The sequence below is a fragment of the Emydura macquarii genome, unplaced genomic scaffold (assembly GCF_026122565.2).
Source record: "Emydura macquarii macquarii isolate MOO-44397 ecotype Brisbane River unplaced genomic scaffold, CSIRO-AGI_Emac_v2 contig_561, whole genome shotgun sequence".
Lineage (NCBI taxonomy): Eukaryota > Metazoa > Chordata > Testudines > Chelidae > Emydura > Emydura macquarii.
In genome coordinates, this window is record NW_027130698.1 from 12,071,697 (window position 1) to 13,225,129 (window position 1,153,433).

The following is a 1,153,433-nucleotide window of genomic DNA, read 5'->3' on the forward strand; positions in this document are numbered from 1 at the left end:
ACAGCTCTGCGTGCAGGCTATATGACCAGAAAGTGCTGGCCGGCAGTGACCAATGATTACTTCAGTCCTCTCAAGCCAGTTCTCAATAATGCAGCCCTATTATTGATAAAATCAAACCATCTTATGCTCAGTCTTCGCTGCTGGCAATGCATATGAAATGTGTGCAGCCTCCTGATGCCTTGTTTAAGCGAGGTCCATGTTTCATATCCATATAAGAGGATCGAAAGCACACAGGTTTGATAAATCTGTATTTCTGTATGTAATGTCACCGTCTTTTGATTCCAGACCTCATGCAGGTCCTTCATAAGGCTACACAGAGCTGCATGTTAAACTCAGATCTGTGGAGCCCCAGTCCAGTTTCTTAACCACAAGACCATCCCTCTTCTGTGCATCTCATATAATCTTAACTAATCAAAAGAAGAAGAAAAAACCCAACTTGTTATCATACGTATTATAGTAGTTTATAGAAGCCTCATTCAGGATCAAAGCTCCCCATGCTAGATGTTGCACAAACGCACAGGGCTTGTCTATAAGGTGCATTAGTCTGCACTAGAGGTGTGTGAATTCTACTGTGCACCAGTGTGTTGTGCATTAACTAGTCTGTGTGGCGCCTGCTGACACGCATTGCAAGTTCCCTAGTGTGCGTTAGTGCAGTCCTGTTGTGAACTCAGGAACTGTTAACGCACATCAGAAGGGTCCATATGGGCCCATTAGTATGTCTAAACTGGTATAATTAGTGTAGACAGCACTGGTAGATGATATCCATATCTAATTGTTAAGTTGTTGTTTCGTATGTTGTTGATCTGGCCTGGGGGGTTAACAGGAAGTTCAGGCCTGCCTGTGTACAAGCGAATATTACCAACCCTCTAGTGTGGACCAACACACCATGTAGACAAACCCACAATGGCTTCTTTCCCATACCTAGCATTACATAAACATTTTAGATTAAAATTAGATTATGCTTTCCTTTTGCCTTCATCTGAAGCCTGGGTATTGTCTGCGGCTGCAGGAAGGACACTAGACGAGGCAGATTAATTATCTAACTGGGCATGACAAATCCTATGTTTATATGAAAAGCGCAAGAGAACTTTAAGGGTTTTATTTTTAAAGGGACTTTTTCCGAGGCTCTGTTATTGCTCCTGCAATCAATTGATGGTACAAACGGTAGAATTTGATTTTTTAGCACTTTGATTTCTTAGAATTTGTGAGTGCAAACAGCAGACCTGATCGTAAGAGATGCTGAATCCTTACAGTTCCCACTGACTCCATTTATACCTGCTGTTTGTGCTTACAAATAAAGGACCTGCTGGATATTTAAATTCTGTAATTTCCAAATGCAATCTCTTGCACTCACAAAATTGCCCCTCTGCAGTTGATAGCTGGTGGAGATTTAAAGGCTGGTTTTGAGAACATGGGCTATGATATAAGGAAGTCTATCTTTGGAAGAGTTTAGAAAAAAACCAAAGAAAGAAAGAATGGGAGTCATGTTTTAGAGAAAATGACAAGTACATGATTAAATAAAATGAAAGTGAATGTGACAGACAACACAAGGTCTTACTAGAAACAGTACACACTTCTATCCGGAAAATACAAACATAGCCTAAAGAAACAGTTTTCTGAATAGCTGTCAATCAGAGAATGATTAAAAAAGGTAAAACAAAGATAAATTTGATTCTCACAGTAAACACATTAACATCTAGAGCCTATTTCTGTTAAACACTGTATGCACAATTACTGCAACTGTACATGCAATTAGCTAGTCAGACACATAACGTATGAAATGACATGATTTGCATGCACAATCACTGAAATTGCCTATACAAATTAGGTACCTCATTACACGTGCATTCTTGCATTCATGCCATTAAGAAAAATCAACTCCTACTGTCTAGTAGAGCTGCAGCATATTAGGACATTCATAAAGAAAAGACTGAGCAAGAGATCCCAGAAGACTTTCTCATGCCACAAAAATAAAAATTCAGTGAAGGCGATCAAGCCGAAGGTACATGGGTGAAGTGCCAAATACACTGTCATTGAACAATATGATACATGTGTATTGTGTGAAAGGGGGAATTGAGAACTGATTGAGTTTGCTAGGTTAGTGTGAATTATTTAAGCACCAGATATCCGAGAATCATAAGAACTGCAGCTGGAAAAGAACTACTAGGTCATTTTGTCCATCCCTTGCTCCAGATCCCCCAGAAACCATAGGTCACTGTCAAAGTGTTAATTTTTAATGCTTTGTCCAGTGTCTCAAAGCCATTGAACATCTGTCACTTCCTTGGGGAGATGACTCCACGGTTTAACAAATCTCACTCTCAGGAAGCTTTTCCTGATATACCAAACTAAATCTCTTCTGCTGTAGGTGTCCCAATGGTCTCTTTTGTTTAACTTATTCTTGCAGTCAGTGGCAAAAGGTTCTTGGACTACCTGTTCTGCAAATGCAATCAAGGATGGGAAGCACCAGCTGGTTTCTTTTCTTTCGCTCCTTTTCCCACTTTCTAATAAATAAAGTTCTACAGGCCGGACTAGACCCTCAGGGACACTTCTCCAAGCCCATTGCTTTTGTGTGAAAAAAGGAATAAAACCCAACTTTCCCTTTCTCATGAGCATTTACTATTCAGAGCTAACAGGAGCAACAGCAATACAAGTCTATTTTGGTCACCGCAATGAACAGATAAGACTTTGAATACTGTGACAAAACTCTTCCTCTACCTCAGTGGGGCCAGCGCTTCCTTGTAGCGGTAGAACTGCTTCACCCCTCAGTGTTCTTCCACCCTCTTGTGGTGGGGGAGGGTAATGCAGCCTCTCTAAAATGGCCGCTCCCTGCTGGGTCCCAGTCCCGTCTCTAGTTCTCATAGGCCCTTGCTTCTTCGCTGGGGCTCTTGCCCCTACAGTGAATGGCCAGTGGGGGTGGGGTGGGAGGGCCCAGTCCCACCCTTGACTCCGGGCCCCAACCCAGGGACCCTTCAAGTAGCAGCCTCTTGCTGTGGCTTCAGGAAAGCCGCTAGCTTCCCTGGGTTACTTCCCCATGCCTCTTGACTTCATGTCTGGACCCTGCTCGGACAGGGGCCCTTCCTGGCCCTCCTTGCCAGGGGAGGCTCTTGACCTCTGACAGCCCCACTGGGCGTGGTAGTGTTGAACCAAATGTCCAGTTCTATCTTCCCCTTCTGGCTGGGTCTTTCCCTCAAGCCTAGGAAAGGTCCTTTGCCCTCTTCGGGCAGAGTTTTCCCCTCCCCCAGTCTTTGTACCTGCAGGGTTCTTTTCTGCCAGCGTTCTGTTCCTTCTCCTAAATCCTCCTGGTTTCTGATCGCATTTTGCCTGCTCACACACTCTCTGGTAGCTCACCTCACTCCACAGCTCTAGCCATGCTCTTTCTTTGGAGTGGAGGCTTGATTGGCTCCGGGTGTGTTAATTAACCTGGAGTAACCCCTGCTCAGCTACTAGGGGAAAAGGGACTTGCTGAGCCTGGGGCTAATATATTGGCCTTCTAGCACCCTCCTGTAGCCATCTAGTTTGACCCTGTCACAATACATAGAACAGATCTGGGGGGTAAGGAGGTGACATTTTCCCACACTTTTCAGAGTAGAACCACACTTTAAAAATAATTTTTATGGAAAAAAGTTTTGCTTTGTAATATCTGCACAGTACCATTTGGCTCAGTACAGGAGGAACTGGATGAAATTTTCTGGCCTTTGTTATACCAGGCCACAGAATGATCTAATGATGATCTAATGGTTCATTCTGGCCTTCAACTTACAAATCTATAAAAAACACTTTGGTCTCAGTTGTGTCACACGGACACAGCCTATAGTAAGAGGAAATATTTGCTGTGCCACCACAGGAGTCTCTCAGATGGCAAATTCGCTATCTGCTTCCCCTTTCTTTCAGGAAAGATTGTCAATTACCGCTGACCTATACCGGCCATAAACTACTACAACGGGAATGCTGACTACAGCTGGCTGAGAAATGTTTTTTTTTTCCTGGAAGAAAAAAAAAAGAGGGAAACATTTCTACAGTTTATTTTCAGGTTTTTGTTGAAAAACCAATGATTTTCAAAATGTTTTGGTTTCAAATTTTTGGTTTTTCAGCGAAAACATGAAACCTTTCATTGAAAAGACATTTCCCACAGAAGTTACCATTTCGGCCAAATAACAATTCTGCATCAAAAAACATTTCAATCGAAATTGTTCTACCCCTTCTAATGCTGATTTAGCTCAGTTGACTGACAGGAAGAGAAGGGGGTGGAGTCAAGTCTCTGTCAAGTCTCTGATTCTCTTCTCACCCAGTATCTGCCTATTTGTTCCAGAAGGGAAGCAAGCATGTGTGGAGAACCCCGGCACCTGGCAGTGTAGCATTCGCAGAGGAGTAGGGAGGGTTCTTACTCTACTATATAGTCGCAATCTGGATCTGAACCTACTCTATTCTTGTCATTTGCGCTTTGTATTATGATTTTCGTCAGAGTCTAGGGACCCAACGTTTTGATGCCTTTATTAAAAAATGCTGGAATCAGCACCTGTTTGTGGGCATGAGTGAAGAAACAGACCTCTTGGACCTCACTGCAATTAAAAACTCAGGCTTGCGGGGCTGTCTGCCAGCAGTGTGGACTTCCGGGCTTGGGTTGCAACCCAAGTTCTGAGACCCTCCCACCTTGCAGGGTCCTAAAGCCTGGGATTGAGCCTGATCCCAAACATCTACATGGCAATTAAACAGCCCCTCAGCTCGAGCCCCACGAGCTCATGTCAGCTGGCGCAGGCTAATGGTGGCTAATGGCAGTGTAGTCATATCCTCAGTCTTTACTTACCTCCCTCTTCTTTGTTACACAACTGAACCCTATAAAGTAAGGCCTCAAGGGGTGAGTTTTCACTGCTCTGCATAATGCATCTTCAGGCGTAGAACTCGTGTTATGGTTAATGGCAATGTGTGTGGAGGTGCTACACATAGCATTTAGTTTTTACTCGTCAGAGCCCGCCTACCGGTTTCCTACGGCACTACCAGCAAATTTAAAAAAGAAAGTTCTTATGGTTATTTTCGGAGGTAGCTGAAGGTAAAAATTTGGGAAATGAAAGAAAACTTGGTGATAAGGCATCATTAAGTTAATGTGAAGAAACTGTATGAAATTTTCACGTTTACTGAAAAACCACCCATGTTTACATGGAAAATATTACCAAATACCAGAATCTCCAAGGTTAAAGTTGGCACACAGGCCCGTCAACGATATCATTGGGCGTTCTGCCACAGATTAACGGGCACTACATAAAATGTAAAATATTATTTGCCAAGGTTCTGGGGTTTTTTTATTTACAATACTTGCCAGGGGAACAACCAGGACTTGCATTTCCTGGAAAGAGAAAAAAGACAGTAGTATGATAGTGAGTTAGTTTATATATTACCAAAGAGCTGGTTAAGAATTTCCCACAGAAACATTTAATCCTTGGAAAGTGCCAATTTGTTGAAACCGAAATTGTTCGTGAAAAAAGGTTGGTTTTGAAAAAAAAGTGCGACTCAAAAATGTTTCAAAACAAATGTTTTGTTTCAACATTTTCAAAACAACAAATTCATTTTTTTAGTTAAAAAAGTTTTGAAAAATAAGCTAATTATAGTAAAAGTCAAAAAATAAAAGATTGTTGAAATCACAATGAAAGCATTTTAAAGTTATCAGAACGAAACCACTTTGACTGACCTGAACCATTTCCCCCCCACAATTTTTGGTTCACCAAAATTTTTGAGATTTTGACTTTTCATCCAGATTCAGGATAGGAATTTTTTTTTTCAATATGTCATACATTTATGGAACGGGAAACTCACGCCCCCCAGCTCTGGTTACCACTGCTTTCTGCTTGATTGTATGAGAACTACTCATTTGTGTGTCTTAGACAATAATATTATATCTTTTATTGGATCAATTTGGTGAAATAGACAAAAATTATGTGGCCAAAGGTGATCCAGTGTACTTGGACTTTTAGAAAGCCTTTGACAAAATCCCTCACTGAAAGCTCTTAAACCTGGGATAAGAGGTAGGAATAAATGGTCAGGTTTCAGAATGGACAGAGGTAAATAATGGTGTCCCCTAGGGATCTGTACTGGGACCAGCACTGTTCAAAATATGCATGAATGATTTGGAATAAAGGGTAAACAGTGTGGTTGCAAAGTTTGCAGATTATGCAAAATTACTCAAGATAGTTAAATCCAAAAATGACTAGGAAGAATGACAAAGGGATCCCACAAAACTAGGTGACTGGGCAACAAAATGACAAATGAAATTCAATGCTGATAAATACAAAGTAATGCATATTGGAAAACAATCTCAACTATACTAAAATGATGGGGGTCTAAATTAGCTGTTATCAATCAAGAAAGAGATCTTAGAGTCACTGTGGATAAGTTATCTGAAAACATTCATTCAATGTGCAGCAGCAGTCAACAAAGCTAACAATGTTAGGAACCATTAGGAAGGGGATGGATAATAAGACAGTAAATATCTAAGTGCCAATATATAAATCCATGGTACACCCACACCTTGAATATTGTGTGCAGTTCTTGTCACTCCATCTCAAAAATGATATGTTAGAATGGAAATGGTACAGAGAAGGGCAACAAAAATGATTAAGGATATAGAACAGCTTCCACATGAGGAGAGATTAAAAAGACTGGGACTGTTCAGCTTGGAAAAGAGATGACTAAGTGGAGATATGATAGAGCTCTATAAAATCATGAATGGTTTGGAGAAAGTGAATAAGGAAGTGTTATTTACCTCTTCACCTAACACAAGAACTAGGGGTCACCCAATTAAATTAAATTAATACAAGGAAATACTTCTTCACACAATGCATAGTCAACCTGTGGAATTCATTGCCAGGAGATGTTGAGAAGGTAGTATAAAGGTTAAGACTCTGACTTCCAGATGCTAGGACTGGGCAGCAGGGGATGGATTACTCAATAACTGTTCTGTTCTGTTCGTTCCCTTCGGAAGCACCTTGCACTGGCCATTGTACAGAAACCTGAAGAGCAGCTCTGTGTAGCTTAAAAGCTTGTGTCTCTCACCAACAGAAGTTGGTCCAATAGAAGATAATACCCCACCCGCCTTGTCTCTCTAATGTCTTGGGACCAACATGGCTAGAAAAACATTGTAATGGACAAAGTGCGAACAGCAATTCACCAGTAGCACAGAATATTAGGAGCAGGTGTTTTTGGAGAAATAGGTCTCAGCTCTCTCCCTCTGCCAGCAGGATGATGGAAAGGACCATTTTGTGAAGTACAGTAACAGCTGTGAAGTTCCCAGGCAGCCAAAGTTTTGTTAAAAAAGTAACTCATTAAAGGTATTGCCTTTTCCAGGGGAATAAGAGAGAGGAAGATGTTGCTGGGCTCTTGATATTTCCTTCTCTCCCCATTTCCACCGCACTGCATATTTTATTCTCTCACTCTCATCCCAATTTCAATTAACTTCTGAATGGAAAAAAAAAAAAAAAGAAGAAAAAGAAAGAAAGAAATACACACAAAAGTACAACTCTGAAGAGTCTATACTTTTGCATTTTGTTTCATGTGTGACTGTGTATCTGCAGGGGATAGAGAGGTTACTCTTAGAAGCTACAAAATATTCATGAAGGCACTGTGTGATGTCTCACTCTGGCTCTTCAAAGAGGATACATTTTGCTTGTCTCCCCAGAGTCAAAATTCAGAGTCAAGAAATCTAGTAAATAACTCATTGTGTCATTAATATATTGGTCATGTCAACTTCTCAACTGGAGACCTCTTCCATTAAGTGTACTAGAATGCTTACATCTGTTTGTGGAAAACCCCACCTCAGATAACTTTTTTTTAAAAAAGCTTGTAAAATGGCTCAATAGTAGAATGACTTGATCTGGGATTTGTAAGTGAAAAGATTTTGCAGAGGTGTTAAAAGGATGCAGGTAAAGGCATAAGAATGGGATTTTTGGAGAAAAAAAAGTATCTTCCCTGATAAGGAGGGGGAAATGTTCTACTCTCAAGGGCATTTCTTCCATCTAGAAAAGGACGTTTTTCAGGAAAAAGAAGCTTTTATAAGCTTTTATATCTCATGGTTAACCTACTGGCAAGTCTGGGCTGACAACTCTGAACAATCAACACCGACACCTTACATTTCCCTACATTGAGAATGAGACCAATTCAGTTTCCATATATTTCCCAGGTCTCAAGCCAGATTCACTACCGCCAAATGCAGGTGGTCAAAACCATGAAAAAAAAAATCAGATTGGTTTAAAATTATGAAGGTTATTTTAAATATTATATTCTTTTCATTTGCCTTCTGGTTACTGAGCCTTTACGGTATACTTGCTTCATATTTTCAGGTTTTTCTCAACAAGTTAGAAATGTACTTTTTAAAAATGGAACCTGCGATTCCCAAGGTTTTAAGAAAAACATGAAACATGGTGAGATTCACAGTATACCCATGAGAGTTTACTGCGCTGCCGTCTGCAAGGGGCTCCAGAATTCAGAAAAATCCATGCTGCTACCAAGCATAATTTCCCTTTTCATGCCCAATATTTCACTTTTGGAGGCCCACACACCTTGTCAAACACATCAGATAGGCGAGTTATCATAGAGGCTATAAATAGTGAGATACAAGAGCCTCTAGCCTCAAGTACTCCAGGGGTTGCACATCAGTCAGACTTCTCCAGAGGGTGGTTGAGCTCATTGTTCACTGTTCAAAAGTCCTTGGGAGTTTACAGTCCTGTGTTAAATCTAAATCTTTCCTTTTCATGGCACATTTTATCATGGATGGTGTAAATTACTTTAAAGTAACTCTTTGTCAGCCCAGAATTCATGACAAAGATAAATTTAAGCAATACCTGTTTAAGTGCCTCTATGAATTAACGCTTTCAAAATGTCCCCCAGTTCTAGTGGGAGCTAAAGGTCTATCGGTGATTGTTTTCCTACTTCCCATTATGTTGCAAGTAGGTTTTATTCATTTTTGTTATTCAGCTTCTGGGTTTAAGGATTTATCTAGATGACTTCTGGATGGCTACGAACATCAAGCTCATTTTTTTTCTCTCTTATTTGCTGACATGTATATCCTGTAAATTGTCAGCCCCTGTGTTAGGAGCAGCTTCTGAGAAATCGCTCGAAATCCCTTCTCAGAATTAAGACTCTGTGGATTTGAAGAGGAGAGAGAAAGAGAGAGATCCCAAACCACCGTTTCAAAGCTTTAGAATAAGAGCATCTTCGCACAAAAAACTGGCAGGTTTCCTGGGCTTTTAGGTGAATCGCAAACTTTATCCTGGGTCACTCTTCTGACAAGAGTTCATCACATCTGCCATCAGCAAAGCAGTACTCAGATTATTGGCCATGTCTAATCTCCCCCATTTCAGATGACTCATTTGTGACTTTTATTAGGAGGTGGGAAAATATCTTTTATCTACTTCACAGAATCTTCATTCATGCATGACAACTTGCCTCCATTCTCCGCCTCTGCAGTATGTGTGAAACAAGATGTCTCAAAATCTAATTCAAGAATCTCAGTACTGAGCTGAAAAAAGATGCTGAAGCTTCCTAGCTATTTCTGTAGCATAAACAAACTAAAATTATTAATAGTCAAGCAATACAAGTCCCAATCCCACAGCTGCTTTGCATATAGATATCCCATGAACTTCAAAGAGTGTTTTGTCTTTAGACTATTCAATCTGGTAGAATAAGGCACTAATCCTGTAATGACTTAAGCCCATACATAACTATATGTGTGAGTAGTCCTATTGATTTCAATAGGCATGTATATTTACTCATATTCTTAAAACTTTGCAGGATCAGGTCCTATGAGTCCGGTGGCTCATGTGACGTTTAAAATATCAGCGTGTACAATATTTGCCACGTATCTGGTGCCAAATACTATTTAGACTTTGCTTTGTAACATGATAAGGGCAGTGCCAACAAGCATTCATACTTCTGCAAAAGTGATCTGGAAAGAAAAAGAAAGGCAGAGCTGAGCAGAACGGGTTTCTATTTTTATAAAAATGTTGCTTTAAAAAAAAACCCAAAAAACCCTTGCATTAGTGATGATTTGGAAGTCTGATTTTTCATCCATTCTTGCTAATGGGAATAGGATAGATCCAGAATAGATATTATAGCGCCTGCTGAAGGAGTGCAGTACCTAAGAATAGATTAAAGATCCTTTTGCAAAATAGTCAAGGGCATTTCCACGTACTCCTGAATAGTAGGCAGTGAAGGTATTTATGTTTTTGCCTAGGGCACCGGACTGGAACTCAGGAGAACTGGGATCTATTCCCAGCTTTGCCCCTGACCTACTGTGTGGCATTAGGAAGTTACATCTCCTGGTTGTGCCTCTGCTTCTCCTCCTACTTTTGTCTGCCTTGTTCAGTGAGGTTATTAACTCCCTGGAGCAGGGGCTATCTATTACTATGGGTACATCTACCCTAGAGCAGGAGGTGTAATTTCCAGCTTGAATCGACATACCTTCACTGACTCTAGTTGAGCTATTGCTCTATAAATAGCAGCACAGCCATAGAGAGATGGGTTGGCCACCTGATCCTGTCTGAAATACTAGGCATGTAGTTAGGCAGCTCACCCATCTCATTGCTCACGCCTTTCTGGCTACATTTCTATTTTTAGCATGCTAGCGCAATCAGAGCTAGTGTGGGTATGTCTACCCACGTTGGAATTAAACCTCCAGATCCAGTTAGACATACCCTATGTGTCTGTACAGTGCCTAGTTCAGTGGGGACCTGACTTCATTTAGGGCCTATAGACACAAAAAATAAGTGCCTAGTAAAAGTATTCCCATTCCTCATTTTAAATATCTTCCTTCCATTGTCAATGGGAACTATTTAAAATTGGTCTCAGTTGGAATATTAAAAGCAAGTAGGCCAAATTCATCCCAGGTATAACTTCATTGATTTCAGTGGAGCTGTACAGTGGATAACTCTGGCCCATTATCTTTCCCTTAAAAGTGATGCTGTTTGGAATACATGAACAAGTACTGGAAGCCTCTCTAGCATTGAGAAATGCTCCTTTCTGCCTAAGGGACGTTTCTTCTGAACTACACACCTAAGCTTGAGAAAAGGATTGATTTGGTTTAGACATACCACATTCAAAAAGTGTAAACTTTTTCATTAAGGATGACCTGCTCTTGCCTTCAATCCCACATCTCTATCATCTGTAACGATGCACCAGAGAGACATCATTCTTCGCATGCCTGAAAAAGGCTGTTGGCCAACTTGTTTATAACCTATGGTCTAATTCCTTCAATAATAGAGAAACACTCTTTAGCGTGAGTTATGTTACAGCTTTGCAGATGGATTTCTCGTCTCGTCATTGCTGCCCGTTTTGGGGCTAATTTAATGAATAATTAAATAATTTAGCTTTTAAACTCATTTAATCATTTAACTAATTCATTAATAATAATCCTTTACACGTCTATGGTGCCATCTGGTGAAAATATACAACACCCAGGGGAAATTCTTCCTCCCTCTCCACTCCCCCCACCAGTATAAAGCCCAAGTAAATGGGTTTTGTATGGCAAACAAGACTATGCAGTTTGGGGGACAGAAACACCCCACCTGGTCATGTGGTCAAAGTACAATGGAATGCCCAAACCATCGCTCTGCCATGTCTAGGAGATGCAAAATTCCCTCTCCTTTACCAGCTCATCCCAGTACAGCGGGATTTATGCTGGAAGGAATGATGTCCTAACCTAGTGGTTAGGACACGTGTCTTGGACTCATGAGATGTAGATTCAATTTCCTGCCCTGCCAGAGACTTGCATGACATTGGGCACGTCACTTAGTCTCTGTGTACCCCAATTACCCATCTGTAAAATAGGAACAATATTCCCCCTCATCACAAGATACATTGAAGATTATGAGGTGCTCAGAAACTGGTAACATGGGCTATACTGAACTCAAGTAGATACATCCTTCATGGGAGGACATTACGCCATTCTGCTCTCATGCATACATTTCACCCTTAATAAAGCCTGACAACACCCCCAGGAACCAAATTTTATTTGTCTCTTATTTCACAGAAGGGGAAACTGAGGTTAAGTGGCTTGATCAAAGTCACACAACAAATCAGTGGCCAAGCCCAGTATGGAATACAGAATTCCCGTTCCTCTGTTTAAACTACTAACCCATGCTTCCCTTTCATCTCAATCAGGTATTGACACTTCCGTATTTAAATCCAAATTCCACAGGGGCAGCATTAGATTCTAAAGCTGTTACTTATCATAATTCCATTATCAATACTGAAATTCTTGCCCTTATTTTCCTCTCCCTGGTACTTAAATAGCCAGTGGGCAAGACTCCATACATTTAACATAATCTTTCCATTTAGATTATTTTTACATTGTCACAGTTTTGTTGTGTTTTGACGAAATGCTATTTTTAAACAGAATTTTTCAGATGTGCTGAAGGAGACTGATTGCATAGGAACACTGAGGCCTATTTTTCTGAGGGACAATCATGGATTACTCTGCTTTCACTTTTATTTACTTTCCAGCCTTAGGTAACACCTAAGCTGTGTTCCAGAGGGGGTAGCCGTGTTAGTCTGTATACAGAAGAAACAATGGGAGTTCTGTAGCACTTCCACTGCATCTGAGGAAGTGAGCTGAAGCTCACGAAAGCTTATGCCTGCTGAAATTAAATGTGTTAGTCTTTAAAGTGCTACAGAACTCTCATTGTTTTTACCTAAGCTCTGAATGACTGTCAATAGTCATTGTCTATCGAGAGACAAATCTTTCCCTCCTTGGTCACAGGAAGCAGATGACAAGAAGCCAAGCAGAGATGTTACCAAGCAGTTTTGGAGGTGAGAGGAATGAAACCTCTGAAGGCTGCAGCTGTGTCCTTAGTCAAGCATGAGGTGGGATATGGGAAAGAAATGGCAGTCGCTGAGCTGATGTGGAATAATTGTGACTATACATGGTTTTGCAGGAGAGCAAAGCAGAAGAGAAAGCTAGTTGCCACCTTCACTCACTGGAGTAGAAATAAAGTCAACTCCAGGGTTCGTCAGGGGCTATGAGTAATGAAGATGGAACGTTCTCACCATTGAAGAGGGGCCGGAAAGAGAAGACTCTTGCATCACATTCTGGTGACCCCATTGGTGGACTCTAGAGCTGTATGGAGCGGCACGATCAGCCTATCTAGGCCAATAGGCCAGATAACTCAATGCACAATGGATTGAAAAACAGCACAGATCCTTTGGGCACTGAGAAAGGCTTAGAGGTTACTGCCTCTTTCCCCCCTCCATTGAGAAGGGTTACAATAAGGATGTGAAAAGTGGGGTGATCAACAAGCAGGAGAATTCTTTAAAGTTCTTAAACAGCCAGCAAGGAAGATTGTCAAACAACTTAAAAAGGTCTTGATTCAGCAAAGTACGTAATTACATCTTTAATATTAAGCGTGTGCTACAATGGGGTTAAGCATGCTGTTAAGTGCTTTGCTGAAATGAGGCCATATACAAGATCTCAATAAACCCATTGGATGCCCTGTCCACTTATTTAGGAGTCAAGATAACAAAATCTTGACTCGAGTAAAAGTATTAGGGCCCAGATTTTCAAAAATAGGACCCCTAAACAGGGTTGCCAACTTTGCAATATTTGAAAACCAGACACTCCAGCAGGAGTGTGGGAACTTCCCCTGCCCCGCCTCTTCCCCATAGGCCCCACCCCTGTCCCGCATCATCCCCCCACCCCATCACTCGCTGTTCTTCCTTTCTCCTCCCTCCCCTCCACTCTGCCCAGGTTGCCTGCGGAGGTTGGGCTGGGAGCTGCAGCCGCCTGACTGGACTTTTTGGTCAAAAAGCAGGTACCTGGACATCTTAGCCCTAAAGTATAGCGCTAATTCCATTTATAGGCTCCTAAATATTTAAGTGGCCTGATTTGCAAAAATGGCACTTTTATCCAGCAGCTCCCACTGATTGCTCAGTCCACTTATTTAGGAGCCTCTGAGGCAAATCCTCAGATGACATAAATAATCCAAGTCGGAGTGAAGTCAATGGACCTCTGACTATTTAATCCTAGATATACACTTAGAAGCCTAACGTTGTGCTGTATTTTCCAAAATCTTGGCCATGGAGAAGAATGGCAATATGTATTTAATAACTGCTGTGACAGACCATAATATTCACCCAACTCTAATTAGCAGATTGTTCGTTCCTGGTAATAATCAGAGGAAACACAGAAGCTTATTCAAAAGAAAAAAGACTCCTAATGTGGCGGAATACACAAAGCCCACACAGGGTAACATGGGTCAATGAGTTAATATGGGCTCAGGTGGCTCCTCGCCATCAAAACATGAGGCGGGGAGGGCAGAGCTTAAACAGGAGAAAGCCAGCTCAGCTGGTGGTAGACCAGGGAGGAGAGCAAATCTCTAGTCCTCAGCTCCTGGAGAGAGGACTGTCCACAGGCAGAAGCTCCTTGGATGGCTGCTGCCTGATGTGCCCCACCTGAGAAGGGACTATTCTTTATTTACTTATGAACTCAGTGTAGGGGCTGCCACCGGCTGAGGAGCATCTTCTGAAAGAAGAGAGCCTTACCCTAGCTGTGGATGATTCATTTGTGCTAAGTCCCCTTTTGTTCCATTCACTGACAACCCCAGAAGGGGTGGACTATCTGGGGCTCGGCTGGAGGGCTGGAAGAGCCTCCTAGGACTGGAACTGGAGTGGGAAAGCCACCTGGACATTGCAGAGCAATGGCCTGGGGAAGTGCTGTGATGCCACCTAGTGCCCGGGGGTGCTCTGGGAAAGGAAGTCTGGTTACCCATAAAAACTTAAAGCCATTTTTTTTAGATGCATTCTGTATGTTACTAAATGAGTTTGTCCTTAATTAAAGCAGGCTAAAAAAGGGCTACTACTGCATATTAACATGCTTTTATCACTGCACTCAAAGTAACAAATAATTAACAAAGGGAGCTTTAGCAAAATCTGATTGGCCTTGTGAAACAACCCTTGTTAGATGTCTGGAAGAACAGCCATAAGAGCCTGTCAATTTTTTTTCTAGTGTGCATATTAATGACTTTTTAGTAGCGCCATTTGCTACTTCAAAGATGATCTGTGTCGTCTATTTTCTCTTGATGAGTGCAGTAGTTAGCCATGTTTTAGAATAAGGTTCGTTTCCGCCTAATTTGTTTTACAAACATCAAATGGAAATCATGCCATTTGTAAATGCAGTTTAGTCTGATATCTAGCATGACAGTCCAGTAGCCTTTTATTATGTAACAATTTGTTAGTTCTCAACCATCCTCTTTATTGCCCATCCAGCCCAGACATAAAAACAAAAGAAAAAAAAATGCAATTCTTGATTTTTAAATACTTTTAGTTTTATATTATTTAGGAATGGACTAACATTAGCAATTTAGAGTTAAATAATATCACAAGCTAGTTTAGCTGCTCAAATAATGATCTACTTTACACCAAGGCTTGAAGGAAAAAGAAATTTCAGTGCTTTAGTCTGAGACATCAAATCAAAATATACTACCCAGTGGGGCCTGCATTCCCACTAGTTACACTTTAATATACATCATTTATTAGTTAAATTATTAATCAGCTAATGTTTGTTCAGCTTTGAAGATGAAAAGCTCTATGTAAGTGCTAAATATTATTATTCTTGCCATCAAGTATTTTTAATTTTCAGTGGTTTAGCATGCAAAATATGTCTGAATCAGATCTGGAGGATGCTTAGAAATTAGGTTGTTTATATATTTTGGGGATGCAGTTTATTTAAGTTGGGTAATAATTGCTCTAGTTGAAGATGCTGTAGAGAATCGGTTTGGCATTCTGAATTAATAAAATGGAGCTAGAAAGCCGATTTGGATCAGATGAGCCAGGACATTAGCATTCTAGTTCTTAGCAATCTTCATGGAAACCATGAGCTGCAATCAGTGGCAAAACTCCCATTGAGTTCAGCGGGGCCAGGATTTCACCCCAAGGATCTAAGAGATACCATGTCTGTGTTTTCCTCAATGTACCGGATAGGCCAGATTGGGCCCGGCCCTGGCGTGGGAGAAACCCGGGTTACAGTAACAAGGAGCGTGTGGGTGTGTAGAGGAAGAGATTCCACTCCTCTCCTTGGCTTGGGATAGCAGTGCTCCACCACTGCTTCCCCTGCCCTTCCTTGGCTGGTGCGGAGAGAGTGGCTTATTTTGTTTCAATCTGTTGCAACTGCTGGAAGCGGGACAAGGATTTCTCCCCTTCCCTCACTCCTACACCTTTCATGGGCAAAAGAAATGTTCCCGAGTAGCACTCGTACCAGCACTTGCTCTCCAAAGAGGGTGGGGCTGAGGGGCCTGGCTATGCCTCCGTTCCGGCCCCTCCGCAGGAAAAAGATCCATGGAGGGCTAGGAAGAGATGTGGTTGGAGGAACATGCTAGTGAAGCCAGCTCATTGCTGAACGTGTCTCAGGATGCCCCTTTACAGAGAAAAAGCCAATAGCAATGTAGATCCAGGCATGAAGGCCCAGATTTTTAGTGTTTCACTGATTTAGGAGCCTAAATATCATTTTCAAAAGAGATTTAGGCACTTGGGAGGCAAAATCCAAGGAACAGTCAATGGGATGTTGGCTCCTAAATTCCTTTTGAAAATGAGGCTCGGGCACCGCAGTGCCTAAATACCTTTACCAATCTGGGCTCCAGCAATTATTTTCTCTCAGGACCAACCTTTCAGAGCGCGGCCCCGCAGTTTGCAAGCACAGGTCAGGGTACTTGGGCCCCTGATCTGTTCACGTGGCTGGTAACCGTGCACACAGTTGAATGCGCTTCAGTTTAGAGCCTGGAGGATCTCTGGCCCCTCCCCCTTCCCCGTGTGTCTGCTGGCACGGCAGAGGCATCGAGGACCTAAGCATAATGCTCCCGGGGTGGCCAGGATACTCTGCCCCCTTGTGGTGCCTCGCTGCATAGCATCACCCACGCTACACTAAGCCGTTGGCTTTCTGGGGTAGGCCTGGCTACTTCCCCTTTGGAATGCTCAGCTCCTGCAGTCAAATAATGGCTGGGGATTGAGTGACGGGCCGCCATGTTGTGAGCGCCACAAGCTGATCCTGTGCTGTGTGCTCCATGAGGCAGCAATGATATTTTCCTCTGTTTGTGCAGTGCCAAGCAGACTGACGGTACTCAGTCAATACACTTCAACGCAACCACGTGCTTCGAACCCTCTCTGCACAATCGTCTGAAAATTAAACCTCACTTTTCCTTTCAGCTGCAGCTGAAGGGTCTCAGCTTCCACTTCTTTGACCTCAGGTACGTGTAAGAGAAACACACATGCTTTAACATAGGTGCGGGTGACTTTGTGGTACACACGTTTCATGGTAGCAGGGCAAACACATCCACTGCTCCTCTAGGGAAGGTGTGTGTAGCATTAAGACAAATCGCAACCAGCTGGAAAAGAGTATGGAGAAATAATCCTTTTCAAGGTATGCTTGGAGAAGATTGAAGATTAATTAACCTCTGCAATTCTATGCCTACTGGCATGTCCCGTGCTATGCTTTCCGGGGACCCATTTATCTCAATAGGGCAGAGGAAAGGCAGCATAAACACCATGTAACACAAGGCCATATCAGTGCTGCTTTGGCTGAACACTGTCCCTGGAGTTATTTAAAGTTTATTTCTCCTCTCCCCTTCTTCCCCCCCGCCCGCCGCAAATCTCAAGAAGGGTAATGGATTTTGATTAAAGAAGGCATGCTGGCTATATGCAAGCCTAAAGCAGATGCACCTATTCCAGCTCAGTGCTTAATTTAAAACCTGCATCCTGCGAGAGGAACACAAGCCAGTTACATCAGCAGCAGCTAATCCTGAAATTGAAATGCAGCTGACCTCAGTGAAATGGAAATTATGACCGTGGCTTAGTAGTAGTAATTATTTGCTTTAGGTTTTTGTGGCAAACGCTTTTAGAGAACAATTCATGGTTTCCTAATGAAAACCAGCCCAGCCTTTGGGAAAAGAGCCAATGTGCTTTTCCCAGACAAGAGCCAGAACGTATGACAGACAGGAACTTTCCTAGCTGTAAAGCGAACATTTAAAATTCGAGAAGTGCCTGAAGTGGAACCTTGCAGCACCCTCCTCAGATTTTCATAGAATCGCTGTCTTCTATCACTGAACCAGGAGCTTTATTGTAATAAGGAAGCCATTATTATTCCTAAAACACTCTCTCTGCCTCTGCTTCACTATAGTGCTTCTACCTACCGTCTTTACCAGCCACACTGCCTGCTTCCCAACTACAGATTTAAAAAAAATAGTACATATATTCTCAGAGTCCATCTCAATAATGAACCAATTTGAAACATCAAATCTGATCACCTCCAAAGTGTAGGGAAGTTTAAATTCAGATCCAAAGCTTTCAGTTCAGACCCATCTCTAATTAAAATAATAACTAAATTAAGCAGAACTTAATGGCTCACTGGATTGGTGGTGGGATACAGAGTTTTTCACCTGAAGCTTGCCAGCTTGATTATAGTCCAAGGCAATAAAAAAGAATAAAAGTTATTACCATGTAATGGCTGGCTAGCGGCTTATGAGAAATGGCTTGATGGACTCTGTTCAATTAGCGGACAGATGTCTACTGCACACAAAAAACACTAGCACAATTGGCAGTAATGGGCAGCTACAGTAGATTGACCAAGGATGAAATGGGTCATAGAGGCTGAATGACCCTGCACGACAGACTGGTGCAGAAGCTTGCACTGTTACCGTTCATGCCATGCTTGTTCTGGGTGAATTCCAGAGGTCAAGCTCAGGACTCGTGTCCCACTCCAACCCCCCAAAATCTGGATCTCTGCAAAGGGGTGAATTTCCCCAATGGGGAAAAAGAGAAAACTTCCATCCACAGAGCTGTCAGCCTGGCCCCTGAAATTCATCCAGAATCTAGGAAAACTAATCAAAGTTTGCATTTGTCTGTTCAGAGCCGAAAGCAGCTTAAAAATACAATACATCCGAAACCAAACAAACCACAAAAGAGGATAAAATAAAATGGAACAGATGTGAAATATGTGGTCACCTAAGGAAAGGCCACCCTAGTTTTAGATTTTAATTATGAAAATTTTTCTCTTTTGACAAGTGAAATGAATTTAGTCAGTCATGCATGGTGGGAAAGTCGAATTGTCTGAAAATGAAATCAAAATAAAAAATGAAAAATAGAAATGGGGGCTCTCTCAGTTTCCAACGAGGGAGTCATCTTTTAGATGTGACATTTCGCACCAATCCACAAGAAATGTGATTGTTCAGAGCATTAAGTAAATTATGCTCCCTGAACAGTGTGGAAATAATTGAAAATGTTTGTTGTTTTTAAATAAACACAATAAATCCCATACGGCTGTGGCAGTCTTGGAATATACAAGCAGAAAAATGTTCTAAGCCTGAAAGCATATGCTCTCTATTTTTGTTGGTGATCATAAAACTCCGTCCTAAGTATCAGCTAAAAGGAGGTTCTTTTTCTGTTAATGGACTTGTTTTTAGAAAGTTGTGTCTGGGAGAAAAAATAAAATCAGACAATGCTCGCACTTGAAATGACATTACATAACTAGATGTCTTTCAGAAATGGGAATGTCAACAATAAGCCAAAATGTAGTGCCAATAATTGCCATCTGTTTTGGTGCGAGTGGCCTTACATGGCAATCATCAAATGATACAAGTTAGAGGTGGAAAAAGACTGGTTAGATTATCTAGTGCTTCTCTCTGCCCTTACAAGATTGTGGCTTACAATATGTTTTCTAGTGCTTGTTAACTGTAGGTTTAAGAAATCCTTAAGGAACTTGAGGCTTCTGTTGTTTCTTTTGTGCAACTATTCTGTAATCTACTACAGTTCATGGTTAAGAAGCATTTCCTGATAGTCAAGGAAAATGTTTTCTTTCCTAATTTCATCCTCGTTATTACCACATTTAACATTTCCCGTCTCTCCTTCTTGGTGGATTTGAATTAAAAAAAACGATGCCCAGTTACATTATTTAATAATAATTTGTTGCTAAGGATACATATATTGCTTCCATAGTATTGTGATGGCAATGTAAGACTCTATACGATAAAACCCACGTTAAGTGTAACCAGACTCTGACATGTTCATTTGTCATGGATACTCTCAGCTCATCTATATAAAAGTTTTCAAGACACAGAGATATGTCAACTGTCTACATCTTCCCGATTGCACACCCATGTGTCTACCTGTGTATTCTGGGCAACTATTCCATATTGCCATAGATACAGGTGCTTGCTTTTCATATGTGCAGTGCACTTTGGGACATTTTTCAAACAGAGGCAATGGAGGGAGAAGAACTGGCTCACTCAAATAAAGACAAGTGGAAGGTCCCACCTGTACAGTACATCTGTGAGAAACATCAGGTTAGATTCTGATAACTGGGTTACCCACAGGGAGAGACAAAGTATATTATAGCTATGGACCAAATTTACAAAGGTGTTTAGGCACCTAGAGGGATTTACAAAAGCACCTAACACTACACCTACGCTGTGATAAAAAACATGCGGCTCCGAGTTGGAGAGCCCATGTCAGCTGACTCGGCTCGCGGGGATAAAAATTGCAATGTAGATGTTTGGGCTTGGACTAGAGACTGGGCTCTGAGATCCTCCCTCCTTGCAGCCAGGGGTGTCATTTCAGATTTTGGTGGGGGGAGGGCAACTTTAACCAATAGTCCAAAGTCACTTACAAACTAGCCCCAAACTGGCCCAATCCATTGATTTATTTCCATACTTCGCCCACTGTGCCATGAGACATGACTGACTAGGCAGATAATAATGACGACACTGACTTAGGCCACTACAAATGAAAGAATTTTAGAAATTGGATGTAGTCGGTAACTACTTATGTGCTTTACTTTCCGCATGTCTCCAAGTGTAGACAATGAAAAAAAATCGGTTCTACTACTTGTAATTCATTTGACTTGGGTTTCAAACACTGCACAGGAATCTTGGTCTAAGAACTCTATATGTAGCCTTTTAAAAAAGGATTTTGCAATCTTTTTTGTAGCCCATGGTTTTATAAAATAAGTCAGAGGTGCTGGAACTAGGGGTGCAGCACCCCCTGGATTGAAGTGGTGTCCATCATATACAGGGCCAGCATCGTGGCTGCATGATCTCTAGATTATTCTTGGGCTTGATATTTTTGGAGATCTTTCTAATCCATCATGAACGAAATTTTCAGATTATACATCGTAATTTGATCTTTCACCACTAACAAATGAGCTGATGCTAAACTACAGGGGTTAAGATGAACATTTAAAAGTTTGTCAAGGGAGGAAGTAGTATTACAGAGAAAGTATGTGCATTAAATTAGCAATTAAAGGAGGGGGACGAAATGAATGATGGCTCAAAAGTAGTTGAGACACCAAACAAAAAAAAACAAAAAACAAAAAAAAAAACTCTTAAAAAAATCATTATCTAAAATGTAATTAAAGGATGGATGTTAGCTGCTTGGATCTATAATGAACAAACTTTGGAAGACATATCTTACAAATTGTTCAAATAGGCTTGGGTTTATGTGCACGGGAGGTTTTATACAAATAGTTACGATAAATACGAAAGATTAAGTTGGAAGGAGATTTCAGGTGTGTTGCCGTAAGGATTTGAGAGAGTAAACATCATTCCAATTAGTTCCAGTGGGGTAGCTGTGTTAGTCTGCTTTTAGCAAAACAGCGAGAGTCCTGTGGCACCTTGAAGACTAACAAATTTATTTGGACATAAGCTTTCGTAGGCAGAAACCCACTTCATCAGATGCATCTTTAAGGTGCCACAGGCCTCTCGCTGCATCACGTACATGAAATTCACCGAGGTACTCAAGTTTGTGAGACTCTGACACGCTCAGAAATAGTAAAGAGTAAGTACAAGAGGAGCTAAGGTTACTTAGCAGTTGGAAGAGAAGGCCATACAGCACAGCAGACACACAGCTACAAAATGGCTGCTTGCTTGTATCTGCACATATAAGGAAGGATCAGCAGTGCCTCAAAAAATATACAGGGGAAAAAGTCCGAGAAAAGTGCAACCCTGGGGAGACCTGGTAAAATCAAAGCATTCACAGCATTTGTAACAGCCTTTGCAGACCTACCTGGTGACCTAAACCAAGGCCCACAGTAGGCAAAGGAAAGATTCCCACAGACAAGTGGGATTAAGTGGCAGAATAAATGACCACACTGGGGTACCGCCATTCACTAGAAAATTAGAGAGTTGGAAAAAAAATGGGAGAGTTTTAAGTGTAATTTAAACAGTATTTGTGGTGTGACAGCACTTGCTTATTTCTTCACAGCACGGAAAGATTCCAGGGGGTCATTCTACAGCGCCGCTCTTGCAGCCTGAAAACTTCCAAGCTGCGGTGCCTGAGAGGATAATTATCCCCTGAATGTGCTGGGGCAGCAGCTCCCTCCCCTGCTTGGGCAGCCCTGTGTCTGCTGGTGTCACAAGGAGCTTGCTCCTACCTTTTTAACATGTGACGGTGCGGGGCAGATCACGATGAAATCTTCAGACCTAAGCACAGACTAGAACTGCCTGAGGGTTTCCTTTTCCCCCACCAGCTGAGCGTCTTTGTTCCAAGATTGCAAAGTGCTACAGAGGCTCCCGGTCCTGCTATTGGCTCTGCCACACCTCTGCATTCTTATTGGCTGAGCAAAGACGAGGCCAGTGCGGGGAGGAGGGCAGAGGAGCAAGCAACATCACTCCCAGTTGTTGTTATGAAATTGGGGTGGGGAGGATTCTGCCCCCCCTTGCCCTACCCAAATGGTACCCCTGCTGGAGCCTGCACTCCAGCCCACGGCCAAGTACCTACAGTGCAATCTTACAGCTCTGCAGCCACAGCCTGAGTCAACTGACCCAGGCCAACCACAGCTTTTAGACCCCGGGTCTTTTATCGCAAGCTAGACATACCCTTTGGAAAATCCCACTAGGCCCCTATCTGCATCTTTAGGCACCTAAATACCATTGCAAATCATGTGTCAGCCGGGTTTTGTTGTGTAATCGCTTCTGTTGACCATTGTAAATCGTGTGTCAGCCAGCGTTCCATTACACAAACGCTGACTTCTGCCGTCCAGTTGACTTCAGTGGGACTGCTAGTAAAGATTACTTAGCTGTGTGTCGAGTCAGTTGTGTTACACACTCATTATGAATCTCTAGTTAAATATGGGGAGGGTCTATGTAGCATTATCACACACAGAGAGGTGATTCGGACCAGGTGGCTCAACTGAAAACAGACACTGAACTGAATACACATGGAAACATTACCCTCTCCCTCCAGCAGCAAGGCCGATCCTTTCATTTCAAGTCTTTCCAAGATGGTGGGGGCAGGGGAGACTATTTGCCAGAATGGTGCGACAAGCCTCGAATGCTACCAACCTTGTACACTTGGGCTTTGATTTAAAACAGCAGGCTTTGCTCTTCCCTGATTTCCACTTTTTCGCCCTAATTTGAACTACGTTTCTTCACAAACAAAATGCATCTGGTGTTCGAGTCACTGAAAAAAAAAAATCTGTCTTTTTGGTTGAAAAGAATTGTGCGGATAGTCTGACTCCATTAATTTCAACCAGATTGACTCTGTGCCATCTGTTTTGTGTGCGATTGCTATATTGCAGAGAGAAAGGGAGAGAAGAACACTCCAGTAAACTCTACAGATGACATCCAAAATGAGATTTATCATTGGTGAAAATCTTCAGCAGTCTGCTGTAATCACAAGAGTCGACCAGATGAGCATGTGATCTGAAGGAAGGGTCGAGGATTGTTTTAGTTCGTGAGTGTCTGACGCATCTCTGCATCTTAGGGGCAATTCCTTGCTCCCAAATAAAACCAAATGGCATCGCAAGCATTAAAGGCAATGAAACTGGAGTTTATTTAATCTCGTGTTTCTCTCTATTGTGCACCCTGGCACAGACAGGTAATACATCAATATATACCTTCTGTACACCAGTGGCGTGCCATGACATTTTCAGTAAGGCATGCAATACTACGCTTGCAAGCAAAGCATACAGTGCATGTGAGGTCATGCTGTGCAGAAGTCGCCATTTTGTTCTACCAAATCACATCCTCCATGTGTGCTTGGGGATTGGATGGATTCATCCACCGGACACAGCTGGTCCTGGGGCATACAATGCACGTGTTGCATACATAGATGGGACACCGCTGCTGCATGCATAACAGAGGTGATGCACTAATATATACCTACTATACAATGTTCTCTAGAAGAGAAATACATTGATCTATTCTTGCTTTCTCCCATCCTACTGTAATCTTCACCTCCACACTTACACTGACAAACCTAAATACCTGTTTACAGAGAGAGGAATGGACTTTTAAGTTCAGTGCAACAGTTGACATAGCAGGATAAAAATCCCCACTTCTAAGAGAGTATCATTTCCAAACAAGAGCTGGGAGAACAATTCCCAATAGGAGGCAAGTATTGAGCATTGTGTGGCAGAAATGTAGAAGTTCTTATCCAACTCATCACCTCTAATGTGTTACCACCAAGCAAAACTAGACCCAAGTGTATATATATATATATATAAATACAAGTGTGTTGTTAACTACTGATTGAGCACTGTATTTTATTGATAGGTTTATTGATAGAATGTCCTCATTGTAAACCCATTTTGTATTATTTCCAAGTGTTACTGATTTGAGACTTCTGAATATTCAACTGCTAATTTGCCTTTATTTGCTTGCTGCCTATTAGAATTCTGTCGCTGCGTTTTTTTTTTATCCTCAGTTTTGTGTGCAGATTGTGGCACACTGTTTCTTCTGAGTGCACCGACTGCAATATTGCCTATTTCAAGACTGTCTTCAGTATCACTCTATTTTGTGATCTAGAAACACTGCATCTTCGTCTTAGTACTGCCTGTAGCCTCTGTCATGTTTGTAAATGCGTTCTTGGTCCCAGAAGCAATTTATTTGTACTTGCACCTTTCGTGATAAAAGCACTGCCTTTGCAGTATTAAATGATGTTGCCCATGAATTTACGAGCAGATAACTCTGTTTTTTCCCCAGCTTTAATAAATAATGAAACTGAGGTAGTTTTGTACTTGGGCACTGGCTCTCCTGGAAGCATGACGTCAGCTGGAATGGGATACTGAGGCCATTCTGAAACAGAATGAATTTCCATGACATGATTCAGAACAAAACCACCACATAATACAGATGCCTGTTATAAATGTAGTCAGACCCTAATTACCTGAATGGTGGGAAACTACTAAAAGGGTCTGATCCTGCAAGGCACCGGGCCTCTTTCGATGTACCCTCAATGCCTCCTGACCTGAACGGAACTTTGACTTAAAAGGAAACTGCGTCTCCTCCCAGTGAATCGGGTCTGAAATCTGGGTAAATCGCTATGGTGGCCAACCAAAAGAATCGTTGAGACAATGAATAATCACCTAAGTATCCCCTCTTGGTGACCAAAAGTCCAAATTTAGTGCATGCTGCAGAACTTGTCCTGTGGGGGTGGTAATGGAGATTTGGATGGGGCGGGATGGATTTTCCATTTGGGAGGTTTTGGGGGAGCAGTGTTGTGAGCTCTTGCTTTTGGGATTTAGCTTCCTTTGTAGAGAAGAAAGTTGTTGGTTTGCTCCTGCTGTTTCTCTCTGAATTATCTTTTTAATGATCTGGCCAGGCCACCTAGAGCCTAGGGTAAGCATCCTCACTATGCTTATATGTTGATTTCAGCATATAACATCCCAAATGAAAGCTAGATGTTAGGATCAGCACTGAGCAAAGGGTGACGCATAGCTGCACTGCTCTGTGGGTGGCCATGGAAGGTGTTGTGCCTCAGAGACAGCTCCCCCTGGGGCACAATGAGGAGGGGGAAATCTGGGTGCAGCTTCCTTCCTCCCTTCCCTCCCTGCACATCCTGCTTGCTCTATTAGCTGGTGATTGGTGCAGCAGAGCCTTGACACCACCTGCTATCCCTCCTATCTTATATAGTTATATGGATATAGTTATATAGTCATCGTATCTGAGCGCCTCACAAGACCCCTGTGAGGTGGGGCAGTGTCATTATCCCCATTCTACAGATGAAAAATTGAGGCACAGAGAGATTATGTCGGACAGAGGCTCTGTAGCAGAGCAAGGAATTAAGCCTGAATGTCTTGAGTCTCAGGCCAGCACCATAACCATGGGACTATTCTCCCCATCCAGGTACTCCTGGGATAGCATCTGCATGCAGGCCTTGTGTTCACGGGAGCACCAACATGACAAAGTGGGCAAGTCTCAAGCAGCTGCGCAAGAATATGGGGATACAATTCCTCCTTACTCTTCTGCGTGGCTGTGTTCTGCCCAATCCCAGAATAAAAATACAATGTATGCTGGGGTATAAGACCTTGTTTGGGACAGTGGGATGGGTTGGTGAAATCTAAGTATAGAATTCACAGTCAGTCAATGTAGGGTGTGTGCCCTGGTTCTTAACAGTCTTTCCTGAGGTCGGTATTCATTTTCTTGAGTCACTGCAGGCAGCATGGCACTAACATTAACATTTTTCTCAGATTCTAAAGTTAATGCCTTATAACGAATGCTATAAATACCCTGAAATACAAGAGTCCCCAAGTGCTAGAGAGTAGAAAGGCTGCAGGGGAAAAAAAAACAACCCTATCATTGCAAGATAGCAGGAAAAGAACAACCACACAAGGAATTCTGAAGGCCTGCTGAATTGGTCACGTCCTGCCTTTTCACTGATGCACATTTCCCACTGACTTCAGTATATTAGGCCAAATTCCGTTCTTAATTGCCATGGTGTAAATCCAGAGAAACTCTGTTGAAAACAACGGTTTGGTTTTGATTTATGCTGGGGTAAATGAGATCAGAATGTGGCTCCTACGGTTTATTTACATTTTCTTGTCAACAGTGGAGGTTTTAGTTTCCAAAACCTCAAGGACTGAATTTTTTTATGAACCAGATAAAGTGAAGAATGGGCAAGAGGAGGAAAAAGGATATTTACATCATGCGTTGAAGAAGGTGGGATAAAATACAGTGATCACCTTTAAAAAGTCAACATTTACCCTCACGGATATCTGCGGTACCATGATTATCTCCTATCCAACATATGGCAAATCTTGACCCACATTAATATAACCAAAGCTTCCAGTCGTTAATCTTTTGTTATAATATTTACACTTGGGTTCTGATCCAACAAATCACTTCAGCACAGACTTAATATGAAGCATGCAAGTAGGCCCATTGTGTTAAGAAGCATGCGTTTGCTGGATCGGGACCTTAGTAATTTTTTAATTTTTTTTTAAGTTAGGAAAACACAAATTACCATGTGGCTGAAAAGAACCAGACAAAACCACTTTTCCCTCTTACATAAAATCCTTCTGTATTACCAGGTAAGTCAGCATTTACATCTAGATTCTTATTAATGCCCAGTAACAGCGAACTCCTATGGGAGTTAGGTTTCAACTTGGAAATGTCAGTGCCTGTTTTAACAAAGAATTGACCTGATCTAAAACCTCTCCACTTAATACATACAGCTTGGGAGGTCCTACCATGCATATAAAAAAGCTTTCTTTATTATTGCAGGGACAATGAAAGCTGCTGAAAAGACGTTAGCAGACAAGAAGAGATATATAAACACTGGGTGCATCTGGACTTTGAATGATGGATGTAAACTACCTTTTAAAGGTGGGTTTGAAATGTATGTGCACTGTCTAAAAGGAGCTGAAAAATCTCTAGAGTCGTCTGATCACTCTGGCTCATTGATCTCCAAGAGTTTCTGAGCAAATGCACTAGTCCAAGACATTGGCTTTCACAGGGAAGCAATCCCTGGGACAGCTGGGGTGAAAGCCAACATTTGTATAAACCTCTAACACCATAGCAAGACAAGGACAGCAGATTTAGGCATTAGAGTTGTGATCAAGCAAGCAGCCCTAAGAAACTGTACATTCTTCCACCCATTTCACACAGGGCAAAACAAAAGCAAACTAACCAGCTATTTATTGGCCAAGCTACTAAATCATTTATGTACTTTGTCTGCCAAGTGCTCCAGTGTCTGTCAAGATCTTAATGATCATAGTAGCTTAATCTCTAGGACTGGTCCAAGAGAAAAAGTCTCCCTGTGCATGAGATCATAAAATTGTCCGGCAGAGTTGGCTTTGATATAGTTGCAAAGCAGGGGGATAGTTCCACTATAAAACTGATTCTGACAAAGATATGCACTGGTATTGGACAGGCACTCAGCTTCCCTAATGCCTAGGATGTGCAGTTACCAGAAGCCCAAGGGGGAAGGGGCTTTGCTGGAGAGCCAAGCAGGATCTGAATTGTGGCTCGGAGTCCCTCCTTCCTCTTTGATAAACACTTGCAAGTAAGTTATGCCAGCCCTATATCTGGCACAGCTCACTTCCCTCTCCATTCCAGCTCAGCTGTGCTGGCATCACAGCCGAGACGCTGCTCCTTCCCCGTCCGCCCACTCCAAATCCACAGCAGATAAGAGCATGTGGATAGGATGATGGGCTGGAAGAATGATTGTGTAAGAAAGAGATACACCTAGCTAATATTCAGTGCCATGGAATGTCCCTGCCAGTAAGACCACATTTCACAAATGATGAGATACATGTTCTATGAGATATTCCACCTTACTAGTCAACCATATTAATTAATATACATTTCAACACTGCATATAGTTATGAGCCAAATTTTTAGGAAAGTGCACATGTAGTTGTGCTAACTAAAACGGATATACACCTCCCCCAGCCAGCACAGCTGCAGTAGTTGCCCAGTCCAAGGTTCAGGCAGACATCTAGTTCATCATTTGGTGGTATAAATTATTGTACTACTATTACACACTGAATAGGGGTAATCCCACATGTGTATTAAGTGCATGGATTTTCATAGGTGCCGTTCTAAATACCTGTCCCTCCACATATTCAAAACAAAGAGAAATGATACTTAACAGAAACCAAAAACAGTCTCCAGCTTTTGCTGTTTGGGTTCTATACTCACTAGTTCCGCCAACTCTCATATGGAGGTTCTTCACCGGATTGGCATTGCAGCATCTGCCATGGGTTGTTTATGACGCATATGGAATCAACATCATCTTGACACGACTAGCAAGTTCAGGATCTATTTGAGCTGCTTCCTCTCTGTTTTGCTGTACAGTTGCAAAACACGGACACTAAGCCGCTCAGACTGGGCCAAGCTGGAGGCTTTCCACACAATGTTGTATATTGGGCATAAAGTGGAATGACTGAATTCGCAAAGCAGACATTGATGGTTTCTCTGGTCTACAGACTAGTGGGGCTATTGTCCACAGACGGCCTCTTAATGATTTTCTGACATGTCACCAGAATGCTACAAGATGTTTCAGTGAATACCGTTCTCTGGGTGGCTTGTAACATCTGGGATAAAATCGCACCAACTGAGCGGGGGTAGGTGGCCCAGAGGCAGTTGCCGATTAAATGGGTGCATCAAGTCTGTTCCGATGTTGGATTCTTGGCCTGTCCAGCCCCCGCGGCCGCACAGGAATGGACCAAATGGAGACCAATCGCTACAGCCAATTGTTCGGCTAAGCATTGGAGAAGAAAAACTATTGGTTGTAAAGGGGAAGGGGGGAAGATATAACATTGAATGCGGAAAACCTCACAACTGCTAAATGCCAAAAGACATCTCACCAGCTCCTAACCTCTGCTGCTTGCTGAACGCAAAGAGCCAAGTGATGGTGTCCGTAGCAGACATTTCAGCTGGGGCTCGCATTAAACCAACCCCCTTCTCCCCTCAAAAAAACTGTAAACGGTTGGTCATAAATATAAAATCAGAACAACAGGCACTGCTGAGGAGGGAGAATAGTGCCCACACACTATCTGAAAGGTCTTTGCTCAGAGGACTTCTCTGCTTCTAGTAACATAGGAAAGAACCACAGATAACGGACATATATTTTTAAAATAGCTGGTACCAAACTACGTTGACAATAACAATATGCAATTATATTATTCCCCTCTCTAGGGAAATGCCCAAATTTGGAGAAACATCAGCTGTAAGCTCTACATGTCAATATTCTTCCTATACCCCCACTAACTTTTTCACACCCTGATTTATGCATGTATTTCCAGTCCTTCTAAGTGATGGGTTGGGTTGTGCTGTATTTCTGTTTATCCAGCAGGGTTCCCTTATATATTGCTGTTGATAACCTAGGGCCTTTTTCAGAGGTACCAGGGTTTGCCTAGTGTATGAAAGTCATCAGGAAATACATCACAGAGATATTTGCTGATATGATGCTAGTTTCTAGGGGAAAAGGAAGGGAGACAGGACATTGTGAGATAGCTTTATAAATTATTGCCTCTGTTTAAATGACAAGTTTGCAGCTTCAAAAGAGGCTTAAGCAGTATTCATTCGTTTTAACTGGTTTTTTTTAATTAAAAAAAAAACTCAGAAAAGAAAAAAAATGACTTCTCCATTTCATTTAAGCACCAGGATAGCTTAACCTGTCAATCGGACACAATTTATGGCCTCTGCTCATATGATGCATAGAACAGCAAGCGCCACAAAACTAGCACAGAGACACCGCTTCTGTTTTGTTTTGTCCTGGCTGACCCATAACTCCAGAATGGGCCAATCAACGTAAACTAAATTTAATGTTTTAAAAAAAATAAAATCTCCCTAGGCTGAGAGCCAGCCTGTGAATTTTCAAGTTGTGGTTGCGTTATAAATTAACTATGAATTAAGCCCCACTTAGAATCTTAACCATTATGCCACTACTGTCTCTCCCATTATTGTTATATCATATATGATCAATTACTGGCTTCAGAATTGAACTGCCTTTATTCCATACACGAGAGGTGCTGTCTGGGAATCACACCCACTAGCAAATCTACTTTTACATAACCAAGACCAGACAAACACTTGCCACTCCATGGTGACTTTTTTGTTCATATATTAATAGATTTTTAAGGCCAGATGGGACATTACATTATCTAGTCTGATCTCCTGTATAACACAGGCCAGATAATTTGTTGAATAGGAGTGGATTTTTGTTATTGTGTGAGTGTTAGCAATTTCTTCGTTTTATGGGCTCTATTTGACCAAACACACTTTAGGAGAAACAAAAATTCCACAGGCCAGTTTTTCAAAGGAAAGAACAAGGGGTTTGTCTGCTGCAAAGCCTAGGTTTGCCTGCAGAGTTGGAAAATTAGGTGGGCAAATTGTCCAATATGCACATTCAATTACCTATTTGCATACACAAACGCAACAGGCATGCATGCTTTTTATAGGTGTCCTCTTATGCTCTTTTGGACATTTTTCCCAAAACGTTTAGATTTTATATATTTTTTAAACCTAATTAAAAGGATATTGAAGGGCAAAAGAAGTGTGGATTTTCTTGATTAACATAATCACACTATATCTCATTGATACTGGAACTAGCCCCTGTGTTGATAATGTGCACCCTTTCGTTACTTACCTGCCATGCTCTGATGGTTTTCAGAAGGTAGGACATCCAGGACCCTGGAATAACTCCATGGCAAGGAAAGAGCTTTTTGATTCGTTTCTTCTGTGTGAGCCCAACTGTGTAACATCTACTCATACTGGTGAGAACTTACCTACATGGGCACACACATCGGTGACATCAGTGACAGAACCTATGTAAAGGCTCTCCCTTGTAATGGATGCGCAGTTCAGGCCTTTCTGTTTTCCTTGTGATTAACTGAACTCTAGCTTTTATTTGTTATAAAGTTGGAGCCAACCTGGGCACTAAAGTTTTGCTCACAATCATTGCATGTAAACAATCAGCATTTGCATATGGGTAATTAAATGCATAAATACGTGTTTGCTTATAAGAAAACTCCAGATCTGTGAAAACTGGCCCCTTTGGTGTGCCAGGGTTCTGTGTGATCAACTGCGGTCATAAGACCCGATGAGCTGGGTAGGGATGTCTCTACTGCAATTAAAAACCCACAGCTGGTAGGTGATTCGGGCTCATGGGGCACCGAGTGAAGGGCTGTTTAACTGTGGTGTAGATATTTGGGTTGGGCTAGAGCCTGGGATATAGGACACAGGGAGGCGGGAAGGCCCCAGAACTCGCGCTGCAGCTTCAGCCTAAATGACTGCACCAGAATTAAACAGCCCATTACCCCTAGACCTGGGTGCCCAAGTCAGCTGGCATGGGCCAGCCGTGGATTTTTAAGTGCAGCACAGACATAACCTCAGTGGCCTGAACTTTAAGTTTACTATAAGCAGATCCCCTAGAACTTGTTGTTCAAATCCCAGCTGGTGCTGACTCACTCCTTCCTCTTTCCAAGGTCTATGAAATGCAGTTTCAGGCAGTTAACAATACATGACTTCTAGTGATGAGGCTTTTATAAACAAGAGGTTTTATCTGCTCTTTCTGGACATTAAATATCCCATTGTGTTGGAAAGTATGCTGCGTATTTGGCTATAATTTCCTTTCTATCACACTGCCGTGCGGCATGCTGGGTGACTGCCATGCTCCTACCCAGAGGTGGCTGCATTTTGTTCATGATATATGGAGACACAGATACCTCAGCTGTACAACAGCTGTACAACAGCTGTACACGGTCTGTTGTGATTTGGAGCAGATTCTGACGCCTTGTCCTGCATTTCTGCTTTCTGAGGCAGCGTTCCACGTCTACGCTGCTTGGGGTGACACAAATTAGCAGGGAAGAGGGTAAAGGAGTGCTGGTGTAGTGGCACTACACCCCGGCAGTTGTGACACAATGTCCGCGCGCTCACGATCCCCATACTCAAACCACCCCCACTCTGAGGCCGGCAGGCACAGGGAAGGGGCTACGAGCATGTACTGCTGCCACCAACATCTTTAGCTTGATGAAGGCTACATGCAAAATGCATCTATGTTCCAAAGTAGCTGAGAGGTTTGCAAATAAGGGAGCAAAGGGGAAAACAGAGAGGAAGTGGGGCGGTGTGTGAGCGGGATGCAGAGGGGATCAGAGAAAGAAGTGTTGCACATTGTGGCCATTTGCTTTGCATAGTGAGGGCTCATACCACGCACTGGCAGGATGAAGGCGAGGCAATATGTACATGCGGGACCAGACAGTGACATTTTAAGATGACTCATTGCATTCTGTATGATTCTTCCCCTCCCCCATTTTTGTTCAGCGTGTGCAGTGAAACGAGCTTTTGTTTTTAATCACTTGGAATCCGGGGGAAGGTCTCAGAAAAGACCAAGGAACAAGTGCTGGGGTTCCCATGAGACCTCTTCTACTTGGTTCCCCAAGAAGTCAGTCCAACTGCAGTCTCCTGACTCAGGTTCTGTTATGTGGCATGCAGCAAAACTATGCCGAGTTAATCGACTCAAGCGCAGGGGGTGCATTGGGGCGTACCACACATGCAAAGTTATAGAGCAAGCCTCTTTCTTTCTGTATATTTGTACACATCACGTTGCATTTACTATTCATCACGTTCTGGGATTGGCTTGGTCACTTTATAGGAACCAATCCCTGTACAGCGTGCTTTGTCTATGCATAACTTACTCGTCACCTCATCTTACCTTCCAGGTTTATCTTGTCCACTGTAAATGGTTCCCTCGGTGTCTCCCCTTATTTTAGCTAGCACAGACATTCTGGTTCCAGCCTGCTGATCCATTTACCTCCTTAATGCTGTCCCCCAAGAAATGAGGCCTCACCCATGTCCAAGAACTCATGTCAAGCCAGGCCTACACCAAGGATTCTAAGATTAATTTTGCACCAACAACCACATGGGTGGATGCGCCTGCATGGTGTCCCTGACGTTCGTGTGCATGTGTCTGCCCACACGGACCAACTTGCAGGATCAAGGCCTAAATGAGAGAGACACTACAATGCAGATCAAGCCCTGTTAAAGATAAACTGATGAATCTTATCTGGAAGAAGTGCAGAGCTTTTTTATTGTAATCGTTCTTCCTATCTTTGGTATATCGTTGCCTAAAGACTTTGCAGTCTACAGTCAGTTTCACGTGTTACCTCTGATGCACTGCCATCATACCACTGTATATGGTGCATGACACTAAAGGGAAATGGTTACATTTAAAAAATACTTTAGCATATTAGAAAATCATTAAAAAAATTCTATCGGGATTTGTAAATGACCCCCTTCCAACATACAGCATTTTTCATATACCAAACCCTATATTTTAAGGGCCAGATTTTGCAACACATATTCATTTGAACAGCATGTATCTACTCACATCAGTAAATTCTAGTCAATGTGACCAAAGGGGAGAAGAATCTGGCTCTGACTTTAAAACTGTGTGCTCAACCTCCTTTACACTGGATCCACTTATTCTAATCAGTCATGACATTTTGCTTGTATTGACATCACTTACCTTTCTTATGTTGCCTTTTGCTTCTCTCTTATTACCATTGAAGATGAGCTCAAAATTCTATCCTAATTGCTGGGACGTTTTTCCCCAGACTTCACTCATTATTTGTTTTTCCCCCTCCTCATATCCTTTTTGCCTTTTTAGCAGTAAAAGAGATATGCAGAAATAATTCTCTAGCTGAAATATGTCTCTTTAATGTGTATATTTTCTTTTGAACTGGAGACTCTTGAGTACCTCACTCCCTGCTACCCCCATGTCAACTCTCAGAACTTTCTCTTAAGCGTCTCTTTCGTACTAGAGGAAGAAAAAGAGAACATGCTCTTGAATAGGTCATTCTGTTCACAGAAATTGATGACATGAATAAAAATAAATCACAGAACTCCGACACTGACTCTTTTTGAAGGACGGGCGGGAGTCACACCATTAAAAACAAAGGCCAAAAAGTAGATTTAAACTGAAGGGTGATCAGCATAGATCTAAAACTGAATACTCAGCCAAAACAATCTTGTAGAGGAGATAGTTCCAGCAGACGAGACCATGAAGAGCATATGCTTGACTGGCCGGTTAGAAGGAATGAAGACAAGCTCAGCTATCCTGTGAAAGGGAAAGTTCATGACCCAGCACAGACGGACTGAGCCAGAGGCATAACTACAGAAGTGAGGTGTAAGACTTCTCGTGACATTGTATGCCATGCATTTAATTTTGGAAATTACATCTCAGAAAGACACAGCAGAAATAGACAGGATCCAGAGAAGGCAACAAAAATGATCAGAAGCATCATTTTTAAAAGAGGTGGATCTTTTATAAATGAGATTACAAGAGCAACTCACCTCACAAAGACAAAAACAAAAGGAGTTTTCTTGTCAAGTAAGGAATGCTACACGGAAGGCCAGTCAAGTATTCCTATTTACCCTTTCCCATGACATAAGAAAAAGCTGACACTCGAAATTAAAACAGAATTAATGGAATTAGCTTTTTGTATAATGTATAATTAATCTGTGGAACACACTTGAACTGAATTTAAGAGGAAAGCACATTTGTATGACTGAGAACTAGGCTCAATTTCACAGTTGCAGAAAATGAGCATTCTCTTTGCAAACAAGGCCTAAATGACTGGCAAGAAGATGTTAGCGAACTGCCTAGGAAAATAATAGATTTTTCCACTGTAAAGGTTACTGAACTAGAGTTCGTTAAAGTCTAGCTATACATACTGCATTCAAACCTTAAAATCTAAACTATACATGTCTCAAAGGACCTAATCCAGTGCCCGCTGAGATCAAGGGAAAGATTCTTCTTGACTTAACAGACGTTGGGTCAGGCGCTAAGATAAGAAACATAAAGATCACACCTACTGTCAAGCCATCGTCATTGGCTATCTCTCCATATGAGGACGATGACTGCCAGGGGATAGTCATTGATGAGACTTAAGATGGCTGAGGAGTCCAATTCATGCTCTACAGATTTTTCCACATATGTGACAGGTGGTTCCTTGGAGAAACAGAGTGTTCCCACTGGACATGGCCATCCAGCCGGGAGGGGTTGAGACAGCCTATGTTTAGAGCACCTTGTCTAGCTCCTGCCCTGTTCAGGGTGAGCAGAGTGGATCTGAAAAGGACTGCGTGCAGATTTGTGACTAGGGACTCCCAGAGATCACCGCGCCTGTCCCCACCACCACTCATCCATCGCTGCAGGACTTTGTTAGTGGGAGATGTTAACACCTTTGGCAGAGGCCTACGTGTGAAATCGTTTAACGTGGGGGAGTTGGTGTGCAGGCGGCAATTGCACGAGACTTGAAAGGAAGGAGCCCTGGACCCTGTGGCAGGGAAGTCCGAGACAACCGGAGGTCTCCGTCCTGCTGCAGCCCTTATCCGCCTTCACAGCTGCAGAGAACTGAAATGTCCTCAAATATGCCTGTTCCGCTGTTGGGGCCTTGAGAAGTCTGGACTGTGCTCATCTAGAACTTCACCTCAGAACTTTTTGCCAAGGGTGACCTTACCAGGAGTACAGAACTCCGGACAACATAGTACTGAGGGTCATTGGAATACAGCCTTTCCACCACAACAAGAGAACGGTCCAAGGAGAGGATGACATCAAGCACCAAAGATCTGAGAGCATACTACTTTGCCACAGATTACAAATCAGTCAAATCAAATGTACCTGAGTGAATCTCTTGTGCTAGGAACTCTGAAAAGTTTAAAATAGCTTTGCTTATTTTTTTTTTAAACATTCAAGTCTGCAAAAAGCTGTAAATTATCCAGAACAGCCTTATATTGCTCCAGTGTCGGAGGAAATACGAGACGTATTATGGGATAGTGTTAATGCAAACATGAATGGTGATATGACAGCCGGTGCTGTCTCCCTACAGACCAACGCACCTTTCCTTAACCTTCCAACCCTACAAATGAAGCCTTCAGGCTTCTTCTACGTTATACATTCTGGGCCTGTTTCTTTTCTCACTTACCCTGGCATATATCAGGATCAACTCCATGGAAGACAATAGAGATACACTGATGTAAAACTGATGTAAGTGAAAGCAGAAATATGCCGACTGAAATTATCAGGACTAGCGGGGTGTGATGAGTCAGACAGGAAGTGTGGTGTCTTTTAAAGTTCTAAGTGGAGTCACAGCTCCATGCCACACAAGAGCCTCCAAAAATTATCACGTATACATACAAAGATGTCTTTCTCTCTTTTGAAGCCGATATTTGGGGTGGAGGTTTGCATGGATTTGTTTTGATTTGGTTCAAAATTATTATTCAGTAGCAAAATACTATATATTTTTAAACTAAAGAATGAAATATAAAGCAAAATAACTTGTTTTCCAAAAAGAAATCTACAAAGAGTACACTAATTAATCACTAGGTGAGACCCATCTATTGCTGAACTATCATGTAAAGGTATATTTCTCTATTTGTATTAAAGAAGGCTTCAACTATCCCTTAGAGCTTCTATAAAGCACAATTCAGGATTTTGCTGCAATGTCAAATTATACTTTTCCGCATTCATTTCCCGCTAAGTGCCAAACTATGTTTCAGGAAAAGGACGTAAATTCATATGGAGAATATAAGTAATGTATTCTGCGAGAGACCGGCAGAGTGCCACATTCCTTTTATAGTGACACATTAGTCTCTTCATATCAGTATGCTGAAGGAAAAATAACCCCTTGTATGCGAGGGGACTAATAAAGCTTTGTTTTTCCCTGACTACCGTTTGTTTGCATTTTAAAAAATTCCTTTAAATTAAAGGGAATAGAAAGCAGTAGGAGCTTAGGATGCCAAACTCTCTTGGGACCCATTCTGATCTCACGCTAGTACAATGTCACTGACTTCAGTTCAGTTGTCGCTGATTTAGACCAGGGTAAGCGAGATTGGTATCAGGTATTCAGGGGGGCAATTCAGCAGGAATGCTGATTAGACCAATGGTCAACATATACTAACAGGCACAGATGTCACGTTTAGATCTCAGAAGGGAGGATGGTGATAGCTCAGACAACGCTCTGCGGTAGATTTTAGCCAACGCTGACTTTTAATGGTGATGAAAGTGGAGGACATGGAGGACATATAAAGAAAGAAGAGAATAATTAATTCCTTATCTTATAATTCTGCTTCTCTGTAGATATTATCTTAGAGGAATCTCATAGCTGAGTCTCTCTTCCTTAGCACTAGACAAGTAGAACTCCTCAAGGTATTTCTAAACCTCCCAGTAAACAAATACCTAAATATATAACATAGGCTTCAGTTCTTCCTGCGAGAGAAGAGTTCTGAATACAGACCAATCTTAGCATTTCCTTTCCCAATCACATTGGCACTTGATCACAGGTGCACACCTATGGTGGTTTTACAATGTGCTTGATTGTCGCCTCAGGTGAGCTTTATGAACTTCTCCATTTGTATGACTCCTGCATACTTTTATAATTATCTCATTGCCACCCATAAAAGGTATTTGTTCTTTTCATTTAAAGGGTCTACGTTTAAATGTAAAGATGACAGCTGGGTAAATAAAGCAGCACTAGAGAGAGGAAGGAGAGAAAGATAGCAGTTATTGATCCAGTCAGTCTTCCTATACACTTTACATTGCTGCCTAGCCTTCTCACACGACACAGGAACTTAAGATGCAAGTTTGAAGGCCATTATAAGTAGTGAAATTTCTAAAGGGTTTATCTAAATGGATTGGTTGTGAAATCTTTTTTGAAAGTTGTAAAGACTCGCTCATTTTAATAGGCATAATTTGGACATTAATACGGGCTTATAAACATCCAATTCTCTTTTGTTTGGGTGCCAAAAGCTTACTCCCAACTATCAGCTATTTCAAAGCAGTTCTTTATTTACCACAGAACTGCTGAGGAAATCAACTCTTTAAGGCTTATCAAGTGTTAATATTCATCCTTAAATTTTTGCAATTGTTTTCAGATATACTGTAATGTGTTTTACTCGTGTTCAGCTATATTTCATGATGGGAATGTTATGGCTTTTATAATCTTTGAGTGCTAGATTTAAGATAGATGTATGCGAATATCTGTCACATTTAATTATCTCCTCCATCAAATTCAGTAAGTGGCCTATTAAGAGGGAAAAGACTGGTTCATATACTCATTAGAAAAAGGAAGATTTCATGGTTCAACAAAGAAGGAAGGAATTTTCTTTCCGGTTCTGCAAGAAACAAAACAAAACACCTCTCCCCCCCCACACACCCATGAGGCTTAAATAGAAATAGTCTTGTGTGTGGCTAAAGCAATCAGAATGCAGGACTGGGTGACTCAGGGGACTGGCAATGAGCTATGGAGCCATCACCACTTGATCACCTCTTCAAACCCTGCTCAGAAAAGTGGTGGCTAAAAGCTATTATTGTTTAATGGTTAGTTGGTGGCCTTTGTACATAAGTTGTTGGGCTCAGCTTAGTTTTTAAATGGACAAGTCACAAAATTCCAGTGGGGCTTCACTGCAAAGAAGAGGTGTGTTTTTACACTGAGATAGCTAAGCTGATGTAAATCCCAGGGGGTGACAAGGCACAGGTAATTTTTACCTTGATGTAGCCAGTCGAGATCAATGGCACTCCCCTCCCCTGGGATTTACCTGGACATGCGGTAGTGAGGTAAAAACAATCAATGTAGCTATCTGTTAAAAAAAAACACACCTGTGTCATTTCAGTGCAGACGTAGCCTTGTTGGCAGCATTATCGCAGGTGCACAGGACAGCATGGACCCTGGCTTCTGAACTAACTTCTCCCCACCAAGGCTTGCTAGCACTAAACAATGGCACCATCACAACTTGCATCAGGGTGACTGACCGGGCGCCAGCTGCAACATGGCAGCTGAGCCACACGGACCATATTGTTTCAGGTCCTCAGCTCCCTGCTGCCAATTGCTGGACCTGTTAATTCCGCCACCTATTCCAGGTGCCTGTTTCTGTGGCGTATAATAGTATAGGCTGTGTGTTTGTTCCTTCCAGAGACTGCTCTGGCACGCAGAAGGATCTGTACCTGTGCCATAAGGGGCCCTCACTTATTTTGCAGAAGCCATGGTAACAGGTTCCCAGGGCCTGCAACAATGCGTTGCTGCCATTGGTGTGTGTCTGTGTGCACGCGGGGTGATCAGCCGGCAGTGACAGATTGTCAGCTCTGTCCCTGAAGTGTGGGCCAGGAGCACTGCGGGAAGCATTGTGAGGCCCGGCTGAGCCAGTACAACAGCACACCCGTATTTCCTATTTACAGTAACGGTGCGCTGGCGCTGACTGACCCAGTGCAGATCGCAGTGGTGGTCACCCACGCTCCAAGCAAGTGTGAATCCAACACTGTTGAGAAGGCCCACGTGTGTGTGTGGACTCACATTTCTCTTCAGTGCACTTGTTTAAATTTGAATTCTGAAAGCAGAGAAAAAAATCAGATCAGCAGAAAGGGAGAGATATGCCAGAAGTGGATTAGAGACAAAACCAGGGAATCTCCACATGGTTTTTCTTTCCGCTTAGGGAGGAAATTCCCCATGTGTTACGGGGAGTATTTAGTCTATACACTACAGAATGAGCAATATGCGACGCTCGGCTTTATTGGCACATGGACCCTGTTTCAAAACCTAAATCTCTCCGAGGAAGTCGAAGAAAAACCATGTGAAACATCACCAGAAGAGACCATCTAAAAACATCCTGGAAATAAACGTGTGTCAGCTGCAGAGTAAATGGGTACAGAGGAAAGAAGTGTGTAGCCACATCTGAGTAATACAAGCTAGCAGTAAGCGCCAACGAACTAACTAAATGCATACACTTACAATTACACTCAGAGCAGTTGCCAAACAAAACAACTCAGACCAGCTTCAGTCATTTCAGGAACCAGCTGAGCCACTGCCTGCTCCACACTCCCAATCCTGCCTGTCTGTGCAACCACCACCACCTTGGTTTGCTCTAGGGCACGAACCAGGGACCCCCAGGGCTAAACACATGAGTCCCTCTAGCTCAGGGGTTCTCAAACCTTTTTTGCTGGGATCCCCTTTGAAATATTTAAGGCTGTGATGACCCTCCCCCATTCCATACCACTCTCTCTCATGTCATACCACCTTTACTTCTGTACTGCTGCTGGGGGTGGCACTGCTTTCAGAGCACCTGGCCGGGAGCTGCTGTTCTCTGGCCCCCAGCTCTGAAGGACTCTAGATGTCAAGCCAGCCCCAGCCCCAGCATATGCAGGGGCTGACAGCTCGTGACCCCCCATAATAAGCTTGCGACCCTCAGTTAGAGAACCCCTGCTCTAGACAGGAGATGTGCCAGACTTTTATTCCCTGTGGATCACAACATACACTGATTAGCAGGTTCCATCTGTAGTTTCCCAGCTCCAAATACTCCACTGGTTTCATAACCTCCTGCCCTGCCTTCAGCAACTGCTGCAGTATCACAGGGCGGCTGCTGGCCAGATCCCCGCAAACCCTTACACAAAGTTCCCTGCCTTGGGACTTTCAGCTTACCTGAGGAAGCAAATTGCAAGGGAGCTGCAATCCAGCAGCTTCAGGTTTCGTCACAGCCTCTGTTTGCTGAGTCAATGCTCCAGCATCTCCTTTTCTCCATAGCAGCTCCTCTAGCACTTTCTGCCACAACCTTCTCTCTAGTTTCCCCTCCAGCTCTTTTTTTAAAGTCTTTAATGATTTTCCAGGGCTCTCAACCACTACTATCTGCTTTGCCTCACCAGTCCGAGAACTTTCACCTTCATGGAGTACGTAATTACAGACCTCTAAGAGAGATCTCTTATCTCTTCCCAACTACAGCTTGGAAGCCCTGCTCCAAATCTGCTTCTGAGCCAGAGGCAGCCGCCATCTTGCTGCCTTATCCCATTTGCTAGTTCCCGGCTGATGTAGAACAGACTCCTAAGGGAAGTGACGGACATAGCACAGAATGGGACGTTTGAAACTAGACTGGGCAAAACACTAGTAAATATACAGCTCTGTTCAAAACATTGCTGCATTCATAGCAAGCAGGACAAATGAATAGGGATTTCCTCCCCCCTCATCTCTAACTTCTCTGATCCTAAACATACTGAAAAACTGTATTAATAAAAAGGGAGTAATAAAAGACAGAGAGAAATGTGTTCCAGTCTCCTCGTATAATTTTTATGAAAAACAAGTGGAGCTCTTTGACTATCTTTTTTAAAATAAATAGGGCTCTAAATATTTAAAAGGGTTTAGATATAATAGTTTATGCAGGGAAATATACACGCTGTTTACACAGATAAGGGAAACCCATATGAATGCAGGTGTTCCAGCAATCTGTTTGGGAAATCTGTAAAATTAGCATCATGTGCTATATTTAACTAGTAAGAAAGAGAGAGAAATATGTTTCCATTTCTTTATTGTTAGAGGGGTTTGCAAGTCTTACACCATATGCTACTAATTGACATACAAAGGAAATGTGCACCATTGTACTCATTAATTTGTAGAAACCAAATATTTTGTCTTCTGCTTAAACTCGCTGGGATCCAGTTCGAAAGAATCTATAATTAGGCTCCTATTATTTGTGAAGTGAGGCGGGAACGTCCCCGCTCCTGCTCATTCAGCTGAAGGGAGGAAGAATGAATCTGAGTGACCCTCTTCTTCCTCCAGGCAAAATAGTTATTGGCATGGGCAATTAAACTTTGTAATGTCTCTCAGATAACTCAAATGGCAGTGGTGCATTGGGACAGAGCAAATCTAATAAGCAGTAAATATGCTACATTGCAGAGAGCACATTACCAGAGATGAATGACTGTAAATTCCAGAGATGCAGGTTACTGAGAAAGGTGCAGACTTCAGGGTCACTGGGGCATGGTGCAGCTTCCTCTAAGACAGAAGTTCTCTTGCTTTTGTGGACCAGCTTTTAAGGGGAATTTTTTTCTCATGGACCATCTCTCCTCCCTTCACCCCGCCCTTGTAGTTTGTTCTCAAAAGCTTTCATTAAGCTGACCACCACTAAAAGAACTAAGGACCTTTGGACCTCAGACTGAGAACTGCTGACAGAAGACAGAAGAGTGATGGATGAGTGTATACATCTTCACTGACGGTCTAGTGGTTAGTTCCAAAGACTAGAAACCAGGACTCAGTTGTAGCTTTCCCTGACCTCAGACATATCACTACTAGGATGCCACACTTTAGACCTCTGCAACAACAGCTATAACAAAACCTGCTTTCTCAAGAATGTTGTGAGGTTTAATTAGTGAGCTGGTAACATGCTTTTATGAAAGGCACCATAGAATTACAGAGTTTTATTTCTTCCCTTTCTGAACACGGATATTATCTCTACATTCCCATAACTCAGCTGGGAATGAACCTCATTATTATTTAGAGCCATAAAGTTCAGATTTACAGTGTTGAAAAATAAGAACAGTTGGCAGCACATTTTTTTTTTTTCAGTTGAGCTCTGTGGGATGCCAGCGAATATAAGTCCACCATTTTCTCCAGGACAATTGTTAGGTAGGGTCTGATGTCTTTACACAATATAAAGAGTCAGCTTCTTTTTCACATCACAGAGGCTGGGGTACGTTCAGCTGGCTATCGGGATAATCATTGCTTTAGATGAATGAAACAATGAGACCAGCTGACTCAATGAGTGTGCGTTCCACAGGGACAACTGAACAGAGCAGAGTAACGGTTGGAGCTGATCAGTCTTGCACAATCAGGCACGGCTGTGTCCTTTTAAAGATTTGTCTGCTGTCGGGAATCCAAACCACCAAAGTGGGAGGCATTAGTAGTTCAAGATGTAGCAGATTATCAAAGTGAGAGGCTTTGATAGTTATCTAAATATCTCATTACCAATGATTATTTTCTGTCCCTAGGCTTGCCGTCCACGTAGAAATAGAACATTGCCTCTAATCGGTATTAAAGAACAGATGGGTCGCCACTCGGAAACAGGATTTCCTTCCAGTAGCAGCAACATTCTCTATTGTAACAGCACTGCACATTTGTCTGAAATCCATAAGTTACTGCCCTTATTACTGCCCTTATTACCAGGTTTATGACATACCAGAGTGACCTTTGATCTGGCTAGCTCTAATAGCAATAGCAATGACGCTGAGGCAGTACGGGTCTGTATAGCTGCTCTACATATATATACACCACTCTGCCCAGACTCTGGATATGTACTCAAATGGCTCTGCTGCCACCCAAGCTGCGGCTTTACTGCTTTACTGTTATGGAAGCTAGTTAGCTTGTGCTGCAGCCACACTTCTGATTGCAATACAGACATACTGCATCCTGTGCTCTTACAAGGAGAGCTTCCCAAACTACATTAAACAGTCAGAGTTTCAACTCCGCACAGAGCAGCAGTGGGTATTTCTTATTCTGACTACTGACAGACCAACCACAAGATTATTGTTTTTCCCAGGGTGAGGTTACAATTGAGTGGTACAGAAATGGGGGGAGGCTATGAAAACATTCTCATTAGTTATCAGGCCAATTCCTGAGCTCCTTCAAGCAGACAGTATAGACCAGAGCATCTGGCCCCTTGAAACTGTGCTTGCTTATAAATACTGTATTTCTTGGCTGCTGTGCTTGGCTGGCTTCAAAACACCACTGACATATATCACGACAGGTGTTTCTTTTAAAAATGAATGTGGTGCTTATGGACCAATTTAGCCCCCTAGAGACTGGAATCCTCTCTAGAATGCTTTGCAAAGGTAAAGAGGTAAATGCATTGATCCAGCCTGGGCAGCAGCACTACACATTGCTCAATGATTCTATGCCCAATTTCATTAGGCTTGTTCCGGAGGACTCTCGGCTAGAGGTGAGAGGGTAGGTTAGTGTCCTTGGCTGTTCAGTTCTTGGCCTTTCAAGATGTCTGTAGCATTAGAACACAGCTTTAAAAAATAAATCCACATAGGCAAAAAAAAAAGGAATAAACAACCCTTCCCCTTGCAAAACATCCCCATAATTCCAACATGCCCTTTGCCATGTAGTTTATAAATAGGTCTGATTATCAATTGGCTTAAATTCCAGGCTGAAGAACAAAAGCCTGAACCTTTTCCAAGGACTGGCAGTGCTTCACCATGAGCCGTGATATTTTAAACTCTTCATCCATTCCATAAACATTTCCCCCGGTGTAATCCTTTAAATTCTTTAGGATCTGCTACAATTCTGCTCCACTCCTCTGATAAAGACACAAGTGTTCCCTCCTCATTTTGTTTACCCACAAAAGAAAAAAAATCCAACGCCTTCAAAATATCTGAACAGTTAAACTATCTCTTTGTACCAAGCATACAGGAAGTCAGCTCTGGAACATTTCTCATGCCCAGCCGTGAAACCATAAAGCTTGAGTATGGCAGGTCTTAACCCATCTACAGCATCAGTGATCACATCACGTCATTATATCAGAACAACATATAAGAAGAGGAGGAGGAGAAAGATGGTGCCACAATACAATCTTTTCCTATTACCAACCACCCTTAGATTAGCTATGCTTTGACACATCTGTGCTTTCAGAGGTGAGGGTAAGGACACGCCATCCTGAATCCATTGATCTAAGAAATGCTCGGAAAACAAGCCTGGGGGGAATAAAATATATATGCTGGGTACTGAATGTTAGCCACTGAAATGTAGTTTCAGATAAATAACTGAGCTGAAAACCCCCCAGATTATTTTAAAATAAGAAAAGTAGCTTAATTATGCTGGGAAGTTGCAAAGAATGGACATTTCAACTGCTCCTGTCTTTGTCAACTTCAAAGCTTCCTGTTGGTAACCAGACTTTCTACACAAACTCAAACACCACCAGTTTACAATGATAGTTCCAAACTTCAGATGCTACACATTTTAAATATCAAAATGATGATTGTGGACATTTTGTTATCCGTTTGGAGCAGACATGATTGCTGTATGGACAGAAATTTAGAGTAGGCATGATTAGCAATTTGGAGCAATCATGATTGATCTTTGTAATCTGTCATTTGTTCTATATTTTTTTGCAGGGGGCAAGGAGATGTGCTGCAGAGAGGGCTGAAGTGTTCATACAACAGTACCTGGGGAAAAAATATATATATCTCTATATATAAAATCATGATAAGCACAGCTGTGGCTGGTGGAATAAGATTGTTGGAATTGCAATGCTGGATCAGATATGTAGTCCAACCGGTCCAATATCCTGATTCTGACAGTGACCCATATCAGGCTATCTACAGGAACTGAGTGAAAGTTTCTTCTTACCTCTCCTAGCAGCTATTTTATAAACTGTATTATGAGGATTTTTACCTTTTAGAAATAAAATGTTTCTATTCTATCAAATGTAATGATTGAAGTTTTTGTTACCCATATACATGTTTTGAATTCTACTGAACCGTTTGTCACAGTTCAGGGCTACCACACCTGTATTTCTCTCTCCATGAAACACCTAGGCAACCATTATAGGATCCCCTGGGGACAGATGATCCTACCCATTTGATGGAACAGTTTAAACTCAGGATATTTATCCAAACAACTTTCTTTGTCTGTTAGTCTCTGGAGAATCCAGTTTGGACCTGCATGAGCCTCTCCAGGGGGGTGGTACTTCTCTGGAGGTGTTGCAACCTGAGTGAATATGCCTAATCACCTCCTCCCTCCATGGTAGGAGCTGTGGGTACCCTCTCCCATGGAATTACATGACCCACAATGATACAGGAAATTGCCATATCTGTCACACTCTTGCCCTCAATTTCTTGTTGCAGCGAATTCCACAGGTAAATCATGCAGTGAGAAAAGAAGCATTTTCTTTGATCGGTTTTTAATTTGTTGCCTTTCAATTCCACTCATTGTCATTTTGTTGCATAAGAAGAAAAACAGTAGCACCAGATGTATCTTCTCTATTCCATTCATTTACATATCTCTGTATCAGGCCTTATTTTATTTGTCTTCCCTCTTAACTAAACAGTCCCATCCTTTTTCAGCCTCGCTTTTAATTTTTTTTTTGAGACTGGATGACCAGAATGAAACATGGTTTTGCAGGAGAGATCCAAAAAAGGATGTAGCCCAAGTGACAGAGTATAGAAAATTCTTACAGGGCAATGATTCCATACCATGCCTCTACATTACAACAGTAAAAAAAAAGTCAGGTTCCTCTTCCCATTAAAAAGATGAGTCGATTTCAACCTGCTGGACCTGGAGATGGAGAACTTATATCATAGGTACTGATTCAGCAAAGGACTGAATGTCCCTGTCTCCCATTGACTTGGTAGTGCTTAACCTCTTGCAGGAAGTGTCGATCATCTCATAGGGTTGATCCTTCAGGTTCCTTTTCACCATTGAATGCAAGGCCCCATGGATCTAGAACCCAGCCCTGTATTGATATCCAGCAGCAGCTATAACTAGCTTGCACTCCACTTCTCATGACCTGCTGTGGACACAGATCATGGGAAGTTCCACCTCAAGGATTTGACTGACAGCAGCCCCATGGTTCCTGATTGGCTCCCTGCCCTCTATAAACTCCAGGGGCCTTCCATGAAGTGTCCAGGCCACAGTGTGGATCTTCTGTAGCTGCCCTGTCTGCTCGTGCTCTTGAATTCCTGGCCTGATCTTGACTTGGTTTGGACGTCACCTCCTGACTTGAACCCTGAAACCTGACTCAGACTCTGATCCTTGGTACCAACCTTGGCCTGGACCTGACTGCGAACTCCTCAGCTACTCCTAGCCTCAGGTTTGCCTGCCATTGCTGGGATCCTGACACTACGAAGGATGTCCAGAGCCTTGGCTAAATGCCAGGTAAACTGAAAGAAAAGAATGGAATACAGATCTTATTGCATCCAGCAAATGGGTTTAATGTCCTTTGAACTCTAGGGCAGAAAAAGAAGTTTAGATGCCAAACCCAAGGATAGAAGAAGAGGTTTTCTCCTGGCTACGTTAAAGACTTCATTTTCTGAGCATCATTGTTATCCATTATGTTTTAACACTATGCTGTTACATATCTCCAAATGCAAAAGGTTTTGCTCCTTCAGGGATTAATTGGAAGTTCAAAAGATTCTTTGCTGCTTGAACTGCTGAAGCTACTCCTGGAGCTAAGAGGCTGATAACTTGGCGGAGATGCTAAAATCCAGGGCAGTAGTGCAACCAGCTGCTTCTCCATGCATATTAATGTATTAATTAGTGTCCATCCCTATTCATTTAAGAAGGGATATTGTTATGTACATTAGTATTAAATAACTATGGATTAGTTTTGGACACGTTGCCAAAATTGTCCCGTGGCATCAAAGCATCTTCTCATCCATTTTGGTTCTCTTTTCTTAGTTTTTTCCTTGGGGGAAAAACAAAATGAGTGCAGTAAAGGCATGCAAATGCAATCCCACTCACCTCAGCAGATGAATATTAAAACCTCCAAATGTTAGGGCTTTTTTCTGTGTTAGATTTATGTATGTTGATGCTGTTTCTGTATGTGCAGGCAGTGTTTAGATGACTGTGTGCTCACAGAGCATTCCTAAGTTCAGGAATCAGCAATGATTCTTGTGCTTGCCCATGTGATGTTGATTCTTACATCTTATGTTGGTCACTAATTAAACTGATGTACGAGTGAAAAGGTCAACATTGTAAAATTTAATGGCCCAACGCTTTAGAACTCGAGAAACCTTTAGGGTGATATTTATAGTGTTACGTTTAAATGTTGAGCTGTTTGAACACTGCCCGAGTGCACTTTAAGAATGACTTGAAACAGCACCTGTGCTATGAATTTCATGTGGGAACAACACTCCTATTGTGTATGGAATAAAGCCACCAGTATGAACAAGCACAAGTTAGCACAGTTAATTTCTGAGATGTTTCCTCTAACTGTAGCTTTCCACATCATAATCAATATCTTTACAAATGATAACACAGTAATTAAAGACTTATCTTCATGGGGGGGGGGAGAAGTTCAATGCTTTTTCATGTGCATCAGATAACGCTCAATAGTTAAACTGCACTAATAGCATGTGCGTGGGATGTTGTGTCTTCTTTCCATGTGCATTATTGTGTACACATGGCAACAGCTTGCTGCATACTAAAGGTGTTGGGTTCGCAGATGATATCTCATAGTCCTTTGCTTCACTGCTGAGCACTGTGCATTCTGGGATTGTTCTCCCTGTGCATTGTGGGATGCATAGCAGAAGCCAAGCAAGTTCAAATTTTTAAAATAATCCCATGTTTCCTCTGGCTCCCCCCGATACTTGTCTACTCGGTGAGCTTGGACCATTTTCAAATTGCTGTCTGCCAGCACGCACCCAACATTGTTTTGTGCCACTGTTTGGATGGTATTTCAGCACTCAGAGCCAGATAAATCAGGCTTTGGAGTCCACCTGCTACACCAACAAGTACATGATATGGCAGCAGCCTTAGCTCTTGCAGGAGCTTCAGTGGCAAAAAACGTGGGATAAGGTTGAGGAAGGAGAAGAGGACACCAAGCCGCTAATAGTACAGGATCAGTTTCTGGAGCAGCTTCACATCATACAGAGCCCTTTCCAGGCTCAGCAAGCATGGGTGGTTTTGTGGCAAAAGGTTGTTCTGCAGACCTGGGATGAACCAGCAGTGGCAAGAGAATGTCAGGATGGGACAGCCAACCTTTACAGAGATGTGCTGAATGAACCCTGGAGCTGGAGTGGCAATGTGCCAAGATGCCGTGCCACACACCTGCTGACAGGCGGATCACTATCTGGAATCTGGCCACCTCAGATGCTATAGATCCATAGCCAATCAACTGTGCCTGGAGAGATCAACTATTGGGGCCACACATGCTGGTGTGTGATGCCATTGGGTTATACAGCATGGTAATGATCAGATTATTGATGGCTTTGCACACAGGGGCTTCCCAAACTGTATTGGGGCAACCGAGACCCACATGCTTGTTATTTTCCTCGGCTCCCTCAGTCAGGAATCAGAATTTATAAACATAGAAGGGTATTTCTTCACAGTGCTCCAAGGGCTGGTTGACAACCATGGCAGATTTATGAACATAAGTGCAGGGTAGGTGGGAAGAGCCCACGTTGCTAGGAACTTTTGGAACTTAGGTCTATCTACCTTAATGGAGAAAGGAATATTTCCCCCCAGGAACACTAATGGTGTGGACATGGTTCTGGTTCTCTGGGAAAGTTGGCTTATCCTCTGCTTCCCTGGTTAACGAAGCCATTCACAGACTGCTTGGCTAGACGAAGAAACTGTTTAACTATCTGCTCAGGAGTTGTGGAATGGTTGTGGAAGAAACAAAGCTTCACTCTGCATTTTAGTTGAGGCTCATCAGAGATCTGAGACTCTTTCATTATTTTAAAAACACAAGCATATGCAAGGGGAGAGCCACTGACGGGGTTGTCTCTGGTCAGTAAAGGGTCTCCACCCTCAGGCAGATTTTAACCTATATTTATAACAGTGTTAGAGTTACAGCATTCATTCTTCTTATCATTAGTCAAGGTTACAGACATAAGCAAACTGCAGTACAAGCATTTTCAGCTAAGACAGTTGATATTTTTCAGCACTGTTTACATTCTTTTCTTCTGCACTGTCTCACTCTCTGTTTTACCCCCTCCCTTTACCCATAAGACATACTTTCCTTGACCAAAGTTTAAGGCCTAAACAGCCTACTTCAACATGGTAGTGGCGCGTGCATTTGGCCATGTGAAAGGAAGCTGGTGCTGTTTGTGGAATAAGTTGAGAGCAACAGAAAAGACCATAGCAGCAGGATGTATTTCTCCCAATTTTTGTGAGACTAAAGCCTTAACAAGGGGTGGGAGGCTGTGGGGCAGAGACTTGCTTAACAGTTTGAGCAACTAGCAAGGTATCTAATATGAAATGGAAACAGCCAGAGTAAAGTTGTCTGGGATATCTCCTGCTCTTACATTGAACCTCAAGCTTGAAACTGTGCAGCTGTACATACAGCTATTAACTCCTGGATGGGGAGCTGAGGGTGGGGGGGATGGATTGTGGGCAGTTCAACGATGTTTATGGGTGCAACATTGGGACATTCCTTATTTTACCTCATGTCTTTGCCTACATACTCTCATAAAACCTTATGAATTACATACAGCTTAATACATTTCTATGTTAAATGCATGGATTCCCTACAAACTAATTCCGCCGTGTTTTAATTATTAAACCAGGTAACAAGCAAGAAGAAAAATGTTGTTTCGTTATCGTTTCATGTAAAGATTTAAGTTATGAAACAAACTACCTATGGTCTAACGACAAATAAACCTTTCATTGAAACAATAGTCAAACAAAACCTCAAAGTGCAGCAATGCAATACCGGGCATAACACAAAGGGACAGCTGAGAGTCACAGGTGTGCACATACCTCTTCATGTTGGTGGCTGTAGTGGGGTCAATCCCCACCCAAGTGCCTCCTTGTGGCCAGAAGTTGCTCTATGGCTTTTTCCCCTTTTTCAGCGCTCCTCAAACTCAACACAATCCAAAGGAAAAACAGAATTTCCCCACCTGGGGTCCACTTTATGTAGTCCTCAGTTATATACTGGCCCTCCAGGCTTCAGCTCCAGCTCAATGTCTCTCCTGCTTCAGCTGGAGGGATACCCAGCCCTCTCTGCCAAAGCTGGGCACAGTTCATTTCTGCAGGAGCCAGGTTGCTCCCTTCAGCAGCTGCTGCAGTTGCTGCTTCAAGCCAGCTACTGTTTATCAGACTCCCGCTTCTTGGACAACTGCCCCCGCTCGTTACAGCCACCTGCTGCTCTGGATAGAGACTCAGCCACTCTCCCTTTCGGGTGCACCTCCTTTAGTAATCAGGGTGGGCTAGTCCCGGGCCCGCCAGCCATTCAAGCCACCCTGTTACAGTGGACTTCGAGTGTTGAGTGACCAGCCTTGAAATTACCAGAGGGGACAGGGCTGAAAAGGGCTGGAGTCCCAGGTACAATTGTTCTCAGTGCCCTGAGCGTGGCTCTGCAAAGGGGCTGGGATCTCGCAGGACTGCTGTAGGGACACAGGCCGGAGCTGTTCCAGTAGTCTGTATTGAATCCCAATTGACAGCACTGCAGGGCCTGTTGCCTTAACAGCAAAGCACGTTTCAGGAGAGCATTTTGGTTCTGAATTGCCTCTAGGAGTTGCTTCTGCATTCCCCTGTCTTTGATACCATCTCCAGCCATGATGATGCTGTCTCTGGCGACTGCCACCCTGTCCTTTGTCACTGCCACGATCTCTCCGGAGAGCAGCCTTTCTGATTCACTCTCTGTCTGCAGATATAGCCTCCACCTCTCCTCTTTATTTGCTCTCTCGCAAGGTGGAGAGAAGGTCTGATGGCTCTGAACAGTTCATCCCAAATTTTCCATTTTCTCCCTCTTAGGTTAGCCAGCCGCTCAGCCACCGATGCAGGCCCTGGTGCCATGGCTGTGGGAGTAAAAACGTCTATTTATTTGATCACCGTCTTTCTAGAGAGACTGCGATAGCATTTTAAAAAGATGCGTTTCTGACTTCAACCTCCTAGAAATTCTGGCCTGTGTCGGGGGGAACCTCTGAGCTGTAAGTAGGGTGTGCATGAGGAGGGTGGCACGAGGATTTTTGTCAGGGCCGGATATGCTGGTTGGCTTCACCACTGTGCCTCAGAGGCAGTGTGTTGGGAAATTATCTTCCTGGGGTGAGGGGTTTGAGAATTAGGTTCCCCATCTAGCATTTCAGTTTTGATGAGGTACCTCTAGGGATGTGAATATCGGTTAAACGAGGTAACCGTTTAACTCATATAATTTTGTCTGTCTCCCCACATCCTTCCCCCTCCCCTCAACCCCTGGGTAGCGCCTGTAGCCTGGCTCCATGAGGGACCCCTCGTGATCCCCACCTTGGCCTCTCCAGGCAGCAGCAGCAGCAGCACAGCAACCTCTGCCACAGCCCAACCTCATCACCATGGAGACAGAGAGCCCGTGATGCTGGTTAACCCCCCTGCTGTCAGTTAACCGATAAGTACTAGTCTTAGCATTAACCGTTTAACCGTTAAGTATTTTACATCCCTAGGTGTCAGAGGCTTAGCAGGGGGCAAGCTGGATGTAATCTCCTCTACATCCCTTTTAGGCTGCTCTCACTCTTGATGTTACACTGAGGCAGGTGAGTCGGAGGCAGAGAATGGCCTTATTCAAAACCCTGTGAGAGAGGCCGTGAAGCTATTCACCAAGATGGTGGGTGTCCTGTCTCCCCGTCCACTAGAAGCACCGCAGAAGTGGAAGGGAGTTGCAGGCTATTTTAGGTGAATGACCATGCATTCTTCATAACAACCGGAACAAAACTGAGCAATTTCTCAGCCTCAGATTTTTGTTTTCTCTCCTGCAGACATGGTGAAGGTGCAATGAAAAACAGAGCTCCACAAGGGTTGTCTTTCTCTATGTAAGCCTGTGAAAAGCCATTAGGAACATTGCTATCCTATGGAAAATCTCTGGTACTATAACGTATTACAGGGCTTTTATACCTTAGCGGGGAGCTGTAGTCTTTTGTACCTTTAAAGGCATGTGCTATCCGTGTCTACCTCATGTAAACTGAGAATCCTACACCAGACTTCATTTCCTGTAACAACTGTCTCAAGAAACGGTTGGATTTTGCACAAATGAATGATTTCATTCATTGAATCTGCTGCTAGAGAGGGATGGGGGACAAAGTTGTGGCTGCGCCATGCTACCGGCCGCCATTTTGAGCTGGTGGATGGGTTTCTGGGGGGTGAGAAGGAGAGAGTGGTGTGTGTATCAGGTAGGACACATGAGGTAAGGGGAAAGGAAAATAGGCACATATGTCCTCCGTGGCATGGGCCTAAAATCAATCAGTAGCTGGGGCTTTAACATGAGGCAGAGACCGACTGCCCAGCAGGAGAATCCATCAGTTTGGAAATATGTACAGAGGGTAGGGAACAGTGTGGGTCAAGGGAGGGAAGTGAGGGGGGGCTCAGATTCCTAGCTCACATCTGCCTACAATGGCCGTGGCCTGGGGGCACCTGGAACAGAAGGCGGCAGGGCAGGATAGCACAATGATATCTTGTAAAGACAGATACAGACGTGCTGAGGTTCCCTCCATAGGATCTGCCTCTTTTGTCCTGGCCTGCATTGCTGCCTGCGATGTAGCAGCGATTGTCAGGAACTAGGCTCAGTTGCTCCATGGCAGGAGTTGGGCTCCCCTTCTACCAGGGTCCCGAGTCTGAAGAGATACTAGTTTTCTGGGACGATCTCTTCACTGGCCCTCTCATGCTCATCCTCCAATGAGTCTTGATGGTTGTCCTTGGGGCTTGGGGCCCGGGATGGAAAGAGAGCAGGCTCCACAATTTTCCTGGGTTCGGTGGTCATGTAACTATGCAAAATCCTCTTCATACAGCTCTTCATACAGGTTACATGGCCCTGGCCGGATGTCTTCCTGGCATCCTTTCTTTTAATGCAGGTCCTCCTGAGTTATTTGCTCTTTATCTGACACAGCTCAGCATCCCAGTTGTGACCCCGTGTGGTCATTCGCTTAGCAGTGTGCACCAACGGATCCTTATCCCTGTGGCTGGCCACTCGAGTTTCCTGCCTCGATGCCATCTGAGGAGAAGCAATGAGATCCCAGGTCCCAGCACAGCGCCAAGCGGCTGTTTGTGACGTATCGAAGGGCTTCGGCAGCAACATTGCAGCAACTGTGACATATGCCATTCCAGGGGCAAGTAGGCAAACTCTGGTCCCACACCAGCTTTTAAATGGAGGTGGAGGCATCTGGTTACCAGAGCAGGGAGGTCATGCAGGCAGGTAGTAATGGTTGGCCACAAAGCAGTGCTGGATGGCCATTGGAGGACTGCCAAAGCAGCATGCAGCAGAATTGTGTGCACATGAACAGTACACTATGAACTAACTCCATCCACAGCAAAGTTAGTTGGCTTGGAAAGATGACTCTAGAGTTCATGATAAATGCAGAGTTAGTGCACTACAATGGATTGCGTGGTATGTATGCAAGTGTTTTCAAACTGGATTAACTTGATTTAATCTGGTTTAACCTCCCTGTATGGTGAGGTGTTCTATTTCATTAGACTTTAAAGCTTAGTCTTTAAATGGTGCTTTTAGGAATATATTTTGAGATTGTATGGCTCATCACCAGAGCCCACAGGGGATGGGAGGGCAAGGTACTAAATAAACAGTTATTAGGCCGCTGTTGAAGAAACTTTCTTGACACTGATCATCTCACCAACCATTACCCTGTCTGCACCTTCCCTTTTCTTTGAAAGATTATTGAGAAAGTGGCAGCAAGGCATTTGTGGCAGCACACAAGAGCTTCTGATGTCCTTTGGCTCCTCCAGCCAGAGACTGTGTTCACTTCATTGGTCAGTGGTTTAACGCCAGCAATAGGCAAACGGCATATGTCCATGTTGATTCTATTATTATGATGACAAAAGGTACTGCCCTCTGTTGTGCAAGTTAACATACTGAGCAGAGAGAAAAGCCCACTGAACTCAAGGGGAACTCTTTCCAGGGAATTCTGCAGGCTTTGGATCCGGACTAATATGGGAGATCTCATGACTGGATATTGTAGATGAATTAGAGATTTTTTTGTCTCTACTTTCCTCCAAAGCATAAGGTATAAAACAATGGTGGAAGCAGGATACCTAATGCAATGGAGCAAGGGTATGACCAATATGGCATAGTAGCATTTCTGCCCACAGAAAACGGTTTACAGCCTACCTATGCATTCCATATGGCTGGCAAATAAAGTCCGAAGCCCTTTTAATTGCACCAGCAAGTCTATGGTGTGAAGACACAGCCTGCTGTCAGCAAAAATATTCTAATTGGAATGAGTCATTTAATTACTGCACCCCAAAACTGGTTATGTCAAGGGGAAGAAATTAAAACTAGACGACAGCTTTCCAATGGAACCCCTCATGACAGCTGTTCAGTGACATAATTACAGAACAGTCAGGAAGCCAATCAGCTTGTGTCCATGTGATATCTGCAAACCTCATGGACACCTGGCTGTGTAAATGAATGTGGTGGATAGGTTCAGTCTCTTAATCATTGTTGTTTACCTCAGAAAGGGGAGAGACTGCAAATCATTATTTTGTTCTCCTTTGTGGGGCGAAATACTCGCTCAGTGTCGGTCATCTTCCTTCCTATATCTTTGGACAGGCTTTTCCACACATCTTCTTCAGGATGTCCTGTTTTTTTGTCATTGTGATGTTTGCCTTCAAAAGGGAAATGTCTCCTTGGCTTACTCACTGAATCTCTGCAAGCAGAATTCATCAATATGAAGAACGGCGCTCAGCAGCAGTAGCTGATGTGCCTCTTAGCATACATTAATGCCCTTATCAATGTTGCTAAATAGACAGCATATGTGGAATAGTTTCTGTGAATACCTCAGAAATCTTCTTAATGACTAATGCTGTGTACAAATCACAGCACACTCCACGTGTGACATTGCATTTTCTTGATTTAATTTCAAAGATCTTCGTATGGGTGTGAGTCATGCTATTACAGAACAGGCAAGCCAATAAAACGTTAAAATACAATTATGTTAAAAATCAGATGCACAAAGTGCAAATCAGAGATCGATAGATCATTTTAGTTTATTCTTTCTAGAGACATAAGGCTAACAAATGAGAGAGACCATATTAATGCTAAAAATGTGTAGTAAATGTGAAAAAGCAGCATAAAAAGATGTCCAGTATATAATTCACGTAAAGCTTGTTCAAACGAATATACTGTTTGTTGACAGTTTGTAGGGGCTCTTGAGGTGAGGAGGATCTTTTAAGGAGATATATTTGCTTTGAGAAAGAAAAAGCGATTATGCTCACATTAAAACTCTGCTGATTGAAGGAACAGCATTGCAAATGTATACCGAAGGCATGATATTTCTGGAAGGGATTTCTAGCTTGAGAAAACTTTAGTAAGGCATTTGAACTGCATGGGAGAACAGCTATCCACATCCTTTGGAACAGGACTACAAAGAACATATTGATCTGTAAATGGGATCCAATCATATTCCAGATTAAAAAGATAAGAAAATCTTCAAGAGGCTACCGGGAAGATTAACCTGTCAAGAGGACATCCCTAAACAAGATCATCCCATAATGAGATTACTTACACAAGGGGATGTCATTCTTCAGCAACTGATATTTAAGAAAGAGAAATGGTACTATAAGGGATTCTTGGTGTGAGGAGGTGTGCATATATTTATATATCCTTCAAAGAACGGTCTATGGCTTAGGTTAAATTTGCCATCTAGGGCAGGACTACACTGGGAAATAAAGCATTCCTTTTACTGATCTGTGTGACGTGATGTACAGAGCTTCATCTTTGCACAAGCCCTTCTTTTTTTAAGGATCATTAAAATCCCACCATTCACTTTCACCAGGTCCCCAAGCCCACCACTTAAGCGAAGTATCTTTTGCAGCACCAGAATGCACTTCTGAGGAATAATCACTTGCAAATCCTGGAGGTGCTGTGGGGCATCACAATAAAGCAGCCCCCTCTACTTGGTTGCTCTTGGAAATTGACAGGAAATCTCTAAGATTTATTTTAGAAATCTATGGTGATGGGATGGGTTAAACCACTTTAAAACTGAGCGGGGGAGGAGGGGTAACAACTACCCTTCATTTAACATAGCTGTAAGAAGCCATTAAGTTCCTTTATGTAAATGGATAGCTTAAACAATAGTGGCCTCCACCTTAGATGCAGGCACACTTTACTGCCCAAAGCAAAGACACATGCAAGGCATATGTGGTTGGAAGGGTTTCACTAGTTATTGTTTTGAGAAGGTTTATGTGTCTGTGAGAGAAAAAGCAGAAGAACCAGAGAAGCTGAGAACAAAGCACTGCATGCAGCCTGAACAAGCATTAAGAGCATAGTACTGAGAAAAGTCTAGCGGGAGAAAGCTTTTTGGGCAGAGCACTGGCTGAAATGGCTTTGGAAATGTGAGCAAAAAACCTGTCTTCTGCTGTTCTGATTCCTCATGCATTCAGAGAAACAGGGCTTTGGGCATTCTTTGAAAGTAAACAGGATTACATCAAGGAGGACTTACATCATCAGTTTCTCTTCCTAACTGGAACAACCCCAAAGATCCCAAATTTTTGGCTAACCACTTGCGTCAAAAGGTCTATTCTAACATCATTTGTGGTTTATGAGCGAGTTCTCAGATTTGCTAGCATGTCACAATCCTTAAGTACATCATATGTACTGTTCGTACAAATTCTGTTCCTGCAAACACTCATGTATGTGCTTACCTTTAATTACAGCTTGGAAGTCTGATTGAACTAATCAGTCCCTAATGCAAAAGCTGTCTTACAATTGATGATATTTGGTTGCATCTCAAATGGAAGGCAGCATTTGCTGTTAAGTCATTCTTCATCAGTAGCCTAAGCAGCACGATTAGATTTTGCATTCTAAGAATACACTGCAGTGTCTCAATTTGATTCTAAAGGAGATGATCAGGTAAGTATATTTTCCTAATGTATCCCAGTGTATTTCCTTCTAGTGACTCATCACTCACCAGATAGATTGTTCCACTTTCCTAACACCCATAAATAAACAGTAACTATTCAGATATTTATACTTGTCACAGTATAAATGTCCCGCACAACGACAATGTATTTTAAAAATTAGGCTGTGTAAAGGGAGTTACACCACAGACTAACCTGGTCCATTTTGCTCATTGTTGCACCATGATAAAGCAATACTGCACTGAGAAATTTAGAAGCTGCGATTTCCATTGTCTATATCTGCACTACTGCCCTGGTCCATCATTTATATTCTCAATGCTGAAGTCTATAATTCCCACAACCAACAATCTGTTATTGTCTAGGGAGTCTTGACCGTTACTTAATGATTATGAGCTGCTTCCAAAGATGCTGCTAAGTTGGTCTTAGAACATACCCAGGAGTTCTTATTAATTGATTCCTTCTTTCTAGAAGCTAAAGCTGGTGTTTATGCCCTCTCTTAATTTCCCTTCTTCTTTCCTGAGAGTTTTGTATTTGTGCTGGGAGAAGCTCATATGGCCAGTTCGAATATGCACCTGAGAAGCAGATGCTCAGCTCTTGAGGATGCAAAACCTGCCTCTGAATCCCAACAGAACAGTCTCCTTCCTGAGATTTCTGGTCCTTCATGGTTCTGATCTGGGCAGAAGCATAGAAAGCACCGTCTCTTTCCTGGCATGCAGCAAATGCAGAGAAAGAGAAAGGATCACAACAAAAGTCCTCTGTGTGTCTCTTAAAAATGTTTCAATCCAAATTCTATTCAATTTTGGATCAATGGTTTGTGTCATCTCTCATTTTATTTGATCTGGTTCATCTATTCCTAGTTTATCCTCCCATATGTACATCCCCCACTTGTACCTAGAAATATCCATCCTCTGAATATTCCCCTATTGGTATTCTAGCTTTTCTCTTTCCTCCTGTGCTGAGGTACAGTAGCATTCACACCATTTGCTATCTTCAGTGGAGCTGTTTCAACTGAAATTAGGAACCTCCCCATAGGACAATCACTCTCGAAATGGAGCTGAATACCATGCACAGCATGATCCCCCTCCTTGAATGATGTGTGTGAAATTGATGAATACATTAGTGAACTAGCAGACAAAAGGTGAAGTAGGTGATATAAATTATACAAATTTTTAAAATGTACCACACAAAAGGTTAATCTACAAAGTCAGCGTGTGGAGTATGTAGAGAAAAGTATATTCATCTGGATCCAAAAGAAGCCTAGTGAGAAGAAACAAAAGAGATCAATAAAAAGACAATGTTTCAAGAGGGTTAATGAGACAACAGGGCTGGCTCAGCCAAAGGTAGTTTGGGGGTTTCTCTTTATCTATTTCATATAAACAAACCTGGAGGCAGGTGTACTTTTTGTTATCAGGGAAGCAAATGTGGTGGAACAAAACCAGCAAATTAAAAATAATTTGGTGAGATTAATTAGGTTTATGTGCAGGCGAATGTGTGATGCACTTTCATGTTGGAAAGTATCGGGTAATGCAGTTGGGGATGAAAAATAATTATAAGACCATACTGTCAGGAGACACTGGACCAGGTTGGGGACTTGGAAATGATTGTAGATAACATACTAAAATCTAGTGTTCTTTATCAGCACTGGAAAAAGTCCAACAGGATTTTCAGAGGCATATCCGCTATGCAAGGGAAAAGGACAAAAATTTGGTACTCACATATTAATTTTGATTTGTATTATTGCAACAACTATATATCGTGGCTAAGATCAGGGCTTCATTGTAGTAGGCAGTGCACAAACACATTCTAAGAGACAGTCCATACTCTGAGAAGATTATAATCTAAATAGACAAGAGAGAAAGAGTAGGGAAAAGAAATATTATTATCCTTATTTTACAGATGACGAACTAAGGCACACAAAGGTTAAGTTTAGAACTGGTTGGAAAACCTGGGTTGCTTTTTTGCAGAAAATTTCAATGAAAATGTTTCATTTTTTTGTCAAAAGGTTCGTGAAAAATGTTGACTTTTGGGGCAAAAACAAAAATGTTTTGGTTTTCAGCAACTGAAAACTTGGCATGGTGTGTTTTTTGGTTTTCTGGTGAAAAATCTATTTTTATTTTTATTTTTTTAAGGACAGCAGACGCTTCCACAAAAAGTTTGTCGTTGAAAACTGAATTTTCAATAAAACAAGAGTTTTGATGGAAAATTTTCAACCAGCTCTAATAAAGTTACTTGTGCAAGGTCCCTGCCCAGAACTGAAATCCTACTTTCACTCTAGTACTTAATCACCAGACCAATCTTCCTCTCAGACACCCTAGGAGATACTATGTGCGGACATAGAGCAATAAAGTTATTCCAGCATTATAGAGAAACGAGAGAACCATCATTAGCATCTTATTGGCAGTTTTGGTCACTGAATTGAAGGAAACCCTCTGCAGAGATTAAACTGGTTCAGATTCAGAAAAAAAAAAAAAGAAAGGTTCCAAGGTTCAGAGACTGAGTCAAAAGAAAAGATTAGCTAGTCATGGGAGTTGTTGTAGAGGAAAATGGTAGATAAACTCTTGACAAAGGTGACAGATTCATGCCAGTAAGTTACCTGCAATACTAAATGTTCAAAACAAACAGGTCCTGAATTAAAGTCAAGGAAGATAATAACTGAGAAGCAGTTTCAGCAGAATTCTCTTATCCCAGTCCTTAGTCAACAGAATAATAAGCACGACAGAAAGCCAGAAAAGAAAAATCCTAAGCAACAAAAAACAAGAGGCTAGATTTTTTAGCCTGAGGTTCACATTGTTCCTTACATATGAAAAACCAGCGCAGCAGCTATGAAATCCATCAGTATCAGCTCACAAAGCTTCCTGCAACGCACAAGGAAATTTCACAGACCCCAGGAAGTCATGGAGTCTGTGCACAGGGTCAATGACTCTGAACTACTCACTGCCACTGGATATTCCCAAACACTGGTAAGCCTCAGAGCTAGCAGGTTTGCAGGAGCATGCATCCTTGGTGGAGCTTTGTCGGTGAAATGGAAGAATTGAGTTCCTACCTGCTGCTAGGCTAATTTTCATATACTGCTCTCTGCTTCCTCCTATTAGTCAAAAGGGAAAACTATGGGACTTCCTGGCTGACAGGTATAATTTACACTTGCTTCTGTTGATTTCCATAAAGCACCAAAAGCTCGATCATCTGGCGTTTCCCCCATGTTCTACCCTCCTGAACTGCATTGATTGTGTTATGCAACTGCGTACATGTGAAAGGATGTGCAAGTGTGTGAATTCATGGGGGTCACACAATGGGGAAAGTGATCTGGTAGCCAGAGGGCTGAGTTGGGTAATCGGGCCCAGTCTATATGGGGAGGGTATGGGGTTTATTTTCAGGTCTTATCTTGTCTCTTGAGGGAAAGGTCCATCTTTGTTTTGATTCCATCAGTGAACCGGACGCAAGGGAGCTGAACTGGTGTAGTGACAGCAGCAGATTGGATAGAAACAGGTACCTGTGGGCCACAGAAGATCTGTTTGGGCAGAGTCAGGCTAGATGGACCCAGTGTGAGCAGGATGAAACAAATCCACACTTGAGGAGAGTGTCTCCTAGCGGAGGACTGGACTTGTGGCTGAAGGTTAGGGGGAACTTCTGCACAAAGCTATTGTTTGGAGGGGTCCCAACCAGGGAGCCAATTAGTTAGTTTATGTCTTCCCAAATAAAATTGATTGTGTTTGCAGCCTACCAAGATTTCTGAGCATATTTGCAAGAGAGGAAGAAAGCTACCATTAAAGGTGTCCAGAGATTGATGTATTTAGTTTTGCTAGGAGATGAAGTGTGAGTATGGCTCTATGACTTAGTCTGATCTATTTATGATCCGTAGACATAATTGCTTTTTTTATTGCTTTTTATTGCTATTGACACCTTGCAAGAGGATGTTGGTCTGAGACTTAAGAGACGTGGATTCTATTCCCAATCTCCCCCTTGCCTAGAGCTGTGGTTCTCAGCCAGGGATCTGTGTACCCCTGGGCTATGCAGAGGTCTTCCAGGAGGTATATCAACTCAGCTAGATATTTGCCTAGTTTTGCAACAGGCTACATAATGTCTGATTTTGTAAGCAAGTAGTTTTTAAGTGAGGTGAAACTTGGGGGTATGCAAGACAAATCAGATTCCTGAAAGGGGTACAGTACTCCGGAAAGGTTGAGAGCCATTAGCTAAGAATATGACCTTGGGCACATCACGTCATGGCCCCATGCCTCAGTTTCCCCTCTGTAAAATGGGGATGGTGGTACTTGTAAAGCACGTAGAGATAGATGATTGAAAAGCACTATGTGAAGGCTGAGTACAACAGTATTAAAACATAGGAAGACAAAAGGATCATTTAATAACAAACTCCAGGAGTTAATACATCTTAGCCCTGCCATGGAGAAGTCCTAGTATATTAACACAGTGTTGACAAGTCAGCTCTGAAAATTTGTTTAAGGCAACAAACAAACTGTTGTCCATTTGTGATAATAATAAAGATGTGTGCGTGCATGCATAAAGTGCAGCTTTTTGGTCTTAACTGTTTCTTTGCATCTGAACACAAATGTGGAACAATGATTTTTTTCCCTCCTGTCAACTCTTGATCAATGTGAAAACACTGTAGGAAATATTCTGCTTCTCTTGCCCGGAAACAATATTTTACTCCAGGAAAAAATCTATCAATGTGATATTATTTTTATGAAAGGCTGTACCAGACAGGAAAATCAGTGGGTCTCATGGCTGAAATATTCCTCTACCTTTCAGCTGTGTCTCATAAACCTCTATCAGTGTCAGTCAGATGCTAATAACACTTTAGGGAAAGCAACCTTAAATGCTGCCTATCTCTTTATAAACTTTTCCTTTCAATAAATTGCTCACATTCTGCTAAGCCTGAAAGTCTCTGCTTGACACTTAAACTTACATCTTTAAGAGCTTGTGATATATCAGGAAAACTGTACCTAAACCATAACTGATCTTTGTTTTGATTTTTCATCAGTTCAGATTTTGTCCTTTATTAAAAAACCGTTACAAGACCATTTAAAATATGAGGGCCATAAACCAGAAATAAAAGACAGAGACATCTCTCGTAATTGAGGGCCCAGTTTTCCAACTCGAATGTCTGAAGTTAGGCACCTAAATACACATTCCAGGCACCCACAGCAAGTGCTGATTTAGGATCCCCAGAGTTTGTGTGACTAAACCAGGCACATAGGCACTTCAATGTGGATTTAGGCGACTAAAGTCAGGCATCCATGTATGAGAAGCAGGCTTTGAATCAATATGAAGAAATGAATCGGTGCATTGTTAAGAATTGCTTTGGAGGAACGTGATTATATGTTTGTGAGGATTGCCTCAGCACTTGCTATGAGCATTTGATGTAACCCCGTCCATGAATCGTAGGGACATCTCATTCGGTCAGGTTTGTGCGTTTTGCATGGCAGCACACCGTCTTCTCAGCAAAATGGATCTCTGACCACCTCGCCTTGGTGATCTGCTCTCTGCACTGGCTCCCCTTTGAGTACAGAGTACAAAGCAAGTTTTTTGTCCCGATACTCCAAGCCCTCCACAGACGGTCCACTAGCTCGGAAATCATCTGTCCCATCATGACCTCCTCCTATCCTCCTGGATCACTGCAACTGATAACCCAGAGGGGGAGTCTCAGAAATACAGGAGGCAAAACTTTCATGGGAGCTGGACCGTGGGCCAGATTTACAAAGGTGTCTAAAGATGCAGATCCACAAAGGGACTTAGACACCTTACTGCCACTTTAGATGCTTAAGTCCAAAATGTAGATCCTAAAACTGCTGCTTAGCTGCCACCTAACCTGTAGGCATTTAAATTCCCAAGGTGCCTAAGTTTCTGCTGGGGGGCACACACAGCTGTGAAATCTTTGATGACTCGAGCCTAGTTCACATCCAAATAAATACTTAAACCTTCATTAGAGCAGGGTCTCCCACCTGGGTCTCCCAGGTGGCTGGGCTAACTTCTAGGCTGTAGAGTTACTCGCATTCTCCCTGGCCCAATGAATATTTAATTGGAATATGCAAAGTAGAACAGCTTGAAGAGGAGAGACTCACCTGGGAATAACCTATAGCTCATGGTTAGGGTACTCATGTGTGTTCAAGTCTTTGCTCTGACTCAGGCAGAGTTGAGATTCGAGCCAGAGTTTTCCACGTCCTGGGTGAGGACTTCCGCCTCGTTCTCCTTCCTTTTTCTTGAGAAAGGGCTGATCTGGCTTAGGTGCCTAAACCCAAGAGGAGGTTCCTGGCTGTAAATCCCAAGCAGAGATTGATGCCTCCCTCCATCCTGGACTTAAGTGCCTAACTCCCTCGACATTTCTTACTGGTTAATTAAAGTGGCTCTCTGCTAAGAGTGCTGGCTTCTGTGAATCCCATTTTATGGGTCTAACTCTCTTCGTACATTGTGAACCCAGCCTTTGTAGAACTGTCTCCTACAAGAGAGAATGGCGGCCTTACAACATTGTTGTACATTGAGTTCTGCATCTTATACCTTTTTTAGATCTGCATAACAGTTCCAACACAAGAAGCCTCTAGATACTGATGTGATGCAAACAATTGGTAAGAGAGAGAGGGGTGGCCACTAGGTCTGACATGTATATTATATGTATCGGCACATACAGTAGTCACCAGTAAAAATGTGCCATTTGTTTCAGATAACTAAAGACCATTCTCTCAGTATTCTAAGTGTTCTCTAGAGCAAGAAGTGCCGCAAATCCTCAGATCACTTCTATTTATCTGAGGCAAAAGTGATAAGATTTTATATGCAACCGCTACATTTAGTGGTTAGACTTTACTTCTGGCTTAACGGGGTAAATAATAGTTTTATACATACGTACTTGGGGAAGGGAACATGTGGGACCGGAACAAGATGGCATACTCAATGAATTCCGCCGCTCCTGCTGATTGTTTTCATGCACCAAATCACCCCGAAGTGTCTCTCTGTATTCAAAATGATGTTTCAGGAACCCTAACAAGAAGCCAAGGGCTCACCAGCGGATGGCATTAAGGAACCAAAACACTGTTTTCTCTCCCTGAAGAAATCTTCTCCATCTGTGTGAGAATTGTTATCCCTGCCTTCCTCATCAAAGTAAGAAATGCACAATATCAAAGCCAGCACTTCTGCATCTTCCCCCAAAGGAAGTACAACAATGAACTTTCAAATCTCTGAAACAATGTGGAAAACCATTTATATAAACACACACACACCTTGACAATCATATGAGGAAAAGCAACTGACAATCGACCTGGAAATGGGCATCCCAAAAGGCAAACAATATGTTGCTAGCCCACTTCAGAAGGAGCTGTATTCCCCCAGAGACAAAAATTCACTGCGAAAGACCCATTACAAGTTGAACATTACAGGTTCCATAGCGTGCTGCGCTGCCAATTTGTGGAAAAACTGGTTTGTTTTTATCATCATATTACAAAATTGGCTATAGATAACTAGACACAGCAAGGATTGTTATGTTTTTGTTTATTTCAGTTTAGAAAGATGTTTGATAGTCAGTCAATAGCATCCTGTTGGAAGGTGAGTCCCCTAACCCTCGATTACTCCCTGCTAACTTTCCTCACACTGCACTCATGGTAAGCTGAACATCCACTGCTTTATTTACACAGTGAATAGAACAGAACAAGTTCCTAGCATCTTGAGATTCTTACATTCTCCCTAAATACAGCAGGGAGAGATCTCATCTCCCTGAGACTCTGGGCTTCTCAAACCAATCCTTCCAACCTAGCCTTCTTCCACTTCCACTTCCACTTCATCTTCCTGTCTCTCTTTGAGCTCTCCTCAGCTGATGAGCTGAGGCAACTTGATAACTGGTTAATCATTCAGTTCTTGATCAATTATCTTCCTGATTAGCCCCATATGGGGATAATTTACCAAGTGACCGGAGTAGTGAATCAGCTTAAGGCCACTCACACTCTGTCACGCCTCCCATCCCATGCTCTGGGAGCTTCTAATTTAAATCCCCATTAAAAATAATAATACACATGGTAGGATACTAAACTGTCCATCCCTTAGCGAATAAAATTAGCCCGTGAATGTTGCACTATAAAGCCCAGATCCTGGGGTTTGCCTGCATGGAGTTGATTGCAGGATAAGGTTCTTTAAATGAAGACTCAAAAGGACAAAGAATTTATTCTTAGAATGTTAATGTCTCTTCAGGTTTGTTCACAAGTTATAGAGATGCCTGAATAAAAGCCTTCTGCAACGGGATGGTCTCGACATATGCATCCTACTCTGGGCCTGAATCAAGAAAAGTCTACAAGAGGAGGACATTACTAGCCATGATAAATCCACTGAATGCCCTCAGTGAGAAATTCAGGGTACAATGCTAGTTCACTTCCAAGATGACTCAAATGGGGCAATGGAAATCTTTTGAGATCTATGTGGGGAAGGGAAATGCATTAATGATATCCATTTGGACCCAAGAGATGCATAATTATTGTTTTGACTCTCCAGTGACTTCTCATCAGCCGCAGGATGGTTACTCAAACCCTAGAACCTTCGCCCCTGGCTTTAACTCTGCAGCAACTTTTACTCTGCTTGACGGTTCCAGGTTTTTGATCACCATGTGTTCAGGGAAGAGAGAAGCCGCTTCAGTCACAGCATGATGAGACTTCTTCTTCGCTATCGCTTCAGTTACTCTTTTTCTGGTAACTGACATAACTATGCAAAGCGGCTTCTAGTGGTTTACATGTCTCTCCTGTGCTCTGAATATGTTTTCCAGTTCCCTTTGGTACAGACTATTGTATTTACCACAACTCACTTTGGAGATGGGTGTCTAATCACTTCCACTTGCAGAATGCACATGAAGTCTCATGACAAGCAGAGAAAATCTGATGTGTACAAATTTGCCGCCGTCAGATCGATCTATCTGGATTGAGTGAGCAGAAGAGAAGACCCCCTCAATCGATCCGGAAGTTGATTCAGTTAAACCACCTCTCCAAAAAGCATAGCATTGTGTTAACGGGTACACACTTCCCATTGACGCAGTGCAGTGGAGATAGCATGCTAAAGGGAAGTTACGAAGTCGATGGGAGTTACGCAAGCTACTCTGTGTAGCTTACATAACTCCCGTTGGCTGCCACCGAGTTTTGCCACCAATATAGACCAGGCCTCAGAATTTGTTCTGTACTTCAATAATGTGACCTCTTAGTCTCCGCTTTACTCATGAATGTAAATGTAGTTATGGCAAGAGTCGCCAGGTGGTGCTGTTACGCATAGACTTCCCAGCTCTTTTTCTTGCTATGCAAGCGTTGACCCTTGGAAAGACACGCTGCAGTCTTCTTGGTTTTAGGTTCTGCAAGGTTTTCATGTGGAAGTAGCATGAGGAGAGAGGGAGCTGTGCAGGCAGCAGGAGAGTTTGGGCTCTGATTAGAGTCAATTCTTGAGGCATAGTTCCTCCCCTGGAACCAGATATTGGGGTTGGGCTGAGCTTCCTGGGGGAAAGGCCTACCTTGCATGCTGTTTGACCATCTCATGGCAGGACTGCTGCAGATGTGTAAATAAAGCATGGTTGGACTGGTTCAAAGACTCCACGTCACTCATCTCTCTGCCACTGACCTGCAAGCCCCTGGTATTCTGCCAGCGCCCAGCAGAGGGGCAACACCGGGGTCAGAACAGGTTGCTGCTGTTGGAAGAAAGTGTTATTACTATTTGTATTATAATAGGGCCTGGGAGCCTCAGTCATGGACCAGGGCCCTCTTGTGCTAGGCACTGTACGAACACAGAGTAGTAGTCAGTCCCTGTCCCAAAGAGCTTACAACTGAGATAGGCCAGAGGGTTGGGGAAGGAGTGGAACACCCAAGCAGAGTGAACAATGTGATGGCAGCAAATGGCATGTTAGGAGGGTGGGGTGGGTTTAGCTAGGAGACAATCTGCTAAATGGAGCAAGAAGGAGGTCACGGGGGAACAGGGCAGGTGAGGAGAGAGTCAGAGGGGCAGATGTGGAGTGCAGTGAGGGTGAAGAGACTGTGGGTGAGGGCGAGGGTTGGAGCAAAAAGCCAACCAGTGCAGGGCAGAGGAAGTCAGAGCATGCCACGATTTTGACTGGACTAAGCAAAGGTCCCTGCTTCTGCTGCTTCTCTGCCTACTGGCTGGCTCTGCTCTGCAGTGGCCCCCCAAAGCCACGTGATAGGGGAACCTGGGTCTTAGTGCCCCCACTAAGGAGTGTGTGTATCTCCCCTGCAGAGGTCAGGGTCCAGTGCACTGTTGGGAGAAGAGTAGCCTCAGCTAGGCCCCATTTTACCCCCTCCCACCAAGAGCAAGGAGCCCCTGCTTTGGTTGCTTGTGTTCCCATCAGGTGGCGGCTTAGTCAGAACTCAGAGACGTCTAGCATTTTTCATGCTCTCCTTCTGCACCTTGTCCAGTTTACCAAGGTCCGCCCTGTGAGCCTGTGCGTGATCATTCTCTTGCTCTTTCGCTAGGCCTTTGCTCGAGGCCATAGTGCTGTCTTCTGCTCTGTTTTCCCGAGTGCAGCTTCTTCAGGCTTCAATCTCGTCTGATCTTGGCGCCAGTCAGTAGTTTGATTACTATTATGTATACTGAAGTCGTACTCAGATGCCCCAAACTGGATCAAACCCCATTTTCCAAGGCTGCGTACCCATACAAAGACACAGCCCCTGCCTAGAGGGCTGATCAAGGACCAATCACCAAGAAGATCCCCAGTTCCAGAAGAATCCCCAGTTCCAGAAGGGACCAGTATTGGTGTTTCATTTTTCTGTCAGCAGTGAGACAGTGCCCTGCCACTGCGTTATGGGTCCTACGTATACAGTGCACCATCTTTCAGGTGAGCTGTGAAGCTGAAGTTCTAACAATGCAAGGTCCTTAAATATTCCTTGGGTGTTTTCTAAGTGGAGTGGAGTTAACCTCTCCTCATCCCTGGTTGGATTCTAGTTTGGGTTAATTCATTTCTGCCTAGCTGAACCGAGAGGAAGGATGGTCCAGTGGTTAGGGCACCTGCTTAAGATTTAGGAGACCTCGCTTCCATTCCTTGCTCTGCCACAGACTTCCTGTGTGATCTTGGTCATGCCATTTAGCCTCTTGGTGCCTCAGCTTCCCATCCATAAAAATGGGGTAATAGCACTGCTCTGCCTCACAAGGGTGTTGGGAAGATAAATACATTAAAGATTTTAAAGCATTTTGAGATCTTCTGATGAAAAGAGCTAGGTATTATTATCTGGAGCTGAAGATGGAGCCAGTAGCCTTATTTGCTTTCTGTGTTTAAAAATAATAGTGCACTGTTACGGTATGCTGTTGAATGGCTATTGCCTACCACACCAGAGGTGACTGCACATCAGTGGTGGGTATTTGTTATCACATGTATAATATAATAGCAAAGTGCTTTGAAATGCCATGAAATCAAAGGTGCTGTGTAAATATATAACATTATTATGTCTCCCAAAGAGTAGACAATCTGATTGCTAGCTTCAGATTATACTGACATTCACTTTGGAGTTAATTTGCATATTATGCAAACATAATTAGATTTTGGCATGGGTAGATTTCTTGAGGATTGTTTCTGCTGAGTTTACTGGTTTCTTTTGCATGTGTTTTGACTCAGATCTAATCACAGGTCCATTTTTTAAATTTATTATTGTAACTTGATCGACTATGTTTATTCGTGAAGCCAACTGGCATGTGTAATAGAATTTGATATTATTGTACATCCCACTCTTCCAGCAATCATTTCTTTTTTGCTTTCATAATCTGTTTCCCTGAGCTGCTATTTCATGTCTCTTAAATCAGGGGTCTGCCCCAGTGGATCTGATTACAGGGCTGGGGACCTAGGTAATTCCTTCACTAGTTCAGTAAGACTACTCACAAGAAAGACTAGGCCCTTAAATTCTTAAAATCTCCAGTGCAGGGAATAAGTTCTGTGTTTGTAAAGCATTGTGTAAATCTACAGAGGCCTATGAAGAGACTTTAATCATCAGTAATATCCCTCAGTTTCCTTTGATTTTCTAACTTGTGTTTCATAAACTTTCATGCTATTTTCTGCTATTTCACAGCAGAGTTTCCTAAAATCCAAACAGAAACAACAATAAAAAGGATCCAGAGGTAGATGCAAACAGATAGATATGTTGTGATGTATGGATCCTTTTCCTTGTCATTTCTCTTTGGATCTTAATAATCTCAGCTAGTTTATGTGCTGATATATAGGTAAATTGTCATCAGCTCATAAACAGTTGAGGGCATTAAAAGGGTTAACCCCGCTGCTTATTTTCACTGCACTGCTTTCATTGTCACAGGTGCAACTCACTACCCACTTGGCCACAAAACTCAGCTGTACCCATTCAGCTCAATGCATCTTACTTGAGCACTTTACTGCCTGAATTCCAGTGTCAGAGAGGAGCTAATCAGAGAAGTTGTGATTTTATGGCTGAGCCAGCTTTCCCATGAGCCTCAGTTCCAAAAATAAAGCAATGTTTTCATATGTACAGCATGGTCCAAGTTTTATTTGAGCCCCTCTCCGAATGGTCTTTTTTAAAAAAGAGCTTCATTTCATCCCTTTTAAAGGAAAGAAACACAAATAAGGTATAGAGAGGCTGTAAAATAGCTTCTCCTTCTCATCTCATTCCCTGGCATGATATCAAATCTCAGCTCCACTCCTGGCCAGGCAGGACCTCAGGCAAGTAGCCAAATTCTGAAGGTCCTACAGCTGTAGGAGTTAATGTGGAGTGTGCCCCTGTTCTACAGCAGCTGATGTCCTTTAAGCTAAAGGGATGGATGAGACAGAGCCAATCAAATATATCTGTAGGTTCCCTAGTTTCCCCTTCCCTGTCAGAGAGGATTATTTGGCCTGGCACAGAGATCTGAGTTCTTTTAGGGATCTGCTTTCCTGTGAGTACATTTTCCTCTTCCTAGCCTGCTCCATTCTCTTAGCCTGTCATTTCCAAAAAATGTTCTTGTAACCAAGATGCTCCTGCCTGAGCTTTCTACTGACAATCCAGATGTAGCTGCTACTATGCCTGTGCCGGCTAAGCCTGTGCTGGCTTCAGCTTCTGTTAGAAGAGGCCTTGCATTGCTCTAATTTATGCCAGTGGGTTCCCAGGGGACTGCATACCAGCTGAGGATGGGTGGAGTGCAGATGTCTGACATTTTCCCTATGCTGTAGGCACTTGGCATAAGGGTGGTGTATACTAGTTTTATGGTACCTGAGCATTTCTTTCCGAGGAGGGAATTCTCAGCTGGCCATCTGTGGTTGGATTCTTTGTGCTGTCTGCCCTCATTTGGGGTACAGAACTGGACCCATAGATTTGTCCTCATTTGGGGTACAGAACCAGACCCATAGATTCCAGGCTGCGACAGCAAGAGTGTATTTTTGGGGCCTAATTCAGTTCACCTTTAGGGGATTTCACACAATCTAGCGGAAGACATGGGTGAGGCCCCTTTTTTGCAGGTTGCACTTAATAAAACTAGGCCCAAAAGAAGAAGCCAAGTGCACAGGTTTCTTCTCCTGTTTAAAAAACCTTACTGAATTTTATATAACAAAGATGGAAAAAATTGAAGACAAACCAACAAACAAAAAAAGAGATCCCAAGATATCCAATGACCCAAGAACTCATGCACAATAATATTTCAAATTAATGAAAAAAATGGAGTAAGAATCACCTACTTATAGTATATAGAGACTGCTTAACTGGAGTGGGATATTCAGCTTGAACTATCCAAAGGCTTGAAGAACGATTCCATTTTATTATGCTTCAAAGCACAGTATCTCTTTGGTTTTATATGTCACAGAATATGGGATGTATCCAGTGATTTATATAAAGTTGTGTGGCATCCTTCCATTCCTGAAGGATTATTTTAATGGGTAAGGTTAATACTACATCTAATAGTTTTTTATATAAATACCTGCCTCCTCTGTTAAATTTGCATACTGAGCTGATGTAAAGATTATTAATGACATGCTTAAAACTAGTTTTAATTTAGCTGTTCTCTGGCAGAGATCAGTAGCTTGGTTCTAGATTAATTGAACTATGGGATATGGGAACAGGACGTGAATACCTAGCTGTCACCCAGCATGACCAGTAAGAGTTGTTATGAGACTGATTGGAGTCCTGAAGTACTATAAGCAGTAGGAGAAAGAAGATTAATTACATGGATGTAAGTCATTATCATGACATTTGTTCTTTCAAATTGTATTCCTTTTTTCCTGTGATAAGAAAGTACCTATGTTTATTTCTAGTGTAAAATGTATTCTGGGGGGCTTATAGAGGTAAATTTCCTGTATATTAATCAAGGTAGATGACATGAGGATGGACAGCTTTGTCACAAAGTATCTTGTAGACCTAGAAAATTCTAGAAGAGTAGGAAATTCCTTAATTTACCTTTTATTTCATTTTTAATTGTGTGTTTGGAAACTGATTGTTGGGGAGAAAAAAATTCTGAAGATTCTTAGATAAGATGTTGTGTTCAGCAATCAGTTCTTCTCTGATCTCCTCTTGAAGCCAAACATGTAAAATAAGATCTTCATTGCTATAACGGGGGGGGGTTGTACCAGAAAAAAGATCCTGAATAGTGAATGAGAATGTTGAGGATGATGTAAGGCGGTGGTTCTCATCTTTTCCAGATTACTGTAAACCTTTCAGGAGTCTGATTTGTCTTGTGTACTCCAAGTTTCATCTCACTTAAAAACTGCTTTCTTACAAAATCAGACACAAAAATACAAAAGTATTACAGCACGCTACTGTTGAAAAATTGCTTAGTTTCTCATTTTTTACCATATAATTATAAAATAAATCAACTGAAATATAAATATTGCACTTGCATTTTGGTGTATGGTATATAGAGCAGTATAAACAAGGCCATTGTATGAAATTTTAATTTGTACTAACTTTGCTAATGCTTTTTACGTAGCCTGTTGTAAAACTAGGTAAATATCTAGATGGGTTGAGGTACTCTCTGGAAGATTTCTGTGTACCTCCAGGAGTACATGTACCCCTGATGGAGAACCACTGGCATCAGGTATTTATCCGCTTAAAAGCATTGATGGTTACATGGAGACTCGGCTGCGACTTTTAAATAGGCGGGAAAGGACTTAAGGACTAGGGTGAAATCCTGACTCCTGTGAAGTCAGTGGGAGTTTTGCCACTGAATTCATCTGAGCCAGGATTTCACTCCCATCTTGCACCTTTAACTAGCAGCATTGGGTCGGTAGTGCACAAAATGCCCAGTCTCGGTGTTCTGCTTGTGTAAAGGCCTCCATCTTGGCTGAGGCACTGTGGATTGAGCCAGGGATCTCCAGAGCCATAAAGCACAATACTGCTAAGGGGCCAATCCTCTGGAGCAGTCAGCTGTAGCAATCCGTATCCTCTGTGGATTAGTATGGTGCGAGACATGTAACAAACACTCCCCGGTGGGTTACACTTCTACATATACCCCTTTCAGATCAGGGTATCCACAAAGGTTTGTATAAAATTTAATGGGGAGCTTCGCTGGGATCCCTTCTCCCACAGCATGGTCCTCCTGCTTTAAAGCCTGAACACGGTGCCTTAGTAACAGTGGGTTCGTATCCTGTCAGCCACTAACCAGGTAACTGTCTAATTCAAAGACTGGCTTTGTCCCTCCCTTGGCCATCCATTGCTAGCATTAGACTAGAGAGTAGACACAGAGCATGTTTGTGTGTGTCCCAAATCCAGCCATCCCTCAGCTATAAATGCTACAACTGCTCTGGTCCTGTGTGTCAGCTGGAGCCCATTACACCCAGATAGTCAGAGACTGACACATTATTTCTCTGTCTCCTATTTTATTCACCTCAAGCTATACTAATGCATCTGCTGTTCTGTGACAAGATGAAAGGTTAAGCAGGATTGTTGCTAGATAAAGGTGGTGAAGTGTGCTCACCATTAGCAAGCAGCATATAAATGGTGGAATACTTAAATGCTCCCTCTCTCTCATGAGAAGATTTTTTTTTTTTCTTTTTAACTCATAAATAACTGCAGGAACTTAAGGACAAAATCTCAGCCTTAAATTTGAATTTCCTGGCTGACATTGGTTGGACTTTTGGCAGCTGTCATACAACTATAAGATCATTAAACTGCAATATTCTGTGTTTAATTGTTTCTACAATAATTAACTTTGCCATAACTCACGGTGAATGTCTTGATCTTGGATACTTCTTCAGAAACCTCCCACACCATATTAAAGCTACTTTCTCTCTGTGTTTCCTGAACTGTTTTCAGTGGATAAATGATTGTCTTGATATGTATATATAAATCTGTATTACTTTTTTAATAACTTTGTCTGCTGAATCTTCAAATGATTCTGACACGGTAATGCTGCCACAAAAAAAAAAAAAAAGGGAATGAGGATGTTTTGTGCATTTATTCATTTAATTGAATTACTCTAATCTGAAGTTATGAGCAGGATTCAGAGTAATGGGAGCTTGGGGAATGTAGTTCCTCTTGCTAAAACAAAGATGTTTATTTCACTTGTGCAGGATAAGGTGCGGTCCAAAGGGAAGTAAGGAAACATGCAAAGCACCAATAAGAGACCCTATGTCCTATTCTGCCCTGGTGAAAGCATTTTTCACTCCCTGACTTTTGGTGGAATTATTTCTGCTTCCAAAAGGTCTGGATTTAATCCAGGGACATTTGATGGTGGTGTTTGCAGATACAAGGGAAGGGAGAGGCAACAAGTAGGCCGGCCAAAAAGGCCTTATGTTTAACTATATCCCTGCTGCAGGCTTGTGCAATCGCAGTAGACACTCTCAGGTCCTCCAAGAAGGCTCATTCTGACCAGGGATCTCAGTAAAGGAAGGAAGGTTCAGTGGTTAGGGAACTAACCTAGGACTCAGTTTAGTTTCGAGCTCCACCGTAGGCTCCCTGTCTGACCATGAGCAGGTCACCTAGACTCAAATTTTTAAGGATATTTGGGCACTACAACACCTACCTACCCCTGCAAATCTGGGCCTTGGTGTGTCTGTGCCTTTCTTCTCCATCCCTTAGATGGGGATAATAGCACTGCCCTACTTCAGAGGAACTTGTGAGGATACATGCGTTAATGATTGTGAGGAAGTTGGATCGGTGCTTGTATGTCCCTCTATTACTGTACTGTCTACGTAGGTAGTAATCATTTCCTTGGACTAGTTATTGGTGGTAGACTGTAGGGTTATGTCGCTATTCCATTTCTTTGTCCGTTTAACTCGCTGTGCTAGATGTTTTACTAGTAGACCATGGTGGTTCTTATGTGGCATCTCTAGTAGTGGAGACCTGCACCCTTAGTAGCCCTTCCTGTACAACCCCCTGCTAACTGGTTTGTGGATGAATAGCCCTTTTGTTCCATCCAAGATACCGCATCATCCACCTAAGATCTTGTTTTTCGGCTTCGTGTTCTTCTGCCAGCGTAGGCTGGTTAGTAACTTACGGATAGGTTTAGCAGCAGTGTTCATGGAGCAGCATAACACGCCACAATTCTCGGGGTTGAATTCCTTTCCAAATATTATGTAGCCCCTCACTGGTGCTTACTAAGAAGAATGGCTTCTCCTCTCTCCTCTTTTTTCTGACAGCTGGTGACTACCCAACGTGACTCCTTACTGTGCTCAAGACACAAGGAGCGCTGTCCCTTGGGAAAATAAATAATGCTACCCAGGCTGGCAAGGAGGATAAAACCCACTACACAGAAAACAACAAAGTACATCAGCACAACACCTAAGCAAAGAAATGACACCCCCAAAATAACATAACCAAGAGGGACTTCATTGGGAAATAGGAGATAGGGAAGGAAAGGGGTTAGGATTAACTAATAAATGTGAACACATCAACATATTAACATACTTTCCAACTCTGCCCAGCCCTCTTCCCCCCCCAGCACATTCCCAGGCAGATGGTACGGGGAGGGTGAGTCCAGAGACGAGTGCTGAAGTGTTGTGACCGCTGGCTGGCTTAAACAGGAAAAGTCACTTTACTGCGTCTCCACAGTACTTTACTTTACTTTACTGCATCTGGTGCAGGGTTCGCTCCTGAATCCCTGGTCTGGAGTCCAGTGAGGTCTTGCTTGGCTCTCAGTAGCGGGTGCCACGTTTGATCTCTCCCACTGTAGGGCTGGAACTGCCTGACGCATCCACTAGATCCCACGGCAGTTCAAAGACTCTCACTGGGGAGGGAGCGTTAATCAGAGACTCCCTGAGCTGTTCTGCTTCTCTCTGAGATGCTCCTAAGCTCTAAACGTAACATGGAAACTAAAGCTAGTCTCCTTGTCTCTGTGAGACTGTCCCTTCCCACTAAGGGGCCGAGCAGCCCTGGCTTATCCTTGGCCCAGCAAATTGCTTATCCATTTCAGCCCATGCGGAAGCCACCGTATTAGCATCATCAGGGGTTGCTAGTCCATTCTGTCCCCACTCCTGACCCCAAGCATCCTGGGTATGGTGTCAGAGGGCTCTGGTAGCTATTCGTGGTGTCGTAGGGTGGGATCTCCAAAGGGTCAGTTCAAAGGACTAGGAGCTGGCAAACTCCAAGTGTGTTTGTGTGTGAGCGGGGGGGAAGGGTGTGTGTGCGTTACAACTACCGCATCTACGGTAGTGGTCCAGCCCACCCACCACTCAGACTGGATGAGAGCATTTTGGATCCTTGCTGCAGAATGTTGTAATCTCTCTCCTTTACTGTTAATGCTATCACTTGTGTTGTGTTCGCTCTGCAAGGCCCCAGTCAGGAATGGGCACCTCGGAGCTGTGAAAATGTAAGGAAGGCATGGTTCCCTGCTCCGAGGAGTTGACAATCCAGTGAGTCAAAGGGAATGGGACTGGGACACCTCCCACATACTTCTCAGCTGTCAGGGAGTTTTAAATAAAACCACTTGATCTCAATTTCCCCTCGTTTTTGTTAATCCTCTTGTAACCATAAAATAAACTATCCTATTTGTTTTCAGTGGATATAAGTTATCACACATTCTGGTCTAGCTGCCTCTCTGTCTTTGACTGACCCATTTCCTACTGCTAACATAGGCACATTTATTAATGTTTGTGTTCTCCGCCGCCCTCAAATTATCCTACTTTGCTTCCCTAGATCTTGGACTGGGTTGAAGGGAAACTACAGACAAAGCCCACTGTAGGAAAGTAAAGAGTTAAAAGCTGGACAAATGATCAGACCTAAATTACAGGGAATGGGGTCATGGCAAGGGCAAACCTTGTTTCTGTTAGTGTAAATTCTAGTTAGCGTCTGTTATCTCTCTTCTTTTTCCTCCCTTCCTGGCTATCTGTTCAGGGGATAAGGCTAACACAATAACTATCGTCACTCCTGCACAAGCCCAGGGTGGGAAGAAAGCATTATCTTCCCCCCCCCTGCCCCCCCCCGCGCATGCCTTACTTAAAAAAATGTTAGTGAACATTCATAGGTTTTAAGGTAATGTGCCTGCCCTCTGTATAATAATCCTGTAAACAACAAACAAGGGCAAATATAATTGTATTCATCGTGTAATTGTTAATATTCATTTTATAAGTGTCAGTGTAACCAAATAAAAATCTATAAAAAGTTGCTAAAAATGTATACATTTACATACTATTATAAATAAAACAAGCAGGCAAAAACGAGCAGGTTCTGTCTCCCCAATCCACCCAAAAACAGCCTGTTTAATTATTTCTAACAACCACTGTCCAGGTACAAAACTGGTGAAGGTTTCTTTGGGGGCAGCTACATCAATGTAGCTACACATATCTATCATCAGCAATTTTGTCATAAGCTGCTAGGACTAGATTCCCAAAGGGTTTTCAGTGCCTAGTTGCTACGTTTAGGCACTTAAATCCAAAATTTAGATCTTCAAAACCCCTGCTCAGCTGCCACCTAATCTTGTACCTAAATTCCCCAGTCATCTCAGTTTCCATTGGTAAAGTCTTTTTGGGTGCCTACATTTCTGCTTGTCGGCATATTCAATGTCACCTCAGTCCTTATGCCCAGGGTCTAGCTTGTACTTCAGGCCTGGCAAGGTCATCAAAGTAGGTGATCCTCCACCTATAATGCCTGTGGGACGTTCTCAGAGCGTGCCTACCACAAAACACAGCTGGAGGCAGTGTCTGCTTTTACCCAATAGCCAGAGCGTACACTCAGGTTCAAATCCCTCTTCTGCCTGATGTGGATCCAGGACTTGAACCTAGGTCTTATACCTTCCAGGAGAGTATCCTAACCACTGGACTATAGAGTCATTCTCCCGCTCTCTCTTTGGCCCAATGAATATTTAGGTATTTCTTATAAAATGGAACAGCTTCAACAGGACGGATTGAGAGAGGGGCATTGAAAACCTTGGAGGGGCATTGCTTAGGCCCTACCCCTCTCCTCAGCATTTCCTATTGTCTGACTTAGGTGATTTCCCACTCAGTGTGCTGGCATTGGTGAATCCCATTCTTAGGCACCTAACGCGACCCATGGATTGTACAGAGAGCTTGGGCCCCTAATTCAGGGCTGTGTATTGCACTAGGCAGCAGATCCCTTTTTTGGCTGCAGATACCCCTAATATAACAAAGGGATGCCCCTAGTCTAGCAAATGCCAGTAGGAGTTTGAAGTGTTAGCAGAGGTCATGTGATGGCTTCATGGTGATGAGAATAGACCCACTGCCAGAGCCACAAACATCAACTTCTGCTTGTTTCTTTAAACCACTCCCCAAGACTTGGGTGCTGCCGTAGAACTGAGACTGCCTCTACAAACCCATCTTGACAGAACTGCCAACCACACAAGCCCAGACCCTGGAAACATATTCTTGATCTCTACTCATTTTACCCTAGTGCAGTATATTGGATAAATGCTATTCACATCCAGTTACTTCCCTCCTTCATGTCTGAGGTCTTCCAGTTGATGGAAGCAGCTGGTCTCACTTTGTGCCCTTGATGTCTTGCCATATGTTCCAAAGCTGGGCTATGTACTTTCAATCAGCTGCCCGCTTCCTTGCCTTCTGCTCTGGGCGCTGACTGCATTATGGGGTGGTCAGACTACAAAAAGCTGAAGTTAAGATAGAATGGGTCAGACTCCTCTCTGGGGTAAACTCAGTGGAGTTACACCCTGAGTGTGATTGGCCCCCATATATTTTGGCTTTTCAAGAGCAAGATAATAATAATACTTTGTTTGAATGCATTTGGCTTACTCATTTTTTCCATCCAGGACTCTGGGCCCGCATGCAGCCTCTATTAAAAATTTGAAAGGCCATGCCTGTCCCCAATCCTACAAAATATAAGTCTCTGCACCTACTCCACAGCCTGGGAGAACGGCCATGTTCTACACAGTGGCACGAAGGTCAACAGATCTCTGGCTTGTCTACGTGGTGAGTTAACACACTCTTTGGGGGTGTGGTTTCTAAAGTGCACGAACGTGTTGCACGTTATTTGGTCCATGTGGACTCTGCTGGTGTGCACTGAAGGTTCTCCAGTGTGTTCTATTGTAGTACTGTGTCAGACACAACTATATTAAAGTGCGTCAGCAGGGTTTTCCACAGACCAATTAATGCACAGCATGTTTGTGCACTTCAGAAATCGCCTTTCTCTCATCCCCCCATAGAGTGCATCACCCCATCATGTAGATCAGTCCCTAGTGCCTGGCAACTTATGAGGAGAAGGGACCATCATTCTTTCTCCAGTAAGTCTCTCAGTGAAAACACCCTACATCCAGCCCATGAGAGTGTAAACAGGGGGCTGTTAGCTCAAGCTCAGCATTGACCTCCACTGCCGTGGTGTCAACCACAAAAAGAAGTGGACTAACCTGCCCATTTAAGACGTGATAACCAAAAACCCTGGTGCTAGGACTGGAGCCTTCCATCAGATGATTTTAAAGCACACTCCAATTAACTTAATCTGACAACATCTCTGTTGGCCGCATGGTATTATCCCCATTTCACGTTGGAGGAAATTGAGGCACTGGGTGGGGCAGTGATTTGACCAGTATCTCACTGGAAGTCCGTGGCAGGGTCAGGAATAGAACCCAAGTTTCCTGAGTTTGTCTTGTGTCAAAACCATCAGACCACCCTTCACCACCTAATGCATCTGTCCCCCTGTTCCTATAACCAAAACACTCATACGCATGATGAGGGTATGACATAAAGGGCCTGTAAGGCTAGAGCCATGTCAGGGACCGTGATGCCAGCGGAAAGCTACCCTAAAAGCCAAGGGGGAGGAATTCACACAACCTGCAGTTGTCCAGAACCGAAACCAATCACAGGGCTGGCTGGAAAGCTGGCATTAGCAAGGCTGAAGATCTGTATCCTACTCCCACACTGGCAAACCTTTCTGAGTTTAACCATCCTTTCTTTCGGCTCCAGCTTTCAAGAATGTAGGAAAAAGCAGGTCCGCCCTTCAATCCCACCTTGTCAACAGGGTCTTATTCCAATGAAAGCATTTCCCTCAGGGGCATAGTGCTGTAAAATAGCTATTCCGCACGTGGTCCTGCTTCTGCCTGCTAGAATAGGCTCTTCCCACAGTGGTCAGCTACTTAAACTGTCAGAGGAGGCGCTTCCAGCATCAGCACTCTCCAAATAAATGAGCAGATGAGGAGATTGTGCTAGACCGTGTCCCTAGTAAATGTGGCCTACATAGAAGCCAACCATCAATTTCTGCCTGTGTCGCCTGTTAAAGTGGCCAGTGCAATGAATGTTCTTCCCCTCCCACCTGCCCCAGCACACACCATTATCTGTGTTGTCAGTCCCTTCTGCATGTATTATTGTTGTAGACACGTTTTTGTTCCTGGGGTCCCCGGCCTGCTTTTTTGCAGGAAGGTGCCATCTTCTTCTATGTCTGGCTGGTGGGAATTCGAGGGGATCGAAAGACAAGCCCCCCGTTCTGCAAGCCACATAGTGGGGATGCAAGGATTTACTCCTGCCCTGCTCTGCTCTTGGGTTGCGCTCTGAGCCCTCCATCCCCCGTGCGCACAGCTTGGGCAGAGAGTGAGGAGCCGACCCTGAGGCTGAGCTGGGCAGCGGATGCAAATGCAGCTCTGGAAAGAGGGTGGAGGAGGACGGGTGGCCACCAAGGGTCCGTCCCCCTGTTTGTTCCTCAAGTGGCTGGGGATTTATGTCACACAACAGAACTTGCCCTGGCAAGCTGGCCTCCCGCCTCTGAGAGGAGAAGTCATGTTTGGGAGCACAATGGCGGAGCAGGTAGAGGCCTTCTGCTGCAAGTCATACGGTATTAGGCAGCGCACCTGTGAGCTGTTGAGGTGAACGTTTCTCAGTTTATCTTGGGCAGTAACAACCTGAATGAACACTGACAGTGCTGGCTCTGTTTTCTTTGGCCCTCTGCTTGACACATGGGTACAGACATACCCCTAACAGTGCTTGGGATGCTTATGAGGCTAAGTGGCACTAAGCTGCTACTTCATGGGAAGGGTGAGGGTCTGTGGATGGCTCCTCCCCCAGTCTCTGATGGGTCTGTGGGGGAGAGGCCATGCGTTCAGGGCAGCTAGGGTAAGAGCAGGCGTTGGGAAAGCTGCAGAAACACGTCCTTATCTGCAGGAAGCTCCTGCTGATTGTGAGGAACTTGGGAAGTGGAAACCCCAGGGACAGTGAGGCTTTCAAAGCCATTGAGGAATTAGTGGTGGGGAGATGGCCACAGGCGGCAGTGAGACAAGAGTGGGGAGGGAAGGATGTCAATACTAGAGGTACAAAACCACCCAGAGATTAGGTGGTGGGGATAAGGAAGTTGGATGTGTCTGAGGGAGCAGAAAGTGGGGCAAGTCGTGGGAAGGGGACACGTAATTTCTGGTTGGGGCCCCATGCTAGCAATAACATTATAATTTTACTAGCCCCCAGGACCCTTCCAAACAAGAGAAGTTCCCATAACTGAAGGACACAGACCTTAGAAACTCAGTTCTAGATTCAAGTTCATTGAGTCAAAAGCCAGTCCACCCATTACCTGAGCAGTTAATAAAATCTATCGCCCAACGATGGATTTTTTTTTTCCTGCAGGCTAGAATTGATCTGTCCTCATTGTGATTTGTGAGATGGAGGGAAAACACAAAATACAATCAGTATTACTGCTGCACTGAAAAACTCTACTATGTTGTTCTTCCAGGGCTTGCAAATAACTAAGGCTGCAGTGGTCATTTTTTTGATTTATGGAAAATAAAGCACACCTTATTAACATTTTAATAAAGAGAATATTTTTTTACACCGGTGCTCTGAGTTGCTGCTGTTTCCTCCTGTGCAATTCCATTCTGCGAAAAAGCAAAATACTAATGAAATCCATAAAGCATGATTTGTAAGACTGAAACTAAACACACAAATTCACCAAAGCTAAATGCTTTCTAAAGGTGCTGTGTTTGTGAGAGGTGCGTGCCCAATATGTGTGATGCAAAATGGGGATGCTTTGTGAAGAAATCATCCTTGTAAAGCTATTGGTTCTGGTCATCAGACTCTATCCAATGCTTTAGTGATGATGCCGCTGATCTATTTGGGAAGTTGGCTGGCTCTCAAGGCAGAGTCTCTTCTCAAAGGCTGTTTCACAGTGAAAATATGCTCAGTGCAGCCGAGTGCATGAATGAAAAAGCCTCCGGTACCTTCTAGTCTGGCAAAATGCAGCACAAAACTCAACTGACACTGCCCTTTCTACTATCCCAGGTAAGAAATGGGATGTTTTTTTTTCTTGCTTTCATTCATCTTCTCTCTTCTGCATTTAGATTTGGAAGTATTTGTGATTCAGGTCTGATTTCTGAGTAATTATACGTGATTATGCTTGAATTAGTGTTGAAGGATGCAAGATCTCTGTTACAAGGCAGTTGTCAGGAATGCAGAATCTCCTATCTCTCTGCTTTACAATTACAACAAATTTGCTCTGTGATAGAGGTGTGTGTGTGTGTGTGTGTGTGTGTGTGTGTGTGTGTGTGTGTGTGTGAGAGATCTTTCAAGTGTCTCGGTAGCAGCAGTAATATTTTCTGTTGTCTCTCAACCTGCAACTTTGATTTGCCTCTTTCCTCTGTAGCTTGTGCCAGTGAGAAGGATCTGTTATAGACAGCTCACCTTATTTATTGCTTTTTAAAATTAAGAAAAAAAAAATGCGGAGGGGGGGGAAAAAATCAAACCGTGCAGAAGGTCTTCCCCCCTCCACCCTCTTGACAGATGTATAGTACTCCATGTTAGTGACTTGCGAGGCAGCCTTTCCTCTTATTAACTGTAATAGATCCCCTCTGCCAGAAAGCTGAAAAAAACACAGCCTTGAAACCCAGGGGGCTGCTTCAGCCCTGCTGCTCCTGTCACTCAAAGCAGAGGAACTAGCCGGATTCTGACTTTCTCTCTAGCTTGAGTTTCTTCCCCCTTCTATGTTTAGTTTTGAAAGCACCGTCTGAGGTTTCTTCGGTGTCCGGTGTGAAACACTGACATATTTTGTCTTAGTAGCTGTATAAACTCCCATTAAGTGCTGGCACCCCTGGCATTTAGCGAGATAAAAGTTCATTCCATTTTGACTTGGCGCCTGAACGGCTTCGTTAACCCGTAGCAGGCTGGTGTGTACTGGACTGTTCACTTGGGATGCTGAGTCCGTGTGTGCATCTGCAGTCGCGAACCGGATTTTAAGCTGCTTTTTTGTAGAAGGAGGGGGAATGGTGAGGGCTCGTTGCAGGGAGAGCTTTGCTGCTGAGAGGAGGCAAGCTGAGGGTCTGTGAGCAGAAGGCAGCTGGATGAACTGAGTGCATGCATGCTGTGGGCTGGGGCTGAAGGGCGGGCACGGTTGGCTTCTAGTACAACCGGACTGCAGCTGGGGGTGCACATGTGGGTGGCTGGTGAAACCACGGTGCAGAGTGAGAATGGGTGTCTTGACTGGGAATTTGCTTGCACGAGTGGATGGGTGGGTTCAACTGGTAGGCCACTCAGAATAGCCCCACTGAGGGGAGCGGCAGGAAAACGAGGGGTGACGCAGAGTCTGGTTCTTTACAAGTTTGGGGTGAATGCTACTGTTCTAGGTCAGGCGCATGGGGCCCCCATACGGCGGTGATGGGAGTGTGGATCGCACACGCTGGTGATGTGTTTATGGGAGGCCCCATGAGCAAAGTTAGCAGCGCAGACTGAGGCTCGCTGGACTGCGTGGGTGGGCATGGAAATGGGCAGGTGGCCAGGCGAGCTAAGCTGCTAGCTGAGGCTGCACATATGGGAGAGTGGGCACGTTGCTGCCTGTGACTGGCACGGCCTGAGTCTCTGGGACCGGCTGGCAGCGCCCGCCTGGGCGTCAGGGTGGAGAAGCTGTGAGAATGGGCTGAGATTCAAGGACTGGCTGGGACCGCACTTGCAGGCAGCTGGGCAAGCTAAGATTCCAACAAAGGCTGGAGCATGGAGAGAGCAGGTGCTAACCAGAGAGCTGCAATCTGGGAAAGACCCAATGCCACACCGGTAACCCTGCTGGGTGCCCTAAGCTGACCCCCTCCCCTGAGACTTGAGATCTGCCATCTCAGCTGCATGTCACGCTGCTTTTTCCAGGACTTCAGTCCTTTCCTTCCCGTGGTTCTTGAATGCACCAAATTAGTCAGCTCAGGCTTCAGTTCTCATTCAACCATTCCTCTTTTGTAGAGAAGCAATAGGTAGGCACCCTTCCAACAGCAGACCTCCAATGGCCTGTTGAGAAAGCAGCTTGCGTTTTACAGTCAGCAAAGCACTTCATAGTTTGAGTGCCCAATCCTGCAAGGTGCTGAACACCTGATCCTGTAAACCGGTGCTTAATTTCAAGCATCCAGTGACTTCAGTGGAGCTACTTACATGCTTCAAGTTCAGTGGCTGCTTAAGTGATTTGCTGAGCTGGGGCCAGAGTGCTGAGCATATTGCAGGACTTGAGCTCTTAGTGCTTTATAATAACCCAGTGCTGAAGGGTGTTCAAACTATGATCCATCCTCTCCTATTAGCATGGGAAGGTTTAGCTGGCAGCCCCCCTCTACCTGGTGCTATTAAAACAAAAAACAAACCGTACTTGATGGATCATGTCAGTAAGCAAATTCATTAGGGAAATCAATTGGTAATGGGAAAGTACATAAATAAACCTGTTTTGCTGAATATAGTCAGGGGAAAATATTAATTGTTGGTGGCACATGAGATGTAGATGGTGGGAGAAGAGGAGAAAGGGGAATTATTAAAATGCTGTACAGATATCCTCTTAGACCCAATGCACACACAGAACCTTCATGTGACAGGAGGAGTAAACAGAAGAATGGGAGAAACAACATATTAAACAAATGTAGCCATCTGGCAGTGGTAGTGTTTGTAACACATTTTTGTTAAGTTTTTTTTTTTTTTTCTTTTTCCTGACAGCAGTAGCAACAGCTCCTTCTATAGCACATGCCAGTAGAACTAGCAAAAATCAATCCTGATAAGCTGACTTCTAAATAATAAACATCAGTAAATGCAATACTTTTGGGGGCCGTGGAGAAAAAGCGTAATTCAATTTCAGAACAACAAAGGATACATTTTGGGGAGGGAAAACAAAGTAAATCTCTACTCTGCAGAGTACTGGTCCATGAGAATATTAAATGTGCAGAGATGAAAGTTTGACATTTTTATTTTTTCAGATAAGTCATTAATAAAAGAAAATCAGTCTTTTTTAACAGAAATTCACATTTTTAAATTGTCAGTGACTGACAAGTGCAGGCTGAGAACCAATTTCCCAGACATTATGCCTTCATCCTCTTTAGCCAAGTGTACTTTATGGGTTGGTTGGCTTGGTGAGGGTTAACCGATGTTAGGAAGATGATTGAGCACTGAATTTTAATTCGCTACCCAAAAGACTTGGTCTGTTTGGTGGGATTGTTTTACTGCCATTTATATCTCATAGTTTGATAGAGGAAGACTGTTTTGCAGTACCTTAATCTGAGTCGCTAACGATGACATATTCTTAGGAACCCTTCAGGTCATGGTAATTGTTAAGACTTTTTAGGAATATATGCACTGTACAATTTAATCAATCCGAAGCTGACAGTGAAAGTTTGGAAGGTTTGCTGGTAATTTTCCTCTGTGCCTTTTAATTATAAAAAGGTACAATAAGTAGTAAATACCTATAGATCTTTAAATAGTTCTCTATACCATATCAAACTTTTTCTGAAATGAACATTTGCTAAAATTTATATACAAAAATTTTATTTGTAGGAAAATATAGTTTTTCACAGGGGTTGCTTTGCATTTTAATGCATTACATTGAAATATGGACAATTGAATCCAATTTTATCATCAGTTTGAAACCAACAATCTCATCAAATGGTTCTCAGTAGGTTGTACAGATAATTGTTGTTCACAATATAAGGGAGCTCCAGTGTTTGAGAATTCTAGGAATCAGCGTGATATCTACAGATATAGTTATCAATTTATCTATTGAATAGTTAGTTACAGAACACAGCCTACATATGTATACACCACACAGCTGAAAGAATTCTGCAGCTGTCCTAAATTTTTCAGATTTCTCCAGAAGAGGGCTCCATGCACAGCATGAAAGTTAAAAGTAATATCTGAAAAGCACTGGAAGTTTAGCAGCTGCAGGAAAAAGACGACTCTCATTCGCACAACAAAACTCTGTTGAAATAACTTTACAGATTTTGCTCAGACATTTTGTTCTTGTATCTTGTTATTGCAGCTCATTTCATGACATATTTAGGGTTACTTATAATTTCAGAGGCCTAGAGAAAGTTAACACAAGTAGTAGGGGTCCTCAAATGAAATTAATAAACAGCAAGTTTAAAATGAACAAAAGGAGCATTTCTTCACGCAGCGCACAATCAACCTGTGGAACTCTTTGCCAGAGGATGTTGTGAAGGCCAAGGGTTCAAAAAAAGAACTAAGTAAGTTTATGGATGATAGGTCCATCAATGGCTATTAGCCAGGATGGGCAGTGATGCAAAACTGTGCTCTGAAGTTTCCCTAGCCTCTGTTTGCCAGAAGCTGGGAACGGGTGGCAGGGGATGGATCACTTGATGGTTACCTGTTCTGTTCATTCTCTCTGAAGCACCTGGCATTGGATGGACCATTGGTCTGACTCAGTATAGCCGTTCTTATGCATTATGTAGTCGTACTTGGGATGTCAGTCTTTAATCCTGACCTTACTGGCTGAGTACTCTACTTTTGCATGCTGTAGCATAATAATGATTGGACAATTTTTTTTTCAAATATCTCCTAAAAAGGCCCAGCTCCTCCATGCCAAATGTTATCTGGGATTATTTTTTTAAATCAGTGGAGTCGCACCTGCTTATACCTGGTGTGACCTTGACCCAGGGGCTAACACTCCTGTGGACACAGCCAATGAATCTTTAACATCTCACTCAGAAGATGGCACTTCCAAATAACATAGTGCCTTGTAGCATCATGCTCCAGTACTGGCTTAATACGCGCTCAGAAGGAAGTGTGCAGTATCATCAATCAGTACCTATCACTTGTAGCAACTCTGGGTTTTGCTTGGAGGTCCCTTGCACAGAGCCCGACCACGCCCAACAATGCTGGCCACCTGAGACCTGAAACAATCACAGGCAGCGGGGGCAGGGGTGACGTGGCAGCTGATACTGGAAATGCTGCTGGAGCTTTATCTTCAGTGTTGTAAATGGTACAGCTATAGGGTAGAACAGACGATATTGCTGGATCATACTTCCCTTCTCTGCAAGACGCTTGAGATGCGTGTCGTTGATTCAAGCGTTCAGTGGATCGAAAGGAGGGGGATCAAAATGAGTTTTCCTCTAAAACATTGCATGCGATGTTTTTGGTGTGGCAAAGAACGGGTGACTTTACACCCCCCTCACTGCATAAAGAATGTTTTTGAGACATTTTGGTTTATCAGCTAAAGAAGCAAATGCATTGGAAAGGAGTCGCTAGTGACTGCTGCCTCCTCCAGGAAACGACAGGAGCTTTTAGGGCTGGGCAGATAGCTCCAGTGATGACTATAGCTGTCCAAACAAGTTGGCTCTCTTCCTCTGTCTTCCCGGATTGGTAGAAGGAAGATAACAGAGCTGTGATGGTATAATCTTCCTCTCCTGTCAGGGACTCGCTATTTTTTTTACACTTCTGCGTTTCTTGTTTTCGGCAAGTGGAGGCAACCAGCTTGCTGTCTGTCAGGATTTTGGCTTTGAGCTGTACAAGTCTGAGGGCAGAGTACGAAGCATGCTTTTCTTAAGGGCCTTCCTCTAGGCTAGCATTTGAAGCGGAAATGCAAGGATAACAGCTTTCCTTTTCTGATTTCCGCTTGGCGATTCCTCCACCCCCACGTCACCATGATAAATGCCAGTGGCCACATTCTCTTTTCATTTCCATCACGGCAACTACAGTTACACAGAGTTTCACACGCGCAACTAAGAGGGGAATTTGTTCCTAAGCACACAGCTGTCCAGTGGTCTGATTTCAGATCCCTTTAGTTGTCATTCCACCATAATGTTATTAGTGGGTAGAGGTCATAGGACATTAGATGCCACATAAAAGGAACGTAAAAATACAGGACACCAAATTCTGTTCTGTTCCATGAAGGCCTTTGATTGACAGTGTCATCAGAATTTACCCTACTGTGGAGATAACAGTGTCGACTTGTGCTATGGATTGTGCTATCTCTTTTAGCAAAATAATCTGATCGCTTAGAAAACCTTACTCCTTTCCTTGTGGTGTGAACTCATTTTCTCCATTGCCATGTCAAATATTCTATTCTATTTTGCACTCTTCATGTTCTTAGATGAAGAAAAAGGTTTGTTGGGATTTGAAGACGTGGTTTGATGGCCCAGGTTAGAAACAGTTCTGAGAATAAATGTAAAGGTTTTCAAATGAAGGTGAGGCATTAAAGTTGGGGGTGAGGGAAAACATTAAAAAAAAAAAAATTGAGAGAGAGAAATGCGCCTTATGCAGCAGTTACATCAGTACGTCCAGCCTCTTGGAAAATCTGCTTAAGATGTTCAAGTGACTAGTGATTTTGGGGGAGACTCAGTTTCTGGATGGCCAGCCTGATGTCTTAAAGGGGTGTGATTTTCAGATAGAGCTGAGCATCCATCCTCTGAAAATCAGGTCCTTCAGGGTGTCTCAAAGTTGAGCATCCAAAATCTCTGTTCTCTTTTGAAAATCTTGATAGCTGGGGGTTTTAAAGTCTATGCCCTATCATGGCACACTGATAGAGACACATTGAAATCAATGAGAATCAGGTGCCTAAATCTTTTTTTAAGGATTTGGGTCACAGTTCCTTCAACTTTCTGGTTTTTCCTGACAATCCCCTATTTCTTTCAGCCCAACATCTCCATTCTTTGTTCTTTTGCTGGAAAAAAAGCTACATTTAACTTCTCAGTGATACTGCAATACAGGGACGCTCCCTATTGTTTGAGATCTGATCTCTTTTCAAGGTCTTTGCAAGCTGGTGTGGCATGGAGAGCAATCTCTAAGGGTACGTGAGGGAGATTTGCGGGCAAGCATGAGCAGAGAGAAACTCGATTTCTAAAAGATTTTAGCTGTTTATTGTGCAAAAGAATGATCATGCTAGTTCTAGCAGGACTGGGGCTTGTAGTTTCCAGCTTTCCAAGTCCTTACAAGTTCTCCTCTGTAGATAAATTCCCACTGATGTGGGGCCTACACCAGAGGAGAAAGTGGTCATTGTGGAACAACTTTCAGGGCTGGGATCTTTAAATTGTCCCGTTCAGCTGTTTGCATTGCGCATGAGCGAAAAGGCATTGTAAAATTTACCTAAATTGTGGAAAATTACCAGGCTGCCTGCTTTATACACAGTTATCCATTTGCTTTACATCGCCTTGGCATAACTTTAAAACGTCAGAAGTGATTTTGATCAAATTTCCTAAATAAATAAAGGCCTCTCTCAGGTGGAGAATCTTGAGCCCCCCAGGGGAATTTTTCCAAGTGTTAGGAACGAGTGCATGAAAATTCAGTGCTCTGATGTCACCTTAACTAGATCTTTCACTTCTGTGAATGTCACTGACCATGTACATGGGGCCAAGATTCTACCCCAGTTTACACCAGCTGAGATCCATTGAGGCCCTATGCCACCTTGCATCAGCTGAGAATCTGGCCCATTTTGTATAAATGTACATAGCTGGTTAAAACAACACATGCGGGGCCTGCTGTAGAGTTCAATCTCTACTGCTTGTCCAACTTGCTTCCCCCCTCAGCGGACAGGTGATTTCAACTCTCCCAGTGTAAGACAGCAATCTTGGAAATGCAACAGTTGCACGCACACTCCCAGAGTCTGGCATTAGTAACAGTGTCCCAGGAAGAAATGGGGCTCTGGAAACACCATTCCTAAGCCTGTTGGCAGCAGGATCAGACACAGGTTTCCTGGATTTGAATGCTTCTTCTCCCGCCTTCTGAGGCAAGCTTAATAACTTCCCCAGAGGCAGCCCCTGTGACTTGCTTTAAGGAACACATTTGATCAAATGTTAAAATGAATTATGGGAACTAACATTTTTTTTTGAACCATGCACAACTTTATGTGGAGCTCTGGAAGCTGCACATATTCACTGCCGTCTAGTTGATGAAGCAGGAAATGCAGAGCACCTGCTCCTTTTGTGTCTATGAAAATGGTCCTCCTTGAAATTTCGGTGGCGGGGGGGAAGAAGGGATTGAGAGGTGTGGCTAAAAGTAACTGGATGAGATTAAGCGAGATTTGTAAAACAGGCGTCTGTCTGTCTAGGGAGGCAGTTATATCACCATAGTACCTCCGGACTGGATACTGTGTTGGACCACGAGACTTTTTTCTCTCTTCCTAAAATGTTTTGTGTTCTTATGATTGACTGTCCTTAATAATGATCAGAAATGAGGGGATGTATATGTGAAATGCTACTCTTATGAGCTGGATAGTGGTCTGACATGCTCTTAGGTTTCTGTGCTGAATCTTTATTTAATTTTGGTGTTTTAATTAGGACACGTTAATAATAGCAATAATAATAACACAGGAAAAGAGCAGAACAATCTTTAGTTGTAAATCCACTCACTCTATTTGTTGGATGTGTTCAGTCGGCTAACGCAGGAATTTCAATGTTTTGCACAGTGGGAATATTGATGACTGCAGTGTGTCAGAGAGAAGCAGCCTTTCAAGTGTTACTTTCATAGCTACCCCTATTGTATCTGAAACAGGGTGGGGAGCAGACAGCTATGCTCTAACAAAGAAGCTGTTGTTTTATGGAGGCGACGTTTGGCATCACGTCTCTCAAAACTTAGCAATCACCATGTCTGTTAATGATGCAGGGCCACGTTCAGAGCTGGTATAACTTGGGATCACTCCGTTGACTACACCTTAATTAAAGGAGCAATACCAATTTACTCTGAGACTCTGGCCTACTGTATTTACAAAGGTGAAGCATGATTACTATCAACATTACATATTTTCACCTTGTATCGACTGGGGCATTTATATGGCTCCTGTTACTATAATATCTGAGCACCTTGCCAACAACAATGCATTTATCCTCACTTCCCTAAAATAAATGTTGAGAAATGACCGGCAACATTATTCTCAAGTGGGAGACAGCCTTCATCATCCGCCTGTTCCATTGACTTTAGCACTATTGTATTAGTTGACTAATGATGTAGGCTACTGTCATTTTTACTTCTGGAGGTTGATTCAGTAGTGACAGTTCATTGTGCTGATCCAAGATTAATTCTGATTGACTGAAGCCCAGAATAAATTCCCTTTCTAGGTCAAGCAGAAGTTAGTTAATATTTTTTTAAAAGTCTGTTTTTTTTAAAAAAATATAATCAGTTCTGATTGGCCAAAATATTATCCATTCAGCTGATGCCATTTTGAATTTGGTGTACATATAGTAGGAGCTATTAAAAAGATGAACATTTGCTCGCAATTACCACACAGTGGCCTCGGAGATCTGGCTTCTAGGTATAAGGGAACAAATGTGATAAACTTAAATATCATTTAGATTAAGTGAGTTGCCCTAGGCCACTGAGGGAGTCTGTCACAGCTGTGATTAGCACCCAAATTCAAGGACCCCAACTATGCTTTTGTAGTTAACTTGTGGACTGGCATGGAAAATTCAGAGCTAAAGATTTTAGGAAGGCCACTGTAAAAGAATGACTGTCTGTTCCCCTTCCTCATGTGTGTTTTAGATGAGGATTCAGTTTTCTTGGATTTGTTTCTCAAGTGTTTTATTTTCTGCCTTTTCTCCTCTCTCAATCACTGGTAATGGGAGCTAAACTCATGCATTGATTGTGGATAGCTGAACCAGTTTGGATAAAGTAGAGACTGATTTGATCCTTTGCCTAGAACTCAAATCAAACCCAAACCAAACCCTTCTTCCAACTTTGTGTTCTTCTCTAGTCTTCATTTTTGTGCTTCTCTAGTTCCAGTGGGAATCTGAAGTGGATGTGCCACTATGGCTACCTCTTCACTGACGGCAGCAAATTCGCTGCCATCAGATCGACTTCTCTGGATCGACTGAGCAGTCAGTGAAGACTTGCTCAGTCGATCCAGAAATTGACGTATTAAGACCACCTTCGCAAGTGTTCCCATCGGTGCAGTGCCGTGAAGTCGGCGCGCAGAAGAGGAGCAGAGAAGTCGACGGGAGTTGCGCACGTTTTTTTGCGTAGCTTGTGTAACTCCCATCGACTGCTGCCGAATCCCGGAGATAAGTGTAGACAGGGTCAAAATAGCAAGAAAAGCTGTCCTTACATTCTATCCAGCCTGACTGGAAGTCAGAGGCCTCGGAAATCATCTAAGGAAACCTGTTCTCTTTAAATTTTCTGCCCCATTTTGCAGGCCACAGGAAATTCAGCTAGTCTGTCTGTGTGCTTATTAATGCTAAACCTGTAAACCTACCTCCATCACTCATAACTGAAGAACTGGCCTGTTTGCGATAAATAACTCACCCTGTGTATGTTTCGGGTGGAAATAGCCTTGACCAAAAGTCCACTGAGACTTCTGTTGACTTCCTTGAACATTGGACCATACCGCATATATGGAATATATTGCTATTTTAGATAAAAGATGACTTCTTCGTACAGCAAGAAAAACATGTATTTAAAGAAAATCAGATTCTCCTAGTGCTTTCCACATGTTTTAGTTATTTTTGGTATCTAGCATGCAGACTTGCTAGAATTACTTCAGCATCAAATAATAGTATTTTGCTAATATGACCGGCAAATCTGACCTTTGAATCACTGTGATTTGTGAACCAATCTCCTGCTTTTTTGCCTTGTTTTTCATTGTAACTGTAATGAAAATGCTATTTACAACAATAATTTGATGTCTTTGCAAGGAAAAATGTGAAGAGCCGGTTTCATGGGAGTCACTCGTTTTCTCTGGGAAGCTTAGAAGTTAGGTGGCGATAGAAGTGGCCCCCCAGCTCCGGTCTGAGTCCAAATACCCAGGAACTTTTGGAAAGTTCAGATCTGAACCTTGTGGCTCACACACCTCTTCCCTGCCCCTCTCCTCCATTCCTCCCCCTGCTAAACTATTCCCAGCATTTTGACTGTGCCTGCAGTGGATTTTGGAGACAAGTTCCAGATGTTGTGCTAAGTCTTGTGACTATAACATTAACGGTAGCTTTTGAGCTCCTGGAAAGTCGAGACTACCAACATAGTGATTTAGTAATAATTTTCTTGTTACATTCCCTTTTCTCATGCTGACATGGGAGTATGAGAGAGAGGATCAAACTATCAAACGCTTACACACCAAATCCAAGAGGGGAAAGCAAAATGAAGAAAGCAAGAAAACCAAGTGGAATTGAACATACTGTAATTTTTGTGAAGCCACTGGCAGGTGGGAAAATAACCTTTCTCATCCTAGCTGGTGCACATTGAGATGGGAGTACAGGATATATAGTCTGGCTCTGATGCATGTGAATGAATCCCGGCTGAACAAGCAGGAGATCTACCTATGTGTTTACACTGACAGATTCATTTCACTTGTGCTGTGACTAGATTCAAATGTGATTTTGAGTTTGCAATGAGAAACATCCATGCGTTACCCTTGTGATTTTACGTGCAAGTATCAGTGCACTGGGAGATGACAGAGGCAGGAAATTTTATCCCTTATAAACTATCTGTTCCCTCGCCTCAAACATTTTATTAACTGCTCAGCGAAGGAATGTACTTTTCTTCTCTTCTATATGTTATGGTTTGGTGTTTTTCATTATCATTTGCTCGATGTATTAATGGACAATATTTATCTCTGCCCACTGCTTTGAAACCTTTGTGTGCTTGGGTATAAATCTTACCCTAGCAGTGCTTTGGAGAACTTGCAGCTGCAGAGAAAAAAGGGAGTGGAGGAGAGGACAGAAAGGGACAAGTTGGGGATAGGATAAGAAGCTAAATCAGCCTTCACTGTGGGGGAGCAGCTTGCAAGTCCTTTAATGCTGTCAGGCCATCTCTCAGTCACTTCCCAGGTGGTCTCTGGGGTAGCTCACCCAAGAGACTAGCAGGCAGTGGTCAGCTTTTTCTGCTACACAGCAGCCTGGTGGAAGTGGGATTGTGGGCAAAGGTCCAGAGCCAGTTGGGAAGTGAGTTGTCAAGAGGAGCAGAGCCACTGGTGGGTTGTGTCAGGTACAGCGGGCATTTTAGGGTGGCTGATGTGGGAAGCCGATGATTCAGGGCTGTGCAGGCCTCATTTGTCTGACTTCTACCCAAGAACTTCACTTGTAAATCAGTCCGTATCCTAACTGTCTTTCCTTCCTCGGCTGTCACCTCTAAAAGGCCAGTCTAGAGCTCAAAGAGGAGAGATGGGGGAAAAAAATCTGGCTTTTGGCAAACTGAGCGCTGTGACTGTCTCTCTCCAAGGGTTTTAGTTTTGTCTAGAAACAACAACAACAACAAAAATTACAATCCAGTCATGCAACTTAAACTGTTCATTTGCTTTTGATACTGAGTTTTCGCAGTATTTACTTGTGACTCATCTCTTTCGTCTTGCCACGCTAGAGTTTAAGTGCCAATAAAAAAGAACACAGCAGAATTCAAATATATTCGACCTTTTCTAATATTGCCAAGAAAAATTGAAATCCTGGTTAGTTACACGAATCATCACCGTTTATCACGTAGCCAGGTCTACAGACAAGCGGCCATTCCTTAGAATTTCTGTCCTGAGAACATGGATAGCACAGGGGACTGATGATAATGAGACCCAGCTGTGTGCTTTGAGTCATCATGCAAACATTCAGATTTGAGTGTTACACCCATTGTGTGTTAATGATCCAGCCAACCACAAGGCGGTGGAGATTTAGGGCCATTTACTCTGCTTTCTCCAGGTCACTGACTGGAATGTATTGCAGGACTGCAGTGTCAGAGACATTACCAGGTGATGGCTGTGTTTTGTGTCAAATGAGGTAGTGGGTCTTGGTCCATTTTGCTAATGGATGGGGCCTGCAGATCCGCGTTGCAAATATAATCTCTACCTCCATTGGTCCCATGAATCAATACAGAGGCAAAGGTCTTGTCTGTTGGGAATATTCTTTCTATGGCGCTTGAGCTAACCTCACCTATAGGCTTGTGTACATGTAACTAAGTTCTAAACTTCTCTTTCCAAGCTTTTCATCCTGTTCTAACCTCTTCGAAAGCAGCAGCAAAAAAGGACACACGGCCCATCTCTTGCTGCATTTTGTGTCATGCTGTGTTGTGCAGTGAACTCCCCGTGTACAGTGGGACTTTCCCTTTCTCCCCACTGAAGGCCGGAGCACGCTGTCTGTGCCCCAGGGACTGGGGGAAGAGATGTGGCTGCCCCCCAGCCCTTCTTCCGCAGCTGCTATTCCATGTGCTAGTCTATGTGTGGAAAGAGAGGTCGCTGTCCTTCTGAGGTTTTAGGTACTGGAGTAGTGTAACTGGGAATCCTTCGTCTCTCATTGGCTTATTGTTCCCTCTGTGTGCTGGCTCATTCAAAGCCAGTGCCAAGAGAGAGAAGTGCCCCACCAAACCCAGCTACTCTCCTTATGTCTCTACAGGTGAGTGAATTTCACCAGCAGTGAATCGGGAGCAATCTTCTTAAATAAGGAGCGCATGTGTCCTTTCGTCTCCCCTTCCCAGTAGTGTGCAGCTTCTCAACCGTTTGGGCAGGTAGCAACATTTGTGTCTGGAAACGAAGCCCCTGTCCTCTCTACTCTATGCCTGGAGTCCTTAGAAATGGGACTGATATTGCCACCTCCAAGGCATTCCAAAAAAAAAAAGGCATGAGTCATGCCCCCACATATCCAGAAATCAGCTTAAAATCATGATCAAAATAAAAAACACAGCCACAGTAAATGGGGGGTTCTTTTCTTTGTCTTCTGGATTTTGCACCTTTAGGGTTCATGGTTTTAAACTGTTTTCTGTAACTCTGAGGACTAGAAACTTTTTTTTTAAATGAAAGCTGAGTGTCTCACCTAGCCACCAATTATCTCCAGCATTGGCAACATTGTGATCTTACTCAAGATGTTGCCTCTGGACCAAGATATTTTTCACTGGGTAGCATAATGCAAGCATTTCCTTGGGTTGCATCATTTCCCCACCAATCTAAACCATTGGGCAATGTACTTTTCCCCCATCACCGGCTTTTGGGATCAACTGTTCCTTGTTATCAACTGTGCAGGCTTTCTGGCAGCTAGAGTTGCATTGGGACCAATACACCTAGCAAGGAATTAATCTCTGCAAGCTTCTCAGAGACTTAAATATGAAGGAAGTCAATTCCCGTCACTGTACTCCAAGAAGGAGGCACAGCTGCAAACAGACCACTGAAACTCTGAGCATAGGGGACAGTAGAGCAAAGGGAAACCTTCATGCTATAGCCTGCATTCTCATTTGACCTTTTCCCTTTGAGTTACAGACTGCATTGCAGTATTAGATACAACCATTGGGGGTCAGACTCTTACTCCTGTCGATTGTAATTACCATCAGTTCAGCATAGAGAGAACCAAGGTGAGAACATCCTAAACTTCTTTTTCTCTCTTGATAACCTCATCCTCGCTGAGCAACTCGATTTTCTTTTGAGTGTTTACCGAAGCACTGTCAACATATTTTCTTCAGGACTGCGCTGCTAGATACTATTTTGCAACACACAGCATCTACTTCAAAGCTGTTAGTGATTCATTAGCTTAAAGTTCCAGAAATCGTTTCCAAAGGGATCACTCAGCTCCCGAGAGCGGCAGAGATATTTTCATGCTGGCTGTGCAATGTTATGGGAATGTTTTAAAACTCGCCTGGCTCACGTCATGTGGCAGTGACAGCGCTGCAGGCTGCCAATTCCATAGCGTGTTGAACACAGATTCCATGGGAGCTGCCTTGCAATATTCTGAGCCATAAACTAATAATAGTTCATCCGGACTCTTGAAAGACCTGTCTGTGCTTTGGAAGAATTAGCCTCTCCTTGGCTATAAGGAACATTCACCGACTGACTTGGTGTAACAGAATGTGACAGTAATACAGAAGGAGCAGCATAGAAATAAGTGGCTCCTACAAGAGCTGTTTAGAACCGTCTCCTTTTACAAATGTGGCTTAGCGTACTGTAGGCTAATGGTGTGATTCTTAAAGTGACAGCGGGAGGCTCGTGGACCAGTCATGCACCTGCATCCCATTGTGCTGTGTGAAGTACAAATCTCTACCCCCAGGATTTGTCTACACAATGGGGTAACGTGCCCTGGTTGGGTCTGAGTTCTAGAGTGAACTAACATTTGGCACATGAATTAGTCCTTGTAGATCCAGCAGGGGCACAATAAAGATTGCCTAGTGTGCTTTAATGTAGTGCTGTTTTAAGCAGTCATAGAATCCTAGAAGATTAGGGATGGAAGGGACTTCAGGAGGTCACCTAGGCCAACCCTCTGCTCAAAGCAGGACCAGCCCCAACTACATCATCCCTGCCAAGACTTTGTCAAGCTGCAACTTAAACCTCTAAGGATGGAGATTGCAACACCTCCCTAGGTAACCCATTCCAGTGCTTCACCACCCTCCTAGTGAAAAAGTTTTTCCTAATATCCAACCTAGACCTCCCCCACTGTAACTTGAGACCATTGCTCCTAGTTCTGTCATCTGCCACCACTGAGAACAGCCTAGCTCCATCCTCCCTGGAACCCCCTTTCAGGTAGTTAAAGGCTGCTATCAAATCCCCCCTCACTCTTCTCTTCTGAAGACTAAAACAAGCCTAGTTCCCTCAGCCTCTCCTCATAAGTCATATGCTCCAGCCCCCTAATCATTTTGGTTGCCCTCCACTGAACTCTTTCTAATTTGTCCGCATCCTTTCTGTAGTGGGGGACCCAAAACTGGACACAGTACCCCAAATGAGGCCTCACCAGTGCCAAATAGAGGGGAATAATCACTTCCCTTGATCTGCTGGCAATGCTCCTACTAATGAAGCCCAATATGCTGTTAGCCTTTACTACAATACTGCATGAAAGCACACTAGGGAGCCTTTAGTGCACACCAGCAGGGTCTACACAGACCAACTAATGTGCAACACATTCATGCAGTTTAGAAATCACACCCCTGTAGTCACTATTGGATTAAAGAATTTTGGGCCTATTGGCACCATGGAAATTGCTCCTGAGAGGCAGAAGATTGCAGACCTGCTCAGATTTGGCTTGCCCACCCTGCTGTCATAATGGAGGCGTGGCCAGGACAAATTTGAGTGAGTGGTGATGCGACTTGGTGCATGGGGTTGGAGTATCACTCCTTTTTTTGTTTTCAGTGTCCGGGGTCCCCTGAGGTGGGGAGCCCTGTACGAGTGCATTGAGTGCACATTTATTAACCTGGACCTGCCTTTAGTGCATACATTGCTGATGTGTGTAAACAAGCCGGAAGTATAATTCTCTTGCCTCAGTTTCCCCATCTGTAAAGTGCTTAGAACTCTAATAGTGAAAAGTCCCAGAGAGAGCTCAAATGCTCAAAATCTTCTGCAAAATGGTTTTAGTCTCTGCCTCTGCCTGGTTTTAGTCATTTCCTTCCCTTTACCACTACACATATCCCAACCAAGGTATCCCTCTTTCAGGTGTTATTCCCCCCCAAGCCGTGTCCTACAAATGTTCTGTGAAAATATTTTTTATTATTATAATGGGAAAGTGATCTGGAAAAACAAGCTGATGTTTATCTGGATGCCATTTCTCCTTCCCTGGATGTTCCTATGTTGCATCTCAGATCAAATAATTAGTCTATAGTTGACTATATGGCAAAATGAACAAATGGATTATTGTTTGTAGTGCGGTTCACACCAGAAACTAAACCTAGTAGTTTAAGTAAAGCGTTATAGGCATTGGAATATATTCCATCACACTCATACATGCGAAATATCTGCGTAAGCAACAAAGTAATATTGTCCAATTAAAAAGTTACATAATTTAAGCATACATTTGCATTAATGACAACCATATCCATATGTTAGTTCAATATTAGCATTTTTTTTCCTTAGGCTTCTTTATATTAGCTAGCATGTAGCATAAAAAGCTGCAAGGCCTTGAATAATAATGGTTGAGTTTTTAAACTTTTGCCATTAGTTTGACAGAACGCTTTTGAGAAGAATGACAGAAATAAGGCTTATTTAAAAAACAAAAACCAAAAAAAAAACCAAACCGCAAAACACACATGGGTGTTAAATAGAAGTAATACTTTCAAGCATTTTATTTACACTTTATGCTCCTTCTGCTTATTCACTTAATGGCAGATAAAATAAAATCCCATTATCTGAGGCGTCCTTACAATTCAATTAAGCTAGAACCCATTTTGTAAGCAAACTTAGAGCTCAAAGAGAGCAAGTCTACTAGGAGTCTATGCATCTGTCTGGATGACCTTGTTGTTGTTGTAATTCTCATAGTAATAAGCAGCAGGCTCATTCAAAATATTTTTCTCAAGCACTGGCAAGCGTGCAAAATACAGTGATTCCTGTCCTCAAGGACTTGCAATCTAATTAGCCAGCCTACACACAACACACATTGGTTCTGTTATATGACATGATGGGTTGCGAGTTCATATCTGCGTGTCGAAGGAGGAGTGAATTTTGAGGAGAGAAGTGTTCGTTCTTTGTTAGTTAATAGGCACAACTGAAAACTAAAGGTGTGGTCAAAAGCATTTAACAGCAGAAGGATAAGACCAGACTGTATTTGCCTCCAGTAAAGGGCAGTCAAAGCCTAACCTTTCAGATATAAAGGGGTGAATCCTAAAACAATTTACATCAACTGAAGATCTGGTCCAAAGAGTGCAGATTGCACATAACTCATCTGTTCTATTATTAACTTCAAACTTGGACATGATCCATCAAAAGGTTCACAAGTGCTTCAGATGACATTAAGGCTGAATTAGGGTGGTGGTTCGAAACCATGCAAAATTCAGGTTCTCGCTCTTTTGACGTGACAACGAAGTGAAACTTGGCACTGAGTTTTCACATTGGTTTTAAATTGCTCGCTTGGGACAGGTACAAGCTCATGTGGTTTGGGATGGGGAAAGGGCTCAAATGAGCCCCTGCAAAATGCAGCGGTGGCATTTCTCCTCATGGCTTTACATGTCTGTCTCTGAAGTAACTTGCTTTTATTCATTTATGCAGTGAACAAGGAACATGGCAAAGTAAATCGAGTATGTGCCTGGAGAGATGTGTTTACAGGACTGGAGCTTTAGAAATACAAATTAAGGTTCTTTGTCAAGTCTGCTGGCCTTTGCTGCTATTTGATGCTCAAGAGACAGCACCATTCTGAATAGTTTGTCTTGGCTTTTCTGTACTCAGCTTTTCGTTATGGTTCTTTGCAGGCCAGACCCTGTGATCCTTCCTCTCCTGAGCAGTCCTACTTGTGTGTGTAGTCTCTCAAAGGGATTGCTCATTTGAGACCTGAGTCGTGTGAGTAAGAGTTGAAAGGATCTGGGCCTATATGAGCCACATGGCAATTCACATCTTAAGATCCTGGAAGTCCCCATTCCCAGGAGGATACTGATCAGAGGGTGTTTAAAAACAAAGCCTCGAAGTAACTGCAAACCCAAGAGATACATCGGATACAATGAAGCTGTACACAGCACAATTTAGAACCGACTAGAAGACTAATTTGGCACTGCTACTACTCTGTGGTAGAACACTGCAAGAGAGAACTGTGTGAATAAAGGAGAAAATACACGACACAGATCCATGGAGCAAAGTTTAAAAAAAAAAAAAAGTGGCACATTCTAATTTAGACCTAATTTTAATTCCTGTAACATTACTTGTAATGTCTATAGTCCTCAGAATTAATTTGACTGGAAAAATTCCAGAAGGACTTTCAATTTTTCCTCATTAAAAACATTATAGATGTCTTAATTAGGCACCGTTATTAATGGTAATATTATTCAATTTAAAACTACACACTTAAGATGCAGTTACCTCTAGCTTGATTAGTTGGAGGAGCTGTGCTATGCAAGGAAGCCCACTAGAATCCTGAACAGTTAAATAACCATGGCCAGATCCTTGGCCTGTGTAAATTGCCATAGCGCCAGTGACTCTAGTGGAACTATGCTGATATACATCAAGTGTGGATTTGGAGTTATTTCTAACTGTGTGTGTGTGTGTGTGTGTGTGTGTGTGTGTGTGTGTGTGTGTGTGTGTGTGTGTGTGTGTGTGTGTGTGTGTGTGTGTGTGTGTGTGGTGGGAGTTGTTTGCTTACAGTAGCATGCTTTTGTGAAATGGCACAAATACATTTTTAACTCTTGCATCTAAGCTTTTGCTGAATTTACTCTGAAATCAAGTTGGGAGATAAGTTTTGATGCCCCTCTGTTACATCAGCTGTACACAGTATAACTCCATTGACTTCACTGGAGTTATTCCTGACTTAGTCACTGATTCAGCAAGCTACCTAAATAAGCGTATACACCTGTTGACGCCACTGGGATGACTCACATCTTTGAAACTTTGTGCTTAGGTATGTTGCTGAATGAAGACCTTATGGCACTATAAATGAGCGGCGAATCGGAATCAATATTTCACTTACTCTCCTAGCAGCAGATTTAGCTGAACTTTTTCAAACTCTTGTGCACATCCGAGAGAGAGAGAGAGAATGTGTGTGTTTCTTTGTTAGACGATTGAAAGGAGCCATTTAGATTTGTTACATTTATGACCAGCTTCATCAGCGCACAAAAATCCAAGACCGTTCTGTTCTATAATTTGTGGCTGTCACTCCCATTTCCTGGGAGTTATGTTTATTGTGCCTCTCTATGGGAAAGGCTGTTTGCTAGGTTGGCCGCTGTATGTTGCTTTGTGACTTTAATTGGGAGAATTGAACAAAATAAAACACGTTGTTTATGATTGCCATCGCGTTCTACAGCTTTGTTGTAGAAAGCAAGCTCTCCAATATTCAAAACGCTTTGCAAAACGAGGTGCCTAAGTGGAATTGAAAGTAATACGGCAACGTTTTATACGTCCTGTTACTTAATCATCCAGGCATTTAGAGTCAAAACCCTGCTAACGTGATTGAAAAGGATAAAATGTCTTGCTGGGTACATACTTGCTAATGAGGAGGACAAGGCAGCCCTTACAAGAACCATTTAAAACCTATAGACATACTTTGTCTTGCAGGTAGTTTAACCATGTAATGAACAGTCTGCATGTATCCAGCTTAAGAGGTACAGATGTGCATGGGGCTGCCAGAGTAAAAGGCATATGGACCTATAATTAGTAGATTGGATAGTATTGAATTCACAGAATGGGACAGACATTGCATCTGTTGAGTGGTTGTATAATGGCAAGTTATTTTAGGTAGTAGGGTGTGAGGCTTAAAAGGAATTTAATGGCTTTTCCTGTAATAAATCATTGACTATAGATAGCAGTGTCATCTTTTATTAGCATGTAATTTTGTAAAAGTTAAAATTGAACATAATGTTGCATATAATTCTAGAACATCTGGTAGCAATATCCAGTAGCAGCTGTTTAGTACCTGAAATATAAACAAAACATGATTTTATCCATAGCTGTCACTGTTAATTTTCCTGAAAGTACAATGTTATTGGAATAGGTAGTGTAGGAAGTGTATCTGGTCATTAGAAAGAAATTAAAAAAGAATCCATCTCATTCAAGCATTAAAAACAAGAGATCTACAGAAGAGTGGATGAGATTAATAGAGCTGGTAATGGTCCATTCATTCATAAAGAAATCTTTACAAAGGAATTTCCAGAAGAAGATGATGATGATGATATTTCAAGGATTAGGCTACACTGATGCTTTGGGATTGAAGGACTGAAATGCAGGAGAAACAAAAGTAATGTAACCTAGTGCTTTAAATAGATAGGGTGCCTGGGTCTGCGTGTGTAGAAGGGGTTTTCCTTAATCACTCTTCTCTCCAGTATGTGTGGGAGGAGGAAAACATGAGTGAAAATTGAGGCTATGGCATCATATGCATGCGTTGCTCTCATATTATAGCATCTTCATAGTCAAAAGAGTAACAGACCATGGGCTAGATCCACAGGTGCGCCACAGCAGCAGTCTGCACTGGAGGAAGGGGAGGAGGAGAGGAGACACGTGATTGTACATCACCTTTCCACTCCCAAATCCTAGGGGAACAGGTTACACCAGCCCTCAGGCTGCTGCAGCTTACATCAGAGCAGACAGTGGCCCCCAATAACTGTGTTCTGCTGATGGCCTTGTCTGGAAAGCCTCATATTCTGGCCCTTCCCCCTTCTGGCCTCAGAACATCATTATGTTGGTGGTGGCTTAAAGACTGGTACATCTGCTGAGGATTCTTCTTTGACAGGGGAATCCTCACTTACTTCCTTATGGCAACTTTGGCCCATTCCAGTGACTGAAGGTCTGGCTGAGTATTTGAGACATTCCTTGGAACAGTGCTGGGGGGGCAGGGGAGCGTCGGGTTGGATCTGCAAGTTAAAATAAACTATTTTTACCTATTTCTACGTGTCTGTATAAAACAATTCCTTAAATCTGTCACTTTAAAGAATAGAGATGAGATCCAATAGACTGATGGCATCTGCTGATCTCACTGGGGCAAGTCCTGCTCCTTCTGAATCAATGAAAACATTCCCGTTGGAAGCGGGGGGGGGGGGGGGAATCAGAACCAGGAACAGAGCAGAGGGGGACAGACCAACAAGTGTTGTGAGGACAGCTCTTCTTCCTCCCCTGACACCTTTTTCTAGATTCCTCTGGGGACATGAATCCTAGTTTGGGGACCAATAATTTAGCAATTGATGATGTACTCATGTTTAAACTGCATGTGCCTATGCTGAGTAATAACTGACTTCAAGGATGGAATAAAGTTGATGCTTTATGACACATGAATTGAAAAGAATTTCCTCATTCTGTAGTTACTATAAGAAGTCTTGATGAGGGCAAGCCATTAGCTGTGACGATGGCTAATTTTGCTTCCTAGTAAGGACGCTAGAGGACTCTCTTTGAAACCAGTAGTGCAAAGAGTTTTATTTTTATATCTGGGGTGCAGCCCCGGTTTCCTTTTGATGTCTGTTTCCAACAATAATTAAAAGTCACTCTCCCGGCATTCTGATCAGTATCCACCATGAGTCTAAATATGTTTGTCACAGAGAAAGTAGTGCCATGGTTGGGCAGACACCATTTCTGATTTATCTTGGGCATATCTCACTAGAAACCCTCCTTTTTCTCACTTTGTATTACTGTGAAATTTCATTTTTATGGAAAATCCAAGCAAGCTACCTGCAAGTTGCATTCCAAGCTGATTGCAGTATATTCAAGTGCAAATATTTTACAGGAACCAGAGCTTCAGGCCGATGGAAGCTAAATAACAATTTCATATTGGTCATATTCCACACACACGGTGAAATCCTTGCTCTGGTGAAATTGATGGTAAAAATCCCTCTGACTTCAGAGTGGCCAGGATCTGTGTGTGAAATTAACATTACCACATTTTAATTTTTTTTTATTACTGCCATCTTGCCTAATTAATTATATAATGATCTTACATTTATGTAGTATATTTCATTCTGACGGATCCCAAAGTACTATAAGAACTATGGTCAGATCCTGCAATCGCTTACTCATGTGAGTAAAACTTCAAACAATGTAACTTCTACTCTCATTAATAAAGTTACTCACATGCGTAAGTATTGGCAGGTCCTTTGCATAATTTTATGTGTGTGTATGTGTATATAATATATTCACTGTTGTTATTGCTGGGGTGAGATGTAGCAATTGTTATAACAGCAAGCAAGGCACTGTAACCAACAGTTTAGGAAGTGAAGCCTATTTTGTCAACTGTAGGGGGTAGGTAGATAAGCATAATGTCTATTGCCCTCGTATGAAGCTGACTATTTACAATCCTTTCTCGTATTTAAAGGAAAAGCCATAAGTCTGTAATGACTACCAGTCGACATGACTTGATTTGTATGTTTTATTTCAAATCTGTGATGGAAGCCAGTGAAGTACTGACCATGTGTTTACTGCACAGTATGGTACACAAGCCATGCAATGCTGTGTGCAATCCTGTGATGAGCATTTCTCCTTTACAGCAGTTTCAGAGTGTTTCAGCCAAAAAAATCAAAGCTCTTCTTATAAGCTAGTGAGTCATTTGAAGGAGGAGGGCTTTGCTGAATATATTACCTATAATTGCCTATATTATCTATAGTTGTACTCCATAACAGTGTCAAGGTAACCTTTTTGTTGACCACGTTGCCCGTTATGAAGCACCACCCTCAGATTCCTGCCACCACCATAAGTGCTGCAGTACCTAAACAATTTGCTACAGGATTTTATATATATTTTAAGCTGATAAGACAAAAATTGCTCACCTTTAGGTTGCTAGAAAGCAAGTACCCATTATCAACTTTTGTTTTACAACCGTGCATGTTGATCTCATCAGCTGAAGGCAAGGCGGAATGACTCTTGTATAATGCTTTTCATCAGTAGATTTTAAAGTGCTTTACAATGGAGGTCAGGAACATTATCACTGGTTTTACAGTTGGGGAAACTGAGGCACAGAGAAGAGATGTGACTTGCTTAAGGTCATCCAGCAAGTCCGTGGCAAGACCAGGACTAGAACTCAGGTCTTCTGAGTCCTAGCCCAGTTCGCTACCAGGCAGGACCCACTGTGTCCCACCCTATTTATTATCTCTCATATACTCCCAAGATGTCTGCTCCCATCTCTGCTCTACCAACGATGCCATTGCTTATTTGTTACATTTTCAAACATACTTTCTCCTGGGCTGCCCCTCAGATGTGGAAGCAACTCCCCACAAACATCTGCAAAAACCACCTCATTCTCCTCCTTAAATCCCTCCTTAGAAATCTCCTGGGTTGTAATGACTAAAAAAACTTGACAATTGTTAGGCAGGTGGGGTGCTGAGACTGCTGCCCGTCATGCAGTATTCTCACTGTTTCCTTGTGCTCTCCCTGTCTCTATCCACCGGTTCTCTTCTCATGCAACTCCCCAGTGCAGGGACTGTCATCTTGTTCTGTGTTTGTACCGTGTCCGGATCCTGATCCAAGACTGGGGCCCTTACACGCGAACACCAGACAAATAATAATAAAAGTTCGAAGGTGCTGGTTGGAATATTTAACAAATCTGATTATGTGCAGTAAAAAACATTCAGGATGTTAATGAATGTGCTGTTTGAAGGGGAAGACAGCTGTGCGTGCACCACAGAGTGTGGCATGTGCCATGCTAATTCAGAGGCCGGTGTCTGGCTGAACTCTGGCGTTTCTCCTGCACTTGCAGCCTCAGGGTTTTTTCCCATAATTTGAAAAGGCAGGAGCTAGGAGTTAAACTAGTGCTTTTTCAGCACTAGGTGCTCTTCTGCTTGGGACAGGCTTAGAGCTGCATATTTATTTAGTTTTATTATAGTAATGTTCACTAGCCCCAGTCATGGGGTAACAAGCACAGGACAAAAAGACAGTTCTTGAGCCCCCTTCCTGCATGGACCTCAGAGAAGCACATGGATTGATTATCCAACGCAAAATTCCCAAATTTTTATTTGGCAGGATGAGAAATGTCCTGTTTTATTGAAATTAACCAGAAACTTTCAACACTAATTTTGGTACTGCAGCCCATTTCATCAGAGTGTGTGTGTGGGGGAAGCTAATTCTTGCTATAGATATTGTTCCTGGTGAGGAAATAATTAAGAGACTAAGGCCATGTCTGCACTACAGCGGAACAGGAATGGTGTCACAGCTTCCTACATCCGTAGAAGGGAGTTTCTATCACTGTAGTTAATCCACCTCTTTGAGAGGTGGTAGATAGGTTGACAGAAGAATCATTCCATTAACTCAGCTGCATCTATTGTGAAGGTTAAATTGGCTTAACTATGCCACATAGAAAATGAAATTTTTCACAGTGCTGAGCGATGAAGATAGGTCGATCTAATTTCTAGGTGTAGGCCTGCTAACTGCCTTGGTATGTTTGGCCGGCACCTGAACTGTTTGAGATGAGTGTAATGGACCTATTAACAACCGTTGTTGTATGCGGTGCTGTTGTAGCCATGTCAGTCCCAGGATATTAGAAAGACAAGGTGAGTGAGGTCATATCTTTTATTGGACCAAAGTCTGTGGGGGTGAGACAAACTTTCGAGCTACACAGAGCTCTCCTTCAGGTCTGGAGAATAAGAGTTCTGCACCCACCTTATCTCTCTGATTAACACCTAATCGTTGATGTAACTTTTATAACAACATTATATGAACTTACTGAATCCCATATGCTTCAACTCTTCTGTGTTTCTTTTCTTTCATACCTTGTGCCCCCTCTCTATTATGGCTTATGCAGGAAAGTAACTTGTACTGTCGACAATTCTGTTTTACCTTTTAATTTAAAAAACTGTAGCTAAACTATCTTTTTTGCCCTTTACATGTTTTACCTTCACATTCTTAAATACATGATCAATTATTGGGCTTTTATGATGCAAAATGAATCTCCAGCGAATAGATCAAAGGTCAGTCTGCTTTTTAATGCTGTGTGCATCCATCCTTAATCACATACAGGCAAAGAGCAGGTATCAAAAACACCATGCAACCGCAGAACTTTTCAATTTGCAAACCAGCATTGAATCCTGGAGACTTGTCTGCTATATGTTTCACTTAGGTGTTTGTTTTCAATAATTAAGTCCAGACTTGTGATAGTGATGTGCTTTGTAGAGAAAGAAAGAGAAAGAAAAACTGTCAGCATGCAATGGAGTATCAGCCTTTAAAATTGAGAGTTAATTGATATTGTATATACAATGTTTTTTAAAATATATATTTTATAGTTTCTAAAAGAGTTACAATCCCTGATTTTAATATCCAGTTCTTCTATAGCACTTTTCCTCAGTAGATCTCAAAGCACTTTATAAAGGATAAGGGATCCCTATTATTCAATTTTATAGATGGGGAGGATGGGGGAGGACTGAACCACAGAGACCCATAGACTTTAAGGTCAGAAAGGACCATTATGACAATCTAGTCTGACCTCCTGCACAATGCAGGCCAACTCACTCCTGAGAGACAATATCATCCAGTAAGTAAGTTTCAGAGCCAGGAATAGAACTCTCTTGAGTCCCGGTCCACTACTTTATCCCTTATCCCAGCCGGCCTCCCTCTTCACTGGTCTCAAATGCTGTTATTCATCAGGGACTTCAAACATGACAAGTAGCGTGCTGATTTGGGGACTGATAGAAATACAGGGAGTCAAACTCAACCCTGGTGAGAGCAACCAAAGCTCTATTGGCTTTTCTGGAGAGGCACCATTAACAACTGAGCTGTATTTAGCCCCGTTGCATCTACTTGAATTCCTATGCTCACTGAGGCCAAGATCCTACAATTTCTGGTTCTTACAGTGCTTGTATTTTCCTGAGGCCCAGTTTAAGTCAATGTGAATTGTTTCATCCCTAGTTCGCGCTGTTATTGTTATAATTAAACCATTTATTAGTTTAACTGTTCAGAAATTATACGGGTTCATGCGCAAGATGCTATTCCTCCCCCAGTAAACAGGCTGCAATGATATACTTTAGGTAGAGACTTGGGACGGCTTCCTGTATACCAGGGAATAACCAGATCCTGTGATATATAAACTCTGAGGCCCATGGGTCTGATTCTTCCCATGCAGGGACAAAATGTTAGGAGCGTAAATACCTTTGAGGACATGGGCCTAAGTTGCTACTATTAATTGAAAGTGGCCACCATGACCACAGAAATATGAGAGATTCCTCTGGTTCTATCTGTACTACTTCATTGAGCTGCAGGAAAACAAAGGCACACCTGCGGTCATCTGCCAAAGGTCAAAATAATGGGGGTGGGATTTCTTTTCCACCCCAAGGGATGTTTTGAGGTGTTGGCGGATGGCGAAATGAGGATTTGACACCCATTGAATGCAAAGCTGTCACAGCATGGTAGGCAAAAGGGTGTCATCAGCAGCATAGAATATGTAGAGAATGGGCCTTTCTTAACAGACATCAGCCAGGCCACGTGTCAGGGCAAGTGTCGAGCCTCCACAAGCCCCAGCTGGTTGTGACAGGCACTGTATTGTCACAAATGATATAGCAGACCCATGCTGAGAGCTCTGAGAGGGGCTAAAAATGCTTCAGTACATATTAAGGCATGTTATCCATTCAGCAGCACCAAGCGTGTGACCTGTTCCTGCTCTGCCCAGTGAAGGATGAGGGTTTCCAAGAGCCTATCGCTGCTCTACTCCATAGTACCAAACCAACCTTTTCAGGGGAGAGAGGCTGTGCTGAAGTTGCATTAAGCATCGGAGGCTGTGCTGCAACATGCCTTTCGGAGCTGTGAAGGCAGGGGAGTACCTGTGACCACACACACAGAGCTGCAGTCAAACCATTGATTATGTAGCCATTAGTGTGCATTGGGTCAACCTTAGCGGCCGCCGGGCCTGAATGGATGCAATGGTGGGCCTTGAGATGATCCCACAATTCTCAGAGGCCTACCCTTCTCTCCACCAGCATCTCAGGCTTTGGCTTACCTGCCCGTGCAGATGTTTGAGGCCTTCTCCCCTGCAATCCCTGGGCTGGGTTCTGTTATCTTTACACACGTTGGGTAGTCTTTGGAGAAAGGTGCTCTTCAGAGTGAATAAAAGAATTAGAAGCTGGCCTGCTGTGAGGGGTGGACCTTGATCCTTTCCGCCTCTTCTCCTGTCGTTATGAATTTTCTCTACAGGAGAGAAATGCATTTGTACAAGAGCTCTGCTTGTTGGTCCAAATGGTCAGGAACAAGAAAACGAAAGGGGTGAGAACATGGAGAACGCGATAAAAATATTCTTAAGTGGGGTGGGGGGAATCACATAGGACCAGATGATGATTTTAGACTCGGCCCTGAGCAACAAGTAGCTAGTATTGTGCACTACCTCTGAAGACACTGGGGCTCAGACACACACACCTCAGTCTCGATTTCTCCCATGTGTCCTCACTGCACTGGGCCTAGTAATTTTGCTGCTGGCCTCTACCTGAAGCAGATTTTGATCCCCCCCCCCCCCATCTCTCTTCTCTCTCCCCTGTGCTAGCTCTACTACGCTGGCTTGAAGAGTAGAAGTATGGAGTCAAGCTCCATCCATTCCTCATCCCTACCTACCTACCTATAGCACCCCCACCTGCACCATAGGAGCACAGTGCCCACTTACTCTTGCATTCCTGGGCCCAAGGTCTGGGTAGCCCGTTCAGGGGTGTAGGAGCTTCTTACTCCTGTGTGAAGGGTACAATCCAAGCCACAATCCAGTCTTAAATGTGCAATTTATTTTGTGTGTGTGTGTGTGTGTGTGTGCGCGCGTGCACGCACATGTGTTTTTTAGGAGTCATTTGCCCAGTTCCCATGATAACAGTGCAGCATCTTTTAGCAAATGTTGACCGTCCACATGTTTTGCAAATGCTTATGCAGACTTTTTTCTCATGTCCGCCCTAGGAACATGCTGCAATCCACAGTCCCAGCAGCACAGCTCTGCTAAGATCTCACCAGCAGGAACCTTAATAGGTGTTTTTGGGGGGAGTGGGGCACTAACTGCTTATTTGACAATGTAATTCAATGGTTTCTTGGCATCCCTGCTAAGCGTTTGTTTATGTGCCAAATCAACGAACACCCACACAAACTTGGCTTTCAACCTGTCTGCCACAAATTTGCTATCAGTAAATGATTGGTTGACTGCTTGATAGCAGGTGTGAAGTGCCTGCTGGTCTGCTACAGTAAATCTATGGCAGCAAACCTAGTGTAATTTTGCCGGTCGTAGGTGGAAAAGTAAGGGAGCATGTTTGCCCTTCTGAAATGGATTGCCTCCAATATGGAGTTCTCATTCCAGAAACTAAATGCGGTGTTGTGTTCCCTGTAGATTAGTGTATTAATGATACATATCTAAATATTTTAATGATGAAATTCAGTGCTCCTTATATGCATTGTACCATACATTGTACCATGTCCTTTTTTCTCTTTACCACACTCCAGAATATATTGTTACAGCTGAGGGCTTGGATGACATAATGCCCACCCAATCAAGGGTCAATTCTTAAAGCATACTCTACTGTAAAATTTGCTTCAAATCTGCTATATACAGCTATGAAAAATCTGAATACCAAGCATGGAGGTCCCTCCTGGCCTTGGAATCTGTGACTCTGCTTCCCCTGTTCATTCCTTTCCTTCATAGCCATGGGAAGATTGGGATTGCCTACATAACACTCAACATGTTCCTGACGCAGCTTTACATTAAGATAATGACTGAAATCAAATCTCATGCTTCAGAGCTTCAGCCAATCATCTGCAGGGGCAGCAAGGAAATTTCCCCTTCGTACACAATTGACTAGCTGTAGTGTGGGTGTTTTTTTGTTTTTGTTTTTTGCCTTCCTCCGAAGAACCAGGGATTGGCCATGGATAAAGATGAGACATGGAATGGGGTGGATCAGTGCTCTGAGGTGGTGCAGCGAATCCTCTTTCTAGATGCCTGGCGGGTGTGTATTAGTCAGGAGCATGCTGATGATGGCCAGATTTTGGGTAAGGAATTTCCTTGGGTAAGGAATTTCCCCCAGGTCAGAGCGACAGGGCCTTGGGGTGGAGTTTCAGCTTCCTTTGCAGCATAGGGCATGGATCATCTGCTGGAATCATCTGAACATATCTCACCTAATCAATTGCCTGCCATCCCAGCATGCAGAGGCCAACCACATTGAGGCCCCTGTGGACACTTGGTTGGCCACCGAGGACGACAGAGAAGAGTTTGTTGGCACCAGGAAACTACTGATGCTGGAAAGAGAGTAGGAAGCGACCCAGGGAATGGAACTGTTGAAGAGAACAACCTAGCCTAAACGCAGGAGAATTGGTTCCTCAAGGCCCTACATTGGGACCTGATGCAGTAGGGTGGGCCTGGGTCCCCTTGCCCCGCACCCACCACCACGAGGAGTGCGCTCTACTGCTCAAAGGCATAGAGACTGGCCCCTGGGCCACATTGCCTTGGATTCAAGGGTGGCTGTGGGGACTCTGGCCACTGGGATGTGCTGCCCTGAAGACCGGGGCAGTTGTATTGACCCTGGAGGCCAGGCCCTATTACCCTTGGGATGAGAGGCAGCCCAGGGAACTCTTGCCATTTGAGCCATAACCCCTGTTTTTCATCTTTCTTGGCCCGGTGCCCTATGGTGGGGTGTATCAACCAAAACTCTTTCACATTCTTAGTGTTTTTGGTCTTAGAAAGATATTTTATAAATCTAAGGAAATTAGTTTAATGAGAGAGAGAGAGAGGCTCAAGGATGGATAAAGATCACTAGTCAATCCATAGATGACTAACAAGACTGTAGAAAGCCTTGACAGAAGCATACTTTGATCTAGAGTTATCTGAAGATTTTTGTCTTCAATGCCAGGCATGTTAGTCTGACTTGTGTGTCCATTAGCCTTTCCTGGTTTGAACAGTTTGTTCTTATCCCATTATCTAATATTGCTCCTTTAATAACTTCCTCTTCATGCTTTGTAGAAACCATGGTTCATTTCCTCCTAAACCCATATAGATCACATCTGTCCAAACTGTGAAAAAGTTCAGTCTGTTGTCAGCCTTTGTTAACTTTTGAGCTTTAAATCTGTGTGAGCTGTTTGAAGTGTAAAATATAACCCATTCAGATATTCTAGCTGGAGTTCTTGCTATCATTTTCTGATGTTTTCAAGTCATGGGGATTTCCCTAGGACACCATGAATGTTCTTAAGTTTGCCATGTTGAAGTTGGCCATCAGGGACCACAGAAAGACTCCCATCGACTTCAGTGAGTTGTGGATCAGGCCCCAGGTGGGCAAGGTGCCTAGATGTCTAAGATGAGCTGCTTTGATATTCCAGCTCTGTAGGAGGAAACAATGGGGGTTTAAATGGTACTTTGACAGCTTTTTATAGATTTTTCTTACCTTAGTGCTGACAAAATAATATCCTACCAACCTCTAGGAGTTTGAGCGTTTATAATTGTTAAGCAGAGGAACAGAGTACAGTAACGATAGCTCTTTTAAAAAAAAAAAAAAATTGCCATTGGTTTAATACACCTGGGAATTAAAATAGGAGGTCTACGGGGGTGAAAGGCTTTGAGATGACAGAGAGAGATTGTAAATTCATTATCTGCCCTAACAACATGGTGGCTCATAGTTGTGCCCAGATAGGAGCAGGACAGGGAAATTATGATGATGCAGGGAATCTTGATTTCCTCCCCTCTGCCCCCCCTGCGCGCGCGCGCGCGCGCACACACACACACACACACACACACACACACACACACACACTCACTCTTCCCTTGTCCTGGGGGGAGGTTGTAAATGACCCTTTTGGAGGGGAAGAGGCTCGCTCCCCTCCCCCCATTCACTCAGCCAGCTCCTCTGGCTTGTAAGAAGGGCAGAGCCAAGGCTTCTCCCATTTCCTGACATTCACCACCCACTTGATCACAAAGGGGAGTATTGGACAAGTTGGCCCGACTTGACTTTCCTTCCTTTCCCCTGCCATAGACAGCCGTAGTCTGAGCAAGGCCAAATAAGGGAGGGGTCTTACTTCCACTTACCCCCCTGCCCTGGCTGGGACAATCTAACCCAAATTATTTTATTCTAACGCATTCATTAACTAACCAGGAAAATGGGCAAATGCTATAGAAATGCATATTTCATTTGGGGCATTGTTAGATCGGAAGACCAAAAAAAACCCCCCTGAACCTGTGGTAAAATGTCCACATAGAAGATTTCCAAAAGAAAAACAAAGACCTTTGTAGAAAAGTATTTTTCCATACCCGGAGACCACCAGAGGTGATTGTACGTGGCCTCAAAATGATTATGCTCAAATATTCTAAAAATAGGAATTGAAAATACACACCTACATGCAACATTATGCTTCATGTCGTTACACCTGTTGTAAGAATGGTCAATATGAAAACAGCCAGGTGGCATTTGAATTTTATATCTCCGAAAAATGGACTGCTCTTATGAATTTTTGAAGGTAGACACAGCTTATGTGAAGCTCTTTTTATATTCATAAAAGCCTTGTTCCATCTCAGAACGTATTAAGAGACACCCTTTAAATGTTTTAGTAGCGGCAGATTAATTTCCTGTGCTGCATATTGAAAGGAAATGGTCAGAATTTGTTTTGGAGAATCGAATGAGTGTATGAAAATATGTGAAACTTGCTAGAGGATTATCTGATGAATAATGTAAAGGCTAAATATGAGCCAACTAAAGAAATAACCTAACAAAGAGAATCCCTCACCAAACAGGCCAACTGAGATTTACAAACATAGAAACAAAGCTCTGTGCAAGCATACACAAGAGAGAGAGGCAACTGTGGAATTCTAGAGCTGCAATTAAAGAAAAAAAATCATACCATTTTTAGATCTCTTTTAATTAGATAAATGAAATATTTAGGGATATTAGGCCAGATGAAAATCTATGCAGCTCCACTGAAGTTAGTGGAGTTATGTTAACATATGCCAATTGAAGATTTGGTCCGTTATGTTATTTCTCTCTCTCTCTCTCTCTCAATTGCTATAACTACCCACCTTTATCTCCCCTAAAAATAAAATATATCTGGAGACAGCATGCCAGATGAAGTGGAGAGTCAGTTAAAAAATATCAGAATGAAACAATGAATTTCAAAGTGAATATTTTTGCGTGCTTAGCTACTCACAATATTGTAAACCTAAGTTACTTGTGACAGGAGGGCCTGTAATAGAGTGAGAGTTTTTTATTGCTTTTCCTTTCCTCTCCCTACTTTCCTTTTACTGTGACAGAGGCTGGAGTGTGTGCTGAATGAACAACGTGTCCTGGTGTATGTCATCACTCTTTCCTTTCTCAAACTTTTTTTGCTCTATTAATTTCTTTCCACCTACAATGCGTTAGCAATACATACAGAACCTTTGAATATACTGATATATAGCATGTGAAAATAGATGTCCAGATTTTAATGTCTTAAATGTCCAGATTCACTTTCTTAAAACCTGGCTTTATTTCCTAAAGCTGAGAGTTCAATGACAAGTAAGAGGAAGTGGAAAAGCTCTGTGGAATATGGTAAAACTGAGCTAGCAATGTGAAGTTGGAGAGGAGAATGGAATTAAAGTAATGGTTTCCCATCTCTTCCCCCAGGGTCTGTTAGTAGTCAGCAGGTGGCATTTTGTCTTTCTGGCAAGAGAGTTGTGTGCAGGCTGGTGGAATAGACCGGAAGAAGAGCTCTGTCTAAGTGCAAAAGCTTGTCTTTCTCACCATCAGAAGCTGTTCCAATAAAACAGATTACCTCTCCCGTCTTTGACACTGAGGGCCAAATTCTGTTCTCATTGATACCAATGTAAGTAACTGCACTGACATCATTGGAATCGCTCAGGATTTACTCCAGTGTATCAGAACAGAATTTGGCTCAAGGATTTTCAAGGCATGATCCAAAACTTTCTGAAGCCGGTGAGAGTCTCCGTTGATTTCCTTGGGTTTTGTATCATGTCCGGCAAAATTTCAGCCAGGTGATTTCATGGACTTTCTGGAAGAACTGGGGTTAGAATCAAGTTCTCTTAACTCCCAAGTTTTTATTTGATCTTCAGAGCCATTTTTCATTTATCACAGCTAATGAAGAACTGTATTGATTTAACGGAGAAAAAAAAAAAAGACAACTCAGGAGTGCTTTTCTTACAACTTGGAAATCATTTCAGGTATTAGAAAGGCTTTTTGGAAAGGCTTTCTTTGGGCTGGCTTTTCTGTTCATTTGACTGACCTGTGCTTCCTTTATGGAAGAACTACAAAAGCAAAACTGATCAACCAAGTGCAACATCCAAAGTATAAATGAGATTACACGTATCCCCCAAAAAAGCATGTTTTGTCTTTTAGTGGTTTGGGCAACATAAATTGCCAAGATCAGAGTTTTTAATAGTGGCTTGCAACTGTGAAATGCATGACTGGTTATTAAGCTAATGTCTTGGATGTCTCAAATATGTATCAATTTTGTTTAATTTATTACAAATTGTCAAAACTGCCACATTTGACTTCCATAATGTATAGTTTTGTTGCAGGTACAGGCAAGCCCCCTATGAGTGCAATTATGAAACGCTGGTAAAATGATGTGGGCTTGAAATAATGAATGTTGAGTGGGCTAAAACATGAGTAAATGGGCAGGTTTGGCAGGGACACAGGAGTGCAAACCATACAATTCAATATACTTCAAGCTTTATTGTAGTCATGCAAGAAAAAAAACATTCGTGAAAGGTATGGTTATGCAAATCGTGTCCTAAGTGTCGGCATTTGGAAGGCCTCTGGATGCATTTGCCATATAATCGTCCAAAAACATAGGCTGTTAGGACGGGAGCCTTTATTTGCATTTGGAGGATTAGCAGACTGTTTATTGTAGCACCCTTAGCTCTTAAGTGCACTTTAGTTGTTTTTCCAACAGCACAGAATTTATTCAGAGTGGGAACTTGCTGATAGATTCAGCCAGGAGAGTAGCTGCCAGATGTCAATGGAATGCACGGGACCTCGCTGCTGATGGATGATAATTCATTAGTTACCTTGAAATGGGCAATGTGTGTAATGGGAACCAGTGGGCTTTAGTCAAATGTAATAAATTGTAGCGAATACTGGTGAGTGTGTGTGTGTGTGTGTGTGTGTGTGTGTGTGTGTGTGTTGGAGAAATACAGATATTGTTATAGTTATGTGTATAGATAACAGTGTGTAGAATAACAGGTTGAATAATGTACTGAATTTCCTAATATTTTAAATAAGTATTTAATATTTTCTTTTCGTTTTTCTTTGAGCTTTAGAGGCCTGATCCAATGCCCAGAGAAGTCAATAAGTTCTTCTGTTGATTTCAGTGGCTTTTCTATCAGGCCCTTAATGCTAGAGAATGATGCACAAATATTTGTGCATATTTATAAACTTAATGAAAAATTTTGATTTAAAACATTCATCCATGATTCAGCCCACTGCAGTTTGATCCAATGCTTGCGTAGACTGTCAGACCCTTCTCCTTCCCTCCCCGCCTCTTCCTTGAGGTCTTTACTGAGTCAAACGGCTACCAAAGTGTCAATGGGATTTTGCTTGAATAAGATCCTCAGGATCTGGTCAAATTGGTTTCCATAATCTTTAATATTAATCTTTAGGGCTAAGGATTGATGCTTACAGGGATTTGGATACTTTCTGCATGGAAGAAAGAGATTTGTTGTATTCTCACAGCCCGATTAAAGAGATGCTGTCAGGCACTAAAGCCATAAAACCTGACCATGCTTGACAGAGGCCCTGTGCAGAAAGTCTTGTCTTCCAGTATCCAGGGATGCGTTTATTTCCCAGTGCACCGATACTTCCTCTTAAATTAACTTAGGTGAAAAGAAGACACTTGACTCTGTCAGCTTAACAACAAACAAGTGAGTTCATTTGCACGAATTCCAGTCCTAGTGTAGGAGGGAAAAGCATGCAGCTGTTGGGAGAATAAATACTACCTTGGATCCCAGAAGGCAAGAGCTTTTAGATGAGTGACTGCTGCTGAGGTATGTTAATTTTTCTGCCGAAATACTTTGACAATGCCCTGTCGAGAAATATGCCTTTTCGGTAGGGGGGAGGGGGAGAAACGCAAATTGGATTTGATGTGCTAAATGGATCCCTCGTGTGGAAAGCCAGGTAGATTTTATCCGGGCATGCTTTTATCCGTGCAAGTGTACAACTGCACTCTTTGTCCACATGGCATGTACTCTGATGTCCCAATGGAGGGTTGCCCGAACCAGACCTGAGTGGCACTGCGGGATGAGTGTGGGTTCGCTCTCCCTGGCACTAGGCTGGAGTAGGGTTACAGCGCTGGGACAGAGGATGCTGTGGTGAGTGGTTGATGCCCTCTCGGCAGGGTGAAGAGAAGGAGACAGTGGCAGTGGAGAAGAATGACGCTGGCCTATGATTTTTCGTTTCCATTCCACCCCCCATGAATTTGGACCCTGTCCTCAAAAAAATACAAAAGGCAGTTGATCGGTCACCTTATTAGAAAGTTTGAGAGCCACTGCTCCAAGGAGACTGACAAACCACCTTCGTCTGATGTCAAATCTGTGCTGGCCAAGACAGAAGAAGTCACTTCTGAACCTGGCTATTGACTGTGATGGCTACTTCCATGGCTTGGCAATCGTCTTACTGCAAGAGTTGAAATCCGTATTTATACATTTCTTTTAAGGAGGTCTTTAAACAGAGATAAAGATACATATCTGCCCTCAAAGACACTAGCACCATTCCCTCTGCACACACATCAGAATTGGCCCAAAGCATGTTTAACTGTTAAAGGAGAGATGTGGGTGAAGTTTGAAACCAAGGAGGCAATTATGGGGGAAGCTAGATGAGATGAAACAAGATTTAGAGGAATAGCATTTAGAGCTCCATGGCAGAAGTCACCTGGGAAATTGGTGACCACCAATCTTTCTCCGTATGTTATGCCTCTTCATTATTAACTTACTTGGTTGATTGTATGTGGATGTTCTCCAAAGAGGTACCTCTGCTCTGCCAATCTTCAATTACTGTCTAAAAAGTCACTATATTCCTTGCTAGCAGCACTGAAGAAAATCATTTGGCTCTCCGCATAGAAGCTGGAACAGCTTCATCGGAGCTACCACCAATATAATATGACAAGCACTATAATCTCTGCCAATATTTGTGTGTATGTGTATGAACTGTTGTGTAGTATTGCAGCCCCGGGTATATTTTGTGTGTTCTGGTATGAAAGGCAGTGTAGCATTTGTAGTCTGTTTCTATAACAGCCTTTTCAGATAAATTAATGACTTGCAAATTCACAAGGCAGCTGTACTGTTCTTGTACCTTATTTGTACATCAACTGTGCTGTAAAGTGGCTTGATCTTTCAAGGTATTGAGCACTTCCTGTGAGGTGTATGGTACCCTCAATTGCTACTGACTTCAGTGGGCACTGAGCACCTGACAGTAGCCTTACAGGGATGGGCCTTTATCTGTGTTTCTTACCGCTGGGTCATGGGCAGCCAGACCTAGTGGTCAGAGCCAAAGTTCCACAATTATGGGATGGGAGTCAAGAGTAGGCCAGACCAGCATAACTGGAGATCAGACACAGAGAACAAACTTGAGAACAGAACCATGAATCTGTAACAAGAGTCAGGCTGGGTCGGGATACCAGAGATTGAGAGTCAGGAGACAAACTAGAGATCGGGTCAAACCAGAGGAGCGGGAACAGGAGGCTCACAGTCCAGAGCTGGGTGGATCCCAGTTGCATGGACAATTCCTTTTCCAGTGCTGGGTTTATATATATGCTGTGGACCAATCAGGATCTCCCAAAATTCTGCCAATCAGGTTCCAGGACTGGCGCCTTGGGTCCTGGTTCAGCTTCTGCCCTAGCAACTATTAGCAGGTCTTTGGGCAGCTGGTTAGAGCTTACCAGTTCCTACGCGTCCTGTGACCCAGGGTTCAAGACCTGAGATTCCTGACAATAAACAGGACAGGTTGATTCCTATTTTACAGTTAATCAAATATTAAGTGTGTGTGTGAGTATATATGAGAGAGAGTGAAAATAAGAAAAGAGATGTAAATTTGCAATGAACACTAAGAAATACAAAACCAAGCTATTGGTGATCTTGAAAACCAGTCCTTTTTATAACTGTGCCTGGCCAGCCTTCAGTAAATCCTAGTGGAGTCTTGCCCAAAGGGATGGAGAAAGATATGGAGGGTAATACTCCAGGGGTGTATACTCACCGCATAGCATGCAGCCCAGTTCAGCGGGGGTTCTTGCATGACTCTATACTGATGGATGGATGGTTGCCAGCATGGTTGGAAATGGAGACCTCTGTCTCTAAAAGCATGAGCATTTACCTGAGCTAAAAAGACCAGGTCTGCTAGACAAGGCTGAGGCAGGCTCCTCAACCACTCTGTGTGGCATAGCTACCACTAGAGGAGGACAGAGCACCATGCTGAATAGATATGGTTTAATATAAAAAATGCACCTGGGGGGGACCTTAGTCTTCAAATAAGTAAAAGCTGTTATAAAGATGAAGGTGATCAGTTTTTCTCCATGTCCATCAAAGGTAAAACAAGAATCAGCTTAATTTCCAGCAAGGGAGATTTAGGTTAGATTTTAGGAAAAGCGTTCTAACTATAAAAATAGCTAAACCATGAAACAGATTACCTTGGGAGGTTGCGGAGTCTGTGTCATGGGTAGTTTTTAAAAACACATTAGACAAACAGCTGTCAGGGATGGTCTAGGGATACTTGGTCCTGCTTCAGTGTGTAGTGCTGGACTAAATAATCTCTTGAGGTCTCTTCCAGCCCTACTTTTCTGTGATTTTTATGATATTCTACTCAGTATTTTAAATATCAATCCAAATGGATGTGCCAAAACTTATCAACATCTCTTCAGCTCAACAAGTCGTGAGCTTCTTTAGTTTTGGTCAAAACGTCATCACCTGCTGTCGAATTTGATCACAATATAAAAATGCATATTCATCAGTTATTCAAGTTGTAATCAAGAGCATAGAGAACAATTGCTTGTGACTTAGGCAGACTACTGAATCTCCAATAAGCATGATTTCACTATCTTCTTCAGAAGGTTACATGACCTTACATGAGGTGAAGCAAGACATTGGGGCTTGTACTGTCAGTTGAGAAATAGATATATGTACTGTATACAGCATGATTTATTGTGGCACCTTACATTGTCTTGGCTTAAAATTGCTTTTTGGCAATGCAAGAGTGCAGGTTCCCCTATTTAGTTTGCAGCTTTTACAAATGACTCCCTGGGCATCTGCGGTGCTATCACTGTGAGATTTCTATGGGCCAGATTTTCATTAATTGAGGCCAGAGGTAAACGTGTACGTGGTTGCTTCCTATTCTCTGTTGAATTAAATCCATTACACCTGAAAACCAAACATCTTGTGCATGCAAATGAGCATTTGGACCTGAATACCTGTTTGCGTGCACAGACTGCTGCATGGTGTTCCTGAAAAAGATTGTCTTGGTGGAATGATCTATCTGATGGGGACCCTGAGATGCATAATTTTCAGACTATGGGCTTACATTTCCTTGCAAAGGGGAGGGAGATGTTGAAGGAGGAGTGAAGGAGTAGTCTTGCAGGGGCCAATGATATTTCACAGGGTGGTTGCTTTCATCCCGACACTGCTGGTCTCCTCTCCAGAGCCCCTGTGAGGTAGGGAAGTATTATTCTCTCCATTTTAAAAATGGGGAACTGAGAAGCACAGAAACACTCAATGACTTGTGTCACCTGTCTGTGCCTAGGGTAGACCATCTGCAAACACCAAGGTCAGGGCAGGCTGCAAAAGGAGAGCAGATTTTCCCAGCACTGGTGGGTGACATTGAAGTCAGACACAGTATGAAAGGGTATAAATGTCTGTTTGAGGCAGATAGGATTAGGGTCAGGGAATGAAGTGGTCCTATCACTTTTCCTTGCAAACACAGCCAAACTTTGGAAGAAATTTAGGCTAAGCCTTATTATGATAACAATAAAGACAACCCAGGAAACTAGTAAATTTGGACTATATCCAGTGCATATGCTCTGTTTGGAGCAAAATAGAAATTTCATATGCTTATGGGGCTATGTGCATTAATGATGCTTTATAAATATTAACAATACAGATTATGCGTTATTGTATATATATTATTGTAATCATACTGTGGAAGATATTTTGCCAAACACACAACAATAATCCTCTTAGCAAAATTAACCAGGCATTAAACTGAGAGTTGAGGCTATGTATTTCTGTTTATAACAAAGCTGTTTGTTTGTCTGATGGTTTTTCAGGATCAGAATAGATATTACATGTTTTGGATTCCTTTGCTGAAAGGAAGTGACTGACTGGCATATTTTTAAGATTATTTCCCAATTACGAATGCCATCAGTTCTCATGCTCACACCTACCCAACCTGCTTTCCTAAAGCCTGCCAACAGTTCACTGAAAAAAGAATGTGAGTGGTGCTTACAGATATCAAATTTCTATATTGCACTGCCTATTGTTTTTACTCTCCTATGCTGTGCTTTTCTTCTGCAGAAGCCTTTGATCTTGGGATTGATTTTCATCTGTCTTCCTGCCATCCCTCTCTCTCTCTTCTTTTTTCCCTCTTTCCTGCTCTTAATTTCGTAAGGTTGACTTTGCTGTCAGTGCAAGGGGTTTGACTTCTACTCATGCTAATGGGAGTTGGTGTGTAAATTCAATTCGTGCCAATGTGAGTTAGTCCTATGCATTTCTTACGCATTGTGGATTTTTAGCTCCTTAGGCATTGGGGGTTCCCCTTTAGCTAGTTTTCCTAACTCCAATTTCATGGCATACTGTTCGTTTCTTTCCATTCTCCCAGCCTTTCTGCAGTTAGGCTAGGTGAAAACCTCTTAATGCTACTTGTAGTTGGAAGAACGTACTCTGATGGAATATTTCCTTGCTTGAATTTATTTATAGCCTTTGAAATGTGTGCATGAATCTAAATTCACTGAAGTGTGCATCATATCATGCATGCACTGGGGACACTGGACAAAATATAAATGAATTTTATTTAACTTCTTGCCTGTATCTAAGGTTTTGGGGGGAAGGAAATGGAGGTGTTAGGTTTCTCTCTATTTGTATTTTAGTATCTTCATCTAGGATTGCAAGTGCCTAAATAAAAACTAAATCACTTTCTGGAACATGCGGTTTTCTTGTCATAGTCCAGAAAACTTCATATTATTTCATTTCATACGTTGATTCCACTTTACTGAATCAGAAACGGACAGATTGGTAGTAAAAAAGCAAGATGGAGATTTTAAATAAACTTCATCCACCCACTGTGACATGTCTCCTATGCATAGATGCTGTACTGGATAGTCGAACTATGGTAACACTTGACAACACTACCTCATTGTGCCAGTTTAAGACATTGTTCTGCCACCCTTACTGGTGCTGAGTGGTGCATTACAATGCAAATAGCTATGATCATTGCAGTGGGACTACTTGTGTTGTAAAGTTCTGCTTGTGGTGTATTGAAAACCGTTGTAGTTACAAGCTATCACTTTTAAGTTACAAGCATTTTCCTGGTCCTGCTTGCAGGCGTGGGGGCTCTGTAGAGAAGCATGTGATTTTTGGCTCTTCACCAGTTGGGTTGTGCTTCTCCCTCTTTGGGAGCAGCCTGCTTTCTCTCCTGCTCTGTAATTGGCTGTTGCTGTGTTATAGTTGTGGAGTCTGGGAAATAAAGTAGTGTTACGCTGCAACCTTTCAGGAAGACTATAAATGTGTTTGGTTTTTGTTTTTGTGTTTTTTTTAATTCTAAATTTCTGCCTGTATTCCATGAACATAACACTGTGGTGGGGTGTATAAACCCCACACTAGAACCAAGAGGGTTAAGGAGAAATGCTGGGCCCAGGCGACCCCACCGAGTCGCACCTGCAGAATGTGCTCCAGATAGAGGTGGAGCTCAAGAGGGAGCCAGACAGCTCAGAAGGGGCCTGACGAGGCAGGGAGAGGGAGTTGCTCTGAGAGCTCCTGAGGAAGAGTGATGCAGAACCCTTCTCCTGGAGAGGAAGAGCCTGCTTGTTGAGCCGGAGGGTCAGCTAGTACCTCTTCTCTTACTACTGCAAGTCTTTTTGAAAGAGAGCAGGTGGTAGGAAGCGGCCCAGGGAGGGCAACCTGAAGGCATTCCTGGGTGCTGGACGTTTGGTAACCCTTACAGAGCCCTAGGCTTGGTGTCTGGTGGAGTGGGAGGGCCTGGGCTCCCCTACCCAACCCCCTCCCCCTGTTAAATAAGGCACAAAACCCCCTTACTTTCTAGACTTCCACCTGAGGGAAGGAGGAGAAGGATAAATACTTTTTGAACCCCCAAGTGAGATTGGACAATCATGAGGGTCAATAGCTGAACCTCATATTTTTCTAGGAACTGATTCACACTGAGGGTGGCAGCGGGGAGAGAGGACTGAGTGGTAGCCTGACTGGAAGGTCTAGTCAAACCCCAATAAAAGACAGACAGACTGCCAGCAGTCATGAAGGTGGTCTGGGGAAAAGAGTAGAGAGGTGGAGAACAGAGCCTAATCTCCTAACCACTAGGCAGCACCACCAGCCAACACTACTCAGTAGGCATAAGGTTAAACAGAGTTGTGAACTATCTTTATGAAGCTGAGAGAGAAAGATGGTGTCCGTCAGTGTTGAAGAATACAGAATTGTGAATTGAATAATTTCCGTGATTGTCCCTGGTAGACCTTTTTAATTGTGACCCTTTTATCTGGTAATGTAACCCTGCAGGCTGGGGCTGGTAGTGGGTGGAGGAAGGGCTACAAAATCCCAAACAAGCAAACCCATTTTTCCTGATAACCAGAAAAATCACTTCATGATCTTCCAGCTCCTAGCTAGATGGTACAGGGAATTTGAAAGACCAGGGGCAAATGGGTTCTGCTTACCGGTGCCACAAAATCCATGGCCTGCCTGAAACGAATGACACTTCTCTCTCACAGGGGTTCTCCACCCTGAAACAAGTCAAGGAAATTGAATGTAGAGAATCACAGAGAGCAATGGGAAAAGCAGAAATACAGTCCAAAGGGAATGTGAGAATCACAGAGCTCTGCCGAGCTGTGAGAACGCCCCTCTCCATAATCACAACCCGTTTTCCTTTTGCCTTGTCCATCAATGACCTCTTTCTCCAGGACAGAAACCTGAAGAATACAACGTAATCGGATTTTACATGGTGTCTCTCCTAACCAAATTTACCTCAAAACACTTTCCAGTGACCGATTAAAAAATTGAGGACAAAGTAGGGAAGACGCTGTTGGACTCACGCAGTGATACGGGGGGGAATGCTCTTGAAGCAGCAATGGCATGTGAACTGGCGGAGTGGAAAGAAATGTATGAAGAAAAGGTCTGGCAGGTAAGGAAGCGCACGTTATTAGATGGTTTTATAACCCAGTAATGAATTCGGCACAGATGGTGATCTAGAAATGAATGAGGTGCCAATGAAATTGATTAAGGTTGGAACTTATGTTGTTGTGAAACACTGGCAACCTATGATAGTATCACAGCCTTATTGTCTACAATTGGGACCTACATTTGACCTGTAATTAGGTCTTTAACATGGATAGCAGACTGACGCTTCCCTGCCTATGCTGCAGAGACCTCAGTGTAAGTTTTTGAAAGGCTCAGAATGAGTAGGAAATACAGAACAATGGGGATAATGAACCTGTCAGTTCTGTCTAGATATCTATATCCATAAACTGCTGCATTGAGGTCATGGTAGCACTTTTTCTCCATTGCATAGCTTATTCCTAGCCTTTTACTCTCACTTTTTTCACAGAAACTGTAACATCTCAGCAGGGTAGTGGGAATAACAGGGTAACTCAAACCAGACAATAACCAAGGGAACAGTTTAATGATATTGCAGGCTTCAAAATCACGCCCTCGCCAAATGCAGGAGCAAGAAGACATTCGCTGTCCATGCAAGTAATATTATACAGGCACAGAGCTGCTTTTATGCTCCATTTCCTCTCTGTCTGTCATATCTACATACAGTGACACTGAAGTATAGATTGTTTGTAACACTGATTCTTGAAAGAGAGTGATTGTGGCAGATTTTTTTTTCTTTTTACTGCTTTCTTCTCACTGAGACTCTTCTAAAGACTCTCCAATACATGACATTCTTCCATGCCCTAACATCATCTGCCCTGCTGATGAATTCTTCCAAAAGGTCCCTCAGAGCTACAACGATGGTAAGGTGCCATTAGGGATGACATCTTGGCAAGAATAGTAGGTTCTTCTGTGATTAAACTTTCTGAGGCATGCTTCCATTAGTAAAGGATTTCAAGACTCATCTCCAAAATGGACATCTGAAACTAAAATGTTCTGTTAGCGCATCTGTATCATGCCAAGATTAGAGAAATTCTCGTAACGTACAATTAGAACAAAGCTTGCCCTAGGAAGACCACACCAATTTCAAGGTAACTTTTAAAGATTCAATTGTGGGGGAGATTGAAAGTCTTTTGTTGTGTGGTGCTTTTTTTTTTTTTTTTTTAACTGAAATATTTAATGGATGGCAAAGTTCTTTAAGTGCCTTTTAAATGAATTTCTGCCGACATTTTGATTTCTTTGCATCTCCCAATTTTGTTTTTCTTTTAATTTCTATTGATGTTCATCCTGTAGCCTAATTGATCTTCTGTGGCTGATATCACAAAAGGGAACTGACAGTGCAACAAGAAGTTTGTAGAACCATAAATATTTGATCAGACACTGGAAATATCATTTTTATATCTGTCTAAACCAGCAATGAATATTTTATTTTATTTTTAAACAGAAATGACGGTAAGCTTAAATAGAATCCTGAGTTTCTATGTCTAGGTTCATGATGCACATTTAACCTTAAGGTTGAAGTGAAACAAGCTTTGTGGTTTCAACTCATTTTATGTTGGCCGGCAGGGGTAAACATAACATCTCTCACAGTTCAGGAAAGAAACTAAAACAGGTAATCAAAGGCAAACTATAAAACTCAGGATAAAATGGGATTCAACCCAGACTTTTTTATTACTGAATGTAAATAGGTTCTTCGATGCTATACAAACCCACCACATCGATGGAATGTGACATTAACCAGTCTGAGTTTCATACAGCACAGGAATAAGCTTTCATGTACTCCTTCACCTTAGCTCAGTGGTCCCCAAACGTTTTTGGTCCATGTCCCTCCCCTTACCTGGTCTGTGCCCTGTCAGGACTCAGGAGCCTGGGCTGTGGGGCTGGGGCCAGAAGTGGGGTCGTGATCAGGGCTGGGAGCCATGGCCAGGAGGGGGGCCGGGAGCTGAAGGCCAGATTCAGAGCGGAGCTGGGGGCAGAGTAGGGCTGGGTAGCATTCTCTCCCCATTCCCTGTGGGGGTGGGCCCGGGCTTTGCCTCATGCCCCAGAATGTATATTTGGGGGCCACTACCTGCTGCTTTGAAAAAACGTTTACACTACTTAGCTCACCAAAGGCATCAGAGAGAACTTGGGCCAAGCATGCATCGTTCTATCCTATCTTAAGTGAACCAGTAAGTAGCAGTATGTTTCAGAGAGGGGGCACTGACACCCCTTTCTACTAAAAGAAACCCAACAAACCTAAACCTGTGAGCAACCTCCTCCTTAAATTCATAAAAACTAAAGAGTCGAAACCCCTACGCCAAGGTGAATTTTTACCCCTAAAAGGGAGAAGTCTAGAGACTCTAAAAGTCCACTAGGGACTTGGTTATTACTATTGATTTTATGTGGAAGGTGCTCGGATACTTTGGTGATAGGCCGAAGCATGAAACTCGAGGATAAGATGGGCATGGGAAAGGTTAAAATCTAACGTAAAAATTATTCTTGTGCCCAGTGTTCCCCATGACATCAGTAGTGGTGATGTTAATACATAAATCTGCTGTTAACTGCATTTGACTTTTATCTTTGATATTCGTCCTCTGATGGAGCGATTGACCCTTCTTAGTGAAAATGTCAGCAGAGGCTCTATTTGATTCCTTTGCTCCACGTCTCTGTGTTCCATTGGCCATTTCAGCTGGAGAAAATAACCAGTAGACCAAAAGAACCATGGCCCGGTTCCAAAATCTAGGTTTGAAGTGAATGAAAAGTAGCCTATTGATTTCAATGGGTTTTGGGCCAGGTTCTTTGTTGACCAAGAGAAACTAGTGTGAAGAGATCAAGCTGAAAATTTCAACTTGAATTTTCCACTCACTATGTATTGCATTTCACTGTTACAAAACCTGTTCAGGTTAGTGCTGAGATCATTGTCTAGTAGTGTCACAATTCCCATCCGTCAAGGACTTTTGCTATTTTTAGTCTCTATATCAAAAGCAACTCTATTTAAATACAATATAGTCTGCCCTTTAATCCTCACAAGCAATCTTCTGCAAAACCAGAGAGGAAGTGATAAACTGAACATTAATTCAAATCTTTGACTGTAAAATTACTGTAATAAAGTTGCATTGAATTTTAAGGAAATCCTGTTGGTCTTGGCATGTTTCAGTGTGATGGCTTAAGTGAATATGCAAATACAGTAAACAGAAAACCCAAATCTTTCTGCAAAAGCAACTGAAATGGATATTAAAAACATTGAAGATCTTTGAAAATATAAAAGGTGAATAAATCATATCAAAAATAGACTGTTCGCTTTTGTCGCTCATTTGGCATTGTGCTCTTCTGGGAACTGAGTGAAATCCAATGGATTGTGGGACCAAAGCTGCCTTTTTGTATATTTACTGGTACTTAACCCTAATTTATACAGTTATTTAATTTACTCTAGTCATGCATATGTGAATAAGGAAGTTTACATATTTTGTTTATAATTTATAATTATTTAGGCAATGGTATATTATAATGGCCAAATTACATGACTGGTGTTGAGTTGTCAAGGCAGATGAGGCCAGTTTATCTGATAAGCCTAATACAATTTGTCTGAGTATGTTATTATTTGGGTTCTGGGACGTGGGTGGGCACAAGCCCACCTACGGCTAAAAGCCCCTCCTCCAGTCTAAAGGGAGGAGCTACTAAGCCCGGGACTCAATTGATTATGGGGGACAACAAATGGAAAACTCAGGAACAGGCATGAAGGTCAAAAGGCTAAACGGAAGGAACCTGAAGGGGACATGGGACAGAAAACCCTGGACAGTACCCACTTCTCCTAAAAGTAGCTAAGGAGTCCGTGGACGCAGCCCAGAGGAACTCTGCTCGGATACGTGATCGGACAGAGGGAACGGAAATAGGCTCCACTGTCACAGAGCAGCCCCTCAGCCAACATGCTCTCCCTGGTGTTATAGATGGCCACCTTGGCCAAGGCGAGGAGGAGGCTGATGAGGAGGTCCCGTGACTTTGTGGGGCCATGGATGGGGTGTGCATAGATCGGAAGGTGTGGGGAGAAGTGCATCCAGAACCTCAGGAGGAGGTTCTGGAGGAGCTGGAATAGGGCTGCAACATGGCGCACTCCAGATATACGTGCCCCAGGATCTCCCTTATGCTGCAAAAGAGACAGGTATCGGGACGAGGGGGGAACCACGCAAGGTACACGCCCGTGCACAAGGCTACATGAAGGAACCTTCAGTTAATACCCCTGGCGGGCCGTGGAACCAAGGTGGACTATAGAGTGGCTCACCAGAGTTTCTTTGACTATGTTGAGAGGTTGACAGAAAATGCTGGACCTTGAAGGGTAGGGATTTGCAGGGGCTGGAGGCAAAAGATTTTTTGCTTTACATGGGAATGCAATTTTTCAAAACCTCATAACTGAATGGTTGCCTTTTTTTTTTCTTTTTTTTTTTTGACCCCATGTGTGTCCCAACTCACTGGTTGAGAAACTGTGTTCTAGACCTAGACTAGTAGGCAGACACAGACAAATATGTTTCGTCCATTATTACTTTAAGGATCCAAAATGCACTGAAGTCCATGGATCAGTCCCTATGTGAATACATCAAAAGATAAGGCTAAAGCAAAGCAAGAGACACACTTTAAGAAAATGCCAACATACTTCTTAACCATAACAGAAAATAATTTTAAAAACAGGCAAGTAAGGAGTGCTAGGTTAGTTCCAGGAAACTATTTTGTGCATCACCAGTCTAATAAAAGCTTAAGCTTTCTTCTCGTAAACTATTTGTGAATCATATGAGAGAAATTCGGTCTGTAAGATGATTGTTCTGTATCCTATTGCAAAATAACAGCTCAAGACAGTATTGTGGATTGTCTTTTGTTCCCTTATACTCTTAAATTTGGTTCTCTTCCATGCTCACAGTCCTGCTTTGAGAGCTCCATGAAGCCTTGTGGGAGAGAACGCCTTCATCTGTGCTCTTTTGACTGATGCCATGTCTATGTAACGGGGATTATAACAGCACCGTAGTTATGCTGGTGTAACCCATAGGGTAGATGCCACCTACAGCGATGGCAGGGGTTTTCCACCACTGTAGGGACATCACCTCCCCAAGCAATGCTAGCTAGGTGACCAGAAGCATTCTTCTCTTGACTTAGCAGCATCCACATCAGAGGTTTGGTCAGCATAATTACAGTGCTCAGGGGTATGGATTTTCACAGCCCTGAGTACCGTACATATGTGGACCTAATTCTAAGTGCTGACCAGGCCTGAGAAACCAGCAGGGGGTGGCTTCTACACTAACTCCCTTTCCTTAGAGGTTGAAGGTTTTTTCCATCTCTCTAGAGCAGTCTGTGAAAATCCATGAGTCTGCAACCACCTGGTTGCAACACAAGATTTATTTAGAGCAGGGAGAGAGAAAATCCGATTGAAACAAAAGAAACACTTTCTATATAACATATCTGGTCTCTTAAACTCTGTAAATGTTGTTATAGATTGCTCCCATTTGTGCAATTACAGTTAAAAGCAAAATTTCATATTTCTAGTGAATCTACCTTTTCTCTCTTTCCTTTCTATGGGTAGCATGTCTGAGACTCAGCCTCTGGTCTTTAGGAAGGTATAGTTGCCCCTCCTCTGAGTGGCAGCAGATGCTGGAGTCCTGCAGGTCTGTTTCCCACTGGAGAAGTGATGGAGTATTTATGTTAATATAAGGAGTATGGTGTAACTATCTGTGTTAGTCCCCTAGGACAGAAATGGTTCAGGACAACTGTACCTGTATTCTTTCTCCATGCTCCACCAAGGACACCCACTTTCAGGCTTCTGGCTCCCAGCTGTTACTGCTCTTGGGCAGAGACCCATGTCTTTCTCCCTCCTGACTGGAGTTTTTTCAGGCTGCATGGTTTCCTGCCTACCATGTCCAGAAAACTAGACTACTGAAAGGGACAGGTCAACCTCATGGAAATTTGGAGAAAATTTTCTAAGTTCAGTCAGCTAACAGGTCAACCCCTATTCTAGCAAACGGGTTGATATGATGGCTGGTAATATCCTGCCTGTCCATAAAAGGTTGCCCAAAAACCCTGCACCAACTGTTCAAACCACACAGGCAGATGCACTCCCCTGCACATCCTGCTGATGGGCTGCGGCCCATGCAAAATGTTCATGGAAACTTTTGTGGAGTCTAGAGATGAGCCTAGAGTTGCATTATTGTAGTTGACCTATATGAGGGGGAGGGTCAACATTTAAAGGTGGAAACCAGCCCTCTGGTGTTCCCTTCAAGTCGGTGCCTTTTTTTCCCTGGCTCTTGGTCTCTGGTGACCCTGGTGTCATCCTCCACTCCTTGGAGCTATCCAGTGGTCCAGACTTGAGCTCTGATGGTTGTTGCCCTGGCTTGGGGCTTTCTCCTCTCCCCTTCTGATTGATATTTCACAAATGGTTCTGATGGGGAGAGCCATCTGTGAGCTGACGCTCCTCCCAGATGCTGGTGTTCAGGTGGAATGGGATCCTCTTTTTTTTGCATACCAAACCCAGGGACAAACAATGCTGTCTTTGTGGAATGGGTCCCAGATGCATGCCTTGTCTCCTCCCCTCCCTCTATCCTTCTGAATAAATGTGCTCACTTAAAGTGGAAGCATTAAAGAGAAAACATATTAAAAAAATAAAAGAACCCTATGCATGTTAAGAAGGTTACTAGAGATTGTCCCCAGCCCCAACCAGGGCTCTGGTAAGAGTCAGTCCTTCAAATCCCACAAAGGGATTTTTCTATGGTTACAAATTCATAACAGCCGTAGCTCAGAACATGCACATCCATAAATAGTTCAGCCTTTCTTTTATACAGCTTGGGCCTTTCATCTTGGCCTCATGGAACAAGTGACAAAGGCCCTCTCCTCAGGGCCTAGCTTCAAAAGACTGGGTTTTTGCATAATATGGGGGAGAAGGGGGAACTGCATTCACCTCCCCCCAGTTATTTCCCAGGAAATCCACTTCACATGTATTGTCCCAAAAATCCATTCTGGTCTGCAGTGTTGTTCAATATAATTCTTTGATCATCCAGGCCCACAATAATGTGTGACCTTTCCATTTAAAACAGTGTACTCCAAAGATAATTCAACTTAATTCAGCCAAGTTTTTCAAGGATCATGCAGGAAATTGCCTTGCCTATCACAGTCTCAAACAGCACACAAGTTAACCCTCTTCTTCAGGAATTTCAGCTGAAACATCAATGCCTGATGCCCACAAAGCTACTTGGCCTCAAGAAGTGACTCTAGTTAGAGAGGCTAAGGCACAGAACAAGCTCTTCCACTATTTCCTACAGCTCCCCTAATCCTAAAAACTAACAGCAATACAACACTTCTTCGAAGACCAAGCACGGCTCAAAATGATGTGTGTAACAGCACCATTCGGTGACTCCTGCCATAACCGTATTTTCCCTTGAGGTAATAGGTGTCTCATGTCATATGTGCTCTCCTCTGGTATCCTGAGAGTCCCTCAGTTGTACCTTTTCAAGTTACTTTTACCTTCTTGCCCCTACAGACATACACTCTGAGGGTGATATGACTGGGTCTTATGTGACATCTATTGTGTGATTCCCAGATCCATTCAGGATTGAATTAGTCGCGTTGGATATTCTGGCCAGTTTGTTATGCTAAGATATACACAACTGCCAGTAATAATCAAAAAAGTTGCAAAAGGGTATCTACTAGATTTTAAGCTCATTCTTTCCATGCATATCCTTCTGAACTAATAGATTAAATCTTGGTATAAATTGTTTTAACCTTTCCTTAGACTAACATTATTGAAACAAACAAAGTGGTATGTGGTGACGATCAGTGAGCAATCAGATAAACAATCCCTGGGCATCCTTGCTTGTATTTAACATTGGTAAAAAAAAAGAATCTCCAACCCAAATTCTCCCCCTATTTTATACTTGAGCAACTGTAGCCATGGTAACATTTACAATTACTTTTCTCCTGCAGGATTGTGTTAAGTGTCCTTGAAATCTGAGATATCAAAAGGCAAGGATGCCCATCACAAATTGTGTGTGTATTTGGGGTGTGGGTGCATGGGGGGAATCATACTGATTTGCAATAGGGAAGTCTTGACAACGAAGGTGTGTGTGTGTGTGTGTGTGTGTGTGTGTGTGTGTGTGTGTGGGAGAGAAAGATTTTAATGAATTAAGGTGGCAATGTCCTGTATATTTCTCATATGAAACAGTGAGTGACCTTCATCCATTCCTCTCTATGGATCCATGGAGGGACTATAATCTTAAAGCTTCTTTTGATCTCTCAAATGTACACTCATGGGAACAGAACAGTTGATTATTGTTTTGTGATATAATCTGTCCTATGTGCAGGCACTCTCAAAGGCTTTTTCTTATTTTACTTCACGTACAATAAGGAGGTTATGAACATTTCAGAACCCAGGTGACAAGAAGAACAAGGGAGGAAGTATTAAATAAACCCTTCTGCATTTTATAATTTAAAATTCCAACCAGCAGAAGCTGCGAAACAGAGAGAGACATGCAATAAAAATATACTTGATCATAGGAATTGCAAAGGCAACATATTTCATTTGCAAGGTTTTTCTATTTCAGGTCACCTTACACACTCTGTTTAAAACAAACAACAAAAAACCTAAAAATTCTTTTGCCATTTTGAGTGAGACAAAACATTCAGTACTGATGCATTGCACGTTTGTGTTCTGTCCCGCAATACTGAGCAGCTCCACAGTTTTATACCTTGCTTACTATGTTATGATACTTTCAAGGGATTAACTTGACAGGGTGAAAAACAGCAAGATGTATATTTGAGTAGAGATTAAAAAAAAATACTGAGACACAGCATTCTGCTCTGCTGTCAACAATTTCAAGGTGAAAAGCCCACCAACATAGCAAATAATGGAAAACACTTTTCAGAGGTTATCATAATGTAACAAAAAACTATCCTCTTTTTTTGGTATACTTCAAACATTATAGCACTTATCCATGGCCTGAAGATCAATAAGGCTGAACGTTCTTTTTCATTATGCATTAAGCATGTGAGTGGAAAACTCAGTGAGCATTAGAATCTGGTGACAGCTGTACATATGTGCAACTTACCCCAAATGCTGCACAAGTTTAATGCATATAGTTAAAGGTATCTGGCCTAAAATAAAGTTTACTCACAGTGAATAGCACCTCACTCCATAACCCCATTAGAATAAAAGAGAAAGCTCATGGAGGGTACCATCATGACTCTGGTTAGGTATACATGTAGGAGAATAAAGGGGTTAAGGTAGCGTTCACTACACTCTCTCTCTATTTCTGGGAAGGCTCATAGCCTCTTGCTGCTACTCTTCCAATATGGGTGGGTGGGAAAGTGGGTGATCAGAACTGGGAGTGGGTAGAGCCTTTTGCAGGGGAAGGACTCTATGCTAGACATGTGACTGGAGCAGACTACTACTTCCCTGGAGCAACAGGGAAACCAAGGATAAGACTGTGGTTGCTTGTTTGCTCCTGGGGCAACATAACTATATGTTATATAGTTATATATATATAGTTATATATATAGGCTTTAGATGCTACTAAATCTGAGAAAAGGTATCAGAATCTGACCCTTAATGCTATTCAGCTAGAATTTGTTGTATTGCAAAAAGTATTAGGGCCCCATTCTGCATAGTGAATAGTCTCTTTGCCTAGTAGGTGTTCTCAGGATCAGGTCCTTAGTTACACATCGTATCTTTCATATAAAATATACGTTAAGTCACTTAACAGAATTGACTAATGACATTCCAAAACTTAAAAAAAAAAAAAAAAAAAAAACCCAAAAAACAAAAGAGAGGGAAATTAAAATATGGAGGCACAAGAGAAAGGAGATTTTTTTTGTTAAGACGTCAATATAGGTGAGAGGAGGCTGATGCTGAGAACCAGAAACTGTAGAGAAGAACGCCTCAAACTACCAGAAGTGAGACTGCATGAAGTGGGAGATAATAGGTGGGGGCAAGGCAAAAGGAGAGAGACCATGTCAGGAGACAAAATGCATGAACTACTGGTAGGGAGAAGTGCTTCCCTCTCCCCCCCCTCCAAATAGATTGACAGTTTTGACCTGGAAGTGCATTATTTAGTAAAAACAGATCAAGTAAAAATGAAAGGCCTAATCCCAACCTGCTAAGGGCTTCCTAAGGCCTATCTATGTGGGAAGGTTAACCATTATAACAGTATAATTTGACAGGTATAATTATACAGGCATGATCTCCCATGTGGATGTTCTTGTTCCAGGAAAAGAGATGGTTTTCAGTTTAGCTTTAAACCTCTTCGTAACAGACAAACTAAACTAAGAAAGACACTCTTAGTGCCAGAATAAGTGTGTTTACATGGGCGCTGTGTGATATAATTTATAGTTTTAAATTCACACCCATGCACACAAGTCCTGAGAGTTCCTGAAAGCCCTTGTCCTTTCTGTTCTTGAAACCTATTAAAGAAAACCAACCAGGTCTTCTAATTTCACCTTGTAATTCCTACGTCAAGCCTATATCTTGTGGCTGAGCTAGAGGAAATATATTTTTTTAGAAGGACATTCAGTCCGATACTTCAAGTGATATAGAATCCACCACATCCCTTGGTATGTCCAAAGTTGAAAGATTCAGGCTGTCTGAAAGCACTTTTGGATTTATTCCCACGTTTTCCTTCAGAATTATGCTGTGCTGCAAATTATTTTCGTAACCCTAATAAAAGTGGAGTAGAGTATGCTACTGAATTTGTTCCCTCCTCTGTTGAGATGTGCCGTTTTGTGTTTAACATATGTCACTTTTGGTTTTACTCTCCCTTTATTCACCATCAAGCATTGAAATAAACAACATTCAGAGACTAATATCCAGTGAAAGTGAGAAACTAGACTAGAAATAAAAACAAAAACAAAAAATGTACAAAAATTCAACTCATTCTTTCTATTCTAGCGAGTATAATACTCCATGTTCTACAACAATAATAACAAAATGATCAATGCCCTAATTAAAAGCTAATATTATCTCTCCATTTCTCCTCCCCCTGTATTATAGCAGCAATTAATGTTTCTCTGCTGGCTCAATGGATCACATTTGTTACATAAGTTATACATTTCATATCACTAATCACGATTGTTTGAGTTATACTTCAAGCACTTGACTGTCGATTTCCGCAGCTCTGCTTCAGTTACAGAAACCTCCTAAAAGGAAAGATCCGTCATAGTCAATTAAATGCCTTTGACATTCTCTTTTGAAAATATGCATTGAATAGATTCTGCATATGAAAGCACAAAATATCCACTTCATGGGCTTGGCAGGTGCACGAAAGCTAAAACTCAGCTGCTAAGGTTGTAAATAGTTCTGCCGTGACTGTCAGTAATGCTATATTTTTGCCATGGAAATAAGAATCCGTCACATAGGTATGCAGATCATTCCACTAATTAAATAATCTTTAAACTAGATGTTACCTTAGTATTTTGAAACTTGAAGGATAAAACTAGAGACCAGATAATGACTGTTTTAATAGAGTACTTCATAATAAACCCTTGCTAAAATTAATACCTTGAAGGGAGAGGCTGTCAGAAGTGCTCGGCATTGGCCTAGCTGTGCTTTTCAGTGAAGCCAGTGGTAAAACTCCCGTTTCCTCTAGTGGCTGTTTGAAAAGCATTTAGAATTGGTCTAAGTCCCACCCTAAACGAACAGTTTTGTGAGTACCCCTGTGCTTTACCCACCATTCTTTGCCTTACTAATCCTTCCAGAAACATAGAGCCCCAGCCAATAGATCTTTTTATGGAGGGCTGAAGTGGGGGAGATGCTTCCCCCCCCCCCCCTTTAGTATTTGCTGGCCAGATTGGGCCCTTTTCAGCCCCACCAAACCTCTAGGCATTCAGGATGACTTGGTGAAATAGAACCAATATGCTAAGGTTGCTTAACTTCCCGCCAACTGGAAGCAGTCATGATTATGTGGCTAATTGCACAGTTATCCAGAGGTAACAAGCAGCAGTAACACAATCAGCCTTCACTACTGATCTTTCTAATAAACCAGCCCAGGCAACTGAAGTGCTGCGGATTTCCATTGGAGTAAAATATGTAAATCCATGCCCCACGTCTAGCAGCTTGTAATAATATACTTTACATATATCTTTGATTCCCACAGTGAAGTTAACGGATGTGGCCCTAGTCTTACAAAGCAGTTAAGCACGTTTCACTTTGAACACATGAGTAGTCCCATTTGACTTCAGCGAGACGACTTATGTCATAACATGAAACACGTTCTTTCCTGCATTAGGGCTTTACTCTGCTAATCATGTTGACTATCCCATTAAAGGATGAACCTTGACAATGGCGAGGAGTATTACAATAAATGTACAGGAGTATATTAACTTAGAAATAATTTCCCAGATAATTGGTCAAATAATTAACGACTTGTCTGTTTTCTTGGGAGAGTTGATCAATAGACCTAGGCAGTTAATTCTTTAACAAAATAGTCAATGGTGATAACTGCCTAACTGCTATTCCAAACTGATTATTACAGTGAAAAGTAAAGAATATAATTGCATTTAGACACATTTCACCCTTTGTAATCTGACAATATCTAGATGAATGTTTGGAAAGGGTTTATAAAATGTTCACAAAGGGTTAATCCTTTGAAAGAGATAAGTGGTTGTGATATCGTTGAGTTGCTGCATTTAAAATATGCAGCATTTAAAGAGTAAATAGTTGGCGTCCAGATTATTTGGCAGTTTCCAACACGAGTTCCACCCCGACACACATTTATAAAGTGAAATGTTTCCATGGGTTTCACCATGCTTCTTCATACCAATTGGAGTGCCAAAGGTTGGATTTAACAAGCAGCACAGTTTACTGAATCTCTCATCTGATTAAGGGCATCGTCATGCCTCCGCTACACTTGTTCTTGCTTGATACCATGACTGCCAGTTGATATTATCATGGGATTCAGTCCTTTGTGCTTTAGGATCTGATCCTGCCAGGTGCTGAACACCTTAGTGAGAGCAGAGGATGAAGATTTAGGGTATGCAATATTCACGAGCGCCCTGGGTTGAGTGTGTGTGTGTCTGCAGTTTCTTTCTGGCTTGTGGTGGAGTCGTCAGCAACTTGGCCTTCCGGCCGAGTCTCTCTCAGTCTGTGTGCAAAACATGCAAACTCCTACCGGGTTATGTGACTCGACCTAGCCTTGCTCAATGCCCTCCATAATGTCCTGCAGCCCTCCCCGGGCTCAGTCCTCTGACAATCCAACCGGGCCCATCATGATCCCCTCGGTTGGCAATGTCTCTGTAGCCCTTGCTGGGCTCAATCCTCAATCTGACCAACAGGGCTTAGCTCAATACCCTAGCTGGCCAGCTTACATGCGAAGGTTTCTGCTCTGGGGTGGAGCAGCACCCCCAGGGATCCCTCTCTGCAGGCTCTTCACCTGTCCATTTGTCCTCTGACCCTGGCTCTCCAGCTGGGTCAGTCTCAGTTCAGCCTTTCAGCTCCTGCAGCCAGCCAAGAGTACCTCTTGGTCCCAGACAACAGACTAAGCTCACCCTGGCCCTGCAGCTCCTTTTATATGAGCCTGCTGGTCCCTGATTGGCTGCTCCCTGCAGACTCTTTCTTGATAGTCCATTTCCCACACAGCTGCTTTAGGCATCTTGGAGGACATCTCTACTGCCCTTTTCTGGAGTAGGGTGTGGCAGGGCCATGAGGCCTCGAGGTCTAGTCCATCCCATCACTAATATCTTGAAGGATCTATTCTATTGTGTACTATCTTTAATATTTATCCTAGTTTGGACATTTTCATCTGTACTCATCTACTGTGGTGTTAGTGAAAAATGTACTAGTTTTGTCTACAATAAAGAGTTATGTTGGTGTATGCAGTATTTCCTTTTACTTTCTTACATTTTTATCAGAGGAAATACCTTGAACTCTGCAAACACAGAAGTAACTAAGTACCTAAAATTAATTTTATCATTACAATTTTAAATATATTACTCTTTATTCCCAAACTCTATTGACAGTATAGAGGGCAAGATCCTCAACTACTCTAAATTGGTGTGGTTGCATTGAAGTCACTGTAGCTATGTTGATTTACAATAGTTGTGAATCTATCCCACAGTTTCTAGCATAGGAGAATGGAATTAAACAGGAAAAATATCATTTTCAAATTCAGCCCTGCCAGGTAACTTTTTATGTTTCATAAGTAAATTGACAAAATCTATCTTCTCTGATGTGTGGTAAATGTGCAAAAACCTCCCATGTTTACTTGTGTTTACACAAAGCGAGTATGAATTTTCTATTTTTTTAAAAGAAAAGTGATACTTGAACTTTGATTGTTGAACACACATGATAATGTCTAGCACATAGATCCTACCTCTTCAGAAAATTCTAAACTAATTACATCATAATTTGCATATCAAAGCAAATTACAACCTAATGAAATGTTTGCCTGCCAAACATTTCTTTATCTGAATGAACAGAATAAGAATACTTCTTATATCCTGATTAAATTGTCTTTGTTCTTGTCCAGCAGGTTAGTTTTTGCTTATGCATGTGTGTATAATATAGTATTTCAACCTCTTACCCGCAACAGGAGCAAAATAGATATTCTAATGTACAGCATAAATTTTAGTATTCATATCAACAGATTTAATGCTGTATTAACTTGGATGTCAAGTCTGAAAAAATCTCTCCTAGATTTATATTGCCTATAGAAGAGGCTAATGATTTAATTCAGAATTAATATTCACCCCAACTACCTAGTTCCTATATAATAACAGGACAACTTCTAAAAATCTGAGCAGCTTGGCACATTTTATACTTGTGTATCTCAAATTGTTATTACATGCATATACTATAAAGGTGTCAGCTTGTCCCATGAAAGTATTGCTAAAAGATGTACTACATCTGGGATGAGGAAATAACAGAAATAAATATTTTGTGAACAAGTGAATTTAGGTATAGAGAAAACTTATATTAAGAATTGAGCCTTCTTTCTTTTTCTGAAGAAAGTTTTTCTTAAGCAAGATGTGCTTGCATTACAGTAAATTTGTATAATCTAGAATTAATATAACTTTGTCTAAAAATACTTTTGCCATAAATACATTTTACTATGTGTACTTATACTGAGGAAAATGTGCTTTACTTACTCAATTATGAAGTTCATATCCTCTGGCTGTTTTGGGTTGTTCTCACTCCACTTTGGTAATTAACCAAAAGCTAAAATAAATTTACTAAATAGGATTGTTCCTAATATAAATGCTAAATCATATTTTCCCCAATGTAATTGAATCTGAATGGATGTAAATGTAACGTGAGCTATAAAAAGAGATAAAGCCGCAACATAATGTACAATTTCCTGCTGCATAATGGTAACTCTGAATAACACATGCTCCAGGAAGAAAAGTAATTTAAACTACATTACAACAAATGCCATATTTTAAAATGGGAACTATCCATCATGTACAGAAAGAAAGTGTTAGTGAACTACAATAAGTCTGAGGAATGTACTTAAAAATTCTTGTAGGAGTTCATTAAAAATAAATTGATTGACTTAATTTCAGGACATATTGTAATAAATTGTAAGAGACAGTTACATGTGGAGGTTTTTCCTTCCCCAATTCATAAAGCTAATAATCGCAAGTTCAGTGGACAAAAATAATTCAGAATAATCAGCAGCGCATCATAGCGTTATCTTGAATAAAGCCTTCTCTTTAGCAAATGATTATCAAATTTAAAATCAAGTTGGTAAAAATGCCTAATATTTAAATTAGATTTTTATCCCCATCCATGTTCGATTTCTAGCAGCACAGTGGATTTTTTTAACATTAAAACCCAAGGTGGGTAAGTGGCAGTAAGGAATAATAAAAAGAAACCCATATATATCGACAGCTCACATTGGCTTTCTAAAATAGAAATGGAAAAGAACAGTTATTAAACTCTTTTCACTTCATATATAATTCAAAGATATACATGTATATTTTATACTTTAAAATGAGGACTTACTACAGGGTAGCAAAACTTCCTTTTGTACAGAATTGTATGAGATATCAGAGGAAAGGTGGCACTCATCAAACTGATATTAACCTTGATTGACACATGTCAACGGGGGGATGTGTAGGTTTTGTAATCCCACAGTGCATCGGTGCTGAACTAAAGGAGAGAAACCTATAGGTCCAATGAAATAAATGGAGCTGCATTCTCTTACAGCAGATCTGAATTTGGCCCTTTGTATTGCTCTAATTTTGATGGGGTTGCGAGAAGGGGGAAGGCTGCCCATCCTATCCACCAGTATTTGATTATTTTGTGTTTCACTTATTCTTCTGTAGCCCTACAATTCTAAAATAATTCATCCACTTTTATCTTGATTTCTGTTAGTGCTGGCATGAATCTCACTTTGCCAGCAGAATTCTATGCCTCTTCTTCCCCTTCTACGGGTAGTTTCCTCTCCTTTTTAATTAAACCTTCCTCTCCAACCTCTATTATCGACACATTGGTCTGTGCGTACATGGCATTTTTTTATTCAGTAAGAAGCTTCGCATATTGGATGCCTCAATCATTTTCTGGTACACAACTTTCAAGGTCTTACTTTATTATACTGGTAACTTCCAATAAGCCAAAATAATGTTTTTACCAAGCTGGCTTTGAAGAACTTGGCCACCTTTGATTTTTATCATCTGTACAAGCATGGAACAAGGTAGCTTTGCTGATTGCTTTTGATTATTGTTGGCACATTTCCTATTTACATGTGCAGTCACACCTGTGCACTCCTATTGAAGTCATTGGAATGGCACGGGTATAAAAGAGAACAGAATATAGACCCTAGGGGCCAGAAATAATACAAGTGTACCACATGCAATATGGCTAGTTTTCATGGGAAAACACTCCTGAGTACTGAGAAACACTGGAGACATTGGTACTGCTTGGGTTGCAGGATGTTTCCTCCACACAAATTAACAGTAGGGCTGGAGGCCTGGGTGGTTTTCTATTAAACAAAAGTACTTTCGTAAGAACCACCTCCATTGTCTATCATTAGCAACTAACACTGGGACTTCCAGCACTAAAAGGATAAGACACTATGTATTGAGATAAAGAAGTATTTTGTTTAGCTGGTACCTGTAGTAGAATTATATCCTAACAGTATACTGATTGTTGGGCTGGTGTGTGTGTAGCTCCGAAAAGTGAGTTACATTTCCAACATTAGAAGTGCTCAGTGATGAGCAAACTTCAAAATAGCTCAGCTTCTCCACCCTACCCCTGGCCAGCACTACAGTTAATACATTTGTTGTCCAACTAGCATTATGATAAAATAAGTCTGGCCTTCAAAGCTTGAACAAGGTCCATGTCCCCCCATAGATTTGGCTATTGAAAAATGGACATCTTGGGTCAGATTTTCAGCCGGTGGAGCTCAATTGACTTGAGTGGAGCTTTGCCGATGAATAGCAGCCGAGGCTCCGCCCCCTTGTTCAAACTTTGAAAGATCTAATACTAAGTGCCCTCACTCTAAATATGGTGCAACAGGCATTCTTGAGACATTTTAGGTCTTAGCTGGGATTTTGCTCCAAAAACATAGGAAAACAAGAGAAGAACGGATGAAAATGAGGGATGAATATTCTAGTAGGAGAAGAAGGAGCTCTCTACTTTCCCCGCCATCTTTTCTGTTTTCTTTTATCCTCCCTTCATTTGTCTCTATCTCCCCTTTCTCTTATTCTTTTATTGTATTATGCCCTCATTTCATTTTTGCAACTTATTGTCTTCTCATTCTTATCTCTACAAGTTTCCAGTGAGTTAAGAAAATTATTACTTCTTCTCATGCCTCTGTTTTCGCTGAGTTGGCTTTCTTGGATATTGTTCTGACAGCTGAAGATTGGCTATATAGCACTCCCATGTTTTAGCAGAGGTTGATGAGTGATTGTGATGTGGTCCGTAAATCCCCACTCTAGCAGTAACAGGATTAAGGGGAGCCAGAGAGTCCCATTAGCTTACTCTGTGGCCCTGTAGGGGAGGCAGGTAAATAAGGATTTGACGCAGATGGAGAGAACCAGACTGGATGGTTCCTATAAAGGAAGGACTGTAGGGCCAGTAGGGAAGGACTGATAGAGGAGAGCTGCAGTACAGAATGCATACCCTGGGACTGGTCATGAAGGGAGAGGGCAGCAGGTGTAGGGGTTCCAGGTGCTGTTAAAGAGGTTGGGAGCTGCAAAAAAAGAGGCTCCTTGCAACAGGCCAACAAAAAGGAATCAGACTTCCTGAGAGAGGGGGGGAGAGAGGCCTGGAAGGCTAATTTCTGGGGAAGGTGCCTATGGACAGGCAGAGCTAGGAAGTAGACCAGAGAAGGAGCAAGGGCTTTAAAGGAGCAGGTCTTAACTGCTTAAACACGGGGTCTCTGGGCTGGAATCCAGAGGCAAGGATAGGTCTGTGTTCCTCCACCAGTCTTAGGAAAGGAGGATAGAGGAACCCTCTTTCTTTGAGGAAGGGGAGGCAAGGACTACAAGGGCTGTGGCTCACAGCCTGATATAGAATCATGGGACCTTTTATCCTGTGGGACTCTGTACTACGCTGGAAGGGCTGAAATTATGAATGACCTGATTGGAGGGCTAGAGCTGTGAAAAGAGACCAACCATTAGAGCACCAAACTGCTGTCTGGTGAGGGGAAATTGGGGTGGGGTCACTGCCCCACCATGCTCAGCCTTGAGGAGAGATGGCCGACCGGTGAGTTTGCTCCATTTCAGTGACACAATGGCAGTTTGTGCCAATTAAAAGACTGCTACAATGATGAGTTTCCTCTATGTTGCACAGAAAGGGGAAACTCAGAACTGCACTGAGGGAATTTGGGAATAAATGACTGTTGGGAAGATGAGGAAAGAGATTACATGGGGAATTCAAAGATGGGATGAGTCCTCTTGATTCCTACCTGTTGGTTTTCATTAATGAGGGGTTGAATTTCGCCATTCAGGTCCATTCCAGAATCAGGAGTGGATCAGAATCAGAATCAGATTGAGGAAAGACCCTCCCAAACTCCTTTGGTGCTCAGGAGGCTAAGGCAGGCCATTTCTTTCAAGCCAGATGGGATCCCAGGGATACCGGAGAAACACCGTTTCTGCCATTCAATATATTAAAGCATTTTCCTGTGCGAAAATAATTGTGTTTTCATTATGAGTGAATTAGGGGTGCAGAAAGCGCCACTCTTTGCCCATGAGCCACTTGAACAGAGCAGGTGACCATGCCATATGGCACTTCCTGAAATGTAAAGTGTTCACATGAAATCAACATATTTGTTTGGAGTGGGCTACAAATGCATTTAAACGACACCCTAGCAATTAGCAAGGGAAGGTCTAGGGTCCTTAACATTTACTATTGATAAATTCATTCAGTACCACTGGGGGTTTGAGTTCTCATTTGCATTTACCCTTCCTCTCCAGTAGGAAATTGATCCTGGGGCATCAGAAATTATATGCTTGTGATTAGCCTAATTGACCAGCATTCTGCTGAATGCTTCTGTTTCCAAACAGAAAAACCCCACTTTGAAAGCATTTAGGTGGCTCTAAAATTCTTCAGGTATGTCTACACTGCAATTATAAACCCGAGGCTGTTCCTTGCCAGATGACTCGAGCACATGGGTTCAGGCTTGGGCTGCATGCCAGAGCTCTGAGACCCTCCACCTCACAGAGTCCTAGAGCCCGGGCTGCAGCCTGAGTCTGATTGTCTACACCGCAATTAAACAGCTCCTTAGCCCAAGCCCCGTGAGACTGAGTCAGCTGGCACAGGCCAGGCATGAGTTTTTAATTGCAGAGTAGACAGACCCTTAAAGACAGATCTTAACAGTGGTGCTGTAGTTTCTGGTGATCCAAAGAATGTCAGATCAATGGAAGTTCTGCATTTTCCCCATGTCGGATGAAGTTGATTTTCAAACATTTGAAAACATGGAAGAGACATCTGTTCTAAGCCGATGTATTTTTTTTTTAACCATTTTCTGAAAACATCTTCAAAACTAAAGCAATTTACCTTAAATTTCACATGATGGCACATTTTATATCAGATTAGATTTTCTCTTTGAAGGTTTGAATGCAGATAGAAGAGTCAAGCCTCTTAGCTATACCACAAGCCAGTTATCACACACCGATTTTCTAGGACTGCCCATAGAGCTAAACATCTTTTGTCATACATATATACAGGTTAGAGAACCTTGGCAGACAGTGGGATTGAAAACCTAACCTAATGCGTTTACTGATATGCTCTTGCTACTATCGTGCGCCAAATTTACTGAACAACAAAGCAAGCTATTTATTCCCATTTTTAACAATAACTGCAAGGAAATACATTCTCATGCTATGACTCAGAAGAGAAAAGCCTACAATTACAATGTGCCTAAATAAAACATGAGGAATAGAAGTGATGGACAAGCTGCAGCTTGGATCACACAGCCCTAAGATTTGTTTGAGGCATATTGGGCTTTTGCCAATTATCAGTGTGTAGAGCTGGTTAGACAGTTTCGGATGTTTTTTGGGTTTTTTTCCCCTCCGCTTGTGGAAAATATTGATTGTCAGAAACTGAATAGCCAATCCCCCTCTCCCCCCTGTTTTTATGAACTATGCCTGACTTTTTGGCTGAACACCCAACCTTTCTGGTAGAAAACTATTGAAACTGAAGTTTTTAGTGATTTGACCTTTCCTAGCTGATTGTAACACACAGGAAGCGAAAAACAAAAACATTGACCTCAAATGAAAACTACACTGTTTTCTAGCTATAAAATTGCTACTCTCTCCTGCATATACTGTATAAATAAAAACTCCATACTCACTTAAATCTGACAATACTGCATCAGCTGCCTTTGGGGTGGGTATAGCAGAAGATAAGAAAAATAACTCTTTTTCTCAAAGGAATGTCTATTTCATTGATGTAGAAATGCAAGTTTCTTCCTTCCTACCCTTGATTTTTTTTGTCCTGTGCCAAACTGAAGGGTTGCATTTTGCATTATTCTGTATGAAGAAGCAATTGGGCCCTTGGTGTGTCAAACCTTCCCCATTCAATTAGAGCCAATGCTATGCCTCTTTTACTTATGGAGTCATTCAGAAAAGGAGTATGCAAAAGGAACTGCAGATTTACTGATAGAATTTATATGTAGCTATTCAGTATGTGGCAAGCAGGTGATTTGGAATGATGATATAACTGCAATGAGAAGAGATTCAGCAGAGTGGAAAGGAAAATGTCAGGTCTGTGAATATTGCAGGAGTCTGAATTCAGGGCTTTTGTTTTTGTTCACAGCATATTACAGGTATTATATTCAAGGGTGGTTTTGTGTATAGAACGCTGGACTGATGCTCAGGACACTTGGGTTCAAATCCTAGCCACTCCACAGACTTCCTATATGACCTCAGGCAAATCACTTCATCTCCCTTTATCGCTGTTCCCTATTTTTAAAATGAGGAGTGTGGTATTGGGGACTGTGCCTTTAAGGACTGAGCTTTCTGAACCGAATCTGGGTGGGGTGCTGTGATGCTCACTGAACTGTTAATACTTCCCAACCTTAGTTAGTTCATTGTGGGAGGTGCCCAGATATTCCTGTGATTTAAGTATCTAGACCGACATGCAGGTTAGGCTTTTATTTTCATATCACTTCAAATACTATTAATAATTTTTAACTGAGAAACAGATGCTCTGGTAGGAACTGACCTCTGAAGGGTACAGACATATTTCCTACAGTATTTCCCCCATGTATTGTCATTTAAAATATGTTCTTACAAATCAACTAGAACCTGCTTATTAGGAAGTCATTTGTTTTTACAAAACAGCTCTGCGGTAAGTGGGAGGCTCACAACAAGGGAAGCAAACAGAAACACATGGAAATAATTCAGGACTTTGATTCTCCTTCCCAAGAAGTGAGATTTACCTTCCTTCTTTAAAAACATAACCATGAGTAAATACCCTTGTGAAAGGATCTACAGATCCAACTCCCAACCCACTGATGAGATGTGGATTAATGAAGGGAGCTCCATGAATGCTATTCAAGAAGGTGATTAGTGTAAGCACAATCCCATGGCCATAATTTAAATGCTTCCTTGCATAGGGGGCTATGTGGAGCTGGAGAGGAATGTAGACGCAATGCACAAAAGGGGATAGACAGTCCCCACTCTGGATCTGGTATGCGGAATTGTCCTCCCAGAATGCAATTGGGAATCTTGTTCAGCCATGAGAATATGGGCTGTAGATCCCTCTATATTGATGGAGTTTCACTTATCCATGTTTGCCCTGCATGGATTCCGTTGAAAGTGCTCAGATTTCTTGTTTGGCAAGAGGATGGTCATAACATGAAAAACAAACATGCTGCTTTGCTTTTAGAAGTTTAATGTTCAGCTTTGAAAAGCAACATATTTAAGCCTGTGAACATTGCTGTCCATATATATTCCTGTATAAGGGAAATAGGTCTTTGTGGGTTTATTGAGAAAATACAGAATGTAGGAAAGACAATTTAGTAACCAGCAATTTCAAACAGCAGCCTTTACAAATAAAGCATAGTATAGCAATATTTGTATAATGAATGCATTTGAAAAGCCAGTTTCATATTTAAAACACTGCCTGTTGGGCTTGTTCTCAATTCAGCTTAGATGTATTCAGAGGATGGTGAGGGGAGAGTAGTGAAGGTCACTGTAGAATACCTATTCAGCAGCAGAAGAATTAGGTGCATGATAATCTTGTTTTTCTTAACAGGAATTGCATAACTAATTCCCTCGAGTACCAAGCTGGAAATGATATTTGCTTACTGTATTCTCTTCTAAATAAATGACAGATTTAGTCAAGGTCTGACTCAAATTAATATTAATATCATACCTTCTGTTCTTGCTGTATAGCATGTGGAATAGGAGGACACATGATCTTACATGTTGTGTTCTTTGAGTGATAAGTGCCAAATGACATCACTTGTAATAAAAGAGTCTTAACTCTTGCTGCTGCTGATGATGTTGGGTGTCAGGGTTGGGTAGATATTTTGCTGCAGATTCTCCTCTGCTTTGCACTGCACTACCTGCACACGGCAGCTAGCAGCTGACTGAGGAAGGATCGCCCCAGTAATGGGGAGTCCTTTTAAGGTTTTGAATTGATGTAGCAGATTCTATGTCACTGCCTCTTCCTTGCTGCCTGTTTCATGGCCATGGCTAAGGCTCTCTTATGCCTTATGTTTCAGTCCCTTGGGGACATTGGCTGCCATTCATATGTTCACAAGACCTTTTAAAATGTATTTCCTGTCTCTAGTGATAATTTTCCTGAACAAAGTGAGCCTCAATACACCTTTTAATACATAGCTCTAAGGCTGCTCTAAATTATGCTGGATCACTGGCTGTGCACAGTGCTGGCCCAGAGTCAAGTGAGTTTAAAGGTAAGCTCTATACTATTCTTGTACCCTGCTCCTGTGGTTTCTTGTGTGCTTCTCTGGTGCAGCTGAGGATCTAGTTCTGTATATTTCCATCTGCACAGATACAGGTCCTCCAGCTTTGGCGAACTAGGTCCTAATTTCTCTTTGCTTTTTTGCTCTGCAGATCCTCCCTACATAATTCTGCATTCATTTGGCTCGTGGTGTTTCTGTTGTACTTTGACGGCCTGGTAAAACAGTCTAGAAGTTCAAACTATTATTCTCTGTTGTTGTTGCCATCAATGGAGGTTCAAAGTGCAGAATGGCTAAAGAGAATACAGCCGAGCTTTGCAGAGGGAAGTGATTTGCTCCTAAATTATAAATAGATACTCATGTTCCATTGATTTATAGTTTCCCACTATTGCCTTTACCTTATTTATGAAAGTTCAGGAGAACTTCCCTCAGTAGTAGTACAGTATATCAAATCGAAGCTACAGCAAGTCTTACAGGTGCCAGCAGAAATGGCTTCAAGTACTCTGATTAACTAGGAGGGACTGTAGACCAGTGAAAGATGTCTTGTTTACAGAATGGGCCTTTTTTTCGGCTCCTATTTGCATGCACATCATTGTAAAATGTCATGATTCAAGTGGCAATTAAGGCTGTGTGCGCAAATCAGGCAATTTGTGCATGCAGCTGGCCAGTTGTGCATGCATAATTACCCCAATTACACATGCAATCACTGTAATTCCATGCACAAATAAGGCATGCAAATGCAGACTGCCAATTTAAAAATCAGCCTTTCATTCTGTGCATCAAGTGACATTTCGGAGCGTAACGGAATATAATGGGCCCAAAGTGTTGGATGCTTAATGTCATTTTTGGGAAGTTTTATTTAGTGGCAGTTCATCAGTGAGGACTACATTTAAGATTTCATCAGCTACTGGTTTGTACTAGAGGTCTTTGAACTTATTTTGATATGTTAATACTAGTAGAACTTGAACATCTGAGATTAGCTCAGTATATTTTTTTTCTACTTTGTCTTTATAGAGTGCCCCAACCCATTGTGTGAGGACCTAAACATTGTTATCAAATAAACCAGTGGCACCAGAACAGTTTTTAATCTGGGGGTTCTGAAATCCATTGAACTGTACCCCTGTCTATGATGGAAACCATTTTAAACCAGGGGGTGTTGCTGCACCCCTAATTCCAGCACCTCTGGACTAGACTAAATTCCTCTTTACAGAGTTTCCCATGAATGACTGAACAGATTGTTTCCTTTGGCTTCTATTCAAAATGTGAAAGAGGGCACTCAGCAATTTAAATAAAACGATCTCAGTCCTACAGCAAGTCATATAAGCAAGTGCCTAATTTTAAGCATTTCAGTGGTCCCACTGATTTCAAGCCAATGCTTGGAACTTAATTACATTGTTGAATTGGGGCTTTCCTGTATACACAGCACCAAATTAATATTTTTCCCCCTGGACTTCTCATCTTTCAGAGAACCATCTAACTTCAATCAGTGGTGGGGTTTTGTGTGCCCATTCTCATTTTTTAGCTCAAACACTTTTTTGACGTGTGTGTAAATAAAAACCAAATGGACAAAAAATGTTCTGGGAAGTCCTGTAGGCTGGTAGGAGGGTGCATATGGAGAGGGGAAGGAAGAGAGATCCTCTCCAGATGTGTACGGAAAGGTTCTGGGAGGAGTAGGAGAGTTACGAAAGCGTACTGGTGTCCATAAGAAAGACTTCGAGCACAATTGATATAAGTGACAAGTACAGGTTACAGCTAAACTCCCCTGCCAGAAGTACATGTACTTGCCTCAAGGGCTTCTAAAGAGTAATACCTTTCACTTCCAGACCCAATGCAAAGTACTTGAATTGAATAGAATTTTGTAATGTTGGAACTTAAAAATGTGCAGTTGTTTCTGGCAGCTAACTTATTTCCTACAATACAATTCACCATAAATTATTCCTGCACATGTGCAATCCTTATTCAGCTCTACGAATGGCTCCTAACTTAACAAAAACCTTACTCTTATTTACTTCAGTTTATAGCATGTCCCTAGCTCTTGCCACACAGACAGAAAACAACACCAACAAAAACACTTGAAACAGTAAAATCTCAAGTTACCGATCATCAGAAGCTGCTCTTCCCACCTCTGCCAAACCTCACATTCACCCAAGACCTTGTGCATTGAACCATTTTCCATATGTAGGTAAAGCACGAGTATGATCATGTATACACTTGTGAAACGAACTCTGTCTCTGTGGCTTGGTCTGCACTTAAAATAAAGTCTCACTGCTTCTATCATGGGTTCAGCTCCATCAGGGTGGCAGTGGGGGGGAGGTGCACTACTGCAGATGAGACTTCTTCAATCACAGGCAATTTAGCATCCTATCACCCAGTTGTGCCCTGGTGAGGCTTCGATGACGTGATTGTTTAATGCTGTAGGGTAACTGGAGCATTGTGCACCTCAATGGAGTTGCACTAGTGCTAGCATTCGTGGGGAATTTTTCAGAGGAAAAGCCTAGTCTGGATGCAGCCTGTCAGGCAAAAGGAGGAAGACGTTACAGAGTAAAGGAACCTCTACTCAGAAAGCATCTCCCAGCCCACGGGTGTACAAACCTAGGAACTGTCGGCTCGAGCATCTTGGCTAAAATTAACTAGCTGAAATGATCATCGCCATGTGCACTAACGTAGTCCCCAATGACCATCTGAAGAGCATCACTTCACTAATGAAGTGAGGATGCACTGTAACCTGTGGTCAGCAATAAATGTATTTGCAAGCTACACTGGGACAATACATGTAATCTTCAAAATCTGGTGCAGACTATGAATGTCTCAAGAGTACCCTGCACACTTCTCTGGACATGTAGATAGGTCAGGCTAAAACGTTAGGAACTGAAAGGAGCACTTGTCCCCTAAATGATGATCACTTATTTGTAATGTAGCACTGTGGTGAAGCAGGGAAACCACCCACCAGCACAGAAGGGGTAAGGAGAGCCTTTGGGTCCAACTAGCTCCGTTGCATTATACCTGTAGCTAGCGTCAGTCCTGGAGGGGAGAGAAAAGGAGGGCACTTGGCTCAGTTTGGGACTGCCTGGTGAAGGGGCATGGGCTAACTGGCTCCCTGCTGTCGGCCAAGGCAGCCACTGGGACCCAAGGAATATCTTCCAGGCCAAAGGAGATGCAGAAAGAGGTCTAGGAGCGCCCGGCCTAAAAGGAACTTGGGTGACAGTAAGGACATTTTACACCACTCTCGAAAAGGACATTAAATTAGGAGTAAAATACATTTATTTTTTTGTGTGGCCTCCCTTGCATTGCTAGCGCCTTTAGTGAAAGTATAAATAAGATACTAACCAAGGACCTGTACACCAGCTTGCCGCACTCTAACTTACCATGTAGACAAGCCCTACATGCATTCTGGAAGAGAAAATCTTAATGAGAGACTTTAGAAAATAGTCTGCTCTTTTGGACAGAGATGAGCTACAGCAAGAAATGCATAATATTTGAAAAACTAGTTAATACTTCAACAGGTTGGTTTGGAAGCTGCCAGTCTGATGCGCAATGGGATGCTTCTTATTCCAGCCACAGTTACCCTGAAGTGAGATTCTTGAGGTCCCTGTAGAGTTAGAATTGATTGAACAGTAGATAATGTAGAGGCATACAGAGGAAATTGCTCTACTGTGTTCTTTTTAGCACTAAATTTAACTGGTTTTCACCTAAAATATGGTCCCTTAATGCATGCAGTTTTAAAGCGGTCCAGTTAACCATGAAGGCTAAAAAGATATATCCATAGCAAATGTGATTTTTAAAAGTTATTTAATAGACTCCAAACCATAATTCCTAATGGCCTAAATTGACTCAGTTCACATAAGTCACACAAGAAATTATCTTGGCTCTAGTGCCGTGGTGTTATACCCTGCTGTATGAACCTCTCCAGTATCTCTGCCCTCTCTAAGGTTCTAGAACCTGCATGGACTTACTCCATCCCTATAGTTAATCTCTTCCAACCCTATTAAAATAAATGATCGTGCAGACAACAGGTTAGTTCCTGGTAGAATAGTTCACTTGGTGCTACTGCTCCAGCTAAGGGAACAAGGTGATAGAAGGAAGGGAATCAGGGATGTAGTGTTACTGATAAAGCTGCCAGGATGACTTTTGCAATAACAATATGCCCACTTAAAACTTCAGTTAGTCTGTCAGGCAAGCAGTAAACAGAGATGTTCAGTAACTGTGCTCCCTTCTTGAAGGGTTATCACTGTGGCACAGGTGTTGTTTCAACTGACAGCAGGTACCTCTTAGGATTGCCAGGCAATTTTTTCTTTAGTAGGTTATTCGCTTCAAAGCAATTTACACACCATCCAAAAAGTAATATGATTTCATTTTAAAATTAGTTCGTTTTTGCAATTTCGCCGAGCTGAGCACATCTCTCAGTAAAGCAGACGTTTTTAAAGGGCCATTCAGAGAACAATGACTTACAAAATGATCGCATTGCTGCCAATGCTTTTGCCCTTGGTTAATTCTAAAATCTCTTCACACCCATATAGTTTCATCACCCTACCAAACTTAAATGTTAATGATTTCTATGCGGCTGCTGCTTTGTCCGGATTTTACCACAGATCTACTGTACTTCACTCTGGCTGCCATCTCTAAGGGTTGAATTCTGGTGTGTGGGCCAATGAGTTAGTGACCAGTGATGCCAAGTTTTTCTTGCTCCACTGTCCTGACCACTTGCAGCATATATAATGTTCCTTTAAGATAATTCACAAAATCTCTGCAACCTCCCCAAAAATAGGTGTAGTGTGAGGAAATCTGGCAGAAGACCCAGCTAATTGAAAGTGCCGAGAAAAACAACGCAAGTTACTACAGATAACTGAAAATGGATCAGATCCACAGTGTAGTGTAAATGGAGATTCAGTAATTAACATGCGCTGAGGATCTGATGCCAAAGAGTTAGCTGTGCTCTGAGCTGTGTTAGCTTGTTCTCAGGAATTCATGTTTTAGGGTAGCAAAACATTTCAATGTGTAGGTGCTGTCTGCAAACCGGGCATGTTTGCGTGCTCATACGTGGCCTTCGCATCAGCCTGCAAAGGGCTCAGAAGAGTTCCCTTGCACATGCAAAAGCATTCTGACATTGTGTTGCCTGGTTTTTGTAAGGGCCAAAACACATTTTTCTGTAGCTTGGAGTAAAATATATTTTGCCAACATAATGGCAGAGGTAACTTCAGAAGGATTATTGGCTATACTTCTGGGGCAAAGTGCAACCTTTGGGGGGGGGGGAATTATTTTTAAATGACATATAATAAAGTGTACATGGGTTACCATAAGCAGAAACATGATTAAAAGGATCCTTTTTCATTCTTGGTGATATCTTTTTTCATTAGTGTCATAATGCTCCCTTGAATTATTGAACCCTTTTATTCAGGCAAAAATATAACTGGCAGATGATGTAATCATGTTGAGATTCAAGTGATCTGTCATTTCACTACAAACATGGTTTTTACCAGTTTTATGAAATGACCTTACCTTTGCTAATACCTGAAATGGTCTCCAAACATCCTAGTTTGTAGATTGCTAGATGGAGTAATCGGAAGTATATTGCAAGAGGTTCCCATATAATATTTATTATATTAATGAAATGTAAATGGGGTCATGCAAAAAAAAAAAAAAAAGAGAGCTAGGTTGTTTTTTTTTTAAATTTTTTACCTGTGCCATTGAGCTAGGAAAAGTGATACGAAGGAAGGATATAAAATGCCCTTTATACTGTGGCAGTGCTGAAAATAACTTATGGGATGTCTGAGCTGTCATACGGGTTTGAACACTGACAGAATTCGTGATTGATAAAGATCCATGTACACGTTGCAGGTGCAAGGCAGATGAGTCCTGCTTTAATTATAAGCTTACTTAAAGAACAAATACTTCTCTGCATTTTTTTTTCTTAATAGGAAAAGATCCAAGCATCTTTTTGCCATTTGTAGATCTGGAGAAAAATGTTGCGGGGAGGGGGAAGTGACCTAATTACCTTTCCTTTCTTCCAGCTTTGTCTGTTTTGTCTATTTTGATGGTAAACTCTTCAGGGCAAAGACAACTCTTGCTATGCATTGGCAGTGCCAAGCTCAACGGACCACTCCTCTCTCTTGGGGGCCTGTAAGCATTACCATAATGCCAAGAATGGGGCACGGTCGGAACACTTTTGTTGAAATAAATTTTCCTCAAAATATGCTTGTCACAGGCAGCTGGCCCTTTAAGGGGAGTCCACTTTGCCTTACCTGTGACATAGTAGTTATCTGCTGGATGATCCTGATCTGATGATCACAGCTGTGAAAGGACTAGTGAGGACTATATAAGGAGAGAGAAGAGCTCAGTCAGGGAAGGTGACCTGGGAGAGAGCAGCAAGGGGAATTCCTTTTCTCTGGGAAGGGCCTGGTGAAGGACCAGAGGGAGCAGGTTAGTATCCTATAGGAGGCCTGGAGATAGGGAGTCCTGTAAGACGCAGGTAGAACCTTAGGAAAAACTACAGGAGTCCCCCAGGGAGGGGAGGTATTACGGAAATCTGCTAGGAAGAAGGGCCTCCAGGGAAAAACCCTGAGAAGCAGAGCTAAGCCACTGGAGCAGAGAAGGAAATGTGCATTCCTCCAGATCTGGGTGAAAAGCAGGGAACTTCAGCGTAGCTCAAGAGGGGCAGAAACCTATTTTGTTTAGATGTATTTTCTGTAGCTGGTTAATTTGACTTTAGTTGCCCCAGAAGGGGACTGAATTGAAAGGTGACCTGGCTGGACAGCTAGGCTGTGGAAGATGTAGATGGACCATTGTGGAGCCAAGGAAGTGGTGGATGGGGTTGTTAGAGATGAGGACAGCTGCAATGCCTTGACCTGATGATGGGAGACACTCACTGCTGTAGTGTCTCCCAACTGTGTTTGCTGGTGCTTTGTTTAAATATATCGGTTTCAGCTAAGTTTTGGTCAAGAAGGGGCAGGGAGCAGGAGATGGCTGGATGGATGGAAGGACAGACAGACAAAGACTGATTCTATCATCTGGTGTTGAGGGCACTGGCCTGGGATGTAGAACACCCTACTTCAAGTCCGTCTTTGCCTGACTCACAGTGACTTGGGATGAAAATCTTTCCTTTGAATCAAACCACCAAGATGGGGACACTCAGGTTTGATCCGAAAATAGATATTTTGACACAATTCCATTAGCATGAAACAAATTTTGAATCCTTGAAAGTTGCCGTGACATGGGATTGTCATTGTTTGACCAGCTCTAGTGGCTAATCCATGTTGTGGGGACAAATTCTGCACCCGCTTTCACTTTTGATACCACATTGGGATTGACTGAGCATGCACTGTAGGTTGAACTAAGCCTATAACAGAATCTGCAGAAAGAGAAGAAATCCAGATTTTTACATTGAGTAAATGTAGCTTTAATGAAGACCCTCTTCACTTCAGTCCTTGGCTCACTTCTCACCCTAAGCATTAATTCCATCAGTGTTCAAACCCCCACGGTAGCTCAGAAATCGCTTGTGCTATTGTCAGTCCTGGCTCAGATTCAAAGACATGCCATATACTTTGTTTAAGTTGCATTATTTGATATGGCTAAGCTTTGAATAACTGAATCTCATTTTTAATATTGAAAATCATTAAAGCAGAACATGTGCAAACTCCTAATGGCATGTCAGGTTCTCTTGTGTTCAATATACCTGTGTTTCCTTTACATCACATTACATTGTTTTGAAATGCTACTAATACACTGTCATCTCTCTTTCAGATTTAATCTCTGTTGTTTTACACACACACCCAAACACATGCTCACAACCCTCTATCTTTTCTTCCAGCCGACTGGTAAGGATGCACGCAGCTTTTCACCTGTCGATCATTGGTTTGAGTCCTACACAAGTCAATGGTGACTGAAAGTTACTATGATTTAGCAGCTATTGAGTGATCTCTGTAGTCTAATTCATGGTCTAAAGAGAGGCTTTCATTGCTTTCCCTAACAGCAAGGTTTATTCAATAGAACAATCTTACAAAGCAAATAGTGGACGCCCTGCTATGTGGACCGTTCAAAGGATCAGATATGTCACTAGAGACAAAGCCAAATTTTCAAGTAAATTAGACACACAACTGCATAGCTCCTGTATGTACAGTTTCTGAGCTTGCTTGCATGTACAAGTTGGTTAATTGCCATGGGCCAAATTATGCTCTTTCCCATCCGGTTGCCTAGGTTACGTGACTGATCCTGATACTTGCATGCACGAAGAAGTCATGCAGTTGTGTACCCATGTTTGAAAATGTGGCACATGCTATATAATTTTGCATTGGCAAGGGGATTGACACAGTCAGGGTTTCCCGGAAATGTTCCTCGTGTGAACAACTCTTTAATATAGAGATTATCTTGTGCGCATCTCCTCTCCTGTTCACAGACCAATTTCCCCCCCCCCCCACTTTTCTGCTTATTCAGTCAGAGTATCCCTGCTGTAACTACAGTAATTGATTGCTTGGGAAGGTAAGATGGGGAAAGCATTTCTTGTATTTTTAGCTCTCTATTAATGCAATTTAGCAGCTGGAAATAGGGAAGAGAAGCCAGCACCACAGGATTAGCCAGCCAGTTTAGAATAAATAAACAAAAGCCAGCAAAGCTCCTGCTTTATACAAGTGGTTCAGCAAGTTGCTGCTCAGCCTGCTATTCTGCCCACCCTGTTGGAACTTGTCCTGTGAATAGGTTTTGTGCTCTTAATTTCCACATCTATTGATCTGCATGCTGATTCCAGTTTCATCCCTGATTGTGCGTTTTGTTCCTTGTATCATGTGTGTTTATTCAATGTGATTTGTTTTCAGTTCAGATTTTCTTGGGTCCTTGCACAGTACGGAGGATTTCTTGGACGGAGGGTGGGGGTGTTTTTTAATTGATGCAGGCCATTTGTCAGTCAATTGTTGTATGTTGTTTGTTTGTTTGTTTTGTGGAGCATAAGCCCCAATCAACTTCCTGGCTCCGTCATGCTAGAGATACTGCAAACATCCAGGAAGCCACATTCCCTTCCCAGAAGAGTTTGCTAATTAAATTGCTTGCAACCTGTGGTGGGGTCGGTAGCCTCTGCAAGCATCTGCAAACAGTTCCACGTGAATGGACCCCTTTGATTGCATGCAGCCCTGTTGACTTTGCCAAGGGACATGTGTACCCTGGCAGACACCTATGCAGAGCTGCTTGGAGGTTGAGAACCTTTGTGGCCACCAGAGATGCAGTGTTTGCTTTCTGGGGCGTTTCACTGTTGTCAAACACTGGTCTGTATCTTGAGGTTTCCTCCAAGGGAAGCAGCATTGCACTCCCCACAGAGGGAATATAAATCAAAGTTATTATTTTTATCGTTTATTATTTTGGTCAACCATCTAATCACGTTACTTTAACCTTTCTCTAGCATCTCCTTACTATTTCATTGCCCCCCCCCCTGTGTTGAAGCACAAGTGAAGTTATATTGTAAGCATCTAGTGGCAGGGACCATGTGTCATACAGTTATAGATCAAAAAGCCAGAAGGGACCACCTCATCTGACCTCATGCATAACACAAGTGATAAGATTTTCCTGAATTAATTCCTGTTTGAAACAGAGCATCTCATTTTAGAAAGACGTCTAATCTGGATTAAAAAAATTCCAGTGATATAGAATTCTTTGTTTTATGTTAGCGTACTATTGGATGCAGTAAAACAAGTAAGAATAATGGCAGATATATATGAAAGATGTGCTGAAGCTGGTCCTCTTAAGTGTGGGTTGAATTTTTTTTTTCCCCTGGCCTTTCTCTGCATTTCTTCAGTGGCACGCGCTTCTTAAAGTTAACTGCATGGCTTTCCGACCATATTATTGACCCTTTGTCCTGTACCACGGCCATCACAGACTAACAGCTTCCTGGATGTATCTCACTGTGCCAAAACAATTATTAATAAAACACAGCGGGGACACAGACTACTGAGCCTGGCTAATTCAGAGTAAAAGCTGGCATCATTTTCCCTGATTTTGTCCCTTTTCTGGCAGAGGAATCCGTGTGGGTGGACTGCTGAGTCTGTTCTAAACTGATGTAAAGAGCTGTCAGATGAAGCCATTTGCAGTGCACACCAAGAGGTTGTACTGGTCCTATGAAGTTCAGGAACTATTCTTGAGTGTTACCTACTGGTATCTTATGCATTAATTATTTACACATATACAGATGTAGAGCATATATACAGATGTTCTATATAATCACTTCCTGCAATCTGCAATGCTCCTACTAATGCAGCCCAATATGCTACTAGCCTTCTTGGCAACCAGGGCACACTGCTGACTCATATCCAGCTTCTTATCCACTGTAACCCCCAGGTCCTTTTCTGCAGAACTGCTGCCTAGCTCATTGGTCCCCAGTCTGTAGCTGTGTATGGAATTCTTCCGTCCAAAGTGCAGGACTCTGCACTTGTCCTTGTTGAATCTCATCAAAATTCTTTTGGCCCAATCCTCCAGTTTGGTTAGGTCCTTCTGTATCCCATCCCTACTTTCCAGGGTATCTACCACTCCCTCCATCTGCAAACTTGCTGAGGGTGCAATCCACCCCATCCTCTAGATATTAATGAAGATGCTGAACAAAACCGGCCCCAGCACCAACCCCTGGGGCACTCCGATTGTGACCGGCTGCCAGCTAGACATGGAGCCATTGATCACTACTCGTTGAGCCCTATGCTCTAGCCAGTTCTTTATCCATTTTATAGTCCATTCATCCAACCCATACTTCTTTAACTTGCTGATAAGAATACTGTGAGAGACCGTATCAAAAGCTTTGCTAAAGTCAAGGTATATCACGTCCACCGCTTTCCCCACATCCACAGAGCCAGTCACCTCTTCATAGAAAGCAATCAGGTTGGTCAGTCATGACTTTCCCTTGGTGAATCCATGTTGACTGTTCCTGATCTCCTTCCTCTCTTCCAAGTGCCTTAAAATGGATTCCTTGAGGACCTGCTCATATACAGATGTTCTATAAGAGAATCTATGTGGAGCCTCGAGTCTCTCATGTGGATTGGATTTCAGGCTCCTCAGGATCTTTGACTGTAAGATCTTTAGGGCAGGGCTGTGTCATTGTATATGCCCACACAGCACCAAACCCATTTTTGGTGCTGCTTCAATGCAAATATTAAGAACACTTTTTCTGAAGTTACCACTCTCTGCTTTTGTCTCTCCTCATTTCCAAACAGCTGGTGTTAATGATGGTGTACCAACCTGGATGTTGAATGTTGGCTCTTGTTGTTGTCTTCTGTTACAGCATCATCAAAATGCAGATTTTTGAGGGGATAGGTAGGTATCGTATAGTTGAGTGCCAACAGACAAATCATGTGGTGTGACAAGGCTGGGGAGTAGTACAGCAAATTCTGGATGTTTCAGCCGTCAAGCCAGTGCAGTGCAGACATCTCATTATGATGTCTTCTCAGCAGATCAGTTAAGGCAGTGCCTTTTCCTTACAGCATTTCATCTGCAAACAGAAATAAAAATACAAACAAACCCCAGTTACATTAATCACTCTCCTCTCTGGCAACAGAAATGATTAGGGGTATGGAACAGCTTCCATATGAGGAGATACTAAAAAGATGAACTGTTCAGCTTATAAAAGTCATGACTAAGGGCAGATATGATAGAGGTCTATAAAATCGTGAATGGTGTGGAGAAAGTGAAATGGGAAAGTGTTACTTACCCCCTCACAAAACACACAAACCAGGGGTCGCCCAATTGAAATTCATGGGCAGCACGTTTTAAAACAAACAAAAGGAAGTATTTTCTTTACACAATGCTGTCAACCTGTGGAACTCTTTGACAGTGGATGCTGTGAAGACCAAAAGCATAGCTGGGTTAAAAAAATAGGTAAGTTCATGGCAGATAGGTCCATCAATGGATCCATCAGGGATGCAACTCCATGCTCTGGGTGTCAATAAGCCTCTGACTGCCAGGGGATGGATCACTCAATAATTGCCCCTTTTCTGTTCATTCCCTCTGAAGCATCTGGCACCAGCCTTTGTTGGAAGACAGGATACTGGGCTCAATAGACCATTTGTCTGACCAAGTTTGGCCGTTCTCATGTTCTCTGTAATTTTATGTATGTATATAACCTGACCTCATATAATTAAAAGGTCACACTGTCCTCTAACAATCACTTATTATTTGCAACTTCCATCTATTTCACGGATTCCTCTCACAATTTTCAACATTGATCAAATGTTTTCATTCCAAATCATAAAATAAAGGGATGATTAAAAACTAAACTACAGTGCTGGACTCTATTCTCAGTTATCCTGGAGTTAATCAGGAGTAACCTGATGCTACAATGATAATATGCTAAGGTAATATCCATGATGAGATCAGAATCAGGACCTGGAGGCATGCATTTTCCTGTAATATTTCTTTTATATATATATAAAAAAAAGACTAATTTTAATAATAGAAAATGGCCTTTGTGATCCATCATTGTAAGGCTTGCTTATTGATAACAGAAGCCAGTTTTCTTTTCATCCAGAAGAAAGACAAGATAAAAGTCCATGAGACTCCTCCTCCTTCAAAAAATAAGATCATATAATAAAATGAAATTTTCACTGTATATATTCTATTTACTTAAAGCTGTTTGGGCTGCTATCGATACCCATACAAGTCCCGCTTTATTTTAAGGGGATAATAAATGGATAAGTTTCAGTTTTGATGAATCAACATTTTCTGACCCCCTCCCCCTCTTCCCCCCCCCCCCAAAAAAAAAAATTGGAAAAACATTCCTGCTGATCTCTACTTACAAACATGTTCGAGTTGTGAGCTGTATGTGGTATTGATTGTTATAATCACCTCACTAGAGGGAGTTATAGATGGCTATAAGCAACTGGTTGGACATTCTAACCATCCGTAAGGATTAACTATTACAATATCTGTTATTGATGGACCCTTTACAAAGTATTTATAAATGTAATGTAAATGTAAAACCCTTAATGTAAAGTGTGACCCTGTAGCAGAGCAGAGGTGGGTAAACCCCTCACCTGCTTCTGTTGGCCAGGGTCTAAGGGGCTCTGGTGGAGCAGGTAACAGCTGTGGCCTTGGCCTAACAAGAGAACAGCTGGTGACCTGGCCCAGGGAGGTAAATAGGCCAGTACCAGAAGCCAGGGAGGCATGGCCAAGCAGGGTAGGGGAAGCCTGTAAGACAGACTGCCTGCGGGTCAGGAGGGAAGCAGAACGCTGAGCCTCTAGACTGTCTGGGGCAGAGGTGGGACTAAGGTGTATGCCCTGTAAATAAAGGAGCACGGGTGATTGCAACCGAAGAAGGCGTGGTGAGTCCTTTGGGCCGGGGGAGCGGACCCTGTGGAGGAAAGCAGGGGACCCGGCCACGTGACGTGCTACAGACCCATATACATTCTGCCCTATTTTTTCCCACTTTGCAAGATGGTGCGTTTTCTTATTTCTGTGGTGCCCGTATAACAGTGGCTTTGGTGGAGGAGTGACTTGCAGTTCTAAAGTCAGAGACAATACGCTCATGTGATGTATCACAGCTGTTGCCAAGTTTCTTTGTCCCAGATGGTTTTCAGCAAGATGGTTCTCCCAGAGCAGCCTCCAGCTGTGAGGATAGCTGTGGACAAATCCCTCTGTGCTTCCTGCTGCTTCAGCTCAGTCATACTTCTGTGCTGTGGTGGCGGTGGAGGGGGAGTTATGGGCTGGATAGTCCAATTAGCAAAGATCATAGTAAAGGACCACTCCAGAGGGATCATTGGGACTCACTGTGAATAAGTCTTGCCTGAGGTTGCATGCATCTACAGGCCCTTGCCCACTGCTATACCTCTTGAGGGTGGGGTTCTTTTTACCCCTATGCTGACGGTCAACTCCTCTGGCCAGTACCTTGGGGATGAGAGTGACTTTTTCTCACCTCCTCTGAGAACCAAGGCTGCAATTCTGCATAGCCTGTGTGTGGGCTGAACAAGGGATGGGGATATAGATGCCTAAATCCTTCCCTCCCACTCTTGTACTAATTTTGATGGACTATATGAGCCCAAAGAGTCAAAGGTGCTAACATGACTCAGCGATTGTCCAGCATTAACAAGTTTTAAACAAGATTGGGGTTTGCTATACAAACACCTCAGTCTGTTTAGCACCATGGCAAACACACCAGGCAGTTCATTGCAAAGATTAGCCATTTATTGATTGAACCGCACAAAAGGAAAAGATCAAAACCATGCAAAAAAGCATGGAAACTGAAATTGAGTGATTATGCAAAACAAACAATCAAAATCTGTCAGTTTCTTTTTTTAGAGAGAGGGAATGTTGGGTAGCTCTTATTTCGTCAAAGTCCTCCTTGAAAGAATTAGTTCTGCTGTTCAGTTTTGAGTTGGGAATGAGAGTCACTTTCCTGCTTTTGACAAAACATAGGAGAGAGAGAAGAGAGAGAATAGTAAGGAGGGGGAAATGCAATTTTTGTTGATGCTCTAAGAATACAGGGCAGCTGGCAGTCATGGACAGCTGCTCTGGGCTGGCAGGTTGGCTATGACAGCTGTTGCTTTGGAGCCCAGCTTGCCTCCTGGTCAGAGACATCATCGATTTGGTCTGATCAGGCCTCTCTCCATCCCTGGCCCTTCTTAGGTGAGCAGAGCTGGATGGGTCGTCTCATCTGGCTGCACTGGTGTCATGTAGTGCATTTGATTTCAGGGTGTCTGAGAGTGAGAGAATATAAATAAATATATGAGGGAGGGGAAGACTGTACCAGAGATCCTGTTCTGAAATGATAGTCAAGCGCCCCCACTGGTGTGTCAAGGTCTGGGTGTGATGATAAAGTTCCTTCCACTGTGACTGCAGTTGTGGTGGTACTAGTTCTTCCCCCTGCCCTAAAGTCTCTCGTTAAGGACTACCAAAAGGGGTGAAGGGTGGAATAGATCATCCCCTCACTATTGTATCCACCAATTAGCCTAATTTCTGGTCCCACACTCCTCTTGATCACCTCTTAAGATGTGAACTTAACATAGTCATTGGGTGACATCAGAAGACCTCTTTGTTTAAATTTAGTCTGTCTGTCTCGTAACAATTTTATATAGCAGCTCATGGTGACAATTCATGAATCTTTTAAGTAATTAAATTAAGCCTCCTAGGCCCCAATTCTGACAACACACACACACACACACACACACACACACACACACACACACACACTCTGCACTCATGTAAGGACCATACAGAATTTGGCCCTAAATTTAATTTAGACAAAATAAAACATTGCACCTGAGGAAAACTAATGTGGGCTTGATCTTGCTTCCAGGAACACCCATGACAAAATGCTCAAATTTCAATGAGGGAGCAATTCTGCTCCATGTTATTGTCAAATTATTTGCCTAAAACAGGGTTCCTAGAAGGCACCACGGTCTTCAAAGAACAGCCATTGCAACTGGAACCCCCCTTCCTCCCAAACGCTGGCGTAGCAGTAACAATACAGAAGGATAGCAGCCTCCATTTGTGTTTCCACTCAAGGACAGGAGGATCAAACAATGAACTTGGCAAACAGCACACATAACCATACTCAAGGAGGTGAATGCTTTTAATATCAGTCTGCTGGATTTCCAGGATCGAATGCACCAAATACTCGGATGGTAGAAAGATCTGATGGTAGATCTGATAAGGGGTTGGACTGAGAATTAGGAGATCTTTGTTCTTTTCTTAGCTCCAGCATTGATTCACTTATGTACTTCCTGAGCAAGTTACATTAACCTCTCTGTTCTTCTGTTTTGAAATCTGTAAAATGGGAATGATAATGCTGACTCAGCTTTGTGATGAAAACTAGATTGAAGCTAAATACTTATTGTTTCATGTACCTCGTGCTGGATAATAACATGAGAAGACTCCATGCTTGTAAAAAAATAAACTGGCTCTTTATTAAAAGAACTATTTACAGAGATGCTGCAACAGTAGTGGGCATTCTAGATGCGCACACAGACTGGCTTCCTGCTGCTTCCTCCAAACTCTTCTCCTTCCCCCTTCAACTGCTGCTCCCTTCAAGTTTCATGCAGGCTGCTACATTGATTATTATTGTGGATGGATGTTCAGGAGTGAATACAACAAATGGGGTTAGGAGTTAGTCAACTGGGCTACAGATGGTAGGAACTGCAGATAAAGAGCTTCATCCAAGAAGCCATTTGCAGGCCATGATAACAAGTAGACTTCTTAATCCTCCAAAAACCCAGAAAATGTTGCTGCATATTTTTGCTCACCATCTACTGGCATTGTAACTATTTACATATAGACCAGGTCTCTTTCTTCTAGAGCTCTCCTATAATAGGGAGAGCATTCTAGCTAATCAGAGCTATATTTTAATTCTGTCGTATAACCCACGGAGCTCAACCACTTGCAGTCGTTTTTCAATAGTTCCAGTGCTAGTTTGGAAGTACTTTGCTCTGCATTCAGTCTTTCTTGGAGAAGAAGAAGGAAAAAAAAAAGACTTTCTGTTCCCTCTTCCCCAACCCAGCAGGAAAGAAGAAAGACACTGAGAGAAAGGCATATGCTCTGTCTCTGCTGCTGACTTCATAGCAAAAGGGCAGACACACGGATGGTACTCACTAATGCACAGGGAGCTGAGAGTCTGGGCACACATCAGCCAGTGTTGGTGCTGCTCGTGCCTGTCCGGATTCTAGGCAGGTCCACTTTTGTTGTTGTTGCCCTGGGCACCCAGGATGGCTTACGACTCTGTCATGATTATCTCATAAAGGATACGGACCCTGGCAGTGAAAATAGAAACTCTGTGCTTGCTCTCATGCTGTTGAGGCACTTTTCTCAGTGCTTCATAATTCAGATTTTACCTTCGGAATTTCCCTGGTAACTTCCCTCTTGTCCCTCCCCAACCCAAACCCAAGTATCCTCAAACAGGAGCATCTCTCAGGATCCTCGGAATCTGAACTGCAACGGATTTTTATGTCTTCTGCGAAGGAACAAACAAAAGTAGCTTTGTACAGCTATAATCAGCCTTTTATTGAGTCTAGCCAGCTTTTGTGTCACATAACACTCATGAAGCACAGCTCCACTTCTGTTTCACAATGCATTGCACCCTTATGTCTGCAGTTCCTTCTTTCGTGTAGCACACAGTTATTTTTCTTTTTATCTGTGCCTGTGTGAACATTTTGTAACCTGGCAATCCCTATAACAACAGTATCTCTTTGTAGTGTCACAGCATGTGATCTAGAAGAGATGGTGTTCAGAGCCACAAAGTGCGACTTGGTACCGAGTCCAACTGCTCTTTGCATGATTGTTTTACAGGGGCAGTGGGTAACTGGTGACCTTTGATAGTATGCTGTAAATATGCTCCATGTATTTGAGGCAAGACTACTGCATCCCCTGAGTCATTGGCTTCTGTGTCCAAGACCAACAGCAGAATTAGCTGTATTGTCTTTTATGGTGTGAAACAAGTTTTCAAATTTTAAAGAACAAATGGCAACATGCAGCAGTAGTAATCAGTTGTTACAAACATTATTCTAAATTGGGCTGATTAGTGATTATGTTATGATGGGTTCTAATTGGACACAAATCTGGATTTCATGGTTTTGGCAGCACAGAACAAAAACTAGTGTTTTGATGGCTGAGCTTAGTTCAGGAATTAAATGTTCTTCCCTTCACGGCGCCAGTGAAAATCTGACTCTGGGCTTTGCTAAATCTCCCTGGACTAGCACAAAAGAGGTAGATTAGTCTCATCTCCTTATGTGGTCTAGATGGGAAAGGTGGTCAAGACTTATGACAACATATGAGCTGAGCACTTATTTCTAGATAAAGGGAACAGGTCTTCCAGAGGTGTTCTGGTAGCAGCTGGAGTCTATCATCCTTAAAGGGAAACACATACATACTTTTTTACCTGAATGCCTGTCTGCTCCTTGTTAATAAGCCTCTCTGTATGCTGGCTCATGATGGTCACAATAACCTTCGGTATCAGTCTACATTTATACACAGTTGCAAGGTAGTTGCCCTATTTTGCATGCTCTTACACCATGCAGTTTATGTCCCTGGGTGGTCAAGGATGTCAATCAAGCAAAACTGAAATGCCTTAGCCCCATGTAAAGGGACGTTTTCTGCACTGTGAGTGATGAATCAGGATTATGCAGGCTTGTAAATGCAACCATATGAAGTCTAGCTGCATCTATGGGCCTAGTTGGTCTCCTGGTCTTGACTTCACTGAGAAGCCCAAATTCATTCCCGCAGTGACTCACCATATCCACAGTTGCAGTTCAGCCACTCCACTTGGTTTCCAGAAGTTCCTTTTGGTATTTCATGTTTTTCTTCCTCAACATGCTACATTTCCCTCCCCCTCCCCTGGCTTTCTTTTCTTAAACAGATGATCATCACCAGCTGGTGTAATCAAGCGTAAGGAAGCATGTCATTCTGTTTCTTCATCCCTGGCATAGAAGCAATATTTCAGGCCAGATTTTCAGCTGGTGTGACTCCATGTAACTCATTGACTTCAATAGAGCTATGCTGGCTTAGCTCAGCTGACGATCTGGCCTTCTCTATGATAGGAATGCCACCCCTAGAGTTATACAGGGCTACCCACCCAAGCCCATCATAACCAGGCACAATGGTTCTGATCAACTGTATGAGCAAATGCAATGCCTTGCTACCAGGAATAGAGGAGCATAGACAGCCAAGTGCTATGTGCATGCAGTATGTTCTTGAGGGTAGGTTTTCCTGCTGAGTGTATTCATCCACTTGGCTGGTCCTGAGTTTATGTGCCAGTGATTAAGTGGATTGTCGCACAGCAGAGCTTCTCCCTCGCTTGTCAAGGACTCATTGCTGTGCCCACAGGCTCTTTTTTTAGGCAGTTTTTTTATTGTTCAAGCTTTGCAAACAAAGCCGGTTTTTCTCAGCTCACTCTTTGCATCTCAGGCTTTCGCTGTCTCCCCTCCCTGGGGCTCAGGCAGGCCTGCTTCCTGCCTCCCTTTGTTGACTCTCCCAAAGCTATTTCCTTCTCAGAGCCAGCCTCTCGCTGGAACACCCTGTAACCCTGCCTAGCCCAGGTGCAGCTCCACCCCTTAAAGGGCTCACCTGGGTGCACATCAAGTTCTGTCTCGGGAGCTGGACCCACTTCAGGTACAGGGCCCGCCACCCTGTGGCATATCTTCCCCATACAGAGAAACATGCCTCCTTTCCCAGTCAGCTTGTTTCCATGACCTGTGAGGCCCCATCTGGACTGCTCTGACCCCCAACCCAAAACACGGCAGACTCCATGTAAAGTCATACATATCAATTCATATATATCCATAGAATCATGGAAGATTAAGGTTGGAAGGGACCTCAGGAGATCCTCTAGTTCCACCCCCTGCTCAAAGCAGGACCAACCCCAAATAAACCATCCCAGGCCGGGATTTGTCAAGCTGGGCCTTAAAACCCTCTAAGGATAAAGATTCCACCACTTCCTTAGGTAACCCATTCCAGTGCTTCACTGCCTCCTAGGGAAAAAGTTCCCACAGTCTGACAAGTGATGTCTTCACCAGTCAGAGTCTATAGAACCTCACCACCTTCTTCTTCAGGGCCTTTGCACGAAGAGTCTCTAATTTTCTTTCAAGTTCACTGGCCACCAGGATCAGGCGACCTCTCTCTTCCTGAGGAGTTGATGTTCCTCCGCCCTCTGTACTGTTCCTCGCTGAACCATCTGTAGCTCACGTCCTGCAGCTGCCAGTTGCTCTGGCAGTCCCCCAGTCCTCACGATGGAACCCATAAAACAGGTGTCCTCTCTCTTTCCTCCCACAAAGGAGCAGTGCTTTTGCCCCTGGCCTTTTATCTGGACTTTGGCCTGCTGATGAGACATTGTTGGGGTTCCTGCTCATCCCCAAGGCCCTGTCTGGGTCCCTGCTGCACCCCTCCTCAGCCCTGAGGCTCCATCTGGGCCCCTCTTGCACACTGATCTGTCTTTGCCATCAGCTTCTGTTCCCTGCCCCCATCTCTATCTGGAGACTGGCCAAATCCTGCTCTAGTGCTAAGCACTGCTGTTTCCCCATTTCTGCCTCCATCTAACCTGGACAAATTTATTTTCTTTTCCATTTCTACCAACAACCTTCAACATCCTCTACTACTTGTTGATATCTTTATAGCTGATCCTGAAGGCTCTGGAGATGTCAAAGGCTTCTTTTCAATAACACTCCTCATTTTTACCAGCATTTCCAGCTCCCTCCACTCCTTTCTCAATCGACCATTGGTCCTTCCTGTCTTATGCTGACATTCTACTTTCCCCTGCATTAGGCTGGGAAACCCTGCTCTTCTGTCCCCAGAATGACAGACTCAGCCCCGGTGTCATTCAGGGTGCACCCTAGACCACAGATCCAGCTGTAATGACTGTGAACGTGATTACCTGAACTGTTTATCAGGCATTCTCACCTAATATGACCGGCTTGCCACATCTAAAGCACACCACCAGACTTCTTTGGACTCCCCCAGAAGTACTTCGAGAGCCCTGGTAGGTCCTGTGTACCTCATCCAAGTCTTTCCCCAGCAAGAATTTGTTTGCAACATTTCCTGTTGGGCCACCTTCATTCTGCTACACCATTCAGGTGAGACTGTCCCCGTCAGACTCAAGGAAAGCTTCTCCCCCATTGAGGCAGGCTGTAATAGCCTTACCCAGTCCCGGGTTCCCATAGGCAGGACCTTCAGAAACTGTTCCAGGACAATGTGGACCATGATTCTCTCATGAGCTGGTCTCAGGGCATAGCCACTAAGCAATGAGGTCCCATAATCTTTGAGCTACTATCCGGGGTTGTGCCCCCGCAAGAACGGTGCAACCTGAAACCAGTGCCTGTACATCTTTGGAGACAGACCCAGTCTATCTAAGATGGCAGCCTTCACCATGGTTGTGGAGACTGCCTGCTTGTTGCTTACCAGTCCATAGTAGACTGCCTGTGCTTCGCCCATCAGGAATGGTGCTATGCAAGCCACCCAGGTAGATGATTTTTTTTTTCTCCCAGCCCCTTGCACTCGCCACTCTCTCAAAGATCTGGAGGAAGGCCATCATCTGGCCCTAGCTTTGCCAGGCTTGGGACCAGCCCAACCCGAGCTTCCCTCTCCAGAACCAACCAACCACGTTCCCCTGAGACCCTTTGCCTGAATTAGGTGGGATCGGTCAATGTTAGGGGTTTCAATTCAATTCTGCTCTGCCCCCTTAATGAGCCCAACTGGGAGCACCTGCTCTGGCACAGAGGAGCTAGAAACTTCAGCTACAGGGTCCGCCCTCCTGTGACATGGATGTTTCAATCATTAATCCAACTGGATTAATTTAAAAGTAGCTTCCACAGCTGTAGGGGAATTTTTTTCCCAGCCTGAATGAAGCAAATTGACTTATTGGGTATGAGAGAGAGAGTCAAATGCAGAGGAAGGGATGGAAGAAAAAGACTATTGATCATCTGTTGAAAGCCACCTGGGAAAAGACAAAAGACTTCATAATCTCAAACAGGCCATTGGAGTGGAAATTTACATTCCATAGACTCCACCAGGTTTACATGTGAAATAGTACAAACAGAGTTGCTTGCTGTTTTTCTCATACAAAGCTAGGGGAAGTATTAAGCATGTGCTACTTTTTAATGTTGTTTAGTAGCTGCCTTTCTTTTTATAACCAATAATTTAGTAAATTAAAGGATTTTCACATACAAAGGCTATTATTACAGTCTGGTAACAACAGTGCAGAAAACAAGTTCAGGAACAATCACTTATTGGCAGCCAATGGCTTTCCAGGTTGGGGATAGGAAGAGTTGCATCCCCACCCCCGAAAAAACTCTTTAAAGGCAAAGAAACATTAGAGTAATCTCGGTTCTAGAAGGCTTTGTGGTAAGGTTTCTGATGGGGTTGGGTTTTTTTCGGCGGATCGTTCACACAACAGCCAATAGAGTTGGTTGGGAATTTTTGACAAATTGTTCTCTGGTTTAAAAAAAACAAAAACGCTGATTAGTCAAAACTGAAGAAGTTCCTGGTTCAGGTTGGATTCTATGAATTTCCCAGTTCAAAAGCTGAGAAAAAGGTTTTTTGAACTTGTCAATATATTTTTGTTTAACGTTTTTTCTAAATGAAAAATTCTGGTTTTCCAGTTCTAAATGTCTTTCTGTTTACAAAGTTTTGCGAATTAAATTGAAAAGGTTTTAAAAAAAAAAAAAAAAAAAATTGAAACAAAACATTTCAATTGACCCAAATGGATTTTTTTTTGTTTTTGAGTCACAACAGTTTTTTGAGATTGACTTTTGATCCCCATTTGTGACGGGAATAAATTTCAAACTCTCAAAAATATTCACAACGATGGGCAAACAGTTTCCACTCTGTTCTAACTGACAATCCTTTCTGTGACCTCTGCTCACCAAAGCATTGGAACGTATGCTAAGAACAGTTCTGTTCAGTAAAGTACTTAAGCACGTGCTTCAGTGGGACTTAAACATGGACTTATGTGCTTTGTCGATTCAGGGCATGGATGCAACATTGCAAGTTTTTAAAATTGTGTGAAAACAAAGTACAGCGAATGCTCTAGAACTTCAGCAATCAAATGGCTGAACACATCCCCTGGGTTAGTTGCTTTCTGTTGTTGTCTGGTGACATTTGAATTTTGACCTATTCTCTGGACTCCAGTGTTCTGTTGCTTAAAAGCTTATGAGCTGTAATATTCCTGTGCAAAGGCAATCGTTCTATTGGTTGTATTAGTATGCATAGTATAGCAGTACACCTGATGTCCACAGCAGGCAATTGCAACACCAGTGGAGAAAAGAACAGAGTAAATCACTCAAAGTAAGTGACTAATTAATCATATTCTTGATTCTAATAACATAAACTGTCTGTCTTGTGAATTGTTTGTCTTTAATTTCACATTCTATTCTAACATTTCAGTAATAGGCAAACCACCCACTGCTCACAAACTGACTTAAAACCATTTTTAATCTTGTTAGCGAGAAGCTGGCTATGGAACAAATTACTCTGCACCACTTGCAGGACTTGGATCGATCTGAAGGAAAACGGACAACAGTAAATGACCTCTTTGTTAACCAAAATATAGACTCACCTCTCCCATATACTTAGGTACCAATGAATAATGAGTACTTCATTCCAGCATTTTCTTTCCTTTGGCTATGTGGCAGTTAGAAATAAAACGTTTAAGAAAGAACTTGAGTTTCATGATAGTTAGTTTCAATAAACATTGACAGCAAGAATATCCACAGTTTATATATCGTTTTAAAACCATTCCTAGTAGTCTTTTGTGCCAAATTCTGCTTTTGAATTGCTATATGTTGTAATGTTTAATGAGAATGTAGGTGTCAAGTTAGTCTGAAATAAAGGCAGAGAGCTTGCTAATAACTATAAGAGCAGTCAGATCAGATGGAGTCTATGCAAGTAACTGGAAATAAAGGCTACCAAATTTTCAAAACTGGCCACTCACTTTGGCTAGCTTCAGACATTTTGAGCCTGATTTTTTTTGAGAGAGATGTTGAGTGCTTAGAATGCCAGTTGTCATCAGTCAGAATACTGGATGCTCAGCATGTATGAAAATAAGTACTTCAAATTGAGCAACCAAAATGTGAGGCAATGAAAAATGGTAGCTATTTACAGAAAATGTTGGGTCATAGTGTGCATTAGAGCTGGGTAAAATTATTCAACTCAAACGTCATTTGAAAAAAATGCAGCTTCATCGACAAACATTTAGGAAACTCAGTTTTACCAAATTGTTTCAGTTGCGGGGGTGGAAGGGCAGAGAAATCCATAAAAACCTAATGATTTCTTGAGAAATGAAATATATTCAGTATTTTTTTCAAAAGGACTTTTTGTTTTGAATTTTTTTTTTTTTTTTAAATATTAAATGTTCAAAATCGAAATTAAACATTTTGTTTGACCCAAACCATTTTTTAAAACTTTTCGACTAACTGAAAATACTGAAAAAAATGCTTTTGGTTCAATGCAAAACTATTTTTTAAATTTATTTTTCAGAATTTGAAATGAACAAAAATTCCATTATTTCACCCAGCTCTTCTGGGTTTGCTCAGAGGCTTACCACAGTGGCATAGGCATGTACTAAAATTAGATTATCTTAGCCCTGGTCTACACTTACCTGGAGATTCGGTGGCAGTCAATGGGAGTTATGCAAGCTACGCAGAGTAGCTTGCGTAATTCCCATCGACTCCTGTGCTTCCCTTCTGCGCGCCGTCTTCACTGCACTGTGCCGATGGGAACCGCGTTCCCCTCGACGCAGCGCTACGCCGCTTGAGGGGGTGGCTCACCAGCGTTGACTTCTAGATCGATTGAGCGGGTCTTCACTGACCGCTCAATCGATCCAGATAGGTCGATCTGACGGCAGCAAACCAAAACTAAAGCCATATCTGAGGGAGTTCAGACTGGGTTTTGTGTGTGTAGATATAGATGAAAGGAGATTCTTATTTTTACGGGGACTTAGAGAAGAGTCTCGGATGCTACCATTTAAAGCAGTGGTTCCCAACCTGTGGCCCGAGGGCCAAAAGTGGCCTGCTGGTCTTTCAAAGTGACCTGCTGCTCCCCTCCCGTTGGCTGCAGAAGGGAGCCGCTGCCTAAGGACGCAGGCAGAGGGTGTTGCCGCGGGCTACAAGACCAGTGCAGCTCCTTGCTGCAGCCAAGGGGCGGGGAGATCAGCGCTCCCCTCCCTCAGCTGTAGCAGGGCAAAGCGCTCTGCCTGAGTCCCTAGGCGCTATGGTCCCTGCTGGAGCCAGAGGGAGTGGAGCACTGTTTTACCACCCTCCTGGCTGCAGAAGGGAGCCACTGCCTAGGGACCTGGGTGGAGCACACACAGTTTCCCTACTGCAGCCATGGAGACAGCAGATCAGTGAGGAGACAGCCTGCTTGCTGAACTCCTTCCGTCTGGCTGCTGTGTGTGTGGGGGGGGGAGGGAGCAGAGCTGCTGGCAGAACAGACGGGACCCACCATACTTGAGGAAGGTCAGGACTCTAAAAATCAATGCCTTCCGATTTGGCCTGCTAAGTGCACCCACCGTGACTTAGCTGCCAGGCCATGTGCTTCAGTGTGTAGTGACAGCCACTCTTCTACACTAGTGCTTCGTCTGTGAGTGTGCGACGTATGGTGAGTAATTCGTAGGTGTAAAACAGTGAATGTAAAAATGAGCACAGTAGCATCCAAATGTTTACTTTAAATATGTAGTGATTTGAAGTCCTTTATGGTGTATACGTCAATACGTTTTGTATGAGCTGATAAACCCCTTCAGGGTTGTAAAATGATATTTGTGACCCTCAAGCCAAAAAGGTAGGGAACCACTGATTTAAAGCATCGCTGACTTGGACATACTATTGAAAGCTTGTAAATCAAAAGGGTGGTGAATTTGATAAGCATCAGTCATATTTTTGCCATAAATTATTTAAAAAATAAGTAAACGCCACATAAACCAAAATGAATTCACAAGTAAGTAGACTGCAGCTTCACTTGCTTAGAGATAAATGCTGACCAGGCTCATCTCGTTATATATTAAAATGAGCCAGGAAGTACTATTTTATTCTTCATGGAATAGACAGATTGCAGCTAGGTTAAATTCTCTAATGAACTATTCAGCTGTGCATGAAAGCACAGCTGTTAATCCAGAAACTTCCAGTAATGAATCAAGATTATTTATATTACTGAAATGTGACTGCAAGGTATATTCAGATCAGTGAATCAAAGTGACCCAGTAAGAGCATATTGTACACTGCACTTGGAAAGTTGGGCAAATAGAAGAGAAGCCCTCCCCCTCTCCTCTCTCACACACACATTTTTCAACTTCAGAAGCAATCTGTAAACATGTTTTTAAGAGTTTCTCGTTAGAAAATTAGAGGGTACGTGTTTGACACAGCCTAACCCTTAGCGTAAGGTGTGCTTACCTGCATTAGAAAAATGTAATTCTTTTCTTTCGATAAATATATGCCATTAGCTACTACACCAGGGAGTAAAAATAAGTTAAGTGAAAGGAAATCATGGTTAAAATCAGAATTTAACAATTAACTTTCACTTTGAGGGGGAAAAAATACTGAGCACTCTGGCAAAATACACTTTAGCATACAAAACAATGAGAGCTTTGCTTGTGAAAAATGACGAATACTGTCATTTTAGAAACCCTTATGTACAGTAAGTAATAATTAGTTCCCTATACTATTAACCAGAAGGAGCACTTAAGCGTTTTTTTTTTTTTTTTTTTGACATCCCTAATCTTGGAGCCTGGGCAGCAGCACAGAACATTTACATTAAATTACTCCTCATTTTCCAAGCCCATGTCTGCCCCTTCCATAGGCTCTGCTGCCAGCATTTGTGAATTTGGCAGGAGCCTACAGACTTCACCGTTAATATCACTATCTCCTGCCAGAGTAAGAAGCATTATAGTGCTGCATGACAATCAGGGAGGGGGAAAAAGATCATATAGATCTAAGGTGCAGCACCTAGGTGTTGTCGTTAATGAAATGGCATCAGTGGATCGACATGTGTTCACCACTTCGAATGTATTATACATTTGTGTTAAGACAGCAGGTGAACTTTGTAGGAGGGAGTTGATGTTGCAATTTGAAGAACCACAGTGGTAAGGGTAACAGAGTAGTTCTCCTCTTTATAAAAGCTGAGAGATTGCATGTGTATTGTATTGCTTTCATTTGACTGTAGGCTTGTCTGTAATATCACGAAGACTCGATTACCACTTACTACTTCCTTCTGCTGTTACTTTGTATGACTTCACTACTGCCATTGTTTAGGCTTCCACCTTAAATTTTACACAGGGTTTAAGGAAGTGTGCTCTCCTTGAAGGTGTAGAGTAACACAACCCTCATGAGTTTGGATGCAAAGGGCTGGTCTGCTCAGTTTTTGTACCCCTTTAAATATGTTGGTTTGAAATTAGTATAGTGGTAGAAACCCCTAGTAAGTTTAGGGGAATAAGCTATTCTGGTATAAGGCAGCTTTATACCCATATTATGATGTCCATGATATGGATTGTACTGGTATAAATTCTTTGGTTTAGAAAAAAACAACATTCCCCTTACAGAAATAGATACAAAATCTGTGTAGACTATGCCTAAAACAAAGGTAAAAATCCCGTCAAAGTTAGTGGGAGTAGAGTTATACCAGTACTTTGGAAAATCATATCCTCAGTGGTTATATGTAGCAGTGAAGACTGTAACATCTCAGTGAAAATGCTGTAATGGATCCCATTAAAGGTCATTAAGACAGGAGGGATTTTATTGAATGGGTGGATACAAGCAGGTAACCATCCAGAGACTCATTAAAGGACGACTTTGAGGCTAATGGTTGAGATTTACCTTGTTAGCCAGGATGCTGCAAGTTAAGATATGTGGAGCTAAGGGGCTTTTATATTCAGGGGCTTTGTTGGTTCCTTGCTGTGTGAATGAGCAAAGGCAGTTGTGTGTGACTCTGGAAAGAAGCAATGTGAGACAACACTATTTAGGGATGCTGGTGGATGGGGCAGCTGGCTTGGGGTTTCTGGAAAATTATTTTTCCCCCAGTTCTTCAGAGAAACACAACTTTTGGAATATTTCTGTAAATAAATGGATTACATCAAGGATTATCCTGATTCCGGGCCATTTGATTTCTCATCCCAAAAAGAAGTGCCCTGCCTTTTGGCTTTCAGTTTGGCAAAAGGGGCAATAGGACTTTTTAGTTTTCATCTGATGCAAGTTGGTGACACTGTAAGAAGAATAGTGGTACATGACAGGATCTGTTTGTTGAAGTACAATAGTCTCAAGTCTGTTTCCATTGGCATAGTTGTGGCAACAACCCAACTTGTATTTTTATAGCACAGAGGCACTCCCTTGCTTCCATTGTTATGGTTGTGTTGAAGGTTCCACTAAAAGGAGGGTATCGAATCCTTAATTAGGGTGACCAGATGTCCTGATTTTTGGGGCTTTTCCTTATATAGGTGCCTATTTTACCGCACCCCCCCAACCCCATCCCGGTTTTTCACACTTGCTCTCTGATCACCCTACCCTTAATTCTGCATACTTTGGTGAAACTGTTCAAAAGTAGGCTACTTCAAGGAGGAAAATCTCTGCTTTTTCTAGGTACTTTTCACATCCCCAGCATGAAGCCCCAGTTATTGAGCTACAGGTGGGAATTATTTAGTGAAATTCTTTGGCCTGTGTAATGCACCTCCAGTCTTGCCTCCTGCATATTGGTCCCTTTGGACCGTTAAAGTCTTTAGAGACTTTGCAGAATTCTAAAAGATTTACAATTGTTCTTTTGCAACCTTTCCCAGAAATGCTAATGTTGCTTTGGACCCCTCTTCCATAGAGCAGTCTCAGAAGCCACAAACTTTGTCACACAGGACTTCAGTCTGCTGAGCATAAAGGGATTTCTGGGGGAAGGAAATTACAAATGCAAACTGGAATTTGGCTCCCTTGTCATAACTGTTCTACTGTTTGCCCCGAGTGCTGGAGGAGCAGTAGGACTTCATGGGGAACTGCCTTATTAGTGCTCTTGCCTTGTCTTTCTGCTGGATCAAAGCCCTTTAGGGAACCCGTCTCCTTCAATGCCCCCTCCTAACCATAACCTGAGTCACACTCAAATGTGGAAAGCTTTTGCATTGGGAGTCCAAGTCCAGTGTGCTAAGAAAGGTCTGTTGTTATGGGGCTTCCTCTTGGGAAAGCACAGGCAACTCATCTGACAGAGAAGCTGTCTCCATAGTGGAACCAGAAAGAGAAGGCTGCAGTCGATGACTGAGACGTGGAGTTTGCAGTTCTGTCCTCTCCACCCTTTGGCAAATTCTCCTATTTTTTGCCAAATGGGAGCCTTATTGGTATATGTAAATGGGGATGAGAAAGTGAGGGTGAAAGATGAGAGGGGTGATCCCTCTCACCATACAATGGATTAAGATGGAAGAAGGGGCCATGGAACTAGATAGCCAGCTGCGGACTACTCTGGGCAGCTGGTCTAGCAGTGTGGATGGGGTTGGATACATTTGAAGATGCTGGCTGTTTAATGTACTCAGCAGTTCTTGTTTCATCCTTTCAGCAAGACAACATTTCCCACATTGTAAAAGTAAGGAAATGCTCAGTGCAATGGATGGCTTTCTAAACTGCTGAAATCTTACCAGCATGGCCCCTGTGTCTGTCTAGGGACCATTAAGGCAAGGGGGGAAATTTCCATCCAACTGCACTGATACTGCACATCTTCATATCACTGAACACTGAGAGAGAAGTAGTAGCAAGGGAGAAAAAGAAAAATGTTTATACCCTGAGCCAAAACAACATCCATTGCTTTTGTTAATAATAATAAAAAAAATGCCCTCTGTCTAAATGAAAAAGTCATCTAATTTAATGTTCTTTATAGAGGTGAAAAATATTCCCTGTGGAGATTCCAGTGTTTCATTATCCAATTGAGTTCAGTACCTCATGTTTCAAAGACTGTTCTCCTGAATGATTATTCTTATGTTGTCAGCCTGTCCTCATGCTCAGGAAACCCTTGCTGAGCCTCATCATTTAAAAGTCAAACCCCCCCTATATGTGTTTTTATGCCAAATGTAGTCACAGTGCCACCTCTGGCATCATTGATTTATTCTTTACAATCGCTGCCGTTTGTATAGATTACTGTGGTGCTGCTGGTGCTTGAAATAAGAAGAGATCTTTCCCCCAATCCTTTTTAATACTGTGAAAGGAGATAGATGGGGGCCAGGGAAGAGAGATGAAGGGGGCTTTAAGTGGGAATTATGGAGTGTGGATATTCTGATGATGAGAGGATAGATAGACGTCTCCTCTGCACTCAGGAAATATAAGGGCCTGATCCAAAATCCACTGCAGTGGTCATACATATGATCAGGGCATAAGAGAGAGAGTATGCCATGGTTGCCCCTGCTCATGGCATAACTGCATGTACAAAGAACATGATTGCTCCTACTTAAGGGGAATTGAGGGCAATGTTGCCTTGGCTGCCTGTTAATGTGAAAGGCTGCAATAGTGGAAATAATTGTGTAGTCACAGGAATTAGAGATGGAAAGATCAGCTAGTTCATCTGGTTCCCCTCCTCTCTCCTATGCCTCTTGCAGGATTGTATCCTTAAGTACATGTAAAAATGCTTTTATATGAGCCAAACATTTTGGAGCATCCACTGTTTACTTGGTAAGGCAAGGGATAGGGAGGCAGAAAGAGAGTACAAAATAACATTGTCTGCAAAGATGCATGTTCTCAAAGCATGAAGTGTAAGCTGTAGCCATGTCGGTCCCAGGATACTAGAGACACAAGGTGGGGTGGTCATATCTTTTATTGGACTAACTTTTGTTAGTGAGAGAGAGAAGCTTTTGAACCATAGGAAGCTCTTCTTCATGTCTTGGAAAGGAACTCACAGAAAAATGCAAAATGAAAGGAAGTGTTTGTTTAGCATAAGCAGTTAGCATGTATTGTAAAGGAACCTGTTAACACCTCTGTAGTCGTAGGACAAAAAGAGGGATTAGTGGGTTACATGAGCCATCTCACTTTAGAGCTGTGAGAATAAGAGGCTGGGTCAAAACAAATTTTTAAATTTTGGGGGGGCCTTTATAGTTTTTATTAATAAACAAGTAAAACTCCAAACAGCATTTTTGAATCAAGAAGTCAAAATGTTTCATTTGGAAAATGGCTAAACAAAATGTTTCAACTCTTTTTTTTGGCAACGTTTGTGTTTGTTTTTTGGCTGAAATAATTCAGCATGAATTTGTGAAAAGTTTTGTTTGATTTTGAATCTGCCTCTTTCAGTGAAAAAACGTTTTGTCCAAAATGTTTTGTCCAGCTCTGCTGACTTATTGTGGAATAGAGCATGAAATAGCAAAAGGAAACATTTTATGTGGGAAATATTTACCTGTGAATGTTCATAGGAAGGATGTGGATATGTTAAAGCATATAAATAGACATTTAGTACAAGAAACTGGCTGTTTGATTCACATCATTATGCCATCTCACCTCTGAAAACATACAGCACTTGAAATTAATATTCTACTACCAAATCCTACTGTGTCTTATCCCTCATAATAATTTCTCCTCTGTCTCCTACTGTGCAGAAGAATGATGTAAGCAAACTCCTAATTCCACTGTACATACATGTTGAATTGTATAAACCCCAAGATGTGTGTAATGAAATCCCCATGGCAAATGTTGTGACAGAGTAATAAGCATCCTAATATATCTCATTTCAAGATTTTATAGATGTAACTTCTTAATAAAAGAGGGAATTCTCCACTATGTGCCTGATTCAAAGTCAGTTGTAGTTGCTGGAAAGATTCCTGTTAGTTTCAGTGGGCTTTGGAAGAGATCCTATGGCTTTTCAGTACAAGACCTACTAAAATCTTTCATACTAGTGTAGGAAGGAGAGTTCGTAACCACCTCGCAATCTTGTCACTGTGGGTATAACAGCTGTTGGTTCTTTGCAGTCCCTGTCATTCATTACTATTGTTCTGAGACTCACTGCCTCGCTGACTCTCCATCTGCTTTCCTCTGAAAATTTTTCCAGTGACCTACCTTTTACATCTGGTGCAAATATGCTACTGTTTTAAGTATTTTCATTCCACCAGTTACACAGGAAGCTATTTATTAAAATTTGAATGATCTTAGTGTGCTCTGTGCTGTACAAAACAGAGAGAGACCCAGATCCTGGCCCAAGAAATTTATTTTCCTTTTTGTTTTTTTCTTTCTTTTCTTCTCATCTTAGTACCTAGACATCCCTCCTGAGATGGGTGGCCTCATGGTGGTATGTGCTGCAAAGATACAATAAAAGATAATCCCTATCCCAAAGAGTTTAGTATCTAAGTAGAAAAGACAGAGGACAGAAGAAGGAAATTCTCCCTCCCCTCGCCCCCTGCAATTTTCAGATGCAGATACTAAGTCACTTGCCCAAAGTCACTTATGAGCTTGACATAAATCCTGCTGCAGTCAATGGGAAGTCTCCCAATGACTTTTAAAGGCTTTGGACAAAGTTGAAAGGGAGTCAGCTGGGAATGGAACCAGTTCTCCTGAATCACAGTACAGTGTCTTATCCTCAAGACTGTCCTTCCTTTCATAGTCTGAATTAGAGAACAATATAATTCATTCATACAAATACAGCACCAGATCACAGTCTGATGACAATTACATTTCAAGGTTGTGCAGATTTTCCTTTGTCTCTCTTTTTTTAGCAGTGATCTTTTTTAAAATAGTGGATTAACATCAAAAAGATTTTCAGGAGAATTGTTTAAGAAGAAATTTCAATGCAGAACAGGTGGTTAGTTGGTCCATATTAGTTGCCACGTTTAACAAGGGTATTCGGAATAAGATCAAGTCTGTATAAGAAAATCTTTATTACTATTTAGCTGTCAATGCCCATGTTTTTTTATTGTTTGCTTCCTTTTTCTGCTGTGGATTTTCTTTCACAAATTGATCCGTCACCAGACAAGCATGCCTATCCCGTTTGGGGCAGGTAGGGGTCGCTATAGCCTCACGGCTGTGTGCTCTGACCCCTTAAGCCTCAGGGGGTACAGGTTAATGGTCAAGTCGTTGTGGCTGTTCTCTCTCTCTCTCAGAACTGTATGTCCTAATGGTCAGAGTCAATATGGCTGCCCCTTCCCTCAGGGCGGTGTGGCCCAATGGCTAAAGACAATATGTTGGCCCTGGTGCACGGGGCAGCAAGGCCCAGTGGCCGGAGTCCATAAAGTCACCTATCTCTGTAGAATAATGTAGCCTATTGGCACGTTGGGAAAGTGGGGTGCCACCCAGGGCCATCCCTGCTCCTCTGAGACTCAGCCCAGGGCCTTGGCAGTGGTGGGGGTACTCACCTCCGAGTCAGCAAGGATCCTCCTGAAACACACTGACCAGTTCCCCAATCCACCCGCTGTAGCAATGTTTAAGTCCCCTGGGCTACTTCCCACCTGTCTTCTGTGGCGATGATCTGCAATTCCCCCAGAGCTTCCAGGATCCTCAGCTGGTGCAGCTCCTGACAGCTCGGTCCCTTCTCTGGGTTCATCTGACAGCCTGAAATCTGCCTGGGGCTTTATGTCCATTAGCTCAGGGTTCGGTGCCTGTCACAGCTCCCTGGAGAGGGGCAGCAGTCTGCATCCTCTACCATCAGCAACCAGCCCCATCTGATGTGCTTGAATCCCTCTTATACCCGGTCTCTCACTGGAGCATGCCCAGCAGGGTCAAGGTGGCGTGGCCCATCACAGTCTCCATCCCAAAACACTAGAAAAGAAGATGGCATGAGGATCAGAAGTGACATACACAAACAAACTTGTATGCCCATCATAACATCAATTTGTGGGAGGAAGGGATGGTGACTGTACTTTCGTAACAAGCATGTCAGAAATGATAACTTTTCTTTCTTTCTTTCATAGAAAGGGGAAATCTTCTTGTCCTTGTATCAGATTTTGATCTTGGGATTTTAACAGTTCATTGTGTAATTGGGAAAATGAAGAAAAGACTGTTTTTTCTCCCTGTTTTGGCTACCAGTGACGTGGGTAAAATGGAGTGTTTGCTCGTGTGTCTGAGTGGATGTGTAGTATGAATATCAAACCTTGTCAGTTTAATGCATATATAGGAAGCAGTTTTGAACACAATTGCTGTGAATTCAGGACAGTATATTTTTGCCTAAGAGATAGTGATGTTGCATTTTGGGGTGCTGTTCACTTTCCGCTCAATGTGTGGGTCTAGGAGACATAATCTGAACCACTAAGAAGTTCTGAGCACCCACAACTCCTATTGACTTTAAAGAGAATAACAGATACTAAACACATGTCTGAATCAGGTCCTTCACCTCTGGAATAATTTATAATCACACTGTGCAAAGTTGCACACTGCAATGAATGCACTTTATTTTTTAGAAAAACCTCATGGCTAAAGGAGTTTCATCTTGATAAATAATGCATGTATACACACACACAGAGAGGGCAGAAAACAGGTTGCTATCTGACCATAAGCAACATATGAGGAAATTTAACACAGATATTAATGAGTAAAGCAAAATTTAAATTCAAATTCATTTAAAAGGATTTGTTCATGGGAAGCATGACTCCTGGATTCTTCTTCTGACTTCACCCCTTGTTGTGCAACTTTGTCGGGATCTCCATTTGTCATTCTGGAAAATGTGGTCTAATAATAATTATAGATCACAGGCAAATTGAGACTTATTTAATATTTTGTAAAAGGCTGGATAAAAGCACAATATTCTGGTGAGGGAGAAGTAATTTGTTTATGAAATGAATCAGTTTGTTTGTTTTACCATATATTAATTGCCCACAGTCACGTCTTTTTGGGTCGTTTTTGTATATTTGGGTATATTTGTGATTTTATTCTGGCAGCAAATGCCAGTCATGTATTTCAGTGAGTATGCACCACCATGGGTTATACTGCCATCAAAAGTTAGTTGAATCTCTTTCCAGCTCCCTCCCTCTGCTGTTGGCAATAGTTGTTGTGCCTGCTTGGACACTCTAACTTCCTTGTGTTTCTCAAAATTTGGACCCTCTAACTTCCTTGTGTTTCTCAAAATTTAATGATGTCCCCGTCGTTCCAACAGCAATGTTCCTGCAGTTTTGCTATATCTCTAATCACTATAAGCAAGACCAATCTATAACATTGCAATTTGAGGTCTGAATTCCTGGAACTACAAATGGACTACAATTTTCTCCCAGCATTGATTCAACCACTCTTATTTCATTATTTCAAGTCTTTCAGTAGTTTCAGAGCAACTTTAAGTTTGCCACCTTGTTTTCTACAATTGTCCCCTTTTACTTCTACTATATAAAAGGGTAGCATTATACTCACTTAAGCTGTGCCTCTCCAAATTAGAGGAATCGAGAATGAAACTGTAAACTGATGCTAAGAGGAAACTAGTGACGACAGTCATTCATAATCCCTTTCTCTTTTTTGGTGCCAATCCTACACCACTTGTCATCTGCAAAGCACAATGGAACAACTGGAAGCAAAGTCCCTTCTATTCAGGTAGCTGACATTACATTAGCACATCTCTCATACAGGACAAGACTCGAATGACAGGCCTCCCCACTGATATATATGCTTTTGAATAAACTTGTCAAATGGAACAAGGAGTGTCATGGCAAAACTTCCCTGGTTCCACTGTGTGAAGGACTTCTACGTATATTATCACAAGAGGACGGGATTTAATTGAGTTGCATATTCGTGCCTTCTGCCGTAGGCAAATACCATGTAAGAAAACAAAGGGCAAGTTCAATTCACTGCTATCAAACTTTCTTCCTGCTACCAGCAGGTAACAGCAAAACTATTACTGCATCTCTAAAACAGAAGTACTGTGGAGTGAATTCAGAGGGGAAAGCAAGAAGCTGCTGTAATATCACTACACACTAATTCATGCTTAAGACAGATTGACCTTTCTTTGGGCTTGTCTTCACTTACCTCGGAGATTCGGTGGCAGTCGACCGGAGTTACGCAAACTGCGCAAAAACGTGCGTAACTCCCGTCGACTTCTGTGCTTCTGTTCTGCGCTCCATCTTCAATGTGCTGCACCGACGGGAACCGTGTTCCCGTCGACTCAGCGCTATGCTACTTGAGGAGGTGGTCTTAATATGTCGATTTGTGGATCGAGTGAGCGGATCTTCACTGCCCGCTCAGTCAATCCAGATAAGTCGATCTGACAGCGGCAAATTCTCTGCCGTCAGTGAAGACATAGCCTTTATGGCACCATGGGGAACCGTAAAGATGACTAGGAATACAAACTAACCAAGACAGTAAAGAAGGGAGGTGGCATCCTGCAATACCTTTTGGCATTCATGTATTACAATCACCTGCTTGAATTCTTTGCTGAGCATTCATTTAGATTTAAGCATAATTAAAGGGTGGCTTGCTCATTTAGCTATGTAGAAATGAGACCTGGTGATGCAGAGGCTTAGCAGTTTATCCTTTTCCCTTTTTTACATCTATAGGTCTGATCTCAAATATTGGATCTGAGGCATAAATGAAAAAAATTAGTTTGTTTGTGACCGTGACTAAGGCTGGCTGGAAAACAAAAATGATATTTTGCAAAAATAAGGCTTGATTGTGAAATTTGTTTTCATTCTGCACTGAAATGACAAGACATTTTTTGGGGGGTGCAATAAAATGTGTACGGGAGAGAGAGAGAGAGACTCTTACTACAGAAGATCCAATAGCTTATTGATCAGGGCACTCATGTGGAAATGCAGGTTCAAGCACCTGCTCCCAATCAGACAGAGCAAGGCCTTAAACATGCATTTCCTACATACCAGTTGAGTGCCCTAACCACCAAGCTATTAAGTCTAGGACGGATTGTGCTCTCTTTGATTTTCATCAGAAACTCTATCCTGGACCCGAGAAATCTTCCTGATGAAAGTTTATTTGAAACTGAAATGCTTCAGCAAAATGTTTCTGCAATTTCAATGAAAGTAGCATTTTTCAACAAAAAAAGTGTGTGTGTGTGTGTGTGTGTGTGTGTGTGTGTGTGTGTGTGTTTTTTTTTGATAAATTCCTGACCAGCCATCCCCATCACAAAGCTACCACACTATTCCGCATGGTTGGATGGCTCTCCTTCAACTCAAACAGCAAGACGGGTGCATGTCCAACGCTAAGTGCCTTGGAAGATTTGTGCGTGGGCAACTTGCATGATGCCCCTTTCAGAACATGGACCAAGTGCTTCCCTTGCTAGGGTAATCCTTATTCTCTCAGGGCCGGAGTGTGAGCCATGCTGCATTGGGGAATAAGGAGCCTCATTACACCCTGTAGCTTGCTACCAGTGTTGTTGATAGCAGTTTGGGGTAAGGAGAGAAGCTGCCGTTATCCATCCTGCGTACGTGGGTGGAGATCGGAGGTGGAGCTGAGGCTCAACCTCAACTCACTTGCCAGTGCATTTGAGCTGGCACAAAAGGCGGAGATAAGCTGTGCCAGGAAAAGGGCTAGTACATCTTTTTCCATCCTGGATCAAGAGAAAGCAGTAACCACACTGTGACTCAACAATTGTAGGCACAAAAGGCCTATCCTTGACTCTCTACTCATTTGTTATAGAAGGCAATGGGATGTTTTGCCTGAGGAATGAGCTGAATAGAAGTTGAATGAGGACTTCAGGATTTGGTCCCAATTTACTAATAAAATACTAATTTATGCAGTGGGGAAATATTAGTAATTTTCATTTGGACTGAAATTCTGAAGCTGAGTTTGGATATTAAAAGACCCAAGACATGAATTCATTCTAATGCTAAATAAATACGAGTCTTACTAATGACAATCCAATTTCATAAAAAGTATGTAACATTTACCAAACCTAGTATCCAATCTTGAGACATGCTGAAAAGCTGAAATTCATTTAAGTCAGTGAGAGTTGCCAGAACTCACAATATATCTGTTTTGGGTCCCTGTGGACAAGATACTTTTATAGGCCAAAGATTAATGCCCTGCTGCTGACCTGTTGGGTGATTTTTGGGCAAGTCACTTTACCTCCCTGTGCCTCAATTTCCCCTCCTACAGTTTACTGTCATGTTTATCTGTTTGCTTGTTAGCTCCTCAGGACAAGGATTGTCTTTCTCTGTTTACGCATAATGTCTAGTACAATGGGTCCCTGATCTCAATTGGAACCCTGAGGTGCTAATAATTATATATCCGAGTGATCAAAAATAAAGTAAAGAGAGTTGCTTCCCTTCAAACAGAGCTTGTTGGGAATTTTCTGACTCTTTTTTTCTTTTTAAACAGAATGTGTTTTCTACAAAATTTGGCTCGTGTGTGTATATATATTCCATTTGGAAAGTATACATTACATATTTTGTTTTGGGTCAACCCAGATCAAAGCATTTCACCAAATGAAATTGAAACGTTTGTAGGTTGAGACAGTTTGGTATTAATCTGTGTATCCCTGAGCTTCTGTGGGGTCTCATGGAGCTGTAGCTCAATTGACTTGTGGTCCCCATTCTTCCTTATGGGCTGGGGTGCCTAGTCAGATTACATCTACCATGTGACCCGTGAGCTGCCATGATGCATCACCGGAGCACTGTGATCATGGGATATGTAGTCCATCTAGAGAACCAATCACAGTGAAGAGAATGGGGTCATCAGGCAGCCACACTACAATCCCCATGGTGCAGCAGCTGATACAGATACAATGCAGTATTGAACTGAGGTCAAATTTATCACCTTAGCTTTGAGCACGGGATTGGACTAGATCAGTGGTTTCCAACCTTTTTGGTTCAAGGGCCACAGATATCATTTTTACAACCCTGAAGGGCCACCAGTCTCCACCAGCAGGGCCCCTCCGCCCACACTGCAGCCAGACAGAAAGAGTCTCCCTGGCTGCAGCAGGGAAACTGCACATGTCCTGTAGCCCTGTGTGCTCCACCTGGGTCCCTAGGCAGTGGCTCCCTTCTGCAGCCAGCAGGAGGGGAGCCGTGGGCCACTTTGAAAGCCCCAGTGGGCCACTTTTGGCCACAGGATGGGAACCACTGGACTAGATCTTCTGAGTCCCTTCCAACTCTAACCTTCTATGAGTCTATGAATTTGATTTGGTTCAACAAATTTAAATGAAACAACTTTTAAAAATTAAACTATCCAGTTGATGTCAGTTTATATTGAGCTGCCTTAAGGTTATTGACTTCATTGTTTGTTCCCTGGATTTTTCAAAGGTAGTGAGACATACATCAGTGATCCAAAGAAATTGAATACATGAAACATTTCAATTTGGGAATGTCATAATCAAATATTTCAACATTTAAAAATCAAAAATTTTCAGGCTTTCCCTCCTGGAAAAAAAAATTGTCCAAATTTGAGAGACTTTCCCCACTTCCCAAAATACTAGAATTTCCCCAGGATGGAAATTCCTATTTCAACCAGCTTTATCAAACATCTAGATCTAAAAGTTATTGTAGTGGGAGTCCACAAAAGAAATAAGTTTATAGGAAAGAAGTGTAAACTGACAGCAATTGGATACTTTAATTTGGAGGAAAAAAAGTGTTGTGTTTTCGATCTACATCTTCCTGCTTGACTTTGGGAAAGACATGTTTAATAAAAATCCCACTGCCTATTTGCTCTTTGTTAGTCTCAGACAGTCTTCTGCTCTCCCATCACAGTACTTTAATATTGACCTGCCTTAAGGTTATTGACTTTATTGTTTGTTCCCTGGGCTTTTTACAGGCAGTGAGATGGACATCAATTATTCAAAGAAATTTTCTCCCTAACGAAGTTTTCCCTTGATACTTTTAACTGAAGCAAGAGCTATCGGCCTTTTGATTCTCTTTGTCTACACTGTTTTGTTCTGTTTTTATTTCAATATGAGTTTTTAGTAATATCATAATGAAATTATTAATGTTGAACTCTTTGGATTTTACTGGATTTCTGTAACATAGCGTCATTAATACTGGGGTAGAAGTGGGAGGCATGGAGTGTGTTTGCATTCATTGCCTAGTAGACAGCTTGTACATTGTAGGTGTGATTCTTAGTGGAAACTTGATTTGACAAGTTTGGTGGTGCACATATTGGAATGTGTTCACCACTGAAGCTGTTACGACAAGCATGCAGACCCCCGGCCTTTTCACAATTTGCAGCTGAATACTACTTGCAGTGAAATGGATGCCTCGGTCTTTGTCATAGCTACAAAATGAATTTATGTATGTATTCATGTTGAACTGTCCAATAATAACAGTGGCCTCTGGGATGAGGAAGCAGATATGAGTGCCAAAATGAAGAACTCGGAACCAGGATCCAGCACACAGGAAGGCAGTTAATGACAAGAAGCAAATCCCCAAGGACAAAGGCAGAGTGCTTAACTACATGGGATGAAATCCTGGCTTCATTGGAGTCAATGGCAAAATGTTCATTGACTGCAGTGGGATCAGGATTTCACCCAAGGAGGTTGGCAGGATAATTCTTGTTGGTCTAAGCTGGGGGACGTTGTGAAGAAAGGGATTCTTTTCTTCCTTTTTTTTAAAAAAGTTATTTTGAAGAGTTAAGATAGTAAAAATCAAAACCAACTAAATCCATAAAAGAGAAATGACATACAACTGAAGCCAGAAAAAAAGCAAGAAAGTCATAGCACTAATAGACACATAGCTGTGGTGAAAACAGTGAAAGCCTCATGTTTTATCATTCATTATTCCATGCAACACTGTCATGTAACACTTTCTTGGAGCCTGCTAAAGAAACACCATTGCTTTTTTTGGTCCCCCTGTCCTTCAAGGTTTCCCTGTCCAGGCTGTGTTTGCCATTGCAGCTGATCACTTGCTATCTTTGATCAACATGGGGTACTCCCACTTTTAGTATACCTCTCTTAGTAAAGCTGCTGATGTGCTCTTTAGAGCAAACAGAGATCTAGGGTCAGGATTCAACAAAGCAAAACAGAGAGGCATGTGATTATGTTCTATTGACTTCAGTAGGACTCGAGCATATGTTTTAATTTAAGCATATGATCAAATGATTTAGTCAAATTGGGCATAGTTCCCCTGTGCCAAAGATGAAGTTTCAGTGGATTGGCAAATATTATTCCAAACTCTTTTCACATTTAGTACAGAAGAATAAGAGAATCACAGAAGATTAGGGTTGGAAGGGACCTCATGAGGTCATCTAGTCCAACCTCCTGCTCAAAGCAGGACTCACCCCAACTAAATCATCCCAGCCAGGTCTTTGTCAAGAGAGAAAGTACTAGATTCGTGTCTTCTTGCATAGGAACTTTTACAATACTTCTTACCCATTGCCAGATCTACATATTTGATTATTTTTTGCTATCCAGTAATATCTTATTAGGAAAGATCTTGAGACGTAATGATGTAGAGGTTTCCTTGGTTTCGACAAGATACTTTCTCATTCTCCATCTGATGTACCTGATATTCATTCCTGTTCCCACTTGATTTCTATTTCTCTGGTTGCAGGGCACAATAAGGGATTTGTAATTTTGTTTGTGTTCGTTTCTGCCAACGTCTCCTTAGTATTACATTTTTTTTTTTTTCAAAATCTCCATGCTCTCCTATAATGTTGATCAGCCTCTTTAAATGACTTTTTTTCTTACTGTCCCAGGAGAGAGCATTTTAAACTTATTGTATAAACCCCTTGCATCTGTTCTTCAATTATATTACCATTGATACCAGGTGAATCAGTAAAATTTCTGTTATCAGCGTATTAAGCAGTCTGTTGTTTATGTAACCCATTAGGGTGGGTTTTTCAAACGTGCTTGAAGGATTTGAATACCCAACTTGCTCCCACTGAAAGTCAATGGGAGTTGGGCGTGTAACATGGTTAGGCTCTCTTAAAAAGCCCACCTATAAACTCTTTAAGGTAGAGACTAACTTTTTTTTGTTATATTTTTTAAAAAATTATGTAATGTGCATAATACGATGGGCCTTGATCCCTGATCGGGCGTTTGTGCTCCACGATAAAAATGAGGACTCATGAAAACACAGCAATTTTAATCGGAGTGCAGTTTGACAGTGTGTTAGACGTGCTTGTAGAGCTTTTGAGAGGACAGGAAGAGCTCAGGCTGGACTTCGGAGAGTTGGAACTTGGTTAGGTTGTAATTGTAAATATCACTTTATAAGTTTACAGAATATTATACATCTAAAATGTCTTTGGCTTTGTTTGAATTGCATAGCTAGATAATTACATAAATGAACCTTTTTGCAGTCGGTCAATTCTGTATTTTTTTGATTTTTGATTTACACATTTCCCTCACCCCTTGCTTAAAAATCTCCTGTCGTAAGCAACACAAATGTGACAGGAATACAATTTAACAAGTATGTAATACATGCACTGCCTGTTCCCATAAGAGTTTTGACAAATTATAGCTTTCGTTTTTGAAACCCACTTTCTGTACAACTCAGCTAACAAGTCTTTGATTTACCATGCCATTAACACAAATAATTCTTTTTGGACAGCAGTAGAGAACTAGATTAGCACAATTTACTACTTCATCTTAAAATCTATATAAGGTAACTGTTAAGGAAAAAGGACAGATTTGTGATTAACTGGTCCATAGACCTGCTTTTAAGATATCTTAGTTCATTTCCTATACGCTATTCTATTAGAGACCCTTCCCTGAAGAAGTAAACTTGTAATCTCCTAGAGTTTCATTGCACTTGTTTGCCAGGGTGGTTTATAAATCACTTAGTTTCTGGCAGCCATGCTGTACTTGACTGAAAGACAGGAATATTTCCTACTTTAAACCATTGACATTTATTCCTTTATATTGTAAAAGGAAAAAGAGTTGTACCTCATGCTCATAGACAACAGTATTGTCTCGCGGTAGAGAAAGATGAACTTAAATGAGATGAAGAAAGCTGCAGTGGAATCAGTTTCATGAAATTAAGATGTGATTCATTATGAGACCACTGTCATAGTTTTTTAAACTGGATGCAGGGAGGGTAGGTGATAGCTACAAGTAATGAAAAAAGCTGAAAAGAGAGGCGTAGCATGTTCATAATTGTTGGGCTGTTTGCGAACCTCTTCTTGGACACGATCCTGTACCCCCATGTGCTCAAAAATCCTCCCACTGATGTCAAGCTGTAGGACTGAGTTCTTCATGAACTCTCTAAGAATAGTTTGCATTTCTATAGCCCCTTTCATTCAAGGATCTCGAAGAACTCTAAAAACACGGAATTAATTAATCCTTACAGTCTCTCTGGGAGGTGTGTTAGTATTATTGTCTTAATTTTACAGATGATTAAACTGAAGAGAGGCTAAGTGGCTTGCCTGTGGTGCCCGTTGCAGTGCCGCAGTTACACAGCTGGGAAGAGAACCTAGGGGTGAAATACTGGCCCATAGATGTCAATGGGAGTTTTGCTATTTACTTTCAGTGGAGCCAGGATTTCGTCCCAAGGTCTGATTCTCAGTGCTATACTCTATCAGTTGTCACTTTCTCACCACTATAACTTCTGTAGCTATGGGGAAGAGCAGAGAGAGAGAGCGGGCGAGAGAGAGAAAACACAAAAAACCACCCAGGCAGGAGCATTGATTGGTTAAAAATAGGTACGAAATAGCCTCATTTTCTGTGCATTCTGGTTTGCTTTTGGCTTGATTTCTAATCTTGTTTCATGTAAAAGGAGCGCCTACTGTGAATAGTTGTTCTTTAATAATAGAATATTACTTTACTGATTAATATTTGTTGGACACTCCGTCTAATTGTAGTTCTTCACAGCTTCTTTAATTACAATAATTTGAGGTTTTGCTTTAGCAAAATATTTCAGATGAGTTCAGTGATGCTTTGCAATTTAATTGTATGCAACGAGCACAGCAGATGACTATGGGGAGAGAGGAAAACACAGTCCTTCCTGAACCCAAGACATGTGTTTCTGAATGATAAGCTATGTTAGTATTTTTGTTTCTGAATCAAAAGATGTAATATCAAGGATTTACAGGAACTGGGAACTCGAAAGGCTCAGCCTAGGGAATAGATGCAGTGAACAAGATTAACTGTGGATAAAAAGTAACTCTATACAGTGCAATCCAAGATGTCAGTATTTGCTTACTAATTGAAATTGGAGAGAGAGAATTTGATTGGCCGGGCTATCCAGTAAAATATTTTTAAGGACTAGCCACTATCCTTTCAATTTACTTTACATGATGACACTAAATTACTTTACTGTTTTGGTTAATTGAATTTATGTTTTCAGTGTCGCTCTTCTTAAAAGCAAAGGGTGAAGCCCTGAGGAAAAAAAATCTTAAAAACCTTGTGAAGAATTAAAGCTTAAGCCATTATTAATTTGTTTCTTTTTTAGGGTATCACACTTAGGCTTGGTCTACACTTACCTCCGCGATTCGGCAGCAGTCGACAAGAGTTACTCAAAGTATGCAAAGAACTTGCGTAACTTCCGTTGACTGCTGGGCTTCTCTTCTGCTCGCCGTCTTCACTGCACTGCGCTGACGGGAACCGTCGACGCAGCACTACACCACTTTCAGGGGTGGATTAACAACGTCATCTTCTGGTCTTCACTGACCGCTCAGTCAATCCAGATAAGTTGATCTGACGGCGGCGACTTTGCCGCCGTCAATGTAGACATAGCCTTAGTTCTAAAGATTGTGGGCCACATTTTAATACCAAGATTATCTTATGGATACTTCCCATTCATGCTTGCATAACTTCCTTGTGGCTATTGTAGCAACTGCTTACACAGAAAAACAATAGATTTAGTAGAATGTTTATGTATGTTTGGAAGTCTTTTAATGGAATTTAGCAACTGGGAATAAGATAAGAGCTATCACCATTTTGACCAGCCATCTTTCTCCCAACCACCAGTAAGTGCTTTTCAGACCACCAGTAGTATATGGACAGTTTTGTCCATTTTTATCGACCAACTGCCGGTCCTCAATATTCCCTTCCTTCAGGGGGTGTGGTTTAAGAAGAGCACAGAATATTCTTGGCCATTTAATGGGTGAGATTCATCAGTAAAGCAGAGAGTTGCTACAATGTACTTTCAGCACAAAGCTCTGTTAATCCTATTTTGAAACACTAAACTTTACAATAACACAGCTTACCCTGAATTTTATATTTGACATACTAATTCATATTGTTGAGCTAGAGCCTGCAAGGTGCTGTGCACTCTTGCCCTGATCCTGAAAGCACTTAGGCCTATGCTTAATGCTAAGCATATAGAATCATAGAGTTGAAGGGACCTCAGGAGGTCATCTAGTTCAAAGCAGGACTAACCTCAGCTAAATCATCCCAGCCAGGGCTTTGTCAAGCCGCAGCTTAAAAACCTCTAAAGATGGAGATTCCAACACCTCTCTAGGTAACCCATTCCAGTGCTTCACCACCTTCCTAGTGAAAAACATTTTCCTAATTTCCAACCTAGATCTCCCCCACTGCAATTTGAGACCGTTGCTCCTTGTTCTGTCATCTGCTACCACTGAGAACAGCCTAGTTCCATCCTCCCTGGAACCCTCTTTCAGGTAGTTAAAGGCTACTATCAAATCTCCCCTCATTCTTCTCTTCTGCAGGCTAAACAAGCCTAGTTTCCTCAGCCTCTCTTCATAAGTCTTGTGCTCCAGCCCCCTAATTATTTTTGTTGCCCTCTGCTGGACTCTCTCTCCAAATTGTCCACATCCTTTTTGTAGTGGGGGGCCCAAAACTGGACACAATACTCCAAATGTGGCCTCACCAATGCCGAAGAAAGGGGAATAATCACTTCCTGCGATCTGCTGGCAATGCTCCTACTAATGCAGCCCAATATGCTATTAGCCTTCTTGGCAGCCAGGGCTCCAAGCCAGCCTGCTCCATGATTTTTCTAGGGATTGAGGTGAGGCTGACCGGTCTGTAGTTCCCTGGATCCTCTTTCCTCCCTTTCTTGAAGATGGGCACTATATTTGCTTTTTTACAGTCATCAGGGACCTCCCCCAATTGCCACGAGCTTTCAAAGATAATAGCCAATGGCTCTGAAATCACATCAGCCAACTCCCTTAGCACCCTCAGGTGCATTGCATCTGGCCCCATGGACTTGTGTATGTCCAATCTTTCTAAATAGTCTCGGACCTGTTCCTTCAGCACTGCGGGATGTTCACCTCCTTCCCATTCTGTGCCGCCCAGTGCAGTAGTCTGGGAGCTGACCTTGTCTGTGAAGACAGAGGCAAAAAAGGCATTGAGTACCTCAGCTTTCTCCACATCCTCTTTCACTATGTTGCCTCCCCCATTCTGTAAGGGGCCCACACTTTCGCTAATCTTCCTCTTGGTGGTAACATACCTGTAGAAACCCTTCTTGTTCCCCTTCACGTCCCTTGCTAGCTGCAATTCCAATTGTACTTTGGCCTTCTTGATTTCATTCCTGCATGTTCGAGCAGCATTTTTATACTCTTCCGTAGTCATCTGACCAAGCTTCCACTTCTTGTAAGCTTCTTTTTTGTGTTTAAGTTCACCAAAGACTTCTTTGTTAAGCCAAGCTGGACGCCTACCATATTTGCTATTCTTTCTGCACATGGAGATATGAATAAACCTTCTGGCTCAACTATTTTGGGATTCAACTCATAATCTAACAACTTAGTTCCCTCCCCCATAAACTTTTGTCTTCAGCAGAAAAAGAAGTTCAACTGCTGGTACTCTATAGTAATTAGTATAGACATGGAAACTTGATTTAACAAAAGGGTCTGTGCTAACATTTAAAAACTGAAACTGAAGTCCTGATTTTGTATAGTGCTGATTTATTTCAATGCTTATGAGAGGGCTTCACCCTTCCAAACTGAAATTCTTATTTAGGAGATTAAAGATTGCTTGAATATAAAATGCTTGTATAATATATCTGACCTTATGCTATATTACCTTATTCCAGAATTCAGTCCCAAATACGAAGCATTGATTAGGAAAACATTTTGAGGGGATGGAGATTCTTTCTTTTTAAAATTGTGCAATACTACTCATGATCAGAACCCCAATCATTTTCAGATAGATGCTCCTATAAAAAATTGAAGCACTCAAATAATTTTAAATTGCTTTACACTGTGCAAGCGCTGAACCCCAATCACTTCCAGATTGAAGCACTTATGAAAAAAAAAATGAAGTGCTCCAGTAATTTTAAATTACTATGTACAAGGAAAAGTGCCTTTAAATTATTGGATATGCGAACATTAAAAAAAAAAAAAAAAAAAAAAAAAAACGCTTCTAGAACAAGTCTAAGTAAGTTAAGCAGATTTACTTGGTCTTGCGATTCAGAATGTACCAAACTCATTTCAAAATGGAACACAACAAAAAATGAAATTAACACACATTAGAAATAGTGATGATAGGACATCCTATGAGCAAATATAAACACAACTCAAGGCATTCCAAAAGAAGACTGTTCCTTCTCCCCCTTGAGGTCAGGTAAAGTACACACACACAGCCAACCTACCATGGGTGAAAATTGCCTGGAAAATTGAAGTCCTCCTTGCCTCTGATTAAAGACAGGCCAGGACAAAACCCAAGAGTGAATCTGATCTTGCATCTCTTTAATGGGCAGGACAGAAAGCTTGACCACAAGTGCTTTCAAATATATGGGATGATGGAATCTGATAAATTTCATAAAACTTCTGTGGATAGTATAGGGCTGTTAAATATTGGGATTCACAACAATTTTTCAAATTCCACAACATTTTGCCTTCTCTTAATTTAAACCACCATTTTCAAAAAGAAATGTAATGTGGTGACTGAGGTTCGGTGAAACCTTGTTGGAGTTGGTGGGCCTTTAGGATACGTGCAAGGCCATGTCTATGCTATGCTACAGTGGCACAGCTACAGCCCTGCAGGTATGGCGCTGTAGTGCCGAAGGATACATGCTTCCTACAGTAACAGAAGGGGTTTTTCTATCTCTGTAGGAACTTAACCTTCCTGAGCACCAGTAGTTAGGTCAATGAAACACTCTCTTTTGTCGACCTAGCAGGAGTTCAGTAGGCATAGCTATGACACTCAAAACTGTGGATTTTTCACTCCCTTGAGAACCACAGCTATGTCGACTTAAGTGTGGACTAGACCTAAGAAGGAGTTAAGGTACTTTTTAGAATAAGATAATTTAAATAATAGGAGCTACCACCCAAAACACAACCCATAGGCAAGACTAGTTAGAAACTGATCTATGTGGATGGAAGGGTTTAACTGGTTGTTGTTTGGTGGAGCTGTATGTGTGTCTGAGCAGAAGCAGCTAGGAACAGAAAGCGAAGGCAGTAAGAAAGACAAGGAGTGAGACAGAAAAGGACTCAAGGCATTACCCTGAGAGAGAGTCTAGTGATAGAGAGAGACAGCTTTTGGAGCAGAGTGCTGACTGGAAAGAGGGTTTGAGCAAAGAACAGAGAAGCTTCCTATTGTTTGTTTAATTCCTACAGTTTTAAGGGAAACAGGAATTTAAGTGCATTTTTTTTTTTATAAATAAACAGTATTATACATTAAAAAAAAGACTGATTCCATCATCAATTTCTCCACCTAACAGAAACAGCCAATCTTTAGGGTCTTGTAGGTTGACTGCTGGGATTAAAAGGGCTAAATTATTCTGTTATCTTAATACTACACACTGCTACGTGAAGCTCCTTGGTGCACATCCTTGACTGGTGTAAATGAATGATACGGTGACAATTTAAATTAGCTGAGGATCTACCCCCTGGTATATTAGTAACTCTTGCCTGGCTCCTCAGTTGGCTGGGGAATAAAATGTTTAAAATCAAAACATCAGAAGTCCAGGGCTCACATTTTCCTGCAGTTGATGTGTGTCAGTTGACACGTTAGGTTATGGTCGTTTTCTCCTTTATCTCCACCCTCCCATGCAAATAAAAAAAGAAGTATTTTAAATGACACTGAACACATTTTAAAGAAAGAATATAGTTGCTCTGTGCCCGGGTAGCATATTCTGCAGCATAATTCCAAAGGAATAGAAATTTAAAGGCCTGATTCAAAGCTCATTGTTGTCAATGGACAGACAGGCCTGGACTTCAGGTCCATATTGCTAAATCCTGAAGCTTATGCTCATGTGACTAGGTCCATTGACTTGAATTGGCATAATGCGTAGATAAAGATAAACATGTTCTACAGGATTTGGGCCTTATTTGATCATTTTAAAACACTGCCACATTCATAAAAGTGTTCAAACGTACATTTCCCTGAGTGTGTGTGCGTGCGTGCGTGCGTGCGCGTGTTCGCGGTAATATTCTATTTTAAAAAGAAAACACCCTCAAAAAATTTTCCAACTAATTTTAAGATTCATTGGTTGTATCTCTCATCAAGGAGTTAAAATAAATACTGATTTCAATAGGCTGTCCCTAAAGCATTTTCAAATATTCAGTCAAATCCCATTCTCAATATATGAAAAATTTCTTTGACTCCTAATGCATTTTAGGGTCAATAGTAGCATCTTCATACATAAAAGATTTCATTCAGCTTTTAAAAGGCAAGTAATTATAAGAGAGAGGTTATAGACCAAGGTCTTGGTTTCATATAATTTGTGTTCTAATTAATTTACCCGATATAGGTTTTGCTTCTGCTACTAAGTGTTGATCTATAATAGTTATCGTGTTCCTAGAACTAATGGGTTTTATTTCTTTGAAAAGGTCATTCTTGATGAAATGTCACTGTTAACAGAGGGATCCTGGAAGCTTTAGAGAGTTTGCTATATTGTCATGTACACAGAAATGTTCTGTTACTTGCTGTCTTTCCCCCGGGACATAATTTTTCTAGAGACAGAAGAATTGGCAAAAATAATTTAGCTCTTTTAGCTTGTCTTTTATTTCCAAAAAAAGTCACATTTCTCAATGAAGCCTGTCACCTGAAAAGGACAGTGCTTCATGAATACATGTGCAAGGCCTGGTTACTTCCATGAACTGTGAGAAGTGCAGATTTTCACCTGGTGTAAATCAGTCCGGCAATATTGAAGACATTGGAACAATGCTGATTAACATGAGCTGAGGGTACCTATACAAGTTAAAGCTACCAATCCTTTGTGAATGGAAAAACTTTTTTTTTTTTTTAAAAGGCACTGTATTAACCAATATAAAAATTATTTAAACACGTTTCTTTTTAAACAGTTTTGGAATTGGATTCTTGACTAATATAAATTATACTCTGAGTCTTCTGAATCTACCAGATACTGATCCTACTAATTAAGGAGATGTAATTTTTTTTCTCATTCTTTTCAAGCACCTAGCTTTTCTCCACTGATTATTTCAGAGATGATCAATTATTTTATTTTTCATTAAAACGACGATAACTTCTTATCATTCTTGATCATTCATCTGGGTTCATTGGGGTCAGTCATTCTTCTTTTTGATAGACACATGCAGAAAGAAGGAGCACTAAAGGACTGCAATTAATTTATCATCACTGCAGAGTAATTTATGCAGGCCAGGACAGTGAGTTGATTTCACATGTTTGATAGAAGAAATGGTAAAAATGTGTCCCTCAGATAAAGATGAGCAAACAAGTAACAGCAAAACTACTTTACTTTTCCTTTCTACAATTTAGCTTGCATGTGTTGTGAGCTGATCAGCAAGTAGATAATGTGTCCAAGTATATTATACTGTCCTCGCATCGCTGGCTCTAATCCCAGTTACCTCAGTAGATGGTTCCCAAATAGAAGATCCTGTTAGCCAGTGTTTGGAAAAGGTACCATCTGCATGTTAACTGTGATACCTTTGAGGTCATTCACTATCTTGTTAGATGAGATCAGCATGAACTGTGCAGTTCCTGATTCATATTTTCAGCGATACCTCGTTAATTTCAGAGTTCAGTTCTCCTTCCTCTATAGAGGAAGTAGTACATTCTAGTTCCCACTGAGTTAGCTCAAGAGAGACTTCCTAGCTTCAATTTACTTGCTGAAATATGCTTCATGCCCTTACCTTAACCAACAAGCTTCAAAAAGCTGGTGCATAAATCCATTTCTTTATCTCTTGGTGATGATAAGGAGAAAAAAGCTTTTCTCAGTCCACCTCATATGAGAATAATTCCTTTTGTCTGAAGATTTGTTGTACCCTTGCTAAAGAATAATCTATAAAGTAGCTTCACAGATCATAGCCCCTAAGATGGACCAAGCCTATAAAAAGATTAAAAGAACAGACTGTGGTCTTGCCCCCGGTGAAACCAATAAGAAAGCTTCCACTGATTTTAAGTGAGAGTAGGTGTAAGCCCTGTTTTTTCATAGTCACTGGCATGGTCTGGAAGTATAAATATGCAATTTAAAATGCCTGCTGAACAATTCAGTATTAAAGAAGTGTATTTAAAATTATGCATGAGGGACCACATTCTTCCCTGACATGTGCACCTGTGACTCTCACTGAAGCCAGTGAGAGATCAGAACAGAATGTGTCACTAATTTTGTAATTAAGAGAACGACCCCTTGGATTATACATGGTGCTTAGTATATAATATTATAAAATGCATAGAACATTAATAATATGCTTGCACTGGTGTCAATATACAAAATATTTATTTATATATTTTTAATAGCAAAAAGGACCAGGTTGACCTAGGTCACTTGTTAAACCAATGGCCTATCAACCGTTATACAATGAAAAAATTTAATTCTAGTGGTTCACAGAAGGAATTGAAAACTAATAAAGTGTTTTGATTGCCTTTGTAAAACTAAAAAATCAAGTATTTTTTGGCTTGAATATTAATCTGTTTTTTTCCTGTCTTTATCTGACGTCAAATCTTTTGGATGAACCCAAGTTTTTTTATATTTAGTGAAAATATTAAAAGGAATATTAAACAATTAAAAACACTTTTATGCCTGTACTAGAACAGGTAATTTTTGCCACCGAATATCACTGAAGTCACATTTTTTTCCTCACTGTAAAATACTATGTTCATTCCACTGGGAATAATTTGTGGCAAGGTAATACAGGTAATTTAATCTAATCATTGTAACAGAGCTCAAATTAACTCATATACTTATGCTAAAAATTATGAGCTATATTTGTTATTCCACAGAGTTCATGAGGCCTGTTGAATGGAATCTGTCCCAGGATTTCAATGGGCTTTGGATAGGGCCTAGCGAAATGTCTCTTATGAAATGTTTTTGGGCTCAACTCATGATTTTTTGAATGCTTAGGGCTCGCAATATTGCACAGGTGTTTACCATATCAAATGAATCTGTGTGCTCTTTTAAAGGTCTGTTTCAGCAAACTTAGCTTATTGGTGCAGCATACCTGAAAGACAGATGTACAATGTTATACTAAGTGAAGTTTTGTGGTCTAGTAATTATTGCTGTGTTATAACATTGTGGAATATAAGAAAGAAAGAGATGGAAGGTTATTCCTTTTTGATAACGATCATGTTGTTGGGAAATTAAACATATATCTTATGCAGTATGGTTGCAAGAAATTTCATCTGAAAGTGCTGTCTGGTGTAGGAAATATATTACTTTAATTTTTTTTTTCTATAATCACTTCTGCCACATCAATATTTTTCTGTGTGAACTAATTACTTTTCCCCTTACAAGTGGATATGAAGTGGCAAAACTGTTTAAGAATTTCTTCATTTTTTTTTATATAGATCAACATTTTCACTTATCTAAGTGTTTTTCATGGAGCCATAAATACTGGAAAATAGCATGAAACTGTTTGGTTCATTAGATGATAAATAACTAAAATGTTCAATATAAACAGATCTTTGAACAGGCTATTGTTGCAATGAGGTTTAGGTTTGGCTCGTTCCAGACACTGCAATTTAATGAGAACAAAAGTTTGACTTTCAATGTGTCTTATTTATGCCTCTTTTGCTGGCGCAGTAGTGCTACAGAATGGCTCATTTGCATTATTCTGTGGCCTGTAAATGATATTTATTGTGCAACCTTCTCTAAATAGGCTAACCAATTGTAATCTCATTCTGCTGCTGTATGTGTTTGTCACAGAAATGTGTTACCACCTTTCATAATGCAAATAAAATTATTTGGGGCCAGACTCCACTACCCTTAGTCATATTGAGTAGTATTTTACTCGTTGAGTAGACTGATTCACTCATGGTGAGTGATACTTTACTAGACTCATCTGTAAAATGGGCATAATGATACTGACCTCCTTCAAAATGCTTTGAGATTTACTGATGAAAAGCACAATATAAGAGTTAGGTATTATTACTAGTAGCTGTTGATTTATTTTAATAGGACTACTTATGGAAAAAAATAGTACTCATCACGAGTATCCAGAATCTTGCCCTTTGTTACTAGTGCCTCAGAATATTGAATTAATATGGATAATGATTTTGGTATGGATGTAATGGTTTGGTCAGTATACACAGACTAATCTTGATTCTCTTTTACAGAAACTGCTTGGCACGGTTGTAGTAAAACTTACACTCGGGGATTAGGCCACAGTTTCTTAACTATACCTATCCATCAGACTAAGACTTTGGTTGTACCAGCCTGCTGTATATCAGTTGACTTCAATAGGAACTCTTAGGTGCCCAGCACTTCTGAAGATCAGTCCATTTATTTAGAAGTCTATGCTTAAATTCCAGTCTTGTTAAAAGTGATCTGCTAGCATGGATTCCTGGGTCCTATTGGGACTTGCATAGATACAGGGTCCATGCTAGAAGTCTGATTCTGATATTGGTTTAACAGTCTTATTTTACCTCCTCTATAGAGCTTAAACTTGAGAAGCAAAGTTACCTGTCTGTTAAAAAAAACACTTATCAGTAAATCATTTCTTAAATAATCAAATGAACAAGATTTCCCAGATTGGGGAAGATACACGTTTTATCTAATGTGTGATACAATTCTCATAATAAACACTCTTTTTATGAGCACTTTCCGTATGAAAGTTCTGTGTTAGATAGTCCCTCTAAAGACTTTGTCATATTCTGATTCCAGTTAATGGCAGTCTACCACAGTCATACTTCTTTAGTGACGAGAGCTGAATTCATTTGAGCCAATAAAGTCACTCTAATTTGCATTTTCATAACCCACCCTTCAATACTTCAAGTGTGACTTTCATTTTTAGGACAGAACTATGCAGTGAATGGATGTGCAGGCCCTTTAAAAGGATATTTATCATCCTTGAAGAATCTTATTGCCAAATCTTAATAGCATTTCTTACAAAAATGACTTGAATTCACTATCAGATTCAGAGGTAGAGCTCTAGAGGTTGTGAATAGGCTTTTCTGAACATTTCATGATAAAAAAAGAGGTTAGCTTCTATTTTTCTCTCTCACACAGACACACACACACCCCTCCCTGATTTAAAAATAAAACAACAACAAAAAACACCACACACCACACCAATGGGGTAGAAACAGCATTCCAAAAACAGCAATGCATTTCTTTTAGCCTACATAGGTGAGTTTGATGGTGCTGTGGTAATGAAGTATAAATCACTGCATAGTTTTACAGTATTATAATACTTTTATTAATGACACCAATTTAGAGATATATGCTGCAAGCTTTTGGATCACTTCCATCTGGGGTAGTTGCTGTAAAAACATTCAGAGGACAAACAGGAATTTCTGTCAAATAGTCTATATGTGGAAAGATGAAACAATTGTTTTAGGATCTGCTACTGCTATCATTGATGTCAGAGTCAAATATCCTATTGTTCTGTATGATTCAGAAGCGGGCCCTTAATTCATACAAATATTTCCCTTATTCTGCTATGGTAACCATCTATGACAATTTAATGCAACTATTTCCCTGATCCAAAATGCTGTGGGTGAAATCCTGAAGTCAACAGAAAAAGTCACACTGACTTCAATGGGGCCAGGATTCACCCACTCGCTGTAAAATGCTGTCTGGCTATGCTACTTAATGCTATTATACCCACATTTTTCTCTAATAGTGGACCCTCTTACTAAATGTTTCTGCAGGAAAGGATAGGTAATAAAACAGAAAATTTCATAATGCCGCTATATAAATCCATGGTACGCTCACACCTTGAATGCAGATCTGGTCATCCCATCTAAAAAAAGAAATGGAAAAGGTACAGAAAAGGGTAACAAAAATGATTAAGGATATGGAACAGCTTCTATATGAGGAGAGATTAAAAAGCTGGAACTGTTCACCTTGGAAAAAAGGTGACTGAGAGGGGACATGGTCGGGGTCTATAAAATCATGAATGATGTGGATAAAGTATATAAGGAAGTGTTATTCGCCCCCTGCCCATAACATAAGAACTAGGGTTCACCCAATGAAATTAATAAGCAGCAGGTTTTAAACAAAAGGAAGTACTTCTTCACACAATGCACAGTCAACCTGTGGAACACATTGCTGGAGGGTGGGAGGATTTGTGAAGACCAAAACTATAACTGGGCTCAAAAAAGAATTAGATAAATTCATTGAGGATAGGTCTATCAACGGCTATTAGCCAAGATAGTCTGGGATGCAACCCCATGGTCTGGATGTCCCTAACCCTCTGACTGCCAGATACTGGGACTAGAGGATAGAGGATGGATCACTTGATAATTTCCCTGTTCTGTTCATTCCCTCTGAAGCATCTTGCATTGCTCACTCTCGGAAGACAGACCATTAGGCTGGAAGACAGACCATTGGGTTAGATAGACCAATGGTTTGACCCAGGTTGGCCGTTCTTATGTTGAGGCCCTGTTTTTGCAGTATCTGTGAAAGGGAAGGTGTCTTTAGATTTGGATTAGCTATGTAGCCAGGATTTCAATTTGTGTAACAATGTGTCCTTCCCCGATATTTCATTCTAAGATTAAATCACTGTTACCAACTCTCACAGATTGGTCCCGGGGGTCATTATATTATTAAAGAATCTGTGACAAAATCTCAGCTTTAACTCTTTTAAAAACAGATTTCACTTATGCTTAATGCTCTTTTCTCTGTTAACTCTTCCTGTAACTTTTAGGGGCTTTATGTTGATTTCTTAGTGTTAAAATTGCTCTCATGGAGCCAGTGATAGAACTTGGACATCTATGTTTAGAATCCTGTCGTTGTGACAGGGTGCTGGGCCACAGAAAGCTGAGCCAGGCCTCCGTCACTTCAGCCCTAATTAAGGGAGAATTGGAGCCGGCTGAGAAAGCCGGCACTTAGTGAGCCAATAGGGAGTGGCTCCTGGGCTCGTTAGCCGGGGGCTATAAAAGACTCAAGGAAGGACCTGCAGGGGGGGAAAAAAACCCAGAAAGGGAGAAGCCACAGAGGAGGGAGGAGAGTGAGCTCCCCTTAGTTGGTGGCTGGGACTGTTTGTTCATAGAAGATGGTAGGCAAGCAATTTGTAAATAAATCGCACTGTTGAAAGCACAAAGCCGAGGTCTTTGAGGGTGGTTTGTGGGCGCGGAGGGCCTGAACAGAGGAGGGCCCTATGTGAACCTGCTACAGACATCCTAATAACCTGAGATTTGTTTATATTTACTTTGGGTACAGTTCACCCTAGGCAGTCGGTTCACACACGCCTATGAACTGCTTATGCCTAACTTAAACCCTGTTGGTATATGCCTTGTGTGAGTCTTCGGCATAGGGATGAATTTCAACCCATAAGAACAATATGAGATGTAAGTGGTATTCTGAGGGTTTTGGTTTTGATGATGATAGGGAGTTGATCTAATACACATGAGGCTGATAAATATTCAAGAAGGATGACCGGAGAACATGTTGAAAACATCATTTCCAAATCTGAGATATGGCTGATGTGATCTGAATGACGTTTCTGTACACAAGTGGTGAGATCTGATAGTTCTGAAAATCTCATTTTATGTTATAGATGGGAGCTTGTTTTAGAGGCTAACTTTCCATCAATTGGAGAGGCAGAGAAATCCTGTTCTGAGATGAGGTCACATACAATGGGTTTCAGTTCAGGTTCCTTATTAATATCTGTTGCGGGAGAGGTATAAAAACTGGAGCTGGTCAGAACAGTTTTGCTTAAATGCAATTTTGGTGAAAAATGCTCTTTTGTTGTTCCACAGAGAGACATCCGTTTCCACAACATTTTTGCTGGGAAGGATTTTGGGGTCTCAGAGACTTTGTACCTGAGTGATTAAGGCTGTGGCCTAGGATGTGTCTGATCCAGAGCATCGTTGTTCATCCTAACTCATTCTGAATCTTGCAAAGTATAGACATGAACCTCAGCCTACCAGATCCCAGGGCAGTAACCTAGCCTCCAGTCTACAGAATATGACATGCACATGTGTTCACCAAAACATTAGAAAGGTGTTTCTTCTTCCCCGTCTGCCAATCCCAATGTGCAATGGACATACATTTTAGAACCTCAAAATTTGCTGCAAGATGGAATTGTCATCCCCCGGTCAGCTCTGATTTAAAAGTGAGGTCCCCTTATGCTTTCCATTCCATAGTTCTAATGTGACCAGCTTTCAATGCAAGTACTGAGATAAACCACAACCTTCAGCAATGTTTACTGATTTATTAAGTAGTCCTAATACCATCATATGGGAGCATAGCTTTAACTACTGACCTTCTGACCAAGCTGACATAAGAGCTAGCTGAACCGGTGACATTTACTTATACAGATCAGTAGTAAGTTTGCATAGACAAATTGTCAGGATATTAAAAATTGCCTCTTCAATCTTCACCTTTTATTAAGAAGTAAATTTCACCAAGTGAGAGGCTTTGGTTGCGTATGTCAGTCCATGGGATCTCTAGGGCTGTGTGACTGAACCCTGCAGTGGGCTTGGCAAGGAATGGTTCACCTCTAAATCCGTACAGCAAATGGTGTCTGGTGCAAAATTGTTCTAGTCATTTAGGCTGCAGGTGTTGTTTTTCTCAGTAAAAGCATGGGAGATTGATCTCTTCTCAGTTATAGAGCAGTGCACTTTTAGCTTTAGAACATTCTTATCTGTTTGTTTCTTGCATATTACAAGAAGCTCATTGGCTAAAGTTAAAGGCATTTTAGCATGTTCTTAATAGGGTAGGCTGAGAAGGAAGAATTCCATTTTACACACAATCTTGAGATTTCAGCATTTTGTTCAGCATGGGGATGAAAACCATGTTTTGAAATTTTCATTGAGTGAGTGGTGAATGCCTTAACCACTGTCCTATTGGCGTGAATGTTTCTCTTGTTTTGACCAGAAATTCCATCCTGGACCTAAGAAACCTTCCCAATGAAAGTTTCATTGAAACTGATGTATTTCAGCAAAAAGTTTTGGTTTTGATGGTTTTGGCAAAAGAAACATGTCACCAAAAAATCTCTATCATCTTAAGTGCTTTTTAAAAGAGGATGGATTTGCTGAATTGGGGCATATGTGCTCTTTAATTTGTAAGTATGAACAGCATATGTGTACATTCAGAATGTTTAAAAATCTCCTATATGAAGAATAAAATATTTTCTTTGGGAAAAGATACCTGTAAAAATTCAGATGCTTTCTTTAAGCAGTTGACCATTCAGGAAACCTTTTATTTATACACACACACACACACACAATTATGAATTCTATATGGTACTTAAATTTGGAATGTATTCTGGTTTAAACAATATTCTCTTTTGCATTGAACACAAATCTGTACATGGTTTATTTTTGCCAGGACTTTTCAAAGTGAAGACCTTTAGCAGACAAAATTTTAACAAGATAGACATTTAGTTCAATAGAAGATTTTGTTGGTGTGAAAAATAAATTACAAGAACGACTGTGCTTCTAAAAGATAATTAATAAAAACCTTCCATGTGATGACAAATTTGACATCTTGTCTAATGTCTGGAAGAAAAGAAAGTGTATGGAATTGCACAGCAAGAATAAAATGTCCTATTTCACAGCAAGACCAGGGCTGCATTTTATAATTATTTCAAAGAGAGTAAAGGTCACATTCTGTTTGCTGTAAGTTGACATTACACGAGTCCTGTATACTAGACTTTCAGAAGTGAACTCATGGCATATTTAGATTATCCTGATTTCACAGCAAACTTATATTGTCTGAAATTACTGACCTAGATGATGTCCAAATCAGTCCTTATGTTTTCAGGGCTACAAACGAGTTCAAGATTCCAGAGACTGGATGATCGAGTTACGGTTTACCCCCTCTTTTATTTCCACTGCCGTAATTATTTTTTAGCAGCTAAGTCATGTTTGCAATTAATTTTATCCTGATCACTGGCATGTATGTATTTATGAGCTATTCTTCCAAACTGGAGTGGTTTTGCAACGCTATGTAGTTCACTGCTTGTGTCTTGATGTAAGAGTATAGGAAGGAGTGGCACATTTTATTCTGCACTAATTTACGCTTTGTGCAATCTTTAAAAATACACTATTGCAACTTTGTGCAGAAAATACAGATGCAAATTCATGCTTCATTTTCCTACACCATTACTGAGAATTTGCATGCAGATGGGCCATTTTGCACAGGCAAGTGGCTGTTGCCACTTCTGTGCGTTAAATAACCAATCTGCATGCACAATATTGAGTATAGGATTTGAAAATCAGGACTTTACTGTGTGTGTCCTTGGTACAGAGGGACATTGGAAGGCAAAATGAGTAGGGTGACCAGATAGCAAGTGTGAGAAATCTGGACAGGAAGGGGGGGGATAGATGCCTATCTAAACAAAGCCCCAAATATCAGGACTCTCCCTATAAAATTGGAACATCTGATCACCCCAAGGGTGACCACACATCCTTAGCTGTGTAAATTGGTGAAGCTCCTTTAAAGTCAATGAAGTTATGCTGATTTATACCTGAGGAGCTTGCCCTTTGTTTGCAGGTGGCTGCTTATTAAGCAGTCCTAGAGAGAAGAAAGGAAAACAGCAATAGTATGGGAGGCATGGCAATGTTGCCAAGTGGCCTCGCCTTTCCTTGAGCACGTGCGCAGTGTCTGTCTGTCTGTTTGTCTGTCTCTGTTTCTCATTTGAACAAAAGGACAAATGTGGTGTGTGTCATTAAGGATGAGAAATGTGTCCATCTGCCACATTTGCACACTGCCAACTAGATTGTCACAAAACATTCTGGCTGTCTGCTCATATCTAGCTGGTCTTTTACAGCAAGTGTTTATGTGAAATAAGCTGCCCGAGTAGTTTCAATAACCCAACTGATATAAGACCAGGTGGGATACTGTCCTCCTTGTGCTTTGAAAGACTGGGTAAATATAAAGCCAACAATGGCACTGCAGTGCACCCGTGTTTCCTATGGGTGGACCCTTACGGAAAGAAAACCTGAGTAGCATTCAGATTCTTTGACAAGAGCAAACAAGTGACGGCTAAGCAGGGAGCATGCTATCCTAAGACTGATCGCAATAAGCACTTGTCCTCTGAAGAGAGAAATATGGCAAAGATGTGTATCTAACACAGGTAGCATTGAAGGTCCTATGCTGGAGGACCCTGCTCTTACTCTATAGCAGGGATGGCCGTACCGCAGCTCGTGAGCCGCATGTGACTCTTTTACAGTTAAAGTGTGCTCGCAGAGTCCCCTATGCCCCATTCTCCACCTACCAGACTGGGGAGGAGGAGCTTGAGGTTTCTGCCCTCCAGGGCATGCCTGTCAGGGATTCTGCCCCACAGGGAGGAGGGTCTCGAGGCTTCTGCCCCAGGGAGATGTCTGCCAGGGCTCAGGGCTTCAGCAGGCGTGGGCTGAAGCCCTGGCAGGAGTGCACCATGGGGCAGAAGCCCTGAGCCCCACCCCCAGCCCGCTGCAGGGCTGAAGCCCCAAGGCCTGGCAGGTATGCCCTGGCTCTCGAACTTCTGAAGATTGTTGTAGGTGGCTCGGAAGGTCAGTAAGTTTGGCCACGCCTTTTCTCTAGAGAGGGGGCTTATTTGCTGGAATAGTGTTACATCACTGAACATGATGGGAAGGTCAAGCATTGGAGGTAGCTATTGAGTGTATGGCCCTTTCATGTGGAGCCCCTTCTGGGATCCCATGTCAACATTACCATTTTGTAGTAATGGAAGTCAGACAAACGTATCATTTTCTCTTTGGTTACTCTGTATCGCTAGTCTGGTCTTCTTGTGGATGTCCAACTGGAGATGTTGTGGGCCTCTGTTTAAATGAGCGAGAGCTGTAAGTGCTCTGAACTTCTGGGCCAGAGGGAACACCAAAAATGAGGCACCAAAACCAGGAAAGGCTTTTTGAAAATGTGGTTGCTTATATTTGGGTATGGAAAAGTAAATGTATACTCCCACCACCTTAGATGTGGCTCTTCTTTTATTTTGTACTCCATTTAACCTTCAAACTTTGTCTTTTTTTTTTTTTTAAACTCTCCACTCTTTTTTTTTTTCTGTGATTTTTCCGACCTCCCCCTTCATCAGTTAAAGCCCACCAAGGAAAATAGTCTTTCAGCTCGTTGTCACTATTCAGTGATAGAACACAAACCTTCAGAAACAGAGATAGGGACCTATTCCCAAGAAATTTTATTTTGCTTTCAATCTCCTTCCTTTGCCCAGATGTTCCTGTGGTGACAGGGTGCTTTGGTGATCAAATACTAACAGTGACACAAGCTGTATTTAACTTTAACCTTCAGCTCCACCTCCAGAATGATATACACATTCCATTTTCAGTCTTCCATTGGGGTAAATAACTTTTTGATTATGGGGACACCGGACACACTGTAACTTTGTTGGAGTGGGGAACTGACATTTTTCTATCTGACATTTTCCTTTCTATACAAAGGAAACTTCTGTGACGTGAAACTTTTCCCTTGAGCAAAGGACTTCTTTACTAGCTGAGAGATTTAAGCATACTCCAGCCATATTCATCAATGTTCTTAAATACATGTTTAGGTCCCATGTCTTCAGAAGGATTTAAGCACATGCTTAACTTTAAGCATGTGCTTAAGTGCATTTCTGAATTGAGCATTTATTAACTCTTAGGGTAGAGCTGTGCAATGTGCTTCCAGTGCAACGTGGACGGAGCTCACGCTAACCGTCCAAGTATCTACCCAAAGGGTTGGGCAGTATAGCATTCAGGTGGCTAGTCCACACCACCGCCGCTTGAGCTGTTGTCACACTGCTATTTTCAGTATGTTAGCTTGAGCAGTGCTAGTACATGGATGTCTACCCAAACTGGGAGTTACACCTCCAGCTGCAGTGGCGATATGTCCTTAGACAACTTATTTTTGTGACCTCCCTATCCACCTCTGTGTATATACAGAAATGTCTCAAGCAAAGCAATGGTTAGCAAGTTTTAAAGGGGAGCTGTGATGTGTTGGATGGGAGGGTGTTTTTAGCTTTTTAAATGAACATTGAATCCAAACTTGCTCTTGTTCACAAAAGCCAAGAAGATCGGTGAACATGTGGATATTAAAAGTCCGCTCCCTCTGTTTCCTCAGGTGCTGCTGCTTGCATTTGCAGAAGATTTAGAATGCATCCCTGGATTCCAGCAAAAGGTTTTTCATATTGAACAGCCATCTGAATTCATAGAGGACCAGCCAATTCTGAACTGTAAGAAATGCCATTTTCATATGTCATTTTTGCAAAAATCTGCTTTAACCACAGTCTGTGTTTTCATATCACCCCCTGAATTTATCAGAGAGCTCCTCTTCCTTATGACATGGTTCCAGGAACAGCTTCCATCTGGTTACAACAATAGCTCCCCCACCCTTTTAAGATCTTTTATTTAAACAGGTTTTGAACTTTACTGTGAATTAGAGTTGGCAAAATACTGTGTGTTTATCTGTTTGGGTTTGAATAATTACATGGAAGCTAAGGATCATCCTCTGATTTTCTGAATGAATCACCTCCTGCTTTTCTTTGCCTTCTCTGCTGTATCAGTACTTGACTATACACAAGGTTCTTGACTTGTCTTTCAATATAAATTCATTCTTCCACCCTGCTGTGCATCCATCCCAGCATCCTGATCCAAAACCCATTGAAATGAACAAGAGTCTTTCCATAAAATTTAACAGGCTTTGAATCAGTCCTGAGGTCACCAGTTTCTAAAAGTTATTACTATCTCTTCCGTGATTTAAGCAGTGTGAGCTGGGTGGTCCAGACTCTTTTCCAATGGACGGGTGTCCACATCACAAAAACTAGCACCAGAGGTAGCATTGATTCGTGGCAGACGGCGAGATTTCTCTAAGCAGAGAGGCCAAAGATTGAGTGGGCCGTGGAGATTTCAACCCTAGAGTTTGTCTTTCCAGATACAGGAATGATGCAATGTTGCAAAGCTTCCACTGCTATTGTTCATTATGTATTGGTACCTGTTCTAAGGATTTGAGACTTCAGGGCTGTCAACCTAATTCTAACCTGAACTTTAAATATGAATAATTTTTCAAAAAGGAATTTCAGCAGCGTTAATTTAAAAAAAAAAAAAAAAAAAAAAGCATTGTTTTCACATTCACATTGTTTGGTAGCTTTCTTTAAATTTACTTTTAATTTGATTATTTTTTGTTCAGCAGCTGAAATTAACAGTTCATATGTAATAACGTTTGCATGAAAGCAAGATTCAGAGTTTGGAGCAAAATTACAAAGCCAGAGAAAGAATTCAGTTTAAGGAATAACTTTTCCCTCTCCATCACCTCCTTTTTAAAGATGCTATTGTGAGTCAAGGTATTTGTTCTGTTTTGCAATTTATATCAAACCTCAGATACATGTACTATAGTTTTGTGCATGTATTGTCCAACGTTTTCAAGCTTGAAAGACCAAAATTTGTCTCCGGGAGCCAATTGAAGTGAAAGGAAAGACTCCCATTGACTTCACTGAGCTTTGGATTGAGCTTTAAAATCCAGATTTAGGGTCAACATTTCTAAAGCACTTGAGAGATTTAGGACCCTAAATTCCATCTCCAAAAGTGACTTAGGCCATAAATTCCATTGGCTTTCAATGAGATTTAGGCTCTTACGGACCTGTGTTGAAGCTGGAATTTAGCCTCCTAAATTACTTAGGCAGTTTTGAAAATGTTGCCATTATGCACCAAAAGGAGTTGTCAGATTTTCAGAGGTGCTGAGCACCTTTTGGCACCCATAGATTCAAGTTTTCACTCTGTTTAAAAGAAGGCCAGCAATTTGTTGAACAGAAGTAGCAGCTGAACAGTGTGTGTTTTAAGCACATATTATTGGGGGTGTCATGGTCTCAACAGATAAAAATGTTCACGTTAAAATTTAGTTAAATGCTAATAACCTTTATTCTCTCTCTCTTTCTTTGGCTGTATCTGAGTACTTTGATGCCTTAGCCCTTCTGTCCATATCTTTTTCTGATTTGTCCTCTCTCTGTTCAGCAGTACAAAGGACAAACTGTTTAAGCCATTGTTGATTGGACTACATAGTGATGACCCAACAAATTGCACTGGTATGAAACTGACAATAATTAAGACACTATTATTAATTTTAAAGAGGGAGAAGAGCAGGAGGAAAAACATCTCAAAACAATCTTGGGAATTAAATTTATTTTAATAATCAGATACTAAATTGGCCTAATACATAACATGCAACAGATTGTCCATGGACGTCTACTAACTCAATTACTCATAAGTAGTGTGTCCTGGGTGTGATAATATTAAACCTGTGCATAGTCTTTTCAGTCTTGTCTTCAGTGGAATCAATATTTTTAATTGTGCCTGTTTAAATACACTTTGCATGCTGTTGCATTATTTTTTATACCCATTACTCAAGAGCAGTGTAATTTAACAGTTGTATCTAAATGTGAGGCCTACCATGAGTATGTAAATTAATACAGCCAGTATGCAAAGCAGGTCTATAACAGTGATTGCTTTTGTAGTCTTCAATAAACCAAACAGCTTTTAATTCTCCACTGAAGAACAGGGAAACAATCATATTTGTTTTTTTGATCTTTTTAATTTCAACAAGAACATACTGTATATTCCATTGCCAATACTTCCTCCAGTAATTAAATATGTGGTATAGTTGTTTCTTAAGTATTTACTAGTTGGCTATAAATGCAGCTATATTCTTTATACATGAAACTTATTGGAAAAAAAAAAGAGACCAAAGCTAGAGGCACTTATTTCTTTTTTATTTGCACGCATTCTGGCAATAAAGTTATTTCCCATATTCAGCAAACTTTTAAATACCTTCAACTAAGAAATGCAATAAACTGAAGCATAGGACTTTGAAGAAAATAGCATACAATAAAAGAACTGTTGCAGCTTTTAACCTACATGGAAACTATTTTAGGTGGTTGACAAAAGGAAGTATATTTATATACAGAATACATAAAATATGAACCAAGAAATGAGAAGCAACGTGGAACAGAGAGATCAACAGAGCTAGGCAAGGAGATCTGGAGTCGTATTGCAGCTAATCTAGGTGAATCCACTCTAGCCTTAGAATTTATTATGAATTCAACCAAAACAATGTTTAGAATATACCCTACTCTGAGGAAGATGTGGAGGGCAGGAATAAGAGACACTGAGATTTGCTGGAAACGTGGCAGATAAAATCTGCAGGATTACTATCGGTAGCAGTTCCTCAATGGCAACAAGATTTCGTGAAAAGTGCAGGGATGAAAACCTGGCCCTGCTGAAGTCGATGTGAGCACCAGGGCTCTTGCATTTTGGAACTGGCTTCTTACAGAGTTCCACCGAAGCCTGGGTTTGGTAAACTTTGGGGTACACCTTAAAGCTCTTCTGTTCAATCTTCAGTTAGGCCTTGAGTTAGTGCTACCATCAGTGCAGATCCTAGCATTTGTTTGGTCACTTGTGAGTATTCAGTTGAAGAGACTAAAATTTTTTGTGTTCATTTTAGTTATGGAGTGCCCAGATAACATGGCAGTAGGTGAAATGTGTAGAAACACAGGAATATAAATATACAGGGTCAAATTCAGCCTTCATGTAATACTTCTATAAAATGCAAATGGTTAATAATAACAATAATTGGGGTTTTGTGATAACAATACAGTAGACAACATGGTCTAGTTCAGAGCATTCAGGAAGTTGTTCCAACCCCACCTCTTCTCACTCTTAAAGGGGTTCTACTTGTATTAGATTGTATGAGTGAAAACCTATTGTGTGACATGTTGCATTCGCTTGCTCTGACCATTGGTGTAGAGTATAAAGTTGCTGTATTGTAGAAATGAGCTTCTTCCAAAGAATGTTGTAACACTATCTGCATTTAAAATCTGGGTTGCAGGACAGGGTTATAAGATTACAGGCTATTTCGGTGTGTAAACTACAAATGGAAGGCACAGTCAGAGAAGGAGGGGGGGTCGCAGGCAGGAAAAATGAGAGATGGAATAGGTACTTAAATGCATGTGGCTGATAAAGAGATGAGGATGTGCAGGACAGTAAGCACATGTTTCCACCTGGAGTTGGGATCGTGATTCCCCGCTTGCATAGGCGGGTTTGGACTGTGCATGGCCAGTCCATGTCATTGCTTGCCACTGCCCATGCTACCCTGGCTACACTACCGTTGATCACATGCTAGCATGATGACAGCTAGCCGATGTAAGCCTGTGCGAGTGGCAATCACACCCCTAGTTTACAGCAGAGATGTAAACCAGAGCCTAGGAAGCCACTGACTGACTATAGTTTAATAGCTGAGCCCCACCCTCTGTCCCATTCCTCCATGGAGGCAGGATTTTTGAAGCATGGTGCCCAGCACCCATCCACTCCACCCCCACCCCATGCAGTCCTGGGGGGCGGGTAAGGAGGTTCAGTACTGCCACATCTCACAATTTTACTGTGAGCCTCAGGATATTTGGTGTTTTTCTTTAACTCCTGGCTCCTAGAGTCATGGGATGACATCAGCCTCTCAGCTTTCATTAAAAAAAAAAAAAAAAAGGTATGTTTCTAGCCCTCTATGTAGGTGAAAAAAGCAGGAAAAACAGTTACCTGACAAGGCTGAGAAAGAAAACAGAATACGAATGAAAATAAACTGAACTGATTTTTTTTTAATCTCATGATTTTGGGTAGATGAGTGGGCGAAACTCATGATTTTCAAAGTAAAATATGGACACAACAGCCCAATTAATGTAACTGTAGGAGCCTCTTGGGTCAGACAAGCTAGAGTTTTACTAAAATTGTATTGCTCTATCTCTCCCTATTCACTGCTGTCTCCATTTTAAGCTACTTTTTAAGGATCGCTAAATAAATCCGTTTGTCTCCTATTGTCAGGCTGGCTGGATTGGGGGGGTCATTTAGTATAGTGTTTGACATTAGTATGTCAAAATCATAATAAGTCATGTGAGATATGCCATGTCAGGTACTGTTAGAAAGGCTATCATGTGCTTAGTAAGATGATGATGTTTATGCTCATGTGTTTATATGTGTAATGGAAGTTATGGATACATTCCATATCTCTGTAGTTCAAATTGTGCTGTGTCTGGGTAACACCCCAGACAGGATGGCTGCAGGGATGGCCTGCTTAATGGCCCATTAAGACATTCACAGGTGCAAGGGGCCCGGGGGAGAAGCCAGGGATATACCTGATGAGTCACCAGGACTTGCTCATGTGACTCTGGACTCCATTTTGGTTCCTGTGAAATTCCACAAGCAGCATGGCAAGGGCCAGAGGACGTAAAAGCAGGTGCCCGGGATCCATTTTGTCTTCAGTCCTGTTCAGCCTTCAGCCACCTATCTATCCCTGGATCAACTCATCTATAACTGAAGCTGTGAAACAAAGGACTGAGACACATACAGGTACTGGATGTACACCAGAGGGATTATACAAGCCTGCAAACTCCACAATTCTACTAGAAACCTGATATATATGGACTTTCAAATCATTTGTATGTATCTGATTGCTTTAATCTTTTAACATTTTTCTTATAGTTTGTTTCTCTCTTTGTATAATAAACCTTTGGTTTTAGTTACTAAAGGATTGGCTGGCAGTGTAGTATTTTGGGTAAGATCCAAACTTATATTGATCTGGTACTGTGGCTGACCCTTTGGGGTCAGGAGGAACCTTTTTGGTAAAGAGCATAGAGTTTAAATATCTGGTCTCTTTACTGGACCTAGTGGCGGATTGGGGGCTGGAGACTGAAATGCAATAAAGGGGGCTGTGTATATTTTATTTTGACTTCTTGATGACCAGTGTGGGGAATCAGAAGCACTGTTTGTGGCTGGTTGGGAAGTCTGACTTCAGTATCACCCACCAGTGCTGGAAGAATCTGCTCTCTTTTTACAGCCTGCCCTGACCTTGGCATTTTCAGGTGGCTACCCTAGGCATGGACGGGTCACACCTATTACAGGTGGACTTGTGCCTAAACTCTTATTTGCCCCTAGGATTAGGTAGCAGGCTTGTCTCCTAAACAGTTTTGCTTTCAACTTCTTGCTCATTGGCTGTAATGACTACACATGCATGTCCATGCCCTTCTTCCCATTTGTTTCCCTGAAATCCTGTGCTGGTTCCTAGCTCTCATCCCCTGCCATCCAGCTGAACTGTTCTGTATTGATTTTTTTTATCATTACATTTCACCTAATGGCCACCCCCACACCTCCTCACACCTTTTTCTTTTCCTAATCCTTTTTTTATTCAGTGTGCCTTCCTATAGAACTGTTTCTGATTGAATCCTAAAACTGTCTTCCTTCTTATCTAAATATCCCTTTGTTTTATTCCCCCCCGCCCTTTCCCTAACTACCTTTTTTTTCCCCTTAAGATCGTTTTTTAACAAGCTGTCATGTTCAAAATATTGCGTCTAACTTTCTCTTCAACATGCATTCAAGAGGACTCTTTTATTTTAGCATCTCTAGATCATGGAAAAAATACTTTTCAACTTCATAACTTTGCAAACATAGTGATTTCAGATTAAAACGTTCCCTAGGCAGCCTTGGAATTAATTTTTGGGTCATCGTTTGATTTAGCCATTTTTTTTTCTTTTTATGATCACAGGAAATGTGGTTTATTTAATTTCTTGAGTGGGGGGAGAGAATATTAGAATGCAATTTTGAAGTCCACACTGGCTGTATTTTTAAAATTCACAACCTGACTCGTGGCTCATATTTCACTTTGAGGAATTACTTTGCGTATTTTGGACTGAGATGTGGTCCTATGTGGTATGCCCATGAGGAGCCCAATTGAAATACAGGAACATTCTTCTTCAACATATTATAGTGAGGGAAAAGTAAATTGCTGTATCGCTTTGAGGGGCACAGCGTAAGTAAGTGTGTTCCACCTATGCTCTGGGCTCTTGTTGGTGAGTTTCTTCTGAGGTCATAATTGTGAGATCTTGTAATTGACTCTCTTGCTCCCACTCTGTGTTTGTGTAGGATCAGCCTCAGTTCAGTCCTTAATAAGCATAAATATACTACATGGATAACAATAGTTGACTGAAGATATAATACTGCACACAAGTTATTTGCCGATAACCTGAGCTAGAATGCTAGTCATACTTGGAACTGGGTGGACAGAGGCTCATGTTACTGGGCCATACCACCACTTGATCTTTTTCCTTGTAGTTTTGTGAAGCTGTTCTTCAGATAGCATCAGGAGAGTTGTAATGTCCTACAACAATGCTCTTCTGTCAAATAGGCCAAGACTGTATTTTCCTTGATCAAGTGATAAGTAACTTACTTGAAGTACAGTATTTAGATGATGTTGGATCAGCTGTGGTCTTCAAATGCTTCCTATGCAATCTCTTTTTAGTCAAGCTGAGCTGGTAGGTCAGTGGCAGTGACAATGCTCCATCATGCTGTGATGACAGAGATTTCCAACCAGCCCCATCATATGTGGAATGTAATAGTGTTATATTAATCATGTTTATGCCTAACATACATGATTCGTGGCTTTCTGGAGTATTTTTAGTTGACAATAAATCAAATAGTACACATGAAAAATGAAGGCAATTAAGAAAGGCTTTGAGTGGTGCGTCTTGCATGCTAAATGAGCAAATACACTGCTAGAGATTTAAATGTCAAAACAAAAGCAGTTTTGACCCTTCCTTGAAAAGATTTAATTTGGATGTTAATTAATGGCTGACCTCTTCTGTCTCTTGCATGATGGATTGCATGTTTTCAGAGCTTGGGATACTTCAGGATCCAGGGGTCTGTCTGTTCACATTCAGGCACTTTTTCATTAAGTAGAGTCTAACTGAAACTTTCCTTTCCATCTGTATGGGCACTTTTGCTTTGTTTACTTATATGGTGGGAGATTTATTAACCAATTAATCATAGATGCTTAAAGGTGTGTCTGCAGTTCGGCAAAGCTGCCACCTTCAGTGAAGTTCCATTTGTTGTTCAAGTTTCAAATGATATTCTCGTTGTCTATAGTAGTGAAAAGCACTGAGGAACATCCCTGTTATTGCAGGAATTCCATGGATGGGGATGCAGATTGTATCGATTTCATGCCACCACAAAACTTTTCCCAATGATTTTCCAGAACTCTAACAGTTGTAGTTATAGTCGGAGGTTTTCAGTGCGTTGGTCCTGGGGCAATTGAAAGAACAATTTGGGCCAACAATTTCATGCACGGCAAACTCTGTAGAGTTGTGCATGGTCAGGACATTAATCAACTAATCAGGCCATGGTGGAACAAATAGATGTAAATTACATCTGCCTCCCAAATAACAGGTGTTAAATTAAACTTTGGACTCCTAGGCCAGCCTGCATTTTTTTTTATTCTGTATATGAACTGTTATGAATGTGAGTTTCACTTGTTGTGGTCTGAACATAAACATGGAAAATTATGGCATGTCAACTATAAAGGGTAAGGTGTGGCTGATCTCTCCATATAGGGTCTATAAGGTGCTATTTGGCAACCTATGTGGATTCCACCTGGTAGTGAGCAAGCCATATTTTCCCATATTTTCTACATATATGTTGTCTAACTCCCATTGATTTTCAGTGGGCCTTAGGTGCCTAACGGCTGTGTGTGCCTTTGAAGGAACAATATGTCCTTTTGACGTGGACTGTATAATAAATGTACATAAGTGGATAATGTATATGAGTATAATGTGTATATATCTATATATAAGTAATATAGAAATAATCTGTTTGTATGTACAGCTGTATCTACAGACAGATCTGTATTTAAGCATATCAAATATTATATCATCTTCTAATCTATCATGGTTTCACACATGATCAAAACAAAAAATAATATAACTAGTGATTGCCAGGTGGCCAGACAGTTGCCTGCCTAACTGTGCATGTCAGCTTATTAACAGGACCTAGGGAAAAATGAATTTTAAAATATCTTTTGTTTGATTTTTTTTTTTAAATGCATATACATTTAATTTAACTAAAAAAAAAAAAAAAAGGTTTAAAAAGGAGGCAGCATATAATACTGAACAATGTGAAAGAATTAATTAGTCTCTGAAAAACAGCTCCAGGGTTGAGTCAAAACCTCAAAGGGATATAGTCATTGCTTTCTTTCTTTTTTTTTTCCTCTTGAAGTAGTAAGACAGCTCTTGAATTGAACAGCTGAGAGAAAGCTGTCTGTAATGACATGAGATCTTTTCATTTCTTCATCAGATTTTATAATTGTTCCAAGGTGAAAATCAAAAACAAGGAGAAGAAAAATCAAACATAAACCACAATGTGTGCATCATCTGTTTCTGTAGGAATTACCCCACACACCATGCATAAATAAAGGTGATTTGATTGGGATAGAATGCTCCATTAACTGTTAGGTTATGAATTTAGCTAATTGCAAGGTAGCAAATGACTTAATTTGAGATGAGGTTTGTTTCCATAGACTTAGCAGGAACTATCCTTGTTTGTAGATAACACTTTCCTCAACTATTTCAAGGCTTTGGTTGGTTGATGTAGGCCAGCTGTTGTACTAATAACCTAAATCAGTGACCAACTGCTCCATATTAACAGGTATGTCAGTTGCTCAGTGCAGTAGAAACCTCATATTAATTATGTTTTCAGCTACTTCTAATGGGAGATTTTTCTTGTTGTGTCCAGTTGGCACTTCCGAATCTAATATCAAATTAATTTGTTATTCCCAAACCGATTTCCAGTGGTATCAACTCACTTTGCAGCATAGGGTACGATGGTATCGTATAGGCTCTTCTCTTCCTCTCTAGGTAAATGGGCCATATCTAAAGGCCAAATTGTTCTTGGCTTTTGGAGAAATGGATATAGTTTATCATTTGACAAGCAAACTATCTGACTTAATTAACCTAAAAACTAATTTAATTAAAAGGGACATCAGCTTGATTGTAGGGCAGGGTCCATCCGGCTGGGCTACACTGCATAGGTGATGTCCTGCCATCTTCTAGCCAACAGCAGCCCCTGTTTGTTAGGGGAGAATCTATTGGTGAGGGCTACTGAGAAGCACTTGGATTAGTCCAACAGATACTATACTATGGGAGAGAATTTCACATAAAAAATAGCTTTGGGAAGGAAGAAGCCCTCTTCCTGCAATTGCAAATATTTTCATCTATCAACAATGTGGCCTAAACAGTAAGAAAATGTTGACTTCTTACAAATATGGAGGTGATGTTGGGATACTCATGGACTAAGGGGGATATTTCACTGTGACCTGGTGCATTTCCCATAAATGCTATCAACCATAACTTGATGGTACCCCATATGATACATTAGCAATGGGGTGCAAAGACAGTTTGGCTCTGTGAACTCATTTTTTGAAGTTCCACAACTCATAGTTTTGAATTTCTGAAGATTATATTTCTGAATGATATTATAATTTCAGGATTGTTGTAAATTTATCCTTCAAAAGAACCAGTGGATAGCAGACACTTTCCATTACATTTTCAAAGCAGAGTGCAGAGATTTAGCAGGAATGAGTGGGAGTTTGTGTGGCTGAATCCCTCTATAAATATAGGAGTTTTATTATCCCTCATCTAAAGCTAAGAATATTTTCAAACACATGGATGTGCTCAGAAATACCAATCATCTAGTTCACTCTGCTCAACCAAACCAAATTATTGAGATCCTCCTTCACTTTTCTAAAGTGATTAAATGCAAGTTTAAAATATCTCTGAGATATCCCATCCTCTTAAAATAACCTTTCCCTTTTCAGCTTGCCAATATTTTAAAAACAACCACAGTAATCTGCTTTCCTGGACAGGACAACCTCTGTCCATACAGATCTGTTATCTCTTTAAACATGACACTAGTGCACAAATTTCCCTTTCCAGAAACAAGATTCCTGTACACATACATGCCTATCAGCTGACTTTCCATCTCCCTTGATTTACATTTTGGAAAGTAACTTCACAGGGTCCTTGTTGTCATTTACCAAGCTGAACACTTTTTTTTTCTTGTTGCAAGCTGGTGTTTATACCACATGGAGGTAAGATGCTACACCTCTTCTGTCCCTTTTGAACTTGCCATCCAGTAACGAGTGGGGAAGAGTAAGCATGCAGAATTTTATGGATTGTTTTTTCAAAAGCAGAGCCACTTTGATATGCTGTTCTGAATACCTGCATGCCTCTTATGCCAATCTGCATTTATCAGGTACAGTACTTTATTGCACATAGGCCAGAGCTGCAGTAAGCAGTGCATGCTGAGCCTTATTATGTGACATTGGTATGAACTAGAACTGGTCAGGAAAAAAAATCTTGAGGGGAAATTTTGACTTTTTGTCCAAAACTCCCAAATTTTCAGCTGAAAAGTCAACTAGTTTTTGACAAACTCAAAATTTTCTGTGGAAAGTAGGCACTTTGCGTACACGTACACACACACACACACACACACACACACACACACACACACACACACACACACACACACACACACACACACACACACACACACACACACACACACGAATAATTTTGTCAAGAAAAAAATTCTATGGAAAAACAATTTTGATGGAGAATTTTTGGCTAGCCCTCGTGTAGAGTCGAGCGGTTGGAGAGCAAAGACACAACATGGAGTATTAATTTTTGAGACTTATCACATGATTGGGGCCAATTTTCTTATTCTCCTAGGCACCCCACCTTTATTACTTCCATCAGCCAAGTTGGCTGAGTGGGTGGGAAGATGGGATCCTCTTATACAAAGCTTTGGGTATTGAGGCCTTGTTCCTATATTATTTTTGAGATGCCATATAAAAAATGGCAATATTCCCGTACAGTTTACTGTACATGCCATTCATGTGACAGACCAGTGGTTTGAGGTTTCCAGAAAGGAGAGGAACTGGTCAATTAAAAATGTGAGAAACAAAGCACTACCATGTCAGGGGATAATTACAGCTAATGCCTAAAAATTGCCCTTAAGAGAGCTCACCTGGAAAGCTTAGCAAAATTAACTAAAGCATTTAAAAAAAGAAAAGTAAAACAGAAGACATCCTTCCTTATATCAATAGGTAACAGTAACATATGTATAATGTTTTGACCCTAAAATCTTTCTCAGAGAGGGGCTTTCTAGATTTACACTAAGGTTTGCAATAAGCCACATTTTATTTCTTTCAGTGGTAATAGATTTCATAACTTTCTTGAAAGCCTCCAGACACTCCTGCCTACAAGGACTTTCAGTCCTGTTTGTTCAGACTTTAGAATGACTATGGGCATGTCTACACTACAGACCTAAATTGATCTACGTTATGTAATTAATGCAGTGGCTGATGTCCACACTATCCTCCTCCTCTATTCTCCCCAGGAGTGCTTCCATCAACTGAAGAAGGGCAGTATAGGGGTCTGAGAGCTCTGGACAGCTCTGAGCCAGGAGCGCGGCTGCCCCCTGGGTTTTCGCCTCCCTGCGGGGTCCCAGCTGCCTGGGCTCGTCGCGACTCCAATCCCACCTGGGAGCAGCAAGCCAGGAACCCAGGTGGCAACCCCAGCTGGAAGCCTGGGTGGTAGCAGCCCAGATGGGAATCTGGGAGCCAGCTTTCTTGTCAATTTCATGGCTCCAGCAAAGTGGTGAAATTGAACTGTATGACAGCCAACAGTCGATGTAAGTAACAGCAGTGTCTGCACAGATACTGCATCACCCTAATTAAACCGACATAAGCCCCATGCCTCTCGTGGAGGTGGAGTTATTATGTTGGTGTAGTACGGCAATTACATTGGCAGAAGCAAGGCTGGGTAGTGTGGACAATGACATAATTAGGTCGACATAGGCTGCTTTATGTCAATCTAACTGTGTAGTGCACACCGGGCCTTGTAATGTGTAAGATATCAGGGTGAAATATACTACAGGATGGCGGTGGCTTTGTGGGACATCTCCAGCAGAACCTAGCCATGAAACTTGTGATGGGCATATTACCCCAAAACAACTCCTATGTTGGCTTTGGATATGTGGAAGGAGTAAATGGGTATGGACAGAACACTCCTGCTAATGAAACTCAGCTGTCAATTGGCTATTTGGCCGATGGCATCAAACTGTTCTAATTTACATCTGGGAAGCAGCCTGCATACAATGGGTTCAGAACTGGTTTGCTCGAAAGAGAGTTTTATGCCACCTTTGTAACCACCCATCATCCCGAGTTGGGCCATCGGCATTTCAGGTGGACCTCAGGACTTGTCAGACTGTATTTTGCTTTTGTTCTCCTAACTTTTTTGCAATTTGCATTGAAATAATGACAAATGGATTGGTCAATACTGGCACTTTTCAAATGTTCAGTGTAAGGTATTCATATTCTCTATCTTCTGTATTAATTCAAAGAGGAACAATGAGTATTTATGGACATGTGGGTAGCATTTAGGTTAGCTTTCACTGTGAGCCAGTGAACAAGTGGCAGTAAAAATGCTGCATGGTTTGATAGAAAAACAAATAATCTCATGGTTGCAACTGGAACTCCTGCAGGCTTTATTTGGCTGAAATTTTAATTACAATGCTAGCTCTCTCCCAAACTTACACAATAATACTTCAGGAAGAGAGAACTATAACTTGTCCACAATAAAATAAGATTAAACAAAGAAAATTCAACCTTTGGAAAAATGAATAAACTGAGGGATGGGTACAGACTGCAAGTGGAATTACGAAGAATTGAAAAAATTATGTACAATACTTTGGAAAATGATTTTTTGGAAAACACATGGTAAGAAGCACACACACAACAAATGGGCTATAAAAAAAAAAAAGAACAACAAAAAAAACCATCACTGCAGTTGACACTAATTGGTATGGTAGGCTTGTTAGTAGTGTCAGCAGAGAGGCCAATGCTTGGATAGTTACCTCTTTCTCTAAATGCTTTTATCCTGGGTAAGGAACACCACAGGAAACAAGTGGGGAAGAATGGTGTAGGGAAAGTGGTGCTTGTTTCTGTAGATAGAAAAATCTTAGTTTCCAGCTGTCAGCTATTGTCTTTGATTCTTCGCTTGGTGTCTCCCTTTTGGTTCCTTTGTTTTGACCTGTGACCTTCACCTCCATTTTTAATTATTTTGTTCCCTGTAAATCTACTGATTTCTGGGCTCTGAGCTTCTCCTTGAAGGGGTGGGCTTTAATTGCTTTCGAGGATCCCAGTTGTTGAGCAGGCCAGAGCTATCATGAGAACACTTGTGAGAATGAATTGTTTTTTCTTTATGCGCTTGGGCCAAAAGGCTCATCCCACTGTTGTACGGAGTGAAGGGAGCAGGCACCATTGGAGTGTGGTGTGAGTGGGACCAACACCTTTACCTAGTGCACCTGCAGCCCTGAGATATTGGATATTCCTCCACACCATGTATCACAGTGTACAGTCAGAAATTGATGAGAAAGGAAATACCTCGTAAAGTGTAGAATCATAGAATCGTAGGACTGGCAGGACCAAGCATTATCAAGACCATCTCTGACAGGTGTTTGTCTAACCTACTCTTAAAAATCTCCAATGATGGCAATTTATTCCAGTGCTTAACTGCCCTGACAATTAGGGAATTTTTCCCAATGTCCAACCTAAACCACCCTGGCTGAAATTTAAGCCCATTGCTTCTTGTCCTATCCTTAGAGGTTATGGAGGATAATTTTTCTCTCTCCTCCTTGTAACCACCTTTTATGTACTTGACAACTGTTATCATGTCCTCAGTCTTCTCTTCTCCAGACTAAACAAACCCATATTTTTCAACCTTCCCTCATAGGTTATGTTTTCTACACCTTTAATAATTTTTGTTGCTCTTCTCTGTACTTTCTCCAATTTGTCCACATCTTTCCTGAAATGTGGCACCTAGAATTGGATACAATACTCCAGTTGAGGCCTAATCACGTGGAGTAGAGCAGAAGAATTACTTCTTGTGTCTTGCTTACAATGCTCCTGCTAATACATCCCAGAATGATGTATGCTTTTTTTCAACTGTGTTCACTGTTGACTCATATTTAGTTTATGATCAACGATCACCCCCAGATCCCCACAGATTAGTATAGTGTACTTTAATGGTGACTTATTTCATGTGGGCATTGGGAAGTAGTGAGCCTTTAGGATGGGCATGAATGCGATGATCGTGTTTTCTTGGAGAAAAAGGATGGGGAGTCCATTCTAAGAACAGAAAGTGACCTAGGAAATGGTTGTGAGACATTACCTTTTTAAAAAGTTGATTTAGTAAGTTCATATGCACTGAGTGTAAAACGTCTACTTTAGCAGTCGTGTATGGTGCCAAGAGCATTAAAAAAAAAATAACAAAGCATCTTGGATTCCATTTGGCTAAAACACTGCAAAGGATTGTGGAATGGGGGAACCAATGATTATAGGATATGTATGGGTGAAGATAAAAGGAGAAAAATCAGAAGTAATGTCATGGTAAGGGTCTAATATATAACACCAAATCAGGAGGAGGAGGTGGATGAGGAATTTCTTGAACAAATAACAGACATATCCAAAAATACAAGACCTGGTAATAATGGGGGGCTTTAATTACTGAGACATCTGTTGAAAAAGTAATATGACAAAACACAAAATGTCCAGTCAGTTATTGGAATATGTTGAGGACAACTTTTTGTTTCAGTGGTGGTGGAAGTAATCAAAGGGCCATTTTATACTTCATGCTCACTAACAGGGAGGAATTGGTTGCAAAGCTGAAGGTTGATGGCAATTTGGGTGAAAGCGATCATAAAACGATCAATTTCATGATTCAAAGGAAAGGAAGGAATAAGAGCAGCAGATTAAGGGAAAGTGGACTTCAAAAAAGCAGACTTTAACAAGCTCAGAGCACTGGTAGGTAAGGGCCTATGGGAAGAAAATCTAAGGGAAAAGGGAGTTTAGGAGACTGGCAGTTTCTCAAAGAGACCATGTTAAAAGTGCAACAGCAAACTATACCCATCTGAAGGAAAGATAGGAAGACTGGTAGAGGTCAATATGGCTCCATGAGGAGCTCTTTAATGACCTGAAAATCTGAAGCTGTACATGTGCTCTATCTTGACTTTAGTAAGGCTTTTGACACAGTCCCACAAGACATTCTCATAAACTAGAGAAATGTGGTCTAGATGAAATTACTCTGAGTACAGAACTGATTGAAGGATCATACTCAAAGAATAGCTATTTATGGTTTACTGTCAAACAGTGGGTGTGTATTTAGTGGTGTCCCACAGGGGTCTGTCCTGGATCCAGTATTATTCAATATTTTTGACTTGCATAATAGAGTAAAGCGTATGCGTATAACAATTGTGGATGACATCACACTGTGAGAGTTTGCTAGCACTTTGGAGGATAGGATTAATATTCAAGACAAATTTGACAAATTGGGGTCTGAAATCAACAAGATGAAATTCAAAGTAAAGACAAATGCAAAGTACTTCACTTGGAAAGGGAAAATCAAATGAACAATTACAAAATAGGAAAGAACTAGCTGAGTGGTAGAACCGCTAAATTGGATCTGGGGTTTACAGTGGATCACAATTGAATGAGAATCATCACTTGCAAAAAAGGCTTGTGTCCAATTTTGGGTGTCACACTTTAAGAAAGATATGGACAAATTGAAGGGAATCCAGAGAAGAGCATCAAAAATAACAAAATGGTTAAAAAAAACCTGGCCTATAAGGAAAGGTTAAAAAAATAGGCATGTTTAGTCTTGAGAAAAGAAGAGTGAGGCAGGGGGACATAACAGTCTTTAAATATGTTAAGGCTGTTCTAAAGAAGACTGTGATCAATTTTTCCCCTAGTCTACTGAAAGTAGCACAAGAAATAATGGCTTAATCTACAAGAAGGAAGAATTAGGTTAGCTGTTAGAAAAAGATTTCCAAGCATTTTTAATGTCTTGAATAGTCTTTCAAGGGAGGTTATGGAATCACCGTCATTGAAGGTTTTTAAGAATAGGTCAGACAAATACCAGTCAAGGATAGTCTAGGTTTACTTGGTCCTGCCTCTGCAGAGGGGACTGGATGAGATGGCTTTCCAGTCTTACATTTCTATGATATATTACAGGAGGAATAAAAAAAGGCAGTTTTGTGGTCACAGAAGGATGCCTTGAAAGGTTAATAACCTTTGATACAAGGTTTTCATTGTCTTGAGTGTCTGCAAAGCAATCAGTTTTAGCTACTTTTTTTTTTTTTAAACTAAATTAAAGTTGTAAACAAATGGCTACTTCAGATGAGATTTTTTTTTTTTTAAAGTTTTACTGACCCCAATAAAAGTATAACTTGAAGAAGATATTTCATTAATCCCAAGGCCAGAAGTTGCCTTTATATGATCGGAAGTCTTGTCACATTTCATTGCCTCGGATGCCTTATCTTGCCATTATTTTTGATAGATTTGTTCAGTTTCAGTCTTACTTATCTGCATTTAATTCCATTCCTTATTTTTACAGTAAACTATATCACAGTTGACCAATGCTATTAAGAGGTATCTTCCTCTATTGTATATTTTTGCTTGTATCAAGCGACTAGAAAAATAATGAAGGTACAAATGTGTCTTCTAGGAAGGAAGTTTACAGGGATTTTTAATGAAAGAAACTAGGCCAAATTCAGGCCAATTTACCATGCAAAGACTGAGGGGAAGGGTCTTATGGATTGCTTACCTATTTAGGAATGCTCTATCCTGAGCAAGGGACCATGTAATCAATACCACCCTGGAAGTAGCTCTGTGAAGTTGCATGATTCTGAGAAACAGTTCCCTCCCTGTTTTCTACTTGCCCCCAGTGGTTAATGGGGGCTGAGGTGTAGTAATTTGCTGCTGGCCAGTGTATTGAAAAGCGTGGAGTTAGTGCTATGCCTATTCCCTGCCCATTATGTTAGTGGGAACTATGCAGTTAAGAGCTGAGCTTCTCGGATAGGGTGTGTGGGGTGTTGTGAAGCTCTTGTTAAGTGCAGCCTGATGGAGCCAGACACAAAATAAAACAGCACTTTAAATACCGGACTGATTACAGAACACAACACTCACCCACTTCGCTTGGGAGTAAGTGGCTGTGCTGTGCTCCCTTGCAAACCTGGATGCAACGTGTGGGTAGCCCAGACAGCAGTTTAAAAGGGTTCTTTCTTCCGCATAGGTGTGTAGTCAAAGTCACAATCCAGGACTCAGCATGAGGGTGAGGATATGTTCAGGAGAGCTAAATTATCCATGCAAGCATGTGCAGTGCAGAATAGCTTCCTACAGACAGTCCGAAGACCTCTATTAAAAATACTTTGGTCTTTGAGCTTCTGGGTGCTCAGCATTGCTGAAAATAAGGCTGTTTTTGTTTAGATGCCTGGATTTAGGCTACTATTTTTGAAAATCTTGGACTTTCCATGCAATTGATCCAAAATGTATTTGTAGTGCAATTACTTAAGTACTGTTTTAGTTTTGAAAAAATAAAATATTTTTGCATCAAATACTGGTCTACAGTGTCTTGTAATATTCACAGCTTCAAATACAGAAACATTAGCTTATAGGAAAATAAAAAGATCAGTTTGTCTGAATTTTCAAAATTCTAGTTTGTGTCTTAATAAGAAGTAATCTTGTCAAATCACTTTAAATCAAGTAACCTTATAATGGATCGATTTTGTCTCCTGTATTGATCAATGGAAAAAGTAAAATGTCACTGTTATCTATAAGTCAGGTGAATCTATTGTAAGAAAATATTATCAAGCAGATGAGCAGTGGTTTGGGGGATGAGACCATGGAGTTTGCCATTTATAAATTAAGAAAATGTTTGTTAAAACCCCCACCAAGCCTGAGATTGTTGCTATGTGGGGCTTTACTTTCATTCTCCGAGACACTCAGTCTGTAATGGGTTCTCTAATAAAGCTAGAAAAGGAATCTGAAAAATTGAAGTTTTAATACTTGTATAATAAATCTGTTAATCTTAATGTTTCTGGAAACAATGGCCATTGGCTACTGTTTTCATGCATCAGCATCATTTCCCAGAATAGTGGGATATTAACCATAGTTAGCACTGATAATTAATTGAAATAAAATGACTTGTTGAGAATGAGCAAAGGGAATAGTCTACACTGACCTAATCCTGCACTTAACTCTTCCAGACCCCAATTCAGCAACGCACTTAAGCATATACGTTAGTCAACCCTTGCTTTACAAATCCCTTTAAGCAAGTATTTTTCTTTAAGCACATGCTTAAGTCCCATCCACTTCAATGCAAGGTTTGCCTGTGTAAAGTCTCACTTTATGGGGCCCAGGAAGGGCTCTGCATTGATGGCATTTCCAACAGAGGTTATTTATTCCGCCACAAAAGGGTACAGGTATGCAAGTTTCCTCACAGCAACTGGCCAATATGTTTTACTTCCTGCCTGGGGGAGACCAGATCTGTAGGTGAGGGGCTAGTTCAGTCTCTGTGGCTCATTCCATCCTGGACCTCTCATTGAGATAGTCTACATCTATATCTAGTTCCAATTTCCACAGAAGGGTGCCACTTGAAGTGGTGTATTTGTGGTATGTATTAGTGGGCTAAGAACTTGACCTGAGAGAGCCAAGGCATATTCATCAGAATAGCTGTCAAGTGGTAATGGCAGTTGATCGTTATTAACTTAGTTGGAATTCAAATCAGCAATATCAAAGTTAAAGATGGAATATCCTGATGCAATTCCTTGTAGTTCACAACGTTGCAAAGGAAATAAAAATAGATCTAACTATGTCAAAGGAAGTAGGCAGGAAAATTGGGTCCATTTGTCCTTTTTTGGTTATGAACTCCCTCTGTGAGGACCTCAGATACTACTGAGTTGGACACAGCATAAAACCTGGATGGATGCATTGATGGAAATCCTGAGAAATGATGAGCATCTGCAACATCTTTGACCTCACCAGGAGTTTCAGGTGCTCAGAAGCTTTTAGCATTTGGCTCCTTGAAAGATTAAAAGACTTGAATGACTAGTCTTAGACTAGTATATTGTTGGCTATAGAGCTTAATTGCAAGAGCGTTTATAGTGTGTGGTTTTCTTCTTACATCAAGAGCGAATAAAATGAATGTGGGACATTCCCATGTATGTGGATGGGCGCTGATGCCATCAGAAAATTAATTCTAAGAGGTTCAATTTTCTAACAAGGTTTCCAACGATACTTCCCATCCCTGTTCTTTTAACAAGATTTCCTAATGGGATACAATCCATGCCATATGTTCAAAAGTTATTTCCCGATCTGAAGTATCTTGGCCAATTTTTGTATTTTCAACTGACCTAAATAAGTAAATAAAAAGGTTCAATCCCTGTTAGGGACAAATACTGCAAAACTGTATTTTGTTTAAAAAAAATATATATATATCATTTAAAAAAAATCTTGGTCTTGGTATCAGACATTGGATATCAGTGATTGTTCACTGGAGTTAAGTATTTGATGCATTTAAATTGTTTTTTGAGTGGAGTGGGGATGGTAATAGCTGGGTAATTTGACCAAGTTTCTCCATGATTTAAAATGTTACCCATTACCGAAAGTGGCTGAAGAAGCAGGTATACAGAACACTACATACAGGTCAAAATATCATCGTATGTAACTGCTGTCTCTTCTGGTTGCATGAATATTGAATAATCTGCAACAATAAATAAGCAGCCATGATATCAATTAATGTTTAGGGAAAGATAGTATTGAGTTTTAAGGAACCTTAAGATATCATTATAGACATTCATTTAACATACCATCATTTTAAATCGAATCCCATTGGAACTAGTACAAAAAGAAAAAATGTATAAATATTTTTTCTGCAATCTGAATGTCCCTGGAGACATAATTGTAGCATGAAAAATAAACAAGTTTCTGAATGCTGAATGTACACTTTTTAAAGTAAATAGATACATTTGCATAGACTGTACTATGGGTAATATGTAGGATTTCTTGTTTAAAAAAAAAATGAAGGCACATAAGCATAATAAATTATTAAAAAATGCAGGTTTTGTTTTTTATAGTAAACTGAGTTTTAGATTGCAATTTTTTATTTTAAGAATGTTAGCTGAAATAAAATTGATTTTTTCCAAAGTGCCTATTACTGTATGCTGGTTATACGACTATTACTTTGAAGTAGTAAGTGTAATCCAGTGAAGTGTATGTTAGTGCCTGTAACGTACACAGTACTTAAGGACCTTCAAAGCATTTTCCATCTTGAAAGCACTCTGTGAAAATTAACTAATTAGCCCTCTCGATGTTCCTGTGAGATAGGAAGTAAAGTATTATAGCCATTTTACAGGTGGGGAAAATTGAGACAAAGTGGGCTTTAGTGATCTTTCTAGCGCTACAGACTGAGTCAGTGTCAGGGTTAGGATTAAAGCAGAAAATACTGCATGCAGTTCAGGATAACCTTGTCTCTCCTGGTTGCTTGGAAATTGAGTAGAGCCATGTGGTGGCGGTGGTGATGATGATGATGGTGATTATTTTTATTATTTGTATTGTGATAGTTCCCAGTCCTGGAATTGGACCTCATTATGCTAAGTGCTGCACAAACACAGAAGAAAAAGACTTAGGAAGACGCAAGCAGATACGGTCTGATGAGCAATGATTTCTGCTCCTTCTGTATCCTTCACTCAGCCGTCTTCCGCAATGTGCTTGGAACAGTCTCCTAGTTCTTGTGTGCCAGGAGGTTACTTTCTCCTCGTCTAATCCTCCCGTAAGGCCCGTTTCTTCTGTGAAAGTTTTCAAAAGGGGATCCACAAAAAGAAAGTTGTCTAGATGTATGTGTAGCTCCAGGTCCTGGCCCCTTTGAAGTAAAACTTCCGTTAACTTTAGTGGGACCAGGAGTTGGATCTTAAATAAGCAGCACAGGAAACAAGCCCCAACGTTCCAGTGTAACTAGAGAGAGGCAGGCTCTGATGCTTTCCAGGGATACCCAGGGTGGTGGGGCACTTCACCACCACCTACCTTAGTATGAGGAAGGCTTGTCTGTGCCTACTGTGGATCAGCTGCCTGATTCCACCAGCCTTTGGCAACACCAGCATTGCCTTCCAGGCTTCTGCGAGTCTTGCTCTGTCTGTTCAGGTAAGCAGTAGGCACATACCGACCTCCGAGTCCTCAGGGTGTCCTTCTGGAGTGCCCAGGACCTGATCCAATGAACACTCACAGATAGGGTGACCAGATAGCAAGTGTGAAAAATCGGGATGGGGGTGGGGTGGAGTAATAGGGGCCTATATAAGCCAAAACCCCCGAATATCAGTATTGTCCCTATAAAATCGGGACATCTGTTCACCCTACTCCCAGAGCTCTTAGGTTTTCGGCCCTCAAAGGAATAGTACACACCAGCTTAGCAGTATCAACTCAGGATCAGCACTCTGCTTAACACACTGCACTTAGATAATGCTTCTTGTTACTGAAGTTTAATCTAGAATAGAAGTGGAACACTGCGCAGATACAAAATTTGTATCCGCATCCAATCCGCTAAAATGATCTGCGGATATTAGTGGATTTGCAGGGCTTTAAATATAAAATTTGGATCCGGTCCAGCCGTGATCCACAAAAAATGGTTTGCAGATATGAAGTGGATATCTGTGGATTTGCAGGGCTCTAAATATAAAATGCTTAGAACAGAGACCATGTGTTTTCATTTACCAGTAAAGCTACATACTTGACTAGTGTAACTACTATTACTACTTCTAATTAATCATTAAAACTAAGAATTTTCTGGGTCAGAATCTGATCTCCATTACGGAGCTGATCAGGACTGTTCAAAGTATTCATAAATGATCTGGAAAAAGGGGTAAAGAACGAGTTGGCAAAATTTGCAGATGATAAAAAACTACTTAAGATAGTTAAGTCCAAAGCAGACTGCGAAGAGTTACAAAGGGATCTTACAAAACTGGGCAACAAATATTGATAAATGCAAAGGAATGCACACTGGAAAACATAACCCAAACTATACATATAAAATGAGGGGGTCCAAATTAGCTGTTACCACTCAAGAAAGAGATCTTGATGTCATTGTGGATAGTTCTCTGAAAACATCCACTCGAGCAACGGCAGTCAAAAGACCTAATAGAATGTTGGGAATCATTAGGAAAGGAATAGATAATAAGATAGAAAATATCATATTGCCTCTTTATAAATACCTGTTATGCCACATCTTGAATACTGAGTGCAGATTTGGTCACCCCACCTAAAAAAAAAAGATATATTGGAATTGGAAAAGGTACAGAAAAGGGCAACAGAAATGATAAGGGTTATGGAAAAGCTTCCATATGAAGAGAGACTAATTAGACTAGGACTTTTCAGCTTGGAAAAGAGACAACTAAGGGAGGGGGAATGTCATAGAGGTCTATAAAATCATGACTGGTGTGAAGAAAATGAAGAAGTGTTATTTACTCCTTCTCATAACACAAAAACTGGGGGTCATCAAATGAAATTAATAGGCAGCAGGTTTAAAATGAACAAAAGAAAGTATTTCTTCACACAACACACAGTAAACTGTGGAACTCCTTGCCAGAGGATGTTGTGAAGGCCAAGACTTTAACGGGGTTCAAAAAGGAGCTAGATAAGTACATGGAGGATAGGTCCATCAATGACTATTAACCAGGATGGATAGGGATGCAAAACCAGTAAATTGAGTTCAGTAGAGTTACTTTGTGTATAACTCAATTAAAAATGTTTGTCAATAGCACTAAACTACATTTTTCCCTCTGGAATACACTAAAATGATCATTATAAATGATGAACAAGAATAGAAACTTTTTTGACTTACACACTGATATGGAATGAACAAAGCAATATGGACGCCCTTGAAGGATTCCAAACTTCCCTTCTGTGCCACTAGATCCTTGCTCACTGATTATATGGACATTCCGTACTGTGACTCGTCATCTTTTTTTATCTACTGTCTTAAAACGTAAAACAGAGTTGATCTTAGAAGCAAAGAAAGGAGATCATGGTGCTGTATCACCTGCTGTTTCATATGATAATAAGGATAAGGAGTGGTTAGTACTTGTGCAGGAGACTGCCAAGGAAAAGTTGCAGGACTTGAACCATGATTCAGCAAAGCACTTAAATGCATGCGTAATTCCCATAGACTTCAATGGGACTTATGCAAGTGTTTAAAGTTAAAGCAGTGCGGGATGGTTTCACTGAGTCAGGGCCTTCGTGTAGGTATTCAATGAGAAAATTCTTCCCTCTGAACTGATTAGGAAGCGATGATCCAGCATGGTCATATGAAATGCTGTTCTGCTGGAGGTATGGTAACAGTAAGATATTAACCATCAGTGGTCATTAATCTAGCACTTTTCTCAAGAGAAGGCATATTAGCTCCAGAGGCCTGCCACAGGTCACAATCATGCAAACGGACGTGTCTGCTGGGAGGCCCATTAAATAATTTACCTACTTGTTTGTGGCACTGATAATTACAGTGTTCCTACCTATATCTCTGAGAGTCTCAGCTGGATTTTGGTATTCTTCATATTCTGTGCTAAACAGTTATAGTGAATTGTTATGGATTGGTACTATACAATACCAAAGTAATGACAGATGTTATTTAAAGGCTTAATAAAAAATGATCTAACCAATCAGAATGTTCAGAAATACAAATAGAATTCCTACTCTATCTAGATTCTTCTACTATTCCCAGCACTATTCTACCTGGACATATAACAAGAACATTACCACCATGAACTCTAAGTGATATGATTTGGTTGTTTTAAAAAAAAAAAAAAAAAATCAGCAATAAACCCAAACACTGAAAAACTCGGTGCAAAAGAAACTAACAAGACCCTAATTGTTCCAAAATAAACTGAATAAAGAATCAAGTTTCTTTTCTAGTGCACTAATGTTAGGATGGTAACAGTGTTTGTCAATTCCCCTACTGTCAAAATCCAAGTATACCGAAGTTTAATGCTCACTAATGAATGCAAATATACCCTCCTGTATATTTTTCTGTTTTTAATTGGAACCCTACTTAAGGTAAAGCAGGATCAGAAAGACAGTGAAAAATGTGATATATTTAATTCTCTTTAGAGAAGATTGAAAAATAATTGGATGTATTTTGATTTGTTCTATGAGGATTCACTAGAAAACTCTTCTTATACAGTCCTAAAACTTTTGAGAGTCATGAAAGTATTGCAAATTGACGGGTTGAGATACACTTGCCAGTCATAGCTTACTAAATAGAGCTGTGTTTTACCTTTGGTGACTAAGATCTGTTGCAGATGAGCTTTTACACAGAGGCACTATGGTGTGTGAGTCAGTGCTTAGCCATCTGATATTTCTGTCAACCCTTTGGGAAGAGTGATAGATCCTATCAATAACTGTGCATTTAACATATGTTGTTTTTGTTTTGTTTTTTGCGTTATCCCAAAAGACTTCATGAAAAAATAAAGCAAGAATGTAAAAAACAAAAACAAACAAACAAACAAACAAAAAAAAACCCAACACCTCTCCCCCCCCCCCAAAAAAAAAACCAAACAAAACAAAAAACAAAACAAAAAACAACAACCCCATCATTAATTTTGAGGATTAAAAAAGTATTGTAAATTAATAATGATGTTACAGGTTGAGGAATTTCCCATAAAACTGATCAGGTAATTAAAGTTGGAGCAGCTCTTGATAGTAAAATATTTGCAACAGATTCTTAGTTGGTGTAAATTAGCATAGGTCCATTGACTTCAATCACACTATGGTGATTTCACCAGCTAAAAACTCTCACCTTCTGTGCCTTCTTTGAGATCATGTTAATAATCCTTCATAATAATGCTTCCACCATGCCAGGTTGTATAATACCTTACTTGTAGAAAGAAAGAAAGAAAGAAAGAAAGGAAAATATAGGTTTTTAAATGTCATCCTAGGGGTGGGGGCAAGAACTCCTGAAGACAGCATTGCATGTGAAGACCCAGTCATGGATTCTTTGATTTCAATGATACAAGTCCCATTGACTTCATTGAGAACAGGCTTAAACTAAGTATCAGCTACTGCTTTATCAGGAGTGTAATAGCGATTTCAAATCAATTTGCAATCCCTTTCCTGGTCCTGTTGTACAGTAGTTCTCCAGCACCTGCAGGCCTGCCATATCTGGCAGCGTGGAGGATACCATGTGCAAAAAAGTTGAAATTTTGACCAGCTATAATTTGGAAACCCTGCCTCTGTTTTACCCCATAATTCTCTGCCAGGTTCCCGTCTAGCCTGGGGGATTTGAAATAAACTCAATCACACCCCCCAAATAGTGTATTTCTGACACTGCAGAGGGCTAGGAAGAAACTGAAAGATTGTTTGGCCCCAGGCATCTGACCTAGGCCAGAGTTCCAAAGATTAATAACTCTGTCTCATGACAGGGGTCAGAATTCTCTGACTTTAGTGGCTGCTATTACAGTCAGGGAGCAAGGAAGTGTGGGAGAGAGGCAAAGTGTCTCACTAAAGCTGGCACTTTTGATTGACCCAATTCACCTTGAATCCCTCTGGGCCTGTCACAATTTACAACCTGCTTGGTAATACCAATAAGTCTAAAATTGTCATCTGAACTATATCTGTGCTCTCACCTATGTTTATTTTTCATTGCTTAGAAGGAGACTTGCAGCTTAATTGGTGTCTCTCTCATTATTTATGTTGCCAAAAGCAAAGGATTTAAATATCAGGAAGGAAGGGTAAGAGGAATTTTATTTTTGAAGATAAATTAAAAAATCAGTGTGTTTTTGTAAACAAGATATACATGGCTAGGTAAAAAATCCTGGAACCTGTTAAGGATGATCTGAATAGGATAAAGTGGCCTTTGAAAGGCAATTAAAAAGACTTCTGTGAGCTGAAGTTTGCAGATGCTATGGCTGAACACTTTTGTGATTAATTCTCTTTTTAATTCCATTTATTGGGATTTATTTACCCATTTCACATATAACGTGTTTAGCTCATTTAACCTCAGGCTGAGATTATAAAAACATATTGCTGCTTTTTTTATTTGACATATGCTTCTTACTCTTATGATTAGACAATGGCCAGGAGCCTGAACTTTTCTTCAGATACTTTGTGCTTCTCAACTGGGCCTAGATCAGGAGTCCAGGGATTTCTGCAGCACACAGGGAATCTTGGGGGATATAGGCTGATTAGTGAATTTAGGTGCTCAGCTGGAAACACTTCATAGGGACCTGATTTTCAGAGGGCTTAGAGCACCCAAATCACTAGTCACTGTTCAAAGTCCTGGCCGTAGTGTGCTGCAGTAGCTCATAGGTCAACCCCCTTGTGATCTTCAGCTGCTCTGATGTGCTCCTAGGGCCTATGGCAGATCATGCAAATTGGGAGCAGCCTTCGGAATGGTCTAGTTTGTAGCTGGGGGACTGGTTTGGCCCAGAGCAGCCTCAGGATTGGAGTACAAGGAGCACCTTTGTGTCTCAGCACGGCCATCGTTGTGCCAAGGAGTTCGTGGCCACAGTGGAGGAAGGAAACAGTACAAAGTACTTTTGCTGTTTAATGATACTAGTGCTTCAAGGTTATTTACCTTTTTTGTAGCATATTCCCGGGTTTGTGTGGATAGTTTTGGGTTGTTTTTTTTGTTTTTTTTTTGATAAATCTGATTATATTTTTGAGTGTCTGTGTTGGATTTTTTTTTTTTTTTTAAATCAGTGGTACAAAGCCCTGGTGAATCGTACGATCCATTCCAAGGGAGATTTTGAGAAAGGTCATTTGAAATGTCTTCGGTCACTCTCTGGCTCTCTCAGTAATAATGGTGTTCTGTAACCCACACCTGATTCTCGAATGAAAAGCATTACTTTGTTTGTTCTCGAGCCCATTTAAGTGAAGTGACCTTGTCGTGTAACTACCAGTAGGCGTTAGTTAGCTAAGCTGCATGTTGAGTGAATGAAATAATCTGTGAGCCAGGAGGATTTAATCCTGAGAGTTTGATTTTTAACACACCAACTGTGAGATGATTTGCCTGAGGCTGTGTCTTCATTGGAAAAAAAAGACAGGGGAGAGGGGATGTGAGGGGTTGTGTATCAAGAAAAGCTATCCTGAGATAAAATCCTACAGGACACAAAGCACATGTATTTTTACCTCCGTCTAGCCAGTCAAGGTCAGCCCCAGGTAAGGGATATAGATTTGACCTTGACTAGTTACACTGAGCTAAAAACTACCTGTGGCTTGTCTCCACTACGATTTCACATCAAAATATATATTTTGAGTAAACACTACCTCCTTTTTGCAGTTAAGACACAGCCTGAAACTTAGTGGGACCTTGGTCCAGTTACTGGTTGTGTGTGCACTTTATTTCACTAACCCCTATGTGTGTAGATGACAGATGCTAACAAGTTTGGCACATGCAAGCTCTGTGCATTTCAGTGGAACCACCCTGATTTAACCTGGTATAAGTGAGAGGAGAATATTGTTGTTTCTTGGTTTACACCTCCTCCCCCAAACTGATTATCAGCTGGGCTGTAAAATCCCACCAAGAGACTGGTATTTTATCCCCTTCTAGAGGAATTGTTTGCACTGATGCATGGTATTCCTTGCCTGCTTCAAAGGCAGTAGGGTAGCGAACAAGTAACTGAAGGCAATTTGGCCCATAATATTTATGTTCTAGATGCTAAAAGGCTTTGGGAAGTTTTTCAGCTCTCCCCCGCCCCCACAGTGATGACCCTACTTCTCATCCCCCATCATGTGAACCAAACATCTTTCAACTGTGCATCAGCCTTTTGAAATTAATACAGCTAGGGAAGCTAGACCCTTGCCTCTAATTGTCTTCCATAAGCCAAAGCTCTCAAAATTCTCCTTCCCAGTTTCAATGATGATGAAAAAGAGGGAAAAATACCTTACAGTTAGTTTCCGATCTGACCAAAACATTTCAGCAAATGGCACTTCCCTTCTGTTCTAAAATTAAGCATGACACAGAACCTGTGGCAAGAGAGACTATTATTTTTTTGGCTTATTATCTAAATTGCATCCCATTTACACAAGATTCAGATGCATGCTGTAGCTGTAAATAATGTTAGTTGCTAGAAATAATATGACCTTTGAGACTTAGAAAACCCTCCTTCCATCTGTTTTCTGTTAGCAAGAATTTCAGTAGATTGCTGATGGAAGTAAATGAGTACATTTCCCAGGCATTATGCTGGGTGTCTTGGATAAGGATACCACCTTTTCAAAATATGTTCCATGCTAATATTTTCCATCTTGTGGATGAGATGGTTTGATGGTGAACTCAAGGTTTTATTTGGATTGAGATAGGCCAGTGCTTCAAAGTTGGGATCTGGGTCCAAAGATCTCTGAAACTTAAGGGTGGAATGGGAGCTGGTCTGCAGTTTTGGATCTATCTTATAGAGACTGGCTGGAGGGTTGCAGGTTAGATTGGCATCTGACCACTGTCAAAGTGGTGGGGGTTTACCTCCTGGGCCCACTCAAACGCTTTGCGATTGTTTTTGTCTTTTGCTCACTCTTGTCTGTTTTGGCTTGCTCTGATCACTGAGTCCAGTTTCCTTTAGCTGTCATCTGTTGTGTGCAACACTGATTGCACGCAGCGTGCATATTGTAGCAGGTAATGTGGTCTAGAGAATGTAATGTGGGACTGGGAGCGAAGTGTTCAGGCATTCTAATCTCACCTGTGTCACCCATTGACTTGCGAAGTGGCCTGGGGCAAGACACTAATGTTCTCTAGGTGATTTTAAAAAAGGGGAAGGACACCAGTGGGAAGAGACCCACAGTGGAGCATTCAGAGAGAAGTGGCTGTGCATGATATTTGCCCTGGTGCCCTACACAAAATAGCCGCACTGTCCAGGCCACAGCAAGGAAGTGTGGGGGGAAGTTAGGGGGAAGGCAGACCTAATGGCATGTTCCCCAGAATAGCCGGGGTGCCTCAGAATGATATTTGCTACCCCTTCTCCCACTGGAGTCAGTCTGCACCCAGCGAATAACCAGCAGCAGTACCTGGAGAGAGACCGAGACCTGCAACGTGAGAGCTCTGCCATTTGTGTGGCAGGGATATGCCTGACTGTGGAGTTAGTGTCCTGTGAAACCCTGTCCGTTTTCTGCTTGCCTTGAAACCTTACCCTGTCCATGCTGCTCCCCTGTCAGTCACAAGGTAGGAGAAGGCAGATGTATTAACAGAAACCCTAAATAAAAAGCCGAGAGCTTTCATGTTACTTTGTTACTGATCCAGCAAAGCAGTTAAGACCATACTTATCTTCAAGCATGTGGTTAATGGGACTACTCAAAAGCTTAAAGTTAAGATGCTTATGTCTCTTGCTGAACTGGGGCCTTACTTAACAATATGTTCACCTATCAGTGAAGTAACTTCCTTTGGTTCATAAAACGGAGCAGGAAAACTTACTTTCCATGTTTCAGGCCCTTTTTTTTTTTTTTAAACCACCACTCTGTAACAGGGTGTGCTAAGTCACAAGCTAATTCAGGACCCTGTCACTGTAATACCCACCAGAATATATTAATTGGGACCTAATTGGAAGACAGGGAGTTGACAGAGGGTGCCAATTAACTGAGTAGATCTACAGCTGAGGGGCTACTTGAGGGGGAAGCAACCACAGCGGCTGGGATTATATAAGCAGACAGGAAGGAAGTGCTGAGGGAGAGCAGGGAGCATGAAGGAAGGCAGAGGTAGGCATAGGGTTGCCAATTTTGGTTGGATGTATTCCTGGAGGTTTCATCACATAACATAATCTTTAATTAAAGATTAATCTTTAATTCCTGGAGACTGCAGGAAAATTCTGAAGTGTTGGCAAGCCTAGGTAGGCAGGACTGGCTGTTGGTAGTACTGTTCTCTTCACTAGAAGAAAGTGGGGAAGCTCAACGTGAAATGGTAATGCATGTGAATAACGGAGCAGGCTGTGGCCTGATGAAAGAATATAATAAAGCATGGTGGCTGTGAAGGAGACGGGGAGTGGTTGTGGTCTGTGATTAAGGCTCGAAAAGACTCTCTGGGGACTACTGTGTGACACACACACACACACAGAGCGATACATCTTGAAAAGCATGGTTTTTGGTGCACTCATGAAGCCTGGAGGACAGTGCAGCTACAGGTTGCATGAGTCACTCCAACAACTTACTGCTGTTCTCCTGGAAGAAAAGATTAAATTAACTTTAGAGGTCCTTAATGCCAGCAAACTACAGGAAAATGATAGATATCATCTTATCTCTAAAACGTATGCGCTGCTTACACTCCATCAAACATTGTTAATATAATGTAATGATGACCTTTAAAATGAAACACATGATGATGTTGCGATATCAGCATTATAACTGCAGAATGTTACACAAGAAGCTCAACCTAATAAACTGTGGAAGGAATAGAGAGTGAAAATAATTTGCTTGGTCTTGGTTGATTCTTTGCCAGAGGATGTTGTGAAGGCCAAGACTATAACAGGGTTCAAAAGGAAGTATATAAATTCCTGGAGAATAGTTATTTGCCAGGACAGCCAGGAATGCAAAACCATGCTCTGAAGTGTCCCTAGCCTCTGTTTGCTGGAAACTGGGAATGAGCAACAAGGGTTTAATCACTTGATTACTTTTTCTGTTCGTTCCCTCTGAAGCACCCGTATTGGCCACTGTGGGAAAACAGGATACAGGGCTAGATGGACCATTAGTCTGACCCAGTATGGCCGTTCTTATGTTCTTATTCTATTGGCTTGATAGGTATATCATTTTACCATATTGAGTCATGATTTTATGGTACATCTACTGGAAATAATAAAATATGTTCAAGAATTGATAAAATATAGACTAGCATTTTCAAAAGCACTCCAGTCTTATTTTCAAAAGAGACTTAGGAGCCTATGACTCTTTATCTTTCAATTAGTTGCTTCAAATTCACTCTAGTCATCAATGACTAAAGGTTATCATCTGATGATGGTTTGGTGGCTTCTGTAAAATGAATTGGTGGTCTCAGTCCAGTTTTCAGCAAGCAGTCATACTCCGTGCAAAACCCACCAAAACTACCACAGCAGGTGGAGGTAATTGGTATCTTTGATGGCAGTACCAATGGATAGGCTGAGACATGAAAGTGCATGGAAACGTCTGACATCAAGAAAAGCCTCCAAAGAGTAAGGCTGATCCAGTGAGCAGGCACTTCCCTTCCCACAAAAATTGGAGAGTGAAAAATGTTCCCATCCAGAATCAGAAAAAATCAAAACCTTGAAAATTATCATGAGCCAAAAATTTTTAGTTCAAGTGAATCCAATCATTCTGATAATTTTGAAATATTTTGTTTTGATTATGACCTTTTTTTAAAAAACAAACAAACACACACTTTTTAAATATTTAAATTTATTAAAATTTCAAAGCAAAAAAGTTGTTTTGACTAGAAAAAAACAAAAGTTTTTGTTGGAAAACTGTCCAAATGGGAGCTTTTGACCATTTCAAAATCTTACTTCAATAATTTTTTGAGTTGGGAGATTCATCAAAACTGACCCTCTCTTGCAAATAGTTTTGGTTTTGACAGATAGTCTTTTTCAGCTTAAAAAAAAACAAACCCCAAAACAAAAAAACAGTTCATTAAAAAATTTCCTACCTAATCTACTGAGATAACTTTCTAGCTGGCTATATTGACAGGGTAATATGGAGGAGATTGCTCTGCAGCTCTAGATCATGTTGTAGATGATCATGTCTCTGAATAAATAGGACTTTTGTCTCAGGGCTATCATTCTGATATCTTTCACACCAGTATATTAATTTGTGAAATATAAATAAATAATTAGTTCTTTGAAAAGCTCTCTGTGTTCCCACTTATTTTTCTTGTTTCTTTACAAATATGAAGGTTTGTAGTTTTCTGACGTACTGTTTTGCTCACACTTTTTCAATAAAGGATGAATCATGCACCTGGATTCTTAATACAGCTAGGCAAGTTTGTGGCATGTTTCAGTCAACCAGAACCTGCTTTTTTTTTTTCTTTTTTTTTTGGTCAAAAAAAAGTTTAAGCCAAACAGTCATGTCAATCTCAGTGGAAACAAAAGAAAAATCAATTGGAAATGTGGGAATGAAACTGGTCAATATCCAAATGAAAAGTTTATTTAATTTTTTTAGCTAGATTCACAAGGGGATGTAAGCATCATGCAGAAAACACAGGAGAAGGTGGTGATGCACTCCCTATAGCCCAGTGGTTAAGGCAGTCACTTGGAATGTGTGAGATCCAGGTTCAGATGCCTGCTCTGGAAACACATCCATGAGATTTAAGCATCTACTGAAAATTAAGCATGTGCCTAAGTGCTTTGCTGAACCAGCATCTTAGTGCTTAATTACCTGTTTAGTCTTGTGTTTATGCTCTGGCATATGCTTGAACTCAGGTCTTCCTCCTTTCCGGGTTAGTGCCCTCACCACCATACTATAGAGCAATGGTTCAGAACCTTTCCAGACTGTACCTCTTTCAGGACTCTGATTTGTCTTGCATACCCCCAAGTTTCACCTCACTTAAAAACTACTTGCTTATAAAATCAGACATTAAAATACAAAAGTGTCACGATTCTCTATTATTGAAAAATGGCCCACTTTCTCATTTTTTACCATCTAATTCTAAAATAAATCCATTGGAATATAAATATTGTACTTACATTTCAGTGTATCGTATATAGAGCAGTATAAACAAGTCAGTGTATGAAATTTTAGTTTGTATGGCTTCGCTAGCACTTTTTTTATGTAGCCTATGCAAATATTTAGATGAGATGATGTACCCCCTGGAAGACCTCGGCATGCCACCCAGAGTACGTCTACCACTGGTTGAGAATGACAGCTATGGAGGATTGTAGTTCTGGACTCTGAAGCTGTTCCACTTTATATAAAGTACTTGAATAATCATCTGTTTAGAAAGAGTAATGAGTGATAGAGTGAAAGAGTAATAGAGTAATGGCCTCATGGTTAGGTCAGTTAACTGGGAGTGAGAACATCCAGGTTCTAATCATTTGCTTTATATGATAGGCTGAGGGTGGTGATAACAGATTTATTGCTAGGATTCTCCAATCCTTCCTTCTCCCTTGTGGAGTAGGGATCAAGGGTTGCAGAGGCTATGGAAGCCTTTAGGGCAGTGGCTGTGTAACGATTCCAGTGCTAAAGTATTCATTGTGTGTGATTGGCTGCATTCCTGGTCAAGCCCTAGGTGTGCTTCCTAGCACCATGACAAGGTGGCTTAGCTGTTCAGTACATATTAGGCAGCAAGAAAAATTGAACTTTAGGAGCTAGATTGTAGTATCAGCTCAGTACTTGGGTGTACACATTTACAATCTATGGAGTCTCCCCCAATGTCATGGTGTGTGTTCAGAAAGCTAAAAGAGTTCAGTGGAGTTCATGAAAAAATAGTTTAACAAATCTCTCTTTGACCTTTAAAACCCTAGAATACTGTAAATGTGCTTATGTGACATGTGGAGAGAATTGAAATGAAATGTGCTCCACTGCCTCTGATGCAGGGCTTCTGGGGGATGCCTGTGGGCTATAATTGGGAGGAATGGAGAGAATATGTTTTTCCTGATTATCTTAAAAATTTAAAAAAAGTTTGTTTAGAACAACGTTGACCATTTCTGCTGTGTATTTATCTTTGCCTATGCCAGAGGGTAAATACAAGACTCAACAGGTAGTTAAGCACTGAGATGCTGGTTCTGCAAAGCGCTTAAGGACATGCTTGATTTTCAACAGATGCTTAAATCTCATTGATTTCAATGTGATTTACGCATGCGCTTAAAATTAAACACATGCTTCAGTGCTTTTAATCTGTGATTTTCCTTTGTCTGTTTCTCTGGGTGCTCTTTTATGGAAGTTGAGCCCATATGCCTGTGGGCACAGTTGAGCAGGACTTCCTAGTTGTAAGTAACAGTTTTTATTGTTGTACTCGTCATGTGACATATATCCAAAGCAGAGCTGATAATGCTAGATTCTGCTCTGTGCATGTTAAGAGTTAAAGGAACATGTGAAATGCCAGTATAATTTCCATGGTTTTCTCTGCATGCAAAGGGCTTCCTGGTAGTTCGTCAATCAGACGCTACTTTGGTGTTGCTAATTATTTATAACGTAATTAGAGATATTGAAAAAAGAAAAACAGCAGGTAAGTCAAAAGGATCTAAAGCTTTGTCTTCATCTTCTAGCTGAAAATATTTGCAAAATGTCCTTTCACTTCACACAGTGTGGAGGATCAAAGAAAGTTCATTTGTAAAATGTGTATCTTTTGTTGCAATGTTTCTAAGCTTCCACTGACTATTAATCACCTCTCTGGATTGTAGACTTTATTAAAATAAAAAAAACTGCTAAAACCATGGCACTTATTTACAATAAGTAGACCAGAAGTAATTGGGTGAAATTTATCTTTTGTGCAACTCTTTTGACTTCAGCAGAGTTATACTTAGGATGAATTTGGGCTGCTATTTTCCATTTTCCTTCCAAAAGTGCTATAATATGGAGTCAATGCATGAGATCATTCAACAACCACTATAGTTGATGGGAGCTGGAGGCACACAGTATGTTGCAGGATCTAACCCATTGCTCCAGCCAATGTCTACCATGAAGGTATTCTCTCCCCGTACTGCAACCCTACTCTACATGGAAAACACAAATGGAACGCCACCCACTCACTTTGAAATGGTTCCATTTTCCAGAGACCCCCTTTCAAATTAATAGCCCAATGGGAGCAGACCCCAAGGATTCAAGGATGAACTTCTTGTAGGCCATTAAGAAACCTTAAAGACCCTCCTCCGGGCAGAGTCTCTAAGACTTCAAAGGGGTGAATAGATTTGGGCTTGAGCTAGATACAATGTAGAAACAACAAAGTATGTTATAGTTGTCCACTAAGTGTGAACAGTGAATGACTTTCAGAGCAAACAGTCCTCGATCTGTCTGTAGGCTGAAATACGTTGAGAGAAATCATTTGATGAATAATTTCAAATAGACACATTTATTAATATCAAGGTCTGTGCATGGCTATTTGAAAAACAAAATGGGTCCAAATGAATGAAATACATAATTAGCTGCAAATAATCCATTTAGGACTTCCTTGTAGGCTAAGGAAGGACGGAAATAAAGACCGTAGTTGTAAAATATACTGCATGAAGTGCCATTGACTCCAGTGTTTTTTTGGATCAAGCACTATGACACACATCCTTATCTTCGCAGAATCAGGCCCATAAATCTTCAAAAGTCAACGTTGACTTGAAGAATACTTCAATATTAACTTTGTTTGGATGAAGATGGCAGCATCAAATCCCAGGCTAGAGTCTAATTTGCAATCCTTGTAAAAGAAATTGTGACCTCCTTCAATGGTTGCCTCTGTGTTTCTTTGATAACAAAACAGGTGACTGTCTTTTTGTTGATTTACATATAGAATCTTTAATAAAGCAGATTCTGGAATGGAGGATCAAAGGCAAACTCAGTTGCTGCTGCTGATTTAACTGTGTTTAATGAAGGAGCATCCTCTGTTCTTGTATTTGCAAACTGAGTAATGGAACGCTGGTATTTGTTAATGTCTGCTTGGCGTTTACAAATGCTAAACTGGGTGTCAAAATGTCTCTGTTTTATGAATCTTGATAGATGCATGCCAGATGTACTGCCTGGTCTATTGCAAATGGAAAGCTATAAGCTCAAGGTCAGCAGAATAGAAGATCAAGATATTGTAGGCTTTTTCCTTTCCAATTTGCTGTTTTTATTTCAAAATATATACAGGAAAGAACTGCTGACACTGTTGGAAGCCATGGAATGTGTTATAAACTTTGAAAGTCCCCAAGAATATTCTTATCCATCTTTCTTTTATTTTTGAGACGGTATCATTGTTATGCGCCAGGCTAAGACCTATTCTAAAGCTGAATGTTTAGAGTGCCAAAGTGTTTCCAGAGAGAAAAATTACACTAAGCAGAAGTTCATAAATATTTTTATAGTTTAAAGGTTTTTTTCTATCAGCACTGATAGGTTTGTGATATTTCTCTTCTGTGAAACTACTTAATTATTTAGAGCCATTCCAAATACTCAGCTGGTTACTGAAGGTATTACAGTACATTAAGAAAAACACATTTTAACCTTTTAAGATGTACTCTACCCTCTCAAAAAAACTGTCTTCCACACATAGTGGAAGAATGTTTTCATATACTAGGACACTTTTACTAAACTACATTTCAGAATTTGAGAATACAATAAATAATACATGTCTGGAGAACAGCAGCTGTGAGAAAGGTAACTATTCAACATTTATGGTTTCATTGGCAAGGAGTAGTGTAAAATGTTCCTAAGCTTGATGTAACTGTTTGATTATAACTTGTAATTTTTAGTTTTCATGTACCTTGGAGAGTTTAATATAGTAGCTATAGGTAAAGTTTAGGTTGACTAAGCTTTTCCTTTCTAACTTTGGGTTTTCAATCCCATAAGTTTCTGAAACTTTCATCTTTTGTGCTAAATTGACAAGGTCTGGTTTGTGCCAGAAACTGAATTAGTATTTAATTATTTTGGAAAGCTCAAGAAAAGCTGTTTGTGAGCATGAGGAATAAAAATACCCTTTATCCTCTATAAAAAAAAAATATATATATATAATATATATATATATTGTACCTGAGGTTAAAATAGCCAGGGAAGAAAGTAGGGAAATATTTCTCATTTGAGAGAATTATGTTTGAGTATTCAGGTGAAAAATTGGTTTTGATTTGCCCGAGCTAGGAGACTGCTTAAAAAAAATAAATCACACTTTGCTCATGTGCAATACATATTTAGCAACATTAGTTTTAAGTGTTTTAATCAACACTTGTAAGGAGGACAGGGTGTACTCTGCATGCATGTGTGGCTAACTTTGTTGGGCAGCATCTTTGTACTTATTGTAGGTGGCAACATTTAATGTAAAGGGACTACTTGGTGATAAAGTTATAGGCAAAGCTTAGCTCCTGCATTCACGTGGCATTTTAGTTGTGTCTAGCTGAAAAGAAGCTGCAAACTACTTTTATTTTTTGTTTTTACTTCTAAAAATAAATAACCCTAGAAAAACTCATTTTAAAAAAAACCCTGGATTATCACATATTTTAAGAGACTGTTAAGGTTTGCACTCTTAAGAACTTAAAACATGCCACAGGTAAGGTTGCATGAATAAAGTCAGCTTTATTTCCTTGCACATATGGTCTTGTGATGTGGTGTCTACCCTCACAAGGCAGAGCAAGTTAAATTAGATTTATTAACCTGATAGAGTTCACCTGGGGGAGAGCCAGGGCTTGAAAGTCTGATTGATGATGGAGCCCAGCTGAGAACCATACAAGATTAGGGTTGGAAGGGACCTCAGGAGGTCATCTAGTCCTAACCCCTGCTCAAAGCAGGACCAACCCTAACTAAATCAGGAAGGAAGGAACAGGCGGGGATGGTATAAAGCTAGGAAGTTAGGAGCAGAAAGGGGCTGTAGGAGAAGTAGTCTGCAGTCCCCCACCTAGGAGCAGAGAGTCTAGGCTGGTAAACTCATAGAGGGGGAGCAAAAAAAAGTAGGAAGAAGTCCAGGGAAATAGTAACAGGATCTGGGAGAAAGCAGACCAGAGTTGCTAGGTATAGGGTCTCTGGACTGGAACCCAGAAGATGTGCCCAGGTTCTACTACCAATCACTGGAGAAGTGGCATGATCTGGGCAGTGAAGGGAATACTGCCATTTTGGGGGAGAGAGACTTTGATACGTTGGAAGGGGAGAATTATTGTGACCTGCCTAGAGGTTCCAAGCCACAAAAAGAGAACGCCCTGAGTTGCAATGTTTCTACCACTCTGAGTACACGAGTGGAATTTTCTACTACCCTGGACTATTTTGTGACTGCCAGAAAAGTAAGAGTCCATGAAATTCATTTATATACAAGAGGCACCTTACAAGGTTGTAGCAGAGAAAAAAAGTCTTGTAGTATAAGGAAAATATTTATTTCAAAATAAATGTGTTGAATTGTCTCAGAAAGCTCAGACAAAGGAGATCAAGAGTAGGGATAAAGGTCTCCATAATTTTTTCCAGACCTTTTGTGGTTCAGGAGAGACAATTTGCCATTGCACTGTCAATTGAAAGGCATCTTTTGCAATGGAATAGTTGGAGGTTAAACAAAATCTTGTTGGCTGTGTATTCTAAGCCCTGTTGTCACAAGACACCTTATCTACAGAAACTCCCTAGTTCTCCTGTTGTTGGCTAATCTAGGGAGAGAGAGGAGAAAGTAATAAAAGCATTTGCAATATTTATCAATTAACAATGACTCAGTATGCATATAAAACCAATGCAGGATTGTTAACCCAGATCATATGTTTCTGGATAGATTACCGGATTCTATGGTGCCTATATGTGGGGATGCTTGAAAAATTAGCTGCCTCCATATATCAAATATGTGTTGTTTATCTGTCATGTTGATGACGCATCTCTAAATGGTCAAAAAAAAACCATTTCTTGTGACGAAATCTTCGACTTTCCCCTAGGTTATGGAAAGAGAATGCTTATGTGGTCACTGTAGAACCTATGTGGAACTCAGAGGGAAGATCACAGGTTGCAGGAAGGAAGAGTTTGGAGAGGCACCAGAAAGCCTTTTTATGTGCCTGTGGCTGGAATGCTAGCTGGGGGGTTGTAGCACCTTGGTAAATAAGTCTCTTAATAAAAAGCCAGCTTAGTTTTAGAAACATGGAGTCCTCTTATTATTACTCAGCATGTGGTACATGAAACAGTCACTACTTTATTATGTAAATATTCGATCATTATATATGCACAAAGAAATCTTATTTGGAAATGTGGCTATAGTCTAAAAAGTGATTATGAAATTGGCTGTTCCACATTGTCCCTATTTCAAACTTGCTCACTTTGCAAGTCAGAAGGTTCTAACTGCAGCTGCCATTGTCTAGGACCCGAATGGACCTAGGATCTGTTCTCTCTGTCTCCTGCATCTTCACCAGTAATAAAACTTCTGCCATTGGAACTTAATTAATCATTCAATTGATGTTGCATACGTATGAATAGGCTTTGTCTCTACTCTCCTATATTTATGATGGCTTTAGATTGCTAACTGGTATAAAGCAACAGATTATTGTATAAAGTTAAATATATGTCTAAGGGTACACACAGGGAATAGATCTTTTGGGCAAGATGATGCTGGACCAAATCCTCAGCTCATGTAAACTGGCATAGCTCCATTGGACTTACAATAGCTAAGGATCTGGTCCAATCTTTTTAGTCACTTTTCTGACCATCTATCAAGGTTGGATTGGCTTTAGTTAATATAAATAACATTCTGTACTATATTGAAGAAGCACACACATGATGCTTTTCAGTTTGCTCTTTTGACTAAATGAAATATAATCTTACACTGAGTCCTTAAAACTAGAAAAAGTAGATGCTTCTCACACCAAACAGGGGAGAAGTTCCCAGGACTGAGGACAACAAAAAGGAAACAACTTAGTGCCACAAAAAAGGTTGACTTACTGGAGCTGAGAGCGTACAATGATATAGTATATGATAAATAGGAAGATTGCTGAGATAATCAGAAAGGATATACTTGGAGTTTTAAATGTCAGCAATGCGATGTTTATAAAATATGAAATTTAATGGGGAGCCAATGTAAAGACAATTAAACTGGAACAATTGGCTGCTGATCTGAATGTGAGTCATGTTCATAATCTTCGCAGCTGTATGTCTTTTATTTTTTTATCAGTGACTCGCACCTTGTTAATCTGATCCGTAATCATTGCTTCACATTTGTTCTTCAGGAACAATCACATTAATATTTTTGAAATCTTGCTTGACACAAAGAGTTGCATTTTAATTTCATGTTTATTAAACACAATCAACACAATGCATACTTTGTCAAAACATAAGATTGTGAACATAGTGTAACATGATTTCTCAAACTCATTTTTGTTGGATTAAGAACTTCATTCTTTTTTTTTAATGGATTCATTCCTTAATCCCATTTTCACAGAATTAAAGATATTCCTTGAAGCTTTCTCTGGTTTTCTCTGTCAGTCACCTTTGCTGAATATCTGTACCACACTCTTAATATTTCTGCCTAGGGTGTCTTTTAATAGTTCAGAGCAGATCTACATGTTTTAATTTGATCAAAGTTCCTGCAATAATTATAACTGCTTTTGGTTGGCACATTTAATTTTGATATTACATTAAAGTGATATGTTTCTTCAAAGCTGCAAATGGAAGTCAGTAAAAGATGCTTGTAATTACTCTCTAATAAATATAGTAGAAGGTTTGTGGAAAAACCTTAGGTGACATAGCTGTTGCACAGAACTCCCGTTGTTTTTTTGTTTGTTTGTTTGTTTTCTAAATATTGAACATCTAAAGTTAAGCATGGAGAGAGGGGGAACAGCCTTTTAAATGTCAGAATAAATATTTGTTTGGGTCCATTCCAATTTAAGAGGTCTATTGTGATCAAATTTGCTATTTGTTTACAAACTGTCCTCTGCTTATTATCTTTCAGCAGACTATTTATTATGTCTAACTGCTGAACTTCTGAGGGGGAAATAGTTTTTAAAAATGAGATTAAAGTTGATAATATCTGAAGTATAGAGCATCTGTTCTGTCTAAATGACAAATAATCATCCTTCAAAATCTGCATTCTCACTTATCTGCTTATTGATACTACGATTTTCTTTCTTTCAGTGGATATTTTCGCCTTAGCAAAACCTTAATGAATCTCTATTTAAATTGTTAATAACTTAACCACTCAATAAAGCAATTGCCTGAATTCTATTGTGGAGAACGAGGGAGTTACGTGTAGTTTATTTTAATAAAAATCATATGCCTCTCTGGTTACCTGTATGATATTCTATTATACTGCCTGAATGCATAGAGTTTTAAATCAAAGGCATTATTAAAGGAACCAATCAGGAAAGGCATTTCAATAACATGAATAAAAGTCCTTGAGGACACAGAGGAACAGCTGTTTATATGGAAGTATCATCTATCTAGCTATATCCAGTCTAAGAATGGTTTAATCTTCCCAAGGCTAAGCTTGAGATCAAAGGAGGATGGTAAGCCATTAAAGGACCCTGGGAGCTAGAAAAGGGAGGGGCGTTTTGGGTGAGCTAAGGGGATGGGAGAAGCTGTCCCCAGGGAGTATCAGTGAAAGATGCACAAACTGCAGGATGAGCACTGCTTCTCCCAAGCCAGAGATGGGAGGTAACCTGGCTAGATCAAATGTTCCAAAACTTGCATGGGAAAATTAAGGATTAGGAAAGGGGAAAGAGACAAATAGACTTTGTTTCTACCCTGTTGTTCTGCATGCTTTTTGCCGTTGGGTGAAAGAGAGAAGATGCTGTGAGATCGTTACAGGATCCTGAACGGAAACTCTTACAGATGCCAAAAGTAGTTGGGCTTGTTATATTAACGTGGTTGGAAAACAGGGGCTGCCATCGAAAGATCCAGTCTGAGTGCTCGAACTGTGTGGCTTTCCCCTCGGAAAGGGGTGAAGGTAGCGAGACCTACCCCCAAAGAGCTATGTGCAGGAGGAACAAAAAGGGATGTAAAATGCAGTTTGCTCTGTCGTGGTGACATCTGTCCTTTTGCAGAGGTATCCAAGCTACGTTCAACCATCTTGCTGGATCGCTGATAGCAGAGTTTGTTCTAAATTCTGTTTGGTTGCTTGCTTTATTTATGTATTTATTGCTGATCTGTTTGAACATCTGACTGTGCGAGAAGTTATCAGATCCAGACATCTGCTAAACAGACAGTGTTAAATGTGTGCACATGCCAATATCGCTACTAAAGTGTTTTTTTGGCTGCTATGCACTTTGGTCCTCGTCCAGAATAGCTTTTGTCAGTGCAGTAATGGAGAGCATATTAGTACCAATTGACAATGATCATCAACAAAAAAAGTCAATAATCAATTTAGTAAAGTTTTTTTTTCATAATATTTTTGCTAAAAAAAAAAATCCCCTAAAATAAAAAAGAATAAGAAAAAAAAATCAAAATATCTCATTTGAAGTGAAAGAATTGTCATGTGGGTGTCCTTGTGGCTCATGTCCTAGGTGCAAAGTGTCCCACAGCTGCTTAGTCAATGTTTGAGGGTTACTTTTCACCAAACAGGTTTTCATTTGGCCATGAAAGGGCTTTCAGTGGGCCATGAAGTGCTCTAGTTTACATAAGCAGTTTCTTCCTTTCCTGTGGGCACTGGGGTATCTCAAAAGTTAGGTCAAATGTTCAATCAAGACAGATGATCAACATTCTATTTGTTGCAGCGGAGAGAGACCAGTATGGATCATCTTAATCACTGGATACTTGTATCCTCCATGTAGTCTTGGATCTCTGTATGATGTCTCTGAATTGCCAATTCTTTCCTCTTCCTCTCAGATGAGGCTGAAAGTTGTGATTTAAATAAATAAATAAATGAAAGGGACTTTCTGTTGGCTACAAATAAGAGGAGGGTCCGGAGTGTCAGTGAATCACTGTGTTGTCACCTGTAACAATTTGTGCACACTTATGCTCTTTCAGGTCTTAAGATCCACCTGCTTCATGTTGTTGTAAAATATAACCAACTGTGGCATTCATCTTAACACTCATTGATGGTCGAACCATACCCTCTTTTGAAGGGCTATGCTCAGACATGGAGGATAAGCAAGTATGACTGTATGGTCATTCTGGAAGATGACTAAATAGCATCCAATTGTAACTTCATCTTCAGAGCTTCATCATTCTCCCTTTGTATGCTTGATTTCCACCTCGCATACATCTGAAATGTATTAAAAGCATGAGAAGAACTTGACCCTTCCTGTAAGGGAAATGTTGACCAACTAAAATATTCACACCTGAGGTAGCCAATCCATTGTACCCACCATCTCTCAAACCAGATATGCCGTTACATGTACTAAGCCTGTTCTGCAGCGGTCTGAATCTCCGAACTTCTGCTCACTTCATTAAGAGCTATGGGCACTCCCCTCTCAGCATCATTCTGCATAAGATTATTAAACACAGCTGATGCATCTAGATATAAACCAAAGCCCACTAGAGTACCTGACATCATACAACCCTCAAGACATTACAAACTGTGTGGCCCAGCTTACACTCACCAGGCCTCAAATCTCTTTACCCGTTTAATGCAAGCCATCCCAGATATGTTGTGGTTTATCACGGACTGATGATGTAGTGCCACGCCAGATACGTTGGCATGAAGATCAATGCAACAGATCCACCGCAGCTTTCAATACTCTGGTTTCTGTAGTTGCTCCGTGAGCTAGATAAATGACTGGCAGTTGTGGCACATTTTATTTCGTTTTCATGATTTTATTTATCTTTACAAATAACTAGCATTTTAGAATAAACTGATACAAAAAAAACCAAACAAACAACCCTGCTCCATGCTGGTACACGAGTCGCATTTGTTATTGCATTGTTTTCTGGTGCTGGGGGGGGGGGGGGTTGCTGTGTTATTACAGTTTAAGTCATGACTAATGCTACATGCCAGCAACAGAAATACAGATTCAAATTTAAATAAACTACAGAGGCAGTGTTTTACAGGATAAGTTTCTCGTCGGCAATTTGTTTTTCCTGACAGCCTAGATTCTTGAAGCCTCTGTGGCACCAGCCTCTGGGACCAGCACGCACACGTTGGCAGCGCTTATAAATGTTTCAGACCCAGTGCTATGTGGTGGTTTGGACCAATGGAACTTTATTATGGTTTCGTTTCTTGTCTTTTAAATAATCAGACAATCTTTTGGAAATGGTTGACAAAATAGGAGCCTAGGTTTTATTATTTATTGGGTGCAGTATAAATGGTACTGCTATTGTATGATATTTCTAAGCTTATCTTTAGGTACTGGACCAAAGTCATCTCTGGTGTAAGCGGTCACAATATTAAAAACTCCAGACCAAGGTGCTGTTTTAAAACTGGAGTGCTTTATTCAACTTTTGTCATAATTCAAAACAAACAAACAACAGGTGAAAGCTTTTTAGGTGACTGAAATTGTGTTTTTCATTAGTCAACCGTTTGTGAATTTGACAGGAGTAGTTTTGGCCATTCTCAAAATGTCCAGAGGAGAAGGAAGCAGTGGTGATAGCGTTGGTACTATGGTGGCTGTTGTTGCCGACATTTTATCCCCCTTAGAAGCTATAGTGCAGTGGTTGGGACTGTCACCTGAGATGTAGAAGACCCAGGTTCAAATCCTTGCTATCACCCGCCCATTTTTTTGGAACTATGGCCAAAGCAAAAAAGTAGTTCTTCACTGGCTGTCCTCCTGATCACACCATGTTCACCATGTGCCTCTAACTCTTGAGCACAATTCCAAACTTTAAAAAGACAGATCAGGGGAAAGTGTAGTCCCAGTATAGCATCCTGTTCTTACACATACACTAAATATTCTAACATGCCTAGTCTAACTTATAAGTACTGCATCAGGTCCCTTAAATTCTCAATTATACCAGAGATTAATTTTACCCTTTGTTATAAAGAGCTGACTGTGATCATAAGTTGTTACTCATTTCACCCATGTCCTCCCACACACTCACGTTTTTAAGGCATTGATGATCATTTTTATTATTTATTATTGTAATGCACAGAATCAGGAACAAGGCCTCATTATGTTGGATGCCGTACAAACGTATACTGAAAGGCAGCCCCGAACTCAATGATCTACAGTAACTTACTGAGATACCACTCTGCCGCTACTCATGCGGCTGCCCACAACATACCATTCTCCTGTATTAGCACAAGAGTGGTGGAGCGAAACTCTGGGAGGTACAGAAACGGAGAGTCTTGGCTTCCACAAGCCACTCTATTTCAGGTCAACAAAGCTGAAGATTTTATATGACTGATCTGGGTGGCACGGTGACTAGTCTCCACAATACCATTGACTCTTAAACCTGTGGCAATTTTCCAGTGGCATATATTCCACTGGATCCTGTCACCATAGCGGACTGTCTCTCTCCACATCTCCCAGTGACAAGGAAGTATGTTTTGTGTTTAAAGCATTCATTGTGGTCCATATGAAACTTTACTGAAATCAGAATCATTTTAATGAGATTAGCATATGAAATATTGTTATTGGAGACTTGTTCAATTTGTGCCTTAACCTTTTAGAATGTCGGAAATTGGAAGCTCTGACTGACAGCTCCTTTGTAAACGATCCCATTCTTTGTTATATTTCACTGGTGACACTTTGCAAGTGTCTGTCTACAAGACTCAATTCTACAGCCCTAAATTAAACCACAGTTCTAAAGGAATCTAAGATAGATTTTGGTTTTCTTATCTCCTGTATCACTCCGCAGGCTGGGACAAGATAAAAAGGTATCTTTTATTCAAAATGTGGTCACACATTTTCATATCTTCGCATTATCTAAAAATGTCAAAGTTAAATGCATCCGAGATTCATGCTTATTTGTACTGTGGCAAATATCTTATCAATCTCTTCAGGATTTGATTAAATTCTTTGATATTCTTGATGCTGCTGGCTACGTTAGTAATAGTTACTACTACAGACACCCCATGTTTTCATCCCCATCTAGCTTATCACAAAAATATATTTCAGACTTACTGCTTAAAGATATTATCATAGATCTATATTCAGAGGATTTCTTGTGGTTCATAACTACTTAATTATAGCTTTTGTTTTCACATTTATTTTAAACTATATGTAATTATAGAGTTGATTTAATAGTCCAGCATTTGTTGACACTAATATATATATGTATTCATGTAACCATTGCAAAATATAATAAACTTGTCATAAATATTTACTACCATTTTCCAGTGCTTTTGTAGAGGAGCTGTATAATCCAGATGGAAGAAAAAAATGATGTTTTTAGTTCTTGTTTATACTGCAAGGCGAAACACTGCAGGGAAAATACAAAATGTAATAATATTTATGAATATTACGTAGTTTGATTCAGACACATAGTCATAGCAAGCTATACATTCAGAAGTATGTGTTTCATGTAGTTATTGACATTGCATTTTTCTTTTCTTTTTCTTTTTATTAGAGCTGAAATGTTATTCTGGGTAGATAAGCCCAAGAAGGTATCAAAGTTAGAATATTGTTTTCTTTCATATTCATGAACTGATATTGGCAGAAGCCAAAGTTCCAGGAAAAAAAAAATCACAACTGAAAATAGTGTAGATTTGGATGAAATTAGGGTTTGTTTGATTTCTTTTAAATCAAAATGTAATAGGTGTGGATCGGATCCTACGTTGGTACAAACTGGTGCAACGCTGAAGTCAATGGAACCATGCTGATTTAAAGTAGGCAAAGATCTGGCCCTCTATTGCTAGAGCTGCTAGCCCCTTCTTTTCTCACTTTGGTTGGGAATCCCCATTTCTAAGGGCCTGATCTTGTTCCCATGGAAGCCATGGCAAAAGTCCAGTTGACTTCAATGATAGTAAGACAGTGACCCGAAGGAGCTGTGTTGTACTATGTGACATGAAACCATTGGTTCTTTGTATCGTGATTTCATTAGCATAGTGTCTTGAGCACAGTCATCTTATCTTAAGAAAATACACTGAGACAGTTGAAAGAGGTTATTACTTTGAGATTTATTTGCATTGCAAGTAGCCAGGTAAATACGTCTGAGGCCTTTCTGCTTGGCTGCTGTTGTAGTTTGAAGCTATACTCAAACAACTTTGACAGAGACTCGAGTGAAATCAGTGATCTTCTGTAAGAGTGCTAGTGATTGATGTCATATATTTTTTTTACTACAGTTTGGTAGCAAACTTTTTTGACCCTGGGCCAAATCCTTCATGGTCTCACTAATATGAGCAGCCTTACTGAAGCCAAAGGAAATAGTTGGCCTTGAGGAGAAAGACATTACCTTCAGTACTAGACTTCCAGTAAATCCACCTTGTGAGGGGTCTCTTACCAGTGGCCTGGTATAAAGGGTGCTTCTCTTCCCACCACTATATGCAACTCTCCTGCGGCACACCGAGGACTTGATTTTTCTTTAAAATAGTAATAATTCGCAACCCTCCTTATTTTTCTGAAGCTTCTACAGCTTTGTCAGCTGATGCTGTGTGGAAGCTTCGACGTGCATATTTATTGAATTGGATGTTTTGTGATTTAAGCTTTTTCTTCTGATCCCTTAGCCTCTGAATGAAGCAATTTCATTACTTAGCCAGTATTTAATTCATTACTGTCATTAGAGTTGAGGATAATATGCTTAATATCTCAGAGGCAATGACAGTCCTCACCTTTCTTTTTTCCCAGTACAATGAGAGTGGTGAGCCTATCTGAGGTGTTGCACTTTATCTTACTATACAGTATCTAGCTTCTCCTGCTGCAAAAGATATCTTTCTGTATAGCTTAACAATGATGAATAGAGGATTATTGTACAACATGCAGACCAATGCTCTCTTTCGCACCAAGTTTTGAAAGCCTTGCTCTCACTCAAATTTTGTTTTATCTGGAAATAAAGAAAGCAACCCATTTGACTATGCGATCTACCGGTAATTTTATGAGATAACGCTTGAGCTGACTTAGCTTCCATTTGGGGCTATCGGTAATAGAGATTCCTACTTATATTCTGTGCCTCTCAGTGTAGAGTTATGTTTTTTGTATGCTCTGTGCACTATCTGAAATATTCACATTTAATTAATTGTTTGTAGCAAAGAAATATGAGTCAATAACCATCTTCTGCAGGTGATTCAACTGCAAAATGAAGCTGAGGCATTTGATAACCGACACATCTCTTGCTGTGAGCGTATTGCAATGCTACAAGTATTACTCCTATTGCATGATGAGACAAGGGAAGATTCAGAGTGTTGACACTTAAGATAGGCCAAGAAAGATTTTAAATCTTGCCTGGGAGCAAGACTCCCATGATGCCTTGCAGTTAAGTTAAAGATATCTAACGAAAAATGGAATGTTATTGTGCAGTCACCTGTAACGTATTTTGAAAGTTATTTTAAGATATATTTTAATAATATACTAACTGCAAGATGTACAACAGATGAAATTATCCAAAAAAGGGCATAAACACTGACTAACCACCAGTCGTTGAGACAGTTGGAAAGTTGCAATGCAACAGGAAGCTTGGAAACAGTGTAAGATAAAGAAAAGTGTGTACCAAAAAGAAGAATGATGCACAGTAAGAATAACAAGGGTATAATTGCTCCTCAATCATAAGGGAAGCAAGACTATCTGCAGCCTGGATGTAGTCTGTCAGAAACTACAGGGAAGGTCTTCCGCAGCTGTTGGTAATTGTATGTGTCTGTGTATGTGCTTCTTTTACAAATTGTGTGATTAATAAGTCCAATCAAAGCTGACTTATTTGAGGTTTGTTATTAAACACATTTGAATTCAAAGAACATTACCATCTAAATGGAAAATCTTAACCAAGAATCCTCATCAGTTATTGGCTATTGATTAGTTGGTTATTGAAAATTATTAATTAGTGTGATTAATTATCAATAGGCATCACAAGATAAAAAAAAAAAAAAAGGCAGAATCTCATTTTCTCTTGTCCCACGAGCGTTTGCTGCTGCTTCAGACTTTCCATGGTCACTACTTGGGGCAGTAGTCAGAGTTACAAAAATGGAGAGCCGATGGTGTGCTGACGGGGACTCTGGTTCTTGACAGTAACCCCTTGTTAAAATTCCATCTCCACACTGGAAGGGGAAACTGATGATTTCCATGCACTGGGTGGAGTCACATCCTCTCTGGAAGCTGCTAAGTTATCCCTACCCAAGAAGACTTCTCCCTCCAGTGGATAAAATTACTTGTACCGAGTGAGCTTTCAGTCTTTGAAATGAACGAGATTGCATTAGGTGTAAATATTCAAACATCCAAACCCACCTGAGAAGAGAGATCCCCGAATATTCTCCACCAAAGAAGGTCAACGCCTTTCATTTCAAATCTGACAAACTGAATACTCAGTATAGATCTTTCCAGCAAAGTCTGGCTTAGTGTTAATTTGTGCTTCCTAGCGATGCTGTCTTCCTCCTTGGTTACACTTGTGAGACACCATATGATTCACATGTGAAAATTAATTGGAGACCCTCCACCCCTCCCCCCACTCTTCTTTCATCATGCACTTGCCCTTGGTATGGGAGTGGAGGACTAATCACTGCCTATGAGAGCCCCCTGTTAAAACACTTACAGCACAGCAGCATGATTATGCTGAATACTTTTGTGTCAATGAGGAATTCTGCTTTGTTTGCAAGAGGATAAAGTTTGATTTGTCAGGGCTTTGCTTGAAATCCTTCTCTTGTTGTATAATTAAACTCAATAATTCTTCACTACTATTACTTGTACCTCAAGAAAACAGGCTTTCAAGCTGAAGCACATTGGGTCTGATATATTCTAGAAAGCAAATGTCTTTCATATCATGAAAACATACCAAGTCTATGAAAGCAACAGCTGGCGGTTCACTGAAACTGAGCATGTGTTTGGTTGATTCAGGCCTGTGAGGCTTTGCCATGAGTGAAAATCAGGATATTCAGAGTGTGGGAATCCTGTTGTCTTTTGAGGCTTCATTTAGATTGGAGAATGTTATTTTCTTTCGTCTTTAATCATCGGCTAGGTTCAAAGCAGAATGTGGGCCAGATTTTATGGTGGATGTCAGCACACCTACACAGAAGTCAGTGGATTTACACCAACCAAGAATCTGGCCCTATGTTTTCAAATCACGGGCCTAATTCTGTGAGATACTGAGCTCTTACTGTGAAATGCTGAGCGCCTACAGTTCTTTGTGACTTGCCGATGTCTCTCCTATTTCTAGGGTGAAAATTAGCATGGTATCCAAGCATAAGGACTGGGGGGCACACACAGCATCTTGCAGGTGATATGCAGCCCCTCAAAGAATTGGTGCCACATTAAAGGAGTAGTGGACTTCTTTTGTTTTTAAATTTCAGCTTATTCAGCTCAATTGCATGATCCTTGACCCGCCCTCTATTAAGGTTACTTTATTTTTTTACTCAGGCTGATATGAAGGACAAGACGATTGAGTGAATGACCTAATTTCAAACACGGATGAATCGGTGGCTTACCTGGAATTAGAACCTATATTCCCTCTGGGTCTTTTGCTCAAACTGTAAGGTTGCAGCTGCCTAATAAAAAGTTGTTCGGAAAACAACATCTTCTGTCTGCATAGGTTTCATCTATGTACTATCTGGCTGGATTCATAATTAGATCTAGACCTGATCCTGTGCTCTGGAGTGCTCTCTGAAATGAGACAGGAGCCCTCCTAGATTTCAGTGAAAATTGAGGATGCTCAGTAGCCAGCAATGCCAGCCCCCCCAGACATTTGAAGATCATGAGTTTGAAAATTTTTTGAAAAAATCAAAGCTTGTTTTGAGTTATGGAAGTGCAAAAGACACCTCCACCCCTATTTTTATTTCCATTCAGATCATTTTAAAGTGGACAATGTGTGTTCAATATTTTCACCACCAGGAAAATGCTCATTTCCTGCCTGTCACCTGGTTTGCCAAGTTTCAGCCTCACAAATAATGATGAAATCCCTTCTCTCAGCACAAATAGCTGAAAAACGAGCTTTGAAATAAGTGGGCATCACTATCCAGTAATGAACTCATGCTAGGACAATTGAGGAAGAGGACATTTTAAGTGCCTCATCATTCTGATTTCCATCGGTATGTATTGTAATAATATTGATCACATTCAATTAATTTGGCGTTCACATATATCTTGCATGTATTTTTTGTAGATGATAACTTAGCATTTATCGTAGCAAGTGTTACTTAATGGACACTGCAAAGCCTTACCATGTAACGTTTAATAAAGTGAGTCTTTCATAACTTAACCTTCTGTCAAAATCCACAAATGCAGGGGGAAATGTTGAGCTTCCCAAAGGAGGCAATTGCACTAGTTTTAATAAGTGGACATATTTTCCCTTTATTGCTTCTCATTAACAAACGTTCTTACCCTTGGTGTATTTGCATGAGCAGTGTGAGTTCTAGGGACAGATACTGGATAGAGTAATAAAATGGTTGTTCAGTTTAGGGATTCAATGTTTTAAGGTTTGCTATAAATAAAATGTTTCCCATGGGAGGTAAAGATGGTAGAGTCTTGTTGGGTATCACAGAGGCCCTGTGCCGCTGTACTGGTCCCCAGGTTCCTTTTCCATTCCAACATCTCTGAGCTCTGCTGGACAGTCAGGATTCCAGTAAAACCAAACACTCCCTAGTTCGAAACTATTTAATTTATCGTTGTTCTCCTGTATGTGTGTTACCAGAGAATCCAATCAGCATCAAGGCCTTATTGTATTAAGTGCTATGCAATCACAGTGTAAAAGATGGGCCCCTGCCAAGAAGAGCTTACCAATTAATTAAGGCAAGACTAATAAACGGGCTACCAAAAATTGGAAAAAATGGGAGAGGGCAGCAGCACTGAGAAGATTCTTACTGAGGCCCACGGTGTGCATGGCTAGATGGTTTTGAGTCAGTCAGCTAAGTTTATCTAGTCTGTCAGCCAGTGGCCTGATTCATCCCTCTCCCTCCCTTCCACCCCCAAAGTTGCTGCACAACAGACGCTCCCATTGATCTGAAAGCAGATGGCTCTACTTATACAAGGAGCATGATCAGGTCTCCTGCCAGGTACATTTTCATGGCATTTAGCATTAACTTTCCATTTCTACTTTAGTGCTTTTAGTAATAACTCTGTATACGGTCCTAAATAATTCCCTTACTCAAGTTGGACATATCTGGCTCTCTCAATCAATCCCAATTGATCCCTCTCTAGCCTCTGATTACCTGTGTTTCTCTTCAGTGATTTGTCGATATCTTCCTTGTAGAAAGCCCATAGTGGAATGCAATATCCCAGGTGCCACTGCATCAGAGCTGTAAAGAATGGGATTATTACCTCCCTGCATCAGGAGGTAACAGTCTTTTGTATCTGGAGCCAAAATATGTATCGCCTTTTGTAGTGCTATATCATAATGCAAACTAGCATTTAATTTGCTGCACATTTTCAGCCTTACCTCTCTGTTAGTTTCAATGCATCCAGGATTCTTCCTTGTCATTGAGTAGGTGTGTTGTAGAAGTATTTCATGTGTGTATATTGGTCACCATTACAAAGTCCACATTTGTACCATCATTTTTCCAGGTACTTTGAACACAGATCAAAGTCATAATCCAAAGCCTATTGAAATCAATGGAAAAACTTGAATAAGGCCCTCATTGTGGTAGTTCAGATGCTAATGTTAGACAACTGTTTGTAAATGTTGACTTTCTAATGGTACCAATCACTGTACATGTGTTTCATCTTAGATTAAGGCAGACATTTTGGGTGTTCATATTAAAATTTCAAAAAATGGTATGTACATTAGTTATCGGTTTTCTTTTACTTTTATGTGCATTGTTGAACATAATATAGTTTGAAAAATGAATTTATGCTTCTTCCTTGGGGAAAAACTATTTATAGACAAAACAAGTCATTTTAGCGCTCTCCTAAGATCAAAGACATAAGAAACCTAGTTCAAGAATGAAGAAAATATTTAATAAAATGTGGGTTTTGTCATTTAAAAAAAAATCTTTATTTTTCTCTCTCTCAAAGATGGCATTTGGATTCGTCATGAGAAAGCTGACCATGAGTCACCTCCAGAAACAGTGATCAAATTACTTTGACCTTTTCTGTCAAAACAATTGCAATAGCATTCCTCTTTTTGCAGAAGTCTTTGGTGGAATACATTTGGCAGCAAACTGCCATCATCCTAGAGATTGTATGAATTTAATCACTTAATCCAATATGTAACAATGGGTAGATAATGTTTATTATTGGGAATAGATGTGTCTAATGACATCTAGGACAGTGGTTCTCAAACTTTTTGTACTGGCAACCCCTTTCACTCACAGCAAGCCTCTGAGTGTGACCCCCCGCCTTTGTAAATTAAAAATACATTATTTAAAATGTAATACTATTTTAAATGCTAAATTTATAACCCTATTGTTTAAAATGAATTTACCTTTTCTCACCCCTTTTAAATTAAGACTAAAACACATTTTATCAAATTATTGTTATAAGCAGAAAGTAATTTTTTAAAAAAATAGTTACTGTTTAATACTGTAGGTGCAAAGAAATTTGTCAATATCACTTTTCACAGCAGATTTAGCACCCCATTGCCAACAGTACTTCTGTGCTGCTGCTGGCGGCGGCGCTGCCTTCAGAGCTGGGGGGTTCACGACCCCCACATAATAACCTCACGACCCTCTGAGGGGTCACAACTCCCAGTTTGAGAACAGCTGATCTAAAAGGAACTAGGAAGAGAGAGTTGAATTGGGTTAGTTACAGTGATTCTACAGTATATTTCCAATCTAAAATCCTCATATGCTAAACGTATTGCATTTGAAATATTAATTTAAATGATGGGACTATTTCAAAAGATTACCCTTTATAAGATGGGGAAAAAAAGCTTTTGTAGTGGATGTGTTCTTTTGAACTCTTTTTAAAAAATAAGGTTTATCTCATTTTCTAGAAATGATGTGCATTGGGAAATATAAAATTACAGGACCAGATCATCAGCTGTACACCAAAGACTCAGTCCTACAAGTTGATGAATATTCTATCCTTGACCTATGCCAAATTACACAAATGTCCAACGGCGCATTTAAGCATGTGCTTATCTTTAAGCACAAGAGTTAGACCCTTGGACTTCAGCAGGATTTCTCACTTGCTTAAAGTCAAGCATGGATTTAAGTGCTTTGCTGGATTGGGGAGATAGTGCTCACTAGTAACTTGCAAGATCAAGCCCCAATGCAACAAAGCACAGGCTTAATGTTGAACACATGAGTAGCCCCATGAATTTCAATGCAAGAAAAGTATGTGCTTCGATGCCCTGCAGGACGTTTGTGTAAGCTGGCATGGTGCCATTGCAGTCAGTGGAGTTGGTCCAGTTTATACCAGCTGAGAATCTGGCCAGTGTGTTTCATGTTCATTTTTATAATACAGGACCCAATTTTGCAACTCTTATTTACGCAAATAGTTGCATTGAATTCACTGGGACTACTCTCACAAGAAAGGATTCGTCACAGGAACAAAGGTGCTGGGACTAGGCTGTATTAATTCAGAGGCAGAATTTTTTGTCACAAATATGATTAATTGTAGTTTTGGGAAAAATAGTACAGAACTTAGTGACCTTGAAATAAAATGGCTGGGGCTTCTACTGGGACTTCTACAGGCTGCAGTAATTTCTGAACTGAAATTCCTCCTTTCTGCTTCAGAGCTCCCAAATGCTCCAAAAAAGGCAATATTTTATTAGAGCAGAGTTTTGGAACAAGAAGGGAATTGCTAGAGAATGAAATAAAATTCTGTTTACCTAAAAGACAACTATTATAGCTATATATATACATTAATAAAATACCCTAAGGTAAAGAGGAGGATAGAATTTGTTCTAGCATGTGCTGAAAATGTGAAGCAGAAGAAAAATATGTAGCTTTTGGAATTCAAAAACTCAAAAGACAGAACAAGAAAAGGACCCAAATGCTGAAGGCCAGTGGCTTTTTACAGGTGAATTAGATGTCTATGACTGGAATGCTATAGACGACATGAACTGTTTCCCTTTATATCATCTTTTTTCAGTTGCTTGTAACTTTTTGAATTGTCACCTCGGTTGAGTTGAAACCTTCTAGACTTGGTGTCTGCCTGAAAGAGTCTTTTATTTACTTATTTTCTTGTGGAAGATTGAGAGGGAGGGGAAAACTGTTCATCCTTTAAGTACAAAAGGAGAATGGAAAGACAGAAACACGTCACCCGTTAGGGAAGAAAAAAAAATCTTGCAACTGTTTTTGTGAATGGCTATAGCACCGAGATGGCCATGGGCACAGCTAAGATTGCCTTTCAATGGCACAGGGGAATATAATCACTATTGCAAATCAGGGGATCTGCAGAACATACTTCCAGAAAGGCAAATTAATTTTACACTACATCAGTGGTGAAAAGCTGAATTTTAGTAGACCAGTAATTTTTTCCACAGAAATGTGTGAGTAGCTTTGTAGTGTTGCAGTGAACACTGGTTTGATTTGGCCAAAGAAGAAGACTTGAAGGTCACATCTTAAGGTGCAATATTTTAGCACTTATTACCAACATTCTGAGGGAAGGAAGGCTGTGCTGGGGAAACTGATTATCCTGGTCCCTGATGAAAGAAAAAGACAAATATAGTGCCCATCTTCAAGAAAGAGGATCCAGGGAACTACAGACCAGACAGCCTCACCTCAATCCCTGGAAAAATCATGAAGCCGGTCCTCAAGGAATCCATGTTAAGGCACTTGGAAGAGAGGAAGGTGATCAGGAACAGTCAGCATGGATTCATCAAGGGAAAGTCATTCCTGACCAACCTGATTGCCTTCTATGAAGAGGTGACTGGCTCTGTGGATGTGGAGAAAGCAGTGGACATGATATACCTTGACTTTAGCAAAGCTTTTGATACGGTCTCTCACAGTATTCTTATCAGCAAGTTAAAGAAGTATAGGCTGGATGAATGGACTATAAAATGGATAGAGAGCTGGCTAGATCATCGGGCTCAACGGGTAGTGATCAATGGTTCCATGTCTAGCTGGCAGCCGGTCACAAGCGGAGTGCCCCAGAGCTCGGTCCTGGGGCCAGTTTTGTTCAACATCTTCATTAATGATCTGGAGGATGGGATAGATTGCACCCTCATCAAATTTGCAGATGACACTAAGCTAGGGGGAGTGGCAGATACCCGGGAAGGTAGGGATAGGATACAGAGTGACCTAGACAAATTGGAGGATTGGGCCAAAGGAAATCTCATGAGGTTCAACAAGGACAAGTGCAGAGTCCTCCATTTAGGATGGAGGAATTCCATGCAGAGCTACAGAATGAGGATCGACAAGCTAGGCAGCAGTTCTGTAGAAAAGGACCTGGGGGTTACAGTGGATAAGAAACTATATGTGTCAGCAGTGTGCCCTGGTTGTTAAGAAGGCTGGTTGGGCTGCATTAGTAGGAGCATTGCCAGCAGATCAAGGGAAGTGATTATTCCTCTCTATTTCGCATTGGTGAGGCCACATTTGGAGTATTGTATCAAGTTTTAGGCTCCCCACTACAAAAGAATGTGGACAAGTTGGGGAGATTCCAACGGAAGGCAACAAAAATGATTAGGGGGCTGGAGCCCCTAAAATCCTACTGATCTATTAGGAATGAGGAAACTTTTTCTTTGGCAGCAACGTGTGGAGAAGCTTTATAGTTTCAGTGAATTATACAAGGACATGTTTCACCATCGTTCCATATGTCAAACACCATCTCCATGGGAGTTCAAAAATATCTGCATGGCCGTAAAGATGACTTTTCCCCATGTCTTCTCATTTACAATGCCTCAAAACCAGATGAAATTCATTCCTTGCTTTCAGCTCTAGAAAATGGCTTTTGTTATAAACCACCTAAAATGAAAGAGGAGGAGTAGTTTCTAGTTATCAGCATTCGACATGGCTATCAGTAAGAAGACCCTTTTAGATGACATTTGATTTGGCATATTGATGGCTGTTCTCCATAAGCAGTTTAGAATGATTACTAAATTATCTTGTAGGAAGGTGTTCAGATACCTCCTGGATAAGCTGCAGGTAGCTAGTTAGCTATGACATGTCATAAACTATGATAGCCTTCCGTTCACTTAGTTAGCTAACTAGAACTATGGAAGTATATCATAGGTTAATGGACTAATTCCAGTAAAGCCAGCAATATCATCTTCAGTTAGCTGTGCATGAATCTGCTTTGTTGGGATTATTGATCAAATTATTACTGTCTATTAACTATGTATTGTTTTTTATTTTAATGCTAATGGTACTCAACAAAGGCCAAGGCTCATTTCTGCCCTGCAGAAAAGTAAAGAGCCCTGCCCCCAAAGAACTTATCATCTAGAGTTCCAACTCAGCAAGGCACTTATGCATGCACCTAACTTTAAACAATTGTGTATTCTTGTTGAAGTCAGTGTAACTAGTTCATGCTTCAAGTTAGGCATGTGCTTCAGTTTCTTGTTAAATCCGGGTCTATATAAACAGACAGACAAATAGTAATAGACCAACAACATGGAAGCAAAATATCAGACGTACAAAACTTTTTAGTTTCCTTTTCTCCCCCTTTTGCTAATTTTTTTCAAACCATCCCTCTACCTAGGAGCCCAGAAAACTGCTCTGTCATTACGGACCCAAAGCTTCCCTCTTTAATGCTGCCTACGCTCTTCCGAAATGAGCATGGACACATTGATATTATATGTATTGTACAGGCAGATATAATATGTAACACGGTTTGCTCTTAAGTAGACTAGTTTACCAAAATATATATTTATTTTAGATCCTAGATGTGATGGCGTACATATAATGCTGATAACCTTGGTCTAAATGGTAAAGTTTAAGTAAGAGAATAAAAAGAAGCAGGTGAAAACATCATCAATGGTAAATCAATAATCAATCATAACTTTCTTTGATTCAATTCTACTCATTTCTACATCAGTACAAGTTGTAATACAACATCGTTCAATCTTGAGGGAAGGATTCTGATTGCCTTTCAAACAAAGACTTGTAAAATTACAGAATGCCTCTTTAAACTTGTTATAAGAACAGTTTCAAGCCTGATGTGAAGATTTCTCCAGGCCAATTAGAAAGCTAATTCTAAGGCCATTTTTCCTTTTAACCTATATTGATCACTTAAAGAAACTGTCCATTAACTTAGACATTGAGTTGTTTCCATTTGCACCCGAGTTCTTTTCCCACACAGGGGTTTAAAGTTATTGAAAGGAGTTGAGTTGATTGTGAAATAAAACTTGATACAGATTAGATGCTTGGTTTTGGTTTTAGCTCATTTTCTGAGATGTCCTATCTGTTTTTCTTTGGGACAGATCCCTCTGTGGCAGAAACGATATTGTCCTTATCTGATTCAGCAGCATATGAGAAGATATCATGCATTTTTCTGGATAGGATGGGCTATCTTGATCAGATCTGCACCCCTTATGTCACTTACTCAGGCAGACAATGGACAGCCATAAGTTTTAAAGGGTTTGGTTAATTTAGAAAAGGAATTTTTGAGACACAAGCATGAAAATCTATCTACATATATTTTGGTGTGTGTGTGTGTGTGTATGCACTTACTCTCTAATGAATGTGTCTATAAATATGTCTATATACATCATACATATGGTTTTATGTACATTTGTTTGGTATATATGCATACGTTATCTTCTGACTGCATATAAATTAATGATGTATAATCAATTTGTGATGCAGTAATAGATACAGTAAGATAGTATATGATAATTTTTTCTTTTTTTTTCCTCCTTTTTCTGTATTGGGGGGAAACAAGTAAAAAGCGTATTTAGAAAAAGGAAAAAAATAAGGACATTTAGGACCAATTTCTGCTTTTAGTTAAATGTCTGAAACCTCATTGAAACAAAGGGCAAAACTTTTGAAGAAATTATATTGACCAACGTTTGCTCCCATTGAAGTCAACTCAAGTTTACTAATGACTTCAATAGGAAGTAGAGTTATACCAATGACGAGCCCTTAGGATTTAAGGTGGGTTCTTCTGAACAGCAGATTAAAAATTAGTATTCCATTATACTATAAGGCTAGAATACTAACAGAGTTTCAATGAAGACATGTTAGTTGCCCTGAGGCTGGGATTTCCCTACAAGAAGTTGACTCAGCATAGGTTGGCAATGTTTGGCAACCATTTATCATTTGAGATGAGTTGAACTCCTGCGGTCTCTTCAAAGTTGAGTCTCCATCAGACTTCTCCCTGCCACATGGCAGAGATGGAGGTCATTGGGACAGACAATAATCATTCTTTGAAACTATGGCATACTTCAGAGATGGATTTCAGGTTATCAAAACCCTCTCAGGAGTAATGATTGTTTTTGCTGCAATGAAGAGATTTGAGTTCATGAAGAGTCTGAGAGGTGAGGAGTCAATGAAAGCATGCTTAAAATTACTTAAATTTTAATTGGACCCACTTTGAATTTTTTTACTGGAAAAATTTTACAATGGGCAACAGAAAAAATTACTGTCGAAAAATTCTTGGGCAAGTTCTCTCTAAAGTGCTTTTATGCACATATTTGTTTCTCATCCAACTTTCTAACAAAAGGGGTGATTTAATTCTAATCATTTGATGTTCCCTTTGTTGTTGATTTACTCTCATTACCAGAAAGCCTACTCAGATAAAAGTGGTAAGGGGGAGCTTGTAGGATGAAATATTTGTGCTGAATCTGTGTGTAGGTTCTTTCCAATGCCCAACTATAATCTCTAGTTATTTATTGGATTATATAACAGAGCTACATAGCAAAACAAATTCCAGATCTAGGTTCTGCCTTTTATCTTAAAATGCAAATTTTGTTCCCAACTGGATTTCAAAATGAAAAATATAAATATTTCTGCCTTTTATATACCATGTGCAAATATCAAGATGAAGGAAATCATTTGGGGGGCAGGTGTGCACATGCACATATATAAGGGAATGCTAATTTATTTTTAAACATCACCCACTGTATGATATATTAGGATTAACATTACTAGTTTATGTTGCACCTTTCACTGTAATGAGAGGTGAGCAAGCACGATACTGACCTGACTAACCACAGATGAAATCAGGAGTAACTCCAGTGAAGTTAAGCTGTTATAGAGTAAGGCCACAACTACACTATGAGCTCAGGGTGTGATTTCCAGATCATGGACGCATACTCACATTAGCTGTCATTGAGCTAGCACAAGTATTAATAGGGTGGCTCCAGTAGCACAGGCAATGCTGGCACAACTGAACCGTGCTGAGTACAAACCTGCTTAAAACCAGCTATGCTGTGCTGCTGTGCTACAGAGATCTAATGTAAGTATATGTCCGTGAGCTGGGAGTCACATCCCTAGCTTTGCAATGTAGACATAGCCCTAGTAAAATCAGAATCAAAATACTGTCTCTTCTAGGGCCAAATCCTTCTGCTCTTACTCCGTGAGTAGTCCATTTGGCTCACATAAGTGTGAGGTTTTGATCCATAGCCCACTGATTAAAGTTAAGGGAAAGATACCCATTAGCTTAGTGACCAGATTTGACTATAATATGTAATTGATTGGTGTTTCCTTTAATTCTTCATTCAAAACTTGTCAGCTCTCATTTTAAGACAGCAAATAGAGCACTTGATAAACACCGATAAATAATGCTAATGAGTAACACAATGTAATTGTGCATGCAATGAAAGGTGCATGTAAATTAAGGCTAGTTTATTATGTTTAGATTAAATTCTGTTGAAATGTACTTAAAATTCTGTCATAACTTCCCAAGAATTCTATTAGCGGCAGATATGATAAAGCTGATAAGTAAGAAGCTGAATGTATGTTCTCATGCCATATTGTTATCAGACAGATTTGTTAAATTACATGTCATACCTGGATAGGAAGAGTCATCATGTGATAAAGCAGGAGTTGGTTACATTTAAAATTAAGTTTTTTGAAAGTCTGTTTTGCTAAGTGAAGATAAAATATAACTTTCAATTGCAACTAATTAAGCTTAAAAGCATTTCAGCTCACAAATTGACAGTATCACAGCTGACATTTTAATAATTCGTTCTCCGAATTTGTTTCGATTTCACACTATCCTTTCCTAGCACACACACAAGATTCCACATTAACTATTCAAGAAAATGAAGCTATGCTGCTTTACACCAGCTGAGGATCTGGTTCTAAATACAGTAGACGATATTATAGCATTGTTTTTTTCAAGCAGAACTCCCTTGCTGAATTAAATGCGTAGTTCTGGTAAAAAAATCAATGGCACAATAGGCCTCATTGACCTTACTTTTAAAATGTAAATGAATTCTTAGTCCTCAATCTATACACTAAAATGGATTTTCTTTGGAACTTTTCCACTTACTCGCAGCTTTATTTGTATAAATATATTGAAATACTTCTATACCTCAATTTTTCAGGATTAAACTGCTTGAAGTTTTGTAGAATGTTGACTTTGCTTCCAAAACTTTTTAAAATAAGGACATGGCAAAAACAGCTTACAGTGAAATCCTTCAAGTAGAATCGCTGTTCTCTTGGAATAAGCATTTCCTCCGCAATAGTGTTTGCAGTACTGTAGCATGTCTGATGTGTTTCAATGCACTGTAAAAACATTCACATTTGGGATGTGCTATTTTCCTACAATCTGTGGCCAGCCTTACTTAGCAAAGAGCAGACTATTTACACATATGCTATCAGCAGAGCTCTCCATTTAGAAATGTGGCACTCATAAGCATAGATGCAAAAACTACATTATAGTCTGCATAGGGCGGCAGAGGAGTTATCCTTTTCCAAGAACTCCTGCTGATTTTTAAAGGTTTGTATTTTGTTAAAGGGATGCTTGAGGGTACGCGCCTTTGTGCTTATTTTCTAGTGGCTTCAAATGGATAACAATATATATAAAAGCCTAGTCTAGAGTTAGTACAAAAGCAGAGGCAGGGAGTGTTTTCAGCTGTCAGTGCAGGTTTAACAAGAAGTAATAGCCTAAAGTTCAAGAAAAGGAAGATTATAGGGTAAATAGTCCAACCCTCTAGAAAAGTTATGCCAATTACATAATGGAATACCTACCCAGGGAGTAAATGGAACACCGTCATTAGAGATATTCAAGGCTATTTTCTGTGGGTGGATAATGGGGAATTTTGTAGAAATCTACCAGTACTATATTCCAGTGATGTCCTGGAATTGTCTGGATGATCAAAGTTGTGTTCCAAGTGAATCTCTGTACAACAAGGGTTTTCTGCCAGTCTAGATATCTATTGAGTATACTTTGTAGCATCTAGAGAGTATGCGTTATAAATACTAAAACCCAGCTCTGAATGTCTGGCTGAATCAAAAGAAAAAGCATAGTGGTTTTCAAGCTATACTGCTCCCTCCCCACATCAGTTTACTTCTTAATGTTGCATGTGTGTTTAATTCAACAGGCACATCAGAGTTTGAGCATCGAAGAACCTCATCTTGATGTTTTTCTTGAGCCATGCCTTTTTTAGACAAAATTCTACTTTTCAAAATATAACTTGAGTTTTCTGCAAATTGTCTGGGTTGCTATTTGAACATGACACCCAAATAACAGGACTATGGAGCTACATTATCCTGTTAATGCTTGAGTTATACTGTCTTCCTGATTTGTGACTGCAACTTATTGTTGTAAATGTTCAAATGAGACTATACTGAGTGGCCACTAATGAAAAGGCAATACCCAGAGTTACCATACAATATCACAAATAACACAGCATTTCCTAAGAGTAGGACCCTCAGCTGATTATATATTGGCATAGGACATCGAAGGAGCTAGAGCAATTTTAACCATCTGAAGATCTAGCCTTTAATGTGGAATACAAGTGACCACTGTGGCTAAATGTCAACTTTGTTATATTGATCACTGTACCCGTAAGAAAGAAATATGAATGAAGGTTTTCTAGGCCATGCAAATCTAGTAGCTACCCATTGGTCAAAGATCACTGTCTAAATGTCATAGTGGTTGGGAAAGAGATGTGAGACTCTAGCTGTGATATGATAAGCGACATAGGATATGAAAAACTCAAGACTCTGCCTGAGTTTTAACATCTTTTAGTGCAAAATTTGGATCTAGGTCCAGATTTCAACATCTACAGGTTTTAGAGTGCCTGGTTTGGGGTTTTGTTTGGCCTCATCTCTAATTTAAAGTGCTGTTTTTCATTTTTTCTTCTTCTTGACTGACATAAGGAGTGGAATTACATGAGCTGAGAATTTGGCACCAGAAGTCTCATTTATGGCAGCAGTAGGAGAAATTGGAGAGCTGATAATGTTTTTTGCATTTATTCATGTGCATTGTTTAGTTCATACAGGATGATCTTAAATTCATGGAGTTCACGTCATCTTTCAGAGACAAATAAAAGCACCCCAGGAACAGCATCATGCATGGGTTTCATCTTGTGGGGGGAATCCTGAGATCACTGTTCAGCACGTGTCCTCTGTGGCAACTCAAAGAAGTTCCTGACGTGCCAAGCAGCGAATACAGAGTAGGGCAAATCGTACAATGTAGAAACCTGTGCAAATCTCAGTGAAGCTACTGGAAACACTTACCTAGAACTATCCGTCAAGATCAAGTCAAGAGAAGGAAGCCAATGGTCCACTGTCAAGAGGTCAGCGGTGAGTAGGATTGACCTGGCTCAAGGAGAGAGTTTGACTGATAGGAGATGGAGGGCAGCTAGCTGGCTGGGCACTGGATGTCTGAGCTGGGATCTTGAATTGCAGCCCTGCCATATGAACCTCCTGATCAAAAAATGTAATGACCCCAGCTGAAAAAGACGATGGCAGGATTTTTCCGTTGACACACGCTGTTAGAATTCTGCATTTCGGTGCTTAAAGTTCTACTGACTCATGTTCATATGCAGTACGTTAATTCCGCGGTGGATAGGAGGGATGTGAGAATGGCTCTTCGGGGGAAGGGAGCTATAGAGGTAGAAAAAGGGAAGTTCTGGAGGAAAGACCCAGGGACAAGCCAAGTTTAAGGATGAAGCTGGGCTGATGTTGATGTTTCATTGTCATTTTTGAGTGTAAAGACAGATTGGGACCCCCTTATTGACACCCATGGGCCATTCAAGTGGGTTCAAGGCTTGCGTTGCTCCACTCCTCGTGTTCCTGTGGTTCAGATAAATGTTTCCAGCTGCAGGATGCTAAACTGAGGCAGAGGGTGCAAAGGCCCAGAATCCCCAGCAATTCAGTGACAGAACTGGGAACCAGAGGCAGGAGACACAATTGCCAGCCCCATAACAGTGCACGGAAGTATTCTTTAGGTCTCCAACGTGAAACAACAAATGTGCAAATATTTTAAACAAAAAGGATTTGGTTTTGCAGGCCTAAACCAAGATCTTGACATACCACATTGTCTCTTGAAAGAAAAGGAATCCCCTTTTGCTCCATTTACTGCATACTTCACAGCTATCTTTTGAACTTTGTTGATTTTGTGGAAGGATCATACTGCAGCACTTTTTCTGCTGCGCAGGTTTTGACAAATAAACACTTTGTGATGCCCAAGGACTGCAGAGGAGAGATATACAGAAAAAACGGAGACTCTGCCAATTTTTCATTTTCAGCCAGGTTACACTTGTATAACAGACGGTGACATACGGGTTGATGGCGCCGGTTCTTTGAAATAGAAATTAAATTTTCTTGACGGGCATGTGAAGAGGCAGCACTTTTTGTAACTCACAGGTCAGTTAAGAAACTTTTGGGCTAAAATAAATAATTCCACCTCCAGTGGTGCTATTTTTTTAACACAAAAATGTGCTGATCTAAAAACAGTTCAAATGGAATGCTGTATAAAGCACAGATCTTTTTAAAGCATTTCTTGCTGCTCGGATTATGCAGCCAAAGCCTGTGAAAGAAAAACACGTTAAAATGGGCACATTTTGTACATGATGTGAAGGCTGATTTAGTTTCCACTCCTCATGAAATGCTATTTTCCCAATATCTTAGCAAGCCAGGAGAAAATGTCTTGCTTTGCCAACTCATTCTAGTTTCTAAAATATTTGGAGCATGACTTCATTTTTCGAACGGATTTCCCCCCCCACAACCCTTACATTTTTGCTGTGTGTTCCAAATGCCATCCAGCCGCAGCAAAAAGTGGTTGGCAATGAGAGGGGGACAGTCCCAGTATCAAGGGACAATAGGTAGTGCCCCCTGGAGTCTCTGGCACCCATTAGCCAGCTTGGGAGGTAAGGGGTGATTGGCCAGCATTCATCAGCTCCCAGGATTTAGCCCAGTGCAAGGGCCTGGTGGAGCCACTTTTGGCTCCGTTCCAGCAGCCCACCCAGCTCACCCAAACTAGGAATGGGAATCCAGCCTGACAGATGCTGCAGGTCTAGCTGGTCACCTGTTTAAGGGGCCAGGAAGGAATTTTTTCTCCCATGGGCCAATTGGCAGAAGACCAGGGAGATTTTGGCTTCCTCACAGCCCCTTCAAGCCACAATGAGTTAAGTAGGAATATGCTTCGTACCTCCCTGAGGTACTGGGGTGGTTGTGTTTGTTTGTCTCAACTTACAGCCGGTTTCCAGTGTGGTTAAGAGAATAAAATTAACAGTTCCCAGAGGTAAAACCTGGGATTTTGGTGATGAGCCTTGGACTCATGACAAACGTATTTGGCCCCCACATGCTGAGGTCCCCATCTTGTTGCACCTTCTGTCCCTTGAAAGTGCTAGGACTCAAAGAGCTGAGGAAACCCACCCTATATGGTAAGGTGCCCTGTGACCCCCACACTTGAACCAATGAAATGCCTGGTATGGGAGAGTATGGGCGATGGGTGGGTGGCACCCTTCCCTTGTGTTAAGTTTAATAGCCTGCCACTCAATTCCATGCACGTCTGTTCTCATTTTGCTGCTGTATCCACATCAATTGTCTTACATTTTGGGGGGCAGTATCATAATAGCTAAGAGGTCCTAATACTGGGACATCCATTACCTACCTTCATCTGATTTATATGCATTTAAATGTAAATATAGTTTGACACAACATTCTGATCTACGTTTTGCAAAATTGGTATTTCCTTCCCGGGCTCATTCACCACATAATATAGTAACAAACTTCATTTTGTAGACTGCCTCTATTGATCCCCATATGCTTGATGGAATTAAATAATATAAGGAAGCATGTGGTGCTATAGAAATAAAGGAAATTATAGTTTAAAGACATTGAATTATTTACATTTATTCACTGTACAGTCGTCAGGCTGGGAGCAGTGGGAGAATGAAATTAAAAGGAGCAGACGAGGGGACGGAAAAATGAGATGGGGGAAGCTAGAAAGACAATGAGACAAGAGAGCGGGGGAAGGGAAGAAGTCTGTTCCAACTGCTGGGAACGAGGCTCTGAAAGCAACAGTAGGGGAAGGACCGGAGAGGAGTAAGCTCTAGTCACTTGCAGCTGATGGCACTGCCATGAGACCAGCTCTGTGGCACCCTCTGCTTACTGTCAGATGATAGCATCCGATGCTGCATCAAGATATGGTACAATGGTTGCCAGTAGATATAGTCACTTTTATATTCTCTCTCATGTACGTATAGCTTCATCTGAAGAATGGGATACTGGCCTCAGGATACTGGACTTGATGAACCTTGGATCTGATCTGTGAGGGCAGTTCCTATGATTCTTTGTACCCCAGTATCCGCAGAATTCCCTTACATCCTTCTATATCCTCTTGAATGTTGCAAGTACTTAGTCATCTAACATACCTGGCCAGTCCCAGATGTGGAGGCTGCAACCTGAGCCCCACCACCCAGGTTTGAATCTCTCAGGCGTCAGTTTCAGCCCGGGGCCCCAGCAAGTCTAATGCCAGCTCTGGCGATGCTCTTAAAATGTGGTTGTGACCCACGTTGTGGCCCCGACCCCCAGTTAGAGAACTGCTGCAGTAAACTACTGCAAACATTCCGAGATCCGAACATTCAATCTTCACAGAACTGATACACTATATCCTCTTGCATGTATCTGGATGCGTGTATATTTTTCACTGTTTTAATCATGGAGCCTCAGAGAGGAATTGTTAGTCTAAGCAGCTCCCTATACTTGTAAAGTCTGATTAATACGTACACTTGTAGGTCGTTTATATTATAATAAAGATCTTGTTCATGCTAAGGCCTCGCCTGTGGTTTCTGTAGAGCCCTCCCTTTTCGGTGATAAAAAGGCCTACTGCTGAACAGATAGATTAACCATTATTTCTGATTAATGGCTTCTTCACCTTGTGGTGATGGAGTTCTCACAATCGGCTGGTTTTGACTTTGGTTCCTCAGAGATTATAGGCAGGTTTGAACTTTGAGCTGGGTCCCAGCTGTGAAGGACCAATCCACGAGTGTGGTTACTGAACCAAAGTCACTGCCACAACAATGTGGGCAAATTCCCCAATGTGCTCGGATCCCGGCTATCATTAAAGATGGGCCTTTTTCACTTACTTTGACCTATACGATATCTTAACAGGCTTTAAAAACTACTCTTCTCATTTTTAATGCTGGGTAAAGGCTTTTTCTGCATCTTTGTGAGTCACCAGTAGTTCTTCTTGAGGGATATTTTTAATTTTGTGTCAAAGTGTTTTAAGGAAGTGGAAGTTCTTCATGGAATCTGCATCTCAGGAAGTACTCACTGAGGAGTCTTCAATGGCCACTGTGCTGCTTCTATGTAGGGTTTTGGCTGGGGTATCCAGTAGTCATGCCATTGTCCTTTCCCTGTCCTGCCTCCAAAATAATCCCCTCCCTTCCCCCTGCTGCCATGATGTGTGGGATCTCCCCACATCCTGCCATCCCATGCAGTGGAGAGGCACCGTTTCCACTGCCTATTCAGCTTTGTGCATCCCTAGATTGGGATCAGAATTTTCCCTGGGGATGAAATCCTTCTTTCCTTTCCCATCAGTAGGAGGGCAAAAATAGGCACAGAAAGGTCAACAGACTCCATGGTTTTGTGAGCATTGAGAAGCTGAGCTCTGTGGTGGCCCCCTCTATGGAAAGGAACAGGAAATGGGGCCGGTCAATCAGGGAATGTTGAGGGTCTGGCCAGGAAGTTTAGCAAATCTGGTCTACACATAGATTATTTTTAAGATTATTTTTAACTATATTGGTTTGAAATCAGGACAGTGAAAATGATGCAGACCCTTAGTAAACATATAGGCATAAACTACAGTAGAATGAGTCACTTTTACACCACTGTACCTGCTCCCACACGACAGACTGCACTATTAAGTATTTTGGTAGAAAAATCACACCTGCTAGCTGAAAGCGTTAAATCACTACAAAATGTGAGCTGGCTAGGCCCCATCATGCTTGGAGCAGCACTATAACTTTTGCATTAGTTTAACCTTGCTTTTTTGTCTCCGTCCCTAACCCATGTGAGAATGTAGCAGTCTTTCTTACACGAAAAAAGCTGTTGATCTAGATACTTAAATATGATGTCACTGTTTAGAGCTTTATAGACTGGTGCAGAAACTGGTCCAATCAAAGATATAACCTCACCCACCTTGTCTCTTCTAATATACATGCAAAAGCAGATAAGGCAAGAAAAGTAACTGATTAAGTTACATGGGTGTCTCTTTTTCCAAATCTCTGGCTTCTGCTATATCCTTCCCCTCTGTCTTCTCCACTTCCACACTGTCAATCACCTATAGTTTATACCCTGTTCCGTAATTTCACTTAGACTCAGTTATTCAGTTACCTCATCGGTGAACCTATCCATTCTGAACCCTGACTAAAAGTTTTTATGCATAAATCACAATAACTAACCTAATCCTACTAAAACTTAGTTGTATCTATTCTCTGCTGGTAATCCTACATGTTCCATGCAATTATTATTATTTTACTGGTCTGTTTTTGTGGCCTTGGGTTTTTGCTTGTTAGCTTGTCTTGGGGAATACCTTGTTTCACCCTGCTATTTACACACACCAAAGATTTTACAAAGCAAGACACTCAAATCGTATATATCTGACTAAAACAATTCATTGCACAATTTTTTCGACATTGGGTTGCCAATTATTTAATGGAAGTCAGAGTGGGCCCAACCACTAACCTTGGTCCATCATTTCTTACCAATTTCTTTTAAACTCTTTTTGGTATATAATATCCATTTATTGTCCCATGATTTGTAAGAGGAATAAGGTCTCCTTCATGATGACTTCCTTGGCCAGGATCCACCCCAGCATAGAGGGCCAGTGCTTAAATTGCATTTTGTAAATCAATACGCACCACTATCAGGTGCAGAGAGAAGTGGTTGCGAGACACTTTTCTAAATTATACTAAGCTCATGTGGTTGCTGATTTCACAGGCAGAGTGGCCTCTTTATTATTTCAGTGCCGCTATTATCAAGGAAATGCATCCAATTTTTACACTTAAAAATAAAATAATACCAGTGTTGGCACTGTGCCCTGCACAAAACCAAAAAACCAGGCAACTGGGATTGATTCACCTTGATTAAAATGAAGAATTCCATTAGCTCGATGATCCCAGCAGAGAAACAAATATAATGAAAAACAAACAGATTCTTCTCTGACGTTGGTATTAACAGACGTTAAAGTAAAAGGGAGCATGGAAGAGGTGGTAGGAAAGCACCGCTCCCCTCTCCTGTGCTAAAAGCTGAGGGGAGAGCTCCACCTCCAGTCTTCAGTGTGGATCCGACTCCTATTCTGCTCCCTGTGGTGGGTTAGCTTCACTGCCCTACGGATTCCTTCCTTGCCAGATGCAGTGAGAGCTTCCCTTCCTGTTTCAATCTACTTTAATCACTGAGTATAAATGTGAAGGAGGAACTGAGTGGGAGGTAATTGAAGTACATTAGTGTAAATGAGGGCAGCAGGTTGTGTAAATAGGAAAATGGAGGCCTGATTTTTAAGCTGGTTTCTGCGAATGCATGAATGATGGCTTCCATCTTGGTTAACAACAGGAATCGAACCAGGACCCTCTAGAGCTCAAAATGCAGGTCTCTAGACTGTGAACTGCAGAACCAACTTCTGTAGCGAGGGGCTGCAACTGCCTCTCATTCTCTGTGAATCGGGCACAGAGGAGGGGTGTGTAATACACTGAGCCATGGGTTACGCATATTCAATGTTGTGTACTCAAATATCTGCCTGAAAACTTTGCACTAATACCTTGGGACACGGACCCGATTTTCACATTCAAAATGATTTGGGTCAAGAGATTTGTACGTGAACGTCCTGTCACTGATACGTTAAAATCGTTCCTCATGGTGTAAATAAGTGCATCAACTGTGTGTGCGTGCACGTGCGCGTGCATGCACAATTGCTAGTGCACAGGTTGGAGGTCTAGGTGAGGCACCATTTCAAATCAGACCCTAAATTGTTGACCGAATGGTTCTGGTCCCAGGGAGAATTGAATACTTTTGCTGGTGAGTCTGGTGTGTAGGGCCTGATCACAAAGTCAATGGGAAAAGTCCCATTGGTTAAAAGGGAACAGAAACAGGCCCATTATGTGTTTATAGCTCCCTTTCAAAAGGTGAGTTAGTCTCTAAGGCCCCTATTTTCCAAAGCTTAATAAGCAGCTTTTCCCTACTAAAATGTGAACAGAAATGGTACTTTTATGTTCTTCACCATTTTTCTTTGTGTTTGGCAGCCTCCTCTGATTAATGCACTTTAAAACATAAGCATCTGCACTAAAAATAAAAATAGAAGGGGGAATGCAGACCCCTTAGCAGTTTCTGGATCATTTATAGGCATCTTGTACTGCCTTTTTGCAAGAGCACATTGACATTTTATGCTTTCCTGTGGCAGTATATTTTATGGGATAATTGCTGTAGGCAGAATGAAATTAACTGTTAGAGAATTTCACTTTGTTTTGTTTTTTGCTCCTCTGTATAGTGCATGCCGTTACCTTTTTGGAGATCAAGGATTCTTAAATGATGAAAATTTCAAGCATTTGTCCCCCCAAGTTTTTTACAAATTGGGGTTGAGGGCATCAAACAATCAAACAAAATCTTTGTAAGCAGGAGGAGGCAAAGGGCACAGACAGCCTAATTTTCGTGTCCCCAGTGAGTTCAATGAAAATTTTTTCCTGAGCAAGGACAAAAGGATTGGACCCTGAGGCCGCCACTCAAGCAATAAAAGTTTATTTTGTTTCCTATTCTCTTTCCTAATGGCTGTTATTACTTTGAAACTATCCTGCTATTTTGCAGTCAATAAAAAGGTCAAAAAGGCCCCTTTTCTGGAAATTGTGTAAATTAAAGCACAAACTAAAGCCAATAGCTAAAATGTAAGTTCCAGACACTTTCTGTTCCCACAGCAAGCTAGTGATTGGTTCAAATGCATGCAAATAAGAGCCAGAGGCCATCTCTAAATGTGGCTCAAGTTTACAAGTGCAGTTGCACTTCGTAAAATAGCTAATTCCTGATTTTTTTTTCCTTGATTTTTTTTTCTTTTACATTTTAAATTACTGAGATAATGCAACAGTAAACCCTGGACATTCTGGGTGCTCAGTAGTCACTTTGCTCTGATTGCTAATTCACTTGAAGCAGACTTTCTAATGTCACGCAGGGACTATGTGAGAGCACGACTGTGACCATGAGAGAAGTGGTGGTGATAAGAAAAATGCATCCAAAATGGTGATTTATGTTAAAATGCAGGGAGAGGCAAGACTGTTAGGGGGAACCTGGGTTCCTGAAGTCTATTGTTTTTCCAAAGATGTAAGTGTTTTCTAAGGGAAATTACTCCAGATTAATTAAGACTGGGCCTTTCCAAGGTACCTACGGGAGTTACCCACACCACTCTCATTGAATTTCAGCGGCCTGTGGTGCTTAACTCCCTGAAGTTCCTTTGCAATTTCTACCCTGAAGCTTTAAAAATAAAAATAGCAAATCTCCAAAGTCTATCTCTTTTGGATGAGCAGGGTCCCAGAGTTGTTGTTGTTTGGTTTTTTTATTATTTGTATTGAGCTAGTATCTAAGGAACTCAGCCAAGGATCAGGGCCCCTTTCTGCTGGGCACTATATAGACATGCACAAAAAAAGGTCCCTTTCCCAAACAGTTTACACTGTAAGTAAGAGTTGGAATCCTAGTGATGTGTCCTAATTCATTGCAGGACTGTCTTTCCCACAGGATTATTAATTCTTCCTCTCTCCTTTCAGAATGAACACACGCACACACGCACACATGCACAAAATTGGTATTGTATCTTGTGCCCTTCATCCAAAAAATCCAAATGTTTGCGAACAGGAGAGATGATCTGAGGTATTTAGCTTTGAGGTGTCAGGCAGGCCAAAAGGGGAAGGCTGCAGACAGCAGCAGTGGAGAATCTGAAAAGAACTGAGAGTTAGAAGCAGGAGGGATGTGTAAATCCAGAGAATGACTCGGCACAAAAAAGTAAGTCCTCGTCACCAAGTTCTTTTCCTCTGGATTAATGTTTAGAGCAAGAATGTAAATTATATTTAAATTGTCAGAAGCTGTTTGCTATCTTAGCTTGGGGTTCAACTCCCTCCTATGACTCCTGGGCTAGTGCTTGCCTAAAAGTCTTTTCACCCCTCTGAATGTCAACCCGTCTGTCCTCCTGAGCCCTTGTGACTGAACCGAAATTAGCCCCTTGCATACTGGATGGTAGGTAATAGCCCTGCATCCTGATGAAGGCCACTGATGAATAGCTCAAGGGACACTGGGAAGCTGCCAGTATGACTAGAGTTCATGCTCTGTCTGCAGCTAATAGGTTTTAAGTAAACATCTTTCTCAGTGGTTCAGAGGGAGCTAGGTCTGCGGAGTTCAAGGGGGGGAAGGGGCAGAATAAGTGAAAAATGGCAATCAGATTCGTCACAGAAGTTGCAGAGAGAGAGCCCAGGTCCAGCCTCTCTTCTCCGAGCCTCTCTCTGTACTGCTGGCTGTTCCTTTCCTGTGCCCAGATCCAGCAATGCACTTAACCACATGCTTAACATTCAGTATTTGAGATCAGTGGATCTAATCGCATGCTTAGGTGCCATGTGTGATCTGGGCCCCACTCTGTCCTTCCTTGCCTTTCAGCCCCTTTAGATACATTAGTCCCTCCCTATCTTTTTCCCCCACTGCAAACCCAAGACACTTCTCTCTCCAACTCCTTTGCTCAATAAGACCACTCAACAAAAGGGGAAATAATATTAAATACAAATCCATGTTAATAACACTATGTTGTAAGCAACTGCCAAGCTCAGTGCAAATATATGGTTGTAAAGATTCCAAGTATATTTCCTTCATGTAAAGCTCACAGAAAGCTCACAATGGGAAAAGATGACATCTCAGAGTTTGTCCTTTTTTTTTTTTTTTTGGCTTCCTTAATCATAGTCCTGTGATAAATGTGCAAACATGTTGTTCCTCACTTTTCTTTGTAATGTAAGATCGAAATCAACAAGATTTGATTGTTCCTTTTGAGTTACCATTAATTAGTTGGATGGATAGAAACCTTTTAGGAGTGCTCTGTAAATTCAGAATTAGCTGTCTTGTTTTACTGGCACATGATTGCTTGTTGGTGGTGTTGGATAAGAGTAGCAAGCTGATGCGCATTTGATGTCCTAAATTAACAGTGTAACTGCATAGTTGGATGATAAGCACCCTTGACCTTATTTGAGATTCAAGCCATTTAGCTTGGATGAAATCAATATTTCAAATAGGGAGTTGGGGGGAAAAAAATCTCACTTCTGTGCAATAGTTTCCCAGCCTTTTGCACTGGAGGCCCATGATTTAAAATGAAACATTTTAAAGATTTCCAAATACTGGGGCCAGAATTCTCAGAACTGCCTGAATAGATGTGAATGTGATTCTCATGTGTTCATTACAATTGTGGTAAATACACAAATACACACACACATGACCAATTAGATATGCAACTGATAATCTATCCCTGCAATTGTGGGGAATGAGTGCACAGTTGCTATTACTGTTTATGCACTTTGGCACCCTGATGCAGGTCCCATCAAATTCAACAGGACTCTTTCCTTTGACTTCAATAGGAGGTAGAGTAGGTCATAAGTGATCAAATGCTCATGCAAATTTCTGGAAATCTGCACATACACTTCAGGCATTAATAAATTTGATGCATCGTTTTATTATTCCCTCCACTACAATGTCCACCCTCATATCTGTGCTAAAGGAACCTTTTGAGGGCATAGATCTTCTTTTAGAAAGTCCTGACTGGGAAAGTCAGCTCTCACTTCTCCTGTCATTGATAATCAGAACACCTCTGATTCATATTTACTCATTCAGATACTTGTCTAACTGGTCTCTGATCCTAACCAGGTAATAAGAAAGGTGTGACTGCCACTTTGACAACTTATCCACAGAAACTTTGTGAACAGTTCATGCAGAATACATTAAATATGGGATAATTTTGAGTGAAGCACTCGGTATTAACATTTATTACAATATTTTTGCAAAAATCTCCCAAGTATTAGACATTGTCCTCTAACTCAATTGAAGAATTACACTTTGTGTTGGAAAATTACCTTGGAATATTTACTATTTGTTTAGTGACAAATCATGGAGCAACTACTGTATGCGACTTAATAAATTACAAATTTCAGGATCCATGTAGAAGACCGTATATAGTCTTGACAGTGGTCCAAATAGAAGGGAAAAGGGGGATAAAGTCATTCCAATGAATATTAATATTTAGAATTGTTTAAAGAATGGTAGATCCTAATTTAGAAACATTCTAAATGTATTATAGGGTGAATTCCACCCAACATATTCCCAAATATTGTGAAAACAGCATAGGGATAAATCCTGCTCTTCTTTATTTGTCAGTAGTCTCCTTACTTTCAAACTACTCACCGGATTAAGGTGAGCAAGATCTGACTCCAAGAGCAATGTATGTGAAAACACATACTAAGAACCCAATCCTATGATGATCTCCATCCATGCAGCTCTCTACCCTCATTCGGAGATCCAGTGAAGTTAAAGGGGCGCTACACAGGTGTGGTGATCTGCTTATGCAGAACTGATTGCTGGAACATGGCTGTTATTTACTCTTTCCACTAGCATCATTACTTCATTTTAGGATCTCAAAGCAATTTATCAGCATTCTGCAAATTGAGGTTCAGTACCTTCTTTTAGGTAAGTGAGTGTAATTTTAAGTATCTACTGATAGGAAAAGTGCAGCTTATTAAGGCTAAGAGTCACATTTTCAAAAGAGTCCAGCAAGTTGTGACAATTCAGGTGAAATCCTGGCTCCCCTCAAGTCTCATTGACTTCAAGGCAAGATTCCACCCAGAAATTGAACCACCCAGAATTAGTGGAAAATTGGCCTTAAGTGACTGGCCCTATGTCCCTATCTTAAATTGGATTAGATTCTGTAATTGGATCTGCCCAAGTGCATATTCACCCCATGTGGAGGCCAGTTGCAACCCTTAGTTGTGAAACTGAGTATAGATCCCAGGACATTGCTCTCACATGAAAGAACACTGCCTTTCATGTCACAAGAAGCACAATGATTCATTAAAAACAGTGGTACATGTCTCATTAAACCAATGTGGTCAGTCGGCAGAAACTGAATGATATAAACAACACAAGCTAATTTGTGAGATCTGGAGTAATAATCCTAATACCTTGCTCTTACCTAGTGCTTGTCATCAGTGGATCTCCAAAGGCTTTACAAAGGAGCGTGGTATTGTTATTCCATTTTATAGCAAAGGAAACTGAGACAGTGTTGTGAAATGACTTGCCCAATGAATGCATTTCCTCCAATGAATGCAATTTCCTCTGTTTTACTGTGTAACCGGGGCACACCACTTAATCACCAGTGTCTCTGCCTCAGTTTACCATTTCCATAATTAGAGCTTCCACAATTTTATTGCTGATTTTCATCTGCATCAGAGAAAACATTATGCTGCTTGCCAGCCTCTGGTATTTGCTAAGATGATCCCATGTTTAGTAGACAACCCAGATTTCAAATGTGGACAGGAGAACACTATTACAACTATGCATGTCTTAGTAGTGATTAGATATACTTCAATACACCTCAGCAAAGGTAGCATCTATAAGTCAGCACTGGCTATATAGGAACCATTTGTTTCTTCATACAGAGTCAGACAGCTATCTCATAATGCTGCTAACTCACATAAGAGTTGTTGATGTTTTTGAGGATGTCAACTTTGAAGCCTAGTCACTGTTCAACACTCAACTCTGGGATTTTTTTTTCATTAATACACCAACTTTCATCACTCATTCCTGACTGATTCTCTGTTCGTCCTTATCCTTATTTCCCCTTTGAGGCTTACAAAGCCCTATAGAGATCCTTGTTAAGGATTAGAGCTGGTTAGGTAATAGAATGTCTGTCTGTCCTGTGGGAAATTCTGACCTTTTGAAATTTGTTCTCCTAATGAATTGGAATGAAATGTAGAAATTTGACAGACTGGAAATTCTGGAAAAATTTGTTTCAGAAACATCAAAATGACCTTTGAACCATTTCATTTTGCTAATGTTGAGACGTTTCTGTTGGATAATTTAGAAACATAATATATTATAAAAATATATAAATATTAAACATAACATTTTATAATATAATTTAAAAGTCTAAATGAAGCAAAGATGTTGGAATGAAACAAAGCAGTAAAGTTGAAATAAAATGAGAAAGTCATTACAAAATACTCTGTTTTGATTTTGAAGACTTTTTGAAACTGACAGTTTCCCATGAAACTTTCAAGTGTTGATAGAATGACATGTTCTGCTGAAAAAGTTTGACTAGTTCTATTAAGGAATTTATGGTTTCAGTAAGATGCAGAATGAAGTAGAGTACCATAAGTTTTCCAACGACAGGAATATGAGTTCTCAGTGTGATTCTGTGGCATAAAGGGCTAATGCAAGCACATAAAGAGGGGGAATCTCAAATGGAGTAGAAAGTTATTTTACCTCTATATAGGCACTGGTGCAGATGCTGCTGGAATACTATTCGAGTTCTGGTGTGCACAATTCAAGAAGGATGTTGATAAAGAGAATGATTAAAGAATTAGAAAACATGCCTTACAGTGATTAGACTCAATTAGCTCAATCTATTTAGTTTAACAGAAAGAAGGCTAAAGGATGACTTGATCAGTCTGTACATACCTACATGAGCAACAAATATTTGATAAGCGGCTCTTCCATCCAGCTCAGAAAAGCGTACCACAATCCAATGGCTGGAAGCTGAAGCGAGGCAAATTGAGAGAGGAAACAGTGTATTTATTACAGTGTATTAGCAATGAGTGGAAACTAGCCAGTGGAACAACTTACCAGAGGTCATGATGGATTCTCCATCACGTCCAATTTTTAAATCAAGATTAGAAGTTTTCTCTGAAAGATCTGCTCTAGGACTTTTTTCAGGAAAGTTCTATGGCCTGTTTTATAAAAGAGGTCAGCCTAGATGAATGGCTATGAAACTGTGATGGTCTAAATGTGGGGACATACAAAATGTTGATGCAGAGGATTTGTTCCTTTAGTCCCCAAACCTATAACTTTAGTTTCCAGATTCATTATTTCTCATATAAATTAATGTCAACAATCAAAGAGCAGGGGCACCACATCTGTGTGGAATGTCGGTAACTTTGGGACTAAATGAGTGAAAGTCCTCAAATGAGGGACAGTTGAAAGGTATGAAAATTCATTCTAATACCTTTCAGAAATGGGCCTGAACTATTATTATGATGATGATTTGTGTTATAGTAGCACTATCACAGAGTAAGACCCCATTGTGCTAGGTGCTGTACATACACCGAACAAAAAACCCTTTGTCTACTGTCCTTGGCTGTTTGGAACATTGAAAAAATATCGTTTCGTAAAACATTTGTGCTACAACGCTTGTAAATATGGGGAAATGGAATTTGGAATAATCCAGGATTATTCTTATCCCATCCCTCTTTGCATTTTTTAGTACATATGTGCAATGCTGATGTATGTGCGTAAAGAAAATGGCTTATTTCCTTTGCAGTGTCAATAGCATCGGCAGGCATTTATCTAAGTAAACATGCAGCAGAATGATTAAGCAGGGGTGAAGCTGAATGCATGAGATACAAATTAATTTTACCACTGTTCATAAGCTGTACACAACACAAAATACCAAATGTTTAGCAATGGGGAAAAGTACTGAGCTATGTAGAAAATGTCAAAATGAGATATGGGAAATTAGTTGTTATTTAATGAGCTTTGGAAAAAAGCCATGGCTTGAATCAGTAAAATCATTAGCAAAGACAGCTCTTTGCACAAGAGTGATGCATTCTGAATTGGAAGAATGGCATTTGTTGTGCCAGTGGGCTTCACAATCCACTCAAGAATCTACATGGCTCTGTGGCAAAAGGGGAAGGTCTTCTCATCTCTATGTGTATGGAACCTGGCAAAACGAGGCTCCGTTCTCGTTGGAGTTGAAAAGGATAGTTGAAAGGAGCAGTATCTTTCTGCAAACTGGAAATGCTGATGTAATTTTACAATTATTTAACAGTAACATTTTGCACTTACGTAGGGCCTGATCCAAAGCCTATTTAGATCAGTGGAAAGACTCCTGATAACTTTCATAGACTTGGGATTTGACTCATAGTGGCTTTCATCAAAGGAGATCAGAGGGTTTACAAGGAGAGTAAGAATAATCTTCATTTTATGGAGTCTTAGATACTCAAGTTAACAAACTGAGCCACTGGCAGAGATGGGAATGGAACCCAGGTGTCCTAAATTTCAACCTTCTGAAACAATCAAACAAAGACAGCATGCTTTTTTTTAAACAATGATAATTAAGGCAGACATATCCTGGAAAGGCCACAGAGAAGCAAAGCTGAAAAGACTATTTAAAAACATCTTCTTATGGCATCTAATTAAATGGCACAATTATTTTGTATGTTATCGCATAGTTAGTTAAGGCTAGTTACCATCTAAGTGATATTTTTTAAAAGAATGATACAGCTCCTTTGATACTGCAAATTAGTAAAGAAAACCCTCAAGATGTAGGTCAAGGATATATTTATAATTTTGTGTTTGAATATTATGGTAAAAAAAAAATGGCAAAAACAATAAAAATACAGAAGAAAAGTGAAATTAATTCTCCACCAGCAAGGCAACTTTCCATATTTAGAGTTTCGTAAACATAAAATTAATTGATGGGAAATGTTCAGGAAAATACTAAACTGTTATGAACCCCAGTTCAGAGAAATATACTTAGCAAAATATATCTAGCTTCCATACTTCAAAAGGCACTGCAAAACCTGTTGGAAAATCAATTTTCTGCAACATTAGTGGCTTGCACAGACTTCAGTGGTGCAAAAACTAGATTTTTTAAAATTTAACTGATTTCTTGCTGGTCCTCCACTCAGATATCTATGCTGCAAAATCATTCAAGTTGATCTTCCAAAATGCTATTGAAATAATCATGGAAAAGCTCACCGTACCTAGAAAGAATGGCATCAGACAACTCTGTAGGCACGTTTTCCTTGGGATACCTTTACACAATATGGGTTAAATCCCTCCTTTTGCTTCAATGGTGGGCAAGTCAGGGCAGCGGGGAATGGGGGGGGGGGGGGCTCTTTACCCATACCCCAGGGAAAACATAATGCACTGGGCAATGTGGCCAGCTAATATTGGGAATGGGAGGCTCTTTACCCATAGCCCACGGAAAACATAATGCACTGGGCAATGTGGCCAGCTAATATTCTGGACCATACACCATGTTGCCACAGGATTGTATCCTAATGCAAAGGAAAGACAGGAGGAATAGTAAGAGGTCAATATGGCTCCAGGAACTCTTTTGTGACCTGGAAATCAAAGTGTAAACATGGATGAATTGGTAAGGAGGAGTAGAAACAAATAGCACAAGCTATATGTGGGGACAACATCAGAAAGACTAAGGCACAAAATGAGCAAGAGCCATAAAAGGCAATAGGAAGAGGTTCTATAAATACATTAGGAGCAAGAGAAAGACAAAGGAAATTATAGGTCCTATAGTTAGCAAGGAAGAAGAGCTAATAACTGATGACATCAAGAAGGTTGAGGTGTTTAATGCCTGTTCTGATTCAGTCTTCACTAAAAAGGGTGATGGTGAGCAGGTATTCAATACAATTTATATTAAGAACAAGAAGTAGGAAAGCAAGTCAAAATATGGAAAGAATATGCTAAAGAATAGGTAGATCAGTTAGATGTATTCAAGTCGGCAGGATCTGATGAAATTCATCCTACTTAAGGAACTAGCTGAAGCAATCTCAGAAGTGTTAGCAATTATTTTTGAGAACTCCTGGAGGATGGGTGAGGTCCCAGAGGGTTGGAGAAGGGCAAACATAGAACCGATCTTTAAAATGGGAAACAAAGACGATCCAGGGAATTAGACCAGGCAGCCTAACTTTGTTCTGGTATCTTTCCAGATATCAACTTATTAAACAAACTGTTTATAAGCATCTGGTTGATAAGAGTTATAAGGAATAGCTAGCATAGATTTGTCAAGAACAAATCATACCAAATCCACCTAATTTGTTTCTTTGACAGGGTACCTGATTTAGCAGATGGGGGAAGCAGTAGACATGATGTATCTTGATTTTTAGTAAGGCTTTTGACACAATCCCACAGAACATTTTCATAAGCAAACTAGGGAAATGCAGTTTAGATGAAATTATTATGAAGTGGGTACACAACTGGCTGAAAGACCATATTTGGAGGTAATTATTAATGCTCTGCTGTTAAACTGTGAGGATGTGTATATAGTAGGGTCAGTCTTGGGTCTGATATTATTCAATGTTTTAATTAATGACTTGGATAATGGAGTGGAGAGTATAAAATTTGCAGATGACACCAAGCTGGGAGGGGTTGCAAGCACTTTGGAGAAAAAGATTAGAATTCAAAATGACCTTGACAAATTGGAGAACTGGTCTGAAATCAACAAGATGAAATTCAATAAAGAAAAGTGCAAAGTATTTCACTTAGGAAGGAAAAATTAAAGGTACAACTATAAATGGGGAATAACTGGCTATGTGGTAGTACTGCTGAAAAGGATCTAGGGGTTAAAGTGGATCACAAATTGAATGAGAGTCAATAATGTGGTGCAGTTGTGGAAAAAAAGGCTAATATCATTCTGGAGTGTACTAACAGGAATTTCATATGTAACACATGGTAGGTAATTGTCCTGCTTCATTTGGCACTAGCGTGGCCTATGCCGCACATGTCCTGTGTCCAGCTCTTGGTGCCACATTTTAGGAAAGATGTGGACAAACTGGAGAGTGTCTAGAGGACAGTAACAAAAATGATAAAAGGTTTATAAAACATGATGTATAAGGAAAGTTAAATTGGGCATATTTAGTTTTGAGAAAAGAAGACTGAGGAGGGACATGTTAAGTTTTCAGGTATGTTAAGGGCTGTTATAAAGGGGATCAATTTCTCTCTATGTCCACTCAAGGTAAAACCAGAAATAATCGGCTTAATATCTGCAGCAAGGGAGATTTAGGTTAGATGTTAGGAATAACTTTCTGACTACAAAGGTAATTAAGCTGTGCAATAGGCTTCCATGGGAAGCTGTGGCATCCCTATCATTGGAGGCTTTAAGAAGAGGTTAGACAAACACCTCTCAGAGATGGTCTAGGTTTACTTGGTCCTTCTTCAACACCAGGGCCTGTATTTGATTTTTTCAAGGTCTTTTCAAGTCCTACATTTCTATGGTTAGATATGTCTGATTCCCCAACCCATTAGCACATATGCTGTCATTAGTAGTAAATACAAGGCAGCAGCCAGTTGGGACTTAATCCAATGCCCATTGAAGTCAATAGAAAGGCTCTCATTGACTTTGGTGGATGTTGGATAAAGTCACTGATGCACACACTGAACCTGCTTGGAGAAGTGACAAAATGTGCAACGTTTTTCTTATAGGCTCCTGCTGTTTGCTAGCAGGGTTCCTGGAGGGGTTTCACAAAGGTATCTCTGTCCTCCTTTGTTCTGACCAGGGCGGGATTGTGCCGGTATCAACAGTGAAGCAGTTAATGGCAGAGGATTCTTTTTCCCCTCCCCCCCACATAAATCAATAAATTTGTTCCATAGCAACATACACTAATGTAGTTTTAGGCAAATCTGAGGATTAAACTGATGTGTCTCTGACAGCATTTTATCTCTGTCCCATTGTAGAAGCATAAACATCATTAGCAAACATGCATTAGTTACAAAACCTTAATTCCAGAAAGAAACAATCTGAGCACAATATATAATCTAGCTCCTGTATTTCATGTGATGATGCTTTCTTATTTGGAACTTTACAATTGAGCACCTTTTCCATTACTGAGAGCGTATTGTTTTGAGTAAAGAGGAATAGGTTACAATAAGAAATGTAGTTTCAATGGTTTACAAGCATTGCTTAACCCTGTGAAGTGAGGTCAGGATTCCTAATGCAAAATGCAGTACTGTTAAAGACATCTCTGTTAAGTCTTTCAAGAAAGCTGAGCACAATATTGTCCTGAAAAATCCAGAAAATGTTGAACTGAAATATTGAAGAACTTCTTGTGTCCTCCTTGGCTATGGCCGGGATCTCACTCACTCAGAGTTGAAAGCAGAATCTGGCTCTCAGAGCACATTGGAGTGTCACATTCTGTATTGTCTTCTTCAATGCTTAGCCGAACGGTCAGCCATAGTGATCATTCGCTATTTGGTTTGTTCCTGTGTGACTGCAAAGGACTTGATGGGCTGAGAATCCAACATATGAACAGACTTGATGAACCAATGTAACGGGGTCTGATTCCGGGCTGCCTCCATCCCTCACTTAGTGGAATTTTATCCCAGATGTTACACGCCACCCGAATCTGACCTGTACTTCATCATGGTGGAGGGGTGTAACATCTGAAGTAGGGGATTGCTTGTTGGTTCTATGCCATCAGCGATGAAAGCTGGTCCAAAATATCATCTTGGGCATTATGCCTGGTGGACATGTCCAACAAGAACCCTGAAAATGATGGCTAATACAGGCAGCGAAGATGCGCCTACCTACCCGAGGTGAAGGAAGTTGCTGAGAAAGACTCAACAGCTTGGACCGCATGGCATGAAACCAGTACTGGTAGACTAGGAAAAGGTTCGCATTACTCCACCTTTGTCTCATCCAAGTGGGACGAGGTATTCTTTAGGACAATATTCTTTTGATCAATATTCTGTGTGAAAGAATCTTAAAAAAATAGACCATGCCAGGGGAAGTTTCTCCCAAACCTGATACGTGCTTTAGGTTCTCAGAAAGCTTCACAAATATTTTGAGTGAACCTGGGCCAAGATTTGGATGAAACCCAGGAGTTTGTCACTTGATTTGCTGAATTGCAATTTTTCAGGTGAACCTGAAACACGCACAGTAAAACCAAGGAGACTCCAGGAGACCTGGGACCAAACATTAAAAAAAAAGACCACTTTGGAGCAGCTGAATTTTGCACCAAACTTAGTAATGAATTGTGACATTTACCTTCAGTTCCTTAACTTGAACCCTCTCCTGTTGGGTAGGGAAATGTTGAATTACTTATCTTTCTAGCAACAACCTTAATTGCATTTCTGCTGAAAATAATTTACATACAGATGATTAGAAAACCTGATAGCTTTTGCCTAGTGACTTTTTTGCATTTCCTTGCATGACAAAATTCATCTTCTTGTAATCTTCTAAACCTGAATGTTTTTCAGTTCCCATAAAGGTTGCATTTTAAATCAGTTGCCTTTGTGCAATCAGCAGAAGTTTAGTTTTCATTGGAAATATGTTTCTTGCAGCTGCTTAAGTAGTGGGCTGGTTTTCCAAGAATGTTCAGTTGAATTGAAAAAGAATTTCAGACTATTGTTTTTCTATTTCGTGCATTCTGAGTGGTTGGTCTTTAGTGTGAATAGGATATTTTAGGCTTCTGAGTTCACAGATATAGGCCTCAATGAATGTTTGAAGTTATATTGACAAAGCTCTCCTAGTGTGGATGCAGTGTATGCCAACAATAAGAGTGCTTTTGTCAATATAGCCTATACTAATTCCTGGAGGACAATAAGCTATACCAGCAAAAATATTTTATGCTGATTTAACTGTGTGTATGCTAGGGCTTTTGCTACATGGAAATGTCGTCCCAAAAAAAAAAATTGTGCCAGTGGTAAAATGTTCTAGTGTGCATCTGGCCTGAAAGTGAATTTTGAATTGTATACTTCAGAGTAACATATGAAATTCACTCTAAATTGCTGAATTGTATCCAGTCAGAAGCAGAACTAAAGCTCCAGATAACTGACAGAGCCAATGTTGAAATTTCAATATTCACAACCAAATTTCAGTTATTCAAATAGGAAGAAACATTGACAGAAAATGCATGAATAATTTACATCTAAAAATTTAGCAATCTGCTTGTGAATAGAAAAATACTTGGCAAAACCCAATAAATGATTCATTCCAAGTCATTTTCTCAGCTCTGATGTTTACTAAGAAGTATATTTTTGTCACTTTTAGTTAAACGCTGTTGGTGAGATAGTTATTGAGTAGCAGCTAGTTGCTTGGGTATTAGAAAAACGATTTTGTGAATCTGTGACACAAATTGTTTTATGTCGGTGTATGAAAGGGTCTTAACATTTGTCATGCGGCAACTTCAATTAAAATAGGTGTAGCTTTAATGAGAAATGTTATGTATAATGGTGAGTTATACGTAATTAATTCAAAGATGATGTATATGGAAAGCTTTAAGATTTATAGTGTAGGTAACATCTGAAAAGAGAAATTCCCGATTTCTTACTCTGCCTTTGGGGAATGTGATAACCTTTTAATAAGCAGGCAAAAAAATTACACAGCACCAGTACTTTTATATTCCACTTCATACAGATATCAGGTCAGCCTAAAACACTAAGTGTTGTAAATTGTTCATCTAGACTTTACCTATTGGAATCTTGGAGCTTTTTTTAAATAAAGCACCATTGCCTTTATGCTGTCAATAATTCTTTCATCTCATCACCATGGTTTATTAAAGATGAAGATGAATCATTAAAGGGGCAAGCTTCTAATGTCACTTATACTATTTAAGCCCCTAGGTAATGTTATTGGGGTTACTCCTAATTTACACTGGTGTAATTCTGGGCAAGCCCAAAGACCATTAAAACTGATCCTGTTTCAAAAGCTTCATAAAGAAAAACAAACTTTCATGGACTAAAGAAATATTAGCCATAAGTAGGAAGACAGCAGCATTTTCAGTTATTTTCTGGAACTCCTGCTGCATCTGAGGATTGCCAGACTTGGGTGGTCTGGCAACAATGGCTTTTCCATGGAGAATCTTAAAACATCTCTTGAACATTAAAGCTGGAAAAAAGTCCACAAACTTTCTGTTTACAGAAGGCTTCTTCCTTTGCATGGATGGCTGACTAATTCTATAATGGTCCTGAGTCATTCTGTGTGTTAGAGGAAATGTTTCAAATCACAACTCTGTAAACAAATAGAACAATAACAAAAAATCCAAGGCACTTGACTGGATTTTAATCCTTATTTTATTTTAAATAGTTTAACATTGAGGGCCTAACTGTCAAATGTAGAAGTAATGATCAGGTGTCCAGATTTTAGATTTGGATGCTCACAGTGGCAACTATGTACTTTAAATGGCATTTTTCTGACTTTAAATGCCAACTTGAGGATCCTAATCGGGGGAAGGGGTTGACGCCTTTTGGCTACTCTCTATCTGCTTTCCATGGTAGTATCTGCATTCCATAGTTCATGGCATCCATTTTTTAAAGAAGGCATATGATTTTTCAGTAATTGTAGCCAAAAACATTTCTAAACTGTTACTGGACAAGGTTCCTCACCAAAGGCTCTTAAGCAAAGTAAGCAGTCATGGGATAAGAAGGAAGGTCTTCTCATGGATCAGTAATTGGTTTAAAAGATAGGAAGCAAAGAGTACGAATGAATGGTCAATTTTCAGAATGGAGAGAGGTAATTAGTGATGTCCATCTAGGGGTCTGTAGTGGGATCGGTGCTGTTCAACATATTCATAAATGATCTAGAAAAAGGGCTAAACAGTGAGGTGGCAAAATTTGCAGACAATACAAAATTACTCAAGATAGTTAAATCCAAAGCTGACTGTGAAGAGTTACAAAGGGATCTCACAAAACTGGGTGACTGAGCAACAAAATGGCAGATGAAATTCAATGTTGATAAATGCAAAATAATGCACATTGGAAATCATAATCCCAACTATACATACAAAATAATGGAGTCTAAATTAGCTGTTACCACTCAAGAATGAGATCTTGGAATCATTGTGGCCCTCTGAAAACATCCACTCATCGTGGAACAGCAGTCAAAAAAGCTAACAGAATGTTAAAAATCATTAGGAAAGGGGTATATAACAAGACAGAAAATATCATGTTGCCTCTTTATAAATCCATGGTATGCCCACATCTTGGATATTGCTTGCAGATCTGGTCGCCCCATCTCAAAAAAGAGATACTGGAACTGGAAAAAGTATAGAAAAGGGCAAATAAAATGATTAGGGGTATGGAAAGGCTTCCGTATTAGGAGGGATTAATAAGACTGTGACTCTTCAGGTTGGAAAAGAGATGACTAAGGGGGGATATAATAGAGTCTATAAAATATTGACTGGTCTGGAGAAAGTGAATAAGGAAGTGTTATTTACCCCTTCACATAACCCAACTGGAGGTCACCCAATGAAATTAATAGGCAGCAGGTATAAAACAAACAAAAGAAAGTACTTCTTCATGCAAAACAAAGTAAATCTGTGGAACTGTTTGCCAGGGGATGTTGTGAAGGCCAAAACTATAACAGGGTTAAAAGAAGAGCTAGATAAATTCATGGAGGATAGTCTATCAATGGCTGTTACCAAGGATGGAGAGGGATATAACACTATGCTTTGAGTGTCCCTAGCCTCTGTTTGCCAGAAGCTGGGAGTAGACGACAGAGGATGGGTCATGAGGATGATTGCCTGTTCTGTTCATTCCCTCTGAAGCACCTGGCTTTGGCCACTGTCAGAAGACAGGAAACTGGGTTAGATGGACCACTGGTCTGGCCCTGCATGGCTGTTCTTATGTTCTTAGGGAACCATTTCTATGGAAACTTGTCAATAAATTTTAAAGGATGACAATTTCTATCTGAATGGACAAGATGTGGGCCAGAGTTCCCTACAGATCTCTATCTTAAACTGGAATTAGCAAGCCCACCACTGCCATTTCTGCAAGACCACTATTCCCATCTTAGTTAAGGAGTTGATTGGGCCTGGAATACATCTAAAGAACCCCCCAAAACCTAGCAGGCCTTCAGTAGAGCTTCAGTAATTTACACTAGCTGAGGATTTGGCCCTCTAAACACATTTTCCCTTGTGTGATTTCCCCTTCCCTTCCCACTACCATGAAGGTGAATGAGCTGGACTAGATTCATCTACACTGTAACTCCAATTATATTAATGGACCTATGTCGGGGATGTATTGAAGTCCTCTTTTATTTAGTCTCCAGATATGTACGGAATATTCTTAATAATGAGGTTCAAAAAAAAGAAGTCTCAGGGCTGATGATTAGCGTTTTTTTCTTTTAAAATAATAGTAAGAGACAGTATAATCTAAAAGGTCTGCACTGCTTATGCTTAATATGGCACGTGTATAGCTTTATGGGCAATGGAGAAATGAGCACTGGCCAGCATGCTGTCATGTTGCGTTAATTTTAGACAAAATTAGGAATTGTCCATGAAGTACTTATGCAAAACAGTACTTTTACAGGAAAATGACCTGGCAATCTTATTGGATGGATGCTGTGCTATTGGAAAACTAATTTTATGTTTAGTTTATACTACTCAATATGAGTGCTAGTCTTCCATTAAATGCTTCTGGTGAATAATTGGATCTCATTGTGAGATGTGTATGTGACCCTTCCGTGTCTAAGGTAGCCACCTGAAAATGCCGAGGTCAGGGCGGGCTGTAAAAGGAGAGCAGATTCTCCTAGCGCTGGTGGATGACACTGAACACCCACAAACAGTGACACCCACAAACAGTGCTTCTGATTTCCCACACTGGTTATCAAGAAGCCCAAAATACAAATACACACAGCCCCCTTTACTGCATTTCAGTCTCTAGCTCCCAATCAGCCACGAGGTCCAGTAAAGAGACCAGTTATTTAAACTCTATGCTCTTTACCAAAAAGGTTCCCTCTGACCCCCAAGGGGTCAGCCACAGTACCAGATCAATATAAGTTTGGATCTTACCCAAAATACTACACTACCAGCCAATCCTTTAGTAACTAAAACCAAAGGTTTATTATACAAAGAAAGAAACAAACCATAAGAGAAGTGTTAAAGGCTTAAAGCAATCAGATACATACATATGATTTGAAAGTCCATATACATCAGGTTTCTAGAAGAATTGTGGAGTTTGCAGGCTTGTATAGTCCCTCTGGTGTACATCCAGTAACAAAATGGGTCTCAGTCCTTTTTTTCACAGCTTCAGTTCAGTTGTAGATGAGCTGATCCAGAGGTAGGTTGGTAGTTGAAGCTGAATCCCGACTGAAGAACAAATGGATTCCCAGGCCTCTGCCTTATATATCCTCTAGCCCCTGCCATGCTGTCTGTGGAATTTTACAGGAACCAAAATGGAGTTCAGAGTCATATGAGCAAGTCCTGGTGACTCATCAGGTATACCTCCTGGCTTTTCCCCCTGGGCCCCTTGCACCTGTGGATGTTTCAATGGGCCATTAAGCAGGCTATTGTTCTGCCGCCACCCTGTCTAGGGTGTGTCTTAGACAGCACAATTTGAAATACAGCTATATCATATATATCCATAACTTCCATTACACATATAACACGTGAACACAAGTATTATCTTACTTAGCATATTATAGCCTTTCTAACAGTACCTGACATGGCATATCTTACATAAATTATTATGATTTCGATATACTGATGTCACACAATATAATAAATGCCCCTCCCCCCACACACACAATCCAGCCAGCGTGATAGTGTAAGACAGTATACTGTGAGTCAGATCTGTTTGATTGGAAACAGCACTGAAGTGAAAACCACGTTGGTTTCCAGATCTGTGCGGCTGTTGTCATGTGTTCAGCGCCACCTTCTATACCTTGATTTTATGTGCATCGTATGATGATTCTGGTTTTTTTGGCAGTCCTAAGAAAGTGTACAGCATTTCTGTATTGTCATCTCCCTAGAATTGCTGTCAGCTTTTGAGCTTGACCTGTCTGTTGATGGGTGAACTTGAGTTCTCTGCTCCAGGATAAACTGGAAAGCTACAGCCTAGCAAAGCACTCAATAAAGTTGAATTATCTGTAGGCATCATCATAACTTTAACTTGCCAATCAACAAGAGCAGGAGAGTTTACAATTTCTTGCATAGAGCCAGGCAGGTCATCTTTGATCACCTATCTATTTTTAAACCTCTGGTCATCTAGCATGCATGCTCTTTTACATTTTTTTCCTCCTCCAAACTTCCCCCAAAAAGTGAGAATGATGTCATTATTAATTTATGCCTCAAATTGATCTCAAGAAGAAGGGACTACAAAGTTGCTTAGAGGCCACATATATTTATACGGTATCACTTGAGAACAGTCATATGGTAAATATGAGTTGCTGTCATTCTCAGTTTTTCATCCTTTTTAGCCAGTAGCGAAGTGCAACACAAATGAGATCTACCAATATACAGTGGGCTGCATTTTATGGTGCCACAAGGGACTGCTGATTTGGAAAGGACGTGAGCTGGGAAAATGTACAGATTTAGTGATTTATACTTTATAATAGGTTTATAACTATGGGAAAAGTAAAGTTGGACTATTTTATCTCTTTAAACTCCTTAAGCATGATAATCATTATGATTGTTCTAAGGCAGAAGAAAAAATATTATTCAAACAGTTACTCTGATAAGGGTTCTATAGTTTAATATTATAAATAAGATCATGTGGTAGTTCAAGAAATCTACATTGATAATCCCCAAGGCAGCATGATTGTAATATTTATAACTAATGGTGCCTATAATAAACCTAAGAGTTAGTGAGAAGTCGCAGTTTTACATCTGTCTGTCTTGAAAAGCAGGAATGATAGCAGACATTATGCTAAAAATAAATAAATAAATAAAGTGAAGTCTTAGTGGAAGTAGTTTTGCCATTGAACCACCAAAGATCATTTTGGGATTGATGGTGGTATTTTTAAGTGTATCAGACACAGAACTACATGGGAGTTACATGTGACTGTAAATTACTGTAGAATTTATTTATCTTTCAAAGAGTATTTAGCTGTGCAATAAGATTTTACTTTCATCTTGATTGCCATGTCACTGCATGATAATTATTGCCCAATGCACCAGCATCTTGTATATCCTGTATCCAATGTGATCCTCAAATGGAAAAAAAAAAAAAAAAAAAAAGCCAGAGACGAACTGTGGAAGAGTGTTTTAAATAAAAAATTGTTTGCAAAAGAGATTCTGGAGCCCATAGATGGTCTCCAATATTGCTTTTTCATTTTAATAGCAATCATTTTGTATTAGAAATGGTTCTAAGATGCAAAATTTGGAACTTGAGCCGAATTTTCCAAAAAACTTAGGTGGGTGTACAGAACTGGAGTTTTGGTTCAGGCCAATCTTATAATATCTTTATATAGGGCAACATATTTAATATCACAAGCACTCACTACTGGCCATTAGGACTACAACTGGTTGAAAGAGTCTGTGGGTCCCAGTCATGATGTGCCTGATCAAAGCCTACTGAAATCAATGGAATGAAAGACTCCCATCAGTTTCCGTTAGCTTTGGTTTCAGCGATGGGAGGTATGTGGCATCATTGCGTGCTGAGTGTTACATGAAATTGCATGCAATCCCCTTCTGCTATCAGAGACAACTAGATATCTGAATGATGCTGCTACTGATCGTAACTTGTTAAAATCTAAAATATGTTGAATGTGTCAAGTAATGAGTATAAGGTTTTATTTGAATGTTGCTTGTTTAACTGCAGGCCTCAGTCATAGCAAACCCAACTGTTGAACTGCAAAAATTACAAAAGTTACTTAATATGAACCTTGACTGTGACTTCACAGCCTGGTCTACTTAGATGCATGTTATTTTCTGATTAATAGATAGAGGGAAAAATCTGTATTGCTCTGACAGTCTTTCTCTGTGTTGCATATAAAAAAAAAAATCAGGCTTCTTCTAAATAGTCCTGAGTGACACAACTTACTTGCACCCAAGGTGGTGGTTTAGTGGAAGATGCCAAAGCTTGTCTTTATGTGAAGTACCAAAGGCTATGCTTGATGCGAATAGAAGCTGCTTTGGGAATGGCTGTGTACTGCAAGATTACATGGTGCAGTTTTAATTATATTGTTCTCGGCAGTGCCACTTGTCTGATCTTAGTATGAGCGTCAATATTCAAATGAAGGTTATTCAGTTTTGTAACCATTAGTCAAGCTCTGATATTGTCTAAACAAGATAACAGTTAAGCAGGTTTAAAATCCAGCAGAGTTTTAAGAGGCTTGAAGAAGAGGCATTACTGGTGATCTCCAAAGTGTTTTGCACTTTGGTAGACTGTAATTAAGTGGTTGCTTTTCCTCAGCTTAGGGAGTGATTTGTGTGCCTGTGACATAAAATTGATGGGATCCTCAAATGAAGCAAAACATAGAATTAGCGACAAACTGTACTGTGTTCAAATGAAAAGTTGTTTTCTAAAGGTATTCTGGAGTCCTCAGATTGTCTCGGATACAAAGAATGTCTTTTAATTTTAATAGTATCATTTAAAGATGCAAGGGCATGCATATGCTAAGGAAAATATTACATGGTGGACTTATTACTCACTCTAATTTCTTCTAATGTATGTAACCAATGCATCGTTCTCCGTCTCCAAAACAAGCTCATACCACTCAGCAGCACTTTGGAAATTGGTGCTGGTATCACTTATGCTGCAGGTGGCAAGAGACAAAAGATTTATTTCTGGTGATGCCTTTTAAGATAAATTTACTGCACTTCAAGCAAATAGTTTTCCATTGATTTTCTTTTCTCTTTGCATTTCCTGGCATATACCAGCTAGTAATTTTGCTTCTTGTTGGAGTGGCGAGGTGGGAGCCGGGCCTGTGCATCCCTCTGTTGAATTATGGACCGACTGTTTAACATATTGGAGATGAGATATAGACCCAGACTTGAGAGCTTAGATGGAGAAAACCATTATTCCCTCAACACCTGACTACAGGGGTAGGGTATGAAAATGACTTTGTATTATCAGACACATTAATAACTAACTCTCGGCTTCAGCTTCTTGTCTCAATATATTCCTGTGGTGAGAATTTCCCCTTCTCTTCTGAAAAAGTTCTATATCTGAGTGTTTTGGGCCGGGGAGTGACTGTACTGACAGTGGTATGAGATGAAAGTTCTAGGTGGATAGTTTCATATAATGGGAATCTCTCTCTCTGTCTTCTCTCTCCCCCCTCCCCTCTGGCCTCCCATCACTGCAGGGTTTTATTTCCACCTGAGAGAGTAAACCTATCAGTTTCCTTCACAACTAACTCCCAGGGTGGTCCACGCAAAAGCCAGAAGTGCTGTAAGAGCAGATCAGTAGTCCACTGCGTTAAAGAGAACAAGTGTTTCATCTCTATCATACAGGCAGCTTCTATGGATGAAGGATAATTAGTCCTGAGCTCCTTTTTAGTGACCCAGGTTCCAGCCAAGTAGAAATGTACGCACCTTTTGGTTAGCAAACTCCTTCCTCACTTACCAGTAAGCTGGGCTTTCACATCATTTAATTTAAGGTTTATTGGAAATTAGAATTTAACTCAAGTGATCTTTTTTTTCTTTTTTTTTTGAGGACTAACAAATGTCTGCCATTTAAAAAAAAAAAAAAAAAAAGCAATAGAATGTTATGACAGATCACATTAAGAAATGACAAATCACTGTAATTATAACAAACAGACCTTGAAGACAAACAATTTTAATTGTGAACTTGAGGGAGGGCAAAAAAAACCCTATGACCTGCAGCTAACTGTCTGGTTAAATGAAAACCCTTTCTAAATTAATTTATTACTTGAAGACATTTAAGAAAAATATAGGCGTGAACAATTTTTTTTATATGTTTGGGCTATAGCCATTTCTTGAGAGTGATTGCTTGTCTTTATTTTTTGACAGCTACAGACAACAACTTATTTGCATAGTTAAGCCTCCTGAGATCCTGGTTCCTTCTGTCAAATATAATCTAACAGATTTATTTCTAATAAATCACACACATAAAGAGAGTAGGCTTGGATAGTTTTTTAGGTTGACATCTCCACTGAGAAGGCTAAGGAAATTCAGGCCCAAGAGTCTCACTCCAAATCTTGGATTCTGTTATGTTTCATAGCACACACAGAAATAAAATTATAAAATACTCTCGCTGGAAGGTTGCAACATAACACTGCTTGATTTCTTAGAATTCAGAATAACGCACAAGAAACCAAAAAAACAAAACAAAAAAAGCAACAAAACAGACACAAAGCAGGGTGCACCTCAAGCAAAGAGGTACACCTACCCCCTCCTTTCCCTAGGCTGCCTGTCTGCAGACTGACTCTGATTGTTCAATTCCCTACAGTGTTCTACCCTGAAAATTTAAAGTGATAGATCATAATTTTAACACAATGTTCCATGCAGCACAGATTCAATATTCAGCCCCCTACTCAGTTGAAACTACCCCTCCACTCAATACATTCAAATGGGAATTCTTTCATGACTGCAGGTGTTGGCTTATCTTCCATAGGTATTGCAGCTATAGAGTGTGTATATTTATAGAGCTCACTGTTCTGAAGTCTTTTGGAGTGATTTGCAGCCATACCACATGATAAATAAATTTAAGTTCCCTTGATTCAGTCACTTTGTAGCTTAGATTTAGTATATTAACATTTAAAAAAAAATCTTTTCATGGTTTGTTCTCCTGAGGTTACATAAATCCATCAGAAGGAAAAAATATTGACCGTTTGGATTTTCATGACATTTACTTCCATTGAAACAAAGAAAGGTTAAAAAAAAATCCTTTGCTTGACACTGCCTTAGATTCTTGGGTCACTTGAATCATTCAGGCTGCAATTCACATTAATGGGGAAATCTCATGTTCTTCCACTGACATGAGGGCTCCATGGAGGTTGAAATCTGATACAAATGTAATTCAGACACAATATCAATGCACATGTCATCTACGATTCCAGTCACAGAACCATTCTTTTAAAACTGTACTGTATCCAAAAGATCAATGGCCAAGACAGAATGTCATTGAAAGTTCCTCACAAACTTCTACTGACATCAGATTTACATTGAAGTTGTATTTGGTGTGCTGGGGTTACAATACCAGCTGTAACGTTGCTATGCCTTTCAGACCCCTTCTGGCCTAAGAGCTCAGTCATATCCTGTCAAAGTTGTAATAGAAGTCAGGATGACTTCCTGCTGGGAAAAATTAATTGTAGCTCCTTCTATTTGACCAGAGGGGAGATTTCCATTTATCTTCTATCATGGAGCAGTTACTTGAAGAGACAGCAGGGCTTTGAGGTGTGGTTCTGAGTCCAGTCACAGGATGGGATCCATCATAAGAAAGAGAAGAAACATGGTTTGAGTGATTAGAATATAGGACTCGGAGTCACACTTCGGTTCGGTTTCTGACTCTGTAACAGGCTATTCTGTGACACTGAGCCAAATTGTGGTCCTTTCTTCCTCCATCTTGCACTCCTCTAAGTCGCTGCTTCTTTAAAGTAATGGGTATATTATTGGTAATGGGCAGGCTATTGGTCATACCTTGTCCCCCGGACCAGACAGCAGATTCTGTTGGGTGCCCAGCATTGGACATGCTGCATCCTCTCCTAGGGTGGGGAGAACTCAAGGAGGAATTCAATCGTTGAGAGAAGAGGTTGAAGCAGCAAAGCACCCATATTACCCTCTCCAGCTATATTTGTCTGTGAAAGCCAGTCCTAGCCATAAATTTAGCAATAGGCAAAACAGGCAATAGAAGAATGTGTGACAAAATCATGTAATTTGGCTTGAAATGTCTTGAAGTGTTTTTGGTTTTCTTTTTTGAATTCATAGATTCATACATTCCAAGGCCGGACAGCAGCTTTGTGATCATCCAGCCTGAACCTCCTGTGTAGCACAGGCCAGAGATCATCCCGAAAATAATTCCTAGAGCAGATCTATTAGGGAAAAAAATCCAGTCTTGATTTTAAAAATGATCAAGATGGAGAATCCACCGTCACTGTTCCAATGGTTCATTACTTGCTGTTAAAAATTACACCTTATTTCCAGTCTGAATTTGTCTAGCTTCAACTGCCAGCCATTGGATCATGTTCTATCTTTCCCTGCTAGTTTGAAAAGCCCATTATTAAACGTGTTTCCCATTAGATACTGAGGGACTGTAATTAAGTCACCTCTTAACCTCCTCTTTGTTAAACTAAATTGTATTGCAGTGCTTGTGTTTTTTCAATAACTTCATACAAATGGACGTTGGTAGTGGAAAGCTATCGGCAGAAGTGAGTTTTTAGGAAGCAGTCCCGAGATGTGATTGAGGAACGTGTGTGCCTGGGAGAAAAGATGATATTCCAGGCATTGGAGAAGCATTGTGGAAAAAGGCCTGGAAGGACTAGTGGGAGAAGGAGAAAAAGGGATTGGTGCGGTGTGAGAATTTGACAGAATGTAGAACATGAGCAGGAGACCAGGATAGAGCTATAAGGTGGAGCTGGAGCATTTGGGTTGGGACGTGAATGGGAGAAGAAGTTTGAATTTGGTATGGTATACAATGAGTAAGGATTCAAGCAGGGCAGCCCTGGGCAGGGGTCCAGGACAGCAGGAGGGAGTCATTAGTGTTTGTAAAGTGCTTTAAGAGACTCAGATGAAAGATACTAGGGAAAGGTAGTGCGAAGTATTAGTAATTTGCCAAATCTGCTAGGATTGTCAGCCCACTGGAAGCCAGATAATACACATGAATAACAAGCATGATGCTATTTCAGTTGAAATTTCACCCATTGCATCAGCTGTAGTTGGATTCTCCATAAAGCAGCATTGTCTTTCCTTATCTATGTTAAGCCTATTCCAAATCTCTTAGGCCCTGCATTTTTATTTGTATAGTTATTCATGTGACATATGGAAGGAAAACCTGCTAACATTAAAAGCTACCAGTGACAGTGTGGAAAGCTTTCTCTTTGAGGGGGAGTGTCTTTCTTACTTAAACATACAAAATGAGCACATAATTGCATGCAAGATTTGTGGCTGCATTTAACCGGGTTGCACACGCATCTGATGAATTCGCATGCAGTTGTACATACACATTTGCCTGTGCACTTATTCAGCATGTGCATGCAGTCATTGCAAGTATATGCAGTGGTTAGGTCTGCAAATGGGCATGCAATTCCAGAGCTAACTTGTATGAAGTTTGGCCTTGTTTTTTCTAAAGTAATTAAATTTATTTATTTAAAAATTATTTGTTCTAATAATTTATCCCTGTTGTATTTTGATGAACATTTTGCTGTCACTCCCATTTCCCCAATCTTTGAGTATCTATGTGCGGAGAAACAGTTTTTATAATTTATTTTATGAGCTATATAGAGAAGCTATATATGGAAGAGACCTAAAGAATGCAATAGTGAATGATAACCTTTCCATAATGGAGTTTTTTTTTACTATCAACCTCAGGAAAATCCACCGCAGAACTAGAATTCTCCATTAAATTCTATAGGCTGGATACAAAAAGCCCTATAGACAGGCTACATTTTCTGATAAATTCTATAGTCTTTTTTCCATGAAGGAACCCTCAGCCTCACCTACAGTTTTCCCCGGCTACAAATCATCATTTCTACAAGACACATTGATTTGTAATAACTTTTTTGTACTGCACATCTTTTAAGGAAATCTGTTTGCCCTTCAGAAGTCATTAGATCTGTCACTTGTTAGCATTACCTTTCCCGACCTTCCATGCAAGTCTGCCAATTTTTAAAGCCTCTGAAGAGACAGGACACAATTCCTATTATCAGTTCATTTTTAGCGGAGATTTCAGGTTTTAAGGGATCTGGCCTCATGTCCAGGAGAAGTCTGCTAATGATACAAAGGGTGGGATGAAAGGAGCAGATTTACGTAGGCAAGTTTCTGTTGCTATGCAGGGAGCCTGCTCTAGAGATCAGAAACCCATGGCAGGGGCTTAGAGGCAGGGTCTCCTGTGTTTTTAGCAGTTATTAGGTAGGAAAGGACTGAGCCATTCTCTCTCATATCAGGAGTGGGTAGGAAGCAGAAACACAGCGGTTGTAGTAGGAGCCTGTTAGGGCCAGGATCTCTCCTGAGCCTTCAGTAACTGCGTGCGTGCGAGAGACTTGTGGTATTAAAGGCTGGAATCAGCATAAGGCACCATAAGCACTGAACTCTACATTGAACTCTACATGGCTGAAAGAGACTGGCTGATTGGCCAGCTCCCCAGGGAGTCGGTCAAAAGGAGGATAACCGTTGTCTGTTGCTAGAGAAAAGGGCTCTGTTTGGACTTCAATCTGACCCCCAAAGTTGGCGGGGACAGAGGCAGAGGACAGACTAAAAGCTGGCAGCATGTCTCTCATCCTGTTTCTCTTCTGTGCACACTCATGGGGACAGCAAAAAGGCCAGGGCTTGGGCTCCCCCTCAAACCAATCCCCCAAAGTTGCTACTGTGGGAAGGCTCAGTGGAAGGGAGAGGAGTCTGTTATTTCTATCGCTGGTCCAGGGGAAAGGGCAAAAACATAAACTGACTATTCTTTGTTCCTTGCTTCTCCTGCCCTTCGCTGCACCAGCAGCTGCCTCCCACACCCTGGGCCTGGCTCAAGAATGTGTTCTTTGGCCCGTTGCCTGCTGGTACATTCTTGCAATGAGAAGGCAGGACAGCTGAAATCTCCCCAGTTGTTTGTCTACTGTTCCATTTCTTAGCGCTTACTGGAGACCTGGTGGGTTGTGGCATTCTATGAATCATCACAAACTTCCTAGAATAAGAGCTCACCCTAGCATTTGCTATTGCTCCCTTTTCTGTGCCTAGATAACGGGGCTCGGGTTACCCATCCTGCCTGTATTGCTGAATTCTTTGAGCAGGCCTGGATGCTTTCCACAACAACTGGTTCCCTCTTTGCCAGTTTGGAGTTTAGTAACAGTCACTTTCTGGGTGTAGCTGCTGCTTCCCCATCTCTCATCATTAGATCTCCTCCCCCCAGCCACTGAACTCTGGAAGTGAGATCAAAAGCCCCCTTATGGCTAAAACATGATCTAAAATTAACTGTTAAAATGAATGAATAAACAGAAAGGGTAAAATCCTGGTCTCTTTTTAAAGCCAGGGGCAAAACTCTCATTGACTTCAAAGGGGCCAAGGCTGCATCCTCAGAATGAGGGTTAACTCCTCTAGGGCTGTTTAAGTTGGCAGAATGCTATAGAACACAACACTGATGATACCCACACTTAAATACTTCAGACTATTTTAATTTACTCGCACACTGAACCATACAGAGCCTTTCCCTTCAAAGCAAAAGGGGAAGATTGAAATTGATCGGCTGACTTGGACTCATGAGAAAAATACAATGTGAATTGAACCGTCTCTTGTGAAAATCTGTCTTAAAAACCTGGGTATGCCACATATTCCAGGTGTGGGTATTTCACTTTTGCACCAATGAAAAGAAAGAAAGATACAATTTCTGGATGAAAAGAATTATCCTTTGGCTCTGATTAAAAATGTTTTCCTAAACAGAAAGTACATGTGGGCTGTAGCTGCTTTTCAGGCTTAAATTTAGTATTAATTATTTCTTTAGCCTCCAGCTATACCACAAGGGGCCATGATCTTGTCACTAATGAGCCAGTCCCCTAGCACGGTGTTGGAAATGTTTGTCTTTCAGAAGAGATGCGAAACTGGGATTCCAAAACTTTTGGATATTAAAGATGGCAAAATTTGCAAGAGAAGGCATGTGAGCTCCTGGTCTGCTGGCTGGATTCCAGTTGGATAATTACTTTCTCCCTGCCTAAATTTTTCCCTGTAGTTTCAATGAGATATAGTATTTTCAATCCCCATTATAAACTGTTGCTGGGTACCTTTAGCCAGATGTTACATTCCACCCAAAAGACAGACCCACACCAATGATTGTGTGAAGTGATTTCTTCATAAATTATTTACAAGGGTCTTTTTTTAAATATAAGCTCTTATCAATATGAATTCTGTCTGTTTAGCTGGCTATATCTCATAATTATATGTAGGCATGCACGCATGCATGCACTTGCAGACGATGCACATATATGTAGTATCTTCATACCTTTTTTTAATTGTCCAAAATAGTTCTCAAGCAATTTGAGACACAGATAAACAGGCAGGCTCAGAAATGTGGATTGTATACTTCAGCTCAAAGCAAATTGACGCATGTGAGTGTTAAAACCCTGAAAATGGGGATTTGAAATAGAAACACCTCAAACTCCAGGATGTAAGAACTGTGCTGCAGCTTGCATTTTCTCATTGTGCCATTTACCGGAAGGATCCAGAAGTTAAACGTGTCCTGTTTTATAATGGGATTCATTAAAACATCTGTGGTCCCTTATCACCAATATCACAATTGTGTGAAAGCCTCACATATGTTACACATCATCATTGGGAAGAGGGGGGGAGGGAAAAAAGAGTCCCAGAAATCTGAGATATTTTTTTCTGATCTATAAAAGGTAACGTTGCCAGTCGCATCTTCAATTCTCTATCATTACAGTAATGGGCTTGGGATCCTACGCAAGAAACCTCCGGTTGCCAAAGTTGACTCTGATAACGATGATGGAAGGCTAGGATTAATCCTCCCTTTTCTCCTCCACAGTTTGTTGTTTAGTGGGCATATATATTATACAAAATACATATGTTAAGGATTTATAATAAAAAAAATGCTTGAGAGCCTAATGCTGAGAAATGAACAGAGAGAGAGAGAGAGAGAAAAAAGTGACATACACGTTGTTTTTCATTGGGAGATGGTTGGCAGTGCTTCTATTCAGCTCGCACAGGGTTTTGGAGACTGTTTCCTACCATATGGCGTATTAAACACACTAAACATGTTCATTTGGCAGCTGGGGCATGACAAGGAACATCGTGAGCCTTGTATCGGCATCAATAATGAATAACTTTGCCTTCATGAAAATAAAAGTTAGATCATTAGGTTTTAATTCCCTGATAATTTGTTATCTGGACACAGTCATTTCTAATCATGACTGGTATGTCACTTCCTGCAGTGTAGATTGTAGTGTCGTTGAATGATTATGTTGATTGATTATTATTTGTGTTGCAGTAGTACCTCTCATCCTGAGTCATGGACCACTGTCCTAGGTGGTATTCAAAGAGGGAACAAAAAGAGGATCTTTACCCTAAGGAGTTTACGATCTAATTAGGTTAAACTTCTTTAACTTCAGTTCATGTTTCTCCTGTGAACATTTATTTTAAAGGTCAAGTGTGAGAGTTCCTTTTAAGCAGGTTACTATTTATCTGATCGGTTAAATCCCTGCTATATTGTATGCATGATTGTTATGTAAGAGCACTTACACTGAGTTTTTTTGTCCTTATTTCTTGTAACATTCGCCACGTGTCTCATTTCTCTGTTTGTGTTTTATATCACCCATTTCATCATGATAGCTGAACACCTACGCTTCATAGAATGGACCCAGTTCTCTGCTGCTGTAAATGGACTACTAGAAGATTTGGTCCAATGACTCGATCATTCCTCTCATGCACCCTCACCCCCAACAGACCCTTCAACAACCCTCTCTGACTACTTAAAACTTGCACTATCCTGCACATATACTTTGATTTTAGGTCATTCACAAACATCTTTTTTGCTTATGTGGACTTTGTTTTTTGTTTTCTTTTTAAAAGAGGAGGCCAAATTAGAAAAGAGAGAATTTGGAGAAAAGTGGATTTTTCTAATTGAACTTTGATAGTAATCTGTTGCAAACAAGATGTATGTCCCATTTTTAGGGAAATCCAATCTTACTTCTTCTTGGAGTTTGGTTGTTATCTGTGTAACCTGTATAGTCAAACGGAAACCTCAGCCTAAATTTTCCACCCAGGTATGATTGTTCCTAAAAATCTGTCTCATACCCATTCACTTTGTTCTCGAGAGAGATTCTAGTTCCTTTAATATCCTGTCTGGATCTAGCTGAATCAGTCTTTGTGTATGACTCAGCAGTAATTTCACTTTCATTTCATTGTTTTCCTTTCTTTTCTTATCTAAGGTCCAAATCCATGGACCCAATGTCTAGCCAGATTAGGAATGTACAACCTGGACCAGGGAAAGGAATCCTTATTCCCAAAAAGTTGTGGAGCAGCAGCAGGACCGTTCCATGGAGACTGCGTTAGCTGAAGTAGCTTGCAATGGCCCAGGATCCCCTGTTTGAAGGGTAGGACAGGAATGCCTGCACAATGGAATATCCTCTGTCCTGGGCCCCCTGTGATATGAAGGCAAGCCCCCACAGACCTGGGCTGTGCACCATACAGGTGGCGCAGAACTCTTGTGCAAGACCAAAAACCACATTCCCATCCTGCCTTGGTTTAGAGAAGCCACAATGATTCTGGTGAAAAGCTGGATTTGCCCCCTACATTCGGATTTACTATACTTATCTTCAATTCTCTCTTTACAGTTCTGCTTGATCTACTTCTCCATCACCACTGCGCTCTTATATTCTTCCATTATCTCTGTTTTTATGGCTCTCTTTATCTCCTCCCATTCACTCTTGATTTCACTCCTACACACAAGCAACTTCTGACTGCTCTCTCTCTCTCTCTCTTCTCTTTCGAATCCCTTCCCAAAACACTTTTCATTTCCTGCCCCCTCTCTTTGCCACCATCTTCACATCATCTTGTTTCTGAGGTCAGAGAGCCAATTCTGTGGTGGAACTGGGAATTCAAAGCATCAGTATTTTTGGGTGAAACATGGTAAAGAAGTAGCATTCCACTTTTCCTACAGCCCTGTTTCTCCATCAGTTGGAAAAAAAGTGCCAGTTTCATAAAAGCCAGAGAGATGGAGGAGCAGATTATGAAGGGGATTAAAATGATAGGTTCACAACTCTAAGTGAATATAAAATATACATCCAAATATCTCTTCTGATTGCATGTGTCCAACCAGCATGAGCTCTTAAGGTCTTTTTGCAATGCTCACAGATGTTTGCAATGCAGAAATCTAGAGGTTGATAAATGCTGAATAGCATTGCTGGAGAAATGCACTGCTAGAAAGTCTAAAACCTTTTTGAACCACCAAGAATTGTAGCTTCCTTTTTTAAGGAGTCCACAGTGCTGTGCTTGGTGATGTTACAGGTCTGAACTGTGCTCTCTGTATTCAGGTGAAAGCTTTGCCCTATTTGTTTGGCCTTTCTTTCTTTCTTTCTTTCTTTCTTTCTTTGTAAGTGTTACTAGGAGACCCCTCTCTTCTGACACACTTAACTTGCCAAAGCGGTAGCTGCCAAACTTTACCAGCTGTGAACTATTAATAGACTAGTAAATCACCCAAAGCTTTTTATTATGGGAGAGGGGTGCTTTTATGCAAAAGGATCCACTTATAATCTCTCCATCAGGATGGGATCTATATCATGCATCTGAATAGAGCATCAACTTTTAATCCCACACTTTGTATGTGCGAGGAGCTGCCTTTTGCAAGCTGACAGTACCATGAGATTTCTGTGTAGGTGTTAAAATGCCTGTCTTATATCATCAACAGGAACTGCATTCAGATGGTATTTTTTATACTAAGGCAGGCTGCTAATAAATAGCCTTACATCAGGATCTAACTGCGATTACATGAACCTCGCCACCAGTGCTCCATGGTCTCAGTTAACCATACAGAGTGCTCTGAGCACATTGGCACTGATACAGCCTTATTACTGTCTGGTTGTTTGGAGCAGCACATCCCACGTTCACTTTGTTCATTCTCCACTGCAGTGTGTGATTTGTGAGGGCCCTGCAGGATGAGGAAAGAAGAGGGTGGGGCTGGAGGATTCATCTGGAGGGATTGGGAAACCTAAGGACAACGGGGACCTTTACTTATGGTACCATTTTGGATTCAACTTTGTTCAATAAAATAATTAACCTGTTGGTCCAGATTCTGCTCTGTTACCCACTGTCAGTCCAAGGTTACAATTAGGATAGTGGTGCTAATTTGGACTAAATGGAAGCAGGATTTGGGCCAGTATGTCTGGTTTCTTTTTGATTTTCTGTCCCTTTCTCTTTTCTTTTCCTTCCATTCCTTCCCCTACAAGTGATCTCTTTCTTTCCCCTGTCTGCTTTTTGTGCATCTGATTTCTCCTTTCTTCTTCCATCTCTATCTGCCTTCCTTTCCCGGTGTTTTTTTCCTCTCTCCTTCCCTTATATTTTCATTCCTATCTTCCCCCTGTGTGTGTCTCTTCTCAAAATGTATGTCCTTTGCTTGGTGTAACTCATTTTGTGCATTAGCAGTACCGATTTTGTCCCAATATGCTTGTGGTACTCTTTTGTATTCCTCCTGAGCAATTAGTCCATGTTTTCATTTTTTTGTGGGATTCCTTTTAGATTTTTAGGTCATAAAAGATCCCCTGGTGAAGCCATATTGACCTCTTTCTGTTCTTCCAATCTTTCACATCAGAATAGTTTGCGGTAGTGCCTTTAAGATTGTCTCCTTGGCAAATTGGTAGTTTTCCTGAACTCCTATTGTCCTTAAAGGTTCTTCCCATGGAACCTTACCTACAAGTTCAGGGTGTGTCTGCTATTTTAAAGACCACGGTCTTTATTCTGCTGCTCTCACTCTTTTCTTTCCTTAGAATCATAAAAGCTATCATTTCAGGAACACTTTCACCCAAATTGCCTTCAGATTCGCTACCGGTTCCTCCGTGTTGGTCAGAATCAAGTCTAAAATGGCTATCTGCCACCCATCCCAGTACACAGGGCTGGCTGAGGGGGTCGGGGCTGGCACTGTCACCATTTCGAGCTGTGATTCCTTAACCAATCGGGCTGCTTTTAGTGCTTAGCTTGCCACATGCTCTGACCACTTGCTCTTTTGCTGCCGCTTCTGTTTGAATTTAGCATTTGAGGTTCGGATATGTCAGAGATGCTTAGCACCTGCACTCCCATTGACGTCAGCTGGAGTTATGGGTGCTGATCACCTCTGAAAATAAGCCCCTTACTGTGCATTTTAGGCTGAACTCAACAATGAATCACATGGTAACAAGCTACACTTAAACTGAAGAAACAGCAAAGGGCCACAGATTTCCCATCTCTGCAATTTTCCGGTGGTGCGGTTCAATTAATCACTTTGAAGCTGCTTTATTTTTAATGTCTAAGGTCTTTGATCTTCTATAATTTCTGGTTGCCTGTCAGTATCCATTTCTAAAAGCCCACGTGTTTTTAAAGATCCACTACAGAAAGGAAAAAAGATCAAAACAGCAAGCAGCCCATAATGAACTTAGAAAGATGTTCACTGTACCAGCAGCTCAGAAAGCAGCATGGACGTCTAGGATGGATCTCCTTAAAAAAATCCCTGCCAAACATCCATCTTTCTCAAATGGCGAAAACTCAAAGATTTATGTAGAGACTACAAGTTTGTGGTGAAGACTTTGTAATCACATGGTTTATTATGAGGTCTAAAGCTGACACGATGTAACTGAGATTCCATTTTAATGAAGTGTGTAATTACTGCAGGGGATGGCATTCACAGTATTTAAAGTCTATGAGCACCTGTTAAATCTCCAAGGTCTTTAGGGGCAAAACTGGCTATAGTATAAATCCATAATGGTTAAGGAGACTAACACAGCTCAAGAAAAAGTCCAATGCACGTAGAATGGGTATGTGATCTGAATTAACTTGTTACTCATCATTTACCAAATGTAACATAAATTCTAGCATACATTTTCACTGCACTGTAAAATAAGAAAGATAAAAAAAATGGGATCGATATTCATATCACCCCAAAACTTATTTGCTGGTTGTGCACTAGACATTAATGTAATTCATCACATTATCTTTCTTAATCACAATCAATCTCCAGTTTCTTTTTGTGTGCGTTTTTTGGAGAGATCTCTTTAAAGAACAATAGTTTGTGTTGTATTGAGTCATCAGAAATGATGATGATAGTATATTAAAAATGAAAAAGTACTGAAGATGTATACATCAGGTGCAGAGCAGTAGCAAGTATGCAGAACATGTATATCTGATCAACACTGTCTGCTCTCACAAGCCTTAAAACAGTTTCTTGGTAGCATAAACGGTTTCCATCTGTGGATATATAGGGTCAGATCCCAGCTGGCGGAATTTGTCATAACTTTCAATGGATCTATGACAATGTATGCTACCAGTGAGGATCAATGGAACTATGACACTTTTCACCAGGTGAGGATCTGCCCCATAGTTTTATTAATGGTGGAAGTCTGACAAACACAAAGAGCTATATTGCTCCATTGATGGTTGCCGTTAAATACAATTCCCACACAGTGGTAACTGGGAGCTGGATTATAGCTGTGTTTTAAATGGTGACTAATATATATAACTATCTGACTTATAATTCTATATAACCTAAAATAGTTACCTTCGTAGATCATCAACCCTTTATCAAAGGATCTCAAATCAATAAATAACATAAACATTCTGTAAACAAAAAAAATCAATACTACTCACAATTACAATGTTTTGAATTACATTTCACACCGTTACAGTTGTGGGGAAGCTTTTTAAAACACATAAAGAGCAGTTAAGTGCCCACTTCCCATTGATTTGTCAATGGAAGCGGGATGTCGATCTTCTATTTATGACTTTAAACAATAAGGCAGGATCGTTTTAACGTGAAATTCATACGTTTAGCCAGATGTCTGGATAGTGATGGAAGTCAAACCATAGTATTCTTTCTGACATACTTTCCGATCACGTAACATTTTTACAATAGAACATGACACAGGATATTTTAGAAACAACCAGTTCCAGTCATAAAGGCAGCTTACGGGTTACCTTGAACTGTTTTGTTAGCCTTAAATAAGCTAGAGGTCCAGTGACATGAACAAGTCCATAGTAAGTACTCTGCTTTGAAAATGTGCTCCATAGTTTGGAACCTGTTCTCTGTGATATCTGTAGAGAAGCAAATCACTTACAAATGTTTGAAGCTTGGGTGTGTAAACCAATACTTACACTTTTGTTTCTTCCTCTTTCCCAGTGGTATTTGACGACTGCGAGGGGAATGACAAGTTGAACTTTGAAGTTTCTAACCCAGACTTTAAGGTGGAACCCAACGGATCTTTAGTTGCACTGAAAAATATAACTGAAGTTGACAGAGCTCTGTTCATCCATGCCCGGTCTGCCCAGGCTGAAGATATGGCAGAAGTTCTGATTGTTGGCGGGAAAGAGAAGCATGGCTCTTTAAAGGTAACGAAAGACCAAAGTTCAGGATAAAATGTCTAGGAGAGTAGTCAATTAAATGTAATTAACATCTTAAATACTAGACAGCTTTATCTCCTTAACAGAGAGATGTCAACAGACATAAGAATGGCCATCCTGGGTCAGACCAATTGTCCTTCTAGCTCACAATCCTGTTTTCCGACAGTGGCCAGTGTCAGGTGCTTCAATGGGAATGAACAGAACAGGCAATCATTGAGTGATCCATCCCCTGTCGTCCACTCAGCTCCTGGCAAACATAAGCTAGGGGCACTAAGAGCATGGTGTTGCTTCTCTACCCATCCTGGCTAATAGCCATTGATAGACCCATAATTCAAGTATTATTTTAATATTCTGAGCTCTTGAAATCGGGGATGTTGTATGATACTGAGTCACTGCATATTTCCTAGTCACCGACAGAGAACTGATAACACCAAGAATGAAGGTCAGATATTAACAAAAGATCCATTCAAGCAAAACAGCCCTTCCGCAAGGCCACAGGCCAGCTTTGTTGAGGGTAATTTGTAAGAGGCCACATTGTAATAACCATACTGGTGCAAGCCAATGGGACTCTGCAACCACAGTATGACCCTTACTGAGCATCTGAGAAGACTTACTGTAAGATGTCATTTAGGTCCTACAAATCCTTAACATTCACTGGAAATCTAAGAGCGACCAGTAATGAATTCCAGCCTATGGATCTTTAATTTTTTAATATAGGCATCCTTTCTCCTATGTCCTAGTGTGCATCAATGCCTATACCAGTTATTACCCCACATTTTGCAGTCTCTCCTTTACATGCTAAGGATTTTTGTTCCATTTTGTCCATGAAATAGTACGTCCTTTCTTTTTCACCATACAATTTCAATGTAATCCTAAAATGATGGGGGAGGCGGGAGGGTAATTGATTGAAATGTTTACTTCATACACAACAAAATAACAAAAGAAAAATTGATGTAGCCTTCATTTCTATGCCATGGCATTCAGCAAGTAGGCAGGCATGACAGTGACTTACAAGACAATTAAGTCAGGTACCTTTACAGACCTATAATTTAAAGGAACTGAAAAAGCCATAATAAGGAGGGTTATAAAGAGTGACTGATCCAATGTCTTATTTCAGTATTTAGGCTTTTGGCTGCGAGCACATTCATTATATTTCCATCAATAGCTATAGTAGTTTAACGTAAATCTTTTTTTTTTTTCCCTTTTTTTCCCTTTTTTTTTTTAAATGCTAGCTGGACAAACTTTTAAAAGTCAATGGCTGAGAGAAAGGTTTTGCTTTGCATTTTAAGCTGAGCTGAATGTGAATATAGATTGCTGGAGAAAACAAATCGCATCAGAATAGTGTGAGTGGAGGCGATTGGAACGTTTTCAACTCAATGCAATTTTGTCCAAGCCTTTCAGTTTCAATGAAGGCTACGTCTACCCAGCAAGCAGAAACATGTGGCAGTGAGTCCCCGAGTCCAGGCCTGCAGACTCAGGCTTGTGCTGTGATGCTAAAAATGGCTGTGTGCACATTTGGTCTCAGGCTTCAGAACCTGAGCTCCAGCCCAAACATCTGCACAGCTATTTTTAGTGCAGTAGCATGAGCCTGGCAAGCTGTAGATTCGGGCTCAGAGACTCACGGTTGTGAGTTTTTGCTTGCAGTGCACCCTAAGTCTCCTTGAGAGCAAGCGAGATTCTCTCTCATGCTGTGGCTGGCTAGTTAGGGCACTGGCCTAGGATCAGAGATACCCAGGTGCCAGTCCCTGGTCTGCCTGACTCAGTGTGAGGTGGGAAGAAAATTCCAGCCTGAAGTAGGGGCTTGAAACTAAGGTCTAGCATCCCAGAACAGAGCCCAGACCACCAGGCTATAAAAGGCATTCATACACACACACTCGTGCTTCCATTTTGTGAAAACGTTCAGAAAGTTTGGTGCCAGCTGGGAACAAAAACAAATGTCGAAACCTGGAAGTTTGCCGTGAAATGCCCATTGTGTCCTTCAGTCCGCTCTAACTGTGAGACTAGGGATGGGCCCAGATCCAAACGACCATGAATGCTGTTGTCAGATTTTCAGCCAGTCTTCAGGGCCCAGTCCTTATGTGAAAGTCTAATTCTTTGAGTCACATCCTGAAGTTGTTACTCAATTTTTATTCAGTTTTCCTGACTGAGGCAGCCCTTCCATTGTCTTCAATGGCCGTTTTCCTGTGAAAGGTATGACCTCAGGGTCTGAGCCACTATTTTTGTGAGAAACTGGAGAATCCTTTGTTCTCAGAGAAAAGACTGCTGGCACAGGGTGTGTGTGTGTGTGTGTGGCTGTGCGCTGTGCGCTTAACTTAGATCTATCAGTGCACCTGGGTCCTCAACTGATATTCAGGTGGTGAGCTTAAAAGCCATCAATCTCACTCCATTCATAAACAAAGTTTGATCTGAACTCTGGCCCTGATCCTGGGCTCTGCTTTGTGCTGCTCCCGTGGAAGAAAACCGCCTCAATCTGGCAAGTCCAACTCGTAGCTGATCTCCCCTTCATAGGTGGATCCTCAGAGAGCTACCTGTAGTGTCTCCTGCACCTGCACTCATCACCCTTTTTTATAGCTGCTGGTGTAGGGGACATGACTGGGAGACAGGGCTGTGACAAGGATTTCCATTCAAAATGGTAATCCTCACTGTAGTGAGGGCATTGGTAACTAGTGGTTGCTGTATTCTGTACTATGTAGAGGAAATCTTTCCAGCCCTCCACCTCTGAGAATTCCCCATTTATGGCTGAGAATCAGTCTCAGGGCTCATGTGTTTAATCCAAGCCTTTCTACAGAGGGTTGTATTTTTTTAGCCAACATTTCAGTTATTGTTTGCCTGTTTAAGTCCAACACAGCCTGTTTTGTTTTTCTGCATGTCAAACTCAAGTAGAATCTGAAGATTACAGTGTCCTATCTGAAGTGATTTTATGATAAATTTGAACTTAATCCTTAGCGCTACAATCTGAATGCGGCAGCCTGGAAACAGCAACACAGCTCCATCTGTGTACGAGATGAATTTTGGCTAAGAATAGCTCAGATTGGAACCTTAGCATTTTTTGTATAACTCTGTAGGGTTAAGATAAGTGTATGCTAGAGCAGTGCTTCGCATGCAGTACTTAGTACCTTGCTTAATTAGGGGATAAGTAGTTATTAAATATTTCCCCACTGCCTGTGACTGCAGTTTCTTTTTTTGATAGCTTGTAACCTTCATCTGTGAAATCCCATTGTTAATGGTTCTAATAGCAGAATCTTGACATGTTGAGAAAGGACTGACAACAATGGGCTATATAATATACTGACTGGCAATCTGCGTAACCAGAAGAGAGATTGAGCAAACCCTAAACCTTAGAAAGGGTGATGGCTCCTGGTCAGAGTTGAGATGGCTACTGGAAAGATTTAAAGGAGGCATCTGGTGTTTTTGGATGCTAGCGATCTAAGGGCTTGATCCAACCCCACTGAAGCCTGTGGAAAGACTCCAGTGACTTCAGTGGGAGGTGGATCAGGTCCTAAGTGATTCAATCAATGAGTGATTTAATTAAGCCATTCAATTCATATCCAAAACACCACCAGTGAGTGCAAAGATAATGTCTTCTTTCTTAGTGGTTCTGTATCTTTGACACATAGCTGCCTACTTTCTTATCAGGAAACATTTTTACTTCTCTTAGTTCTCAATAGGCAACAGCTTCATATTAGCAAGATGGAGGCTATTCTACCTCCAGCATCATCAAGAAGATTATCAATTAGATTCTGATTACAGACTCTTTATTGACTAGGAGAGGGGGAAGATGCAAAAATAAGTTTGATTTTTGCCTCTGCAACTTTCTTCAGAGGTTATGAGTGTATGTGTGTCTGTCTATATAAAACATACATATATCTGTATCTTATGGAGGGACAGTATAGTTCCTCCATTCTTAAGGTTGTAACCAGATTCCATTCTAAGTCCTCCCCAATAACTATGGCTGGTAGCATTGGTTTTATCTGTCTTAGGGTGTTCTGTAGCACCCATTGCTGTAGTATTTAAGCATTTTCCGTGTATGCTAAGTTTGAATGGCTAGGTGTCCAATGGAGTTCATGGAGTCTTCTGTTTTTTCCTGGTAAAGGGGGCTTTTCTTGTGAGATGCATTTATAAGGTAGTCAACATTACAACTGTGTAGGAATTGGAATTTCTGTCCCATGGAAAATTTCACATAGTCCCAAAAATGTTTCATGCCAAAGCAGAATGGAAAGTTGGACACACAAGCTTCCCATGGGATGGACATTTAAAAAAAATCCATTTCAGAAGAACCAAAATAGATTATTATTATTATTATTATTATTATTACTGTTGGGTTTTTTTTAAATTTCCATCCACAAGTCCTTGGCCTCCCAGGCTGCTCAACACCACAGCAGACTGCCTGGTGAGCTGCAGAGGAGCGAGGGGACTTGGGTTCCCTGGAGGCCATCTGTGGTAGGGTGTATTCAGCCTTTATGATTCCCCTGCAGTCCTATGACATCCCATCCCAAGAAGCAGCAAGCTGAAAGGAAAAGAGCAAAGAAGGTTGATCCTCCCCTCTCTTTTTGGAGAGTCTATGCAAAGCATCTAACTTCACAATTAAACCCAAGGCCTAGGTTAATTAAAATCAAGTGCAAAAACTGAGCAAGAAAAAAAAATAGACTTACTGATATTTAAAAAATTCAGCTGCATTATTGGACATAGCAATTGATGTGATCTTTGACCTAAATCCAAAGCTCACCTAAGTCAATGAAGAGAGTCCTGGGACCTTTATGAAATCTCCATAGCACAATGTGCAATATACAAAGTCTGCCTTGTCTATTGCATGCTTTTGAAAATCTATGGAATTCAAGGAGAAGTTGAGTGAAAATGGGACCCTTTGTGGATCATGGATAAGCTCTGTAAGGTGGCAGAAGGCATAGGAACCTAGGGAAGTTGTGGCACTCCGAAATGATTAAGAACAAGGAGCCTCAAAGGACTCTGGGGACCATATGGAGCTCATGAGTTTTACAGGCCAGTGGTATTGTGGATCAGTCAGGTACTGAAAATCAGTGATAATTAAATGGTAGTGAGGGGATAAATACACTGCTTCTAAACATAACATTTAGCTGGCAACATTGTGGAAAGCTATTCACTAGCCCTGTATTTTTTAAAAACAGGGAAACAAATAGACAAAGGAATGTCATTGTTTAAAAAAGACCACATTAAATGTCTCATTCAGTCCATGGCCTCTGATGAGACTATTGACAGGAATTCCAATTTCTATCTCTTTCTCTACTTACAAGGTCCTCATCATCACCATAGTATCCGAACACCCCACAGCCAACTGGATTCTTATGATCATAACACATCTGTGAGGGAGGAAAAGCATTATCCCCATTATATAGATGGGATGCTGAGGCACAGCATAGATTGTGATTCACTCCAGGTCACCACACGAGACACTGTGGCTGAGCCAGGAATTGAATCCACATCTTTCAGGTCTAAATACAGTGTCCTTCCTCTAGACTATCCTTCCTCACCTACTTTGATTATATTTTTAGTGAGGATACCCCATGTACAGTAGGAACTGGGCTGAAACCACAGAAAAACTTGTATTTTTTCATGGCAACACACTTGGCAGTGTTTTGACAAATTTGGCCCTTTTTCCACAGCAAAAGGAGTTATTTAGAACCTTTCTTTGCAGAAACACACATACTGACAAAAGAAAAGCAAGGTACTCAGAGTCTGGCTCCAAAGCGGTCAAGAGAGCAGGCTGATTGTCACAAATTCCAGCTCAGGGATCTCATACACAAGAATGAAATGATTAAATGGAAACTGTCAGCCCTTCAGGACTCTCTTCAGGCACCTGATGGGAAAAGAAAAGAAGAGATGAGAGGGAGGAGAGCACTCTGGGACAGCATTTATTACAGGAGCAGAACTTAGAAGAGTCTCTGGGAGTAGCTGAGAAAGAAGGAACAAAGTTGCTGCGGTCAGGCTACCCTATACAATTCACTTTGACTGACTGGGTCTGCAGTATTCTACACTGCCTGCCGTTTCCCTATTTTAAAGTTTCTTTTTTCAACACTGTTGGTTTTATATGTCTGTTACCTATAATGTTGAGGAAAGGCAGTACACTGGGACTCTAGATCTTGGATCAGAGCTTGGCAGTTGTACTTTGGCAAGTCGCTTCACCTTGTGCCTCAGTTTCCCTATCCATGGAATGAGAATAATTATTCTTAGTCTTCAGCACTTTGAGACCCATGGTTGAAAGGCACTATATCAGAGCTAGGCTTTTGTTAGGAAAGAGTGCTGTGTTTTGGTCTGAAGTCACCAAGGTGAAATTCAATGAAGACGAGTGCAAAGTACTGCACTTGGGAAAGAAAAAACCAGACATACTACAAAATGGGGAATAACTGGGCAGACAGTAGTACTGCCAAAAAAGATCTGGAGGGTATAGTTGTGGAATCATCCCTGAGTTACCCCTGAGCCTGACTGAACTTGATTAGTCATCCCTGAGCCAGAGACTTTGATGAGTCATCCAAGGCAATTATGATAGGCCCCATGCCATTCAACCAGGGTTCAGCCAATCCTGAGACAAGGACCTGCTCATGTGATCCCAAGGAACGTATATAGACTCCTAGGGGGATAGTTTCTCGAGTCTGCTCACCATTATTTTCTGGCTTGGAAGGTTCCCATTGCCTGGTAGCTCTGATAGAGTGCCTGTGCTCCTGCTTCAGTTCCAGCCAGACCTTGCTCCTGCTTGTAAATCTACTCTAGCTGGGCCTTGTTCCTGCTTCAGCTCTAGCCCCTACCTGTTTCCACACTAGCCAGCCCCTGCTCCAGCCTGCATCTGCTCCTGCCTCAGCCAGCTGCCTGGCGATTCTGGTAATGGATCATGAACTGAATATGAGTCAATGCGGTGGAGTTGTGAAAAAAGGCTAATATGATTCTGGGGTGTACTAATGGGAGTGTCATAGGTAATACACGGGAGGTAATTGTCCTGCTCTACCCAGCATTGGTGAGGTCTCAGCTAGAGTACTGTGTCCAGTTCTGGGCCCCATCCTTCAAGAAAGTTGTGACAAACTGAAGGGAGTCCAGAAGAGAGCAACAAAAATAAGTCATGTTTTCTAAGTCTTTTGTGAGAAAAGGTTTAAAAAAAATAGGGGTGTGTTTTAGTCTTGAGAAAAGAAAACTGTTGGCTGGTCCCCGTCCCCTACCAATCTTCAAAAGTGCTAAGGGCTGTTATAAAGAGGATGGTGATTAGTGGTTCTCCATGTCCACTGAAAGTCGGACAAGATGTAATGGACTTAATATACAGCAAGGAAGATTTAGGTTAGAAATTAGGAAAAGTTTTCTAACTATACAGCTAGTTAATCTATGGACTAGACTTCCAAGGAAAGTTGTAAATTCCTAATAATTGGAGGGTTTTTAAGACCTTGTTAGACAAACATCTGTCATGGATGATTTAGGTTTACTTGGTCCTGCCTTAGCATGGGGAACTGGACTAGATGACTTCTCAAGTTCCCTTCCAGCCACACATTGCAATGATCATCACCATCATGCTATGGTTTCAAACTGAAGCGCATTTTTACTTGTGATTTCATTATCTGCTCTGCCTATGTAACACCAAAAGGTTTCAAATTTTGTTTATATCAGAGAAGGAATGCTGAGGCCTTAGACCCTAGATATATGACTGTTTATCTCAGTATTGATAAAAAAGGATCGATATTCTTGTTATAAATCATGATTCTGTAATGGAAAAAAATAGGAAGAAAAATGAATACTTAAATCAAGTCATTTTGCAATATAACTACTGTAGGTTACTTGAAAGCATCATAAAGTACCAACATCTGTGATATAACCAGCAATAGTTCCCAGCAAGGAAGATTAGCATTTTTTTCAACGTCATCAGTTCGGAGAAAAATTCCAAATGAGTTGAAAATGACTGTACAAGTGTATGAACTGGACTCTCATATAAGAGATTGACAAATAGGCTTGCTGATTTTCATTTTATTAAATTCTGCATGCAGCAGTTGCTTCAAAGAGGAGTATATACAATGCGGTATTTTACATATCATTTCAAGAGACTCCAAAAATATTCCTAAAGCCCCAGTGCTCTATTAATATTGATAATACACTTATGAGTTCTTATGCTGATCAGAATGATATGATATAGAAAACTGCTTCTTTTCAGAAAAGGTTGAGATATTTCACATTACAACATAAAAAGGGTCCATTAGATTTTCAAAAACGGGTGGTTGTTTTTTAATCCTCGACAAAAAATCTTTGTGTTTCTGTTTTAACAGAGAGTTTAGACACAAACACCAGGATTAGATGAAATATGACATTTCTTGTATTCATTGAAACAGAATGTTTGTCATACTCTTCCACTAATGTGTGAATCTGTATGAGGCTCACAGAGCACTTACGTTTTCACGTGAAGTCATAGGTGTATAGGTGTTGGTATCTGGATAGTATTTTTTGTTAAACAGCTTTTCTCCTGTTTATGGCTACCCATTGAATGATTTAAGTGAAAAACATTTTTGGCTGAGATCAACTTCAACACCCCTCTGACTACATTATCACATTTTAATTTAGTTCCATGAATACAACACCTCATTTCCAGCAGTGGGTAATTCAATAATGTGTTCCACTTGTTTATTTCTATGTGTACATTTATTAAAATCCCCATTGCAGATCTTGGAGTGTTGTAAAATCATTATACAACATAGAGTTCTCCCTAAATCCTCCTTAGCCACTCAAACTGTTTTGCACCCAAAACCTTAGTCAAACACTGTTCCTCTCCTCCCTGAGACTGATCCAAAGCCCACTGAAGATTATAGTTTCTCACTGACTCAGTAAGCTTTGGATCAGATCCTCTGTGCAGGAGTTTGAACTACTAGATCCAGATAAGTGTGGTTCTGAGAGCTTGTCTCCTGGCTCACAGTCCGCTCCATGGCTGACCGAGAGATGCTCTTAGCAGTGTACATGAAGTAAAAAGGCTCCACTGTGTACCGACCACATCTCTGACTTCTCCCTCCACTCATCTACATCACTTCATCAGCTATCAGTGGTGCTGATAGCCATGTGCAGATCCTTAGCACTTGAGTGCATTTCTCCTGCAAATTTACACTACTGAACAGATCCAGATTTCACATACATTGGGTCTGGAATATGCCCTAACAATGTGCCATTTATCTCAGAGTGATCGTGGTGCCAAGAGATGTGGCAGCTGCTATAGTAACAATTGCATTTTATATTGAATGGCAGAGTAAAGAACATGATCCACTGATGATTCTGATTAACTTATATTCCATTTTTGAGCAAAGTATTTCTAGTCGCATCTCTCAGTGTACGTGTAAATGCATAGATCAAATGTTGTTAGTTAACTTTGCTCCCTTTCCCTTCAATGCACAACTCTGGCATGTAAATGAGAAGTAGTTAGTTATTTAAGGATTGAAAAATGGTCTTATAGACTGGAAACATGAATAATTCACTTTGAAATGATAAGCTGTTGGCTACACTGTATGTTCTGTGCTTTCCTAGATGAATAATCCATATTCTGATTTTATATGAACTAGAGATGTACTTATCCTAGGAGAGGGACTTTGTGCTTGTCATTAGCAAACAGAATCCAGACAGAATACGTTTTATCTGTGATTTAAAGGCAAAATGAAATTATTCGGAAATAAATACAAATAATTATTTAAAAGCCACAATCAGTGACAGAGTAAATGGATAGAGTGAAAAATTACAGCAGAACATATTCCAGTATTAAATATTTAAAAATCACAATTCCCTTTACTCACCAGCTAGGACCTGAGTATAAAATTTTGTGTTTCATATGAAGAATCGATGCTATCTATACACTATTTCACTGTCAGATAGCAGCTGCTTGCTGTGCTGTAGGTGTGGACATCTATTTTTTACAGGGGAAATTCAGAAGCCAAAGTTAAGTTCCTACACAGTAAACAAACACTCTCTCTACTTCTTAAATGCACTTAAATGCAGACCAATTCTGTGCCCACTGGAGTTGATGGCAAAGCTGCCATTTACTTCATTGGGAGCAGGGTTGGTCAAGGATTGTACCGTCTGGGTAGAATTCACCCCCATGCAGAGGGCTGGGGAAATACCCATGCGCCATTTAGGTCCCATTGAAGCATTATTATGAGGGAGTACTGGGATCTGAGTGGAGCATAGGTCTCGTGCTGCTTCTTTGCTCTTTTGCTTTATCCCCCCTCTTTATGATTTGGGGGAATAGCCTTTTCCTGTTTAAAACTATTTAAAAGGCAACAGTTCACATTTAGCAGAATAATAACAAATTATTCTGTTTTGCAACAGAAATCTTCTCAGGGCAGTACTGTTATGAGTCCAACCAGAAAGAATTCCTTTGATGTGAGGAAGACTATATCACCCTAATGTAACATTTGCCTCTTCAAGGGGGGTCATTGTGTGGACTGTCAGGAAAACCAGCAGTGGCTCCTTTAAGGGTCACTCCATCGGGGATTGTAAAGAGGGTCTTAGCAGGGCGTGGGCATCACCTCAGTGGGGCTCAGGTAAGCCATTGGCCCCTGTGCACCTAAGGGAGGGTATATAAACTCTGTCCCTCCTGCCTGAGTCCCTCTCTTACCCAGCTGGAATGCAGTTGTGGCGCTTAATGTCTCGTACAGAGAGGAGACAACCCCCTTTCTGCAGCCCCATAACTCTTGTACAAGGGGAAGGTGATGGGATCCCAGCAATGGGTTGGAGATGATCTGTGGAGGGGTGCTGGGCTGATGGCAGCCAACCACCAGGTGGAAATGATTACAGAAGGAATGGCAGTCTGCACTGTATGAATGACAGAGAGATGGTTCCTTGATGAGTTAATTTAATAAAAGTTGTGGCCTAATTAAACTCCATCCCTAACATCATGTCTGTCTTACTGCATATGTGGGATGATGTGTTGAACTGCTAAGATTTATAATGACGATGTAGGGAAATCTGCTCTAGAGATGTGGAGAATATGTAAAGGAATCACTGGGGAAAAGCTTAAACTTAAAATTCATTCCAGTAACTGGGGGATGTGAGAGGAAAAGCAACAGGCTGAATGTGATTTACAAGAATGGGGAAAAAAAAAAAACCAGCCATAAAGGATAAGATGTCCATTAAGATGTGTAACAACGTCGTATTTATAAAGCAGTTTGCATCCTTTAAGACTCTAAAAGTATATCCATAAGAGTGTGTGTGCATGTATAGATAGTGCGTATCTACATACAGAACTCTGTATAATATAAAGTACTTGTGTAGACGTGTTTTGTATATATTAATGTGTAAGTGGTGAATCACTTCATCACTGAAATGCAGTCGCTTTTGTAGTGGGGGGTTTTGGAAAAGGACACGGGGTCCATACTCAGAATTAAAACTGCCATGAAATCTTTAATGTCCACACAGAAAAGATAGTTTTAGGTAGTCCTGTAGAGAGAGACTGGAAAAGAGACATGACAGGCTGGTTCCCTGCAGAAGCCATGAGAGCACCTTGGAATAGATGACGAATTGTTCCAGTACTTCTCTTTTGGTCTTCTCAGACAGACAGGAGCTAAGCCATTCAAGAGTGATCCCATCAATCCTTGTTGGAGTCCACAGTCGCTTCTGCAGTGACTCATAAATGAGATTTTAGTTGATGATGTCCCAACATCAATTATGCTCAGACTCAAAGTAATAATTTTTGAGATCAGAGAGTCCTGAGGATTCTTGATGTTGCTGTAATTGTCTTACCACAGTCTACTCCATAAACTTCCCCAAATAGTGGAGATTTGAAACAGGGCAATAATTGGAGAAATTATTCATGTCAACAGATTTCTTGAATATAATAGGTTTCTCTCCTTCATGGAGGGATCGATAATAATGTCTAATAATTACTCCAACATCTCCATGTTGGTATTTACCAGCCAAAAGGAGCAATTATTACCACAGCACCTATCTTAGAAAACATCTGCTGCATCAGTGGCCACCAAAAACAAAGAATACTCTGCGTTTGTCCTCACCCAAAAATACGGCTGTCACGAAGACTGGCTGTTCATTCTGGGTCTTGGCAAACATCTGGTGCTGACCTGATTCTGTCACCATTACTCGCGTTCATCTGTACCTGATTCTACATGTATTCTCATGAAGTCAGAGGGACTACTTGGCACAGTGAGGTCCTTTCCATCAAAAGAGTGACCATCAAAATTCAGTATGATTTGAAATCTCACAATAAGCAATGCTTGTCTCTGTTACTGGATGCAATCACTCTGGAGTTGTTAACCATCCAGATCTTCACTTCTTACATAACTGCAACTGAATAAACATTTTATTAATAAGTCGGTCTGATTGGAAGCGAGATTTTTACTAGGAATCATCTAGATATCTGCCCTCCCATTTTATTAACCCTGAGACATATGAATACTATGGTTCTGTACAGGTGGAGTTAAAGGACAACTGATCATTGTAAAGTGAGTCGTCAGTTATTGCCATTGGTTTCTGACACCACCAAGATTCCTCAATGGATTCTATTATCATTAAATAAGAAGCTGGACTGTTTGTGTAACTTCTATAGCTCTCCACTTAATTCACTCATAAATGATGAGGTGTGTGACACACGATCTATTGAGGTGTGCATCACACGATCTCTACTGATCAGTGCTTAACAAAACATTCATTTAGCTCAAGTGCCAAAGGCACATGCTGTTGGATCAGAAGAATGAGGTCTAGTTCTGTTATCACAGTGACGTTCCAAGAAAACCACAGTTTGCGGAATAGTAACAAACAAGAAACTCATTGACGACAATAGATTTGTTAACATTATTTGTTACTTGCTACAGTAAAATGGCTGGATTCAGGTTTTAGCAACACAAATCATTTCCTCAGCAAATGTTCAGATTCCTTTAGCTGGAAATATGTTAATCTGCCTGTGAGTCAGCAGGCATGCTTGGATTTTGTAGTGTCCAATTTTTGTCGAACCTTTTGGCATATCTTAGATCTTTAACTCATTTTGTCTTTCATTTCTTTTCTGTCTCTAGAATTACTTAAGATTTTGTGGTTCTGAGGGAAATGAATTACAGTTATAGAACGTGCAGCTTTTTCAGATAGGGGCTAGAAAATGCTTTTAAAATGAGACTTGGATCTTGCACTTATTGTATTGTCTTCTCATGGACCATACTTTATAATCTCCGTATGATACCATAGTTCTTGCTACTTAAAAGGGTCATGCTTTCCATCACCAATCAAAATGGGCTAAATGTTTAACTTTGTGGAGACAAATGCATTTTAAACAATGGCACTAATCACACTGGAGAACTACTGAATATTTTATGTTGCCGAGTACCCAGTTCTGCAGCTAATGTCAAGGCTATATTGATGAAGAAGACTTTTGAGTGTTCAGTCAGACATGACCTGTGTGTTCACAGATTGAAATAGTTAGTTGGTTGTTTTGTGAACTCTATCCCCAAGTTATTTGTATCATTAGATAAATGGCAGGGTTTTCTGTAGCTTTAAGGACTTTGCTAATAAGAGTCAGTGAAGTACCATGCATTTTGCATGTGCCTCTGATGTTTTGCCAGTTGATAGGCCTGGCATGCACAAGTATATCCTTTAAATGAGAAAGGACTTATACATTTTGCAGCAGATTAAATGATGATAGTCTACATGGAATTTAATTTAATTTTATTTTATTTATTTACTTTTATTTTTTACTTTTTTACTTTTCTAACACAAACCTGCCTTTGATACAGCATGTAAACATCTTGGTTGAAAATTTATTCATTCTTTGATGATTATTTTTTAGACTGTTCAAGGCTAATAAGCTGCATAAAGATCTACCATAAGGTCACCTGAAAAAAAAGGTGATAGTGGTAGTACTTTACTGGTGACAGACTGCACCGTCCCTTCGTTCTGCGCATCAGCCCACCGGTTTTCAACATGACTGTCCGTGCCTGGGATGTGGGCACTCAGGCCTAGTGGTTGGTAGCCAGGAGTTGGAGCCCAGGTTTAGACCTGGAGTCAGAAGCCAGATATCCAAGCCAAGGATGAGAGTCAGAGCCCAGGATCTGAACCACATTCAGAGGTCAGGATTTGGAGCCAAGGGTCAGGAGCAGGTTACCTGGAGAGAGACAAGGTGAGAGCAGGGCTAGAACAAGGCTGGAAATAAGCAGGCAGAGGAGCTATTGTAGCCAGGGCACATGCTTTGAGCAGCCACTGAACTGTCGCTGTGCTGGGCTTAAGAGACAGTCTGCTGATCCTTCCAACCAATCAGGCACCTACTACTGGCCAGCTGTACACGTTTGGTTGCCCGGAGGCTATCTCCGCTGCAGGCCCTGATTCTTGACCATAAGTTTCAAGGGCTTGATCCTGTGATGTACTGAGTTTGCCGTGGGAGGTTCTGAGTGCCCGCTGCACCCACCTTCCGTACAGAAGGCATTCATCACCATCACCTCTCACACACATGACCCAAAAGAGAAGGGGTCAGAATTCTGCATTTGGTTCCACCAGTAAAATGTTAATGACTTTAATAAAATAACTCCTAATTTACACTGGTGTAATTGTCAGCAGAAATAGTCCCAATGGCCTTTTTATTTATTTATTTATTTTTTAAACACAACATTTATGAATATTTTAAAAGGCTATGTCAAAACATTAAGGGGGTCTCAGGCTCATCAGCCTAATTATGGCATCTGTCCTTATGAAGTAAGGCAGTTGAATGATCTCATAGGGGGTTTTATCTGTCTGATTCTGCTCTCTTTGAACTCAATGGCAAAACTCCCAGGGATTTCACTAGGGTCATGGTTGGGATCATAAATAATAAATGTGAAGGTAGTGTCCATGAAGAATAACACAGCTTTCTCTTTGCATGGGAATAATATTTGATACGCTCAAAGATTTCTAGTGATGTGAAGCAAAAAGGCAGTCATTTTTTCTTTTTCTGGAAAACTCCTGGCCAGTACAAAAGACATTGTGACTAAACAGAGGCCATCTGCATTCAACCATTAACTGTCATTTATGTGATGTCTCCCAACAAGAAACTGAAAACAGCATACACTATCCTTTAATGTTGGATGTGGTTTATTTGCTGGGAGTGAATGGTTGAGAAAGTTTATAACATTTCTATTTTTCTGCCTTTGAGCTATGCCACCATTAGGATCTGCTGTTTACAAAGAAATGTTTTAATAAAATGCCTAACTTAAATTAGGAAGAGTGTGTCACAGGTTTCTGTATTTGGTTTGGAATGGCTGAAACTCTCATTGGTACAAGCAATCTTTTGGAGCAGAGGCACCGCCTAGAATAAAATCGTATGTTTTTACATGCACAAGCTCCTAACTACACTTATCCACTTTCATCCTTTGTGGATTGGTCACAAGGAGTGACCTGTAACACACACTCACCAATGGGTTACATTATTTCATTGAAGTAAATATTTTAGCCTTAAGTTTTCGGGTGGGTTCTGACATGATTAGCAACAAATGTATGGACAAATGCCTGACTAATTTATCTGTTATAGTAAATTGTTGTAGGGGTAAAGCCCTGGAAAAAATTACACCGATGTCTCTCTAAGGGGATGATCCAAACCCCATTTAAGTCCATTAGAACTCATTCCATTGACTTTAATGCGCTTCGAAGCTAGTCACAAATCCTCCAAATGAAAATTTGTTTCAGGGTGACTTTGATGTTAATTGTTAATGTTTCTATGTTGTTCAACTGGCAAAATAAAATTGAATGTATCAGCAGAGCTATGACATGGTACAGTACTTCATACTGAATATTCTTGGCATCATATAGAAATATATAATATTAATTGTGCGTAATGTTAAAGGGTAGATACAGTTATCAGTTATATTCTGTGTGTGTAAAGCACAAAAATGTGAATTTCTTCAGTCATTCAGAATTGCTTTGACTTATGCAGCATCCCTGCAAAATTAATGTCTTTTGGCCAGGAAAATTTTGAAAGGATCTGAAAATAATTTCACACTTCTTTTTTTCCTTTAAGTCCTGATTCAATGGCTGCAAAATGTATTTGGTTATATTGTATAGACATAATATTTAAAATATAAAAACACCTTAAGAAATACCCTATCCAGATCTATAAAATTTGAGGAAATTAACTCCAGTAAAAAAAAATGTTCATGATCAATCTGTTTTGCAAAGAGAAATGCTTCCTAATTCAAAGTATCATATTTAATCGCATTAGGACAAAATTAATGGGAAGTATCTCTGTAGTGCAGGTGGGAATGGTGGCCTTATAAGTTGCCTGTTCAGTAAAATCAGATCTTTTTGTGCTCCAGGGACAAAATCACTGCACCTCCTAGTGGATCAGAAACATGGGGTAATCAATTCTCCCTCCCCCCCCCCTTTTTTTAATGTATTGGTGTACTTGAATCAAATTGGCTGTTGGTAATTATTGTTCCTTTTTCTTTTAGTCAGCACTCAATGCATTAGGCCATGTTGTGGATTATTTTATTAATTGAAAATGTGTTTCAGGACGATCGTGATTTGGATGAGTGACTTGATTAAGCCTTTGTCTTTAAAAGCGTAGAATGGGAAAACAAGGGGGGAAATTAATCTTGACCCTTGACAATAGGCAGTTATTCAGTAATATACGTAACTCTGTGTATGAAGCCATTGCTAAGCGGCGTGTTTTAATCCATGTGATGTGCCTTTATAAAATAATAAATTTTGAATAAATATTGGTATTTTTCAAGACTATATAAAGGTTTTGCATATGAAATACACAGAGCTATGTAAGTATTAACACAGTGATTACCAGTGTAGGGAGGGAAGGGGTGATTAGACTAATACAGGGAAACTATAAAGGAGAAAGCAGGAGCATTCAGCATTAATATTTATTGTTTCGGTAGTGAAATTGAGGCTCGCTAGAAATTGTACAAACATGTAGTAAAAAAGAACCCCTGCTCCAAAGGCTTACAGTCTACATAGAGAAGACACGTACAGGGCGGGAGGAAGTATTATTATCCCTGTTTTCCACCTGGAGACCTGGCTTTGCTAAGGTCACACGGCACATCTGTGGCAGAGCTGGAACCTGAACCGACATCACCTGAATCCCAGTCTAGTGTCTTCATTGCAAGACACCTTTAAGCATTGGGAAAGCCCCGATATAGGATTTACTCTCTCACCAGAGTAATATGTGCCTGAGGGGGCTTGGTGGAAGCCTCCAGCTTTCCATCTCTTCTTTCATAGTGCCTCCTAGTGCAGCTGGCTTCAGGAGACCTTCAGCTGCTGAGGCACCAGCTTGAAGTCCGAAGCTGCACTTCTCTGTTCTGGTGGTGCTCAGCATGACACATGCCATGTAGACGTGACCTAGTCCAAAGAGTCACCAAAAGAACCATCTCTGCTCCTACAGAGCATATTGCACTCGGCAAGGGGCAAAGGGTGACCTTTGCGGCCAGTGGAAAATGGAAAATCCCACTGTGTTCTGTTCAGCTGCTTATATTGAACATGGAAAGTGAAGATATGATTAGAAAACAGGGACCTGACCTGTGAGGCCTTGCAGAGAGCAGCTCCAGGAAGAACACCCAGTTGAGAACTAACAGCGGCTGCGTCATTGTGACAGAAGTGGCAATTTCCTTCAATTTCCTTGAAAAACCCTTAGTCAATTAAGTTTTAAGTAGCTCTGAGGTCCATTATATTACAAATGCCCAATTTGTGTATTGTGGAATTGTGCATAACTTCTCTAGAGAATAGATGTGACCAAAGTCAACCCTGCAAAGTGATCGGAGCTTCAAAGGACTATTTTGACCAATGTGCCAGATAAAGATGAACTTCTGGGACAAAAAAAAGTTAAGTGGGTTTCCGAGGAAGTACGTGGATGGGAGGTGAATGCCAAATCCTTCCTCTGGTTATGCAAAGACCCAGCCTTTTGAAGCTACACCCTGAGGAAAGCAGTATTGTTGCATGATGACAGGGTCAAAGGCCCAAGCTGTATAAAGGGAAGAATGAACTATTCATGGTGGTTCTTGTTCTGAGCTAACGCTTTTATGAACTTGTAAGCACAGAAAAAAACATGTGAGGTGTTTGAAGGACTTATCACCTGCCAGAACCCTGGCTGGAGTGGGGGGTGATCTCTTACTAGCATCCGTGTAGATTCGTTTCTTGTTTTTAGTAGGTTTCCTGTAATAACATGTTCACCATAGGAGTAAATGTGCTTGCTTAAAAGGGCTGTGTGGGAACCTGTAACTCTGGGCATTTACACTGTGTATAGCCTCTGGAGAGCCAGCAAAGATGGCCACTTAGGCTGTCTGGGTTGCTGGGGGTATGTGATACTGTTTACAGACCCCATGCTAAGGCTCAGGGAGAGAAGGACCAGTACTGGGCCAAGAAGGCCCTGGCCACCAGCAGCTGCAGTGCTTAGTCCAAATGCAGGATCTGCTTAAACGGAGACTCTGATAGTCCAACAGCGGGTGGGGCGTGGGGCGAGAGATGAGACTGTTTGTCTGCAGGAAGGCAGTCAGGCTGTAGCTTCTTGGACTGAGCCTTCTACAAGGGAAGGGTTTGGATTGTGGGTAAGGCCTGATTTCTTTCCTTCCCGACAAGGGGAAACAACAGGATGCTGGAAGTGAGCTCAGAAGCAGCAGCTGGTTAACTGTCTGAATTGTGGAGACTGTCTGAGGAAGAGGCAAGCAGAGTGCTGGGACCACGCCTTAAACAGAAAAGAGAGCAGGGGGAGTCTGGTCTGGAGTATCCGCTCAGAGGTCTGAGACTTTCCTCTTGGGCCGTGGGATGGGCCCACTGGAGGCGAGGGCCTGGGTCCACTGACTCTCTTCCCTCCTCTGACTGCAAGAACCCAGGAAGCACCAAGGCACGACGGACTGTAACTCTGCTGCCAGGCTCTCAGATTGCCTGCCAAGGCCATCTGAAGACCCTGGGAAGCTGTTGAGCTACAGCCTGCCCACTAGGTCTGCTGGCCCCCAAGTGAAACACGCTACAGGGTATCACAGTGCAGGCAGGCAGCTGTGCAGCCTGGAAATACCCCTGTTGAAAGGGGGAGAGATGATGTGAGTCTTTGATGAAGAGAGGTGACAATTGAGAAGCCTAAGTGTAGGTCCACTTGGTGGACCATGGAAGGGGAATACAGGTGCAATTACCCTGAACTGTGACAATTACAAATGAGCAATTGCAACACAAATCTGACTTCAGCATTCTTAATTTGGCTCTGGTTTCACTTGGGCATTGCAACAAAATCAAATAAACAAAAACGATCAGTGTAGTGTGACACCGGCTGCTTCTGTTTGAGCATTTGAGAGAGGACTGGTTTGGCTGCAATACAGTATTTGAGTGGTAGCAGAATGTCTTAATTCAGACTAAATGAATTCATGACACACACACATACAGAGACAGGTAAATAACTTGCAGTGCATGTCTGATACATTTGGCCTTATTTTTCTTTTCACAAACTGCCTGTGAACAGACTTTGGCATTTGTAAATGTACAAATTATGCACAGCTGTGTGTGAAATCTTGGCTGAGTAATTTTCGATCTGCAGATTGTTCACAGACAATTCCTGGAAAACATCTACCTGTGTTAGTTACGTGAGTTATATGATGTTACTTCTGCTCCCAGATTTGGATGGCTCATATAAATAACCAAGATAGCATGAAAAGCAAATTTTTTAACAGACTATACAGTCTAGAATTTGCTTTTGGTTAAATACTTGAGCTTTCAATTTGCTCTTGGCATGTATTTGGTTTATTACATTACAGAAGATGGTGAAAACAAAAGGGTGTTCTCTATGATCCAATTGATTTGGGGAGGAGGGGGCATAATTCCTGTGCATTTTGGAAAACCAGAGAGACAAATTACAAAGGGGTAAGAAGTGGGATTACATGAGGTAAACGTTAGTGGAAAAATGAGTGTTGGGAATTTCTCTAGATGAAAAGAACACTTGTAGCAATATGAAGCTATGAAAGAATTAGCTGTACATTCTAAGCATGTAAAAATCCTGCTAATGTCACTGGACGTGATCTGCTGTTTGTATCAGTTGCTTGCTGTCTGCAGTGAAAGGATGGCCTTGCCCTCCACTGCTAATAGAAGGTTGTTTTGTTTCTAAAATAAACCGAGGCAGTTCAGATCAGGATTCAGAAATTTTGAATAAGCACAGAAAAGCAGCAACAAAAAGTCTTAATCATCTTACTCATGTTAACATGGTCTCACTCAAATCAATAGAACTAGTCATGGAGGCAAGGTGAGAAGAATTTGTTCAATATTGCAGTATAGATTGTACAGTTACAACTGGAAACCAGATGGAGTCCTTTTCCTGCGTGTGTTGACAGTGTGAAAAATATTTTTGTCAATTTTTTTTTTTTAAACGATATGAGCATTGTTGGGAAAGCTGAGCAGTCACATTTGACTAAGTGTTTGTGCATTGATTATAAATAATTTCCTTCTCTGCTGGAGACAATGATTTATAATGGTAAGCTCATCATTCAAAACTAAATATAGAGACCCACTAGCAAAAGTTGCTTCTTTCAGCTAGAGAGACCCAAATATGGACAAACTATGCTACTGAGCAAAGCCTGAAACCGTGGTCTGGGCTGCTTAGAGAAACGTACGTTCAGAGTTGTAGCCAAAGCTATGTTGATCAAATAAAAAATCCATAAATCTAAAAGAGAAAAGGTTACAAAAACATACACTGCTGAAAAATGACTTTGGGAAAAAGCCAGAAAATGTTTTTTTAAAGACTATGTAACCTTTGCTTTATTTTATTAACTATTTAGGACCTGACCCAGCATAAACCCAGCATAGGTTAATGGATAATGGGGTTACTTGAAGAGTGTAAAGTTAAATGCATGTCACACCGACAGAGCTTGGTCCACGGGGGGTGGGTGGGATCGACCTCTGAAGCTTACTCTATGAGCCTCTACTGCAAATGGCTCTTAGCTTACACATACATAAATCTTTCCAGGACTGGGGTCCTATGCTGGAATATAGAAACAGAGCCTGATACTCAGCTACTCAGCTTCTCAGCTACTCAGCTTCTCTTGGCCCAGCTGAGGAGGGGTGGAAGAGAAAAGATGTCTTTACACCCCCCAATTATCCAGAGCTGTTGGTTGCTGGATCAGCCTGATGTAACTTAGACCAGCTGCTGTGCGGTCTTTAAATTTCACTGGCACCTCTGAGGCAGTTTGGCCAGCAGGGGATTGCTGGAGAACAGCAGCGTTCCAGCCACACCTCCTAAACTGAGCAGACATGGGACATAGTGCCAAGCCAGCTACCCCAGCTCTGTGCTACTCAGGAACACCCAGGTAACTGGAGCCGTCAGGTGTCCAACTTCTTTGCGTGGTGTAAAACGATTATTTCCACACAAAAAGACCTATAGTGCAACAGCACACTGAGAGAAACTTTCAAGAGAAAAGAAATTCTTCAGGTAGTCAGCACAGGTATGTCCCCAGGCACTAACAGTTGCATAAAATTCCTGCCAAACATTTGCCAAACCTTCCTGGAAGTCTTTGTCAGGGTCAAATCCTTCTCCTAGCTAGACGAGGGCTGCGTGGATGTGAAAAGTGAGGAAAGTGACTGCGCCATAGCAGCTCACACCTAAATCCATACACACAATTCTTGGCTAGGGTTTAATAGCGTGTCTAAAAATCCCATTGAAGGAAGCTGTCTTAAAAAAAACCAAAAACAGACTTTCCCACAAATAGCCACAAATATTGTAACACTCTTGTAGCACTTTTCTCAACTGCAGTAGAATGTTGTAGTAGCTTTAACACACCAACAAGATGTTAACTGTGAACTTAAATAGAAAGACGAGTTCTGTTCTCATAGACCACCCCCACCCCCAAAGTCTAAAACAAACTCCAACTGCACCTCTATTTACCAGGATACATTACTTTCATACGACCCCCCTTCCTCCTCCCCAGTTTTAAGTTTTTGAGCAGTTTTGAGTCATATCATACTGTCTGGACCTGTTCACTCATTCTCAATACTACCTTTTCCTCTCTCACAAACACTTACACTCCAAAACCTAGACTTAAAGGTATTTTTTTTTCTAAATCACCATCCTGTACCTGACTCTTTAATGGAAAAAAACAATACCCAGAGCCAAGACAAAATATTGTATTCATAATACAGAGCGAGTCCTTCCCCACTGAAACCGAGGCTGTAGACGATTCTGTGCTGATAAAAAGATACAATGGTAGGAAAAGAACTTTCTTATAAAGAATATTGATTTAAAACAATTTATCTCTGAGGGAGGAAAGTAGTCTGCATCATTACATATAGTCAATTTAGTTTTAGAAACATTTGCTTTATAAATATAGCTTACTCAGGAGAACTGTTTTGCCAAAATAACTAATGAAAGTGTTTGAGCATCTTAGCATCTTGATAATTAGGAGGATTATTCAGCATCACGATGGCAGATGACATCTTTCCATGCAAATTAACCACCTCACCACTGAACAGGCAGAAATTGGCAGATTCTAAGAGCCCAGTACGTCGCCAAGTGAAAAATGAATAGGTGAATTTAATACTTGCAGAATTGCTCAACAAACAAATGGTGTGGTTTACCTGTGATTATCCACATTTATTTTGTGGTTATTTCTTTTCGAAACATGAAGTGGCTCAGCAATTATCACTTTTAAAAATGTCATTCAGTAGTTGACTGACATTTCTAATATCGCACTATCATGCAGGAGTGTTTGACTAAGCATAATGAAGGCCCATTATGTTGTTATACACTTAGCTAGCAATCATCAGTTATGCTTTAAATTTAGGTGTCAATATTAAATCATCGAGAAGGATTACCGTAGGTAACTCTTTCCCAATCTCATCAATAATGCCTTGCCAAGTACAATCCTTTAGAGACTTAAAATTTACAGTGAGCCTAACATGCTCTTGTGGCCACATAATTATTTTTATTATGCTGGGTGGCAGTGTTGGCTGCCAAAAGAGGTTGTCCTAAAATCCCAATGTGACAAAAATCAATTTTCAGATGCAAATTAGGGTGCCATAGGTGACATTTTTCTTACCCAATAAATTGCTTGTCTGTGGCTTTGAACTAATGGCCACATAAACAAGAGAGATTGGTGCCAAGGTATTGCATTATAATCTCTCTGAAGTTTTATGTGACTCATGCTACACATTGCAAAGAGAAACACACACAAGGAGAGGGGACCCCTTGCAAGAATAGATGCTATCCTTCTTATCCTTTTCCTCTAGTTTTACATCATTTATCTCTTTTTTTCCCATGCTCCTGGCTCCCCACCTCTTCTGTCCCTCTTTTCCTATTAATTTCAGTGCTCTCAGTGATATCTGTCTGCAGCAATTTTTGCTTCACTACAGCAACCCCACCCTCTCCTTCTTCTCCTGGGAAATCTGTCTGAAGAGCAGCCCTTACTGATTGGCTTGTTACATTCTGGAAAACTCTGCTTCTACCATGGTTATGATACTGAAGTGATGAGCAGTGACAGAAATTCATCCGAAGCTTTTTGGGTGCAGCTGGCTTTGGATGTTGGTCTGATGAGCCACCTAGGTAGCCCAAGTAACTTTGAATTAAATTTTTAATATAAGAAAGTAGAGTTTAGTGATAAATTAGGAATTTTCAGTGTAGCTACAAGCAGAAAAGAGCCAAACTTCTGATCTGAACACCTTTGAATCTTGGGGGTGTTTGAAACCCACAGTTAGATCAGAATTTGGCAAATGGCTTCTATCTTAATAATGGGCTAAATCAGACCTCTGAATGGCTAATTAAGAGACTGTTTTGTCCACCACAAATGTAAAAGGCCAGTTTTTTATAACATTTCATTTTTCTGAATCAGAAACACAACTTAGGTATTACACTGAAGATATGACGAATACTGCTGTGGAGGCATATCAATAACCTGTTCTGTTATGTTTTACGGGCACTTACATGATACCGTAGATACACTTTAAAAATGCCAATTCTAGACATACTAGGGTTCCTGCAGTAAACAGAGTGCCTATCACTGACATGAGTAATATCTCTAAAAACAGAATGAACTTTTTAGGTGACATATATTGAGATTTGCTTTGAATTAAGTGTCTGCACTTTTTGGATGTTGGTCCAAACCTTATCTGAATAATCCAAATCTGGTGAGCCTGATTATTTAGATGGGTCATCTTGGAAGGCTTCTGCTGCTTGTGATGAAAACAAAAACACAGTGAGAAGAAAATTACTAGGGTATGTGGACATTTTAACTTCCAGTCATAGTCCTGAAACAAAATGATATGGTTTAACTAACAAACAAAATATACCACACTTAGCTGGGCGTTTTTCAGACCTCTCAAAAATGTTCAAAGTTCAGTTCAAGTTTTGGATGGAGGCTCAGGTCAATCTTTTTTTATTTCAACTCTTCCTCCTCCCTACTTATTGGTTCAATTAAATATCATTGGGAAAATATGATCAGGCTAAAATAACTAAGAAGATCATGTTTGTCCATGTGGAGAAGGGGGCCTATGAATATAAAAATAAATTTACCCACCTTTTGGAAAGAGGCCTTTTCTGTTTATCATACTGGCACATTCTGGTAAATGGCTCTTTTTCATACTGATATTCTTTAGATGTATGTAGTTTGTTTTTCAGTGCTGCTGCTATCACCGTATACGTAGCTCTGTGGATCTGAAACATCAGCTGTTAGGGTCATAGAACACAGAGCAAAGACTTTGTATGTCAGAGTTGTCAGCACAGCAATGGAGGTTCCTGACACAGTGCAGGCACAGCTTACAAACACATTTTTTATCATTTTTGTTTGTGCCATTTTAGTTGGCTCAGTTGCACTGGTCTATTCCTTAGAGACAACAGTTTATTCTCATTGCCACAGTAATGCCTGGCAAAGCGTAGCATATGGAATTCAGGGCAGCACGCCAGTACGGACTCCACCCTGTACTTCTGAAAGGAAAAATAATGATGGAATATATGAAAACTACTGTTCCAGTCCTTTTAAGAGCACTGCAGCTGTCTCCCTTTCCAGCCATCTAATTTGTCCGTCTTGCCATCTGTGTGGCTCCTACGACTGTAGTATCTGAATATTTCCTCACCAAGCAACACGTCCCTTCAACTAGTGCAGAGACTTTGAAGGCAACTCTTTAATTCAAAGATTTAGATGGCCAGATTCTCTCACCAGTTTACGTCCTCTTTGTACCGCTGGTGATCCAGAAGCAAATGTCCAGCAGAGAATTCCCTTGGCATAGGAGAGCTGCCTGCTATTTGCACCATAACTGGGCTTTGCACCTCAGCCCTCTTCTTCCAGCATTGGAGAAGTATTGAAGCTGGGATGGGACATATCGTAGGTCAATTTACCACGGAATTCTTCCTTCCCGGGAGCAGCTTCAAGTTGCATGGGGATCAAGGCTGGTCCAAAGACTCAGGGAATAAGAACTGGGTCCTGACACACTGCCTTCTTTTTAGTACTGAGCAAATGCAGCCTGTGGTGTCTTGAACAGGACTGCTGAGAGCCGAAGATGTCAGAGATGATGTAGTGAATGTATCTGTTTTACAAAAATTGATCAAAAGCAGATATAAAAAATCATATAGGACAGAGGTGAGAGGCTTTTGAGCCAGAAAATATATTCATTGACAGTACATTATGTACATTAGAATTATACAGGATTCCAAAGCAGGGTTTAAGTGAAGGATTTGATGAACAGGTAGTTCAATATCCTGACCATTCTCTGCTGTTAGAAATTAACAGCTATTTGCACAAGAAATTTCATTTGAAATCAGAGCAACGCAGTTATGTAAACTTGCAGAAAAGAGTTTTTGGAAGCCCTAGGACCTGGTGACTTTTTGGCATAGCTTATTACATCCCACATGGTAGGAGTGCAAGAACTGATTCCTTTCGACTAACTGATAGGGGTTCTAAAGCAGCCACACAGTACGTGACTTCTTCCGATAGTGTTGGCACTGATCGTTCTATAAGAACAGACTGTTTTTCAGTTTTCCTACAGGGATCAGGAAAGGTTCACCTAAACAAGACCTCAAATGATTAGAACAAGACCGGTGCTAAACCCCTCCCTTGGATTATCCATGTGTTTGTAACTGGAGTTCATTAATTTGTCAGCACCCCTTCCTTTTGAGTAGCACAGTGAAATGCAAAAAATGACGTGCAAATCAATACCAGCTATTAAACAGTGTTCTTGTTTACTGCTATGTTGGATATGAAACAATGCCGATTCAGAAAAGAAAATGTGAGGATATTGTTAATATGCTATTCTTATGAACTCATTCCCACAGTGACTCACACACCTAATTCAGAAGAATTCTTACTCTCATCATTATAGTGGTGCACCAGCTCTGCTAAAGTTAAGGTGGAAAAACACTTCCTGTTTAAAGGATGGCATTAGGGGTATGCCTACATTAGACACCCAGGGCTGGCCTGTGCCAGCTGACTCAGGCATGTGGGGTTTGGCCTAAGGGGCTATTTAATTGCAGCATAGACATTCAGGCTCAGTCTTCAGCCTGAGCTCTGGGCCTCTCCCCTTCATAGGGTCCTAGAGTCCAGGCTTTAGTCTTAGCCTGAATGTCTACACTGCAATATTAAATAGCCCCTTGGGCCAAGCCCCACACGCCTGAGTCAGCTGGCATGGGCCAGCCACGGGTTTTTAATTGCAGTGTAGACATACTCTAACATACTCTAAAATCTGCATGCTTACTCAGGTTGTCTTGAAATTTGCTTTGCCTCATGGGCATGCTGGGTAGGGTTAGTTAACTAAATTTCGGGAAGAGGACCTCTAAAATGGAGTGCTGTTTCCAAGTATGAGGATTTAAAATATCATCAGGTTTAATAATATCTTTAATAAGAACTGTGGCTACAGTTTGAGAGTATATTTTAGTTCATACAAGAGCTACACAGCATATAAAATGACTTTAGCAAAGCTTTTGATACGATCTCTCACAGTATTCTTATCAGCAAGTTAAAGTAGTATGGGTTGGATGAATGGACTATAAAATGGATAGAGAACTGGCTAGAGCATAGGGCTCAACAAGTAGTGATCAATGGCTCCATGTCTAGCTGGCAGCCGGTCACAAGCGGAGTGCCCCGGGGGTCGGTGCTGGGGCCGGTTTTGTTCAACATCTTCATTAATGATCTGGAGGATGGGGTAGATTGCACCCTCAGCAAATTTGCAGATGACACTAAGCTGCAGGGAGTGGTAGATACCCTGGAAGGTAGGGATAGGATACAGAAGGACCTAAACAAACTGGAGGACTGGGCCAAAAGCAATCTGATGAGGTTCAACAAGGACAAGTGCAGAGTCCTGCACTTAGGCCAGAAGAATCCCATGCACAGCTACAGACTGGGGACCGACGAGCTAGGCAGCAGTTCTGCAGAAAAGAACCTGGGGGTAACAGTGGATAAGAAGCTGGATATGAGTCAGCAGTGTGCCCTGGTTGCCAAGAAGGCTAATAGCATATTGGGCTGCATTAGTAGGAGCATTGCCAGCAGATCGTGGGAAGTGATTATTCCCCTCTATTCGGCATTGGTGAGGCTGCATTTGGAGTATTGTGTCCAGTTTTGGGCCCTCCACAAAAAGGGTGTGGACAAGTTGGAGAGAGTACAGCAGAGGGCAACAAAAATGATTAGGGGGCTGGAGCACAGGACTTATGAAGAGAGGCTGAGGGAGCTAGGCTTGTTTAGTCTGCAGAAGAGAAGAATGAGGGGGTATTTGATATCAGCCTTTGACTATCTGAAAGGGGGTTCCAGGGAGGATGGAGCTAGGCTGTTCTCAGTGGTGGCAGATGACAGAACAAGGAGCAATGGTCTCAAGTTGCAGGGGGGGAGGTCTAGGTTGGACATTAGGAAAAAGTTTTTCACTAGGAGGGTGGTGAAGCACTGGAATGGGTTACCTAGCGGGGTGGTGGAATCTCCATCTTTAGAGGTTTTTAAGCTGCAGCTTGACAAAGCCCTGGCTGGGATGATTTAGCTGCGGTTGGCCCTGCTTTGAGCAGGGGGTTGGACTAGATGACCTCCTGAGGTCCCTTCCAACTCTAATATTCTATGATTCTATGATATAATCACACACTCCTTTGGGATGGATTGCTTGATGATTCCCTGTTCTGTTCATTCCCTTTGAAGTACCTGGCATTGGCCGCTGTCGGAAGACAGGATACTGGGCTAGCTGGGCCATTGGTCTGACCCAATATGGCCGTTCTTATGTTCCATGTTCTTTAAAAAGACTTTCATATCCTCTCAGCACTGCATGATACCCTTATACAGATAGCTTCTCTTTGTGAAATATTATACACCACACAGAGGAAGGATCATGCTTTTCTCACATTTCAAGGTGTCAGAATCCTTTGACACCCAATTATTTAGGTGGATCAAGGCCAGGAAGGACTGAATAAATCCTGAAGAACATACAAAAGCAGGTAATTGGCCAACAAGATAGCAGATGAAATTTGCTATAGATGAGTACAAGGTAAAGGTAATGCACATTGGAAGGAACAATTTAAACTACTCATATACACTGATAGTTCCTGAATTGCTTATTATCTTTCAAGAAAAAAAAAAAATCTAGGAGATGTTGTGAACAGCTCAGTGAACACACATGCTCAGTAAGGGGTGAAATTCAGTTCCTAAATCCTAACTTGGGCACCTAAATAAAATAGCCTTATTTTTCAAAATTCCTGAGCACCTTATCTATTCATAAGATACCACTTACTTGGCCTCCCATAATCAAAGTATGTGAACATCTTATAATCGTTAGCATATTTATCCTCACAACCCCCCCATGATACCACAATCCCCATTTTACAGATGGGAAACAAAAGTCCAAAGAGACTAAGTGATGTGCCCAAGATCATACAGGAAACCTTTGGGGAATTCAACCTGTGTCTCCCAACTCACAGCTTAGTGCTCTAACCACTGGACCATCTTTCCTTGCCAAACAAGTCAGCAGGAATTATGTGGCGCACAGCACTTTTCAAAGGAGGTGGTATTTTCAATAGCTTGGTTTATATGGTTCCACTGACCAGAAACCCCAATGTAGCTGGCACAGCAAGGTGGTGTCTATTTTACTCTTAAAGGACAGTCATTTAAAAGGCAACACATGTCAATTAGAAAAGAAATGTTCTTCTGTAACCATGTCTGGAGCATGTTAAGGACAATAGGTCAGATTTCACCTCTCAGTTAGAATTGTGCATGATGTTGCACTAGCTGGATTAAAATTACAATTACTATCATACCTCCAAGTTTCATGGTGAAAGATCACCAAGCGACAGTCAGGAACTCTAGCTCAATTAAGTGCATGCATTTAGGCATCCATCTTCTGAGATATTCCATGATGACCACTGCCAGGAGTGTCATGCCAGACGTAGTGGTTCATTGATGTGTTTCAGCAGGGCAATTATTTTATTCCTGATTCTTGATAGTGTCAGATCCAGACTGTGAATATCCTAAATTATACTTTATTTGCAGTATGCAAGTAAGAGGGCCTACTGCATTCTACATCTAATAAAGAATTGACTGGGATTGCATCCTTTTAAAAAAGGCTGGTTCTTCTCATCTGCCTCTTCCATGTCTATATTGGATGATTCTTCTAAAAGGGGTGAGATTTGACCCAAAGTAGGTGGAACTAGCTCAAAAGAACCCTAATTTCTATTATATGTACAGAAAATGTTGGATTTGGACGTAACATTGAATATAAATTAATGCCCACCTTGGATAGAATCGTGCTCATAGATGTAACAATGGCTATCATTTGAGAGTTGGCTTTGAACATATGACTTTTCACTATCTCTTACCTACATTAGGATCTACATACAAACACTTGTATTCAGAAAAATTATATGGCTCTTTTTGATAGTGTCTTTGAGAACTTTCCATCTGCAGTCTAGTAATGGATTATAAACCTAGTAGACCAAATTCTCTACTGTCTACATCAGCGTTATATTGGCTTAAACTGGGTCATTGGCATAAAACTGATGTAATACAATGGAGAACAAGGTCCAGTATTTTCACGTTTGACAGGTGCAATCTGGCTCCAGTGTCATTCTGTCTGAGCAGGAAGAATCTGTACCCCGGGCACTTGTCAACACTCATCATTGTTTGTATCTCAGAACTGAATTAAGCTCTTAGAATCAAGCAGATAATGCCAGGTAATTAATTGGGACTGCGGCGTGGAAATAAGGACCAAGTTCTGAAGCAGATTCAGGCCCAGGTTCAAATCTAGCTTGGTAAAAGAGGAGTTTGGTTTCAGCTTTGTTCTAACTGGGCATTTTGTCTTCATCACAGACCACCACTTCATTTGTTAGCACTGGCAGCCTCTGCTTAGGAAATGCACAGGACTGCAGTAGCAGGGGGTTCTTAAACTCTTTAGATCTTCATTCATGTATAGTAAAGAGTACGGGAAAGCCTCCTGTCTCTGTGGCCTGCCGTGCAGTCCACAGCAAATCTGTGCGAGCTGCCCTGAATTCTTACCTGTGATTGAGAGCAATACATGGTTACAGCAGCAAGAAAGAGCAGCCTTCCCTATCCATTTTGTGCAATGCATGTTTTGGTGTCAGATAACAGGCCAGTTTTTCACAAGAGTGCCTTGTTAGCCATTAGTTGGGAAAAGGAAGCTTGGAAATCTAATTTCTGTTCCCAAAACTGTTTTCAGTTGAAAGAGTGTATGAATTAGCATTGCATTTTAAAGAGGCCACTTGAATTTAAAATGACCGAACTGGAAGGTTAGGTACTTAGAGGACTGGAAATAGAATACAAGGCGCCTGCTTTTCCGCTGCCCTGCTTAACGTAGCTACTTGCACTGTGTAAAGTGGACTTAAACTGCTACCGTTCTGATTCGGTAGTGTTTTACACACACTGTTGCATTGGCATGAATGACCGAGCAAGGTACAGGAGGACAGGGAATGAAATCCCAAATCTCCTATCTCTAGGTTGTTATCCATGTGATAACATGTGATCCATGTTATCCTGTTCGCGTATGGCAGCAGTGTCAGGCGCTCAGTCCAGTTCCCAGTGGATGTCATATGCAAATTGGAAAACCAGGGGGCTAGAGATAGAGGGATGTGAGGAAACACAGCTCCTGTTTATCTGCTAAAAGCCAAGGGAGAGTTCCCACTGATATTTCTCTATCCGGCTTGGAGAAGGGCTGGCTCCTGAACAGTTCTTCCCTTGATGTTGACTCACGAAGTCAGGATCCTCCAGGATTTTTGAACTTTGGGGGTTGGCAATACTGGTACTGGGGGAGTGGAGCTGAAAAGGGGAGACAGAAAAAAGGGTGAAGATAGGGAAGCTGGGGAGAGCAAAGCAAAGAGGGAAATTGGTGGGCAAAGGAAGCATGTACCAAGGTGATTGACAGAGAAAAGTAGGCATTCTGTGGAGGGCAGAAGACGTCAGCAATATTGAGTGACCGGGATCTTGCAGGTGCAAAATGAGGGGGGTGTCACAGGTTCTGGGCAACTGAACCTGTATTTCCCATCCATGGTCCACCCAGGACATCTGCTTTAGGATCCCAGCTCCTAGCCATGTGGGAGGTGACCCGCATCTCACTCCCTCCTGACCGGGGGGTTTTAAGGCTGCACAGCTCCTTGCCTTACACTGTGATATTCCCACCAAGCCTGACTGGTTAATGGCGAGCACCTGTGCTTTCCTTTCTCTCTAAAAAAGGGCTATAGCCCAGTGTATAGCCACAGTGATAAGTTACCAAGTGGCTCTTTCTAAGCAAGCACATTTATTCTTAAAGTAAAAGCTTTATAGTGAAATCCTATTAAAACAACCAAAGAATCAACATGCATGCATCAAAGCTGACCCGAGGTCTCCCCCAACTCCAAACTAGCGCTCTGGTTGGTTTTAGTCCTTTCAAACCCACAACTGGGTTTTTCCTGTGGTTACAAGTTCATCCATTTTATCTCCGGAACCAGAATGAAAGCTGGGCAGACCAGCCAGAGTTTGATCTTAGCCTTCTGTAACAGGTAATCAGCAGATGGTGACCATCTCCTTAAGGCATAGTTTCGAAAGGCTGCATTTTGGAATAATTGGAGTTGAGGAATTTGTGTTAACCTCTCCCTAAGAATTCCCCTGGAAATACACTCAGTACTTGTTGTTCCAAAAGCCCATCCTTGTCTTGCACCTTTTCAATATAATCATTTGAACTCCCAGGACTCACATCCATCACGTCTTCCCCTAGAGAAGTTACATACAGTCCCAGGAGAGTATAAGAAGTGTTGAAAGGGAAAGCGTAAGGAGAGGTAGAGAGTGTGGGGAGGAAAGCAAGGAGAATGGGAGTATTTGAGGAGCCAGTGGTGAGACACCAAGGCTGTTTGTGGAAACCTGGGGGGTTGGAGGGAAAGGGAAGTGGAGGATGAGGAGTTTGTGGAGAGTGAGAGTTAAAACTGAACATTTGTTGGGACGGGAAGGCAGGAATGTTTGGGGATAGAGGGATTTTGAGCCTTTTGGGGGATGGAGGGAAAAGAGGGAACTTGTACTGCTGGGGACGTGTGTGCACAGAGACACGTGACTGGGGCTGCACACATGAGATCCCTTAAACTATATACCGGATTTTTTACATACAGTATTATTGCTTTAGGGTACCGTGTAATTGCTTTTGCACATCATAGTCGTAATGGAATGAGTTCCATGGTAGATGACCAATACAGCACATACCTATCAAATGTGTTATTTTATCTCCCTGATCCCTGTGCTAGCTGCCCTGCAGCAAAGGTAAAATCTGCTTTACAAGCAGTGCAGGACCACATGTGCTTCAAAAAAGGAAACAGTATATTGTACAAGGTCAGATGGTCTTTCAGAAAGAAAAGAGTTTTCAGAATCAGGAATCGTTCCCACTTCCCAAAGGAGAGGGAGCAAATTCCCAAAGGAGAATTCCAGAGCAACTTCCCTATGGCTGCTACTACAATTCCTAAGTCAATGGTCCATTGCAGTTCCACACAGTTTGTGAACTCATTGACCATACCTATATGCTACTGCCCTGATCAAAACGGTCCACCCTATCCATTCTCCCAGGGAAAGAGGCTGCTCCCTGGTGTACAAGAACCTGAGGAGTTCTCTGTGCAAGACCCTCTCTTTCCAAAGTGAAAATGGAGGTATTTACAATGTTAGTGGCTTCCTGGGGATAAGCGGAAGGTCCAGGGTTTAATCCTTACAGTATATTCAGTGAGGAAGGATGGCTCAGGGGATGGGGTACCACTGAACAGACTGAAAGTGCCTAGTTCAATTCCCTGCTTTGCCACATTGCCTTCTGTGTGACCCTGGACAAATCACTTTGGGCCAGATTGTTGGAGGTATCAATGGGAAATAATATTAATATTTACACATTATACATTTTAGAACTCCTGTATTGGGCAAGAGTCTTTTATTGTTTTAACAGACAAGTAGATTTGTGCAAGGAATTATTAACATATAATGGGTTTTTAATGTATATTTCCCAAGCATGGCTTTGACAATTTCCACAGACTGTTTCAGATCTCCTTTGAAGGTAGGGTGTTTTCGTTACATATTTATGTGACTCTCCCAAACTTCACCAAAGGCAGCCCATCTCAAATATCAAGCAGACTGGATAGCCAAAAGCATATACAAAGCTTACATGAGAAGGGGAATGGAGGGGGGGAGGGGGAACAGTCCATCCAGCAATGCCACTGAAATCAGTGCCTTTTATGAATATTACAAGAAGTTAAACACAGATGCAGGCTCAAAACCATCATGATTATTTGGAAATGCACAAAAAAGAAATGGAGCCAATGATCCCTCTTCTCCTACCAGTGTCTCAGATTTAGCCTCAGGCCTTTCCTTGGAGATTATAGGCACTCAGGAGTAGAATATATTTACTCAATTAAATCAACCCTTTCAGAGTTCGGGCATGATGTAATTTTAAAAATCTACCCATCAATACACATTTTAAAGAACTGATTTTTATAAATCTCCCAAGCTATGACACTCCCTTCATACCAGAAGTGATTTGGGCAAACATAGGGAAAGCCACACACAGGTATGAAAAGCAACTACAGTAAGTTAGAAAAGCATGTAGTTCTAAAGGATAAATTTCCATTTTCTGTTCCGCTCTGTTGAAATAGGTAAGTGAAAATATAAAGAAGACAATAAAAAATAACTGGGCAATTTAGAACAGTGTTTCTCAATGACTGGTCCCTGAGATCTCCCTGACACAATTTAAGAAGGCAGCAAACCGGTCCCTGGTATCAAAAAGGTTGAAAAAAACTGATTTAGAAGATGAGTTCCGGTGAAATGCATTTAACATTACCTTTTCACTGTCATGGAGGGAGTTCCAATGGAAAATAAATAATCCTCACTAATTAGTAATACATTTTTATTACTAATTAATTACTAAGGAAGTTTAGTCAAACAGCCCTATCTAATGAAAAGAAAGTGGGCAAAGAAATCACTATGTGCACATTTTCTAGGGCTACTTACAGATCCAAACACTTCAGTTTGAGAAAATCCCACAATCTTTTGATATCATGGTAAAGAGAAACAGTGCTGGAGAAAAATCTCCATTGTATTAGGCACAGTGCCTTCATTGTTGTATTTTACTGAGCAAATTGCATTAGGGTAGTGAGTGTAAAGAAAATCACTGTTTATTTACAACATGTCTGAACGCACTGAGGATCTCAAGGTTTTGGAGTATCCTTAATGGTACTGAATCATTCAGGACATCAGACCAATACACTATGTTGAGGTGAGTTTTCCTGCCTTATATAAAAACAACTTGTTTCTGTCTGCTTCACACTAGAGGAAATTTTTTTTTTTACAGTGATGAGTAATGCGAGCTAGTAATATGTCCAGGTGAAGCCTGAGACATAAGGTCAAAACGGTAGTTTTCCCTAAGCCCGTATTTTGAAATGCTATCTGACATCTGCAGTCAGCCAGAGTCTAATCAGTTGTTTGTCTATGAAAGGGTACCTCATTATATTTAATGAGCAGTGTGCAGCCAATGTGAACATTCATGCTAGAAGGGTGATTCACATATGGTTCAAATGAAAATACACCCACTACAGTAAATAATGATGGGAAAATCCTAGAATGTTAATTTAAAATAACATTGCTTTGTCATTTCTGTATTAGTCCCAGAATAAGTAACTCCCGTGGTTAATGAGTGTGGAACAAGAAAGTTAATGGCATTCAGTCTATTATCAACTTTGATTTAGAACTACTTTTTGCTTGCATAGAATAAGGTGAGTCTTCAAATAAATGAAAGTTATACTTGAATGTAGACAGAGGATTTTTTACATCATGCCAAACAATGCACAAGTCCAAGATAATAATAAAACAAATAATTCCACAATGCAGAAAAGAATTGGTTTTCTCTGGAATAGTCTCAGGTATTCATATATATAGTGTGATATAGTGAAGGCAGAAGGCTGTAGGAAAGTGATTGAAGGCAGATATATAAGCCTCAGAATGCTCCGGGCTCTGTTCCCTGTAGTCTAGCTGAGGGTCGTTAGGGGGCAATTAGGAGCAGCTGGGGGCAATTAGGGACCAACCAGGTGCTCCATTAAAAACCCTCCACCCCAAACAGACAGGGCATGAGCTGGGAGGATTAGAAGTGCCGTGCTGTGTGTTGGAGTGCTGAGTTGTGAAGAGGAACAGACCAGAGTACAGAGATTCTGTGGAGGAAGGTACCAGGCTCAAGAAGCCAGAAGGAGGGGGAAAACTAGCCCAGGGGAGGAGAAGTGCAGTTGGGAGCACGGTGCCAGCAGCACATAGCAGCTTCTCATAGGGCCCCTGGGCTGGGACCCGGAGGAGCCGGTGGGCCAGGGTCCCTACCCTCTCCTTGGGGAAGATGGTGACTGAAGATGCTCTGATCCACTACAAGCCACCAGAGCGTGAGACCCGCTAGGGGGGAGTCGGCTGCTTGCCACAATAGTCAAAAATAGTTGTTATTTACAAGGGTACTAAAATACAGAACTGTAATAATGTAGAATAAAATATATTTTTTTAGTCTTCCAGAAGGTGAAAAAAATTAACACCCCATTAAAATATAAATATATCCACTGATTAAATAAAAACTTAGTAAAGCTGCAGTCAGAGACATTTTTCATTGGTGAGAAGTCAATGAATCGATCAATTTGCACAAGCTGAAGATCTCTTTCTATATATATATATAACACTTCTAATGGTAAAAACATCCATGCAATTAAATCCACTTTCCCCTAGCAATTTCCAGATACTGCCCTATTGTGCATACTTCAGAAAGCTTGAAGTCTATATGTTCAAAAATAGATGATTGTTTCTAATATACTGAATTCTAGTAAGAATTATGCTTTTAAAGTATACAGTACAGTATGCATGGAGGGATTTACACATGATTGAGAGGCTATTTAAGAGCAGGTGTTTGTGTATCACTGGCCTTTAAAATTCTTAATTTTATTCATTGATCTAATCATTTATTTAAACAGCTGTTCTTTAACTCACATATGAAGAGCTCATGAACACTGCTGGGTCTTTCCAGAGTATAAATAATAAATGCCAGTGTTTTGATGCTTTGGCAAACATTTTGAAAATTTACTATCAATATTGTTGATGGTAACAGTCAGGTGATGATTATAATTATAATCTGTACATACAGCACTTAACACACATTAAGTCTAATACTCTCTTTGAAATACAGTAGATAAGGGATAAAGAGAGACTCTCCCAACATTGTTATGCAGTCTCCTCTGGCTGCTGTTTTACATCACACAGCCATGCTACACAGCAAAGGGAGTGAAAGAGAATAACATATCCAATTGCAATTTCAGGGAGGTGTTGCTTGCAGTAAAAAGTAAATTTGTTTATTTTTTTGCAATGGAACCTACTATTGACCCAGTTTTACACTATCAAACCTAATTTATAAAAGCAACTGAAACACAAGAAACACAACTGCTTTCCTGGTCACCTATAATTGGTTACAGATTGCCACTCCAGTGATATTTCCAACCCTTATTGTGACAATCGATGAGTGTTCAGCCATCTAACTTATTCCCTTGACAAGTTCTAATGAAGTTTTCTCTGCCAAGAGTAATGGGGCCTGTTACTGGAAAGTGGCTTGGCCATTTATTCAAATTTTCAAGAGGTATTAAGTCCTCAAAGAGACCCTTACTACATGTTGGGAGTGGGGTGGGGGGTGGAGAAGAGGAATGGAGAATTCTCAGGGAAACTGGGGAAGTTTGAACCTGTGTAACATCCTAGATTAGATAGACTTGACCTCTATCAACTCGAGGTTGTTGCAATTACTCAGATTCATCTCTTTTTTTTTTTTTTTTAGCACATGCCTAAACGTTAGAAAACTGAGCGTACTACTGTGCTTGATGCTTGCTTGATGTGAATAGGAAATTAAATTAAATTACTGGTATTGTATCTAAAAATGGAACTCTGTAAAGTGGGAGGCCTGTTGCGAAGCTCGTGCTGAAGTGGTGAGTCAGATAGTCAAGTGATAGTTGGATGCTGGCCAGATTCCTCATTGTCTAGGGAGACAGTAGCTGAATCCATGTAAGTGACTGCAGACAAGATATTTCTGTTAAAATTAAATAATACTAATTCCACCTCCTGTTCCCCAGAAATCTATTAATTTATTGAAAAGGAGAAACATAATAAAGAAAAACCTATTGTAACACAATTTCCTCGCTAAATGTAAATGGAGTTTAGATTGCCACCCTTTAAATAGGATGGCAAGTCTGAGGTCGAACCCTTTCCCACAGCTATCTGTGATTAACTTCTTTGTACTAACATTGTGGAAATCTTTCCATTGCGTTTAATTAAGCTGAATTGGATCTCTAAAGCTTGCCTGGTCCAGTCCTACTAATGCATTCTGTACAATCAGCATGAAGAAGGCTTGAGTCCTATTGTTTAAATGGAAACTATTCACCAGTTATCAGTGACTTCTATAATTTCTATAGCAAAATCCTATTGCTGAGACAGCATTTTTATTTGGAGGCAGAGCCTTCTAAGAAAAGCTAATACTGTAATACAATAATAATATTAAACTGATATTGAGACAGTAGCTTGCGAAGTTACCAAAAGGTATAACTTTTACCATTTGGATTGATTTCATAACCTTTGTGCTGTGCTCCAGGAAATGAAAAAGGTGCATTCAGCTACTGTGATTACATATACAATCTACTGTCCTGGTTCAGTACGCATTGAAGTCAGTGCAAATCTTTTCAGTGACTTCAGTGTTCATTGGATCCTGGGCTTCTGTGTTTGTATGTTGGTCACCATTAACAAGTCAGCATTTGCCTACTGCTACTGCATAGTGCTATCTGACATACCACAATTTCCCCTTTCACTTAGAAAAGGAAGTAACTAGTAACTGTATGTAATATATGTTGGTAATTGTTGACTTCTTAATGGCAGCCGATATAGAATTCTTCAGCTTTCCTTTTCTTCTTCTGATTCTATTTATGTGAACTTGATAATGTTGCATACGGGCTATTGGCTTAATTAGTTATATCTCTGTGGTGGGCAAAATGTACCCCTGTGTAGATGGGCCAGCATCTTTTTAATTTCAGTAGAAGACAAGAAAGACAATAGTCGCCATTAAAATATTAACAATCAGATGTAAGTGGTGCATAGTCATCTGCACAGGGATGAAATTTACTCTATATGAATATTCAGACATCTCTGACTGAACTACCAGAGCTCCATCCCTTCCTACACTGGACTCATGGTAAAACTCTGGAAGAACTCTTCTCTGTTGTTCCAAAATCTTGCTCATAAATGTGGATGTGAGGTCTTCAAGTCTTCCTCTCCTCTTTGGCACCTTCAACATTTTGTGATAATGAATGTGAACTGAGATAATGACCAGTTGCATAATCTTTGGCTTTTTGCAATTGGGGAACAGTCTGGAAAAGATGAATGCTGATTGATTGTGGGGAAAATGTGTGAATTAATTGTTCACGACTCAAGTCTTCCAGCACTAATAGAAATGGGTTCCAGATTGAGCTAGGCCTGATTTGTATTTGGCAGCATAAATAGAAATAAGATGCCATGATACAGCTGTACATCTGGATATCCAGTACTAGATATTGCCTGGATATTGCTGAACACTGATCATGCCTTTGAGTGGTGTGCATCTGGAAATGCCTCCCACGGAACAAGCACAAAGGGATCCATTACAGGCAGGGATAAATTGGAATCAATTTCTGCTGCCTGGTTCGTTTGTGAAGTCATTTTGGGAGATTCTCCTTCACTATAATGTAGCCCTTCATGAGCTGAGCAGTGTTTGTGAGACCAGGCGTCAGCATGAGTCAAAGATGTCATCACTACCGTTCTATTTCTGCTAAGCTGAGTACAGGAATCTTTTCATTTTAGACTTCCCAGTGTTCAGTCCTTGTCACTCTCCTTAACCAGGTCACAGGCACATGGCAGCCTAGTCTTCTGCCTGCGTTTACAGCGTAAGTGAATTTGGTAGCTTACTGTATTGTATATTTGCCTTTGGATAGAATTCAGCTCTTTCTATTTTATCAGACACTTCCAGTGTTTTTGTCTTCAACTTCCTCATGAATTTTTATTAGGCAAAATTCTTTTGGGAGAGAAATTGAAAGACAAACAAAAACAGGGACCCCAGTGCCTTGCAGATGGGAAGGCTAGAGTGGCAAAGCCTATGGGATGGAGGGAAAATGATATTATTAGGGTGCACCTCAGAAAGTAATGAAGGATGGCATAATTGTGGAAAGGGTTTCTCTCAATAGTTCTTCCTCTTTGACTTCAGCAGGATTAGAGTTGACTGTTGCAGGCCTGACTTTCCCCTACTTTCTGTTCATTGTCAAATATGAAAACTAATACTAAAACCAATTGAGGCAAGCATCTTTCAGTTACTGCAAACCGTACATTAGACAGGAGGCACCTAGGCAGATAGCAGCAAGAACAGACCATTGTTATTTATTGACACATACAGACCATGCCTTTTAGAAAGCTCACTTACAGAATTACAAAGCTGTCTCATCAACCACCATTGAACTACATCCATTTCTGGGGTATAATTCAGCTGCTTTTATAACAACATCCATACACAACAGCTTGGTCCAGAAGTGAAAAGAGAATTCAGAAATGTATTTACTCCTATTTGTATTTACCTAGATTCCCCAGGCATGTTGCTACGATGATAGCAAAACTGTCATGTTATCTTTAATGATCATAAATGATCAAAACTTGGATCATTTTCACAACTGATCCCCAACCAACATCTTAAACAAATGGAACAGGCTTAGCACCAGGTTTTGAGAATTGATTCTACCTGACTTGGACAGAAATATGATACTGTCAGAATTAACCAATACCACTTCCATCAGTTTGGTTGTTTACCGACAGGTCTCCTACCCAAGTTTTTAGATGACCAGACCTCACTTAGTTCTTAAGATTTAACAGCTTCACTGGCTGGGAAGGTAAAGCAGGCAGAGGTGGAGATTTACAGAGCTATTGTGGTTGCTTTCAAACTCAGCCAGTTTTTCTACTTAGGCTAAAAGTTAGGCTAAAGGAATGCAAGATGAACAGTGCATGCATAAATCATTATTGGCATCGTCATAAATAGAATGATCCTGAAGATCAGACTGAATAGTTTAAAGATAATCTTCATTAATCACAAAACTGGTTTGAGTCTTGAACTAACAATGCTCTTCCAGCTAATGAGGGTTGAGAAAATATATTAGTAAGGTCCTGGCACCTGGAATTTTTTATTCAGAAATTCAGATATATGCAATGGGGGTAATAAATTAATGCTGTCCTGGAGGTCTTGGGTAATTATTCTCCTCATTTTTCTTTTTTTTAGGAAATCTTTAAGATTGAAGGCAATCTTGGAATTCTAAGACAAAAAAGGGCCCTTGTGGCATCTGCAATATTAATTCCAGAAAATCAAAGACCGCCATTCCCCAGAGTCGTGGGCAGGGTAAGTCCTGACAAAAAATAGCGTCAAACTGCAATATTAAATAATTCATCCATTTCTCTTAAGTTTTATTGTAGCATCTATCGCAATCCTGGAGAAAATTAAAGAGCATGGAAGAGAGGTGTTTTCTGTCTTTCCTCTTGGGACAGAGAAGCATGATTTTTATGTGTGTAGGATTTTTAATTTAACAGGATATCAGTTCTGGTAAAATGGATTTATCAGAGTGTTATATTTTTAACCTTGGCATGAACCTCACAGTAATAGTCACCTAACAAATGTGCTTGTCCAGTATTGATGTCCACATGACAAGTCATGAAGTTCCAATCGAGAACAATATATTCCCTCAGGAGTATAGGATGGAATATCTGGAGTTTGATTTTATTTTTAATTGAAGTTGTAGCGTCTACAAAACTCACATGCACACAAGGCTTTGGATTCCTTTAAGCTATCAACAGCATCCATTGACCATGTGTGACTGGTGGTTTTTTGTATAGATCTGTCAAAAACAATACCTGATTTTGTTTATTTCTGTAGACTCACACACCCATACAGAGCTGCAGTTCTTATGCCTAGATTTTCTGAACTTCACATGTATAATTTGCACAAACAATTAGCAATACTGCTCACAATAATTGAACATACAAATGGGTCATGTAGGCATCATTTGTTGTAATTGCATAGACACTTTGCACGGGGCATTCTAAAATACAGTCCCTGCTTGTTTTCCTAATTTTCAAGAGCTTTCTCTGAGTTGCCACTTGAATCATCAGTACAGCTAAATGCACAGTACCTGGGCAGGATCTGACTCCATGACTGATGTGTAAGATAGACAGGTGGCATCTAACTAATTATTTTAATAATTAGGAAAGTTTGATTCTTTCTTGGTGGAAAAGGAAAATTACCTCTGAACTTTTTATTCTCCTCCCTGCCTTTCCCTCTTACATTCATACTAATCATAAAACTCACCAGAAGGCCTCTTTTCTTTTGGGGCTGGGAATAAACTTGATTTTTTTTAATTTTTTTTTTTAAAAGTACGAGTCTTGTTTAACTGTGAAAATCCACCGTGACTAAGCTTTTCCTTGTTTAAAATTTTGAATTGAGAATTTACAGTCATCAGTAACTTGGTAAAGGAACATGGTAATAACATGAGCAACATGGGCATGATAAATATTTGATATCGTAATGTCCCCATGATGCAGCGATGTGCATGAAAGGAGTGTGATTTCTAAAGTGCTCTAACGTATTGTTCACTAGTTGTTCCATACAGATCCTGCTGGTGTGTACTAAAAGTTCCCTAGTGTGCTTTAACATAATGCTGTTTCAAACTGTAGACAACCAACTGTAGAGTTCTCAGATGTGAGTGATTGAGACAAACAAGAAAGTTATTTTATATACAGATCTCATAGGAAGAGGTGTGTTTTTTTTTTAAAAACAGTATTCATTCGCTTTCATATTAAGTTTGAAGTGCAAGCCGTTTGAGATGTTTCCCACCGGCTGTACATTCATCCATCATAAAACACTTTTTTTATCAAATCTAATGAGAATATCTTTTACAGAAAGATCCTTTTTATTCTGTCCATAAACCCCAGTCTCAAGTAATAATGGATGGTTCCCAAGTCACTAAAATTCAGATGCAGATCTGGATTTCAATCCTCTGAAAATTTGATTCAGCTCTCACAGAAATAGATTCTAGCCTTAAAATTCAGATCTGGATCCATGCTTCAGTCATAACTCCCCTTTTCATTTGGAAGTGATTGAGTTAGAACCATCTCTGCTATTGGTATGATATAATTTTAACTGGCAACTCAATTCCAGCATTGAAAATACCAGTGATTTTTTTCCCCTTGAATCTCCACAAAAGGTCATTATTAATTCTAGAGCAGAAATAATAACCAAGACTTATCATTGTAAAACATAAACATTACCAGATAAATGGCTGAATGAGCAAATGAACTACTGCTGCTTCAGATACAGCCTCAATATGCTAATCCCTATAACATCCTTTTATGATGACCGAATAAAATAAATTGGGGGTCTTAATCTCGAATAAATATATTCTGATTTCTATCATATGTTTATTCATTTATCAGACTCGGCAGAGTCTCTTGGGTGGAAAACAAATCATGTTTTGGTGACCCAGGTCACCAGAATGTATGGCAAAGGGTTTCAGAACAGTTAATGGAGGATCTAGGTCAAGGTTCCAAAATTAGTTTCATTTGCAAACTTTTCTCTTGTAGTAACTGAGGCCCATGTTATTTTCCTGGGCGATTCCAAATTTTTGCCAGTCCCCCTGCTCTTTTCCGCTTCTTAGATACAGGGAAGCCTATGGTCTGTACTGGGAACAGAAGGAGCCCTTAAAAGCTCAGTTGATTTAATTGTCTGTCAGTTGATGGTATATACATAAACCATGGAGCCAGGACAGCCATCTGGGCCACTGCCTGACCTCCTTTTTCCAGGCCAAACCTCAGTGGTGCTGTGGCCCCGTGTACCAGGGTGCGACACCACTCACTCAAATTTAGAAGGGGTAGGTTTAGGGGCTCAGGGGTTAGGGTGGGGTCAGACTTCTTGGTAGAGAGGAAGAGGAGGGTTAGGCAGCGTGGAGAGGCAAATCTATGCCTTCCTCACTTTAAATGGCCACTGCAACCCCATTGTTTCCTTCCCCTCTCTGCTTCTTCCCCCGCATCTCTCTGTCATTGTGTTCCTTTCTTCCTGCCCTCAGCTCTATCTTTCCACCTTTATTATTTCTTCTGGCTCCCTTTTTTTCCTATATCCCTGAACCAAAACTCGAAATTAGTGAGGTTCACATTCAGGGAGCGTCTACACTGTAGTTGAGAGATGGAATTCCCAGCTCAGGTAGACATTCATTCACTAGCTGTCATCCAGTTAGCACCTAAAAATAGCAGTAAGGCCGTGGGGCTAACTCCGGTTAGCTACCTATGACCTTGGATAGGATTGTATTGACTGTATTTGAAACAAGGCACAATTATAGAGAGGAGGCCCAGCTGTATGGTTAAGGCTGGACCATTGGAATCTGGATGTATTGCTCAGGTCTGCCAGGAGTTCCTGTGTGACCTTGGATTAGTTCCTGTGGCTATAGAACATTCAGGCATGGAGGGAATTTTAGTCTCTCTTGAAAATCCCAGCCTTAGTGCACCCTTTGCCTCTTTTGTCTGTTTAGAGGATAAGCTTTTCAGGGCAGGGACTGTCTCCTGCTGTGTGTATGAGCAGTGCCTCAGCCAGGCTCTGATCTTGGTTGAGGCCATGGACGGTTCCATCATACAAAACAATAATTAGTACATCCAGTCTGATTAGCTGCACGTTAAAAATGTGAACGTAAAAATGGCCATAGTGGGTCAGACCAATGGTCCGTCTAGCCCAGTATCCTGTCTTCTGATAGTGGCCAATACCAGGTGCTTCAGAGGGAATGAACACAACAGGTAATCATCAAGTGATCCATCCCCCATCATCCATCCCCAGTTTATAGCAACAGAGGCTAGAGACACTTCAGAACACAATTTTGCATCCATGCCCATCCTGACTAAGAGCCATTGATGGACCTATCATCCAGGAACTTATCTTTTTTTAACCCTGTTATAGTCTTAACCTTCACAACATTCTCTGGCAAGGAGTTCCACAGGTTGACGGTGTGTTGTGTAAATAAATACTTCCTTTTGTTCGTTTTAAACCTGCTGCCTATTAATTTCATTTGATGACCTCATAACACAAGAATTAGGGGGAGTAAAGAACACGTCTTTATTTATTTTCTCCACACCAGTCATGATTTTATAGACCTCTGTCATATCCACCCGAGTCGTCTCTTTTCCAAGCTGAAAAGTCCCAGTCTTATTAATCTCTCCTCAGATGGAAGCTATGGTAAATTTTAAATGAAGAAGAAGAAGAAGAAGAAAGTGCTCAGTAAATGTGTGACAGGGCGGTGTCCCCCTCCTGCCTCTTTAAGTTACAAACAGCTCAGAGACCTTCTAGTAAGCAGTTTGTGTGGTTTGTTTCCCAGTATTCTCCCCACAACCTTTACACACTTGTGCAGCCCTGGATTTACGGTAACATACAATCCTTAGCTCCCTTGACCAAGGAGCAGGGAGATGGAAGGGATCACCCTGGGAGACTAATATTCCTCTTCGTCCTACTTTTACACTTCCCTCCTATGTCTTTTCTACCTTCTGCCTAATGGACCAGTTAGCTCCTTAGTTCTCTTCAGTCCATTAAGAGTCAATGCTGACAATGAAAGCATTGATTTTTATTTCCTTTTTGGATGCCTCACTTAAGCATCTGGATTAGTTAGGCTCTTTGGAAAAATGTCAATATCAGAGAAGCATTTATGGCCGAAAATCATGGAGAAGTTGAACTTACATTCCTGTGGCAAGTCATGTGCACACCTCAGAAAGGTCTGGAGTTCTGATTAAGCTACAAGTGCTTATTGTGAGCAGCTTCAGGAGTTTTGAAAATATGACACCGAGTTTTCCAAGAAGCAGTTTTCTCTCAAGATTTCTGATCCTTTCTTCTTCTGGTGAGGCTCAGACAGTCCAGGAGACACAAACACAGTTGCATCTGCTAATGCATGAGAACCAGTAGAGAACCTGCATCCACTTTTGTTTCTCCAACACAGAGGAATAGCTTTAAAATCTGATATAGTCCCCACTTAGTTACAGTAAGTTCAGTCAGCACAACCAGAGCTATCTCTACACTTCCTACTCACTGGTTAATCCTAGAGTGCTGTGAGAGAGAGGCCATGGATGCTTTTTTTGCAGCCAGCATTTTCCCCCACGATGGCAAGGGCCCTCATAAGGACTCTGCCACTGGTTTTCCACTCAAAATCCCCCAGAAATGCCAGACTGAATTTGTCCAACAGTGTGACCAAGCATCCCATGATGTTGTCCAGATCTTTCTGAATTATATGGCTGTCTTGGATCTGCAGAACTGAGCTGAAATATTCCAATAACATGCTTTCTTGTGAGATTTCTGTTCCTTTCTTGTTTCTAGACCAGACATAAACCTGAAGTTCAAGGCATGGAAAAAAAAGAAGAGTAGGTAAAGAAGAAAATAAAGTGTTATTTTAAATAAAAGTTTTCAGATTTCATCAATTTTCTACTTTTGATTTGTGATGTTTCATATTTTATTCCAAATTGGTCACCATTTCTATAAATTATAGGATGCAGAAGGGACATTTTATTTTAGATATATAGGTGCTGTATGTGTACTACGTTTTGGGAACCCTACACTGTTATATTTGTGGCTCTGATGGTAGAACTCTCAGAGGAAAAGAGAAGAACAAAATTCAAAGCAAGAATGTACAGCCTGGGTGTAATAAAAACATAATATTGAATGTTATTCAACTTGCTCTCTATAAGGATGAACACAGCTGACTCAATCGATAAAATGTTATAATGAGTTATAGTGCAGAGCCCTGAGTAGAAAAAAATGAATTAGTTTTAACCCTGTACAATGATTTTCAGAACAGTTCGTACTTTGGAAAGTCACTCACTAGCAGGATTTGTGCCTGAAACAGAAGCAGAGTTAACAAATGGTGTCTATGAAAACAAGGAACAAAGAAAGAAAAGCTGCTCCTCACTGACTACAATGTTTGTATGACTGCAGCTGTGCCTGCGATCCAGATGTGACTTGGGGCAGATGTGGGTGGCCCAAAATACCTGCCAGATGGTTAGGGGCCATTTTTTTGGGGAGGCAGTTGCACTATAGAGCTACCTTGGTTGTAGTTTCCGGCTGTTGCAATGGTTGATGTGGCTCTACCTATAGCTAAAAAAAGAAAGTAGCCTGATTAACTAGCGATGAGTATGGAAGCACAGTACACATGTTGTATTATGAAGATGATCAAAGAACAGTATGCACGCTCTTATTTAAAAAAAAAAACACTCATCTTCAGTTTACAATCCTGTTGTTACTGTGTTTTCATTACCATAGAATATTGAAGTATTTTCTTAATAAGGAGAAGATGCGATTCACCTCATAAAAATGCTGTCATCCCATATAACACACTGCTGAGTATGTAATAAAACACATATAGAAAAAAGGCTGAAAAATAAAAGGCCATGGGCATTTTTTAAAAGTGTCCTCTTCCTCATTCACAGTCATGCTCCTCCTTCGTAGCCCTGCCCGTATTCCAGATCTGTGTGCCAACAAAATTCATGGGCGCCATTTGATTCAAACTCCCACTAGCAAACTGTTTTGTTTTGCTTTTTTTAATTAGCCAGGATTGCAGCTGACTTGACTGTCCATTGTGACTGAAGCCAGAGTAGAGTTCCTACTGATGATACCATATATGAATAAAAGGAATTGAGAACCAAGAATGTTCCCATAAGTACAGAACTCCAAGGGCAAATCAGAAAACAAAACACCCAAGCCTTTCCCTATATGAAAAACAATTTTCACAATGAAAATGTCTTCCTTTCATCTCTCTGTTCACAGGTTATGTAGAGTTTTCGTGGCTCAGTAAAATGTCTGGGATATTGACGTAATCTCAGTTGTGCCTAGCTCTTCTTGAACGCGTGATGAGCACAAAAGTTTTACTATACAGTCCTATCGCTGATCCTTCCTTATTCCTTCCAATTGCTCCATCAGCACATCTGTTTAGTTCTTCTGGTTGCCTTGACTTGCTGGCTTATATTTCTGATCCACTGTAATATTGTGCTCCCTAGAGAAATACATGGCTGCATGGAGATAATAAGTACTGGAGCCAACCTGCAAACTTCTTGCTAGACCAGGGGTTGGAAGCAGGACAAATAGCACAAAGCAGGAGAGTCGGGTGGGGGGAGGGGGGGGATTTAATTTTATTTCGCAATTTTAAAAAAATCAGAACAATATAGACCAGGAGTACAAGGGTTTGAGGACATGTTCATTAAGGATCAGTGAAATGTTGAGGATTAAAACAGGGAGCTGATAATTATATTGCAGGGGGGGGAATGGAAACTTGTCATTTTTATTAATTATAATGCTTAATTGAATTTGTAGCATAACAAGGCAATAAATGTAGAGATCCTTTTTAGTGATACTATAGACCTCCTACCCTGTCTACTTAGGAACAGGAATATTGCCTTGTCAACTGAGAACCACTTCCTTGATATTTCTTAATTAAATAACCATTATACCCATACTGTGCATCTAGGTTGAGGATTCTGGCGGTTTAGCAGATCCTCTGCTTGTGCACACTAGTCTGCATTCCTGAGGGAAAACAATGAGATTAAAATATTTTAATACACTCTTGGCAGCACAGGCCTCTGTGTCCAGATGGCCTGGGCTACAAATGTTGACTGTTACTGATGTGTTTCTTCTTGCTCTTGCTGATACAAGCACAGGGATATTATGTTCAGGGTTTTTTTGGTCTTCCTCCATATGTTACTCTTCCAATTTATTTGTCCACATCAAGCGAAATGAAGTACAAAGCAGCGGGAAACACAATACTACTTTAATTACAGTGATGGGTTATTTGTCAGTGCTCCATAAAAATGATGGATATTTATTCTATGACAAATAAAAAGCGGTGGTTCTATTACATAGTGATTGCCTCTTGCCGCTTGTTAACAGTAGCGGTACATTGTATGGTGCTCGGCGTGTGACTGTTATTCTAATAAGGAGCTCAGAGTCTAAAGAAGAATCACAAGTGGTCAGTTTTCTAGATAGGTCTAACTCTTCTTCCAGGCATTTGGAGAGGAAATAATCCGGAGTGGTTTATCTGTGCTGGATCTAGGCGTTTGCTATTGATCCTACTCACTCATGGGGAAAGTATGAGTCCATAATGTTACCATATACATCTATAGGAAAGTTTCTTATGAGAATGTATATTTTGTTTTAAGGGTACCCAGAACATGGACTGCATGCTTACTGATTGGATGATTAGTTTATTTACACATAAATAAAGCACTGAGACATCAAGGTTCTTAATCACATGCTAAACTTTCCACACTTGAGCTGTCCCTTTGGGATAGTACAGTTGGGGCCTAAATGAACAACTAAAGGTGATGCAGTTTGAAATCTGAGGTCCAGTTCATGGGGGGTATAAGGGGACAGAACTCTACTGACGTGGATGAAATTGTGGCCATTCTCTTCAGCTCTTGATGAAGTGAGCAGCTCTTCCATAAAACAAAGGTCTTTCAATGCTAATACACGAGTTATTCAACTGACAACATTTTTATTTTCAATAAATGACCTATATTTTGATCTCCCAACAAACCCATTAAATTAAAAAGAGTACTCCATCCATCTCTGGTTTTCTGAAGGGCTCTCTTCAAACTTACTTCCTCTTTAAAATATTGATAGTCACACAAACAATTCCAGTGAAACATGTTTGTTCTGTTTAAACTAACAGAACCCTGGTGAAAAAGTCTTGTTAAAACAGTTATGTTTACTTAAGGTGTTTCAGGAGAATCAAAGTTGAGCAGTTGCCATCAGACACTTTGGAAAACTAATTCAGTTACAAGTAACAAGAATTCAGCCCCCATTTTCAATGTTTTGTGACTGTATTAAGGAGAAAAGACTATTTAAACATTTAAGGAATGCTTTCAAATCTAGTTACCATGGTTACAAGTTAGTTGGTGATACAGTAGCTCTATGGCAATGATGGAATTAAATTTTCTGTCAAATATTGAAATATCCAGGACCTAATTTCCTGTAGCTTCATAATAAATCATGTTAATGATTTTAGCGTTAGATCCCAAAGAGGGATAATCTTGTCCATGCTCTGGAGCTATTCAACAAAGTATACTACAGATTAACTATTGTGTTGTTTGTGTTAACCTCAACCTTTGAGTTTAAGGAAATCTTAAACTCTTTTTTGGCAAGATGAAGAGACAGGTTTAAAAGAATTTATAATAGATATGCTTCAACTCTTGCCAGTACATGGCACGTGTGAGATAACTATGATAGAACAAAACTCTAACAATTCCTTTTTAGTTGTTATGCTGTTGGAAGCTAACTTTTATGAAGAAAAAGTTGACAGGTTTTTAAAATAGAAATAAGAAAGTGAATGAATGAAGTAAGTTTTTGTGAAAAGATTTTGTCTATTCTGCTGCCCTGCCTAATGAATGTAACTGACTATTTCAATATGTTTTCATAGTGGTGACTGCCCAAATGCTGATACAGTGGCCTTGTTCAGTAACAAATGTTTTGTGTTAAGAAAACAGCATTCCAAGAAATCAGACATATCGCCTGAGTCTGCCACTCGTTCCACATTGAGTAGCACTTAAGCAAGCAGTCCCATTGACATTAAGAGTTGGAAAGACCTCCAGTAAGAGATCTCTAGCCCATTTTAGGGATAAAAAGTGCCTGAGTTAATTATGGTATCTCATCCCTAGCCTGGCCTTTGTGCAGGATTGTTCCTTACAGTGTATTTTCAAATTCTTTGTCTCAGTTTCACATATGCCAAGTAATAGGTCTTACACGTTTCTCCCAAGGTGATTAGTCAATTGTCTAATCACTCCATTGAGAAGTTTTCTTCATGTTCATCTTAAATTTTCCACGTCTCAGTCTAATTCAGTTATTTCAAGTCAATACCTCCTCCCCCTTTTCCTGCTCCATCAAACCGTCTTGCACAATCCCTCTCCCTTCTTGTATTGTTACCGTTCAATAAGATATCGGTCTTGACTGGGACTTTATCTCCAATTCTATCTTCCCAAAAGTTTGGGCGTCTTTGGATCCAGGATTTCAGTTTGGACCCATATCTCTGCTGCAGGGCTGGATTAACCTTTTGTGGGCCTGGTGTCAGACGTGTTTATGGCCCCCCCTGGGGAACGATGGTAAAAGACAAGAGAATGACACAGAAGTTGTCTTTGACACAGCACACAACTGCACAGGTTTTATTTATAATATTTACAAGTTAAAGATGGAAGTAGCTGCCACGAGGATACCAGGAATGGTAGCCTTAGGACAGGAGGAATACGCAAAACTGTACATAAAATAAATTATAAAAGGAAAAAATAAAACACAGTGGGTAAAAACTAATGCTGGCCAAAACAGTCATGTGCTGCTCTGCTAAAAGGGAACCTTGATGGTCATCTGATGATTAGGTCTTCTATTCATTCTCTCTGCAGAATGTGGCATTAGCCACTGTCGGAAGACAGGATTCTGGGCTAGATGGACCATTGGTCTGACCCAGTATGGCCGTTTTTATGGTCTTATGACACTGTCTCACCCTTCACATTTCTCATATGAGCTACCATTTAAAAATGAATTAAATTTTTGTATGAAATTAGGGCAGATTTGAAACTGTTTGAAACGTTTTAAAAATAAAAAATATGAAAAACTTTAATACATTTTATTTATAGAGTCATTATTCATACCAGTCTTGCTAGTTAGGCAAGAGACTAGGCACAGAGGCACAGAGACTAGGATCAGGACCACTGTGCCCCCAAAAGACTGGGTCATTGCTCCAAATTGGATCAGATCCCCATCCTTCCCCAGAACAACCCTCCCTGGATCAGACCAAACCCACCTCCCTTCCCAGAATGATCCCCATGGAAATGGTTTCAATGGGCTTTCTATCTGGCCCATGGTAAGAAAGTACTAACACACTTTTATAGCCATGAAACTATCTAATATAGGTGGACTGACCCAGGAATAATCTTGTTGTTGCCCTATCATCTCCACCATCTTCACCAATCCGATTTCTTGTTCCATCATTTCTGGCTTCCCACCCCTCTAAACAATTCTTCAGCAGTAGCTATTCGTGATTTAAAGTAGGATCGACTGAATAATGCTTTAGAAGAAAACTAACTTATCCCCACATGTCTACAAGCCAACTCATGTTGGCACTCCGAACACTTATTTTGGTGACAGTTTCTGTTAAGGTCAGAAGAGGGGAAGACAGTATATGTTGGAGTGGGCAAACTTGCTGACTCCCCAAGACCCTCTTGCCCACTGGGCAGAATCCTCTAGCCCCACTATCCTGTCACAGGACAGAAGCTCTGAGCTACCCACCACAGTCTGGTAAGTGGAGAATGGGCTGCGCTTTAACTGTACAAGAGCTGCATGTAGCTCACGAACTACAGTTTGGCCATCCCTGGTAAACGTGGACTGGCCATAAGACAGTCATTTTCATTAGCTATGATTTGTTAATTTGACATTAAGGAAAGGTGACTGGTAGATTATTTCCTAAAGGAAGAGGATGATGTGTACTGCATATAGGTCATATTCAAAGTAATGTAAATATGATTCAGAGGATGATGGATTTTTTTTTCCTTCTCACTGACCACCAGCTTCTTTAAATCATAAATAATTAATGGTGACTTTTTTGATAATGATATATTAAAGGGGGGGGGGGAGGAGGAGAGTGAAATTGACAACCATCAAGCTGAGAAATTCTGTTCTAGTTCTCCCAAAATGGAATATTTTGAAATTTCTATGCCATTGAAAAATTTCAAGGATTTTACTTTTCATCTTGAATTGTGGTGATTTTTTTCCAAAAACCTCGACATTTTCCACAGGACAGAAATTCCATATTCTGACCAGCTCTAAATCTCTGCACCTGTTCAAAGGAGACAACACAAAATAACTTCAGTAAAGTTAGGGTTATTCGTGGTTTGCACTGATTTAACTGACAGCTAAATTTGACTTTCTAATGCAAGTATTTAAAAGGAAATTCAATCAAAGAATCATTTATTGGTGTTTCTAGGAATTGATTTTTTTCTTCATTTTTATTGCAAAATATTACGTTGTAGTAAATATAGCACTGGGTAAATTGGCTAATGTACTAGAGGATAAGAATTCATTATTGATGCCAGTTAATGCTTGCTACTTTATTTTAACGCCAATGTCAAAGGTCACCTCTGCTTTGGTGCTTACGGTCCTGGATTCGATCACTCCTCATGATCTATAATAGGGAATTTTACAAATGGTAGCCAATATCGAGATTTGAATTTCTGCAAACTTCAGATGGCTGGGCTGGGCTGAGCACTCCTGAATGGAGAAGTTTGTAGCACGCTCATGAAGTATGTTTCATAGATTCTAAGGCCAGAGGTGAATGTTGTGATTTTCTAATCTGACCTGCTGTGTGACGGAGGTCATAGGACTTCCCTGTATTAATTCCCATTTCAAGTGCCGCATATCTTCTAGAGAAAAATTCAATCTTGATTTTAAAAAGGTGATTTTAAAAAGGTGGAGAATGGATGAATGAATCCAATGGAGAATCCAATTTAACAAATTGTCTCAGTGGTTAATTACTCTCACAATTAAAAATGTGTGCCCTATTTCAAGTCTGAATTTAGGTCATGTTATACCTTTGTCTGCTATTTTGAAGAGTTCTCTATTATCAATTTTCTGTTCCCCATGTAGGTACTTTTACAGTGTGATCAAGTCACCCCTTAGCCTGCTCTTTGTTAAACTAAAGAGATTGAGCACCTTGACTCTCTCACTATAAAGCATGCTTTCCAATCTGTTAATCATTCTTGAAGCTCTTCTCTGAATCCTCTCCAGTTTTGCAACATCCTTCTTGAATTCCGGAAACCAAAACTAGACCCAGTATTCCGGTAGCAGTCGTACCTGTGCCAGATATAGAGGTACTATAACCTCTCTCCTCCTCCTCAATATTCCCGTTGCTTCTCATTAGCATTTTTGGTCAGAGAACCACATTGGGAGCTCATGTTCAGCTGATTATCCATCATGAACCTCAAGTCTTTTTCAGAGGCACTGCTTTTCAGGATACAGTCCCCTGTCACTATGGCCTTCATTCTTTGTTCCTAGAGGTTTGGCTCTACATTTGGCTGTATTGAAACAGTTTATTGTTTGCTTGCACCCAGCTTGCCAACCAGTCGAGGTCACACTGCATCAGTGATCTGTCATCTTCATTACTTACCACTCCCCAATTTTTGTGCTATCTACAAATTCTCTCACTGTTATGTCCCCCTCCACCCCGGTAGCTGAAATTAAGGATCTAACACTGCTACTAACTGGTGGCTTAAAGTCAGAAGTTCAGTCCCCACTGTCAGTTCATTGGGAAAAATGTTGTGGATGTACTGACCCCTGGGTCGTAGATCGGGTAAGGAATGACTAAGGAAGGCCATGATTACATTATACAAAAATGTGAAGGTTGTAACGGCCAGAGAGGGAAAGGGACTATTTAGAATAATGAAAGGTAATATAATGGGAGTAATAGGACAAAATAAGGGGGGAAATTTAAGGCTGAATATCTCCTCACACAGAGTTATATTGGACTGTGGAATAGTCACCCCAAGGATAGCAGTGGAAGGCCACCTCACCTGAGACATTTAAAACTAGAGTGGACAAAGACACTAGTCAACTTGCAACAGGGAATCATCCTACATTAATAGTAAGATGGTCTGATCTAATGGGGTTTTATTTTTCATCTCTGAGTTCATCGACTTGCATCTGTGTTCACTCTTAGTCTTGCCCCATGAGAAGGACAGTTTCTTTCCTTCTTTATTTTAGAGTGTCGGGTGATAAGCTGATCAAAGGATGGGTGTGATTCTAACTTCCACGCTGTCTGCTGCAGTTAGCTTATAAGCATTTTTCAGGGTTTTTTTTAAACAACTTTTTTCAGTCTCCTACAGCTGGCCACAAAGGGACAGGTTCTCTTATCTTTCTCATTTATTATTAATTTCTCATTAATCACCTGTGCCACACAGTTTGCAACCTTATCCATGAAAATCTCTCTGAAGTGTTCTCTTTAGGCTTTACAACATGTGATGGAAAAGAGCTTGGCGTCTTTCAGCCAGAGATATAAAAATGTAGTGAGAGAGAATCTCCGCTTTTCCTCAATGTATTTAATGACTCTCAGGGTCTCTTTCATCATGTGTAACAATGACATCAACCTCAATGTGCTGTATAATATCTGCCAGTGTCAGGTACTGAACGGCTGTCCATCATACATAAGCAATATTTCATTGTCATTATTAAACTGTGTTCAAGCATGGTGTTGTTTAAGCATGAAAAAGGGAGTTAGGAATTGCATCTAGGGTGAAAGGTGCTTTAGCCTGAATTGGTAAAAGGGCTAACTGACTTACATCTCTTCCAAAATGTGGTGGATTATTGCCATAGTTGGAGTAATAGGAACATTGAATATAATAGATCACGACATTTTCAAGTTTGTCTATGCAATGATAGGATTGGTTAAAATAACTAATATATGTGACACATCATCATGCCAGATTGCCACATATTTAATCTAAACCATGTCTTTATATTTCTGTCACTTTGCTGGTTTTCTTCTGCATTTCTACCTAGTATCGCTTCCAACTAAATGTATAGGAGGACCATCTTAGAGACATTTACTACTCTTAGTAGAACTCCCACTGATATGGATATTTTCACAGAATTGCTGTTCTTACTTGACCTTTCTGTCCACAACTGTCAACCTACATTGCTGCTCCTTTAGATTTAGTATAAACAGCTCACCATCAATTATTTTATTTCCTATTCATATCCACCTGCCTTTCCACCAGCTCTCTCATCCTTTTAAACAACAAGTGAAAATTATGGACTTAAAAAAACAAGTGGAACAAGACCAACGTTTATGAAAAAATTAGTATTTCAGGGATGCAAAATTGCATGAAATGAAGTGGCAAAATATTTTGCATAGATTTTCCAAAATGTTTTTTCACCAATTTCATTCAGCTCTAGTTGTGCTCCAGGCTGTAAATCAACAAAGCATTTAAGCATTTGTTTGAAATTAAACCCCCCACTTGTATTCCATTAATGTCAGTTGGATGAGGTTATGCTTTGCTGAGTCAGGGTTCAAGGGCCCGATCCAAAGCCTATTGAATAGACTCTCATTGAGTTCAATGTACTTTGGATCAAGCCCAATTGTTTGGCTGTTTCAGTAGGAACAGAATGTAATTTGGGTTGGGTTAATGACACAAGTGTGAAATAAACTTGACATGTACATAGCAGGTTTTGTTGTTTTTCCATTTCTTAGAACAAAAATTTTTAAAGTGTATCTGGCTTTTCATCTAGCCTCAAATTTGCCGAGTTTCAATAGATGAGGTTTTTTTTCCCCACTGCTTCAGAAGTTTGCCTTTCATTTTTGTAACACATGCAAGAAACTATTAAGCTTACATTTTCAATTGAGCTTTCTCAGTACTTGCCAGAGACTTGAATGGATTTTGATAATAAAAATCTGCACAGCGATGAAGTCCAGAAATTGAAAGCAGTAGCAATTCTCATAATCCAATAATATGTCTTAATATATTTTTTACTTATTAGAATGGCAAGAATTGAGGAAGTATGGATATAACTAAGATGAAAATTAAAGTCAGTGGCTTTACTATTTTGAGGACAGGTTCATGTTCAAACCTGATTATGATATAATAGAAAAATGTATTTTAATTTGACACTTATTCCTTAATTCATTTTATTTTCCATAAGGCAAAACAAAGCACATAAAAATTACCAAAGAAATTATTGCTCTTGGTAGGACTAATGATTAAATTCGAAGTACCCATGATTTTTTTCAGCGAACAGTACGTGCAATAGGGGAACTCACCACTCATGTAAAGAAAAAGTATAAAGATCTATGTGAATTTTATCACTAATAAAAATTAATGAACAATAGGGTACATGCTGAAATTGAGTAAATATGAAAACATAATAAATCAACATCCAACATTAATGTGTTATTGGGGTTTGTTAAACCTGAGTTTACTAAGGGTCACTGGAAGTGGAAAATTAATTTTAATTAATAGAATCTATTCATGTCTGAATTCATTTTTAGCTGTTTACAAAAGAATCCAATTATACTATTGAATTTTGTTAACCTATTTTATTGTGAGAATCTCAAGGAGTTGTTATTACTTAAAAGAATTTTTTTAAAGGAGTGGAACACAATAGTGAGACACAAAACCCACCAACAGCTATAATCTGTAAATGCGGAATCTTAAGAAGCAAGCACAGTATTTCCTTTAGGGAAGAAGCTACAGATGTATACAAACTGATGAAGGGCAGTCTTTGTAAGTAGTGGAAAATAGATTTTTTTAAAGGTTGGTTGTTTCAAAGACTGCAGATAAAAGGATCTACATTCAGCTAACAACCACCTAATGAAAGTTCTGCACATTTCAGTAGCTGAGTGTCTGCTCTGATCCTTTATCTTTCTGACATGAAAATATGCTTGGATGACATTTGTTTATGCCCATAACCTTCCCCATCACAAACCTTTATTCTGTGTCTACTCCAGATGGATTCTGTGCAATCAGAGGCAGGCTTGTATACTGCTCTGATTCATTCTTCGATACAATAGTCACTTTTTACTATGCAGAGAAAAAGAGCCGAAGATTCTTTTCCCCCACAAAAGAGCAATTTTATAAAATTCTTATTAGACTGTCATAGTTAATTATATTTTATGATAGGGCTGATATTCTCCTATCAGGGTTTTAAATCAAGAGCTGGAGGCAAACTACCTCTAAACTGCCATTTTTTGTTCTTCATCCTCTCGGGGAGTGACTCCCTGTTGATTGTGTAATGAACTATGTAGACCCATATACAGTAACGGTATTTGAAAAGAAGGCAGGGATGTGATACAGAGCTGAAGGAATTATCTCAAAGCAAATAATTTGTTAGATGAGTTTAGCTTTGGTTTCTGTTCATGAATATACTGTGAACATACTTTGATTTCTTTGTTTGTTGTTCATACTTAGTGAACAAACATTTTTAAGCCTTTATGGATGTTTGTAAGATTCGTGCTTTTACAGTGTTTTCAACCGTTTATGGTTCATGGTATGCAATTGATTGTCTTAGTCACGTGGTATTGTTACTGCTCCTTGGACTGATGACTGAAACTTTTACAAACAGAAGTGTAACAGGGTTGTCTGCCCTCCTACGGGCTATGGCCAATGAACATTGTTGAGTTATCAGACCCAGATGGAAAGGGAGTAAATGATTAGAAAAGCCAGAAAGTGGCTTAGCTGAGAAGGAACTGTAAGTGTGAGATGGTTGCAGGCAATAAGCTCTGAAGCAGGGGAAATGAAACGTATGTCCTACCTTCAGGGCTTCTGGGAGCAGTAGCCAATGGTAGGCAGAGGAACTGCTTTTTGTCTGGATGATTTGCCCAAGATTTTACGTTGAAGAGTAAAAAGGTTTCTTGAAAGAGACTTAGCCATGGCAGTGAGTCCTTCCTGGGCTAGAGAAACAAGCCAACAGCCTTCAAGGAGGAAGGACATCAGAGATTTCAGGATGGCTACACAAAGACTTCCTGTGTAATCATATGTTCACAGGAGTATTCACAAGACCACTAACATCCTTGCAAATAAAATCTCTCATACAAATAATCCCAGAAAGCATATATAAAGGGTGGAGAATACTATGAACATTAATTCATTATTTTTATTCAACTACTTTTAAAAAGTATTAGCTAAGAGTTTAGTCAAATTTTCAAAAGTGCAAAGGTAATTTAAGAGCCTAAGTCTTATTTTCAAAAGTGACTTAGACTCTAAGCTTCTAAGTCTCAGTGAAAGTCAATGGGGTATTGGCTAGTGCCTGAGTCAGTTTTGGAAATAGCACTTAGATTCCTTTGGCCACTCACATACTTTTGAACATATTACTCCAGCTTTACTGTAAGACAGTGAAAAATTTCTAGCTTCTAGTCAATCCCCATCTTCTCTAATCATGAGATAGTCAGGGAAATATTGTCCAGCTATTAGGATGCACCACTCGGTCACCGACACTCTATGAACCACCCTTTCTCATGCTGAGTGGTACCTGACTTCCTAAGCAGTCATGTTAAAAATCTATGAGACAGATTGTGCTTGCCTTACTGACCGAGTAGTGCCCTAGAGTTACTCCATAAGAAGTCTAATCACTTCAGTGAGACATCTTTTGGAATCAGATGCTACTGTAGGTGTATTCGGTATTAAAATCTGGCTCACTTGCACTACTTACAAAGTAAGTTACTACTCAGTGTGAGCAAGGGTATAAGAACTAGCCCTGTGTGGTCTTCAAGTAATTGTTGTCTGTGCCCCAAGTAACCTAGCTCTCAAATAGGTGTAATAATTCTTAACTCGCTCGTATTCATTTCATCTTAGGTTTCAAACCATTTGGATATCTGTGCACTTATATACTACCTTTTATCCAAAGTCTTTCACATTTTCATTTTGGAACTTTACATATACAGGGGGAATGAAAAAGACTATATAGAAAAGAAAAAAACAATATTTCTTGAGCATGGAAACTATCTGAAGTAAGGACGCATTTTGAGTTCTCATCTAATGTTCTGTGTTAACTTTGAATTTTGATTAACATGCTGTAACATAAAGAAGACACTGTGGACAGCAGCAGATGGATAGCTTTTCAGAAAAGAATAAATATTTATGAATTGTTTACTAGTACTAAATGTGTATTCACAGCTGTGGCTTTAAAATATATGGGAGTGTGGAGGTACAGTAGCTGAGTCTATTACATTTGAAGTGTGCAAAATCAGACTGTATAACACAAGTTGAATGGGTGTGGAGATATTTTGTTGGCTGTCTCAAGACTTCATTTGTTTCTCTGCTGGACTATTTACTGGTTAAAAGGAGAGAAGGGATACATTTGAGTGATGGGTTTTCGAATGGATACACAGTAGATGTATGTAAGGCCTAATTCTGCTCCAAATGAAGCCAGTGGAAATAGGATCAGGCACATGCTGCATGCATGTAGAATAGTGAGACGACTGTAGTAATGAAACTGTCAATAAAATGTCAAATGTAATAGAGTTGAAAAGCACTGTCTGAGCATTTCTGTTGTACATAGACAGTGGAATACTAAATCGAATAAATAACAATAAGCACTAGCTGCTTTTAATTAGTGTGTGGTAGCCAGGTATTTTCAAAGGAACTGTTTTTTAAAAATACTAACAGTGCTTTTATTTGGAGAAAAGCTATTAAAATTAAAATTTGACTAGTATTGTAGTCTAATGATGAATCATAATCCGTTGCCATGGAACACATATACTGTACTGACTGTAAATTGATGACCTTATTTTTTTCTACAGGAGCAGCCAATTTTAATTTTTGGATACATGTCATGACAGTTGTAAATTGAGTTTAGGGGCTGAATATACTGTATAGTCAATGTAAAATTCTCAAAACATGCCAGAGAGAGAGAGACCTACCGAAGTAACTCTAATTGACAAGAGATCTGTCTTCTCATCCATAGAGTTTTATAGCTGAATTGAAAGGAGTGGTTTGTAATTGGAAAGATCAGACTCTTTTTCCTAAATATCAATTTCAAATCTCTCTGAGCTCTCCATATTAGCTGATAATCCTGGGAATGTCTTTAGATCTTCCTTATGTACACAATAATTGTAGCCATAGAAATACATTTTAAAATGATTTTCATTATAAATATAGTTAATAAACCTACTTAAGTTTTTTAAAAAAGGGCTAAGATGTGTTATTGTCTCATTTCCATAAACTAAGTATCGTTGCTAATATCATTGTCATTTTTCTTTTTATATGAGACTTTTGATAGTATGCCTCCAGCTTTTACATTTCAGTAAAAATTAGAAAACAAAATCTGATTCCAGGGAAGCCTGCTTGCTTCATTAACCTAAAGGCTTCATTTACCCCAGTGCTCATCCCTAGAGTCTGTTTGTCAGCCTGCTTACAGATCTCTTAAACTATATGTAAAAAAAGAGAGTTTTTTTTTACTACATTTCTGAATTCTTTATGTATGCCTGTGTGCTTTTATCAATTGTTAAGTTAATCTTTAATGAATTAATTAGAGCCACACAAGTATTCATTATGATATTTTTGAAGGAGACTCAAACCTCTATCTGAATGCCTCAACTTTTTGGAATTACATATTTGATCCTACCATTGTTAGCCTAGGGCAATCTTTCAATTTTGCTCATGATTGCACCATGAACATTATTACATCAAATAGAATAAAAGCTTTTTATAGTGTTCAATATAAACCATACTTTTTGGCTTTGGAAGTTATGGTCTTTGAGTAAATCCAGATAAGCAGAGGGAGACAATGGCACGGGAGATGGATTACTGACCCTTTTGCTGATTTCATATCGCATTTCACCAATTCTAATCCATATAAATATGGTAGTAATCTAAAAACATTGTCAAGTGATGGAATTCTGATACTGATATCCTTTAAAGTGGCTAATCAGGAGTGATTCCAATTAAAATAAAGTTAACATACTTCAGATTTACACCTGAATAATTGGAATCACATCTGGTGTTCATTAGCCTTCATGGAATGAATTAGTAGCCTCAGTTAGTGAAGCATTAACTATTTAGTATGAAACAAAAATTGGTCCGAACGTTTACCCACCCTGAAACTAAACCATATCATTAAGCTGTTAATTGTCTTTTTGAGCTAATAATACATAGTTATGGGCATAGGCATATTGCTTCAGGACTAACAATCTTTTATGAGACATAAAACCAAGGTCTATAACAGCTGTGGTCATTGGTAGATCCCTTGTACTTTTTACACATGTAGTGATGTCGGCTCCTGTACTCTAGCTAAACTTCTACTGGGTGTTTACATGCTGCCTGCCTATAATTTAATTGGATACTCTTTTTTTGACACCAATTATAGTCCCATTTTGTAATGGCATAGTTATTTACATGTTTAAGTATAACACAATGAACTTGCCAAAAATGTGAATTAATAGCACATCATAAATGTATATTTCACACATAAACCAAAAATATTAAAAACACTCTACCGTCCAAATAACCTAACTATTGTAACTCCACTAAGATAACTCATGGTCCTGTATTTGTAATCTTTAGCCTACATTCCCCCCCCACCTCACTTTCGTGTGTTCTCATGACTCTTCTTAAAGAACAAACTCAGGGGTCATGACTCATTTTTTAATCTGTAAGGCAACTGGAAAATATTCTGATTGCTCAATGAATGTATAATAATCACCTAAAACCCCAGCTGCAGAGCAAGGAGGTAGAGGTGCTGGAAAGCCACTATCCATCTCCTTCCATCCCAGGCTTGAACCAGCCCTGGGTGCAAATTAGAGACATTTTAGGATTGCTTTCTCCTGTTGCCAGCCAGTAGTATCGAAATTTATGGGGCCATTGCTCCAATGAAGATTGCAAGAGCACAGTGCACTCAACCCCTTGTGGCAAGGAAGTCAGAATTACGCTGGACAATGATTCACCCCATATAGAGAGATTCCTGAACAGCTCTTCTAAGGTAGCCTTAAGGTCTCTTTGTCCTGTTCCAGTGGCAAAAAGGATCCTCAGTGAGACCAGAGCCGAATAAGCAGAATAGAAGCAGGGCTTCATTGCTACAGTGGGTGGATTTTCTTCCTAAATCTTAGCTGACTTAAAACAATAATTCTACATTTAAGTTTGAGCTCAGGTCTGTTCAGCCATGCTTATTTGACTGCCTTTCTTTGTCTTTATTTCTTTTTTTTTTTTTTAACTAGCTAACGTGTTAAACTGAGTTTTCCCCACACTAATAGCTACATTTAGATTCTACAAGATGTAGAATGCATAGCCATTATCTGGCAAAGTTTAATAATTTAGCTACTCAAACTTTCACGAAATCCTACCATTAACTGCCTTAAATTGTAGTTTTTGACACTGAACAATGTTATGTTAAGCAACTATGTGTGACTGGAAATTATCTCATTTTTCATGGTAGGGAAAGGAAACATTGTTACAGCAGAGAGCTTCCTGTATTTATTCTGAAGTGGAATAGAAAGCCTGCAACTGTTTTTGTTTCTTTGGAAAAATAATGTAGTTAATTGTAAAACAATAACAATTAAGGTTTACATATTGACAATGCAGAAGTTTACAGGCTGATGCTAATGAGGCAGTTTGACAAATATGTAGAAGATGTACTTAAGAAGATGTACTTATTTTTAATGGTTACATTTTCCCCCTTTGCTTTCAGGCAAACACTTAGTAAAACCCAGCCTTTTCTTATAAGACCAGTTATGTATTTAGTCTCCAAGTCCATCCTCTGAAAAGTTTCCCTCTCAACCCCCAATGAGGCCTCAGGAGCAAAATTTGTGTTCTCCTCCATGTGTTCTCTCCTGAATGATATTTTAGAAACACAAGATGTGTGAGGTAATATCTTTTATTGGACCAATTTCCGTTAGTAAAAGAGAGCGGCTTTTGAGCTACACAGAGCTCTCCTTCAGGTCTGGGAAAGGACTCCAAGTGTCACAGCTAAATACAAGATGGAACAAATCATCAAGCATAAGTAGTTAATACATATTGTAGGAGTTGGTCATCATTCAAGATGAAGTGGCTAGATGACACCTCTGCAGTCATTGGACAAAAAAAAGGATTACTGGGTTACATGTTGTAATAAACTATAATCCAGTGTTTTTATTAATCTGTGATTTTTTTATGTCTAGTATTATAATTAATAGCAGGTGGTAAGAAGTTATTGGGTCAGGTCCTATGCTTCACCAGAAATACACTTGGTAAAGCAGAGAAGGTGGACTTCAGAGACTTGGTTCTGGGCCCCCCATGAGGGATTATGGGCCTCAGACATGTGCCCACAGGTCCTCAGGTAATCTGCAGTTTGTGGCCGCCACTCAGCAGCTTCTCTGAACCTGTGGAGAAGGGGACTTAGTGAATCTGTAGATAACAAAAGGGCTTGTCCCATGAAGCTCCTGACTGGGGAGACATCCAGCCCCACTGGCTGGCTGGGAATAATGCTTAAAACAGAAAGAGAGACAAAAAGTTGCTTGAACAGCTAGGTGAATCCCTGGCTGGCTGCTGCTATGGATCCTGGCTAGTTGCCTGACTCCTGACTCTCAATCTGTTCCTGCCCTCCTCTATCCCAGACCCCCATCTGTTCCTGGTTCCTAATTTCCTGCCTTGCTTCAGGTCCCTGCTCTTACGACCTTCCCCTGACACTGACTCTGAGCTTTTGCTTGACTTCTGATTCTCTCTCTGGCTCTGACCTTTGGCTTGGCACCTTCCTCTGAACTCTGCCATCTGGCCACAGATGGTGAAGGACCATCTACCAACTGCAATGCTAGTCATTCCAGACACTTCTTGATTCTCATACTTTCTGGCCCTCCTGCCCAGACACACACTTTACCATTCCCCAGCAAAAGGGGTTATGAAGAAGGTGGCTGACGAGCCAGCTATGCCAGCTCTACATACAGTGGAGAGAACTCTAAGCCAGGGGAACCCTCAGGTAAGGTAATATATCCAGTCTCCACTCCGTGTACATCACTTTTGTAACACAAAAGTTGTGCAGTGGGGCTGAAAGTTTATCCTTTTGTGTTCTCCCATGGAAATCATACCCAGATGTAGTAATTATCTGAACTATATCATATTCTTACTGGTATGCATGCTTGTTGCTTTTTGCATAAATAAAAAAATAAAACTGAGGGATCACAAAGAATTATACATGCTGATAAAATAAGTCAATGGACAAGAAACTCAGATCAGAGAAACTCAATTTTTAATTCATTGTCTTGTGCCCTGTATTTTAGCTAAGTTCTTCTAATGTTAATAGGCTTTAAAATGTGCAATCATATGCTCCAACCCCTTATTGCATATCAGAAGTATCTAGATATAAGAATGGTTATGCTGAGAATGGACTTGAATCTAAATTGCCTGGCTTATGTGAGTTGAAAACAGATCCTTTGTGTTATTGAATCATGATTTTATTTTAGTTTTTGTCTGTGGGCTTAAATCTGATTAAATATTGTCATTTTCCCAAGGAGTATTTATTATAAAAGAAATTTTAAATAATGCATTGGTGGACTAGACTTCAAGGCAGTTCAAAAACCGGATTGATAGACAAGACAAAAACAAGATAAATGATAAAATAGACCATTCTTGAGGCAGATGAAAGAGGTGAATCATGTTTCTTTATAATGATGAATGTGGTATCAGTGACAAACATGCTGTTACTTAGACAGTTATTTTTCTAACCAAAATACAATTTAGGAATGCAGATTATATTGATAGGCCCAACCCAGAACATGGTATCAGAACCTCCTTGCACTTTGAGATCTGGTATTCAGATCCAAAAATTGTTCAGGCCTATCTCTAATGTGATAGCAGCCAAACAAGAGAACATTGAGACAAGGTGGATGAGGTAATATCTTTTATTGGACCAACTTCTGTTGGTGAGAGAGACAAGCTTTCGAGCTACACAGAGCTTTTCTTCACTTTCCAGTAAAATATATTGTGACCCTTCAGTGCCTAGGGCAGTCACCTGATAATGCCAAGGTCAGGGCAGGCTGTGAAAAGAGAGCAGATTCTCCCAGCGCCTTCCCAACGAGCCACAAACAGTGCTTCTGACTTCCCATACACGTTATCAAGAAGCCCAAAATACAAATACACACAGCCCCCTTTATTGCAGTCCAGTCTCCGGCTCCCAATCAGCCATTAGGTCCAGTAAAGAGACCAGTTCTTTAAACTCTATGCTCTTTGCTAAAAAGGTTCCCTCTGACCCCAAGGGGTCAGCCACAGCATCAGATCAATATAAGTTTGGATCTTACCCAAAATACCACGCTGCCAGCCAATCCTTTAGTAACTAAAACTAAAGGTTTATTATAAAAAGAAAGAGATTAACCATAAGAGAAATGTTAAAGGCTTAAAGCAATTAGATACATACAAATAATTATAAGTCCATATACATCAGGTTTCTAGAAGAACTGTGGAGTTTGCAGGCTTGTAAAGTTCCTCTGGTATACATCCAGTAATTGGATGGGTCTTAGTCCTTTGTTTCACAGCTTCAGTTCAGTTGTAGAAGAGCTGATCCTGGGGTAAGTTGGTATCTGAAGCTGAATCCCGACTGAAAGACAAAATGGATTCCCCAGGGCTCCGCCTTATATACCTCCTGGCCCTCGCCAGGCTGCTTGTGAGATTTTACATGAACTAAAATGGAGTCTAGAGTCACATGGGCAAGTCCTGGTGGCTTATCAGGCATATCTTGTTTTCTTTCCTGGGCCCCGGACTCTCTGAGTGTCTTAATGGGCCATTAAGCAGGCTATTGTCCTGCTGCCATCCTGTCTAGGATGTGTCTCGGGCAGCACAATTTGAAATAGAGATATATAAAATATATCCATAACTTCCATTACACATATAACACATGAACATAAGTATTATCGTCCTACCTAACACAATTTAACCTTTCTAACAGTAGCTGACATGACATATCTCACATGAATTATTATGATTTTGACATACTGATGTTAAACCATATACTAAACGCACCGCCCACCCCCCCTCCAATCCAACCAGTGTGACAGATATTACCTCACCTACCTTGTTACTCTAATATCCTGGGACAGACATGGCTACAACAACACTGCATAAAACAAGAGAATAGTTCCCTTTGATAAACAGGCAACATAGAGCATGGGAATTGTAGCTTGCTATTATTATCGAGTAAATTAGTTTACATACTATAAGGAGGATGAGACAAAAAGATGTTCAGTTGTTAACACTAGGTGCCTTAAAAAAAAAAAAAAAAAAAGAGCTTAAGAAAAAATGTAAATATTGCCTAAGTGGCATAGTTGCATGTGTGTGAACTCACAGCATCATGACATAGCTAAATTCGGACTTGAAGTATCTGGGCACAACTTCCTGGGCATTTTGACTGCCTTTTCCTAAGGCCAAAGGTGGTTTACCTGAATGGTATAATCTATGCACCTTGCTGCTTCTGGGATTCTGAGCATTTTTCTGGGGCTTGAGATGGTGATTCACCAGAAGAAGGAAGTCCTTTATGCGTACATGTAATTAGGAGGATGAAGAGCTAGTTGAGACATGGACATTATCTGTTGCTCTTAGGAGAGAAGGAGAAGAAAGGCTGCACAATCTGCAGAATCCAAAAATTTTTCAGATGATTAAAATTTTAATTAGGCTATCCAATTTCAAGAGAATGCATTAATAGCAGAATATGTGGTGTTGGACTCTGGCCCATGCAAGACCATATCCGTGGGTTTTTTGGTTGCAAAATTGCCCCTGACTCCAAATCCACCCTTGGACTTTGTTGACCTCTAATGTAGCACACTTCAGTTACTAACCATTGGCTGTGCATGGACTAGATACTTTGTCTCATTTCAGGCCATTCTATTTAGGATGTCTTGACCACTAAGCAAAATGTATGGCTATGAATAGAAAAGAGCTGAACAACAGAAGTGCAGAGTTAATGTGGAACAAAGTATGTTTGTGTCTTTATTATCACTCACCGTCATAAAGAGCTAAGCTGTAAGTTTCAGATGAACATATTTTTTCATTAGTGGCTCTGAGAAGTCTTGGCAGAAAACGTGACAGGTATTTGTCTTCTGCTTTCCCTGGTGCACACAACCTTCTCTTCTCATCTTACGATGAATATTTGTTGCACTAGCACTTAACTCCTTGTGCTAACATTTTTGAAAAACTCCCCAATTTTAATTGTTTTAGTCATTTTGATCATTTCATGTTATAATTCTGATAGACTGATTTTGTTCTTTAATGTCAGAAACAGCTCTTTTAGGAAGGGATATAACAAAATATTTCAAGTTTTGGTGGATATGTTGCTCAATCTATCATTGGCTTCCACTCCATCTCTACATGTAGGTGTACTCTCAGACCACGTCATGAAAGTTCACAGAAGTCAATAGGAGTTTTGCCATTAACTTCAATGGATATTTGATTAGTCACTTGCAGAGATTTACATTATTTTATAACATATCAAACTGAAAACAGCTTGCTGAAATTACCTTTAATGTTCCACATTAAAACAAAATAGGCAACAGTATTTACAGCATTGTTTCTCTATTTGATTTATTTGATATAATACAAATTCCATAGGTGAAATTCTATTTAAGTCAATGAGAGCTTTGCCATTTACTTCAGTGGGACCAGGATTTCACCCTCAAAAGTATTACAAAACAGAACAATGTCAACCCACTTATTCCAATTTCAGTTTTCAGTACAAGTCTGAAGTTCCACAAAAATGCATCATTCTTTTCTCCTAAAATGGTGTAACCAAAGGAATTCTTCAGTATCAGATAGTTTATGATGTACCAAAGGTACCTTGTTTCATAATGTTCCAATCAAGCCATCAGAATTGGAGAGAAGGATAAAATTGTATTATTTAGTCTTTTCTGGGTCTTTATTTTTTGTAGCTTTATGGTTCTGTTGTATATAGTCTTTTACAACCTCTTAAAATTTTTATTATTCCTTTCATATCTGTCTACAAATATATACCTGTAATAGCTACTGTATTTTATATCTGTTTGTTGAAGCATTTAACATCCTTTAACAAATTGACAAAATGACTTTGGTCCAGAGACAATTTTTGCAAAACTGAGTGACATATAATAGTCTAGCTATATTTCCCACGATCATTCAAAATACTCTGCCAGACACAACAATCCTTTGGGAAGAACGGATTCACGCAGCATTTTCCTATTGCATTTGTGAGGCTCACAGTGCATATGGGGAGAAATTCTGGCCCCCAGTAGAAGCCGTTGATTTCCATAGAACCTGGATTTCACCCATGGACTTCCCCCAGCCAGCCTACTGGGAAATGTAGCTATCCCTATAAAGTCTTGATAAAATCTTTTCTTTTTTTCCAAGTCAGGTTCAATTTGTCTTCTAGGCTCTAGCTGATTTGTTAAGAAATCAGGACTTACGTGTTAACGCAAAAAAGAGCTTATATATCACATAGTTTTGGCAAATGTTTCCAACCTAGTTTTTTTTACATGGTTCCCCTTATTTACTAAATCTTCCCCAGTTTAAATTCAGTTTAACAGTAATCAGACAGCTCTTCTCAATCAGAAAAATACTAACAAATTGTAGACCATACAAAAGGCAGGGCAGGGGGCACACATGAATGGGATGGAGAGATTGAATTACAGCAGAGGTAGTCAATAGGCAGACCGCAGGCCAAATCCAGACCACCAAATGCTTTTGAACCATCTCCAAAATCTTTTTATTTACTTATCTTTATTGTTGGGGATTTTTTTATTGTTTTCTCTGGAGTCTGGACCTTGACTATACCTTGACCAAGAAATTTGGACCTTGTCAAAAAATAATTGACTACCCCTGATTTACAGCATAAGAGATTTAAATCAATTAGTATTGACCAGCTCCTGAGATGGTAGCAGTGTACACTGACTTATGCCAGCTGAGAATCTGCCCCTAAATATGTACAGTTCTGCTAAACAATGACCGATGAGGTACAGTATATGTGTCCACAAGTATTAGAAGGTGATAAACAGCAATGGAGAAACATTTTTCTAGAATAGTCCGAGGCACTATAGTTAAGAGTTAAGTAATGAAAATAAACAAAGACAATTTTAGGTTTGAAATAGGAAAAAAAAAATCCTAAAAGTGAAATGTATTGTGGTAGACTGAAGACATAACACTCCTGATGATAGGAACAATCCTACACTGGGCGGGGATAGATAAGAAAATCTTATATTTGGGTCTTGTCCATATGATTTCAATGATATGTTAATCCCAGGAATTTGGATATGTAATCAGATGTATTTATATTAATGTTTAGTTTTCCTTAATCTTTTTTTTTTAATAATAAAGCTCAGTTGTAAAATACTTCAGTGTATATGATTCTAAAATAGTTGTGGAAGCTGCCTAGCACTCTTGATTAAGTTATGCAGGATTTGGCAAGTTAATAAGTACAGAATTCTAGTGATAGGTTAGATTACTTAGGTACATTAAGTTACGTGAGTACTTTACTCCCACTCTACCGTTGCTTCACTGGCTTTTTGTTAAGCAGCTTTTGACTATGAAATTGCTCTTCCATTTTCTAAATCATTGCACTGCCTTCTATTTCCTCCTGTAATAGATTTAACAGATCTCGTTAGTCTTGGATTGACAACTATTGGTTGTCTTATTCCATGTGTTATCCCAGGTAATGTGATTATAGAAACATATGGGTAGGGTTTTGGAACTGACTGAATGAATATTACATTTTCATAACACTTTAAATTCTTAGATCTCAAAGTGTTACATACTATAAACAATGCAACTGATACACAACAGCTACTATTGTCAAGGTGGGATCTGTCAGCCATTGCAGTACACCGCACAAATTATAGTGGCCTAGTTGTTAGTTGAACCTGGAGACCTTTCTAGCTTTTGGAGATTTAAAATCCAAGTTAAACTTTCTGTTTTGTATTTTGAAAATGATTAGTTTGGGAATTGTATTTGCTTTGCTGCTAATTTTAACTTTTGATTGAGTCTATAATTCCCTAGTATGACTGCATGAAGAGTAATATACAGAAGAATGTGAAATTGCATTGCAATTATCATCTAGTCATCTGAAAGCTTCTTGAGAGACTAATGTAACTCTGTTGCTAATTGTAATTCTATAGAGGTGCTTTGCACATTGGAACCTGTAGTTTGAGCCATTACGTTTCTACTTCTAGCTAGAGTAAAACATTCATTAAGGTAAAATATTGATTTTTTTTTTAAAGAGTGAAAGCAAAGATGAACAATGGTAAAGAACAACATTTTACCTGAATGTTAGAGTTGCTAATAATCCTGAGATTTATTGTGGATTTTGAACCCTTATCTCTGGGGAAAGTTGGAGAGAGGAATTAAGAAGAGGAGAGAGTGAGCTGTTTATTGCACGGAGCAATTATTTCAAACCCTAATGTGCGGACGCTGTAGAACTTTGAGTTCTCATTAATTCAAAACAAGTTTAAATAAGAGGGGATTTTTTGAAGCAGATCTGGGGAAAAAATCAAGCATACACAGAGTGACAGTGCATTTCAGTGTACCTTATTGGCAGTTCTGTCACTTGAAAAAAGGCTAATTTCACAGCCCAAATACTGAATAACATTGAAAGCTGAACCTCATCAGGGGAGATGAAAGTCAAATAGCAAACCACAGCAAAAGCCGTTAACTTTGAGTTAAGGTTGCTACTGTTAAAACCCAGGAATGTCCCTATTAAAAAGCGCAGCAAATTCTCTGAGAAGCTATGGAAATTAACAGGGAAGAATAGATAAATGTGCAAATACTTTCACAGATTATGCAATCTCTTAAACATACAAGGGTGAGATAATGTATTGCTTATTCCACAAAATGACCTTTTTCTCTTTTCCTCTCAAGTGTTTTCTCCCAGGAGAGGGTGTGATGGAAGTATATCAGGAGACATAGCATGCAAATTGTTGGAGAAAAAGTGAATCAATCTAACACACATGGGGTCTAAATTGTGGAACCCTTGCTCATTTTAAGTGCTCACTTGCCTGAACAGCTCCATTAACTTTGGTGGGACATATACTTTTCTGTACACAACCACAATCACCAGAGGGGATGGAAAGAGGGAAAGAAATAAAATAAAGGTACAGTAGCTGATCGTATTTGCTAAAAGAATATTTTTTTCTCCCACTGGTTGGGCAAGAGCAGCAATTCCCAACCTGTGGTCTGTGGGGCAGTAGATTACTTGCTGCTGGAAAATCATATGGAATTGGCTCTTCTCCTTGTTTTCAACTGTTTCTTAAGATGTTCACGCACTTTACTGCAAACATGTTGAAGAAAAAATCATTTAGGCCAATGTTTTCCAACTTAGATGCCTAAAGTTAGACAATCGCTCCATTAAGATGTGGTTCACACTATCACAAAGTGTAAGAATTCCTGGATTGTATGGACGATTGATTCCTTTATCCTTTTATCATTTTAACTACAGAAAGCATCCACTCCTTCCTTCTCCTACTGAAATCCATGAGAATTTTGCCACGTGCTTCCATGGAATAAGATTATGTCCAAAGTATTTTATGATTCATTTTGTATAAAAGATGCCATACAAAATGAATTTGTCATATTATATGGTAAAATTCCACTGGTGTACAAAAGTTCCATTTTCCTCTACAGTTCGTCAGACTACACACATTTTCTAACTGAAGACATATATGTCCTCCTATTTAATATGCAACACAATAAACATAATAATCATTCCCATTAGTGTAAGTAAATAATAGCATTAAAATCCAGAAGCATATTTTCGGACGTAATATCAGCACAAAGTGTGTGTTAATGTTCACTAAAGCCAGTTTGATGTGCAAAGTAAACGAGTTTACTGGTTTAATGCTTTTTAAGGCCAGCAAACATTTATTTAGCATATTTCTCTTATGTAAATTAAATTAGGTTTAAGGGCAGCAGTATGAAGACTTATTTATTTTAAAAATGAGGCTGAATGAAGGTATAATATATAGAGAGAGTGGTTATTTGGTTTAGTTATGTATAATGAGAATTTTACATTAGTCCATTAATATAGTAAACGTATGTATTTAGGTAGTATCTTTCAGGGAGAGCTGAAATGCTTATGAAATATGGACATAGGGCTTGATCCTGCAGCACTGACTTCAGTAGCAGCAGGATTAGCCCCCCAGCGTTTCACTGCTATGTCACTGGATCTTATCCTGCTCTGGTGATTGTTTCTGGATTTCATTGCCGTCCAGATGTAGTTCAGTAGTATGCATGAAATAAATTGTTCTCAGCTACTAGTAGACAAGTGTGTCTAGGTGAAAGCCCACCTCTGCCACAAGCAGTCATCTTGTTGGTACTCTCAGCAGACAGAACAGTGATTGAATGTGATGGGATGGTAGGTTACCCACCAGACTGGAGATGTGGTCTCAGTAGGCCAGAGTTCAGATACATAGTCTTTGATTCTCTCCATTTCCCCTATTACTAAGTGGTCGAGCAGAGACAATAAAATCCAATAGTGAGATCCAGGAAGGGAAAAAATCAAGAAGAGATTAGATTGCGTTAAGAAAATAAAGCACAACATAAGGGATGGGCTAATCTCTTGAATTCTTCTTGTTTGCATTCACACAACTAGTTGAAAACCTTCCAGCCCTATAATTTAAACCCATGGTTCTGCTTTCAGGAGTGATTCAGTTTTTGAGAACATGCATTTTGGTTGAATTTGTTTGGGTTTTTTTCTGTAATTTTCTAGCTAAAGAGAAGTCAGTCAATTAGGGACAAGAGAGCAAAAGCGAGGCCGGCATAAGTGGGTGGCATTTGAGAGAGTGAATAAAGGAACAGAGACACGGGAGAGGGGAAAACATCTGGTGAGAAAAGAATGTGAAAATAAAAGATCAAGTTGGCAGAGCCAAAAAAAAGGGCAAAGAAACTGAAAATATTGAAAATTAGATTATTTATCTTATCTATCTAGCCACACACACACACACACACAGAAGGTGCCATATGACTTTAAATAGTTAATTATTATTGGGTCAAATCCTGGAATCCTTAAGTACTTCAACATTCACCCCTCTGCTGAGGGCCAGCACAAGACCTATGTGTCATTTAAGTTGCACTGAACCAGGAAGATTGTCATGTGGAGTGTGACTGGGACTTTTGCCTAATTAAGTACTGTGAGATTTGACCCATTGTCACTATATGTGGGCCAGAACTAGAACCATTCTAAGTTGGGGATGGGGATGACAGATCTGACACATGGCACTTGTATTTAAATCTCCTTGTTTTCTCCCTGCTACCCCCAAAATCAGCCCTATCCCCATTTTGTTCCCTCTAGCTCTTTCTTTACGCATGGGTTGGTTTCAGCATTAATTACAGTCTAAGCTTCTTTTGCAATGTTGGTTGAAAATGATGCACCGTGATTTACTCACATTTTTCCATTCTAGTAGTGCAGCTACAAGCTTATTGATTAAGTTGTTATATCAGTTTGTACGAAGTTGTTCTGACATTCTGTGCTAACTTTAAGAGCCAATTTCAGGACAGACACTACATTTTATTTATTATTCATACTTTGAAGTTAAACTCCATTTTCTGCCTCACTTTTCCGATATATTTCAGATTCTTTCCAGATGTTTCTCATTGTGGTGTGACCATTTGTCATTTCTAAGTTGAGAAGTGAGCCATACTCAATAATATTAAAAAAAAAAAGCATGAAATCCTGTGTTTTTCATTAAAAACAATAAAGCATTGTTGATAATTAAAGCATTAAGTGCTTAACCAGATCAGAATGTTTCAGGTATTAAATGGTTGAGATATCAGTCAAATATAGCAGCCAGTTGTCCTTGACAGAAGTGTCAACATCTGCTGAGATGCAGACCTGTGACCTCTAGATAAGTTTCAATACACAGAAAAAATATTTATCTTCCTACTATGACCTTCCATGCAGAAGTCATGAGCCATGGATTTGTTTCCTAGGGAACTAGTGACTGAGAAAAATCTATAATTAGATCTGTGGGTTATATGCTATATATGGGAATTGAGTGCTAAACAGGTTCTAAAAGCATGCAGAAGTATTGCATTGTCTTTGAGTTAATATTATGAAACCACATTTTCATAGAAGTTTGTTAGCAGCCCATTGTATTTGAAAATGTTCAATTAAAAATATTTCTAAATGTTTCTGGTACAGGTCATGTTTTTTTCTCTGAGTCTCCCCTCAACTCCATAGTATTCTCAAAGAAAGAGACTTGGGCCGTGCTTCTAGTTAAATCAAAATAAAATCAGGCACAATCTTTCAATTCTTTCTCTAAATACAACCTGAACATTCATTTTCAGGTATAGGTCAGGTTGGACGACTCTTCTTGCATTCTCCTGTCCTGTATTACTCGCTTTCCCACTCAATCCTAAATTGGATTCCTCTACCCACAATTCTTATTCCATACTCCCAGCAACTCTGTTTTCATTGAAGGTTTCCACCTAATCCCAATCTTGTTCCTCTTTTTGCTTCCCATGGAGGCATTGACCAAAAGATTGGTGTTGTAACTGAGGATGTGCAGACAGGTTGGTGAGGTGAATGGGTTGTGGTTGCAACTGCAGCTACAAGCGGGAAGCTAGCAGATCACCTTCCTACCCTCAGGCTGGATTTTACTTTCCAAATGGACAGAGTGATGTTTTCTAGGGCCACTTTCAGAACCAGACATGGATATAGCTGGGGAAAGTCACCAGAATGCTGAATATATTGGGAGTCAGTCTCCACTGCTTCACATCTTGTGCCGTCGTTTACACATGTGCCAAGTGGGTGTAAAATGCTACCATGGTGGGTTACATAAGCATCAAGTGAAAATGGCTGAAAACAAACATCAAACTGACAAGTAAACAGCATTAAAAGATAACAGGGAGGGGGAGATTTTTTCCCCTACTTTTGTGTTTTAATAATTTCAGTGCTTATAGTAGTATAGCGGCAAAAGCTTTCACCTTTTGTAATCATGACAGGTAGGCATGGAGCTCTGGGAAACAACAACTTATTTATGCCCTTGTATATTTCAGAGTACAGCCTTCTGTATATTATTACCTGCAAGGAAAGATTGTTGACCATTTGTGTGGAGCGGGCCACAGTAGGATTGATTTTGTTGGAGTGACATCAGAAATGCAGTCTAGAGAGTCATTTATGGTTCATTCTGGCTAAAGAATGTCAAAATAAAAATGTAATTGAAGGGATTTTGTAGACTTTGGTTATGAATGAAAAAGAAAGTGGAACATATTTAGACTAGATAATACTTAGGATTACACTGGGAAAACAATACCTAACTAGGTATAAAATGCTATTCTCTTATTTGCTCACAGCCTTTTAGGTACATGCATGATGATTGCACATGATATATTCTGTCCTATATATTCTGAATCCCTCCAATCAGAAACCATTAAATGCTATTTCTGAATAATTATCTTTTTTAGATCACAATTATGGGTTTTGAATAAATCACCTCCATAAATCATATAGCGTTCTTTATTCAGAAAAATCTCCTCCCCCCTTTTTTTAAAGAGTTCATTTGAGATTTAAAAAAAAAAAATATGATTTGTCACTCACATTCAAGTTTTCCTGACAACTAACTATACATTAGGAGCTGCTTTAGCTGCTTGTCAATCAGAGACATCAATCCTCAAATTCTCTTAAGCAGTGTGATCTTCCTTCAATGAACAGGGTATTTCCTAGTTTAGTAGCTTAGACAATGATTAGAATATGTTAACTGAGGTAATTGAAAGGCCAAATAAACCACTGTAAAATCCAGGAAATGATGATAACTCCAAATGTATTCCTCTGAGATCATGAACCCTGTGGCTATAAATTCTGTCCAGTCAAAATAGTCAATATACTTCCTGCAGTGTAGCAAATCCAGGCCAATGAACTAATAATCTACTGCAGCATTTGTGAGTTTGTCAGTTCCAGAGATTGCTTAGAATCATGGGGGAAGTGCACATTGCATACGATCCGGGAACCTTTTCTTGCTTCCCATGAATTAAGAGCAAAGGAGAATGCCAAAAGTCCGCATTCACTTGTACGTTCAGTTAACAGATTTGCATGTGTATGCAAATGTTCTGTGTTAAAACGCTTATTTGTATCTTTAAATGCTCAATCTGCATGGCATTTGCAGTAACTGCAGAGGACCTGAAGGCCCCAAACCTACAATTGATTCTATGAAGGCAAACCCCTGCACTGATGAAGGCCCTGGAAGTTTGTTCGTGTGGCTCATCATGTGCGTGAATGAACAGACATTTTGTTTGTGGATCCCAGTGCGGCAGGGCAAACAAACCCTGCAGCAACATGGAAGGGGCTAAGGAGCTGCTTTAGCCTAGAGGGGCCCTGCCCAAATCATGCCAGGACTGGAGGAAGAGTTCAAAGGAAGGAACTCCACTTAGAGGGAGACAACCTTGGAAAGGGATTAGACCGTTAGGCTCCCCGGGTCTCAGGGAGAGATCAGACAGCCAACAGAGCTTCTGCTCTTGCAGAAAGGAGAACTTGGATCCCCTGGGCTAAGACAGGGAAAGAGACTTAGTCCAGGTTTCTGACCTGTATAACAATACAGGTAGTACACAAGTTTGATAGATCCTGAATTTGCACAGAGACAAAGGCAACCTGCTTATGGATGCAAAAACATGGAATTCTCATGCAGGAGGCAATGTAACTGATTTCTGAAAGAATGTCTGTCTGTTTTGCCGCCACTGTTTGAACTCTGCTTGTAGCCTAGGCAGAGGAATTCATCAGTCCTCTCCAAGATTTGGTGGCCCAGCTCTGAGGTTCTGGAGGTTGGTCTTCTGTCACAAGACATTTAATGGCCAGGTGTGGCATCTTGGAGATCTTAGCGTGCAGAACCGAAATTCTTTGACTTCTCCATAAGTAGGGCAGCAGCATCTGCATGGTCTTTGTTGGTGAATGCTTCTCAAATGACCTGGATTCTGATATGTGAAACAGGAAGTCTGAACAGCCAGCTGATCGCTAGAAAGAATGGTGCCAGGGAGACCATGCATTCCTGTTGCACACTAGCGATTGTGTAGAAAAATGGTGAAAACCATGAACCAACACACGCTCTTACTTGATACAGGTGTGAAGATCGCACACCAGATTTACCAGACCATCTGGAACTCCATCTCCTTTCAACGTGAGCCAAAATGCTGAGCTATCAACTGGATCAAATACTGCTTTGATGTCCATATGTGGCATGTAAAGCACTTCATGCGTCTTAAAGTCAGACACATGATGATTTGCCTTTTTAAATTAGATTCTCCATTTGGATCTGTCAGGTGCTGGAGATGTTTGTATAAAGTTGCTACAGATTCTCTCCCAACCAGACTTACAAGTACATATGCAACTTGCTCAGGAAGCACTTAGCATGTGCTCTAGATCTTAGTTTTCAACAGCGTCTTCCATGGCAAAGAAACACATAACTAGGGGAGTGCAAATACAACATTGGGAACAAGTTTGTCTCTCTCCGTTTTCCTAATTCATTTTATTTTATTTATCCAAAATTTATGAACAAATAATTGCAATACTGAAGAACAAGATACATTCCTATTTTGGGATGACAGCTGTAAAAAAGGGTTTTCAAATTCAATGTATTTATTTATCAGCATATCTTAGCACCTTTGAATATCTATAAAGCAGACTCCAATTTCCAAAGATGTTTTCAGCTGCACTAAGCATTATAATGCTTTGTGTCATGTTGTCTTTAATTTATAAGCTCCAAAAGGAAAAGTGCACCAAATAGTCACGTTTTTGAGTCGGTAGTAGAAAAAGAACCAATACAAAATATAGCCCAAAGTCGTCCAAGAAGGAATGGCTAATCTTGGAAAAGTAGCTTTGTCCAATAGATATCGCCTTTTTATTATGCACTTGGAAGTGTGAAATTAGAACATTCTCCAGTCACATGTTTCTCCCAATTAATATTGACCCTTGGGGATGTGACATTGAGTAGAGGCTGAGAATCTAATTGAGCTTTCAGAGGGAAATGTAGGTTTAAAATTAAAATAACCGAATTACAGTTTTCTGATGTTACAATGTGTCTGTTTGTTCACTATTTGTGTAAATTATTCTTTCTTGAAAAGAAATAGAGAAGTGTTTACTAGGTCTTTCAACAGAATCAGGTAAAATATTTATAGTCAACAAGATATTCAAGGAAGGAAGAAAGTAGAGTGTTCCTCAGTTCCTATCACACTACTGAACTAGACATAGTTTTTTCTTTCATTCCTCGGTTTTCACAAGAGTTGGTTTGGTATCTGGTGTCAAATATTCATGTTATGGGCTAATTTTTCACCCTTTAATTGTGAGCATATGGTTTTATGGGTTAACGGCAGGCAAAAATATTAGAATTTGGACTGGCTATGTTACAGGTGCAAGCATCCTGCTCAAGATATTCGAAGCAGTCTAGCAGATTTAGATGACTTTCAAAATCTCATCCCACATATGGGCACAGCGTTGGGAGCTGAGCTGGCGCCTCTTTGCAGGATTGAAATGATGCATCTCTGAAATACAGATAGCCATCGTTAAGGATTTAGAAATTCTGGAAATTTTTCATGTTAACTGCTATTAAGTAATGACACTTCCATGGTTTCTAACACAGAATAATGTTGTTGATGGCAGAATTGCTGTACTTGCAGAACTATAAAAATATTTCTCTCTTGGGGATTGCTTTTATCTCCCTTTCTTGAGAATACTCTGATTTATTGCTGTGATAAGCCCGTAACAACTGAGGGATCACAATGTTGAAATGAGCTTAGCTGGATGAGGGACACAGTGTCCTGAAAAATTGTGTTTGTTAAATATGTTTCAGCCAAGAGGCAGGCTTTACCAGCTCGGGAACATTCCATTTCGTACAGACTGGTATGAGTCCATCAGATCCAAAGCCCTTTGTCATAAGTGTCTTTTCTTTTGGTCTATGTAAGGCACTTCTTACATGACCGCCATAATGATAGTATCAGAGCACCTAATAGTCTTTCATGTACTTACCCTCACAACACCCCATTTTACATATGGGTAATTGAGGCTAAGTGACTTTCCCAAGGTCTCACAGGAATTCTGTTGCCAAGTCAGGAATAGAACACAGGTCTCTCTCTGGTCCCCGAACCACTGGCCCGTCCTTCCTCTTCAGGCTAATCATACTCTTCAGGGTGAAGAGTAGAACTCCCCAGCCTTGTCAATACCTTATTTTTAGGATTGAAATTCTCTCTAAACATTAAAACAAAACAAAACCAGAGTACACTGTGGAATTAATAGCCATATTTTGGGTCTTTTGTGTGCAGAAGGCATTGGAATTTCAGGACCAGCTGAACAAGTATTAGCATAACATTACTGATACATACGTTACTAATGGAGATCTGGATCTTCTTCAAGGTTTTGGGAACTCTCAAATCCCATCGAAATTAATGGTGGACGAGGGAAACTTGCACCTCACAAGAGGAACTTAACACGTTGCAAGATCTGGCTCTATATGGATTTTTTTTAAGTTGTTGCTCAGACAGTTTTCATTTCTGGAGTGCAATACGCACTACGTTTCCACTATGCTCAAATAATGTTTGCCATAAATACCAAGGACAGTATGAGCCAGTAGGTAGAATGAAGGACTAATGATCAAGAGACCTGAGTTTTTACTCTGCTGCTGTTCACTTGTGTGACCTTAAGCCACAGTTTTCAACCTGGGGTACCTAAATTCAGACCCCCTAAATCCATATTCAGGCTCCTGATATAAATGACCCATTCTTAGCCATAGGCACTCAGCTCTTCTGAAAATCAAGCCTCTTATTTAGGTTTATGTTTACACTTACAGTGGCAAATTTGCCGCTGTCAGATCGATTCATCCAGTTCAATTGAGCGGCAGCGAAGACATGCTCAATCGATCCAGAAGTTGATCTAATAAAACCACCTCCACAAAAAGCATAGCGCTGCGTCGACAGGTACGCATTTCCCATCAGCGCACTGGAGATGGCATGCTACAAGGAAGTTACAAAGTTGATGGGAGTTACGCAAGCTACTTTATAGCTTGCATAACTCCCGTTGACTGCGCCAAATTTCACCAGCAGTGTCGACCAGGCCTTAGGAGCGCCCAGCATAGAAAATTGTAGTCTTAACTTTTCTGTGCCTCAGTTTCTCCATCTGTAAAGTGGGAATAACAACATCCACCTTTGTACTATACTTTGAGATCTTGGCACAAATGATGCTCTTTAAGTCACTAGTCTTACTAACACGTTTATGAGAAAAAATGTTAAAAAGTCCTCCTGTTTCTCCTCCTTATTCTTGTTGAAGCACTGAAACATATGGCAAATTAAGTCTGATTTTTATTAAACTTTTCATTTGTATTGAGCTTAGAGTGAACTGGGAAATGCACTTTCTTTGATTTATGCAGGCTTCATATGAGCGTCTTAATTAGAAGATGTTAATGTTCCTGTTATATTCTTGGGAGCATATAGTAGCTCCCTCTTGTGGCTAATTAAACATTAAAAAACCCAAACTTTTTAAAATGACTTTTTGTAAGTTCTGTCGCTGCCAGTCCCAGACAATAGCAGGCAGGCAGAACTGAAACTTCAGGCTTCTGTGTACTCCAGGCTTTCCATCCCTATATCAGGATGAGCCTCTGATCTATGCCCTGGTGCATTGATTATCGCTCACCTCCATGTTAGCTCTGCACACTCTGACAGCACGTGGGCAGTTCAGTCCCTCATCTTGTTTGTAGAGATTGTTTTTTTCAGTGATGCACTCTAGGATGGACTAGCATTTGGAAGGGGCCAGGGGGGCAGAGAAGAGACTTTCAGGTCTTTAGGATTGAATAGAAGTTGCATGTGTTGATGTGATGGCAGAATCAGGCCCCAGAAGAGATGGTGTAAGGATCAGAAGACCAGCAGCTCTCCCCTCTCCCATGAAAATTACAAAAGTGGGATTACAAAATTACAAAAGTAGGGCGGAAGAACTCTGGAAGGTTCCCAGAGGAGCCTAAATAAATCCTGACACCAGGCGAAACTAAGCTGGTTTTAGGCCTGATGTAAAAACTACCTGAGCTTTGCCATAAGGTTAGCTGAACTTTAGGAAACTTAATGGATCCCAACATGTTTCAGTTTTGTAAGAAAATCTGAAACCAAGCGAGTTTTGCATGTTTGTTGGTTGGAAGGGGAGAGCTTCGTGGACCTATCCGGACTGTTTTGACTTGGCATATTCAGAATTGTACGGGGGTGGTGGGGAATCCATTCATGTTCCCAAGGAGGAGGAGACAAAGAAGGTGAAACAGATTTATAACATGGAAGTTCCATGTTCCCTGTCATAGTTCCCACTAATCTGCAAACCGGCTTTGCTGCACCCCTGGTAACAGGGCAACAAACATGCATTTCCTCAGGGACATTATTAAACTGTTTGCACATTTATTACCTCCATATGGGAGTGGATCCAGAATTCCTAATGCTTGCTTTTTCTTTCCTTTTTCCTGAGCTGTGATTCAGACCAGCACATAAATATTTGACTGAACATTTCTGTGGAAACATTAATGAAATGGTAGAAACAAAGAGAACATGAAAACATCAATAGGAAAGAATGATTTGACAGGATTGTCAGCCTAAAAGGGCAAGATTAGTTTATAATCCTTTTAGATTCTGGTGTGTAAATACAAGTTTGTAAAGCATCTAGCTTGTAAGAAACTTCATGTACCTCTAGGATTTTACACATCCTGCTGCCACTAAGGTGAAATACACCTGAAAAAGGATTTTTAGGCACTCTCTAAAGTGGAGAAAAGACGGAGGGTTAGCCAAGAATATACACATGAAAAGAATAGCAATTCCATCTGTGTAGCTGAGATGCCCTGGGTAGGGCACCCAAATATTTAATTAAGGGGATTTTCCTTGCTCTTAAATTGGGGGTGGGGGGTGTGAAACAGTGTCAGTCCCACTTTAAATTGTTTTGAAATGAATTAGGAATCTCTTTGTGGTAGGTGGTTGCTATTGAGATGTTTTTATCTATTTACAGTGGAATCAAGTCTCCAAATTTTGTCCCGATTAAACGGAATATGTCTAATTTTTTTCAGCTTAAATGAAAAATCAAATCATGACAACCCGTAGCTGGTGGGCAAGTGCTGTAGTGGATAGGGTAGGTAGGATAACAGTAGCGTGGGTAATTGGACTTCCTCTTACAGACGGTAGGAGACATAGACTAATAACTGACTGTTGACCTAATCCTATTAACATCAGTCTTTTTCAGGATTAGATACTAAATTTACTGTGTTTTCTGGATGATTTAAAGCTTGTTTTTCTGGCTTCATTTTTAATGTCAAGAAATTCATTTATTATATAGTTTTGCATTAGAGTGAGGCTTAAAATTGTTTCTGTTGAATTACAACGTTTCTAAGACTTTTGATCAGTTCAGTCAAGCTGGGTCCTAACTTGTTGCTTTCACTTAACAGGTTATCAACAGTGACGGAGCAGAGGGATCAAAGTTTCGACTTTCTGGGAAGGGAGTGGATCAAGAGCCAAAAGGAGCATTCAAAATCAATGAGAACAATGGGGAAGTCTTGGTGACACGGTCCCTTGATAGAGAAGCAATTCCCTCTTACCAAGTGAGTAGCCTTAACATTATAACCTACACCACCGTCTTCACAAAGTAGCTTTTTGTTCTGTGGCTCAGGTTGGCTGCTTTTTGAGAGTACAACAGGTTTGATGTTTTGACTAATATTGCATGCTACTATTTCTATAAAATTTTCAGAATGTGAACACTTGCTCATGCAATATCTGGACAATCTCACACACACCCACATGCATGCAAACCAAACATATTTATTATCTCTAAATGAGAGGAGATCCAGATTCCTAATGTTTGCATTTTCTTTCCTGTTTCGGAGCCAGGACTGCTTGTGCTGCAGTTTAGATGTAGATTCAGGTCTCTAGTGATGCTTCCAGGTACTGCACAGCAATGGCCTTCAAAGAACCCACCATGGCCTTCAAAGAACTGTTCCTTGTCAGATTCAGATTGTGAAATTAATTCCTATGTCTCCCACTTCATAGAATTCAGGGTGCCTTCCACTACTTTGACAAAAGCATGTTGAAAAATGAGGGGCCTGATCTAGGTATAACTGACCTCTGGTACCATATCAACCCAATCATTGGTCATACTGGGTGCCTTGGAGGGTTCCTCTACTGTTGAGATCTACATCCCCACCTCCTCATAGAAGCACCGAGAATGGAGGCTTCCCCACCCGAGATGCTCATACTCGGTACTGAAGAGCCACCAGACACTGACTTACGGGACCTTAATCAACCTGCCTTGGAGCAACTGTCTACCTCAATGGTACAAGACCACCATCAAGAAGATCCTGCATTGTCTCCTTTGAATACCTCATTCTCATCACCGGATGAGGCTCTGGTACTGGATGATTTTAACTAAGGGTTCTGAAAAAAACGGCTACATCTCTTGACATTCAGATGGAGTTGGTAGAGGAGAATTCTCACATTCTTATAGACATTTTGCACCCAATGACTGCTGGTGATAATGCAGCCCATCAAGTTGTTCTGGCAAAACCCATCATCTGTTATACCTATGGCAAAACACACAGAACATAAACATCACAGTTCTGAACAGTTCTATCAACATTCCACACTTTTTTTTACAAGGACGTAAAAAAACTACACTTGTTTGGCAGAAAGATTTATTTAACTATGAGTGTTTAACTTTGCATAGCCAACTGCCAAGCTCTCTTGGCATTGGGATGCAATATCAAATTTCTTAACCAGTTGCCTGATAACTCCAGGATGAGTTCCAGTCCCTATTGATGGAGGATCATCTGGTCTCTCAATCAGCTTTGGAGGCTTTCCTGCATGCTGCACTCTCAGCTGCAAGTGTCATGATGATGGCAGATGTCATAGCTGCAAAGCATGAGGAATTCCTGTAGAGATACAGCAGACCACCGGAGACCTCCCTTTTGGGGGATATGTGGTGTTCTTCTCCAAGACTGATGAGGCAGTGGGAGACATAGGAACTCATTTCACACTCTCACAAGGAGTAACAGTTCTTTGAAGGCCATAGTGGTGCAGTATCTGGAAGCATCACTGGAGACCGGGATCTACATCGAGACTGTAGTACAAGCAATAGCATTGGAGGCTTCCTGATACTGCTGCCTTGGGTGCAAGTGAGGATGAAACCTTTATCTTTTGGGAGGCTGGTGTATAATGATTTAGTGACTTTAACACTGCCCTGGAGTCTTTCGGTGTGAATTTCTGCCATTGATTTGTTTGCATTTCAGTAGAACAGGAAATGTCCTTGGTTCTGTTCCAGAGAGAACCATCCATCTTGAACACTTTCCTGTTTCCACAGGACAAGGACCTGCTGTATGCATGTCCACTAGTGCCGTTTATTTCCAGTGTCATTGCCAAGCTGAAGCAAGAATGGGACAGAATGATCCTCATAGCTCCATCCTGCTTGAGACAGCCATGGTACTTGGATCTGTGCAGGTTGTCCACGTGGGAACCTCTACTTCTGTCTCTTGTCAAAGACTTGATCTCCCAGAATCATGGACCTATGTTGCAACCAAATCCTCAGGTGCTGCACCTCATGGTGTAGTTCCTCAGCAGCAGTCCAGAATGTCCTGCTCAATAGCAGAAAAACCATCCAGGAGAGCCACTTACCTTAGTAAATGGAAATTTACTTAGTAAGTAAATTTACTTAGTAAATGGAAATTTCTGCATCTGGAAGGCTAGCCATGATGTTTCTCCTACTCAGATTACAATGGACTATCTTTTAAATCTCAAAGTGTCTGGTCTAGCAGTTAGCTCCATTAATATGCACCTGGCTGCAATTCCAGCATTTCACCTCCCCTCCCCCGTATCACTGAAAAGACTGTTTTCTCTAGTTCTATGACATGCAGATTCACGAAAGGTCTAAGTAGTCTATTCTCATCTTCAGGAATCCAAGTCCTCCTTGGAACCTTAGTTTAGTTTGGTCAGTTCTTATGGGACTTCTATTCAAGCCCTTAGTCTCTTACTGGAGACTTTTTAGTAGCCGTTGTCTCTGTGGGGAGCATGGGAGAGTTGCATGCCCTAGTAACTGATCCTCCATATACTATATTCTCTAAGGACAAGGGACAGTTTAGGCCAGACCTTATTTTTCTTTCCAAAGTAGTATTTGATTTTCACCTCAATCGGATAATATTCTTACCAGGCTTTTTTTCACCCAAAGCAACGTGCTCCACTTTAGATGAGCACCGAGCGGAAGCCTTTTACCTTTTGGGGTTTCTTGGCAGCTTTTTGTGTCCTATGCAGAATGAAGGGAGGTCATCTTGCTGCTGCGTAACTGTTCTCTAAATGGATTACCAGCTGCGTTGCTATGTGCTATACTGCTAATCGTAACACAACTCCTGAAAAGTTGGCCTCTCATTCAGGTAGGGGGCATTCAACCTCTACGGCACTTGTAGAAAACATCCCGATCACTGACACTTGTAGAGCAGTGACATGGTCTTCACTCCATATGTTTGCTAGGTGCTATGGTATTACTGCAGCATCAAGGGAAGATGTGAATTTGGGAAAAGCAGTCCTATAGTCCCTCTTCTGATTAGACTCCTAGCTCCATCTCCATTGATAACAACTTGAGTGTCACTTACAGTGTAACGGACATATGCAATCACTTGCAGAAGAAATCAGAGTTTTCTGTTACTCTGGTAACTATTTTTCTTCAAGATTTGTTGCATATTTCCATTATTTGTTGCTCATATACACTTTCTTCCCTAATGCATTGGAGTCTATCACCTACATTCTGGTATGAAGGAACTGAAGGATGAGCAAAGAGGTTCCACCCTTTACATTATCTGCTCAGGGCATGAGGGAATCTGGCCTCCTTTAGATATCTTGAAGAACAACAGTTACAAGAAGGTGAGTAACACTTTTTATATAAAAGACTCGGAAGGAAATAAGAATCGTCACCTGGTCCATAATTTCCCTATGGAAATTCAAACAAATTACTTTACAAAAAATCTGCATAACAATCTAATAGCAATTCTTTGGCATATATGGTTTGAACACACGGGATCTCTCATTTCATGTGCCCTTTCTACCACTTTGTGCGCTTGGTTGTATATGGTTATTTTAATATAATACTGAAACCCGTATTTGGTTACTTTAATATAGATTAAGAATTGGAATCAAAATCTCAAGAGGGAACTATATTTGCACATTGCCACTTGTTCTGTTGCAGCCCTGAGCACAGTGCCAGATTGTGGGTCCCCAGAGCCCAAGGGCCAATACTTACATTTGCGCCCTCTCGGTCAGTGTCAGCGTCCTGGGTCTGCAGGCCAATTTCCTGCTCTCCCCCACTCATCCTCCCGCTGTGGGGGTGGTGGGTGCAGCTGGGAGCAGGAGTGACAGGGGCAGATGCCCCTGGGACACCCAGTTCTGGCAGTCGGGGTGGGAGGGCAGGCTCTGGTCTCCACAGCTTCCTCGTTGCTCCCAGCGCGGGGGTAGAGGGGCTGGGAGGACGCTTGCTCTCCCTGCAGTGGAAGCCCTTGGCTAGCACCTGGGGACATGAATGAAAATCCAGAGTGAAAATCTTGTTATTCCAAAAGCATGATGTACACATTCTGTGTTGTCAGTTCTGATCATTACCATCAAGCTGTTACATTGTTGTTTCCCAGTTTCCCATTGTTACGTTTCCCAGTGTTTTCCCAGTTTTGTTGTACCTGTTTTTTAGAAACTTTGCCTGTCTCTTGTCATTTGGAAGGGATTTCCCAAGCATATGAATACCCATATTTGCTAATTAGCACGGCTTCAAACTCACCATGTTGTGGTTTCTGCCAGTTCAATGCCACATTATGGGAGTGGGGTTACTATTCTGATTCTTGTTACCCAATCATAGAGGATTTATGGTAAACATTTTTCGTTTTTTAAAAAAAGTCAATTTCACCTGGGGACTCTGTTTCTCATCTTCTTTTTGCAGCTGCTTCTTCCTTTGTTGGGTTACTTTTCCCCCTCAATTTATTCAAAATAGACCTTGAATATTTTCAGCTGGGAAATCGTAGCAATCTTTTCAGCCTAATGCATTATATATCCAACCTCAAATGCTGCCCCATCTGATCTGGTGAGGCATGTGTTAAAATATGGCCAAACTTTATTTCCCTAGGAGAGCAATGCAAATCACATAAAAATAGTGCAGTGTAGTAGATTATCCAGAGCAATGCAAATGTTTATTTTAATGGGCTGTAGCGCTTTCTATCTGACCTGTTATAAAACTCTTCTGCTCAGCATGTTCACCAAAGGCCTGTTGTGCAAACTGGAGTTGAAAAGTTCTGTAGGAGAGCGCTTAACTTGATTAGTCAGTCTGAAAAAACAACGAGTTAGTTTCAATGTAGATGAATCACTATGTCAGGAAGGCAGCGGAATTTTTTTCTGTGACTTTCTTGATACACTAAAAGATGGATGGCTTGAAAGCTTCTTAGGTTTGTGGCAGGTTTTTTTTCCCCCTGTATTATTTCAAAAAGTACAATGCAAATGGAAAATAAGGAAAGAAAACATTTCTATGGAAAAAGTATAAATATTTTTCAAGCCATCATAAAATATAGCAGATAAAAATGGTGCAGCAAAGATAAAGCTGTGCATGTGGAATACATCAGAGTGTGTCATCCATACATAAGGGAGAAAAATTAAAGGGAAGATACATAGACCTTAAAAAAAAGACTGTCCTCCTTTTCTTCTTTATGATGTATAAAAAAGGTTTTTTCTTTGCTTCTTTTTTAACACTTGAAATTCAGATTTTATCTACTTTGTGGTTCCTAGAAGATTCTAAGGACCCTGACAAAGCTGTATGATATTCATTGAAAGAAACCTGATTAACAGAGAAGGGTAATGAATTCTACTGAGACAATTTTAAACACTTTGTTTTTCATTTGTTTTTGTTAACCCCTATTTAACTCAAATGGACGAGAAACACTTATGAGAGAATGTCTTTCTTAAAGATTCAGGGTATGTCAGCTCCTTGGGGATCAATACAGCGGGATTGATTGAGCGGGCTGTGGAGACCTGCTCAATTGATCCTGGAAGTCCTCTCCGGTTGACGCCATTAATCCACCTCCCCGAAAGGAATAAGGCTGCGTGGACTGGAGAGTGTCTGAGGTCAACACAGCGCAGTGAAGATGCTATAGTACGGCAACCTAAGTAAGTCGACAGGAGATACGCAAGCTACTTTATGTACTGCTGGTGACAGTGTAGACCAAGTCTCAGTGTGCCCTCCAATCCTTTAAGCAAGCATTGAGAAAACACACTGTTCTTATCTCTGAGACTTCCAGTGAGTTCTCTGGCAAAGATAAGATGAGGTTAGACTGGGATACTCCTAATATTTCTAAAATCAGTGTTTTCACCCTCCTTTATGCATTGTAAGGAAAAAAAGGAAGACACCCTGGCCAAGGTTTTCAAAAGTGATGAGTGATTTTTAGAGACCTCATTCTTCTGGTGTCCACCTATAGGTGCCCGCTTTTCAGAAGGGTGTGTTGAGCAGGTTCTGAAAACGTAGCCCTTTTAAAGGCATCTTAAATTGATCACCCAAAAATTGAGGCAAAATCACTAGCCACTTTTGAAAAAATTTAGCTATATATTTTTTTCTTTCAGATTACCTCTGTTATATGTGCAACCTAACATATGGCATTTGCTGACTTTTGGATGTTTAACCAATGCAATCTTCGTGTTCTCATTAACATTTGTACGTGGTATTCAAGTAAATGTTTGACGTAGGAGGACCAAGCAAACAGCTCCTGCTGCTATATCCCAACCAGAATCATTAACATGTTCTTGGGAGGGAGCCTTGTCAAATCTATTCTCTTAAAGGAATATGTGGTGACTAAGAGGAGGTGTTTTCTTTATCTTCCTGGAACAATCTCAGAAGAATCATCTCTAGGTGGACGTTGGATCTGACTGTGCACTTGACTCTCCTTGCTGACTGGAGTGGGTTTTAATGAAGTCCTTCACAATGACTTCTTTAGCATGTTTGGCAGTCGGAGTAATGCCTGAGAGAAGCAGCCAACTCAGAAGTAGCTTGGCCGAAGATACTTAAAAAGTTGCATGTAGCTGGAACCCAAAATGGCAACAAGTGTTCATGAAAATATGCTAGGAAAGAGTTTTTTAGGTCTCCTCCAATGAGAACTGTGAATACAGAATTCTAAAGACTGTTGCTCAGGAAAATAATACATCTTATGATAACATAATGTACTGCTTGGAGAAAAAAAAAAGGAAAATGAAAAACAACAACAAAAACCAACCCTTAAGAAATCAGTTTAAGTATTAGTCTGATTTTAAGGTAATGGAATGGACAAATAATGTACATGGGGTTTCTGATTTTTGGTTTTAACTGATAAATGAACACCTATCAAATACCCCTGGTACAAAAGAAATGAAAGTGGTGTTTATGCAATAAACACTGGAAATGGTTTGTTGTATCTAAGGGCTTGTCTACGGAGCAGTAATGCAGAGTACACGGGTGTGATTTCTAAAGCTCACTAACATATTGCACATTAATTGGCCCACGTAGACCCAGCTGGTGTGTTTGAAACACATTCTACCTCTGCATCTGATGACGTGAGCTGAGTCTCACGAAAGCTTATGCGTACAAAAATTAAATTTGTTAGTCTTTAAAGTGCCACAGAGCTCTCGCTGTTTTTGTAGTATCTTAAAGTGCAAGGGAACATTACAAAGAGATGACTCATTATGGTCTATACTAATGTAATACATTAGGCTTTACAGAATATAATACAAAGAAAGCCATGAACCTTCCTGATTTTTAGACATTCACATAAATCTGAAAATTTGATAAAAATTAACCTTAAAAAATAAAATGAATGAACACTGAAGCCCTAGCTGTACAGTATTTTATTTTTCATCTGATTTTATTGTTTTACATTTACAAACATAATTGTACGATGATAGAGCAGGACAGAAGGAACAGAGTAATTATTCAAGCATGTATTTCAAAGACTTGTATTCTGTTTTGACTTCTGTTTTAAAGTATCCAAATGTAAACATGCTATAGACCTAAATGCAGAAGTTTCTACATGATAATCCCGTCCACGAAAAAAAATAAACTACAATAAAACCAAGCTAGGACTGTGAGGGACTGCACAGTATTATTAAAAAGGAATAAAGTGTCAGATCTCCAACAGTGGGTGTCATTAAGAAAATCGAGAGAGACAAGCTGGAGGAGGGAATATCTTTTATTCGACTAACTTCTGTTGCTGAAAGAGACACGCTTTTGAGCTACGAGAGCTCTTCTTCAGCTCTGGGGACTGAAAAGTTTGTCTCTTTCACCAATAAAAGCTGGTCCAATAAAAGCTATTCCCTTACTCACTTGTGTGTCTCATATCCAGGGACCAACACAGCTACAACAGCACTGCAAACATGCAAAGTACTTTAGAAATACTTTCCCTCCTCATTGGTTTCTACCTGCAGTGAGTTAACTAAAGGTGCAGGTATCGAGACATGCCCTGCAATCCAAGTCTAGGTGCAAAAATTCAAGTCAATATTTTGCTGGTGCAAGTTGCCTATCTGAAAATATACTAGTGCAGAATGTTGACCTAGCATGAAATGCCCTCTGCACACAGACCCAGCACATGGTCTATACATCACTTAAACCCTCAGCTGTATCTGATTTAGCCATGCTTTCGCAGTGTTTCATATCATTAGAGTTAGGAACTACCTTAAGAGCTTAAGTATGACCTCAGTGACGCATAGTTTTTGTGTTGGCTAACACACAGCCGAGTTTCACCACAAGAGCAGTTTAAAAATACCCACAATCCTTTACTGCTTTAAGGGTCTTTTCTCCCCATTTTCATTTGTTTTTAGGCAAAGGATTAATGGTATTTTTAAAGGCTGATGTCTTAATGGCTTTGTTCCCATAAACTCTTTATTACTACTTATTTGATTGATTTGTGAGTTGTTTATTGGAATTAGAGAAGTGATTCATGACTGGCCAAACTTGTAAAATTCTACCTAAAATTTTAGTCTGACGTAATGATTTGTTCCTCTGAGCTAGTCACTAATACATTTGCAAATATGATGGCTTCTCTTGAGAAAATGACAGTTAAAGTTTGGAGTGACAATAAAGTCGAAAAGTCCAAAGAATTTTTTTTTTTGGTAATTTCCATTTATAGCATGTATGGGGCTATCCTGATGAAATCTTTCTTCCCAAAGGAAATTTCCAGCAACTGCTGATGAGTTTGCCCTGACTTACTACGATCAGGAGGTATTCAATTGTAAGAATCTACTCAGAAATAGTGTCTTAGTTTTTCCTGCCTTTCAAGCTATCAAAGAAAACTGACAGACCTGTTCTGAACGCCACTTGGCAGCAGGTAACAAATATAACAGTTTCTGAGAGTGTTAATTAAAACTACAGATTGACTAAGGAGGCAGAGTTCCAATCTAGATCCAGATAAGCTTTATTATAGTAGTACCCAAACATCCCAGTCAGGGACTGGTACCCACGGAGCTAGATGATGTTATGAAGACATGGGCTCTGCCCCCAGAGAACTTGCAGTCACAGTGTGACTTCAAGGTGGAATAGTAGGTAGGATTTTGGTTTGAACTCAGTGTCTCTGAGATCTCACAAGCTGTTTCTGTGTTTGAAATTTGACATCCAAACTAGATCCAACCCACACCCAAAACAACAGGGAAATATTCAGATCAGGGCATTACCATTCTTCCTAAATTGGAAGGGGCTCAGACATAAGGGTCTGGTTTTGGCCACCTCTATAACATGATAGTCCTTGATATCGCTGTTTTATTTCAATGGCATTTAAGTTCAAGTCTCTTGAAAAAAGAAAAAGAAAGATCTTTTGAATTCTGAGGGATGAACCCAGAAGCTCCATTCATTTCAGATAAGAATCCATAAATGTGGTTGAGTATCCCAAAATTTCAGAGTTCTCGAGTCAAAACTGGAGCATAAATCTCAGGAAACACCTCTCTCACAAGTTAGTCCTACTTTGTGCTTCTGATTTGGCTAAAACAGAACAGCCTTTCTCATGGTAGTGAGGCATTTCTAGCATTTGTCCCATCTGGAACAAAGAAATGCAAATATATGAAATAATAATAATAGTACTGGAAGAATAAGTTAAATAATATTTTTCTAACTTTTAAAAATCTTTTAGTTGAGGATTATTCTGAATTAGAGATGGCCTTGAGTTGCAGTGTGTGGTATTTTGGTAGTTAGAATCCACAGGGTGAAATCCTCAGCCCACTGAGATCAATGGAAGTTTTGTCATTGGCTTTACTCAGGACAAATTTTTACCCCAGGAGTTTGGTGCAGCTATTATAGAAAATAGGGGCCAGTTGTAAAATTCAAAATCTAAACTTAATATTTAAGGTAGCTTTCAGATCAAGGGGTCTGAATCTGCTAATATTGGACTTCATTCTGCCACCCATAGTCATGATGGCTGGTACTTTACTTCACAGGTACTCTGTGTGAAAAAGTGTGGCATTTTCCACCCCATTGAGAATAGGGGCCAGTTGAAGGTTTCGGAAGTGGATCTGTATTTCCCCATTATTCTAGGAATTTTTTAAACATGGCGGTTTTGTTAACCCCATCTTTAGTTTGAGTTTTTCATCACTTATTTTTATTTTAACCCAACCAGTTTGCTCAGCTCTACTTATTATCTCAATTAGTGTGAACAACAAATCTGACCCAGAAAGGCAGCCGTGCTTCCTGATTTCCTTTGCAGTACTGCCAATATAATTTGTTTGAATTTTCTTGTTTTGTCATTATCAAAGGCTAGGCATCCTTGTACAGGAAGCCAATCTGTCACTGCAGAAAACAAGCTGAAAGCGCCGACAATTGATTTCACACCTTGCACATGTTAAACATTTTTCTAAAACAAATAAAGCCCTTCACTTTTACATAAATATATAAATAAAATAAACTCTTCACTTTCTTTCATTAACAGTTCAAATTGCTAAGGTAAATTTTGTCACCACTCTAATTTGCATGCTGTTGTTGAGTGGCTTTATCTTGCTTTTTTGTTTCACACTTTCTGAGTACCAGTTTGTCTGATTATTTCTACCGCCATATCTATTCAGACTTGTAAAGTAATCATGAAAGGCCTCTGACTGCTGTATCTTCCAAAAGATTGAATAGACTCAAATGGAGGCTACCCATTGACTAGCTGGCACATTATCATTTGGGGGCAGATTTTTAAAGGTATAAAGGCCCCTAACTCCCAGTGAAATCAATGAGGTGCCTAAATATTTTTTAAAATCTTGATGCTTAAGACTTGAAAGATCTAGAGCTTCTTGTCAGTGCTATGGGATTTGCATTTAGCGATAAGTGATGAGTAAACTAGTTTGCACAGTGTGAATCTTTGGCCAAAACGCAAACCAAACTTCAACCAAACTTTATTACTTTTTTTAAAGTTCGTGGAATGTCTTGTCCATAAGAAAATGATGCTTCTTACTTATGTTCATTATTTGGTGGATGTGTTGTGTCCTCCCAGTGTGTGAAGAAATATTGGTAGGAATGAAGTGCAAAACTCATTTCTTAGACTTATAATTACTACTGCTGTTTCTTTATACACAGTGGCACACAACACTCCCTCTCATTAATCAGCATACGTAATAGCAACAGAACCAACAACATCTATAAATCAGGAGCGTGCGCAGGATTTTAAATTGGGCTGCTTTTAGAGGGGAGGGGGCCCCTTCTGTGCCCTGCTGCAGACCCAGGGCCAGAGGAGTTCTATGCCCCTACTTGACCCCCCCATTTGTGCATGCCCCTGCTGTAAATTAATAAAGCTATTTCTCCTACCAGACTAGGGAGGAGTAGGAGAGAGATTGTAATTGTTTTAGAATTTTAAAATACATGAGACATGCTTAGATACCTGAGCAATGGAGGCCTTAGGAGTTCCTCGATATCTTGGATCTAGAAGTTGAGCTAGACTTAGTTACTAGACCAGCCCAGATACATTGGGCTCTGAGAGGTTGTTCGATTAGCTTGTGCCTATGTCAGTAGCTCTCATAAAGTAGAGCAAGCTACAATGATTATCTGCATGAACTGTAGCATTCCCAAGCCTGGCCTCCACTTAGCCTCTGTAATCTTGCACTCCCAGGCCAAGATTTTCAAAAACAGGAACCTAAAGTTGGCTCCCAAATCCTTATTTAGGCTCTTAGAGGAGTGATGAGACTTTTCAAAAGGCTGAGTGCTATTGATTTCAGTGAGAGCTTCTGAGCACTCAGATCACCTTATTTAGAAGCCTAGATAAGAATTTAAGGATCAGATTTTCCAAAGCTCTCAGTTAGGCACATAAAAAGTGGCCAGATATTCAAAAACATACTTAACAGCTCCCTCTGAAAATAATGGGAGTTGATGGGTTCTGAGGACGTTTGTTTCCTGAGTCCAGATTTACAAACATTAGTCTCTTTTATTTTTAAAAATCTTTGCCATGGTCATTGGCACAAGCAGATCTATACACGTTTCTGCTTGTATGCAAGTGATTTGCACATGAACGTGCTAATATGTGCAAGGTTAGAGGATTATGAAAATGTGCCCTCTACCGCACAATTTTTTCATTTCACACTATTCTAAAACACATACAGAAATAATCAGTGGGTTGGAGTAAATATTTAATTCCTTGGTTATGTTTTTTTTCCCCTTAAACAGGTGTATGTGTTTGTATAGCACCTCCCACAATTGTGCATAATCTTTATTGGAGTCTTTGGGTGTTGTTACAATACAATAAATACTATTACCAGGGCCTGATGGTTGCTCTTTTTCTTTCTTTTATTTATTTACTTATTTTTGCTAAAATTGCAAGTTGAAAACTACTAGTCAAAAATGACACTGAACATATTACTGTAGCAGAAGGCTGTTAAGGTGCCAGCTGTAAATTATATCGTACGAAAGGAGGAATAACTTGTCCTTTATATATAGGCCTGTTCCGTAGAGTCGCATCCAGTTCAGAACAGTTTTACATACTCAGAATATTGAATCCAGTACGGCATGAGGAATTGCTCTGGTGATCTACAGTCCTCAGACATACCTGCATAGACAATCACAGTTTGCTCTTGTTTGCAACTCATGTAAAAAGCTATATTTCTTAAATAAAAGTAGTTGGCAACTGCACTTTTTTAGTCTTGAAAACGCTAGTGGGAACAATGCCTGCCATAGATTATTCACTCCAGGGCATTGCCTTTTAATATTTGTATCCCACACACACAAGTATTCTTAGGCCCAAATCACCTCCTCTGTGCAAAGCTCTGAGTAAATGGACTTTTGTGCAAGGGAGCTCTGCATGGGACAGAACCTTTGCTTCCACAGAAACTCCGGACTGAACATTCGGTCTAAACTGAAGCTCGGAAGGTGGAAATCCCAGCATGGGTAGATGCACTTGTGCTAGCTCTGACCAAGCTCGTGTGCAGAAATTAGAAGTGTAGCTACAGTGGTGGGAGCTGCAGGAGGGGCTAGCTCCCCTAACGTGTGACTGGGGTATTGGACAGGATTGTACATTTGACACCTTCCACTGCAGCGGTTACACTTCTATTTTTAGCATGCTAGTGAGATCAGAGCTATTGTGGGTATGTCCTCGAGCTCGAATTTTGCACCTGGCCCTAGTGCAGACATACCCTAAGATTCACGATAGATTAAAACACAACAAAAATCAAGCAAAACAGCCCTACGAGTGCAGATTTCTGTGTCCTTAGGCTGACGAGATTCATCTAGTTCACCTCCCCCCCCCCCCCCATATTGAGTAGCAAAGCAAGTAGCAGCAAGCTTAAGTACTTGGTAATCAGTTCAGAAGCAGTATTGATATAAAATTGTGCTACTATCACAACCCAGAATCCAATCGTGCAAAGTGAGGAGCGCCTACTGTGGCATAATGCCATCTTGTGGACGCCATACATCAGGGGTGGCCAAACTTACTGACCTTCTGAGCCGCATACAACAATCTTCAGACCTTCGAGAGCTGCGGTGTGCCTGCTGGGCTCGGGGCTTCAATCCTGTAGCGTGTTGGTGGGGCCAGAGGCTTCAGTCCTGCAGAAAAAGTGATCGCGGGGCTCCAGCCCTGGGCTGAAGCTCCAAAACCCCCCTCCACAATGGGCAGAAGCCCCTAGCTCCACCACCCTGCACCGGTCTGGTAGGCAGATAATGGGGGAAGTGTGGGGGTCTCCGCAAGCCGCACTTTAACAGTAAAAGAGCCGCACACGGCTGGCGAGCTGCGGTTTGGCCACCCCTGCTATATGTACTTATCAGGAAGTGCAGAGGCAACAGGAAGCTGGTTAAAGAGATATAGAGACATACAGGGCTAGATCCTGGTGCCAGTCTGCACAGCTCTGTTGAAGGCAGTTCATCCTGGTCTATGCCTGAATGCTGCACTGGTATAACTATTTTGGCTGAGATGTGATTTTTAACTTATACAGTTTTATGCTAGTGTAAGCCTGGGTGTGGATGCAGTTTTACTAGTATAAAAGTGTTTATATCAGTATAGCTTATTCCTGTGTAGAAATATTTATATCAGAGCAGCATACCCTTTATACTAATGCAATCGTGTCCACACTAGGGCAGCTGTTCTGCTTTAACTATATTGGTGGAGTTAAAGTGACACAACTTTCTAGGGCAGACAAGGCCTGAAGCTAAGCTAATTTTCCCCAGGATCTGGCCCACAGCAGTTAGGGACTTTCTGAGTGAGACTCAGGCTTTATCCATTCCATTGTGGAGTAGTAGTCAAATCAATGCATTTCACTGAAATCCAAAACTCTCCTCTGAGAATATTATACCTGTTACAAGATTCGGAGCACCCTCTTCTTCCGTGGACTGCCTTGGGAAATCAAGGACCTCAGCACTATGCAGGAGGTACTGAGTTCCTTACGTAATCCTACATTTTACTACTCTGGTTTTCTCCCAGTGATTAGTTTTTTCTTTCACAGACATTATCACCAGACCCCACACTGAAAAGTCCATGTAGTAGTGGTGGCTAAATTTCATGTAATATTGCCCTATAGCAATCTAACTGTGCTCTTTGATTCAATACCCAATTCTGTCTCACTAGTAGAAGATAGATTGCATGTCCTTTTTCTCAAGGGGAAGTAATTCACAGCAGCTATCTTTGAATTTGCCTGGCACGTTGAGATATGAATAATTTATTGCAAATATGTATTTTTATTGTAAGATATATAGATCTTTTTTTTGGAACCAGAATTTTCAACTATTCAATCAGTTTATCTAAATATGCTGACTAAATATATTATCTTCTAACTTGTTAATAATTATGTCTAACAGCTACGCAGGGAACACTTTTTTTCCTGTGTGGTCTTTTTTGTTTCTCTTTTTCTTTTAGTGAACAATTGGGATTTCAAACAATCTGTTTTTTTTCCCTTTGGGTGACATGTGACCTGAGATCATAAGGCATGTTCATGTTGCATGTGCTATTTCATGCCATCTAATTACAGCTCAGAGAATATCAGTGGTTTGTAACAGTTGTGTATGGTTCACAGCTAACTGAATTTTGATTTAATCTTTAATATACTGTTTGAAGTAGTGACAAATAAATGCTTGACATAAAGATTCCACATTATTTCTGAGCTTTCTTTTTGCTAACCCCAAAATTAGGGTAGAGTGTCTTATACTTTTCCTTTGTGTGTGAATTTTGAATTGATGAAAGGTGTCATGCTGACAACTCTAGGGACCAGAGTCCTATGTTTACTCACAAGCAAGTATGGTGTAGGCATCAAATATTCAAGCTTCTCCACTCTCTCTTGCTGCTGTATTTCAACCCACTTCTTAAGGAGCCAGCTCTTAGAATGGGAGGGTTATTCATTCAGTCCCTCTCCCAGTTCATTCATTGGCCATTGTGATGAGGGCCAGCAAAGGTGTGAATTTGGGTGAGCTGATGGTGATGGTAGTGGTGGTGTGCATACACCTGTCCATCAGGAAGTGAACTGAGACTACCAACTAATTTCATACGGTTGTGGAACAGCTACTAGATTTGCCTTACTGAACTAGGGACTTAGAAACGAAAGCTTATATATTCACTAACACATAAATGAGCTATTATCTTTCTTTACTATGGCTTAAGTCCTGTTCACTTTACTCATGTGAGTGGTGCCAGGACTTGGACCTGCAGTTTTGAGAGGGCCAATTACATTTTGCAATGAAAAAAGTCAATTATCTTGATAAAATATGGATAAATAGGATTCATCTAACCAGTGAAATAAGGTTTCTTACTTTGTGAATCCAGCAGAATTACCACTTGTTAAATTAAGGGCTCAATTTTCAATAATGCAAATCTACATTTACACCAACACTACAGGGGGACAGAGAGCCATTCTGTAAGTGCGGGTTACACACACCGAATTGTGTGTGCGATTGCCATGATTGTGCATGCAAATCAAGCATTTGAACATGCTAATTAGATGTGCAATAAGCTTATATTTGCACACAAACTTTTTAAAATTTAGTCTGAAATAGTTAAGTGTCAATCAATGGAGTGTCATGCTTCCAAGGGTACCTATAGAATAGTATTGCTTCATTTTTTTATTTTTTTTTGGAGGGATAAAATGAAAAACTGTCAGAAGATTAAAGGTTGAAATAATGGGCTTTCTATGAGTGATTCCATTTTATTTTCTGTATTATACATACCTTCTTCATTTTTACTGTAGATTGCCTACTAGATGCATACCATAGGTCTTAATGTTATAAGATACCACCAGGATACTATGCTTTCATTTCACAAACCACTGGCATCCGGGTCTTATTTATTTGGGAAGCATATAAAGTCAACGATTAGTGTTTGCTCTCAGTTCTCAATACTTCCATGGCTTTGTGATAGTTGCCCAGTCCATGGCCATGACACTGTTAAGAGAAATAGAGTGAAGTTTCATTAAAGAGAGAACCAGTGGTTCAGTTATTATACTAAAAACCAAATGATAGGAGAATGAAGTTAGCACTTTTTCATAAAAATGGTGTGGTTGGGGAGGAGGTAATCCCCTCCTCCAGTAAAACTACCATCCTTAGCAATCAAAGCTTACTCACACGAACAGGAGAAAATGATGATAATTCTGGGTGGGGAGGTTTTTGTTTTTTTTTAATGTCGTAGCAGTGCTGGAAAAAATAATAATGTGAATGCAAGTTAGAGCTGATGGCATGTTTATCATATCATGCTAATAGTCTGTGAAGCTATTTTTTGCCATTATATATGAATTGGCAACTTGAGCATTTAAATGTCGTCATGATACTTGTGCATGCTTTAATATATTCTAACACTATAAGGACTGCTGTTTGTCTGGTATTGTGGTAGCACTCCTTAATAAGCATGTATGTGGGCTTATGGTCTTCCTGTGCTGGGTGCTGTATAAATACACAAGAAGTCCTGGCACCTCCTCCAAAGATCTTGTGTTCTTCAAAGCGTGGTGAGGGATCAGGCTGTGCTTTGTCCATAGTTGTAGCAGATAACTCCCCTCCTCTGCAAAATGTGATGTGCACGGCAGAGGAACTGTGTGGTTTGATGCCTCCCTGAGCAGTGCAACATATGCATCACACCTGGATCATGCTGAGCAAGATCGCAGTGCAGCCCATACCGATTAGCGCTGCATCACTCAGTTGCAGGCACAAGCGACATTTTGTTGCCTGTGCTCTTCAATATCTACTACTACTAGTAGTAAAAATAACAGCAGCATTCTGAATGGATGCCTATTGATTTACTTTGTGGTTAATTTCTTTTTCCTAGTAGCTGTCTACAGTCTATTAGAAAAAAATTGCATCTAGTTGTATCAGTGCTACTTGATTGCATTCCAACTCCTTCTAGCAATTTACTTGTGGGTGGAGGTTCTCTGAGACGTGTCGAAAAGGGGGCTCTGGTTTTATGCCTGTAGTCTTATGAACACAATATTCTGGGCATCCATTTACCACAAAATTTGCAGCACCCTGGAGATGCAGTGCATACGAATGCAGGTGTTTAGAATCTCAGGTTTGTTCTGAGGCATTGAAAAGGTAGAGCTAGGGTGAGACTGCTCTCCTTCTCTGACCTAAGTTAAACAAACAGGCCAATTCTTCAGCTGAATCCACTTGACACATATACTGGATGTACCTGTTTTGACACATGGTCATTGTGACAACTAGCCACGTCTAGATATCATTATTTTTCTCTTGGATGGACTGACAGGGAATATCACCTTTGATCCGTTGACAATAAACTTTCTCTGAAACACTCTGTGCTCATATGTATGCAGTGTTGTTGCCATGTTGGTCCCAGCATATTAGAAAGACAAGGTGGGGGAGGTAATATCTTTTATTGGACCAACTTTTGTTGGTGAGAGAGACAAGCTTTTGCTCTCTGTGTAAGTTTCCCAGACCTGAAGAACAGCTCTGTGTAAGTTTGAAAACTTGTCTCTCCCACCAACAGAAGTCGGTCCAATAAAAGTACCTCTTCCACCTTCTCGTCTCAGTGCTTAAATGAAAGGCATTAATATATCCCACCCAGCTTCTGAACTCCTCCCTGACATGCATGCATAGTCATTTCTGTTTGCTTGGATAATTCAAAAGATAATATCCAGTTCTTCTGTTCTTCTTTCCCCTACATCACCAAAAACTTTTAGCTGGGTTATTCTTTAGTTTGTGAAAGCAGTTTCCATCCATGCTATCCTTCTGACCTTGTAAATTATTAATTTACAGAAAAAGCTTTCCTAAAGATCTAGAGACGATGGCCCCAAATTCCCCAAATCAACACTTGTTTTAATTACCTCCCAAAATATCCTATCGAATGTAGAGGTATGATCTGATTGCTCCAAACCCTTGTGGACTGTCCTCATAAAGCTGTAGATGTCCTTTCAAGCTGTCATTGATTGCTACTTCCAGTACCTTTTCAACTGCTCAAGTCAAGAACGTAGAGGTCTGGCGTTAACCTTTTTAAATGAACATATCTTCAACCCAGTAAAAACTCTCAGTGTAGCTGAAGAGATTTTAAATATATCTGCTAAGGGCTCCCTTATCTCTTTTGTTGTTCCCATCAAAATTCTGGAAAGGATCCTGTCTGGTCAAACTTCAGACAACCTAATTTTGTAATCACGGGTTTTGCAGGGACCTGATTTCCATTAGTATTTCTTCAATCTCCCCTGTGAAATACATGTCCCTTATCCTTTTTTTGTGAAAACCGAGGCAATGAATTCATTAAATTTTTGGGTCAATAAATTACTCTTTTCAGCTCCTATGGGCCCCACTGTCTCTTTCACTGACCTCTAGTTCCTTATGTACTTGAAGAAAATCACATTACCAATCTTATCCTCTTATGCAATCTTCCTTTCATTCTCCACTTTTTCTTCTTATCTTTTTTGCACTCTCTTAACTTCATTTTGTATCGTTTCTACTTCTCCTGTCATCCTGGATGTGTTGTCATTCACAGATGTTTTTCCTACTCTATTTGTATTTCCCTGCTCATCCATGCTATCCTGCTTCATGCCTTTTATATACTGCATTGCTAGAGGCATTCATCACCTGAACATAAACATAAATTTGTCCTTAAGCACTTTCCATAGCTACTGCTTCCTACTTTGTCTGCACTGATTTATGCTGTTTAAACAAATGTACCTTATAGTTCGATACTTTTCCAAATATTGCTTGTTTACATTCAAAGTATTTATTATTCTCCTCCGTGGCATCGCTTTAATGATCATTACATACTGAATTAGAATGGTTTTACTATTGCTTATGTACCTTGAAAAAGTCACATTCTGAGAGACTGAATCTAAACCAAGAATTGCACTGTTTGCATATTGATCTTCTCCTGCAACCGCCCTGAAAAAATCCTGAAATTTGAATTAATTTTTGCCTGCAAACTTCTCAGATATACAGTTCTTTATGATCTGTGTCAAGAAGCATGAAGATAAATCAGGAAATCCCCATATTCTCGACAGCTTTTGTGCAATTAAACTGAATTGTTATCAAGTGATTATAATAGATTTAACAGAAAAATATTCTATTTAGAATGTATTATATTTTTTAGATTTATTTAAACTGTATACCCCATGATCCCAATTAAACTAGTTAACAGAAGAAGAAGAAAAATCCAGAAAATAGAAGTAACATGGATGCAATGGGAACACAAGATTTAACAGGAATTAGTTATATCCCATGCTCATAACTACTCCCTCGAAAATATTGACTTTTAATTTATCCAAATTCTGTGTCTTCAAATTAATGTATTTTTTTTCAGTTCAGTTTGTAATGGTAACCATCCCCAAAGCAATCTAGGGGGGAAAAGGACCTGTATAATAGTGTATATGATAATTAAGTAATTTTAAAGCCATGATTCCATGTGGCTAGAACTCCCATTGATCTAGTTTAAAAATCGTGGTGGGATATGGCCCATTGTTTATAAAGCTGTGCATGCATATGTTTATGGAGAAGGAGTGGTTTTGCTTTTTTGGAGGCGTATCTTTTTAGTGTAGAACACTGTTAATATTTCGTGGTGATTTCACAAACTATGATAAAAAGATCCTCTGAGCAAGCTCATTGCTGGGTCAGTTCTCCTGGTCAGTTCTGGGATGGTAATTCATGCATCTCCCCTGACGTCTACAAATTAAATTAGTCTACAAGGCCTTGAAGATTTAGATACTGTGGCCCAGATTTTCAAAACCATTAGTGGCACAAATTGGTACTTAATCTCTGTGCAGTTATTGTGATACGAATGCAAACTGGACAATAACTGCAAGAAAATGAGAATTCATTGATGCTATTCAGGTCAGTTTTAAGCTTGGTGCTGGTGTGGAATGGTTGCCTTGGTTGAAGATCTCTGGCTAATGATGGCCTAACCCTAAACCAAGTATCCCTGCCAATTCCTTCCGCTATATCAGATGCCTTTGATATGGTTGGTCATGAGACCCTGCCAAGCCAACCACATGTGTCACTGCCCTCTTCTGACAGAGAGGAACTCGGCTAATATCACTGAATTGTTCATCAGGGCTCTGTCATGTTGGTTCTATTCTGTTACCTCTTAGTGGAAATACCACAGTCCACACTGGCATGTTTCCCCTACAGCATGTGTAAAGCTGTAGGGGAAACATGCCAGTGTGGACTGTGGTATTTCCACTAACACTCATATAACAACCAGGTGGTTTAAATGTAAGTGAGTGGGCTGACAGCGAGGCATGTAAGTAAGGGGTCCTTGACTGTGGAACTCACTTCCCAGTTCACTCTTCCTAAGGCAGGATTTGTTTATGTTTCGCATGCTGCAAAGCTCATCTGTTACCCTCCCCGTGGGACTGGAGGATCTGAGAAGTTCAGTCAGAGTTAGAGTTTAAGGGACCGTAGATCATCTAGCCTGACCTCCTGTATATTACAGACTACGAACACAAACCAGCACTCCATGGCTAAACCCCAGTTGTGCGGGGGTGATCGTAGAACTTTGTTCTGAGCTGCTGAGATTGGGGAAAGTCGTATTTGTATATTTTTTTCTCATCAATGAAGTGTGCCCTCCATCATACCTATGCAATGTTCCAGAGTTGTCACTAAGGTGTGATTTGGCCCTGTAGCTGGAACTTCAACTAATTTGTTGATGATACATGAGAATAAATAGAAACTATCTCCATTCTCCATGGCTAGCTATGCTAACAGGAGTCAAATGTAGGAACAAATATATATTTTTGAAAGAAGTAACAGACCTGGCTCTGAACACACCCATAGGGGAGATATGTTGAGTAAGAAGGTGCTCTGTCTGCATATTCCCTATTCACAATACAACAGCAGTTCATGTGTTATGCGTCTTTGTGCCTAGCTCCCTAGATAGCTCAGCTGGTGCTATTGTCCTTTCTGACATCTCCTTTCCCCAGTATTGTCGGCCCTAACTGCAATGTCCTCACTATATTCTCGCTTGTTTTGAAGGCTGTAGCACATATATTTGTATGTGCTGCCTGTTTTTTATCTGATTTTTTTTTTTAATCATTCTAAATTCCAGCAAATGCAAATAGGTCTATATATAATTTAGGAGTGAAGACTATGTTTGGCCAAATATTTTAAGTTCTACTTGAATCTCTTTTTCTACCATAGTTAAATGGAAATCATGTCTCTCCTGTCAACATCATCAAACCCATGGTGCATTGTCATCAGCTTCATAGTCACCACACTCTCCAGTTTCTTTGGAGGACATCTCAGCCATATTGAACTCAGGCACCATAATCCTAATGTATGCATTATTGGCTACCCATAGTATTTGAAACTTGTGAGTCAGCCACCTCCCCTCCTCCCAAAATCACGAGATTTCCTTTGAAGTATGACTTTTTACAATATAATACAATTTGTTCTTTTTTTAAAATTTGCTTTCTGGGTTTTGAGCTTCTAGGATTTTCAATCTCTTCTCTGCCATTATTAGTGCTAGAAACCTACTTTCTCAACTGAGATTCTCACATATTACAGGATTGGAGTAGCTGCGGTTTTAAGAAAAACACATAATATCATGAGACTCATGATAAAATTGCAAGAGTTGGCAACACCTGCATGTGGCAATGGGAGCTGTGAGAATTTCTTTCATTTTTACCACACAAATCTTTCGTGGTGAAAACATTCATGAAAAGAAATGATTCTTGTCCATGTAAATCTTTCTTTCTTTCTTTCTTTCTTTTCTTTCTTTCTTTCTTTCTTTCCTTCCTTTTCTTTTCTTTTCTTTTCTTTCTTAGTATACTGTGAACAAATCAGAGAAAGATAATCGGAGGGTGACAGCTATAAGTTTGAAAAAAAGCATGGAATAGAGAGAGCTCGTATAGTGTCACAGATGCTTTTGTCTAAGTCACTCTGTTCATATTTCCATGATAGAAGCCTTGCTGTCTTTGAAGGGGTTTATCCGGGTTTATTTTGGTTATTATTAATTTTTTTTCCCTTTTATATTACAGTCACGCTCTTCAAAACCATAATCACCCACTTCAAAACCAGGCAATTATGTCAGGTGAGGCAGCTTTTCTTCCAGTGGCTCATTAATGAGGGACTTGCCGTAATCAAGAAGTGAGAGATTAGTTTAGAATTTTCAGCAGACAGGGTTCCTGGGGCTCAGGCTCTGAAGGGAGATTTTTTTGTGTCTAAGAGCCATGCCTAGAATCTGCTTTCTTTTTGGCTGACCCAGCAGAGGTAGAAGAATGGGTAGAGGTAGAAGAAAGCAGTAGAATCCTTGCAGCTATCATCAGTGCTCCTTGTGATGGAGACATGAATTCATTAAGGCAGTTGAGGTAAGATAGTACAGGCAAAATCTTGTCCGCTGTGAAGGCAATGGGTGTTTTGTCATTTACTTCACTGGGGCTATGATTTCATCCTGTAAGTACATCTCTTACACTGTTTTTCTCTCATGTATAAACATGTGAAAGCATCTGTGGGTGTCAGCAAACTAAGGACCGTGGTTTGAGAGACATTTAGGACTCTAAGATACTCTCATTCTTTTCCCAGAACTTCCACGTCAGCTTCCAAAAGGATAGTTCTCCATATGGATAGCTTGCATCGTTTTCAAAATATTGGTTTAAATAAAGTTCGTTGAGACTGCACACAGCAGCAGAGGCTGCTAGCAGTTCTTTTCCATTCACCTCCATGGCTAACTACTAGAGGAGGAAGACTGTCGTAAAAAGTCCATCTGGGATTAAGGGACTTCCAAATGGAGAATGACATGAGATCTGGAGGAACACTGAAAAAATTGACCTTAAACTGGGCTCCTCCATCTGAAGATATATATATATAATGAGAAACAGAGAGAGAGAGAGAGAGAGAGAGAGAGAGATTGTATTTTCTTCTGGTCATTGTCTACAAAGCCTAGGTCTTGCATAGTGCATATTTGGGTAGCTACCGAGGCAGTACCCACTTGTAAAATTCTACCTTTCCTCATAAGATGGGGTCTCAGAAGGAATATACTTGTATTGTTTTATGAACACTGCAAAAATCACAACTTTCCTCTGAGGTTTGTAATTAATGTATTATTTTTACATAGCTGCAATTCAAATGTCTTTGTGCTGCACCGTATCTGCAGTATCCATCGCCAATGAGTGGTCATGTATCATCATGATACATCTAATAATATACTGTATCATATAGAACTTGGTCCCAGTCTTAGCTGACACCTAAATAAAAACAAAATAGGGGGGATTTTTTTGCTTAGTTGTGAATGACTAGCTTTATGTATACAAAATTTAAATAGATTATAGGTTATTGATTCTTTTTATTTGTATGTTTGTGTAGACGCATGAAAAATGTTCTTTTGTCTTTATATTCCTATAGATTTGGGTTGAGTATTCAAGAATAGTCTGCCACTTAGAGCTGTTTGAAAAATGAAACAGGTTTTTGAAAAAAAATTGTTTTGCTGGTTTCAGAACGAGAGTGATTTTTTTATTTTCATTTTTCCTTTTCCTCTCCGTTTTCACATTTTCTTTTCTCTGTTTTTCCACTAAAAGGAGGCAAGGAGGAAAGGAAGATAAACGGGTAGTGGTATTGAAAAACTATAAACAAAAAATCATTTTCCAGTTTAAAAAAAAGCATATTTTGAAAAAAAGAGACATTTTTCAATTACCTGAAAAGTTATATTGACAAATATAAAATAATTAGTAAAACATTAACCAGCTCTACTAATACTTTCTTTTCTTTTCTATTTTTTTATTCATTATCATTACTGATAAAATAGTTGGAATGGAAAGATCTCAGAAAGGCCATTCAGTCACAACCATTAAAGGTGATATCCTGGTTCCACTTCAATCTATTGGAATTGTGGCATTATTTGGAATGAGGTCAGGTTTTCACCCAATATTGCTAAAGGTAGTAAACCTAAGAGGAAAAAGATTTAAGATCTAAATCCAACAGTGTTTAATCCCATCAAATGGGGTTTTACCTCAATAAAGACTGTAATATTGGTGTCTCAGTGAGAAATCTAGAGCTTCCAACAGAGCCTTAGAGGAAATGCAACCATTTCAGTACTAGACCAATCTGAGTTGTGTGTAACTTCAAGTTTTTAGAAGTGAAAAAGTTTGTACACTACATTTGCTGTTCTCTGGAGGATTATGTCTAATGGCATTGACCTTATTGATGCATGGAACTGCTATACATTGAACCAGTAAATTAAACAGCAATCCATTGCGTATATAGACTTTAGGAACCAGCTAGCTGATTACCCAAACATGTAATTTAATAGTCATTCATCATTGCGGAATAGAGTTATGGCAATACATAACCAGAAGAAGAATGTAACTGTAGCTGTAACCTTTAATACATTTACAGTATGTCAATCTGAAAAATGTACTGTGAATCACATTAAAATTAATACTGAATGTTAATATTGCAATTTAAAAAGTGCAAATATCACTTAATAATACTAATATTGAATACTTGAGTTCCTGTAAAAACTACAGCTTACACTTATTTGCAGAAAGAGTATAGAAAATATAGTATATTAAGGGAAAAAAGCTATTCAAGGACGCGCGTCTCACCATATTGTTTTTCTTTAGTGGTAACTATCGATCAATACTATGCTTACTACCAATACAATACGCTTTGAACTTCTAAATGCAAGCATATAAATCATTCCCTAGTCTCTTCTTGGCGGGGTGAAACCTAAAAGTCAAGTTGACTCCTAAATCCAGGTCAGTGGGATTAGTGAATTGATCAATGGAATTCTGAATAAATTACCATTAAAGGAGAATTTGTATTTGTTAGAGAAGCTGCAAATCATCTCCTCCAAGTATTATGGTCAGATTACTGGCTTCTGACAAAGGATTGTACTATGGATAAACTCATTTCATAATTTATTTCTATTTGTGCAAATTCTCATAGCAATGGCAACTAGTTAGGAGACAAAGAATAGAAATACTTTTTTTTTTTTTTCCCCCTGCTTTCAGGGGAAATTCCAGTGGTTATTGAAAAGACTGAAAGTGTGATTTATGGAAAATAATTACAAAAAAATATGACCAGTTGTTGGTGCTGTGGAAGGTTGTTACTACTGCAACGTTGTTAAGGCTGCCGAGCGCTGCTGTTTCCAGAGTGCCGATGTCAGCTGCAGTAGCAGAGAGTGCAGCTTGCTGATTCAGGAGACTCAACGTTATTAGTAAAGAAATTCCTCAGGCTCAGTTCGGTGGTGAAGGTGCTTGTCCAGGTTTTTTGTAAGGAAAGCACAGTGCTAATGCCCTGTCCAATGGGTTAAAGAGATGCTAACACATTTATGCATGTGACAAGGTAAAAGCTCAGTCAGGACACCCGGATCCTATCCACAGGGCTGATACAAAGATTATGTGTTTACATATGTGTTTACATAATTACTTCAGAGATCTGTGTTTTTTGTACCATCTTTCTCTGGTCAGGAATGTGCTTACTTGGTGTTAACTAACACCTAGTGTCTTGTTATTTTGCCAAGACCAGGCCTACTATGGTTAACAGCTTTTGGTTCACATTGTTAGTTATGCCTACGGCTCCAGGAAGGCCTACATCACTGACCTAATTTAACTTTGCCAATACACTTTGATTCTCAAGCTGTTAATCTGATTTGTGCAGAAGTTGTGCATTCCAGCTAATATTAATAGAATATGTACAGTGCATGGACATACATTGTACTATGCCAGTATAAGTGCACAGCTCAGACATACATATCTTTGTATCTGAGACTAAAAAGAAGGCACCTAGGGATTTGCTTTTCCATGATAAAAAAAAAATGTTATGGACAGCTGGAATTTATGCATGTATTTATTCATACTATTGGCAATCATCACCATTATGCTACATTCCTGTTTAAATGTGTGTATGTGTGTGTTTAAATTTTTGGGTGATAAATGTTTTTGTGTTTAGTGGGTTTTTTCTTCTTTGTTTTCTTGTTTTTACTCCTAATGCACTTAGCTGTAGATGGAACGTTTTAGCTTGAACATTAATTAATATCTCTGAGCACTTTCCTTTCATCTCTTTCTGCTTCTCTATCTCCCTTAAATTATCCCATTTGATCGCCACATTTGGTTCTTCCAAATCTGTTTAGCTGAAATTCCATTGCCTCTTGCTATAGCACCTGATGTTATGATTTCATCAGGTCTTGCAGGGTATGCGAATGCGAATCAGTTCAGCACTTGAATGGGAGATGAAAAGAATATCTAAGCATTGAAGTAAGTAGTGTCAGTCATTTAACAGACATCACTCTTCTTTTGGCATCTGTACTGAATCAAAACCCTAGCTCAACTGAATAAAAACCCTGTTCTGCTGGAGATACCATCATTTTGAATCAGATGAAAAACAAGGTTACTTTATCCATTTGGGCATCCCTTTGAATTTCATTGCAACTGTAAATATTATAAGACCAACAAGGCCCAAAACGTTTCAGCTGGGCCTCGAATTCTCAAGTCCAATACTCCTCTATCTTTCCACAAAGAAAGACAAACACATCCATACAATGCTTATGATTGAGCTCTGGAACTAGAATCATTACATCTGCTTGTATGCTTGTCTTGACATGAGTAATTGGGCGTGAGGGAAGGCTCATTTCTTGGAGGAAAGGATTAGAGAGCTAAATAGATCAGCAGGCTCAAAATTGAATGTTTGTGCTAGCTAAGATGGGTAAGTGGGTCAGAAAGCTAAGAGACAGAACCTCTGAACTAGCCAAGATAAGTGGGAGAACACCCAGGGAACCATTTACAAAGACCAAGGTAACAGTGGACAAGACAAACCAGAAAGGTAAAGATGAGGTGAAGTGTAGGTAATACCTGGACAGCATGGGGACAGAGCATGCTTACAAGGGTTAGTTCTCACAAAGTAACCAAGCCAATCCCAAAACACGTTATGTAATGTATAGAGAAGATTGTCCTTACTGTAGCCAAACCCATGCTCTGCAATTGGTGAGAAGTTGCATGCCGTAGTAACCAGCTAATAGGTTGTTTTCTATGTATTTACCAAAAAGCAAACAAAAAGTGATGGGAAAAGTCCAGAAATACCTTATAAATTGAAGATGAAATGTGTCTTTTTCAAAAGATACTAAAGCACTCAGGGTTTGAATGACTCAACAACATCTATTGACTTCAGTTGGAGTTGTAAGTGCTCTGCACTTTTGAAAAGAAGGTCTACATATATCGCTTTAAAAAGGCAACACATTATTTTCCCAGTTACCTTGGTATTTCACGTGATATTGCATTGTGCTTGCAAAAGCACCAAATAAGTGTTGTTATAGTTAAATATCTATCTGTGGGTGTATACATTCATTTTTCCATTTTTTTCCGGTCACACCAACTTTCATTTGTTTTATTCCAGTTAAACTTTTTTTTCCAAACAGCAAAAGATGCCACTTAATGTAGCAGGGCATTTGAAGTATTTACAAAGCTTTGCTCTTAAAGACATAGGGCTCAGTTTTGCCACCTTTATTCATGTTGAATAGTACCTTAATCTTTGAGTATTGCCAGTTAAGATTCTAATGCCCGACTAACATTGAGCGTATATTCATTTGTGAGTATTCTTGCTAGGTTTAGACTATGTGCCCATTAGTCAACATTAGTGAGCAGTTAGGGTCTGATCCAAATCTGATCGAAGACAATGGGAGACGTCATCTTACTGACTTCAAAGGGCTTTATATCAGGCACATAAATTACATGAGTAGTCTCGTTAATGTAAATGGGAGTAGTCATATATGTATTTGCCTGCCGTTGAAAGTAAGGGGTTTACAGTCTTGGCCTCTGGTTCCAGTTCGACTATGCAAGGAGTAAGGGTGAGGTTCTCATGTGAATATGTGATAGACTTTATCATTATTGTTTTTCAAAGTAAACTGTATCAATAAAATACGGTAGGTTGCTGCACCACGATGAGTATCTGATATGATTTATTCTTACACACATTATGGAACTTATTCTGTGGCACCTGGTGTTGTTATGGACATCAGTGCAAAGTGAGTGTAAAATGTCACCAGATAAGAATAGTAGCATTTACACCTACTTTGTGCTGATGTAAATAAATATACAGTTTGAAGTGCAATGAAGAACCAGGGTGCATATGTTTGAAATCTGTGTAGTTTTCTCAATCGTGTTTATGCAGGGAACTATCTGTTCTGTGTGACCTGTCTCAGATACACATAACACACGAGGTGTAGGGCCAATTAACAATCCTATGATGGTAAATCCATTATCTTTGGAAAGAGAATCCACCATCAGGAGATGTTAATTCAATGTGACACCAACTGGGGCGTTTATATACAGCTAATTGCAATGTCAGACATTCTGCTCTAATTGAGTTTAATTGTGGCAAAATTGGAGTTAATTAAAAGTTAATGGTATAGAGCACATCGTGTTATCAACTACGAGTGCATATTTCATAGCCATATTATTGTTGTTTAAATGGTCCTTTCAATTACTGTGCCTCAGAGTGGCACTTTTGAAATGCACGGTAATTCTGTTCACTGACTTTTTAAATTTTGTTTGGGGAGGGGTAAGTATAGACCTCTTTGATCTGTTAAAAAACAGCTAAAAAGTTCAGACTTGTGTAATATATCTCTCTGTAAATATGAAAAACGACATGCCCGAGCACCTTGCTAAAAACAGAATTGACTTTACTGGAAAAAATATTGGCGAAAATGAAGAAAATATATTTACCCAAGGGATTACATTTCTGACATGGCCAATCACATTTGGCTCCTTTGGCTTTTGTAACTCCATCCTCTCCTGTATCTCTTCTACCTCTTTGACTGTTCCATCAATATCTCTTCTTGTGAGTCAGCATTCTCCCCTTTGCTGCTTTCCATGGGAGTCCTGGAAAGCTCTGTGATTGGCTGTCTCCTCCTATCCTTTCTTTGGATAACTCACCTGTTTACCATTGACTCTCAAATCTTTCTCTCCATCCTGATCTCTCCATCTGTCTGGTCCCACATTCCAAGCTGTCTCTTTGACATCTCCTCCTGGATGTCTTGATGTCAACTCAAACTTAACAAGGCCAGAACTAAGCATCTTTCCTCCCTAGCCTTCCTCGATTCCCCTATTCTCTGTCAATTTTGACAACACTAACATTCTCCTTGTCACTCAAGCTGACAGCCTGGGGGTTCTCTTTGAATAATCCCTCTTCCTTGCTTGCTCCACGCATTCCTATCATGTCCAAATCTTGCACGTCTTACTCCATAACATCTAAGAACTGACTTGTCTTTATTTTTGGCCACACTATTGAAACTCTCATCCATGTCCTCATCATATCACATCTTTAATACTGCAGTCTCCTCCTCTGTGGTCTCTTGAAATGCACATCATCCATCTCCAGCCCATACAAATTACAACTGCTAGAATAATCTTCTCTGCTTGTCATTCTGAACATCCCACACCCTAGTTCAACCCCTCCACTAGCTTCTTTGTTTCCCATTGCATCAAGTTCTAGTTCTTCTCCTTAGTTCCAAAACCCTCCACAATTCTTCCCCTCCAACCTATGTGTTCTCATCTCATTGCATTATCTCTTCACCCTCACTTCTCTAATTATTCCAACCTCCCACAAACTTCCCTTTGCTTTCTTCCTTGTTGTTCCTTTGTGTGTGAAACGTCCTCTTTGAGCTAATCCACCAGGCCACTACCCTCTTTTCCTCATCAAGATTCACCTCTATGATATCACAATAATTATCCAGCAATAATGGAATCAATAAGCAGCGTCTTTGTAACAGGGTGGCTTGCCCCTTAAGGGCTGGCGGGCCTAAGACTAACCACATTGATTCCTAACTGTGTCACACTGGAGAGTGGGTGCAGGACTTAATTAGTTGGCCAAACAGGAGCTGATGCCCAATAAAAGAGCAGCAGGAAGCTGCCAGGGCAGAGAGAAGGGATCACAGAACTCTCTAGACAGGGAGACCTGGGAGAGACACTGAGCCAAGCCTGAAGCCTTATAGGAGAAGTAGCTGCTGCTGGAACCCACAGACTTTGTTTTGGGACTTTAAGAGTGTGCCTGGGCTCTGAGGTAAGAGCCTGTTAACTGCTGTTTAAATACTTTTCCAGAAGGCTCCACTGAAGAGAGAGACAGTAATATATACAAAATAGGGTTTTGTTTCACTTTGTGGGCCGTCAGAGAGACCTCATCGTTACCTCACTGAGAAGGACACTGAGTCAGGCGCTGAAGAGTGACCTCTGGCCATGAAGGTGTGTTCAGGAGGGGGCTAGCTCTGTAACAGTCTTGCAGATGTCCGACTGAGGAGAGCTGATCCCATATTAACAGCTGCAGCTCTGATAGTTTATTTACTCTCTCAGCCCTTCCCTTCTGTTTCTTGGTGAGCTTTCTGGAACAGGGACTGTTGGCCAAATCATGCTATGCATTCACACAGGAAAATAAGGAGGTAAAACCTGGCCCTTTCTCCCCTGTTCAGGCTATGTGCATTATGGGTTACAGAACAAGGCAAGGAAGGGGGATGGGAGAAAGCAGATTTTGTGGGGTGTCCACTCCCCTTCCATTGCATGTGGGTGGGGAATTGGACAGACGGGTGGGGAGCTTTGACATGTTGGCCAGTGTTACTCAGCTGCCATGTTCTTTTACTACAAGTTATTCTCTGAGTCCCAATTCATTTCCTTTTCTGTTCTCTTGGGCAACACAACTATATACCTCCCTTACTCAGGAATCACTTTACCTTCATGATCTAACCCTCTATGAATGGACAGTGCACAAAGCACTGTAGGTACAAATAATAAGTAAAGATAAATATTGCCTAGTCCCACTCAAATACCCCAAAGAAAGTGAATATAAGCCTGCTTTTCTGCTATCAGAAAACCTGTAAGGTCAGTATTTGCCATTAGGCAAACCTATTACTCATAAACCTTTTATTGAAATGAAGGGAGCCCACTAGTTCAGATAATAAGTGTTCCCCCTCCTTCTGAATAGGAGGTAAAAGCACAGTGCCAGACCTGTTCCCAGATGAACAATCCCACATACAGCTGTGCATTTTATTGTTGTATGTTACAAAAAATTCCTCTAAAATATTAGAAATTACCACCACATCTCTCCATGTTTCCTAGAAATCCCACTGGTAAAACAAGTAGTTAACAAACCGAGAGGAGATTTTGTATCTCAAGAGGGGAGTTATTGGGTATTATTGAACACTGTCAGTTTTCACAATGGAGCAGCCCAAATTTTTTAATCTCCAGCAGTCAGTGAGAATGTTCCAGGTAGGACTCACTGGTTGTGCTGCTGATGTGAGCTAGCCGTGTCAATGGAATATTACAAGACGACTTCAGCTGAACAATCCTACAACAATTATTCAACTGAGTTGGCCTTAGCCCAGGAAATATATCAGTGATTAGGTGCTCAGCTACTCTGATGATAGGTATAGTGTAAAACTAGACAGACATTAAAATGGCTGCTGTCAGGTATCCGTAAATGTCATTTTTCTGAAGATGTGTTTTCCAGTTTGGATTGTCTCTTTTGTAGTTGAGTTCACCAGTCTGTAACATAAAACTGGCAGTTTGGTAGTTCTCCTAAGTGGTCTATCTTAGCATTGCACTGATACACCTTTGAACAAATCTGGTGAGATAGGTTAGTGTTATGTCTAGGCTTGTGGTTACTTGCTGCCAGTCATCACTTTATTCTCCTCTCCCTATTCATACCCAGACTTCTATTGATATTAACAAGAATGATGCGTGTCTACGGAAAGAACAGCAGCATTAATAGGCAGCTAGAAAGCTAAATGTCAGTTACTATCATAGGAGGCATATAAATGATCTAGCATCATCTAAAAATGGAATATTTCTCTCCTATTATGTTTGGAAATTAGTCTAAACGTCCATTTGCTTGAATAGTCTGTTGCTGAGTATCCAAAATGTTTTACTATTTCCAGATTTATTCTCTTGTTGTCTGTCATCGAATGCACTAACTATGCCTTGATCCAGAACTCTGTAACTTAACATCCGTTATAGGGTATCACTTCTAACCAAGACAGAAGACAGTTCCAAATCCCACCTAAATCAAGATCTAAAAGGTCCTCTTTGATTTCAAAATCCTGGGTGGAGTTGCCTTTAATGTTAATAGAAGTTGTATAGTGTAACAGCAGTCGTTCAAAAGGATCTCTTTCTCATAGTATAAACTAATTAGTTTCATAGGCCAAAATTCAGTCAAAATATACTGTATAGTTATATTTTATTGTTTTTGCTTGAAAGCATTTTTTCTGAGCACAGCTAACAAAGCAGACCCAAGTTTTTAAAATGTGCAGTCCGAAGTATTGTGATTGCTTATACAAATCAAGCATTTTAGTGTGTGAATGTCCAGTGACTGTCAGGCAGATTAGTATTATCCCCATTATACAGATGAGGACACCAAGGCATAGAAATGCTAAATGTCTTGCACAAGACAACACATCTAGTTAGTGGCGGAGCTAAGAACTCCTTTAATGTAGTCCACTGAGCCAGCAGCTGAAAAGGCAATTTATCCTATTGCCATGAGAGTGACAGGGTTTCTGTTACAGATTCGCTCTTGATCCACCAGTTTTAAGTAAGTTAATACTTTCTTCTTCATGCACCATAACTGTGATAAGTGATCAGCATTATCTTTACTTGTTGCAGATCGGAAAGCTCTCAAAAAATCCTCCATTTTATAAAGCCAATGGCCTCAAAAAGATAAAATATACCCCCTGTTGATGGCATGTTCATTTAAAACAGTTCCATACTTTCCAATCAGAGATAATAATGTTTGCACTTCACTAGGAGAATTGTATCCTGGGCAACATTTTCATTAATCTCTTTACTAAAGTAAACTGGTTTCCCTGTGGAAATTAATTATGGGAGTAGTATCAGAAATTTTATTTCTATAATATACCAGTGAGATCTACTGCTGTGTCTTTATATACTATCACGCAGCAGAGCGATAATCTATTGTAATAAGCTTAAAAAGAAAGGAAAAAAGCAGCATGTAATTAAAAACAGTATAACACAAGTATTTGCTGTCTTTCCTAAAGCCGAAATGTCCTCTTGTGCTATGCTTTGAAAAAAATTGTGGGCCTGCCCCTCAGAAAATGAGCAAAGCCCAAGTTTTAAAAGATTTGAATAGTATGAAAAGTAGTGAAACATGATCGGGATTTGCCATCTGGGTACCAGGATAACTGGATCAGGGCTTCTTGCTGGGCAGAACGACAAGTGGATATGTCTATTGATTCCAATTGACATTATGCACTCATTGACTCCTGTGGGCTCAAAGTTAAGCTTTGATGCTTTCCTGGATTTTCTAACCTAAAGGCCCACCACATAATCCACTTTGAGAAAGCAGTGCAGATTCTTCCATTATGGCTTCTCCCCTGATTTGGCCCCTGCCACACACACACATAGTATGGTACCTTATAACTCAGCATCTTAGCCTAGGGATCAGGTCCAGTGTATGCACATAAACAACATCTATGTAATTAGGAAGGGGTGAATGAGTCTAGTGATAAATGCAATTATGCAGCAGTAGAATAATTCACCTATCAGTTTATAGGGGAATGTAATTCTTCATCCAGTATTTGGAAGAGTTATTAACATTTACAAATGTCTTATCATCTGTTCCTGATTAAAATGTCCCTTTCTTACTTTTAAAATGTATCAATAAGGTGTTAGACAGGCTGATATTTAGGTTCATGATAAACAGATGAGAACATGAAGTTTAGATGTAGAAGGCCAATATTTCTAGTCTTTTGTTTCCCTTCTTTGTTCATTACTGAGGAAAAAAAACAATACCATTTTGCTGGACTTGAAACATCATTGTATAGAGACACTGGTTTAACACCAGTTTTAGTTTGAACTGCACTCAACGACGGCTGCAATAATCAGCCATTTTATCAGGTCATTGACTTTATCAGAACAAGATATGCGCATGTTCTGAAATGATTATTAAATTATTTTGGGCCAGGCTGGTAGCAAAGAAGTAGCACGTTGTGCTACCATGGGAGCTATGGACATCAGCATCTAGAACACCTGTTAAAGTGATCCGTTGAGTCACTCCGCAAACAGTCCTTCTAGCTAATTCAGGCGCCGCAATGCTCTTCTCCTCAGCTGGAAGAACTATGATCACATCATGAAGCCTTGTGTATGAGTTAAAGAAGTGGCTGCAATGGTAGGTTTAGAATTCGAGAAGCTCCTGAGGGTCTGCAGGTCCCAAATTCTGCTGAACAAGATTGTGCATCTTCACAATATTCTGCACTTCAGCATGAGGAGAGCAAAAAATGCGTTCATACTTCCTGAGGTGTAAACATGGGAAAACAATTCTCATGTTGTAGATATTAGAGCTGGAAAGTCCATCCTCCTGCTCAAGCAGGATTTTTCCCCATAGTCAATGTTCTTATACTTTCTGAAGTCTAGTTTTAGATTATTTATCTCAGGTTTGTCTAAAATACTGTAATAAGCATGGCAATTGGATGCCCTTGTGCCAGACGATTACCAGATAAGACATAGAGATATCTCGCTATAAAGAGAGGCATGTCCAAAGGCTCTGAGTACGTTTTTAAAAATGTAGAAGGTCAGTCATCAGACAAAGTAAAGGAAAGCATGTTTGCCATTTTGCGGCTCATTACAACACTGTAGACCATTAATGTCACTTTGTAAAATGCTGCAAATGGAAGTAACTGTCTAAAAGATGACATAATGCTCCACCAAAGATCATAAAATGCTGTGAATCATATTTTTTCTGGTTTCTCTATGAAAATGGTGAAATAATGGATGATACTTGGGCTGGAATTCAGCTACTATAATCTAGCAATATTCACAAGGACTTCTCTCTTTCTCCATTCTCTCTTTCTCCAAACTGTTTGACAAGTATTGTTCACTCCTGATAATTATAAGAAAATTCTGTAATAAATTCTTTGTGAAAATTAACTGTCAGTCTGCTCCGCTGAGAACTATAGCCTTTTATTAGCTGTACAATTGCAATTTAGTAAGCTGTAATTTACAATACCCTGTTTTATCCAGCCTCATAGGTCCATTGTGACGGCTTCAATGCTGTATATATTTAACATATTTCTCAGAATATATTGGCTGTTGTAACAATTAGAGCTTTGGGCTATAAACTTGTATATCTTTTCCTTATTACACTAATAATTACTGTCTATTAACATCAAAGAATAATTTTTAAAAACCTTTTTCAATTTTTGTATTGATTTTTCACTTTAATACACACAAACTTCTATACCAATGACAACAACAATCTACATTCACATTCTCGGTTGAAATAGCATTTCTATATAATGGTTACTTTTTTCCATCTAGGGTCATCAAGAAATGAATCTCCCAATGGGCCCGTAACATATAGAGCTCACAGGATTAGATAAAATGGAATGATCTTTGTTCCCCTGGTGGGTGAATAAAGAGTTATCTCAGCCAATGGTGGGTAGTGTGTTCTATGTGTAATAGGTTGGGGATTCTGAGGTAATATTTATGTATAACTCTCTAATACGATCCTTGTATTCCTGCACTTCAGCCTACTTCTCTGCTGAAGCACAGGCCAGAGGTCAGTCGTATGTCTGTGTGTAGGAATATAATATAATATAGTTAATTAACTATGTCTGCAACCAGCATTTGGAATACTTGTGAAAACTTTTCTTAAACAGCTATTGTATGGTAAACGCTGCTGGTGTTTTGCACACAGATTTCCTTGTTTATTGCTGTTATGCAAGTTAAGTGCAAGGTATTCCTTAGTATACACATACTCCTCTCTCATCTCTTCACTAAGATGACTTCTCAGTCTCTGTAGTGGGCTATCAAAAGTGCACGTACGTCACAAGGTCTACTCAGAGCGAATCTCGTCAGGAAAAGGGTCTCCAGGCCAGCAGCAATTCCAGTCACCTTCCAGCAAGAACAGGAGTCTGTAGACTGGATCCAAAGTGACATGAACTCTGGGAAACAGCAGAAATACACCTTCTATTCAGCTGCAGGGTCCACAGGGCTGCCTCGAGTCCCCCTGGTTATAATCTTTTGCCCACTGACTTCTCAGTGGCTTAGCTTTGGTGGTGGAAGCATGAAACCTACTGAACTGCTTGTCCTAATTGGAAACATTCTGCCCAGCTTCAGGCACAGCTACCTAGGATGACCAATAACTACAACGCCTCTTCCTTTAGATGTCTCTGTGCTCTTTTAACTAAGGGCTTGTTTACATGGAGACCCTCAGGAAAGTGAATCCAAATTTAGCTAAAGGTGTGAATTAAAATTGGATTAGTTAAACTGCATTAAACCCCTCTGTGGACACTCTCATTCAGAATTAAAGTGTCTTTAAATCAGTTTATTTTAACCTAATTTAATTCAGATGAATTATCATTAGGTGCACAGGTTTGAAAATAGGGCCTGAAATCTTGTGTTATAGTCAATCTGCTTTTAACACACAGCAAATTTATCTTTACAAATCTTTTCCAGATGTTTCCTAGACTATTATTGTATCCAAGAAACTATATGTTGAGCCCCAGTCTTGCAGGGAATGGTACTGTGACCTCCACCCTTTTTTTCAGGGTTCTATATTTTAAAACTTTTATAATTAATACTTTCTTTCTGTTTAACAGAGCTTCTGCTTCTGCCCTTCTTTCCCACAGCTTCTATGTCTCTGCCCACAGCCTTCAACAGTATGAGTATTTCAGCCCTTTTATTACATTTAGGTGTGGTCTTCAGTGCAATGCAATAGAGCTTCTCAATATAAACAAGATTCTCTTTAATGTTTAAAAGCAAAATCTTGGATAATTACTGTTTCCCAGGAAGAGAATTCCCAAAGATCCACTACCCTTCATGATTGTGATGGGTCCTCAAGATACAGATTTTCTGATTCTGGAAGTGCTCCAAACATCATGATCTGATTCCTCTAGGGCCACATTTTCCCCTCATTTTATATCATTTCAGTCTTATCAAAATCCAAAGGATTGCACAGGGCATAGCTCTTCACAAAACTTGTCCTATTCTTTTTAACTGATGCATTTGTGCGCTCTAAATTGTAGAGAGCTTGGCTGCTGATTATGCTGGATCTCCAGGATTTGTCTAGTCCCTTTGGTCTTGCCTTTTGCTATGTGACTGATATGATGGCTCTTCTAATTTGCATATTTCCCATAATTTGCATTTGCTGCTTTTTCAGGTTGCAGCTTCTGCTAACTAAGTTATTACCAGAGAATTTTCTTGACTGTGAGGAGTAAAGAAGAACACAGCAGGTGGCTGTGAGATATATCTATGTATCTCTATATATGCATACATAGATGCTAAGTAAAATTTTTTAAAAAAAATCAGAGATTAAATCTCCACTCTCTGATGTTAAGATTAGGCCAGGTGGTTTACAATAAACTTGAAGTGTTACCTAAAATGCCAGTAACTCTCTGGTCCCTTATGGGAAGATTGTTGATGAACTTCAAGAGGATGAGTCAATTGCTTGGCTCACATTTGATAAAGTAGTGCAGAATGTGGGAAACAGTTGCTAAGGAACTCCGTGTTTTGCCATCTGCTTCCACTAAGCAGTAAAATTTTCCCTTTGCCACATTTCTGGATTCCATGAGTTCGTAATGGTTTTCCATTCCCTCGACTCTCCCTTCTGTGACTCAGATACTTTAGCAGAAAGAGTTTCAAACATGTTTAATTTCTTTGGCTAGGTTGTTGTTTTCATCGGGTAGAAACCCAATGCATTCTCTTATGGATCATTTATGTTTCTGATTGTAAGAGAGATTAATGGCCCCCTTTAGTAAGCACAAGTCCTGCTGTGACAACTAAGTTTCAGAATCCTGTGGTTTGGGAAATAGTCCTCATTTTCAGTTTTATTTGTCCTCTTTAGCATTCCTATTTAGCTGTAGCCTTAGCCACAAAATCCTTTTCTTGCAATTTTGGGTGTTATTCACTCAGTGAGTATTAAAGCAAAATATATCTATATATATTTATATATAGATATAAAGAAAATAGGTTGATTCAGAGATGCTGGCGTATAGTTTCGTTCTTCTTGACCGATTGCTCACCTATGTAAAAGTCCCTTTTATAAGCAACGTTAACAGTACAAATACAAGTAGTTTGCAGAGTTAAACTGAATTTAGCTACTGTGTTTGTATGTCATGTGGCCTCTTTTTTCAGATGCAAAATAATAAGTATTGAGGGGGGGACACAAAAGTATCTGCAGTTTATTTTCGAGCTGACAGTACGCTGTGTACTTACAGTAGGCTCAAATTCAGCCATGATCAGGAAAGGTTTATTTCAGATAGAGATAGTCACAATTATGTGTTAGATAAGGTGGACTTAAAAGTGCATTTTACATACTGGTGGGTGGTTCTATACTTTTCTTATCACCGAGTTAGCATTCTCCAGCATCTGTTGTGAGAAACTTTTCTTTCCCCTTATTTCCAGAAATATTCCATAAAGATAATCCTTCATTTCCACCCACTCCCGCCATCTCGAAAAAAGCTAGGCAGTAACTTCTCAGCATAAGGATCTCTAAAATAATCCATGTGATCATAATGCTTTTCAGTGCTGACCAGTTTAAAGGTCTGCTGTCTTCTGCTTTATAAAATGCTGTGGTACGTTCAGTGGTTCCGAACTAGGTCAATAAAAAGTCGCTCCAGGCTGAAATCAGATTTCCAACTCAGTTCATTGATTTAAAAAAAACCAAAACAAAACATTTTTACACTGTTTTTAATTAGTTTGGCTGTCTTTTCATGAGTGCCTAGAAAGAAAGGTTTGTCGGTTCTTGTGATGGGAAACTCTTTCCGCCAGTGCCCCCTAGTGGTCAGGCAGGGTGTGGCACGTTTTCTTCCTCACAGACGGCCCCTTTTTCACTATAGCTCTGTCATGTGGTGGGTCTGTCCCTTTTTTTGCAGCTCAGCCCTCCGAATGGGTCATGAGTTCTAGTCCACTCCTTTCAGGGTACACAGAAAGAGTCCAGTAATGGGACCATCGTCAGATGCCTGCAAGGGCTTCAGAGCTTTCTCCTTTGGTCAGGGATTTGGAATCTAGACCTTTGTGCACTCAGGCCTTCCCCATCTGGGTTGCCCACTGAGGGATAGACTCCTGTCCCCTTTTTAGAGGTTAGTGGGAAAGCCAGGGCCCATCCTTTCCTCTGGGCTCTAATCCAGAGTCCAGTGGGGGGTTACGTCCTGCACGTGGGGTGGTAAGCAGTTACCTCTCTGCATCACTTCTTACCAGAATCCCTCTTTCCCCACAGGATAAACTAAAGAACTGAACACAAAATAAAGTTTCAGACCGTCACAAGCTACCATCAGTCCCTCTTTTGCTGACTTGATCAGATCAGTATCATCAGTGTTGCCTCTGGCAACAAGACTGTATTGCCATTGTTGCCCCTGGCAACAAGGCTGCCTGTGGTACTCCTTCCCAAGAGCTCAGAGCACAGGTCTACTCGTTTCCTCTACCTCCCTTCCTCTGAGCTGCTCTGCTTCCCTTTTTAAGCCCCGCCTCCAGCTTCTGCAAAATTTGCACATGTGGCAGGATGAGGCCACCTGGGCCCAGAGCTGTTCCTTAGCCCCTTCTTCTACAGCGTGGAGTTTGCATACCTCATCACAGTTCTGTATTTCTGTATAGTTCCCTGTTCAGGCCATATGTCATACTAGCTGTTTTGCTTCTTGTCTGTGGGTAACTTACCAGAGCATCCTAGTGGATGATTTCAGTTTAAACTCCAGAACTTGGAGATTTGGGCTTTGCAACAGGTTTACCTATTCAATGGAGATTAGAATATACAAAATTCATGGCCATTCCCACATACTCAGAAGCTTACAGAGCAGTCTGAATGCACAGAGGAGTCATATCAACTAGCATTTCCATCTCCCATGTTCCCACACCTTGTCTTGGATCTCCTTCCCTGCCCCCACCCCCGCCCGCCCCCTACAATAGGGATTCTCTGAATGATTTCATCCATATCTTGGGCTCAGAGATCCACCTGAATGGTTCAACCAGGAAGGGGAAGCCATTTTGCTCCATTCTAATTGCAACCACATGGTGCTCTCTTAGCTTCTCTCTGCATCACAACAGGATAACTGGTTTTGGCAGCAGGATGACATCCGAGCAGATCTCATCATCGGATGGAACATCCCTGTCATGCAGTCAGCTGTGGTCCACTTGGGGAACCGAAGGGAGAAAAATGCAGCAGATGTTGAAGCGCTAAGATCTATCGTTGCAGCTTTTAAGAACACCGAATTCAACAGTCATCACTGGAATCATTCTTTGTTTCCCCATTGTGAAAATCTTGTTAAATATGCTCTTCACCTCATGATGTACAACATTTTCCCCCTCAAAATGGAGCCCATATGGCAACATGAAATGGCTCATTTAATACATATGCTGAGGTCTCTTGAAGTCAATCTTTCCCTTTGTACCAAAAGCTAAGTTTTAAGATCAGTAAGTAAACCTCATTAATATGCTGAGCTTTTGCTGAAACTACACATAGGATATATGGTATTAAAAGATAATTTGATACAGACACAAATGAAGAATGATTAAAGAAACTTTGATCTTCATATTTTAAGGAGGATAGTTGTACTTATGGAGGAGGAAGAAGGAAGGAAAAACCAAAGTTTTCTTGAAGTGTGGATTAAAAGATTAGCACAAGCAGATTACGTGTCCTTATAAATCAGGAAGGGGTAAGTGAGTGGCACAAATGATTTATGATGTTTCTCAGGGAATCACTTTGTTTTCTTTAGAGTTATTTCATGACCAAAACTCAATTTAAAAAGCATAGAAAATATGCAGTTCCCAATTATATGTTGTTCCTACATGATCTATAATAAAGGGAAGAAAGGTAATCTTGTGGATCATGGACTGCAATCAGGAGACCTTAATTCAGTTCTTGGTTCTGCCCCTGATCTCCTGTCTGATTTTCTTTAAGTTACTTATTCTTTCTGTGCTTACTTTCCACATCTGTAAAATGGGGATATCCTGAGTCTGATATTGCTAGGATAAACCTTGAGTACTTGGGAGGAACTGATACCATGGTGATGGAAGCCATATAAATACACAGACATGCTGTAGAATCGTATAAATTTAGTGATAAAATAATTCCTGCCAGTACAGGATTGCACTTCACACTCTTCTAGTTCTCTACTTAGTCAAATTATGGGTGTGCAGATTTCCTTTGGGATTTTTGTTTCTGCAGACTCTATAATTGACTGTCTGGAAGTTGTCTGAGATATTTAGTGTTATATTTTTCCTTCTTAATGTCCTAATTAAAACTTTTAATTACTCTTCTTTTGACTCAATACAACTCCATCTTCCTCCATAATGCCTGTACTTTTTCATTAAATTAGTGGAGGCCTTTGCCATTAATTCTGGTGGGGAGTCAGTCCCTCAGTTTATGTATTGGAAGCAGAAATGTCTTGAACTAAAACTCCAGATCCAAACACATCCCAAGTTTGCATCCAGAGCTGAACTTTGCAGCTTGGGTCCACGTCGAGCTGGAAATACACATCAATCATTTGAGGTCAATGAAATCTCTTCTTCTCTACCTTTCTTACTTAGCTTGAAATCTGCCTAAAAAGTCTTCTAAGGTTTAAACTTGAGAAGTTAGTACCCCTCCTCTTTAATAAGAGACTATATGGTGCAAACAGAAGCAAACAGTGTCTATTTGTTATCTATTTATCCACATTTTTCAAATAATTTTTAATTAAGATTCTACAATATATGACCAAACAGAAATATATGACCTCATAGCTTTAAATCATTCATTGAAATATATCAGCAGTAGCAAATTACTAAGATTATGATCCATTTTGTAAAGTTAAATAATCAATAATCCTGATCCATCTGTCTTATATTATTAGGGGAAGATCTAGACACCTTGATAAAGTGAAAGATAGTGTGTGTGTGTGGTGGGAGGGGAGGTGGTGAATGTAAATAGCTTCCTGGTCTATACAATGTAATGATTTTTCCAACGGACTGTAATGATTTCATCAGTGAATGGCTGTTTACTAGGTAGGAGTTTTGAAATCAGTCTTTAAGAAGAGACTCCATAGGATGTGTCACCAAAGCATTTGAGACCAACTGGTGCTTCCTATGGACTGTGATTTTCTTCCTTGATAATTTTTTCTGATTCTGAATAATTTAGTGGTGGTTTTTCTTTTTAGCCATAACTCTTCTGGCTGTGCATATGATTATCAGCACCCAGTTGTGGTTAAATTAGGTTGCCGAGTAATATTATGGATGGTTGGTTTTCCAGTTTTAAACATTCTCAACTGTAAAACTACCCAAAAAGACTGGCTTCAAATCTGCTTTATTTTAGTGGATTTCATTGTCTTGAAAATCATAAACCAGTATATTGTGCATTGCACTATAGCACACTGTAAAAGAGGGTTACACCACAAATTCCAGAATGTACATGTTAATTAGAATTCATTGAACATTTTCCAATAGATTTTTTTATTGGAAAATATTATTTTTGTCAAAATAGATTTTTTTTCACGTGAAAATGGTGATTTCAACATTTTTAAATTTCTGGAAATGACATTTCAAAATGAAATACCTTATTTCCAGTTGTAATTTTGAAATGGAACATTTGCGATCAAACTGACACTTTAGCTTAAAATGTCATCTTAATGTCATTTAAAAATTGACATTTTGAAACAAAATATTTAGGTTTGAAGATAATTTTATTCTGAAGTTTCGAACCATTTTCTTCCTCTTGAAAATGTCAGTTTATACGTTTCCATGTTTACAAATCAAAATTTCTCTGAGCTGGGGGTTGAGCTTTTTTGGGGGTTTATTTTTTAATCTAAGATTACCAAAAATCACATGTTGAAATATTGAAAATCACCCAGTTGTGGTTAGATATCAGATTGACTCATGATAAAGATTGTGGGTCTTAGATTACTTGTGGGATCGAAATTTTGTTTTCTGACCTGCTCTGAGAGTATTTCACTAATTTTTAATCTATACAAAGCAAATCATATTTTAAACCATAACAAAATTTTGAAAGTTTGAATTCTCAGCCTTAATGTTTCATTCATGCTGGGTGTTTTTGTTTTATTTTGCACAGTTATGGTATTGATGCCATCTAATCCTGCTCTCATTTTGGACCGAGACAAAGCTGTTATCAATTTCAATGAAAAGAGGATCAGGCCCAAAGTTAGCAGCAATGAAATAAAATGTTTTAATATTTTACTTTCCTTACTAATCTTTTCAACTGTATAGGTCTTCATTATAGGGATATGAATGTTAATTGTTTTGATAGGAGGTTGAAGTTGGGTTGCAAAGAGAGAGAAACGAAAGGGTATTTAAAATACAGTATTTTCTATTTTCATGCACATGTACAAAATATCTAGAGGTGTCAGACACAACAGCTATAAGAAGCAAAAGCTGGCTCACTCATTGCTGTAGTGAATTTCTTCCAGACTATGTTTTATCCTCCTACCTCCAGCTTACTTCAGACAAAGGTTTTTCATGGCATCTTTTTTCTAACCATGTATCATTATTTTTCTTGGATGCATCTGTGCTGATAGCTAAAGGAGAGTTCTCAATAGCATAGTCATTGTGGTGTATGAAATTTGTGATTTCTTTGTATGCACAATATTTATATTTTAAAATATATTTAAATGTATCTTTAGATGCTATTAAGATTTGAGCATGTGATACAATTTTTGTTGGTTGGTAACTCCTCTGAACGCTCTTCTGTTAATTACCACTGACGTTTATCATATCATATATAGCTGTAAGGGGATTAAAAAAGGTTAATGACTGATTCATTTTATAGTAAGGCCATTTTATATCACTCGGCAATATAAAGAGTGCTTAAAGTGGATGTAAATTATAGTTATGTCCATTTTAAGCCCCCTTTACGCTGCTGAAGTGGTAAAAAGGGGACCTTAATATAAATAAGAATTGGAGCCAAAAAACTCTGCATTCCCTTATTCTCTGTTTTTCCCCTCAATTTTTGTCTGTAAAATTCATGACAAAATTTCAGCTCAAATCTCTCAGTGAAGAACAGTAAGTTTTCTCATTAAGGGATTTTTTTTCTGTAGGAGGCGGTAAACTAAATGACCCCTTTAATTTTAAACTGCTTGTGCTGTACACTCTCTGTGGATAAACAGAAAACTTGAGCACTCAGGTCTGAAATTCAGCACCTTTCCCCAGCACTCTGTTCAATTAAATTGCATCGTAAGTTCAGAGGGCAGAGTTTCTATAGAAATGTGACTCTCGGGTAACAAGGCATGCACAGGTTATTGTAAATAATGTGCGTTTTTTATCACTATGATGATACCTTTGCTATAATGTCTTGGTAATAAAGACAAAATAAGAGTTTATCAGAGAGTAAATAAAGAAGTTAGAATAACTCTGAGCTTCACTTAAAAATAGAAAGTCGCTTTATTTTTCTATTTTGGCTTTTGTAGAATTTGCCTCTGGAAACAAGATTCTAACTGGCCTTTTTTTCTGGCAGTTGCATTGTTCTCTGGAAAGAAAACGAACTGTAAGATTTTATTAAAGGACGTGACTTAGCATCAGTTTGAACAAACTACCGCTATTCAAAATCAGAAACCGTTCAACCTTAGGGCACACCATATATTTTCAGTAAATGCTCCTGATTTAAATACCTAAATATGTGCAGCTTTTTTGACAAGTCTCTCACAGTTTTGTCATAGTATATTATTAATCACCCCCTACTGTGAACTGAATACTAATTCGACTACATTAGTTGTAGAAGTACAATAGCAACACTCAACATAATAGGGCCTTGCAGTTATCATATCTTCCAATTCACCAAAGACATCACCAGTGCAGGAGGATGGCAATTCAACTCTAATTATTATTTAAAGAGGTAATATTTGAAGAACTTTAATTTGGAAAGACTTCTTATAAATGCTAATAAAGTACATAAGGATATGGCACAACATGGCAAATGATGACTGTTGACCTCTCGACTTTCATTACAGCTAAGGGATAAAGATTTTATCATTCACAGGAAGATGAATACTCTGAAAAATAATTTTATAGGGATTCAATACATTTAGAAGCCAAAGGTAACAGTCATATTTTTCAATTGCATTTGAATGAGGAGCAGTTTGATGTGGTGGAGCCTTATTAAAAAGAGATAACTGTGTGTGTGTGTGTGTGTGTGTGTGTTTTAAAATATGATTAATTAACCTTTCCAACTGTGTCTTGTTTGCTGTTCTTTCTGAACACCATTTAATGCTAACGTTATGTAGGTAAAACCATTTGTACCTAGGAGAACAAAGTGCCTTTTTGACTTTGTAATATTCACTGCTATGTATTGAACATATTTAAGGTGCAATTTAGGGGTCAATTCCCCAATGCTCAGGAGATAGAAATGGGATTCAGATTTTTCATCCATAAGGAAGAAATCTTGGCCTTGTTGAAGTCAAAGGGTGTTCTGCCATTGGCTTCAGTGGGGTCAGATTTTCTCCCACAGTCTGTAGTTCAAATCTGGTGCATACCATAGGCTGTCTGTCTGACTGCTTATATAGACTGTTTTGTGGGACTCAGTCTAGTGGACAAATGTCTATATAACAGAAGGTGGAGCTAATTGATGTGATCGTATTGGTAGTCTCATCACAAGACAGTGATTTAATAGTCATCAGAGCATGATTGGGAAAAAACTTGTGAGACCTTGTAAGAAAGAATACGTGACTGATGTACCTGGTTCCAGGGCTTTCAACCTGGCAACATATTCATTTCACAAAGAAAAGCAGCACCTTTTCATAATATATATTTCAAACATAACCGGGTAGTTTCTTAGCAACAAAAGCTCAGTGTTTGGTGTTCCTGAGACGAACTCACTGAATGGAGGTGATATGCTATCAGGTGCTCATGGACCATAGTGCTTCATTATCAGGTATCTCACAAAGAAAATGTAAGTGTCACTGTGTGTTATTTTTGACAACAGTGCAGTATTTTTGTTATTTCTGTTGGGAGAGTGGAAGAACACTGATCCAAGCCTGCTCATATGTTGATTTCCACTAATAAAAAGAGATTTTTCCCCCCCATTTGTGCACGCAGTAAGAAAGACTGAATTTTATATACACAAAATATGTGGAACAGATATGACCTGACTATAAAACAGATGTTTCCATGAATAGGACCTCAAGGAGTAATTACTTATAACCTTTTTTTTTTTAAGTAAAACCAGCTATCGTTCACTGATACGTGCATTTGTATCGTGCAGTTGCAACGGGTTTGAGCTGCACTGGTATAAGAGAACTTTAAAGATACTCACTATACATTTTTCACTCTGTCATAATCTTAAAGAACTAGAAACAGAGATTTTGCATGTGAATCATTTAATTTTTTTCCAGGTGAGATGAAATTGAAAAATTCATGTCACGATTAATCAGTTATTTACTATTTGACTGTCTGATTTCCTAGGAATATTTGAATAGACATAAACCTTGATGCAGTTTGGTTTGCTGAACAAACACTTATACCTTATACAGTTATCCTGTACTTTGTAAATGCCAATCAAACGTGATGTTTTAAATCATATTTGACTAATTAAGTAATAATGCTTGATATATAGTGGTTGTTACTGGTAGCTAATGGGTTGCATTAGTAATTAAGTATTCCCAGTGAACTGAGAGCACTAAACAAACAGGAGAGCCAATTGCTTAGTAATGAGTGCTACACTATAGTATAGTTATTACAGCAATAATTATCACATACTGATACATTTATTATCTGAAGAACCATATTCACCAAAAGCATTCTCTACATGGATAATGCACTGAATTTATGCAGGCAGATAGTGTCTGTGGTCTATGAAAATTCCATGCTTCCTGCTCACTAAATCCAAGTTATAGTAAACCACCCCAGAATAGCCAGTGGCCTGTTGCTCTCACACTGTATGTGGGATGCTCAGGTTCAAGTGTCTGTTCTGCTTAATTCAAAGGAGGGACTTGAACCTGGATGTCCTACATTCCAGAACAGTAGCCTAACCAGTAGGCTATATAGTCAATCTCTCTCTTAATGTCTCCTGTTGGAGCTGTTTCTCTTTGTATAAATAATTAACTACTCATTGGGCCAGAAAGAGAGACTGCCAATCAAGCAGAGTAGGGACTTGCGCTTGGATCTTCCATATCATTGATGAGTGCCCTAACCACCAGGTGATTATCTATTCTGTGGCTCTTTCTCTCTCTCTGTCTCTGGTCAAAAGTTTCATCTTGGACCTGAGCAAAACCTTCCCATAGAAAACTTTATCAAAACTAGTACATATCTGCAAAACGTTTCAGTTTTCACAAATCTTCATTTTCCAGTGAAATAACATTTAGTCAAAATTTCCCGACCAGCTCTAGTTTGGAGTGTATTGGAGGGGGATTGAATTTTTCTGTGTATGTTGTATGGGTTACTATTAAACAGTAGGAAGTCTGATGTTTGTAGATTAAAAGCACTGGCCACTCTGAAGTCAAAGGGAATTTTGCCATTGGTTTTAATAGGGACAAAATTTCACTCACTGTTGGTTGTTTTACCTGTTCATTTCCATGATTTTTGACAGGTTTCATTAATGGATTTGCATTTAAGCAGCTTTGACTCTTTTTAATCAAAGTTCTGTGTGCATTTTTGTGTGTCAAATAAATCAATTCATATCAAACAGTGCAGAAATTCACCCAAATTTGAGGTGAGAGAACACCCCAGCACTCCCCCAGAGTCTAGCGCTAGGAGGTGAAGAGAACTACAGTACCTTTATTCTGTTAATTCAACACAAGAACATAGATAGAGAAATTAAAATTGTCCATATTGGATTATGGCCAAGACACCAGGGCAGATGATCCCTACCGTTAATGGGATCTTTAATGAGGAGAAACGCGGAGAAAGTTACTTTGCATCTCCCCTAGGAGGTGTCATCTCCAGAAGCACGCTGTCCTATAACACAATGCTGGTGCATAGTTTCACTTCTGACTCGAAGAAGAATTCCGCTTGCTGAGTCACCAGCACCACTTCTTATAACGTTTTTTCTCCCCCCCCCTTTGAAAGTCTATTCAGGGACCACTCAAGCCAGAATGCTACTTTTCTTTGGAAATTTGAAGCAATCAGAGCATGAGATGGCATACCTTCAGGCTCCTTTCATGGAGCTGTAGTTTAAAGGTCTCTGCAAACCTGCCTGAATGTCTGAAAGTCTATATCAATGATGGTGATGGAGGTTAGGGACCCAAAGTTTTTCCTCCTTTCCATCAGCATCACCTCCATCTAATCTGAATTTCTTTTCAGCCAACTAATTTTCAGCCTGGTGCTGCTTTCTTTCAGGCAGTCGCTATGATACCTGGAAGCTGGTGCTGCCTGCATAAGTTATAGACAAACTTGCATTAGATATAGACAGGCCACTGGAGTCTCTCTTTCATCGCCTCTCCTTTCTTTGATGGCATATTCATTTGGCTACCTTGCATTTAGCTCCGTCATGTGGATGGTCAGTAATTTTGATTAAAAAAAAAAACTGAATGAGATGCAGCAAGTTCTATGTGAATTTTAGGAGTGTTTCCCCATTGGTACATAAGTTTGTGACATCCATGTCATTCCACCCTAAATCATGGCCCCGTACAGCATGCAGCTAACGTAGCATGACTTCCTTTTGAGAAAAGAAGACACAATTTTGCACACTGGTTTTTATTATTTAATTATTTATGTATTTATTTATTTATGTAATTTATTTATTTATTATTATTTAATTATTTTTTAATATCACAATTACTATTGTTGTTTGCATTCCCTTCTCTGCATATTTGTTACACCCACTTATGTGTCTTAGAGTATGTCTACCCTGCCAGGGCTGCAGGGATCAATGCAGTGGGATCAATTGAGCAGGCTATGCAAACCCGCTCAATTGATCCCGGAAGTGCTTTCCAGTTATCGCTATTACTCTACCCACACGAAAGAAGTAAGGCTACGTCGACTGAAGGGCATCTCCTGTCAGGGTAGTGCAGTGGAGACACTCCAGCATGGCAATGTAACTAAGTTGACAGGAGATATGCAAGCTACATTACATATCTACCATCAACCACAGGCGGCTGTGTGGACCAGGCTTCATACTCAGATGTGAGTTCTTTATGGTAGGTACTGTCTGTAACCATATATTTGCACAGTGCTCAGCCTGAAGGGGCCTTGATTTGTTTGGGGGTCCTAGCCATTACTGAATAGAAATAACCATAATATGAAATCATGAAAAAATGGAAACTCATAATGTCAATTAATTCTGTCAGCAGCTGTTTGAAATAAGTAAGTCGCTGGGTTTTGTGAAGATTTATTTTACATATGTAAACTGGATACTGACAATTTATAAACCGGATGGCAGGGAGAAGCTTATGTTTTAAAAGGTCAGTTTGCAAAACCAGCTTTGATTCATTAGAGTCACAGCTGGATTTTCAGAAATTTCCTCCGTTTATCCCTGCAGGCATACACACATCCCTGCGCCAAATGGATAGTAACATTACTGTTGTACTGTTGATTACATATATATTTCCAAACATCCTGATCCCACAAACTTTAAAATGGATTAAAATGATTTCTTGACATATTTGTCAACATCAGTTACCAAGCAACCCATGATATTGTGACTGCAGTCATGTCACATTTGTATCTACTTCGTTTTTCGGCAACCTAAATGAGAATTCTATTTAATCTAGGTGTATTCCATACTGATTTTTATGACTTTCTGCCATTTCCATACTCATCATAAAAGGTTTTCACGGTTGGGTTACATTCTTTTTCCATTATTTTCTTTAACTAATGGCTATTCAGGAAGCCCATTTTGTATGAAAAAGTGTTCAATTATTTTTTTTTCTGGACAGTTTTTAATACAGATATGCGAGTGAAGAGTGAACATCAAAAGCTTTAGAGTCTGGCTTCCATACAAATCAACCCACAAATGTTTGGGTGCTTCTGTTTCATTCTCATTGGTTCAGGGAGGCATAAATTAAACCAGCCCTGCACACCAGCCTATAACTTTTGGGAATTCATTTCAGTGAAGGAAAGGCAGCTTTGTGTTGTGTGCACATTGCTGAATGTAGGTGCACTGTCTCTGTAAATAGTTCTCTTACTAAAGATTCAATCTAATTTTAAAAGCACGGAGTCCCTCATCTGAATATCCAGCATGAAATACATAAAACACAGATCTCTTGGGTCTGCAAAACTGGACATGAAATCTCTTCAGAACATACTTTTCTGCAAAATACAAATTTTATGCAGTCAGCTCAGACTTACTTGTCATTTTCTTGCAGTGTTTTAGCTCTTCAGCAAGTGGGAAATCAAAACTACTGAGGTGCACAGTCCTTTTCTGAACCCTAGAAAAGATGAAGGAAGATTTGTTTTCAAAATGGAGTGGTGGGGGAGGGGTTTTCACTAAAGCTGAGCAAAATTTTTTGAATGAACCTTTTTTGGGCCAAAAAAATGCAGATTTGGGCTGATTTTGTTACATTTTGTGACTTCATGCCGAATTCACTGAATTGTTTCAGTCGAAAAAGCAAAAATTCCAACAAAGTCAAAAGATTTCATTTTGACATTTTCGTAATGATATGTTTTGACTTTTCAATTTGAAATGACTTTTTCATTTTGAATTTCACTTCCTTTTTTTAAGGAAAAGGGACCTGAAAACAAAATGAAACCTTTTGTTTCTGATGAAATGAAATGTTTCCTTCAACTTGGACCGTAAAAACAAAACAAAAAAATAAAAATAAAGCATCTTTTTTTAGTTCACTGAATTTTTTTTTTTTTTTTGAATTTCATTTTATGTTGATCCAAAACCATTTTAATTTTTTAATTTATTTCAGTTTGGTGACTGACCCAAAACATTAGTTATTTGCACAGGCCTACTTCTTCTCCTGTGGAACCCTATTAAACACTTGATAATCTCCTTTCTTTGGCTGTCTTTGTTAGTGTTTTGTTTTGTCCCTGTTGCAACTGAGCAATGAAGTTTCAACTAGTCAAAACCATGCAGAAATTCATTTGAGGTTAGGAAAGTTGTCTGAAAATAAAGGACTGCTGCAGAAGGAGGGAGCCAAAGACTCACCAGAAAATAGGAAATGGAAATATAAAGAATGAAACATGTTCCTAGGTTCTTTTTGTTTGTTTGTTTGTTTTTTATGGCATTCCTATAATGTCTGAATGGGAATTTTTTGAATATGTGCCTGCTTTCCATCTATGGGATGAATTTCCATGTCATAGACACTAATGTAAATCTATAATAACTCCACTGAAGATAATGAGGTGACATCAGTGTCACAAACGTTAAAATGTGTTCCTAAAAATATGAAACCGCTTTAAGAATACTTACATAGGATGAAATTGGTCGGATATCCTCTGATTAGTAGTTGAAAACTATGAATGGATTGGCGTCTGCAGACTCCTGACTCTAATTCTGTTTTAACAGCAGCAATATTGCTGAGGTGCCGATTATACTGTGGCTTACCGGTCTTGGTAACAGTGGCAAAGTGTAAAGCAGTAGCTTGGATCATCTTTAATCTTTGATGCTATATTATAAGATGCTAAGAGTACTATATAGTGCAACAGAGTGGAAAGCTTTTTTTCTCTGTACTTGGGTCATTGATATGAGTCAAAGCTCCAGCCTCATTCTTACTCTCAGATCCGTGAATAAGATTCTGGCAGTCAGATCCTCAGCTGGTGTAAATTGGTGTAGCTCTATTGACATCAGTGGAGCTATGCCAAAATGCAGCAGATGAGGATTTGGTCTTGAATTGCAGAACTTTAAACCACATAAAACAGGTTACTTTTATTAGCAACTTCTCAACAATCCATTCATATAGTACAGTACAATGTGGCTTCCCTGGGTGACTCATACCAGCTGTCCCATCCAGGGAAGGAGCCACTTGAACTCTTGTTGACTTCAACAAATGTTGAAGGAATTCATCATTTTAAGGATTGGGCCTCATTTGAGGGAAAAAAGAGGAGGGGATATGGTAACAGAATTCCATTCTGCATGGTGTCCAACTCTCCTACCTTTTAGTTATGAGGACATTGACAAAAGTGGTGAAGTTACAAGAACTCTGTTCCTTCTTAAAGAGCCGCTCTTCCTTATATCCAACCACCCGTGTCTTTAAAAGTTACAGTCATCTCAACTTTTTTTTTAGAAAAGGAAAACATAGGGTCCTTTTTGTAGTTCTAAATAAATAAATATGAATTATTCTTGTACCAAGAAATATCATTATACAGAAACATAATATGAATAGCATTGTAATGGCTGAGTTACTAATGCAAGATACTTGTACTTGTACTATTGTTGTAATAGTTCCAAACTATGGTCTATTGTTTAAATGGCATGCATTTCAAACATTGCTTAAAACTTATATTCACATGACTGACGCTAATGACCCTGAAGGAGACACTACCGCCCATCGAGTATGTAATTTGTGGGTTTTCTTCAAATTGCCTCAGTACCTGTTTACGCAGCAAACCATAATAACTGGGAAGACGTTGTAACACGATAGCCAATAAATGAGAGAGTTCACATTGTTTGAGTGTCTAAAATACATTGTCAACACAATCCAGTGCAATTGATTGCAAGGATGTGGTCATTGATATACATATTAAAAATTCCATAAGTAGCAGAGCTGTGGCATATGGATTCAGAACTGCATCTAAATTTTGAATATCCTAAATTTTGGTGGCTGGAGTTTTGGTTCAGGCTAGTTCCTAGTAAACATGAGACTATAACATCATTCTTTGTGTCTTTTTGAATACACTTTACCTGAGAGATGTGTTTTAACCTGTTAAAATAAGAGCAATGAGATCTTAAACCTTAATATATTGTAAGCATAATACTAATATACATGGAGTCAATGTGAGTTTGACCTGTGTTGGGAATGCAAGATAGAATCCTATCTGGTACTAGTAAAAGTCTGATACAAAAACAAAAAAGCCTTATCCATATCAATAAGGATATGAAGAAATAAGGCAGACATTCTGTATAGTGCGTAACATAGCCTGCTTTACATACAGAGGGTATGTCTTCACTGATGGCGGCAAATTTGCCACCATCAGATTGATTTATCCGGATTGATTGAGCAGAAGCGAAGAACCGCTCAATCAATCTGGAAGTCAATCTAATAAAACCACCTCCCCAAAAAAAGCATAGTGCTATGACGACTGATATGCATTTCCCGTTGGCACAGCATCGTGGAGACAGTGCGCAGAAGGGAATTTAGGAAGTCGACATAAGTTTTAAGCAAGCTACGTAGAGTAGCTTGCGTAACTCCCCTTGACTGCTGCCGAACTTGCCTGTCAGTGTAGATCAGGTCATAGGTCTGAAGCTTAAGTACCTATTTTGTCTCAAATCACACTGTTAGCTGATTTCTTCATTATTTGGGGAAAACAGGAGGCAGGGGGGTACCTCATCTTTTAATTCTGTACTACTTTGCCTTTGCGGATTTAAATTCAGACTGTAGAAGGTTATGTTCTCCCTCAAAGTCTGTGTTAACTGTAATAGGAATTATGTGAATTCCTCAATAGATGAATATAGCCCTTAATCTATTTGTGTGGGGCATTGGGTTTTGTCAGCATGAGGTAAATTGCAGACAAAGGAGACACTAAAATACAACTACACAAGGTCAAAAATTAGTTCTTTTAACAGACTTCTTTTCCCCCTTGTTGTTAACTATTCTCCATTATTTAGTTAATGAGAGAATTAAAGGAGGAGGACATGTGCTGGATCTCTACCAGCATTTTGAATAATAATAATATATATATCGCATTTGCTTTAAGCTGATCTATCCGTTTTCTGCAAAGCTTCTGAAGAGCTGTAGAGCCAGATTTTATAAGGCTGTCACATGAAGCATCTGATATTAGGTGGGGTTTTTTTCATTCACTGCATAATAATCTTTTGTCTAATGTATTGTTAGTGGATTAATCCTCCTGAATGCAAGAAACCTTTCTTCTGTATATGTAGTGATAACACTGCTGTTGAATGCTTTGTTCCTGCTTTTGTAAATTTCATGAATCCTTGTTGAGACCACCAATGTGTCCTTTTTAGAAGATTATTCTTGGCATAGGATTTATTGATCATTGGAATAGCATTTATCTTCATAATAAGAAAATGGCAAAAACTTTAAAGGAGAAATAAAGGAAAACCACTGAAAATAAGGTCCCCCCCACCCCCCCACAATCTCATTTCTTGAAAGAATATGCATATTAATTAAAAATTCAGACACTTCATTTCTGTTGCAAGGCTCCTCGCAAAAGACAAATTATTTTCTACATCTACTATGTGTTAGAATTGACAGATGAGATTAATATGCTTCTTAAATTGCCATTACTAAGGGTCAATTAATAAGTGAACTAACCTTGTGAAAGTCATTCTGAAAGACTAGTTATGGGTCTATAATGGTCCCTGTCAAATTATGTAAAATTGAGAAAATGAGAAGGCTGTCAAATAAATAGCAAGCAGTGATACCTACTAAATACCTTCTCCATAAGGTAAATGAGTTTCTGTAGTTGTTGGTTAAAGAAACAGGAAATGTACACTAGAAATGCTACTAATAAAATAACATGCTGAAGCACAGAAAGACTTGGAGAAGAACTTGCTTGAAGGAATAAATATACACAACTACCTTGGTGAGGGAGAGTGACATTATTTGCAAGCCAGGAGTGTATTTGCCAGGATCAGGTGAAAATTAGAGAGGAATTTTGAGGGATCCATAGCTGTAATATATTCCTCACCTTAGTGAATTGAGTGTCCCCAGATATTTCAGACTCTAAAACCATGATTTTTTAAAAAACTTACCTCTTGATTTTAACCAATTTGTCCAAAATGATGGTCTCTGTACTAAGGGAAAGAAAATATCGATTTCTACTGGGACGCTTGTCAGGGACAAACATTTGACCCTGGGTTTCTTTGTTATTGAGACTGACTCTTATGCCACCCTCCTCCTCTGCTCTATTTGTATGAGCTGGCCAAGTATCACTTTATAATGATGCTTATTTCCTTTATAAAGCACTTTGAGATACACTGATGAAAAGTGCTATATAAAAGCTTGGGGTGGTATTATTATATACAAATCCTGCTTCCTCAAACAGCTCCCACAGCTACAGCGGACAGGCGGCACAGAAGACCAACATGACATAAGCTTAATCACTTTGCATTCCCCCAAAAGAAAGAGAAAACTCTTAAGAGCTGGTTTTAGGCTCTGTTGGCCTTGACTGTGTCCCTTTTAAAGAACTGACGTCTGTAATATAAAGGAGAAGAACTAACAAGAGGAAAAGGAGCTGTAAGGTGAAATGAAAAGCAAAAGGGATGTGCAGCGTAGGAGGTATGGTACAATACAGTAATGGACTTGGGAGGTTTAGCAGATGTCTCTCTTCACCTATTGATTTCAGTGGCAATTTATTATGGCAGTTGGCATGTTACAATAATTTCCAGCAACAAAATCATCTAATCGGCAATTTTTCAGGTAGCAACTGGGTCATATCAGCTGTCAGCAATTGCCAATTACCATAGGTAGGTTGGTGTGCTGTATATTTCAATCCAAGCCCTTTTTTAGCTTGTCTTATTGCAGATTGTGGAATTTTCTAGCTAAATAATCTATCATTTGCTAAGCATCTTTTGAAATGACCCCCTGGAATATGTCAGCATTCAAAAAAAAAAAAAAAAAAAATTCAAAGGAAACTGTGGTTATACCCCAAATGGCATTATCTTAGTGAATACTGAAATAAAAATATATATATATCAAGCCTTAATTTGGATAGAAGCCACATGTTTATTCTGATGGTATTGATGGCCGGTTAATTGGCCATTAATTCATTCAAATTCTGCTAATGTGGGTATAAGGAATTTTGTACTAGTTTGTCTGAACGTTCAGGGAAGCAGAGGTCTTTCAGAAATGTGAGCAGAGTGCTGAACTGGAAATTAATTATTCATGTTGTTTATCTGTTTATTAAAAAAAAGGTCCAGTCAGAGTGCAGCAACAACGGCATAGGACTGAAGTGATCAATCACAAAGCACAAACAGTAACTACTCAAAGCAGTAGTCACAGCACACAAGTTTGCAAACAATCTAAAGTCTGAAATACGTTCACTTACAATCCCTGTTGAACAATTCTGAATGACAAATGCATGTCTAAAATTGGAAGTCTTTTCTCAGATAACCAAAAAAGGGCTAAAGCCGTCAAATAAATTCTTTGCTACGAATAGTTCACTTGGTTCCACTTGCTACTAACCTGCCATTTGCAAAGTAGACGAGTTAAAGCAATAGAACCATGCTGCAGAAAAAATGAGCTTAATGTCAGTTTACCAATCTGTTGTTTTGTTAATAATAAAATGATTTCCACTATGGAAATCTTATTCATGATCAAGACACTTTTGTGGAGTAACTTCTTTAAACTCTTAGACTATGTAATTCACATGCTGTCAAATCCCATTTGAAATAACACAGACTGTCACTGACATAACCAAGAACATGCCAGGAATTCATGAGTTATGAAAGTTGTGTCTAGTATTATGCATTTTTGAAAGTCATTCCACCCCTACTACTAGAGAGCAGATGTATACAGCCCTTCTTCCTCAGTGAACTATTAATTGTTGTACCATTTTGGTTCCTGACTGCTGAGTCAATTAAAAAAAGACATGTCTTCTCATTTAACCTTTTGAGTGTCTGTGAATATTCAGCAACTGTTGATTCATGGTGGGAGAAATGAAGGCCAAATTGCTGAAAAGTTACTAAAAGTTCATTTTCATGAGCCATGTTTCCTGAAGTTGAAACCTCCAATTCCTTTGAAACATTGTGCAGTATTAAGTCCATCTGCCTTCTGATAGTGAATAGCTTTTTTTAAAAAAAAACAGTCTGTAGTAAAATCAGGGGAGATAAAATATCGTTCCAGTCATAACTCTACCGCAGCTGTCTCCATTTAATGTAGTCTCTAGGAGGACCTACAGTGCCATCTATTGAACAATTCTATGATCCTGCAACCTTTCTGTTGAGACAGCCATATGTGCAAGATGTTTAGCACATCCTACTATGGACATTCAGATGTTTTTCCTTTGTTTCGGTTTCTTGGGATGGTCCATGGAGAGCATTTGAAAATGGCTGTTCTTTATCTACTTTTAAATTTGATAAAATCTTTACAGATCTTGTTGCCCTGAAATGCCCCTGGTCTCTGAGCCCTCATTCTTTGTCCTATTCCACTGGAGAAATCTGAACCTTGAGTTTGCCGAACAAGTTGTATATGGTATATGCATTCGGGCCTTCATGTTAGTGATTTATTACTTGTTCCTTCTGCATTTCTTACTGATACTATACCTCCCGTAAATATGAATATATCACAATGTCAGTAGAGTTTTCACCCCAGTTTGAATTTATTCCTAAATTGTTTATCCAGTATTGAATCTATTTACTGTTATAGTAGTGAAAGTTCAGTTTTGCAGAACACCTTCCCACGTAATATTTCTATATAGAACAGTTTTACTCTGTGCGATAATGTCTCTATATAACTGATGTGTTGCAACAGATTGGAGCACAAGCCTCAAGTGTAGGTATTGATTGGAGCTGAATTTCTTTCTATGTTTTGGAATAAGCAGCAAGATACTTAATGGTGATAAATAGATAACTCCAAAAAGAAAAAGTTTCCATATCGATTGTCAGCATGTTGCTCGAAACTATCCCTGCAAAGTCAAAAGAACAAAAGGATACTTAAAAGAAATACAGTGTTGTAGCAACACTGAGCAAACTGAGACCTTCTGTACAATTTTCATCATGCTGTTTCTACATGAAGGGTAAGTTTACTTACCACATGTGTTGTGTTGCCTACAGCGTATCTATTGCATAGAATATATATATTGCAAGTAGGTGTAGACAATACATAGTACACAGAGATGGATTCATCTCTAGATGACAACCTCTTCTGATGCATAATCCATGGTGTAGGGCTTCTCACAGTGGAAATGCACATGCAGTCCAAAAGCAATTTCCCCTCTGTTAGATGTGGAGTGGGCAATGCTGGTGCTACCTGGGTTATGACTACTTATGTGAATAAGTGCTCATCATTAATTGGAAAACTGGTCTGAGACTGATAGTGGCTGAAGTTGTTAGTGATACCCACTGGAGGTGACTAAATGACTCTCACTTCATTTAAATAGTGGAATATTGTTCGTATACTTTAACTTGAAATACGATGTTCAGAAATTTCATTGTGCTTAGGCCTAAATACTGAGAAGTGACTAGTGAATCTGGGTCCTTCAATTTTGTCATGTACAATCTCAGCCAGATTAAGGGGGCCTCGTTTTCACATTGTGAATGCTCAGTACTTTGTGAAAATCAGGTGTCTCAAGTTGGACACAAAAAACTTGAGGCACCCTTGCAGCTAGTCATTTTTAGACCTAAAAGTTTTAAGTGAAGAAATTTTTCTTGAAGATTTTTCTTTTTCTAATCAATAGGGGTTAAAAACAGCCCAGTCCTTTGCTATTGTAAGGTTTCAACAGCACAGAAAGACTTGGAACTTCCTCTATTTTGTGTGTATGTTTATTTCTTCTGTATGCTACTTGAATTATCCAGTCTTGTTGTGGTAACCCTCTTTGTTTGAAATTAGTTTCCTCTTTCCTAATTGCTATTAATGCCTAATAGAGTATAATTTCCTCTTTTTGTTGATATGTCATTTGCTCCAGTTCATTTAGTGATTATCTCTGCTGGTTTCAAAGATAGGTTTTTTGCTGTTGTTTCAGTTGTGGCTTTTTCAATATGGATAGCAAGTTTCACTGCTGTATCATAGAATCATAGAGTTGGAAGGGACCTCAGGAGGTCATCTAGTCCAACCCCCTGCTCAAAGCAGGACTAACCTCAGCTACTAACCTGTAGCTTCCTGTGGTGTGGTCTGGAAGTTCATGTCTTGTATGATTGTTTCTTTTCCAGGTGCATGTTATTTATTGGAAAGAAAAGTGTTGCCTAATTTTCAATTGCATAGTTCAACACACAGCATTTGTTCTTTTTTTCTTTTCTTTTTTTTTGCAATTATTGGGGTAGGTGGCATTAAATGACTCTGTGGTTAACTTTTTGGGGGTCTTTTCTGTTTCATTGTAATTAACTTTGACATTCAGGTAACTCCTTTCCTTCTGAATTGTAAATTTTTCCTTTTATTATTTAAGTCTAATCTTTGGTTGGAGTAAGCAGCAACAAACTAGAGAGCTGAACACTTCCTCTCCCAAAATAACCCCCAAAACCTCCACATAATAAACATGTTCCTTACACAAAATGTATTAATTATAGAGCTGGGGAAATGATTGTTTTTTCAGCAAATTGAAAAATCAGGGAAAAATTGGTTTGATTGGCTTGAAAATGTTTGGAATTTGTCAACAAGTTGGAAAAGTCAATTTTGGGTCATACGAAACATTTCATTCTGGTCAGCTGGAGAAAATGTGCATGTATGTCCATTAACCTAGTATTTAGGCACATGCCTGGAATGTGGGAGATGCAGGTTTGAATAAACTATTCACCCAGAAATTGTATTTAGCTTAACTTTCGCACAGTAGTAATCATACTTTCCTGCCCCAAAGATCTTTCAGCTAAGACAGACAAGATGTGGGACAGCACTTCAGATAAGGGTGAATATGGAGAGACTTTTGTTACTTAAAGATTCCTAAAGGAAGAGGGCTTTAAGGAGGGAGAAGTCATTTGGCTTACAAAAATGAAAATGTTCCAAGTATAGGGGAAAGCATGAATGAGGTCTGAAACCAAGGCAGTAAATTGTCCCTGGGAATTTATTATGGATTTCATGGAGACCAGGATTTAGTCCTAAGGGAGAAATGTGACAAGCAAACATTAAGAGCATAAGGAATGAGAGAGAAGTAGAAATGTAAGTGAGGACAAAACTATGTTGACTTCCCACAAGGATGGGGAATTTGTGATGATAAGAGACAGGAAGCCAACATCAGGGCTCAAGAAGTGGGGCTGGAAAGGGGAAAAATGGTCAGATCATCAGGAGAAGACAGTGACTGAAGAAGCTTTATTTTGGATATTCTCAAATAGGAGTGATAGAGGGAAATGCATAGATGAGGGCCAGGAAGGAGGAAGTTACACCAAACAAATCAAGAAATGGCTAAGGCATGGTCAGCGGTGAAGAAGGTGAGGAAAAGGCATAATGTGATGACATGGGTGGTATTAAAAAGAAGCGATAGGAAATAGCAAAAGACTTGATAAGAGAGAAGAGGAGAGGAAAGATGACACTGATGTTGTGGGCCGAAGTGATGTGACGTCAGATGGGGTGTCAGTTTTGGTGGTGGTGAACAAGAAGCAGGAAGACAGAGAAGAGGTTCAATTTTGGAGGTAGACCAAGTTTGAGATGGTGGCAGGATACCACAGAGAAGATCTGAGACATACTTGGCGATGCCTAACTAGTCAAAGGGCTGGAGTTTGGGTTGAGAGGTAGACTTATGTATTGATATGGTTACTGATTCTATTAGAACAATGTTAAGGAGTTTCCAAGTTAGGACTAAGGCACAGGCATCGAGAGATGGTGGTTGAGGAAGGTGGTTTGAATCTGGGACAGCCAAGTTTGAAATACCCACTCATGTAACTTAGAGTGACCTAAGGGCCGTAAAAAAATCAGAAACAAATTCTTACTCAAACTAGAGGCCCTGGAACAGGCTGCTTTCTGTGTCCACTTCCATTATACTTACCTCAGTAACTATCTTTCCTGAAATAAAATGTAGAACTGAAGTCAGACATTCTCTTCTGTATATAGTCTTCTCATTAAAAAAACCTACAAAAATAAGTAAATAGAAAAGCTCAAGCCATTCCACATTGTGTATGAGAAGCAGCTGAATTTCTGACTTGTCTATGAACTAATCTGTTTAAAGACCAATAAGATCAGCTGACGGAATTGTGAAATACGTCTCATAGACATTCTATTGGCAAAACAACTGGGCATAACAGGAAATTCAATAAAGCTAAATGTAGACAAAATCAGTAGAAAATCATTTAGTTGAAAGTAAAAGAGAAATAAAAACAAGTGCACCGTTACCACTTCTCTCATATATCTTTCTAACCATTAGGGCCAGACAAAGAATACAGGAGGGAAATGAAATCAAAACTTTCAACAACTGTGGAAACTTTTGTGATATTTTTAGCCAATCAGATATCAAATCCTTATCATATACAATGTAACTGAGCTGACAACCTCATATTTGTGAATGCTTATATTGGAGAAAATCAATAAAGGAGCTCTCGGACTGCATGGCTAATTAACATAACTAAACACACAGCTGCACAGCAAACCATATAGATGGGAGCTACAATAACTCAATCTTTGTTGTCAACACTGAAAGTACGTTAGCTTAGGTTTACCAAATAGATTCTACAAGAGCACAGAATGTTTATTAGAAGAGCTTATGCTTAGGAAGTATATTCCTATGATCAAAGCCAGGTATAGCACCTGATGGTCGAGAGGTATGGAGATATCCCAGATGATAGGTGGACCTGTCAAGATCCATTAGAGAGAAAGTGATCCATTAGAGAGAAAATGACCACTTCTGTGCGGCAGAGGGATATTGTGAGAGAGATTTAGGAATGATGTAATGCTTCAGGTTCCATTTGCACAGGCAAAACATACACTTGTGTTTTCCTGGAAAAGGAGCCCGGAAGAGGGGCTTGGAAAGTAGAGAGTTGTGACATTACATTAGATAGTCCAAAACTGAAGCAGATTGTAGCAGGGATAAAAACAGGACACCACCATAGCAGCCAACATGCTAGAGAGGTAACGCTTTGCAGAAAAGGTCCAAAGGAGTGAGGATCATAAAATTAGGGCAGCATGAAGTGATCACAGAAAAGACTGGAATGTGTCATTTCATGCTCCTGCTGGTCCCTGGAACTTCTAAGGACATTTAGCACTCATGAATCTGATCTCAGCCAGCTTCTCAGTCAATATTGTGAGCGGAGTGAAGAAAACAGAACAATGGTTTTTACATAGGCTTTATTGAAATAATCCTTTAAAAGGCATTATTTAAGGGAGAGGTTGCTTAATTTTGTAACCTGCAAAGTGTAGAGAAGTCTGTGTTTTATTGCTGTTTCCCTCCGTTGAAACAAGCAACCTATTAACACTGGATATTGAGCTGGCTCAAACTGGGGTAACCAGTGGCTTCCCAGAATATGAATCAGGAAGTTTTTTCCTTCCTCCCACTAGTGCCAACAGATACTTTGAACAACATACTAATGTGACACAAAAGAAAAGGGAACACACAGTGCTATGACCCTAACGTTTTCACTGACCTTTATTTCTTCTGCCTAAGTAAGTGGGTTGTCTTGTTACTACTGCATTTTTTATTTGATTTGATTTTTTAATAATTAAGTTCAGGGTAGTGACCCTGCTGCCTCTGAACTGGAATCTTGTTATGCGATGGAACTCTTGTGGAGTCTATTGTCACTCCCTTTATAACATTCATTACTGCACAGTCCTTTCAAGTGGTAAGAACCGTGAGCAGGACTTGAGCATTTTTTGGAGCTATTTAAAAGTGTATTGCCATTCTCCATCTGTTCTTATGCACGCATGTTTGTTTTTGTTGTGCAGCACGGAGCCTAAAAATGCTGGCAGAGCTTACGTTTTCATCCTTTATTTCAGTCCTAGTTCCTCTTCTTTTGATTTGCTTTAATTTCACATTTTTCTTGTGGTGATTAGACTTGATTGCTTTGGTGTATCCTGATATCCACTCTCACTCTCACTCTCTTTTGAGGGCCTCAACATGTGTTCTCTTGTGATACGGGAAGATTTTAATTAGTATTTATATGATCATCCATAATGCTTTCTGTTTGTCTAAAGTATACATGGCTTCATTGAAGAGCTCCACAACCATACAGATTTGAGAGCTGTCCATAAGTTATATTTCAGATGCTCATTGGGGTTATTTTGGGATTGGATACGGAGTGTATTTTCCCTATGTCCAGAACTCCTCAATAACATTTAATGGGATGCATGATTTTAAAAGTGTTTTTGTTGTTTGTAGCTTGTGAGAACAGTCACTAGAATTGTGCTGCTTTCTTTGCAAAAATTGTTTTCTGTTCTCTTTCTTGTCTTTAGAGACATTGGGAAAAATGAAATACAGTTTTCCTGAATAAGGAGTGGGTGCCTTAGAAAGTAGAGTTGGGACATTACCTAGGAGAATAAGAAACTGAAGCAGATTGTAACAGGGATAAAAAATGGGACGCAGTACAGTACACTACCATGGCAGCCAATGCGCTAGAGAAAGCAAGAGAGGTAACTCTTTGCAGAAAAGGTCAAAAGGAGGAAGGATAACAAAATTAGGGCAGTTGAAAGTGAGCACAGAAAGGACTGGGATGTGTATTTGATGCTACTCATATATTCAAAGGTATTTAGGAGCTTGATTTGGATGGGAGTTAGGTAATGAACCTGCTAATTGACTTTTGAAAATCCCACTAGATGCCTGTCTGCATCTGTATGTACCAAAATACATCGGATAATCTGATCCTGGCACCAAGCCTCCCAACCTGGGCTAAAGGACGTGGGCTTGGAGGGCTCACCCTGGCACTCTAAAAAAAAAAATAGCTACGCAGCCAGATCTTTGAAGTTGCAGTTCGGGCTCTGAAGCCATGGGGAATGGGTGGGATTCTACTGTCTAGATAGCTGGCTTTTTTAGCGCACTAGCATGAAGTTCTCAAGCCCAAGTCTGTTGACCTGTGCTGGGAAGCTCACTGCTGCGAGCCGTGTAGACATACCCCCAAATGACTTGGTTCGCATGTATTATGGTTCAGTTACCATACTGGGGCCAGGAAGTCAAGCTAACTAGTGTCTAATCCGGGTTTATGATTCTGACCACCTACGTCACTTCTTTTCCCCCATCTGTAAAATGGGGTTGATGATACCTGGCTGTTTCATAGGCTCTTGTGAGATCTGATTTTTCCAATATTGCTAAATCTATCAAACATACTCATCTGGTCTCCTAGCTCAGTCCAAAACCATACCTGTGTCCAGGCCACATTAGATGCCTGTCCGCTGATTCTTACTGCCAGCACTCGTACTGTTCCATTCTCACCTAGAGAACTTGGGGAAATCATCACCACTCACATGATCCACACCTTTTTGGAGGAATAGATATGTTCCCTTTGTGTCCCAACTATTCAAAGTAGGTAATTCCAGTTGTTCATTGATTGACCTTGCACAACTCATTGAATCTCCTTTTTCCTTTACTTCTCTGTCTGACATGAGTACAATACCTGCTTCATAGGGACTTCATGATGATTGATTAATTAATTAATGTGTGTAACATGCTCCGAAGATGTGAAACACGACTTGTATAAGGCCATGATCCTGTGTTGACGTCAGTGGGAATGTGGTATGTGAGGAATAGAGGATGGGGCTACAAGTGCTAAGTATATTTTGTATGTGATCAGTGTTAGAAACATAGTCAAATAACTGCAATTAAAGTAAATTTCTACCTATTCCAAAATAGAATATATGTGTGCTTATCTTTGTATGTGCTTATCCTGAGTCAATATCATCTATTACTCAGTGATCTTGCTTTTAACACTTTTAATTATCTGTAGGAGTATTGATTATAGAAATATCAGATTTTCCCACCTTGCGTTTTTTCACTGATTTTTAAAAAAACCAAATAACCAACTGAACCCTCCCCCCTCCCCCCCCCCCCCCCCAAAAAAAAATTAACAAACAACCAAACTTCAACTAGTGCAACATTAGTTGGGTTTTTTATGTGAGCTGAAAACCTCAAAATGATTTAAAAAACAAAACAAAACAGAGGTTAGTCTTGTCTTGTAACAAAAACTGGAGTTTCAGTTGTTCATATTTAATGCACTCTTTTCTCTAAAGTTTACATCCTCATTCTCTGTAATTATTTGAAATGCTTTCCCACACTATGATCTTGTTCATAGAAAAGAACACTTTCAGGCTGACATTAAAGAAAAAAGTCTTCAACATTGGGTTCCCAGGGAAAATGGTACTTCTCCCCTCCTCCCCCCCAACATTTGGATTCAGAGGAACATATAGTGATAGGGAAAATGCATTTACTAGGACGCCAATAGCATTGCAGTATATATATTATATTAGGTATTTAGATTCTTGTTCACCCAGGTTAGAGTCAGGAAGAAATTTTAGCATATTCAGATATATTAGCAGAGATTTGGGGAGTTTTTGCCTTTCTTAATAGCACTGAGTATCTTTTACCTGTAGGTGTCAGGTTAGCATATTTCATACAACTGAGCTCCTGATTTAGAATGAGTGGGCACTGGTGAGTTAGAACCTTTACTGTTTTCTGCTTCTGTGTCCTGCAACAGGCCATAGTAACAGAGTTCTATTCCATCATTTCAGCTTTGTTTTAATGCTAACAGCATGGAAGATTAGTCTGTCATAACTTTGTGTCCTTTTGGCAATTCCTACAGTAATTACCACGTAGAAAAATCCCCACTTTGCAAAAGTGTGTCTCAAACTAGCAGATAAATTAGAACATTTCTGTTAAGGGTGTTTTTGTTGCTGTGTGTTTGAACTTTCAGGTTTCCAGGACTGGCTGTGGCTGTGAGGCCCATTAATATTAGCGTAGAAAGGACCACGCAGGTGATGTTGCACAACTTTTTTGGCACTTGTGTTCTTCTAGCTCTTGGAAAAGAGGAAAAACAAATAGTCCCTTAATTTGCTGTTGCTTTTGGATGCTGCAGAGGTCTCATCACAAAAAAGAGAATTGAGGCCTCATTTTTCAGAGGAACTGATCGTTCCTAACTCTATCTGAAGACAACTGGAGATGCAAGTGCTTAGCACTTCTGTAAATTGGGCCATTACAGAATATAAAACATGCAAGAGCTACTGGCTAAGTAACATTCCTGCAGTTTTCATCTCAAGGAAGGCCAAACAATAATACATTCTGAGTAAAAATATTTGCTGTGTAAAAATCATTGTCATAATAAACAGTAAAATAAGTAAATAATTGAATCAAGGCATCACTACAGATTTGATCATCTTTTGCTTTGATATAAGTTTGACCATAATGAAACATGGAGTTCAGGCTGCCCTACAAAATTGTGACGTACAGTTAGGTCTCTTGCTTGGCCAAGTTAATTCAAATCCCCACCCAGTTTCTTTCAGCTGAATGATGCTAGGATAATGATAAATACAGTAGTTAAACCTCAAAATGGATTCAGCATAGATTCTTTTCTTCTCCAGTACCTTTACCCTCCAATCATTGCTGCACAGTTGCTCTAACTGAAAAGGACATAGGTAGAGGGACCGGACAGAGTTGTATTAAGTGGGCTTTGAGACCACTCATAACAGCAGTAAGCTCACACAGTCTCTTGTTTGAACCCCAGGGAATCAGAATCAGATCAATTCTGGAAACTATATGGGGATTTGACTTAACAAAGACAAGGCTATCTAGGAAAAGCTAACACTATTCTCCATTATTCCCTTTTCCTTCACACTATCCTATTATTTTGTCCTGTTATCTTCATTCCCTTTTCTCCCCACCCCAAAATATGTTTTCTGTCAAATGGATCTAACTTCAAATATAATCTATATGATGATAGCATAACTTCTTGCACTAGATGCACATTATCTTGCATTTCTCTTGCTAAGAAGCCACTCTACTTGCCCCCCATCCCAGCCCCCTTCCTCCACGCCCAAAAAAATCATTTCACAGCAATGCAAAAGAAGAGAAGATTAATAATTAATAATAAAAAACCCTTGAAGTCCAGTGGGGCTTTAAAAATGTATACATAGTTTCCTCCCCCACCCCACACTTCAGTGAATGAAGTTAGATAAAGCAAAAAACATTTTAACATTTACTCTTAGTTGCTTGGGAATCCATGCTAAGCACCACTTCAGGAATCAATATACACTCTGATGTTGGCTCTGACCTTTTATTCTCCTTACTTCAACAATGAGCTGAAATTTAAAAAAAGGGGGCATTAAAATGAATGAAGAATTGGAGTATATGACTGTTTATATAATGACTTTGTTAAATTCCTTCTGCTCACAACTTTTATCAACACGTCAGCAATGCTTTGTGTCTGATGTTTCAAAGAGGTTGAAGTGATTTCTTCCTAATGAAGAATTAATTTCTGTGTAATTCTACTGGGAATCACCAGTCTTGCTTTTGAAATTCTTCTTAATTTACATACACAGTTAAAATGTAGTTGTGTTAAGGGAATGGACATTCAGAAATTGTTTTATCCTTTATTTAGCAGTACTGTGACAGATACTGCAAACAGGACTTCAGCACACGTGAGGTGTTTTGCCTGTGTCAAGGGCACAGAATTTGGTCCACCATTATTTTCTGACATGTTAGTGCACATGGTGCACACATGATATTCTGGTTTTTGGATGAGTTTTGAGAGCTCCACTCATATATCTAGTTTTCCAAACGTACAACCTTCCCTTTAGAATTTGAACTAGAATACTTCAGACTTGCTCTGTAGACATGAATATTGATGGTACCATGGAAATCAGCCAAGTTTTCAAAACCTTATGCCCTGTTCAGTGAATGGAGAATTTTGAATAATAGTTGTACTGCACGTATCTGATGAACACATTAAAAAAACTTTTTCTCCAACCCCTTCACTTTTTTATGTGCTAATTTTTGGTTTTGTTTTTTTCTGCTTCTTTTATTAACAGAAATCAAAACCACAGAAAAAAGAGATAAGCAATTAAATGAAGGATTAGTTTGGAATCTTTTCTCACTTGTCATACCTTTAATAATACCTTCTTCATCTTGTAGGCTGCAAATCTAACTCACAATGTTTTTGAGACCTACCTTTAAACTGAGGCATTTACATCAGGTTCAATGTTATTCTGTTATTTTAATTAGTGTTTCCTAATTCTGTGAAATCCTTAGAGTTCTGAAATCTTTAGAGATTTCTGTTCTTTCATGTTGATAAATATTAAGGTTTCTAAATCTCCTTTTTTTCCCCCTGCAACAGGGAAACTTAAGCTTTTTTGCACAAGATGAAAGACATACATATTTATACTATGAAAACTTACAACAGTCATAGTAGGAATATGGTATAACAAAATGTTATTTTTTACTATATAAATTATCCCAAGAGCTTTATTAGTTTTTCCATAAACCTATTTCAAGAGTTGGCTTCAGTGTTTATCAGCTATTTGTAGACTATCCTATTGTTCCTGTACTCTCTGTTAGTTACAGAAGCTTTCAGACTGTTTGTTTATGACATAATCTATCAGCCATTTATATCAGTGTAACATTGGTATTACTAAAAAAAAAAAAAAAAAAAAAAAGAAGAAGGGAAGTAGATTAAAATATATTATAATTCATGAATGTCCAGGGCAGAATTTTTGTAACAATTAAAAAGAGGAATTCTGTCCTCATTGATAAGATGTTAAGTGGGTCTTCTAAGAAGACCTCTCTAGAGTTTCACAACCTGAAGAAGGCAAGAAAGATAATTTTCACATCTCAGATAGATGTGTCAGGACTGTCAGAAAGAGAAGAGATGGAAGATTTATAGTAATTGTATGTTATGAAAAAATGATCTACTATTTAGAGGAGACGTACAGAAAAGTCGTCATTCAGATAACTCTCTAGTGCTTAACATTTCCTTGCAATAATGTCTTTCCAGCAAAATACGTTGGAGATAAAACATGAATGATAAAGATAGAAACCTTTCTAAAAATAAAAGCAAATACACTCCTTTATCTTGAGCCTTTATGTCTATGAAAGAATACAGGGAAGAGAAGAGGAATTTAATAATATCTATAATTAACACCAATATTCTGCTTTACAATTTCTAATCTCCATAATAAACATTAACTCATCAACAGCCTATATTTGCCAGGTACTATGAGTCCTCTGAGAGAAGCACAGTCTCTTCAATTCCTATTGGCTCAGGCACTCAACACCTTGCAGGATTAGACTGCAAACACTTCCCCCCGGAGTGACACTTTGTGAAGTTGAAATGAACCAATAATGTGACTGTTGTTTGAAATGAAACCGAAAAATGAATCATACATAACAGTTTTTTCAGCAGAAGACAAATGAATTGTATATGTATGTAACAGGGTGGTCTTACCCTGTAAAGGGCCAGGGTCCCAGGAACTGCCAGTCTTGATTAATTAGCAAACCCAGATGGGAAGGGAATGAGGGATTATAAAAGACAGCAAATGGCTCTGTTGAGTGTGGAGCTGCAGGTCGGAAATGCGCTCCTCTAGTAGGCCTTGAAAGGATTTGAGGGAAGGGTGTGTTCTTCTTTCAGCATAGAGAGAAGCAAGGGAACAACCTCCAGAAGCTAGAGTCAATGGTAGGCAGAGGGACCACTTTTTTGTTTGCATACATTTTGACTAAGTGATATGCTTGAACAAGAAAACTGTGCCTGGAAAGAGACTTGGGTGTGGCAGTGAGGTCTTCCTGAGCTGAGGAAATAGGCCACCAGCCTTGCGATTTATTTATGAATGAGAGCCTAATTTTCAAAAATAGGTGCCTTAGCGAGATGAGTAAAGTCTACGTTCGGATGCTCACAAGAGGTGGTTTGGCATACCCACAGGCTTTTGGTCCCTGTTGCACCTATCCAGGTCAGCTTCTAAAGGTAGGTCTACACTGCAGCTGGAAGTGTATTTCCAGCTTTTGTAAATGTACACATGCAAGCTTTGACTGAGCTGAGCGGTCTAAAAATAGCAATGCAGCCAAGGTGGCATGGGCTAGCCATCCTCATACAGTCCCATCCGAGAGACAAGGCATGTGCTCGGGTGGCTAGCCTCTCCTGCCGCCCATGTCACTGCAGCTAGCTTGATCCGAGTGACTGCGTGTATGTCTATCTGAGTTGGAAATTATGCCTCCAGCTGCAGTGTAGATGTACACTAAATGTGGGATTTGAAAATTGGGCTAAATTCTCCCATTGGGGACAGCTGTGTCACCCCACCCTATGAGCAACCATAGAACTGTTAGGATGGCACAGTTGTTCTGGAGGGAGAAATGTGGTCCACACTCTCTAAATATGCTGCGTTCTAGCATGATTTTTAGCCTGCTTTTCTTGATACTGTGTAACAAACAGCTAGCATTTTCTTCATATTCTTGTAGAGTCGAAAAGCTGGAGTAATTATTTGTTAAAATTTATTTATAGCAACTTCTTTCTTTGAGACCAGGCTGTTATTTTCCCTGAATTGTTCCTCTAGATAATGCAGACTCCTTTTAAATAGAGCCTTAAAGTGTTTAGAGTGGTTCTTTATCACTTTTTTTCTAACCCAGTGGTAGTTAAGTGGTTTCCCTAGTAGGGGAGTACCTATACCAACACTCTGAAGATTAGTCTGACAAAATTTCTCATCTCTGAACCTGCACTTAGCAAGTCATTTTAAATAAAACTAACAAACATCCCCAATGTAGACTTTCAATAAATATAGCATTGGTATGCATATCCTCCAAGGAAATTGAGGGTGATTCAGGTAGTGATATTACTGATTCAATAGGGGTCATTCAGTACTAAATTAGTACTCGAAACAATGCTCCATTAAGGTTTTTGAGTCCACTCTGCTGCTGGAAGTGCTGATGTAGCCTCTTCTACGCATTAAAAATACCTTGGTGCTTTTTACAGGACTAAGATCCCCGTCAAATTCTGCCCACTTAATTCCCTGTGTAGTTTCAATGGATATACAGCATGTTGTTGTTCTGCACTGTCTAGCATAACATTCCGTCTACAGTTGATGTACACAGCTTTTCCACTCCAGCTCAGAGACGGCTGTCTTTCACTGATGGGTGAAGATAGAAAGTTTTGCCTAGCAGAATGAACAAGGGGCTGGGAGACAATAAACCCTGAATAACACCTAGTGAGCCAACTGGGGGAAGTCTATGCAAAACATATATATCAGCAACAGACTTGAAGATAGCACTGGAATATAGTTGATGAACAGAGCAGAACCCATAATGAGCCTATGTTTTTTGTAGTTTCCTCTAACAGAGGATGAAGTAAAATGGCAGTTACCAATGAAAGGATTGAGACAAAAAAGGCCTTCAAAGCAAAGAAATAAAGACCTATTGACCTGACCCTTTCATATTGCCATATGACTATAGATTGGATGGCAGCACCTACAGGAGACATTGATGCTTGTATTCAGAGAAATGAAGGGAAACAATATGGCAACACAGAATCTACCACTTCGGGCTTAAGGAGAAGCCAACTACAAGTCATTGACCTGAAACAACCGTATATATTGGAGGCCTAATGATAGTAATACATGTTGGCCAGGATGAAGCCTCTTTGTCCTTTAAAATGTTAGCCATATTGCTTAATGCACTCCTAAAAGATGGTGCTTAAATACTATACTGATCATCACAATGTAAGAGCCTATCTAATGACCTATAGAGTATAGAATAGAACAGCACACTGAAGACAGATCTGTTTATGTGGCTGTCATATAAACCTGCTAAATTTCTGATAATATTTTTACAGGTTATATCCAGGTACTGGCATGTGTATACTTAAGGCATATTTACACTGCCGCGGTGGCAGGTATCAATGCAGCGACATCGATTGAGTGGGTCTGTGTAGACCCATTCCTTCAATGGGAGAGTGCCCTCCCATTGACTGAATTAGTCCACTTCCTCAAAAGGTGGAAGCATCGTAAAGATGCCACGCTGCGTAGACATAACGTAACTAGCGTATCTCATGTCAACCAAGTGCAGCAGTATAGACCACGGTTAAGTGAGGGAAACTTCCATTTTTATAGGATTTAACTACCTGATACAAATGATAAAAATAGTTCATTAAAGCAAATTTATCTTAATCTTGGATTTAAAAGGTGTTGGTAGAAGGACATTATCCAGGTACTAAAGTATTTAAGTTTGTCTCTGAGTCTTTGAAGAGAAAGGTCAAGGAGAGGGTATGTAAATTGCCTCACCTGTTGACTTTCTGATTTATGCAGCCAAACAGTGTAAATAACTGGAGCAGGGTTGCAGCTGACTGAGAGATTGAGATGAAAAGCATAGTAGAAAGAGACCTCATGACCTTTGCCTCCTCCATTACGAACATGAATAGACTTGCGTTGTTGGATGAATTGAACTAAAAGTTCCAAATGGAAATAAGAGTAGGATAATTGGCAAACTTGATGGGTGCTGCAAACATTCTTTGAAATCAGTTAGATTCATTTGAAACCTAGATGCAAATGTAAATATAAACAATTGCTCACCACAGTCAAGAACTGTTTTCTGTACTCTGTGAAAGAGGATGATGTGGGATTTCATGGGGTTAACATGCTTTGGAGGTTATCTGAGCATCTACCTTTTACAAATCCTGTGTAATACAGACATTATTAAAATCAAGATGATGGATTGACTTTGAGCAACAACACTGTCACAGAGATATTAATTTCACAATTAAAAAGAGAACTGGGTCTTTTTGAAACACTGTCCTGGGTATCTTTTTTACTTCTGAAGCTGAGAGACTCTCACTTCAGAAATGGTGAGGGAAGTTTGATGAGAAGTTAAAAAGCAAATTAAACTGTCCTTTTTGGAATGGAGAGTAAGTATGGAGATGTAATTGTCTTGTAAAACTCCGATTCAAATTCATTATTGCCTTAGATTTGCATCTTCTTTATTGCTTCTAAACCTCTGCTTGTTCTGTCAGTCTGCTAAACTCTACCTGCATTTCTCATCCAGGCTGGGAACACTAGCCAAAAAACAGATCTACATCCTAAGCCTGAGGTCTAGTGTTCTGAGTTATAGTATTTGTAATAAACACTCCTGACTTTATATTGCTCTGAAGGTGGTCTGCAAATAACTTCCTGAACACTGAGGCCATGGGACTAGGCTTGACGTCTCCTGAGAGTATGAGAGAGAAGCTTGCCTGTCTGAGCACAGTGAAAGTAATGTACAATGACTTTTCAAGTTCTGACATCTCAAGGGTAGTCATTCTTCCCAGTTTTTACTTGTAAAAATGCAAATAGCTCTAGAGAGCCCTAGGGCTGTATGTTGAATTGGGCAACAAGGGTCATTTGTTCAAGGAGTTATTCTGTCGGAAGTCGTGTGTTGTGACTTATTTTGAACCACAGCTTTAAGCATTTCCATTCTTGAGGGAGGTGAGTATTCTGGGCTAGGGTGCACCGACTGGACCTAATTTCGAGAACTTCTGAACACCCACAACTTTTACTGCCTCCAGTGGGAGTTTGGCACTCTGCATATCTGTCTTTCTCTCTAGGCATTTATACCCTAATTATCACTTTGCAATCTGAATGAAGAATTTAGTAGAAGGCTTCTATATTTGCTTAATAGCCAGTGTATTATTTTCGCTGTCAGCCAAGGCAGGGTGTAAGCACCAGTTTGATGGCCTACTCTCTGGAACGCTAGCACTGTGTGTAATAATGGGTGCTAACATGATGGTAATAACGAGTCATAAGCAATGTGCTGCAGGCTATCATTTTGAAAGCAAACTTGGGGGATGAGGAAATAAAAGAAATAGGTCAGTTGGTATCTACTGTACAAAGAGAATAAAGAAATCCATCATAATCTATACATGAGATCAAGCAGAAGTTAAATGAGAACTGTTGGGCTTGATATGGGGGATACGTGTTGACCAGGAAGACCTCATATCCTGGTAGGGATCCTTGTACTAAAATGACCCTTCTCAATCATCTGCTTTCACCTTGAAACACATGGGGCTTATGAACAAAAACAAGAACCCCCTCTTCCCCTGCTCCCCTTACCTTTTGAAAATGGATGAAAAACCGTGTGCTAGACAGCTTACCGAGTTCTATGTTGGTGAAGTGGTCTCTGGCATAAAACCAGCTGTGCTGTGGTGCTCTACCTACCTAGTTTAACACTTCTCTTTTCCATGGAGTTATTTATTTTCTTGACACTGTGAAATCTGATACCAGGAGCCGTTTGGAATCTTGCTTTGGAAGGTCCATGGATTCCAAGGCCAGAAGGGACCATTGTGGTCATTAGTCTGATCTCCTGTGTAACACAGGCCATTGAACTTCCCAAAAATAATTCCTTAGAACAGAGCTTTTAGAAAAGAAATCCAATGGTGATTAAAAATTTTCAGTGATAGAGAATCCACCATAACCCTCAATAAATTGTTCCAATGGTTACTTACCCTCACTGTCAAAATTGTACACCTTATTTCCAGTCTGAATTTGTATAGCTTCAATTTCAAGCCATTGGATCCTGTTAAAGGAAGCACAGACCTAGAAATGGATTTCCACCTACTGTCAGCTTTCCAGAAGTATAACAGCCCACGCCCCCTGTATCTTGACATTGCATTACCACCAGCAATTGCTTGTAAAACATTTTTAATCTAATAAAATAAGCTACCAATACTGCCAAAAAGTGGGGGGGAAAGCAGGGGGTAGGGGCAGGAGAAATAACAGGGCTGAGAGTCAGAATCAGCCTGGAGAGAGGATTCAAGATCCAAAGAAACCAGGGACATATAAATTACTACTCATTTCCAGGTTAGCTGTGTGCAGTGGCACACAGATTTGTGCCACAGCAGTGCAGGTATAAGACTGAGCTTTAATTCATGGCACCAGGAACACAATACGGGTCAGGGTATACAAAAGGTTAATAACCATGTGACACGCCAGGAATTGTGATCCATTGACTTCAGAGACTAATGTTAAACAAATCTTGCAAAGTGAGGATCAAGTGTTCTCCATGAAATATCTCATGCTGCATAGGCCAGCTGGACAACTCAGCCCGGAAGGACCAGCCACCAGGAGAGGGGGAAAAGTCAGAACTATTTGTTGGCGTCTAGACCCCTAAACAATATATACTGTAAATCATAGGGAGAGTGGGCATGGTTTTACAAGAATGGCAACCAGCAAGAGGGCATCTCAGTCAAGGCTGGGAAAGCAGATACCAGTAAAATGGATTGTGGCAATGCTCAGTGTCCCTGTAGTATTTTTTGGAAGCAAATAGCCCACTGAGAGCATAAATATTGTGCTTCTCCCACTCACACCCATCACAGTACAATATAAAAGTGAAATGTGCATACAAGCATAGCGGAATGCACTGAGATAATATAATAAGCCATCCATCTTCACAAACGAATTAGAATTCTGACCTAATCCTAGCCCAGTAGGGTTCATCACTAACCTATACATAATTTATAAATATCTGGCAGCTTGAGTAAGAATAAATTAACAGAATAAACAGACCATTCGAAGCACTCTCAGGCCCCTACAGTTACTGCTGTCTCTTGGGAGAGAACAGAGAGGGTGATGGTAACTTTTGAGCACAGGTCCTTGTTCCTGCTGGTTTATCTCATAGAAGAGTTAAGCAGGGAGGAGTAGAGTGGGTGAAAAATGGTAGCTCACTCTCTGAGGTCCTCATTGCTCTTTCTAGTCTCTTACCTTGGATGTGTTGGGGGAAAAAAAAGAGAAATTGGGCTCAGCTGATGCATGCATAAGTAGAAGGTGCCTGTAATCTGGACAACCATCTTCTCCCACCCAGTAGAAAGATCTGTCTATCGACCACTTATGGTTGCTGATACTTCAGCACCTCATCAATGCTCCTCACCTGACTTGATTGTGGGTGGGAGATTTCAGGGAATGCAGAACCTGGTATAGATTCATGTGCCGTTTCCGGAGGAGGAACTAGAATACACAATGCTTAGGCAGATTATGACACTATCTGACCTGATCTAGGCCTCTGTGTACATGTGTCTGCAAATGTAATAAATTGTTTGTGTGTGTGTAACTATGCATGTTACAATGTCCTCCCATGTTTTATTTGTACATACCAAAAATGCAGAAGATTTTTTTATTAATTAGCATTTTATGCATTTGTATAGTGCTGACAATACATTCAGGCATTACAGAATACTCACAATAGACTATTCCTGATCGGAAGAGTTTATAGACTAAAAGAGAGGCCTAGATAAGGTAGACTGCCCAGAGAGACCAGATGTTAATTTAGTATTTTTGTTCACTTTATACCTCCGCTTCGAAAATGTTGGGAGTGGATAGGATGATTGATTGATCTGGGGAGACTCTGGATCTTACAGAAAGTGTGACTCTTGGGATGGCGTTTGAACAAGCAGAGCATTGCAGACTGAGATTGGGATTGCACACAGGGTAGAAGCAAGGTGGAAGGCAGGAAAACAAGTGTGGGAAAAGGAAATGAAGAGGCTATTGACATTGGCAATGGACTGAAGGAGGCAAGGGATGAAATGTGCTGCTTCAAGCTAGAAACGGATCTGGATCTGTGGATTTAAACCAAATGTTTCCTTGAAAACGAAATAATCGAGGGCTCTAAAATCCTATGAAAAATATCAAGTGACCCTTTTCACCAATTATGGCCAAGGCTAGCTGAGGGGCTTACTTAAGTAATATGTGTAAAATGCTTTGAAAACATTACGTGTTTAGTATTAGGATTAGCAGTAACTCCTAGATTGTAAAATGACTATTGTTTATTTGAATAGTTAATAATGATTTGAGGGGTGAACTTCTAGATCAGTGGATCGGCTCAAATGAGCATGTTACAAAACAGTCCCCATTTGAATCGCTGCTCCTACCTTTGACTGCAGTAAGGTGGACTGCTGTTCCCATGCTGATCCCTGTTGACAGTGCATGGGTGTTGCAGGATTGGAGCCCAAGTCTTGACTACATGGCAGACAATTGGTAAATTTGCTTGCACATGCATGCATCAACTACAAATCAGATCCTCTATATTCATTTACTACTAAAACACTAGAACATCTCCTTCTGTCAATGTAAATACGACATGAATTTACCAGAGATACAAGCGTGGCATTGATCTGTTGTTTTAGGTGAATATTTATCATGTTGGAAAATAATTTGTTATAAAAATCAGAGGGTGGTGGTGAGATACAGTGGAGTGAGATTTAGCTCCAATGGAGGGCAGGTACCATTTTCATCAAAACAATGTGGTGGTGATTGGGAAGGACAACTTTAGTTTCAGGCCAAGAGTCCATAAGAGGCTCTTTAATGAAGACTGTGCTGATTCAGACCAATTCTGATCAATGCCCCAGCCATGCTCTAGATATTTTTTTGTAAGCGGAGGCTTTTGCACACTTGATTAGTGTGATATATACCCCAGGGCTGAATTTAGCATCAAATTTAAATTGCATTAGGAAGTGACAACGAATTGGGGACAACCCATGAAATTAATAGCTATGTATTAAAGTTACTCTTTTTCAGAGTTTAGCTAATAGTTATGTATAATATCAGAGAGATCCCCAGTCCTTTTCTTATAATTTGGTTGCAAGCCATCTGTTCTCAAAACAGCAACACTTTGTGACCAAAAGAATCACCAAGAAGCAGCCTATGTTAACTCCACCTTCTCAACTGGAAATCCAATTGGCATCCCAGAGCCTACAACTTGAAAACAGGCAGGCTATTTTTGGAGGACTGCCATACTAGTAACAGTTGATAGATTATTGTGTCTGTTAAGCAGGATCAAGATGAAAGGAAAACCTGAAAATGGACCCTGAATGGAAGGTTTGAGTGTTGGAGATTTCTAAGGTTTTGTTAAGAATGTTTATCGCCCGATAGTGAAACCTTTCAAAGGGCCACAATTCAACCCTCAGCTGCTAAACAAGCACAATTCATACACCCCACCATGTCCTTCAAGGTAAAGGACATCAGATCTATCGTTTTCTATTATATTAGCCTCATTCCATGCAGTCAAAAAACACTTGTTTTGCTCAATAACCATTGACTACAGTCTCAGTGAACCTCTTTTGTAGATTTTTATCTCCAGAATACTTGTTGTTCCAGCAATTTATGCTAGAAATCCCAAACATTTAGTTCAGAAGTTCTGTTTTAATTCTAATCAGTTAACACTGCATTGTTTCTGACACTCTTGTCCAAAATCCCAACCAGATCCAAATGGTTCCTTTCACTTTCCCTGCTTTTTGTGTGAAAAGTCTTATTCCCTGGATGCAGAAACAGGCATTGATTGCAATGAACCTCCGATATCACCACCCCTCTGTGTTCATGGCTGAAACAGCAGTTCATTACATTGGAAGAAAAGCCACCTCCCTTAGACATGGAGTGTCTCTCGCATTGCATGCCTCAGGTTTTTGCTGCATCACATCTTTGAGGTGTGCTCTGTGGATTTTGACATATCAAGGAAATAGTGGCGGCTGATTTCACAGAGAATTTCCCATTTCTGCTAAATAAATAAAGGGGATACATAAAGAAATGTTGAAGTCAGCAGTGGTGGTGTGATGTGATATGAAACTCATGTCATAACATAATTGAAATATTATCATTATAGCTATTTCCTACATGCCTTTCTTTTCAGGACAAAATACATAGAGATTGAATCAAATTTGGTGCTGATTTACTCCACCCCATCATGAAGGACGTAATTTATTTAGTCTACAAGAGGATTATTCTTACCTTTTTCATATAACACCCTGCTTATGTCTAATAATACTCATTTTAAAATGACCTTGCAATTTATTGTATACATGGTACTGTATGTTTCCCTTTGAAGGAAATAAAGTGACTGATTCTAAGCAAATATTCACTTCATTAGTGCCAACTTGTTTCTTTTTTCCCTTCCTTCACTGCATTCTTTAGGAAATTTGGCAAATCGATTGCAGATTATCCAATGGGAGTCACCACATGAATCTCTCTCGCTTGCACTCAAAACTATTTTGCTTCTAGCCCAGTCCTAGAGAATCTTCCTTGAGACTGAAGTACTACATTTGTCAGAGGCTTGTTCCAGTAAAAAGACTGATATAAGCTCTTCTATTCCTTGCTCCGTGCTTATGTCATGATAATAAACTAATTCATTTTCTCCTTTCTCTTTGCTCATACAGCTGCAAGTTGAGGTCACTGATGTCAGTGGTAAAAGTATTGAAGGACCAGTCCTTCTAGATGTCATTGTTATTGATCAGAATGACAACAGGCCCATCTTCAGGGAAGGACCATATGTTGGACACATCATGGAAGGGTCTCCTACAGGTATGTTGATTTCATTCATGCTTTTGTAAACTACTGTATGTTATAAACTATATTCTGCCGTCTGATACCTGCACATTTTTTCCACTGCAGAAAGACACTTGCTGACTCTGTGTGATGGGTTTGGCTCATTAACTCCTCCCTGGCTTTGGGCACAGGGTCATTGTCTTTGGGATGCTTCAGGGAAATCCTAGAAACAACATAGTTTGAGAAGGAAGCTGAGGCTGAGGTTTTTGTTTTGTTGTTCTTATCAGTAGAGACAAACCCAGAATGGGATTAAGGTTGGGACTAAACGCATTGCATATACATTCATTTCAGGTGGGAACTCCACCTGTTCACAGTCAGATGGGCTGCTGGCAGGATTTATTTGTTTATGCAATGTCTGTGGTAGGTAAATGACAAGAATAAATAGAATATGTATTGAAAAATATGCTGGTCTTGTAGGACTTGTTGAGATATTGCAACATCGTACATATCTGAACACTGGTAAAATAAAAATATACTGTGTAGACTAGAGCCGGTATGAAAATTTTCTGATCATTTCTAGTGTAGATTTGATGATGGTCATGTGTGTTTTTCATGACATTTCCTGTAAAACTAGGGAGTCTTAGCACAGATGTCCTTGCCCAATTCCAACTTGGATATCCAATCTCTCTATCTAAATTCTGTCTACAGTTATAACTCAATATATTTCTCTTCAGTTCCTGTCCTCGGACGTTATGTAATGTTGCTGTGAGTTGTTAAACAGCTGTAGCATTCCACCACAGAGGTATCCCCATTTCAGTTGTGAGGGATAATTATATAATCAGAATATATAAACAAGTTAATTCTGATCTCATTTAAATCAGTGCAAACTAGGAGAAATGCTTGTTAAAATCACTGGACTGACAGTGGTGTGAGATTAAAATTGGGCCATACATCTGTATGTCTATATATTTACTGATATAGATATGTATATCTCAAATAAAGAGCTAAGTCTTGTAGTCCTTAGTGGGAGCTGTGGTTGAGTGATAACTGTAGGCTTGTCCTATGTTTCAAGAGATTTGTCTATAGACATACTAGAATCTTTCAGGATGAAGACTGCAATCAAATATATTATACTATTATGAGCAACTTGTATTCATTTAACTTCAAAATGGGGTGTGTGCTGTGTTTAATGTGAAGAGGGGAAACCATTTTGTACTCCCTCTTTAATGTATTAAACCTTTGGTAAGCATATATATTAATCTTTGTTCAAACTTTATCGGTGGAGCTTCTCGAAATCATCTAACCATTTCAGCAATTATATGTACTAGTACATGGTTATGTTTCGCTGCTTGGCTTAGGACTTGAATTGCATTATAAGTTGCTATCCCATAAGATTAACACAGAGCGGTATTAAGATAAACGTGTAATGTTGAATATTGCAATATTTAACAAGCGGGCTAAAAACCAACAGGGCAATTTAAAAGAGTGGCCATATTTTCATTCTAACCGGAGATAAATTAGAGTCCTGTTTAGAAGTATAGTATAGTTATCCAAGCGGAAAATCAACTGTTTTCTGATCTTGTTTCCAATTTTAGTGAACTGTAAAGAATCCAAAAGAAACCTTCCCCAATGTTCCCCTTCCTTTTCCCCTCCCCTGCGTGCTATTGTAATGGCCTTAATGAAACAAGAGTTTCATGGTTATTGACTGCATATGCACAGCTATCAGAGTTCATCTGAAATTCCTTTGTGCCAACCAATCAATAGTACATAACTGAGTATGACTACCTAATGAGATAAGTGGCCAGTTTCAATGCATTTTTTTAAAATTTAAACTGCAGCATAAGCAGTTTTTGAGTATGCATAGTTAAACCTGTCAGCCACAATGCCTGCTAATGATTTCCATTGCTTTCTACAGACAGCTTTGTGTTGTTTAGGAATCATAGGGTTAACAACAACATCCTTCACAGTTGATTTCAAATATAGAAACCAACAAAGCCTGTAAAGAATGTGAATGTAGACCAGATGGCAGGGACTTCAGGACCACTGGAAGCAAATTTCTATAAAACCGTATTTATAGTATTTTGAAAAAAACCTAGCTTTAAAAATACATCATGAAGACTTTTCCCTCAGTTCCTCAGCAAGGGGAAAATAGGATCCTTTTTAATTTTATTTTTTTCACCTCCAGAAATAAACACAAAAAGTAATTGGTAATGGAGACACAGTTTTATCCATTGCACAGGTTACATTCTGACAATTACTTTTCGTTAGTGTGCGCACTCACCACTAAGTTGTTCCCTTGCATCAGGGTGTGATGTTGCAGGAATCTATGTCTCTAGCACACCCTGCAGGCCATCTGTCTGTGCGCAGTTAAGCCCTCTGGTTCAGAAGTTTCTAAATTAAATCCCTTTGGGGGCAACAAAAGCTCAAGCTAGTAATCAGAGTCTGGTAACACATCTACCCTTCTCTTGGCTCCATCTTCAATCTCCTTCAGTTACTCCAGATTCTTCTACCCCAGTTCTGATGTTGAGCACTGGCCCCCCAGAATTAGTCTCTCTGAGGTGTCTGCTCGCTTTCAAGACCCAGCTCTGGCAATTCAGCTCAGCCTCTTCTCTCTGTGGCTCCTCCCTTCAGAGTGCACTCTCTCTCCTTTCATGGGGCCCAGGTGCCCATTAAGTTATCAACCCGCTCCCGACTCTCTGGCAGAGGAGTGACTGATTGGGTACATCTATTGTACCTATGCCAGAATTAATTCATTATTAACTCCCTTCTGGCCTGTGATAGGGTTTCACCCCATCACACTCTTATTTGGGGAAGATATAACTGAGAATTTTTACTTGCTCATTGCTAAAATGGAGGCATGTTCTAGTCTCTGTTAATTCTTACGGTAAAGAAGAATGATCAACATGGAAAAATATATTAGGTGGTTTCAAAATATTTAGTCATTGTGGTGAAAGGGACTATAACTTGGGTGATTAGGAGAAAACCGAGTGAGAGAAAATGTTGGCTAGGTATTAAGAAAATCAACCTGAAATCTCTTAGGCTGTGAAATAGTCTTCCAGGGGGCATTGTGGAAGGACTTTTGTTTGCAACATTTACATTAAATTAGAATGGCCAGTGCACTCATGCTGCAGTTTTACATTGGCAGGAGATGGATCTGATTGTGCTTATGTGAACATGGAACAAAAAGACGGTCCCTATCCTAAGACGCTTATAATCTAAGTATAAGACAAGAGACATGAGAAGGACACAAATATGGGAGTACAAGGATACAATATTGGTCAACAGGATAGACAGTGGTCTCTGCACACCCAATGCCTAACTGTTGTCAAATTTTTTGGAGATCATGAATTAGACGTGCTGTGGAAGATCTCGATAGCCAATGCATCTCATCTTTCTATAATTACTGTCCCCAGCCAATTGAAATCCTGACTTGGCTTGTTGTCCTACGTGACAAGACAAAATGCTAAGAGAATGCGTTTTCTTTTATTTATAGGTTGTGCAGTGAACCCTAATATAAGCATAAAGTACAGCTGCACAGCCATGGTAATGCATCTGAACAAGAAATCTTTCAGATCTCTGATAGAGAGAGAGAGATGGGAAAAGTAAGATAACTGTGGATTTAACTTTCCTTTGTCAAAACTTCACATCCTGATGAGAAAACAGCTCTAAGATTTGTATAAGTGGAAGGCTGTAAATCAGTAGATGTCGTTAAAAACTACCAGAATAAACTAAAATATAACCAAACGGTATGAGGTTGTCAGCCCAAGCGCTGAGAGAGGCAAGTATCCAGCAGAGACCACATTAGATGAGTCAGCATTCCTGTGGTGCCCCAACTCAGTAAATGCACATTTTAAGAGACTGTAACAACTTAGGTACAGCTCTTTCAGACCCCCTCAGTTCGGCATGTTGCTTTAGCGTACCATAGGAACATTGGCTCCTTCAATGCACAAAACTTCAGACACTTTTGAATATGAAGCAAAACATGTGCACCTGAGTGGTTCCTTTTTAACATTAGGGCGCAGGTAAGACAAACAAATAACCCTCCACCACACTAACGTTGCTTTAAAAAAAGAAAAAAAAAGAAGAACCTGCATGCATTACATGCCTTTTTCACAGGTGCTAACTCGGTCAAAACCAAGCCAGTTTTCATCCCAGTATTCTATGGAATTTATCCTCATTGAGGTTTATTTCCTTGCTGAATTTAATTATCGACTCCTTGTGACGCTGTATGAAATATGACTGACCATTTACAATACTATTGATGCCAATATTACAAAATTGCATTGAATCTGACAAGATATGCCATATAAGATATCATTGGAAAAGTCCTAATTTGCTAGGTCTGATAATCTTATCTATATGTATGTATCATTTTTGTATTGTAAGTTATAAATAAGTGTGATATATCTGTATCTAAAACTTGTGCTGTGCTACTGGGTGACACCCACAGGCAGATTAGCATCAGCACTATCAAGCCTGTGTGATGACCCATCAAGGGCAATCCGCTATACAATGGCCCAGGGAGAGAAGCCAGGGTCTATGCTTATAAGTCAGCAGGAGATGTAGAAACATGCCTGTGGACAGGGGCCTCCAAGTGCTTTTCCATGCCCATGTGCTATGAGCTTGTGTTTAGGACAAGCCACAAGGCAAAGAATATAAAAGGCAGCTGCAACATCTCCATCTTGTCTTCATTCCTGCTTTTTACCTCTGGATCAACTTCTCTACAACTGGAGCTTAGAAACAAAGGATTGACAGACCCATCCAGGTACTGGACGTACTCCAGAGGAACTGTACACGTCAGCAAACTCACCAATATTGCTAAGAACCTGATATATAGACTTTAAAATCATGTGTATGTATCTGATTGCTTTGTTTTTTTAACATCTCTCTTCTTGTTTGTTCGTTCTCTTTTATAATTTACCTTTAGTTTTAGGTACTAAAGTTTTGCTTGGCAGCATAATATTTTGGGTAAGATCCAAAGATCCTTTGGGGATCAGAAGAATATTTTATAAAGGGAATAGAGTTTTAAATAATTTATCTCTTTACTGGACCTAGTTGCTGATTGGGAACCAGAGCCTGAAATTAATAAAGGGGGATGTGTATTTATTTGTTTGGGGCTTCTTGATAACCAGAGTGGGAAATCAGGAGCACTGTTTGTGAATCTGACTTAAGTGTTAGCCACCAGTTTTGAGAGAATCTGCTCTCCTTTTTGCAGCCTGCCCTGACTTTGGCTTTTTCTGGTGGGCTGCCCTAGGCATATCAGGTCACACTTCTTGCCCCCATTTTGGTACTAAAGATATTAAAAAGAAAGAATACAAGCATTATTATACTAGCAACCAAAACCAATGTTTAGTAACAGGTAAGGTTGCATCATGACATGACCAATCCACTTGAAACCGGAAAAGTATGGAAATCAAAAGTGAAAGGAAAAGATCTTTGCCTTCCTTTACAACTTTACAAGAATGCCAAGAGTGTGATCCAATATTCCATAAGGCTTTGTCTTTCAGTGCTACCTCCAACAGGTACCAAAAAGCATCATGTACCCAAACTTCATTAAACTTGCTGTCTAACAAAAAAACTCCTATGTTTTTATGTCAATTATATCAACAGATCAGCACTTCCAACCATCACATGTTCCATGCATTAGGGAAAGGACGGTGTTAGGAGGGGCTGCCAGTTTTCTTTTGTTGCTGTGCTCTGACAGAGGAAGGGCTGAAGGATAGTCAGTTATGCATTAAAGAATGAAGCTTTGACCATGAAGACCAGAGCTTATCCAGGTGGAAAGATAGAATCCTGAAACCTCATCCTCCCTAAGTAAACCTAGAAGAAAATTAAAGAAGAAAGTCTGCATGCAACCATCTTGGTGTACAGAAGGTGAACACCACCTTTGCCCCAGGCAAGTAGTGGAAGTTGAAGATCAAAATTGAGTAGGGTCCATTAGCTCATTTCAAGAGCCATAAAGATGATATTGTACAGTACTTCAGGGCAAACTATGGAACGATTAAGTCCAGAAATTTGGAGCAGCAGGAATAGTGAAGGACTGTTGATGGAACCACCAGGTCGGAGATCTCAGAATGCCAGCATATAACAAGGCACAAACACAAATAATGTGCTGAGTAAAATATCTTGCACCCAGAAACAATCCTGAAATCTGGGACTGGAGTCCGTCCAGGGAAATGGTGCCAGGCTGACAGTCTACACTGAAAAGGAAAGAGTTAAATATAAATACAGTTTTCCAGGCAAAATTATTAAATTGCTTAAAAGTTTAGAAGTCATGTAGAGTATTATGTGTCTCATACATAGCTGAGTTGACTTACAAGGGATTGCATAGCAAGTTTCGGAAAGATCAAGACAGTTGTGGAAATAGGATTATTATAATCGGTTTTAAAGTACACAAGAGTTGTATTTGTATTTTCAAGTCTGCGGGTCAGTTCAACAGGAAAAAGGAATTTCAATGTGTAAAAAAGGTGTACTAAATACTCAGCTGAAAGGCTGATGAGAAGAGATATGTAGACAGGATTTAGTGAAGAAGGTCTGAGGAAATTGATTTACAGTGAAAAGACTGGCATCTATTGTGGAGAGTTGTAAAATAAATTTGTGCCTTGCCACGTTGTACCGGAATTGAAGGCAAGACAAGGTTTCAAAGTGTGATATCTTTCAACTAGGAGTTGATATGCATATTTGTATTTGTTTAGTGTGATTATGCACTGTCAGAGTTGTCATGCTTAATCCCAGAAGTGGCTCTATTTTAGTTGATGTATGAAGTGATTCGATGTAATTTTCAACTGGATCTCAATCTAGCCTGGATATTTTGGGGGAAGTGGAGTGAAGGGAGTGCAATCTTGTTCTTCACTAATATTTGTGCTTCCTATTTTGGACCCACAATGAACCCATACAAACAGTTATTTACATCTCTACAATGTTAGTTTCTTCATCTCATGGAAGGAGAAAAAAATGGTGTCCAGTTGTTTGTGAATGCAAAATTATGCATACATGAAACGGAAGTCACTTCTCCAAACCTAAATCAGAGCTTATCATATGATTTGTAATGTGCATTAGGATCTTTTGGATGAAAGGTGCTCTACAAATATATTTTCTTAACCATTTTTCTTGCATGGAATTAATTTATGGTTACTAACGTAAGATACCTCTGATGTTGTGCAGAGTGGGCATTTTCTCGGGACCAGCCAACTGTCAAAATATTACAAAAGCAATTCTAAAATCATAGCAAACTTGGCTTCCATTAGAAGTGTCCTATCCTGGACTTACTGGAAGTTTGGTGGATGCTTATGGATAACCTGTACTTGAAAAATAATTTTTGTTCAGTTGTTTTATTTTAGTGTAGTAATTTAGTGATTTCTATTTTCCCTGGTTCCTGTAAAAGAGAGTGAATGTGTGTAACATTAGCACTGAATATATGGGCCTGCTCCATTGATGTGAATGGGAGTCTTTCCACAGACTTCAGTGGGCTTTGGATCAAGCTCGTCATACTTTATACTGCTCTGATTCATAACCTTTTTTCATCTTGTGACCTTATGTTACAACAGGGAAAAGTTTTGATATCTTCTTACAATCATTTTGACATCCTGTCCCATGCAGCCATAAAGAAAGGAGGGTTGTCCATTACCACCCTAGACCTCGCCAGACTGATAACCCACTTGCTACTGCAAATCCTAGGTCAAATAGATGTATGGATTGCAGGGGAATGGTCATCTGGAAATTTCTGACAATTTCCATCTGATGAAAAGTTGTTGTGTTTTTTCACTTCGGGCTGGTTAAATGAATTTAACTGCCATCTCATTTCATTTGCTGGAGGCATTTAGCAGAAATGATTCTAAGCACATTTGACTTGATTATGCAACTTGTAACAACATGTTACATGCCCAATGGGTTAAAAGCCTAACCACAAAGCGGGGGAGGGAGAAATTGCTTGTGAATTGCATTAAAAACAGCAACTTGTTTTCCATTCAGCACGAGAGCCTAAATACGTGGCATTTCAACTGAGAAACCATAAAGCAGAACTGATAGAAGATGTCTGTAAATAATTATTAAAATAAAAGGGACATTTAAAGTGGTGCACAGTAGCCTAGAGGAATGTTCAATATCATAAAATAATAATTTGTAAAAATGGATAAGGGATGAGGAAGGGTCTAGCGCACTGAGCATGTATTATTGATAGCCACATGCTACATAATTGTATGTTGCTATCATTCAGACAAATGAAAATTGGGTTATAAAGACAGTTTCCTCTTATCAAATACAGCATGCAAGGCTGCCTTTTTTTCAGTTGGCCTAATAATAACGAGGCTGGTGCACAGATTAATAGAAATGAGATGGTATATGGAAGGTGAAAATCAAGACACTGGCAAAGGTAATCTGCATGAAGATATATCTGGAGAAGTTGGCAGACTAATTTAGACTATTTTTTACCCCGTACACATGTTGTTGCAGTCATCTTTGTTTGATGTATGTCTCGAGGATTATATTCCCCCCCCCCCCCCAAGTGCATATCTGCTGATTTGCAGAAAAAAACAGCTTTAAAATGACTAAAATTGCATTGAATTTGGTGAGCTCCACAGGCTTACTTCTTGCTTGTGACTTGTAATTCCAACAACATTGGGGGGAAACTATGGGGGTTCTCTTCAAAGCTTTCCTGCAGCTGGCTGTTAGAAAAGACACAATTTTTATAAAAAGCTTCCAGCAGAGGAGCACATTCAAGGCTAATGTTTTCTTTATGACCAGGTGAAACCAGGATAAAGTGGCAACAGGTATTTTCTAAGGGCCTCTGATTATCCTACCACCAGTGTCAAGACTGCATTTCTCCTTCTTTCCTGCATTCTTTCAATCACAGAAGTTACTAACATTCTGCACGTGTATTGGGAGTACAGCATTTCCGCTGTATTTTGAAAATAAGGAAACTCCTCCTGGAAGGCTGAAACCATGGAGGAGTTCTTGATTTCAGACCCAAAACCAACTAAAAAACTTAGCACAAGAAGGAGAAAGTCACAACAAGCACAAGGATTATGCACCACTTAAATCCACAAAATAAGGCTCAAGCGGGAATTAAGTGGCACATACTCCTTGTGCTGGTTCTCTGTGGTGGGGTGAATTTCACTCCAAGTGAGACTGGGAACACTGCAAAGTGTTTGTGGGACACATTTATGCGAAATATACAGTCGTTTACGGTGAGAGGCAAACTTTGTGGAAACATTTCACTGAACAGAATACTGCCTACAACAAAGTACTTTAGGGGCAGTACTTTTAAAACCATTTTGAATATAACATGATGGGATGCAAGAACCTCACATTGGACTATAGGTTAAGTAGCTATTCTAGGCTCAGACAACTCAGCCTTGCCACACCTGCGAGACATGTACAGGCCGGAGGAGGAGCTTAGAAGGGAGCAGGGCATCTCACTTCTTGGCAAACCAGGGGAGAGAACAGATCTTCAACCCTCAGATCCCAAGGAAAAGGCTGACTGAAGGGAGGAGCTTCTCAGACAACCATTGCCCGAAGGTTCCTCCCTGAGGGAAATGAGGGCCAGATTCTGACACACCCTGAGAAGGAATCATTTCCCTTTGTTTCTTATTAACTCAGTTTATTTATGTTAATTCCCCTGGCTTTTTGTTCATGGACTACCCCAGAATAAGACAGAAACGTCGGTGGAGGGTCAAATCACAGAAAGAAGCAGGTCACGACAGAGGTGGAGGAGAGATCAGCAAAGAGAGAGCTGCTATGCCACACTTTGCCACAAGGAAGCGCCAGCAGTAAGTCAGTCCCTTCACAATAGGGAGTTCATGGCTGTAATGAGAAAACAAAATATGTAACACGTGAATCAAGAACTAAAGAAAATATAAATGAAGCAGTAAGATACATTGTTGGTAGTCTTAAACTGTCCTTTTAAGGAAATTACACCATTCAAGTATTGCTGATACTAATGATGGTCTTATATTAAAACAATGAAAGAACAAATTGAAGACAATATCAAAAGCAATTTTCTGTGTTTAACACTCTGTAGTGAGAATCAAATCATTTTGCATTCTTTTGATGTGACTTGTGATATGGTGAATCACAATGAATACTTTTTTAGGGGTTCACCGAAAAAGCAGGAGTATTTCCAATGGATTTCCAAAGGAAGATCCCCAAGGGATAGAATTAATTTTCATAATTAATGTGGAAGTTTGCACATTAGTATTTCACTGTAGGAATGTTTTACATGGTGCAGGAATGTTGCTAAATATAGTGAGATAGTAAAAAAATAAAATAGCCCTGTTGGTCATAAATTGCAATTGTAGGATTCCAACCACGTTGTAAAGAGAATTGTTGATTCTGTCCGTCACCATATTTTGGTCCCAGTTTGAAGGTCATATTCTGTCAGCACCCAAAATCAAAAAGTGTGATTCTCTTCTCACTTCTCCTGTTAGTGTAAAATTAATAGGTTTTGAGGTGATGTGCCTGCCCTCTGTATGGTAATCCTGTAAACAACAAACAGGAGCGGGTATAATTGTATTCATTACGTAGTTGTTAATATTTATTTTATAGATGTCAATGTAACCAAATAAGGGTCTATGAGGAGTTGCTCTAAATGTATACATTTACATACTGTTATGGATAAAAGAATTGTAAAGTAAACCCCCCGTCGCTCACTCACGGTGTCGAGGTAGAACGAGCAGGCAATAAAGGGTTCCGTCTCCCCAATCCGTCCCCGGGACAACCCGTTTCGTTATTTCTAACACATGAATCTTCAGTTACTAATTATTTTATCACTATTAATAATAATAATAATTAATAATTTGTATTGCAGTTGTGCCTAGTAACATATATCTATCTTTTGATGCATTTGTACAGTGCCTAGCACAATGGACTGTGGTCCTGGACTATGACAGGGATCCCTACAAGCAGTCATGTATGAACATCACCCTTTATCCCAAATCTCCAACAAGGTCAAAGTATGTATGTGTGTATATAAATAATATATGGGGTTTGCAACAGCAGCTAGGTGGACAAGATATCTATATAGATATAGAGTTAATTCCTGTTTTCTAATCTTGAAACCATGGACTTTAGAGATGCGTAAGACCTGTTAGAGCATCCTGTCCCTAAAAAGTGCCCAGCTAAGCCAGTGTCCAGGCTGGTCCATCTTGAGCAAATTTAAATAATCTTAACTGTAGCAATTTGCAGCTAACAAGAACTTCTGTATAAAAGACTGGAAGCAGTCATCCACAGTTTACTCCAGGGTTTAATTACGCTTGGCTCTCCACAGAAAAAGGTTAGACTGAGGAAAATCTCCAGATTGCCTCAGGAACACAGGTCAGAATTTGAGGCTGTGTCAGAATTTGAAGAAATTGCAAAAAGCCCTTTGTTGTTTAACTTTTTTTTCTTTTTTGTGTGTGAATAAATGGTTGGTTTGTTCACTGCGCCTCAGATTAAAATGACCTGTCATCTCCCTCAGCTCCACAAAATAATATACCAACAGTTACAGGCACCTGACTTGAACAATGTTCGTTGTCCAGCATATGGAACACATGACATATTTGTGCTGTTGCATTTCATGTAGTAAAATAAAAACAACGAGAATCCTGTAATAACATAATTTCACTGTAATACACATCCAGGCATACAACTATCAAAGCTAAAATGTTTAGTTGCTTTGGATATAATTTACACTATACCATTGGTTTATTAATTAGAAATAAGTATATTTCTTAATTAAAGAACAAATGAATTTTTAAGGAAGTGCTGGACTCTCTTCTGGGTATTGAAGATCAGGGACTCAAGTTTGTTTGTATAATTCGGTTTGTAATTCTTTGCACAGGGAATTTTATTTATGCATTAGCACAGCTAGCAGGGATTTTATGTATCTAGTTATGCATCTGTTTTGTATGCCCTCTGAGGGGCAGGGTGGGCTTAAAAGATTCAAATTATTTGAACACAGGGGATATTATCAATCCATATAATCAGTTAACTGAAAGGTGCTTCAGCATAATTTAGACCAGTGTCAAAGAAAATGAACCTGAAGAAACATATTCAAATGCATGACATATTCCAAAGTAGGATGGCATCTCATTCCTTTTTTATGTGCTACTGATTGTAACAGATCTTAGTCTTTTTCTGTTTATATAGATGCAAATTACTGGTTTTATATTTCACCTTTCCATCTCCTATTTGCAGAATGCCAGCCCTGCAGGCTGCTCGGTGGATTGTACTGTAAGTCAGTCGACTGTCAGTCCTCGCACAACTATATTTCATTTGAGTCCTTTAACTTGCATACAGATGGTGATAAATCCCTACAGTTTGCAATCATTTGCCATAAATTTATGATCTTTGATTCAGAGACTGATGAGCTTTGATGCATTAGTTGTGGGTCTAGCCCCTGTGAAGTCCTCAAATGGACATAAATCCTACTATTGTGTTGCCAGGCATTATAACAATAGAACATCATTTCCTCTGACAATAATACTATAGTACAGTTAGTACTCCAAATGCTCAGTTGAGAAAGGCCTATAAATTGCTAGTGCAGGTGGGATTAGTCTGCCCTACTATGGGATGCTATTATGAATCAATAGAGAGATCCACACTACCTTTTATTATCAGAGAACATGTCTACCTGAATAGAAAATGGATTGTCTGAGAATGGCAGGATTATTTATTCCTGTGTTGGTTACTCTGATTTTTCTAATGTTGTTTTAAAGAGAAAGTACCAGCCACTTTTCGGATCCATAATTATGGTTGTCTATTTTTTTAAAAGTGGGGGATGGCGGTTTTGTTTTTCTCCTCCCTCCTTTATTTTCCCAATAACTTTTTTTTTTTTTTGAAATGTTTGTGAGACAGAGGTGTAATGAGACCCTGGAGTGAATCCAGAGAATAGTCCAGAATTTAGGCATAGAAATGGAGAATGAAAGTGACTGACAAGGTGAAATGAGTAAAATGCAAAAAGTAAATAAATGAGGAAAAAAAGAAAAATGGATTTGTTTTCTTAGTTTGTTTCGGGTTAGTTCATTTGTAGTAGTATTGATTGTTTAATATTTACAGTATTGTAAAACTATTGGGCTAAATTGGGGGGAAGCAATGTCTGTGCAAAAAGGAATGCCCATGCAATGTACACATTTGCTTATGCAATTTAGATGCATTGAATATCCATTTGTGCCTGAAAAATACTCAATTTGTGCACACATATGTGACTATTATGTGTGCAAACTAGGTGCAAACACGCTTCTGTCTGGTGACTTTCAACAGTTATCCATCAGAGACATGAAAAATAAAATATGCATGCTCTTGTTTGTACGTGTTTTTGAAAATCAAGCCCTTTGTTACCAAGTGAGCACCAACCAGTGTGCATTACACTGCATAAAACTGATGAAAACGTGCTCTTTATCCCAAGAACGCTGCAAAACAAACTGAGGGCTTGAGCACAGCTACAATTTACACTGAAGACAGTGGGTGTATTGAATATGCAAAGAACGTTGGGCTAGGATCTGAATCAAGCACAGACAATACAGTTCAGAAGATAAGTGACAGAAAAAGTAAAGGTGGAATCTCAAAGTGATGCAATTTTTTATTTTTACCATCTATCTTTGGTGGCTAATTGTTGAAAGATGCTGGTAAGAAGTATATTTTAAAGATGCATTTGAAAGACTAGAGAGAGACATTATCTAATACAATGATTCTGCTTTATGGCAATATGAAACACTGATAGTTCTCTAATACGTGTGTTAGTCTTACAGCAATGAAATATTCTATCACTGATCACTTTTGTGATTGATATCAAAAGGAAGTCTTAAAAGTTGTTAATTAGTTCCGAGTTACAGTATTTTTTAAATTTCTTGTAGAAGAAATAAAAGCCCTAAGATTTAATTTAAGAATTTCACTCACTGTTACATTGAGATCACTTTAATTTCTCTGACTTGATTTCCCCATCTGTAAAATAAGGATGTGATTATTGCTAAGGAGTTTTTCCAATTAAATGTATTTGTCGGAAAATGCGGTTCTAGCGAAACTGAAACTTTTCATGGAAATGTACCAGTTCTAATGAAACTTTCACCATTAACCTTTTTTAGTAAAGACTGAAGCAAAACAATCATTAAACACCTGAGCCTTTTTGAGTTCATCAGTTATTAGCTCTCCTTGTCCATTAGGACCTATACGTTCCTTTGTTTTTCTCTTGCTCTATTTAAAGAACCTCTTCTTAGTGCCTTATATGTCCCTTATGAGGTGCAACTCATTTTGTGCTTTAACCTTTCTGATTTTGTCCCTATATTCTTTTCTATGTCTGCTTAGCAATTTGTCCATGTTTCCACTTAATGTAGGCTTTCTACAACATATTGGAAAGGAATGGAAAGTGGTAAATAAGTGCAAAGTGTTATAGTAGTGATATTATAAATAATTTATCTGTTCCAGCTGCCTCTGTTCGGAGGAAAGGCTATTTTGTTGGACATCAAATTTATATATTATTAAAGATCAACAGATGCCTAAAACAAAACATTTAAAGCCTATTCTATGTATAGTTTTCAGAGTAAATTCTTTATTACTAAGAAGTAGGGCTGTACAGAGGTTCTGTTTCACTAAGGATTGCATGATTTCAAAATTTGGCTTAATTCTGAATTGGAACCAACCCTCCAATTTGGAAATCATCTGTGAAGGAACAAAACATTATTTAGAGTATGTCAAAACATTTTGTTTTTATTTCAGCATTTGTATTCTATGGTCATATAACACATTTAAAAAAATCTCAATGAAAAAAATCATATCAAAACAAAAAAGTGAAATATTTCATTCCAAAAATATTTCATTCAAAAAAAAAAAAATGTCAAAAGCATGTTTTAACATTGTTGGAACTCCCCCCCCCCCCTCCCCCAATTTCCTTCACAAAAAATTCCAGCAAAAGTAACTTGACTTCCAGTGCATTTCATTTTCAACAGAACTGCATAGTCCCGTACTTTAGGGTGACGTCAAAGTTTCTCAGACCAGCTCCACCAGGCAGATTTAGCTTGATTCTGATCTGATTTACACCTATATTCTCTATTGACTTTGGTGGAATAATTCCTAATTTATGTTAATGTAAGTTCTGTCGGAATCAGTCTTTGATGCTGTTTCTTAACAGGTTGTTTATTGTACATGAAATCATAATAACAAATGTACTGTTTTCATAGCAGTGTCTTTATAGTGCTAATTATTTTGGAATAGAATATTCTCCTGGATTTCCCTAATGGGTTGGCTGCTTTCTTTTAAAGGAAGTTTAGAATTGACAATATTAGTCTATTTAAGTCTAACATTTACGAGCCTTAATGTACATATCAAAGTCAGTATAATGAAACAAAGCATTATGAGTCTCATGTATGTATAAGAGCGAATAAAGGGTCAGATTTTCAGCTGGTGTAAATCTAGACTACAGTGGATCTATGCCTGTTTACATCGGCTGTTAATTTGGTCCAGAATTATTATAGTATTGTTCAAAGCATCAGACACTCATTAGATTTTGAAAATGTTTATTGGTGGAGTAGTATTCAATTAAACAATCTTAACTAACAACTCTTTTTTTTTTTATGCAACAATGATAAAATATGCAAATTTCAAATGTTTCTATATTGGTTAAACTCAGTGACTGTTTACCAAACATGAGACAAATAAATTATATATAGAATATCCAGTTCTCCATAGACAAATAGTAGTTAAGTTGTAGCATATCATTCTGGGGATTTAAAAACACCTGAAATAATTTGCCCTTCTAATTCATCACATCAGAGCCTTAAATCTAGCATCTATGCTCCTCCGGGGATTTTCAAATTTAATCACAGATGAATAGTCTGCTTCACTTGGATAAATGGTCTTGAGCATAAGACTAGAAGCCAGGAACTCTTGAGTTCTGACTTAAACAAGGATTTTCTTAGTGGCAAAGGAATTTACTTCCTGAGCATGTATGGAAATAGGATTTATAACACTTGTTTACCTACCTCACATGGGTGTTATGAGGTCTAATTGCTTACGACCTGCGTGGTACTAAGCACTTCAGGTCTCACTGACATTGTCATGGTAGGACATGTTTTCAAAGTATGGGACACCCAAGTCAGATTCTTTGGGCCAGATGCTCATTTGGTGTAATTGGAGAAACTCCATTGCCTACAGTGGAGCTAATATAATGACACCAAGTGAGGATCTGGCTTGTTGTTAGAGCTGGTTGGGAAATATTTTTTTCCTCCTCCATCACAGATAATTTCAACAGAAAGGAAGAAAAAAAATTATTAAAATTTTCCAATGAGAAAAGGAGGAAGGAAAAAATGTGTCTGAAAAATGATAATTATGAGTTTTCAGCTAGAAAGATATTGGCTTTCTGTTTTAGACAATGAGTCAAATTTTTTCTGCAGAAAGCAGACTGTGGGGAAAAAACCATTTCATAGTTCCATTTTGCATTAAAAAAAATGTAAACAGGATATTTTTGCTCAGCCCTACTCACTGTGTTGGTAAAACACTTTGAAAATGGAAAGCACCGTTTTTGTGCTTCCTCGTCTTCTTTTCCTTTATGCTGCTTTTTCTGGTAAGAGTCGCAGTGGGACCATGGAGAGTAGGAAGAACCAGACCTCCCTTTCTTCCACAACAGGTTCCAGCTTTTCCTGGGGGATTCCCAGGCATTCCCAGGCCAGCTAGGAGACATAATCCCTCCAGTGTGTCCTGGGTTAGCCTCAGGGCCTCCTGCAGTGGGACGTGTTCAGTATAGTTCCATAGGACAAACCCACCTTAGCTGATTAGCCCAAACCACCTTAGCTGATTCCTCTCGATCTGGAGGAGTAGTGGCTCTACTCCGAGGTTCTCCTGAATAGCCGAGCCCCTCTCCCTATCTCAGAGAGTCAGCCTAGCCACCCTGTGGAGAAACCTCATTTCCACCGCTTGTCCCTGCAATCTAGTCCTTTTGTCCTCCCATAAGTGAGGATGAGGATGTAGATTGACCTGTAAACCACCACAGATCAGTACAGTGCCCAAATCACTGCTGCTGCTGCACTAATCCACTGGTCAATGTCCTGGTCCCACTTACCGTCATTCATGAACAAGACACCTATATAATTATACTCTTCCACTAAGGGCAGCTGCTTCCCCTTCACCTGGAGAGAACAGTTCACTTTCTTCTGGGAAAAAATCATGACCTCTGATTTGGAGGTGTTGATTCTCAGATCTGCTGCTTCACACTCAGCAGTGAAGCCTTCGAATGAGTGTCGGAGATCACAGGTTGAAGAAGCAAGAATAACATCATCTGCAAATAGCAGAGACGCCACCTCCAAGTCCCCATACTAGATTCACTCTCCAGCTCAGCTGCACTTTGATATACTGTCCATGAAGATCACAAACAGGAGTGGGGAGAGGATGCACCCTTGGTGGAGTCCAACACCCACCTTGAACGAACTCAACTTAATGCCAAGAATGCAGACAACTCTCCTCAGGGAACAGAAAGACTGGAAAGCACGCACCCAGCCCTCACTCTTTGCTTTGTTGGTGGTGGGTCCAAAAGGTAGGTCCGTGTTGCCTTTTTGAGCTAAGCCTGGACGGGTTACATGGGTGGTCCAGCCACCAGACACTCACCTAACACCACCTCCAGGTCTGGCTTTATGGGTGGGTCTTGATATCCCTAACCCAGTGAGGTTTGCGTGGTCATTTTTGAGCCTTCATGAAGATTTTAAAGTTTGATAGAATGGATTGTTTTTAGCCTGGGGACTGGTCTACACTGCTACTTACACTGATGTACTGTGGCACCGTCAGGGAACTGCGTCGATGAAAGACACCCTTCCATCAATGCAGCTTTACTCCTTTTGGGCAAGTGGAATAATGGTGTTGACCAGAGAGCCCATCTCCCATCAACTGAAAGGGTCTTCACGACCTGCTCAATCAATACCGTTGCATCGATTGCCGTGGAGCCCACAGTGTAGACAAGCTCTGAGACCTTCCCTTCAGACCTGTTCGCCTAGGGGCAACCCTGCCAGGAGCACTAAGCTCCAGATGACATAGCCCTGAGGTTCTATCAGAACATGGAAGCCACTCTCTCTACCACAACAAGGTAACAATCCTTGGAGGTGCATCTTTATGCTAACAACCATAACAAACAAGTACAGTATTATGGTGATACAGATATCACATTAGCCTTGAATATCCCCTTGACGTTCCCATCATGGCCAGGAATGTGCTTCTTGACAGGACACTTACAGGGGACATGGTCCCAAATTTAGATTTTACAAATACAGCCTTTTCGACCCTAAGATCAATAGAAACATTTAATTTTTTTTAAATGTAATTCAACAGAAATTGGTTTTTAAATAAATAAATGTTCTCCTGCAGTAGTTGCAGCTCAAACATTGCAGAATTGTACTAGTGCATGGGAGCATGATAGAAAGTGACTATAATCGAAAGTGAAACTGACCCAGAGTATATTCTCTCTCCCCAAGATCTAAGGGAAAAGCACAACAAGAATTTAGCATAAAGAATGGGGAGAAAAAATCCGTTTTTAATATTTTTCCAATTTAATTATCAAAGGTATTGGTAGTAACACTGGTAGGGAAATTTGTTTTTAATATGATTCTTAACCTCTTTTTAAAACAGAATTATTCTAATTAATTACATGATGTGATATACAGTACAGACTTTGCCCATCAGGTCATATGATTGCTCCTTCATTGAACATACATTATGGATAATTTTTTAGAGCACTCTGGGATAATGTTATTAAGTACACAGTCAAACAGTATTTCTTGGCTTCATTGCCTTAGGCTTTAGAAGGCAAGATTATACTTGCCCTCAGACTGGAGGCTGATTTTTTGCCAAGTGGGATAAAGTGAATTCAGTTTGCCTAACCGTTTTGATTACATTTTTCCAACTTTACTCAAAGATATATTGATTTGCTGCTTCAAGCAGTTAATGTATCATTTTACAGTGCCAAACAAAAGCCTTGGGCTTCAGAACAGTTGTCCAAGGTCAATATATTTGTATATTTTTGTAATCTGCATTCCGTGATATTAGGTTTTAAGAGCCTGTTGAACAAGCATTCCATTAGCTCTCATTAAAGCAAAGACACTGGTGTTCTTTTATTTTAAACACCTATTGATGATGCGGAAGCAATCCTTTAAATGTTCTTACTGTATTATTTAATTTGTCTATCTAACTGGATCTTTCTGCCCATCTATCCTGGACTACTGTATCCCATGTTTGGGAGGCAAAATGTTTGGGAGGCATCTGAAACATTCAGATTAAAAGGGTTTCTGATGAACAGGAGAGCAAATACCCTAGAGTGCATCCTTGTCAGGTGACCTCTCCTTGCTCCATCTGAGTGGAGTTTAGTTAAACAAGGTTATGTTGAAGTGTTTGGTGAAATTCATACAGGAGAATTCTAGCCAGAGATTTGCACGAAGCAGTGGATCCATTTTGGGGGGAAGGGCAATCTTTGGGGATTGAAGCTGAGGCCTAGCCTGGGTAAGAATTTGGAGAAGGTTCCTGTTACCTCAGACCCATTCATATAATATGCCTTGGGGTCCACAAAGATTCCAGGATTTTGACTGGCTTCTGTCCAGAGCTTTTTTATTAAATTAATTTACTGTGTTGTTTTTCTGTCATACTGTATTGCACGAAGCTTTAATTAACGTTACTTTTTCTTGCAATCAGATGTCAATTGTGCAGTGCCCACGACACTTGCTGGGAAGGTTGCTGAATAAAAGTATTGATTATTTCCAACCCCCTTCACCTCCCAATGAGTTCTCTCTCTAAACTCCCACATCACTTACCCCCTCCTCAAACACCGTTGGAGTTCAGCACAGGCTGTTGAAATATAATCACAGTAATTACTTGTCTTTCAATTAAAATGCTGTGCAGTACTGTAAAGTATCAAATCAAAGTACTGAAGTGTATTTGGGCCTGATCCTGAAAACATGTATTCCTGAGTCCATTGTCCATTGAAATTGTTGGCTTCAGTGGACATTAGATTGGGTCCTTGCGGTCCAGCATAGTGCTTGGGAGTGTGGTAATCGGTATGTTGGTCACCGATGTTTATCAGTGTAGGCTGCGTGCATGTGTCCCTGTGTAGATGCTGTCCCAGTTCTGATCAGGAAACTGAGATGGCTCTCACGATCGAATGAGTCGACACGACCACAGATTAGCTGAGCAATGAAGGCACCCAGGCCAGGTTTATTGCGTGCGGCACAATGAGAAATGACTTGCAGAGTATCTCTGGGTCAGTTTCGCATAGGCGGCATTACAATGGTCTCGACCCAACGGCAGGACTTTCCGTTATCCCCTAGACCGGACGCCAGTATTCCCTCTGACACCCTCTTTTATACACTGTTACATACACTTTCGTTCTGCCCCCTTTCACGGAGGTAGTTGCCACCATTCTGACGTAGTCTAATACCACCTTTTTCCGTTGATTGGCTGATTTGGGCACCGCCACTCCATGTATCATTTCTATCCATAAAAGTGTCATTTCAGAGAGTTAGTATCTTGGTACCTCTTATACCTACTACATATTTTAGTAATATTTTGGCAGTCTTACAATCTTGCAGTATCAGCACTTTCCTGTACCAGTTTCAGTTAACTGGATTGACCCCTTATACTTCTGTTCACTCGGCTTTTTCCATTTAGGCCTTAGCCTGTTTTACAGGCCTTAAGCTCTCACTTCTTACTACTGGGAGTTTATGGCATTACTCACCACCGTAATCACTGTGGTTGTTAGCATCTGCAGGATCAGGCCCATAATCCTACAGATCACTCAGGTTAGGTAGTAAGGACTACAATCAGTAGTAAGTGTTTTCAGGATTGGCTGGATTGGGCCTTTTATTGGACTGAAGCCAGCATAAGCCTTATAAGAGAATCTTCCATCTGAGCTGTGTGAACAGTGCTGGCTTTTGATTTCCTTCCTTGACAGAGAGCAGTTCATCTTCTTAAGGAAGAAAATGACTTTCTGCCAAATTATTTTATATCCAATTATACTTAGAAACTCTGGCACTGAGCACCTATTTCAGTATTCAGTATCTAGCAGGATTGGACATTTAGATTTTAGATGAGACATTTAGAGTTTCTTCAGCATTAAGAACATTTTTTCACAGAGTAAATTACTCTGCTGACTTTTGAAATTCTCATTTTTAACTAAAAACCTGCATTCTCTTTGACGTATTAAAAACCACCATCTAGTTCACCTATTGATCTCAAACTGGCCCATAAACAAAAGTGTTACCCTCTGGCGACTTCTCAGTGCATTACATGACATTAGTTTGATGAGTCTTGTCCAATTCCTATTAGGCCACATCTGAAAGCCACCGTAACAGAGCACTTGTTGGCAAACTAAGTAGAGGTCAGGTAGAAAGCAAACTCCTGTAGAGAACTATGTCTCCTGGACAGTGCTGAATGGAGCTGGGTGGGAAATGGTTTTCCTGTCCAACTAAAATTTTCAAGACTTTCGAAAATGATCCTGTCCTGGTTTAGGAGGAAAAGTTTAAATTTTGAAAATTTTCACACACCCCTAAAGTGTGTCTGGGTGTGTATTTTAAGGGATTTTTTTATAACCATATAAGACATTTGTTTGTTTCATTGCAGTATTTTGCCTCTTATTTTTAATTGTAAAATAATCAGCTTAAGCTTCTACAGAAAACGTCATTTCAAACCAGAGAACAGAAAATTTTCATTTTTGGAAATGTCAAAAAGGGATGTTTTAAAAACTTCAAAACTTATGCAACAACTTTTCAAGCAGAGAAATTTGAAACGGACCCTTTCCCACAAGAAGTTTCGATTTACACAAATCTGCAATTTTTTTTAAATGAAAAAATATTTAGTAAAAAATTCCCGACCAGCAGTAGTTCTGAAGCACATTAGTGGGGTGTCATAGGCAAGTTTGCATCTAAGGTATTTGTGCTGGATGAACAAGATTCTCTCTCTATTTCAGGGTTTTGTGTTGCTGCTCCTTACTGTTGTACGTGGCACCTTCCATGTTAGATTAGCAAAGCAATGTCATTAGTGGATTTCAGAGTCTAAAGATGTGTCTACACTGCAACTGGAAGGTGTGATTTCCAGTGCAGATAGCCATGCTTACCCTAGTTGTACTCAAACCAGTGCGCCGAAAAATGACAGTGTGGATGTTACTGCATGGGTGGCAACACAGGATAGCTGCCCAAGCTCAGACCCAGAGGGTCGGGCGAGCTTGGACTTGTGTGGCTAGCCTGAACTGCCACCCATGCCACAATGTCCACACTGCTATCTTTAGTGCACTATCCTGAGCAGAACTAGTGTGAGCCTTTCTATCCATGTCGGGAATCACACCTCCCAGCTGCAGGGTAGACATCCCCTCTATTCGGCATTGGTGAGGCTGCATTTAGAATATTATGTCCGGTTTTGGGTCCCCCCACTACAAAAAGGGTGTGGACAAGTTGGAGAGAGTACAGCGGAGGGCAACAAAAATGATTAGGGGCTGGAGCACAGGACTTATGAGGAGAGGCTGAGGGAACTGGGTTTGTTTAGTCTGCAAAAGAGAAGAATGAGGGGAGATTTGATAGCGGCCTTTAACTACCTGAAAGGGGGTTCCAGGGAGGATGGGGCTAGGCTGTTCTCGGTGGTGGCAGATGACAGAACAAGGAGCAACGGTCTCAAGTTGCAGGGGGAGGTCTAGGTTGGACATTAGGAAAATGTTTTTCACTAGGAGGGTGGTGAAGCACTGGAATGGGTTACCTAGAGAGGTGGTGGAATCTCCATCTTTAGAGGTTTTTAAGCTGAGGCTTGACAAAGCCCTGGTTGGGATGATATAGCTGAGGTTAGTCCTGCTTTGAGCAGGGGCTTGGAATAGATGTCCTCCCGAGGTCCCTTCCAATTCTAATATTCTATGATTCTATGATACAGGTCTTATGCCATTTTGGATTATAGTAAAATCTGCTGGGGGATGATTTGGGGATGGGGAAAGACGTCTCCCATGAGCATTCAATTGCCAAGTGTGAGAAACAGTGGGAGCATAGCTACTGATAACAAAAGCAATACTGGCACCTCAGCATTTCTTGCAGAAAGTGTAATGGATCATGAAATTGTATAAATTACTATTTGGACATGCTTGCAAACATTTTTTGCAAACTTCTTGCTTTCTTAATTTAAAATGCTTTGCCTTTTTGCTTTCAAGTTGAAATATATCACGGTTTCTGTTTTTAAAAAAAATCTGTAACCTTGAGAAGATAAAAGGTGACCGTAACCATATTTTATAGTTTCATAGTCTTCATCATTCAGCATTTTAGTCTTTTGGGTCAGATTTCTTAGCTAGTGTAAACTGGTGCAATGCTCTTGACTTCATGGAAGCTGCACCAGTTTACACCAGTTGTGAATTTGACAATATACTCTTAGCAAAAAGAAAAAAAAAGAAAAATCTTCAAGGAATAGGCAGTTTTCCGTCCCATTTTTATATTTTAAAGTCTTGTCCTTGCTAATTCAGATAATGTAGTTTATCCTTCTTTTCGGCACTTATTTTCTCATCGCCACAGCTGCATCCAGTAAGTGAGGGCAGAGATGATCAACCTCAGACTTTGTCGTTATCAAATAGAACTCTAACTCCTTCCTGTTTCTTTTGTGTAAAGAAGCCTTTGAATTAAGCTTGTAACTTTTCCCTTTATTCATCCCATTTAAGAATTGATTTCCCTGATTACATTTTGACTGTTGACTTGTTAATACAGTCACTGGGGTAAATGTTGCATTTTGGTGCCCTTCCCCCAAACAGTGGCACTGTATTTCTGGAGTGCTCCTCACCATAGTATCTATGTCCCATATACAGGTGCTAAGATTCATAGTAGGTTAGGAGCTTTTGTTTGCTGGGGAATTCATTACTGAATTTTCTGTCTTCAGTTTTATGGGAGCCTCTGTGGCAATACAGAGTTTTATGCCTGTATTGCCACAGAGGCAATTTCCTGTCTTCAGTTTTATGGGAGCCTGAGCTGGATTGCCACAGAGGTACGTTGTTGTTTTCAGTGGGCTATGAATGGTGAGTCTCTGAGGTAGCTGTGGCCAATGTTGAGGGCCTTAAATATTATTTACTTGGCAGTGGGAATTAAAGAAAAAAGAAAGGGAAAGACCTGGTACCTCCCCCAAACTCCTGCTGACTCGAGTTTCCATTTTGGAATTTTTAATCTGCAAGTGTGTGTTTGAGGGCGGGGGGGAAGACAGTGAGGCAAATGTGTGTGGGAGAAATAAGAGGGGCCAGCAATTTAAATGCTATGAAGTTAGCTCAAACTGTAGGAGCCAAAGAGCCGGAACACACAAAAAAGGATTAATTAATGGAACCAGAATTAGATTTTTTTTTTTTTAATGCTTAAATAATATTCTCTTTCAAAGCTAGTAAACCGTAGCTGAAGGCTAGTCCTTGATATGTTCTAAGAATTCCGACCTGTTAAATGCTAAACAGACAGTATAGACCAATAGTAAAGAGGTTGTACGAGGCAGTTTCCTTATCACAGCTAACCAAAAAAAAAAAAAAAAAAAAGAGAGAGAGAGCGAGAGAGGAAAGAAGTTTTATAGTCAGCTACTATGCCTTGGGACACAGAATTTACATATAGCCTAAAAATGCTGATCAGAGCTAATCTCCATGATCATTATAGCTTGAAGAGAGGTTTAATATTCAGGATTTTCTGAACTTTTTCTAAACAAAATAGGTTGCACGAAAGTGGGTCATCTATGAGCTGCCGACTGTTTTAATGGTTTAATGCTGAAGAGTGATGCATTGTGCAATGGTCGGCACTGGATAAAATTTCTCGCAGACCTTTGCTGATGGGCTTTTTTCCCCGTAAGTCTGTGCATACTCTCCCTCAGACCTTTCTAGTGTGTCTTGAGACAGTGACCAAGGCTTTCTGATAGGATCATGGCTGTAAAAGTGCTCGTTATGAATGTCAGCAGATGCTCTTAGAGTCTCTTCTTTTCGAGAGCTTGCCCAAATCTTGTGCAGCTGCTTGCTGTTGTTCACTCCCTCTTCCTCCTTTTTATTAGTGAATGGAAGCCAAAGATCCAACACTTTTTTTGCGAAGTTGTTTTCTTGGTGTCCAGTGTTTCATTTTCCATTGAAGAAACAAAAGCCAAAATGTTTTCAATTTTTCCTGACCAGCTATAGAGACAACAACTGGCTCCTTTGTGGAATTATAGATGGATGTCAGGGTTGAAAACCTTTCTGCCCCACCACTAAGGAAGGAGCCTGACACAGTTAAAGTATTTGCACTCATATATTCATAGATTCCAAGGCCAGAAGGGACCATTGTGATCATGTAGTCAGACTTCCTGTATAACACAAGCATAGAACTTCCCCAAAATAATTTCTAAAGGAGATCTTCTAGAAAACATTTAATCAAGATTTTAGAATTATCAGTGATGGAGAAACTTCAACCCTTAGTAAATTGTTCCAATGGCTAATTATTCTCACTGTTAAAAATGTACATCTTATTTCCAATCTGAATTTGTCTAGTTTCAACTTCCAGCCATTAGATTGTATTATACTTTCTCTGATAGATTGAAGAGCCCATTATTAAATATTTGTTCCACATGTAGATACTTAGACTGTAATCAACTCCCCCTTTGTTAAGGTACATAGATTGTGAACTCTTTGGATCAGTTACTAGAAGCATATTTTCTAATTCTTTAATCATTCTTGTGGCTTTTCTCTGAACCTTTTCCAATTTATCGACATCCTTCTTGAATTGTGGGCATCAGAAATGAACACAGTATTCCAGCAGCGATCACACCAGTGCCAGATGTAGAGGTAAAATAACCTTTCTACTCCTACTTGAGATCCCTCTGTTTATGCATCCCAAGATTGCATTAGCTCTCTTTGGCCACAAGGTCACAATGCGAACTTATCACAATGCGAACTCATGTTCACCATAACACCTAAATCTTCTTCACTGCTTATTAGGATAGAATCCCCTTCTGGAAGCATGGCCTACATTTTGTTCCTCAGCTCAATTCATCTGAACATCCTTGAGTTGTCATGGATTCTCTCTTTCCTTCTATACCAGCCAAACAGTAGCACTGAGAAACTCTGGGAAGCTTGGTACCTCCCTGAAGTAGAAAGCTTCCTTGAACTCCTCCTGGGGCCAGCATGGCTCGCCTTGCCTCTGCCCTGAGGGATTATTGAGGAACAGAGGCCTCAGGCACAACTGAGTCCTAAGGATACAGACTTAAATTCATACAAATCAGGAACTGAAAACGTTCTTCCTCGGAGCACCGTTAACTTGCTTGCATTGCCAGTGTTGTGTATATTATCATACACTAAATCACAAGAGGCTGAAGTTGTATTTTTTTCACTTATTTTCATTTCATTTATTTCTTATATGGTGACCTAATTAGCCGGTGAGGCTGATTTTCTTTTAAAGATGTCGAAGGGATTATCGAAACTGAGCAACCACATACTTCAAAACTCTCAGCTTTACTGTGAATTCTGTACTTATTGTGGCCTTTAACCTTCACAGTGGCCTGTTAGGAGCTGTGTGACTAGGAAGCCATCTGCAGATCTCAATAACAATAACTTTATTGCTCCTACATACTGATGAACAATGTTACAAATCTTATGTATCAGTACGTAGAACTCTATCAATTATCTATACTCACATATATACAGTTACATCTCTCGTATGTGCAACTCCTCTTCACAGCAGTTGGAATGGGTGCTTCTGATAGCTGTGCTTTATAATAAATTATCGCTGTGGACCAATGATTCTCTTTCTAATTTTTTACATGAGTATTTCTAAGCATACCTAGCACTATTTCTTGCATTTTATTTTGTGTTGGATCTGCATTTGTACAAAAATGGCTGATGTTGCCAGCCGCTCCAAAATGCCAAGGCAACTGCCAAGATCTCTATAGCACTAAAAAGGACAATATGGATGTTCCTACATACTCATATTACATATGGAATATGTATATTTATTTACTTGCCTTACACTGATAAAATTATACTACGTGGTTGACTTGTAGATAGTGATGTCATTTTTTAAACAAAAGTTAGATATGCAAGTGGTTTCCTGACTACTAAAGCTTCTATTCGGGCTTATACAAATACCACTGTATTTTCTGCCACGATTTTAATATTATTATGCACTATAAAATTTACTGCTCCACATTGCTGGAGATTTTGAAGGTTGCTGCTAAGCACTTACTATTGGGGATGATAACAGAGATGGCTGAGTAAGAAAAAATATCTGTGCATAAGTTAAATAGGGTACTGTTAAGAAAATTCAGCCTTCATCATAAATTAGAGAGTATTTCATGTCATGTGATATAAAGAATATTTTGATTCCCTCCGTATGTTTTGTGGTTCCTTATCAGAGTATTTATTATTCTTATTATTACTACTTGTATCTTGAGGTAAGCTGAAGTTAAGATACTATCATTTAAAAATAGGACGTTAGAAAGAAAACCATTATTCATGGTTGCATATCTCTTGTAGTCTAATATGGCTTTCAGGAAATATGGAGTTGCTTTTGATATGCATATTAATCTGCAAGAAGCATGACCATTTTATAAAAGATGCATTTTTCAGTGAAATGTCATATATAGTCTTTTGGACCATTACTTGCTACTGTAGATTTGGGAAGGCACATGGGGAGGGGTTATTAGTAGGCTCGGGTAGAAGCTTGCAAATTGGAGACATTAACTAGGATAGGGTGCTGTAAAAAAATGAATTACTCCACTTGAAGCATGGCAAGGAAAAGGAGTCTTATGAAGTCTTTGGAACATGGAAGCAATCCACTATTGATCCCTTGCTAAAGATTACCTTTAAGATTACCTTTCAGGTTCCCCTTGAGAAATTCATACGGTTTGGGCTTACAGTTACTATAGAGAATAAAGCTTCTTAATGTTTCATTTTCATAACACAAATTGCAGTCTTCATAGAAAGGTGTTTTACTAGAGTTGGTCAAATGCCACGATCATTTATTTGAAGTCTGAATAGATGTTTGGTTTAACCATGTGCATGCTCCCTTTTATTCACAAACATTAGTATGAAAGCTTTGGTTTTGCTTGGCATAAATATCTGGGAAACAGATGTTCTTCGTGAGTGTGCATCTCACCCAGAGGACCAGCCCAAGGGCATATGCCCCATTGAACATCCTGTTTTAGGGGCTTAAGTGAGACAAACGTGGTGCACAGTCCTTGTGCTGACTCTCTGCCCACGAGTGATTTTCACCTATTTTGCACATTAATATTTGGATAAGACACTATTTGTTAGATGTTACTCATCATTAATTATTGGCTTTTTTCTCCTTTTATAAGTTTGTTATCCAGTCAGAGAAAATAAGGGCTGTCAACTCGTATGTTTTATTGCAAATTTCAAGATATTTGATGTTTACTTAAAGCGCCACCCTCTGTAGGCAAGTGATTACGTGAAAATCACAGCTTGCATGTATTTAAAAAAAATTTTTTTAGCCCTTATGATTGCAAAGGAAGGCTTGAAAATGAGACCCATGTGCCTTGTGTGGACTGAAAAATCAGAAGATATTTAAAAAAAAAAAATCCAAATGTATTATTTTTTTCCAATCCCCCCCCCCTTGGGGTTTTCAAGTCAATCTCATAATTTTGGGGGCCTAAATAACGATTTTTGAACATTTGTGGCTGGTAATACAAGAACAGGAACAATACCATGTGACTTAAAATACTACTTTCTAGAGCTGTTTAAGAATTTTTCATTAGAAAATGCCAATTTGTCAAAACTGAAACGTTTCATGGAAAAGGGTCAGTTTCAGTAAATTTTTGACTTGAAAAATACAGTGTGTTCCAATATTTTCTAAATGAATTTCTAAATTTTCAGTTATAAATGCCTTTTATTAATTCAAACTAATTCTAGCAAAATATTGTTAAAAGAATAAAAATGGTCAAATCAAAATGAAATGTTTCAAAATGATCAAAATGACTGAGCCAAGCTGATGTTTTTGTTTTTTGGTTCATGATAATTTTCCAGATGTTGACTATTTTTCCCAGTTTGGAATAGGAAATATTTTTGAATTATTGAAAATTTTCATAGGATGGGAAAACTGTATCCCACCCTGCTGTGCTAGTCACATACTACAAATAGTCAGACAGCCCAGTCTTGCAAATATTTAAATAATTCGGTTGATGTCAAGGTGATTGTTATGCATATATATTGCATACGTCTACAGTTGGGTATGTATGTGCATTCTAAGGCCATAGAATCTACACTACGGTGGCACAGCTACAGCGCAATAGTTAGCTAGCATAACCATGTAGCACAGCCTCCGGTGTCACAGCCTCCAGCGACAGAAGATTTTCTGTCACTATACAAACACCACCTCCTGAGCATCAATAGCTAGGTTGACTGAAGCATTCTTCTTTCAACCTAGCTTCATCTAAACGGGGAGGATAGGGTGGCAGAGCTATGGCACTAGGGATATGGATTTTTCACACACGTGAATGTCTTTGCTATATCAACCTAAATTTTAAGTATTGACCAGGTCTAATTATTGACTTGCAGTATACTGGATCCAAATATGATTTCCAATCATTCATAGCTTTATGAATGCAAATGAATTTTGCTTAATGTTTGGCAAAGGTATTACAATGTTGACAAGAAGTATTTCCACATTAAGTTCAGGGTTCAGCCATTCGTGAGTATCTGCATAAAAATAAAACAAAACTGGTGCTCAACTTTGGAAGTTATGTTTTGTTGGTTTCCTCCACTAAATAAGTTATTCTATGAGTATGACTCATAAGTGGTTGAAATTTTCTGAAATAAAATACATTTATGATTACAGAAAAAGTGTGAGAAATTGCATCCCTGAGTAATCTTCTTTTCAAAATGTTTTAGAGTTTAAAGGATCTATACAGGGAACTGTTTTGTCAATTTTACACTGAAGTCACTACTATAAACTGCTATAATAAAGTGGACCCACAATTTTTAAGCAATTTTAGAAGAATATTTCAAGCTTTCAAAAATAATTTGATAGAACCATTTCATGTTATATTTTATTTTACTTTATTAATATATTGCACTTTAAGACATAATGCAGCTTTTCATAATCTTGTGGAATAAATAAATACCCTTTGTATTCCAAGTTATAAACTCTTGACGTTTAAAAGTCGTTTGTCCTAAAATTGAGAAGGGAGACTGACCATGTACACTATGTAAATTATATTGCTAAATCCTGAATGACGTTGAACCAAATGCAATCTCCATAACTTTATTATATAATACTTAGAGTACTTCATGAAAAGCTCATCCTCCTCCTTAATTATTGGAGGTGGGTGAAATTTTATATACATTTGATGAATGAATTTTAACGCTTGTTACTTTTTTTAAATGGTCAGAAACAGTGAAACAATGATTTTTGTATCCATTATTATTATAGTGGTACCATTCAGATTTAAGGGTTTGTTTTATTTTAGCTCTATTCTAAACCAGAATGTGTCACGGTTTATCTTTTAGCTGGAAAAGTTCCATCCATTCCAGAGTGATATCCTGACTTCATTAAGTCCATGGGAACTTTGTCACTGCCTGCAGTGAGAGAAGAATCTCATCTCAGAAGTTCAACATGTAAAATTATAAAATTGTATTAATCACATTTTCAAATAGAAATCAGTTTAATATCGGAGAAATTCACCCCTGTACAGAGGCCCAGCAAAAGAATCATGTACCATCTAAGTCCCCTGTAAGACTTTAAAATAGTCCTCAAAATAACACTGAAGTAGGTTTCAGGCGGTGCATGAGACCTATACTGGTCTTCTACAAAGGGATTAATTTCACTCTCCATGCACATCTCCCACTTGGCTCTGAATTCCAGCTCTCCCTATATATGCAGAACTCAATGGAGAGAGTAGGCTATTTAGAGTCAAATTCTGTCCTGAACATCCAAGAATAGAATGCTGCCCCTCACAGTCCTAGACAGACTGGATCCGTTAGGCATTCTTGTAACAGCTGACAATTAGTTTAAAAAAGCCATCTTAATGCACATCATATGGCGAGTGTCAATCCACAGGCTGTATACTGATAGTTGAATGTATATGTGGGATGGACTGTATAAACCCTACACTGGGACAGAAGGGGTTAAGAAGTAGTTCTTGGCCCAGGTGACTCTGCTTTGCACTGGCAGACCTGCTTTAGCTGGAGGAAAGGAGCTTTTAAGAGGCAGACAGCCCAAAAGGGGAGTGAACGGGAGAGGAGGAGAGACCTATCTCGGGAGCTCCCAAGTAAGGGTATAGCAGGAGTTTTCTGCAGCCAGAGGTCTGAAAGAGGCAGCTATCCCAGGCCTAGAGAAGGCAGTAGGTTTTCCCGAGGACTAGGGAACCCTTCACTCTAACTTTGGTGGATCATTTGTGAGGTTTTTGACCATGCCTTGGATTAAAAAAGTAAATGGTAGGAAGTGTCCCAGAACTCAAAGGTGTTTGCTATCACTGCATCCTTTAAGGCTTGGAGTTGGAACATGGTGGAAGGGATGGGCCCTGGCTCTTCTACAAAACATCCTTTCATGAAGGGCGTGCAAACCCTGCCCTGTACATTTGGAGCTAAAGTGGGGAGATAGAGACAAGTCCTTAATTAAGGGTGTGCCACCCCAAGTGCCCTAGACATTAAGACTGTTTCTTTTGTGGGAAAGTTGGACTATGTATATTTTGTTGGATTCTCATCCCATAAGGGGGAGAACTCAGCCAGTGACCTGGCTGGAGGGCTAGCCCCATCATAGTATAGTTTCTTCTAGTCACTTCTAGTGTAGGTGGATTTGATGTGGACATCACAGAGGAGTGAAGTGCAGCATAGCTTTGGTAAGGCTTAAAGGCAGGTAGCCATTTTATTTAACTGCTTAAATAACCATGAGTAGCTGTAAATAGTTAGAACTTAAGAACCTAGGTACCCAGCAGTACCCCGGCCCAATGCAGTATGCATCACTGGACATATTGGTCCCATCATATAAGGAAAAATTACCCTTAGCTACCCATCCACCCTAAGCACTGGAACTCAGTCCAGGGCCAGAGACCCCAATCCACCTCTTCCTGCAAAAATTGAGTCCACATTAAGGGTACTTCAATCTATTCATGTATTTGAAGTCAACACCAAGCTCATCTCTATGCAGCACAGTAGCTCTAAACCAAAGGCTTCGATGAAGGTATAATAACAATACACTGCCTCACCAAAAACCTGCACACTGCAAACCTGTTCCACAACGTAGCAACAAACCAACCAATATAGCACTTGGAATCCGCAACCCTCCCTGACCCTTTGGGGAAGGTGAAAAAAATCCTGATTGCTCATGCTAACTTGCAGTGTGGGAAGAATTCCTTCCCGGATCCAACATCTGATTGCTAGCCAAAGCATTCCAGGGGACGTGGCAGATCTGTGCCTAGAGGGCACTTGGGAATGAATCAGACTTGCGTGGTGTATGAGGCTGTTTGTTTGTCTATCATTTGTTGCAGAAGTTGGAAAGTGTGTAGTAAATGAGGCAGGAGACTGCAGGAAGAGAAAGGATAGTCTTATGTTTTAGGCAAACACTCATGCTTAACTTTGCCTAAAACATAGGACTATCCTTTCTGCTTAAAATTATGTACAGATAGAAATGTTTGCAAGTTCAACAGCAGAATGATTGGCCCAAAAGTATAAACTGATTTAGTAGCAGACTGGGAATGGAACCCCTGAGTCCTGACTCAGTATGTCTGCTGTAACCAAAATCACAGACTATAAATAATAATTCGATAGAAAAGGGACTGTAAAGCCATTATAAAAGAACAATTCTTAGCCTAATTAATTTACGTTGGGGAACATGCTTTTCCTGTTAATTTCCATATTTGGAAGCTCAGTGGACAATAAGGCAAACTGCTCTATAAAATTAGCTTTTTCCATTTCCTCTTACGAGGGACCTCAGCAGAATACTGATGTGGTAACACAAAATTACACTTTTATGTATTTATTTCCAGCTGGAAATAGAATGGTAATGTCTCAGATGACATGCCGTATTTAGTAATGCTAGACAATCTCTCAGGGAAAACTCTAACCTAATATGAATACTGTGAGGATCTGAGAAATCTAAGCAGAAGGCCTGAGGAAGGAATTCTGGAGAATTCCATAATAAGTTGGAGACAAGCCCCCAACATACCTAGATATTCAGAAAGGGCTCATTCATACATCAGTAATTAGGGAGTGGAATAAGTTAAAAAGCTGTCAAGTGTGCTGAACATGGTGCTTACCAGCTTCTGATACACCAAGCTGGAATAAAGTTAACTTCTTGCTGAAGTACTGTGTGGATCCTCGAACTGTGGCTGCACTGTAAAAATGTCAGTGGTTCCTTTATTAATGACCTGCTGTGCCTTCTCCACTTTCACATGGGTTTGGTCGGTCAGAAATGCTGCTGGTCCTCATAGCTCCACTCTCCACAGTGAGGCATCTCTTGAGGGGTATTCTGTTAGCTCTCGTTTTCCTGCTGTAGGGTTGTATTATGTCTTGTGGGCCCAGCCCTGCTTTGGAGGTGGAGTGAACCTATAACACTCCAGAGGAAGTACTGGGAGGCAGTTTACTTGGGGAGGGAGGGGAAAAGGAAACAAAAGTTCACAAACAAAAGCACAACCCACCAAAAGCTCACCACATTGAATTAAAAATGGTCTCCTGTGTAACTCTCCCTGCCTCCTTGAGGGAAGTTCAAAACTGTGTGAGGTTCACCATACAGAGTTTCTTGGCCTTGTGGCCTCCCTTACATTTTTCTGTGGAAAGATACTATATGGCTTCCAGAAGTGTTCTAGGTTATGCTTACTACTCCACCAATGGCATTAAACACACACCACAACACAATTGTTTAGTAACTAATTTCCATTTGGGTTGGAACAAATTCCTGTAGCAGCTAGTAAATGAGTGAACTTTCCCACATAAAATCTTTATCTGCATAGTTGAATAAACAAGTTTAGACCAAATGACCTTGAAAGCCTCAACCTTTCAAAAATAAAAGAGTTTGTGCTAAGAATGAATGTTGAGTTAGTGTTCAGTCCATTTCAGCTCAGCAGTTCCTCCAGGAACAAAGTGCACTAAACCAGTGTATTACTCTTAAGACAGTTTTTTGATGATGTAACTGATTTGGTCTCTTTTATAAACCACTATAGACTTGATCTTATTCTCCCAAATCAGACAAAAATGCTACTGAGTTCAATAGGATTTTCGCATGAGTTAGAAGTCCGAGGTTAGGCTCTATATTAAGCACATTACATGATCCAGATCCTGTTCTTAGATCTGCACACAGTGTTTCTGCTCTGCTTTTTCAGAGATCTCATTGCAAGTCTGAATGTCTTCAATGGCATAAGGTGATAGGGATTGGGCAGGATATTTGTAGGAGTGGTCAAGCTAGAGGGGGTGCATGTTGTCTATAGACTTTAGATGAAAACAATAATGTAGTCACAATGTGTAATATCTTTTCTATCTAGCAACATCCTACTGGAGTCCCAGAGGCTGCCAAGGACAGGGAAATTCCTTTATGGCACAACTGCAGTGAAGTTCCACTGCCAACAAGCAGGGCTGGGAGGACTGGCTGGGATCAGAGGCGGTATGGAGAGATAGGGCCGCTGTGTGATTAACCACATATCTCTGCAGATCTGCTGGGTTTGAGATCCTAGACATGTAGGCTGGCAGGGACCTCGAGAAGTCAAGTCCAGCCCCCTGTGCTGTGACAGGATCAAGTAAAACTAGACCATCCCTGACAGGTGTTTGCCCAACCTGTTCTTAAAAACCTGCAGTGATGGAGATTCTACAACCTCCCTTAGCAGCCTATTCCACAGCTTTTTCCTAATATATAATATAATATCTAATATAAGTTTTTCCTAATATCTAAACTAAATCTCCCTTGCTGAAGATTAAGCCCCTTACTTCTTGTCCTACCTTCCAGGGACGTGGAGAACAGTAGATCACTGTCCTCTTTATAACATCCCTTAACAAATTTATCAGTTCCCCCGCTCTGTCTTCTCTTCTCAAGAGTAAAGATGTCCATTTTTTTTAACCTTTCTTCATAGGTCAGGTTTTCTAAACTTTTCATTTTTGTTGCTCTCCTCCGGACTGTCTCTAATTTGTCCACATTTTTTCTAAAGCGTGGCACCCAGAACTGGACACAGTACTCCAGCCCAGGCCTCACCAGTACCAAGTAGGCCAGGACAGTTACCGCCCATGTTCTACATACAACAGTCTTGTTAATATACCCTAGAATGATATTAGCCTTTTTTCACAACTGAATCACATTACTGATTCTCATTCAATTTGTGGTCCACTATTACCTCCAGATCCCTTTCAGCAGTACTACCATCTAGCCAGTTACTCCTCATTTTGTAGTTGTGCACTTGATTTTTCCTTTCTAACTGAACTACTACTTTGCACTTATCATTAAATTTCATCTTGTTACATTCAGACCATTTCTCCAATTTGTTGAGGTTATTTTGAATTCTAATCCTCTCTTCCAAAGTGCTTGAGAACTCTCTCAGCTTGGTGTCATCTGCAACATTCTCCACTCATTATCCAAGTCATTAATGAAAATAATTGAGTAGTACTGGACCCAGGACTGACCCCTGTGGAACGCCACTAAGTAGATCCCCCCAGTTTGACAGTGAGCCATTGACAAATACTCTGAGTCAGATACTGAACTGAAAAGTAGACAATGGCTGGCCCGTGGCAGTTGACTTGGGCTTGCGGGGCTTGGGCTAAGGGGCTCTTTAACTGAAGTGTAGACGTTTGGGCTCAGGCTGCAGCCCAAGCTGTAGGACCCTGTGAAGTGGGAGGGTCCCAAAGCTCAGGCTAAAGCCCAACCCTGAATGTCTACACTATAATTAAACAGCCCCTTAGCCCAAGCCTTGTGAGCCTGAGTCAGCTGGCCCGGGCCAGCCACAGGTGTCTAATTGCAGTGTAGACAGACCCTTTGAGGACAGTCTTTAAACTACCTTATAGTCATTTCATCTTGACTACATTTACTTAGTTTGCTTTTGAGAATGTCATGTGGGACTGTCAAAAGCCTTACTAAAATCAAGCTCTATCACATCTATTACTTCCCTCTAGCCACGAGGCCAGTGACCCTGTCAAAGAAGGAAATTAGGTTGATTGGACATGATTTGTCCATGTGGCTATTCCTTGTAACTCTATTATCCTCCAGATGCTTAGCAATTGATACTTTAATAGTCAGCATCAATTGTCGTTAATGGAGGGTGGAGAACATTGCCTCCCCTGATGGGGAGAGAGGAGGGAGTCCTTTGTGAGGGAATCTTCGCAAATATTTCCTCCCCCGAGAGCCATCTATATGGGTGTTTCTGTTTGGGTGGGGGGGAGGGAATGATTTGGGCCCAAGAGATTAATTTAATACATGACTTCATGATATCTGTAGGTCTATGGGTTTTGAGGCCCAAGAGATTAATTTAATACATGACTTCATAGTATCTGTAGGTCATTGTAGGTGCATTTACTGTTGTGTTAACAAGACTTGATAGATGAGAGTCTTCTATTTTGAACATAATAGGAAATTGGGTTTTCAGTGTACAAGAAAAAGTGTTTCCCTAGAATAGAGATGTAATGCGTTCAAGTGGTTAAAGCAAACAGCTGATTCAGGACTCTGGCCACTGACCTGGAGCAATGTCTACACTGCAATTGGGAGGTATGATTGCAACAAGGTAGCTTGAGTAACAATAGCAGGGAAGCCTCAGCAGCATGAATGGCTACATGGCCTATCTCTGACTGCCCAGGACCCATTCTTGAGTGGTTGCCACCCATGCTAAATCTAGCTCAGGTATGTCTACGTGGGCAGCAGTCACACCTCCCAGTTACAGTGTAGACACACCATCACCGTGGGCAATAGAGCTATGAAAGTTTGCACTAGCTGAGAAGCTTGTTGTGTCATCTTGGGTAGATTACCTCGCTTCTCTACCTTATTTTAACCATCTATGCATTATGCAGTAAAGTCATTCATTGGGGTTAATTAATGTTTGTAAGGCATTTTGAGATCCTCTGAGTAAAATGAACTGTTGATGTACAGAGTCTCTTTATTATTAGTGCAAGCAGTATTCCCTCTTGGTAAGTCCCACAAGTGGATTATATCGTGTCATTTTTGTTCTGTTAATGCTGTTCTAGATTCTTATCAATCAACAAATCTGGAGTAAACCTCCCCCCCTAAACTCACAAATTCAAAACTTTATGACTGCAAAATAGAAATCAGCCATCAAACTCCTGTTTCTGGTTGCAAGATAAAAACCCTGTAGTTTGTCAGCTTCTCTATTTTATTTTAAAAGACGCATGGTACGAAAGTAGGCAATTGCCAATCCTTCTTATCTCTGTTCATTCAGATTAAATGAACAGTGACAATCTTTGCTGTGAAGTAATTTGAGTGTCAGTTAAAAGGGGAAAAAAAACCTAAATGACTTAGTACAGTAGTGGGCCATATTGATCATAGTTTATGAGCACTTAGATTTCTCTTGGAAGCAATTGCAGATATGTTTACATTTTGCATGAAAAGAAACAACCATTCTAATCTTAAAATTCAGAAACCCTGGAATGAATCTATTTCACAGCCTGTCTCCCTTGTTGAATCTTCTTTCCTGCAGACAGTTAGCTTGGTGATACAGGCCTGAGAATGTGCCTCAATAGTTGCTGCCAAGTTCACGTTAAAATGTATAATTTAATGAGTATTTTAGTTTAGTTAATTTAATTATACCCCAGTTCTGGAAACAGTATTGCAGGTAGGCATTTAAAAAAAGAAACCTAGACCTTCATTTAGCCCATAAACTATCCACTATGAATACTGGATCATAAGCATAAGCTAATATATTTCCCCAGCTGCCTCTCTAAACATTAAAGTGACATAAAAGGCCCAATGATGTGGAACTCTTTTTCCTTGAGATCTCTGTTAATAAGACTTGCACTGTGGCACTGGGAGAATGAAGTTACTGGGAGCTGTATTTCATGGAGTGAAATTATTTGATCTCTGGATTGCAATTGTCCGAGTATCATTTCTTGACTGTAGTTCTTCTTTCTCATCCTAGGAATCCTTTTAAAACCAAAACATTCTCCCACCAATGCATGTGCATAACTGTCATTGGGCTAAATTCTACTTTGATATGAATGGAATCACACCAGGGATAAATTTAGTCCATTAACTTTATTGAGAGTGTCACGCGTGCATTTATGAAGAAGAGAGACCAATGTCATTCCCTCTCTTAGGGCTTCATCTGCAGTGACAGGATTATTTTTTCCATTGACTTGAAATGGATCAGAACTGAGCCTGTAGCTAACAAATCAGTTTGATGTTGGTTTTGAATGAATGCACACTTTGAAAAATTTAGATTGCAATGGCTGATCTGTAAAACACTGAGATTTTGAATATGCTTTTACTTTGACTGTAATTGAATCTTAGGAGCTAGGAAAAGAGGTCTGCCTCTATCACTGTTTCTTTGTGTCCTCCTTTTTTACAATTTTTTATACAGATGGTACCTTATTATAATTACATAGGCACAGCGCATGAATTTGAGGATTTCTACAAAAGGGATTTTTTTTTCCCCTCATTGACTTCTCATTGCTTTGATGTGCTAATTTCATTTAGGAATAATTAAATCATCTTGTGAAATAGTTCTCCAGAGGGGGGGATACCTAGTAGTGATATTCAAGAACTGGCATCATTTCAGTGTATTAAATAAGCAAGTGCTACTACTAACATTGCATGTTTTGTCTCTTTAAAAGAAAAACAGCAAAACAGATGGAGACATACATTTATGATTCTGGGGTTCCCTTATATATACACAGATCCCTTTCTTAATTCTTATGTCACATTAATGTTCTTTTTTTAAAAGCTGCCAGTGAATTGCAAACAATTAAAGCTCTCTATAAGCTTTTTAATTGCTCTGTTTTATGGATCCAGCACATTCTTTGTTTGTTTCACAGAGGAATCCTTCTGGATGGTGAAATACATTTGTTAATATAATGTGGACTTGGGACACTTAAGGTGTCTCATAATGCAACGGGGCTGTTTCTCTTTCTGAAATACGCTGACACAGCACTATCCACTACAGAATTCAAGGGAATGCTGTTGCATGGTTTCCAATGATCATGGTAATTGACCCAGTCCTGCTATTGCATGACAGGACAATTATCTTTTAAAAAAAGAAAAAAAAAAAAAAGGAAATCTCAGTCATTTATCAGTATTGTTACACTATTTCATCTTACTAGCTAAATCTAAGAGGGTTATTATTTTTGTTGCTTTTTTTTATTCTTGTTTTTAACCTTTTGGGTTGGATACCCAAATCTACAAACGAAAATTGAAATTTCTAGCTAAACATATATGACAGATCCCCTACTTCATGTACAGACGGCCGTCCATTTTTAAAATATGCTGCACAGCTTGTCGTTAATAGAAGCTCAAAAAGATAATGAGTTCTCTATTGCAGAGCAGATGTATACAGCTCCTTTTATCATAAGGAATAGGTTTTCAGGAGAACAAATTGCAGTAAGCCTTTGAAATGAGCAGCTTTCCTGTCATCCCTCGCTGTCTCTTATTACATGAAAAAGGACACTATGGTAACCGAAAAGTCAGTTAGAAAGTGATTAGAAGATATTGAGTAAAATGTCTGAAAGAGAAGACTCTTTTAGCATGGTGTAGAAGAATTGAGAGGAGATACATGTAAGCTATGGAAAGGTATTGGCTCTCCAAGTTTCCAATAGTGCCCCTGGGAACATGTTACTAAGAAGGCAAATTCAGATAATTGCTAAGCGTTATATTTGATATTATCAATTTGCCGAAGATGGAACTTAATAAAACTTGGTAATAATGATATGCTTCTACATAGCTTCTTTCAACCATGCACTACTATGTGCTTCTAAAGGCATTAGCTAGTCTTTGCTATTCCCCTGCAATATAGGTAGGTATTGTTTAGAGAGGATCGGAGGTGCAAAGTTGGGATCTGGACTCGTATCCAAATCTGCATTTTCACAAGGTTTGGTGGGTTAGGGAGAAGGCGAGTTTGAATAAGGTCTCGCATTTGAGCCCATCTCAGTATTACTATGCCCATTTTTAAAAGGATCAGATGAAGAACAGGAAGTGTTAAATGTCAGCCTCATGTGATGCAGTCTCTGGTCCTCTTCATTTAATAAAAGAAACACATAACTTGCCCCCATCCCATGTTAGGAACCCAGTTGATTGGAGAGTCATGTAGTGATCCATAAAAACATACTACTGGACTCTATGGAAACAAAAATGGGACAAAATTAAAAAAAACAAAAACCTTTATCCCCCTTTCCTTTGTTTTTGACTTCTGGATGTTGTTCCTCATTTACTGTTGTCCTAGGGTTTGCTTCTTCCGGGTTGGCCAGAAGGTTAAAGTGGGTGAGATCATATCTTTTACTGGACCAACTTCTGTTGGTGAGACAGACAAGCTTTCAAGCCACAGAGCTCTTCTTCAGGTCCTAGAAAGGTACTCCCAGTGTCAAAGCAAAAGGCAAGGTTGAACAGACTGTTTAGCACAAGTAGTTAGGGGCTATTAACACCTCGGCAGTCATAGGACAAAAAGGGGGAGGTTACTAGGTTACAGTTTGTTAGGGTGACCATATTTCCCAAAGTGAGGTACCTGCCATCCCTGCTCACACCCCGAATGTTCCTCCAGACCCCCCTAGTTTTGCCAAAAAAGTCGGGACAACCGGGAGAAGGCTTAAAAAGAGACTGAAAATGGCTGTGCTGCTGTAGCACTTTAAAAAAGACACGTTAAGCCGACGGGAGAGAGCTCTCCCCTCAGGGTAGTTAATCCACCTCCCCAAGAGCTGGTAGCTATGTCGGCGGGAGAAGCCACTGTCTACACGGCGGTTAGGTAAGTATAGGTGGTACACCGCTGAGCAATGTAGTTAAACTTATATAGGTCTGTAGGTATAGGTCTGTATCAGTTATTTAGATATAGGTTTGTAGTGTAGACCAGACCTCAGTGTTAGCAGATTTACAGCACAGTGAATCATCATGCAGCTCTGCTGCGAGTGGATCATACTGTACGTTCCTTCTGAGGCTTTTAAAATCAAAATAAAAAAAGCACGGCTGCCAGGTCCAGTGCCTCAGTGTGCCAAGCAGAGAGTTTGTGCAGTGGATTACATTTTTATTTAGAAAAAAGAGAAACTCCGAAGGAGGGGGATGGAATTGTCTCTTCATTAGCGAATGTTTTGGCATGAAATTAGGGCTGAGATAGATCTAGACTAGGGAAAATCAAGACATCATGTAGACGTATGAGAACTAGTGTTAGTAAGCTGTTTGTCAAAGTCTTTCAGGTTCAAGGCTGACTTTTCAGGGTATATCTTCATCTTGAAAATGGTGTTGCTATCTGTCACACTGTCATCACTTTGGAAAATGTTTTATTTTTAATATTACAATGGTAATTTTCTAGCATCTGCTTAGGCGTCGTAGTCTGAAATAGTGAGAATACAGCTAACCTATTTCAGTTTTACTGTAAACCACATTCTTCCTGAGTCGTGTATTTAATGTTCCTTAAATAATTGTGGTCAAACAATAAACATCACTTTAATAGATCATTCCCTAATTCCATTCTATGTTACCTTTGGCTGAGGAGAATAACTCTAATATCACCCTAACGCTTTAACTCCTGTTGAAATCAGTGGTCCAAATACTGGCCCCACTGAAGTTAATGAGAATTTTCTTTGCTTATTCTAGGGCTATGTTTGGCCCCAGATTCCATTAACCTTGAAAATCAAGTGAGTATATTGGCTGACTTTAGTTCTTGTAACACTTTGACAACATTACCGTATCATTGTTCTAAACCTGTTGGGCTTAGGCTCCCAGGCATGTGTAACTCCCATTCTCTCACTTCTTATTTTTTAAAAGGCACTTGCTTAAACCTAGTCCTTAAATAAAGAATTCAGCTGAGCAACGCCTGTTTTCTTTCCGGATTTGGTTGCATAACTGGAAAACATCTTAAAGAAACGGTAGACCATATTCATTACAGTCACATTTTAATGAAATTTTTAAGGGCAGTGGGAATGAAAGCTACTCAAAATTTGTTTGTAGCAGGTGTAGCAAACATGATACTCATTGCAATCCATTAGGCAGTCCATTAGTCCTGACGTACAGGTGTACCTCAGCTACCCTGTTATGAATCACTGTACAGAAACTCTTAATCAGAAATGGCTACCAATCTCTGCACCAGTATTTTGACTGTTAAATCCACCACTAGATTTCTTAAATATTTAGCATATTGACAGTTAATTGAAATGACAAATGTGTATCTTAATAATAAAATGTTGACAATGTACAACTGGCTAAATTCTGTTCTTGGGTGCATCTCCCACTGATATGAATGTATTTTATGCCTGTATGTCGGGGGGAAAATATATCCCATTGGGTAAGATTATGATCCATAATTAAAAAACAATAGGATCTATCTTATTTTCTCTGAGCCCAGCCCTGTAAATCCTTTGGGCATGTTACTCCCATGGATTTTAGCAGGAATGCTGCACCTGGAGAAGATGCTAGGCTGGGCCCTTTATATATGGATCCACATGTCAGTAGAGCAGGGCAAATTTATTTGATAAAATTGTTTATTTGATAAAAAAAAAAATGCAGTTTCAGTCAACACAAAACTATTCACCAATATGCCATGGTTTCCTCCAATCACCCAATGGCCTGAGGAGAAGAAAGTGGTGATGAAGCTGTCACTTCTCCTCCCTCCCAATAACTGTTATCTTGATAGTCAAGGCACTCCCTGGTTCAAATCCCTGCTCTGGAACAGAAACCAGGCTTTTTTGATTAATTGAAAATTCTTTAAAAAATCAGATTGTTTGACCCAAACTGATTTTTTTCTGATTTCTTTTAGAGCAGTCACCAAACTGAAAAATTGGTTATTTGTCCAGCTCTGTGTGTAACTTCTATCATTTTAGTGGCTGCATGCATCAATTAGTGACTATATCCTCTTCCAGTTATTAAGAATGAATGTGAAGCACACTCAGCAGTTGCAGAAAGATGAAGATATTTTTGAGGGTAAACAAACAAACAAAAAATCGAAACCTCTCAAGGACAGAATGAAGAAAAGATTGCTCTTTTCATCCATTTTATTAAGATTTAACTGGTTTCTTCTGTGTTTTCTACCCCAGAGCATAATTTGCCAAACAGTTTGAGTCTTACCTTTGTTCTTTATATAGAGACAAGATATTTACTTCCTTCACTCAGCATTCCTGCATAACATAATACTGACTGGTTTGAGCTGAGCTTTCTCTCCGCATGTGCTTCTAGTATATGTGGCTCTTAGCATATCCTTAAGCATGCCATGCTGTGCAGAGAGTATGTTGCTTTGACACACGTATGGTTGCCTTTGTAAGTTGCTGTGATGCTTCAAAATAAGACACTGATGCTGCTGAAAGATATATAAGGGCAGAGAGCTTTCTATTTCCTGTTTGGAAGAGCTATCTTCCACACCTAGCACAGGACGTGAGGGTGCCGGAGGGTTCCATATACAAATCTTGTTAACAAATAGCATGACTGAATGGCTTAACTTTTGCTTGTCACTTCACTTTTTCTAGTTGAAACTAAACCTCAAACTGCCAAACTGTTAATGGAATTTAGTGTCTGTGTCTTTCATGGATTTGTAAAGAGACAAAGTTCACCAGCATCCAAATTATCAGAGAAGTCTAAAGTCATGTCCTAGCATTGAGTGACATCTATTCATTGCTTTTGCTGTTGAGAAGCTTTATGCTCTCAAATCCCAATAATTTATTTTACTGCAGTTTTCTCCTGCCCTCTGCATGTGGATCATATCCTGCAAGATGCTGAAAACCGTCTACTCCACTCAGTGGAGCAGAGAATGTTCAGCACCTTCCTGGAAGTGCCCGGCACATCACAGAATTGAGCTGAGAGTTAGAAAATCAGCCTAGTGTGAGAAAAGGAGAGATGGGTCAAAGAAGTGTTGGCATGATTCAAATGTGGTTTAGTCTAACATGTGGGGTCCAGGTGAAGTAAGAGCTCAGGTCTGATGACACAGATGCTTGCAAACTGCTTTTTGAATGGTGGAAATGTAAAGGATCTGGTGAGTTTTGCACTAGTTAGGGCTGAAATCTTATGCGAATGTTGGACTCACCTGAATTGGAACCAGAACACAACCGATAAACAAAACTGGAGATGTGGGAGCAGATTCAGCAATTCGTATCCAATCCTTTCTCTGATGGATAAACACAATATGTTGGGAAAGTGTCAACATGGCTTCTGTAAAGAGAAATCATGCCTCACCAATCTGTTAGAATTCTTTGAGGGTGTCAACAACCACATGTACAAGGGTGATCCAGTTGATATGATGTACTTGGACTTTCAGAAAGCCTTTGACAACGTCCCTTACCAAAGACTCTTAAGCAACCTAAGCAGTCATGGAATAAGAGGGGGGATCATCCTTTCATGGACTGGTAATTGGTTAAAAGATAGGAAACAAAGGGTTGGGTTATAGGGTCAGTTTTCACAATGTAGAGTGGTAAATAGTTGCCTCTCCCAAGGACCTGTACTGGAACTTGTGCTGTTCAACATATTTTTAAATGATCTAGAAAAAGGGAGGTGGCAAAATTTGTAGATGATACAAAATTACTTAAGCTAGTTAAGTCCAAAACTGACTGCAAAGAGCTGCAAAGGGATCTCACTAAACTGACCACAAAATGGCAGATGAAATTCGTGCTGCTACGTGCAAAGTAATGAACAGTGGAAAAAATAATCCCAATTATACATAAAAAATAATGATTAGGGGTAAGGTACAGGTTCTATATAAGGAGAAATTAAAAAAAAAAAACACTTGGGACTGTTGAGTTTAGAAAAGAGATGACTAAGAGGGGATATGACAGAAGTGTATAAAATCATGAATTCTGTGGAGAACGTGAATAAGAAAATGTTATTTATCCTGTCACATAACACAAGAACTAGGAGCACCCAATAAAATTAATAGGCAGCAGGTTTAAAAGAAACAGAAGGAAATACTTCTTCACACAACACACAATCACTCTATGGAACTTGTTGTCATGGGGTGTTGTGAAAGCCAAAAGTATAAGTGGGTTCAAAAAGAATTAGAGAAATTCATGGAGGATAGGTTCCTCATATTGCCATTAGCCACCATGGTTAAGGACACAACTCCATGTTCTGGGTGTCCCTAAACCTCTGACTGCCAGAAGCTGGGACTGGATGACAGGGACTGGGTCACTTGACATTTCCTTGCGCCACTGTATTCTTTTGAAGTCAGTGGCAGTTTTGGGTTTCCACTAAATGCAGAAACAGGCCCTTAATAATGTAAGGAGTTCACTGGATGACATCATTGCCTTGACAATTGATATTTCTCTTCAGATTTTTTCCAGACAATTTCCCAGCCTCACATGAACAGCAAAGCTGGATAAAGCTGTTTAAGATTTAATGTCATCGCTGACTTCACTTCTGAGGGAAAAGAATGTTTTCTCCTCTATTAGTGGAGCATATTTATTATTTTTTAACAGTTTATATTTGAGGTTGAATCTATTTTTGATTGACATTGGTTCAGAGAGAAAATAGGGATTGAATAAATTACAGCCATTCATACCTGCTACTTACTAAATCTCCGTCCTAATGACAGTTAGCCACAAAGCAAATGAATATCCCAGTGTTCTATATTCAAGAGTAAGTTCTTAATGGAATTAAATGCCTGATAACCATACAGTATTGTTTTGCAAACTAGTGGGCAGATTGCTAATAGCAGGTGGCCATGGAGTACAGAGGCAAACATGAGAATTTTGACCAAGTAGCTGCAACATGATTATTACTTTAAAGAACAAACAAGATAGCCTCTCCTGGCAGCTATGAAAAGAAGAAAAGCAAAAGTCACTCTGAGTTGTTACTGGCTTATTCTCCTTTCAATGAACTGATCCTGAGCAACCTAACTATCCAAGTCTTAACCAACCCACGTAAACCATGATGTCTTGGACAGTTCCAAGACATGCAGCTCCATGAACCTCATCACAAAAACTTTGGAAGCCTTGTGTACCTGACCACCTTCAGCAAAAATGGATGGTCAATCCCTTTTTTGTAGGGAAGGCCGTTTTCTCCATTTCCTATCATCTGTAGGATTGAGTGAGCCAGCACCCCACCCCTCAAATGATTGTAACCCCCACCAAAGAGAATGTAAACCCCTCAATACCTGCTAAAACTGTGAGGGAAACAATAAAATCAAGTGAATTACGTTACCTGCACTCGTTAGCATGTAGATTATGCCTGCTACCACAAACCCTGCCATTGCAATGAAATCCAGAGGAGCTCTCTGCAAACTGATGATCACAGCAAATACCACAACAACCTGGTGCACAGTACACAATCCCATACAGACAAAAACAACAACGGAACTTGATGCTTCCCACGCAACCATTAATCAACCTACACGTGAGGCAATGTAAAATGTTTGGAGTGGTGGGGCAGAATATGAAGGAGTCAACTTGCGCCTCGTACCATCTTTTGTGTAGAGCATCCTACCATTTAGTGACCAATGTTAGTGTCTCTTAAAGGAACTGAGATTGGCCAGTAGGGCTGCCGTTGGTTTATGGGTGCTTGTGGTTGCCCTTCTGGCCCAACAGTATGGAACAGCCAGAGATGGCCAACATTCCTTTCCTAATAACATTTGTGAAATCAAATAAAGCAGGCAGTGTGTGAGCAATTCAGTATTATATTTTGCAAGTATATCTCTCTTCTTTCTAAGGGCCTGATCTAGCACCCATTGGAGTCATTGGGAATTTCTCAACTGAATTTAATGTGCATTGGGTTGTGCTTTAGATCTCCACAAATTTTCTAACTAGATATTTTGAGATTTTTCTGTCTCAAACTATAACAAGTATCTACCACACAAGGTTAGCCAAAGCGGCTCTTTCATGAGATTTGTAAGAAACATTCAGCATTTAAATTTTAATGGATTTTTTTTTTTTTATACAATAGTAATCTGTTCATCCAGGATTTTGTGACAGAAGAGACATTTTGCCTCATTACCCTATATTTTAAACTGCTTTTTTGGCATCTCTATAATTTTTTTTTCTAAATAGATACAGCAGGAGGATACTCATCTCAGTTCTAAATAATTGGGTATTTTAGATTGTAATTCCATTGTTTGTTTCTGCAAATGTTTTAAAATTTATGATTCACTAGTAGTAAATCTCGACTAGCTTGTTTTTTATCTCATTTTATAGTGCACTTATTTTTAATATAACACCTACCGTGCTATTAGTCATTCCATTAACTTTCTTCTCATTTTCTCCTCTTCCTTCATTCAAATTGTTTAAATACTCAGGCATTTTCAGTACCTCTTTCTGTGGCTGCATTTTCTGATAGATGTGACCAATTTGTGGGTTTTGTGCTCAGGAAAATTACACCAAATGCAAGAAATAATCTAATAAAAGTTTATGACTACAGATAGATCAAAATGGTTATTTGAGGTAATCAGAAAAATTGCACATTTCCTTATCTACGTACTACGCACTGCACCCATTGTTTGTTGCACAGATAGAAGGAGAAAGAGTAGGAGTTGGGGTAGGAGAGTCAGACTTTGTGACTTTTTTATGGGGAGAACTGAGACATTGGGTAAAATTTTCAAGTGCCTAAGTGATTTAGGGACCTAGAGACAGTGACTTTCATGACCTTTCTGATTATCTCAGTAGCTGCACTATCAGAAAATGGAATTTTGAAAATGGGACTTAGGCACATAAGATAATTAGGCAACGTTATCCCTTCCTTTGAGTATGATAGCTTTGAGTAAGCATTACAGGCAAGATCAGTCCCATAGTCTGTCAATTATTGCAGCAAAACCGGAACTGTCAATGAAGCTTTCTTCTCCCTTTGAAGCCTTCCATATTTTTAACAGCTGTGTGCTCTGAGAACAGTGGTAAATACTCCAAACTCAAATGCTTCATTCTTCTCCGTCTGCCATTAGGATTGTTACAAAGCCTCAGTTATTTGTTGCTTTAAGAACCAATCCTGTGAAGCCCCTGATTTCAATGGGAATTATGGGTGCTCAACATCTGGCTGGATTGAATAACTGGAAATGTTGTTTGCCAAGGAAAAGTATCATTTAATACTGAAAACAGTACCATTTAATGCAAATATATATTTCTCTTGAAACTCCAAAGAGAATGAAGCTCAAATGAGATTTCAAACTTTCCTTACAAAATTCGTCATTACCTTGATCTCTTATGTCTCCATCTTTTAGGTGATGTTTTCTGAAACCTTTGTACTGCTTTTCTACTTATGATAAATAATGACATTCTTGTAGTGTGTTTGATCACAACTTCCTTTTTTCCTCTGGATTTATTTGAAAGAGAATGTTTGCTTTTTTTCCTTTCTTAGACCTTGATCCTAAAAATATAAGTGTTTATAATTTACTGTAATATAGGATAGTGAAAGAGTTATCTCATATTACGGTAATAAGGTACATACAACAATTTCAATGTGTGCACTACTCAGGTCTACAGCCGGTTTTTTGTTTTAGTTTTTATCTGGGTTAGACACTGATTTTTTTAAACTTTTAATTCAAGGGGTTATGTGGTTTATACCCTACTCCTTTCTACTTGCATTTTGGTTTATGCTAACCTCATCTACCTCTCAGACCTCATCGTTGAAAACAGTTTCAGTCTATAGTATAGACAACCCAATCAGATTTTAAAGAATTTTTCATTCTCCCTTCCTTTCCTGTATCCTCCTCTCTCTTTTCCTTACCATACTGATCCTATATGCTTTTGCCCAAATTAATCCCTCGGGTTATAGATTGGCCCTTTAAAAAAAAATCTGCTTGATAAATGGGGAAGCTGGGAATACCATTTTCAGCAAGTTTTCTGTATGTTTGTAAATTTACCGTGTCCGCAAAGGCTGTAGTGTGAGAACTTAAATGTGATTTTCTAAATATCCCATTACTTTGCAAGTGTAGCTGTTATTTGAAGAAGCCAGTACAGGACCTGTTCACCAAGTAATGGGCAGCCCAACCAGCAAGGCAGAGATGTTGCCATTGTCGGCTGGGACTTAACATTTCAAAGCTTAATGTGCTAGGTATTGATAATGGCCTGTATATTAATTAGGGTAATTAATATCTATTCTTCTAATGTTTTCTCAGTTTTAGAAGGCTCACTAAGCCCTACTAAAATAATAATGACAGTACATTTAAAAAAAAATCTTCCCTGCAATTCAAGTACTCTTAGTACATTCTAATGTAATTTATTTGCTATTTCCCCCTCAATTATGGCTATTCCATGCATGTTTGAGATGAGGCCATTGTACCAGCCAGAGACCAATTTTCATCATAATGCTTATCAGGCAGTTAGCTATATTCTAATGCTGAATTGTGTTTTTGTTTTCTACCACACCTTTCATAGCTTTATTGATTCATGCACAGGTAGGGGTTATGTCTGATTGATCAGCTTATTTTCCTAATGAACACTTAGGTGCATTTAACCTCTTGGTGCAAAAAAATTGCCTAGGTTGCCATAGTGATTTGTGCCAGAACTTTTTTCTTGCTGCTCCTTGCCATGTCACTGGAGTGTATTTTTCCTGTGAGTTATGTCCCATAGTTCCTCTTCCACGTGCATTTTTTTCTTTCTAACTGCTGCATAATATATATATATTAGTTCATGCTTCTCTCTCAGAGCAAAGCACACAGAGGCAAACATTTAGTCACTTAAGCAAAAAGTGATATCTGGTGCACAGAGTAAACCCTCATTTTCATATTTAATGAAGCCATAATGGCTTTAACGAAATGTTAAATCTTCTCCTAAAGGGAAGTCATTTTACTGAAAACAAACTAATTAATCAACCATGGGAAAAAATATATATAGTTCTTTTATACAAACAGTTTTTTCAAAGACAAAGCAGGAAGTGTGACAAAAGCATCCATCAGTTTAGATCTTCAGAAATTCATCACATAAGGCATTAGATATTCTTCGCCTCCCAAGCATCCAGGATCAGACTTCTCTCTGTACAGGAACAAAGAAACCAGGGCTGGGGTGAGCAAAATTTTAATTATTTCTCCCCTGATCTTTAAGGGTATGTCTACACTGCATCTGGGAATGAGCCTCTGAGCCCAGGTCCACGTATTTGTGGTAGTGGGGCTCACGTTAGTGCACTAAAAATAGCTGTGTAGAGTGGTGCTTCAGAGCCCAAGCTCTCGCCCGATCTGCAATGTCAAAGCACCATCTACAAAGCTACCACAAGTCTGTGGATGCGGGCTGGTAGGCTCGCTCCCAGATGCGGTGTAGATGTATCCTAAATTAATTCTCATAGCCAGCTAACCACAAGGAGCACAGAGAGCTAGCAGTCAATCAAAGTGTTCTACTCTATTTGGCTTTTATATACAGATCAAAATCTAATTTCTGTGGTTTTAGCCACAGAGCCTTCATAGGATTTCCCTCACTCTGCATGGGAAGCATAATATTTACATCAGTGCTAATATGTTCTTCACCACTGCTTTTAGCAAATAGAGCTCAAGAGTTTGACGGTACCTTCTGGCTGGTTTAAATTAAACACCTCTTGGCATGGCATTACATGATGGGTGACATGCTTAGAGAGAACTGTATAACTATATATACAGTATAACTATATAGATAACAGGCATACATCAAGTGCTGGTTGACAAAAATCTTGAAGTCCAAATTTTTTTTCCTGTGTTTGGATCTGGTCATGTGTGTGCATCCTCTGGAACACGAGGGTACAATTTTCTCTGCTGACCAATTTGTCTCCTCCTACAAGGCCTATTTTATTTGCTGCTACTGTTACATTTTCCTGTGATCCACAACTAATAAAGATATTTCTTAGGCAGAAAGATATTTATTGGAAGATATTTAGGGAACTATGCAGAATAACTTGTTTATTTACTGTTGTACATCAAAACAACTTACCAACTAGATAAATGCAGAAATTACCTTACTGTTAAAATGCAACCTCTAGAATGGAGGGCAGTCTTGCATACAGTCAACACACAGGACACTGCATCACATAGTTTAGCTAAAAAAGATCTTGGTGTAAATGTCTTCTGGTTTTGCAAAGTTCTTTAACTCCCAAGCAGGTTGGAGAGGACCTTGGCTATTAAAGTCTCACAGAGGCTGAGGTAACACAAAGCAGCCACAATGCTCCCCTGGACTGACAGCCAAAAATTCTGTTCTGGGACAGGGGGGATCCTTGTGTAGTGTAAGGTCGATGTAGCCAGCTCCCTGTCCCCCACATTTTGCTCAACATAGGGTATGTGTCAAAGGTGGTAGTGAAGTGCGGTGAAGCTCATGGGATTCCACCATCTGGTGCATGATCTGGCTGTAGGTGGGGTTGCTTTAGAGCAGCCATGTGACTGCTGTAACTTAGAGTGGCACTACAGCACCCATTCCAGGTCCCCCAGTCTGTCTCCATCCATGCACCAGCTCTATTTTGCAGCCCTGAGCATCCACTTGGTGTAGTTGAGGATTGAGGTTAATGCATCTATATTGTTTGGATGAAGTTCTGAGTTGACCCTTAGTTCTAAATATTCTAAGTATTGAAAACATGATCATTGGAGCAGTTTGCCATTCCCTCCAGCACAGAACTACATACACAAAGCCCAACCCACTAAACAAATGTTAAAGAATTAAAGAGCCCAAGGAGTGTGATTCAGTGAGATCAGTTATTGCAATCCTTGTGTGGAAAAGGATAAAGCATTTATAGCACTATAGTTGAAGCGCAAGTGACCACAATTTTCCTGAAAAAGAAAAATGCAGAGAAAAAGAAGTAGACAATGTGGTTTCACATGCCAATTTATATCGTGCTTCGGGGCCTCAGCTTTCGCAAGCAGTCACTAGCTACTTGGAAATGCCTTCCTCAGTAAAAGGGACCTGGAAATAAGTGGTCTGACTTAGCACTCACTGCTAGGCTGATGTCCACATATCAAGGGTAGCCACACGGTGGTAGTCAGCAAGCAGGGATTACAGGGTGGTTTGGCTCTGGACATGTTGGGCAGCTCTTCCTGCAGTGCCTAATTTTCATGGTGTTCCTTGGATATGGCTTCCTGGTGGCAATTAGCCACCTGCAAACCTGGGATCTAGTCCCACAGATCTTTACACTTACTGCTTAAGTAATGGGATGAGAATAAGCAAAGGAAAATGTAGGTTGAATAGAAGCAACAATGTTCTAATAGAAATATCTATTAAATGAAGCACTGAAAATTCCCCCAATTTGAAACTGGACAGAATAAGAGAATAATTTAGTAACAAGGGCTTGAACTTGATGATCTAATCAGTCTTCTCAATCTTTAACTTCTATTATTCTTTTTAAGATTTAAGATTCTATTATCTCTTTTCAAGAGTGGACAGTTCTAATAAACAGTGAAATAACACGGAAATTGGAAAAGAACAAAGTAATTGATGAAATCATATTATATATACTCGTCAAAAACCAATCAGAATAATGACCTGGGCATGACATTATTATTAATAGTAACAGTAGTATTTATTTAACAATTATATTCTAGTAGCACCTTAAATACCACAGCTAGATTGGGCCCCGATATGCTAGTCATTGTATGAGCATATAAAAAATGTCAGTCCCTGCCCCAAAAAACTGGAAGCTCAGTCTCTCCATCTGTCATTCTATCCTTTTTTCAATGAAAGACATTTATTTTATGTCAGGAGAGATGGCACCATGACAAAGAGATACTTATGAGCATTTTTGGTAAGGGGGATATTTTTTGTAGTTACTTTATTAGGAAAAGCTTGAAACCTTCCACAGCAACAACCTTGTCCACATGTCCACAGGTAAGAAAGACCATAACTGTTTCATTTATCTGATGGATTTAAAGAGCGTTGTTTTTCCTTCTAAAACCTCTGACCTTGCCTCCTCCTGCCTGCTGAATATAAAGAGGTGAATGTTTTTCATATTGTGCAACTCCTGCAGTTCTAGATTTCGAGACTAATACCCAATTGCACAATGCATTAAAATGCAGTGATCCCTGGTACAGTAGAACTTTGCACACCTCTTGAATTGATCACATCAACAATGTTTTATTCACTCCTTTTTAAAGTGATGAAGTAGCTAAGCAAGGATAAATAACTTTGGCTGTCAAAAAAAACCAATAAAATCATTGTCTCTTTTAAGGGGCTCAGTTTCAGTGTCCCTACTTGTAACTTCACTTGCATCTGTCTTCACAGTATTTCTGCACTTAGGGCCTCTCTCCCTTTGACTTCAGGGGACTTTGTCTCAAGACCTGAATATAGCCCTTTCTGTGGCTAGCTTGGAACACAGACCCCGTTGACTTTGCATATTCTTACATGCTTTGCTGGATAAGCATCTTTGAGCATGCTCTGTGGCTTTCTGTTAGCAAGTCAGCCAACACTCCTCACTCTCAACAGCTCTCTCTGGCATAAGTACATGCTCAGTCTGTGCACGCACCTTCCTCCTACCCGTTCTCATCCACTTTCTCTGTGGACTTGGGAGAGACACCTATCTCCAGAAGAATTTCCTCCGGATTTGGAGATCACATCCTCTGCCCTATATCTAAAGGTTTGAGGAGAACAGTCCTAGTTTCATTTTTCTTGGAGGTTGTATGGGGTAATTTTAAATTTGTTAGATTCTAAGTAACTTATTTGAAAAATTACTAAAGCTATTTACTTTAGAGAAACAAGATATAGTAAGGCATTGCTTACTAATTGTTTCTCTTACTATCAATGCAGCAGTGTGACTCCAGCTATTTTGACACAGGTGTTCTCTTAACTTAGAAGACAATTATTAACCAGGGATGTTTTATTATTAAAGGAAAAGAAATAAAACATTAAAGGTAGCAACACAAATGACAGAACACAAATATTAAAATGCTTACTTCAACTACAGCTTCTTCTGTATATGTCTCAACAGAGAGCTTTTAGCAGAGATTACAACTTTGCAAATAGACCCACCTGGTGGGTCACTTCCTCTGGGTAAATTGCAATCAAGGTCTTGTTTCTCAAATTATCATAAAGTCAATCTTGGTATATCTTTAAATCACTAGGAAGGTTTGTAAATGGGCATGAGAATTTTAAGGACTGGTGGACCCTATCGGTTATTATTAATAGTCATCTAGTTTATAACTGGGCAGATTAAGCAATCTTAACTAAATCCTATGAAATGGAAACATAATATTTAAATCAGTTACTGAGCTTCTTAATGGCTTCTTCTACCTTGAGAAGGGCCAATTAACTAATATTAAGAATCTTAGATCCAATTGAATCCCACTATTTCTTTGTTTAGCAATGTTTAGCCCTACCTCTGCTCCAGGAATACATAGTCTAACCACTTGATGATTAACAAGAGAAACTTAATTTTTTAAGTTATAGAAATATTTTCATTTTCCAATAAAATCATAACTAGAGTGTGACAGGGCCAGACCTGATGGCTACAGGAAAGTAGTAGAGGGGGTCTATATTAGCCCCAGAATGAACAAATCCCAGTTCCCTGGGTGATCCAGCTGGGGCTACTCCGGGGCAATTAGGCCAGCTGAGGCCAATCAAGGAGCTTGCCCCAGTAGTTAAAAGCCTCCCTGTCAGGCAGCTAGGAGCAGCTGGAAGGGAGTTAGGAGAAGAAGCAGACTGGAGTGGAACTGCTACAGGACTTGGAACAGCCACTGCCACATATTACAACCCCAAAGGTACCAGAGACAAGGGGGGTACCTGTCTGGCCACGGCCAGGGACCCAAAGCACAGGCCTGAGGGAGAACCCCTCCCCACCCAGTTCCAGGAAGCAGACTGTGAGCAGTGGGGCCAAAGACAGGTGACCCAGGGAAGGGAGTAAGTCACGGACTGGGCAGTTTGAAGACTACTCCACACAGGGTCCCCGCTCCCTCCCCCCGGCTCCCACCCAGGCATGCCATGGTCGTAGCCAAAGAGGGCACAGTACCCACGAGAGGGCTAAACTAGCCGCCCGCGCCACAAGAGTTTTAAATCTAATCCCTTGGCAGTATCTTAGTTAACTTTCTCTCTGCAATCCATGCTGAAGTCTTGGGGAAATCTGGTTTCTTCTTGAGGTTTCTCTGTTTTTCTTTGATGTTGTGCCAGCTTGCTTGTAGAGATGGACAGGATGAGTTGATGAGAACTTGTGGTTTAAGCAGAGTAGCAGAGGATGTATGTGAATATGTATGAATATGTAATTTGTTAATGCATATGTGCATTAGGGTTGTAATTCTTTCCTGATGGTTATCATTCCTTTTCCTTTGTGGTGGGAAATTCTTAGAACATCTTTAAGTTTTGCATTTTCACTCCTTTTTTTATTCAGTTCATTTTCTGATATATTCCTTCAATTTTATTAGAGTTCAACAGGAAATGAAATTCTGTTCTCAAAAAGTTCAAACATTCCTATGCTTTAGATTTTTTTTTTTTTTTTTAGTTCTCAAAACAATCTCTTTAAATTAAATAACCCCTTAAAAACTCTTTACCTTATATAGTTATTTTAAAAAAAACTGTGGGTTCTCTCTAACAGTTTTTGGAGCAATGATTCCTTGTATCTTCCTGAGTTGGATGAGGCATTGCTTTGGCACTGCCAGTAATTAATTTATTCCCCCATTAATATAAATATTCTATACTTAAATGACTTCTTAAATTAGCAATTAGTTTAGCAAGATCATTAGATTTCATGTTGGTGCTTAGTGCATTTTACCATTTACCCAGCAATATTATTAGGAGGATTGCATTTAGCTAACATATGCATTCCACGGAGGTATTTGCCATTTCAACAATTTAAGAAATAAACAAAAGGTTTAAATATTTCCAGCTATACACATTTCCTAGAGGGTTTTTTCTGAACAAAGTTTTCAGTTTAATTGTAAAAGTTATTTCAACAAGGATATTTCTAGAATCCTTTATGTAGGTTTGCCTTTCTGATAACACACCCTCCAGTCCTTTTCACAATTAGCTCTCTTCCTAAAACATTGAATGTGTACAAAGCTTGTTTTCTTGATATAAAGACTACATTTGAATCAGACTTGCTTCTTGTACAAAAGGAGAAGTCCTAGTCTAGAGAAGATACTCTTGGTGGTTTGTCTCTTCAGCCAAGGCCTTCAGAGCTACACTCTGTCTGTTACAGAAATTCAACTTCTATTAAATATTTTGTACAAAGCACAAATTGCTGTAAGCAATATATCTTTTAAATATAGCACAGGGAAAATAGTATAAATATTAAAGCAAGGTAAAGTTTTTAAATGCAGCTTTTCTGAGTGTGTATAACTCTCTTAGGGGTAATAAACACAGTTTTACTGCTAAGAGAGTTATGTTCCTGACATTTGCTTGGCCACGGTGACAGAACAAAAACCTCCTGCAATTTCTTGGATTATCTGTTTGTAACATAATTAGCTAAGAGGTATTGATACATTTTCTAGCAGCCTGGCTACAACATACTATATTTTAATATTCAGTAAAGAGACAGGTTATTACAAACTTTTCTAACAAAAACACAGTGGTGTTTATTAATACCATGTTTACATGGTATTGAGGTCTCTGTCTCACAGATGTACCGAAGACAAATACAGAGTTATGTCGTGTTCTCCAACACCGAGGGCCGCAATGCTGGTGGTTGTTTATTCCACTGCTACATGATTTACAGGGAGGAGAAATAGCATAGCCACACCCACCCAGCAAGTGCAGTCCTGCTTTCTTAGTCTGCTCTTGTGGATGTAGTTCTACAATCCTTACGCCCATTGGGTGAAAACCTGGCCCTAGGGAAGTCAGTTCCCCTTGACTTCCGTGGAGTTAGGATTTCACCCCTGGAGTAGCCCTTATTGACAGGAACACTCCCCTTGACATCAAAACAACAAGGTCCACTCACAAGAATGAGTGTTGCAGAATCAAGTCCTATAGAAATGCAGAGCTGTGTACTGTTAGCAGCAGGTTTAGTAACAGTCACCAGGAGAGCTAGCACCATGTATGTTCTCCACCACACCATTGGTCTCTACCACTTGAGCTAAAGAAGTAACTTCATTTCCTGGTAAGAGTAGTGGGATGATGTTATCTGTGTGGACTAGCCATAGAATAGGGTGCAAAACACACTCTACAAGTGTGATAGACACGGCTACTAAGCATGGAACTAGACATAAATTAGTGATATCAGATCAACTAATCCCTTTTTTAATTCCAATATTTGTTATTTACCTTCTTTTCTTTAAGTCCTGTTTTGGAGCCTTTGTGTTTCTTTCACTAATGACATTGGTCCAGATCCTCAGTTGTATGGAAATCAATGGAAGTTAAAACCCTAAATACCTTTGAGGTTCTCTGTGTGTTAGCATGCAAATTGGAAATGAGTCACCTTGTCTACATATTTTACAGCGTCAGCCAGACAGTCTAAGCAGCATTTCAAGGTGATAAGTTTGTTACAAACTGTTAAAGGTTGTTACAAGTGTCTCCATCTTTTTAAAGAGGTCTCACTTGTTCTATTACAAAAGCATAATCTTTTACTTACAACACAGACCCCATTTGAAGCAAAGAAAACACATGATGCTGGGTGGCAGGGATACTTATACTGGATGTTCTCATTTTGTGATTGTTTCATTCCTGAGAATGATATGACTTTCTGTGTAGCTCCAGTAAATTCACTGATCAGGAAAACATTTCAAGGTAACATAAGGCAATGCTAGAATAGTGCAGGATTATGCAAAATAAAGAACAAAGCAGTGTGAAGGAGACTTTAAATAATTTTTGTTTGCCTGCTTGACATAAATTAGTGATATCAGATCAACTAATCCTTTTTTTTTAATTCCAATATTCGTTAGTTTTCTGTAAATATTTCCATGTTAAATTTTAGAATGGAGACACTATTTAGATTAGTTGTTGTAATGGTTTGGTGCCATAGAGATATCAATATCTGATGTTTTATAGTTATTTGTTGCCATTCACACATGCGCACACACACACTGCAATAAACAATGTGAAGAAACCATGCAGTCATTGGTATACAATATGAATGTGAAATTGCACCATTTTAACCGAACAGTCGTGTTTGTATGTTGCAATAACGTATCAGCTTCCAGTATTCACAATGTAGTTGTTCTGTATTTTCAGAATTCCAGTGAAAATGATATTTTGTTCCTGTTTTTGTGTAATAATTATGGTATATCTTTCAGCAGAACCATTTTTGTTGTTGTTCTAATTGCTTTTAGTTCAGCATAAAAGGAACAGTATGAGTGCTGTATCTAAGAGTGCTGTCTTTCATATTTCTTTGAATGTTTTATGCTTACTAAGCTGTACTGTAGAACCATGAAAAATCTTCTGGTGTTTCAACTGTGGGGAAAGCTAGGATGAAGTTATATACTTTACACTTAGAAGAGAAACTCTAGGGGAAATGAATGGTACAGAGAATTGATAACAGCCTATGTAGTCTTTCGTTTTTAGGATTGCTGGTTCATATTCATCGCATGCCAGTACCGGCTAGATTCCAACGCCTGTGTGAAATAAGTTTGTAGTCTCACATCAATTCCTAGTATCCCCATCAGAAAAAAAAAACAAAACAAAAAAACATACACACTATCATAACTGGCAGTCTTGGCAGAAGGTGAGGTGTTAAATGTGCTACTGGTAATGAACTACTTACTAAACTGTTCAGTACAGTTTGTCTTGTATTAACAGAGCAAGAGCAAAGGGGAAAGCTTGCATTGGTAATTTTTGTTTCTGTAGCTATTCTTTGCATCACTACACAATTATATCATAGAATCATAGAAGATTAGGGTTAGAAGACACCTCAGGGAGTCATCTAGTCCAACCCCCTGCTCAAATCAGGACCAACCTGCTATAATTATAATACAAAATTATGTTTTGTAGTACTGACAATAAAGTTAAATGTCTAAAGCACTAAAAGAAAAAAACAAATAAAACGACAACAACAAACACACACTGGACTTATTAGAAGATACCAGTGTTTGGGCAGGCTTTTTTATTTTTATAGACCTATAGGTTTACATGGCACTTTACAGAGGATGAAATGATAAAACCACATCCCTGAAAGGCTTCTAAGGGATGCACTGGCAAGAAGGGGAAGGGGTGGGGGCATGGGCTATGACAGCAGGAGGTCAATGTAGGCTTTGTATTCTGTGTAACTCCTTTTTATTTCCATTGTTGTTTTTACTTAGCATATTACAAATGGGGGGAGCACAGGCAGCATGGATTTGCAGCAGGTAGAAATATCAGTATAAACAAAAGACCTAATGTTGATCTCATTTATGCTGACGTAAATCCGAAATAACTTCACTGTGGTCTATGGAGTGACAGCTATGTGAAACCAACCTGCAGAAGTGAGATCAGAATCCGGTCCAAGATAAACATATATCAGATATGAGTGATCATATACCTATCATTGGAAATTACCTTCGATGCATCTTGACATCGCATTATACGGAGTGCAATCATTTCCGAATAATACATGGACAGCTTATTCAGAGATACTTCTCTTTGCTTCAATATAGTACATTCAAATAAATCTCTGTTTTAAGTGCAATATATATGGTTAATCCTTAAATTATTAATTTGCCTGTGTGGTTACTTAATGTTACTGCAGCACAATTCACAGTGCAGTGGTCACTATTAAAAGGCTACATTTATAATCTCACATACTGACAAGCATTTGCCTATGGTGTACTTAAAGCAAAAGACAACAAGTAAATGTTGACTTTCTAACTGCGATCACTCTTTATTTGTATTTTATCTGAATATCAACTTAGTAGAGATGGCTGGAAAATTGGGGCAGGAGATAAGATTTCTGGGCCAGGCTTTGTATTAAGGTTATATTCATGTTCCATATGTAAATACTTGTAAAGGGTTAATAAATGAGTATAGGTGTTAATAAATGTTTAATAAATTATTATTAATTATTATAGAATCCAAGTGGTCACCAGAAGCATCTATTATCTTGTTCAGTTGATTTGCTGATTGACATTTATAATACATACTATGCAGATACATACTGCTTGTGTTTGTAGCATCTATTGATCACTTATAACCCTTTATAAACTATGTATAAATGGAAGCTTTATATAAAATAGGATCAGATTGTGCACATATTTGTTTCCATTTTTGTTTTCACAGAGATTCTAGGGCACTGTGCACCAACACCATTTCACTGGACTCCATCAAGTCACAATGGAATGTCATGATGTGCCTATTATACAAAATTGTGCAGAGGCGTGTTTTGCCCATTGTACAATACCTGACACATTAGACAGCAAAGGATTGTTTAAAAAGACTATCTCCAATCTCATTAAATTATTCGTGGTACAACCTTTTTTCTGCTCTCTTGAGGATTGTTGTTCAAGCTAGAAAAATGCGGTTATATGTAGGTGAAGCACAATATGCAGATTCATACACTAGATTCCATAAAGTAAAATGCTGGTAGGACATTTGTGAATTTGTTCTTCTAATTATTTTAAGCATGGTAGAATCCTGCTGGAGTTAGCAAAGCAGGGTTGTTTCCTAAGTGGGCTGCAAATGAGTGATATTACAAACTGCCATTAGGAGTGGTAAATTAGATTAGAAACTCCAAATGGTACTATGTGTGTCACCCACTGTCTGCTAATTTTACAAAAGAAAGTCCCAATTTATAGACTGTGACTAAGAGAAGAATGTCAGCACTTTCATTTTGTTTAGCTTAGAAGCTAAGAGTGAATGTTGCTTCCAGCATTAATATCCATTTCAGACTTCACTGCCATCAGCAGAATCATTATCCAAGCGGTGGAAAAAGGGAATTTTGGCAGACACTGTACTGCACCATGATGAATGTATTCCACTCGGGCTGACATAGGCAACTTACATATTCTGTTAGCAACTGTCATGTCGTGTTATATTTCTTTGCAGAAGTTCAATGCAAAAAATGCAAGTGCTTCAGCATCATAGTTCACCATCATAACAGTAATAATTTTGTAATAATCACTTATCATGAGCAAAAACAAACTTCGTCATGATATGAAGTCTGAAGGGTGCTTAACGTTTTTAAACACTGTAAAATCTTTGAAAGTGAGTGGAATAAAATTGGCCTGTTGTATTTTTTGGGGGCCTGACATTGAGAGGTGCTGAACAATCTCAACTTCTGTTTAAGATAATTTATGGGCAACCATTTTATTTCCTTTTAGTGGGTATGATTCAATAGCATAAGTGGATGGACTGCTGCTTAGGAGATGAGAACATTTCATGGTACATGAGACCAAGTGAGTAACCTTAGTTGTGTATGGAGGTCAGTAACGTAATGCTAAAGTTGCTCATTGACAAAAGCTGCTTATTTGTTTAAGGCAAATACAAGATGAAACACAAGCATTGCTTTTCCATACTGAAATGTCTTTGTGAAATTATAGTGCATCTGTAACTTTCCAGTGGAAACTGACATTTTGCACTGTCACACACAATCTTCTGAAGGAATGAAGTTGTTCCTAGTCCTTGAGTTTTTAACCTAGCAAATGTGATAGTCTCCACAGAGCCATGAGGTTTGTGTGGGCAAGGGGGAAGTTGTGTGTGGAGCTTTACTAACTAAACAAAAGTTCTCGTGCCAGAAAATTGAGGAGTCTCTTTTCAGCATCATGCATACAGTGGAAAATCAGGAGGTCCTCGTCTACTTTAGCGCTTACTTTAGACGATGACACCGCACAGTAACGTCAAACTGGGTTGGAGTGTTGACAGCTGCAGTCTTCTGCCTTTTGGCAACGTTACCACCCTGTCATCAATTGGCTACTGAAAAAAGCTCAACCTACTGTGAATAAACATTTTGCTGACACTTTCATGGGTTTTTTTTCCTTTAATTTGTTTTTATTCTATCTTAATTGGGAGTTTTTATGCCAGAAAAGCTTGCTCAAAATTATTGAGAAATCTTTTTAAAATGTACTGCCCTCTACATATTAATGCAAATGAACAGTGTGGTTTAACGTTGATCTCACACTGCTGAAAATCAGAAGTAACTCGGTTTATGTCAGTGGATCTACACGGTGCAGAGGAATTCAGAATCAGGCCTTATAGCTCTTTCCTTAAAGCAATACATTTGAATAAAATGCTAAAAAATCCAGAAAGGGTTCTGAATAGAGCAATATAATGCATGGTTTTTTGTCACATAATAAAAATACATGGATAATTTAATTTGACTTTGGTACATTTAGTTGGCACATCTCCACCTAGGTTTCAAAGTCTGACATAAATACATGATTTAAACCACTATTTTTCAAATGTGACACTTAATCTATAGATATAAATCACTGTGGCTCACATCTGTCACTGGTATTTCTTTGTGAATAAACAGACATAAAATAATTATGTTTAAAAGTCCATCAAAATCATTAACTTTTAAAAATTACGGTGTTCAATTTTTCTGAAGGAGGTTATGGTGAGAAAAGTCTTCATAAGGATATAGTTCTGGTGGAAACTTCCTTTCCTCTTATAAATAATATAAAACTCACATAGAAAAGTATAAAGACAATCTCATCTAATTGCAGGGCAGTGTCCAGGAAAGATACTATTAGCAAGTATCTAAGAGGCAGAGAGAGATACTTGACTACTGACCCTGAGTTACGTGAATGATTAGTTCGAAGGCTTACAGTTCAAATTCACAGGCAGCAAGATTTCAAATAAGCCAATGGGGGGGAAACACACATAAATCACAAGACCATACAATGTCCTTGCTTTTTCTAGCTGATGTCTTGCATGGAAGAATCCTTTTCAGATGGTTACGGATTTGATCCAGCAACGTGATATACCTTTTAAAACTACAATAGGGTGTTTCATATGGCCACCATCAGACCTGTAGTGGAGAGCAAATATAGCCTGAAAGAATATTCTTTAGCACATTTTAATACTTAAATTGAATAGATATTGTCTTGAAATTATTGCACGTTACTAAGAGCTTCACACTGCCTTAAGTCTGAAAGGAGAGAGAGGAAATGAAAATGTTCATTATTCATTATGGACCTGATTCTGCTCCAGTTAAGTAAGGGGGATTTCGACCTTCATTTCCATGGGAGCAGAATCAAGGCCTACTTATTTCGTGATCTACAGGACAGACCATCAGGTGGTGCAAATTATATTGAAGTCAGTTATTTGTTTGGGGGCCTGATTCCGGCATAAAGCTAGCATCATTTCTGTGTGTCAGATCCTTCCTAGACCCCAGTCAGTGAAACTAGGACAGTTTACATCAGTTGAGGATCTGCCCCATGAACACAGAAGAAATCGTGTGTGTATTTATTTAAACCAGACTATGTTTTAATGATTGCTAATTGTACACAACTCTTTGTCTTTTACTGCCTTCTAACATGCAGTGATATATATAGTGCTGCTGAGTGTTTAATTATTAATTTTATTTTAAGGAGTTGTGCAATCAATACCATAGCTGTTTTATGACATGCAGAGTCTTTCCAATGACTATATTTTCTCTGCATGGACATAAAGAGTAAATCAATTACAAGCTAAGTTAAAGGAGCTCGATTTGTTATTTAAGGTCCCTAACTCACAACATGCATCACTTCCAAGGAATGAAGAACACTTCTATTGCGTTTTGTCATTAGTCAGTGGCACATAGGAGCTGTATTGTGTCTTTATAGGAACAAGTCCAGAGCACAGTGATTCTTGGAGCAAAGCTGGGGACAGGGCCTCTGCCACCCTTCTTACTAGGGTATAGTCTATGCTCTACCCTCTGCAGTATGGCAAGTGTGAAGAGTTGGGTGGGCCATGGCCCCATCTCCTCTCCATTCCTTTAGGGTGAATGGCACTGTGTTGGTCTATGCAGTTCTTGCCATCATCTGAGCATAAGAACTGCTTCTGTCACCAGGTCATGGGAAAGAGAGAAAGTTGGAGAGGCACTTTATTCTGACCCTGTTGCACATCTTTGCAGGGGATGGTCACCTATTGACTCAAAATTTGCTAGATTCAGCGGGTTTGTGTGTAGGGTGATTACATACAAGCTGAGAACATCAGGGCTCTTCCCGTGGAAGTTCATATCATTTACTAGACTTTATCCATTGTGTGTATATACACGTGTATTTGAACCCTGCATTTCATACAGTAGTTTAAAAGACTTATTTTAAAAATCATATGGCATGTTCTCTAAACAGCTGAATTATTTACCGAGATTGAACTGTCAAAGACTTTAAAATAAAAATCCACCAAAATGCCAAAGGATCTTGAATAGGGCTATTCTGACTTCAACATGCAAATTTCCTCCAAAAAATCCTCAATCATGCAACTGAGAAATAGCTTGGAAAACACTTTGTCATCTGCCACTCCAGAATACAATAAGGGATTGAGCTAGGGCTATGATTTTGATGCAGAGGCTGACCTATGCAAACCAGAGATGCTCAGAATGGCTGATTGTGTTTCTTCTTGTTGCCGTGAACTCTTCCGAACTGGGAAATTATTCAACCTTATTCATAAGAATCCGGGATGGTTTTTAGGCTAGGTGCCATGTGAATATTTTGTCCTATTTCCATATAAATTGCCCTAATAATCTGTGTGAGAATTTAACCATGTATCCCTCACTAATCTTAATGCAGCAAAATGAAAATCGACCCTTTGGTGTAAAGATATATTAGCAGTTGCAAGAACCACTGCCTTCTTTGGATAGATTTACGTGTGCAAGTGCAATGGATATGACTGATTCATGCCCTTCCACCTCCCACCCAACAGCCCGTGAAGCTTTCTAGACTCAGAGCAGGGAACAGGCTACACTATCTGCTCTTTCCAGCTGTTGGTTTGTGTCTAGATGCTGTATCGTGATGAGTGGAAATAAAGACAGAGGGCTCATGTTCCCTGGAAGGAGTGTTATTTCTGAGACACCAGGAAAAGGGGGAATGGAGGGAGTTAGGTTGGAAGCAACTAAACACGGGGAAAGAAGAGTGGCCAGGATCTAATAACGTTCAACCGGTTCACCTTAACCTTCATTGAGCTTCACTCTTTGTAAATGAAACAGATACAGCAATCTGTCGACAATTTACAAAGGCACAATTAGGTTCTTGCCCAGCCATTGGTTTAGTTTATTGCAAATATATTTAAGTAACTGTCATGGGCTCCAAGTTCCTCAGGTAAAATGGCAAACCAGAGTGAAAGGGTAATTTAGATGGAACAAAAGGGCCAGAGGTGTTAACCGTCCAACATTAAACATTATTAACAAGTTTGGGGGTTTGGTATACGGACCTCAGCCTGCTTAGGGCCAGGGCAAATACAAGATTAAAAATCATTTTATCCTTTTATTAAAGATAAAGAAAAGAAGGGAAAGCAGTTAAACCCTTTGAAATGTAAAATATTAAGTATGACTTTCATTTTAGCAACATCCCTTGGTCTCTTTCCCTTTACCTAGAGACAGAAATTTTAGAAGGAAAAATCCCCATGTTTGATTGTCTTTTAAATAATAATATCGAGGATGGTTCTAACTCTCCTTTTGGGGAAAAGAGAAGAAGTTAACGGAGGTGGGCTGGAGCTATTTTTGCTATCGCTGCTGTTAAAGTCTGATCCCGTTCCATCTCAGGTGGTGGTTGGGATTCAGCTAGAGGTGGTAGGGGTGGTGATGTCATCTGGATCCCTCTCTCTGGCCTGGTTTGGTTAGGATGTCTCTCAGGAATAGGATGATGAAGGCCCAGGGTCTCAGAGAGGTGGCAGTCATGATGATGAAACTCACTTCAGTAGCCTCCGTCTGTTTCTCTGTATCTCCCTCCCAAAGACTGTTTCTTTAAAGACGTAAAAAGGGAAGAATGGGAGGAATAGCCCATCTCGTCATTTTTTTGCCCACCAATTCGGGCTAATATCCAATACCTGTTTATAACATTCATAACTGAAAGCAACTTGACCTATTTTCTACTCCACATTTGTTATTACAAGTTATTGTATCATATAAACTTTTTACAATTGAGCTCACGATCAGGGTAAATTTGTCAGTTCAATTGTCACAACAGAGCTTAAATGCTGGAGTCAGAACCTTAAACTGGCTTGGTAAAATGCAAAAACACTGGAAGACAGTGAAGTCACTGAAACAATACAGCCACATAAGAATTAAAACTATGGAAAATTAACTGAATAACTAGCTTTTTGATTAATTATAATTTCAGTAGGGCAGGTGCTGGGAGACCAGCAGAAAGGTTAATAGTAGTTCAACTAGAAAAGAGCCATGACCATCCACCAGGATTTAGAGTAAAATTGTGTGCCCAGATTACAGGAGAGAGGGCTGGAAGATATGAGGAGAGGATTTACCTCTAAATAAAGAGGTCTGATTGTCCTTTCCAGTACACACATTTTAAACAGGTGTAACACCCTTGATTTCTGTAATTTTTTTTTTCTGATTGGCATCTCTGTAAGTGAAAAAAGGATTGTACAAAGAGACTCATAAGTAAATAAGGAAGATGAGTGATGAGATCACACAAATTACCAGGAAGGTAAGAGGAGAATAATGAGAATGTCATGCTCTCTCTGCTAAAAACTGATGATAGTCAATATCACATCTTGTGCTCCACCACTAAGGACAGATTCTGAGCTGGTGCAAACCTTCACAAAACATTTCAGTGTTGACAAATCTGCAATTTTTCACCAAAAATAAGTTTTGTGGGGGAAAATTTCCAAGGTTTATCCTAAATAGTGAAAAAAATCTGGAGTGCAAAGTAGAGAGGAGTAAATAACTGATTTTTCAGTTCCGTGGCTGAAAGGAAAAATGCAGAAAAAAATATTTGAAACCAAACTGATTTTTTTTTTTCTTTTTTTCCCACCGAAATGAAAAAAAAAAAATCATTTCAAAATGAAACGTAGAATCACTTTGACATTTCTGAAATTTGTTTTTCAGGGTTTGGTTGCTTTTTGACCAAAACTATTTGCTGAATGCACAAATAGTTTTGGTTCCCTGAAAAATGCTCAGCTCTAGTGCAGAGAATGCACATGTAGGGTAGTGGGACTCTTTTACTATAACAGACCACTAAGAAAGTGAGAAACCCAGATCTGAAGAAGAACTCTGTGGAACTCAGAAGCTTGTCTCTTTCACTAACAGAAGTTGTCCTATAAGAGATATTATCTCACCCACCTTGTCTCTTTTTCATATCCAGGGACCAACATGGCTACAACATCACTGCAAACATCAAGAAATTGGATGTTTAGAGCTTTATAAAAAAATCTGTGTGTTAGAGTCAACAGATTCATTTCCTAGATTTTGACTTTTATTGTATTTTATTTGTTTTTACAAACAAGGAGTAGTTGTGATTTAAAAAAAAAAAACTCTATTGTTCTTTTATTTCTTTTATAATATTTTAAAGAAAATAAAAACTAACTAAAATAAAAATCTTTTGAAAACCAGGACCAGATCCTCAGGGTCAGGTGGGAGGACCTGGCCCTTGGAGAATAAAGCCACCAATGTCCCAGTGATTCGGGCACTCATGTGGGACCTGGGGCACCCAACTTCAAAGTCCCTGCTTTGCCCGACTCAGGGCAAGGGCTTGAATCTTGGTCTCCATCTTAGGTGAGTGCACTAACCACTGGGCTATATTGTGGTATTCTCTCTCTTCATAAAAAAATTCAAAAAGTCAAGTTTGTCTTCTGATGCAGCATGGAAACAAATGTCAAAACCTCAAGTTTTTTTGTGAAACTGAAATTTTGTTTTCCTGTTAGCCCTACTCTTCCCTCATCTGGGTCACTGAGTGCAGAGAAAAGGTGTCTATTTGGCTGCATAATGGGGGGAAATTAATCCATCACTGTTGTTGTTGTTGTTCACCCAGTAAATATGCAAAATGGTAAGTCTTCATGATAGATTTAAAGAAGATGAAAGTGGATTGAGTGAGGCAATTATAACAAAAATACCGCCCCCCCCTCCCCCCCAAAAAAAACAAAACAAACAAAAAAACAAACAAACCCAGAATTCTTGGCTGTTATGTTTTGTGAGCCCTAATTATTGGCTCTCAAGTTTTATCTGTCTTAATTGTTGACTGTCATGTTTTGTGAGCCCTAAACTAACTCTTTAAAATATTTTTCTTTTCTCCATTTGCTTTAAGATTGCTCCCAGCTTAGAAAGCAGGTGAAACTGGAGAATGTTGTTGTGGGTTTTTTTTTTTTTTAAAGCACATTACAGCATTTATTTCTAATTTTGTCCTGTTCATTTTCTATCTTGAGGCTTGGGGGGAATCTTCCTTCTTACCACACTTACAAGATAATTTCTCACAGGTATTTCTGAATATGAAACTTACAGCAGGGTTTACATATTGGTATTATTTTAAATTTGCTTTCTCTTAGCAATTTGGATTGTAGTGATCAGAAACTATGATGCCTGGTTGAACAGGCAAAGAGAGAAAGAATAGGAAAATATCAGAGAGAAGTCTGAGAAGAGCTGGAGAAAATTGCTAGACAGAGATAAGGTGAAAGCCTCGCAGAACATATTTCTTTTAAAAGCTCTGCACTTAGCGGTTTTAGACTATAAAGTTTGCATCTGCACTTAAACTGCTTATAAATGTCTGAGATCAACTTTGAATTATTGCAGGCAATTCCAGTTTGCCACAAGAACTGAGAAAACAACATGGCAAGTCCTGTAAGGTGGGAGCACCTTTGATAGAATATGTTAGCTGTAAAATAGTCCAGTTTGAAAGACATTGAGAGAACTGTTCAGTCTAGGCACAGCTGGGATAGATTTTATCTAGGCATGGGCCAAATTCTGTCCTGCCATATGGATGTGCGAGATGTGGAGAAGGCACAAAATACTGGTCCCTCACCCATGCCTCCTGGTCAATACTTGGCCAGAATCTGCTTGGGGAGTGTAGTACCTTCTATTGACCAACGTTGTCACTATCACTACCTGCCTCAACTGGAACAGAGCCATTTCTCCATCTCACGCTCAGCACTGACAGCATGCAATCCTTCTTACAGGATTGGAGGTACCACTCCAGCAACGTTTCTCAAGTGCTCTCCACATCTGTTCTTTCCAAGCCAGGCAGAACCACTGTCAGGAGAATGAGCTACAGTGCGGCCCCTCTGCAGCTCCCCTGAGAGTGCCCAGGGCAGACTCTTGCCCTGAGAACATGACTACACTGTAACCCTAGCCCATGCCGCTATACAACCTTCCCTCACCCCAACTACCAGCCCTCTATACAACACTCAAGCACCTGCTTGTTTGCACAGCTTGGGGGTTGGGTTAAAGACCAAGCTCTGCTTTAGCTCAGATGGGACTCACCCACTATACAATGAGGATGCAGGTAAGCTCATCTGAGTCCTCCAATGCCCTTCCCACCATTCGCCCTGCGTAACAGACAGGTTCTCCAGCAATTTACTGAAGAGACTCCTAGAGCATTCTCAGTACAAAGACGCATGGGATATGCCCCAAGATACACATGAGCAAGTGCGGAAATGGTAAAGATATGGGTGATGCAGGGTGGGATTTACTGTGGGGACACGCCTACTAGAACGAGTCTAACCCAAGTGCCCAGACCAAGTGCCAGTCACCCAAACCAACTGTGCAGTATACCCATACCTTACATGCATTGGCTGACTACTCCCTGAAGTACAGTGGACACCGGGATTGGTATTATATCATATTTACCTATTACAAGCTGTTCAATCATTTCCTGTAAAATATTTATTTCAAGAAAACATAATTTATAATACAATATAGCAGGTTATCTGACACGTTATATTATGAATTTTCAGTTGACATATTAGAACAGTGGGATCTTTTAGCATACGGTCACGATTCAAGAAGTAATTCATGCCTTTTTTAATAGACTTTACTGGTAGAAAGGGAAAGACATGAAACTCCAGTAAAGCATATTTTGCTTTGGTTTCAGAATCCTTGGCCTAGCAAATGCCAACTTAAAGGGACCGTGCTGTTTGAGGAGAGAATTCTAGACTGGCTGTGGTGTTCATTTGATCAATGAAACCTCCAAAGGCAATGAGGGAAAACAGCATCCTTCCCTCCCCAAAACTCCCTGTCCTCTCTCCCCCAGATAGCAACTGTTTTTTTTAAAAAGCAGATAAAAAATGGTTCAGGACCATGTTTTGGTCTCATCCACTTCCCCACTCCAACTCCACAGGTGCGGGAAAGGGAGCGGTAACGAAGCCCTGAGTTGGGGCACCATATTTATGCAAACGATGACCTGAGCAGCATGGGGAAAGAGAAGGAAAATGTATGAACTTTTGTTTTCACTCATTTATTTTTGAAATTTGAAAGCTTTTTATTTTGAAATTCAAAAGATGTCGAGCAGCTCTATGGCTGGCTGTAAAATGGAGGGAGACTATCATCATAAATGTTCCATCTTGAAAATTTCAAAATATCAAAATGTAGCCATCTCTACTCTTGGTGATTTCAAGCCATGTAAGCGCAGCCTAGGATTTGGACCCCGTCATTAGTTCCACATATAGAGATCTGGGCGTGTTTCTGTTTCAGTGTGTGTGAGTGGATTCTTTGAAAACAGCTGGTGAAAATAGGTCCGTATTTTTAGGTAGTAAAAGCTTAAACTATTAATGTGGTGTTATTTTGGCTGACCCTGAGCTAAAAAATAGATGTTACTTTTCAACTTGCATAAGTATGTGGCAATAGAGTGTTGGCTAACTTCAGTAAAGCACATTTCAAATCTAAATGCTCCATCTAGACATCTGAGACATACTGATTTTTTTTATTTTTTTTTTAATATTATCTGTGCACTCTCAGGGTGTTTGGCCTGCTAGCTTATACTCATCTGTGTATGTAATTTATGTCAGAGAAGAACATTATAATAGGTATAATGATGGTGCTTATCTTCATTTTACCTGTTTCATGATGCCACGTACATGCATTAGGTGGAATGCAAATTGTTTGTATGAGTATGTTCCTGCAATACTTATCAATCTAATGTGTTGTTTTGATAAGCAATATGAATTCAAGGTAGTCATCATATATGTGTGACTCAGATATGTATCCCATATCTGGGTCCTGCATACACACGCTAAGTAGTTTGGATCCAGCATTTTCAGACAATGATCAAGAAATATTTCCAAAGGAAGAAGCATTCATCCAGCAGAAATACAAAACAATATACCACAGCAGTGTCCAGGTCACATGCCTCCAAACAATGCAAATTCACATCTAACTCTTTGACATTTGATATTCCACTGCCTTGCTTGGAGAACCAAGAACATGGAAACATTTAACAGGTTGTAATGTTCACCCACACATCACTCTGCCCTACAATATTGATATGGACAATATGGTACATAACTCAGTCTCAAGTAATCCGAGGATGAATAATTTTCCTCTAATCAAACATCTATAATGCTCGCTAGAAAAAATGGTTAAGTAGTAAAACTGCTAAATTCTGACCTGATCATAAATCTTTACTGTGCGTACACTTTATCATAGCCTTTGATTAGAAAATAATGTCCTGTTATTTCCGCTTCCATTGATAAAAGATTTCTGACTTATTGTTATCATTTCATAGGAGCCAGTTGTTCTTAACAGGACTTCATCTGTATTTTAAAACGCGCTTGTTTCTTGTGTTTCTGAAACAATTGGCATGAGCGATCAGACTTTAATTATTTGGCTAAGTGATACTCCATGGCTTATGCTGTGATCTACCTCACAGCTGGGCACAGGCCAGCTGCAGTGCTTGATTCGGGAGTGGATTTGCTGGTTGCCACAACCGAGGTCCAGGGCTGAAGTGAGACTTCAGTGGTGCATAGAACTTGTGCTGATCCTTTGCACAGAGGAGAATTTCACTCTGAATGCACAAAATGCCCACTCAGTTACTTTCAGGGAACAAAAGCAGAGTCACTTGAATATCCTGTGATGCAAATGAATCCATCCTTGATGATGTTCCATGGCAATGGCAAAACTCCCCTTGACTTCAGTGGGCCAGGATTTTACTCCATGTCCAACATTATCTACTTTTGTCACTGATCCAGCAGAAACCGAGAGCAGTTATTTTATAGCATAGCCCACAAAAGAACTTTCACCAGCTCATCGAACCATTTGGACTGGCTGTGCTTTGATCCAATGTGCTGATTAGCCCTGTGGGAACAAGACACTTTGAATTTCAAAATATCCTGCATTTGCCAGCCATGTAAATAGACACTGTGAAGCCAGGCTTAGAAATGATTGCTCCACAAAAATATAAAATATGCTAAAAGACTGAACTCATTAATTCTCACTAAACATCTCCTCTATTGAGTAAGACCTCCAACTTGAATAACAGCCATAAGTTAATATTTACAGTTGCAGTTCAAACGTACTTGCTTGGAGACGTAATAGACCTTTCTTATTACATTTGTTTTGCTTCCCTGGGGCTTGTTTTCTTTAAAGTACAAATTGACAGTCAAACATGTAATTAGTTATGATGAGTTTAGCAGCCAGCAGAGTACCCTTCTCTGTTCTATTTACCAAGAGTTGCTTTATTTCCATAGCGATAAATGTGAAGTGTGGTGGAGATGTTTGTCACTCTTTGGATTTTCTCCTTTATCCTCCTATCTCCTGCTCTTCTTTGTTCTAGTTTTCTCTTGAAATAGCCCTAATTCTTAGCAGTTTTTTGTTGTGGTAGGCATCTCTAATTACTTATTTTAATTTACAAAGAGCGCAGGATGGAGAGTGTGAAAAGAAGTCTTTAACTGTCAGCAAGCAGTTCAACACTATTAATGCTTTAATTAAGATATACTCTCCGCTACCCCGCACTCAAGAACCTAGGGGGGAATATATGCCAAGGTACATGAAAATTCAGGACTGTTTTAAGTAGTATCAAATAAAGATGCTGCACAGGCAGCACATAAACTATGCAAGCACGGTTGCATATCTCATTAGCAACTTACATGTTTAAGTATCAGGCTCAAAATCAGCAAAGGATTGTGGGCCAGGGTCTCATTTACACTAAGGCCCCTTTACACCACTCTGGCATCATAAAGGGATCTTAAATGGGAATGAATGTAATTCATTCAATAATCCTTTGATTGTGTAGGAGCAATGCAAATGGACCTTAGTGTAAAACGGAACCTGGCCCCATACAGTTTATGATCATCGCCTTCTATAAGGCCAGTCAGCTCTAAACCCAGATATTGCTTCATTCTCTTAGCATTAAGTGATGAGAATTCAAAGCATGATGCAGCACACACATTCCCTCTGGGCTGTAGGAGGAATGTTGTCTGCCTGCTTCATGTGCCGGGGAGTGCTCACTTGGGCTTTGAAAATTCTGCATCATATCCTGATACATGCTGTGGTGTAAAGGCCCAGGTTAGCTTCCCGTTTCCATATAACATGTCCTTAGAGGTTACAACGAGCAAAGGAGAAAAATGCTCAAAGAACAACATCTACACAGCAATGTTCCTACACAGTAGTACGTTTCTAATAGATTTTCGTGTTGCGTTAATAATATTATAACACTCTTTATAAATATTGATGAATTAATCTAATGACTTGTATTACTAATAAAATTCCTATTTTACAGATGGGGGAAACCTGGGAATAAGGAGGGGTAAGGACTAGATTTGCAAAAATGAACTCTGATTTTGGGTCTCTCAATATTTTGGGTGCCCTACTTCAGACATTTTGGGCCTGATATTTTCTTTTTTAAAAGATGTTGCAACTCTAGTTGACCTCAGTCCTTCTGAGATCAGGCCCGAGGTTTCTAAATCAGGGCACAGCCATTTTTGAAACTGTGGCCCTAAGTGATCTTGTCATACCGGAAGTCCATGGCGGAGCTGGGAATACAATTTGTTTCCACCACCTCCCGGTCCTGTGCCTTCACCGTAAAACCAGAATTCTTTCAAAGCAATACTTTACACTTTAACCCGAATCCATACATTTTGCAATAGGAATTTGTAAATAACACCTTAATAAGATATCGCACAAAATTCATGTTGTGAAAGATAGAAGCATAATGCCTATATCGCTCATGGAGCCTTTTAAACTTCATTATATAAAACATTCACTTACGCGCACTACTTAGCAGTCACCTTAACTAATACATCATAAAATACAGTAACTGCACAACTAGATTGGGGCAAGACATATAATAATGACCCCCAAGGTAACTGCAAACAGAGATGACAGGTAATGAAGCAGAAGGTCCACAACCCATCTGGTAGCTGAACCTAAAATAATTCTATGTTAATAGGAGTTTTCTCTGTCAGCTCAGATGTATCAGATACCCTCCTGCCATCTGACAAAGAAAGAAAGGTTATTGAAAGGTAAATTGCAAAATGCCAGAGAGCTTTTCCCAAGAAACATCTGTTCCACTTACCACAAGATTGTGCAAGCATTGAGTTTTGCTTTCTGGTGCCTCAGTGAAGTTATTCACTAATATTTCTAAAGCAAATTGTAGGCCAAATCAACAATCAGCAGATTGATAGGTACAACCTTTGGAGCAATGAATTGGCTGGTGAAATACGTATCTAATCAATGAGCAGCTCTGGGAAGTGCCAGTAGAGGTTTCCAGTGATTATAACAGTAACAAAACTGGCCAGAAGCTTACCAAATAAAGCAGGAATATTGAAATATTGCATGGCAGCTGCTATACCTTTGCAGAGGAAGAGAGCCTTAAGTGAATATCTCCAAATCCTTGGCAGAACTATAAAGTTGCTGATTTTGCAGTCATTTGTTCCTCAGCTTGATAAGTTAATATATATTGTTTAACATGATAATGTTGCAAGCTGTTGTTTTGTGATTTGGAAGTCAGCTGCATTTGATTGATGCCAGAAATGGAAGGATTTATAAAATGACACTGAATTAGAAGTAGTCAGTTTATGAGTCTGGGGAAATGAATTTTTTATGAAGAATAAAACTTTATGATGGAGTAATGCCAGAGATGTATGTATCTTAAATTAAATTCATTGGGATTGAAGTCTACGCCATATATCCTTTTGAAATACTAGCAAAACTGTGTGCCCAAGTCAGAATCATTGATTTTCACAGCCTTGCATCTTTAGGAAATGCAGTTCTGAATTTGATCTTTTTGACTGGGGTCTAATCTTTAATTTATGATGATGTACACACACACACATAACAGGGAACGCATTTAACTCTTAATTTAAAGTAGCAGTGATGTTTGAGGAGGCAGACTCTTGCCTGCTATATTTGTAAAACGTATAGAATTTATTTATTTTTAAATGGCTCTGAATATATAGTAGCTATTACGGGGCTGGTATTGTGTGTGTGTGTGCGTGTGTGTGTGTGTGTGTGTGTTTGCAGGTGTGAAATGCACAGCAATGAACTTTCATGTCAGTATTTGAACACAGGCCATTTTTGGTTTGGATAAACAAGCCTTTCTAACACTCAGACTGGTCCCACTGAAAGAGCTCCTCTTCCCTTTTGTGCAGTGGGATTCCACAGCTCCTCTGACAGTGAGTGTCAGGGGATTTTAGATCTAGCTGTACATTTAAAGAGTTAATATTCTGCGTGTGTGTATGAGCAAGTGATAGATATCACAACATTGAACAGGCACTGCTGATTTGTATTGACATATAAGTAGTATGAGTTATTACTGAACCTCAGAAATCCCCATCTCTTTCGGTTCACTTTCTCTTTTTGTTATAGAGACTCATAGAAATAGAGTAACTTGTGCCTTGTGTGGTGTGGGCACCTGAGAAATAGCTAAGACAGAAACTAATGGACCTGCTTCTCCACAGTTTTTCACCTATATTAAGCATCCGCACCTATGCAAAGTGACTGTAAAATGTTACCATTTGGAATTAATAACATTTGCACAGTGGAAATTACTGCACAATATATTGTTTCTCTCCATGTCTTTCAAGATTATGCGGAGCAAATAGCAGTATAGCAGTATTCACAAAAAAGGTTGGAGGATTATTGCCAGTAGGGCCTGATTCATCACTGTATCACACCAGGTTCATGCCTCTATGACTGAGAACCTTGAGGACCCTTCCAGACTTACATTTCTACGGTTCGATGAGGGCTTGACTGCACAGAGACCTAATGCACGTTAAACTAGGGTGTGAAAGCACAGCTCACTAGCCTGCCATGCACTCAGTAACCATTTGGACCCTGCTACCGTGCACTAAAAGTTCCTCCGTTTGCTTTGATGTGCTGCTGTTTCAAACAGCAGTAGGTCAAAGCACACTACAGGACTTTTAGTGTGCAGTAGCAGGGTCCATGCAGCCAGTAAGCATGCAGAAGGCTACGCAGATTAACTATTCCTGAGTAACTTCTGGGGAGGCTCTTATTCTAAATTAGCTTAATCCACATCCAAAGTGGATTAACCTAATTCAGAATAAAGCAATTTGTTTCCATTCTAAGGGTTCCACACATGGAGTTAATCGGGAATAGCTATTCCAGAATGGCTCCCCATGTAGACACGTCCTTAGGAATCAAACAGAAAGTACAAAGGCTATTGCATGTATAGGTGGATGTAACAACATCTTAGCATGCTATGAAACAAGCAGTACAACTCTCTTCATCAAATGTGCTTTTTTTCCTTTTCTTTTGTTGTATTTCTCAGAGCACATAGTGGATTGTTGTAGTGACCTTGAAAATAAGCTCTCCAAGGTTTTGCTTCAGTGCTGCTTCAGGCACAGTTACCCCCCTTGAGAAATATAACAGAGATCTGACAGCATGTTTGTTTTGTTCACCAGTGATTAAAGGTCAGACAGCTCTGAGAGGAGAAAGTTACCCCTGGATGCCTTGCTATGTTTCCCAGTATTGCAAAATGTAATAGGGGATTTGATTACATTTTGGGGTTAGGTTTGCGATGACTGGGAGAACCACAGGGTGAATGGCCTGCTGCATGCAAAGGTTGCAGGCCTCTTGAGACATCTAATGGACTTAAGTGGAGTACTGGGAAGGAGCCAGTGGTGGTGGTACATGTAGATACCAGTGATATAGGGAAAGTTGGAAGAGAGGTCCTGGAGGCCAAATTTAGGCTGCTAGGTAAGAGATTAAAGTCCAGGACCTCCATGGTAGCACTCTCTGTAATGCTTCTCCTTCCATGGACAGAACCAATTAGACAGGCAGAACTGCAGAGTCTCAGTGCACAGATAAGACAGTGGTGATGGGAGGAGAGATTTAGGTTTATTAGGAACTGGGGAATCTTTTGGGAAAGGAGGAGCCTATACAGGAAGGATGGGCTCCACCTAAACCAAAAAGGAACCAGCTTGCTGGCTGTTATTGGGACCCAGGAGAAGCTGTTGTAATTTTGGTGTTCGGTAACAGCTGGCTCCGTTTGTGTGGTTTCATGGTTTCATTGTGCAAACCTGGATACTCCATGTCAGTTTCAAAAAGAAGCTTCCCTGCAGGACTTCCTTCTGCAAAGTCCAAGGGTATCTTCTGAGGGTACATCATCTGGTCACTTGCGAAGCCTGTCTCTCAGCACCCATAATCTTTGGAGAGGGGCTAGCATAATTTCCTCTCCCTCAAATCATCGACAGAGATCAGAGCCCTATTTTTCACAACAAGGACAGCAAATAGGACTGCTTTCCTGCCCATCACTCTTCATCATCCTGGAACACTCTTCTTGGGAGCAAGATGCATGTGCATACCTCACCAGTAAGCAGCAGTGGGACTAAGAGAGAGTTCTGAGATTAGGCCACTCCAGTCGTTGGCCTGAGTATGGTCTACTAGCAAGAAAGTTACTTGCAGAACATCACTATATGGTTTCTTGTTCACAGCTGTGCAAATAATTGATTTTTTTCCCATTTGCTGGCTGAACCAAAATAGTGAAAGAAAGTACATCATTTTGGATTGACCTGAAATGAAAAAATTCCGTTTGCTTGGTAAAACTAAAAAAAGAAACAAAAAATGAGTTTTGAAATAAAATGTTTTGTTCTGTTGTAGGTATTTTGAACTGCTTGTATTTATTGAAACCAAAGGAAATGCCATTCCCAAAACTACAGGAGGGAAGTGGTGTCCTCTTTAACCTGTGGATAGGACACTCAGTGGGGATCTGGGAGACCTGGGTTTAAGCCCCCATTCTGTTTGGTTTGGAGTAGGGATTTGACCTTTGAGCCATTCTGAACAGACATGGAACAGCTTTGAAGAGAGAGATTGAGAGAGACTCACCCCAGAATAGCCCAGTGGTTAGGGCATGAGCCTGCAGTGTAAAAATTTACGAGGGGCAAAACTCATGTCAGCAAATTCACAAATAGTTCTGATCAACTCACAACTCAGATTTTCAGCAAATTATTTGTCCAAAAAAATTTCAGCCAGCTCTACTCTTGTCTCTGTAAAAGAGCCCAGAAGCCTGATTGCTAAAGAGTTTGTGAAACCCTTGTCTCATTTTAAGTCTTTCATTTTTCCTTTCCCTATTTTTTCTTTCATCTGTTTTTTAGATGGAAAACATCCTAGACTTTTTTAAATTTCTTTACTTTCATAATGTAAAAATGAAAAAATGGCTGTATGCAAGCATGTGGGTGTGACCACCCATGAAACCCACATGGGGAAGATGCCATGTTTGGTTTAGATACTTTTGTCTGATGCAAGGTAGACACACATGCCTGTTGTTGTCAGCCTAGAAATCAGTGGCATGAGGAGAAGTAAACAGACAGTCTAAATTCCAGGTGAAATTCTTTATTGGTTTTCCTGACTTGATGTTGGATTACAGCCCAGTGATCCTCACACATGGACAAAGAGAAGCTTTATGCATTCTTGTCACACAGTGTGCATTGGTAACCACGATATATTTTGTTTTTCCACCTTGTCATTAGGAAGCACTGTGATGCGTGTGATGGCCTTTGACGCTGATGACCCTGGAACCGACAATGCTCTTTTGAGGTATAATATCCTTAAACAGACCCCTGACAAACCATCTCCAAATATGTTCTTCATCGATCCAGAGAAAGGAGACATTGTCACAGTGGTTTCGCCTGCATTGTTGGACCGTGAGGTAAATGAACAGTTTATCTATCAAAATATATATACTGTCCGTCCATCCACATGACCCTCCTCAGCGCAGCATCTGAGCATACTTGTGTATAGTGTTTTTGTGTTACATGAACCAAGGCTCAGAATACCCAGAAATGTTCAGATGTTGAAATTTGCTCAACAGAACTCTATGTTATCAGCCTTTCCATCTGACTTATGTATCAGAGTTTGTATACCGAGCTCACCATTTGCCAGTCTGGTAGCCCAGAATTTATAGACAATACATTTGGCATTGGATGTAGTAGAATTTTTCATTACATAATACAGGACAGAAAATCACTGAAATGAATAAACTTTTAGAACTTTAAGCTGTAGTTGTCTGCTGGTTTGAAACAAAGGCAGACATTATTTCCTGTCTGACCTTTTATGAAATTGCACTGGGGTATTAGGCTGGCTCTTTAAATATCCTCTGGTCTTAAAGGGAATTTCCTGCGCTGTGGGGCAAATTTCATTGAATAATACTTAGTTCTTAACACCAAAAAACAAAAATCAATCCCTTCCTGCAAGACGGAAGGAATTTTAAAGGGCCAGATTGTCTGTATTTATGTTGTTGAAGGAGAGCAACTCAGCAATGTGTATTTATTTTGGAATGTATAACTTGACATTTAATATTGTGAAAGCCCAAATTCTTCGGACAGTGGCATTAGTGTGGATCTGGAGTAACTGCACTGACAATCCATTTATAGTGCTGTAGCTGAGAGCAGAATCCACTATCAGCAGAACCAAATGCTAATATCTGCAAAAGTTTCCCTTTTTAACTACAGGGTCTTCAGTTCAAAACCTTGTTATTGTTTCCTGAAGTCAGGCTCTGCATTTTTTTTTTTTATTCCTAATACGTAAACAACCTCGAGATAAAAACCAATCTACTGGAAATTGAAAAATCAATGGAAGGTGATGAACAGCCCTATCTTCCCTAGTATGCGCCAAAGGTCAGTGGTAATACATGAAATAATGATGTTATTTACATACAAGAAATCTGTCCGAGATTGAACAGTTATTGCTACTGCACAGTGTGTGCTGAAAGCAAGATTTGAGCTACCCAGGATTTCCTATTAACAACTGATTCAATACCTTCATGTTGAAAGTAGGGTGGCATCATCCAATCTCGCGAAAATTGTTGCTGCATGTGTTGAATGCATTATAAAGCTATAATTGGAACTATGTAGACCCTGCGCATTGAAACCCAGCATTACCTTGGTTCCGATGTGTGTCATATTTAACCTTCAGCTGAGAATAAGGGCTAACCTATGTCCCTTCCATTTCTACACAAAATGTCCTGCACCACTCCAGGCCCTTCCTCTCTCATAGGCTTTGATCCCACTGACTTGCCTTCATGTCTTTTGGGAAGACACAGTAGCCTGCAATCACACCTTCCCTCCTGGAGTCTTCCTGGCAGTTAACCAACCACTTTTGTGGGCAGCCAGCAGTCCTGCTGCTCTTATCCAGCATCTTCCAGGGAGCAACAAGCAGTCCTGCTGCCTTCGCCTAGCCTGGCTTCACCTCATCACAGGAACGGGGACTCTGACTACAACCCCATTCAGGGGTAAAGGCTTGTAATAGTCCTGGTTTAAAATGAACTTGTAAGCTCTTAGGGATAGGTATTTTCTTCCTGTGTGTCTATACAGCACCTCACACAGTGGAGACCCCATCCTGAGTGCTGGTGGCCTTCAGGCACTACCATTATACAAATAATTTTAAGTGGGCCTAGTTATGTCCACATTTCCCTTTCTATAATATCAAGCCATAGTAAAAGGAATTCCTATCTTTCATCACAATATGGTCTTAGGATATCTCAGGCCCCAGGCTGGGGTATTATCAGAGGCATCAATGGACCTGGAGTAGCATATCTCAGTCCCACTGTTGCTTAATGGTGAGGTATGCACATACATTTTGCTCCCAGGAAGAGGCTTCCAGGATGATGGAGAATGATGAATGTGAAGCAGTCCTATTTGCTGTCCTTGTGTGGATGCCCGTTGTGAAGAATGGACTAAAGATTCCCCCATTGATGATTTGAGGGAGAGGAAATTGCACCAGCCCCTCTCCAAAGATTATGGGTGCTGCGGGGCAGACTTTGCAAGTGACTATATGATGTAGCCTCAGAAGGTATCTTCAGACTCTGCAGAAGGAAGTCCTGCGGGGAAACTTCTTGTTGAAACTGACATGGAGTGTCCAGACTTGCACAATGCTCACAATTCAGGGGAACCATGACACCACACAAACTGAGCCAGCTTTTTCTGACCATCACAATTGGAGCAGCTTCATGTGGGCCCTAGCTGCAGCCAGCCCAGTCTTATTTGCCAGTCCTTTTTTAAACTGTCTATTATTTCCTTCGCAACACAAAAACAACTGTCAGTCAAAATGGCATTACCCTTAGTCGTTCCGTGTATGTCACTGAATAAAAATGGGAGCAACTGAGGAAACTGTTTCTGAGTTTAAGGTTATCGGGTAGGCTAAACACGGAGGGACAAAAATTCGGCCTCTCATTATTCAAATGTGAGTAGACTGGAAGTTTGATATAAATGCTTTTTAAAACAATGGTGTTAAAGTGGTGATCAAAGCTACTCCATGATTTGCAGCTATTTTATATTAGTCATTGCTTAGATGCACATGCTTATGTGAAGCCTTCCACTTGACTTGAGCTAAATTGACAGAATGTAAATTGCTATTTTTTTTTTAAATTAAATTTAGTCTCTTTCATGTTTGTATAACACAGAGATGCTGCAAATATTGCCCAAGGGGGGACATTGAGATGGAGAGGTACAAGGTAGCTGGCAGTTTTTGATTTCCCTTTTGAAAATAAGCAGCAACCCATATTATTTTTTCATGCTCTTATTTTTGCAGAGGAATTGCTGTGAGGCAACACTGGCAATTGTTTCTATGCCAAAAGCCAAGATCCAGGTATTCACCCCAAGCCAACCAACGTCATAAGAGCTAGGTAGCTCAGACTTTTGAAATGAGTAAACATTTGGGGGTGAAGGATTGGTTGTTCAGAATGGAAAGACAAATATTAAGGTTGTGTTTTTAAGGCGATTAAGATGAAAAAACCTTATCTGGTAACTATCCAGGTAGTAAAAGAAATATTTAAAGGCACATTTATTTCACTTAAAAATATTTTTAATTTGATTCTTGTGAGCCTCAACCTACCATCTGCTCCTCCCTGTCAACTGAGCAGTTTTTATGTCTAATCATGCTTGCCTCCAAATGAATACCAGTTAGGATAAATTCCTAAGAACTTTCAGATTTTCATTCCTTGGACTGTCTTTAAATGTTGTACAGCTGGAAAGCATGAAGTGTGAACAAAGGAAGGCCAGAAGGAATGTGAAGTGTCCTTCTCTTCTGAAGACAAGCTATTCTGTGGATCAGTTAAAAGGAAGAATTTCTGCAGTCTTATGGCTGTCAAGTGTACCGTAGCCACAAAATTTTTCCCTTTGCTCTCTGGAGAGAAAAGAGATCCGAAGCCACCATGAGCCTAGGTGTCATGCACTACCTGACTGCTTCTAGAGCACTAAGCTGTCTATAAAGTCTCCGTTTCAATCTTCAGAAAAGATTGAGAAATGGCACATTAATAACTAAACATTGTAGCGTTAAACGGTATCATATGGCATTATTTCAGTGCCAGTTCAAACTCCTGTAGTGGTGGATGGGAGTTTTTTCCCATTGACTTTGGTGGGAGTTGGACAGGGCTGCTGATTAGTTTGCCTAACTGCTATTTGTCAGAGAGATTTTTTTGTTTTGTGCTGAGGAAAAAAAACCTTTGCCACATTATAGCAGTAAAACACACTGACCATTAGGTTCAGGCTAGAGATGTACTAGAGCGGGATGAATTTTTTTGGTTTATTTGACTAAAAATGCAGTTTCAGGTCAGCCAAATCTATTTGTGAATTTGAGTCAAAATCAGCCTAGATATCCATGTCCCTGATCTCCTCTACAAAGGATTTTTTTTTAAGTCAAAATATTTCATTTTGACTTTTTGATATGAAACATTTTAACTTTTCCTTTTTAAATGATGTTTCATTTACAAATGTAGTTAGATTTATTAAAAAACAAAGATAAGCTCTCAATAAATGAAGAAAATATTTTGTTTCAGGTTGAAAAAAATGATGCGTTCAGCCATTTTATTTTTTCATTACAGAGAAAAAAATAATTTTCCATTTCTGGGTCACAATGAGAAAAATATATTCAGATTTTTTTATTTGGCCACTGAGCTGAAAAAACACCACCAGTTATTCACTCACCTGTATCATGAACTTCAGAGTAGTTCTAGCTTCTCAAAGTTCAAAGCAGGTTAGGGGTGTCTACATCCAAAGTTTCAGCTTGGGTCTCTTTCTATAACAAATGACCACATGCAAAAATAATGATAGAAAAAGTTATTTTCCTCAATTTACAGAAAAATGCATAATATGGCATTTACAGTAAGCTAAAAGGCCCAATCCTGCAATCTGTTGAGCACTTTAAACTCCCATTGACTTCTGGAGATGGGAGTTGAAGGTGCTTAGCACCACAGAGGAAATGTCCAGCACCTTTAAGGATTATGCCCCAAATCTATTAAAATGTATATTATTTATGTGTTTTTCAATTTCCCAATTGTTTCCAAAAGTGCATGCTCCTCAGAGTTTGCAGCAAATTCCAATAATTTATGAAGAACATCCATTTTCATTTGAAAAAGGCATGTAAGGACATATTTTTGAAGATTTATGTGCATTTTTTTTTCTCGTGGGACTTGTGTCCTTGAATGTGTCAGAGATGAAGATTGAAGAGCATACGGGGCAAATTATACCTCCACACATCCACTGGAGAATACATTTTGATTCATACATACAGAGGAGAAAGATGTTTTGTACCAATGTGTGCAGTCTAAATGACCCAAAATAGAACATAACGTTTCACCTAAAAAAACCCCCAAAACAAATCTGTGTAAATGACCTGAAGTTTTGTATTTTAGGGGAGAGAAAATCCATTTCAAAGTGACACTTGCTTTGAGTAAGAAATAATGCTTCTTACATGAACACTAGAAAAGGCAGCTGTACTTTTGTAGAATCAAGTTCTCTTAAACCTCTTTCATAGAGCACTAATCATTTTTATCCATTACCCATTGTGCTACAAGTGCTACAGAATCAGCTTTATGTAGGAAAATATCTGTGAATTGAGAGGTGATATTAGAAGCTGGTGCTACCTCTATCCATGTAAAATCCTAATTATGGTTTGATGGATCATTTGCTTTTCCGTCTTGCTAAGAACTGCTGCACATAATTTGCAATTTTGTTAAAATAGTTTGAAATATCTACAAAATGCTTTAGAATCATAAAAATATAGGGCTGGAAGGGATCTCAAGAGGTCATCAAATCCAGGTCCTGTGCTGAGGCAGGACCAAATAAACTAAGACCACTTTTGATGAGGTGGACTATGTCCCAAGGCTCCCTGCTGGAGGCCTTGCAAACCTGCCTCATCCAGCCCCAGAAAAGAGCAGAGGAGAAATCTTCCAGGTAGGCTGGAGTGGCTGCAGGGAAGCAGCCAATCAGAGGGGCTTCTGGAACGACCAATCGGGGGCCAGAAGGACCATATAAAAGGAAGCAGCATTGGTAGAGCAGTCAGTTGTTTGGAGCTTGAAGAGGGAGGACTGGGTGCCTGGCTGGAAGAGCAGCAGGACTGAGCCTAGGTAAGGCAGCCAAAAACTGAGTGCTGTTGGCTGGAGGATCAACAGGATCCATGGACAGGGGACTGAGCCCAGAACCTAGCCAGGCAAAGATAGCCTGCTAGAATGTGCTGAAAGGACATCAACTGAGGGTACCGAGATGGGCCTCAGTTGGGTTGTAAAAGAAAGCAGTGCATCTGGAAAAGAAGACTTGGTGCTATGACCCCATACTAGGCCCATGAGAGAGCTGCAGACTGTATACCCCAGAAGGCAGGAGGGGACAGAGTGTGAGACAGCCTGAGGACTGAGTCACTGAAGAACTGTCAAAAGAGCCATCGGCATGGCAGGGGGTATTTTTGCAAGAGACGAGTGTCATCTCTTTGAGGCATGGCAGGGCCACCAAGCAGTCTATGGCACCAAGCCCTCAGGCAGGGGTGATCACCAAACACTATCTAAGGGCCCAGGTAAAACCTGAGCGCCAAGCAGTCTAGGTGCTCAGGTATTCAGCAGGGATGCCTGAGGTTCTGAATCATCAGTCTCCCCAGGGTAAATGGCTAACAGCAGCTGCTCAGCTTCCCAGGTGGCAGGCAGCTTGCGTTCAAGCTCTGCAATGGGGGAGAGACATCCTTCTCCTCTCTCAACTTCCTTCCAACTGAGATAAAGAGCCTGCCCTTTATACTTCCCCTTCCTGCCTAGCCCCTTTGCTTCTGATGGGGCAGGCATGGATGCCCTGGCTCTGCCCACAAAGAGGCAAGGTCAGGTGTCTCCCTTTCCATCTCTCTACACCTACCTTCAGTGGACAAGGAATACAATTGATCTCCACATTCTTTTATAACAGATTTTAAATATATTTAAAGACTGATATAATCTTTTTTTAGATTTAATATGCCTAGATTTTTTTACCTCATCGGTCAAGTTTTCTAAAGCTTTTATGTTTTTGTTTTTTTTGTTTTGTTTTTTGGCTCTCTTCTGGACTCCAGTTTTGTCCACATCTTTCTTAAAACTTGGCACGCAGAATTGGACACAGACCTTATCAGTGCCAGTTAGAGCAGGACAATTACTTCCTGTGTCTTACATATGACACTCTTGTTAATGCAGCCCAGAGTGATATTAGACTTTTTTGCAACTGCATCACATTGTTGACTTGTATTTAATTTGTGATCCACTATTTGTGATCAATTTGTGATCCCCCGCTGATCATTTTCAGCAGTACCACCACCTAATCATTTATTCCCCATTTTGTAGTTGTACACTGGATTTTTTTTCTTTCATGAGTGTAGCACTTTGCACTTATTTGCATTGAATTTCATCTTGCTGATTTCAGACAAATTCTGCAGTTGTCAAGGTTGTTTTGAATTTGAATCCTGCCCTCCAAAGTGCTTGCAGCCCCACCCGGCTTGGTGCAATCTGCAGATTTTATAAGCATACTCTCCTTTCTATTATGCAAGTCATTAATGAAAATATTGAATAGAACTGGACCCAGGACTGATCTTTACAGGATCCTGTTAAACACACCCTCCCAGTTTGACAGCCAATAATTGATAACTTCTCTTTGGATATGGTCTTTCAACCAGTTGTGCACTCACCTTACAGAAATTTCATTTAGACCACATTTCCCTAGTTTGTTTATGAGAATGTAATGTGGGACTGTATCAAAAGCCTTACTTAAATCAAGATATATCACATCTATTGTGCATCTCCCCTCCTCCTCCCCCCCTGTAGCCACTAAGCCAGTAACCATATCAAAAGAAGGAAATTACACTGGTTTGGCATGATTGTGTAGACCAGGCCTTGGTGATTATATAGGACTTAATCAAAACCCATCAAAGTCCTTTTTGAGAGAGGATATCATTTAGTTTTAGTCTTGTCAAACAACCTCTCTTGGTGGGGAGGTGTATGGAGATCACTCACTGCAGGTGCCACTCAGTGGTTGGGCAGGGCATGGCAGGTTCTTTCTTTTTTCTGGCTCCCCCTGTTGACAGCTGCTTTGGTCCCATGGTGTGCTGTCTCTTCTGTGACTCAGCCCTTTAACCAGATCACATACTGAAGTCCACCCCTTCTGGGATATAGAAAGAATACAGCAATTGGGTAGTCCTCTGGGTAAAGTGTGGTGCTTCTGGGTCCTCCCTGTGTTCGGGTCTCATGATCTTGACCCTACTGTCTTCAGGACTTTCCTTCGTCTAGCTTTCCCATATCATATTTAGACTTCTGCCTCTGACACTTCTAGATGTCGGGTGGGGAAACTGGGCCCATCCTCTCCACCAGGTTCCAAGCCAGTGCCCAGTGATGATCAGCTAAATCCTGTACCCGAAAGCTATATTGCGGCTTCCCTGGAACACTACCTACCAGTCTCCTCTGTTCCCAATGGATAAAGTAAAGACCTTAAATAACTGGAATCAAAGATAAGGTCTCAAACCTTTTGCAAATCACAAGTCTATTCCCTTTGGGTTTGACAACATTACTACAGCCAGGTGTGAGATAGCAGGAGCTCTTGCAGATCTCCTTCTTGGGAATTCAGAATTGTAAGTCCATTCAGCTTCACTGTATGTTGGCGTACTGAGCTGGCCTGTTCTTCTTTTAGTGGTTGGGTTGGGCTGCATGGGCCCAGGGCAGCTGTTTATAGCCCTTTTCTTACTGGTGCGGGGTTTGTATACCTGGTCACAGAAGGAAAGGGTTAGTTTCCAAAATGCGATAGTTACGTTCCCTGCCACTTTTACGAGAAACAGATGGACGTGAGGGAGTGAAGAGAGAGGATAGTAAAGATGGGGGAAATATGGCTTTTGTTGATGTTCTCATGATTCTGGGCAGCAGATCAATCACAGATGGATGCTGTCAGCTGGCAGGTTGGCCATGGCAGCTGTTGCTCTGGGTTCTGGCTCACTTCCCCAGTCTGGGACATCATCTGGCTGGTCTGATCTCTTTCCATTACCAGTCTTTTTCAGTCTGGGAAGAGCTGGATGGGCCATCTCATCTTACTGCGTTGCTGGCATGTGGTATCGTTGACCTCAGGATCAGATGAAAAGCAGAGAGAGTGAGGACAAGAGGAAAAATAGTGTGGTACAGAAAGGGACACACAAGAGAAGGGAAGACACAACAGGGTCTCGTATATCTACAGCTGCAGTGTCTGCTGGTGTGGTGGTGATGGCCAGGTGTCGTGACCCCCCTTCCCCCCCTTATGCTGAGGTCTGGGTGTCTCAGTGATGTAATGACTCTCCTGGTTCGCAAGTGAAGGAAAAAGTCCAAAGAGCAAAGGCCTTCCCCCCACCCCACCTTCAGGAATCCCTCCGTCAGCCACACGTTCCTCTCCAAGACTCTTTTTTTTTTTTTAAGGACCCCAACGGAGGAGCGATAGGAAGAATAGTCCATTCTCCCATTCCTTTGTCCACCCATTAGGCCTAATTTCCAACACAGCAAGTTTGGTCCATTCAGTCTTGTCATACTTTCTTTTTTGTTTACCAAGTCTGACCTCAGGACAGTCCTGGAGTTATATTAGGATTTTGGTTTGGAGTATTCACTCTTTCTGAGTCTTTCATGCCTTTTCCCATCAGCGTTTGTTGTAGGTTACTGTGACACATTATGAACTTCCACTCACTTCTTACAGCTGAACTCACAAGTAGGATGAATCTGTAGACCCAGTTATTATAACAGATGCTTGCACACCCTGCATGATGGAATGCCCCCCTCAGGATGGGCAAAAAAAAGTAAGATTCCACAGAATCTACACTTCTCATTCTCAGATATAGGAATGTAAGCACACAGGCTATTTTGACTGCTAGGATAGAGTAGGCCTCGGTGTATCAGCCCAGAAGCACTCTATGATCTGAGAGTAGGATTGATCCCACCTCTTCCTCTGCAGAGATTCCTGTTCCCAGCCATGTTACTCAAGCTGGGCAAGATGAGTGTTAAAGGAAAGGAATAGGAAGTCTGGTCAGCTACATGCTCTTAATTACATCACTGAGGCTCCCATGCACCAAGGGAGAACAGTGATGCTTTGAAGAGTTCTCTGTGCTTCAGGGAGAACAATTGAGTCTTAAGTCAGCATGTAACTGGAAAAGCATGACACAGAGTGCCCCTCAGTTCTTCCAGGTGCCAATATAAAGAACTAAAGTTAATGGGTCTGCCTGAACATGCTGAAAAACGGTGGTTAGAGTATTGTAACCCTTGTATACCTGTCTATTTCAGTCATTTACTGTACTGCAAGGAGAATTTCAGCTGAAAAAAAGTGTCTGAGTTCTTGTCTATTCTGAAAGCTCAAAGCTAAAAAGAGAAGCATGACTTTGGAATCCTTTTGTTTACTGAAAGATCCTATATTTCGTGAAAATTGCTTTGGCATTTGGCCTGATTACTCACCTGCCCTGCTAACAAGACAGACCCAATGCATGTCAGGGAACAATATTATGGACTGAAGCTTCTATTCACAGTGTTTCATGGTGGTGCCATGGTTTGCAGATGCAAGAAGGACTGAGGAAGAAGATCTGGCTGATTCTTATGATGAGCTGGCAGGGAACATGAACTTATCACATTTTGGACTTTCTTGAAAATACTTCAGGTCCTCTTTTTGTTTGGACCATTTTCCTGTGGATTTAGTCTGGGACATTCAAAGAGGCCAAACAGAGTAAGACACCCACTTTTTATTAAAAGTCAATGGGGGTTAGGTGCTTAACTCACTTAGGCTCCTTTTAAAATCCCAGCTGTAATGATTAATGATATCTGGCACTGCATTCAGCTTGCAACCAGCGTGATTACTAATTCCCTCAAATAGGGATCAATGCTCTAAGGTAGGGCATTCTGGCCCTAATCAATATGCTTAAAAGTAAATATGAACTTAAGTGCTTTGCTGAGTCAAACTCACGGGGTGGGTTCTTAGCACCTTGATCCCATAGCTTTTTAAAGTTAGAAGGGTTTGTGTGTTTTCACAGCTAAGCCATTCACGAAGCACAATTTCTTTCCCACAGACCACCCAGTGTTCAGAAATTCCACTCCTGGACACTAGCTGATAAGACTTGACTAGACTCAAGATCCAATTTGAATAGAAAACCACATATTCTCTGAGGGTGATAGCTGATTATCTGACAGTGCCTGATGATCTGAAACAATAATTTTCTCCAATTATAGAGTGATGAATAATTGCCACTGTGTTAAAATAAGCCCATGGTACTCCCATCCCATTGAATCACGAACACACCATAGACTTGCAATTTAACATACATGTTTCAGATCACCAAAGATGTTAATACATATTAATATAACATAATTAAGCACTTTTCAAAACATAGAGAAAGGAGTGATCCTTGATCCAAGGATCTTATAATCCAACTAACATATTTACATTATACCAAAGATATTGATGCAATCTACTTCTTTTTTTTCAATATTTTTATCTTCCATTTTCTAATAAGGAAGGACTGGTCATCATGTATTTGGTCTCTCCTGAAAGCTGTTGGCCACTGGTATACTTGCTCTTCCACTTGGAAGAAAGACAGGACTGTATCGCTAATGAAGTTCCTAATATTGTTTTGTAGGGCTGAAGAAGCCAGTATGTACCACCTACAAAAGGATTTAGGAGTGAGAACAGGAAGATGGGAATTCCTTATATAGGCATCTCATCTGATGTCCCGTTGGCTATTAGTTATATGTGATCTTTTACCCAGTTGGTACCTATGTAAATTCTTGTTTGGGATAGGAAAAGTGGGAATAATTCTGAGACTAGCTTCTGCATGGCTAATGCCTTGTGAGTCAAGAATATTATGTGCTGTACATGCAGTGATTATAAGGATAGAGTAACACTAGCCTAATATTATGCAATGGGTTAGTTAGATAATACAGTATAAAGTTGTAGTTGGTTTCTAAATTGATGATCAGCTTGGAATATTAAGATCTGAAATGCCCTGTCCCTCAAGAGTGTCCTAAGGAAATCATTTAGTGGCCAAAGAGTTTCAAGGGCTGGAATTATAAGCATGGCCATCAATAGACAATGCTAAAGAAACTGTTACCATGCTTTGTAATAGAATACCAAATAGTGTGCAGGATGCTCTGTGCACTGAGCTTCCTGTTGCTTCTTTATATGGTCCTAAAGGGAATCCCCATTTTTATTGTCCCAAGAACAGAGCATGTAGAGTGTACTGCCTTGTTGAGCCACACAGAAGACATGCAGGGGAAAGAGAATATGTTTGTGTAACTATGGAAAAGTCTTTACTCTATCTCAGAATAGTTCAGAATGTGCTCTTGAGGGGGGATCTATTTCTGCTATCAGGACCCAGTTCACTGAAGCTTCATCCTCCTGACAACTTTCCATGCACTTAACCCTTTAAATAGTTGGAAAAGCAAGAAAAATATTTGTGCTTATGTCTGGTACTGTCATCTTGTCAAGGGAGAGAGTGTCTCACTACCATGAAAAATAATTTCATGCAGCATCCCAAGAGGAACTCCCAATAGGAAGTTAAAAAGAGTGTTATTCTTTCACTTGTGTTCACTATTAGAAAGAAAAAAAGAAGCTGAACACAAAAATCTATGATAGGCCTACTTCTAAATTAAAATGATTATATCAAGGGAATTTAGGACTTTGGTTGAAGCTCCTACCCTTATTCTGATTTCACACTGATTCCACAATGGTGTAACCCCTTTGATTTCAGTAGACTTTCTTTTGATTCACACAGGCATGACTGAGATCAAGCCCTCCATTCCTAACTCATCCTGTTGTGACTTGTATTATTAGGGTTCTCATAACCATGTAACACACAATCTAAAAATATTCCTTAAAAGACTACTTCTTAAAGTCCAACAAGAAATTTCTCTGACTCTGAATACTGCATGATTCTACTTGTCCCGTGTGCTGGAATATCCAATCACAATGATATGAATTAAGAATGGAATGGTGGAAGTCTTAGCTCTGAATTTAATTGGGTTCTGTCTGCTGGGTTTAATTGGGTTCTGTCTGTTATATAAGAACCTTCATGTAGCATCTTTTTCATTTAGTAATGTCAACATCTAGAACCACCAAGATTCTTTGCATTTGAAACACACAAAATGTATTCAAAGGAAAAAATCTCTTTGGAGAGTATAAAATGATTTGGATTTTTCTTAGCTGTTGATTTTTAATATACTTGATAAAGCAATAAAAAGGCAGTCTCAGAAGAGGTGTGTGTATATAAATAACACAATATGTATTTTACTTAATTATACCCTATAAATCTTACTTCAGTTAAACACAGGTAAATATTCAGAGATGTTTGTGACAGACAAATGTCCCTTTGGAGAGAATTAGAGAGAGAGAAATTGTTGAATTAAATCCTCATGAACATAAAGCACTGCAGGATGTCAATCAAGTTCTCCCCCTTCTTGCTTTTGGACCAATGCATGTCTTAAAATGTATCAAATCAATTAGGGAATCATTTATGACACAGTAATGCAACCTTTTGCCTACTGCAATGTCATTGTTACATGCAAGGGAAAATGAATAGCTTTGGCGTCTAAATTAAAATGTGGCTGGAAAACTCAAAAGGGACTAGCAAAAGCTTTGTAGTCTCTTCTCAAATGGTTGGATTTATATAAATTCCATATCATAATTTGCACACACAAGGTTTTAAAAGCTTAAAACTTTAAACAATAAAATGAACAAACCAACAGTAGCCTAACAATACAACTGATCATCAAAGCGTGAAAGCAACTGTCCTTACCACAGAGAGGCTGGTGTTTTCTCTGTATAAACATTGTATTGTTTTGATTTGTGTCACTGTTTCATACATGATTGATTTTGCAACCCTCTGAAAGCTCACAGAATGGTATCTCAGTGGTCAAAATCTAGCTGTTTATGCATATAATTCAGTTTTCTGGTTATTTTTTATGGTACACTCCTGGAGCCTTTAAATTTTACCTGGCTTGCAGGTTGGAAAGTATGTATTTTTTGTATGGGATCTCAGTGTTATTCAGTAGAAACCCATAGGGCAGGAATACCCCTTCCAAGATAAGTGTAAATTTGAAGCCCTTGGGACCATATATAAAATAGTTATTACAGATCCATCAATGGCTATTAGCCAAGATGCTAGGTGGCCCTAGCCTCTGATTGCCAGAAACTGCAAGTAGACAACAGGGGCTTGATCACTCGATGATATGCCTCTTCTGTTCTTTCCCTCTGAAGCATCTGTCAGAAGACACAGTACTGGGCTAGATGGATCATTGGTCTTATCCATTATGGCCGTTCTTATGTCCTGATGTCTAGGAAGATATTTAAAAAGTGTTTTTTAGAAGGTAAAATTAGCACCATACTGCACCATGATTGTAAAAGCCAAAATCCCCATTGAAATGAATGAATGCTGCATGCACACTTATGGCATAATTTATACATGCACTTTTCTCCTAAAGTGCACCCCATAATGACTTTGCAACTTCCTTGCAACTTTCACTTTCCTTTATGGAAAATAACTTAGGATGTTGATCTGCATGATGTTTGCATATATATTTAGATTATCTTTAATAGTCCATGCTACATCTTCACCCCAGGGATTAAATGTGGTATATTCGGTCATGTTTCACCAGTGAAAATCTGGAGTAACTCCATTAACAATAATAAATTTGCTCCAGATACAGACCAGTGCAACAGAAATCAGAGGATCAGAATTTGTCCAAGGTTGCTGTCGTTAAATGGGGGGGAGGGAAGGAAATTTTATTCTGGATGTATGGGCAATTTAATAAACATCTGTCATGTATATTTAAAATTGCCATTTCAGGATTCTAATTATAACATCTCAAAATAAGCCCTCCTCAAAAGAGAATTGAAGTGACAGTTCACGCACTGAAGAAAATGAAACATGACGTTGCTCGTTCGCCTTTCGTCCTACAGCTAAAATTTAAATTAATTTTCTTCTTCTTGACAGAAAGTATTTTAATTGGAAATTATTTTTGATTGCAGTTTTCAGAGAGGATTTGGATTCTTCTGTGTGTATACAGAAGTTGTTTAGTGCCTTCATAATATTGTAGTAAATTAATCATTTGCAAAAATGTTAAATAGTTGACAGCTGCACTGGCAATTTTAAGGAAGGTTAAACAATTAAAAGAATAGAGGTAAACACTAAGGTTTCCCCCCCCCCCAACCCCCCCATCACTCAGCTCCTTCGGCTATCCCCCATGTTTAACTCATTGCTATGGTTACCTAATTGTTGTGGAAAAAATAAAAGAGATTACATCGGCAGTAAGTAGACGGCAGAAGTTTAGATGCAGTTGCCATGTTATAATTTACAACTATTGTGAAATTCTTTACTATATGACTGTGCGTGCGTGTGTGTGTGTGGAGCTCCTCCCCTGAAAAGTTGTGAGAAAATTTGGGGAGCCCAACACTGAAGTGATGCGTAAACTGGTGTAAATTTCATTACTTTACCCTTACTAAGACTCCTTTGCACCCATTCCACAAACGTGTAATGGTGTTTAAATTACAAACTGAAGCACCAAAAGAAGATGTTAATTAAAGCAATTCCCAATCTAGTCTAATTTACAACTTGCAGGCCTTCTGCCTTGAAGTTGATCCCACTGAGAGCTTACTTAAAAAAAAAAAAAAAAAAAACCCACAATTGCGGTCAATGACAATCTTTTCATTAACTTCAGAGGGCATCAGATCAGGCACTTTGACATCTGTACCAATGTTAGAGTGGGTGTGAGTAGCTATAAAGGAATCAAAATGAGTGAAATTGGGTCTGCCTTCTACCACTCTTTGCATCACTTCTGAATTTGGCTTGGTGTCCTTCTGAAAGTTAAGTCAAAGCAGATGGGCAGCCATCACCAGACAGTCAACCTGTTTAAGATACCAGAAGGGATACTAGAGAGCCAGCCAGTGAGCAGAGCAGTAGATGGTAAAGAGTAGACAGGAGATACAAGCACAAAGTAAAAAGGAGCTCTCAGAGAAAGGAAAAGAAGAAAGGGAAGAATAGACTAACACTTGGTATTTGAAAAGGGGGGAGGGAAAATCATCTGCAGGGGAAAAGTTGCTCTGAGATTATTTCACTCAGCTAAATCCAACACTATTTTATCAATGTAAAGCAATGGAGATCCAGTTCTCTGTATTGTTTTCCTTTTCCTTCAATTTCTGGTGTTTTTTCAAATCATCAGGTAGTCCTGAGGTAGTATTGCTAATGTGTTCTTGCTAAACTAGAAAAGATATGAGAGCTACAAATCAAAGGAAGATACAGCACCCACAGAAATGTTTGAAAGGAACCATAAATACTGTTCAGTACTGAAATAAGGAACATCTTTCAGAAAGTTTGAACCTTTGGTATCTGAATGCCCAACTTCCTCCAATAACTTCATTAGAAATACAACCCAAAGACGAAAAATAGTGAAAAGTAAAAGACTCAGGTAAAATACCCTGGGAGGGCAGTAAAGGGCCTGATCCAAAGCTCATTAAAGTTAATGGAAAGATTTCCATTGACTTCAGTAGATGTTGAGTCAGACCCGAAGTAACTGGCTAACACAATATGGCTGTGTATAGGAATTAGCTATCACATAACTTTTACTGGCTTGCCTTCCAAGACTAAATGATATAATTAAAACACAGATGTCCAATAAAAAAAAAAGGTGGATAACCCCCAGGTCCTTCAGGATGTTGGCTTGTCACTTTTAGAACTAGTGCTTTGTAATGAGGCATTGTTTCCAGTATAGTAAAGGTTAGGATTAGCAGCACAGTAGAGACAACTGCAGCACACTCATTAAAAACAAACGGGAAGGTACACTAGTAAACTTCCACTAATTCGGAATAGTTTTTTTCCCTCTTTTTTCCCCCTCCAAATCTGTGTTTTATAAGAATTAGAAAAGAGCTCAATCAAAACATACACAAACCAAAAATCCTTTTAGATGCTGATTTGTAAATACATTATCTTTTAATCCCAATTCCAGCAACAGAATAATGTGTGTGTGTGTGTGTGTGTGTGTGTGTGTGTGTGTGTGTTCTAAAATGGAATTGCAGCATCGAGAGTTGTCTGCAAGCATTAACGTCTGATACCTGGGTGAACTGGATGAATTTAGCAGTTTGTAAATAATGACTGGGCTACATTCTCCCCTCTAGTGGCAACACAGAACTATAGGACAAAGATTTTCCGAAGCATTACAAGAGTGATTCATGGGGTCTGGTTCTCCAGGGCTTTGCTCCTTTTGTCATAATTCACACTTGGGAAAAGTGTGTTTAAAATGCAACTCTGCATTTTGTCCCCACCATATACTCATTTTAGCCAGGTGTACACAGCTACCCAAGGTGAAAGGCCATAGAGAATCAAGTTCATGAAATTTCTCCTGCATCCTGGTCCCCTCAAAATGATGGGGTTTATGACTGAGTGGTGCTGCACACCTGCATCTCTCAGTGACTTCAGCAGAAACAGCATGTGGTACTCAGTTCCTCACAGAATTTGGCCTTATGTTTTTCAAACTGGGTATCAAAGGCAATGTTTATGCTTTTATCCACTGCCTATAGATAGATGCTTATGCACAGAAAAGCAAAAAGATCTATTTTTAGTGATGTCTGTTGTAAACAGCAATTACCATGAAGACTGTCTTAATTCTGTGTTTTTTAATATGATAATTAAAAGAATCCATCATTTGTGGCGATTAATTCTTATATTTAAACAATTGCACCAGTATTTTCCATCCAATATCACTCAAGAAGTTTGACTGTTGGACTGGTCTGACCATTGCTCCAAATTTAGCATTACCCAAAATGTTAGTAACCATTGCAGGGAGCGCAAAGGTCTAGAACAATTTTTCAAAATCAGAGCCCAAAATTAGACTCCTAAATTCAGATTTAGGCTCCTACATAAGTGGTGTGATTTTCAAAAGTGCTGAGCATTCATTGGGAAAGATTTTCAAAAAATCTCAGCACCCAACATCTCCCTTTTAGGTTTCTAAATTTGTGGGCAAATTTTCAAAAGTGCGCAGCCCCCAGTAATTCCCATTTGGAAACACATTGAGAACCATGGCTAGGTTTTCAAAAGAGTGGGATTTTCCAAAGCACTCAAGTGACTTCACAATACAAGTCCCATTGAAAGGCAACATGATTTTTGCCCCCAGGTCACTTAGATGCTTTTAAAAATCTTACTTAATGAAAACTGCTGGGCCTTCAACACTCTTTTAAAAAAAAAAAAAAAAAAAACTAGGACATTTAGCTCCTGATCTTTCAAAGACATCACAGATTCCAAGGCCAGAAGGGACAGCTGTGATCATCTGGTCTCACCTCCTGTATGCCACAGGCCATAGAACTTCCCCACAATAATTCCTAGAACAGATCTCTTACAGAAACATCCAATCTTCATTTAAAAATTGTCGGTGATGGAAAATCCACCATGGCCCTTGCTTAATTGTTCCAGTGGTTAATTACTGTCCCTATTAAAAATGCATGCCTTATTTCCAGTCTGATTTTTCTCTAGCTAAAACTTCCAGTCATTGGATTGTGTTGTACTTTCTCTGCTAGACTGAAGAGCCCATTATAAAATATCTGTTCCCCATGGAGATATTTATAGACCGTAATCAAGTCACGCCTTTACCTTCTCTTGGTTAAGCTAAATTGACTGATCTCCTTGAGTCCAAGACATATTTCTAATCCTTTAATCATTCTCATGGCTCCTCTCCAACCCTTTCCAATTTATCAACACCCTTCTTGAACTGTGGGCACCAGAACTGGACACAGTATTCCACCAGCGGTTGCATCGGTGCCAAATACAGAAGTAAAATAACCTCTCGACTCCTACTCGTGATTCCTCTATTTATGCATCCAAGGCTCTCATCCCTCTTGGACACAGCATTGCACTGGCAAACCACACTTAGCCAATTATCCACCCCAACCTCATTTGTGCTTAACTTTACTACCATATGCTTACCTACCACCACTACATCTCCTTTCCTACCAGCAGCTCCACTTTTTTTCAGTGGGACTACTCATTGAATCACTTTCAGCATGTGAGTGTTTGCAAGACCAGGGGCTTAATTAGGAGCCTAAATATGGACTTCAGATTCCTATTTTTGAAAATTTTCACCCAGAACAATATATAAACATTGCCATGCTCCATTTAACATAGCAACTGAACATCTCAGGTGAACTGTGAAACACTTGCAGCTGACTTGGTAGTTGTTTCACACAGACTACCATTCTAAATTCATGGTGCAGAGCGATGGATGCCTCTAAGGTGAACTGATTCTCTCACACATAGATAGTGGAACACAAAGGCATTCTGCATTTTATAGAAAAAATGCTCTCAGCCATATTTCAACACCCTCAATAGGCTGTGCTTCCTTTCTTCCCAGGAGAAAAAGGAAAGGCATTTGCAGTCCTTACATGATAAAATTTCCATTAGCTGGAACCTTCAGACACTCAGTTGCCCTGTATCTCCCCTCATTCATTAAGGGAATCTGAGCTTTTATCCCTAGGGTCTACCTTCAGATCACTGGAATCCTTTCAAAATCAATTCCCCTCTGACCACAGGAAGGGTGTGTGTGACTGTGAGTGGAGGTGGCAAATAGCTAGGAAATATGCATCGCATCTCAAAGGTCTTTCAACAACTAATTGCAAAGAATATATAGAAAGATGGATATATATCCTGCATGGAGTTTTATTATAAGACTTTTTATTAAATAGACCAGATGCATTTAATTTGAAATGCTAACATGTGGAAAACTGTGCATGTTTGTCTTGTAGCTGTGACTACCAGAAATTCTACACATTTCAATTTGCCAAAATGACAATTACATCACACCGCAGAAAGTGTATATTCAGTTAAACCATGCTTTCAGTAAGGCAGCTACAAAGGGAGACAGGAACAACTTAATTTAGTAGAGGAAGCAATTGTTTTAAAACAAAGAAAACATTTAAGGCTGTGTAAATTCAGCGGATCATTTTTTCCCACTGTCAAGCCAGCCATCATCTTCCTTCTAGCAAGAGGGGTTGGTTAAAGCAGAATGCCAAGTAGCAAAGCCCAAAAGTTTAAAGGGACACTTCCCTCTGGTTAGCTTATTTCCACTCCCATCAGACAGTAAAGTCTGTGTTTTTCCAGTTTACTGTGTTTTCAGTATATTTAGTTTATCAGACTTCATATGAGGCAGATGGAATTTGGTTACAAGACCCTGCATGTCAACATTATCTGTGGGTGGCAAAGAAGTTTGATCTTAGGTGACTTGGTAAGTTACTCCTACTTGAACAGATGGGATGTAAATTGCATTGAGGATGTTTCCAATAGATAAATATTTTTCTTTTTCATTCTGAAACGATAGAAGAAAGTATGTAATTTTTGTTTCATGAGATAGAGACAGAAAGCCAACACAGATTTTGGAATATAAATTATGAATTTAGATGGTATTTTGAGGAAACTGATAAGCTTACAATGCCTTGTGCATTGGTTGGACTACACTCTATCTTTACAAATCCTTTTCAGGTCAGATAAATTATATGGTATAATTTAAACTATTATAGATAAGTGTAATGGATCAAATAGAATATTCTACATGCTGCAGTAAACAGTGATGAGAGGGTAACTTTTTAAACACTTTCTTCTTTTCTGTGGAGAAAAATCTCAGAAAATAATAGACAGTATCTTTAAAAGTAATCATAAGATGTGATGTGAAAAAACTATTAAAATATTTATATAAAATTTTTATTGATAATGTTTTCCACCCACTTAACATCTTTTTTTATTTAGAGGAAGTCAGGGAAAATATTTTGAAAAACTTTGCATACAAATATTTATCCTATTCACATAGAGACAAAACAACAACCACTCAAAGAGCTGATAGCTTCTCTGCGATGTGAAAGTAGAAAAAAGAGGCTGTGTGGAACATGGAACATGGAGAAGGACAAACAAACAAACAAGATCAGTCAGCCACTTACAGATTGCAGGGGAAAAGGTAGTGGTTCAAGAGGGGCAGAGAATGAGTTAGAGACGGTCAAGTATAAAAGCACTGCTCTGGTTTTGCTCTGATTCATTGGTTTCCCATTACCGGCTGTTTGCGAGCATTTGGACACAAGCACTTTCGATTTCACAAATTTTTGCACAAATGTTGATTTGTGCAAAATGTGTACCAGACGTTTGTTATCCATCACTTAAAGCATTCAGCCTTCAGCCATCGAGCAGAAATGTTACGATGTGATTCAGGTGATTAGGCACACAAGAAGTATAATAAATAACAACTGTTGACTGGACTGAACCACAGACGGTCATCAACCCACGGACTGATCATTATTCATCAAAATAAATAAGTGATTAGTAATAAGCATTAGTAATTTCAGATATTATCAGCAAGGGACCTCCTAGTGAAAACTTTTTTCAAGATTTCTGAACCTTAAAGTTTTCACTTTAACTGACTTTCCAGTGGCCTTTTTCCAGTGATTTTATAGGCCACTCCTTCCTTCCCTTTGACTTGAACTCACTCCACCTTTCCAGACTTTCCCAAGCACTCCTTCCAGGATATACTTCCATTTAAAAAACCTCCTTAAAAACAACACACCTAACCTCTACTCTGCACGCTGTTGTATTGATCTCAAGGGCCAAAAGAATTAAAGTTATTATAAACTCTTTCATTCTTCAACATTGAAACAGTAGTACAAAGTTTAGCATTTATTCACAGATACCCTGGTTTACTCGGTTTCTTGGAAACACGCGCAAAAGCATTCATTCTAAAGTTGATTGATCAGAACACAAGCAAGAACAAGAAATAAAGAACAAGTAAAAAATTGAAATTGAGTAACTGTGTAAAACAATTCAAACCTGTTAAATTCCTTTGGAGGCAAAATATCAGTGTCTTATTTCCATCCAATAACCTTTCGTTGAAGGAAAGGGAAGGGTTAATTTTATGCTGTTCTGATGTGCGAGAGATATTGACTTCCGTTTTCAACAGACAGACACAAGGTGGAGGATAGAAAAAGGGGGGGGGGAATACAGTTGGTTTGTTATTCTTGGAATACTAGGCAGTTGATCAGTCACAAATGCATGGTTTAGGCTGGCAGGTCGGTTTGGATCCTGGCTCACATTCCAGAATCTGGTTAGGTCCAGAATCAGGTTAGGTCCTTTCTCCTTAGACAGGACAAGGCTGGATGGGCTGCCTCAACTTGCTGTGCTGATGCTGATGCATGCAATAAAAAGCTGAGAGTGTGAGACAGAGGATAGAAGGAAGAATAGTTGTGCAGAAAGTAACACATAAAGTAAAGGGAGACGGAGCAAAAACTTACCTGTGTCTGACTGGAGCACTGAGGTGCGGTCAATTAGATATCCCCACTAGTGGGCTGATGTCTGGATATCATGATGATATCATGACTTTCAGAACTCTCAGATGAGAAACAAAGTTCCATAAACAGAGCAAGACCTGACAGTCTTCCTCTGGGGAAGAAAATCCTTTGGTCTAGTCTGCTCCTTCAGTTTTGGAATCAGAGAAGATGAAATGAGCTGGGGTGAGGCAAGTTGAGCTGCAATGACATGATGATTATTTCAAGTCTCCTTTTAAGGATCTCAAAATGGCGGGGGAAGTGGATGACATAGTTCATACCTCATTATTTCATTCACCATTTCACAAGGCCAAATTTGGCATAGGTAACTTTGTTCCCACATTTTCTTTGAGTCTAACATCAACACAGGCCTTGAGCTATATCAGTAGGCCTTTTTGTTTGGACTAATTCAGTGTCCCTGTCTGGTTTTCTTGGACCCCTTTATAACATTCATTATTGAAAATAATTTGACCTACTTCTCATGGTTAATTCCCAAGCAGGCAAAAGTTATAGACTCAATTGTCTCAACAACCCTCAGCCTCCTCTTGCATGCAGGAAGGAAGTGCATGCTATCACCATCTTACAGTAAAGACAGAGCAAAGGAAAAGAGCAAATAAAATAAAGAAACAGACTAAACATAATCTGGCATCATCATTTTTGTTCACAGGGATGCTACTCTGCAACAGTCCAAAGCTCTATGCAGTTATAATTCAGCTGTATCCCCAGTCTCACTCACATTATTTCAAGGTGACATTTCTAAATGCTAGCAGGTTTTTCCTATTTCTCTTTAGTCCCTAGATTCAGTGGAAGTGTAGAATTTAGAAAGTGCAGTAGTGTAGAGATTTCACTGTCTATTGAGTATATCTGTCACAGACACCCAGAAAGCAACAGTGGCCAGGAATGACCTTTTTTCCATTTTCAGCTAGTCACACCTAGTCACATAACCCATGCTGCAGCTGACAGAGACTCATAGCCAGATGCAAGACAAACCACTTTGCTCAAGATTTCCCATGACTGAAGAGGATCCCACATGACCAGTCAGCATATCTCCCATTCCTCCTTCTCCTGTGTAATCCATGTCTGCAAATAATGTTTCAGATATCTCACTGTCTTATTGAGAAGGGAAAAGAATATTGTCCTAATAGGATGCCAGTTTATGCTTCTATTTATCATTGTATTTGGCAACTAAATGCTATGCTAGTTAGCATATTACAAATTCATAGATGGAAACACATAACTGGATGGATGGTGAGAGCATAAAGGAGAGACTGGATCTTGAGTATTCATCTTACAGATAGTTCCTTCTCTGGTTTTCTTATTTATTAGTCCCTTTTTGTCTTTCCAATCTAATACCCTATGGTATTTTTTCAGTGGCACTCTTAGTCCAGGGCAGATTGCTCCTTCTCAGTGAGCCAAAGACATTTAAGAAAATAATATCTTAAAAAAAAAAAAAAAAAAAAGTTTCAAACATCAGTGAGGTTAGAGAAATAAAACAAAGGAACTGAGAGGGGTTAGGAATATCTTGAAGCAATAACAGAATTGGAGTTAGCTTAGAACTCAGTAACACATCTGGACAAAACTTATAAGGAAAAGCAACCTGGACCACAGATATTCAAAAGGGGAAAGATTCTGAAAGCAGTAATATCCCAGTAAATGTCTGGTAGTGAGTTGGATTTTTTTTAGGTCATTCAAGCAAATGTACTGTATCTAGGAGTAATGAAATGAAACTGAACAAAAGAAAATATCAGAGAACATTTCCTATCCAGACTATAAACAATGAAATAATTCAAGGATACCAAAACATTTAAAAGTAGAGTGAGGAAAAAAGCATCCAGTATATAGTTTAAGGGCAATTTTGCATAGGCAGGTGATGGCCAAGGTAAATTAATATTTTCTCCTCATCTTTCATTTCTATTAATTTACTTTTGCAGGAGTTTCTTAATGACACATTTTAATTTAAGAGGAAAAACTTAATATGAATATTAAAATAGAAATATCTTGGTTTGTATTTTTATTAACAATTTCTGCTTTATTTCATTTTTAATTTGAATTAAAGGTGCATAGATTAATCACTCAAAAATACTGAAATATTTATTTTTTAACAGGAATGTATTTAGGAAAATTGTTTGGTTAATGAAAGAAAAGTTGGGTAAGAAATCTGGAATATGGAACAAACAATAGTTTATGGACCACCAGATGTGTGGGTACATCAGCAGATATGATAGAAAGATAAATGAGGTGAAAAGACTCACTGATGTAGAAAAAGTTACTTCTGGAAAAAATATGTTCAGTCTGTAATGACTTCAATGAAAGTACCGTCATCTGACAATTTCGTTGTTAAACAATCCAAGCAGTTCACTTCTGAGTATCCCAGATGTTCAGATAATGAGGTGCTATTTTATTTTAAAATTAAAAAGTGTTGGAGCAAACTTCTTTTCTCCTCCCAGATATTATTGGATTTTTTAAAGTCTTTTCAAGGGTATACACGGGCAGCTTCAGAAAAAAAAAAATGCAAGTTGTGGCGAGGGAGGCCTGTTCTGCCCTGTGCGTCCTGCGCTTTCTTTGGCTACGCCGGTGGTGTGGCTGGGTGGGAGCAGGGGGGAGGCCGGTCCCGCCTTCTGCCCGGACCCAGGGACCTTGCGAGGAATAGCCTCAAACTGCTTAGTCCATGAGACCTATACCTTCCCTGGGTCACCTGTCCGCGGCCCCGCTGCTTGTGGTCCGCTTCCTGGAACCGGGGAGGAGGGTTGTTCCGCCTTCCTCGCCTTGAGCCTCTCCGTCTCTGTGATCCTCCCTGTCTGGGGTGAGGTTCCCCCCCCTCAACTCCTTCACTCAACTGCTTGAGCAACCGGGTCCTCCTTCAGGCCTCTGGGCCTACGACCCTCGGCCCTGCCCGGACGGGCTTCTCCCTAGCTCCCGTACCTGGTACGATAGCACCATGCTCTGCTCTGCTCAGAGGCCTTACCTGGCTGGATGCTCCTTCCCACTGCGCTTGCTGCGAGTGCCCCTTCCCTGCTGCTGCCCCCCCATTCCCCATAGCTGCCCCTGCCGCCCAGCCCCCTCCCCCCCTTTGTGGCTCCCCCTCCCTGTGGTCTGTTACTTGGTCTGTGTGTCGGTTTGGTTGCCCCGCCCTCCTTGCTTTGGCCTCCTTCTGGACCGTTTATTTGCCCCGCCCCAGCCCCATGTGTTGGTTTGCTCCCTGCATCATCTGGCCTTAGCGGTTTGCCCCTGAGCCTTCTCAGCCCTGCTCCCGCCCCACGCCCCCTTCCCCTGCCCGCAGAAGCTTCCCTGTCCCCCTGTCCCCTCTGTCCTCTGTGCTCCTGCCCCCCCCCCAGCGCTCATGGCTTTAATTGAACCCCCCCTTTTTAGTTGACCCCCCCCAGTCACACTGCATTCCCCTCTGTTTGTTTAGCCCGGAGCAATCCAGCGGTGCCTGCGGAGGAGAGGGAACCAGGGCCGCCACTGTCGGGCCTCTCCCCCCGCTGCCCTGCTCCCGCTTTCCCAAGCCCTGACCCCTGCACTCTTGCCCCCTGGTCCTGCCCCTGCTGCCCAGCCCTCCACCTTGGAGGGCTGGGTGCTCGAGCAGAGCAAGTGGGGCAAGCGCGAGGCCGGAGCCAAGCACCCTCTCCCCCTGTAAAGCCCCTGAGAGCCCCTGTAAAACCAGGACGGGGGCTGCTGGAGCCCGGCCTTCCACCGTGCCCCCTGCCAGAGCCCAGTGGGAGGCACTGGACGAGGAAGCCATGGCGGCAGCTGTGGGCCGCACCATCTCCCTCCTGGAGTGCTGAAGCTACTGCTTCCTCGGCCACCACTGGGGAGGAGCTCCAGGCCCTCGAAGACTTTTGGGCTTGGCATGCCTTCATTCGATCCCGCATCCGTCTCCTTTGGAAAACATATCACGGCTCCTGCTTCTTCTGCGCCCTGGAGAAATGACGGGGGGCCCGGAAGCACTTCACCTGCCTTCTGGCAGAGCCACGGATCCAGCAGAGATGTGTGGAAGGGCCCGGGCCTTCTACGCTAGCCTCCTCTCCCCGGATCCGACCGAAACTGTCGCCTGCAGGGTGCTCTGGAACGAATGTCCCATGGTCGGCATGGGAGACCAGGACCAGCTGGAGCTACCTCTCACTCTGGCCAAGTTCTCAGGAGACCTCTGTTTCATGCCCACAAACAAATCCCCGGGCACGGACGGGCTGACCGTGGAGTTCTACTGCACATTCTGAGATGTCCTCAGCTGGGACCTTGCCACCGTCTGTGCCAAGTCCAAGGACAGCGGAGCGCTCCCCCTCTTGTACAGGCGAGCTGTGCTCGCCCTGCTGCCCAAGAAGGGGGACCTCCGCGACCTTCGGAATTGGCATCCCATCTTGCTCCTCGGCATGGACTACAAAATCGTGGCCAAGGCCATCTCACTGAGGCGGGGGTCCATGCTGCAGTGCATGTCCTACACTGTCCCAGGCTGCACCATCTTCGACAACCTCTGTCTGGTCCGGGACCTCTTGGAGCTCGGGTGTAGGGACGATCTGTCATTAGCCCTCCTGTCCCTGGATCAGGAGAAGGCGTTCGACAGGATGGACCACGGGTATCTTCTGGGCACCCTGCAGGTGTCTGGCTTTGGGATTCGTGGGTTTTATCCGGGTGCTGTACGCCTCCACAGAGTGCCTGGTCAAGCTCAAGTGGACCCTGACCGAATCGGTCAGCTTTGGGCGAGGCGTGCGTCAAGGCTATCTGCTGTCGGGCCAGCTGTATGCTCTGGACATCGAGCCCTTCCTCTGTCTCCTCCGCCGGAGACTGACGGGGTTGGTTCTCCGTGAGCCAGAGCTGAGGCTGGTCCTGTCAGCGTACGCTGACGACGTGCTCCTCGTGGTCCAGGCCCCAGGCGACCTGGTGCAGCTGGAGGCCTGCCTGGCCATCTACTTGGCAGCCTCCTCCACCCGGGTCAACTGGGTCAAGAGCTCTGGCTTGAGCCCCCTCCCACCCACACTTCAAGCCATCCGGTAGAGTGCGGGTCCGATGCTCTATCTGGGCACCCATCCCTCCCTGGCAGAGAACTGGCAAGATTTGGAGGACAGGGTATATGCACGGCTGCGGAGATGAACAGGACTGCTCCAGTGCCTCTCCTTTCAGGAGAGGGCACTGGTGCTCAACCAGCTAGTCCTGTCCATGCTCTGGCACCGGCTCAACACCCTTGTCCCGACCCCAAGCTTCCTGGCCCACCTCCAGAAGACAGTTCTGGAGTTCTTTTGCCCAGGACTGCACTGGGTCTCTGCACGGATCCTGAGTCTCCCCCTGGAGGAGGGTAGGCAGGGCCTGTGCTGTCTCAGCAGCCAGGTCCACACCTTCCACCTCCAGGCCCTGTAGAGACTCCTTTATGGTGCAGGTAGTCTGGCGTGCAGCCACTTGGCACCTGCCTTCCTCCGCTGCCTCCAAGGGCTCCGATACGACCAGCAGCTCTTTTATCTCCATCCGAGAGGTCTTCTGCGAGTCCTCTCTGAGCTGCCAGTCTTCTACCAACACCTCCTCCGGACCTGGAGGCTGGTCTTGGCCTCCAGGCCCCTTGCAATCACCGAGGGGGAGGATCTCCCCGTGGAGCCCCTGCTACACAACCCTCAACTTGGTGTGCAGGTGGCGAAGACCCCCTTGGTACGACGGAGGCTGGTCCGGGCAGGAGTCACCAAGATCAGAGATCTCCTGAAATACGACCCGGGGGACTGGGTGGACCCCAGGTGCTGGCTTGGTGCGTGGGGCTCTCCACCCTTCGAACCCCCTGGCGTGTATTCCTGGAGGTGAGGGCAGCCTTGACCCCTGCTGCTCAGGTCTACCTCGAGTGGGTCCTGAGAGAAAGTGTTCCCTGCCCCCCACCCCCTCAGTCCCATCCCTCCGGTGCTTTCCATCGAGCCCCGGCCCCACGACGCCCCCCGGCCGCTCTCTCCCCACGCTCCAAGCCGGCTGCATGACCTGAGGCCGGTCCTCTGCCGAACCGCGCCGAGGGCCCATCTCTACGTGCTCATGCTCCACACCCTTCACTTCCTCGCCCTTGTGTCCTGCCCAGACACCAAGTGGCGGGACCTGTTACCACCTGCAGAGGGCAAGGATGCCCGGTGGGCCAGTCCTTACTCCACCTTGACCCCACGGCCCGCCGGGGACATCAGTTGGCAGCTCCTCCATGGAGCCGTGAGTACGAGCATGTACCTGGTGCAGTTCACCCCTCGCCCTGACACCTATCTCTTTTGCAGCACGAGGGAGACCCTGGAGCATGTTTATTTGAAGTGCGCCAGGCTGCAGCCCCTGTTCCAGCTCCTCCAGAACCTCCTGCTGAGGTTCTGGCTGAACTTTTCCCCACACTTATTCCTATATGCGCACCCCGTCCAGGGCCCTACAAAGTTGCGGGACCTCCTCGTCAACCTCCTCCTAGCCCTGGCGAAAATGGCCATCTACAAGACCAGGGAGAGGAGGTCGGCAGGGGGGGCGCCCTGTGACTGTGGGGCCTACTTCCATTCCCTCGTGTACTTCCAGGGGCAGTGGGTGCTGTCCGGAGTTCTTTGCTCGGTGTCCCATTCTGGTTTTCTTCATTTGACCCTGTGATCCCCCATGCTCCCTCCGGTTTTTCCATTAGTTATCCCCCATAATTAGTTGTATCCCGGGCTCAGTAGCTCCTCCACTTAGGCTGGGGGAGGGGCCTTTAGCAGTGGGCGGACTTGTGCCCGCCCATTCCCTGGCTTACAAATAGTAGCACCCTTCTATAGCCGTCAGGTCTGGCCCTGTCACAAAGTAGACAAACATAAAAAAAGGTTTGAAACATTAGTTTATCCAGATTGTTTTATATTTTGAGTCATGCAAGTTTCTGATCTGTTGTAGGAAATTGCTTCAGAAATTGCTCCAGGCAGTTAGCTCAGAAAATCATGTTTCCAGATTTGTTCATACACTAATAGGCTTGTTCACATCTGCTCACTTTAAAGGGACACTAACAAGTAGTTTAGCCTCAGATTTTAACCTCTCTCTTAAAATAAGATGGTGGTTTTCTGGAATCTAAGGGGCAATTTCTACAGGTGCATATAAGTAAAAAAGCCAATCCCACTACAATGTATGCACAGTCATGCATCTACATGCTGCATTAGTATCAAGCCCTGATGATCTTCTGTCTTTCTGCTGCAGGACACATTGTCCTGTCATCTCTTGCTGGTTTGTATGCAGGTCTCCCATCAAGTGCCTGTTAGCACTTATAGGGACATTCCCCGTGTGCCTCTTCTCTCCACCAGCAGACATGTCGGCTCAGAGGGAACAACACAGGGGTGAAATCCTATTGACTTCAATGGAGCTGGGAATTCATCCAAGAAAATGTGCCAATCCTAGTCTAAGAAAGAGGCAGGTTTTGAGGATGGTATGGTGAAATAAAGAGGCTGGTTCATGGAATACGTGTTTGCCCAATTCAAATATGCAAAGCAGGCAGGGAAGTAACTGTTTCAAGCTTTTAAGGGAATTGGGATTGAACAGAAGAGTAAAACAAAACCAAGAACTTTTAGTAAGTGCGTTGCTGCACACTGATCCTGTACAGTCGTCCTAAAGGAGGAGCTATTGCAGCTACCTCACCATCACTGTTCCATTCCAGTGGATACTTCACTCCAAGCACCACTGCTCTGGTTAGCACGGCCGTTAACGGTTTGTGTGCGCAAGTAAATGTAGCCCAGAAAGCATAAGCAGGAGGTTTCTGACCTAGAAAGTGATGCATGCTGCATCTTCAATGTAAACATGTATTTAATTTTTTTATGGAGTGTGTATGTTGCAGCCGTTCAAGTCTCTCTCTTCTGCTGACCGATTCCATGTCATATTTAACTCAGTTACACTTTTATGTGACATTCATTGGAAAGAGAATTGCTGGACTTATTCAAGATGCTTTTCCCTCCTCCCCCATATCCACCCTATCCACTGAACTACTGCCTCAAATAGAAGGTCTCTATGATGATCTGTTAATTTGACCATCATTTCAAACCAGTCACTGCGACGTTAAGCCTGGCAGTAAACCACACATCCCTTTGGGACCTCCATGAGGCCTCAGGCTGGCATGTTGCCTTGAGGAGGGTGAGTTATTCTCTCCTCTCTGATGCGGGATGGGTTAGCTCTCCTGGCTGGTGTGGCAGGAGACATGGTGAAATGGCCCCATTCTCTTTCTGCCTCTTTGCCACTAGGCCGGTGTGCTTAATCAATAGGATTCAATTAAGATCAAATGGGGCCAGGATTCAACAAAATTGTGCCTCCCTCCATTATTATTTATTTGTATTGCAGGGATACCTAGGAGCCCCAGTCATGCTAGGGCTTCATTCTGCTAGGCACTATACAAACTCAACACAGTTCCTACTTTTGGTCCCTTTGTACAGATTTCCACTTCCTTTCACTCTTTGATCATTATCTACATCCCCTCGTCCCTTTTCAATGTACTCTTATTCCCAGTTTTCCTCATCCAATGGAGTTCTTACTCTTGTCCTGTGAGGTCTCTTATAAAGCCGTGGTTTCTTTCTGATTCACTGCCAGACTAGTCTCTTTAGAATACAGGGCCTAATTCCCCGCAGACCCTTCCTAATCTCCTCCATCAGTTTTGGTGTCTGAAGCCTTGAGAACTGTGATGGATGATCCTCAAACGGTGTGGTTTGTGTGTCCATCCTAAAAATTTGGATGCTTAAGCAAAAATTATTTGAGCCTTTTGAGTCAAAATTTGGCTGTATATTAGGTTTCGTTTGAGATTTCTGGGATATCCTCCTTCTTGTCAGGCTGAAATGCCCGAAGAAGATTCTTTTTTTAATAGTATTTTGGTTCTTCCTTTTCTGGCCCATAAGTTTAGACACAGATGAAAACAAAAAACAACTTGAGAAAAAAAAAATTAAGCAACCGATTTTTGACCTTCATGTGAAAGGTTCTGTTAGAGTTTTGTGTGAGATTTGAGCCTGTTTTCCTTTTCCTCAAACCATTTTACCCTTTTCCACTTGAAATGTATTGATTTCAGTGGATGTAGGATTAGATCAGAGGGCCAAAATTTCCAAACATGGCTATCTATCAATAGCCCTTTAATCCTCATTTAATGCATCTTAATAAGTATCTTCAACTGCACAGTTGTAAACCACGCAAGCCCTCCATTAAACTCAGTAGGATCTATGACTTGAATTTAGTTGCCTAATTTTAGGCACCCAGATTTGAAAAGTTTTCCTTGAATGTCTAATTTAAAAAAAAAGCTGAAATAAGAACCAGCTGTATATTAGATTAATTTTCAAGTGATGTCTCATTGTTGAGAGAAAAAAGGTTATTCCCAACAGTCTGACAATGTATTTGATGAATCAGTAGCAGGAAACATACATATGACAGACAGATAATGAGAGAGAATGTTTGAATGAGAAATGCCATCAGCATAGCAAGATAAATGATGAAATAATGAGTCAGTGAAGTCTCTCCTCGGTCCTGAAATAGTGTAAAAATAATTTCCTCATCACAGCATACACTCTCTTAATACATCAGGTACTTTAAAAAAAATGTAATTTTCTTCCACCAGTTTTGCATGTTGTCTCACAGTTGACTTTGCTTTGATTTCTGTTGTCCGTTTCCGCACGGTGATTCTACTGGTGCAAGCAGAAAGCCAGGATTATTGGATTAAAATGCAACAAATGTTTTCATTTTTGGGGTGACAATGAGGGGAGGGGTCATCTGCATTTGGAAGATGTAAATCATGCCATTAGTACAGCTCTCACTGCTCATTTCATAGAGCAGCAGTCAAAGAAGTCTTGGAACAGTGCAATAGTCCAGTTAGGTGAGCTAGGACAAACAAGTTTTGAAAAATTGGAGATTAAACCAGACCTAGCAAACAGCAGCCAGTGGTGGGTGGCAGTAATGTGGGAGAAAAGCCCAATGCACAAGCAGCAGGGCCTTCCCCCCAGTGGCTACAGGTCCACTTGCCAGATGGAGTTTGGAGCACACTCTGCTTCCTGGGTCACCTACGGGCCTCAACCTGGGCTCTCTGATGAGTCTCCACGACGACGGCATCAGCCTTGACTCGACATCTCCAGACTAAGGGGTTGTGGGCAGGGTTCTCCCATTGTGAGGGAAATGCTGAATTTCTTGAGACCCTGCTTGACTTTGTGGCTCCACCGGAGCTTTTAGCATCGCGATTAGTTTTTGAGTTGGCTGTAAAGCACAACCTTTGGCAGATGATCTTGTGGCATACACGGCACATCCCGGCCAGGGAGGCCTGCGAGCATCCAGCATATTCTGCACAAACTGTAGGCCAGTTCTCTCAAGGATCTTGTTAGTGATCCATTGGTCCCGAGTCCCTCCAAGGATTTTTCTGAGACAGCAAAGGCGGAGGCTGTTCAATCTCCCTTCCTGCTTCAAGTATGTGACCCAGCTTTCACAGCTGTAAAGGAGGTCACTGAGGATGCACACTGGATAAACAGACACCTTTATATTCAGGGTTAGCAGCTTGTTGTTCCAGGCACGTGAAGTAAATTTGCTAAAGGTGACCGAGGCTTTGTCGATTCTTGCATCAAGTTCTGTATAAAGGCTAAATGAGCTGGTTAAAGTTGAGCCAAGACATTAGAATTGATCCATGTTGTTTAGAGCTTTATTACTGATGTAGACTTTAGATAGGAGGTTAGTGCCTGTGACATGGCAACTGTTTTCTGAATATTGATTACCATGCTGAACTTGATACATTCATGAGAGAACTTATTCGTCATGATCTGCGATTCATCAGGTGAATTAGAGATGAATGTGGCGTCATCTGTGCAGAGCAGATCCCGACTAGTGAGCTGGGTGACATGCCTTTTGCTCTGAAATCACCCGATATTAAACAAGCTGCCCTCCACCCTCAATTCAATTAGCACGCCAGATTGGTCATTTCCAAAAGCATACTTAAGAAGAATAGAGAAGAAGATGCCAAAGCCAGTAGCACTAAGATGCACTATTGCTTCATGCCAGTATCAATCTTAAACTCAGACAATGTTTCATTTCCATACTGGATAGTTGCCTTCATTCCCTCATGGAACTCCTTAAATAAGGAGAACACTCTTTTTTGTGGACAGCCAATTTTCAACAAGAAACTACTTGATAACAGTACCTTCTTCCCTTCAGCACTCTCATTTTCAAGATACTGTATCTACATAAGTAGTAGAGAAACTGTGAAATTGCTCGGAATTTGCTATCATGGCTGTATTCAAGGCTTCGTCAGTGTTGTATGACAATACAAATCTGCTGCTCTCAGAGGGGTTACATAAAAATATTAAAATCAAAATTAATTTCACAACAGAGTGCTGTTATAAGATAGTACAGAAATACACATACATTGGTTAAAGACCATTTTTTCTGGTCCTGTAACTCCAAAAAAAAAAATTTGTAATGAAGTACTGCCGAATTCTTGGCTATAATTTAGATGAGGCCCTTGAGCAACCTTTCACCATTCCAAACCAGCTGAGTTATTCACATTTTAAAACCATCATTCCTTGTGCATATTTCACATGAAAACTTTTTAATTTATGTATACCCATCTTAATCTGATGACAGCCTACATCATAAAATGACACGAGAGATTTACACTGGCCATCAAGTAATTAATGTATGTTTTAAAATGTGTCAGGATACATATTTGTGTGATAGATTACAATGGACCTCTCAGAGCTATTATGGTCTATCCATACACGCCTGATAAAAGCGTGGAGGCTAGAAGCAAGACAACAGGCGTAGCTTTCTTATAGGAAAGCAGATTTTTTTTTTTAAATCTCTGTTCTTGAGAGTTGTTCTTGAGTGCATGGAAGGGTAACTCCATTTTCTGTTAGGCTCTGATTAAGGAAAGCACTTAATCACAAGTTTAACTTAAGAACACATTTAAGTTGCAGTAAAGACAATGGTACTTAAGCATGTGCTTAAGTTCTTTCCTGAACAGAGATTCTTTTCTGAACTGTGGCCTTAAAGAATAGCAAAATATGAGTTGGATTGTAATTTCTGAATCAAAATTGGGTTTTATTTTTATCTATAATTGAGTTAATGATATTAAATTCTTTCATAATTACACTTATAGTGTACAAAATTAGGAAAATTGAAGAATTTCCTGGTATTTGATAATATATACAGAAAACCCACTTCATTTTAACGGTCTTAAAACTGGTTAACTATTACACTTGCTGTTTCAAGACTTCCTGCTGTATTGCAGAGGAATCATTTTGAAGTACCCCGATATTTGAAACTAGAAATTAGGTGCTTTTCAGTTTGAGTAGGAGTTTCTCTAGTCAGAATATTCTTTCAACCATGGTAAAACAGGAGGATTAGGTTAGCCTGTTAGAGATGTCAGAGTGGCTTCAACATAAGAGAAGAACATGTATCCAACTTCAATAAACCCATCAGCCAATTACAATGAAATCCCAAATCCCAGAAACCAATTTAGAGGTGGATTCATCTGGCTGTGAAGGGCTTCACATGCTTGACTCAAATCAGTGGTAATGGGAAATATACGCACAAATCTTACACATTGAAAGGATAAATATACTCTATGGAGAAAGGATTGGTGGGATTACATAAAATAAAGTATAGGAAATATATGTACCCACCAATTTCTGGTCATCTTCCAGATTTGTGAAAGAGGATTGCAATAAAGAAATGAAATGTAAATGAATATTGTACGGTGTACTCTGAATAAATCTTACATTGAATGAAGAGTTCTTCACATAGAGAATAGGTGCAAGTTTCTACGTCTGTCCTTACTCGGGGGGAAAAAAGCCATGTTCTTAACTCCATTTAGCCAACGCCAAGTAAAAACTTAGTGAAGCCAAGGCGGTCTGTCGTTTTCTCACAAGTTTTCAGATCCAGTTCAAGACTGTGGGAAAGCCTAGTCTTTAACTTAACCTGCTAACTCATGCACAAACTATACTACAGTCTTGTCTTCACTAGGGTTTTACCTGGAGTTAGTAAACTGAAGTTAATTAACTCAAGTTCAGAACACAGCTTTTTGTTCTAAGTGAAGACCAGGCATATGCTACAAATTATCAACTAAAGAAACACATCAGCATTCACTCGACGCAATCTAAATAGATTTACTTAAATTTATAGCAGTCCATTAATCACATGGTATGACTTTTAGCCCAGAGCCTCAGCTGATATATGTACTGACGTTCGGGACAATAGAAGTTTCACACAGCAAACTCGCTAATGACAATGGGAGTTTGCCAGAGTCACGGGAGTGAAAGCTTCTGGGTCTAGCCCTCGGTTTTTGGCATTTCTGACTAGTGTATGTGTGCACACAGTATATGATAGTTGTTCTTGTCTCCAGAGCACCATCTGTACACCATATCCATTTACTAAACGTCTTTACAACCTACTGTACATCACTCATTTTAGACATAAATGTTCTTCTGTCCCAGGCAACCCTGCTGTGTTTTTACTGTTTCTCTCTGTTAATGATTGATATTAGAAATGTTGATTCATGAAAATGAAGTAATAGAAAATGGTATGTTATGCAGCAGCTAACCCACTATAAACATTTTCAATCTTCTCCTGCTGCTGCCTGCCACTGGATTCTTTATTTATAGTTTTGTTACAAATACTAAAAGCAGGTTGAGGAGAGGCTGGATACAGCTGTAAACTCTCATATGGATAGTAGTGGAGCACAAATAAACTCTCTCCTTCACAAAGATATAATAGGATTTATTTAACTGCATAGAAAGAGATTTGGGTAAAATATCAAGATTGCTACCTGGTTTTATTTTGACTCGGACAGATGGGTTCCTCCTAACTTTACTCCGTACAACAAAAAAAGTGAGCAAATCACTTTTGAGACAACTGTAAGCACAGAAAGTAATAACAGTTTAGAAAGTCTAGCATGCCATGTTGTGACACCATCATTTTATCATTTGAAAAATAAGTCCAAGAATTAGAAATGCCATAAACATATGTTAAAGACTGTGATTATTGGGGTTGGGGTGTCTATTTTTATTAATATGCAGTGTCAATAATAAAAACAATTCTTTTCATTTACAGTAAACCTAAACTCCAGAAAGCCATTCTGTTAAAATGGCATCTTGATCCTTCCATGTTTGTTGTTTCCCAGTAACTCAAATTAAATCTGCCCAATTGATGAGTGGTTTTCTTATTTGCTGGCATGGAAATCCCATTTTGTGTTCTGAGAGTTAAGCTTGGTTCCTTTCAGCTTGTCCATCAGCAGCTGTACTAAAGATTTTGCAGATCAAGTTCTGCTCTCACTTATTAGGCCCGTTTTTCCAATTATTCAATGAGGCTGTAACTAAAGGTAGTATCAGGGCCCAGAATTGGACCTTCATTGACTTTGGACCTTAGCCTCCATTAAAAGGTCAAGTATCAGAAAAAACTCAAACACACTCTTATGTTGTTGTGTTCGCTGTACAGTGTCAAGAGGAGTAAAAAATAATTTTTGTCAGTGGCATGAAGCAGGTATTGGGATAAACACAGACAGCAGATTTGTTGAGTAAGAAGATATGGTTTTTATACACTTTGCAGGTAGATATACACTTAAAATCATCTCTACTCTGTTTTTATTTGCAATGATAAATAATACTGAATATAAGTGACATGCATAGTGATGGATAAATGATCTATTTGTGTCATTAAAATTTGGTTAGGAAGAGATTGCTTTCAAAGCAGGACGGGATAACTGCCTTTGAAAGTCCAATGTCTATTTACAGATGCACATTGTTAACTAGCTCCACCTAGAGGAGACTTTCCATAACATATTTTTCCATATACTATTTAATATTGCTTAGTGCTTACTTAGATAGTCATATATAGTCAGACTTTGATTTCTTTTACACCAGTATAAATCTAAAGTAAACTTGTAACATTAGTGGAGTTATGGCAAATTTATTCTAGTGCAAATAAATCCGAATCTGGTCTAAAGACCCCAGAAATATTTTAATTTATATGATTAAAATTACACTTACTTATGTGATCTCTAATTTTGAATAATGTCCCTACCGAATTTATTATAATTAGATTATTAATTTGTTAAATGTATGTTTTATGGATTAAGGTTCTGAATTCCAATAGCACCGCTCCAGCTTAGCTCCTGAAAGTAATTGCAGCCATGTTTTATTAGCACTTTGATGGAATATCTGATCTGCACACAGTGTTGGGTATTTAAATGTCTGAGTGCTATCAAATGTAGGTGCAAACTATAGGGCTGCTTCTTCAGATCAGGACTTTAAATCTGTAAAAACATCAGCTTTTATGCAGCCATTTTAATACGAGAACTAAATATAGAAAATTATACAATATGCTCTAATAAACAAACAGCAAGTTTTGTGAAAAGATAAAGGTTCTACACAACGTTTTCTGCAGGATTTTTTTTACCCTTCATATGTTGTGTAGAAGTACTGTATCTTTAGCTGAAAAGATTCTCTTGATCTTTATTTCAGCAACTGCTGCTACCTGGCTGCAGCTACATTGTTTACAATACAAACTTCACCCATATTGACTGTAGAAAGTAGATACACTGGAACCCAGAGGATGATTCATTTTCTTAGTTCTGAGAAGCATGTACTTCATTACATTGGGTACTTCTAGTCTGATTTAAAATTATTTGTAGGCATTTTTGAGACCATTTGATTTTTGTCCAGAGACACTATTTCTTATTTGCCAGCTCTAACTAGAGAGATACTGTAATTTCAGGAAAAATACATGTACTCTCCTCATCGAAACTAAGCAGAGCAGTGACATTTGTCTCTGTATCAATACATTTGAAAGAAAATTCATTCCCACAAGGTAAAGACAGGTGCAAATTTAAAATAATTGCGACCACCTTACCAAGTCAACTCACATTGATTAAATTTCTTATCTTCATACATGAGCTGAACATAGCAGCAGAGCACTTCATGACTGAATTGTGATGCCATTTTTAAATATCAGAAGTGGGTAGTTGACAGACAATGGAGCTACACAAGTGAGGGTGACTAGATAGCAAGTGTGAAAAATCGGGACACTTATTTTTGAGAGTGGAGGGTGTAGTTGCCTATATAAGACAAAGCCCCTAATATTGGGACAGGCCTGATAATATTAGAATGTCTTGTCACCTTAACACCAGTTTACAACAATGTAAGATCTGGGCCACAGTCATTGAGTAATTGTAAAAGGGATACCCACTCAGAATTAGCATAATTGGCCACAATCCAGAAAGAAACACCAGCAGGCAGGTTTTCACACTTGGTTCTTGTATTCAGGATGGGTATTTTGGAGCTGCCTAGAATAATATAATGCACTTATTTGTGATAAATAGAATACTTCCGACTGGCACTTACTGCAGTTGTGTTTGGAGAAATATGTGGATCTATGTGCTTTGTAAATCTGATGGAGAAAATTAGTTCCACACCTGAATAGCTGACTGGATGAGTGCTGAATTTTATATTTTTAAACAGGGGTCCTAAAGGAGTCTAAATCCTGAATGGCAGAGAGCTCAGGGGTGATGCACTCACAGTGCTGCCTACTGCTGCTACGAAAAGAAATGGTGTGTCTGTCTGCTTCCCTCCTTTTCAGCTGTCAGGGCCCAGTTATGCCTCCACGCCAGGTGACTGTGCTTCCTTGGAACAATGGAGCCACTCCCATGTGTGTTGGTAGTAGCCCTCCGACTGTTCAAAGGTAACAGGTGTCCCTATCCTATACTGCTCTGAGCTAAGGAGGCAGAAGCTGTCTGTGCCCTCTGTCCCTCACTACAGCACTCATGGAAAACAGGCTAAATTTTTACCGGAGATAGGATCATCACCTGTCAGCGTGGGATTTGTGGCTGTAAGCTCATTACTTTCCCAAATGGCGGGTGTGAGCGTGCTGCAGCTGGATTTGTACCTGGTTACCAAAGGAAATCATTCTTCTGATTATCAGGGAAGCAGGCCAGCATCACCCCTATCACCTTCTTCTAACTGAATTTGATCAAAATTGTCCTCCTGATTTAGAAACTCTCTAGGGACTCGATCAACCTCTGTAACCTCACATCTGCCTCTTCCTCCCATCTTTCTCTCCACTTGATCTCCTCTCCATACTTTTTCTGTGACTCTGCATGTTGAGGTCATTCTTTCACCTTCATTATCCCATATAGGGTTTTGAACTTTCTGCCCCTTCTGCTTTTGTACCACTGGGTCACTTGCTGACTTCTCATCTCCCTTTGAACTTTCTTTCAAGATAGCTTATCGCTGTGTCTCTGTATGTGTTCTTTTTGCTATGCTCTATATCAGACACTGAAAATATAACTTGTTTTTAATATATTATAAATATATAATAAGAAGAATATCATAATATTATTAAATATAATATCCCTAGCAGATTATTCTTTCTGTTCACTTCCAGTCTTTTCTTGCAATGGTCTGTTAACAAAGAAACTAACAGGGAGGGACAGAAAGAGCAGCTAAGCTAAAATTAGTATGTTTATTTCAGTATCTATCTATCTGTAACACAGATATCTATCTGTATCTGAACATGGACTCTGGCTGCAGTATTGTTTTTGGCTTGTCAGCTGATTCTGTTCTTGGTTCTGACCCTGGCCTGTCCCCAGATCTCGGTTCCTGAATCTATCTATATCTGACTACTTACCATCATTGTAATATCTGTGGCTCCTTTCATCCAAGGATTTCCAAAGAGATTTACCAATATTAATTAAGCCTCACAGCACTTTTGTCAGAGAGGTAAATATTTATTTACACCCATGGAGGCATGATGACATTAAATGGTCTGGCCAAAGCCAAATCAGTACTCTGTTTGAATTCATAAATTAATTGAAAATAATTATTAAAAGAAAAATTGCAAAAGCATAACTAAGCATATATGTATTTATTTAACATTTTATATTAGCCTCGATGTCATTATATGTGTATATTTAGATTTTTCTGTTTAATGCACTACAGATGTTTAATGGCCTAATTAACATGGATAGAAATCAGTGATCTGTATGTTTACTTCTACTGTTGAATTTAGTTTTTAAGCAATGTAAGCAGCCAACAGCGATGAAAAAACTAGCTACTGTGTGGAACATTTTTCACTTCTCTATTTGATGATGTAAATTGCATCTGCAAAATTATGGCCACCATTTTGAAAATGTGTCTTGGTCCCTATAAACCACCACGCACCCACCACAACATCCAGCTAAAAACTGGGGTTGGAACTCTGATAAGAAAAAGCTTTCTTGTGAGATTTCAGGCATTTCATGTTTTTAGCAGGGTCAGAAATCCACACAAACAATTATCTAGGCCAAATCTAGGAAATATGGAGGAATATAACCAAACAAAAAACAAAACAAAAATACGGAAATCTACATCTTTTCCATCTTTTCAGAAGAGATCACTTTTTTCATTGATCCATATCAGGCTGACCATTTTAAAACTGAATCATGAGTTACCACAACCAAATGTCATGTGAATTTCCAATGCACAAGGGACCAGGAATACTGTTACTTTAGATTTGAGTTAGGAACTATAATAAATATTAACCCTAATCTTACAACAGTCTGCTACAAACCTGGATTAAGTTGTGTGCTTTAACAGATTATTATGTTGCCATAAAAGGAAGGTAATAAATATATTTTTGTTTGTGCTGCACAATGCATTTGAGTCTAAGCAAACCTACATATTTTATAGACTTCATTTATAAATAAAAAGTGAAAAGTCTGAATACATGTCTATGTCACAAATATTTATTTGTCATTTCAACTACTGTTTAGTTGCAACATTTGGAAGCTTCTCTGTCTGATCCCATGAGATGCCCCATAAAAGAGTTTGCCTGTGGGTACAATATCTATATGCAACACAGCTGTCAGACTCAGCAGCGTGATAGATTCAGCTTTTATGAACATAATGAAATGGAATTTTTAAATGCAGTAAAAACAGACATAAGATGGCACATCAAACGGAATAGTCTTTCTGCGTTCACCCTTTCAGGAACACTATATACTTCTGTCACTTTTCAGAAATGAGAACTACTCTGGAGATTCTACATCCTACTTTTCAAACTCCAAAAGTGGCCTGCTCTGCTATACGCAAATCAGTCAGACCAAATTACATATTAATCAAGATCCGTTTACCAATGTGTGCCACTCGACAGAGTGACTATAACACTTCCATTCTCACGTAGAAAACACTGTCATAATTGGTTTGTGTTAGAAACATCTTGTGACTGAATGACCTGTAACTAATAAGAGGCAATGTACAAATGAAATGAAGGTCCTTGTTTTCCAAGCATTGTACAAATGGGTTCCGTCTGTCACTATATTGACTAAATGTGTGATTTTATAGGAGCCATGTGTGTTATAGGGAGAGAGATTTAAGGCTGTTTACTGGAATACAGTGTTTTCCACTAACTGTGATTATAATAGGTCTGTGACAACAATGTAAGTTTCATTAGAACAATGTATTTGACTTGCACTTTGGAGTGTTGAGTGTTGATGATCCCAGGATATGAAAGAAACAAGGTGGGTCCATCCACCTTGTCTCTCTTACCCTTGGTACAGTTTTGCTTGTGTTCCCAGAAACAACAGTCTCCTGGAGTGGAGGCAGGAAAAGGTCTATTGAAATAAATGGAATAATTATTTCTTTAGTCCTACTTGCAAACTACAGCTGGCTAATAAAGGGTATAGTGTTTCAGATTCTCTTGTCTCTAACATCATCACTCAGCCTCGTTTTTCACTGACACTTTCCCTATTTTTCTTTCCTTTTCCACCTGCTGGCATTCCCAATTCATCTTCATACTCACACCTGTTTGTGGGCTATTTTCAAAAAGCATCTGGCCCTGGGTCATGCCCATCTCCTATTCAGATCCTTTTGCTGGATTCAGTTTGCCTTCCACATTAAATGGAAGCTCCTTTTCTTTGCCTGCAAGGTCCCATATAAATTGACCCACTGGATACCTCTCTTCTCTTCATCCACTGCCACTTATAATACAGTCAGTCATTGTGGGCTCCTTGCTAAGGTAATAATGGTAACAAAGAACCACAAGTCTATGAACTTAATACAGACCATATTAGAGAAACGAAGATTTATGAACTTTTGTGGCAAATGGAGCTGATGGCAACAACAGCAGAATGGTTTCCCAGAAGGCAGTGTTTAAGAACCTATATTATTCCATATCTACACAAATGACCACCAAGCCACACTGGCGCCAGGGGCTTTATCTGCTCAGATGCTCAGTGCACCTCCACACAGCACAAGGAGTTTGGCATATTAGAGATTACTCTGGTGCATGCACTTAACACCCTAGACAAATACAATGCAGGCAACCCGGCAAAAATGCAAGTCGGTGCATTCCATCTAAAAACCTGAAAGGCCAAATGAAAGCTCAACATCCGCGGGCTTGGAATGAAATTTACTCGTTCCATAGATCCCTTATATCTCGTTGTTATTCTTGACCACACACTTTCCTTTAGAGCCCACACTGAGAAAACTGAAGCCAAGGTTAGTATGTGAAACAAGATTCTGAGTAAGCTGGTTACATCAAAGTGGAGTGCAGACCTGTCCACTCTGCGATCAACAGCACTAGTGTTTTGCTGCAGCTCTGCTGAATATACCTGTGCCGTGGGGGGTCAGTCCTCTCATGCAAAGAATCTAGACTCTGTTCTTAATCCTGCCTGCTGCCGTACTACAGGATGTTGTTCTTAGTGCAATGGAGTCTTGCTGGCACGGCAGAGCGGTTAATGTTGCTAGTGCCGTGTTCCAATGTTAGCTGCACTAGCAGAGAGTGCAGCATGTCGATTCAGCAGACCTTGATGTTGTTCGTAAATAAAGACTATAGGCTCGGTTCGGTGGGGAAGGCACTCGGCGAGATTTATTGTCAGCAAAGCACGGTACTAGCTCACTGCCCAATAGGTCATAGGGACACAAACATATGTATGTCCATGACAAGGTAAAGGCTCAGTTAATGTAATAGGATGCTGTCCCCTCAGCTGATACAAAGATCCCCCTCCTACGACTTCTCCTTTTACACATTGATACAAACAAGTTACGCGTTACACTCCAGTTGTTGGTTGTTTCCACCCTTCTAACTTGCACCTGCTAGTTCGAACAAAACATTCTTAGCCATTATCCTGTCATCCCATTCTTATCTTACAAGGGGTCTGTGTGTTCCTGTACAATCTCTTGTGAATTTGTTTACATAGGTACTTGAAAACTGGGTGTTTTTATACAATCCTCTTCAATCAGGAATGTGCTTACTTGGTTAGCCAATCCATGGTGTGTTGTTATAACGCCAAGGTCTATTCTGGTTCACACTCTTAGTTATGCCTAGGGCTCCAGCAAGGCCCACAAATGCCAGGTCAACACCTCTTCGTTCTTTCAGGTATTGCTTTTTCTGATATATGCTGGGAAGTTACTACTAGATCCCAGCACACAAGGCAATATTCCAATCTATGACATCGTCATGTGATATAACACCAATGCTGAGTCAACTGAAGTCACAACAAAGTTTTCTTGCCCCCCTTAAACTCCTAACATTTTCACGGAAACATGGCAAACAATAGAGAACAACACTGTAGCCCACATGCTGTGGCTCCCATTAGTTGAGAACCTTTCATACTCTTTTCCCACTCTTGCTTCTAACCCTCCACATACATGGTATTCTGTGCATGTAACCATCTCCCTATTCTGCCCCAGTCTGCCGTGCTTTCAACCTTTCCTCCTTTAGGTTCCTCTTTCATTCCTGCATCATCCAAAAGACCTTCCCACATTAGTCCTATCCTTGGATAAGTGTTGACAGACTAGGACTGGGGTTTTCAAAGGAGAATAAAGTATGCCTGCACTGAAAAAAGGTGTGTTCTTAACATGCATTAGCCAACCTATGTTAGCTAACTTGAGTTAATGTAGCAGTGGAGACCTGGCAATGGTTTCACTCACATTAGCAGCTGTAGTTAAGCCTATAGGGGAGCCTAGAGTTGAACTCAAGCTGCTAGCCTGAGTTAAAAGCTATTTGTCATGTCTTCACTGCTATGCTAACATGCGTTAGCTAATCCAAATTAAGAACACACCTTTTTTGCAATGTAGACACACTCTTAAGACAGGTAGGCTCCCAACTGCCATTGAAGTAGTCCCCCCCCCCATCCTCTCTGCCTCACTCATCTAAAATAGAAGGCAAAAGGAAACTCTAGACCAAAAACATGGGAATTAACAAGATACATGGTAAACTTCATCACTCAATATCTAGCTCTTCTTGCTTCCCATCTGGTTTCCTTTTTCTATTTAAGCCATAATCTTCAGAGGCAGGGACTTTAGTCTCTAGGTCTGCAAAGGGCACAGCACATTGTTAACACTTTACAAATAATAATAACAATTATTCCAGTCTTTTTACTCACTTCCATCTTCCCAGCTCAGTGTGGGAATGTCCTTTGGCTTTGTAAATTTTTTTTTAAGTTGAGTAAATCTCATAGAAATTCAGATTTCATTTCATATGACAGTGTAACTAGTCAGGTAAATTCAGTTCTGCCATAGAGGCAGCTGGGCACTGGCCTGGTTATATAAAAAAATGAATAAAACAAGAGTAAAATACATTTTCATTCATCCTAAATCTATGCACTATTCAGAGCTGTTCAGTGGAGTTTGCCGATTAGAGGAAGGATCAGTTCTGGCAGTTAGCTGCCCGAGCACACCACTCTGTATTATATTCAAATGCACGTTCTTGTAGGGGCTTTAGCAGGAGGATTTCATTAACCCAACTGACCCTAAAAAGAAGATGGAAATGTTTGGAATTTGTTAAGAATGAGGCCAGAGTGTCTGCCATGGCCTGTGTGTCACTGGGAAGCTAGAGAAATCTGCAAAAGGGGCTGTGATTGGATGTCCACCCCACACAAGGCCTGAAGGTGTTAAGATGGCTAGCTGGGCCAATTAACCACCTAGGCTGCATCTGGAAGAGAAGCCAGGGAGCAAGGACTAATTAGAGATCAGGCTCAGCTGGACAGGAACAGGAGGGAAGCCCAGAAGCGGAGGGAAGATAGGGGTTGCAGAGAGTGAAGCTGTGGTCACACTCAGAGTGAGAGGAGACAAGGTAGGAAGTGGTCAAGAGAGACAGTGCTAAGGTTGAAGACTGTGCAGACCTTGCCTGTTTGTTGTAGGGTTGGAAACAAGCGTAGAGGGTGGGCCTTGGTTCCCCTACCAGCCACTGGGAATGTGACACCATTAAGAAGCAGTGAATGGGAAGATTGCCTGGGACAGTGGGTACCAAGAGACTTTGATATAAACAACTCAGAAGGGTAAAATTATAGTGATCTGGCCAAGGGCCATCCCACGAAGTGGGAGCAGTTGATTCCCGGGAGAGAGAACAACAGAGAGAGTGATGGAGTGCAACCACAGGAAATAGCATTGGCCTGGAAGAGCTAGATTTGGCCAGAAGGAGGTGCTATAGCAGTGTGTAGAGCACCCCGTGACAGAGGCCAACTAAAAGAAATCCTCCCTCAAACTGTACTTAGAGAAGGACTTAACAACACAGAGGACATCCCAAGAGTGGCTCAAGACAGACAGGAATGGTAGAGTCTTGTCCATGCCCTTAGTGATCTTTGACGGCATGGGAAATATGGGCAGCAGGTGAAAGTTCCCCTCGGGGAGGCTAGCTCCCTGTGCCGCAGCCCTGCCCACACTCCACCCCTGTTCCCTGCCAGGCCTGGTCCTCTCCCTGCTCGCCACATGAGTCTCTCTTCTCCTCCCCCTCTCCCGACTTGGTCCTCCTGCTGCCACTCACCGTGTCCCACCTCCCCTGCTCTGCCTCCCCTCCTCTTCTCCACGCCCCCTGAGGCCCTTGCTGCTCATGCTTTCTAGTCCTCCCCCCAGCTGAGCACTCCCCGCAGCCATCGCAGAACTTGAACAAGTAAAAAAAACTTGGGGGGAGCATTTGTTGCCCCCAGGTACCCCTAATGGCTGCTGGCCTGCTGCTTACTTGGTGGGATTGCTCCAAAGGGCTCTGGGCCTGGTGGAGGGGCAAGGAGTGAGATTCAAATTCAGTCCCAACTGAGTACTTTTAGGAGATCCCTTGAATTGATGAGCAGTGATGGCAAGTTGCAGTTTCCACTCTAAACCTCTGCTGAGGTTAAATTCCTTCTTCAGGAGAACCATGTCTAAATGGCTATCTCATTGCATCTCTTATTGCTTGCTCTTAGCTGGCCTATAACTTTATCAGATTAAAACTCATTCCATCAGCTGTGGGACTGTTTCCTTATTTTTCCTATCACGGGTTATCTCATGGAGGTCTCCACTTACTTTCACAAAACGTTACTACCTGCTCTGACTCTTGCTTGTCAGATGAATTCTGGCCTGGTCTTTCTGCTTTGAACTAATTCCAGTTGAAGTTGAGAAGGTACCAACACTAGATACTTTATCACTGATGTTTTTCTGTACACCTCTATAATTCCTTAGTTGGGTCATGCGTGGGACATTTTATTATGTATATAATTCTATAGTTATTGGTGATCTTTCACTTCTTTGCCTTTTTGAAACTCTTGCCTTGTTTTTTCTGCCTTGTAGAAGCATCTCTTGCTGTTAATTACTTAGCCTTTTTGTAAGGATGTCACTGGAGCTTTTTATTCACCATGATTGAAGCTGTATTAGAATAATATCTTATGAAGACAAAAAAATTACATTGTGTAACCCTTGTTCTCTGGAGGCCTGTTATTATAGTAGATTCCCACTCACTCATTCACCTACCTTCTTTCTGTGCAGAGCAGGGGGTATGTGTTTTGAAGTAATAATTAGAAATGGTAGTTGGTGGAAGTGGTGGGAACTGATCATTAGAACCACTTAAGGTTCTTGTATAAGTAAGGGCCACTCTGCTGTCTCAGCAGGAGTTGACACATGCCACCTTGTGGTGAGGTGCTTTAACCACTTTAGATTTAAAAAATATATAGGATATCTGCCAGTTCCCTGCTGGAACCATGGAGACAGAAGTTAAGCAGTGGTGATTTTATTTGTTACTTATATGTAGTACTGGAGCACCACAGGTGTTCATGCAACAGCCCAGATACAGGATTGAGTCTAATAAGCTTCTGAAAATGAGCAACCCAGTTCAGAAATGTTCTCTCCAGTGTATTGCACAGGAATGATGTATGTTTTTAGACGTTTTTGTTATATCAACATACATATATATTTCAGGAAACTGCAATTTTTACTAGAAGAAATCTGTTTGCTGAATATTACTATCAGAATATTACTATTAGAATATTACTATCAGACTATCAGATTTAAGTAGTGGGTGTATTTTTTATTAAATGCCATAGCTGTTTATGATGTCTTGTGAATAAATTTTATTCCTACTCTTTAGTGCGGGAAATGCATTGAACTATATACAACATATAATCTAATCTACACAAATTGGGTTATAACTGTTGTATTTTAATGGTATAATGTACATTGTACTTTGTCTAATTTGACCATCTTTTGATGCCTCATCTTATGTTCTACCCTTAATATTATAAGATGTTATTCTAAGGTTTAACAAATGTAAGTGAGACAGTACTTGTTTGAACACTGCCTTGACAGGAATTTAATTTTGGTCTCTATTTGAGTAGGTTTCCTTACTATCCTTTTCTCAATGATAAACAAGATAATTAATTTCAGTTAGTTTTGCACTATGGAAATATTAAAAAGTCTACGGTAAATTGTTATAGGTGTCATTAAAATTCTCCTTAAACAAGCTGAATACGTTCCACATCTTTCTCAGAGATACTTACAGCTATTTTTAAGTCACCTGCTGTGTCCATACATATTCAGAAGACGTAATGGAGATGTGCTACTGAGCAATTCAGCAGAAAGTCATTTAGATAGAGAGGGGTGCAACAGTGAGGGAGTTCAATAAATTTAATGCACTGGGTGTTTTTTACCTCTGCAGCTGTGGCTTCAAATTTGGCTTGGGTTGCAACTGAAATCATTTTGGTGCAATCTAGTATTTATCAGGATGTTGTCTACATCATGAAGTCACAAAATTGTAGCAGCATGGCACGGTTTGCAGTCCTTGTTTACAGGATACTCAGAGATAAAGACCAGAATTGCTACAGGTAAGTTATATCAACAAAGCTGTGTGGGAGCTCACAGCACCTTTATCTTGTCTGCATATTAATTAGAACTCTCTCCGATTTCTGTAAGTGCTCAGACACCTCCAGAATTTCACTGGAGTAGTTTACCTTTTTAAATGAATGTTGTGCCCCTCTGCACTCCCTGCCTTTATAGCCCCTTCTTCAAGGAAGGGGCCTTTTAGGTAACTTGCATTGCAAAGAATGGCTTTTCTTGCCATCTCCTTGCAAACAAAAGAGTGAAGCACCTGAAGCGAGAGAGAAAGCACGAGAGAGAGACCTTAATTTCTCACTCCATCCTCCTTCTTCCTCCCTGTCTCCTGATATGTTTCCACTGAGTTTTACAATATTTCTCCAGTTCTAGGAACCCTCTGCATGTGCGCATTCATGCATACATCTCTGTATGTCTTCTTATGAATTTTTGAAGCATTTTGTCTTTCCAACTCTTTCCCTGAGCAAAGGGGAAACCATCCCTTTGCCCTTTAAGGGTCCCAGTGATGTTGTGCCAGTTGAAATCCCAGACAAGCTCCCATAGAGCTCATGCATGAAGCTCCAGCGGTTTTGATCCCAGTCACCTATGATCAGGGTCTTTCGGCATTACAAGTGGGAGCTTGTCCGAGATTTCAACTGGGAAGTCTCTGAAGCTCAGGACGCATTTCCCCAGCCAGGGGAAAGTATGTAATCCATGCTTGCTTGGTGTGACACTCTGTCCCCCTCTAGTGGCGGCTAGACCAGCTATAGATTGATGAGCCTGTTACACGCCGGTTTTAGAGATATTTCTTTTAGCTCAGGGAGCAGAGGATCATGCTCTAAGCTCCAGAGGTCCCAGGTTTGGCTGCTGACACCCAGGGTCTGTCTGAATTACATATGGCAATAGATTTCTTTCTTCAACATGAGATTCTGGATCTGCTAAGCAATGAGCCATTACCTGTCAAATGCTGCCATTAGGTACCAGCCAGCCCAGCTGTGGCTAATTTGGGGGGCACAGATGTAACAGTAAGCCATGCTCCCTAAGTCAGAGCCACAGGTGCAGCAGGAGCTGAGGCAGGGTAGGGAACTGTGTTGGATAAAAGTTCTGAATCAGTAGCTTGAAGATGGCTTCTGCTAGGCATTTCAGTGAGACAGGACCATCTGAGACAGGCTGTATTATGCAGTAGCCTCAGACAACGGACACCTTGGCTACTGTTGTAGTTAAGATTTCAAGAACCTGTTACCCATGTTTGTCGTGTTTTCTTTTCTAGATAAGGTTTTATTCATTTTAAATCAACTTGTTCTGGGTCGTCTCTTTGCTAGTTTATCCCACATTAAGCTGAGGATATTTAGAAAGGCAGGAATATAGAGGAAGAGGAGACTGAATTTATAGGGATTATTAAGGTATCCATTCTAATCTAACTGCCTGTGTATTGCGACATTTCTAGTAGTGGAGAGAATGGACCAGATCCTCAGCTGGTATAACTTGGCAAAACTCCATTGAACTTAATTTTTGGTGATGCAGGAGTGTCAATAGGAAAACAAGACTAAAATGAAACCAAACACTAAAATATGCTCATCGAGATTCAATTCCATTCATGTCAGTGAAACCAAAAGTAATAGGAAAATATTCAGAGAAGGATCAATAAACATCATCAGGATCTGCTATGAAGAAATCATATTTTATGGGTGGTTTGACATTAATTTAATACTTCTGTAACTGAAGTGGTATATTATGAAATCTTAATCCCAGAGTGATGCGTTAGAGGCCTGCTGGGGGGAGCCATGGGCTGTCTTCTGCTGTCATCCAAACAGGTTTGTCTGTGTTTGAATTAGATTATACCCTCCTTTGGCCTTCTCTGACTCTAATGGCAAAAGTCAAATTTGAAGTTAATGGCAAAAGTACGGTTGACTTTGAGCGCAGATTTAGGCCACACGTTTGTAGAATGACAAACACACTGTCAATAAATAATTTTAAGGATTTTCTCACAACCTGCATCACTAAATCCTTAATTTAAATATATACAACTACAACTAAATAAAAGGCAGGGGCCTTCTTTATTTAATCCCTGCCTTAACTAGTAAACTGGGTTTGTCACATTGTCTACACTAGCATCACTAGTGGCTGAATTCTATTAACACCAGCTAGGCTTTTTAAAGGACTATTATTGTATTAGGTACCCCAGACTGCTCACCCTCTTAAAAGTGAATGGCTGGTGAGAGAGAGAAATTAAACAGAGATTTTAAACAGAGTGTTTCAGGGGAAAAGGATACACCTTATTGTAGGGAGAACCCGCCACACAGCACCAAAACAAAGAAAATAGATTGGAATTAAGAGGATGGGGGAATGAACAAGGGAAGAAATAGACTGGAAGACTATGTGTATCATTTACAGCCAAGCAAACTTAATTTATTCTTTTTTAAATTCACGGCATCTCCTGGATCTCTGTAGCTCTCAGCATTTGACTTTGTGCCAATGGATTTTTTTTTTCCAGAGACAAAAACCCAGCATTTGTCACATCATTACATGTCTAATGGCAGCTAACGCTATCTGAAGCTGGGATCTTTATAATCCAAAACACTCAACTGGCCCTGCCTGAAGTGGATAAAATTCTATGGCATATGTTACGCGGAAGGTCAGAGCAGGGCATCCTAATGGTCGTTTGCAGCCTTAGATCTATGAGGCTGCATGTTCGCACATTCCCACTGCCACAGGGTGGAGACGCCGCTCATCAGAGGCCTGGTTATAGCAGGGGGCCTCAAACTTTATTTTCTGGGACTCCCTTTGAAAATATTTCAGGCTGTGGTGACCCCCCTTCTCCCCCACCAGGACACCCTTACTTCTGCACTGCTGCTGCCCTCAGAGCACCCGGCCAGCAGCCGCTGTTCTTTGTCCACCCAGCTCTGCAGGGCTCTGGCTGCCAGCCGTGCATGGGGCTGCCAGCCATGGCCTGTGTGGGGGCTGACAACTTGTGACCCTTGAGGGGTCCCGACCCCCAGTTTGAAAACCCCTGGGTTACAGTCTAGTTCTGCTGATCAAAGAGTGACACCTCTTTTCTTTTTTTCTGTCTTAAAACAATGTAGTAGTGGAAAAGGTCAGATTGTCCTAGCTATTAGTAGAGTTCGCACTACAAGAAGTGTTTGACAGAGACAACTCTGTGTTGGCTTGATTCACTTTCCTAGGCCACGTGAAAGCCATATTTCCTTTGGGTGTAGATATGGATCAATCAAGAATGTGACTGTCGGCCAAGAATTGCAATGTAGGAATTACCATTTCTCTTGGGAACAATGTTTTAGCCTTCCTGGCTGTAACTGCACACATTGTGACTGTGCTGTAGCTTCTTCATGTAACAGGATGCTCAATCTGTTGAATCAATCATCAAATAGTGATACAAACTAGTCTCATTCTCCTCTCGGGTGGTATTCCTAAATTAATAGCCAAACGGTGAAATTTATTAAAGTAACCATACTTGGATACCTTAAAAGATGGCAAAAGAAAACAGTTTGCAGGAAGTGTCTGAGGCTTTCACAGGGGAATTTGAGTAGTTTAGCCTGAGAAAATAGGGTATTTTTCTATTCGCTTATTTCCAAACCTAGGTTACCTAACTTGTACCTCTTTTTTATCAGAGAGCTAAGTAATGAACAGAGCAGTTAATAGAACTGAATGAAAATGAGAGACATTCTTCTTTATAAAACAAAAGGAAGTCATTAGACTCAGGAATCAGAAGCCATCCTGGGGTGCAGGAGCATGGTCCTAAGACATCTTAGTCACCACCTTGGCTCTTCCACAGGTTTGCTGTGTGATCTTGAGCAAAACACTTAACTTACTCTGTGCTTCATTTCCCTCCTGCTGTAATGTTAAGTAGAGTTGGGGGAAATATTTTGGCTGAAGCTTTTTTCCAGCAAAAATGCAGATTTTCATAAATCCATGTCAATTTTGCCTAATGGCTTCAATTAAAAAAAAAAAATCTGAAAACAACAAAATATATTGTTTGACATTTTTAAAATGGAAATGTTTCCATTGTGATTCACAACGATTTTGTGTTTTGAAATTTCCTTTCTTTTTTATTTAATTAACAATATGTTGAAAATGCTCAACATTGAAATGAAACATTTCATTTCAGGTCAAACAAGTGTTTTGTTTCAATCCAAAACACAACTTTTGTTTTCAATTTACTAAACATTTCAGGGGGAAAAAAAGATTTGGGTTTGGTCCATAATGACTTTTCAGTTTTTAGAATTTCCAGTGAACTAAAAAGTATATTATTTACTCAGCTCTAAAGACAAGTTTCTTACAATGCCCATCCTTAGACTGACTATTTTGTGCTATTGTATCTTGCATCCGTGGATTTTAGCAACATAGTATGAGTGAATAACTTTTGAAATGATACATGAGCTATTCGCTTAATTTTAAATAATGTACATCTCCCAAAATGGAGTTCAGAATAAACTGAAACTGTATGCAATCCTTAGGAAATATTGCTACACTACTAATTTGCATTCTGAGAATTGTCTAGGGATGGAGTGAAGGGCACATTGGTATACCTTACTTAAGTGAATCAAAGTCTGCACAATCAGGCCTGATTCTGGCTTCCATTTAAGTCAATAGCACATCTCTGAATGCTCTCAGTGGTGTGGGATCTGCCCCATACTTTGTACTGTTATAGTTCGTTTAAATCTCTAGTGTCATCTTATTATGGTTTCACTAGAGTAGTTTAAAATCTCTGTAGAAAAATACATCTTTAGGTAATCGTGGGTTTGATGAAAAGTATTCGATCTTACTGTATAATGCTCCATCACTTTGATACCTACAGTCAGGTGTTTGCATTCGCCTCATGTCCTCAGTGTCTACAGCAATAGCACAGACAAATAGGCCAGTGTCCAATACCATTATGGAGTATGCTCTTAGAGCCCATATGGTGTTAGTTTCTCATAAATAAATCACGCTGAGAACTGTTGGATACATACAGGGGCCTTTTCCAGTTTCCCATGGAAGAAACAGGAGAGAAAAAGTGTTTTCAAAGCCATCATGTTATATAGTTTGTAGGAATTGGATAAAACAAATGAGTTTGTGGTGGATTAACATCAACAAAATTAATAAAATTAAATTTTAATTGCTGTTTAGTAAACCACATGTTGTAATTTAATAGCTAATATAAAATCAAAATTATGATAGTTCAGAGCAAGTATAACAGTCCCTGATAGTTTATAAAAGAAACAAATGTACATTCTGCATACCCAAGCCTATTTCTACTACTGCAGGCTTTAAAATGACTATAATTGTATTTGTCATCATCTCAGGGCTCTCGCTTTATTGTCCACTTATACATGCAGGTTTGTTTGTTTTGTTTACGTTATCTGTCATGCAGCAGGATAATTGCATAAACCTTGTGAAGAACCTACAGAATCGATGGGTAGTTCTGGTATCTCAGCAGGGTTGTGTTGACTTTCATCTTTATTCAGAACTTCCTCTGGACACTCAAGAGACTTCCAGGCAGCCTGTAAGACAGCAATAGTTATTCAAACTTTTTGCTCCCTCACAAATTAGAAACAACAGTCGTTGGAGGTGGCAAAAAACCAAATCCCTCTCAAACGTTCAAGTTATGATCCAGTAGGTGGCTCAAGGTTTGCTATTGAAGATGCACCTAAGGTTGTTTGTTGGCTTTGCAATAAAAAATTCTGCCACAACAAGCATGGAGCAAACCCCGGTTGACATATGCACACAACTCCCATCTACTAGAGAGTGTACCTGAACTTTGTCACTAGTTACCATTGCGTCTGACTGAATAATATTGATGGTCCCACTGTTCCTTCCTCTTCCAAAGAACAAACTAGGAATGCCGTATCTGAATTTGACTGACAGTCACGGCAGATATGTGGACAATGGTGGCTGAAGCTCTGAAGAAACTGGAGGATCCCTGCCCCAAAATTAGACAATCTGTTGTCTGCTTCTTGCAGCTTCTTTACCAGATGCCGCTACCTCTGCACTACAAGTTTGCCTCATTCATTTGCACAGCATGCCGGTTTCTTTACCTAGCATCGACTGAAAAGGGAATGGAAGGAAGGAAAAACAAAGCATAGAGCTCAATCCAGCATGGGGCTGAGCATTCAGACCCTGGTCCAGCAAAACACTTAAGTACATACTTCACTTTAAGTACATGAGCAGCCGCAGTCAACAGTTGGTGGCGAAGTCAAGAGTGCATCATTTGTCTGGCCTATTGCCTACTGACTGGGCTATATTTGATTATGACTACTCTTTAAAATAACATCACCCTTTGATTTCTAATAGTGTCTTGACTGTGGCCCTGACTGGGGCCCTGTTGACTTCAGTTGGTCTCTCCGGGGGCTGAGGGGTCTAAGGCAGCTTGTGAAGGGGTGCTCCACTCACTGCGAGGATGGTGCCTCCTCCTGGTTGTTCTGGGGAATAGCTCACAAGATCAACACCCCTCCCTGTGGTTGCACGCTGTCCCTCCACCTCTCTTTCTGGGTCTGCAGCATCTCTCTCACTTCACAAGCTGCCGCTGCCTCTTTGTTTCTCTGCCTTCCGGCCAGGTCACTTGATGCATTTTTCCCCTTCTGGGGTACCAAAGTTTTCCTTCAGCAGTCCTGGGCCATCTTCCCATTCACTGCCTTGTAGTGCCACCCCCTCAGTGACTGGCAGGAGAAGCCGGACCTGCTCTTTATGCTGGGCTCCGGCTCAAAGACCCTCTAGCCAGCAGACAAGGTCTGTTCCCTTTTAGACCTTTCTGCCTTTCCCTGAGCCCTCTCCTGCCTTCCTAGCTTCCCCCTCTCTGGGTTTGCCAGCCTAAACATGCCTCCCTTTCCCCAGGGAATGACTGCAGACTTTCCCAGCAACCCTCTTCTGTCTGCTCCCTGGCTATATGGAAGTCCTGCCTGCTCCTGTACAGGTGACCTTCTTCTAATCAGGGATTTTCTCTCAACCTTAATGCCCCCCAGCTTGCTACCTAATGGATTGATGTCCTCTCTGGCCCTACCTTAACCCCTGCAGGGCAAGTGTGGGGTGGACACTCCATCACACAGCTTTCAATACCTCATTTCTTTAATTAGTGTAGCGATCTAGTGTCAGAGAATGGAAGATATGCCAACACCATACCCCCTGCCCTCCCAACATCATCTAGAGAAAATGGATCCGTTCCAACTCAGGGAAGAACGCCCCTTTCTGAGTGACCAACTCTGGTTTACTCAGTACCTGGCTTATGCTATCTATTTTAAGCTTTGATTTGATTCCTCACTCCTTCTCTCCTTTATTTCATTGCTGGTTGTTTCCTGCATGCTGGTCATATGTCTCGGTAATGGTTATTTTTCAAAAAGGCTTATTTAGCAGGTAGTTTATGTGTGTGACCTTCCTTCCTTCCTCTACTGAGCTTATTTTTTCCCTTACAATAAAAGTAGGCTGCATTGCTGTGCTTTTGATCCAGAGAGAGAGAGAGAAAATCCACAGATCAATGATGTTGATTTTATTTCAAGCTCTTTGCCAATGATACATGTTTCTCCTGCACCTTCTTTACCATTAATGCTACTTACATATATCTTTGGAGAGCTTTTCCTTCAGTCCCCATCTCCTCTTGTAATCAGTATACCCACTGAGGTGCTTGAAATGTGCTTTCCTCTGAGACTTCTGTAACTAACAAGTTAGGATTTCTTTGCTTTGACGTACCCTCCTGCCCAATATTCCAACATCTAAATGCAACTTCATTCTCCATCTACTTCCCCTTCTGTACTGAGTCGGAGGGGCAGAGAAGGAAGAGTTACCATGTTTGCCTGGCTGATCCTGCCAAACTTCACCTCTGAGCTCTTCTCTTAAGGTCAGATCCTCCACCCTTCATTCAGACGAGCAATCTTTGCTCATGCATGTAGTCCCACCGAAGTAAAAATTGCTATTTGGTTGAGTAAGGGTTGAAGGTTTGAGCCCTAAATCACTGACCACAGCAACTCCATTCCTTGCTTTCTCAGGACGTTTTATTTGCCTCAAATTCACTCTTGCTGCTGTTGCAGTTTCTCTTTGCTTAACTCTGGAGACTACTTTTATAAAGGATGAAGCACAATGAAATCCAGTTCATGAGTAGGTAGAGTGGTAAAAGGTGAGGTCTCTTGCTCTTTCCGATAGAAAATAAATACTGTGGGTGCTGGAATTGTCTCCTACTTTCCACACTCCTCCCTGCCCTGCTTTAACTGGCCTGTTCCATTTTTTTTGAGCGGGGACTTGGCTGCAGAGTTTAGATCTGAGATCACACTTCCCCTCAGCTCAAGGCTGTTCAGATGCAGATGTTTAGTTCTTGTTCAGCTTTAATCCCCTTCTTCCTTTTTCCTTTGCATATTTTTCTTCCCTTATAGCTCTGTTCAGTTACTGTCTCACAATGCCCCCCTCTCCCTTTCCTCTCATACAAACCTGGGGTAAAATCCTTTTGCCATTAAAGTCAATTGCAAAACTTCCATTGACTTTAGTAAGCCAGGATTTCACCTCCTAGACTATTTCAGTGAATTCCCCATCCCCAGAGAATAGACTCAACTGGAAGCAGAAAAAATTGTTTCATCTGCCTTTAATTACTTGTACTCAGTATCTTCGACAGGTTTTTCTTTTCTCTTCCAATAAGCTCCTTTCCCTGTTAAGGGTTACCATTGGGACGACTGGAAGGTAAAACATCCAACTGTTTTTCAACAACTTTGGCCTTCAGTGATTCCAATTATTCACATTTAAGAGGTTTAGGAAGTAAGAAGAGCGGTTTCACAATAGCAAGAACAACTTGGCAATTAGAGTGATGTCAATAAAATTGTACATGGACAACAATCAGATCCTCAGCGGTCTGAAATAGCATTGGCTTCAGTGGCTCTATGTTGATTTTCACTCGCTGAGGATCCGGCTTTGTATCTTTACTGCTATACCCCATTGTGTGCCATATGTCCTCTTCTGTGCCAGGTTTCCAGAGGGTGTGACTACAGGGGGCTAATCTTTTAGCTCAAGCTGCAGAGACTAATGCTCTACCTCCGGAGGTTGACAGTTCAATTCCTGTTGATGCCTAGATGACCATCATTATGCTATTCAGAAGTCAAATTTCACCACTTTTTGCGGGAAGTGCTGAATTTTTCACCTATCTCTAGTAAATATTGCAAAGAGCTGCCTCTGTTTGAAGAAAGTATTGACATTCCAAAGCACTTGGCTGAGTGTCTGGCTTTATTTTCTGATTTCTCCCTTATTAAAGGGTCATTTGGAAAGTCATTGGATTTTAGAATGGTGCTGGAGCAGAGTGAAAGAGAACCAAAATAAGAGAAAAAAACACTATCTGATGCAAAATCTGTCTGCATTTCAGGAGCTGTCAAAATGAAAAATGAAACCACAAGTTGGCCTTTAAAAATATTAATTTATTTTAAAGATGAACGGCAGAATGCTGGGAAAAAAAGTCACCTTATCTTCAGGAAGGAGCAAGCTAGACTAAACCTCTATCATTCTTCCCAGATCTCGAATGTCACTTTCTTACCACTCTTAAATTTTTTAAAAAAATTGCAAGGAGGTAATCCTCAGTCTTCCAAACATAATAAATCCCTGAGGTGTTTTTGCTTTATTATTAATAAGCCAGTCATCAAATGTACTAACCAAGGTTTAAGGTGGTATATTTTCAGTGGCCTTATTTGTCAGTTGCACTGACTTAAGCAGATTCATTTCTCCTTTTGACTTAGGGAAGTATTTATAAATTGCTTGACTATAGCAGCAGTGTCTCATTGAAAGGCAATAGGACAATAAAAGAAATATAATTGGTGAATATTTGGTTGACAGTTGATTAATAGGCAGCTGTATCTAGGCAGGTTTTTTTCACAAGTAGTGGCCAAAAGGGGATTTTTATCTAAAGAAGGCTTTGGATACCACCTTGTACATGTTTTCTCCTATTAATTCTGTGCAGCAAATCACTCTATCTTAGTGAATTTATAATCCTCACTACCAAATAATTTAAAATCATATGCCAATATTTTTATACTACTTGAAATAGTAACTTGATTTTTTTCACTAATTGTCAAAATATTTTGAAGATGTTCCCACTGTGAATTACATATCTTAATTTGTTATGCCTGGCTTTTAGGCTTGCTTTGTTACATATTCTGAGGGCAAATACAATACATTCCATGCTCGAGTGGAACAGAAAGGAGAAAAAAAATAAAATCACCGTTCTTTACTTGCTAATGTAATAAAGCTGAAGGATAATGAAGGCCCATTGTAGATTAATATAATAGATGTAAAAATTTTCCTTCATGTTAGACTAACTTTTAAGGGTATTATTTACGATAGTTCTACTAAATCCATCCCGGTGGCTCTGAAATGGAGGCAAACAACTTCCCACAAAGTGCCTACCTTAGTCTGCTCAAATGAACACTGCATCTTGCAAATCCGTGGACCTAAGGGTCAGATGCTCATCTGGTGCAAATCAGTGTAGCTCCAGAGAAGCCAGTAGAGCTAGACTGATGTACAGCAGCGGAGGATCTGACGTTACACCCTTGCTCAAAAAAATCAGTCCATTTGAAACTGGCTAACTTGCTGATTGTGGCCTGTCCTCTAACCTGCCCTTTTGAGGCAAGTGTATTAGAAAGGCAATAGTGCCACAGTTGCATCACCATCTGGAGTCCTCAGATTTCTTTGATAACTGTCAATCTGGGACTTCACTGGCTTCATTGCTTGACAATCTTCCTGTCTATGGACAAAAGGTCCATGCTGGTCCATTTTAGTTCTGTGAGTAGCCTTTGATTTTGAACAAGGGCTTTTTGACTGTCTCTCAGACACTTGCAAGAGTCCATGGAAAGTGCTTGAGTTGCTCTAGCTTTCCTCTCAGAGGGATCCCAGCTGGTGGTTTGGGGTAATTGCTGCCCTAATGTCAGGTTCTAATATTTTGGGAGATTTTTTTCCGGTCACCTTTCTGTTTGATGTGTGTGTGAAGTCATTGGAGAAGGTAGTGTGATGGTTTGGGAAGCAGCTGCATTGGTATAATGCTGAAATGCAGCTTTACAATTCCTTTTTATTGGCCCCTCTAGCTGCCGTGTCAGTGCTTTTCGAGGGTCAGGCTGAATTGCAGATATGAGGGTGAATCGATTGAGACTTCATACGGATCAATCCGAGGTGATGCTGATTGGGTGGCAGAACCCTTTAGACAGCACAGCAGTGATGGTGACTCCTTCCCGTAGAGAAGTGGTTCGCCCTCCTATTGTTAAGAGACCTGCAATGCTGGCATGCCTTTGGATCACCATTTGCTATTAGAGTCCCAAGTAACTGCAGGAGCCAGAAATGCCTATTTTCCATCTGCATATTACATGACACAACTGTGACCGTCTCTCTTGGATCTTCATGCCTTTGTGGCTGAGAGATTGGGCTATTGTAATGCTGTGTACCATACTCTAAAGGGACTGTCCATGGAAACCATCTTGAAGTTGCAGCTGGTACCGAATATGGCAGCCCATTTACTAGTGTGATTGGGTATATGGAGCACGTTACACCGGTGCTCCATAAACTGTGCTGGCTTCATGTTCTCTTCCAGGTGCAACTCAGTGTGTGTATTGATATCCTCGGATATAGCCCTGTATGGTGTGTATCCTGTTTCCTGGGCAAGTGAGATTGTCTGATGCTCTCTCACTCACCGTTCCTAGATTTGAATGTCTGTTCCTGGCTGGCAGTTCTTGATGGAGGGCCTCAACTTTGGAATTTACTTCCTTTTCGATTGATCACAATCCCAGCCTTGCAAACCATCGGGAAATGGTGCCGAACCTATCTGTGTACTCAAGCTTTAGCCTATTTGGCTGATGAGAGAGGGAGTTATTTCGGGTGGTTCCGGTTTTTGGTCAGTGATGTTACCTTCAGGTTCTGACCTTTTGATTCTAGTAAGTTGGAAGAGTGTCTGTTTTGTTGCTTGCAAAAAAAATAAATAACAGGGTTAGATCGTGTGACACTTAGAGTTTGTCTACACTGCAGTCAGGAGTGTGATTGCAGCATGTCAACCTGGCCTTAATGTAGCTAGCTCGGGTACCAGTAGCCAGTGAAGCCAAAACAGCACAGGCTTCATTATGGGATAAACAAGCCTGCCCGGGACCCTGGGTAATTATTCAGGTGGCTAGTCTGCACAGAAGTCAATGCTGCCATGGCTTTGCTGCTATTGGTACCTGAGCTAGCTCGATTAAAAATAGCTTGGGCATGTCTACACTTGCTGTAATCCCAGTTCTGATTGCAGGGTAGGCATTCCAGGAGTCACAATGCGTCCCTGGCAACACTTGGGGTAATACAGTGTAGGTGGCTGGCCTGACATAACACTCAAACAATAAAGAACCATCAAGTCTGCTCCTTGTTCTCTGTAAATCCAGAGAAACAAGAGGAAGAAATTCTTCAGAGGCACGTCTCAAGTTTCTCCAGCTCCAGGCTTGCCATTTGTTTTGCCCTTCTATTGCCATTCACAAGCTGTGCTCGCTAGGGTTCAGACAAAGTTTCAGCATAACAGACCTAAGCCATAGCTTTTTTGTACCTCCTTTTTTTTCTTCTTCTGGAATTAGCCCTTTAGTCCACGTATACTGAATTTACAAATTGTTACCTTCAAATTTGTCAGTGCTACTTGCTGGACTGAAGGTGACCTAATCCTAAAAGACTGGCTTTAATAATAAAACATAGAAGCATATAATTTAATGTTGTGAGACTACACACAGAAAACATACTACTCAACGTCATTCTCCTGTATCCTGAAACTATTGTGTGTGTTGATGAGTTTAGAATATTAGTCCTTTCTTTCTTTCTTTCTTTCTTTCTCAGATTTGTGTCATATTCTACCACCTAGCAATGAAAATGAATGAGAAGCTGTTGAATAAAGGTGGATAACTAACCAGAAATGCCTGTAAACTTGTAATGTAACAACCAACCAGGAGGAAAGTGGCATTGAGGAGCCTGATGTGCTTTATTATTTGCAAATAGATCAATTTTGCTTTAAATTTTAGGAATGATTTATTTACTGTTTATTTTAATGGTTCAATGCCTTAGAAGTTTAAACATAGGAAAGTTATAACCAATACTTCCCTTTGTTTTATTTCCTAGCACCATGACTAATGAAGCAAATAATCCATGGCCAGTAAACTGTCTATATAAAGAACTGAAATGTATACAGAGTTTACAATAGCATGAATAATAGAGTTCTTGCCTAAGACCTTGAAAGGGTGGCACATACAATATTTTTCATCAAGAACACACAGTATGATTCTTTAGACTCAATCTATTTAACAGTAAATACAATTTTTATGGCTTCTTTCAGAAAAAGTAATGTGTCACTTAAGCCATTGAGAACTTAAAAAGGTACTATACAAATGACTTACTTAAGTCCAGACTTTGGGTGCGATTCCACCGCTATTTTTCAATGAAGCTCAGCTGCAGGACATGCGATTTCCTCCAGATAAAACCAGAGTGGGTCCAAAAGAGACATCCATCCATCAGGCAATACAAAGACATGTCACCTCTCATGTGAACATCGAAGATCCTTGTCTTAGTAAATAAAAGCTGGCAACTAAATATCAAGAACAAAATATTCATTAAATGCTTACAGAACTACCGGCGGAGACTTGGAGAAACGAGCATGTGAATGAGGATCTCTCAGGAGCTGTAGTAAATGGTTCCCAACATTTTACAGTCGTGCCTCCCTTACCCCTAATGTGCTCTGCCTGCACCCCCCTGGGAGCCACACTTGAGAAATGGGGCCAGGAGTGGGGCTGCAGTTGGGGCTGGGGGCTGGCCCAGAGCAGAGCTGAGCCAGGGCTGGGGCCAGCGTTGCAGTTGGACGTGGGGCCGTGGCCAGGAGCTGGGGGCAGGACCACGTCATGGTCGGTGCCGGGGGACAGGGATGCAGCTAGGGACAGGGACAGAGCCAGTGCGAAGGTAGGGCAGAACAGGGCTGGGCAGCTCTTCCGCCGCGCCCTCCTGTGGGGGCTGGCCAGATTGCACCGTGCCCCCTGAACATTCCTCCATGCCTCCCTCTAGGGATGTGCCCCACAATTTATGGGCCACTGAATAAGAGATAAAACTAAACCAAACTGGGGGCTCAGACATTCCCTAGCATTTTCTGTGCTCAAAATCCAGGTCAAATATTGCATCTAAATCCTCTCATTACTAAAATGCACTTCCTTCAGCCCAAAAAATCAAAGGCATTTTTTTTAAAGTAAGTTACATTGAAGTCTTTAAGGAAATACATGGGGGAAGGGGTGGAATGTTGAATCACAGAAATCACGCCTGCCACATACAAAGATATCATGTTGTATTCCTTTAGCAGAATTTCACTTCGCTGCTGTGGAGCACATAAACAGATTTTCTTCAGGCCATCAGCCAGGCTAGTAGGTATAAGCATGACGGAGAAGGAATTTTTAAATCTACCCTGTGAAGCAGGCGACGATACACAAAGATTGTTTAAGAAAATTGCAGCATGGTTTTATTCTTTATTTGCAATGAACAGAGCAGAAGTTGTTAAAGTAGTGCTGGATTTACTGTGATTTACTCCTGTGATTTACTCCTAGCTCTGTGACTGATTCTCCATATGACCGCAGGAATGCCACTTGTCTTTGGCTCAGTTCACCCATCTCTTAAATGGGTATAATGGTACTTGTCTATCCCAGAGGGTGTTGCTAGACTCAGTCTTTGCATTGGGCTTTAGGATCTTCATATGATCTTAAGCACATGCTAAACTTCTACTGAAGTCAGGGGAACTTAAGTAGCTGCTCAAGTGCTTTCCTGGAGAGGGGTCCTAGAAGGTGCTTAATTTGTAATAGAAGAGGTGCTGGAGCTCAAGTAATTTTTTTATTTTCATAACTGACGTGAAAAGCCCAAAAGTGCCAAACTGCCAACCCTAGAGGTCTTCGGGGCTCAGCTCTGGCACAAATTAAGCATAGTCCTAGAGTCAGACAGTTACTGGGGATGTTGAAGACAGTAAGGTTTCATCTACAAAATGGACTAACAGTCAGAAGAATGTTAAAAGTGCGCCATGTCCATGCATGCGTGCACACTCACGCACTTACAATTAATTGGAACTTCTTATACTTACAAAGTACCAGCAGCTTGGATTTCTTTTCTCTTCAAAAATAGTTGCAAATAAATAGTGCTCCTTGTCTCATCTCATCCTGAATCTCCCGTTATTCTGTTTCAGTCTGAAGACTTTCTATTTTGACATTCCTCGAAACAAGACCTAAAAAGAAAAATCAGAATTTTTTATTAGACCTGCTTACAGATAATCAAGTGGGAGTGAGCCAAGCTATCCTCATATGCACAGTCCTGTGTTCTCATAGGTGCACGTCTGCAGCATGAAGATTGTGCAACTGCAAAGTTAATTGTTTGATTCAATTATGAAAAGTTTTATTAGCCAAAGTATTCAGATACACGTCTCACTCCTGGGAGTGTCTAATACTTCAGTTCTGATTCCTCTGAGGGACACTTTGGTCTAGTGTTCATTCAGGTCTTACTAATTTTTTTTGCACTGTATGTATCAGGGTATGTCTACACTAACGGCGGCAGATTCACCGGCGTCAGATCGATCTATCCGGATCGATTGAGCAGAAGTGAAAGACCCGCTCAATTGATCCGGAAGTCAATCTATTAAAACCGCCTCCAAAAAAAGCGTAGTGCTGCATTGATGGGTATGCATTTCCCATTGGTGCAGCGCAGTGGAGACAGTACACTAAATGGAAGTTACAAAGTCGACAGGAGTTTGCAAGCTACTCTGCATAGCTTGCATAACTCCCATCGACTGCTGCCGAATTTTGCTGGCAGTATAGACCAGGCCTCATTAATTGAAAATCCCACATTTCATTCAGCAATTTCATGTCACATCCTGAGAACTGAAGACATTTTCACTCCTCTGGAGAGAGAGAACCTTGCTAAATATTGTCCCCCACCCCAACCCTTGCAATATCTCTCCTGACATGAAGCACTAGTGAACATGTGAGTTTCTCATTCCCTATGCCTTTGAATTATTTTTGCAAATGAGGTAGGTGCAGAGGATGGCAGAGCTTGGGGGGGAAGGGAGAATACTTAGAGATAACTGAATGCTGCCTTAATAATCTTTTGCCGGTCTTTCAATTTCCTGAACGAGAAACAGTAATGCCTTTTTTTTATTATACTTTCATCTGTGTATCCTATTTCTGCTTTAGTAAGTTAATACATATCTGCTACTAGTTTTATTTTACATTCCCATGAATAATTGGATTCTAGTTTTGATCAGCAGGATGTAACCAGGATTAGGAATAGGATGCTAAACATTTAACAAAGGCAGTCATTTTCCAGTGTGTCTTCTCTGTGTATTTATTAAACTAATTATTTTACTTCATGCCTCCCAGCTTCCTTTCCATTTGGGCTCTGACTGTTATAATGTTAGCTCAGCATTCTTTTAAATTCTGGAAATCTGTTTTACTTTTAGTGACCTAGATAGTGGGGCTTTCAAAGTGGTGCAGAATGCAATGCTGTTTTGTATCTGTTGCTTGTGAATTTACAATTTCTCTGTTCTTTTTCTTCATCTCAATAAAGTAAATAATATTACAATTTATAATAAGACTAATATTTGTTAATCTCAATTCAAATAATGGATTTGTACTGCACCCAGATTTCCAAACACTATTGTTGAATGAGAGTCGGGGATAGTTTGTAATACTTTCATTATTGTGCCAGTCTGTTAATCTTGAATCATCATCTTTGATTACACACCCTAATTTTCAGTGTTCACTATTAATTGTATTCAAATCGCATTAGACTTACAGTTGCCATGCACATTTTTTGTTTCTTTTTACAAATGTATTTTTAGGTAGTTCCAAGCCATTAGCCTGAAGCTACAACACTTACTCTGGTGTTGGCTTCAGTGGGAAACCTGGGATCTGGATAAATTACTTATGAGAGTACACGTTTTTAGTCCTTGACCTGTGGGGCAGGGGAAGTTAGATCTTGATCTGATTGAGGTCAGTATAAAAACTCTCACTCATTCAGGTTTAAATTCATTCAAATGGTTGAGATTCTTGCAGAATTGAAAGGATCACCAGTCATTTATTTGACATTATCAGAAACTGTTCTGAGATACAAGATGTTGTTTCAAGACTGTTCATCTTGATGTATCTAAAGGGAATCACACTTCGATATTTTAGCCCAATATGTCTTATGGTCCTTTTAAAACCTCACTTCACCTGTGTGTAATCACCAGCACTGGAACCTTGTAGAATTTGCCTTTACCATGACCATATGTCTCTTTCATGCCTTAATGCTCTTGGACTTAATGCTCTGGGACTTGGACTAAACATCCATGCAGGGGAATAAGACCTGCTTTACATCTCCATACAGGCAATTAGACCTTGGCTCTGAGCCTGCAGTAGTAAGCAGGTGATGCATGCTCACTTATTCCCTATGCAGAGTAAGTGGGCAGGGATTTGTCAGAGTTCAGCAGCACAACTGAGTAGACAGAGCAAGGAGAAATCAGGGGCAGAATTGTGATTTAGAAAGGTGTGTGTGTGTGTGGCACAATGTCTCCTGTGGTTACCCCTGGGGTGGTGCAGCATTGGTACTGCCCTTTCTCAGATCCGTGGCTTAAGTCGCAACCTAGCCCTTTCTATCTTTGAAGTTTTTCTTTTAATATTGTCATATATGTCTGCTCTCTCATCTTCAGGGAAGACCAGAATTCTGCCGTCAGACTGCTTTTTCACTCTTAGAAGTGCACCTGTCATATCACCTCATCCTTTGTTACCTTCACTATCTTTTAATCTACAAAGAACTGTCCAGAAATCTATTCCTAGTTTTCAAAACTCCCTGTGGACTTACTCCATCCTGCCTCTCTGACCTCAGCTTGCCCCCACACCCACCCATTCAATCTATTCCTCAGAACATCACCTCTTCACTTTCCTTCTACCAAGTCATGACTGGGAGTCATTCTTTCCTCTGCAATTTTCCATCAGCCTGGAATTTTTTCTTCTAAACTCGTGAGTCTCTCTTTACCCCTTTTCCTCTTGTCTTAAGCCCTTCTCTGCCCCCCTCAGACTCAACAGTGAATTTTTCTGTAAAGTGTGTTTTGGTAGGTCTCCATAAAGGGTGCTGTAGAAAACTGGTTTGCATTGTAACAAGTGGCCCCTAACTACTTTGTTATTGCCTAGCATGGTGGAAAGGTGATAAAAACTGATGCCACATAAAGGATGCCATGGCAGACCAAGCTCATAAAAGCCTTATTTTCCTTGGTTTATATACAGGGTCTTAATTTTAGAGCTTCTTTTTTTGTATATGATTCAAAAAATTCCAGTTCGGGGTTATTACAAATGCTGGGTAAATAACTTACTGCAGAGGAGACCTGGCTCCTGGAAACTGTTTAGGGTCTTTGCTATTCTGGTTTATGACTAGCAATGTCCTGCCTGAGATGCTCTCAGTCTCTAATGTGAGTCTTCATCCTGCATGGACTTTTCACGCCAACTTGGGGGTTGGTTGTTGACCAGTGTTGCAGAATGAGGGGAGGCTATTGGGGTCTCAGCTGAGTTAGGAATATAGAAACCTTTACAGCTGCGGCTTCTGCTGGCTTAATATGCTTAGTAGCTGCCTTGAGGGAGTGTGGCTGGTGTTCATACATCACAGTGAGTTTCTGGGACAAGAGATAGGATGTGACCTATTGCCATAAAATAGACTTGAGTATCGGGAGCCACTCTGCAAGAGTAACTGCAAGGAAAAACTGCAGATCAACTGAGCTTTTCCAGCTGAGAAATTGATTAGGTGGAAATATCATTTAATCTGACCTCCAATGATCCACCTTTTGTAGTCTGTTAGCCTTTTTATTGACTTCGCTGAGTGGGCTCCTCCTTAATTTACCATATCTCAGTGCTCCTGGTGGAACAGGTCTTTCACTGGCTTGATTAATAGATTCATAGATTCTAAATCCAGAAGGGACCACTTGGGTGATCATCTACCTCCTCATCGATGTGGTACTGGGTTAACAATCTCTCAGTAAACCTCCAAATATTCTTTATGAAAACAATGAATTGGGGAAAACAGACAAAGCGAAGAGAGTGGCTAAAGATTTTTACACCGTAGGAACATTGTTGGTTTGAGCAAAATTTTTGACAAGTGCTGCAATGGCATTGGAGAGGAAAGATCATAACATGCTGCGGATAAAGCACAGTTTATCGTACTGTGACAAAGCCTAGAGTAACTATTTTTTTTTTTTTTTTTTTTTTTTGTAGTTGCTAGAAAATTATGCTGTTAAACACTTGAAAGAAAATACAAACGCAGAAACGTACAGGAGGGAATTCAAGTTTGTTGCCTCGGTTGTTTCTCATTATTTGAGCAGCTTTAAATTAGATGTTGACAAATATCTATCTGAGTCCAGGTTAATATACTACTGTCTTTAATGAGGTTTGCTATCTAACACAACAGCTATTGGTTTATCCAGTGATGCAAAATTCTTGCAAAAAGAGATTGTAAAATACTTTGTATTTCTTTTGTTTTGTTTTGTGTTGTCCACCCTCCTTCAGATTTGTAATAGGTTATGTAAATACATTTATAACTATTGAGGATTATAATCCTTCTTCCATAGTGAATCTGAAAAGCTTTAAATAACTGTTTTATGCAAAGAAACTGACATATTGCAGAACATGGACTAAAATAGTGTGCACAATAAAGCAACCTGTAGCTGATTGACATTCTTTGTTTAGGAGGGAGATTTCGCACAGGTGTAAATGACAACACAAAAGTTCAAGGCAGTGGAAATGAGATCCTTTGTCTGCATTACAGACTTACCACTTGAAAGCAAGGCTAGCTTAACAAGAAATACTTAACATCAGGATTTGGGAATAGGAATTTATAAGGATCTGCTTTGTGTTATTTTCTGATTCAACAGCATAATCAGTGGATTCTACTAGGCTCATTTAGCACAGCAAAAACAGGAAAGGGGAATGGAAACAAAACTTGCTTCTCTGTACAGAAAAGAACAAGATTCCAAATTACTGTTATCAAAATTAGGCAGAAGGAAAGCTGATCAAAAGATATTTAGGATTAAGTAACATTGACTGGAGAAAATTTAAATGGAAAATTCTCTTTTTCTTTCATTAGAACGTGAGTCCTAGAGAGGTGCTGATTTTTCCACCCATTGAGTGTTAGGCCCTTTTGTACAACAGCATTGGTATAATTGAAATCCATTTAACATGATTTTTCCTCAGATGATTTGGAACTAGATCAATTTATATTCCAGGAGTATAACCCACTGAGAGTATAAATGCAACCACCAGAATTCTTTTTGTCCATAGGCAAAGCTCCTATCATTTGCTGATTCATTACACTCTCCGCAGGGTGCTTTATTTCAAAAACTACCTGGAATTATTACTAGCAGTAGAACTTTAAACTAAAATAAACTTTGCATAAAAAAATTAAACTTAAAGGAAAAATGATCATTCTGATTAAAACTAACATTTGATGGCTGCTTTGATTAGAATATTGTGTTTACATAGAACAGGGTCAAACAGACGTGAAGGGTCTTTTAACTGCAGTGTAAACTGAACCTCTTTAACCGAAGTATTATGTTCCTGACGAAATGCCTGAAATAATAGGTAATGCTCCCATTAATTTTTAACAATATAAACATCAGGCAAAGGTTGTAAAACCGGAATTGCAGAATATGCTTTTTGCATTAAGGCACTAATTTTAGAAATAACCTCTATCATCTTGGCCTGCTGATGTATAGTTGTCATAGCTAGTCAGTAGTTGAGTTTCCTGGACATTTTGACCACTGGTACAGATTTTCAAAGCAGACTACTTAACAGAATACAATCTCTATCCTGACCTTAACATTACGTTCTGGTGTGGAATGGGAAAGTATATGGAGGGAAATATAACCTAAGGGCACCTAATTTGTAAAAATGTGCTCTCTGATGTTAACCCACTCAGATTCATTTGATAAGTACTTAAGTAAAGACTTGGTATAAGGGAATTGCCATAAAACATATATATTTTTTTATTACCAAGGCATTTTCAACAAGTGTGTGAGGTCTGCAAGAGCATCAGTTTCTTTGTTATGTCATACGCCTCAATCAACAGACAATCAAGAGTCAGTCAGACTCTTCAGACAGATCTCGGCATTAAAATAAACGATTTATCTCTATCATGTGTTATGGGAACTGTATGTATCAGTTGCCCTTTGAAGTGATTAACTTGCAGAGCATTAAAGGCGATCTGCAAAGGTTTTTATATATACTTTGGGATGTATGAAGGCCTGTACTATTTTTTTCCTTCCTTGTATTTTTATAAATATCAGGAATGTTAAGGCTCAAGCCACACAATAATATCTTATGCTCAACAGTGTTGAATGTTTCAAAGAGGCCCAGTAGAATGAGAGTGGATGTCTGCCCTCTATCCTTTGACAGCAGGACACCACTGATCAATTTTACTAAAGCAGTTTCAATTCCATGTACTGGCCTAAATCCAAATTATGCTGGGTCTAGGATATTAGCTTCAAGTAGATGATCTTGAAGTTGGCCTTTGGCTAGATTCTCTGAGACCTTGCTCAGGAATGGAAGGTTGGACGTGGCGTGATAGTTGGCTAGAATTGATGTATCCATGATGAGTTTCTCGAGTGCTGGTCGTACTTTATTGTGTTTGAAGGAGGCATGCCTTTGAATGCCTTGGATGAGGCATTGGCTATATAAGTCATGAGTGACACCGGTTGCTCACAAATCTGTTTCTCAAGCCAGGAAGGGCATGGGTTGGCTTCACAGGTCTTGAGTCAAGACTTCTTCAGGGTTCCCAGAAATTCTGCACAAGTGAATGTACTGAATTCTGGGATCGCAGTCAGGCTATTGGTTGTTGGTGCAGGCCAGATCCCGGTTGTTCAGCAATCCTTCCCAAACACACATGATATTTTCAGCCAAGTAGGTTGATAGTTCTTTGCAAGGCTTGGTGCTGTAAACACCCAAGATTGATGAAGTGGTTTACCACCCAGGATAGCTCCTTGGAGAAGCATTTGGCAGCTTCAATGGCAGCTGACCAGGAATATTTTCATGGCCTGTACTATAGCCTTAGCATAGACTTGGAGGAATTGATTATGTTTTGTCCTATCAGTATCAGCCTTTGTTTTCCACCAGTGGTGCTCTAGTTGCTGTTCATCAGGTGCAAGATGTCAGAAAATCAAGGAGATCTGTGTGGGCGATGAGGAGGAAGGGTGTTTGGTGGCCAAAGTGTTCATGGTTGAGGCTAGCGTGCAGTGATAATGAGTCACCAGGTCTTTGACTCCTTATCCCGTGAATGGAGTGCTGTTGTTCTTTAGCAGGCTTTGGAATTTGATGGAGTCCATCAGTCTTCATAGTCCAATCAGGATCATGGGTATTTCTTGTCGCCTGGGAGCAGGGAGAGCTCTGACCACTGCCTAAATAAAATGATGCTCTGTCCAAGACAGTGCCTGGGTTGTGATATTCATGATATTAACATCTAGGCTGAAGATCAGACACAGTTGTACTTTGTGTTACTTTGTGCTGTCTGCTTCTGACCCATTCCTAGGGAGTGGTCCTGTGCAGTGTCTTAGATGTCTGTTTTGGTTCCTCAGACAGTTCTTCCCAATTTGGACTGTGATAGGGAAAGTGGTGGTGGTGTCATGGTCTGATCTGACTGGAGGAACAGCTGTCTGGGTCACCAAATGTCATGGGAAAGGCAGGTCTGTTGGATACCCATTGGAATTGTAACCTCACAGGGTGTTTTTTTTAATCTATAGAACTGAAGGAAAATGAAAGAACAAAAATGAAATGAAAATGAAGAATAATTTCTAATAAAAAAGTCGAAACATTCAATTCTGAAGTTATCAGAACCAAATGTTTCAACTTTTCTGTGAGGTTTTATTTGCAAATTCAACTCAAATTTATGAAATACAAACTGTGCATTTTTGGTGGGAAAAAAAAGAGGTTCGCCTGAATGTGTCCACCCAGGCAGGGGGTTTTCATTCTTGTGAAGGGAGGGAAGCCAGCAAGCTAGTTGCAACAAGATCTGCAGCTTTCCCTTCTGTGCAACATCCTCACCTGAAGTTTTCAGACACTACTTCAGTGCAGCTTGAAGCCAGGTTAAGATGGAGTGGATTCAAGCACTGATAGGAATGCTTCATATAACCTTTTGTTTCTTTCCTCAGTGAAAGATTCCTATGATGTGGGGCTACAGATAATGGGTGTTTTTCAGTGATGACTTGATACTGGCTGCTATCCGTACCATGAAGGGATGTAATTTGTATCCCAGAAACAGCAAAGAAAGCTGATCAGCTATGGGTTACTCCTATAGTGCAAAGTATCTTAGTCCATGTTTTGAAATATATCAGTTCCTTTGCATGGACTAAGTATCTGTAGCTTTCACATTCAGTCTGGAAGGAGGATCACAATCCTGAATCACTGTTACTCTAAATGTGCCCAAGCAAAACCTATTATTACTATGAATGGACAGGACTTACTTTACTTCTAATGATTTCTGCCTTTTGCAATAATTAGAGGAATATTGCGTTGGCCTTTCTCGTCTAAAATAAAACAAAGATTTTGGGACACGTTTTCAAAATATACCATTATCTGTTTGAAACATTGGCTTTAGGGAGGCTGATGCCTTCTCTATTTGGAAAACATGGTCCTTGTGATGCTGAAATATTTAATTTTGCATTGTTTGAAAGCAAATCGAGGGGAACCCTTGAGTTGTGCAAAAGCAAAAACAGGCTATATGGTGGCGTGAAAGCATATATGTGGTTTGTTTCAATACACTTCCTGGGGCATAACTTCCGTTGGCATGAACTGATAAAGCTCCTTTAAAATCAGGGAAGCTCTGCTGATTTACACCAGCCGAAGTAACTGGCCTATTGTAGTTTATTCAAGTTTAACATGTTGGTTTCGCTCAAAGGTTTGCTTTCTTAAAAAGTTACAGTGCAGACTGTATCAGTTCTGCACATGTATCCTCCCTCTATGGTCCAGCAAGGGCACCCACTCTCAGGCTTCCAACTCCACAGCCACCACCTGTCTTGTGTACAGACACACAACTCTCTTTCTCCTGACTCCGGTAATTCCAGATTGCACAACTCCCTGTCTACACTGCCTGCACAACTCCCTGCCTACACTTCAGCAACATCAGACTGTCTAAGCAGACCTGCTTTAATTTCCTCTTCAGACAGTAAACAGTGTAATTGCCACAGTTATGTTCTCACACAACTCTTTCTAAGCAAGCATGGTTATTTGCAAGGTAAAAACGTCACAGAGAAAACCTGTTAAAATGAATAAAAGAACCTACACACATGCTAATAATTGTACCAGAGATCACCCGGACTCCAATAAGGCCTTGTCAGATGATCAGTCCTTCAAACCCCACCCAGAGTTTTTTCTGTGGTCATAACAGCTTTTGCTCAGAACAAGCACCCTGATGAATCTATGAATCACTCCTTTATCCACTTTGGGTCTGTGAAGTGGTCATGATTAGATAATCAGTCAGACAAAAGGTCCCTTCCCCAAGGCAAAGCTTCAAAAGTCTGATTTCTTGCATAACTGGAGTCACATTTGCATTTCCTTCCTCCTAGAGATTTCCTGGGAAACCCACTTAATTTTAAAAGTTTCACATTGTTTCAAATAGTCCTTTGGGACTCATAACATTTCCAAGTATTAGTCAGGTCTCCTCCCTAAAGATGTTACATACAATTCCACAACAATACGTACATTTTCCATTTTAATACAATGAACTTCCAAAATACTTAAATTTATGTCAGTTATGTTTAACTTAATTCAATAAGGTTTGTCCAGGATATTGCAGGAAATTGCCATATACATTACACCAGCCCCTTTACTCATGTCTGTGTGCTGCTCCACATTATATAACCTTTACACCTTTCATAAGATTGGGAAATTCTCTTGACAGACATATTTTAATATACGGTATCCTTGAAAAAGCTGTCTGCATTGATACATATGATAGGTTACTGTGCTGAATAAACATATCCCTCCTTGTAAATGTTTGGATTTAAATAGGCCTGTGCCAGTCATAGCTGGTACTAGAAATGAGTGAATGATGTGCATTCACTAATAATGAATTAGAAAACCTTTGTCCTGCTTTTCTCTTCACAAATTGTCTGCAATTAGATTGCACGGCTCTTTAAAGTATTAGTTCAAAAATATTTAAAAATTACTCCAGCAAATAACTCTAGGCCAGCAGAATGTTTGAACTACAAATTGTGATGGTTATAATTGAATACAGAACTAACACTGGAATTTATGTGAGTATGTAACTGACATACACACACACACAAGGTGAAGTTCAAATTCTATATCCAGTTGAAATATTCTCAGTTTGTGCCGTGTGTGTTAGTTCCATAAATCATCCAGTCAGGGAACAGAAGTGATGCCAGGGGTCACCACCCTCCATCCCCCAACTTTGGCCCCTCTGTACCATGGTCAAGAACCAACATGCCATGGATGGGAGGGGTGCATTGTGGCAGGGCTACAGTGCTTTACTATAGAGATTCCAGGCATGTTCCAGCCTATGGGGCAGCCAGGGAGGGATGGCATGGAAGTCTAGGGCTGTCTAAGTAATGCCTGGGGCCTCTCCAGCCCCCAGACAAACCCATAATCAAGAGGGCACAAAGGTGATTTAAAGCTGCCTTAGCCCCTGCATCCTCCTGGGCTGTGAGTTCTGTACCTTTCCTCTTGGGGCTTGTCTACACGATGAATTAATGCACGCCACAGGGGTGTCAGTTCTAGTCCGCACCAGCATATCACGCACTAACTGCCTGCGTGGACCCTGCAGGCACACACTAAAAGATCCCTAGCCTGTGTTAACATAGTCCTGTTGATATGGGATTACGTTAACCTGCACTAGGGAACTCTGAGCGCACACCAGCCTGGCACGCAGTGGCCTCGTGACGCACTGGTGGGGACTAGAATTTTACACCTCACTGGTGCAGACTAATGCACCATGCAGATGAGCCCCTAGAGGCACACGTTGGCTGGATCTCGCCCCGTCTGATTTATCAGATGAACGAACGTTGGACAAATGACACATTTTATTATCAGATACACCCTTTGAAATGTTCTGTTGCTAAATCTTGAAGCAAAAAAATGTCCTTTCTGTGAGTATTTGCACTTGTGATGCCTCCACGTTCACAGAAATTTGAGCACGTGTAGGACTTCACCCACTGCTAGCTTGTAACTCCCAGGCCTAACGTGCATGCACAATTATTACCATTGTGTGCACAAATCTGGTCATTGTACACACAAATGCATCGAACTGAACACTTTTAAACACAATTACTGTGTTGTGCACATGCACAAGTGCAGTAAGTGCACATGCATATTAGGCATAGAATTGTGCCAGCATTTTCAATGATTAAAGTGTTGAACCTTGATTCTGTGTGTGCTTGAACCTTTATGCCCTGCAGTTCTCTTTTCAATGGGATACAGAGCTCTCTGTCCTTCAATCCAAGATGCAGTTTGTGTCAGGCATCTTGGAGCCAGGTATTCTTTTCTTTTATGTCGGTCTCAGAAGGGGAAAATTTAGTTTCACTATTACTCCCTCTTGTAGCTATGAACTATATCTCTCCTGTGGGTAGTAAATAGATATTGATTTTCTTCATAACAGAGATGCCTTATTACTTTGATTAAACTATAGACCTTCCTTTAAGACATAAAAATTGGAAGTTGATGAGCTAAAGAGGATCCATATGACAAAATTGTTTTGTCTTTTGTATTGTCAAATGATAATTCAAGCTCTGAATATAATCTTGTCTCTGTACCCCCTTTCCCACAGACGTAATCAGCATTTAGAACTAATGCTAATATTGCTATTATAATTTTTAAATGTTCTGTGTTAATAGTCCTATTGCTTCATTTTTTTTATTCCCCCTAGGTCAAAATTCTGGCAGCATAATGTTAGACTGAATATTGATATTGCTAGTCAACAAAAAGATTCAATGTGTTTTAATAGGACGAATTCAATACTTGCTGCATGCAATTTTCCTTTGAAATGAACATGAGCCTTTATTTAGCATTAACTGCAATTATTCACATCCTAAGAGATTTTCTTACTGGTGAGCCTTATGTTATAATTGTGCAAATAAAAAATGTGATGTGTTAACACACTGTGAATAAGGTTATAAATATACAGCTTATAAACAGAATTGTGAATAAACTTACTGATGTCTTATTTTTAGACCGATTACTGGTAAAATTCTACAAAATAACGCTTCCTGTCTACTGACATTAAGTCAATGTTGTTGGATGAGGGATTATTAGGACCAGAAGGGATGCTTTAAAAAACCCTTAAAAGTTTTGAGTTGCTATTTGTCTTTATTTGAACTAACTGTGGTGTTTTTATATCCCCATCTTACCACAGCATCTGAACGCCTCACAATCTTTAATGTACTTATCCTTACAGCAGCCACGGTAGGCTGGGAAGTGCTATTATCCCCATTTTACAGATGGGAAACTGAAACATAGACAGACTAAGTCTATCTATACTACCGCATATGTCGGCAAAACTTATGTTGCTCAGCAGTGTGGACAGCGCTATGTCAGTGGAGCTTCTCCTGCCAATATAACTTATGCTGCCCGTGGAGGTGGGTTTTTAGTGCCAATGACAGGAGAGTTTTCTCATGTCAGCATAGAGCGTCTTCACCACTTGGACGCTGCAGCGACTCTGACGTAGCGGTACAGCGGTGCTACTGTACATAGAGACATACCCTAAGTGACTTGCCCAAGGACACATAGGAAGTATGTTGCGGAGAAGAAATAGAATCAAGTCTCCTGAATCCCAGGTTAGCACACTAACTATAGGGCCAGTCTTCCTCTCTCACTGTTGTAGTTCTCACTTGCAATCATGGATTGGAATTCAACACTGAAAAGAGATGAAATCTGTATTGCTCTGCAGAGGCGATTGCCTGTTCGCATTCCAAGTGATAGTTACTTATTTTAAAGCAGCCGAGTACCTAGGACACGAGATTGGAACTCAGAAGATCTGGTTTCAATTCCTAGCTCTGCCACTGCTTTGCTGGATAAGCTTGGGCAAGTCACTTCCCTCCCTGTGCCTTAGTTTTCCTATCTGTGAAATGACAATAATGATACTGACTTCCTGTGTAAAGCAAGGATGAGAAGTGCTATGGAAGAGCAAGGCGTTTATTATTATTTGCTCCTATTAGCATGACAGCATCCATGCAGCAGAGAGTGAACTGATCTCAACATGGCTCACACACATTCACTGAAAGTGTTAACGAAGTTCTAGTATGTATGCAGTGTAATTGTAGCCATGTTACTCCCGGGATATTAGAGAGACAAGGTGGGTGAGGTGATATCTTTTATAAGCTTGTCTCCCTCACCAACAGAAGTTGGTCCAATAAAAGATATTATCTCATCCATCTTGTCTCTCTAACTAAGTTCTAGTGCTGACGTCTTCCCTCAGTTACACCTATTGTTATCTCATTGTCTTCATATTCCACTGTTATACCTAGACAGAAATCAGGGTTCCATGAGTATAGAATTTGCCCTGCAGTATCTGGTGATGACACAAAAGCAGACAATAATCTAGCATGACTCTGTTCTCAGGTTGAATTTGCAGGACAGTAAGAAAAAAAGAGCAGACTATTTTTTTTTTTTTTTTTACCGGTAAACTTGAAATTGCTCCAAAAGTCATTGATGCACTTTTAACATAGAACTCCACAGTGCCATTTTTACCGTTACTTTTCAGACTGGAACTACATCTTAAGAATCCTTAATTAGTTGATCAAAATCAAGACAGCACCGTATTGGTGTCACAACACATTAATTGCACTGGTTTTGAGGACAGGAGATTTGATCCAACACATGAAAGTGAGGGAATAGCATCACTGGGGCCCAAAAATATTTCTTCTTGCCCCATGCATCTGTTCCAATGTACCTCCATGCTTGTGGTTTTGCTTTTCCATTTCTAGTGGGAGACCTTCAAAGGCATATTTTGGAGTCAGGTGTGTTTGATTGTTAATGAGAGCTGGTGCCTGACTGCCCTTTGAGCCTTTGAAAATCTCCTTGCTCAAGATTGCTAGACGAGAAGCTGCCAAAGAAACTGAGGTAGATGGCAGGTTGCTGATATGGGCAAATATGTAAGGACAGTACAACAAATCACCAAATTCCTTTCCCAAATCATCTGCTTATAGTTGTTTCCTGTATAGTAAAGTCAGTATTATGAGTATCTACAAGAAAATGATGTGGACTCTTTTTAACATCTTTTACATTACAGAGCCCAAATTATAGATGAACCCAAAACCCTGGATCCATCCACTCCTACACTTTGGAGAAGTTTGAATCTGAGTCCAAACTCCATATTGTTCAGACTCAGCTCCATAAAATGTATTCCCATTCACTGGTGTCTCTTTCCAAAAAATAACTTATCATAGTTTTCTGGAAAAAAAAGAAAACCCCAGGAAAAAAAACTAATTCAGAGCCCATTGAATCTGAAAAACAAAGCATCATTCCAGGAAATAGACTTCCCATTGCATATTATATCTGACTTACCGTAATAGCAACTCAGATTCACTGTTTAGTCAAGTGTGTGGGCACCTTGAATATGCCTGCAAACCATATGTCAATTTCATTGATTATTCCATTTTAGTCACCAGCACAGTCTATTCAGGTGCCAATGACAAAAAGGGGACTTTGTTACAGCTTATTCAGAAGGAGATTCATTATTCACATCTTTCATGTGAATTCTTATGGCTCTCTCAGAATTAGTTTTATATTCAGATGATCTGTTAGGGAAAAATTTTTAGTCTCCATAGCTAGGATCTTCAATTCCTGTTTAGGCACCTAGGTAAGTGTCTCAATTTTTATGGGTGCTGAGTATTCACAAGTTAATTCAAAGCCAGTGAGAGACGCAGATGCGCTGAACCTTTGAAAATTAGGTCTCTTATTAAATGACTACATATGGATTTAGGTGCCTCACTGCAGGTGACTGAGTGTGGCAAAGTTGGACTCTATGTTCTCTGTGAGGTACACTATGAATTTCACACTCATGGAATGAGCAATGCCATGAAATCATTTAGATTGTATTCATAGTCCCTCCCCTACCCATATCATGTAATAAAATTATCCAATCTATTCATTCTAGATGTATTAATCATTCAGTCATTGGCTAGTTGTGTAAAACAAGGAGTCAGGAATCTTAGGATATGTCTACACCTCAACGTTAGCCCAGGGATAGTAGAACTCGAGTTAGCATACTCTGGGTTTGTTAACCTAGGCTTGAGCGTCTACACTCATTTGTAATCCCAGGGTAGGAATTGTTGAGCCCTGGCTCCCACCCTACAGCAGCAACACTGTATTATGTGGGCCTGAGTCCATATCCCAGCCTTCCTAGCCCCTCCCAAATTGTGGCTTCTCTAACCCTTTATACTTGGTGCAGTTTGGGAAAACTTGACTTCTGCCACATTTGATTGACCAGAGGACAAAAAGTTGGCCTAGGGGATACCAGAGCATGAGTCCAGTGGGGCTGCATCTGCAATGCAAAGCAATAGGGCTTGAACCATGGATCCCAGTTTGACTAAGGCTTGGATCCTCCACCTCCATGGAGGGCCTGGTAAGCGCAATTTTTGTGCAGAAAGAAGGGGGATTAGGCTTGAGCCTGAGTTTGAATCCTGGGGTTCTATTCCTGATGCTACTGGTAATTCTCTGTGACTTTGATAAAGTCATTTCATGGTAAAAGTGTCTAAGGGTCAGGTTTTTTTAAAACATATTAGGCAGCTAAAGATGCAGAGAGTCACCAAATGGGATTTTCAAAGTGTAATTGATTTCAATAGTAATTTGGTATCGAGAGGGTTTTGAAAATCCCACTCAGCACCTAACTCCCTTTAAAAGTCTGTCCGTAGGTGCCTCCCTTTATTTATTATTTAAATAGGTGCAAAACCATAAGACTGTTGTGAGTTTTAATGAATGATTGTTAAATGCTTGTAAATTCACATGTAAAAGATGCTGCGTGATGCAAAATATAATTATGAATTAAATAGTATTTTAGGGAGGATTAAATGCACCAGGCCTTCTCTGAAAAATTCAACGAAGGAAAGCAATGAAATGTGTACACACACAAATTTGTGAGATTTCACCCTTATACTGTGGACACTCTTAAAATGTTCAGTCTAATTCTAGTAATTCCCAAGTCTTTTTTATTTATGTTCGTTTGGAAAAAATAATGAAAAATCTACCAGAATACACAAAGTAAATAAAGAGGGTTAGAATAAGGGGGAGGGGGGGGGGAAGTGATAGATCTGTCTTCAGGATCTATATTAATCATAGACCTCTTAAAAAGTCAGCCCAAGTTGCTTTCAATTTTTCAGGCATTTCCGTTCTGCAGAATGCCAGTCATTAGTTAGCTGTGAGGTCAGCCATGTCACTGAGCCAGGTTTGATTCCAAATTTTAATAATAGGCAATATCTTTGGAACTAGGAATATCTCTAACAGAAAGATCTCTAAGTATAGTCTCTCTAGAGCTACTTCTTATTGAGTCTTACCCTGTTTAGTAAAGTTCTAACAGATTGCAACACCAACCTAACATATTGTACATTTACTAATTACCCTGCAAGTCCAGAGAACTAATTTTACCTGGAAAGTTTGGTTGCCTATAAAAATTTTTTGTCTGACCCCAGAATATTAAACACTGACTAAAAGTGGAATTTAAAACCAGTGGTAGAAAATACTGGCAGCACCCTCTATTTACTGTGCCTGAATCTTTGCCACGTGAATTGTAATTACTGGGGAATGAAAAGCATTGATGTCTTCCTGTTGACTTCACTCTGCTTTGGATCAGTCCCTTAGGTCTTAATTCATCCAGGTAGTGGATATTACTGCAGTTTAGGTGCTGAGAACCAGGGCTGGCCCTAGACCAAATGGCATTCAGGCAAGGAGTGTCTTTGGCAATCCCCTCCATTTGTTAAACTTCGAATACCTTATTTTTATTGCATTTATTGCATTTGTAGCCCATTTATAAATCAAAATAGTCAAGACAGACAAAGGGTGGGAAGAGGACACTGAGGCACAGTGGGCGGTGACTTGCCCACGGTCACGCAATAGATCACTGGCAGGGCCAGGAATAGTATCCTGGTCTCCAGAATCCTCAGCTCCTGACTTAGCCACTGGACCACACTGCCTCTCCAAAATCAAATCATTCTGTACAGGGATAAGCTGGCTATATAAATATGCACTGGTTTCAAACAAACTTCACCCATAGCCAAAATGATAATGATGTTAACTGATCAACATAAAAGTCAACCATCATTTCCCAAATGATTAAAAAAATGACCTATTTTAATAGGTTAAGATGTTTCCAATTTATATATATATTTTACAATTATCCAAAGTATTGAATTTCTTCTTCCTCCATTACTCTTATTTAAATCCAGTTACCATCAGTGCAACTTACCTCTCACCTACATGTACTTGTAAGAACAAGCTTTGGAGAAGGTTGGATCCAGTGGGAACTCTGCAGTTCCCTAATTTGAGAGTTTTTAATACAATATTTAAGTTCAAATCTTTAATCTTCAGTATCACTTTGCTGATTACATGTACCTGATATTGATGAGATATTTTCCAATAAAATGCCATTGCTACCCAAGTATTTTATTCTGAATGAGGCAACATACTTATGGCGACTGATTTTTCTAACAAATATTTGATGTAATATATTTCCATATCTAATCTTTACGGGATGCTCTGCTTTTAAATATTGTGCTGGGCAAAAATTGATCTTGTCCAAAAAAATCTGCATGGAATGCCTGAACTTGATACCTTCCTGCAAATGTATAGTAGATGCTACAGTTTTTGTAAATGTTTGTTCAGAGAGATGTACCTCATCTGCTGTTCAACTCAGACGAGGAGAGAATAGCAAAATGATGAGATTCTGTACTGAGCCGCTGGGCTTTCTCAAGTGTTCTTCAATATATAGCCCACAATACTTAGTTGGAATTACAGATTGTAGTTTCCAATCGTAAGTGCATTGTTTTTGCCAGAATAATAGTATTTGATTAATTATCACCTGCTATTAACTGATGAGGACTAATATAGCGAACAGAGACACAGCTAAGCACTTTCAATACTCACAGCTAAATGAAGCCATTCCACAGAGGGAGTGAAGGTATAACAGACACTTATAAAAAGCAAAGGAAATAAGAATAAATATCTTAGGTACAGACTGAAAAAAGAATTAGAAACTTTATTTTTTTTCCAGTTAAGACAGCCATCATGAATGCCATATCTTTTAAACTATACCATCACAAGGATATAGATGATAATCCTATCCAACCCCACAAATATGCAATATTGTCCTTGCTGGTATTCATAAATATTTTAGCTAAACCACCTTTGAATGGCTCCAGCAATGGAGCTTCACAGATGAAAAGGCTGTTCCATAGTCACTCTTTATTGCAAAATATGTTGAGGTTTTTTTCGGGTGGGGGGGAAGGAATGCTCCATCTAATGCAGAAACTGAATTGTTCTTTGTGCAATTTCATGTAATTGCTCCTAAGCTCCCTGCAGCACCTGAAACAATTCTTCCTCCTCAATTATGCAGATGTCCTATAAATGACCATTGACAGTTTCAGAAATCAGGAGAGTGATGTTCTGGAAATTACTTCTCAAGGGCTCCCTATACTTGTCTTGCCAGAGCCCACACAGAGTTGAACTCTGTTGATTATATTCATTTTATCTGCCAGCATAAAATATAGGCCCTGATTCAGAACTACGCTGTGACCTACTCCCACAAGATGAAAGGGTCTTAAATCCACCAGATTTCCCAGCCAAGGATCCTCCTACACTAGAAATGTTTGCAAGGCACTTATAAAATGAAAGCTATTAGAGAGATGCTAAGTGTTACTATTTGTTTCTATGTCCTTAACAACTTCAAAGGGACTTTTCACGAGACAGAGAAAAAAAAAGTTGTCTTTTAAATCTACTTTACAATCACATAGGCACATTGAACTGCTAATACGTCTGAACTAGTGAGTTGTGCTATTGAATTCTAGAAGTATGAGAAACGCTGAAAAGAACCTCAAATACAATATCTTAGTGTAAAGAGAATCTAATTGGATCACACTTCTTCTCTCAGCTAGGATATGCCAGTGGTTGCTTTTTTAATAACACAGCACATATTTGGGTGACACGATTAGACGTATAAAGTGCTGTACAGCAGAGAAATGTGAAGTATTCATAATAGTATGAAATCCAACTCAAAGCTCAATGTTTTTCACTTTTCAATGTGAGCTTGAACATTGGACTCTTGTCGTAGAAATTTCTGCTGTGGCAAGCACAATTTCCTACTGCTAATGGGCATCTTTGCGATGGAAAGTGCACCAGCTTTCAAACAAAACAAAAAATGACCCATTTTGTGCATAAAAAAGTCTATTGTTCAAGCAAAGTCATCTTATAAAACATGCAATAATACATGATTTTCCAAGTTTTCTATGAAATAATTGCCTTTTTTTTTTCTAAATAGTGAAGAAAGCTAAATTTTGAGGGGGAAGTTTCCAATACATCCTGAAAAAATCAGAGAACATGTTCTTTAAATGAAATTCTGTGCAATTGTGAATATTGCCCAGCCAGATATGTTAAAGCTCATTCATTGAGTCATAGACACTGCAGTAATATTGCTATATGTACAATTATATACACTCCTGGAGCCTTAAAATCTCAGCAGGCTATTTTCTGCCTTCCAGAATGAACTCATGCAATAACATTTAGTTCCTATATAAAAGGACGTGCATCTCTTGCAGGCTAGGTAAGGCTCAATAGCTGTAGGTTTTCAGTGTTTATCAGCTCTTCTAGTTCGGGTTGCCTGAACGGCAGGTTTCTTACTGACCCATGGTATTGACCAGTTGACTATGGAACCTTTGCTGGTCCCACATGAGGCAGTCATACAAGTGGGGAAAATATTGATTTTAAGAAGGGCCCGGTCCTGCCTTCAGTGAAACCAATGTCAAAATGGTTTATGAGTTCCAGGCGAGCAGATTCGGGCACCGAATAATAATTCCATTTGATGGTACATTATATTACCCTTTTGTCTGGCAGGCCGCCACATGTGCTTCCATGCCCAGCACAAGAGAGGAATTAGAACACTGTGGATGCCACCAATGCTGGGCCCCATTTTGGCTTTTATGTCATGGCCAACATTGGAAAGGTGGGGTGGGAACTGAGAATGAGTTGTGCTGCAGCACCACCATGGAGACCTGGTATCGTCTAGCTATTTGGTGGGTAGGCTCTCAGATGCTAAGATGATGAGCATGGCATAAAACTTGGATGGATGGATGGATGGTTAGATGGATCTAATGTACTAACATCACCATATCTAATCCTTTTGTGGAGTAAATATGTCAGCCATAAGATATTTTAGATATTGCTTTCTTACTTCTATTACTTCTGAATATTTGGATTACCATTTTAAACCCTATGTGCAGAGTGCATGTGGCTTAATACAATAAAGTGTAAATTTATATTCAGTATGTGACAAGAACAAATGGATATAAACTGGCCATCAGGAAGTTTAGACTTGAAATTAGTTGCAGGTTTCTAACCATCAGAGGAGTGAAGTTCTGGAATAGCCTTTCTGGGGAGCAGTGGGGGCAAAAAGCCTAGCTGGCTTCAAAACTGAGCTTGATAAATTTATGGAGGGATGGTATGATGGGACAGCCTAATTTGGCAATTGACTGATCTTTGACTATTGGTGGTAGATGTGCCAATGGCCTGTGATGGGATGTTTGATGGGGTGAGTTCTGAGTTATTACAGAGAATTCCTTCTTGGGTGTCTGGCTGGTGAGTCTTTCCCACTTGCTCAGAGTTTAACTGATCGCCATATTTGGGGTCAGGAAGGAATTTTCCCCCGGGGCAGATTGGCAAAACTCTGGAGGTTTTTTTTTTCCTTCCTCTGTAGCATGGGGCACGGCACACTTGCTGATGGATTCTCTGTACCTTAAAGTCTTTAAACCATGGTTTGAGGACTTTAATAACTCAGTCATAAGTTAGAGGTTTATTACAGGAGTGGGTGGGTGAGGTTTTAATTCCTGTCTCATTTCACCGTACAGTTGAATAGTTGGGTAACATATATTCTGTTCACAAACATAAACCTCTTATACCTTGCTTCATACTGTATTTTACATAAAGTTTGCCCTCACTGTCCCTGCAGTCCATGGGAGAGCCACACTCTCCCAGTAAGACAGCAGCTCAAATAAATTTTTGTCCTAGATTGTATCAGACCAAATTATTTTGTTGTTGTGTTCTGGATGTCTGAAATAAAGGAAACTGAATTCTTTTATCTTTCATTTTTTGTTTCAGACTATGGAAAACCCTAAGTATGAGCTTATTATAGAAGCTAAAGACATGGCCGGTCATGATGTGGGATTAACTGGTACTGCGACAGCTACCATTGTTATCGATGACAAAAATGATCACCCACCAGAATTCACCAAGAAAGAGGTAAGAATTTGCTGGTTTTGTCTATTAATCTTCACATCCAATTGTACTTGGTTCTGTTTCTGAATATAAAATAATATTATTTTATGAGAGAGGGTAGCCCATATAGTCAGCTTTATTTGGAAAGCATTTTTTTCTCACCTTGTATATCTTTTTTTGCAACACCTGACCTGAAGAAGAACTCTGTGTAAGCTCAAAAGCTTGTCTCTTTTACCAGCAGAACTTGATCCAATAAAAGATATTACCTAACCCACCTTGTCTATGCAAAACCAGTCAATTTTGGCTTACATGAATTTCAGGAAACAAAACCCAGTGCACTGCAGAATCCTTGGACAGTGAATCCTTCAGTATTTTCTCCGTGTTTGAATTTTGCTCTTGGTACCCTACTACTTTTTGGCTCAGGTTGGCCTAATTTCCCCTCACAATATGTCTCATAATTTCTCTCTCCCTTACATAAATACACTTACATGCATTATTTAATATAATTTGCAAAAGCAGAACACAACCAAACTCCAAACTCTATAACATAAAGTACTGCACAGTAATGGGCTAAAATCTTAATATCTAAATTAAGCCTACCAGAGCTACTTCTCCCTTTTCTCCCATCGCAGGGAGACCCATCACTGTAAACCTTCCAGATCTAGGTCTTATGATAACGTGATACTTAGTTGAAATCAACAGGTTCTTGTCATAAAGCCAATGAGTTTCAGCACTTTCCCTTTGAGACCATCTAGTTTTGAGAGTTTGGTAATGAAACTCCAATCCTCCCTCCTTTTAAATTTCACCTGTTCTGTGTGATAATTTTCTGCCCTGCAAGATGAATTCTATTGAACAATACTGAGTGCCTGGGGGAAGAAAAAAAAACAAAGACATTGCCGGTGTGTGCAGAATGATGGGATTTTAAACTTCTATCCCTATGGTGACAAAGCTCTCTGGCTTGAGGCAAACTATTCCCCAGATCCTTCCCTCTCTGCCCCCCATGTCTGTTGTCAAAAGAGAGCAAAAGATTCCTAGGAGCATTGGCTAGTTCCACCAATCATGTTGACACCCAAAACCACCTGTTTTCAGATCTGCCTATACAAGTTTCACGAAGTTCTACAGTTTACAGAAATACTTCCAGATGATAAAAAGCGAGCATTGGAGAGGCTGAATATGCTGTAATTTTGAAAGAGTTCGGGGAATTGTATTATTAAACTATTGTTTTCTTTTTTGCTGCTGTTTGTTTTTTTCTCCTGTTTAATTTTATCCACTTGGCAGTGGTTTATTTTGAAAAGAGTCAGAGCAATTTCACTCTAATAATAATTCTTTCAGCAACTGAAGGTTGAGGGACTAGACTGAAAAACAAGAAGGATTCAAAATAGCTTTTCTTGGCAATGAAAATGTGGTGCTAAATGCCAATAGCACTAGCTGTTTTCAGCAGGGTGCTTTTACCAGAGCAGCACTAAACAATCCCACAAACAGTGTCTAGGGCCTGGTCCAACATTTACTGAAGTGAAAGGGAGCCTTTCTTTAATTTAAGGGGGCTTTTGATCACGCTGTTAATCCTGTTAGAATTATTTCCTTGGATCAGGCCCTTAATCCTGTAAGAGCTTTTTCATTTGGACTTTTAGTTAAAACAGGCATATAATGTATAACCATAGGCTCCCTGTTGATGGTTATAAGTACACAAAAAGCCTTACCATGATCGGAATAGGATGCCATTCTACATTGCTACCAATTAGGTTTTCACATGCCCACTTCCCTGAATTTCTACCATTTCCCTCAATCCTCCTCTTCTCCAGAAATAACTACACATCTTTCTTAAAATCATTTGTATGGTTTGCTTTAATAATCTTCTTGAATAGTTTAGGCCATTTTCACCTGAATAAAAACAGTCTATTTCTGAGAAGTTCTGAGCACCTCCTAATTCCATATAATTCAATGGGACCTGATCTACATGAAAACCAGACCACTTGCATTTAGATGTACAGCTATGAATTTAGGCATCTAACTTTAGTCACCTAGGTTTGAAAAGTTTGGCTTTAGGTCATATGTTTGTTACACTTTATCTGAAATTTCTTTGCCTGATTTCCCTACTTAGTCCTATTTTCCTCATTTTTATGCAATGTATCCTATTTTTGATACCTTTCATTACGGTTTAAAATACTGAACAGCTTATAATAAAAAATCCTCTGCCTTGGTAAAGCTGATTTCTGAAAAGAAATACAGTCATGGGAATTTCAACCTGCTGCCTTCAGGATTTCAATTCAGTAAACATTGCTGGAGGATTGGATGGCTCAGAAAAATATTTGTAATTCATAAGTCAGACCCTTTCATTTCCTGATCAGATTTAGGTTCAGATCCACTCTTGGTTTAATAGTAACTGGAAGTATTTTTTTTCCTTCTGAATTTGGTGGCCTCTTTCTATTTTCTAGCAAAGTCTCATCACATCAACCAACACCACAGTTGGAATTAATAGTCAGGCTTAAAATCCAGGCGTGAAATGGTAACAAAGAGCCCCAGGTTCTGGAAAGCACTGAAGCATGTGCTTGCTGTTAAGGATGTGCTGAAGTTTCATTGCCTTGAGACTCAGTTGAACTGAAGTACATGCCTAGTTGCTGCCCAGCCTGCTCTTATAAATCTAAGCCAGAAACCCAACCGCATGTCTCACCTGTGGAGGTGATTCCTCTGCGGGTGCCTGGGTAGTGTGCAGATGTTTGCATGGCTGCTGTCTGTAATATACTTATTCTGTGGATCAAGAAGTGAACCTTGGTCTTCAGAGCTGTCAGACTGGCACCTTTTACAATAATTTAATGCACTTGTTTTTTTTTTCAAAAATGTGGAGGGGCAGAAAAGCCATCATGGCAATCGTCGGTTAAAAGAAAACCTCTTACTTTGATTTACTGTTTAAGGTACTATAATTATGCCATTTGAATTTCTATACAGATAGTTATAGGTAGACTTTCCTGAGAGCTGACAACAACAATGCTTAAAAGAAAAGAAAGGAAAAAAGAAAAGACAGCTTCTACGGAATAGCTTTTGAGGTAGAAAGCTCAAATACAATACATATAATTTGATTTAGAAGTATTATCATCTTTTATTTACTTTGAGATTGGCTGCTTTATATTGGTTCTTTTAGTACTGATGTATTTTTTTCCAACTGTCTCCCTTCTGTTTAGAGATATTTTCTAACAGTCCCCTTTTCTCTTTTATGAAACAAATACATATTTATTGGCCTGCATTATCTTCTGACAATATAATTTCTACTGAAAATAGCTTTTGCTTTTATTTTTCATGGTGTCGTGAAAGTGGTTCTATTAAGCTGTGCTTTAAATGTTCACTTTCCATTGGTGAATTACGAGGGCCAAATTCATCGCTGGTCTAAGACAATGGAAGTCAGGGAAGTTATACCACAGATGCATCTGGTTGTGAATGTTGTTTGCTGTGTACTTAATAGAAAGTCTGGACACTGTATTAGTACAATGCCAGGTTCTCCAGCATAGGTACAAAGTGGAATGTTGTGCAATGTTCCTTAAAATGTTGTCAATTTCTATTATCTTGCGGTCTCACTCAAAGTTCAGTGATTTTTATTGCTTTCCCCCCACGTTGGAAACCAGTGTTTCTGTTTCTGAGATGCATTAGATGTCTTAACAGATGTTTTCTTTAAATCCCCAGTGCGAAGCAAAGTCAGCTTTGTTTGATTCTGTGTCTGTTCATTAAAGGTGATTTTTAGGTTTTGATGCTTGAGTCATCTCTTCCCTTTCCCCCTGTCCCTGATAAGTTCTGATTTTACAGTATATATCACAAATGGTGTTTTCGTAACTATTCTTGAATAGTGATCATTTTGCAATTACTCCTTAATGGCCACATATTTGGACACTTCTTCAAACCTCATATAACGGGGCCTTGTTCAGTGGCTGGATGGACAGAATCATCCTCCCCAGCCTCTCCTGTGCACACAGTGCTGCAGTAGCCACCGCCGTCATTTCCTGCCTGCTCCTGGGTGCTACAGCCGACGAATCTGATAGCCGTGGTTCTCTTGGCTGCTCCCATGGCTCCTCCCTAAATTTCCCTATGATGCTGCTGCTGATTCCACAGACAGAAGCCTCTCTACCGCCTCTTTCCCTGTGTAGGAGAACTGCGCGGTTCTGCTGTAAGCATGGCTTTACTGTTTATGGAAGGCAGAGGCAGCACTTTGCCCTAATGGTGCTTTTAGGGCTCAGTCATGCCAGGGGCTGAACATCCTGGCCCTGCTCCAGCGAAGTGCTCCCGTTGACTTCAGTGGGACTAGAAATGAAGCCTGTGCCCAATACTTTGATGGATTGGGTTCTGACTGCTCAGCACTTGTTGGCATCAAGCCCAAAATGAAAATGCTTGTGAGCTATTAATCCAGCATCAAAATATAGCTCTCTTAAAATATGTGCCCTCTTCCATTCCACGCACGTTCGTCTACCCCGCTGATCACCATGGTATCTGAGCGATTGTGGCAGAAATTCAAGAAACGTAGCTTCTCAACAGCAAACTCTCAAACTCCATTCCAGGTTTATCTCATTGCAATTTAAATGCCCGAAAAGAGCATTTTGCAGGTAAATGGTATTTGGTCTTGACTGGAAACTTAAGGATAAAATTTCAGAAGTTTCTCCAGAAATATTCAAACAAGGTAGCAGATGTGCAGACAAGTCCTTTAATTGCTCACTGTGGCCAGTTTCATAGGCAATTGCCCCTACACACAGTAATAGTGCATACAGATAGAAGTGCTTGCAGATTTTTGTGGTGATTTTCTTCCTGGAAGCGCTGAAAAAATTGTGGCCCTGCTTGTTTAATGTTGGTGGATTTTTAAAAAAGAAGGAATTTGGGGCATTATTACTGAATACAAAGATATATATTTCTGTGTCATGGAGAACATTTGGCTTTTTTCCCCCTAGAAAGTTAAGATAGTGGGTTCAACTTTTGTACAGTATCAGGGGAGTGCCAGTCTGAAAGTAAATAATGAACCAGAGGGAAGCGCAAGAATAGATCATTTTGGGAAATCTGACAACTTCCCTGCCGTCAGTAGGATATTCAAACATCTTGGCAATGCATTACAGAGGCTGAGTGATTGCTAATGGTGCTGGGAGTTATTTATATGCTCAGTGCATTTAGAAAATACATGCTGATGTTTTCTGAACCACTGTAGAAACTGGTGACAGAGCACTGCCGTGCTGTGCACCTGCAAGGCATGCGTGAGAGTCTCTGGTTAATGTCACCGTTAGTCGTGTGTGATAAGGGGCTAGCGGTGAAAAATCTGCCACAAAGCTACCAACAGGCTAATCCATCTCTGCAACGTCTGTTCTAACACCATTGGTTCTGGCGAGAGGTCAGCATGCTGCTGCCCAGAGAGTCCGTGGAGGAACTACCAAGGAGTGTTCCCCAGGTTGTTCCATCATAGGAGTGGTAGAGGGGATTTGTTCTCCCTCCCCTAAGAAAAGGTGGTGTAGAAGCCATCTCCCATTGTTCCCAGGGAATCAGAAGATGTCCCTGTGTGGAACCACATTGCCAAGGCCTTCCTCTGCCTACTGCTGTCTCTGGCACCTTCCTTAAAGGAAGGGCACTCCACGGGAAGGCTGCATTAGCGTTCCCTCTTAAGCTCTGGGACTAGTGCGGGGGAAGACAATGTGTTGCTGACCCACCCAGGACCAGGAAAGTGTCCTCTGCAGGGCCTTGGGGAGAGGTGATATCTGCTGAGAGGTTAGCGCCCACTGCCACTTGCACATGGCAGAGGGAGAATCCACACACTGACCTTGCGGGGATAACCTATATACAGAAATTTTGGCCAAGTGAGGATAAGTCCTCCTTGCTCTCTTCCATATAGCGTCTCTCTCTCTCTCCCTCCCGCTTCCAACCTCTCCCTTCAAGCTCCTTGATTTCCAGAATGTAAAGTCCTTTAAACACTCAGAGTTCTATGGCATCAAGGGAACTCAGCTTTGGGAAATGTCTTTTCAATTTATTTACTTATGAACCGATTGTCTTCAGAATAAATTGTCGGTTTGAAAAAAGGGGAGATTTTTGTATTCCCTCCTTCCCCCCGCCCTGGCTCACGCACGAATGCAAGAAAAGTAAAGCCCTCCTTAATTTTAATGAAACATTGCCACTGTGAAAAATAGTGACATTTTATCCCTGTGAACTAACCTGTGCCCCCAAGAAGGAGATCATTCAGTCACACTTTACATTAAAGATCCATTTATAAATATGTTATAAAGGGTTAATAAATGGTTGATTGTTGTTTTCATAAATGATTACTCAACTGTTCTAGACTCCACTAAGTCAGCGGGTTGCTTATGACCAGGGTTTATAACCGTTTATAATGATGTGCTTATGGTAGCACACGTGTCTTCCTCTGTTACTGATCCATAGAGGAGATGAGTCTTGGAGAGCTCTGCTTAGAGAGCTTGGTTCTTTCACTCAAGATATTCATGCTTTCAGTTCTGGAGGTACCCAGCTCAATCCCTGATGTCAGCCAAGACGGTGGCCATCACATTACAACCTGTTGTGACACATGCTGCTCATCTCTATAACATGCTTATGGCATCCATAAATCATTTATTAATAAACCATTTATAAGTGGAACCTTAATATAAAGTGTGATTGATTATTTGATATCTCTGTTTGAAGAAAGCCCAAAATAACCTTCTGTATGGTGTCAAGGCTCATTTTGCTGGATGGATGGCACAGAGCTCAGGATGGATTCATGGGATGGTTTCTTGCTAGCTAGTTTAATGTTCTACTCAGAATGGATTGCAAACCGTGTCTAGCAGTTAGAGCATTGATACTCAGACTGAGACTTGCAAGCTGCAAGTGGCTCTTTAATGTGTCTCCTATGGTTCTTTGCAGCACATGATATTAAAACACTGTGATTTAATTATAAACCAGTCTAAGTTATTAACCAATCAGGGTGTTTTTATTATGTTATTTACCAATAGTAGTTGATAAAATAATAATACTTGGTCAGTCATTTTGCTGTGCAAATAACTTCATATATATATATAAACTAAATATTAATATATAGTACTGTAGTAAATGAAACAATGAATTCACACTACTGTGGCTCTTCTGGGTAATGTTGATTGCTAATTTGGCTCCTGAACCACTGAGATCTCAGCATCACTGAGTTAGAGTAATGGACAGGGAATTGGGAATCTTGGGTTTTATACACAGTTCAGTGTAAACTAAGTCAATCCATTTATCTGGGCCTCCATTTACTCATTGGTAAAACGGATAGGATAGCACTTCAAGTTTAAAAGATGAAGTTAAATGAAATATATCAATATCATTATTATTATTATTGTTCCCGCAGTTTTAATAAATATGATAGAGATAATGGATTAAATTAAATTCTCTCCACAGCAGGCTACAAACTAAGGTATCATAAACTGCTTTTGTCTGAAAAAATTACTCTCTAAAACATGACATTATTGAGTTCCATGTCTGTCAGATCTCTATGACTTTGATCAGATTTGTTCAGTTTACAAATGAGAAAAGCTCCATTTTGCAAACTCCAGCTGGGATCTAAAAATCAAGCCTGCTGCTTCCCTCCTCACATGTAGTCAACAGTAATAAAGATTCTGCATGTCAAATTCTGCCCTTAGTCACACCTGTTCTCTTTGGGGGAGGCGGAGGACAAAGAGGGACCCCATTCTCTTTTGGTGGGAAGGGGAAAGAGGGAGTGGAGGGTTATCTTGGTAATTGAGGCCCTATGTCTATCTGAAAGGGGGTTCTAGGGAGGATGGAGCTAGGCTGTTCTCAGTGGTAGCAGATGACAGAAGTAGAAGCAATGGTCTCAAGTTGCAGTGCGGGAGGTCTAGGTTGGATATTAGGAGAAACTTTTTCACTGGGAGGGTGGTGAAGCACTGGAATGGGTTACCTAGGGAGGTGGTGGAAGCTTCATCCTTAGAGGTTTTTAAGGTGCAGCTTGACAAAGCCCTGGCTGGGGTGATTTAGTTGGGGTTGGTCCTGTTTTGAGCAGGGGGTTGGACTAGATGACCTCCTGAGGTCCCTTCCAACCCTCATCTTCTATGATTCTATATTTGGAACCTAGCAATTCTGTGGATGATGTGAGACAGAATGGACTCCAGGTCCCTCTCCCTCAGCTGTGTTCACTTGGCAGGGATTATCGGTATTACAAAAAAACAGGTGTAGCTCTGAATACCCACATGGAGCAAGTCTGTGGTGTAAGTAGGTGCCATTTTTACACAGTCACTTTTAATAATGGAATTCCACTTTGGCTCCTATCTTTGGGTCCAGCCAAGCCACGCTCCCAGCAGGACCCAATGGGACAAGGCAAAGGAAGCCTTATACAACTCTACCTTATACAATTCTACCCCAAGCTCTATGCCTTCTGGGGATCTCTGGCATAAATGTTGAGCACCCTTAATGTAGCTGGGACTCATCAGAGCAGAGCACTTTGGCTATCCCCCATTTTGCCTAGAGCTAAAAGTGTGAGGAATCAAGCTGCCTGAACCAGTCCTGCACCTCCCACAAAATTCCTTATTCCAGAGAAATGTGTGGCAGACCATGTAGGCCAGCCTTCGTGCCATTAGAGTAGCATATAACAGATTTGGCAATGCCCATGCTCAGGCTATTTAAGACCCCTGTGAGCACATGGGAAGGAACTGTGCATGGCAGGAAACACTCCTCCTAGAACTCCATCACCTACCAAAGAAGCTGCTTTTATGTAGACTTTAGTCCCTGAAATTTAATATTTATAATCTGTTGGAAGGAAAAATATAGGCAAAATTGTCAAATTTTGATCTCCTGCCTGCCGGGAAAAGGCAGGATCATTGACTGGACAGGCCTGTTGATGGCTCAGAATGTAATACCTTATCTTTTCATACATTTTTGTTGGCTTTACTTGTGGTGCAACTATTTTCACACAGCCCTTCATTCAACAAATTAGTCAAACGCAAAGGAGATTAGGTTGTCCCATAATTGGTTTATTTGTGTTCTTTCATGTCTGAGCCTGGGGCAAAACTGCAGATGCATACATGTTGTAGCTAGATTCCATTTACGAAGTGTCTATTAGTTTAGTTTACAAAGTGTCTATTAGTGAAATTGAGAGATGTTTATCAAATCTATGCATAAAGACACCAACACCTAAATTGTGATAACATTTTCTCTAAATTAAGTATGCGTGCATTATAAACTCACTGCAAAACAAAAAGAAAAAAATCCTACATAGTTTTAAATTAATGTTAATAGTCTGATTCAAACTATACCGCTTCCCCCCATGTTTAATAGTCAGCCTTTTCTGCTGAGTAGGTCCAAGCAATTAAGGTTTTTCCTCATTTGCATGGTGATCTTTAGTGCAATTGACAAGCCAGTGGGTAAATTTTTCAAAAGCGTCTGCATGACTTATGATTCTAACTCTGATTTTCAAAGGTGACTTAGGCATTTACAGCCAGATTTCCAAAGGTATTTAGGCACTTAACTGTGCAGATGGGGGGGCCTACTGGGATTTTCAAGAGCACTTAAGTGTTGAATTCCCATTGGGTCAGGAGGATTTGAAAATGCTCCCTGCCTATGAGGAATGCTCAGTACCATCCAGGACTGAGTCTATAATAAGCACAGTGACAAACATTCGGCTATAGTGGTCCAAATGGGACCAGTACAATTTAATGGGAGCAGGATATACTTATTCTATGCATTGAATAAAACAAAGAGGACCATAGCGTAAAAATAGCATTTGGAAGAGCAGTGTTTCTTGTACTCCTCCAAATTCATACATGTACATAACTTGCATTAATGTGGCTTTCCATTAGGTTTCTGCATAACTGGTCTGAGCCCTTTGTCTATCTACACTGAGTCCATCCACTTAGAACATAAGTAGAGCAGGATTCACAGTGCATCACAGTAGGCAACAGAGCTTTACATTTATCTCCACTTTTGAAGGGTGAGTTCATTGCTTTGTTTCTCTCCACAAAGGTCATGAAATACATGAAGTTGTCTATTTAATCTACAGATAAACACATTTCAATGGTACCAAAAACAGCACAGTGCATGCTTTATTATCTGAAAGCAGCCGAAAAACACTTCTGTAAATACAGGAAAGGCTTTAAGAATAGAAATGATAGTTCAAATAGTATGAAATTGGGAATGGGGAGAACACAAAGGCACTTCACTGCTTCTCCAGATGTGATTCTTTCCCTGCATTCCTTTTAACTTGAGTCAATCCATATAAAAACCTTGTATTCTTGCAAATTCTTTTTCAAAAGACCTATTTTCCTTTCCTGTGCTTTGTTTAGTTTCCTTCATTAATCATGTTCAGCTGATTTGAATAGTCCTGATGTGAACATCTGAGTCCTTGTCTTTGCTAACCATTTGGTTATGCTCAGGAGGTCAACAACAACTCAGTTGTAATAACAGCAATTGTCACTACAGCTGGTAGTTCTCACCACTAAACCATTCCAATGCTGAGTATCCTCTGAAGACTTCTTACATCTGCTTCCACTAAGAGCAAATAACCAAACAATGAGAGCAACAAAAAGCAATAAAACAACAATTTATTGGTCTCTTCTCCAAGAATTGAAGGTTCATGTGCCTCCTCAACATGATCTGTGAAGTGTGAATTTTGCCATAGATACTAAATTTGGAATTAGCAAGCAAACAGCAGTAATAGTTTTGAAAATATCAAGCAGAAATATATTTGGGAAACTTATTTGAGAGTTCCAGAGGGGTAGCCATGTTAGTCTGTATACATCAAAACAACAAGAGTCCTGTAGCAACTTAAAGACTAACAAATTCCTGCGGGCATAAGCTTTTGTGGGCTGCAACCCACTTCATCAGATGCATGTAATGGAAATCACAGATAGGAAGTGTATATATACATCCAAAGGTAAGAAACAACAATGGGGAGGGCAAGGGCTAACAAAGTCCATTCAGTTAGAGTAGATGAGGCCTATTCACAATCATTGATTAGAAGGTGAGAATGTGTGAACAGTGACAATTACTTCTTGTAATGAGAGAACCATTCCAAGTCCCTGTTCAGACCCAGTCTGATTGTGTCAAGTTTGCATATGAGTTCCAGCTCTGCAGTTTCTCACTGAAGTCTGTTTTAGAATTTTTTTGTAGAAGTATGGCAACTTTCAAGTCAGCTACAGAATGTCCTGGGAGATTGAAGTGCTCTCCGACTGATTTATGGATGTTACCATTTTTTATGTCTGATTTGTATCCATTTATTCTTTTGCGTAGTGACAGTCTGATTTGGCCAATGTACATGGCAGAGGGGCATTGCTGGCACATGATGGCATATATTACATTAGCAGATATGCAGGTGAATGAGCTCCCTATGGTGTGGCTGATGGTGTCACTAGAGTCGATGTGCGGGCAGAGTTGGCAACGGGATTTGTTGCAGGGATAGATTCCTGGGTTAGTGTTCTTGTTGTATGATGTGCGGTTGCTGGTGAGTATTTGCTTCAGGTTGAGGGACTGTCTGTAAGCAAGGATAGGCCTGCCTCCCATGGCTTGAGCGAGTGAGGGATCACCTGCTAGGATAGGTTGTAGATCCTTAGTGATGTGTTGTAGAGATTTTAGTTGGGGGCTGTAGGTGATGGCCAATGGTGTTCTGTTGTTTTCTTTGTTGGATCTGACCTGTAGTAGGTGACTTCTGGGTACCCGTCTGGCTCTGTCAATTTGTTTCTTCACTTCGCCAGGTGGGTATTGTAGTTTTAAGAATATTTTATGGAGATCCTGTAGGTGTTTGTCTCTGTCTGAGGGATTGTAGCAAATCCGGGATTGTAGCAAATCTGGGAGTTTTAGTTCAGTTGCTTCCTGTCCCCATTCTCTGTTGTTTTCTGGGCTCCCTGACCGGACAACATCTCCCATGATGCACTATGATCAGGGACTCATGTTGAACCTCCTCCATTCTCAGAGATTAGAGGATGTGGTTCATGATGGAAGATGTAGTCTGACCCAGCCGGTCGAAGGCAATGAAAGCATGAGGCACCCAAACTCCCACTCTAGCAAAACACCACAGCTTCATGTCTGAACTGAAATATTTAGGTTTTCATCTAAAGTATTTCAGTAGTCAAATTCTTGCCAAAAAAAATCAAAATTAGATTAAAAAGATTTTTTCCCTTTGTCATTGAGATTTTCCTCAGGGAGGAAAAAATCTGATCAGCTCTACCTTTTGCATATTTGAGATCCACGGATGGAAAGTTTTTGTGGCCCCCTAAATGGCAGTGTCTTCTCTGTGGAGAGAACAATGGTTCTGCACACAGCCCTATTAAAGTCAGTGGTTCACTCTGCAAGTGCCGAAGTTTGTCTGCGCAGGGGTGTTGTAGGATTGGGGTCTAAGTGTTTGTTATGTTATTTTTATAACTGGGAGTAAGGACTGTGGGATCAATAAGTAGAATAGGTGGCAAAGCTAAATTGCTGGGTATCGGCCTTCAGATATTGCCAACAAAAAATATTCTATAGTTTAATGGGAAAAGTTGTTACACACTCATGTGCTGAAAAGGTTACAATTCCCTGCCTCAAAGTGCATCTTCAAAATGTGGAATCTACACTAAGCAAAAATGCTAAAAATTTCCTTATTTGACACTGGCACAGCTGATTATATTAGCAATACACAGTTGAATTGCTAGATCTGTGGCAAAATACCACACTAATCCCATGAGTTAAGAAACTCATACTGCCTAAAAGCCTCCAGCATCTGTAAGAGTTTCACTTTATAAATGGGATGAAACAAGATAGCCAACTATAGATCTTAACATATTCAATTTGCACCAGACAAAACCCTATTTAATAGCAATTACACAATATGTGCTAGTTAGCATAGTACTTGTAGTTTATATGACCAGAAGTGGGTTATGAAACTGCAGAACATTTATACAAAACGAACAGTTACCTTACCGCTTAGGTCATTGCTCCTGAGAGATTTAAAAAAAATTATTTCTGTGATCAGTTTTTCAATTTCTTCACTGACAAGTGAGATTTTAAGTTTTTTGTTAGCAATGTAAAAACTGATTTGGCTATTTGTGAAATTTGCTAAGCAGCTGTGCATGTGAATCCAAGTGTCAGGATTATTTAGACAAAATATCTTTTTTTCTTTCTGCTCTAGAACATTAAAACAGTGAACCGATAAAAATCAACATGTTAAAAAAGAGCCATACATTTACTCAAGCAAAACTGTAGGTAAATGTCTAAGAAACAATCCCATTTGGAAGCCAATAAAATTCTATATGGCTGATCATCTATTGAACTTACTGAAATGAAAATTGTGCTGATCAGTTTCACAAAAAAAACAGATTGGAGTTACATTAAGAATTTTTTGCACTCATGGTATCTGTTGAGAAAAATGGTTCAGCAAAGTAATTTATTCAGATTCATGTATGTTTTACGTTTGTCTTATGTCCATGTCTTGTTTGCCTTTGAGTCCCAGATGCTTATTTGCTTACAGGGTATCCCTTTCTCTAGCTGGCTGTCTGAGTCATTAAATACTTGTTTGTATAAAAGTTTTCCCCTATGTTCCCAGTCCATATGTCATGGGAAAAAAGTATAATCCCATGTTGTGCACAGCCCAGATTTTACAGTACTGGGCACCCATATTCACCCTCCATCCCAGGCTTTGGCTCCCTGAATTTTGAAATGTCATTACCCTCCTGACCCAAGCCCGAATGATCCTGTTTCTGCTCCATCACCTCTTCCATGCTCCCAGCCATCTCTTCTCTAATTTGAACTCCCTCCTCTTCTCCTTCCTCTTCTGTTCAGGTTGGTGCAACCCTCTTTAAAGGCGAAATTTACAGTATATGTCAGGAGATCTCCACTTGCTACTCACTTCTCTTACCATCTTCTTGGTATCTTGCCCTCCTTTTTCCAGGTGTCTGAATTGGGGTCTTTCATCTTCTTGGGGGAGGGTTCCTTCCTAATTCCCTCATTATTAACGAACTCCTCTTTGACTCCTTTCCCTCCACCTTCAAGCATGCTGTTTACTCCACTCTCTGTATGAAAGCTTTTTTGAACCCACCTACTTTGCTAATCCTCTCTCTTCAATCAGCAAGACCCTGAATGTGACATTTACTCCCAGGACCTACATCTTTCAACTTCTCTTAGAGCTCCCTCCATTCCAGTTTCTGTCTTCTCTACTACATCAAATCTCACTTCACCAAGTAACTAATGACCTTTTCCTGGTTAATCTTAAGGGCTTCTCCTCCATCTTCATTCTTATCAAGGTCTCTGCTCTCTTTACTTTCCTCACACACCCTTTTCTCCTGAAGGCCTAACTAAGTTTTTGAGACTCTCTCTTAATCCTTCTTCTGCCTCATTGTTACCTTTGGAATATCATCTTTCCTTCTCCCTGCTACTATTTCCTTAGTGCCCAGTATTCATACCCTCCTTTCCTCACTGTCCACTTACCTCCAAGAACAGTTGTCATGGTTTTGATTACCATCTGTATGCTGATAGTTCTCAGAACTCCAGCTACTCTCTCTACCTCTCCTTCTCTGCCCCAGCCCACATCACTGCCTATCTCCCAGGGTATGTCTGCACTGCCAGCGGCATTGTCAGCAGTGCAGGATTGATTTTGCAAGGTTGATTAATCAGCAGTGGAGACCCGCTCAATCAATCCGAAAGTCCACTGAATAATCCACCCCAACAAAAAGATTAACACTGAGTTGACCAAAGAGCGTTTCCCGTCAGTGCAGCATAGTGGGGATACCGCACTTATTAGAATTTAGGAAGTCGAGGGGAGACACACAAGCTACGTTGCATATCTCCCATTGACTGCCACCAAATTTCGCCGGCAGTGTAGACCACGCCCCAGATATCTCAGTTTCCTTACATTTTAACATGTCTAAAATTGATCTTCTCATCTTCCCTCAGAAGCCGTCTATCCTCCCTATTTTGTTCATCTGCAATAGCCACTCCCATTCACTGAGGTATACGATGCACTCTTCATTTACATGCATACATCCAGTCTCTAACTTGCATATGCACATGGTTACATCGGTACATAGTTCTGTTCTGTGTTACTAGTAGTACCACAGATTATGATAAATGATAGAACTGTAAAACACCCTTATTTATTTTTGCCATTTATGTTTTCTGTTTGCTTTTTGCACTTTATTCAGGGTGGATAATGAAAATAGAGAAGTCAGTTTCACTTTTGTCTACAATCAATTTCTGATTCCACTGCAATGTGCATGAGAAAAATGAACATGGCCATTGAATGCATAAATCCAAATATAAAATTGTTTTTATTGAAATATTGCCAAAAAACCCCAAAGAAAACATTTCTGGGGGATCAGTCCAATGGGACAACTCATGTGTATAAGTGTTTGTGGGATCACATTTGCACAAGCATAAATTATCACTTGCATAAAAAACTTTGGGTTTGTGCATGCATACCTATAGATGGACATGCTCACAGGTGTGTGCCTACCTAAAACTGAGGTCCATATCTTTTAACCTTAAAATGACCCTTAAATTGCATTTTCTGTTGCAGATTGAACTGAAATTTTGAGGTTTGGTTTGGGTGTGTTTTATTCGTTTGTTGGTAACCAAACAAGCCTAACAGGGAGAGCATTGTACTTGATTAATTGATTCAGTATTATACTCCTAGCTAGGGGAAAAATGCTTATTTGAAGACAAATGAAGGGCATGTTTTCTAAGTTAGCAGTTCTGACCTTTTCAAAGTTCCCAGCTTAAATAATAATTGAAGTCATGAGTAAATAAATCCATCTTATCTTGCTCAAGTCCCTTTACGTCCTCTGCCTGTTATTAGTGGTAGGAACCGTTTTATTATTCTGTTTTCTTTTCTCCAACCATATGATTAAAATGAAGCTCTGATCAATATATCTGTTTGGTTTCTGTCAATGGTAAGTGTTAGACTCGGAGTCTTGTGTCACAGAGGTATTTCTTTTCTTCTATTCTTCAGTATTCACTGGGGAATTCACCAATTCCATTAAGTCTTATTTACCTAGTCTACCTGTTGAGATTGTTTTCAGACTATCTGCTGGAGCTGCGGTGAGAAATATATATGTATGTTAAAAACAATATGGGTAATGCAAAATATAAGGCCGTAAGGCAACTGTCTTCCAATATTGGAATCAGACATAGCCACTAAAAAGGTCTTTGCTTTTGCAAGATTAAATGCTTAAGTGTGCAGTCTAGATTCATTTGCTGTGGTAGTAGGAGGCGGGGCAGGATGGATTACAGAAACAGCTCATAGCGTCTGACATCCAGCTTTGGCTTTTTTCACCAGCTGTCAGTGTTTTCTCTTTCCCTTTTCCCACATGTAGGCTGCATCAGTTGTTCAATGGAACAATACAGAAACAACTAATCAATTTTAAAAGCTCCTTCCCCCGATAACAATTGTATGCTTAACACCACCTCTTCTAGTAATTAAGGGAAAATGTAATGATACCTCCAACTGAGCTTTTTAAGCAAACATGACATCTACTATTGAAACCTTAATTTATCATTTCCCATGGGTCATCAGTTTTGAAAAAGAGAACACTGGATTTAAAAGGTGATGTCTGCTGCAGTTCAGCTTGCCATTAAGTTCACATGCCATTATTATCTCTGCAAAGCATAATGATAGCAGAAAAGCAATGATCTAATTGTGACCTACTCAGAACACTTTGAATGTCTCTCATTTGGATTATCAGTGGGTGGGAGACCAGAGTAATATGACATATTCCTCCCTGATCTTAGCAAAATTTGAGAGATGTTTCTATCCACAAATGCATCTGAGAGAGCGCACCTTGTTTTTGTTATGTGCAAGACTCACTTCAAATAACAGCAGTAATCTGCTATTGCTGGTAAGCACAAAAAGACTAGGCCTTAGTCAGCAGAAATGAAGCCAGTCAGCGAAATGTTGCACACCTGTATTATTTATTTAAGAACAAGTGCTGCATTTTTTGTCAGACTTACACAGAGAGTTGTATGTTACCTGGTCAAGATGTTGTAAGATCCTTTCTGGACTCACTTGCGATAGGTCAAGAGACATTGAGTTTTCCCATCGAATTGCTGAAAGGCCAATTTGTAGATGGATGTGCGCTTATTCCATGAATTTATTTTTTCTAATGCTACTATTATAGGATCATAATTTAAAAATTGCAAAGGGCTCCAGCGGTATGTCATTCCCCCACTTTATTAAAATGAATGAACAGATGTACAATTTATTTCTGCTGAACTATCATCTAAATTCATAAGCTATTTCTCATGTGTATAAAATCCATGTTGGTTTCCCATTTTCTTTATTTTAGAAAAAAATTACTCTCTCACATTTATCACTCTAGGGATATAAACGAGAAGTGTACTCTTCAGTTCATTCACTTCAGACTAATATCCTTGACTCAATTTAAACCCCATCTCGTCAAGCCTATTCAGCAAAAGCAATGCACTTTGAACACCCAGGATCCAATTGGAAAACCCCCCTGCCACCCATGTTCAAGACTGACAGGTTGAGTCACACGAGATTATCTGTTCTTTCTGGCAGAATGAGGTGGTACATGACTGCATTTAATCTTTTAGATTGACAGTAACAGCAGCAAAGGGTATAAAATTAATAGCAAGTCTGTCTCCTTAATGGCCAACTTTGGGGAAACCAAGGAAGGGTCAAATGATGTACCATAAAGTGCTGGTGCTGGGATACATATTAATCTGTGTAGCTAAATGTGCAGCTAATAGGAACGTTTTTATAGGCCTCAATAATTAATGATGCTTTTTATTTATATAGCACCAGACTGCACTGCCATTCTAGGTGCTTCACAGAAACAACAAACAGAACAAGATGATGCTAGGCTGACCAGATAGCAAGTGTGAAAAATCAGGACGGGGAGTAATAGGCACCTATATAAAACAAAGCCCCAAATATTGGGATTGTCCCTATAAAATCAGGGCATCTGGTCACCCTAGATGACACACAGATTCAAGGACTAAAAATCATCATCATGAAGTGCATGAAACAAATACATTGCCATGGGAAAAATTAGTGTAAAACTTCCAGACCGTTTACTGTCAATATACCATCAGTCTTGCTTGTTGGACAAGGTTTGCAGGCAACATTTTGCACTTGTTCCATGTGAGGAATGAGTGCACAATGTGCCCCTGAGGTTCTGGCAGCATTTCCATTGCAAATCCTATTTCTAAGGGTTTATGTTGCTAGCGAGCAGTAAAAATGTGTTACGGGCTGCAAGTTGACATCAGAGTTCTCGACCTTTTTTTTAATTTTATAAAAAATCATTTTGGCAAGGCCAAAGAAGAACAGAATGTGAAACAATCTGTTTTATTCACTTTGTAACTGTTCTGTAATGTAAACACAGCTTTGTAAATGCTCTTTGCAGGAAAGGTTTGGAATGTCGTCTAGTAGTTTTTGTTATTTTTCAAGGAGCACACAAAAAAGAACATGATTTCCTTGAGAAAGTGAATTTTACACATGTGCAATAATCACTTGCCATCCAAAATTCCCTTCCAGTTGATTGGTGGGCTGTGAATAACGGAGACAGTGCAGTAATCTATTTAACAAGACAGGCCCTGATCCATCAGTTTAAACATAGGCCCAGAAAAGTCAGTGGGGTTATGCATGTGCTCAGAGTTATGCATATGTGTAAGTGCTTTGCTGGGAAAAAGGAGCCATAAATCATATTAGTCCAAAACTAACCCCCATTGCATTCAAAATAGATGGAGGACAGGATACGGGAGGGAACCTGAGAAATACCGAAAACTTTGTTTAAAAACTTGGCCACACTTAGAAAGATTTTTAAGACTCAGTATCTTCTCAGATAATGCAATACATGCAATTCTGGGCACTCAGTTAAATGGCCAACTCTCTCTCTGTGTTGTCTTTGGAGTTTGGCCTACAAGAGAAGGTAAGGTATCTGCTTCTTGTATTTGAAATATTAATTCATTCTGCATAAATGCACCCAGACACCATACTGGTGGGTGCCTTATAAGTGTGAGATAAACACATGGAGGCATAAATCTTACCAACCAAGGGATAAAAGTAACCTATTTCTTGGCTAGAATCTCATGGTATTTCAGATTGGTTTCTGCAGAAGTAAAAGAATGTTTTGCTGGAGGAGGTACCATCCTCCAAATGAGATGTTGGTCACCTTTATATTAAGGTTACCTTGTATTAATGTAGTATTTGTATTACCGTAGCACCTAGGAACCTTAATCATGGGCAAGGAACCTGTTGTGCTAGGTGCTGTACAAACACAGAACAAAAAGGTAGTCCTAGAGACTATCAACCCACAGGGTTTACGATATAATAGGTTAATGTTATAAGCATGATACAAATATGAATAGTATGTGTTATAGATGGTTATAAGCACATCAGTCAATGGCCTTAGAATGCTCATTCCCATTCCCTTTCAATCCAAACTTGAGATGAATGGGGTTTTTTCTTTTGTGTTTTCATGGCGGTGGAGGATACGTTCAGCTAAGAAAAGAAATGATGAAAATATAACTTTCTTATATATCATCTTTCATCGGCAGCCGGGAAAGCAAATGGGCTTTTTGCAGTCAGTCCCTATTTCTATAATGGACAGAACCAAAACCCCAGATCAAAATACTGCTGAATTTTTGGGGTGGTGGAAGGTATCTGAGATCTAGATCCTCATTTTGTGGCTCAGTCTCATTTATTTATTGGTATGGAGCCTTTTCCTTTCTCGCAGTTCAAGCAACAAGCTTCATTAAAAACAAGGTGCATATGATCATTCATAAAGTCAGACTTTATGAACCATGTTACATGACTGTGAAGAGGTTTATTATTATAGGGTATTATTCTAGTCTCTATGGTTCTTATACCATAGGTACCAGTGCAACAGTACCTGAATGCCTTCCAGTTGTACATTGTGACATAACTAATATCTGTCAAGAATGGTTTGTTCTTTCTCTCATTTGTCCCAGGGGAGAATTGTATGTGCTGTAGTGTTTTGTTTTAGTAGGGTTGTCACGTGGTACACTTACCACTCACAGCACCACCTGCTGGCCATCCTGGGTATTAGCTCTGCCAGCTTGCACTCTCCCTCCAGTGGTGTCTTCTCCCCATCCTGTCTCATTGTGTAGCACTGCTGACTGCTGAATCTGCAGCCTCCTCTTCATGGTTTTGCCCTCCTACCAGGTCACTAAGGTCCTCCCCTTACAGGGAATTCACAGTCTTTCCAGACTAGCTGTCTGGCTGGCTCTCCCATGCCCTGGCCACTCCTTAGTGGCTGGTAGGGGAACCCAGGCCTGCCCTCTGCACCGGGTTCCAATCCAGAGGCCCTCAGCTCAGCAGTCCTGGCTTTCCTCTTCTAGCTCTCACCACTCCTTCCCTAGACTTCTTCCTACCACTGGTTCCCCTTCTGTCTCTGGGTCTACCAGTTCCAAAACCCTACGCCCTCTTCCCAGGGTGTGACTGCAGCCAACACACTGTGCAGTCTCCAAACACTGCTCCCCCTACCTAGGACGTGTCTGTCCTTTCCCAGTAGCATCCCCTGTCTGCAGTGAACTACCTGGCTTTATACAGGCCCAGCCTGTTCTGGCCCAGGTGAGCCTGTTCCTAATCGATCAGTTCCCAGCTCTCTGGCTCCTCCAGGTGCTGTCTAGGGAACTAACTGTTCACCTTAACCCCTTCCGGCCCCATGTGGGGTGGACATGCATCACCAGAGTTTTTGTTGTTTTGTTTTTTTTCTTTTGTACATAACGCTCTGTGTTTAATGATACAGCGCATTGGCGGTTTTCTTGTGTTTTCTGATATAAACAGGATGAGGGAATTTCATGCTTCTGGAAGTGTGAGACCATTAGCACTGGCTAGTGACCTACATAGCATAGGCAGACACTTGGCAGACTTCTCCACATGTTGCTGCTAATGTATCTAACTCGTGGCCTGCGATGTCCCTGCAATTCTTGTTCTGGGCTCCTCTGGAGCTGAGAGAGTCTGACAGCTGTGTCAAATTTTGTCCTGTGGGCAGATGCCCACATGTACATGAGATGAGACCCCCTCAAACAGTCACTTCATAGTCAGCCCCATTAGAAGAATATTTTACAGATATATAGCACTTTTCATCCCAAAGGACCCCAAAGCCGCAAACAGACTGTGGACCACATTCATTTCTCTTGCCACAAGGAAATGTAAATTGCAGACTCTGCAACCAGAGGGAGAGGAGAATTTATATCCCAGGAGGGGGACAGACAGTATTTCCCCTGCCACGCAACCTCTGGGGTTCTGGCCAGAGAGCTAGTTTTAATTTCCATAGGAGTCTTGCTAGCTAGAGGCTGCTAAGGACATGCATTAATTCAGAATATCCCCAAGCTGTCCTGGCCACAACAGATCCCCAACCAGCAGTATCCATTTGGGACAGTACTGAAACCTTTAGGGCCTCTTAGCAGAAAGAGGACATTACAGATACTTTGAACATCCCAAATGGTGCAATTTGGGGCCCTTACCTTGATTTATAGGGGAAGAAGCCAGCACCAGAGGGCGGAAAATTAGGTCCTACACCTTTCTTGTTAGTTTTGTTATCTGTTTATTATAGATACTCATCTCTCAAAACTTAAATTCAGCCACCTCTGGGGTGGAAGTAACAGGCTGGCATAATGGCAGAAATAATACTATCCAACAGCTAAGGAACAAGAAATGGAGAATATCTGAGGCATTGATAGACATGAATTTTGGATCGTCAAAATGTAAAATTATCCAGACAGACTTGAGCAAAACTGCTCCCTTTTGTTAGAAAAAGAAACTCTCATGGACCAGAAGTAGTCAGGGCATGTATTTTATGTCTCATCCCATACATAGTGCTTGCTGCCACATGGCAGTCCCAGTCACCCTGCTTTAGACCTGAGTGATTAACAGGTTTCGTTCACTGACAAATCAAAAACAAAACAAACACAAGTTTGTATTAAATAATCATTGGACATGAGAGATTGAGTGAGAATGACCCACTAGCCTGGTGGGACAGGCACTCACCCATTGAAGGGAAGACCTTTATTTATGCAAAGAGGAGACTGAGGGAGGCCCACCCCAGAACAACCAATAGTTTGGTATTTAGGGCACTCAGCTGGGAGGGTGGATTCCTGTGTTCAGGATCCTGCTCCAGGGTGGGAATTTGAACTTGGGTCTCCTGCATCTTAGGTAAGTAGCCTAACCACTGAGTTATTGGGTAAAAGGCCACACTCACCCCCACTGATTTTGTGTTTGGTACCTGAATCTAGCCCCAAAATGTAAATGTCAAAAAGATTTAGACATTTCCCAATGTTTATTTCCTTTTGACCAAAATAATTCTCCAATATCAATACAGGTTAGCTAAATATTTCAGCTGGCCCAAATGTGTGTTTTTCTATGAAAAAAGAGTAGGGATAAAAAATGTTCGCCTAGTACTACCATGCTAGAGCAGTTTGTAAGCTACTCAAACCACCTCCGAACATGAACTAATCTGCCAAGGTTTCTAAAACATGCTGCAACGGAATAACGTGTCCCTCTAGGTTATTGGTCAAACTCCCTTAGCTTGAGAGACATCTAAAATTAGACTCAACAAAGCAATAAAACACATACACGTACAATATCCTGCAGGGTTCTTTCCAAACCCATTCTAGAATGGGCTAGCAGAAAAAAACACAACTTTAATAGCAAAGTGGGGGTTTTTTTTGTCTTTCAGTGTTTCCTCCTCCTCCCCATACAGAAGTTCCTGGTTTTATGAGTGACAATATCACGAGTAATTGAAGTTGAAAACCCCACTAGAATATCAAATTAGAAATTAAGCTAAAATGCTCATCAAGCTGAAGCATAAGAATTCAGAAAAAAAAAATTCCTAATGCAGTGGTAGAAATACATTTATATAACTGCTTCACTAACTAAATTGATTGAATTAAATATGCTCTGTGATGTTAGCTAACCTTTGACCCATGGTTACTTAGAATAATCAGGAGGCTAATTATCTTGGCACGAGCTGAGCTCCAAATGATCAGAAGCACTGTAGGGTTCAGAGAGCCTACACCAGCATTAATCAGTATGTCATCAGGGTTTGATTATAAATCCTAAAGATCACAAGACTGATAAAACACTGTTTAATTTGCTAAAAATTATATATCTAGGTATTAACTACCGAGCCAAACACCTACAAATTATTGCTTTCTTAGGAGGTGTTGGAGTCAGGTGTCTGTGCTTTGAAGTGTCCCACTGTTCAGTAATAAATGTACCGATCAGCATCAGCACAAAAGCCGCATTAGCCAGATTAAAAAAGATTTTGTTCTAACATCAAATAGATTTTGATTTTCCTATTGGGGCTTATGGCTCCATTGAACTCATTCCTCATGTTTCACCTATCTCATTATGAGCTTATTTGGAGGCAAGAACTAGTATAGTTTTCAGTCTTCCTGCTAATGCAGCAGTATTCTCACTTGCAAAGGGGAAAAGAGCTGCTGGCTGCAGAGTGTCATATAGCTATATACAGAAATAAAGTGATGTTTATTGTCCCTGAACATTATTTGACATAGAACTGGCATGCTCAGTTGGAAGTGCGTCTTGTGGGACCATGCCTTAGGATCTAATAAATGAATGAGTGGGGTTGCTTGCATGGTTTTGCTTGGGAAAGGTTCAGAATGTACTCATCTGCGGGGATGTGTGTGTTTGTTAGTATTTTTGCATAAATAAAGCACAAAGGTAGATTTACGGGTGAAGAAAAGGAAGAGCTATTAAGAAAGGAGGAATAACATCGTTGTTTACTAAGCAAGTTTTCTTCATACAAGTCCTGATCCAGTGTCATAGAGTTTAAGGCCGGAAGAGATCACCAGATCATTTAGTTCAACTTGTGCGTGTCACAGGCCACCAATAGCACCTTGCATGCTAAACACAAAACCTGAAATTAGACCAAATGTACATTGAAGCCAGATGTTCATTGACATCACCCCCCCACTGAGACAAATAGGCTTTGGCTAGGCCTGAGGATCCTTCTAATGCTTATCCACCCTGACCAACGAGGATAACATCAGCAATGGGTAGATACTGGCAATCATACTAACCCGACAGAGGTGAGGATCCTCATCAGTACTTTGGTCTATAAGTGTCTGCATTATGCTGGATAGATTAGACAGATAGATTTTGACGTGAAATTATGTAAGTAATTACGTCATTATGTATGTATGCTCTTTGTTAATCTTTATTTATAATCACTCAAGAGGTTCTTTCTCCATCCACATCAAAACGTGTGCAGTTTAGTTGGTGGAAAAAATAATGATTGTGTTCTATTAGGCTGTGTGTATCTTCTGAACATACTGTTAAGAAAATGTAAATTATGGGCAAGAAAATGAAAGTGCATTAAATGCCCCCTCCACAGACATTCCAGAGAAGAAACAGTACCACAAAGTCACTCGGAAAAGAGATGTTTAGCTTTCCTTTTTCACAAAATATTTTTCTGTCAAGTACAGATGAAATGAGCATCTAAGAAAGGAGTTGGGCAATGGGGGATGGAGAATTTAGGTTCCCTTAAAACAGAAAAGAGAGAGACTCCATTTACAAAATCTTTACTTTCTTCCTGACCTTCACCTCTTTTATTCAACCTCAGATAGTACATCCATTCACGCCATGCTTCAATCACGCCCTATCATAACACTTCCAAGTCTACATCTCATTCACACACACTTTCATATTGCGCACACAACATCTGCAAGAGAACTCTTTGCAAACCCTCCTTTGAGATCACTGCCATCACAATCCCATACCAGAAGGCTCACAACATTTTGAAGTCATACGGTTGGTGAGATTCCATTATATCTACTATTGCATCTTCTTTTTGACCTTTGAAAAGGGAGTCTTTTTGTGCTGCAAGAGTTGCAGAGCCATAGTCCAACTGTCTCCTATTAGGGGAATGATAGCACTGTGTTCTATAAAATATTGGAAATATGATAAAAATCATCCTCCCATGAGAGTAAAAGAATAGAAAAGAAGGAAATCATTCATCAAGAAAGTTCTCTTACTATAATCCTTAAACGATTCTCCTTATATTACAGCCCTGTGATATACCACTACTGTTTCCATTCAATGAATACTGCACAAACAGGAGTTAAGACAGCTAGTTTGATGGAAACTTATGTATGTCTTATCTGAGAAGCTAAATACGATAGACTTTATTCATCAGCTTGCCTGAAAGAGTTATTACGTGCCAGAAGGTTTGAAATTTCCCTCCCCTTGACGCTCCACTTCCCCTAGAAAATGGATACTGGCTAGAAGTTTCATTTTCAAAATTCAGATAAATTTTGTATTATTGCATATAAAACTACTTCCTTCCATCTGTACCTCCTGGCACACTGTGAAACTTCGCATGGTTCTTAACTGGCTCCAAAAAGAGTTTTTCAGACTGGGCCAACTTCAGACAGATCTCTGCCGGAGGGGTTTGTAAATCTGGGGCATCTCACCCACGTGAGTTGGCACACTCTGAAATGCCAGAAGTTTGGGGAATTGATTAAGTTTCGTTGCTAAAATATTCTAGAGATACAAGTTGTTCTGATGCATGTATGGTGCTCACCAAGGACCCCAGGAAGAGGCTTAACCACTGTTGACACATCTGCTGTTGGCAGCATGGATTGTGATCAGCTGCAATTTGGCACTGTGAATCTTCAGTGGAAAAATGGTTCTTTAACATTTTGAGAGGTACTGTCAATGCAAAAAAGTGACAAGATATTAGATAGGATGCCTATGCTTCTTATCTTATTATTTAGGTTCTTTTTCTCATCTATCCCAAGGATTCTGCCTTGGAGAAGGTCTCACATTGTAATTTCTATCCCATTGTGAGACCTCTGTGCAACATTGCAACTTCTCAACAGGATTAAAATGCAGTTCTGTCTTGCAGTTTCAAAGGGATCACAGTGTTTTTACTGCTTTACTCAAACTGTGCAACAGCCTTACAAAGTCCAAGGCTGACTACAATTTCCTTGGATTTTGCAAGGCTGTAGCATAGTTTGGGGAAATTGCTAAAACATGATTCTGTCCCATCTACACTCCGAATCAAATTGTGCTTTAACCTGTATTGTAAACCTGGTTACAACGAGGCATCCCAACATGGTGGCAATTAAAATGTAGGTGGTTTCTAGGCCAGAAGAATCAACAGACCTGTTCATTGTTCAATGAGGCTAAAAGATCTTGCCTTGCTTATATATAAAATATGGAGTTATATATCAACACAATTTTAACAGTGAGAGTAATTATCCATTGGAACAAATTACCAAGGGATGTGGTAAAATACTGATCCCATGGGGTCTTTAAATCAGGATTGGATGTCTTTCAAAAATATGCACTAGTTCATCCATAAATTGTGTGGCTCAATGCTGGTGGAGTTCTAAATGCCAGGAGGTCGGTCAGACTAGATTTTCCTAATTATTCCTTCTGGCCTCAAAATCTATGAATAATTTGATCCAATGTATAAAGCCTAGACAGATATTTCTCAATACTTAGTCTGATTCTCCTCTTTGACTCTACCACCTTCCCTGGAAATCAAACAGGAAAAATATTTATATCTAATATACTAAGAATGCCCAATGCTTTATGTTTGTTGTCAATGCGTTAACAGCAAGTACGTGTACTGTATGACTGTGTTTGGGACTCTACAGTGAAGAGTTAAAGGAAATATCAACAAATTATCCTTTCATCCAGTAATAATTTCCTTTTCAGTTATGAATGATCATCAGCTTGAAGTTCTTTACTAGCCATGTCCGAATTATTAGATCTCCTATGTTTGGAAGAGTGCATTTGTTGGCATTTTATTTTCGGTTCAAATCTGTAGTCAGTCTTTGTCCATTTTAAGTCTAGCAACATATTTATTAATAGATTTAGAAGTACAATACTTACCATTCAAAGCTCAAATACCCAAAATAGGGCGGTGAGCCGATTTATGTTTTTAAAAAGTAGCAAATGTAATTTAATAAATTCAGAAATTATGGCTTCACAGAACACTTACTATTGACTGTAGCAGTAGTTACGTAGATGATCTTTATCACACTAGAATTTTAGCTGGCAAAGTTAGCTCCCTGGTCACCTTCAGAAATATTCATTTGCTTGTTCTTCCTTTCATTGATTTGTCATTATGCAACTGTACAAAAACCCAGTGTATTTGTATGTATCTAAAACCAGCCATTAGATGTTCCCTTCACAAGATCTGGGCACTCCTTCCAAAATATAATCTTCACAACAACAACAAAATCGCATTACATCACTTAATTCCACAGCAAGTATCCCGCTGCCCATCTCCCACACAATCAATAAAATCAGCATGAATGCATTTTCTTTACCGTAGCCAGGAGGAGATCATCAACCAAGGACACTTGGACAGATTCTCTCTCAATCCCCTAAATCTCCCAGTCCCTCCTTTAAATTGACTTTCCTCTGCTACAGTATGCAGACCACAATTCTAGCCTTCTTTCTTTTCTTTTTTTAAATCATTCAGATATACGGTATCAGCAGTATTAAAAGGGCTCAGAGTTTCTCCAAAAAGGGGAATAAATTCTGCACAGCAATTCCTATTGCAGTCAATAGGAATTGGAACCATTTAATAGCAAAAAAAAAAAAAAAAAAAAAGTGCAAATGCATTCAAAATGTTAATGGTCAATTTCATATCTTCAGGAAGATCTTTGGTAATGTATAATTCAATTATTTTCTCTGATCTCTTCCACCCACCTTGAGAATATTCTGTATTAGGAAAAAAATAAGGAAGCAGCTAAAAGAAACATTATCAGTTTATAAGCAATAAAGTACCTAACAGCCCGAACTATTAAAGTAAAACAAAGTACTGAAGGCTACTCAAGTGACTCACAGTTTGCACTCTGCTCTTTAACAGGATGTCACATCTAGTCTTCCTGCTCAATTCCTTGTCAAGTTATAATAATAGCTTACATTTTCATAGCACCTCTCATCTACAGGTTTCCCAGCATGCTTCTTACATTGATATACAAACTATGCAAGGAGAACCTTAAATACACTAGTGTATTACAGCTACCTCTAGGGTGAAGCACAGCGACTGTTTGAGAGCACACAGTGAAGGCTGTACACCGCTTAAAGACAGTAAGGGACAAAAAGAAAAACCCCAAAACACAGGAGATAGTTATGAGGGAGAATGTAATTTCCCAAGCTGAAATCTGGCAAGATCACAGGGTTAACAAGAGCCTAACTCTTACAAAAAAAAATCAGTAAATCTTTAATGGCCATAGGGGGTCAGGCCCTTTGTTTTACTTTGTACACTGTGCCAGTCCAGGGGATCTGATCACTCTTGGACTCAGAAGGAAGAGTGATCAAAGAAATCACCAACATCACTTTATGCAGCACCCACATGTTAATTGAATATTTCTGCCAAGCCTGGGACATCTGAGGGGATCATATTGCCAGATGATTTGGCTTATCATTGGCTAGAATGTCTGGCTTGTATGTCCAAGTGAATTCCACTGTAAATGTCAGCAAAACTGTGTGATCCATGTGTCCTGGAAAGTATTCCAGGTATAATGCCAGAGAACACCCACTATCATCTTACCAATCAAATGCATAAACAATGTATATGCACATATCACAGCTACCACTGAATAGTACCCCAAAAAGAAAAAAAAAGAAAAAAAAATATATATTATAGTACTTTAATAAACCTAATTTGCAAAAACCTGTGTATCTAGCACTCATGTTTTAAATACAATCGATCATGGGAAAGAATAGATGTGAGGTGGTTCTAAAAGGTGGAATGGGGAGAATATAGCAGATTGACCTCCCGCTGGTAGATCTCTTTGCGTCCTCTTATGGAACTGTGTGTATTAATATATCTCATCACCTTTCAGCATTCATGAGATCCAGAAAGGAAAACAAACACCATGACGATAACACACACAACACCTTTAACTGGAATGGTGCTCTGATTAATGAAAACTGACTTGCAGTTTTAATTTGCTTGTTCTCAACTGGGGCCGACAGTGTGTGGAATCCTAATGAGCCTGGGTGTAGTGATCATCAATTCAAGCACGTTTTTCTCACGTTGCGTTTGCTGCTTATTCCTGCTCTTTCCTTCAGGCTGGGTTGGTGTCCCAGTCTAAGGCAGAATTTGCTCAATGACCTTATAAAGGGTATTTCTCCAGGCTCATGCTCATAGCTGGATGTCAGTCACCTAGGCTACCCCAGGACAGTTTAGTGCATTTATTATTATGCACTATATGGACATATAATAAATAAAATCTCTCCTATTGCACAAACTTTGTTACATTTTTGGCCAAGAAGATAATTTTCAGATAGTTTAAGGTGCAGTATGGAATTTTGATCTAAGGTTAGTGTTTAAATTTGTCAATGCTGCTGTTCCATTCGCTGATCTCTTAAGATTTCAGCTCCAAATGGTGGAAATCCCCCAAGATCTATTGTTCCTGTGATATTTTTCCCAACTAGTAAAATTAGTCCCTTTCCAGTCTGGAAGCAAAACTTTAAATTTTAGTTTCATCATCCTTTTGTAATATCTTAGAGCTGCCATCCCAGCTCCAGGGACAAGGGGTTGGATTTGAATGTTTGCTTTGAGCCTGTGTCTAGAAATAAGGCATAGATCTCTTCTAAGTGGGTTAAATTTACAGAGCTGTAGTAAATGAGCATAGATATCTCCATTGACTTCCTATGGCAGTTTCCACCAGTTGAGCATCTGTCTCAAGGTGTTCTATTTAGAAATGATTTTTTTAATGAGGGTGCTGATGGCAGCAGTTTAAATAAAGTTCTGAACTCATTCATTTTATTCTTAATTTACAGTGGAGCTTTGGGGATGTTTAAAATGTGCGGATATTTAAAATGAGTAGAATCAATTAACTCACAATCTAATTATATGTGTTAGCCTCTGTGGTTTTTTTTAGAGTCCAGGAGTAGCTTTGTCCTATATAGCACCCAGCCTTCCAAGTGTAAATCTTACATTTTGAGGGTTGATGACCCTATCAGTCTGTTTCCTCCATTTCTAAAACTAGTTTGAATTCAGAGTTCATTTTTAACCCTCCTTTTTTTTGCTTTTGATTTTTAAGGGGGTAACAACATGTTTTTCTAGCCACTGGGGAGCGTGTTCTGTGTATAAAAGGGACGGCCAAACCTAGAATGATGCAGAGATTGCCCTGTGTATAACATATACTGTATATTTTTCCATAGTAAGAATTTATCTCTCTCTCTCTCAATCTATTTATCTTTTTCTTTTCTCCTTCTCATATACGGGATGAGTCTTCACGTTATCCATATAATAAATTGCAGAGCCAAGGATACTTTATCATGCACATTTGACCACTTCGCTCCCTAATCCATCTCCCCAGGATTTAGTTTAAGGTCTTGTCCACATGGGGGAAAAAAACCCCACAGTAGCTGATGGGCACTAGCTGATGTGTTTTAGCTACTCCGCACTAACACCCCATGTTTTGGACACTCTTTCTGTGCACTAGGAGTAACTTTGTGTGTGCAAGATTAATGCACTTTGGAAGTGTGCTAAATTAAATTGCCTGGGGCCCACTTAGTGTACAGTCAGTGTCCATACAAGGAGTGAGTCCAGAGTAACTAGTGCACTTTAAATTCACACCCTCGCTTACTTTGCCTGAATTTTCCCATGTAGATGAGCCCTAACATTCCAAATTCCAAGCAGCTTCAAATAGTCACTTGCTTTGGTGGGTATCTAAAGTGCTTGTAAGATGCAGGGCACCTAGGGTTAATGCAACATGAAGGTTGGAGTTATCAGGTTTAACACTGTTGCCTTTGCCAGAGGGGTTTGCCAGTTCCTTGACCTGCTGGAATCATAAGTTCTGAAGGTTTCTGTCCACACCAGGTCTAAATGCCCTTTTCTGCATTGCTAACTCATTGCCATTAACGCCACTGGGAGATCAGCTTGAATAAGGCGTAGGTAAGAGTGCAGAGTGCATACCAGAACCATCCTCAGTTAAGAGATTCTTAAATCAAGTGTCCTCAAACTGACTTTCATGTTCCGTGAACTGGCTGAAAAACCTTAGCATCCAGCCAGCTTTCCATCAGTCTGGCAGTATAAATGGGATATCCATCTATATTTATCTTAAAGGCTAGATCTTTAAAAGGACTCAGCTCCGAATTAGTCACCTAATGAAACATGGCCATATTTTCCAGGTGCTCTGCCCCCAGCTGCCCATGATGTTCTTGATGGGAGCTGCTGACAGGTACTGAGTGCATATGAAAAATCTGTCCACTTGATTCAGGGGGGTCATTTTCAAAATCACATATGAGAATTAGGCGCATGAGTACCGATTTGTGCTCCTAATTCACAGAGATGCTTTAGAAAACCCCTTTGTTGGTCCTTAATCCTACCTTCACTGATGTCAACGGCAAAGCTCCCATTGATTTTAATGGTGCAGGATCATGGCCTAGGTGCTAAGTGGGAGTTGAATTCTCTTGGAACCTGGCCACCTATTTCAGTGTCTAAATGGAAGGTGTTGGGTCCTGAACACCTTTGAAAATCTGGCCTTTACAGTTCATGTGTGGCAATGGTCTATAGCCAAGACTGAGAAAAAGCTTAAAATATTGAATGCACGGATCTCTTTTTTTTTTTTTTTTAAATAAAGGAAAAAATGGGAATTATAGTAAATGCTCATCCTGCTACTGGGGTGTGGCTGCATTGGGAACACTGTTGAGAGTGGGAGCAGAAGCATGAGAACTCAACTAGCAGCCATCTTTGCCTCCTCCCCTCACTTGCCTTCAATGTGTGAATGGGGGGGAGGGCTGCTTCTTTCTCTTTCCCCTTTGTTCTCCCCACCCCACGTCCTGCAGGGTTCAAGGAGGGGAAAATCTGTTGTATGCTGCCTCTTGGCACTGGAGACTGACCTGCCTTTGGTCAGTAGTGGGTGATAATAGGGCCAGAGGAACTGGAAGGGAAAGAAGGTGGCTGCTGTTTGCTGCCTAGGCAAGTAGCTCTTTTGGCCTCCCTATACAGTGGCCCTGGGCACCATGATGTTTGATGAAGCTGCCTGCACCGATGTCTTGCACACCTTAGATGGCTCCTCATCTTATCTCTGCTGTCTCCAGCACGGCAGAGGGAAGTGGACTGGGATGCTGGTTTTCAGTCAAGTTGCCCTGGTAGGCCTGAGGGTATCATGAGGACATGGCGTTGACAGCCGCCCTCCAGTTTAGAGTCTACCCGGGCCACTGGTGCCAGTTGAGACTCACCTGGAGGAAATCATGAGGCAGTGCGGTATTGGATTAGAAAAAGGTCTGGTTTTAGGTCCTTATGCCCCAGTGGGTAGCCTGCAAGTTGATTCTGAGTACAACAATGCATGGTGAGAGGGCATGCCTCTATGTCTTGCACAGCTTATGGCTGCCCTCATTTTCTCTCTCTCCTGCCTCCGGTGTGGAGAAGGGAGGCAGAGCAGGACTCCTGCTTCCAGTCAGGGTCCCTGGGCAGGCCTGAGGGTGTAGAGGGGACATGACCTTCACATTCACCTTACGTTTGCTGCCTGTGGGTGCCTGCCTGTGCCTTTGCTGTGCCAGTGGAGGTCTGTAGTAAAACAACCCTGTTGGGAGCTTGGGGCCGTGGCTACCCGGTTGTTAATCGTTTTAAATAAAGCTGAGGCCTCCATATTTAATCATACCACAGAACACGTTTCTCATATGTTTCTGGGTCCACCTCCAGTACATGAGCAGCAAGGCTGAAGGACTGAAACTGTTAACAGATTGGAGTGGGATCACTACTGAATTTCTAATTCAGCAAATCAATAGTCAGCTCATCCTGGGACTGAACTCGAAAAGCTGATTTCAATGGACGTCACAGGCGCTTAGCATCTCTGAGTTTCAGGCCCGGAATGCCTCAAGAAATTGTGGATTATTTCAAAATATGAGTCCTGAACAAGTGTGCTTTATAAGTTATAGCACTTTTTTCTAACTGAGGAGGAGCACCTTCTTGGTAACCATTATAGCTGAGCTTCTTAATATTGCATTTGCTTTGCATCCATTTAAAATCAAGTTAACATATTGTTCAAGTATTATTTCAGGTTAATTAAGCTGTAAATGAGCTTAATGATCTGCCTGAACCAAAGCTCAATAACAACCTGTGTATTTACTACCAAAATCACAAGAACCTTTCAATTCCTTGCCCACTGTACTGAAGAAGGTAGAAACAGCCAATCAATAACGTTCCCCTTCTTAGCAAATCAAGTCTGAAGCTGAAGAGCTTGAAATAAATGAATGTTAATGCATGCACTCAGATTCTCCAGATAAATTCAAAAAGGACTTGAGAACCTAAGTCAAGTCTGTTGGAAGAAATGAAAAGGAGGGCAATGAAGACAGAAAAAAACATAGTTGCCTCCCCTGTATTTTGTCATCAGGGATCACATTTTACCTACCAAGTAACCAGATTGCAAAGTCTATATTGTAATAAGATGGTATTTTAGATCTTCTGTCTTGGGTAATGTTTGGAAATGCCAGTAACCTCTCAAAATAGACCAAAGGATTCCTCATCACGACTCCTTGAGCAAAAATCTTGACACCACTAGAGACTGGCAATGGATTAATTTTGTCCCTGGGAATAAAAAACAGTATTGCCACTGACAATGCAGCCACAAGCAAACCGGTTGGTTAATGGGGCCTATTTACATTAGTGAAGTTTGCAGGATCAGGCCATTGAGAGGCTAATCCTGAGACATGCTGAGATCTCACAGCTCCTAATGATCTAAAATGGAGCTGCAGGTCATTTACACTTCTCAAGATTAGTCCTTGAATTGCTCTGAGCCTCAATTTATCCATCCATAAAATGGATTTCACAATTCTTCCCCACCACAAGACAATGGAGAGATGTATTCATTGAATTAATGAATATAAAAGTGATTCATCTTCCAGTGCTTTAGAAGTGAGGAATCTTATTGTGTCTGAATCTCATGTGCATCTTCAATGGTTAACCTAATATATTCTTGCTAAGTGAGAATAGCCTTCATATAGTTTGATTGGATCATAACCAAGTTGTAGATTACCCATGTAAGATTTGGCTAATGGATCTATAAAATAGTTGCAAACTTCTCATAATGTCATGACAGTTTCTTCCCACTGAAAAGATCATTTAATGTGTGATCATTATGGGAACAAAGTCATAAAATGAACTCCAATTATCCTATCCCAAAGAAACCCATCAGAGAAAAAGCAGCTCAGGGACACACGAGTCAAATATTTTATTTATTTATGACGCTGTAGTGAGCAATTAAAAGGCAAGAATCTTAGAAGAAGAATAAATTATATTAAATCACCCACCTTTTGCTTTATCAGTTCCGAATGTATTTCTTTTTCCAGTAGTTGTGCATTTCAGCACCTCTGTGTGTTATATGTAGGGTATTAATTGAGGTTACCAGATGATTTTTTTTCTTCTCAGTCGAATGCTTTCAAAGAGTGTTTTCTATCACATTGTTACCTAACTACAATCTATCAAAAACAGAGGCAGTGTAGTAGTAATACAGTACTTTACTCTTCATGCTCTGGGAATGTATTATTTATGGCCTATGAAATTCAATTTCACTCAAGGATTACATCTTTCTTCTGATGCAGCAAACAGTTAATGCTGGTTTGAACAAAAATGTTTTGTGTGGTCATTACTTGAAAATAGTCACTTACTATTGTTAATTATACTAATAAAAACAATTATTATTTTAGTTTCAAGCCACAGTAAAGGAAGGAGTCACAGGAGTGATAGTGAATTTAACTGTTGAAGACCAGGATGACCCAGCAACGGGGGCTTGGAGAGCTGTCTACACCATTATCAATGGAAACCCAGGACAGAGTTTTGAAATCCATACCAATCCAAAGACTAATGAGGGAATGCTCTCTGTTGTCAAGGTAAGGACAGTTTGCTGTTGTTTTATTGATTATTACTGTCAGGTGCATTACACATGAAATGGATCAACTGCTGATTAGCTAGTTGAAGGTATATTGTTGGCTAGCAGCCCCTGTTCGGTTTAGGCAACACAAGTCACTCCTTTTCTGTTACAGTATTCCTACTGGAGCCTGCTTACTGGAAGCTAGTAGCTCTACCACTATGATAGAGTACTTGGTGTGGTTGTGTAGTGCGGATATATATATGCAAAAAATAAGACGTAGACTACACAACATATTTCACTTGTCAGAGAAGGCAAGTTTCAAGTTCAAGGACCAAATTCTGCTCTCAGTTACACTACTGTAAACCCCATTAATGTCAAGGGTGTTACTCCAGGCTGACCGTAGTGTATTTGAGGGCAGAATTTGGCCGCAGGTCTCCAGAGATTACTGCAGCAACCCATTGTGCCACCTTTGTATTTATAAGATGCTCTGGCATTTTGCATTACAAAATTAACAACCCCAGTGGTGATTGCACTAGAATTTCTCCCCGTAACTTAAGTAGAAGCAGATTTGGGTCTTAAGTGAAAAGGACTACTGTACCATGGCATTGCTGTTGATTTAGAGCAGTGCTTCTCAACCTATTTACCACTGTGGGCCACTACACAGCTCTCTATGTGTTACGTGGGCCACATCCACACAATATATATACTACCTGTATGGCCCTGAGGATGTCACATAGGCCACAGCCGTGTGCTGATTGGCCCCCAAGCAGCCCGTGGGTTGAGAACCACTGATTTAAAGATAGGAATACAGCAAAATAGCCTATTGATACCAATTATTCATAACTGCATTCAACATAAATATGATCTGTTTGATGAATCCATACTAGTCTGTAAATGGAAAATGGAAATGGAAGTTCAGTATTGAATGACACAGCGGAGCTGTAGGGAAAAATCCATACTGTTGTGTTGATGGAAGTTTCTTTATTTAATGAGTCTGTCTGGTTATATTCCCAACTGTAGCTGGAAACGTACCAAGAGTAAAGCTCAAATGGAGTCCATAGGTGACAGCCACACTTATGGTGACTTCCATGAATTCTATAGTGTATAAATGGATGATCAATGAAAATTTAGCAGCCAGTGATATGTATAGTATCCTCTGCATGTGGAATACGTAGACCTATGCTTTTTTTATTTGCCTTAATTTTTTGTTTTTAAATTGTTTTCTCTCTCTCTCTCTCTCTCTGTTTTGAAAACAATTCTGGCTGATGGTTTCTGACTAGAATTTGTTGGTAATTTTTTTTCCCTATGGAAATGTTCAACTTTTCATCAAAAACGGAAAACCTGAAAACTGAACAACTTTCAGCCCAAATGTTTTGGTTTTTCAGTTTTCCAAGGAAATGTCTCACATTTTTGAAGAAAGCGGTCACTTTTTGTAATAATTTTTGTTCAGTTGAAAACCAAATTTTTTGTTAAAAAATGTTTTCAGAACATTTTCCATCAGCTCTACTCCTAAAATTACAGTGGCAAGCAGTGAAAGTAGTCACACTGAGTGGGTTAGAGCTTAAAAAGGACAGCTGCCCCAGCAGCTGGATAAATGATGGTGATAACACTACATATAAAGAAGGCAGGAATCGTCTTCTTATTGAGTAGTGTGATTGATGCTAACCATATCACAACTATCCAAGTCTGTTAGAGGAGAGAAGTGGAGCGGTAGGATTGCCTAGCAAGAGGGATGGATAAAATGTGAAATAATTAAATGTGAAACATTTTCTTTCCATCATGTGTTACCATAATACTTTTCTTTGCAAATTGGAACTACCAACTTGTCTGTCTCTGAGCTTTGACGAGCTATCAGGATGTAACCAATGATGGTGATGGAGATGCTGTCCCTTGGTGGTTAATTCTGTCACTTACAAGCTTGGGCGACTATTGTATGTGCTCTTTGCATTTGATGCTCTGATTTCTTGATGTCTTACAGCCTTTAGACTATGAGATCTCAGCATTCCACACACTGCTGATCAAAGTAGAAAATGAAGACCCTCTGGTTCCAGACATAGCCTATGGCCCCAGCTCTACAGCAACTGTTCAGATCACTGTTCTCGATGTAAACGAAGGCCCTGTTTTCCACCCGGACCCAATGACAGTGACCAAACAAGAAAACATACCCATAGGCAGTGTTGTGTTAACAGTAAATGCCACAGATCCAGATACCTTGCAACACCAGATTATTAGGTGAGTGCAATATTCTTTAATCTAAGTCTACCAAAAAGTGAATACAAATGTCTCTTGTGCCTGCAGAACTTGGCTGTTAGTACAGCATTAAATTCAATTCAATTGGGATCTGGATAATGAGTGAGGATTTATTTTTCATAATGAAGAGCTTCATTATCATGAAAACAAAGAACTGCATTAGGCAGGTGACAATAGTTTTCCAAGTTATAAATTACTGCAGTCGAACCATCCAGTGTCAGAAGAAATGGAGTGAACCTGTTAAGGTACAGAGTTTTTAAAATGATTTGTAACCTGCTTGCTAGTTATTACCTACCTCTCTCCCCACCCCCGCCCATGAGATCACAAGAAAACTGTTTATTAAAAGTTTAAACTAGTTTATGGGAATAATTTCTCTATTTTACAGATGAATGATCCATACTTATATTTATTTCTAACATCTTTAATGAAATTATCATTCACTGAGATTCAAGGGCTACAGGAATAATAAATGCGCCTCAGCTAAACAATGACATTTAATAACAGACTTACTTCTGGATAAAGGCCAACTAAGAGAAATACCAGGATCATAGAATCACAGCAATATAGGGCTAGAAGGCACCTTGAGAGGTCATCTAGTCTAGCTCCCTTAAGGAGCAGGACCAAGTAGACCAACAGGTGTTTGCCTAACCTGTTCTTAAAAATGTTCAATGACTGGGATCCCACCAACTCCGAGGAAGCCTATCCCAGTACTTAACTATCCTTAAAGTTAGAAAATGTCCCCCAGTATCTCATCGAAATCTCCCTTGCTGCAGATTAAGCTCATTACTTCTTGTCCTACCTTCAGTGGACATGGAGAACAATTGGTCACTGTCCTCTTCACAATGGCCTTTAACATATTTTAAGACTGTTATCAGATTCGTTTTCAGTCATCTTTTTCTGTAGTCTAAGCATGCCCATTTTTTTAACCTTTCCTCAGAGATCAGGTTTTCTAAACCTTTTATCATTTTTGTTGCTTTCTTCTGTTCTCCCTCCAGCTTGTCTACATCTTATCTAAACTGCCCAGAATTGGACACAATACTCTAGCTGAAACCTAACCAATGCTAAATGGAGTGGGATAACTACCTCCCTTGTCTTACATACAACATTTCTGTTAATACATCCAGGAATTATATTAGCCTTTTTTGCAACTGCATCACATTGTTGATTCATATTCAATCTGTGATCCACTATAACCCCCAAGGTCCTTTTCAGATGTGTTACCACCTAGCCAGTTATTCTCCATTTTGTAGCTATGCGTTGTATTTTTCCTTCCTAAATGAAGCACTTTGCACTTCAATTGTTTGAATTTCATTCGTAAGAATTGTCCAATTTACCAAGGTCCTTTTAAATTCTTATCCTGTCATCCAAAGTGCTTGCAACTCCTCTCAGCTTTGTGTCTCCGTAACTTTTATAAGCATGTTCTCCACTCCATTATACAAGTGATTAATTAAAATATTAAATAGTACCAGATCCAGGACAGACACATAAGGGATCCCACAAGATTTGCTCTCAACATTAATCTATAATTCCTTAGGTCCTCTTTGTTCCCCTTTTTATAGATAGATACTATATTTGTCCTTCTCCAGTCCTCTGGAACCTCACGAGTCCTCCACGAGTCCCTGAAGATAATTGCTAATGGTTCCAAGAATGCTTCAGTTAGTTCTTTAAGCATTTTAGGGTGAATTTTTCAGGCTTTGTGAACCCGAATACTAAATATTATCTTATCTAAATATTCTTTAACCTGTTCTTTCCCTATTTTGGCTTGTGCTTCTTCCCCCTTGTTGTTAATATTAATTGTGTTATGCATCTGGTCACAATTACATATTTAATGAACACTGAAGCAAAATAGGCTTTAAGCACCCCAGCCTGCACCTGTTATTGGATCTCTTTCCCTCTAAATAGCGGACCTGCACTTTTCTTTGTCTTCTGCTTGCTATCAATGTATTTCTAGAACCTCTTCTTATTGCCTTCTTTGTTCCTTGTTAGATATAACTCATTTTATGCCTTAGCCTTGATTTTGTCCCTGCATGCTTGTGCTATTCCTTTCTATTTATGTGTAGTAATTTGTCCATATTTCCACTTTTTGTAGGATTTCTTTTTGATTTTCAGGTTATTAAAAAGCTCCTGATGGAGCCATATTCGTCTCTTCCTATTCTTCCTGCCTTTCCTTCACATCAAGATTTTTTCCTGTTGTGCCTTTAATATTGTCTCTTTGCGAAACTGAACTCTTTTTTTCCATTAGATATGCTCCCCATGGGTCCTTACCCACCAGTTCTCTGAGTTTGCTCAAGTCTGCTTTTTTTAAGTCAATTTTTCTTATTTTACTCTTACTTCTTCCTTTCCTCAAAATCATGAAATCTATCATTTCATGATCACTTTCACCTAAATTGTCTTCCACCTTCAGATTCACAGCCAGTTCCTCCCTGTTTGTAAGACTCAAGTTTAAAATAGCTGCCCTTGGTTACTTCCTCCACCTTCTGGAAACAAAAAGTTGGCCCCGACAATTCCAAAATTTACCAAAAATTTTGTGATTTGCTGTTTTATTTATCCAACAGATGTCTGGGTAGTTAACCCGCCCCCGCTCCTTCCCCATCCCCATTACTTACCAGGTCTTGTACTTTGGATATTTCCATTATTTGGTTTAGAAATGCTCATCTACCTCCTCCTCCTGATTTGGCAGTCTATAATAGACACCTACCATGTTTTTCCCCCGTTAATTTTCACCTAGAGACTTAACTCTTCTGCCTCTCACCTCCTTCTGGACTGCAGAACAACTGTATATATTCTTGATGTTTAATGCAATATTTTCTCCGTTTTTCCTCTGCCTGTCCTTCCTTCCTTCCTAAGCAAGTTATACTGCTTTATACCAATATTCCAGTTATGAAGTTTTTGTTCCATCAAGTCTCAGTGATGTCAGTTAAGTCATAATTTAACTCATGTACTAAGTCTTCCAGTTCTTTCTGTTTATTCCCCATACTCCATGCATTTGCATATAGATGCCTAAGATATTAAGCAGATTCCCCCACTGTTTTCTGTTTTGTTGCTCCTATGACATTATTGTAATTTTTTATTCCTCCTCCCAGTGTCTAATCCTCTGTCAAGGTGACCTTTTTTATAGCTACCTGTGGGCTTTTGTCACTCGTCCCCGTTGTACCTAGTTTAAAGCCATCTTCACTGGGTTGGCTAGTCAGTTTCCAAAATGCTTCTGCTCTTCTTGGTCAGCTGTACCTGATACCTTCCCAGCAGTCTTCCTTTTCAGAATAGCATCCCATGGTCGAGGAAGTCAAAGATCTCCTGTCAACACCATCTGTGTAGCCAAGTACTCATTTCCAGGATGCATGTATCTCTGCCTTGGCACGAACCCTAAACTGGGAGAATGGAAGAGAACGCCACCTGCACACCCAGCTCCTTCACCCTCACTCCCTGTAGTCAAAGATGATCTACTCAGGGTCATAACTGACAGTATCATTAGCACCCAAGTGGATGAGCAGCATGGGGTAGTGGTTCGATGGATGAATGAGCCTTGGCAACCTTTCTGTAACGTCTTGGATGCTACAGAAGGCAGGTAGCACACCTCCGATGTCACGTTAGCAGATGGATGCTTCTGTCCTCCTCAGAAGGGAGTTCCTGATCACCACTATATTATGTTTTCTCCTCTTGCTTATGGTGGACATAAGCCTCCCAGCCTTAGGGGAGCAGGTGATGTCTCCTCCTCAGCTATTGGGGTCTGCTCCTCTCTTGTTGCCAGTACACCATTTTGGTTCTTGTCTGTGATGGATGAGGGATCTGGGAGCACTATACACTGCCTGAGATGGCCAGCAGCCAGTCTCCTCCCCTACAGCACCTGTTTCTTCTTCCTCCTCTGGTGCCACTGCAGTCTTCTTTAGTCAGCTAGTTTCCTCCATCCTGGACATCTCCATGTGCAACCTGTCAATGAAGTCTTTGTCCCTAGATACTAAGCAGTTGAGTCACCTCTTCCTGCAGTTCTCTCACTGCTTCCTGAGGGACTCCGCTAACCCATGCCTATTGAACTGGGTGGTTCCGCCTGCCTGACTTTCTTCATCAGGGACATACAGGCAGTCACTTCAAAGAGCCCTACTTGAATTCAGCTGTTAACCCACCTATGGCAGGGCAATCTAGCCTGGACAGTCAGCAATTGAGCCTAGATTTCAACCACACCATAAAACACAGCAAACCAGTAAGCAAGCCCAACTCAGCGACAAGCTCTTGCACAGAAAAGTGCTAATTTTTTGCCCGCCAATGATAATCAATAGCAGGAAAGCAGAAATGATCCAGAGATATTCACCAGCTGGCTAACTCACTTAGTCTCCGACTGTCTTTGTTTCATCAGACACATGATGGTGTATTTTGTACTACAGGAAAATAATTCAATACATATAGTACGTCTCTGAGGAACAGAGTTGGCTATTATTAAGTGCTGCCATCTTCTCATATTTAAAAATGGAGACTCAGTTTTAAAGCTACTTTATGACTATTTTCCTAGTCTGAATCTCTGATCTACCATGTTCTGGGAAGGCTCCTGTGGACATTATTTTTCCAGTCCAAAAACCAGATTATTTTTTACAGTTAAAAACAGTACCTGAAGCCTCTGGCAAACTGGATGAAATTTTAGAAAGAACACACAAGTTGTGCAATGATGTTAGTCTCAAAACTGCATTTTCTTTGACGTGATGTTTGTTGTCAGTTGTTGCTGCGTGTGTGTTCTCTCTGTATGCTGTCCCAGTTCTGCACAGGTAGCAGATGCAGCAGCCCTGGATCATACTGCACAAGAAGACCACAGACTCTGTTCAGTGGCAAAGGCGCTCGGCCAGGTTTATTGCCAACAAACCACGGTATTAATGCCCTTTACGTGCTACAGGTACACTTAATACATGCATGCCTGTGACAATGGACCAGCTCGGTGAACGGCAGGACTTTCCATTCCTCCTTCGGCCAGATAATAGACACCTTCTTTGTGACTCCTCTTTGATACATTGATACAAATAAGTGATGTATTGCCCCTCTGACATGGTTAGTTACCACCCTTTACCTTGTGCATTTTGGTTCGATCAAAACATCTCTATCCATCACCCTGTCATCCTAGCCTCATCTTTAAGACGGGTCAATGTGTCCTTGTACCATATTTGGAGAGTGTTTTTTACACCGTATCTTGGTATCAGGGTGTTTTGGTACTACCCTTCTGGAATGTGTTTACATGACTACTTAGTGCCTAGCAGTGCTTGTGTTTTTGCAGTGCCAGCCTTGCTCTTGCCAAGTTCATGTATTGGATGGTGAACCTTTAAGCAGGCATCTGCTTTGTAATAGGGCAGGGCCTGACTTGGCCTGATTCTTGCTAACTTGGCTTTATATTAGCAGGTCTTGACTCTGTTTGGGCCTTCGGTCTTACACTAGGCTTTTATACCAGGCCTCATGTCTCAGGTTCTCTTTTTCGAATACATTGTTGACTGTACCTTCCTGCATATCAGAAGAGGAGTTTCAATCAGATATTTAGACACTTGAGCTGGAAGAGAGAAGCAAAACTAGATGGAGCTCGGACATACATTGCAGAAGGGAGGACCAGAGACCATGGTTTCAGCTGCCTGGTGGGTCATTAAAGATTGAGAGAGGGCATTTGATGAGAAAAGTCAGAGAGCAGCCACTCTCTGCAATAGCTTCCTGGGAGAGTTTCCAGTTGGAAACAGAGCCTTGTTGCATTGGAGAGAGAAGCCATAGGATAATGTAGACGGATTAAGAAGTGTTGTGCTCTGATTTCCCTATGGATTTTCTTGGGCAGTGCAGTCCGTGACCTCTTCTCCCTACCGCATGAGGTTGCAAAACATCATTTGCATTAAGGAAGAATGCTGTTTTGACTTTATGATAAAATTAACGGAGATTTAGAAGTCATTTTTTTACCCTTCTGTATTTCCTTTTTTCAACGAGCAATGAGGCCATGGATAAACTATAAAAATTCAAGCAGTGCTGGCATGCTTCTGTATACTTTGTTTATCCTACAGTCCTGGTGAAGTCAATTGCAGTTTGGGGTTCCCAATAATTGCAGGGTAGGAACTAAGGCTGTACCTGTGGAGACCAGACTGTGAATCCATCTCAGGTGTGTGTGGATTTGTCCATCATTGCAAGGGTGGTTTAGAAGTGACTGGGCATTTCTGATGGAAGATTAAACATGTGTGGTTGTTCTACAGGGTATAAAGAACACTACTTGTCATTAATAATGACATTCTCTGTAAATAATCATGGATCAGCACAGAGTTGCAAAGGACTGGACTGAGAGGCAGGGGTTAAAATGATGTGAAGATGAATTTAAATAGGTCAGAGTGCTCAAAATTTAATGTGTAGGAAAAAAGGTACAGCGTTCAATTAGATTTCAATTCCTTGCATCACCTGAAAAACATCTAGTTAATAGAATATGAATATTTTGTTTTTCTGTATCAAGAGTACTTGTAAGCTTTGCCATTTAAAAAAATCAGTTTATCTGAAGGATGGGTCTTAACTGATGTCATTTTCCCTATTTTTTTAAATGTATGTATTTATTGAATGCATTTTTCGCCACTCATTTCATTTTAGTCTTTGCTCTGGGAAATTCTTATTTCATTCACTATTGTCGTAGTTTTCTGTTGATGGATGGAAAAGAGCGGTGGAATTTCTATCACATGTCAGATACAGCAGTATGACCCTTTGGTGCATTATTCAAAGCCTGGCTCATGTAGGAAAACAAGTCACATATTCCCTTTGGTATTGGTATTGAGTTTAGCATATACAGGGCTAAAGTTATTGACAGTTTTAAGTATTTTCATGGGAGCTATTTGATAAGAAAAGGCTCATTAATTATTTGCAATGTTTGATCTTGTTCTGCTAAGAGAGGAGCCCCAAGAGAATTGGGAGTATACGTGAAATGGGTTAGGAAAATCAGTAAGTTTTTTTTATACTCCTGAATCTGTTATCTATACTTCTCAACCACACTTTGCTGATTTTGCCAATTTTTTCAGTGATTATATTGGGAATGCAAATTGTATGTGGTGTTAGTGGATCAGGGAGAACACTGGTTTTTCTATTCAAATAGCATATGTAACCAGCTAAACAGCAGAAATCCTGTTGCAATCTACCAATCGTCACAACCTGCTGCAAGGCATCCTGAAATTCTGAATAATAATAGCTCATAAGCTAAAGGAAAGGTTCCCAGAGCTCACAATTTAATGTGGACAATATCTACACTGCCAAGAATTGGAATTTTCTTTTACCCAAAAGAGAGGTTTTCTTCTCTCATGCTGAACATCCAGACAAAGCACAACAATGATTTAGAGGGCTGAGAATGAATAGTGATCATATACGAGGAAATGTTTTAAAAGACAAGGACTATTAATTTTATAAGGAGAAAAACAAATGGGAATAGAACAGAGGTATGGAAATAGTGTGGGACTCAGAATAGGCCAATCAGGCCATATATGCTTACATTTTGATACAAGAAAAAAAAAACACTGAACAAAACTTTTAAAAAACCAATTAAAATAGAAAAAAGGAAGGATTTTTCATGCAATGTAGTTAAGCAGTGGAACTCACTGCTGCTTGATATTATTGAAGCAAATAGTATATGAAGAGTCAATAAAGGATTAGACATTTATATGAAAGAGAAAAGCATTTGCAATTTAGCTAGGGTAAAATTAACATGTATCAGGGCAAATGCTGATCACCAGCTAGGGTAAGGCAGAAATTTAACCTACTAAATTATTGAAGTTAGGTGTATTTCGAGGATTTGGGGCCAAGTCCTCACCTGGTGTAAATGGAGCTACTTTGATGTATACTAACTGATCCTGGCCCATACACATGTCTGTTGTGAAGCTGAAATATCAGACTAAGAGGATCATTTTGCATCTCTAATTCTATGTTTCTATAAACTGTATGTCATTGTGCTCTGAAGTTCTCATCACATGCACTGGAACAGTAAGGTCAAATTTTTAAGCAGGTACAATACAAGTACATATTCATTAACCTTAATAGACAAGTGCAAGTCATGGTTTCAGTGTGCATGTCCATATCCCTGATCCATGTGTTTGTGTGAACTAGGTCCATTGTCCCCAACAAAATACATATGCCAGTTGCAAAATTTATGTCTGTACAGATAGATGTCTGATGGGTTTTATTCACATCACCCACATTTGTTTTCAGCATGCTGCAGCTAATGTATGAGTCCATTTAATGTCAAAAAGATATTTTCAATTTGCTGTACCTACTACTAGGAGGTTCTGGAAACTATTAGTAATGACCACCAACATAGGATATTCTATTGTCTGGTCCCATGGTACAGACTGAATTTATTCTTTGAGCACCGAATATCTCAATCAGATTTAAATTACTTGTCTTTTTGGAAAATGTAGCTTGCCTTATAAAGGTTCCTATAAGGCATCTGTATTTTTGAGGCAATTTTCCTTCTAGTGGTTCAGCATGAAGTATTCAAAGACTCCAAGTATTTGCAAAAATCAAAAAAAGAATGTAACTTCAGGTCTAGATCTCAGTCTGCATGTGGTTAGCAGTGCACCTGCATTGTTTTAACTCTTTTCTGATCCTAAGGAGTTAATGATTAAGGGAAGTTGTTAGAGGTATAAATATTATATTGGGAACTAAAACTCACAGCCATTCAATGTCGGCTCCAACTCCAATTCTGCCCTGAGTTATACCTGTTTAAATCTATAGTAGTTCTAATTTCAACCCAAGCCTTGAACAACCATGTCCTGATCCAAAGTCAATGGGTATCAATGGAAAGGCTCCCACTGAGTACAGTGGGCTTTGAATCAGGCCCTCAATACAAGAACCGGTAGACAAAACCAATAGAGTTACTCCTGGTTTACGCTGATGTAACTGAGAGCAAAAAATTGTCCCTCCGTTCACAGGGAGAAAGCAATGGAACCAGTTAAAGTACAATTGCAATTCTAAGACTGACAAACCTATATTTTTTCTGAAGTATTCAGTTCCTTCTACAGCTCCCAACTTTTTATATAATAATAATAAATAATAATAATTATAAATACAGAAGCTCCTATATTAATTATAAGCCAACAATTTATTAATAGACCGGTAATGAAGTTTCTCAAATTTGATTTCTTAATCTGGAATCGCTGCTATTTTTGTGCCAGATTTAAGAGTTTAATTTTGGGTGCCTCTTTCCCACCTCTGAAATTTTAATCAGACGTTTCAAGGGTATGTGCCAATGAGAAGGTAAAGGCCAAATTTAATAACATTTTCTACCTTGGGAAATTAAAAGAAGAGCCTCGCTTTCTGAAATCCATTATTAACAGTAGATCTTAATTAAACATAGTTACCAGCCCCAATAATTTGTCTGTGTGGAGAGATCAGTTTTGTCATTTATTTGCTTTTTGGATTCAACAAGTACAGGGTTCTGTCACGGGGCGCACCACTCACTGCTGCAATTGGTCATCTTGGTTAGCTTGAGGCCAGTGCTTCCTCTGCCCGTTGTTTGAGCACCATTGCCACCTCCCCTTGCACCGTCCTCTTCGTGGCTCGGCTCTCCGCCTGTGTCACTGGCCATGTTCCCCCCCTTCCAGGGGAGGTTTAGCTCCTCACTAGTCCTAGGCAGTTCTCTCGCTCACTGCCAGTGGCTGGAAGGGGAACTTGGGTCCGCCCTCTTCCCCAGATTACAATCTAGGGACCCTCAGCTCAGGAATTTGGCTCTTCTCTCTCTGGCCACACTGCTCTATATGTAGGCTGCTTCTTACTACCGGTTCCTCTTTTCGCAGGGCCTTCCAGTTCCCAAAGCCTCCTCCCTTTTCCCAGGGCATGTCTACAGCCTCTACATACTCCCCGTCTCCTGGCAGTGTCTGTGTTTTCCCAGCAGCCCCTTCTGCTTTCAGCTTCTAGGCTTTATAGGCCCCATCTCTAGGCCCAGTTGAGCTTCCTTAATCAGCTGCCTAATGGGTTAATTGGCCCATCTGGCCTGCATTAAACCCCATGGGGTGAGGGTAAGGTAGTCATCCCATCACGGATACACAATAGTTAGACTTCAAACTAAGTGTAAATAAGTTGTTTGCTGCAATACATATAATTTTTAATTAAAGCAATGCTCTCTGGTTTCATGTTTTATCATGGCAATATATTTTTATTACCTACTGTGCTCTAGGATTTTTAATTATTTATGTAAGTATATTATTGCAACTTTCATTCTTGATAAGTGATGTGACTGGTTGCTGTAGAAACATCTCCAGGAAAAAAAATAGTTTATGGATTTAGAGCATGTATAATTAATTAAATAACAAAATTAAAATGGCTTTAATTCGTATCTGACAAGATGTATTTGAAGTTGGAGTGCTTAAAAATAGAATCCATGCTAGAATGAGGCTCAGAGGAATGGAAACTTTGTCAAAACTATATGCAATAATTTTGGCAAGTCATCTGTGGTCAATTCCAGTTGATGCCATGTGATATCAGAGATGTCTGAATAGATAGCTGAAAGCCTGCTGTCAAGGTTTATGCAGCACCTAGCACAATGGGGGCCTGATTCATGACTTGAGTTTTTAGGTACAATAATTCAAATAAATTAATAAATGATAATAATAGTGATGAGGTCTCAGCTGCATTACACTGAAAATCAATGTGGTTATTTTACTGTAAATTTGACACATTAATAATCTTAAGGTCTGATTCTGATTTCACTTACAATGCCTTGAAGTCAGTGGAAATACACCAATATGAAAGCAGAATGTCTCAGCTGGCTTTGGTGGTATGGCTCCTGATTTATATTAGTGGAACTGAGATCGTAATCAATCCTTGTTGTTCATATCATGATTTCCAAATAACAACTGTCTATGTTGAAATGTAAAACAGGCTTTGTTTTATTTCTTATAATGTGCTTATGCCTTAGAGCAAAACATTGATGTGTTCTAATGGGGCTGCTTTCTTGAATAACAGACTGTGGCTGTAATAATGCTGATGTAATCTACATTACAAACTTATGTTGATATAATTACGTTGCTCAGGGATGTGGAAAACCCACACCCCTCAACAACGCAATTATACTGACCAAACTTCTGGTTTAGACTGCGCTATGTGGATGGGAGGGCTTCTCACGTCACATAGCTCCCAACCTCTCAGAGAAGTGGAGTACCTACGCCAAAGGGAGAAGCTTTGGCGTCGGCGTACATAGCATCTTCACTAAGCACTATGCAGCTGTGCCGCTGCAATGCTGTAAGTGTAGACAAGCCGAGTCTCTCGAACGCTGTGTTAAAGAATGATACCCATTTCTTAATGTCTTTGCTCAAAGTGCAATTGGTCAGGAAAGTATCTTGTAAGTCCATTGGTGGTTACTTTTACAAGTAAACCAGATTTTGCTGTTATATCTTCATCAATCTAGAGTCAGTGCCTGGTGGAGTCCATTGGAATCAGTGGAGATGCTCCAGATTTACGCTGGTGTCAGTGAAAACAGAATATGTTCTGCTATGTTTATTCTTTGCAAAGATAGAGTGGTTTCCTAAAAGCCAGTAAAGCAGTGCTGAGATTACATTAAATGTAAAATTTGCAAGGTTGGTGAGTTCATCCTGACCCCCCCAAAACATTTGAGAAACTAAGCAGAATTCAGTGGAATAAAGGAAGAAATAGTTTGTGTCTCTTGTTCCCATTTATGCTGCCAGTCACTAGTATTATGTGTAGTGAAATCATAAGCCATGAATCATTAAACTAATTCAAGAAATGTATTTCATTCTCCGATGTGAGTTGGGTTTTTTCAAGCAAATCCGAGCACCCTGTGTCCAAGAATGATGAGACTTCAAACCACATTCCTCCCCAACTGTTAAGGGATTAATTTTGCATACTCTAAGGCATACTGAGCCTTTTTTAAGACAGACTTTTATTGTAGGCATGGGTCAATAAACTTGCTTTAGGGTTGCACTGCAATCATTTTAAGGAAGTATTATATAATGACAAAGGGACAGCAAGTCTTAAAGTAAGAGTGCATGCTTATGAGGTAACACACTCAGTCATTGTTAAATATATCTTCCAGAGTCTGGAAGGGTTGTCTCTGGACTCTAACATCAGGAGATTGTTTTCCTTATGCAGACAGAAAAATAGATCTATATTTAAAAATTAATGGCTGGGCCATACTCTCAGTATGCAGCACCAGGTTTCTTCATTTTAAATTACACCCAAGAGCATCTTGAGTTAGCTCTGCAGCTGTATTTATGGCCTACCAAAAATCCACCCACTGGGAATTTGGAGCTGAAGATGATATATATTGGGGAGTATAAACTGCTTTAAAAAATAATGGAGATGGAGAGGGAAATCATGATCACTTGGCCTAAGGTACAAGTCATTTCTATCCTTCCCTTCCTGCCAAAATCTTTGAAACACAGAAGCATTGTCTCCAGAGAAGCCAATTGTAGCAATGGGCTCCAGAGACACAGGAGCGGAGGAGACTTGAATTGCCTCATTCTGAAAGAATCAGCCCTGCATTCCTTCATGCTGTAGAGGGAATTCTTACAGCGCACTTTGCAGAGCAGCATTTTCACTGAAAATCTCTTGTATGTGGTTATAGTAGCAGTGTAAGTACATATTGGGACGTGAGATTGTACTGCGGTGTAGTCATAATACTAATACTCGGAGAGGAGACACTTTGAACGAAAGATTCATGTCCATTGCTGTTTGGTTATCGGAACAAATTGACGTATCTCTTTCATTTGTTAAGTGGTGAGATAATTATACGATTCTCTCCCTGTGTAACTAGCTGTTTAGACTAACAGCAAAATGAGAAAAGAAGTGAAGATATTGAGATTGGAAGGGCTTCTAGAACAGGATAAGGTATGCTTGATTCTCTTCACACACCACTTTTTCACAAGTGTAACTCAAATGGGGCTACAAAGGGTGAGAGGAAAATTGGGCCCAATATTTTTCAGTGTTGCTCTTGTTCTGAGAATGATTTGCAGCTAAGAGGCATTTGGCTGGCACTGACTGGACAGATCACATGCTTTGAATTAACAGGGGCGAAGCAGCTGGCAAGAGAATCTCTCTGGTGGAAACAAACTAGTGAAATGAGACTGAAGAGAATAAATGACTGGAGTAAAATCCTAAAGCTGGAGAGACTTTAAAAATCTGCCAGATCTGGAAATCAAGTCCTATGAAAGCTATGAAAGGAGGCTGAAAATGACCACATTGGTGAGGAATCCTGTCATCTCATCTGCACTTCACAGACCACCACCAAGCATTGTTCTCAACATTGGGCTGGACAAAGAGATAAGTTCCAACAGAGAGAAGAATCTCACCCAAGTGTATGAGGCAAGTTCCATGAGGAAAGGACAGTCTCTTTCCTGCATGAGTGTAAAGGATTAAGCTGTCTTAATTGATCAGACATAAAAGAAGCCGAACTATGTGGGTTAAACATTGCAAGAAGAGAATGAAGAATTTGTCGTGGAAATGAAGATTGTCCTGTGTTTATTAATGTATGGTCATGCCCTGAAAATAAGGCAGTGCTTCCTCACTCCATGAAGCATTTGGATGCTCCTTCATAGATGCTCTGTGGGCTTTTAAGCCAGGGATAAAGGAAGGATGATGGTGAACATGAGATAGGCTTCTGTCTGCCACTTGCTGCAACGATTCCAATGAAGCGGAGCCAGAGAAGGAATTAATACTGCTCTGGGTCTCCTCCATGGACAAATCATGAGGGGAACCAGCCAACAGTACCATGGCTCTGATTGGAGTCACATTGGGAGTGGTGACGGATGGCAGCAGAGGCAGGATTCACAGATCTGGAAGGTTCTTTCCTGTGCTGGGAACCCTCACGGTATCTGAATTCCACAGGGCCTCAAATCCCTTGTGGGATTATTTGGCAAGAGACTCCACATCTCCTCTCGGAGGTGTCCTGCCCCTCTGGTCCAGCCTTGCTGATTTCTCCTCCATGGGAGTGGGTAATCTGACTCAGATCCCCAACTGGCCTCTCTGTTTGTTTCTTCAAAAACAACCATCTTGAAATTCTGAAGTTACCTCGTGAGCAGCGTGGAAGGAATTGAGAATAACAGCTGCTCTAAGAAGTTGGGAGACAAGTGAAAGACTTGTCCCTGACCAAAATGAGGTGCAGGACAGATCCTGGGGTCCCACTAGCCATTGCTCAGCACAAGTCTAGGATGTCAGGGGGTGGTGGAGGCGCACCTTCTGTGCTTCCCTAATCCTGGGCCTGCTCTGCACTGTGTCTTCAGGCTTATGTGGGCGCCAAACAACAACAGCAGCAGCAGAGGGGCTGATATGGCACCGGGCATTACTGGGCACAAGGATAGCTCTGTTATTCCCCTTTTACCAGGGCCACACACCATGCACGTGGTGCAGTGAGCGCAGTTACGGTGGAGAAGCTGTCACAGTGGCTCTGTGCCAGGCAAGGATCACCCAGTGCTGGAGGGGAATCCGCCGGTGGTAATTAAACAGGGTTTAGGGCAGCTTTCCAGCAGGGTAGCAGCACAAAGTTGGCTTAATGCACCAGAAGATTTGGCTCACAAATCCCTTTCCTGTAAGCTCTGTAGCCAGAAGCTGTAGAGGGAGCTCTCTACTTCCACCTGTTGGTGAAACAGTGGGAAGAACGGCCACAGAGCTGCTTCATCTGCATAAGATATATACCCAGAAATCTAGGTTGATGGCCAAGCTCCAGAGGGGAAGGAGTTCTCTCTTCCCATCTGTGAATGAGCAGGAGGACATACAGCTACAGAGAGCTTCATTTGCACCAGTTTTCCACTCAGAATTATTATAGTGATGCTTTGGAACCACCATAACGGTACACGAGTTCAGAAATGGTTGGGTAATAGAACTGATCCACGACAGGAGGGAAAGGCTCCTATCTCATGGCAAGACGTAGACCATAATGGTAAGAGCTCTGTTCAAGAGTTCTATATGCCACTGTTTCTTCTCTCCAGAGGATTCTGTGCTGTTGAAGGGACTTACTACGAGAGGTGATTTAGACTGAGGACTTTGGAATGGGCCATGAAGCAGGTGGGCCCACAAGGGGGTGCAATACAGAAAGAGTTCTTTACTCATGCCTTAGAGACAGCAGCAGAGCTGAGTGAATTGCAGTGAGGCCCCTTTCTAACCAGCTACTAAATAAAGCTGAAATCATGATATCTGGGTTAAGTAATGGAGCCTCAGGACAGACCCAGGCAGCACTTCCCCAGGGACTGGAGATAGATCTGCCTGTGCAAACCTCAGGACTCTGGGACTATGGCTACCCACGGACACCAAACCATGAATTGGGTTTAGCAGATGTGGAAGGGAGAAGTGATGTAGTAATAGACACTTGCCTGTTGGACGTTCACACTGGTAGGTGGGGAACCAAGCTAACGGACTACTACCCAAGTTACTGTGGAGCGAGCAGTGTTTTACTTAACATTCATTTAGATATAGCATTACTGTGTTTTCCCAGGTGGACACTGTGTTCCTTTTCACTTCAATCAAGTTTCCCTCATCTCATATGCAGGCTTAGTGCTTGTGGGTGGGGAAGTATTGCTGATTAAGCATGCCCACAGACGGTGTTCAATAATCTCAGAAATTCTGGGGATGAGGGGGTTCAAGTTGCTGATCTTTTTTAGGTTTAAGAGGGATCCTTCCCTTGTTTCTACCAATAACCCCTGGCAGAACAGCTGCATTCCTACATTCTTCAGTCTGCCCTGCCCTGCCTATGAACCATATTACTGTGTTGTTGTTAAAGCTACAGATGATAGACTTGAGAATGTGTTTGTTTTCATCTAATCAGATAGGCCATCAAAACCAATATAAACCTCCCCTGATATTTCCCAAAGAGCTCCAAATTCTTGATTAACAAGGATGAATGTAACATTTTAAGAGGAGTCTAATTAGACCCTCTTTTCCCCCCTGCAAAACAGCATTATTCCACATAATGTTTTCAACTGTGTCAGTGCTGAGAATGTATGGCTCTGAACCGTAAAATTATAGGACACATTTTTCATTTCGCTGACTAAACAATAACGCAGTTCCAGAGAAATAAAACCAAGGGGTATATAAGTCACAAGTTATGCCTATAGTGGAAGTTAGATCCTGATAATAACTCACTTTGTCATTATTTTATGCTGCTTACAGACTAGGAAGACATTGACCCACTGTAAGAGGTGAGAAGTATCTTGGTTGTTATATATTTGGTTAAATGTAGGGAGATTGTATGAGGCGGTTGGGTCACAATGAACCTGGTGGTACACATTGCAGTTTTTAGTTCATGTTTCATTGAATTTTGAAGTTCCACCCAGCCAAATTATATTTGAAAAGTTCTAAAATACTTCCACCCTGCTGTTAAGGAAAGGTGTTTGTGTGACAATAACTATAGACCACTGTTACTCTATAAGCAAAAGCCAGATTGTAATAGTAAAAACAAAAACCCTGAATAAGAGCTTGCTGTTGGACTTTCCATACCGAATGAGACCAATGGTCTATCTAATGCAGAATACTGTCTCCAACAGTGGTCAGAGAAAAATGTCATTGTTAAACTTATTTCTTTTGACCAGATCCAAAACCAGAATTTGTATAAGAGCAAAGTAGCTATTTTCATAGTATTGCTCTTGGTGGACACAGGGCATATTGGAAATCTTGCAGATCCCTTTGGCCTGCTTTGAAGATCCAAGAGATTCAGATGGTGTCAATACATTTTAGAGTAAAGTGGGTTCGCTCACTTCTAATATCCATGAGGTCATGGATGAAATTTTGGCCACTTTGAAATAAATGGCAAAACTCCCATTGAGTTCAATGAGGCCAGGATTTCATCTCAGGTGTCTAGCATGAAGCCATTCCCAAAATCAGGTCTTCCAGAATGCTGCACCTAGCATTATCGCTGTTAGTGTTGCAGCTGCTACTCAACCATGAATCACCCTGGTCTGTGCATTTGTAGGAATTAAGCATCCCATCTTCTTTCAAAATAACATGTGGCTATTCTTAGAATGGAATTTAAGTTCAGCTGGGAAATTGTTAGAAGGTTTTTAGCACTCATATTTCACTAAACAGAGATCTGTAATGTTACTATAATAGAAAAAAATTTGCAAAGTTCAAGTGGAATTTTTCTATTAACTTAGTAATAAGGAGCCCACTTTCCGTAAAATAGTTTTTGCATGTAAGTGAAATTATGCCCTTTCTTAAGCAGCAGCACGTCTGCACTTCCACACTTGGCTCAAACAGCAGTCACCCATGAATCAAACTTTCTGTGGGTTTATGACTAATTTATGCTCTGTACTTATGCACACAGAGACATACTCCACATACAATATTCATGTGATACATTGTTTGCAGAGATATATGATAATAGTGGTGTCTCTTATGCACATCTGGCCAGTAATCCATGTGTTCGGGGTTTATTAAACACTGGAGCCATTTCAGACATTCAGTTTCTTAAAATCAACCCACCAGTTAAATGCTTCATCCTTTCCCATTCAGATATGAAATTTCCTACATAATTCTACCTGCCTAAACCCCAGGTTTTGTGAGAGTCAGCCCTGAGTTAGTTATAGATTGTTTTTTAATACATAAAATATTGCAGATTTAAATTTTCTTACCTCATGACTCTGCAGAGCTAAAAACAGGAATGGTATACTATTGGAACAGGAGGTTTCAGCTTTGTAACAGAACACACAGCGCTTGCTTCGGGCTCTGGGAGGATCTGAGTTAGCAAGCTTTAAAATTCATCTTAAGCACTTTTAATAGTTTTCCGTAGCATTCTCTGAGCCATGTCAAGTTAGAATTGGACTCCAGTAAATAAGGTGTTTGACTTTACAGGGGAATGGATATAGAAACAGAAAATAACCCTAAATTCAATATTTATAACTCTTTACATCATTCCTCAACTAGGTTTTCTGTAACAAATGTGGCACATACAGGGTCCCTGTTAAAATCTGCCCAAATTTGGCCCAATTATAAGGCTCTGAAAATTGCATTTTGCACATGCCCAGTCAGGGATGCTGGAAGACTCTTTATAGTGGGGGTACTGATGATGGAAATCATGTATTTTTGGAGTTTGTCATTACTACTTCAAGCCAGGGGATGCGGTGGCACCCCAAGTTCCAGCACCACTGTGCTGAGTAGAGGTGTGTTAGGGGCTGGCAGCATTATTCTCTAAAGATTCCATATGCACTGAGCATAGGATATATATGGGGATGGAGCATGTTCAATGCATAGTAGATGTACAGGGATAGGAATATGCTCCTGATTTAATGCACTGTGCATGCGCTATATCTACAGTGCAACTGAGCATATGCCAGCCCAGGGCTTCAGGGGTTTGCGCCTTTTCCTGCAATTGCTCCTCCAGGCTGTTTGGTCCTGCTGTGGTGACAGACACCAGAATTACAATCAGGGAGAGATGGCCTCTCCTGTACTCTGCGTGCTCCTGCTGCTGGTGCTCTGGCAATGCAGATGAAAAGAAGGAAACAGCCTCACTCAAATGCAGAGGAATGCAGAGCCAAGGACAGGAGCAAGAGGTGGTTGGGGTTGTGGGCAGGCGAGGAGGGGAACAGAGACCATGAGCTGGGGTGGAACAGGACCTGAATGGAGTTAGAATAATAGCAAAGGAAGAAAGAGACAGGAGCTGCTGCAGGTAGGAGAAGGATAGGAACAAATGGGGACAGAGACAGGGGCTGATTAAGGGCTGGGTAGGAAACAAGCGGGAGTGTGGATAGAAGCAGAAGGGAACAGCGTAAGACTGGGGGAATAGGAGAGAAGGGTTATAAAGCACCCTCCCCTCCGGAACTGAAACTGAACCCAGGATTCCAGAGTCTCAACATTACTGCGGTGGCTCTCCAACGTATTTGATCGGCCTCCCTCCTTTGTGTCTGTAGTTGTTTATTGCCCCCCCCCCCACATACACACACCTCCCCAAGTGCATATATCGCCACCCAGCTCTGAAGGCAGAATGGAGAGCAGCAGCTGCTGGCCAAGCACCCAGCGCTGAAAGCAGCAGCACCCCAGCAGCAGCACAGAAGTAGGGATGGCAATGTGAAAAGTGATATTCGTCAATATCAGACTCAGCATCCTGTTGCCACCCTTACTTCTGTAGTGCTGCTGCCTCCCCGGGGCTGACATCCAGAGCCCTGCTGCCTCCAGATGAGGGATTGGGGGTAGAGGGAAGGAAAGACTGAGGCTGTGCTGCCTCCGGGTGAGGAATTGAGGGCGGTGGGGGTGAGGAGAGCCCAGGTGGCGGGGTTCCAGCTGTCAGCCCTGGGGCGGTGAGGCTCTGGCTGTTCCCTTTATCCCTGCCTCCTGGGTGTGCACTGCCTTTCTGCACAAGCGCCAGCCACCTGGGGCTGATAGCCAGAGCTTTTAAAAAGAAAAAAAAAAAAAAAACGCACATCCCCGCACCTCCCTTGGAAGGCCCACCCCATAGTTGGAGAACCTCTGCTCTATTGTCTAACAAAGAGCTGTGAAAACCACTGGGAAAATGTGTGTCTTATCGCCCCCTAGTGGCTGGACCACATAGAAAATAACAGTCTTCTGCTGCTACCTCTTACTTCTTTAGGTAGAGAGGATTATGCTGTGGATCTAATGATCTCAGTCCTGCAGATGATCCCTATGGTTTCCAATATGGTTTCACTTGATAGTATTTCAGGGTTTTATTGTACTTTAAAAAAAAAATCAAAACAAATTGCATTAAAAATGTTAAAATAACATTAAAGTTGCATAGTCAAGTACTCAAAAGTTAGAAAATGCCAGGATAAAGGTTGATCTTGCCATTGTAACTGTGCTTTGAAGATATAAAGTTCTAGAAAAATACTATATTAAATGAAAAATTAGGCCCTAGGTGTTTCAAAGTGTGCACTTAAAATTAGTGAGCACTTTTGACAATTTTAGCTTTAATGTCTTGGTGCCTCATTTGTTCTTCTATAAAACAGGGAAGACAATAATATAGCCCCTCATCTCACAAGGGTGATGTGGGCATCAATTCTTTAATGTTTGTGAAGCAGTCAGGCACTATGTTCAGAGCAGAATAGAAAAGCTCATGAGGAAACTGATAATTTTGTACTTAGTGCAGGGTTTAGATGGTGTGCAGTAAACAAGGCTGGGCATTTCATGATGAGGATAAAAAGTAGAAATGAATAGTCACCCATTTAGTGAGCATCATATATCCTTGTCATTGAATGAGGCAGGGCACCTGTGAAATAAATAGTATATGGTCATGTAATGAAAGACTGTGTGAAATCCTAGCCCCATAGAAGTCAATGGGAGTTGTGCAATTGACTCCAATGGGGCCAAGATTTCACCTTGTTTCATAAGGCACATGAACAAAGGTGGCAAATTAAAGATGAACAGGCAATCTTAATCCAGTCATCTCCGATCATCTGAGTGCCTGATTTTGTTATGTTTTGTTAACAAAGTATGTTTGTATGTAGTATACTAATATATGCTTGCAATTGTATATACATTAAATAAATAAAGTTAGTGTCAAATATCCCCATCCACCTCCTTCAACTCTGCTGTTGGTGACAAACTAATTTCTTATAGGCATCATAACAGAGATAGCCTAGCTCTATTCATAACTTCACAGTGTACGTAAGCTAACAAACTTTGTAACTGCTAGAAGGATGCGAGAAGTCTTCAGCACCCATTCACTTTCAAAGGATCATTTGCTTTGTGGAAATATCTTGTCCTTTTTCTTTGAAAAACACATTTTTTCTTTGAAAAACGCATTCAGCAATGCCTGTGTATTAAAGCTGTGAAATATACAAAGTACCATTTTCTCAACATCATGGGTAAAGGCTGCGACCCATTACCCATTGGCAAATCTAACAGAAATTAAATTACATTAGTATTCTTCTTTGTTAAAATTTAAACATGCAGTGTCAAATTCAGTGTGTATATACAACAGCGAAGTAATGGAAGTGACTCTAAATTTACGTCAAGGTAACTGCCAGTAGAAATCTGGCCCTTACTATTTTTGTTCAACTTCTGGGAAGCAATATTAATTTTCCTACAGGCCCCACAAGGACAGTAGAATCAGAAAAAAACAATCTTTTCAGCACAGCAAGCAATAACAAATATAATAAACTAGACTTGACAACATTATAAATAAAACAGCTAAAACATAGTCATACACAAACTTGAAAGGTAATAAGGGCCAGTCAGGTAGGTAGGTAAGTGCTTGTCTTTTGGGGAGTGCATGAATAGCCTGAGTATCTGGGAATCTCATTTATCCAGATCACAATCAGTAAATCACATTTTCCTTTTCAATTTTCACCAGCATTAAAGATAGTGAGTTAGACAAACAAAGACAACTGGTCTAAAGATAGAGAAAAGATATGGCAGGACATTATACACTTGGGGAATTACAATATTTAGAATTTGTCCAGGTGGGCAAATAGATTGTGTATATGTAAACCTAGTGCAGTTTTCTGTACAGACTGTTGGGATGGACTTGGTGAACTAAACATCTGATAGGATTTTGCCTACTTATTATCACAAGAACAAAAAGGAGATGAGAGTCGGTTAAAACAAGCATTGTATATCTATGGCACAAGAAATACAACCCATATGATGCCCCAGATCCCTGAAATTAGTACCCTTAACACACAACTGAAGAAGCTGAATTCCTCACTTTTTGTTATCAAACACGAATGAACATTATTCCATTTCTGTTATATTTCAGGACTAAATTCTGGTGTAAGGTTCTCTAGAATCATATATCATCATGTCATCACATGTCTTACTGAATTTCTCACCTACGCTTTTCTTCTGTTATTGCAGGCTACAAGGATAGAAAGTATTCCTCAGGGCTACAGAAATGCCGAAGTGCATCAAGATGGCCTTGTTTTCCACCAGATTTTTTCATTCACTTGATTCTTTTATAGGGTACATTGAGCAGTCATATATCATTCTCTAAGAACTATAAGTCATTTTTGAGAAAAGAAGAGCTAGTATGAGTATTGCTGCTAAAAATCCCAAATAATACAATTTAAAATAAATGAACAAACGGAACCAAAACAATCTTAATTGCTGGCACAGTGCCAGACTCTCATATTTTCCAGAGTTGGCAGGACAGAATCCATTTCTATGGAAACAATCTTATTAATTTGCTGGCTTTCCACTTATTCATGAAGCACTTTGAGAATTACCAACTCCTCGGGATAAAGCCAGGCCATTAATCAAACATCAGAAAACTTGGCATGCACCTTTCGTGTAGTGATAACATGAAATCCACTTTATCACATTTGTGTGCCAGAAAATAATCCAGGTTGAGAACACACACTCTAATGACATGAATTTAAATATTGGGGCCTGCTTTTTATTAAGAGATCAACCCAACCAAATCCCCATGTACTGTGCACCTGCATGCACACTTTTCCAGCACTAACAGTTATGCCAGCAGATGATAGATTCAATCAACCATGTATGTAGGTGACAGAATCTCCATGCAAAAATCCCAGCTGGACAAATAGATTTTGTACATGTAAACCCCATCCCCCACAAGTGCATATACTTTTGCTTGGCAAGAATGTGCACCCAGAAAGTGAAGGCCCAAGTCTTCACATATAAACTAACGCACTCAAACCCCTACCCCTACAAACACACCACCCCCACTTATCTGCCCCTTCCTGTGTACTAAACTTTGGAGAATCCAAACTTCACAACTTGTGCATCTATTTCTGCAGAATTCTGATCCAATGCCCCCCTGGTGCTTGGGAAAGTTTGGATTCTAAATTGGAACTTTGCCACTCAAGCCCATGTCTGCACCAATATTTAAAAATGCCATTATAGACATAGGCATAGTTCCTGAATCAGCATTCACTGAAAACATATAACTTGGGTGGGGAATTCCACCAGCCATATATAATACTTAAACTTTTATATTCATACAGTCAGTGGGTTTCAAGTTTATTTTATTTAGACTACCAATCAGGGACCTAATGCTACTTCCACTGAAGTCCATGTTAGAACAGTGAACCAAGCTGGAATGGGGCATGCCACAGATGCATTCTTACAGTGATACATATTAATTTGTTGCATTCGCCTATATGGAATCCATAAATGAGGAAAGCTGAGTTATGTAGAATCTTCTTCTGAGTTAACAGAAGAGTGTTCCTTTTCTACCTCCTCCTGTTTTACTGTCTGTTTCTCTTATATATAGCTGATTCCTAGCAATGAGTCCCTTGTCAGTTCAACCAACTTTGTAGAAGTCCACTTCAGTCAGCATTGGAAACTAGTTCTATTACAATTTTCTGGCAACATCAGCTTCCTTACAGACTTTTCTTCTTGGTTATTACTTTTTTTATGTTAAATTCTGTGCTTTCTACAGTTGCCTTTTTTTTTTTTTTTTTTTGTTCTTTTGTCTGATAAACCAAGAAAAATGGGCTAATACAACAAAGTGTTTGGCAATGAAATAAGTAAACACATTTTTTTTGGCTCAAAGTGCTGTTGCACCTCTTGCATTCCTAAAATTGTGAGGGTTTTTTTTTTTTCTTAAGAAAAGTCTAAGGGGATCATCTAGAACTTCCAAGTTACCTGGAATAGTTTGAAATACTTTATTTAGCCCTTGGGCAAAATGTTGTAGCTTTATAGAAAATGGGGGCTTTGTTGGTTGTTATGATATGCCTTTTGTAGGCAATAATCACTCTGGTTGGCCTTGTCTGTTGTCAAACACTGATCATTCATGGCTGATGCTTCAAATATATTTCCTCTTCGACGGATAACTGTAGTTTCTGCTTTATCCAAGTTTAATCATGTTTAGCCCTCAACTGCTCATTCTTCAGTCTCAAGAACCTCTTCAAGTTATCTTTGCTGACCCTGAATTGACAGACCGAGTATGGATTACCTCCACGGGATCTCTTCTGTAGCTCTTCTGTAGCTAATGTCTTCTGCTGATGTGGGGGATAGAGTTTGTGATTCCATCACTTAATTTCTAAGAAAGGTCCATCTTGTGAATGTTTTCTCTTGTCCTGGATATGATCCAGATATTTGGTAGACTTCACAGGACTTGTAAATGAATGCTGTTTTCTTACGCTTTTCAAGGTCTCCTTGACTTTACGTAATGTTTGCCTGTTTGCATTCAGCACCACTAACAGTCCCTTTCAAGTCAGAATTAAAAATTTATAAGATTTAGTTACTTTTGTTTTTCAGAATGTCCATTTAGTTAACAGACTTTTTCTCCTTTCATCTGCTCTCCTACCTCTTTTATAATTCATTCTCTTTTTTGCAGGTTTCTTTTTTCTTCAACAGATAAATGCACTATATGTAAATATTTGTATTTGGTATTAAGAAGCTAAAATAATTTCACATTTCCCCCCCCCGATCTCCTTTTAAAAATTGTAAGGGACATCATTTCCACACCTTTTGCTGTTATATACATTATAATTTATACTTCTGTGTTTGAGGAAATTCGTTTCCCTGGAGTAACAGTAGTTCAGACTTTTTCTGGTAACTTATTTTGCTTCCCATATAAGCACTCAGATTGTATAAATCAAGAGACAGTTGACTTCATCCATGTTTAATAGGTTTAGTTTCAGCAGTATCTTTTGTGCATTTGGTAGCATTTTACATCCATTTCACATGGGTGTGAATGACTACATAAGATGCAAGATGGAGGAAAATCAGGCCCAATACTTCTGAATGCCGAGAAACTTGAAAGTAGCTGGAGGATACAAAACCAATGATTCTGCCTGTGTATACTCGGAAAGAGTTCACAGAATTTAAACTTCACTCTTTCCCATTTGTTTCATTCACTCATGTTCTTAACCTCTCAAAGAACATCTCAAGTTAATTGTCAAAGTGGCACTCATTTAAGCCACAAGACTCCATTTAGTGTTAAAGGAAATAATTCAGCTAAATCCTCAGGAACTGCTTTTAAAAATGTTGTCTTTGAAATTATTTGCTTCTCTGACAGTATGGGGACAGATCAATAATAGCTTTAAGCTTGATTTTTTTTTTCAGTGTGTCAAGCAGTTAATCACCAATCTCCAAGAAAAAATAGTTTCCTTGTCTATTAAATTTATGGTGGACTGTAATTATTATGAAAAGTTCTGTGGCAAAAAGGGCAGTGGTAAATAACATAAAAGGAAAAATGCAAACCTGGGACAAAAGATAAAAAAATGTCCCTATGTGTGTGTGGAACATCTACTAATTTCATCTAATCTTTACTGAAAGAAGGACATATTGCACAGATCTCAAATATGCACTATAATGTATATTCCAGTTCATAAGTTACACTTAAATGATTATTCACATTCTCATAGACTCAAAGACTTTAAGATCGAAAGGGACCATTATGATCATCTAGTCTGATCTCCTGCACAACACAGGCCACAGAACCTCACCCACCCATTCCTGTAATCAGTGGCATACTGTGAGGGGGGGCCAGGCTCCCGGGCACCAGTCTGTGGGGGTCGCTGGGTCGGACCTTCATGACGCACAGGAGGCAGGGAGCGCAGGAGACTCTGAGGGGCGCAGAACCTCCTGCGGCCCCTCCCCACCCTCTGTGAAGGGCTGGCCCAGCGTGCATTTTCCTGCCGCTCCAGTGCCGCAGCCTGGCGCCAGCTCAGATGGGGCGACCTCACCCCCCAGCCTGGGGTGGGGGTTCAGGCAGGCCCTTCACGACGTGCTGCCCCTCAGCTTCCTGCACCCCCCACCCTTCGTGAAGCGCCGACCCAGTGACTCCCCCAGGATGGGGCGTGAGGCGGCCCCATCCCAGCTGGTGCCAGACTGGGCTGGAAAGGCTGATAAGTGCAAGCTGCCGGGCCAGCCCTTCATGTTGGGTGGAGGGTGCAGGAGGTGTGGGGCGGCTGCTCCCGCTTCTGCTCCTGCGCTCCCCTCCGACGTCATGAAGGGCCAGTCCAGCCCCCACCCAGGCCCAGGGGTGAGGCCACCCCCGTCTGAGCCGGCGCTGGGCTGCAGGGCTGGAGCAGCGGACAAGTGCGTGGTGGGGGGACGCACTGAACCAGCCCCTCATGATGGGTGGGGGGCGCAGGAGGCTCTGAGGGGTGCCCTTCAGCACCTCCCCCCCCCCGTGCATCATGAGGGGCCGGCCCAGCCCCCTCTCCAGGTCGGGGATGTGTGAGGCCGCCCCATCCAAGCCAGCGCCAGGCTGTGGGTCTGCAGTGGGAGAGGCAGGCACCGAGCGATAGGTAAGTGTGGGGAGTGGGGGGACTGCGGAGCCAAGCCTGCATTTGCACCCCCCCGTGCTTCACATACACACCCCTGCAGGTACAGACCCCCCCTCACCCCGAGGCAGCTGGTGGGCGGCACCGGGATCCCTCCTGCCCTGCACGGGAGTGGGGACCATGAAGCCTGGGGAGTGTAGGCTTGGCCCCTGGGCACCGGAGACCTTCGGTACGCCACTGCCTGTAATAGACCCCTAACTTTGGCTGAGTTACTGAAGTCTCAAATAACGGTTTAAAGACTTCAAGTAAAGAGAATCCTCTAGCAAGTGACCAATGCCCCACGCTGCAGAGGAAGGTGAAAACTCCCAGGGTCTCTGCCTATCTGCCCTGGGGGAAAATTCCTTCCCGACCCCACATATGGCAATCAGTACATCCAGTAGTCACCCTTCCATCTCCCAGATGGACTTATATGGAAATATATTAATTCCCTTCCACCCTTCTTGCCTCTATATGAGTCTGTTCTCGAGATTAATGGAAGCTTTGTCATCGACTTCAGTGAGAGCAGGATTGGACCTTCTAAGAGACTGCAGCAGAATTTAGACTTTTACAGCTGCTTCCTTAAGGGATCTCATGCTGATACCAACTGGATTTCTAGCAGTGAGCGCTGCGGACCTAATGAAGTTCTATTGATCCATATGGAACAATGCTTCACAGTAGTGTGCCATTCTCATCCCTTTTCTACCTGCTCCCTTTTTGAGCCTAGAATTGGTCATTTATTATTTATTTTGTAATGACATTTTAGATGTGAATTAGCTACACTCTTATCACTCCACCATCTTTGAAGACTGCATGGCCGCTGACTAAAGGAATGGAAAACCAGCAAATGGATAGGTAGCTGGAAAAGCTGATCCAGCTGTAAGGATGGATATAAATAATGGGCATGTGCAGAAATCTGATAGTTTTACAGCCAAAATCTCCTCTAAGTGCTAGATAAAAGCACCTCCAGCTCTTCTTGTGTTGATTAGCTTCTGAGTCACAATTATTAGAGTTAAAACACTTTTTGCTGATTTGCTACTGTTAACCAATATTCCAAAGGTAGCATTCTGATTATGCTAGTGTGTTATTCCCAGATATGGTGCATTATTCTTTAGCTGTAGGAATAATGCAAATAGTCATAGCCTCTGGGCCTATTAACCATAGCCCTAATTACTTCTAATTAAAATATCCACACAAATATTACATATATAGATATAGATATAGATAATATATATTTATATAAAATAAATGAGAGTGAACCAGGTTACATAAATTATGCTCAACATTATGAAAAAATGTTCACTGTTCTATATAACGCATTCTAAGAGAAAGTGGTCACTTTAATTATAAACTTAATTTCACCTTAGCCTCTATTTTGTTTGTCCTGATTAAAAAAATGAATATTACATTTGGAAAGGTAGAAACTTTTGGAAGGCCATGTAATACAACTAACATAAAATATTTTTGCACTATTATAACATTTTCTTTAATAACCTGATGATTACAACTTTACTATTTTAATTTCATTAGTCAGTGTTGTTATCATTCTGCTTAGCATCTACTTTATGCAATGACTCTTCCGTTTCTTCCCTGAAGTTTATCAGTTATTTTCACTCTTATTTTTGCGCACAAGCAATTAATTAGTGACTATTTCCCATCTTGTATTTTTCAGTAGCAAGGAACTGGCGAGCTGACTTTTGATTATTTTTTTCTGTGTTTTGACCATAGTCTATAGACTTCTAAATCACTAACCTGACAAGTGTCATAAATCTCCTCATTTACATGGCATATTGTCAAGCATAATAGAAAATGTCCACAGAATCTGTATGCATAAGGAACAAAATAGGTGTCTATCTGGAGCCAGCTGAGCTTCAGACCTGCAAACTGTTCCATGCAAACACAGAGATCAGCCCAGATGGAGCAGTTTACAGCACCAAAAGTGGTGCTCTCGTTTATATGTAGAGTGACCAGTTTTTCTTACAGTGCATGATATAGAATAGTGTTAACATGGTTTTTTATCATAATGCTGAGTATAATGTATGTATCTGGTTCACCCTCATTCATGATAAAATGAGAAGCAGGAGCAAATATGGGGTGCATATTAATGATCTGTCATTGGCAATAAAGATGACCAGCTGAACTTCATTTATTTGACCTTATATGTTAAACCTGACATATTTCAATTTGCCTCCATTGCCAATACTATAATTTTGCCTGAATGGGACAAACAGCTCTGTACATGCAGCATGCTTGCTAAGGGCTTAGTTCTGACTTCAGATGTACATGTATGACTCCCACTTAAGCCAGCAGGAATCCCGTTGAAGGACAGCTACTACCGTGGTTTGAATTCCTATTCACCATTCTTGAACTTTATAATCCCACCTGTCCTGCATAGAAGGAGTATCTGTTTTATAGGGAGACAAGGTGGGTGAGGTCTTTTATTACACCAGATTCTGTTGATGAAAAAGATAAACTCTCAGTTACATGGAGTTCTTCAGGTCTGGGAAAAGTATTCAGTGTCACAGTTAATAGAAGGTAGAACAGGCTGTTTAGCATAAATAGTTAACGTATAGTTAATAGACCATTGAAGGCAAAATGGCCCCTTAACACTCCTTCAGTAATAGGACAAAAATGGGAGGTTAATGGATTACTGATTGTTGTAATAAGCCATAAATCTGGTGTCTTTATTGAGACCGTGATTTTTAGTGTTTAGCAAAGTTATGAATTTAAACTCCCTGGATCATCTTTTGAAGATGTTATGCATGTTTCTTATGAGGATGAGGACTGAGAAATCGAGATATAAAGTGATCATTTGGTGAAAAGGGTTCACCCATGGGTGACAAGGTAGCTTTGTCTTTTATCATTTTTCTTTGTGAGTTCATTCAAGAGTGTAGTGATTGTCTGGTTTCACTATGTGATTGTTATTGGAACATTTAATGCACTGGAGGAGGTACCCCACATGTTGTGATAGGCATGGTTGTAGGGGGTACTGATCATTGTGGCAGTGGTGATATGACTGCAAGTTTTGCATCTGTTGTTCTGCAGGGTCTGGTGCTGCTTTGAGTTGGTGGGTTCTGGTCTGAGGGAAGCTTGCTTCTGGTGATGAACTTGACAAGGTTGGGTGGTAGTTTGAGGGTCAGAAGAGGGGGCTTGGGAAAGACTCAGTATTATTCATATATCAGTTTGCCAAGAGCGTGTTAAACATTTTCCTTGTGATTAGGGCTACGCAAAAAATTTTGAATGGAATTTTTTCCTGCCAAAATTGATTTTGTCAAAAATGAAATTTTGGTCAGAAAATGTAATTTTTTATTTTTTTCCCCATTTTTCCTTGCAATTTCAAAAATAAACCCAATTTTTCTTTTTGTTTAATTTAAGCCAAAATTACAATTTTAATTTTGTGTTTTAAAATTGAAAAATATTCAGAATTTCAGATTTATGAGTTTTTTTCTCCATTTCCCTGTCCTTGAATTCAGAAGCATGAGTGATACGTAGGTTTTTTAAATTTTATTTCAAAATTCTGTTAGCACTGTATTTTGTTTTGGTTTTTTTCAAAAAAAAAAAAAGGATTGTTTCATTTTGATTCTGCAAAAGAAAAACAACTTCAAAATTTCAAATATTTTTGTGAAATGTTTTGTCCATTTTCAATCAGCTGTAACTGTGACACTGGTTATCATGGCTTTGACAAATACTAGCAGGTAAACATTGCATGAGGCATATGAACCTGTCTGATATTGGTCGGATTTTTGTTCTTAATGTATATTTTCCATTTCTTCGGCATCACACCCCTATGCAGGAATGGTAACTAAAAAGGAGATTTTCAAAGGAACACGTGGAAGTAAGGTGTCTAAATTTTAAGATCTTTGTGGCAAGGACCATCTTGCCATTCTGTGTTTATACGGCCCTTAGCAAAATGGTCCATGTTTGCAGAGCTGGCAGGCCACACAAGTGAGAACTTGTTCCCTCCTAAGCAATGTGTGATCTGCCCTGTCAAACCAGGCCACCCTGGGACAGGTTGTGCATCCTGTTGAATGCTTCCCAGCACCCCTTGGGGGGTGCACTATTTTATTCAATGCGGGCCTGTGCTTCACAAGCACACTCTGTTCCAAAAGCAATATCAGCATGATACCATTTATATTGTACCTATAAAGCTATTGTGCTGGCATAGGAATATTTCTTTCTGACTGAAGAAATGGAAAAACTACACTAAGAACAAACATCTGACCAGAAACATTTAGCGCCCTATGACTCAAAACATGTTTTACGTCCCCTCTTGCATAGGTGAATATGACTATACAAGGTGCAAGACAATGGAAGGTCAGATCTGTGTAACTCCACTGAATTCAGTGCTGGCACTGCTGATTTACATTAGTGTGAGATTGTAGTGTGAGATTGTTATTGCAATCAAACCAGAATCAGATGTATTCAGATAGTGTTAGAATAGTGTGAGACCCTTCATGAGCAAAATATTATTGAAATGAATTATTGCAGAGAACTTCATGCACAACCTGAATGTAAGCATCACTAGTGCTTTGCGTCTGAATTCACTGTAGAATACATTTACTTTCTCAAACTGAAACAAGAATTGCCAGGGACCAAAGATGCTCAGGCACAGTGACCAAAGATGTTTTGTGGCACAGCAATGATGGGGATTTTAATTTATTTAACTTGTACTGCAGATTGACATTTTCAGACAATAAGAATATGAGGTATAACTACCAGACCATAAATCTGCTCCAGAGATCTGATAAATGGATATTCCATAAATCCCATATCCGCAATCCATTTATAAATCCAACTAACCCAGCACCACCCTCAACATTGTCCCCGGGTAGCCAGAAAAGGCAATTTAAGTAAGTTTTTTGTTGTTGTTACCAGTATATTTATTTTTATTAAAGAACAGTATATTTAGGTTAAATTTCCTAATTACATTTTAAGACTGTGGAGTTAACAAAGAATCCACCCAAAGCATGGCAACTTGAGCTTGTATCTTCAGAATCTGTGCGCCTTACTGGAGATGTTTTATGACCTGCCGCACAGTTAGCATATAATCATTGTTTTGGTAGCAGCAAGTACATCCAAATGCATACTTATGCATTTTGTATCATCAAATATTTAATTAAAAAAGCTTGCCCACCACTCCGATTTCCCCATCTGAACAGCATAAGCCAAATATGAAAAGAGTGCAAAGATAATGGAGCTAAGATTTTTCTTCCTTTCTGTAACTCAAACATGGCTTTTTAATAGCATATTTTGAAGGCTCTTGGGGGATTATTATTCAAGTTTTAAACCAAATGAGGGGTCAAGTTGTGTCCTGAGCTTAGTCCATAGATGAGAAGGTGCTGGGGAAAGAAGGACCATGCTTTGATTTTGAGTGGTTCTCCCCGGGCCAGCATCCAAAGCAGAGATAACATGCTGTAGAAAATAATACCATGTAGAATTCCTTGGCCAAAGGATTGTATCATTGTGATCCATGGTTCAAAGATAGCCAGGAAGAGTAAGGGTAATTAGTAAGAATATGCTACTTCTTGAATCCCCTTGTAAAAATAATTACATAAATAAGCAACAACAAGCAAATAAATTGTTTCATTGAGAAAATTGGTTACCGTTCAGACATAACTTCTTTAAACACATGCTTCATAAGAAATTTAGCTTCACACCTAAGCACTTAAAGATGTACTGGCATGATGGGGAGTAATTGTGCTTTGTAGCGGCGGAATCTTGCCACTGATTCACAAACGTAGGTACCTAGAAGAGGGCTTTGACATGATGTAGTGTAAAGGCTCCTGTCAAAAAGGCAGATACTATGAAGTTTCCAAGTGGGTCTTACGACCAGTAGTCACACTATCATAAAAATCACAAACTCAGATTTATACAGTAGAGATGTTAAGGACGTCAAGGGTCAGTAACTCAGGTGGTGGTGATTTTATGCAGTAGACCATAAACGCTCTGCAAAAGCCCTAAAAGTGTGTTTACCATGACTACTCCTCATAGTAACCTGTCTGAATGAACTGTGATTTTTGAGACAAGTAGAAAAAAACACCTAAGCTTTGACTCATTAATGTTGTGTGCTGGAGCAATTGATTTGAGTTTCATCCATAATGTGAAATTTTCTGATTGCTTGTTATTCCTGGCATGCCATCCAAATGCTTTCTTTCCCAGTATCTAATGTAGCTATGGTTTATGTTACATGGTTGAAATGGAGCACACTCTGCTGTTAAAGACATCATGCAATCTACTGGTTTTGTTAAGTGTACTTCTAATGGTGTCCCTTCTAGTGATTGGCTTACAGGGTGGTTAATGGGCCTACTACTACTACCACCGAGGGGAGATCTCCATTAGCTGCGGTGGAAAAGGGCTGTGTCTATTGAGCTTAAGGACACCCACATTTTAGTTCCACTCCCCATTGGTCTCATGTGTATGTGATTTAACTAGTAACTGAGTCTGCTGTGTTGTGTGAAGTCCATGGACTTGTTATAAGCAGAACATTGAGCAGCCAATATGTCTATAAATACAGTAAAATCTGTCTTTGTCACACACATCAGTGAGTATATCAAAAAGCACGAGACCCATAAAGGACAATGGGATGAAGGATTGTTGTTGAAAGAAATTCGGGTTATTGGGTTTAGCCAATGCCAGGTCAGCAGGGCACATTCAGTGGCTGACAGGAATGCTATATGTGAATGCACAAAGAGCAACACTGATGCAATTTTTGTCCTCATTTCCACTAACATATGGCCACTTAACTGTGAACATTGTATTGTTGTTTCAGACAAATTTTATTTGAATTCCTAATAAATTATGAAAAAGACTCTATTTGGAATTATTGCACGTGGCGACGTCTATTTAGCAAAACAGCGTACTAACCAATAGCAGAGTATAAATTATCCTCCAGTGATTCTGTCATCAGATTACACAGCGTAATACATAATCAGATAGTTCTGACAATACTGCAGCTCCCACTACGCGTGCTTATTTAAAGAAAGGGACACATGCAGGCATGGAAAAGTTAAGCAGAGAAAAAAAGCTGTATCAGAGCCCAGCAGTTGGCATTCACGCTCTTTGTCTATACATCATCACTGAATCCTGAAAGTGGTAGGCAATAGGGTATGAAACACCGTAGTGGTCACATGCAGACTTACATCCAAGCATTATCAAACTCCCAGCCTCTGGTAGTAAAAACATCCAGCTGTATGGATGTAGGAATAAAAATGGAGCTGTTGAGGAGCCGTAAAGAAAGAAAAATATATATAGTCCTTTTTTTATTTCTTAGAGGTTGTATGGCTTTTATGTATCCTAATGGGAAAGCACATCAGGCCGTGGTTATGAAAGGCAATATGATTTTCTCCAGAAATGCTTACTAGTAGTAAGTATCCTGTCAACTAATGTGATAAAGTCACAATACACGTCTTATCAGCGGCTTCCATATTTCATCATTAATATATCTGTTGAAATGGAGAATTCATTTATTGTTAGTATTGTGTCAGCTCTACTGGCAGAGCATACACTCTGCATCACGCTTAACTGAGGGACCAAGAAACGGATGTGCTAGTGAACTGTATGGCACAGACAAGGTATAGAGTTAAAGGACTGCAACAGAGAATTAAACTACACCAGCTTTACATCTGGACATGTCATGCAATACAGCCTGTCTATTCACTCACATTTTTAAACACATTCACTTTATTCACCAAAGCTTGCTGGAAAATTGGAAAACTAAACGGAGAGAGAGAACTGTTTCTTTCTATTTATTCATTGACATTTTCCAACCATCCTAACTTTCTAGCAATCGTATTTTATTGGTGCATATTTCAAAGTTTCATGTAAGAATTATCATAAAAATGCCAAATTCTCATGTAAAGCTATTATTGTTAGCGCAATGTAGTATACAAATGCAGAGCAAATGACCGTATCTGCCCTAAAAAGCTTACAATCTAAGACAGTATTCAGGCCATATTCAATCACATATTTTAAAAAAATGAGATATTTAAATAAGATATTTAAAAAAAACAAAACAAAACCATCAAATATTTACTGATTGATCCACACAGTTAAAAAGAAACAAAAGTTGCAAAATAATTTGTGAAATGCTATCGGATAGCAAAGAAATTCATTTAACTTGCTATCTATCTGCAATTATTCTGTGGGCAGAAATACAGTGTAAATGCATCATATAGATTATTCCTTGTACAGTATTTACTCATTTCTGAACCTTTTAGAAAATCTAACCTAGCCGCATGGCACTGAGGGCTACTTTCTCCTAAATTGCTGATAGAAGACTTCCTAATACCAACAGTAAACAGCACAGACTAATGCTAACAGTAGCACAGTGGGAAGCAGAGAATATGATGGCATGCAGCTTTTACAATTTTAAAAGCTCCAGGTTATGCAACCCCAAAGGTAAAGCACACAAAACGCAATGTACATTAGTTATCATTTCAGCCCAAACATTTAATGTTGTATTCACTGTCTTGACCTATTTGTGAGGAACAAATATATCTATGCTATAAATACCACCCTTGTCTCTTACATGTCTACAGGCATTTCTCAGAGGTAGTTGCACTCTCTTGTTTGAGGGTGCTTCATATAATAGTGTGAAATGTATAATGGTGTGATTCAAGGATCATATAATATCCATATTTAGAGAATTTTTCGTTCAAGGACAAAAGGAAATGTTCATGCTGAATTCTTAAGCACAGAAAATATGGAGTTACGTTTCCAACTGATCCTTTTACTTGAACAGTTCATGAAAAGTTCATAGAAGAATTTCTGAAGCTGCTGTTATGTAATAAAGGCCCAGCAGGGGTGAGGGCAGACACAGTAGCTTCAGTATTTCATCTAACTATGGGCAAGCTTCCAAGACGTTTGGATAAGTCCTCAAAAAGGTGAACACTTAGCTGAATTTCTAAGATGGGAATTTTGCCATTGATTTCAGTGGGCCAGGATTTCAACCCTAAAGGCAGCAAATGTAGTGTGGAAATCTAATGTGATTTTCTTGTGACATTTCTGGCACAAGCACTTCTGCCCCTGTACTTTCAGGGGAAAATTCAGTTTCCACAAACAGAGAAAGGATTTAATAACATAGAGCAGGGCTCATTTGCGATTTCCTAGATTATGTTTCCATTTTGCATTATTGTTATTTTATAGTGTTGTAACACTTCAGAAGAAACAAAAGGGGGTCTTTAGCTCTGCTTTACTCTAGCTGTCTAGGCATGTTTGTGGCCCTCATCATTGCAATATCTGAATGCCTCACGGTCACATAGATTTTATCCTTGCAACACCTGTTCAAGGTAGGAATTAGTCTCCCCATTTTACAGATGGGAAACTGAGATATGGGGTAGATGAAGTGACTTGCATCATGCAGGAAATCTGTGCTAAAGCCAAGCATTGAACCCAAGTCTTTGGAGACCCACTGCAGTGACTTAAACACTAGATCATCATTCCTCCCCGTTAGAGAATGCCATAGGGACTCAGAGGTCCATTCCAGCCCATCACGTTCTGGGCTCAGGCCCAGATTTTTAATAATATCTAAGAACTGCTGCACTCAGCATTGCAATGTCTAACAGATTTAGGAGCCTAAATCTCATTTTCAAAAGGGATTTAGGCTCTTAAATGCCTCGATCACTTCTGAAAATGAGATTTGGGCTAACTCAGTTCGGCATTGCAATGCTGAGCACAGCAACACCTCAATACCTTTAAAAATCTGGGCCTCAGTGCCTCAATTCCCCAGCTCCTCAGGAATATGCTGTCATGGAAGAGCTGAGCTGCGCAGCCAGACTGATATTGCTGCATTACTTGTTCCAGCGTCCTCACAGACGTTGTGCCTTGTTGGTTATACAGGCTTTGTACAATACCATCTGAGTAACCTCTGTTGGAACTTCAGAATCCTGTAACGGAAAAATGCATATCCCAGCATGCTTACTGAGAATGCTAACCTCAAGTGTACCGTAGCAAAAGATCTGCACATCAAATTGGCACATACATGTTAGTTCAGCGCTAATTTGGCGCTGCCTTCTTCTGTCACTGGTCTGCTCAATATGCTTCATTTTGCCTTCCTCCTCATTCTGTTCAAGCATAAGAGCCAAGACCCCTCGACTCCACCTGGGATTGTCTGGCAGCTACCAAGGTCTGGAATGCTTTGCCAGCAGCAGTAGCTGGGTCTGTGCCCAGATGCCTGGTTGCTCTTCTGTGACCCCTTGGCGACTTTGCTACGAGCTATGAAATTCGTTATGTGGCAAGTGCAGGGTCGTGGCACTGATTAGGTTTTCATGTCCGTATTGTCTCCACTGTTCTGTGTAATGACCTTCCCTAGTAATCGGCCTGCCAACCACAGACGTTATGGATGTGTTGCTAAACTTCCTGAGGAGATGTTCTTTGGAAGACTTCAAATACTTCCCAGAATATATATATACACACACGCTCACACTATTTTAAAGATGAAGCCATTTCAGATATTTTATCTTGGTTTTTTTTTAATCCATGTAAGCCAATTGCACATTATAAGTCAGATTCTCCCCCACGCTGTAACTTTTCTGCACCTCTCCAGAGATGCAAAGGTGCCAGAACCTATCAAGATCTTCTCAGCTGAGAGTTTCCCAGCTAAGGGGGGTGGAGTAGCTGGCTCCTCTCCCACTTCCTTGCATCTCCTGGCATAGAAGGGCGTGTCACTAGGAGAAGGGGTGCAGCCAAATGGGTGGTACTCTGGTGATCCCCAGTTGACAGACAGACCTGGGGGCCAGAGTCTGCTGGCACAGATTAGAACAACTGCAGCTGCCCTAAATTTCCCTGTTGCTGATGGGGAACTGGCCCCAGAGCAAACTGCAATCAGCTCTTCGACACAGCAAGCCTACATTTTATATGTATGTGAGTAGATGTCTCGACATACACATGCCCGTGATTTACAAAACTCAGTGCTTAAAGTTAGGCCGCGAAGCCCATACTTAGGCACCTAAATATATGGCTTGATTTTCAAAGCTACTGAACCACCCAGTGGGTCCCACTGAAGTCAGCAGAGGGGAAGAAAGTCAAACTTTGTATTCTATATTTTTATGGTTTCTATAATGCTTTTCTTAATGGGTGTCTATTTTAAGCCTCTTGCTAGTAGAACCCTCCTTTTGAAAAAAAGAACAAAGACCAATCAATTTAACTATACCACAGGATACTCACAATACGTAAAAAATCTGCTGGGAAAGACAAAGTACTGCTTTTACAATATCCTGAGCCAAATCATGGGATATACGATTCATTTTTTTTATTTGTACATTCAACAGTGCTTTGTAGAGCAATCAGGGAAGATAATAGAACCTATTTTAAATTCGCATTACTTTAAAAGCGTTGAATCTCCTTAAATTGTTTCAGGGTTAATTGAGAATTTGCTGCTTTACAATAGACTGGGAATTGTTTAGACTGCCCTTGTTCCATGTTTTTTTGTTCATACCTTTGTTGCAAAGATATAAAAACAACAAGAAAAGAAAGAAACAAAGGAGAGCAATTAAATAATTATCACCCTTGTCACTACTCTAGCAACTCATTTTTATGGGGGATAAAGCTCAACTATTGATTAATGTTTAAATAGTTATTAAAGTGGAAGTACATACAAGTTTGATAGACTGTATCACTCACTATTCATTAGTGTTTGCTTCCATTTCTTTGTTTGCATTTTCCCTAATGGACTAATTCTGCACCAATAGAAGCCAAGGGTGAAAATGTATTCACTTCAATGGGAGTAGGATCAAAATCAGGAACACAGCTAACTAGGGCTGGGAGCTAGAGATCAAAAAGGAAATTCCATTTCCTCTGCCACTAGATTAAAGATTTGATTCTGAACTCTTTTACACCAGTGCAAATAAGAACCACTTTCCCTGATGTCAATAGAGCTATCCAGCTGTAAAGATTAGAATCTGGCCTTACTGGTACAAGCAGGGAAGACAGCACTTAGGGCACAATCTGTCTCTGGTGGAAGGCAGTGATGGTCTTTCTATTGACTTTAATGGGATTTAGACTGAGCCCTTTTCCTCATCCAATGGAAGGCCCACCCCATAGTTTGAGAACCTCTGCTCTATTGTCTAACAAATAGCTGTGAAAACCACTGGGAAAATAAAATATCTCAGGTACATGAAACCAAGGCAAGCCTCTGAAACAGGCATTCAGTGTGCTCGCTTCTTTAAGTTGCTGATCCTCAGTTTGTTTTTTCTTTTCTGTCAATATTTACTTCTTGAAAATCCACTGCTTTTGATTGTTTCCCTCAGCGAGTGGATGATTTTTGGCAGCAATACCTGCCTATGCACCTTTGAATTGGAGGCCACTCTAAATTCCTCGGTTACTCACAGATACTCATAAAACAATAAACAGGCTTCATGTGAATCGCCAGTGATACAAAATACCTATGGTTATGGACTTTAAAGCAATCCATCTTATACAGATAAGCATCTTGCTAAAGTGCCTATTGTTTGTGCAATAGGCACTTCATTGGAGACTGGACGCATTAAAGTATTTAATTAAAAATGGGTCAGTTATTTTAACACTACATGGTTAGATTATTTCTACATAGTTAACTGCATACAGAATTGGGCCCTGATTCTGCAAAGAGTTATACATGTCACTTGACTTGATTATACCATTCACAGTGCATGAAGTTAAGCACAGGCCTCAGTCTTTCCAGGATCAGGACCTAAGTGATCATGATGATAAATGATATGGAGGAAGTATAGTCTACTGTAGCGAAGTAGGTATCAGGGGTCCCAGAAAGCACCATTTTCATGTCCATTTTTAAGGGAGCATGGAAGTTGCCTGATTGTTCAGAGAGCCCTGAGCACCTGCAGCCTGACGTCAGTGTAATGTGGAAGACAAAACCCAGAATGAAGCATGGGAAAGCTAAGGACCAAGCATCCTTGGTCGAGGGGAACTGGGTATGAAACAAGCATTCAGAGGAGAACAAGCAGATCCAGGTTCCGACCATCTTTAGGAAACACTGCAAAAGCTTCCTCTTCACAAAAAAAAAAATCCCTTCCATAAGGGCATTTATAAGAATGGCATTTATAACACTGCCTCCCCCACTTCTAATCCCAAACCCTTGCCATGAAATGAAATGCAATGAAATAAAATCCAAAATACCCAAGAAAAAGACAACAACAAAATAAGCATGAAAAGGGAACAGTGCCTGAGACTCCATGAAGTTCACTAGGAACTTTGCTATTGCTATTGATTTTATGTGGAATGTGATCTGATACCACAGCGATGGGCAGTGGTATTAAACCTCTCAGATAAACAGCAAAAGGCCGTCAACACCATGAGAACCAGGTTGCCCGTGTTTTAAATGTGGACTTAGGTGCCTAACTTTATGTTGGAAAAGGTTAGCCTTAACCTCGCTCTGTCTGTTTCTCTATCTGTAAAATGAGTCTAAATATAATGACCTTTTTAAAGGAGTGTCATGAGACTTAAATAATGCATGTGAAAGTGCTTAGAGATTCTTCTAAGAAAGGCAGTCAGTGCAAAGTGTCCTTTTTTTGTTGTAACATAATCAGTTCATGTTTAGATATGTGATCAGTTGATGAGTTTTATCTTTTTGCCTAGGTATTCCGTTTACAAGGACCCAGCAGGATGGCTGGAAATTAATCCTACAAATGGTACCATTGTCACCACCGCCATCCTGGATCGTGAATCATCTTATGTCCACAACAACGTATATACAGCACTGTTTCTGGCAATAGACAGTGGTGAGTAATGGTTGTTGATAACATTACTGGATTGAAAATGTATCTGATTTTTTTTTCCCTTGAAGGCCACTGTTCAAAAATGCACATGCATGAAGTTAAACACAGGCTTAAGTAATTTGCTAAATCGGTGCCCAAGTGTCTAAGATATTTGTGGACAAATAGAGACAAAAAGTAAGTGGGGAGAAAGTTAGACTTCACACTTAGAATGGCATAGGTTTTGGCTTAGCTAAAGGTATTTAATCCTACAGAGATCTCACTGCTAATAGTAAACAATGCATGTGATGAATATACTTGGGTACTAATAAATCATCTTTATCAGACTTAATTTCTTCATAATATTTGAGATGTTATTAAGCCTAAGGCACCAATAACAAACTCATCCTTGATATGCTGAATTCTATCCTATTTAACACATAATGACAGTGACAATAAAAACATAATTAAAAACCCTTGTTAAAATGCAATATTTTTACATACTATGTGTATTAAAGTTCCTTCTGTCGAGCATAATCTAAATTAAAGTATCTTGTGAAAATTCACTACAAGTGACTTTTGTAGCACATAAAAATGTAGAGAAAATCCTGAACATTCCTGCAAATCTCCAGAGCTGAAGGCACAAAATAAATAAAGGTTTTGTATGTAATATAACAGCTAATATGCTAACCCTTTCCCACAGCTGCAGCTGCTTTCACCCTGGTGATGAATTTTAAAATGTTCTTTTTAGGAGGGTAATTTTACATTTTTTGCATCACGTGTCTTGGCTCAGGAAATGTTAGCAGGTTCTAAGAAGAAAAAAAGGAAACAGTTCCTTCAATGCAAAAGGAGAAAGAACACTCTGCAGAAGTGATTTGCTTGTATAATCCTAAATGTGTTTCTTTCTCAGTGTAATTTCCATAGAAGAAATGTGGCACTAAACATATTCCCTTGCCGAAGCTTGCTGGTATTGGCTAATGATTTTTTAAAAAATATATCAGAAAGGTAATCTTATCTTGAGCCAATCAGAAAACTGGGATCGAGTTACTTAGGGCTTAATTTTCAGAAACCCCACCCACCTGCCTCAGTGGGTGGAGGAGCTGGTTGGGACCAGTGGTGAAAGGGGGCAGCCCTGCCGCAAGGGCCAGAGATGCTCACTGAGGAACACCAGATACGTTCTCCCCCCACTTGGAATCTCTTCCATTCATTGGTCAATTGGAGGGGAGGGCTACTGATTGGCTAGCATTCTTTCATTCCCAGGATTTAACCTGGAATGGGGGCCATATGGTAAGAGCCCTGGAGGCCAGTTAAATGCCTGGTATAGTGTAGTGCAGAGTATGGGTGATGGGTTGGTAATGCTCCAACCCATATTTAAATTTAATAACAGTTGCAGCCTGCCTCTTAAAATCCATCTGTATGTCTGTCCTCATTTTGCCGCTATATTCACAACAAGCGCAAAGCTGTAGATGATCAAGAGGCAGGAAGCAGAGGCTTAGAATTGTATTCAGGAGCAGGAAGCAGGGGACGATTGTCCCACCAGTTATCAGAGAGAGAGAGAGAAATGAGGGAGGAAAACATTTGAATATTTCCCGGTGCAGACACCATCCAACGCGGGCACAGTCTCAGTGATTGTTTTCTTATTCTATGAGATGCAGGTTCTTTTGTTGCAGTATCTGAACATCATGGCTGTGTGCAAAAGGAATTGTACAGACTACCGCACAATTGTTTTTGTAGTTAATTTTGTCAGAAACACCTTTCAAAATTGTACAGATAATAAGAGAGACTAGCTCAGGCATTTGGAATTGGGGAGCCACAATACAGAGCAAGGTGACCCAGCTATGAGGCACTTGAGTACCTTCATGACTATATGTATTCTGACCAAAGAATCTCAGCTCACTGCTGCCAGGATTCTTTACCAGGTATTGGGCAGAATGGATGGACAAGATGAGGGAAAGGCACCTATGCACAGCTCAGAAAAACAAGAGGAGCAGGTTTCACAGAGGACTGGTACAAAGAACTCTCTCTGTGCACTTCGGAAGCCATATTCAGTGGCAGCACCTCATAAGGAACCAGCTCCATTAGTCTGTTATATGTCTATCTGAAGTAGTTCGAAGGTTCTGTTAACATGGTAGTCAATCTACTTAGATATTATTGGTCACCTCCAAGCAAAGTTAGTAGGAACCACATGTGTGCTTCACACAGTCTTGTGCTAATGAGTTAATAATCACTTGTAAGAACTGCACATCTTCGCAATATGTAGTACAGCCTCACCATACATGGAAAGGGCAATGCCATCAGTAATAAGAGAACTGGGAGTGTGAATTAGCATAGTAGTTGTATCATACCTTATATTATCCAACAGCAACTGAAGCATGTTAGAAGCAGGCTGATGACTGGAAAAATGACCACTGGCCTTGTAAATTACACAGTGCTGGAGGTTTCCTTGGGGTTTTGTGTGGGATGGCACAGCTGATCTGGAGATCATGCAGAATGATCCAGAATTTCAGGAAGTCCTGTTCTACTAACAAAAGTATATGTTATCTTAGCTTCACTCTTGAGTTGGTCAGTCCCAAAAAAGGTTATTGTAATATGCATGTGTCTCTCTTAAGAGTTGCATGCTGGTGTCTACGACTTACTCTTCTAATCTGAGGCATCTTCATAAACAGGCCAGCGTATGTATCACAAAGCAAATGGCTAATTTAGAATGTTCAATACCTGTTTGAAAATGCAGTTAAACAGATGATACTTTGACTGATATCATTAATACTCAGGCTCTACCCTAGCCTGAGAAATGCTGGCCCTTTTGCCTTCAGGAATGCACTGCTGCTTTTGTTGGGATGTCCTGCAATAAGGTCCTCTGACTTCACTGTACAACACTATGTAACAGACTCATAGCTTGACTATTCCATTTCAGCCAGAGCAAGTGTTGTCCCAGCATGTATGCACAGTCCGAAGGGGTATAGTGTTAATCCAGGGTCTGTAAAAGCTTGATCCGATGGCCAGTGAAGTCAGTTGGAGTCTTTCCACTGATTTCAGTGGGCACTGCATTGGGCCATCGGTCTTTTCTGGGGCTCTGAAATGTCCATGCAGCCAGTGAGGCACATCTACTCCCCTCTTTCCCCTGCTGATGGGTTACCAAAACGTGCTAACCAGCAATGCAGGAATACCGCTCAATTTTTCTAGCCAGTTAACACTAATTCCCAATCTGAAAAGATTATTACATTCCCGACTGGCTCCATTATTTATGTAGTTTCTTGATAGAATAATCTAAAATGAATATAAAATTCTTCCAGGACTTTAAAAGAAGGTTAAATTAACTGAAAGAAAATCAAAATGAAAATACCCGGCATATATTCTTTTTGAGAGCTGCAGCATCTATAAACTCTAAAGGGAAAGGTCATTTTTTTCAGTTTACTGAATATAATCTAGTTTATATCGGTGAATAAGGTTAGAATTATGTGTGATAGTGACTGTTCCTGGAAGATTAAAAGAGGTCCAAAGAGATTGGGTGGTAAATTGAAAACATAGTGTTATTTCAGACAGTGCAATGTGGCCAAAAGTCTTGGAGCAAGAAGAGAGGGGAGGCAAAAGACTCTCTGCCACAGAGGCTGTGTTCTGGCACTCACTGAAGGTTTTATCTGCAGGCATCGGATATAGTCACTAGCCAGGAAATGAGAGCAGATATTTATTTGATCTTCATTAAATGTGGATTTGATCCTGGCCAATGCAAACATGTTATTTATCTATTAACAACACATAATAGGGTCCTTTTATCTATGACTGATATGGACTGAAAAGTGGCATCTGTTTAATTCTGGCTTTGACTCAGTATTAAGTGGAACTTGAACTCTCGCCTCACCCCCAAGTCAAGTATGATGCATATTGAGTCAGGGAAGCTTGATCTGCTGCAGACTTTGCCTTTCATAGCTGGTGCGTTTAGAAGACTCTCAGTCTAGCCCGTCTGACCAACATTAAGAGCCTGAGACAGCTCCCACTGAGTCAGTAGACTGACTTCTGGTTGACTTCAATATCTGGCCTTAAGAATATACAAATACGACTGAAAAATTGAATACATGCCTTGGGAAAGCACCTGTAGATTTTTTTTCTCTGATTTCCTCCTCATAGTGCTTCAACTCCAGAACTGGAGTCCTCAAGCCTGGCATGAATATGCTGTAATTCTGAGTTAGTCACACAATAAAGGGGCGAGGAACCTAAATGCTCCCATCACTAGCCACAGCGTCTGGGATATATTGAGCTACAGAATGTGTTAGTTATTCCAGCATGATCTTTCACTGTCTCTTGTGTAAATTATGGGTAAGAAGGTAGGGTGAGATGGGCATCAAATTCACCATGACAGGAATCAAATTCACAATGATGGCTTTGTTTTGCTTTGTTTTACCCCTCTTAGCACCTCATCCAGTGCCCATTGAAGTCAGTAGAGAATCTCCCATTGAATCCAATAGGCATGAGACTGAGGTCCTTTGACAGTGCAAATGACTAGCCCAAGGGCACTTTTCCCAACCTGTAAAGGAGTATGTGTCGCAACTTCGGGATATAACTCAGGGTTTACTCATTGGCAGTCCTGTGGAGTGAGCCGCACCTCCATGTGCATCAATTCTCTTCAGCTCTTAACAATGTATAGTTATGTCAGCTAACTTTTTGATATTCCCCTTCAACGTTATAACTTTACCTGAAGGGAAAACTTGGTTAAGTGTGAAATGTTTTGCTCCAGTTGAAAACAGCCCTTCTAATCTCTCCCAATATTTATTGAAACAACATGGGTAATAATAAATTTGATGGGCATAGTATTTAATTTTATACATAAGAAAATATGACCTTTTGTGTGGAAGAAATTTCACATTTTGGAATGAACATCCTAATTTTCTTTGTATTCTTTTGATTTCTGTAAAGGTCAAGACCGGGTCTTTAGAGTCTGAGAACTCTTTATTAAGGGCTTGTGTGGACATAGAGACTTTGGTCTATTAAATGAGAAATTAAATACAAGTGGGAAAGATCATGGAGCAGAGTTAACATAAGTGGAGTGAACTGTGTTTAATCTGAGATCAGATTGATCATGGGGAATATACAGATTTAGGCAAACCTGGAAAACATCAAAGTCTTCTTTCCATTAAGATTAGCACCTCACAATTTTGGTCTTTATCCTCCCCTATTAAAATAAATAAGAATATAAGAACGGCCATACTGGTTCAGACTAATGGTCCATTTAGCCCCGTATCCTGTCAATGCCAATGCCAGGTGCTTCAGAGGGAATGAACAGAATAGGTAATCATCAAGTGATCTATCCCATCGGGCATTCCCAGCCTCTGGAAAACAGCAATCCCTGCCTATCCTGGCTAATAGACATTGATGGATCTATCCTCCATACATTTATCTAATTCTTTTTTGAACCCCATTATAGTCTTGGCCTTCACAACATCTTCTGGCAAGGAGTTCTGCAGGTTGACTATGCATTGTGTGAAGAAATACTTCCTTTTGTTCGTTTTAAACATGCTGCCTATTATTTTAATTTGGTGACCACTAGTTTTTGTGTGATGAGAAGGAGTAAATAAAACTTTCTTATTTAGTTTCTCCGCACCAGTCATGGTTTTATAGACCTTTATCATATCCCCCCTTAGTCATCTCTTTTTGAAGGTGAAATGTCGCAGTTTTATTAATCTCTTCTCATATGGAAGCTTTTCTATACTCCTAATCATTTTAGTTGCCCTTTTCTGTACCTTTTCCAGTTCCAATATATCTTTTTTTGAGAGGGGATGAACAGATCTGCATGTGGTATTCAAGAAGTGGGTGTACCATGGATTTATAAAGAGACAATACAATATTTTCTATCTTATCATCTATCCCTTTCCTAATGAATCCCAACATTTTGTTAGCTTTTTTGAGCGCTGCTGCACATTGTGTGGATGTTTTCAGAGAACTGTCCCAATGACTCCAAAATCTCTTTCTTGCATGGTAACAGCTAATTTAGACCTCATCATTTTATGGATGGGATTATGTTTTCCAGTGTGCATTACTTTGCATTTATCAACATTGAATTTTATCTGCCTTTTTGTTGGCCAGTCACCCAGGTTTTTTGACCCCTTTATAACTCTTCACAGTCTGCTTTGGACGTAGTGCTATGATAGTCACTCAAAATACCACAATATCACTGCTGTAGAATGTGGTAGTTTTCACAATGAATGTAGGGTGCTGTACTATTATTTATTTATTTATTTATTGTAAGGGCAAGAAGCCTAGTGGGTTTGCAAAACTGGGCTGGAGCAAACTTTCAAGGAAATGTTAAGATTTCCTGTTTGAATATGTTGGTGTATCCTTCAGTCCTCATCCCAAAGACATTATTATTAACTGGAATATTCTGGATGATTGCCAGGAAAGAGAGCAGCAGCTGGCTGTTTTAGCATATGCTGAAAACTCTGCAAGTACAGTGTTTCTCATTCCATTTTGAAATTTCCATTCACAACCCAGAAAAGAAGCAAAAAGTTATCAATGTGACTGTGGAATGACAAAATTCCCGTATTTTGTGCTCTGAACTCTCACGTAGGGTGATTTTTCTTGTCTATTTAAAAAATGTGGCCTCTGGTTACAATGTGTCAGTATACTTTCGTGTGGAATATCCCTTTTGTTACTCAGGGTTGTCCGGTGTAGGTACCATGTTGAGGCACACAAAACTCAGATAGTCGTCACCACTGACTTGGAGCTGATTTTGTAATAAGCTCCAGCCTCTTGGTATCACTCACAAGGTGCGATTCAGGAGGAACAAAGGAGCTGATCACTGCCCACAAGTGTCCATCAGAGAATTCCCCTGGTGGAGATAAATTCCCTATTGGTGCAAATGTAACACTTCCTGCCCCTTCTCTCCTCAGAGTAGGAGGCATGTTGAGGTGAGGATTGGGGGTGGGCTACATTAAACCAATACTTAACCAGTATAGGGTCCAATGAGGACCAATGAGCCGTTTTTATTAAAATATCCTTAAGCAATGGAAAGGGGAAAAGAACATGTAGGACTGTGCAGAACTGTCTCTAAATCCAATGGGATTTCCATATTTGCCACCCGTGGCTTTAAAAAATGTCCTATATCATTGTGACAAATTACACATGTAATGAGTATGGGGAATAAACAGGAAGAACTGGGAGTATTAGTAAATAAGATAAATGTTGACTTAATTGGCATCATAGAGACTTGATGGGATAATTCTCATGACTGGAATATTGGTATAGATAGGTACAGCTTGTTCAGAAGAAGAGGCAGGCTAAAAGATGGAGGAGGTGTTGCATTATACATCAAGAATGTATCCACTTGTTCTGAGGTCCAAGAAGAGCTGAAGAGGCAGACCAATTGAAAGTAAAAGAAGTAAAAAAACAGGAGTGACATCATGGTAGGGGTCTACTATAGAACACCAAATCAGGAAGAGGAGGCAGATGAGGCATTTCTAGAACAAATAACAGAAATATCCAAAACAAAAAACATAGTAGTAATGAGGAGCTTTAACTACGCAGACATCTGCTGGAAAACTAATACGGCAAAACACAAAATTTCTAGTAAGTTCTTGGAATTCTTGGGGAAAACTTTTTGTTTCAGAAGGTGGAGAAAGTAACCAGCACAGCCATTTTAGACTTGATTCTGATCAAGAGGAAGGAATGGGTAGCGAATCTGAAGGTGGAAAGCAATTTGGATCTCATCAGAAGAACATCAAAGGGAAAAATGAGTTCAGGAGAGTTTGCAGTTTCTCAAAGCCACAATATTAAAGGCATAATTGCAAAATATCCTGATGTGAAGGAAAGATAGGAAGAATAGTAAGTGGCCAGTCTGGCTGCAACAGGAGATGTTTAATGTCCTGAAAATCAAAAAAGAATCCTACAAAAAATGAAAATGTGGACAAACTACTAAGGAGGAGTACAAAAGAATAGCACGAGTATGTTTGGACAAAAATCAGAAAGGCTAAGGCACAAAATAAGTTATATCTAGAAAGGGACATAAAGGACATTACATTACCATAGATTGATTCCTTCTAAAACATGCTATTTTGGAACAAATAAGACAATTAGTTGCTATGCAACCCAATTAGGCCAGTTTTACACCTCTTATCTTAATTGCTGTATTAATTGAGAAGGAACTATGTTTGCCCTTCTATCTTGAAAAAGGAGAACAAAGAGGACCCAGGGAATTATAACAGGGAATTATCAGATACCTGGAAAGATACTGGAAAAATTATTAAACAATCAGTTTGTAGAGGATTATAGAGTTACAAGGAATAGTCAGCAACAATTTGTCAAAAACAAATCATTCCAAGTCAACCTAATTTCCTTATTTGACAGGATTACTGGCCTAGTGGATGGGGGGAAGCAGTAAAAGAGATATTTCTTTACTTTATTAAGACTTTTGGTACAGTCCCACATGACATTCTCATAAGAAAACTAGGGAAATGTGGTCTAGATGAAATTACTATAAGATGGGTGCACAACCGGTTAACCGTACTCAAGACTCAAGACCTTACTCAAGACCTTACTCAAAGAGTCATTATCAATAGTTAACTATCGAACTGAGGCTATGTACACAGTGACGGCAGTGAATTCGCCGCCATCAGATTGATTTTTCCGGATCAATACAGTGGCAGTGAACACAGGCTCAATTGATCCGGAAGTCGATCTATTAAAACCACCTCCAAAAAAGGTATAGCGCTGCGTTGATGGGAACGCATTTCCCATCAGGGCAGTGCAGTGGAGATGGTGCATGAAAGGGAAATTATGAAGTTGATGGGAGTTATGCAAACTACTCTGTGTAGCTTGCGTAACTCTCATCGACTGCCGCCGAATTTTGCCAGTAGTGTAGACCTGCCCTGAGAGGGTGTATCTAGTGGGGTCTTGCAGAGGTCAGTCCTACGTCCAGTACTATTCAATATTTTTATTAATTACTTGGATAATGGAGTGGAGAATATGCTTGGATGTATTGCAAACACTTTGGCGGATAGGATTAGAATTTAAAATGACATTGACAAATTGGAGAATTGGTCTGAAATCAACAAGATGAAATTCGACAACAATAAGTGCTAAGTGCTATGCTTAGGAAGGAAAAAAAATCAAATGCAGCACCTCAAGGTGGGGAATAAATGTGGGAGTACTGCTGAAAGGGATCTCAGGGCTATCATGGATCGCAAATCAGATATGAGTCAACAATGTGATGCAGTTGTGAAAATGAGTAATATAATTCTGGGGTATATTAACAAAAGTGTCGTATATAAAACACATGAAGTAATTGTCCCACTCTCCTCAGCACCGATGAGGCAATGATAAAAGGTTTAGAAACCCGCTCCTCTGAAGAAAGGTTAAAAAAAACTGGGCATATTTAATCTAGAGAAAAGAAAACTGAGGGTGGACCTGATAACAGTCTTCAAATATGTTAGGGGCTATCATAAAGAGTTGTTCTCTATGTCCACTGAAGGTAGGACAAGAAGGAATGCATAATCTGCAGCAAGGGAGATTTAAGTTAGATACTATGAAAAACTTTCTAACTATAAGGTAGTTAAACTATAAGGTAGTTAAAGGCTTCCAAGGGAGGTTGATGGAGATTCCACAATGGAGGTTTTTTAAGAACAGGGTGGACAGACACCTATCAGGGATGATCTAGGTTTTCCCTTAATGCAGGGGGCTGGACTTGATGATCTTTTGAGGTCCCTTCCAGCCCTACATTTCTTTGATTCTATGCATATACAGGTGAGCTGAATGGCACAGTTTCAATTTCCCCATTGAACATTCCAAATTAATATGACTAAGAAATGATTAAGAAGGTTCTAATTACAGTCTTTTCAGTGTTTTCAGTGGCCAGATTGAACTAAACCCAGTCAGTTCAAAATCTCATTTATATGCAGGGGCCCAACAGTCTCATTCATTAAAAAGAAAATGATTATTCAGTATCGTGTCTGACGATGAAATAAGCAGGCCACAACCAGAAGAGAGGCAAAATTGGAGTAACAAAGAGATGCATAACAATTTGCAATTAAAATTTCTCTTTACTTGTATCTTAACCTGTCTTCTTGCTTCATGATGTATATAATTAAATTATCACAGATTGATTCCACCTAAAATATGCTATTTTGGAAGAAATAAGACAATTAGTTGCTATGGCAACCCAATTAAGCCACTTTTACACCTCTTATCTTAATTGCTGTATTAATTGAGAAGGGAAAATAAATTGAATACTCGTCCTTTTCTTGCCATTTTAAATTTCAATAAAATATGAATTGCACACAAAATATTGTTTAAATTTGTCACCATGGACTGGTGATTAGAAAAAGAAATTAAATTGCTGAAAACAGTATTTAAGACGGATGCGTATGTCAGTAGCAATTTGATACGCTGACAGAGCTTTGATCTTTTGAAATGTAATTACTCAAAAATATGATCTGCATAGAATATTGGAATGAATAAAAGATTATAACTTTTATGGGCTGTTTATTTCTATAAATCATGAAAGAAGATGTCTGTGTACCAGAGAAATTAAAAAAAAAAAAAAAAACAGAAATGAATTATTGTTCATTGAAAACTTGGAAGCTATTCCTTCAGAACGACAGAGGATTACATTTATGGGCTAGATTTTCCAATGTGAGCAGATTTGATACCTTTATTCATGAAGGACTTCTCAACAAGTCCTCTTGACTTTAGTGGGTCATTTGTAGACCTGTGCCTTCACGTGACAATAACAGAATTTGCTGCAAACTGGATTTGTGCCTACAGATCAGATAGGTAAGTGCCAAACCTGATATGCACACATTTCCTGTTTAGAGAAACAGCTTGCAGAGAATCTCTTGTTTGCATCCTGCAGGGTTTAGTTGAATATTGATGAGAGAGAAAGGCAAAGATTTTTGCAGCAGGACGAAAGTCTGAACACTGAAAGCCGTAGTCTTTCAAAGTAATTTAGTCCTACAGCAGGTTATTTTCAAAAATAAAATTTGCAGCATTCTATTTCCGGAGGAGAAAACGGGCTACTTAACCCTCCAAAGGTTACACTGTGTGACTGCATAGCTCTCTGCAAACACTTTTGGGACTTTTGAAGTGTTCCTTTCAGTCTTCTCTTCCCTTCTTGACAATATTAAGTGCAACAAAAGGAATATTATAAAGCATTCCAGAGAGCTTATTTTGTACAGCTTGTAAGCCCTTGCAAAACCTTCCCTTTGAGGCGAAGCTGAAGCCAAGAATACACAAGTGAGTTGGTGAAAAGTCAAAGCCCAAGATCAAGGAGTCGAACCCAGGCCCACATTGTACTCTTAGTTACTTGATTGTAAATCCAAATAACTCTACTGCCTTCAGTTACACTGATATAAGTGAGATACGAACCTCATCCATAGATGTTTAAAGAAATATACTTCATATTTTAGTAACTTTATTCATAACAAAGAGAGTGATGGAAAGTTAATTGTGCCAAGAATTATTGAATCCAAATTCACAATAATTTTTACTGCTAACGTGTGAAGAATTTTAATTCTTAATATAATAAGTGAACAAACACTAAGGGCTTGATTGCGTACCATGGTTTTCCATCAGTATAACCATTGATGTCAGTAGAATTATAGCAGCATTTACTAGTGTAACAGAATCCAGAATTGTATTTTGTGTGATAGCTTAAAGCAAATTGTGGGTGAAAAAGACTGTTATTAAAGGAAGTGATAGAAATACTCTAATTTCTGTGAAAGAAATTGTTTGTGAAACTTAAATGAGGGGCTGAGTTTTCATCCTGCTGTCTTGAAAGAAAATTTGTAGTAAAGGCCAAATTCTTCCCTCAGATGAGTGTTAATAGCTCTCAGTGATTGCAATGGGGGGACAGAATTTTGCCTTAAGAATTAAATGGCTTTGTAATTTCTGCATGGTGGTACAAAAGGACATCGCTAATGGATTCACTTTATGGGCCTGTACACAGAATGCAATCAAAGAAATAACTGCACAACTCTTTCTACCATTCAGTGTGATATGGGACAGTTTCTGCTTTATTCTTCCTGTTATGGTTCTAGCTTCAAGCAACACTAGGTCTTACAGATGTATATAATGGTCAGGTCCTCCAAAGTGGTTGAAGTTTCTTCTTTGGGAATTTGATAAGCAGTTCCAAAGCACCAGACTGCGATGGGCTTGAAATATAATTCAGCGATGAAGTTCCCTTTTTTTTCCTAATTGTCACTGATAAGAAATTGTTTTCCATATCTATAATGACAAAAATGTAGACTATAAAATGTATGTCTTTAATAAAGAAGATTTGATACATTTGGTGTTTTGATGTCACAAGTTTTTAAATCTAAGCAAAAATATGCAGTCTCATTAATGAACTTGTCTACCAGCTATAATATTTTCTGATTTGTGGGCCTGGTATTTTCCCCACTAATTGGTTATGTCTTGATTATCTGTTCTTTGTTCCTCAGCTATTCCACTAAACAAATTATATTATTTACAGGTGCATGCAACTTTCAAAGCGCATGGTAATATGTGCAAATACCTTTTGCATTGTATAGTACTCATGTCTTCACCGCACAACGTGCTCCTCTCATGTGAACCTAAATATTGATAAATATACATATTTCCCTTTTATTTAATTTTTAAAATCTTTCCATACTGAATTCCCAATAATATTGTCTAAAATAAAGACTCTCTAAGCCAAGTCCTGTATATCAATGTATCCCACTGATGGTTACACCACTTGGGATCTGGCCCAATGCACAGATAGCATAACATTATAGGAAGACAATAATGATTAATGATTTACTGATTACTTTTCATCTGTAGATTTTAATGGACTTTAAAAGGGTGAGTGAGCGTTATTATCCCCATTTTTCAGATGGGAAAAATTGAGGTAGAGAGGGTGTAAGTGATTTACCCAAAGTCACAGAGCAAGCCATTGGCAAAGCTGATTCAGAGCTTGCTGTCCTTTCTGTAGGACCCTGTTGCCTCCTTGTAACGTGGTCTTTGTTCATTAGTATGATGAGCAAACCTTCAAAGTCAAAACATTCAAGCAACTTGAATAAGCAATTTTGACATGAAGCTTATGTAAATTACCTGCATCTTTTGAGCTATGAAATTAGGCTAGAAATCCCACAGACAAAGTTGTCTTCTTGGGCTTATTGAATCAGAAGTACTATGAGACTAGCTCTTCCCATGATTTATGTGGCATTTCCACTTCTTGTCTTGACCAAAATTAGACAAATTAAAAGAAAAAGAAAAGAAAATGTCTTGAGTTTCCTTCTCTGTATTTTTCCTCCACTGGCTTTTAGATATATAGAAAAAGGTTTGTGCATGATTCAGTTTGTTAGCTAAGCAAAGGTTCTTATTTTATCCCATCTGGTTTGGTTAGTTTAGTAAAGTGCTTTGAAATCCTTTAGTTAAATACATTGTGTAAATGCCTAATTCCAAACGGGGGAAATGCATTTAAATTGCATTTAAGGTGTGTTTAAAAACCATCAAAACTCAGCAAGGTCAAAGTTAAGTTGACACTATCAAATTAACAAAGAACCCATTCTCAGCCGTAACTTTGAATTTCCTGGTTATTTGCACATTTCGAAACCTTTCTCTGCAGACTTCAGCTGCTTTGAGCTTGTCCCAGAGCTTGCCGAATGCTGGGGAAGGGATGCCTGGAAGGAAGAGAGTAAACAATTGTGAAGTATTTCCCTTTTGGTTGTGTCTGCACTAGCCTCCCTCCTCCCCTTGAAAATGTTTCACAGTGTTACCATTGGCTCCGGCTCATTGTTAAAAGCAATGCTGGCGATTCTGTGGTAGGCAGGGTTGCAGGTGGCTACAGGCTTTTTAACCATCATGTTGTCCAACCCTAGTCCTACCAGATCTGGACATCATGAAAGTTATAAAGTCAATAGGTTTTTGCTTAAACCAATTCTCCCATTGTTGCTACAAATGGATCTCAACCACTTGCTAGCAACAGTGGAAAATTTGATCAGGAAAGTCTTAATGAAATCCAGTCTTTAGAGATTCAGTCACAACTTCAGGGGTTGGTCCATCTCCAGCGAGTGTGCAATTCATGAACCTAAAAATTACATGTATAGCACAGACAAGTTTTTGGCTCACACAAAAACTTCCTTGGAGTTCCGTTTAGTCTTAGTTTGAAACAAACCCCCACATTCAAAGTCCCAAGGTTTGAAATCGAAACTATAGGAAACACAATTTCACATTCTTATGTAAACTCACTGGTAATGACAGCCATTACACTTCGTATATGGAACCATATCTAACCCTAATCTGGTCCAATGTGCTTCAGGGAATTAGGTACTTAGCTCTCATTGACTTTAAGTGGGAGATGGGCTTCTGACTGTCTTAGTCACTTTTGAAAATCCCATCTACTGTGCTTAGGTCCCAGAGTTAGGCTTTGTTTGAAGAAAAGTAGATAAGTGTGAGGATAATGGAATAGAAATGTTTTTATTCAATTGTATGAAATTTCAGACAAACATTTGCTGTCACTGATCTAAGTATAGCCTTGTCACACTGGACACCCAGACACAGCAGCATTGCATTTCTGCATGGGAAACAGAAAGTGAAAATGACAAGAAACATGAAACTGTCTTGCTGGCATCATGGCAAATGGACAAAGAGCAAAAATAAAGTAAAATAAAAATAAAGACAGAAGTGGTGAAAAAAATACATTGGAATTTTAAAACCCTTTCAGTTTATTGATAGTAAGGAATTTTATTTTGTGATAAGATTTTTATTTTGTCAGTATCCCTTTAAATGATTCCATCAAAAGAATGGAATCTCATCATGGGATAATGATCCCCTGCTGCTACATAAATACTGAAGCAGAGCCAAAGCATTTGTCTTCCAAGCAGGAGACATGATCATGTGACAATGTTGCATTACAATAACTTCATTTCAATTAGAGAAAATTATTTATGTAGATTTACCGTTTTTGATGGATGTTGGCACAGATGATTGGCAGTTGCTGATGACCTCATTATTTATTCCCTGCTGCCATCACAGTGCTTTTGTGAGCTGAGCTATTGGATACCAAAGCCAATCGGAGACCTGGTTTTCCCTAAAATAACTTTTTAAAAAATACTCTGCAATCTGACTGGTGATGGATGTGCCATTTTATATTATTAAAAATGTCTTCCTAGTCTACGTCTGTGATCTTGTATCAGGCATAACTAACTGCCTGATTGGCTTCAAAATTGGAAGCCAGATTCCAAATTCATGCCCACATGTTTAAAACTTAAACTCTTGTTTGCTCAGTTTCTGTAGCTGAGTATAACTTCCTTAAAAATTGGCTTTATACTGGAAGCACTAATATGATGTTGCCTGGTATTAAGTTAGAATACCAAGGTATAGCAAAAATAGGTCCAAAAGACATATCTCCTGAACATTCATTTTCAAACTATTAATTTTCTTTAAGTAGCAGCACATTCATTTGCACTAAAAGTATTAGAATACCCCTTTACACCATTTTCTTATAGTTGTAGCCCCTTTCATTGTAGCACTCAGGTAGGGGACCTTGAAATGCCGTATCTTATCTACCTCTTCAAGGTATGACTACACAACCTATTCCATTTTCTGACTGGTGCATCTCACAACAAGAAGCAGTACCTATTGCTTAAATGACAACTGCAGTCAGAAACTTTTGATGTAAACTAATGCTAGGATATGCTGACATTATTGCTTCTGATGAGGTTCAAAGGTGTACATCATGTACTTCCTATTGCTGCATGATCTGATATTCTCCTAAACCTTTTTATTATTACTGATGAAGACTCCAATCACAGAAACCTTACTCAACTTGGATAATCTTTAGTCTCATTGAAGATTACTCCTGAGGGTTTCAGGATTTGACCTTAAAGTAGTAATGTTCCTATCTGATAGCTGCTCTCTTCTCTTTTGTAAACTAACTTTTGCAGCCCACAGACTCTTACTCACATTAGTAGTTGTTACTCATGAAGTAGTGCCATTAAATTCAATAATGTAGCTTGTGTGATTCAGAGGAAGATTGTCAAAATATCTCTATAGCCAACAGCTCCCAATCAAGCACCTAAAGTTTCAAAATATTCAGCACCCAGTAGGAGAGAGTATTTCAGTTAGGTGTCTAACTGGGTGCTGAGCTTCTTTTCAAATCTTGTCTCAGGGTTTGTGGGACTGGCCCTTTATAATCTGTTGTATGCCTTAATTCTACCTCTAGCTGCAAAGTTTTACAATACAGATTGAAGGGAAGGGGAGGCTTATTTTAGAATTAAAATATGCTAGTGAGAGGCTTTAGTTCAAACCCATTGTCAGCTAAAGATCATGGGGTTTTGAATGGTTCTTATTTCCAAGGCATACTAGTGTCAAATTGATAAAAGCTGTATACTCTCAATGGATGCACTGTAACCATTTTTCTTTGACTTGCTTTTTGTTGCATTTTTATGACATGCTTGTTAACATTCTTCAATTTGTGACCTTGACATTTGCCTATTCTTCTTTCAAAAGTCTTTATAAATCAGCAAAACAGTTTGTCGCAGTAGTTCTAAGTAAAACAATCTGACGCTAAGTCATATGAATGGACAGAAGCAATTTTCTTTTTCTCTTTTTTATGCGTATTAGTTGTCTGGTCCATAAGCCATGGGAAGATAATGAAGCATTAGTTAGGCTGAGCAAATATAGTCATATCTTCATTCCACAATTAACAGTATATTCATAATGCCGTTAGGTTCTTAATTTCAAAAGGAAGATTTTAATATTACTGACTTCAGAGGAAGATAAGCAGGGCAATGCACAAGACATTATCAGTCCAGTGTGGAAATAATGCATTCAAAATTAAAGACAGCAGTTTAATTAAGTGCATGAAAGCCTGACTTTTATGATCATATTTCAAATACTCAAATGTCTTTTCATCCATTCTGCCATATGACTTTACTTAATAATATATCAAGAACAAAAAATGTATTGGAATATTTCTGCAAATTCAATTAGTCCAATAAAAAATGAAAAATAATTTTCATTAAAAAGACCTCAACCCTAACCCTTGTCATGACAAAAGAATGAGGGGGGGAAAGAAACCTAAGGAACTATGAAAATCTGCTTTTGTTATACAGTTATGTGCTGAAACAGATGAAGTGCTGCTATTAGTAATAGTTGTCATTATAACGACTAATCACATTATGTTACAGTTAGAAATCTGTCAGATCCAGACCGTGGGGTGTTTACTTTCTTCCTGCGAATGCAGTGTCACAGTCTATCAGTGATTCCCGAGTTGATTGGGCTATTGAATGCAGATTAATTATACAAAAGAGTGCCACTTTTCTTGCTAAACCACACTAGCAATTCAGAGGTTAAACATACCCTCTTGTTTCTGTTTCATATCTGGAGGATTCTGAGATTAATAAAGCTGAGGAATCTCAGATTTTTGATACGCAGGGTATAGTAGATCTCTGAAATAAGAAAGAATAAGAAAACCTGGCTGTCAAGAAGTGTTTCATTTAGACTGGAAATTATTATTAGGTATAACAACCTACAACAGGGATGTACTTTTAAAAAACTTTGTGACCAGCTCTGATGGAGAACTGGATGGTAAAAGGATTGTTATGGAGATATTAAGCTTTTAACCAGGACAGTAAATCACTGGTTCAGCCTGGGCACAGTTATTACTGTCTGTCAGCTATTCATTGACCTCTGTGAAATGAAATGGTGGGCTCAGACCTGATCCCTGTGGGCAGATGTCTACATTGCAAACACTTCCAGCACTATAGCTAGTACATCAGTCTCAGAATAGAAGCTAAAACTTGTTTTGATAGTATTCTGAATAAACAACACTCTCACCCCTAAAGTTCATTCCTCTAGGTCACGGCAGATAATTTGTGTAAATTTGAAACTGCCATTGCTCTTTCTGTACATCTCTGGATAAATAAAAGAGCGCGTTCTCCCAAACTCTCACTGTGGCAGAGTTCACTAAATTAACTGAAGTCGTCCAGTGGTTTAGGGTACTGGCTTAGGATTCAGGAGACCTGGGTGCTATTGTCCACCAACCTAGTGTGTGCCCTTGGGCAGATTACTTGTCTGTGACTCCGTTTCTCCTCTCACTCTTTGATTGTCCTGTTTATTTTGATTCTAAACTCTTTGGGGCAGGCACTTTCTCTTACTGAGTGTTTGTTGTGCAGCAAATTGCTCACCAGATTTAGCCTCAGATGCTAGTCTAATTTCAGCCCCACATTATACTTCTACATAAATCATCCTGAACAGAGGTTTTCTTAGATTAATTCTCCTTACTGTAGAGAATCGGCCTCACTGGAATTAGAAAAATATAGCATCTAAATGAAAACTTGAGTTTAAAAAAATTGCAAAAGGTCTTAATATGCTGGTCAGAGGTGGGCACCATGTCACTGATGCTGATCTCCATTTGTATCTCCATCCAGGTCTGCTTTTTAGCGATTAGTGTGTATTATGAAAGGGCAAATTCATAAACACTTGTTTGTTTGTCATGTAGGCAACCCCCCTGCAACCGGCACAGGGACTTTACAGATAATGCTGGAGGACGTCAATGACAATGCCCCTGCCATTTATCCAATGTTGGCAAAAGTCTGTGATGATGCAAAAGATCTCAGGGTAGTGGTCTTGGGGGCATCAGATAAGGACCTTCACCCTAACACAGATCCATTCAAATTTGAACTGAGCAAACAGTCTGTCCCAGATAAAGTGTGGAAAATCACCAAGATTAACAGTAAGTCTTTTAATTTGTTTTTCTTATCCCTTCATTCTTGTAGTCTCTCTCTCCTGCTCCCTAAGTGTCCTTCTGAACCTTCTTCCTGTAAATGCTATCTGACTATTAGCAGAATTCAATAAAATGAGTGATGCTCTTGCAGGATGGGCCCCCCTCATACATCTATTGAGGCTGGTAGGTGAGACATTTTCAGTGATGTTTATTCTAGGGATAGTTACCTGATGGGGCATGCCGACATGGCAGTAATCTCCTCTTCCTCCTTTTCTAAAATCAAAACTCTTCCACTTCCCAATAAGCTTACTGCACTTGCCTCCCACAATATTGCATTAAAAGGATAACGGGACCACCATATTTCATTGTGCTGGAACCTGCATGTATTAGAGGTGCCAGACAATTCCATAGTTTAGCAGCACCATTCGATGGATCCTACACCTAATTGATCAAAGTACTTACGAACATGCCTAACTTTAAGTATGTGAGTAGTCCCACTGAATTATGGAACTACTCGTGTGCTTAAATATCGTGCTGAATCAGGGCTATACTGAGGTGGGAATAATCAAAGCATGTGCCACAGAACTGCAGAACATTTCTAAGGCTAACTGCAGGCACAGAGAACTATAGTTGGGGGGTGGGGGGAATAATTGTTTTTAATTTAGATTATTTCCATTTCTTTTCACTTCAAAGGTTCTTCACTATAAGCCCAGCCCCCTTAAACTTTACTCAGAACTTTCAATTCTGCAGACTTGGAATCAGCTCAATTGCCTTATGCTCTACCCTGTCCAGGCCGATGGCAATGGTGTCTTTTCTGCAGTGTGGTAACTGATACTACCCAGAGTATTCCAGATGGGCGAGTCCACCAGCGCTATCTGAGATCAAATCACAGAATTGTGTGTGAACAGTACTATCACTTATATACTCCTATCAGCTTTTGGTGATCAGAATGATCACTTATGAGTAGATTGTGCCTTTAAGGCCTGATTCAAAGCCCATTGAACTGAATGAGAAACTGCAGTGGCCTTTGATCCAGGCCCTTAATACACAACCCATTGTGATGGGTGGCATGGGGTCATTCCTTTTTCCTCCTGCCCCTTCCAACCCCAATGGGGAGCAGTCAGAACCCATTTGCCTTGGGGTCAGTACACCATAAAAGGATTCAGCATACCTACCTGCACACCGATGGGCAACTCTTCTGGCCACTGCTTAGGATGTACAAAGCCAATGGACTACTGTCTACTTCCCCACACCTCCTTTTTAGCAAATCAGTTAAGTGGGGTGAGGGGATCCCCCATGCCCGTCACATATACTCTTCTGAGCTTAAAGGCTATTATTTTAGGTAGTTAGACCATCATGGGTCCAGACTAGCTGCTCCTCTGACACCTCCTCTGGCCTGTCTGAGTGAAGCCCAGCAGGTGTTAGGCCTCTTATCTTTTCCGGGGGGAATGCCACAATCCTCCCACTCTTACACCAAGACTCGGCCTTACCTCCAACAGGTCCCACTGGGTTTGGGTACCTGTCCTTCTGCCCTTTGGGAGCCTGGGGCCAGTGGTTAATACAGAAGGAACCAAGCATGACATTAGAGAAAAAGGATTTTAAAACAGTAAGAGGCCTACATGCACATCTACCTTACCCAATCTTATCATCCCCCTAGAAGAAGAAGGCTTAGCTTCTTCAGATCCCCTAGCAGGTTGTCTGTGTCTGTCTGTTCTCCAGGGACAGCTCCCTAACATCTGCCCCCTCCTTTGGACTGCCTTTTTAATGGTTTAAATGCCTTTTGAACTATGGCTTTCCAGTACTGAAAAACAAGTCCTGTAACTTGGCGGGAGCCTGGAAGCAGCATCTTCACAACTAATAGTTCAGTCGTCATCTCTTCAAGACAGCTAAGGTGTTTATTAGAAGGTTATGTGGAGTCATTGTGTTGTCTTCCTGCTTGTTTCCTACCTGCCCTGCTATTAAACTAAATCAAGATATGCTTACAGTAAACATCCCAATGACTCAATATAGCCATACAGTAATTGTGCCCCAAACCAGGTCACATATAATATTCATAAGTTACAACTGCCCCACATCCATCTTCCTCTCTCCTCCTCACTATAGGTCTGCCACAATCCAGCCCTTACTTGGTATGTTTGTTTCCATTGGAATTTGCCAGTTGAGCAGCTTCAGCTGGAAAAATCATAGTTTTAAACAAAATAAACTCTTGAAAATCCTTGTTTTGATGGGGTTGCAGAAGGAGCCGGGGGAATTTCCACTCTTGCCTAAGTGGAAGAATTCCTATGACCGAGTTTTTGATTGGATACCATTTCCTAATCAGTTATGTATAGGTTCAGTAGAATTCAATTTTTATTGATATTATCAGTCAAAATTCTAAAACAATGTTTAGTTTTAAGCACTTTTTTTACTTTTAACAATTGAAATTTTCATAGTTGTGAAAATTAAGCGGGGGGTGTCAGACAATAGTTATTTAATGACAGCAGATGTTGAGATTTGAAAAGTTAATAAAGCTTTTTATAATTGTTAAAACACTGCATCCCATGTCAAAATATATAAAATGAATACCTTTATATTAAACTCTTATAAGTTCTCAAGAAGGGTTTTCTTACTGTGTCTGTCTAAATTTTGATTATTGAAGGCAATGGTTTTTCGTGGGTTTGTGAAATGGACATTTACCAACATTTACCGATAAAAATCTAATTGTTCAGCCTATTTATGTAGAGTGCTTTCCTTTTCCCCTGGATTTTCATGTGGCACATGCTGTGTAGTATACTGGTGCCTTTTTATCTCTCCCCCTCCTTCTCTGTGGCTGCCTAATTATTACCTCCTTATTCTTTGCAGACACCCATGCGCAGGTCAGCCTGCTTCAAAACCTGAAGAAGGCCAATTACAACATCCCAATCTTGGTGACAGATTCTGGAAAACCGCCTCTGACTAACAATACTGAACTGAAAGTACAAGTGTGTTCCTGCAAGAAATCCAAAATGGACTGCAGTGCAGCTGATGCCCTTCATATCAGCATGACCCTAATCCTCCTCTTTTCACTCTTCAGTTTATTTTGTAAGTTTTCCTAAACTCCAAGTAGTAACACAGAAGCGTTGTGTAGCTAGGTTCTTGGAAGTGAATCTTTTGTGCTTCTTCATAAGAACTCCTACCCAAGGGAGAAGAAGTTAATTTGTACAGTGATCTAAAAGTCCACAGTGTGACATCTGAATGTTTTGAGGAAGTAACTATTTGAATGGGGAAAAAAAAATTCTATAGGTAAAAAAAGGCTAGGAAATGCCAGGTTGTCAAATTAGTAGGTGATAGCAAACACAGGCAAAGTTTTAAGTGGAATCAAAGAAAATCAAAGCTGAGATCTAATAAACCGAGAAGCATGGGCGGTAGTAACAGATTTGTGAGTCATTTTCCTTTATCTCTCCCCACCTGAATTCAGTTCAAAAACAGAAACAGGAGATTAAAGGTATTCGTGTAACAATAGCTGTTCTGGGTCACCATGAAAATCAGTACTGTCTGCTTCAATCTGTCTGCATAAAGTGTGTAAGCAATGGAACACAGGGAATTTATTCAAGAATTTGAGTTTATAGACATCTAAGATTGATAGGCTGGAGAACTGCAAATCAAAAAGAGAGAGAGGCAGTTGATGTCTTGGGATAACTTTCAGTAGATTGTCTCTCTTTGATGCTTCTGAATAGACCTTTTTAAAAAATAAAAAACAAAACAAAAAAACCCCGAATCCCACAACACCTTACAAATACACAATGTAATTTGGGAGAGCTAAGAATCAAAACTAATGTTTGAAAGGTGATGTGACTGGGGAGACAAGGACTTCAAAGTTCTAATCCTAGATCTCCCCTTGGCTCGCTTTAATGGTCTTGGGCAGAGCTGAGAAAATAATTGATTTTTCAGTTCAGTGGTTGAGCCAAAAAAATCTGGAAATAAAATGAATTTCATATTGACCTGAAATGGAAGTTTTCATTTCCATTTCCCTTTCTCCCCTCAATTCATTTCAGATCAAACGAAATATTGTATTCAATCCAAACCCTTCAGTCACCCATATTTTTTTTGTTTTGTTTTGTGTATGTTTAACTTTTGTTTCGTTTAAATAAATCGAGTTACATTTCCCAAAAACAAAACATCATTTTGGAATGAAAGGTCCAAACCATTTTGAATGTGTTGTAACAAACCATTCTGATTTTTTTTTTTAATATCTGGGGGAGGATTTTTGGCCGAAATTATTTGAGGAATGCAACTCAAATTCGCAAAAAGTTTTGATCAACCCAAAGCTACATTTTTTGGCAAATAAACTATTTGTCTGAAAAATTTCATCCAGCTCTAGTCTTGGGCAAATTTCTGACACAGTTAGTGCATCAGTTTCCTCATCTGTAAAATGGGGATAATAATAATAATTTACTTAAGGATTGTCATTATCATGTAACATTTGTTTAGTGCACCGTATATGTGCGTTGTATTGTTTAGGTGGATTTAACACCTCATCCCGGCCAAAGGGCTTAGAGTCTGCAGAAAATACAACATAACATTTTCCTGAGATAAGGGCTTGGGAAGATGCGTTTTGCACATATGGGGTGTTGGGTCTGCTTGAGTTATATAATACACATGTTGGTTCTTTTTTATTGTAGCATATTAATTTTATCTCAAGAGCTTGGTGTGGCTGTCAGGTGGGAAGTTTAGAATTAGCTGATGTTTGGGAAGCTCTTTGAAGATGAAAAGAGCTTTACAAACGCTAAGTGCAAATTCCTGTTTTTGATTCTATCCGGTGACATCTGAAGTGAGTGCACTAAATTCAGTGCAGTTACCCTGCACCCTGAATTCAGCCCTAAGTAATATTATATTTGTTAGAACTATTCTTCAGGACATTAAAAAGTCATATCAGTGTGTATTAATATGCAGGTCATTGGTTCAGATTAATCTCTGATGCAACTACATGGAAGTTAATGGCATTACCCCTGGCATAAGTCAGGCCCATTATGATAACCTTCTTACATCTATAGATGAGATTTCAGTTTTCCTTCTGAAACTTTACTCATGTTGGGTTGTCAGTATAGGATGTGATTACAGGTGCCGTTGTTTTAATATCGTTTGGTTAAATGTTTTGGTTTTGAAAGTACCTAAGTGCTTGTTATCTAGCAGGTTAAGAGGTCTACACATTTTTCCTTGCAATGAACCATGGGATTTATCTAATGGAACATTCTACCTTTGGGATCCAGATCATCCCCCCAAGTGTAACCAGTTAAAATGTAAGCCATAGATAGGCCTAGATCATGAGAATGGCCCTTAAACACAGGAACAGAAGAATAGCACAATGAGATTCCCCCTCTTTGTGTGGCTGCAGAAGAACTATTCACACTGACAGTTCTTGCATTCTGGGAAAGATAGGGACTGCTGGTTCTTTCTTGCCCACCTCTACACCCACTAAGGAGCAATATAATAAGAAGGGGTGGGAGAGGGTAGCTGCTGGCCCGGTCACCAATCCATTGCAAGCCATAGAACTAGGCCAGCATACTGAGTGGAAAGCATATTGCTCCATCATTATATGCAAGGTGCTGCACTGGAGAGATAGTACCCACCTAAGATGCTCTCTCTCTGGTGCTCTTCCTGGAGAGGTGCAGCTCCACCCCACATCCTACATTGGCCTGTGGCATGAAAGCCCGTAAATATTAGTCTGTTTTTAAAAAAAAGCTGCCTGTCAAAAAGTTATTAAGGCTCAAATTTACAAATGGAACCTGGTTCTGGGCTCTAATTTTGCAAAACAGCAGCACAAATTATGTATATCTGCATGATTTGCAGGTGTGGTTTGTTTGGGTAGGTAAAGATACTCCATTATTTTGTCTTGGCAACTGATGAAAAGACAAGGAAACACCAGTTGTATTGGAAAACACCCGTGGAAAGCCCACCATTTGCCAGATGTAGGTTATTTTATCCACAGTTATTGTGAATGTGAGCATATATTCAACAAATAAGGTTAAGCACATATAGGCAAAAAAAAGGCCTGACCTCCAGTGTTCAGACCAAATTCAGACTTTTTCCTAAAATTCAGTGATGCTCAAATCTGAGCTGCTGATTCAATCCATTATAGAGATGTGGGCCTTGATTTTCCAATGTCTTGTACCTTCTACAGTCATTAATACTTGTGCAAAGTGATTGGAAACGATCGTCAAATCAGACTGGTAGCATTTTAAAATCACTTTCCACAGGTGTGCATGACCACACAAGGCAGTACAGAAGGAAGCTCGGGAACTAGCTAAGAAGTTTGGCTCTGGCTCAGAACTTTTGCAAAATGTGCTGGTGTCATGTCCGGGGGCTGAGGCAGGTGGGGGGTTGGTTCCTTCTCATGTCCACAAGTAGCTGTTCTTTTTATAGCTACTCTAGTTCCATCACAATGTCTTGCATAGTCCAAATATTTATCAGAGTAATGAAAGATTATGGTGCCATAAAAACGAAGATAACTTTAATGCTTATTGAACAGATGAAATATCCCATTGCTAGTGTCAAGTTATGGGTTTAATTTTTGCAAAACCCCTTACGTAGCTCACTTTGCTCTTGGTGCTTATGTTTTACGAGGCTCTTATTCCTAGGAGGTAAATTCCTCAATCAAGTGAACTTTGCTGTTCATGGCAAAATCTTTCATTTATATATTTGACATCTAGAGTGAGGATGGATAACCCTATGAAAGAGCTGTTCAGTATAAAAATGCCCTGTGTGAATCACCGGGCCATTACAAAACATCTCAGTATTATCATTTAAATAGAGCAATTATTAGCTACGTTTAGAATATATGCCTGTTCTGTAAGTCACAGAAGAAGTGATATGTGGCAGATTTCTGAATTGAATGAACGCAGAACTGAAGAACCTGATTAAAACTTCAAGACAAGCAAAAGGAAACAGTTCAGCATATTCAGCCACTGCTGAGTACATTCAGTAATGGCAGGCTAAGAAATATACAATTGCCCAGAAGCCTGGAATATGTAGATGTGCAGTTGGGACCAGAAAAGGAAATCAGGGATTGCTGATGTGTGTGTCTACGGTTTCATAAAACAAGAACAAGGGCCATTCCATGGAATGGTAAAGTGGCACTTCAAAAGTGATAAAACAAAATACTTCTTTGCGCAATGCGTAATTAATCTATGGAACTCATTGTGGCAGGAAGTCATTGAGGCCAAGTATTTAGTAAGATTCAAAGAGGGATTAGACACTTATCCAGATAGCAAGAACATCCAGAGTTATAATAGTTAATGCTAACAAGTTTTTGAAGGGATGTTACTGCTCATGCTTCAGGGCTTAAACCAATCTCTAACTATCAGAGACCAGGATGAGACCTAATGTTGGGGGCAGATTATTCCTCGTCTGACTTCTGCAGTATCCTTACACCTTCCACTGATGCATCTGGTACTGGCCACTGTCATAGGTGGCTAGATGGACCATAGGTTTGACCCAGTCTGGCAATTCCTGTCTCTGTATGGTCTTGTGATATCAGGGACCACAGAAATAAGGTGTCAAAAGGGCATTGCTGATTGAGGGAAGCAAAGGAAGCTGAGTTGCCTCCCGGGTAAGGTGAGAAGGGGGCTGATCAGATAACTAATAAGTAATGCTTGGGGAGAAGGAGGCAGGACTAGGGAGGATTGCACTATTGACATGTCTGGGCATGAGCCTCAGTTTAAAGGTACAATATTGTCTCTTACTGCTCTGATCTGAGGCCTGTGGTGACACGGCCTTTCAGCTACAGTCAACTAGTTCTTTCTTTCAAGAAAGAGAAGCAGTATATTAATGTAACAACCAAGCCAAAATAAGTGATACTGGAGGTATCCCTGACGTATGCTGGGTTGTTAGTCGATTTATCGCAGAAGGAAAATGATAACGAATGTTCATTTTACTGTCATCCAGTTAAAACATCTGGGTTCCAGAGCTGACATAGTCCAAGTGAGAGGTATTCTGAAGGGGGTTAAATGTTTGTTAGCATATTGTTTTCACGATGGACTTCATCACCATTTAACTGAAACCTCTCAAACTTTCCACTAAGAGCATCTCCACAAAGTGGCCTTCGGATTAAAAAAAAGAAGAATTAGCCCATTATGGCAATGTAGGAATTGACAGCCTGGATGATCACTTTCTGTAGGTATTGGAAGAAGAGTAAAAGGAGCATAGTTGCCTCTACAAATTACACTTTAAATACCATTAATTTCACAACAAATGACAGTTAACATCAATGTTAACAAGCTTTTAACTACCAGACCGTTAGTTTTTCAGGATATTTTGCTCTTGATAGAAATATTGTTCTCATTGTCCTGTAGCTCTGCCATGGTAGAATGAGTTTCCATAATGAATTTAATCAAAACAAGCCCACTCAGAGATATGCATCAAAGAACCTTCAGGAGTTGATATATGCACAAGAGACTGGGCAAAGTATAAATGCTCTCCAGCTTCATCAGGCTATTTCCCGTTGGCTTAAAGGAGGATCAGGAAGGAAACGTATCTGTTCAGTGAGCTGAACAGCAAAAAAAAAAAAAAAAGCCGGCCTCTCTGTGGAGAACTCAAATAGAGCTACCCTGTGTGATCAGATCTAGATATCACATCAGATGGACGTTATCTAGAATATTATTAGCTAAATATTAGATTTTTCACTTGATTTTGAAATAACTTTGCATAGTCTCAAACTGATAGTTGCTTGTCACGTTTTAATTTATGTTAAATCAACATAAGGCTAAGTGAGAGCCAGGCACACACACAAAAAAGGAGAAATTAAAAATGAGATCTCAAGGCACTATAGTCAAAACCAGGACAAGTAGCATGCACAATGATGCCTTAAATTAATTACAGTCATAACAATATTTAGCTTTAATTCACTTATGAGAAAGAGGTGATGCTGAAAACTGAAAAACCGTATTTTAAATCTTAGCTGACTGTAGACAAATTATAGAAACCTTTTTCCTTTTGATCCAGCCTGGGCAGTGGGCTACAAAGTTGTGAAGATGACTTCAACCCAAGTAACTAAAGCACTTCAGTATCATGAACAGAAAGAAAAGGAAACAAAAATAAGGTGGTTGTAAAGAAATTAAATGAGCTTGTGGTCTCTGCATTGAAATTAATTTGCCAAACTAAGTGTGAAAAGTCTCAGGTGTGTTGAGAAACACGAGTATCACACTGATGCCTGTACTGTGATTGCAAATAAGCCTGAGAGAGATCCTTGAATGTAACTTCCTGTTAATTTCCTCTATCCTTCCTGTTGAAATGGTAACTCCCACCTCTATTGCCTTTCCTCTCTGCTCCCCTCTGTTCCCATTTAGGAATGCATCTACAGGGCTAATAGACAAAACATCTTACTTCACACACACACAACCAGATTGCAAAAGTTGGATATTAAACCACTAAAAAATATTCAGATAATATTAACTGGCAGATTTAAACCTGAGAATGAAGAGCCAGAATTATAACTGAAATGTCACCTTTAACCCGCCTTTTTGTACAAAGGAGTTGCAGCATATAAATTCTACTTTTATGCAGGAACCCCTAACATCTGAAGATTCAGGCAACGCTGATCCTGAATAGCGTGAACCAAAAACAAATCATAGAAGTTAGAAATGGAAAAAACCTATGAGATCATCTGTTTTTTCCTTTGCCAGTGCAGTACTGTTACCTGCAGGTACACAGTTTTGAGTCTTATCTCTGAATTTCTTTGCTTTGCGTAGGTTGAAACAGGCAAGTAATATAGTTTTTCATCATTTAATTTCTGTTTAGTTTTTAGAGAAGGGTATTTTTTTCAAAAATAATCTAAGATCTGGCCCTGTTCTATGAGGTCAGAGGAAAAATTATGCACAAAACATTCCATTTTAGTGGTTTTGCAAAAAACAATTACATATAATTCCCATCTCAGTTCTTTTAAGATATGTTGTGGTTGGCATTATTTTTATAAGTATTTTTGACAGATGGGAGAACTGACATTTTGCTAGTTAAATGAAAACAAAAGCCAAAACTTCTTAGCAAAAATAGCATATTTCTACTAGGGCAAGTACTCATTTTATAAGAAAAGTAGAATTTCAGTATTGACATCACATAGAGCTGTATATATTAGCAGAATTTCACTCTGTATGAAATTTAGGAATGCTTCTGATGTGAAAATGAGTTGTTTTGCACTGCTATAGTGAAAGCCTCTTTTCAGGTATTCCAGCACACATAATGTTTACCTGGTAGGAGCTTTTAATAGTGATGTTTAGAGACTGATTCTTTTCTCACACTGCTGTAAATCAGAAATATCTCCACTGAAGTCAATAGACAGACAGAGCTATAAAACTTGCTTAATAATTATATCTAGATTTTCAATGCAAGGAGACACAGGCCCACATGTATTGTGAGAACAATAGTTTTGTTATGAGGCTCTTAAGATTTTTGATTGACTATATTCTAGTAGAGGAATAGTGGTCTTGTGATTAAGGCACTTGCTTGGGACTCAGAAGCTGTCAGTTCAATTCCCAGCTCTACTACAGACCTCTTAAGCAAATCATCTAATCTCTATAATTTACAGAGTCCCCCATTTTTTCCCAACTTCTCGGAGATATAATTAAATCATTAATGTTGATGAGGTGCTTGGACATTGTGATGATAATGGCAATATGACACCTGGATCTTGCAACTTCTTAGGGGAAGACTGACTGCTCAGCACATGTGACGTCACAAGGTTTTGAATGGGCACGTCAGTCTGTCCATGCACTCTGAATTGCATGGCTCAGTGTCTAAAACCTCACTACATAGCAATATCCACAGGTTATGCTTAACCTCATTGAAAACTTAAGTCTTTAGCCTAAATTTCAATGAATCAGTAGAGCTGTTTGGATAGTGAAAGACATTTTAAGTATATTTAAAATAACTAAAGACACCAGAAAAATAAACATTGAAAAAAATGTGACAGTTTATGTATGTTGGGAATGTAAAAACTAAATACTTGATAATACAAATACAACTAGTATTTTAGTTCCTTAAAATCTATGGTGTTGTTACCACCAGGCATTCCATAGAAGTGAAATGGGTATTTGAAAAGATTAAAGTAGTAGCCTTCTCTGTGGTGTGCATTCAAAGGAATATTTTCTTTTTCCATTTTTTTTTTGACAGAAGTAAATAATATTTAGTTTGTGATGTATTGTGTTTGTTTTCTGGATAACAGTGTAATATCAGGTGTGTAACTTCAGACAGCTTTCTGAATTGTTTTAAAATAGATTACATATAAAAACGAGAGCTGAGCAAATGATTCACAGAAAATAATTTACTGGGTGAATTTAGGCTGTTTTCCTGCTCAGAGAATGTCCACAACAAATCATGAGTCTGTTTTCTCTAGCTTAGCTAGTTTATCTATCTATGCTTTTCTCTCTCTCAATCACTGTAGTATCTGAGCACGTCAAAATGACTAACACATCTTTGTGAATTATATTTTCCTGTACAGACTGACTGTAAGCAACTTGCTACTGGTATTCAGTGTGTGATATTTGAAATACAACATGAGTTGGTGGGTTTTGATTGGCCACAAATGTCATATGGTGTTATTTGTGTTGCTTGATTGGATGAAGATTATTAACTCTTATTATTCAGAGGAATGGTTGAAGAAGCCATTCAGGCTTTGAATTGTTCAGGGCCATCTCTTAAAGCCTTAAACGATGATTGCATGCATAGGTTATGTATGCACTGGGCATGTACAAAAGGGCTTTGAATATTTAGGATTGAAATGAAAATTCAGGGGCAGCTTAATCTGATATTTATGAACAAATAGCATGAGAACAGCCCCATTTGACACATTTCTTATTGATTTCACTTTCTTCCATGGCTGCCGAGCAAATTACATTCCTCTCATTTGAATTCTTGCTTAATAACAAGTTTTTAGGGATTCTCTCAATATTTCGTGTTGGGATGTAGTTTACCTAGAGACCTAAGTGTCCCTGGACTAATTATGTTCATGCTCTACTTTTGCAAGACTGCTTGTGAAGTAAACTGCATTGCTTTGGAAGATGGGACCAGACTGCTTATGTAGCTTTCCACTTTTTTAAAAGGTTGGCTGGTTCTTATCTTTGATATATTTAATTTACTTTACTGCTATATGTGTGAAAGCTTAAAGAACTATTCGGTCTCCCTACTTCAAACATTTACTTGTCTGTTTTATTAAATGAATATTTTTGGCCATTCAGTGGGATTTAATAGCTCAATGCAAGAGACAATTCTTTCCTACAGATTATTTTACTGGATATCCTTCCCTCAGGTTTCCTATTTGAACTGAAAGAGATGCAGCTTTACTTTTACTGTCTACTAAAGCTAAGGTGATGTGACTGTAGCAAAGTTGTCCTCTACAAAAAAAAAATTATATATCCCAGTCAGGTTTAGAATATCTTTGCTGCTTTACTCTAGGAATTATGGTCCCAAAATTAAGATACTCTAACCAAATAACAAGCAGGGATGTTATTGGAAGCTGCTTTATTAGGTAGCCATATAATCACATTGAGCACTGGGTAATCAAAAGTTGTAGGCTAGCTTTCAAGCAAACCCAAAAAGATGGGTTCAGCAAGGAAGTAGGAACTTGACAAGAGTTAAAAAGATAAAGACTAGATCATCAACTAGTATAAATCAGTGTTATTCAAATGGAAGGGCTGGCCAATTTATATTTGTAATTAACAAATTGACATTGGTGGCAAGGAAAACAGAGATGTAGCCTTTTATCTTGATGAATAACTTCATAGGTATACTGGTCTGATTATGCAACGGACTAGCAATGTTCAGATACTAGGGTGATGGGCATTGTGTGAGCACCTGAATAGAATAGAATAGTCCAACTTCAATTCCCATTTAGGTCAATTATTAGTTTGAAGATGTTCAGCAGCTGAAAAGAGATGAAGGAATGGCAGGCTTCAGAGGACTGGGCTCTGTTTTTCTGTGCTGTATTAACCGGAGTGTTGTATGTAAGACACAGGGGGTAATTGTCCCACTCTGTTCAGCTCTGGGGAGGCCTCAGCTGGAGTATTGTGTCCAATTCTTGATGCCACACTTTAGGGAAGATGTGGATAAATTGGAAAAAGTCCAGACAAGAGCAACAAAAATGATAAAAGGTTTAGAAAACCTGATCTGTGAGGAAATGTTAGAAAAACTGGGCATGATTAGATTTGAGAAAAGAAGACTGCAGATAGACCTGTTAATAGTCTTCAGACATGTTAAGGCTGTCATAAAGAGGATGGTGATCAATTGTTCTCCATGTCCAGTAAAAGTACTACAAGAAGTAATGGGATTAATATGCAACAAGGGTAATTAAGATCTGGAATTGGCTTCCAAGGGAGGTTGTAGAATCCCCATAACTGGAAGTTTTTAAGAACAGGTTGGACAAGCACCAATCAGGGAAGATCTAGGTTTATTTGGACCTGCCTCAGCACAGGGGTCTGGACTTAGTGATCACTCGAGTCTCTTCCAGCCCTACATTTCCATGATTCTATTCCTGATTTAAGAAGAAAGATATTATACACTACCTACCATCATGCCTTTTCTCCCAGCAACAGTATTCTGGCACATTGTCTATTGTAGGTAGAGAGAAAGCAAATTTTAAACAACATATGGAGAAATGCCTCTTGGGAGAACAAGTAAACAGATGAACAAAGCTGTTCTGTAAATCTTTTTCAAAGAAAATAATGGAATTATAAGGCACAATGACCAGTAGCATTCAGGTATAAACCCATCAAGCCTGGATCTTGCATTATCTGACGTTCCTAATGCAGTTTATTAGCATGGACCTACACTATGCACTTTTTTACATGCTTTATATTCACAACACTTCTTAATAACATGTATGTTACCAACTTCAAAGCACCTGAGGTACTTTTTAAAAAAAAATAAATTAGGTCCATTGAAGTCACAGAAAGACACTCCTTGACTCCGATATGTTTTAGATCAAGTATTTACATATGGGCCTGAACTGAGAAATTAAACATGACAAAATTTGGTAAGGAAGGTGGGGGTGATGGAAAAGGGATTGATTTAGAGTTTAGGTTTTAGTCCATCTCTTGGGGGAAAATATAGTAAAACCTCCTCACCTCAAACAAGAAAGAACATTGGAATCAGAGCTGGAAAATATCTCAGAAATGTTTCATGAGGATTTGCTTGCATACGAAATAGGTATTGGGCCAGGTCCTCAGCTGATTTAAATCAGCCTAGCACTGTTGACTTCATTGAGGCTATACCCATTTATCCCGCCTGAGCATCTTGCCCAATACTTTGGCTCTTCTTAATTTCTGCAAATATTCTAGCAAAGGAGTGTCCTGGCCAGAGTCTTTGAGAAAATGCTACATTTTAAGAGACTCTTTGAGAATATTCTTGGAAAGCAAATTTTGAGTCGATAACCTTTGATATTCACACTGGAATAGAAGAGTTGGGTTCATTCTCTCAGGGAACGTAAAGCACATCAGGTGACGTGTGCAATCAAAATTAACTAACACACTCAAATATTGAGTACTCGCTCTCAAACTACAGAAGAGAATTATTTGCAGAAATTATTTGCACATAATTTGAAAAAAACCATATATCTGCGAGAACTGAAAGCAGCTCACAGGCAATTTGCATGCAGAAGAAGAGGCAAATCAATTATTCATAGTGCATGTCTTATGCCCCTCTAACCAACAGTACTTAGAATAAGATAGTCCTTGTCATCCGCACACCTGAAAGTAAGGATGTCTATAGAGCTGTGTTGAAGGCTGGATCAGAAAATGAAAAAGAAGTGTACAGCCTGATCAAAAGAAAGATCAAAAGAAAGAGTCCCGTCACGGACTTCTGGTCACAACAAAATCCAGGAGAATGAAGCAGTACATCATTATATTGTCCCCAGACCCTATGGAATGAACTGTTTTCTTTATCTCACTGTTCCCACGGTTTCATTTGATAGACTACATGGCTCACAAAGAAATAACCTTAACTCCCACTGAAAATCTTGACAACTTTCTCTTGATAAAATATAAAAGTCTATTTTTTTCCTCAAGAAAAACCAATACAGATGGAATCCCCACCTGCTACAGTTAGATGAAAAACTGCAGGGTTTTTTTTCTCTAATGTTTCTTAAAAGTGTGTGTGACTGTGCATGTGCATGCACAAAATCAAAGCTTAACTCTATACAGCAGAACCTTAACCCTGACGTGGAACCCTCACTTAAATTGTAACCCAGTTTGGGCATTGACTTCTCAGCCTATGTGCGCACTCAAATAAGCTCCATGGCCCCTTTTATCATTCCAATAGTTCAGTGAGTCTGATCAGAAGAGTTCTCCAGTTGGCTTCAGTGAGAGTTGAATGGGCTCAGGATCCAACCTTTTGTTTGCTCCTCCTTTCATCAGTTTGGTGACATTCTAAGTTGAAAAAGCAGCTGATGTAACTTTTCAAGGCAAATTTAAACGTATTTCTTTTATTTGGTTGAAATTTCACTGGGAATATTACATGAGTCCTTGAGTAGAGGAACTAAATTCAAGTTGGTAAGTGAGTGAATCCACTGGGAATTCCACACTGAAAGATGGAAGGTAAGGTGTGAGGGGTTATTTTTGGATTTTTGTGTGGTTATTGTTTGCAGGTGAAGAACATTTTCAGAATATGACCATTAAACCATAACATTATATATTTTATCCTTCCTGAGCACAGCAGGAACTGTCAATACTGTGTGAAGGGTTTTGAGAGATAGATAGATATTATGCTACAGTTATGTTAGACTCCAAAAAATCATGTTCAAAACTACAAATCATGTTCAAAACTAGAGTTGGGCAATCTATTTATAATGAATGATGAATGCAACAAATGTAGCCCCTATTTCTTGTTTCACAAGCTGCTGGGGAATCAATCATGAATTTTCTGATTTTGTAGGGTATTCATGATTTTGTACTGAAATTTTACTTTGTGAAGAAATTTCAGCCTATGGACTATCCAGTTATTGAGTGTTATGATTATTGTTTGTTTGACATGTGTGGCTTGTTGTCCTTAGTTTGGAGACCTCCAAGAATCTCCTGGAAACTCAGAGTAGGTTTTTTATTCAAAAGGCAGAACAACTTCCTGTGAGTCAGGATTGAATAAATGCCCCTTTTTGATGTTAGAAGACATCATGCTGCCTTTCAGAGATGTGAAATTTATTTTTCATTGTCTCAGGAGGTCAAGGTGTTCATGAGAGATTAGCCCAAATCAGAACCTCACATCCCAACACACCTAAACACTGGTGGTGGTGCTCAGGGAGTTTCAGTATCCAAATGGGGAGCAGAATTTTGTGATTAGCATCTTTGTCTTTAATAACCACACATGAATCCCCAAACCAAACAATCCCAAATTTTGTGATAGTTTGAAATCTAGATGACATTAGTCCTACCACCCAGACAATGTTCCACTTCAGGTGATTGCATCCTTGCTAACTAAGATTCACTATGTTGTTTAAATGGATATATGGTATCCACCTTTCTGTGCTGTATTAGTATGTAGCAGTACTGTGTGCTGTTTAAACATCAGTTAAATTCCACCTAAAAAATGACTGCAGTTCAATGGTAAGTGAAGCCCTAGTGGACATCTCAGAGCAACATGTTCTCAAAATTTAGATAGAATATGGACAAGTATGGATGGTGTCTAAGCAAACTCAGAAGAAAGGAGTGGAGAAGGTGAATGCAAAGGCAAGTAGAAGATAGCCAGTGGCTGAACTCTGTTCTTCAGCTCTTGAGATTTTGTACATTCTCAAAAGCCTCTCTCTAGATTATTAGGCTGTTTCATTTCCCTACACTTATTTTTTTCAGTGGAACATATGTTGCGTAATGCATATTTTGCCATAGGGGATGGTGGCTGTTATGCCCTACCATCTTCGATGGCAAAATATGCATTACGCAACATACAATCCACTAATAAAAATAATGGAGGGAAATGAACATTACTTCAGGTAGGTAGTTTTGCCGTACTGCATAAAATCCCATTGTTAGTGAAATTTAACATTAAGTTAAATTCAAATAATATAAAAATAAATATAAAATATAAATATTGGCTTGTTAAAGCCAATAATTAGTCAGAACAAAACTTTATCAAACTTGGTATTAAACTCAATTTGCCTGAAAGGGAAAAAAAAACAAAAAATCAAAAACAAGGAAAGAAAAATAGAAATCCAGCATCTAAATCATACCCATTGTGTCCTGAATAGGCTGTATGGTGTTTATAGTTAACTGGCAAAATAAATAGGTGATCGAGGAATAGAAATTTAACACAGATTAGATAAGCATATTCATTAAACACACTCATCTCTTTGGATGTGGGTGTATGACATTTGTCTTCATGGCCCAAGTCTGCAGTGATCTACAGATGCTTCCATCTTCCTGGAGACCTGTTGAGATAGGGTCCAGCTATTGTAGGATCAGGACCCTTGTTTGTTTTTGAGAGACAGGGCCAGCATCATGTCCAAATTAGCTCCACTCCGATCTTTTAAAAACAAAACAGCTGACTGGTTGGACCTGAATCTTTTCTACAGCCTTATGCTTTCATCCTCAATTCAAACACAGTATTTTCAGCTCAGTGAAGGGCCCGACCAATGCCTGTTGGAATCGATGGAAAGACTCCCATTAGCTTCAGTGGGTGTTGGAGCAGATCCTAATCGCCTCTGCTTCTTTGTGTATTCAATAGTCACCCCTCTGATACAATGGAAAGGGTGGCTATCTAAAAAAGGCAGAGTCATGCTTCAAGGTACAACATCTGTGTTTTTAAATTAGCTAACACAGGAAAAATAAGAGGTGTATATTGGATTCCTGTGTACCTTTGGTTGCCAGTGTCCTACCACATCATAGAGCAGCTGTTCCAAGCCATAGTGTCCAGGAAGCATAAAGCGCCAATTGAACTATAATTTTAAAATGTGTACATTCTTCAAAAAGTTGTCTGTTCAGTGAGTGAAAAAATAATACTGGTTGGTATTTTACCTCACTTTACACAGGTGTAATTGATGAAGATGCAAGGTGCAAGAGAATCAGGTCACAGGAATTCCTGTCTCTTGTTTTGAACTCAGAGCCCTTGACTTAGCCTCTCTCCAACTGTCCTGTTAAAGAGCCTTAAATGCCTGAAGTGGCATTTTTGGGCTTGCTCCCATAGATTTCTGTCTTCAAATAATTATCTCCGAACCAGAATGATTTAACTCCAATTACTTAATAACATGTATGCAACACAATGAGTAATGTGATATCTTTTTCCCCTAAGGAAATATTAAAGGATGCTGTGATCTGCTCAGTAATAACAACACATTTCCCATCACCTAGGTCTGTAAGAACGCCTGACATTTGAAGCTGTCCTACCGAGTTGCCATGGCAACAAGAAAAGGAAAACATCAAAACTGAAGATCGCAGTTTACAGTTACTGTTCTTCACTACTAGGCCTCAGTTGCTCCAGATTCAGTTTAATTTGCAACCTCACTTAGTCTATCCGACTGTACGTCAGTGTTTGACAACCTCTGCCCATACTGTTGTTCGATAATGGATTACTCTTGCAAAATGCAAGGTTTATGAGAATTTTCACTGAATGTTAAAAGACCATAACATCTCAACTTGACCTTCTGGGAGCTGAATATAGAATGACTCCATTTTTTTCTATCTGTTGACTTGTTGCTATTCAACTATTCAAAAAGAAATATTTGGTCTGTGGGTTGGTATTTGCATATGTATGAATGTATGTGTGTATATATATTTATATGCAGAGAAGAGATAAACTATAGGTTTAGCTTTTATGAGACATTCATCTGATGTTGGGGGGCGGGGTTAGGCCATAGTAACAGAACCACAGATGAGTAATAACAACTGTCCTATCATAGCTAAACCCATTGTATATGCTGTTTATATAATGGTGTAACACAAAACATGAGAGCAACTGCAATTATGCCATTAAAATTGCCATTTTAATGGTGCCAGCTGTACCAGGGCCAGTTCTCCACAATGTCATTTCTTTACCTCAGGCTCAGTGAACAAGAGACGCAAATTCCCAACCCTCTATTTCCAATCAAGATTTCTTTTCTTTAGCCCCTAGTGGTACTGATGAGACAGCCGTGCAAGCAGCTTTTCACTTTCCATCACAATGACAGCAGCACTGGGTGATAAGGAGGTTGTGATCTGCAAGAGGCATGAAAGCGATCAACTGATGCAAATGCATTATGGGTCATTATCTAGAACATTGGGGGACTCTAGGCCTGATTTTAAAGGGACCTTAAACCATCTCTTTTTGCTCCTGCAGATAATTATTTGAGGGTGCAGTTGAGGACATTTTAAACTTCTTAGTGCCTGATTTGCAGGGGCAATCAGGTAGGTAGATGTTTATATGTCAGGCCTATGGTGATAATAAGAGTGGTGGGGTTTCTCAGCTGCATCGATCATCTCTTTCGACTCCCTAACCAAACCACAAAGGCCTGCTCTCTCTCTACCTCCATGCAACTTTCATTGACATCCCTGAGTGCAGTGAGGGAAACAGATGCCCTATTGTATAAATATATTCATATATATAGTTTGCCTGGAGTATATATACACACACACACACATACATATACATGTATACGGTTTTGATTAAAAATAACTAGATAATTTTTGTGTGTGTGTGTAATAACAACACTTCTTTGCAAACATGGAAATAAAAAGTATTCATTATGTATGAATATTAATCTTTTTTTTTTAATTCTGTGAGCATGTAAGGTAAACAAAACTTCTATCTGTATCAATCTGACCATCCTGTTAATAAATTGCAAATGGTCCATCAAAGCTCACACCAAATTTTTTTATAAAATTAACACACACAAGAAATTATACTAGTGACAGACCGTGGCTTTTACTAGAGCTTGCCAGTGACTAGGGCGAGGTAAGTGTCTTAGAAGATGTTAATAAACTTGCTTATTTAAAGTTTAAACAACAATGCTTTCTTATGCAATAGAACTTCACAGCTGTGTTTTTGGGTTAGCATTTTTACAGCACTTATCGGATACTGTATGTTGTCATTACTACAGTGAGATTATACGCATAACCTTCCACATCATGTATATGTTTCAATATTAAAGCTTTTTGGAAGTATAAAAAATAAATTCCAAACACATATTTAGTTTTTCATGATGTTACATTAGATATTAAATGTGTATTGGTGGTGAAAATTTGCTGTACAATAGCTTTTTCTCTGACTTCCTGTATCATACCAAATATTACAGCAGGTCCTTTTCAACTCAAATAATAATAATAATAATAACAATAATAATGAATAATGGTGACAGCAGAAAAGTTTGTTTGTGTTGTGCACATCCCTAAATTTGAAGATTTCTTGATGAGATATAAACTGCCTTGACACAAAAAGCTGTTTTTCTCTTAGAGCTTAACTCTTGAAGTCCTGACCCCAGAAAAATTCTCACTGACCTTGCTTCTTTCCCAGCACATCCTAGATGTCTGAGTTACCAAAGTAGTACTTGGAGCTCAATGGGAGTTTCTTTTGGGAAGGATTTCAGAAAGGTTCATTGGGCAACTGCAGGCCTTGAAACAGGAAGTGCCTGGTCTCAAACGTTACTCCTACGTGGACCTTGGCATGCCTTCATTCCACATCTTCTGTCCCAGGCATTCTGGTAAGCAAGTGCTGCTGCTTTATAATCACCAGTCACTTATACATATAAACAAGCGCTAAATGCAAAGTTTGCAAAAGGAAAATCAATGAACCGTGGATCTTTCCCAAAGAGGAATTGCATCCCATGTCTTGGTCTGCTAAACGCTCCACTTGGATGTAATGGAAACAACTTTCTCTCCACATCAATGTATTTTTCTAATGGGATCCTTCCTCCCTCTGCATATGGACTTCATTCAAAGTCTGTTAGTGCAAAGATTCCCATGGCATTCACTGGGCTTTGCATGAGATTTTATGGGAAGCCATCCGTGCTTCTTGTTCAGTCCAAGGCTCCCCAAGACATTGTGGATCGTCCTAAGGAGGCACAAATCCAGGAACAAAACTTCTCTGTCTGAATCTGTCCCAGCAACAAGCTGCTGTTAAGTGCTGGGCAAAGCCAGTTGCCTACTATTTATCTGTGCAATAACGAGTCCACAATGCAGAGAGTAACATCTCAAATAATATAGAAGCCTTTTGATCTATATAAGGGGTGGGTATCATTGAAAATATTCCCCCAGTGGAAGCTCTGGATCACAGAAACATGAACACCTCCCTGATTTCCTCATCCCAAACTGTGAGGCTTTTTGCAAGCTCAGGCCATCCTCTCCTATCCATACGCCCGAGGGCTCCAGCCTGAGCTAACCTCTGGGCATCCTAGCATGAAAAGAGGACATATAGCTGCCATCTTAATATTTCTTCCTCACTTCCCCACTTCCCATATTCAAGAAACGACATCTATCAAGAAACCCAATAGGACAAATCTTACGGCCTTAGTCAAGTGAGAAGCCCCATTAAAACTTATGGGACTCCTTATGTGATTAAGGTGGTAGGAAAAGGCCCAAAATGATATGATTTCCTGAAACTCAGGAACTAGCAGAATTTGGAAGCATTTCCTGTCACGCAAAATCAGAAAAGATCAAAGAGAAAGACCTCAGACCTTTTGCTTTTCCCTTTTATGATGGACTAAGTTTAAAATTTGTTCAGATATATCTTGCTGTTTTTATAATCTATCAGCTATTTTAACTTAGCTACTTTAGTTACTACAACATTTATTTCTCTCTGTGTGTATGTTTGTGTAATACATGAAAGTTGTCTACATTTTGAAAGACACTGCGTTTAATCATTTTCATTTTGAAACATACGCGAAGCTGTGCTGGTATAAATCATTTCATTTGAAAACCCTGTATTTTCTGGCAAAACATGAATCCAATATGACAGTTATTAAGTTAATCAAAGAATGGTGTTGATTAGCAGGATAAATATGTCATTTTCAGTGTACTTGCTAACTGAAACACTGTCAATACACCTCATGAGCGTGCTCGTATTATGCCTATGTGCATATATTAATGTACATTATGTTCAGTAACTGCAGGTCTGAAGATCAAAACAAAAGCAAACCAGCTGAATATCATGGTGGGTGTCAAATAAGACACAGATTACAGTGGAACAATGTTTTGGTAATATATCCATGGAGCCAGATTCTCATCTCATTTCCACCCATGTAAATCAAGAGTAACTCCATTCACCAGAGCTATTCAGGATTTAAAAAAATGAATCCAGCCTGCTGTCTGTAAGAGGTATTTCATCTCATCTCTCAGCACAGTGCTTTTATCAGTCTGCTGCAAAGAGTAACGTAGCATAACTTGTCATAAGACACTGGAAAATCATTTATCTATTATTGTAGGTCTGTCTTGAACTAAGGGAAAGCTACATTCTATACTCACTATCTTCATAGTCCCCATTTAAGGTATCCCTAAGCACAATTTTGTTTAATCTTTATTTAGAATGACCACAGCTAGTCAATTAATTCCTATTGGGCTCTTGGGTGACCATTTAAACTAGGGTCCACTCTAATACAATCTCATTTATTAAATTAAGGATTTCCAGTCAGTTGATAGGTGACCCGGTTTAAATGCTTTATTTTATTATTACAGAGAAAGAGAAGCACATATGTTATGGTTATGTTTGTTACACCACTAGTCATTCCTTTGCATCACTTGTTTTCTAAAACATGGTGATTGCAAATTTCACCCCACTGTTGCTGCCAATACAGTTAGCCATTTGATCACACAGCAGAGTTTTGTACACAGATCACATTATCTTTATTGTTTGTCTGGAGGTCAAGTTCTCACCAAATGTGTTTATCTTATCTCATGTAAAAAAAAGATGAATAAAAGATGAATGACACTAAAAAATGATGCTGGCTCGAGAATAGCAGGGCTATGGAAAAATATAGGATTATATATTCCCCTGACTGTATCTGTAGACACTCCAGCTGTCCAAGTTGTACATCTCCCAAAGGTAGGAAAACCCAAAACCAAAAAATCCACAACAATGCTTTCCCATTTAGCTCTCTCTGATTTATTTATACTCCATGTAAAGCAGATACAGATAACTATTTTACTATGTAAAACTTGTAGCCCAGTGCTGTTACTACTTTACCTAACCACATGTAATGATGATAGCTAACTTTTGAATGTCCAAAGGAAATGAATACACACAGAAATTCTCAGTGAAAGTTACTAGTTGCACAATTGCTATGTATGTGTATATATGTAGATATATAGAGATACACACATACATATATAGAGCTATATATATATAATGTATGTAGAGGGGGAGAGAGACTACGCAGCATGGGATTTGGAATAAGCAGTTTAATTCTATGAATTATGAATGAACACACTACTCAAGCAGGGGCATAGGTTATACATGGTGAACCCAAACTGGTGAAAATAAATGGTTTATTCCCACCTCTGATGCTGTATTGATTTAAGCCTCACTCGGCTCTCTCTCTCTTTATATTGATTTATATAATTTGAAGATCTGCATAATTGTTTACTGACTCCTTTTATTTTAGTTGTCTATGTACCAGCAAGTCAGTACCAGTGTGAAGGAGGATACAGAAAGAATCCTAACTTTCTTCAATATCAGCAGGATGGCTATATGGAAAAGTTATACCCACCCATTGAAAGTTATGCTGCTCCTCTGCATTAATAAGTGATTGTATTCGATGTTTTGAGGTGAAATGAATGTAGTCTAAAAGGACAGTGCATGTGTGTGCGTGCATACGCGCCCTGCCCATGAACTAGGATTGTAAAATGAAAGTGTGTATAGTGGTTAATTCAGTACAGACATGCTGTGTGATTAATTGAAACGTCAAATGGTAATCTCCTGTATCATCTCTTTTACCCATAATGAACTCTGTCTCCTTCAGTCACCACCAGGAATTTTTTTAAATGATTTTCTCTTTGTAAAAGTTCAAATGAGGGAGGAAAAGAAGTTTTTGTTTGGATTCGAATATTTTATTCCGCTACGTTTTCCGGTTAATGGTTCCTTTAGGCCCTAGTTGCTGAATTGCTTGCTATTTCTGAGGTGTAAATAAACGTTTTGATTTATGATGTGGTTGCAAAGAAACTTGTAATTTATTTGTGAAATGCTCAAATAAAGGATGTCTGGGCTTTTAGCCTTTTGTCTGGGCTTAGACCTTCCTGAAACAACAGTGCATGAGTGAAGGGGACTGTATAATCACCTTGCTGTGGCTGACACAGGGGTCTGAACCCACAGCATGCTGAACTACAAGCAGGAGTCTCCCCCAGCTGTCCTGATTAAGGAAATAAATTGAGCTATGGATGGCCATAGAGTGGGAACAGGTATAGTATTATGGAAGAAGGCCAGAGTCCATTCACCCAGAGTTCATAAGCGAGGGGGAATGGAGTACTTTGCTCAGAGCAATGTAACAAAATCGGGGCCCTGGAAGGAGTAAATCCTTAACTGAGCTGGTGTATGCAAAGTCCTTGGCTACGTGTTGCAAAGAAACTTGATAGGTTTTTGGCTTCTCCTCCCTTCCACTTCTGCCAACTGACCCTCATCACCTTCTTCTGTCAGCAGGAAGTTAAGGGCTACCAAGAGAAGCCATCCAGGACAAAATTAATTGCCAAACAAAATATTAACAAAACCATAAGTCAGCTTCCTGCAGGTTTTCCAGGGAATGCCACGGGAAGCTGCAGTACTGGATTTCTGGCACGGTGCAATGCTGTGTAAGGCTTCTTGGCTCACTTGCATCATGCCAAGATGACGTCCTCCAGCAAGTAGAAGTAGCTTCGCTAGAGCTCCAGACATGACCCAGAAAACTAAAGAAATTCTCAGCGAAGATGCAAGTTCCCAGGCCTCTGTTTCTCAAACACAATGGACAAGAGATGGCCTCAGAGTCACTCTGCAGTGTGCATCCTGCAGATGATTTAACCCCTCATTCTCGTCTGGGCTCGATAGGAGGCTCAGAGTAGGAGTTTACCAACAAAGTTACTGTACTGGGGTTACTCTTCAGTGCTTCTACTCCTTAGGTTTTTTTCACCCAGTCCCCGTTTTTTCTTAGCCTGATATATTTAAATGACAAAGCTAAGTTGCTGGACTCAACCTGCTGCAATTCTGCTGAATCCTTCCTGCCAATGCAGCAAGAGAATTGCAATTCAGGCTGTTGGTAGTGGGCCATTCCTGAGGTTTTTTTTTTCTCAGAGCTAGATCATTCCCCTTGATCTATGCATGGGGAGGACTCTCCATCTCATAGATCTTCCTGGCCTGCCTGAAAGGAGAGGTCAGTCAGATTAGCAGCATGAGTGCCTGCACTTCCGCACTCCATGGTGCCAATGCAGTGGCTCACAAAACAATACCTCTACATTTAAAGTCCTGATTGCCCAGGCCATCAATGTTGTGGGCCCAGGACACCCACTGGGACTTTGACTTGGCAGTTCCACTCTGCAGGAACAATGGAACTGTCCACTTCCTTCATGAAGCTCACATGCACAGGACATCAGCCAGTCCCAGCAGCAAGGTATTTCCCTCACCACTTCGTGTTTGTGACTAATTTCCCACAAAGCAACTCATTGTCCAGAAGCATCTCTGGAACACATGTGGGGAAAAAAAATTCTCATGCAACTTTCTCCTCCGTGGGGGGTTGAATGGGGGAGAAACTTTACCGACTTGAATCACCATGGATTCTAAAGCCAGCAGGTGCTCTGAGACCATGGTGGTGGGCCCACTCCAAGAATGGTAATAGAAATAATAATAATAGAAGAGAATGAAGGTGAGGTGCAGGAGTGGAAGGGTCGGGTGGAACGCGCATCTTCCCCCGCCAAAATACCATACAGAATCTTCCAAAAGGTCACCAGGCTGTATTTCATTCTGCATAAAACCTCTCCATGCCAGGAAATCTGCTCTTCAATGGGGAATCCAGAGGCAGTTGCCTGTGTAGAATGCTCTGGAATGATGCAGCTTGAGACCTGCAAAGGAAGTCAGGTCCTTTTGACGCTACAGGCAGCGCTAGTGTACTCTCAAGGCCACCACATGGGTAAACTTTTGCCTCCGAGAGATTCTAGAGAACCTCAGGGACCGGGAGGCCCAAATGCCTTGCTTCTTCTACTAGCTTGGGCAAAAACTCCCCTCCAAAAAGGAAGCATTCAAGTGCACTCAATGGGAGTCATCTTGCTATGGATTGTCTCCTCCCCCCATGGGCCTGCTCCCATGGGCTTGTTCACCCTCAATTTTCATTCTACCTGAGCTTGAGCAGATTGAGTATAAAGTGGGTAAGGCCCCCTTTCATGTGGCCCTTTACAAATAACAAAAGATAAAACAAAACACATGGAAACTGGGGTTAAAGTTAGCAAAAGGCCATTACCTGGAGGTCACCACAAAGGGCGTCTTTCCTTGACCACATTTCGGCTTGTAATAAGGCTATGATTGGCCTAAGATGACACTGTATATTGTATCTGAAAAGAGCAATCTGAAACAATGCAAGAGTTAACCACAAGCCAGGGCACGGATCGCAATGAGGGTAGAAGATGCTGAGCATTCTTTTTAGTCAAGCTTCATGGGCTCCATCTAGAAGTTCTGATCTGATGCCTCATTTTACTGTGTAACTTTGTACAGCTCATTCTAGTTATATATTTCTCCCCCAGTAGTTAAGAAGTACAATCTCTTCTGGCGTCTGCAGACATAAGACAAGGAACATTGCTCCTACTGTAGCACAAGCAGTCTGTTCTTCCTCAACTATTATGCCTTTGGCTGGCCTACACGCAAACTTTTCCCCGACTGTTCTGACCGGCAATGCTCCTGGCATCACAGAAGGGAAGCAGTCACCATAGCCCAGCGCTTTCAGTATTACAGTATGCTGGGAGTTATTACTTACTATGTAGCTCGCGATTCTCACATGCAGTTGTAGGGCGCTCCTCATCCTGGCTGCCCTTTTTCACAGCTTATATGCAGGATTATCACCAGTTCCAAACAAGAAGGGCAAATATAAATTGCTTCTCCTTTGCAAGATGTGCTGAAACTGCCTGGTTAGCATGAAAACTAGAGCTGGCCCCTTGTTTCAGTTTATGAATCACTTGCACACAATTCCCAATTTTCTTTACTTGTTATTGTTGTTAGTCTTAAGCAGCTGTTGAATCATTTGGCTAAATAACGGTCAGCCTATAGGTTGTTCGCAAACTGCTATTGGTGTTGTGTAGTAGGTCACCTAAGTCACATAATTTTGTTTCTGCTAACTGCTTAAATGACTGAAAACATTTACACAGATGAATACTGAGTAGCCAATAAAATGCAGATGGACTAAAATAGGACACAGAGTGGAAACAACTGGTAAGAATAAATGGTCAGTTTTCACACTGGTAAATAGTGGATGGCCCGCCTGGGTCCTGTGCCGTTCAATGTAATCATAAAAGATCTGGAAAAGGGGGTAAACAGTGAGTGGCAACGTTTCGAAATGATTTAAAATTACTCAAGAGAGTGACATCCGAAGCTGATTGCGAGGCGTTCTAAAGGGGTCTTCCAAAGCAGGGAGATTGGGCAACAGAAGGACAGATGAAATTCAATGTTGATAAGTGTGAAATAATGCACAATGGAAAAAAAATAATCCCAACTATACCTACAAAATGATGGGGGCTAAATTAGCTGCTACCACTAAAGAAAGAGAGGTTGGGGGCTGGGATTTACTGGCAATTGACATTGACATTGGCATAGCTACGTCTCACAAATCCATCAACCTGTGGAACTCATTGCTAGGGTATGTTGCGAAGGCCAAAATTATAACTGGGTTCAAAAGATAATTAGATAAATTCATGGACAATAGCGGAACAGCTGGCAGTGGACTGGGTTGCAGAGTGGCTGGTGAGGCGGCTGGACAGCGGCATGAGCAAAGAGCCTTCTTCCCCCTCAACCCCCAACTGGGTTGGGAGGTGAGCTTCACAGATGCTTCGCAGATGACCTCTGGGTCTTCACTGACCAAGGACAAGAACTGTGAGTGGGGTGCAGTGAAGGTGTACAGGGGCAATCAGCCAGGTGCCCAAGCCACTGCCAGTTATTGGGAAGAACTACTAATTATTCTGCTTGTTTTTTAACCATTTTTTAGGCCTCTGCAGAAATTTTGCATAAGTAGGCAAGCTGGGAGGGGCGGGTTAGACAGTGAACACGTGAAGTGGATTTGTCATCTCTCTCTGAGTATGCTGGGGAGAATGTCTGTGAAAATCAGGACGTCTGGATATATTTTATGATTGGGGAAATATAATGCTAGATTTACAGCTTAAGGCTGATTGCTTAACAATATATATATATATTTTTAGTGACATGGCTCTGTAACTCCTGCTTTTGCCCAGCGATGGATTTGTTTGGTCATCTAGGAAACATTTTATTGATTGACATGTCTCTGTAACTCTGGGGGTTTAAGAGGGAGGTAGCAAGTCTGAGTGGCTTTGAGGAAACATTGTCACGAGCACCAGGCACAGACAGAAGGACTGGCCATCTGTGACTGAATCATCCAAAGACCACCTCAGACTTGTGGGGTAACAATAGTTTGGGGGGGGTACTCTGACAACCTATTGTATTTCTATGTGCTTACGAGTAATAACTAAAGTAAAGGCATTCCAATGGGAATGGCTGGAGACTAATAAAATAAAGCTTCAAATTAGAGCACTTGGTTTTGACCTGTCTGTGCCAGCCGTCTAGCAAACAGAAGGTGCTGCATCTCTCTCTTCGTTTATGTCTTGATATCGGCTCACAGAGACTAAAAGTTACTGGGTTGAGGAACCCGGAGTAACAAAGGGAGGGGCACATTAAAGGAACTTTTGGTTGCTGGACTTAACATCCTGAGGCAAAAGGACACTACCCAACAATCTCTGAAGTGGGTGTTTTGCTCATGCTTGTATGCTTATGAATCCAGCTTGTCGCATTTTTCCAAGTTAATGCCTGGTTACTTTCCCCCTTTTGTTAAAGGTTTTTTTTCTACACTCAGACTCCGTACTTGCGAGAGGAGAAGTATTGCAGCTAGAGGTGCCCCTGGGGGCGAGGGGTGTAATTTCCCCAGGTTATTGGGTGTGGGTTCTAGCTGGTTTTGTGATGTATTGTTGAAAAGGAAACCCTAGATATTGAACCCAGCCCTTGCTGCTGCCGACTCCAACTGGCAGAAGGGTTACATAAAACTGCATCTGAATAACATAATGTGCTATAGTGCTTTAAACTATTGGCCTGTCCAAATTCGCACAAATGACAGATCAAACTTGTCATTTGTGTTCACGATAATATTAATTAATCTGTGTGTGTGTGTTTTTATATTTACTATTTGATCAGCTGTAGTATAACAACATCTTTAAGATCAGTTGTAATCTCTGTAGCGCATCCATAAAACAGGGTATTGTAATCAATCCTGGAGTCACACCACACATTAATGACTTTGATATTGCATACCACGACAATAAGGCTAGCCATGGGATTTGAGCATCTAACGCCCTTAAATTTCTTTGCAAATGTCAGCCAAGAGTAAAAGCTAAAGTTTTTCCCAGGTGGTAAAATTATGAAATAATCACAAATGATTTATTTCGCTTCAAGGATGCACTGAACCAATATGTAAGCTGTATTTTTTTGCCATAATACAAGGCAACTTAATAGCCATCAGCTTTTATATTGGGAAAAATAGCAAAATCCCTAGAGAGCAGATGCCCTAATTAACCAACATGCCATCTTTGATAGACTGTCTTGCAGGGGAAAAAAAAGGATATGCTATATTCAGTTCTTGTCGTCTGCCTAAAATGGCAGTATATTGAAGAACATGGCAGAATCCACTGACAAGGCAAAGTAGAAAAAAGGGACTGTAGTCATTAGAATCCCTCATATTATTGGAAAATAAAAAATCTAAAGGAGCTATTTAAAATCTGAAAACAGAGCCCAGGAAAAGTCACTCTGTGATACCCCAGCAGGCCTCAATATGTTCAGTTACATGTGTCACAAGTTGATGCTTATTATATACATATTCTAATAACTAGAGCAAGGCTGAAATCCTGGCCCCAGTGATGTCAACTTGAATTTTACCATTGCCTTTAGAAGAGCCAGGACTTCATCCTAGGTACCACAAATGCTTTAGTCAATTTGAAAAGGGCTCATTTGCCAACCAGTCAAAAGAAGCGATGTAAACAGATCCCTTGAATCATGTGAAAGCCAAACCCCCAGTCCTGCAATGAGCTCTGCACAGATATCTGGCTGTCACAATGCACAGGGTTTTGCGCAGCATCACATGGCATTAGCCATGCCAACCGCACTGAGGATCAGGGGCCTATCACTGCCCCAGCTGCGTTGTCGTGAGGCTTTGTCTACATTCGATGGCACTATGCCATCATGTCACTTTATGTGCACAGAGCTGCAACTCACATATCCTCAGTCAGAAAGGTAAAGATGAAATATAAAATTGGGTGGGGCTTTCCAAAGCCCCTCAGGGTGTGTTGACATTGCAAAGGAAAACTCAAGGCACCGAGTCACACAGCTGCGGTCAAATGGCTCGCGGGGCTTGGGCAGCTGGGCTAAAAATAGAAGTGTAGACGTTCCCGCTCGGGCCGGAGCTTGGGATCCGAGCCCCTTGCCTGCCTACCAAGTTTCAGCCTGCGCTCCTAAGGAATTTAAGAACACAAACGGCACTGACTTTGTCCCATAGGAAAGTCAATGCAACTTATGTCCTGTAGGCTCTTCTGAACTACCACCCCGTGGTCTTCATTTCTTGCTAAGTCTATGACAACTGTGATATGGTGAAGGCAGAAGGCAGTAGAAGAGTGCTGGATGGGAGATATGTGAGCCCCAGAATGCTCCGGGCTTTGTTCCCTGCTGACTCACTCAGAACCACTGGGGGCAATTAGGAGCAGCTGAGGCTGATTAGTGATCAGCCAGGTGCTCCATAAAAGGGCTCCGCCCCAAACACACAGTGCATGAGCTGGAGGAAGTAGGAGTGCGGTGCGGTGCGGTGCGGTGCGGTGAGGTGAGAGGAGTGCTGAGCGGTGGTGATAGGAGTACGGAGCTGTGCCGAGGAACGAGCTGGTGAGCAGAGCGCTGTGGTGGAGCAGTGAGGAGGAAGGTACCAGCTCCAGAAGCCAGAAAGACTGAAGGAGGGGGAAAATTAGCCCAGGGGAAGAGTGTGCCGTCTGGAAAGCAGTACCAGCAGCACATAGCTGCTTCTTATAGGGCCCCTGGGCTGGGACCCGGAGGAGCGGGTGGGCCCGGGTCCCTACCCCCTCCCTGTGGGAAGACGGGGTGACAGGCAACTTCCTGGCCCACTACAAGCAGGAAGGTGCGAGACCCACTGAGAAAAGCCGGCCATCAGCCACACAACACAGACCCGTTGTATACGGCCCATAGAAATGCTAAAGGAGCTATCGGATCAGCCTGTCTATCTTCCAGTTAATATGGGATTTTTCCTACACTGTATTTTCCAGATGACCTCATCAATCTTTTCAGTCACTATTGGCTAGGATTTCTTCAAGCCAAGGCAGGAAAAAAAATTGCCTGATATTGCCCCACCTATCTGGTTATTAGCTCTGATGAGTATTCCATCCCTGATACATCATTAAGCTAGTGAGCAATCAGTACAGTGTCCAGCTGAATATATATTTTCCACCAAAAGAAATAGCGAATTAGCTGATTTTTCTATCTCTCTCTTCACTAAGCCACCCCAACATTTCATTTGTGTGCTTTGACTTCTAGTTATTTTTCTTTGTACTCCATCTCCTCAAAGAGCCATCGAAGTTTTGCTGTTGTATCAATTCAGTGATAAACGTTCTTTTAATTTAGCTTTTTGTGGCTCTTTACACAGGTCCCAGTCTTCATCACTTTCCTAACCTCTTAATGTATGTTCCCTGGCGCTCTGCACATTGTTCTTTAGTAAATGAGCACTGAGAACAGGCAGCTAATGAAACTTCTTGCTGCTTCTAGGTCCATCCTTTGGGGCAATCTAGATTTTAAAAACTGGAACAAGCAAAGGGCACCCTCCTCCCTTTCGTGCTTAGACGCTAAATAAGAAGAGGCGTATGTTCATTTTAGATGCTGTCCTCAGAATGAGCTATCCCTCATCTATAACAAGGGTAAATAAATGAATTCAAATTAATTATAATTCAAATCAAAGAAGACAGTTTTTGAAAAAAGTGATACCCTTCAATGTCACAAAAAAAGGATAATTTGAGTCCATTTTTCCTTTAGCGTAAATTGTGAGTGCTCATTACGATCTCAATTCATTAGTAAAATACAAAGTAATACAATGGAATTAATTTGTGTTGCACACTAATATGTGACGGGCTATGTGAGGAAGCTTCTTAGACATACCCTGAGATGGAAGCAGTTTATAGGCTGAAAGTTATTTACATAAGAAAATCACACATTGGCCTAGCAGATGTTCTTTGGTTTCAAATGAAGTGCTGGACAAAGCAATCACAAAATCTGAGACTGTGATCTTGATTTTGCTTTTTGCAGGGGTCATTTTATTTTGTTTCTTTTATTTTCCTTTTTTTTTCTTTTTCTTTTTCCTTTATTTTGTTTTGAATGAGAAATGGACAAAGTGGCTCATCCAGTGAACTAAACCCAAGTCTTTATTCAGTGCTGGATTTGTAAAAGACCATCTCTTGGCTCCCTGCTTCTCTCCATCCCTCCAATAAATCTGAAACACTGGGACTAGGAAGAATAATCTGAAGTTCTCAGCCTGCCTAACCTCTGGGACCTTTCGCCGTTTGTGTAACATCTTGTAGCTTTGGGAGATCCCTGTCTGTTTTTTCTCACTAAGGGTCACTGATTCAAGAAGATGTCTTACGAGCTCTCCGGTTTCTCCTGATTCAGAAAATATTTGTTGGTTACAAACCAGACTTTTATGAAACATATCTTTCTGTCTTTCTGTTACTTGTGAGGAAAGAGAAGCTGTCAAATATCTAGGGAGATGGAATTCAAAGAATATAAACTTACCTTCCTGTTTTACATAATGTCTCTAAAACTGCTTAATCCAAAAATCATCAGAAGGGTGACATATCATGATATGAACGCATGAGCTTCCTCCCGTAAGTGCACCAGACAAAATGTGAAGTAGCAGAAGGGCTGTATTCCAACCAGAGATTGTTGACTCAGACAGCATTCACAGCCAGGTCTAGGAAATGTTAGGCTAGGATGCATTGTTTGGGGTCAAAGCTAGACCAGAGCTCTGTTTCACTATTGGTGGTCGTGCACCATTTTCACAAATGTTTTGATCATGTGAGATGTCTGCCATCTTGAATGATGGGCACCTCATGGACTTTCCCAGTTTTTAATGAGATTTCTGCCATTGTGGGCCAGATCAGAACCAGAAAATGGCATCTTATTGGTTCGGTATTTGAATCAGAAGCCAAAGTTGTATGAGTGAGTTCAAATCCAAGGTACTGAAGCTGAACTCTTCTGAAGTCTACATTCTTCTTTGGATCTGAGGTTTAGCTGGCCAGAGGTTTTGGAAGACTGAAGGTCTTGCCCCGTGTGTAGTTATTCACACCAAGGCAAAGTGCGTGCTACCCGCAACCATCCTGATTTGCTAGCATTTTGCTCTTAATTTGCATGAATATAAATGACTTCAGGGCAATGGAGAATCAGGCTTTAAATCTTATTGGTGGATCATTATGTGATGAAAGTTCTATATGTGAAGCAAAACCCATTGGTGGACAACAGTTAATTTAACAGAGATATGTTATCAGCCTAAAACAATAGGTTTCTTCCAAACCTACTTCAGTCTGTCATTTTTCTTTCAATAAATAAATACATACAATCCCAGATGGCCTGTGACTGGGAATGAAAATCCTGTTGTTGTATTTTTCATGTCCGCACTCTAACCCTGGCTCAGCTTTCTGGTCTCTTTTCTTCATTAACGTTGTGTGGGAATGTCTGTCTCCTAGACATTTTTGAACTCTGTGAATTTTTGCAAATATTGTAAAGTCCTGATGTGAACTGAACTTTGTGGAAGCTCCTGGGGGCCAGTTAGCAGTATGTTAACAATAACATCAAGTTCACAGAAATTAACAAGTATTTTTCCAAAGCACCTCTACACTGAAAAGCAATAGTTTTAATGTGACACTCAATTAGCAGCACTTATGCAACAGTATGGTTCCTTGCACATCATCCAAGACATATCACGGGGCTTGCTAAACAGTTTACTAATTTAAAAACAATTTTCTCAATCCAAGGCAAAATTACCAGTAAGGAAAAAAGAGACAATCTGAGTGATTTAGCATTTAAAATTCAGAATCCCAGGAGAACCTCAATTATATGAAGAGGAAAAAGTTAAGTATTTGACTCGCAACTCAGATTCTCTTGCTAGTTAAAAACAAAAGCTTTTGCAGTCACATTATTTACTTATTCAGGTTCTCAATCCAAATAATTATCTGGAGATACTATTATTTTGTAGAAAAGGTTTTAATAGCATTTCAAATGAGAAACTGGAAAGCAACTAAACTGAACAAAAGGAAAGAAAAAATAGTGATGGGAAAAAAAAACTTCTCATAATATTGAAGATTGAACACATATGACCAACGTGTGTGTATGTATGAGTGTGCTAACCAGGACTTTACATTAATTACTTGGGAATTTAATGGAACAAGATCTTTGGAGAATAAGTTGTTGAGGATGTACTGAGATGCAGCAATTATTTTGCTTTTTTGGGGAGCTTTCATGTAGTGATTAAGGGGCATAAGAGCTGAGCTACTACAAATTTAAAGCTCCAATTAAAATTAAATGTAAATGTTCAGCAGACCCGTGGGTCTCCTGTAACGATTCTAGGCTGAAGGATCCTCCTTTAAGACGACTTCTGTGTAGATCTGCCAAATGAGGAGGACACAGAAATTCCAATGACCCACTAGCATCTAGAGATGGCTGGTAGGCTGAGCAGACCCAATCCTGTGTGTGGCTGAACCTCAGGAGATTGGGGGGTAAATTGTGACCAAAGATTTTAATCAATAGTGACTAAAAGATGAGCTATTTGTTCATATTTGGTGTTCGCAACCATAAGCTCACTCTTATGTCATACACTCCTATGTCTGGCACGTGTGCTTGAAGCTTAGTTTGCTGTTGTTGTTTTTTTTCCCTCTGAATGGCTGATAGTTTCACAGTCTAATCTCAGCTGGTTTCCCGATAGAGATCGCTCCAAATTTGTACTTCCCCCACACTCCCTCTGGAGCCAAACTGAGCCTGACTGACTTTTTCACCTGCCCTTAGTCGTCTCAGCTCTGCTGAGTAGTTAACTACCTGTTTTCAAAATCTAGCCTGACAGTTGGTTAGTATATTTGTACTTGATGTTTAAACTAGAAGAACTTTACTTTTGAACTGAGCCGTTCTCAAGCTATACTCCCCTACATGGCTTTACCCATCTTTCCTTGTTCTTCTGCCCTCGTGCCACACCTCTTTGGGACTGGAGCACACCTCTAATTTGGGTGGCTGAGAAGAGGTGACAAGTAATGTGGGGAGGTCCCCACCCAAGAAGAATGAGCAGGCACCCGTGTTAATGAGTGAATAACTCAGAATAAGCTCTAGCTCAAAACTCCAGAATAACCTCTCCTGTTTTCTAGGTATGTCCTGCTCATTGTCCTGTGTGAAAGGTGAGGGGATGATCTATAATAATTTATGAATACTTCATGTGAGCTGGCTATTGGGATAGTTAGTGTATGGCTGTATCGGGTGACTGGAATGTTTACTGTATGCATATGCAGTTTAGTTTAATATGAAACAAGCAGAGAGATGACACAATAGCACCAGATAAAAACCCTGCTGGTAAATGGGTCAGGAGGTTGAGAAAGAATACCTGAGCTATTGGCTAGGAGGATGCTACTTTCAATCTAACAGCTTTTTTTCTTGGCCAATGCTAGGAACACACAGATCCAAAGGACTGCATATGTGGTTGGGGGGGGCCGAACTCTCTGTCCAGAAGTGGGGAGCAGTTATCAGAGAGCTGGCCAGAAGCAACAGAATGACACAGAACCTGCAGGAGCATCTGAAGCAATTAAGCCTTCCTAAGCTTCCAGGGGGATGGTAAGCCTCAGGTAAGCTAGTTATGCATGTAGCCCTTTCACTGAGTTAAAATCCTTTTGCTGGTGTGCTTTGTTGTGTTCCTACTGTTAAGAGAAAACAACACTTTGTTTTAAGAAAGCTGTCTGGTCACCTGTATTAACCACTAGCCACAGCTCCTGAAGTGATATTTTATAGGTGCTGAATGATTGGTACTCAGATACCGTAGCCCAGCGCTTGGTCCTAGTGGTAGAATAACGGGCTCTACCCCTGAGAGAGCTCAAGGCAAGGGGCCTAACAACTGAGGGGGGGGCCATCAGTGAGACCAAACAGGGGTCAAAGGTGGTGTAGCTATGACAACTGCCATCCTGGCTAACACCTGGGGAGTGAACTGGGAACCTCCAGAACTACAAAAATCACGAGCTGCTGCAACTCAGGCACTCTAAGAAGGTCTGTGTTAGACTCAAATATTTTACAGACTGGGCACAGAAACTCACACTACCCAGCGAGTTACACGTCCTTCTGGATACGCCCCTCGGAAACTTTTCCCTTTCCTTTTGGTTCCCTTCTCTTTCTGCCCTCTCCTTTCAGGGGCGCTCTTGTTTCTTGCTCGGGGATTAGGGCCACATTCTTCCTGGAATCTACAGGCAGGCAACTCTCATTGACATCCAGAATGGATTTATGAGGAGCAAATGTGTTCACATTAGTGCTAATTACCATTAGCTGCCATTGTTCCCAGTGTTAAATAACTTGCATTACCATCCCTGCATCACTGCATTCTTGGTCTCTTAACTCTATCCCTCATCCTATTGCCTTTCCTTCTCATTTCCATCTCATTTCTGGATTATTGTCTTGGTTGCACTAAGTGATTATTTTCAGCCAATGATCCAGCTCAGGCATAAAATAAAATATCCCTCATATTCATCCTCAATTACCTTCAGTTTAAATGACTTAATCTGTCACTTTCGCATTTTGTTTCTCGATGTAGCAGCGCATTTTTATTCTTTTATTCCCTCTCTGCCGCAGCTTCAATTTGTATCTAAATTCAACACAGATTGATTAAATGTTAAACTTGCGCATGAAACGGTCCCATTTGTAAACACTTCTAATGTAGATTAAAAAATACCAGCAAGCTATACCTGAAACATCAGGGTGATTGACAGGGCATTCTTAGTCCTTTGAAACTGCTTATCAGGCAGAAGTGCTGAGGTTTTCTGGCACATACTTTGTCATGCTGCCTATAATTAAGCTTGTCTAATCACATCCCTAACAAGGATTTCAGGAAGAGCATATAAATTCTCTCAGAAATTATTTGCGGTGGCTGTGTAAAGTGTCCTGTAAAACATTCACAGCACGATCCGTTTAAAAAAAAAAGAAAAAAAGTAACAGGTTTTTACTGAAAATTGACCAAGCGACTTCACAGCCGTGATGGGATCTATGCGTAGCTGTAACTGAAATTATTAAACACAACCAGCTTTTAAAAGTAGAGTTCTGCTATATTAATGTTGTGGCGGGTACACATGACTTGGTTCTGAATTGCGAGTGCTAAAATGGTCATCATTAACAGCAAATTGTTTGAGCGCAAGAAACACAGCATCCCAGTAATGAACTCAGAGAGTGGATATAACACGTGAGATGCAGGAAAATACGAGATAGGAAAATGAAATTAAATTGGTTGTTAATAGAAAATTAACAGGGGAAAGGAGTAGGTGATACAGTTGTCTAGCACACCAGCATTTTGTTTCTGGAGAGTAGGGAATGAATTCATCTTTAAGTCACAAGAAAACAAAAATTATTTCACCCCACTGCTGCTGGGCTATTTGTCTCCATGAATATATGTAATGAGGGTATAATCATTTGCCCTGAGGGATGGTAGAAAAGGGCCCCCTTAGCTCAGGAGATCCTGAGGAATATCTCAGGGAGTTTGAGGAACTGGAAATATGGAAATTTAAAGAAAAAGACTGAGACTAGACAGGGAATTGAGGAGACTCTAGAAGATTGGATACTGGAACAACATATAATGGGTTAACTGCTGGGAAATAAGAATTGCTCCATTTACTGACACTTTGAGGTGTTAATCTTCAAAGGTATTTAAGTGCCTAAACTTCTATTGATAGGGAGTTAGGCGCTAAAGGCTTTGAGCAGCTGTCCCTCAGAGAGGAGTGACTCTTTCCATCTCTATTGTCTCCCATTTCTAAAGCAGCTATCACCATAGCATCTAGGTAACCAGCATCCCAATAATCCACAATAATTACAGTTAAAAAGTGAACATTTGCCAGGAGACTTACCGCACAGTGCAGTCAGAAGTAGCAGTTCGTTTCCAGTCTATGGCCACTGTTGTCAAATGTTGGTTTTTTTTAATGGTGCCTGCTGAATGTGTCTAACCAAGGGCGCTATGTATCTGCACAAGATCTAATGTATTCTGTAGGAAAATACCTTGCTATACAGCTTTTTAATTTTAACTGGACATTAGCAAGGGACCTATGGACACTGTCAGAAAATTCTAATTATTAATACCTCATGACACTTAGATCAGAGGTCAAACCCAATAATTTATATCTAAACAAGGGAACGTTATCTGTTGAATAAAAATGACATAACCTACATCATCTAATAGTCTAGGGAGAATTGAAGGCCTGTCACACTCACATATATTAAGAGTATTCCCATCATATAGACTATATATGGTCAGGAACTTCTAATACAAAAAGCAGGAGCCAATCAATTGAACCTGAAAGGTGTTCAATTCAAAATTTCAAAATTCGATTGCAGGCAATACTTTTTCACACAAAATGCAAAATTAACCTGTGGAACTCATTGTCACAAGATATCATGGAAAAGCTTAGCAGAGTTGTAACAAAGGATTGCACACCTTTATGGGCAACAATAATGTTTAGATTTATAATAGTAAATGTTACAAAACACCCAGAGTTTTTAGAAGGGATAGAAAACTATCAAGATTTGGGGCATAAGCCAACCTCTAACTATTGTGTGTGAGGAGGAAACTTTCCCTGAGGGTAGGTTACTCCATAATTGTAGGGCTTTTTCTTCTGAAGCAGCTAATATTAGCTATAGACTATGGGTCTAGATGGTCAACTGGTCTAACTCAGTATGCATTCCCCATGTTCTTATATTATTAGCCTCCATATATGCATAGTAGGGATAAATGTGCGCAAATTTAGATTGATTTTTTTGAAGAACTAAAGTTCAGCTCCACAGCAGTTGGGTGCCTAAATACTTTTGAGGATCTGGGTCTAAATGCTAATCAGAAGCTTAGCTTTTCCCTACCTTTCCTTTATATTAATGCTACCACCATCTTCTCCTTGCCACGTGACCAGGTCTAGAATTTTGATTCAAGCTTTATTTGATAACTGTGCCAGCAGCCACAGTGGTCAAAGCAGGGTTAAAAGTACAGCTCTTAAAGCTAGCAATTTAATGGGAAGGCACCAGAATTTGAACAGAGTCTTGGTATGCAAATTCTTATACTGTATAAAAGTTGGAAATCAAAGGTGCAGTCCTGCTTCCGAGGAATTCAGTAGGAGCAGGACTGGGCCACAGGTGGAATTTATTTAGCACAAGCTTTTCAATAGTCATTGCTTGAAGGGCTAGTGTCAGAATCAATGTTAGGTTGATGCTTTATACTAAGAAGACACAAAGGATTACAGTAATGACTGAAAAGTGTGTACATCTACTAGCAAAAGGCTTTCATTATATGTACTTGCTGTAATTTAGTCTGTGTCATTACTTGAATGTCATTGAATTGTAGCTGTTTCGCTGTGGCCTTGGCTTGTGTAATTTAAATACCTTGGTTGGAACTTTTATTTGCTGAGAGAGCATGTTATTTCTTCAAAACAGCATTCTGATCAAATTGATAACAAACCCCAGAGTTCTAATCACATTTGGCATTTGTGTTGTTTTGTTTTAACAGCAGAAAGGTAATGAAATAATTCCATAATATAAAGCTTGATTAAAGTGGCAATTAACATGAAATTGATCTGATGCATCCTGTTCTTAAAATTACAATGCTCTGTGAAATTTAAATCTCCATCTCCTTCCTGAAAGCTTTTGTGTTGGTTAGGAAAATATTGAGAACAATAATCATTTTTCACGAAAGTGAGCCTTTAATATGGAGTAGAAAGAATGCACTGTGGTTATTACATTTTCCACAGAAGACTGCCTTTCACATTAGTGTTTGCTATTTGCGTATTTCATGTCACTCCATCATACTGTCTTTCACTCAAATCCTACATTTGTTGGAGCAGATGGAAAGTTAGTTTAAATTAATTGAAAGCATGCTGTGCACAGCTTGTGATACCAAGAACATGCAAAGAAGAAAGCCAGATACATCAATTCCCTTTCTATGATACCTATAAGTGCAAGAAGAAATCTCTCAAGAAACATTGAAATATGCTTTTATTTGTAATGCTATATTGCTTTGATTTGGTCAAAAGGGGGAGGAGTTGATGAAATTGGTTGGATAGACATTGTTGGAAAACGGAATTCAACATGGCTGGGCCTTATTGGAATAGTACAGGGCAAGCCATTTCTTGGCTGCTGTTTCTGTTTTGTAGCCTCTCTGCCTTTTTCAATGATAAATGAATTTTTGCGACTAATGAATTTATCACCTATTTTGGGTTTCAATTACTTCTCAAGTTCCCATCCTCTGCTTTCTTTGTCTTCATTGTCAATCCCACTTTCTATCTTGTTCTCTTTGCTCTTGATCTCCTTCCATATCTATGGCTTACTCTAGCTTCCAATGACATTAACAAGGATCTTTCTATTGGTTTTAATGAGACTTGGGTGGGCCTATGGGGAAAAAATGAAAACAGGAGCTGGAGTGCTGCCAACTTTCTCTCTCTTTTACATTTTTTCCAGAGAAAAGGAAGAAAAAAAAACCCAACAAAACAAAATAAAAATTTTTAAAACCCTTTTTTTGTTTGGTTTTCAAAAACCTAAATGAAACAAGAATTTGAAATGAAACAAAATGAAGTAAAATATTTAGATTAATTTTACTATAAAACCTCAGTTTTTACCATCACCGATCTTACAAATGTCTAGTTACAGGAACCATTTTTGCCAACTGGGGGGGGATTCACATAATAAAAGTGATGTTGACTAAGAGCAAGTCAATGAGCCTTGGTCTTCAGTGCATTGGGAATCTCTTTGCAGGGGTTTGAAGGACAAGAAGAAGGTGATGCGGTGCATCATACGGATGCACCGTGCCTAGCGTCATTTTGAGATGTTTGGTTTTAAAACTTTTTGATTTGATGAACTCGGTCCCCAAGTAGTTTGTAAAATTGGAGTCAGTCTGTGATTTATTTTTTGTTTTTAAAAACGGAAATATTTCTCAAAAAAAAAATCAGGGAAATGAAAACCTAAATTTTTCACAAAAAATCATTTGGGGCATAAGCCAACCTCTAACTATTGTGTGTGAGGAGGAAACTTTCCCTGAGGGTAGGTTACTCCATAATTGTAGGGCTTTTTCTTCTGAAGCAGCTAATATTAGCTATAGACTATGGGTCTAGATGGTCAACTGGTCTAACTCAGTATTCATTCCCCATGTTCTTATATTACAATACCAACAAAAAATAGTATTGAAGGGAGGTAAATGACAATCTCAAAGCAACTGACATGCCTGTCAAATTTGCAACGCTTTCACCCTTCTTCCTCCATTGGAGCACAGCTTGACCCCATGTTGAGTTCTGTTTCTATAACTGTGCCCAAGAAACATTCATGAATAATTAGATAGTCATAAAGAAATTAGGAATGGGAGAGAATTAACTTCTCACCTCCTAGTGTTACTTGAAGATTAATTCGCCTAAAAACTAATTAGTTTTGATGTTCCACAAGCACAGAACGGCAACTGAAATGCAAAAAACAAAAGAGACTTCTTTTTTTTGTGAATCTACAAACGAACAAGTTTCCTGCAACATTTCTGAAAGCTGTTAGATTAAACCTTCAAAGCGAACGTTTCTGAAGAGTAAATGAAACCGCGAAGCAACCGGGATAGATTCTTTTCTGATGTTTGTGTTAAAAATAAACCTGCCACAATATGAAACTCCTTTCTGAAGATAAAAGAATAGACAAATTATGATTGCAGGGGACCGGATGGCTCAGGAACATTGAACCATTCAACTGAGATTTCTGGTTAGCATCTAACGCAACTGGGTGAGAAGCCAAAAGTCATTACTTTCTGATAGTCGTAAAGTGGAGTATGCAAGATAAGTTGATGGACTCAGTCTGTATCACAGAACCAATACCATCATTTATACTTTTGTTGTCAGTGTCAGCAGAGAGAATTAAAATTGAATAAACATGAAAACTGAACCATCTTCTCTCCTTCAGAGGTGGGAATAGGTAAGCTCCAAGAGCTGGTTGGAAATTTTTCAGTTTAACATTAGAAAATGCCATTTTGATTAAACCAATTGTTTTTATGAAATTGCATGAATTTTGACAACATTTCCTATGGAAAATAAATTTCAAACACTTCTTTTTTTTCATTTTGGAAATGTTCATTTCAGAAAACAATTGAAACTTTATTTAAAAAATGCCTTTTTTTGTTTTGAATTTTTTGTTTATTTTAGATTACTTTCCCCCCCATTATTTTATGACATATCAGTAGTTCATAACATGGCAGGTCATTTATGTCACTGCTTAGTACTGATTGAAAAATCTTATCCTATTTTTTTAAAACAATGGGTTTACTGTTGTGGTGTAATGAAACAATTTGGCATTTGACACTTGGAGCTAGAGAAGAAGATAAGCAATCAGTGTGCTAGTTAAAGGACCGGCTGTTTTTAGTATCCTAGAAAAATGATTCCAGGCTAACACAAGGATATTGAAAACAGCTGCTCCTCTAATTAGTACACTGAGTCCCAGTGTTAATGAGGGGGCAGGGCTGGCCTAGGAGAGAAGGGTTTAAAAGACAGACACTAAACAACCAATGTAGTCAGAGGAGTTTGAGAGGGAGATCCCTTGTTGAGGAAGAGGTGAGCGCTAATTCTTGGAGTGAGTGAGTGAGTGAGTGAGTGAGTGAGTGAGTGAGTGAGTGAGTGAGTGAGCGAGCGAGCGAGCGAGCGAGCGAGCGAGCGAGCTTGTTTGTCTGTTTGGTTTTTCTTTTGGCTTACATAAAGTCTAAGTGTGGCCTATTGGGGTTATGTGTTTGGAGGCTGTGTGAGAGTGGGGGCTACAAGCCCAGCAGCTGATTGCTGATGGACACTAGCAAAGCACAAGCCTCCTGTGCTTTAATCTTTGATCACCCTTGTGATCACCCTTCCCCTGTGTGTTTCAATCAATGCTACATAGCAGCGGTCCTTGATGATTTTAAAAATAAAAGAGTATAAAATAAATGAATAGACTATTTTGACTTCTGTGATATTATGGCATGGCAGTAATAGCAATGCACAATATGATATGTCATGTTATGACAGCGGTCACAGCACACCAGCTGCCTAAAAGGCAACCAGGCATATCAAGACATGGAAAATCCCCCACTTCCCTGGGTAGTTTATTCCAGTGATTAATCACCCTCATGATTAACAAATTGCACCTTATATCTCATTTGAATTTGTCTGACTTTAACGTCCAGGTAATGTTTTTTGTTGATACCGGACGCTTAGTGATCAGTGTGGATACCAGTGAGACACAGTACACCTGATTTGCAAATCAATAAGGTTTAATGTGCAAGGTTTTCTATAGATATACCAGTTAAATACAAAGCCTAAAATTAACTACAATATATCATACTCATTCAACTGGAGAGCTAAGCAGTCACTCAGAAGGCTGTATACAGGAACAGCTTCCTTCAGGGGCCCTGCCAGGGAGTCAGTGGATCCTCTGGTCCGACAGGCAGCACCTCCTGCAGAATCAGGCATTGATGGAGCGCACCCCTTTGTCTAAATGGTGACTTTTTATATCTTTCTATACCTCATTACCTATCAATTAATTATTACATATTCTGTAACCTACATCGGGCTCTCGCTACATTCCATTCTCACCATGATGACTGGGGTTGTCAAAACAACATCTGGTGATAGGCGGGGCGGTGATAAAATATATGCCCCTTGGCAGTGGAAAAATGTACCCCCAGCAAATGGGCTGAGGAGAGAGACTAAAAACCCAGCACCTACATTTCTTGTGGCCATAAGAAAATCACCAGGAGATTTACAATGCTACTATTTAAAAGGGTTTGAATCAGCACCATACTCACAGCCAGCACTCTGCAGCTCACCAGTCGCCCATGTAACGCAATTTGGGAACCTCTATTCTGTACAATTGCTGTTGTTTATTAGCTTTGTCGTTTGTCAGAGATCTTCCTTTTCAGCAGAGAGGATATTTCCTGCAATTCAGCAGCACAAGTGTAGTTAGCTGACCGAAGAAAAGTATTTATAAAAGCTCCTGCCATACCCAGATAGATCAAAGGTTTCAAGTCCTGTCAAATTCTGGAGATATCAGGGTAGCAAGTCTGCATTATTTAATTGTTTCAGGACCCAGGAGACTGCATGATATGCAATCTGTTTCTCCAGATCATCTAGTTAAGGATATATATGTGTATGATGACAATTGGTTTTATTTGTGAGATCTGTGAAATCAGTGAGACTTCTTGTTAATATGGTTCTAATTTTCTTTCTTAAAAAAAGATGGCCAGACCTGGCCCTCAGTGAAGCGTAGCTTGATGTTCCACTCAGTTGCACATTAGGTGCCGTTCGGCTGCAAATCATTCCTTTCAATTTAAAGTACAAATGGTGGTTGTTCCTGTTTACGTAGAATGCTGGAGGTTGTGTTGTGTAGTCCTTCGGTGAAACGGACTCAAACATCAAGCGCTTTGTCTGGAGGTTATGTTAATTAATTCATCTGATTTTTATGAAGCATGCCATATACATCGTGTCATAGGTACAATTTGCAACTTTAAACCTGATTTAACCAACGCCCCTCCCTCCCCCCAAAACCTTAAGTGGGGAGGGGTTGCTATGAAACTGTTGCTAACAAAATGAAGGTGGAGTGACCCAGAATGAGAAGGAGACATCAGAGTCTTTACTTGCCTGTTTGAAGAGAGATACCTTAGTTCTTAGTACATTCTCTGCCATGAAATTACAGTCACTTGGCATCAAGGATGATTGCTATTTCTGAAGGAGCTTTCAAAAATTTGGTATCACAATCAAGTCATATATACACACACACACACAGAGCAACCCCACTGAACCATGTACTGGAAGATTGTGTCTAAAGCTCAGAAATACTTATTTGGGAGGATTGAGCACCTTCAATGAACAATTTAACAGTTGTTGTGCTGGATGGATGAATGGGCATTTCTTGGCACATCCACAAGCAGCCGCTAAAGTGTGTGGATTCTCCCAGAAGAGAAGGAGCCCTGTCTTAGCATTTCTGCGAGGAAGTTCAGGTGTGTGCTTCACACTTCAGGGAAGAGGGAAGCTATACCAGTCACACCAGCAGCAAGTGGGGTGCTGCCTCCAGACCTTCTACCAGTAAAGAACAGATGCTGTTCTGTTGTTAAGCTGAGCTCATGCCAATGTCATTACACCAGGGACTCTGCATGACCATGCTAACCCATCAGTCAGGACACTACAGGTCACATAACAATAGTCTAATTCTTCAAAGTCTCCTGGGTGCAGGATAACTCAAGGTACTGCAGTATGGCCAACCTCAAGCAATCAACAATCATGAGACAGGGACCCCCCCCCCCCCCCCCCCAAAAAAAAAAAAAAAAAACCAGAAGATTTGTTTTAAAATGATGATATTTTAACAGATGATAAATCTGGGGCTCTTTTTATTTACCTTTGGGTTTCTAAGCCTTTACGGTGAGCCCAAGACATGTTTTCAAGCTTTTCTTTGCACCACAATGGCTAGAAACGTACACTTTTAAAAATATGAAAGCTGAGATTTTCTCAGTCACTTGACTTCAGGAGCTGGGGCTTGAAGAAAAACCCCAGCTAGCATGATCCTTACAATAAAATCACAGGTGTGTGCAACACTAGTACCGTCACATGGAAAATTTGCTAAGAAAGGGAAATCACTAACTTTAGAGTGGAAACAAAGGCACTTCAACCAGAAACGGACTGGAGCATAAAGCGCAGCTTGGCTCTGACGATGGGTCTATAAAAGCAGCACTGGAGGAGTCTATGGTTTTTTTTCTCTATAATGTATATTTTTAAAAGGTTCAGTTTCTAAATAAAAACTGTCATTCCTTCAATCTCATCTTGGCATCTGAAAGTCAAGCTGTGTGCTTTCCAGCTTGTGCAGCCTCATTTCAAGCAATAAAGATTCAGCAGTCCACATTCTGCTTTGCTTGGCAAATTTTGACCAATATGATGAAACAATGGAAATGTTTTTCATAAAAATTCTCTCCTTTTCCAACCAGTTCTACCCTTACTTGCCATCTAGGAAATGCGATTGTCTGGGCTGCACCAGTGTAAGTCAGAGCAGAACTTGGCTCTGGAACTGGAAGCTGGGAGAGGGGATATTATAAGGGAAAAGCAACATCATAATATTAGCTTTCTAAGTACTCATACAAAACTGGTAGTATGCAGCAGACCAGCACTATATGTCATGCACCTGCTGCTGCCAGAGTGTTTGCACAGAGAATGCTGATGAGCATATTCCATACACGTTTTCTCACTAAGAGCATGTGCAACTCCATTATTTCTGCCTGGTTAGATCCAGGCAAATGCTACAAAGAATTATCCACAAATCCCTATTCATATTTTTAAAAATAATTCGTCTTTTGCCCCATTTGTGTTTTTGTTTCTGCATATATTTTCAAAAAGGATTTTACTGTTCACAAAAACAGCCAACATTTCAGAACATATGTATAAACTGCATTTCAAATGTGTAATCATCAGTATTTCCACCATAACCAATGATTTTCTAAAGATTACATGCAGCCACTTGGGGAAGTATACATAGTAGCATATGTGCCTGTGTATCTAATGAAAACAACTTGAATTTGGAATGTCAAATATGTACAGCAAACGGTTTGCAAATAACCTACAGTTCAAAAGTAACTGGTAGAAATTACTCAACAAACAACTTTAAACACTGATTGAATTTGAGAAAGCTGTAATCTGTTCCCGAATGGAGGAAAAAAGAGGTGAAATTTTCTGAATACATTATTCATTACACGTTAATCTAACAACTCTATACCTGGCCCAGCGGTGGTACTGCTGCAGGCTGAGATAACCTTCACAGAGTCTTCTCAAATCAGATGTGTTATAACACCTGCTCTGATATTGACAATACAATACATGCAAATGAAAATGGTGCAGTGCTAGTCAAGTTACTATATAAAATCCAACATAAGGAAACAAGGCAAAAGCACTTATCTTCCAGGAACAGAGAGTAATCTTTGAGGAATTAGCTCTGGCCATTGCTGTCAGAGAGCACTGCTGCTGAGTTACCCTGCTGGCAATAAGTCATTTTTTAATAGCTGGAGACCTACACTGTAATTCCGCACTAAAGTCTATGCTAAAATTTATTAAGGAAGTTTCAGTGAATTGAAGCTATATTTCTAGATGAGATCTAATCTCCCTTAACTCTTAGGAGTTGCTGCTGCGGGGATGGCATTAATATTAAAGAGCCCTAAGCATTGGATACAATTGCTCTGCAAGCTCACTGGAACAGTCACTGATACTACCTCAGGGCCTGATCCTGTGCGCAGCTGAGCACCCTGAACTCCAGTGGGAAGGGAGAGCACGTGAGAACCTCACTGGGAGTATTGCAGAGTCCATCTCTGAAGTGCTGTTCATGGCAGGGTTTGGTTATAAACAATATAAAAAAGCTCTCTTTATTGAGGCGGCTGGACACACAGACCCTTTGGTTCTCTCCAGCTCCCAGACTGACGGTGGCGCCTATAGTCACCAGACTATACTACAGGCCAGACAAGAGGAATGTTAATATTACCAGCCACTTGCAAACCAAGCCAACCCACAATTTATAGTCCATTCTTTGTGCCTCTAACAATGCGAACCGTAATATAGTCCTCTCTGAGTTTAGTAATGCTGTTCTGACATTCTTGCCTGACTCAGACGACAGAAGACTGAGGACAACTGTATTCCAGAGAAGCAGATGGAAGTTAATGATGGATATGAGACCCTGGGTTCAGGGTGAATAAAGCGCTCTATTTTCTAACAGTGATTAATGGGAGGTGAAACGCATCTAACTCAACAAGACTGGGAGGTGTTGCAAACTGAGGCAATGGAGTTTTAGCATGAAAAATGGCAGATGCCATTCCATATAAATTAGGCTATACTCACAAGACAGCAATAGCAGGAGTTCTAGCTTCACACAATCCTTCACAGGACAGCTGAGCTAGAAGGGGGCAGTACTAGTGGGCCTGACAAGGGATATTTTTTTTCTTCACTGTTAGCTACATAACTGATCATCTGCACATGAAATCCCCATGCAGTTGCAGTAACTGTCTGCACATTTTGATACTGCCCACACTTATTAAATTGTCCACAGTTGCATGCATAGAACTGCATTTTCATCACCTGCAGCATCTAAGTAAGCCAGGCTCATGGGGAAACCCCCAGCTCACCCTAAGCTTTAGGTAAGCATTGCAATCTACACAGCCCAGCACAGGTGAGTTGATAATCCAGGCTTACCTATGTATTTATCTCCAACCCAGCATCCCTTTCCACTATTGTAAATATGTGGTCAGAGTACTGCTGAATGTCAGATCCTGCACAAAACACTTGTTCTGCATTGAATATACACGGTAGGGGTGAAACAGACGGCTCAAATGTTTTGGTGTTAGTGTTGGCCACCAATTTCTATGCATTTGATATTACACTCACCCGCATAGTCTCTGAGCACCTGCTTGTCCGTGAATCCCAACTGAAATGATAACTCTCCTTCGAAGCTCTAAATAAGGTGTGCTCGGTTTGAGAGAGAATTAAAAGAGCACGCAAGTCCCACCATTATTAACACAGACAAACTAGACACAGGACACACAGTGAACCAACTTCACTGTAGCAGAACTGCACAACCAAAGGATCCAGTAAGTCAGTGTCAACGCTATAAAACTATACATAGAGACCTCTGATATTTGGAGCTATTGAGTCCACAACATGCCTCAGGCCAACAGTCTCATGCAATCACCTCTCCCCAACAGGCCCTGGAACAGATCTTCCTATTATGCCAATAGATGATGTTTTCCTTTTGGAAAATGACCAGAGCCTCTTACTTTGCTCTTTGCCAGATGGAAGATTGATGTCTCCCTCCTGGGTCAAGGTCATCAGACAGTGTTTTATCCCTTCCCATCCACAATGGTGTTCTGGGATAAAGGAAATTGCATTCTCTCCATGCTGCAGCAACAAGTACCAAAAAGTCGATCCCTTCTTCTCTTCTAGCTCTCTCCTCCTTCCTCTCTCTCCTGTCGGCTCTGGCACTAACAGAAATATAGGTCTTGTGCACATAGGGCTAGCCTATGGCAAACACTGGCCATGGCCTAATCTTTTAATGAACAGGTCGCCTCCAAATTTGAAGGCAAAGCATCTCATAGTCAAAGCTGTGCAGTTGGAATTTTTCACAGTAACAGCCACGCAGTACATCCCCTACCTGAGGTTTCCATATATAAATCTACAGGGTAGAATTCTCTACTGAGACCAGTGGGACCAGAAACTGACTGCAAATGCCCAGCAAAGAATGTCATGAGCATGGGAGATGTGTGTGAAGTTTATTATAAAACCTGTTTCAGCTCATTACTGAAGGCGTGCATGTGTTTTCAGTAATTGAAATTGTCTGATCATTTTTTTTCCTGAAAAATGTATTTTTGGCAAACAAAAATATTTGCTAATGATTTTGAACATGGTTTTGATGAAAATTTTGATTAAAAATGGCAGTGGAAATGATGCAGAAATTTTTGCAAAAAAAAAAGTAGAAAATGGGTCAATTTCAAAGCCTACAAAATGAGTGTTATTTTGAAATTTCCCCTGAAGGAGTTTTTCAGCAAGCTGTATTAATTATCCCACACGCATTAACAGGTTCAGGTTTGGTACATGTTACCAGCCTATTTCAATTGTCTCTGATTTGGAGCATGTACTGATGCAAAGATTTCTGTTTCCGCTTATATGGTACATGTGAGGACCAATCCCGAACTGGTGTAAGTTGTCTTAGCCCCATGAAAGCCACTGGAGCTATGACAATTCGCCCCAGGTGAAGGGTTTTCCCTCAGGGACTTTCCTTTCTTCATCATTAAGACTTTCCTCTAATACAAATGTTTTTAGCTATTATTATTCCCATACTTTTCTTTTTCAAATGCTATGAGCAATTTAGCTTACGCCTTCCGTAAGTGCCACTCTTACCATTTTGAGCCACTCAGAGAACTATTTTGATTACTGATGCAATTCTTTTTTTATAAAATACTGCATTTTCTATATATTAACTTTATAATACTCTTATCATATAGAACTGTTACCTCCTTAGCTTTAAAACAAAATATAAAGCCTTAAAACACGTAAAGTTCCAGATGTACAAAACCAAAACCTGTCAATGAAACAGCAATTTAAACCCAACTTTACTTTGTAGAAAATACTTTTCAATGTTCACGTGCACTCAGTCTGCCTCCAGCTTTTCTTCCCCATCTGATTTCTCTTTATCCTTTATTTATTTATTATTTTTGTAGTTTGTATATTCTTTATGTATTTTATTTTATTATAATATTATATAATTATACTATATAGTTGTAATGATATATTATATATAATATATGTAATATTATATTTTATATTTTATTTATATCTTTATGTATTTTATATATTTATTCTTTGTATTTTGTATATTCTTTGTGTATTTATTCTTTAGTTTCGAGGAAAGCATGCACTACAATACTGTACTCACCTGCACTTGGAACATTTATTATTTCTTTTAATAGCTGTTGGATAAATCCAATCGGAAACTTTCTTAAGATTATTCAGGTATTCATTGTTATCCCTCCCCTCCTTGTCTTCAGTGTCAACCAGTTTCCACTGGATTTCTATAACTTCCACAACTTTCATCCTTTTCTGTAAATCATCTCAAACTCCACAGTTTTACCCTGCAACGGTCTCCATCCTAAAGACATTGTGCTCAGATCCGTAACTGGTGTAAATTGGCATAGCTAAGTTGAAATCACTGGAGCTATCCTGATTTTTCCCCAAATGAGCATTTTCCCTTCCAAATTATTTTTATTCTTTATGGCTAGAAGGTGAGTATTCATCTCTCCCCCATTGGTGCAATTAGAGGGGTAGCCATAAAAGACTTCTTATCTGTTCATATTTTTGGAAAAGGGGGTAGATTAGGAGACCAGTGGAGTGAGATTTTTTCTTTATCTTCTCAGGCCAATTGGCTCACACATTAGTCTTTCATTAGCTACCTCATTTCCTAACCTAGTGTCCTGTTCTAACCAAGAGGTAATAAGAATCTATTTTTTGCAAATTTGATGGCAAAATCCAAATGGAAAGTTGCACTTGTTTTCTTTGGTTAGAAAAAGGGAGGAGGCATTTTACCCTGCACACTGACTGCTGCTACCTTTGCAACATTTGGTCTTCATCTCACTTTGCCCATTCTATCCCTACTATTACCCTGTTCTGCTCTCAAGGCATTTATCTCTGGAGCCATATTTCTGTGACACAATGCCAAACTTCACAGTCTCACTTCAGATCCGTCGTGTCACCACCGATACTGCCGAAATACCATCAGCAAGGATCAGTTCGGCAGTTCATGAAAGGGTTTATTATTAGTGTGACAAAAATATTTCCTCAGGTAAGCCAGGAGCCTCATGCAAATGAGAGACCAAAGTTCAGGCAGTGCAGATCTCTGGTGTTCTTTGAACGTCTATGTTTCAAAGATATGCAATGTATTTCAAAAGCAACTTTGGGGCCCTGGTGAGTGTTCCTCTAGACCGCCCACAGCAAAATGATACCAATTTTGATGTAATTAACTAGAAGAAGAGAAACAATCAAACTAGCAAAATTAACCCCCTCCATTTTAAAGCAAAAATCAATGAAAAAGTGGGGTGATTTTTATATATATTTTTTCTCTCCTCCACTCAAACCCCAGGCTGTACTTCCTGAAATTCAGCCACTTCTTTTTCATGGGGATTTCCACCATAATGAACAAGTTGCCTTCAACTGATATACAAATTAATACAAATATTACAAATTAAAGAGAGATTAGCAGTGAAGTGTCTTAATTTTGTATCGATGCTAAGCAAAAAGTGTATGCTTAAGAAGGACAAGCCCATCTATTTGGTCTGCTGTGAAAATACATTCAAATACTCAGTCTGGTTATTTACTGCCATGAATTTAACCTAGCCAAAGGGATATAAGAAAACTCCATCCAGCAACCTGAGCATTTAAAAGCTAGGAAGCATCTAATTGTGAATTCAGCTGAATGTCTTTATTTAAATTACAATTGGAATGTCTGTAATAATAACATAATACAGAGCACTTACAGAATGGATCTTGAAGCACTGTCCAAGGTGAAAAAAGCACAACTGGTTTATTGAGGGAACTGAAATACAGAGGGTTAAGTGATGTGACTGAGGTAGCAGATGGGGGATTAGAACCTAGATCTTCTAACCCCGAGTTTGGTGTACCATACAATGGGCTACACTCTTCACAACCATCTTATGACAAGAGCATTAGAGGAGAGCAGTAATAACAGACTATAAGTAAGGTTTAAGCCAAACGTCTAATGCTAAATATTAACAAATTTTCCTTTCATTAGCTAAACTGTTAATGAAGCACATTGGAATATGATGTACAGGTTGTCACAGTTAATATTACAAATTAAATCAGTTTTCCGCGTGGCCACCAACAAGTGGGAGGTTTAGAAATGCCAGAAAGGTGATTGATTAAATTTTTTTTTTTTAAATATACAACTGCCTTTCCTTCAATCCCTTAGATAGAGACAAACACTTACAGGATCTCTATCAAGCATTCTTAAAACTACAATACACACCTAGGGAAGTGAAGAAACAGATTGACAGAGCCAGACGGGTACCCAGAAGTCACCTACTACAGGACAGACCCAACAAGGAAAACAACAGAATGCCACTGGCCATCACCTACAGCCCCCAGCTAAAATCTCTCCAACACAGCAATAAGAATCTACAACCTACCCTGGAAGATGATCCCTCACTCTCTCAAACCCTGGGAGGCAGGCCAGTCCTCGCTTACAGACAGCCCCCCAACCTGAAGCAAATACTCATCAGCAACTGCACACCATACAATAGAAACACTAACCCAGGAATGTATTCTTGCAACAAACCCCATTGCCAACTCTGCCTGCATATCTACTCAAGTGACACCATCACAGGTCCTAGCCACACCATCAGGAGTTCGTTCACCTGCACATCTACTAATGTGATATACGCCATCATGTGCCAACAATGCTCCTCTGCCATGTACATTGGCCATGTACATTGGCCACTCAGTAACAGACTTGAAAGTTGCCTACTTCAACAAAAAAACTTCAAAAATAAACTCCAGCGTGCAACTGCAGAGCTGGAACTCCTATGAAAACTTGACACTATCAGACTAGGTCTGAACAGAGACTGGGAGTGGCTAGCCCACTACAAAAAATAATGGTCTCTCTTTTGACATTCACAGCTTCTCATCAACTGTTGTGAATGGCTCATCCACCCTGATTGAATTTCCTGGTTAACACTTGCCCTCCTCACTGTGATGTAACGCACCCATCCTACACCTACCAAATTGAAGTTTCCACTTCGTGCATTCGACAAAGTGGGTTTCTGCCCATGAAAACTTAGGCCCAAATAAATGTGTTGGTCTTTAAGGTGCCACAGGACTCCCGCTGTTTTGCTAAAAACAGACTAACATGGCTTCCCCTCTGGAACTAAAAAAATATAGGATCTCTGATGGCTTGTGGGCTGATAACAAGGAAATCCCAATACATGTGACAAAATGGAGCAAAACTTCTATTCAAAGAGGAATGGGGGGAAATAAATAAACCAGAAGACACCCAAAGTCAAAAGAATGTAAAAATCAATGTGGTGATTGAAGTCAAGAGATCCACTTCTTATGACTGCTTGACACTTTAGGACTTCTTTTAACTTTGTTCTCAGTTTCTTTGTTCTCTTTTAATTATAATCCCTCTAATCCTGGACATCTCTGTCTTGTTATGGTCCAGTCATTACTTACATACTAACCATGAAAGGAGAAGGGATCGTTGTTGCTGTGTCTCAAATGCTAATATCCAGAGAAGCACTGAATCAAATGCCGGTGAGGCAACTGCTCTAGCTGCAAGCCAAACACAGGGATGTTGTATTTGAAACTGTAGGAAGATTTGCCATCATAGAAGACTTCACTCTGGGAAATATTTAGGTAGGAGTGCAGGAAGGCTGACACTCCACCCAGATATATGTTTGCAGAGGTACGTTTTTCACACTGATGGAAGATTATAAAACTAGGTGATATACCGTAATCTGCAACACAGAGAAAGTTAGAACTGATTTTAGGCAGAGGTGTGTCACACAAAAGATACAAATAGGTTCACAAAAACCTTAGGTTTCAAGCAATGTCTGATATTGTACAAACTGCCTTTTATTGATTCAGAGGGTCCAAAAATGCATATCTTATCAGCTTCACAGTTACAGGTTACAACACAACACCAATGTGTTTTATTTGTGTGAAGGTTAATATGATAACAGGATAAGACAGCAGCAGTGGAATTTTGGCATCTTGTATATTATTACATCCTTACTGTAGGAGACAGTTGCTTTAACAGCCAAAAAGCTGGGCTAAGCTGGAAATTGCTCTTTTGTTTCTCTTGTTACTGTCCCTGATTTAAGTTTATGTTCTCAGCTATGGGCTAACGTGAAATCAGCAGGGCCTAATTTGAACATGCAGAATCTAGCAAATGCATTAAAATTAGGCCCATATTGTCTAGTATGCAGTACTGTGCACTTCTAACTTGGGCTTGCATACTTTCAGTGCACAAACTGGAGTCAAGTTAACTCTGCTTTCCTGATTCTTCCTGCTTATTTTAAAAAAGACAAAATGAAAAAATCCCTTCCTTTGCATTCTCTATCACTCCATCAATGTCTGATTATTTTCCTATTTTTGTCTTATAAACAGTATCTCTTTCTACTTTTTAATCTTTCCAGTTTACTTTTAATACAGAAAAAGCTCATTGAAAGCACAGCAGGCATTTTAACAGTCTATTATGCCAAGGCTCTTAATAGTGTTGTAATTGTTGAATCAATACGGACTCCACAGATTGTTGTGGTTTCTTCATAGACATTCTGATCTTCATGTATTACTACAAACTCTGTCCACTTTGGGGACTATTCAGATATCGTGGAAAAGGACACCATAAAATAATCTAGATATCTAGAGCAACCTCACTGTTAGGAAATGTTTACTTACACTCAGCTTAAATTATTCTTTGCTTAATTTCATCCCATTACTCCTACGTATGCCCAGCTCACTCCTTAGCTCGCCCTGAAAAAATGTTTGCTCCCTCCTTGGCGCTAAGATCCTTGAAGACAATTATTCCTTTGTCATTGTTTAGTCATACTGTCTGTACTAAAGGTGGGTTTTCAAAAGCATCTATGTGAATTAGGAGCACAAGTTTCAGTAAAAGTAAATGGAACCTATGCTCCTAAATCAATTAAAAAATTGCACCCTTGCCTCTTTTGATTATTTTCCATGACTCAATTTCCTCCACCTTGTTCATCTTTTTTTTTTTTTTTGCTCTCCACCAAATTCCGCACTGGTTTGTTGGCTTCTCCATGGCACTGAAGCATCCAGAAGTGTATGCAGTATAGGAGGTTCCTTCTTGCCACAGGGACTGTCATTTCCCTAACCATGATGTGACGCTTTTGCCTATGGAGCTCATTTGAACATTGACCATAAAGTTTCTTTGTAATAAATAAATGAATCTGAGTGTCTAGTTAACTCTGCTCAATTGCTCCATTGCCTATTGAAAAAGTGTCTATTTGAATGTAGAAAAGGATATTTGTTCTCAAATATATTATTTTAACATGTTTCTGTTAGCCATAAATATGCTTTTTTTATTTAAAGAATGTTGTAGAAATGGAGGATGAATGATTTTGTCAATTTCCCCCTAGGGAATCATCCTGCCACTGCAGCTCCTTTCAAATGCGTCTGACTTAATGGCATGAGCTGCGATATTATTTTGGGCAATTGTGCACTATGCCCTACCTCTTGACAGTGACTAGTGCTTCTTGCTGTGTCAATGAACTGGTATTTGTCTACCAAAAGCTCAGAGGCATCCAAACTAGACCAGCAGAGCCAGGGATTGATGCACAATAACACAGTTTGGAGAAGGACTCTAGACAAGGCGTTCTGTACTCACTTTCACTCTGTAGTGCTCATGTGATAGCACAATGCTGCTATTATTGGGTTCACAACACTTTGGGAGAAAATTTATATCCACAAAAATTGCTGTCATTGTCAGAAACCAGTCAATCAATCAATCGCCCTTACTAGATCTCCTCAAACCATCCTGTAAACTAAGCTGATTGGGGCCAGTGTAACTGAGAGAGAAATTTGACCCAGAGTGTTGTATTAAGCCAGCATATTTATTCATTTAATTTCAAAGTGTGGCAGCTTTTGTGATTTGTAAGCTTTTTGTACCCTATAAAGATGCAATTTAATGTGCCTGTGTAGTGTTTTTCACTTACGCTGAGATTGCTCAGTGTAAGTGATCTAAACAGTTACACAATCATTTCAAAGTTCGAATTTTATTCCTTACCCAGAGGTACTCAGCAAATGGTATTTTTAATCCATTTAACTTCATGTAAATCACATTGTTTTCTACTGAGCATTATTTGTACAAAAATCAAATTAATCTTAAAAAAAAAAATCAGATTCTTAGTACTAATATGTCAGATTTCATTGCATGTTTTCATCACTTCATGCACACAGGACAAGCCAGTGAAATATAACTAAAAATAACTGAGATGTCAAATGTAATATATGAAAGGGTGATTAGGAGAAAACTTTTAGGTTTTGGTACAGATTAATATGTTAATTACAGCACACATTGTGAGAACAAGATTAAGTATCACCAAAGAAAATTTATTTTTTAACCAGCTTTATTCTTTACACTTCATAAATTAACCAGCACCATGCAGACACTCAGATTGCTAAAAATTATGCAAACCTCAACACATAAAAGGATGTAATACAGATAATATCTTTGCTTTACAACAAGCACTTCACCAAGGAGAACTATGCTTGCTCTGTAACACCTGTTTTCATGAACTGTTTGTGGGCATCTGGAAAGTATTTTGCCACATAGGTTACCAGACTAGATCAATATTTTAAAATCTGTTACTGCCATCTATTAAGAAAGTCTGTCATTAATATAGTAATAGCCTTAATTTCTTTTGAGAAAGAAATCAACATGTACCACAAACCTTTGTCTGCCACACACCAAAATTGCTGATATTAATGGTTTCACTTGTAAAATAACAAAAGCCTGTGGTTTAATTAGAAAAAAAACATATCTTTAAAGAAGTAGTGTGAATGCCATGGAATGATGAGGACATAAGAAATTCCCATTCCTTTATGAATTTGTACCTTTCTACAGGTTGAAAATGGAACCTCTGAAAAACTGTGAGTGAAATCCAAGCCTACTTGAAGTCAATTGGAGTTTTGCTATTGACTTCAATGGAGCCAGGATTTCACCTACTATTTTGATAAAGAATATGGAGCCTGATCCAAAGGCCAGTGAAATCAATGGGAATTTTTTCATTGATTTCAATAGGCTTTAGAAAAGGCCCGTGCATAAATCACATACAAAGAAAGTGCAATACTTTTCCGAGGTATAAACCTGCAGCTCAGTAATTTGTATACTACATTATTGAAATATACAGCTTCTTGCTGACACGTCCATTGGTAGAACCCTGCAAATCTGCGGATAGCTGCAGATACCGGCATTGGTGGATGTGGATAGCCGCAGACCATATTTTGCAGATTGTGGATCTGATAAACTAAATAATATGTCAAAGTGTCAAGAATAATCCTATGTAAATTGATATGTATAAGCATTAAGGTTGACAAAATAACAGCCGATTCTAAGTTCCATAATACATTTACTGGCAAGTTAGTGCTCTGGTGCAAAACAGTTCTTCTCTCACGTTCTTGGTTTAGAAGACTATATACATGTAACCCTTTGGTGGCAGAGTCTCCATGTAAAAGGATTAATTTTACTTTATTGCAGGGAAAGATTTATAATAAATAATTCACTTACAGTTTTGATTTGTGGTGTAAAACCTACAGTGGAAAGTGTACCCAGTAATATAATTTTGATGAAGTGTTCAGCGATGTGTTAACCCTGGAGAAATTTTGCATGCCAGAAATCAGAAAGATGACGGGTAATGTAAGGTTTGGCTGGTCCTTTATTGAGTATACCTAGGAAAGGTTCTCCAGCTGGGAAAGAAGATAACTTGTAACTGTCTTTGTTAATTATTAATATTAGTTATATTTTGGTACTGCCGAGGGGCCCCAACCGAGATAAGGATCCCATTGTTGTATGTGCTATTTGAACATGTTTGAAGACAGCCCTATCCCAATGATCTTAATAGACAAAGTAAATATTATTATTCCTCCTTTACAGAACTGAGGCACAGAGAAATTCTGTCATGCCCAAGGTTGCGCTGAAGAACCAGGAATTGAACTCCGATCTTGGGGGTGTCAATTCAATGCCTTAACCACAAGATCATTCATCCCCCCCTCTTCTTCATCCTACTTGTTGTTATTAATAATGTTCTACAGTTCTACTCTAGCTCCATCTAAGGTTAAGAGAGGAGCAGAACTGAATTACGTTCAGAGCACTGCATGACAAGTTTATTCATAGAAACTGACCATGGCCACCCCCTACAACAACATAATGTACATTAGCTAATTGTTGAAAGGCCCGGGGTAATCCGTCTCCATAAAAACAAACTTTGAACAATGCCATGAGAGATTACTGATGAATGCACAAGTGGTAAATGTCACAGGGAAACAATCTATGTATGACGATGTTCTGGACAAATATGCTCTCTAGGTGGGAGGTACACTAGTAACACAGAGCACATAAGAGGGTCTCTGAAGTTATGGATCAAAAGACCTTCACAGGGATCAGGTGGAATCAGTATTTGAATGCAAGCAGAAACCAATGTAAAATCATTGAGTGTCATCATTAGCTAAGAAAGAGGGAGACTCTAGTGAAGAAGTCCATTACACAACATTACAGACTTGACAACGAGACAACTACTACTGGACTCAAGCTATCTATGGGAGATATATGGTAATCTAAAGTTCAAGGATTGAACATTATCATCAAGGGAAAGAGATATGGGGACAGACCCAAAGAGGAGATTGGCCCTGAATTCAGTGGCAAGATTTCCATTAATTTCAATAAGCTTTGATCCATAAAAGCTATGCTTGTGGCACTATTCCAAGCACATCTTTCCTCTGGTGTTTTCACACTGTGATAGATTACTTTGAAAAATGCCATCGTCTACACCCTCACTGGACCCTGCAAGACTGAAATGAAAGGTGCCTCCTAGCTCTGCTTTGCCTGCAGCCTTTACGGTTCCCTCACTGCCACATGATTCATGACATGCCTGATCAACCATTAGAGATCAATAACCCTTCATTCACTGCAAGCACAGCCGGAGTGGCCCATACTTTGGGTCTGCAGTCTTAGAGTACATCTACACTGCAAAAACAAAGCAACAACTAAACCCTGCAGCAGCAAGTCACAGAGCCCAGGCAACTGACTCAGTCTCATGGGGATCACACTGCAAGGCAGTGTAGAAGTTCCTACTTGGTCAGGATTTCGGGTTCTGAAACTGGCGAGTGTGGAAAGTCTCGGAGCCTGGACTCCAGTCTGAGCGGGAATATCTACACTGCTATTTTTAGCTCCGTAGCATGAGTCCCATAAGCCCAAGTCATCTGAGTCGAGTTCTGAGACTCATTTCTGGCAGGTTTTTTTGTTTGTTTGTTTGTTTGTTTGTTTGCAGTGTACACACACCCTATAGGGCTTTTGTAGACATTGGTGACTTCTGATGTGCTTGTAAATGAGTCAAGGTTTAAGCAGATCAAAAAAGTGATGTAAAAATCTAAGTTGCTGTATGTGAGTGAGGGCAAGACAGGTTGTTAAATGCTGGGTAAGTGATGGCAGTTCCTACGGAAAGCGCTTGAGATAAATTGTTTCTTTTTAATTAAAACATATTTTCCACTTTTCACATCAAACTCAGTCACGCACTTACGGAACCCCAAGCTGTCTTCTCTTCCTACTGCAAGCAAGCAAAGCTAATGAATAGCCTCTCTTAAGATGACTATATCTGCATGGGTTTTAACTGAAAACGCAGCCCCCACAGCATCTCGTTATTTTGTTGACTGTTGAGTTAGTTTAATTTACCATAGGGGTATTTTTTGCACCTGCCTTTCACATATAACCCATTAAGCATGTGCAGATTATCTGATTCCCACTCAATTAAATTAAACAACTGTGAAATGGAAAGTTTCATTATATTAGCAATGTCATCATCTAAAATACTACTTGGAGTGTATTAGGAAACATGGCCGGCACCACAGAAACACGTTCTCCAATTGAATTGTAGTACAAAGCCCATTGAATTCAATGGAAAGCACTTCATTGAGTCCAGTGGGCTTTGGAATCAGGCTATGAATTAGGTGACTCTGCTTGAAGGTTACTTCTGATTAGGGCTGCGTGTGTTAAACAATGGGTCCAGCCTGAGCTGGGGAACTTTATTCTTAGTTTCCTGCTTGTTCATATACCCCAAGCTTTCCCAATTCACTCAACATTCAAAGCAGACCTCATGAAAACTGCAGCGTCTTGCCTCCGTTTCACCCCTCAGGTTTCCCTTGAAATTCAGCACGACTTTTTGAACTTAATGAACCCTTTGGTTCCAAGGCAAACCTGGGCTGACTTACCTGGTTACGTATTTCTTAAGTCTTATTCAGATCTATTCCTTACACCAAAGGAAAATCTTATTGCTGAGGAAAATTGGGGTAGTGGTGAAGAAGGTAGGTTTAAATTGCAGTTGACGTTTTTATGCTCCTTTTGCTTTTTGACAGGCAGACTCTCCCACCCTTATTCACATTGAATAGTACCTTAATTTGTGAGTAGCCCCACTGATTTCAATTGAAGCACTTTTGATGTAAAGTACTATTCCATATTATGATTGATAATTCGTATCATAGTACACCTAGAAGTTCCATTCATAAATCAGTGCCCGACTGTGCTAGGCGCTGTACAAACATAGACAAAAGGACAGCTCCTACCCAAGGAGCTTGCAAACAAAGTATAAGACAAGAGACAACAGGCTGATACAGGCAGACACACATGACAGCTCAAGGAAACACTGAGACAACATTGGCCTCGCTGTTGACAAATGTTTGGAAGGCACCATGACAAAGGAGAGTTTTAAGGAGGGATTTGAAGGAAATCAATGATGTGGCTTTGTAGCCATTTACAGGGAGATCCTCCCAAGCCTAAGGGGCATCATAGGAGAAAGCACAAAGGTGCTTGTTCAACAGTGTATCAAATGGGCGATGGAAGACGGAAGTGAATAAAGTAGGGAATCTGGCGCTGACTACATTGTTTGTTTTCCCAGTACTGCTTTGTTTCTGGATGGGCTACAAGAAAGATCAGGCCATCGCCAGTGTCTTTTCAGACTGTATTTTATTTGATTGATAACTAATAGCACCATTTGAAACAATTCTAAGGCCTTATCTATTTACAGACTTGCACTGATTTAACTAATTGCATGTTTTTAAACTGATTTGATCAAACCAGTGCATAACCTGGTGTAGACACCTATTTCAGTTTCAAATGGCTTACACCAATTTAGCTTATGTCAATTCTTAAGCTCAGTTGAAATAAACCACTCTCAAGCCAAAATAAGAATGTTTATACAAGTTCAAGCACTCATTCAACTAAATTGTTTTTAAACCTATTTAAATGAAACAAATGCAACTTTCTCATGTCGACAAGCCCTAAACTCCTCACCTGTGCAGTCTGCATCATCTTCACTTTCTTTCTTGTTCCTTTGCAGCATGTTTCAGTCTGTCTCAGAACCAGACTCTGCCTTAGCTATTTTAGTGGAACCCCAAATTAGTTCTGTAGGCAGCTGACACCCCTTAGCAAATAGCCCTTTATAACCTATTCTTGTTTCTGCCTGGAGAGTCGCAGTCCTCATTAACACACACAGGAGCAGCTCATGAGTCCCTCCTCACACTCTTGAGAGCCGTACAGCAGACCTAGTTAACGCACCTTTTGCTGCCAATAATCTTGAAGAGTTGTGGTCTGCCATCTGGTGAACATGACCAGTAATGGCTCCAGTCCCTGCGTGTGTATGGGGGCAAGTAAAACATGTGAAAGCAGACTGCAACAAGGTTCACATAAGAGGCCACTACAACCACCCTCTACTATTTGGCCTCCTCCAGCCGGGGCAGTCACAACCAGCAACGCACACATCCCCGTGGCCCCTTTTATACAAACATAAGACACAGAAATATATTTCCTTGTAAAGCATTTCAGAAGGGCTCTTTTCTTCAAGCCTGCTGCTATGACATAACATAAAATGTTTATCGCCTTTTGTCCTTGCTAGTTTATAAAGCACTGCATGATGAAAATGCAGTGGATGAACCTTTTGCACCAGTCTTCATTGACACTCACTAATCACATAGTTCTTGCTGACAGTGTAAAATGCCGGAAAAAATGCACCTCAATGCAGCTTCATTTTCTAGTTGACAAAGAAAACTCCAGTCTTCCAGTTGAATCTATGGTTAAACACAACTCTGAATATGACAGTGTAAATGTATGATTATATTAGTTAATGATTAGCCAGATGAACATGAAATTCCACATGCCATTGGGGATGGAGAAAAAAATTCCATGTGTCTAGAGTGAAAAGTACTGTGGTTGACACCGACGAGCAAAAAAAAAAAAAAAAAATTCCATTGTCCACTATCATCTATTAAATCTGATTGGAAATGGAGGGTGAAGAGGAGGGGGTAAGAATGATGGAATTCAGTGGGCTGAAGAAAGAAATGTTCTGCAATTGTCCATGTCACTCATGCAGCAATTGCTGTCAGACTATTTGAGTCTGTTTCCACCCGACTTGCAGTACCGGATTGCAGTTTGCAGCCGTTGACTTGAGGCCGTCTGGATTTACCTGTATTCCTGGATGATTTAAATTAATTGATTAGAATTAAGGTGAACAATAATGTTGACTATATGTATTCAGTAGCAGTTTGCTAGTAAAATAAAGGAAAAAGTCTCTTATGCTGCCATACCCAAGTGACTGATGCATGGTTTGAGCAGTTGTTACTACCTTTCTAATGTGCAGGGGTAAATCCTGCATGCGTTATTCACAGGAGTAGTCTTACTGAAGGCAATGGGACCAGCTGCATGAGTAAAATAAGCAGCATTTGCCCCTAAAAATCACATCCCCTGTGCACAGGTTTAAATGGCCTTAGTTCAGCAAGGGTGACAGAATGGTGTGCACTAGATTGCAAACTGTAGCAAAGTGAGTGGGCAGGTCTGGCTGGCAGATCTACACAGCTGCGGAAGAGTGGGTCATGCCCTGCCTGCTTTCGAAACACTTCCCTCCACTAACGCAGGAAGAGACCTACAGAGCACTTCCTTTTGGAACATGTCTACAGAAGGCCCAGAACCATCCCCCTCACATGAACACATGCTTGCCTCAGCTCCTTTCTACAAAGCAACCCTGCACCAGTTCTGCTGCCTTTCAGGTCAGACACAGATGTGGGCTCTTGGGAGAAGATTTGTACCCTAAAGGTAGTGGCTACAAGGAAACTCTATAACTTAATGAATTTGTTTAATTTACTGCCAGGCCAAAAAAAATGATACAGCCTTTGCAGATGTTCCTTGGCCTGTGATGCCCCAGAAGCCTACCTGAGGGCAGCTAATTAAGCATCTAAATTAGAATTTGATATCTGGCAGTTTAGTTTGACCCTGGGTTGATAGAGGACGTGCCATGAGGGTGAAGGAGTCAGTCCTTGTGAGAGAGCAACAGAAAATCCCTAAACTGATTTTTTTTTTTTTTTAACCACATTATCGCTATGGTTTGTGCTGAAAACCCCAAACCGGCTTCATTTCTCTCTCAGTTACAATGGCCAATGGTTATTGCTAAGAAAAATCAGCAGTTGCCAATGCTTACAGCATTGCCAGCGTTGTGATTCCTGTTCCTGAATGGCTGAGAATTGTGCCCATCCTATTGTTTTTGTTACTTCATTGCATCCATGCTGGCCGGCTTGTTGACCTAATCCACCTGTTATGTGAGTCTTTTAGACATTTAAGCCCTCAGTGTCGAGGACAGTCATTTGCCATGTGTTTGTTCAATGCACAGTACCAGAGGTATTCTCCAGGTACAATTGCAATATAAATGTTAAATAATCATCATATTTACAACAGTGTTATTTGAGATAGATGTAACTTTTCCCTGCATGCAGAAGAGGAAATTAATGCAGTGGCACAGATACTATACATGGTAACCACTGGCAAGTACTGACCATTGTAGATATTTGTTTCAAGTATTTAAAAAAACCAAACAGTCCTTCGTTTTTTCCTTACCTTGTGAGTTGGAGGTGTTGTTTTCATTAACAGCATTAAGTATTAATCTAGCCAAATAACTAGCTATATCTATATCTAGATATAGCTATACATATATATATAAAATATATAGAGTTGTGTATATATATATATATATATACAAATCTCTGAAGCGATAGTACTGCTGAATTTCTTTAGAAATGTTCCTGTTCACAAAGTGCAACACATAATCACAGATCACCAGAGAGAATAATTTATTGATACCATGCACACAAAAATACACTTAAATAGTGATTGAGGGCTAGCTGAAACCCAGAGAAGCCTGAAAATTAAGCATTAATGTTCAAGCTTTCTATTTGTTTGCCCTCATTATACCAGGTGAGGCATCTTCTCTGGTATTCTTTGCCTGCTCAATTTTCTCATTGACTAAATTGATATCTGTGGGGAACACGTGGCTGAAATCAATGCACAATTTAGGAGAAATAAAAATACAAAGAAAAATAGCAGGTCTCATTTTAAAGCAAGGTATGTGTGAAGGGATTTTTCCTTGCCAAGATATACTTGAAAAAATGTAAACTTGATGGAAACCGGGGCCAGATCCTCAACTTGAATATATTGTCATAGGTAATATTATCAAAGTCAGTAAAGCCACACACATTTTTACTGCAAAATTAAAATGTGTCCACTAAATTATCTCATTAGCCCTCTCCAAATCCTTGTATTGTTACTATGGACTACGATGTAGTAATAGGGACAGGAGACAGTTGTGTTTCAGGGTTCTGGGTGTCAAGATGTTTTTCCAGCCCATCCTAAAATGCTAAGATCAGTTCTGGGATCAAGTCCCCCGAGGGCAAAGGCAGAGAGATTCCCCAAATAAAAGGTCAGCTCCTACTTCAGCAACTGCATCTGAATGCAATTAAGCTCTTTCTCTGACATACTCTGTTTTTGACTTTCATCAAAAGATATGTAATTGGTTAATAGCTGATTAATTATTTTTAATCAAAATGTTTTAGCTTGGGCATCAGATTTACTAAAGGTTAATGGTTCCAATACATTTTTCTATCCCATTTATAACCCAAGGATTTTCCTACTAACATACTAAGGCTCGAAAGATTTGCTTTTGCAAATTGATGGTGCCCTGAACTTTCCACTTACTCAGTATTTCTCCTTGTTTAAAGGGACACTGCCAGCTACTTTTAGGCACAGAATTTAGATGTTGCAGAGGTGCTTAAAAGGAAGAATGGGAGACCATTACAAACCAGAATGGGCCAGCTCTGGTGATGGGTAATTTAAGACTTGAACCTGCACCACTTCAGTCAATCTGAATTTTGCCATCGACGTCAGTGAGAGCAGGATGAGGCCCTCAGACAAGTTTGATGCGGCTATTGTATTTACTGAGTTGTGCAGCAGAATACCAGGAATTACTTCTGGTAGCCTAGCAACTACAGAAACCTGGTACTGTCCCCATGATATGCTACCTATAAGATCAGAATAGTTCAGTCATCAGAACTGTTTCACAAAGCACGGAGATATAACAGAAACAACAGAAGGAACAACTCATTATTTTTCCTTTTTGTATGTCCCTAAATCCATTGAGCTGGGAAGCCCTAATGATGAACTTAACTAAATGAAAAATGCTATCTTGAAGCTCACCGAACACAAAAGCCTTGAAATGTATATGGTACTTTTCATTCTTTGTCATTTTTTCGTAGAATACTTCCCTTCTTGCAGGGTCTTTAAAAATCTGTACTTCTTTTGTGAAACTATCATGCTTTGGAGAGCTTGTACAGATCTGACCTGTCATTGCAAGATGAGAAAGGAAAGGCTTTTGAATGTTTCTCTGAAAGGATGTCCACAAATGACTTGTGCAACAAACAGCCATATCTGCAGACCTCTCTAGCAGATAGCCCTAATTTTCTCAGTGGGTTTCACTGAATGGTAATGAGGGAGAAGGGTCATGGCAAGTAGCAAAAAGCAGGGAACAATGCTAGCTGGACATGCCTAAGTAGCTCAAATACTAAGGTGGCTGGGCCATGTAAGTAAGCAGGTAAATATTATTATTTTATGTTATTATTTGTAATTCAGTGACACTCAGGAGCACCCACTGTGCCAGGTGCTGTGCAAACACATAGCTAGATGGCAAAGGAATTTATACTGTGTTGACTTAAATTAGGAATGGGGAAACTGGCCCAGATATAAGAATGCCAACCAATTTTCGCCCATAACTTGAATGGAGCAATTTTTTTCCTATTCTTATTTGAAAACTATTCCCCGTCCCCTTTACCTCATTCTCTTCTATTTTCAGCCTTTCTGTACCTTTGGGGACTGACTGGGATCAGAAGTGTCCAATTCCTGTGAGAATCGGTGCTTCTGTCTGATCTTGTTTTTTATGCTGTGCCCCTCACCATAGTATCTGAGCACCTTCGTGTGATACATCCGATCCCACGCACTGAGCACTAGAAATCTCAGAAAAAAGTCAGCTCTCATGAGCTTTCTAGCCCAATCTGTCAGACCAAAGAGGTTTAGATAGTCATCTCAACACTCGGATGCTCTCCAAACCTTATCTACGCCAAACAGAATCTTGGGACCTTTTGTGGCTTGTCCATCAGTAGTTTGAATAGGCTTCATACAGAGTTACTGTATTACATTTTCTTTGTTGTGCACATAACAGTAGCCAATAGAGTAAGAGGATTGCACTTTGCCGCCATATCACCAATGTTCTTATGTTCGTATTTTCAGCCTCTGTTTGTTTGATCTCCTCAATGGCTCCGGCACAGATATATAAATTAGATGTGACGTTGGGGAATATGTTCCAATGAAGCAGAGGCGACGAGGCAAATTATTAAAAGAATAAAAGGGATGGCATTTTGCTGCAAAAGGCTATGTAATGTTACTTTCCTAGAAACAGATCCAATCTTTGTACCCAGCAGCTCAGCCCTGCAGGCAACACATCTGTTTGCTGCATGAAAGGCTTGGGTTTGGGAAAAGAGTTGGCACTCTTACTTGCATAGTCTGCAGGCTGTCTAAGAGCTGATGCTTAGCTTGATGTGGCAAACCTCAGGGTTTCAAGAATAATAATGTCTGAAACCTCATCCAAAAAAGCTACTCTTTCCTCCCCACTCTTAGAACCAGGACTCATTTGTTATACTCAGCATGGACCTGGCTTATTTATTTTCAAGGATGTGTTTTATATGAAAGCTGTGTGAGCCGAACCTTTGTAAATAGTAAACTGCTTGAGCAGCAAACTGGGGAACATTGGCACGTCGTCATTAGCAACCCCCCGTCATTTTCTGTTAGAGTGAACTATAAATCCTATTAGCAGAATACGATAAGCTGGCTCTATTAGCCCCAGTTATTCAATGGTGTAGAGCCAGTGTTTCCCAACCTTTTTGAGTGTGCAGACTCCTTTTCAACCTCCAAACATTTTGCGGACCACCACATGCTACTAGTTGTAAAATAAATAACAGTAGTAGGTTTTTAGAAACTATATGAAATTATTTTGTATCTGAAATTGTACATTTCCTTGGTGAGGATGTTATTATTTTTCTTTTCCGCGGACCTCCTGTAGTAACCTCGCAGACCACCAGGGGTCCATGGACCACAGGTTGGAAACCGCTGAGTGTAGATAAAAGTGATAGTTAAAAAGCTTCACATATTGCACTGCAAACAAAGGAGAACTTGGTTGGATTATTGAGGGAAACGTTTGCTGAAAGGGCCAGTTTTAAAAGACCCGGTGTTATAAGAGCCCATTCCCGACTCTCCAAAGAGGTGCTGAACAAAGCTTCAGGAGGTGCCATTGTCCAAGACACAAAGTCACATGCAGCATCATACAGACATCACCAGAACAAAGTGGAATGTTAGAGAAGATTCATCTTTGCTGGACAAACACACAGCCAGTGAGTTACTTGTCCTTGCCCGGAGGAACTGAAGTCCAGTTCCTCATAGGTATGTAGGCCCCCAACGCCCATTGACGTCAATGGAAGTCTAGCATCTAAACGGTCATCGGCAATCCCTCGATTAGAAGATGATCTCTACCACGGATTTACAAGGCACGTAAATCCCTTTGAGGATCTGGCCCTTACAATCTAATGTCAGTTTGGATGGAGACATAGTTGTGATAAGCATTCTGTGGACCAACGTCACAGCAAATAAGCTGCCATGATGTTGTTTCCTGCCTCACTAAGGTGCAATCGGTACTCTGCCAGCAGGTGTTCAAATCCCTTCAGCTGGGCTTTTTGGCCTGGTGCCCCTCTTGTGCATCAGCTTGGAGGGGCAGGATGATGTGGTTATTAAGACACTAGACTGGGACTCAGGAGACCTGCCCCGGACCTCCAGTTTCACCTTGGGTGCGATACTTAGGCTCAGATCCTCCAAAGTATTCAGGTGTCTAACTCCCCTTGAAATCAATGGGAGATAGGCACCTAAATTCCTCTGAGAAAAGTCTCTTTGTTCCTCATGTTTCCAGCTTAAAAAACGAGAATAATAATGCTTGCATTTGCCTGTTTAGACTGCGAGCTCTTTGGATTCAAGGGGGTGTCTCCTGTGGGTTTGTTCAGCACCTAGCACAAGGGGGGCTCTGATCTCTATACATTTTTGTAATGCAAATTATGATTATCCTTGTCATCTGCAAGGCTGGGCTGGGGGGGAACTTATTCTGCACCTTGTCTCAAAGTATATCGAGCTCAACTTGTGAGCACTCTCCTCAGACTGTCCTGGGAGATGCTCCCAGCCTCTGCCGGCATAATACCTCTGTCCATTGCTCCTCCTGCCTCCACGTTATTGTAACTCAGCCCCAGATTTGATTTTCTGTGTCAAGAAAAAAGGGGGTGGGAATTAACCAAACTTTCTCAAACTCCATCCCGTCCAAACAAAAAGAAAAGAACATCGACGTTAGGACTGAGCTGTGGATGACAGCTCAGATTGGTTTGTATTGTGTCTAAATTGGCTCGCTCGTTCCCGGTACTTGCACCACGGATTTTATATCTGTGGCTGACTGATTAACACACTGCAAGCTTTCCATTCCTCTGGGAATATGTCTGCTCTTTGTGTGTATTTATAGAAGCTTGCTCAAATGGAAGAGCACTGTTTACAGCCTCCTGGACGAAAAAAAAAATGCTCTGCGGCATACACCTGACTGGGGACTTGTCATTATTCTCCACAGAAGACACCAAGCCTTTCTTCTTTCCACCATCCAGATGACATACCTCTCCCAAAGCGATGATCTTGTGTTGCCTCGAGGCTATTAGTGAATGGGCAAGAGGACTAATTCACAGTATAAACAGTAAAATGGATTTTACTATGAATCCAAGAGTCAATGAATGCGCTTGGTCAGAGGGTTGCCGTCTATAACCACACTGAAGGCTGGGTGGCCACATCATTGCAGATTTCATTTGTCCTGTAGATGATGTTATGCACCAACATTTATAGACGAGCATGATTAGTATTTCAGTCTGGATACTAAATGGCCCTGATCCTGGGCTTCTTTGGGCACTTTGTAATGCTAAACTGCTGTAAAGCAATAAATCAAGTGGGATCTGCTTGGAGAGGATCTCCCTGTTGTTGAGATATCAGTAGATGGAGCATGCCTTCAGGGTACTCTAAACTATGCTGGGAAGCCTATTTGCTGCAGAACAGCCCCAGAAACAAGGCAGTACAAAAGGTACCTTTGACCCTTCCCCATCATTGCTTTCCCTGAAGCTTCCTCAGCCACAGCTAAGAAGCTGACCCCTGTTGTGTGAGCAGCAGAAAGTTGTTCCAGTACAGAAACGATTTGAAATCCCCTTGCGATAGCACAGACCAGCTGCCCTGACCAGAGAAACCTCAATCAATTATGTTTCTCTTGGAAAGAAATCCAAATAATAAAACTTTGACACAACAGTCTTTCCTCTGGCTTGGTCAATGCCGAAATAAATGCATGAGAGAGAACATACATAATAGTAGCTAGATGGGAAATTTTTCCTCTTCACTGCTAACTGGTGAAGCTACAGTCCATGCTCCCTGTGGGAAAATCTGCATGTGTTCTATGATGCCCTGTCTCTTGTGATTGAATGCAGTTAAGAAGAAGACATATAACGGTCCATATTCGTTCCCACTGTAACTCCATTGATGGAGGTACAGGCTGGCCTTTTCCTGGAGACTTCTGATTGTGTGGCAATGAGCAGGGGAAGCTGGTTGCTCCATCCTGCCCGAGTGTTGGTGGGCATGAATCTTTTCCCTACTTCCAGCTGTCCTCTGATTGGAGGATGGGCTTGCCAGTGGAGAAGGGAGTGCGTGCGTGCACCGTTGGTGTTGCAGGGACACAGCAAGCTGAGGGTCTGAGAACAGACTCAGAGAGCAGCCTGTCTGTGTGGCCACATGTGAGATCAGCCAGTGGGAAAGCGGTACCCTGATCTGTGTCTGAGGCGCTGATGCTGGAGATGGGATAGGATGTGAACTGGGACTGGTTGCTGTATAGATGTCTGCGTGACTTCAGGCTGCAGTCCTGCCTCCCCAAAGGCTGTAGGCGTGGTCTCCACCCTAAGCCAAGGGATGGGTATTTGGAATTAACTACCAGCAAAGGGAGTCCCCCACCTCACATTCATAGCTGGAGTTACACCGAGGATTAATTTGGCCCAATTTTCCACTGTCCGTGGGTCTATATTTTGTTCAGACTATTGTGTCAGATGGTACCTTGAGTGAGCACAAGCCACATGGGGGGGAAAGAACTGGCAACTCTATTGCTGAGATTTAGGTGATCGAGCTACCTGATGCTTCTCATTTCTACTTCCAGTGGGCCTTGTATAAAACATCTTCAGGAGCACCGGGGCATTGCTTTCCAGGACATTACAAACGCAGATTTTAGTGCTGTTGTCATTAAGCTTCATTTAGACCCTCGCATGCTTCAAAGGAGGCCTGTTGCAGGAGGCTTTCCAGCTCCCAGAACCACACGCCACTCTCAGGGCTAGATCAGCTGTTCCCAAACTGCAGCCAGTTCCTCAATTTGGAGGGGTAGGGTCCAGTCACATGCGACTGCTGGTACTGCTCAGCCTGAGGCAGTGACAATGAAACAATATGCCTGGCCCTCTCTGGATTGGCCCTTGAGAAGGGTGGATGCATCAGCCTAAGAATCATAGAATCATAGGGCTGGAAGGGACCTCAAGAGGTCATCTAGTCCAGTCCCCTATGCTCGTGGCAGGACTAGGTAATATCTTGATCATCCCTGACAGGTGTTTGTCTAACCTGCTCTTAAAAACCTCCAATGATGGAGATTCCACAACCTCCTTAGGCAATTTATTCCAGTGATTAACCACAATGACAGTTAGGTAGATTTTCCTAGTGTCGAACCTAAACCTCCCTTCCTGCAGTTTAAGCCCATTGCTTCTTGTCCTGTCCTCAGAGGCCAAGAAGAACAAGTTTTCTCCCGCCTCCTTGTAACAACCGTTTATGTACTTGAAAACTGTTATCATGTCCCCCCTTCCCCTCAGTCTTCTCTTCTCCAGGCTAAACAAACCTTGACTCAGTCTAGCCTCATAAGTCATGTTTTTTAGATCTTTAATCATTTTTGTTGCTTTTCTCTGGACTTTCTCCAATTTGTCCACATCTTTCCTGAAATGTGGCACCCAGACCTGGACATAATACTCCAGTTGAGGCCTAATCAGTGCAGAGCAAAGCAGAAGAATTACTACTCGTGTCTTACTTACAACACTCCTGCTAATACATCCCAGAATCATGTTCGCTTTTTTTGCAACAGCATTACACTGTTGACTCATATTTAGCTTGTGGTCCACTCAGACCCCCAGATCCCTTTCCACACTGCTCCTTCCTAGGCAGTCATTTACCATTTTGTACGTGTGGAACTGATTGTTCTTTCCTAAGTGGAGTACTTTGCATTTGTCCTTATTGAATTTCATCCTATTTACTTCAGACCAATTCTCCAGTTTGTCCAGATCATTCTGAATTATAATTCTATCCTCCAAAGCACTTGCAACCTCAGACTGGTATCATTGCAAACTTAATAAGTGTACTCTCTATGCCATTATCTAAATCACTGATGAAAATATTGAACAGAACCGGACCCAGAACTGATCCCTATGGAACCCCACTCGTTCTGTCCTTCCAGCATGACTGTGAACCATTGATAACTACTCCTGGGAACGGATTTCCACCAGTTTTGCACCCACCTTATAATAGCTCCATCTAGGTTATATTTCCCTTGTTTGTTTAAGAGAAGGTCATTTGGGACTGTATCAAAAGCCTTACCAAAGTCAAGATATACCACATCTACTGCCTCCCCTCATCCACAAGGCTTGTTATCCTGTCAAAGAAAGCTATCGGGTTGGTTTGACATGATTTGTTCTTAACAAATCCATGCTGACTGTTACTTATTACCTTATTATCTTCTAGATATTTGCAAATTGATTGCTTAATTATTTGCTCCATTATCTTTCCAGGTACAGAAGTTAAGCTGACTGGTCTGTAATTCCCCGTGTTGTCCTTATTTCCCTTTTTATAGATGGGCACTATATTTGCCTTTTTTCCAGTCTTCTGGAATCTCCTGTCTTCCAAAACTTTTCTCAGATATCTCCTCAGTCAGCTTTTTGAGTATTCTAGGATGCATTTCATCAGCCTCTGGTGACTTGAAGACCTCTAACTTGTCTAAGTAATTTTTTACTTGCTCTTTCTCTATTTTAGCTTTTGATCCTGCCCTATTTTCACTGGAATTCACTATGTTCGACGTCCAATTGCCACCAACCTTCTTGGTGAAAACCAAAACAAAGAAGTCATTTAGCACCCCTGCCATTTCTGCATTTTCTGTTATTGTTCCCCCCCCCCCCCCCATTGAGTAATGGGCCTACCCTGTCCGTGGTGTTCCTCTTTCTTCTAACGCATTTGTAGAATGTTTTCTTGTTACCCTTTATGTTTCTAGCTAGTTTAATCTTGTTTTGTGCCTTGGCCTTTCTAATTTTGTCCTTGCATACTGGTGTTATTTGTCTATATTCATCCTTCGTAATTTGACTTAGTTTCCACTTTTTGTAGGACTCTTTTTTGACTTTTAGATCACTTAATATCGCGTGGTTAAGCCAGGGTGGTCTTTTGCCATAAACCTTGTCAGTAGAAGACTACTGTGATTAGTGAAAAGTAATAGCAGCATATTCCCATCAAACCTTGCATGTTGTGTCTTCCCTAGGGAAAAAAGCTGTGTTCTTAACACAAGTTAACTAACTTGAGATAAAATCCTAGTGAAGGCAGTTTGCAGTTTTCTCACAAGCATGCAGGTTGAGTTAAAGGGTGTAGTCTTTAACTTGACCTGCTAACAGGTGAAAACTTGAAACTGCCTTATTTTCACTAGGATTTTACCTTGTTTGTGTGCTCTATTTAACGAACTCGGGTTAAGAACACGCCTTTTTCTGTAGTGAATCCAAGGTCCCAGAAGTCTTCCAGTTGAGGGTACATCGACGCTGCAAAAAAACCAAAAAACCCCACCCATGGCAGCAAGTCTAAGAGCGCAGGTCAACTGATTTGGACTCGTGGGACTCTTGCCAGGGAGCTAAAATAGCAGTGTAGGCATTCCTTCTCAGGCTGGAGCTCTGACTCTGAGACTCTTACCCATCACCAGGTTTCAGAGCCTGAACGGGAACACCTAGACTGCTATTTTTAACCCTGTAGCACAAGCCTCCATGAGCCCAAGTCAGTTGACGTAGGCTCTGAGGCTCACCCCTGCTGGGTTTTTCGTAGTGTACACATACTCTGAGTCAGCCAGAGTGCATCCATGGACTACTCTGGGGCATAGTTCCTAGACCACCACTTTAATATGGATTTCTTCTGTAAATGCTAGGAGAGCGCCTCATGTTTTGCTATGTTTTTCTTGTCTGTATTTCTTAGCACTGTGCTGAATACATTTGTGTTTGTAGGATCTGATCCAGCAGATCTGGAACTACTCAAGTACTTAGCCTTAAGTGCTTTGCTGGACTGAAGCCATAGTTCTTCAAGGCAGAGTTCCTTTTCTTTGTCAGGTACTTTTTGCTTATGCTAAAGTGCCATGCATACACATAGCAATGTAAAAATGTAGGTAACAATAACTTGCCCTGAGTGGCTTTGGTTACAAACACTCTCCCCAATTTTATTTCATTTCTTTTTTCTCCTACATCAACACAGCTTCTGCTTCTGCAAAACTAGCCCTTGTATTATGGGGGAAAGAGCAGATGAGCTCACACAACTCAAAAAGACACGAGACTCGTTTTTTTGTTTGTTCATGTGCCCATGGTACCTTTGGGCAGTCAGCAGTGGTGTCTAGACTGAGAGACCAGTACCTTTGGGTCACTGAAGGGAGAGGGAACAGAAGGTGTGACTGATGTTAAATCATGTTTATTTTAGGTGCATTTAACACTCTTGTAAAGTTCATGTGTGGACAATGCTGGAGACTGAAATCCTCTGTTCAGTCACAGGACAAGCACAGCACAGGAAGTAATGGTGCAAATTCCTCTACATTGTCCCACCATAGCACTGACCTAGCAGGCCCAGCATTGATCTGAGGAGGTAAATCAATCCTACATGCCCATTCAGTCTCTGGTGTCTCTGTAGTGGCATCTCTGCCAACAAGGGTAACAATTACAATGGTAGTTTTTATTACATTGATACCTGTCCAGATGTACACCTATTATGGATACCAGATCCTTTCATACCGGCATCAAACAGCCAGCTGGTGACAATCATGATTTGGTCACTATTTGCCTAAGATGAATTTGAACTATTGGCCAAGATAGTAACAGGCTCATGAGTTCATTATCCATCCCCAAAGCCATCCACTCTAAGGTCATAAATGACCAAAATTAACATTTAAAATGATTGCCAGTTTTCTGGCATGCCACATGCATGATAGTGGATAATCAGCTAAACGAGCTCCCAGTGTGACTCTGTGGCTAAGAGAGCTAATGCAATCCTTAGGGATCCCAGAAGAATGTTGAGGAGTGGAGAGATTATTCTACTTCTGTTTTTGGCTCTGATGTGACAGCTGCTGGAATACTTTGTCCAGTTCCAGTATCCACAATTCAAGAAGGATGTAGACAAATTGGAGAGGGTTCAGAGAAGAGCCATGAAACGATTAAAGGATTAGAAAACATGCCTTATAGTGATAGACTCAAGGAGCGCATTCTATTTAATTGAAAAGAGGGATGGTTAAAGAGTGACTTGATTACAGTCTATACATACCTACATGGGGAATAAATATTTAATAATGAGCTCTTCAACCTAGCAGAGAAAAGTATAACATGATTCAAAAGCTGAAAGTTGAAGCTGGTTAAATTCAGCATGGAAATAAAGTGAATTTTTTTAACAATTAGAGTAATTAACCATTGGAGCAACCTACCAAGAGTCATGGTGGAGTATCACTGATACTTTAAAAATCAAGATTGACTGTTTTTCTAAAAGATCTGCTCTAGGAATTATTTTGGGGGCACTTCTATGGCCTATGTTATACAGGAGGTTAAACTAGATAATCACAATGATCCCTTCTGGCCTTGGTATCTATAAATCAATACTCCTGCAAAATCTGATAGCAGATTGTACACCAGTGAGTGGAATGAAAATGAAACAAGACTGCATGTATCTGTAGAGCTCTTGTGTTGAACTTTAGTGAGGCCTGTTTTGCTGGATGAATTTCAAAGATGGGTACGGTACCTTGACTTCTGAAGAAAAGGTAGAACAAGGATAAATAAAACTTCCAGGACTCAGTATAGAGCACCAGATTCTCAAGCAAAATCATCAATAGAATTTGCACATATTGAAAGAGTACAAAACATGCAACAAAGAGCCACTTACCTAGAGCGTGAGCTCTTTGAGTCAGTGGCTGGCTTCCTGATAAGTGCATTTGCAGTGTCTAGCACAATGGGACCTTGAATTTTGGCTGCCATCATACAAATAATGAAGTTATGCCATATCACGCTATTGAGGTGTGCTAAGTTGTGAAATACATGTTTTTCTGTCATTTAGAAAAGTAGTAATATGGGGATAATTATTAATGTTAGCAAATCTTTAGTAGGTGGAAGAAGTCTCCTGTTGCCAAACCCTGTTAGAAAAGTGTTGGAATCCAGCAGGGAGCTGCCAGTGAATTACTGCTGACCCTCTAGTAAATAATAATAATAATACCCTCTAGCTCTTATACAGCACTTTTTCTCAAAGCACTTTACAAAGGCGGTTAGTGTCTTTATCCCCATTTTACATGGGGGGCAATGAGGCACACAGCAGGGACCGTGACTTGCCCAAGATGACCTAGCAGGAGAGATGGGAACAGAATGCAGGTCTCCTGTGTTGCACTCTAGTGCTCTCTAAGGCAAGTGGGGCGTATTAGAATTCTCCCTGAATAGAAAGTGGCAATAGCTCTTCATCATTGGAAATCAGGGCCTTGGGAACCGGGATCCCGCAGGAAGAAACCTTAGGAGCAGCCAAGCCTAAGGAGAAGGCTTAGGCTGAGGGTCATGTAGTGTTACCTTTCTGTTAATAAAGCCAGCCTCAAGGAAAGGTGACCTGTTAACTCTATGAGTGCATGGCTTTTGTCTGGAGCTGGGTGGAGTCGCCAACATGTTTTTATTTTGCCTTTCTATACTTATTGCAACACATACAAAGTATTTCCATCACCCTCATTTGTACCCAAAGTTGTTGCTACCCAGCTGTCCCTCGTAAGACAATCACTTTCAAAGTTATAGTGAGGTTGCTGTTGTGTGGAGGGCATTGCCAATCGCATTTACTGCAGTTGGGAGACATAGTAAAGAGCCTCCAAAAGAGAGAACATTGTTTTTAGCCTGGTGATCAGTTTTACAGTTTCCCTTTTATTCTAATGGGAACACATACAAATGTGTTTTTTATCATTTCAAATCAGTATCTTGGGCCTTTTTCCAGGTCTCTCAGTTTAGCTTGTTCTGTTTATGGATATCTGAGCAATTATGCTTTTCATAAGTGGTTTTAGAAATGGCCATGTTAGGGGGAAAAAACACTGGGAAAGCAATGAGCTTTGCCACCTTTATGCCATCTTCCCAAGGCAATTTATCCGTCTCTCTCTGTCTATTCCAACTTCTGAGATACACCAAGCACAGCCTAGAATTGCATTTTAGCAGCAGGTCAGAGCAATAGCTGGTACAAGGAATAGTGACATTCCTGATGCGTGATGTGCTGTGCACCACAGGGAGTTGAAATCTCACTTTGCATGCCTTATGGCAAACCGTAAATTCCTAATTTTATGTGCTGATGTAAAAACCTGTTTAACAAATCCATTGGAGTAGACTGCTTGGATCAATGTTACAACAACCACATAAACTCTCAAAGGCATTCCAATGAGAAAATATCTGAACATCTTGATTCAAAGGCATACATTAATTTAACATGTTCACGATAACACATGCCCAAATGAAAGAATTCCTGCTTTCATCTTTAGAGACTCTACATTAGGACAGTGTTTGTTACTGCCAGAGCTAACTGCTGTAGTTACAGATACCAAATTGGACTCAATGAAAGAGTATCTGTTCTACCCACCATGCCAGCTTTAATAGTATTAAACACGTTTAGTATGTTGCCCGTGAAATATAAAAGACTATAACGCCCGATACATCTAACATTGGTTTTCTTTCTGTGCTGCTAGATGACATGATGTTTTTTAACAAAGTGACATTCATCACTGTTCTTGGATGTTCAGAGAAACAAAGATGAAATATAGATCAATTATCTCCCTATTTTCAGAGAACTAGTAAATAAGAATCATCCTGAATTATTACTAGGCACCATCCTAGATTTTTCCTGTTGCACAGTATATGGAATGTCTGAAAACATAATCATTTTACTCTGGACCTGTTGATACACGTAGCATTATATGTGTTAGAAGGAGCTTTGGGTCTAAGAAGGTGGAAGGGTAGGGGACATATGACTAGTAGACGTGATGATCCTCTGCTTGTAATGTTTAGATATGTTATGATCTTGCAACTTGGTGGAGAGTATCGTTAAGAAGTTGTTTGGAACAGTCTAGAATTATCTGTTCTCTGGCCATAAATTTTACAATTGCTTTCTGCACACCAGTGTGGACTGACAGTTACGAATCAAAAGCAGTCAAGGATGTTGCGAGAGTCATCAGCTCTTGAATACATCATATTCATTATTACTCAGTCAGTAACACGTTACTGAACAGCCAGCAGAAATGTGTAGCTTACACAGGAAGGACCACTAGTGCTATTTAAGATTAGTCTCCTGTTAAGGTGATTGCAGAAAGACGGCAGTAGTTACAGGACAATCTCAGCTGTGTTTCATTCATAGACACTCTACATATATATTCCTCTTTGCATTTGCTGCAGTGAGAAAAGTACGATCTCTATCAGAATGCTCAATATTTCTTAGCTTAGAAAAATCTCGAAAGCCCTGGATTTATGGTGGATTTAGTTCTCAGGAAAGAGGCTCTGAGAGAACTTTCATCTTGGTCACAAATCCTACAAAGACGTGACCTTGCCATTTACAAAGCAACGGAGCACATTAGAAATAGAACGACTGTTCTTGTGCTGGAAGCTATGAAAGTCTAATGGCACCAGTTTTGTGAAGGCTAAAGTGCCAGGAGTTGAAAATGTTTTCCAGGGCAAAAAAAATCAGCTTGACCAAAACTATCCAAAATTAACAAGCAAACGTTTTTCCAGCCTTTTAATAGAAATGTGAAAAAATCTGCTAGGTTGGGAGCACAGACACCATACTTCAAATAAGTTACCTTAAGATCAAATTATTGTAGCTACGGTCATAAGGCTATGCATATGTCTAAGGAAATATAGTTGATTGTCAGAAATGTCATTCAGTTCAGGACATAAAGTTTCCGGTGATTTCGTAGACCTTAGCATGGAATCAAGTGATGACTGTGACATGATGCCCCACAGTGCAATCAGTTGGTAATAAAGCATTTTAGTATTGCTTCTAAAGGTATATGAAACAAAATGGCCTACCCATAAGTCACTTCATTCAAAGTTTTTGCTGGTCTTTAGTATGACTACAGTTGGAGTCTCAGGTGGATTGTCACAACATGGGCTTATTTCAAGCCCGTGGGCCCATTACTTTGTCCACCTGAAGCCATTGGGGTCTTGCCAAATCATATAACTGCGACGCGGAAACCAGAAATTCCCAATTGTAACTTCTCAAGCACTTTCGCAGCAGAGAGATATGAAAGGATTTAACCCCAGATCAATATAGTGTGATGCCAAGTTCAGAAACCTTTGCCAGTGGGCCCTCTTCAGAGGCAGAGATAGAGACCAGTTCCTCTGGCTTTGCCATCTCCTGTCTCCTGCCTTTTTTCTAAACCACACTTGCCATATAGCATGGGATTGATAGGCCAACTGCAGATGTTTTTGTTTTGTGCTCACTAATATATTCCTGTTCCCTTTTGTGACACAATTTGTTCAGCATGAACAATTCTCAGTAATACACAGCACTTGTTTTGTGCTACATAAATCTTTTGTGTGTGTGTGTATAATTAAAATCTTATTAAATTTTAAAAATTAAATTACATTTCTTACAGAATAAAGGGTTACATTTTTCAGTCCAAGGATGCAGATCTACATATAAATAATATATAAGTAATGCTCATATATCAACAGATATCAATTTACTATCAAATAAATCACTCATTCCCCTAGAGAAAGAAGTTTAGTACTAGTTATCACTCCTGGGAAAAAATAATAAAACATAACAAGAAACAAGCCAAGTATTTTGCCTCCTTTCCAGGCTGCTAAAGTACTCCCAGAAAATACTTGGTTAACTTCTCTGCACTAGATTGTGATAGCCTTAGTCACAATGATTAATAACTTAGTGTTCAAAATACTTCTGTATAATGGGTCAATGAGCACTTCCAGTTCAACAAGACCATCATTTTGAAGATGACTGCAGCCCTCAGAAGCTATCCCCTCCTGCCACTAGTTCAAAAAATGTAAAAGAAAATGTAGTACCCTGAAGAACAACAGATAGAACAATTTCCATTGAAGCTGCAAGTACTAGCGCCTGCCTTCTCAGGCTGGCCTTCCAAATGGGCAGCATTATTTGGCAAGTGCATACCACATGCAAGACAATGTCCTTGTCCATTTAAGAGTAGCCTCTGGACTCAATGGACCCTGGCTCCTGCCATATGATGGGTATAATTTTCCATAAACTCGACCTATCCCATAGGGTGGAGGGGCTTAACCCTCAGTCTGGGTAGGAATCTGGCAGAGAATGAGAGACATTAAAAAATCGCCTCCCCGCAATATAGCAACACATATTTATACTCACGTTACGTTTACTCTTGTGACAGATCTTGAAAGTCCATACATGTATCATTGGGGGCCATTGTATTACATTTCTGAATGGTTCATGTCTGACTGTTCTGCTCCATGGGGAAGGGCTACCACAGCAACTCCCAGGGGTGGGGAGTGATTGAGCTAAGTCACTGAGACTAAACAACTCTAGAGTAGTATCACCCTCCATGGAGAGGTTTGCTAGGGCACAGATTGGTTCAAATTGGGTTTTCCAGAGACTCTCACAAAGAAAGGGCTTTTGGTATAAAAAGGCTAAGTTTGGACTCATATGGGGGCCTTCTTTTGATTCAGCAAATAGACAGGATTGTCTACCCGGTGGGGTGGTGGGGGAGGGCAACCCTTCCGGGAGGGTTGGAAAGAATTTGAAAGACTGTCTAGAATTGATGGGTGGCCGCTAGTAAGGTTTTAACATACACAGCGTAACTTCAGTTGTTTTTTATGTGTGTTCTCTAATGCTTTTACCCTAAGAGTACGTGTATTTTGTTTTGTAGCAGCTGGTTGGTAACTGGTATACCCTGTTGTACCCTTGGAGAAAGGCTAACCACAGGTGCTGGACCTCGGTCAGACCTGCTGGGGAAATCACAATGAGGTGCAGAGCTACTACAAGCCCAAACCCCCCCATTCTGGAAGGAGAGAGAGATGAGATGGCAGAGCTACCCTTGAGGAAGACCAGAAGCAGGGTGAAAGATGCAGTTGATCCCCTGTGACAACCCTCATCTGCACAAACAGTGGAATTCACCACCTTGTCCTTTTCACCTTTGGCGCTATGTAGTGGCAGTGGTGCTGTTCCTTTTCTCCTCTGTGTTGTACCAGTCTGGAAGGAGAGCTGTAAATTCTGACCGAAACGTAGAGGAACCCCAAATGCATTGGCTTCCCAGAAGATGCTGTGAGTCAGTGTAATGTTGAATATAAGTTGGGCAAGCCCCATCTCCTCTGGAGCCACATGTGGCCACTTTTGGGCCGTATAAGAACAGCAGTTGTAGGTGGCTTTCAGCGCTACACTAGCCAAACTTAGGACATCAGGCTACCATGGAGTAATTTTAGCCCATGACAGTTTCTGATTCCATGGACTGCTTTACAATATATCTTTACAGACATTAACAATCACCAAAAAAAAAAAAAGTAATACTGTACACAGACATTAACAAAGTAAACTTCAGAAAAATATGATAAAGGCTGAACAATCAGCCATCCCCCATTGGGTGAAAATATTTGAAGTAGCTGGCTGAGTTGGAACTCATGGATGGACCCCAGATGCATGGCAACAACATCTGTGATTGTGATGTTGGCACTGAAAGCTACTTGCATATTCATGTCATCGTTACTCTCCCTGCTTCTGGGCAGGTCCTTATTGTGCAGAAGGGCTACAGCTCTCATATATTTGCTGTCAGTGGCTCTGAGTGCACTGGGGTATTTAGCTAGCAGCAGAGAATTCTCATTTTCAGTCAGACCAAAGAAAATAAAAAGTGGGCGTCTGGCTGTGTCTGCAAGTGGGCTGTGTCATGCCAGGACCACAAACCATGAGAACCTTCTTTACGTGGCCACATGATCCTCTTGGCTACCACTTGTAATTGCCCCTTCCCTAAAATATAATGGATAAATAACTTTTGGTGAGTCTGCATTAGTCTTTGCAGCTTGTGGGACCCACTGCTCTGGCAATATAAAGGAGCTTTAAGGTCGGTGTGAATTTAATGAGTTGTACAAGGTAATTTACATCAAGTTCAAGGTCCCTTTATACTTCCAAAATGGTGGTATGGACTAGTCATATAAATGAGAATCAAGCCCATATTCTCTGTAGTTAATGTGAAATTCTAATGGGGGTAGAGTGTTGGTATTAATAAGTGTTGGAGGTCCTCAGCACCTCACAGGATAAAGCCCTTAAACTGTAAGCTCCATACCAATGGAGATTTTGTCCACATAGTCGTCTGTAAAAGTCCATATACATCACTGGCACTACATACACTCAATGAACAAAGCTAATATTGTCAACAGTAACAATTTGCTCACCCACCAGAACACATTATCGGGAAAAAGTTTCTGTCCCCGGACTGAACATGAGCATGAATTCCCTGTCATGGTTGTGTTGTTCCTTTTTAATCATGTCTTCCCCATTGCTTTTCATCACCCCATTTACTAGTACTCCCACATGTTTTTTGGTTGAAGATATTTATACAGAAAAGATAACTGTAACATGCACACTGCTCTCACTATTTGGATCATTTGGTCTCCGTCATATGAGCAGCTTGACATATGGTGATTAGGGCTAATCAGTAAATGTTTTTTATACATCCAAAGTCTCATTTTTCTTTCCTTTACTCAACGAGATCAAAAAATATCATGTGACCAACCTCTGCAATTGTGGCCATGTCCAAAAGCTATCCATCAGCATGACCACCCCTTGTTCTCACCATCCGATCCGGTAAACTTAACTACTTTGACTTTTGACATCCTTTCCTCTTATAGCTTCAATAATGGTACTCAGTGTTTCTGCATTAGCAGCGCCCAATGAGCTCTTTGGGCCACAGTAATTTTTGTATCTCATAGACTCTAAGGTCAGAAGGGATCAATCTGATCATCTAGTCTGACCTCCTGCACAATGCAGGCCAAAGAACCTGCCTCTCCATCCATTAAACATATCTATCTATCTATCAACAATGTTACCATCAACATCATCATCCCATTACAAATCTTCCTTTGCTCTGATGCCGATAAAAAATTTGACATCAGGTAGGCAGCTGGTATGCGGAGATCACTGTCCATCATAAAAGCATAAAAATGGCCATAGTGGGTCAAACCAGTGGTCCGTCTAACTCTATATCCTGTCTTCCGACAGTGGCCAATGCCAAGTGCTTCAGAGGGAATGAACACAACAGGTAACCATCAAGTGATCCATCCCCCTGTCGCCTATTCTCAGCTTCTGGCCAACAGAGGCTAGGGACACTTCAGAGCACAGTTTTGCATCCCTGCACATCCTGGCTAATAGCCATTGATGGACCTATTGTCCATGAGCTTACCTAGCTCTTTTTTTAACCCAGTTATAGTCTTGGCCTTCACAACGTAGTCCAGCAAAGAGTTCATCATGCTGACTGGTACTCTCCCATTGTTTCCTTGTGCTCCACCGACTGGCTGTGTCCTCTTATTGTCTCTTGTCTTATACTTTTGTATAAAAGTGTATACTTTTGGGGACAGTGACCATTGTTTAGTACTTTGTTCAGCTGCAGCTACTAAGCATTACCAGAATACAAATAAATAATAATAATGGTAAGAAGAAATGCCCTAAATAGTACTCATTTTCAGAATTATTTTAAAACAAGTGAATACCATGCAACATTCCAAGCAAAAGGTCTAGCTGTTTTAGATTATTTATTTTAGCTATTCTAGCCTTAAAATATTTCCCTGCATTTTTAATCTGTTATCCAATGATGCGAATTACTGAATGTTGATGCTTCTGTGGGTTATGAAAGCAGAGCTGCAGGCTATAGTAAGGTTGTTTTTCTTATGGGGAGATCTTCACCTCTTCTGATCCCTGTGGTTTTCTCTTATTATTAGCCTCTGGGAAATCTTCTGTAGTTAATGGAAAAATATTATACACAAAGCAGCCAGTCCCAAGTTATCTGGGGAAAATAGACACAATTGATCGATGCACAAATAGTAGTTTAAGGGAGCAATCCTGCTTCCACTGAAGTCAATGACAAAGCTTTGCAGTAAGCCGGAAACCTAGAATGTAGCTTGAGGCCTGGTGGTAGTCATAATTAGCATAAGGCCACATCAAGTCTAATAAAAGTTAGCGTTAGTAAGTAACTTTGGGTTACAAGAGCTAGTAATACATATCTAGTGATACGTCATCTAGACAGTGAAGTCTTTATTTAGTCAGACTTCCTTAACCACATTGTATGAAGAATCTTCTATCTGCACGAAGGCTTAGGACAATTTCTGTAGCAGGAATGTAGATAAATGGGTAGCAGGAATAACAAACATGAATAACAGACCAAGACTTAATCAAATATGGCCTCAGAAATAGGTAGGTGTAAGGACTAGGTGCATTGAAAGAGAATTAAAGACCACCTTCATCGGAATCTCAGTGACAACTTTAATACTTAATCTCACTTTAAATGCCCCCGCACAGTCCCACGGAGTCACAAGTATACATGATGCAGAGTGCTGTTATTCTTGTCTTGTTTTTCTAGTTCTGTGATTTTGCGTCCATTAATCATGGTATAAATAAAACTCATAAAGTCTCTAGGTATGTCTCACCAATTGTCTGAATTAATCTGTAAGTGGCCACCAAAGAACAAACCTGGTATTAGCAACAAGCGCATCGTCACAATTATGCACCCCAGAGGGAAAACACAGTGCTGCTATTTCCCAGGAGACCTGAGGCACACCTGGGGAATGGGAAGGTACTCGTGACTTTCTCCCACCTTTCTGTCCCGTTGATCTTAAGATTTATCAGGAGACAAACTCAGGGCTGCTCTAATGTGTGCTAGTGAATAATAGTCCTCAAGGAGCTACTTTACTGGGCAGAGTCGCCAGAGAGCTATTGCATTCCAGTTCCACCCCGGGATACGCCCCCCTCCCCACACCATAGAGGGAGGTACCAGAAGGACCAGCATAGAACTGGCTATGGGAGCTCTATGTCAGCTCAGGATTCCCCTGTACTAGCATAACCCTCAGCTGCTCCCCCAGACAGCGTTATGTCCCCTCCAGACTACTCTCACAGCACAAGAGGGATTTAAAGGAAGCCAAGGATCTGGTCCAGTAAACCTTCGTTTCATTAATTGGGGGGATTTAAACTAAAATCCTCCAAATTAATTTTTATCCCTCCCACCTGCTTCCCAATGGCTCTGTCTTCCCCCAGCTATCCGTGCGTTCAAGTTCTCCACTTGCTTGTCCCACCTCTCTGTTCCCAGTAGTGACACGGGCTCTTCAAAGTGGCTAGGTCAGACAATGATTTCACAGACGGGCTCTAGAGTCCAGTGGCAAGCTGCTGTGATGAGTCAGCGCTAACTCACCCCTTTTCCAGGATGCTAATTCCTTTGAGGTGGCACTATATATATATTTATATTGGCTCCTGTCTGGATGGCAGCATTTTCACTGATCATCATTGCCAAGGTTAAATAGGTTCCGTTTCTCTTAAGGTACTCCATTCTCCATCTGCTCGGTTATGTAGGGGAATACAGTGCAGCCTAGTGGATAGACAACTGGGACTCAGGAAACCTGGGTTCGACTCCTGGCTTTGCCAGTGGCCTGTTGGTTAGCCTGGGCAAGTCATCTCAAGTCTCTGTGCCTCAGTTTCCCAATCTGTAAAATGGAGCTAATGATACTGACCTTTGCAAAGTGCTTTGAGATCGACTGCTGAAAATCGATATATAAGCAGTAGGTATAATATATGACACACCCACATCTGTATATGTAATTGAAGTTCCTGTATACATTCTGCATGTGCAATTTACAAGCATGCAAGACCTGCATAGTAGCCAGTTAAAAACTAGCAGGGTGAAAGAGTTCAATATCCAACCAAACTAAACTACTACCAATTTGTTTTAATAAATCTCTAAAGCTGCAGCTATCTTTCTTAAAAAAAAATTGAAAATCTTCAGGACGCAATTAATATTCCTGGTGGTGACACTGCATATCCATCTGCCCTTGCACCAGATGAGGCCTATTATCAAATACGCCTGATGGACTCACAACAATTTAGAGCCCTTATTTGCTCTCAAGTGTGCCTCTTGCGGGCAAATTTTTCACTAGTTTGCCAATAAATTAAAGGCTGTGTGTGTGTGCGCGCGCGCGCATCTCAGATGGTAAGGCTGCTTTCTCATAAAAAGAAGTTGCTTTGTGCAATCATTTTGAAATATTAAATTTTGATAACTCTTTAATCACTTCAGTTTAATGAGGTAGAGGCAGCAGGTGAGAAGGAAATCCATCATGTCAGTTCAAGTACCTGACTCTCTTCCTGCTGTGAACATTTAACATGACACAAATTCTGAAGCCCTCCTTTTGCCGCTGCAAGTCAGGGAAAGGATATTGTATTCTTGCGAGAATGTTTGATTTCCCTGCAGAACCCTCTCGCCTGAGCTGTTCATGTGATCAAAAGTCATCCTTCACTTCCCCCAGAAAAAAAAATGTGTGAAAAAAAAGTGCAACCAAAGTGCATGGCTTTAATGTAAACTTGGGGGGGGGGAGGTTTATTTGAAAATTGCCTAGGAAAGATTGTTTTATTCTAGAGCAGTGTGTTTATTATGACTGTCACTTCAGACTACTTTGTCGTCTCCACAGCATGTTTGTTCTGGCTGTCACTGCAGACTGTTTTGTCTTCTCCAGATTTAATAGGCTTTTGTTAACAATCAGATCCAGGTCCCAGATGCTGCTTATAACCGAGCATGCCGTATTAGTATCATTAACATCTTATATTTCTCTCTCTCTCTCTCACACAAAGAGGAGTCCACAGAATTTTGCAAATACACAGATCACTTCACCGGAGCTGAAGTTCAGCTACCTCTGGAGCAGAATGAGGTCGCTGATTAACAGCATATAGTAACACTACACACTATGGCCCTGGTCATGAAAATACTTAAGCATGTGAATAAGCCACTTTGTTGACCTCATGCACATGATTATATGTTTGCAGTATTGGGGCCCAGTTTAGGGCAAGGAACAAAGAAGAGTACCATCTCCAGTGGAAATTGCATAGGGGATTTGGGAAGGCAGGAGCTATTTACGCAAAGTATAAATTATGCCAGATAGAGGTGTCCCATGCATCTATTTTGCAAGCTCCTGCCTCCATGGAGTTGATGAGGCCAAGGTGGTATGTCTGCAAACAAACAATACTGTAAGGATGTTGCTACATTTAAGGGGCCAAGTTATGACCTCATTTATATCAGTGTAAAGCTGTCTTGATTAGAGTCATGGTTGAAGTCCAAAAGGCGTATGTCTAGGCAGAAGGCTCGTTTTCTCTGCAATATTATCAGCAATACTGGAAAGACTAAAAAGGCAAATTGGAATAAGCAGTTTAGAGCCTAACCCAAAGTTCTTTGACATTCCTAAGGTTTGGACAGGGATTTTGTTGGCGCCTACCTCTATGAATCAAGAAATACCACTCAGTTCTTCACACATATCCTCTCCCATGCAAACACTCCAAACCTTCATTTATTCGATGTCCCAAGAATCATTCGCTATGCCCAAGATGATGAAGGGTATCATAGAAACTTTAGAAACCATGAACTTGCCTTTTCCTCAGTGCTCTCCAATAGGAGGTATTTCCACGTTAGCAGTCAGTCAAATGCAAACCACCATCTTTCCACTCCTCAGCTCAATAATATAATGAAGCGTTGGGTCTCATGGCTTACTTCTTCTAGATATGAAGGGCTTTTACCTCTCTTATTAACTCTAACCTTTGAGAAGTGGACAAATATTTGCAAGAACAAAGTAGAAGAACATTATGCCCATTAGCCTGTAATTTTAGAAGCACTGCCATTGATGTATCAACCTGCGGGGAGAAAATTATGATGCTGGTCTATTTTTCTTCATGAGAATGCCTTTGTAGTGCCCTGGAGTGCGCTAGAGTTATTTCAACTGACATCAGGACTCTGATTCCCTTGTGACAATAAAGAACACTTTAATCACCTCCTTTTTCTCTTTGATCTGCTCACATTTTCATATGCGCCTATGTAGTCATGGCAAAAAAAATCACAGTTCTACCCATCATGGGCAAACAATTCCCGGCAGAGGGCTTGTTATGACTGTCATTACAGACCTTTGCTCAGTGTGGGGCTTAATTTTGTCTTCTCCACATTTAATAGGCTTTAGTTAACAACCAAGGGCTGGGTCCCCTCCTTTTTGCCCTGCTTCCTGCAGGATGCCGGGCAGTGCCGCACTTCCAGCTCACAGACACACACACACCAAGAGAGGAACCAGCCATACACATTAAGGGCATGTCTAAAGAGCAAAAGGCTTGACTCCAATTAGTGTGGGTAACAATAGCAGACAAGATTGTGCAGCACAGACTTCAGACAGGGCTAGTGAGCCAAATACTTACCCATAGCCTGTGGCAGGCTTGCACTATCCTGACTGCAGCCGACAACATGCTGACTTCACCGCTATGCTACTTGTGCTGGCTGGATTCAAGCTGGCTTGATTAGACTAGCCCATGAACAGCTTTTACAGGGGAGACATAGTCAGAGACAGAGAGTACACCTAGGTTAGATTATAGCTACCTTCATTTATAGATGCAGTTCCAGGACTGGGACTTAATTTGTTAACAGTTAATTAAGTAAATACGTTCTCCTAAAAATCCCTGAGTCTTTACTAAAATAACGACTGAAATAAATGACTCACTTGTTGTCATGACTGTTCCATATGCCCTCACCTTACATTGTCACAAATGCACACCTATCCCTGGTCTCCCTTGATGTTTCACACTATGCCACAATCACTTTTTTCCTCTTCACTGACTTGCATTATAAAGTTAAAAAGCTGCAAATAAGCATCCAGAATGAGGCTAAGAAAAGGAAAATCAAGACAATGAGTGTGGTGAATTTTTGCTAATATACATATATATATACACATCAAATTATGTATTATTATATGGTATACAAATTATACATATATATTCTATTATATATTATATATATAATTTGTATACCATATAATAATACATATATATATAATTTGATTTTTATAATTGTTATAACTTGTATATCATATAATAATACGTATATATATAATTTGATTGATTTCTCTGCTTGGTCACCCCATCTCTTTCTGAGCACTCCCAACTCAACACATGAATGCCTCTGACCACCTGGATACAATTCAACTCAAGAACTCATTAGAGCAGATGCAGTTGTAACTCCTTGACCTTCTGCCTTCCCTTGGTTGTGACTCATGTTTTAATTTCTTGGAGCCGAAAGCCTTTTACTTTGGTCTCAGTCACCAAAAAACATTTCTTAATCTATGGCCAAATTTGTAAAAACTATACAGGGTGCAGAATTGATTTCTTTTTTTCTTTTTATGTTTATTTTATTGCATGCAACCAGCCAAATTTGGTTTCCTTCACTTTACATGCGAGACTTTTTGCATACAGTTCTAAAACCAATTAGAAATCAGGCTTGTCATTTGCAATCCATGGACCGCAAGAACACAGTAACGACTCCTGTTTTAACACTGATGACTTTTTTGGAGAGCGGTTGAAGTGCCATTTAGAATACATATGCTCGCTTGCCTTTATTTTGCACTGAATTGGTTTTAAAATGGCTAAAACCTCTTGGGTTCTTAGAAAAAAATAATGATTCCTTCTTTTCCCCTCTCCTTTTTGCTAATAGCAGGCAGTTCAGTATTGTTTATATGTGAAGTAAGTTCTACTTAATAACAGCAATCCTTTTATCTTTCATCTTCTTAAGGCTGTCCTTTATGTATTTCTCAAAATTATTGGTCCCACACACAATCTCTCACCTTTACACCCCCTGCAAATTGAATTCCAAGCTTTCTAAAGCTCTTGCTTTTAAGATTTTGATGAAACAGAATGACAATATAAGACAGATACACTTATATTCTACATTCTACCATTGTAAACCATCACAGCAACATGGAAGATTCCAACTCCTCTTATCCCCATCCCAGAAAGCCAACTCCAGCCAGTGCTTAAACTCAAGACCTGATCAAATCTCTCCATTTTGCCCCAAAGTTTTTTGTAAAAGAACCTATAAGAAGATTTCAACATTTTCAATACTATAATAACTACTCCTGTGCAGGTGACAATCTCTGTAGGATAACTACAATCTGAAAGACAGTTCCCCAATGGAAAATAAGAATTTTAAAGTAGGTTGAAGTCTTGGTTGTCTAACGGATTTAAAGAAGATCACACAATTCTAGATAACATTATTAAATGTAGGATTTCTTTTACGTCTTGGGTCTTGGATGTCATTGTTGTATTGTCACTGATACAGCACTGTATACAAGGAGTATGGGTGGATTGTCAGGAGTAAAGATCTTACACTGTTTAAAAAATCACTACTAAATTATGGCATTTTTCCCTCTGCTCTCTCTTCATGTTGTTTACTTGGAGAGATCAGGATTTAAAGTCATTGGCCTCTGGGTCTTATCAGAATTATATATTTGGCATTGATATCTTTTAAGAGCAATTATTAGGCAATTATTATCTCTTATCACTTTCCACTCCAGAAACTTTATCACTCCGTTCACAAAATGTATGATAATTAGATCTTTACAATTACAGGTATAACTAGAGTAAAAGTATAATTAGGCAGGCCAAAAAAGGATTTGAAGAGCAACTAGCAAAAGATACAAAAACTAACAGCACAAAAAGTGTAAGTATATCAGAAGCAGGATGGCTGCCAAACAATCAGAGGGGCCACCAGAGGACTGAGATGCTAAAGGAGTACTAAAGGAAGATAAGACTGTTGCGGAGAAGCTAAGTGAATTATTTGCATCAGTCTTCACTGCAGAGGATGTGAGGGAGATTCCCACCTGAGCCATTCTTTTTCGGTAAAACATTTGAGGCGCTGTCCCGGATTGGGGTGTCAGTAGAGGATGTTTTGGAACAAATCGACAAATTAAACAGCATTAAGTCATCAGGACCAGATGATATTCACCCAAGAGTTCTGAAGGAACTAAAATATGAAGATGCAGAACTGCTAATTGTGATATGTAACCTATCATTTAAACCAACCTTTGTACCAGAGGACTGGTGGATAGCTAATGTAACACAGATTTTTAAAAATAGGTTCCAGACGTGATCCTGGTAATTACAGACCAGTAAGCATTACTTCAGTTGAAATTATAGTAAAGAACAGAATTATCAGACATATAAATGAATGTGATGTGTTTGGGAAGAGTCAGTGCAGCTATTGCAAAGGGAAATCATGCCTTGCCAAACATGTGGACAAGGGAGATCTAGTGGATAGAGTGTACCTGGACTTTCAGAAAGCCTTTGTCAGAAAGCCTTTGACAAGATCCCTCACCAAAAACTCTTAAACAAAATAAGCAGTCCTGGGAAAGGAAAGTCCTCTCATGAATCAGTCACTGGTTAAAAGCTAGGAAACAAAGGGCAGGATAAGAGAGAGGTAAACAGCAGGGTCCCCCAAGGATCTGTACTGGGACCAGTACCACTCAACATATTCATAAATGATCTGGAAAATGGGATTAACAAAAAGGTTGCAGATGATACACAACTACTTAAGATAGGCAAGTCCAAAACTGACTGCTAAGAGTTACAAAGAGATCTCACAAAACTGGATGATCACCTTGTCTCTCTTGGACAAGAAAATGGCAGCTGCAATTCAGTGTTTATAAGTGCATACTGGAAAACATAATCCTAAGCATATATACAAAATATACATGTCATTGGCTATCCCTCGATATGAGGATGATGTCTGCCAGAGATAAAGTCATCGATGAGACTTATGATGGCTGACGAGTCCAATTTGTGCTCTACAGATCTTTCCACATATGTGACAGATGGTTGCTTGGAGCGAACACAACTGCTGGCTGGGATGCTGTACACTTTCCTTCTTTCTCTGCTGCTTCTCAGCCTCATTCAAGGCGATTCGCTTCAAAACAAGCTGAGACTTGATGTGATGCCATTGCAGTCTATTGCCAGCCTTTTTAAGATACACTTTCAGGTTGTCCTTGTAGCATTCCCTCTGTCCCCTGTGGGTTCTCTTACAATTACTACGTTGAGAAAAGAGGACTTGCTTCAGAAAAAGAGTATTGGCCATCCACACAGAATGACCAGCCCAGCAAAGTTAACGTTTCATAACTCAATGCTGGTGATGTTAGCTGGAGAGAGAAGGCTGGCATTGGTGCGACGGTCTTCCCATCTGATATGGAGAATCTTCCTGACGCAGCGCTGTTGGTATAGCTTCAGGCGCTTAAGATGGCTTTGACATGTCACCCATGTCTCGCACCCGTAAATAAGAGTACGGATGACTACTGCATTGTAGACCAGGACCTTAGTTTCCATCTGCAGATCTATCTCAATAAAGACACGAGGGTGCAATTTTCTGAAGGATGTGCTGACGCAACAAATCCTATGTCCGATCTCCACATCAAGATTGGCTGACTGGGAGAGGTGTCTGTCAACGTAAGGGAAATGCTCAACGGAGCATTTAAAGGAGTTCACCGCCGATGACAATTTGTGGGAGAAGGGGGAAACTTGTGCTGGGGCAGAGTTATGGAGCACCTGAGTTTTTCCAATATAAACACACTGATTGCAATATAGACATATGCTTACACCTGGCTAGTAAGTTCTTCAAGGCAGGGACCATCTCTTTATTATTCCTGATCAGGGTCCCTAAGTGCTACCACAATACAAATCAATAATGATAATAGTGGATTTGCAGTCCTTTTCTCTGTAGCCCATGGCAGCAGACTGAGATTGTGGAGTGGTTGGACGCAGGGAAGCTATTTTCAAGAAAATGCTTTGATTTTTATTTTCCTCCTCTAGGTTTTGCATATTTGTAGAATAGGAAAGGAATCCCTTATTGGTAGCTAGAAACATTAGCTTTGTTTTCCTCAAGGGTCTAAAAGTAAAACCAATTTAAACGCAAGAATTTTACATTCCTTAATAAGATCCTTTTGCTCTCTAAGGAAGTTGGCTCAGTAGAGTTAAGCTATAATACATTTTGGGGAATTGCAAAGTCAAGACAACTAAACGTGCCAATATTGCTACACACACATACACACACACACAGATATATTCTCTGTATTTTACTCTTTAAATGACTTTGCATTGATTTTTATTCTTGTGCAAGTAGGTTTTTTCTTAAAAGTCGAGACAACACAATGAGCAGAATGGTTAACAACCAGGAGGTAATAGAAGATAGCACGTTTGATGGGAATGATTGTTTTCTAAACTCTTTCTAATAAGGCCCTGTCTATGATGGAGGCTAGCACTGATTCAGCGAGCAGTAACCGACCAGCAATGGAGCTGCATTGGTGGAGCCCACCTCAAGAAGTTCAAGCACTGCTAATGCCAGTTTGTGGCTATCTGTGCTTAGAGGTCAGCGCCTATGGAGCTCTACTAGCTGGTGGCCACAGACCGCTGAATCAGGGTTATTCCTAACCCCCAAGGGAAGGGAACAGGATGGTTTCACTACCCCCAAGCTATGGAGCAACAGCAAATCCTGTAGCATCCAGATCAAAACAGCCTCAGTTTGGTTCGCTCCCGCATTCTGCTGGGGGGAAAGGCCAGTGAATCTATATATTTGGCAATCCACCAGCCTCCTCCTCATAAACAACCCTGAAGAAGCAGCCTTTGAGCATCCCACCTGCAGGCTTTGATCATCCTTCCTAATCCTGCCCCTCCAATAACTAACCATGCTTTGAGCACAAGATTTTTGAATGTATTCATTGTTCACAGTTATTTGGAGGTTACTTGCATGAATAATTTGGCTCTGCAGATCATCTGAATTGCAAGTTGCAAATATTACAATGAAACATACAGTTCATTTCGTAATTTACGTGCTGCACAGCCCAAATTTTGAATTATACATTCATTTTAATCAGCTGAAATTTGTGCTGTGTTGGTTAGTTACATACATCATCCAGAAACAGTCCAGGTGATCCAAACTAACCAACGCAGCATGCATCATAATCTGCACTTTGCACAAGCTAATACACACATTTGCAATTCGCTTTCAGTAAATATTTAGACATTCAGTCTAAGAATGTGTGTTAAACGTCTGAGCATTAATGCTAGCAAAGCTTCAGCTCTCAGATATAGAACTTGTCAGAAAGCTCCCATCCTGCTCCGCATGGAATTTGTGGGGACTAATAACTTTTTTTGTTTGTTTTATTGAATCAAGACTTTCAACATAAAATTTCAACTTTTCATCGAAAAAGAAAATTAACCAAAATCCTGCCAAGTTTTCCATTTTTCCATTTTCTGATGAAAAAAAGTGTTGCGAAAAGCAGACATTCTCCACAGAAATATGTTTCACTGAAAACCCCAATTTTCCATTGAAAAAAAAAATTCTGCTGGAAATTTTTCGATCAGCCCTGCTCGGATATTCATGGAAAGAGTGCAAACACAGCTGAACTGAAACTCACTTGTAAATCTGAATGAATATTTGCCAAAAACTTATCTCTGCTATTCACTTCCCTTCCGCTATTCCACCTCTATCCCCTTCCTGCATCGAGTGTATTAAGAATCTTCAATAGCTCCTGTAGCCTGTGTATAAAGTTTCAGGCCAACTCAGTAGTATTCTTCCTGTTCAGCCTCTGTATAAGCTGATCTATCTTGCTATTGAGGTTTTGGATGTTCCTATCCCTCCCCTCCACCCAGAAGAACTCCCAGGACCCTCACCTGCTTTTCTCCTATATTTGCTTTCTTGGTCCTTCTTTAGTGCCTTGTGTTATGGTGATCTTTCCTCTAACCTGGGAAGGTCATATTCCTTTGCCGCAGGTTCTGAAGATGATAACTCAAAATCAATGCTGGGAGATGATGTATAGCCAAGGAACTGAGGGCATTAACTCACAGCACGCTTCATCTTAATGGTCTGGAGAACAAGGCAGCATTGCCCTTACTTACCTCAAAATGCTAGACCTCTGGAGTAGAGCAGATTTCGACACTGAAAGCTCAAAACTGGCATTTCTAAATGTTGTGCATCACATGTGGATCTAATATGTGCAAAACGAAGCCTGTAAATCAATGCATGCTAATGCCCCAGTGTCACAGTTCTCAAGCAAGCACATATCACATCGACTTTAATGGAAAATTTGCTTGCGTAAGGTCTGCACGATCATGCATTGAAGAGTATAATTATGGTCTACAGAGAATCTCGACAATAATTCCTAGAATTGTTATTCTTCGTGATTGAATTCGTAACTGTATATATTATCACCCATTCCTGCCTTGGCTGTAGAAGCCAGTCTCAACATTCATGGCCAGCAATCCTAGCTGGGAAACAGTAGCTCATTAGGGGGTTTAAAGGTAATTGCTGAACATCTTTTTCGCTTTCACTAGTAAAGCCTCAGTTAGACTTCGGTAAAGACACATCAAATTCCTGTAAAGCTGCACATTGTGATCTTAGAAGAAAGTGTCTCTTTTAACTTTTAACTGAGAGAAGGGTTTGAAACGCTATACAAGCTCAGCGGTTGAACAAAATAAGTAAAACAGACCAAAACAGTCACCGGCAGTAATTTTTCCAGCAGTGTCATTAATTTCCATGGGCAGGACTCTCTCCACAAGGTCCTAGAACTCGGGCTCCAGCCCAAGCCCAGAAATCTACACAGCAATGAAACAGCCCTGTTGCTTGAATCCTGCACAGTGAGTCAACTGGCACAGGCTGTGTAGACATAACCTTTGTCTTACACCTTATCCCCTCACACACACTCATACTTCCCAGAGTGGTGGTTCTGACAAAACGGATACAGTTTAGAATCTGCGCAGTTTAGAACTATTCCTCTAAATTCTCTTGAAAAAATGCTCATTTAATACTGTTTTGAACACACTCCTAAGCTATGGCCATCACTATGTTGTACGTAAATGAACACCAACAACAGAAAAATGGCCTCATTCTTCATATTCCAACATATTCAAAGTAACAAACAATCAAAGACAGGAAAGCCTTTAGCACATGGGTGTTTCCAGCTCTCATTCATCGTAAGAATACTATGGTAAAGCTTGTAAGCTGACTTTCATTATAACTCAGTGGGTGTTTTTTAGTTCAATTGTTCAGTATTAACTTTCTTCGCTGAGTTTCAACCGGAAGATGGGTCAAGTTCAGAAGTGACACAAGTTCTTAACAGTAAGAGGTGTATTTGACTCTACCCCTAATTTTACACCAACTTCATTTCCATTAGACTCACGCCCACTTATACCAACTTAGCTGTGCAGACATCAGCTTCCATCACCTCTGAATTTGTCTCTTATGTAAGTTGCACCTGCTTACATATACTGTGAATTTGGCCCCCAAAGGTTATGTTTATTCAATCCAAAATTGATTCACCCATATTCCACAGATGTAGTATTTTTACACTGGGATTTTCAAAGGTGCTGGAATTAGGTACGGGCCCAAGTCCTATTCAGCATCTCAGTAGGAGATATGTGAGCAAGTTGATGTTGCAATGACGTATTCATTTTTTTAATGTTTTGCATTTTGTGGGTTTAAATTTGGATCTTTTTAGGTTTTGCACGTATCACGGAGATCGAGCTCTATTCCTCTTTGCCGTTTAATATTAGCATGAAAAGGGAAAAAAAGAATAGCGGCAACATATTTCTGTGAGTACTGCCAGCGGTTCTTCTCTGATATTTCTAAAGTATATATTTTTTCCTTTAAGTCACAATCAAATCCCTGTTCTAACATGGCTTTGGGATGAAGCTCTGTGTTTGTGTGAAGTAAATTTCCCCAAATAAAGCTGATTTGTCTCTTCCGTTTGAGGAAGCAATTTGTATACAGTGCAAGTGAGGCAAGTGAGGGAAAGCAGGATGAGCAAGGGAACAAAAATAGAATTCACTCTCTGATGAAGATTCCTCTGATGCATCATCAAAGGAGAAATGAGTTGATAGCTGGGTTTTTTGTTCAGCCCAGAAGTCCTGTCTTAAAAATGAAAACTGTCTTACTAGAAGCTATAGACGCAGTCAGTGATGTTCCTGAACTGCAGCTAGTGATATAAAAACAGAAAGAACAGTAGGAGAGACTTCCATTAAACAACAAACAACCCAGCCAACCTACCTGCTGATTGCCTGTTCACTGCCAATACAGTGAGACTGACTGTGTGCTCCTGATTTTTTTTACCTTCTTAAACTTCATCTTACTTCCTTAGGTGATTGCAAGAGAAATGACAGCAGTGGTAGCTAAGCATGACAGGGATGGTTCTGACACTGAGATGAGGCAGGCGCCTGTGGCAGAATAAAAAGGAGGACAAGAAAGTAGCAATTTAATAGAAATTAAATGTGTGTAGTATGGAGGATACTACCATTATCCCCTGCAGTTACTAATTATGTCTCTGGTGAGGAAGCAAGTTCTTTGGCTGGAAGCCTTCAAGAAGGTAAAGGGGTTTATCCCAGTGCAGCCATGTAGAGTAAATACAAATGCTTGGGGTAATGACAGAACTTCTCTGATGACCACCTCTTTGGGGATGAAATTTCCACAAACCCAAATCATCTTTGTCATGCACTAGGTAGATTTTGTAAAACAAGTGCTGACAAAAGACAGACAAAGCACTGTGGGGTCTCCACCAACTGGCATTTTAATGAAAGCAAGGCCAGCACCTGCATCGGAAATTAATAGTTAGAATCCTGCTTTGAAAAGAATAAGGACCATATGTATACTTGCTGTGCTCTGAAAAAAATCTCCAGATCCTAAAATATTGTAGCAGTTATCGAAATAATATTGATAATCTATCCTTGATAATAAAAATCCATCCCTATTAAAAAAGAATCCAGCAACTAGTTTTAAAGCCCAGAGCTCGTATTTCATGTTAAAAAGGATTTTACAAGAACTAGCTGGGAATCCGAATTTCCATTCTGTGGAAAAATTCCAATATTTCTAATTTTGTTGTCATTCCGCTTCCAAAGGAAGAAAAAGAAAAGACAAGATTTCCCATGAAATTACATTTTCAGAAGAATTCCAGTTCAGGCCACTCCAAACAGGTTGTTTTGATGAAAATCAACTATTTCATTATAATTTTTGTATACTGTAGAATATGATAAAGTTTGAAAAGAAAAGTCATTTCCAAAACAAAACATTGAAAAGTTCCATTTTGAAAAGCTGGAGCTGGACCATTTTGACAATGTCAAAAGGCTCTGTTTTGATATATATATATATTTTTTAATGAAATTTCTTCAAAAATCTACGTGGAATTGATGTGGAAATCTGAGGAAACTTCTGATTTTGACAAATGGCATTTTCCAGTGGAAAAACATTCCAGCAGAAAAGGTTAGACCAGAACTAGATTTTACAGAAGTTAAGGGCCAGATTTTCAAATATTCAGCACCCACAGCTAAGACTCGAGTTTCTAAAGAGCCTAGTTCCCATTTAGGTACCCAGTGGGGGTTGCTCTAAGTTGTGCCAGGTGAAAAATGATGCCAGGATCAGGATGGTAGCTCAAAAATAACTTTTCTTCTCCTCTCCTCTGGTTCTACACAAAGCGGAGTTCAGCAGGCCCAAGGATCTCGCTCTAGGATTTTAATATTACAATTCGGCCCTCATATTAAAGGAAGGCTTCACTATACCCATGTGAACAAAGGCAATATGTTCCCACTGCAATGTCTCAAGCAGATCTGCATGGGGGCACGATGCTCACCTGTAAACCCTGAGTGTCTGCTCTCCTCAGTGTCAAAACCACAGCTTGTCCATTTTTGCCCTATTGGCTCTTCTAAATGGCAGCAGTGTATCAAAAGCCATACAAGCAGCATTACAAAGAGCAACCAAGTGTAACTAATGTCATCCAACTACACACTGGTTAAGTAAGACAACAGATGACTTTGGACTGATGTCTCTTCTTTGTCATGGTATCTCTGGGTTTCAGCAAACACAGTGGCACTGTTTGAGTTCCAAGTCACATCATCAAAATATTTGGGCATAAATAAGAGTATGTGACTAAGTGCATCAATTTTTATGATAGGTGCCAGGCCATGAAGCTAACTGCAGGACCACAGGTATTGTATATTTCAAAGCAGACGATCAAGCAGCAATGCACAGTTACTGCCCACTGGACATCATATTCTCTTTTCTCCTGTTCTGTTCATTGCTAACATCACCTGCCCTATGTGTCCTATTTGTATTGACAAGGCTCAGGGTGGCTTGAATCTCCTAAAATAAGTAAAGAAATGATTTTGCCCAATGGCATAGCTGCTTTCGTTTCTCTGCCCTTTCTCCGTGATTTATGACTCAGCAGGCCCACTGATGGGGGGGAGGGAGCAAAGGGGACAATTGCCCATGGGCTTAGCAATTTGAAAGGGTCCAGGTGAATGGGAGGATAGATATGTATCCTCTTCTCCTCCACACACTCCCTTTCCCCTGAGACCCTCTCCACTTGCGGTCTCCACCCCTCCCCTGAGCCAAGTTTATTTATTATGTGCCATACAGGTTCCCGGGTGACTGAGGAGGCAATATCTGCTACCCGGGTTCAACAGTAATCTCCTTGGGGAGTCCAAAGGACCCAGGAAGCTGAGAAGCTGATACCACCTCCTCAGCCGCCTGGGAACCTGCATGGCACATAATAAATAAATTAAAACTTCTGGCAGAAGCCCACTCCGACCTCAGCCATCCCTTTCAAGGGGGGCCATTGATTGCTCTACTCTGGGGCCCGGAATTGCTGTGGGTGGGCCTGTGATACAGACACGGTTCACGTTGTGAAGGCTGAAGAGGCTTGTGCACACATTCTTTTCAGCAGGACTGCCTGACTCGCTTGGGACTTCCTTTAATGTGGAGAGGAATCAACAAAATGAGTTGCATTTCTCTTGTAGGTTGCACGCCGAGTCATGACTGACCTTGGGAATTACTGTGGTCATTTCTGAAGGTGAATAATCTTTTCTGCAACTATTTTTTTATTATTTTCAGAACAGACTCACTGGAAATCTACACATGTTTTTCTGTGCCTGGCACTACCCAAGTGTAGTAGTAAGTGAGAACATGAGGCCTGAGGCCTAGCATAACAGGCCAAGACATGAGGCCTGAGTGAAAAGAATGGTCAAGTCTGTTATAAAGCAAAGTTAGCAGGAGTCAGGCTGTGAACTTACACGACCTCACAATAATCGGCAAGAAGTGAGCTGATACTGCAAACACATACATCCCTAAAGCAAGAGTATGAAATTACATTCTAGAAACAGAGGGCACCAGGACATCTCAACATCACAAAGACAACAAGGACTCCCTGACCTCCTCAAATAACACTATAATGGATAGAAATGTCTTGTTAACCTGATGAATAGAGATGTTTTGACCGAACCATCCAGTACAAGGTAATGGGTGGTATCATACTACATTAAAGGGTGGTACCTGGACATGTCAGAGGGTGGCAACTACAGGCCTCAGAAGGACAGAACGAAACTTCCCTGTAGCAATGTATAAAAGAGAGTGTCAGAGAGAACGACTTTGTCCGGCTGAGGGGATAACGGAGAGTCCTGCCGTTAATGGAGCCGTTCCATTGTAAAGGAGCACTTGTATATTAATGTACGTGTAAGATATAGGTTGCTTCTTATTGTGCTTCACTGCCATAAACCTGGCCGGATGCCTTCGTTGTTCAGCGAATCCATGGTCCTGTCAATTCATTGGATCACAGCGGTCATCTCGGTTACCTGTGCAGAGCTGGGACCACACATACACGGGGACACACACACACACAACTGATAACACCACAACTGACAACACCAAGAATAAGGCTATGTCTACACTTAGACGCTTTTGCCGCTATAGCTTTTGCTGCTATGGCTTGCCCAGGGGTGTGAAAAAAAATACATGCCTAGGATACAGAAGTTACACTAATAGACGCGCCAGTGTGGACAGCACTATGTCAGTGGGAGAGCATCTCTCTCCAACATAGCTACTGCCACTCATTGGGGGTGGTTTAATTCTGTTGTCAGGAGAACTGTCTCCTGTCGACACAGAGCCAGTACAGCTGTGCTGGGAGATCTTACAGCAGTGCAGTTGCATCAGTACAGTAGCATTAGAAGGAGGCCATCTTGATGCTAGCAATGCAAGAGTGACCAGATGGCAATTGTAAATAAGTTTCAGCTACTTTACTAATCACCATCCTCATCAATCACTAATCACACCAAAATCTATTTAAACAACAGCAGAGAGAATGCATGGTTCAGTGGTTACGGCCCTACCTTAGGACATCAGGGTTCAAGTCCCTACTCCATCACAGCTTTCCGATGTGACATTAGGCACATTAGGCCTCTCTATACCTCAGTTCCGCATCTGTAAACTGGGGATAATACCACTGCCCTACCTCCCGGGGTGCTGTGAAGAGAAAGCCATGTAAGGTTGTAAAGTGTTACGTAAGCGTTAGGAATTATTAATGTTGCCTATTGAAACATTATTCAAAGAACTCTTGGTCAAGCCTCCATTTGTTCATGTCTTTGCACATGCGGGTTTCACCTGCAGCTTGGTTGCATTATGGCTCAGGCCCAACAATGTTTGAATTCGAGACCGGGATGAAGCCACCTCAGAGACTTGGATCCTGATCACCGTCTGTATGCTCCAAACCCCAGTTGGGCTCTGTTTGAGTGTATGTAAAACAGGCCATGTGCGTGTGAATCCCATCATTTGTGGGCACAGGTGATAGCGTGCAAAAACCAAACAAACAGGGACATAAATGGAGAACCTGGTTTCAAAATGGAGCCTCCCCGCTATTTGCATCCTGCTTTAGTAACAGGCATACGGCTTTGGGGTATCACCAGGTCACTGTAGCATCTGAGCACCTCACAATTTTCAATGTATTCAACATGACAACACTCCAGTGCTATTATCTCCATTTTACAGATGGGGAACTGAGAAACAGAGACATTAAGTAACTTACCCAAGGTCACACAGGAAGTCTATAGCAGAGGAAGGAACCAAATGCCGGTGTGAATTCCAGGTTGGCTTCCTAACCACTGGACTGTTACTGGAATTCCTCTTCCATTAAGTTCTCTCCTTATTCCTGACTCTCTGTTTCATAGCTTCTAAAGGCCAGAAGGGTCTCCAGTGTGTGCTCCTGCCCAACACAGGCCAGAAACCTCAGCCAGTAACTTCTGCAGCAAGCCTACAGGTTTTGTCTGAGCTACAGCCTCTCTTCTAGAAAGACATCTAGGCTTGATTGATAGCACATGATGGAGACACCACATCCCTGCTCAGGTGTTCCGATGATTACCTACCCTCCTTGTTAAAAATTTGCATCTGAATTTGTCTAGCTTCAGCTTCCAATCTTTGGATCTCGTTACGCATTTTCCTGTGAGATTGAAGAGCCATCTACGATCAGAACTCCCTGTAGGCACTGGCAGACCGTGGTCAAGCCACCTCTTGACCTCCTTTTCCATAAACTAGACTGAGCTTCTATTATTTGTCAGAATTAGGCATGTTTTCCAGACCTCAAATCATTCTTGTAGCAATTCTTTATTTTTTCCACTCACTCATTCTTTCTCTAGGGTTCCCCGCTCCCCTTACCCCCTCCAGTCTTGCTTGAAGGAACATTCTTGATTTCAAAAGAAGTTATTTACCGTGTCACAGTTTATTTGTGGAGACAAAATGCTTCTTATCTTACGAACCTTTAAACTGCAAAAAAAAAAAATGGATGCAGTTTCTCTTTAACCAGAACTTGTTGCTAAGCAGCTGCTTATTAATATTTCTGTAGCTAAGATGTACACAGTGGTGGCTTGTTCAACATGCAAATAAAATGTAATTTGTAGCTCAGGGTTGCATTTGCTAAAGATACAAATCTAATGGGTCCTAAAGCCATTGAAGGGAACCTGTAACGAAATGAAAGTGGACAGGGCCAGTTCACAGAGCTGTGATCATGTCAGACTTGGAACATCAAGAAGCCACCAAAAACAGACCTCTTTGACTAGCAAGATTTTATGCATTCTAGTATAGGCTTTTAGCAGATCAGCTTTTATTAGGGAAATTTTCCCATAAAAATTGTATTTGGCAAGATACGGTAATCGGGAATGTTTTCGTTTTAATCTAGTTCACATTTTTAAAAGGATCCGTATATCTTTTCTGCCTGCATCTCTCACAAATAAGATGTTATTGGTGCTTCTAAAAAATGGATCTGATGCATTTAGAATGAGAAATGAAAAGCAATTTGAGCTTGTACTCTCTCCCTCCAGAGAACACGTGACAAATAAACAAAATGTTGTGAAAAGCTGCTACCAGCAAATGAAAATATCACCATGGCTTGGCCCCATAGAATTTTTCGCAAGGAATGGGCGAGTTGCACTACGTATGAAGTTTTAGGAGCAGTTGATCCAGTGACGAGAGAAGCCTATTCTCAGAGGTGTGGAAAGCCATCAGCTACTGCTGAAGTCAAAAAGAAGTTGAAGGTTTTCATCACCTAGCAGGCAAGGTTTGTGTGTACGTGCATACCTGAATAAAAGCCATTCAGCCTAATCCACCTCACTTGTTCTATGTTATCTTAATCCCTCTCTTCCTGGTTTTTCTCCTATATGGGGTAACCCTTTTCTTCTGTAGAAATATATCTTTTGAGTTCATTATACTCTGATTTCCTGGGTATTGTTTCCTTATAGGCCCCATTGGTCCATCTGTAGCCATATGTTGTATCATCTATACATGCATTGTAAGATATTTGCAGCAGAGACCATCTTTTTCTTCTGTGATTGTACAGTGCCTAGAACAATGCAATCCTGGTCAATGAGTGGGGCTCCTAGTGCTAAGATAATACAAATAAACAAAGCAACAACTATGTACTTCATTATTCATAGATTTTGGAATCTAAGGCCAGAAGGGAACAAATAGTCTGAACTAGTCTGAAGTCAAAACAGGGATCTTTGACCATGAAGAGACTTCTGATCTGAAGATATCAGATACTATTCCATTAGGCCACCTGATCTCTTATTGTTTTGACTATTCATTATATACTATTTATTTGCGGTAGTGCCAATACTGTGCCAGGCACTTTGCAAACAGTCAAGAAGGGACTTTCTCTGCCCTGAGCAGCTCACAGAGTAACAGACAAGGAGACAGATTAGAGAAGGAAAACAAAGATGATTTTCCTTATAAAGTCATCATATTTACTACAGGCAGCATGACAGAAATAGACCCAACATATTTAGTAATTATTTGGTATGTTTAGTACTAGAGCTAGTCAGAAATCAACATTTCTGTTCTGGGAGAAATTCTGACATTTCAAAATGCATTTTCATTTCAAATCAAATGAAGGAAATCAGAAGGAAAAGTTAAAATTTCAAAAAATTCCGTGGAAAAAATTCCAGTCCATTTCACTTCAGAAACATTGAAATGGGTCATTTCAGTAATACCAAAATATTTTGTTTCAAAATCAGAATTAATTAAATCTTAAATATACTTATGTCTAGTTCTGAAGGTTTATTAATTTCATTTTGGCAGGGTTTATTTGTAGCAATTTTTTAAGTTTTATGGAGATGTCAAGATAGCAGTTTAAGGGGGTTTAAGGCTTTGTATATATGATAATGAGTAAAGTAGATTACTGCAAAGGGTAATCTCTTTGTAACATTCCCTAGTGCACTTTAACACAGTACCGTTTCAAGCAGCATTAAAGCATACTAGGGAACCTTTAGTGAGCACCAGCAGGATCTACATAGATTTATTGATGTGCTTGGTGGGCTTTAGAAACCACAGCCCTGCAGTCTGCATTACTTTCTTCATTTAGACAAGCCTTTGGAGACAAGTGACACAAGAGAAATACTAGAAATGGTTCACTGGATAAACACCCATTTCATTTTTTGCAGAGAGGCTAAGGATTGGGAGTGTTTTATTAGTTTTTTTTTCAGTTAAAACAGAGTCAGAAGCCTTAGTGTATGTAAACACACACAATATATATATATAGAGAGAGAGAAAGAAATAAAAGCTGAAAAGAAATAAATCAAAATAATAGAGTCAAAACAAAACATTTTTAACCTTGTTGAAGGAGGTTAAAACATTTACACTTTCTCCCACCGCAAATTAATTGAAATTGACACATGTTCCTGCAAAATGTTTTGATTTGATGAAACTGCATTTTCTGATGGAAAACTGTTCCGTCAAATTTTTTGGAGCAGGTCTATTTATTACCTGCTTCAAAAGTTTTGACCGAGTCGCTTCTTTTCCCCTGGTTTCCTTAATTTTTTACCTTATGCACTGCCTATATTTTTTGACCAGCAAAAAAGATCTCTTCCTAAATACGTTTACTACTTATTTCCTTTAACAAAACTATAGCTGGGAGACAAGAGAGAGGAGCACAGGGGGAATCAAAACAGCTTTCTTTCACAGTGAACACTTGTTATTTACTACTGCTGCTGCTTATTCTAATATGTAAATGTTTTAAGACACACTTGTACCAGGGACTAGCTGGCTACTAGGGCAGGCCATACGCAGAGACTTTATGTTCATATCTATAGATTTCCTGAAAGAGGTCCAAAATTCAGGCAGGTCAGAGCTGGCAGACCTGAGTTAGGCAAAACTCCCACTGGCCTTGGGGAGGTCAGCATAGGTAAAGGATAGCAGAATGCATTCATCACTTATGCAGACTGGCAGAAAAACTGCACCAGCTGAAGACAAGTCTATCAAAGGCCCAAAACTTTCACAACCTTAGTTGCCACAACATATAGCATGTAGTTCTTTGATTCTTATTTGGCATCCAGTGACAAACGCGATGTTTCCTATATGTGGGGCTTTGCAAATCCAGGCCCAGAACATTCAACCAAAGAAATATGAGTGGTCTTTAGGGCTAGGTATACTGGGCTCTGTGTAGAAAGATATTTTTTCATTTTTGGATGTGTTTACATCTAGATTCATGGACAAAGTACAGTCCCATAGGTAATCAGGCTGGCTGAGACTGCTAGGTGTATTACATGTCAAAACATATAGAGGAAAGATTAAAAATCCCACTGCTATAATAAATTAGACCCAAAACAACCTATTTCCCACACACCCTCAATCAATCATTCATGCAAGTAATATATGTGGCATCAACTCTTGCTGCACATGTACAGGTGATGGACTCGCCCTTGATTTCTTACTGCTTGAAACAATACCAACATTTCAGGCACGCATATAATCTGTGCCTTCTTTATCAAGTCTAACATGGTTTAAATATGCGTTAGCAGGTCAACCACCTGCCAAAACAGTAGCTGAATCAAGTTGTTCCAGATCATTGGACATCCTAATTATTATATGCACAAGTGGCTCTTGGAACAGCAGAAAACTCTACATGAGTGCATTGGCAAGCACTCCATGGATAAAAGAACTAAGCTCTACTTGCTAGTGCTGATGACTAGCTGGTTCATTATTTTTTAGTTGTCTGGGTTCATATGGAACTGGTGGAATTTAGCCACATATGGTATGAAGTCAATTGTCTACACACCTGAACCATGTAAATGCATGAAGGGCATTCCAGTGATTCGCAGTAGTTGTGTGTCAGCCACTGTGCTGAATGGAGAAAGGGTAGAGCAAATGCCAACAGCAATCTTTGGCAAAACCAACCCTGCTCTACATTAAAGGAAAAGGTGAAGTCAAATTCTATATGTCACACCAAAGTGCAGAGACAACCTGTGACATAACGGGGGGGTGGGGTTCACAGGTCATGAAGAGGTGTTGGGGTGCTTACCCTAGCTTTTGATTCCCAAATGGATACCAGCTATATAGAAGGGGAGTCCCACGGGCTCCCACTATGAAAGAGGTTGAGAACTATTATTCTATACCAGGGACTAATCTACATCGTGCCACAGTCTGAACTATGGTGGTATGAAGCTTAGCGCACTTATCGGGTTGCGGTCTAAATGTAGACCCTGCTGGCACAAACTAAAAGTTACCTAGTTCACATCGACGTCATCTTGTTTCAACCAGGATCGTGGTGCCACGAATTAAATACATTTTTGTCTGCACAAACAGGGTCTACATGGACATGGAATAGACATAGAATACAACACATTAAGCACTCTACACTTCACACCTCTATAGTCCGATCTGTGGCAACATGTGGACAAGTCTTAAGATGCTGCATTCTCCCAGAGAGGGTTAGTCAAATAAAGGAAAAACTTCACTTCAGAAGACACTAAGTGTGACGTACTTTATCCAGAGCACTGACTGCTTTTTTCACCTAGTGTTTTAATTACATATCTCAACATGTGAGCTCTGATACATCATTTAAATATACTGCTATCTACCAACCCCCCATCTTCTGGCTGGGATGGGTTCCAAACTATGTCAATCTGTCCTGCCCCTTCTCTGGGTTTGTCTGATCAGATTCTTTCCAGGATAAGATGAGAAATGATAGAGACTAGATCTTTGCATCCATGTTCCCAGAGTCAGCAACAGTCGTGCTACATCTGAATTTCAACCAAGCAGCCACTTCCATTTAAGATACAGTAAATCTTGTGGCTATATGACAGCTGTTCCTTGGAGACTTACTCCTTAAGTGTTTCTACTGTATATAGTACTCCCATGAGCATTGCAACAGCAGATGGATGTAGGCTACTAAAACAACATTCCTTTTACTGATGATCAGCCTTTGAACTTTCGTTAGGCTGATTCTAGCAGTACAAAACTAGAAATCAGAGTATCTCCATCTGCAAAACTTTTAACGGAATTTCTTTTTAAGTCCACCAGTTGATCACATTGATTCCGCCTCTCTTACTCACACTGAGTAAGGCCTTACATCCTGAACAGTCCCCTAGAAACCATTGAAACTGCTTGTGGTAAGTTACTAATTAATGTGAGTAGAGGAGGCAAAGATCAGGCCCTGAGAGAATTATTACATCGGTGCAATCATTTCATTCCGGCATGTTGCTTTAATTTTTTTTAATTGTTTCCTTCTTGTATTGTTCTTTGATTTCAGAATTATCTGGAATGCTTTAGCTTCACAACACACTTCCACCTTCAGGTAATGTGCAGGGGACATGTATTAGGAAGAGATGAAATTATTTTTCTTTTAAACCTTGTCCATCTGCTTTATATTTGAAGAACTAGCACTCAATACACTCACAGTAATAGATTTTGCTTTTGCAAGTAGCTAAAGCAGAACTGTTAGAGATCAGAGATGTCACAAACCTATTATAGGTTTAATTCTCTCTAGAAATATGCATTAGTTATGCTCTTCTGGTCCTTATAATATAGCAGGCAGCTTCTCCTTCAAAAGCAACAAGAAATGCCTAAAAAAAAATAAAAGGCAGTTGTCTGACCTAAAGATGTCCCTTTCCAATACCAGGAGCCAACATCACTCCAGTCTTTTATTAGGAGATTCTGTGAGGCGGATGTCTCCAGATAACCACACTAAATCCTGAAAATGAAATACATTCACTGTGAGCACAGCATAACACAAAAGTAGAATTAAAAGTGACTTCTAGGTTATGGGGGAGGGAAGTATTCAGAACCATCAACATGTACATTTACATGACAGACTCAGAGCAGGTGCCATTAACAATCCCAATTAAGGTATAGGAAATACCTACGCTACTGCAGTAACAATAATTACTCATTAATTACATATTAACTCAACTTTTTCATGGCAATGGCTGTGTTCTCCGCTGTAAGTAGACTTGTCAAGTATTTATGCTAACTGCTGTACTATTGATTTAGAACAGTTTTCATTTGCAGAAGTGCCGGATGGACTTTTGGCCTGTGCTTTGTGCATCTCTCTCTCTCTCTCTCTCTCTCACACACACACACACACACACACACAGAGGGAAAGTGGAGAGATTTCTCTCACAGTGCAGGGGTGGGGGAGGAGGGAAGGAATAGGAGGGGGGACGAGGTGAGCTACTGAGGCTTGGCGGGTGGAGAAATGGGAAGGGGCACCCTAGCAGTTCCCACATTGGTGGTTGGTGCCTGGTGCTCCCTTAGTTTTGGGGTCTGGCAACCTGCCTTGCCCCCCCAAGCACCGAAGCCTTGTCCCTCATCCCACCCCGACAGCTGAGGAAAATGGTTCCTGCCCCAGGCCAGGTGTCTTCGCCTTGACTCATGGTGTCTGGAAGAGGAGAGCTGTTCCTATCGGTTTCCTGACAGCCAGCCACTTGCAAGCTGTGAAGGTTACTCCCGCCCATCCTCTGGAACCCGCTCTCACCTCCACTGTCTCCAGCGGGGGATGGAAACATAGCCAGGTCTCTGCTAAACATTGTGGGGGGAGGAAACACAGCAGCCTTCCCCTATGTCCACTGTAGGGGCATTAACCCCTCTGCTCCCCGCTAAAGGTCTATCTGTGGACTCCGTTTGGGGAACTTCAGATTTCACATCAGCCGCCACCTGTTAGCTGTCTGATAAATGATATCTGTTCCGGAGTACTGACTTACAGCAAAGTGGTCTTATGGTTAAGGCAGTGGGATGCCCTCACTCCGTGTCCTATCCCCAGCTCTACCACCAACCTGCTGTGTGATCTCAGGCAGACCAGTCCACGCCTGCTTACTGATAAAGGATGGGAGAGAAAACTTAGAAGACTGGGGGATCTCCAGGGCTGGGACTGTCTCTTGCTATGTGTACGTACAGTGTCTAGCGCAACAGGGCTCTTGATGCTACTATAATACAAATAGCAATAACAATTAGATCCCTGATTCTTCACCGATTGTGAATTCTAGGACTTTGGACCAGGACTGTCCCTGTGAACAATGAAGGATCATGTAGACTCCAAAGCTACTACACGGCAAGCTTTCTTCAAAGAGATAACAATACCCAGTCTTTAGCACATTTCATCAGTAGATCTCAAAGCACTGTACAAAAGAGAGAAATATCATTTTAAATAAGGGGAAACTGAGGCAGAAAGCAGTGACATGTCATCCAACAGGCCAGTGGCAGACCCAGGAGTAGGACACGGATCTTTTGGGCCCCAGTGTAGTGCTCTATCCACTACACCACACTGCCTCCCTAGAGTTAACTACAGCAAGCAACAATTTTGTTCTGTAAAGTTCTTCTCATTCCGAGTGGTGCTGAAGCAACCAACTTTTAAGTTGGTTCACAGTACAGTCAGGGACGTGAAAGGGCACTCGTACATCTAAGACTAGTGAGAGTACAGCTGGTTAAACTGCCCAAATCACGTATGCAGCCTCAAACAAAATACATTCAATTTATACTGTATCAAATGCAGTACAGCACACACTACAACAAAATTGCATCCTGTCACCACAATCAGACAAAAGCCTTCAGTCAATTTAGAAATTTCGGGGGAAGTTCTCGCATGATCTACATCCTTTCAATGGGTTGTAAATCAAGACAGAATTTTGCCCTCTGAGTATTATTGGTGCTATGTATTGATAGGGAAGCATTAACTAAAGTAAAAAGGTCATAAAAAGACCAAGAGAGATTTCTCCCTCCCACTACTAAAATTACTGTGCTGCATATTGAATATTGTGTTGCATCGACTTTCTCTTTCAGAAAACCAAACACTGGGAAAGAATGTTTACTTCTTTTTTAACGGAACTCTTTTGCTACCATGAATATGCACTGTTTGAGGTTCTAAAAATACCCAACCCCAGCTACACACTTATATTTAGCAAAGACTGTCCCCCAGCAGAAAACATGATTTAAATGAAGGTTCAGAGGGTGTGATTTAAATGCCAACACAACACTTTTAACACAAGTATAATACAAAACTGCCAGGAAAGGCTTTAACTAGTTTCTAATTTCTGCCACCTGTGGCTCATCCCAGTTTAAGACAGATAGGTTATAGAAGAGCAAAGTTTGAGGATATTTTCCATTAATCACTAACCCACACATCATCTGAGGGAGATTTACCACTTTCTACAAGAAAATTACAGCATACACATTATATAGCTTGATTCTGCCTTTGGGCCTGTAGAAAGGAGAATGCACCACTTTATTTTTCTGTTGCAGAACACACTTGACTTGCAACAGTATTAGCTAGCTGTCATCTTGCTCTTTCACTCGTGGTTAGAGATAATGAATTGGTGATCCATAAGGAAACTGATGAGCAGAGCATATTTGTGGCATGCAGAGCATATTCCTCTCTGCATTTCTGTTTGCTATGTTTCTACCATCCTTTCTCTATGTACATTAGATCTAAATCTATACATAGGCAGAATACAATACCTCCTGCCTGTACTGAGTCCAACTACAAGGAAACTGTAGTTGCGGTGAACTGGACAAAATGGTGTAGTTCATTTCAACAAACCTTCACTCCTCTCATAGGGAAGCTTCTATCATTAAGTGGATTTTTAAAAAATTCTTATTGATTTTAATTGGAAGTTGGTAGGACCATAGGGGAGGAAGGGCCATAACCAAAATACAACAAAGTCAAAGGAAAGATTCCCAGTGACTTCAATGGATGTGGGATTGAGCCTCAAGAAACGTAGTTATACACAAGAATACCTAGAAAAAGTTTTGAAGTAAGGCAGCAAGTAAGTGAGAAAGTCTGCATATAGTTCTGAAGGAAAGAGGGTAGCTTAGACCACATTTCATCTGCAGAGATGTAGCTCATCCTTATGTCTTCCATTCTGTGCTCAGTGTCTACTGTGACAAAAGTCTTGACATCCCTCTGGTGAATGAGAGCCGGGTGTAGTTTCACTTCACTATAATAAAGTTCCACTGTGCTAATCCCCTTGGAATGCAGCAATTATCTCTGAGCAGACAGGTGTTAGATACTGCCTTCCAAGGAGATTATCCCAGTCCTTCCCCTCCCTTCTGTCCTAGCTGGACAGAGGAGGAAGGTAAGGAGACAGTTGCCACTCTCCCCAGGAGTAAAAGGGAATCATTAGCTCCTGATCTCCTGGCATGGGCCATGTGGAGGGATGAGGAGCTGAGCTTGCTAGCCCTTTGGTTTCTCTCTTCGAGCTGGTTGAAAAGTGGTCATTGTGTTTCATGGAAAATTTTGACTTTCATGAGAATATTTTGTGTGAATTCTTTTTAATCAAAAAATGAAAATCATTTTTTGTTTATCCTGATCTTTCCTCCTTTACAAATGGGGAAAGGAAAGAAGACTATGGGGGGATGGGGGAAGAGAAATAAAAAACAAGAGCTGGAAAAAATTGAACAGATCATTTTTTGATTTTTTGATCAGATTATAAGATAATTATTTGATTAAAAAAACCAGTAAATTGCAAATGAAATGAACATTTTCTACAGAAAGTCAATGGACAAAAAGGCTTCTGTCCAATAATGTTTTTGGATGAAAAAAATTGATACATTAAAAAAAATTGTGACCATTATTATTTGTTATCTGTTATGCACCAGCAATGTGCTCATCATGGTCCAAGATGAGCCAAGTCCCCGACCCAGAGATCTTACACACTAGAAGATAGAATGTCTTAGTTTTTCCTCTGTTTACATCACAGCCATCGTTGAACACTACCATAACTGTGAAAACATCCATGTACCCCTGTGCTAATTTTCCCCCTATTCTTCTGGTGCACTGAGAAAGCTAGAATGGATAGGAATATATTAATCTTTAGGAAGAGTAATGAGAAGAGGGCTGGTATTTTCAATGGAAAGTCCCATTAAATGTCACTGGGATTCAGACATCTAACTTCATCAGGCATATTTAAAAATACCACCCAAGATGGATATTGTATTTCAGCCTGCAAGTGGTCATTTGAAGGAAGGAAGAAAGGAAGGAGGAAGTAGAAGGAACCTGCAAATCTGTATGCCTACTGCCAAGATGACCTGTTTCTCTCCAGATACACATTTCTTACATTGTCACTTCTAGTGTCGCAGGAGATGGTGTGATCACTGAGAAAGAGAGAGAGGCAGTTCTCGAGATAGTCAAGGCTTTGAGGATTCAAGGCGTTGAAGAGTAAGACCAGTTCTTTAAACAAGATCTACTACCAGGCAGGGAGACAGCACAGTACATGGGAGAATCAGTATAATACTTCCATCTTATGCTTCTGTGTACCTGGTTCTTTATTCCCAGAGGAAACTATACAAGGAATCACCTTTATTGAGAAACCACCCAAATGGATCCAGCCATCTTTTATAACCATTTACTTGTCAAAGGACCTCTCTCCAATGTGACCAGCTCCTGCACCGAACAAAAACAGGAACTTAGCCAGTTCCTGCCATCAGTACCCTTCTAAACTAAAAATGATGGCCACATCATTCTGAGCCTTGCCACGTGTCAGCCCAATGAGTTAAGGCAAACCTTTAAATCTCTGAGCCAGCTGTCAGCCTGCCCTGTTTGAAGGACGGCCAAGGAGGTTGGACTCCTGATGCTCTTGAGGGAAAAGAGCCATTTAAAGGGGACTGGAAAGTAGAAATGGACAAAATACGGCACAGAGCGACTGTCAGTTTCCCTTTAATAGATTTCTCATTATAGTGGCTTTACCCCACCGCCAGCAGAAGGTCGTCTCCAGTTTTGCCAGACCTTTGAGTAGGCGTTCAAAACAGACCAAGAACTTCCCAATGACATTCGGTGTCACTCCCACAGGGTTTGGTAGCAGTGCTTTACTAAGAGTTCATTGCTACTGATCTACAACCAATGGGGGCGGGTGGAGGAACCCACATCTTGCTGTGATGGAACTCACCTCGCTGGACTTTCTTTGAGCCCGCAGCAGTGCTGCAGCCCTAACCGGCACAGCACAGGACTCAGAGCCCAAACATAGGGGGAACTACCTGGTTCCTTCACCTACATCGTCAATAAGCCCAGCTCTCAGACAACATAGACATGTAGCATTCAGTACTTAGTCACCGTTTGTTCATACTTTAAGGTCCAGAAAGGACATAGTACCACTTCAGAATCTGCCTTTTTTTTCAACAGTGCCCAATTAAGAAATATCATAAGGAGCCGGTGGAGCCTATATACCTATGGTTTGCCAGACATCTAGCTAGATTCAAAAGACAAAAGTTGGGGGCTCCATCCATGAGATTCAGGCCCAACACACAGATAGGAATCACAGTCCCCATTCTCCCCAGATAGCAGGAAAGAGATCACAGAGTGAATTCTACTTTGGTGTTGACGTTGACCCCAGCTTGAAGGAGCCCATATTTCATAGAGCATCTAGCTACAAGGCATCTGATAAATGTGCCTCAATCTCCTCCACATGCTGGAAGGAGCAGCTTTCTGGGTCTCCTGCTTTCAGATCCTGCTGGAGGCTGTAACAGAAGAGGGTATCCAGTCCTATACCCCTGCTCCAAGCTTAGTTTTGTGTGTCTTCTCCAGCACCTGCCCCTGCGCATGCAATTAATAAGACTCTTACCAATTCACTTTCATGACAACCAAGGTCTTTCCAGACACCTGCCACGAGTCTTAATTTTAAATCTTGTCTATTACTGGGGCAGGCAGCAGTGTTATGCCTAATCTTCTACATTCTTTTGCTGAGCTTGCAAGCAAGTTTTGACTCTTAGGAAGACATGCAGTGTAAATTTTGGTTTTGAAAAGTTCAGGGTGGAAAGAGTTTGTGTAAGCAGCAGTGGGAGTTTACTCTCTTCCTTGGTCTGAAGAGAGCCAATTCTTGAGGTGGGAACTGGGTATTGGTGATGATTTCAAACTACTGAAAGAGGAGATGGTCAGACAGCACACCGACAGTTTCATTTCAGGATTGGGGTATAATAAAGGAAGCTACGCTTAGAAAATAACTGCACTCCGCATCACGGATTTCTGTTGCATGAGAATCCACCCAGAATTCAGCTGCTGCTCAGTAGATCAACAATACCTGTGTCAAAATTGAACACTGGTAACAATCTAAATGAAATGGGAAAACGCCTTTGGCACTGAACTTTCGCCCTGTGTCAAGTACAGCAATCGTATTGGCATATAACTGATGCCTTATTAACAGTCCAATTGTTCTTGCATAATCAGCTGGTGCAATAATCCATGTACATCCCAGTGTTACCCCTGTTACAAAACATATTTTGCTTGTTTGCACACCCTATTTGTAAACATTATCCCCCGGGGGAGAAACTCAACCACAGAAAATATTTTAAAACCAACTGCAATAGGAGTAATTTATAAGTTTGGGGGGTTCATTCAAGTATTTGACTACTCAAAAATATCAGCTGTAAAGGACAAAGAGAGTGTTTGAATTACCAAGTACTGAACTGGAGAATTCTAGTAAGATATTAAGTCACTAGGACAGAAAAAGCCTTGAATTAATGGAACATTTTTATGTCAGCTGTAAGGGGATGTGGCTGCCCTATAGCTCCTGCTGGCTAAGCATGGCATGGCTGGCACTTCCTGCCTCAGTTTCCCTCCATGAGGTGGGTCTCCTGAGCTCTCCACCCAAGCCAGTGCTGGAGATGTGACTTAACCTTCCAACAAAGTCACAAACAAACTTCCTATCCCAGGTGGGGTTAAAAGTCCAACTAAAGAGTCCCAAACAAAGTTCCTTTGCCTTTCTAGGCCTCTCTTCAGCCCACCTTCCAGGCCCTATTCCCAGCCCCTTCCTGAACTAGTTTTGAGAGTCTTATTGGCTCTAGGATAAAGCACTCAGCTCTCAGGCCAGTTCCCCTGGAGTCTTATCTCTGCCTCTGCTGGGCTCGGTTCCTTGTGTAGAGCACAGGGTCTTAGACTGGCTCTCATAAAGCACCCAGCTTCCTGCAGATCTGGGCTCAAGGCATTCCACAAGAACCTCACCATAAAGGGGCCGGTCATGCTCTGAGATCACCAATCAGCAGACGTTTGTGTCCCTCGTTGTTGTTCAGTTCCTTAAGGCGGGTTTGACAGAATTGCCTCTTTGGCTGCTGTTATAAAGTTTCACACCACAGGCCCCCATCCCAGGGAGCCCTTTTTAGCACTCCTTTCCTTTGCGCTTCAACAGCCAGTTCAGTCACATTCACACGCTTTCACTCATCTTCCTGGTTCCTTTTGCCGGAGCCCAAACAGGTCCTTCCCGGCAAGCCAGAACGCCAAAGAAACTTCACTGAAGAATTGATCTTGAAATGTATTTACTCCACTCTAGCTTCTGGTGTCAATAAAGGTGAAGCTAGGTGTCGAGGTGAAAAACAAAATGAGTCCTGCCTTGTAAGATCCATAGGCTCAATCTATATCTCAGCCTCTGTATGTTACAAAGTGCCAGAAATCTGTTGAGACAGACATCCAGCCCCTAGAGGGAACTATACCTTTCTAACAGTGTGGCTCTATTAATCTGACTCTCTAGCAGTCTGATTCCCTAGCAGATTGGCTATTAGTCTGTCGCTGGTAGCCAAGAGTGAGACAGGAGAGGAGTCAGGCAGAATCTTGGCATTTGAGCCATAAGTACTTAGAAGTGACCCTGATGTTAAAATAACTTGGTAAAGAGGAGACGGCAGAGTGTATATAGCTCTGTGCTACCACTTGCTGCTGGGACAGGACCCAGGGGCAGATGGTGAACCCTGAGTGTCTGGTGCCAGATATGCTCCCAAGGTTGTTGTTAGGAGCAGGGAGTCGATAACGCTGGTGTGATTCCAGTACCTGGCTATGGTGTGAGGTTCGGGTGTCTCTCTAGTCTCGATTCACCCAGGACAGTTGCGTGTAGCATCCTAAGCTATAGAATAAGGATGTTCGTGCAGCAGACCCGTGCCTGTCTGTATTACAGTCCCAGCGCCATGCTGCTGCCAAGGGTCTGAACCTTCTACCTGACTGCCCGGAAAAACCTGCGGCAACCTGGGGGAGAAAAACAAAATGGAGAGAGAAGGCGGCACACCAAGCATCTGCTGCACCACACTCATCAAACCAGCTGTGTGTGATATTGGCAGCTCCTTTGACCAATATCAGCAAACCCTCACATCGGTCGGGAGGCACCCCGTAACCATGCAGGAGGCTGGGCCCTTCTTACCTTGCCTTCTGTGGCAAAAACCTTCACCCCCGTCCTGCTGTCAGTGACTTGTACACAAAGCTCCCGTCAGCTCCTTTCCCCACCGACACCAGCACTTCAGAGGAGGCCTCTCCTCTTCCACAACCAAGGCTCTGCTGGACACTGCCCACTCCTACTGGTGAATTACTAGAAGTGGGCCCATCACATCTGCTTGCTAAGAAGCCGCGTGGATTCAGAAGAACAAATCACGCCACACACCTTCGATTTGCAGTTTTGGGGTACAATTCCAGAACAAACAGGCGAAGGGAACGCAGGGGGTTGCAAAAGCATTTGTGGCAGCGGGCCACGTTCTTATGCCCGGGCACCGCAGTTTAAGTTGCTCGGGGTGCACAGATGGAGGAGAGAGCATGGATAGAGGAGAGAGCACGGATAGAGGAGAGAGGGGGATTTGGCCCAGCCTCTCATAAATTCATTTTAAAAAAATGTATAAGATGACGACTTAGGGCTGGTCAACACTGGAAAGTTAGGACGACCCAGCTACGTTGCTCAGGGGTGTGAAAGGAGAACCGTAGTTAAGCCAGCCTAGCCCCCAGTGTAGAATTCTTCCATCACCCTAGTTACTGCCTCTCAGACAGTTGGGTTTCCTGTAGTGACAGAAGAACCCTTTCCCTTGCTGTAGTAAGTGTCTGCTCTACACTGAAGTGCTATGGCGGCGCTGCAGCAACTCTTCCCATGTAGGCATAGCCTTAGGTTTCTGAATTGCTGAGAAAGGCTTGAATTTGACTTCCGTCAAGTGAAGCGAAAGCGGAAGTTTCCCTTTTATGCAAAGCCTGTCAATCAACCATCGTTATCACTCGCCACTGAACCAGAGTGCCGATCATTCAGCAATTACTTCTGGGCCAAATGAGTTTTCTTTCCCAGCAGCTGCAGTCTGCAACCCTGACTCACATTGCATAGCACTTACTCGCCCACTGACTCCAGCAGGACAAGTGCGAGGTAATGTAAGCCTTGCAGAACCCTGACCCCCAAAGTCAGTCCAGAAGCCTGAAGCTATTATCTCTTTGCATTTTATCTACCCAGGTGATGTCTATAAACTATGCAAAGGAAAAGTGCCAACTTGATATTTTTGCCCAGTTAGATTTAGCAGTAGCTTCTTTTCTACTAGCTCAGCATCACAATTTCTACACACGCCTTGCAGCCTCTCCTAGTGTTTGTCTGTAATTCATATGCTTTCCCAAGCATGTGTTCCCACGGGATGTGTATTCAATCATAAGTATGTGTTTACTCCATTTTGACCAGAACCTCCTTTCAGATTTGTTGTGGCTATTTTTCCTGGCAATACGAGTTGCTGTTGCAAGGATTCCCTGTGGAAAAGTCCTGCTCGTCTCTGCTTTACCTCCGAGTGATGGATAATATAATTTTAAATCCTTTACCTACCTGAACGGGTTTTTTTTCTCCTTTCTCTGAAGCTGATTAGTTCTTGCAAAACTAAAATGTCTTTCTTCTGCTGGAAGAAATCATCAGTATCTTTATTTTTCTTACTATCCATCCCTCTACATCCCATGCTGTAGTAAATTGATACCAATGAGTGGTGAATCATTAAAAAGGGTGCTAGAATCATTTTCTGGGGCCTTCCTCTTACACAGATAATGTCAGTCAGCATTAAGGAGGGGTCCAGGACAGAACTGGTCTCAATCAGGAGTAGAATTTGGGGGGTGGGAGGCCACACTCTTCCAAGCGCCACCCACAAAATAAGCTCCACTCACAAAATAAACTCCATCTCCGTGAATCATCAAAGTGGAACTCCACTGAGAATAGACGTTCTAAATGTGACTGTGCCTGCTGTCTGGTCTCTGTGAGATTGTCCCCCTGTCAGTGGGGTTTGGATAGGCCCAGAAGAATTGTTACACTCCTTGGGTTGGTCCCTTGTTAAGCAAGGGGAGGTAAACATCTCCTGTTTGTGGTACCACAATGAGATATTACTGACAGTAAATTTTGCAAATCTACCATCCCCATCTGCTTCCAGGAATCCTGAGTTAACAATCCTGAAATTTATATGGACATCTGAGGTCACACCTCACTGAGGGGAATGAGGAGTTCACATTTCAGAGGTTTCCGTACAACCATAACAGCTACGGACTTACTGTTACTTACAAAAAAGAAAGAAAGAAGAAGAAGCAGCAGCACTGCAATTCTGGAAAGTAACAACTCCTGAGAGGTGCCAGGATTCTCTTTCATATCTGATAGCCCCTAGTTATTCCTGAGTGCGCATTCTGATGCACAATGCATTCTGGGATGACCACTATGACAACTGATAAAGCCCGGGACATTTTGAATGAAAAAATATTAGGATATAACACAGAGTCTGCCAGATGCACTACACTTTTGTCAAAAAAAGGCAGGGAGCATTAAAGCTCCAAGAAAATATGGTGTTGACTGGGGCTTGTTTATGGAAGAGATTGCAGGATATATGATGTATGGAAACGGTCAGGGAGAGAAAATGCTATACAGGATTTCTGAACCACTAAATATCTCAGTGACTCCAGCTGTGGCCCTAACCCAAAAATCCCTTGTTCCTTTTGTCTCTGTGAACAAACCCAGCTGTGCTTGGAATAGAACTTTAGCTTAGTTCCCTTTATATCCTCTCTATTTATTCACAAATTAGAATGGTTTGTTGCTTTCCCGTTGCTCAGGAACGAGTGTCAATTACTCTTTCTTTAATAAAAAGGTTTCTTTAAAGGATGAATCCAGACCTCGTTTTCATTTAAGTAATATAATAACGACCTTTTAAAATGCTTATTACTGTATAGATTTTCTTTCCCTGCCATTGACTTTCTCAACATTACACAATATATTTTAGTCCTTGGCAAAGATTTAAATGTTCTAAGCTAGCAGTTTATGTCTATTTTATTAATGCACGTACAAAGATCCAAGATCCAATTTTCAACCAGTGAGGGGGCCAGATTCTCTACCTTTCCTGCAGTTTATTTAACTGCTCTGTGACACCCCCAGTGATTTCATCAGTGTGTTCGAAGAACAACTCATCATGAGTAAGAGTGGCAGCAATGATCTACAGTATGGAGACTAAACTGACAGATTATGTGACTAAGCAAGAAAAGCCTTTTCAGTACTTAGTGAAAGGTGACGACATCTGGAAAGGGTTACTGTGTTTGCTGCCCTCGTACTCTCTTACTTATGGGATAGTCAAATGTGTTCCACGGTTTAATCATTCTTTCCTCTAAAGCATCACCGCATTAATGAAAGATGGCATAGCATTTCATCTTGCCGAAAGCTATTCCGCATGATGAAATCAGGCATGTATCTTCAGTCCTTTCAGCTGCAGCTGGCTTTTCACTCACTGTGGAAAGCAAGAGTGTAGGAACAACTTCCCATAAACAATAAGCTCCCGCAATTTCCATGCCACCAAGCATGTTGGTTGGCACCGTCTCACATTCGCTTTTATTGTTCTCGGATTTATTGCATTGTTCTTCAGCCCCTTCAAGCTGTCTGCCATTCACTGCTTAAAAATGTACTGCTCAAGGTTAATTTTTTATTGCTCTGGAAGAGGTACGTCCCCTGCAGATATTCTGAGATGCAGGAAACATTATTTAAAGCTAACCTTGCTCAACATGCCTCGATTTTTAAATGACACCTTTAAAAATACCATCACACAGAAACAAGAGCAGCTTCTTCATCTGGACTGGAGTACACACGATTTTATTATCAAATGTAGCCTCGATTTTGCTTAGGGAAAACAAAATAAACCCCACAAGCCTTTGATTGCAGCTGTGCTTCTTTCTGCCATATTTTGAGTGTGATTTTAATGGCAACGGCTGGTGTTATTAAACTATTTTGAAGACGAGTGCATGATAAAATGAGGAGCAATTAAACCTCAAGCAGTGGGATGCTGTCAGTGATAAACTATTGTCTGGTGGCACATACCTGACTCAACATTACCTCAACCTCCGTCTGCTTTTCTATTTTAGCAGGATTGGAAGCTGTAAAAGTCAACTGCTTTGACAAAGTATGACAAGAAAAGGCATTTTTACAGTCTATTTGGGGGTAAGAGTACCACTACCTTGTCTGTGATTTGCCTTCTGCCATTGTGCTAGAAAAATAAGAAGGTGCTGCATTTTGACATACAGATCATCAATTCCTATGCAAATGTGTCAGACAAAATAAATCATAAATAATAATAATTAATAATACATTTTAAGAGATTTGGCTGATTCTAGAGACTGTCACTGTATATTTTTTATGATGTTTCAGATCATTTAGAAATTTTGTCAAATCTCTACTGAAAGTCTAAGGAAATCGAATATAGAAGCCTTTAAGATATATTACAGGTCTGAATTAAATACTTAATCAACTTCAGTGTGACTAGTTCCAGAGATCTCAGGACAGCAGAGCAGGCAATATATTGCAAGGTACACCACCCAGACAGAATGGCATGAGTTAGGAGCAGACTTAGGGAGCGATAATCCATGGCAGATGAAATAACAACCTGCTTCTATTTTTACTCTCAACCTGAACCTCTTTAACTTTTTTTTTCCTTCCAGTTTCTAGCCAGAGATAGAACTGCTGTGGCTGGTTTACCACGAAAGAGAGTCTTCCAGAAGCGTTTCCAGCTGGGACGAAATATGGAAGCGACTTGTAATTCAGGAGAAAACCTGCATGTGTGCTCCTCAGCGGATGAGGGTTGGAGAAGCACCTTTTTGGTGCTGATGTAAAATGAACATTTTGACGGTCTCGTTGGAGTTCTTGACTAAATGCAGAGCGCCAAATAAGTGAGGTCCTTTACAGATAAAGAAATAGACACCATTATCCCTTTCTTCTAAGATCCTGACCACCATGCCCCAAATCCATTCTAGTGCAGGATCAGGGCTAAATTGTAATGCTGATGCAGTGAGTGAAAGCAACAACCAATAAGGAGACGGGCAAAGGGGACATCATAATGCCAGACAAGTTTGTTACAGGCTCTTCTTGATAACAGTGACAGTAGGATGTTCAAAAGCATTCAGCACTGAGCTAACTCTGTTCCCATTGAAGTCAATGGAAAATCACCCATTCGCTGCTGAGCAATTTTGAAAAATCCGACACCCTGGACGAAATCCTGGTTCTATCCAGAACAATGGGAATTTTGCCATTTCCTTCAATAGCACCACAATTTCACCCTCTGTGTTTATAAATATGCTGATTTACCTATCCCTATGTAACTCTAAATTTATTTTCTAAACCCTTAGAACTCTTTTGTGTTTAATTCTACAACTGTTTTGAACAAATACTGTTAAAGGGCTGTAATTTGATTCCAACCGGCCGTGCTTGTTATCACCCAGGTGCACTGAACTATGATGATCATCATACATTTGTGATCTTTGGATTGGCAGCTGAGCTCAACCCTACAATTAAATATAATTTGGGAACAAACCATCATTCAAAACAACTGTAGGCTGATTAAGAAATTAATTATTTGACAGATGTGAGTGAAATCCTAGAGTAAACTCAGATAGGCAGTCTATAGAGAGATACCACTGTGCTCTTCAATATATAGTAATGTATGTTAAATGTAGGTACTAAAATCTACTAAGAACAAAAAAGTAATATATAGGCAGTATACTCTCTCTAGTAATTCTTTAATACCAGTCTATTTAATGGAAACACTGGTAGTAAAACAGGCTGAAATAGAATAAGAAAAAAAATCTTCATCTATTCCCAGATGTCATCTTAACAACAGCTGATATATTACAATGGTATGCACTTTTTAACTGCAAGTAAAATAGCCATTACACTTGTAACATTTTATGTGAAATGTTATTGGAGAGAAAATAGCTTTGACAATATATATTTGAAAAATTGTTGCTCTTATTCAGAATTCATGAATGCAGTCTTCCTGCAATATATCAAATCTATAGTAAGTCTTCCATCACATTACCTTTTAGGTAACAGTTAAACTGATGCTCCATGGTTTATAGAATACTGAAAGCTGAGGAACAGTTTCCTATCCAAAAAAAGCTTGCTCAGTTCAGTTTTTAAAAATGGTCTCTTTAAACAAATCTGAATAAAAAAATACAATGCTCTGTGGAATCCGGGGATATTGCACACTGATACAAACAGTTATTACCACCATTTAAGCAAGTGGTCGGGAGAATGAATGTGTATTAATTATAAAGAATGCAGAGTAAGTGTAACTGTCCCTGATTTGCATTTGGTTCAGCTGTTATGCCTCTTTCCATGGCGCAGAAATAGATTTCACGGATATTTAATGGAAGACAGTAATAATGGTCCTGCCCGTACAGACAATGGTAATGCAATTATCTTAAAACCAATCATTCTCTGCAAAAAACACCACTGCTATCACACTGTTCATGCACAGTTAAGAGTGAGAAGTAAAATAATAAGGTGCTGAACAATTCAGACAGCAATGTTTAGAGGAACCTATTTTGTGGGGGGGACTGGATAAGCTGAGATGATTGAAACTGGGCTACAGAGTCTTTCCTTTCTATGGTACTGTGTCAAATCCAGACCACATTGTTTATCCTATGTTGCGTGTTTGCTAGCAAACGTGGACTGGTTTGATGGTTAAAGTCCATTTCCTGATGGAGGTCACCACATGGTGTTGAAGGTTTACAGCCAGGTTCTTCCCACCCTTAAAAGATGTTCATATAGCAACTGATCGATGTACGTATCACTGAGGGTCCAATACTAAGTTTTATCTTCTAGGTGGAAGCCACAAAAGGAAGGTGTTTAGCTGCTTTGACTCCCTGGGGTGGCAGAAGGTGTGATCGGGTTAAGATGGCCCATCCTCAATAGTTTCCTAAGGATGGAAGTCTGAACTAAATTTCACCTATCTGAGGAAATAGAGGAATGGAATTTGAGAGTCCCATAAACAGTCACCCAAATGATGACTCCCAAGTGATCTCTTTATAGGATGCTACATCTTATAGAAACAGATCTAGGTAAAAACTAATGACCTTTTTAGTTAATAAATGTTATTTTTGAAGAGTTTTATTCCTGTATGTATCACACTATGTTGTTTTCCTCTGTCTGAATGGCACATTATTTTATATTATTCCGCTTCTATATTCAAATTCCCTGTTTTCCTCGTACACGGTTAGCCAGGGATTTTTATGTTAGACTTTAAAATAAATGTGTTTTATCTTGTTCCCTCACCTGCTAAAGTTAAGTGCATTATCATTTTACTGTGATAATGCATCACTAACTCAAAATGTGCAGTGAACTCGGAGACCTCCGTTATCTAACCGGAGTCTTTCTTCTTGGAATCTACCAAAGAAATAAATATATAATGGGCCGTAGGATTGGGGAGTTGCTCTGTTCGTTTTATTGACTAAATATATGCCGATGTCCATGAAATACAACAGCAAGTGTAAGTTGTAAGAGCTATAGCAGAGTTACGATGTCAGGATCTGGATGGGGAACTGACCCCCCCTCAAAGTTTGGGGTTGGTCAGATCTGGGATTTTGGTGGTAACCTTGGCGGTTGCATAGATGGCATTCCGACATACACATAGAAACATGCACATGTACACAAGGGCCAGATTCTCATTTGCATTAAGGCTATTTTGCACTACTCTGGTAGTCTAACAGTGGATGTAAATTACAAATATCCTGGCAGAGCAGTGTAAGGAGGCCTTAGTTTAATTGAGAATAAGAGCCACAGGCTTACATATGCCATTACACATACATCTTTACACACACACACACACACACAAATGTGCACACATATGACTGCACACAAACACACACCATCACCTGTTGTTCTGGCGGCAGTAGAGAAGAAAATAAAATTGAGCTGGTGTAAATCAAGTGATGTGGCTGTAATAATTCTTTAATACAACTGGGGGGGGGGGTTGAAAATATGTGCACCATAAATAAAATATACAAGGGGTTGCTGCGAGTCCAGTATTGATCCCAGCTGTAAGTTGAGATGTAGAGAACTGCAGTGCTAGCATTCTCGTGGATTTGTGAATGGGCAGTAAATCCCTGGTTTGCTAGTACCCAAATTACTATTCTGCATGTTGCCAGTTGGAGGGAAGTCATTAATTAGGTTCACTTCTTTACTCAGGAGGTAAAGGTAGAATTATCCCACAATGCTCCCCTGGTGTGCTCTTTATTTATGGCTTCTCTGGGATCTTCTGCAAATTGATGGGGAAAAATAATCGCTCAGTGACTGCAAGGCAGTTTTTTAAAACACAGCCAAAGAAAGGGAAAGGTGCTGCTAAAGTTTGCAGCAGGATCGGCTGAAGAAGAATCAAATTGACAAAGCTGGGATTTGAAGGTCTATGCAGCGGGGTCTATTCTCTATTGGAATCAGTGAGGGTGTGATAGGGTGTCTGCCCTTCAAGAACCCAGGGAACCACGGAGCAGCCAACCCTGTTCTGGAGAGGAGCCCGGCAGGCAGGTGCTGGGAATTGTCTGACCTAGCAGGACAGCAGCTAGTGATTGGGTCTGATGATTCCCAGCTCTGGATATCTAGGACCCCCAGCTCTAGGGGAGGGCTGGGAGTACAGTCTCCAGTGGATGTGGCAGAATGCTGTGAGAGGACAGACCAGCCAGCCCTGTAGACCTCACCCTGCCCGGCTGGGGAAGGGACAGACTGTTAAGCTATCCGAGGTTAGAGGTCCCCTCAATCTCAGTTAAGAACAGGACTGTGCCTTGGAATTATTGCTCCACATTTCCTTTGTGTGTGTTGAGGAATACGCAGCCCTGAGGTAAAGGATATACAAACTAAACTGGACATGGCCGATTTTGTCTTAGGGCTGGTGACAAAGGCTGTCCACCAGCCTTCAGATGGTTATGTGTATGTTGCATCAGGAGAATAGGGTTCAAGTTGTATATACTTCCTGTGCATTTCTTGGGATGAGGAAGAAGGGAACAGAGTATATCTGCATTGTAAATGCAATTGAAACAAGGGAGAGCTAATATTCCTATGTCTTGCTATAGAGAAGAGAGTGGCTTGGTTGATGACCATGTCCAATTGTGATCGAACTGAAAAATGTCTATGAGGGATATACCCTTTCTCAATGTCTATAACAAAGGCATGTTTATTTCTAGCTTACCACTAAAAGTCAAGAAATCATTCCAGATAATCTTGTCAGGCAGGTGCAGTCTGATCTATTATGTTGGGAGTAATTTGTATGTGACACTAACATTTAAAGCTGAATGGAAAATGAATTTTTTTTTTTTTAACTCTTCAACCTGAATCATGATGAAAATGTAAAATTTTTCATGGGAGGAAAATTCTGATGAATTTCATTTCCGGCTATCGGAAACAGAATTCTTCAGCTTGCTTCTGGCTGCCTGTCTCCTCGGGCAGCCACCTTCTGGCACTGCCCGACTCCCCAAGCTCCCAGCTCCAGGAGAAGTTGGGGAGCCTGGGAAGGCAGCTGCTCAGAGGAGCCTATGTTGGCAGGAATCCACATGGGTACTCTGACCGTCCTGCCTGCCTGGTTTCCGTTAGAAAATTTCCCACAAGCTCTACTAACACGTTGCCTTCCCTTCTCGGTGAGTTGACATGGCAGCCTCTCCAAACACAAATTCCAGAAAGGACATCAGTTTTGTCACCTAAGATTCTGATGTCAGTGCAGATGAGAACCTTCTTCAGCCCATCAGAAAACCCTGGAGAAGGAATAAATGAAGCTATGAGTGACCCTCTAAGGTGTTATGGATCACTATGGAACTATAGAAACTATCAAATGTGGATTCATAACCACCAAAGCTAATATAAACAGGCCATTGGGCCAGAGACGACTATCAGTCTGTGTGCAGAATATCAAAATCCATAGGAATTACGCATGACTGTAATTGACATGATATTCCTCATAGTGTCTGCTGTAGTTCCCTCTCTAGCAGTTTCCTGCTACTTATTACAATTGAGTCTCAGCTGCTCAAAGGCCTTCCGAATCTCAGAAATACTGTAAAACAAAACAAATCTCCAAAGGAGAAGAATCGCTTAGAAGAGCTGTCTAAGAGTCCGTTTGACTTTGCTCTCCTGGGACTGCCTCAATTGCATATTATAAAGTCACACAGCAAGTCAATGTCAGAAGCAGGAATCCTCAGCTCAAGTCCTCTGATCCAACCAATATACTACATCCATTCCTTCAGAATATGCAATGAAGTTTTTGTGCTTAATCATAAAGTGCTTTTTCACCCTTTGTTCTCATCTCTGTCTCTCTTACTCCTCCCACACCCCAGTCCCTTTTCCTTCCCGAAATAGTCTCTCTCTCTCTCTCAGATACATTCTTTCTTTTTCAAAGCCCTTCAAAGGGTGGTTTGAAGCCTTGGAGAGAAGCATAAGCAAGACAATTCAGAGGAAGAGAATGTAACTCAAATGGTCATGTGCTGAGAGGGAGAGAGCTTTGGAAGCGGCAGCAGATAAGTTTCTTCATAGCATTTTGTTGACTTTCATTTTAACTGCTAGGTTGCGTTCCCAAATTAAATGGAAGACGGAAGAAGTAATTCCAGCACAGTATTATGGGATGCTACGGCTTGCGTTATGATCACAATGGTCTCTTCGGGCCTTTAAAACCTATGAAACCTGCTCTGATCAGCCCACAAAAGGACATCCTGAGCCTAGTGCAAAAGCCCATTGACGTCTCTGGAAGGCTTTTCATCATCTTCCATGGCTTTGGATCAAGCCCCCATGAAGATGTTCATAAGAGACAAGGGATATATTTTTTCAAAAGGGCCCAAGTGACTTAGGAGCCTCAGTCCCACTGAAAGTCAAACGGACTTATGGCTGGATGCACAAAGGGCATTGGGCTCCTACCCGCCACTTTAGGTGCAAAAGTTCACAATTCAGATCCTCGCAACCCCAACTCAGGGACTGCCTAATCTTATAGGCACCTAAACTGCTGTTGGCGCATGTGCACACAGCTGCCTAACTCCTGACATGGCAGAAGTGCTGTGCTCCATCGCACACCTAAGCCCTAGCAGGATTCGCAAACTAGGTGTTCCCCCACCTATGTTCCCTGCGGGGACCCAATCCAATAGGCCTCATGCCACACAAGGTGGAAGCGAGGAGTGACCATGGTTAGTGCACTTGTCTGGGATGTAGGAGGAGTAGGTTTGAATCCCTGCTCTGCCTGATTTGGGGCAGGGACTTGACTTGACGGTGAGTGCCCTGCCCTGCCCTGCCCTGCCCTGACCAGCCCAGTGGGCTGTAGAGTATTCCGGGGTGGGCCACTCTCAATCTTTCCTTTAGAAGCTGATTCACCTTGTATATATACTTAAATATTCCTTTGAGCAGGGACTAGAATCTACTTGAGGCTCCCTGGTGAACGTGCTAACCACCTGGTGATAGAGTCATTCTTCTCTGGCCTAATGAATATTTATCCAATGCTAATCCCAATCCTACACCTCCCTCAGATTCAGTGTTCTAAAGCATTTGACCATTTGGACTGAAAGAATCCTATGCATGATCATAACCCTAGAAGTAAGAGAAATAAGCCTTTGGGACAATCATTGTTCTGGTTGCCATAAAGCTGGGGAAGGATGATTGGAAGCAAAGGGAGAAAAGGAGGTAAAGAAAGGAAAGAGGTAGTGATAGAAAGGAAGATATGGGACAGTCTTAGGACACATCTGACTACATTGCACACCACTGGTGGTGGCATGCTGGCTACATGTAGCTACACACAGCAGTGAAAAGCAATTGCATCCACACTGAGGTGTGTAGCTACACGGGCCAGTGAAAGGCTCTGGTGGCAGGGAAAGGCTATAGGGAAAGACACTGGCAATGGAGAGGCAGAGGGACACCACACTGCTACAAGTACCCACGCTAGGGAAGCATACAGTGAATGTACTTTATCCGCCGCCATAAGGAGCTTGCAGTTTAGGGGCACTCATAGAGGAAACAAAGTTAAGCTGAACAAGAGTTTTACCCTGTACAGAAAACTTCCTCAGAGTTTTTGTTCGTTACAAGAGAAAAGGTAAAGAAATTTCATTTTTGAAGTGCACATAAGGCCATTTTGTCTGTGTGCCACGAATATAAACACAAAATTGTAAAATGTCATGTCCAGTGCCCATCACCTGATTAGCTGGGGTGCTTCATATATTGTTTTGGAGATAGCTGAAATGATCCAAAGTGCAAGCGAGGCTTTTACTACTGGTAATTGTTACCATTATATTACTTTACATTTTCTTAGCTGAGCTCCCGAACTTACTTCTTCTTGTTATAGAGGGAGTACAGAAGTTATCAAGCACTTTGAGGTACTGCCAGCCAGAAGAGCAAAGGTGATGGAAGGCCAGGCTCTGATGGTATTTCTTTACCAACAGCTAGTTCGAAGCCACAGAAGTGAAAAGTATCAATAGTTTTAAATTGGATTTAGACAACTACCTGGAGAACAATATACTGTAGGATACAACTGTGAACGGACAGGAGGAAAAACTGGTGCAAATATTTACAGGTCATTCGCTAATAAATATTTTACTGAGGTAAAAATCAAAGGTCAGATTCATCCGATGGGTCCACAATCTTTGTTCCATGCCAGTAGTGTAAATTGGCCCCACACCAGCGTTAGATGGATGGTTGAGCCAGATTCCCCAGAGCGACGCAAAGAAGCCAGAGAATACTACTAACTCTGCCCCCACATCTTTGTCTTTGGGCTAGACTGAGTGAAAGAATCAAATTCACTTTTTCAATTTTGATTTTGTTTATTTTTCTACAATGCTCAGCTTACATAAAGAAACTTGCGTGGTCAGGTTCATGTTCTGTTTCTCGTGTTTTGGCATATTACTACTGGGTTTGGGCTTCCAGCGCTTCAAGAGAATACGAAGAACATAAGAACGGCCATACTGGATCAGACCAATGGTCCATCTAGCCCAGTGTCCTGTCTTCTGCCAGTGGCCAATGCCTGGTTTTTCAGAGGAATGAATAGAATCCCCTGTTGCCCATTCCCAGCTTCTGGCAAACAGAAGCTAGGGACACTTCAGAGCATGGTTTTGCATCCCTGCCCATCCTGGCTAATAGCCACTGATGGACCTGTCCTCCCTGAATGTGTCTAGCTCTTTTTTGAACCATGTTATAGTCTTGGCCTTCACAACATCCTCTGGCAAAGAGTTCCACAGGTTGACTGTGCAGTGTGTGAAGAAATACTTCCTTTTGTTCATTTTAAACCTGTGGCTTATTAATTTCATTTGGTGATCCCTTAGTACTTGTGTTATTTCCTCCTTCACATAACACTTCCTTATTTACTTTCTCCACACCAGTCATGATTTTATAGACATCTAGTCATCTCTTTTCCAAGCTGAAAAGTCCCATTTTTTTTAAATCTCTCCTCATATGCAAGCTGTTCCATATACCTAATCATTTGTTGCCCTTTTCTGTATCTTTTCCAATTCCAGTATATCTTTTTTTGAGATGAGGCAACCAGATTTACATGCAGTATTCCAGATGTGGGCATACCATGGATTTATAAAGGAGCAATATGATATTTTCTGTCTTATTATCTATCCCTTTCCTAATGATTCCCAACGTTTTGTTAGCTTTTTTGACTGCCACTGCACACTGAGGGATGTTTTCAGAAAACTATCCACGATGACTCCAAGATCTCTTTCTTGTGTGGTAACAGCTAATTTAGACCCCATCATTTTATATGTATAGTTGGGATTATGTTTTCCAGTGTGCATTACTTTGCATTTATCAACATTGAATTTCATCTGGCATTTTGTTGCCCAGTCACCCAGTTTTGTGAGATCTCTTTGTAACTCTTCGCAGTCTGCTTTGGACTTAACTATCTTGAGTAGTTTTGTATCATCTGCAAATTTTGCCACCACACCTTTTTTCCAGATCATTTATGAATATGTTGAACAACACTGGTCCCAGTTCAAACCCCTAGGGGGCACCACTATTTCTCTCTCTTTATTCTGAAAACTGACCTTTTATTCCTACCCTTTGTTTCCTCTTTTATCCAGTTACTGATCCAGGAGAGGACCTCCCCTCTTATCCCATGACCTCTTATTTTGCATAAGAGCCTTTGGTGAGGGCTCCAGAGGTGATCCCAGCAATTACAGGCCAGCAAGCCAAACATCAGTACCAGGCAATTGGTTGAAACTATAGTAAAGAACAGATTTATCAGACACATGGATGAACACGATTTGTTGGGGAAGATCAACATGATTTTTGTAAAGGGAAATCATGTCTCACCAATCTACTAGAATTCTTTGAGGGGGTCAGCAAGCATGTGGACCAGGGTGATCCAGTGGATATAGTGTACTTAGATTTTCAGAAAGCCTTTTACATTTCACTTGCCAGAGTTTATATTCCTTTCTATTTTCCTCAATAGGATTTAACTCCCACTTTTTTTGCCTCTAACTGCTTCTTTTACTTTGTTGTTTAGTCATGGTGACACCTTTTTTTGGTCCTCTTACTATCTTTTTTAATTTGGAGTATACATTTAAATTGAGCCTCTGTTATGGTGTCTTTAAAAAGTTTCCATGCAGCTTCCAGGGATTTCACTTGTGGCAATGTACTTTTTAAATTTCTGTTTAACTAATGTCGACTTTCAATCAACCAGCCTTTTTTCAATCAATAGACTGTTCATCCAAATTTTCCAAAAGGGAATATATCTAGTCATACAAGGTTTTCTGAAGTCCTTTACATAATATTCATCTCTGGAGCTTAATCACGTGATGGTATCCATTAAGCCCCAGAGACTAATGCCTTTTTTTGCCTCTAATTTTCCACATGCAACTGATTTTGCTAGCTAAATAGGCATGCCCCTGTTTGTGAACAACCATAAAAGTCTGGACCAACTATCCAAATTGACTGTGCAAAATGACTACACAGTAGGGCTGTTGCAAGACTATTCACTGCATGCAAAGATTAACCGGATATTGTTATTTTCTATTCAATGTGGTATTCAGAATCAGAAAATATTTTGTTTCTACTATTCAACCAGCTCTGGCAAGAAGCCACATTTCCTGGCACATGCACAGATATGGGCATGAAAACTCAGAAGAAACTCAGAAAAGCTGGCCCTTCATTCTTTCAAAGTCCTCCTTTTGCTTTTAACAGCATCAAGGAGAGATAATATGGCCTGATGCGGCTGAGAATTTTTTTTAAGTGAGTTCAAAAAATTGTGAGCTCATAAAGTATATTATAATTATTCATTTATATTACAGTTGAATCTGGGAATCCTCATTAATGACCAGAGCTCCATTGTGTAGGAGCCGCAAAGAGAAATTATTCCTGTTAGAGTCATACAAAAAATATAAAGGGGCCCCACTCAAGACTCTTGGTATTCCTGCCATAAACTACTAAAATAATTAGCAGAACTGGCTAATAACTGGCAGAACATCATGCTCCTCTTTCCCCCACACATTTGCTTTCTCTCAAAGTCCCCCCAGCTAGCAGCCCACATAAATAGATGCAACTTGCCGCATGCCCTGAAGGACAGCAGACTTGGGCTATTTCAAACCAGGGTGGAAGCCTGTTCTAGAGTTAAAGGTCCTACATGGAAAATGTTCCACAACGTGTCCCTGATCATTTCAACTAGTGTGAAGCTAGCTCAGGTGCCTGCATCAATCCCAACCGTGGCACGAGGAGAGAGGTCATCTCTCTAGCCGCAAGGTCCCAATAGAACTTTATCGATCAAACCCAGCAGCTTAAATTCAATCCGGAAACCAACAGGTAGTCAGGAGAGATCATGGAGCATGATGCGACTGAGGAACACTGCTTTATAGGTTGATGGCTGCATCCTGCACCCACGTAAGTTCCACGTAAGTGACCTAGGGTGCAGCCCCACAAAAAGTGCATTGTAATAATCTAGTTAGAACAAACAAGTAATAGCCGGGAAGATCTTCCACACCCCAGAGAGTTTTAAATCTAAGTCTCAGCTCATTAGTTGCCTAAGAGAAGTTTAAATGTTGGTCAAAATGTACATTCAAAACAGTAGGAGAAACAGATAAAGAAAAAAAGGAACCGTAAAAAAAGATGTGGAGAAAACAGAAATTGCATGCAGCATACAACCCATTTATCAAATGTCATATTTCATTACTACTTTTAACTCCTGAAAAAGCCACGGCCCCTTATTTTCTAAAATGACAAGTTATTTTTGTCTAAGGAGAGTGAAGCAGATGAGGTTGCTGCCTGGTTTAAGTCTCACAGCATGACAATCTTCAAACAACAATTAGCACTGCGGAGTTGAAATGATCACATATGATACATTCATTCCTCCACCTCAGCTCGGCTAAATGTGGCAGCACAAATGCTTTCTGAAGGGAAATTCACACTCGGGAAACATTTTCAAGTGTATCACACTTTAACTTAAATCCATCTCTCTCTTCCAGCAGCCTTTTGGTGAACTTATTGGTTCTCATAAACTGAACCGGGTCAGCGCTTGCTTGGGAGACCACGAGGGAAAATCCAGAGAGCTGCAAGAAGTACTGCTAATAGGTGGTGCTATTCCCGGGAGTCCATCCTGGAAAAATATTCTATTATTTTTAAGTGCTTCTCCGAACCAAACCAAACCAAACCTGAGAATATTTACCCAATACAAATGGAAAGAAATTCCTTATCCATGGATCAGGTATCTTCATGTATTGGGTGATTCCAAAGCCATGTGGAGCAATTGCAGCATCTCTGGAGTTGTAAGCACAGATCCTTAGCTAGCTACAAGGATATAGCTCCACTGACATCAATGGAAATAAACCCATTTGTAAGAGTTGATGATGTGTGCTGTTGTATGGTATTAGCTGTAATTAACACAGTTTCTTTTCATCCAGTATCCCAGAAACAAACAAATTTCAGTTCCATAATCACTAAAATCACCTGAGGTTAAAAAAGTGAAGTCCAGAGGAGCAGAAAGCAGATGTAAATTAGAACTTACCGTTTAAATATGCACATTGAAAAAAATTCAGTAGAATGCACCATGTCTTCCATGTTTCCAGGCAAAGCTCAGCTTTTTAATACTTGTTGAGTCATGCCAGGATGTAGAAATGCTAGTGGAAAATAAACACCGATAATCCTGCTGCAGACCATTAATGGAATTATGAAATTCCATTAAAATGTAAAATAAACATTTAATTAAGCATATGCCTCACATAGTTTGAGCATGATTGGCATGGGGGAGGGACACATGTTTTTGGTATTTGTTCAGTTTGTTATATTGTTTAGCAAAACCTTAAACCCTTTAATCTGAATATTCAGTGGTTAGTTTTAGGTCATGAATTATCCATGAGCAACTTTATCTTCTGCTCTTCCAAACAGAAATCTTCGGGAAAGGCTGGTGGAGAATGGACAAAAGGCTTTATACTGAAAGAGGTTGGGCTAATAGGTTTTTTTTCCTGTTTCATCTCCCAGCTCTGACACAATTTGAAGCTGCTGCTAGACAGCTTTCAGTTCTCCCATTAGATTAGGGTCTATCCTAATTCTAACGGACTCATTGTGGATTGCTATTGTGGAATTCCACATGCAGTAGATTTCCTCCCTCCCCTGACACCTCCCCTACCTTATTGAGCTGCATTTAACTAATAATGAGTTATGTTTACATTTAAAAGTTATTTTAGAAAAGACTTCTTGGAAAGCAACTTTTCTATCTATTATTTTGGGTGACTTGCAAGTATTTATAGCTGCTGTTCAGACTGACCATTTTAATATGCAGTTTAAGGTGACCTGTTAATTCTCTTGTTACATGCTTTCTTCTTATTGTATTCTTGAAAATGAGATAGAGTGGGGTGATCAACAGTAGTTAACATCATGAACTTATCTATAATGGAAGTTGTCAAGGCTTGTCTGAAAGTTTAACCCTGTCCTGGCATTGAAGGATATATCCACAAAACAATCGAGTAGTTTAATAATGCTTGTTTTTGTTTTGTATACCAATGCCACAAATATTTGCTTTTCAGAATAACACACCTACACAATAAAAGCTTCACATAAGAAACTGTTGATTGAAGGGAAGGAACAGCGGAGAGTAAATCAGTTAACATTGTTTTCAATTGTCAGATCCTTATTGCTTTCAGAAGAGGGTAGAGGGAAAGTAATGTTATGAATAACTAACTGTTCTGGTGCACAAGTTGCTGAAAAGTATAGACTTTTCGTTAATAATATTGCAGTTGGTGGTGAAGTATTTTGGTTTAATTTCTGAGTTATGAAGCTTTCAAAATAAGGGTAGAGAACTTCACAAATCTCCATCATTGGAGGTTTTTAAGATCAGGTTAGACCAACACTTGTCGGGGGTGGTCTAGATAAAACTTGGTCCTGCGTTGAGAGCGTGGGATTGGGCTAGAAGACCTCTCAAGGTCCCTTCCAGTCTTATGATTCTAACGTTTGGAAGTGGAAGAAGGAGGTACAAGGTCCAGCTGCAACAGACAACAGGCAAGACAGGGCAATTCTTTGCTGAGTATTTGCACCTGCGGTCTGGCCTGTTTGCAACATCTATGGGAGCAAAGGGCCATAACTCGGTTTGTGACTCTCCTTCGTTGACCCTATTGGGTGTGTTCTCCACAGGCGACCTGAAGATTATTAATAGTATTTGAACTAATTGATCCAAGTGTTTCCAAACATCCCTGGTAGGGGAAAACACATCTGCAGTGGGACTTGATTAAGGTTTGAAAAGTGCTAGCATATTCTGATTGTGCTGAATTCATTTGCTGAAGTGCTGAGGCCACGAGTCCGTGGAGCTGCTGATAAATTACCATCTAGCCCTAATCAGTTACGTGGGGAAAAAAAGAACATTTTAGATAAAAGCAAAATAATGCCTTGATTCATTGTCCTCAGGGAGGTCTAAACTTGCCTCCTATATACACATGAAATTGTTAAGTGCAAAATAATTATGAATAAAATTGTCCTGATAGACTTATTGTAATAATTATAAGCTTAAGAAAACAATCTAGGAGTGTAGCTAACATCAACAAGAATAGCTATGGAGGGAACCATAACTATCTGAAGCACATGCGTTCTTTAAATTAGTATCGCTCATTTTCGCAGATGCAAAACTCAGCAGTTTTGCATCATTAAATCATTTCTTGAACAGTAGTAGCAGCGTGCCCATGGGTTCTGATGTGTTGATTCAATACTCCAGACGCCTACTTTGCAGATCTCGCTGCACTTCCAAGGCTGCTATTCAGATGCAGTCTGAGATATTTCTTGCCACAAAGAGGGAGAACTGATCGTACGGTGAGTTTCTAGGCCTAGCGTCTCCACAGAGACAGCTCATTCCTCCCCTGAATCAGACACTGTTTCGATTAAAGGAATCATTGGTATATACTTGGCTTGATTCTCAGCTGGCATCAATCAGCCCATCTCTCTTCACTTCAGTGGAAAGTCAGCTGACACCTGCAGAGGATCTGGACCACAGTCACCAACTGATTGAAACCCACAGCCGTAAGAGCCTCTTTAGGCAGGGATGGATCTAGTTATCCTAGCTCTGGGCTGCTACTTTTCCTAGAAGGAACAGGAGCCCTCCAAATAATTTTAAAACTTCCTCACACCTGTGAAGATTCTTCCAGCTATTTTGCTCTATTATCAATGGGATCTGCAGTGAAAGAACCTTTGGGGAGATTTGTGCAACACTTTAAAACGACTATGGTAACTACACTTAGCTGTGAGTTTCATCTGCATTTAGCAGGATAGTTGCCCATTTAAAAAAATGATAATACTTTACTTAATGCATAAGCTTTCATCAGAGGAGCCCAAAATATGTTGGGTGAAGTTCTGTGCTAGGTTGCTAAGAGGCACAGCATAGAACTCACTGTACCAGGGTAGGGGCTCGGGTGTCTCTAAACCATATTTCAGGAGGAAACTGGGAGCCAAAGCATCCTGTGGCATAATGGCATTCTGTCTCGGGTTGTCTATGAGGTGTAGGACTGACCAGAATCTCTGCAATGTTACATGCTGCCCTCCCGCCCCCAAAACACCACTTCCACCCTGGCACGCTCCTTACACTGGAGTTTGTGAAGGGGTCCACAGGCTGTCTTCCTCAGTTCCCGCACTAAGGAAACTCTTCCTTAGCAACACATGCCCCTTTAACCAGCATGGAGCAGAGATAAGAATCTCAGCCTTTCGAATTACTAATTAATTAAACCTCACCACAACCCTGTAAGGTAGGAAAGTTTCACTTATACAGACCGGGAAACGGGAGCCTAAAGTGGTGAAGGCTGGTTTGTTTGTTTTTTTTTAAATTGGGCTCACAAAAGTGCGTCTGTGTTTGCAATTGCACAGGCATTTATAAAGATTGCATTGTGCAAATGAGGCAGCACAAACATATGGCCAGTTAGACATGGAACTAAACCATTCGTGTGCACAGATACAGAGCTGTGCATGCAGTCATGGCAACTGTGCACACCAATTAGCCCAAAATTGCACACACATTTTTGAAAAGTCAGGTCCCCAAGTCCTTGTCTAGATAAGAAGTTAAGCTGGGATGTTGGCATGGTAGCTAGTCTATGTTAAATAGTAGGTTTTAATAGTCTAGTGCAGACAAGGCATGCAACCTTTAATGGGGGCTGAACTGGTTGATTTAAAGCATGAGGCTCTGTCTACACTACAGCTTATGTCAGCATAATTTATGTCATTCAGGGGGGTGAATAAATCAGCATAGGTTACAGCTACCTAAGTAGCAGTGTGGATAGCACAGTGTCGGCAGGAGACACAGCTACTGCTGCTCACGGGGGCTGGGGTAGTTCAGCCGCTTTCCCATCAGCTTAGAGCGGCTAATTTAGAGAGCTTACAGTAGCACAGCTGCACCGCCGTAAACTCTCTACCGTAGCCATGCCCTAAATCTACCCAACCTTTTCTGCACTGGACTTGTCAAACATTTTAGTCTGTGGATGTTAGCTAAAGCATGCCACGATCACGCCTTTAAATCCTACTGATGCGCCCAACGACATGCAGCAAACAAGTGCCAGGACCAGAACCCAAACCCCCAGGAGTTCCGACTCCCAGGCCTTGCTCTAACCACTAGACAACGATGATCAGTAAGAACTGCTGACACATCAGTAGCACCCGGTTACCCCAAACTCTGAATGGAAATAGCTTTTTTTGTAATTAATTAGGGCCATGTAGTCGCTTTGAAAGCAAGGTTTGCAAGGGAGCGTGTGCAGAGGGGCTGTACCACAGGAAGCCCACCCCGCTTCTCTGCCACCCAATTAGTAACAATTTGCACGCACTTTGCACCAAAGTAAACGGCTGTACAAGGTACAGAGCAAGAGGAAAAATTAGGGTCTCCACCTTTTGTGGTTTCCCCATCACTACAACACCTGGGTGATTTTTCCCCCCCTAAGGACTATCCCTATTGTGCACTGAAGCCGCATCTCAGAAGGAGTTCAGTTTGCTTTCAAGACAGCTTTCCTTTAGTTCTTTATTCCACTCTCCTCTCTCTGGGAGGATGGTGTGGGAAGCAGTAAAGTAAATAATTAAACCATGATAGGGGGTGGAACAAGTGACATTTCTGCCTTCTCTTCACAGTCATCTGTCAAGGTTCAGGTTGCAGAGAATTAGGAAGCTTGAAGTAATAGTGGTTCAATGTCCCTGGAAGACAGAACTCCTCACAGTGACTGGCTCACTGTCAGTTTATAACCTGGAGCATGAAGTCTTTTAAATCCTCTGTAATTTTTCAACTGCCAGGGATTTGGGGATCTTATCAATGAAGAAATAATATTGTTAAAGTTTCTTTCCAGCAAGTGTTGCAGTCTTCATTTCAAATCCACGAACTCCTTGCTTCGGTTAGCCTTGTCTACTATTTTAAATATTTAAAAAGTTTTGGGAATGGAAATGAGAAACTTTGTGTGCTACCTGGATTTGGAATTAGCAACCGAGACAGTCTCTTCAGTTATTGTCTAGAAGCACAGAGTTACACACAAGTATTCCCATCCACCAGATATTATCCAGAATAGTTAATAAAGGAAACAGCCTGACTTCCAGTAATATATTCCCACTGATGTGCCATACTGAAGCAGATTATGGGTCTAACGTCCGATATGTTGGCTTTAAAAGTGGACCTTAACTCATGATTCAGAGGAAGACAAGGCATGTAGAGTGTGGCCCAAGGGGAGATAAAGAAAGCAGGTAAGCAGTAAGAGGGCAACAGGAAATAAAGACAGTCTTGCATTGACCTAGATCATGGCACCATAGTTCTCTACTCTCTACATGCATCTGGACCCCCACATTATAAAGGCACCTATTCCATCTCTGCAATGCAGGGACAGAAAGAAAATTCCTTACCTTCATGCACTCTACTTACATCAGAAGGCATAGATTTTACTATACTTAGGAAAGGGACCACTCAGTACCACAAAAACAAATCTACTCGCAGTACTGCAGGCTGAGAACTTGCTGCTTTATTCAACTGCATCACAGCGGGGGTGTGGAGGGGATTCCCAATGGCTAAACAGGAAATAAAGGAACGATGGCTCCATCCCATAATACTCTGGGTAACCCAGTTAACCCTGTTATGATCACTTTACTACACGTACTGCAAAACTGTTTGTCATAAAATTAACCAGTCGTTTTGAAAAATCCAGCCACATTATTTGACCTGACTTCCTGCATCAGTGAGTTCCATGGCTCAACCACATGCTGCATGCAAAAGCAGGCAATACAAGAGATTACGTCTGTTAGTCGCCTAAATTATATTCCCGAGTATTTTAACTGGAAAGAAAGCCGGCAATGAGCTGCAGTGGTGATACAAATTATGCAAGTTAGATTCGTTGCTGTGAAATGCTACATATTATTTTTGCAGGAACTATTTAATGTCCCCAAGCTAACTGCATCTGCTCTAAGGATTACTGTAACTGTAACTTATGGCCGTGTTTACCACATCACCACCTGACTATGTGAATAATAACTTGTGTTGCTGCTATAACTGTTCAGTAATAAAGCTGCAAAATACATATTGCTACAGCTCATCAACTGAAATAACACCCACATCTGTGTGGCTTGAGAAATGCAGCATTTACAATGTAACCTTCAGAAATCAAAACTGTAGCCTCCAAACACAGAAGAATCAAATGCTAAGCACACCATCTCATCCAGGAAAAAGGTTATTATTAAATGTTTTCAATATATTTAATCTAGGAATGGATTTATAGTATTAATCAAAGCTGTGTTCTGGCTAGTCTCCTAGCATTGCTCACTGCAGCAGTGTTATTCTGGATACACGCACAGAGAGAACACAAAAGGTCTTGGCATTTGAGAGACTGATAAAATTTAATTTGTCTGTTTGTGTGATAAACACTCCCGACATATCAAAATGTAGGAAAAAATATTAAATCCTACAAACAATATGGTTAATGCAGGATAAATTAAACCTTGGGCACTGAATGTAGCCGGCCTACTCAGCAGGGAGAGCTTCGGGACATAGTCTAAAAAATTCAGGGCCTGATCAAATCCCATAACGTCAATAGAAAGAGTCCTGTTGACTCCGATGGGCTTTGGATCAAGCTTTCATCCAGCAGAGACAACAGAGTGAGGAATTGTCACAACTGTACTTCGGCACTGGAGGGCTTGTTTCTTGTTTTCTGCTATGATCAAGGGAGGAAGGAGAAAAGGGGGTATAACCATCTTTTAAAAAGCCATTCAGAATAAGCAGAGGTGGATATTCTACTGTGTTGTCATTAAAAGCCATAACAAAAATTGAGGAAGGGGAAATGCTGGTTTTGATTATAACCAAGTTAAATGAAACTAAAAGCCTGCAGGAAATCTTTCAGTGCCTGTTATGAATAGAAATATAATATGAATTATATTGTTCTCGTGGCAATGACGTTAAGTTTGCCATAATCACTTCTAGTGGGAAAGCATCACCATGCTATGATCACCGCAGTGAATAGCATGAGATAAATATGTAATTATACAATCTCAAATAAACTTTGTGTTTGCAGATCAAATGATCAGTGAGCTTTTCATTAGGCACTCAGGACCTCAGGTTATTGCCAGTCTTGAGATCTCTGGACTGTAACTCTGAAGCTTATTTTCCTGAAATTTCCAGCCTAATTTTGCAAGCCTGAAAGGTCTGTATGGTGTAGTTCAGATAAGCATGCATATTTTAACTGATTATCTTTACCTAATATGGGCCTTTTCTCTTTTGCCCAATTGCTTGTTGCTTTCAATGGAAGTTAGGCATATAAATACTTTTGAGGATATGGGCCTAGATTCCTAATCTTTGAAAAAGCTGTTTCAAGTCCTACCATCACAGTCCCTGGTTTTCACACTATAGTAGCTGGTCCATGCATAATTCTTTAAATGTTAGCACAAACAAGAAGCACATCAGGGTCTTAACCAGTAGAAAGAGTGTCAGAAACCACATCACACAAGAAATATCTTTCATACAGATTTCCAAAAACCTTCCAATGAGAAACCAATGGCAAAATCTTCAAACTGCAAAGTTCAGCTAGAACATCTCTCAATAACAAAGGGTTCCTTGCCTGGAAATTTCTGAGCAATAAAAATGTAAACGTACTTCTCCAGTATATCTTATTCAGTATTTGTCTTTTTTTTCCTTATGTGTTTAATTTTTTGCATGTGTCAGATTCTTTTCCCCATGACACATAGCAACAATTCCCTTCATTTTGCAGATTCTGTAATTAGCTGCATGATACACTCACCATCTAATCTGGAAAAGTGCTAGTGAACTTGGAGAATTTAAGGCTCTGGATTTAACATGCTCCATATATTGGTTGCTCACCCTTCTTTCAATTTAGCATGACTTGGCCCACTGTTTCTCTAGGGATGGTGTTCAAATAAATAAATACATAAATAACTTTAGATGAAATCCTCTTCCTACCCTAAGTCAAAGGCAAAACTTCAGTGGGCCAGAATTTCACGTTGTTGTGACAAGAAAAACTACAGTGCTGTATTAAATATATTCTAATCACTGTGGATAATTAAAAAGAATATATTGCAATTAAAACAAATCAGTGAGGTGCACAGCAAATAAAATGCAAAAAGAGAAATTAGGAAACAGACAGATGTTCTCTTGACAGTCTGATGCTTCAGCAGAGGACACAGGAAATCAACACAGGAATGTCAGGTAGGTCAGAGATTCATGATGTCATTCTAAGGCAAATTCTTTTGACTGGTAAGGGGCCTGAGCCATAGCTTATTGAAGCCAAAGACCAATTTTCCCTGAGTTTAACGGGCTTGAGATCAGGCCCAGATTTGTCAACTGAAAAACAAGCAAAGAAAAATGTCATGACAATAACATAAAGGTGCCTGCCTTTCTCATGCATTCAGATAGTGAGCTGCATGTCCCAGCTGCATGAAACTGACACTGATTTCACTCTTAAGCAACTTCATTGGCTTCACTGATGGGAAAAAAAAAATCCACTTTTTAATTTTAGTGTAAACCAAATTTTTAAAAGATTAAAAATGCAGACTTTAAAAAAAACCCAACAATTTATATAAGAATTTACAGTAATCTCGCACTATAGTTCATGGTGAACCTAGCTATTATGATCATTCAAATTGTTGTTGTTGGGGTTTTTTTTAATGAATGAGTTCAATATTAAATCATCATGTCATGAATTGGATGAATCTCATGCTAAAAGATTCAGCCATAAGGGATCTTGATTCCACTGTGAGCTATACTGGTGTAAATCAGGTGTAGCTTCACTGATGAAGTCTATATCTTTTTCTTGCCATCATGTCATCTGGTCCCATTGTCATAAATACTAATGTGATAATAACTGAAAGCATGTAAATATACAATTCATGATATGACGATTCGACAGTGAACTCATTGGTTTTCTAAAAAATAATGCAAACATACAAAAATGATCATGTCAATGATTATAACAGCTAGATGCTTAGCTATGAAGACATGTTATTGTAAATGCAAATATACATATATATGGGTTTTTTTAATAGTTGCTTGCTAATAGAGTGCTAATGGCCACCCCTTCTTCCACTTAGTTATGGTCCCTACTGCACGGATGATCATAACCGTGACTAGTAAGCTTGTACCATTTTCCTTGCATAATGTAGCTACAAACCCAAAGCAAATGTCGTATAAATAGGGCTGCTACAGCAAAAGTCTAACTGAGTAAACTTTGCTTTTCCACAAAGAAAGTATGTGAGAATTGAAGACTCCTAAAGATGCTGAAAGAGGAGTCTCTGAAATACATTCCTGTGGGTATCACAGATATTTTTGGATATCTATCCTGCCAACAGGGACCTCACATGGTGGGCGGGAAGGGTACACTTTACGGGGGCGGGCCTGGCCCAGGCTGAAAACCCCATGGGTATGTGTGTGGGAGGGGGCCCGTTTTGCCAGTTTGTACTGGGCCTGAAAAAATTATGCATGGGCCCTGCCTGCCAAACAACTGGTTGAGAAGCTATGTTTAAACATACGTATCTCTTCCATTTCTAAACTTTGAATAATATCATACTTAATAATTCCAAGCACATACTCGTACTCACATCCACAAACATAAAGCTCTCTTCTATTTACTCTTTAAAATCTTTCTGAAAGAGCAAGCCGCGTTACAGGGTTACAAGCTCGAAAAATTCACTTTTTCTTCAAGAAAAACAATGCCGTTATCAAGCTAGATTAGGATAGGAAATGCATTTGAAATAGAAAATAAAAAAACCGGTCCTTTGCCCCCACTCTAACTTGAAAACTATCAGTTCAGTTGGTATCAACTTTTCTGTAAAAATAAAACTCTTTTCCACATTATGACCTTTCGTGCTGCACTTTAGCTCAGAGTGAAATTTTATGGCCCTTGGACATAAGAGGTTTAGGATAGAAATATTGACATAGCATAGCTCCAGCTGCACATGAATGTACTCCTGCTGTTTCGAGGCTAATTCCCCATGTGATATTATTATTAGAGTGGGTCAGGAGTTTTTTGATTAAATGCTTTTTCACAGGAAAATGCCTGTTTGTTGAAACAAACTTTTCTCAGGAAAGGTTGTTCTCAGTGACCTATTCATTATGAAAATACTTCTGAATAAAAAGTGTTGACATTGTCAATGTTTTGTTTAGACTTTTTTGAAACAAAAACCTCTAGTTTTCCAATTCAAAATGACATTCGCCCCCCCCTACTCCCCCCCCCCCCCATTTTCAGTTCAGAAAAAATTTCAAGATTTTGACTTTTTTGTCCCAATGCAAGGTGGGAAAAATTCCCAAAATCCTTAAAAAGTGCACTGCCACCCAGCTCTAATTATTAGGAATGGGCAGGTGTGAGGAAAATCTCCCAAGGGCCTTTGATATATATGCATTAGGTATTGGGGAAGTTGACCAAGGAGGAAATTATTCTGTAACAGCTATTCCCATATCGTCTAGACAGTGATACATACAGACCGAACAGGTCAAAGAGTTGTAGCAACCATTCAAAATCCTGATCTCTTCAGTGTCTTAAGAGTGCCTAGAAATGATTGTATTCTCAATCGAAAAGTGCATCTGGATGTTTACAATAAGATTTAAAATACTGTCATTTTTACATATATTTAGACCTTGGTGTGCAGGAGATGCTTACTGGGTTCAAACAGTTCTCACACTTCTTTTGTTCCCTGATGTTGGTTGGTCAAACTTGACCGTATACTATGGACTTGGTATTCAAGAACAGCCTCTCTTTTTACAGGAGCTGCCATACTGGGTCAGACCACTGGTCGATCTAGCCCAGTATCCTCTCTCTGACACGGGCCAGTACCAGAGCTCCAGGGAGCGTGAATAGAACAGGGAAATTCTGAGAGATCCACCAATCTTTCATTCTTGGCTTCTGGTATTCAGATGTTTAGGGTCTCCCCAAGCATGGGGTTGCCATCTTGGCCAATAGCCATTGATGGAGCTTTTCTCCATGAATGTATCTAGTTCTCCTTTGAACCGATTTATACTTTTGGCCATCACAACATCCCATGGCTATGTGTTGCACTGGTTAATTATACGTGTGAAGTGAAAAAAGTACTTTTTGTTGTTTGTATTAAACCTGCTGCCTATTAATTTCATTGGGAGACCACTTGATTATTTTTTTTTGTGTTGTGGGAAAGGATAATTAATTCGTCTCTATTCACTGTGTGTGTATACAATTTCATACATGCAAATATAACCTTTTCAAGTCCTAAGCCGTGCATGGATATGTGACAGAATCTCTCCATTCTACAGCCAGGTGTTAGTGCTTGAAAAGTGCAAATAAAGAACTGTGCTAATACAAAAGGAAGCTGAGTTGGGATAGCTGTGGGAACTTGATTGTGAGAAAAGCCAAATCAGGATTGGAGTCAGCATCCAGCGGCAGGTCGAAGCTGGAATGGAGTCAGTCCAAGGGTCGGGGGGACAGGAGGAGGCCGCAGGACTGGAGCAGGTCTGTAAAAGGGCTGGATCAAGGTCAGAGTCGGGCTCAAACAAGGCTGAAGCAGGTTGGAACAGGGCTCGGGCAAGACTGGGATAGGAACAGGAACCAGATTAAGGGGCAGGCAGGAAGCCTAGGAAGTCTGTAACACTGTGAGGCAACAGCAGGGGTCCTGGCCGGGTAGTGCCGTTGCACAGATTAGATTGCAGTTTTGGTAGGATCAGAGATGGCCTGGTGATCATCTGACCCGGGCCTTGTCCACCACTGCTGCAGCATGACTGAGGCTGCGTGACTGAGGCCTGCAGGCTGTGGTTACGGTCAATTTAGTCAACAAAGGATGGGTTCTGTTGGAAGGGGAGATACGCTCTAAATAAGGCTTTGAAAGCTCTCTTCTAGGTATCTGAATAGAGACTGCGAGCCATCCCCAATGGAAAGATGTAAATGTTCAACTTCTCACAGAATTTCTGTTGCTAAGGAAACCAGTTTGCCTGCACGAATCCACCATGGCTGTCATGTTTGGATTCTCTGCCTCTTTCTCCACCTCTCAAGGAAAAAGAAAAGAAAACTTTAAAACATCTCAAGTATTCATATGCCTTTGCTATTGAGAAGTGAAAAGATCACGTGTAGCGTGTTATTATTTAACGTTCCACTGTGACCTGGGGAACGTGGCTGTGAGCACATTCTTTTTTTCTCCCTCCATAAGGTGAATTATAGCTGGAGTGAATTATAACTTCCTTCACGTGTGAAGGGATGAGGGGCATAATAGGAGAGTTGAAAATAGAAAGAGTAATAGATGCTCTACTTCAGGCCTGACCCAAAACCTGCTGAAGTCAATGGCAATTTTTCAATAGACTTCAGTGGGCTGTGGATCTGGTCCTCTAACGAGGCCTCTCTCAAAGGGTTTTTTCTTTCTTTGGGATACACAGGCGACATGCGTAGAATGAAGGAAATGGAAAACACCTGTTAGTTCATCTAGTCCATCCCCTTAGAAGCGAGGGTTTGTTCTGTATAGCACTGACTCAGGACGCTCCGTAAACGTGCAACGGAAGCGTAGGTACTTCAGGCTTTCATGGCAAGTGCTGCAAGCTGGCTGCCTCTCCCTGCCTCTATGATGAGCTGCACGGATCCACTCCTCTGCCCCGACTCTCCTCTTCCACGCAAGTGGGCAGTCTTGCACTTGTCCTGCTCCGTACCCCAAGTTCACAGAATGGGAGGGCACGAACACTGACTGATACGAGCGTCACCTGAATCCCCTTCCCCACTTCTGTGATCCACTCCAGGAGGGCCCAGTCAGGCTTCAGGTCTACAGCCATCCCATGTCTTTGGGCAGCGACCCTTATTCCACTCCCTTCTGACCAGGGGATTTTAAGGCCGCACAGCTTCCTGCCCTACGCTGTGATATCCCCAGCAAGCCAGGCTGCCTGAAGGCCAGCAGGTGTGCGTTGCTCTCTCTCTGTGAACAGTGTATTGCCGGCAGTTACAAATTACTACACCGACCTTTCTAAGTTCTTATGGTGAACCTGAAACCTGCTCCTCCCACACCCGCCTCCCCTCCCATTTGTAGGCAGGTCGACCAGCCCTGCTTCTGTCCACTCCTCAGCGCTGAGCTCCTTTCATACGTGTCAGCCAGCCAGCCTTTTTTTAAACTGTTCATACCTCATGCCCTCCTCTCTCTCTGTTCCTTTCCTGAAAAGGTTCTGAGACTTTTCTCTGTGCTTTTCCCTTCTGTAGCATGTCCTGTCACTACTTCTGGCACTTTACTGGCAATTCCCCGCGGTCATAGATCCGCCAGATGCTGCCTAGAAACTGGATGGGAGGCAGGCGTGGGAAGACCATGTCTCAAGCTGACCCCCATAGGTTTTGAAGTGATAGAAGGTACATGAGAGCTCCCCCTTACAGATGCTCCCCCTAGTTCTAAAGAAGATAGAGCACACAGGACGGCTGTCCAGGGAATAAGCCCTGGGTTCCCCTACAATATCAGCCTAGGCATCCACTTCTTTATGGCATAGATGTGATGACAAGGTCTTAGCTTTGCCAGCTAGCACTGCTGCCTGAACCCGTCAGGAAGCACCTCAAGTATATTCTCAAGTGATGGGGCTTCTTCTTGTTTTCACTGACACATGCTACCCAATGGACACTCCCATTCGAGGCTCCCCATCCCCTCAGTGCTAGCTCTTGGCAGCATTTCTCTTTCAGTTATGCCTTCCGTGCTTCGCCCACATTTCACAAAATTCAGATTCCGAAGCCTGGCTCACACAGAGCTCGGGTCTACCATAGCCTTCTTCCTATGGTCTTCCATTCCTATTGTCAGTGCAGCTCCACTGCCGATAGCAATGACAGGAGCGCCGGCGTAGAGAGATCTATAAGACAGCAGGCATTTTCAGCATCGTGTTCTTTAGCCCTGCATAGGGAAGGTCTATGTGACATGACAGTTAAAAGACTAGCAGACATTCTCACCGTCCTGGTACCTGCAGTAGCGATGGTGGGGATTTTTTTCAGGATTGAACCAAGTTTGGCTGAAAGTAAAAAGTAAAACACGTTCTTTTCTTCTCCTGAAATCCCACTCGTGCTGGTACTTTCCCAAACTCATTGTCAGTGTCAGTCAATTTATAGTCAGGATGAAAAACATGCGATCACATTCAGACTTCCTCCAAGAAAACTCACAGATTAAATGCCTCTTTTACACCTCCGGAAAGCTCGCTTGCTTGCTTTCTCAGAAGTCAGCTAATGGCAATAATTCAAAAGCTAATAATAAGAAAAGGATAGAAACTCTTGCTGGTTTTCCTCAAGCTGGAGTCGAATACTGCAGTAAAGTTAAAGATATCCTAATGAAGAGTGATACTGCACCATAAACAATAAGAAACAGAAAATAACCTCCAAACTAACCATGCTGTTTTCATTGTTTCCATAAAGCAAAGGCCACTGTACAGTCGTGTGTGAAATGGGAAAAAGAAAAATTAGGTGTGGGAGAAGGCTGTGAGTATGAATGTTCTTTTAGACTAGGAAGAAGAAACGACTGAGAACAGCTGACATTGCAACCCAAGGTCTGGTGCCCTGAGAGTTAGTCTTGTTTAAAAAGTAGCACATGTACAATCATTAGCAGGCAAAGACTCAACGACCTCTGTTTGGCCTTTGGTGTTAGCAGCTGTAAACACAAATAATTCAGCACCAACTTTTTGTCCACTTTGATGCTTTGTTCAAAGCCGTGTGGCTTCCAGACCGTAAGGCAAAGCAGTGAGCATGCATGCATCTACTGTGGTAATTTGTCTACAGGTGTCTGAACCATCTAATAATGAAGAGTGAAGAGAAGCTAGGCATTTATGCAGTGGTATCACTATTGTCCATGAACTGTCTGGGATGGAGAATAGCAAGCTAAAAAATCTTTTAGAAAAATTCATTTACACTTTCTTTCTTGCTTGCTCCCTTGCTTTCTTGCTTGCTTGAGAAGATCAATAAAAACATGGATAGGAGCCATTATTTAAGAACATATATATACGATGTGGTTCCATGGGATAGTAGTAGATTGGAATTGATGACTCAAATGGATCCTTCCAGTCCTATGTTCCCATGTAAGATATTTAGAACTCAAAAGTTAATGAACATTTTGCATGTTTCATATGTCAGACATATATGAAAGCTCCCTCCATCCAAGGGGTGAAAATTTCATAAATTTGGCAGGTTCCATAGCACATGTGGGCCTGGGAAACATATGAATTTCTTAATGAACATTTGGGCACAGAGATGTGAATGTAATTGTCGATTAGTCATTGGCTAATAATAGCACACAGACAAGAGTAGTCATGAGTAAACCTGTGCACCACAACACATCTTCGTTAGTCATTTTACTTCATTGTGCCATCATTGTGACGTGATGTTATATACTGCTGATGTTGCATATGTACCCTGAGGTTGCAGGACATATGCTATTCACCTACTGGTTGCACATATCCAAAATGTGTATTTGTCAGAATGACACGTTCAATCAGGGTCCTTTAAAAGAAGATTGCTTTGAAGAAGTTTTTTTAAGTTTTTTCTTCCAAATGTTATTTAAGCTGAAGTTTTTAAGGTCTATGATGTAAATTTTATGGTCTGTCCTCCTTCTGATACACTTTACGTACAGAAGTCCTATGGGTATTAACAGGCAATGCACCGGTTCCATGTCAGCATAACATGTGATAACTCAACCCATTAGTAGTTACCTGGAATTTAGATGATTTACAGTGAAGTGAGTAATCAGTCTTAGAACCGGGCTTACTCCAAAGCCCACTGAAATCAATGAGAGCCTTTTTACTGACTTCAGTAGGCTTTGAATCAAGTCCCATAAGGAAACATCTGTACTCCAAAGGTGCCGGGGGGGGAGGGGGGAGGGAGTTTGCTTTCTACCTTTGTAATCTTTGTTACACTCACATTTACACTGGCATGAACAAATGTTTGGGCACCTCATGCTAGCAGTGGAAAAGGACCACTTTCCCCAATAAAAGTTGCTTCCTCTTTCTTGTTGCAGGAAATTAAATTGATGTTTATGTTGTCTGCGTGACATGATCAGAGTTAAAAACCACAATGGACTGCTTCTGTGGCCCTAATGTCCACACACCGCCTCTTGTAAAAGATATATCATTTTGTTGCGGTTAATGCCTTTAATATTGAAATGTTTATATGTTTCAAACCTCCTTTTTAGCTCTGATTTTCCAGTAATGCCTATTTTTTATCCTCATTTTTATTGCTGGTAGTGATAACAAAGTAACTGCTGCACTGATTTAGTGCACTGACTTGTAGCTACCATAGCATCTCTTTCTATGTTAGAGGTATCCACATCACTCATCAGCATACTTGGATTCTAAACTCTTTGGGGCAGGGACCAGCTTTTTGTTATTTCTGTACCGTGCTTTGTATAATGGGGCCCTGATTCCTGAGTGGTGCATCTAGCTGCTACCACAATACAACTAAATAAACAATTTTTGGAAAGAAAAACACAGTATTTTCACCTTTTGAGGTCTGATGTTTTGAAGCCGTAAATACCTCCTTCTCCCAACAACTTCAGTTGCGAGCTGAAGGTACTTGGCTTCCTGAGAAATCAGCCTTTTGTATACATAGCTCTGACCTTTCAGTCTGGCACTCAACCCCAGACCCTGCAATTTACTCAGCGTACCACCTTGTCCATGCAAGGACAATTGCAAGATCAGAACCCGAGTCACTATTTGTCCTGCAAATGCACCAGTTCACCAGCTGCGGCAAAGTTTGCCTACTACTTGGTTAGTTGTACAACTGCTCATTTGCCGGCACAACTGCATATGCAATTGAATTAGGGCTAAACGCCGAGGTCTTTCCCCAAGTTATTGTTCAGACAAACTCCCACTTCCTTGCCTCTAAGTTTGCATGGCTAAGATTTGAAAGGAAAACTGAATAGGGACTTTGAGATTTGGCCTTAGATGCAAATACAGAGTAGATATGAAATTGAATATACAATTTTCTTAACATTTAGGCCTTTGCCTTTTCCCTACTCAAAACTCTTTTATGAAGAGGAAGTGGACTTTACTCATATATTTCCAAGTGTCATTATACTTCCATTATCACTAAAGCATCCTACTTTTTCATAAACAAAAAATGATTTATAAACTAAATGTCTGTATTATGTGTCATATTTTATCCTAACACCTTCCATAGATGTATATGCACTCATATTCCAAGAAAATGGACAAAAAATGACAGAAAAAAATATTTAAAGAAAAATGAGCCGATTGGAAAAATATTAAAACACAGTAAAGGTAAATGTAATTGTTTTTAAACCTAATGTTTTTGAAAGATAAATTCAGCATTGGACAGGCTCTTTAAAAATCAATTTGCACTTGCTTCCTCTATAAAGATTTATTCCTGTGGAAAAAAAAATCCATTAGTATTAAAGTGCTTAAAAACTTGGCAGACTATCTCCAAAGGCATCAATTTCTAGTGCTAATTACAACTAATTATTCACTCAGCAGTTGTAAGTTGCATTCAGTCCCTGAGGGTATAGGAGAGATTTGTCTCTCTCTAGTGTAGCATGCTTTCTCTATTTGTTTCAAGACATTTTTCCATTAAAACAGTAAGGATTGAGTTAGTGACTTGCAGGACTTTTCTGTCTATCATCTGGGAGGGCTCATGGTCATCTTGTGTGGCTCAGCTGTCAAGCAACCGCTGAACATCCTGGAGCTAAAATCTGAGCTTCCTCCTTCTTAGCTATGTACCTGCTCTGCAGAGTTTGGGCTCCATCCATTGTTTCAGTCCCTACTTTGATGTAATTTACAGAGGGCTTCAGATTGTTCAGGCCCAAAGAGCAAACCAGGCTGTTAAAGTGACACATACAAACCACTTAGAGGTGCGTGTCTTTTTGAGGGGGACATTCACAAAGTAATGCACACTTATTGCGTCTGTAAAGTTACCGCTGTTCTGTACATTCATCCTCAGCTCCAAGTGTTCTGTGTTCTACCTTACTAAGTGCCTCTGAAATTGCCACTGGGCATGGAAATGCACAAAAAAAAAATGCATGGATTGGCCTGACATGCACACATGGATCACTGCTTGAAAAGTTATTCTTCCAGCTGATCGGTTTGGTCACAAATTGCTGTGTAAATATTGGAGCTGATTGGAAAAAACAAAAATGTCTGTGCTCTGAGAAATTCTGGTCTTTCAACGTTCATTTTCATCCTGAGTCAGGATGAAAACTTGAAAGAACAAAACATTTCATGGAAGGAAAAGTTTCTAAAAAAAAATTTGATTTGGAAACATAAAACCCTTCTGTTTGGGCATTTTCAATCTACACAAAAGCATCTTGACGTTTCTGAATTGAAATGTTTTGTTTTGTTTTTCCTGGTGGGAAAATTCCACTGAAATTGACGTTTTCTACAGGAAGATTTCAATTTTGAATGAAAGCCCATTTTCCTATGGGAAAATGTTTCATTCAAAATTTTTGAACCTGTCCTACTAAATATTTTTAAGGTCACTGAATTATGTTATTAAATAGCGAGGTAAGCTAATATTGACTAAAAAGGTTAGGTTCAAGTATCTGTATGCAAAAAGGAAAGACAATGGGGAATGTTACACCAGCTGTTGAGATTAATATATTAATGCACTCACTCTGCCCAAGAAAAAAAGAGATATGAAACAGAAAGCATCAATAAAAGGGTCAGTAATGATAGAAATACATCATTCGTAGAATTGACTAGGCTTTACTTGAGATTTATAATCCATTCCATGTGAAGTAATTTGTGACTCCTGGAGATAAATTGCCTATTGGACATGATATTTTTGTAGGGCACCACTCAGAACTAAAATGTATGAACTGTATAAGGTGACACACAAGCTAATTCACTCTTCCCATATGTTAATTTAAGTAGTGCTCTGTCTGTATATGGTGCTTTTCTTCCAAGGTGCCTCTTAATCCCATGTAATAGACGAAGAAACTGAAGCCCAAATGGGTTAAAGCCCAAACCCTTGAAATCTCTTTGAGGATCTGGACCTTAGTGACTTGCCTAAAAAGGTCTCACAGTGAGTCAGCAAAAAAGCCAGAGATTGAACTCGGCTGACTCCTTGGCTCTCTTAATTTCCAAATTCCAGCCACTAGACCAAAATTTATAGTTGTTTATGTCCTTTTCTGGGGGCCTGGTGAGTTCTGGAGTCAGAGATCTATACAGGGCTTGGAATAGGTAGGGCCAGAGGGATTTGCTTCATCATAATCCCTTCTTGCTTCCACTGGAAATTTAATATGGCTTGCGCCTACCAATAACCAACGTCACTCCCTCCAGCACTTCAGTGGTCCCTGAAGGCCTCCTGCCCAGCTGTTCTTACATCTTGCCTACTTCAGGAAATTCTAAGGGTATGTCTACCCTGCAACAAAAAAAACACAGCACCAAGTATCAGAGCCCAGGTCAGCCATCTCAGGCTCATGGGGCTTGAGCTGCGAGGCTAAAAATTGCACTTCAGACTCTGACCGGACCCTGGGCTCTGAGACCCTCCCCTCTTGTGGGGTCGCAGGGCCTGGCCTCTAGCCCAAACCTGAACATCTACACTGCAAGTTTCAGCCCTGTAGCCTGAGCCCCATAAGCCCGAGTCAACTGACCCAGGCTCTTGGGCTTGGTCTACACTTACTCCAGCGATTCCGCGGCAGTCGACTGGAGTCACGCAAAGGACGCAAAGAACTTGCGTAACTCCCATCGACTTCCGTGCTTCTCTTCTGCACGCTGTCTTCACTGCACTGCGCCGATGGGAACCAGGTTCCCGTTGACACAGCGCTACGCCACTTGAGGAGGTGGTTTTAGTACGTTGACTTCTGGATCGACTGAGCGGGTCTTCACTGACCGCTCAGTTGCTCCAGATAAGTCGATCTGACAGCGGCGACTTTGCTGCCGTCAGTGTAGACATAGCCTGAGACTCAGCGCCGTGGATTTTTTATCGCAGTGTAGACATACCCTGAGGCACTCATCACTATAGTAGCCGAGTACCCATCCAAATACGGACCTAGCTCAGCCCTTTGTTTATGTGGTAAAATCACAGAACCAGGAGGTATCACACTATGAATTCACAAGGGGTCCATGCTAAGGTGGAGCTAAAGGGACATACATTTCACTATTTATGGTACTCTGAAGCAAAGTAGAAACTTCCCTGAACACTGGCTGTGATCTTGCATATCTAAGTATTTTGTGTCTGTTCCTTCTCTGCTGTGAAATGATATCTGTGTGGAGATGACCAATATAAGTCAGAAAAAAAACACCAAAGGGGACAAGTCTCCACTAACCCTTGCTTTAAACAAAATCTTGGCTGAACTTACCTTCGGGTGGTTATCATCAAACTATGATTCTGAATCTTTTTAGGCAACTATACCAGCTTATCATACTTGGAATTTGTCTGTACCAGCCAAGGATCACCATTTTCCATTAAGTGCCATAACCCAGCATGATGAGACCAGCATTTGGAACAGATTGGGAGTCTGGTCTTAGAACTTTCTGAGATTCATGGCAGGTTAGCGCATCCACACATAAAGAGGAGCTGTGACATGGGCCAAAATCCAGTACTGTAGTTCATCATTGAAGGCCAGGTTCCAATATCCTCACTCATGTTGAGTAGTGACATACTTACAAGTAGTTCCAATGAGTCGGAGTTTCAGCAGGGCTAAATGGTTGTAACTCCACGGAGCCATGCAAATTTACACAGACAGAAGTCTGGCCCATTGACTACAGTGGACATGTTAGTAGAGTAAGTTACTACTAAGATAAGTAAGGCACATGCCTTGCTTTGTTAAAGAGCATAAGTTGTGGAGCCACAAGGGGAGGCATCCAGGCCATGGCCTGACCACATTTTGGCCTGGCCAAACCTGAGTGGCACTCCAACCCCGCCCACCAGGTTTCAATGCCACTCACTCTACAGTGGAGGGGGTGGAGATAGGGACTCATAGGCCAGGGAGGGCGAATATATCCCACCCCCATACACACACTTTAAATGGTGCTCCACAGCCCCAGAAGAGTAATTAGGATATTTAATTACTCACTGTGAAAGGCTCCTAAGTGACTCTAGTGGCGTTGAAAAAGGTGCTAATAATAATCATCATCATCACAATCATCATCCTTTGTGGATGAGATGTTCTTTTCATTCGGTGAGATTATTCTTTAATTAAAGAACTCTGTACTTTCTGCTCAGGTCAATGTGAATACATTAGCATGATTGAATTGGCTTAATTTAAAGCATAGCTCCAGTTCTGCTGACAATTCCAGTCCTACACACTGGAAACAGAAATGTGTTAAAAGCAGAACTCCAGACCAAGAAAGTTGTTCTTTCAAGGTGTTAACAGCTTCATTTAGCAAGTCTTCATTTTTAAAGAGGCCTTTATTAGTCACAGTTTTAGTGTGCAAAAAATCCAGCGTTTTTTAGCAGCCCAACGAATGTGGCATTCAGGGAGTTGATTATTTTTTAAAGGTTGATTTTTTATAGCTGATTTGTACCCTAGACTGGCTTACTGGATCTCCCCAACTCTAGTGATTGCTCTAAAGGATTTCATTAAGGACCAAATTGATGAAAGCAGTGAAATTGCACACTTGAAGGGGCCAACTGACAAAGGTATAATTTAACTTAGAGTCCAGGGTGAAGGGGGACTTTCGTGAAATAAAATAGAGCTGTAGAATATGGTATGAGAGCACAATAGCAAACCGATATGATATGAAGTTAGATAGCTTTCCATGCATCCCATTAAAATTTTGCAGAATATGTTAAAATAATTGTAGGGGCATCTGAACACTGCAGGGATCGGGAGACTCAGCAAGGCATCAGTACTACAGCAATTTACACCGTTGATTTAAGTAGAGCTATGTCAATGAACACCTGCTGAAGATCTACCCCCAGGTAAAGAACCTGTATGTTTACACCTGGGCCACCACCTGATGTTCCCATCTTTAATGTCAAAATTCCCACAAGAATTATCCCACAAAAGAATGACTTCCAGTGGTAACAATTAAACATTCCCCTTACATCAAAATTGTATACAATGATCCCAAACATCAATTATTACACATGCCTCTGCAAGACACTGAACTCCTCATTTTTACTGGCGTAAATCGAGAGAAACTCCAGTGAAGACAATGAATTTACTCTGGTCTGAAACTGTGTGAGAGATCAGTATCAAATCCAGAGACATTAAAAGCTTGATTCAGAGTCTATTGAAGTTAATGGAAAGACATTAATTTTTGTGGACTTTGGTGCAGACCCTGAATCAGTGACTTACTCAAAGCTACAAAACAAATCAGTGGCAGATTCAGGAACCAAACTCAAGAGATCTGTTTCAGGGTCCCTTGCTCTAATTATTAGACAACACTTCTTCCCAGTTTGTAAACATCTGTGCATCAGCAAAAACTGACCTTTAGAGGCTGTTCTATTGGAAATGACCATGAGATGGGCCAAGAGTTTCAAAAATTAATTGTCATTGTTGGACAGAAATTCACCCTTAGCAGGCAAGACCAACAAATCTTAATTAAAAAGGCAAAAGCACCCATAAGCAATGTTCAGTCATTTACAAGTGGGAAACACATGGGGATGATACCACCACATTACCTCCAGGACCAGGCAATTAATTCATAGCTTCCAAGATCCTTTGTTTTGCTGACTACATATAACTTTCTATTATCTTTCCTTATGCATACGTATTAATTTCCCTATTTGCTCTCCTTCCCTGTCAGTGCAGGTTTTGTGCAAGCTCAAATCAGGCTCTTCTGGCTTCGTGATTACTTGTATCACTTGTATCACAAATACAGATTAGCTGAATTTTCTTACACATGCACAATTCTATTTATGCTAAGCTGCTAAAGCATTAGAACAAGGCAGGCTCTGTCAGACCTGAGCATTTCTATGCTTCCAACAACCATGTGGATGCCTCAGTGTCTGGGTGCCCAGCATGGGACACATAAAGGGGCCACATTTTCAGAAAATGCAGAGCATGCACATTCTGAAAAGCAGATTCCTTTAAAGCGTCTGCAATTGGACACCCAAAAAAAGGAGGCAACCAAAATCACTGATCCCTTTGGAAACCCATGTATGCATGTAACACATATAGGTATTCAGGCTACTGTAGTTATTTAATAGATTCCAAGGCCAGAAAGAACCATTATGTTCATCGAGTCTGACCTCCTGTATATCACAGGTCCTAGAACTTCCTTGAAATAATTCCAAAAACAGGTCTTTTTAGAAAAACATCCAGTCTTGATTTAAAAATTGATAAGAAGATAATTTTGGGAATCCAGAGCAGCGAAAACACATTGGGCCATTTGTGGGCCATGCATTCCTTCAATGTAATGGCACCTAGATTGTTGATTGACAATTGTGAATTTTCACTGCTTTGGATGAAGGATGAAGCTTCACGTGGCTTCCTACAGAATTACTGTGTTTACACTGTTTCTTCAAAACGACTACTATTGTGGCATGATATTAAATTAAATCCCTTCTGCAAGACTCATAAAACTTTAGCACTGGCCTCCTTTGAAAAATGGTTGGATGTTCAAAAATACAACAGGATCCATCAGTTCAGAGACAGCCGGAACACAGTGAAGAATAAAAGAGGTCTTTATTTTAATACAGAGACCACATGCCAATCTGAGCACAGCTTCCTTTGAGACTGATGGTGAACTCTGATGTGCAAGATGAGACCTCAGTGAGGGTGAACAGAAGGTAAAAATTCATTAGTTTAAAATACCTTTCAGCAGACCTCACTCAAAGCTGTCCCCCTCCCATTTTGTTTTACAAACAAATAATGCTGAATTATTTATTTTCAGCTATTTAGCAAAGGGAAGAAACTAATTCTTTCCTCTACCACTAAATATTTCAGGCCCGTGTGCAGGAGTTTGGAAAATGGTATGGAAAACCGGTCCCAATGAGGGGACAAGTGCATAGATGGTTGCATAAAGATCACGATAAATTAGCCATCAAGTTGCAAGCCCCGGTAAACAGTCCTTTGTGCATTGCATGGCCTTTTTGTGCTACCATCCTAAAATGGGAGGCTGTTAGCCACTGCCATTCACGTGCTTCAGAGATCAAGAAGCTGTTGGCATGCTCAGCAGTGAAAATTTCAGGATGAGAATTAGTATTTGGTTCATCTGAGATCATCCATATTAATACCTGGTTTCCACAGAGCAAAATCGAGGTGCTTCTCGAGTACGCCCTTGGTGTCATCACCTCCAAAACCTTGCCAGGTAGTTCGTTCCAAACATTTATTACTTTCAAACAGAGGAGACGCTCCCTTGTGTCTTCATTTTAATTTAAATTCCATTTGTGCTCTTTTGTCAAATTTTCTGCGTGGAGTTATGAATAATGCTGACATTAGCTCAACCATTATAGAGTTTGAGCTCTTTAATTAGATACCCTTATTTGACTTTTTTCTAAGGTTAAGGTTTTTTAACTTGTCCTCATTACTCATTCCTCTAAAGCTGGAGGCAACAATGCTGATGCCTTCCTCTGTTATGCTTTTCTATTTTTTTTCCCCCAAGTGCTATAATGTGTTTTGCAAAGCAGTGACTGGAACTTATCGCTTTGATGGAGGTCTGCCAGAGTATTGTGCATCCTCAGCCATGCAAACTATAATAATTCTCCAGCTATTCAGACAAACATTTTATTTGCTCTTTTAATTACCTCCCCACTTTGAGTACACATAGTAAGAGATATCCCAGACATTGTACATGTCTGATACCATTCAGGCTCCAATTTCAGGATATCCTTTCACATTAACATTATAGCATCATGCAAAAATTGCACTGTTGAGATTTTTTCCCCACCTTTATGTCTCACTCTACCCATCGATATGCACCTTAATTCTCACTGTTGTGCTGTCCGCAGAGTTGCAAATTCTTCAATACCCCTCTTTCTGTTTTTCTTGCGCCTTTAAATTAATTTGAAACAGCGGTGGGCTGAGAGATATTAATAACAATGCTTCCCACCCAGATATTATTAGAGGATCTTAAAGGGCATGGTTAGTCATCAATTACACATCGCTGCATGCCTGTGAGTTAAACAAGTATTACTCCTGCCATTTGAATAGATGGAGAAATGGAGTGGTTGAGTGACATGGCCACAGCCAAGTAAGTCAGTGTCAGAGAATGAACCAGCATTCCTGCTTCTCCATTCTAATCATGAGACAACAGTGACACTGCCGATGAAATCACATTTGCTATAACAGCCATCTCAATACATAATATATATTCATCAATTTTAAGGATAACGGTTTTTGTCCCTTCACTAGATGTGATTATATACATATAATGGATTTCTGTTGCATTCAGATCGAAACATGCCATCATAGGAAACTTTCTCTAGGACATCTTAAAATGCAGACTGAGCTACATTCAGATCTCAGAGTGCTGAAGTAAAGCCTGAAAATCCCCTTTCTATGGAGATGAGAATATAACTGTGTCATTTAACTGTCCATAACCTCGAAAATGTCAAGTCGGTGCTAGGCAAGATCCTCCTCTATACTATTAACCCCCTAGTGGTTTCTATCTCTCTAAGTGGTGCTAAGACAGAATAATGCCTATTATTTTACAAACTCTGCAAAGATGCAATGATAATGACCCTAAATGGTGGGTCAGAAGAACCAACTCCCTGGGCTATTTCTGGGTTTTGAAAGAATTGGGGGAAGGCAGGGGATGATAAATTGTGCTATCCATTGCCTTGTGTTATTTAACTCACTAAAGTGCTTGGGGATGCAGTTTGTAGGAAAAGCGCCCTACCAAAAAAAATCAAATTGTAGTGTATTGTCTATTTCAAAGCAATTTCTGAAGTGGAAATTAATTTTCTATTGCTGTTGTGAAATAGGATCTTTGGCAGTTGGAGGAAAGAAAAACACCCACTTGATTTAATAAAATAGTATATATTAACTCCCTAAACAGACATTAAAAACAATTAAAAGGGACGAGCCACATTTCAATCTCAGGAGCAAGCAGGGGTGGAGATTGGGGGAGAGGGACATGCCCCCCCAAAACTGTGTACATTGATAATGGGGGGGCACAATTTAAAAGTTCAGCTGCCCCCTGAATAACTCGAGTCACGGCCTTCCCCCCTGGCACCCAGAGGCACTGCATAACTGTTGATAGTGGGAGGGCCACAATTTAAGGGTTCGGGGGGGGGAGCACATGACCTCCCCATGCATTGCCTCTGGATCTGCAGAGGTTTCCAAACTGTGGGGCGCGGCCCCCTCAGGGGGCCACAGAGGAACATTCGGGGGGGACGCGTGGTGACGCTAGGCGGAGCCTCACCCCGAGCGGACATTTTATGCAGAGCCCCAGCTTTGAGTTACAATTTTTGGTTGGGCCCCACCCCCAACCCAGACAGGCTGGGCCACCGGGCCCTGCCCCCCACCCCGCATTTATAGAAGTCAAACTATGCCAGTAGGCAGCAAGGGTCGTCAGAAAGATGGCGTCGTCTCTTCTCTGACTGCTAGCTCCTGGAGACGATGCAGGGAGATTCTGCGTGTTTTCAAGAAGCAGCATCAGGCTGGGTGTCCTCATTCTGGCAGTGTAGAAAGCCAACCGGAAACACAGGGTCGGCCTGTGTCCAGCAGCTTTCACATAGAAACCCTTTCGTACGCATCAGAATTTAGTCCTGCCTCTTACTTTCCGGAGCAGGAAATACATCTATCAGAGAACAAAAGGCAGGATGTGATCGGTCCCCAAGGGAAAGAGATATCAAGCTAAATTCATCCCTGCTGTCAGTAAATTGGAGTCCTTTGCAGTCAGCAGGATTGCACCCACTTGCACCAAGGCTGAATTGGGCCCACCACCTATCTAAAGAGGCAGGTAATCAGGTGCTCAAGCCAACCCTCTCTGCTTCCAGGGAGTGTCTGTAATACAGGCCACAAGAGACAAAGCTTCAGAGGGGTTAATGGTAGGGAGAGGGGGAATTGGGGCAGATTGGCTGGGCAACTTTGACAATACTGTCCAACAAGGGTGAATTTCCTACTGAAATTCAGTGAGGGCTGGGTGCCTAACTCCCCTTGGCTCTTCTGAAAATGCCCCCCTAATTGCATTGACTCGCTGGGACAGAGAATTAGGGGGCCACTCCTTGTAATTCATCCCGACAGTCCTAGCAAAAAGAGATGGGAAGAACCCACAGTATTACATATATAGTCCAGCGCCACACTTTGACCAAGATAGGAAGAATCATTCCACCCAGGATCTTTTGTGCTGTTTCCTTTGTAAGCCGTCTACAAGGAAAGAGAGCGAGCTGGATTTGTGCCATAATTGGTTAGTGGGGGGAAAGGAATACAGACACTTCAGCACTGGCAAACCCTTGCCCCTGAACTCTGGGAAGGAGCTGGAAGATCTGAGTGCAGAGCACACATGGATTTGTAGAAAATCTATCTAAAAGAATCAGCCCCAGATAATAAAGCTGCCCATGCGCTCCTAAGACAGTCCACTTTTTCAGCTGTAGTGTCATGTTTCCCAAGCTTAGCTACTGATCCAGCTGTCCCCACATCACTTCCCCTCATGTAGAGAGGCATCTTACTCCACTCTAGTGACCCCAGAACTGACTTAGGTCAGACTTTCGAGCTACGTGCTGGAAATCCTTTGTCCTGAACAATTCTTTTTTGCTTGACTGTTTTGTGATCTGGGGGCTTTCAGTCGAGTGAAGTTTGCTAAAGTATCAGAAAAAAACCAATCACCAAACAGAAGCTTCTCCTCTTTCAAAACAATAAACTGTGTTGCAGAAAGAAATGGCCCTGTCACAGGCCTAAAGAAGAGGAACTGAAAAGACTGGTCATTTTCCTTTGCTATCTGACATCAGCTCCCTCGAAAGGTGACCAGCTATCCTTTGGAGTCAGGGGTACTCCGAGATCACCCGGGGTCAGTCAGCCATGGGGTCATACTGAAACCTCCCTGGCTACGTAATGCTCCAACAGTCTAACTAGTACGGCGGAGGTAACTCATTCTCAGATTCTGAAATCAATTAATTATGCACACGGTCCTTCCACATCCAAGCACATCATATTTGAAAGTATAATTTCCACAGTGAGACAAGACAAACCAGAAACATTAGCAAATCTTTTCCTCCCCCCTCCCATCCCCTTTTTAAGCAGGAGTTTGAATAATTTAGAGCAAGTTGGCAATTCTTGATTACATTTTTACACCCTTTTAAAACTGTCTGAATGAAATTTTTGAAAAGCAATTCAAGCAGCAAGTTAAAATGGCACATCTTTGTGTTTTGCTTTCGCAAGAGGAAGAACTGGGAAAAACTATCATCATTGCACAGAAGCTGCTCGTGGTATCTGCTAACAATCTCAGGTCTGATGCTGTAATTTTAGTCAGTCAGAGCAGCTGAATTATGGGGATTACACCTAGATAAAAGGAAGAACACTCATCTGGTTGCAGGATCAAGCCCACTAATCAATACAAACTAAACAAGCCTTAGTGGCGAGTAATAATAAACAAAAATGACTAGTTTGGTGGATATCAATTTGATAGATCATTCAAGACAATGATCAGCTACAAGAACTGGATGTGGCCCCATGATGGGTGAACCTCATAGAACTTGGGGGGGCCAGTTTGCAGAGACATCCAAATGTTGTGGGTGTTCTGGCTGCAAACTCATTGTCACAGGGGGTGCTGTCTCCTTACATTTCTGCAAATTGCTATGCACCTTAATGGCATAGTGTAAATGAAATCAATTCGAATATTTGTTCATAAAAGTTCAGCTCTCTTGGGGATACAAAACTTGGCTGGAAACCTCATAAAAATTCAAAAGCCTAGTCTGTTTGGGCTAGCGATGTAGGGAGAAAGTTGTCCTTGTGGCATTTCTGCTTTTAGAGTAGATATTACCGCTGAGCAGAAGACCACCACTTATGTCCATATAAGTCCAATGTTGAGGGCCTACGTGAAATATAAGTAGTGCATGGGATTATGCTGTCTGTCTGCACAGCTCTAAACTTTATCCTCAGGGCTTAATTTAAGAGTAGTTGAACACAAGCAACTTCCAATAAAGCCAGAGATGCTTGTAAATGCTCAGCCACCCTTGGCATCAGTCCCTTTGTCCTTTCCAGGAGTCGGCAGTTCAGGGGCACAAGGTGGTGAATGCTGGAGAAGAGATTTCTCTGAACACATTTCAACCTCCTGAAAAGTTCATTCCAGGTTCATCTTCAGTTTCCAACAGAGGTTTTTATTGAGTCTTATTTTATTTTCATCCATAATATAGTCTCTGGAGTTTGAGTAATGTAAAATTTCCTTCTGCTTAAGAAGGAGATGCACAATGTGATAAACAAGTTTTACCTTGCTATAAATGGGACCATCCAACTATGAATAAATTATTTATCGGTGATATGCAGATAACAATGTGTAAAGGGGGATAGGATGGAGGAAGGGAACACACGTCTCCACAAGTTGTGGCAAAAACATACAGATTAAAAGAGAATAAATAAAGTGCACATTTGATGGGGGGCGAGGGAGAAGAAAGAGGTAGAAATCACATATGACTTCTAAATGAACTTGCAGAATACCTGGGATGTTTTGTCCTTAATATTACCTATTGATCAGTAATGAGAGCATTTTGACTACAGGGTGAACAAAAAATCACTGTAATGTAAATCACATGGAATCAATGGTTCTAAAGACTGCAACAAGAAAAACAAAGTATGGAAAGAAAAAATCCATGACAGTCTCTTGTAATGAAAAGATGATACACCTGTGAATACTGAGAATTAATAGTATTGACGTGTATAAAATGGTATTGAAAAATAAATGCTAGAATCTGGATTTAACTGATGAATTACAATGTAATCTACAAAGAGTATGACCCTCATACTGGACCAAAATCACCCAACTATTTCCGTATTGGGGTCTTGGAGACCCCCTATAACATCAACATTGAGGGGGAAACACCAGGAATGCATTTAAAACTGATTTTATTATAACCAGTGAGCAATAAAGCTCTGAACAAGTTAAAACTTTCCTAGATTCAGACACATGCAACACACTACTCGTCTTGGTGTCTGACTGACCCCATGACCACACACATTTTTCAAGAAACTTTACGCTAATACAGATGTCGAGGTCTCACTGGCCCCATGTTTAGACAGTGAATATAGATAGCAACAGCCACTATTCTAAAAAGCAGAAACACAGCAAAGTGGAAATAAACGGCCAACCACTTTGAACAAATGGAGCAACGACATGACACATGTTCTGAGCACACCAAATTTTTACACGTCACACATTTTTCATGTGTTTTTCTGTCTCATTCTCTGGAAGAGATGTAACGTCTTCCCCATTTCTTAGGGTCAAGATCAGAACCCAGCACACTAGGTGCTACTTCCCTAGAAACCTGAAGCATGGCTGCAATGTTCCTTTTCTGCACCAAGTCTGTGTCCGGGTCCCTGGGAAAGATTTATTATACCACGTGTGAGTCAACAAAATCTATACAATATATGCAGTCACATAGGCTTTGCGCATGTGCTATGCAACAGCAAGCATTTGCCCCAACAGCGGCGTCTATCAAGTGTGGGCTTGCCATAAAACATATCTGACAATTGTGGCTTTCTCAGAAACTAGGGTTGCCAATTTTGGTTGGACATATTCCTGGAGGTTTCATCACAAGACAATCTTTAATTACAGATTAATCTTTAATTCCTAGAGACTCCAAAATAATCCTGGAGGGTTGATAACCCTACCAGAAACTCTTGCTAGCAAGTGTAGGCTTCCCAGAAAACCCATTTGACAGAGTTATCTTCAAAGAAACTCAATTTTCTGGACAAATTGTGATGACACATTAGGCAAATGATATCCGGGGTCTCAGGACCCTGGAGGTGCATTTAAAAAAAAAACCAAAAAAAAAAAAAACGACTGGAACTATCAGAATAAAAACAATGCTGAATGATTCATATAATCATATCACAGTTGCTGCCTCTATAAAAATAATCTGATGCTGGAATAATTAATTTGGGGTCTGATACCCAATACTTCACTAAAGTCTCAAACAAGCATGCAGACAGAAACCAATGCAAACAGGTTGTCCTCATCATAGTTTAAGAATCATCATCATCAGCAATCCCTCAGTTCGAGGATGGTCTCTACCATGGATTTACATATGGGTCCTGAGATGACTTAGGAGTCCAATCCTGGAATCACAGATCTGCCTGCAATAGGTACAGGCATTTCCTAGCAGGTCAGCTGCCTGCTGGAAGAAAGTTCTTTCTTTTTCCTTCCTTCCTTTTCTCTCTTTTTCAGCTTCGAGGGCAAGACGTTTGGCTACTGCCTGTTAGAGGATATGGTGCCATTTCAGTCGGTTGGTGGCTTACTCCTCCCAGCTTATGATGTCCACATCAATTTTCTTTAGATATGCTTTCAGTGTATCTTTGTAGTGTTTGCTCTGACCACCAGAAAATCTCTGACCATAGGTGAGCTGAGAATAGAGAGCTTGTTTTGGGACGCAAAAATCTGGCATCCCACACAGTGTCACACCCGGCTGGTGCATAAGAATCATTCCTTCAATGCTGGTGACAATTTTCCCAGTTAACTAACATTGAGGGGAGTCTAGTCAACTCCATTACTTTTTAAGTGATGTTATTTGCTACACAAAAACCATAATAGGTAGGATGCTAAAGCCAGTGTGGAGAGATTGACCTCATCCGAGTTTGAGAATCCTTAATGTATGAGGAGATGCAGATTTGGCACAATTGTTTTTATTTACATTTTTGTGCTTTTTGGAGTCAGATAGACCCCAAAACATTGGGAGGGTTAAGGGGCTCAGCTCTACATTTCTGTGTTTGCTGTTCAGCACACGTGTCGCCTCTCTCGTGGCAGATCACCAGCAGTGCTTCGTGAATTAATACTGTGTAAAATATGATGTCCACAATTTGCCCTTTCATTAGAGAATCTCATTGCCCTTTGCTGAACTGAGGAGATTTTAAGGGGGACGAAAATTTCCCCATACACAAAATTTAGATGACAACCACTTTTTTTGTTGTTTTGTCAACATTTTTACTTGACTTTTTGTATTCCCTTAGCTCTCAAAAAAACCCACAAAAATTAGTTTTAACAAAACCAGAAAACATTCAAGAAAAAAATGATATTTTTTGCTAACCTCTTTTTAAGGCATTTTCCATATAAAAAAAATGATTTGTCAGAAAATTGTCAGCCAGCTCTAATTGCTACTTTACTGAGAAGTCAAGTAATTAATAAACCAAACAAACAAATATGCCTTTGATCACTAGAAATCTAATTTAGTTACTACCGCTGTCCCATAATGAACAAAGTGAGTGCAACACTGAGAAACCCCCAAAAGAGATGAAACATCCAGAAACAGAAGAATGTCATCCTGCTCTGGGTCCTCTTCCACTCAGTTTGGTAAAGAAAGTGAAGTGATTTAAAGAGTGAAAAATGGAGAAAAGGCATTCATCAAAACAATGACGTCACCGCTATGCCCGTCCTGGTTAAGCTCTTTAAATTAGGTGCTTGTTCAAGTCAAGCAGAACTGAGTTCTGACAATCGTGAATGAAAGTTATATATATATATATATGACAGAAATGTGACCACTCTCCCAAATCTTCTTACTTATTCAACTTCAGAACCGCACAACACACTAATCGATTTTAAGGCCAGAAGGGACCATTATGATCATCTAGTCTGATATCCTGCAAGACACAGACTAGGGAACCTCATCTGGTAATTCCAGCATGAGACCTGTAACTTACATTCAACCTATACCTATACCAGGAGCTTTTATTGGTTATCAGGCAATTCCCAACTTCATTGTTCTACTTATACCATGATGCTCCATGGCCAACTGATTCCTACCCTACTCTTCCCAAATCCTCATGGAAAGCACTCATGAATTCCAGAGTCCTTGACCTGAATTCTCTTTCCATGACACTCCATTGAATTCTGAGTAGAGCACATGGTTCGAGTGTCTCATTCTCCCTGCAAACTCTGATTCCCCTCACCTTCCATTTCCACTAAGCAGACACCTATTTGGTGCATGATGGGTCTTTCCTTTTAAAATTAATTCATGGGCTTTTATCCACCTGGCACATGTACTCCAAGTAAAGTACAAGAGTAGATCTACAAGAGAATAAATAAATAAAGGAAGATGAGAGACGGATGTTTGTGTCTCACCCCTAAGAGGTAGAAAACACATACTTAAGAGCTGCACAATGAAAATGGATACAGACCCAAAAGCAAAATTCAGCCAATATGACAGATATTGCTACACATTCACCTTATTAGAGAAACAGTCATTGAAAGGGCTATGTCTGTCTTTGCTTTGCCGTGGCAGCAGTGAACAACACATTTAGCTTTTTACCTGCAGTCCATATTTCCTAGATGCACAAAACTGCAGAGTACGCATTTAGACACCACCATTACTGCATTTTCAGTGACTCACTCCCACTAAACAGTAAGCATCATTAAACCGACTTTCAAAGTATTCCACAACTCCTCAAAAGAACCTGGCATATCAAATAGACTTTCTTCAAAAGGACTCCCCTAGGCAGTACTCGGAATTGTCCCTCATGACAGCTACTGCTGAAAACAGTGGCGGGTTTACCTCTCCAGCTATTATCTTAGAGCAAGAGAAAGTAAAAGCTGTGAATCAGTCAGCTATCAGGAATCCAGGGATAATGAAACAAGGAATAATTAGGCTGTCAGAAGTCGCGTTTGGTACATATAAATCACAAGTAATGTTTTAACACTGATTCCCTTAGCCCCATAAAAACCACCACTCTTCCCCAATGAAATCGGTCCAGCATTGCAGCATGGAGACAGTGGAATGGGTTCTCATAACAATTATATTCTACCCATGTTTCTGTTTTGACTGGGGAAGAGCAAGGTTTCTGATGGAAGAGGGAAGTTGCTTTCACAGGTTTACAGAATGCTGTCTTTTTGAGTGACAGACATGTGCTAGAGCAGTGTTAAGTGCTGTCATGTTGGTTTATGGAGCAGTTGCTTTGGAAAGATTTCATTTTAATGCTTTATAAATGAGATGAAACTAAAAATGAGCAGATCAATTAGAAAGTAAACATTGTTTTCCTTCCAATTCTGCTCTTGTATCAAACCTCAGCAGGACAGTCATGTAAGTTGAAGTGTAACCAAGATGTTAAGGATGAGGCTGTAGTTACCTTTGGGAAGAAATGGGGCCCTTTTACCAATAGGAACTGTTGTGTTTGTTTATCAGAGATGACTATTAAACCTGCCAAGCCTACCTCCACATCTTGCCACCTGAAGTGTGACCATCCAATATGGTGCATTATTTGACCCAGTGGTGCAAGTCCAACTGGTGATGGAGGAAATATGATCGCTGAAAGGAGAGCACACCTGGAATTTCAATAAAGATAATACGCCAGAAGAGAGAGAAATAAATTTACATGACTGTTCTTATAAGGGGTTTGTGCTCATCACCTGTTTGCTGATGAGACTGTTGACAGCTGTCACCAAATCCAGAAAACAGTCTGCACATTTTAAAGCTTTCTGAAGAGCTGTGCAGGAACAAAAGCAATTATGATGCATCACTGCAAGAGCCTCTTTTCCTTTCCCTAAAGGCTCCCATGGCAGATCAGGGAGAGATCTCTTCAGTTCAAAAGAGATTTTTTGCTGAAAACTATTAACCTTTGTCCTGGGGCTCTTCCTGTAAAATCCCAGGAGCCAAAGTGCCTTCAGTTTGAATTCAGGGAATAGTATAAACGACGCGATAACAATAATATCTTGCACTGAAAACCTGATCCAAAGCCCATTGAAGTAAATAGATTCCCACTGGCTGCAGTCAGCTTTGGAGAAGGTCCCTATATAGCGGGAATGGCCGCGTGATTTGTGGAATGTTCACATGGTGCTGTCATGGCGACAGGGTTAATTGCACCTTTGACGCACACCCCTCTGCAGTGTCTCTTAGTGCACGCGTCTGGGTTAGCCGGTCATCATTCCCTGACAGAATATTGGAAAAGCAGAAATGGAATTCAACAGACAAAGAATTAAAGGATAAGGGTATATAATTAATGCCATTCAACTCGGCTTTTATAAAAAATAGGCTTTGTCAAGCCAATCTGATTTCATCCTTTGATGAGATTACAAATTGGGTTGATAAAGGTAACTGCATAGATATAATATACTTAGATTCTTGTAAAGTGACACGCAACATTCTGATTAAGCAGTAGCCCTCAGAAAGTAATTGACAATGGGGAATCGTCACGGAGTGAGGGTATTTCTCCTGGGGTTTCACAGAGATCATTACTAGGCCTGATGCCAGTCAACATTTTCATCAATGATCTGGAAGGAAATATAAAATCACTGCTGATAAAATTTGCAGATGACACAGAGATTGGCAGAGCGGCAAATACGGATGAAGGCAGGGCAGTAATACAAAGTGACCTAATAAACTGGGCCCATTCACACAAAATGCATTCTGATACAGCCAAAGTTATACATCTAGGAGCAAGGAAGGCCGGTCACCATACCAGAATGGGTGACTATATCCTGAAAGGAAGTGACTCTGAAAAGGATCTAGGGGTCATATTGGACAAGCAACTAAATATGAGCTCCAAGTGTGACGCCGGGCAAAAAATGCTAATGTGATGCTTGGATGAACTGAGAAGGAGTTGGCCATTTAACTGCTGTAGACAGCATTGGTGAGACCAGTACTGTAATACTGCATCCAGTTCTGGAATCCACATTGAAGAAGGATGTTGAAATATTACAGAGGGTGCAGTAAAGAGCCACAAATATTATTAAAGGGCTGGAGAAAATGCCTGACAGGGATAGACTTCGAGAGCTCCCTCTGTCTAGCTAATCTAAAAGATGATGAAAAGGTGACTTGATTACAATGTATAAATACCTTCAGGGGAAGAAAAATACCATGTACTAAAAGGCTCTTTAATCTAGCAGAGAATGACATAACGAGACCCAATGGCTGAAAACCGAAGGCAGACAGATTTAAAACAGATTCTGCACAAATTTTGAGCCATGAGGGTGAATAACCAGAGGGATGAGGTGGATTCTCCTTCACTTATCAACACTGGAGACCTTCCTGGAAGATATGCTTTAGCGAAACACAAGTTATACTTTAGTCAAACCGAAGTCATTGAGCTCAGTACAGGGTAACTGGGTGAAATGTTATGGCCAATGGTATACTGGAGGTCAGAGTAGATCTAACAGACCCTTCTGGCTTTAAACTCTATGAATCTATAAGCATTAATTGAAGAATGTATACAGCAGCTATCTGTTGTCTTTCATGGTCATGCTGAGCGCAATAGCAAGTCCGAAAGAATATCAATTTCCAGATAGTTCAAAAAATATACTTCTCTGAAATCTTTTTGTATGAAAAGGGAGTACTTAATAAGCATTGCACTTCAATCCTACCATGCCATGCAGCTCTGGGAACAAAGTGTTCAGCCAATTAAAACAGCCATTTCAATATCAAAGTATAATTCTTTATCTTTTGCTTATCCAGTATACCCTATGTCAGTGTTTCTCAACCTGGGGGTTTAGAGGGGTCGCAAGTGCAGAGCTGGTATTGGGGGTGGCAAGAAAGGCAATTGCCTGGAGCCACAGGGGCGCCATGAAACTAAGTTACATGCCTCAGCCCCATGGGGGTGGGACTCAGGCTTCAGGGGTACAGTAGTCTGGAAAGGTTAAGAACCACTGCCCTATGTAGACAGGATCTTCTACAACCTCCTCCTCTCAGAGAAGTCTGTTTTTCAGTTAAAGATTTCCTTGGTACTTGGCTGCTATAATAAACTTGTTTCTTTTCCTTTTCTGCTGTGAAATGCTAACAGCTCTCAGATCTTTGCTTTTTGACTGAGTGGCAGGGCTAAAGTCAAGGAAGATAAGAACCCTTCCTATTTCATAGGCTTTTCCAAACTCAGTTTTGGTCTCCTTCATGGACTATCACGGGCTCTGAATTCGTTCTTTCAATTTGCTTCCCTCAAAAGGGAGTCAAGACAGTAGCTTTTCTCCACTCAGAGCAAATCTGCTTTTCTATTAGTGTTGAGAGACTAGGGAAACAGCTTTTTCAATACAGAAGAACAGATCTGGATGGTCTCTACCTTTATCTTTCAAGGACTTTCTTTCCCTTTTACATGATTATTAAATAACTAGGCATGCCCTCTATGAAATTTCAAGAAGGGTCTGTAAGGTTTTCTTGCTGCATGCTGTCCCGTCTGCGGCCGACTGTGCTGTGATATGACATGGCACTGCTGAATTCAAAGCACTGTTCGACCTCAGATTTTTATGGTCCTTATTAAACACAGTTCTTCTTTTAGAGGTGTGATCCTTTGAGGTGCACAGTGCATGTCAAGCCAACCAGCCCCATGAAAAGAATGGTGAGTGGAATAACATCAGGTTGTGTAGGAGCTAATTTTGTCTGCTGCTACTGAAAAAGAAGAGAGAAAACATTTAGCAATTTCTGTGAATGAGGACTCACAGTGATAGGAGAATCTGCTTCTATATGACTGAAAATTTAATTCTAAAGTGCTGCCATCCAAATAATGAGGTCACAGAAAGGGATGTGTGTGATAACTGTAGGGTATAAATGCCAGCACAACGAGATATTCTTGGAGACTGTTTTCTTATCGAATGGCATTAGCGGAGGACAATACATTTCAGACCTCTGGCATTTCAGCCCACCTTCAAAATGCATTTTTCCCTATTAAGGTATCTATTGTGCGAGCCCATTTCAGGAAATAGGTAATGCGGTGTATTAGAATTAGACGTACCATAGAGGAGATGAACAACAGGTGGAGAGTTGTCAGTTTTTGATTGGGTACTGCCAGGCAGGACTGAAATAATGAGGTTGGTCTGTAATTCTAGGACTGGTTCAGGAACTGAAGGCAATCAGTTTGGATCGGAGAGTCCACTGCTAGACGCTAACCTACAGCTCATCCACAGCTGAGGAGCACGCAGCTCAGCACAGGAAGGGGTGGGCCAAGGTGGCTTTAAGTCATCTCTGCCCTTCCTTGGACCTGGACCGGTGATGTGCCCACACAAGCGGCCAGCAGCATTTTAAGCACTGTTAGAGCTGCTCTACCAGCTCCATGCCAGCTTCCAATAGTCCCGACCATGGGCTATGATGGCATCTGGAGATCACTGAGCTGCAGGGAAGATCTAGCCGCTCTCCTTTTCCCTCAGCCATATCCCCTACATGGACCATGGGGGGGGGGTGGCATATGTTCCACAAAACAAACAACTTGTGGTACTTGCCAGGGGCACCTAGGGCTGTGAGTCACCTCGCTACCACCTGCCCTTGGCATGAGGAAGGTCTGTCTATGCCTGCCAGGGGTCAGCTCCCATCTAAGGCCCCTCTTAAGCAGGGTAGTTAAGCATGTGCCTAATTTTAAACCGCCAGTAGATCCATCAAAGGCAATCGGAGCCCTCGTGCGCTCAGGCATGGAACACAAGTTCTTGTCTAAATCAAGACCTAAGAGGCTCATAATCCTTTTGTAATGGTGGGCATTCACCCCCTGGTGGTCCACTTTGGAGCTGTGGTTGTCTTTCCCTCAGTTTCCCTCAGTAGGCTTTCAGTAAGTTTAAGGAGGCTTGTAAACAAGTGAACAACGCCCCTTCAGGGGGTCTAGTTTATTTAATCAGCCGCTCAATGCTTGTGTAAACAAACTGTCTCCTCCTGCTGTAAGTCAGCAGGCCGTTCCACGGCCCGGAGCTCCGCAATCTCTCCCTTGCTGACTCAGGTATCATGCAGGCCTCCCTCCCGGGAGAGCTTCATCGTCTCTCTCCTCTGAAGTTCCCTCTCTGTGTTGTGGGCACGGTGCACTCATAACTCTTTACACAGCCAGGGGTTCCATATAAAAATTGCCACACAGCTACTTATCCAATTAATCATCCACAGGTGGATGTGGTTGGCTTTAGCTGAGACAGTCACAGGAAAGCTAGATGCCCAAGCCCTCAAAGAGACCAATGACACTTTCCCTCCGCCTAGGAAATCATTGAGTTATCTATTCCTGAAAGGTGAGCTACAAACCAAAACAAATATCTCAATGCAATCGCTTTCTCCTCATAGGCGCACAGACTTTAAGGTCAGAAGGGACCCATATGATCATCTAGGCTGATCTCCTGCACAACGCAGGCCAGAGAACCTCACCCACTAAATCTCTATATCCAAAACTAGAAAATAATATGAAAGTATCTTTTTCAATGTTCATCTTTATTATTTTTTAATCAATAGAAATCAGTGATGCCATCAAGCAACTGACAATACCCTAAACAGCAATGCAGTTCATTTGATATGTTTTATGATTGCCATCAAGACATAATGGGTGATAAACAAAAAAAAAAGAGCAACTAAAAGAGTATGTTGAATTTCTTTGTACATAGGTAAGGTAGGCATATGCTTGAATTAAGTTTCTTCCCTGAGGAACTAATCTAAAATCAATACAAAATATATATTAAAAAGAGGGAATATATATTTTGAGCCAAATTACAGTGAAGATATTGTGTAGACTGTCAACGGGCTAGAGTTAGAAACAGGCTGTTGCAGAGGCTCATTGTTCAAGTCATTCAAAGTATGTAGGGGATATAAGCACCTGCAGGAGTAAAACACAGGACGATGGAGGTGCAGGGCTGCTAATGCTTCTGCAGGGCAGTCCCACCCAGCAGGGCCCCCCAGGTATATAAACCAGGAAGCCATTGCAGGGAGCGGTCTGAGCAATGATGCAGACTGCTTGCTTTCTTTCTTCTCCAGACCATCTCTTACCGTGAAGGTTAGACTCTGGATCCTGACCCCAGTTTGTTTCTTACTCTGCTAATGGCCACCTGTCTGAAACCTGATGCCTGGCCCCGACTTCCTGGTCTCCTGACCCGGCTTGCTCCTTATTCCACTACCTGTCTCCAGACTGCAATCTGTAACTGACCAGTGTGTGCCGGCTGCCCATAGCCCGGTCCTCACGGGGCTTGTCCTCTTTCCAAAAACCAGCGTGGAATATATTCCTGGATTCTAATACCCTGATCATTTGAGTCGCACAGCTGAATGTTCTTTGATGAAAAGTGAATGAAGCATCACTAAGAATCATATCAAAGGTAATTTGGGTATTGGCTAAAACTTGCTCATACATCCTTGTTTTAGCTTTGGGGAACCACACGGTGGGCCAACAAAGCATAACTGCCAAATCTGCAGAAACAAGCAATTAAAATGAAGGTGCATTTTTCCCCATTATAACTATGCTTGACAGAGGGCCCATTCCAGCTCTCATTGAAAACTATACACAGATTCCCATTGAATTTAATGGATTTTGGACTCAGTCCATAAAGAGTACCAACCATCATGAGAAGGAGCTAGGGTTTTTTAATAGATAGTAAATCACAGAACAAATTTATCTGTTGTGGCTTTTACTTTCTACATAACAAAAAATCTGAAGAAACCCAAGGGCCCCAATGGTTTCAGACAACCACATTTACTAACCATACACAAACATGTAAAGCCTAGATATATACATCCTGCTGCTCTGGCTAGTTGCAGGAGGTTTCTGATGCATGGAACATGGTGAGCACTGCTACAGGATTCACCAGCTATTTAAACTGATAGTACCCTATTCCTGTACATTACAATACTCTTGAGATAATTCCAAGGTAAAGAAGCAAAAAAGTGGTAGGGGGAAATTGGACTTTCTCTATGCACCGAGAAACAAGAGAGCCCAAACGAATTTTTAAATGCCCCTTGCAGGCACCTTTAAGAGATGTGAAAATTGTCCTCGTGCAAGGAGGAGAGAGGATTACATAAAGAGAACAGGGATCAAATGTTGTCATTAATCCGCCAATACTGAACAAGAAATAATGGATTTAAACTGCAGCTTAGAACATTTGTACATTAGGAAAATTATTTGATCTATAAAGAACAGCTCAGCCATATAAAAAGTTGCTGAGAGGAGGAATGGAATTGCCATCACTAAACCTCAAGCAATACTTGACACTGATCTATCAGAAATAAATGCAATCATTCTTGCCATGAATCAAGTGAGTGAGCTGACAGGCAGATGGTCTCCTGCAACATAGTGTTACAAAAAGTCCACATTACTTTTTCAAATTATTTTTACATAAGCAGTTTACAGGTCTTTGTTTTTGTGGGGGGCAGGGGCACCTGCCTATACAAAATCCACATTTGTGTATCAAAACAGGCATGGAGAGGGAGGATGGTTTTATGGTGAAGGCAGATGAGGTGGGAAACCTGGAGGGTCTTCCTACTTTGGAGACAGACTCCCTGTGTGGCTTTAAGAAAAACATTAGGGCCCCGATCCTCAAAGGTATTTATGATCTCAACAGAGCTTAGGTTCCTAAATACATCTGAGGCTCTGATCAGAAGAGCCTGATATTGAAACCCAGCCTCCACTGTGCATGAGCACACAATTGGCATTAGAGTGGGACTCCAAAGACCTGGTCCCAATCATGGTTCTTCCACTGACCTGTTGGGCGACCGTGGGCATATCCCTTTGTCTCTCTGTGCCTCAGTTTCCCCATCTGTAAAATGGGGAGAACGACACCTACTTCCTTTGTAAAGAGCTTTAAGATCTTACAGATGAACAGTGGTATATAAAAGATAGAGTATTCATTATTGTTGTTGTAGAATTAACACCGTAGCTTCTGCATTTGAAAATTCCATCATCCTTGTGCACAGATGTTTGAAGTTTTCATCTTCACATGCAGGTTAATGTGTTACAAGGTCAGTTTTATGATCATAATGGCAGTCAGGTTGAGACCCCACTGAAAATCTTTGTGCCTCCATTATTTCATAATTCAGAGGGATTTGTGAGGCTAAACTCATTACGCTTATTCAAATAGAAGGTGTAATATAAATGAAAGATCTTTTCATAATATTATTAAATAGGTTAGTCAAAAATGCACTAATCTATCTGGTGCTTAAATGCCTTTTTCCTTGTTGCAAATAAGGGTTCTCACTAAAGTCACAAGAAATTTTCAGTTCAGAATTAGAAGCCTGCTGCTTGAAATTTTGACCCAGTATGTCCATTCTACATTTGAACTTAATTATAAAACCCCCAGCTAGAACGCCCCTCCATATGGTAAACAACCCTGGATTCCCACATTAGATTGATAAAATTAGAATCAAGTTTATTCATAAAATGTAATATTAAAGACAGAGCAGTGGAGAACACAACATGCTATATACATGACATGTCACTATTTGCACTGCACTATTTTTTCTCTGCAGATTAGAAGGGCTGAATCTGTGAACATGGTAGATAACTTGGGTTGAATCACAACCAGAGCACCTCTCTTTCTGGGAGGAGCTGCAGTATTTTAATTAGCTACCCAATTAGTAGCCAAGATGTGATCTCTGATTACTCATCTAGTATTCAGCGAGTGTATTTCCACTTCAAACTTTTAATCAGGGATGAGTAAGCCTCCTGGAGCGCAAGGTCTCCTGAATCTCTTGAACTAATTATGAGGTCTATAAAGCTAGTGAGAGTTTGCAAACCATATCCCCCAACCCTCCCAAATTTAACTTCTTTTCCTTCCCACAAGATGATGCCATTGTTTCTTCCCTAAAAGCCAGTTAAGCTAAAACTGTGCTCTATATTAAATTTCTCTCTAGCTGGAAAAAACGTTAAGCAACAACAAGTGATGCAATAAGTGCCACGACAATAATATTCACACACACAATACAGTTATTTTTGCTTTAGACTTTTTTTCTCCTTTCCTTTTGTTTTCCACTAACCCTTTACGGTCTCTGTTGTTTATATCACCCTGACTGTACTCTATTCCATTTGATGCCAACGGAACTTAAGCACAGGTTTAAATGTTTTATTGATTAAGGATGCACTTAAGCACCATTGAACTCCAAAGGGACTGAAGCACATGCCTGAATTTAAGCATTGTGCTGAAGTGATTTGCTGAATTGTGGCCAGAGAAATTAAGTGACTTGCCCAAGGTGAAAGTCTGTGGCAGAGACGAGAAGAGAACCCAGGAGTCCCAATCCTTGTTTTGACCAAAGACCATTCTTTCTCTCATCTTCATTCAAGACTCGGGTGATCGCACAAGGACAAGTTTACTGTGGTCTTCCTCAACTGCACGTACAAAATATGTGAGCCTATTGTATGTGTGCATACAAGATGGGTAGGTCTATACTTGTGGTGGCGGGTAGAGCACAGACTGCATACCCAGCTGGCGTGGGTGTAATGAGCAGAGTAGATAATAAGGCATATCTTAGGCAACTCGAATAGAATGCCCTACATGCTTGAACCCCCAGGGTGGCTCTCCACACACGCAAGCAGTGCCTCCCATGTTTACAATGCTATTTTTAGCAGTGTTTAGTCCTACTGCCAGAGCCTTTCCACATTACCTCCCCCTGCCAGGCCTTTCACAGCAGTGTGCACCTACACACACTCTCTACATACAGCCGCATGGGTAGACAAGGTCTATGTTAACGTTTTAAGTAAATTACAATGGAGATGTGGACAGACAGCAATGGACCTACTCTATTCTACCTTACAGTCTGCAAATACCCCACAAATCTCTCCTCTATGTACTACTACTGGATATAATTAGATCACTCACAGATTGCCACCACCAAATGTGGTATTTCTGGATTACATCACTGAAGCCGACTAGGCAATACACTCCCCAGAACTTTCAACAGTGGTACTTTCAACACCTTGACATCATTTAAGATAGGACCACTTACTTATCCTACCTGAAGAATAGCAGGTGCTTCTGTATTTTAGATCTACCTATGCTTTCCTGAACCAGGTATGCCCCATCACTCCCCCAAATATCTATATTGATAGAGAAAGCCTTTAATTTTCTAAGGCCAAGGAAGTTGCAGGCTATATTTCACCCTACAGGTCAACTTCTACTTTCAGTTACACCGTGCAACTCCACTGAAATCACCGAGCAGTTCTGAAAGCAGAACTTGCCCCTATGCCTCCCCAAGTCACTTGGGGATTAGATTAGATTTCTTATCCTGCGGTTAAAACTGGACTGGGAATAGCTGGAGGTCCTCTTAGCAGTCAGGCTGTGTCTGGGAACTCCTTGCTTGAAGGTGTCTGTGATGGGGTGCTCTATTCACAAGGCTGGCACCTCCCTCTGGCTGCCCTGAGGACTATCGCACAAGGTGGACACCCCTTCCCATAGCTGCACACCATCACTCCATCTCTCTGGTCTGCAGCCCCTCTTTCTCTCCAGGAACCACTGCTGCCTCTTCATGACTTGGTCCTCCAGCCAGGTCACCAGATGGTTTCCCCCTTCCAGGGTTTTAAAATCTTTCCTCACCAGCAGTCCTAAGTAGTATTCCCATTCACCGCCTCATAACGCCCTCAGTGGCTGGCAGGGGAACCCAGGCCTGCTCTTTACTCCATGTTCTGGCTGAGGGAACCTCTAGCCAGCAATTAAGATCTGCTTCCTTCTAGACCTTACTGCCTCCCCTGTGCCCCATTCTACCTTCCTGACCTCTCCTCTCTCTGAGTTTGAAAACCTAAAGGTATCACCCATCTCCCAGGAAGTGACTACAGACTTTCCCTGCAGCCCCTTTCTGCTGCCAATTTCCTGCCTTTATAGTCCCAGCCATGCTCCTTCCTCCTCAGCTGGGCTTCCTCATTCAATCAGGGGATTGCTGAGCCACCTGATTCCTCTCAGCTGTGAACTGTTGGGTTAATTAGCCCCCTTCTCAGTCTACATTAACTCTTTCTGGGCAAATGGGAGGCAAACACCCCATCACGGTGTCCAACCATCACTCAGTGGCTGTTTTCAGAATTGACTGTAAATCCTTCTTTGGGTCTTATTGCCCATGATCACTTGGATCTAATCCCCCACTACCATGTGGAAAGCTCTATTTCCAAAGGATCTGTAGCTGCACCATAAGACCCAGTGTTTAATTATTGTATTATTTTGTGTCTATTTTGCCTGGACACCCAGCAAATTAATTAACTGAACAAATAAGAAGAAGTATACACACAGGAGGATATTTGCAGTTATTAGTGCAAACATGCCCATTATAGTGTATATAGATAAGAAAGCTTCTTAGCAAAATAATTGTCACACCAAAGTTCTATTTCTACATTTAATGTATCTCATTAAAATTTAATTAGAGATTTTAAAAAGCTGCGGTATTTATATAACAGTTAAAGTCAGAGTCCTCTGCAACCATATAGCCACTTAATAAAAATGGTATTAACTGTTTATATTGCTCAGCTGATGTGTAAATCAATTCTGACAACCTTGGACATTTCAAATGAGCAAAAATTAGATTAACTCAATAGATCTATTTTGAATCGGGGGTGAGGGAAGACATTATCAATGTGTTGAATGTCTTCAAGCCACTGAATTAGCCAGCTGGTATCAATTCAAGTTAAATTCAAGGAAGTTATAGATATTGAACAGAATTCTTATATGTCCCATTAAGTAATTACTGTGTTTTACCTTTCAGAAAGACCCAGAGAAACACAGAGAAGAGCCTTTTTATGACCAAACTGCATCTAAATTGCTTCATGCAAATAAGCACAGTAAAAAGCAGCTTCATTTGGTGTATGCAAATACAAACTGCTGGTTCCACAACTCATCTTCTGTAAAATTAGGTCATTCTCTTAGTCAGATAAGGAAATCTACAATGACCATCAGTTTTCAGAACGAATGACATCGCTCTCAAATTGGTTTCATTAGCCCTTCCATTGCCATGAGTCATTAATTCAATGGAGCTTGATAGTTGTAAGCTACATTCAAGTAAAATGCAATTTGCTTTCTTAAAGGAACTTCTTTCAACTGTAAAATTCATAACATTTTGGTTATAAGACAATATTTTGTTCTGATTAGAGTATGAAGTTAATAATCCATAAGCCTGCGAACAACCTTTGCGTTCACTTGCTGAATAACTCTTTTCAACTAACTTGAGTAAGAATTTAGGTTTAGACTCTTTCCGTCCATTACATTAATTGAATTAGGGAGAGTTCATTCTTCTGGAATAACCAGTTGCTACAGGAAGTAATGCTGATGATGCACTAAGGTGACACTCTTTCTTCTGAATCAGTACTGAGCCAGTTTCTCAATATGCAGCTAGGAAGTTTCCTGCTGCATGTGTTCCCTGTAACCCCTGTCTCACAAAATTAAGGGCATGCCAAGTGAAGTAATTACATGTTCCATATGTAAATTCCCCTTCCAAACCCAAAAATGTAACTGTGTACAAGTAAATACTGTTGGATAATGGCAATAGTGCAGAACTCAGGCCTTCTGTTCACATGGCAGTGGGAGATTAGATCCCTGATTACATAAAATCCTTTAAGATCTTTTGGATTTCAAGGTACAGTACATCAACGTAGGGCATAATTATGAATTATTTGAACTATGTGAAACATTTGATATATACAAGAAAGCCCACAAATTATTTTAATCAATTTACTCCATGAAACCAATAAACCAAAAAATGCCAAAGTTACAATCCTGTTAAAAAGTTCTTAAGATCCTTGGAATTTTCATCTCCACTTGACTGGAACAAGGAGTTTCATCACCATTGGTGGAGTACAGAGAAAGAGACTGAGAAAAGTGGGGTGAAGAGCGAAGATAGGCTACACCGAGAAGGAATGTCAAAGTGAGTGGGGAGACAGAGAGAGAGGGTGGGGAGGGGAGACATTCTGAGTGTGGTTTGGATGGGAGAGAAGGGGATTTTTTGCAAAATTAAACTGCTAGGGCCAGATTCCTGAACTGGTTGAATTTGGCAATGCTACGTTGTGGAACAAGGTGCAGTTTCACCAGCTATGGATTGAGTCTATGATGTATGAGACTCAGGGTGACTCAGAAGACCCCATGCCCTAAGGTCCAATACTCAGAGGGCAGCAGCAAGAGAGAGATGGTAGCTTCCATGTAGCTGACCCTGAAGTAGACACTCGGGTGAAACTCCACTCCGGGAAGGTTGAAGTTTGAGTTTGTTGCACTTCATGGCCAAAAGTGGAACCTGACTTCTTCAGGTTCACCCATTCCCACCAAGTATTGGCCTGATCCAGTTGGCTTTGAAACCGAATTTAAAAGACACCCAGTGACTTCAAATAAGAGTTCAACCACGCCCTGTTTGAGCAGGATTTCATGTTGCCAAACACACCAGGATTTTTAGGTTTGCCAAACAAACCACTTGCTTGTTTCTCAGTTATGCTGTTTGTCATTTCAAGAAAGAAAGACTAGAATATCTGAAGCAGGATATGTGAGAAAGCTTCTAAATTGATTTATTTGAATAAATTTGAATTTTTAACAGGATTATTTCTTATTTTTATTAAAAAACTGTGATGAGATTCTGCTCCCTTTTTTCAGAAAGACCATCTTAGTAACTGCAGTGTGTAAGAGAGTAAAGAGTTAAAAGCTGGAAAACTGGTCAGGCCTAAGCTACAGGGAACAGAGTCAAGGCAAGGGCAAACCTTGTTTCTGTTAATTGGTGTGAACTTTAGTTAGAGTCTGTTCTCTTTTTCTTCTTTTCCTCCCTACCTGGCCATCTGTGCTGGGAATGAGGCTAATAAAATACCTATTGCTATTTCTGTGCAAGGCCTTCTCGCCCTGGCATACCTTTACTTCAAAGAATGTTAGTGTAAAATGTATAGGTTTTAAGGTGATGTGCCTGCCCTCTGTATGGTAATCCTGTAAACAACAAACAGGGGCGGGTATAATTGTATTCATTATGTAGTTGTTAATATTTATTTTATAGGTGTCAGTGTAACCAAATAAGGGTCTATGGGGAGTTGCTGGAAATGTATACATTTACATACTGTTATGGATAAAAGAATTGTAAAGTAACCCCCTCGTTGCTCACTCGTGGCGTCGAGGTGGAACAAGTGGGCAATAAAGGGTTCCGTCTCCCCAATCCACCCCCGGGACAACCTGTTGGGTTATTTCTAACACAGTGGTGACAGCATTGTGTAGAATTCCTGGAGCAATATTACTGCATAGATTCAACGCAGTATTACTTATTGAACCAGCTTCATCATCAGTCAATCATACAGAAGTGTCTACTACATATTCAAGCCTCAGGAAGAATTCATACAAGTGAACTACATTTTTTAGTTCCATATAAGTTAAGAGTACGTGGAGTTCAGCAAATCCTAAAAGCAGCTACAACACATGAAGAAGGCTTAAACAAAGAGAAAACATCTTAGAGTGCTTAAAAAATGTAGTAGGAGTAAAACACACACACAAAAAACACTCCTGACTTGAAGGTAGTGGCTGGGTTTCAAACAGCAGAATTGTGGCCACCATTAGCAGAGTTGAACTGTCTCATGATACCCTGGTTGTTATTCCAGGATTACAAATCAAGGATGTATATCCACTAGAAACCTTTGACCTAATAACACATTTAGAGGTGACAGCAAAATGGGCACTCACAGAATTACGAGACAGTGAAGAACCCTTCGTCAATACTGCATGGTGGAGAAGAATTTGGGACCTCCTTTTTAAAGTGTTAACTGACATAACACAAGAGAGAGAGTCAGTGACTTTTACCAAGTGTCGCTACTCCATTTTCTAGCATCTGAGCAAAAAAGTGTTCCAGTGTAACCAGGAGACTGAAAAAAATAACGTATTTTTATTACAAACAAATTACAAGTTCTCAGCATTAACTATGCCTGGTTACAAATGTTGGATGTGATATATTTGGGAGACCCTGCTTCCTTTGTGATCATGTTCTGTGTAGTGAACCGGAAAGGGATGATTCTTGATTATTATAACCCTGATCTAGCAAAGTACCTAAGTATGGGCTTAACTTTCCTCCAATAAGGAATCCCAATGAAATTAAAGTGAGTAAAGTACTCACATGCTTACATTTAAGCATATACTTATCGGCTTTGCATGTTAGAGGCCAGAGTGCTAAGCTCCTTGCAAGATTGAGCTCTATGTCTATTTTTGTCGATGTGTCATCTGCATTTGCCAACACTTATCATGCAGCGGTATCTGAGATAACATATTTCCCCCTACACTTAGTACAGGAAATAACTACAAGATCACATCTCCCACTGTGTGTTAGCTGGTCACTTTAATGATGAATAGTGTGCACTAAGGAAGGTGATCGATAACCTTGCTTAATTAATTACATTCTGCCTGCCTAAGTTCCTCCTTTGCTTCCTTCTTCCCTTTCAAGCCAGATCCGGAGTTGCACCGGGCACCCAGAACTTCCACCAAGCTAAAGTCAATGGTAAATTGTGGATGCCCAGACGCTCTCAGAACATCTGCTGTCCTAACTATTGCATACAACTGCCATGTGCTGTTAAGTATTTCTGCACTTCACCCCAGAGGTAGCTGCATTTCATAACTGGGAGGCAGGATTCCGATGCATATAATGAGACGTTTCAAAATGTAATTATTATTATTTCTTAAGACCTCCTGGCTAGCTACAAAAATGGAGTGAATTTAGTGGTATGGTCCCTACTAGGCCATTTTTATAATACTGAAATGAATCTGCAGGTTCCTGATGCACCACTGCATTAATCTTCGGTGCACTGTCCAGCCAGCAGAGGACTCCAAAATTCATCTAGGAAAGGAAATAATTGCCAAAGGTGAGAGGGGACCTGACCCCAGAGACTGCGTAGGGTTAGAAGCACCAGGCTGGAGGCAGCAGCCTAGAAACTGGCTGTAGAGACAAGGCCAGGGCATCTTGGAAGCTGGGACTAAAAGGCATAGAGCTGGGCTGGGGTGGAGTGGAGTGAATTTCCCTGGAACTAGAACAGAGAAGCTCCATTTTCATACCCATGTATTGCACTGCTCGTAGGGGCTGACCCAAGAACTCCTGGCTCAGCTTTTGTCCGCAGCTTGAAGCCATTGTGCCCAGGGTCATTGCAATGTTTATTTTTGGCAGCCCAAGCCAAGCATCCTTGGTTATTCAGAGTGTGTGTCTGAGTGATTATGGAAACCCAGCCAGCAGGCTACAGCCCGACGGACACGGAGCTTGGCGCAACTACAGCCCTTTCCTCTGAGCACATGGGACGTCAGCAAGCTACCAAACTTCTAGAGGACTGGTTTACCACAGCACTCTTAGAGCAATTCCCTGTTCTGGGATCAGGTACTGTATTTAGGTGCCTAAATGTCGTTACGAAGCCTAACTTTAGGCTCCCTGTCTTGAACATTTTAGTCCTAAAGCCTTTGAAGGCTCGGTACTTGTGCACACAAAACTTCCTGTGCTGGATCCTGAGATGCTGTGCATAGGTCAAACTTTTTACAGCAGAGAATATCCATGGGGAGTAAATGACCGATGCTATTAGTTTTAAAGGAATATCCCAACTAAGAGATCCCAACGTGTGCAACACACAGCAACTCACGTTTTAAACAAGAAGAAGAAAAAGGAATGAGTCCAAAGATGCCACCATACCAGCAATAATTCTGAATGCAGTTGTCCGGGGCCTTATCTTTAAAGGCCCTTAAAGAGAGAACCTACGTTAGCGGTCATCGCATACGTCGCAGGTTATTGCTCCATTCATGAGGCACCTAAGTGCTTGACCGGAACGCTAAGGATAGTGGAGCCCAGGCAAAACTCATGCAAGTGTTTTCAGAAGAAGCCCAAATCTGAACATTTTCAGAGCGTTGGGGCAATCCTTATAGTTGCCAAAAGTTTTTTCCTATGGACAAGGCATAAAGAAGAGGAGAGCAGAAGTGGATAGCAGAGTCCTTAACGGACATACTTAACCCAACTTGTAATTTTGAAATTTAGAATTTAGAAATTTTAGAATTTAGAATTTTGAAATTTAGAAATGCCATTGGTTGTTTAGAACTGGTCTTCCTTTATCCGTTTGTCTTGGTTTACAATGAAAATTGAAATCCCCGAACGTAGGGAGAAAAAGGGCCATATCCCCAAAGTTATTTAGGTGCCTAACTGTCATTGTGACAGGCACCGAAATAACCTTTGAGGATCTGAGCTTGATCCTGGTCATGTCCATCAGCTGGCTTTGACAGTCCATATTGTAAAACACCTTGGGATCCTTTCTGGATAAAGCATGCTGAAAAATTACCGAATATTATAGCAAGAGTCCTCTGAACAATAGAATCCACAATGCAAAAATCAAAGCCAGCATTCTTTGCTAGTTCTGGGGAGGCAAGTGAGATGCAATTGACATGACTAAAGTTTCTCAAAAGAAACCCAGATCCATGTCAATTTCTTCGAGCCCTGTGAGAAGCAGCCACTCTAGCTCTTTTCCAGACTGATTGGTTCAGCAAAGACTTCGTTTGGCTGATTCTATAATTAAGAAAATGTCAGCAGCAACGCAGCCAGTTTGTTCTAGGTTTAAACTGCATGACTCTGAAGATGGCAATCTTCAAGCTCCTGAGCATAACACATTAATATAATTGCTAATGCTCTGGAGTTTTTTTTTGTGTATATGTGGGGTTTTTTTCCCCCGTTAAGAGAAAAGTGCATTAGAAATGGTGTTATTTTAATGGCCTGTAAATCTGGCTGGCACAGCCTTAAATAAAGAGAGATTATCTGGGGGGAAAAATAAGAAAATAGAGAAACTGTTTGTAAAACATAATTCTTATGCCCAAAGGGACATATCATTTTCATATTTTAAATCTGAATGCATTTTAGTTATTTTGTGTTTTCTCAGCAATCAGTTCACATTATGAGAATAGGGAAGTATAATTATGGAAATTAAGTACAGATTTCAGTTGAATGAACTCATCAAATGGAATTACAGCCTTTCTAGATTGGTCGTCTGGCTTTATGTCAGATAATTTGCATAAAACATTTAGCTTAATGAGAAGTAAACAACAAGACTTTGGAATGTATTAACCCAAGGGGGGGTCTCTGAGCTGACATCTAAGAAATATTAAGGTTGTTGCTTTTTTTTTTTAAGACTCAAAGCAAGCCTTGAGAGCGGATTAGGAACATAAAGGTAATTCTGGTTTAGGCCATAATTCTTCATGAGTGGTATTTTTCACCACCTACAGTCACACATTGTGAAGTAATCTTTCAGGTTTATTTACGTCTGGTTGCCTGTAAGCGGAATCTGACATAATCTAGTTACCTTGTCAGACGGTGTGCGTGGCTGCAACCATGATTTTGTGTTCAGGAGTTGAAATTTCTTCTGGTCAGCGGTCTGGAACCTGCTCAGATTACAGTCCGGGAGATCTAACTATTTATCCATACTCTCCGGAGGGCCTGGTTTTCATTGGGAAACACAAAAACATTCTTGTGCATCTTTAATCATTAAACTCAGAAATGCTACGGTGCTAAGAGCATCTGTTGACAGCGAGGTGTAGCTAAGGAGCTGCCCATAAATTATGTAACCAGTTCTGGGGTGGTGGGTCCTTAATTTTTCATGTTTGTTTCGATGTTATAAAGTATTACAAATGGATGGGTCTTGAGAAGCCCCCAAAACTGTTTTACATAATTTATGGACAGCTTCTCACACAGAGAATATTAAAGGCTGTAACGGGGGGGTACTTCACTCACTGCTTGTCTGTTGCCTCCTCCTGAGGGCAAACCCCTTCCAGTGGTGGCACACTGTCACACTGTCTTTCTCAGGTCTGTAGTTCCTCTCTCGGCCCAAGAACTGCAGACTCCTCTTCATGACTCAGCCCTTCCAGGGTACAGTCCTTCAATCCTCTGTCACTCACACAGTCACTCAGGCAGTCTTCCTGTTAACTGCCCCATGGTCTATGCCACACCCTTGGGGACTGGTAAGGGAACCCAGGCCTGCCCTCTACTCCATGTTCCAGTCCAGGGACTCTCCCAGCCTTCACTGCTCCTTCTCTGGACTGCTTCCTACAGCTCCTGGTTTCCATCCTTGCCCTGGGTGTACCAGCTCCAAGTCCTCCTCTCTCTCTCTTCCCAGGGAGTGATGGCTCTTACCCAGCAGCAGCCTCTGTCTGTTGCCAGCTTCTTGGCTTTTCCTCCAGGTGCAGTCTATGCAGTCAATAGGCCTACATGGCCACCTTAACCCCTTCCAGTCCTGTGTGGGCTGGACATTTCGTCACAAGGGTCTTTTTGTCTCTTTCTTTCTCTTCCCATGACAGCCCTCTAATTATGGGCTGGTATTTTCCAGAAATCCTCCAGCACAGAAGGTGCAGCCCAGGGAGAGGAGGGTAAAGACGCTTTGAGCCATCTTCGTGCCCTTGGGATTCCGGGCGCTCTAATTTGCAAGAACCTCCTGAGATCTGACGATGAGCTGCTCTGTAATCTGGTGCAACCCATGGCACCCGTAGCACCATGGACTGTAGACATGCCTCCTCCCAGTCTGCTGCTAGCACGCTCCCTGTGCCAAGGCTTTCATTTTGCCACCTGTCACAACCCAACACAGTGCCTGTGCTTGAAAAAAATCTACCCTGCCTCTTTATGTCTCCCCTTTGCTACCACAGTGGAGTATAAGGGCTGTGGGGCAGGGTAGAATTCTTCCCACACTATTTAGGGTTTCACTAAGAGTTTCATTCCCCTTTAATCCACCACACACACACCAGGAAGGCTCTCTCCAATCTCAGATCCCTCCAAGCCAAACCACACACTTTATTACTAGAAAGAAATGTCTCCAATACCATTGCCACCATCACCACATCAGGAAAATTGCCACCCAGCGCTGCAGTGCAGGGGGGACGGGAAATAAGTCTTTGTGCTCTGTCTTTCATTTGACCCGTGTATGTGAATGTTTCCCAGAACTGCCTAGATTAGCCACAAAAGGGGCCTTTTTGTAAGTACCATGACAAGCGGTTTGCATAATATACTTCAGATTTAGAAGAACTGAGCACGCTGCTGCTTTTAGAGAGGATTCTTGGGATGCAAATTTTACTGCTCTTTTATTCTCCAAAGAAAATCCTCATGGCAAATTTACTGAAAAGAAGTAGATGAACAAGCTACCCTTTCATCAGTAAGGCAAGGCTTCTATTACCCTTGCCAAGGAAGTAGCAGTATAGGGAGATATGCTTTCCCTTTCACCGTCCCATGATTGTTGGTGACAACATAGAGAAGCAAATTACTAATTCCTAGAGCGGAAGATCAGCACGCCACGTGTTGGGTTTAGATTTCAAAAATCAAAGATCAGATGGAGGTGGAAAATGGAAAAAGCCAATCTGCTTTTGCTGCCACTTTTATTCCTTCAGCAGTTCAACATTCCTCAAGGTGTAAAGAAAATAGGCCCAAGCTCTGACAAGCAAAGAAGAAGATGCGTTGGAAACGTTAATGCAGAAAATCATTGTCCCTTTTGGCCTGCTGAATGCTGCAGTAGCACACAGGCAAGGGGTTCCTTGCTGGAGTAAATCAAGGTGTATGAACACACAACTGGTTGCATTAAGGGAAACAAAGTAGATCATGTTCCCCTCTGTGTAGGAAGTGCAGATCCAACATGAAAAGATGAACTGTGGCAAATTAAAGCTTCTAGGGTCCATGCCATGCACCCAGAGGTGGGTCCAGAAGGCAGAAAACTCGGCAAAATATGAAAACAAAGTGAGAGCCTTTGGGACCTGCTACCGTTAAAGTCAATGGGAGTTTTGCTGAACTTACAGCGACAATGAATCGTGGTGCTCCTCCTTACGTTTCAACCTAGAGCCGCCACCGCATCTGCCCACTAAACTCCTTCAGCGTAGTGAGTCTGAAAATCCTCCTGCTGCATTTCACAGTGTAACTCAAAGATGCCCACCCACCACTTCCATTGGACCAGTGAAGAAACCGCCCTTTCCCTGGCTGGTTGTGTTTTGATTTAGGGAAAGCTGTGGTGCAGGTTATTCCTCGGGGAGCTTGATCTTTCTCCCTGCAATACTAGCTCTGAGGGTTTGTCTACATGGCAATTAAAAAGCTGCGGCTGGTCATGCCAGCTGACTCTGGCTCACGGATGACAGGACAGCTTAATTGCAGTGTAGCTGTTCAGGCTCGGGCTGGAGTCTGGGATCTAGGAACCTGCGAGGTGGGGGGATCCCAGAGCTGGGCCTGCAGCCTGAGCCCGGATGTCTACCCTGCAATTAAACAGCCCCACAGCCGGAGCCGCCACAAGCCTGAGTCATTGGACGCAGGCCAGCTGCTGGTGTCTAATTGCCGTGTAGACCGACCTTGAGATTCAGGGAAGCCCCTGCCTGGCCCTCCGCCAGTCACACTATAATGTTGCTATTCGCGGCTGAGCGATTGCCATGATCCATCCTAGGAGTGGTTCTGTTTCAGGAGAGCGATTCCTGTATGTGTGTAGAGACCATAAAGCTCTTTGGGATGAAGGATGATATTAGATGGAAGCCAGGGGGAACAGAGCTTCTTCTGAAGTGATTGAAACAATTGCCCTTCCCCGTTCCATGCCCTTGCCCCCTCCCCCCACTCCCTTTATATCCACAGACAGTGAAGAAAATCTGCCTTTCACACAGTAGCTCGTCTGCAGAATCACCTGTCGTTGCGTTTGTAGTGCAGCTGTATAATAATAATAAGACCCGGCTCTTATGTAGCACTTTTCGGCAGTAGATCTCAACGCTGGTCAGAGTCATTATCCCCATGTTACAGATGGGGAAACTGAGGCACAGAGGCAAGAAGCAGCTTGTCCAGAGTCACCCAGCAGGCCAGTGGCAGATCTGGGAATAGAGCCCGGTGCTCAAGTCCCAGTCTGGTGCTCTATCCACTAAACCACACTGCTCTTTCTCTTTGCCTTAATTAACTTGTATGACTTGACTGTAAACGAGCATAATACAGCCAATCACAAGGTCAGAGAATACAAATCATAATACTTAGTGCTAAACAAACACTTTTCATCCATTGATTACAAAGCGCTTTACACAGAGAAGTGAGTGTTATTTCCAATGGACACATGAAGAAACTGAGGCACGGGAAGCTAAGAGACTCATTCCATGTCTCACAGCAAGCTCAGTGGCAGAACTGGGAACAGACTCCAGCTCTCCTGAGCTCCAGGCTGATGCTTTACCCACAGATCCACAATGCCTCTTTTATCAATTAAAACTTGTGTCCACTTTTTAGACAGGGAAGTTGTATGGGGAATGCAAATACCCTGTTCTTCTTAGACCACCAGTTGATCTCAGGTCAGCAATCCTGCAGTTACTAGTGCAAAGTGCTATCCATTTCTAATTTAAATGCAGGAAAACAAAATGCTGTTAACGTGGCATAACTGAATATGTGTTTGCATTTTATTAAGAGTGATAAATAAAGACTAAAATCGAAGGAATTGTGAAGGAAAACAGAAGGGGGTTTTAGAATTTTGTCTAATTTTTTAAGTATACACAGTCAGTTAAGACAATGCATTGGGTTTATTCATAGAAAAAGCAGGTAAATCTACTCAGCATTTGTTATTCACTCCAGAGTTTCCCACATGCTTAGATTAGGTCACTTGTCTCCTGTGACATAAATTGCTACATCACTCACAAAAAGGCAAAGTCTGTTATAATCCAACCCAGTATTTGCTTTCCTTCTATCTGATGGTGTCCTTGAGAGCAGAAAGGAAACTGCAGTGGGGACTGCAAATGTTAGCTGTGCTCCAGAAGCTGTTAAAATTTCCAAAATTAATATTTAGGTTTGGATAGAACTTTTTTCCCCACCTAGTAAGTCAGTCCACTCTGAGTAGCACGTCACACCAAACAAAAGGATGAAGCAAACCTGTATGGCCATGCACATATGCTTTTGTATTTCCTTTCCTAAGTGCCTTGCATACATAGCTTTCAGGACTGCTGCTGGGTTATCTCCTTCATGTCGATGAATCACCACATCACACGCAAGCTGCAACACAGCCGTGGATGTTAAGGGTCGCGATGGGACATGCTAGATGACTGAGCACTTTTTAAAATTTGATCCCATGTGTCTTCAAATTTTGGTACCCAAAATCCGTGGGTATGCAGCCAGTGTCTATTACAGGAACACGGGGAAATCCACCTTGCAGGAGAGGAAATCCCCAGGAGTTTTACGTTTCTGCAGATGCAACTGAAAACCTTATTTGTAGTCCTATAAACATCCAGGCTGGGCTTTTCAAAGGGCCTATGGGAGCTGGCTGCCAGACACCCGTAAGTCCTTTGTAAAATATTCTAACTTGCTTTCCATGATTTCTCAGGGCGGCCGACCTCATGGGTCATTTGTATACAGCATAGCATATATTTAATTTTAACCACTCAAAAGCTGTAGCCTCTCAGGTGTAGCAGGAGTTTATCTCATGGTAGGAGCCATTAGCCTAACCGAGTTTTGCTCTGTGCTTTATTTCATGGACCCTGACTCCTCTTTCACGTCCCCGCTCCAAACTGAATAATCAAAGGTTTTCAATTCTCTTCTCCTCACATGTAAATCCTCTCTGGCCACATGCCTCCATGCACTCTTATTCCCGTCTCGAGGCCTCTTCCAACTCTGTTAGATTTGGCTTTCCTTTAAAAAAAAGCCAGTCTGTCTGAACAGTGTGTGAGGCGTGGGTGTACCTTTGAATTAGCTCTCATTTGTACTTAGCAGTTCACGGAGGTTTATAAAGATGTTGAAAAGGACCTGTTGATTGCATGTGTTTGTAATTACTAATTGTAGAATGTGAATATGCAGCATGTATTTACTGAATTAAGCTCAGAATGTGAATAGTATGCTGCTGGTTGTTAATTGCCTACCCCAAGAGGTGGCTGACAATGGGGCTTTCATCTCAGCCCACCTCTTCAGGGAAAATAAATACATTTTTCTTTTCATTAAACAGGTTGCTGATGTTTTATCAGCCATAGCGCACATTGTGTGAGGTATTCTTTCAATACAATGTTTTGTACACTGTAAAAAAAATTAATAATAAAGGTAAAAGTGACCCAAAGACAGGTGCCATAAGCAATTCTTAGCAGCTAATCCTTGAAATCAGTGGGAGTCTTTCTATAAAGGGCAGTGGGCTTTGGATCAGTCATTTGTTCTCATACAGGGCCAAATTCTCTGCTAATGTAAATTGCTGCTGCTCTGAGTACATCAATGGGGATGCATCAATTTACACCAGCCTTTGGCCCATACTATTTCTAATGCAGGAAACCACAATGCACAATGTGTTCTCTGCTTAACCCTCCTGAAGATTGCTGTTTTATTCTGACATACCATAGGAGTATACAATAACTATCCAGATGTTTTAAAATGGCTGAAGTCCATCTTTGTCTTCTGGCGTGTGCTCAGTTCCATATCATAAGGTGAACTTTGAATATACCTGACTGAGGTTTATCATCTCAGCAGCCATCCACCATTAGTTTAAAGGGAGCCTGAGCAAAGGCATCTTAGAATATGGTATAGAAATATTGGCAGTTCTCCTGACTTACCACAGGACCACGTCCCATGTGCAAATGTACCAGTTTTACATCTTAGACAACACTAAGCCTAACTGCATTCTATTTAGCAGGGCAGCAGTGCAAAGCAGACAGAAAGGAGATTCTGCATTTTATAGTGGCGTTGCAGCAATATTTTAGGCCTAGCCAGAAACTCATTTTCCTCCTTCCATCTTGACTAAGGAAAGTACAGCCAAGATTCCCAAGTTTAACTGACTTGGTATTGGGCACTCAGTCGTATTGTGTACGACAGTATTATGCAACAAGATTTCTTGTAGGGTCTCAGCCCTTCTGCTTTGATTGCAGCAGAATGATGCAGTGGAGGAAGACAAGAAAATATCAACAAACAAAACAAGCCCCCTATAAACTAACAAACTGCTTCTTCTATAGGTTGGAGAGGAAGAAAAATAGCAATAAACATCTGTAAGTAATTTTAAATGCTGCAAGAGGTGCTTCGGTATCATGGTGAATGGGACCGTATAAATAGGTGGATAAATTCCTTTGCTTTTGTGGTCTGATCTAAAGCTGACTGAAGGTAAATAGAAAGACTTTAATGGGCTTTGAATCAAGCACTTAGAGAGGTTCCAGAGCCACATTCACCCTGACTACCGTGAAGTCTTATCTAATCTATCAGCCTACTTCACTCCAGTTTCCCCATCACCATAGTACCTACGCCACCATCCATGCAGCCACAGTAACTAATAAAAACCACTACTGTCATGTCTGTGTCAATACAACCATAAATTTGTAAGTTCGTAACAGGAGTCTCAATGGGCCAGAAGAGGAATTTAGAGCAAGATATGCATTAAAGTCCTTCACTTCTAACAGAGCCTCAACTTCCCTTCTTCATATCTTCAAACTTTAGAGCGCTGAAATAGCAGTGAGATCTTTCTTCCCACAGATTCCATGTAAATAACTAAACACAACAATGTCCAGAAATGAAGTAACCTTCCGTCAGTCACTTATGCTTTCTCAGCTATTGTCTTCCTTAAGACAAGCGAAAATTATTTATTCTCTTTGAACAGTGTTTTGGCATTCCAGGGAATTGTTCTCTGCAAAGCATCCTCATTCTGCTGCTGTACTTTTATCATGGTTCTCTGGACCCTATCTCTGAAGTCCATAGTGCCAAAGACAATGCTAGCAAACACCATATGTGGAAGCTTGGTTATCTGCACTGCACCAAGTTTGCATGCATAAGCAAAGCAGGATTTTTAATCATTTATGGAAATGTGGAACAGCACTTTATGGCATATTAGCGCAGTATTGATTGCTGTTTGAGACTTGTGTTGATGCATTTCGTGCTAATGAAACTTGTACCAAAGACCAGATTGGACACTGACATCAAAATCTATACATATAAACAAGGTTTATTTTGCAGTGATGCAATTTCCACAATTATATTAAGTAGTTTTATGGGATTAAGAACAGTAGCCAGAATGCTTTTAAAAGTACCCTCTAATAACCAATGAAAAAATCCAGATTTTCTGTTCCAAATGCTTGTTTCACAACATGGGCACTAGCCAAGCAACCTTTCCCAAATCTTCCACGTTGTCAGAGCACTTTGGCTCAAAATGAATGTACATAGGGTGTCTCCTGAGACACTTGCAGAGGCATTTTTTATGCAGCATGTTGCATCCAAAAGTCACCTGTGCATTCATAGATAATGTTAGGTGTCTGCATGTCAAAATGGGGCTTTGTGAGAATTTCTGAAGTTATATCTAAATAAATCTCTCCTGCCAAATACATTGATGGGCTTTCCAAACAAATAATAACATGATTGTTCTAAGCCCTTATTAACTTGACTACCTTGCTGTGTGTTTTCTGCCTTCCTGTCTGCTTTGGTTTGTATTGCTGTAATTTTTTTTCTCCCTTGCCTTCAGCCTGGCTTTCTTGTTCTGCCTGTTCCTTTGCTGTAGCACAGTCTGTACTCTCCAATCCTCTTAGACTCGCTTCCTGAATTGGATCAGAATTCCAGATGGAGTAGTCCGGCTCTCAAGCGGCTTCCACATTCGATCGTCATTTGCTCTTTAATATTTGGCTCCAAAGCCAAAAACAAAAGCAATGGCTCGATCTATTGTCACCTTTCATCACATTGAATACAAGCACTAAAAGAGCAGGAAATGTCTGAACCCAGCAGTCAGAGCTAGATTCAGTAACTGTGCTGAAGATGCAAAGAAAATAATACAAATAAAAATGCCTCGGGGCAGGAGAAAAAATATGCACAAAAAAAAAAAAAAAAGCAATGCTGAAGAGAATGCAGGACATGATGCTACAAGGGTTAGGGGTGGAGTTGAGAGCAATATAGAGATTCTGGACCCTGTTGCAATTTAAATGAAGTATCATTTTTTAACGTGAAGAAGGGCCTGATCCAAAACCCTTTGAAGTCAGTGAAAAGACTCCCACTGACTTCAACGGGGTTTGACTCGGAGGATTAGTGCAGATGTTGGCTTGCAAGCCCTGAAGATGGAAGATCTCTCTTCATTCGCTAATGAGGGATATTGTCATAGGCAGCAGTGAAAGCCTGCCAGCCTGGCTCAGCCCTGGTCTGAAAGGTCCATCTCTGAGGCAAAGTCATCTGGTTTCTCTGCTGAGAGAATTAAAGAGGAAGCCAATGGAACTTGCATTTTTGTGCTGTGGACACCTGTACACCTGGAATGGGACTGAGAGTATCAGCTCAGATAATATTGGCTTGCAAATGGCTGCAGGTGGCAAAGATGTTTGCATGCTTATAACATGGGATGGATTTGAGCCATGAAACGAAGGGCTATATATTCTACCCTACAGGGCCATCCAACATCCCTCCCAAATACACCAAATTAGGCTTCAACAAGACATTTTGTTTTGTAGTGTTGTAGTATTGTATGGGCTGTTGGCATTGTAGACGTTGTAGTATTGCACACTAAATAAATAGGTTATGGAAAGTTATCCAGATTGACTCTATGCTGTAGAAAGTTCCATTGTGCGTAATGAGTGAAGTTGTCAACCATGGTCACCATAGAGCTGTAGGTAATCTTTTATATATTCCTGGTCCATAGAGCACCTTAAAGGCATGGACCAAGACCTTCAGTTTGACTCACTATTCTGTTGTGCAGAGAGTGGAGAACAAGTCTGATGTCCTCATAGTAGCCAGTGTTGCTGAGGAGATGGGATGTGGTGTTCTGTACTAGATGGAGTTTTCTATGGGCTGTTGGCTTCATGCCCAGGAATATTGCATTGCTGTAGTCCAGATGTGAGGTGACAAAGGTGTATATAACCAAGACTAGATCCCCATCTTCCAGGATGGGATGGAGTATCCTAGGCAACTGGAGATGGTAGAAAGCATTATTCGTGGATGCCGATCTGAGAGCTTAGTGCCAGCAAGGAATTTGGGAGAATGCCTAACAGACAGACTGAACTGACCCATTGTGGGCATGCTTCTTCAACCAGATGAGACCATGGCTGCAAACTCTTCTCAGTACTCTCTAGAGCTGGTCAGGAATTTTACAACAAAACATTTTTCATCAGAAAATCAAGTCTTTTGTGGCAATGTATCCACTTTGATGAACTTCTGTCCGGCAAGGGTTCTCAGGTCCAAGATGGAATGTCTTGTGAAAACCAGAGAGGGCAGAGAAACCAGAATAGTCTGAATCAGGCGTACCTAGGGACTTCAATTTAGGTCTCCTACATCCCAGGTGAAACCTGTAACCACTAGGACATTGACTGTTCCAGGGTGGGTGTCTCTCTCATTTTTTGCAGAAACTTTGCAAGGTCACAATTTGATTCTGATGAAGGATAGGGAAAGAATCTGAAATTTGTCACAGGTTAGGAAAACTGTTTCCCACCTACAGGAAGCAACCCACTCATAGGACAGTCCAAGGAGGGTTGCTATGACGTAGTCTTTGTTTATGATGGGGGGCTCTTCCACTCCCCAGAACTGCCCAGGAGCGGAAAGGCACAACGGTGGCTGAAAACCACCATGCTCTCCCTTCCCTGGGCTGAAAGTCCACAGCACAGACCAGCACAGCATCTTCCCATTGTTTTTAGAGATGCAAATGTGGAATTGTACACAGGCAAAATGCATGCATAGAATTTTCATGCACCGTTAGAAGAACCAGATGCATCACCCTGGATCTGTGGACACGGATCAAGAGCCTCAGTCTCTTGGAAATCTCCATGCCTTTTAAACAGGGCACATGATTCTTCTTCACTTCTTGTCCTAAATAGTCATGTAGTGCTGCTGTGTGCTGCTAGAACAGTGCCCCCAATCACTGATGAACGAAGTGAATGTAAAGTGCTCTGAAATCCTTTGATAGAAAGAGTGCTACGAAGGAAAAAGATATTCTTTTGATTCCTATTAATTTGTAATGTTAATGAGTTACTCTTAAGAAATTACTCCTCTCCTGCCTTGTACAATAGAGAATTCTAGCATTTATCTTGTTATATCTAAATTAACAGCATCCCCAAGCAGGTGTTACTTTTGGAAGACAACATACTGTAAGCAATTAGAGAATTGTATGTAAATATATAATTTGTCTGAGGCAAAGAAAGCTCTTTGGTGTGATTAAATCTCATTTAAAATTTTCCTTTAAAAGCTAAACAATTCCCAAAATGGGTGATGCGGGCTTGGAAATGTGCTTCAGAGAAGGCATGGCTGGAGGACCACCCCACATATTTGCACAGCACTTACCTCAGTGGGCTCCTGGGCCACGACTAGGGCTTGGAGATGCCACAGGAATACTAATTAATAACAACAATGTATCTGCTGTTAACCAGCTAGTGGGACAACCGTACCTTAATATGCCGCAAGGGTCTCATGGCAGCCTCCGGACTGACTCCGCTCTTTGCAGAGATGATAGAAGAGGACGTGCACGTTTGTTGCTTTCTCCTCCTCAATAAGCAGGAGTATATTCCAGGAGAGTATTCCATATTCCAGCAGTCATTCTTGCTGGCATGGGGTAGGAAGGGACGCGCAGGGGGACGTAATCTGGGTCTTGACTGAGAAACAAGGTGTTAAAGTGAACTCAGGTGCTGAGTCATTTCTTCTGCATGGATTTTACATACAACCTTGAACTCTCAGAGGCTAAAAAATACCAGCCATCTCCAATGGGAGCACTGACACATAATCAAGCACTGCTGCCCGGAGCCTCTTGGGGCAGCTGCAAATACAGCTACATGGATTTACAGTGTCATTTACCAGCTCCGTGTCACACTTTCAAGGGATTGCAGAATACGTTAGAATTACTAATGCGACTTCACAGTATACCCGTGAGGTACGTGCTATTATCCTGAGTTTACAGATGGTGAAATGAAGGCTCAGAGTTGTTAAATCACTTGCTCAGAATCAGACACTGAGTGAGTGACACCTCTCCACCTGCTAACTGCTCTGTAACCATTAGGCAACACTCTCCTTGCAGTGAGGTCCTTGACCTTGGCACTAGAGAGTTCCATTGGGACGGACACTTCCCATTGCTCATCCCAGAAATCAGTTAGCCCAGTGGCCACTGTAACAAGCAATAGCTGCATAAACATAGCAACACAGTTCGGAAGTGAAGCAAAAAATATAGACCCAGTAAATAGATAGCCTGGGCACACTGGGCCAAGTTCTCCACCTGGGCACAATTTATCTCTACTGCCAGCCCCTAATAGCATGTAAATTACACCACCTTGGACTCAGTTTAACACCTTTACGCTCAGTCAGGCTCTGCTAATTGATTCAGGAGCGATTAAGGGAGTCTAACCAGGTCTAAACCGGTGTAATTTACAGACTGAAAGTACTGGAAGAAGGTGTGAGTTACACTAATTTCGATTCACCTCTAGGTTTGGCCCAGGATCTAAGAGTACAAACGAGCCCTACTCCTGAATTATGTTGGTGCTGTTCCCTGAAGCCATTCACTGAGCTCTGTGACTGAAGTTACTCGGAGCTGCGCTCACTTTGCTGAGGGCAGAATTGAGCATCTGGCATTTCTTTGGCCATATTATTTGGGAACCAAAAGTGCATTGCAATAATTTAAGAACATATCAGACCACTTGAAAGAGCCTCCATCATTGGCATCATTTTCTTGCAGCAGTCACGTCAGGCTGGGTAACTAACTACAGCAATGCTTTTAAAGAGCAGGTTGCAGTATGCAGAATATCATCTGTCATTGCCAATGCAACATTTCTACTTGCATTGCAAAAAAGGCAACAGGAAAACATGTCACATGCACATCTATCGGTAAGTAGACATGATGCAAGCCGCAAGCAATAACAACTGCGACCCTTAGCTGCCAAAGCCATTTTTTTCTAATATCTTCAGAGTCAGAGCCTCAATTTTGCTTTGCCTTCGCAGATGCAGATGCGGTTTTCCACGTGATGAATAGCATATAGCAAATTAATATTTAAGAATCCAACTCTGAGAAGTAATTACTCAGCTAACACAGGGTTCATGTCATTGATGCTTTTCTCCTTAAGAGATTTTTTGAATGCTAGCCTATAAACTGAATGAAGACATTTAAAACATTATAGTCTTACACATCATTAGTTTTCCTGATTTACATATTTTAGCAATTGTTTATATTACGTAGCCCGTAAAACAGCTTTTCAAAGTTATTCTTGAGGAAGGAAAGTACATAATTGTATTCCCTTAGATTTGGACGGGATGAAGCAATACGACGGTAGCATCTATCTCTGTACCTTTGGTAAATAAGAACACATCTATCATGACTTCGAAGGACAAGGACAAAAACAATACAGTAAATCCCAAAGTTCATTAGTAACAAAGAACTTCCCCTCCAACTACAAATTTCTCTGTTCTGGAACCACTTCCCTTGGGAAAAGTAGGATACTCCAATAGTCAAGAGCGGAGAGTGAACTTCCAAGTCATGGCTCTTCCACAACTACCAACTTGTACCTCCAGTCAATCAAATCAAAGGGCTGTCAAACCAGCTGGTCCTGAGATAGTTAGTCTATAACACCTGGGCATGACACTTTTAACCATTAGGAAACTCCAACTAGTAGAGAGTGCTGCACATCAGACATGTCCTCCACTCTCTACGCTGGCTTCCCGTAGAAAGTCATGCTCAAAGTCTCAATCTCACATCTTCAGTGTGCTCAATGACCTGGGATCATGATATCTGAAAGATCACCTAAAAATCCAGAATGAAGACCTTGATCAATAACTTCTCTCCTCTGGCACAATGAACTTTCTATCAAAAGCATAAAGCTCATCTATGCAGGAGAAAGAGCTTTCCAAGGGGCTGGTCTGAGACTGTGAAATGAACTTGTCACAGTTCAAGACAACTGAATCTGTTTTCTCCTTCTGTGGTCCCTCGAGGGAACCCACTCTAGACTCCAGGCTCCTCAGCCATCACTCTCTTGGGTAGATATTAACGTTTCTCTCCCTCCTAATCAGGGTTTTTCCAGGCTGCACAGTTCCCTGCTTACACTGTGAATTTCATAGCAAGCCAGACCGCCCACAGCATCTGAGCTTTGCTTTCTCTTTGAAGGCTATGAACAGCTATAATTGCCAGCAATTGTAAGTTTCGACAAAGCCTTTTAAAAGCAAGCACGTTTATCCTTAAGGTGAAAACATCACAGAGAAAAACAATAAGAGTCTGACACACATGCTAAAAGCTCACAAGAGGTCACCCATCAGTCTTATAGGACCTCAGTAGGCCAAGTCCTTCCAACCCTTCCCAGGAAGGCTTGCCTTCCCCACCGCCACACAGAAGGTCCTGTCCACTTGCTGGATCAGAAAGGAGGCTCTGAATGAGTTTACACTCGGGCTATTTACCCAAAAATCCTTTCTTTGTCTGTTGGTCTCCGGAGAATCTAGCATGAACTAGTATATGTGAGCATCCCCAGGAGGTAGTACCTCTTCGGGAGTTTACAACCTGGGTGATCTGTCTTTATCCCCGCCCACTGTTTTTTGTTCCTGGAGGAGCTGTGGTAGCCCTTCCCCATGGAGTAGAACCCAATCATACATAAACCATTCATTTAAACCAATAGACCCAAAGATGGAGTTGCAATATTTGTCATATCCTCCGAGGACAAAGTACATATAATCCCGGCCCACGGTAATACATACATTTAATTCCCTAAGGTCTTTCAAGGACATTGCAGGAAATTGCCATGTCCGTCACAAAACTCACATGGGAACTAAGAACCATCACAAATCTTCCTCTCTAAGTGCAAGGCACATTTCTTTGACCTGCCTTTTCTAACAAATATATATGCACGCACACATGCACCACACACCCAACCAAAACAATACACTCAACTGCACACATTTCTCCTCCTGGGAGAAGATGAGAGAATAAATATTTTGTGACAGATGTTGGACACCTTGCTGAAGGTGCTCAGATACAACAGGGATGAGCCTATTATAAGAACCTATATAGAATACACAGGCCTCAAATTATAAATGGTTTTATAGATCGAAAACAACAACTTGACTTGCTGAAGAAAGACTGTGCAGCAAGCTGTGGAAGACATACGTTTGGCTTGGGAAACGAATATAGCCACATATTCCACAAATTCCCTTTGTTGCATGACAGATGATATGGTATCGGCATTGAACTTTGCAGAAGGCCACTGACAACTTGAACCAGGTTTGTTGTTGCATAGGAGACACTTGGGGTATTGAAGGATTAAAAGATGGTCTTGATCCCTGGAAGTGAAAGATTAGGATCCTGAGGGCCTCATGTGGCATGGCCTTGAGTCAGGACCAGATGGAATTAGAACTCACACTCGGCTCGATGGCACAGGGCAAGAGAACTGCAGAAAAATAATCCCACCAACAATATTTTGCACTATTAAGCAACAGAGGCATAGTTCTGAGTTGATAATGTTTATTCAGCTGTAACTGATCCAAATTGGACCCCATTCTTCACGTAAAAGGCTTGGAAAGAGGCCGGACAAATGGTCAGTTATGTGCAGTACCTACATATGTTCCCCAGCATACAGGGATATAATCTTAAATTAATGCATTTTATAACGCGAACAAAACTCATCTAGGTCTGTGGTGTAGAACAGAATTGCTGCACTTGGCAGGCATTTGTGAGCATTTAAAAACCTCTCTTTATAGGCAAAAATGACAAGGTCCATCAATACCATATTGTTCGGTTTGCAAAAATAGACCATTTGTGGAGTAACCTTACCTTCAACATAAGGCTTTGACTGGCCTTCTGAGAGTAGATACATAGATAGATATAGATTAGATATAGATATAGATATGTGCCGCCGGTAACTGAGTAGAACTCTACATCAATCTGTCAAGCATTATGCAGTCTATTAGCTTACTGAATGTTGCTTTATCTCACACGTTGGGAGGAACCAGTTCAAATGGGAAAGTTTCTTGTATTGTCCTGGTAACTTCCTAATTATGTGTGGTCGCTGGGGAAAAAGAAAAAAACTCCTTCACTTGAGACTACTGCCCAAAATAAAGAGGCATGAGTGCGCACATGTGCATGAATTTTATGCTGAAAGATGCACCTGAGACAAAATGTGATTTAACTGGGGAAGGAAGTTACAGCTGAAGGAGCGTCTATGTGTATAACAGAGACATCTACTGGCCAAATGGCAGGAGGGGGGAGAAATTAGTTCTTTTTGCCGCTTATGGTATAAAACTTTAGCCTGCACATAAAAATCTCCCTAAGTTAACCTCCACTCCCACCCCCGCCCTCTCCAACATTTCCTTCTTACTCAAATTAGTTGTTGACCTTTATGCATCTGGCTACAGGTGCTCACTGTTTCTCATGCTATTGCTAGCTGTGTATTTCCTGTAATATGGGAAGCAGATTACAATTCCCTGTTGCATGTTTGGTTTACATTAATACTGTATGACCCTTGTCTTTTGTAGGCGGATGGTGTAGTAGTTATGTTTATGTCCATCAACTGGCCACATTCTAATATTTTAAAAATAATCAGAACAGGTAAAATCTGTTGTGTTGCCTCACTCCCAGTAGTTTCTATAGAGAAAGGGAAACTCTCTCGTTTATCTTTACAAGACACTGAAATTTATGTTAAAGTGTTTTGATTCAAGATACTGAATATCATTCTCCTTGCTTCCTTACAAGAAATACCATGTACCCTCAACTCCTGTTGAGTTAAAAATAACAACTTACTGTTTCTATAGCCTACCTAGGCAATGCTTCTTTTTGGATGCACTTTTCTGCTGATTATCCACCAACCATTACATTTCCCTTTGGTAATTGTAGATCAGATGTTAGATGAAAATGGTTATGATAAGCCACCATTTCAAAGATATATGCAAATACAAATCTCACTACGTATCTTAATCAAAGTGTTTGGTAAGTGAAACCACTCCCGAAATGAAGCAGTTTCCCTTTCAAGTACTGCAAAAATCACTTGGATAGACAACAAATGAACAAAATCCTCTCAGGTCTGCTTTGATGTTATATTTTAAATCATTGTTAAGATGACTGCTGTGTTGGTCTCTCAGTGCAATAATCCGTCATTCTCTGGTGAGGGGACATAGTGCTGTGTTGTACAAGTATAAATCTGGAAGAATTCAACACTGCAGATTGACTGTGGATATTGTATTACTGAGGAAAAATATTATAAGAGTGAAACTTTACCTTAAATACCATGTTGTACCCTGTGGGATGTAATGGGAATTTTGCCTGACTGAGAGCTAAGAACTGGAGGGTTTGGCCCACCATGCACAGAAAAGGTTTGGGATGTTTTTTAACTAGTCAATTAAAATAGTTTATTATCCCCTTTGAACACTCCCCTGCAGCAACCCACAGCAAGCACAACAGTTTTGCATTAAGGCACAGAATGAGAAAGTCACAGGGACTATGCCCAGAAGTGAAACTGATCAATCAGTTTCACAGTTCAAGTAGAGGGGAGAGCAAAAGACAGCAAATAAAGAGCATTTGTAGTGAAAAGTAAAATTTTTTGTTATAGACAGCTTGTCAGAAGCTTTAAGGTGCACTTATGCATCTGATTTGCACACACAGAGATAACTAATCTGATCCATTCGCATGCACGGTTGCTGATATTTTTATTTTAATCTTGATTTGTCCCTTTTGGTGTTTGTAGACAAGCAGCTTATGTCTGCACAATGAGCAGGTGTGGTCCTCTGCCTGAAGATTTTAGACTGCATTACCATCAGAAATAACTCCCAGAAACATTTATCTCAAAGCCAGATGAGAGCTCAGCACACAAAGGGGCTGAAGCCAACAACAACGAGTGTGAAATGCAAGTTGCAGGAGTGGAACCAGGGCCCTGGTTCTATGACTGGCCTTTGTGATGTGAATAAATGTGATGGAGCTTTTGTGCCATTTTCTGAATGGTTTCGAAGTTCATTGGATAGAGCTAACCATAAAATGTAAAGCAACAGAAACCAACTACATGATCAGGTAACACTTCCTATTCCTTTGTCATTTTAAACTGAGTTTGGTGTTATTAAACAGATACAGAAATAGAGAAGAGTCTTAAGGAAAAGTGCATTCATGTATTTTTACTTTGCATTACATAAAACATACACACAGGATAATGCAGTTGCAGAAAAATAAAAATAAGGACTAATATTCTTTTTATCTTCTCTATAAAAGAAATTGTTTCTTTCTGCCAAATCAGTTTCTCTTCAAACTGCATCCCCACTTTCACTTCATGGAAGATTCTTTTTCAGAACCATTTTACAGCCTCAAAAAAGTGTTTAGTCTTTTCTCCTGAATCCCAAAATCATGATGAGCTTGCAATTAACCATAGTTCATAGGGAATTTCTGAAGCCATTATGCTATACTATAAGGACACGCATTTGATCAAGTCTTGAGCATGGTCTAATTAATGGAGATCACATGCAGCCCATTAATTAACTTAACTTGGTAATCAAACATCTGGAAATACTGCTTGGCTAGCCTCTTATGTACCCAGGGGCAAATCATGCATCCATGGAAGATGTTATATCGCTACATTAATTAGAACAGCACAACCTTTGAAGATATGATATTCATGGGTTAATTTGACCGAAGCTACATAATAACAAAGAACTCATTTTAAGTGAATTTAGTTCCCATTAAAAATATTAAATTGGCAACAATGGAAAGTTAATAGCTGCCCTTGTACCCACAACCCATGTACAAGACAAGGTCAATGTAGTCCTTGCCCTGTCCCACCCGGGTCTTCAGTACTGATCTGGAAAGGGAGAATGTATTTAATGTGTGGAGTGACGCATCCCCATCCAATACCAGACAAAAATGTGTGTTTTTGTCCCAGTACCCTCTGGAAGCCAAACCCCTCAAAAAGAGGACTATTGATAATGGAGGAGTGGCTGCCCAAGGTTGAGATAACACATATTGTTTTGGAAAGACGTCCACTCTTGATTTAAGGATTTAAAGTGATGGAGAACCCACCAAGAATCTTGGCAAGTTGTTCCAATGATTAATTACCTTGAGTCTGACTGTTAAAAATTAGTAATTTATATCTAATCTGATTTTATCTGGCTTTAGCTCTCAGCCTTTGGATCTTGTTCTGCCTTTATATGCCAGATTAAGGAGCCCTCATTTAGAAATCTTCTCCCCATGTACATATGTGTAGGCTGTGATCAAGTCACCTTTTAACCTTCTCCTGCATAATCTAAATAGATTGTGCTTCATTAGTCTCACTGCAAGGCGGGTTTCCCAGACCTTGAACCTTTTAGCTCTTTTCTGAACCCATTCCAGTTTGTCCACATTGTTTTTTAAGTGGTGACTTTAAGTAGACAAAGGATTTTCCAGTACTGCGTCCATCAATTACAAAGGTAATAACAGCTCCCTACTCCCACTTGATATTCCCCTGCATAAATAGCTAAGCATTAGCTACAGCATTGCTCTGGGAGCTCATGTTCAATTGGATATTCACCATGATCCCTAAATCCTTTTCAGTGTGACTGATTTCTAGGATATAATCCTCATTCCTCTAAATGTGACCTACATTCTTTTTTTTTCCAGATGTATGACCTTGTATTTTGCTACACTGAGACCCATGTTGTTCAAACGAGCCCAGTTTACTGAGCAATCCAGATTGCTTTGTAGAAATGACCTGAACTTTTCATTATTTACCACTCCACCAATCATCTGTAAATTTTATCAGCAAATCTTTAATAAAGATGTTGAATAGCATTGGGACAAGAACAGGTCCCAGTGGGACTAGAAGCTCCGCCTTTGGAAGATGATTCACCATTTACAGTTACCTTTTGAGAGCTTTGAATGCATTTAATAAGTACTATACTGATTTTGTATAGTGATAATGTTTTTTAATCAGAATGTTGTGCAGTACTAAGTTAAATGCATTACAGAAGTCTACATGTGTTATGCCAACTGTTAACTCAAATTAAGCAGAGCTGGGCCTGGACTGAAGACCCCCTAGGAAAACCTAGGTGCATTCAGAAGTAGTGTCAATTCAGCAGGTAGCAATCTTCCCTGAGTCATTAAGGAATCAATATCCTAATTTGGTACTGTATATACTATCTTTCAAATGAGATTAAAAAAACAAACAAACCTGAGGTCCTTCCCAATTGCTTGTGATCATTAAATACCTCATGGTACTTTTTCCTAAGAGTAATGGTGTTAGCCCTGGGTTCCTGACATCTGCCCCGCCGTAGTTTTGCACCCATACACACCTGGAATCAGCAACTGCTCAGTTTATTATTTATAAACAGTTAGAAATTGTTCTGTATACATAGACAGGTAACAGGAAAAAGAGAGAAAGATAAAATACAGCATCCTGCCACTTGCAGTAACACACACCACTGCACTGAACATTTTTGGCCTTCATTTAGTACAAGGGGAGGTAGGGCCAAAGCTTCCTACAACCTGATTCAGGAATAAAAAGAAGAAGAAAGGAAAATGGTTTGCTTCAACTGGCAGGGGAGGATCAGGAACAATCAGTCCTTAATTTACCACTTTACATGTAAGTGAACATAAGTAACTCATCTTTATTGTTTATCTGATAAGCAGTAGAGTCCTTCAGTATTTCAGTTCCTTCTTGCTTCCCTAAACGCAAGGCAGGGCAAGCACTTCCACTTCCTTTTCCTGGGCTTCCACTGTCTCCTCTTGCTATCACTGCTTTAATGAGACTCCAATTAATCTCTTCCCTGATTGCCTTATACCCCCCATCAAAAGAAGTTTGCATTAGATACATCTCTTCAATTCCTCCTCTGAGTCCTGCAAAAAACCCAAAACCAAAACAAAACGAACAACAAAACCTACCAAATGGCATCTTTCCTCAACAAGGCTAGCAGAACAACAACAACAACAAAAACGTGGAGTTTCTAGGCTAATCCATTTTGGTGATGAGCAAGATAAGGTGTGCCAATAAAGTCAGATACATTTTTCAAAAAGTCATCAGTAGGGAAACTTAAAACAACAACAACAAAAATGCTACAAGAAAAAGTTCTTTTGAGTTATTTTCTAATCTTCCCAAGGGGACTGGAAATCTATCCTGGATTGAGATGCCCCTGGTGAAATTTCAAGGGATTGGTTTCTCCTGAAGGAAGTAAGGAGTTATCAGAATGAAAAATTGTAACTTAACGATAGCGTATCAATCACCATTCTAAAAATCAACGTATGTCTTTATCTCTAACCTAGCTGAACTGAAGTTTAAAATTCTTCCTCATCTATAAAACCTGATTATCTAAACACAAAAAAGGGTGCATGATTATAGCTGCCCCAGGACATCAATAAATTATACAGCCAACTTTATTTGACACATTCCCTTCACATGGTGTATGCCCATATAGACACTGTCATCAGCATAGCAATGTGGGTAGTAAAGTGTCTACAAAAACTGTGAGGGAATGATCACGAATTATCAGAACCTTTTCATGTTACCTAACCACTTTACAGAAATGAACTTCCTTTGAATCCCCATAGCATGCATGCTTTCACAGGCATTAATATTTGTAGCAAATAAATACTATTATTAACATCTGGCTTTTTTACTGAACTATCAACTGAATTTCCACAAACAAATAATGATTCAAGATACTGCCGAACTTATTGTATTTATACAAATATTGTCTCATTGTTACACGTCACACAGGCAAACAGCACAAAGCAAATGTACTTTTACTATCATCTGCCCAAACATGCATGCACATCGTATATATGTGTGTATACACACACACACACACACACACACACACATTAGGGCCAACTCTCTGCCGTAGTAGCTTTGGCTGTATGTGAAGAAGGTCTGCACACGTGTGAGAGGAGAGATTGCGGCTGCAACAGAGTCGATATCCCCCCAAGACACTGACTGGCAGCAGAACTCCTCTGCAGTGACAATTTCAGCCACAGGGACACAATAATCTCCCAGTCAATATATCCCATTTTCCTTATAACAAGGGAGGAGGGTGTGTGATTTGGCAGGTGGATCTTCATAGTTGTGTCCCTGGCAGTGCTAAGTCACATGGATCCCAATGGAGTATAATTACAACTGGTCGGGAAATTTTTGACCAAACTTTTTTTTGTCAGAATATTTCATTTAAGCAGAACTGAAACTTGGTGCGGGAAAGGATCGGTTTAGATGATAGTTCCACTGAAAAGGTGCAGGAGGTTATTTCTGGTGAAAAGCCAGACAGAGTGAGAAAGGCAGTGATTATGGGATTTGGGAAACCCAGATTCAATTTCACATCATAGTGCTTGACTTTTTTTACAACAAAAAACGATGGAGAGATCTCAGTTTTATCTCGATGCAGACTGGAAAAATGTTTTGAAATCATGAAAAATCTTTGCCAATTGGGAAAACCATTTCTCGCCTAGCGCTAGTTATAATCCATGGCATACTGTGTTGAGCAGCAGGGGGTGGGGTGCGGTGGAGCCTGGACTCAAACACACCACTTCTGCTCTGTCTCTGGTCCTCCCTGCCTCTGAGGGGGAGAGGGAACTGTATTTGCCTCATTGTCTGCCAATTGCTCCTGATGAAGAGTGCACAATTTAACTGGCTCTGTTAAATTCAGCTCACAGTGCCACAGCCTCCCCCAGTCTCAGTGTTCTGTCTGTCTCCCTCATTCAGAAACATATGTTGCAGGAAACAATTGAAAATGCACCTTGTGCTTTGAGCCCTTCTTCTCTGTCCTGATGCAGAGACACCCAGCATCGAGGCAAAAATCCACAGTGATTAAGCCCCCTTGACCCTCAGTTGTTGCTTTCCTTATTTTTCAGATGATTAAAGCATTGAGCCATGACCTGTACAGATGATCTGCAGAAAAATGAACGACACACACCTGTCAGCACAAACAATCAAATTATGGACCAAATTTTTTTTTTAAATAAAGAAACAAATCTATGTAATACAAGCAGATTTTAGCTGACATTAAGCTTCCAGCCTAAGAGGTCATTATAAAGCTATAACTCCTGTTGAAAAAGAAAGACAGGAAAGCAGGTTTGGAAATTTAAATTCAGCAACTGTTCAGGTTACACACTATGCTTAGGAAAAATATCCTTAATTCTATTTTAAAGGCTCATTTTCCACAAATGGCTGAGCTGTTTAAGTTAAAGTGAATAAATACCTAATGAGCCATTAAAGTCTATAACACTGTATGCCCTCCAGGCACTGGTACCTGAATTCAGCCAATTATTGCTCCATAAGATAAGATGAAGACGTCAGGTGGTTATTGGAAAATATAAAGGTTGAAGACACTGTTAATAAGTCACTACAGAATGTGATAAAATTGTTTAAACTGTTGGAAAACTCTCAACGTGTTTTTGCCAGACACATTTTTACAGCTAGTTTTTTTCTTTTCTTTTCTTTTTTTTTTTCGAGCAAGAGAGAGAGTCTAATCTTCCTTCTCAGAGGCCTGAAAGTCACACACCAAAATATTACATTAACACCAAAATGTGATTTGTGTCTACGTTTCCATGTTTTTAGCACGTACTCCAGGGTTATGAAATATTAATGGTAACAATTCCTCATCTGTGCCTCAGAGAGAATGACTGAGAGAGAGAAAAAAAATCAAGGAAATACCAAGAACTGTTTTTAAAACCAAAGAAACTGTATAGACAGAAGGTGGGAAGAATGAGAGCTACATTTTCCTTTGAGCAGTACAAATCTTCATGAAATTCCTCAGTCATTCCTCTGCGTACGCACTCTAAGCACTTTCCCAAGTTTAAGAACTCTCCCTTTCCAGGACTAGGATTTTTTAATACTGTGATTTTAATCTGTAATTTTATTTAAACAGTGCCAAGTACATGGGATTTGGCCCTAGAATAATTCAAAGAAATAATTAGAAATACAAGCAAAACCTCCTTATGCACTAAGGCCCCGATCCTGCAAAAATGTACACTCCTGCTTAACTTTCATCCTTCGTTGCCCACTTCAGGCAAGCACCTTTGTGCTTTCTCCCATACTGCCCCTCAGTTGGAAGGACAGGAGCTCTCCATGAACGTTCGCAAAGCTACCTCATGATCCTTTTTCAAATCCTTCTTCAAACTCTCTTTGCTGTGAAATCTAAAAAAATCATTGACAATGGTTAAGCTGCTGCTGTGTTGAGAGCACTGCTTGTCATGCTGAGCAGTATTGTCTCATTGATTCTGCGTGCTCCCCCATCTGTCTGTATCCAACTGTTGTCTCTTGTCGTATACATAAATTGAAGGCTGTTTGGGGCAGGAAGCATCTTTTTGTTCAGTGTTTGTACAGCGCCTAGCACAAAGGGTTCTTCTCCATGACTAGGGCTCCTAGGTGCTACAGAAATGCTAATTAATTAATTAATAATAAACACTGTCAGTAGTCATGGGCACAGTTAATGGCACTACTTTACATTTGTGACAGCCTCTTTCAAGCCTCGTAACACAGGCAACGAAAAGTATCTCAGCTCCTTTATTATTTGCGCTCTCATAATTTAATAGAGATCAAAGACAATATATGCATGACCCACCAGCTAAATGCATATTTTGCCTTAGTTTTTAAGACAAGTAATGAGGAGCTAGGGGCCAATGGCTAATGGGCCCGAGAATATGGAAGTAGAAATGACCACATCCAAGTTTGAAGTCAAACTCATCTTAATGGGACGAAATTGGAGGCCCGGGTATTCCCCATCCAAGAATATTAAGGGAACTGGCACATGAAATTGCAAGCCCAAAAGCAAAGATTTTTTATTAAGCTGTAAACTCGGGGGTCGTATGCCATGACTGGAGAATTGCAAATATAGTACCTATATTTAAGAAAGGGGGAAAAAAAGTGATCTGGGAAACTACAGGCCTGTGAATTTGACCTCAATTGTAGGCAAGGTCTTAGAACAAATTTTGAAAGAGAAAGTAGTTAAGGACATAGAGGTAAACAGTAACTGGGATAAAATATAACATGGTTATACAAAAGGTAGATCATGCCAGACAACCTGATCTCTTTCTTTGAGAACATAATAGATTTTCTAGGCAAAGGAAATGCAACAGATCTAAACTACATGGATATCAATAAGGCATTTGCTACAGTTCCACATGGGAAATTATTAGTTAAATAGGAGAAAATGGGGTTTAATACAAGAATCAAAAGATGGGTGAGGAACTGGTTAAAGGGGATACTACAATGGGGCATACTGAAAGGTGAAGTGGCAGGCTGGAGGGAGGTTACTAGTGGAGTTCCTCAGGAATTAGTCTTATTTAACATTTTCATTAATGACCATGGCACAAAAAGTGGGAGTGTGCTAATAAGACTTGTGGATGACACAAGGTTGAGAGGTAATGCCAAAATGGAGAAGGACCTGAATATCATACAAGATGGTTTGGATCACCTTGAAAATTGGAGTAATAGAAATCAGATGAAATGTAATAGTGCAAAGTGAAAGGTCATACACTGAGGAACTAACAACAAGAATTTTTGCTATAAACGGGGGACATATCAGTTGGAAGCGACAGAGGAGGGAAAAGACTTGGGTGTATTGGTCCATCACAGGATGACCACAAGCTGCCAGTGTGATTCAGCCATGAAAAAGGCTAATGCAATCTTAAAATGCATCAGGTGAGGTATTTCCAGTAGAGATAGGAAAGTGTTATTACCATTATACAAGGTACTGGTGAGACTTCATCTGGAATACTGTTTTGCAGTTCAGATCTCCCATATGTAAGAAAGATGAATTCAAACTGGAACAGGTGCAAAGAAGGGCTACTAGGGTGACCCGAGGAATGGAGAATCCGCCCTGTGAGAGGAGATTTAAGGAGCTTAGTTTGTTTAGCCTAAATGAACAACGTCTGAGGGGAGATACGATTCTTCTCTAGAAATATATCAGAGGGATAAACTCCAGGGAGAAAGAGGATTTATTTAAGTTAAGGGACAATATTGGCACAAGAACAAATGAATATAAACTGGTCTTCAATAAGTTTAGGCTTGAAATTAGATGAAGATTTCTAACCATCAGAAGAACTAAGTTCTGAAATAGCTTTCTAAGATGAGTAGTGGGGGCAAAAAAACCTAACTTGTTTTAAGACTGATCTTGGTAAGTTTATGGAAGGGATAATATGATGAGACTGCCTACAATAGCATATGACCCACCCACAACTGCTGCTAACAAATATCTCCAATGGCCGGAGATGGGGCACTAGATGGGGAGTGCTCTGAGTTACTACAGAGAATACTTCTGCAGGTGTCTGGCTGGTGGGTCTCACATGCTCAGGGTCTAACTGATCATCACATCAGGGTCAGGAAGGAGTTTTCCCACAGGTCAGACTGGCAGAGACCCCGCGGAGTTTTTACCTTCCTTTGAAGAGTGGGTCACTTGCTCGTTTGAACTAGAGTAAAGGGTGGATTCTCTATAACTTGAAGTATTTAAATCAAGATTTGAGGACCTCAGTAACTTAGTCAGGGGTTATGGGTGTATCATGGGCATGGGTGGGTGAGGCTCTTTGGCCTGCAATGTTCAAGAGGTCAGAGTAGATGATTGCAGATGGTTCCTTCTGGCCTTAAAGTCTATGAGTCTAGTTTTTTTTTTTTTAAATCTGCTTCTGTACCTTTAAGAAGCTCATGCTCTGTAACTCGAAGGCATTGAAGACGTTGGTTGAAGCAGATCTCTGTCAAACACCTTCTCTCTGAGTGATTACTGAATGCCATAGGCACTAAGAACTCCTGTACAAAACTACAGACCATTCGAATATTTTTACGAATAATTTATAAACCTCCCAGAATAATAGAGGTTTGGAGCAGGCACACTAAGCGCAGGTGGTCCTTGTAGTTCTTTTCTCCCACCTTTGATGTAAACGTATTGCAAGCTAAAAGGGACCCACATCAGTGGCATAACTTAAACCTGCCCAGCTGCAACTCTAAGTAGCATTAGGGCTAGTGTTGGCACATAAAATCAGGGGGCTGATTAGGACTCCCCGATTCTTCCCCAGCCCTCACAAGTGCGCTAAAAAGTATCTGGCCAATAAGTTTCACATCTGTCTAATTCACTTCACCACTGCAACAAGCCTACTCTGTTTTGGCTCAAAGTCAACAAGAGGAAGTTATCTTTCCATAGACCTAGACTTATGGGGCCAAATCCTCAATTTGTGTAAGGCACCGTAACCTAAGTGAAGTCAGTGAAGCTAAGTTATGTTGCCAGCGGAAGAACAAGCCCTGGATCTTAAAAATTGAATACCCCATTTGAAATCTCTATGCATCTTTATTTTTCCTTGTTTTCAAGGTGTAAGATAGTGTCATATTTTATCTTTGCCCACTTATAATTTCTTATTTATTCTTATAAGGGGTGAATATCTCGGAATTTACTCATGCTCATGAAATACCAGCCAGCAACAATGAGAACGCCAGCTCATTATTGGAATGCTCTTCTCTTCACATCAATATTTTCCTACTCACTATATTTTTTTAATACTATATGCTGGAATTTCAGACGTTCACTACTGTAGGTGCAACTCCCAATACATGTGCAAGCCAGGAGCTTGTCAGAGTGAGTCTCTGGAAAAAAAAATCACACTCTCAATATACATGCTAGGATATTTTGTTATCGGTTTGAATTTCCAGATTTTACAGCTGGACATGTCGTGACTGAGTTCCTGGCTTCACAAGTTTTGTTTACAAGACTGAAATCCTCCCCTTAACAGCAATTCACAAGTAATAAGTTTGTTGTAGTCACAGAGAGGGTAGTTGAAGAAACACAATAAAACAAATTAAGACTCTGATAGTATGAAAAATAGTTTCCGAACTAGAGTGATCACAAATGAGAAGATATAAATAAGCTAAAAGTTGGCGATTTGAAATACATTTAAATGACTTTTGCATGAGCCCTGTTGTTTTGTGTATTAAAGATTGCTCAGAGCAGCAAATTAAATATTCAGCGTACTGTAGATAATGGAGCACTGATATCTTAATGGCACTCGCAGTCATGACTATGCAATGCAATCTCCTTTTTATTAAGGGAGATTATTTTCTTGTTTCTTGATTATATTTCCCAGTTAGCTATTTGCCTTTTATTTACTGTTACTGTTATATATTATAAGGATGATGTTAGCTACAGGCCAAGAACATAATTTAAAACCTGCTTTAAACAGCTGTGTGCTCGTTGGTTTGAGACATATGGTTTTATAAGTTCTAAAATAATTACATGTGTGCCAAATCTTCAGCAAGGCACCAGCAAAAATGTAGATCATATTTAGAAATGTGCACTGGTGACATGTAACTTTTAGAAGATAATTATGATTATTTTTGTAATTGAGAAGAATGATTACTGATAGTTGAAACCAAGGAAACAAGTGGAAATGACTTAATTTTTTTAAAGCAACCATTCTTCCTTTACATTGCCAATAGAAGTGGCTTTTAATATCATTACAATAAAATGTATATTTAATACTCACGAAGATACAAAAGAAAATTTTTCCACAGCTGTGGAAAGAAATTTAGAAATAGAAGGATTATAAAACATAATGGTGATCTCATACAATGTCAGTGCTGTATGTTTGCATTATAACGAACGGCTGTCAAAGTCTATACTGCAAGAACTGACTAAGGGGGAAATCGTATTTCCAGCCGAGGATGGGACCTATACAAGAAATACAACTGATTAGCTTTATCAAATACTGGGGGCCAGATGTCCCAGGTGCCCAAGGAGTGGCTCCGTTTTGTTGGGCATTGCTGGATGAAACATGAAAGTGTTCTAAATGTCAGGTACAACACGGTAGGGTTTTAGGTAGTGAATGATCCAATCTGGAGTCCACACTCCCTTGATATTTTGGAGAAATCCACTTCTAAATCTGGATCCACACTTTATTATGTTTGTCCCTTTGTAGTTTTAAGATAATAATTATAAGAGCTGTTTGCACTTACGGAGCATCTTTCATTTCTGGATCTCAGTATATCACAACAGAAACAGAATCCAGGATACACTGCTCCTTCCTCCAGCTCTTGTGACCAGATGACTGAATTCACAGTCCTGACTCTCCCGCTCTCTGAGCCTATACTGCCTATACTGCATACAGCTATGGAGGCAAGGAGCTATGGACAAGGCACGCAAGCCGTTAATCTGCATTCCAGATATAAAAGTGAACCTGCAAGGACATCACAGGGAAATAAAGGTATTCCGTTATTTGCAGTAGAATCAAGAACACCACCTGTCTTAGAATTCATTACCTCTCTTGAGCAAGCAGCTGTATATTTTCAACAGCCTGAAGGAGCAGAAAAATAATCCTCGAGAATGAATGTGGACATATATTGCCTAGATCTAAAAGACACTGCCATGAACTTTTAAACAAATATTTTAATGTGTTATTTACTCTCTGTTTTTTTTCAAGATCATTGAAGGAGCATTTCTCTCCATACCAATTTTGTCCTCCATAACTTGCAAATTCTTGATTTTTCCTCCATGTTTGACATGAACCAGATGTCAACATGGCTCTTTCCTTAACATCCGTGCTTGTGCTCACCATCATTGGTGATATCCATGCCTCTCTGGGAACAGGTTTGATTGGACAGTGGTTAATGTGTGGAACACTGGTTGTCTTGGTGGCGGCCTGGTGCATTGGCTAAGTCACCAAATTATGATGAAGAGATCAGCATCCTAGACCCAGTGCTGCCACTGACTTGCTAAGGATACAAGCTGGGGGGCTATTCACTAGTTCCCATGCTCATACTCACAGTAGCTTGATGAGATCTAGTGCAAGCATAAATAGGGAAGCGGCAATAGCAGGGGAAGCAGCAGCAGTGACGTGGCTTAGCCATGCTGATTATAAACACTCCTGAAAACATACTCAGCGGAGCCATGCTGCTGCTGCCCTGATTACTGTGGCTATGCCACTATTTATACTTGGGCTGAGAACCTGCAGCACTCACTGATCTCAGTTGAAGTTGAAGGCACTGAGCTCTGGCAAACAATATCTCAAGCTGGACACCCAAAATCCCAAATCAGGAGCCACTTTGAAACCTCATAACTATTTGAAGGTCACACAGGAAGACAGTGGGAGAGACTCAAGTCCCAAATCCCATTTTCCCAGCTCTTATGACTACAGAAATTCTGCTCTTAATATTACAGGAAGGGTTGAAAAAACCACTAAGTGTAAGCACAAATAGGTAAGACAAGGAGAAAAAATAATATACACTTTCAAAACATTAAATATGGCAACAATAACTAAAACCAACAACAGACAATTTGTTATATACTATGGGCTCTGCAAAATAGTGTTACCTTATTATTGCACTGGGAAAGAAATGCACACTGACGGCAGAAAATGAAGTTAGCAATGATTTTTCTCTCATGACCCCTTCTCCAGGGATGAGCTTAAACGGAAAAAATGCAGCTTGGAAAAAAAAGTGGTAGAAAGCAAGGATTATCTAACTTTATATGTTTACTGAGAGAGACACAGGGTATGTCTACACAGCATCTGGGGCCGAGCAAGAGAGAGTCTCCCACCTCGGGTCAGCAAACTTGGGTTAGCATGGCTCACACCAGCACTCTAAAAATAGCTGTACAGACAGTGCTTTGAAGCTGCAGCTCAGGCCCTGAAGCCTATGGAGAAGGGTGAGCAGCATTCAGTTTCTGAAGAAAAACTTTGAAGAAACGTTGTTAGTTTTGTGATGCACTTTCCTGCGGGAAGCTGTGGCACACAGTAAAAGCATTTATTTTCTGCTTTAAAGTCTCTCTATCTAGAGAAAATTCTTGGGATACTAGAACTGGGCATTGATGTTCGGGCTGAGTATTGCACAGGGGATTGCCTGTGTGGTGTTTTTGACCACCTCTGTTCCAGGACTGGTGTGCACAATGCAAATAAAACAACATACCTAAGAACCTACCGAGACATTGTGTCATTGATTTGTCTCCCAACAGAAAACTGATCTGCCAAGCTCCCAACATCTGCTATTGCTCCACAGAGGTGCAATACTACACAGGCTCATGATGCCTATAGTATATTATCCAGATAAACATGCATATGGAATGCAGTGGAATGTGGGGGGAAAAAAGAGTACATGCATTAAAGTAAGGTTGCATGGATATCAGAGAGTGATGAAGAGGTGCACTCACAAGAGGGAATTTTAGAAGTGTGACTGGGAAAAGAAAACATCCAGCAGGAAAAGGTTACAATAAAGGTTCGAGAGACAAAGTGGGTGAGGCAATGCGTTTACTGGACCAACTTCTCTGGGCGAGAGAGACAAGCTTTAGAGCTTACACAGAATTCTTCTCAAATAGTCCAGAAATGCAACAGACAAGGTGAGAAAAACAAGTGTGTGTGGGGTGGAGCAATCAAAGATAAAACTGAACTAGGGGATGCACTTACCAATAGGGCTCAGACAGTGTAGTTGGTTGGAAATGCGAAAGGTAAGTAAATGGAGGAACGCTCAGTGGAAAGAGAAATAAGAACACACAGAGTGCATACGCTGTACATGGGGCAGAATCTCTAAGAGGTGGGAAGGAAGAACCAGCATAAAATACGATTGCCATCAGAGACAATAGGCAATATTTTTCAGGAAGATTGGCATGAATACAGCATATTTTCTCCAGTTTCACACTCAGCATATTTCAAAGAGCTTTACAAGGTGATGAATGGATATTCAGAGTTCAGCTGTATATACCTGTGTAGAGATGGGGCCGCTCTGAAGTACTAAGGATTTGCTCTGGCCCAGGCTTGGCCATTAGGATGTGTACACATATGACAGTAGCCATGATACTGAAGCTGTCCCTTTTCCCTTCAAATCTCTAATTTACAGTTGTGCCTCCTTGGTTTAACCATTTCCTCGGAGAATTACAGCAGCACATCATCAGCCTAGTGCAGCACTCCAGGGTCAGCATGTAGGACATGGGTACACAAACTTCTTGACCAGGGGTTCCTGGTGGAGTAGCGCTGCTTGGAGAAAAGTGAGCTGGCTGAGCTGCATGGAGAGGCAGCTATCTAAGATTTTTGACTCCAGCTTCTTCTCCTGCCTTCTCCAACTTGAGGAGATTAAGTCCTCAGTTTACCAATGTACTGAAGCATGTGCCTGCCTTTAAGCATGGCAGTAGAGTTGGACACACATTCAAATACTTTGCTCTATTGTAGACTATAGTCTGAAAACTACAGAGCCCGTTACGGAGTTTTTAGGCCCATCTATCCTTCTGTTTGGGGGAACAGAAGTCTAGTGTGATATTTTCTTCCTATGTGTAATCAGTGATCCTATGTGGAAACAGAGAGCGAGAGACACTGGTGATAGCCTTCCAAAGTGGAAGCAAAGGAACAAGTGAGAGAGGGAAATAATAAAGTACAGCAAAGGTCAGGTATAAAGTATGCTTTATTACCTTATATTAAAGGATGCCATGATTGAATAATATCATTATCCCTTCGGGCTCATGTTAATATGCTGGTTAAATCCCTTAAATAGATTTAAAAGAATTTGCTTTCTCTACTGAGAAAACAAAACATGAACATGGGGTGTATGCATTTATCTACGTACGGATACAAACACAACTCCACCACAGCGGAGAAAGAAGCAGAAAGGGGCCATGTTTGGATTAGAACGTGTGAGAGGAAAACTGGTGATTAGAGAGAAAGAAGAATCTGAAAGTTGAAAGTTTCTTTTTACGTTTTCCTGCTTGGCAACTTTGGTGTCTAGTTGCTCATGTTCCCTTCTGAAGCATTTTAAGATTTACTCATTTCCCCCAAAAATATCAACCAAGAATAACAATCCCGTATCCTCCAATTAGTCAACATGTTTGGTTAATTATCAGGTTATTTCCTCCGTTGGTATAAATTGACAGAGCTCTGTTGAAGTCAATGGCATTACACCAATTTGCACTGGGAATCTGGCCCATCATGGTCCTCCATCCTATAGCTAACATTTTGACAGACTGTACATATTAAATCCTTTTACCCTTTCTTCATAAGTAAGATGACCATATTTCCAAAATAAAAACCAGAACACTCCTGTGGTGGCAGATAAGAAGTCATCAAACAGTTACACAAAAGACAAAAGCACAATGGAAGTTAGGAATCTAAAATACCTTTTTGGATCTGGGGCCTAGGCATTGCCTTTCCTCTGCATTTCACTCCTGGCTAGCTTAGGGGGTGCCCCATTCAGCTTGTTCGCTTCTGAGAATCTTTTTCTTAGGCATCTAATGTCCCCATATAATGCATGAGGAGTCAGGACATTTAACTCAGGGCTGTGAATTCCACTGGGCAGCAGGGTAGCTAGGATTTAGGTGTTGCAATGCTTAAGTCTCCTTCACAAATGTGCTCTGGATGAGTTTATTGTGAAACAGGGAACACATGTCAACAACAATGCAAAGGACAGCTTTGACAGGGCCTACAAACATTTGACTTTTCACTCCAAACATAGTTGATGACGCTGATCGCTCATTCCAGTGGACTCTTGTGTTCCTGGTAAATGTAGAGCAAATTCTACTCACTGTAGCAATACATCTAAATCAAATGTTTAAACAAATGCTTTGATGAAATGGAAAAATGGGACATTTCAGAGAAGCTCCTTGGACATCATATGTAAAACTGGGAGCGTTCCAGCAGAACTGAGACAAGTCATCACTTTACTCATAAACCAGGCCCCTTCAGCCAGCACTAGTTGCTGTTCCTCTTCACTGCTCCCTTTGCTCTTACTTTGAATGACAAACGTTTCTAAGGCCTCTTTGCTATTTCCTGAGACTTTTTCCATTTCCACCTGGCCAAACAAAAGCTCAAGAGCCAGAGATCAGATCCCAGAGGAGAAAAAGCCAGACAACTAAAAATATGAACCAGGATTTCCTTATTTTGAGTGTGTAGCTGTCCCCAGAGGTTGATTACACAGAGTAGCTAATTTCCCAGAAAATGTCATTTTGTACCATTACCTTGAAAGAATTTAATATGTAAAGTACTATATAAAGCAATTATCTAAATCTGGGTAGAAACAGTAGCAATTTAATACTTTACTGTGCACAGCAGAAAATTGCAGGTATTAAAGAAGACGGACTACCATAGAGACTGTGGGCTCTTTAACAATCTGTGCCCATATGATCACATCTGCTGAGATCTTTTAATAAAGAGTTACGCGGTGGCCTCTACTTTCATATTAAAACCATGAGTGCAGTGAAACTTTGCATCGTCTCAAAAACAGCAATTTGTATACAGCACATGGACATCTGATGAATAAAAATAGCCTGTTCACAATTTAGGCTGGAGCTTGCATAAAAATATCTGGATGCAGACTTGCTTTGTATAGTGGAATGTGGTAACCCAGAACATAGCAACATTTTCATTGTTTGCCTGAAAGGATTTTGAAGCGGTTCTGTGTAATTATTTTTCTAAGCCACTTTAGTTAGAATTTATTTTGCCAATCTCCTACCAGCACCTTCAATATGTAGGCTTGGCAGAATTTAATTGTTGTTTGGTTTTTTTTTTTTTTATAACTTTGACAGATAATATACATGTTTATTTTTAAGCATTTTTTTTTCAATTTTTATCAATTTAAATTTCACAGTTGCACAAAATTATGGGTTTTAAGCATTTCCCCCCAGATTTTATTGATTTAAATTTTCACAGTTGCAGGAAATTATGAGGATGAGGGGTGAGACAATAATTATTAAATGACAAGGGACATTGAGCTTCAACATGTCGAAATATACCAAGTAAATATCTTTAAATCAAACTCTAATAAGTTCTCAGGCAACATTTTTCTTATTTCTCCCATCTGTTAATTTTAATGATCATCAGTGGAAGCATTTTTCCATCGGTTTCTGTTCGTACAATGACATTGACATATATCTATATTGACCAGTAAGACTGTAAACCTTCCAAGCCTGCTTATATGACTATTGTCACCATAGCGTATATGTAAAACACAGAACAAGCCTATGAAATCTGCTCGCTATGTGGAGACATGCCCTAGTGAAAGACGATAAACATAGGCTTTTTTTTTTTTTTTTTTTTTAAACAGCAATTCCCTGGAAGTTCGCAATAATATGCCCCGGCTTGATGTTAAGGGCATTGATTCGCTCAGAGTCTAGAATAAAAAATATCAATCACTTGACTGACACTCGTAACAGTCTGTGAGAAAGTGAGTCTCCCCATGAAAGTGACTGGGACATAGGCAGTCGTGCCCAGTGGTCAGAGCAGGAGTCAATAACCAGGATTCAGTGCCCAGGGTCACAGCTTGATTTGGAGGCCAGGTGCCAGAGTTGCAGTCTGGAATTGGAGCTGAGGATCAGAACCAGATTTCCTGCAGTGAGATAAGGCAGGAGTAGGACTGGGTCCAAGACAGAAGTTATCTCAGCCATGGGCGAATGCTGTGAACAGCCACCAACCTGTTGTTGCTGCTGGGTTTAGGAACCAATCTGCTGATTCTTCCAACCTATCGGGGGTGTTGCCAGTCAGACAGCCTACTACTGGCTAGCTGCACTTGTTAGGTGACCCGGGGATAGGCTCTGAAGGACCTGCTTCCAGACTGGCTCAGCTGCAGACCCTGATTCCTGACATGCCCTCCCTCACCAAAAATTTGCATTTATACAAATTCAGGTAGGAGCTACTAAGTTGGCTTTGACCAAAAAAAACCTGCCACTTTTGGCATATCCTGTAAATGAAACCATCTGACCAAACGCTAGCGAAAAGTTTGACCTCCCTGGATCGTACTCCATTTGTGACTCATTTCATTACACTGTTTAACAGGGAGCTGATAAATCAGACTCCTGAAAGGGCTACAGTAGTCTGGAAAGGTTGATGCACTGGGTTTGATTCGGATCACAGTTTCCATGATGTAAGTCGGGAGTTATTCCTTTGAAGTCAGTGGGTGAAATCTAGCCCCATTAAAGTCAATGTCAAAGCTTCCATTGACTTCAGTAAAGCCAGGTTTTCACCTAATGGATTTACAGTGTGAGAGATCATAGTCTGGCTGTCTAGAATTGTCTGCTTTGTCATTGATGGAGCAGAGAGAGGCTTCACTTCTTGAGCCCCCAGGTTCTTTTCTCCCATTAACAAAGGCAAATGACACAAATCTTGGTGTCCTTTTGGCTTTACTATCAGAGGTTAGTTCTCTGTGGACAGGGACTTTCAGTTGTCATCAGTAGGCATTTGTTTCACCTTTCTTTTAAAGAAGCAATGGTGGTGAGAGATTAAGACTGACACGGTAAAAAGAATACAGGAATGAACACTAAAGCTATTTTATTCTCATACAAAGTACCTGATCAGAAATAACAGACTCGAGTAGACACATTGGGAACATTCAGCTAACAGCCGTGTTTGTAAACCAGTGAAAAAATTTTGCCAGCTCCTAAATTATGTTCACAGAGCTGTGTCGGTCTCTATCTATTGTGTCCCATTTTTTAACAGTATCCCACGTGCAGTGTGTTGGGATTCATGCTACTTGTGTGTTTCACCAGTCCTGCACGAAAACAGTGATTTTGCCATTCAGTGGTGGTCTTAAAAACTTTATCCATTAGCCATGACTCCCTTCCACACTGAGGCTCAAATATAATGGACACCTAATTTGATGGAGAACAAACTCATGGGTACATCAGTCAGTCAAATGACATACATCTCGACAGAGCTACAACAGGAGATCGTGTGCCTTAATGGGCTGCACTGAGCACCACATCAAGGGATAGCAAAACTGAGACAGACCAAGAAAGCTAAAGCAAGCATGATGAAGATGACAGATAAACCACTCTCGGGTGCAGGACCCATAGCTTGAAATCCTGATGCTGTTAAAGTCAATGGAAGCTTTGACATTGACTTCAATGGGGCCAAGATTTCACCCATAGAATCTTGCTGGGCCTAGGAAAATGATGGCTGTTAGCATCCTGATGAATTTTTATCAGTGGGCAGGAAGATGCTTTCATGATTATTTTATTCCCACTTGACTTTTTAAGTATGCTCTGTGGGAAATGATGCTCAATGATGTGCTAATAAATAAAGTCTGTAGACTTGGCAAAACTTTGCAGAGAGAATAAAAAAAGTACATTATGCTAAATCAAGATTTGGATCAGTCCCTGTGCACATATCTCTTTTGTAACACAAAACTGTACTAAGCTTACAGTTTAGTAAAGGTTATTTACATACAGATCCCTTGTAAATCAGAAGTAAAATGATTTGGTCTCTATGAGCAATACCACCACACATTTACTCATCACAGGTTAACATTTCAGGTGTTCTTATTAAGGACTTTTCTGCAAATAATATAGTACAGGTGTTTTCTCTCTCTTCAACTCTCTATTATATATATATCAAAATCTATAAAGCACTTATTGATAGCCTGTATGTGTTCATGTGACACCCCCCCACATCAGAGTGGATAAATCTCCTCTTGATAAATCCCATTTTAACAATGACCTAAAAAAAGTGTTAAAATGTGCACTTCAGGGAAGACCAAAGTGCTCACATTATAATCTTGTTTCAACGTATTTTACACTGTAGTAGACCTGCTATTTCAATACTCCTAACTCAGCAACTTGTTTCAGCTTGAATATACTGAAATCCTCCCTGTCATTTCCTTCTCGAAAAGCAAAGATAGATTTGTTTAAAAGTGAGCACCTCGCTGTCTATTTTCAACACCTCCACTCTCTCATCATTCATTCTGTTTTTAATGTTCTTCCCATCTCTGTCTGCTGATCAACCCCACAGCTACAGCAGCCATTTCAACTGTTTCTCTAACGGCTCTCTTACTTGATCAAGTACGTACAGAAACACACACGGGAAGATACCTGTGCTGCTCTGACACATAAAATAATCACCTGTCATCAATTACAGCTGCTGTTTACACATCTGACATTGCTAGCCAGGTCAATATAGGCAACATAGGTAGTGACGCCTCTAAAAAAGGCCATCACTTTCCATTATAAGCAATTGAAAAAACCACTTAAAATTGTAATATACATCACCACTCAGGCTGAAATTTTCTATGCCAAGTGTCTGCCTCAGGTTTACAATTTAAAAAAAAATTATTTTAGAAAAAAAGGTTCTGATATTTCTCAGCACAAGGTTAGGGGAAAAGCATGTTGCCCATGTTAAAACTTCTTACAACTGATTCATTGATAAGCTTTGATGCTCCAGGTTTTGGAGCAAGGACTTCCCCTGGTGTCAGAGAAATGCATGAAACTCTGCCCAAATGTGGCTGCATGATAAGCCTCTGAAAATCTCTGTCTCAGTAGAGACCTTAGAGTTTGGCAGCTAAATTCTCTGAAGAGTCTATCTGTACTGAGCATACTCCATCCTAAGGCTGATTTGCTTCTCTTAGAGCTAAGGCACATGATTTATCTCCCTTGTGTTCTCAGTGCTCCTGCTACTGGTGTCCAGGCAACAAGGAGAAGAAATGAGGAGTCAGCTTGACTGGAATACAGAGGGGTCAGGAGCAAGGCCTAGGAAGATGGGAGACTGGGATGCGGAGCTGATGGGAGAAGGGTAGGGTTGGAGGTTGAATGTCAGCCTGATTCTATCCCTGCCTCTGCCACAGAGTTCCTATGTGATGCTGGTCAACTCACTTAATCCAAACTTTTTACAGATGCCACTAACTCTGTGTTCCTCATTTCTAGGTGCCCATCTAGGGGCAGCTGAGCTATGATTTGCATAAGTGCTGAGTACTCACACGTGCACTGAATGAGGTGGAGGGGTCCTGCTGAAAATATAGTCTGTGATCATGTAGTTAAAGATTGTATCAAAATGCATACGCACAAGGAGCCAAATTAAGGTTACATGGGCAGCCTTAATTCTGGCATTTCTTAACTTTTGAGTGCTTTACGTTGTAATATTAGCAGTCTTTTAACATTCTTTTATATCCATCTAAAGGAGCACTCAAGGAAGATAAGGCTATTATGGAGAAAATAAATGAATTCTTTGCATCGGTCTTCAGAGGTGAGGAAGTGAGAGAGATTCCCAAATCTGAGCCATTCTTTTTAGGTGACAAATCTGAGGAACTTCCCTATATTGAGGTGTCATTAGAGGAGGTTTCTGGCACAAATTGATAAATTAAACAGTAATAAGTCACCAGGACCAGATGGAATCCATCCAGGAGTTCTCAAGAAACTCAAATGTGAAATTGCAGAACTACTAACTGTGGTATATAACCAATCATTTAAATCAGCTTCTGTACCAGATGACTGAAGGATAGCTAATGTGACGCCAATTTTTTAAAAAGGCTCCAGAGGCAACCCTGGCAACTACAGGCCGGTAAATCTAACTTCAGTACCAGACAAATTGGTTGAAACTATAGTAAAGAACAGAATTATCAGACACATGGATGAATATGATTTGTTGGTAAAGAGTCAATATGGTTTTTATAAAGGGATATCATGCCTCACCAATCTACTAGAACACTCTGAGAGGATCAACAACCATGTGGACAAGGTGATCCAGTAGATATAGTGTACTTAGATTTTCAGAAAGCCTTTGACAAGGTCCCTCACCAAAAGCTCTTAAGCAAAGTAAGCTGTCAAGGGATTAGAGGAAAAGTCATCTCCTGGATCAGTAACTGTTAAAAGATAAGAAACAAAGCATAGGAATAAATGGTCAATTTTCAGAATAGAGAGAGGTAAATAGTGTGTCCCCCAGAGGTCTGTACTGGGACCAATACTGATCAACATCTTTGTAAATAGTGAGATGGCAAAATTTGAAGATTATACAAAACTACTCAAGATAGTTAAATGCAAAGCAGACAGCAAAGAGTTACAAAGAGATCTCACAAAACCGGGTGACTGGGCAACAAAATGGCAGATGAAATTCAATGTTGATAAATGCAAAGTAATGCACTTTGGAAAACATAATCCCAACTATACATATACAATGAAGGGGGCTAAATTAGCTGTTACCACTCAAGAAAGAGATCTTTGAGTCATTGTGGAAAGTTCTCTGAAAACATTCACTTAATGTGCAGTGGTAGTCAAAGAAAGCTAACAGCGTGTTGGGAATCATTAGGAAAGTGATAGATAATAAGACAGAAAATACCATACTGCCCCTTTATAGATCTGTGATACACCCAAATTTTGAATACTGCTTGCAGATCTGGTCATCCCATCTCAAAAAAGATATGTTGTAATTGGAAACACTATAGAAAAAGGCAACTAAAATGAATAGGGGTCTGGAAAAGGCTTCCATATGTGAAGAGGTTAATAAGACTGGTACTTCTCAGCTTGGAAAGGAGATGACTAAAGGGGGATATGATATAGGTCTTTAAAATCATGGCTGGTGTGGAGAAAGTAAATAAGGAAGTGCTATTTACTCCTTCTCATAACCCAAAACTAGGGGTCACCCAAATGAAATGAATAGGCAATTAAAAGGAAGAATTTCTTCACACAATGCACAGTCAACTTATGGAACTCCTTGCCAGTGGATGTTGTGAAGACCAGGACTGTAATAGGATTCAAAAAAGAACTAGATACATTCATGGAGAATAGGTCCATCAATGGCTGTTAGCCAGGAAAGGCAGGGATTGCTGTTTGCCAGAGGTTGGGAATGGCCGACGGGATGGATCACTTGATGATTACCTGTTCTATTCATTCCCTCTGAAGCCCCTTGTATCGGGCACTGTCGGATGACAAGATATTGAGTTGGATGGACCATTGGTCTGACCCAGTATGGCCATTCTTATGTATCTACTATAGGGTTATTTGCCTGCATCTGAGAACATAAATATTTCAGTTAAATAATTCTATTGGTGGTGAGATGTATAAAGTTGCATGTGGGGATAGAGAAGTCCCCACTTTATGAGAAAAGTATATACATTTAAGAACCTAGTACCAATCTGGATGTTCAGTGTTTCATTTTCTTTTTCTGAATGGCAGATTACATTTTAAGATGTGTCAAATCTCCAACACAAGAAGAAGAAATGACCACATTTCAGGAAACAGTCTGCTGGCTAATAAGATAATCAAGGGCCTAATGTGTAATGTATACTTTCAACACACAGCTATTTAGCGTTCAGACAATGCCCAGAAGTGTATTTACCACTCCATGCCTTTCCCCCCAGCTCTCGTTCGTAAAACAAAATACCTTGCAAGAACACATAGTAGCCTTTTTCAAACATAAAGGACATTTTCACACAAAAAAAGTCTTCTTGGGGAAAAATAGATGATTAAAAAAAAGCAAACATATCATTGATATTTTAACTACATTTTAAAGACCTTATTAGAACAAAAAGTACATTTAAGTATATGTTTAGAAACAGACTAGGAATCTAATGATTTTTTTTCACTATTTAAAGTTTCTGCATCATTTCCTTTTTCTGTAATTAAGCAGAAACAAGATAGGTCATTTTCATTTTCCCTCTCTCCCCCTTCACATTCAAGCTCTAATTAACATTCAGTTAGTGTTCCTAATGTAATCCCAAAAATCAGGGGTTCATAAATTCTCTGGTTTAAAGTCACAGTAGGTTGGAAGTTGGTGTACCTGTTTCAGCAAATTGTTTACCCTAATTTTTCCCTTATATTTGCAATGGTTTCAGCATATTTTTTAAATTCGTTTGAACAGCTGTAGCTGAAAATGAATCCAGAAATTCAGTCCTTTTTAAATATGGAAGGAGCTTTTTTTGAATTTTCTGTACTTCATAGTGTCAACTGGCACTGGCTAGGCAAGTAGTAATGTGATACTTCTGCTTGCCTCTCCTTGTCTTGTTCTGACTTCATTCTGTCAACCCACGTTAGGGTGACCAGATATCCCAATTTCATAGGGACAGTCCTGATATTTGGAGCTTTTTCTTATATAGGTGCCTAGTAACTCCCATTCTGTCCCAATTTTTCACACTTGCTATCTTGTCACCCTAACCCGGGCACAACCCTTTTTGTCTATTTCATCTGCCTGTTGTGTCCATTCTGACCCCTGGACTGTTAGCTCCCTTAGGCAAAGATTGTCTTTGCTACATGTCTGTACAATGTCTAGTACAGAGGGGCCATGATGGAGATTCCTACATGCTACCATAAAATCATACAAGATGAAGGTTGGAAGGGACCTCAGGAGGTCATCAAGTCCAACCCCCTGCTTAAAGCAGGACCAACCCCAACTAAATCATCCTAGCTAGGGCTTTGTCAAGCCACATCTTAAAAACCTCTAAAGATGGAGATTCCACCACCTCCCTAGGTAACCCATTCCAGTGCTTCACCACTGTCCCAGTGAAAAAGTTTTTTCTAATATTCAACCTAGACCTCCCCCACGGCAATTTGAGACTGTTGCTCCTTGTTCTGTCATCTGCCACCATTGAGAACAGCCTAGCTCCATCCTCCCTGGAAACTCCTTTCAGGTAGTAGAAGGCCGCTATCAAATCCCCCCTCACTTTTCTCTTCTGCTGATGAAACAAGCCCAGTTCCCTCAACCTCTCTTCATAAGTCAACCATAATATAAATAGGACAGGTACACTTTTGATATTTTCCAGTAGACAAACCATTGAATATCTAGAAGTATTTAGACACAAGAAAATCTGCATTTGTTTATATCAGTTATAGATCGGTCAGCATTTGGCCCAACTCTCCATGTTTAACTGAACACAATGAGACTGCAATTTACAAAACAATCAGTATCAGATCAAATTTTGGGGTCCTTAATTCAATAAAAGTCCCATTGACTACCATGGTAGTATGTTTGAATACAACCAGCAGAATTCAGACCATAATTATTGTGGCCTTACCAAACAAAATGGCAAGGCAACATTTCAAGCCCTCAAATCTTCATCATCGGAGGGAAGAATCTGATGAAAGCTGGAAGTGTGGAACAACTCTGATACTGATTGGTCAACACAAAACAATTCTATACCCTTCCACACTGAAATGGGACTGCTGCACTATAGGGAAGGGGATAAAATGGGGCCCAGCCTTTCCTTCCCTCAGCACCCTCCTGGATCCAGAAGGGAGTAGGGGAGACCTCCCACACTCTGGGGGCACTAAGTGGTGGTACCCATGTCCTACCCACACTCCAGCCATGTGGCCTTGGGAGAAAACTGCATAGAGAAACTAGCCAGAGACTCCAGCCCGTAGGGGCAGACGCAACCAAGGCAGAGATGTTTGGACATTCAGAGAGCTTTTAGTTTTGACTGGACTTCCTCTGCCCTGTACTGATTGGCTGCTTGCTCCAACTTTTCCCCTCCTTCACTTTGGTTTCACTCCACATCTGCCCCTCTTCTCTTTCCTTTTTTAGTTCATTTAGCTTATCCCCACCTAATTAAATCCATCAAATAAATAAAATAAAAAACCAGGGACTCACCTGCCCTTTGCTGCCATCACATTTTCACTCTGCTTGTGTGTTCTACCCCTTCTCCCACCTGATGTCTTTCTTGCCTGTTTAGATTGTAAGCTCTCCCAGGCAGCGCCTAGCACAGTGTGGCCTGAGTCTTGGCGGACCCTTAGCTACTGCTGTAACAAACGTGGTTCGCAATATCACCAATTAAAATGAAATGAGGTGGATCAAGTCATGTGGTCTTTTGGACCACATCTAGAAGACACTGATCCTTGAAAAACCATGGCAGAGCATATTCAGTAGCTAGTCTCCGTACCGTTTTTATGATCGGCAGTGACGTTTCAATGGTATCGCTACCATCACTATGTCAGTGGACGTGCCCCGGAGAATTTTTCTCCGTTACTTGTAAGCAGGTACCAGAATACCACCACTGGAAACCAAGGGTCTGATCCCATGAGTGGACGAGTGATTAGCATCCCACATGATCAGGCACCAAATGTCTCTCTATCCACCGAACAGGCATGGCAATGCCCATGCACACTTCCTGCAGTACTCTGTCCACGGACCTCAGTCCAAGGACGCTCTGCCCTGTAATTCCTTTCCTTTGTGGGCTTATTTCTTGTGCTTAACATGATCCCTTGTTTACTCAGGGAAGTTGAACTAGCATAATCTAAATGTGTGAATTTAATCTGATATAGGTAAATCAGTGCAAACTCCGGTATTCACACTCTTCTTCTAGTCTGAGTGCTTTTTTAGATTCAGCCAATTTGGAACAGGTTTAAATTAAACAAAAAATAAGCCACTTTTCGAGTCCACACAGGGGTTTGCATTAAACCAGTGCAAGTTTGGCTATAGACAAGTGCTTTGGCCCAGCTCCTCAAAGGTATTTAGGCTCCTAAATTCCACAGATTTCAAGGGAAGTGGGGAGTTTATATAGCTTTGAGGATCTGGGCTGTAGAGACTACAGGCCAGATCCTCAGATGGTGTAGGTCCCTTGAAGTCAATGGAACGACCTGGATTTATACCTGCTGAGGATCCGGCCCTATAACTCCTTTTTTCTCAGTGACTTTTTGCATCACATCATATGATTCCAGCTACCCAGACAGCAGAATAATCCAAATAGTGCTTGGTTTCATTTATTTACTGGAGGAAATATAAGGAACACAGTAATCATGTCATATCTATTTTTGACAGGATCAAGGCAAGTTACATTACTTCTTATGCCCATTTTCTGATGAAGTCCCACCCCCTTTTTTCTGTCACCACTGAAAGGGAATCCAACTTCCCTCCGGGGGAGCTGCATCACATAGGCAGGTTCTGTGTTCTTGTGTGGGTCCCAATCAGTGGCAGTCCATACATCACTCCTATGTCCTATTTGTAAGGTGCAAATAACATAAGGCAAGACAATCAAGGTACAAATTGCACATACTGAACCATCACATAGCCCTTGATAAAGAAGGCCGAGTTTCTTGAAACAGTATAAAGTGTAAGTTGTTGTCTACATCAGCAACCCACAAAACATGCCTCCTACAGTGCATTTGGCTCCAGGCACTTAATAGATTTTTGTATTTTTGTAATCTTCACGTTCTCCATTCATAAAAATGTGACATAACTTTGCTCTATAGCTGTTCTTTGAGTTCTCCAATCTAGACCTGTTATTACTACTGTAACGATAGCAGCAAAAAGACATCATCCACATTAAAGACTGGGTAAGTCTGTAAAGCCTTACTGGGTTAAATTCAAGCCATTTTTGTAGCATGGTATTTTGTATCGAGCATCTGAAACTGTGTTTTAACACAGTTTTTGCCAGTCTGTGAATCTGACGAAATACAAAGGAAGACTAGTGCGACTTTGCTTCTCCCTTTTTGCCCTCCCTCCTCCCACCAACACCTTCTCTGGTCCTGACTAGATGATAGGATCTGGCCCCTTCGTGGAGAAGCCATGGATGGATTGTGTGTGTAGAGACCACAGTACCAGGTGAACTGAGCCCTTTGGTGCCTTGGTTTTATTCCCTAGATCGTGTTGTGTCGGAGGGTTCTGCAATGAATTTATTTATTTATTTCATTTGTACAGGCTAAGTATTTGGACACAAAAGCGCACTACTGCAGGAGTGCATTGTTCGGCACGTGTTTGAACCTTTGGCCCAATGAGGGCCTTCTGCTAGTCTTTTATATTTTTAAACGGATCGCCCAGGAAAACTCCTCAGCTTGGGACCAAAGAAGGACAAAGAAGCCACAGTGGTTTTTCTTATTATTATTACTTTTCCTGTTGCGGAGAAGGAGGCCTCAGTCATTTATAAATTCTACAATAGCATCTTAATGTCAACAGAAAATTGCCTTTGCAACGGCTATACAGCACAATTTTCTATTTTGAATATTTTCTAGATGATCATTAAAACATCATCATCATTCAGCAGCTAGCTTCAACTGGCAAAAGCAAATCGGCGTCATGCTGCTAAGGCATTGTACTGCAAATTTGCCTTTTACATCCTAAAATATAGAACTGTGCCCTACTCAGGGTCAGGCAAACACTGGAAGAAGACCCAAGTTTTGCTACACTGTACGCCTCCTCTTCATTAGAGGAGTGCTCTTCAGAATAGGCTTCACCATTTCCCCAAACCCGGGGGAGGAGAGAGTAATCCCTGAATTTTGAGTGTATTTGAAGCTGTATTTCAAAAGAATAGAAAACTTCTCCAGTGACATGCCCATTGCCCCAGTAAATAGTACATACGATGAGCATTCCCATCCCATTCCATCTTCAGCACTGTTCACTTTAAAGCAATCTTTTATGGTAAAGCTGGACAGCCGAAGCACTAATGGACATTTAAGGCCAACAACCAATGAAAGAAAACTAGTGGGAATAAGCAAAGACTGGTCTACCTTCACTCTCAACAATCCTTTCACAAAGGCTCTTTTCAAATAGAATTGCACTGCTGATGCACAATTAAATGCTGGAATATTTAGCCTGAATTTGTTAGATTACCAGTGTAATAGATGAAGTGAACCAAACAGCTAACAACTGATGAGAGGAAGTACTTCTCTGGGCGCTTGAGGGCTGGTGGAGAACAGATGTCAGATAGAAAACACATCCATCTAAGGCACCTCCAATGTGATGCTAAAAATCTTTGCCTATAATCTGCCTCCCAGCCCTACACCTCAAACTCCTGAATCCCATAATTGGAACTGTTACTAACCTGAGTGCCTGGACTGTCGTTTAGATTGATCATCCAATACAAGGTAGCATAAGGTGATGCAGAAAAGATGGGCATGCTCCTTATAGGGCAATATAATAAAACTACACTTGCATATAATTGTGCTGCCAGTTCTGGTGCTACATGTTACGTGGTTATATTAAAATTTCATAGGAAAGCTTTAAGGTTTTCCTGACAGCCCGTCTCTCCCAGCCTCCATGCCAGACAGCCAGTATCGCCTATCTTGAGGGTTGTGGGAAGGGACATAAGTTTGCTGTCTGTCTCCCTCCAAACGGGGAGGGCTGACAATGGTTGGGAGTTATTTCCAAAGCGTAAAAAGAATAGGATAAATAGATCTAGGATGCTAGGGAGAAGAGAATTTAAAGGACAGAAATGGAGTTGGGAGGAAGCCACGGCAGGTGCTTTGTACCTTTTCCCAAAAAGATTGGCTAAAGAAAGATATAATTTACATTTTCACAGAGTGAACTAAGGCTAATTTGTTATTTGTTTGGGACGAGAGCTGAAGAAAGCTTGATACCACTCGTGTCTAGCCTTTAAAGCTACAGGCTCTTCTTGCATTTTCTTTGCAACAAACACACCATGCAGGGATTTAAGCGCTCTCGAGGTGGAAAACCCACACTTTCAGACCCTGGTTTAGATCAGCCTGTTGCATCACTCAAAATCTCTGTTGTCTTTAATAGAAGTCTCTTATCTGACTTCCTCAAACCTGAGGCATTTTAGAGAACAAATACAGGGTTTTTCCTTCACAAAAGCTGTATTTATTCATGCATAAAACTGCATTTCACCTTGAAACCAGGAGTATACAGATTAAATTGTACTTTCTAATCTTTGGAGAAGGGGAAAAAAAATACACCTAACTTCTGATCTCTGTTGAAAATAAAAGTGGCATGTCCTGCAGTAATATGTTTGCTGAAAATGGGTTTTTCTTTAGAGACTATCAGCCTGTCAGAATATCAGACTAGGCATTCTTTTGACAGCAGCCATTAAAAGTTCAGCACCCACACAATTGTTACCTACACACATTCACCCTCAAGGCTTCATGTAAAATAATTGTTATACACACAACAGGCTGCAGAGGTCTAGGAATGATAGGGAAAGTACAGGAATGGGAAGGTATTCTTTGTTCATCTTTTTCTTGTTCTGGCCACAATTTTATGCTACAACTTTTAGCCTGATTTTTAGACCCTGGCGGGCAACCGTGAGTTTGCAGATACTTTCTAGTGCATTTTCCTACCGCTATTGGCCATATGGGCAGGTGATAGATATTAATACCTGTACCTGTCATTATGTTTTATTATATCAGTTGCAAATGCAAGTGTATGTGTTAAGAAAGCACAGGGTGCATTAATACCCCATTTGAAAATCAGATCCTTTTTTAAAATGGTCTTTATCTTCATGTTGTTACAGGGAATCAGATAAAAACAAAACACTGTTGTTAATTTAAAAAGGCACCAGTCTCCACATACCATGAAAAAAAAAAAGTCATACTAGGTCAGATCATTCCTCCATCTACTCTGATATCATAAGCTATTGTCAAATCAAGGGAACTTTCCATAAAACTTCCACAGTGCACTTATTTGAAAAGAAATTTCTTCCTTGTCCCAGTAAGTGCAGTTTATTCCCTGACATGATCTATTCAAAAAAAAAAAAAACACGCATATTTTTTATCCTAGCCAGTGTAACTTCACATGAATGAGGGTCTCTAGGGAATACATGCTTGAAAAATTTCAAGCTCTTAAATTTAAGTTGTTTTTCCTTAAAGAAAACTTTTTTTTTTTTGCTCCAAGTCTAAAAATGAAGTTATTTTTTAATTTAAAAAAATTAATCTTTTTCAGGCTGAGCACTTGCTCACCAAGTTTCAGAAGTATAAAAGTTCAAAATGGTCCTGCTAGAACCCCTAAAAAACTAGGGTATTAATGCCCATACTGTTGCCATAGTGAATGGTCAGTTGCTCTAAGGGGTGCCACTCCAATGCAAGGTATGACTGAATTCATTTAGCAGGTTTTTAAACTCTTGAATCCTCGAGAGTCTTTAGACACGTCTTCCCTTTAGGCAAAACTGACATTTTATATATAGCAAATGCTGAAATTTATTCCAATAGCTATCAACAGCCAATTTAGAAAAGCTGAAGCAATGATTGCCTGGAAAGGACTGGGTAGACTCTGCACTATAAAAATGCATCGAGAAGTATGTGTATAGTCATTCATACCTGATATTTAATGAGTTCCAGAGGGACTGAGTCCCATTCCTGCACCTTTGATGTCCATGCGAGTTTTGTCATGGCCTCCAGTAACAGCAGGATTAAGCCCAAAATGCCTATTTATGTAATATGTGGAAGCCTCTCAACTCTCACTGATTTCAGTCAGGGGTCAAATTTTCAAAAGAGCTCAGTACCCAACTGTTTTTTTTTGTTTTTTTTTTAAATCTATATAAATAAGTGGCTAGGTTTTTCAGACATGCTAAGCACCCAGCAGCTCCCATTGTTCTTAATGGGTGATGAGCACTTTTGAGAACAACAACAGGTTATTCACCTAACAGTAACTGTGGTTTGAGATGCTTTTTCCATGTGGATCCCTCTCATGGTGGCTTCATTTATGCAGGTTTGGAACCTTTTAGCCAGCAGTGTCCATTAGGACCACACATGTGCCCTGAATGCCTGTAACCCTTCACCTGAGGGCACAAAGACTAGTGCAGAGCCCACTACCACAAAGGGCTTGTCCACATGGGAAGATATTCCAGAATAGCTATTCCCGATCAACTCTATGTGCAGACGCTCTTGTTCCAAAATCAGAGTGTCTTATTCCACATTAGTTTAAAGTAATGTCCACACATGGAATTATTCAGGGATAGGTAATCCACTTGAAATTCACACCCAAGCTTATTCCACATTAAACTTCATGTGTACACAAGCCCACCGTTCACTCTCACCAATTAAGTTGGTACACAGTGGGGTCTGTCCACTATCAGGTATTGTTAGAAAAACCATAGTATCCCAACTCCTCACCCCATCAGTGAAGCACCAGTTTTAGAAGTAAAACAACTGTTTTCTTGACCTGTTGGCAGTTACGTTTACTCTAGGTCACCGACCAACTGATTAGGCGGAGGTGCTTTCCCACCACTGGCCAAACAAAGGACAGTGTCTAATGGACACTACTCACCGCAGAGGATTCCAGAAGTTTGAATACTTAATTCCACAAGTGGGAATATGCAGAGGTAAACTGAAGGGTTTACAGATCTCTTCCCAAAAACTTTACAGTGTTTTTTGGCTCATGTTCAATGAACCAAGTATTCAGAGGCAGTGAAAAAGCTATTTTGGCACATACTGTATTGCCTCTGGCATATACACAAAAACTACAATTCAAATTGAGCAAAATGACTCAATTTTCCTTTAAGTGTTTTGGCAAAACAAGATTCTTCCCCTTCAAGAAGCTGTTTAATTTTTTAAATCTAGAATCTGAACAAAACCCATGGGTTTGCCTTAATTTGTTGACACATGACATACTTACTGACTAGATGTGATGGCTTTTTTGAACTATTCTTAAACGAGAGCAGCATGGCATAGGCCAGTTGCCATTGCTAATGTGAAGACCAGCTGCTATGTAAGAATGACTATTCTGAAGAATATAGTGTGTATTAAATCCAGCCTCTCCGCATCATCACACTGAGAAATCTGCAATCAGCTGAATCCAGAGAACATTTAATCTATTTAGCAGATATTTAAAATAAGCCACTCAGCAGATTGGAAGGCTTTTGTATAGTGAATACAAATAATTAATTTGTCCTTTCTCTGGGAATGAAATGGTACATCTGGACAGTTAGGGCTTCTTTCACCTTTACTTGCATAGGAGAGTAGAAATGTCTGTGTAATTCTCTCAGGAATTTGACCAGGATTTCACCATACATTGAAGAAGCCAAGAATTCTGCACTCCAAATCTGCTGACACCAGATCCACTGAAGGCAATGATCTTCTTTGACTGGAGACACTAACATCAAGTGTGGCAGTAAAGCTGAATATGGTACATTTTAAGAGATACTTGATGTAACATTTATAAAAGCAAGACTTACTTTATTTTCATTTATTGCTTTACAGACCAAACCTGGCTTTTTACTATTAAAAATGCTTCTTACAAACGTTTAAAATGCACAGCACCATTTATGGGGATTTAATATATATCTGTACGCTTCACAATTAAGGCCTAAGCAACAGACTCTCCTCTTATTTAGAATCACTGATTTTACTTATTAAACTGTAAACCTGAGCTACAGCAACCTGCAAATACACTGTTACACACACCTACAGCCTCAAGAAGAAGCCACAGAAACACAAAATGTCTTGGTGCTCCATCAGAGCAATGATTCAGTGTTGGCACTTTGTACTGTATTTGAAAAAGCAAAAGACTATCCAAATCAAGATGTTTTACAGGAAAATGTCAGGAATAAAAAAGATAAAGACCTTAGTGAAGAAATGCATGGATTGCTCTTTTGCTTATATATTTGAACAAAAATTTGTCTCCATCCAGTGCTTTTATCTAGTTATTTGGATATTGATCTATCCATGGCTTTAATTCAGCAGCGTGCTAAGGAGTTGCTCTGTGCTTTTGAAGATGTAGCTTAAACAACTATACTGATCCTGATGATGATGACAGGGCCAGAAAGCAGTCCACACAAATCACCACCGGTGTGTACCCATACTGAGATGAGTTTACACACCCTTTAATACACACTTCCAGTTCATTTGAACATAAAGTATGGTAATAATTAAACCATACTGTATCAGGCTTTGAGAATCTGGCAGCGCAAGTAAAGGAAGTTATAATAATTTTGGCAGACATGTAAGTTTGCATCCTGCTGTGACTAAGAACACAGCTCATTGTTTTATTGCAAACATTCCCTTTTAAATATGGACACCCCAAGATATCATACCCCTTCATTCAAATGAGAAATATTCGCTCTTAAAATCTTCTTGTATATTTAAAGTTTGCTATTTTGCTGAAATTGAGACACCAAGGAAAGAACCTGTTCTGAGGCTTTGATGTGCTTTGTCCCGAGGTATCCTGCACTGTTACTGGCTGTGTCCTCTAAGAAATACCGATAGTTTACCATCATGCCACACGAAGCAGTGATGCCACGGGGGCTTGTGTCTGCCATCCAATTTATCCGCCACATCACAGCACCATTCTGAAGGTGAAAGTTTGCTACTGGATTAAGGGCATAGCCCCGGTGCTTCTCTCCATACAGGTACCAAGCACAAAGCCTCATAAATGGCGAATGCAACGCTTTGACCAATCTTTCTGATCGTGCCCATTCGTTGTTAGTTAAGAGCCTCTTTAGCATTTCAGCAGAAGGGTCACCCGTGATCTCAGAGATTTCACGGCATTCTGCATCTGTAAACAGTTCATTTCTTCCCTGTTCCTTTGTTTGTGAGGACAGGAGTCCAATGAGCCACTTGGTGAATCCTGGGATAGGCGACAGACTAGAAAACACTTCGACCTGAGGAAATTCACCCTGTCAACCAAAAGAAAAGAAAATCAACAAATCAAGCATGACAATTGCTTTTTTTAAATGAATGAGAACTCTGACCCAAAGAACAATGAGTAAATCTTCTAAGGAACTGTTCAGGACAATTTATTGTCAGTAGGAACAAACGGTTTTGAGAAAAGATTATCTTTTTTAGCTAACAGGATGATTTACTACATTAGCTAGTGGTGTGTGCATATATCATATAAAAATCACCTCTGTCAATAACAGGTTAGTTTCAAGTAAGAGTTTGCAATTCTGAGAATATTTTTCCTTTACAACTGATAATTATAATCTACACATAAACCTCACCTATGTCTATAGGTGTTTGCGTTGTGCCCATCAACATAGTACTGGGGCATATTCTGTTATGGACAGAAAAACATACAAACTATGACCCTACCCATAGGAGTAAGGTGAAAGGATCTGGCCATTTTATGACTTTCCTGCATTTTATTATAATTTTCAGACGTAAGCATCTCTTCTGACATGAAGAAATGTATAGGGAGTGGGACCGGGTGGAGCGGCAGGGACAGGCTTAGGCTAAATTTCTGTAATGAACTCAGGCAGCTTCTTTCCATTAGATACTTTGACTAGGCAGTGTGTCTTGTTTAGATTTTTAGTCTTGATGTCATTGGCCCTTTAGGATCAACTGGTGCCACCTACTCTTCAGCATTTACTGAGGTCTCAGAAGAGATTATGTATCATAGGGAACTACTTTTCCGTCTATCCATGTGAATTGAATACAATGTTGATGACACTAATATAAAATTTTATGTTGAGAATACCAGAGCTTATCTGATCAATCAACATTTACACAACCAACTGAAGCATCTCCTACGTGCTAACATATGAACAGAAACCATTCCCTTTCGTAATCATGACAAAATTGCTTGATAGCTTTAAGGTGTGCTGACACCAGGACTAGATGAAGCCACCAAATCCATTGTCATTTGGATATAACACACCAGGCTTTAAACTAGGATATCAAGCCAGATGGGTGAAGGAATGAGGAAGAAGCTGAAGTGCAGCAACTCAGAGTGCTTTTTTAAATCACTTTTCACATTGACAGGGAGGAGGTCTCGGACATTTATAGACTTTACAATAGCATCTTAATGTCAACAGAAAATTGCCTTTACAATACATTTTTTCTATTTTGAGTATTTTCTAGATCATCATTAAAAAATCATCTTCATTCAGAGGCTATCTTAAACTGACAAATGCTAATGGGAGTCATGCTGTTAAGGCACTGCATAGCAAAATTTACCCTGTACATTTTAAAATAGAACAGTGCTCTATCAAGTGCCAGGCACAAACATTGGAAGCAAAGCCCTTTTAACTCCTGGATTTCCAAATTTAGGACCCAATCCCCTGAGCTCCTGTGGGTGCTTAAAGAAGTGCAAGAGGCTCTGATGTGATCCAGTCATACAGAACAGCTTTCAGGAATGGAACCTAAGAAATCTGAAACACCACAAAAACACACACAAACACAAAACCCCAAATGTTTGTCTATACAATTTAATACCTTTTAAAAAATTCTGCAAGAACAACAGAATAAAGTGTTCGGTTAAAATATTATGAAGGTCATACAGTTCTATATCCACTGTTCCTGCTAAAAAATATTCAAGCAGACTTGATACTCAATACAACACGGTGTCTGATTTTCAAAAATGCAGCCATTCATTTGCCTGCCTAATCCATTTGTCGATTACTTTAAATACATACAATAGTCAGGTATTTGTGCAAACAGATTTCCAGTTACAATGTATAAGTGGCTATTTGTGTGAGCCAATACCAAATACGCATGCAAAATTGTCTTAATTTAACATTCAAATTGGTATACTGTGAGCTGGTGTGCTAACATGACAGAGTCCTTTAGGTCACAGGGAGTGTTGCACAGAGTCCACTTGGTCTGGCAGGGCAGTCAGTCAGTCAGTCAGCTCCTCTTGTCTGAGTTTCTACTGTAGTCCCGTTCTGGGCTATAAAGGGTGTTAAGTCTCAGTCCCATTGGGGTGTCCAGATTTTCCCTTATTCCTGGCAGGGTTAGCTGGTCCTGGTTGTCAGGAGTTTAGAAAACCCTTTGGTTCTTAAGTCCCTGAGGCAGGGAACCGCTGGCACACCCGCACCACGGGGTTCCAGCTCAGGGCTCTTAAGATAGGAAGGCGAAATCAAGACTCAACTCATCTTACTGTGCTCTGAGTTCATTCCTATTCCCTTGGTTCTATAAACTTCCCCAGACTGCAGTTCTGATTGTCCCTTCTCTGGGATGTGGTCTCTGAATGGCTTCTCACCCAGAAACCTTGCTGGCAGGACTTTCCTTTGCAAGGCTGCTTGCTCCTGGGTAGCTGCCCTGCCCTGCCCCTCTGCTTCTTAGCTTTTTTATTCTCCCAGCTGCTGTGATGTTGCTAGTCAGCAATGACAAGTGGTTGCTGCATTAACTCCTTTGTCACCAGGTCAGTATGGGGTCTATAGATCCCATGACATATACATATCTGTAAATATTACAAACTGAATTTGAATATAACTCAAATATGAACTCCCCCTGCACCAAACATCTAGAAGCTTGTCTCCTGCTGAAAAACATCTTAACTTAAAAAACTAAAAACAAAAACAAAACCACACTTTGGCCTAATGTGACAGTTATCCTCTGCCAAACATCACAATCCAGCAACTGAGGTAGTATATTTACCAATCAGCAGGAAACATAAAGCAAGCTATTCATTACATTAGAATGCTCTGACCAGTCATTATCCAATATTATCTGTTAGATAAATATCCTATTATCCAGGAACACAAATGTTCACTCTGCAGAAGTTTGAGAAAAATGCCAAACATTTATTAGCCAAAGGAAGTAAGTATCTGCCTCCTACTTGTTTAATGGTATTGCAGCAGTACCACCAAACCAATGCCTCAAATCATCAACTGGCAGCTGTACAATGAAAAATAAAGCAGAGATACTAATACAATCCCAGTAATTCTAATTAATCTTGCCACTAAAGCACTGCAGGACAGCTTAATTCTGCAGATAAACATTTTTGTATTCTAGAAATTCAACCAAGTTACAGAAATATAAAAAACAACAGAACCTGTATACATCTGAACATTCAACAACATTCTTCTTGTAGCTATGGCAACAAGTTTAAAAACCTTGGTGAAAAATGTAAGTCAACTGTGCAATTTACTAAAATACATGATTTACATTGTTTGCTAATTATATTGCTTGCTAATTCCTACAGTAAGGGCTCATACCATAAAATAATCTCCCATGACTGACAGTCCTTGAATCATCTCTTTTTTCTCATTAAAACCCAGCACACAATTCAATTTAAAGCAAGAATGAGATGGTCAAAGAACTCAAGATATAGACAAAGGCTATGTATACACCATCACTTTTGTCGGTATAACTTATGCTGCCCAGAGGTGTGAAAAAACTAGCGCCAGCGTGGACAGCGGGGAGAAGCTCATTGGGTGTGGTTTAATTAGGCTGATGGGAGAACTCTTTCCCATCGGCATAGAGTGGCTACACAAGAAATATTACAGTAGGTACAGTTTCTAGTGTAGACGTGGCCTAATACAAAACAGCACATGCAGAATTAAAGATGTGGAGCACTGAGCTGCATCACTCTCTGTACACACAATTTTAATTTAGATATAGTATTATATATTATAATTTGTCAAAGGGACCCAAAAGTAATGAAAATCAGTGGAAAATGGAAGCCTTAATTGTTTTTTAAACTTCTTGCCATATTCTCTAGGTACCTGGGAGCTAGCAAACTGTTTCACAGATTCTAAGAACCTGAAAACATGAGCTCTCTGAGGAACCTTAACAAAAGAAGAATGGACACTGAAGTGATCAAGTTACAGAAACCAGTGACCCTTCAGGATAAAGTCTAGGGACACATCTATGGTTAAGGGTATGCAAAGAACATCAGCTATAAAAAGGTAAGGCACAGAAGTTTGTAGGCAGGAAGCCTCAATTTTGATGCAAAAAAATTAAATTATTTTAATATATTCTTATAATATTAGGTTGTTACAAACTTGCTTGTGCCTTTATTACATTTGAAGAATTACTTATAAGTACTTTTATACATATGGTGCTTGGAGAATAGCAGCATATATATTTGATTTTAGTTTCTTGTTTTATTAAAATTTCCTTAAATGTTTACAAGTAGCATAACCTTCTTTGAAAGGTTTATTTGCAAATGTTTGTGTTTAAATGCAAGCCTCATAACAACTGTTTAATACTACTACCATATAAATAGTAAGATGTCTTATGCACAAATACAGCATCAAATAACCTTGCTATCACTATTTACTGATATAAGAAGCCACTTGAGTGAAATACACACACACACACACACACACACACACACACACACACACACACACACACACACACAGTTTTTAACTGGGCACTTAATTATCTGGCAATCTCCCTATCAAAGATTCTTAAGAAGGAGCAATATCTTCTGCGAAAACTATTTAAGCTAAAAAAGACTCTTTAAGAATCATGTAAGTTTTAAAAAGACAATTTTGAGAACTGGAAGACTTTTATATAAGAGTATTTGTACTTATTTGAAAAAGAATTTCAACTCCTATTAAACCCTCAGAAAATGGGCTAAATACGAGAGTTAAAAGTCTAACCTAAGATGTTCTGACAGTTCTTTCCACAAGAACAAAGACAGTTATTACAGATTGCATATTCATGTTCTAAAGATGTTACCAGGAATGTCTTAAACCACAGAAGGGTGACAGCAGTGAATATTCAAATTCAAGAAAGCCCTAAAAAAAGGTGTGTCTTGAACCTCTAGTCTAACTATGAAAGAAAAATAGATTTTTCTGAATTAAGCAAGCAGCATGGACTTTCCTCCCATCTGTCAACTTCAATGGCAAACCTGTCACACTAATCGCTTCTCATCCTGTTAATCTCATCTCTTCAGAGCAAGCAAGCAGCAGCAAATTGACAAAGAACAAAAAAAAAAAAAAAAAGCCAACATATAGCATCAGGGAGGAGCAACCTTCCAGTACAGCACTGCTTCTGGAACACAATGAGATTGCCAAGACTTCAACATCAAGGATGAAAGATTGCCAATGAACTAGATTTAATTTTTTTCTTGCAATTATTTTAAATGAAATATGGAAATGCTATTTTAATTTAGGATAGTAATGGCTTCTCCTATTAAACACCAAAATTGTTTAGACTACATATTTTCAGAGGGGAGACATATGCTAACCTGGATAAACAGAAAGAACTAGCAGATTTAATTTGAATATTAGAATTCTTAATATGCCTGTCTCAAGAGAGCTCCTTGAATGACTTCTCTCAAATTATTTAATTTAAACACCTTCTTTACTTTCATAAGACGTAGTTAAGATCACTCACTTTTGCCCATTTAAACTCTTTAGGTTATCTTTAATAAACCAAAAAAGCACTCACCTACCCTTAAACAAAAATTCATTTGTCCATCTACAAAACACAATTCACTACTAATGTTGAAAATATACTTTGGTCTTAATTTATCTAGATAAGAGTGCCCCACCAGAGGCAGGCCCACTCTCAAAAGTACAATCTGTGTTAAAAGTTCACCACAGAGATGCATATAAGATAGATTGTAACTGCAGTAATCACTGTATATTATTAGTATTTTATTCTGGTTTTAAATTTTTCTCTTTCTTTAATATGGTCATAAATAATAAGGGATTATTTTTTCTGTCTTTAATTGTGGTATTCCCTAAACCATGGCAAATAACCTCAGGTGACTAAAATAATGGGAGCCATATCCTAAATGGATATTAAGGGAAGCAATTAAGATTTGGCCTACCATTTCTTGTTTATTAAGATTATAGATTTTAGTAATGGGGGGGGGGGGAGATTACTTGGTGCTCAATATCTTAACATCTCTTCTTACTCTACAAGTTAATGAGCATAAAAAATTCAACTGAGAGTTGGAGAAAGGAATTAAAAAGAGGAATACATGTAGCCTAAAGACAAGTGTCTACCACAATAGTAGCATTAATTAACGTAATATTCAGATCAATTATTCAAAACATTTATGTAAATGGTATCCACTAAGACTAACCAGTTACTGAACCAGTTATTCTTTATGAAAAGAAAACTTTTTACAGAAACTTCTTCAGGTCATATTTACCTTGCAAATAAGTACAGAACTTTAGACAGACACCACACATGGAAGAACCTAGATAATCGAAATGTGTAATATCTAGTGTAGATTTTGATAGAAGTTTACATAAGAGCTACTGACTTATTCCTTCCTATTATTCGTGACTCATCTGAAACTGCTGCAATCTACGCTAACTGAACAAGGAACGCAACAGTCTAAGGTCACATTTTTCACTGATGAAAGCAAAGCTTTTGTTGGAAAATATGATCTTCCCAGGCCACCATGAACAACTTTAGATAGCAATTATCAACAACCCAACCAGAAAGTCAAAATCTGCTCTCAATTGTAAGTATTCTAGGAACTGATAATTTGGGCAATCTGTCTAGTCTCAGCTTGCGGGTATAATATCCACTTTTCACCAGTTCTCTCAAATGCAGACCTCACCATGGTTATCCATGTCTTTGTCACTTGCAGACTGAATTATCACAATGCACATTCTGTGAAGAACATCTGAAGACTTCACCTAGCGAGAAATGCATCTGTCTACAGACTTACTGATCTCTGGCATTTTTCACCAGTCCTCTATAAATTAGATTGGTTTTCTGGGTGCAATACGAGTAAGCCTCACACAGTTTGTATTACTTGTATCTCAAAGATTGCTCACCCTTTGTTATACCTGAAGGCTGAGACTAGACAAAACGCTCAAGTTAACAGTTCCTAGATTTCTACATTAGGAAAGTGGTGATAGAGTATAGTCAGTGGAGAGCCTGTTGGAAAACTGTGTAATGAATTGGGCTAATCATACACCCCACCCAACTCGTTAATATACTAAACAATGTTAGAAAGAAATGATTATCTATATTATAAGGAGATAAAGGATTTTTTTTTCTTGTACATGTACCTGCTGATGCAGAATTTAGCTGAAAAAAGGTTGTATAAACCATGAAAATGTGTTTGTGTGCCCTACCCTGTAAAACCTTGGTCTGTGTAAAGAGCAGAGTGAAACAATATCATGAGAGCCTGAATCGGCTGACCTGGGCCAGCAGTGGGTTTTTAATCCCTGTGTAGACATTTTGAAAGCCTATTTGTCTAGAGTGAATTTGACTGGGTAGGGAGTATTTTAATGGACAATTTATATTTAACAACTCTATTCTAATCTATGTATGCACCTAATACATTAAGTTAGGTTCATTCTATGAACTAAGATAATATTAAGACTGGAATGTTTAGTGCAGCATACTTTCTCCCATGACTCCCTTTGGGCATTGAAAACAAACCAAATCAATCTCAAAAGCCATTGATTGCCCTGGTCTCCTATAAATACGTACTCAAAAACCATTTCTATCTTGATGACTATGGTAAAATGCCAACTGATAATGGTGAGGCAGGTTGTTAGTAAGGACAACTAATATTTAAAGATAATTTAAACTGTTAATGGCACATAGTTAGAAACATTTATCCACACAGGCTCTCACTGTTACCCTTGCTATCAACTTTATGATCTTCGTCATTTATTTTAAATTAGACTAACTCTTGAGCAGGAACTGTTTCTTACTATATATTTAAACAGTGCTTAGCACAATGGGGGTCACAATCCTGACTGAGGCATCTGAGGCTGCAATAATACAAACAATAGTAATAAAACTCCATATTTATAAAACATCCTTAGGGAGGCATATACTTCAAAAGCGTGTGCGTACAGTTGTTTGCACTTACAATGCACCTGCAAATTGAATAGAGACCTGGCCCTATGTGTCCTCACACTTGAGTGCATAAAGCCATGTCTATATTAGGAACGCTTTGCCGGCATAGATATATCAATATACTACACTAGGAAGTGTTCCTGGTGTGGAAACAACTTATATTAGCAAAACTGCATTTGTTGGTATAGCATAATCGAGCCAGCTTCCACCGCTGAATGAAATAAGATAGATTAGTAAAAGTGCATTTGTGATGGTATAAATGTGTCCATACAATGGGCTTTTGCAGACAGTTGCCAGTCACATATCACACTTCTTCATACTCCTGATATAGGTATGCCAACAGAAGTTTGTCATGTAGACATGGTCTTTGTCAACCTCTAACCAATGAGATTTGGAAGAAGTTTGTCATATGAGCAGGTTATGTCCTAATTGCCCACTTTGGGGGTTAATTTATAACATCCTCTAAAGCATCTGGTACTGGTCATGGTTGGAGACAGGATACTGGACTACACAGACCATGAATAATTCTCACATTCCTATAAATTTTCAAAAGTTCTTCTAAATAAAGAGCTAAATGCAAAGAGTGGTTATAAATATATTCCTAACTCAGTAACTGTGTCTTTTCCGATTTAATGATATAACTTCATGACAGAATCTCCTGCAGCTTCCTTTAAGAAGAATGACAGCAGAGGTTCCATTTTTGAAGTTATACTGGCATTTACAAGTAGAAGTGTCGCAATGGGTTAAGGTAAGACAAAGTCAGATAATGAAATGAAGAGTTTTACTGGAGGATGGAAAAAAATGTTTTAAAAAAACAGCAATGCCTTGGGAAATTATTAATTGAATAACCCACAGTTCAAGCAGACGTCCACAAAGGTAAACTCAAAACATATGAAGGGTTAGAGAAATGTATTAAACATTAAGGCCTTGTACACACTAGAACTTATGTCAGCAAAATTTATGTCGCTCAGGGGGGTGTTTTTTTTCCCACACTCCTGAGCGACAAATGTTTTGCTGGCATAAGCGCTCATGTAGCCATGTTATGCCGACAGGAGAGAGCTCTCTCATCAATATAATCAAACCAGCTCAACCAACGGTGGTAGCGATGTCGGAAGGAGAGTGCCTCCCACCGACATAGTGCTGTGCACATGAGCACTTATACCAGCAAAATTTATGTCGCTCGGGGGAGTGTTTTTTCACATCCCTGAGTGACAAAAGTTTTGCTGATGTGCTATGTAGACAAGACCTAAACATCTAAACTGTAAGGGAAAAATAGATAACAATCAGCTCTTTCATAATATTCCCTCTTCCCCCAAACATTTCATCAGCAGCCAAATTAACAGACTTTTCCACCATTCTTAAACTGCACCTTTTATCACACAGTGGTTGAAAAGATCTTTGTGTTTATTATAGAACACAGTTTGTAAACAGATTTTCCTTCTCCCACTTTGCTCCGAAACCTACTTTTTCACATAGCTTAGCTTACACTGATGGCATGCAGTGTCTTACACCAATAAAATTCTTGTTGTGCTACGTGCTTAAAATGCTGCCATCAATTCACAGCTAACTCAGCACTGCAATTATATTGCTGGTCCTTTTTAAGTCACTGTGGATAGGACTATGCTCCAAACAAATGTCTGCAGTGATCTCAGGCAGCCTTGGAAAGTCCTTCACTTTTAGCTGACCCAAAACACAAAGCAAACAAATGCACTGAAGGAGGATTATCAGAATGCTGAGCTCTTCTGCCAAAATAAGGCTGCCAATAGTATTGATGATTAAATGTTCCTCCCTTGCCCTGGCTGCAACAGCTCTGCAGAAAAGGTTCCATACAACAAGCACTTTGAGGCTGTAATGCACAAAGTTCCTCTCAGCTGGTACATGCAGATCACTGGGGGAAGGAGGGAGGAAATAAAGCCTACTGCAATGGGAGCCAGGGTGAGATGGAGAACAAGGTAAACCTTAAACAGACACATCCAAGTTTACCAAAGAATCACGGAGTGGTATCATGTAGCTAACATGATGATGAACACAGTATAAGAACTTAGAGAGGAAGAGGAAGAAAGGGCTCTTCCTCTTCGGATTGTCAAAATCGATCGGCTGAGGTCACCTGACCTTGGTTCAGCCAGAGACTGAAAATACCGAGAGGGTAATCATGTAATGAAAAAAACTGTTTGATTTATAGGATTGTGTATGACATTTTAAGGATGTAAAATATGTAATGGTGATACAGAACAGAGCTTTTCTGGTCTTGCAGAATCTGAAACATGAAATTCTCTATTGGAAAAAAATAATCAGTTCTCCCCCGAAATAAATAATCCCGTTTAACAATCTAACCTATTTCCAGGTGGCTGTACAAAGGTTGTAAACAATGCTATTTTTGGTACTTCTGAGTTCCAAGAAATAACATTTTCTCATTAAAAAAGTAATGTTAAACTAAATATACTTTGCTACTTATTTTGTGTCATTTATTTTGTCAGCACAACTGCCTGTAACCAGCACTGAAAGGGGAAATTTCCATACATGCTTTAACTATGAACTAAGTGGTTAATTATCACATTTTAACAAAAAATATATCATAAAACTTATCCTGACAATAAATTATGCCAACATCAGGCTAGCATTTCAAAACCTTCCAGGCAAGCCATCCATTGTCCAGACACAGGGGAAGTCTGTTTCCCCCTTCATACATAAACCCCAACCATTTCCCAACAAAACTACAGATTCATAAATGGTGGATATCATACTCCAGCACCTAAAACAAACAATAAATACTAAAACATGTCCATTCTCCCTCTAAGAATGCAGAAGCATTGTTAATGTTCTGCTAAATTATCAGGTATGAGAGCAGTTCACACAGTCTCAACGTACTGCATTTTGACACAATTTTTAACTCTCAGTTCTAGCCCATGTACATTTAATTAGGCAAGTTTGTGCATTGGTCGTATAATCCCAATCCAATGTCACACAAATTTTATCCTCCCAAGCAACATAGGGCCATAAATGCTTGTAGTTTATAGGTACCACAATCATTCCTACTGGACAAGAGTGCTGATGGGGAGCATGTGTACGATGAATGGCAAGGTGGAGTTTAACGAGGACAAGTGATAGAAAGGTATGAGAAAAAACTGAGCAATGGGAAGAAGGAACAAGTGGCAAGAGATAGAAGGAAGAGGAAACAGCAAGAAAGACTAGGAAGGAAGAGAGGTGAGAAAGAGGATAAGAGACAGTAAGGGACAAAGGAAAGACAGTAGAGAACCAAAGAGAGAGACCTCTTTTCAGAAACAAGCAGCACTGGCTGGAATAGCTTTCTATTCCCCATATACTTCTCCCCACCAACCTACCCAAATCACATATCAGAAAGGGGAGGAATGATGTGGGTGGAAAAGAGGAGCCACAAATCATCATGCCAAAACAAAATAAAATGATAGCATAGCCCCTCATGTTAAATACTGCCAAGTTCCATAAATTCTAGCACTGAGCCCTTCTCCACCTATTGTTATTCAGACATGTTAGCAACATTTTACCTGAGTTTATTAATGCTGCTTAAATGGCCTTGGATTAAACATCATCTTTCCTATCAATATCTTGTAGAGTTAAATTAGGGAGATCAGGGTCTTTGGCCAGGTATCTACATGCAAGGGGGCTTTTGCAGTCCTAGTTGATATGAAGCAGACATAAAAAATATCCTATTGTACACAAAGGAGTTGTTTGTCAGCTTCAGAACAATTGGGATAAGAAAAACACTCAAGTAATGTCTATAAGTTTGAAAAAAGGTTTCCTGAAATGTTATATTTTTTTCTTATTCATTCAGTAAAATTACCGGTAGCCTCACCCATGAGCCTGTGTGTGTAAACCTGGGTGTTTATGTTGTCAGCATACCTTTTTCCACTGAAATATACCAAGCTATGCTTTGATCTTAAACCAGAAAGAGGGGTGTGCGCAGGAATTTAAATTTGACCCTTTTTGGAGGGGCACAGAGCTCCTTCTGCCCTGGGGCTGAAGGAGCTCTATGCCTGTGCACATCATTGGGGTGAGGGGGTACCCTTGCTTGCTCCCCCCTTGTGCACACCTCTGACAAGAACTGTTGCTGAAAATCCAGTAATCAAAAGCTTTTTCTTGTCCTGAGTCCCCCTCCATTATTTTCACTGAATGTAGTAAATGTAACAGGGTGAGATTCTGATTTTGTAAGACTGGAGACAAAACCCGTCTGTTTAAAAACAAGGGATCTTAATCTACAAGAAATGGGTTGGAATTAGCCTGTTTGAAGTTGGTTAGAAACCTCAGACTGATTGATGAAGTGCCATTCATTCAGACTAAGTTGCAGAACAAAAACTGGATTTAAGACGATAATACCTTATTCTGATTGCTATGATTGAAAACAAAATTATTTTAATATAAATGCTACTAGTATCCTGCTATGTCCCACTCCCCCCCCCCCCGTCACCCCCCCCAAAAAATACCATGCTTCAATTAAATGTTTTCAGGATATAGTGTGCTATATGAGAGAAACATTCATAAAATACAATAACCATTGAACTGCTAGTTTGTTGATTTAAAGCATCCCAGGAAAGGTAACATGCACCTAGAAATGTCCCATTACTGTGACATTTTAAATATTTATTATTCCTTCACCTGTGGCTTTAATTTTCTTTTAGAAAGCTAGTACATTCTTTTTCTGCAGCTGAGCGAAGAAGGTAACCATAACTGGGGTGGATGCACTCTAGGCACCATATTGCTAATTTTTGTTTTTCCAACATTCCTGGACAAAGACCTATATTTCTTGACTTTAATGAGTCAAAAGGCTTCCATTTATAAGAGTCTGATCTAACAGTAGCTCAGTAGCTCAGTAGGGCTCCAATCAAGGCAGAGGACCCGGTTGTGCTAGCTGCTGAATAAACAAGAAAAACTAAACAGACAGATGCCATAAACAAAGAGTGAGAGCTGCAAGGTAACAGTAGACCAAGGATGTTATGCATAAGTAAGAAGGCCAATGGGACAAACATGAACATCATGTTGCACTGAAACACTGTGGTGAAACATTATGTTCTATTGTGGTGCCAGCAATAGGTTGCATAGATCCTTGTGTTATTTACAAACAACCGAAATTTACTGACATCCTGAAAGTGAGGTTTGCAGGACTGCAAATGTGAGACATTCCCAGAAATACTAGGATGAGTGGAAACTATTAGTTTAAAATCTTATGAAACTCCTGGAGAACACAGTAACAAATGATAGTCCCAGTGTTTCTAGTGGGTTCCTGCAGGGATCGGTTCTTGGCCCTACACTATTTAACATTTTTTAATCAATGACTTGGATGACATAAAATCATCCCTGATAAAGTTTGCAGATGACCCAAAAATTAGGGGAATGGTAAACAGGGCACAAGCAAACAACATGCATTTTAATATGGCTAAATGTAAATGCATTCATATAGGAACAAAGAATGTAGGCCATACTTACAGGATGAGGAACTCTATCCTGGGAAGCAGTGACTGAAAAAGATTTCAGGGTCATGGTGGATAATTAGCTGAACATGAGCTCTCAGTGAGATGCTGTGGCCAAAAGGACTAATCAGATCCTTGCATGCATAAATACGGGACTTCTGAGTGGGAGGAAAGCAGTTATTTTATCTCTGTACTTGGCACTGGTGAGATTGCTGCTGGAATACTGAGTCCAGTTCAGGTGTCCACAATACAAGAAGGATGTTGACAAATTGGAGAGGGTTCCAAAAAAGAGCCACGAAAATCAAAGGATTACAAACATGCCTTATAGTGACTGAGCTCCTTTGGTCTATATCTATTTAGCTTAACAAAGAGAAGATTAAGTGGTCTCTTGAATACAGTCTATAAGTACCTATACATGGGGAAAATATATTTAATAATGGGCTCTTTGGCTGAGCAGAGAAAACATAACCCAATACAATGGCCAGAAGTTGAAGCTAGTCAAATTCAGACTGGAAATAAGGTATACATGTTTAACAGTAAAGGTAATTAACCACCGGAACAGTTTGCTAAGGGTCGTGGTGGATTCTCCATCACTGGTATTTTTTAAATTAAGATTGGATGTTTTTCTAAAAGATTTGCCCTATGAATTATTTTGGGGAAGCTTTATGGCCTATGTTTTATTGAGGAGGTCGGACTAGATGATCACAATAGTCCTTTCTGGCGTTGGAGTCTATTAATCTTGCTGTCCTACTGAATTTCACATGTGGCATTTTAGTGATGGGCAAAGGAGACCATTATTCTTCTCACTCAACAACCAGGATCTACATGGAACTATTTGTTTGTTACCTTATGCCAACGGAGTTCTTTGAGCCAGAGGCAATAATACGAGTAAGATGTCTTTAGAGGCTCCTTAGCTGAAGTTGGCAATGTGTTTCATAAAAACATAAGGATTCTTCTACAAACAATTGCATACTATAAATTAAAGTAACTAAAATCCAACATTTACAGGACAGGGATTCCCATTTCAGATGAAAGTGGTTCCATTTACACACAGACCTGATTCAATTATGTGTTTTGATATTGTATGTGTATGTATTGTGAGTTAAATTTTTTTTTTTTTTTTTTTTTTTTAAACATGAAATCTTGTTTTAATGTTTAGTTTGCCAAATAAAAATCATATACAGATCTGCTGGATAAATCATTTTTCTGGAATTAACTTGGAAGAATTCAACAGGTCACTTTCACAGGTCATCAAGACCTGATCTAGCTATTTCCCTGTATAAATCAGCCTTTGTTTTTCTAATATCTATTTCTAAATTGCTTAGGATAAGTAGATTATCAATGGGTTTAACTTTGATTTCTAGATAATTGAATTGCTCTCATAGTCTTCAAGACTAGAAGAGAGAAAACTACATGAATTTATTCATATCTCCCCTTAATCAGGGTCATGGACATATGGCACAAACTAATTACATCTCGATTACTGCTTTTTGAACTAATATTCCGAAAGTAATAAACAACTCAGCCAAAATGCCTATTAAATACACAAAGTTTAGGGCAACTAGCCACAATGAAGTAGCTGAGACCCAAACCCAATTGTATAGTAATAATATTTTGATGTATGCAATTCTTAAATGTTTTTGTGGTTAAAATTAAAATAGCGTTCTGAGCCTCAGAACAATTTCTAAAGACTACAATAATTGTTCTGTGCTGCCCCAGGTGTTGGAATAATTAATCTAAGGTCAAGCAGTTATTTATCACTAGCGATAAGCAGCAACCTTACTAAGACTTTTAACACTTATTAAAGATTGCTAAATGAGGCAGCAGAGTTAACACACAAGTCTTGGACAAGTTCTCTTTTTGATGAAGTACATGCTCATTTCTTTTCCAACCTCTATCAGAGAAGGTAATACTTCCAACAAACTCGAAAATCAACTACTGTTTATTATGTTACATGCAATGATATATCATGACAGATTCTTTTAATATGAATATCTGGGACAGTAAATTTTCAGCACACTGACCTGTGGCAGTCTGGATTGCAAGGTAGTGTTTTAGCACCATTATTCCACATCTACACAAAAAACCAGCCAAGCTACCCTGGCACAAGATGCTTTTTCTGCACAGATAATCTGTGCATCAGCACAAGGAGTCTAGCATATTAGAGAGTGCCTCTGGGGAATACACTTGACACCTTAGACAAGAACTATGCAGCCAACCAACTTACTCATTCCATAAATCCCATTTACCTCAGTGTTCCTCTCAACCGCACACTCTCCTTTAGAGCTCACACTGCAACTAAAGCCAAGGTTAGTATACAAAACAACATTCTCAGCAAGCAGGCTCCCAATAGTTGAGCACCTGGCACCCAATAAAGATCAGCCGTGGACTATATGGCATTGCCTTAAATGACTCACACTGGAGCTGGCCAGTTTAGAGATGCGATGATCAAGTGGGGCTACATCACTGGCTCCAATACCTGTGACTGCGCCAGAGAGCCTCAAAATACGAAGCAACTCCTGCGATGCCAGCTGTTGAGCACACATGCTCTTCCAGTGACCTGGGGGACTGCAATGACCAGGCAATCAGACGTGCACAGACGTGGTGGGAAGCAGTAGGAGGACACAACAAAAGATCCGGAATAATCACATGAATCTGTCAAATTCTCAGTGGTCTTCCTAGAACATGTTTTGATTGATTTAAATAATTTAGTTTCCAGCATCACCAAAACTTGTAAGCACAGCTTGATCAGATTTTTAGAAGAACATGACTTCTATAAAGCAGATGAAATAATTCCACATTAAACCACATTTGTATAAACAAATATATTCTCCCATCTGCAAATGTTGTTTAAACATCTTATCTTCAGGAATGACATAATCCTGCAACAATGACAAGATAGGTGTATTAAATAATCATTAAACATATTTTCATGTTCCTGTTTTCCACAGTGAGGCTATTTTAATAAATTTATCTTTCATCAATTTCTGCCAGAGAAAGGGAGTTTACCTATTCTGTAAATGTTAATTGAAAGAAATATGGGTCTCTTTGTAAATTAACTAGCCACAGAACAGATCTGCCCTAGTATAAGTGAACTGTAAAATTCCAGAAAAAAATTAATCCACTCCCTCTGGAATATCCACAACTAAGACATTTGTTTCATTTGAATGAATAGCACTTGCTACCTCCTTCTTTCTAATTATTAGGCTAGCTGACACCTTGACTTGTCCCCTTAGTCATAAACTATTCTTTTCGAGCAAATCAATATTATTTTGGCCCTTCTGCTATTCCTTACATTAAATTCAAGTTGCGTAGTAGCCAGTTGGAGCTGCAACAGTTTGAGATGTTTTATATTCAATACAATGCTGCTATACCTAGATTATTTCTTTCTGAAGTAACTTCAATAATTTTCTTCTTGATTCTACTAAAGTATGTGATTATCCAACCCATATACAATTTCCTGAATAAGACAACAAACAAGAAGTTGTGGGGAAACTATTTTTTTTAAAGATGAATATGGCAGAAGGCTATTGTTTAACCATTTACTTGCCACACTGAGGAATACAGTATCAAACCGATTATTCCAAATAAGAGGAATAGAAGTGCTCTTCTGAAAAAAACTTAACCTTTTTCATTTTACTAATAATAAAATTTTCTGGAAAACATAACCTCAAATGAACATACAAGTCCACTTATACATCTAGAGCAAATCCAAGTTTTTTCAGTTTGAGGAAATTAAGAACTTTGAATTTCACAAAAATTCCCCCAGACAAAGAGCAAATGTTTCATAAATCATTCAGTTCTTAACATTTTGAACAAGCGTTCAACTCAGTCTGTAGTTTATTGAAAGTTTGCTCTTTTATGACATTAGAACAGATGGAAACATAGTAAACTGATGGCAACCCCACATGCCATTTAAATCTAAAAACACTGAATAAGCAAAGAAAAATACCTCACACTCATACAAAGCTTTTCATCAGTAGATCTCACAGCACTTTACAAAGGAAAGTAATAAATTGACAAATATTTACTTATTTGTTGACTAACATCCTTCAACAAAAACGCATAATTATAGACGTGTGTTGTGATATCTAAAATTTATGTCACAAGTTCTTTCCATTCTAAATGCTGATTTTTCAGTTGCTAACATTTTCTCCCCTCCAATCTCTTTGCTTTTGGGCTGAAATCAGGCACATCTGTTCTCAGTTTGAGTGTCTGTGGTTTTTTGTTCTGCCTTTTTTAAGATTAAGCAAAAATGTTTAAGCTGTCTGAAAACCAAGATGAAAAAAATATATATAATTCACACAAACCCTTGGCATTATTAAAAAATATTTAGTGACCTTTTTCAGACAGCACTAGTATTTCCACAGTGGGGAGTATTAGAATCTAATAAAAATCTTGCTGAAAGAAATCTCATAAAAGTGTTTCTCTTTTTAACATGTTGGTAAGAATTCATTTGAAATAATTTTCTCTTGCATACTTCAAACATTAAGTGGTGTTTTTTGAGGGTTTTTGTTTTTTTGAGAACAATGCTCCTGCTCACTTACTTTGTTTTCCATCAAATATTTTCCCCTATTACATCTGATCTAAAAATTGGTCACAGAACACACCAAGAGTAACAGAAAATAGATCATAGCCATCCTGCACAAGGGATTTTACAAATTATGGATTTCACAATCCAAATCTTCAGTACACAGATATACAAAAGTGACTGTAAACCAAAATAAACACTGCCTAGAAGCCCTGTGTACAGGTGATCAATTTGTTCCTAAAATTTGCCAAAATCCAATATACTGTTCAAACATAGATCCAGTATTCTGCCAAACGCCCAAAGAGGTTCTCACTAATTTTTACATTTTCAAGATGACGACATCCAGAACATGGTCATTTCCTTAGGAAATTAAAAGTTACAGAGGCCTGAAAGCAAGTGGAGCAAAACACAGTAATTTAGTTTGGCACTTAACATGAGCAAGCTAAACTTTTAATAAGACAACTTCCTAAGTGCCTGTCTAAAGCCAAAATTGAAGTGTTTAATGCCCCAAATTGCTTGGATTCTGAATTTCTCTATGTAACAACACTATGAATCCCAATTCATGACACCAAAGGATTTCTAACTTTATAGGATCTGATTCTCAAAGATGCTGAGAATCTTCAGCTGTCATTAAAATCAAAGGTGAACACCACCTTTCATGACTGGGTTATAACACTGTGTAAATTTCACTCTTCATCTATTCCAGATACTTTTGTGATTAAGTTCTTTAGTCTCTACAGCTAAGAAAGATCATTATAATGAAAGAGGCTGATCTGCCCCTCTCAGGCATTAAACAGCTTAATTCCACTTCCAGTAAGTGGGAGTAAGACTGGACCCTAAATTTAAATTGGTACATTTGCACTGGGACTTTTCAGCACCATCTTGGAAAAAGCAAATGTGACAGCATTTTTAATATTTTTATTTTGTCGTATAAAACATTACTTTTAAGAAATTGACAATTAACTGTCTGACCGAACACCATGGTCACACACAAGTTAATCTTGTAACAGAAAGGCAAGTTTTCCCCAGACTCACAAACAATATCAGATTCTGGGCAACTCTTGAGTACATATGTGCCTGACCACATGCCAAGGTTGCTTAAATATTAACCTAATAAAATGAGAAGTCAGGATTTCCTAATGCCTCTCTCAATAACAGTATTGTTTAATACTAAACATTTCTTATACTATTAGTGCTTTCACTATATTATATCTACCTTGCTTACAATTCGAGGCAATTATTTAGTGCAACAATAAGAAGCAATGCATTATTATTTTGTTTAAATTCTTTACAAAACTAAGTTCAACTACTTGTATATGTCTCTGATTAAAACAGGAGAGTTAGAACATAAGCATTTCTGATAAGTCCTGACATAAACTGGGCTGTGTACCTCTGTATATATGCTCCACTACCCTGTATCACTAAACAAAAAATTCCAAAAAATATAAATTCAGCTTAATAGGAGGAACAGATCTTTCAACAGCTACAGTACTCCATACAGCTGCAAGAAAAAACAAACTTTTCTCTAAGTGTCCAGAAGGGTCAAAGGTGGATACGTTTGTTACAACGGGTAAAATAACAGACAGTCATTTTATTTATAAATTACAACACAACAGATAGCCCAAATATAACAGCCCATTAGTGTTTTCACACTGTATTTCTAAATTCTTATACAATCCATATTCCACATCAATTATTTGGGTTCATGATAGAGTGCTACTCTCTTATTATAATTAGAGGTGGTTGAGAAACATTAAAAAAATGCAAGCACGCACGCATGCGCACGTGCACTCCATTTTCTGACCAGCACTAATTAGAACAGGAGACACATTGACCTATCAGTTGTTCACCTTGCAATGAAATGTTAGTAGAAATGCAAAGACTTTGCCATTGATATATAAATAAATAGCTGCAATTACTTTAATATGAACCGTCCTAGACTTACCTACAATATTCCATTCCACAGTTCTCTGTACTGTACCAAAAGACTACATTTTACACCAATGTAGAAATTAAATTACCTATACTAAGAGTTCAACTTCAACTGTTTAAAACGCACTCAGTTAAATAAAAAGATATTTATAATAATAATAATAAATAATAAGAGTTGTACCTTGGACTTGGACCACAAGATGTTTTATTTTACACCTTCTATATCAGCTCCTAGGCCCTTCTAACCTCATTATAAATTGTTTAATTAAAATCTGAACCTCAAACATCTAACTTTTAGTTGCCAAAAACAATGATGATGTAAATAAAAATATATCAATGACAACACATACTATAATGAGCTGTGAAAAAAAAAATCTGCATTCAGAAGAGAAATCCCTTGTAACTAGGCCAGCTAAGAGGTATTTTGTGAATGAGTTGAAGGGAGAGACAGATTTCTAAAAGAACAGATGACCACCAAGGAAGCAAAATTAAGTTCTAGTGCTGATTTACTAAATACAGATGGGAAAAAGCTTTTTCAGCCCTCAGAAGGTCTTCATAAACTTAATGAGAATCCCTGGCAGCTCCACATCTTGAATGAGGCGGCACAGTGACTACAGGAAAAAAACCTAAGAAAAAGGACTCTGGCAGGACAATACCCCAACATGTAATTTACTACACCTACCTGCAGTTCTTTAACAACTCGTTTAATGAGATAAGTCCCCAGTTCTACACCCTGTAGTCCCTGCTGAGTCGAACTAATTGAATAGAAAATTGCTGTGGTAATTTTGTTCATATCTTCTGTTTCTTGAGGGGGAACCTCTTTCACTATGGCCTGCGAAAATAAGGATTAAAAAATTAGTAAGAGTTTCCACCACCACCACAATAAGAATTCTGTAGTTTCTTATTTCATTTTACTAATTTCTAACTTATTATTAATGAGGACAGTTTTTCCATTCTCTTACTGTATTCAATCTATTGAGACAAAGTCGAACTCTAGCACAGTATGTAAGATATTCTAATCACTACTTCCAATTAAAAAAAATAATAAATCATAAGGAAAAAGAATACCTGAAGTTTTTAGGTAAGACACAAAAATCTGCTTTCCAATTAGCAAGCACTGGGAATCAGAAAGTTTCAAAGTATTTGTAAGAGTTATAGAAGAGTAAATTTTTTCAAAAGCATGCAAATGCCTTAGGAGTCAATTTACTGTCACTTTTCAAACTAGCACCTAAGACACTTTAAAACAAAAAAAAATCACCTAATGCCTTAGAAGAGCTCAAACATTCTGAATCCCAATGCTTTGGAAGGGAGCTCTCTCATCCTTACCATGTACGGGAGGGGAGAGAAAAAGAGGGGCGAGAGAGACCGACCGACCATCCACTAGTGGCAGGTATCATTAATACAACAACCAAAACAGATTCTTTCTTCAATGAATAAAGATACCTGCCACTGTTTCAGTATTCTAAAGACTGTAGTGCGATTCAAATACATACAGCCACCTAAAGTATTAACTCACTGGAGTTATTTTTGAAAAAATAAGAAGTGCCATTATTAGCACCAAGAATTGAACATGGATTTTCAAAATGAAGGTTTAACACTGATTTCTGACCAATCTGAATCAACATTTTTAATAAGCCTATTTAGCAATTTAAACATTGGAGTAGGAACTGAATATATTGTTGACTATACCTGGATGCTGCTGGAGATTTCATTGGTTAGTGCTACATGCAAGATTATCAATGGTTCCCCAGGGATTGCACAGTGGGCAAAAAAGTAGCACCTTCTATATAACCCAACTCGACGCTTCATATCAACCCAGTTTCTGACAGGATGCACTGCTTCAGAGCTGAATAGGAGGTAAAAAAATTTAAGATTTTCATCTAAAAAAAACAGAATTCACCCAACCCACAGTATCAACCCAATGCTACTGCCATTGATGTCAATGGCAAAACTTTTATTGACTTCAATCTTGCAAGACCAGGCTGTAAATGAGAAAATGAAATTCAAATTGTAACATCATAGATTTTGTAAAATATCGCACGTTTGTGTTCATCTCTCTCTCTCTCTCTCCAGCTTGCATTTTACCAGATTTAGATCACTACGCCACAGATTAACATTGGATATAATCACATCCCCTCAGGCATCAATTTCCCTAACAGTAAAATAGAGATATTTGATCGCCCTTGTAAAGAGCTGTGAAAGCTTTAGATGAAACGCACTATGTTAAGTGCAAAGTAGTTCCTCATAATATTATTGTCTATCCTAATGGAACGCTCTTTTCAAATACTATATAAAAATCCAACCTCCCCATCCCTTCCTATTTCCAATACTTTTGTTACATGTGCATGCAATGCCATAATTTTTTTTAAAAACAGGATCTAGATATTAGTGAAAGGGTTTTATAAATTAATATTTCAAAAGGCTTCAAGTAATGTAAGTGAAACAAGAACGTGAAGTCTTTCCTCAACCTGTTTTAGTACTCTATTCAAATCCTTTAATGTATCAGTATCAGCAGATTAATCACATTCTTCTTAATCAAACTAAAAAACTTATTAATAAAAGTTTCTGTAGAACACAACAAAATTCCCTCAGTCAGCTTTTTAACGATTCATTTAACAAACAGTAAATATTAACCTTTTTCCTTTTAATTTACACTAAGGAAGAAGACTTTAGTCTCAAATACTTATACTCCAATCTCTAGTTTGAAAGACTTGGATTTCTATTAGTTATTTTTATTTTGCAAACCTAGCTTGTATTATCATTTTACTTTCTTTGTGTTACAAAGAACAGATGAAGTTGCCTGTCCTCACAACTCTTTCTTTAGAGACATTGTTTCTCTTAGAGTTCAAAGTATGGCAAAAAAATTCAACACAACAGAACTTTGATTCATACAATTCTAACTGAATCAATGCAATTTTGAATATAGGACATGAAGATAGAAATAAATTTTGTTGATTGTCAAGGAACTTGTATAAACTTGACCTCAATTTATATTTCACACTGGGTTCTGTGTACTTTAAAAGACCACTATACACGACTGCTGAAGAATTACAATAATATTTGATTAGATGTATGGTCTTGATACACTATATTGACGTCTTACTGCGTAGCGTTTACCAGCATCAGAATAGACTGCGTCTTTTATGGTCATCACAAGAGATATTCTTCTTGGCTCTAAGCACACTCTCCCAGAGCCTACAGCTCTAATTTATTTTGAATAAGACCATAAGTATGAATTAACTCATGCTTTAAGTATATTACTTTACTATTTACACAATTCTGTTAAAATCAATGTATGTACTGAATAACGTGTGTACGGTTGCAATTCCTTAATCATACTTTGCAATACGGCATAGCAATGCAATTTATTGAGTTGTGATCTGCACACGTGTGTTTGTTGTTCAAACTACATCAACAAGCATTAGAAATTCTTGGCACTTACTCACTAATCTTTTGAAGAACTTCACAAGGTGACTGCCAGGTAACTCGCTCCAGGTTTAAGAATCCAGTAGAAAACCATTCTGAAAGCATGTTCTTTAGCATGCCATTCATTTCCTGGAAACAGGAAGGGAAAAAGTGACATTACTTTGAATAAACTGGATGCAAGATAACAATCTGGGTCAAGGCCATCTATCTATTTCACTAAAGTTTTTTGTTTGCTTTTTACCATTATCACAATGAAAGTTTTAAGCAAGTTGGTGAGTCCATTTGAGAAAGTTGATTGCAAATCATTTGAAGCTCAAATAAATAGAAATCTTTCTCATCTAGGACTAAAATGATGAAAATGTTTACAAGACATTATGCATACATTCTCTACAGTGTGCTGCAGATACCCAAAAGAGTTAAGATGAAAAGGACACACCAGAACAGTATCTGAGTGGTGTCTAATACTGACAAGAACTGAATCTCAAATTATATGTTTGCTCAGATGCAATAATTCAAATGCCAAAAATATATCAAGGAGAAGATTTTCAGATTGAAATAATGACTTGAATAGTCTCATGTAATATTCTTTCTAAATCTCTGCTGGATACTAGGCATCTCATATATTAGGAAGGTTATTAGCATTAGATCAGTATTATAGCCAGCATTCATAGATACCACTTGTCAACCAGGTTTAAAAAGAGTAAGATGCTTTAAGAAGCAAGAAAACCACTGAAGAATTTTTTAAGTCACTTCTATTGTATTACGCATTGTTCACCACTGTTTTCAGATCTGTTTTAACCAGCTCTTCACTGCTGGCTGCACAAAAGATAAAATGGGTATTATCTATTTCAGTGATTCCTACAGCACTGACAAAGTAGGAAGGACCCTTTCTGTACTGTTACCTCCAGATCAAGAGGTCAGGTGAAAAAGCTGAGTCTGCTTATAAATCTTGGCAACCCACTTCTCTACATTGGCAGTTAGCACAACTCACATACGGATGCTTCTGCTTCAGACAGATGCCCCTCAAAGATATGGCATGGAACAGATACACTATAACACTCAAGTATTGATGTCCCAACTAGTTTATCAGCACACTGACCCGGAGGAAACAGAGTAAAACTCTCTCTGATGTTGCAACACTTGAATTTGTTCAGATTTATCGTTATACTCCATCTGACCTTCAGAATATTCTGTATTGCTGTCAGTACCAGGTTTCCAGAGAATCCCCCTTCCCCTACCAATGTTTCATTCTCTGGTGCTCCTCTGTCCTGCCTAAGGGAACACTTAACACCCCCCCCCAAAAAAATATAAATATAAAAACCACCACCACACACCATTTTCAAGATCACTAGCAAACAGACATTTCAACTACCAATCATCAGAAATCGCTTGAATATAAGAGGTGCTAACTAGTTTCACATCATGATGATACACATTAAATAGTATGAATAACTTTGCATGCCAAGTTACAAGATTTTTAGTTGTAATATACTACATATTACTGTCATTCAACTTCTCACTGGGATACAGAAGATCATAAAAATAAATTATCAAAAGAGAAGATTCTGCAACATAAAGAACAAACCTCATTAAGAAAAAAATGTGAATGGGTAGGTTTGATTTATTCAAACAACAAATGTAATCATACCCTGGCTGTGTAAGGTCTGCAAAGACTTCTAATGAACAATCAGGATTCAAGTAACTTGTATCTCAAGAAGGATGAATTTAAGACAGCTACATGTTGGACCACATAAGAGCAAATTGTTGAGGAGCAGATGTAGTTATGTGCATTGACTATTCTACACAAAGTTTCATTGCTACAATACGGAGTCAAATTCATCCCTAGTGTAGCTCCAAAGACTTCAAGGAACTTACACCATGGATGAATCTGTCCCACTGTCTCCTTCAAAAAGATCCCAACTACATAACTACATAAAACACAAAAATAATTTTAGAAATACCAGTTAATAAAACAGGCATGTGTAGAATATTTGCATCTCATTTTTGATACACTTTGATTATATATTTATAATCACCCAGTGTATGTTACCAATCGCTAATTATTTAGTTATTAAATATGCATATTATGGTTGTATCAAGAGATTTTAATCAGGTCTTCGCTATGCAAAACATTTTATAAACATAATCACTGGCATGGTCCCTGATCCAAATCACTTGCATTTTAAGATGGGAATCAGCTTATGATGGGTATGGGATAAGGAGATGAATCTCATTTTATACAAATATTACTTTATTTTTATTATGTAATTTATTCCATAATATTAGCTTTCCTTAACTACCTATCAGTCACCTGCATGATGGCCTCTGAGCCTAGCAATAAACTGATAGTAGTTTCATGTGTGCACTGGGCTAAAATGGATCTTGGAAAGTGATATAAAAGAGAAGGTAAGCAGTTTTATATATCAGTTCAGGGAGGGGATTACAAACTGGACAAGAAGCACAGCTCTTGAACTCCAGTCTCTTAACTTTAGTATCTGCCATCACAGACCTGAGAACAAGTGTGTGTTTTCACCTAATGGCTCCCAAATTTTCTACTACTATCTACAATCAATTAACAATTAATTTAGCCTGACCACTCCCTTTCACCTCAAAAAGGTTAGATCCTGGTCAAGATGATCCAATTTGAAAGATCCAAGCCACTAACTCATGTAATGCCTATCTTCCCTGATATTTTTGTTTTTATCATTTGCAACATAGATATATGCATTTGGGCAGCAATAGAATGTTAGTAGGAATAGTGGGAACAGACAGACCTCAAAAGCCTTACTTCACACTATTTTTTTTAATAACACTTCAGAACTATACCCTTAGAAATCGTTCAGTTGTAGATTCAATAAATATTTACTTGTCTTTACTCTGATAGACTCTGCAGGAGCTGTACTGGAACTACCAGGAAAAAAAGCAGCAACACTCTGCATTGCTATAAACCAGAACATGTGCAATTTAGAACATAAAGACATTACAAAGGAATTACTTTAGCAATATGTTTAAAACTTTGGTTTTAGCAATATTTGAGCATGACCTTTGTCCCTCTTATGAACACAGATCTCTCCTTGGAGTTTTGTTTGAATACTCCTTTTATTTTCCTTTTAGCTTTTTTCCCCATCTCTCAGCAGCAAGGCTAGATTTAGGTGGATTCAATTATGACCATCCACAGGAAGCACAACAATCTAGTTAGCAATATAACAACAATTTGTAAAATGTGTTACTTTCAATTCCTATAGTTATACCAGATATTCACACAGATGAGAAGTTTCTTCTGAAGTATCAAATTTTTCTTCCCCATCTTCTATTTAATAAAGTACTTTAATACAAGACAGGCCTGACATGGCTGAACTTCTTGCTTCAGAGAAAAAGCTGAAATGCTCAAGAGTAAAATAAGATTGGAAATAACTGTTAAGGGGAAAGAAGAAAAGGGAAAGAAAAGACTGGAGGAACAGCCGCAGAGAAATGGACCCAGACAGTAGCTGCTGAAGATGGGGTTGTGGGTGGAGGGATCTAAAGATGAACACATGTTAAAAACTTCTATCTTTTTTATGGCTATTTATGTTTTAATTTTGCATACAGAACATTTTGGCCTGTTATCTTTCTCCACTGATTTCAATGTGGGTCTAAGCAAGTACATCTGTTTACAATATTAGGGTCTATGCCAGTAAAACCACAACAAGATGACCAAATAAGTCAAACTAAGTGTATCTCCATATACAAATAAACATAGCTAGTGATCCTTAGTTCTGACTAGTTAATAATGAGTTAGTGAATAATGTAAAGTTATTGACAAATTTATAGCTTGCTTATCGCACCTTTGTATGAATTCTGGTCTTGTAACTTCAATCATTCATTATACAACATATGAGCTTTTATTATGACTGGCAAAATACATGTGAGCCTTAAAAGAGAAACTTCTCAAGAAGATCAACAAGGAGAATAAAGATTTAAAAAAAAAAAAAAAAAAAAAAAAAAAAAGCAAGCATTTTTTTTCCTAAAATCTCTTTGTTGCTAAAAGATTCTCTTAGGGTAAGTTATGGACTTTCTATTTCACTTCTATAACTTAGCCCTTACAAAAAACAGTTCTAAGAGAACACTGAGATAAATACAGTCGATCCTTCATTGTGTTTAGTATTAAACTTGGTTTTCAACAATCATTTTTACCAGCACACAAAATACAGTGAACTTAAAAAAACCTATCCTGAAGGTTTATCACTTTTCTGTGGACTAGATCAAAAGATACAGAATTTTAAGGCTGCTGTGGCTCAAAATCCCCATTGCAGCCTTTTCTACAACATGCATCATATCCCATCACTCAAAGATCTCTGGACCTCAGGATAGAAGATGTAAACCCTTGAATGGTATGTGACCACACGCAGAGGTTAATGGAAGTCATCTGCCTAAATCCCATGTAAATCTGAAATTTTTTCAAGTACAGAAGAGTGAAGCAGCAGCATAAGGATATAAAATTTAGCAAAGGGGTTAAAAGCTTTGAAGCAATAATATACTGAATAAAATAATTTTTAAAACTTGTATTAAGTTATAATAATGAATTTTAGCCTCTTTATTTGTTTTCATCTATCTATGTTACAGAAGATTTGCAAACGCAGAATTACTTTCCAAACTGAAATAGTAATTCTTAACACTAACCAAAGAACAGATCTCCTGCAGTGATGTTCTGTGGCTAATTTTTTTTTAACAGTTGTTTACGTTACACTGTACCTATTATTAAAAAGCATCAAACTACTGGCAGCCAGACCACAGACTTTCAGAAACAGGGCATTTTTTATGATTAAGTAGAGCTGAGCCACAGACTTTTAGGATGAATTACTGGTCTATTTATCTTATGTACAAAACAGATAAAAATAATTATCCGGTGCATCCTAGCTCACTAGAAGTTTTTTTATAAAGAAAAAGAAGAAGAAGAAAAAAACTTAATTTCTTGAAACACTTTCCAAAAGTATGTGAAAATTACCTATAATTCCCTCAAAAAAGATAAAAGTAAAAATGTTTTTTAAAGGCTCACATCAAAGGAAAATGCTGTTGACCAAGGTAATTGCTACAAATAATCCAAAATGAAGACATCTTTTATCACAAGAAGCATGTTTTATCCTTTAAAACACCACGCTAGTAAAACTCTGATTTTCCAATTCCAGACTCTGCTTGCAGCCAATCTACACTAATCCACCTAAAGTTATAATTGAATTAGCTCTTCCCAGAGAAACTCCTAGAGCAAAGTTGTTGATAATAATCACAGTAATGGAATTTGCAAGGTAAATCCATCCCCATATCTCCACTTTTTAACCAGAGCTCACTTGCAGACTCAAGCAAGTCTGCCACATTTCCTTTATATAAAAAATCTGCATATTTAAAATCCTCCCACACACAACTTTAATATTTACTAACTTGTTTAAGCCAATGCATAAACTTCTCAGGCTGACATGATCCTATGACAAAGCAGACAGACTGTTCAAGGACCCTAAAACAAAGCACTCATTCATGCCTCAAGGAATAAGTATTATGCCTTCTTTACACTCATAGGCTTTCAAACTACCTCATTTATTGGCATCTTCCATACACGTGCTGAAAAGGAAAGTTATTTGTTTAGTTTTGAAGCATATATTTAACAATACTACCTAAGTCTTGCTATAGATTAAAAAGGCCACATATCCTTTGCCATGTAGAGGAAAGAAGTCAAGTCTGACTTTTTACCGAGGAGTCAAAAATCCAGAAAGTCTACCAGACTTTGCTGACCTTCATTGCCAGATGAAATTCTCTATCTGATTTAGTATCATGTGTCAGAGGTGTCATTTTGCAGCAATGTATTAGAGCAAGTAGTTTTCTGTCAGTTGCCCTAACTGTATCTGTGCCCTAACTGCAGGCCTGTACAAGAGATAAATGTTATGTTAATAAATAAACCTAACATGACTGAGAAACAAATGCACAACGAAGAACAGAAATTACGTAAATGAAGTTTATCTCAAAAGTACATATTTATGTTCTTACTCAAGCACATTCTTTAGAGAAGCACAGCACCCCACTAGCTGAAGCTACTGAATTCCTGCCATTTGGGGGGTGAGGGACAGACTTCCAGAGAACCATTAACGCTATTGTCTGTAGAGTGTGGGATTCCAGAACTGAGGCTATTAAGGTTCCTGTTAAATATCTGCCAAAAATGAGACTTCAGCTAAATACCATTTCCATACAACTAGCAAGTAATGTAATTAACATGATTTTGACAAAAAAATAATGGGAGATTCTCTAGCTTTATCAGTCATTAGGCATACATATATATACACATACATACATATATACAATATGCTTAAGTGAGAAAATAAGAGAGTGACTATACAGGGGCAAATGAGAAATAGAATTATAATAGAACCTCAGAGTTACGAACACCGGAGTTATGAACTGAGCAGTCAACCACACACGTCATTTGGAACCAATCAGGCAACAGCAGAGACAAAAAAAAGCAAATACAACTACTAAAAAAAATAAAGGGAAAGCAGCATTTTTCTTCTGCATGGTAAAATTTCAAAGCTGTATTAAGTCAATGTTCAGTTGACTTTTGAAAAAGCAATCAATTTTTGTTCAGAGTTATGAATATTTCAACCTTCTGAACTACCTCCATTCCTGACGTGCTCGTAACGCTGAGATTCTACTGTAACTCTCATAGGGTCTGAAACTGCAAGAGAATCCTGCTACTAAAGCAGCATATATGGACTAAAAAAAAACAACATACAGAAAACTAAATTTGACACTCAGACTTTTGTAACGGATCAATTATTTTGTTATGAAAAGAAAAAGGTTATTTGTTTTTATTTTTGTTGCAGGGAATAAGGGAAAATCAATTAGGAAAAAGGAATATATTATAAAGTTGTAAGTGCATCATAGTTTGCATTATTTTCATTTATACTCTTCCTGTCTTTAAGAGATAAGCACTGCAGCAACAGAATCTTAGATAATGTTTTCTGATGGCTGGTCATTTAATTAATTTAAATACAGTTTAAATACAATCAAAAAACTTTACTACTTACACTAATTTTATGAATAGCAGGTTTTACTGAGGAGGCCAGGGGTCAGAGGTATGTACCTCACCACTTCCCAGAACATCTGTCTCATCTTCAATAGAAAAGGGATAGAGCGACATTAGAAAGAAGGTGGACCAAAAGGACACCTCCAATTCTGTTAGTAAGAACACATATTGGGAGTTCTGAATATAATCAGAGCCTTTCAAAATTTCTCGGTAACAAACAACACACACACAGAGATCTGAGGAAAAAGAAAACTCTCACGAGCATTAAACTCTTAAGTTATGTCTACACTGCAAAGAAAAACCCTCCATATCAAGTCTCAGGGCTTGTCTTCACTTACCTCGGAGATTCAGTGGCAGTCGACCGGAGTTACGCAAGCTACACAAAAAACTTGCGTAACTCCCGTCGACTTTTCTGCTTCTGTTCTGCATGCCGTCTTCGCTGCACTGCAGCACTTGAGAAGGTGGTCTTAATACGATGATTTCTGGATCGATTGAGCGGATCAGTTGATCCAGAGAAGTCGATCTGACGGCAGCAAAGTTAAGACATAGCCTAAGAGCCCATGTCAAAGCTTGCAGGCTCAAAACAGCAGTGTAGACACTCAAGCTGGAATTTGAGCTCCAAGACCCTCCCCGCTCAGAGCCCAGGCTCCAGCACATACACTAATGTCTGCACTGCTATTTTTAGCCCCACGGCATCAGCAGGACGAGCCCAAGTCAATTGTCCCAGGCTCTGAAACCTGATGCTGTGGGTTTTTCTTTGCAGTATAGACATATCCTTAGGTATCAAGAGTACTGGCTTAGCTCAAGCACAATGTATGAATATAGCCACACCCAGGTCTCATACTGTATATATTCAAAACAAAACTCCCAAACTTCAACTACTCGTGATGAAACCATTTAATAGTTAACACTAAAAAATGCTTATAGACTTAGAAAAAGTCAGTAAAAAAAATTGTCAAAAAAAATTGCCCTCTATTGCTCCAGGGTCATCTTGACTAGACAACACCTTCCTGTTTAAATGCTGACACACCCATGTGTGCCCCGTTGTGATTTCAACTTGTAGAGAGCTTACACACCCAGAGTCACATAACTATTATGTGATTCCGAGTGGATTATCCAAAGGTCCCATCTTGGACTTCCTTCCTGGGGAGAGGAGCAAATCCAGTCCCATCTTAACAGCAGTCACTGGAATGCCAACATTTATGAGCAATCTTCAGCACAAATATAAAGGGGCACTCCCAGAACAAGAGCCAGTACTGCACCAAAGCAAAGGACCTCTGCCAGAGGTGCAAGTACAATCTCAGAAACCTGTCCTTACTATGAGCAGGGCTGGACCAGATTTTTGTCAAAAAGGCCATCACCAAACCCCTTCGATGGGGTCTGAACAGTTCCCTGGCAGTGGAAGGCAGCAAAATGGCCATAGACCCTGACCTGGAGATTTCTCTGGACAGCTGTGATCTCTTCAGCGTGACACGGTGAGGCAACACCAAATATGCCCATTGAGACCTAGGGGAGTAAGCCTGACAATGCTGCAGAGGGGACTCCTTCCAGTAAATATTATGTACTGTATTACAGTTCAGCTAGAGAGAGGGTTCTGAGTACTACCTGAGAGCTGTCATGCTGAGCAGATGTGAGCTATAAGCCTCTCTTTGGTTACTCAGCTTTTATCTCCTCTGCCCTCCTCAAAAGGACATCTGTGCCAAAGACTTCTAAATATAAAAGGATTTATTTCCCTGAAATATCAAATCCCACAATAATCTGCCAAACAGTCTACCTGGCCGGGCACCCTTCACATGTTGCTTGATGCTTTCCCAACCCCAAGATGGCATCACCACATAGGTTTTAAAAAAAATCAACCTCACTGCATGTCAAGCACATCTAATGTAACGTTAGAGACAAAAAGAGAAAATTGAAAATAACTTTGGCTTTTAGCTACCCTTACATTTGATTACATAAATTACCCATTTAAGCTAAAAAGACAGTTCACAATGCACAGATGTTATAGGCATTCATGGCAATTTTTAATCTGACCCTCAGTATTGTTAAGCCCTTGGGTTCAAACCAATTACAGCAAGCTATTTATTTTTCAGTGCACTTTGTGCTCATTTGCAAACGTTATATAAAGAGTTTAAGGCAAAGACAGAAGTCTATTTTGGCACACAATCCAGCTTTCTTGGGGATATCCACATAGGTGATGTTGTCCTTCAACACCGGTATTAGCTGGAGGCAGAGGGAGTAACTATCCTGGTAGATAGTTCTAAAATTAATGGCAATTAAAGTTACAGTTAGATGTACATGTATTGTTTAGCTTTATGCTGATTTATCAAATTATTCCATAGACTTTCAAACCGTGGGAATGATGTAACTTTAGATAGAAAACTTAGACTAACCTCCATTGCCTTTATATCAATTTTTGCTTAAAATATTAAAACCACAGAGCTGTGCAATGTATTCTGTAGGCCTTTTAATTTTTATAATTATTACAATATTTCCTTTTCATCAGCCTTTCAAAAAAAATCTACTTTTTTATATTGTTTTAAACTTCTGTAAGCAATGTTAAAAATCAAATCAAAATACTCCAATACAATTCCAGGGCAAAATTAATTAACACAAAGAAACTAGAAGTACTTTAAATCTTTAGAAGAACATCGTATAAACTTAGAAGAAACCCAAATATTTTAAAGTGTGGAATTTCATGGTTATGTTACTCAAGCTTGTTCAACTTTTGCCAGCCCGACCCTTCCACTTCTCTATTATTAGAAGCTATACATTTCCTTTTCCCCCAGTTTTCATGCCTTTTTTTGCTCCATAATAAGGCCATCACAGAAGCACTGAGGACACAAGGCAGTGGGAACTCTGCTGATACACAAAGACATTTTCAAGTAGCCTTGCTGCTCTTGTCCACATTTATCTATGGTATAACGTAATTTGGTCCATGAATCATGAGTTCAGTTTTTTGTTGTTGTTATTGGTTTGGTGCCTTTTAGATTTTGCTCATTTATCTTCCCGGCTCTGCTTCTACATGTGCTCATTTGGTAAAATAGCCCCTTATTTTATATATTCTTTCCCTTGGGCATTTTACACCAAGGCATTGAACAATAACTACTTTTTCTTTAATGCATCTCTTCAGCATGCAAAGGTTAAGAACAGACAACACCACACTCCATAGAATGTAGACAAAAACAAAATCCAGGCACATTTCTTTTGAAATGAGGGCAGCAATTTCATTTTTTCTTATCTATAGTTCCCAAAACCTGTAAAATACAATACACAAATAGAAATTACCAGATTTTTGTCTACCATGTTTGTGTCCATATTTATTAAAAGTGAAATCAAAATTACAACTAATAAATGGCTGGATAAAGTTTTGGTATGTAGATAGTAAACTCAGTGTCTTTTCTTGCAGAGAACTTTAGCCTTCAGTGGCTTCTAAAGTCAATGAGTTGGCTGCTTCTATAATGTTAACAGCTTCAGTGTGAGAAATCCCCAGGCAACTCTTTTACATCAACTAACAGCTATTTTAGCTATAATGATGTAGTATTTTACAATCCAGCTGTTATCTATAAAAGAACTTTACATCAAAGATTATGAACATCTCCAGCAATTTCATCCACATCCTTCTCCCTATATCTCCTCCCCAAAAACAAAACAAAAACACTACGGTGTGTCCAGATTCTGCTCCTTGAAAAAAAATTTATTTTACAGTCTCTAATCATCTCAACTAAAGAAGAAAACTGTCTTCCCTTGATTACACTAAGGTCAAGATTAATCAAATCTGTGAGAAAGTGTTCAGAGAAAAAGTTACTAGGAAATATATTTTACTCTAGGTCTTAGCAGCCAATTATAAATGTAATCATCAGGAAAATAATCTAACCTTTAGCAGAAACTAACAGGAAGTGCACTTGTTTGCAGCCCAATATACAAAATGACAACTGCAAAGCTATATTAAGTAATATTTTATTATGGACTAGAGCTAAGCTTCGATTTGCATCAAATAACTTGATCAGATTTTCACCTTTTTTCTGTTTATGAACTGTTCGCCAGCAGTTTATGAAGGTCTTCAGTGAATTATTATTATTAGTCTTTGCAAACAGTTTGGAAATATGTAAGTCTTTAGTAATTTGCTATTTTTCCAGTAACATTACTATGAAGTCTACAAGACAGCCTGGACATATCAAATTCTGGGAGCGGTAAATCAGGTAATTTATTCTTCAGAAAGAGAAATGCTTGGCACAGAGAAAGTGTGGAGAGGGTTCTGAACGGCCTCAAGAAACAGAATCTCAACCTTGCATTCCTTGCATTACAGGAGTCCATTAAGAAATTAACGATTTTATGGGGCATAGGCAAAATTCTTCATTTTAAGTTAGAGACAGATTGTATATGGTTATAACAGGAATGTGGGAAGAAGGGGAAACAGGAAAGAAAAAAATTACACCCTCTCATGTTATGGCTGTTAGGGTTAAACAGCAACTAAAACATCTCATATAAGTTTCTGTTACTTGGCCCTGATTTCCATGATTTTCAGAATACCTGCTTCACTCAAAACAACCTGCTTATTGAGACATTGGTGTTAGTACTATTTTCAGAAACAGAGTTCTTCCACTGTCTACATGACTGACTTTTATTTTGACCACTGATGTCTGAGTCTTTAAAGTGATGACACCTCCAAGGTCTTTAATGGAAGGAAACTCTAGGGCACATCACTTGGAAGAAAAATTCCCAGATTCAAAAACAGATTTCCCTTCTTTTTTTGTGTGTGTACACCCAGAGAGGGAAAGAGCTATATAGTTTCCACTACCATAGTCTACAGCTGAACTTTTGTTGGAAGATATGTCTAAATAGAAATTCTGCAACAGGATCAGAAGTATCTATCATCTTCTATGAGTCCACCAGGAAGACATTTACTGTTTCTTAACAACTAATCACTGAAGAGCCTAGTCATTTTCTCTGGGCTGTTAGTCTTGATTCCACTAACTTTTTAACCTTAGGATACTAACCTTGAATACAAATTCCTCCATATTTGTAGGGTGTTCTTTTCTTTATACAATCCTCTAGTCTATTTGGGGTGTATACACAATGCATTGTTCAATGTTTATGTTCAGATTCTCTGTTTTTTCCTCAATGAAAATTGGGACTATTCTACTCAGTTTCTTAGATTTTGTTTGCTATAAATAAAAGACAGCCTTTTGAACTAAAGCTGCCTTGATAAGGCTCATGACAACTATACCCCCCCTTAGAAAAAAATTCAAGATCAGCACTGTGAATTCTGTATAAAAAGAGGTAGTCCAGTCACATCAGGGCCTAGCATCTATCAGCCAATAACAATATTTAAGAGTGGGATACAGCCAGGCACATAACATCTGGGTAGTGTGTCATTACAGAACTGAAACAAATGAGGTGAACACAGATGGTTACTTACCTCTCTGTATCTTAATGATTTTTCTCTCAATGCTTTACAAAAATAGTATAAGTTATGCAAACACTTCTATTTAATTCAGTTTTTACCATCAATAGGCTAAACTGGTATGGTTTAAGAACTGGACCAACTGAGTCCATTAGATATCCATTACACTGAAGATGTAAATACTCAGGTGTAACTATAGAATTATATCTACTATATTAATGACTCAATAACAATTCAATTATGGTAGAAAAATGATCACTGGACGGTTTGCATCCTTCGATTTCAAAAAATACCGGTAAAGATTTTGACGGAGACTTGGTCACATATTTAGTTCTAGTATTGCAGAATGCAGCTACCAGCCTGATCTTAAGTTACGAGAAGACTCTTCTGGACCCTTTTCTACAGTCTAGGAAGATAACAAGGGGCAATCTGGTTGTTCTTTGAATCATATGCAGGAGTATGATCTCTGGTTGCTGAACCATCCCAGCGTTGTATGCAGTACTAGGAATGAAGAATTGCTCTCAATAAACTCAAATGCAGTATATATTTTTAAAGGTAGAAGCCATATGTTCTGCCTGACTGATTCCACTAATTTCACATTCTCCTACACTTACTCTTTGAGAACCATGCATGCTTACTACCTACATTTAAAAAAAAATGGGGGTAAGTGGTGTTGGGGTTTTTTTATGTGACCTGGATGGAGCAGTAACCATTAGGAAGTGGTTGCAGTTACATTTTGGACAGGAGGGTATGTGGGCCAGACTTCCAGCAGATGCCGTTCTTTTGCCCTTCCTCCACAACTGCAAGTTATTCAAAAACTTCAGTGGTTGCTCTCTAAGACATTAGATTAACTACAATGTTAAGAGAGTCTCAATGCGGATAGCTTCTGACAGATCCAGGAAAACGCTTGCCTATATTCAGGCAACAAAATTTTCTAGTCTAATTACAAACCCAGGATGTTTCAGGTCCCAGAGAACCACAATTCCATTCACGTGAAGAAAAAGAGATACTGAAAATAAGCAGCTCACATATGTTCTTTACATGTTAATTAATGCTTGAAACAAGTTCAATGTAAATTTACAAAAAGAACTTTGTCCAGTGTTACTAACCACAAAATTGAATGCTGTTCTGCATGCTTTGTTTTGATGTCCACAAAATACTCAAATATAGATATGGAAAATACACTTTGATTTTTAGTTTATAATTTCTCTTTTCCTTGTTAACCACATTCTATCATAGAAACAAAAATTCTGAATATTTTATTTGTCTAAAAAAAATGTTTAATCTTTTGATAGTGCAGTCACTCAAAGGACAAAAACTACACAGGGGCCAATTGCAAGGTCAGTTATGTTACAAGTACTATTTCATAACACCATATTCTTTCCACATGCTTTTATTTCAGAAGATGGAATGTCAAATTGCACATTTCAGAATGTAGTTCTGTTGCCATACTCCATAACTGATTACAAAAGGCAAAAATGCATCTTGTAAAAATTTCCAAGAAAGCTCTCTGGTTTTTTTCCCCAACAAGGCTTGTGATCAAAATCAAGTCAAAATAATTTCAGCTTTAACAAAGATACCATCATAGGCTGAATCTTCTCTATTGAACTGAAGGAAATAATGCACAATATGATGATGCTAAAGTCGTTTTCCTGAAAAAAGGCTGCCAATAATAACCTAGAAATAGTAGGGATGTACCCCATCCATTTAAAAGAGAACAAAAACACATCATAGAAAGAGACTTGCTAAATATCCTCTGGTCTCCTGTTATCTGATGTAGCAATTCATTAAGTTATCAACCAAGTTGGGGTTGGGAGGGGGGGGGGGGCTGCAAAAATAAAAAATTACAGTGCTGGCACATGAAATAAGATTCCATTAATCAACGGGCCAGCTGTTTGGACATAAGGCCCCAACTGGAAACAGTGGAGCCATGAACTGCAGAAAAAATAAATGCTCTTATAAAGACTGCATAAAATTCACTGGAAAAAGGAGTTTGCCAGTCCTGCAGGGAGTCAAGGAAACATGCATTTCATTAGTTTCATACTGAGCAAACAGGAGTTGCAGAATTGCAAACAAAAGCCAGCAGTTACCACACTATCTTTAAAATAATTTCAAGCATTAAAATAGTCTTTAAAAGAATGAACTAAGGGAGCAGTCGGATTGGCTGATGAGAATACAGTGACACATGTTGACAAGGGCCAGAAACAAATCAGCCAAAACATTAAAGTGGTTGTTTTAAAATTGCAACACTATCCAAATGAGCTGAAACGTATATATGTTAGAGGATTTCAAACAAATTCCTCACAAACATCCCAGACATGTACATTACCCAGAACTGCATATACTGCCATGCATTTATTGCTCAAATTCACACACCTTGCCCAGCTCATCACTTCATTAGTTAAGAACCGTCATAAAACAATAAGATAGACCACTGACTTAAAAAAAATTTTTTTAAACAACTCTCAACACTCAATCTCACTCAGCTACTGCCATCCCTTTATTCTTTCTTTTCTGGAGAAGACTAAGAAGTTTGTAGAGAGGCAACTCTGAAAATATACGGAATCGTTGGATTTCCTTAACATTTAATAGGTGCATCTTACATAAAAGAAATAAAACAAATTTCAGATCTGGTCCCTGCACTATCCAAGTAAGATTGAGGCTTTCGTTTAATCTAGACAGGGAGACACAGATAACACCTATCTATAGTAGTTTCTTAAGGTATGTCTATGCTGGAAGCATGACTCCCACAAGGTAAACAGACACACTCCAGCTCTGCTTGAGAGAGCACACTAAAAATAGCAGCATGCACATTGCTGCAGGAGCGACAGCTTGGGCTAGCCACCTGAGCTCAGACCTAGGCATTTGCGCTGGCCAGCCACGATGACACCTTCTCCCAACATCTTGCATCATTAGCACTGCTACATCATCTTCCTGCATGACATCAGCCATGTGGGTATACCCACTCTACACAGCATTTTGGAGAGAGCCTTTGAGCCCAAATCAACATACATGGACTAATGGGGTTCACACTAGTGCTCTACAAATAGCTCTCTAGACAGTGCTTTGAAGTTGTGGCTCCAGTTCTAAAGCCCACACCATTCCCTAAGCTTCAGGGCCCAAGCCACAACTCAAGTCTGTCTATACAGCTATTTTTAGAGCACCAGTGTAAGCTCCACTAATACAAACGTGTCAAACCGAGCTGGCAGGCTTTCTCCAAAATGCTGTGTAGACAAACCCTGTGTGTCACACCAATGTAGCTAAAATACCTCCTTGGCATCACAGTACATCCACCTCACCAGTTACGTCATATCAAGCCAACTTCTTCCACCTGCCACAATACAATTTCTCACGAATGTTACAGGATGCCCTGCTACATCATATTATTTTCCACACATGCAGTGCCTTGTGCCAATGGCTCCCCTTCCTCCTGGCCCATCCAACTGCTGGCAGAGCCATAATAGTCCCCATCTGCACCCTACATCAGGGAGAGCTAGATGTTCCCTATTCCATGCCCATTGGACCTCAGTGGTGTATCATCTCCACCACAGCATGCTGAGTACCCCAGGTGTCACAGAATCATCGACAATTAGGATTGGAAGGGACCTCAGGTCATCTAGTCCAACCCCCTGCTCAAAGCAGGGCCAACCCCAACTAAATCATCCCAGACAGGTCTTTGTCACCCTTAGGGTGACCAGATGTCCAATTTGATAGGGAGGCCAGTCCTGATATTCAGGGCTTTTTCTTATATAGGCACCTATTAGCCCCCCACCCCGTCCCAATTTTTCACACTTGCTATCGGGTCACCCTAGTCACACCATTACCATCATTATTTGTACTGCAAGGACACCTATGCGGGCCCTACGCGAGATATTTGGGGCCCAGGTACATCACGTTCACTGGGGCCCACCCTCTCGCATTTCACTCTGTTTACACAGACATCGCTGCCACTTTGGAGGGGAGGGAGCTGATCTATGGGTCCCCCCTCTTATCAGCCCCACCCCCCGAACTCCAGATTCACTGCCCCCCACTCTCCCCGCACCACCCGTGGGCCCCCTCTCACCCTGATGTGCGGCCCCTCGGCATGCCGCGCCGCCAGCGCCTCCACCAGGTCACCCCTAAGCTCCACCAAGAAGCGGAGCCCGCCCTCCAGCCGGCCCAGGTGCTGGAAGAGTCCCCGGTACCGGGGGCTGAGGTAGTAGCGGAGCCGGTCCTCGGCCTGGAGCAGGGCGCCTGGCTCCCTCTGCTGCTCGCGGGCCTGTAGCACCTTGGCGCTGAACTCGGCCACCCGGCCGTGGTCCACCCCGAAGTCCCGGGCCAGGCGGGCCAGCAGCTCCGCCCGCCGGGGCCCAGGCTCCAGAGCCCTGTAGGACCGCATGAACTCCACGCTGCGGAGCTCGGCCGGGGGCGGCGCCTTCTCCCGGGTCTCGTAGGGGGGCAGCGGGGGCACGGAGCGGCTCAGCAGCTCCTCCATGGCCAGGGTCGGCGCCGCGGCGGGGCCTGGGCCCGCGCAGGCTCCCGTCGCTATGGAGACGCTGCTAGGCCGCCACAGCAGGACCCAGGGCCGACCAAGAAGGTGCGTCGAAGCCACAAAAGGGCCCAGCCGGCGGCTCATGCTGGCGAGGGGGAGAGAGGGAGAGGACCCCGCGGCCCAGGCTCCTCCGCGCCACGGCAGCAGCCAGGACCAGGCCACGACGTTTTCAGGTGGGCAGCCAAACAAAGAGGCTGATTGGCTGGCCCTGCAGATTGCTGGCGGCGACAGCCAACCAGAGGGGGGGAAGTGGGCGGGGCGTGGGCGTGCGGCCGTGTCTGGGTCTGGCCGCCATTTTGAGTGTGGTCGGGAGACAGCGAGACTGAGCGGCGGCGGCGGCGGGGCGCGCCTCTTACGGGGCGAGGAAGCAAGGGCTGCGCTGCGCGCTCTCTGCCCCTAACCCACTTGCGCCTCTCTCCCCTTCAGGGCCCCCCCTGCTCGCTGCCTCCTTCCACTCTCCAGCCCCTCCGGCTCGCCCTGGTGCCTGGCGGTGCTTCCAACCCATCTCACTCACCCCTTGTGGTGCTTCGCTCCCACCCGCTCGCCTCCCTTCCCGGCAGGCTCCCCCTGGTCGCGCTCCGGACCAGGTAGCCCCCGTCTCATTCCCTTCCCCACCTTACCTCTTGGTCTAGTCCTGCGCTGCTGCTTCGGCCAGCGCCCCAGGGAGTGTCTACACTACAAGCGTGGCTCCCCTTCCACCCCCTCCACTGTGGTGCAGACAACTGAACGCGTCGTCTTTCCTTGCTGTAGTAAATCTACCCCCATGCAGAGGCCGTAGCTAGCCGTGTCTGCGTTGGGCCTTAGGTCAGTTTAAGTACATCTCACGGGGGGAGTGAATTTTTCACAGCTTTGAGGGACATGGCTAGGTTGACCTGTTTTCCCTCTAGACCGAGTCTGAGACAAGACATGGGCCACACCCACAAGTCAACAAACTTGGGCTCTGTCATATCATCAGCATCGGTTCGCCTGGACAGCAGAGGTCCATTGCAACAATTCCCTATGGTCTCTACCAACGGCTTCGTTCCATTGGTGTCGGATGCTAGCGGATGAGCCATCGCCAATTTGTTGCAACCAAGTTAGCCACAGGAGGCTGAGTGGTCTCTTCCAGTTTAGGGGTGGCTGCTGACCAGAGCGTATGTTGAGGGTGCACTTAATCACTTTGTGGGCTGCGACAGAGCCATCCATGCAAGCCCCATGTCCAAATACTGAGGACCAACGACAGCAGATGATGTCTCCAGAACTCAACTCCCCAGCATCAAAGACAACTTCGCTGTTTCTGACAAAATTGAACCAGTTTATGCATAATAGTTGCCTTTGACTGCGCATGTGGAATGCCTCCAGACGTTGGATATCATCTTTTGAGTCCAGGTTTCACAACTGTACAGAAGAATGGGCAAGATACATGACTTGTAAAGCCAGACTTTGGTGCCATCAGATTGTTTTTGCTGGCGCCAAGCCTTCTGGAAGTATTGCATTGCAGAAGCCGCAAGGCCTATCCTCCGCATGATGTCGGGCTGGCATCGTCCACTTGGAGACTGCTTGCAACCCAAGTAAATGAATTCTTCAACAGCGTCAACTGTGTTTTCATTTACTATTATGCCAGGCATACCATTACCAACACCCACATATTGAATATTGATCTTTGCCCAGGATATCCGTAGGCCAAGTGCTGCAGACTCCTGTTGGAAGCTTGCAAGTGATGACTGAAAGTTCGAGGTAAGTTCATCCAATAAGGCGACATCATCGATGTAGTCCAAGTCCGAAAGATGTCCTGCAACTATCTGGATGCCATTGTGTTGCACAACTCGTTCTAAGATCCAGTCAATTGATCGACAGAACCATGCTGGTGCAAATATGCATCCTTGATGAACACCTGAGGTGGTGCTGAACCATTCAGTATAGCATCTTCCGATCCTTATCCTAGCTCTAGTTCCGGTGTGGAGGATCCTTTATGAGGTTGAAGGTGAGTGATGGAACTCCTATCCCTCTCAATGCCTTCCACAATGCATTTCAGTCTACAGGGTCAAATGCTGCCTTCAGCTCTATGTAAGCAACATGAAGTGGCTGATTTAACTTTCTGTGCAGCTCGGACAGCAGTCTTAATGTCAGTATTGCATCTGTTGTTGACCAACCAATGTGAACCCAGACTCTTCAGGGCAGTGTTTGGCTCTTTCATACCAGAGGGAGAACTGAATACCACTAGACCAGGTCTCTCCACCAAGAATAGTTCCATGACCACCTCTTACATTGGAATCTGAGTCCTCTCAGTGCTTCAGTAGTATGTGGGGACAGAGACTCTCTCGCAGTTAGCTAGGTCCCAAACCATATATTATTGAATTCATCAGGCACAAGAGACCGACTTCACAGATCCCTCTGCAGAATCAAGTTCTAAGAGCCCAATCCTGCAAGTGCTATATCTGTGGAACCCCCATTGAAATTGGAATACTCTGTAGCACAAATTATGTCCCTGAACCTGCAAATTCTTATAGTTGGTCGTAAAATCATAGAAGATTAGGGTTGGAAGGGACCTCAGGAGGTCATTTAGGCCAACCCCCTGCTCAAAGCAGGATCAACCCCAACTAAATCGTCCCAGCAAGCCAGGTCTTAAAAACCTCAAAGGATGGAGCCATAGGTAAGCCATTCAAATGCTTCACCACCCTCCTAGTGAAAACGTTTTTCCTAACATCCAACCTAGACCTCCTCTACTGCAACCTGAGACCATTGCTCTTTGTTCAGTCATCTACTACCACTGAGAACAGCCTAGCTCCATCCTCCCTGGAACAGCCCTTTAGGTAGTTGAAGGGCACAATCAAATCCCTCCTCTCATTCTTCTCTTCTCCAGACTAAACAAGCCCAGTTCCCTCAGCCTTTCCTCATAAATCACGTGCCCCAGCCCTCTAATCATTTTTGTTGCTCTCTGCTGGACTCTCTCCAATTTGTCCACATCCTTTCTTTAGTGGGGGCCCAAAACTGGACTACAATACTCCAAATGTGGCTTCACTAGTGCCAAATACAGGGGAATAAACACTTCCCTTGATCTGCTGGCAATGCTTCTACTAATGCAGACCAATATGCTGTTAGCCTTCTTGGCAACAAGGGCAAGGGCACGCTGTTGACTCATATCCAGCTTCTTGTCCACGGTAAACCTCTATGCCATTTATTTGTTGAGTTCAGGAGGACTACTTCAGAGTAAAGTTAAGCATGTACTTAGTGTTTGCAGTGTCTTTGGGCCAAATATTAATCCAATATAAATTAGTTACTAGCATCACTGGGAACAGGATTAGGCCCCATAGATCTGAGTGTCCTTGACTCCGATGTACATCAGTAGAAGTTGAGGACGCTTGTCCTCATGCAAGATCATGCCATTTATGCAAGTGAAAAGCACTACACAAGCAAACTATTGTCATTGTTATATTATAAAATGTAATTTATTATTTCTAGAACAACTCACTAGGATTACACAGTAAGAAAGGAGAAAAGATTGTCATAACAGTCACACTTGTGCAGGTGGGTCATAAACTCATAATCTGAAGAGGAAAAAGGAAGAAAGACTCAGGAGCATTAAAAATACAGGAAAAATCCATTTCTTTTAACTTTAGACAAAATTGGAATTGAATTAAGTTACAGAAATTCCCATAGCAACCTCATAACAATATAGTTCCCAGGTAAAGTAAAAAGTAAAGCCCCATTATTTACAACAAGCCTTTATCTAGCCTAAACAAATCTTGTCAAGTGAGTCCCTCTTTCAGACCTCCAGAGTAAACTCAGGGCTTGTCTACACTTGAAATGCGGTAGAGTTGCGGTGCTGTAGCGCTTCAGTGTAGACACTACCTATGTAATCCCATCGGCATAAGTAACCCACCTCCTATCGGTGGTAGCTAGGCTGATAGAAGAATTCTTCAGTCAACCTAGTGCTGTCTACACTGGGGGTTAAGTCCATTTTACTATGCCGTTCAGGGATGTGGATTTTTCATGTCCCTGAGTCAAATAGTTAAGCCAACTTAATTTTCTAGTGTAGACCAGGCATCAGCCTTTCAAGATGAGCAATCCTCTGTGAGTCAGGTTCACATGCTAAATTTAGTCCTAGGCTAGCTATTTACCAAACCTAGAGCAGGTTTCATTCTATCCCCAGCATCCCTAGGCCAGACTGACTCTTTTAAAGCTGGGGCAAACTTTATAGCCCATGAACTATGTTTCACTCAATTCTAGCCAAGTAGCTAATATTAGTGCCTTAATAAAAATTTTAAGCAGGGAAATTGGCAAAAATGGGATTATACATTTATACCAAGTCGAGGCTTGGTTCAGATCTCAGTGTTATGAGATGAAAATCAGAATCTGGAATCTGGCTCTATGATTATATAGTAATACATTTATTCCTCCACAACACAGTGTCCATTACACTATATGACTTTATTTAAAAAGCACATAGAGTGGTGTCATCAAAGCACTTGGCTCAGATTAGAGTTTCACAATAGACTTCAGTGAGCAAAAGATTGCACCCTAAATAGGTACTGATACTGTGATGAGTTCTACAGGGACCTTTGTGCCAGGGGCATCATTTGCTATGGGGCAAGGGGTTCCGTTACCACCCGCCCCTGACTTTTTATAGGTCAATATTCTCCATTATGGCCTGCAGTCCTCACACCCCAACTTTGATCTTAACCCTTCGCCATACGGCAGGCATTCATTATTAATCTATTTTTGCCATCTCCAGAATTTTTCTGAAATGATGCCCTGCTCTATGCCCACGAGGTGCCTCATTAATTTCAGTGCGGCTCCACATGGGGATAGACTAGAGGGACCAATTGCATGGAGCTTATTGCAGGGCCTTAGTCTTAATATTGGAACAAATATCAAGTTTCTAAAAGACTGTGCTGTTGCATTATTATTGATTTCCCCCTTCTCTGTAATATGATTGTAGATTTGCAAATTCATGAATAAGGTAATATTGATCCATTCAAATAAACTGTTTCTTTTAAATTGCAGTAAAATGTGCACTGGAGCAATGTTTTATTCAGACATACTGTTATAAATGCAATTTATTTTAGTGATACTGTCACAGCTCCTAAATACTTGACAATTTTTTGTGATACTATCTTCATTTAATTTAAGCAATTCCCCCTCCCCACCCCAAATGCACAGTGTTACTCCAAATCAATGCCTATCTTCAAATTCAATTTAATTGTAAATACAGAGGCAAAATCCTAAATTACTAAGTACTTGTTCGTGAGGATTTAATGCCAAAAAAATCATAGAGTTGTTGACCTACTATTAAATAGCTCTTTTATAAAAAAAATGATGGTGTTCTGCTCCAGCCTTAACTCTGAAGGCCCTTGATTGCAGCCATATTCCATTGTCAGGGGGTCAGATTTGGAGCTTGTCAATGTTTAACATCCTCCACAGGCAGGCTAAAGAATGGATGATCATGGAGAATGAGCTACCCTCTCATCCTTATATTCGGTTCTTCTGCATCATCACTGGCACATCCAACATGCCCATGCTTGGACCTGCTCAGTTGAGGTACTGCAGCTTTAACTGGTGTCAAACTGCCACCTTTCACAAGCACTCTTTTTAAAAAGATCACTTTTTAAGTCTGAACAAAAAACAAAAGCATCAAAACAACATTCTTTAAAAAAAAGAGCGGATAACAGTTTTACTGACAGTAATGAAACAGAGAAGAAGGAAATTTTTTTACATATTTTTTCCCAAATGATCTGAAAGTAGATTTTCCAGCCCTCCAGCTCAATTAGTTTAAAAACAGTTGTCACGAGAGGTGTGATCGTGTGAAGTAATGAGCATCTCTTGCAAGACACAGAAGGCCCAATCCTGTAAACATTTAAGCATTGGGATTACTCATGCTAGTAAAGTTAAACATTTAAATCAGTGGATCTACTCATGGTAGTAAAGTTAAGCACATGTGCAAATGTCTGCAAGATTGAGGCCTTATGGTCTGGTCCTGTGCCCATACTCAATGGCAAAATTCCAAATGACTTCAAGACTGTGGGATCAAGCCCTTAGTAAGCTCCATTCCCAATGAAGGCAGTGGTGGGAGTTGACAGCATTTAGGCCCAGATACTCAAAAGATATTTAGGGACTTAACTCCTTCTCATTTCAATGGGAGATAGGCACCTGAATACCTTTGAGGATCTGGGCCTCAATACCTCAGAAGACCAGGCCCAATGTTTAAACCTTACATTTCATAGGTATAAAGTGCCTTTTTACTTCTCTGGAGTTTTCCTCCTCTCACACTGATAACTATCTAGAGATTAGCCCTTGTCCCTATTCTCACAAAACAATTTGTTTCTACATAAACTACAAACCATTTAAAAATGTACCTACGTGTATTACTCACCCACAAATACCATCATGAAGGAAGTCAGAAAGCTTTCTATAAAAAAGTTATATTAATTATTAAGTAGATTTTTTTTTTTTTTTTTTTTTTTTTTTTAGGAAAAGCAATTACTTGTGTCAGTGTTTTATTGGTTTTAAAAATAAAAATATGTTCCTTCCAAGGGAAACTTGAGTTTAGGTCCAAAAAGTAGGTAAGCAAATTGTTCAGGTCCAAAAATGTATTTTCCTTGAAATCAGAAAGATTTTATAAAACTCACTATGAACAGAAATGTTTTCCTGATATTTAGATGTGAAAAATTCCACTGCTTTGCTGAAAACCTGAATTCAGTAATATTGTACTAATTTCTGAAAACCAAAAGTGAAATAGGGTATAATTACACATAAGTAACTATAATTTGAACCAGTAAAGTTTCACAATCCCAGCAAAAAGCAAGCTAACAGTATAACTGGTAAAAAGTCAGGCCATTCAATTGTTCAGTGTTAATCATTTTAGATATAAAATAGCAGAAAAATTATGGTCCAGATTCTCAACAGCTATACATTTGCATAGCTCTGTGGAAGTCAGTGAAACGAAGCTGATTTACACCACTTAGAATCTGGTTCTGTGTTTTATTTTATGACAGCATCTTTTTTAAGTTATAGCACTAGGTATTACAGAATGAAAAAAACCAGAAAAGAACTTTGGGGATGACAGCTGCACCACATATCCAAACACATGATCCATTGGAAAGAAATAGTATTTACACATACATGTAAAGTTAAATATTTGTATAAATATTTTTAGGAGAGAGGCTTAAATGAAGTTATTGAAGACAATAGCAAAACTTCAATTAACTTCAATGGGAGCAAGACCAAACCCAAAGTACCCAACAAAATGTATTACCAGGAGAAAAGCCTTTCATCATAGGTGTATAGCGCTGTTTCTGAAGTTCTCTGTGAGGAGATACTATTCCATACCTACAAAAAGGGCACCATGATTTTAAAATATTGTTATACTTCAAGAATTAGGAACACACCAGAGTTTTCCATTTCTTTCAGACTAAAACATGCTGAAATACATGTTGAACTGATAGAACATATTAAGAAGGCCTAATGGTGTATTTAACTGAGCACAGCCTTTTTCATTTTAGAATTGGTAGCAAGGATAAGAGGTAATAAAAGGTTTCCCTTTTAGTGCTTGGTAAATTACAAATGGAAGTAGTACTTTCAGGTTCAAAGGACAGCAGTAAGTTGTGTTTTAAGATCTAAGTATATTGGTTGATTTTTTTTTTTGGAATAGCCTTTAGGGTAATTTTAAACAAGAAAGGACTTTGTTTTGAAGATTTCATAAATCTCATAGTGCATTACTGGAAACAAACTGACACTGTAGTTATTTTGCAGAAAGCAGAACTTTTTACGTCTTTGGTAATGGGCCTTCAATTATTTAAACCCTTCAGTTAGGGTTGTTAAATCTGGCAGGATTAAGGGCTGTTTTTTTACAAATCCAAAAGCTTTTTGTTGTTTACTAAAATTAAATGACAAAGTTGCATTCATAACTGCATCTAATGCTTAATTTTAGACTTAATTTTAGATATGTACAGTAATGTCAGTAGAGTTATTTAGCTCTATATACAACCCTGCTTCTTAGTAACACTCAGCTAAACTCTGTGATCCCAAAGCTTCCAACATCTTCAAATAGAGTTTTGTTTAAGGACTACAGAGTAGCCATATGGCCCCAGTCCTGCAAATGCTTATACATAGGTTTAACTTTACTATTCTGAGTACTCCCATACGTAGTAAAATTAAGAATGAGAGTAATTTTTTGCAGGATTGGGGCCTTTATCCCTATTTAGGACCTAGTCCTGAAAACACTTGGGCATGTACTTTACCTTTTTACCATGATCGTCTCAATGAAGTCAATAGGACTACTTACAATAGCAAAGGTAAGCATGTGCATAAATGTTTGCAGGATCAGGGGCTCCTAATAATAAACTTTTTGTATTTAAGTTTAGAGGTATCTTTTGAAAATGGGAATTAAGTGAGTGAGATACCAAACTTGATTTCATAAGTATTAGAACTGTATATTGACTACAACTTGCAGAAGGAAGAGGCTTACACTACATAAAAAAATCTCAGGTAAGTTTCCTTTAAGCATTTCAGTCTGTAGTTAAATTGAACTCTGGTGCATGTTTTGGTTTACAAATTTAGATACTCTATAATGTCAGAAATGATTTTCATATACAAATGGATGGTTACTTAAAATAAACTGTTTCATGGTTTGATGGTTGATTTTGCTCTTAAATGATAGTATCATCATTCAATAGAAATTGTAATAAAACTTAGCATATGAGCCCTTAGCAAGAGGTTCAGTACCATACAGGTGCAGTTATTTTGTATAAAACATTTTTTTCCTTTGTGTTTAAAAGTGTGCGGCTTCATTTAAAAAATAAAAATCTGAAGGTTGGTAAAAATCACCTTTTTATTCATGAAAAATCAAAGCTAACGTTTTGAGTGTGTTGGCAAATGCTGCAAATTAGTTTAATATTGTGAGTGAGATTCACAAGGGAGACTTACATGCTGCAATGCTGCTTAACTTCTAGGAATTGCCGTGCTGCCTAGTGGAATTCACAATCCTGAGTTAGGTAGCCAGGCTCCCTATACAAGAGAGTTAAGTGCCTAAGAATGGGATTCACAAAAGTCAGCATACTAAGCAGGGAGCCAACTAAACTAGCCAAAAGGAAATGCTGAGAAGAGGGGTGGGGCATAAATCCAGCCCCTTATAGGGAGTTAGCTGCCTAAGTCTGGGCCAGAAAGAGGTGCCCGTTTCCAATTGGGATTCACAACGGGGAATCCTTCTGGAGTTAGGTACATAAGGCAAATCAGCCCTATTTCAAGAAAAATGGTTGTGGTGGTGCTAGTGCTACACACGCATAACCGTTAGAACACTGCCCTAGGATGTGGGAGACATGGGTTCAAATCCTCCCTCTGCTTGCTGTAGAGCAAAGGTTTGAATTTGAATCTCCTACCTCTCAGGAAACTGCCCTTAACTACTGGAGTATTCGGGGATGAGTCTTCCTCAGTCAGATTCTAAGTTCAGAAGGGGCCATCAAGATCATCTAGTTTGACCTGTACAACACAGCCCATAGAAAACTTTCCCAAAATATTTCCTAAAGCCCATATTTTAGAAAAACATCTAATCTTGATCCAAAACTTGCCAGTGATCCATATTTATCCTTGGTAAATTGTTCCCATGGTTAGTTACTCTCACCATTAAAAATGTGTGCCTTATTTTCAATCTCTCCTTTAAAAGCTACCCCAATATGTATAGATACTTAAAATTAGTGTACATATGTTACAGGACAATAGCAATTTCCCCCTTGCACTTGTTTATTTTATACCCACTCTACACATTTTTTTATCCTTGATTACTGAGCTAGCTCTTCTTAACAATTGTATTATTTTTTGTTTCCAAGCATTTGAGTGAATGCTAGTCTGCAGTTACCAGACTGAATACTATAGTGGGAGACTACCTACATGTTGTTTCAGACTATAACCAGGGTTATAAAATGGGGGCAGGAAGAAGCGCAGTTAGACTTCTGCATAAAAGCTGAGTATGGAACAGAACTTACATTGTAGTCTTTTCACATAGCTCATCACAGACGTAAATGGTGAATTTAATGAGAGCTCTCTTCTTAATGCCCTGTCCACTCAGGTAACTTCCCTTTCACTCTCCTTTTCCCAGGCAGTATCTGTGAACTGGTTATAGATCCTGGGCCAAATTCATCTGTAACTTCACTGATGTCAAATTTTAGAATGTTGCATTAATTCCTTGCAATCATCTTCTCTCTCCTCTCAAAATAATAGAGGAGCAGTTAGATTAACAGTTCAGTACAACCTGGGCAAAAATTAGAGTTTGAGTATACTATAGGACTTAGAGGATAAATGGCCTGAAGCCCTGGAAATCAAAGTCCTTTATTAAAGTACACCACAGCAGGTCTCTAATCGGTTTCAGTGCAAACTGATACATTGTTCACCAATGACCTCAACGTTGACCCTGAAAGCACCAATCTCTTTCTCTGCCTGCTTGAGATTAGGGAGATTTAGTTTCAATGATTCAGCCCTAGCCTTGGCTGAGCAGACATGTTCAAGTGTATAGAGTTTAGCAAATTTTATGAGAAGCAGTTTTATGATGCACTGTAGTCTTCTGTTTACTCCATAAACATTATTTCTCTGACAATTACTGTTTGGGTCTAAGAGGTGAATGTAAACTATTTGTTACAGTCCAGTATTACAACTTTATATTTTATAGTTTTCATGTATCCAAAAACACTGTAGAATTAAGTAAAGCAGAACAAGAGAGAGAAATTTAAAAGTATGTTCTAATTTTATTAATTGTTCTTTGCAGCCCATAGTGCAATGTTTAGGAAATAAGGTAGTTGGAAGCTTTTGGGTTTTTTACACCAACAGTATTGAAAATAATGGCTTTTGAGTATCTTCAGATGATGTGTTCTGTATTAATGGGGGTTATCGAAAGAAAAATAATTTTGAAGAAGGTCTGACTATTGAATTTTTCTAATGGTTAGGACATGGGACTAGGAATCAGCATTCCTGGCTTCTACCACTGACCTTCTGTGTGACTTTGACATAGTCACTTAGGCCCTGATCCTGTCAATACTTAAGCATATGAGTAGTTTTACGCATGTGAGTAATTTCATTAATCTCACTCATATGTGTAAAGTTAAAGCTAAGATTGTTCTTGAGTGTTTGCATCTTTGGGGGGGAGCCGTTACCTCACTGGGATTCAGTTTCCTCATAGGAAAAATGAGGATAATGCCAAACTCCACAGGGGTGTTGAACCTTATTTATGATGAAATCTGTGTAACATTGACCTATTCCTCTGTCCCTGCTCTAATGACCATCAAGATCTTAGTTTTCATGAAAGTTTCTCCATGGTAATCCCACTATTGCATGACCACCCATCATTGACCAGGAAAATAGAAATTATAGAATCATAGAAGATTAGGGTTGGAAAGGACCTCAGGTGGTCATCTAGTCCAATCCCCTGCTCAACACAGGACCAATCCCAACTAAATCATCCCAGCCAAGGCATTGTCAAGCTACACCTTAAAAACCTCTAAGGATGGAAATTCCACCACCTCCCTAGGTAACCCATTCCAATGCTTCACCACCCTCCTAGTGAAAAAGTTTTTCCTAACATCCAGCCTAGACCTCTCCCACTGCAACTTGAGACCATTGCTCCTTGTTCTGTCATCTACTGCCACTGAGAACAGCCTAGCTCCATCCTCCCTGGAACCCCATTTCAGGTAGTTAAAGGTCGCTGTCAAATCCCCTCTCATTCTTCTCTTCTGCAGACTAAACAAGCCTAGTTCCCTCAGCCTTGTCTCATAAATCATGTGCTTCAGACCCCTAATCATTTTTGTTGCCCTCTGCTGGACTCTCTCCAATTTGTCCACATCATTTCTGTAGTGGGGGGCCCAAAACTGGACACAGTACTCCAAATGTGGCTTCACCAGAGCCGAATAGAGAGGAATAATCACTTCCCTCAATCAGCTGGCAATGCCCCTACTAATGCAGCTCAATATGCTGTTAACCTTCTTGGCAATAAGGGCACACTGTTGACTCATATCCAGCTTCTTGTCCACTGTAACCCCCAGGTCCTTTTCTGCAGAACTGCTGCCTAGCAAGTTGGTCAATCTGTACCAGTACATGGGATTCTTCCATCCTACGTGCAGGACCAATTAGAGGCCATTGTCATTAGGTTTCACTGTATTTGAGGCTTATAAATTGCTTTATTTTTCTCAGATGAAAGGTGCTGAATGAGTGGAAAGACATTATTTGCTTAATGTAGCTGCTGTGAGGATGACTTGTTTCGGTATTCCTGTGCGTTTATGCCTCGTTCAATAGTCAGTAGACATTATTTTACTGTTCATAGAATCATAGAATATTAGGGTTGGAAGGGGCTTTAGGAGGTTTTAGTCCAACCCCCTGCTCAAAGCAGGATCTACCCCAGCTATTATTGTACTATGGTAGTGCCTAGAGACTCATCAAGATCAAGGCTCCATTGTGTTAGGCAGATACAAACATAAAGTAAAAGATGGACTGAATTATGCATTTATTAAATTAGCAAAATGCACATTCAGAATAATAGCTGCTAAATAATTTGTATAATAAAATGTACTTTAGCTCTCCATTATAATAGCTCAGAACAGGCAAAGATAGATGTCTCCTCTCTGGAATCCTCCTTTCCTTTTCACAATTCTCAGATAACCATTTCCATCTGAAATGAGTTCTGCTTTTGTTTTTCTGAGGGTGGGAATATTATGTTTCCTTTAGGCCACCTGATGTAACTGAAGGAGATAAGAGGCATGTGTGTGTCAAGGTGGGGGATTTGAAAGATCTGTCTGAACAGACCTTAATCTGTCTGGCTAAGTCATTGATTAACCAAGTACTGGCATTACCTGTGGGTCAGTGCAAGTACCTTACATTTACAGGCACAGGGATTTCAATTTAAACTCAGTGTTGCACTGTCCTTGAAATAACTGTGCAAACCACAAGCTGCTGTGTCAATGAATTCAAGGCTCTAGGTATCAAGTGTGATATATACTCATTGTAACAAGCTCTTCCAAAATGAAATTTCAGCAGTGATGCTATCTTTATTCCAGGGTCTAATTTTTTTCAGCAGAACTATAAGCAGTTGATGTGACTAGTGTATGCCCATCAGGTCTGCGAGCAGAAATTGAAATGTAAATGTTTGAGTCCAATTTAAGCAGGAAAAAACTTTCGAATTTTGCACTAACGTGTGAAAGTGTTAGGATATGGCATTACTTATTGATCTAAATGCAACTGTCGCCCAGTTCATAGTTCCTATTTAAACTTTCATTGATTACTGACACTGAAAAAATTTCCAACACATTGAAGCATGAAAGAGTGTATATGTGTGGTGAAGAGATTTTACTTCGGTCAATGTGGCAGTAAATATAGTTATTCAAGAGGGAGGAGAACCCTAGGAGGCCTTTCTTAATGCTACTATTGGTTTCTTGCAAATACTGCACTGGTGGTTGGCAAAATCTAAAAATGTATAGGCAAATTACAGAGACGGGTACAAGAACAATTTACAGCACACAAAGATTGTAAATTGTAAGGATTCAAGAGGGTTGCTCCCCGTGGGGGGAGGGAAATGCTGTTTTGAGTCTCTTGATGCACCACTGTTCCTCTCTGCACTTGAAGCTGAGTGTTGTATAGAGGATGCGCTGAATTTCTGGATTCTGTGTTAGAAGAGTTAGAGAATAGAGCAATTATGGTTCATCCATGAGTTTTACATTGCAATTATGGAACAGATTTTTAAGTGTTGTTGTGCACAGATGCATGCACATAACTGCAGACATCTACATTGTGTGCATATGGTAGTTCAGTGCCCAGTAGTCATGTGAACATATCTGGTATTTGTGGATGTAATTTAGATATCTACAGTCTTGTGTGTGCAATCACATACACCTAAATTTGAAAATGTAGTTTTGTTTGTGCATATTTTAATGCAATAATACATTATTATTACGAACACAGACTAATGATATTGGCATGAGGGGCTGAATCAATTAAATAATCTTCTTTTAATTGCAGTACTACTTGATTTTAAAATCAAAGACTCTTATTTTCAAATGTTCTTTCAATTGCATTTGGTGGATTAACAAGGACTAGCCTAGGAGTTTAAAAACTGAGTAATTTGATGAGATATAGTGCTTTGTATTATACCTTTCATCCAGGATCTCAAAGCACTTAATAGATAATTCTGTTGCAAAATACTATTAGATAAGTATTTTATAATTAATTATATAATGTGCCCTTTAACATCTTTGAAATGTTTTACATGCAATTTTCTATTTTACAGAGGGGTAGCAAGAGAGAGACAAATTAAATTTGTTGTTCAGGACTGCACGGCTACTCATTAGCAAGGCCTTTGGCTTCCAGGTCCTGTTCTCCAAGCACTGCACAACACATTACTTGAGAGTCCCAAAGAATATAGTAAGTAACCTGTTATCTTTGGAAATAGCTGAATTTAGGTCAGACTTTGGTGGTCCTCACTAATTTCAGGTGAAATAAACAAAAGCAAGAAGTTTTTCATGTTGTGACTTTTTAAAGGATGTTTGTTAACCCCTCTACTCCTTTAACTGAAAATTCCTTTGAAAAATAAGTCCTTCTGTTTTCCTTCCCCTGGCTGTGATTTTAAGACATATAATTAGATGTGCAGTTTGTTCCAAGTGGTCCACATGTTTCACTGTGGAAACTGAAAAGGGGTGGAGATGTGAAAATGGGGAGACACAAACCTGCCATCATTCAGTTCTTAGTTTGGACACTTTCCTGTTGGATGTGGGTGATTGTACAATGTCACTTTCTAAACTTAGGAAAATTAGTCAGGTTTTCAGCAGAAACGTTTTATTGCATCCAGTGCTGAACTTAGGCAATTTGCTCAAGCATCTCTAATTTGAAGACACTTCCTCCTTTGCTTTTTTTGTTTTTGGCATCTCATCAAGACATGATATGAGGTGACAAGATGAAGAAGCAAGTCCTTTGTGTAAAAGAACTGTTCCATTGTATTAAACGTCTATAAAATATTGAGGGAGAATAGTTTCACGTGCTACGGTGTAGTGATTTTTTTACAGCAAGCAGTGAATGTTTTGATGACAACATTTAGAATTCAGTTTGTGTTTTGCTGTGGCAACCATAGTCCCATTGTATTTTCATTCCTGTGGGTTTGTCACTCACACCTTAAAAGAACACGTAAGCTTTTTTGTTTGCTTTTAATTATTCAACCAATTAAGATGTGTAAAATGGGCTTGCCTCTATGCCTCAAATAGTTTTGCTAGTTTTGTTTCTGCTTTCTTTCAATTATTCTTGTAATTAAGATCCCTAAACCTATCACAGAGAGTGAAGAAAGTAAATAAAAGTGGCACCCAAGTATTTGGGTGCCTTAATAATGAATTGCTACAACACTTTCTGAAACAGCCACTACAAAGGAAATGATTAAGGTATTTGACATCCAGTGTGTAGTTTTGAAGAGAATACAAAGTTTTTAATACAATACTGTCATCTGGGATCACAATTGTAATCAGTCAGCAATGTAGCCATTTAATTATGAAAATCTGGCATAGCACTCATGGAAAGAACCTAAAAAATGCTAAACCTGTATAACACATCTAAGTGGAATGATCAATCAAGTCAAATGCTTCATTGTACCCTATAGCAAGCCAACATAAATTTAGGCTTTTAAATATTTTATTAGTGTTGATGTTCACTCTAGCTATATATCAGATCATAGGAGCAACAACTGAAATATTTGTTTCACTTGAAGAATGTAGGACTACGATATGTAATTTTCTCTGACACTTATTATAGTTACTATAAACAGTGCCCTCAAGTAAAGCTGTGCTTGAGATATGAAATGGTCTAAGATGAAATGTGCTAAAATGGTCTGGATGCTCTACTTAAAAAAAAAAAAAAAAAAAAAAAAAAAGAACAAACCATAGTATTGGAAACAAAGGGTAGGAATAAATGGTCAGTTTTCAGAATGGAGAGAAGTAAATAGTGGTTTCCCCTAGGGATCTGCGTTGGGACCAGCACTGTTCAACATATTCATAAATGATCTGGAAAAAGGGGTAAACAGTGAGATGGCAAAATTTGCAGATGATACAAAACTACTCAAGATAGTTAAGTCCAAAGCAGACTGCAAAGAGTTAAAAAGGGATCTTATAAAACCGGGTGACTGGGCAACAAAATGGCAGATGAAATTCAATGTTGATAAATGCAAAGTAATGCACATTGGAAAACATAATCCCAACTTTCATGTAAAATGATGGGGTCTAAACTAGTTGTTACCATTCAAGAAAGAGATCTTGGAGTCACCATGGATACTTTTCTGAAAGCATCCATTCAGTGTGCAGTGGCAGCCAAAAAAGCTAACAGAATGTTGGGATTCATTAGGAAAGGGATAGATAATAAGACAGAAAATATTGTATTGCCTCTTTCTAAATCCATGGTACGCCCACATCTTGAATACTGCGTGCAGATATGGTCTCCCCATCTCAAAAAAAGATATATTGGAATTGGAAAAGGTACCGAGAAGGACAACTAAAATGATAATGGGTATTGAAAAGCTTCCATATGAGGGAAGGTTAATAAGACTGGAATTTTCCAGCTTGGAAAAGAGACATCTAAGGGGGGATATGATAGAGGTCTATAAAATCATCACTGATGTGGAGGAAGTAAATAAGGAAGTGTTATTTATGCCTCCTTATAACACAGGAATTGGGGGTCATCAAATGAAATTAATAGGCAGCAGGTTTAAAACAAACATAAGGAAGTACTTCTTCACACAACGCACAGTTAACCTATGGAACTCCTTGCCAGTGGATGTTGTAAAGGCCAAGACTATAATGAGATTAAAAAACCCCCCAAAACTAAAGAAGTTCATGGAAGATAGGTCCATCAATTGCTACTCGTCAGGAGAAGCAGGGATTGCTGTTTGCCAGAGGCAGGGAGTGGGCGACGGGATGTTTACCTGTTTGTTCATTCCCTCTGAAGCACCTGGCATTGGCCGCTGTCAGAAGACAGGATATGGGGCTAGAAGGACCGTTGTTCAGACCCAGTATGGTTCATAAACACTGCATGTTTTATTCTCTCTCTACTATTTGGTATCTTTAAATACATTAATATAAAAATGGGAGTGTCATTGTAACTAACTGATACATACTGCATTTTTTTCAGAGTTCCAGGACACCTTGGAAGAACAATTGAGGGACAAAATCTTACTCTCATTTATTTTTTAGTTATTTGAGCTTGCTTTATAGGAGTTGCTTGTATAATTCTTACCAAATCAGTTATTTTAAAAGGATTCATGTTTGGGGTTATTTTTTTAACCTTATTTACTGAGCATTTACTGAGTTTTTAGCAGCTAATTTTGACTAACAAATTTGTGTGTTGCAATCTGGGTCAGTGCATGCATCTGTTAGCTATAAATTATTTATGTACTCAGTATTTTTGATGCATGCAATGAAGGGCCACTATAACAGCCGTTATATACATATTATGTCAGAAATACATGGTCTTTTGAAATCTTCTGGGATGTTGTTTAGGGGTTATTTCATGACCGTGGACTGTGAAGTTAAAGGATAGCTCTCTGCTCTCTAAAATGTTCACTTCTGAATTCAGTGTGTGTTAAATATTTCCAGAAACGAATGAAAACCAACTTTCAGCATTTTTAATACAAATATTTTATACTTTATTTAGTGGAAAATGAATAGATTTCAATAAAATGAATACCTAATTTATGCAGCATTTTAGGAGCCAAATTCACCACTCTGGTATAAGCAGATTCTTCCAATAACTTTTAGCAGAATTCAGCCCATTTACACCAGCAGTTAATTTGTACCAAAATATTCAAAGTGTTTGGTAAACATTAGCTAATTCATTTAATGTACAGTAAAGGTGTAAGCAGATGAATCTAGTGTTAACCAAGGTCTCGATTCTGTAATTGCATATTGGTTGAAACCTCTGCTTGCATGAGTCAAATGTAGGATCAGGACCTGAGATTGCCACCAGCCTAGTTTTGGGCTCCAGGGACATTCTCTATTAATCCAGAGCAATATTGTTATGGATCATAATATCATCACCCCGCTTTTAAAATCCTGTACAGTATAGTGCATTGCTCTATGACATTCTGCAATAGTGAATTCTATGAGATGGCTACTTGGTGCATGTGAAGAACTTTCATGCTATTTGTTTTGAATGTACCTGCCATTCACTTGATCCCTTGTTCTTAGATCTTCTTAATGAGATATAATAAAAAGAAATATCTGGTCATCTGTTGCATATAATGTTAAAGGAGGGCTCCATTTTTACATTTAAACAGTCTCCGAGCACATTTGTGCCTTTTTGATTAAACCGTGCCCACTCCTCGTCGACTCTTCTCTGTCTTAATATAGGTAAATAAGCATTGAGAAATGTGCTTTTCCAATTAGCGTTTCTAACTCCGTGTTTGTAGAGTAATCAGTTGCCAGAAGTGTCATTTCTTTATCCACTCTACGGTGTCTCATAGAGAAGATTCCCAATTATAATTTGAGAGGGTGGAATTGGCTATTATCAGTGTTTACCTAGGCATGCTTTATGTCTCTCAACTTGTAATTGATTTTCATATCTTCTGTCTTGAGATCTGACACATTTCCACAGTATTATCCTTCCCAGTCTATCACCTGAGCAGCACTAAGATATGAAAACTGTCTGTTGTGCTTGGTGCTGGCAAAATAGCAGGACTCAAAGTAAAATCTTTATCTGTTTCTTGTGAAAAACGCCAGAGAGTTTTGGTGGATTATCTAGTATCCAGGTCTCACAAGAGCACACGGTCCCCATCCCCTTGCTTGATGACATGGCTACAGTTGGTGCCCTAATGTAGGATAAGAGGGCATTAAGTATTGAGAACCATCATCAAACTCAAAAAGTCTAATATTAAGTGCTTCAAATATGTATCAGAAGTCCATAGGTAACTTACTAAGCAGAAATTCGGATTGTATGAAGATCTCTTATCAGAAAGACCACACTAATGACTAGTATCTAATAATTGGGGACAGTTGTTGGGCATCAATGACTTTATTTGTATTTTGATAGCCCCTGGAGGCCCCAACCAAAATTAGTGTCCCATTAAAGTGAGGCACTGCACAAAAATATAGCAAGAGACAGTCCTTGTCCTGCAGAGCTTAGTGTAAGTAGATAAAGGGCGGGTAGGAGAAGTAACTTGTCCAAGGTTATGCAGTAACAGAACCCAGATCTGCTTCCTCTCAGTCTAGTACCCTATCCATTAGACCATGCTGCCTTTCCATAATGTTTCCCAACTTCATCGCTTTGACTCCTCTGAATATTTTTTCGGAGGTGTAGCCACTTCTTTTCACTTCCATTTCCTGAGGAATTTTCCCTTCCTTATGGATAAACTCATCTCCTTTCTACTGGTGGTGCTTGTGTGGCTAAATAACTTTCATTTAAGCCGTCTAACCTAGTTATTTTCTATTTAAATATTCTTCATGTTTGGGGGAGCAGTGTCACTTCAATTTAATTTGAAGCCTTTATTTTCTGTATTCTAAAGATTGCATTTTTCAGTTGCTTTCACAGTTCATTATTTGTAATTGGAGCAGTATGACATTTTTGGGAAAAAACCTGAAAGCAGGTTGTGGGATTTAATTACTGATCCAAAACTCAGGTCAGATTTTCAGATGTTTGCAAACCTATTGGTGAACATGGGCAGAGTTTTGAGCAAATCTGGGCACACTTGTGATTTTAAGTAGAAACTAAGGAAACCCTTGTGGTCACTTTTCTCTAGCATCTTTTTCATATTGTCCCCTGACTCTTGTTCTATGTCCCTTGGGAACCAGTTAATTGCTTCCTTTTCATCAAATCTTTCCTTAAACACATATTAATCTGATCATCTATTCCCCTCCCCCCACAATGGAATGTATTTAAACTTTAAAAAGAGAGAGAGAGAAATCTGTATAATTTTTTGACTATTGTACTTGGTGCATTGTCCTAGCACTGTATTACCTAACTTAAGTTTCGATCATGCAAGCACTTACATACTTGCTTAACTTCAGGCATTATGAGTTTTCCTGTTGACTTCAAGTGTTTGCGGAATCTGGGTCATCCTGTGCTAATGGCCTGCAAGCCTCTGATTTGTAGAGCACTGAGCACACATGGGCAGCAAACAATAAACAAAAGTAAACTTGCTTGTGGCCCCAGTCTAATACAGTTTGTGGAGGCTTTCAGCAATGACTAGCCATTGTCTTATTTGCTGAATGTTAGCAGTGTGCACAGAGCGGTACACAGTGTGGAGACCTTGTTCATCCCCAAAGGAGCCTACCATCTGAAAAGAGTACAAAGGGCAGAGGTTTTGAAAATCAGTCATTACTGAGGAGCGGGACAGTATGGTGGAGTTGGTGATGATGGGACTGTACTTAAGGTTGTTTCTAATGATAATATGTCACCAGAAGAACATAACGATATATTTATTAGTTATGCATTGGACTGGGTATTTCTGTGAACAAGTCTGCATGTCACTAACTGCAGGTATCAGTGGGCCTGTGATCTGATGTCCTTAATCTAGATGGTTTACTTTGACTCTTCAGTTTGTGCTTGAATATGAATTTCTTTTTTGTGTCAGTGTGTGTCCAATAACTCATCAAGCTGATGTAATGTGTTTTGACATGTGTCACTGCAATGCCTCTCAGCCAGTGACCACAGTCCAGGGCCATTTTGTTTTAGTAAGGAAGAAATAGAAATTTACTGTTGAAACAATGAGCTTTTCCTGCTCCCCAGGGGTGGCCAGCATTGGGCTGCAGGCAGACTGGTCTCTGTACTGAGGGATAGTCGTGCTCTGAATGCTCTAAAATTCGAATGTATGTGGGTCATGTAGCTGACGTTAAGGCCACTGAGGCTGGGTGTGGAAGGTAAGGAAAAAATATTGTTTTCTTTTTATGGCTTATTCGCCAAAATTTGAAGTATCAAGAGCTTGTAGGAATGTGGGGATAAATAGTGAGTATAATATCCAGCAGGGCCCGCTACCCTCATCACTTTTCAAAGTGGGAGGCAAGAGACTAGAGCTAGACAAGACAAGATGCCACCAGACTAGCCTTATGCTCTCTGCAGAAGGTGGGCCATTCCCTTCCCTCCCTTCCAAGTCATCGCATGGCTGGCCTGGAATTGGATCACTCGGTGTGTGGCCGGGGCAGGCACCACTGTGCTATCCAGTCCACAGGGCCAATGCTGGGTATGCAGGGCCAGGTAGCTGAGCAATAAATGGCCAGGAGGAATGAATCCCTCTTCACATGGCCCAGAGCGAATGCTCCCCCCTAGTTTTTTTACTTGTTCCAGTAGTGGGGGGAGCTCTTAGCTCTGGGGGAGAGAGTGGCGGGGATGTGTGTGTGTGGAGGGGGGCAAGCAGAGAGGAGGGGCTGCACATGTGGCAAGGAGGCTGGAGGGGGTGTGAAAGAAAGGGGAGGTGTTTTTTGAGCCTGGCAGTTTTTCAGACTGGTGGGGGGTGGTTCCTTGGGTGGAGCAGCATTTGGGGACACAGCACAGCAGGGGTAGCACTGGGTGACAGGTCTTTTGGAACTGTACAGTGGCCAGAGTGCGGGCGAGGGCAGCAGTTTGGGGGCATGCTGGAAAGGGGCGAGGGTTTTAGGGGTATGGTAGCAGTACTGCGGAGGTTGGCTGGGCTTGGTGGGAGGAGCAGTGTGTTTTGGGGAGCACTCTGCTGGGAGGGTGCCTGGCGTTTGCCAGTACTGGGGGCAGGACAAGCATGTGAGATGGGGGAGGGGTCTTGCACAGATTCCTGCCCTCGCACAGACCCCTGCCCTGCTGTGCTGGAGGGGCTGCTGCAGCAGCACACAAGCCAGAGCAGCACCACCGCAGGAAGGTGTGTGAGCATTTGGCAGCAGCTCAGGACAGTGGGAGCCAGCCAGGTCCTTCTGCTGTGATATGGAGCCTTCTCTCTCTCCCCCAGCTCACCTCCTCTTGGGTGGCTATCTGCACCCCTCCTTCCTCCTGTCTGACCTTCTTGCGTCTCTCCCAAGCTCACTGGGGGTCTGTTTAATGCACCTTTGTCTCCTACCAATGTTTAGGTCTGTTTGGTAACTTCCCACTGTCCCCTTCTCAGCCAGGGAAGGAGGAACAGGCTGAGGCATCTAAGGGCAGCCAGCTCCTGTCCCACACGCACCCAGTCACCTACAGACTGGTGCACAGGAGCTCACGCTGGCCTGGGAGGGAGCGAGATGAGGGACTGTCAGTCAGCCAGGGATTCATGGCGCACGGCAGCGAGTGTGGGGGCCTGGGATGGAGCAGGGATGGAGTGTGGGTGGGGCTTGGGGGGCGGAAGAGGCAGGAAGAGGAGCTAACCTTCCCTAGGGGTAGCTTCACCAGCTGCCCATGATGGCCATACTCAAAGAATTCTACAGAAACTATACTAGGTTCATATCACGTTTATCAGCATGTTTTATAATTCTGTTTTGTACTATCTTTTCGTTCAATTTACCTGGTAACTAAATAAAACGTATAGGTTTGAATTCTCAAGATCAATCCCAGCAGCACCTTTTTGTAGAGATCTGTGTGTATTTGCTCTCCTCTAGCCTTCCGATATAGTAATTAGTGTTAATATGTATGTATTTTTGTTAGCATTTTAACCAGCATTGTTTTAAGCTTTTCAGAACTCTTGAATATACATCTGCCCTTTAATCTGTCAGTTTCTTCTAGTACTATCTATTCTGATACCTCCGTATCTGAAAGTGCTTCATCTTTATTATTTGCAGACAACAGGTCCAGGGTAGATGTCTCCCCAATAACTTAGCTTCTCAGCAATGTCCTTGTCTTTGATGGTTCCTTTTACTCTCTAATAGTTTAGCATACCCAGGTTTCTATGGGGCTTCCTGCTTATGTTATGCTTAGAGAATTCATTTTAAGTCTTTGACTATCTACTCTTGAACATCCATTTTAGCACTCCTAATTTTCTTCTTATATTTTAACTGTTGGTTTCACTGGTATTGGATTTCCATCTTCTGAAGTAATCTCTTTGGAATGAATGACCTCTTGAGCTTTGCCATTCAATCTCACAGGTCTTCTTTTTCTCTAGCTTTCCTTGGATATGTATAGTGAATGGTAGATTTGTATAGGAAACAGCAAAACTTAAGAAGGACTGTGAGGTTTTTAAAAAAAAACCTGACAAATTAACTGTTTATTTTTAACAAGCTCTCTAGCCTCAAGAGGTTTTCTTAAAGTTCCTTATTGCTACTTTGAAATATCCCATTGCCCTCTCTGATTCTGTGTTCAGCTGAGTAGTTCACTCAGATACTCCCTTGAGAGGTTGTGCCTTGTTCTTTGTTAAGATTTTGGGATGTGGGAGAATTTTAACAGGAATGGGAGACTATATGGATCTCGGTATTGAATTCATTTATCAAAAAATAAGGATTTCATTAAGTTCACCAAGGACCTGTTTAGAAATGATGCTTCTCACTTTAAAATATGCAGCTTCTGCCTCCAGGTTGTCTCTGGAGGCTTTTGTTCTCGTGCCCAGAAGCATCATTGCTATAGCAAATCTTAAGATCCTTGGTGCAGTCAAAGTTCAATCATTATTATTTCAGAAGACTGAACACATAGACTGAGCTTCTTGGTAATCTGATTGTTTCTAATAAATCTCTTTCAGCAAATTCTCCTATATCCCCAGGCTGTCTCTCTAGAAGGATCCTGTGACAATTGCACCATTGCTGTAGTGTGTGTGGTGTGTGGCATATATTAAAAAGTAGCAAAATAAAATGAGCCCCATGTGTGCCTGTGAGAAGCAGAGGGAGGGTGGCTTTTTTGCACGGGGGGGGGGGGGGGGGGGACACTGAACTGTCTCTGATCAGCAGTTCTCTGCAGTTGCATTTAAAACTTGATCAAAGCCATATACAGGTCTTAAGCATGTTTCATTGACAGAAAAAGCATTTTGATCCAAAATGATAGACCAGAGCCAGCAGGTTAATTAAAACAAATAAAAGCAAGCAAACCAGAAATTTAATATGATGATTAGAGTTGGGAAAATGTCTGATCCTGCAACACTATGCCCATTAGTGAGGATTTGCTGGATAAAGCCCTTGGATTTAAAGTTCCTTGGGGCTGGGATTGCGTTGTGCAGGACTGACCATGCTATTGACACTTATTAATTAGACTGCTATTGGTCAAGCTAATACAGTATCTTAATTTCTGCAGAGGAAATAAGTTTTTTGAAAAGCTGGTTATTGTCTTTTATGAGTAAACAGTGTGTCAGGAATGTCATGGAGAAGCGTCATTTTCATCTCTGCATCTTCACTGTGCTGGGAGCCGAGAATAAAACTAGCACTAGCAAGACACTAATGAAAATTAAATCCAGATCTAATGAGGAGCCAGCAGAGGAGTGTCTTTATATAACTATGGCCTCATAAAAATGAACTTCCCCAAGATAATTCCTTTTAATTTTGTATTATGCAGTGCCTCACAGCTCTGTATGAACATTAATACACTCTCCACCACTGTAAGGTGGGCATGAATCATCCCCGTTTTACAAACAGCCAAGCTGAAGGCAGAGAGATTGTCATTTGCCAAAGGTCATATAGCAAGCCTGTGGCAAAACCAGGCAAGTAGCTATCTCTCTTCTCCGAGCTCAGGTCATGCTTCCTCATACGGTTAAAAGTGGAAAAAAAAACTTTCATGTGAATCTCAGTAAATTAAAACCAGGGAGAGGGTTTTTTGTATCACTTTAGTCTAGAGGAGTGTTTAGTTCTAACATTTTCTGAGCTACTTACTTCTTCTGGAATATCAAGTGCATTTCTTGACCTACTTGACCTTCTTTCAACCCAGTTGGAACAAATGGGAAAATCTTTTTGTTGCTGGAAATGAAAAATCTACATATGAATGGAAAGAAAATGCACATGATTATGTCTGTCATCCAGAATTTGGCATTTCAAACATAGCTCTTTTCCTGGCCCAAATGCGTACGAATGAGACTAACTGAATTTTGCATAGTTCTGTCATTGTGTCTCTGTCTTCCTATGATTTTTCATCCATGTTTCCTGCATTTTCTTAGCTTCTATTTTAGCTCTTTTCATCATTTCAGCGCTTAAAACAAACTGTCTAGGACCAGATTTTCAAAGCTCACTCGTATACTTATAAATTGAATTGTACAGGTTTAAGTAGAGTGTGCAGAAAAATGGGACTGTAAGAGAGATTTTCATACCCTTCATATATATACTTTACATTTGATAACTTTGCAGTCTTCTACTACTGATAATTTGTGTGGTCTGTCACTGTAAATTTCTTAGGATTTTTTTATTTAAACAGCATTTTTTTTCCATACCTCCACCTCCTTCCATTTTAGCCCTTTAGCAATCCCGGTTTCTTACAAGTTAAGTTGGGTCTTTGTGCCCAATTTAATTTCTGCTTCTGCTAGTAAATGTTTTAAATAAAATTTGACTAACTCTACAAGAAACCTCTGGGGGAATACATTTTTATGAGAATGAGATATTCTTTCCCCCTTGAGTGTTAAATGCTTATGATTATTTCCTTCGGATGTTACTGTGGTCTGTTCCTTTTTTGATTTATACTGTAAAATACACTCAAAAGTATGGGGTTTACAGAGGGAGAAACTTCCACATTACCAGTTGCATTACCACTGTTTTGCCTGTAATTTTCAGTGTTGCCATAAACATGCCCAGCTTATTGGCAGTTCAAAGTTCAAACACTGGTGCTGGTCTGAAAAAGATGGAAAGCTAAAAGACCATGTGGGTTATTAATATGCAAGTGAACACACCAAACAGCACGTTGCTTCAGAATTCTTAGATCTACCTGTAGCACTGCCATAATGAGAAACTTTCAAGCTATTTTATTTATTTAAGCTTTTATTGCATCTGTCTCACTCTCTAAGACCAATTATTAAACGTTAACACTATGCAATAAATACATTTCAAGCAAATCTTAAAAAACAAAGTTCCCAGAGAAATTCTTGAGGTATAGAATATTTTTTTTACCATGTTCATTTGAACGTTTCTTAGGATACTTCATGACAACTTCCCAACCTCAGCCCATATACCAATTCCTCTTTGCCACCCACCCAAGGAAAAGTCTAGAGAACAGGTTCATCTCTCTGGTCCTAAAAGTAATCAAACTTGAGTTTTGATCATTCAAGGTAGGAAGTGAAGTCCAGAGTTCTGGAGCCCTTCTGCAGCTACTGTTCTATCATATGAGGAGAAGGGGTTTCTTGGGTACACAGGACTGAAACCATTTTGAACTCTCTACATAAACATTTTTTAAACATCACCTAGAAATCTATTGGCCAATCAGCAGCCAACAAAATCTGTGAAGCATCAGAGTCGTGTACTCCTGATGAGATGCCACTTTGGGGATGTGCATCTGAACCAGTTTGAGCTTCTGAATGATTTTAAGGAGCAGTCTCATCTAGAGTCCAATCTAGATATCACAGTGCATTATTATAAATATCTTGCACATCACACTGGTCCATAACATTATGCAATATTGCACAATCCACCGCTGAAAAAATAAATTTATTACTGTTTCAAAGTGATGGGAAAAACGCAAGTGTCCATAGTGCTGTTTGCCAATTACTTGAATTACTGTCGCTAGGATATGTCAGACTATTTGTAGTGTGAACCCCAGGAGAAACTATTCATCTTCCTCAGACTGGTATTTGATTATAATTGTGCGTGTGCATGTGTATATAGAAACCCTATTAGTTTGCAAGTGTAATTGGATCAGCAAAGCTTGATGATGCCAACAATTTCCTGGGGATTCCACTACAACAATCTAATTAAAGGGGTGGAGATTTTGAGGATTTGGAAAGAAAACATTGGAATGTACAGTGCAGAGGAATGACAAGTTATTGAACATGTTATTGCAAATAGCTGGACTTTGGTGTGTTGCTTATTACAGCACATCTGCTATTGCATACCCATTCATATGGGACTCTGTGTCATTCCAGTTAAGCATAATTAAAAAGAAGACTTGGGGCGTAGCTACATATTGGTTAATTGGGCAGTGACAGAATGGTGACAGAATAGACTTTCCCAAAGTATGTGCCTTTTTTGTTGTTTTTTTTAAAGACGCTGATGGGAATTTCTGTTTAAATTAGCATGTTGCACTTGAGGGGGGAAAAACATTGCTGGAAAGGCTGGAAACTGATAACTGTGTGGTCTAAGTGTAGGCAGCAATAGGCATCTGATCAGTGACCTTGTCTTGAGAGTTCACATCTCAGCAAGGAGCAATTTGGATTGAGCCTGACGGTGCTGAGGCTAACATGGCTTTGCGTTACATCTGTACTTACAATTTGCGTTACATACAATGTAATACTTTGTAATGTAATGTAATACATACATACTTTGTGTTACATCTGTACGTACAATTTGACAGTTGCAGTTTTGGTTGAACCACTCACTTTAGATGGAGGTTGAAAAAGAAACAAAATTTTGAGGGCAAAGGACACCCAAATAAATTAAAAGATTGTTTAAATTTAACCAGCATTTTGAAAAGCTGCCTCATTAGGATGACTCTCTTTCTCAAAGGGAAAACGGAACATTGCGTGGGGCTCACCTGAGTCTCCCACCTGCCTCCTGCACAGGGCTTGCCTGAGCCCCCACCCTCATCTGGGCAGAGTTGACTTGAGACTTCCCACTCCTCGTGTGGAGCTGGCCCAAACTGTTCACCCAAATCCCCTCCTCCCCTGCACGGAACTGGCCCAAGTTGCTTGCTCTCCTTGTCCCTGCCCACATGGGGTTGGCTTGAGCCAGTTGGCCATCATTGATCATCAAGTCCCACCATGTGGGGTGGGCGTTGGCATTCCCGCCCCCTCCAAGCCCCACTAGGGGTGCATGCCCCACTTTTTTGGCAAAACTGGGCATTTATCCTGTTTGCTCTTGCCAACTGATCAGTTGACAAGCACAAATGGGACAAACACCTGGTTTTGCAAAAAAGTGGGGACATCCAGGACAGGGTTTAAAAAGGGGACTGTCCCAGCCAAAACAGGACGTACGGTCACCTATGCCTCATAGCTCTTCTTGGATTATAAATACTTGATGGGGAAAGAAGGTTTTCTAAACCAGGATGAGAGAACTAGCACTGAAACAGTTATCTACATTGAGAGCTACTGTGTAATACCTGGCAAATTTAAACATTTTTTTAAACATAGCCTATGTTACTGAAGTACATCAACTTTTTTTTTGGTAAAATGGGACATATCCTTTTTTTGAATTTATAAATCAGGTCATGTGTCTTTGGTGTGTGCTTGTTTGCAACTCCTTTCATTGTGTTCCTTTTCCAGCAATATGATGGAGACCTTCCCAAAGGCTGTCGGAAAGCCCTTCCATATGTCCAAGGAGGAGAAGAAAGAAAAGGTATGGAAAAAAGAGGCTAAATGAGAAAAGATACTTAAATCAGGAAACCATCAATAACAGCTGTAAAATATAGTTTGCATGATAATTTAGTAGTGGTAGAAAAGAAAATCTGTATTATTTATGTATCTACTATAATCTGTCATTTGTACTTAAGGAAGAGAACAAGATAGGACCTAATAAATTAAAGAAAAAAAGTGAGTCTATAAAGTGAGTGACAGAAATGTTTGTTGCTTCAAATCATTCCTATGATGTTCCTCCACTTTTCGGGAAGGAGTTTTAGGGTTAGGGTATTAATGTTGCTGTATTGCCCCACTCTATAAGGGTCAAAGGATATCTTTTTTTCCTCTGTCAAAACTTGAAAATCCATTTCAGTTTAAAACCAATCAAAGAACCAGAAGACTCCGATTTTATCCCTGTCTACCAAGAACCAAGGAAAAGAAGGGGGAGGGGGAAGGCCAAGGACAGAAGAATCTGAGAGGATTGAAGTGTTTGTGAAAGTTTCTCTGATATTTCCCATCAGCTTTTCTTTAAACTCTATGTGCACTGGAGACTAAGACAGGAGAATGAATTTCAGTCAATATGGCAGACAAAAGAAAATCTCTATAGCACGTAATAAGGCAGCTGTATAAAAGGCACCTAATGTACAGGCGCAGATGAATGGCAGCTGGAAATGCAAAAAGGATGTAAAGGAATAGTGGAATGCCGAAAAACAGAAGAATGAGAACCAACATACTGATTCGGGCCCATATGCCTATCACACTTCTCTGTCGCTTTGTAAATGACTTACCATGCTAGTAATGTGCTGACCCAATGCAACCAAATGAAGCTGTGTATGCTGAAAATATTTAAGCTGGTACGAAACGAGGCAGCCCTTCTGCTTTAGCAACACATGTTGCCCTACACCCATCACTACATTCCCACTGGGTGTGGTCCAATTCTAGATTGATCAGGACTCTGATATTCAAAGGCCTCCATGAGATTGGTTCAAGCCAGGCATAAAACCCGCACCAGCCTTTCCAAAGGTTTTGGACTGGTGCACAACATGGAAGTATCCAAATGTGAGCCATGTTAATTAGATTGGTATAGCAAGGCTGCTAATGCAAATGTCTTCATGGAGTCTTCACCTGTTCTCCCTTCCCTCGTTCTAGGAAACTCATCCTGGAGAAGACATAGAGTGCGTGGGAGAGTTGGTGTTACTTTCATTTTGGTTATAGTTCTTAGTACGCTATTTATTTGGGCCCAAATCCTTAAAGGTATTTAGGCTTCTAACTTCCATGGAAATCAATGGGAGTTACATGCTTAAATACCTTTGAGGATCTTGGCCTGGGTGCTTTTTTGCAATCTTTAGGCTTTTTTGGGGGGAAGCTGCTGAATGTCTGTCTGTCTGTCTGTCTGTCTGTCTGTCTCTCTCTCTCTCTCTCTCTCTCTCTCTCTCTCACACACACACACACACACACACACACACACACACACACACACACACTCTTGAACTAATTTTATTAAAAAGCAGGAATAACTATACCCAAATTATAACTTGCCGTGCATCTAGGAACACCATTACAGGGAGCTCAGATTCATTCCCAGTGCGTTAGCTTCTTTTTCAGCTACTTTACAAATATTGCTTCTTGCTACGTAGGTAGGTGAGTATAATCCCCATTTTGTGCAGGAAAAAATTGAATAACTCTTCCAAGGCCACAGAGGGAATCACTGTTGAGACCCAGATTATATAATTCCTGCTTCTCAGTTCTTTGCTCAAACCAGTAAACCATGTGTTATGTATGATAATCAGCTGAATTACTGGGAAAGTGATCCATGCTGAGAACATAGCCAAGGTTTAGGTTAAAAAAAATATATGTTGGGGGGGGGAAGAAGGAGTTTTCACGGTATAATGGAGATGAAGCCGTAGTTAAAATGTCCAATATTGGAGTGGATAGGATTGTTTATGAAAAGAAAAAGCACTTTGCCCCCCTGCGATGAAGACCGAAGAGAGAAAATATCTTTGAAATAACAGCAGGCTCCATCTCTAGGAAGAGACGATTCATACTGACAGAGGTTTGCTAATACCACTGTTAAGGAAAACCATGTGAATCTTTCAATACATTGCATCTTAATATCAGTACAAAATAAGAGGCTTTTCTACAAAGTTGCAGCTGAGGAACTTTTTGAAGAATATAAATTTAGTGGAAAATCCTTCTTGCTGTGACAGGCATAAGGTTCTGTGAAAATGTTTTCTATTCATTACATGCTGGCATTTGGGAGTACAGAGAAAACTGTAATACATTGCAGACAATGTAATATTTATGTGGCGTGATAAAGGCACTTATCCACAGGCCTTTTTTTCTATTGGCTTTTGAGATACTGATGGTCTAAAAACAGCAAAATGTGGTGTTTGTTGCAGTGGTTGATTCACAATAATCTGGCCAGCTCTAGCTCTTTGTTTAGATGATAATATAATTTTAGTATATTTTTTGCCATTGCGAAAGATTAATTTATTGCTAATTGAATGTGAGATTCATATCAGTACACAGCAGAATACAGTCCAAGATCTGTTGATTATTCTTCTACATGTAAGCAAATCTAAAGATTATTTTGGGTTTACAGAACCAAGTGTGGTTTGAGTCAAGGTCCTACTCATTTAAATGGCCTGAAAATTCTGGGTTTAAATAAATGGTTCCAGGTTTAGCCTTTTTCTGTTTGACTTATATGAGCAAACTGGGAGAGATTTTGGTTTTTCTGAAAGCCTGGATGTTCTTATACCTTTGTCCAATTTGATCCGAACCTCCACAGTTTTGTATGAGGAAGAACTACTTAGTTGTTCTAGCTTTGGACAATACCTCCATTCTACCACTATTATCTAATTTTCTATAGGCTGTTTTCACACCAGTCCCTGTATAAGTGTCACTTCCAAACTTGTACTGATCCTATTTTAAACTCATCCCACTTTTATTTTAGGTTTTAAAATTAGCATTATTTACTATTTGGATTATGGTAGCATCTAGCAGCCCCAACCAAAATCAGGGCCCCATTGGGCTAGAGGCTATTCAGATACATAGTAATAGACAGTCCCTGCCTGGTAGAGTTTTACAGTCTAAGTAGATGATAGAGAAAGAGGGTTGGAGACAACAATATTAGGGGTGGTCAAAAAAATTTTGAAAAACGTTTTCTGTTGTCCTATCATCCAAATGGAAATATTCTGTAGGAATGTGTCAACTTTGATGAAATTTCATTTAGAAAAACAACCCCATGTGAAATACTTAAATGTCAAAATAGATGTTTTAATTTTTCATTTTGAAATTTATTATACATTATAAAACATAATATAAAATAAAAATGTCAGAATTGAAATGAAATATTTTGATTGACCTAAAACCAACTTTTTTTCCAAAAATTTCGTATCCTGGGAAATATTTTGCATTTCAGCATTTTGTTCCAGTGTGGGATGAAAGGAAATCTTGAAATATCGTAATTCCCCATGGAATGGAAATTCTGAGTTACCAGCTGTATATTCAACATACAAGAGAAATGCACAGAATGATAGCCTGTGCACAGTTCCACAATTTTAGGTCCACAATTTTTTTTACATATATATGTGTGTATATATAACTTTTGCGTGGGCTTCTGCTTGACAGTGTATTATGTATATTAAATGTATTCTAGGGTAAAGATAGGAGAGAAAGGAAAATAAGAAAGGATTAGGTAAAAGATAAAACAAAGGAAGGGGGAGGTAAGCAGGGGTGTAATGAGGTGTACAAACTCCCCATGAGTCAGGAAAAGGTTCAAGCCAGGTATAAAACCCACACCGGTCTTCCCAAAGTTTTGGACTGGTGCACAACATGGAAGTATCCAAATGGCAAATCCAAATCCAAAGGCTGTGTGGGGCTAGAGGGAGGAGCTAAAAAGGGAAAGCCATGCTCAGTTGCTGCCTGGCGGGGTGGGAGAGAAGTCCTTGATCTCTCAAGTGGAAGAGAAGTCTGGCTGGATTAAGGAACAGGAAAAGATTGCTGCCTATCCAGGCCTCCCTAAGGGAAGCGATGAGTTTTACATTTCTTTGTGTTTATTTTGGAGTTTGGGTATCCTGGAAGGGGTGGAACTGTTGCATGACATAGCCATAGGGCTAAGTTGCCTCAGTGTGGAAGGTGTTGGAGGATGGATGGATCTCCTGAAGGCATGGCAGGAAACAGACAGAGCTCCTGCCCACACAGAACCATGTCAAAAGGGGGCATGCCGGGAGGGTACGCGGCCACAGGTAGATAGGGTAGGAGAGGATAAAGAAGGCCATTGAGGGCTGTAGACCATGAATTTTTAGCTAGGCTGGGCCTACTTATAAAATTAAGCTACCAAATATTAATAAGTTGCATATTGCAGAGTATGTGAAATGGTGGCTGGAGTCCCTTTTGAAAAGGGGTGGTTATTTCTCATTGCAACACACCCACGCTGTCTTTCCATTCTCAAAGTATGTCTGGTATTTCATTAAGATAACTGCTTATTAATTGCCTCTCTTGTCTGGACCATCTTTCCTAATGAACTTATCCTCTGGGAGTAACTCATCTATGCAGTAAACAGAAATGTGTTAAATGCAGGGCGTGCTAGACCTCCATGGATCCAGATCTCTCAAAATACCTTATGATCAAAGCCCATGGCTGGATGCCAGCCCAGGTTGCTCAACAACCCCAATACCTCTTTGTTTGAAGGGTGGAACACTGAAACTAAACATCAAATCTAGGCGGATAGCGCCTTTTAACTAAGTACAACACATGGGTCTCTCCCTCTTGTATTGTTTTCTGGAATTACTGTGTTTACTCATGTAAATTACCAAAATGCTTTGAAAAACATTGAATTTAAGAATATAAAAGAGAAGCAATGGAAATAAGCAAGGCAAGCAAGCTTCAAGAGTGAAGAATCACTTTGGACAAGAAACTGACAAGACATGCCATTTTGCCCAGCTATCTTCTGAGACCACGGATCCAAGCTCTCAGGGGAAGCAGCTAAGAAACCATCGCCACCTCTTGCCTGCTTTTGCAGCTAAAATATACTGGACTTTTGGTTTGGGGTCTCTTTTTATATGTTTATAAGTATAGTAATTAAAGCCTTTCTGTCATTATCGAACGAGAGTCGTGTCAATTCCTGAGCACACCAAGAGCAGATCCCAGTCTGTGAGTTAACAAGGCCAACTGGAACAAGGCTGAAGCAAAGAGACTGAGAAGAAAGGAGGAAGGAATGGGTGGCTGGAACAAGTAGTCAATTGATACAGGATAAAGAATATCTGATGACAACATCAACGTTCAAAGGCCCCTGCTTAACCTGATTCTTCTGGCTTTTGTGTCCGGCTGGCTCTACTCCAGAGTTTGGGGGTGGTTTCTTTCCCTGATCCCACATCAACATCAGAATTTTATGAATTAATTAAAAATGTTAATGCCATCAAGCACCAAACATGAAGATTAACTTTAAACCATAACTTTTGGTGTAAAGTCTCTTCAAAATGTCTCACTCTTGGTCTATTCACATCAAGATATGACCTCATATCTTGATGTATCACATATTAAACCTTTAAATGTGGATCGCCAGTTTTGCCAAAATAAATCCAACTTAACATATTAATTTAGTATGGTTGACGTGGGTTAAGTGCATATGAAAATAGGAAATTAAAGGCACTTGTTGAGAGCCAAGCAAAGTAAAATTATGCCCTGGGTTTTCCTCTATCCCCTGTACATGCAACTCTGCCAGACTTCTCAGCCCTGCCATTTGTGTTGTAGTGGTGCCAACCTATGTGGTTTGATGTTTGCTAGGAACTAAGTGGCACTAATAAATATAGGTTCATGTGAATCTCTTGAATTGAGGCCCAGGATTCTGGAGGTGAAAATGCATTAGCCCACTACCTCATTAAGATATCTTCTGATCTGGGTTTCTAACATTGTGTTAAATTCAGATAAGATTAAAAAAGGCAGGCAGTTGATGTCTTTTTATGGAAAGTGAATGAACACTTGCTCTTCTTCTGCAGCTCTTTAAATTTTGTCAATTGTTTGATATGCATTTTTCAGAGGGAGAAAGAATCTAAAGATAGGAAAGGAACAGGAGGAAATGTCAAAAAACAAACAAGCAAACAACAGAATGATAAAGTGAGTAGTGAATCTGTCTGCTTCAAAAGATTGTATTTTCCAATGTTATGACTTATAGGACAAACTCTGTGGGCAAAAAATGTATATTTTCCCCAGTGATCAGCTGAAGTGAGATCACACTAAGGTAAAATAGCTGCTGACTGATTCCCCTTCATTAATAAAGAGAACTTTTTCAAAGTGTTTTAGCTTTGACTGTCATTCAATTTAAAGAGACAAGATAGGTGAGGTAATAATTTGGACTATCTTCTGTTGGTAAAAGATACAAGCTTTGAAGGTAATGAATGAATGAAACAAAATCATCCTGGTTCAAAACTTTCAGAATAAAACCAAAAATAAGTGAACTTCTATTCTAGAAGCATGGAATCCTTCCTTTCCATTAACTTTTAAACCACCAAAGTCCAGCAACATTAACTAAAAGACTCATTGACTTCAGTGGGCTTTTGATCAGGTCCAGATTGAATTATTTGAATAGGTTTGTTATACAACTGATTTGTTTTAATCTGTATTCCTCATACAGGGTCAATCCTTGCTCAGAGTGAGTACTAAACCTTAATCTGCAAGTATTCCCACTGAAATCAATGGACTACTTAGGTGCTATTGTGTTGAATGTGACTAATCAAATTCAGTTGAGTACTGTGGCAGAAAGATGTATGTTAAAGGCATGGTAAAAGATTGCAGGAGCCCAAAAGGGTGATTGTTCATCCGAGTTTAATCAACACAGCACGTTCTGCTATCTTTATAGTGGAATATGCAATGTGAAATTCACTTCATGTGACTATTCCAAAATTTGAGCTAGAAATTCACTTTTCACAAGAATTTGTGCTAGTAAACCTCAAGTGCTCAAATATTCACGAAAACTGAACATATAAGGGACAAAAATGCTGTCCAATCATCATAACTTGCATCAATTTTAAATGAACATAGTTGGGAACTTTTCCCTGCTTTTTTCCCCTCAGCTTTAACATTTATACCAACTTCTAAAATGTTGTGATTTGGGTCATAGTCTTTGTACTACAGCAGCTTCATTGGCCTTCTGCTCAGAAATGTTTCTCCTCATGTTTCCATATTGAAGTTAAGCTCTCTGACCTTTTCTCTCTTACACACTAATAAATATAATTTGGGTGCAACAGGATAATATATTCAAAAATGTCAGCTGACTTTTTTGTAATAGAGTCACTATGAGCTGCTCGTTCCTATCTTCAAGGCTGCTTAGAAATTAGTAGTTGTAAAAGTCTGAACAATTAAATCATCAGAAAATGATGAAGCCACAAAAGGTGATGGCTTAAATCTACTAGGGCTATGTCTACACTGATGGCGGCGCATCAGATTGACTTATCTGGATCGACTGAGCGGTCAGTGAAGACCTGCTCAGTCGATCCTGAAATCGACATATTAAGACCACCTTCTCAAGTGGTGTAGCGCTGCATCGATGGGAACATGGTTCCCATCGGCGCAGTGCAGTGAAGATGGGGCGCAGAACAGAAGCACAGAAGTCAACGGGAGTTACACAAGTTTTTTGCATAGTTCGGGTAACTCCGGTCGACTGCAGCCGAATCTCTGAGGTAAGTGTAGACAAGCCCTTAGATACCAACCATGAACTCATTCTGATGTATGAAGTGAGAGAATTGGATGAGTAATGTAGAATGGTTATTAAGCCCTAAGGTTTTTCAAGTGAAGCTTAGACAGTTGCTTCTAGAAAAAATAAAACATAATTTTCTTAGGTCAAAGAATGCATAATAAACTTGGAGTGAAACAGTCATTTTAAGTTCCACCAGGCTGGTAGACTTCCAAAGATTCAGGAATTACATTTGGAATTTAGATGCTGTTAAGTTTCTTTTGAGAGTTCTGATTGGGAAAATAACTTATCCCTTATCTGAAATGTGTGATGTAAAGCACCCTTCTATTAAAACCCTGCATGCTATTGTAATAATATTTGTACAAAGTATGCCTTGTGAAAACTCATAACTTGCTGATCAGTAATATTCTGGTAAAATTCAACTTTATTATATATAAAGTTATGAACATAAGATGAAATCATGGCTGAAGTGTGTTTCCCAGATAAATCTGGGGAGTGGCTAAACCAGTTTCTCAAAGACAAAGGGCAAACTGATGCCCCAGCCATATGTCAACAAAACTGACAGTCCATCACTTGTCATGTGACCATTCTTTGGCAAGAAAGGGGCACAGAGACAAAGAGATCTGCATCTTAGCAAAGAAACAGCATAAGGTCTCCTTCCTCCATCAGACCCCATGTCTCTTGGTTCTCAGCTGGAAATGCTTTTCAAAGAGGGACTGACATTATAAAAAGGAAGGGCAAACACCCCAAGAGACCCTTCCTCTCTCTTCCTATCCATCTACTCTTTGCACCTGAGTAGACAAAGGAAGCAGCTGTTGGACTCTGGGAGAGGGGTCCTGACCTGAAAGTTTGGTCAGTAATGCTGTTGGAAGTATGTGTTGAGGAACTTTGTTCGAATCTAATATTGTTTAAGTTTAGCATTAGAAAGTGTTTTATCTTTTTGTCTTGTAACCATTTCTGACTGTATTGTCTACACTTATCTTCCTTTAAAATCTATCTCTTTGCAGTTTATAAACTTGTTTTATTGTGTTATCAAATCCAGTGTGTTTTAAGTTAAAGTGTCAGGATAACTCCATTTAGGATGGCAAATTGTGTGTATATTATTCCATTAAAGGAATAATGGACTTAATATATTTTGACTGTTCTGGAGAGAGCTGGGCAGTACAAGACAATTTGGGGGGGGAAATCCAGAATGAGGAGCGTGTTGGGGTCACCCTGTGGTAAAGCAGAGTGTAACCCAATTGTGGCTGGCAGATTGCAGTTACACAGAGACATTCAGGGTGCGGCTTGCTTGTCAGAAGGCCGTCAGTGGCCCGGATGGGAGCTACTACTGCAAGGCATTGTAAGGCACCCAAGGTTGCAGGCCAGGGATGACACAGCTCTTCGCTGGTCTGACTTGCCCCTCAGTATGTCATAGTATCATCTGACATGGGAAAGAATTTTTATCCACGGAGAGTTTTGCAGAGCAGTTGCCTCAATGATCACAAAGTACAGGGAATTAAAAACCTAATACAAAAAATATTCTCCAGAGAGCCGGGGAAGTGAATCCAAGTGAGTTATAAAAGCTTTTCCTTTTGATTGCTATACATTTTCAGTAACTGCCATATCCAATGCAAAATCCACTCTGTACTCAATTTACATCAAAGCATTTTAGTCTCAGACCACGAGAATCATAATTTTCTACAGAAAATAATGTTCCAACAACAAAAGGGGATATAAAGGGTAGAAGAACTAAGCTGGAAAATTAATATGAAATAACCCACTGTTGCTCTTGATTATGAAGTGGCAAAAACAATTCCTATACAAAAATATACAGCAAAAACATTTGAAGAAAAAGATGGGTAATAAACAACTTACTTACCTTCTCCCATGTCCTTTTTCAGGCTTGCTTCAAAACAGCTGGGAAATACAAGCCATATTGCATTCTTCTGTGAACTCTAGAAAGAAGTATTCTAAAAATACACCAGACAAATTCCTCATCTATTTCGTTATGAGCAGAGTGAAAAGAATGACCTCTCTTTGCAATCATTACAGAATGACTTCTTTCTTTTTCCAGCAGACAGTCAATCTTGTTAAAGATTAAAGAAATAACATCCCAAGTTTCCTATCACCAACTTCTAAAAAGCAAACTACTCTAAATTGTGGTTATTTTAGTGAAATTGTCTAAGAACCTGATTCTGCAAATGTGCACTGGAGTAACCTGATTTGTGAGTCGGACAGAAGGTATACACCTGCATGAGTGTTTGCAGAAGTCAAGTCTTAAACTAACATGTATACACAATGAGCTAAAATTTTGCTTAATGAACACCCTGTACAACCATGTTAGTCAGATGGAATGAGAGTCCTGTAGCACCTTAAAGACTAACAAATTTCTGCGGGCATAAGCTTTCGTGAGCTGCAACCCACTTCATCAGATGCATCTTCGTCAGTTGCCTCTGACAGAGTTGTTTTTGCTGTATACAGACTAACACGGCTACCCCTCTGGAACTTAGTCAGATGGGTTGCACAGGATTTAAGTTGGGGCAAAACATGGCTGAATGTTGTGCCAAAAGAAAACTTTCGAAGTGTCTCCAAGAGGAGGCAAAAATGCTCACTCTGAGCAACCTTGTCTTTGCTAATTGGATCTTGAGAATTGATAGCAGAGTGTTGCCTCTGCTCAATTAGGAAGTTAATCAAATCATGCCACATGACACTTCATCCTGCCTATGCCATATATTAATTTATCATTTGCCTCTTTAGCAATGGACATCATGGTAGAAGTAAAGTTACATGCACATTTAAATCGTGAAACCAGTTACACTTGTAATGTTATCATGCCCATGATTGGTTGGCTGAAGTTTATGAAGAAATAAACCATTCCTGTGCTGATGATTATACTTCTTAGGCCCAATGGCCTCTGCATTTAATTAGCACAAAGGAGTCATTAATTAGTTTGTAAACCCCTGCCAGTTCAACACTATTGTTTAATTAAGTTGCTCTTGACTAACTGCAGAACTATTAAGCAATGAGACACAATAGCAGGTGAATTATTACACTATAATTAAGCCCTGAAGTGTTGAAGTAACTTAGAATTAGATCTCAAATAGTTTTTTTTAAATTATTTTAAAAGATCAAGTTTAAAAGTCCATTAAAAACTTTCATAATCAAAAGTAATTAATTAAAGTAATTGATAATATCTTAGACCAAGAAAACCTAGCCAGGTTTGCGTCTGCTGAAGATTTGGCCCTTTAGCTTTGTAAAAAAGAGACAGAAAATTAATCAGAGGGAAAAAATTTTAAGGTTATTCTTGCTAATATTTCTATCCTTTTTCAAAGTCATATATGCGGAGGCTGGTATAGTTAATGAGTTGTAACCAGAGATGTTTGTAAATGTCACTGCTGTAGTGCATATCAGTAAATCAAAACAGCTTTCTTTCCTCCTCCCATTACTATAATTTCAGTTAATTATAAGTGTTTCATTTTAATTCTTCATTTGTTAAAGGAGTTTGTGGAAAGGTTTTTAATTGATTTAAATGTTCAATGAAATTCATGTTTGTTTTTTACGAGAGTCAAGTTGAATATACCGAAATCTGATATGACACTTGATAGTCCTTGTCAGGCACCTAATATGTCTGAAAGGAGTGGGGAAAAAAGCTAAGCAAGAAAGAGAGACTGCTTCAGCCCTGAAAATAAAAAGAAGGTAAATACCTGTTAGATTGTACATTCCATTTTAACAGTCAGGCACCACAGTGAGAGAACCTACTCTCCTATCCTTAAGCTCTCCAGGTAAATATATGCAAACTGCCATTTAAGACATGTCAGCTGCCTTTTGTTGACAATATAATCTGTTCTGTAACTGACAATCACCGTTATGCACTTATAAAAGAAAATTCTGGTTGAATACACTTTACCTGTTTTCAGATTCATTGCAGTGAAGAGAGATGCCTAACGAGTGAAAAGAGGGGTTTAAATTTCATATTTCATCAAGTCTAATTGCCTCTGCAGGTTTAAATTGCTTTGTATAACTCGAAGTAGAATAATATTTTTCAAAGCACAACCTCAGACCATAGGACCAAATTCTGTAAAGGCAACAGGGTAAGGATAGGATTCTAGAGTGCTCCACTGCAGAATTTTTTCAGACCCAAGTAAACCCCCCCAAACTAACCCTTGGAGATACAATCATTGAAACTCCTTTGATAATTTTTTGTCAGTGGGAACCTGTTATTCCTCTTAACATTGTACCATGTCCTATTACCTAGGAAGAATACTGTCATGTCCAAGGCTAAGACAAAATGAAGTGTAAACATTGGGTCAAATCCACAATCTGTTTGGGCTCAACAAGCCAAAATAAATGCTTTGAACCATATCCTGAGCTGTGGCTAAGAGATGCTTTGTATAGCTCAGATTAGGGGCACAAAAAGACTGCCACTGATTCCTGGCTTGCTAAGTGCCAGGCCAGTCCTTCAGTGTGTATTGGGGGCGTGATGCAAAGCCTACTGAAGTCATTCAAAGCCTTTCTTTCCATTGACTTCGATGAGCTTTGGATCAGGCTTTAGAGGGATTATTCAAGTAGCCAGGGAAACCAGTTTTGGTTTGCTTTTTTGTTTTTTCTGTCAAGGATCTGTCCCTTAAATCATATGAAAAGTACTTGCTGAGCGAGTAACAAAATATCCTGTAGCTAACCTAAGTCTCCTGCTTATTGGTATGCAATTACATGGCATGACAGATTGAGGAAAGGCCAAACATTCAATCTACTGAAAAGAAGACTGAAGGGAGACACGAGTGTCTATAAAACACCCGTGCGGTGTTATAAAGAGGATAGGGATTCATTAGTGTCACTAGTCCATTTGGGGAGAACAGGAGCTAATAGGCTGAAGATGCAGTGGAGAACGTTTAGGTTAAGTATTAGGAAATGTCCAGAATTGGAACAAGCTACCACAGGAAGCAGTAGACTTGCCATGGTCGGAGATATTAAAGGATAAGCAAATGGAAATGTTAGGTGACTAACGATAGCAATGTCAAAAGAAATGTGGCAGCGAAGTTTAAAGTAAATGTCTATTTATAAGAAGAAATACAAATATATCGAGCTTTATTTTGCATGTAATTCACCCTATTATCTTTTTACTTTTTCTTTTTTTTTTTTTTGATAGCGCTGGCCAAACATTTCTGTCTCAATAGTTTTTTGGGTTTTTCCCCCCCCCCAGTAAAATGACTGTTCACTCTGAAATATTTTGCAGCTTTTGTACTAACTCCATAATTTTGGATCACTGAACATTTGCTTCCACTCTCTTTATTCTTAGCTTGCCAGTAAATAGTATAATTGTGTGTGTCCACTTTTCCTGGGTTGCTAGCTCACGGCTGTAAAGCTAATGGCAAGAAAATATGTAGCTTTTAATAGCTGGCATTCGGGAGGAAAATCAAAAGACTGAGTCTGAGGAATTCTCAGTCCTGGTTCTGTAGTAGCTCATCACTGTTATGAGGAGGTGGTGGTTTTTTTGTGTGTGTTTTCATTAGCCCCACTATTCAAATTATACTGTCACTACTCTAGAGCTGTTATGTGTATACTTGATCTTATGGTGTGATGTTTATTTAGATAATAAGGCCTGGTCTGCACTATGAAGTTAGATTGATGCAAGCCTCCTTATGTCGACCTAGTTGTGCGTGTGTCTACACTTAGATTTGTCTCCCACGTATGTAAGGAGACATGTGTCCCATTACAGAGATGCGGTAACATCACCTCCCTGCACGGCATTGAACCATGGTTGATGTACTGAGATAGATGCAGCATGACTGTAATATTCTGTTACCTGCATCAACCCTCACCGTCCTCCAGCAGCTGTCTCACAATGACTGGCACTAACAGCTCTGGTCACAATTGTGAACTCCATTGCCCAGAGGTCATGGAGACCAAAGCCCTCCCTACGCCCCCTCCACCTTTTTAAAAGTCTGCACATTTTGTAGATGCTTTTTCCTGACTGTTCAGCTCAGTGAGCAAACCTAGCAGTTTTCCATTTTTGTGTGCAACTGCTGAGATGGCAACGCCATCTGCAGCTCCAGACACGCTCCTGCCTAGAGTAGACAGGAGATATTGGATCTCCTGCACCTGTGGGGAGAAGAGGCTGTGAAGGCACAGCTGTGGACCAGCCGTAGAGATGTGGACATCTACCAGCAGATTGCACTGGGGATGCAGGAGAAGGTGTACTACATGTGACAGCAAAGGAACTGTGGGCAGGCATATCAGAAGAGACGCCAACCGTTGATCCAATGCAAGCCACAGACCTGCTGTTTTTACAAAGAACTGCATGCCATGCTTGGTGGAGACCCCACTACCCTGCAGACCACCTGGATACCTCTGAAGAGCCTGAGTCAAAGACCCTGCTGTGAATGCTGAGGAGAAGGAGGAAGAGGATTGGGGACACACACAACCAGGGGATCCAGCTGTGCTGTGAACCAGGGCCTGTTTGAGACTCCACCACAGTCCAGTCAGTTTTGGCAGTTGAGCACAGGGGAGTCCAATGCAGGGGAAGGAACCTCAGGCAAGTGTAGAAATGTATTTCCCCTTACAATGATGCACTCAGCTGTCGACTTGTAATTAATTTACTTGTACTAGAAGAGGTAGTGGGTGCAATAAAGTTAATATATGCTTTTCATTCCCCTGTACAGCTAGGCGGGGGGGACATGTGGAGCAGTTTCTGTATGCAGGGATCCTTTTGAGAGATTTGGATGAAACTTCCATGGAGGTGCTCTGCAATCCTCTCCTGAAGGTTTCTAGGGAGGGCCGCTTGATTTATTCCTCTGCGATAGGAAGCTCTCCTGTGCCAGTTGGCCACAACTCAGCAGGCCCCATTACAGGAAGCAAGCTCATGGCATACCGGCCCGGGCAGCTGTGGGACACCACTATGCCTTTGTTGCCATGAGGAGCAAGATATCCGCTAAAATCACCAACACTCGTGGAAACACAGTGCAACTGAGCGATTCCCTCTTCATTTCCCTCACCCTTGGAGGGCCACGCGCACCAGGGCTGGTGCACAAACACTCTGGAGAACTGTCCATAAGCATGTCATGTTTAAGACTTCAGGGGAACAGGGGAAGGGAGCTCTGAATCTTAACTTTCACTTTCCATTGTGACTTGGACAATGGTACCTGTGTGTTTGATCTGTAGCTGCTGCTGTTGTGGCCTTGAGGGGTTCCTTCTCCCCACCCACAGAAGGGCCAAAGCCAGATAAGAAGGAGAAAGACGAGGACTTGGGCCGACATGTTCAGAAAGAGCCTTCAGGCCAGTGCTGCTTCAGACCCTGAGCAGAGGGTCTGGAGGGTGAATATCGCAGACTGTAGGGAAAAGGAAAGAGTGGACAAGAGAGTCCTAGCAGGAAAAGGAGAAGGACCTAATGCACCAGGATATAATGGGACTTCCCTGGCAGCAACCACAGATTCTGCAGACTCTTGCGGACCTCCAGGTTCAACAATCCTGAGCTGGACTCCCTTTGCAGTTGGGGGAGAACTCCCTTTATAGCCCCCAAACATTCCACATGGTATAAGGGGCCACATCCTTCCCCTGCCACTCCACCCTGGGTGAAATTAAGGACAACCACAGCTTCACATACATTGACCTGGGAGAGCCACAGCTGCAGTATGTGTAGCTAAAATGGACATGAATGTTCTTTCCCCTTTTTAAACTCTGTTCCATAAACTTTAGTTCTTAATGTATTTGCTTTTAACTTGCACAGAACTTTTTTTTTTTTTTTTTTGCGGTATTTTCATTACTCAATAAAATTCTATTTGGAAAATAATTCATCTTTATTAGTCTGCAACATATGCTGCAGAGTGCCTAGCGGTACTGAAAGCACCCATTTGTTATTGTACAGTGTGACACAACTCATGGGATCAGTGACAAACACAGTGTAATAATCATAAATGTACAGCACGCACCACAAAATTAATAGGTGCATTGACAGTATTATATGCATAGATGTACACCAAGCACTGCACAATTCCTAACAGGCCCCAAAATAGCCAGAATAGGTAGGGCACATTATACCACAGTGCATTATTGTGACTCACTTTTTAAAATGCTCTTTCAATGCCTCCCTGTGCCTTGTGTCTCACTGTTCAAACACTTCAGACAGCCACTCCACTTCCACCCTTCATCCTGGAGGCAGCTTTCTCCCCTTTGCTTCTCAGATATTGTTCAGGACAGAGCAGGCCGCTATAACCATAGAGGGGTTTTTTTTTTTCATTGACATCTAATCTTGTGATTAAGCAATACTAGTCCCCCTTGGATCTATCAAAAGCCCATTCAGTTGTCATTCTGCACCTGCTGAGTTGGTAGTTGAATCTTTCCTTGGGGCTGTGGAGGTGGCCAGTGTACAGCTTCTGAACCAGGGGAATAGAGAATAGGTTCGGTCCCCCAGGCTCACTATCGGCATTTCAACATCACCAATGGTAATCTTCCTGCTGGGGGGGAAAGGTCCCTGCTTGTAGCTTCCTGAACAGTCCTGTGGTTATACGTGCATGGTTCATGGGAAATTTAATCATTTCAAAATTTTGTGTTTGGTCCAATTTAGACTGAAACCAATTTTGTTTGAAATTTACTGTCAACTGGAGAGTCCAAAAACATTTATTCTAGAACTATTTTTTATTTATTTGGCGCCTGCAGTCCAGTCAAGCCAAGCCACAGCCTTCTTATCAAGGGTGATCTAGGCATGAAGACCTCCAGGGTGTTGAGTTATTTTGCAGTCCTCAACAATGTGGTCCTAGTTTGTGACTTCCCACGCTGACATAGTGGATTGTCTCTAAAATGCTACCAAAATTTCGCTGCAGCACAAATTCCATGTCCATTGTTCCATGGGGACAATGGATCAGCGTTCATGACGCGTCCCCTGAGCTGCAGCTGGTCTGCGGTCTGGAGAAACGGATGAGCCAACAAGCAGATCGAATTCAAGGAATACCACGAATCTCTGTCAACTGGTCAAACAGGTACCGGATAATGATTTTCTAGTCATAGGTCCGGCACTTAAGGTCCTCCAGCTGAATGTTGAAGGGTTGTCTGCCACCAAGCGGAAACTTACTGGTGTTCTGGAAACACTGAAACATGGTGTTTCTGAAACAAGATGTGCTCCCTGATCCAATTGCTTAGTGAAATGGACATGATTCATGCTGCTATTTGGTCATGAGCTGCAGGGAAACTGATATGAGTCATGCCAGCAGCTGTCAAGATTCCCATGGGCAGTCAGCCTTCCCAGGCTGCCTGACTCCCACTGAGTCTGGCTTAGAGACAGGGAGCTTAGAAGTCCTGAGCCTTGGCTTTCAGGGGTTGTCCTTACGCGATCCGGGGTTCTCAGGGCTTCCCAGGTTCTCTGCTGTGGTGCTGTGAGAGCTCAGGTGTGAGGTGGGACTTCTGGGGCTGCTACACTTCCAGATCTGGCAGCAGGGAGCCTGTAAGCTACAGTCCAGCTAGGAGCCAGGAGTTGAATTTTCAGGCTCAACAGCACGGAGTCTGGAAACCCTGAGATTCCCCAGGTGCTTATGGCAGCCTGTGTTGCCAAGGTGATGGGCTGTTGCACTCTGTTCTAGCTGGAGTTTCATAAGTGCTGAAGGCTTCATGCTTAGGGCAACCAGACATCCTGTTTTGGCTGGGACACTCCCCTTCTTGAGCTCTGTCCCAGACATCACAACTTTTTTTTTTTTTTTTTTTTTTGACAAAACTGGTCATTTGTCCCGTTGGCTCTTAGCCTGGTGGAGGGGAGAGCAGAGGAACGTTTGGGCAAGAGCAAATAGGACACATGGCCAGTTTTGCCAAAAAAGTGATGTCGGCTTAGGCCAGCAATGACCCCAGGTGGCTCGGGCCAGCACGGGGCTGGCCCGAACCGCCTGGCATCGCTGCTTACTCGGTGTACCATCACTACCTTGATGGTAGTGGAGTGGCTGTACCTAAATATTCTCCGAGGATCCCGAAACTTCCAGGAAAAACAAAATAAAAAGACCTGAATTCCTGATGGGGGGAGGGCAAAACAGAATATTTGTGGGGTTGAGGGTGGGGGGGACTTAAAGACCTTTATTTGTTGAAAAGAACCAAAGAAGACACGCATCCAGTTTCCCATCCACATTTAATGACAGCTTGACAAGGATAAAATCTGGATACAACTTGGATTCTTCACATCTTTCCACTTTGACATTTTTTCCTAATCATGATTCTGCACGAAATTTAATTTATGGCAGCTCTATTTGTCTGCACAGGTGAGGTTTAAATCAACGTACAATAGCTTCATCTGTACAAACATCCTGTATTTTCTGACAGTAATGGACACAGTAGGAAATGGAATTTTGTATAATCCTCTAGTAGAGAAATTTGTGCATTCCTGCAGAAAGGTTCTGTTTTGGCAAATTGGCATTTTCCAACAAAAAAACAGTTTTGCTGAAAAATTCCTCTAGTCCTGGATTCTGCTCTGCCTCACGTTCCTTCAGCAAAAGATCAATGGAAAACTCATTCACCACTCTTGCTCTCTTTCATGCTCATGAATCATAGAATCATAGGACTGGAAGGTCACCTAGTCCAGTCCCCTGCACTTATGGCAGGACTAAGTATTATCTAGACCATCCCTGACAGGTGTTTGTCCAACTTGCTTTTAAAAATCTCCAATGATGGAGATTCCACAACCTCCCTAAGGAATTTATTCCAGTGCTTAACTACCCTGCTGGTTAGGAAGTTTTCCTTATTTTCCAACCTAAATAGCCCTTGCTGCAATTTAAGCCCATTGCTTCTTGTCTTATCCTCAGAATTTAAGGAGAACAGTTTTTCTCCCTCCTCCTTTTATGGATTTGAAAACTGTTATCATGTCTGCTCTCAGTCTTCTTGAAACTTCATGGACACTTGTACTGATGTGAAAAGGGCACAAATGCTGCAAAGCAAATTAGTACTTAAATGCAAACAAATATTCATGGGTGTGTCTTTTGCATTAATTACACCCACAGCATGAATTGTGAACTTTACTATTGAATATGCAAGTTTAAATTTGCTTTTAGCAAATATTCAGTCATTTGAGTTAAAAATTCACATTTGATGTGGATTTACATTAGTAAAACTCAAATGTTCACGGAAAACTAACATGAAACTCCTCTGAATACTGATGAACAGAACTTCTTCCAAATGTTCCTGTATAACTGTGAGCAGTTTTTGCCACTATTTGCTCCAGCAGCAGTCATGACGAACAAATTGAATGCACACTGGATGAATGGCATGCTGATCCACGAGTGCCTGGAGAAACAGCCCAGGTGCTCAGATATTTGCTCAAACCTACATCTGTTGTGTTCAGAGGATCCCTAATGCTGGTTTGTTCTGGAAGAAAAAAGTCGGTTTTAAATTCATATTTTCATTTGCTGGGAGCAATCTGTTCATACTGACTTCAGTTCATGGTGGTTTTAACGCCACGAGTTATCCCTTTAATCTTGTTCCAAACACTCAAAAACACCTCGTTGTTCTTCATTCAATGGAGTCTTAGACAGAAATGCCCTAAATAGAATTTAGAGCTTGGAGTAAGTGACAGAGGATCTGCAAAGGATGCTGTATTGGGAAGGAAAGGGAATTATGCTATGGGTGTACGTAGGGGAACCACAGATTGTACAATGTAACCATCCTAGAGCAGACTGCAGCAAGCTTGCAGCAGGCTGACTTTATTGATAAATCTTGACAATGAATTTAGCCCCTTTTGTTTGCAAATCTTTCCTATACTTTTCTACATCTATACAGATAGATCTGTAAATATTTGTTCAATAGTTTTTTGTAAATAAATTCCAGACTCTGCATTGTGGGCAAACTGTTTTGCCTTGGGCGTGTCTAATTTATTCTGTGATTTGTCACCTAAGTTACAAGGTATTGCTTCTGCTTTCTGACTGAAATGACTGAAACTTTACACAGAAGAAAAATGAATGCTGAAGAACGCGCTTCTAGTAGGAATTTTTAGATGAAATGTCACTTGTGCAATTTCCAGGATTCATGAATATTTCAGACAAACCAGTGCCCGTCGAAATATTTGGTAACAAATTATATGAATCTATGAACAGTAGCAGTGAGTTTACAAGGTTTAAGTCATCAAAACTATTTGCAAATGACTTTCTCTACTTGTTCTATTCACATCTCTTTCTACTGAAGCAAACGAAGATCCCCCTCTTTTCAACAAATTACTATGGTTCTGTTTTGAAAATGAATAGTTTTCCCCATGCAATGCCCAGAAGCAATCAAAGCAATGCTTTGATGTCACAAATCAATTCCTCATAAATATCAGGGTTCATTGTTGGGTTAGTATTTATTGTACTAGCCTTTTACAATTACAGTGTTTACTGGTAAACACCTTCTCTATGCATTAACTAACATCCAGCACTAGAAGGACATAGTGCTATAAAGTGCTTCTCCCTCATCAGATGTGGGTCTATTTCCAAACTCAATTAAAACCTGAACTCTTTCAGTGCCTGCACCTTTGAATAGTTTTTCCCAATTCTCATCTGCTTAATTATTACACTTTGTAAAGCATTTTGGGCTAGAGATCCTGCCACAAGCCCTTTGAGGTGAATGGAAAGACTCCAATTCACTTTGATGGGCTTTGGGTCCGACTTATAAGGATGCTATACAAAGAAAATAGTATTGTGCATATTTCAGGCCAAATCCTAAAGCCCTTATTAGGGTTCTACCAAATTGAATTCAATGCAATGAGTAAAACCTGCGTAGGAGCATCAGGCTTTGCCCATAGGTGTTTATATAATGGTAATACAGGGTACTGCATCCTACACTTATGGAATTTTGCTGTGTAATGTTAAAAAAGTGGGGGGGGGGGGCGCAGGGGTAGGGGGATGGATTATCTGGTATTAGAAGAGATGCTATGTATAAGTAGGACTGGCCAAAAACCAAGAATTCCATTTTGCGGTTGGGACATTTGTTTTCATTTCACATCGGAATTAAACAGATACTTTTCAAACAATTTTTGAGAGACAGAGACCCCCCGTTCCCAGAATAGCCAATAACACTCACTGGGATGTAGAAGACACAGGTACAGGCCCTGCTTTGTTCGGAACAGGGTGTTGAACCTAGGTCTGCTGCATCCCAGATGAGTGCTCTAACCACCGGGTTATGGAGTTTAGTGTCTCTCCCTCTTAACCTGGCCTGTTGGAGCTGGTTCACTTTGTATAAATAACTAAATATTCATGGTCAGGGAAAGTGAGACTGACTCTCTTGCCTGATAGGGAGCTTGCCTGGAATGTGGAAGACCTGTGTTCAAGTCCCTGCTCTGAATCAGGCAAAGTCTGAACCTAGGTCTCCCAGGTCTTAAGTGAATGCCCTAACCAGAGAACTATTGTCTATTTTGGGGTGGATCTCTTCTCCCCACTCCACTGTTTTGACCAGAAGTTCTAACCTGGACCTGAGAAACCTTTCCAACAAAAAGTGTACGAGGATGTGTAGAAGTCTGGGTTGGTTTCTCTCTCAATATCTACCCTGTCTTGTTAAACTGAAATACATCTGTGGGCTCCTCTGCTAAGCATAATAGGACTGCAGAGTCTCTGCACTTATTTGAAATGGCTTTTGGAAGACATGGATTCCTCCTCCTTGCAATCACACTTGACGATGGGTAGGCAGTTGGTGTGTGAGACCACTGCCTAGTATGATGCGTCTGCTGACCAGATCTGACTCGTTTCCCTGTAGAACAAGGACAGCTGACAGGGTGTTACTCACTGACCGCGGCGAATTCACCGCCGTCAGATCGATCTATCTGGATCGATTGAGCGGAAGTGAAGTCCTGCTCAATCTATCCAGAAGTCAATTAAATTAAACCACCTCTCCAAAAAGCATAGCACTGCATTGACGGGTATGCATTTCCCGTCAGCGCAGCGCAATGGAGTCTGTGCACTAAAGGGAAGTTACGAAGTCGACGGGCGTTACGCAAGCTACTCTGCGCAGATCTAGATTTACTTTTTTTTATTTTTTCCAAAGCTCTAGCAACATGGATAAATGGTGTTAATTGCCCCATCTCTAGTGGAAAATACAGATGGATTATTGCTTTCTTTTTCTAGCACTTTCACATCCAACAAAGATGGCAGAATTTGTTTCAGAGCAGATGCTATTGTGTGAGCTATAGGTCAACCACTAAAGAATGGGATTGGGTGGGGTGGTAGAGGGTCCAGGAGGTCAATATAAGGAAGACTAACTATGATTCCCTTTATAATATACCTCATCTGCATTAATTTTTGAGACTATCAGGATTCTTCAAAATTGCATTTCTTGGGGGAGTGGAGAGCTATCGGCTCATAAAAAGGGCACTGGTCGTTTGCCAAAGACAAGGAAGGTGTATTTGAAAATTAAATGGCTGCTTTCTTTCCCCACAGAACTTTTGAAGAGAGTTTTTAAGTGAAGTTTACATAGCGTAATGGAAAACTACACTGTCATTATTTGGGGAGATAAGCTTCTGCTCACTGAACTTCTCCAAGCATTACACTCTGGAAGCAACACTCAGGGAATGCTAATGGAAATCGCAAAAGCACTTTTTTAATCTCCGCCGAGGATCTCTATTCTTAAAGCTAAATCATTCATTCCCCAACGGCAGCTGCTCTTTAATAATCTCTAACCTCACTGAGATCTAGTTTTTAGGGTTGTTGTTTTTTGTGGCCCTTTGTGTATCTCATTCCTTCCTGCAGAATTCTGCATCTGTTTTGTTTTGTTTTTTTCTTTTCTGATCTGTGATATTTGTGTTTCTTCATATCTGGACTTAGTCCCACTTTTTCATATGGTTTTATATTCTTTTTGTGGGGATGATAAAGTTCTCCTAGGGTGTGTCATCTGTGTGTGTTTTTTCTTTCCTGGAGTGAGTTAGTATGCAGCAGGTTTGGATACCACATTATTTCCACAGACTGGAGGTAAAGAAGAGGTTTTCTTCTTTGATATCTCTTATGCATTGTTTCAGAGTTGTAAAGGGACTGTTCATGCTATGTTTTGATAGAGAAAAAGGTTATTCTGCCAAATCAATATCAAATCTGATAGACTTGAAGCAGACGAGTTCTTGGAAATTCAATAAGGGCAAAGTTTTGACTTCAGCAAACACTTTCTTATCCTAGAATTATAATGAGGAATGACAAATGGACATTTCTACTACCTGAATATTTCATGGTAGTTATAATTTTTATAGCTGTTTACTTACGGACAGTGATTGTGGATTTTTTGATGACTGTTAAAGAGAGCTTTAATTTCATATTCCAGCACACTCTGCAAGTGTTCCATTAACTCTTTCTGACGTCCTGGGAGAACACTTAAATGTTGCCCACTGGCTTATTTCACCTGAGGCCAGGAAGTGAAATAAATTGCTCCCATGTGAAAGAAAACCTGTGTCTGCTTGACTGTTGACTAAACTTCCGTACAGATCATTCTGGAGGCATTTTCTAATGGAAGAAGTCCCTCAGGATAAAGGTAATTCAGATGTTTTTTAGAGCTGCATCTTCACTTCAGAATTTCATGAAAACTTGGAATTGAGGTTTGGTCCCAAATACGTGAACATTTCTGCCAATTAGAGCTGAGATTGGCTTGTGGCTCTTGAAAGGATTGACCATGAGACAAAGTCCAAATTTTCCATCTTGTTTTCTTCACAGTAGGGTCTACAGCACTATCCCTGAACGGCCAGGCAGGCAGAGGGCCATCTTCGATTTAGATGCCAATTTACCTCCATCCCACACATGATCAATTTCCTCACCTTTACTGTTGTAAATTATTTCCATCAGCAATGCTGAGTCATGAAACAGATAACCTATATGCTAAAAATTTAAGAAACCCACATCATTTTGTTCTTTCTGAACAATTGTGCCTATTGTTCCTAAGACTTGGTAAATTGAGAGGTATTCTTTGCCTGGTTACTACATGCCAAGTTTGAAATTGGCTTTTACCACAGGCCCTCTTTCTTTTAGCTAGAGCTGTCCCAGTTGCTAGCACTGACCTTTCATCCTCCATCCATTGCTATCCTAATCTTATTTCCTTTTGTGCATCAGCTCAGGCTGCTGTATCTTTTTCATCCTTCATTGCCTCTTTGAACAGCCATGTAGTTCTTGTGAAAAATAATAGAAATATTTGCTTTTATGATACCATATTCTGAGGATCCCTGGGAAATGGGATTTCTTTTTTTCCATTGAAATCTCCAGGGTGACCTAGGCATAGCAACATCTCATTTAATCCAGAATTTCCATGTACAGTGGTAGTCGTGGGTATGCTGGCTGAACCTAAAATAGGTACTGACACGAATAACTGCCCAAATAGCAAATTGGAACCCAAATTCATTTGAAGTTCTTTTAAAGTTTTGATATGATCTGCTCCCACTCTGCTCTTTCCTCCTCATTTTTTCTGCCTCTATTGCCTGGTTTAATCTCAAATTGAAACAGGCAGGACACAATGAGAGACTTTCCTCCTGAATTTCCTAGCCTGAACAGAGCCAGAAAAGATTCAGGGGGGAAATCGAGAGAGTCTATCCATGTGAGATTACTGGACCTTCATTTTACATGCCAAAACAGAAAATCTGAGTTATTTTGGATACAAGACAGTATCCAGTATCAGTGATGTGACTTCCTGACTGGCTTGTCTACAGGGTTTGATCCCAGGGCTTTTGGATCTAAAAGCATGACGCCTCTATCACCTGAATTAAAAGCCCAGTTCTGTTTCACTTGGATGCGGTAGCAGACTCCTAAACCTCCATATGGTCCATCTGCTAAAAGGGGACTAATATCCGTGTGCATCTTTATCTGGGTTACATATGCCTTCAAACTGTTGATGCCTATGTGCAGGGTTGGTCCAAAGCTGCATGGGACTCCAATTTCTGGGACTTCATCCCCATAAAGCAGGGATAAAAAGGACTAGCTGCTTACTCCTGGGGCCAGTCTTGAAGAGCCCTGACATGCTATGTGCCACCTGCTTTCCCTTCCTCTTGCCCCTTCCAGCTGCTGAACTCTCCACTCCGAAATATTCCATGGATTTCCTTTTGCAAAAGAAAAAAGCTCATGTCAGTGCCCGCAAAATAACCAGTTTATCCCAAAATAAACAAAAGCCAGCCCGAGACCAGGCTGACCAAATATCAGCCAGAGTCACAGCCTGACTCTAGCTGATAGCAAAGCAAAATTCTCCATCTGCCCTAGCTTAAGCGTAAGCACTGTGGCTCCTTGTTTATGCTAATGAGGGATTTTGAACTGTACTTGAGCATCACTGAGGACTTATTGCTTCAGAAAAGAGCAAAACCTTCTGAGTGAATAGCACTTGTGTATTATCTGGCTTTATATTAACAATCCTATTGTCTGATACCAAGGAGCATCAGATTGCTCTGATGTACTTATGCAGATGTTCGGAGCCTCAAATTGTAGTAATGCTAGGATTCTCATTTAACGTTACATAATATTGGAGAGTTGGTTCCAATCTGCTCTCTCATGCACATTGTGTATGTGTATATTGCACTTTTTTGCAGTGTACAATTAAGAGACTCCATTATCTGTGAAGCTGAGAGGTCTTTATGAGCACTCTGGTTATGAAATCTTTCCTCCTCCTCCTCTTCCCCCCCCCCCCCCCATCCAAATAGCATGGCCCATATCAGTTGTTAAATGTATACGGTGCATTGAGTGACATGCAAATTGACAAATCTTAAATTACTAATTGGCCCTTTGTTTCCTGAAACAGCTGAACAGTCCAAAGCAGGCACATGTAGGAATGTTGGTTAAAATTTTCAGAAGTGATGTAGGCCCCTATTTCCTGTTGAAAGTCGAGGGAACTGAGGTTCTGACGTCACTTTTGAAAATGATAATTAGGTTTCCAACTCACTCAGGCACTTTGTCTTCAAGATTTTTACATTTTTGAATTTTTGCTGAACACAGACACGCAAATCCCAAAGCTGTTGATAGACTGGCTCTCGCCCTTTCACTTCAATATGTAGTACCAGTTTAACATCTGATGTGTTTTTTTCTGGGAGACTATGTTCTGTCTCTATAGGATGAAATCTATCTAGGGGTATGTCTATACTGACGGCGGCAAAGTTGCCTCCACCCAATCGATCTTTCTGGATCAATTGCGCAGTCAGACCTGCTCAATCGATTCAGAAGTCGACGCTTGTAAACCATCCCTTCAGGTGGCGCAGTGCAGTGAAGATGGTGCGCAGAAGGAAAGCCCCGCAGTCGACAGGAGTTACGTGAGCTACTCTGCATAGTTTGCGTAACTCCCATCAACTGCTGCCGAATCTCCAGGTAAGTGTAGACCAGGGCTTCTGGCGACATGGCCAGCAGTGCAGGATCAATTTTTGCGGGTTCGACTGAGCAGCAGTGAAGACTTGCTCAGTCGAACCCAGAAGTTGACTCTGTAAATCCACCCCAGCAAGAAGCATAGCTCTGCGTCGACGGGAGGGCATTTCCTGTCAGCGCAGCACAGTGGAGATGCCATGGCAAGTAGATGTTAGGAAGTCGATGGGAGATATACAAGCTATGTACAGTAACTTGCGTATTTCCAATCAACTGCCGCCGAAATCCGTGGGCAGTGTAGACCAAGCCGAATATGTCTTGTCTCTTTGATTTACATTATGCTGTAAAGTTCAAAGGTTACTCATCAAACAATAGGTCCAAAGTACCCAACACTTAAATGTTCAACCACCCATTAAGTTTTAGGATAATGCTATTAAGTTTTAGACACATTCTGTACTGAAACCTGACAGAGCAATCCTTACATTCAAATATCCAAGATTATCTAGAGCTTAACACATTATTACTAAGGTTAGCATTTCCACATGTCTTCAAAAAGTCCAAAATAAAAACTGCACCCTTGTGTGTGTATATATAAAATATCAACACTTGATTTAAAAAAGAAAGTAAGCAGTAGGACAAATGCTAGTCATTTTGCCGCTACTATAATCTTCAGTGCATTGTCAATAATCAGCTGCAGCTCTCTTTCTCCAATAGGAATCTTGATTGATTACATTAGTTTCTAACTTTCTCTTTCCCTGATGTTGAGAAAGATGCTGCCTAATGGAATGAGCACAGTACTGGGAGCCAGGAAATATGCCTGTGTTCTAAGCTTGGACACAGACATCCTTTGTTATGCTGGACAACTCACTTAACCAAACTTTTTTCCCTTTTCTATAAAATGAGGTACTATTTCAATACATACTTTAGCAGAACACTGTGAGAATTCGTGTTTGTGAGGCCTTTGGAGATGAAAATCATGGCAAGTCCTTATTACTGAGTGTGTGGCATTGGGATCTTGGAGGTGAAGTTTCATAGAGTGAAGGTACATTCAAATTGCATTGATTTTGTTGTGAGAGAGGGAAGATTGGGTGGAGAAGAGTAACTCAATGGGGAAGAGATAAAAGGGTGGGCTGGAATCGAGGACTGGAGTGAAAAGTTTTGATAGGCTTATGCTTTACAAAAACATCTAGCAAAATAAAAAGCAAGTGGCTTGCTATGGTCAAAGAACAGTGCCTTTTGATTTCAAAATTCGAGTGTGGATAATGTGATCGTTAATATAACAGAGAAAGCATCAGTCCTTTCCTACATCACACTGTAAATAAACAACATTCAGCAATAGCAAAATATGATACTAGCTGTTTCTATCCTGAGGAATTGTCTTTCTGGGAATTAAAAATACATCAGGCCCCTGCTGGAGGTAATAATAAGTGAAAACTCTTTCATTCAGCTCTTAGAAATGTATTTGCCTCGTGAATGGCTCCCAGCAGATGTCTGTGGAAAGTTTACTTCCCCTATTATGAATTGCCCATGGGCAGAGAGGAAATATGCAGGTGGTATCAAATGGAAGTTTCTGTAACTCCAGGGTCCTGCGTTTGCCCCAGCCTATGACCTGCTGCCTGATGATGTGAAGGCTTATTATGGTGGTTATCACCCACTAGCAAGAATATTGCTCAGTGGGTATTAATGTCTTGTGCGATGAGCTCATGTGTGCTAATTGTTTAATATGGATTTTCATTTAGTACTTAGATAGCCACTGCAATGAGTATGGTAGTTTATATAATTTAATCTATCCAGACAGAACTGGACACTGAATCAAGAAGATATTGTACATATATAGAAATCGTGTGTGTATAGATATAGACATATATATGTATAGATATAGATGTTCGTCCGTGTGTGTGTGTGTGTGCTCACGCGCGCGCAGGGCCCAAGCATTATTTTTTCAGGCCCAGTACAAACTTGTAACACAGGCCCCCTCCCATACACATACCCATGGGGGTTGCAGCGTGGGGCGGGCCCCCCAGGGCCTCTGGGTCCCTGTAAAGTGTACCCTTTTTCCCCCCCATGTGGGGTTCCTGTGTGTGTATGGTGTTCCTGGCAGAAATAATATTTTATCCTATAGAAATACCACTAGTAAAAGAGCCATAAATTCTGATGGATGTGGGGAAACATTTAAAATATTAATTTGAGCACTCTCCCTCACTGATAAATCCTGGGATATAAATGGTTTCTTCCACATTCATATGCTCTTCTGTGAACCCACAATAGAGTAGATAAGGAACAAGGGTCTGATCCAAATCTTTTTTAAGTCAGTGGTAGTCAATGGAAGGTTTTCCATTGATTTCAGTGGGTTTTGGATCAGTCCAGTGCACAAAGGAGCCAAGTTCAATGCTGGTAGAAATATATGCGTCCTTTGACTTCGCTGGCGTTACCCCACTCTATAACTGTGGTGAGTTTGTCCCCATATGTCTGGATGCATAGGAACACATATATACATATAGTTTAATTTAAAATGCCAGACTTCCACTATAATCAAATTTTGAAGATGTACTAGAGCATTTTCATTTGGCTTTTGATATGCAAAATCTAAGTGTGTCACTTGTGGAGGGTTTTTTAGTTATACAATACAGTTTCCAATTTGCAGATTTTTTTTCTATATAAAACAATTTGTGAGTGTTCCTCAGATCAGGTTGCATAATGGCATGTCCACTGAGGTTTGCATGGCCTTAGCAATTGATTCAAAGTTAAGCAAAAAAAAAAAAAAAAAGATGTGTGTGGGAAGAGGATATTAAAATTGTATTAGGTTCAACAGTGTCAGTTCTGATATATTTTCCACTTTATCTTTCAACCTGCATTAGAAAATATAGTTGTTCATGACTAATTTTATTTTATAACTCACTTGAAAAATGCACATAGGCTCACATTTTTAGTGGTTTTTGCAAAGGTTGACCTGTGGGTGTCAATGGCATAAATTTCAGCAAGGTCAGATCTACTGTCCATAATTCATATAATTTAATGCCTCATAAAATGTGAACATTAATACACTGGAATTTGTGGAGGGGACGGGACCTTCTTCAGTTTTAGGAAGAGCAATAAAATATTACAGTATTTCTCCATACGTGAGCAATAAGCAAAATCTTTCTGGCCAATAATCTGACTTAATGTGAAGAGCATTCAATTTGCTTAATAGTGAATCAATTAATATGTATGGATAGTGCACATCGCTTGGGTTTCAAACGACATAAATAATCTGGTGCCTATTCTGATTTTTCAGTAAAATAATCTCAGCTAGGCTCATATTTCCTTATTGCTGAATTAGAGACAGAATTCCTAAAGTGCTGTGGCATTGGCAGACAGCTCTTCATTTTAAGATGTTAAATAGACACATCACATGGGAAATATTTCTCTGCCTCACAAACTTCCTCTCCATCATTTAAAATTATTTACATTTCAAAGTAAAATGAGGAGTGCCTATCAATGAAATTGGGGCCCCATGTAAGTGAAAAGGGATTTATTTTGGTTAGGTCTCTAAGATTGAACACACTATCATAACTCTGGAGTACTGGACAAAGACTGAAAATCAAATGGCAAGTGTATAAATGACATTAAAACGACATGTCAGAAAAAACTATGATAGGTTTAAAAATGGATCCATGCTTAAAAAAGATGAAAGGGTAATTGACAAAATGGCATTACTGTAATAGCTGTCATACTTTAGCTGAATAAGGAAAGCTATTGAAGTGATTCTATAGTTTCAGCAGAAAATACTCCTAACTTACCATACTGATTAAACTACATGAACTTGTAATAGCTTTTAAAGTTTCAGGCTTATGAAATAAAAATCAAATACTCCTAATATCCTATAGAACCAACTTCCAAACGCAAAGTTTAAATTTAACTTTAAAAGAAACAAAACAATTGAGTTGAAATAATTCCCTTCTTATCCATGCAGTATGTGACATGCTGTCATATCACTAGCACCAAATCCTCCTCCACCAAATATATGTACAACACAATGCACATAGGCCAAGCGCTGCTAAGTTCTGTTTGTTCAATCTTACAACGAGGAACGCAAGCAGAATTTGAACCTTCCCTTCTAGAGTTGCTGGTTCAAATCCTGCCTTATGGTTGGCACTGATCTGAAGTTGCCATTTAAGGCCTGTTTAGTCTTTGGTTTCTTAGTCTGAGGCTAGTTACCAGTGGCTAGCTGATCACACAACAGCCATTGTGACAATGAATACTAATTGGCATTTTCAGCAGAGATGCAAAGGTTTGAATTGGACAGGAAAGCTGCCCATTTCTGTTTAACTCTAAAGGAGTTTAGTCTGGGGCAGTGGGGGATCAATATAGGGGAAGCTTGTACTGCTTCTGGCAGTGCTGTGTCTGTTTGGGCATAAACAGAAAAATCCAGTCTCCATGGTTGTCAATTCAGCACCTTCCACATGCCCGAAATTCACATGAGGTTTTAAAAAATGGCCATTTCATCTACTGTACCACAGGTACATTACATTAAATCCTAGAGCTGGAAAACACATGAATTACAGAAAATAAATCTCCCTGAAATGCACTGTGTATCTAATGACTGTTGTATATAAAGTGGCTTTGAGGAATTGAATTCAATTTGGAATCCACTTTCACATTTGGATAAATCATCCCTCTACACTGAGAAGATACTTACTCTAGTTGGAAATTTAAATAAACATTCAGTTCAGTTGCTGTGGTTAGAAAAACCTGAATCCAGTCCAGACACTTTCCGCTAGCAACTCTGTGTTGAACACCATGCTGGATAATTTGCAGACAAAGTAAATCCGAGAAATATCTTACCCAGCCATCCTCTTACAGCAATCAACTCCCTAGGGTTTTTTCTGCATTCGCTTTTTAAAACACTATAAATGGTGTTATCTCTGTATGTCAAATGACATTGGTAAGCTCTGCCAATGTGCAAAATAGTCGCAGGAGCCAATGCATGCTTCATATATAATTGGACCAAGGTACGAGGAAAGGAGTAAAGCGAGGTGTTAAGATTTCAGACGTCCCATGGAGAGTGTCAATGTTTTAAAGGATTTGATGTACATAGTTTGGTGTGTGTGTGTGTGTGTGTTCATTCCAGTGGCTTTTGACTTCTGGGTGGATTGGAAATGTAGGAGGTCTGTTGAAAAAATGTTGGATGCACAGTGAATGTTAATAAATACACTCTTTATTTCTACAGACAGCTGAAAACCTTTGTACAGGGTCAGACCCAAACCCATTCTCCTTTGACTTAATCTCTTGCTGCTTGTATTTCCTCTACCTCTAACTCCTTTGACTTTGTCACAGGTCACTAAGACCAAAGGCATTGAAACACTGAAGTATGAGATGTAAATGACTCAATAACCACTAAAGGGTGTTATTAGTAACACCAAACTAATAGCTGTAAAAACGAGAGAGGAAATGACCCACAAAAACTGAAGCTCAATCATAGAATCATAGAGAAGATTAGGGTTGGAAGGGACCTCAGGAGATCATCTAGTCCAACCCCCTGCTCAAAGTGGGACCAACCCCAACTAAATCATCTCAGCCAGGGCTTTGTCAAACCGTGCCTTAAAACCCCCCTAAGGATGCAGGTTTCACCACCTCCCTAGGTAACCTATTCCAGTACTTCACCAGCCTCCTAGTGAAAAGGTTTTTCCTAATATCCAACCTAGACCTCCCCCACTGCAATTTGAGACCATTGCTCCTAGTTCTGTCATTTATTACCACTGAAAACAGCCTAGTTCCATTCTCCCTGGAACCTTCTTTCAGGTAGTTAAAGGCCACTGTCAAATCCCCCCTCACTCTTCTCTTCTGCAGACTAAACAAGCCTAGTTCCCTCAGCCTTTCTTCATAAGTCTTGTGCTCCAGCCTCCTAATCATTTTCATTGCCCTCCGCTGGACTCTCTCCAATTTGTCCACATAATTTCTGCAGTGGGGGGCCCAAAACTGGACACAGTACTCCAAATGAGGCCTCACCAGTGCCGAATAAAGGAAAATACTCACTTCCCTCAATCTGCTGGCAATGTTCCTAACAATGCATCCAAACTTCTCCAAAATTTAGAGGGGTTCAGATCTGGAATTTCAGTTGAGGTTCATCTCTAATAGAAACAGTTTAATTTCCTTGGCGTAGATTAAATTGCTATTGAATATAATTTATCCATGTTTAACAATAATAGGAGTTTGTGGATTCTTTCAGGTAAACTCATTGAATTGAGTTCGGCAGCTGAAGAGGTGTGTGGTTCTTTTTTTGCCTAAATGCTGAACCATGAGTATACAGCAAGGAAGACTTTCTGGAAAAACTTCTTTGCTGATTGGAGGAAGGTAAAAGTAGACCTGGTTTGTTGAGTAACCACAGTTATCTAGAGACAGAGAAGAAGTTTAACATTGACCTTGTACAGTTAAATTAAGGTAAAGGTAGTAACCTATGTCTATACTAGGGACAAGGTGGAGGTTAGCTACAATGTGTTGGCTAAGCTCACCCACATTTTCTAGTGTAGACAAACCCAGAATGGTCTGGTCTCTCGGAAATCAGTGTAGCACTGAGAGAGAAGAGTTGCCTCATGGTGAAGTAATATCACTTAGAGGAGGAGAGAACAACCTTCTCCTTCCCTTTCATCTTTTTTTTGGGGGGTTCTAGAATCTGCCTTCAAGCAGGCTGACTTCCCCCACCCTCCTTAATTCAAGGATTTTGGCCTCTGGTTGCCACCCAGTGGCCACTCCTCAGTACCAAAAGTGAGAACCAATGATCTCTGCACCACAGATACTGTACTACACAGCGGCATCCCCTTCAGTGTCTCCTTATGTGCACTGTTTTTCACAGGTGAAGTGTTTTATAGAGGAAGCGGTTGTACTGGATGTGCTGTGTGCTATGATATGTGGAGGATAAGGTCAGAAAACTGTGCTGGACCTATAGAGCTTGGGCACAGGGAGAAGATGATGATGATCTTGGGCTGCAGAAGAAAAAGGGATACAGTACTGGAATCCCTCACTTCTTTAAATCCTCCCGCTGGTTGAATTTAGAGCTACAGGAGAGAGATTCTCAGGTACGGTAAATTGGCATGGCTAAGGTCGGTGAAACTATGCCAATTTATGTCAGCAGATTTACATCATTTACATTGCCCTCATTATTGATAATCCAATTGAGAGAAGAAGAAAAGGCTTAGACAATAAAAGCAGTGAGCCTCTTCCAGATCCCTTCTAGATTGCCTTTGGTCTCAGAACACCTGGCCAGGATCCTCAGGGGAAAAAAAAAAACAAAAAATCCAGATAAATCAACAAAGCTGATCTATAGAAAACTACTTGAAACAGCTTTGCTTGTGCTGTTTCCTTGGGTGGAAGAAGTCTCTTAAATTTTAGAACATTCTAAGCATCCTCAGAGGAGTATCCATCTTCAGGGAAAATGGCTGCTGTTGCGTCAACATCACAGCAGGAGTAAAACTGTGTGAACTGTCACACTTTGTGTATTTGTGTTACTTTGTGTCTCCATGCTAGGGTGATATGCATTTAAATGTCAGGAAGCCAGCAGCTCACTTCCCTGGGGGCTTACAGGCCTTCATTTTCTGGTGACACAGAATGAAATCCTGTGGCTGAGTGCATCTCTTTCACCATCTTCCCAAATTAGAGAAACTATAGTTGTGAATAGGGTTGCTATAAATCCAAATAGCAAGTCTGCTGCACAGCGGTTTGTTGTGAAGTTGACATTTCAATGGAGAGGACTGAATATATTTTAAATGAGTATGAGGTGTTGGGAGTGTTCCACATTCCTTGAACAAACGACTAGTACAAAACTACAGTGTACTCCCGTGCTTCAGCTAAGGGCTCGTCTATGCAGAGATTTATTGCACGGTAAGCTGGGGTGTGAATTTACAATGCGTTAGCTTGCAGCACGCTAACTGGCCATGTGGAACATTTAGTGTTTCAGAGCAGATACCACACAGCCAGTGCATACTAAGTCTCTGACAAGCCCTAATTCAGCAGATGTCAGAGAGGGAAGAGGTAGGTTTATGTATCATGTATCTCATGATGGGGGACAAAGAAGTAATTTAGATAATGCAGAGGATAATAGAGCAGAGATCCTCAGTCAGGACTGTGAGGAGGAGGAGGAGGCTATACAGCTGCTGAATGGTGAGCGCAGGGAGCCCTCTGCACAGGAGTGAGTGAGCAGGCGGATGGGACAGAGATCACAAGCCAGGCCTGCGAGGAGGAGGAGGAGACCTCGGCTGCCAGGGAGATGCCCACCTCTACTGAATGGCTGAGTAGCTCCCGCCCCTCTGAATTATCCAAACTCCTGATTATCCAAATAAAATCCCTGTCCCTCTGCTCTTCGGAGAATCAGGGGTATCCTGTGTATAATTTACAGCTGCTAGGCACCAGCGCTGTGCATTTGTGGAATCTCTCCTTCCCGATGAGGCGATAGACTCGCTGTCCTTCTATGCAGTTAAAGTTGTAGCCTGTGTGTTTAAGTTCTCTGAGCCTACCCAGTTCCGCTGTGATCAGTCAATTTGCTGCCTCTACGTTTTTGGGGTTTTTTGGATCCAGTGGTTCCAACCCTTGCTATCTCTCATTTAGGCTTCTTAGCTTCAAGATGCATGCAGCAGCAATGAGTGCGGATAGCAGCAGGATTACAGCAAAGCTGCAGGCTTCCACAAAGCAGCGCCCAGCCTCCCAGCTATATTATTCCAGCTATTCTGTCTATTCCACTCCGAGTGAAATGCCACCCCACTTCCAAGCTTCCCTTCTAGCCCTTAGCAGGTATGCTAACAGTTGGACATTTGCCACAGCACTGGAAGTCCCATAAAGAACAGGAAAAGCCCAGCTTTCTAGCTGCTGGAGGTTTAACGAGTTAAGGAAGACATTAAAAATCTTAGCATAAGTTCAATGTCTCTCTAGTCATTTACATTTAAAATAGATCTACCCACTTGTGTGTGAGAGCGGGAGATGGCATCTCAGACTTTTTTTTTCCATGGACTCATGTGGGCAGTAATTGTTTTTTCTGATAGGCATAATTCTCATCAATAAGTCATTGAATTTTTCAGGCCCTGTCTGATGCATTTTTAAAAGCCTTTTTATAACTTCTCAGGGAACATTTACCTCCAGCTTCTGAAATGTCCCATTTGGGCACATTGTAATAAAGTCTTTGAAAGCTGAGGTTAAAAGTTTATAAAGATATTTTTTTCCCCCCATCAAGATGTTAATTTTCAACTAGGCCCACGGCACAAAGAATAATTTTGTGGTAAATATACACAGAGAAGTGCTGATGATATCCACCTGCTTGCATGTTTCAAAACTTTGAATGTAACATAGGCTACGTCTCCGCTTGGAAATAGAAATACTTATGCTTGCTGTCATTGAGCTAACATGCTAAATGAGGCATAGCCCCCCATAGCACGTACAGCGGCAAGTGGCACTGCAGCTAGCTGCCCCGACTACAAACCTGCCTTGTTCCATTGGCACATAGCTTGGGTGGTCGCTGCTGCGCATGCTACCATAGCCCCACCATTTTTTGTGCGCTAGCTCGATGAGAGAGGTAGTGAGTATATTCACGTGAGCAGGCAATCACACCCTTAGCTCCAATGTAGACATAGCCTTAATGTTATGATCATGTGCTGCCCGATCCTTCTAGTAAAAGAAGATGTATTTGCCTTTGGGTTAGAGCACAAGTTCAGGATTTAGGGCTCTTGAATTCAGTTCCAGCATTGCCACTGAGACTGGCTGTGACATTTGGCTAATTCCCTTATCTCTTTGTGTCTCAGTATCTCTCTCTATGAAATGGGTATAAAAATACCTGCCTTTGGGGGTTAATGTGAGGGTGGGAGATGTGGCTGGCATAGGTTGAGTGTTTCTAAAGCACTATGAGATCCTTTTGATGAAAAACACTCAATACTTTTGTGACCGTGTTCTCTCCACAGCACTGAGAATTATGAGCACTCCGCACTGGCACAGCTGAATTTCAAATAACTATGTTTATGAACTGTGTACAAATATACAAGATGTAGCGACCTATGTACATGACTGCTCTGGCAGGGTTCTGATGGTTTCTGCAATAGAAGACAGGGTGACTCTCTAGAGGACCTGTTTGAAGGGATATTACCTGATTCATAGGCCATTGAGCTGGAGGGAGCCATCTGGGCCATGGCCCAATCACTTTTTGGCTCAGCCAAATTATGTAGTGCTGCAAGCTTGCACACTGTTGAAAGAAACACATTGCCACTCAACTCCATCATCAGGTTTGGCCTGGCCATGCCTTTGTCATGATGGAGAGGTGACCGGACCAAATTTGAGTTGAGTGGCTTTGCAGCCTGGCACACAATGTGTTTCTTTGCACTTTTCTTTCAACAGTGCATCAAATACTTAATAGACTACCAAAAATTAGATACAACTTGGGCCCTGGGCTACCAGTGTACTAATGATGGAGTAATCGCTAAGTTATTATTCCCATTTTGAGGTGTGATTCCAGCTAGAGACTTGCTTCTCTAATTATCTGCAGAGAATCAGTTTCTTGGCAGTTTCAGGCTCTGACTCACTTCCAAGGTAATGATACTTCACAGTTGGCAGACGTGCCTCTGACTCGCTAGCACACACTAGAAAACTTCCATGAGTTGTCCCCATTTAGACCCCTTGTTAAGTCTTATGGGAGAACGCAATACCTTCTTGATCAATAACGTAGGGAATCTCCGGTAACACAGCTAATTTGTCGGTAGCCTGAGCTAGGTCTTTGTGAATATGAGTACATTCGAACCCTCCTAGGTTAGCTTGGGCTTCAGAATCTTATATGCTCCTAAAATGTAGCCAAATATAAAGGGGCTTTTACAATGATGAGTAATCTTTTTTCCTAAAGTGTAATCCCCGTAGTTATCCCAGGGAACTTTCTTTATGAGAGGCCTGTTTGCACTCTGAGCATACACCCTAGATCCTGTGGACTGCTCATGAGTGAAGGGTTCACAGAGGGAAGTGGAAGGAGAGGGAGTTCTTAAAATAGCTGGTCCTAACTTATTCAAGGCTTCGAAGAGAAGGACGACAACCTTGAAACTGACCCTAAAGTGGATTGGCAAGTCAACCTGTAGAATGAAGCAATGGCGACATGGGGTCTTTCCAGTTGTCCCTTATTAGAAGGTGGACATCTGTGTGCTGCACCAGCTGTCCTTTATTGCTATTCTACCTGGGGCCAACGGGGATGAGTCTAGTTGTCTGTCCAGAAGCAGTTAGGAGCCAATATAGAAATGCAATACAGCTCATGACTTTGACCAGTGGAAGGCAGTTGAGGATCTCTTATCAGGATTTTCCCCACAGTCTCTGGCCTACCTGGTTTAGATTTGAATTTACTGTTCTTAATCCAGATGCGCACTTCACTCACACACTGTGTTCCAGGAAAATGGGGAACAGAAATTAATGGTCTTATTTCCCTAATTCCAAAAAGGAGCAATTATTTCTACTTAGTTATATCTAAGACACCCATTGCTGTAGCATCTGGGAATGCATGTAATTTTAAATACTGTGTATTTAAAGTTGCCCGATAAGCATCTTCGGAGAAGCCTAATGGCTACATTCGTTACCAGTGGACCTCTCTTCATTGCCATTCTCTTTGCTCAAAGTCCTGCTTAAATTGATGCACCTAACTGTAGCTACAGTACTCCAGAGAGGTTGAAAATGCACTGCCATCTCTCTGGGAAAGTTCTGTCAAAGGACACCAGAGCAAAATACTCACAGCTAATCTTAAATCTAATTGTTAGATGAGAGTTCGTCATTTCAAAACCAGAATCCATCTTGGAAACCCCAGTTTGCATTTCTCAAGCTGTTTTAATATCGCAGGTCTATCAATAATAATCATTTTATTAATTTGCTACTACTAAAAATAACTAATTGCTCACATCTTTTAAAACATGCAGCAAATTAAGAGGCTGGAGTGCAACTTCTTTTGCTAATTATTTCAGGGACAGCTAATCCGCAGTGTGTACGACCTTTAGTAAATTTGGACTCAGATGACATTTTCCAACAGAACTGAGCATTGATCTCCATACAAGTTAATTTATTGTTTAATTAAAAAATCATAGTGCACTGATGTATTCTGATTGCACATCCTTTTCCCCCTCAACCAATTAAATGTGGAGCGCCATCACGAACATGTCATTTTTTATTATATATTTTTTTATAATGGAGCTTCCCAGAAATGCAGGTCTCCTCTCACCTAACCCACTAATGGCTTGGAAAGTCCTTAGTATAAATGACCTGCTTGAACTGCTCTGGAAGATAAATTCTCAGCGTATATCATTTTGGTGCGACTCTGAGGTGCTAAACTTCCTGGACTTGATTGAATGTTTCTGGAGCTTGACTCTGCATCTTAGGTCACTGATATGTACCATAAAATACAGAGGGGCGTTTATTAAACTACCAGTCATCTCAGTCCATGGTGGTTAGTTGTACTGTTCTTCTGTATCAGGTGAAGAAGCTATGTTTCTTTCTAGCATGAGACAATAATACAATCAAAGGTTTCACCATCTGATTCCCTTCCCGTGGGTGGAAAACAGTGCTTAGAATGCTATGTGTGTACTGTTAAACCGGTGAGATAGAAATATATTTTGTCTATAAGATATAAATCAATTACTACTCTCATCACAAAATGCCTCTTTGTGTTGTCTGTTGCAACTGGATTGGTGACTTTAGCATCTAGGCAAACTGACTCAAGCTGTGGTGTACTTTGCCGAATGTCAGAGTATTTAGTCCTCAAATCCCTTGAGACAAATTCATAGAAATGGACTCCTTATTCTCCCTTCCTTGAGTGTCTATGGCTCAATAGTTCGTTTAATTTAGACTTTATTGAAATATAATGTCTTTTTTCCTTGCTTGGTGCTTTGTCAAGGAGCAAGCTTTTAAATCAAGAACTCCTGGTGGGCCCAATTCAAAGCAGACACTTTTTCACAATCCGATCTTTGCAATATATTCAGCTCTTCCCCAAAACACCCTGTCTTGGTCATGTAGGCAGAGCTTTATCATATGAAACACCATAAAGTGGCATTTTAGCAGACTTACTTAGGTAATGGGTCTGGTAATGGTACTTAACTATTTTAAAAGTTTATTCTTTTCCTTGGGTGTTTGTTTTAAAAGGCTGCAGAAGTGATGGTAGATTTGAACTACTAGGTGTGCACCAAAGTTCTACTCCAGCAAATTTATTTTTGACTTGTTTGACAAATAGGAATTCTAGAAATGATCAAAGGGAGCTTTGGTGATTGAAAGACTAAAATTCTTGCTCGGCACATTATTGAACTGGACAGAATTTCTATGAGAAACTATAGGAGAAAACTGCTCAATATTTGGGAAGGACTATGGGAGTATGTTGGTTAAAAAATCCTTAAATGCTATGAAAATGTTTAAAGTGAAGTCAAATACAAAGTGTGCATATAAAGGAGAGTTGGTCAAAAAATGCCAACTCTACTGTTTTTGTCCAAATTTGTTTTTTCCAAAATTTTCATGTGAGCATTTTTCATTTTGTTTTTAATAAATAACTCCAATGCTGAAAACAAAATAAAACAAACAAACAGTTTGCAAGAACTGATTTTGGTTTTTAAAAAAATACTGAAAAGGTTTGTTGGTTTGGATTTTTTTGGCACCGGCAGAAAATTTTGATCAAAATGAAAACTTTCCATTAATATTTTCATTTTGGTTGAAAAGCTATATCTTGTCTCCCCCCAAAAAAGTTGACTAGCATTAATAAACAACATCTGAGGCTTTTTTAAAAAAGAAATCTGTTGACCATTTTATTAGTAAAATTAATTAATAAGAGAGCCCCAAAACAAGTCTCCAAAGCATAGTACTGCCCAATCCTACTCCAAAATAAATCACATGTCAAACCAACACGTGAACAGAGATAATCCCACAAGCAAGTACAGGCCCAGCAGATCTCCTAAAATGACACTTTTGAAATGAAGAACAAACTGTGAAATTATTAAAAGCCCAGATAACACTACAACATGGAAATTAAACCACAGCTAACAGAAACTTTGGATATCTCCCGACAGAAGCCCCTGAAAGCAATTATTCTTGGCTGAAAGAAGGTAACAGTTCAGCATTATTTTAAAGCCCAACTGTAAATGGTAACCAAAAGGTCTTTCCCTCTCTTCCTACAGAAAACCTGAAGTAATCCATTTTAATTGTAATTCTGAACTATTAACAAAATGCCAATATATATTTACTTCCAATTTCTACAGCAGTCTTCCTTCACTATTTGATTCAAGTCATGCCTGACCAACCTGATTACCTTCTATGATGAGATAACTGGCTCTGTGGATGTGGGGAAAGCAGTGGATGTGATATACCTTGACTTTTAGTATGGTCTCCCAGAGTATTCTTGCCAGCAAGTTACTGAAGTATGGGTTGGATGAATGGACTATAAGGTGGATAGAAAGCTGGCTAAATCATTCGACTCAACGGGTAGAGATCAACAGCTCAATGTCTACTTGGTAGCCACTATCAAGTGTAGTGCCCCAGGGCTGGTCCTGGCGCCAGTTTTGTTCAACATCCTCATTAATTATGTGGATGATGGGATGGATTGCACCCTCAGCAAGTTTGTGGATGACGCTAAACAGGGGGAGTGGTAGATACGCTGGAGGGTAGGGATAGGATACAGAGGGACCTAGACAAATTGGAGGATTGGGGCAAAAGAAATCTGATGAGATTCAACAAGGACAAGTGCAGAGTCCTGCACTTAGGATGAAAGAATCCCATGCACTGCTACAGACTAGGGATTGACTAGCTAGGCAGCAGTTATGCAGAAAATTACTTAGGAGTTACAGTGGACTAGAAGCTGAATATGTGTCATCTGAGTGCCCTTATTGCCAAGAAGGATAACAATGTATTGGGCTGCATTAGTAGGAGCATCGCCAGGAAATCGAGGGAAGTGGTTATTCCTCTCTATTCGGCACTGGTGAGGCCACATCTGAAGTTTTGTGTCCAGTTTTGGACGCCCCACTATAAAGGATGTGGACAAATTGGAGAGAGTCCAGCAGAGGGCAATGAAAATGATTTATGAGGAGAGGCTGAGGGAATTAGGCTTATTTAGTCTGCAGAAAAGAAGAGTGAGGGGGGATTTGATGGCAGCTTTCAACTACCTGAAGGGGGGTTCCAAAGAGGATGGAGCTAGGCTGTTCTCATTGGTGGCAGATGACAGAACGAGGAGCAATGGTCTCAGGTTGCAATTGGGGAGGTCTAGGTTGGATATTAGGAAAATCTTTTTCACTAGGAGGGTGGTGAAGCATTGGAATGTGTTACCCAGGGAGGTGGTGGAATCTCCATCCTTTGAGGTTTTTAAGGGCTGGCCTGACAAAGCCCTGGCTGGAATGATTTATTTGGGATTGCTCCTGTTCTGAGCAGAGGGTCTGGGCTAAATGACCATCTGACGTCCCTTCCAACCTTCATCTTCTATGATTCTATGATTCCTTCAGTGGTTATTCATATAAGGGACAAAAGTATGTTTGGAAAATCCTGCTGAATTTAGGGCTGATCCAATCACATTAAATCCCTGCGTGAGCACCCTAATTCAGAATTAAAGTGGCCTTAATTCACTTCAAAAGTGAATTAAACTAAATCGAATAAAGGCCACTTTAATTCTAAAAAACAGCATCCACACAGGGTTTTAGTGCAGTTTAACTAATCCACTTCACATTCACACTTACCATTAATTCAGATTAATTTTCCTGGGTGTCCTTGTGTAGACAAACTGTTAGTCTGCATATTTATCAATGGGGATAAACTTCCAAACCTCATTTTTGAATGCAGTGTCAAAGGGGAGGTTTCATTGTTTAAATACATTGCAAAGAATGGAAAGATTAGAAAGTTGCAGAATGACCTAGGTAAAATAGAAAACTAAATACTATGTCAGTGGGTCAAAAATAGGTCACTTGTTAAACAGCCAGGGGGAACCCCTGAATTGAGAGTGGCAGCTGAATTCTCATGGTGTGCATCATTGCAAACTGTATCCCTTTGCAGAACTAGCTACAGTTAGAAGAGTTAAAATTCTAATGAAAGCAGAAAGGAAGAGAGAAATTGAATGGGTAATGAATAGAGAAAAGAAATGTTTTTAGATAAGGAAGCTGTTCCTGACATTGGGAGCTACAAGAAGGAGGAGAAGTTTCATCAAGTGATCAGTGTGTGGGGATGGAAGTCTGATTAATAGAGCAGAGGGAGTGGGGAGTTGAGTGGAAAGGATAACATTTGCCCAAACCTCCTTATCTAGGCCATTATATTGCCTTTTGTGCTTGGGTTCCCTAACTCTCCCGTATGTCTAAGTCTGTCAGTAAACAATATCCATATCATTTTTATTTTGCTGCAACATGTTAGATGCATCTGGGATTAGGCTGATTAACATGTGACCGGTTCATTCTGAAATAAACCATGTGAAATTAGACTTCTCATCTTATTCTCTTCTAAACCTTTGTGTTCTTTGACTGCTCGCTTGTGCTTAGGAAATGACTTTGGACTAGAGGATGCTGCTAACTGAACCAGCCAGGTGTGACTTTAGTGAGATGGCTGCTTACTACAAAAGAAGGATGCAAGAGAAGAAAGATCTATTGAAAGAAGAAAAGCTGGTATAGTACTTTATGCATGGCTCCTATTAATAGCTTGCTGTGCCTGATTGGTAGTTTTTGAAACTGGAAACTCAGTGGTCCCAAACAGATACCATTTAATTACTTAACCGATTGGTCCTTCAAACTTGACATTATATTGTCCAATACATCAATCCTTCACTGGTGGCAGTGGCTGAGCTAGAAGCCCCAGTCAAGATCATCAGTTAAATGTACTAGACACTGTATGCAAACCACCATGACAGATAGTCCCTGTCCTGAAGAACTTACAGTCTAATAGGTGGGAGGGGAAGCAGAGACACGGGGCAAAGTGACTTGTTCAAGCTCACAGTACAGTGTCAGAGCCAAGAATAGAATGTGGGTCTCCCGGCTCCTAGTCCAATGTGCTATTCGTTAAACTATGCTGCCTCTCAAAAATATCTCATTCTGCAGATCTGCTAGAAAACCACTGACATTAGCTAATTTCTTCACATTTCCACTAGGGACAGATATTGTGCTGGAGCTAGTCATGGCAACATAATTAAAGTGGCATTAGGGTTTAATATAGACAGGTCTAAGCCATTGCCTCTTTCTTCAGATTTCTAAACAAACATAAAGAGTGCCAAACGTCCAGGTTCAGTTTATGACCATGGAACCCTGCCAAGTGTGCAGGGTTCACACATGCCTAGAATCTTCTGTTTGGAGGTAAGGGAGGTGGGAATTTGCCATGGCACACTCAATTGTCTCATGCACTTATGCTTCGGTCAGTTTTGACACAATTTTCAACAGGGGTGTGAAAACATGGTGATGAGACATGGTTGGAAAATGGACTCTTTCTTCACAGAAAATGTGGATTGTTTTGGCAGAAAAACAAAATATTTCAGCCAAAAGGTGAAATGTTTCAATCTGGACTTGCTCTGGTCTGTGGTACCCTGCCATTTGACCATGCTTATCCAAAAGATCCAACTGGGTTTTGTACCTGCAGTTCTTTCCTTTTGGAGTTTGTGACCAGTGGTGAATACAGGCAGCCTTCTTAAACCAAAGTACTGTTTTATCTTTTCAGTAGGAACAAAGAATAATATAAGAAAAAAACAATATGAAAACAACAGAAGGTCTACACATGTGGCTGTCTTACCCGGAGTCTAGCCATCTTCCTACTGGTGCCTAGAAAGACCCAACTTCTGCAGACAGTCAGTCTGTTTTCCTTCTGCTGTGTTCAACAGCGGCATCTCTCCTGCTTGGGGGAGTTGGGAACTTTGTTCTCAGTTTTTCAGGCTTGGATTCTGCTGCCTAAAACCTATTTGATAAGCTCTGCATGAGACTGGAGGTAGGACGTTGTGTATTCTCCCAGTGTTGGTAGATGGGTGGTCAACTCACCCCATTGCCCTGTTTCCTGCTTGTTTTTCCAACAGCCTGCAGTTGAACTAAGCCAACCTATTCATGCATATTCATCCAATGTAGTCAAACAGCACACATCCCACTAACCAGGTCAACATACAGTGTCCATAAATTATTACAGAACGGCCCTACCACCATCACACTTGGTATTGAAGATTACTGTAGATAATGCTGAACCTATCAACCATAGACATGAACAATGTAGCTATCTCATATAATATATGCATTTAAAAAGCATTGAGATCATACAAAATATACATTTTAACCATTTTACTATGATTAATTGTAACACTATGGTTTATTAATTAAACGTGGGGAGCAGTGAAGTTGGACTTTGCATTCTCAGTGCACTTTAATGAATATTGGCATTTATTCTGCAGTAGTCCTAATGACATTCTAAAATTCTCAATGTATCAATTTATTCATTACCAAATAAGTTAAATGTTCATGGAAATATCTTCATTATGAAAATTATGTAATTAATCGGAAGTGTGCTCTAAATGAAGCAACTAAAATGTGGCATACTTTCCCTTATAATTGCAATTTGAGTATAATAATTTCTCAATGCCCAGTTTTATTTATAATAATAATAATAGTATTTTACACGTGCTAAGGTGGAGTTCTAACCGTGGAATAAACTTCAGTAACATTTTAGCAAAAAGGACATTAACCTTTCATGTCCGTATTCATTCCATTCACTGTTAATGTTCATTATTGAAGACTATTGTATTTTAACAAGCGCTTTTATAATCATGTCTCTTCTCTTTCTGCTGAAGTACATACATGGCACACCTAATGTCATCATCAATTTAAGGTTATGCCAGTCTGACTTTTACAAACACCTCATTACTTTAGCTGTCTATGTCCTGAAAAACAGCTCAGCTGTACTGTAAAAATTATTTCTCTACTGAAATTTGGCATTAAATGTCACAACCAGAAGTGAACATGTGACACTTAACAAAAAAAAAAAAAAAAAAGAAAGAAAAGAGAGTCTTGTTTTTGAGAAAGCATCTTATTTCCTAACTGACAAACACAAGTGGTTACTATTCAAATGAAATGGCTACTGCATATAATAATTATGGGCCTTTTAGCAAGCATTTCCCCCTATTCTTTGTACTCAGAAGCAGCATGCCATGACACAAATGCTCTGCATTCTATGAAGATGTACCCAATGCTTGTCAACACAGAACCCATCTTTTCGAAAGTCTGAAAGACCCATTTTAGTATATTGTCAATTCCATCGCCCTTAGCACTTCCTATTACAGAGATGGCTTATCGATTTTTGTGAAGCGCTAACGTGACCTTATTGTATTTGAAGATCTTCTATGGAAGACCTCACACACAGAGTGAACTAAATTTTATTTTTATTCATTAATTATACTAGCAAAAGGTGTTACCATATTACAGACAATTAAGACAAGTCTTTTGCTTGAGGAGCTTACACTCAAGACAGATAATTTGAAAGTATCTTGAAACTACTTCCTTTATTGTCAGTTACATCAGGTATAGGATGTGAGATTGCCATTCACCATGAGGCCGTTCATCCAAGTATTACCATTATGAGGCAGTATTTTCTATAGTGACAAAAAAAAAGCATTAGCCCAGTGATGTCTTTGACTCTGCAACATCACTCTCAAAAGTAAGTGTGTCTAGGGCATTTTTTTTGGGGGGGGGCATCTATGACCATATTGAAACACCACTTTCAAGGAGAGAGATAGGAGCAAACTGTTTTGGATTGTGTTGATGGTTTTCTGGATGCAAGACTTAAGCACCCACCGAAAATGGTTATTGGCACTCAAAAGAAGTCAGGTTAGTTTGGTTTCCCTCTTCTGGCGATGTTACCTTTCTCTACTTTACCTGCCTCTTTTAGTCTGTTCTCACTGTTTACATTGTAAGCCCTTTTGTGGTAGGGATTGTTTTACAGTGTGTTGGTATAGCACCTAGCACAATGTGGGGGCTGATCACGTTTGGGGCCTTTACCCCCTCCTGTAATTCAACACATAAACAGTGATCATTTGTCCATTCCCACCGACTGACTTGAACTGCATTCCATTTGCATGCGGGTACAGAATGAAGGAAACTAATCACAGGGTGAGAAGGGACCGCCAGGGTCATCTCATCTAACTTCCTGCCAAGATGCAGGATTGGTTGTGTCTCAACCATCCAAGACAGATGGCTATCCAGCCTCCTTTTGGAAACCACTAGGGAAGGAGCTTCCACAACTTCCTGATGTAGTCTATTCCATTGTCCTACTGTTATTACAGTGAGAAAATTTTTCCTGAGATTTAATGTAAATCTGCTGTGCTGTAATTTGAACCCATTGCCTCTTGTCCTGCCCAAATGAAGTTTCCTAATGGGAAAGTTGTGCAGGAATTTGGTTACTGTGTCCTGGATCACCACTGAGGGAGAACAGGTTACTTCAGAAAGACGCTCCTGACTTGTTTTGTGGGCGAAGAGACCATCCCAAGCAGGGGAGTCTGAAGAAAAGAGTCCTGCCTGAAGATGTCCTCATCAAATGCAGCAAGTAGGTACCAGTGTTGCTAGAACAGGTTTTCTCCACAGTGGCCAGAAATGCTTGTGAAGGTGTTGCTCTTTTCCGTAGGACTGAGAGAGAAGTTGCCCAGGGAATGATATGATTTGAGTTATGGAAGCAGGACAGATACAGCTCATGAAGTATGAAAAACTCTGAAGGCAAATGTCATCCCTGATACAATGTGACTGAAGTTAATGTGATTTTCATCGGGGTAAACTTAGCCAAATGAATCTGCAAATATATTTTAATAATATACTAACACTCTGCACTTCAATGGTCACTTTCATTCGACAATCTCCAGGCAGTTCATCATCAGTAACAACCCCCTTTGTTTAAACTAATCCAACAAAAGTTTCAGATCCTCATTCCTGAGAGCTTTGGATATGTATTGGAATTTTGGTTTTTAACTAACACAGAATATCAACCAATAATGTGGAAGCTTTTTCACTCCTGATTTTTATTTCTTTTTTTAATATGCTATTGCTGAGTAGACTCTTCAAGTCAGAAGGTTTGGGGTACTCAAATGGCTCTGTGGTCATAGGCTGTATACCCTGTTCATCTACAGAAATCTTTTCTATTTTATTATAAGAATTTCTCTTGCACACAAGGGGTAAAAGCTTGAATTTTTCACATGTAACATCACTTCAAACAAATACCTGCTCAGCTGCAGTGCTTGTCTGAATATTTCTACAGTATCCAGTGTGCAATTATGATCTCTGTTTAAACAAAAGATTTCTCCTTCATGATCCATCTATTTATCCCCATTGCAATAAAATGACTGTTCTTAACTCATCACATAATAACCCGCTCTCAAAGATTACTGGAACACCTCTGCTTAATATTATGAGTCTTAGCAATGAGAACCACCCTATAGGAATGGACTGAAAGGCACTTCCTAAAACACACACAATCATCAATCATTTATGATTAAGAGCAGGGGAAATATTCACTTCCTAAAACAAGGGATGGATTTTTCATTTAATATCTGGGAGTTTCTCTTTTTTTACATATTTTTATTAAGTGACATCACAGGGGAAATTTTAATATTTCAACATTTGTTTTCATTCTGAATCAGGACAAAAATTTAAAATACAAAAATATTTTGAGGAACAAAAAATTTCAGTTTGGAAATGGAAAACATTTTTAAAAATATTTTTGATCAAAATCAAATATTTCAACATTCCCGAATGGAAAAAAAATTATTTTGGCTTGTTGAGCCAAATTGGAAACATTTGGTTTTGAGTCAGTTTGACATTAAACTGTATCTGTCTATGGTGCTGCGGTGCCTCATGGGAGTAGTAGTTCAGGTTCCTCTTGCCCCCATTTTCTCTTATCGACTGGGTTCCCAGATTGAACTGCATCTTCCATCAAGCACCACATGGTTTGGTCATATGCAATATATTATGGCAGTCACATGATGATGGGTAATTAAGGCACTCATCCAGGAGACCCAATTTAAAGTCCCTGCTCCAGTGAATATTATTTATACACAGTGGAACAACTTCAGCAAGAGAGATTTGAGAGAAACCCATCCTAGAGTAGCCTATAGACCATTAGTTAGAGCACCTACTTGGAGAAGAAGACCTGAGTTCAAATCCCAGCCCCGGAATGGGTCTCGCACATCCTGAGCAAGTGTCCTTACTACTGGGCTAAAAGTTATAAAGGGGCCACCACCATCTCCTCCTCCAGCCATTTTGTGAATCTAGCAACCCTTTCTGCCTGCCCAAGCCCCCTTCCCCTCCTCCCCCCCACCGCCCCCCCCAAAAAAAAATCTGGTTTAAACTACTCAGCAAGATTGTGTCAAATTCACTAATAGTTTTGGGACCACTCAAAAATGCATTTTTGGAGAATAAGTTCTTTGACAATTTTTGCCCAGCTCTAGTTTAAGTCTTTGACAGTTTAAGAGAACCGCAGGAGTGAAAACTGAAGTTCATCTTTGGGAGCGAAGGAGGGGGTTAGTTGCTTCCCAGAGCAGCAAATCAGTCTGAGCAACGCAATCATTTTTCCTCTCTGTGACCAATGTGCAATCTTGCCACCTCTTGAGAGAAGACTGGTTTTTGTCATCTTTCTGATTCTAAAGGGATACAACAGAGGAATGAATTTCCAAATGATGGTTTTATCTCCACCCCACTGCCTCTCATTTTCTTTGGCTCTAGAATTCCTTGTGTATTGATTCTGCGATGTTTTTCTATCCTTCTCATACCATGCTCTGTTGGCTTGGACAGCTTCCCCATTACTTATGCTGAGCCTGTGAAAAGCTGTGTGTTGCTGATTTGACATTGTGAAATTTGTTGTATATAATGTTTTTTTCTGTAAGGGGGTTTGTTGAAAGCTTCCCCCCTCTCTCTCTTTCTCTTGTTTTGTTCTGTTTCATGGCTTTTTCAAGCTAATAGTAAGTGTGCTGTTGCAGCAACATATTTTGGCAGCAGGAGCTTTGATCTCTTGGACTATAGATGGAACTCTCTGGATGTAAGGCTTTTATTTCTTTTATTTTTTATCTTCATTTGCCATGGTCACAGCTGTTTGAGATTTGCATCCATTACATTGGGTTAAGTCATACTGGAAAACAAATCCTGATGGAATGTAGAGTAGATTTAGGGAGATCAGTAAATTGGGCAAAATCACGTTTTATTGAAAATGCACTTCTGAGAAGAGACTTCACACTTCCAACTCTGGATCTGCCCACCCCAGGAAACTTTGCACCAGAGTTCATAGATGTAAGCTCCATCTTGAACTGTGCAAATGTAAGGCCCACTTTCTATTCTTACAGCACATCTACGTTAATATTGGGGATTAATATTGGGGCCACTACATCAATGTAGAGAAGACATTTTTAATGTAGAGCAGCCATCAGTGTTTTAAATTTAAATTCTTGAAAGTGTTTTAAAGAGTTGTTAGGCTGAAGCAAACAACTTCATCACAATAGCAATTTGATAACTTTGGAATAAGAACGTTCAAATGTAATTGGAGGCATGATGCACATTGAGGTTTACATTAGGTGTGTGTGCGTCTGTTGGTTCCATCCACATGTAGAAGCTATTACCCTCTCTCCACATGCTAAGTTCATACATTCATAGATTTTAGAGTTGCACCTAGACTCCAATTTTGCAGACTCATCTGCACTGCTCCCATAATTTAATATTTCTAAGGCTATGTCCACACTGACGGCGGCAAAGTCGCCACCGTCAGATCGACTTATCTGGATCGACTGAGTGGTCAGTGAAGACCCGCTCAGTCGATCCAGAAGTCAACGTACTAGGCTTGGTCTACACTTACCTCGGCGATTCGGCGGCAGTCGACGGGAGTTACGCAAAGTACGCAAAGAACTTGCGTAACTCCCGTCGACTTCTGTGCTTCTCTTCTGTGTGCCTTCTTCACTGCACTGTGCCGATGGGAACCGCATTCCCGTCAACGCAGTGCTACGCCACTTGAGGAGGTGGTTTTAGTACGTCGACTTCTGGATTGACTGAGCGGGTCTTAACTGACCGTTCAGTCGATCCAAATAAGTCGATATGACGGCGGCGACTTCGCCGCCATCAGTGTAGACATAGCCCTAAAACCACCTCCTCAAGTGGCGTAGCGCTGTGTAGTGCAGTGCAGTGAAGACGGCATGCAGAAGAGAAGCACAGAAGTCGACGGGAGTTATGCAAGTTCTTTGCATACTTTGCGTAACTCCCCGTCAATTGCCACCGAATCGCCGAGGTAAGTGTAGACCAAGCCTAAGTAACTGCACCCACAAGTTATATTATGAAGTTGTCTGCCTACCTAAATTACATGCACAGTTTAGAAGTCTGAAATTTTGAATCCACAGTGAATCTTATAGTAACTTCATCTAAATCTCTGATACCTGACAAATGGAGGAACATGCATTATTGCTATTGCCTATTTTTATATCCATGTTAATAGTTATACTTTGCACTGATGTCTTGCCTTTATCTAAGGATCTCAATGTGCTTGAGACATTAATTAATTACCTACCATGCAAGGATATTGTGAAGTGCAATTGTTATTTCTCCCCTTTTATATGTGACAGAGAAATTAAATGACTTACCCAGGGTAATATAAAGAGTCTATGGCAAAAGCCAGGAGTAGCCTTTCTCACACACCTCTAGACTCTTAGACCTGGTCTAACCTAAAAATTAGACCGACCTAGCTATGTCACTCAGGGCTGTGAAAAATTTCATACCCTATGTGGTGCAGGTAGGTTGACCTAAACCTCAGTGCAGACACAGCTAGGTCAATGGAAGAATTCATCCCTCAGAGATGTGGATTGATTACATGGATTGGAAAAAAAACTCACTGTTGACATAGGAAGCATCTACACAACACTACAGCTGTAGTGTAGATATATTCCCCCAGTCTTTGTTTTCATCCATGGTACTGCCTTGGAAAGAGTTGGTGATGCACTGTGTGTATGTACATAGATACCCTACAGACATGCATTTTTAAGGAGAATTATATAGAAATAGGTATATAGAATATTGCATGATAGGAGATACCAAATGTGTTAATGCCCAGAAAGGGAAATGCCTTGCATTTCTGCTGAAAAGACACATTCTTCTTGTTGAAAAATGACACATTCCAGCCCTTATGAGCATTGTATGTATAGTTAACAGTTAAGGCAAATATGTGAGAGATCTGATTTTCTGCTGCAAAAAACCTGTCAGCTACCAGGGGAAGATTTTTGTGGCAGGCATTCCAAAATATACATTGTAATTGAGCAGCAGTACAGCTTACAATGTAACTTATTATAACTGCTATTTTAATATTTTGTAGGAGGAAAAAAGGTAGTAGAAGCAAAAACAATGAAGGGAGCTTGAGAGCATTGAAGTTTCCTCCTTAAACAGAATTGTCTTGTTACTGTGCTATGAGTTCTGAGAGGGAGTAAAAATCTAGGAGGCTGTTGTCTTTCTAATTTTTTTCCCTTTGGTTAACAATGAATGACAATTCAGGTTTGAAACCTTTCATTATATTATGTGAGAGGATGATGCTTCCTTAGCATTTTACATTTCATTTAAACAACAACAAAAAATTACAAAGCTCATCAGTTGTATAGCTAACCTTCCAAATGTGGCCCATGCAGTCCTACTGATTCTGAAAATAGACTGGAACAACAGCTCAGAAAGATGCAAAGTGTCCCCTTTCACCAGGCGTGTGTTTAACCTGAAGCCTAATGACAACAAAATGAGCCATTTCACTGCTGATCATTTTAGAAAAGCCATCCATCTATCCTGGCTTTGTGGACAGAAGCTGAGTAGAGTACTTCGGCTTACTGATCCCTGTCACCCTTTACCTAAAGAAATTGTATACAGTTGTGCCATTGTGACGCTGTTTTACCAGTACCCATCAATCCCAATATGTAGTGCCCTCTTCTATTCCAGTAATGAGCTCTCCTGAGCAGAGGCTCTTCCCAGCACACTAGTGTTATTCTATAAGCAAAATACTCACTGGGGGACAAAACTGTGTCCAGCAAACCTTTCATGTGTGAGTTTAACCGGTGTCTGGAGCTGAAAGCTTTGTGTGAACTTAGCCATTGTGACAGCAATTTGTAAAGTGTGACTAGAAAAATGCTCTCCTGGCTACAGTGATTCCCAGAACCCACCACCAAGGCTGGCACTAACTGAAGTTCTTGTTGGCAGTGTGTCACGGAAGATCTCTCTAGTTTAGGAGTGAAACACATCTGTAGAGCAGTGCTACCCTGGCTGTCGTATCCATCACATCTTGTTGGAGACTTGATGTTGTAGACTTCAGTATCCAGGACTGTCGATGCAGCCCCTTGCAAGAATCTTAAATGTCACGGGGATAAAACATTCCAGTTTCAAGGAATTTCAGATTACTGTCCTATTCCAGTGTAGGTGATGCCAGATGCATTAGGGGCTGCAAGGAGGACAAACTAAGTCTGTGGTCCTTCTGAATTACATTTCCTCTTTTGGCCCACCAGAAACTGTCAGTAAAGGTGGAAAAATGTAAGTCAATTGAAAAAGTCTTGACAAAGTCCTTGGGGCCTGACATGTCAGAATACTCCCTGTTCTTCCTGAAATAGAATTTTTGTAAATTTAACTTTTTAAAAAATTGCTTGCTTCCTTTTTTATTTTTTAATCCTTCACTGGTGACTCTTTTCCTCCCATGTGCCTAAAGTGATAATTCATTTTTCATTATCTTTTCCATTCCCAGGTGGCTTGGTTTCTTTTAATTTTACTTAATTGATTATAACTAATTGACTCTCGCTTTGGGGAATAGAGGCTTCTGAGCCTGCTGGGTTTTTTTTAATTTTATTGTTTTTGCAAAGTTATTTCTCAGGATGTGAATTTAAAAGTTGCTCTTAACTTTCCTCTAACAGTTATTAACTTCCCCCATGTTAATGAACAGAAGAGCAGCTCTTCTGGCAACTTGACTCTGTTGAGGGGTCAGCAAAAGAGCTGCCTGGAGAAATTAGCTGCTTCATTGCAAGTGCACAATACAGCTGGTTGGATACTTGATAGTGGTAGAGATCCATTCAGGAAGAATGGACATCATGCTGCAAAGGTAAGTGCCTGTCCTGACATAATGAGAGGAGGCAACGTGCTTTGGTTAGTTAGGATTTTGGACTAGGAGTTAAAAGACCTAAGTTCTGATCCTGGCTCTGTTACAAATTCACTCTGTGGCCTTGGGCAAGTGTGATAGAGTGCTCAGAAGGTCAGGTGGCCTAGCAGTTAGCGCACCTAGTATCCAGTCCTTACTTCCCTGGCCAGGTCGCAGAAGTCCCTGATTCATGACCTAAGGCTGAGAATTTTCTGGCCTCCACTTGCATCTGGACCTCAGCTCTTAAGTGTGTGTGGTAGGGGAACCTGGGCCCTCCATCTCACCAGGTCCCAGACAAGGCCCTGTGTAAAGCAACACCTGCAAGGCCCTCCTAGCAGACAGTCTAATTCCACTGCCCTGGACTTCCTACCAAAGTCCCTCCAGTGTGGGGCATGGCTCCTATAGCCCAAACTGACTGTAGCAACTCACCTGGAGTAGTGCCTCTTTGTGGACTTTTTGAATTGTCCTGCTCACAGCCTCAGATCCTTCTGGGCAAGGTGGATGTAAGGTTGGAGGGGACCTAGCCCCACAATGTCCTTACAGTCAGAGTACAGATCACTTACTGTTGCGCGCTTCCTAGTCTCCTCAATGGTCTCACTGAATCAGGGACACAGTGCTGCTCCCCCGGCAGCTGTCCAGGCCATCGGGCTTGTAGTGAAGCTCCACTCATGAGGAGAGGCAGAGCCACCTCTTTGCCAGGCAGCCCTGAACTGAGCCAGGAGTTTTCTCCTTTTCTTCCCCCTCCAGTCCTGGCTGGGCTGGGCTAGCTGGGTCCATAGGCTCTCTTTAACCTTTCTTCTGCTGGCGTGAGGTTTTTTTGCACCATCCCAGAGGTCACAAAGGGCCTAATTCAAAGCTTGTTGAGTCAGTAGACTCCATTGACGTCAATGGGATTCAGATCTGGCCCTACTCAACTCCTCTGCATTTTTGGCTTGCTGACACTTAAGATAGGCCAAGAAAGATTTTAAGGCTTGCCTCGAAGCAAGTTTCCCAGGATGCTTTGCATTTAGGATAAAGATGTCTAATGCAGAATGGATTTGGATACCCTATTTTGAAAGCTGTTTTAAGATATATGTTTTTTATAATGTACTAACTCCAAAGTATAGAATGGATGAAATTATCCCCCCAAAAGGCATAAACACTGACGAACCACCAGATGTTGAGACAACTGGAAAGTGGCAGTGTTATAGGGAACCTAAGATAAGGAAAAGTGTGTGCCAAAAAGAGGAAGTAGATATGGACCAGAATGATGCACAATAAGGATAAGAAGAGTATAATTGCCCCTAAATTACAGGGGTAGTAAGACCATTGACAGGCTGAATGCAGACTGTCAGAAACTACAGGGAAGATCTTCTGCAGCTATTGGTAACTGTATGCCTCTCTGTGTATGTGCTGTCTTTACTAATTGAGTGGTTAATAAATCCAATCAAAGCCAACTTAACTGAGGTTTGTAGTTATCAAATGAATCTGAATGCAAAGAATGTTACCAACTAAATTCATAATCAAATCAAGAATTCTCATCAGTCATTAGCTATTGATTGGTTATTCATTACTGAATAACTGATAATGATCAATTATCAGTAGCTTTATCCTCACTGCTTTTTTTTTTTTAAGTGTGTTTCCACCATTTGTTAACGAATGCATGTTAGCATCCTGCTCTAAAATCCTGTTGTAACTTTTACAATAGATTCCTGGTGTATGACCAGGGCTCCTAGAGGCTATGATAATATAAATAATAATAATAATGCTCCTACTCTGGGTTAAAACCATGTGTGGTCAACCACTGGCAGAAGGCATATTGCTAACTTCATCTAACTACCTCATGGTAAAAACTACAGGTGCCTGGTCTCCACTAGGGTTTTACAGCAAGATAACTATTGCATGGTAGTTATCTCACTGTCAAAAGGAAAAGCACCTTTTTGGCCGTGAAGACAAAACTTCAGTTTCCCCATCTTTGCCATCAGGCTAATTATACTTATTTTCTTATGTTTTGAGATCCTTAAAAGAACAAGATTAGATAAGAGAAGTGTTTTTATAAATAATTATAATTATTGCTGAGACACCTGGCTAAGCTGTAGGAACAAAACTGCTACTTAATTAGGCTTCCCAATATAGCGATTTCCTACCATGGTTCTTTCTTTGGGAGCAATGTCTCCCTTTAATGTGTGAGGTGGGGAAAAGTTGTGGCCTATGGACACTAATGGCCTTTATATGTATCCCAGAAAACATAATTATGTGGTGGTAGGGAATGAATACTTGTATATGATTCCCGTATGTTGTTTGTTCAGAAGCTGCTTTTTCCTGTTTCTGGCTTCTTTTCAGCTATGGCTAAGGGAAGGAAGAGTGCAGGCAATTCCTCACTTCTGAACAAGATCTTGATCAAATTGCCTGTGAAAGTAGTTATTCTGGATTTTTTTTTTAAATGGTAAAAAGGGCCTTTTCTTTATGGCATGATGCTATTTTCATTAATCTATTTGTTTTTTCTTACACCCTTCTCTGTGCTACTTGGTGGGCACCGCACTTGTTTCCCTGTTTTCTTTTGTGAATTAAGAGTGAAATATGCAGGCTTCCTGCCATGTTATGAAAGCCGGTAAGTGTTGGGTTTTTGTTTTCTGTTTTGTTTTTCCGTCTTGAAGATGTGCTTTACCCAAGAGCACCATCTGCTGGAAGTCGTGTCACTCCATTGCTTTGAGTTGCACTGTTGAACTGTACCATGCTTGTGGGGAAGTATGGCTATAGAGAAGTGAGAGCTTGCAAATCGATGCCCAGTGGGCATGCTCACTTTTCATTTAGGAAATGCAAAAGCCCTCTGCACGCTTCATGTTTGTTAGCTTTGGAAGGCACAGCATCTTGTTGGTCTTCTCATGTATCACTTACCTACTCTTTAGCAGCAATGCTGGAGAGAGAGAGATCTTCAGAGCTCCCTGTGTTTCCTTGTTTGGTGGGCTTTGAGTCTCTGTCTGCACTCTCTCCCCAGGCACTTTGCTCTCACCACCTGCTTTTTTCCAGCACATCTTTTTTTTTTTTTTTTTTTTTTATTAGTCTTGGTTGTCACTTGCACTTGCCATCACTTGCCATCTCCATTCTGGCACTCTCCCATTATCATCCAAGCACCTTGACCTGAGAGCAAGTCTCTCTGGGAATTGGAAGCCCAGCCCACCTCAGGAGATCACGGCATCTGAAACAAAAAAGTTTCCTCATATTTTCAGGCTCTTCAAGTCCAACACGAAACTCAGTGAATGGCCTGAGATTTCAGAAAAGAATGTCGGTGGGGAAATACCGGTTCCGTACACTCCATGTGAGCAACGTCCCACAGCTCCCCTCAGAAGCTGAATGCATGCTAGCACGGTTGTCTGCAATGAAACAAATACCTCTGTGTAGTGGTCCCTCGCTCTCAAGTGGGGAGGGAAGCCACTCTACCTTGCTGTGTTGGGCAGCTGCAGTCAGGCTCAGGTCCCACCAGCGGGCTGAGCAGCAAGATGTCTAAATCTCATAGCTGGGGTAAACAACCATTAGCAGTCTACTGCTTTAGCTCCCTCGGGTGCAGCCGAGCAGTCATCAGTCTCTAACCCAGAGTCTCCTGGCTAGGGCTGACATCAACCAAGAGTCTGTAAAGGAAGCTGCGGCCAGGAGCAGGCTCTATCCCTAGCCTTCTGGCTAAGGCAGCCAGCAAACAAACAGTCTTGGCGCTCTGGCCCTCAGTCAGGGTGGAACTAGCAAGCAGGCCTCCTGACCTAAGGTGGGTTAGGTGGCAACAGGGGAACCTAGGCCCATCCTACTCCACTGGGTCCCAGTCCAGGGCCCAGCAGCGTTCCGCCACTGGATCAGCAGGGATCCAGCCTCAACACACTGACCTGGATTCAGGCAGCAATGCAGCTGGATTGTGGTCGGCTGTTCCTGGGCTATTTCCTACCTTTGCCTCATCATCCATTTCCCCAGGGTACACTGCCAATGGCAGTCCCATTAGATCCTCGGCGTCCTGGTCGGCTGGCAGCTCGGGCAGTTGTGGTGAGTGCTCATCGCTGAAAAGTTCTCTTCAGAACTGTCTGTCTTTCTCAGCAGCTCCTGCTCAACTGAGCTGCAGGCCTTCCCTTTATACTTCCTGTCCTGCCCTGGTATTTCCAGCAGGGTGGGTTTGGCTCATCAGGGGAGTGTAGAGGTCCCTCACTCTTGAGTCCAGAGGGAGGCCACTCTGCCTCACTATACTTTTAAATCAATAACTTTCTATCTATATATATCACATCAAAACATAGACATAAATCCAGTGAAACCTTTAAAATGAATAATTGACAAATTAATAAGCTTGTGAAGAGAATAAACCCAGTGCACCTGTAGATAAATTAAATGGAAAATTACCCAGGAGGTGGGGGAGAACCTCACTATGTGTATTTCCATGTACCAAACCAAAACGTGATTTAATAATAAAACACACATCTCTTGAACTAGTCTCTGTTTGCAGAGTAGGGTCTTGTTAAACTTATTTAAAAGTCTCTTCTGTTATCTATTGAAGTTACAATTTGTAAAAGAGACAGTAAATGATTTCCATTGATTTCCTCAAAGTTCCTTGTTTCTAAACATGTTATCAACAGAAACAGAGCCTGTAATGTAAAAGGATACAGACATTCTCTAATTCTTTCCTTTATGGGCTTTTGTTCTGGGTCCACATTTTCATAATAAACTGATTTTTTACTCTAATCTTCCTTTCTCCCTACATCCTTTGGTATTCTCTAGGAGTTAAACTAGTGACTTAAATAAATAATAAAGTAATGCACAAAATATAATTTGTATTGACTGTTACATTTTCCCCCCACTTAGGAATTCCAAAATTCCAAAGCCTCTGAAAGGACACAAGCAGAAAGAAGTTTGTCATGACAACATAGCACCTTGGACAGAAAACGTACAAGGATCTGTCAAGTACCTCATACTGAATGCCAGCTCTGAAATGAAGGTTAGTAATGCCCCAGGGTTAAAAAACCAAGAAATCAAGAGAAAACCTAGATTTATAGGAATTACAAATGGGAAAATCCCATAGTCCATTACCTTGCCTGCAGAAGGCACTGTAATTCTCAGAGAGAGGACACAGTGAATACCAAACTGGTTACAAACTTGATTTTAGCCAAGATACAAAGCTACTGAGTCTGTTTGCAAAGCAAACACAGAATCTTGATCCCACTGATGATGATTTTGCTTCAAGTGTCCGTATCATAAAAATAGCATCAAGATGGTTAACTGGACGGGCAGTCTCTGTAAAAAGGCCCCAAGGAGTGAATGGACCAGGTGCCTGAACTCTTAAATCATTTCTCTCTAGACCATGTTTGAATGGTGTTCACCTTTAAATGAGGAAGATGATATTTCCACTCTTGGAACTAGGGATGTGATTCCCTGATTGAGGAGTCGCACTTGAGCTTGGCCTCAGTGAACTAGGGGCTAAAAATGGGATGTAGCCACAGTGGCATGAGCTATGGGAGGGGTGAGCCACCTCCACTATGTGCCCATCCAAGACACTATATATCTACATGGAAGGGTAAGCCCATCCTGCAGCTTGCGCTGCCTGGCTTATTCTATCTTTAGCATGCTATCTCAGTGAGAGCTAGCGAGAGTATGTCTCCTCAAGCTGGGAATCTCATCCCCATATCGATATGTAGACATATCCATAGGAGCATTTTCCTGTCTCTAGTGGTAATAATCTCATATCTAGAATCTGCTAACCTAGCCTTGCCAGAGATAACGTTGCCACTCGTGGGAAAAGATGGCCAGCTCCAATTCCATGCCAATAAAACCCTCCTGCACCCCACACCATCGTGCAGTCTCTCTGTCTATGCACACAGAAAACTGCTCAATTCAGAGACTGTGTATTGGTGGGACGTTGGCAGGGGCAAAGCCAAACTAGACTGGGAACACTTCTGAGCAGGGATTGGGTGTTCATGGGTATCTGTACAGCACCTAACACAATAGGGCTTCAATACTGTTTGCGGCCTTTGGGCACTAGCATATCTAAATATGAGATACTGTTGATAACAGACCTGAACTGAGGATAATTAGTGTATTCCCTCTTCTAGGTCTGTGCATCCAGTGACTTTCAACAGCACTCACCCTGCTTGGTTCTGTTTTAATGGTGGCAATGCTGCATTGAGGAATAGAGTATCTGATTCACAGATGAGCTCCAGTCATATGAATCTCATTTTAAAAGTGCTCTCTGAAATACGTTCCAAATATTATTTGAAATGATCCCACTTTCCTCCCTCCTCTTCCTGTTCCTGCTGCAAATCCCTCTACGGAACATCTGAACTAGACAATTTCCAGTGTCTGTCCTCTTTTCTAGAGTAACAAAATAATACATTACAATGGTTCCAGAATCCTTGTCTCCCTGAGCCTAGCACTGAAAATATTAGTCAGTAGGGCTTGTTTTGAATCCTGTGCATTGTAAATGAAGAGAGATATTCAAAGGGCAGCTAGATGCTAAGATTTACCTTCCAAGATCCACATCAACCCTTGACAGACAGTCAGAACTATTTATGCCCTTAGAAAAACGTTCCTTGCAGATGAATGACAGTTACAGTAACTGGTCTCAGGGTCTGCTTTAAGCTGCATAATGTACTGCTCAATATCCTTTGATTAGAGCAGAGATTCCAACCATCTCTGAAGAACGCTCCCAGTATATAAATGCGCTGCAGGAGTGGCAAATGTATTTACACCAGATGCTGTTTTTTCTGTTGCTCCCAAAAGTTCATCCACATCCCTGAATTCCTGCCTGATGAATGACTGTGGCTCCATCTAGTGGCTGTACGCAGGCACCAGCTATCTTCAGTGCTGTGTGAGGCCTCTGCGATTTTGCAGAAGTGTTCCCAACAAGTTAAAAATGGGGATTTCGAGCTGCTGCTATGACAGCTTGTGATTATTTAATGTTTAATAATTTAGTAAATCTCCTTCAGGAAATAGAAGTTGAAGGGTGACTTATGTTTCCAAGGGAGCACAGAAACTTGCCACATTTTAGAAGTGCTTAGCAGCACCTCGTAAGATCCACCTCGTGCTTGATTTTACCTGTGTGAATATATGGGAGGCTCAGTCAAAGACACAATATTTGGATCTGGAGGCTGAACGCACCAAAACTTGGGGATGCTCAGATCCAGAGACTTTGATTCGGTTCACTAGGGAAATGACTTCTCAGGACCATAATACTGAGAACCCTTCTATGTGCCATGTGATATGTGAAATCCAATCCTGGATTTGGATTCCAAACCTCTCAGAGATGGGGGATATTTGGAGCTGGGTTTTTCATTTGGTCCCATCTCAAATGTGTTTGAGAAAGAGAAATACTTATATTTTTAGTCCCCTTTTTAGTCTTTTATTTTATTTTATTTTCCTTTTATACCAGGGAGAAAAGGTCAGGGAAAAGTATGAATTTGCCTGAAAACTGAAGGCTTGTGTGGACAGGATTCGAACGCAGTATCACCTGAACTGGAGGTCCAAGAAAATGAAGCTGCAACATCATGTGGTTGTGCTTTATTGACAAGGATGAAGTCTTGAAACAGAATGGCTGAGGCCCACTGGGGGGACACACAGGATGGCTAAAGGAGACTGAAAATGGGATACAAACCACATATTTCTGATTCCAGTCCAGCTTAATAGTTCAGGTTGGGAATGACCAAAAGCAGTTGCTGTCTGATATCCATTCAGTGAATGGATGACCTGTATGACCTGGTGGTTATTAGTCGAAACCCAGCTGGCACTGATTTGTACCATTGCTGGCAATCTCAGAAGAGAAACCCAGAACAGAATGAACATGGAGACTGAAGTAACCTCTTATCCTTAGAAGGTCCATCTATGTCAGGGCTGAGGCATGTTAAGCTGAGGCAATATGGCAGAAGCTTGCCTTGCCAAAATACCTCTTCTGTGGATCAACAGAAGGTATCATTCTTTAGGGCTGTCAATACAGAACCTTTTGTGAGCGCTAAATTCACATAAAAAATGCCTCCTGTTGTTTGATAGAGCACTGAAGAGTTACACACATCAGCACGTCTCTGTAGGTCTCTTAACAGCACAGCATATATGGTACCTGTCAGGTTTCAGAAGTTTTCCACTGGGGAATGCTCAGTTGTCTCTCACTTTAGAATTGCCTGTGTCTCTGTCCCATGCAACCTGGAGTTATCAATTATTAACTGGTATCAGAACTTCTGAAGGGCGAACTGGAGGCTAAGGATGATGTTACTTTGGATAAATAAATGCAATCTTCACCCCACATACGCACGATTTAAAATCTTTTGCTCCCAAGCACAGTGCTGGGTGCTATCGGATAGGCATTTCAGGAGTCGTAGTTCGCACATGATGGGTATCTTGTGTGGACAGGCGACAATGGTTCAATGATACATAGTGCTGCCCTTTGGATCTTCTAAATGACTGAGGACAAATGAGCCAACCAACGTTTTGTGCGGCCGGTCCCCCTGCAGTGGTCTCCTCACTTAGTGTGAGCTTGCCTCTGGGGGGAAAATGATTCTGCTGAATGGGGGACTTATTGGGGGACTTTCCATCCATCCGCAAGAAATGACAATCCTGGGCATTTTGTCATCCTTTTAAAAGCCCAGGTTAAGGCTGTGTCCATACTTCATTCCCTCGTGCTTGGTTACGGGCAGAGGTCTGATCGGTGGGCACCTTACGTACTGTCTCATGTGACTTGCAGTAGCTGCGGACGCAGTAGAACATGTCACGATCTTAACAGCTAATGCCAGCTTTCCTTCCTCCCCCACCCCTCCCAAGTGAATTTAGTGCTGGCGAAAGATATCAGGCTCCCAGCCCTCTCTCTAACCACCAAGCAGGCAGGGGAGGGAGGGAGTGGGAGGAGCCTAATTCTTTTGTTTTCCTTTCAAATCTAACTCCCTCTCAGATCATGTTTTGAGTGAGACTTCTTGCCCCTGGGGAGATTCTGGGAAAGGTTATTAGGTTGCAGAGCTCGTGAATAATTCAAGCCCCTTCATTAGCATTCAGCCACATCACCTCAATTGTCACTCACCAAAGGTTACTCTTTCCATCTTCTTTCAGCTGACCTTGTCCCCAGCCACCTCCCTTCTCCTTCACCCACGCCCTCCTCCCTTTTTTAAACAGGCACCGGTTTTACACTGCCTGTCTGTGCCAACTTCCTTTCCAGATCGACCCCCCTCAGGACTCCTCTTCTAATTCCAAAGTTCAGACGCACCGTGGGGATTTCCTATCAGTGTTGTTCAGACCTCTTGATTGTACGAGCCGCCACAGTAGGCCAGTGGAGATTGACTCTGGGACCGTCAGACCAAAAGCACAAGCCTCTCTCACTTGAACTAAAGAAATAACTTGATTAGCTGGTAGCAGCAGTAGGCTTCTACCCTTTTGAGGCCAGCTAGTGTATAGGGGGACATGGCACATTTAGTGTGTTAGAATTGTAACTCCCTGGGTATCTCCTGAGCAGACTGGTAGGTTAACTCATCATCTTGGGGTGATAGGAGGATGTTTCTGGCAATGGCTGACACCCACTCTCCTCCTTCATCTTTTCTGTCTCACTGATCTATAATAATAATACTTTGCAGCTCTGTAGTGCTTTCAGGCCTAAGGAAATAAGAAGTTAATCTTTGAATCATGCCTATGAGGAATTTCCCAGCAGTGGGGGGGATTGAGGAATAAGGAGGCTGAGTGATGGGCAAGGTTACACAGTAAGTTTGCATCAGAATCAGGTGTGGAATCCAGATCTCTCAACTCCCCAGCCTCTGTTTCCCCTTGTCCTGCTTCACAGTACTTTTCCAGCATTGAATCTGTACCCTGTGGTGCACTGAGAACTGTTAAAATTATAAAAAATCACTTAAACTTCTCAGGAGTTTTCCTGGTCCTGTTTGCAGGCTAGGGTCTCTGTAGGGAAGCTTGCAGTCTAGGACTTTCAGCAGTCAGTCTACAAAGAGCCAGCCTACAGCAAGATGGGTGAGTTGTACTTCTCTACTTTAGGGAGCAGCCTGCTTTGTCTCTCTCTGTTTTTGGTTCTTGTGTGTTAAGGTTCTGGATTTTAAGAAATAAAGACGTGTTACACTGCTACCTTCCAGAAAGAGTGTTTGGTGTTTTTATCTAATTTCTCTCTGTGTTTGCCATGAACATAACATACCCCTGGAATTATGTTGTCAAATTCAAAAGGGCAAGGAGGTGGGGAAACAAAATATAGTGTTGGTGTAAGGTCCTAGCCTGACAGACCTGGAAGATAAAGTCCTGTATTTATCCACAGAATGGTTAGAGCATGGGCAATGGTAGTGGGAGATTCCCTTCCCTGCAGTATCAATTTGTGACCTCTAGAGATTGCCACTTAATACTCAGTGCTTGTCTGTGGTCATTAGACAATTGTTGTACACCCATCAGTCCACAGCCTGCAGTGACACAGCTTCAAGAGAGAGTTCTTTGTCCATGCCCTTTGGAATCCTGAGCTGCTCCCATCACCCTTCCTTCAATACCCCTTGTTAATTAATACACCTTCTTAGAGCTTCAGGCTGAGACTCTGAAAGACACCTAAGGGATCTGGATGCCCCGTTCCCATTAATTAATCTCTGCCTGGAGGTTGTTTCAGCTATCCAGGATAGCCTGCGTGACATTCCCTAATGACCTGGAACTCAGTGGTCTAAATTAAAAAACAAGATTTGTTAAGAAAAGACAGAAATCAGATTAGAACAAAAGAAACACTGCATAATAAACCTAGCTCTTCAGTTTCTAGAGATGGATGCCCTTTCCCGACTTGTTCTCTTCTTCCTTTGCCCCATTAGCAGAGAGTACGTCAGAGCTACAACCTTCCCTTTCAAGTGTCTTGTGTCCTCTCCTTCCTTTCCTCTTCCTCACTCAGAGACCTGTTGTACTTTTCCTGCTTTCTTTGATGTACCTGGATTTTTATCATACCAGAGGCCCCTCATCATCCTGGTGGCCCAGCTGCCCTTTCTATTGTCTCTATCCCAAATCCATTCATGAGTACATTCAGGGTTTTGGATAAATAATTTCCATTCCTGTTCTCATCTGACAACTCCCATGAAGGTGGCTCATGCTCTATTTATTTCTTTTTCTATCCATCTTCTCATCTCTGCTACCGCAGATGTATGTGTCCCCACTCCAAGAGCTGTCTGCCCTTTGGTTGTCCTTAGCCTCATGCCTTTAACTATTAAGTGTCCTGACTGGAGGCATTAGCCTGAAGCAAACTCAACTTAATTTAAAGACAAAGGGCTTCATATATGACTCTGAACATTAACTCTAGCTCATGCTGACTAAACAGAACTCTTCTAAAAAAGATTTTAAATCTGTCAAGGGGTGTTCATTCTTCACACCCGTTTAGCACTGGACTGGGCATCAGAATCCCTGAGGTCTATTCCCAGCTCTGTGTGACTTCAGCTCCCTGCCAAGATTCCCGTAAGAAAACACATTAGTGGGGGGTTAGGCCGGTGGGGACTAGATGGAGGCCAGTGGATTCATTTCATATAGACAAGCAAACAGCTTTAGACAGGGCCAGCCTTTTCTTGCTAGGTTGGATATTGAGAGGCAAATTAAATTAAATTGAACTCGTCCACGTTCCATAACCAGTTCCCCAGTAAAGCTGAACGATGATATCTATGAAGGTATCCCGGATTTAAGATTTAGCACATATAAACCCTGGCACAAGCAAAATGACTGAATTGTGGCCAAACCTTCTTTTTAAATTTTCTTTCTGTGTTTAGAGAGGAGTTTGTACAAGAGAGAGGCTCAGAATGAGACCCAGCTACTTTTTACCCCCTTTCTGATACAGAAGGATGTGATGTCACTGCAGCATGACGTCCTGGGGCTAAAGACAACTGCAGTGTGATGGATGCTGTCCTGTTTTTAAGGTGGCTCTGAGAGCAGGTAACGAGAAAGAAGGGGAGATGGCAGATGCTGTTGGCTGCGGTTTGCTGTGAGTGGAGCACGTTAAGCTGCACCTGGAGCTCAATGGAGAAAAACACGTGGTTGTATTTGATTTCCTGGGTAAAGACTGCACCCAATACTACAACAGCGTCTGTTGAAAAGAAGGTAAAAGCAAAGGAAAATCACCTGTTAAATACTGGGGAGGCAGCTTGGTCTAGGAGAAAGGGCACTGGAGGGGGAGTCAGGACATCTGGGTTCTTGGCTCTGCCAGTGATGTGCTACATGATCGTGGGCAAGTTGTTTCTGAGCCTCTGGTTCCCCTCCCACCCCCTTTATCTGGCTTGTCTATTTATATTGTAAGCTCTTTGGGGCAGGGTCTTTGGTCTTATCTGTACTAGAAAGCTGCATCACTTTCAGGTGGTATTTTAAACTGACTTTGTCCAACCTGTGACAAAGGTAGAGACATGCTAACTGCAGTTTAAAAACAACTTACTTGCGTTTGGTTTGAATAGATTAGCAATCAGTTTCAGTAAAATCAAAATAAGCCACTATTAAACAGAAAACTGTCTACATTGCACTTTCTTCAGTTCAGCTAAACTGGTTTGGAATCACACCTTAAGTTAAACTGGTGCAACTTTCTTGTGCAGACAATGCCTGCTCACCACATGTGTGCACAGCACCTAGCACATTGGGGCCCTGATCTCAGCTGGAACCTTTAGGTGACAATAATAATTGCCCAGAACGGGCAAACTGTTCAATATACACCTCTTTTGCCTTGGGATGCTGGTACTACATAGAGTTACTTGACTCTGCCATTTGTCAATGATCCTAATAAAAAACACTCAGTGATTTTGCAAAGGTAAGAGGATAAAGCTTGGCTATTTTGTGTTGAGCAATAAACCTTTAGTATATGGTTATAATATTGTACTTTGCCATTATAATACCTTCCAGAGAAGAATTTCAAGGCATTTTCTAGACATTAGTTAATTAATCTCCATAACATCCCTGAGAATGAGGTAACTATTATCTACTATTGTACAGATGGGTGCACGGAGGCACAGAGAAGTTAAATGTCTTGCTTGAAGTCAAATAAAGTTAGAGGAAAAGTTGGGATTAGAATCCAGGAGTCTCCATGCTATAGAGACTCTCCCCATCCACTGTGCATTTGTCCCAAAAGCCTGCCTATCTCTCTAGACCTGGTTTAAGGGAAGAGAGTCTAAATTCAAACTTCTCTTTTATGTTTTGCAAAACATTATCTCCTTCAATTGCAAGAAAAATGTTAATTAAACACGCAACATGTATTTTGATGTCTTAAACGGAAATCTGTATGATGAAAACAGTGGCTTCCTGTATGAAAGGAATTCCAGTCCTCCTTTCAAGAGAATAACATTCCATTTAAAAAAGGCCTTGTAGTTTGCTGAAAAGTAGTTGAACCTCAAACAAAAGCCTAGACTTGTCGGAGTGGCTTCTAAATTTGGCAAAACAAGCTCTTCTGTCCCTAGGAAATACCAAATATTATACTAGTAGTCAGCAGATTTTTTTTTTTCAACCAGATGACTTTCATTAGAAATGGAAGCTTATGAATGGCCATCCATTTGCACATGCATTCTGGAAATCTGGCATTTCACCTTTTAGATTCAGGATTTGGACAACTTGAGTTGGGACAAGGGAGCTAGGAATCCGTTATCTGCCTCACGTGGAGTAGCCTGACTAAACCTAATTACCCAATACACGTGGTATGAAAAGGTGCAGACTCAGATATGTAGTAGTTTAGCTCCGTGGATTCTCTCAGATGTGATCAATGCAGTTTCCTGCCCATTTTGGACAAGTGCCGTAGTTACTAATGCAAACCCCAGGACCTGAAGTTCATCTTCGGGATGTGCTGACTGATGATATTCTGTTCTGTTTTAATAAGGTGTTTGCAAATCTCTAACCATTTATGGAGAACAAGCAAGAGGGAGCTGATCTATTTGACAGGCTGAACATGAGTACAGGTGGTGGTGATGGTGATGATTAATGCTCACTTATTGAATTTGGCAGCTCTTATCCACACAGTTGGCTGCCAGATGGTGAGAGAACACAGGGAGGCAGGAAAAAGACTCTTCCACTGCAGCTTTATCTAGTCACCGGGCTTGATGGACAGCACAACTAGCAAACAGGAGTGAGGATAATAACATCCATGCATGATTTGGTGGGGGCGGATGGCGGCAGATACTAGTCCCGTGTCCCTTTCCCTGTTGATGCCAAATTTAGGATATGTCTTTAGTGAAGATCAGTTCAAGAAAAATGTTTTTCTCCCACATGGGAAATGAGCATCAGTGGTCTCATTCTAACCCTCAACAAATTATCTTTGTTCTTCCAATTAATTTAGCCTTTGCTTAAGTACAGCAAATGTATAATACATTCCAGAAAGGTTATTTCACAAAGCTGTTTGAAATACCCTCCCCCAAGAGATGTTCCAGCAGGTTTTGCTCCAGTTCCACTTCCATTACCACTAAGCCTCCTTTTTTAATGCTATTTTATGGCACACATCTTTTCTCTCTTCTGCTATTAGAAAGCCATGCGTGGGTAAAAATCATGCAAAATCATGCAAAAATCATGGGAAGATTCGTAGCCGAGGGGAGTGCATTTCAAAACACTTCAGAACATAAAGAGAGGTTTGGATTTTTTGAAGTCTAAAACCACAAAACACCAGGGCCCAGATGGATAGATACAGTGCCACAGAAAAATGCTAAAACTACCATGCTTCCCCTCTTCACCCGGGGAGGAGGTGGGATTGCAGTGAAGTGTGAAGTATCACCTCCCTCAAACCCACTATTTATTTCCTGGTGAGAGAATCACAGAGGCCATGGCACTAAGGTTATGTCTACACTGCAGTGGAAGCCCAGGCTCAGACACAGGCTTGAGCCCAGAGTCCCCTTCCGTCTACACACACACACATCTCAGGCTCAGAACTTGGGTCCCAGGATCCTGCAGGGCTGAAGAGTCCAAACCCGAGTTAAACCCTGACCCAGGTTTCAAGCCCTATTGCTTTGCAGTGTAGATGCAGCCATCCCAGCTTGGGTTCTGGGAGTCCACCAAAAGTATCCCACAATCCCATGTGTCAATTTCTTTTGTCCTCTCTATCCCAAGAATCTCCAGTTGACTCCAGTGAAAACAGAAACCGTCTCCCTGGACGTACAGCAACAGCTCAGTGAGTCAGCACTGAGCATGCATGACAGTCAGTGGGGAACCAGCCCTGTTCTGTGCTTCTCAAACTGAGGCCTGGAATTCATGGAGCAGGGCCAACAAAAGGAGAGGTTCGTTCTCCTTTCCTGAGCAGATCAAGGCAAAATGCATCCCGTGGTTCCTCCCATCTTCAGTCTCCCTGCCTCACGTCTCCTTTGAGCACTAAGGCCCCAGCACCGGCCAAACCTGCCACCTGAACTGACTGATTTCAAAAAGCTTTTAGTTCAACTCCATCAGTTATCTCCACGGTGATAGGGACAGTGTCTTTAATCTCTCTGTAGAGCTCCATGTGTACCTGTCATGTGAACATACCAATGTTAGGTAATAATTCTTTCTAGGTGTGTAAACTGGGATGTTCCATTGGAGAAAATGTCCAGCAAAACCTATTGAGATAAACTTGCTCGGTCAATAGACATGACAGAAGCTGATTTTGAATTTGAATTTCTTGGAGTATTTGCTCAGCTGTACCGGCTTATGTAGTATCGGTGCTGTGTGTTAGCATTTGGCATTTGAAATAGTGGTGAAGGGGATAGCATGTAAATTGGTTTTACAACAGAACTTTAAATCGAGCCATGTGGAACAGACCGATGTTGCTTTGTTGCACATTTTAAACGTCTAGCTGCAATCAATGGAGCAATTTCATAATTTTTAAGAGAAATTATGGAATGAAATGCCAAGCCATTTTTAAATATTCCTCAATTTCATTAAACCTTTGTTTTTAATGGTGTGTGATGTGGGAATCAACAATGTGTGCAGTGCTTGGTGGGGCAGGGGGGGAAACAGTATTTGCTCAAATGGGACTGGGCATAGGCAGTAAATAAATGTGTAGAGACAGTGCGTGGGAATGTGCATTGTTCCAGCCTCTTTACCGTACTTGACAGCACCCACAAAGCTGGCAGAATTTCTGGCCTCGGGGATATGAGCAGGGGTATTGCTGGGCTCCCACTATGGTGCTGGAACAGATTCTTGAGGCTATAGGCAGTTGAGTATGAGTTGGGACCAGATAAAAGGGGGACATAAAGGAGGCATAGTTGTCTTTATTCCTCTTTCCGAGGCACATCTATCACAGAGGCACAAAACCTGATCGATAAAGCTCTGGCTATTGCAGAACCAATGAACAATGCAGAACAATGTGCAGTTTGCACATTGAAATGAATTTGCTGCATCCATGTTCATGTCCCTTTTGTGTTTTCTTCCCATGAACGTTCGAGTAATTGAGCTACAGTAGCAAAGTGCTTGTGGGAGCAATATTTTTGAAGTTGCATGCGCAAGAAGTTGTGGAAACTGAATCTAAAACTTGCATCAGAATTGCTTGTGGCTATCATCTAAGCAGGGAGTAAAAACACTGTCCTAGAACTTCGCCACCCAATCACAGTAAAGCACAGCATTAATTCTGAATATTTGTAACCAACCCATCAATTAAAACATTAGAAAGATGGATCAGGATAGAAAATGTTAAGGAAGCTGCAATCTGATTCCAGGTTTTCCCTGAGCTGGGGGAAGCTACATTTGTCAGCTTGTGCATGTCCTGTTATTTCAGTAGCGTCCAGAGGCTGTCAGTGAAATTGGGCCTCCAGTGTGGCACAAACACAAAGTGAGTCTATATCTATGCTTAAAAAGCAACAGCAGCATTGCTGTAGTGCTTCAGTGAGGATACTTACCATAGAGATGGAAGGGGTTCTCCCCTCTTTGTAGTAAATCTACTTCCTTGAGATGCAGTAGCTAGGTCAACAGAAGAATTCTTCCATTGACCTGAACAATATCTACATGGGGACTTAGGTTGGCTTAACTACATCACTCAGGGCTGTGGATTTTTAACACCCCATAGCGACAAAGTTGGGTCAATCTAATTCTCTAATGTAGACCTGCTCTGTCCCTGCCTCAAAGAGTTCTTAATTTCAGGCAACTTGAATTAGTGAGTATAACAATCTAGAACTAGGCCTTATCTGCAGTCTTCTGTTGGCACAGCTGTGTCTACACTGGTAGTTGTTTCAGCATAATGATGTCACTAATGCGTGTGGTGTTTTCACACCTCTAACCAAAATTTGCAGACAAAGCCTTCTCATGTAGACCTGGCCTTAGTCACTTGCCTCAAGTCTTGGCTATGCCTTTAGTGAGTAACCTATGTGAGGGAGAATTAGGTGGAGGTATTAAATGAGAACAGTGAAGAAAAGCCTGTGAAAGGTCTTGATGCCTCTGCAAAGCAGTGGAAGTTTAATGGTTCACATTCATGGTTGTCCTACAACTTGTATGATGTCTGACGCCAGGAAAAGCTACCAATGAAAATATTCTCACTCTGATTTAATTTGGTTTAGCAGATAGGAAAGTAGGCTGAGAGTCAAGAGACACGGGTTCTAATTTCATCTCTGATGTCATGTGATCGTGGGCAAGGCGCTTCACTTTTATGCCTGTTTCCCTTCCTACTTTATGCCCATCTTGTCTGTTTAGATTGTCTGTGAGGACAAATGCAAATTCCTACACTTAAGAAGGAGAAATCAAATGCACCATTACAAAGTGGGGGATAACTGGCTAAGTAGAAGTACTGCCGACAAAGGTCTGGGGGTTACAATGGATCACAAATGGAATACAAGTCAACAGTGTGATACAGTTGTGAAAAAGGCAAATATCAGTCTGGGAGTGTTGTATAGGAGACACAGGAGACAATTGTCTCACTCTACGTAGGACTGGGAAGTCCTCAGCTGTAGTATTCTGTCCAGTGCCGGATGCCAGACTTCAGGAAAGATGTGGACAAATTGGAGGGAGTCCAGAGGAGAGCAACAAAAATGGTAAAAGGGTTAGAAAGCCTGACATATGAGGAAAGATTAAAAAACTGGCCTGTTTAATCTTGAAAAGAGAAGATTGAGGAAACCTAGTAAGTCTTCAGATATGTTAATGGCTGTTAGAATAAGGTCGGTGATCAGTTGTTCTCCATTACCACTGAAGACAGGACAAGTAGTAATGGGCTTAATCTGAAGCAAAGGAGATTTAAGTTCGATATCAGGGAAAACTTTCAAACTCTAAGGGTAGTGAAACACTGGAAGAGGCTTCCAAGGGAGGCTGAGGAATCTCCATCACTGGAGGTTTTTAACAACAGGTTACACAACATCTGTCAGGGATGGTCTAGGTTTATTTGGTCCTGCCACAGCTCAGGGGACTGGACTTAATGATCTCTCAAGGTCCCTTCCAGCCCTACCATTCTATGAGACTGAGCTGTTCATGGAAGGAACTGTCTCTCACCAGGTGTTTGTACAGTGTATAGAACAGAGCTGGACAACATTTTTTTAGCAAATAGTCAATTTGCCAAAAATGCATTTTGGGGAGGGCACAAAAGCTATTTGGGGAGAATTTGGCAAGTAGCTTAGACTGAAACAAATCTTGAAAACAAACATTCCTGAAATGTTGAAATGATTTGTTTTGCAAAATTGAAATGTTTCAAACCAACATTTTCTTTAAAAAACGCCCTTTTGAGCTGGATGACTTTTTTGTTCGGTTTTCTATTTTGGTTAGAAAAAAACAAACAAAAAAAAAAGGTCAGTTTCAGTTTGAAACTAACTGAATTGGGGGTTGGTTTTTTTTTGGATTTTTCAGGTTGGTCACTGATCTGAAAAATCAATTATTTGCTCAGCTCCAGGGTGAAACAAAAGGGATCCTGATCTTGACTAAGGCCTGCAGCCACTGCTTTCATACAAACAATAATAATGAGGCAATGATGGTTAAGTAACTTGCTTGGAGCTCCCTATATGTCTATATAATGTTAATAACACAAGGACTTCCACTACTGAGACTCTGCACGTAGTGTATTAAATCTTAAATTATACTCCTAATTTTTAATTCAGAAATGATTCTTGCAAATTACTTTAAGCAAACATGCAAAGTCAGTATGAAGGCCTTGTACGCACAATAAAATTAAGAGCATTTAAAATCAGATTATCAAAGGTGCTCTAATTAGCCGGTTTACCACCCCCCCTCCCTGCCAAGATCAAAGACTTGAGGAGCACTTGCCTACAGATCTGATTCTGATTTTGAATTTATTTTTTATTAAAAGGACATTAAATTTGTGAGGATTCAGGTGCCCCATTAAGACAGAGCAAGCCTCTTCCAGCACTTCTCTGACAGGAATAAAATTACCACTTGGCAGAAAAGAGACACATTTGCAGTGAATCTTGATACGGTGAAAAAGCCTCCTCAGTGGTTAATTGTCTCTTAAGATGCATCAGTGCCCATTTGTATAGTACAGACATCAAACTTATTAAACTGACACATCTACTTGTAACCTTCTGATAAGAAGCTGATTAAATTTTTTGCCTGACTTGCTGGAGATTCCAGTGTTGTCTCTTCTAGTAAAGATCTGTTTTATTTGTCATCAATATTAACATTTGAAGCTCCATTAATTGTGTGTGTGTGTGTGTTTTGGGTGGTTTTGTATGCAGCCCGGGCCTGACTGCTAACATGTTCGGTCTGTCATGTAGCAGAAGCTCTGGCATTGCTGAAGAGAAAAGTAAAGGGTTTTGTTCTGTTTTCCCCTCCGTTTATCTGTACTGTAACTGTTGGGTTTTTTAAAGGATAGAATAGCATGATTGAGGCCCTGATCATGCAGACATCTGTGCAAGTGCTTAACTTTAAGCATGTGAATAGTCTTGTTGCGTAACTCTAGTATAGGTAGTCAATTATTGTCGTGAAGGAGTGACAATCAGAAAGCTTTTCTGTAGTTGCAAGAAGGAATTCAATGCAAGCACAAATTAAGGAATTAAATTTGGTCCTTAAAGTGCTACAGGACTCTGGTTGTTTTTAATGCATGCACACAAACACACACACAGCCCTTTCCCTCCAAAGCATGCTGGCAATGAACCTTGGAGATTCTTTTGCCTTCTTCTGCCATTTCTAGATGCAGACCTTTACTAAGATCAAGTGAGGATACCCTGAAGGATCAATTTGAGGTGGACTCTTGTTTCTTCCTATATTCTATATTCATTTAGCTCTCTGCATCCTTTGACTTTTTTTCACTGGTTCCCAGCTCAACTCAGCACCCAGGTTCTTTGCAAAGTGCTTGGGGGATAGCACGAATTCAGCCAGGTTTTCTCTGTGCTCAAACTGAATTGTGCACATGCCTACATGCTGCACAATGCAAAAGTGCTTCTGTTGTAGCTGCCACTTAACTCCATGAAGAGCAGCTCTGCCAATGTAAGCCAATCCAACATAAGAATGGCCATACTGGGCCAGACCAGTGGGCCATCCAGCTTAATAGCCTGTCTTCTAACAGTGACCAATGCCAGATGCTTCAGAGGCAGTGAACAGAACAGGGCAATTTATTAAGTGAACCGTCCTCTTTCAGTCTCAGCTTCTGGCAGCCAGAGGTTTAGGGACATCGGAGCATGGGAATGCAACCCTGACCAACTTGGTTACTAGCCACTGAAGGACCTATCCTCCAGGAACTTAACTAATTCTTTTTTTCTAACCTAATTCTACTTTTGGCCTTCACAATATCCCCTGGCAATGAGTTCTACAGGCTGACTGCACTGTGTGAAGACGTACCTCCTTATGTTTGTTTTAAACTTTGTATTAATTTCACTGGGTGACCCCTGGTAATTGTGTGGGTAAATACCACTTCCTTATTCATTTTCTCCACATCTTTCAAGATTTTATAGATCTGTCCTATATCCCCTGAGTCATCTCTTTTCCAGATGAACGGTTTTTTCAATCTCTTCTCATATGGAACATGTCCCCTATCCCTAATAATTTTTGTTGCTCTTCTCTGGAATTTTTTTCAAATTCTAATTTATCTTTTTTTGAGATGGGGTGACCAGATCTGCATGCAGTATTCAAGGGGTGGGTGTACCATGGATTTATATAGTGACTTTATATATTCTATCTTACTATTTATCCCTTTCCTAATAGTTCCTAACAGTCTGTTAGCTTTTTTTGACTGCTGCTGCAGATGTTTTCAGAGGACTATCTGCAATAACTCCAAGATCTCTTTCTTGAGTGGTAACAGCTAATTTAGACCTTATCATTTTGTGTATATAGTTGGGATCATGTTTTCCATGTTTTCTCTGCAATTAACAGCATTGCTAAGCAATCCAACAGTCTCTTGGAACTGCTAATGGCAGTGTCTCTTTTCCGTGCCCTGTTCTGAATGCACAATAAGTCACAAAAGTGAGACTGGTCTTCCCAGCTGTGATCTTAATGGTTAGACATTAGGGTGACCAGATATCCTAATTTTATGGGGACAGCACCAATATTTGAGGCTTTGTTTTATATAGGCACCTGTTACTCCCCACCTCTGTCCTGATTTTTCACACTTGCTGTCTGATCACCCTACAGACACTAACAGAAATCCTTATGCCTGGCAGGATGGGCTTTGTCAAGATTGTTCTGTGTTGTATGTTTCTTCTTTTCAAACTACATAAAATCCTTCCTGTGCAAGTGAATGCATAAAACAGTGTTTTAAAACTACCAGGAAAACTGGTGGTCTTCCTATGCTTAAGAATCTGGGTTGGCTATGCCAGTGTTTTAATTGTGGTTTCCTCCAACAGCGTGCTGATTAAGATGTGAAAAGACTGCTCTAATGTGCTTAAAGCAGCAGGGATTTGTAAATACCTGTAAAAAGTGCACAAGTTTAATTATTTTGTTTCCTGGCACATTCAGAGATGAAAAATCAAAGCTGCCCTTCAATTGCCTGGACTCCTCTGATGCAGTTTCCCTCCCTCAATCCAGCAACAGCGTTCAGTGTTCACAACAGTCTTAGACACTATTTTATCAGCAGCGTAGGTCAGGCTTCCAATTTGGTTCTTGTATACAAGCAGTCATGCCAACTTTTGGTGGCAGTATAACCTTCAACCGCAGCCAACTCTTGATGTGTTGTATCTGGCACATAGATAGAGTGATGTGCCAATAAAAATAACTCTGATGCATGCTTATTACGGCTGTGCAGGAACCAGAATTTCCACCCTATGGGACATTTTGCAATTCCAAAAAAATAACTTGTTTTGAGTTAGAACAAAATGTCAGAAATATGACATTTTCCACAGAAAAATTCCATTTCAGAAGACCCAAAATTGAATTTTTCTAGCATTTCCAGCAGGGGATCTGGCTAGTCCACCCACGCACCAGGTGGCAATCCCGGGCCCGAGCCAGCCAGCCAGGGAGGCAGCTACAGGGGTAGTCCAGAGAGGTGGGTAGGTGGCCACCTGAGAAATTAGGCAGTCCAGGGAGCTGGCCACCCACAGAATCTGGGGAGTCCTGCAACCTGCCAGAGAGCCAGGGGGTGAGCTGGTAGGAAACCAAGCAAGCTTCCAGCAGAAACCTGCCTGATTTTGTCTGCTGAAATGTATACATTCCTGTGGATCATTTCGATGAATCAGTATTTTCCACTAGAAATTTTCCAACCAGCTCTAATACCTGTATACAACGCAGTAGCATACTCTGTCAAAATATGAGATGCGTGGTGCAGAAGTGCATTGCAGACTACATAGCATCTGGATATTCTGATCTGACCCTAAAAAAACCCACTGTAGGAGTCATGAAATGAATGGGTTGGTCTCTGATCAGTATTTTCCAGGTACAAACTGCTGCCTGATTAATCTGGGAGATAGAAGCGTATTTCATCACATAGTGTGTCTGAGATGCGGTGGAAGCCATTGAACTGAGATCTGGATTCTGTTGCTGGATTCTGTTGCTGGCTCTGCCACTGAATTCCTCTGTGGCCTTGATTGAGACACTTCATCTCTCTGCGCCTCTGTTTCCCTTCTTTCCCTTTGCCTGTCTTGTCTATTTAGACTGTAAGAGCAGGCATTATCTCTTACTATGCCTTTGTACAGTGTCTAACACAATAGGACCATGATCTCAGTCAGAGCTTCTAGAAACTACTCTAATATAATAAAATGTATGTTCTTAGAAACACTTTTACATCCTTTACTTCACTTCCCTTTCTCCATTCATTGTCAATTTGTTCTAGATTATAAACTCCTTTGGCAGGGACATTCCTTCTACTTTATGCTAAACAATAGAAAGTTGGTGCTTCATAAATAGTATTTTAGCAGTCTGTAGCAAAATGGCTTTAGTGTATCCTACCTACACTGCTAGGTGGACATAAGTTAAGAGGAGAAAATACCTGTTAAATCATTTTTAAAACTGTCAGGGCTCCCTGCATGACTATTCCTCAGTTTTCTGTTTCCATGCTTTATTTTCTTAATGATCTAATTTCATTAATGCTATGTTAGTCAGGAAAAAAATCACAGCAAGCATCCAGCTCCATCAGACTACAGCAGGTCTTAAGAAAAGCTTAGAAAAGGATTTGTTTACCCCATTAATTTCCTTAATTGTAAATACAGAGCCAGAGAGCCTTGTGCAATAAACACATTTCAAAGCAGCATGTGGCCCATTAAAGTCCTAACATCTGACCTCCTATATAAAGGTAACCAAATAATTAATCTGAGCAGAGATTTTCAGGTAGCGTCTGTCCACTAGGAGGCACTGTGTGCCAGAGAATTATAATCTTCTGAAAATACCTGATTGAATAATGCCTGTAATGTATGTAATTTCACCCCAACACTGGCATGAGAACTTGTGATTCAGGTTAGTATTGTTTTGGGGAGAGGATAGACAGCATATTTAGCCTTGGTCACAAATATTTCACCTGAGAGACATCAAGATGCTAATTTAAAATCTAATCTTTTGGCCTGGATAATTTATATCCCCAAACTGAAAATAACAACATGAAGGACTACCTGAGAGGAAGGGTGGCCCATTGGATGCACTAACCTCAAACTCAGGAGACTCGGGTTCAGTTTCCTGCTCCTACAAAGGCTTCCTGTGTAATGATGGGCAAGTCACTCAGTTTGTCTATGCCTCAATTCATGTGTAAAACAGGAATAATAGCACTTCTTCACCTCACAGGGGAGTTGTGAAGATAAATCCATTAAAGATGGTAAAGCACAGGTCTGCCGAGAGGGGAGGGGCAGTTGGCCCTTGGCTTCCCATTTGAAAGGCAAACCTGAGTTGTGCTGTGAACCTGTGTGCCAGGTTGCAATGCCCAGAATGGGAAATGGGGGGCCAGGGCCAGCCCCATGGGACAGGGGAGACCACTGCGGAGTGAGTGCAGGGTGGGCTCATTGTCCAAGCCCTGCAGCCTCCCCTCAGTGTTTTTGCACCCTGAATGTTTAGTTTCAGATTTTGCCCTAGCACCCACAAAAACCTTTGTGTGGCCCCGTAAGGTGCTCAGATGCTAGGGTGGTGTGGGCTATATTAGAACAATAGATGGATTGGGAGGACAAAATATTCAAAATGGGATGTAGTAAACTTCCAACAAAGTATTCAAACAGGGGAGAAGTTATTCTTTAATCTCTTTGTTAAATTTGGGACGGCTGCTATTCTTTAAAAAGCTTGTTTCTTGGTATACAACATGCATTTTATCCATTGCATGCCCTGATATATACGATAGCCAAGTACTTCAACTTTCCAAGCCTCTCTCAAGGAGGATGTGACGTGCATGAAGCCAGTTAAACACACATTTCTAATTAAACTAGCATACAGGAAAAGAAATGGAGGTAAAATCTACAGTAGATCTAAATCAAAGCACTATAGGGGTTCTGACCTTCTCTATTTTGCTACCTATCTAAGAAATAAAGGGGGATTGCGAATATGTCGGTCTAGTTTAACTCAGGCAATATGTTTGCAGTTTTGTTTTTCTCTCCCTGGCCCCCAGTTCCCTATTAACTATGATCTGTTTTTGTCAAAAACTGTCTGGATTAGACACACGCTGTTTTGTTGAAAAGCACAAAAATAGAGAGTGTGTGACTCATGAACAAAGAGTAGAAGCTAAATATGCATAGGCTGGCTATGAAAAGACTAGCAGGAGGTAGAATCTGAGATCCAAGCTTTTGGGAGGGAAGGGATTTTTATTATGTGGGGCTCATAAGCAGCAATATGATAAAACTTAAAGGAAAAAGTTTAGACAACTTCGAGCTAGAGCCAGTTGGGAATTTTTCAGCAAAGAATAGTTTCATTGAAACTGATGGAGACCCCTTTGAGTCCAGGAGAGGAACTCGAACCGGGGTCTCATGTCCCGAAAACAAACTCCAAAACCTCATTTAAAAAAAAAAAATTTCTTTTGCAAAATGGAATTTGTGTTTTCCCTTTAGCCCTACTTCCAGCTACTGTGATCTGTTAAGAGTCTGGAACAGTCTCTCAACATCTTCAGCATGTGAGACTTTTCTAGTATTTTGTCCAGTTTAGTTTTAAAAGATTAAGGGACAATCCTGCAATTGAAGGGAGATGTACTTGCAGGTTCTATAAGAAGCTGAAATGACAGGATTAGAGAAAGACAAGGTGGGTTGAGGTCATATCTTTTGTTGGATCAACATCTGTTGGTGAAAGAGACAAGCTTTTGAGTTACACAGAGTTCTTCTTAGACCTGAAGAACCTCTTTCACTAAAAGAAGTTGGTCCATAAAAGATAGCTGCTAGGATGAGTCAGATAGAAACACTGAAGCAGACCTGAAATTCAATCCTGTGGCATGCAAAAGTTACCACATTACAAGGCATGGAGAGCTGGAACAAACTAACTCAATATAGACCCTTAGGATATTATAATAAACTTAAATTAATAAAACATTGCTGTGTATTTATGTAAACCTTAAAATGTTTAGAGAAAGGAACCAAAACCTAAATCTGAACTAGGGCTTTAAGACATGATCAGGAAGTTCAGTATTTTAATATGCTAAGGAGAGGTGGTGAAGCTGTAAACTTGGACCCAGTTATGGAGTTTGCATGCAGGATCTGTGTTTGCCTATATGAGTCTTCTTGTCAAGCTTTTATTTAATCCTGTCTGGGTGTGTATTACCTATTTCCCACTCACTTTGTGTTGATATGCATTAGATATAGTTAAGCTGGTTTTGGCAGGAGTTTGGCAGGTAAGACTTGCTGTATGTAATCATTTTTGCCTTTGGTTGAATTGAGAGAGAAATCGACCACAATTGCATACCTGTAATTTGTGATGAGATAAAAGTAGTCACTGGCAGGAATGATATGTGCTGGTGTTTCACATTTAAATATGCAGAATACTTCAGTCATATTAGAGATGATTAATTAAGCTGTATTTAAATGCTAATCCGTGCTTAAGTAATTCATATCTTTAAAAATATTTAATCTCAAGATCAAGTACACTAAATTATTTTATTTAAATTAGCTATCAAACAGAAGCCTTATTTAATTTATTCAGACATTGATAACTGTGTAAATAGTATCTACTTATTTCTCAGCTAGATCAATAGTGAGTTACTAGACCTCCAAGTGTAATTATTAGTTTGTATGCATTATGGTAATAGTGGCCACTTTCAGGATCAGAGTCCCATTACGTACTGTACTGAGAAATAGTCCCTACCTGGAAAAGCTTACAATCTACATAGACAAATGTAACAAAGGATGGAAGGGGAAGAGGCACAGAGGTGAAATGACTTGCCTAAGAACACACAGCAGATCAGTGGAAGAGCTGGGATTCATTCCCAGATCTCCTGTCTCTGTTCCATTCCACTAGATGTTTTGGCATGTGATTACATAAAGGAAATACAGTACATTGACAGGATAATGGCCTCTTTTTAGAAGAACATGCAAATACCAAAGGGCTGAAATATATTCACTTAAATTGTAACAGAATGTTGTGACTGGACAACTTATTTCTCCTGAATAATTAAAACTACTAATGCAGTTGTGGAAAACCTGACCAGCTAATCAATGAGTGTTGCTGTCTGATAAGTTATTGGGGTACTCAAGCTCACTGTACTGTTATTGAAAAGTTGTATCGTATAGTATTTCTGCCATGTTTTGTGTCAGTCAAATCAGCCTCGTTTAAAAGCCAGTTTTTTCTGTTTACTGACCTATATAATTGAACAGTTTAAAATGTTTATCAGTTATCTGGAATTTAGTTTTGATTTAGAAAAGATAAGACGTGCACGTCCCAACACAGGTAGCCCCTTACAAAACTAACTGCACAATAATATCTGGACCCAATATATAATTATGCAATACCAGAGAGCAGCCCTCCCTCCTGATTCTGGACCCTCCAAGTGCATGAGGAAAAACTGAGCATTGTACCATGTCTGATGGTTAACAAGTCTGAGGTCTGTCAAACACAGCTGGGAAGGGAAACATGTTTGAGAATCAAGGCACCCTGACAGCTAACTATTCCCTCTCTCAGAGCAAGGGAGTTCCAGTTTTAGTACCTCTATTAACCACAACTGGTTAACAGCTGGGTTAACTGGGGCAGTATAACAGGGAAACTGGGCAAACTTCCTAGGCGACCCAGACTCAAAGCTTAAAGTTCCCTATAAATATCTTCAATTCCACAGGCAACTTGTATAGTTCAAAGCACCAATGTTAAGTGTCCCCAGCATAAAGCTCCATATAATAAGCAGCTGCCACATTCTAGATTTAGCTTCAGCTTCCAAGCAGTTTCAAGGAGTCCCAACAGCACACGACAAAGATGAGCACATCACAATCCACATCCTAAACACAGAGTTGCACTAGCCTTAGCAACAACAAATTGAGAAGGACACTGTTCAACACCTACTGAATGGGCATATGCTAAACCTTACAAGGTGTAATGTATGACACACTTTCATTTGTAACAATTCACTTATGAATAGGAGTGTGACAATACACAACACAGGATGAAAATGTAATACGAGTAAAAACAAAACTGTTTGCTTTTCATAAAATGGAAAGTGGTAACTCAGATTTTAGTGACAGGAACACATCTGACTTCTTGTTTCCTACCACAAAGTATTCAGGATGAAATATCAAAAGGCAGCCCCACGGCTGACTGGAGTAGCTTTGATTTTTTTTGTTTCTGAGCCTATTTATTGTACTTCATGGTAAACATCTCAAAAAAAGATAAATGAGGAACTGTTCAGCCCTTTCTCCAATGAGCAATCATGCCTGTTCAAGTTGACGGACCCTGCTCAAACTAAATTCTAAATTGATTATTCTCCCATTAAAGCAGACTAGAACCTTGATCATTTACACTTAACTGAAAAAGACTTCTGCCAACTAGCAAGTGAACCCATCGCAATTAGAAAAAGAAAGGATAATGAATTTGTTTTAATTTTGGAAAATATGGACTCCATATAAATTAAAACCTGACTACAGCATTCTAATTCTTTGGTTAGAAGTGAGAAAGTGCAACTTTTAATTGAGAAGAAGGCTGCATATCAATGTTCTATTTTACCTTTACTAATATACTCATATATTTATCAATACTTGACAAAAGAAATCTTGTGGTTAAATTCACTGTTTAGATTTATAGCTTGAACAACTGTATTGTAACAGTCAATTGCAGATCTTAAAATGATATGTAACTGAGTGAAAGCTATTCTTTTGCATAAAATTAAGAGGTGTTAATCTATTAACACTGATAAACAGATTAACCCTACAGAGAAATACTACCTGACCAATTTAAGTACATAGTAACTTTTCCATAAAGCTGAAATAATTTCCCACTAAAATACATTTTGATGAGGGAATTTACTTACATTTCATGGAACAATTAATACTATTGCCCTGACAAATTTATGCAAGGAAATTCAAAGCTCGTTCTTTTTCCCTATACAAGCTTATTGCTAATGTCTTCATACAAAACTACCAGCAGCCAAAAATTAAAATGACACTCAATTTTAACTTGTCCTTTTACCATAGTATTGCTTGACACAGGTACATAGTTTCCTTATCAGAAAAATCAATATTATGTGCTTAAATCTAGATTAACAGGAAGTGTGCATCAAAGATAACTTGTTCATAACACTCAATGTAAGTGAAATATCCAGGCCAGGGTCTTTTAGTGATTTGTACAATTGTCCAAGTTAAAGCTCTTGTGCACATTAGTGCACACACATACAGTATTTCACGTTATGTATGATCTGACTATTATAAGTTACCATGTAATACTTTTATTAGTTTTTTTTAATGACAGTACAACAAATCTAAAGCTGGTGATACAGTATAAATTTCCTACAATCACAAAATTTCTCCTAAAATTACTATGAACTCAGAACAATTTTCCATCTGGTTTGAGAAATGATATACACCTACATATTGCCTTCAAAACTCCAGTAAAGTTAATTTAGAGGCACTCAGATACCAGCATTATGTGGTAAAAACAGCTAGAATAATATCTGCTTTATGCTATTAGTCACTGCTCAGATTCATTTCTCAAACAAGTTGTTGTGGTATTTTAAGTCAGACAGTATCATCCTAGCACTGATCAGAGTCATTTTTCTTCACAAACAGTGAAATGGTATAGAAAGATTCTTCATATAAAACATCTGTGATTTCCACATGCTCTAACTCAGCCTGTGGAATTTAAGGACAAGATAAAAACTGGATATGATTAAGAGAGAGGTAAATAAACACACAGTATCTAAACCAGAGTATTATGAAGACTTCCAGCTATTTGCTGCTCACACTGTAGTAGGATTTTATAACCCTTATAACTGGATTCCCTTCTTCCCCTGGATTATTAAATACTCCACTTTTCAGCTAAGCAACTTCATTTCAAAAAGAGAGCCAAAGATTTAATCTCAAAGACCAAGCACCTAGCATTTCCTAGACAGTACCTTATTGTAATAGACCATTACTTCAATGCATATTTTTCAACCATGACACAGCTGATGAAAATACACTGGCAGGGTTTCATTGTAGTGTCTTGCAATACTATTACAAACTGTTAGCTAAGAAAAGTCTCATCATGGGATATATTAATAGCACCTCAGCTTTCTAAATGAATACCCTATTTGAGCAACAGTAGTTGCTTACTTTTGGAGGGATGTTTCTATTACATCATATTTCAATTCTTAGTCATGGCAGCATAGAGTAGGTAAAGTAATAATAGGATTTACAAGTAAAAATTGATTAATTATGCATGACATCTTAAGTATCCAAGAGCATCTTACTATGTGTATTAAAAAGATTAGTAATATACAATCTTGTACAGGTACAATGCTATCTAAGTAGCACTACAACTAACTCTAAATTTCAATCTTGTGCTTCACTCCACAAAAGTGTTGTTACTATATGACAAATAGTTTTTCAATTTGACAGGAATCACTAGATTTTTTTTGTAGCCATCAAAATGAAATTAGAAAAGTGTAGTAAACAAAAATGTCTCCAAAAAAATTCAACTCAAATTCAGTAGTTTTACTTAAGATCCATCAAATTTGTTTTTAATATAATTGATCCTTATAAGGAGAATTCAAAAATTGTGAATACAATACACAAATCAAAATATACTAACCTAAATCTAGATATACAATATACATTAGGAAGGCAAGCTTTAACCATATAAAATGCTATTACACACACCAGTTGCAAAAAACTTTTGTAATCCTGTGGATTTATAAAAAATGTATTCCAGCATTCATCTTAAATTATTGGCAACCTGTTGGAGAAGACAAAATATTATTATTAATAGGAATTTCACTAGAGAAATATGTCAGCAGCTATACAATACAATAATCGTGGAATTCAAAAAAGTCAACCTCCATTCAAGCTTTCTAAAACTTTTTTTTTTCTTTTCTTTTAAATAGACTGGCAAAAGTTTGAGACTTCTCCATTTATGAAATTCCATATCCTATTTGTAGGAACTAGTGGTAGTGTAAAATTCCACCATTATCAAATTTAAGAGTAAAGCTAAACTCTGGTACAACTAAAGTATAAATCATGTAACGATTTACTTAAATGTTTAACTTTACTCACATGAATAATCCAATATAATTCAAAAGAAATACTCATGAGCAAAGCTACAGTCAGGGGTAAGAGTTTGCCGGTCAAGACTTATGTTCGCTTCACTTTCCCATTTTAACATCTTGAGAAAATAAATTCTTCAGTATTCAAGATGAAAGCATAGCCTAAACTAGGTCTCTGCAGAGACTGACAACCACTTAGATCAGGTAGTGTCCATAATAGCATTAGAGAGAAGTTATCTTGTTTTATACCTGAAGTTGTGAAACTATTACAAAAGCTTTTTATTAGTCACCTTAAAACCACTGCTAATTTACTATCTTGCATTGGTATGATTAGTGCTTTACTATATTCAATCAACTGCTCTCCTATAATGACAAAAACGGACTTCTGGGCTGAATTCAGTGAAATCTCAGTGCCCATGAAACTGATTCTGCTTATTAAAGCCAATGCACACGGTGGGCATATGTTATAGCTTCAATACACAATCCAGCACTTCCATCATGATCTGTAACACTCTTAATTAGTCATGAGATTTTCTTAGTGGGGGCTTTTTAATCCTTTAAATGTATTTATCTGCTGATGTGCCAGAAGGCATTCCTTACTTAGCTGTTGTTTGAAAAGCAGATGTAGTATCCTCTGTTCCAATTATAGTTTTTGTGTAACCCATACTGTTAGTATTGACAAGGAGGCAGACAGGTTTCAGGCAATGAAAATAGCTGGTGAGGAAAGCATCTAAGACTATGTATAGTTTGTTCAAACATTAGTTGTATGATGTCAGGCTGAATGAACAGCAGAGGCCACGTGTAGCTGTTTCTCCACTTTGCTCCCTTAATACACTGCATTTTCTTGCTTTCTAATATTCTATATCCCTTTTCACTGAAGAAAACAACCTATCTGAAGAGGTTGGTGGGAGTTTTGGTTTCTTTTGCATCCAGAGCATTTTGCTAAAGAGAGCAAACCAATGTCCTCGAGATCATTGCATGACAAAATAAAATTTTTCATTACAGCAGTTTCAGAATTATTCTATGGTGATTTCAGACTCTGCCTCAAAAATCAGAGAGTGAAATCCTGGCCCCTTTAATGTCAATGGGATTTTTGCCATTTCAGGCCAGGATTTCACACAGAAAGCTAATAAGCAATTCCCTCACTTTAACTCTTCTGAGCTGCAGGCATCTTGTTCTCTCCTTCCAATTCTTCCACTCCTGCCTGTGTCATAAGGTCTGCAATGTTTTTCTCCAGGTCATCAATGCGACAGCTCATATCATCAAGTGAGCTTGAGTTAAAGAAAATGAACTGTAATGTTTATGTTTTAGTAGCAGTTCATCATCATCTGACTACAGCTTCACACGTTACAATGGCTTTAGAAATGACTGGCAAGTTTAGAATTTAGCATGCATAAATATTTGTATGCTTTTCTCCATCACAGAGGCGTTTTATAAGAAAAAGGATATTTCTTCCAATGATCTGGTCAGACATTGTCTGAAATTTGTCTTGCATCTGTTGAAGCAGTGTCTGCACCTAATGGGGGGGGAGGGGAGGAAGGGAATTAAGTACTTAATCAAAATCTCTCTTTTTACAATACTTGAGCATAATGCAGTCAGTGTTTAGCTCAGCTTGTTTCACACAAAATCATACATTTGGACAACATGGATCAAATGTTCACAGTAACACAAACTACTCCGGGAACTCCATGCCAAGCATTTATGCAGCACCTTCCTTTACAGAATTTCAAAGTAACCGTGAATTTGACACTGACTGAGCCCTTGCCCTTTTGGGTAAGGTGACCTCTTTACCATGGCTCCCTCTCCTGGGCTGGCCTGAGGAGTAGCTGCTAATGGGTGATGCAGATGAAAGCTACCACAGTAGCTTCCCTCTCAAGATGATGCCTTTTGTAACGGGCTTTCCTGTAGGCTGGGGACGACAGGGGCCTTAGAAATGGGTCTGCACTGAATGCCCCTGCGATTTCAAGCCCAGCTGGGTAACCACACAGGGTATAATTGGGGGGAGGGGAGAGCTTCAAGCGACATAGTCGCTCCTGAGTGTCTTTCATTCCTTATTTAATGGGGTTCCCCCACCAGGGATTCCCTGGCCCCCTTGTCTCAGTCATCCCTCCCCTGATCTCCCCCTCCCCCCACCACGCTTCTCCTGCCCCCCCCCCCCCAGCTCCCTGCTGCCGCCTCCTCTCTCCCCCTCATTGCTGCTGCTGCCCCCCGCTCCCTGCTGCCTCCCCTCTCTCCCTCATTGCTGCTGCCCGCCACCCCGGCCCCCAGAGGCCGGCCCCGGGTGAAGGCTGACCCCGGAGCCGGCCCGCTGCGCCGCCTCAGGCCTGCCCCCCGCCCGGGGCCCCTCACCACGGTAGTGAGATCCTGCACGGTCTTGGGGTCGGTCTCGGCCATGACGGCGGGCAGCGCCTCGGGGCAGTCACCGGGAGTAGCGGGGTGTCAGGTAGGCCCGGCCCGGCACCGTCTCCAAGTTACAGGGACTTCCGCCGCCGCGCCCGGGGAGTTCCGCCCGCCGCCAGATCTCGCGAGAAGAGAGAAAGAGCGTCCCCCCCCTTCCCGAGATCGAGAGAGCATTGTGGGGAATGTAGTTCAGGCTGGGTGAGGCCTGGCCAGGAGGGGGAGGAGGAGGATATTAGAAAGGAGGGGGAGGGGAGCAGGGAGCTGAGTGGGGGCTGGAAGGGGAGGGGAAGGGGGAGGGGCAGTGGAAGCAGCCAGGCATTTGTGAGGGAGGGCCACGCCCATGAAAAGAAAGATGGGGCCTGGTACCTCCTGATCACTCCCACTTCACTTTAGTGACTCAGACTTGACAGGCGTTCCCCGGGCCCTAGGCTCGGTCTCTCTTCCCCCCCTCTGTTAGCCCTGGGGAGGAGAAAGGAAGAGAAAAAGGGGCTGGGGTGGTTGGGAGAAGGGAGGTCCCTGCCTCCCCGTTTGTTCCACCTGCGATGCCCTCCATCAGATGCACTTTCAGGCGGCTGCCTTCTTGAGCATCGTCTAATACCCTGCCCCTGCCGCAACTCGGCACACCACTGCCCCGTGCAGGTTGCTCATCTTGGCTGCTCTAGTCGTTTCCCAGCCACTGTGCCTGCCTCTGTGAGTCCATGTCCGCCCACACCCTTCTCTTACCGCCCCGGCTTCTGTGAGGCACAAAACGTAACACCCCAAATCCGTGCAGCTTTCGTTTTCAGACCGTTGAGAACACTTATAGTTATGTAAACTGCACATGAGCAAGTGAACTTCATGCTTCAGGGCATAAACAGGTTGCCTGAAGAGGTAAGAAAGGAGTCTCTGTCACACACACAGAGCATTATAAAATTAACCATGTACAGTATGGGTTTTTGCACCTACTTCTTAAGAATCAGGGGTTGGCTATTGCTGGAGGAGGCGTGATACTAAATTAAAGGAATCAGTGGGTCTTCATCTTGTACAAGAGGCCCTGTGTTTTGGTGTGTTGGGGGTGGACTGCATAATTATCAGGCATTGAAATTGATTAGTGTAAATCACACTTAAAAAACCTTTATTTGCAGAGCACTAATCTTGAACCTAATCTGCTTGTTTGTTCTTGTGCTTAGAACAAAAGCTTTGTTCATACTGAGATTTAATAGTTTTGCTTGTGCATTTACAAAATAACTTCACAAACTGGAGAGAGTCAAGATATTTCTAGGCTCAAAAATGATTTTATCTGAAGTAATCCTCCACATTTTTTTGTCATTTAATTTTAGAGGAGAATATGAATGCTCTGTTAAGCCTGATTTGTTAGCATTTACAGGTAATCTGGATTCAGAAGGGCGCTATCTGTAGGAACAGTGCCATTATGTATTTGCAATGAAAGTCAGAAATGTTACATAAAAAGACTGATGATTAAAAGAAATATATTTAGGGATTTGTGGCATATTGTCTATAGGAAAGAAACGATAAGTAGAATGTTGTGATTGTGAGCAAGTAGATCACACACAGTTATGCCAGCCGCTGCTTAATTATAGTAGTCTTTGGTGTGTGGGATAAGGAGATGCGCTACAAAATTGCTTAGAATAAAATTTCACATTGGGGAGACATACAAGGGAAGCATTTCCCAGTTATAGGCTGACTAGATGCAGGCTACTTAGCTTTTATAACTCCCAGTCACTCATTTGTGGTTTTCTTTTGTTAAATCCACTTGCACACTGTGAGAGAGTTATGGCTGGCTAGATGATTGTGCACTGGGATTTAGGCTGAACTATGGCAAACAAATGTGCTGATCATGAGTCTGCAAGTACAGACCAGTTCTCATTATCCGCAAATGATCTTCAGCTGGCACCTTCCATTTCATCCACGAGCTGTAGTGATGCATTGATGACATATCTCTGACTTGTCCCATAGCTAGTATGCAGAGATTTACATGAACACTGTTCTGATGATCTCACGACCATTATGTTTAAATTGTTTTTTTATTTTGCCATCTTTTAAATTGAAGATAGGCTCTAGTTCTGAGAAATGTAAAGAAATTAACTCCCATTTACCTGATTGGAGTGTTTACCAAATGGGGTGCTGGTTATGATTATCTTTGGATTGGCGTAACACGTTACTTCCTGAAGGCCTTTAAATTAGACCTATCATTTTCTATAAAGGTTGCTAAGTACCTCTGTAGATGTGTTGCACATTACTATTTTTTCTCTGCCTGCTTCTTGTTCTGTGCTGATGTGATCTTTATCTTTCTACTTGTCCCTCTGGTAAAACTTAATTGCCATTTGTTTCTTATCAATCTCCTTAATACTCTGCTGTTTTAGGGGAAGTTGTTTTTATCCATTGAATCTGATCATCACTTAACCTAATGTGTACTGTTTCCATCTGCCTGTGCCCCAAGCCATGGAGAGATGATTGGTCAAATTTTTCATTGTTATACCACTGAATGCAGAGTAACGGATTTACTGGACTCTGTCCAGAGAACATAGGGGAGGGTGAGTTGTGGGATGGAATTTGCACCCTAAACCATTGGGCCATTGTTCTGCTATTCTAGCCTCTAGGCTAGACCCTCACCCCTTATGGGTAGGTATTGGGTCACTCGATCTGTGTAAGTATGGTTCTAATGATTGCTTCTGAAGTCTGCCCCTCAGCATCAACCTATTTTGAGTTGCTGTGGAGATTCCTGCTGTTACATGCAGGATGTGCAAGTCTCTACTGGCTTCCTCTAGAATCCTCGTTCTTTGTCAAATAATCTTTTACTTGTTTTCATTGTACACAAATCTTAGTGCTGTGTGTTAAGTGGAGCTGTGGCTGAGGTGTAACTGTAAGCTGGTGTGTCCTATTCCTTTGGGAGCAGTGAATCTGTGAATTCTGGAGTGCCCAGTGGAATTAGGGGCTGGACACTCCGAGGGGTGAGGGGATGATGCTCCAGTTAGAGTGTGCTTATTGCTTACCTGCAAAGGGACAACAGAGCCTGCCTGAGCTGAGAGGGGAGAGTGTACGTTCCTGGGGGAGTCAGGGAGCTGACCCCTAGCAGGTATAGAGAAGACTTCCTTGTGCTAAAAGCAGATGGTAGTGAGGTGCCTCACAGCCGTGGTTACCCCCGAGAAGCATCACAGATTCTCTATGGATGTTTTAGATGAAATATCTCTTTTAGTAGTGCACGAGGCCCCTCTGTAGTCAACCGAGGCTGCAGTGACCTGGTACATCCTGTCCCTTTGACAGTTCAGTAACTTCCCACATACAGCTCCACAGCATCAGCTCTCCTAGAATGGACACATGGGAGTTTGCTAGGCTTGGATGCCCCAAGGTGCTTTGGGAGCAAAATGAGAAACAAAGCCAAGCACCCATTTAATGTCCTCTCCAAACAAACAAAAAATACCCAATCCTCTCATTTTATTTAAGAAATCAGTGAAAGAGGATTGAGATAATCAATGATGACATCTGGAAAATCTGTCCCCCTCTATTTTATAGCCAAACCCACCAACAGACAAGGGTGACCTTTAAAATTGATAAACGAGCTGTGAGGTTCCTTAAAATCAAGGGACCTTAAAAAGTTCAGCTGGAAAACAGCTGATGAAATTCCTTTAAAACACAGTTATATTTAATTCCAGTGTAGAACGAGTGGACATTATGACCCCTTAGAGCAATGAGTCATAGTCAGACTGTACACCAAATCAGACACATTTTCATCTCTCCATAGAGATTAAACTAAACTTTGCTATTGCAGAATTACCTTAGGTTTCCTCAGATTTGCTGTCTATAGGTCTGATCCAGTTCCCACTGTCTTCAATGATGCAGGATTTGGTTCTATAGCTATATGGTCATTATCATGTACCCTCCAACTCAGAAGGAAGGTTGTATTATATTTTGTTATATATTCGGTAGGCTGGTAAGCAGCCTCTATATAGTCATTACTTTTAGACTTTCTAAGTGCAGTTTCCGTAGTGTGGGGAAATATAAGGACTTCGTAGTTACATGATATTTTGTAAGTAAGACTCTCCTGCCTAGGATGTATGCAGAGTATTTATAATCTATTTGTGACTCTGAAATCAGTTTTATTGCCAGGGCAGCTTGTGCTAAAACAAGGGCTCTTCATGGCAGAGCTGTTTACTATGGAGATATATTGGTGCTCTTGTGAGGTTAGAAGCAAGAGATACAACAGAGGGCTTTGCTAGTGAACTGGAGACAAATGCAATACTGGAGTCATGAGGTCTCTTTCCTCTTTCTTTTTTTTTTTTTTTTTTTTTTTATTAAAGCAACATTCCCAAGAACAGAGCATTTCACTTTGGAAATATTTCTCGGTAGGCTGATGCAACATTTTCCTAAAAAGGAACCCTGGGTATCTAATAAGATTTACTTTGACAACATGAAACATCATTTCATATACCAGGGCAGATTTTAAGCTGGTGTAAATCAGTATAGCACTGTTGCCTTCCATGAACCTATGTTAGTTTCCACCAGTTGAGGATCTAGTCTACTGAGCTATCTGACATGAAATTTGATGAAGACAGTGGAGTTATACAAGGGATGAATTTTGCCCAGTGGGCCAAATTCAGACCTGGTATTAGCAGGAGAAATGGCAGAGGAAGAGTCCATAGAACTACTTATATGTGAGTAAGGGGTGCATGATTGATCCTGTACTGTACAGGACAACTTCAGTTAAGTTCTCTGTGATCTGAAATATCTTGTTACCAGAAACAAGATCATGTCTCCTAATATTTACTAATACATTGAATATTTCCCCAGTTTTATGAAACCTCAACTATCAGATCTTATCTGAATGCCATGAAGGGACACTGAATAATTGCATTGATTCTAAACAACATGTGCACTTTGAGTGTGCATACAAACTGTGCCATCAGCATTGCCATCTGCCATCATTTTACTGGGCACAGCTTATAGAGTTTAAGGTACTTTCTAGGCCTTTAAAATTACAAATACCTTTTTTGTGTTCTGCTTGCTATTTAAGCCAGTGAATTCAAAATATACAAGTTGTCGAACCAGAAAAATGAAATTTTAATAAGTCAATTACTACTTGGGTAGCTAGGCTGAAATGATTGGGAAAGTATTAAAGTATAACAAACAGAATTCATTCGTAATTTTGAGAAAAGAAATATTCCTTAGCAGTGTTCAAATATAAATGAGGTTGAGATATATTGAGCAAAGGACAGTAATTAGAAAACATCTGGCCAGGGAAAAATAACAGTCCATATTTTTGGTTTCATGAATCATATGAATTATGTTTAACCGAAACTTTATTAAAAAATTGTGGGAAAAGCAACATTAAGACTAGAGTAAATTAGAAAGTGATTTGTGGAGCAATGCATGGTGCTTTTTTCCAAATCATGATTTCAGAAACTAACACTAATTAGATTTTCGTGTGGGTGTGTCAAATGTAACGTTACTGTCTAATGAACAGTGAAATCATACTTGTTGACCTTTTTCCCCCTTGTAGTTTTTATCATGTAATGTGTGCAGTGATGGATGCATGTGCTGTTATCGTCTGAACTGATCCAGACATGCCAATTCTACACTGACATCAGTGAAAGTAGGAGACCCAGAACTGGGGTAGACTATTGCACTAATAAGAATCCAATCTGGATCTTTGCTGGGGACATCCTGTGGGCACCAGGCCCCAAACACCCCCATTTCCCTCAAGTCACATGGGCTGGGGGAAGCAGAGCAGGAACTCCTGGGAACAGAGGGACTTCCCTCCCACCCCATAGCAGGAGCTGGGTTCAAAAGCAGGAGCAGCAGTGAGGTAGGATGAGGCCAGTGATGTGGGCACCTTCTACTTTGCACATAGCTATTCTTAGACCAGGTCTACACTTACCTTGAAATTCAGCTTGCGTAACTCCCGTCGACTTGATAACTCTTCTTCTATGCGGCATCTTCACTACACCACTTGAGGGGGTGGTTTTAATGCATCGAATTTGCTGCTGTCAGTGAAGACATACCCTTACTCTCTGCCAGTTTGTTTCTTGTCCCTCCCTGACACTTGGTTAAAGCACTTGAGTGTTCCTGAATGCTAGCTCCATGGCAGGGATTCTGGGCCATTCTTGTTATTGAGGGGTGAAAGGCTTTTGCAAAGAGAGGGATCTTGCCTGTTAGAACGCATAGTTTACTTGATTTCTGGTGGAAAGGGAGTTCAGCTGTTGATTGGCCACTACAAAGAAAGCTATACTCCCTCCAAAGGCAAGAATTTTTATTTTCACTGACATTTTCCGAAGAAAAATAAATCTGACCAGCTCTAGTAAAAAGGAATCCAGACAGTCCCTAAAATGATTGCAGTCCCTGCAAAATGATCCCACCTTTCCATGATTCGTTACTCTTTGGCCACGGCCATGGAATCTTTGCAGCATCAGTTCTATAGCTTGCAGTTTGGAAGGGATGGCTCAGAAGGTTTATAGGCTTTATGAATATGCATGCTGCTTTGTTTTACCAGCATTGATTATTTTGATAGCCAGTTTTGGAAATGGTAGTTACCACCCTATAAATTGTATAGTTAAACAAATAATACCTGGTTCCTAATTTACCTGATTTATTGCAGCAGTGAGACACAAGTACATTTAGGGCCCAGAGATCCAAATATGCAATGGGGATGCAACCCATAACATGCATGTCACACTGGGGTTTGTGAGTGCATGTAGGCGCTTTAAATTTTAATGGGTTCAGGGTACTTAGAACTTCATGGGATTGTGTCGGTAGATTTCTTCGTCCTTGAAGATCTTAGGGTGTATCTTTAACCTGCAACCTGTCTGCAGTTACATTCGGCATACGTCTTTTTGAAATGCTTAGAAGAAAATCACATTATTTAAACTATTCTTAAGAAGTGCACTTTAATGATTGGCTAATGTGCTGAAGTAAGATTACAGAGACATAAAAACTCTCTTCTATGCAATAATATAATGTAAGTACAGTGTCAGTAGAAATAATATGGAATATCTCACACTCTTGTCCATGTCCTGTTTAAATTGACCTAAAGGGAATAATCTGCAGTAGATTAAATGCTATTTTATTCTCCTTATTCATTATTCAACCCACAGGCTGCTTTAAACTACCATCTGTCCTCTGGTACACTTGTTTGGACCTATTGATCAACTCATCTGACTCATTTGATGGATATCTATTGAATGCGATAATTACTTCTCAAAGTTCTTGAAGAGAAAAGGCATAATTATAAAAAGGTGGGAAGTTTAAATAGAAACTTTATGTAACAATCTTAAATGTATACATTTTACCCATGGCCAGCCCTAAAGGATTGCAAAGACAAGAAAGCTAAAATAATTTTCCTCTCTGGCTAAGAGAACATACACAAGAAATTATGGGATAAAAACAGCTTTTCCAAGGCGGTAGGAGTGGGGATTAACATCAGCCTTATATTGGAAAGCTAGTTACAATCTTAGGCTCTAATCGGGCTCTGAAAACCATGTGTTTAGACTCGTGTACCTGCCTGGAGTCCCACTGACTTCAGTGATGCTCAGTGCAGAGGCAGAATCAGGGCCACCAGGGTCAATTTCCATGGTCTTCCATGGGGAAGAATCTGGCCCTTAGGGACCTAATAGTCAAAATACTGGTCCAGATTCTGGCTTATGCTTTGTCCCTTTTGCACTGCTCAGGTGGCACAAAGGGATTGGATTCTGGCTACTGGCATAAAGCTGGCTGAGCCAGCTCCTGCTTCACCCCCACGGCGGTTTAGGGAACATGGTAGAGAAGTTCCACTCTGCCACTCAAGTTTTCCACTGGTGTAAATTTGAGCAGCGATTAACTGGCTGCCTGACGCTCTTCACATCACTTCTTTGCACTAAGCAGACCTGAACTGCTGTGGAGAATCAAAGACTGCAAGATGCCGATTGCGCTTGTTTTTGACTTCAGTGGGGAGTTAGGGTGCTCAGCGCTGGACAAGAGAAAGAATGCTTTGCAAGTGCCCGATGGAACAAATATTGGCCCAATTGACATCAATAGGAATTGTGGGCACTTTGTTGAGAGAATCTTTGTTCTTGGCTGTTCGCATCATGAGCTGTACCTCAGATCTAAACATTTTTTTCTCTGTGGATTTCAGATGCATTTGACATTTCATTTACTGAAATGCCTGGAGATCTACCTTTTGAAACTCTAACCCCCCACTTCTCCATAAATTATATCCGTTCCAGAGGGTATCTCATTAAAGTTCCCAGGAACAGCAGTCACAGCGTAGTTACAAGTAGTAATTTTGCAATGGTAATTAAATGTAGTTGATTGGATTTCGACTTGAGTAATTAGTAAGAATTTTGGCTGACAGTTTCTGTGGCAAAGAGAGTTTTAAAGGGGAGAAAAGGGAGACGTTCTTAATGGAGGTTCGGCAGCTAGTGTGACATCACTGAGAAGGTCAGTGCCCCACAGACACTGGCTTTGTATGCAGGTTAGTGACAGGATTGGGCCCCATATGATAAATAATCCTCTTCCTCTCTAGCATGGATTGTTGGATCTCCCTAAGTAGTAAACATTAACCAACATGATGGTCCAAAACCATCGATGGCCTGATTATCTGAGGTGCTGAGCACCCTCAGCTCTCATTGCCTTTGATGTGAGTGGCAAGATGCCCTGCAAGAGCTCAGGATTTGATCCTTTAGCGGAGGAGAACTAGTTGCTACAATCCTGGCAACATTTCCCAGTGACAATAACTCATTTTTACTGGAGAAAATTAACAAAAAAACTTCAAAGATTGTCCTGAGAGTGAACGAATTGCTGTTTTTTATCACAGACAAACACAGTTACTGTTGCTGGTGGAGATGGCAAAACTGGATCAGTTTCTCAAAATCCTATTCAGTGCTTTAGTCACAAGCTTCTACTTTAACTGCAAACTAGGATATGTTCCTGCTGTTGGTGGCTACGCCAGTACATTAATCACTTTTGAGTGGATGATGGTTACTCCATATCATACGGGAAGCACGGTTATGAACCCAAGAATTGAAAGAGCGAAATTTGACCATAACAGCAATTATGAATCTTTCATTTCACGCCAGAAATCTTCAACTCACAAAAAGCTTTCAGCAAATTTCAGTAGAATGGCATTTAATGAGTTTAGGAACTGAGGGTAACATTTTCGAAAGCACCTAAGTGACTGAGGGGCCTACGATCTATTTTAACGAGTGATTTAGGATCCGATTTTTAAAAGGAGGTAAGTACTTAAATATGCAGGTACATGCTAACTGGCGTTTTCAAACACACCATTGATTTCTATGGTAGCTAGGTGCCTAGGTACTTTTGAAAACCCCAGTAGGCGCCTTCCTGCATCGTTAGGTGCCTCAATAACTACGAAAATCTGACTCTCGGTGCCTTTTGCAAATGGGACTTTGGCACTTTTGAAAATATTACCGCAAGTCTACAGTATTACTGTTTGCGTTTCCAAGTTAGACAATTAAATGTGGCCACCACATATCTAAGTATGTAGAAGTATTTGTTGGAGTGTATGCAACAGAGGAAGGGCAGTTGTTGAGCAGCAGTAGGTGGGTGTGGTTTACTTGAGGTTTTTAATGGAAATTATAATAATGAATGAAGTTATTTTCTACTCATAGTACAGTCTTTGAGTTTTGAGCCTAATCAGCTGAGCCAGGGAGTCACTAGATTAGCACATAGGGGGACAGTAAAATGAAGTTATTTGGTGGTTTAACACATAAACTGCTACGCCTATGTCTTCATGGTTTTGTCTCATTAATTAACTCTTCTCAGCCTAGGAGAATGTAAATTAAGAATTTGATCCTGCAAGTTGCCGAGCACCCTCAACTTTCACTGGGAATTGAGGGTATTCAACAGCTCCAGGAATTACTCAATTGCAGAACTGAGCCCTATGTGTTTTGGAGTTCTGGTCCAGTATTATGGTGAACAGGAAAAAGGGGAATACTGCAGAAGAAAAGTCACTTGCTTGAGGAGGACATTGTACATTAGGTAGGCTGCCAGATACTAATTAAACATCGGGGAGTTTCTGGTTTTAATCCTAAAAGTGCTGTGGCTGATGTTCTTACATGAGATTCGGTCTACAAAAGAAGAAGATAATATTTAATCCAAGTCTGAAATTTAGGATGGCAAAAACAAGGGGAATAGAGGGTTATTAATGCAAATTTATTAAATGGCACAAATTATATTGACTTGGGCTGGGTAAAAAAGATTGCGTTGGAGGTGGGAGGCACATCATAAATTGCAGTCTCAACATGATTTTAATGAAGTGCTTCCTTAGGTCCTAATGCCAAGTACCATAGCCAAACAGTGACTCATAGCTCCCCACTAAGGCCTTGTCTATGCTATGTTTACTCTGAAGCCCCTTCACCAGTACTAATACTAGCGTTGTCTCACTGTGTCAGTGAAAGTTCAAGCAAAAGTAAAGCTTCAGGTGGGCACTGGTATGTTTCCCACCATATCATCTAACTCCACTCAGAACATGTCTTCGGGACATAGTACCTAATACACTAGCAGCCGCCAGTGGCTGATCTTATTGGTGTTATCAGCAGGGGAGCTGAACAGGTGGGACGTTTGTGTTGTGGCAAGAAAAATCTTATGTAGAAAAGAGAGAAGAACCAAATTCTCTTCTTGCACCAGGGTGAATCTGGAGTCACTCTACTAACTTCACTGGAGTTACTCCTGATATTTATATACAACATGGATATATTAGATCCATTTAGAATATTATTAATCAGCATGTCTTTTACTGCTGCTTAAGCCTTATTGAGAAACAATGGAAGCTGATAGTGAGTGAGAAGTCAAACATGAATTTTCCTCTTTCGTCTCAGTGGGGCTTTTTTCTTCAATCACTAGCACTATAATATTACCCATTGTTGTTGCAGCTCCTGAAAGAGGAGTAGGGACCCAACCCAAAGCTCACTGTTGACAAGGGCATCCTTTCTGTTGACTTTGTTGTAGGTTGTACATGTGCTGTGATGCCTACACTTAAGGTATTGAAGCTGTTCTAATCCAGCTTCCATTCAAAGGGCCATTTCCTTAACTGGGGTAAAATGGTGTCGATCCATTGACTTCAGTGGAGCTGTGCTGATGGAACTAGGCTGTTTTCAGTGGTAATTGATGGCAGAACCAGGAGCAATGGTCTCAAGTTGCAGTGCTGGAGATCTAGTTTGGATATTAGGAAAACCTTTTTCTCTAGGAGGGTGGTGAAGCACTGGAAAGGGTTACCTAGGGAAATGGTGGAATCTCCATCCTTAGAAGTTTTTAAGGTGCAGCTTGACAAAGCTCCTGGTTGGGATGATTTAATTGAGGTTGGTCCTGCTTTGAGCAGGGGGTTGGACTAGATGATCTCCTAAGGTCTTTTCTAATCCTAATCTTCTATGATTCTCTGATTTACATCAGCTAAGGATCTGGTCCCAAGTATTCCTGTGTATGTAGTTTGATGCCTTGCCTGTTATACAACTTACAAGAGCTTTTTGTATTCAGTAGGCACTGCTATACTATAATGATTTTGTAGGTTTGGTTGGATGAGGTAATTAAATCTGTCTAACTGAACAATTTATTTCCTGAAGTTCTCGTTTTTGCCTACCAAGATCACAGTATTTTAATGATTTATTTACTACTTGTAATTGGTCCGGATGATGATCAAATCATTTCCCCTTGGCTTGTATCTCTGCTTCTTCTGACTGAGTGGCTAAGTTTAGATATGCTCTGGCTTTTCAAGGTTAACAATATTCTCAGAAATAGCTAAAAGGAGGTAAAGGAGCCCAACCTGGACACTTCTTCAGGAAATTGAAAAAAATACACACATTTTTCAAGAGATGCTGACATGAAGTACTAAGTTCTCCACAAAAAATGCTCTTATTGAGTCTCCAGATTCCCTTCTGGTCATTACATTGGACTATCAATTCCTCCCAACTAGCCATTAATCCCCAGCAAATTCCCTGTGCTGAGGACATTACTGCTTAATTTAAATACTTTTAACAAAGCTCATTATTATCATATGTTTTATCATTCTCCACATTACCTCCACTAATCCTCTTTGGAGACATAAATTATTGCTGAAAGTTGTACTGCTCTTGTCTTGACCAAATATTTCCGGTAATTTTTTTTTAAGCTGGTTCAGACCTGGTATTGGAGAATATAAAAATGTCAAGGTCATATGAGCTGAAATACTTGGTCTTTCACAAACATTTGCAGTACTTTGAAAGAAATACTGCTGGCTTGTTCATATCTGGGGTGCACATATCAGATGAAACTATGCTGAATATTTAAACTGATGTTAGGGTTAAAAAAAAAAAAGAATCACTCTAGTGGTTTAAACATTCACTGGAATAGAATAAATATTCCTTGAAGAACTTTTAGAGGATTCACTGGCATTTTGATTGCTATTAACAGACAAAGCTGGATGTATTTAATTATAAGAAATACTTGCTTTGTGTATGGAGGAGAATAGATAATTATTCTGAGTCTGCTCTGCCCAGATTCTTTTTCCTTTGCTATCACATTTGAAGAACTCTGTGATTAAATTGGGAACTGGGCGTTATAACTATGTACCGCAGGACGAAGGAACACCAAAACCCTTTCCCACTGAATTATTATATGCCCGATTCGAAGCTGTGAAAGAGGCATTATTTTTAGATGGACAAGCATGGGAACTAGAAAACAAACAGGCACCATTGGAACCTGGCAAAGGAAGGAAGACAGGGTAATAAGTAAATTTTGTGGTGTCGGTGACATGTTTGAATAATGGACAAATTACAGTGGCTTTGTAGAAATCTGGAAATATAGTGTCAGTTTTGCATAAGGGCTCAACATTGGCTTAACACTGCTCTTATTAAAGTCCATTGTTAAACTCCCATTTTCTTCAGTGGGAGTTGAGTTTGGTCCATGCTGAGACCTCTTGCAAAAAATCAGCTGTAGAGTGATTTGAGGTTAAGTGAACAAAACATTTGTTGATGTGCAGTCACAATAAGATTGCATGGCTTTTCTAACCCCACTACCCACGTCAAAGAAGGTAAATATTCATTCCACTTATTTCTTCACTTCCCTAAACTGTACACAGTGTTGCTTTTCCTCCCCCCGAGTCTGCATTTCATTGTTGTATGATCTCTATATTGTAAATAGGCTGTGAGAGTTTTCTCTCTGTTCTTCAGTGCTGATCAATCTGTTGGCCAATCTGCACTTCTTTGAAGTTCAGCAACTAAAAAGATGCCTCTTGTCCATCTATACCATATTAAGAGTGTTGGGTAAATGGTGGTTGAGAAATGATTCCTCCATACCCATCATCCTTTTTCGAAACTGTGGACAGAGGTTAGCATTTGAGCATGTTTTATGAACAATAAATAAAATTCTGTATCTTAAGATTGGGACAGCTGGTTCTCCAGATTTTGTACACAGTTGGTTTATGGCCTGCTTGCTTGGCATACAGTATTTGCATGCTAAATACTCACTCTTTAGTTCAATGGGGGGAGAGGACTTATGGATTGTTTTCATTTTCCAGAAGACAGAGCTTGGTTTGCAAAAGCTTGGGAAAGTCTGGGATAAGGAAATCTAACTTTGATCCAAAGCTCTTTGAGTCTAATGAGAGTTTTTCTATTCTCTTCATTAGGCTTTAGCTCAGGCCCAGTAAAATCCACAGCCTGTAAAATTTAGTTTATATTGATGGGGCAGCTTCACCGTCTCTTTTGACAAAATAATATGGACTAGTTCTAGTCACAAAATTGCACTTTAGCAGTTGAATCTAGCATCATCTTCCTATAAAATATAAGGCCAGAAGGGACTGTTAGATCTTCTAGTCTGACCTCCTGTATATCACAGGTCATCAAATTTCACCTAGTTACCTCTTTATTGAGCCCAATAACTTGTGTTTGACTAAAGCATAATTTGTGTTCTTCATTCAGTATGCCATGTGTTGTGCTACATTCACTACACTGCATTGTGTATTTTTACAGGACTATTTCTTTACTTGGTGAAATGAAGAGTGAATGTTAAATGGTTCCTTAGTCCAGATGTCCATTACATCCCTAATACCAGCAGCTGACATTGTTACAAACTAGCACACTCTTTGTGTCTCACAAAGTACACAAGGATGTTTGGAGCGAGCTATATCTGGCTAGGCAGCAGAGAAAGTGTCTAGTCTCAGAACCCTGCCTATTTTTAGATAGGATTGATGGTGCGTAATTTTCAATCTTTTAATGTAGCAATTTTAAAATGCAAACTTAATTTTAGATCAACGAATGTATGAGGTTCAAACAGGGTCTTTGACTTTTCTTTACAAGTAAATAACAAAATATAATATGCGATATAAAAAACCAAGTATATGCAATGCTATTATAATTTGTTACATAGACACCTCCAGTGTACCTAATGCTGAACATGAGAGTTTATTAGTCCAGTCTAATAATTTAGGGCTAGATTGTGGGTGGGATTTTCAAAAGCTCCTACTTGAAATAGGAGTTCGAATCCTATTGAAAGTCAATGGGATATATACTTTTTGCTCAAACAGGCATTTTGGAAAATGCCATCCAGTGGGTAAATCCTGACCTCATTGAAATCAACTGGAGTTTTACCATTGATTAAGCTAAGATTTCACATAGTGATTTTAAGTACAGCCCTGAATGGGGGCATGTGTGATGGGGCCTCTGCCCCCACACTGGCACTGAAGGGGTTAAAAACATCCAACGGCGACTGTGTGGGAAGCAGCCAATAGGAGAGGGGCTGGGAGGAACAGGTAATCAGGGCACAGTAGGGCCCTATATAAAGGGAGCTGCAGGGCAGAGCAGAGCAGTCACTGCCTGAAGCTCAAAGAGGGACGGCTGTGCAGCACCTGAGGCAGAGCTACTGCTGGCAGGGACTGGGGGAGCCAGAGGAGCTCCTCGCTGGCTGCTGAGAGTGGGCAGTAGGAGGCCCTGAGGACAAGCAAAGAAGGTGCTAGGGCTGAGGGGAAGTGGCCCAAGAGAGCAGCAGAGAGAGGAATTTGAGGCATAGCAGGATGCTGTGAGACCCACCCTTGGAATAGCCAATAAGGCCATGTGTACACTACAAAATTATGTCAAGCTAACTTACATTGGCGTACAGCCACCGCAGTTATTAAATAGTTTATGTGTGCACACCTTTGGCTCCTGGTGGTGGAGGTGCACATCCGCATCAGGAGCACTTGTATCAATTGTATTGTCAGTGTGGGGCATTGTGGGATGGCTTGTGAAAGCTAGTAACAGTCAATGTAAACAACACAGTGTCTATGCTGACACTGCGTCGATCTAATTACATCAACTGTGACTCTACACTGCTCGGGGAGGTGGTGTTCCTAAATGGGCGTACAGAGGCACTTATGTCGGGAGAAGCCAAATTGAAGTGAAGGGACTTTCACAGCTAGGTCGACACAAGGCACCTTACGTTGACCTAACTGTGTGGTGTAAAGCCAGTTTTAGTCCCTGTTCTGAATCCAGCAGATCAAGGACTCAAAACTGGGCCTCTTATGTCCCACGTGAGCATATTCACCAGTGGTCTACTGGCTCCTCTGACGGTGGGGTTGGTCTCTCTCTCTCTGTCCATTCACAAAACATTTCAAGTCTCGGTTGCATCCTGCTGTGGAATGGGAAAAACTTTTGAAATCCTAAATTTGCCTAGGAAGGGAAAACAATTTCCTGCCCAGCTCTGCTTCAGATACCTTGAGCTTTGGGTTCCTTGTTATACAGTGCTTTAAGCTAATGTACCAATGGCAAAATGAGTGTCTCCCTGATTAAGTCTGCCTTGATTAAATTAGGCTATGCAGAAGAAATACGGATGGGGTTTGCCATGTTCACTCTGAGAGACTCACCCTGCCTTGCCGGGAGAACAGGCAGCAGAGCTATTACCATTCACATGGTGATAAGATGTGTGATTTCGGTTTTTCAGGTCTCTGGCTTTTACACTCTAATAATAGAAATCATTAGGAATCCATTGAAACATTCCATTTGTTATAGTAAACTTAGATGGCTGGTGACATTAAGTGCCATTATGGGTCTAGACCATGATTACTGCAAACCAGAGTCCTGTTCCAGCTGAATGGATGTGCAATAATTCAAGTAGTTAAAGTATTTATCTGTCAGGGCTGCTGAATCAGACCCAGCCGCTCTAGAATGACAATCTCCGCTCGAGACTCTGATGCATATGTTTGAATTTAGGGTTAGGAAAGTGGGCTGGTGGAGTTGCAGCTTCCTACAGCCGTGTGGGGTGTCTGGGAGTGAACTGGGTGAAATCTCCAATGCTTTTGTGCTTAGGTTTGGATAAGCAGCATTTATATGCATGAATGTTATTTGAACTTTTCCAAATCCCTTCAGTCTGGCCATTGCTTAGTCTGGGGACAACGTGCAGGAACCAGATTTGCCAAAAAAAAATTGGATTTTTCTGAGGTGGCTGTTTATACATCTAAGTCACTAGTGTGAAATAGCTAGGGCCCAGTTCTCAGTTGTGCAAGAGAGTTCTGCCACGCTGTCAGAGCAAAGGAGCCTTAAGTGAGAAGGAAAGTGTCTTTGACCAGCATAGAACTGATGTAAGGGCTACCGCAGCCCCTGCTTACCTACTGTAGGTTGGTGGTCCCAGTAAGCAGCATGGAACAGCAATCAGCCTTGCCTGGTTCTGGCTGCAGCTCTTACTTCAGGGCCATTTTTAGTCTCAAGCACAGAAAATAAAGAAACGAAGTACAATAACACAAACCTATTCCCAATCCGGGTTGTGTGTCTTTTGGCTTCCAGGATCTTATTTGTCAGGAACTTCCTCAGGGTAAGGAACAGGGGTCACGCAATCCATAGGGCCTGCTTGACCTCTGTCTTTTGCTACTGCCCTAGGAAAGTGTACTCTCCACCCTTTACTGGTCCCCCAGATTCCCAATGCCTGCATGCTTGGTTCTTCTCTAGAGGAGGGCTGGCTGCTCCCCCAGCCTCCTGGGCTCTTAAATGGGCAGACCGCCCTGTTATACCTACTGTACCGCCTCCTCAGGCCCAGCTGAGTTTGGGCCCTGCTATAGACTTTTCTTTGGGATCTTGTGACCATTGTGAAATTGCAGTGACTCAGGACAGCTTCTTCAAAACAGGTCATTTGTGTGTCCAGACAACATCACCATCAGAGCGAGAGGGGTCAAAATAACAAGAGTCTAAACACACACATTGTCTTACCTAGACTTAGCCTTTCCTTGCCAGTTTAATTTGGTCCCACTTGGACCAACCACCCCTCAGCTTTGTGTGACTAGGTGAGACAAGGCGTCATCTTACACCTTCTGCTTCATGCAGATAATACCAAGGGTTTGAAAATCAATTACTATTTTTCTTCAGATAAGTAACAGTGTATAGAAGTCATCATGGTACAAGCTACTTTAACACCCTGTGAACAAATTGACAGATGGGAACTAAGATGACTTTGTCAATTTCATGCTTTCTTACACTAAGGAATGCTCTAATTTACACTCAGCTGCCTATGTCCCTCTACAGAGGTTCTCTCACCTCAAGAGCACCTCATTGTGGCCAAGTGTGGAGTAGCAGCTGTCTCCCCATATGGCACTGCCTGCTGACAGTCACTCCATCACTGCAGTGGGGTCTCTTCCTGCAGCTTGGTCCTCCAGCCAGGTCACACTTTAGTCCATGCATTCCAGGGAAACAGAGTTCAACCTAGCTATAGTCCAATGACCTTATAGTAGGTCTTCTATCTGTCTCTGGGCTCCATGCTCCTCACTCTGCTTGCCTTAGGGAGTTTCACCCCACCTTCTTTGGTGGCTGGTAGGGGAACCCAGGCCCTCTCTCTGATCTGGGTTCCGGTCCAGGGACCCTATAGCTAGCACCCAAGATACACTCCCTCAGGTCCCTTGCTGCTTTCCAGGGCTGCTTCCTACCTCTTTTATCCCCCGTGAGAGTGACTGCAGCCTCTTTCTACTGCACATTTCCTGGCTTTATGATCACCACTGAGCACCTCCCCAACTCAGCTTCATTATCAATTAAGCCTGGCTTTCTCTCGCAGGTGCAGCCAGGTACATTAAGTGACCTCACAGGCCCACATTAACTCCTTCAGGGCATTTGTAGGTACACACCCTATCTCAGTCCCCAAGAGGACAGCAGCCAAAACTAGCCACAGCACATGGGTGCACTCAGCATGGCTATTTCCCCCAGCAGATCCTCTATACTGGAGGCTGCAGGGAGGAGGGGGTAAAGTCACTATGTTGGCTTTACACCAATCTGGGAATTCCTGTACCAGCCATATTTCCTGGTGGCTAGATGTTCCGCTTTACAATGCCCTCCTGCATGGAGCTGTGCACCCTTAATGTTCATTGACGTCAATGGGCATTGAAATCATTCATCAATTTGCAGACGCTCAGTACCATGCAAGATAGCGCTGCTATGCAATGAAAGAGAAATGCAAGTGAAGGGGTCTGATTGTGGAGCAAGGCAATGGTTTTCAAACTTTTTAAGCTGCATACCCTTTTCCAATTAATATAGTCTACCGCATATCCCCATCTGAGATAGGGTCATAATATACTTATGATTATATTGCCAAATCTTACTCAATAAAATGCGTTGTTCGCCACGACAGGATTTTTCTCGCATACCCCCAGATGAGAGCGCTTGTTCTGCTAGAGGTACACGTACCCCAGTTTGAAAACCACTGAATAAAGTCAAGCAATGGCAGGATAGGTTATCATAATTGTTGTTATAAAAATTATGCCCATAATTTGCTTTTAATCCATTCATCTCATGGGATCTACATTTCCTCAAATAGTTCAGTTGCTCGGCCCATAAAGACAATAAATCATTCTAATTCCCTTAATTGCTGTGTCCTTCTCAACCAAAGGAATTTAACTGGCCAACTGTTGCATTTTTAATCATTTGTCATCTTTTAATATTTTAACAAGCAGGCAAGAGTTATGGATTCTAGCTAAAAAGGAAATCAGTCACGCTCAAGCAAATAAACAACTCACTTGCATCACTACTCAAAATTTGCATTAAGTGATTTTTAAAGTTGCCATCATATGTGTATTTTGCAATGACATTAAAAACTTAATTCAAATCAAGCCTTGCATTAATGTTTAATAGCTACATTTGCAGAAGAGCATTTGAGAAGTCATTACAGTTTTCTTCAGGGCAAAACAACACAGGCACTACTTATGAATCTTTTTTCAGGGAATCTGTCAAAATGGCTGTGATTTACACCCTGCTGAGATAATAGCCTGCTTTTCTAAGCAATAGAATTTGCCCTTCATTTGTTATCCCTCTTTCCATTTCATGTTCATGGAAAAAAAAAAGTCAGTTTCAGGCCAAACTGAAGAGGAGAAGAAAACGTTTTTAACTTTTAAACATTGTAAAGTATTCAGTGCAATTCATTTTCATGACATTTTGTTTGTTTAAATTGTTTTGCCTTTAATGTGGCTATTCACATGATCAAACTTGGGTTAGTTTGGGCAAAATGCAGCTTTCAGTCTGGGCATGATGGTTCATTTATCTGCAGTGCATATTACAATTTCTACCCACAAGCCATGCCCTTCCATTGATGTTTCTGTACAGCCATGTTTGTAGGGAGAGGGGAACATCAGAGGCCTACCTCTTAACCTGCCACTACACCGTTCTGGGGACACAATGTGTACCAAAGACCCAAAAATGAAGGACATGCAAAATTGAAGCATTATGCAGGCACTCAGATACTATGGTGACAGAATATGGTGTAAACCTAAATAGAATAGGAAACATAAAGTATAGTGAGATTCATTCCCTTAATGTCACTCATCTGTAATAGTTTCAGAATTATTTGTTTTTGAGGTCAATAATTTTCCATGATAAAAATGGAGAGGACACCAAATTTGTGTTCAAGATAGGTAACTTTGGGACTAAAATTTTGTCCCTTGAAATGTGGGATATTGGAGAGAGAGATGATGCGTTATTAAATCTGCTGTCAAGATCTAGAAGGAGAATTTTGTCTTTTAGATTCTTTCTTTGGTGAATTAACACTGAAAGTCAATATAGAAGAAGTATACCTTAAATAGGGACTTGAATTTAGAGCGAGATACCTCAGTATTCCCCTTGCAGGACCTTTTCTTCTTCTCTGCCTGGAGAAAGTTCTCCAAAGTGTGAAGAAAGATTTGCAGGAGAGTACAACCTTCAAGTCCCCTATTCCTTCTGCTCATTCTACGCAGATGGCTTTTCCCCTCCCAACCTCAGCCAGTTCATAGGATGCCCCTGTTGTGTGTTGCCTTGACTGAGCACCCCAACTCATTTATCTTTTGCTACTTCTTTGCCTGTCACTGGAGGTCAAAGTTGCTTTTCCTTTGAGAAGGTATTATCGTGAAGTTGCCCCTAAAGAGAGCTTAAGACTCAAAGTGCCGAAGATGAACAGTAGTTTATTTGCCATAGTAAAAAGAGAGGGAGAATTTAACATGATAAATTGCAACTTTTTGGTCCTCACTGGGAAGGCAGAAGAATTCTGTATGGTACAGATAAAATTCAGCATTGAAAATCTCATGCCTGGGTTCAGCCTTTTTTTTCTTTGAACCCCTTGTCTAATCCTCCAGGTTTCACTGCATCCAGCTCTGATACTTCCCATTGTGGCCTCCTCTTTCGCTCCTTTCCAATTCTCTCAGCCTCCCTGTTTGCTTGCTGAGTGGCCACTCATGCCCTCCTGCCCTGTGCTGGATGAATAGCTCTGCCCATGTGATCAACCTGTCCATTTCAAAGAAGCGCCTGATACCCTTACTCACACTGAGTAGTGCTTTGTGGCCACAACTAGCCCCACTGAAATCAATGGGACTGGTCTTGGAGTGAAGTGCTTCTCTGTGGGAGTAAAGGTAGCAGAATCTGGCGTTTAATATTCTCCTTTTTTCTCCCCCTAAGCCATCAAACCTTCTCTCTACTTCATTGGCAATCATTACTCATCTATAATTGTTTTAATGACTTTGTCAAGCTACCCCTTCAGAGGCCTCAGCACTGGTCTTAATTGCTCATCTGCCTGGGATTTAACTCCCTTCGCCCCCCACCAGCTACAAGCAAATTATACCAGCAGCTAACAACATGCAAGAGAATAGCCTGTTTCTCTGCCACACAATTTAAGTTCAATCTGTCACAGAGGTCTGGAATTCAAGCAAATCTCAGTATCCTCCCTGACTTCCACTTCCTCCAGATAGACAGCCAGAAAATCGGGTTAGCTTATCACTTATAAATTCACTGCAGGAGTTCCTAATGGAGGCTGTACAAATTGCACTTTCATTATCTAAAGTGAAGCAGCTTATATCCCTTGACAGTAGAAGAAACGCCTCAGTGCATGCCACCTGGCCCAGTATTTATTATTCCTTGAAAGCACCTGCCGTCAAAATATACAGCTACTGGTCCCACTTTTTGTTTCAGGGCAATGTGCTTCTGAACACCCCCTGGCTCATTGTCCACTATGGAGAACAGCTTGCAGTGTTGTTGTGGCCATGTTGATCCCAGGACATTAGAGAGACAAGGTGGGTGAGATAATCTTTTATTGGACAAACTTCTGTTGAAGAAAGAGACAAACTTTTAAGCTATACAAGGACCAGAAGAAGAGCTCTGTGTTCCTCAAAAAAATGTCCCTTTCACTGACAGGAGTTGGTCCGATAAAAGATATTACCTCACCCACCTAGTCTCTCTACCATGGAGATCATCAGTTTCAAACCCTAAGCCTCTGGCTTACCTAGGTAAAAAGTGGCATTGGACTTTTTAAAAGGAGAAATCCCAAACAGCTGCAGGTGCAAAATGATTTTCATCAGCTTTGGTAAATAAAGTAATATGAAAGCACCCTTTAAAAGAAAAGAACTTGTTTGGCTTGGTGTTAAACTGCTATTTATTATTATTTTTAAGACTACTGGCCAAATAGGAGCAGCAGTGAATCCATGTGAAAATTTTCTCCTGAAATGCCAGCAAAGCACCATGCTATTATGAATTACCTTGCTGCCTAAAGTCCAAATTGTGCAGTCTTTACTCAGGCAGAACTGTTAGTCAATAAGAGAAATGCCCCCATTAGGACTAAATAGTAGTCATCCTTGTTATGTCCATTTAATGGATGTGTGTGAGTCTTTGATGAATTGGGAATATGCCTGCATAATTTATGAAATCTTTGGGAGATTAGGAACCCCATGTGCCTAAATCAGGCTGCAAACTCAATTCTGAATGTGTAGCCTTTTGCCTTCTCTATGGTCTGCTTGTCTCCGTGTTGGGTTGACGTTCCAAAGGCTGGTGGCAAAAGAACATCAATAAAGAGAAATTTGACGCCAAGTACGCAATAATTGGAAATCTAGTCACTCTCGACCAAAGATTGGTCGCTGCCTAGAAGAACTGGTTTATCGGGGGGAGGTTGTCTTGGCAATGAAGTCACATGGCAGGGGTCGGTGCTTATGTGGGGAAGCTGGCCAGGGTGTCATCTGACGGAAGGCGCTTCAGGTTTTAAAAGGGCAAAAGCTGGTCTGCTCAATGGAGGCTTTTTCCCTCCAATCTATGGGAGAGACCACTCATCATGTAACAGCCCCCCAAAGGCTCCCTAGGAAATGGTAAGATACAAAGGGCCATTACGGTTTAAGATGTTTTTTGTTTTATATGACTAAGTATAAGAGATCTTTAGAGGTGTTAGACTCTGTGCAAAGTGTGCGTGTGTTGATTGCTCCATAACAGCTGCATGCCTCTGAGAGAGTTAAACTGTCCCCAGGCACTTCACACACTTTGGGGGGGCGGTTCTGGGAAAGGGGTGTGTTTTAAGTAACTGGGTTATCTCAGTGGGCAGTGCTGGTCCTGGAGGGTCTAGGGCAGGTGGGCTGGGGAGCTGAGAAGTGGTAGCAGTCTGAGAGTCAGTGCTCAAGGACTATGCCAGAGAGGCAAGGGAGGAACCAATCCAGCAGCCAGCTGAGGCTCCAGGAGCTTGAAACACCCTGGGAATACAGAACAGCCAAGGCTTGGATTCCCCTCAGAGCAGTTCTGGTGGGCAACCAAGAGGGGGCGCTCACTAGGATTGTCATTGGAGGTTTTTAAGAACAGGTTGGACAAACACCAGTCAGGGATAGTCTAGGTTTACTTGGTCCTGCCTCAGAGCAGGGGGCTGGACTAGATGACCTTTCAAGGTCCCTTCCAGCCTTACATTTCTATGATTCTATCTGTGACAGAGGCACAGAAAAATCTCAGACCTGATTTTCAGGGCATCTCTTGTCCACGGTCACAGACGGTGGCAAAGTCAGGAATAAAACCCAGGTTTCTTGATTCCCACCAGTGCTGCCTCCCAGCCACTGCACCATGTACCTTAGAACAAAATCCTGAACATTTTACTACTTACCAATCACATCAGCTAGACCATGCTAGGATTTGGTGTAATGTGTGCACCTGTCTTTCAAAAAATATATTCTGACCTTCTTCCATTTCTGTTCATAAATCTGCATTCTCTTTTTACATAAAGTGGTTCGCATCATTCTTCACTCCTTTCTGGCTTCAGCCAGCCATCTCCAATGGGCAACTGTCCAACAGAGTGCTTTAAAATCCAGGTCACTTAATATCAGTTTTCATGTAACATGAGAAAAGCTCGTTACGAGATTTAGCCGTGTAACCACGTGAAAGCATAGCAGCAATTAGATGCACTGCACAAATGCAGCACCATGTGTAGGGCTCAGACTGTCAGCCAAAGAGCTGGTTATATATGTGATGAAACGAGGTAATTTGTTATAGCATGAAAATATGTGAAACTTACGTTTTAGTAGGCAATGAATATGTGCCTCAGGGGAGTTGTGGCTTAAAGGCAATGTCATTGACTATCATGCCGCACAGCAATATAACAAATTAACAACTTCTTCAAAGTGAATATCTAGTGAGCTCAGAACAGGAGGAAATTGACAGCCTAGCACATGGGTACTGAAATCAGACATTTGCAAGAAGCAATAGAATGACATGGATCAGTCACTGGACTGCGGGATAGGTGACTTGGGTTCTAGTTTTGACTGCCACCAATTGGTTGTGTGATCTGAGGCAAAGCTCTTGGGGCCACACTCTTTCCAAGAGCTCAGTTCTCATGTAGGCAACGAAATGAAGTGGGCAGATTTTCAAAAGCACGTGGTAGCCAACAGCTGTTCTTACTTTTTAAAATCTGGCTCCCCTAACTGGGAACTGAGCTTTTGGGCAAATCTGGCTAGTGACGGTCAGTGTTCTTCTTCAAACATGCTTTATGTGATTGGATGTATAAACCCTGGCCTAGAACCAAGAGGATTAAGGAGCAGTGCTGGTCCCTGGCGACCCCTCCCAGCCGCACCTGCAGATTGTGTACCAGCTGGAGGTGGAATTTAAAAGGGAGCCAGACAGCTCTGATGGGGGCTGACAAGTTGGGAAGAAGAACCTGCCCTGACAGCTCCTGAGGAAGAGTGCTACAGAACCCTTCTCCTGGAGAAGAAGGCCCTGCCCATTGCCCAGATGGACTGAAGGTTCAGTTAGCATCCTCGTCTCTTGCTATTTTGGGACAGATTGCAAGATTCCGACAACAGAGTGAGTGGTATTTATTGGCCCAGGGGAGGCAGCCATAAGGTGCTCCTGAGTGCTGGACATTTGGCAACCCTTACACAGCTATGGGCCAGAGCCTGGTGGAGTGGGAAGGCCGGGGCTTCCCTACTAACCCTGCCCCCGCCATTAAGGAGGGCATGAAACCACTCACACTCTAGACTCTCCCTTGGTGAGAAGGAAGGGAAGAAACCTGGATACTAATGGCGGTCAACAGCTGAATCCCTATCTTCCCAGACACCCTGCCACACTGAAGGGAGAAAGGGTTGAATGGATAACCTGACCAGTGGAGTAGATTCCAACCCCAGCATAAAAAAGACAGACCGACACCAGGCGTGAAGGTGGTCTAGGGCTAGGAATAGAGGCGTGGTGACTAAAGCTCTGACTCCCTAACCACTAGGCGATGCCACCAGCCAGCACTGGCCATCACATGAACAACTCCAAATGCAGTCGATGAGAGCGGTGGGTACTCAGCACCTCTAAAACTCAGGCCACTGAGCTCTCTCCGCACCTCAGCTTCACCATCTATAAAATGGGTATAATATATTACTTATCTACCTTTGCAAAATGCTTGGAGGTCTACAGATGAAAAGCAGCATTCGTGCTAAGTTATTATTTTTGCAGCAGTGCACGTGCTATTGCAGACCTACGTGACAAAGAGTTTTCTAAAGAGATTAAAAGTTCTGGTTTTAATGTATTCCAATAACAAAACAATGGAGCAAATTATTTACACTTAGAGGCTTTAAGAACTCTGCCAGCCAAATAGCAGATAATGGATATTCACTATCTTAAGATTTGATGCATTAGGACTGTTAGACTGTGAAAAAGGAGAAAAATATATGCTGAATAACTCTTTGAGTTTGTCTCCCAATATTAAGACTGTGATTCTTTGTGGGACTATAAATAGCCCTAATGTTTTCAGGGCTGTAATTTTTTTATTACTTTTTTTTTTCTGTAGGAAGGTAAATAAGATCTAGAGCCATTTTGAACAGTAATATTAAAACAAAATTGGGTAGCATCAGAAAAAGTCACACAATGCCAACCCCTTTTACAATCAAATTCAGCATTTTACAATTCATTCTTGTCCTCCAGTCAGATATCCTTACCGTGACAGCTATGTAGCATGGAGGGCTTAAGTGACTTGCAAGAGGCCACTACTAAAGTCCGTGGAGAATCAGAAATTGAATGCAGATGTCCTGAATCCCGGCAACTCTAAGTAATAAATTATACTCCTGCATATCCCTTGCAACTTTTTAAACTACATAAATAGGAAATTGATATATATGAACATAGCTCATACACTAAAATTGTCTATATTTCAACTGACTGTAACACAGGCT

General features: G+C 40.4%; 3 protein-coding genes, 1 long non-coding RNA gene and 1 pseudogene across 21 annotated transcripts; 3 read left to right on the top strand and 2 right to left on the bottom strand.

Moving 5' to 3' along the window:
• Positions 1-70,844: 70,844 nt before the first annotated feature.
• CDH13 (cadherin 13) lies at positions 70,845-759,912 on the top strand. 18 transcript variants are annotated; one of them, XM_067540162.1, is made up of 15 exons: positions 70,846-70,864; positions 124,870-125,009; positions 209,762-209,873; positions 315,756-315,964; positions 356,642-356,758; positions 398,247-398,399; positions 477,290-477,434; positions 555,880-556,058; positions 640,220-640,360; positions 674,925-675,107; positions 677,067-677,320; positions 717,010-717,152; positions 735,574-735,807; positions 738,640-738,858; positions 754,074-759,912. In XM_067540162.1, exons 2-15 carry the CDS (start codon positions 124,956-124,958, stop codon positions 754,079-754,081), a joined length of 2,151 nt encoding a protein of 716 aa, XP_067396263.1. In that variant the 5' UTR covers positions 70,846-70,864; positions 124,870-124,955; the 3' UTR covers positions 754,082-759,912. The 18 variants fall into 18 exon arrangements, 16 of the variants coding, with proteins under 16 accessions (XP_067396262.1, XP_067396263.1, XP_067396265.1 ...); XM_067540161.1 differs by lacking the exon at positions 754,074-759,912 and having other exon boundaries at positions 70,845-70,864; positions 738,640-740,404; XM_067540163.1 differs by lacking the exons at positions 70,846-70,864; positions 124,870-125,009; positions 754,074-759,912 and adding an exon at positions 82,459-82,553 and having other exon boundaries at positions 738,640-740,404.
• Positions 759,913-971,517: 211,605 nt separating this feature from the next.
• Positions 971,518-1,013,302, bottom strand: MLYCD (malonyl-CoA decarboxylase). The gene is made up of 5 exons (XM_067540178.1): positions 1,012,668-1,013,302; positions 996,169-996,281; positions 994,416-994,572; positions 993,409-993,558; positions 971,518-972,982 (listed from the first exon to the last, which is right to left on the bottom strand). The coding sequence occupies exons 1-5, from the start codon at positions 1,013,217-1,013,219 to the stop codon at positions 972,449-972,451; spliced, it is 1,506 nt and encodes a 501-aa protein (XP_067396279.1). The 5' UTR covers positions 1,013,220-1,013,302; the 3' UTR covers positions 971,518-972,448.
• A 14,081-nt stretch (positions 1,013,303-1,027,383) lies between these two features.
• Positions 1,027,384-1,051,211, top strand: LOC137147796 (uncharacterized). The gene is made up of 4 exons (XR_010918353.1): positions 1,027,384-1,027,508; positions 1,041,358-1,041,430; positions 1,047,469-1,047,546; positions 1,051,006-1,051,211. It is a non-coding gene; the product is annotated as an uncharacterized lncRNA (long non-coding RNA).
• Positions 1,051,212-1,057,897: 6,686 nt separating this feature from the next.
• On the top strand, positions 1,057,898-1,108,270 carry LOC137147684 (DNA topoisomerase 1-like; annotated as a pseudogene).
• Positions 1,108,271-1,123,404: 15,134 nt separating this feature from the next.
• Positions 1,123,405-1,127,742, bottom strand: HSBP1 (heat shock factor binding protein 1). Its single transcript, XM_067540179.1, has 4 exons — positions 1,127,564-1,127,742; positions 1,126,664-1,126,730; positions 1,126,361-1,126,480; positions 1,123,405-1,124,907 (listed from the first exon to the last, which is right to left on the bottom strand). Exons 1-3 carry the CDS (start codon positions 1,127,606-1,127,608, stop codon positions 1,126,362-1,126,364), a joined length of 231 nt encoding a protein of 76 aa, XP_067396280.1. The 5' UTR covers positions 1,127,609-1,127,742; the 3' UTR covers positions 1,123,405-1,124,907; position 1,126,361.
• Positions 1,127,743-1,153,433: the final 25,691 nt, after the last annotated feature.

Bases quoted from the DNA above. Each gene is read 5' to 3' on its own strand.
- CDH13 (XM_067540161.1), top strand. From the start codon at position 124,956: ATGGCATGTGAACTGGCGGAGTGGAAAGAAATGTATGAAGAAAAGGTC. The intron at 477,435-555,879 runs GTATGTTGATTT...CCTTGTCATTAG, and splicing joins CATGGAAGGGTCTCCTACAG to GAAGCACTGTGATGCGTGTG. The intron at 735,808-738,639 runs GTAAGTCTTTTA...TATTCTTTGCAG, and splicing joins GAAAATCACCAAGATTAACA to ACACCCATGCGCAGGTCAGC.
- MLYCD (XM_067540178.1), bottom strand. From the start codon at position 1,013,219: ATGAGCCGCCGGCTGGGCCCTTTTGTGGCTTCGACGCACCTTCTTGGT. The intron at 993,559-994,415 runs GTATAGTCAACA...TTATTTTCGCAG, and splicing joins AAATCTCCAGCAGCATCCAG to GCCATAGTGAAAGAGGTTCC. The intron at 972,983-993,408 runs GTAGGTGTAGTA...TTTGGTTGACAG, and splicing joins GAGTTGTTAAAGAACTGCAG to GGTGAATTTCCTCAGGTCGA.
- HSBP1 (XM_067540179.1), bottom strand. From the start codon at position 1,127,608: ATGGCCGAGACCGACCCCAAGACCGTGCAGGATCTCACTACCGTG. The intron at 1,126,731-1,127,563 runs GTGAGGGGCCCC...CCCCCCCATTAG, and splicing joins TGCAGGATCTCACTACCGTG to GTGCAGACACTGCTTCAACA. The intron at 1,126,481-1,126,663 runs ATATCCTTTTTC...ACTCAAGCTCAC, and splicing joins TGACCAGATCATTGGAAGAA to TTGATGATATGAGCTGTCGC.